The sequence below is a fragment of the Vulpes vulpes genome, chromosome 3 (genome assembly GCF_048418805.1).
Source record: "Vulpes vulpes isolate BD-2025 chromosome 3, VulVul3, whole genome shotgun sequence".
Classification (NCBI taxonomy): domain Eukaryota; kingdom Metazoa; phylum Chordata; class Mammalia; order Carnivora; family Canidae; genus Vulpes; species Vulpes vulpes.
Window position 1 is genome coordinate 52543195 of NC_132782.1, and position 1153433 is coordinate 53696627.

At 42.0% G+C, this 1153433-nt stretch overlaps 4 protein-coding genes and 8 long non-coding RNA genes across 66 annotated transcripts; 7 read left to right on the forward strand and 5 right to left on the reverse strand.

The window, feature by feature from the left end:
* Positions 1–54509: 54509 nt before the first annotated feature.
* On the reverse strand, positions 54510–712434 carry LPP (LIM domain containing preferred translocation partner in lipoma). 46 transcript variants are annotated; one of them, XM_072752447.1, is made up of 14 exons: positions 711704–711824; positions 661861–661984; positions 645417–645539; positions 542260–542323; positions 518535–518608; positions 490277–490478; positions 419722–419834; positions 385007–385132; positions 297166–297855; positions 211140–211266; positions 164087–164256; positions 66807–66985; positions 61024–61144; positions 54510–58084 (listed from the first exon to the last, which is right to left on the reverse strand). In XM_072752447.1, the coding sequence occupies exons 6-14, from the start codon at positions 490467–490469 to the stop codon at positions 57956–57958; spliced, it is 1848 nt and encodes a 615-aa protein (XP_072608548.1). In that variant the 5' UTR covers positions 490470–490478; positions 518535–518608; positions 542260–542323; positions 645417–645539; positions 661861–661984; positions 711704–711824; the 3' UTR covers positions 54510–57955. The 46 variants fall into 46 exon arrangements, with proteins under 46 accessions (XP_072608548.1, XP_072608533.1, XP_072608536.1 ...); XM_072752432.1 differs by lacking the exon at positions 518535–518608 and adding an exon at positions 618803–618977; XM_072752435.1 differs by lacking the exons at positions 518535–518608; positions 711704–711824 and adding exons at positions 618803–618977; positions 711533–711650.
* LOC112926306 (uncharacterized) lies at positions 711754–814188 on the forward strand. Its single transcript, XR_012000415.1, has 3 exons — positions 711754–711958; positions 808892–809130; positions 809678–814188. It is a non-coding gene; the product is annotated as an uncharacterized lncRNA (long non-coding RNA).
* On the reverse strand, positions 793309–804330 carry LOC140598216 (uncharacterized). The gene is made up of 2 exons (XR_012000414.1): positions 804199–804330; positions 793309–796421 (listed from the first exon to the last, which is right to left on the reverse strand). It is a non-coding gene; the product is annotated as an uncharacterized lncRNA (long non-coding RNA).
* A 30934-nt stretch (positions 814189–845122) lies between the features above and the next one.
* LOC112926305 (uncharacterized) lies at positions 845123–860347 on the forward strand. Of its 2 annotated transcripts, none has more exons than XR_012000416.1 (6): positions 845123–845821; positions 846533–846620; positions 847435–847544; positions 851248–852333; positions 856785–856930; positions 857040–860347. It is a non-coding gene; the product is annotated as an uncharacterized lncRNA (long non-coding RNA). The 2 variants fall into 2 exon arrangements; XR_012000417.1 differs by having other exon boundaries at positions 851248–851755.
* A 14798-nt stretch (positions 860348–875145) lies between these two features.
* Positions 875146–884325, forward strand: LOC140598218 (uncharacterized). Its single transcript, XR_012000423.1, has 2 exons — positions 875146–883365; positions 884051–884325. It is a non-coding gene; the product is annotated as an uncharacterized lncRNA (long non-coding RNA).
* Positions 884326–892957: 8632 nt separating this feature from the next.
* LOC140598217 (uncharacterized) lies at positions 892958–929030 on the forward strand. 5 transcript variants are annotated; one of them, XR_012000420.1, is made up of 9 exons: positions 892958–893088; positions 894131–894450; positions 895229–895522; positions 915304–915394; positions 915966–922394; positions 922918–923085; positions 926006–926142; positions 926872–926931; positions 928799–929030. It is a non-coding gene; the product is annotated as an uncharacterized lncRNA (long non-coding RNA). The 5 variants fall into 5 exon arrangements; XR_012000421.1 differs by lacking the exon at positions 892958–893088 and having other exon boundaries at positions 894074–894450; XR_012000419.1 differs by lacking the exons at positions 892958–893088; positions 894131–894450; positions 895229–895522 and adding an exon at positions 914564–915089 and having other exon boundaries at positions 915966–921124; positions 921698–922394.
* A 100862-nt stretch (positions 929031–1029892) lies between these two features.
* On the reverse strand, positions 1029893–1031874 carry LOC112926198 (uncharacterized). The gene is made up of 4 exons (XR_012000248.1): positions 1031740–1031874; positions 1031405–1031475; positions 1030626–1030745; positions 1029893–1030465 (listed from the first exon to the last, which is right to left on the reverse strand). It is a non-coding gene; the product is annotated as an uncharacterized lncRNA (long non-coding RNA).
* Positions 1031875–1056847: 24973 nt separating this feature from the next.
* Positions 1056848–1066054, reverse strand: LOC140598219 (uncharacterized). Its single transcript, XR_012000424.1, has 2 exons — positions 1065711–1066054; positions 1056848–1059680 (listed from the first exon to the last, which is right to left on the reverse strand). It is a non-coding gene; the product is annotated as an uncharacterized lncRNA (long non-coding RNA).
* Positions 1062985–1089721, forward strand: BCL6 (BCL6 transcription repressor). 5 transcript variants are annotated; one of them, XM_072752469.1, is made up of 10 exons: positions 1062985–1063064; positions 1077077–1077115; positions 1077949–1078120; positions 1079644–1079865; positions 1081908–1082879; positions 1083417–1083601; positions 1085054–1085221; positions 1086305–1086435; positions 1086556–1086693; positions 1088506–1089721. In XM_072752469.1, exons 3-10 carry the CDS (start codon positions 1077960–1077962, stop codon positions 1088647–1088649), a joined length of 2121 nt encoding a protein of 706 aa, XP_072608570.1. In that variant the 5' UTR covers positions 1062985–1063064; positions 1077077–1077115; positions 1077949–1077959; the 3' UTR covers positions 1088650–1089721. The 5 variants fall into 5 exon arrangements, with proteins under 5 accessions (XP_072608570.1, XP_072608571.1, XP_025863138.1 ...); XM_072752470.1 differs by lacking the exon at positions 1062985–1063064 and adding an exon at positions 1066123–1066214; XM_026007353.2 differs by lacking the exon at positions 1062985–1063064 and adding an exon at positions 1066277–1066406.
* LOC140598220 (uncharacterized) lies at positions 1069053–1073354 on the reverse strand. The gene is made up of 2 exons (XR_012000425.1): positions 1073216–1073354; positions 1069053–1072505 (listed from the first exon to the last, which is right to left on the reverse strand). It is a non-coding gene; the product is annotated as an uncharacterized lncRNA (long non-coding RNA).
* Positions 1089722–1110576: 20855 nt separating the features above from the next.
* RTP2 (receptor transporter protein 2) lies at positions 1110577–1119523 on the forward strand. Its single transcript, XM_026007172.2, has 2 exons — positions 1110577–1110831; positions 1113923–1119523. Exons 1-2 carry the CDS (start codon positions 1110668–1110670, stop codon positions 1114437–1114439), a joined length of 681 nt encoding a protein of 226 aa, XP_025862957.2. The 5' UTR covers positions 1110577–1110667; the 3' UTR covers positions 1114440–1119523.
* A 17773-nt stretch (positions 1119524–1137296) lies between these two features.
* On the forward strand, positions 1137297–1138773 carry SST (somatostatin). The gene is made up of 2 exons (XM_026007171.2): positions 1137297–1137554; positions 1138406–1138773. The coding sequence occupies exons 1-2, from the start codon at positions 1137417–1137419 to the stop codon at positions 1138616–1138618; spliced, it is 351 nt and encodes a 116-aa protein (XP_025862956.1). The 5' UTR covers positions 1137297–1137416; the 3' UTR covers positions 1138619–1138773.
* Positions 1138774–1153433: the final 14660 nt, after the last annotated feature.

Consider the following 1153433-nt stretch of genomic DNA (forward strand, 5'->3'; position numbering starts at 1 on the left):
GTCCATATATGTGTGTTAGAAGATTTCGGGGTTCTTCGCATCATACTCCCTGGCCAACCATCTCAGAAATGCCCAACTCTTGACTCCTAACCTGGCAGGACAGCAAGTCCCATCTTAAGATAAGAATTAGGATCGTATACTCTCATACAGAAAGAAAACCTAAAAGACTTCTGAATAGGGTGTCCCCCGGGTGGCTCAGCGGTTTAGTGCCGCCTTCAGCCCAGGGCGTGATCCAGGAGTCCTGGGATGGAGTAGGCGTAGGGCTCCCAGCATGGAGCCTGCTTCTCCCTCTGCCTGTGTCTCTGCCTCTCTCTCCCTCTCTGTATCTCTCATGAGTAAGTAAATAAAATCTTAAAAAAAAAAAAAAAAGACTTCTGAATAATCAAAGCCCATTTACAAATTTCACAAACTAAAACTCATGGATAGAAACACATCAAGGATAAAGAATAGAACAATACCATCAACCACTGGATCTAACTGACATTTTACAATGTTCTGCCCAACAAGAACAGAATTCACATTCTTTTCAAGGGCACATGGAACATTCCTCAAGATAGACCATATCCTCGGTCATAAACCTTATGGATGTCTCCCATGAAGGAGAGACCTTCAAACCCTCACTCAGGAAAAAAGACTCATTTTACATAAAATTGATAGAGCGTCTGGAGTCTCTGACCATAGCATGACAGAAGAGAAAGCAGAATTGCTTCACGATGGGTAACGCTCTTCAGTAATAACTGGCTGCCAAACCATTTGGGAGGAGACAAAACAGCTATAAAATATGGACCCAAGGACCCAAAGCAAGCAATCTGGAGCCATCTAGTTCAGGTGCGAAGGGTAACAAGCCCAGAAATGCCCAGAAACAAAGCACTCTGCACTAGTATACTTAATGGTTTAGTAGAAAGAGCATGGGAGTCAGCTGATGAGGGTTTGGGCATGGCTCTGCCACTAACCCACAAGAGGCTGTGGGCCTGTCTTTTTCACTTCTTCTTTCTGGGAACTAACTTCCTCTTGGGCAAAATGGAGTCACTAGAACCTACGACTAGATCTCCCAAGATGCTTTCCACTTCTACCTCTCTGTGGCTATTTTTGTGTTCATTCTAATTCCCCTGGGTCTTCAAGGAAAGGATGAATAATTCTTGATAATTTTTGTGTTTGAAGTCAGAGGACAGTGCGAGACCTCAGAGGGCATATTTGCTTACATGAACTAGACTGTTCCACCCCTGCTCCCCCCCATCAATCCTGGATCTGCTCAGAAGTATCCCGAAGGGTTCCACAAGGACATATTTACAAACAGCTTCCAAAAAGCGGTAAAATGGCAAAACAAGCCTTGCAAGAGAAATTCTGTATACCAGACAATTTAATTCTGAACAATGGACCACATGAGGGTGTATAAATAACTAATTACGCTGGACAACATGAACAGCTTTTTTGGATGATTGCAAAATTGGGGAGGAAGGAAATGTGATGGGTATTTATATATTTGGGCTTCAGTCAAAGATTTCATATTCACTCTTAAGCAATTTGACTTACAAAATTAGCTCAGACTAGAACACGGTCAAACGACTCAAAATTGGCAGAGTCTGCTCTCAAAGGAGGATGGTTTGTGCCCAAGCATCCAGGGGACTGGAATGGAGGATTGGGTGTGTCCTCTAGGCTCTGCAGGATGTTCGGTTAGAGGAGCCTTGGTCTCCACTTCTCTCCTAGAATAGTAGAGACTGTTCAGGGGGCATTTGCAGAGTGTTTCAATTGGAAACCAAGCTCATCTTATTATCACACAAGCACATATTCCTGGGCACTTGATTCCACATTTTCCCCAAGCCCCTACTGTGTGACTGGTACAATGTCAAATCTTAGAGAGGCAGAGACTGGATCCCTGTAGGAAGCATGGGATATCTTGCTCATCACTGTCTATCTGTACTGACCTCTGCCTCTGACACCCACACACTAGATGTGCCTACAGAGTAGGTGCACAGAGATACTGGTTGGATGAATGAATTGTTGAATTCAGTGAGTAACACATAGTCCTTACCCAACAGAATCCTTAGTCTAGTGGAAGACACAAAATTGCGTAGTTCTCTCTAATACAGAGCAGGTGTCAATACATGCAGTCACCAAGGTGCCAAGGGCTCTGTGAGCACAGAAGAGACAGAGCAGTCAATTCTGGCCTTAGGGGTTGGCAAAGCTCTTTCCTTCCTGCTGCAGGGCCCCTCACATCCATTTTTCCATTGCTACCTATTTATCTTTGTACCAGCACTTCCAGAGAAGCCTTCTCTGACTCCAGAGATGTGGAGTAACACTCCCTCTCTTTTGCATCATTCTGCCTTAGGGCACCATGTTCTTTCTCTTCAAAACACATAGAGAAACTCATTATTTATATTTATGTGTGTGTTTATTTGTGTAAAGTCTACTCTTGCAAGACTAAAAGCAACAGTGTGTGTGTTGTTCATGTGTATCTCCTATGACCAACACCTACAACGGTGCCTAATGCCCAGGGGTGCAGAGGGCATTTTTAAAGTTGTTTAGAGGGTATACACATACAAAGGAAGTAGAATTTGACCAGGACCTTGAAAAGGGTTCTGACAAAGAGAAACACAGGAGAGAATTCTGGAAGCATGGAACAGCATAACCAGGTAGAAGAAAAGTACAGACAGGAGACACTGACGTGGTCACAAGGAGCAGAGCAGTATTCGTGACAAACGACAAGCTAAGGAATAGCAGTGAGAACCATCAGTGGTTTTTGAGGAAGAGAAATAACATGACTAGAGCTAGAACTTACAAAAGTGGCTCAAGAAGCTCTAGGAAGGACTGCCCGGTAGAAAGAGAAACTGGAGAGAAAGAGCTAATTAGGAGGCTGCTAAAGTGATCATGAAAAAAAATGAAGGCAGTCTGACCAGGGCAGCCCTAGTAGGAAAGAAAAGATCAAAGATGGCAGTAGGATGAATGAATGGAGTTACATGTGTGGAGAAAGAGAAGGAGAATTCAACAATAACCCTCAAGTTCCCACCTGGGAGAGTAGGGGGGCGGGGGCAGCTGTGAGCAGAGATTGCACACACAGCAGAGCAGGGAGTGGTGTGGGAATGAACAAAGCAAAAGAACTTCATGTGTCTGAGGGGTTGACAAGCCATCAATGGCAAATACCAGGCAGAAAGAAGATGGGGGCTAAGATGTGGATTAGGGGACACCTGCCCCGAGTGTGGACTGGAGTTGGTGAGCCTCCCTTGAGAACTCCCTGGGACACACCCATTTTTCCTGCACAAAGTCTCAGCCTGAGCTTCAGACAGTGACCTCAGAAGAGGGGTTCCAGCATCCTCCAGGAAGCCTAGCACCCTGTTTCTGCCCTCTTTGCTGGATCTTGGACAGCGGAGGCAAACCCTGCTAGCCATTCAACTGTTGGCACACGTGTAACCATTGCTCTTGGATCCTGAAAGATAGCCTTTCAACTTCAAAGATCTTGACACTTTCTCCTTCCACTGTGCTCTTCCAACCAGTGTCTGTAGTCTGAGCTTACCCCACCTTAACTCTTTCCCATCTTCCCGCTCCAAGCAGTCACAGCTGAATTGCTCCTGGCCTCATTGCACCCTGTGTCTTTATCAAGCATATGATGGACTTGAGGAAAAAACAAAAACACACACGAGGCTAGAAAAAATTATCCCGACGGTAGAAACCTTTGTTTGACTGACAGTAAGATTACACCCCTAAGTGTTTCCAAACTGAAATAATGAGGAAAATCAGCCAAGTGCCAGACTCATGTGAAGGAATTTCTCAAGGTGAAGAGTACCACATGGGTAGTTGGTCATGACAGTTGACAGAGAGAACATGGTTTCTCACCAGTCATCCAGAGCCAAGCCTGGAGAGGGGTGAGGCCAGACTGATGCAGACGGGCTTAGCTCTCAAGGAGTTTTTCCTTGAAGGAGAAAGACAAAGGCAGGATGAGAGCTCTACCAGCTGCTTCCTTCAGGAGGCCTGCTGCGGCAGAAGCACCCCTCGCAGATCCGCCAAGACTGAAGCTTTTAAAATTACTACTGACAAGGACACAGGGTCAGAAGTTTCTAGAATTACCTTCCACTTGAGTCAAAAAAGCACAGGGGAGAAGGGGATTCCATTATCACGGGCGAGTGATTTTGAACCCTGGCCCACACTCTCACCCCCCCAGAGATACCTTTGGAGGTAAAAGGGGAGCCTGCCTAGTGGCTGAGCATCGACACAAGGCATCTGTTCTTTCTAACACCCCAAAGTGTGTAGCTTGAGCCTTTCTGCAGGAGCAAGAATATTCATGCAAGGCGAACAGCCCTGGGTCAGGACCACAGCACCTTCCTCCACCTCTCTAAACAAAGCCTGTCATTTTGTCTCAGTTTCAAAATTATATATCTTGTCTTCAGTATAGATAGTTTTTTCCTTACCTCGAGAGGCAGCAAACTTGGGTGAGAAAAGGTTGGGGTTCAAAAGTCACCCTTCTGACCTCTTGGTTTCCTTGGGCCTCAGTTTCATCAAGCGTTCAAACGAGGGGATGATCCTTGCTTGAGCATCCTCAGGTTGTTGTGTGCATATAGGAAAAGGCCTTGTACTCTCAAGCTCTCCACACATCAGAGATTATAATCATGCACTGACTAAACCCACCAGGTAGATTTTCTTCTACCTCAGTTTCTGCTCCATTTTCCTTGAGTGTCATGAAGTGTGTCAAGAGGCTGTCACCTGCCTTCTTGGGCTGGCTGCTCTCTGCCTGTGTCAACACCAGAACTATGGAGCATGAGGCTGGTCAGCACCTCCAGTCTGTGAGAGCAATTTGCACCACGTATGTTAGAACACGTAAGACAGGGAAGGAAAGCCGACTTCTTCCCGCCATTGGTACTCCTTAACAAAGAACAGCCAAGCTCGTCTGAGAAAACTGGATCAACCAACCTTGCCTAGAAGGTTCTCAAAATTAGAGAGTTCATTCTGATGGATGGGAACCTGGGGTCAGATCATCCTGGGTTCTAGTCTCAGTGGGCCACTCCCTGGCTCCCAGCAAGGCCACCTAACTTCTCATCCATACAACGTGGCTAGTAACACCAACCTACAAAAGGAGCTTTCGATATTAAATTCAATGAAGTAATAAATGTGAAAGTGTCTGTCACATAGTAAGTCCCTCAGTATGATTTCCTTCCTTCCTCGCAGGAACAGAGAGAAGTAATAGTAATGATAATAATAATAGTAATAGCAGCTATTGTTTATAGAGCATTTACGAAGATATAGAAGGATCTGTTCTTGGAGCTTTAATTACATTGGCTCATTTAGCCCTTATAACAACTGTTTTCATCTTCATGTCATAGGAGCTAAAGCTCAGTACGATTAAGTACCCACCCAATGTCCCGGAGCTCGCAGGAGCAGAATCAGGATATGACGCAGGCAGGTTGCCATTCGACACATTGCACTTACCCACCACGCTACAGTGCTTCCCTTGATTGTGGATATTATTAACCCACAAAGGTCCCTTCAACTTTGTTCTGGGATTTGATACATGGGCTTTTATCCTCTTATTAATATGGAATCACTTTCTAGAAAAGAGAGATTCTAATGAGGTTTTTTTTTGATATCACAAATGTGCTTTCCTGTCATTTGTAATGACTCAGCTTCTGACAAGCTTGTTAATTGAATGTTATTTTTTTCCTCCACCTAAACTACCCTTGCAAAGTTCACATACAGTTATTTATGGTTTAAGAGCATCATATATGTAAACTGAAGTATGTTTATTAAGGTTAGAATTAACAGCGATTGATTTGATTTCACTGATTGGGTAATTGGGGAAATGAACAGGTAATTGGGAATTTACAGAAGAAGGTCAGGAGCAGTTCCTGGGAGGGGCCAGTCAGACAGATCTATTCCAGGAGCCTTTGCTCAGCTTTGCCTGCCCCACTGTGGGGCAGGGGAAGAAAGCATAGTGTGCACACTTGCCTATGGCTGGTTCATTACTCGCACAAAAGCCACTGGTCTGGTCTGATCTACTCTGACACTTCCCGAGGCACTGCTGTCTGCAGAATGAAACCAAACCTCGGCTAAGCATCAAGGGTCCTCCACCCTGGACTGGCTCCAACCACTTCTTCCATCACACCTCAGACTCTGCTTTTCCCCAATCACTCCCTCCCCTGGGCCTTTGTGCAGGCTAGTCCCTTCCCCTTTCATTCTGCCAGTGTTCTAGCAAGTTTTCAAGGCTGTTTAAACTGTACCTTCTCCACATGTATGTCCCAGATACCCCCAATCCAGAAATAGTATTTTTTTTTTGCTTGAGTTTCCCACTGCATGAAATTATATTGCTATTTTAGAATTGAGCGCTGATCATCTTGTGCATGTGTGTCTTCTCCTTTCACCAAGGTGAGCCCCTACTTGGCAGGGTGAAGGTGACATTCATCTGGGAACACTCCCACAGTCCATCAACAATTCCTAGTGAGAGGAAGCTTTCAATAAATTTCAGCTTACTTGAATTGAGCTTCTAACATAGCACAGTGGAATCATTTCATGACTGTGCTTTGAGTTGAGAGTCCACCCGAAAAGCTAATCAAGCCAATGAACTTTTCCTACAGTGACTGTAACACAGCACAAGCCATCAATCTCTGAGAGCCAGAGGGAAAAGTCAGCTCTAAGCATCTGGAGATGTACTTAACTAAAGGCATCATTCTACCAGAAAGTGTGATTGTGATTTCTCTCACTATCTAGCATATGAATAAGCATCATTATAGTGATAAATTAGTGGCAGGAGCCATTGATTTTTAGAAAGGAGAATTAATAATGCATCATGGAATTGTAGTTATGGACTCTCAGGCATCCTTTACATAATCCGTGATCATAAAAATTCACTTGATAGCACTTTACAGTTGGTACATCAACATGACTTCACTCTCATACTGACACAGAAAACTGGACTCATCACCAATTTACAGAAAAGAAAACTGAGGACCAGACAGGCAAAGAGACACAAAATTATTCACTACTAGAGTTGGGTCCAGACTGAGGACCCCTGACTATATCCTGGGTTCTCTCCTCCCAGGCATTGTGCTGTCCGCTGAATGGCTGTGCCATATGTTGGAACCTTATGCAAATGGTGATGGTATTTGGAGGTGGGTCTTTGGGAGGTGATTAGGTCATGAGAGTGAAGCCCTCATGAATAGGATTAGTGCCTTTATGGAAAAAACAAAAACAAAAACAAAAAAACACAAAAAAGATCCCTCACGTCTTCTGCCCTATGGGGACATAGTTCTCTGCGAACCAGAAAGTAAGCCCTCATCAGACAAAGGGAATGCCAATGCCTTGATCTAGGACTTCCCAGTCTCCAGAGCTATGAGAAATAGATATATGTTATCCAAACCACTTAGCCAATGGCTGTTTGATACAGCAGACTGAACCAACTAAGACACACGGCCAGGGTTCAGGAGCCTCCTCAGGATAAAGTTTTCAGATAAGCAGCTTCCTCATCAGGCCTCTGGGGTCCTTGTACAGAAGGCTTGTCTGCATCACCACCCCAGCCACAGTTGGTGAAGTACAAGCTGGTGTCTCAGCTGTAGAATTATTCACTCCAGAGTGTGTCAGTATCCAGAACACTCCAGAATGTTTCAGTGTTCTCTAGTGACATTTCAAAGACTTACCTTCAATTTCTTTTTTTTTTTAATCCAATTCCCTGGTCTTCAAGAAATATCTATGCCCCAATCCTAAACCACTCCTTCACCCTATCACCTTTGCCCTACACAATAAATTGCCTGATTCTTTCAAAGATCATCTTTCAAAATGAATTTGGTGACATCACTATACTCAGTGGAGGAGTTATTCCAAGGGAGCTAAGTCTTCATCTATTTTAGTAAAATATTAATTCACAATATAAGCTCCCTGGTTGCCCAGAACAGAGCTTGGCAAACAGAAGGTGTTCAATATATATTGACTGTTGAATAAAGTAAACAAAATAAGAAATAATAATATTAATAAGTGTATTACTTAGAGTAATCACAATAAAAACTAGAGCAAGGATGGTTAGAAGTCATTGCCTCCGAGTGAAATGACTCACGGTGGGACGAGCATGAATCAGGAGACTGCTGCCTTCCTTATGTGCCTTCTGGAGTATTTGATTTCAGGGAGGAGTCTTCCTAACTAGACTGAAGCCTTTTCTCAATGTTCCTACCTGCAAAAACTGCACCCTCCCTGTTGAAAATGGAAAACCACCCACAGCACAAAGGCCCTGTGTCTGCACCTGTTTTAACCATGTGGCTGTATTACTTTAACAAAAATCCGAACGTTAAATATATTTTACAAATCAGTTTACATTCTTTGAGACTTGTGGTTTCTGAGTCGCGCAAACAAAGGACCAACACCTCTATCAAGAGCCCTTTCTTCCATTCTCCTTCCTGGAGCTTAAAATAATGAGGCCAAATGGAATAAATAAACACGTGGCAACAGGGGAGCACACAGCCCTTTTACACATTCAACAGTGTCTTCCAGAACGATTTGCTAAATCGTTCCCCACCAGTTCGGTCACAAACCTGTATCTAGAGTACACCAGAGCCCCCAAACTACCCCCATCTTGTGCAGAGAGTGGAGGGACAGTCCTTCCAGGTCGATCTAACAGGAATTGCCCAGGACATGCCCACGGGACTTCCAATTAGCCCGGCACTGAGGGTGAGTGTGGATGGCTACTGTACTGGAAATGACACAACTTAAGCAGAAGTTCAAAATAAATGTTCATGGCTGAAATTAGAGCAGAGAGACAAAGATCAGTGGGTGGAAGGAAGGAGATGTGTGCTCTGTGCCTGCCTGTGCTGCCCAGTGGCTGAATGAGTCACTTGTCTGGACCAGATGCTGCTCCTCAATCAGAGGAGGACAAAATCCTGCCCTGCCAGCCTCACCAGGTGGTTGTGACCATCGGAGGAGATACTGGGTGTTAAAAAGTTTGGGGAGCTATAAGGTGTATATTTTGAAAGATTTTTGTTGTCACACATTGGTCTGGAAAGAGAAGGAGAAATGTTTTTTGCCCTGGCTTGGGACTTTGAGTCGCAAAGCAGCTAACTCAGCACCTAGGGGAGGAATTTTGGCCTCCAGCCTCCTGTCCCCGTTGTTAAAATCCAGCACAATGCTGTAGAATAGAATGCATCATGTAGATGTTATCTTTAAAAGCAGACCCAGAGGGGCCCATGTGCTGCCCTCCAGGCCCTCCCTGCAGAACCCTTGGAGGACAGTCATGCTGACTCTCTGCAACCTATGCTTTCTCCCCAGGTTGAACCTTTCAGAGGCAAATTCAGAAAATAGGCACTGAGGGCCTACTCTTTCTGGGAAATCTTACTGCATTTACCAGAATCCCAACAGCCCTGTGAGGCAGGCACTACTATCTCCCTATTTTTAAGGTGAAGGTGGAGGTTGAGAAGGTTGAAGGGAGTTATGCAAGCCTGCACACAATTCAAGGCCCAGATCTCTGTCTGAGCTCCTGACCGTCACGGTGACTGGATGTGGGGCCAGGAAACCAACTTGAACGGTGCCAGCATATGAACTCCCAGTGAGGTGGAACCAGAGGTACACACCATAATCTATCCCCACTCCTGATAAACATTCACTCTCCAAGAAGGTTCTAGTGGCTTCCAAGGAAGGGCTTCTCTGACGCAGCAATAGTAGTACGGCCAGCCTTAAGGAAGATGTTGAGAGGTTTCACCTTCTCATGTCTGTTTCTGGCTTTCCACTCTGGGGGGCCCTCACATGAGACTGTTACACTCGTGACAAATCTCCAGGGGTCTCTCTACGGGAGCAGACCCTCTCCAGCTGGCATGCCCACCTCAATCTCATCCAGGCAGGGTGAACATGGCCTGTAGAGTTTCCCAGCTGGCCATGGCCTCGCCTGAGAGAATCTGAGTGCACTGTAGGCACCTGGGGATATCTACAATAGGTTTCAGAAGGGGTCTCTTGGCCTTGACGAGACTGAGTTGAGTAAGCTGTCAACCTGGAGGTTGGGCAAGTATTCTCTTCTCTCAGGATTTGGGGAGGCCCTGCAATCTTTGTCTCAGAGTTTGTTCTTTCTACCTTGATGATAGAGATTCCAGTTCAAGATTAGAGGATACTTGGCTCAAGAGTACCCTTAAGCCAGGAATTTCACTGAATCCATGGATCTGGAGGAAGCTGAGATCCCAGATGGAAAACGTTCCCCTGCTGGTCAAGGGCATGGGTATTTCCACAGGCCTAAGAGGCAGCTCTGCCTCTGCTCTCCCCAGGAACCTCCACTTCTTACAGTTATGCTTTTGGGCAGTCCCTGGGCCCTCTAGCTCCCACTGTGGGCCACAGGGAGGTATGTGGCCCTCAGGGCACTTCACAGTTCACAGGCTTCTTCTGCTTCTCTGACCACAGCCTGAGGCTTCCTGATCTGGGTTTGGGGGAGTCAAGAACCTTAGGCCCATGGGCAGTCCTGGTTCTGGTGCAGACTTGCAGTAAAGCACTCAGGCCCAGGCTCATGGCTGCTATGGAGGATGACAACAGAAGTTACCAGGTGGGCTCTTCTGTCCTTAGCCTTGGAGCCTGCAGAGAGGAAGTAGGTTGGCTGCCCTGGCCCCTGGCAGTGGGCTGCTAGGGATTGGATTGTGACACCTCCATTTTGAAAGGGAAGGCAGAGGTCCTGGCTGGGCCTCTCTATGCAGGCTTCAAAGGGTTATCTGGAGGAGGCACCTGGCTGGTTCAGTCAGTAAAGCATGTGACTCTTGATCTCAGGGTCATGAGGTCGAGCCCCATGTTGGGCATGGAGATTGTTTAAAAGGAGGGAAGGAAGGAAGGAAGGAGGGAAGGAAGGAAGGAAGGAAGGAAGGAAGGAAGGAAGGAAGGAAGGAAGGAAAGAAGGAAAGAAGGAAAGAAGGGAGGGAGGGATACCTGAGGCTGGGGACTGGCAGGATCTTTCCCTCATCAGAGTAGAGGCTACAGGCAGAAAAGAGGGCAGTCACAGAATTTCAGGCCTCAGAATCCAAAGTGTCTTGGAGGGTACCGGACACTAAACTGAATCAGACATTATTCAGAGAGAATGTGTGTCTATTCTGGCACTGAGAGAGAAGAACAGGATTTGGTGGTGCCTGGAGCATGGTCAGGCTTGGTTAGAGAACAGCAGGAGACACTTCCTTCCCTGCAGTCTCTGGAAATAAGCTCACACTCTCTCCTCCTGAGCTTTCTGAGATCAGTCAGGAGAGGCCACTGATGGATGGGCAGAGTCCTGTCAAATTCCTCAGGCACAAACCCAGGAGTTCACAGTAGAAGGACTAGGTGGTAAGCGTATGATTTAAAGGTGTCCTGACCAGACTAGGGGAGCCTGGAAGTTTCAAGTACAGTCAACACCTTCCACTTCCACTTCCCCAGCCCCAGAGGCAAAAGAAAGTCCAGGCTTGGGGGCATAAGCAACTTGTCAGGAGAGAGAAGGCAAAGAGTGAAGCCTGCCAGGCCACATAAACTCAGGAAGGTTCTGGGAGGGTCGTGGGGGGCAAGCAGAGCATGACAGCATGGTTGGGGCTGAGCAGTGAACAGAGACTCAGGTAGTGATGGGGGTTGGGGGACCTAGAAGCAGATACACATTCCCACACCTGGGCTAGGCTCAGGGGCAGGCTGGGTCCTGTTAGGGTGGGGAACATAAGAAAGACAAGGGTATTAGTAAGAAGATAGGATCCCATTCCAAGAGTTTATAAAGGCAGGGCCTGGGGGAGAGGAGGAGTGGGATTGGACTCAGGTTCTAAGTTTAGGCAGAGGATCATAGCACCAGGGCCAAGACTGACATGGTACTTCTTTCCCAGCACCACTGGCCCAAGGCCTCTTACACTGTGACTGACTTTTTTTTTTGTTTTTGTTTCGTTTTAAATAAAAACAAGATTCACACACTGCAGAACCTAGGGCCAGGCTGAGCCTCTATAAGGCCTACATGAAATCTGGTATAAGTTACTAGAAGAAAGCTAGCGAGCCAGGGGAGGCCTACAGAGCCCAATTCCATCCTAAATCCCTGTTTGACTTTTGACAAATCCCCTCACCTCCTTGGGCCGTAGTGACCCCCCACAACCCCATCCCATATGAAATGAGGCTGGAGGACCACAGCAGAGGTCTGTGAAGCCCAGTGACCCAAGGAGGGGCCCAGGGTGTCAGAGAAGAGCGAGGCTCCGAAAGGGAGACCAGAAGCCCCAACCCAGAATTGCTGAGAACACTTCCATTTTTAAGTTGAACATGTTGAGTTTCATTTGGATTTTAGGTAGCAATCCCAAGAAAGGGAATATAAAGGGAAAGGGGAGGATACAGAACAGAAAAGAAAAGAAAAAAGACAAGATGAGAGCGCTGAGCTAGATGGTCTCCTACCATCTCAGTCCTGTTGGGCTCTGACTCACCACGATGCTCTCCTGCCCACATTTTCAGGAACCACTTCTGTTCCTTTCTGTCATCCTCTCAGGGAAGAATCCATACATAAGCCCAGAAAAAGCCAGTGGTTAGATCTCATTTTCCAGCTCTGAAGAGTGGCTGGCTCGCAGAAGAGGAAACTGGGGGGTGATGTGGGCTGGAAGGGAGGAGGTCTGAGGCCCTGAGCTGTAAATCAGGCTCAGAGGTTTGGATACCCCACTGCGTGACCTTCAGATGCTCCTCTGGGCTCCAGAAACCCGCACACTAACACACAGGCTGAGGGAAGCATGCCAAGCTCCCAGGCTGCCCCTGGAAGCTGGGCCCACTCGGAGGAGTTATTTTGAATTTTCAGGAAAAACTGCTCAAAGCCAAACCTTCCCTCCCAAGAACAACACAGGCAGGGATTTTTTGACGTGCTTGGGTGATGAAGGCTTTGGCCGGCTCTAGGCCGATGCCAGGCCGGTGAGACACACAGATAACGTCCACGCCCGAATCAGTACGTATGGATCACAATTGTGATTTCATTTGGTTCAAAAATACCTCCAAGTGTTGCCAAGTCTCTAGGCTTCCTGACATATTTTAAATGGTTTTGCTCTACCATTTCTCAACCTGACTGTGCTATGGCACAGTTGTCTCTCAATATTCAGCCCACAAGGTTAAGGCATTCCATACGAGCTTGAAGATACGCAAATCCAGACGATTTCCTGTCTGTGCACACTTACCACCAGGTGAGAGCACTCTGCTGCTCTCTCACACGAGAGGATTAGTTGAAACCATGTGTGAGTGTAGGATAGTGAAATGAGCACTGGATTGGGAGTCAAGAGATGCATTTCCTAGAGCCAGCAACTGACCTTCCCTCCATGTGAGCCCTGGTAGGTCACTTCCTCTTTCCAGGCCTGTTTCCTCACCGTGAAGGCAGGGGTGGGGAGAGTTCTTTCCTCACACAACTGGCATTTACCAAGAACCTACTCTCTAATGAATTGGTTCTCCTTAACCAAGGTCACAGCTCAAGGAATGGCACAAAAGCCACATCAGACACATTAACTCTGGAGATCACTAGAGTATCTGATGCCGAAGTCAATTTTGCCTCAGTACAAGAAATGTGTTGGGCACATATCATCCCTCTGAATGCTCGTAGTGTAATAAAGGAGAGTGACATGGAAGGACAATCACCTGGCAGCTTGGCAATGATTTACTTGCAGTTACCTGGCTATCATGGGGATTCAGAGAGGGTAGCTCTTCAATGTGTCCCAGAAAAGGTGACAGCTAAGTTGAATTCTAAAGGTGGTGCACAAGACAGAGAAGCGAAGGGAAGCAGAAGGAGGAATATGGACAGGAGTTTCAAGAATTTCAAAGAAATTCCTCTATGATGAGACACTGCGGTGAGAAGGGAAGAGGAAGTAAGAGACTAGGTAGGTCAGATCTCCAGGAGCCTGCGTGCATCAGGCTGCGGGGTTTAGTTTTGTTTGGGTTCTTTGCCCTGAAGGCAATAGCGAACCCCCAAAGTGCAGGGTGATAACGGAATCACATTTGTATTTTAGAAATCTCCCTCTGGCTGTCTTATGGGGGGTGGTTTGGAGTGGGAAAGGGAAGGCAGGGAGATGGCTCCAGAAGCAAGAGCAAGAGGTCATGTCATGGTGGGAGAAACTGCATCAGGCATATGGGAATGAAGAAAGGGAAGTGAAACCAAAGTACATAGTAAGGGCCATGAGTAGATGAACATTTTCCATTTCTAACTTTCTAGGACTCCACAGCTAAAGAAATCTCCCTGCACACATTTCACCTCCCATTTTTACCACCCCTCCCCCCAGCGCCCCCACACTGCAAAGTCTGGCTGGCCCCTCCCACCCTGAGGCTTGGATAATAGGTGTGGCAGCCCGCCCAGAAGTTCCCGCCATCTTCTCCACCAGCATGTTCTGTTGCCTGAGCAGTTGGCCGCCACCATGAGTGTTAATTGGAGAGACATCTGAAGTGACCAGACTGGTTACGCCGCCGCCATGATAGACACACTCCATCTGCTCTAACAAGGCGCCTCTCAGTACACACACGAGGCCAGCCCGATTCCCTGTGCCCAGGACTTGTTAGAAGTGAGACTCAGAGAAGTTAGATTCATAGGCTTTTAAACTGAAAACTGTCTCAGAGAACATTGAGTGCGTGCCCTTTATTTTGATAAGGAAGAGAAGTCCTCCTCTTGCCCAGGGTCCTACTAGGAACTCCTGGCCAGGTCTCCTGACCCATGCACTGGCCCATGCACCCATGCACCTTTGTGGGATGGATAAGGTGTGAAGCTGGGGACTGAGCTTCTAAAATCACAAGATGACCAGTAGAGTTCCCTCAGCAGATTTGCTCGGATTATTATTGACTAACTGGATAGTGACGTGACTTCAGGGTGGAATTTTCATCGAGTACACCAATTTCTTAAAGATATTTAAGTCATTCTATCATCCAGCTGGAAGGGACTTTAGAAATAGCCTCCTAGTCCAATGGTTTTCTGACCAGTATTTGTTTGCTTTGTTTTAGGAGCAGATCCTTTTTCACGTGATGAAATGGAATCTCGGAAAAGGAAGCACTTGGACAAGAGGCCAGAATAAGTGACAAGGTGTGATTAGCACCAAGCTGTTGGAACCCCAAGCACGTATTCCACATCCGTGGTCTTATTTGGTCTTCACAAGGAGCCTCACTGCTGCCCACTCCCTGCTCTGCGCTGGGTAGGGATGTAGAAGGGGAGGGCTCCATGATGAGTAAGTGCGTCTATCTTATTTTCAGCCCTAAAATCTTACAGAAAGGTTCTTAATATTACCTGATTGTTCCATGGCATTTCCTAATTATTTAGTCACATTTACACATATAATCCTGTGGTAACTGTGAAGAATGCTTGTATATGCTTTTTTATAGAAGACACAGAGATAAAGGAGTTGCCACACAGTCCAATCAGCGGGAGTGCCAAGACCCAGCTTGGTCTCAGTGTTTGGACCCCCAGCCAGGGACCCCTGTAACCAAGAGTTATCCCTTAACCTGAGAGCACCCACACTCTCATCAGTCGCCGTTTGCGGACTCCGTTCCAGTGGTGAGTAACAGAGAACCGCTGTTGCTAAGCTGCAAGATTACAAATAGCATTGCAACTTCCTTGATTGTCGTTCATCAACAAGGGAGAATGGAAGTCATTAAAGAGGCCAATCGGGGACTTGTAATAAACTAGGAGCAAAGGTATCTTGAGGAACCAGCAGCAACTGGAGGTGTCAGTGAAGGGAAGAGGAACATAACTTCATGAAGCCCCAGCTTGGCCCCCTCTGCTCCCTGAGGTGTTGAGAAAGTAAATAGGTCTGATCCAGCCCTGCAATAAATGACAAAGGCCAAACTAAAGCTATGTGGCAGGTGCTAATGTCAGCAAGGCTTGCAGTACGGTTAAGACTGAATGCCAGGGGACCAAGGACATACTCTTGGAAGAATCTGGTCATCTGTGAGCCTGAGGCAGATGCTCCATCTGGGTGCATGGCCAGGGGAGGTTCAGGCCTGGGTCATCTCCTCCCCAATGAACACTTTCATAATAGGCAGAAATCTGGCTTAGAGTGATCCTGAGAGGGAGAAAGCAGTGGGAAATGCAGCTCTAAGCAAGGCCATAGCTCTGTATGAGGGGCTTCGAATGCATTCTCATTTAGCCAATTTTCGATCATATGGTGATTGAGTCACTTGGCCATGACAGCTGCCTGATTCTTAGAAGCAGCTAACAACTCTCCCACGATAATAATAGTGATAAAAATAATACAAATAGCAGCAATCATTATAAGCATAAATATTATAACAACTACTATTAAGGACAGCTAACAGACATAAACAGTTTGGAGTCTTCTGGAATTCTTTACTGTTATTACTGCATTTGCTTTTCACAAAACCCATAGGAGAGAGGCAGGGAAGGAATGACAATCATACCCATTTTACAGAAGACGAACCTAGGGTCCAGAGATTAGGAGTGGGTTGTCCAAGTCATAGAATAATTTAGTTGTAGAGTGACCAGGATTCAGAGGTGGGAGAGTAGAGGAGGGAAGCTGAATAATTTGGGCCTAAGTCCCAACAAAGAGGGATACTGATTTCCCTTTGAAAGGTATGCATCTCCTTGTTCCTTCTGGGGCCAACTAACATTGGAAGGTCACACTGATGAATAGGAAGTCAAGAATCTCAGAGATCCAGCCATTCCTGGGGAATGTGACCTATGAGGAGCACTTTAAAAAGGGAGATGCAGGTCTCTGGGCCTTGAGCACAGACCAAATGACATTCACCGTTGCCTTGTCCTCAACTTCATGACAGAAGCCACAGGACAGGGATCCCTGGGTGGCGCAGCGGTTTAGCGCCTGTCTTTGGCCCAGGGCACGATCCTGGAGACCCGGGATCGAATCCCACATCGGGCTCCCGGTGCATGGAGCCTGCTTCTCCCTCTGCCTGTGTCTCTGCCTCTCTCTCTCTCTCTGTGTGACTATCATAAATAAATAAAATTAAAAAAAAATTAAAAAAAAAAAAAGAAGCCACAGGACAGGTAGAGGAGAAGAATAAAGAAGCCACTGAATAGACACACGTCCAGCATTGCTCTTAAAGGTCACACATCCTTGCCTTGTCTGTCCCCTCTCCCCCACCGCCACCCCATCTCCCACTCTGATGGGAGCTCCCATATGGCCTGGGCTTGGTTTTTGCCTTCTGTGCATCCTTGGTGCCTATTACATTGCTGGGCACATAGCTATTGTTCAATCCATGTTGAATTCATGCATGCATAAAGGAATGAATAGATGAATATATCAGGAGACACCTAGCATTGAGACTGGGGTTACATTGAGCACAACTCTTGACTGAAACCACCTGCTCCTTTGTACCAAGAACGTGGTCTTTATGTGTCTTCTCCTGTTAATATGTACCACTAATATTTACTTCTTTGGAAAGTGCAGTGAAAACAACAGTGTGGAGTCTGAATGACAAAGGGTGAAACAGCAGCACAAGCCCCAAGGCATCACAGAGATGGGCTGCTTAATAAAAGCCACACAGCTGCCTTCCTCCTCCCATTAGGCCTTGGCAGGGTTACTAACCCGATAAAGGATCCTAACCACCTGAAATGATGGCCATGTATCAGTTCCAGCCCACCTGGACTCATGTGTACAACAGTTTCAATCTACCTCTGAGACTTCACCCAAAAGACCATTGACTTAAATTAAAATACCCAAAAGAGGGCATTTAATTGAAAGGCAAAGCAGAGGTCTCCATGGGCAAAGCCCTGTGTGAAGCTCCCAGGGTAGGAATAAGACAAGTAATCTGATTGGTTTTTGCTTTCAAGAATTTATGGTATTATGAAGGACAAGATAATACCAGGCAAAAAATAAATAAATGCTAAGTAGAGCATATTAATTTCCTATTGCAGCTCTAACAAATCACCACAAATTTAGTGGCTTAAAATTACACAAACTTCCTATCACACAATTCTGGAGGTCTGATGGGTCCACAGGGCTGCATTCATTCTGGAGGCTCTAGGGGAGAATCTCTTTCCTTACTTTTTCCAGCTCCTAGAGGCTGCTGCATTCTTTGGCAGCTGGCCCCTCTCATCCATCTTTGAAGCCAGCAGCATAGCGTCTTTCATCCTCTCCCACCTCCTGCCTCCCTTTTATAAGGACCTTTGTGATTACATTGGGCCCATTTGGATAATCCAGCATAATGTTCCCCCTCCAAGATTCTTTTTTTTTTTTTTTTTAGACTTATTTATTTGAGAGAGAGTGCAAGCAAGCAGGGGAGGGGCAGAGGAGAGAGAAAATCCTCAAGCTGACTCTCTGCTGAGTGGGGAGCCCAATGCAGGGCTTGATCTCAGGATCCCAAGATCATGACCTGAGCTGAATCAAGAGTCGGATGCTCAGCTGAACCATCCATGTGCCACCCCCGACCCAATTTCAAGATTCTTAATTGCATCTGCAGAGTTCCTTTTGCCATGTTAAGTAAAATAGTTACAGGTTCTAGGAATTAGGACATGGGCTTCACTGGGGGCCACCTATGAAGGAGCAGTTAGAAGCTTTGGGAGTATAAAGAAAGACATGATGAATTCCAATAAGAGGCTCGACTGGGCATCACAAAGGAGATAACATCTGGACTGGTCCTGAAGGATAGATAGGATTTTTTAGGGAAAAAAAAAAAAGAGGAAATGGTGGAAAAGAACCTGGTGAAAATGGAATGTAGGACTATACGGGAAGGAAGCATGGTAAAGAATATCATCTAGGCCAGACTATGAAAACTTTTAGGTTCTTTATGCAGAGGGAGGCCTGGAACAGTTTTTAGAAATGCCCTGTCTTCCCAAAAGATCATTCTAGTAACAGCATGGACAATGTACAAGAGAGCTAGGATATGCAAGAGAGGGCAAGGTGACCAGTATGAAGTTGCCGTAATAGTCAGGCCTGTAGATAATGAGCTAAGCCATTGGTAATGGCTCTGGTAAAGAGAGGAAGATTTAGACACACTAGAGAAGTCAATTTGTCAGGATTTGATGACTCTATGGAGGACATGAGAAACCTGAAAGAGATGGAGCTATAAGTGCATTAATTTGAATTGATACCCTTGTGTCAAATTGATAACCGTTGGCTCATTAGATGAATGATTAGTGAAAGAAGTACACGGGCAAAGGAACAAACTTGATGAAGGAAGGCGGTGCATTCAGCACAAGCTGTTGAGTCCAAGGTGTTGAGGGGTTTCCAGGTAGAGATGACAGCAGGTAGGCAGAGTTTCAGAATGGAATCTTAACTGAGAGATCAGGGCTCCCCCAAATCTGACTGCCATCCATTTGTCTGCTATAAGGGTCACAGCTGACATAAGTGGGTTTTTTTTTTAAGATTTTATTTATTTATTCATGAGAGACACAGAGAGAGAGACAGAAACATAGGCAGAAGGAGAAGCAGGCTCCCTGTGGGGAGCCTGATGTAGGATTTGATCCCAGGACCCGGGGATCACCACCTGAGCCAAAGGCAGATGTGCAACCACTGAGCCACCCAGGTGCTCAACATAAGTTTTTAAAATGAGTTCTGAGACACCTGGGTAACTCAGTCACTTGAGCCCCTGACTCTTGATATCCGTGCTCAGGTCACAATCTTAGGATGGTGAGATTGAGTCCTGCATTGGGCTCTGTGTGGAGTATGGAGCCTGCTTGATATTCTCTCTCTCTCCCTCTCCCCTTGCCCCTCCCTCTACCCCATGTACTTTCTATGAAAGAAAAAGAAAGAAAGCTTCTGAGACTTGTCATAGGATGGCAGAAATTCCAGTTCTTTTTTTTTTTTTTTTCTTAAAGATTTGATTTATTTATTCATGAGAGACACAGGCAGAGGGAGAAGCAGGCTCCATGCGGGGAGCCTGATGCAGGACTTGATTCCAGGTCTCCAGGATCATACCCTGGGCCGAAGGCGGCGCTAAACCACTGAGCCACCCGGGCTGCCCAGAAATTCCAGTTCTTAGGATTGAAGGAAGCATAACAAGACGACCCACCACTACCCCCAGACAGATGATTCTCAGACATAACACTTCCACATGTCACAATGAGGGAGCAGTTGTGGATGCTGTCTTCAAAGGAATGAGAACTGTGCCCCTGTATACCTGTGACTGAAGCCGGCCTGCGTGGACTCAGGCCTGTGAGCAGAGGCAGAGAAGAGCAGGTAAGAAACAGCTCGGCTTGTTGGCTTACTTCTCTCCAAACACACATGTTCCCCCCAAAACCCTCCTACTTTCCTGTCTCTGTGACTTATTACCCTTCCTTCCACTTAGATTGCTCTTTTTCCTTCCCATCAAGGCTCAGCTCAAACACCCCCTCCTCTGGGAGGCCTTCCATGGTTCACCCTCAAGGAAATAATACCCCTTACCATTGGTTGCATTTCTTTTATGATTCTCTGCCTGAAGTATCTGTTACTTTGTATTATAATCCCATGTGTATTTAAGGTTCTCTTCTCCAAACCCAGAATTTCTTGAGAGTGCAGATACTGCTTAATCTATTTCTGTGAGCATGCTAGAGTCTGACATAATGTTTTGCACACAACCAGTGCTCTATAAAGGCAGGATAAATCGATAAAAATGGTTGTTTGTGCACTTATGTTGTCCCCTCCTCTCTCTCCTACCTTTTAATAAGTAGACATTTTGTGACCTTCTTGTGGGCAGGAATTTCTTCTTATTAAACTCCAAGTACCACCCACGGATACCTTTCAAGTGAGCAAGCATAGATGATCATTGTTGACTTCAGTGGTGTTGATGACTCATGATTTGCAGCAAAGAGATCTAAAATAATGAGGCCTGAGGTATGAGCACGTTGAACCAATAGACCATGAGAGCTTACAGACAGACAGCTCAGCCTCGGCCCCAGGGAGAAGTAAGGCATCTTAGACTCGGAAGAGAAGAAAATGTGAGCCAGAAACAGGTGGATCTTGGCAATCTAGGCAGATGTGTGGACTCAGGATTAGGGAGGAAAACCAGCATGGGTCAGGGAGGGTGGAGAGGAAGTCCTGAGTCCTGAATGCTAGGCCTGGGTCAGCCTCTGATGAGACGTATGACCTTGAGCAAATTTTTCCATGACTACCTTCTCTCATCATTCAAGTTTCTACTTAAGTATCACATTCTCTTAAAGGACGGTCTTCCCTGACCATTCGAGCTATAAAACATGCCCATCACCTGATTTTAGATTTGTTATAGCAAAAGGAGAATACATAAAATTCTGTATGCGTTTGCTTAGTACTTATTGTTTCCCCTACTAGAACACGAACAGACTGAGGGCCTGAACTCTGCCTGTCTGATTCATCAGTGTTTTGCTTTTTCCATGTTCTAGGTACTCAATATTTATTGAGTGGTTTGACTACCTCGAAACTAGAGGAAGGTTAGGGAGTAAGAAGATTTCTAACAGACTTGATTAGATGATTTCTAATAAAAATCATGATTTTTATTATGATTTCCAAGAAATTCCTATCTCTTCTAACTATACAGTTACACATTCCATTCCATATACCTCTGATGATCTTGGAGATTCTGAAATGAAATATAAATTGAAGTCCCCAACATTATTATAGTGCCTTGCTTTTTGATGTAGTTGCTAACCTAATCTTTTCTCAAACCTGTGGAAAATTAATGTTGATAACATTCCTTTTTGTTGTTGTTGTTGAAGACTGTAAAGTGTATTTTCTTTCTGGATCCCATAACCACCTGTGGGGTTTTGCTATCTTATTTCACAGGTAAGAGAACACAAAGCTTGGAAGGGTAAGGTGATTTGCCCAGGGTCACACAGCATGACTGTGGCAGAGGATCCCAGTCTCTTGATCCCAAGAGTTCTGCTTTCCCATTAGACTTCATTACATCTTAGCCACTGGAAAGGTAAAGCTCTGTACTGTATTAAAAAAAAAAAGTGTAAGACAAATTCTCCAGTCTTCAGTCTGAGCCTTCTATGCTAACATTTAATTCTTCCCTCTTCCAATGCAAGATTAATCCAACTATGCCAAAACATAGGTCCAGGGATGCTGGTCACAGAGATAGAGAATGTTATGGTAGAAGATAGAGAAGGACTACTGAGATATTAGCCACTTTTCTTTTTTTGCAAGGAAGTGGAGACATGGAAACCCAGAGGAGGAGGTGGCTTCCCCAGTTCTCCCGAATCTAAACCTTTAAATCATTGTGTTTTAACTACTCCATGTATCATGAAGACACAGGGGCAATCAAAGCTGGATTTTCTGCCTTGGAAAGGGTTGACACCAGTCTGCATTTTCCCTGACCTGGTAGGGAAAATTGGAATTGGTAAACAACGTAGAATAAAAGCCCCTTCTCTTGGGGAATGGAGAAGAATACTATCCTAGGTCTCTCAGAGCACATCCCGCAGCAAAGATGCCATGGGGAGGTGGTTGAGGGGAGACTGAAGCCAGAGTCCTTAGAGTGAGCGTGACAGCCCGGTAGTCTCTTCCCTCTAGCCATAGGGTGCCTCTACCTGAGCAAGGAGGCTGAAAACAGGCTAGGCCCCTCAAAGAGGAGTGCCTGGGAGAGTGATGTTCCCAGGAACACCTACCCCACAAGTCCCAGATCTAGACAGCCTCCAGAGGATAAAGGGTGTAGAACTGGATTTTCTCTAAACTCACTGGAAAACATCAGTTCGAGTCCACCATTTTCTCCTCTGCAGAGCATGACGGGACAGACAAAGGGATCAAAAGTGACTTCATCTGTGACAGACACTAGCACATTGGAACACTGTTGTTTTACTTCTAAAGAAGCAGACCGTTTGATCAACGCACAAGGCAAGGAGAGGTGTTTTCGGATTAAGGGCATCAGACCGTGTTTTCTCCATTGGCGCTTAGAGCTCTCTATAGACAATCAGCATTTTGGAGTTTACTCAAAGTGTGCGTGTTCATCACCTCACTTCACCCTGCTAACAGCTCCGTGAGGGGGGCAAACCAGGTTCTCGTTCATTCGGTCACCAGGTTGTCAGGGCATCACTCTGTGCCAGGAGCTGTGAGGGTGCTGCTGGCAACGCATGTGCAAAATGTGACAGAAGGAGAAATTGAGGCTCAGGGAGCCAGTGTGGTTTTGCCAAGCAGTACAGAGCTGTTCTGTGGGGCAACTGGAACTCACACCCGGCTCTGCTCAGTGGGTGGGCCTTTCCTGTGTGCACGTACCCTGCTGCCCATTTCTGCACACAGAAATTCAGACGACGATCAGCGTCTCCTGTCGCTCCCTTCCTCTTCCTTTCTTCTCCTGATTTACATATTGCTAAATGATGAAATTATACAGTACATAATTCCACAGCAACTCTGCTGCTTAAAAAAAAATCGGGAATGGAGTAATTAGGCAGAAAGGATTCTCAATTAGGCAGTGGATTCTGTTTCTAAAGCAGTAAATGGGGAAGAGATATTTTTTAACTGTCTCTTGAATATATTGCCATGGAATGATTGCTGCCTTGTAGAGCAGCAGTGCGTCTCGGAAATGGAACCCTGTGGGCTGGCCTCAGAGCTGTGTTTTGTGTCTGAATTTCCTGCCTAGTTCTAGAACTTCGGGTTCTGGATGTAACCTCACACTTAGGGTCTCTGGCATGAAGATAGGCATTCAAGACTGACACTTAATGCTACATGTCTTCTCTTGTTTCTTTGTGTTTAGGTGGGTAATGGGAAAAGGAGCATCCAGAGGTCTTGCCAGGATCCTTTGTACTGGGAAGCAACAGAAAATGATGGAAGGTACCGTCATTTGGGTTTCCCAGGGCTGGTCTTGGATTCCTGACGTGTCACCTTGGGTGGCCTTGAAGAATTCCACCTCTCTGAGCTTCAGTGGGCTAATGAACATTGGCAATCCCAACCCCATACAATGATAGTGAGGATGGTAGGAGGTAATAGTAGAATCTAGCATATGGTAGGAGTAAGTGGAAGGCTCTTTCCCTAACTTAAGAGGGAATGTTCACCATGTCCAAATTGAGGAAGGGTTGCCATTGGGTAAAGGGGATAGATTTGTTGAAATAACCTCTCTGTGGGATCAGAGGATGTAACTAGAATCAGTCAGTAGAAATTCAAGTCGCTTATAGCTCAGCATAAAAATAGTGACTTTTTGTAAAGTTGTTCAATAGTAGAGTTCATCAGAGGTGAGTTTCCCATCACTGGAGATAATCAAGTAATGGCTCAACAATTATTCAGAAAAGATGCTTAAAGTGGATTCCTGCTGCCAGTAAAAGTTGAACAGTTTGACATCTTAGGTCTTTTCGAAAAGTGAAATTCCATGATTCTGACCATGGTCTCTTTCCTTTTATAGCATGAAGAAAGGACCAAAGACACCTAGTTCCTGTGCAAGGACTTGTCTCTGCTTCAAGGAAAATGAGCTTAGATGTGCTAACCTTGAAGATCCTGGCCTTTCTCCTTCAGCTATGCACGGTGTCTCATTGTGCCCATAGGCCATGATTTCCAGGAGACTGTTAAAAAGAATCATAGACCAAGTTTAGACTAGAGGCAAGAGAGTGGGCCTCCTGGCTTCCTGCGTCTTCTTATGCAAAATAAAGTCTTAAAGGACCCCAAAACTATTCATGGTGGGCTTTGCTGGTACTTTGTTTACTTGATTGTTCCTTGGAAGATAAGTCATTTCTTGAATGTGGGGCCACTAACTCATTATACCAAATTCTATATGTTCTATATCTTTGCCACAGTAGCCAGTGAAATCTGCCAAATGTTTATAATGGGTAAGCCTCAGAAAGCTAAATGGATTTGATGCCAGACTTTGAGGGAAAGACAAAGCTTAACCAACCATCTGAGGTCAACACATCTCAATATTTGCTGCGAAAGCAGAGCTTATCCTCTGAGTTTTCTTGGCAAGACTCAGTGCATTCTAAGCACACGATGGAAAAACCACTGACAAGAATAATCCTTCACATGGTACTTAGACAGCCACTACTTCAAACTCTATTAATTAAAAATGTATCAACACCCCCATTTTATAGTTGGTTACATGCCTTTGCAAAAGAGATTATAAAATCCACATGTAAGAAACAAGAGTATCAAAGATCAGCTGTGGTTCACAAAAAAAGATCTAGTCCCAAAGGCTTAGAGAAATTAGCAATACAATTTATTATTATTTTTTCTTTTTTTGTAGAAAGACTCAGATGTGGAGCTACTCTGGTAGATGTAAGAAGAAGGTCAGAAATGTGTTGAGAAAGCCAAGACAACCCAGTTAGGAAGTGACTCATTTGGGATCACACAATGGCAGGATCCAAACTGAGACCTTTTCCTACTTATCTGGGAAAGCATGAAAGAACCGATAAACATGGAAACTAAGGGGAAAGCCCAATCCTCAGATTCCCCAGAGGTGCTGGGCCCTCCAACTCTGAGAATGCCTCATACACTTCAAAACTGGGGCCCAGCTTTAGGACATGTGCTGTAGGAGAAAGTGCAAGTAGTGGATCCTCAGGTGTCAGATTTTAAATGTTGACCTGCTCAGCCTGACAAGAAGCACCAGATAATCAAGGAGGAGCACCTCTATTGGAATGGAAGCTGCACACCCTTATAATACCAAACAGTGAACAAATGTTCTTGAAGCATCTCCTCCAACAGAAATAATTTGCATTTATTGATAGCTTTCAAAGGATGCTCACATTCACTATTTAGTTCAGTTTTTACAACAATCCTGCAAAGTAGTGGGGCCTGGGGTCATTATCTCCTCTTGCTAGGGAAGAAGCTGAAGCTTGGAGAGGCTAAGTGATGGAGCTGTGGCCAGAGTTAGTACATGGTGGTTCTTGAGTGATACTCGGCCCCTACTCCTCATATAGTCCTATACCATGGCCTTCCATTTTTTGGGTGATATGTGGGAAATAGAAGGGAAGATATTAGAAAATTTTCTAAACATGTGTAGAGAGTATCTCTGATGTATTGGGAATGTTTATACCCCTCTTCACTCCACCAAACGAGAGGCAGATGTTGGGTAAAAGGAGATCATTACCCCTAAATGGTGACAATCACATGGCTGTCATGAAAATCATCCTTTCTTGCCCATTACCCTAAGTATTATCAAAGGAAAAATGGTGGAAGGATGTCAGGCTGAGGCATAAGAGAGTTGTGATACTGTGAGGCTCATCAATTTTTAAAGTTTATGAGCCTCAGGCACATTCTTCCAAAAGGAAATACAAGACAGTATGTCTGATCTTCCTCGTAGATCATCCAGAGGAGCCATTCCTATTCTAGTGGGAGGATATACGAAAAGCATTCCAGAAACAATTAGGAGTGTATAAATGTGAATTTCTACATATGTGTGTATGTGAATATATATAAAGATATATATAAAAAATGTGTATATCAATATTTTATATGAAGAGAAGGTACATAGTTCCTAAATGAAGATAATGTCTCATAGTTTGAGACAACATAATCAGTTTACAGTATTTTTGTGTATTAGAAATTTTGGTGCACTTGGATGGTTCAGTGGTTGAGCCTTTGGCTTAGGGTATGATCCCAGGATCCAAGAATAGAGTCCCACTTCAGACTCCCTACAGAGAGCCTGCTTCTCCCTCTGCCCATGTCTCTGCCTCTCTCTCTGTGTCTCTCATGAATAAATAAGTAAAATCTTTTTTTAAAAAAAGAAATTTTTATGGTGTTACATAACATTTAGTGACTATTCTATGCTAGGTTTTTATGTATTAATAATGATAATAATAATAATAATGACAAATCCCATGTTTTCCATATACCACACTAGTCTCGCAGAGTATGGGGACATGATCTTAGTCCCCAAGCAGTCCTGTCCTGGTCCTTATCCACACTTGTACATCTACAATCCCTATAAAGTTCTCTCAAACTAGTTCTGAGCAACCTGAGGGAGTGACTCGCGTGTGTTCCCATACACAGCATCTTCTGGCATGTTTCATTTTGCTCCCTCCAGTTATTTCTGTTGACTCTGGCAACAGACTATGGAAACACCCTCCATGCTGCTGCCCCAAATTTAAATGCAGGTAGCTGTCATAGGTGCGCCCTCAGAGCATTAGAGCCATACCTTGTGCTGCCTTTCTGTTTTCTAGAATGATGTTTCATGGGCCCCAAAGTGAAGCTGGCTGGGGCTCCTAATCCTTACAGATGTCAATGAAACCACAGAAACAGCAGGCAGACCAGGAGAAAAATGGGTACAATATCTTGAGAATGGCCCCTCTCCTTCCCCAAGGCCCATTTTCTGTAGACCCTGGTTGGAGGCCTCCATACTCTCTTGTCCCTTAGGAACCTTCCCTCCTAGCAGGTTTCTTGGTCACTACCGTGAATAGTCCACCTGCTGACCTACCTTATAGAGCTTCCAGTCCTCTGCAGACAGATCTCCACCCCAGGATGAACTCAGCCTAGCTGTACACCAACACTACAGACGTCCACATTACATACATATATACGCTCCACGGGTAATAAATGACTAACTTGCGTCATGCAAGTAACTGGAAAATACAATTACCTATGGGATAGATTTTCAGGCTGTCAAGTCAGAGTTGCATCTTCCCTGATCTTAAAAAGTGCAAGAAGCATAGGCTGTTCCAGGAACACGGAACAGGCACCAGGCTGCTCTGTAGTCTTGCAGGCATGAACGCCACAGATGTGAAATCCATTTCCAAATGCTCAGGCCAAAGGCTAAGGGGGCAGCCCGAGCCCCAGCTGTACTCAGACCAGCCCCCGCCCGGGGGGTGAGTTCTCTGCTCTCCTCCTGCCCTTGTTTACGGGAGCACACAGAGGCCCCAGCCGTCAGCCCTGCACGCCTGCAAGTGTCTGCAGCATCCTGCTTGGAGGTTTTGCCCTTAGAAGATAATGCAGAAAGTCCTGAAATGAAGAGAACCAAAGAACAATAGATCACTTCCTCTGTCCACTTCACAGAGGAAGACAATATTTCAAGGCAGCGGATGTTTTACATCTACACAGTTTTCCACTTAGCCTCTGACCTCTTCTAGTGCCACAGTAAATCTGATGACCGCCCCGCTGTCAGCCTTCCAGACAGCATTTCTCTCCAGTGTCCGTTTAGGACGAGAAGAAGTGCACCCCGGGAGAGGGAGAGACTGTCTCAGGCAAGGTCCTTTTCTTTCTCTGTCTGTGTGAACAAAGCGAAGTTGCAGCCTGACATCACCGAGAAGGTGACAGTGCCTGGGGGCGGGGGCGGGGGGGGGCGGGCGCAGGTGCGCATGCACACGTGTGGATGTCTTTCCGATGATCCCTTGGTCCTGGCACCTCGGTTGCACTTGACCTCGTTGCTATGGAGTCAGTTCCGAGGTTGCAGCTCTGAAAACGATCGCTTTGCCACACTGTATGATTTTAAAGGTGGATTTCACTCTTATCACTAGCCACCAGCCGACCAGGTGACTTTGCACAGTCCAGGTAACTCCTTGAGTCTTGCTTTTCGGCACAGTTGAGAAAAATGTATTTATTCCACAAGCATACGTGGAGCACCCACTCAGTACCAGGCTCTGGGCTAGCTGCCACATGTGTAGGGGGCGAGGTGGGGGTAAGGAGATAAGCAAAACACAGCCCTTTCTACCAGGTTCTTACTAGATGGCTAAATTCCCCAAACTCTCCTCTCCCGGCTTGTGGGATGCCACCTTCTGGGTCTAGGATCAGGGCTCGCCCAGCCCTGCCCACACACCTGCCCCTGAAACCCTCTGTCTCCTTATGCCATTCCCAAGATTCTTGCCATCCTGAGCTTGAGCGTACATGTGCTGTTTAGAATCCATTTTTCTTTTTACATTTTGGGAAAGCCATTTCTCTCACCTTCGTAGCATTATCACATTCATAATTTTATCTTTGTTTAATCCTTTAACTAATGGTCGTCTCATCCACTTCACTGGAACTTGCATCTAGGCAAGTCTGCAGAGCCCAGCCCTTACCTGACACAGAGCAGCATTGAACAGCTGTTACATGAATGAATAATGAACCTTTGGTTTCTACTCTGCTCTCTGGTATATTCTTCTTGGGCCTTATATAGCCCAACTGCCTCATTTTATAGATAAGAAAAACTGAATTGCAGAGGCAAAAAATTTGCTCAGCATCACACTCTGCCTGAAAAGCTGAGGCCCAATGAAACACCAGGTTTCCACTCCAGGGAAGGAATCCAGGGCCCTTTCCATGCTCTTCTTTTTTTTCCCCTAGTGGAGGGTAAGAGAAATGCCTCAGGCATCACCAGACTGTGAGGACTCAAGAAAAAGGTTTCCAGAAATTGGCTTCCCTTAAGATAGCTCCCATCTATAGTTGGGAGTCCCCAAGGAAGACAGCCACATGAACCCACAAAGCACAGTGTCAGCAACAGCCACAACTCATCCACTCTAATCTTTTGCCTCTACTCCCACTTGTCCATAACCGGATTTCTGCAGGATCAATTGTGGAGACCCACTGCTTCCATCCACCATCGGGAGAATATCAAGCTTGGTGTCAGGGCTTCTGTCACAGTTCCCAGTCTGCGGAATGCAAGACTATCTCTGGTTTCTTGAAGAAGGAAGGAAAGCATCTCGTCCCTCCCCCATGCCTTATGTACTGTGGTCTGTGCTCAGTCTCGCAGAAGCATCTGCAAATCCTCCAGATCAAGCAGCCTCCAACCCTCCTCTCCACAGGAGCCACAAATCCACCCCGGGGACTGGTTGGAACAGCAGGTACCATTGGTACTCTGAATCATCTTCCCCAGCACAAGCCCCTAGCCAAGTCTGGGTGGGGACACCAGTGCGGACCGGCCCTGGGAGAGTGGGACGCAGGGTCATGCTACTTTAGCCTGGGCTTGGCAGTCAGATCTGTAACTTTTCATTAATAACCTGGGCTGAAGCAACACAGCAACTTAGGTGTTCAGACAGCAAACCTGATGACCATGCTTCTCTGTAACAGAGGTATTTTGCTAAGTTCAAAGCTTCCCAGGTGAGACTGCCTATTTTCTCTCTGGGGCTTCCCTTTTATGGTTTGCATCTCTTACTGGATGCAACTCACTGTGCTTCTCATGGAAGGCCCCCATAATACATATGTTTTGATTTTATAGCACACCCTAGAGGCTAACTCATCTGTTTTGATGACATGGATTTTGCCAAAATGATCACTTGGCTAAAGCTCTTATGCCAGTCCAAAGGATGGTGAAATGGAACAAAATCCTGCATGGCCTTCACATCAGGATCCTAGTGGGGAAACAGGTTTCCCTACTCTCTCCTCTACCCTTTCATTTATTCACTTGTTAGGATTTAGTCTAGGATCTGGAGCCACCAACATAGATAAGACTCAAGCCTTGGCTTCAGGGTACATACGTCGTCCAACTGTAATGGACCCATGCAAACAGAAACAGTCAAGCATTACACACGCTCTAAAAATGCTAGCCACTGGAGCTTCTAGGGAAGAGATGCTCAGGATCCAGATATCAGAGGAGCACAAGTCAACTCCAGAAAGATCTGAAATGCATAGGGGAAATGCCAGAACAGGAAATTGAATATAATATTGGACAAACAAGGGCCAGGAAACAGAGTGGGGAAGCAGATGGCTAAACAGGACCAGACATCAGGCAAGATCACCAAACGGTATGTATTTGGGTGAAAACAGAACCAAGCCAGGAAGAAAGAGAACATACATAAGTATCAGAGCCACTACAACATAGGTAGATTCTCAGGACAGTGGGACTGACACAGCCAGCAAAGCAGAAAGGGCAGCTCAGACCCTCTGCTGGGCCTGATGAACCTTGTGTTTCCCTTTGCTGAGTGAAATTTGATGTGGGATCGACTTTACAACACCTTGGTTGTTTTGGGGGGCAGGGGGTAACTGTAAGTAACTCTATCAAGGTCATATGGAAGAAGATTTAGGGCTATACTTAGGGTCCTGGACTCCCTCCATAAATTCTCTCTGTTGTCTGAGGACTCCCAACTCAGAAGACAAGGCACAGAGAGCTCCACTCAGAACTGCGGATGTGGTGGGGAAGTGGAAAGCAAGCCGACATTTGGTGTGTTGTAGCATTCCCAGCTCTGGTTTAACACAAGCGATGTGTTTCGCTCACAAACTGGCACTGAGAGCTCATTTACATTTAAATAAGAGGCTTGTTAATGCCAGCAGGAGGACGCTGTCAATGCCAAGCCTGGCTCAGGATTCCTGCCAAGGAGTTTCTAAGAGCATCGCTCTAGGAAACTCCCCCAGAAGAGAAGCAAGCATGCCTTCTCATTAAGACAACTCCACCACAGTGACATTTGCCTCAGAGTGGCAAGCCTTTGGCTGGGCTGGAAGCAGGTTGTCGAGTCTTAGAAAGTTATCTGTTGCCAAGAAAGTCGTTTAGTTCAATTTGGCTCTATACACATTCAGAGACCACTGGCACATGTAAGGTGGGCTGGTCAGGAGGGCAGCAGGCTCATTCCTGAACCCTAGCCCCTCCAGTCATGTTGGGAGGGTGGGCTGTTAACTAAGAAGCGCATACAGAAGCTCTTCTTGCAACATGAAGAAAGAGAGGGCCTACCCTATTGTTGGACAACTCTTAATACTGGAAGATTCTTTCTGGCATTAACAGGAAATATGTCTGTTGCAAAAATAGTGCACTCAAAATGCCTACAGATGCCAAGCAGGGAACATAGAGGAGTGAGGCAGGCTGTTTATGAAACCCTCAGAAATGTTTGCAGTTTTGATAACTGAGAGTGTACCTGTCTAGTCTAAAGGGGATTATGCTACTTAGCAAAAACTGATCTTGGGTTTTATAGACATGGATCTTGTCCTATAGAGCTTAAAGACTGATGAGGAAGTCAGATAATTAGACAAGAGTTAAAGCACAGTTAATAGGTTTTATCAGGGAGAAGTAAAAGGTACTGAGAAGCACATGGGAGTGGTAGGGGTACAAGCTTAGAACCCAGAATTCAAAGGTCATCAAGGGATTGATATTTAAGTCCCATCTGAAGGATAAGCAGAAGTTACCCAGGGGAAGATGATGGGTAGGGAGAAAGGGAAGAACAGGTACAAAGACCCTGAGGCAAGACAGCAAAGTACATTTGAGAACTTTAATTTTCCCTGGTGGGAATTCAGAGTTCGAGGTAGGGGTAGGATAGCGAGGTAAGTAGGGATTAGAATTCCAAGGGCTTCCAAGCCACTGAAAGAGTTTGGACTTTAACTTAAGATCAATGAGTTAAGGGGCGGCTTAGTGGTGGCTCAGTGGTTGAGTCAGCCTTTGGCTCAGGACAAGATCCCAGGCGCCCTGGGATTGAGTCTGCATTGGGCTCCCTGCAGGGGAGCTTGCTTCTCCCTCTGCCTTTGTCTCTTCCTCTCTCTGTGAGTCTCATGAATAAATTAATTTTTTTAAAAAAGTGATCAGTGATTTAAGTGGAGAAGTAACAGGGTCAGGGATGATGCAGGCTGGGTCTTCTACAGATTGAATACTCCCAGCAGTAGATAAAGACCAGCTCAGGAGTTGGAGTTAGAGAGCTGTGGGCTCTGGTTCCAACTCCACTGCTCTGTGAACATGGGCAAGCCTTATGCAGCTCTCCTGTGAAATGGGAAGAACATATACCAATGTTGGTGAAACAATGGGGAGAAGACCCATTGTTGTCATACCCCGTTGGTGCTACAGTAAAATAGCAATCATGAAAACCTTATCAGGGCTGTTTGATGATATGTATCAGAAGTCTTAAAAATGTGCATTCTCTTGGACTGAGCAATTCCATTTCCAATATTAGCCTAAAGAAAAAATTATTTTTTGGCAAATATTTAACAACAGTAGTATTCAATGCAGTGTTGTTTATAAGAGCCCTCCCCCCCCCCCAAAAAAAGTCTGTGCTGACTGGTTATTTCTTAAATTCTTTATCCTGTTGAGATGATTTTGGCCTTTAATATTTTAAAACATGATTGGCTCAGACACTCGTCCCATGTGCAGGGAAAACCCTGTGACCCCTACCCCAGTGTCTCTGGTGATTCTTATTCTCCTAGTTGCCTCTGCCTCCAAGATCTGTTTAATTCTCCATCGTCTCTGGGTATTTTGCATGGGCCCCTGCTGTCTTTTTACTGCAATGTACCACTTTGCATAATATCATGCACCCCAAATGCCCTTTACTCCTCTGGGTACATTGGTCATAGGCAAGAAATGTGGTCAAATATTACTCAGAGCTTGAAAGGGAGGGGTTTGATGCCCAGTAGACAACCACCTTTCTCAGCACCTCCCTCCCCCATTCTAAGCCTCTTTCTATCTATTCTTTTTGTTTTCCAGGATCCCCCATTCTTGGCCTCCTTGTCTACCCACTCCTAAGTTATTTCCTTTCCCTTATATTTTTCAAATTCATCTGGCTCTCTACTCCTCAACTTGTATGCCATCCTACCTGGAGACTCAGGAGTGGATTCTATGCAGGGTCTTATTCATTAACAGCCTGGAAGTATCTTTTTGTTTTGGGGGCAGGGTACAGATAGAGAGGGAGAGAGAGAATCTTAAGCAGGCTCCATGCCCAGCAGAGCCTGACACGGGGCTCCATCCCATGACCCTCATGACCCTGAGATCATGATCTGAGCCAAAATCAAGAGTAAGATGCTTAACCGACTGAGACACCTAAGTGCCCCAGCATGGAAGAGTCTTAAGAGTTCCGTCCTTTTCATTTTTCCCCAGTGGTTTCTATAAGTGGAAGGATAGAGCATAAGGATTTATTTCCCTATTCATATGCATTATGCCAACCTCTTTCCATTTTAGAAGGCAAAAGAGACACAATAATTTTGTCTTTTGTTTTGTTTTGTTTTAATACTCATACTATACTCTTACTATCCTTGGAAATAATCTAATTGTCCCTAAGTGGGGATGAAATAAAGCAATGCACAACCACGCAATGGAGCAGAATGAAAGGTTAAGATGACGTTGTACAACAGATATCAACATGGGGAATTGGTCAGGAATTATGGGTAAATGATGAAAATACAAAACAATATATATGCTCTAACTCCACTAAAATATGAATTTATTAGTAAGTATGCAAGAAAAAAGACTGAAAAATGGTGTTACTGGTTATCTTCAGAGCACTGATCCTCAATGGGAGTGATTTAACCACTAGGGGGCATATGGCAATGTCTCCTGACATTTTTGGTTCCAACTCTGGGGATGGAGGGACAGTGTGGTGATGGCATCTAGGGGGTAGAAGCCAGGGATGCTTTTAAACATCCTACAATACACAGGACAGCTCTCACAACAAAGAATTATTTAACTAAAAATGTCAGTAGTGCTGAGTTTGAAAAACCCTTCTCTATAGGAGGAGCTTACAGAATACTAGAACTTTATTTTTTGCTTGTTTGTATTTTCTATTTTTTTCTACAGTGAGCCTATAGTTCACATGTAGTTGTTTTTTGTTTGTTTGGTTGGTTGGGTTTTTTTTAAAGCACATTAAGCGAACACTTCTGAAAAAAGATCTGGATCAAATAATTGCCTTTGTTTTTGCTATGAGAGAAGTCATGGGCAAGTACTTGGCACAGTGCCGTAGGTTTCCTGACCATCATAGCACCTTTCTCCAAATCCACACCTTTATTAAATCAGGACCAAGGGTGGGAAGCCCTGATATCCTAGACATAGCAGATGACTGTCTCCCCGACTGTGCTTCTAGGCATTCTCCCTCTGATGGCCCATGCTTTTGGGCAGTGTCATCTCACAGCCAACCCAGCGAACTTGCAGTTCACTGAAACTTCTTTAACTTTGTCACATGTGGTACCCTGAGGCATGTCACCAGAACCGCAGGTGGAGCAGGGATTTGACCACAGGAAACAGAGTGAAGGCCTGTGCACATCCACGTTCCAGGCTACTAATCCTCCACTCATGGAGCCATGTCTTGGGGATGCAGTTAGTTGCCTTGGAGAACTTTTGCAAAGGAATGGTTCTTGTGGTAATCAAAGTGTGTTCACTTGGAAGTTTAATCACTTGAAGAAGTGGTTTATTGCCCCCACAGACTCCTCTGCTGTGAACATTAGAACTAATTAGTAGTTGAAATAGTGATGATTTAGCAGAGCCTCTGCATTTGATCGTTGTGGTTTCGGGGCCACCAATCGCAGTTGAAAAGAAAAAAGCAATCATCTCTGCCATATAATGAATCTTTCTTTCTAATTCCCAGGGAACTAAAAGGCCCTGTGGGGACTGGCTTTTCATCTGACCCTAAAATTGGTAGAAACTCAGAGGTTATAGAAATGACTCACAACCTGGGAAAAGTGACCAAAATTGTTGGCAATGGATTTCAGAGAGGGGAGATTTTCCTCATTGCCCATGGCTAGCAGGCTTTCTCTGGATTGTAATATGGGTCGGTCAATCCTTTCTGCCACTGGACTGGCTGGGAGAGAGAAGCTGAAGCCTCTAGCTGTTCAGAACAAAGGCTGAAACTAACGAGATCTGCATCAAGAGGAACCAGGTGAGAATCTTGGGCTGACTTCCAAGATTTTGGAAGGAAAGAAGGAGTGGAGGAAATACTGGGACTCCATTTGGTCTGAAAGACTTATGTTTTTTTTTTTTTTTTTGAAAGACTTATGTTAAATAATATGTGCTGTTATCTGCCACTGATGAGGGAGGAGGGAACTCTCTGACCTTTCAAAGGTACATTTAGTGGGTGTCCTTCTTCTCTCTTTCCTCTTTTTGAAGATATTCCCAAAGTTTTGGTCCTGTTCATTTCTCCATTTTCTCCCTGAGAGAAGTCATTACCAATCCTGTCTCTAGTGATCTAGTCCACATGGAACAAGGCTCTGAATCTCTTTACTGTCTGCAAACACAACTTGTTTCCCAGAAGGCAGAACTATGAGGAATAGTCTACAGGGAGGCAGAAGCAACTGTTGGCAGCCCAAAGGTGTGAGGACTTGTTTTGGAAGGGACGGAGCTCCCGAAGAAAAAGAGTGTTTACATCATGCTTGAACAGCTTGGTGAGGATGTCATGGCGACACTGTGGATCTCAGGAAGGGCAGAGAGAGTGTTGGCTCCTCACTAGATGACCTGGACAAGGTCTTTTCTCACTTGGATTTGGATATTCTTTCTTGCTTTTGTGAATAACACAGAACAGCAAAAACAAAAAAAATAAAATAAAATAAAATTCAAGAACAACAACAACGACAAAACATTGCTAAACTTAAGGGAACTCTTGAGAGGATTTTTTTTTTCCTCTTCCATTTTTTTCCCCCTCTCTCAAGTGGTTATGATGTGCAGGAAGTCATTCTGTCCAGACAGCAATGTATAACAACGGCCTGGAACTTTTCCATTCTACTGAGTCAAAAAAAAAAAAAAAAAAAAAAGTGCCAGAGGAAGTAATATTAGTCAGTACTTAGTCACACTTGAAAACAATGGGATAGTTTAGGTTGGCTTGACATCACACATTTGCATCTGGTTATGGCCCAAGAAGAAGCCCTTTCAGTTGGCAAATTTTGTCCAGTGTTTGAAGGCATTTGAGTCCTCTCTCGCCCCTGTATTACACAGTAAAGCCTACAAAATGGTTCCTCACAGCCCTTGAGGGGAAGAAGTTTCACATACAAATTTAGAAGGATTTGAGAAGGGAGAAAATGGAGTGGAAAATCTCAGTGGCAAGAAAGAACAAGTCTATACGGGTTGATCTTCCTCTCCTCCTGGAAAAGTGTAATTGCCTTCCTCTTACTCAGCAACCAGACTTCTCACTCTCCATTTTTCCCTTGGGGACAACTCTACAAAGAGAGTACACCTTAACCCTTACAATCCTGCATGCCAGCCCTCATTCATTCATTCATTCATTCATGTCCACTTAAAATACATTTATTCAAGGCCTGTTGCATACTTGGCTCAGTGTATATATGGAGAAGCAAAACACAACTTCCAACCTTCAGGATTTTAGTATGGATGGAAGTTTGACTAGAAGAAAAATTCATTTTAGTTTGACGTAAGAAGTGTCCTAGCATATATCTGCTCAAAGTTGTATGTGCTTACATATGAAGAGTGACAGCCACCACCCTGGAAGTCAAGGAAAGAGTATTTCCTGGGGAAGGTCACATGGCAGCTGGGTCTTGGAGTATGAATAATGTCCAAGGTAAACAGAACTAGACTTTTGTTCAAGTGGGGAAAACATTTTTTTCTTCTGTAACTACTGACAGTAGGGGAAAGGACAAAGCTCCACTTCCACTTGTGCAGGGGGAATTGGGCATTTTAAAGGGAGCATAACGTAGTAAGGAAGGGAGTAGACTGAATCAGGGAAGTGAAAGATGACAAAAAGCCAGTAAAGAGAGTCGGTCAGTATGACAGTGACTAGGCCAGCTGTGTCTGCTAGCTGGCAATCACGAAGTCAGGATTCTATCCTCCCACAGAGACTGGCAGACAAAAGCCTTTCTGATGATTACATTTCAGAGCAATGGCTTTCAGTTCCTTGAGATATTCCTAGGCTGTAGATGCACACACACACACACACACACACACACACACACACACGTCTCAAAGGAACAGAGGAGGTACTTGCAATTGTAAGCTTTTTAAAGTCAGTGTTCTAAGAAAGAGGGGTCAGAGGCCTATTGCCAGGGTTGGTCAGATCTCAGCGTAGGCCTTTGGATGGAGTCCTTTCATATTTCTCAGTGGGCGCCAGACAGGAAGAGGAAGGGCAGTCTAAACACAAAGAAGGGACTACAAAGGCATGGAGAAGTGAGAAGGTTTGGTTGGTTTGGAAAAGTTGCCTGGTTTAATGGCAGGTATGTTGAGGGAGCAGTGGGAACTGTACATCTGGAAGGGTAACCTAGAGTCTTCAGGCTCATGCCAAGGAGTTAGTGTTGTGTCCTGGGCAATGAAGAAATCATCAAGAATAGCATCAGGGGAGCAGTGTGGTCTCATTTGTGGCTTGGAACTAGGCTGGCCACAGTGGAGGATGGTTTAGACGTGGGCTGAGGTGGTTGCTTCAAAGACTGAGACAGGGACTAGTGTGGACTCTGAAATGATTTCCTACAGGAATGAATGCCTGGATTATGGCAGGGTGGACAAAGTGAGGGAGATGGCTTTAAGGAGATGGGATCAGAATGGGGATCCATTAGGTGAGTAAATGAGAGGGAGGTTTTGGGGACCAAATTGGGTATGGATTCTGCATGACTCAGTGGACCTGGCAGACTTTGTTGGTATGATGGTAGTGTGCTTGTTTCTTCCTTCTTCCTACTTACCCAACTCATGCCCTTAATAAGAGAGTTGGGAGGGAGGTTCTCCCACCTGAATTCAGGAAAGTTGTTTGGGGTACTTCATGCTTCATGCCGAATTCTCTACCATTGTTAGTTTTACTTCATCATAGGAAAGTAATGAGTGTTTTACCTATTTCCTAAGCATAACAGCCAAGGCAGAAAGAGGCAAAATGCTTGGCTTTGGGCATGAATCTAGGGTGAAGCTGAAAGACCACCAATTTAATTCCACTGGATGATAATTCAATTAGGATCCGAGATGTGCCAGGCTGTGCAAGATATTTTGGGAGCACTTATATTAGTAAGACTTTTCCCTTCTCAGAAAAAAAAATCCACATAATTGTTTGGATATGCAGATAATGTACAAAACTGAGGGGAGATGGTATGCCAGTTTGCACCATAAAGGGAACTTGGGAGAGGGATTAGTTAGTTTCGATAAAAAAGTAGTGGAGACTTTACGGAAGTCTTTGTAGGAGATGTCAGGGGCAGGGAATTATGATAAGAGAAGTATCCTGTAATCCCATGGCCCACACTGAGAGCTTTGCTCTAGTTTCCATTTTCCATTCGTCCTCATCTACATTTAACTAAGGAAGTGGATTCTAGGATCTTGTATAAAAAGCACTGAGAGGAAACTTCCCTTAGCCCATTTCTGAAGGCAGCCTTAATCTCAGATATGTGCTGGTCACTACGGATTTATTAAGCACTTGACTCTGTGCTGGAGTAGAAAGTGGAGTTACCAGAGAAAACTTCTTCCCTCCTTTTTTCTTTTTACTATTATGTTATGAACTATGAGGCGCAGAAGGAGTTCATAGTATGATGTATCACAATGAGTGCCTATGAACCCACAACTCGACTAAAGGAATCTGCTCTTAATAACACCCCTGAAGTTCCCCTATGTCTTTCACCAATCGCATCTTCCTCCTTTTATCTTGTTCCTCTATGTATAGACCCTCAGACAGTATTATTAGTTTTGCTTATTTTTTAATTTTCGATAAATTATAAGAATATATTTGTCCCTTAAAAGTTTTTTCCCTCTAATATTATGTTTCTGAAGACTGACCATATCAAGTTACTCAGCCTATAGTACATTCATTGATGTTCAATTATATATTATTCTATTATAGGGATATACTATTATTTACTGATTAATCAGCCTAGGATGGACATTTGTATTATCTTCAGCTTTTTGCCATTAATAAACCATACAGCACTTTTTATATCTTTGTACTTGCCTCTGGGGTACGTGGTCATGAGTGGAACTGTTGGTTATAGGATTTGCACGTCTTCATCTTTATTAGATAATGCTAAATTGATTTCCAAAGTGATTTTTAACAATTTTCACTCCCACCAATATTGCATGTAAATAACCATTATTCCACATTATATCTCCAATACTTGACATTATCAGACTTTCAGATTATTGCTGATTTGGTTGATATACAATGGTAACTCACATTGGTTTTAATTTGCATTTCCCTAATGACTGACTTAAATGTTCTTTCATAGGTCAATTAGCCATGTGTGTTTCCCCTTCCATGAAATAATATCTGTTCTTGTGCCCATTTTTCTATTGAATTTCTTTTTCTTAGGAATTCTTTGTAGTTTCTGGATAGTAACCCTTTGTTTGTTTCATGTCTGGAAAATAGCTTTTCCCAGCTTGAATCTATTTATAAATCTTTTGATTAAATACATTTCTTAATTTTAGTGAGGTCTAAATGATCCGTCCTTTTATTTATAGTTTTAATGTTTTTTACTTTGTTCAAGAAATCCTTTGCAACCTAAAAGCCATAAAGATTTTTTTAGTAGATCTTAAAGTTTTGTCTACATGAGGTAGGGATGAGATGTTATTTTTTTTCCACATGAAAAACCAATTATCTCAGCATCTACTCCTTCCACAGTGATCTGCAGTATCATCTATGTCATATATTAAGTAACAATAAATTAATGGTTTTGTTTTAGGATTCTTAACGGTGGTCCATTTGTATATTTGTCTTTTTTTTTGTATATTTGTCTTTTTTAATACAAATAATATACTCCTTAATGACCACAGCTTTATGTAAGGTTTTATCTGGTAAAGAAAATTATCCTTATTTTTCAAAAATGTCTCAAGTATTTTAGCATTTGTTTTTCTGAGTAAATTTTATAATCAGCTTGTCAAAGTCAGTAGAAAAATTTGGTGGGATTTAGATTAGAATTCCATTAAGTCTGTGGATCAATTTAAGGAGAGTTTATATGTTTATGATATTTCCCTATTTTGGATATGGTCTAACTTTCCATTTCTTTAGATCTCATTAAATGTTTTTCAGTAAAATTTTATGATTTTCTTCATTAAGGTATTCTACATTTAAAAAAAGATATTCTTAGGTACTTTACATTTTTTGTGACTATTTTATATGATTTATTCAAAATACATCATCTAACTTTTTGTGGCTGTTGCACAGAAATAAAACGCATTTTTTGGGTATATTAACATTATAGCTAGCAAAATTTGTTAAGCTTTTGAATGCTAATTATATGCCTGTTTTGGGTTTCCCATTTCCTATACTTATATCATCTATGATTGATCATGGTTTTGCTTCTTACATTCCATTTTTTATAAATTTCATCCATGTTTCTAATATAACTGTACTGACTAAAGTCCTCAGTACAAAACTGAATGGAAGTGGTGATAGTAGATATCTTTCTCTTGTTTATGATTTAGTATTACTTCTAATGTTTCACTATTTGGGGTAATTTTTTCATAGACTTTACTCAGTGAAGGAAGTTTCTATTCCTAGTTTGCTAAAGTTTTTTTTTTTTATTATGCTTTTATTACATCCTATTTCTGCATCCATTGAGATAGGATCACAAGACTTTTCTATTTTGTTCTGTGAAAGTGGCAAATAATATTACAATTATAAATTATATTCTAAAGTTCAACTGTCCTCATAATTCCTAGGATATATCTAACTTATTGGACGTTAAGCTATATGGTTGCCATTTTGTTTGCTCATCACCCTGTTGCATCACTGATATTCCTTCTTGGTTTATTTTCTTTTAGAATTTCTTTTATTGGGATCTACGGGCATTGAGCCTTCTCTGTTTTTATTTCTAATGTCTTTATTTTTTCGTAGAAATGTAAATTATAGAACATTCTTCTCACTTTCTTCCACATCATTAAAATCATCAGTATGATAGCACTGGACTCAAGATCCAGCCTTGACATTAAATTATTTTGTGATCTTGAATAAATCCCTTCATGTCTCTGGGACTTGGTATTCCCTCACAAGATCAGAGTAAAAGCGCTCTAAGGGGCCTTCGTGCTCTCACAGTCTGTGAATAGGACAAATGAATGTATGTGTTGCTAGTGTTAGAATACAGAGAGCAGAAGGGGGCCACAGAACAGAAAATGAGGGGAACCCTGGGTGGCGCAGTGGTTTAGCGCCTGCCTTTGGCCCAGGGCGCGATCCTGGAGACCCGGAATCGAATCCCACGTCAGGCTCCCGGTGCATGGAGCCTGCTTCTCCCTCTGCCTGTGTCTCTGCCTCTCTCTCTCTCTTTCTCTATCATAAATAAATAAAAATTAAAAAAAAAAGAACAGAAAATGAGGAATAGGAGAAAAGGAAAGAGAAGACAAGATCATATGTTATATGCCCTTCATTATTATTTACAATTTTCTTTGGAAGAAATTATAAATACTCTGAATCCAAGTGATTTGGTTATTATTCACTTATTCAAAAAACTATCTTATGTCCGGCATCTTTAAAAATGGTGGCTTCTTGGGGTGCCTGGGTTGCTCAGTTAGTAGAGCATCTGACTCTTGGTTTTGGCTCAGGCCATGATTTCAGGGTTGTGAGGCCAAGCCCTGAGTTAGGCTCTGCACTCAGTGGGGAGTCTCCTTGAGATTCTCTCTGTCTCTCTGCCCTTCCCCTCCTGCAACCCTCCCCCAACTCTCTCTCTCTGATAAATACTTTTTTTTTTTTTTTTTAATAGTGGCCTTTTGTGTGCAGGCTTCTTGCATCTGTGTTCTCAGATTCCCCCAGCATTAGTAGGCTGACACGTGATGCTGGAGAGAAGAAACCTAAGGCCTAAGTGGGAAGGAGAGATACTCTTTTCTGAATTTTATGGAAGACTTTCACGTACTCTCTCTCTCTCCTAGTCACACTTAAGGTTTAGTGGATAAAGCAGTGGGCTGGGTTCTCTTATAGACCTGTTGCTTAATAAAAGAAAAAAAAGTTTTTAGTCAATGGTCATGTTGGGTTATTAACTTTATGTCTTTCATTCTCATCTTTAAAATGAAGGTAAAAATAATTCCGGATCACAGAGCTGTTAAAAATGATACAATGAACAGCGAAAGTTTTGAAAATGCTAAATTACTCTCTCAAGTGCCTTCCTTAGTCTTTCTTTCCTTTCCCCATATGTATGCATATCTATCACCTCTAGTAGACTATAGAAGTCTTGAAAGCAGGAATTGTCTGATATATACCCATATCCTTCAAGATGCCTAGTACAAAGCAGATTCTTGGTGTTTGAGAAGAAAACACAGTACATATGAGAAGAAGTGAGGAAAAGTCAGCCAGGGTTGGTGCTAAGTGGAGACCTCCCACCCCCATATGTAGGGACCCATTTGCTTGTATCCAGCTTTAAAGGCAAAAAAACCCTTTACTTGTAAGGTTAAGACAAGGAGTGGTCAAGTAATTTTAGAACATGTCCAACCTTAAGATCTTCTGTGCTGTTAGTGGAGGAGAGTGGGTGCCTTCATACTCTTGTTGGCATCATTTTTGCTCTGAGAGGCATTCCCTTCTCAGAAGACCATCTGGAAAGCAAATGATATAAAAAATGAATCACAGTAAAAGGGGTCAGAAGAAAGGAAACCAGGATTATCCAACTCAAAAAGAATTCCACACAAAGACAAGTATATGTAATAAGAAGTTTATTGGATTTCTAAATATAATAAAGGAGAAGCAGTTCTTTTACAGAAAAAAAGAATATCATTTTCATATTCATTCTTAAAGAGCATTAGAAAAACATAATTGAGAAAAACAGAAGGTAAATAGAAATGTTTTCATATAATTGGATAATACGTAAATACAAAGAAAATACCCAAATCACTTGCTTATAACAGGTTTTATGCTCTTATTTTCATAAGGAATCATGTGGGTTATTTTGGATGTCAGTGATGGTTCATGATGTAGTGGAGAAATGTGATTTGTTAAGAATAAAATAAGAAAGAGAAACCTATATTTTAGGAATATCATGGCTCTGTCAGTAGCACACATGTGAAAAAAGGCATATTCCCTCTAGGTTTTCATGTGGCTTTCCCTAAGTCAAGGAATGTTCTACTGATTAGCAGCTGATCGTGGTGGGGCTATGCTGTACCTCATGAAGTTCTTGTTCCTAGTAGAGAGAAAATCTGGCCTCTCTCTGTCTCCCCCTTCTCTGTTCTTTGTCCACTTGTAAGTACCACTTAACATTTACACAAAACTATCTCTCATAGTCATGGTCATCAGGCTGAAACCTGGACAGAGAGCTCTATTGTCTCTTCCCTTGCATCTATCTTGTTCCCAAGGAGAAAAACCCTGTATCCTAATACTTCTGATACCACAGAGATTCTTCAACCCTTATCTAGCACTAACATCTGATTCTCTAAAAAATAGAAAATGACTAGTGTTGAAATTGGATAAGGTAAAAACAGAAAACGAACGTCAACAGGAAGAGTAGACATTTTTAGTGAAGAGTATCACTCTTTCTCCAAGGAGCCAACTGGTCTCATAAAATGACAGCTAAAGCAGGGTGGTCCACACTCAAGATTATGCAACAGTAATCTGTTCCAGCCTCATCCCTGGTGTATGTAGGGGGGCTCCTTATATGGAAGGCAGAATGGTGGCTGACTGCAGTGCCATGGAAACCGTCTCCTATAGCTCGTCCCTCCTTACTTCCTTTTGGTGAAAGTGGGTGGGGCAGGAGATAACTTTGTGACCAAGACGACGTCAAGAGCTTCCTTGGAGAGAGGCTAACTGGAGGCATCTCTCTTTCCCAAAGGAGAGGCGTATTCAAATGAACATGGAGCCAAATGACTTAGAAGGAAAGAGAGCGACTTGGCAAGTGTAATTTGCCAGCTGGTTGAGTCAGACGACACATTGAGAAAGATCTTTTTTGGAAGCACGTCCTCCCTTCAACCCTTTTCCTAAAATCATGCACGGTCTACCTCGTCCTATTTCCCTGGACCCTCTCCTACTGCCACACCTGGATAAGAGTCCTACGGTCTAGGCTGTGCTGCTGCTCCATCAGCAGGATCTGTGCTTGCAGTGCCCATGGCAGAACTATGGAAACAAAAGCCACTCGATAACATATGCTACTATTTTTAGGAGTCAAAGTAAAGATGCTCTAAGGATCTGGCAAGGACATTTGGCCCCCTGAGCCTCCAATCCTCACAGCCAAGACTTTTCTTCCCTTTTCACTGATGTTAGCCTGTGAGATAAAAGGAGGAAAAAAATGTGCTGACATTCTAAACCCACCAATGCTTAGTTTATAAAACACACATATGACGCATATCCTAATACAGATCCTGGGCTCTATTAATTCTCTTAAACAATGTCGTTTTTTTTTTTTTTTCTGACTAAATATTCCAATTCCATGCAGCATATACTCCCTGGTAGCAGAGTACAGGAAGCCTCAGCAGTATGCCACCATCCAGTCGGATATAAATATAAAGTGGCTGTATCAGCAAGGAATGCTCAGGGAATGTGTTTGCAGCCTGTTCCACGGTGCCACTCGAGAGGGGATATTGGAAATGAGTGACTTTCTTCCATTTGGCAAGCGTTCCTTATCTTAGCACCTACTCTTCGAGATGGTATGTTTTTGAAGGCTGCACAGTATGACTCTGGGTACCGTGTGTACATACATATGTAGGAATAACGTTTATGTTTCTCAGAATAGGCACTTTTTGAAGGCAGTAAGTCTAAAAGTAAAGTTAATAGAGCCTATATTTAGTGCTCATCTTCTCACTTTGCTGATGTGTATGCTGAACAGAAGATCACAGATTTGAGTCAGTCTCGCAAAGAGGCCGGAGTCGGCAAATGGCTATATTCAGAGCTGGGGAAGTCTTGCCAACTCAACTGTAGCTGTTAAAAAGGCAGACTTGGAGAAGGTGGCATCGTATTTCTCAAAGGTGACGGCACAGAAGGAGAAAAGCCGGTGACAAAGCCATGAAATAAAAGCTCGTGTGTGCAGCTCCGAGAAATTACTATCCTCGGGCTCTGCATCTCCATGTCACGTCTCCTTCATGGCACAGATTTGCCACTCAGAAAGTTCTTTCCCTTCCTTTTTTTTTTTTTTTTTTGGGTGCGTCTCACAATTGCACATATTCCCAGTAGAGAGAGAGAGAGAGCCCCAAATCTGCTAAACTAATGATAAACGTGGAGTTTAAAAGACAAAACAAAAACAAAGTAGTTCCCTGCACAGATAACCTGGCAAAAATTAACACGGCGTCCAGCTGTGAAAATTCTGCATCTAAGTTTAAATTTTCACTTAAGGCACATTCAATCACAGGATAATTTTAGTCATGCCAAAGGATCAGACAATCAAGTGGCATCTTTAGTTCTGTTTGCTATTTCATGTTTCCTGAAAAAGAACAAGGGGAGAATTCAGACTTGGGGGGGCGGGGAGATTCTAACTTTGTTTAATAAGGAAATAATTCTTGGATAATTTGCTTATCAGCTTTCCCAAGAGAATAGATGGGGAGTAAAAGGGAGAAAGTCACTGAAACGTGATTTTGCAACTACTTTGCTACACGTACTGGTGACAGGATTTAACTTCCAGGGTTCTAAGTCTCTTTCCTCAAAGGATGCATCTCAATTCTGACATTTCAGCGCAGTGAGAAGGCTGGTAGGGTGCATACCAGCTTCAACCTAATGAGAGAGGTCTAAGGCACTTTGGCTCTTTCTGGCAATTTCTCCCTGATACACTGATGTGCTTGGCATTCATCTAAAAAATCGGCAGAAGGGTTAGTAAAATGCAAACACTGCCTAAATATCAACTTGCCTTTTACTATTTGAAATTAAAATCAGGCCATTTCTATTGTTGGCATTTAACTGCTAAGAATCCCGTTTCCTCTGAAGTCTGTGTTTGAAGGAATGAAACACGTTGGCAGATACATCATAACCCGGCTATGCTCTTCTCCTACTTCTGGCTTATGGTTCCTAAGTGATCATCAGCTGTCACCCACAGAGAAAAAGAGATGAGAAGGTATTGGATTTTTTTCCCCTTTGGATTTAAGTCTCCCAAGAACGAAAAGAAAGGAGACATGTATCCAAGAAAAACTAGCTCTCCCCTTTTTGCATGTTCTAAAGCAGTTCAGAAATGGCATTAAATAATTTTGTGAGGAAAGAAATCCAGACTTAATATTTACTCCCTTGTGATAGAGTAAATGAAGTTAGGAGAGCAAGTGTGATACTCTCCTCTTGGCAGGGAGCAAGCAGGCATCTTCCAAGGTGATAACACGATGCATCAATAACAACGGCCCAGGAAGAGTCTTTACCCTTTTCCCCACAGATAGAGATGTAAAGAGAGAATCAAGCAGGAGTGATAAATACTTTCGTTTCCACCCCCACCTCAAATTGCTTTGGCATATTTTAAGAGATAAATGGATCCATACAAAATTTAAAGAGCTTTTTCTTTTCCTTTTTGGCAGCCACAAAAATGGGTCAGGTCTAGGAATTATTAATTTCCCGGCCTGAAAAACCCAAGTGTTTTAAAATAAGATTTCTTTTTTTGAAGGATCAGCTTTCTTGGAAGATGCTTGTATGTGCATATGTGTGAGAGGGTGTGCACGCACGTGCACGGGTGTGTGTTTTAAAGACAACGCAATTGTGTTTTCCCTACATATGGAGGACTGTATCATGCAGAATGGAGGAAGGAAAAGTTTTATTCATAATTTTCTTTACATTATGTAAAGGGAGATCAGGGTTTGTGACTCCCTTTTTTTTTTTAAAGGGCTGCTTCTTCATCTTCACTGCCTCCCTGCCCTTTTGTTCCTGCTGAGGAGATGTCACAGGTTCCACTCATGGATGTCCCTACCTAGGTGTACTCACCTAGATAATTCTCGAGAGTTCTCAAAATTCTTCTCTCTCTACTCATCCGCTCTTGGGTGGAGATACTCCATCTATCCTACAAGAATTGCTCTCCACTGCGTCAGCCAGAGCATTGATCAAGCCTCACCAGAAGACAAGGCTCCTTTTTCCAAGCTCTGACTGTTGCCATTTCTGCCAAGGGTACTACCCTGCTGGCCCCGCTGGCACGTCCTTTGTATTCCAGGTGTGAAGTGTGGAAAGGAGTGAGAGGCCATTTGTGACTTAATTTGGCCCTCATTAATCCCAGGGAATAAGCAGAGGGACAGTGAGAGTGGCTTGATGGATGGTAGCTTCTAGGGAGGGAAAAGCCTAGAAAGCTTATTAGATGAGATCATTTTAAAGGTTTCCTGCAGGAGATTTAACTCAGATGAAGAGAGAACATCTTTCAATCAGTTCACCGACTTTAACTTGAAGCCAAACAACTATAATGAGAAATGGGAGGAAATAAAAACCTAAGAGCACCCATCAAAAGGCACATCTTCCTGAGAGATGCAGCTCAAGGGAAGGAATGGTGGGTTGTTGGTCTGCCATGTAGGGTAGCTTCTAGAATATACACAGTGGCTTACAAGCGAGCATCCTGGGGACAACACAGTACCAAACTCCCTGGAGTAAGCACACACAGATCACAAAACCACGATGGCCTGGGAAGCCCCGTCTGCCAAAGGGCAAACACCAAATAGGGAGGCTGCATTCGGTCCTGCTGCCTTTGCTCCCAGACATTTCAAGGTCATAGGTTGGTAAGGTGGTTGGGAAATGCCTGGTGCAGTGACATACTCTGTGGGGCCTCAATAAATGTGAACTGAGAAGGAGAATAATAGGCATTGCTTACCTCCAGCACTTTCCATCTCTGTGGGGCATAAATCGTAACCCCCGGGAGAGAGACTGTCTTAAGGACCGAGTCGCCTCTGCCCTCTGCCGCATTCGAAATGATACAATCTTGGTTGATATGCTGAACCTCACAGTTCCAGAGTTTTCCCCTTAATGTAAAGTAAACCAACCGTCTCCGGGGAAATTTGCTGCAGTGTGCTTCGGTGGCACAGCTGTTTGTTCTTGGCGGTGGCCTTCCCCCACTGACATCATCACAGTGCTGATGTCGGATCAGATGATAGAATGCCTAGTAGTTTCCCACAGGATGACACAGACCCTGCACGCAGGATGGCAAGGCAGCACCGGGCACACGTGGCTTTGCCACCTGAGGTCTCTAATGGTCCATGAGAACTGCCCTGGCTGCCTTTGAGCAGGGCACACGAGTGTGTGTGAAGCATATACTGTGCTCTGAGGTAGTCTGTGCCCTGAGAGTGGCCACTGGAGAGAGCACTGGACTTGCACGACCTGGCTGTGTCCCCAGATCTGCCACTTACCAGCTGTATCGCTTTTGGCAAGTCACTTAACGATTCCGAGCCTCGGCTCTCTCTTCTAGGATAGGGCTATTAATAACCTTCCTCCCAGGGCTGTTTCATGTGTGAAAGCAGTTTGTAAGCTCTCTTAGGAATTATTATTTTAGAGCTCAGAAAGCCACCCCCAGGTCCTGCCCGGGAGACTGATGACAGATTCTGCCGACAGGGCTCTCTAATTCAAAGCTGGGGAGGGGCACTACTGGCGGTGCATGGGAACCCAGGGTGCTGATAAGAGAATCTGTACACTTCTGCCTAAGACCAGAACATAATGTCACCCCTTCCTCCAGGGACGAATTTCCTTTGGCAAACAACAACTGGACAGAAGTAAAGACTTTTGACAGAACTACTCTCTTTTGCTTTTGACTTCTTCCTTTTTAGAAGTGGAGATCAGGGGCGGGCACGTTTCAACATTTCAAGGTCATTAGCAGCAGGCCAGGTAACTGGAGTGGACTGCTCATGAGTTGGTCACTGGGGGAGTCCAAAAAGCTACTTACCAACTGTCGGAACACTTTGTCTTTTGAGTTAGAAAATAACAACAACAACAACAACAAAATACTCATAAACTCTAAAACCTGACCCTCAGAAAATCCTTCAGACCATTTTTAAGGATTTTTTAAAAGGTTTTGTCATCTTTAGCTAATAATGAAGGTTTCCCTTTTAAAGTAATATGTTCCCAAGATGAAAACAAGTATACGTGGAAGGAAAATGAAGGGAGGAAGAACATTTTACTGTGTACTAAAGATTAGTTTTGTGTGGCACCTGGGAGAAGAAGTCATGAGCTTGTTGATGCAGGTGATGCTTCAGCAGAGTCTGGATTGTCACTTAGCAGTGAATTGGCAAGGGAATTTTAACACCAAGTGGAATAGATGATGGCTGGGTCCTTTCCAACCGTTGACCTAAAGCCATAGGAAAATAAGGATGACTTGCTTCTTCTCTTGCAGGGTTCAAAAGACACATGTGTTTGCTCCGAGAGTAATCTGTTATAAAGCTTCCTGTTCATAATGTATGTGCTGGTTTATATTTTGGCAGTCGTCCTATCTTCCAATTATAAAGAGGCAAGATAGAAAATAGCAATTGAATTAGATTTCCTCTATGTCTTTTACCTTCCCATTGACCCTGAATATCTGGAAAGTTTTCCTCCTGTTAAGGAAATTCCATAATCCATAATACTTAAAGTAGAGGGTCTTTTCTAAGGATAGCTTGTGCTTTTCTGTTGTTTCTAGTGCCTTAAATAGTCTTCCTTCAGCGTTTCCACATTAACTCAATAAGTCAGTTCAATATTTCTTACCAAGTTTCCCTCCTCAACGAAGCCCTACTGATGCCACTAGAAAGGAGTACCCTTCTTAATGCTATCGTCCTGAAACATATTGAACCTGTTTGATCTTATTGCAACTGGACCGAATCAAAGTTACTTAGGGGCTGATTCTATTATAGTAATTATTAAATTAATATGAGAAAGGGATGTTGGACTGCCATGTAGGGTAGCTTCTAGGAAATACACAGAGGCTTACGTGTTAGAAAGGTTAAAAAGACAAAATAAAGAGAAATACGGACTCCTAAGAATAGTTCCTAATTGATCATGTAGGGAAGCTGTTTGCCTGGTCTAAAGTGCAACATCTCTAGGTACAAACATGGGAGAACAAAAGAATGGAAGTGAATCTCAAAACCAATTAGCAAGTACGTATTTATGTTAAACCTAGAAAGTAGCCAGAACTCTTTTTCCGCATTCAGTAATGGGAACATGGGCAAAAAAAATGTGTTATTTCTGAGAAGACAGAGACAAAAGGAAGAGTAGGTTTAAAGAGACTTTATAAACATTAACCAAGAAGTGGGAATCTCACGGATGGCATACAAGTTAGCTTGCTTCTTGTTTTCAGAATGACTTTAATTTTGGCTACATCAAAAATAGGACACAAAGTAAAAGGTCTGTTTTGTACACATGGAAGATCTAGCCTCATCTGCCTTCCACTCTCCTGAGTCTGAGTCCTTGGTGGAAATTTCCACATTGGCTATCAGTTTCTTTTGGGTGACTTCAAGTCCATTTACTTTTCAACTCCAGAACAAAGTTTTTCCACCTAGCCTGACCCAAGGTGATTACTAAGCCTCATCAAGTAGAGTGAAATAGAATTAGAAACTATTTATACAACTGTTCAAAGGAGAAGCAGTAGGGTGATTGGACTTGACATCATGTCAATAAATGGGAAAGAGTTGAAAGAGTTAGTGATATCTGATCTTGAAGTAAAGATTTAGACATTAGAATCGTTTTTGCAAAGCCCTGCAGAAAAAAATTATACGCAGCAGGAGAAAGAACTTTTGTAGAAAAGAGTTGCCATAATAGTAGAATGGACTGCTGGGAACAGTACTACATACTGGCCAGGTCTAGGAAATGAGATGGTGACTTGGCAGCAAAATAACAGAAGAGATTCAGATTCTTAAAAGGCCCATGATTCTATATTTGTCTGGCAACACCACCAAAGGATGTCTGGGGTCAGCTATAACCCTCAATGCTAGTGTAGAACACAAGACGATATAGCGACATCGGTCTTATTCTTGGTAAATCATTCTACTTCTGGTGTTTAGAAGTGAACTAGAAGCTACGGTCAGTGACAGGTTGACTGAATCCATTATATGGGTTGTTTAATAAGGCTGCCATTTGGGTCAGTTAAATGTCTGTCAGAGTTAAATGAATAAGGTTTTCTCTTGCCCCTAAGTTAATGAGTAGCTTGGAAAACTTTAAAAAGGTGTATTGTAAGGAAAGATTAATGCCAGTATCTTAAATTATTACAAAAGAATTAGCTATAGGTTTTCTCCTCTCTCTAGTATGTATAACTTTTCATTTGCAGAATATTAATTTTTGTTTATAACAAAGGCTTGGAAATAGAGATATGTATTAGTGTGGTTAGACTGTGGATAAATTAAGTAACAATCAGAAATAAAGACCAAAGATTTTAGTAATTTTTTATGTGATTTTAAGGGGAAATGTTCATGAATTTAACAAAAATGCATCTTCCATACCACTTTCCACAAAATAAGCCACACATGCCTGTTGGATAACTAAATAGTGTCTATAACTTTTTGTACAAGGGGCAGAAAAGTAAAATAGAGAAAGGAATAAGTGTCCTTTTAAAGGAAGATAGGCCATTTTATATTTCTTTCTTTTAAAGTTAGTAAGATAAAGTTAATTTTCTGTGTTTGCAACTAAAAAAGAGAAAACTAGTCTAAATAAGTTATAATTTGGATGTTTAGGGATGGCATTACAGATTAGTGGATGATTGGGTTTCAACAAGAGAACCACAGATCTAAAAGCTTCTACTTACTGTCATCATCAGGCAAGTACTGGAAAGGGATAAAACCTTTCATGAGTGAAAGCAGAAACCTCTAACCTTCAGAGATGCTTAGGGTGCAGTGCGGTGTGCCCAAGAATATGTATCACCATCTTTCAGGCTGAGCATGAGCTATGCCCCTCTCTTGGAGGGGATGAAAGGACATGCATTATAAAGTTCTGGAGTAGCTCTGATCCATGTTGTGGGGCCTAGCAGCTGCTGTCATTTCACTTTCTTCTGACAAGGGAAAAAAATATTGTTATCTATAGTGATTTTTCAATACATAGTAAACTTGGAAGTATAAATATTTTACTTGTTCAAACAACTACAATTGCTGATCCCTAAAACCCCTCTGATGTTTTCAGAGTTATACTTTACAAAAACTCTCCGGCCATCATTTTAATTAGACTGTCCCTTTTCTTAAATCCCTCCTTTGTCTTCTGAATCCCACTCTACGTGGAGACAGGTTAAAAACAAACAAACAAACGAACAAACGAAAACCAAAACCGCACAAAACTCTGTTTCTGTATCAAAACAACATAGCCACCGAGACTTGGCAAATTCACTTACGTATTGAATTAACTATATATTAAATATGTTTTGCTTTCCTCACACATGACCCTATGAAAAAGGAAAGTCAATGTAAATCCTGTGAAAACTTAAAGAAAGTAGAAGTGAGAGCAGAGACGCAAAGTAGAAATATATCCCTAGAATTATAAGCTTTTTCCAAACAAATTAAAAAGAAATGGACACAGAGGGCATATTTTTATCAGTACTAGCCAGAGTTCAAAAGAATCTCAAAGCTGAATTTTAACAAGATGCTTTACTGAGAGATCCAGACTTGTTCTTCTCAGGTTGCTTTTTTTGCTTTTTATAAACATACTATAGGCCTGTGAGCTGTGATCTAGGAAAAACTCTGGCACTGACCTACCCTCGTTAAATACTGTGATCCGACTATTAGGATTTAATATTATGCTCATAGGCAAAATGCTGATATGTGTAAAAATTCCAGAAGGATGATAGTTTTTCCTTGCCAGCAGGAAAATTACCAAGTTTCATTAGGAATAAAATAACATGCCACACCACTTAAAAATATGATTGTTTTGTCGGTCAAAATGCTTCGGACTTTAAAAAAAAAAATTCTTAACCTAATCTTAGAAAGATCACTTTGCATATAGCTGAGAAAAGTAGGGCAGTCATAAGTGAATTTGCCAAGAACTCTATGATCTGAGTCCCTGATGAAAACTCATTAAAATAAAACTGAAAGACTCTATTATCTCATCTCGCTTTATGAATAAATACAATCTGGAAAATATGCCCTTTTTAAAAGGAAGGGTTTATGGATGCCATATATATTTGACGGTAGTCGTCTTCTTCCCTTAATGTGATCATAATTCCGTAAAGATCAGAATGCACTGATATAATTTACTTGTGAAAAATCCAAGCCACAATATCATTAATAGGTAGTATGAAAAGAAGGACAGAATGTAAGAAAGGAGGGCAGGAATGAAAAGGGAAGGAAGGAGAAAAAGAGGCAAAGAGGAAAAGAGGAAGAATTCTCACCAAATCACGGAGCTTTAATCAGATAATTTTTTTAAAGTTTGAATAAGCTACCCCAAACAACAGCCTCTTGAGAAGAGTTTCCTTCTAGCTATCTGTCACATAAATAACAACCTGAAATGTCCACAGTTGTACGTACCATAATAATGACTCAGAACTCAATCCTGCTCCCAACTGGTTCTGTCCACTATTAAATTAAGACCACAGACAAGCCAAAAAGCTATGACAATTACTAAAAGTAAATATGTGCTGAATGGTGGTAAAGGCTCATACTGAAGTCTGCCTTCATTATCTGACTAAGATTAGAGTAAGACCAAAAATAATCACTAAACATCTGAAACATCACCTTCTGGCATAAAAGTGTTCTCTTAATTCAGGAATCCATAAGGTACTTCTCCGAGAGACAAGGAGAAAAGAAACACTATTAAAATACATTAAGATAAAAGAGTTTACATTTATCTGGATTTTGTTTTCCTTTTTGATGAGTGGATCTTGGAAATTTGGGAGATGATTGCTAATGTTATGGACTCTCCACTGGAGTATTCGTAGTAGTGTAGAGATTCTTTAGACATAAGGCACACATACATGTTGCTCTCTGATTGTCTCCCATGAAAGTGCACTGAGAGAGCGATCTCAAGAAAGGGACTTCAGGCACATTTTGCAGAGGTACATCTTTTTCAGCCTACTGGTTTCCTACAGATGGCTAAAGCAGGGTATGGAACATGCTGTCATATTTCATTCATAACACACATGTACTGCAGCTCTAGGCAACAGATGGACAATCACTTGTTTAAACTACAAATGTGAAATACTAAGGTAGAATGGCAATATTTCTAGAAATGTCTATGAGAAAAAGAAGCCTTTCCAAGCCAAGAGGAGTGGTGAGAGGCTGGGAGGTCACACCAGTGTTTCCCTGATCTCCCTAGCAGCTGCCATAATTTCCCCGACACCCTTCAAAACTTGATGATGGAGGGATCAGGGGGCAGCCAGCACAGATTTGACAAGAGAAGCCCAAACCATATCAAATAGAAATAACACTGTTATTCATGGCTGGTTCACATTAATAGGGTTTTTACTAACTAGGAAAACTGTTGTTAAGTTGTGTTTTTTAGAGTCCTGTCTATATTCAATGAACCCTCTTCTAGAGCCCCATTGTAAAAGTGCTCTCTTTCTTCCTCTGAACCCAAATAAAAACACTTGTTTAAATGTAGTTAGAGTTTTATATACTTTAAACATCACCATAAACATCTTTGCAGAATCTTGTGTGGCGAGAAAACAGCGTTAGTGTTAACTCTGCTGCATTAGTCAGCATACAGCCAATGACATAATTTTGATTTGAGAAGTTGCCCCTACAAAAACAATTTATCAACGACAGGAAAAAGAACCCACATCTTTGAGCTGCAGAGATGTCCAGCATCTCAAAGCCTTGATGTCCTATGTTGGGACACATGACTTAGTTTTGAGTTTAATGCTATTTGAGTTAAATGCAATTTTGCTTGCAAATAAGACTCCACATTGAGTCAGTGTGAGCTAGGGATCCTGATAGTGAAGAAATTTGATTTTGAAACCGTGTGCAGAGCCCATGACATAGTGGGTTTTTTTTCCTTTTCTGTGTCTCTCGTTACACAGAATTACCAAATATTTGTGTTCTTGACAATTTTTTAAAGCCTGTATATTTTAACAAACTTTCTTTTATAAACTCTGATTTTTCTATTATTTATGAATTTAAATAATAATCCAGACAATATACTCAAAGACAAAAGAATTATAATTGTTAAGGTCATATCATCTTTCTGTCTCTGTTATAGGCAAAATTTCACATAACTAAAAGAGTAAAGAGTGATTTGGCATTGTTTCAACCAAATGATTAATAGAAAAGATAAGAAAGCAATATAAATCATATACTTAAGAAATCCTGGACTAAAATATGTAGGATCCTTTCCTTATTATACCTTGTGAAAGAAAAGAAATCTAAATCTAGATATTTCTGCATATGTGTGTGTGCACATTCATTATTATAAAAGTATAATAAGTCTATATTAAAAAGAGATTTATTTTAAAACTCTTTGGTAAAGATACTCTGAGGTTATGTGATAAAAATGTACTATAAAGATTGAAAGCAAGCAATATTCTGGCAATGCCACAGTGATGGGTATGTGACAGCATTTTCTTATAACTTTCTCTTTAAAATGTTTTGGCTTGTAAACATTTAGTTACACGAGGACTTAAATGTAACAAACAAGTAGAATGTCATTGCATTTTTATAGTATAAATATTTCATACATTTTCCTCTTTTAGCAAAATTCATAATACTATGACTGCTCTTCAAGAGATAAAATCCATCTCTCAATAAATTGGGCTTTGGGCCTAAACATGATTTCCCCCGAAGTATTTCATAGAAAACAAACTGCTGAAGCCATTCAAGCAAATTACATTCTCTCTCCAATTGTCTGAAAGTCAGTGCTCTTTGAGGTAATCAGCATGTCTGATCTTGGATTTGGAGGACAGAAATTCAGAAATATAGTTTCACTATTGTATCCAAAAATTCACATGCTGCCCAAAATGAATCCCATTGTATTTCACATTAAGAAAAATATAAGACCAATGATAAGAGTAGCAAAGTAAGGGGGAAAAAACAAAGTTTTCCAAGAAAACTTTGCAAAGCTGTAACTTTGGCAGTCACTTTGGGTGACCAAGGCAAAAGAGCCACAAATTAACTTAGATGAACTTGTGATCATAGGCTTAAGAATTTCTTAAAAAAAAAAAAAAAAAAAAAGAAAAGAGAAGAAAAGAAAACAGAACCATTTTTACAATCATTTCTGCTAAAGTAAAATAAATGTAATTGGCGTTCCTGAGGCACGGGGTATAAATCAAAACATGCACAAATAACTTTTCATTTCTGTTCTGAGCTTTAAAATAAAAAATTAAAGTAAATGTCAGAAGAGAAAATCGACTTTATCACTTTATAATCATGAAAAAGGTATTTGTGGACTCAGGGAAGGGCGCCTAAGGGAATGTAACTCTACTTGTTATATTTGATTTCTTAAACTGGGTGTTATGTATACAGGGATTCATTATATTATTATTTATATTTTGTGTCTATTTAAAATACTTCATAATTTAAAAGTATATACTTGTGGAAGATTTGAAGAAACGTTTAAGAAATCTCAATCCAAAATATTTGATTAGTTTACAAAATGGCAACCTGCCGTTACAAAAATGGGTGTCTCTCTTTAAAAGAAACAAGTCAGAACCCACTAGAATGGTTCTGTAGTTGGCAAGCAAGCGTTTCAATGCCCAGTAAGAGTTTGAATAAAGATTCCAGGCAGAGACTCTGCATATTTTTAGCTCAGAAAAAAAGCAAATTTTTTTTCAGTGATTGTCTTTGAAAGTGTGGTGTAAATGTCACATCCATGATAGGACAACATCTCCCCACGATATGCAATTTGAGTTGCGGCAGGATTACGGTAGTAATGAAATGGTTTCACATTTTTTTCAAGCTTTCCTGTCTTTTTAAAGTAAACTAAACAAAACTACACAATTTTATTTTGTGTGCTCTGATTTGCAGTTGTCAGGCAAAAAGGACCTGGGCCTGGGGGACAAAAAAAAAAAAAAAAGAATAAGAACAGTTCTTTACAACCATCTTCCTCCAGAGAAAACTCAACTTTGGTAGTTGTGTTTGGATATTATTAAAAAAAAAACAAAACATGGCAGTATTTCGGAGATGAAAAGTGGGACAGTATTGGAAATGTTACGTTCCAGAGAAAACAAAGTTTGTCTGTATTATTACATCTAGGTGGCATGGAAAAGGAAATTCTGAAGATGGTGTTGTGGGATAATAATAGGATTTTCAAAATACCCCCAAATGCTTTTTTTTTTTTTTCCAGCGTGTCCCACTGGTAATTCCTTTAGGAAAAAAAAAGTGAATTTTGGCTCTCTCTCACCAATATCTGTTTACAAATGAGCCCTGACCACTGGTCACTAGAGATTTTGAATTTCCAATCAAATTAGGTTGCAAATTAAATTGGGGCTTGTTTTAACCTATGTAATTTACAGCTTAAATTCTTTGTAGCCTAACACACGTGGCGCACCTTCCCCCCACCAACCCCCCAAGGGGCATGGCTGGTTTAGAGCAACAAGATGCGCTTTTCAATACACAGAGAAAGAATGGCTATCCTTTCTGATCCCAGGCCATGGGGAGCTGATAGGATGGGACCTTCAAGCCTCAAAGCACCTGTGAGTCGCCCGACTCACCCAGGAAAAACTGTGCGACAGCAAATACCACGCTAAAAAAAGCCATTCAACCAGATGAAAAGTGAGACAAACACAGGGATTAAAAGTTAAAGGAATGCAGAAGTGAATGGGATGGAGTATAATCCGTGCAAAAATGTGGAAGTCCTGGGGAACAAAGGCCCATCGAGGTCCTGCATGATTAAATGTGAAATGTGTATTTCGTGAGAACTTACAAGAAAAAAAAAATCTCATCATCTATGTGCTTCTAAAGAAAGGTTAACATTAGAGGAAGAACAGAGACTATCCCACGGCTTGATTGCCTTTCCTGTATTTTCCCATTTCTTTTCTTATCTTTTTCTTGTGTTTCCTTCTTCTCAGAGCCACCAACTAACCAGCTAAGCAGGCGACTGTATTTAAAGGTCGGTGCTGGCTTTGGCGGTGAGCACCCTGATGCGGGCAGAGTTGCAGGTCTTGCAGAGGATGTGTCCGTCCAGAGGGTAGCAGCCTTGGTTATCTCCTTCGGACAGGAGACCGCCACAATCCTGGAAAGACAGATGCAAGGGTTGTGAGTGCACCTGGAAGCAACGTGCGTGAGGACTGCGCTCCTTCGCTTGCCATTTGAGGCCTCCACAGCATGGCCACTAACTCTCCTTTCCCCGTACCATCAGCCCCCTCTGGTCCTTCCCCAGGATACAACACCCAATAAGAGATTTGGGGACATAAATACACACGGGGTAAAATGACACCCCCCTCAGGTTGCTTCATAGGAAATGCGAGTCCAAAAAAGAGAAGAACCTGAGGATCTGGGAGCCCCAGGTACTGGTTTTGTTTTCAGCTAAGCATTGAAAACAGCAAGAGCAAGAGAAAATAAGACAAGAAGAGATCCCTAACGGCTAAGTCCTCTTTGCCCTTTATCATGAGTCCAAGGATCTCTCAAAAGGAATGCACAGGTGCAGCGACAGAATTCCGGGGCTGTTTCTGGGCAGTGGCAAAGCTGTAGAAGGCCTCCTTCCAAGCAGAAGGGCCGAAGGGCCCACATTACGCTCTGCATCCTGGTTCAAGCTGTAGTGGGAAAATAAAACCCTAATGTGTGCTGGGAGTATTGCTTTGCTGCACTTTCTGAAGGAGACAGTGTGGTGTAGAGGAATGTGGTGGAAGGGGAGACAGCCCACCCCTACACCCATGGGGCATCCCTTAGCTCTCCCCCAGTGTCACTGAAAATAATTCCTCATGTCCTACCTCACCGAGGGTTGGGAGGATCAAAGAGGAAAATGGATGTGAATATACTTCGAAACAAATTCGAGGAGCTACAGAGCTGTAAAGGATCAAAGGACCATATGACTGTCCTTCGCACCTCTGCAGCTCCATTTTGGAAAGTGTCAAGTAACAGCCAGCCAAATTTTGGTCCTTAGCTTGGAGAAAATGGAAGTTTCTTTGCAAAGAAAAACACAGTACTTCATCTGGAAGTGCGTGCCCTTGCTAACTTTAGGAGAACTCTTCTAAAAGGCCACCACCACTGCATGCCCTGCTTCTACAGTCTATAAAGAGAACAAGGAGGTCACTGGGGCTCATATCTGCATTTGACTAACAATGACATGGAAGCTCAGAAAGGGTATCGCCTACAATACCCCAGCAGCGCCAGTGGCTGCAGGAGCCAGGCTTCCCAGAAGTTGGCTTTGCACAAATGAGCCAGCAGGTATTCTGCAGCTCTAGAGGCATTCGGGACACTGAGCAATGGAATTAGATGAACTCTTCATCGCAATAAAGAAAGAAGGAAACTTCCTAAATGATATGGGTGTAATTATTTAATGAGCTGACATCTATGATCACCTGGGAGCCATGAAGAGCCTAGAGTCAACCACAGTCTTGGAACCATCCACTCCTTGCATCTTAGAGCCAAAAGGGGCCACCTGGGGTGTCCAGGACACCCTCCCTGTTTGTATAGGTGGGGAAGTGAGAAGCAGAGAGGGAAGTGATTTCTCCAGTGTCCTGCAGCATCTGAGGCAGGACTAGAATGATGGTCTGTCCTCTTCTAACCCAGAGTTCCTCCCATTCTAGAGCATTGTTTAAAAAAAAAAAAAAAAAACTCATGGGACTTTAAAGCAAACTTACTTTTTACTTGCTCTCATTTAATCTGGAAGGAGAAAAAGGCACCCTTTGTGCAACTCTGGGCGCCAAATCCCAAGCCATGAAAAGTCAAAGCCTATTGGTATGCATAGCAAGTGTGTGAGCAATGTCGGAAGCTTCTCTTGCTTAAGCCTCAGTTTCTCCATCTGTAAAATGACCTTGAAAGCATCTATCTGCTCTCTCACACTTATGATTCAGGCCAGTTCTAAGGCTGGAGGTGGTTGTTCCTCTGTCGTCATAAAATCTGGTGTAAAAGCTGTTAGTTTATTATCTTTTCTCATGTTAAGTACACAGAGAGAGACATAGCTTGGGCTCTAGGGCCAAAGAGCCCTGCGTAAATCAGGTAGTCAGTTTCCACTAACGCAGTGAGTGCCATGAGCACAGTTCAAGAGAGCCAATGGCAGCTCCACCAGCCTGGGTGTTTTGGGAAGATCACCCAGTGGGACTAGATGAGCTACTGTCATGAGGGTGGGACGGTAAGGCAATTACTACTACCCTTTGCAGAGAGAAGAGGGAGCTGATAACCACTGCCCTCAGGAGAGCTAGTAGAAAACAAGGAAACTGCTTCCAAAGGGGGGCTCTGGGTAACTAGAACCAGGATAAGAAGATGTTTTAAACTCACTTTCTGAATGTGATGCCCTTTTGATACGCAGATTATAGGGGATTATATAGCCACTGCTCTTGGCTATGGAAAGGACTATTATCTCTTCGGCAAGAAGCCTTCCTGTCACCTGCAGCCTGAATCACCAGTCTCTTGTGTGTATTCCCATAGCACTCACACATATCTCCCCCGGAGCCCTTAGTGGTCGCCTGACCACCCGTCTTCTGAGCTAAGTCAGTGCTTGTAACTCAACCAGTCTCCATGACTTGGAGCGCCAAGTTCCCACCCCTTTGAGAGGAGTGAATTCTTATCCTTCTCAATGGGGTGAAAATGGCATCTCTTTCCCATAGACTAGCAGAGCCATGGTTAAAGATTCAGTGTAATGGTAATCATAATGGTAACAAGAATATCATTTGTCACTAATTTAGCATTTTGTGATTTACAATGTCCTTTAGCACACAGTTTTGCATTTTAGTTTCTCAGCCATATTTGGGGAGGTTAATAAGAATTTGAGTCCTTTTCACAGGTGGGGAATTTGAGAGTGGGTGGTGAAGTGACTTAGCCAGTATCACTAGCATTAAATGAAGGCCTAAGATCTAAAACCCAAGTCCTGTGAGCACAGGCACCCAAGTCCTGTGAGCAAAGGCCTTCCAGATTGAATAACTGCTGTTTTTGTGAAAACCCAGCTCTGTTGAGCCTCTCCAATGCCTGCTGTGAACTGACAGGGTGTGGGAGCATTTACCACAGACCGACCTCACACCGGTAGCAGTGAACATGGAAATCACGATCCAGAGCCACAATCCGGACAGTCTCCTCCTGGCCTGGGGCTGGCATGATAGGCTCCTTGCACACAGAACATCGGGGAGCAAATTTCCTGAAAATGGAGAATACGGTACTGGTTAGACATTGAGTATTTAAACTGACAAATGGGTGCGACCCAGAAGTGAGAAGAAGAGGAGCCAGCCGAGGGTCAAGACAACTGCTCTGTCATCTTGTGTGACCCTGAGCAAGTTCCTTTCCTTCTCTGGGTCTGCTTCCTCTGGTGTAAAATAAGGGATATAGACTGGGTGACTGTTGAGGTCCTTCTAGACCATAAATACTGTGATATCTGGGGAGGTGGGGAGTTAGCGTGTGTACCCCTTATGCATGAAGAACATCTAGGTGCTATTGGCCACCTGGTAAGTGCCATGGAAGTCTCTTGTGGATAGATTCTAAACACAAAACCTGGGCTCGGGCAGGGTCCTGGGGCCCTTACTTGTTTCTTTTGCTTGATTTTGTCTTGTTTGGTTTCTGCTCTTAGACTCTGCTTTTTTGGCTCCTAGAGTGCTTCCAGGCCCTACACAAATATTCTGAGGTTGGTGACTGTGTCATTCCCACTTATTAGAGCCTCTTTCTCTGAAACTGAGCTCTAGGAATTAACATGAGAAATCTCAACCCCTTATCTTTTTAAAACAGCAGAGGTCAGAGAGTTTAAATATGCCAAACTTTACACCAAACTTGCTATGACCATGTCTGGACTTCCTACGTTTTGGTTGTGTGAAACTCTGGTTTGAAAAGAAAAAAGTTCAAAAGCTGCCAAGTTCTTTATTTTTTAGAGGGTTTTAGCACCTTTAAAAGGTATGAGCATTTACACGTGTAGATATACATATATGTGTGCTTTTGAGGCTGTTGGTGAGGAATTTTAATATTTCCTCATCTCTTAGTATTCTTTAATATGACCAACGGCCCTAAAATTTGTTTCTCATAACAGATTAAGAGGCCGCAAATACAGGCTGTGCATTCATCTGCATCTCCTGGAAATTAGGGGTGGCATTTGGGAAGGTGTGAAATGAGACATGATTTGAAATGGCCAGGGATAAAAACTGAAAGGATGGGGGGAAAAAAAAGGAGAAACAGACTCTGGAAGTCAGTTTTTTTCATGGTAATGGTTTTGAGATTAATGACGTTAAAATTTATCTATTTGTAGTGAGACTTAAAAAGAAATAATGATAGTAATCTAATACTTTGCAGAGCACTTTATGGTTGTCAAAGCATTTTTACATACATTATACTCTATATGTACATATTAATTTTCTTGGCAGCACCCAAAAGGCATCTGTGTGGCTGCAATCTAAATAAATATGAATTAAGCAGCAGATCAATTGATTGCTATGAAAGAAAAATTAAAAGGATCATGGTACAACTGCAGCAGTAATCAGAGTTGTTATAATTGGCATTTTATGCGAGAAGTTTACACTCAGTGGTAAAAAAAAAAACTGCTTTGGACTACCTGATTATTTTTGAATCTGGGTCATCAGTAGTGAAATAAGCAGGCTTCTGGAATCCAGTGCAGAATTTCCTTTCCCCAAGCCTATCGGGACTGTAAACTCAAAAGTATGTCTTGCCTATCATTGAACTGTGAGCCTGCCCCTCTTTCCTCAAGTAGAATTACTTATTTCTTTAGGATAAAATACCTCTCACTGAATTTGCCTATTTTAGTAGTAATTATTCGCACACCTTTGGGGACCACTAAACTGTGAGCTTCCAGCTGGCAGGTTTTGCTCAACCTCTGAATCTCCAGAAACCAACTCCTGTGACCAGGGCAGACAGCAGAATTTCAGGCTATCTCTAATGAAATGAACTGTCCGCCATTTTGCTCTATAAAAAGATGTGAGTTGGACCTTCCTTTATGTTCAATCTCAAGGTCTTTCCTCTTTGGAGAGGCATAACTTGTATTCTTGCTGAGTAATGATTGCTTCCTACCCATTGGCCTCATTTCCATGATGGGGAAAAAACAATGTGAAGAGACAGGAAGTGGTTTCCACAGTCCCCACAGTGTTCCTTGGCCGGCATTTTGAAGACTGTTCTAAATCCCAGGTGGTCTGTTTCAAGGCTCAGCTCACTAAGCAGACAATAATAATAATAATATAATAATAAAAATAGATCTGATAAAAAACCCCTTTTGATGGTTCAAATGGCTACCATATATTGTGTGCTTATTATATGCCAAGGCTTGTTAAGCACTCTGTGCACTTGACCTCATTTTTTTACTGACAGCAACATTATGAAGAAATAGTTTTTATCATTTCTGCTTCACAGCCATGGGAGCCAAGGCTCCGAGAGGGCCGGTCTTAATCATCTTTGTCCTGGCACATTTCTGGCAATCAACAAATGGGTGCTGATTAAACAAATAAGTGGACGAGTGTAATGTCTCTGATAAGAAAGCACAGATAGTGAAATAAAGGCTCAAATGCAATGAAAGGGTCAGCTAAATAAGCCAGCTTTTCTGAGCTCACTGTCCTGGCAGTGGGAATATAGAAATAAACTAGGACTCCAGCAATCAGACTGGTGAGGAAGTTCTATATATTTCTGCAACTGTTCTATTAGTTGAGATATACACATCCTGTCATATTGCAGAAACGACCTAAGGTGGTAAGGGTAAAAGTGTTTGTGTGTGTGTGTGTGTTCTTTATGATTAATCAGGCTATGCTTAAGTACTAGGCATACCTGATTTACAAAACTCTGCAGAATATAGAGAAAGATATAAATTCAAACAGGGGGATAGGGAGGGGCTGTGGTCAGGGAAGCATTCTCCAAGGAGGTGGTAAATGAGTTGGCATTTGAAAGATGGCCATTTAGGTGAAATTCGAAAGCGTGTGTCTGTGTGTGTGTGTGTGCGTGTGTGTTGATGAGAGATACAGTTTGCCAGGGAACTAGTTTGAGCAGTCATCTGAAATAACATATGGGAAAAGAGTTGCTACCTAATAGGATGGAGGACTTGGGCCAACCTTGTCTGAAGGTGGTTATACAGGGGGTGGCCCATTTACAAGGCCTTTTTTTTTTTTTACAAGGCCTTAAAAATAGTATTTGGGAAGCTTATTACTCAAAGTGCAGTCCAAGACCACCAGAGAACTTGTCAGAAATGCAGAACTGTAGGTCCTACACCCCAGACCTACTGAATTAGAATTTGCAGTTTAACAAGATCCCTAGGTGACTTGTAAGCACATTAACATTTGGGAAGCGCTGGTTTAGAAGACAGGATGCTAAGCAGGCGAGATGAATCCCTTCTCATGGGCCTTCTGTATCTCACAGCAACTTCCACTCCCAGGCTGCTCCAGTTACAGCCAAGCAAATCTTCCTGGAATGGAGAGAAGCCCTTCCTCACTTCGTGGCCTTCTTTATTTCCTGAGTTGTTCCTGCTGTCAGGAATCTCCGTTTCTCACTTAAAATACTCTTCAAATTCTGCTTCCAGAAGCCTATCCAGATCTCAGGGCCAAGTAATCTCTTTTGACTCTGACAGCTCGAGCCTTTGCCTGTGCCTGTCTCATCGTGTCTGGCCCCTTCTGCCTGGTATCACACATGCTCTGCGCTTGTCCCCCCCTCCTCCTGGCAAGCTCCTTGCTGACAGGGGCTTTTCTCTGTGTGTCTGTGCATTTTCTACCCATGCAATTTCTCTCCTTGTATCTCTCTCCTTTAGCACTGGGCACACAGAGGGCTCTTGGTAGATGTGGTTGAATTGGAATGGAAAGATATTTCCTAAAAGCTCAGAGGGAGACCAAGAACAAGCGCCCCCCCAACAGTCCGCAAAAGGAGGCCGTATCCCCCTATGCACCCTCTCCTTAGCCTTGCAATGCCCACTCTGGGTGGGGCTTTTAGCTGCTTTGTGTTCTGGTACGTTCGAGGCTCAGACACAGAGTTCTGTAGAATTTCTCTCTTATTTTCCTTTGGGAAATGGTGAAAAGATAAAAAAGCTTCCCCTCTTACATACCTGCCAATCAAGCAGACATTATTTTTAAAAAATAATTTGTGTTTTAACATGCCATTGATTGGTGGTGGGGGTGGGTGGAGCTGGGGGTTGGAGACAGTTTTTCCCCTTTAGGGGCTAATAAGCCTGCTTGTCTGGAGTGTTGAGACCCCCACACTTACGTCACCAGTCCCAAGTCTCTAATTATGCTCCTCACTCTTAGAAATGAAAGATAAATGGCATAGATATAAACTTCCATTTGTCAGAATTGATTTCCTGTTTTAATTGGTTGGGGGGGGGGGTGTCATGGATCAGTCTTTTCCAGCAACAGAAACACGTGTGCTCTGATTACATCTACCAGTCTTTCTTGGATTAGGGTACGTCTAAGAAAGGAGAGAAACAACCACAGAAACACACTCCCCATCGGTATCTTTTCACTTCCCTTAAATAGATGCAGGTTTTTTTTTTCATGTGTAATTACAAGCTAAAAATATCAACAACGTGAAGTACAATTTATGCTGTGACTGCCCTTTCAAAGTGAGCCCTTACTTGTCTAATTCAGGTTGAGAATTCCTGCCTCTGGGGTTTTTTTAATTCATTCAGCCTCACGTCTTTCAGTGAGATTTTCACTTTCTTTGCTACTTGGAAAGTGGTCAGGAAATTCACTTTTAAAATAGAGGAGTCAGGTCCCCAGACTGCTTGTGGTAAGTTCCTCCTGATTGTTGACAATCAACAGAGCGGTGAAAATTAACCCGCAAGACTGGAGGCCATAGAACGGAGACCCAAACCGATGAGCCTCATGAGCTTTATTCCTGTGAGAGCTTTGGACTGTCCTCAAAGACTCAGACTGCCCAGCAAGCAAGCCAGGAAGCCTCCATGTCTACCACTTACTGATCACCTCTAGGGTTTTCATATGGTTCCTAAATATATGTAACAAATGTCATCAACCCATCAGCCAACTAACAAAAGGGCCAAATCAAAAGAAGCAAAACACGAAACTATGTGATTTTCATGAAAATCCCACAGCTGTAATAGAGGAAAGAGGACCCGATGAATGAGAAAACTGAATAAGGCACATTTTTCCAGGCCCATGAGTAAGTGGTCTTGACCTGGAGACTCTACTTTCCAATCTTCCTCAAAAGACTTGCACTACACTGCATTCGTTAATTTTATTAGCAAGTGTCCTGAGCACAAGAAGGCCTGGGTAGGCAAACAGGTCATGAGAGGATGTGAATATGTTGCTAATGACATGAAACTGCCCCCAAAATGTGAGAGGCTTGTACTTGGAAGAGGAAGTGAATTGTTCTGTGCCCATGTCCATCTCCCTGTGACCTCCTTGCTATAGACTGGCAAAGATGTAGAGGTCAGCTCTATGGCTGTGACACCTCGGGAGCTTTAAAACAGGCTCTGTTCTAATGACCAGACTGAAAAGCTCAGAGGCACTGAGCAGTTTGTCCACTGTAACACATCTTGTTCATGTTGAGGCCAGGGAGGGCTAACCCAGGATCCTTCCTCTTTCCAATGCACATACTCTGCAGCTGAGTCAACTTTCTCAGAACCAGAGCCACATGAAGATGTGACGGATCATCTCCAGGGGAGCCTTCAAGCAGAAGCCAGGCTGGAGGACTGGTTGGATTAAGTGATACCCATTCCCACATTAGAGGAGGGGGATAAGCAAGCTCTTTATAAGGTCTCACCAAATCCTGAGATCCTACGGCTCTGAGAAAGAAAAATGTGTGGCCCAGATATCAGGTAGTAAGAACAGACTCCCAAGGGGACTGGCAGACCGGAAGGGACAGAATAGACTGCCTACTTGTGGAAGTCCTCAATGCAGTGAATGAGGCCACCAGCATCCACGGTGAACGGGATCCCATCAAGGCTGCGGTGGCACATCACACAGGTAAAGCAGTGAGGATGATAGGCCTTCCCGGTGGCTCGCAGAATCCGCTCCATGATGGGCTTAGAGCACACACTGCACTGCTCCAGGGTGTTCTGAGGAGGGAAAGAAAAATGCCAGCGTCAAGTTGGATCTTGCAGAAGCTCCATGTATTTAGTCCCTTACAGCATGACAAGCACCATTACAGACACATTGGCTTATGTGCCTATCACAGTGCTTGGAAGAAGGCAGAGTACATAAGGCAGAGAACATATTAAGGAAACATATAAAATGGATCAAGTGTCTTCTCTAAATTCACCCAGGTGGTAGGTGGCAAATCTAGAACACATGTCTTCTGACTTCTATCTCTCTTCTACCACTGTTAGAAGGCTCAATGGCAAACATTTTTGTTAAGGCAAATATAGTAGCTATTTCTGGTTTTGTTGCAGCGATTTGGTTCTGCTGTCATAGTGTGAAGGCAGTTGTAAACAGCACACATGTAAACAGGCTGTGTTCCAATAAAACTTTGTTGACAAAAGCAGGCTGGATTGAGCTTACAGCCGTAGTTTTTTGAACTCTGAACTACATTAACCCAGGTTCTCCCCTGGAAGAACACTTCACTCTTCTAAAACTTGACTAGACATCAAAAACCTGATGAGGTCACCAAGGACCTTAAGATTTTAGAGTGGTCTGCCTGACAATGGAGACTCGCAGAGGGTGCCAGGTGTAGAAGCCAATCAGAGCTCAACATAATCAAGGAGGCTTTTGATGATTTAAAGCCTTGAATTGAATACCAACCCCAAGTGTGGTACGATGAGCTCTTGATGGAAATGGTGAACCCAGAGGGGTTGCCGTTTTGGGAAGTGAATTAAGAAAGTCAATTTCTCTGGCTTTAAAAATACGCTGAAATTAAAAACAATAACAACAATAAACCAAAGCCCTCCCCAAAAGGGAAACTATATATTGAGTCAGGACTCAGGAAGACTGTTAAAATTAGCCATTAATTTCCATCCTGCCCCAGAATCCCATGCTGTCTTCCCAAACAACCATGTTTCACATGTAATATGCTATATTCCAAATGAGATATCTAGACCGATTCAGTTTGCAATCTTGAATAAACCCAGGATGGGGATTTGATTAGAAAGATACAGGAATGGAATTGCCCTCTTACCATGAAAACTTTTAAATTGCCATGATGCGAGTAATGCCTATTGGTAGATAACTAGTGTGCTGATGTCTCAACCATAGCGAGAGTCTCTGATTGGCTTCCTTGTTTGCATCTCTCCTCCTGTAACACTTCCCTATTCCCAAAGTGACTTCTGGTTTCCTTTCCAAAGCACAGATGGGACCAAGTAACTTTGCTGTTAGCAAAAACTTCTACGGCTCTACAATGTGAAAAGAGCTAGTTCCTTGCCTGACATTTCAACCTCCCTTTCTAGGGTCAGATTTCCCTAATGTCTCAGACTGCTCACTCTTATTCAAACCTTTAAGAAACTTCCGCACTTCTGTGCACTGGCTAATACCTAGTGTGAACCACAATTTGTCATTTTGACCTTTCAAGGTACAGGCCAAAAGGCAACTCTCCAGTGAAGCCTTCCTCAAGGCTTTCAGTTGGAATCATTGCTTCTTTCTCCACCCTTACCAAGCACCCCATTAACATTGCTTATAGCACTTACAGTGTTCATTCTATTAACATTTTTTACACATTTGTCTATTTCTTCTACTAGACTAATTTCTTTAAGGGAAGGGGCCATGTCTTCCTTTTTTAATTTTTAAATTTTAATTCCAGTGCAGTTAACATACAGTGTTACAGTAGTTTCAGGTGCACAATACAGTGATTCAATGATTCTATGCATCACACAGTGCTCATCCTGAAAAATGTGCTAACCTATTTCACCCATCCCCCCACCTTGTTCTCTTTAATTAAGAGTCTGTTTCTTCATTTCTTGCTAACTCTTTTTTCCCCTTTGTTGGTTTGTTTTGTTTCTTAAATCCTACATCAGTGAAATCATATGGTATTTGGCTTTCTTTGCCTTATTTTGTTTGGCATTTTAATCTCTAGCTTCATCCATGTTGTTACAAATGGCAAGATTTCATTATTTTGGCTGAGTAATATTCCATTATCTATCTATCTATCTATCTATCTATCTATCTATCTATCTATCTATCATCTATCTATCTCACACTGTCTTTATCCATTCATCTATTGATAGATGTTTGGGGGTGCTTCCATAATTTGGCTGTTGTAAATAATGCAGCAATGAACCTAGGGGACCATGTATCCTTTCAAATTAGTGTTTTTGTATTTTTGGGGTAAAAACTCAGTAGTGTGATACTGAATCTTAGGATAGTGTTATTTTTAACTTTTTGAGGAACCTCCCTACTGTTTTCCATAGTGGCTGCACCATTTGCATCCCTACCAATAAGGCACAAGAGTTCCTTTTTCTCCACCTCTTTACCTTTCTTGTGTTTTGATTTTAGCCATTCTAACAGTAGTTTGGATTTACATTTCCCTGACAATAAGTGATATTGACCATCTTTTATGTCAGCCATCTGGATGTTTCTTTAGATCAATATCTGTTCATGCCTTCTGCCCATTTTTAAATTGGATTATGACGTGTGTGTGTGTGTATTGAGTTGTATACATTCTTTATATATTCTAGATACTAACCCATTATTGGATATGTCATTTGCAAATATCTTCTCATATTTATTAGGTTGTCTTTTAGTTTTGTCAATTGTTTCCTTCACTGTGCAATAGCTTTTTATTTTAATGTAGTAGTCAATGGTTTATTTTTGCTTTTATTTTCCTTGCCTCAGGAGATATATCTAAAAAAGCATTGCTATGGCCAATGTCAGAGAAATTACTGTCTGTGCTCTCTTCTAGGATTTTTATGGTTTCAGATCTCACATTTAGTTTAATCCATTTTGAGCTTATTTTTGTGTGTGGTGTAAGAAAGTCATCCAGTTTCATTCTTTTGCACGTAGCTGTTCAGTTTTCTCAATACCATTTATTTGAAGAGACTTTTTCCCATTGCATATTCTTGCCTTTTTATCAAAAATTAATTGACCATGTAATTGTGGCTTTGTTTTTGGACTTTCTATCCTGTTTCATTGATCTATGTGTCTATTTATGTGCTAGTACCATACTGCTTGGATTACTACAGCTTTGCAGTATAACCTGAAATCTGGAACTCTGATACCTTCAACTTTGTTTTTCTTTTTCAAGATTGCTTTGGCTATTAGGCTCTTTTGTGTTTCCATATAAATTTTACGATTTTTGTTCTAGTTCTGTGAAAAATGCTGTTGATATTTTGATAGGGATTGCATTAAATCTGTAGACTGCTTTGGATAATATGGACATTTTAATAATATTTGTTCTTTCAATCCATGAGCATGGAATATCTTTCCACTTGTGTTATCTTAAGTGTCTTTCGTCAATGTTATATTCTTTTCAGAGTACAGGTTTTTCACCTCCTTGATTAAGTTTATTACTAGGTATTTTATTATCTTTGGTGCAATTGTAAATGGGATTATTTTCTTAATTTCTCTTTCTGTTGCTTCATTATTAGTATATAGAAATGCAATGGATTTCTGCATATTGATTTTGTCACCTGTTGCCTTAAGGAATTTGTTTATAAGTTCCAGTAGTTTTTGGTGGAGTCTTTAGGGTTTTCTATATGTAGTATTATCATGTCATCTGCAAGTAATCAAAGTTTTACTTCTTCCTTACCAATTTGGATGCCTTTTCTTTTTCTTTTCTGAGTGTTATGGTTATGACTTCTAGTACTATGTTGAATAAAAGTGGTGAGACTGGACAATCTTGTCTCATTCCTGATCTAAGGGGAAAAATTCTCAGTTTTTTTTTTACCACTGACTATGATGCTAGCTGTGGATTTTTCATATGTGGCCTTTATAATGTTGATGTATGTTCCCTCTAAGCCTATTTTGTTGGTTTTTACCATAAATGTTGTACTTTGTCAAATGCTTTTTCTGCACCTATCAAAATGATTGTATGGTTTTAAACCTTTCTCTCATTGATGTGATGTATCATGTTGATTGATTTGTGAATACTGGACCACTCTTGAGACCTAGGAATAAATTCCATTGATCTTGGTGAATGATTTTTTTTCATGTGTTGTTGGATTTGGTTTGCTAATATTTTGTTGAGGATTTTTACATCTGTGTTCATCTGTGATACTGGCCTGTAGTTTCCTTTTTTGTGTGTGGTGTCTTAAAATGGTTTTGGTATCAATGTAATACAGGCCTTGGGGACCATGTCTTAAGAATGTATTTTGCTGTCTCATACCTAGAATAAAACTAAGTCTAGGATGAATGTGTGCAAAAAGAATGAATGAAGGAGTACTGTTTACATCATACCCGGGAATTGCTGGACTGGTCTGACTCTTCTGACTCTGGAATCCATACCAAAATGAATTGGTAAATTCATCACCATCCTCTCCTCAAAGCTGTGGTTGCTGGAGGTTCTGAAATTGCTTAGTATGCCTCTGGTCACAGTCTAAACTCATGGAAACTATTAACCTATTTTCCCCCCATTTTGAAGTGGTGAAATTAAAATAGCAGAAGAACATAAGATGAAAGTTTGGAGAAAATGATGCTCTGGACAATGAGGGCCCTGCTTTTTTTCTATCCTGGTGATCTGAGCTGATGTGGCTGCAAACTGTCTTCCCAGGGCTTGTGTTTTGCTCTTCTGTGGGTTTTAACTTTTTTTTTTTTTTTAAAGGCAGCCCTGTAATGGAGTTGAACAAACCAGAAAATGCTTGACCAGAGAATGTTTTTGTTTGCATTGAGGCTTGGCTACAAGATTTAGTCCATTTACTCAAAACCAGCAGCAGCATATAAGGTTGAGTCAGTTTCTAAGGAAAGACTTTATGGTCTGTGGAAGCACTGTTTAAAGGACAGGTAATCTGAACATTTATGCTACAAAGGAAAAAACAGTGTAAAATATGCCTAAAGTGAGACTACTATAAAATGCCCACAAATCAGAAAATAAAGTGTCTATGAATACAGCTGACTGGAAGCTTGGGCTACCAAATGATGGAGGACATATGAAACTTCTTTGGTCAGCTCCCTTTACTGTACTCTACTCCTTTCTTTTTTTTTTTTTTTTTTTTTTTTAAAGATTTTATTTATTCATGAGGGAAACAGAGAGAGAGAGGCAGAGACACAGGCAGAGGGAGAAGCAGGCTCCATGCAGGGAGCCTGATGTGGGACTCGATCCTGGTATCCAGGATCACGCCCTGGGCTGAAGGCGGCACTAAACTGCTGAGCCACCCGGGCTGCCCCCCTTCTCCTTTCTAACTCTAACTGGTTCACTAGGAGCCAGAGAAACATCTTCTCTTTGAAGAAGGGTAAAGACTCTTATGAAGCTTACCATATTAAGTGTAGTTACCATTCGTGACCATACAAAATTGTTACGGTATTATCGACTCTTTTCCCTGTACTGCACTCTTCATCTCTGTGACTTATTAATTTCATTAGTGGAAGTTTGAATCATTATCCTGTGCACATGAAACTAATATACCAGTGTATATCAGCTATACTTAATAATAATAATAATAATAATAATAATAATAATAATTACCTAAAGGATACAAACGTAGTGATTTGAAGGGGCACACACACCCCAATGATTTATAGCAGCAATGTCCACAATAGCCAAAATATAGAAAGAGCCCAGATGTACATTGACAGATGAATGGATAAGGAAGATGTGGTATACACACACACACACACACACACACACGCAATGGAATATTACTCAGCCATCAGAAAGAATGAAATCTTGCCATTTGCAGTGACATGGATGGAACTAGAGGGTATTATGCTAAGCAAAATAAGTTAGTCAGAGAAAGACAAATACTACATGATTTCACTCAGAGGTGTATTTTAAGAAATAAAACATCAAAATGACGAAAGGGAAGAAAAAATAAGATGAAAACAGAGAGGGAGGCAAACCATAAGAGATTCTTAACTCTAGGAAACAAACTAAGGGTTTCTGGAGAGGATGGGGTGGGATGCGGTAGCTCGCTTTTGGACATTAAGAAGGGCACGTGATATGATGAGCACTGGGTGTTACATGCAACTGATGAATCTCTACATTCTACCCCTGAAACTAATAATACACTATATATTAACTAAATTGAATTTATAATTTATTTATTTATTTTTACAGAATAAAGAGAGAGAAAGAGGGGTAGAGAGAGCAAGTGAGGGGAGCGGCAGAGAGAGAATCTCAAGCAGACTCTCTGCTGAGAATGTAGTTGGATGCGGGGCTTGATCCCATGACCCACGATATCATGACCTGAGCCAAAACCAAGAGTTGAACGCTTAACTGATTAAGCCAACCAGGTACCCTTAAATTGAATTTAATTAAAAAAAAAGATGCATTCTAAAAAACAAATAATTAAGTAAATAAAATAGTAAAGGGCTTTTACAACATTAGAGAGGAGGGAATAAGGAGTTCCTCTAATTTAGGCCTTTGATTTCACAGGTGAAAAACAGACCCAGAGCACTAATACAGTTGGACGTGAGTCACGGGGTTCATTAGGGACAGAGGAGGAACTAATACCCCAGGTTCCTGTAATTCCCTAATTCATATACAGACCTGATTAATTAATTGTGTTGGCATAGGGAGCAGAAGTTGCTAGATAAAGAATAGGGATTGTTCCTCTGCCTTTGTTAACACCCACTATATGGGTACTTGGGTAAATAATTTCTCTCTGTGGACCTGTTTTCTCAATTGTAAAACAATGATTAATTTTAACTCTGCAATTATATTGCTCTGTGATGGGTCAGAATGAACAACACTGGGAAGAGGGCAATGTTTCCATTACTAGAAATATACTAAAAATAACTGGGTAACCTCTCATCTAACGTTTGAAAAGTTCATGTGTTAGGAACCTGGACTGTATAATCTTTACTATGTCTTCACCACTTGAAATTCCAGAAATTACTAGTGGTAGATTTTCTAGCATGATGAAGGAAGATCTTTATGTCTTCTTATATAAGGTTATTTTAAAGCCAGACCAAAAGATGACTCTTTGCATAAACCTAAGGCTCTTCTAAAGTCAGTTAAAATGAAATGGCTAATAAATAAAATAGTTTTTAAGAAAATAGAAAAAGAAGTAAGTCTTCAAGCAAATAAGTGAAAGAAGGTCATCTCTAAGTTTGTCTACTCAAAAGCATCTTGTGTGTGTAGTAGGGGTGTTGTGGCTGATTGGGCAGAAGGTAAGAGTTGGTGGTGGTTAAGAAGGAAGAGCACACTCCAGCATAAGAACCATCCAGATCAGTAGAGTGTTTCATGACCTGGCTCTGGATCCATCTCAGCTGCTCTTTTCCATGGACCCCACCTTCCAGCTGCTACTCTGAACTCTCTCTGCCACCTCTTTAATAAGCTATGTTCTTTTACAAGCCCAGAATAGCTCACATCTTTCTTTGCCTAGAGAATACCTATTCAATCTTCAAAGTTAAGCTCAAATGTCACCTCTTCTGCAAAACACTTCTAATTCTCCCTCTGTTGTACCCTAAGTAAAATAAGTCACTTTTCTTCCACTCCCATAGGATTATACGATGCTTCTCTGATGACACTGCTATACCATACTCGATTTTATGGTTTACATCAAGCTCTGCTACCAAAAACAGTGAGCACCCCACTCTTGCTACAGGAAGCCATAGTCATAGGTCAGGCTTCCTAGGAAACAGATTCTGAAACAGAGATTTGCACGTGGGAAGTTATTGAGATCAGTACCTGTGAGAGAGTATAGGAAGCCCCTGGGCAGAGGGAGAACCTGGACTAGGATGCAGTCACAGCAAAGGCGACTCGTAGTTCCCTGGAGACCTCTGGAGCTGGGGTGGTCTGCACAGTTGTCTTTCCTGGACAATAGGGGGTAGGACTTTCATCTACCCCTGCATCTACCAGCCAATGGATATAGGAGGCTTTTAAGGAGGAGAGTGATCCTGGGTGAAGAGGTTACCTTCAACTGAGAGTAATTAGCAGAGAATGAACTCTGCTATGAATGGTAAACAGGGAAATGAAAGCCTAGGTCCTGAAGGAGGATCTGGACCACAGCATCCACACCATAACCATCCTTGCCCAGGATCTGCACGGTTCCAGACACACACTTCGGCAACTGATGACCAACTATGAAGTACCTTACAGCTGAAGCTGAACGAAGAGTCTAGATTTCTTTTCTTTTTCAAACACTCTAGGCATTGTTTGAGGATTTTTTTTAGAATCTTTAAAAATTGTCTTAGGCAGTTACTCCAATGAAGGTATGGTTAAAGGGAGAAGATGTGAGAGTAGCAGAGAAAACAAGAAAGCTACTAAAAGGCACAGCTTATAAATGTTTCCAAAGTGATGGCAATACAATTGTGATTAAAAGCACAGAGTTAAGTGAAAATAAAAATAAAACCACAATCAATTCTTGTACATGAAACTCCCAAATGTAACTGTTTTTAAATTAGAGATACAATCTGGTTGTATCTTTTCTATCCTTGGGTACTGTATAAATAACTTGTCTAATTCACAGGCAGAGAGCTAGAAGAATCATCTGAATATAAATGAAGCATATAGGTAACATAAGCATTAACTACTAGTAAGATTATAGGGAAATATTCCCAAAATTTACATATTGCATAGGTGTGTATGCGTGTTCAATGATGAGTATTTTAAATCAAGGCACGTAAGTATTTGAAGATTCGGAAGACTACAAAGTGCTGCCATTTAGAAATGTTAAAATTTTCATTTCATAAAATTAAAATGTGATCTTACATTCAATCTTTATTGTTTTTTTAGGTACAAAAGCAGTTTTGAAACAGCAAAGACTCTTGGAAAAAAACGAGGGTGACATCTCATTTCTAGATATACTTTTGGTCTTGTTGGGATAAGAATAACAAAGAAAAAGAAGAGTTTGAAGTTACTGGGCCTTTAAGATCTTTAGAGATGATTCCTCTTGTCCAGGAGTTTCAACTCCCCTCTCTTGCCTGCTTCTCCCATAATCCTTCACTCAGGGAAACAGTTACCAGGAAAGCACATCTAAAACAGTCCCAATCACTTCTGGATGAAGAGCATGAAAGGATGGTGCTGGGGGTGAGGGTGCCCATATTATACAGTTTAAAAAACCATGATTCTAGTCCAACTACCAGATTCTAGAAACTAAGGCACAGAGAGGGGAAACACCTAGTAGTGGATCTGGAGTTAGAATATTGGTCTCCTAATTCTCCCCGCTGTGGCTAATCCCCTGCCGCATCACACTATGCCTATTTTGTATCTCAGCAGACACACTCCGTATCACAAATATAAGGCGTTCAGGCTGGCTACCCACAAGTTACACGCATATAAATAGAGAGAGGATATGTGTCGAGATCTTAACACAAGTTTGTCTACAGTCAACTTCATGGGTTCCTACAGGGTAAGGGACAAAACTCATTGTTGCATCCCCAGCATCTGCCACTGTAACCTTGCATAAAATCGGTGCTCCCCAAATACTGGTTAGATGATGAATTAATAAACTCTGGATATGGACTTTACATAACATGAAATTATTCTATTTAACCATGGAAAAACACTTCTGTAGTCCAGAGCTTCTTGATAGGCAGGGTGAGACACAGTGTGCCTCACTGGGTCCCAGGTGTACCATTTAGGGGGTCAGAGGGGGCCAGGGGTTCCCATAGTTCCTGAGTGGTTACCCTGGGTCAGAAGAAGCCCCATCCACTGATTCCAGTATGCTGAATAAGTGCCATCCTTTCCCACGTGGACCATGATGTAAAGGAGGTTGTGAAGCACATATGAAGTGTTGGTGTTCACAAGGAAATAGTGGTGTGGTAAAGAGGAGCCGAGGGCTATGACTCACCACACCTCCACGGAAAAGCCAGTGACATTATACAAAACTCAAAAATTATATTCCCTACCTTAATTTTGTACTTTAAACTTTTTCTTGATTTTGATAATCAAGAAGACTTCCCAAATGATGACAGTACTGTTGGGTTTCCCTGTAGATGAAGACATCATTTTGCCTTGGTAGTTCTCTTAATATACTATGGTACAACATCTCCCTATAGTTCTGCCTCCCAGTGAGGCACGTTTCTTTTTCTTTTTTTAAAGATTTTATTTATTTTTTCATGAGAGACACAGAAAGAGAGAGAGGCAGAGACATAGGCAGAGGGAGAAGTGGCTCCATGCAGGGAGCCCGACGTGGGACTCCATCCCGGGACTCCAGGATCATGCCCTGAGCCCAAGGTAGACGTTCAACCACTGAGCCACCCAGGTGTCCTGGCTCAGGTTTCTAATTAAGAGGTTTTTGACTTTCCAAGTGTTCTTCACCTATATGCAGTTTTTTTTTTTAAGATTTATTTATTGATTTACTTGAGATTGAGAGATTTGCATGCATGCACATGAATGGGAGAGGCAGAGGGAGAGGGGGAGAGAATCTCAGGTAGACTCCCTGCAGCATGTAGAGCCTGATATGGGGCTTGATCTCATGATCCTGAGATGGTGATCAGAGTTGAGACCAAGAGTTGGACACTTAACCAACTGAGCCACCCAAGAGTCCCCACCCATATATCTATATTTTAATCTAAACTTTTATTTTCTTATTTTTTAAAATTTTTTATTTATTTATGTTAGTCACACACACACACAGAGAGAGAGAGAGAGAGAGAGAGAGGCAGAGACATAGGCAGAGGGAGAAGCAGGCTCCATGCACCAGGAGCCCGATGTGGGATTCGATCCCAGGTCTCCAGGATCACGCCCTGGGCCAAAGGCAGGCGCCAAACCGCTGTGCCACCCAGGGATCCCCTATTTTCGTATTTTTAAATCACTATGTATATCTCTGTTTGTATCTGTATCTAATATGTGCTTCGAAACAGATAAAAAATAATAATGGTAAGCCCAGTGTCATCTCATGCCCATGACTGTGATTTTTTAATCAGAATAAAGATTCCTATTCTATAGATGAGAGTTCTTATTTTTACAGATTGGAAAATTCTCGAGTTACTTTATTAGATGGCATCAAACTCTTAGAATGTGTTGTATTTGATGTCATTACCCACACACAAAAATGACAACTATGAAACATGTAACTGGAAATTTAGTAAAAGAACTCAACGTTCGTATTTTTTGTTCACTTCCGCTATTTTTTTTGAGCACAACTCTTTGCACCCAATGCCTGTATTACCTTAGCTTTCATATAAATCCCCTTTAAAGAAACTTTTTGCATGATTTTGTGATGAGCAGAGCAGCCGGCCTTCCCATTTAATTTAGCATTACAGAAAGTCTAGAGAGGGGAACAAAATGTTCAACATCCTGGCAGGTACAGAGGCAGAGAGAACAAAGATACTATCCCTGCCCTCAGAGGTTCCCAATGTAGTAGGAGGAGCAGACACTTCTATAAATAACTAACTATAGGCAAGGGGCAGAACACATTGCTATTATGGAGGAATGAGTAATGTGGGATGGAAACACAGAGAAGAGAGAGTAATTACTGAATGGTGAGGGAACAGGCAACATGGCGGTGGTGTGTGATGCTGGGAAGCCAACTGGGTGGGATTTGAGTTGGCTGTTGGGGGTGGGGGAAGGATATTATGGCACTCTCTGGAATTGATGTTGTGTTATAAGGAGAGTTTTCATTATCTAAGTCGCAGTTATACCTACAATGAAACAAAACTCCTTTCACAGAAAGAGTCTGTTACAAAATCAGTGTAGTAAGCAGCACTGGTGAAGGGGAACTCAACCTTGCCAGAGATGAACATCTGTGGATCAACCTAACATAAAGGATGTGTAGGACTATTAATGTAGAATTTAGAAAAAAAATTCTTACAAAATTTTACGTGTATATTTGGATTAAATAAACTGGATTTAAAATTAAGAAGTATGTCCTAAAGCCACAGGAAAAAAGGCTGATGGAAAGGACAGAAAGTACAGAACAATTAAGTTACTTTATTCAATTTTGCCATGAGCCACAAGTCACATTCTTCACCAAGTAAATAAAGCCCTGTTGCTTATTCTGAAGCACTCAATTTGGGATTATTATCTGAGCTTTGGGAAATTAAAAAAGAATCCCATTACAGGACATTTAGTTTATCTATACTTTAAAGCCTGGAATGGTGGTATTTGACCTTAAAATTGTGTAACCCTTGTAGTACGCTAGCTTTCCTTAAACACTTCTCTTGTATGTCTCAGAAGCCTTGAGGCATAGGATGAAGGCGGAGGGGGCTGAGCCCTGTTGAGTGTGCCAGACCTTCATGCCAGGAGCAAAATTAAAAGATCACACGGCACTCCGCGGAGACTATTGTGAGAGGGGGAAAAAAGAACAGAATTCCTTTCCTTCCCAGCCAAGTCAGATCACAGATTTGCCTTTACAACACCTTCAAGGTACAGTCTGTTGGGACTTGTCAACTCAGGAACTGGAGGAGAGCGTTTGTCATATGCAGTGAGAGAAGTGGTGATAGATTCAAGAGACCTGGGCTGGGAAGTCCAGGCAGTGTTCCTGACCTTGTTGGCCTTCAGCTTGCTCATCTACTAAATAAGATAGAGAATGTCTATATTGTAGTACTGTGAGCACTGAGATCCACAGATGAAAGCAAGTGCCCAGTGCCTGCTGTATACTAATTTGTTTTGTGTCATTCTCCTTACAAATTCGAAGGGTCTAGGACATATATTTAATTCACTTGTCATTCCTTGATCACTTAGTTGAATTACTATATATAAGCACTACATGTCTATTTTTTCTAATTTGTCCTTCACCATCAATTTTAATGTATTTTCATATCTCTACTTTCTTTTAAAAAATGCAGTATTTAAAGAATCCTGTGTATGATACTCTGGGACCACTGGATAATATCATAATATAAAATGAGCTTCTGGATTCCTAAGAGATATTCCTTCTGCTTCCCAAGAATTTTGTGGAAGAGCTGTTCTTACTTTTCTATGTAAACATTATTGTACCTCAAACCCATACATTTCTTAGTCCTTCTTAAAAGTAATTTATATTATTTTATGCTCCCCAAACAAAAACTGACAGCTTGCCTTGCTTGAGTTTTTAAAGTTTATGAAGTGCACATGAACAAGACCTCATTTAATCTCTAGAACAATGTTTTACAGTAGGTAGAACAGTAGAATTCTTGTCCTGGTTACATGCTGCAGGACTATAAATGTGTTCAGATTTGAACCTATGTCTTCTTTTTTTTTTTAATTTTTAATTTTTTATTTATTTATGATAGTCATAGAGAGAGAGAGAGAGGCAGAGACACAGGCGGAGGGAGAAGCAGGCTCCATGTACCGGGAGCCTGATGTGGGATTCGATCCCGGGTCTCCAGGATCGCGCCCTGGGCCAAAGGCAGGCGCCAAACTGCTGCGCCACCCAGGGATCCCCCGAACCTATGTCTTCTAAGTTCAAAGACAAAGTTGTTCATTCTTCTACTTCACGCTGTCCTCCTGGGTATCTCTATCTAGTTCACGTAATGCCAATCACACTGAATGTAGTTATGAATTTTTAGTAAACTGCTGTGCCATAGCTTACAACTACATAGTTTGCTTGAGCTTGAAAAAAAATATGAAAATCATCTTGTTCCACTCTCTCCCCTTAAATAGGAGGATATTGCATTCAAGGAAGTCAATGCCTAGTGTCGCAAACTAGGGAAAGAGCTGAGTTCAGGGCCCTAATGCCCCAGTTTCTATATAGCGCTTTTTTCCAGATGCCATGCTGGGTCATTTTGGAGTACCAAAACTTCACTTTGGTGTTCTCACCCTTGTCAGCAGTAGACATATGACAACTAATATTGGTTAGTTATTGACATAATTATATGACCAATGAAAAACCATTAGTTGAGTATTTGACATAACTTGAGTTTTTGCCACTGTCAAAACAAGGCCATCTCCCACTGGTAAGTATGGGGGCCCTCTGGCCAGTGACTCAGCTAATCCTATCCTCAGCCTCCTGGCATGTCTTAGGTTCACTTTTCATAATTCCTACTACTTGCAACTTGTAAATGGAGGTTACTAACAGAACTCAGATAAGGTTCCACTGAGGTAGTCGCTTTCTAGAGTAACTGGAACTTCAGAGCTTCTTGAATAAAATTCCATTATCTGAGTATCAAAGTTTTCATCTTAGAATGGGACACTAATTATTGTCCTGTCTACCTTATAGAATTTTGATAATTAAATGAGATAAGAAATGTAAAATGCACTCTTAACAAAGTAAAGATTAACTAGAGAACAAATTGGTTGTGACCAGAAGAGAGGTGTGTGTGGGGGAATGGGTGATGTAGGTGATAGGGATTAAAGGGTACACCTACCATGATGAGCACCGAGTAACGTATAGAATTGTCAAATCACTATACTGTAACTGAAACTGATATAACACTGGATGTTAAGTATACTGGAATTAAAATACAAAAAAAAAAAATTAAAAAGAATGTAAAGAGATGTAAAGTTGCTAGGTTTTTTTTTTCTTGAGGGAAAACCTTTCATTTTTTATTTTTCTTTTTTTTTTTAAAGATTTTATTTATTCATGAGACACAGTGAAAGAGAGAGAGAGAGAGAGAGAGAGGCAGAGACACAGGCAGAGGCAGAAGCAGGCTCCATGCAGTGAGCCTAATGCCAGACTCCATCCCGGACTCCAGGATCACGCCCTGGGCCAAAGGCAGGCACTAAACTGCTCAGCCACCCAGGCGTCCCTGTAAAGTTATTTTTATAAAATTCTTTTCCCTGGGCAAAATTACTGTTCCATAGGAGGAATGACCCAAATTCTTGGCTCTTCAGTCTCTAATCAACTGAGCCTACTTTCTACCACTCTTATTACGGAAAGAAGATAATATGAGATATACACAGAGACATCCATAATCCCATGCATATTGTGTTTCGGAAAGTACAGTATGCTTTTTTTCCTTTCAGTTTTCTTTTGGTGTCAACAGACATTTTGCGTTGTTACATTTTTCTTTCATTTACATAAATGGAACACCTAATAAATGATAGAACAGGTACATATTATGCATTTAGAGTGTGTGTGCACATGCACAAGTCTCAAGGAAGGTGTAATTTGTCACAGACTCTTCAACTAAGTCCCTGATGCCCGTGCCTGTGAGGTGCCATCTTGACTACCCTTAATTTACAGGGACAGGAGGCCTCAATTGGGAAAATGATTTATCTCTGGATCACAACACTAAGTCCAGCACTGTTTGAAACTAGGACTGCTGAAATAGATGTTTATGGAACTCCTGCATGGGATTGTGACATGGAAATGACCCTAAGGCAAGAGCTGTGCCTGGTCTTGGAAGGCCAGACACTGGCAGTGAGGTCTGTGGAAAGCATTTGCTTCTTCTGGCCTAAATTCCTATACCTATAAAATAAGAGACTTTATGAAATAAAACTCTTGGTCTCTTGAAGCTCTGTGATTGAATATTTGAGGACTGAACAGAAGTTTCCACAAGGCAGTGCTCTTTGTCCTGTTCACTGCTTCAACCCCAGTTCACTGAAAAATGGCTGGCATACAGAAGAAACTCAATAAATATTTAATTAAGAAAATGAATGAATGATTGGGAGTGAACACTCCATAGAGTCATCCAATAGCACATTACTAGCATGGACACACCTGAAATTCCCTAACAATCTTCAGATGGCCTTCCCTCACCACTCTATCAAGTAGCCCCCTTTTCCTTTGCCAGACTCGATCTCATTGCCTTGTTACTTTCTTTATAGACTCATCACTGTCTGATATCACCTCATGCATGTAGTTGCTGACATGCTTATTGTTTATTTCCCCACCAGGCTGAGACACCACAGCATTCACAGTCTCGGAGTAATGCTTAACACATACCAAGCACTTAATAAGTGTTTGTTGAATGAGAAAAGTAAACGACATTAATCTAACATCTAAGGTCTCTTCCAACTCTTGGGTTCTTTGATTCTAGCTCAACAAAAGTCTATTTCTCAAAAAAATTCATGCTACAAATTTCGCTAAGAAAACACACGATCTGAAGTTAATCACACAGCATAGATAGAGCGATGCTCTTTTACTTAATGGCATTTGTCAACTGTGGGTAACTGACCCATCCAGGGGCAAAACCTAAAACTAGGGGTTTAAGCAATGATGTTTTCAGCTACATGTATACATAGTAATGACTGCCTGCCTGCACATTTCAAATCTGAATTAAATCCATTGTGAATCATCCATTAAAGTCAGGATCTGCAAGCAGAAACTAGAAATGTTCCCAATACCATTCTGCTCACGTGTCAGCTCCCTTCAGAGTTGCCTGAAACTCAGCTCTGCCAAGTTGTTTATTTTCTACCTGGCTTTATGAATTGCAATTACTTCCTAAATTATAACAAGCCACAAGTGGTCTGAGCCAAACAACTAGGGTCATAGAAGGTCTATCCTTGTACTCCTGGGGATGACAGAAAAGCTTCTTTGAACCAAACTTGATCCTCTTTCAAAAGAAAGGGAAAACTTTAAGCCTCTAACTCCTGGGAGTGGCAAAGAGAACAGCCAGAGGGCCATGAGCTAACTTCGATTCTCTAGAGATCAGCTGAACAAATTTGGCAATGATTTGGCTTCTGTGGAAAACAAGCCCTTCTAATTACAGTTCTGCCGACGGGAAGACAAAAGACAGCACCATGGCTGAGAAAGGCCATTAATGACATGCCAACATCATGGCTGCGGCTGTGGAGTTTCCTTCTGAGCAGAGTGCTGTTGACGTGAACTCCAAACACCCGGCTCTGGAACCCATTCACGGGAACGCAGCCTCTTGAAGAGCACAAAGGGAAGTCGACAATGTGATTTACTTCCTTTAAACTGTGTCTTGGCTGTAATATTTTCTGACACCAGAAATAAAATAATTCCATGTTTTGGTTCCTCTCTGCGTCCCCAAGGAGCCCAAAGTGGTTTACATGAAGGAGGTATGAAAGGCACAGACAGGAGGATAGGGTTTTCCATTCTGTAACTGCTGAAAGACAAAGGGGACAGAAAATACAGATGTTTTCTCTTTACTGCTGCAAAAGGGCGGGGGGCTAACTCTTCCAGTGTCTCTGGAATGCAAATTTTCTTTCACAGTTTAGCAGTCTTTTTTGGATTTCAGCACAGTGAACTAACACTTTCCTGGATTCCAAGACCTCCAGAGAACCAGATGGAGGGGAGGAATTGGGAAAAAAAGAACCCACGCTACTTGAAAAAGGTATGAATTTCTCACTCTGCATTCAGCCAAAAGCTCTGAAAATTAGAAGAGCGAAATCACTTTTGATTTGTTCAAATGCATGCCACCCTAGAGTTGTTTGTGGTGGGTAAAAAAAAGAAAATCTAAAGTGATTTGATGGTTTAGAGTCTGCGTTCAGTTTAAGCTAGGAAGCAAACTTTAACAGAGATGGTATGTTTACTATCAAAGGCAGGAAATAATGTAGATGGGAGAGACTGTACTAGATGATCATGCTCTATGCGGTGCTCTAAAGCCAGGGACCCTTCCCCAGTGCTGGACTCTTTAACTCAACATTCAAGGCCCTTCAGGATATTGTCCCACCTGTCCTTTCCAGGCACCTATCCCACCATTCCCCCAAGGCAGTCTTCATTCCTGTCAACCCATGCTTATTAACACTTCATGCTTCTTGTCCTTGTATGGCTATGCATGCACTGATGCCTTTGCCTTGAACATTTTTCTTTACAAGTTACATGGCTCAACTTTCAGGCCCAGAACATGTGAATGTTGCCTCCTTTATTAATCATTTCCCTCCACTTTTGTTACTGCACAGCACTGCTCATACCGTCATTCTAGCAGGGACCCCATATAGGGGTATCTATGCTGTAGGAAACGCTACCACGAAGTCCACTTTCCAAAGATGACAACACCAACACATATCCCATCCTGCACGTTCCTTTTCCAGTATAACCCAGACAGTCCCACTACGCATAGGTGGGGTCGGGGAGGACATGTGAACTAGTTTTTTTTTTTTTTTTTAAGATTTTATTTATTTATTCATGAGAGACATGGAGAGAGAGGCAGAGACAGGCAAAGAGAGAAGCAAACTCCCTGCAGGGGGCCTGATGCGGGACTCGATCCCAGGACCCCAGGATCATGCCCTGAGATAAAGGCAGACCACCCAGGCACCCTGGATATGTGTAGTTTTTTTTTTTTTTTGATATGTGTAGTTTTTATTGGGATAAATACTTGAATAAATCTCTTCAACAGATTTTTATGGAACATGATTTCTGTCATCTTCTCCTCCTAATCATCATTCTCTGCACAAGTTCTAGGATGTCAGGCTCCCTTCAATGTGTGGGCCCTGGAAACGAACACATTACACTAGGAACTACTGCATTCCCTGTTTGGCACACTCATTTTTATACAGGTACAGTGGATGACAACATTTACTTTTCTGTGGTCTTATATATTATTAATGATCTTGGGGTCAGGCTATCTCCCCTGCAAGTCTTTAGTTTTTTACCTGAACATCTGTTAAGTTAAATGACCCTTATATATACTTGTATCATTAAGTTTTAAGCTAAGAACAAAATTGGCGTTTGCCCCACTTAGACCCTATGTTGTTGGATTTGGGTCATGGTGCCAGATAATTGATGGTTTTCATAATGTTAATGATCATATTTTATATATTCCAATTCCTTCTGTCCTTTACCTCAAAGCAACAAGTTCAGGTCAGATAAACTTCAAGAGCTATAGTTTTGCTACTGCTAAAACATGTTTGACATCAGATTGAACATCACCTTTCCTACATCCCATCAGGCACCAAGTCCTATTGTTTTGCCACTAAATATTTAAATTCCACCCATTATTTGCTATCACTGCCATATCCTTCCATCCCACCTAAATGGATGACAATAGCCTCCTAACTGGCCTCTCAGTCTCCCGTTTCCCCAGCCCCAGTCTTTCACATTGATCTGCCCCACAACACACCAGCCCATCAGACTCCCTTCTGATTCCCAGGTCACCTCCAGACCTATTTAATTGTTACCTCTGGAACCGGAGTTCAGGCATCTTAATTTCTAAAACGCTCTATGATTGTGCTAGATCTTCCTGATCTTTCAGGATTGGCTGGAATTTGAGTTTTTATAAAGCAAGAAAGAACAAACAGTGCATCTGAACAAATTTACTATGGGTACCTGGAGAAGAGTCGAGGATTTAGATTCCTTGCAATTATTTTCTGGGGAGTGAGGTTGTCTTGGGGTTGGAGGAACTCCGAGGGAGGAAGGAGAAAAGAGACAGAGCTGACACTTGCCAACAACAGACACCTGTTCTGTACGAGGCACAGGGCTGGGCTCTTTCATGAATACTATTCCATTTAATTTTTTTTTTTAAAGATTTTATTTATTTATTCATGAGAGACACAAAGAGAGGCAGAGACATAGGCAGAGGGAGAAGCAGGTTCCCTGCGAGGAGGGACTCAATCCTGGGACCCTGGGATCATGACCTGAGCCAAAGGTAGATGCTCAACCACAGAGCCACTCAGATGTCCTTCCCATTTAATTCTTAAAACAATGTCAGGATAATGATAATATCACTATTTGAGAGAGAAACTGAAGTTTAGAGTTTTTCTTCATTTGTACCCAAAGTCATAAATTGGCACACACAATAAATGTGCATCTGCTTGACTCCTATCTATGAGGCCTCAGGATTAATAAATACAAACATTTCTTAAGCAAAGGAGAGACACTCTATGGATGGATATACAGTGGATGTACAGTGATGAATTTGTACATGTTCAAAGTGATCTTACAGGCTTTAATTAAAGATCACATCTCCATGAGGAAAATCTATGGTATAGTAGAAAGAGCATTTGACCAGAAGTCTGGAAATAGAACACTAGTCCTGGAAATGTCATTAATTTGCTGTGATACCCCTTGATAGTTGTTTCCCTACAGCTGTTCTTCTCTTCTTTCTTTATAACCTTCAAATTTTAGCTAGGTACACAGCCGTCCAGAATACATAATACATTTTTCAGCCTTCAATGCAGCTAAGTTTGGCCATGAGCCTGAATTCTGGCCAAAGAGTTAAAAGGGGAATGGATGCATCCTTAGAAGTAAGGGGTCTGCCCTCAGTTCACTGAAATACGGGAGCAGCCATCCTGACCCTTCATTAGAAGCTGTGCTGAGCTCATGGCAGAGGAACACAGCAGCTGACAGGGTCCCTGCCTACCACTGTCCTGGGTCCCTTACCTTCCCCGGTGATAAAGAAACAAACATTACCTGTTTTGTCACTATTACTGTTTTGTGTCACTCTAGCTGGTCCTAACCCTAACTAAGACACTTGCTTTTGCTCAAGTCCAGCTATTTATTTTTCTGTGTCTCCATTTTCTTATTTACGTAACAAAGAAGTTGGGGTAAATAATACCAAACGTCTATTTCAGGCCTCATATTCTCTGTGACTAAATGGCAAGCCATAAAGAAAAGATTTGGAACTGAAATCAGGGTCTCGAAAGGAGATCTGCACTCCCTTGTTCACTGTAGTACTACTCACAACAGGCAACATCTGGAAATGACCCAAGTGTTCACTAACAAATGGATGGACAAAGAAAATGTACATACATACAGTGGAATATTAAGTAGCCTTTTAAAAAAAAGGAAATTCTGTGATTCACAACAACATAGATAAACCCGGAAGATGTTATGCTAAGTAAAATAAGTCAGTCACAGAAGGGCGAATACTGCATGATTTTGCTTACGTGACATGTGACATATCTAAAATAGTCAAATTTGTAGATGGACATAGTACAATTGTGATTGCCAGGAGATGGGGGAGTGGGGAATGAGGAGTTGTGGTTCAATGTGCATCAAGGTTCAGTTATGCTACATGAGTAAGTTCTAGAGTTCCGCTATAGTTAACAATTTGTGCACTTTGAAGTTTGTTAAGAGGGCAGATCTCATGTTAAGTGTTCTTACTACAAAAAACAAAGACAAAACAAACCAAAGAGAAGCAAGGAAGCTCTGGGAAGTATGGGATGTATCTATTATGACTGTGGTGATGGCATCACAGGTGTTTGCGTATGTCCAAACTCACCCAATTGTATATATTAAATATGTGCCACTGCATATCACTTATACCTCAATAAAGCTATTAAAGCAAACAAATAATCCAGTCCTAATATTAAAACAAACAAACCAAAACTTCCTTCCTCTAGCAGTTTGGCATGCTGATATACTAGTGATTGGTCCTTCAAAATCTTTGATTGCTACACCAATATCAGTAGAAGCTACTGGATGAGGGGGTCTATCCTGTGCACATTGCCGGTTTAGACAGCTATCAAGCCATTGCCTATTATTGGCTATTCCAGTGATATTCCAGGCAGCTCAGCCCCACCTGGAAACTCATGGGACCAGGTTTAGGGCTTTGATGGTCTGCATAAGCCTCAACCCAGAGCCTGTTCTGCTCGAATCACTGTATGGTGGGGACATACACAGTAGTTAGACAAGATTATAAATCCTCAGTGATTAATAGTAATCACAACCATGGAATCTCATGGAATGAAGAATGGCATCTTATGATGCCATCTGAAATCGGCATCTTAACATCACTCATTTGTTTCACATCCACTAAACTAAGGACTGTTTCTGCTGTCACCAGTGTGAAATATCACTCACGGTTATAGGACCAGCCTAGGGATTCCATACATCTCTTTTCCTTACTGGTTTTCCTGGTTTCAAGAATGGGTATTTGCCTGACAACTTGTTAGAGTTCATGATAGTGTGTATGAGACAGAGAATGGAAAAAAAAAAAGAAAGGATACAGCTGCTTGGGTCCTAATGTTAAGCTTTCATCCTGCAGCACAACTAGGCTATTGACTTTTAGGTATATTTTCAACAGTCTTATTGATATTTTCCAAAGCCTTGAACTACAAAGGACATTAAATACAACGCTATCTTTCCAAAGACCTCTCTTCATTCTTTTTGAGATTTTATGGGAATGCTACTCACTTATCCAAAGTAAAAACCCCATTCTTCTTTGACTTCTCTGTCTCTCTTGTTCTTTACACATCTAAACAATGCTCGCACCGTGGTTCAGATTCTTGGCATGCCTGGATGGATAATGGCAACATCGTTCATCAAGGATCTTTCGGACACCAGATTTGCTTTACTCCAAAAGTCTCATACTCAAACACAAGACCTAGAACAACCACGTCAATGAATGATGTGCTTTGTGTAATAAACAGTACCTAATAAACAGTGGCGGGGGGCACTTTGGCAAATTGCAGGATGTACGTGCCAACTGAAGGTCCTTTTAAGTTCCAGTTGGTTGTTCCCAGGGAGAAATTGTGAAGTCTACTTTTGATCAAAAGCTGTAAATCTAGATGTTTATGTGCATTCTCACAAATCATCGAAATTTGCAACTAGTTTAAAATTTTTAAAAAATCTTTTGAATATCAGACAAAATACATCTGAGAGTATCTGGTCTCAAAGCAACCAGTGTGTGACCTCTGCCCTATGCTACTGGGTCATCCGTGCTACCCTGTCAGAGCATAATTCTTAAATGAAGATAGCATCAGGTCTCTCTACTTTGCCTAAAAATCATGAAAAGATCCACCGTAACTATAAGAGAAATGCTCCTTGGCAGCCTAGCGAGAACTGGCACAATATTGACTGCTGGACATTCAGACATTCCTCTTATGTGCCAGACATTCCAGCCAAATCAGAGTGCTTGCATTTCCCTGAACATGTCCTACACTTTCCCCCTTGGGACCGCTCTTCACAGTGCTCTTCCCATTTCATCTCTGACCAGAAACTCTAGGTTCTGGCCATACGTGCACATTGGTTGCTATCTCTGTCTTCATCCATAGTAGTTTTACAGGTATATTCTGTGGGATTTGTTACACTGTGTTCTAGTTTTGTATACACATTTGTCTCCCCCATGCTATTTTGAGCTCTCTGAGAAAGGACCAAGACTTACCCATCTCTTGCATCTCCTAGCACACTGTCTGGTACAAATCAGTAGGCGTGCAATAAATCTTCCTTGGCTAATGGATGACTGAACAGAAGCACAAATTCTGAAAAGCCTTTAAGTGGATTCTGTTAAGGTAAACAGTGTGAATCCTCATCTAGCTTAGGTGAGACCAGACTTCAAAGAAGAAAGCGGGTTTAGAACACAAAGGGAATGGTCTAGAAGTCTAGGCAACAATTATAGCCATTCTCCTTATCTGAGGTAAGCAACAATAACAAACACCTTGTAGTCATGGAGCATCTTTCTCGGATGAGCTCTCAGCGCAGTGCGGATATTATCTCCTTCACCTTGTGCATGAGTCAACTTGCTCCAAGGTCACAGCCAGGCTTTGGCAGAAACAACAGACGTAAGAACTCCCAATTCCCACGTTAGTGCTGAGTTCCAGAGCATAAGTTCTCGGTTAACAGTGCTGTCCTTGCCACAGACACATAGCATATACACCAGAGGAAACATATGAAAGAAGGTGGCCATGAAACCTGTTTAGCTATGCTTCTCACTCTCTCACGTTCGATCAAGGAGAACAAAGTAGAGCCACTCCAAACCGTTACCGGAAGAGGGGACCAGTGCACAATTCTAGCAGGTAACATGTCTCCTGCAGGTGAAAATACACTATATAGTGTGGATTTTTAGTGGATCACTAGTCCTCTTTTCACGTTCAGCAAATTTTTAATTTCTCTTGAGGTTTTTGCCATCCTCTCCCACGCTTTCTAGAGATAGAGGGATGATTTCCAGATTCCAGGGCTGTCCAAGTCTCAGCTGCAGAATCAGGAGACATATCTTCCTGTACAGAGGTCTTATGTCTGCCATGAAGCACAAAGTGGTCACGTAACGAACATTCTGATTATGTCCCTCCTGGTCCTTCACTTCACCAGGTCATTGAAATATGTTTTCCTGGATCTAATCACAATTTGGAGAGATATAAGCAATAGTGAGAGGACTCAGATCCTGTGAATGTGAAAATAAAGTTTATGCTTCATTCTGGAAGTTTCAAAGTAGAGTTTCTAATTTCAGGCTTTAATATCAATGTTATAATGAGAAGTAGCAAGAGTAACAACTCCAAAGTAATTGCATTACTACCTTTATTGGGTTCCTACCTCATGTGCCATGAATTTTACATGGATTATCTGAGATCCTCAAAACAACCTTGAAAAATAGACATCACCATTCCCAATTTATAAGTAAGAATGCAAAAGCTCAAAGAGGTTAAGTGGTTTTCCAAAGCTGTTCACCTGGAACATCGGTGGACCAAGAGGAAAAAATTAGCCTTTCTGATTCTGTAAGTCCACATGCTCTTTCCCACCCACTGGGCTGCAAAGAATATATCCAAGGAGATGGATGATAAAAAAAATGATAGATATTTCCTAAATCCATTTTTGCTTAGAAACAGAATTTTGAATTTTCCTCTATATATAGATAAATATACTAGCCTCTAAACTCTCTTGGTATCCAAAATAATTATATTATTGACCTGAGAGAAGCTTGAAAAATATCCTCCTTCACTGTTCAACTACTTTCAGTTTATTTCATGCCAGGGAGAGATACTACTTCTTTAACTGAAGCAAAGTTTGCCTTTCAAATAAGAAATTCATAGACAGCATTTCCCAGAGGGAGAGGGATTGTATTTCAGAGGCCCTTTTCTATAAATTGTGAAGACAAGGAGAGAAGGTATTTATAAGTTGAGTTCTACTGTAACATAGACATTGTCAAATGAATATTAGCCCAGGAGCAGCTGAAATATAGGTAGGCCAGCACTTTGACTATCTGGTGCTCCAAATCAGATCACACAACCAGGACTACAGATCAGGACAGAACTTGAGTCAGCCATTTAGAAGCTACCACCAGAGGGGTGAGGAAGACAGAAAGAGCAAAACCATAATGTGGTATGATAAGAAGGATGATAAAGTAGTATAATAACCCTGATTACTTTGCAAAGTAATAGCAGGGTAAGAGTCTGACAAATGGGTAAAAATTTAAGACCCAACACTTTGAGGGAAATCTTTCTTGCAGCATCTTCTTTAGACAATGTATCTTCTCTGTGCTCCACGTCTAGAAAAGGGAAGTATGGGGCACGGGAGAGGAGGGGCCAGAGATATTTTCTCAAATGATCTGATGCTTTGGATACCTCACCACAGAGATGCAAAAGAGTGAAATCCAGGGTTGACTGAAGGAGATAAGGTGTCCAGAGCCTAGAGGAGGGATTTGCAAAGGATCACAGGAGCTCCAAGATGGGAAAGCCGAAGGTTTATACAATCCAAATAGACTATTTTAGGGATGGAGGGATTGAGGTCGGGCAATGAAGTGACCACTCATACTGCTAAGTGGGGGGCAGGGCAGCTGTTTGAACTTGGGTCTCTTGGCTCTCAGGCTGGTGTGTTCCCACATCATAAGACACCAGTGGAAACAACAGAGGAATACGAAGCAAAGGTATCTGTTTTATAGTACTGGTGTGTGTCAGGGCTCCTCATGGCAAATACCTGAGGCCTGGGATATAGAACAGAAGATGGGTCTGACCCAAGGATTCACTACTTATATCCCCAAGTTTTTCACGTTTATAAACACAGGTCCAAATCCAAAAAGAGGATAATGAGTAAACTATTTGGAGCTAATTCAGCCAGGGGGATTCTGATAAGTAAAAAAAAAGGAACAGATCGCTGACCTAATGACACCGACGAGCAGATGGATCTCAAAAACTGGCCTGTGGAATGAAATAAGTCACGTAAAACATAAACACAGTGTGGTTCCAAGTATCGGAATTAAAAAAACAGACTGAAAGAACTTATAGTGAGAGGGGTCAAAAAGTAGTTGCTCTTGAGGGTGGCAGATGGGAATTGGTGGGAAAGCGCCATGGGGGAAACTTCTGGGATGTCTTACAATTATCCAATCTCATCAATAGCGTACAGGCCTTCACCAGAGATACTCATGATCTGAGTATTTTAGTGAATGTAAATCACGCCTCAGTTAAAAACGAGAGAAAGGCAAGAAAACAAGGAGAACTATATTAAGTGATATTATAAATAAATACATCATGTTATATATACCAATATATAGTAATAAAATAGAAATAAATATAAAGTACATAAATAGGTAAAAATAGGGAAAACCTTAATTTTATGGCCTATTTCACAAAGATGAATGCCCTAACTAGGCAAGGGCCTGACTTTCTAAATGCAAACAAATGGAAATTGTGTCTTTTCTTTTTTTAAGAATGAATATCATTAGAAAGGGATGCTCTATTTCTTTGCTGCCTTAAATAGCTCCTATTTATAACTTAACCTTTTTTTTTTTCATAATGGAATCTGCGGCTCTTTCAATCAACTCTTTACAGAGAAAAGTTAAAGAACAATTTCAGAGGAGGAAGAGATATTTGAAATCACCTGGCTCAAACACAATGGTAGTTGAGAAAACTGATTCAGAGAGGGCAGGGTGACTTTCCCAGGAAAAAGGGGACTAGAAATTAGTTTTTTAAGTTCTCAGGATGAGCTCTTTTTACCATAACACGCTGTCCCAGGGCCTGAAGAGATGTCTTTAACCTCACCTGCCTTCCACATCGAACTTTTATAAAACACTATACAAAGAATAAATATTAGAAGCAGAAAGGAACAAATTTTGGATATTGTTTTCCTAACATGCCTTCCATATGAAAGACAAATAGAACCCATGAAGACTGTGACTTAGGAGCATATTTTATCATGAGGTTGGTCTCAATGAAGAACCCAGAGCACAACAGCCCCAGACCCTCCTAATTCTGCTGATGGCCCAGGGAGAGTCTGTTGACCCCAGAGCCCACAGCAACCTTGCTTGGGGCCTGAGAAGAAGACAAGCCAGTCCCCAAAGAGCATCATTTCCCAAGTGGTCTGGATGTCTGCCACTTCGGATTGCTTCATCTTTAGTACAAACCAAGCCCGAGCTTGCTCTGGAGGCCCAAGGGAGCCAGAAACAAGGCTGGAGGTGGAAAAGAATGTCACTGGATTTTAGAATGTGCTAGTGTGCTAGTACTGGCTCATGCCATTTCGTATCATGTGCAAATCACATCACTGTAGTCTCCTCATCTGTAAAATGTGGATAATAATGCTCCTTTCTGGGGTTGAGAGAACAAAATGAGATAAGATGGTGGAAGTCAAAGTCCAACCCTCTTCAAATGGAGGGATTCATTGTCATTAAGAGGTGACATAAGGTCTTTCCTCACTCATGGGATTAGCAATATGGCTTCCTTCTCCATATTCAATATCTGGCCCTCACGGTCTGAGAGGAAAATGTGGTTGTGTAGGGGTGAATTACAGCCTCCAGTGACCCCAACTATCCCCTGAACTCACAGACACTGGTTCCCAAAAAGCCACGGAGTGCCACAAAGATCTGAACATATCACGTCCTGTGCCTACCAATAGCTAGAAAAAGGAAGAAGGGAATCTTGAATTTCATAGAATACGAGGCAATAGAAAAAAATGATGCCTAGGAATTATCACCTCTGTCAAATGATAAATCTTTGTCTCTCGGCATTCTGGGAACTAGGACTGGATAATGCCAATTACCTTAAACTAACTGGATTGGAGCATTTTTTTCATAACTTATAGGTAAAGCAGCAATTTATAAATTACTGTTTGTGAATGGTAAAACTGAAGTTCAGAAAAGTACTTATCCTCAATGGGAATGTGACATTTTAGTGGTGACGCTGGGTTTTATATTCAGGCCCATCTGATTTGCTCCTTTGGCTTCTTCCGGCCTCTCTTTTGCTGTTCACTCAAATAACCCCTTTAGCAGATGTGCTAGCCCGGTCTTGGCAATGAATCCCACATTGATTGCTAGTCCTAGAAGTGATGTGCAAAATGTTTGCTGGAGCCTTGAGGGCTCTAACGATAGAATAAACATCAGTTATCCTTGTTGACCTCGCAAGGGAGCTGTGGGCTTTGAAATCTAACCTAGAGTAACAACTGATGCTTACAGAGAGCTTTTAGATATTTAGATAAGACTCTTTTATAGCACCAAGAGAGCCATTTCCCTATTTGTACACCAGACTGTCCGCCAGTTTCAGAGTTTAAAGTAGCTTTGTGTAGCCCAAGTGCCTTTTCCTGCTTGTACATGTAGTTGGGGTTGTCTCTTTCCCGGAGAATTTCAGGTAAAGATGGAAATCCTCTCATGAATCCTATCCAGTTGTGAGAAGGCAGAAACATGGGGGGATACTCCTGCAAATTGTGGCCTCTTTCCCTCAGTTATAACTTCCAAAGTCTTATAAAGATATTGCATTTCAGATTTTCAAATGGGAATGAAAACCTCTCCTTTGAAACAGAACTGCTTCCAATCCAAGGTTGTATATTTCCAGGTAGCAAAGTTCTTTCTGGAGAATTCTGAGAGAAAGAGGAGACCATAAGGGGTAAGGGGAGGGAGAAGCCAAGCCTTCCTAGGTGACTATGTCTAGTGTTTAGGAAAAGCCATAGGAAAGAACACGAGTTTATGAGTTTCAAAATTGTGTTTGAATGTCTCCCATTATTGAGAAGCAAATTTATGTCATGCGGTCCTTTATCCTCCTAGGATCTGTCTTTTGCCATCTGTAAAATGTAGATTATAATAAATCCAACAGTAACAGAATACTAAAGAGAACACTGCTTTTCATGCTAGAACAACATTAAATAATATTAGCAATAATAGAATGACAAAATAATAAAGTTCTTTGCAAGCCATAAAATGCTAAATAAATATTTGCCATCATTGAAATTGTTATTCACCACACTGCCTAGCCAAAAAGACATGGAATAGGAACCGCTGGAGGTAGTGTGTGTGTGTGTGTGTGTGTGTGTGTGTGCGCGTGCCTGTTTTTTTAAAATAATATGCCTTTGCATAGATTAATCTCTGTTCCAAAGCTGTTCCATGTTTCCCCACACTAGATAGACAGACAGATAAGGGTTCTTGACTCTCCTAAAATCATAAAGCTAAGAGGATGCCACACTAGGATTCAGAACAGATTTTATAAAACCTCTCCTCATTTCATTACCATGCTGCTTCCCTTTCTTGACTCTTGAGGAATGACCCCTTTATATTTCCTAACTTATCCTTGTTATGTTTTCTTATTTTTCTCTCAGGTAATGATCATATTTAGAAAGACCTTAAAGATGGAAAAGATTCTGAAAAGGAGTGATGTAAGCACAGAAGAAGCAAATGATGGCTTGAATATGTGGTCACTGGCCATCAAACTTTATATCAAATCAAATCTTGCAATTTCAAGATTTATCACAATATGAACAAGGTCAGCAGAACAGACTGTATTTCCCAGTTGGTTGTGAGGGGGGCTACTGTTATTCTTTTCCCTGTCCAAAAGCAACCCTGTTTAGCTATAAGCACAAAGGACAGAGAGGTCTTGTCTGTCAGTAGGAACAGTGACACTGGAAATTAAGCAAGTCATCCTGATTACTTCCAAGTGCTAGTCTGTGAATCAGTCTAGGAACAGTTACAAAATAGAGTAAACAAAATATTGAACAAAATATTGATCAAAATATTGTGAAAATACACATACTAGCTTGATTAAGGATAGTGCAAACTCCTAATTCGTTCAGTAACTCTCAAGTAAGCAGCTATGTCTGCTTCTTCATCTGTAAATGATAAGCATTTCGATAGGATCTCTGAAAGCCAGGGTAACTCTGGGAGTTGAGGATTTTAGGCCACGTGAACACAAAGTTAGGCAACTACGTTGGCCAGGAAACTCAGGAATTGAATCTACTGGATGCAATGCTATGCATTTAGTTAATGCTAAACATTAACTCTATAGCTGAAAATATTCTGATTTCTATTCATTGACGCTTTTAATGAAAGTAACAGAAGCTGTGTATTGAGTATTAAAAAGCAATGTGAAATATGTGCCCATGAAATGTCTTATAAAGATCTAGATAGTGCATCTGATAGAATTAAGCAGCTCATGGAATCAAACTGGAAGATTCATCCATGCATTCATTCATGCATTGAGCCCCTATTATGTACAAAACATAATTATGAGCCCTGCAGGGATAGACGGAAGAATCAGATCATGGATGTCGCCTTGTCAAGTTGCTCACATGGAAACAATATGAAGGAACTTCATACGGGATTGGAAAACTGACATAACTGAAGAGTCATGGAGCACCGAATGCTTATTGTATAAGGCGAAGGCAAATGTGACAGCCCTAAGACCGGCATCAATTATTTCTATAGAAGATGAACACACAAGAATGTTTCATGTTTGCCCTCCTCCAAGCCTGTACACTAAAGAAAATAATCTTTTATTTTAGGCTTAAAGGGACAACATCAAAGAGTTTAGGGCTCACATGTGGGGAAGCCAAAGCTCACACAAAGAGAAATCAAAACAGTAGTTTGGCAGTAGAAGCTTTTGATACATTTTCTTTATCCTCCCCACTTCTTTCAAGAAAATTAAAATAAACATTTCCTGGAGTTTAGAACATCCTAACATGACCCTACAGTTCTGGACAGAAAGTAATATATAAATTTATCTGAACTAAGAGACAAAATTGCCCAAAAGCATTTGTTCTAAATCCTGGCTGACAGGTGTTCACACAATAAGTAACAAAGCCCTTGCTTCCAGGGCAATGCAGAGATGGGAGCGCATTGGTAGCTCAGTTGGTTAGTCGTCCAACTCTTGATTTCGGCTCAAGTCATGGTCTCAGGGTTGTGAGATTGAGTCCCACGTGGGGCTCTGCGCTGGGTGTAGAGGCTGCTTATGATTTTCTCTCTCCCTTTTCCTCCATGCCTCCCTACCTCCCTGCTTGCATGTACGCATGCACTCTCTCTCTTTCAAAAACAAAAACAAAAACAACACAGAAAGAAAGAAGAAGGAAAAGAGAAAAAATGCAGGGATGCTCATAGGGAAAAGATGCACATGTGAGACAATTATAATGGTTTCTCTGGAAAAAAACATTGTCCTTGCCTCTGAAAACTGGGGATAAGCCTTACCATTGATTCAAGAACTGTTACCATATTATGGACACCTGTGCCATTACATAGTAACGCACATAGCCACCTGCCCACACATACCACCACTGATATCACAGTGATCAGAGACCCTTCCCCACAGCAGCAGATCTTCTTTCTGGAAGCCACTACTGATTGCTGGTTAGGGCTACTTCTGCTTGTCTCAGAGCTTATTCTCCAGTAGTGTCAGGACTCTGTGAATAATCACTATATCTAAAACTAGGTTAAATGTGCTTCCTCATGGGCCAAAGGATGCAACTAATTGGTATATGTGCCTATCATACAATGAGAAAAGACAGTAAGGAAAACACAAGGAAACAGGTAGAAGTTAGTTCAGCCATAAACTCTTTCCAGGAGTTCCAGTAAGGCAATGGCCCCTCTCAGGGTTGAGGTGCTACATCCATGAGACGGGAAGTCTAAAATGAGTGTATCCGTCAAGTTCTGTGAATTGTAATACTCATTCATCTCTGAACTACTGGGACACAATCCATCTATAATTTGGGAGCTGCCCACGTGGATTTTCACAGATCATTCAAATCCTCTCACTCAGTGTCTCAGATACTATGGCAAGATCTAGGACTGCATTATCTGGTTCCTGAGAAAAATGTAACCTATGAACATTCTTCGCTTTATGAAATAGATAGTTATGGAACATCAGGATTCTGCAAGACCTTGTGCTAGGCAGAGGGGTCATAATGAACAAGACAAACAGGTTCTCTGCATTGCAAGAGCTCACCACCTAATGCGGGAAACTGAGGAATTAAACAGATACAAGGAATATCAGAAATAGTGCAAGGGACCATATGGGAAAGAGGGGAAACTAAGTGAGGAAAAAATCAGGAAAACAAACAATGAAGGACTCTTAACTCTGGGAAACAAACTGAGGGCTGCTGGGTGGGGAGGGAGTGGGGGTATGGGGTAACTGGGTGATGGGCATTAAGAAGGGCATGTGACGTGGGTGATGGGCATTAAGAAGGGCATGTGACGTGATGAGCATCTGGTGTTATACTACATGCGGGCAAAATGAAATAAAAAATTGGTGTTCAATTGGTAAAAATTGTTTCAATGGTGGACTTTTATGGCTGGCTGGTGAAAAGTTCTCTAGGATCAAGGACGAGAAAGCAGGCAATTTGCCTCAGAAGTCTGGTAGGGTGACATCTGAGCCGCTGAGATAACCAGCCAAAGGGGTTCCAAGGAATCAGGCTCAAATATTTCATGCTAGTATTCAAATTAGCACTGGATCTCAGGCTTAGATTAGAAAACAGAAACAAAACCCGAAACAGAACAAACAAATAAAATCTCCAAACAAAGGAAGCGACCAAAAACCAAACACTGAAGTCACAGATAAGAACTGGGTTTGATGAAGGATGGAGACACAAAACAGCAGCACTGGTACCACATTTCTGTGGGTTTCTGACACTTGATGGCACCAAATGTGTCATCATGCCAACAGGACAATAGGACATGTACAGGACAGGTAAAATTTCAGACTACTTCTGTAGAAACAAATCTAACTGTGGACATTTTTAAAGGCATCTTTTTAAAAGGAGGAGTTTCTGTGAAGATTTTTGGTTTTAATAATGAGATCTTGGTCTCACTTTTCCTAAAGTGGGTTAATCTACAGTGAATGAACGATACTCTCAGTGGTAACGTGCACAGTGCAATATAAATGTAGATATGAACCATTTTTCATGAAAAATACAAATATAAACATTCTGTTCCAAACGAGGAGAATCACAACACGTAGATTGTCCATACAGAAAGAGTTAACAGGGCTTGCTGGGACATCCAGAGATAGATCGATTAAATACCTCCATAATTTCTCAGGCTCTTGGGGATTAATTTACTTCTTCATGGTCCACAGTTGTAGGAAGGATGGTGAAGAAAAGAAACGAATTTTGGGCTGACAGTGTAAAGGGCCTGGATTTGTAAGTGAAGACATTTTGCTTAGTGAAATCTTTCATCAGATAAACTGCCAAGGCTCCAACAGCCCTACAAGAACAGGGAAACATGTTCAAACCAGTTTTGCCTGCAGACAGTGGGACGCTAATTGCTTTACCCAGATTCTCTTGAACCTTCTTGCATGCAGAAGCATAAAAATAGCCAAGCTGGATACACTGCCTCTAGGATCCAACCCCCTCCACCTGTGGAAAGGAATTCAAGTTTCAACGCTGTCTCCCTGCCACAGGTTTTCTTTGGAGCCTAATTACCAACCAAGTTTGATGACAGCGTAACTGGCTCCAGGGGCTTCTTGTTCCTTCCAAACAAAACAAAAAACAAATTCCTGAAGCAAGACCTGAAATGTACCACTGGGAACCCAGAGTTGGTGATGCAATTCCAAACTGGGGCTGGTCTCCTTATCTTCACATCAGCAACTTCCCTGGAGAGCCTGTCTCCATAAGTGTGGACCAGCTTCAACAAATATTTACTGACAAATGACTATGATTTTAGTGGTAATCACCATTTGCAATCATTTGTTGATTTACAGCCAATAACACTTTCACCAACCCTATCTCACTTGATGGCCATAACCCTGTGAGGAGAAGTATGCAAGGCAGGCCTCATTAACTTATTTAACGGGGTGAAAGTTAACATCACTGCCGAGCGATAAAATTTGGGAGCAGGAGATCCTGTGTTGTAGACTTGTCACAGCATTCCCTTCTAGCCCTTTCTTTGGTGAAGCAGGCAGACATGGGCTGTTAACCACTTGGGATAGTCCAGGACTGAGAGAACAGGGAACCCCCCACCCTCACAATGCCCCAGCCTACCCAGGATCCATGGCCTGTTGCAAGCTGCCTCTGTACACTGTATTTCCCTTAGAAGAGTGGGACTGGACAGCATGCTAACAGCTGTTTAACACTGAAATGGGCTGCCCTGCGAAATGGTAGCTCCCCAACACTGAAGATGTTAAAGCAGAACCTTCATAAATGCTGATTTAGAAAACTGTAGGTGACTCCTTTATTGGGTGAGGATTTTCTAAATAGCATCTGTTTATAAAAGAGTGTTGTATTAGCCTTCAATTGCTGCCTAACAAGCTAAGTAGTTTATTTTTTTTTAAATTTTTTTTATTTATTTATGATAGTCACAGAGAGAGAGAGAGAGAGGCAGAGACACAGGCGGAGGGAGAAGCAGGCTCCATGCACCGGGAGCCTGATGTGGGATTCGATCCCGGGTCTCCAGGATCGCGCCCTGGGCCAAAGGCAGGCGCCAAACCGCTGTGCCACCCAGGGATCCCCAAGCTAAGTAGTTTAAAACAATGTACATATTTTTATCTTATAGTTTCTGGAGGTTCATGCATGGCTTTGTTGGGTCCTCTGCTCAGAGCCTCAGGGTGTAATCAGGGTGTTGCTGAGATGTATGCTCATCTGAAGGCTTGACTGGGGGAGAATCTGGTCTCAAACAGTATTCAGGTTGTAGACAGAATTCATTTCCTATGGCTGTAAGGCTCTGGCTATTTGTTGGCTGTTAGCTGAAGGCCACTCCCTTAGCTCCTAGAGTTAGCCCACAGTTCCTAGAGGCCTTAGAGTTCATGGGCTTCTCCAACACGGTTACTTACTTCCTCGAGCCTATTAGAAGCGTCTCTTGCACCAATCTGCTGAGATGGACTCTGATACAATATACTGTAATCGTGGGAGTTTGATCTCAATGCCTTTGCCATCCTCTACTGATTAGAAGCAAGTTGCAGGCCCTGCCTGCACACAGAAAGAGGGGATTACAGAAATAGGTAAACAGCAGGAACTGTCACATTACAGCCTGTCCCCCAGAAGTAACTCTGTATTAACTCTAAGATCCTTTGCAACTTGTCTTCCAGTGTCTCGGAATAAATATATTCCATCCACTGAAGCCTCATCAAAATCTAAGAGACACATACTTAACATCATCTTTATGAGACTTTCCTTTATTGTTCTGAGGGGAGGAGGCAGTAGTGCATATCCAGAGAGTATGATGCTCAGCCCAGATAGTCTGCAAAAGTCGTCTTTATGAAGCATAGTAAGGTATAGGTAGCTTGATACATTATTATAATAGAAAGAAGTGCTGCTTCATCATAGAGCTAGACTGAGACTCAAAAGAGTTTATCATCCATGGACTTATTAATGTGTGACTTTGGGCAGGCCATGTCCGAATGTTCAGATTCTAAAATTAAGTGGAGGAGAACCCTCTATGTGCTGAGAGAGCTGAGTCTCCACTCTGGGGTTTTCTTTTATTTTCTTTTTTTTTTATAAATTTATTTTTTATTGGTTTTCAATTTGCTAACATATAGAATAACACCCAGTGCTCATGCCATCAAGTGCCCTCCTCAGTGCCAGTCACCCAGTCTCCCCCACCCCCCACTCACCTCCCCTTCCACCACCCCTAGTTCGTTTCCCAGAGTTAGGAGTCTCTCATGTTCTGTCTCCCTTCCTGATATTTCCCACTCATTTTTTCTCCTTTCCACTCTGGGGTTTTCTATGCAGTGTATGCCTAATACCAAGAAGCAGGAGGCTGGAGAGGCAGGTCCACAGGGTTCTCTGGTCACCTTTCAGGCCCCCTGTGCAGAAAGCTTATCACTGTCAGGTGGTACTGAGAGGGAATGTATCCAGCTAAAGGCCAAAAATGGCATTTTAAATCCAGGCAGGTGGGACTGGGTTGAGATCTGAACGCTCAATCCTAAAAGGATCAGGAATCTCTAGCAGCTGTTGGGACAGCTATTACCAAGGAACCCCCCTCTCTCCAATGCTATGTCTCAGCCCCTTTAGATCTAATCCCTAATTTGGCTCCCCAGAAAGATGTCTACGTGGCCCTATCCATAGTATTCCATGAGCTTTTAGCCTTTGCACTATGGCTGGTTTCAAAGCTATAGGGATGCGGCCATGTCTGTGAGGATGTACTACTCATCTCCCTCCTCTCCATCCCCGCCAACTCTGATGATCTGGACCCAAATTCACTAAAACATGGAGCTCTTGTCTGGCTCTATCTTCTAGTAGTCCCTAGTACATTTTGGGGGAGCATAGCAAGACGACGATAGAGAAATCTCAGCACTTAAGGGGCAGATGACTTTTGTCATCCAGGCCACAAATCCTTGCTGCAAATATTATTCAGTCTACTTATATGTCCCTCTGTTGGGTGCCTATTATAAAACATAAAAGAGGTTTGAAGTTTCACAAAAATCTCTATACAACCTCAGAATTTCCAAGTCCCAAAGGGTAGCTGATTTGCGACGTGGCAATCAGTTCAACCACCATCCAGGATAACCATAGAATGTGAATAGGTTCCTGGACTCTGCAATGAACTTGGCCTGTAATGCTGAGCCTCTTACTATGACAAGAGATCACCACATCACTTTGCATCACTGAATTTTACAGGTCAATATAAACACCTTTGCAGTTTAGTGCAATGGAAAAAAACTTATCTCCTTCACTGTTTATCGAGCGTGTGTTCCTTGGGAGGGGGCTATTTTTAAATAATATTTGTGCTCTGGGGGTTGTGCATACTCTATTTTTTAACCCATATGTTTAAAAAGGCTTTCATGAATCCTATATTCTTTATCAGCAGTGCCAATGCTTAGTTATGCCTGAAAATTCTAAAGAGCTTTTCTTTTTCTGGGTGTGTGGAATCACAAAGTGTCCACTTCTTTCCTTCGTATACATCAGTCATTATATTTTTACAGAGCTTATTCATACTTCTGACATTTATATATGAAAATTTATACTTTCTGAAATTTCTTAACATGTCTTTTAATCTTCAAAATATGCCTGTGAGTCAGGATGGGCAAGAGTTACTTTTATTTTACAAAAGTGAAAACCAAGGCACTTCCCAGGGTCGTATGAGTAGACAAAAATGCTGGGGTGGGAATTCAATTCATCCAAGTGTCAAGCATAAACTTTTCCAAACAGGGATTCCTGGAGATAATGGAAATTCAGGTGTTGGCTCTGCCACTTTTAGCCATGTGAACTTGGGACTTTTCACTCCTCCTCTCTGAGCTTTGTTTCCTTATTAGAAACATGCCGCTGATAATACCTGAAGTTTGTGCCTCACACGGTTATTGTAAGAAGCACGTGAGAAAATGAATGAAATCTCTTCTACTAGAGAGTAGAAAACAGTTGTAGAAGTGCATTATCACTAAGGATTCAGGGCATACACACAGGTTTTGAGAGGGGAGCCACACAAAGGAGCCCACAGGACAGAAATAGTTTAAGATTCTGTAGAGGTAGAACAAAGCTACAGGAACTGGCTGGATCCACAGGAAATAATCTCTGGAAAGCTTCTGAAGGAGCAGAGGGGTGGGAGGGTCAGGGAGCCAGGGGAAGGAGTTGGGCATTCTGCAAGAGGTGGGAAGAATTGGTGGTTAGAGGCAAGCAGAGGAGATGGACGGAATGCAGCTCTCATGTGGGTAGGACCCGAGAACCCGAGAAGGATGAGGACCAGAGGAGGTGCCTTGGAAAGGGGTATTGGATTTGTTTCTAATTTAGCAAGCAAACGTAGAATTCTCTATGTGCTGAGGAACTATGGAGAATACAGAGGTCATCAAGATGTGGTCCTTGCCTTCAAAAGTGCACAGATAGCAGAAAAAGAGACACAGATGAAAATACAGGTTTTTGAGAAAAATGGAATATTATGGGTGCAAAGTTAATATATACTATGCCTATAACATATATGTATATACACACCCTATATGTGATATATGAAATGTATACACTATTATATACAGCATCATATTGCATCATATTGCAAATAATACAAACTAACAATCATTTAGTGTTTCTAGGGAGCCAGGTCCTGGGTTGAATACTTTATACATATCATTTCATTTAATCCCCTAAACCATTCAGGAAGATACCAGTTTCCCTTGTGATTCCAGACATACAGATGAGGACTCTGAAGCACAGTGAGGTCTATTAGCCTGCCCAGGTCACATGACCGCGAAGGATGGAGCTAGGGTTTTTATTCTAGCCCAGGCTGTCCAATTCTAGACTGAGACCTGGAGCCCCTTCTCCTCCTACACTCCCTTTTGCAACCTAGCTTATTTCTTTCCCAGCACATGCTACCTCTACTATTCTATATAACTTACCAATTATTTTGTTTATTGTCTCCCCACTCAACTGTAAACTTCACAAAGGCAGAACTGTTTGTCTGTTTTGCTCACTGCTTTGTTTACTGTTGGATCTTCAACAAGATGGTTGAGGCATAGTATGTGCTCAATAATATTTGTTGAGCAGATGTGGAAAGAGATCACATTGTCCTATTGCTGTTTCACAGCTAGGGGGAAATATGGCCAGATGCAAGCATTTGGAGGGGGAGTGAGATGCACCATGGAAAGGTAGAGAGAGGGGAAGGTAGGAGAATGGAAAATGTTATGTAGATAAAGACTGAGAAGCAGGTGGTCGGGAGGCAGATGGGAGGAACAGGGGTTGTTTGCAGGTCAGTGAGGAGGATGATGAGAGAGATTTACAGTCCACATTCCAGCAGGCACTCAGCTCAGAACACACTCAAAGTTCTGAATTCACTCACGTAATGCTCTGTTACATAGCTGGGGAAAGGAATCTTTTCCCCGCCCTACCATTTGGCTCCTACCCTCACCCCTTCTGAGGGCTGAAGTGCAGGACTTCCAGTGTTTTCCTCTCTCCTCCCCTCCCCGTTGAGGGAATGTCAGCCAGCTCCAACTCCCACTTCCTTTTGTGCTGCCTATGACCCGGCAGCCCAAAATTCAGTAATTAAGTCTTTTAGAAGTACGGAATTGAGTAAGACTTGTCTTATCTCCTTACCCGGGTTTCTGATTCAGCTGTGCAGAACCACCATATGATGAAAGTAGTCATGTTTCCATCATAAGTTGCTGCTATTTTGTTTGTGCTATTTATACCAGCAAGGAAATAAATGTATGGGCTGATGTGCTGTGGTGTAAAAAATTATCTTCTCACATTCATGTGTCTGGGCAATAGAATGTTTATGTCACCATTATTCTAGCCTTGTTTCCAAAGAACATGCTGGGTTGGATGCCAGATCTGAGTTACAATCCTTGCTCTATTATTTCTTTACTATGTGATCTGGATCAATCACATATAACTTTTAGTTTCTTCACTTGAAAATGAAGGTGGTATGGGACGGGATGTAGTGGCCAGATTATTTGGGAGTTCTTGCCAACTCTAATATTCCATCCCATTAATATTAAAATATTTCATGTCTCCTATATAATCAATCTCTTTTCAATAGTTCCAGTCATTGGAACTACTTGCATCAGCATTCTACACATGATTTCTGCCATTTATTCATTCATCTACTCAACAAGTACTCTTTGAACAGCTACAGTATGTGTGGAACTAAGCCTGTCCTAAGCCTAACCAGGAAGGGGGCAGGAGGAGATAAGACAGGACCATGCCATCATCAAGGAATTTCATATCTATTAGTAGAGATATGGCCTATTCAACTAATAACAAATATCACAAGATAGAATGTGATTGAAGTATGAGGATGTCATAAGAGAGAGGTAGAGAGAAAATAGTGGGGATTCAGAGAAGAGAGCTGTCAACTTTCAGCCAGCATAAATACTTTTTCAAAGGAAGAGGTATTTGGGGTGGGTCTTAAAGGAGAGGATACATGCTGCTGCTGCTGGTGATGGTGGTGATGGGGGCTGTGGTGGTGGTGATGGTGATAGTGGCAGTGGCAGGGGTGGTGGTGGTGGTGGTGGTGGTGGTGGTGGTGGGGTAATGTAGATGGTGATGGTAGGAGAGTGGTGATAGAGGCAGTGGTAATAATGGAGGTGGTGGTGGTGAAGGGGGCAAAGGTGGTGGAGATGATGGAGGTAGTGATGGAATTCTAGGCAGAGGCAATACAAGCAGAAACCGAGTGATTGGAAAATCTATTGCTAATGTGAGTGGAGTAAGAAGGAGTTTGAGGATATCAAGTTAGAAGTCAGATCATGGAGAGCCTAGAACGCCAGTCTAAGATATCTAGGTCTTATGTGATAGAAGTTATTTGACATTGCTCATTAAGCTGTTTGTATGTAGTCTTCTACCTACAGAAGAACATAGGCAAATAGAATATAAAATGTCTATCCCAAGACACACTACCCATGTAGGGCTAATAAGGCCAGAACTTTCCAGATAAGACCTTGAACTAATTACTGCTGAAAGTTAGTAGGATAAGGATCTACACTGAAGGAGGCAGGATGGCTCCAATAAATCAATCTACAGAAAACAGCGAGTATTTTGTTAGTCCTCTTACCCAGACCAAACATAAATTGGATGCATTCTAAAATGGCAAAAAACTTTAGTGTACAAGAAAGCATGAGCTGCTCTCTCTCTCAAGAGGTAGCCTGTCCACTAGAGAGTCTGGAAGTGTTTGTAAGTGTACTGATCTCTCCAGTCAGTCCTGGGCAGCTGCTTCTGCACCAAAATAAGTACAGGCTATACAGTACGAGCTGTACTCCGCAGAGAGTGGCACATAAAGACCCAGGGGAGGGGAGGGTAAGGGGGAAATCTGAGGGGGTGGAGAGAAGAAAGAAAGGCTAGGTATGATTATGTCACCAGGTATCCTTGGTAACCAGAAAACATCTCGTACATTCTGCTTGAGAGTTCAGCAGCACATGGAGGAAAAACGTGCCCTACTTCTGTCAACATCAACAGCATGGGAACAGGCCATCTTTGTGCCTCAGTCAAGGTGGGATCAGAGATCCAGGGCCCTTAAATCTTAAGTATATGGCAAAAAAGCAAGCAAGCAAGCAAGCAAGCAAGCAAGCAAGCAAGCTGGGATGTATGTATGTGTATGAGGGGGTTGCCAGTGGTGGTACTAGAGTGTGGTGGTGAAGAGAGCTCTCACAGTGCAGAAGTTCAGAGGGGGGTATTGTGAAGGTCCCAGAGCACTGGGGTTAACTAGTTCTGAAGGCAGCATCCAATCAACTGGAGGATTGGGTGGATATCCTGCAAGGGAAGGGCTCAATGCAAGTGGCTCACACTCTCCAAAGTCAGGATATGAGGGCACCTTGCTATCACGCTCCATCCTGCAGATCACAGGGCTCTGGGAAAGAAAGAAGAATGGATTTGGTATGTCCACTAGTAAGCATATTAGTGTCCTAGTAATTATGGCTAATTTCTACCTATTACTTAAATAGCATGTATAATGCACCAGGAGCTATACTGAGACATGTGTACACACACATACATGTATGTATTTATATATGTATTGTATGTATATATGTAAATGAGTATATATGCATGAATATGTGTTTATATATATAGACACACTCTTTTTTATTCCACATACCAATCCTGTTATAGGAACCCTTATTACCCTCATTTTAGGTAAGAAAACTAAAACACAAAGAAGATAAATAACTTTGTCCTGACCACCTAACTAGTTTGTGGAGGAACTGGGATTTGAACAGTCAGCTTCAGAGTCCTTGATGGGGAAAAAAGTAGGTGAAACTACCATGCCTGAAGAAAAAAGCATACTCTCACAGACACAGACACACCACTCAGAGAAAGTCAGGCATCGCTGTATCTATCTAGAAGTGAACCTCGGATGATTATGGCAGCAGAGACGGTCATCACACTATGCCTTTATTGTAGTGTTGCAAAAAAAAAAATCACTGATGATAATAATCAGTATTAACTTTGGTATATGGTTTTATCGCTTGTAAAGAACTTTCAAAATCAGACATTTATATAGAATGTGGTGGGGCAGCAAATTATAAGCAGAGGGGGCAAATGCCTTCTGTTTATTAGGCAGCTGCTTCTGGTCACTGAAGATGAATTTCTGCCAATCCATAACACCAGCCTGATTCTCAGATGTCCCCTCACTCCCCATTCCCGGCACGATTATCCCACTTCACTTCAGGCTTTAGAGCTCAGCAAGCCATCATCGCCTTGCCCTTTGATGGCTAAATTTATGAAGGGGACCGTAAGGCTTCATTTTGGAACTCGGATGAAGTCAGAGAAATGTGCCAAAGACGACACTGGACATATGGTACTTAAAAATGATTCTGACAGAATTCAGAATAAGCAGGCCCACTGATTCTGCATCTGTGATGATGCAGCTGACATGCCATCGAGACAAAGTAAGCACTCTCTCCTGCATGCCCTGTTTGCAGTCCTACAGTTGCTCCTCAAGGGAAGGAACAGAGGTCTCTAAGGATTGTATTGTCCCCAGCAGTTCACAGAACAATTCAGAGATACCATCTAACCTCAAGCAGCAATTCCCAGTGTTAGGGAAGGGAGTGCCATTCTAGAACAGTGCCACTCCATAGGGGTTTGTGATGATGGAATAGTTCTGTGTTGTCCAATATGGTAGACACTAGCTATATGTGAACAGTATGCATTTAAAAGGTGCTTAAAATCAAAATTCGTATGAACTTAAATGTGAATAAGCCACATGCAGCTAGTGGCTGCCATACTGGAGAGTGACATTCTGGATCATGTAGACCATGGATCATGGTCCTACTCGTCCTACTGCCAGTCATCTCCAACCCCCCACAAAAATAAAAAAAAAATAAACCTCATAACCCAGATGAGTGAATGCAATATTCAGAGGACAACTCTGGGGCTATACAGGGTAACTACTTGCTCAAAATCAAACAGCCATTCCAGAGTAGAGCCAGGATTACAACACAAACCTCCTGACTGCTCTAGTTCTTCTTCCACTTAAATACATATTTCTGAGATTAAAGTATGACACAAATAAATAGATTATTGTGAGATGAGTCATGACCATTAACGTTCTATTTTCTCCTTAATTTCAATGACTTTGGTAGCGGACTATACATAAGATCTACTGATTATAAAAATTAACAATAGTCACAACAACAAAAATTCAGCAACAGGGACTGGGTTGACACGTATAGGGTGGGATGTAAAAGCTTATCACTAACAACAGAATTTGGCAAGTTGAAGACATAATGTGGGAATCCTATATTAAAAATTATAATAGCACAATCTTCACGGACAACCAAAAACATGGTAAAAAACCCATTAAAATCTTTAACAACTGACCACGATAATTTTACATCTTACCTCTTGTTATTCTCTGACTTCATTTAACTTCATTTTTTCCCTGTTTCTATACTAAAGCAGTTATACAGATTTTCAGAAAATCCAGAAGAATTTTGGAGTCATGGGAATGCAAATAAGCCTCGGCAAAACAAAACATTTTAATTTGTTTTACTTGTTCTTTTTTTATTAACATTTACAACATAGAAATTGTGTTTGTTTTTTCCTCCCCCCTCCCAAATCTGTACCCAATAAAAAATGTTTCCAAACTGGGATGCCAAGTTTCCATTCAAATCCCATTTTATTTTATATCCCTGGGTGAACCTTCCTTAAAACAAAGATTTACACTGAAGCCTGGATGGACTTACTGTTGAACAGTGAGATGAACCACCCTACAGCCATCAGAGCCCACTAAGCCTCCACAGCTCTAGGAAGGGGTCCTTCAACAGCAAAGGGCCAGCTTGAACAGGGCTGGGGATGCTCTCTCTCCGGCACTACAGAAAGCTGCTTCTAATCTGAAGACATTTCTTCTCACTGTTCTCTTTGAGAAAGGCTGAGAAATTTCACACCTCTTTGCCACATTATCTTGATTATTATGCTGGCTTGCTCCTCGAGGGCTTAAAATTGGCTGGAATTTTAAATAGGGCACTCAGAAGGAAGTAATTGAATCATGAAATATCCAAGGAAGACCTTTACAGAAAAAGACATGCCACCTAACCTATGCCTGAGCCTTTGTGCAGGACTGTGTCTCTCTCAAAAGAGCTGCTCTAGGATACAGTTTGTAGCTTTCTGTAGAAAACAAACACACACAACACAAAAAATACTGCCCCCCACCCCACCAACACACAAAACTGTGAAAGGAGATTTACTTTGAAGTTGACAAAAAAAAAAATTTCTTGTACACATCGACAAAAGAATTTCTTGTACATGTGGTCCCCAATTTTAGACACAATGCATTCCTGGAAATTTTATCACAAAGCAGATCACCAGGAGAGAAAGCTCCGATTGTGTCTGCCTCTTTCACTCAATAAGCATCTACTGAATGTCCACTATGTCCCAGGCACAGTGATAAGCTCGGCCCATGTTCCCCTGGCCTAACACTGATCCTTGTTATCAGAAAGGGTAAGGCAGTAAGAACAGAAATAAGTGTTTACGAGGCTGTGGCAAATGAGCAGAGCAGGGGCGTGGCAAAGAGTGGGGACTCTGGGACATTCTTTGGACAACTGAGTTTTAAACATAATCATATATTAACTCAGGTCATGACACAGATGTTTTATTTCTGCCTACTTGCAAGCAGGCCATCAACATCTGGTGAACATACACCATGTCATCTTAGATGACCCAAATCCCAGTGGGATTTCAGTGTTCCTATCCATCTGCTGCTCCCTCTATCACATCTGACCCATTTGTCCCAGATTTTGGCCCAGATCTTCCTGAAACCTCAAGTCTCCAAATTCAGGCTCACTTTCCCCAGCCAAAGTAGTGACCTTTACTTCTTATGCCTGAGAAGACAGTGTTTGCCTGCTACATTGCCCAATATTTCAACATTCAAAGAGTCCTTGTCATCATTTCATGACCTGTCTCTTCCTTCCAGGGGAGGAGGTATACTCCATCATTCCCAAGATAACTTTGTCAGTTAGTAGGGACTTTTGCAATGCTAGGGTTCAATGCTTCTTCTAAAACCTGGAGCAGATCTGTATGGAGTTCTGCGTCTTGAGGAAGAGCAGAAAATAGCCACACCTCCAAATACTGGGAAGAAATGAAGCTCTAGGTAGCTCAAAGGGGGCTACTACTCTCCTTTCATGGGCAAAACTCAGCCAACACAGAAAGGGATCACTTGATTTATTCTCAAGGTAAAAATTGGATGAATGCCCCCACCCTCGCAAATTGTTTAACAATGTTTCCTGCAATCTTAATTTGTAAGGATAAAGAAATAAATAAACCATGGTATATTCATGTAATATAAGTGTTACACAAGTATTAAGAACCAGGTTATTAGAAAATAGTTTCTGGAGTATATGGGAAAGTATTCCTGGAAATAAAACAGATTAGGAATATACATGCATGTACATTTTAATCAATTACATGTAAATATATGAATAGATCTCAAATATATAAGCAGAGATATATAAAATTCACTATATTTAGTATACATCTATAGTATACGTATACGTGTGTATACACATATAAGTACTGTATCTTTATACACAAACATATATACACACATACAAATGTATACATATGACTGGAATTTTGTTTAAAAGAAGAAGAAAAATGGTAGGTTAACAAAATGCTTACTTACAGTGATTAAATAGTGAATTATGGGATTTTAGGTGAATCTAAATATTCTTACCCTTTTAAAGATGTTTGTGTAAAAATGGTGAACATCATCACAAAAGAATATTTAAACCAATAATTCTCAACACTGTAATCACTTAAACAGCTTTAAAAAATACTGATGCCTGGGACCCATCCCCAGATACTCTGTTAAAGTGGTCTGGGATGCTGCTTTGGTATCACTTTTAAAAGCATCTAGGTAATTCTAATGTTTAGCTATAAATGGGAACCACTGTTTTTAAGATATGTTTCCTTTCAACCATATGTCTTATTTATTGGAAATACACATGTTCAAAAAAGAGTCTGACCTGCATTGCAATTTAAAGTTACATTCATTAGGATTATTGTGACTACAATATGGAAAAAAAAAATCCCCCAAGACAAAACAAAAAAACACCAGACACTACAGAAAGGAATGGAGGAGAAAATAGTACCAGAAACCTAACAAAAAAGGTTATAAAAGCATAACATTAAATTTAGGCTTGAGCTCCCTGGCAGTCAGGAAAAAGAGGAAACTTAATATGAAATAAAAATGATAATTTCTAGAACTAAATTCTACAAGGAAATTATTTTGTATGTTCATTGACAGGGTGGAAACCATCATTAACAAGTTTCACAAAAAACACAGATACCTTTTCTTATAGAAGCTTCTTATACTACCTTCTTGTAAAAGTCAAAGGTAGAAATAAAAGCAAAACATAGTGTTAGATTCTACTTTTATGAAAACATTTCAGTGGTGAACTAAGCTGAATAGTCTGGGCTTACTATAGGTGACAATGTATGTCTTTATAATAAAAAGGATTATTCAAGAACACTGAAAACACAAATGTGTGTCCTTTCTGTTGAACTTCCGTGTACCTGCAGCAAAGGTTAATTTCCCAGTTCGGCATTTTCCAACATGTAAATTAACCAGATTTAGATAATTTAAGTTGGGGATATACTAGGGCATAGGGGTGCAGCTGGAAGAAGCAAACACAAAGAATGTAATAATTCACATCAGCAAATATGAAAGTAGGTTTTTTGAAAAAGCATTTGATGTAAACTTTTGAGAACTGCTTTCTGCCTTTTATACCAATTAACACACACAGAGGCAGACAGATGTAAACAAAAAGACACACACAAACTTCTTGGGTTTTTCTGTGCTCATTTCCAAAGTGTACTTACAAACACTGACTTGCAAGAACTTAAAATTATCAACTTGAGTGTCCTCTGGTCTTTACACAATTGCGCGCCTGAGGGTGCATGCACGCACACACGTACACGTATACACACAAGTTTACAGGACAGCAAAACACAACAGGGAGTAAAGAAATTCTAAGGGGGAAAACTTTTGACCTTTAACACAGAAGCAATGATTTCTTGCTAACAGCACTTAATATGATGGCCTTAAAAATGTGCTTACCACACTTCCTTGGGGGAATCTGCTAAAAACAAAACTGATCCTATTACACAACAGTGAAAATAACTCGAGTCCTATGGAGTATGCTTGAGTAGTTGAAGAAGTCACAGACACTATGCAACCTTTCCAAACCTCAGGTCAGCTTCAAGTTAGGCACAAAGTTTCCTTTTCATATAGGGCCACCCTACTTCAATGCTCCAGATCTTCCCCTTGACCATCAGTGAGGAGTGTATCATTCCCGACCGTCTGTGAATCAGCAGCCCCAAATGATCTTTCTATGCCTGTTTTCTCCTTCTGCCCTTTTGCTTTGCTGCTCCAGTGGCCAAATTAGCCCCATGCATTGGCTGAACTTCTGCACTTCCCTCAGCTCAGCTTCTCCAATCTCTTCCTACTTTTCAACTCAACATGACCTGCTGAAGATCCTACTTGGTCTTTAAGATCCAGTTCCCACCTCCTCTACAAAGTATTCCCTGACCACTTCATTAGAATACATTCCTTTCTCACCTAATTTTGTATTTCTCTCAGGACACCCTAAAAATTCAACTTTTACCATCTTGCAAACTGTTAAAGGTTTTTCCTTCCCTTTACAAACTCCCAGAGGACAGAGCCTGGCTGTGGGGGTGTTTGTAGCCCCTACAGAGACTCACAGAATGGGTATGCATATTTTTCAAAATATATTTGGATTTTTAAGACCAGACCAAAGAGTCATATAGGAATAACAGACATGGCACAAATTTAATAAATTATCTACATACATAAATAACATAAGTGATGCAACTCTTTAGAGAGGAGGGAAAACATATCCTTAAATTATCATCCACTAAATTCTCACGATAATTATTAGACAATTATTTTCATGACAAATTATCTTCTCTCCATACAACCCGAGCTGAGCCGCAAACAGACTGCTGACCATAAAAGGCTGGGAAGGAAGCTGGCATGTACTACAGGTTTACAAGGAATCAGGTGCTTCACATATATAATCCAATAGTAACACTGCAAGGGAAACATCCTTTTTTTTTATTTGAAGAATTTGAGTCTCAGAAAGATTAAAAATATGCCCAAGGCCACACTGCTAGAAAACTGGATAAACTTTGGGATGCAGAACTATAAAATCTGTACCCTTTCCACGCTACCAAGCTGCTGCTCCCAGATACATAATTGAAAATGTAGCTGAGGAGCAAAGAGAGAGTGATTTTCATGCTACCTTATACATATATTTTTTGGAGTTTTAGAGTAACACCTGTCCAACTGACACGGAACCACAAAACCCTGGCAACTGCTTAGAGACTGACGGGAAGAAATCACTCAAGAGAAAAAACCAGCAATAGAAGATATTATAGCACTCACAAGAGCTTGAGAATTATTAACAAGAGGAAACATACTTCTGTTAAGCATTAAACAGTTCTGTTAAATTACACATACTGTGTGCTATTGTTCACAAGAAAACTATCAGTAGGGGCACCTGGATGGCTCAGTGGTTGAGCATCTGCCTTTGGCTCAGGGCGTGATCCTGGGGTCCTGGGATTGAATCCTGCATTGGGTTCCCGGCAGGAGCCTGCTTCTCCAAACTCTGCCTATGTCTCTGTCTTTGTGCTCTCTCTCTGTCTCTCATTCATAAATTAAATAAATAAATAAATAAATCTTAAAAAAAATTCCCTCTTTAAATCCTTAGTAAAAAAAAAAATCAGTAGATGTACTAGAAAGATCAAAAGATCATTGGTAGTATGTCATAAAATCTGGATTTTAGTACACAAAACCACAAACTTGCTGGGGTATCTCGAGCAAGTCTTTCCTTTTGCTGGGGTGTTGTTTTGCCCACTTGTTCAATGAAGGGGTTGAATGCATGATTTCCCATGCATCCTTTATTTAGTTCTCGTGTTCTAGAAGCCTGAGGCTACTAACCGATACACCTACCAGATCTCACTAATAAGGATGAGAGACTCTGCTCATACTTGCACTCTGACCATGTACATCCCATTATGATCCACATTCTTTCCTAAAAGTATTATTTCTAGCGCACTGAAGGTACGAAGAATCAGAGGGAGGAACAAAAATGTAAACTCCTAAAATAGGCGTTTGAAAGTGATTCCCTCGCTGCATTTGTTTGAAGTGAGCCCAGACATCCCACTGCACTCTAGCATCTGTTTCTTCACTTCAGGTTAGGATTCGGAATTTCAGTTGTGAGACAAACACAAGATCTGGTTTTCCATTTTTGTTGTCTCTACAAGGTGAAGTTACAACCATTTCGAATTCAGGCAAAACTCCTCTCCACCCCACAGCCCACAAGAATTCTAACAGGGCTGGGTTTTCTGGTGGGGTGGGGAGTGGCAGGAGCAGGAAAAATACTTGTAAAATGAAAGAAGGTGTGATATGCTGCAGAAAAAGACGGCCTGCCAGAAGCAGCAAGGATGGGAAAACCTGGCATCCTAGCAGAAACAGCTGCAGAAGAGGCATCCAGTTTGTTATATTCATTCGTGCATCTCTATACTCCAGAGCCAAGTATGTTAGCAGTCCTTTTGAAATCTGAAGATGGATTTTCCATTCATGCAGAGCTGTCCATTGGTGCAAACTCGCTCTTGTTCAAAATGGTCCTCTGGTAGGTCATTGCCCATCATGCACCAGTTGCACAGACTTCTGATAAAGCTTCAGTGTAAACAAGGTAAGGGTTGTGGGGGTGGATGTGTAGCACTGAACCAGCATCTATGCCAAACTGGTAGCCAGGGGCCATGACATGGGGCGTTCCTGCAAACTACAATGAATGAAGCGATGACGGAATAGACCCATGTCCCCTAAAGACTTTGTGTTGTTTTCCGTCTTAGTTCATTTTCAAACTTACTTGAAAACATTCGTGTCTTTTCAAGGAGTCAAATTTCCCCTTTTCTATTATTTACAAATGCCGGATTTCACACAATAATCAAAAACAAACAAATAAACAAAAACCCCATAGGCACACCATGGTACTGCTTGCTTAATTTTGACAGAGAAGAAAGATCAAAAGTAGCTTTTCCTCTACCAGTTAAAGAGTTGTGTCAATGATTTGTAAGTAATTCAGATTACTGTAACATCTTTTGTACTCATACCTGGTGTTTAGTATTATACTAAGTGCCAAAGAATATACAAGATTTTTGCAGTATTTAGGAACACAAGGTTAGTTACTTCATATAACCTGGTCTTGGCTTTCCAAGTATATCCATGTTTTGTTCACTCTCCAGGAAGCAAATTAAAACAAAACAACAGCGGCACACTAATTTGGAAATAAAGCCAAATGGCATAGGATTTTGGAAAAGGGAGAGAATAAGAGAGAAGATCTCAAAAAGGCTTCATTAATATTTAAAAAAAATTTTAAAACATTTTATTTATTTATTCATGATAGACACAGAGAGATAAAGAGAGGCAGAGACACAGGCAGAGGGAGAAGCAGGCTCCATGCCAGGAGCCTGATGCGGGACTCGATCCCGGGACTCCAGGATCACGCCCTGGGCCAAAGGCAGGAGCTAAACCCCTGAGCCACCCAGGGATCCCAATATGTTTTTTTTTTAAAGACTCTATTTATTTGTTCATGAGAGACACCGAGAGAGGCAGAGACACAGGCAGAGGGAGAAGCAGGCTCCATGCCAGCAGACCGATGCGGGACTCGATCCCGGGACTCCAGGATCACGCTCTGGGCCAAAGGCAGGAGCTAAACCGCTGAGCCACCCAGGGATCCCAATATGTTTTTTTTTTTTAAAGACTCTATTTACTTGTTCATGAGATACACGGAGAGAGGTAGAGACATAGGCAGAGAGAGAAGCAGGCTCCCTGTGAGGAGCCCGATGCGAGACTTGATCCTGGGAAGCCAGGATCACGACTTGAGCCAAAGGCAGATGCTCAACCAGTGAGCCACCCAGGCGTCCCAAACTGATTTTAATAGATATGAAGGGAGGTATAAATTCTGGGTGATTTAGAAAGTGAAGTGGGAGAGCAAGTCAAAAAAACTTCCTAGTGGATGAGGAGGAGACATCAAAGGTCCGTTTTAGATAAAGGGAGAACAAGAAATGACTAGGTGATACAAAAGTGCCTCTAGAGCATTTTATAGTTTATCAATTATAGTTTCTGATTTTATATCAATTATCTCATTTGAAAACAAGGCCAAAAGTGGGCAGAAACTTTACTCAGTAAAAAAAGAAAAAGAAAAAAGAAAAAATCATTTTGAGTAGCATATATATATATTTTTTTTTCTCTTGTGAAATTTACTTTTGGATTCTCCTTGAACAGAATGAAAATAACACAAATGATCTGTTGATGCAAAGGCACTTACTCAGGCAGTGTGCTTCCCTGTGGCCTGTAGGCACCTGCCTGCAGCCCACCATTGGCTCGAGGCAGAGAGCAGCTAGCCTGCCCTGAACAGTTGCCAAGGGAACAGTCAGCGTTTTATGACACTATGGTAGGATTAGGGGAAATAGACTGACCCTGTAACAATGCCAGGAGAAGACCAGCTGCTTGGGAAATCACAATGATTAGCCAAAGTCTTCTTTCAAAATACACAACAACAGAAAATCCAAACGAACACACGTGATCATGAAAACAATTGCTTTTCTCAACAAATCCATTGTGGAGTCCTGGCCTAAACAGAAGTCAATTATTGCTTTTTCCTTCTTCTTCTTTTTTTTTTTTTATTTTTTTTAAAGCAGCTAGAATGCCTTGTTATTTTGTCTCATTCAGAGATATATTCTTAAATGCAGACTTAGATTATTATAACCAACATCAGCCAAAAAGGAAATGAGTCTATGCTGAAGTGCTTTAATAGCAAACCTATACCTGGCTCTATAGTGCTTGAACATCTTGGCTCCCCTCACAAAGTACCCTTGGGAAGGGATGCAAAGTCTAATTATGCCTGTATCACATCACTCACTGTGTTTATCGAAATGCCAGAAAAGTTATCCAGGTGGCCTAGGAACTGGCTTGAATGCAAGGGATACAGTTGAGTTTGGAACTAAATCCAAATGGCATAATAAAGCTTTGTTATCCATATGGTAGATATCAGAGTAAAGTGTTCGTGGCACTAAATTCTAGTCCATTGAACAAGTATTTATTTAGTGCCTGGATCTTTGTGGATGTTTAATACATGTTGGCTGAGGATAATAATAACCAGTGTTGATTAAGCTCTTATTGTGTTCGAGGCACTGGTTTGGCTACTTGGTGTGAGTCTTCTCATTGAGTTATCACATTTACCCAAAGGGAGGAGGGTGTGTTATCATCATCATCCCCATTATACAGATATGAGCACTAAGTCTTGGAAGGAGTACAGGAATCTGGCCAAACCTCTGCAGCTCATGGACAGGCAAGTCTGTTTCCTGGGCCCTGCCTCTAACCACTCTGCTGTATTGCCTCTCAAGGCTGAGGAACTGAAGTAATGCAGGCCTTCCCACAGTGAGCACAGCAGGTGACAGATGAATCATACATTATTTCTATCTTCCAAGAGACTTACAAGATGGTATGCATTTAAGTGCACACGTGTGTGCGCGCGCACGTGTGTGTGTGCACAAGACAGTAGGGAAGGCATGGGGAACACACTACAACTAAACTAAAACGGAGACACTTGTGTCAGGGAAAAAATGGATATGGTCGCTGCAGGAGCATAAAGGAAACTTAACCTGGCTTTATAGAAATTTACAGCTCTTTTCAGAGCTCAGCAGAAGACGCCAGCCAATTCCAAATGCCAAGTCTGCTCACACCATCTCTGGATTTCTTTATTCCCTGGACTCAGCTACACTGATCCAAATAGGAAAGAAGACCACTAGGCAACCAATCAGCTGAAAAAGCCCAATGACTTCCACATTGATCCCACAAGAGTCCCTTAGTCTGTGAGAAAATCAGAACACCTCCCGCTCACAGAGCCTTGAATCTCCCAGGCTTGCAGATCAAGTGCCTTGCAATAAACTCATCTTTTGGCTTTGCTTCATTCAGCAAATGTAGCCATTTGCCTACAGCACCCGTGTACAAACAACCCTCAGCTCAGCTGGAATGAATGTGATACTACAAGAGAGGAAAGAAGAATTTGGGGAATAACAAAGAGGACTCCTAATCCCACTTGACCTGGAGGAATCCATTTAATTTATTTGAAAGGGAATTTAGGGGATCGAAGTGAGGGGGCAGCTGAGTGGATTTTCAATTACTAAAAGTGAATAGAAAAGCTTAGTCCTCTAACCCCGAGCCATATCCACGAGAGTGGACTGTAATATGACAAGGGTATAAGCAAGAAGGGGGAGGGAAGATATTAAAAAAACTCCTGGGGTACTAATTAGCCTCACCTCTACTTCTAAACTGATTCAGTGCCGTATGAATGATACTGAGAACATGAAGGTAGGAAACTGCTCCCAAGCCAACTCCTTACTGTGTCTTGTTTTCTCCATTATAATCTCAGTGTACATTTTTGGGTAACCTTTTCATCTACTCAGAGTTCTGGGCCAGATGACTTCCCAAAAGTCCTGTTGGCATCTTCTAAGGTGATATTGGGATGCACTTCCCGTGACAGATACTTATTTAATGCAGTCATGACCAAATTCCTATGGGGGAAGGAGTTCCTCTGAAATAAGCTGGATTTTGCTCAAGTGGGGGCCTGAATTCTGCAACAGCATTAACCCTGTGGAGCCTGGCAGTTCCAAGGGGCAGAGCGTAGCCTTTGTGGGGTGTCTGGTGTCATCTAGCTGGGATGTTAACAATGCAACTAGAAAAGGGCCTACAACTCTGCCTGACACACAGCAGGCATGCAGAGATCTATTAAAAGAATGAACAATAAATACAGACTAAGGATTCCTATTCTGGAGACACTACTTAGAATTCAATTTTGTTGCTATCTACTAGGCTTTTAACTTAGCAGCAATCCTACTTTTCTCTTTCGGTATCAGGTAAACTGCCATAAAAATGGTAATAATTTAAAAGATCACTGATATGATTAAATAAGATCCAGCATGTCAAATGTTCAGCACAAAAATGAGCACAAAATGAAGCGTGCATGAAGCGATGTTCCTGAAGAACCCAGAGGGACATGGGTGATTGAATACACAGGTATTGATGTTATTGCAATTAAATAGCCAAGGTATTTGTTATCTCACTGGAGACTAATAGATTCATATGAAACTGTATGACACTATACACAGCATATAATTTCTACTATTCCAAGACCATTTTAAAATCTGATTCGTGAATTCTGTATATATCTGTGTGGCCCAAGTGTGTAAACTCTAAATGCTATATTTGGGGCTGGGATTGGCTCTAGAAATTGAGGGGAAAAAATAGAAAACTTCACACCGAGTCAGAGGCTATGTTTTGTTCAAAATCACCCATCAATCCCCCTATTTAATTGGGTTCATCCTCCCCATTGCCTTCCCCTGCCCTCACCAATTGAGACATTAAGAACATAAAGGACACTAAGAGAAGTGCATGTTTTTCTCTTGAGTCAAATCTGTACCTGGAACATTGGATGTTTGGAGCTAAAATTTATTAGATATAATATACAAAAATAATAACATATAATTAGTTTTGGGGGGTGGGGAGTGGAGGGAATCTTAAAAATTATCCATGAAGAAGGAGAAAAAAATGTCAGTCTGGGGCTAGCCCTATAAATTATTTAATAATCACATCTACACAGAATACACTAATCTACCCCATCCGAGAACATTTTGGAAACTATTTATTTGGTTTTTAAAATATAATCTCAAAAATTCCTCAATATGCACAAGAGAAAGGAAAAAAATAAACACAGATGCGAAAGAAACAAACTGAATTGTGCTTTTTTGAGTCGTCCTAGTCATCTCTGCAAATTCCTTCAAAGGATGCATTTAGATCTTGTCATGTTCTGATTATATTCACTATTAAAACACTGGGTAAAACCCACCACTGCTACCATTGTGGAGATGGAAGTTTATGCTCATTATAAGAAATAAGCTTGCAGAAGTCTCTGGTTACACAAAGAATGCCGTTTACCCACTGGCATTGCAGGCACCGATAAAAGGAACTGAGAAGTATTATAATGAAGAATTTTGTAGCTGAAAACACACAGAAGAAAAAGAGAGTAATAAGCAGGATCCTCCAGATTCTACTTTTATTCCCTGTTGCCTAGATCGTTATCTGTATAAACTACACTTGATTTAGGAAAAACAACAAAACATATTTACAAAATATTTATAAACTTGCTCACTCTTGCCCTTGAATGGGCCAAGAGGAATGTAAGGGAGTAGGAATTCTTTCCTGTTTTTTGCCAAGATCCATGAAGAGCACTACGGTAGGCTTTGTGGACAATATAAGATAATCAAGACAACGTTCCACTACTAGAGTTTTGAGGATCGTTGGGGGACTTTGACAAGTTCCTATCTCAGTAGACTGCAACCTTGGACAAGTTCCTTCTCTCTGGGCCTCAAGGGTCCTACACATTCCTTGAGGAAGGATCTAAGATTATTTTTACCAAGGCAAAAGACCCAGATAGCTTCAACAATTCCTATAAAACAAGGCTATAGGTTTCTTTCCTGACATAATGACTCCTAGCTCTATGAAATTTCCGAAGAAGATGGCTCTAAGGTAAAATCGATATAGGATGATGATGATGATGACAATGACGATGGCAGCAAACATTTCTTGACCACTTAAGATGTGCCTGATGGTGCATTATTTAATTTATGTCGATATTATGATGATTTCTATTCTAGAGAAAGGAAGATTAAGTTTTATCCAGCTAGGATGTGCAGAATTAGAAGTCAAGCCCAAATGCCCAGAGTCCAGTTCTAGGCTGATATCTACAGTACTATACTTAAAGATCCAAATCAAATAGCCTCTTTAGTATGCTTTTCCTGATTTTGCCAGTTATGATTACTCTCCCTTCATTTTTTTCATACAGTACTTGATCACATCCTACCTTTGAAACTCCTTAATGGCAGTGACTTCTCCCTTACCTTTCATTTCTGATGTGCCTAAGTATGGAACAGGTTCTCAGTTAATATTTGAGTATGTGAATATACACATATCTAGCATGTTGGAATTTAAAAGATGTCCTGTAGCCACTTAAGATGTGTGTACTTTTCTACCCACTGTGCCTGGGGTGGAGAAAACAAACCAGCTGGGGGAAGCTGAGACCTAGAGACCCAGTAGCTCCCTAAAACTGAGGCTAAAACAAAACAGAGGTCATCTTCCTGTTTTTTCCAACATCCAGTCAAAAGTAACAGCAGTGGTGCATGGGTGGCTTAGTCTGTTAAGCGTCCTACTCCTGATTTTTTATTTTAGCTCAGATTGTGATCTTGGGGTTGTGAGTCCGTCCTGGGGCATGGGGTCTGCTTAAAGATTCTCTCTCCTTCCCCCAACCCCCACCCCGCTCTTGTGCCCCAGTCCCCCCAAAAAGAAACTACACAAGTGAAAGAATAATGTGATAATGGAAGGACATCTTAAAGTGATGAAAAAGCTGTCAACACAATTTATTCCCCAGCAAGACTACCATTCAAAATGAAGGTGAATTAACTCTTTCAGGAGGCACCTGGGTGGCTCAGCGGTTGAGCACCTGCCTTCGGCCCAGGGCGTGATCCTGGAGTCCCAGGATCAAGTCCCACATGGGGATCCCTGCATGGAGCCTGCTTCTCCCTCTGCTTGTGTCTCTGCCTCTTTCTCTGTGTCTCTCATGAATGAATAAAATCTAAAAAAATAATAATAATAATAAACAAATAATAACTGTTTCAGGAAAACAAAAATTAAGAGGGAATTCATTTCCAGCAGACCTATATAGCAAAAAATATTAGAGGAAGTTCTCCAGGCAGAAGTAATAGGATACCAGTAATAGGACAACTGGATTCATATATAAAAGAACAAAGAGTACTACAAAAGCCTAAATAATTTTTTTCTCATAATTTTAACTGCTCTCCAAACTGTCTAAAGCAAAATTAGCAACAGTGTGCTGTGTGTTTGTAGCATATATAAAAGTCAAAAGAATGGCAAAAGCATAAGAGATAGCAAGGAGACTGGGAGTATACTACTGTAATGTCCCAATACTGTACATATAGTGACATGATATTATTTGAAGGTAGACCCTGATTAACTAGTGATGTATATTACAAATCAAAAAGCAACACTAATACTAAATTCAAGAGCATAAATAATCAACAAATAGGAGAAATAAAGTGATTGTGAAAAATGCACAATGCAAAGAAAGACAGAAAAAAGAAACAGAACAGATAGAAAAATTCTAAAAACCTAGCAAGACTGGTGAATTTTAATTCAGGCACACCAATCATCACATTAAACATAAATAGTTTAAATGTGCAAATTAACATATAGAAATAGCCAGTTTGGATTAAAAAAAAATAAGACTCAACTTTATTTGCTGTCTAAAAGTAACCCACTTCAAATATAAAGACATTGACAGGAAACAAACAAAATAAATGGTCAGAAAAAGAAATGTGACTAATTAATCAAAGAAAGATATATTCATATCATAGAATTAAAGAAGCACATCATATAATGATACAAGGATCAATTCTGGGGTCAAGAAAAATCTAATAATCCTAGTGTGTAGGCATTTAGTGAGCTTCATGATACATTAAAATACACAAACAAAATTCATACAACTAAAAAGAGAAATAGACAAACCTACAATTATAGTCATGGTTTCAGTACCCCTGTCTCAATGACTGAATAAGCAGATAGAAAATCAGTAAGAATAGAAAAAAAATCGGGACCCCCGGGTGGTTCAGTGGTTGAGTGTCTGCCTTTGACTCAGGGCGGGATCCTGGAATCTGGGATTGAGTCCCATGTCAGACTCCCTGCGAGGAGCCTGCTTCTCCCTCTGCCTATGTCTCTGCGTCTTTCTCCCTGTGTTTCTCATGAAAAATTAAAAAAACAAAAACAAAAACAAAAAACAAACAAACAAACAAAACCCAATACTATCAGTCAACTTAACTTAATTGACAATTATATACTCCATCCAACAACAGGAGAATACAAACACTTTTGAAACATTTGGAACATTCACAAGACAGACCTCATGTTCTGGGACATAAAACAAACCTTAATGAATGTAAAAGAACTGAAGTAATACAAAGTATGTTCATGTACTATAAGGAAATAAGCTAAAAGCTATTAACAGAAAGGTAAAAGAAAGGTAGAAAAAAGAATCCAAATACTTGGAAACTGCTTCTATTTAACCCATGAGTGAAAAAGAAATCATCAAGGAAATTAAAAAATAACTTGAATGAAAATCAAAGCTCAACATACCGAAATTTGTTAGGCTGCAGCGCCAGCAGTGCTTATTAAGTGTTTATATTAGAAAAGACAAAAGACCTCAAATCGATGACTGAAACTTTAACTTTAAGAAAATAGAGAAGAGCAAATTAAACCCAAGGCAAGAAAGAGGAGTGAAATAATAGAGCAGAAATCAATGACGTTGAGAACAGAAAACCGATAGAGACAATATTGACGGAGCCAAAAGTTGATTCTTTTAAGGAAAAAAAATATCCAGACTGATCAAGGGAAAAAATTAGGAAGACATAAATTATAAATATCATGAACAAAAGAGGGTAAAACACCATAGTACCTACAGACATAAAAGTGATAATAAAAGGAATCACCATTGTGTCTATAAATGCAGCCAGTTAGATTAAATAGACCAATTTCCTGAAAAATACAAATGGTTAAAATTCACTTAAAAATAAATTAAAATTGCAGATAAAAAGCAAACAATGAGAATTCCAGGTTCAGGTGACTTCACCAATAAAGTCTACCAAATATTTAGGGAATAAAACCGGTTCTCAAAAATTATTGCAGAATATCAAAGAGGAGAAAACACTTCCCAACACGTTTTATGAAATATACCTGCATTTGGTAGCATTACCCTGCTACTAAATCTGGACAAAGACATTACAAAAAAGAAAATGATATACCAATATCTGCTTGTGTCTCTGCCTCTTTCTCTGTGTCTCTCATGAATGAATAAAATCTAAAAAAAAAAATAATAATAAATAAATAATAACTGTTTCAGGAAAACAAAAATTAAGAGGGAATTCATTTCCAGCAGACCTATATAGCAAAAAATATTAGAGGAAGTTCTCCAGGCAGAAGTAATAGGATACCAGTAATAGGACAACTGGATTCATATATAAAAGAACAAAGAGTACTACAAAAGCCTAAATAATTTTTTAGGTGAACATAGGTGCAAAAATCCTCAACACATTACTAGCAAATTAAATCCAGCAATACATAAAATGATTTGTACATGACCAAGTGGGGTTTGTCTTGGTAAGGTAGCTGATACAACATTAAAAATTAATCAGTGCCATCCATCATATTAAAAGGCTATTGAAGAAAAATATCATTGTCATTTGAACTGATGCAGAAAATCATTTGACAAACTTTAACACCCTTTTATGATTAAAACTCTCAGATAAGTAGGAATAGAAGAAAACTTCCTCAACTTGATAAAGAACATCTACAATAACCCTCCATCTCATATAATCTTAATGACAAAAGATTCAATGCTTTTTCTTAACACTGAAAACAAGAAAGGTAAGAATGTCCACTCTTGTGATTTCTATTGAACATCTCACTGGAGGTCCTAGACAGTGAAATACGACAAGAAACAGAAAAGACATAGATTCAACAGAAAGAAATGAAACTGTCTCCATTCATAGAAAATAGACATTTTTTTTCATTAAATGACCTCTACATTAAAAAGAAGAAGCAACTACAATTAATAAACTAGATTAATAAGGTCACAGGATGCATAGTCAACATAAAAAATCAGTCTTACCACTATATAGAAATCAAGAACAATTGGAAATTGAAATTTCTAAGATAAAGTATTTAAAAAAGCACCAAACCCGAGATACTTCATTATAAATCTTATAAAATATGCACAAGACTTCCATGCTGAAATTATAAGACATGATCACAGAAATTACAAATCTAAATAAATGGGAAGATATAATGTATTGCAAGATTCAATATTGTTAAGATGTCATTTCTCCTCATCCAAATCCACAGATTCAACACAATTCCAATCAAAATCCCAGTAGGATTTTTTATTAAAGAAAAACAATTTTGGAAAAACAGGACAAATCACATTGCTTGATTTTGATATTTACTGCTATAAATAGCTGTAGCTGTCCAGACGGTATACAAACTGGAGAATGAACAAACTTGTAGATTGATGCAACACAACAGAAAGTTTCTGGTTTATATGGCCCATGTTTACATGGTTCACAATCCACATATGATTAATTAAATTTCAAAAATGATGCTGGAATATTAGCAAACCTTGATCCAGAACTCACAGTGTATGCAAAAGTTAACTCAAAATGATGGTAGATGTAAATGTAAAACCCAAAGCTATAAAATTTCTAAAAGGAAATGAACAATAGCTATACCTAAAATCTTAGAACTATACCATCATAGCATAGAATGAAAGAAAACTGGATAAAAGCAAAAATAACAAAAATAGTTAATACTAACATGTAGCATTATTAGTGAGGATAGCGGGGATTTACTCCTTGTTTGGGAAGGAGGAAAGGTACAGTATTAGTTGGCAGAGGGGAGCTTCTCAGGCACTGTGAACTGCTAATGTTCTGATCATAAAAGCATGTTCACTTTTTGGTAATTCAGCCAACTATATATATATGGTTCATAAATTTATCTGTATGTATGTTATACAACAATAATATGAGTATTATTTTTTTTAAAAGACACTCATTGGGTTCCTCTATGAATGCCATTTGATACTTATTTCTCTCCATTGTGATTCAATTCTTTAGATATAAATTAAGAAGTTTTAATTAGACCACCTTGGCTCTTTGCTGAGAAAAAAAGTGGTACTCAATGCACGTTTCTTAGGTTGAACTGAGTTGGTTGGATATTTTATACTGGGAATTCATGGAATACATAATTTGCATGTCTATCACTGATTCTGTAATTTGGGATGAAGTGTTGAACTTCACATAATAATATGCTTCTCAAATGGATCCTTAAAAGGGCCTATCAGGTTCTAAAAGATTCGTGCTCTCTTCAAGTTACCTCTCTGGTACCTTGTACTACTTTCCAGTTTGCTCACTTCTCCATAGTTACTTGGACCCTCTGATGTTCTTCCCACTGAAGGAACATTCCTGACTTGAGGTCTTTAGCAGAGAGCACTTTCAACTCAAAGCCCAAAGATTATCTCAAAGATATATACCCTGACTACCCAATTGAAAACGGTAAACTCCAATTGTACTGTACTCTTTTTTTTTTAAAGTATTTATTTATTTGAGAGAGAGAGAGAGAGAGAAAAAGAGAGAGAATGTGAGCAGGGTGAGGACAGAGGGAGAGAGATAGAAAGAATCCCAAGCAGATTCCTCACTCAGTGTGGAGCCCAACATGGGGCTCTATCTCATGACCCCCAAGATCATGACCTGAGCTGAAATCAAGAGTTGAATGCTTACTTAGCTGATTGAGACACCCAGGCACCCCATGTTTTGTACTCTGGCATATATCACCTTCAAATAAGCTACATAATTTATTTTTGTGTTAGGTTTATTATTTATTATATATGTCTTCCCCTGCTAGAATACAAACGCCAGGAAGACAGAACTTTCTGCTGTTTTGTTCTCTGATGCAGCCAAAGATCCTAGAATATCTGCAGAAAGAACTGAATGGGTAATTATAAAATAACTCTAGATAACTACAATTTTTAAAAGGGATAAAGAAGATTTTTGAGTATGCAAGAGTAAATTATCTTGTAATATAAATACCCACCACTTTCCCATTTAAAAAAATCTGTTTTGAATAAGTCTTTGAATAAATCTGTTATAACAAGCCTTATTTAACAATTAAATTGGTAGAAAAGAGGCCTGTAGATGATGTCAGAAATTAGGCCCTTCTTAAATGAACAAATACAGAAAGAAGAATTCCATAGAATGCCCTGAGGCTACTACCTTGACCATTTAGAGGTATTTCTCTGCTCTTATTTCAGAGAGTAGGAAAGAATAAAGCTACATGCAGTTACATTTTATTTATTTATTTATTTATTCTTTCCTTTCAAATCGAAAAAATTAATCCAGGAAAAATCAAGCCCATTTCAGAAGATACAAGAGCTAAAATATCAACACTGGTCTACTCGATTTGGGAATATGCTAAAAACAAAACATAGTGAATTACTGTAGTTGCTGTTCAAACTGGCAATTCTATATTTTAACACCATAATAAAGGGCCATAGATACTTGAATTATTCTTCACATTTTTCTAAGTTACTATGCTATTCATAAAAGGTAAGAACATTCATTATCCTTCTAGCTCTACCTTAGTCAGAATGTCAATGCATACATTAGTCCTCTCATTGAAAGAGAGAGAAAATAACTGAGATCCAGAAATGCCAGGAAAATTTTCCCAAGATTAATCAGCAAAGAAGAGCAAAGTGGGGAAAAGTACACTGCACAAGGAGCCAAGACACCAAGGGTGAGCGCCAAAACCTGCAGATTTGACAGGTTGGCCTCCATCAGCCATTCATATTTTTCTTATTGCAGTAGATTATTGCTGGGCCTTGAGTTAGGAGAGTCCTCAGATGAACAAATCAGCAATGGACTAAATACACTAAATAGTAATAAGAATCAAAATAATAATAACAAGCCCTGTGCATAGTCTATAGTCATATGCATACTTTGAGTTTCAAACATATGTTGAAGCTATTATCAAGAATAAAATACATATCCATATTCAGGCAAGCATTTTATGTATATCAACATATACTCACAGTAGTTAACATGATTGTGGCACTAAACCTCTGAGCTATCTAGGCTTGCCCGGCTCTTTTGATTTCAAAGTGCTAAGTTGTAGAGCCTGATACAGGCTACTTTATGACAAATCTGGTGCTCTTCCTCCCATAGAGCTGCTTTTTAATATCCTTTTAGTCTCAAGAGCCTTTGTTTAACTTCAAAGCCCAACATGAAATGCAGGTAAAAGTTGGGGTACTCTGGTCAATGTTTCTATGTGGCTGGGATAAGGAAGTGGGTAGGAGGCTGGAGATCCTGCCAGCCAGGCCACTTCTCACTCAGGGCCTTGTCAAGGAATCTACAGGACTCTGTGAAGGAGTTTCAAAATAACCACTAACAAAAGGGTAAAACTCATATATAACTTCAATAAGAAAAACATGAATACTCCAACCCCTTGAACACAGGATGGGAATAGGCAAGCATATGAGATGATCCTATACCCACCCCAAATTACAAAAATGCAAACAAACAAACAAAAAAACAAAATCCACCTCAATGGTACCTCATTCTTGACAATCTTTTTGGCAGAAATTTAAAAGTTAACCATGTACGAGGTTAGTAAGAGTATGTGCAATCAGGTATTCTTATATACTCCTGAGATTAGTTAACTGGGACCTCCTGTTTGGAGGGCTATTTCAGTGGGAATCAACATAGAAATGCACATATACTTTTGACTTAGCAAGCTTATTCTAGAAATTTTATCCTATAGCAAGCTTCAAAATTCCATAAAGATCACTGCATAAAGATATTTGTTTTCTTTAAAAAAATCATTTATTTTTTTGAGAGACAGTCACAGGGGCAGAAGGAGAGGGAGAGAGAAAATCTCAAGCAGGTTCCATATCCAGCGCAGAGCCTGACATGGGGCTTGACTTCATGACCCTGAAATCATGACCCAAACTGAAGCTAAGAATTGAATATTTAACTGACTGAGCCACCCAGGCACCCCAAAGATATTTGCTTGTACTGTCAAAAGATGGGAACAATGTAAATACCTAACCTGTAGAGAAATGACTATGATCCATGTATACTGTGGCACCATTAAAAAGACAAAGGGTAGAGCTTCCTGTACTACCATTTTCAGAAAGATATCAAACACACATGGTGAGGGAGAAAACAAAAGTAAGGTATAAATGCACACACACACACATACACACACATGTTTATAATGTATAAAGTTCTGAATTCTGGAGGTAGATACTGAGAACTGTTAACAGTGGCTTCTAGAGAGAGCTGTTGGGAAGAATTTCACTTTTTATTTTAGATATTTCTTTCTTTTTTAAAGATTTTATCTATTTATCTATTTGAGAGAGAAAGAGAGAGAACATAAATAGGGGGAGGGACAGAGGGAGAAGGAGATTCCCCACTGAACAGGGAGCCCATGCGGGGCTCGATCCCAGGACCCTGAGATCATGACCTGAGCTGAAGGTAGACACTCAACCGACTGAGTCACCCAAGCACCCCTATTTTAATATTTCTGCATAATTTGACTTTTTACTAGAAGATGGGCTATTTTTATAATCAAAACAGCCAGAACTCTGTACTCTTAGCATGCTGCCTCTCTCCATATAAACCTCTTGAGTGAGGAAATGTAAGCCTGAGTTTACACATGAAGTGCAAGAGGCTATTCTGAACCCCATTCACATTCCCTTTTTTCTGGTAAAGCCTGTAAAATGAAGGTGGCAGGCATGCTTTATGGGGAGCTCCATACCTATACAATCCAAAAACAGAAAACACCAACTACATCTAACGACGGGGAGAGAAAGGATCTTGACAACAATAAAAAAAGGACTTAGCAGAATTAATAAAGAATGTCCTTGAGACAGCAAATCGCTGCTAAAATAATTACTAGGGTGAAGAGGACACAGAAAGGCAAAGTGGTGCCTGGAACTTCAGTCACCCCTGTGCCACGTGGCCACAGCCCTTGGGGGGGAAAACACCTTCTGAGGAAAACTGGATCAGCATACAGGCCCTCACAGAGAGGTTTAAATTTTAAGTGGTTTTTGTATCTGTTATGAAGATAAAGGTTAAACAGGTATTAAGAGAGCAGTAATTCTCTCTGATTAAATTTTTATCCAAAGATAGAGTAAAATGTTCAAAATGAGGTAATGGCTGTATTAACAGTTATGGGCGATGCTGCGGGGCTGACAATCTAACTGGCAGAGCAGGATCTTTTATTTATTTCTTTAAGGTAAAGGTGATGTTGTAAAATTGGAAACTTCTCGCTGTGCCAGACTGAAGGAAAACCTGTTAAAAGGCAGTTGACTAATTCCGGATTATTTTTATTATTGAGAAGACTTGGCTTACACCGAAGGGGAAAGAAGCAAAACAACTGAACACATCTAGCTGCACTGGCAATTAAATAATTATCCCTCACAAATAGTTAATCACCCTTTTAAGTGAAGAGGGTGGAACCCAAATTGCAGCTGGATTTTAAGATACTGAGCAAGAAGGCTCACCAGCAAGTGACAGAGTTCATAAAATCTCAACAGGCAGAGACTTCACAGAGAATGGGATCTCCCTTCTACGCCTTGCTCCTATTTCTTGTCAGCATCTTCCCACCTTGGGCTTCCCATGTTATTACGAGGGCTTGTGGCTATATGAGAGTCCCATGAAAGTGTCCCCTGACATCAGGGATTACTATTTCTGTCACCTCGCTGCGTAGTATTCCAAAGCAACTGTATCTCATCTGTTGGGGACACCAAAAAGAATTGGAGCACATCCAGGGCAGAGAGCTAAAAATCTGACCTGTGAGGAAATATGGAATGGGCTTAGATTGTTTACCTTGCAGAGAAGGCTGCTTAGGGGAGAACAAAGATTTATCTTTGAATGTGTGGGAGAGTGAACAGACTTTATTATGTTCCTGGAGGGGTAGATTTACGAGTTGCATTGTCTATTTAGGTGATAATTCAAGATGGAGAAAGTATGAAGAAAGCTGCCAAGAGCACAGGTCCTGGAGTGTGACTGCCTGAGTTCTACTGCTAGCTCCTTCAACATCTGTGTCAACTTTGGACAGATTACTAACCTTCTCTAAGTCTCATTTTTATCTTCCATAAAATAGAATGAATCAGAGTATGCACCCCATGACAATGAAATGTACCATGTCCCCATGCACTGAATACTAAAATTATCATTATTGCTTATAAGATAGACCGTATTTCACACAAACATTAAATACCAACCAGACATATAAATGTATGCAGGATATAAAAAGTACTCTTTCTGAATATCGATCATAAGTTAGGCCCCACACTGGGAGTTCTCTTTTAAGTCTTCTTATTTGTTCCTTACTGATGAGATATCCCCACTCTCCCAGTGCAGCATTTGGGAGGTTTGGATAGGTTAAGAAACTTGTCCAAAGTCATAAAGAGATGTTTTAATCACAGAACTCAATTTGAACTTAATTTTTACTGACCTCAAAACACTTTTTCCCACTAGAAGGAGCTCTAAGAAACACAAATACAAAGATACAGGCCCTTCCTTCAAAGGCTGCTCTTATAGAGAATATGACACGCACAAATAAATGCATAAGAATATAAATAGGGATAATCTATATCATAAAGTGAGCAGAAGAGGGAGTGACTGATTTCAAAAAGTGAGGCAAAGAGAAGCTTCAGGGATGAGATGGCACTAGAGTTGGCCATGTAAGATCTTGATACAAAGATGTGGAGAGAGGCTTTGCAATGCAGGGCACAGAACGAGCAAAGGCAGAGGGTCACAAAAAGGTGGGGATTTTTGAGGAATACAAAGCAGGTCGGGATGGCTGGAGTCTAGGATGTGTGAAATGAGAGGAGATCTGATAATTCCAGTCACATGCAAGGCTTTGATCTCTCCAGCTCTTCTATATCTAGAAGTCTAGAAGGTTCCCTGATTTTAATCTAAGGCAACAGTTAATCTGTAGGAATGAACATTCATTAGGCAGCATGGACAGGATGGACCAGAATGACTGCAAAATGCCTTACCACAATTTTATTCATCACGAACCTCAACTCTCTTGCATGGGAAGTATTACTGCATATGCATCCTAATACAGGATGCATCAGCCCAAGTATTAACCGAGGGAAAGCGCTCAATAGCTTGACTGTGATTGTCTAGTGAATCCAGAACAAAGGCATGCCCTATCAGAAACTGCCTTCTCTTGCTTTCTTAAGTCACCAGAGCCCACACTCACCAATCGAGATCCCAGTGTTGTGTTTCCAAGAAATATAGCTGAAGACAATTCCCTCAAGTAGCTTTTCTATTCAGGGGGAGGACGATACAGTCAACAAATTCGTTGTCGGGGCAGATTTTGTAGAGATGGGAGTCACGAGTTCCAATATTAAAGTTAGTTGAAATTTTAGAAGGAAAACAAAGGTCATCTCAGTGGGGGAAAAATGGGATGAATAAGTGACCTGGTTCAATCAGAAATGATATTTCTAAGATTATGGAGAAGGGAGAATGATGCTTGGATCTTTGTGTAAAAGTATAAAGTATGCTGACTAGGAATCAGAAGGCTGTCATCTTGACCCATTTCTGAAAAATGACTTCTGGCAAGTTGCTGATATGATGGAATTGGCTAGCAGTGGAAAGGCCCGGAAATAGGTGTCTTTCTACTAACTCATACACTAGAAAATGCAGATAATGGCTCACAATTCGAACAGGAAAAACCTTTCACTCTTCAGGTTGTCTTCTTAACCAGACCGTGTGCCCTTGGAACTTGTCTCACTTTTAGCTCTAGGAAACAATGAGGAGGGCTGGAGAGATGGAGAATACATGGTGTGTGGCTGCAAACCACAACACTTAGGGAAGAGGTTCCGCTGTTTACTTACTCATGATGTTGCCTCCCTATCTCCCCTATTGCCAAGGCCTTTCAGGAAAAACCTGTGATGGATGAGTGGTGTATGAAGTAATGAAATGGCTGGGCTTTCCTTTACTTTTGGGAGAAAGGCCAAAATCCTTAGCGTGGCCTAAGTCCTTCATGGTCTATCTCTAAAAACGTGTCTTGAATCATGCTTCTCCCTCAACCTCTGAGCTCTAACCACACTGGCCTTCTTTCAGTTCCTTAAATACGCATGCTCCACAGTCTGAGATGTCTGAACTACTCATTCCTCAGAGCTCAGGGAAATTGTACTTCCCCAGGAATGCTTTCTTGGCCCTTCCATCTACGGCTCGTTCCTTTGTTTTAATTCTCTTAGAACAATACTCTCTTCTTTTAAAATACTCTGTCCATCTTCCTTAAAAGAACATATACTTCCCAGGAACAGGCTGCTTGACTGTTTTGGGTCACCACTGAGTATCCAGTGACCAACGTGTGGTAGGCTCTCAACAATATTTGTTGAATATCTTAATACATATTCTTTTCCTCGAAACAAATCTGGTACATCTTCCAATTGTGGACATGGAGGACTTAGAGGTTAAATCATCTAGCTGGAGCAAACTGAACCTGGTAGTCTTTATTTTAAATCAGACCAAGATAGAAAACACCTAACAGGATAAAAATATATAGGAAAAGTGTCTTTTACATAATTTGTTATGCTAAATAACTTAAAAATTTGACTTGGGAAATTCCAGGAAAGTAAACTGAATCAAATTCAGCTGAGATGATGATGATGGTGATGATGATGATGATGATGATGACGACAACGATGCAAGTCTGGCAGACCCTTGTTAGATGTACACCAAACCACTTCCTCTTCTTTGGGGGCACACAGTGTAGCTACGTTTCCAGACATTTTTTGCAACTATAGCCAAGTGACTGAATTCTGGCCAGTGAAAAGTGAGTAGAGGGATCATTATGCCACATTTCACAGTCTGGCCTTTAACCATCCCCCGTCCCCCTACCAGCTGCTTGTCTCCCTGCACCCCGCCCCACCTCCTGATTTCCTCCAAGCTTTCTCTGCCCTCATTTGTCAGATGCAGAGAATCTAGCACAGGACCTCCAGGCTCCAGGGAATGATGAAGCCAGGGGATGGAAAAAGCTAGAGCCTGATTCCTCAAGTAGAAAGCACCTGCCAAATATCCAAGGGGATTTTATCAGAGAGAAATAAATTACTGTATCAAATCATTGAGATTTAGGGGTGTGTTTGCTACAGCACAGAGCACTCTCTGTCCAAATTATACATGAAGTCAGACATTAAGAAAATTATATTTGTTTTCTAAGTTATCTTTCTTGATAATACTTGAGGTGAATGCATTAAATGGTAGGTTTGATGCATCAAATCTCCTAATATGGCTTTTCTATCCAGTTCTGCTGCTCCATTTCTTCAGCAGTTGTAGATTCCCAAGAGTGGGTAGGATCTTAGAGCCATTTTGTCTAGCTCTGAGCCAATGCAGAAGGCAAGCCTTGTCAATGCAGACTGTAAACAGCTTCAGCCCAAGACTTTCATAAGAGAGAGCACATGAGGACTCCTTGAGCTAGCTATTCTCAGCCTGTATTAATTGTCATGAAATTCTTCTTTGTGTCCAAACCTCCTCCATGGCTTTTTCTAATGAATGATTCTCTTAACACTTAAAAAAATGAGTTTAAAAAAGATCACTTTCTTCCATCTCTCCCTCCTTAGCTTCTAATATGAATCCAGCTAAATATGTTGGGAGCAAGATTGAGTGGTGAGGACCACCAGAGTCACTTAAGCTATAGCTGCAGAATATGCCCCAAATTAAAACAAAACCCCCAAATTAAATTCATTTATATGGGGGTGGGACCTGGAGACTGGGGAGTTCCAGTTCCCCACAAATGAGCCTTCAGACAGACTTTTATGTGATATTTCATTATTAGTGATTTGAAGTAATATATTGCCAATGTCTGGGTCTTACTTTTAAAGACTCGAATTTTTATTGTTCTGGGGTGGGGACTTGGGCATCATAATTAAAAAAAAAATTCTCCTGGTGATTCTAATTCAAATATTCAGCCAGAGTTGAAAAAGAGTAAAATATACCCCCACTTATCAGCTATTAATATAAATTATCCACACAGTAATACCACAGGGAGTAAATATACCGTTGCTTACAAAGATACCTATCCAAAACAGCCTCTGAAATGACACTGAATTCGTTGCCTGGGGAAAGGAAAAGCTTCTTTTCTTGTCATGATAGTCACTCATTATTTGAGTACCATAAGTTGGAAGCTAATGAAGAGTCTTGGTGAGATAGGCCTGGCTGGATGTCACCTAAGGCAAGAACTTATGTCCTGAAAACCACTTCCAAAAGAAATTACACCAACAAGTCACAGTGTTTATTATGCAGGAGAAGCCCAAAGCCCCTTACAGACCTGGGAATGTGAGCTTCATTAGGGCAAGGACCAGAGTATCTTGTTTGTGGCTCTGTCCCAACACCTTTAATACTGGCCCAGCACCCAAGGGTGCAAGTTCTCCTTAAAGGTTCTGAGCCCAGCTAGATAGAGGACTAGAAAAACCCACTCACCCAAATGGGAAAGGGGTTGGCTCCCAACAGGCTCTGGATACCCCTCTGCTAATCAATAAAGCTTATCTGCTCCTGTAAGAGCAAGCCTCCCTTAAAGGGTAGGTGGGTGGTTACTCTGACTTCAGAATGTCAGTGAAGTGATGGGTTAGAGCTCTCATCTGGGTTTCAATTTCCCTATTGGTACAATGGAAAAGTAAGACTTGACTCCATTATCTTTATAATTGCTGCCTTCTAGGATTCTAAATAAAAAGAAACTTCTCTGTGCCTCTGACTGCTGTTTGCCAGCCCCTCCGAAGCTACCAGCCACCACAGCTGGGTTCCCTGTGATGTGGACCAGTGCCCACCAGAGGGACTAGAGGTACACTCACTCACAGTCCTGACTTCTTCCCCTTCCACAGAAGCTTCAGGATGCTCTTGCTTCTACTTTTTGTAAAAATCTTCCCTCAGGTCAAAATATGGGGAACTTTTAAATTAAATGTAGCATCATCTTTATCTTACATTATCCATTCAGCTGATACTTGAGTGCCAGTGCCTCATGTGTCCCAAAGGTCTTATTAGCAGGGTGGGGTGGCTGAGCTGAGGGACTAACCTTAATTTTACTTTATTCCTGATCTCAACACACATTACAAGTGAGTGGAGAAAAGAAGGGACACCTTCATCTCATCCATTCTTGCTCGCATTTTCTATTTCTTCTCTGCTCAGGGTCGCCCTGGTAGGTTTGTTTACTCTAGATGAAATCTGTGGACTTTCAGATGGCTTCCACTGCTCCGCACTGTGCCAGAGAAGCTGGTCCTAACAGAGGAACAGTGGCACTTTGGCAGAAGAAGGAAGGAGCAATTCTGCAACTCTGCTGGTGCAAATCTAGATTCTTGTATCAAGATGTTTAATGAGAAGTTTACTGACACCCTAAACAGAAAGGCGGGATTCAGGGCCTCACTCCTCAGCAGTGGCAGAACTGGAAATGTCCAGCACAGTCTGAGGTTGGAGGCAATGAGTGAGCTTGCATCTGGCGGGAGGACAAAGAGTCATTACAGTGTTACTTCTGAAAGCCGTATGCGGACTGGACATGCCCCATCTATCTGGCTGAAGCTGAAACCAGGACAGACAGAAAACAATTCTGAAGTGAGAGCAATGCCAGGTATCATATCCTTACCCTGTTAAACAAAATCTTGAAGGACATTAAATTCTCAAATTCTCTCCTGTCTTAAAAATTCCAGTGGGCCATACATGATTAGGCTCCCACAGTGCTTGGGCTGAGGGAATAGAACAGGGGAAGGCAGAGGGAAGAGAGCCTGGTCCAGGAGAAAAGCAGGGCACTTGGGCCTGGAAGCTGTAGGATCTGTCTTGTCTAGAGCTCATTCTTTTGATGCCTACTAATGCGGCATGGACTGGGTTATGGCAGGGGAGAGAAAGCATCCTCAATTAAACCTGAGGACAAACACGACCCCTGTTTTCAAAGAGTAGGATGCAGACAAATCCCAAATCCATGCTAAAAAGTAGTGAAAGCTATGAAGGGAGACTCACAGAGCCCCATGAGCTGGCCAGAAAGCAGGACAGTTTTCCCAAGGCCAGGAACTCAGAGGAAGTGAAAAGTCAGCAGAAACCTGAAGGGTGAGAATGTGTTGGCCAAGCTAAAGCCCAGGAAAGAGTGTTCTAGATAAAGATTGGACATAAGCAGTAATGGATAGGCCAAACATAGTGCAACTGGAAGATGGAAAGTAGTGCCATGGGATCAGAGCACAGAGTGGAGAGGTGAGGCTGCAGAGATACAAAAGGTCTGTCTTATCTCAGAGACCTGGTCTCGGAAGCTCATTCATGCCGCATAGGCATCCCCGGCTCCCGGCCAGTGACAAAAGGTCACATAAGCAAAGGCACATTAAAATAGGTTAAGAAGCTTTGCTTTTATCCACAGAATCACTAGTGACAGGGAGCACTGTGAAGAGGAACCCCTTGAAATGTTTTAAATAGAAGAGCAACATGATGAGGTTTGAATTTCAGAAAGATCATTCATCCCTCTTTAAGGAAGATATGTTGGGGTGGGAGTCAAGTACAGGAATCCAGATGCCAAAGGAGCTGGAAAGAAAAAGTGTATGGGCACCCCTTCTCTCTTGTTCTGCAGAATGAGGCTACTATCGTTAAGAGGTAATGGGTGGCCTCGTGGGGCCCTTCCACGCTGAGGCCTACATTCCACGACTGCTGACACATCACGAGGTGTAAGAAATGCCAAAGATGAGTCATCTGCTTGCTATTATGTTTTGAGGCTGATGGTGGGAATTCCGATTTACAGAGTGGGATTATTAATATTTTTTTTACTTTAAAAGTCATATAAACCTAAGGCTTCTGAAGTGTTTTTTGTTTTTTTTTTTTTTCCTTGAAAGTTTTTCTATTTGGGTCAGTGAAGTTGGGCAAACCAATAAGCTACACCGTAGTTCAGGGAATAATAAAAGCATTTCAACTGCATGTAACTTTTCTAGTTTTTCAATGTATGTATGTATGTACACTCATTCAAAATTTTAACTGCCAGAAAAAAATGAAAATAAAATTTTAATTATCAGAGCAGCCTATAAAGTGAAAAAGTAAACCTCCTCCCCAGAGGTATGCATACCAAACTTGACTGTTCCTATAATTTTTCTATGCCTGTATACGTGTGTGCATGTATATGCGCACACACACATGCACACACATTCATCACATATAAACGTTTTTTTCATTAAACACAAATGAGATTTTATGTACTGCTCTGTATCTTATCTTTTCTTCAACCAGTTTTTCTTGGGTATCTTTTGTAGTACCTATAAATTTATCTTGTTTTTTTAATAGCTGCCAAGTTATTATATGAATTAGCCATATTTAATTTATTTTGTTATCTTATTTACCAGTCTGTTTATACTACTACAAATAATTACACTACATGTATTCTTGAAGAGGTATTGCTGGGGGCCCTTGTGCAAATATGTCAAATGGCATATTGCCGTTTGAATTTTAGTGTCAAAATATATATACAATTAACATTTTGAGAGAGAATACTAAATTTTGTTTCCAAGAGGTTGTATGAACTTGTAATCCAATCCAAAGTATAGGAGGGTACGCGTTTCCCCGCATCTTAGCCAAAACCAAGTATCAAACTTGTAAATTGTGGTCAGTCTGATAATGGAAAATGGGATTTTAAACTGCATTTCTTTAAATAAATAAAATAAAGGGAACCTCCTGTCAGATTTTTATCAGCTATTATTACTGTCTGTTCTCTGAATCTCCTGTTGATGTCTTCACTCTTGTTGTCTAATGGATGGTACTTTTTAGATCAATGTTTATGAAATCTTTATGCAGACTCAAAATGATTGGCTCCACTGGCTATTATTTTTGTTCCCGTGAATAAGTCACTGAGCCTCAGTTTCCAAATGCGTAAGGATGAAACGAGACGATGGATGTGGAACCACATTGTGAACCATAAAGCCCTGCAGGCACAGAATTCTTCTATTTTATAAAGATGTCTTCACTGGCATGTTTCAAATCATCATACATACATAAGCTGTCCATACAGTGGGTCACAATGAGATAAATGCTTACTGCCCTAAAACACAAAGAGCGTCTTTAAAAAGGACCCTGGGTGGGTCTTTGTGAACCAAATGGACAGGCACAGTCAGGTGCTCCAGGGCAGGCCCTGGTCAGTGGCAGAGCCAGGTGGGCCTGGTTTCCTGGCTGCCAGCTGAATGCACATTGCACTAAGCCAGGCATGGCACAGTAACTGGGATCTATTACCCGGGTTCAGAGGGACCACACACTGGCAGGCTCCACATGCTCCTCCTGCGATGAGATGGTGCCAGCAGAGCAGCAGCCACAGAAACTGAGGAGGGGCCCCATGGGCCAGTGACGCAACACTTACAGTCAGCACTGGTTAGACTCTGAGTCACTCCGGTCCATACAATGTAGAAAGAACTTGAAAAGCAATCGAAAAGAGTGCTGGCAAGGTTCAGAGGAAGTGACTAAAAGGTCTGGCAATCAGGGCTGTGTGGCAGGGTCGCAGAAACTGGAAGCCCTTATTATCCAGTGCAGGGTATTTACCCCACAGCCACCCCTGCAGTGCTGACACATTCAGCTGGCTAGTCCACCATCTCATCCTGTTTCATTCATTTTTATTTACTTATTTTTTTTTAAGATTTTATTTATTTATTCATGAGAAACACAGAGAGAGGCAGAGACATAGGCAGAGGGAGAAGTAGGCTCCCTGCAGGGAGCCCGATGTGGGACTCGATCCCAGGACCCCAGGATCACACCCTGAGCCAAAGGCAGACGCCCAACCACTGAGCCACCCAGGTGCCCCTCATCCTTGTTCCATTCAGAATAACCATCTGTCAAGAAACACAGACAGGGGGCTTACCATAGGACGTACTGGGGAAGAAGATAGCGCCCCATACGGCTAGTAAGGGACATGAGAAATAAAGAAGCAACTTAAATGCCATCTCCTAACTGGCAGGAAAGAGGTAAAGCAGATGATGTTCTCATACCACACGGGGAAGGCCTGAAGGCGGAGGATTCTTGGCTGGGTGATGGAGATGGAGGGAGAAAGCTGCCGCACATTCCAAGAAGGGAAAGTAATTGCCCAGTCCCAGGGGCAACAAGCAACCTTTCTGTTTTGGAAATGTGTGTGTCTGTCTGCACGCGTGGGCACACACCTGTGCATGTGTGAGGCCATAGGCTTTTTATATGCCGATCCAAGGAGGGGGGACTTTATCCTGAAGGCAATAAAAAGTCACTGAAGAATTTCGAAGGCATTTGCTATAAAAACGAAGGTAGACATAAAGAAAGCCAAAGTATTCCATCAGAATTTGGCGAGTGCGTGTTTAGTAAGAGGAAAGAGTGAAAGGGCTGGAATGCACGATAGACCACTCCTGTGCCTTCAGTGAGGGCAAGCGGGTGGTGCCAACCAGTGACCAGGGACACAGGCAGGAGCAGGAACAGAAGAGAAAATCGTGGTTCTGTTTTGAAAGTGTTGAAATTTGCGGGCCTATAGACCTAGGTATGAAGACTGTCTGGTCAGTTGACAGATCCATAGCCTGGAGCTCCGAGAGATCCCGGCTGCAGATTTTGGCCGGAGAGCTTTCAGCACATAGATGATCTTTGTAGTCATGGGGGCAGATGAAACTACCAGAAGAGTGTGCAGTGAGACCAGAAGAGGGATTAGGGCAGGAGTAAACAAACAAAACCCCCTAAAACTAACTTTTTATCCCAACCCATTAAAAACACACACACACACACACACACACACACACACACACACACTCTCTCTCTCTCTCTCTATCTCTCTCTCTCTCTCTCTCTCTCTCTCAATTTAAGGAGTCAAGAGAAGAAAGAAACTCTGCTACAAAAGAGTAGGATGTTACGAGTCGAGAGGTAGGACAAATATCCAGGAGCGGGCAGTGTCAGACACCAAAGGAAGAAAGTGTTTCAAAGAGCCAGCATCAACAGGTTTCCACGCTTCAGAGGGCTCAAGACAGATAAGGACTGACAAGCCCTCAGTGTATTGGAGGCCGCTGGGGTTGTTGAGGAGTGCCGCATAAATACAGAGGTGGGGACAGAAGTCAGGTGGCAGGCTCTGGGTTGTGAGCAGGAAGGGAGATGGGCAGAGAGAACAAAGCTTAGATGTGTGTGCATGCACGCCCACGTGCTCACACATGCACCTGCACTCGTATCTGGTCCTAGGCAATGTTATCAATGTGTGGATTCATGTGTCCACCACCCTGAATACGATCCAGGACAATTCCCTCCTGTTGCCTTTTATAACCACATGTACACCCACCCCTCCTTAAGCTGAGTCCTCCTCCAACCCTAACCCCTGATTATTACTCACCTGTTCTGCTTTTTTCTACAATGTCATTTCAAGAATGTTATACAAATGGAACCACACAGTATGTAACTTATTGGGACTGACCTTCCACTGGGCATAATTCTCTTGAGAGCAGGGTTAAGAATACTGGCCACGAGTAGGCTCACAATTTTACTACTCTCGATGTGCCTGTGTGCTTTTCTCCCACAACATTTAAGTTCTTTGGTGAACAAAGACAAGTCATTGGGTTCATCCAGACTGCAGTGTTGCCAGGAGAGTGTGACAGGAGAGAAAAACAAAGGATTGAGGCAACATATCACAATATAAATTTTTATGGTGTATTTATAGAATCTATTTGCCAGAGAAGATCTGGCATGACCAGGGTCTTCACGGTGAATATCAGGAATGATAACTAGCATGTATTGAACATCTATTAGGAGGCAGGCACTGCTGTTTGGCACTTACCCCACACGAATTCATTTCATCTTTCTGGTGGTCCCACATGATAAGTACTATCAACCTCCTTTTATAGATGAGAAGCAGAAAACTGAAGAAACTCTGTGACCACTGTTACCAAGTAGGAAGTAGTTCTAGGTTTAAATCCCTGTCTCCTTGATTCAAAGGCTGAGTTCAGTGTGCTGCCTTACAGTCTGCAAGTATGTGGAAACTGAGCCAAGTAGCAAGGACAGTTTTGAATGTCATGAGACACGGAGTTTGGATTTTTGCATCACGATGTTTCCTGACACGAGCTTGCCATGGCAGATGAAACCAAATACCTTTTAATTGCAAAAGGCATGGACTAATATTACCATATTATTTTGTCCAGGGTACACGAATAACTAATCTACCATGTGGGCCATGGGCAGAAGTGTGTCAGGAGTGTACAAACTGGCTTTTCTTTTCCTGCTTTCAACTATAATGGTGGAAAGCCTAGTGTAGGTCATGTCTTCCACTTCCCCAACCTTGACAAGAGTCCTGTCTACTGCATCACTGATAAGTGGTCATCTTGTCTCTGCCCCTTTCCTTCCAGTGGCGAGATGCTTCTGTTTCAGTGTGTCTAATCTCTATGGATATCTCTCAAGTGTCCACCTTGCCTTTAGCGTAGTACATATTGTTGAAGGCTGAATATGTCCCATGAATGGCACTAGCCACTGCCCCCAGATTTGTATTGAGATTCACAAAACCCTTATAAATATTGTTATAGCTATTTTACATAAGGAAGAAACCGAAAATCCTGTGTACCTCTCCCATGAGTTTTGCCCAATGAATACACACAGGACCATTTCAAACTGCCCTTTCCCCCAAAAGCTCGCCAGTGTTGTCAGTCTGGGTCCAGAAGGGCCTTTCAGCATCCAGACTCATGGTTTAAAGTACAATTTGCAGATGGTATTGCTCAATCACTTTTGAAAGTGTAACCCATTGCCTAAGAGCTGAAAGTGTCTCTTCCTTTACTGGAATTGGCTGTCCAGTGTTGGGATTACTGGAAAGGGATGTGAGGATTGGGACATTTAATGAAATGTGCACACTTTCAGGAGTCTTTTCAAAAGGACAGTGGGCCCTATTTGATAAAGCAAGGGATCCAGAGACAGAATGATGTAGGTGAGAAGGCACAGGGGCAACCCGAAGTGGGCTGGGTGTGGAGTGAGGGTGGTGAGGTCCAGGAGGCAGTGAGGAGGAGGTTCGCTCAGAAGGGAGAAACCGGTAGAAGCACTGGATCTTTACCAATATTGCCGAATAAGCATCAGCTTGCGCTTCTGTAGGACTGCATCCAATTGGCTGGAGAAACTGCTGGGAGACAAGGAGCCCCGATCCCGAAGGCTTTCCCTGACTCTAGAGCTGACTCCTTCAGGAACATCACCCTCCTCATTAAAGACTCCTGTCTCCCACGTGTGCTTAGGGATCTGGATACAAAATGGGTCTCCCTCTGGAACATTCTGGAGGGTTCCATTCGCTGCCTTAGTTCTGGCCCTCCCAGACTACTTACTCTTACATGCTATTTCAGATTCATTTTGGACAGAGAGGCTGCAATGCTCCCAAGAAATGCTCTTCTCACACCTCCTAGAAACCCCAAGGATTGCTTTCAAATTTACCAAGTCCTTGAATTTGAGCACCTCTGACGAGGTATTAAACACAGAAGCTCTCCCTCCCAAAGAACCATTTACAAATACATCCTAACCAGGGGGAAACCCAGGAGGTGACACAATCCGACCTAGTGATGGTCTAGCCTAAATGACAGTTTGGGGTCACAATCAATGCCTTGCATTCAAATCCTCTGACCAGCTCTGTGTGCTTGGGCAACCCCTTAGGTCAACCCCTTAGGACCTGGACATCCTCACACTAAAAACAAAAGCAGAAATAAACACACAAAGTAAACCTGTACACTGAGCTTAAATTTAGATTGGAAATGTTTTACAAACTGGCAAGCAGTATATAGTTACTACTATTGGCTCTTAATCCAGCAATCAAGGGACATCAGATATACCAAGACAGTGTTGAGTGCTAAAGGTGCAAAGAAATTACCAAATTATCCCTGGATGGAGATGAAATATGTACTTTTTTTAAACAAAGATTTATTTATTTATTTGAAAGAGAGAGAGCAGTGGCGTGGGGAGGAGCAGAGGGAGAGCGAGAGAGATTCTTAAGTGAACACCACACTGAGCACGCAGCCCAACATGGAGCTTGATCTCATGACCCTGAGATCATGACCTGAGCCGAAACCAAGTATCTTACGCTCAACTGACTGCGCCACCCACGCATCTCTGAAACACATACTTTAATGTAAATTAGAGAATGATAAATGTCATAAATCTCATTCCACTTCTGCTTAAAATAGATTGAATAAAACAAGATCTAATACACAACCTTACTTGACTCCACTAGAATCTGGAAATGGGTTATAAACTTTTCCTTCGACTTTAATACATGTAGAATAACTGAATCTTCTTGCCATTTTGTTGTTGCTCTTTGCCTGTGAAATTTGGTTTTACATGTCCCATTTGGTCAGTTTCCGTAGTTAAGGCAATGGAAATTCTAAACACTGAAGAATGATATTGTCATGCTGGAAAATCCAAAAGAAAGTGATGAGAATGCTGAAAGGCTTTGATATCACAACAGACAACACATGGATGAAGGAACTAGAATTTAGACAGAACAAGAGAAGATTCAGATGGACTTGAGAACTTTCTTTAAATACCTAGAAGGCTTGTAAGGGGAAAATGTATTAGTTGTCTTTTCTGCGGACATATGATGTTGTAAGGAAATAGACTTGGGATCAAAATAAGAAGTAACTTTATGACCTTTAGAGAGTTCAACAAAGGAAGAGCTAGTAAATTTCCCATACTTGGAACTTTGCTCATTTAAAAGAATATAATGGTAAATCCATTGCAAAATAACCTTGCAAAATTCACTGCAAAAAGACTGCTTTTGAAAAGTGGGCAAGCACTCCTCTGTTTACTTCATTTATAAATTGTTCACTTGGTTACCTGGCACTAAATGAAAGTAGACCTCCATATTTCAAGACCCACCCAGAGAAAGAGAACCAAATGGCACATTTACTGAGTTTGAAGGGGCCTTTTATGTACTACGAGTCAGTGAGCCTCTGCCATCATCTGATCTCTGTGCTTGAGCCACTCTGATCCACGTCCCTTCCGGATTTTCTGTCAATTGTACTAGATGAAATAACTCATTGTCATTAAGTCTGCTTTACAATCCAGTTTTAGTCATCAAGGGAATGTGTCTGTGATATGCACTTTCTCCAGCATCCTGATCTCTTGAGCACATTATCATCAGGTACTTTTTTAGAAGGGGAGGTGGCAAATTACTTCAAACTGCATGAATTTCTATAAGTGCAATAACATTCCTCAGTTTTTAAAGGGCATCTTTTTTTTTAAGTTGTCATTTGAATTCGAACTCTTTGGAAAACATGCATAATAATCTTAATGATCCCATTGAGCAGTTTAAATTCAAATTGTGGAGCATTTGAAATACCATGCTGGCAGCACTTTCCATAAATTACTCTCAAATTCAATACATCCACACACTTCCACACACACACATCCACACATACACATGCGCGTGTGTGCACATATACCAGACTCAAAAATCTTTAAATTACAGTTTCACTTTTCTTGTTCCATTTAAATTGTGATTTGGTTGATAAATTAGAGCTGTAGTGTCTGATTATAAATTTCAATATCATTTTTTAAGACAATAATTCTTAAAAGAATTATTTAAGAAAAAAATGTAGCAGGCATATATTTTTATTTCCCCTGAGGGTAAATGCAGATTGTTGTGTTACAGGGTTCCTGGCTTTGGTGTGAGCGTGTACTTGTGTTTGTATGCACACAGGGCTGTGTGCCTTGGTGTTTGGCAAAACAAGATTAATTTATTCCTTTACCTGGCAATGCACCCTGTATGCCAGATTTTTAGGAAACGCTGGGAAACCGAACCAAAAAAAGGTCACTTCTGCTAGAGAGACTGCTCACCTAGGATCTTTATAATGAGCTCCTATCTGGAGCAGAATTGGACTAATTACAGCTGGGGAATTTAATGATTAAAGGAAGTTCTTTTAGATAGATGAGAGAAAAGACCTAATTTTCACTTCATTTCTAGTAGCTCTGAAAATTAATATTTGCTTACAAAGTTTGGCAATAAGATTTCAAAAGCCAGAAAATGTATATAAATGTGCTGGGAAATATTGTTTTTAATATATGGCCAATGTAAATCAGTCCAGATGCAAGCACTGTGCAGGATTCCAAGCTGGTGCAATTCACAGATTTAATCACAACTTTGCTCTGAGGAAAAATTTCCCTGTAACTTTGAAAATACGGGGTTCTTTGCCACTAATATCCATCCTCTTCCTGTGAAAAACAGTTGAAATGCTTGCTGCCACTTAAAACATCAATGAAACAGTAATGATTAGATACTTGGGAATAATTAGATTTTTTAAAGACTGATTAAAAGTCCTTTTTGATGTGTTAGCCCCTAATGAAAGTTACAGTTCACTGATTTAAGAGAATAGTTGATATGAGTACAACCCTCTAGACTGCAAATGTTGGGCGTGAACTGGTTAAAACAGAGTATCATGACTACAGTGAGTGGTATTTGGAAGCTATCTCATAAAGTTGCTTAGTTTCCTTAAAAACGATTTTTAAAAGGCAAACTCAAATTGTAAATTAAAATCTATTATACCCAATGGGCAGCAGAAAACCTCTCCAGTGTCGTGGAAGTCAGAGGAAAAAATCATCAGTACCATCATCCACAAATGTGAACTGAATGCCAGCACAGTGTGAGGCCTGGGCAAGGAGCCTTCATGGAGGCTGAGGGGAGACAGGGATGTAACCTGCTCAAATAGTGACAAGATTAGTCCCTCAATCTTTTGTGTCACACCAACTCCCAAACACTGTTGCTATGCTCATTACGCACTTAGCATTCTTTGTGTTGGTCTGTTTGGATGGCTATCTCTCTTTCAGATAGTGAGCTCCCCAAGGACTGGGATCCTGTCTTTCTCAAGTTCATATCCTCAATTCCCTACACTATTGGAAATATGGAAGGTACTCAGTAAATATTCACTGGATGAATAAGTGACTTAAAACTATTTAGGCAGGCAACTGAGAGGCAGAGTAAGAAAACTCGACTCAGGCAGAAAATGGAGGTCAGAGCCCTGTTTCAGGTTCTTTGCCATACGGGCTACCTTCTCTGGACCTTGGTTTTCTCATGTTTAATCTAGGACTAACACCTGCCTCATGGGACTGTTGTGGACATCAAATAAAAAACAAGTATAAAAGTACTTTGGGCACATGCATGTAAGTGTAAGGTATTATTAGGCTAAGCAATTGGTACAGGTGGTAAATGCTATAAGATATATAATTAACACAGCTGAAAAACAAGTAGATCATTAAATGAAGTTGCCTAATTCCATACAACGGTGACTCAGAGAATTGAGAATCAAGTTATTCTTCCTTGAAAAAGCCTAATAATCATCTTCTACCATGTAAAGGTAACATAAATATTGAATAACAAACTGGCTGCCATCTGATTTAGGAAATTTGCGTGGTTCTCTTTTACCTGGAAAAATCGTACTCCTACGGGGCTTCGGTTTAGTAATCTGCAGAAAGAGGGGCTTGGGTTAGAGATTCTTCAAGGTTCCTTCCAGCTTCAATGGCTAAATCCTTTGTCACTCAATTCTACCAGCAAAATGGATTTAAACTGTCTAGAAGTACATACATGCTTCTCTGCTAGTTTTTTTTTTTTTTTCTTTAGAAAAGGAAGGGTAGTATCACCAAGACCATTCCCTTGGCTCTTGTTTCTTATGGTCTCAAGACAAAGGAATTTGGCCTTTGTGATGAATCCCTTTAAGATGTCATCAGAGGAAGGTGATGAGTCTAGGATGGTCTGCCGTGTATACAGAAAAACCTATGCACCTGGAGATACTTTTTACCTCCTTCACTCCCAAATTTTCCACGGAAGAGCACACAGGCAACGAATGCTCAATAAATCCCTACTTACCATCAAGGCTGAGTTCTTTTCCTTTGATTCCAGAAATTGTAAAGTTCAACAAGGAAAATAAATATTCAGAAATTGGAATTGTGAATTGTGCTTGTTCCTCCTCTTCCCCCTATCAAATCCTACTCCACTTTCCAGGCCTGGCTCAAATGCTGCACCATCTGGGGGATCTTTTCTGATGCTGGTCCCCTGCACCCCCACCCTCTTCTCTGAGCTCCCACCACTGCCTGAATCTCTCTCCCAGATAGATTCGGCCCTGTGTTATGGTCGTGTGCGTGTCTGGTAGTTCTCATTCAGCTAAGGGCTCGGTGAAACCATAGCTGAGTCTCATGCTGCTTGTAGCCCCCACAGCACTGAACTCAGCCCTCAGGTGTTCATTCATCGGCTCTTAGAATCGGCAAAGAGTTTACTCTTTAGTTAAAAATATTCAAGTAACATGTGTTCAAATGCTTGCTTTAACGAAGGCAGTGGAGACCATGACCCCTCCATTTTCTGGATTCTCCTCTATAAGAAGTCAGAAACACCCTTGAGAATGGGACAGCACAATTTCATAAAAAACAACCTTCTTCATTTTATTTTACTTTGAACTTAATTAATGGTAATGCTTAACCTTCCACCTCTTAATTACATTGGCAAGTTGGTGAGGTTTATTGATCCATGCATGAGGAGTTAATTCCAAAAAAGACTTTGACAAGGAGCACTTTATGGGAGAACACATCGTTATTCCAACAGCTTTGCTGGAATGACCTGCAGACACTGCCTGGCCAGACTCAGGCCAGTCGGGCTTCCTGCCACTTGTGCCAATTTCCTAATGATCTAATAGGAATGCACAACAACCCTGTAAAGAACCAAGTCTTTCTCTCCTTCTGGTCTTAAAAATGAAGTAAGATCTAGTGGGTAGAAGTGTATCCTTAAGGGAAAATGCAGCATGGCTCTGCAATGTTTTGGACACTAATAGGGCTCTGCTGAGAGTGTAGCAAAAAAAAAAAAAAAAAAATTAAAGGCAACAGGATGCTTCATAAACACCTGTTAACTACCTAAGTACACAGCTTTTATACCCAGAAACACAGGATATTCTAATTGTTACCCCATTACCCAGGGCAGATAATGCACTCACAGACATATGGCCAAAAGATGTAATCCATTGCTATGGACTCAATTGTGTCTCCCCCCAAATTCATATGTTCAAACTCTAATCCCAATGTGATGGTATTTGGAGATGAGGTGTTTGGGAGGTATTTAGGTTTACATGAGGTTATGAGAGTGGGCTCTCACGATGGGATTAGTGCTTTCATAAGAAGAGACACCACAGAGCTGTTCTCTTTCCCCTCTCTGTTTCCTGGGGACATGGTAAGAAGCCAGAAAGGAGGGATCTCATCAGAATCTGACCGTACACACATCCTGATTTTGGACTTGCAGTCTTTAAAATTATGAAAATGAATTTCTTTTGGGGAAGTCATTAAGCTACTCAGTCTACTGTATTTTCTTATAGTATCCCAAGCAGACTAGTACCTTCATTAAAAAAAAAAAAAAAAAAGGGAAGAAAGAGAAAACAATGAAAACCCCAAACTTACGCACAAACCCAAAACTAACTGGCCTTCAGGGAGAGAGGTATTGCTCTGGGCACTATTTTGGGTGATGCAGGGTAAGGTCTGGGGTTGAGCAGGGGAAAGAGGCACCAAAAACAACGGAAAAAAATGATGAGCGAGAATCCACGAGGGTAAGAATGCCAGCTGATATAAGGTGGGCACAGAAAGGTGGGCTGTTGGAATAACGATGTGTTCTCCCATAAAGTGCTCCTTGTCTTAAAACAAAGGTGAAGGAGTAAAACCAAGGTAGAGAGAAAAGTTCTGAGGACAAGTGGAGTGCTTGTCTTCAGCTTAGAAGAACATAGGGAAAGATTCTCAAAACAGTGGTAACCAAACTGGGGTCTGAGGTTTATTAAAAAAAGACTTGCTGATTTAAAAAAAAATCCTATCTGATGACAGGCCATCTGTTAGGTTGAATTTACTTCAAGAGAAAGGTAGAGGCTAAGATTTAGAGTGCAGGAAGTAGCTCAAAGTTCTGCTCTAATCCTAGGCTAATTCCTCATTTTCCAAAGCCCTTGGTTTATTAAGCCTTCATTTTGTTAATTTGTAGAAAGGAAGGAATAGTAACAATTCCCGTTTGTCTTGTCAAGAGTGGAAAAAGACTGACTATGTGGCATTAGGAGAAAATCAGATTAACCATGTGACACCATGGTATATGCCTCTTCCTCCATGAAGACTTTCTTATCAATGCCTGTTTCCCCCCAAATGTCCCTAGTCTCCTCCCCCAGTCCTCTCCTGGGAGACCCTGACACATTTCTTACAATCTATTTTGTGGAAACCTATTTGTGTATTTGTTATGCTTTATAATAGAATTTAGAGTCTGCCTAAACTAAAAATACAAATTTTGACTTTTTAAAGGGATACGTTTTAGAAGGTTCAGTTTTATTCTAACTAATGTGTCCCAGTGACTTTCTTAATGTAAGCTGCCTCAAATACCTTTCAGCATTAATAAAGAGTCAGCCCATAAGGTGAAAAATAGCTTTTGTGGAGACATTTTTACTCTCCTTTCAAAAACAATATTTTGATATAATTTATAAACTCATTACATATGTGTGTTCATGGCTTTCAGGGCTTAAAGAGGTTTTTTTTTTTTTTTTTTGGCTTAAAGAGTTCTAAGCACCTCCATCCACCTGTGATACCCTCGAGCATGTCTTTCCCCCTTCTTGGCATCCTGCTTTCCCATATTATAAATGTAAAAGACTATTTTATTAAACAATCTTGAAGTTAAGAAAAGTAAACTTTTTTACTTAAAAAAATTTTTTTAAAAGTAAACATTTTTGAAGACTTACAGCATACCAGACCCTTGTCATCATGAAGTGTTCAAAAAGAGCACTCCCCATGTTATGACGATGCCAACCTTGCTGGCATCACTTGATTGCGGGGACGTGAGCAAAAGAGAGATCCTGGAAGCAGATTCTTTTCTTTTCTCTTCTTCTCTTCTCTTCTCTTCTCTTCTCTTCTCTTCTCTTCTCTTCTCTTCTCTTCTCTTCTCCTCTCCTCTCCTCTCCTCTCCTCTCCTCTCCTCTCCTCTCCTCTCCTCTCCTCTTCTCTTCTTTTCTTTTCTTTTAAGTAAGCCTGGTTGGAAGCTGGCTTCCCTGGCTAGAGGGAATTACCATGGCCCATTCAAAGTCATCGGAACATCAGAGAACCCCCATTCAAACTCTGGCAGTTTTCATCCCGGAGTCAGGTCTGTGTGTTTGACCTTGAGAGCGCCAGCTCTTATGATAATTCTACGACTGGAAGCTAGACAGCTGGCTCCACTCTCACATCTTTCTCTTCAATCTTTTACATTTACATTTCAGCAGTGACTGCTCACAGGCTCCCAGAGCCAAGTTCTCCTCTCTGCTTCTTATATGCACAGGGAGTCTCAAACCCAAGGTGTACCAAAGGGCAAAGAGTCAAAGACCTTCTCATGAGACACTAGAATCTAGAGTGAAACCAGGTCCCTTCTGCCCCCACCCCCCATAAATATCGAAGCAGGGATGGCTCACCTATCGTGACAAGAATCATGGAAAAGATAAAGAGGAACAAAATGAGATACCCTGATTCCAACATGGTGCACTCTCTACTGGGTTCAAACAGCAAGAGAATGTATCAAAGACAACTGACTTTAATCCCAGTTGTAGAGAGTGAAGTCATAGGAGAAAGGAAGAAACAAAAGCACGGCATCGGAAAAGGCCACATCTATTTGGGATAGCTCCAGGAAAGCTTTTTAAGGTTGGTTGATACAGATTTTCAAACCATGAAGATGGGAAAAAGCACGAGGCAGACAGCAGCCTGGAGCACAGACAGAAGCGTAAAACATCAACATCCAGGAGAAGACAGTCCCATTTGGGCAAGTGTGGTAAAAAGAATGTGAAGGAAAGAGATGGGAGATAGTGAAGTATTTTGGGACTACTTCTTAGATGAGCTGGGCTAGAAATACAGACACATGGATCTCAAACTGAGCATGCACAAAAACCTCCCTCAAGAGTCTTGTAGAAGATGCACATGTCTCGGCTCCCTGCGCAGAGATTCTGGGGAGTGGTCCAGAACTCTACTTTTTTCATGAGGACTTGAGGGTGATTCCAAAGCAGGTGACCTCTCATACATTTTGGGAAAACCAAGCTTTGAGAGTCTCATGACTCGTCACTGCCCCTCAGATGCTACGAGCTCTCGAACCAGCAACATGCAACATTCTGGAGACTGCAATGCTGACTCATAACTGCCCTGTGGGGATTCAAGGGAAGCAAAGTTCTCCATTGCTGATTCTGTTGCATGTAGCATGTAGGGATTGGCCCTCTGCAGTTATTTACTGTTCAAAGTCCCCACACTTTGATTTTTTGTTCAGCCCTGTCAGCCTCTCTGAACCCTCATTTAGCAACTGAGGTAAGAAATATTACTTCCATTCTATTCATGGGGGAAGTTTAAGGTAAAATAAATGAGGTGACTATAGAATGGTAGCTGGTCAAGCTGGGTGTGAACCAGTCGGACTCTACATTCCATGATTTTTCTTGATAATCATTTGTTGCCTCACACTGGGCCTGCTAAGTGAAAGATTGAATGTCTTACCTAGGACTCTTGACTCTTATTTTCAGGTTTATTTTTAACATTGATTTTAAAGCATAAACACTCTTCTCTTCTCTTCTCTCTCTCTCTCTCTCTCTCTCTCTCTCTCCCCCCTCTGTCCCAGTCCTTTTCTTCTAATTGGAAACATAAGGTTATAGATACTTTTTCTCTTTTGAGGGGACAGAGCAGTTCAGGAGACCCTGCTAATACAAGATTATGTGCTGTATCTGGGTAATTATCATTCCTTTATCCTTTCAGAGACAAACGATAAATAGGAAAGAAAATGAGGAACAGACTCCTTTCCCTGTTTTCTTTCCATCCTTTTATCTCTAAAGTAGGAAGTTTACTGAACCACTGCCAACAATTCACTCAGCCTAATGAAGTGTACAAGTAATAGGATTAAATAATCTTAAACCATTATTACAGTGGCCTGATGCTGACATTCATCCAAACTCTGGCAAATACCGAGTGGTGAGTTCATGCTTGATTTAAAAATAAACAAACTAGGGCAGTGGGAAGGTTCTAGCATAAAGTTTCAGAGGCATTTAACCTGGAAATCTGAGACTCTCCATCTTGGTTGGAGCTGAAGCAAACCCTGTCCTATTTCTACATTCTCCAACCAAAATTTATGGAATCCAACATTTTCTAGGGATGTTTCTCTGGAGTCTATAGCCACATATGATTAAACCTCTTCATGTCAGTCCCAAAGAAAGCAGATCTTTGAAGGCATCATCAAGGTTCATAGTTTCTATTCCTGTCTCTGCCATTAATAAACCATATAACCTCAGGCAAATCAGTCAGCTTTCTTGGGCTTTAGGTGTTCTCAGCTGTAAACTGACATTATTGAATTTCTAAGGTTCCTTCCTTCTGGCCTTTGAAATACATTCTAATACTATAACAACAAAAATAAATATACTTTGGGATCGGAACTGGAAAAAAAAAAGGTTACACTCAGCTAGCCTCTTCCTTTTTCTGGGCAGTCTGCCTGCAGGTCATGCCTGCCTACCCTCACCAAGGGTCGGCCTGGAGCCTATAGGGATGTGGTGAGCAGCAGCCTTGGTCAGCAGAGGACTGGGGGCTAGTTGGGAAAAAGGGCTAAATAAAAACCTTTACAAAGGGCAATGCAGTAACTATCTCCCCTCCCCTACAGCCTTGCTCTTGTATAATTACAGGGTAATGATATGAATGCCTGTTGAAGAGAGGTGCTTTCCAAAGTATATTCAATCCCCAAATCATTTTGCTCACGGGTTAATTATCCCTGTAAAATTTTATAGCATTCTTCACTTAGATCATTTATGCTTTTAAAGATTTACCTCAGTATTTTATACTTTTTGTTGCTTCTGTATAGGGCTTTTGTTCCTGTTGTATTTTCTAAACCTAAATTTATAATTGTAATTTTGTCAACCGACTAAACTTTTATTATTCTAAGACTTTAGATTTTCTCAGATTTTCTAGAATAGTCACATCATCTATAAATATTGATACATCCTAGTTTTAGGACTTTGAGTGAGAGTCTCAGAAAAATAGGTATGATAAACGCTATTCATCTAAAATTGAGAAACACTATACATACAAATGACACCATATTTTTAGAGATATGTAGGCAAAATATAAAAAAGTGCATGGATATGATAAAAACAGATTTAACATAATGACTACTTCTGTACAAGAGTTCTGGGAATGTGATTAGGAACAAGAACCTAAGGGTTTCAATGGAATTTCTGTTTTGTTAAACTGGATAAAGGGTACATGAGATTTCATCATATTATGCTTTCTATCTTTGTGTGTTAGAAATATAACATAATAAATTGAAATACACATGTAAGACAAAGAAAAAGTTACAGACACTAAAGTTTATATAAGACTTTTTGTTTCCCAATTCCCATAATGAAGGCTAGAATGTTAAAAACAATATTAATATAATAGCAGTGATCCTATGCACATCCAGCAAAATATAGGAAGAAGGCTGGCCATTAGTTTATTTTATTCTATTAAACATATATCTTCTTTCCTCTTCTGTTTTACTTAGAGCTTGTTTTGTGTTCTTGCAACTGCTTTTGTTTTAAACAAGGATGTGCGATAAATGTCATTAAATGCCTTCTTGGCATTTATGGAGATGACTAATTTATTAACATTTGATATCTATGTAATGGATTATGTTAAAGTGTTCCTAACATTGTCCTAACATTGAATTACCTGGGATGTTTCATTACATGGCACTCAATTTGCTAATACTTCGTTTAGGATTTCTGCATGCGTGAAAGTCCGATGAGCAGACTTTTCTTTTGGGGGCAACCGTGTTTAGGTATTCTTGATCAGGATCAGGTTAGCTTTCTAAAATGATCTGAGAAGCTTATCTTGTCTTGCTGAGCTCTGAAAGTTGAACTAGCACAGGAATCATTTGTTCTTTAAAGACCTGAGAAGTCCTTTTGGTGAAATTTCCAGGTGCTTTCTCAGGTAGTAGGTTTGCATTCTACCCCTGTTCATGGAATTATTCAGGTGTTCTTCCTCTGCATGTTAAGTGTGCACAGGTCATAGTCTCTTCTATAAAATTTTAAGTGCAATATTAATTTTTAAATTTTCAAAGAATCATCTCCTGGACCTGAAAATTTTAATATTCCTCAGTTTATCAATAACTGCCTTTAATGATTTCCTTATTCCTGCAGGTTGACTTGGTTGTCCTTTTCTAGGCCTTTACATGAAAATATATGCATCCTTTCCTGCTGCAGTTAATGATCCTAGCTGTACTGGAATTCAACTCTGGCTGAGTCTCATTCTGGTTGTCATGCAGCATTACCATCAGCACTACTTTCTAAGAAGTCTTTAACCCACGAGTATGCTTATTTCTTTATCCTTTGATAGGTTTCTTGTCTTATTGTAATGCTACGTGCAACTCTGCGAGCCAAAGTAGAAAAATGCCTATATTTTCCTCTTAGACTATGAGACAATGTTTTTTAAGTCTTCCACAGAGATTTGAAAAGAAGATACAATCTCTTTGCTTATATGGATCAAATCAATCACATTAATCATATTACTCAACTTCCATAATTGGTTTGTCAAAGACTGCACAGAATGTGTTAAAGATTTATAAAGCATATGGTTTAAACATTTTCGTCTTATATTTCATCAATATTTTTGTATTATATGTTTCAATGTAATGATATTTAACAAAGAAAGGCTCAGGGCTGTTTTTCTAGAACTGTGACATTTATCAATAAAGTAATGTATTTTGGCCTATGTAATAGTTTTGTTCTGAGTTGTACTTTGCCATTAATATTGTAGTTAATAGGTGATTAATATTATTTTCTTTTAGCCTGAATTTGCTATTTATCTTTTCCTCTCTCTTTAACTATTAGTTGCATTGGTTCATTGCTTATCACCATTTTATTAGTCCTGGATTTCCCACATACTTTATTTTGATTATCTGTCTGCTGGAATATTTCTTTGAGTCTTTTTTGGGGGGGGGGAAGGTATGTAGGTGATATATATTCTTTTTTTTTAAATTTTTATTTATTATTTATGATAGTCACACACACACACAGAGAGAGAGAGAGAGAGAGAGAGAGAGAGAGAGAGGCAGAGACATAGGCAGAGGGAGAAGCAGGCTCCATGCACCGGGAGCCCGACGTGGGATTCGATCCCGGGTCTCCAGGATCGCGCCCTGGGCCAAAGGCAGGCGCTAAACCGCTGCGCCACCCAGGGATCCCCTATATATTCTTTTTGAATGCCCATAGAAGGTATTTTTTTTCTTTTCTTTTTTTGGGTGTGTGTGTGGGCGTGTGTGTGATTTATCTTTTTATTTAAATTCAGTTTGCCAACATATAGCTTTACACCCACTGCTCATCACATCATGTGAATGCCCTTTGGAGAAGGCAAAGTTTAATGTACTGTCATGTAACTAAAGCAAGTTACTAATTAGTATGGATAGTATGATCCCATTTGTGTGTATGTGTACACACATGTGTAAACCACATGTATATAGATGTATGATTATATCTATACACAGATATATTGAAAAAGGAATGTGTGGTAAAATATAAACTGTTATATCAATTAGATGGGGGAACTATGCATATTTTAATACATTTTCTAATTTTTCTTTAATGAGCATATAATACTTAAAAACATGGTTGTATTTAAGAATGACTACCATAAGAAAGGATATTTTGAGCTTGATATTGTTCTAATATGTCCAGAAATAAGGCAAAAATTTTTATAAAATTCAGGGTGTAGGTTAACTGTATTTTTTAAACTTGACATCATGAAAAAATGGTAATAGAGAAAAAATTAATTATGAGAAAAGAAACCTATTCATAACAGATGAGATTTCCAGTGACTGGTTGGGTGCATGAAAAGAGCTGGACTTGAGAATCAAGGGCCAAGGTCAACTCTCAGATCTGATGCTCATGCTTTATGGAACAGAACATGTTGACTTTTTCTAAAACTCAGCTTCTTATTACTGGAAAGGAAGGCAATAATGATCATACTATTTTCTAGGATCATTAGAGGTGACATAAAATAAAAGAAGAGTCCTCTATAAAATTTAGAGCACTAAACAAATGTTATTATTATTATTTTTAACCATAAAAAGAAGTGTTTTCCTTGAAACTTGAGGTATTTCAGGGAGAGTCACATGTAAATATTCAAGAAAAGAAAGGCTTGACTTTTTCTGCCAACAGAAGTTGAGCATTTCAAGTTCTGGAATGCTGGAAGGCACGACTTATGTGGTCATCAATTCAAATGTTGGAAATGGAAGGCTCTAATCGCAGAGGGCTATCAGTGTCTTCATATTTTTAGGAATTGAATATTAGTTTCCAGGTGGTAATATGGATCTAGTAATCAAATACAAGTTAGAAGATCTGTCTCTAGCCTTAGTTTGTCTTTCCTTTTGAAAATACAAAGCCACTATTAGGTGGGACCAATAATTCCCCATCCCCCACCTCCACATCCATCTATTTCACAAGGTTCTGGTAGAAATGGTAACATGCAATGAGAGGTGCCCAGGAGCACTGTAAAATGTAAGGAGGGGGTGCAGATAGAACGATCAGTAGTAGTTAGCATGGTGAAATCGCTTTAGAGGATACTTGACAGATGTCCCTCTTTCTTGAAGCATTTTCTCCTTTCTGAGAGAGTGCTTGAGGGATAATGACGTAACATCAAGGAGGAAGTGTGTGTGCAGGTCCACTTGATGTGAGGGGAGAAAGACACTCCTTAGAGGTGAGGGAGCAGGTGTGGGCATTTGAGAAAAGAGAAGGGAAGTTCACATGGATTTTTCAACTTTTGTCCAAACTGAGCTCCTTTCCCAACGCCCACATAAAGCACTGGCCATAACTGCTTTTAAAACACCATTAGGAGGAATTGAGCGTATTAAAGGACAACTTTCCTGCAGAGGTAGGAGACTGTGGCCATTTAGTGACATAAGGGAGCAAAAGGCTGCTAGCATGTTGGCCACTAATGTGTAAGCTCAGGAACCTCACAGTGTTTAGTCTCCTGCAGAGTTGGCCTCCTGTTTCCTGAGGTCTTTTAATCACTTGGATTTTAACTCTAATAAAAAATGTACCAACTTCCACTGTTGGGAGAGTTAGAAGTTGGATTTGATCCACTCTGAGTAAGAGACCTGGTTTAGGGGAAGATGTTTGGCTGCCATTTCATAAACAGACTTTGACTGAGAATCTCGGATGTGCTATGTCTCAGGCCCAGACTCCTTGGCAATGCTAAGGACATAGCAGTTCTTCTGTTAATCTATACTTGTGGCATGTCTCATTCAGGACAGAAGAACAATGAATGGGAGGTACAGCTACTGCCTCTCATACTCAAACCAACATAAAAATCTTAAGCAAGGCATGAACCTCTTCTTCTCACGTATGTCCTCATATTCCTTCTATGACGTCCATTTATTTCAGTATTTCCATAGCAACTGTAGCTATGAAATTACCCCAAACATAGAGGATTTCTAAATTGTATCAGAGTATGCTAAGGGAAAAAGCAATGATAACAATGTTATTAATGGATTAAGCCCTTATATTAGTAAAGGATTTTGTAATGTAAAAAACATCACAATTGTTCATTCCTAGTCTTAGAAGACAAAGAAGAAGCTAATATCTTCCTTTCATAAGAAAAGCCTCATTTTATAAATGAGGATACTGGTTCTCAGAAATTAAATGACTTATCCAAGGTCACACCAAGGTAAGGTCTAGAAGCAATATATTCTGTTTATATCACCTTACTTCTTAAGGAAGCTTAGTGCTCATCATTTTAATCTGTTGATTTGTTTACACAAATCCATAAGAATAATCAAAACTAAGCTTTTAAGAGATCACTAAAGTACAAAAGCATCTCATTGACTTTGCTAACAACTATACATAAACTTAAAATAACTATTACAGGGGGCTCTGGGTGACTCAGTCAGCTGGGTGTCTGTCAATTTCAGCTTGGGTCACAGTCTTGGGGTTACGGGATGGGGCCCCGCATCAGGCTCCATGCTCAATAAAGAGTCTGCTTGTACCTCTCCCTCTGCTCCTCCCTCTACTCAAGTGTGCTCTCTCTCTCTTTCTCAAATAAATAAACAAAATCTTTTAAAAAATAAAATAACTAGGCGCCTGGGTGGCTCAGTTGGTTGAGCATCTGCCTTCAGCTCGGTCATGATCCTGGGGTTCTAGGATAGAGTCCTGTGTTGGGCTCCCTGCTCAATAGGGAGCCTGCTTCTCCCTCTCCTACTGCCCTTCCCCTCCCTTGTGCTCTCTCTCAAATAAATGAATAAAATCTTAAAAAAATAACTATTATGTAAGACTTATTAAATTTGTTCAAAGTAAATATAAATAAATCTCAATACTGGATAAGTTATAGTTTAATATATGGCTTCACATTGCTGATGGTTCTGTGAATTTGAAAAATCTTTCTTAACAAATCTAGCAAAAGTTCTCCAAATTGCTACAAAGTAAACTTGGTAATATAAATCAAAGAATTTTGTAGGGAAAAAACTCAAAATAATATAAAACTTTTACTCAGCTACTTATTGGCATGTTATTCACAATACTGAAAGAATAAAAAATGCCCAATATCCTTCTAGTGGCAAACAGCTTTAAAATGTAGTATACAAATGTAATGTAAAACTAAACAGATAAAAAGATAAAAAATAGAGGTTATTAACAATGGAAAGCTATATACATATTTTATTAAGTCAACCAATAGAAAACACAAAAGAAAGCACGTATAAAATGATTAAAGAAAATTAAAGTGCCCAGAGAACCAAACTGGTTTAATTATAGTTATGTATGTGTAAGGATTAAGGATTCAAGAGACAACAGGAAAATCAGAATAATCAGTGAAGCAAAGATAAAGACATAACTGATATATTTTCCCTCTAAATTATATAAAAGGTCAATTCAAATATGATCTAAGTTGGTCAATAATCAATTTAGGCAAGAACAAATTAAAGTTATATAAGAAGTCTTCTTTCTAAACTCAAAGCATCATACATGGATGGTCTTTACACAGAAATAATGAACTAAACCATGATCATTAATATTCTGATTCTATTGAAAAAAAAAAAACCATACTGACTGAGGCCCAGGGCCTGGGTTTTTTCCATTTTTTTTTATACAGGATGTCTCTTGGACCTCAGTTTCCACCAACAAAACAAGAGACAGTTTGAATGGATGGCATCACAGGTGCTTCTGTTGGAGAGTTTTGATTCCAAGACACATGCTCCTCCTTACTACACACTCTGTCTTCAAAACCAATTTGTTTCCTTTTAGTCCCCCAGCTTCCCTAAATCTCATCAAAAGAAAACTTTTACACTTCTGGTGCGGCAGCTTATTGTACTAATGAAAAGTCCCAAAGAAATTAAAACACTAACACATCTATCCTAGAGCTTGAGGGCTGTGTTGAACTCTGAAATCAATACTGAACAAGGGTCTCTGAATCCAGCTTAACTGAATTCTGATAAGAATTAAATTACATTTTTAGAGTCACCATGGATAGATCTCATAAAGAAAAATCTTGATTAAAGGTTCTTTGGAGGGAGAGAAGTCAAAAAGGATGGTAAGAATTTCCATTGTTTGACTTCACCCAGCTCTTCCAAGGATGTGATTAAATATTTCCCAGATACTCTCCCCTTGTCATAAGCACAGTCTGACAGTAGGCAACCAAAGCAGAGAGAATTACCAACTGAAGAATCACTGAGCTCCTATGCCTGGCATGGAGCTTGGAACCTGAGCCGACACACAGTAGAAACCCATAATTTAGCCTGATTACACCTTTTTTTTCAGTCTCATTACACCCTCAAAAGGGCAAGAAAAGCATTTAAAAATGGGACAGGGGTATGCCTGAGAGGTTAAAACAATTTGCTAGAGCCCAAGGAGTCTCACGACACATGTAATGTCCTCATATTCAGAAATACTAAATATGTCAGAAATATTACCAAAATTTATCTCAGAATAACATGCATTCCATTACCATTCCTTGGGCAGGCCAAGTGTGCTTTACAGGATTGCTTCATTTCATCTTCAGAAGCCACTGGGGAGAATCCTGCAATCACCCCCATTATATATATGGGGAGGGCAGGGGCTTGGAAAGATCGAGTAACTTTCTCAAGGAGACAAAGCATTAAGTGATGAAATGAAATTCAAGCCATGTTCTTCACACCATGTTACACTGTTTCCCAATATTGTTCCAATGCTTCCTAGCCCTGAGGGACATGAGAAAAAATGAAGGAGGCTACTGCCAGAGCACCATTAAAGTGGCAAGAATCAACAATACAGTCCCCAAAAGGATGAAAAACAGACATAGAGCTACAAAGAACAAAACACAAAACAAAACAAAACAAAAAAAACCACAGCGGTGTGTGGTCACTTCATATAAGGACGAATGGCCACAGCTGCTTCCAGAGGCTCTGCGGACCTCATCGCATCGTCAGAGAGCTCACTGCGGTAAATAATTTCATGCAGTGGCCCTAAGTCATTGTGAACGAGTCCATACAGTCTGTTTACAAAGGTAGGGGATTTTGTAATCTTCCCCTTTTCAGGAAAGATTTCAAAAGGTGAGATTTGAAATATTCTTATTTCCTGAAGAGGGAAGCTTTCATTCAGTAGACTTTCTCTCATATGTAACAGCTCCTTTCCAGATCAATAGGACATTATGGTGTTTGTGTTTATGTTCTAAACAAACTAAAAATGTGTGGTGTCAGCAGAGACTATAGGACCAGGGGTGTGAACAACTGAATATAGCCCTGGCTGTGACACCAAGGACTGAACGGAAGAGGTCATCTTCCTCCTCTCTGTGTTTCTGTGTTCTCACTTCTAAAAAGAGGAATCTGTTCCCAGCTCCCGCATTGTGAGGCGCTATGACGATGCCATATGTGTTTAAGTTAAGTCGCCTTTGGGGAGAGAAACAAAATCAAATGGAACCTAAGAGATGCAAAACAATATTGAGCCCTGCAAGATCTTCATCTTCAAGAACTTTCAGATCTGCGCCACAGACTCCAGGGCTGCAATGAGTAGAGCCTTCAGGTCATGGAAAGATACCAATGAGGCCAGAAGCTTCTGCAGTGAACTTGAACCTCCGTGTTCTGCAGAGCTATGTAAAACTCCTGGGACCTTGCACCCAAGGCTTCTTTTATGTTAAAATGCCTGGGCACTGAGGCCAAACCATGTCTCTTTTGCGGGTTTGCAAAAATGCACCAATCTTTCCACTGCACCGATTTTTCCACTCATAAGTGTTAAACAGATTAAAATCATGCAGAAAGAGAGCAAAGATATGTATTTTAAATTTTAAAAAAGTTTATGTTCCTTCATCAAATTGCTCTACCACAAAATAGCTTAATGTGTAGATTTAAGTAGCCCGGTAAGAAATGAAGATAGTGTGAGTATTTATTAGCCACCCAGCTATGTTATTAAAATATAGTTGCTGTGTTCTTTAAAAAAAAACAGAATTATTAGCTCAGTCAGCATTACTATTCATTTTCCTGTATAATAAAGGATCTATCTGTTTGCATCATTGAAAACCTGCTGGGTATGGTAGGTAAGAAATCTTTTGGGAAGATAAGAGGTGACTCAAAGGGCTCAGAAATTTGAAAGAGCATTAAGGAGTCTAGAGGCCCTGAAATGTTTCTTTATGAATCCTGGCAAATTCAAATGCACAGTGAGACCTAATAATAAGAGGTATGGCTCTGCTACTTGGGAAGCCTTCTGCTGTGCAGGGGTGGGGTGTGAGCTTGTACATACATGCTGGAAAGGCACAAGGGGGGTGATCTTCCCAGCAGACCACTAATTGATGACAAGCAGATCTTCCTAACATAACATGCCTTTCTGACCTCATATGAACAGGGGACAATTGGAAAAAATTAAGATATGCCAACCTACACACACACACACACACACACACACACGCACACACTTTGAAATCGGGGGAGAAATAAAGATCTGCTGGCTATATTCTATCTGGCGTGATTGGCATTCTGCCAAAGAAGACATCTCTGCAAAGCAGCAGAGCAGAATGTGAACTTACGATGTAGCAGGGCTCGCAATAAGCTTTCTTCTCCACCGCATAGAAGGGCTGTCCCCGGAGCTTGTTGTTGCAGATGATGCAGGTGAAACAATCCACATGGAAGACCTGATCCATGGCAGTGCATCCTGTCCCTTCCCCAACCACATTTTCTCCACAGCGAGCACAGCGGCCTAAAAGAAAAAAGAGATGGACTCCTAAGAACACACCGAGGAACACCTTCAGTCCTCCCAGGACTAAAGCCAACACAGATGAGACAGCCGATTCATCATGTCCGCAGCAAGAGGACTTTAACACCACCACCGTCACGGCCACCAGGAGCCGGATCGCCAGTACAGGCACCACTGGCCCGAGTAAGGCCTCCACGATGGGGAGTTTACATGCGGCCTTTGTGGAGAGGACCCTCACAGCTCAAGGACCTACAGAAAGTGACAGAGTAGAACTCAGGTCCTCCAATGTCGAGGCCAGTGCTGTGCCTCTAATCTCACACCAAGGGTTGAGGAATGTGACTCAGCACGGTAGCAGTGGAAGGCACGGTCTAGGCAACGTCTTTCTGCTTGGAGAGTCTACTTGTCTAGTTAGACTGTGAGGGCACTGGGTAAAAAAAATCAAACTTCAACTCCTTTCAGGAAAGCCCAGGTTATAAAATCTCTACATCCAGCCCTCAGTGACAGACAGATCAAAAGGGAGTCCCTTTTATTTCCTGACAGTTCTGACTGCTAGAAAGTTCTTTCTCATACTGAACCAGACTGCTTCCTCAAGCTAACTGCTACCCAGTACTTCCAGTTCTGTCTTCTAGGGCCTCATGAAATAAGTTTCATCTTTTATACCTGACACCCTTTAAGTTATTACAGTTCAGTTAGTATTGCCTCCAAGTTTGATCATACTTTGAACATCCCTAAAACCTGCCAACAGTTCCACATACTATAGGGCTTTGAGTCCTGATGGTCCTGGTTGTCACTGTCCAGCCCAGTGTTCTGTGGGCTTTCAGCATTCTTAAAATGATTTACTGGGCATCTGGACCACATATGGACATCAGATTGAGGTTTTCAAAAATTCATTGTTTTAAATAGGAACAATAAAGCATAACTCAAGACAAATATTTATGTCAGTGTGAGGCACTATGCTGGCCACAGTCTGTATCTCTATCTGGTTCCGTCATGGGAATCTTGAGTCAGGGATCAGATCCACATCCAGTTTTCCTTCTTCTTCTTTATTTCTAGAAGTAAAAAGTCTTAACAAATAATCACAGGTTACTGGGAATGTCAGCAAGAATCTGGGGGCTGTAATACATAAGCTGTAGCAAACCTAGTGCTTCCTGTGTGCCAGGCATTTTTAAGGGGCTTCATAAACATGTTAACTCATTTCCTGTTTATGACCATCCATGTCATAGGTCTGTTATTATCCATATTTCACAGATGAGGAAACTGAGTCACTAAAGTGGTTAATGAAATTCAAATCCAACTAATCTAGCTTCAGTGTCCATGGTTTCAACCACTATGCTGTCTGGCTTCTGCTTAGTGTCGTGCATCAGGATTGAACACAGAGCTGACATTATGGGGAGATTTCTCACTGAAGACTGCTTTCAGCACTCCATCACATTGGATTGACAATCATTTCACACCTAAAAACGGGAGGGCTAAATGTTTCAACTTGGGAGAAAAGAGGCAAATATATTTCTAATCCTCTCTGGTTGCATTGGCACTGGAAAATATTTCTATATGTTCTGTTGCAGGCCTTGAATGTATTTTTAAAATATAACCCAAACTACAGATCATTTTCCCCCTAAGGAACAAGAAGTATCAAGTACTGGAAAAAGAGTTAAACTCTTGGAAACTGAGCTGCCTCCACTGTAGTTGATATTATAAAGTCCTGGTGTCATATTCTTCACACTTGATTAAAACTTTTGTAATAAACTTTGTGGCTTGTTTTACAAACTTCTACCCAAGAGTTAAATTTGCAACTGTTTTTATCATGAGATGTGTATAACCTTAGAAAGTTGCCTTTAAAATTTTGGGTTTTAATTGCCTTTAGTAACAAAACTAGGTCATTGTGTATGGTATTTGTTTTCTGATTATTCAGGAAAAAAACAACCAAACAACCCAACAGCTTAATTGGTTTACTAAAAAGTTCATTGTGCTATATTTGAACTTGATGCTAAACTTCTCAAAGCTTTATTTTATCTGTCATTTTATCACAAAAACACACTGGGATCATAGGCAAGTGGATCACCAATTCATAAAGTCTTATTTTTTAAAGAGCCATCATCATTCTTAGTATTCAAACCTTTCTTTTTCAACTGCTTGTGCAAATCACCAAAATTTACATTTTTAAGATTAATCCAAAGTGGTATTTATGGTATTATCTTTATTACTATTTTTCCTGCCTTTATTGAATCATATTGAAATCACTGTTCTATTTTGGTGAACTAAAGAAATAATGCAATACAACAGTGATAATGAAAAATAAAGGTTTAGTAGCAGCAGAATAAATATACTAATGACATGAAAATATTTTGAGCTACATGGCACTGTTGGTGAACACTGGTCAAATAATACCAATCAATAGTGGTCTGTGATATATGTGCAATCTTTAAGAATGTGATGATTATTAAGAAGAGCATAATGGATTCCTGAGACACCTGGGTGGCTCAGTTGGTTAAGCATCTGACTCTTGGTTTCAGGTCAGGTCATGGTCTCATGAGTCATGAGATTGAGCCCTGTGTTGGGCTCTGTGCTGAGTGGGGAGTCTGCTTAAAGAGTCTCTCCTCTGACCTCCCCCCACCCTGCCCCTGGTCTCTCTCTAAAATAAATAAATAAACCTTTTTTTTTTTAAAAAAAGCACACTGGATTCCTGTGAAAACTGTAATTTTACATTTCGAATCTGTTAAATCCAGGTCAATGGAATTATTTTTAATTATTACTTTTTCTCTTTCTAGACCTTAAACTGGGCTCCTTGATGGTCCACCAGACTACTAGCAATGGATGAACCACAACTTGGGGAAAAAAAAATTCTGACTAAATGTTATAGTTTGCTGGTCATGGTGGTCTGTAAGATACCTGGAGGTAGCTATTTTGATTCAGACCATTGCTGGACCAAAGTATAATTTCTGGAACCCAAAAGTTTGAGTCTACATGGTTTTCGGAGAGTTTGCTAGCTAACCCTGAGGCTCTGGAGGAGAATCTCAATCACTGATCAGAGAGAAAGAAAAGGGCAGACCCCTAAAGGTCAGGTTGAAAGACAAGTTTTGAAATTTTCATTCTGTTCAAGAAACGTTCCCCAGGTATCTACTCTTTGCCAGTACTATACTCTGCTTCTGTGTGAGGATATACAGGAATGGATGAGACAATGTCAGCGCCTTTAACAAGATGATATCCATTCCTCAATCACATGAAAAAACGTGCCAAGTGCCATAGGAGAAAGTGCTATGGGGCTGTGGAAGGAAAATCACATGAGAGGGGTCCAGAAAGGTTTTGTGGAGAAAGAGGCACTTGAGCCCAACTCAAGGATGGAATTGTGACAGGTGGAGATGGGAGAGAGAAAAACATTCTAGTTTTTTCCAAAGAGAATGAGTGGCTCAGCTTGACTAGATCCCAAACCTCTGCAGTAACTTGGTGCTGGCACAACAAGAATTTGTCTTCTCCACTATGAAAGCAGATGGGCTGTATTCATAAGGAACAATCTTCTCCTTTATATTTTGGAGAACATTCTTCCAGAGTAGGTCAGGCTAATATGCTGGACCCAGACATGACCAGCTCTGCTGCCTCCCGTATTTTTCCTATTCTTGGGAGAAATCGGGGACACAGGCTCGAGGGCAGTCAGTCTGGCACCTTTAAAATCACAAGCACAGAAAAAAAGCTAAGAACAAAAAATAAAAATAGCCCTACACATCAGCAGGACAGAAAAGGTGCCCGAATGTTCCCTTTTCACATGAACAAAATTTACAAACTATGCCTTTTAGGGAAGCATTCACAATGGAAAGAAAGTTACTCAAGCATAGTACATCCTTGCCCCTTGAGGGGCATACACTACATATCATTAAAAGCAGACTACAATCTTAATGCCCATCTTTCAGACAAGTATCTTAGTACTTTTAAATGTGAAAAACCAAGGGAATGGTACTAGACTTGAAGGCATCAGAGCATGAAGGAAAAAGAGTTGATCAGGGGCTGGTAGGAAGCTCACATTCAGACTCAGGGCTGGTATGAGGAGCTTGCTGGCAAAGCTTAGCACAGCAATTTAAAAAATCCAATGACAGAGGATCAGTCTGAAGAGAATTTTGATAGTGAATTAAGATGCCTGAATAAAAAAAAAAGAACTTGTTTCCAAAGCTTGCCTATATATTATCACTTTCTATGTATATTGCTTCATATTTACTGTGGAACCAGGCACGGGTTCTTCTCATCCCTTCCTGATGTATCCTGTCACAACTATAGCAACGTTTGGAGTGAAGCCTCTTTGAAAGGCTTCTTTCCACCACACTCCTACTACCCAAATCAGGATCCATTATCTTCCATGGGCCATTCCAATGGTTTCTTGACTGCTCCAGTATCTGATCTATTTACTCTTATAAATGGGAAACTTTAAGGAAGTCTTAGTACTGAGCTAAGTCTGAAAGGTTATCCAGAATTTGAACAAGTCATTTTTAGAAATGGCATGGGTGGAGGATGACATTATTAGGCAAATAACAGGTTGAGCAAGGGAGGTAGAGTAGTAGGATCTGGTTTTCATATTTATTGCTTCCAGTTTTGTCTTTTGGTAATGTGGACATATTTAATGTGAAAATAATATTTTTATTGAAAACTGTTTTTGTGTGTGTGTGTGTGTGTGTGTGTGTGTGTGTGTGAGAGAGAGATCCTTGCACTATTAGTGTAATAGGTCACAGGCCCTCTTTGGCAAACACTGCTTGTTTTTGAAGTAGGATAAAAAATGTCCATAGCCATTTGAAAGCTGGTGATACTCCCAAACTTGTGCATTATTTAACATCAAAAGTAAAATAGAAACTGTATGCATACACAGGCATCAAGCCAGGTCACATTTGTCTTCATGTCATCCCTGCTATCTGACTTTAATAACTGAAATTTTAGGCACAAGCAAAAGTAATATTCTATTTTTAAATATCACAATGAATTGAAACCTTATATGCCAATTGTATGATATATCAGCTTTCTTATTATGCACCTTCTGCAAAATATTCTGAACAGAGTCCCGTTTGGAAAGTTGAATCAAGTTATATCAGGGTAATGAAGTCATGGTAAAGTATTCCTAGAAACAAAGATTGCTCCAATTTATCCTACATATGGCCACTGGGATTATCTTCCTAGAGCAGAGCTTCCATTAAGCTGATTCAGAAATTATCTTCCACTGAAATTACAGAAAGATAATAGAAGAAGTTTGCATTCTTTTTGTGACAGGTGCATATGACATTCACTGAAGGTTTTAGAATGATGGCATTTTCTAATCACCAAACCTTCTGCTTTGTAGAAACCTGGAGCATTAATGCATGTAATAATAGACATCCTGTTTTTCAAACTACTTAAGTCCTAGGACAGTGATTTTTTAACCTTGTCAATATATTGGGTAATCTGGGGGTACTTACAAAAACAAAAATAAAAACATTGATTTCTGGGTTCCAGCTCCAGAAGATTCTGATTTTATTGGTCTGAGGAGGGATGTCCTAGGATTGGAATTTTAAAAGGTCTCCTGGTGATTCTTCATGTTCAGCCAAGTTGAGCCACTCTTCCTAGGGATACCTATTTCTGTACTGCTCATCACGATAACAGCTGACGAGCATTGCCCAAATAGGTTTGTTTTATCTGCATTCAAAACAGTTCAGGGACAGACCATTAAGAGCAAGTTGGCTGAAAATAGTTCTGCTTTTCACCAATGACTTTTCACCCTAATGCTGTCTCTTTTAAATCTTAGTTTGAAGAGTTTTCAATGGCTTTCTACTCATTGATAACATACAAGAACAGAATTGGCTAAATTGTCTCATATTCTGCTAGCACTGAAAAAAGTTCGCTTATTTTAATTAGAAGCACTCTTACAGAAGTCTTTTGTGTTGTAAATGAACATATCATATGGCACTGCTGAATGGTGTTAGACAATACAGAATCTAACAAGAATGCCAACTGATGGACATTTAAGATGTATAGTATGTAGCACATCACACATCAAATTCAGTTTTTTCCTACTTCCTTGAACTCTGCCTTTAAATAACATATTGAGTCTCCCACGGTTAGTGCTATTTAGCCGTATGAATAATGGAATCCTTATCATATCTTAAAAGCTGGACTTTAGGACAAACCTAGTTTTGTCACCCTGCTGTGTATATACAATGGTATTATACTAGTTCATCATGTTGTCGCTGAGATGATCCTTGCTGAGATGCTTGCACATTCAATGGGGACTTGGGTGGGAGGGAGGAGGCAGCAGATGGCAGTTTCTCTCTCTCTCTTCCCTACACACACGTGCTTGTGCTCTCTCTCACACACATGTGTGCACAGACACAGCAGGCAAAAGAGCAGTGGCTACTATTGCGCTATGATCACTGGTAGACATAAGCAGCCTTGGGAGAAATTAAAAGCAAAAAGTCAAAGAAATTAAAATAAGAATTTAAGTTAGAGGAACAGAATGAAACAAAGCAAAAACCACCCCAAATTGTCAGAGAGAACAGTATAGGAGTGGGTGGATAAAGGCCAGGGCCACAAACCTGATAAGATGGAGTAAAGGCTGAATCCTTCTGATTAAAGGAAGTCATTATGAAGTCTAGCCATGAGGTGATTCATTTATAGATACATATTTGCTTAGGCTGGACCTTCAGGGAAGGGGGTGGATTGGGAGGGGGAGTCCCACCTGGGGTTGCAAAAGCAAGCATGTTCCACTGACTTAATTATATTGCATGTGAAAAAGCACTAACAAAAATACAGAAGAAAATTACTGTGTTTTTTTCTCTATGTCAAGCACTGCCCTAAGCACTCCACATACATTCTTTCATAGTGCTCTAATGCTTACCTATTTTTATTTGATAGTTAAGATGTCTGAGGTTAAGTCACTTGGCCAAAGTCTCAGAGACAGAAGGAGGTGAGGCTGAGATCGGAACCAGCTCAGACTTCAAAAGCCCATCTTCTTGATCAGCATGTGTTTTTCTATGAGTACAGTTTATTATTCAATCATAACTCTGACATCTTTGGTGTTGGTTAGGAGTGTGGGCCATTCCCACACCCAGGGAAAGAAGAGCCAATATAGCATCACTTCTCTGACCTCCAAATCTTGGGAGCTCTCAGTAAACATCAGAATCTTCGACAGGTAGGGAGATTAGTATATAGGTGGTGGTGGGTGGGGGGGTCCTTCAGAGAAGATTTTAAAGAATTGAAACTCAAACTCTGGCTTCCTATTTCAAAAGCTTTTTAAAAAAATACTGATATTCATGCTTTACCTCTAGAGGCTCTGATTTATTTGGTCTGGGGTGGGGCCCTGACATAACAATGCTAATGTGCAGTGGGTTTGAGAAGCCTTGCTCTAAAAGGAACGACATGTTTATGTGGTCCACAATATAGTTTGTTCTAGAGAATTCTTACAAAACAAGGATGGTTAGGACTAAGAGCCCTAGCCCTACAGAGCTATATCCTAGTAAGTTGCACTTAGCTGTGTTCAGAAAGGCAGTGAATTGGATACCAAGCACCTTAGTCCCAACCTTCACTCAACTAAGTAACATACACATGCACAGTGTGTAGGTCAGGGCAACTATTTTCTGGCAACTTCCATCCTCAGGTAACACGGCTCCAGTAAAAGCAAAAATCAGATAATGACAAAAGCAAAACAAAAAACAACACTGCTTTGCAGTTTTGAATGTAATACATGGCACCCGTTGACAAAGTTATATATAAAGGTGTAAAGGAAATCAAAGAGAACTGCGAGTCTTGCCTTTGTTACGAGCCACGGGAGCCTGGACAGATATCCTAAATTTTCAGAGCTTGAGGCACGTGTTTTCAAAACAAGCAATAAGTAGACCCCCATCAAGGATCAGGTGGTCTCAGCCAAGTCATCTGTCCAGTCATTCCGTAAGCCCCTCGACAAACCCACTTAGGAAGTGTGCATTCTGTGCTAAGTACTGCGTGCAGCAGTAACCTTTTCTCAGCCTCTGTACCAAGGGGACAGTGATGACTGCCTTCACTGTCTGGCCACAAAGTTCCACAAAAGCCACAAAGGGGCTCGAACAGGTCCTGATTCTTTCTCCAGCTGTAGGAGGTATAGCTCAACTTCAAATGGAGAGCTCATTGAAAGCACAAGCAGGGAGATGTGTGTTCTGGACCCATCTGTAAAGAGGACAGTCAATATGAGGATAATAGAGACACAGCTGCATCTGTGAGGCAGTTCTGTAAGATTTATATTCACCGAAACGTTACTTAGACAATTTAGCGCTACAAATTCAACCCCAATCCTGCAGGAACTTGGGGACCCCAGAGTGAAGATAAAAGTCAACATTTATTCAGCGCTTAGTATTTGCCAAGCATTGTTGTAAGTATTTAAATATATCATCTTGGGTAATTCTTCCACCGACCTGCTGGTGTAGGTCCAATCATCATCTCCATCACAGCTACAGAAATGGCAGCCTAGAGACAGTAAGTCCCTTGCCTGCGGCCACAGAGTGAAATACTGAGCTGAAAAAGGGGCAAGAGGGGCCCAAGCATTGTGGTTTTGGAGCCCGCTCCACCTGTCGTCTAACCTGGCCTATTGCTTCAGAACTCTAAAATTCCTAAAAACATCCAGCCTGGCGGGAAGCTTGCACAAACCTCACAGCATGGGTCCTGGGATCGAGTCCCACATCGGGCTCTCTGCATGGAGCCTGCTTCTCCCTCTGCCTATGTCTCTGCCTCTCTGTCTGGGTCTCTCATGAATGAATGAATGAATGAATAAATAAATAAACCTCACAACATCCCTAACAGGAATATCAGCATCTATTCTGACTAAAGCCAAATTGTCTCTTCAACTTAATGGACATTTTCATACCCCCTCCCCTGAATTCTTAAATTATTTTCCTATATTTAAAATTCACTTCATGATTGATCTGTTAACAGGAAAAAAATCAATATTTACCAGTACAGTTACAACTGCTGTTGCATCGGTTATTTTTGATTCATGATCTGCTCTATGGTATCTCTCGCGGGAATTTATATTTCCCTAAAGCTCCATCCCAAGCTGAAAATACTTTGATTTGCCCAATGACTCTTAGTGTCTGTGATGGGAAATCTCCAAATGTATTCTAGTTATTTAAGAGCAAACTTAACCCTGAGGTAACTCGAGAGGGTGTTTCTTAAGCTATAGCATTTCAGTGCCCAACAATAGCCATGAGCATCTTCTCAGGATGTTACTAAGTCCTCCTTATATTTATACGGTACTTTACGATATCAAATGTGCTTTCTTACTTGATGATACCATAGAGAGTGAGAAGAAAGTTATAACTAACATTACTTTTAAATTTCTGATATATCAAGATCGTATCCTGCAGGTTTGCATAAAACTCCATCACTTTCATATTGTTGGAACCTAACCTCACAATAACTAAAAGCTAGATAAGGCAATTAGCTTTCATTCGTAAATGAAAGAAGAATCTTGTGCATGACCTGAGAGGTAGATAGCAAGGCTGGATATCAGGTGGGGTTCATCTGGCTCCAAGTCTAGAGGTCTTTGAATTGGACCACATTATGTGCACTCATGGTGCTGAACTCCGAGGTGGGGGGACATTCTCACCTGATGCTACACCCCAGCGTTGGTTTTTCTGCTGAGTGCTGAAATGTCCCTAATATACTGCTAAGAGGATTTAAGAGTCTAAGGATGAAAGAACATGTGGAAAAGCTAGAAAACATCTGGTTCAAGCTCATTTACAGATGCAAAAAACAAAGCCTTGGGAGAGGCTGTGCCTTGACAGAAGAGATGAGACCTGGATCCAGGCCTGCAGGCTCTCAGCATAGTGCTCTTCTAGCTCCCAGGTGAGCCACCGCAAATATTAGCTTCTTCCCACTAGTAGGCGCTGTTGCCTGAGCATAAGGAATGTCTCCCACCACATATGGTGAAATTTCATTGCAAACATGAGTGCCCTGTGGGCCACGGTAGTCCACGAGGATGGCTCCTGCAGGATTCCAGAACAAGGTTAACTACGTTACTGATTCAAACAGTGGAACCAATCCATTTCTGAAACACCCTGGCATGTTCTGGAGTTTTCCACCTGGGTGTTCTGAAAAATCAAAGGGATTGCCAGCAGCAATATGTGAGCTAGTGGGTTTTGCAGAGATACCCTGAGGCCAAAAAAGGGCAGGCTCTGCTCCCTGTGTGTGACTATACCTGGTCTGATTGGATTCGTTTCTGTACATTGGAGTTACATAACATACACTTGACAAAAGTCTTCTGTTTTTTTCTGTAACTTTATTTATTTTTTTTTAATTTTTTTTTTTATTTATTTTTGATAGTCACAGAGAGAGAGAGAGAGAGGCAGAGACACAGGCGGAAGGAGAAGCAGGCTCCATGCACCGGGAGCCCGACGTGGGATTCGATCCCGGGTCTCCAGGATCGCGCCCTGGGCCAAAGGCAGGCGCCAAACCGCTGCGCCACCCAGGGATCCCTGTAATTTACTTTTTTTAAAGGATAAAAAACACTCGAGGGGGATAAGTAGTAGATCTGTGGTTAGAACTGGGTTCTGATCCTGGCTCAGGATATATATATATATAGCCTATGACTTTGGGCAAGTCACCTCCTGCACCTGAGCCAGTCCTACGTAACTCAACCATGATCCCAGCCCTTGGTGACTTGAAGTGATCCCAGAAGGGATTTACATATTAAATCATAAACAATAAGAAAATGTATGGAACTCCTCCAAGATATATCACCATAAAATAAATTTCTGTTATGAACGTTGATATAAATCACATGCACAATAGAGCACAGTGTACTTCCATATCTGGGCTTTCATCCAGAGTTCATATTCTAAGGAATTCCTGTGCAAATCCACAAGATGGAATGCAGTCCTGGATGTAAGTGGATGGATTTTGAGGCTCTAATAAGCTCCTTGGAAATGCCGGCAGTGCTGTTCATCTTCTCAGTAGAGTGGGCAGATGGATGCCATGAATACTTGACACATGATGCCACATCAGGGCCCAGAGGGAGACCCTGCCACCACATCTCAGACCTGCGGCCACCTCCATGTCCGCCCTCGCGCGTCTGTAAAATTCCCGTTGCTAAACTGCAGTCTGCATCGATTCCGTCTCTGGCACTTGCATAGCAACACTGAGCTCTGCAAGTGTTAGCGTGACGTCTTGGGAACAGTTATTAATACATGTATGTATGCACACAGTATGTGGAAATATGCAAGGCTGAGAGCAATTAGTGTATGACTTTTAGGTAATACTTCCCACCGGGACTATGCTCCTGAAAAAAAAAAAAATTCCCTCTCTCTCAAGAAGCTTCAACAGTCGTCTGCTATCACTTACCAGAATGTTTGGGATAAAAATGGTGTCAATTTTAAGGAAACACTTCTCAATTTTCTTTGTTAACATCTGAATAAAACATGAGAAGGTTCCCACTTTTCCCCTCTCCCCTTTCATTCAGAGAATAAGTTCCTTCACAATCTTGCCTTGTGTGAGAGAGGAAAAAAATAGCCACCCTTCTTTGCCACCTCCAGATGAGCAGATTCACTGGGTTTAGAAGTAGACAAGTTTACAGTTCGTTCTAATAAACTCTGCTGGCTATCATCATTTCTGAGGTGTGCCACAAGGCTTTATAATGAGAACACGGCTAGAAACTGCATTGCTTCCTTGCAGGAGCTTATAGCCCTGTGGGATCAGGAGAGAACAGCAGGAGAAAGTCTCAGAAAGTTCTACAGGAAGAATTTGGTTGGGAATATAGGAACAGTTTTGGGACCAGAGAAGAGTTTGGAAAAACTGGAACATTTCCTGCCATATACCTAGAAGGGCAGATCGTCCCTATCTCCTCTGAGAAGATGTATACACGGAATCAAGTGTTTCTCCAAGGACCTTCCCAAACTTCAAGTTTTCATTCTCAGATAAATTAGAGTATGCCTGCCTGAGGGTAAGGAGAACCTCCTCCATGGTGATCTCCAGATAGCCCTTAAGACTCCAAAATGGTTGAAACACTATAAAAGCTATTAAATATAAGAAACAAGAAATGGAGCAATGGGCATGTTCTATTTATGTCAGCAGAGTATTTCTGGGCGAATCCTCTTGCACTAACGTAGTTTCCACTTTTAGATTATCATATTCGGTAAGCACATTTAATTTTTATAGGATGACTAATGCCCAAGTGCCTAATAACTAGAGAGATAACACAAGGGTTCTTCCTTCTAACGCTTATGGGGAGAGCTCCCAGAAACCATATAAATCCACAGAAACTGCCTAAAAACAGATAAGCTCAGTAATGGGTTCTTGCATCAGCTCCTGCTAAGTGCTTTTATTTGTAGTTCTGTCTTGGGCAAGAGATACCACACAGGGGGAGTGCAAAGTTGAAGGTCTTTAGCAAAAATTTGGACTGTAAACACAGCTTGGCATTATCAGCATTCTGTTAAGTTCAAAGAAGAGATAGTTACAACAAATACAGCTTGCTTTATTTCTGAAACAAAACTGTGCACATATTTGTGGCCATACTACTAATTAACCTGTAGATTGTTCCTTTCATCTATTCAGTGTGTTTTTCTCCCCCCTGTTACAACATGTTGGGGTTATTTTTCCCATCTGGAATATACTCAGACTGTTCTCTTGTAGGCACTAGGGAGGAGGATGGTGTGCACGATGAAGGACAAGAGAGACGGACTCGTATGGGAAGATTAAAGGAGCCATATATGCACACACAGCGAGGCTGGAGGATGACTAAGGAGTGCCATGATGACGGTCTATAAATATTTGAAAGGTGTAAGCACTGAGGAATAATTTAGCTTGCTGCAGGTGGTACAAATGGGAGCGGTGGTGTATCTTAAAGAAAAGGAAAGATTGCTATGAAATAAAAAAAAATTCAAACACAGAAGATATTATCCATGGGACACAGCATACTTGGAACAGAAGGGTGGATGGAAAAGTGATGATATTCATAGAGATGTGTGTGTAGGGATTGACTTTACCATGTGTAGCTGGGTGACCTTAGGGAGGTCAATTACCCACCCTGGGCATCAGATTCCTCTTCTGTAAGTTAGAGTGAGAACCAGAATCAGAGCTTTTAAGAATGTGCTCGAAAGACCACTAAGGGTCCTGAGGACTCAGCTACATTGAATCTGGAAAATAGGAAGAAGGGCTGAGGGGAGTGGTGACTATCTAGAGCCCCTTATCCCTATCATCCCTATACCATCCATTTCCTCAGAATATTTTTTCTGCAATTTACTGACAAGAATGTTTGCCTAAGAAATTTGTCTCCTTAATGAAGTTTTATTATTTAAAAAAAAATTTTAAGACATAGAGAATACATGCTCATGCATGAGTTTGGGGGAAGGAGGGACAGAGGCAGAGAGAGAGAGAATCTCAAGTTGACTCCCCCGCCAAGCGTGGAGCCCAGTGGAGGCTCGATCTCACAACCCTGAGATCATGACCTCATCCAAAACCAAGAATCAGATGCTTAATGGACTGGGCCACCGAGGAAGCCCCCTTAACGAAGTTTTAAGAGGTATTTTTAGAGATTGGTTTTAGACCCACTCCTGTTCATAAGATTTCTGCCAAGGCAGCAGAGGCATTGAGGTTATTCTTTCAGAAAACGTTTAACTGAGTAACTACTGTGGGCTGACATGGCAGATACAGCAGGAAGACAGTTATGCCCCTGAGGAACTCACTTTCCAAATGCACTTTTAAAGTAGGATAGCCAAAATTAATGTTAGCAAAGGAATAACTCATGTCATTCCCTGTAAGACTGCAAATAATCAATTCAATTTAATATTTAGTAAGCACCTAACTGCCGATTGTAAAGACTCCTGATACCTCATGTAGAAGATCAACGTTCAAATTACAGTGGTACTGAGGATTTACTAGGTGTCAGATAATCTGTATCAAAAAGAAGCAATCCTCAATTTCCACCCCAGTGGCCCCCCAGGTGTGTGTCTTTCTGCACAACCAACCAAAACCTCTAGGAGCACAGCCTGACACCTGCTCCAACCTGTTACCAGAGTCAGCTGTCTGTGATCCCAAATCTAGTCATACCATTTGAATTTGTTATTGTGATTATCCTATTCAATTAACTATTAAGTAGATAAACAAAAAAGAGTGAAAGTGTTTTAATTTTTTTAAAATAAAATCTAAGTAGAATGCTTTGGGGAAAGTTCCATAAAGACAATGTACTTAGGAAGAAGATAAATTATTCAATTAGGTATCGATAAGTAACCAATTATCAGAAAAAAATTTAAAAAGCTTAAACATCACAAAGCATTCTCACTCACGTTGTTTCACAAGTGTCTAAGTTCTTCCTCTCTTTTAAAAGAGCCCAAGCTGGAAATGGTTAGTGGACTCATTATGACATTATGTACTAGGACTCATGCAAGGTGAAAGGCCAACAGCCTTTACACAAATATGCTTGGCCACGTTTTTTTAAATGGTGAAATATGCTTTTTGTTGTTTATTTATTAAAATAAACTTTATTGAGGTAGACTTTTCATGCAGTAAATAAGCCCGTTTAAGTTGTGAATTTTAATAAATTTTAATAAATTCATAGGCCCTTGTAACTACCACCATGATCAAATTCTAGAACATTCCCATTATGGCAAAAAGCTCCCTTGTGCCCCACTAGAGTAAATTCTTTCCTCTAGCCTCAGAAAACCACTGATTATTTCCTGTCACTATAGATTAAATTTGCCTTTTCTAGGGTTTCATAAAAATGGAATTATATAATATATATTAATTTTGGGGGGGTAGGGAGAGGGGTTTGGCTCTTTTCACTCAGAAAAATGTTTGTGAGATTTTTCCATGTTGCTGTACTTATTAGTAGTTCATTTCCTTATTACCAATGGGTAACGTTTGGCTGTAAAACTGTCACACAATTTGTTCTTTCACCTATTGATAAATAATTGATTAATTTCCAGTTTTTGGCCATTGCAAATAAAGCTGCTATAAAGTTTTTTATGCAAGTCTTTCTATAGAAAGAAAAAAGTTTTCTTTTTCCTTGGGTCAATATGTGGGTTGACAAAGTTTGAGTCATATGGCAAATATGCATTTAAGTTTTTGAGACACTACCAAACTGTGGTTGCGCCATTTTACATCCTCATCAGCAATCTAGGAGAATTAGTTGCTCTACCATCTAGTTCACACTTGATAATGTCATTCTTCTGTCTTTAATCAACGTATAGAGATACCTCATAGGGTTTAAGTCTACGTTTCTCTGATGACTAAAGATTTAGAACATTTTTTTATTTGTATATTGGTTCCCTCTATATTTTATTTAGAAAAGTGTCCAAATGTTTTGCCTCATTTTAATTGTTTGTCTTCTTTTTGTAGGAGTTCTTTGCATATTCTGAACACAAGTCCTTTATCAGATACATATATTTTGTGCTTATTTTCTCACAGTATGTGTCTTGTAATTTCACTTTTTTTTTTTTTTTTTATTTTTTTTTTTTTATTTTTTTTTTTTTATTTTTTTTTTTTTTTTTGTAATTTCACTTTTTAAATGACATCTTTTGAGAAGCAGAAGTTAATTTTTTTCTTCTTTCCTGGCTTAACTTTTTTTGTATCTTCTTTAGGAAATATTTGCCTACCCTACCATCATGAGGATCTTCTATGTTTTCTTGTAAAAGTTTCATATTTTAGTTTTTACATTTAGGTCTATGGTTGAAAATATGTGCAAGACTTTTACAGTGAGAACCAAAAAACATTGCTGGAGAGAAATTACAGAAGATCTAAGTAACAGGACTGATATTCCATGCTCATGCACTGAAAGATAACATTGTTAAGGTCTCATTTCTTCCCTATTTGATTTATTAAGTGCAAATCCTACAAATTTTATTGGCATTCACTGACAAACTCATTTAAAATTTGTATGGAAATACAAAGAATGCAGGATAGTTTAAACACTTTTAGAAAAAGGAGGACAAAGTTGGATGACTTACATTACCTGGTATCAAGGTTTGCTCTAAAGCTACAGTAATTAAAACAGTGGGGTACTGGCACAAAGATAGGAAATACATAGCATTTTAATATCAAATTATCTATGAAGATATTAAAAGCTAATATTTTGATTTTTTTTCTGATGGTGCATACCTGTAAAACACACTAATAGCTTTTTATTTCTTCTCTCTTTCAGAATGGTGTTCGTATATACCTTGTAAAGTAAATTAATGTTTTGCCTCAAATGTGTTTATTTGCCAAAACCAATAATTGTGCATGGTCATAGAAACTAAGAAGTGGCAGAGGATCAGCAGAGAGATTTTTCATTTTGTCAAGAGATCAGAATTAGTATCTAATTTTTTGATGTTAAACAAAGAAAAACACTTTTTTTTCCTGGTGGGGGAAAGATGATAATCATTTTGCAACTTACAAAAATCAAATTTAAAAGTGTTTCATTATGATGAAGTCATCTCCTATGGATCACCACAGAAAGATATGAATTTTACAACCTGCTAAGCACATCAAATAAGTTTAACTGTATGATCACAGTCTGAAGACAAAAGACTTGTAAATGGTTCTTACCCTATGAATTTCAGGCTTATTTTTCATTTCTTACCATTTATCGTGCTTGAAATATTTAAAGTTATGAGGTCTTAAAGCATAAAGCACTCCTTATAAAGAAATGTTCTTCAGTAATAAGTGAGTGTAATTTTTCTAACTCTGTGGAATAAAATATTCATAATGGATTAATGTAAAAGGATAGAGACACAATTAATGTAATTTCTCTTTATGAAGACTGGTGTCAGGTACTGGGCTTGGTATGCTCTAATAGAAACTATGAATGTAGCAAAATATAAAACATAGTTCTTTTTTCTTGCAGATCTAAAATGCAATAGTGTATTCTGAAGTCCAGAGACAAACCCATTTACTCACTGTTATTATCATGAGCAAATTAAGTTCAGAGCCCATTAGGGAACACAGTCCCTACTGCAAAAGCAACATTTAGTAAACTACAGCAACAGAGTAATTGGCTTGATGGTGCCTGTGTTAATGTCCACATTAGCTCTCATAATGACAACCTGGAGGAAATTACCTTATAGAGTCTGTTAGTACATATGGGGAATATTTGGGCTTTGGGTTGATATGGATATCACCACTGCTTATTTCTGTGGACATTCAGCCTGAGAAGCAAAAGACAATTTTTTTTATACCTCTTTTGTATCAACAAACTCAAGGCAATGACAGCGACTGAATGTAGTCATTGATCATTTACTTTCCAGAAATGTTAGATACAGAAGACCCAAGAAGTGATTGCTTTCAGAGATTGTTATAAAATGGCCCTGCTGTCAGTCAAACAATGTTATTATCAAAAAAGCATTTAAGAGGTAGCTCTGAATACAGGTGTTTAGCATGAGATAAAGGTAGGATGACCACAACTCCAAGGCCTACTGCAAATTCTGGTCTTTATGAGGCTCATAGACAAGACTGTTACATCCATATAGAATTGGTTTATCAAAGATACTGTGACCCTGAGGTAACTAACTGCCATCTGTAGTTACAGGCCCATTCTCCCAGATGGGATCCAACTGTGATGAACTTCTAGATTTATCTTATCACCTTTTCCCCAGCTTTCCCAGATTTGACCTCTTAAGAAAATATGCCTTGACACACCATCTGCAATTTGAAGCCCTTCTTTGCAGATGTAAGTGTGATCCCTATACATCTCTTAAGAACCTGCACAAATCCTTCAGCCTTACAGGGAATGAGTGAGTTTCCCTCATGACTTCTGCTTCTCAAGTGCTCCACATTTTCCAACCTCTACATCTTTATTTAAGTTATTCTTAACTTCCTGATGGCCTGCATCCCATTTTCACCAGTCATAACCATACATTATTATCTAACACTTGTGTCAAATACTGTTTTCTCCTAGAAGCCAGGTGAGAAACCAGTCCTTTCCTTTTTACTATTTTCCCTCTTTCTAATGAATACTGCAATGTTTCCCCTTCTGTCAGTTGCAAGTTTAAAACTTTGGCCCATTTTTCTGTTTGGTTGTCCATGAAAACTTTCTCTGTATCTTCACAGTATACATAACATCTCCCTTCTTCAAATTATTGTAGAGATTTTAACTCTTTTCAGACAATCTATTCATTTATTTTGTGCTACAGGCATTTGCCTACCTGTCTCATCTCCCCTACAGGATATTGAGAAACTTTTTCAGTAAAAACTTTGCACATTTGTTGATATATTCCATGTGGATTTCAACCAAAGCCTGATATGAGAAAGATTTCAAATAAGTATATGCAATGGCACATAACTATTTTTGAGAATTTTTTTAAAACTCAGGACAGCAAGTCTTTGCAAGAAAAGTGTTTGATACTTACGCCAGCTAACATTCTCCTAGTAAGAGCCGAAAGGTGTACCACTAATTAGTTTTATTATGGAATATGTCTTGCCCATGTCAAATGAAGGAATGAAATTAATGTAATTTTCACAACAAAAGACAAATATACATAGCACCAGGGATCCAATTAAATGTTCATAATTAAGAGTTAGGGGACACCAGAAGCATGATGTAACAACTGAGAAGCTATTTATATTTGTTATTAAAAAGCAGCCCACATTCTATCAAGTGACTGTTTAGAAATGGGGATCTCGTGTACTTATGTAAGTACCATCATAGAAAAGCTCTGAATTCACTACTAGGGTGGAATAAAATTGTCCAGATAGTCTAAGTTATATTACTATATTGAAAAAAAGAACAATTAGGAGTGAGTTTTCTGAAATCGTTCTCTGTCTTTAAAACCTGGCTCTGTCAACTTACCTGCTGTGTGTTGTTGGGCCAGTCACCTACCTATCTGGGAATAAGTTTCCTCATCTATAAAACATGGATGCAATGGTACCTATTTAATTAGAGCCGCTGTGGGAATTACATTAAGCCAATGCATGAGAAGAGTGTTGGATACCACCTGGGAACATAAATAAATACCACCTTTTTTGTTGCTGTTATTGCCAAAGAGTCTATAGATTCCTTAAGTGTTGATCCTTAAAATTTGGAAACAACGCTGCTGAGGACTTGTTTGCTATAAAATCTTATTTTCTTATAATAACAGATGAGGGGCAGCCCAGGTGGCTCAGCGGTTTAGTGCTGCCTTCAGCCCAGGGCCTGATCCTGGAGACCCAGGATCGATTCCCACGTCAGGCTCCCTGCATGGAGCCTGCTTCTCCCTCTGCCTTGCCTCTGCCTTTCTCTCTCTGTGTCTCTCATGAATAAATAAATAAAGTCTTAAAAAAAATAACAGATCAGGATGCTGGACTAACAACACAACTGCATTCCAAGACTCTACTGAAATAAAACCATACAGGTACCAAAACTAATAATGGCAAAAAGTAGAGAAGATGGGAAGGAGAGAGAATGTAAGTGGAAGAGGGAGATTATAACAGATAAGATATTCTGATTTATGTCTGGAATTAAAAGTCAAAAACAAAAACAAATGAGAACAAGTTGGTTAAGTGGAACAGGCCACATCTTGGAATAAGGGTTGGACCAAGGATTTCCTAGAGACTCTGACTACAATATCAGTCTGAATCACAGGGTTGGAAAAGGTGCATGACGACTTCCTCAGTCCCATACCTAGAGGGCACTACCACATTTCCTGAGGCTATAAAAACAGTTCAAAGGTTCATGAGGAGTATATTCAACAACAACAACAACAACAAAACCATAGCTAAAGTCAGTCAAAAATCACTCTGGTGTTGCAGTGGTATTTGGGCCTAGAACCCCCTAAGACTCAAAACATTGCTTCCCCCATCTCATTGCTGATGGCAAGTGGGAAGGAGGCAGAGGGCATCAGTAATTCCTTTATTCTCTTCCAAAAGAGTGAAAGGGGTGATCAATGGGGAAGAGTTCTGAAATGCATCCATGGAAAATCAATCTGTGTTTGCCTGTTTACCAGGACTGGCAGACCCATGGGTACGCTAGGAATGGCTCTTTGGTAAAATATTGGATTGTAGAATATTTGGGCCAGAAGAGATGATTTCAACCAATCTCTCCAGATTCTAGAATCTTGGGCCCCTGACGCTCAATCTAGGCATCTCATCACTGCCCGGCTCAAAACTTCCTTTACTTGTTCTTCCATTCATTCTCATTTTGCTAGTTTTCTTCTTCTTTTTTTTTTTTCAAAAGTAATTTTATGATTATAAAAATAACACACGTTCATTATAGATAATTTGAAAACTAAGGAAAATGATGTAGAAAATTATAATCATATAATCTAATTACTGAGAAAGAGTCTTTACATTTTAAAATATGTGCTCTCTTAAGACAAATACCATATGATTTCACTCATATGTGAAATTTAAGAAACAAAACAGATGAACATAGGGGAAGAGAAGGAAAAATAAAATAAGATGAAAACAGAGGGAGGCAAACCATAAGTGACTCTTAATCATAGGAAACAAACTGAGGGTTGCCAGAGGGGAGGAGGGTGAGGGGATGAGGTAACTGGGTGATGAGCATTAAGGAGGGCAGGTAATGTGATAAGCACTGGGTGTTATATGCAACTGATGAATCACTAAATTCTACCCCTGAAACTAATAAATCACTATATGTTAACTGAATCTAAATCAAAATTTTAAAAACAATGTGTTCTCTTAAAGACTTTCTATACATATCTTAAATGCAGGTTTGAGCATATCAAATACACAAGTTTAATCTATTTTTCCCCCAAAGAAGAGCATTTTAAAAATATATTAAATTCCTCAAATATAGTATTTTAATAATATCCTATCATTTGGGGTCTATAATTTTTTATAAAACAAGTCCCTGTTTTTGGTCATTTAGACTTTCTATTTGTCATTAAAAATTGTTCCTTAGTGAACATTTTAGCAGATAGATGTTTGTTCAAATTTCTATTCTCTTAGGATATAGATAGGTGCACCTCTTTATATGTATATCTGTCCATCTATCTTTCTGGGTTGAGAGATATGAAACATTTAAAGCTCTTAAGGAATATTGCCAAATAACTTTCCAGAACAGTTGGGCAAATTTATGCTCTCACCAGCTGCAAATGAGAGTAGTTTCTCTTCCTAAATCTTTGCTAATTTCATAGATGAAAAACTACTTTGGTTATTTTAATTTCCATTTTATACCAGTGACAATGACATTTCTTTAAGTTAATTATCTACTGTGTTTACTCCTTAAGAATTATATCCATTTTTTGTCTTTCCCTACTGAGATTTCTGCAACTGCATGAACATTTTCATATCATTTATTTATCATATTTATTGCAAATATAATTCCCATTTATTTGCTTCTTATTTTTTTAAAGATTTTATTTATTTATTCATGAGAGAGAAGCAGAGACACAGGCAGAGGGAGAAGCAGGCTCCAGGCAGGGAGCCAGATGGACATGGGACTCCATCCCTGGTCTCCAGGATCAGCCCCTAGGCTGAAGACAGCGCTAAATCGCTGAGTCACGGGGGCTGCCCTGCTTCTTAATTTTATCTGACTTTATATACTTTTAAATTCTGTTGTCAAATCTATTGATAATTTATTTTATAATGTTCCTATTGTTTTTACATATAAGGCATAAAGAAAATCGCTTCACAATATTAAAACAGTATTTACATTTCACCTTAGTTTTTAAATTAAAAAAAATTTTTTTTGAAGTTAAGCTGTATGCCCAGCATGGGGCTTAAACTCACAACCCCAAGAACAAGAGTTGCATGGTCTATTGATTGGGCCAGACAGCCACCCCTCACCGTAGGTTTTTGTTTTTTGTTTTTTTTTTTTAGTTTGTGACATGTCCGTTATTAAACATGAAATTTTTAATCCTTCTGGATTGGGTAGATAGTGAAAATTAAGGGGCTTTTCCCCCCCTCTGAAAGTGCAATTCCTTTGATAATTCATTACCCTTATTTTTAAAATAGTTTAAATTTTCAGGGTGCCTGGCTTACTTTCAGTGGTACTTGTGGCTCTTGATCTCGGGGTTGTTAGTGTAAGCCCTGTGTTGGCTGTAGAGATTACCTAAACATTAAAAAAAAAAAAAAACAAAACAAAACTTAAAAAATAAATACAATAGCTTAAACTTTCAGGAAAGGTTTGTGGCTGGCCCTGTCTACCTATCCTAATTAGTACATTCTTCCCCCTGTTTTTTCAAACAACCTTTCCCATGCAGGGCTATCCTAAATTGTAATTCCTCTAACTCTCCTGGGATAATTAAATGAAATCAGTTGGCCTATCCCACGTCTACCTTTGGTATCTGGCCAATTTGTCACCTGTGCAGAAAACTGTCCAACTGTTGGTTTGTAATTCTAATCCTTATGTCTGCCATATCATTCTGAAAATATTTTGGGGAATTTCTTTCTCTCTGACTTTAAAGTAGATTAGTATATTACACATGGTGGAAATGATCACAATGAAGGTAATCTAGTTTGGTTAATTTATTTAAGCATTTTGTCTTTTGCACCTATAATAAATTTATTGTTGAGATGCTTAGGATAGCTCTACTGAGGGATTAATCAGGACATTTAATTGCCTGAAACAAACACGGAATCACCTCTGAGGAACAAGGTTAGAAAAGTCAAGCAGTAGGCCACAGCATGATGATAGGGCTTAACCAAAAGAATCAGATTCAACGATGTATCTAAATTTCTAGGCATAGATCAGTTGAGCTATCTGTTAAGATATAACTGTTTATGATCAAACATTTGAAGAACTCCAATCTGAACTACATGTGCATATACCAGGGTGGAATAACTTACAAGGGTGGAATAACTCACTGCCAGATTCACATGTAGAAGATGACATTTTTGAATTCAGGGCACAGGGTGACACTGAATAGCTCCAATTTCAAGAAGGGCTGAAAACCTTCAGGCTCTTGACCATATGCTCCCCAAACCTATCAGTGTTCCTCCTGGACTCTTTTCAAACTCAGCAAATGCATCCTTTGCATTGAAGTCACTGGGATGGATAACAATCTTCACAGGTCATCTAATCCATGCACCTGCCTTTAGGCAGGGCTGCTCTTAAAACCACCCCAGACAGATGGTTCTTTGCTGCTCTCAAAATTCCCCAGGGAAGGAGGTTCCACAGGCTGCCACAATAATCCATTCCCATGTCTCCCAGTCACCCCTAGGACACTGAATCCTAAGCATTTAGTTAATAGCAGGTGGCAATGAGACAACTCTTTGTCTCTCCCTGAGGAATTGGAAATTGGCCAAATTAGCCATGGGGCAATTGCCAAAGTGTACAGGAACCCCAATGCTACTCTGAGCTTTGCAAATATCAAGTTAAGTGGGGGTATTTAGTGTTCCCAGCTGACAAAATACCAAATTCAGCAATGAGCAGGGTGAGTTGTATAATGCTCAGTCAGGAATTTATATGTCAGTAATAAATTTCAAGGCTTAATTTCTTTCAATTATAAAACTGGAAAAATAGCAAAAAGGATAAAATAACTTGGAAATAAATTTCTAAATAAGTCATAGGTGGAAGAACAGCTGAATTATAAAATATTTACAGTAAATTAAAAAATGTATCAAAATCCATGGGATACAGATGAAGCCAGAAGGATGCTTTCATTATTAAACAAAAATATAGAGAATGAATGAACATTCAGATTAAGATGCTATACAAATGAATGAATAAATAAGCTAAAACAAAGTAGGAAGTAAAAATTAATAAAGCTAAACACTAGAAATAATGAGTTAGAAAACAAGCAAACTCCACATGCACAAAACACAGACACACCAGGAAACTCTTAAAAAGACTTAGCTAAAGTGAAAACCAGAAAATTAGACAAAATAAAAAGACATATAAACATAGACAGATATTCTAAAAATTATGAGTAATATACCTACATCATGCTAACACTACCAAAGATCTTGATGGAATGAATATTTTTCTCACAAAATACAAACTACCAAGTGGATTCAACTGAAGTAAAACAAAAACAAACATGAACTTCAGCAGTCCAATAAATAACCACTGAGGAAACTCAAAAAAGTTTGTTAAAGATTTACAAATGAAAAAGATAGATGGCTTTAAATTCCAGTTTATCCTAATGTTTAAAGAAGACATAATTTCGAAGTAATTCAAACTATTCTAGACCTTATAAACAGAGAGTTTTCAAGCTGATTTTTAGAAGGTCATCTTGTGCTTCACACCAAAATATCATATGAATAGAAAAGGATAGACCAATTCAAATTTATGGACATAGTTACAAGAGTTTTAAATGAATAACATTAACAACTTGAAGTTACCAGATTATTAAGTAGCATATATTATAAAATAAGGATTACAATGTAAGGATGTATCTACATTAGGAATTCTATCATAATTCATTTAAATGACAAAAAAAGAAAGAAAGAAAGAAAGAAAGAAAGAAAGAAAGAAAGAAAGAAAAGGAAAAAGGAGAACAAATGTAAGTAAGATTGAATAAATCTAAGAATATAATAAACTTTAATGGCCGTTTCCAATTTATGAAATCTATGTAAGGGAGAAATAGAATGAAATTTCCTATAAGAAAAGAAGCATTTGACTAAAACTAACATTTTTACATAAAAAGATGAAATGCTAAAGGCATTGCTATTAAAATAAGTAACAAGAAGCAATGTCCATTATTATCATTATCATTAAAATTGTTTCAATCTTTTGTAATTAAACTGTAAGATAAGAGGATGATATAAGCAATGTAAACATTGAGAATGAAAAGATAAAATTGGTAAATAACACTGTATGCTTGAAAATAATCCAAGTGACTGCCACAAAAGTGTTTGTTATAGAACAAATAACATAAATAAGGTGTTTAGATAAGTAAGCATAAGTCAAGTGCTTCCTTTTATAGAAGCAATAGCCACTTAGAAATGGAAACAGAGGGGATCCCTGGGTGGTTCAGTGGTTTAATGCCTGCCTTCAGCTCAGGGTGGGATCCTGGAGTCCCAGGATCGAGTCCCAGGATCGAGTCCCAGGATCGAGTCCCAGGATCGAGTCCCATGTCGGGCACCCTGCATGGAGCCTGCTTCTCCCTCTGCCTGTGTCTGTGTCTCTCATGAATAAATAAATAAATCTTAAAAAAAAAAAAAACACAAACAGAATGGTTGCGTAACAGCAACAAAAATTGATTAATCTTCAAATAATATTATTGAGAGAAAGCATATGACTTAGATGAAAATCTATAAAAATGTATTGAAGGGCACAAATTGCAAATAAAGGGAGAGAATACCACAGGGAAGCCTAATTTTTAAAAACTGACTTTAGTACAGATTTGTGGGGACATGTCCTGTGAGTACAGACTTACAGGGCAACATGCAAACAGTAAATTATTTTCAGAAGAATTACATAATTGGTTTTTCTACAGATGTTTTTGTAATTGAAGCCTATTAGCATGCACACACACAAACACACTTTTTGGTGAAGGAAAACAAAATTTCTGAGATAGTTGAGAATTCTTTACAGTAGACATAACCAACCACATCACAGAAAATAGGAAGACTCCCTTTACTTATATAAACTATCTCTAAGGTAAAATAATAGAGGAGCAGGAAGAGGAATTTTTACAATTCCAGTAGTTTAAAGAACATTTTCACTAATATTATTTTAGCTAGGTCTGTATCACAGCACTGTAGGAGATATATTTTCACCTTAATTTTCTAAAGAAGAAATTTGAACCAAATACTTAAGAATGTTTATCTTTTCTCATTTCAGTAGGATATTCTTTTATGATCAATACTGGTGAATCTAATTATCATAATCAATTATCATTAGTACGGCAATTTAGAGTGTGGAGTAGTTCCTGGAAGAGGGAATTTTGGAATGTAAATGCATATGTATCTTTAGGGCTATTAAAACACATTCTCTTATTTCTCCTCCTATCCAGATCTTGGAATAACTTCATTTGAATCTGAGTTCTATCTCACCTGATTCTCATCCTTAGAAGTAAATTTTTCTGCTTGGCAGCCATGTTTTTTTGTTATTTTGCTTTTTTTTTCTAATTCAGAAAGAATGAGATGCTTTGACGAACGTATCCTTTTCCATGGTATCAGCCCCAAATTCCTTAATTTCCTTTAGTCTTTCATGGAGCTACTGCTACTACTCCTCAATTATTGAGTTCCTATCTTAACTATTTCAGAAAATAAAACTGTCTCATAAGACTACCTAAGATTGGTGTGGAAACCTTGTATAGAAAACCTCTTCTCATCTTCTCTTTACCTACATACTCTTGGATAGAAAAACTCTTCTCCTCTTTTCTTTACCTACATACTCTTTAACACAGTTATTTTCCCACATCTTTCTTTCCTTACTCCTCTGCTTCCTTTCTTCCAGTACTTCTCTGTAAATGAAATGAAGGACAGAAAGGGAGATGAGGGGAGGAGGAAGGAAAGAATGAAGGAGAGGAAGAGCCTAGATACATTAAGAGAAGGGTTGGACCAAAATGGAATTTGTTGGGAGAAACTACAGTTGGGCCTTTAAATGCTTATAAACTTAAATGTTCCAATCAAAGGACTAGGGAATCAGCAAATATATTGTATTCTAAAATCTTCATATGGTTATAAAGCATAAATTTATAAGCAAATATCAAATTTTCCTTTACTTCAAGATTAGAATATATAGGAAGAGTTGAGCCCCTTAAGAAGGAGGCTTTTGGGGGGCACCTCCATGCATAGCCCCTAAAACAGGTCTGGCATTGTTATCCTTAGAAAACCATTGGAAATTCACCAGAAGGGCATCGTGGTGGGTGGATAATGATTTCCCAAAGACAACCATATACTAATCCCTAGAAACCATGAATATGTTACCATGTATGACAAAAAGGATTTTGCAGATGTGTTTAAGTTACAGATCTTAAGTTAGGAACAGTGAGATTATACAGGCGAGTTCAATCGAATCACTTAGGTCATTAAAATCTGGGAACTTATTCCAGCTGTGGTCAGAGAGAGACCTGACTATGGAAAAATGGTCTGTGATGCGATGTTGCAGGCTTTAGAAATGGAAAGGGGGGACCATAAGCTAAGAAATGCGGACAGTTTCTAGAAGCTGGAAAAGCAAAGGAAATGGATTCTCTCCTGGAAGCTCCAGAGAGGAGGGCATCTCTGCTACTACTTTGATTTTAGCCCATTGAGTCCCATGTTGGACTTCTGACCTACAGAACTGTAAGATAATAAATCTGTGTTGGAAGTTTTTGGTAATTGTTATAGTAGCGATAGAAAACTAATACAGGCATCACAAACTAATATTGACTAATGTTATCTAATCCTTTAGAGACAATAGATTACCCTCTCCTATGATGTTAAACCAATGTGAGCGTGAAAATAAAGGTGGGGGGGAGGCTTAATGTATTCTCATGCTTGGCACACTCCTGCCCTATCAGCTATCCCTTTTGAAAGATGACTTGAGCTAAGGTTACCCATATTAGATCCAATCATACTTCCTTATGGACATGAAATGTCCCAAATAGTCCTTTCTTTTTGTCTCTACATTTTTGAGTGAGTACACCAAGATACCTGTTACTTTGGGATTATTCACTCAATTCATGACTACCCAACAGTGTGCAAATATGTGATACAAAAAGGAAAAGAGATTTCCAGAGATAATGGAAACACAGGATTTAGCTTGGGCACTGTCACTTGGTAGCTATGGCTTAGACTGCTGTTTCTCTCTGGATATCATTTTCTTCATCAAAGAATGACAGAATTAGGAGATGACTTCAAGGTATTTATCACCCTAAGCACAGGTGAATTATTAAGTAGGCAAGGAGAGCTTGAAATGTTTTCTGCTTAAGGGTGGGACCAGCACAAGGAACACATATGCACACACATACATATATACACACAGGATGATTTCTGAGGATCTGCCTAATATTTTTTTTGAAAATACAAAATAACCTTTAAATCTGTTCACAGTATGCACTTTGAAAATCTGATGATTCCCCCTAGAGCTGAATTTGGTGGATTATTCAGATAGTAATATTCAGCAGGATTATTGCTGATGTGGGAGAGTCAACATACATGCAAAACTTACTAAAAACATAGTTGACTTGACTTGCATTTCTGCATACCTAGGCACTTCCTGTTTTGAACTATGAGAAAAAAAGATAGCAGTGCTTTTTTTCCCTCACCCCACAAATGCCTTAAATCCGTTCTCATGAAATGTCCAGCCCCTGTTACCTCTGTGAACTGGTTTTCTAACATTATGCAGACCATTAATACTGTTACATGGCAATACAAGTAGCTATCCCCTCATTTGAAAACAAAAATCACTAATCTGATGTTACCTTCTATTTAACAGTAGTCAGTGATTTCCCATTTTGCACAGAGAAAGATCCAAAAGATCCTTTTTTATGGCATATCACATCAGCTCTTTCATCACTTGACCCTGAGCCTGAGGACATCTTCAATGTCCTCCCACTTTTACTTCGACTTTGCTTTAGTCCCAGACAACTTCCGCTATCAAGTCTGCAATGTCTTACTGTTTCCCAGGACCTCATCCTTTCCTCCTTCTATTCTTTGGCACATGCAGTTTCTTCTCTGTGTAACATCCTTTCCTTCTTTCTCTACTTGGAACAATTCTGTTCCCCCTTGAAGACTTGGCTCAGATGTCACCTGGAGGCACTCTCTCCAGGGCCACCAGACATTCTACCTCCTGGCTATTCTGTACAGAGCTCCTTTTCAACATCTATCACATGGTAAAAGAATCAGTATATATTTTTGATCTTTTAGTCTATAGTAGTCTGTGTATTTCTTGGGAACAGAGACTTCTTAATTATAACATCTTTTTTTTTTTTTTTTTTTTTTTTTTTTTTTTTGTCCCCAAGAAAGGATTTATAGCAACTCTTGATTCATTCCACCTAGGTCACTGACAGACATATTAGGCTTTCAACAAGTATTTATTTAACAAACAAAGCAAATAACTTTATAATCTACCAAGTCATTACTAGACACACTGACTCACTAGAGAAAAGAGATCACAGAAAATCTTAGGAGATAATTCTCCTGCTGAGTTTCACCATGTCTGCTATTTGTTTAGTTATCAAAGGAACAGAAATTGAAAACAGACACAAAAAAGCTATGCAACCCACAACCTACTATTACGAAAGTGTGCATTCCATATTGATGAGCTGTTACTTAACTAGAACCAAGTGACTAGGTGTAGAATAGCATAATCAACTTATTTATCCGTTCTTGATCAACTGATTTGTTATGGGATTCCCAGACAAATTTTCACACTCTTCTTTTGGCCATCTATTCCTCTAGAACCATCAAGGAGAACACAGCACATTCCACAAAGGCAGTTTTGAGGACCAACCAAGAAAACTGTCCAATGCTGAATGTCAGAAGGACCCAGGTTCTATATGTAGATAATGTAATGAATTAGCTGTGATCTTGATGATGTTACTGTCACTCTCTGGCTCTCAATTTTCTTTTTTCTTTTTTTTTTTAAGGTTTATTTATTCATGAGAAAGAGAGAGAGAGAGAGAGGCAGAGACACAGGCAGAGGGAGAAGCAGGCTCCATGCAGGGAGCCCGATGTGGGACTTGATCCCGGGACTCCAGGATCACGTCTTGGGTCGAGGGCAGGTGCTAAACCTCTGAGCCACCCAGGAATCCCCATGTTTCTCAATTTTCATTATATGAAAACTGACCACTAATTCTCAAAATTTTGTTTCCCCCTTTCCACCACACCTGGGGAATATGGAACACTCCATCAGCTGAATTTTCTCAGACTGATAGCATTTCCTCAGTAGAGGTGGGCCTACCCAGGGTTATATGAGAACCACAGTGTATATACAAGGTAGGTGGGTTGGTACAGTGATAAAGTTCCCTCAGGTGATTCTAAGTCTTTGAGTTGAGAACCAGGAAACTGCCTCCAGGTCTTCTCAGCAAAAAGTCATCTATGATTTGATAATTCTGTGAACGAACAGTAGGAATGGCATAGAAAGGATGGTAGTGTAAAGCTCATATTAATTGCAGAATATAAGTAGCTAAGTGAAAAAAGTTTACCATTGAAGGCAGATATGCTGAGCAAACAGAAACAGAGATTGGCTGATGAAAATCTAGGTTGTGCCTTTTACTATCTTATCTGGGTGACCTTAGACAAGGTACCGAACTGCCTTCAGTCTAAATGTTCTCATATGTAAAATCCTGATACAAATGCTTCCCTGCAGTGAGGATTACATATGATCAGCTATGTAAAGCATTCAGTGTGGTGCTTGGAACATAGTCAGTACTCAGTAAAGGGGTACTGTCAACCATGATATGGCCAATCTGTGCTAGATATACATAAGTGAGTAAGACATGTCCCTGTCTTTAAAGGCTAGAGCTCTACTTCTGGTTTAGAATCTCGTATAACTCAGCTCTAAGATGGAATGTCTAGAACTTCAATGAATGAAACAAGTATCAGATATTTTAATATGTTTTGTACTTACTCAATGACCCCCAAAAACTAGTTAATATTTTAACATCTTAATTAGAAATTCCAGAAGGTCTTTTTACATGTGTAGCCTTCATCAGAGATTGGTTTCAAGTTTGTGCTCAAACACACAAAGCCCAAACAATCTACATCTTGCTGTTCAAATGCCTTCAGTATTACAGTAATGTAGGGAACATTTTCAGAACACTAACAGTATGACAGGCACTGTGGAAAGTAATGTACATGTATTACCATTAACTTATTTAAACCTCAAAAACACTACCATAAATACTATTGTAATCACCCGTATTTTGCAAATGAAGAAGTTGGTGCAAAGAGAGGTGAAGCTTGCTCAAGGTCACTGTGGTAAAGTAGAAGTTCAAACCCAGGAAGCCAGATCCCAGACTCAAGTTTAGGTTTCTCTGCTATGGTGGGTAATGGTAGGATCCCTAGATGAGCTAGCAGGGAACCTCACTTCTAGACCTGCCTGGGAGTCCTTCAATAAGCTGCTTCCTAACTGGAGCCAAGGTTTCTCTGTCTAAAATAAGGGATTTAGGTTAAATCTGAGGTTCCCCTACATCAAGAATATCAGAATTATTAAGCTGGCTCAAATACGGATTCTCTTTCTCTCTCCTGTCTGTGACTTTGTAATTCATACTATCCAGTGATCTCAATGACAAGGATGAGCATCTGAAAGAACCTCCATCTTTCTCCCCCCTTAAAATATTTTTTTTGGATATTTATTTTTTTTAAACTGCTGTTTTCTTTTGTTTTTCCGGCATGTGATATGTTGGCAACATAAAGCATTGTGTATACATCTATGTGTTTGTAAATGTTTATGTTACTATTTGCTGTTTAGGAGAAATAATAATTTATAAAACAAACACAAATGGAAAGCAAACAAAATTAGGCAGTCCAGATTTCACCAACAATAGGAACTTCATGATTATATTTGTCACATTATTTACTGTGTTATTTCCATCTGCACCACCATTGTAGCACTTACTATCCCCCTTCTCCTGCTTAATTTTCTCTGTAGGATATACCACCAGCTGATATGCCATAGATTTGACTTATTTATGTGTTATCTCTCCTTGCTGGAATGAAAGCTCCACAACACAGGCTCTTTTGTTTAATTTAATCACTCATGTTGTGCCAATGCCTTCAGCAGTGTGAGCACACAAGAGGTGCTCAATGAGCATTGATAAATGGAACTCAATTGTTTTCCAATAAGTATGACCTCTAAGAATTAACAGCACGTCACTACTGAACTTATATTTTCTCACTTCACTTTATAATGATGTCATCACCAAACCAAGACAGAAGTCCAAGGATGAGCCTCAATTTATCTCTCTCTCTCTCTCTCTCTCTCCTGAATTGTCACCACATGAACGTCTTGATTTAGGCTCCTATAGTTCCCCATAGACTAATGTAAATGATATCCAGGCTGACTTCCAGTCACTGAACCCTCTTCTGTTCAACACCCATCCCCCTGGAGGTACCAGAGTGATCTTTAATCAATGTCTATCAAGTCATGTCATCCTCTTGTTCAGATCCTTCATAGATTCTCAGGGCCTTCACGACAGACTCTACACTCTCTAGTAGGAAAGAAAAAGCCATTTTGATGTGACCACTGGTCATTCTTTGGTCTCATTTTACCTCCAATTTCCTATTCTCTTGTCATTTTTTACTTTGTGCAATTTTCCAATCTTTCTGTACCCATTGAATTGTTTGTCTGAAATGTCCTTAGTTTGCCTGGAATGTCCATAGTTTGCCTGGAAAATTCCATTCACATTCAGTCTGTTAGAATGTAACATCACCTGTTGCAAAACCATTCCCTCTTTTCCAATCACAGTAAGCCATTCTAACCTTTTTCCTTTTGTAGCAATTTTCACCTAACTCCTGTAACACACTTATCATACTGTCACTGAGTTGTTTTGTAAATACATATGTCTCCATTTTGTAGACTAATGTTGATTGGAAATGCCTAGCACAGTTCCTGGCACATAGCAGGCCTTCAATAACTATGAAGGAATGAAGGAACAAATATAATACATTTCCTATCTGGAAATCCTCATCCTCATTTAAAGCATGTTCATAAATGAACTCAAATCCCAGACCCTCAGCAACAACAAAAAGTTTAGAATTTTCCTAGTCTTACCTAAACAAATCTCGTGGCCTGTCTAGGGAATCTTTTGACTTCGAAAGTAACTGCAATGCTGAAAGCATTGCTTCCATAGAAATCTTCTTACGTGATCTCCGAATGAAAATCCACCTTGAGCTTAATGTGTCCATGAGAATGTTGCTAGTACAAATTTTGGATGGCAGCTGGATGCACACATCTGAGCTGTATTTCCTTGATCTGCCAGAGAAGAACTAGAAGCAACAGTATCTCCACTCCACCTGTGACCAGAGATGTAGAGCATGGGAGATTCCAGGATAGCAGGATGTGGGGTAGATTGTTCCCAAGGTTGCTTTAGAAGCACAGAAAGTTTTCTTTAGAATCAGGGTGTCACAACAGCTGCCTGAAGACACCACACATCCGAAATTAGGAGTGGGAACTAAGTTGAAGAAATCAGTTAATCAGCGTCTGGCTTCCTGAACCACCTTAATGAAATAAAATGCCAAAATTCACAGATACATTGACACTCCTGCTGATGGCCTAAAATAGCATCAACTTCCGACTGAGCGAGCCAATTGCTAGCTATTGCATTGAACTCTTCTGACTGATGATATATCAATAGGGTGACCTTATTTTCAAGATGAGTTCCCTTCTCCTTGCTCTCTCTCATTTCCACTTTGGCAGTGAGACTGGACTTGGCTTTTCTCTAACACTCACTGGACTAGAAGATGCCAGGATGGTGGATTGATAAAAATATTAAGTAACTTTTATCCACGTGTGAATGAAGGCAGCCCTGGATTGGGATGAAGTATTGGGAGAAGGGAGTTTGTGGATGTAGATATTGCTAAAATCCCAAGAACCAGATTTCCAGTTTGAGAGAGAAAAGAGGAAGAGAGATGTAGATTTAAGTGTCGCTATCATAAACAGCATAATATTCAGCACTTGTCTTAAATCATCTGGACTATGTAGCACAGCTGGGCACTATTACTCTATGGGAGAACCAAGACAGTGTCCCTGAAGACATCTGGTGTAGCACAAACTGAGTGGTAGTGCACCTGGATTTCTACCCCCTGTCTGATTAGTGGTAAGACTTTTCAATCAGAGGAAATTATATCACACCGAAAAATCCCCTGAGCGATGCAGAAGGACAAATAAAATGGAATTTGTCAGAAAATCCACATGATGAGCACAGACTCTGAGGGCTCCAACTTCTACCAGACCTTCTGCAAACTGTAGTCACAGGTACAGTTTATCTGGGGGTCCAGAACTGGGCTCTAGGCTCAAACTGCAACTCCAATAGTTACTACACTCTGGGGCAATTATTTAACTTGTCTCTGCTTCAACTTCCTCATCTGTGAAAGAACAGTATCCCCATCATAGGGTTAGAGTCCACAAACACTGACTATAGTCAACAAATGCATGCAAAAATTGTAATATGTAGCAAGTGGTCAAAATCTGGTAATCTTGCTTTCAGCAGAAGCATTAGTGGGAATATCAGGGATCAAGCCAGACTAGAGAATCTCTATTGCAAGTAAAAGTCTTGATGGAGTGGCATTGAGAGATTTAAGGATTCATTTAGCTCTACCTCTTCATTTTGCATCTCAGGGTGAGGCAAGATAAGATATGTTCTCTCCTCTCAGTGGTCTTAAAGTAGGAGACACAGACATATAAACATATGCATTATATATATGTGTATTACATATATATATATACACACATGAGAAATAAAGGCCACAAAAGTTCTCAATAAAATATAATATTAATAAAAATTAGAAAGAAATTAATTCTGACTTAGGAATTGAAGACCATGTCCTAGGATAGTCTATAGTGCCTCTCTGTACCAAACCCTTTAAAAAATTTTAAAAAGCTACATTTGCAAGCCAAGTAAATTATATATTTGGATCCTAGACTCCAGCAGGACAAAATCTTCATTTTTCTTTAATCATTCACATCAACAATTCAAGTAAGTTAAATTCAGGGAAGCAGCAATTCCACTGTGGCCAAGTTTCTGTTGCCTTGCTGTCTCCCTGTTCCCTACTGCCTGACAAAAGGACACTAGGATAGAATGTTGTTCAAGCTTGTCTAGTTTTTGATTGGCCTCTAACTGTTCAATAGAGATCACTGCATTTCTGAATGGTTTGGGCAAAATTTGCTGATAGGTCCCAAACTCTCTTGATTATGATATTTTAACCAAGTCAGAGAAAGAAAGGCAAATTCAAGCAGACTATAGACAAAGAAAAATTAACTTGGTTTTCTACTACCTGAAATTCTCAGCCTGGTAGTAATGCACTCTTTGTTCTGCTAAAAACACTCTATTGATTATGCTGACACTGACAGTAAAGCTGTGTGGTGGTTAGTTTTCTTTAATTTTTTTTCTTCACATCTCAGATGAGAAAGTGGGTTATGATTCATCCTGCACAATCTGAGTCAAAATTCATTTTTGTCTCTTTTCAATTAGTTCTTCTGCATTCCACATTAAAAAGCAAGAGTAGTTTGCTCAGCAAATGAGGACACTGTGGTATGTCTTTGTGTGTTGGTTTCTCACACACAACTGAAAAACATTTTCTGTATCCTCTAATGATATTCCATTAACAAGAGAATACCATAAGAACACACAATGTGCTAATTCAAAGAGAGACAAACACTAACATTAAAAATTCAGAGAGGTTGATTATTATATACACTACTTGTAAATGGCATAAATCAAGCCAGATGCTGCACTGGGAAGCAATAGTAACAGCTCTTAAATTTTTGATCTGTTCTGATTTAGGATGCATTTCACATCTATTGATTTTACTTGATCCTTACAATCTGCTTATAAAATAGGAATAATGATCTTCTTTAATCGGTGAAATAAGTGAAACTCTAAAAGGTTAAGAGGTTAAATAAAATTGCTGAAAATATACAGAGTTTAAAAGAGAAAACCTAAATAAAGAATTTGATTCCATCCCTTAACCTGTCCTTGGATAAGCTGGTTTCTTTGGCAAAATGGTAACTCTAACCTCAAAAGTGCCAAAATAAGGTTTTTAAATAATGTTTACCAAAATGTTCTAGAGCACATTGCAAATGTCAAATGTCCACAATGTCATACAGAGATGACACAGAACTTATACTTGGACTTCCTGACTCGAAGTCCAGTGCTTGTTTCCCGATGCCATGTAACAAAAGATGAATTCTTCATTTTTATGACAGTGCTATATTATCTACACTGAAGATCACTGTTACATTAATGGTTACTAATATTAATTTCACTTATGTATGCCAAGCACCATTAGTGAACAACATTACTGACCCAGGAAAATCCTTAAACAGTGATGCTCTGAGAGTATCCACCACAGGAAAAAGAATTCCTTATATCCTATAATACTATTTTATTTTTATTAACTGACAGTTAAAGCTACTTTAAATTCAGTGAACCTTCTCATAAGCCTTAAGAAATGAGGAACAGTACGGAGCAGAGTATAAAATGGTCTGGGGAATATAATTCTTGAGCTTATTTTCCAATTCTCCAGCTTATTTTCCAATTCTTCTGTGGAAGTCTGAAGCAAGAGCTGTTTTCCTATCCACCTATGTCTTAATGGTATGTGGAGGACAACAGATGAAAAGTATTTGAGGCCAAATAAATTAAGGGGCTAAAAGATCCCTATAAATCGTTTAGTTTAATCTCCTAACACAAAAGATGAGCCCCCTGGAAAAAGGGCTGATGGAGAGGTCACAACAACTCTTCAGGATAGTGTCAGGCCCAGACTCTGGCCTCTGAATGCTTGATTTCTGGCTCTTTACACCACTTCTCTGCCTCTCATGCTAACATAATTACTCTGGGTGGAAAAAAAATGTTTATTTTGTAAAAGTCAAGTCAATGGGTGACCTTGAGGCAATTATGTCATCATGGTGTTCCATCATGGTCTTCTTGTTAAATTATATCCACATTTCTCCATACTTTGAATGCTACAGGATTCATGGATGAACATTTTAAAATTTAAATATGGAATTTAATTTAATGTTTTTTAGGGGGAAATAGGAGCACCTATTTCCACCCATAATATCAAAATATGGATATTATTGATATAGATGAAGATAAAGTAGGCTAAAAAGTTCATTGATTTAAATAAAAATACTAGGCAAATCGTAGCCCAGATAGTTCATGAATATGGTAAAAATTATTAAGGTGTCTCCAATTACCACAGAATGGGAAGTTCTGAAGCTAGATAATTTCTAAGCACCTCTCTAACTATGCCATGATCCTAAAGCTAAGTAGGAGAGAAAGAGAGGTGTAGGTTAATTAATTGTTTTCTAGTACTTCTGGCCTATTGCATCCTTTTAGCCTCCTTGAACAAGTCACTTCTGCACAGCATTTTTGTTTTCTCATTGAAGTGAACACATGATCTCACTTATGGGTAGAAGTGGAGTTGAGTCCAGGATTTGGAGAGATTCAAGGTTTGATGGTCAGAGAACCAACCGAGGTCTGAACTCGGAGCTGTGTAGTGCTGTAACAAATTTGGGAGGATTCAATACAACATGACTGACATTGGAGTCAGTTAGGAAGAGAACTGGACCTGTGTCTGGGTCTTCCCAGTTTATTGGTCTTGGTTATTTTCTGCTTGTTTTTCTTTAAAAGGATTCAACTGTCTTTGTTGAGAATCCCGATCACAGACAGTATGTTACCAATCAGTCTACTCCCTAGCAATAGGTGTCTCTTCATGTGAATTTCTGTGACATTTAATCAGGCCAAGTCAGCTGGTAATAGTGGGAAAAGTCCCTGAACCTGGATGAAAAACAATGTATTTTCCATTGCCAGTCATAAAATCAGTTCACCATCAAAGCCATTGATGTTACAGGACTTAACCATGCTTTATCTTCTTCGCCATTACATTCCATTCTCCTATTTCCCGTTGTGTACACTACAATGATTGTATAGTGTATAGTGTATAGTAGGAACTCAATAAATATTTGTAGATGAGTGAACGTATTCAATTAAAAGTACAATAGGTATCTACCAAATAGAACTCCACAGATGTTCAAACAATGGCTTTGCTGACAGTCAATTAATTAGCCCTTCTGACAAATCTAATGTCACTTCAAAGTCTGGAAGGAGATGATTATCTGTGCGTTTTAGAGAAAGTTGTGGGGAGAGAGCAGGTGAGGGGGAAGAAGGATGTTTGGAGGGTAGAGGGAGTAGAGTTCACAGTTATCTATATTTGTGTGTTTAAAATCAGAAAAATGCATAATTAGCACTTGCTGGTTCAGATCTCAACTCTAGCCACATAGTTCAGCACACAACCATAACAACTTATGAATTGGAATCTTTTTTTTCGGGGGGGGGGGCCATACAACGTGTGCTCTGCCAGCTCATTTTCTCCCAGAATGCCAGGATGGCTGTCAGTTATTAGGTTAAAAAAAAAAAAAAAAAAAGAAAGAAAGAAAGAAAAAGAAAAAAAAGTTTCATTATGAAGTAGGAATCTCTTTTCTACATTATATTCTCTGATGAAGGGAATGATGATTTCAATGTAATTGAATAAGTGGGTGTCTGCTATTGATATAAAACTATATGAAACAGCCATTCTGGGTGGTGGTTCACAGCCTGGAAGGGGTTTAGTTTAAGCGAATGACCTTTCACAGCTTGTTGCTATGGAAAACACACATAAACATGGGGTAAGGATGTTTCTTTCAATGTGATGCCCTGCTCATCTGACCTGATTAGATCAGAATAGCAGAAAATTGAGGAGTTAAGAGATTGGCCTGGGAACCAAAGACTATAAACTCCACAGTAGGAAATGAGAGAAATGGGGAAAGTGTAATCTAACAGCTTAGAACATCTCAACTATGTAACCCATCAACTGACCAATTTCAACCCTTAATTTTCATAGAAAATTCATGCAAAAGAGACCAAGTTCAAGGGTATCAACTTAATTTTCACTGAAGTTCAATGAATATAGCAATTGTATCTTACTCTACACATTCTCTAGAACCTTTAAGTGATTAAAAAGGGGGAAAGTGAATTATAATCCATGGCTCTATCACTAATTTGCGACTTAGAAAACTCATTTGTTTCATCATCTCTAAAATGGAGGGGATTTTCCTTAGATAGTCTCTGATTCTCCCCAGCTCTAACCTTATGATTCCATAATGTGCTAAATAAATATATGTTAAATGAATGAAGTATTTTCCCTCTGTAATTTGCTGTATGCCATGTCCTGCCACAGGGGATATGCAATGTCTACTCACAATTTTCATTTATATGCCCATTAATTAATTAAACAAATATTGAACATATTGAAGCCAGTCCTTGTTCTAGAAGTGAAAATGGGAACACAAAAGTGAACTAAACAAAACTGTTGCCTTCAATCAGACTTTCATTCTAGTGTGGAAAACAGACATGAAATATTACAAACACACAATTTGATGAAAATGGAAAAAAAAGATATTGAGAATCTCTTCAGTAATTTTTTATCTAAAAATCAAGGAGCTCAGGACAGTATACACACAAAGGTCCTCGCTAGTTACTGATTTTATTTTATCATTTTTTTTTAAATTTTTATTTATTTATGATAGTCACAGAGAGAGAGAGAGGCAGAGACACAGGCAGAGGGAGAAGCAGGCTCCATGCACCGGGAGCCCGATGTGGGATTCGATCCTGGGTCTCCAGGATCGCGCCCTGGGCTAAAGGCAGGCGCCAAACCGCTGCACCACCCAGGGATCCCTTATTTTATCATTTTTAGGGGCAATGCATTCTTTACTCAAGTTGAATAAGGTGTGGATAATAATAAGGGATGGGTTCACAAAAATGTCAGGCTAACCCACTTCCTCACCTTTGTGAATAGCCCTGCCATCCCTCTTCTCACCAGCAGAGACTAATTTTTATTCTTTATTCAGAAAGGAACTTCTGACCCTTGAATTTTAAAAACTTCCAACTGTATGACCTTGAATGAGTCATTTGGACTTCAGTTTTCTGGAAAACGGAACATTGTTCTGGATAGTTTCTAAGATTAAATTCTTCTTTATGACACTATAAGTCTAGGTTCTCGAATCAATACTTAAAAACACACTATATAGCCAAATTAATTAAAAATTAACGTGTGCTAAGATGGAACACATAAATGCTTAGGATTATTTATTTAGTGCTGTAAACATATATTGCCCCAAGCAAACATCTTACCAGAAATCATTACCACAAAAGGAAATATATCTAATATGTCTCATTAACTAGAAAACATTCTATTCCCACGACCCACAGATATCTTAAACAAAGAGCTGGAGAGAAACAAAACCAAGAAATCCATTTTTTCCCAAATCAATATAACCTTTTCTCTAAGCCATTCATTTTCTAATTTTTCTTCCATTGTGGTTTTGGGGGTTTTTAATTAATTAGGTAATTTTTTTTTCCCAAAAATAAGATTCCTAAGGCCTCAGGTTCCTTCCATCTGTACCAAAGGCAACTGCCCACCTGGAGTCATTTCCCAGTTTGTAATTGACAGGAACACTTTGGAAATTGTTTTCTTGACAGAAAATAATAACAACAAAGAAAAACAAATTATTTAGTACCTCTCAGTTGAGACCTCCCTAAGCACTTTTCAAAGCAGACACATTGTTCCTTGTACAGATGAAAAAGCTAAAGCATAGGGCATGTTCACTGATCTACCTCCCAGTTCATGACTCTCTAGCAACATGGTGGGAAGAGTGTGATGGGGAAGAAAGAGAATAGGATCTGGAGTAAAGGCCTGGGTGTGTCACTGCAGTGCTGCTGTTAGGGGAGCTATGCTTCTGGGATCTTTGACATGTTAGGGGTGGGTGGTGGCCCTGGAGAGTGGGGAGTCCCTTAATTACTCAGATCCTGTATGTCTTCATATGTCAAATGGGGAAAAAATAGTCTGTTTTGCAGGGCTGCTGTCTAGTTCAAATGACATAACAAGAATGAAAGTGCTTTACAAATCATCATATTGATGTCAGTTATAATCACGTTATAGTAATGACAATCTGGGGGTCAAAAAGAAACTGGATGCAAGAGGCTGATTCCCAGGCCAGTTTAGATGCCCATGTCACTGAACATCAGAGTAGGACAGTACTTTCCAAATCCAATCTCATTGTCCATGAGACTCTTGAATACATATCACCACCCTTCCCCACTTTGTCCAGTGGTGGTTATTGGATGTTGGGCCAGACTCTTCCAAGAACTTCTGTCTGCTCAAAATGTTAATTCATTATACTGAATGGGAATCACCCACTTCTCCTCACTTGCCTTGCTTTGTTGCTAGCTTTGGAAATATGGATATCAAGTTTAATTCTTTTCCACATGGCTGTCTTCCAGAGGCACCTGGGCTCCAGGTTTCTTTCCTCCATACCTTCAGCCATACCTCAAATAGTGGTTTGCAGCTTCCTAAGCGTCACAGTCCAAGTCCTCCACACATGCTCACTTATCAACTGGTCTTACTTGCATCAAAGACAAACAGACTACTGATCCTCATTGACTGGGGCACTCTGTTTCAACTCCTGAACATTCACTGGATATCCATGTTGCTCTCAACTGAGAAGCTACATTGCACTAAGTATGGTGAGTTAGCTTAACTAATACAGTAATTATAGCACATGTCTACTCAGGCCTTTCTTCTCTTGAGGCTTACCACATGCCAGGTCCCTACTGCCTCTTATCTTCCACTTCTGTTCTACCATCCTAGTTCCCCCAGAACAAACTTCCGGCTTTATGCAAAATTTCCCAATATACCTCAATAACAATACTTGGAGAGTATTTGAACAAAATTCGGAGACCAATGCCAAGTTCTGTGACAAGAGTTTACCTAGTGCTGCTCTGAAGGCACTGAGATTCTTCAAATAGCTCCCTAAACAATTTTGAGACTCACACACTTCATTTTTTTTTAAAAGAAGGAATAAGACAACACTATGTAAGCAATGCCAAGATAATTACAGCTTTGTGCTTAAAAATAAGCTGGTAGATATTTTCATTCTATCCTCAGATACATTACAGTTCTCATTTCCAGAGATACTATATTCTAATAGTATTGTCTTGGGTCTTAGGGTCTGTACAGCCAGAATGCCATTATTTTGGGGAGAACTGTGTCATGGATACAGGGATAGACCAATGTGGAACCTCTTGTACACAAACCTACTTTTTCTTTCAAAATGAATGGAAGCATGAAACTTGGAGGCTCTGGGTGTGTCAACCAACATGGAAAAACTCTTGGATAAATTCAAAATATGTGGCAAAATTACCTAGAGACAAACTCCACTTTCCATTACATTTCCCCCTTATAACCGTCTGAAAAATATAAACTCCAACGATGGCAACTAGCTTGCAAGCTCCTGAATATTCTGGCAATGGTACCTTTCTTCCCATTCATCTTACTAGCTAATTTAAAAATTCTCCCTCTCATTTTAAGTTCTGGAGTTTACCCTAACATAATAATTCACAGCTCATCACCTCTTGTTCTTCCTATACATCTATCCCTGACACTGAGAATCTCCTTTAGTATAAACATACTTTTCTAGTTGCCCAGGGAAACAGGTTGCTCTAAAATGCAAGCCTTGCTGCAAATGATTTGGGCCAAAGACCACTGCCTGGTTATTGAAGCAGATGAGAATTTTCTACATCTCATTTCCTTATGTTTCCTTTCTTTTCCTTATAGGGTAGTGTTTTGAGGCCCACTCAACGACTCCACTGCTCATGGAAAAAAATACTTGGGGAATCTCCTATAGCTCAATCACATAAGCCTAAGTAGATGGAAAGTGTTCACAGCATGAGAGACTTTTGTTTCTCCTTTAATTAAGATATGGACTTACCCATCTGCCGTGTTATGGGTTCATTCCTTGTGGCCTATACTGTCATACAACAATTCATGATTTTGAGGAAGATGGAAGAGAGAGAGCATTGAAACACTAAAACTAACACCTTTTTGGATAAAACCATAAAAAATATATATATATACCCGGCTGAGATTCAGTTGAAGGTTCCTGCTTGCAATATTTATCAAGGATTGGCTTAAGAAAACAAGATGTGCCGTAGTTATCAGCAATTTGCCTCTCCTTGAGGTCAACAGAAGGACAAGTCAGCTAACAGAGTTGATAGGAAGGCACTGGGTGTCCTGTGTTTAAGTATGTATCTGAACCATGGCCAAAAGGCCATGCTTAGTGTCACAGCAGTTAATTCAGGCATTATACAGAGTTAAGATATATTGCCAGTGACACTGAAGTTCCAGCTACACAACTTATGGCCCTGGGCACAGATGGTCTCTTACTTGAAGATCATGACATTGGGAGGTAAAGGATGACATGAGGCGGAACAGCCAACTAGTGACTAGCTCTAGGAACAATGTATGCCTTTCTATAATGGTAATGGATCAGTATGGACTTGAGATGAGAAGAAGGAGTCCAAATCCTGAATCCTATTAGCTATGTAACCTTGAATAACTCATTCAGCTTCTCTGACTGTTTCCTGACCTAAAAAATGAAGATATCATCACCAGACCTGTCAGTCAGACTATGACTCTGAAAAGAGCTTTAGATAAATATCAGTTCCCATCATCGCCACCCTAATGACTATCATCTCATCAGCAGAAGAAAAGGTATGCATCCAGTAGAAAACAAGAAAACATACACAAGAGGGGGAAATATCAAAGATCCACTGTAATCATTAAAATATTCAAGTTTAGGGCAGCCCCGGTGGCCCAGGGGTTTGGTGCCACCTTCGGCCCGGGGTGTGATCCTGGAGACCCGGGATTGTGTCCCACGTTGGGCTCCCTGCATGGATCCTGCTTCTCTCCCTCTCCCTCTGCCTGTGTCTCTGCCTCTCTCTCTCTCTCTCTGTCATGAATAAATAAATAAAATCGTTAAAGAAATAAAATAAAATATTCGAGTTTAGAAGGCACAGGAATGTAACTCTCTCTATTTCTCCCACCCAAGAAAGGAGTCTTAAAATAATTCACTTCAATACATTTTGGGGGAAGAAGGGTGTCCTAGTAATGGTATCTCTAGCTGTTTTAATCTAAAGTGATACTGCCTTCCTCACAATATCTTTATCTATCTATATCATCTTAGCTATATATGTAGATCTATTGATTGATGTATCATCTGTCTAGACTATTTCAAAGTAAGTTGCAGACACCATGACACGTCACCCTAAATACTTCAATACGTTGTTCCTATAAACAAGGATACTGCTTCGTGTAACCGCAATGCCACTGCCACATTCATATTCAAACTTTTCTAAATTTGCCCCAAATATTTAAGAGTTGTTGTTTTTTTTAAATCCAGAATCTAATCAGGTCTCCTGCCTTCTTCCTCAACTTTATTTCTCATTATTTGTTCCTTTCTACATTGGTGATTCACTCTAATGACTTTATTCTGTATCATGTTAAAATTTCCCTCCTCAGAAATGACATTGCTTCTGTACTATTATCTCTCTTCCAAATCTCTTATTAGCATACTTTTAAAGATGTAACTCAAAGGCTAACCATTCCATAAACATGTTTCCATTCCTGCCTGGGGATGTCTAGTCTCATTTTTCCGAATTCTCAAAGAACTTTGGCTGCACTTCGATTAAGTCACTTGTCACTTTCAGTCTTGTGTTAGGATTAAACATCATCACTCTGTCTACATTCTCTATTAGACTATAGGCACCTTTAAAGGTAAGATCCATGTCTGCCTATCTCTATGCCTCACGCTACTTAATAGAATAGCTTGTATATTATAAGCTCTTGGTGAATATTTTCCACCTAAAGTAAATTTTCCTTAAATAATTCTGGCCTCAACTCAAATTTTGTTCATTCTATCTACTCAGAAGAGAATAACCTTCTATTTTCTGTGTATCCAAAGCCGATCTCCTCCATAATTATCCAGCCTAAACTTTTGGAGGTGATGGATATGTTTATTACCTGGATTGTGGTGACAGCAATACAAATGTATACACATGTCTAAACCCACTATGTTAGGGACACTGTTTATATGCAGCCGTTTTTTGTACATCTCAATAAAGCCAGGGAAAAGGTTTTTAGAAGAAAAAAAACAGTATAGAGTGGAGTGTGGATTCTAATCAAGTTCTGCAATTCATTAGCTGTTGATATTGAGCAGATTACTTAACATTTCAGTGCTTCAATTTCCTAATATGGAAATAATAATAGCATTTACAGGGTTATATATTTTCTATAAGGATGAAATGAGTTAATTCCTATAAAGTACATAAAATAGTGATGCCATATCATAAGCACTCAATAAAAGTTAATCATTATTTCACATTCTCTCTCATGGTTCATAATCCTTATTTGGCAATGATTATTTACCAATTGGTGACATGTGTTCTATTTTTGCAAGGAACTTAAATTTAAATCAGGTAATATTAATGGATTTTTAATGGGCATATCTTATTTTCTTAAATAAAGCATGGGATAACTTTGATTATTGAGGATATTCTATATGCCAAGAACTTGTCTAAGTGCTTTCTATAAATATTTCACTCAATACTAAAATAACAGTATGAGCTAGCGATTATTTCCATACTACAGATAAAGTGAAACAAAAACAAAGATTGAGAGAGCATAAGTAAGTTGTTCAAGTTGTCTAAGCTAGTAAGTATCATAGCTAGGATAGTTCTTGAAGGCAAAGATGAAATTTAATTTATGTTTGTTTCCCAGAAGGCTTAATACATATTCATTAACACAATTACTATCTATGTTCAATTTTCTTTATTGCCGTGTATTTAGTTGCTACGATATTTGAGGCATATATACTTGTTATGTTGGTTTGCTTTTTATTTTTAAAATATACATATACAGTATACAGATAATATACATATACAGTAACGTTAGTTTTTGCTCTTAACACGCTCTTCTAAAAAGTTTACCTAAGATTCCAATATAAAGCTTTTTACCACATCAGTAACAAGAGCATGATACACTTTTAGTATACTTTAATATAACTAGAGACTTCTTAAAAATATTCTCCATGCATTTGTCCTATCAATTTATGTTTAGCTTTTAGCTTTGTTGTATTTCTTTGGATTAATGCTGTTTCTATGGGAACTTACTTGTGTCGAAAGAAATTCTAGGAAACATTTGCTCCACACTTTTGACTTACCAAGGTGGGAAATGGGGCTCAGGCAGATGGGGAATATTTCAATACCGCCTAGCTAGTCAAGGATACAGAAAGGACCAGAACCAAAATTCTTTATTCCCACTGCTGACCTGTATCTATATACAAATCAATACCATGTTTTTCATGCCCTATCCCATTCCATCTATGGCATAGCTTTGGACCAGTGCCTCAGTTCACCTGCTATATTACCCATTCCCAATAGGGAGCAAGGGGAAAACATGAAGATAGTAAATGTCTAAAGAAGTAAAAGCCCTGTGTGATGTATTTGCCTCTATGCCTTTGCTCCTGCTGTCCCCCAAATGTAGTCTCTTTTCTCTACATGTCCTTAAAGTGATGTTACTCAAACTGTGGTCCATGGATGGGTGTCTAAAAAATATTTATCACCTCACAATGAGACAGGACAAAAACATAGCGTGAGTATTTAGGAAATGATATAACACTTTGATAGAGTAATTTATTCCTGTTAAATCTCATAATGGTAAAACTTGGCCTTCCATTTTGTATTCTTTTGATTTCAATGTTTTAAGTAAGTAATTTCAATTGTGCTCTAGACAAATATCAATCTCCAACAGATTGAGGATGAAATAGTTGTCATCACAGAAAATCTGGGAGGCACTGCCTTGAAACATCCACGTTCAGGTACCACCAGTTCCTTTGTAAGGGATTCCCGATGCTTCTGATGAATAGAGCTTGAACATTTTATAGTATCTCACACATCCCTCTCTTATGCCTCTTACGGCTTTCTACCAAGATTAGTAATTATTTATGTATTTTCCTTATGTCTCCTGAATAATTATAACTTCCCTGAGGACAGGTTATGCATCCATAACAACTCATAATTGGCCTAAAGTTCATAAACTCCCATTACACTAATGGACTGGATGGTATAACCATTCATAATTATTTACAGATTTGGAGAGGGGAGAAGGTTAAAAAAATACAATAGGAACATCTTTTCCTAAATTCCTGTAGGTAAAAAATTGAGAGTGCAGAAATTAGATACTATCCAATTCCATATTCTGTATATAAATATTTAGACCAGTAAGGAACCTGAACTTATACAGAAGCCCTATTTCTGCTTATGGAGAAGCTTATATGATGACAAAATTCATTTTAAAATTGAATTTGTATCTCAAGAAACTGTACAGTACCCTTGCTAAAAGTGCAACAGAGATCACACTTATGGCAAGCTCACAGAGCAATTTCCAGAATACTCAGTTGTGTGCAGATACATATCAATTCCAATGTGTCTAGACTCAAACCCTTGCCAGCAGAGCTGATAAGCTCCTAATTAATAACTAAGAAAAACAGAAGGCATTTACTTCGGAAGTCATCTCTAGTCCCCACTCACCAAAGTATTCATCAGCAGGTGGATTTTCCATATCATACAGCATCTTCTTGGTCAGGTGTTCAAGCTCATCTTCAGGGCGGAATGATGGGGGAACAGCTGGAGGCCCCATGGACCCTGTTTGTCCACCCTGAAAGGCAAAGAATACATAGTTCTTTAAATGCAATCTAGACACTCAAGACAGTCAAATAGTGTTTTCATTAGAGAGGAAAAAGTATTGGACATGACTACTAAGAAATCCGGGTTTCATTATGATCAGTTTAATCAGTTCCTCAGTGTCTGACCTGGGACATACCATTTTACAGGATCCACTTGTCTTATCAAGATGAGTCCTCTACTGGGCTTTAGAAATCCATGTTTACAACAGTAGGAATTCATGTCATTCAAAAATTGCTAAGCAGTTACTATGTACCACTTGTATATTTATAAAAACAAGATGAATAAATGAGTCCCCACCCCCCCAACTTTAAGGAGTTTATGGACAAATGAGAGATTCAGGCTCATTAATAATCAAGGATAAAGCAACTACAGAAAGTACATAACCATGGCACATAAGGGACCTCTCCTGTAGCCTGAAAGGAAGAATTCAAGAGGAGAGACAGACTAGGACTTACTCAGCAAAAGGGCAGGAAACTTATGATAGAAGTTTTTTACATTCAGGAAAGAAAAAGGCCAAATGGCATAAGGAGCTCCTGGCAGTGGAATATTTCTGCACCACGTATAAAGCTTGAGATGTGAGACAAGATGGATCTTATGGAATACAGGGGTGCAGAAAGTGAATGACCCTGTGTTCCAGGGTAGCTTCTTCCCCTAGTACTACAAATAGCCACATACCAAATGGGGAAGGTACATCAATAGTACTGCTACTAGGCTGGTGTTTAAATAGGTGGGTGAGCCAGAATTATAGCAATCTCAGAGAACCAAAGTATCAGCGAAAGATTACTTGAGATGTTCAACCAAGAATCTGAAGTATGTAGAGAAAGAAGGAAGGCCAGATGTAAAATAGCTTTGCACTATGGAAATAAAAGGGACTCTATTATTTTATTTTCCTTTGCCTATATTGTAACTTTGGCCATTTCCAATATCATATCCCCACATTTAATCAGAGGGTTTGTAAGAGAAAAATGTTCAAAAAGTTAAGAAAGGACATCCACAATGGCTGACATGGAGAGCTGAGATTGTGAGAATGTTTATGTACTCTTAAGCTGTCAATCAAGAGTTTTTCCTTTCATGAACAGTTTACAAGAATCAATTCAACAAAACCTGAAGCTGCATATTCATTCACCTGCTATCCTCACTCCAGAAAATGAGTTCTTGGATGTGAAAATCGTGTAAAGTATAAATCCCTGTACAAATGTTTCATTCTTACTACCCACATTTATTTCAATCACTGCAAGATGCCTATTAATTATCTGTGTGATGTCTGAGGCATAAAATGCTATCTAAACATATGTGAAGCTGTTAACCGGCACCTACTCGAACTTTTCTCCGTATTTATTTTCCTTTCTTTTTTTTTTTAAGGTTTTAAAAAATGGATAGAAAGTTGGGAGTACAGACAAAAGAAGGCCAGAATGACAAGAATTTTTTATGTTGGTTCATAATCATACCCTGGGATTCTATTTCATTGTTGAACAACTTGGACTGGACAATGGACACAGTGAATAAACTATGGCATGTAGCTGGTGACAAAGACAAAAAATAGAGAGCGGCATGCCACAATCTCTTATTCATAGTGAGATAAAGAAATCTGATGCCCAAAAAGATCAGGGCAGGGCTAGTCATGATAAGCCCAGCAAAAGAGCCCACCCTAGCTTCATTTATTCAATAAACATTAAGTGTTAAATCTTAAGGCCTCCTCTAAAGTGCAAATAACATTTGAATACTGGACGAGTGATTTGCTAGTAATATTAAACTTTCAATGGCACACATGTTATCTACTTCTAGGAAATTTTTGCAGAAATAATCATAAAATTTTATAACCAAGGCTAGTCACAGAAACTATATTTGGAAAAAGGAGGAACCAAAAGTAACAGTTTGTTACTTATTGTTCCATGGGTAAAAGGTCACTTAACTGGACAATGCTAGATACATACAATAGAATATGAACACGTTTAAAGAGTATATTATAAGTCTATCTGCTCAAGTATGAGAAAATGACATAGCCATGTTATTGAAGGAACAGATCTAGAGACAGAATAGGAATCTTAACTGATGGCCCCATTCTATCTACAGTTCTATATACAAGTAGGAAAAAAAAGTCTGAGAGGACACAGACTCGTGTTAAAGGGGATCATCTCTGGGTTTGGAATCCTAGAAGCCTTTTAATTTCTAAGTTTGTGTTTCTTTTACAGTGTGTAATTTGACTTCTGCAATCTATGAAACACAACTTTTCAAATGCAGTGAATTCAAGTGATAAAGATTTGCTGGATACTAGCAAAGCCATGGAACAGGGTAACCCAAGTCAAGTGGGAGCTTTGAAAGGAGCAAAAGGCTGAAGGTGGGTCACAATTTAATGTGAGTGGGGAACAATGTAAGTGGTTCTGCGTTTAGGACTAAAGAAGCAAGAGAAAGGAAGGGCCAGCTAACAATTGCCATGCCATACTGGGTGCTTAGTGCTTCTCTATGGGCCAGGGCCTCTAAGCCTTGTATGAGACCACAGGCAACTCAATTCCCTTTTGGCAGAGATTGGCACCCATAAAAATGCACATTGAATTTACTTACAATTTTGGGAAGCTCATAGGCTACAAGGAATGTATCTAAAGACCCTCAGCAGGTAGGAACGTACAGGCAACAGAAACCTATGTGGGGATTTTTAGCTGGGAGGTGAGCTAATCCAATTAGAAAGTTCTCTCTGGAGCTGAGAGAGGACAGGAGAGCCATGAAACTGGAATGAGGTGGGAAGCTTATCCTAAAATATCTGTGGCCAGAGACTGAAGGGACATACTGTGTGCCAGTGGCATTATGGTTGGAGACAGAGATTTAAATCTGGAAATGGTTTCGTGTCCTTAAGCGAGCGTGTGAAATCTTTATGATTTCAGATTTCTTTCTGTAAAATGGGCTTGTCAATGCTACCTCACAGTCGCTGTGAGGATTAAAACCAGAGAGCTTGGGCGGGGTGGGGGTGGGGGGCGCCTGAGTGGCTCAGTGGGTTAAGTGTCTGACTCTTGATTTTGACTCAGATCAGGATCTCAGGGTTGTGAGATCAAGCCCTGCATTGGGCTCCACCCTCTGGAGAGTCTGCTTGAGATTCTCTCTCTCTGCCCCTTCTCCCATGCTCTTGCTCTGAAATATCTAAATAAATCTTAAAAAAAAAAAATCAGACAGCTTGCATCCCATGCTGTAGACAGCTTAACTACTTTCAAAGGGTAATAAAAGGACTCTCTTTGGATCTGCAACCCACCTCCGAGGGAGGGATAATCCCCATTCACGTGACAGAATTAAAGACAAGGATGGAAAAATGACCTACATCTTGTTTTCTAGACTTGCAATAAGGAGAGAACTTGAGCTCAAAATAGGCTGTCATCTGACTCCAATTGCCATGCATTTTTTTCCAACCAAACATTGCTTCCCATGGAGGAAGTGGAGAAATATATGAAATATTACCTGTAGTATTAATGGCATTAGTTGTTTTAATTTAAATCAACAACTATTAAGGAAAATCTGATAATTCCCACTCCCAGTCTTAGGGTAGACTCTCGGGGAATGGACAGGACTTATCATTGTCTGGGCCTAGTATATCTGCTCTCCTTTTAATGTCAACAAAGGCAGCAAGAAGGCCACGTCTGTTCTCTGCCAACAATTCAGATTCTACCCTTAGCGCTTATGTTACAAGTAGAGGTCCTACTTTCAAAGCACTTACATTGTTAGGACTTCAAAGATTTTAAGGAAAATATATCATTCCTTTTTTTCTCTCAAAACTTCCAATTTGCTCATGATACGGTTTCTGAAAGAACTCATTTGGAAAGGTGCTTTCCTCTTCTTTTACATTCTAATCCCATATAAATGCTAAATGTGGATTCCTGGTTTCTCTCTCTTTCTCTTTTAAGATTTTATTTATTTATTCATGAGAGACAAAGAGAGAGAGGCAGGGACAAAGGCAGAGGGAGAAGCAGGCTCCTTGAAGGGAGCTCCACATGGGACTTCATCCCAGGATCCCAAGATTATGATTGAGCCTAATGCAGATGCTCAACCACTGAGCCACCCAAGGTGCTAGGATTCTCGGTTTTCCTTATAAAGAAAGACCCCAAGAGAACATCTCTTCCAGGGTTTGTGAACACAACGCCCACCACCCTGACCCTGACCCCAAACAGTGCACAAAACTTAACATCCATGGAATACATATTGGTAAAGACACAGGCTCTTTAAAGTCGGCATGTCTCCCACACGAAGGAAGATCGGTCCAGGACTTTCTTTGTGGTTCAAGTCCTGTAACTATGTTAGGGCTTTTCTCACTGGGCTGAAGAGACCCCCTCTTCATTTCTCTTTCTCAGTGTTCAGGGCTCCACATGACCTAAGAAAAAGCAGCACCTGTCCAATTTATCTTTTAAATAAGCAGCTTCTAGCATTGCGTCTAGGTAGGTAATAGAACATGACTGAACATTTGTGGGGTGGGGGCCTGGAAGGGATGGGTTCCCTTATTTTGTTTTTTATTTCTTCAAATGCAGAGATGTGCACAGTATCCACAGCATAGCCATGGTGGCATAATAATAATTCCTTGAATTTTTGTGATGCTTTTCCAGGGGCCTGTGTTCACAACACACAGGTAATCTCAAATGTTTATGCAACAGCCATGTGTAACAAGTAGTCCTCCTTAATAGTGAACAAGTTGAGGCCTGGAGACGGAAAGTGAGCAACCTGGTGTGGAGGACCAACCCTGAAAATCGGTGAAGCCCTGACTGCCACCGGGCTGTACTGGATCGGGCATGGCTCAGCTATACAGCAGTGGCTCCCCTCAGTGCCGGGGTCATCTACAAGTCCTTCCACTCTATCCCTCTGTAGGAACTTGGGTTTTTTTGTTTTTGTTTTTGTTTTTGTTTTTTTCCAGAGTAGAGGTTTACTGCTAAATAGTGAAATGAAAGTCCTGCCAAGCAAATATAAACAAAGCATCTAGCCTCTTCTAAGAAAAAGACCGTCCAAAAGTATCAATATTAATCACTAATATGTATGTTCTTTGAAATGCCTGAAATCCTTAGAAGAGGCAGAAAAACATTGTATATCCTACAGATGGGTTACTGAGAACTGAATTTCAGAAGACTGCTTCAAAATTCTCTTAAACATACCTTTCCTAAGAAATTGCCAAGTTCTGAGCACTATCATTATAAACTCAAATTATTCATTATTCCCACCTCTGACAACTCGGAAGTCAGAGATGTGAAAATAGAAAAGCACAATCAAGTGTAAATACTAAAAAACAGAGATGAATTCAGTGATCTGAGGTGAGAGAAGGCTACCAGTAAGGATATTACCTCTTAGTTTGATCTTGAAGGATAAATTGGATTTCAACAAATGAAAGAGAGAGGAGAGAGAGAGAGAGAGAGAGAGAGAGAGAGAGAGAGAGAGAGAGAGAGAGAGAGAAAATACAAGACATTCCCAGAATAGAATGTATAAAAGAATATGCATATTAGGAAAAAAAATGTTAAGAAATAGAGGAGGAACAGAACCAGATGAGGCTAGAGAAATGGCCTGTAGTCAATGGCAAGACTATTATAGGCAATACAGAATCATCCAGAGAGTTAAAACTGGGTGTTCAACATCTTTAAACACCACGTCCAAGGGTGCCTTAAAAAATGCAAGCAGACAGCATGGTATTTCTGAGGAATTTAATGGCTAAAATGCTTAAGGACTCTGATACTGACTAAGTGAGGCAGAGACTGCTCACTGCTCACCAAAATTGACTTCCTCTTTCTGAGCACACAGCTGGGCTCCATCTTCCACTCTTCCCTGCAGTTAGATGTGACCATTGGAAGCCCAAGAAAGGAGGAGCACACTCTGTGGAGAGCTGTCCACTGACTAGGCTGGCCTATCTCAGATTGCTATAGAAGGGAGACTGGGAAGAAACATGCTCAAAGGCTAACGGTTGAAAGTGATGGGGGAGTAGTTTATATTCTTTCTATTTTCCCATATTTCCCTCTTTTTATATAGTACATTCATTTTTTTCCTCTTGACACCAAAGTGTCAGAAAATGGAAAATGTCCAAGCATCTGCCACTGGTTCCTCTCTGTCATGGTTCTCTTCTTGCTAGTGGCCCAGCTGATATTATTCCAGAGAAGGCTTATTGTGACTACTGTAGCCAAATTGGGATCTAGGTCCCTGATAAAAATTACAGATGAGACTGTGCAAAATTCAGGGCTGTTTCTGCAAACAGAGTATGGACAGAGTCCTTAGTGAGCAAGGTAACTGCCAGATTAAGAATAGCACAAATAAGGACTTTTATCATCATATTTATATAACACTTGACAGTATTTGGAGGGTTTTATATATTCTTACATAGGAACCCAGAAGCACAGAGGGGCCCGTTTATCTCTCTATTCTGTGTTCTGCCTTTAACTGGTCCAGTAATTTTGATCAAATCATTTCTATTCCCTGAGCCTTCAGTAGCATTCTGTGCAAAATGATGTTTACAAAGATTCCTTTGATTTTACCCTATCTTATTTTTGTGCCCATAATATGCAGGGCACATATCATTACAGATATTTATAGGGAAATCACAGATAATTCATATTTTCGGGTACTTTGTAGTCTATAAAAACAGACACACACTGAGTAAGTGGAAACATCATCATTAAAGAGATTTCCATTTACAGGAGGATTTGAACTACTTGTCAGCATCCCCTGAAACAATCTAGAACTTCATTCAGCATTCTGAATCTGAGTAAGCAGCTGGCAGGTCACAGGGTTTCTGCAGCCTACTGAACTTTCACTACATGTGGGGCATGAAAATCAAGAACAAACAAAGGTTAAACACGCTATCTGACCACCACCCCTCCTTGGGTGGAGAAGGAATTTTCCTATCCCTCCTAAATACAAAAGGAAGCACAGCAAATAGCCTGCATGGGGGTGCAAACAGTGAAGATCCCAAGGAGAACACATACCACCTTGAATCTCTGTTACCACCAATTTAAGCACTTAAATATATGTGTTAAAGGAACCATTTTACAAGATGGCCATCCACATGTCAGCCTCTTAAATTGCTCTGATAGTGACCTCAGTGTGGGTCACTTTTCTCCTGTGAGTCCTTACCCACCATTCCCTTCCTAGTTACAAAGAGCTAGAGAACTTGAACTTAGTACAGATCTGAACTTTACCAGAAAAGCACCGCCCAGGCAGATAAACACCGGGAAAAGACAGCCAAGACATTCAGAGAGATTACATGATAATGAATACTCTATCACTCGGGACCAGAGCTGTTCACTTTTCTTGTCCATTTGTAATGATGTACAAGAGGTTCCTTCTCTCAGAGGGAAAATAACTTCAATTATGTGTTCTTGAAAAAAGAAACATTGAAATTATCTTCTTTCAAAAGGTAGAATTAGCCCCATTTTGGAGCTGAAAGCCTGCCAGAAAAAAAAATATATATTTCTGATATTTTCCTTCTCCCCCCCACCTTCTATTTAACTATGTCAAGTTTGCAGTTTGCAATTTCCTGAGGCTGCTTCTACTTTCTGACTCTCACTGAATTATCATACTCCACTCTCAACGTCTCACTTTTAATGGAAGAAGAACCCTTTCAAGGCCAAGGGCAGAAGACTTACTGTATACCCACTCTGTTTCAGGTTAAAAGCAGTGGGCCACAGGAAAGGAAAGGGCAGGGTGAACTGCCTCTTAACAACTAGAAACCCATAAATGAACACCCCTCACAGCTGCAGAGGAGCAGAAAAGCGTGCTCTTAGTTCTTCTATTCTTAAGTTCCATTTTCTTGGAGAATGAATGGTAAGGCCACAAAGAAGATGACCCAGCAATGCTGACTTGAAAAGTTGATTCTAGTTTTGAAACCCATTCCAGTTAGTTTTCAACTTTCAAAAGCTTGATTTTCTTACAGCCTCTTTTTCACAGGCTCTTTTTTGTGCCATGCATCTATGCCTCTAAATCACCTCTCTTCAGTCGAGTTAGGAGTCACAGCCAAGGATGGAGGATTCCGAGTTCTACCATGGTAGATGTTACTGCAGCCGAGGGGGAAGTACCGGCGGGCATCCACTAAGGGGCTTTGTGCTATTTGCACACAGGGTGCGATGGGGATATAGGCTGAACCAAGAGCAAGTGACCCCTCTCCATGCTCACCACTCTGAGTCAGGTAATCTCCAGAGTGCCTGGGCTTGGAGCATGCATGTTCCTGGGCCTAATATCTAGGGCACCACTTCAGTTCCCCGGTATTTGTTTCTCTATTATTGATTTTCTCATCCATCAGCTGGAAGTTATAATATCTAATTCATAGGAAGAACTTTTGTAAAATATTAAAGATCACATAAATGGCAGTTCTAATTACCAGGAGGGACAGCTGACAAACCACTAAAAAAAGATGATTTTCTTCTTGGAAGTGGAACGTCTGCAGGGTAATATTCTCTCTCAAACTCCTCTCCATATTTGCTGACAAAGTGCTTCAGCATAGTGTATCTGAATTGCACACTAATTGTGTGAGCAGGAGATGGAATCACTCGGAGTTCCTTTAACTATAAACATTGAAATACACAATATTAGTGAAGGTATACTTTGCTGGCTCTCTGAACGGTCAACTGTCCCACATCCTAGCCTTTGACACCAAACGATAAATTGTACAGCAGGGCTCTCATGTTTGGTTCTTTGGAACAAGGTAGCTGCCCTCTTTCCTGCCTTGATGAATTTTAGGCAGAAAAAGCACAACTACAGACGCTGTCCCTCTGGTAGGTAAGAAGTAGGAAAGACGAGAGGCAGGAAACCCAGAGCATCAGTGTCAGGAAGAAGTGAGACCAAAGTTCTCTTGCCAACCTAACCCACATTTCCCATGTTAGTGCTCCTGGGCGGCCCTCCTTAAGGGAGAAAGTGAGTTGCCTCTGCACGGTGATAAGATCTCTCTCATTTTACTCCCCTCTTAAAATACACTGTTTGTACCCAAGGCTAAAAGAAGCTATTTCCACTATATGACAGCTAAAACCCACATGTATTTTTCCCCTATTAATCAGGCCTCCAGTATGTTATATCTAAGGGATTAGCTGCAATAAAGGCAGGATAATTACAAGACATTATTTCCATTGGCAGGTTTCACCTCGATGAGACATGAGACATAAAAGTTTGATGAATGGAATGAGCTGTCTTTCCAGGTTGTTTTCAAACTAAACCAGGTCTTGGTCTTTGCTATACCCCCCTGGCAGTGCCTACAGTGACTTCTGAGAAGATCATTCATCTTCATTTGGTTGCCTGGGACAATAGAAAGAGCTAGTTGCTCCAACTTTGGGAAGAAAGGTCTTAACCACAACATACTCATTTCTGTGCACTGTCCCATGGAAGAGTCATCCTCAACCAGAAGCTACATTTTAATAAACTTCTATCAGACGTCACAGTGTGCCTTTTACCAGGGCTCCAGCCCTGACTGTGGTTCTAATCCACCATGTTCAAGATGGGGAATTTTGCAATTCCTTCTTATTATTTGGACTGTCTCATAATTCTTGCCATTGTCATGTTATTTAGACTGTCTCATAATTGTTGCCATTCACAAGATATTAAAAGAGTGCATCTATTAATTCCAAATGTCTAAAAACATATATGTAAGAGGGGCAGGGCCAGTGTACGTATCTATGCAGGTAGGTATTAAAAAAAAAAAAAAAAGCAGTTACTAGAGGGAAATACACCAAAATGTTAATAGCTCAGGCTAAGATAGTAGGATAATGAGTACTTTAAATTGTTTCCTAATAATTTTAAAATTATCTACATGGAATATGGTTAAAAATGGATGAGACTTAGAAAATAATAAGCAGACTTTATAAAACATGGAATTTCTGTCTTTTCTCTCCTCTTTTCACATATGAAGTCAAAAGGGAATGAAGAACCTCAGGTGGGGACAATTTGTTGAAAAAAATAAAGGCACCTAGATTTTCAGTCCCGATATGCACAGAAACACTTTCCTACTGTACAAGCTGTTTTTATCTAGTGGGCTTGACAGATGCCTGAACGTGACACAAGACACTGAAATAACATGCAAATCAGTTTTTCGGTTTTAATATGCAAATATGACGCTTGGCACATCACTTTCCATGGCTGAGGTAAATTGCTGTTTTTGAGTTTTTCGTGGGAAATGCACGCCAGCCAACAAATGGTTAACTCCCCATCTATCACCTAAGGCAAGGTGGTTTTCATTTGAGTCAGAAAGAGTCTTGCTCAGCGATCCAAGGCACTTTGGATGCAAAGAAAGGCCATGTGTTTTGTTCAGTAACAATGCCACTGGCAGCAAACGAGCATACCCTTTGACAGACGCACTGATCATAGTGGATTTCTGGGCCTTGGCAGGAAGGCAGGCAAAGTGTCTCCACAAGAATAACAGAGAAAAGGTTTTCTGCTTGACCTGTGAAAATCAAATCAAAGTAGTTCAACACTGTGGGAAGATGAGCTTCTGGCTGGAGACAAAGAAGAGGGAGTCAAAAGTCCTTGCTTCCAGGGTATGCGAGAGGTGAGGAACACTGTAGCCTCTGGTGAAATCTACATTAAATTATCCACAAATACTAGTAATTAGGTATTAAGGCAATCATCAAGATAATTGAGAGATACCCGGTTCAAGGAATTCATAATCTCCATGAAGGAGAAATAAAAGAATAAAGCAAAGAATCGAACTGTTGATGGTAGTGAGCATGGCTTAGACACTTGAGAATATAGGCTCTAGGGGCTACTTACTTGCTTGGGTTCAAGTCCCACATCCTCTACTTACCAACAGAGTGACCCAGGGCAGGATGTTTCATGGGACTATTAGTTGCCTAAATCATAAAATGGCATCAACTGAGTTTACCTCATGAGTTCAATAAGGAGGTCCATGTGAATCATTTAGCTGCTTGCACTAGTTAAGAAATTATTACTATCCTTAAAAATATGGTATAAGTATCATGTGAACAGATCAGTGGATAAGATGGATTCAGAGGAAAGAAAGGGCACAAAGGACTGGAGCATACCAAAAACATATCAAGAAGATCAGGGGGCTTGATTTTAGGACTTGAGGGAAAGAGAGAAAATGCTTTGTAGTTTTATGCTCCTTTACAGCCAACGGAGAACCCCAGCATAACACTCACACACAAACTAGATTTTAGTTAATACTTTCCAAAGCATGAGAGCATGTTTTCTGTACAAAGAAACAAACCAAGTTAGTGGCTTAAGTGACTATGTTAAGTGACTTAGCCAAAATCACACCCATAATGAGTGGCAGAGCCAGGAGTTAAACATGAGTCTTCGGATCCAAGCTCAGTGTTTTTCCACTAATTTACAGCTGCCTCTATATATTCATTTAGAAATATGAAACTTACATGATCTATCATAAAGGTTAATCAAGACAGTCAACCTCACTGATTAAAGCATGATGCTAATTATATCAGAGGTTGGAGACCAATGTGGCCCCTTCTACTTTCAGAAACATTGATTGTGGTGTAATGGAGAAAGTGTGGGCTTCAGAAACAGACAAAGCTGGTGCAAATACCAAGCTATACCGCTTCTTTTGTATAACATTTTTTAAAAAAAAAAAACATCTCTTAGCATTAGCTTCTGCATCTGTAAATGGGGTTGGGGGCAGGCAAGAGAGGGGGAATGCCCCATGTCAGGGCCATTGTGAGTAATACCTAAAATGATACACGGTATGTGCTAATATTTAACAGCCGCTTATGACTTGTATTAAATGCTCACAAGCAGTCTGTCACATCTGAGCTACGGATGTCTTTCAAATGTGGCAGGAAGGTGGATCAGGGAATATGAATGAGTCAGTGTCATTCATCAGTACTGTGGTAGAGGGGAAACGAGCACACTCTGCTATAAATGTAAAGACCAGCAGCTTTAACATGGCTAACTGCTCATCAGCCATGATTCAAATAATAGTAATCCCCTTGAAGGAATATACCCTTCCATAAACTCTGACAGAAATGCATAAGTGATTAATTTATGACGTTTACCGATTTATAGCTGACGAGACTGAAAATTAGTAAGGACCACTGAGTGTTCAGCGGGGGCCAAGTGGTGCTCAAAATATTTTACATCAACTCATTTACTCATCACACCCACCCATTAGATGATTACTATTCTGATTTTACAAATGAGAAAACTGAGGCACTGGGATCCCCCTGATGAGAAATGGGAATTTGGAATTTGAATCTAGTCATCAACTCCAGAAAGTGCACGTTTAACCAACCACACAATCTCTCCCAGCTGCTCAACCCATCTGCATTTTATTAGTGGGATTTTATGACTTTTTAGGGGAATTTTTTTAAAAGATGTATTTATGTGTGTGTGTGTGTGTGTGTGTGTGTGTGTGTGAGAGAGAGAGAGAGAGAGAGAGAGAGAGAGAGAATGGCATCGAGAGGAAGGGCAGGGGGAGAAGGAGAGGGAATCTCAAGTAGATTCCCTGCTGAGCATGAGCATGGAGGCCCCGATGTTGAGACCCGATGTAGGGCTAGATCTCACCACCCTGACACCACCACCTGAACCAAAACCAAGAGTTGGACAATTAACTGACTGAGCCTCCCAGGAGCCCAGATGTTTTAGGGGAATTTAATCATTTATTACAAAGTCTTGAACTATCAAAGGAACCTTCCTAAAGCACGAATACTACATTTTATGATGCAATATTTCCTCCTCATAGAAAGAGGGCAACTGAGAAAATAGTAAGCACCCAGGATAATCCTGCTGCAGATGGACCGAGTATAGGACTTTGAGAGGCATGGTCATTTCTGAGATCTTCACTCACAATTCAGCAAGGGAAGGAGAACTGCTCTTCAAAGGACTACTTACTTACTTCAAAAAAAAAAAAAAAAAAGACTACTTACTTCATCAGTCTCTGATACAAGGTGGTGTGTTAATGCCAGATCTTAAAATAGTAAAAGGAAATGCTAAGTAGCATTGTAGTTAAAGGTGGGTTAAAGGAAACTCATGTAGAAGATAGGAATCCACTTTCATACTTTCATGTGAAAAACTGAGAGATGATGCCATTTTCGAGCAACCAAAGTAATATTCTCTTCTGCTGGATGATGGCCTAACCATGAAGAAAACTTCTATGAAAGTATTCCATTTGACAAGCACCAAAGCCTTTCCAAAATGTGTCAAGCAGTCTACCTGGGAGGAAACTCCAGATCCCCTGCAGACTCTGCGAATTTTAGAAACAGAAGCCACACTGGAGGTCACTGAGTGGTAGAGGAGTCCCTTCATTTATGACGTTAAAACTGAGCGTCAGGGAGGAAACTGAGTCATCCAAGGTCACCTAGGAAATGAGTGGTAGAGTCAGGAAGGAAGCTCAAATCGGGGAAGCAAGTCTAATTCAAACCGAGTGAGTTCACTCTATCATGAAAGATGCACTGAGAACAGCGATGCATTCTTGATGCCCTATAAAGTACGCTCATTCTTGGCAAAAATTTTGGGAGCTCTAATCTACATTTATGCAGCATTCTGAGATCCCAAGATGGAAGTTGCTATAAAGTGAAAATCATTGCTGTTATTCTCAGCGAGCCTACACAGGCTGACAACAGCTGGCACAAACAGATGTGGTCCACAGAGGATTTGGTCAGGCTCCGCTGGTACCATCCCCGTGCAGGCGCCTTCTCCTCGACTTAGCAAAGGGTGTTTCTCCTCAGTTTATACAGACCCCCTGAGCTTCCCGTTGCTACAGGTGAGCTCAGAGTCTTACTCAGGCTGGCTTTAATCCCTCCTCTCTCCTCTGTCTTAGCTACTGTTTCCTAATGGCATGCCTTTCAGAGATACTTGTCACATGGGGAGAATTTTCTTCACCTGGGGTCTTACACAATGCCTGAGGATGACGACAATAACGTCTGTGGAGTCACTACTCTGTACACACGTTCTCTCCTTTAACCTCTGAAGTAATCCAGTGACATGAGTACTTCTGCTACCTCCCTTTACCGAGGAGGAAACACAGAGAGAAGCTAAATAATGGGCCCCAAGGCACAGAGCCGGTATGAGAAAGAGCTAGGATCTGGACCCAAGCACTCTGATCCTAGAAACCTTCTCCCAGGTTCCAGCGACTAGAGATGAAGACACAGAAAAACGAGGCCCAAATTGTCACTCCAATCAGAATGCACTGGTTTAATATAAGTGCCGCAAACATACAAAGGATGGTTATTATAATACCAACATAAATATCCTCATAAACTCTGCCCATCTCTATCATTCTAACTCTCCAGGGTAATAGGTGGGAAGCAAGTTATTACTGACTCGACTCCTACTCTAGTTAAGGAATATAAAACAGTCACTGACCCAGGTCTTTCAGCAATGCCTGCCTCAACCCTCAGGACAAGGCTTATGCACTCAGGCTTCAGTGCTTCTTGAATATAGAGTCTTCTGGCAAACAAGTAACTAGATGTTACAGTAGCATGGAACATGTCCTTTCACTTATGAGATGCAACTTAGAAAGCTTCTAATAAACACAAAAACCCAACACAACTGAGATGTTTGTAAATAATACATTTGTCCCAAATACATTTGCTGTGTGCCTAGTATGTTATTAGCACCACGGAAATAACTGAAATATGGGTCCCGCCCTCTAGGAGTATAATAGGAAATACAAGCCTCTTGGAAATATCCAAAAATAAAATATTCAAAGTACAGTGGTTTAATCACTGGTGCCAGAACACAGAGGAGATGGCTTAAGCTGGGGAGATGAAGGGGACCCTCATAGGAGAGGGTGATGCCTGAGACAAAGATGGAATTCACACATTCAGAGATGTAACAAGAATGACATCCCAGGTGAAGACCCTAGAGAGCGCACACAAGTGAGTCAGGTTGAAAAGTTACCACCTTTCATTCCAGGTAAAAGCACATGTAACTGAGCTCTGGCTCTTATGTCTCTCTGTGTTCTTCTTCCCCATGATTTCATGGTCTGTGCTGTGCATGAAGATGTCAGGAATATTTTAGTGAAAGTGAGGGAGCTGTCTGCTGTTACAGTCATCCCATATATGAGGCCACCGGGGAAACATGTCTGCAGATCAGCCCCGGGACCCTGGACAGCAAGTCAGCTGGTCTAGACTCGGGCAAACACTACACACTGAGTACACTGAAATACATGACTTTTATTTTTAAAAATTTTTTTTGCTGCTGCTGCTGATCTAAAAAAAAAAAAAAAAATGGTTGCTTTGGGGCACCTGACTGGCTCAGTCGGTGGAGCATGCGACTCTTGATCTTGGGGTTGTCAGTTCAAGCCCCACATTTGGCATTGAGCTTACTTAAAAAAAAAAAAAACAGTTGCTTTACTGAGAGGCTGAAGAAAGTGAGCCACAAAGTATGATGATTTCTAGTGCTAACAACTCAAAGCCTGGAGGAGGGCCAGGGTGAAGAGACATGGCTGCCCTGGGATTCTGCTGCAAGGGCCAACTGCCATATAAGGGATCAGGGGCGCCCTGGAAGCTGGTTTTGTTTGCTTGTTTGTTTTTGCAGGTTCCATTGTGTTATGTGCTGTTTTTACATAAAAGTGTGCCTGCAAGTTTCCAGGAGTCCTTTCTATTTGCTTCTTACGTGTCTATGTTCCAGGGGAGATGAGGCACCTGTCACACGAAGCCAGCATTATTATAAAAGTCACACTGAAAGAGCTCGGTGTGCTTTCCTGCCTCTGTAACTGAATCCACAATATCAGTAACTAAGAGTCAAGAATTCCTTTTTCTGGCTAAGAACATAAGTAGAAGGTAAGGACAGAACAGCCTGGCTGTTATGAGTTCTAGGTCCCTCTACGCTGAGAGCGGCCGGGGCTCTCTGGTCATTTCCCTTCTCTGAGCCTGGTTTCCTCCAATGGCTATGGTCTTCAGTCTCCTAATGCACATAGTTCTTGTGATAAGCAAAGAGAGAAGGGGAAGTAAAAAATTACCCAAGTAATTTGTGAGCAGCAACATGTATAATGTGGACACAAAAACCATCATTATCATCATCATCATCATCATCACAGCTAAAATTTATTGAGCCAGGCCTTATTTTAAATGCTTCAAATGCACCTCATCGCCTCAACCACCTGTTTAGGTAGTTACTCTTATGGCTCCCACTCACCAGGGAAGAAATGGAAGCCAGAGTTGTATGCAGAGTGCTCAGAGCACTAAAGCCAGGACTCAGGACTCTCGTCCATGGCGCACCACATGTGGCATTGCGTGTTGCACCTTGTTTTCTCTTCTCTACCTTCTAAATTTCTGGCTGTGTTGTTCTTTTGCTCTCATAACTAGAATGTAAGATTGGTCCATCCAAACTGTATTTCCTGGGCAGGCACAGGGTGGCCGATACTGCAGTCGTCATATTTTGATTACACAGGTAAGGCTAAAATGGGAAATGCAAGGGACCCGGTAACACAGTATCTTAAACTGACATTAAATGTAGCTGATACTGTCTCCCCCCTACAGAAGACATGGATGTAAGTATCTCAAGGGGTAAAAGAAAGGGTCTTAGATGAAGATTAAAAAAAAAAAAACAGTGACAAGAGGTAGCAATAATCAGCAACTACAAATGTTCAGGTGTTGTATAAAACGGCTGTTCTACAAGTTACACGTAAGATAATTAAATCTCCTTCTACAATTGAGGAAACAAAGGCCCAAGAAAGTTAAACAGGTTGCCTACAGACTTGTAGGGAGTACAGGAAGAGGGCAAGACTCGAATCCAGGCTTGTCTGGCTCCAGTATTCGTGTTCTTAACTACCAAACTACCTCCTGAAGAGGGTGGATGATATAGAAGGAGAAAAAGTGCCTTGGCCATTCTCTTCTTCTACCTGGTTCTGACTACAGGGATTTTGGTATTTATAGAACCCATCTATATTTCACACTGCTCTTTATCATCCTTTAAAATGTGTTATTGCTCATGCTCGACGGGAACAAAGAAATTAGGCCAAGCTCTCACTTCCAACTTGCAGATTAAAGGGAGACTTGGAACAATTGGGGGGGGGGGGCATTAGAAAAATTGGAGGTATAGTTGGGAACTAAATACAAACCTCTCTCCAAACAAGTGGAGCAATCCCTTTGAGGCAACACACTTCACTCCAAAGGGTACATCCTACTAGCCTTACTATGGCAGATGTGGAAGCTTGTAGGTTTAGGTTTACCAAGATCTAACCTCCAAAGGTCAGATCTGAGACTGGGGTGCCATGTGCTATAACAAACATTGGATCAAGAAACCAGAGAACAGGATTTAAGCCTGAAATCTGCCACATACTAGTCATATGACCTAGCATATGTCACAGAACCTCTAGCTTCACTTGCCTATTCTGGACCAAGTAGGATCCATGTATACCTCCCAAGGTAGGTTTGAAGATGCCTACCCTTGGAAGCACTATATAAATCTTTAAGAGTTTGTCAAATGTAAATATTTACAATACCTTGAGTAGCAGACATGGCCTATGATGGGATAGCTTTACCTTACGATCAGTGGAAGAGACACAGTGATCTCACAGGTCAGAAAAGCAAATTCATCTTAGGAATCCCATTCTGAATTTCCTAATAATCTCACTCACTGAGCCAAATAAATGAGCTCAGATCTCCTGACATGTTGTCATGTGCTAACCAGACAAAAAGTACTAATATCCTTCTAAAGTTGCTTTGATATAAAAGCAAACCTCTTACAGCACAAGAAACTATATGATTTAGGTAAGTCACTTTACTTCCCTGAATCTCAATCTCCCCAGGGATTGAATGACTACAATGCAGGGCACTAATTCCTACATTGGGACCTCAGAGAGACTTTATTCAGAATGAGTGAGATCATGAATTGTGGAAATGCTCTGGAAATAATAAAATGTCAAACAAAGGCCGGAGACAGCCAACACCTCCTCTTTAAACCACTGTGAGAAGGACTTTGTCACCTGCAAATACAATTGATTGCATGAGCACAGGCAAATCAACTTCCCCTGCCAAGAAGATTTGTTGCCCTTGGTGAAATAATAGCATTTTGGCCAGAGAGGGAATTTCGTCATTTTCTTTTGACTTTGGTTCTGACTTTTGCAACATGCATGCCTGGGATGGAGGAACTGAGCTTCCAGAACCTAACACTGGCCCTGACTGTAGTTCACATCCTGGAGTAAGCAACTCACTTTGCTGAGAAGGGGCCTACTAGCTACAGACTCCAGGCTGCAATCCTGCCAAACCTGAGGCTTTCCAACCAGCCAGGCAGCAGAGGTGTATTGAATGGCTGCCATGTGCCAGGCACTGTGATGTAAAGAGAACTGGACTTATAGAGTTCCTGAAGCATACAGTGCATCCTATCTTTCTCTCATTTACTCTCTCCACATCTCAGTGAGCTAGGCACTATTAGTCCCTATTTATAGGTCAGTTAACTGAGGTGAACAGAATAAAAAGAATAGAGCTGGAATTAATATAATATTAATATAATCCAGGTTGAACTCTGAGACTTACACTTTTTTTCAGGTGAACAAAAGTGCCTGCCCTCCAGGAGCTCACAATCTAGTGGGAAAGTCAGAAAGGCAACTCAATAGACTGTGAGCTCCTTGAGGGCAAGGACCGTTTTTAATTCTTGTATCTTCAGAGCCAAGCATGGTGTTTGCCATGCAGAAGGTACTCAAATAGTGTTTATTGAACGGATAAACCATAATCAGATGTTTTCCGTCTCAAAATACAAGTCTAATTATGTTACTCTTCAGTGCTCACAAACTTCTGCTAACTGCTCTTTGCTAATCCAAGAATTATTTTAAAAAGTTCTTTACAGGGGTGCCTGAGTGGCTCGGTTGGTTAAGCGTCTGCCTTCGGCTCAGGTCATGATCCTGGGGTCCTAGGATCAAGCCCCGTAGTGGGCTCCTTGCTCAACAGGGAATCTGCTTGTCACTCTCCCTCTGCTTCTGCTGCTCTCTCTGCTTGTGCTCTCACTCTCCATCAAATAAACAAATAAAATCTTCTTTTTAAAAAAAGTGCTCTGCATTCCTGCCTTCATAGCATAATGCTCACGATTCATTCCCCCCCACATCCTCTGTGTACCAACCACCTCCATATCTTCCAACTACCTTAGCCTATAGGTGGCATTCAAAAAAATGTTCCTGAGTGAACATACAAATATGAGAGGGGTTAGATCCGCACTATATGTGAGCCATGAATATAATAATGCCTGTGAACACCAAGGTTAGATTCATCCATTAGGAAGCTTTGCAGAAGACAGGACAATTGATTTGGGCCATCTAACTCTACAATCCCAAAGGCTAGATGACATTGCATCAAGAAAATGCAATCTTTTTTTTTTTTTTTTTTTTACTATTAATTAGACAAATTACATCAGAAGAAAACATTTTTCTTTAAATCAGAATATGTGCTGTGCCAAATTCCATCTTCTAAAGGATATGGGTGCAGGCCAAAAGCCCATCATATACATTATTGTTTTTCTTCTCCTAAGTACTTAGGGAAAATTAAGTCTCATTTGGCATGCAGCGGCTCTCGGCAAGGTCGTGGTGCCTCTGCAGTAGTGCCTGGGGCAGTTAAGGTAAGAACTATGTTTTCAAAATAAAGAAATTTGCACCATCTTTGCAAACAAGATCTTGGTCAGCCAGCGTGTCATGGGAACAGTTGGGGCTTTGGTGGAGAAACCAGAGCCAATCGGAAAGTTGGAGATACTCCCAAGTTAGCCCTCCCACCCTTGAACTCAGGGCTGAACAGACCAGGATGTGTCATGCAAGGGGAGGGGGACAGCTCTGCCACTACCATGCCGTGAGATGATAGGCATCACTCGGTTTGCTCATCTGTAACATGAGACAGCTGGGACTGAACTAGATGATCTCTCATAATTTGGAAATTACAAATGCGAAAGCACGGGGAAAAGAGATAAGATATAACCAAGCACAGAAATCTAAAGACTCATAAGGAAACCACCAAATTCCTTTATTATTATGACAGGAAACAAAGCTAAGATCTCCATCCTTTCTGAGAGCCTGACGCTGAGGCTCTCACATCAGTACATACCCTCACCTCAGCCCACATAGACCAGGTGCTTTTGTTGTTCCTCAGGCTACACACTTCAGGCCGCTGCCTACCATCTATTTGAAGATTAGAAGCAGCTTTCACATCCTTGATGTTGAGGCCCACTCCTCCTCTTGTTTTGTACTGCCTGCAAATGCCACACCGAGACGAGATAGGGCAGAAACAAAGCCTCAGCTAGCCGTACACTTGCTGGGGCTGTTTTATATCAATTCTTCTCATGGTCGCTCTAGAGCACTTCCATTTCCTCCCTGGGCCTGCCCATCCTGTCAGTCGTAGGTTCTTCATCCTGGCTGCCCATCAGGATCGCGTGGGGAGCTGAAAAAGTCATGCTCATCCTTCTGCTTCCCACCCATGAACAATGAACTCAGTATCTGTGGGGCTGAAGCTCCAGAGTTGGCATGGTTAGAAGGCTCCCCCAGATAATTCTGATAAGCACAGGGAGCAAGAACAAGACACTAGCTTAAACACTGGTGGTCCTACACCAAATTAACTTCTTTATAACTGTCTGGCATTGCCATGGGGAATCGTGCAACCACCCTGTATCCGTGGTTCCCATCAGATTTCTCCCCAGCGATGGAATTGCAGAAGAGGTGGTGGGGACAAGCTGGAGCCACTCAGCTTAGGACAAAAGAACTTAGAACTTTCCATTTATTATTATTGCCTTTGGTCCAGGTCCATGGCTCCATCAGATAACATCATCCAGAGAAAGAACCAGGTACTTTGGTCGGCATGATCCATCCTCAGAGCTTCATGTTGTTATGAGGAGTAATAATGGCTACACTTGTTGGACACTTGTGTGCAGATGCATATTTTACATAGATAATTGAATGCAATAATCCCCAAGTCCCTGTGAAGCAGGTACACAAATATACCCATTTTACAGATGAAGCAGTTGAGACCCAGTGGGGTGAATAATGCACGTTACAGTCCGGTCCAGGGCTGCCTGATTCCAAAGCCTGGAATCATACACACTAGGCTGTGGTTATACCCTTATTGCATTGTTGTCTTCACAAAGGTGGAGGGAGAATGAGGCTCTCAGGATGTGAACATTTGACTCCAAGAGGGAAAAGTCCTCCTCTGGACCTATTTATGTTCCCCAAAATACCCCCAGACACTGGCCTAAATAAAAGCCAGACTGGGTAGGGAAAAGGAGATTGGTGGTTGGTGGAAACAAGAAACGCTCAAAATCTTTAGAAGAAAATCAGTTGGTAAATTTATAAAATTTTTAAGCATAGGTGATAGGACGAGCAGCTAAACTCAACACAGGCTCTGGAATCTAATGTCTTTCCAAAAGACTCAGGGGACATCTAACAAAGTGAGCTGTGCAGCCTCCAGTCAGCGCGTTCTTCTTGCTGGTTCATCAGATGCCCTGTACGCGGGAGGCAGTGAGCTGCAGCTATGGCGGGGGGGGGTGGGGCTGGAACCGATGCCAAGGAGGGCAAAGATGCTTCCCTTAGCACTTGCCCTGCCAAAGGGTGCTCCTACAGGGGGCTCTTTATTCCTGGCTCTCTTCTCCTCAGAGGAGACTTGTCCCTGCCTAGCTAGGAATACGCCAGAAATTCTCTTTAACAAGAAGAGAGGAGATTGATCAAGGGAGCAAGAAGAAAGTATACAACTCAAAGTTCCTTGGCTCTGAAGGGCCCCAAACTTGTATTCAAGTGGGTGCGTTGAATTTGGGAAGCTTCCTTCACCAACACAAAAATGGATACTTCTTAGGGAAATGGTCCAGCTTGCTTAATTGGGTTCATGCATTGAGGGTGCTCTCTCGGGCCAGCAGGTTTTTGCAGCTGGCTTCTTGACCTCAGGTGGGGTGCTGCTGTGGACACAAGGCATGGTCTTCTTGCCACACTGGTCTCAGACTTGTAATTTCCTGGTGGCCCCACTTGGACAAATTAGATGAAATGGATGGGCTCTCTTCCTCTGACTTTCAATGTCCCTTATACTCCAGCACTGAGCTTTGTCTTCCATCTTACCTTCCCCTTAGCTATACTCCCTATTCCAGAACACACTACTTACTGTTCTCTTAACACAGCCACAGAGCCCATTTTCCACTGCCAGGTCACCAAGGTCACCACTACTATGTCCACTGCTATGAATGCCAAGAGCCATGTGTTCCCAAACACCTCTTTATAGATGCTACCAGTCTTCACATCCTAATTCAGATGCCTCATTCCTTGATCCACACTAAAGGCCAGAGTAACCCCTTCCTCCTATGACCCCTCCGAGCACAGCATCGTGGTGAAGAGCATGCACACCAGAGCTCGCATTCCAAAGGGCTGTTCTGAAGATGATACGGCTTAATGAAGTATACGGAACAGTGCTTGACATGTAATAAGTATAATATAAGTACTTGGTAAATAAATAAGTGCCTCCTCTGAGGCACCAATTACTGTCTAGCCAGTAGGGTGGTTATATGCTTTTAGCACATTATAGGGATTCTCAAATGTCTGTTTCATTAATGGTGCCTGTGCTTTCCAAAGCATGGTCTTAGCACCCGACCCCTGAAGGCAAACAGGAAGTGGTCACTGAATTGAACTATGTTAAGCTATTGGGCATCAATACTGCATTCCAATGATTCTGCAAGCTGGATACCAAAGCAAGTGGTTTTGACTAAGTGAGTACCTTTGCTATCCTATAGCATGTTCCCAAGAACACATAGAGAGAACTGGTAAAAAGGGACATTCTGTTTTCCTTTCAGTGTTGTATAATTTTGGTCTCATATTAACATGCCTCAGGGAATAAAATATGTATTTACATAAAAATTTCTGGTAATAGCATCTTGAAAAGTAATTAAATGAAACAACAGATTCTATCTGTTGGGGGCTCCATTTCCAGCACGAGGTGTGTGACAATGTCCTGAAGTGAGACCTGCATGGACATTGCACCCCTTCATCCCAAGACAGGCTCCACCCATGAGCCACCATGAAGGACCTGGCTCACTTGGGATGTCTGGACTACAGAAATATCTTAGGAATATGCAAGAACCAAATGGGTAGTAGATTCACTAGCATAACTCTATGGGCGAAGGGAGTATAGGTGTTTCATAGTGTAAGAAAGCACACTTCTCTCCCTCTTTCACTGCCACCTTCCTCTCCCCAGAAAAGGTTAAGGCAGAATTTAGCTACTAAGAACCCATAAAATGGATGCCTGGGTGGCTCAGTGGCTGAGTGTCTGCCTTTGGCTCAGGGCATGATCCCAGAGTCCTGGGATCGAGTCCTGCATCAGGCTCTTTGCATGGAGCCTGCTTCTCTCTCTCTCTCTATGGCTCTACCTCTCTCTGTGTCTCTTATGAATAAATAAAATCTTAAAAAAAAAACCCAGAAAAGTCTTCAGAAATCATCTAAATTAATGGTTCTCAACCTGCTGCTCCTGGAGCCTTGTGTGTCCATGATTCCTGTAGAATGGAGACTAGAGAGGCCTAGAGACCTAAAAGTTCACAGCGTGTATTAGTGATTAAGCTGTTGATTATTAGATTATCAACTCGGCGCAGTGACCCTGGTCTTGTCACTCTACACAGTTCTGGCCGGTCAATGCATGTGCACCATGGAGCATAAAAATGGACAGGGAGGCAATGCCCGGGTGGCTCAATGGTTTGGCACCTGCCTTTGGCTCAGGGCATGATCCTGGAGTCCCGGGATCAAGTCCCACATCGGGCTCCCTGCATGGAGCCTGCTTCTCCTCTGTTTGTGTCTTTGCCTCTCTCTCTCTGTCTCTCATGAAAAAATGAATAAATAATTAAACAAACAAACAAACAAACAAACAAATAATTAAAAAAAAAACAGACAGGGATGCACATGTGCTTTGTAAATGCAGTTTGCTGTGAAGGACCTTCAGTACAGGGGACCCAAATCTCAAAAATAAAACAAAGTCCTCTTCTTGACGGGAAGACCTGGCCTGAGGTTAAAATGATACAGTCACTCAGGTTCCCTGACGTCAAGTGTAATGTTACTTTAACTATGTCATAGCTGATACCTCTATAGCTGGAATGTCTTCGCAGGGATGTTATTATGCCTCTGTTTATATTTTGTGTATGACCTTTGTGTCTATAGGATAGGATTTCCTGTCCTTCCTACAATTCACTTACCTTGCCTTTCTTATTATCACAGGCTGTAAACATTTAGACAACCAGACACACACACACACACTGCCCTCTCCTCCCCTTGCACAAGAGGGATTTCCCAACTGACCATTCATTTTCATAAAGTTATTTTTAACCAAGGTAGAGGGAGTTCCCCTTCTTTGGGACCTAGTGCCTTTCTGTCAGATTAGGAAATAATCTGGGTGCACAGGCAAAAACCCAGGCAGGCGAACCAGATGGACAGAAAACAGGAGCTCTTACAAACTGTCTCCCTAGGAAACCAGGCAAAAAGCAGGATTTTGCGCAAATATAGAACGGGCAGTCAAAATGTGGAAATAGAAACTTCGAGTTGCAGACCAGTGGGAAATCCCAGCAGCCCATCCCTGCAGACCACATCCAGGAGGTGAAAGCAAAGCTGAGGCATGTCTCATTGGGCAAAGCCAGCAAGCTCAGAGGACATGCACTTCCACAATGACAGTTCTGGGAAGAGAGCACACGTGGTTCTCCACGGACCCTCCTGAGTCATTTATGAGAAAGGAAAAGGGAAAGAAATGAGTCCTACTGCCGCCGAGAAGCCCAAGTCCCTGGACGGCAGCCTGAATCATGGTCACATGGAGCAGCAGACTTGAGAATCCTAGAGAATCCTAGACTTGACAGTCCACCTGTCTGAGTGAATAGGAGAAGAGGCTTTGTGGGGTTCTGGGGCTACTCACTGCCACTGCCACGAAGTCTGTGACAACATATGACTTCAGATCCCCCTTTGTATCATTTGCACTGACTCATCCCCCCCTCCAAAACTTTAGATAAAAATGAAGGCCTGTTTCCTCTTCTACTTTCCAGTAGGATCCCCTATCACTGTATTCCTTATGCCCCTTTGTAGTACGCCTCCGCACGTGGCCACCAAGGAAGCCAGGGGTGTCACCAGCTCCTTCCTGGCACCAGGACCCAAAGGAGGCCCTTTCCCGGCTGATGTGTCCATGCCAGATCTGTAGTGATACGGGGAAACCCTGTGGGCTGCCTGGCTTCGGTTCCACTTGAATTTCACGGAGATTACTGACATCCTTGGACTCTGAGTACAACTTAGTAATTTGCATGGGTGTTTACGCTGCTTGCCCACGTGAGCTACAATTAAGGCGAACATAAAGGTTTACAACAACCACCCAGCCTGGTCCTACTCCTGAAATGCCCGCTGTTCCGCCTCCCTCAAGCCCTTTGCATCTGCCAAAGTAACCATGACAGATCCCGCGGCAGGTCGCCTGGCCTTGGCCTGCCCAAGCAGCAGCCCCGACAGGAACTGGGGTGGTCAGGGCAGGAAGAGCCTCCGAGAGGAATTAAAAACAGACTGGAAAAGTTTGAGTGGAGAGCTGCACAGCGTGCATGTGTGTGCATTGACACATCCGCTAATAAAGGCAAGGGGATGGGAAAGAAAGGCTTCTCCTCCTAAAAATCACACAATCTGTGTTACCGTTGGATTGAGAAGTCAGTAATTTCTTGTGTATGCATCATGCATTTAAATTTGGAGACCAATTTTCCTTGTGTGACATTTCTTGCTTTGCTATTAATATAGCAAATTCCCAGAAGAGAGAATGAAAGGAATATAGAAATAGAAAATCGGAGTTCAAGTCTTGGTTTGGCCAGTAACTAGCTACGCGACCTCGAGCAGGTGGTGAGGCCTCAGTTTGGCTCTCTGCAAAACAGGAGGCTAGGATGCGGATGTTGTATTCACCTCACGAGGTTACGGTCAAGATCAAATGAGGTCATACCTTCATTCATTCATCTGACAAACATGTATTGAGCTTTCCTTCAATCAGGCACTGTTCAAGGAGCCGGGGATACAGACATGCATACAACAATGTCGTGGCTCTCACAGAGCTTATACTTGTGTGCATGTGCAACGTGTGAGTGCGCGTGTGAAAAGGCAAGAGAGAGAACGAGAAAAGAGAGAAGCAATCCACATACACTCAAAAGATACATGTGCACATACAGGCTATCTACCCACGCACACAATAGCAGAATGATGCCTAAGAGATAGACACAAAAAAAACACAAACAAAAAAAAAAACACCCCAAAAACTAAGTAGTAAAATGTCATACAAGTAAAAGGTATTATTTACCATTATTACATTAGGGCCCTAGAGAGAAGCTTCCTGCAGTTGTAATAATTCATTCCTTCCCTGCCTTCATCCCTCCATCCCTCCCTCTCTTCCTCCCTTCCTTTATCCCATTGAACACTGGTTAAGGGCATGCGTAGACTATTGCATCAGGGTACAGATCCATATGGGAAGCATATTAACTACAAGCAGATCCTGCCCACAGGAAGCTTACAGATGGCATAAAGACGAGGCACTACAGAAACTGCTGTTGTCCTAGGTACACAGCGATAAAAGCCTTCTCAGACAGGTGTAGGTCTAATGCCATGGAACTTCCTCCATGTGGGAGAGAAGCAGCTCAGGGAATAAATGCCTCCTGGAGGTGAGCAAGGTATGGTGCCTGGGGCAGGGAGGGCTGTCCCAGGCAGGGGGAGAGGAGTAACAGGAAGGTACCCTAACATGGCCATGCACACGAGGAAAGCACACCTGCTCCCTCCACGGTGGACGACTGGCCCACTCATGTCCTCAGCTCCATTTTCTCCACACCAGAAAGTCCTCACTTCTTCCAAAAAACTCACTTCTGCCTCCACATTCTGGTATTCACCAGAGTGAAAGGAAATCTGTGTTTCATAATGTGCTTTTCCCTACTTCCGGATTTTTGAGTAACTATAACACAGGCTCCTTTTCGGTAACAATGGCACGATGATCCTTTCAAAGACAATTTCTGAGTTAAATGATAAGTCATCTTCCCGCATTGGGTCTGCAGCTCTACCTTCTTCCTAAAGACAGGCTTTCCAGAAAGCTGAGGCCTTTCCCACAAATGTAAGCAAATGACTCTTTCCTTTCTTTTTTGCTGTTTGAGTCTGAATGCTTCACTGTCATTTTCTGTTGCTGATCTGGGGTAAGGTCGTGTTAGCAAAAAAAAAAAAAAAGTTCTTCCGTCACTGTAGGCATCTGTAATATGAAGTTCGAGAAGTAAGTTATGCTTTTTGGCTTTATTTCAAATACCCTTCTTATTATGAAGGGTGTGAACTGGAAATAAAGATGTCTTCTTTCCTTTGAAAGATTGTGAGCATTCTTGCTTGATAGTCCAAATAAATGGATGAAAGCTGCCAACAGTATGTGGCTTCAAATCAGCGTGTTCTTAAAGCCACAGAGAACTGAGACCATCTGAAATGATCCAATCTTGAAACTCCTCTAATTGTTACGGGTTATGAACAGAATCCAAGGAGAGGGTAAGAAGGCATATAGTCATGGCCCACATTTCTGATTTCCCTGAGAGTCGGGAGACAAAACAAGGATGATGAAGGGGAAGGAGAAGGAGGAACAGCCTCTGCTCTGTGTGGATCAAAGAGTGATCTTAAAAAGCATCAGAACAAAACCATTCCTCCCTCTGATGGGTGCTCCTTTGGGGGCAATGAGCATTCAGTGCTTATTGACTCATATACGTCAACCACTCTAACGACTGCTTGGCTGCTTCTTCCCCACACCGGAGATTAGAACCAATAAACATCAGAAGGTAGTGGGGAAGCCTGTGAGAGGTAGCACAGTGACAGTAGAGATGGCAGCTGACAGCCTGAGCAGCCAGGAGAGGAAAGTCACTGAATTTTAGCAGAGCACAGTAATAGATGGTCATGTGGATGACCCCGAGTCATCAAGAGGATTCAAATGCTTAGAATGGCCTCTCTGGAATGGGAGAAATGTGAAATGCATTTTAATAAGGGTTCCACCAAAGTCAATACAATTGTTTATTATTACTATTACTGATTTTGCCTGATGGAGGAAAACACTTAAGCTTTGGCGAAAAGTCAGGTAAAAGGGTACAATGACCACACAGAGCATCCATTTAACACTTTCACAAGTACATGCAAATTCACCAGTTCCCAATGGAAGCCAAACATTTTTAACACTAATTAAACACACCACACACACTCAGAGGCTATGCAATGTCTTGACAGACTAAAGCAAGATAATGACGAAGACTTAAATGCTCATTTGCTTGGCTACTGTGGACATAGTCAAGGCAAAAGAACACCGTGATTTTAAAAACAGGTGAAAGGATAAAATCCTAGAGAAGGGGGCTCTTTTTTAGGTTCCTGAGAGTACCACCACCAACAACAAATCGAGTGAGATTTTCCCACAGATTTTTTTGATGTATAACTGCACTTGTGCCATTATCTGCTTTTAACCAACTGGTGAGGTGGACCTTCCAGCAAACTCCATCCCCTTGAGGAGGCTGCAAGGCCATGTGGCTACAGGCCAGCCACATGTTTCTGGGTGACTGGAGTCCAGGTTCATTGATATGGAACCCCATATGCTTCTTAGTCTGCCTAGCTCCACCTCCCTTAGCTGGGGGTTTCTCTACCTGACATGCCCAAAAGTCCGTGTTGTTACCCCTATTCTGGAAGGCTGTTAAATACCAGCCACTTTCCATGTTTCCTCAACTAACCTGTGAAACAGAGATTATTAACACCCACTCTTCACTTGAAGAAAAGTTCTTAAAAAGGTCAATATACTGAACGACACCAGCAGATTTATAATCTAATTGCACTCACTTGAGCCTGGCCTTCTTTTTGTTCATTTTTTCTTTCTTCCCATAAAACTCAGAAGTTAACCTATTTAATTATCTTTTTCCTTATAAGGAAAAGTTCTAGGCTTTATCCATCTGTATATCCCTCATCATATCTAACAGTGTACAGGGAACAGAGGCAGTACGTGGAAAATGTCTGCTAAATACAGGTATGTGTATAATGGGATGAGGATAAAGTTTAGAACCAGAAAGACTAGGATTTTTATGTCTTTCCTGCTGTACTTGAACTATGTGTCCTTGGACAAGTCTTTATAACCTTCAGGGGTTCTCTGCTCACTGGTTAGGCAGCACTATATGACATACTCTAAGCCCCGAAAATAATCAATACTTCCCTGGTTAGGTTACAGTCCAATTGATTTCCCCCATTCTTTGGGGAGACCCACTCAGAAATGTTTTAGGAATGGTTTAACAAAATGCTTAACCCATAAAAATAAATCTGAGCTATATATAGCTACATCAAATGCAACATCCCTCAAGAAGAGACTGGCTCGTTATAATAGCATTTAAAGCATCCTCATTTGCTCATTCATTCACTTGTTCATTTGGAATTGAGGAGAAAATGCTGTAAAACAGCACCACGATGGAAACTGAGGCTCCAAAGAGGGGGGGCTTGCTTTGATGATGTTGCAGCAAAAGCTAGAATGAAGCAATATAAGTTAAGAACTTCATAAAGCCCTCATTCTCTTCTAGTTGGTTGAGTGACTAATGAAATGCCAGAGAGCTTGGTGGAGGGTTTGGCAATCTCCCCTAGAAGTCAGAAGTAGCATGACCACACTGGGGCCATGTTTGGGGTGCTTTAGGTGTACCACTTGTTTCAGGGTATTAAGGATCTTCTATGTTTTCCATGCTGTCACACCCCTGTCTTCCAGTAAATTACACTGGGCGTCCCTCAGGCCCAGGAAATGGTGGAAGAGGCAGTACTCATACAGACACCTCTGTCATTTGGCCAGTTAGGTTACCTGCTCTGCTTCTTTCATATTCTGCAGGCTAAAGAGTAATCTTGTGAAATAATTGCTTCATTTGAAGACTCCTTTTAGTAATTTTTAACTTAATTCCACTAGTTTTCAGATGACAGAGAAGCTCGAAGAACCATCTCCTCACCCTATTTCCCAGCAGAAGTTCTGATAAGTCACCTATGACACAGCCACAGGAAGATTTAAAAATAGCTTTCAGGGACACCTGGGTGGCTCAGCGGTTGAGCCTCTCCCTTCAGCTCAGGGCATGATCCCGGGGGTCCTGGGATTGAGTCCTGCATAGCGTTCCCAGTGGGGAGTCTGCTTCTCTCCCTGCCTATGTCTCTGCTTCTCTCTCTGCGTCTCTCATGAATAAATTAATAAAATCTGAAGAAAAAAAAAACCTTTCAGAGAAACTCATCTTTATATAATTCAACTGGATTCAAAAAGTATTTATGAATAATTTTCAACTTTAACCAATTCCCTTGTAGAGTTGAAGGGCATCTCCCTTAAAGAGATACTACAGGCTGAGAGGTACATTTATGACCCACACAAAGTCATGGATAAATCAGCTCTTAAAAAAATACCCTTCACAGTTTTGAGGATGGGGTAACAAGCCACTTTCCCTTAGTAACTGTTTTGTAGAGAATCAAAGATGAAACTGATGGATTCTAAAATAACGATTGTATTAGCTACCTATTGCTGGATAACAATAAAAACTTAGTAGGGTAAAACAACATACATTTATGATCTCAGTCTCTGTGGGCCATGAGTGCAGTCAAGGCTTAGCTGGGTCCCCTGCCTCAGAGTCGCATAGGCTGTAAGCAAGATGTCAGGCAGGGTTGTGGTCTCACATTAGGTTCTACTGGGGAATGGTCTATTTTTAAGTTTACATGGTTGTTGGCAAAATTTAGTTCCTGCAGGCTGCTGGACTGAAGGCTTCAGTTTCCTTCTAGCCACAGGTTACCTGAAGCTCCACCTGGAACTCCTTTCCTGGTGGCCCTCTCCATGTAGCAGCTTACAACACGGCAGCTTGCTTCTTTAAAGCCACCAAGGGAGAGGTATTCTTGTACGATGGATGAAACAACACTATAATCTTATCCAACATTATCTCATACAAGTAATCATGTATATCCCATCACCTTTGCTTTAGTCTGTTGGTTAGAAGCAAATCATAGGTCTGGCCCACATTCAAGAGGAGTGCCATATCCAAGAGTGTGGATACCAGGAGATGTGGAAAATTGAGAGCTACCTTCAAGTCTCTCTCCCTTCATGACATCTTCTGCCATCTGTGTAAGCCTCTGTGAGGTCACTCTGGTCTTAATTTTTTTTATTTATTTATTTATGATAGTCATACAGAGAGAGAGAGAGAGAGGCAGAGACACAGGCAGAAGCAGAAGCAGGCTCGATGCACCGAGAGCCCGACGTGGGATTCGATCCCGAGTCTCCAGGATCGCGCCCTGGGCCAAAGGTAGGCGCCAAACCGCTGCACCACCCAGGAACCCCCACTCTGGTCTTAAAGATAAGAGAGGAGTTTTCCTTTGCTGACTGAGAAGGAACTTCTGGTGTTGATATACGCCATCATGATTACTTTGAAACAGAAGGCATATTTTCTTTGTCAAGCACAAAGGAATATGATAAAGAACGGAGAAAACACTTTTGTTGTGGTTGTTTTAAATCCTTTACAGTATAAGCCCTAGAAAGAGTTAGAAAAGTCGGGGGGCAGGGTGGGGTTTGAGATGTGTTATTCCTGTCTTGAAGTCCAGCCCTATACTCAACTTTGGTGCCCATGGCCTATCCTATGTCTACCTTTAATCACCTAAGAAGTGGGGATACACAGAGTAGACAAATAAAAACACTTAATGGGAGTTGGTGCAACCTGTTCTCGGGATAAAGTGTAGCTGATTCAATAATTTAGTGTGTTCTTCCAAAAAATATAAGATGGGGTTTTATCTAGAGCATTTCATGAATAGACAGATATTTAAGGATGGCATTCCACCAGAATATGGTAGTGACTGCTACTTATTTTTTCACCAACATGTTCCTTTTTAATTCCCCTTAAAAATATTATTTTTTTGTCTAGTCTCTGTTAAGATAAATTCTGAATTAGAGATGAGTAATCTTTTACTCCTGGTACTCTTTCTGTTTAATAAAAAAAGGCGGGGGGGGGGGGGGGAGAATTTTGAAGGGGTTGTTAATCATTAAAACTTAAAACTGGCTTCCAATGAAGGAGGAGGACCGTAACAGCACAGACACTAAAATACAAGAGGGAAAACTCAGGATTAAGAATTCTGAATGTATGATTCCAGAGTGTTTTCTATAACAAGGTTAGCCTTCAGCATTTTTGAAGAGAAAGAGTACACCTCCTTTGATGCATATTAAAGTAGTTAATGTACGTCCATGTAATTCAATGAGCGATAATCAAAGCACACTAAAAACTTTAAAAATCATTTAATTTGCTGGAGTTGAAATAAAACTTTATGATCATACAGCCTAATTCCTAAGATTCCACAAGGACACTAGGGGCCTGAGAGTTCTGTGATTTGCCTAAGGCTATATGATAATTCGATGGTGGAGCCAGAACCAGAATTATGGTATACTGATTTCTAAGCTTACGTATCTTACCACTACTTTTGATGTGTTTTCTCCTTGTATACAAACATGCACATATGATCCAGGCAATACAGACTTGAAGCTATGTCTCCAATTTGCTTGAGTTATTCAGTCTCTCTTTTCTGACTCTGTTCCTTCCATTCTCCTTCCCCCCTTCCTCCTTATGTTTTTGCTTGACTTTTTGAACAGGGAAGGAAGCCAGATGGAAGAAGTAGAGACTAGGCTACCTGTTCAGATCTTATCCTCCCTTAGGCCTGGTTACAATGTACCCGCCTTCCACACACACACACGTGTGGCACCTTCTCAGTATACTCCAGCCAACACTGACTTGACACATTGCCTCATCTCTATAAATGAATCTAAGTTATTTCACTGTTTCAACTCTTCCATCATTTTATCTGCCATCTGGAAGGACTACCCCCTGCTTTTATGTTATACAAATAACTAAGCTTAATGCTAGGCATGGAGAGATTGCTTAAAAATACTCTGGATTACTCCAATGGCTTCACACTTGTCATAATGCTAAACAGCCCAGGATCAGAATGGCACCAAGATGTTGTATTGTCATTACCTTCTATAGCATAACACTATTATTTCATTTACTCACCTCTAATTGCTTAAGGACTCATGCATGGTCTGGGATTATAAATTTTGAAGTAATAAACATGTCATAACTTCTGAAGGTTTTCCATGAGGTGGAAAGAGCATGGACTTTGAAGTTAGATATAACAGAATTCAAAGCTCAGCTTTGCCACTCATCCTCAGGCAAGGTGTTTAATATATCTGGGTTTGAGATCCACATTGCAAAGTACAGTGGTAATCCATCCTTAGCAGGGTCCCCATAAGGATTAAATGAGAAATTGTGTAAGAAGAAGCCTAGCCCGATGCCTGTGGCCCCCTCACCACTCACCGTATATTAGCTTTTCTTCCTCCCCTTCATAAAAGTAAGGGATTAAGTTCATTCAGGACTTGGACACAACTGTGTCAACAAAACCAACTGAGGTCTATAAATAAAAAGTTTCCGAATTTAAATTATATTGTGGTAGGCTAAAAGATTATGCATTCCTGTGTATTAAAGGCAGGATGGAGAAGAGGGAGGAAAGCCAAGCCATTTCTACTGTGAATGAAAAGTGAGAAGAGAGAAGGGAAAGAAAGCAAGCACAAAATAGTAAAAATTTACCCTAATTTTTCACAGAAAAAAAGTTGGGAAACAATGAGCTGAACAGTGGTAGAAAGAAAGATTTATTAGGAGCTTCAAAGTTGGGAACTCCTCGGAGCCAAAATTAGGCGTTAAAAAGTTCCCAGCTACATTTTTGTAAGCTCTGGTACCCGTAGTGTCCCCAGATGTACTATATAAATGTTGAACCACATATGAGCGGTTCAGAATGAGCCAATTCAATAAAAAGTGCTTTCAGGAGAATTCAGTAAACCCAGAGTTCAATAATATATTCCAGAGGGCTGCTGTTGTATTTGCTAGGACATGCCCATGGCTATAATGGGTAGGGAATGTTCTTCTCCACACTACGTGGGAATGAGATGCAAATGACCCAAGGGTGTATTTCTTGAATTATCTCCTGAGGAGACTGAACCTGACTCAATCTTCTTTGAAGGTAAGACAAGGAAAAAAAAAATAATTACCAAAAAAAAAAAAAAAAAAAGGCTTTAATTTTTCTCAAGAGATTGGGTGTTGGTCTTGGCCATATTCCAATCTGTCTCTTTTCATTCACTCCACCAATAAACAGCCTCCCCACCCCGCTTGACTCCTCCAGTTTCAGTGGAGCATACTAAGTTTTCTTTTCCAGTCCTCAATATGGAGAAGCAACAAACCAGTCGATTTTTTTTTTTTTTAATGTCAGCAGGGGCAGGAGAGTGCACAGAATCAGAACCACAGCTTCACGGAGAATTAGAATCATGGGGATCAGTGGGTTAAATTAACCCTTAACTGTAAGTAAATTCTGCTAAATGGCTTCCCCTCATGATGTTTTAAAAGCCTCAGGGAGATGGAAAACATAAGTCTAATCATCATTGATATGGTCGAAGCTAATTCAAAATGAAAAAGTATCATAGAAAACGTGCTATGTCCATTAATTATGGAGGCTGCATGTTACCCAATCATTTATAAATCATTAATAATTTATACAAATGTTGACATGAGTGAACACGTCTCCATCTTCCCTTGACACTATTCCATAGTGGTTTCTTGTTTGTTCATTTTCATGTGTAGGGCCCTCAATCGTTCAAGAGGTGATATAAACTGATCAACTCACAGAGGCTCTCAGAGTAAAAATAATAAAAGAGGGCATTATCATAAATTTGGCAAACTCAAAATGAACTTCTAGCTAGAAATGAGCTTTCTCTCACTGAACCGCCACAGGTTGCTTTACTTGTACCTCCCTCAGCATACTTATTACTCACAGGAATGTTATTTATATGTTATTTCATTTTCTCTATGTGAACAGACACACCATGTTGCATCTTGGATGGGGCTTAAGACAGCTTGAGGATTCTCAGTAAAGGAGTGCTGAATGGAAGCAGAACAAACAAACAAAAAAACCAAAATAAAAAGTGAACTTAGCTCTACCCTTGGATATAGAAATTAAAACGTCAAGGGAAGAAGTTTGAGCTACTGAGGTATATGGTGATTCATATATTGCATCCACTTTATTCCTCCAGTTCCTCTCTTTCCAGGGTCCAGATGATTAGAAAAGAGAACACGCTACTCACTTAGGCAGCTCAGAGAGCAAGCCAAGATGTTTTCAAAGCAGAGAAGACAATGAATCAACTTTTCTGTGGAAAGAACAGGTGATTCAAGAGTGGTGAAGGCACAAAGCCATCAGAGGTATGGAGGGAGAGGAGATGGAAACACGTGTTCTGTGTCTGCCTGAAGCTCAGGACCAGTGGGCAACAGCAAACAGAAACAAAATGGCACCAGTAAAATCACTCTCCACCCCCTGTCGGTACACACTCCAAATGGGAGGAGGAGGCAAAAGGCAAATAGCAGTTTTCCTGGGATCTTTAGACTATCTCCACACAGTAGCAACAAATACAGCAACAAAACAACAATCCATCAAAAAAAAGTCATATATAGGAAAACAAAATAAGAGCCTGGAAGACTAAGCGCCAAACTCAGCAGGTGAGCCCTGGGGAGTGGAGGGAATATGAGTGCCCTTCTACTTTTCCTTTCATGTATTTCTGCAATGGGTGATTAAAAAAACAAAAACAAAACAACAACAAAAACGTTGTTTAAACAAAAGAAATAGTCTCATTTAAAAGTTACAGACAAAAAGCTCACTATAAACAGCATTTGGAAAACAGACTCTCTTTTATTAGAACCATGAAAGATTATAATAAACCTGAGTTCTGCCTTCCAGGAATGCAAATAGCTTCCTCATTTCTGCTCCTCCCAGTTCTTACTTAAATTCTTGTACAGTCAGTTCAGACTCATTCAGTCCCTTGATACCTAAAGTGCGAGCAGGGAAGCATTCAAAATGCAAAAATGAAGATTAATGGAGGATTCTCAAGCACTTCTATTTAAACACTGTTTTGCACAGAATGTGTTCTTTCTCTTCTGTGGCAATGTTGCTAGGGCCACTGAAGAATACTTATTTTTTTTCATAATTAGATATCCCACAAATGCAGTAAATGATGCAAAAACAGCACAATGTTCAGAGCTGTCACTTACGGTGAAATAATTAGTCAATGTTACATTCAAATGCTACCTCCAGTATTAGGGCCATTCTGGGCATGAAGGGCGCTGTACTTCCACTGCATGTGGGGACCTATGGCAGTAATTTGTCTAAATTTGCTTTAAGGAGAGAATGGGCCAACCCCACCATGCCAGTTACATTCAAACGCAAATAAGGAACAGGAGAGACTTAGTAGAAGTTCTTTTTTTTTTTTAATTTTATTTTAAAGTAACTGCCTCTTGATCACTTTGGACGAAATCATTATCTTTATTTAAATCCACATCCACACACACACAAACACATACAGGCACACATGCATGTGCATATACGTGCTTAATAAAAGTGTTAATTAGGCTATCTCCACCTCAGAAGGAAAATCATGTTTGGCACGGGCAGATTACCAAGCGTCTCTTTTGAAAACTAGATGACACATGGGTATTGAAATTAATTCCTTCTTTCACGGGATATTTATTGCACCTCTACATGCAAAAGACATGCTATATATCATGTGCAGAATCAAAAGACACAAGTGAAACACAGTCCATGCGGGAGTATGTGGTACAGAGACGAGACTACTATGTGAGCTTTAATATAGGGTGTCTGGGTGCCAAAGCTATATTTTATCCCAGAGGTTTTCCAAAACTCAATATTGACAATAGTAGATGGAGAATGGTTAGTCATCTTAAGCATCTTTAGAAAAATACAACAGAAGCTCAGAATAAGATGCCAGCCTACTGCACATGGAAAGGGGTGACATCTTCGATATCTCTGTTATCTCCCACTCCACACCCTGTCCACTTGGCAAATTCTGTCAACCTCTGAAATATATCCAGTATATGAGTACGTCAGCTACCACCTTGGTCCATGACACCATCAGCTCTCCCCTAGTCTGCTATAACAGCCTCTCAACTGCTCTCCTGCTTCTGGCCTTACCCCTACAGTCTATGGTCCAGAGGGCTCCCAGTCATCCCTTTAAAAAACTCAGTCAGCTGATGTCTTTTCAATTCACTCAGCATAAAATCCACGTTCTTAGCCTGCCTTATAAAACCGTGCGGCATCTGGTTCTTGGCTACCTCTCCAAGCTCATCTCCTGCCACTCCTCTCCACTTGGCCTCTCTAGCCCCTGCATATTTCAAACATGCCTATGCCTCAGATTCTTGCTTTTCTGTTCCTTGGCCTGGAAAGCTCTTCCCCAGATCCTTCATACAATGTATACTTCATTTCAGGCTCAGTTCAGATGACATCTAATCAAAACAGCACTTCCACAATCTATCCCACTGCATCTGTACTCCATCTTCTTATTCTTTATTTTTCTTCCTCGTATTTATTAGCATTGAACCCACTGCTTACTGTTGTTATTATTACTAATTGTCCTTCTCTACTCTCTGGAATTTAAGCTTCACGAGAACAGGGTTTATTTTGTTCACTGCCAGGGTGAACACTGTGGCAACTAGGAGGACCACATGGTAGATGTCAATAAATTCTGGAGTAGGTCCTTGAGGGATAGAAGAAGGTAGACATGGAAAGTAGGGATGGCAGCAGCATTCGAGGCATTCAACCAATGAACTAAATCAAATTCCACTGCTGTGAGGACATTCATTCATTCAAACCATATTGAGTGTCAACTATGTGTGAGGCACTGTGGTATTCTGCATTAAGAGTCCAAATAGGAAATTAAGGGTATGCCTATGATTAGATAAAAAAATTACACAAACTCTAAGAAGCTGGAAGATCAAAGAAGAGAGAAGGAGAAGGCTAAGAACACTTGATTTATTATTAGCAATGACATCAATCCAAAATCCTTACTATTCTACTTATGATGCATGGAGCCTCAATGACCCTCTTGACCAATTTTCATTTCAGGTGGCATGAAATTTACAGTTTTGGAACACATCGCTTCATTTCCCATTGCCTAATAGGGCAGTTCTAATGAAGACGCTACAAGATTCAACACTGATCAGGGCTCCCTGACCTATTTTGCACCATTGTTACTGAAGTTTGAAGAGTGGATAGACGCCAGATTCTTAGAATTCATGAATATGCGGGTGAAGGGGGCAATGGGACAAACTATTAATATTAACAAAAGATTGTATCCTTTTATTATGTGAAGATATTGCTTCATATTGCTGATGTGAGGGGGAAGTGGTAGAGGCATTAATCAGTTGCATTTGTGCTTTCTGTAGAGAAAATGGCTGGTGTTTTTTAATTTTTTTTCAATTTCAATAAAGTAAATATTGAAATGTGATAAACTGAAGAAAGGCTGACAGCTCTGCCAACACATCTAGATGTCAACTTTTATAGTTTTTAACTTGATTGCAAAGGGAGTCATGTGAAATTCTTAGGGGTAAGGAATATTAGGTGAAAATAATTTATTCCTCATATTATTATTAACTGAAAGAGGCAGTGCTATGTCCTAGAGGGACAGTCACTGTGAATACAAACTATTTCTCTTTTTAAGTTTTCAATACCGTGTCAGTATAATAACTATAATCCAAGGCAGGATTTCATAAATGACATAAAAAAGGCAGAGCCATTTTAAGCTGGGAGGTACTTGATCTGAGACTTAAAAATTGGAAGGATTTTAAAAGGTGGAGAGAGCAATCCAGGAGGAGCTAAACTGCATGAACAAATATGTGGAGAAAAGGCGACCTATGTGGAATATGGGAGGGGGGTGAAATTCATCCATTAGATTAGAAACACATAACTGACATTGAGCAACAGTGGGAGCCAAGGCCACGAAGACAATTATGGAAGGCTTAGGATGGCAGTGGGGACAGCATTAATAATGGTACCCGGCAAAAGAGATAGCCGGTTGCCATGAAATATGAGAGTTCAGAATCTCTTGATTTCCCTCCTGCCTCCTGTACCCAACCCTACCCACTTTGGAGGCAAAGGAGGCTGCATCCAAAAATAAGTATAATCTTCAAATATGTTTGTGGTCAAAACCTTAGCACCAACCACATGGGTTAAATCCAATAGCAAAATTATAAAGGGGGAGAGGAAGTAATGTGTGTGCCAACATGGAGGTGAGTTTAGTTCAACAGGCGATCTCTGTCTCAAAAATGCCCTCATCTGGAATTGGTTCAAACCCCAATGGCTGGCCTGAAGTAGCCTTGGGTAACTGTGGACACAAATACAAAACTAAAAGAGTGGAAAGACTTTGCCTTGAATGATGACAAACCTAGGTTGCCATCCTGGGTTTTGTATTAAATCATGTTAAACTTCTACATGACCTTTGGCAAATCTCTTCCTCGCACAGACTCTCGTTTCTCTCATCTGTATACAAGGAGCTTTGACTAGAGGATTTAGGATATGTCTTTTAACATCAATAATCTAACTTCATATGCTGCATGCTGTGAGCAGGTAAGATTCTACTATCACCTGAGGGCAGACTTGGAATTTGAAATGGCCTCCTCCGTATCATAATCTCATTGGTACTGTCCATTATCAAAAGGCTCCCTACTTCTCAGTTTCCCTAAAATTACACGTTCACATGCTCCTTCTCTAGTAGCCTCTACACCATTTTTATATTCTGCTGGACTCATGTTCCTATTTGGTACTCCTAACTCAGGGTCTTGCAAAGAACGATCTTGAAGAAATATTTGTAAAGTGAAGAAATGAGTGAAATGTGAGAATGTTTGAGCAAAGTAGCAGGTGATACTTATCAAAAAGAATTTCGAGAAAAATCTTGGAGAAAATGTTAATAATAAATATCAAGGAAGATCACACATTGCTGCTCCTGTTATTTTTTACTTTTGGATATTTCTTGGGAGTTGGCACAAAAAGCGGAAGCAACTGTCTCCTGGAAAAACAGCAAGTCACTCGGCAATTTGCACTTCTGGGCCAGACTGTGATCCCAGCTAAAGGCATCGTCCAAAAACTTATGCCTCTGAGAGGGAAGTAGGAGCCCCAGGGATCTAACTTCCAGTCTTGCCTCTCATGCTCATATACCCATTTAAGGAGGAGATTTCTTGGCTATTCCAGTGCCGCTGGTAATTCTGGAATGAAGAGTCATTCCGCACTGACAATTATTTGTTGGGAAGTGATAACACGTACTGCACTTCCTCAGTCATCCGGTAAATCTTTAATACCTGAGAAGTTACACAGTTCACAGAGCAACCACGCCATGGAGGGCGGCTGAGAACTTAGACATGGTGTTTGCTATAAACACCTCCCCACACCCACTCTGCACATCACATGGCGGGTGTGAACTAAATGACTTCCCATTGTACATTGTTCATGTCACAGGCATAAAATTATAAGAGTTTCCATCTTCAGAGTCAAAAAAAAGAGGAAATAGCAAAAAAAAAAAAACCACCCTAATTTAACACATCATCTTTAAGAATAAATGAGGTTACAAATCTACATTTGGAAGAACAGAATCTAGTCCATATGTACCAGATACCATTTTTTTTCAAACTCAAACTCCGGATTCCAAAATGTATACTCTCTCTCTATACTGAGGTAACAGCTTGTCAGAGGAATGTGGCAAGCAGCAGCAGGACTAGCACAGCAGATGGGTAGTATTTTTATACTGGCTTTTAAGTGATAATGTGAGTTTACATAGGGTCATCCTAAATATTGTTTTAAGTGCATAGAATGACTCGAGTCACTGTCTAACCTTGAGTAGGCTGTTTTGCTTTCCATTCTTGTCTAAATTTGCCACCATCAAGGCTTTACCGAGAGAAGTCTATCTTTTCTTTGAAATAAGAGCTGCACACATTCTTCAGAAATTCTCTTTTCAGATTCCTGTATGTGTTTTAAATTGATATTAAGAACATAGAGAAGAGAACAGCCATGAAAACTTTCCTAGTTAACACAGTGGACAAACTCATTCTCTGTCAACAGGTCACAAATGATCTGTGTCCCGAGAGAACACACATGTAGCACTGGGTGGCTGGTTGGGAGCTTTAAGACTTAATTTCAACTCCCCTACTAATTGGCTCCATAGCATCTCTGAGCCTCAGTTGCCAAATCTGGAAAATGTGCTTATCAATAACTGCTGCACAGAGTTGTCAGGGTGGCAGGTGTCCAAAGCAGATGAAGGACCTATCACAATACTTAAAGTTCATACCTCAGCCTAATTCACTTTATGATTAAATGAAGGGAAAGGTTTTGCTCACCTTCAATTTCAATTTCAAGAGATTTTTCTACATTTAAAACAATCTTCTGTGATTAGAACAAAATGTTCATTTTGTTCATTCACTAATAATGGACATGAGTCTTCAGAAATTCTCAAGAAAAACTTGTGATGATCACGTTTATCAATAGTTTTAATATGCGGGCACACCTGAGGGATATAACATGCAATCACTGTAAATAGTGGTCCCCCTTTGAAGACTTCTTAAGTAGAGTGGGTGGGTTGAAAGAGAGTAGAGTGAAGATTTTAGAATTTTGGCAAGGTACTAGGTACTATTTCCTTTGAAAAGCTGGGGCCATAACATAATACCATCCGAATATAAGTGCCCAGGAGGCACACATATTTGACCATGATGTTCAATACTGTATCTCCAATGCCTAACAGAATGACTGGCACATAGTAGGCACTCAGAGATAGTTATTCAATGACTACTGAATATGTGATAGGCTCACCACTCAAACACATTCCTCTCTCCTGCTGAAAAACCACTATTCTAGAGATCCGGGAGGTATACTCTCTTTACCAAATAAGAGAATGCTGTGTTCAGAATTAAGCCCCTTACCTAAGTTTGCATATCCAGAGAGTGCCTGAGGTTGATCCCATCCTGACTTATAGTTCCCTATTCTTTCTACTAAAGCCATACAGCTTTGAGGAATCTTACTAGTTGAAAGGTATATATAGGTTAACTCATGTGACTATAGACAAGGCTGTGAACCTTTCAAGTTCCATACCTATAAGGATGGGTTGATAATATGATACTTCAGAGAGTCACTGGATCAAAAAGAAGTGAGTAAATGGTGAAATAAAAAATGTGTTCTCAAGTCTCCTGGATACAAACAGAAATAGATGATTTTGCCCTTGTAAGGTACAAAACACTACAGAAATATTTACTAACACTACAGAAATGTTACTAGCGTTATGATGCTTAATTTATAAGCTTCTTAAGTCAGGACACTTATCTTATTCACCCACTTATGAATGAATTGGCCAGCATTCGATAGTGTCTGGCAATGTTGACATTCTGAGATGAAACAACTGGATAGATAAATAAGAATGATGAAATCTTAGAAGTATAAATGTAAATGACTGCATTTCTGCTAAAACATTAATTGTGGAATTATAGGATGGGTCAGGGCCCGCCAAATAAGGCAGAGGCTAAGAAAAAATTATGCACTAAATGCAAAATTTGTAGTTCCCCACCTCTTCAACAAAACTGATCCATGTTACAAAGGAAAAGACAAGTTGGCCTCAAGACATGTATTTTTAAAATTGTATTTAGAAACAAAATAATACGTTGGCTATGGTTGGAGAGGAAATTACAATTTTCTAATAAAACAGTAACGACTCAAACATGATTTGTAGGAAATATGATGAAAATAAAGTGATTTACCAGAACCCTTCTTTCCTTTGCCCTAAAATCCTACCCTTCAGATTATCTGTAACTTTTACATTTTCTAGAGATTAACAATTTTCAGCAAAGACAAGCAGCACACCCCTTCACAACAATCTTCAGCATATGCAATTTCACTAAATGGTAGTTATGTAGGGCAAACAGGGCACAGAGCAGAAAAATCTGAACTTGAGGCATTAGAGGAGAGAAACAGTACACAATCCTCAGGCAACCCTGAATCACAGTCTTAGTGGACCACAGATCTAGACAGTGGTTCTCAAAAGATGGGGGAATGAGAGGATGTCCTCCAGGGGGCTTAATGCACTAGGGGTGTTTTCGGTTCTAACAATGTGTGTGCGGGGAGGTGCTACTGGCATTTAGTTGAGTAGAGACCAGGCATACTCATGTCCTGCCATGCACTGGACACGGCCAAAAAAATGGGGGACTCTCTTGCCCTAATCGTGAATAGCACAAGTTGAAAAACAGCACTGTAGTCTATATCTTAATTTACTCTCCACTCTTTTCCATAATCTTGATCCCCAGTAATATTCCTACAGTTATTGTGATGTTTAACTTATGTGTTAACTTGACTGGGCTAAGGGATGCCAGATAGCTGGGAAAACACTACTTCTGGGTGTATCTGTGAAGGTGTCTCCAGAAGAGAGTAGCATTTGAATCAGCAGACTGAGTAAGAAAGATCTACTTTCCCCAATGAGGGTGGGCATCATCCAATCCCCTGAATGGAACAGAAATGCGGAGGAAGGGTGAATTTGCTTTCCATGGAAGCTGGAGCCTCTATCTTACGCCCTCTGGCATCACCGCTTCTGGTTCTCATGCTTTCAGACCTAGACAGGCACCACCTGTCCTTCCTACCAACCCCACGACCCCCTCTACCCTGAATCTCAGACCTTTGGACTCTGACTTAGTTACACCTACCAGCTAGCCCTCCTGGGTCTCCAGCTTACAGATGGCAAACTGTGGGAATTCTCAGTCTCCGTAATTGCTTGAGACAATTTCTATGATAAATCTGGATACATATACATACATACATATACACACACATACATGTATACGTATATATCTACACACACATATACAAATGCATATCCTACTGATCTGTTTCTCTAAACCCTGACTAATACACTTTTCACACACAAATTCAATCTTTGATCAATAAGATCACTAACACAAAACAGAAGATACTGACAGTCTTAAAATTATTTAAACATTTTGGTTGTTTTGCAGAACTAGAAGACTGAACCAATGGGTCAATGGGCTCTCTCTCTCTCTCTCTCTCACACACACACACATATGCACACATCCAAACACACACACATTCTCTCTCCTCTATTTCTCTCTCTTTCTCAAATGGCAAGTCGAAGTAGAACTTTAGAAACTTTCTTGAGCAGGCCACTGAGTATATGAAAGTGTTAGAATACACAGAACCTGAGCTTCAGTTGTTTTAACAAATGCAGAAGTCTCTTGATAGTCAAAGAAATAGGTCAACTTGAAACACCTTGTGTGATGATGTTGTTTGTTCATTCATTCTAATAAGGCTATGGGACACCATCCAGTTTTTATGCACTTAGCAGCATACAAAAATGAGTCAGTAAAAAATTCATTTTCACAGAGCTTTATATCTATGAAGGGTGCTAAGACACACAAATAATTTTAATATAAAGTAGAAGATTGAAACTTCCATTAAAGGTGTATGATTAAGGGCACAGGAATTCAGAGAAGGTACATTCACTTTTAGCTCTGGGATCTGAAAAGGCTCTCAGGCATGCTGGCACCCGAAAACAAAATGTTCCTGCTCTGCCCTCCCTGCCACTCTGTCTCAGCATGGCATGTGGCGATACGTGGTTTGTAATGGGTTTAGTGTGCATAGCAGGTAACACTTAATGGTATAAATTCTACAGCCAATTCCACTACAATACCTTACAAAATTATTTGTCCCAATTATAGTTTTGGAAACATCATACAGAAGATACAAATGACAATATTTTGCTTTTTTTCCCACTCACGATAGCTTTCCTTTTAAAAAAAATATTTTACTTATTTAATAGGAAGAGTGAAAGGGAGAAGCAGACTCCCCATCATGATAGCTTTTCTTATTGCATCAGAAAACAGTGCCATAGCATTGTGTTCTGAATATATGTGTAATATTTGCCTTGTGCACACACTCCAAGTGTAAGAGCATCCTACTTGCTTCTGTTTTAAGCAGTGACATGCTTGATACTTAATAAGACAGAAGAGGGTAGGAAAAATAGCAAAAACTTGCTTGAGAGGGTTTGTCTTGAATTTATTGGGTGCAAAGAGTTTTAGAAGGTTAAAAAAAAAAGACTCTCCCATGGAAACATTTCATTTACCTAACAGCTTGAGATCTTCACTGTGGATTATCTTTTATGGAAGGCTCCTCTACTCCTTTCTGAGTTTGTGTAGTGCAATTAAAGGAAATGTAAAGCTTAAAAGCCAGAGACACTGAGGCCCTTTAATCATCCCGATCTGAAAATGCCTGCACAATATACAAGAAGAGGATGTCCACACAAATGCAGATTATTGCACAGCCTCATGTTCCAATAGAGATGCCTCCCAGTGATCTGCACCCCCCCCCCCCACCTCCCACAGTCTGCCTGGGTATTTTTTTCTCCCCCTTGCTTCTCCCTTCTCTTTGCTTCTTCAAGGGACTTGTACTGTCTTTTGCTCTGTTTGATGATACCTTGTCAATTAGATGCATTCTGTTCAGTTCAGAAGTTCATTAAATTCAGATAACACATGATTCTTGCAAGCAGACTGATGTTTATTAATGTAACATGTGAAATGGGTAATTCAGCAGGGAATATGAGCCTTTCTTTGCATCACTTAGCCATCTAGAATAATAGTGTGTTTCGAATTCATCAGGGGCTTTATAATATTATTTACATATTTAAAGAATTCTTGAAAGCCACATGCCTTTGAGAAATTCAGGAATGTATGCACTGTGCAGACATAAATCAGATATAGGCGATATGCTGATTCACACATCCCTAAATAGCTTTGATTTTTGTGTCTGCATCGTGGGGGAGGGATATAGGAAGGGGGGATGGGAGAGGCAATGAGAAGCTCTTTATGTAATTAAACATTGGGTTTTTAATAAGACGTTTGAGATTATTAACAGCTACAGTAATATTAACCTTTAAATAGTGAGTGCAATTTTCAAAGTTTTTCTTCTCTATGTGTTATCTCATTAAGCTGGATTTTTCTATTATGCTTTTCAGAACAATAAAAACAAACATGAATGAAACAAATATTAATTGATCCATCAGTCCTCCATCGCTTACATAACCTTGCCAGCAGGAAGGATTTCCAAGTACATGCAATGAAAGAACTAAAACTCGGAGAATGCATAGTACCCACCACCCATCTGGCTCCCTCAAATTCTTCTAAGCTTTTGTGCCAATCGAGCCCATTGAGATAGAGATGGTGAGAAAAAGCCCAGTGACGCCATATCATCTCAGAATAAATAAGGCTAGCCAGTTTAACTCAACTAACATTGCTTAAATGTCTATTCCCTGCTGGGCACTCTTAGATTCTATGAGATAAATCCCTTCCTCTCAGGGAGCTCACATTTTAGGAAGAAATAAACAAGCACCATGCCTGCATAACTGAGAAAAATTATTTAAATACTGTTATTGTTTCACATAAGTAGAGGATTGAGCCAATGATTCTTCCTTTTTCCTTTCTCTCCCCGCTCTTTCTAGCTTCACTAATAGCAGGTGTTGAAATGTCAGCATGTGTGTACAAGTGCACTGCAATAATAGTCAAAAATTTTATTTAAGAGTTAAAAAAAAAAGATCAAGTACTCACTAAGCATCAGAATATTCTTGTGTCCTCCCCAAGGCTGCTTTCTATTACAAAAAGAAAGACAAAGGAATATAGTTCCTATGAAAAACCAGCTGCTCTCAAATTAATCTCTTAAACCTATTGCAAGACGTGCCATAGACAGAGAGTAGCAAATTGTAGCAGATATGGCTGGTCGAGAATTTTTCTTTGTCAGGAGGATGAGAAGACAAGCCACAGATGGGGAGAACATATTTGCAAAAGACATATCTGATAAAAGACCACTATCCAAAATATACAAAAACCTCATAGAACACAACAATAAGACAATGGATGACCTGACAACCGAAAAAGACCTAAACAGATACATCACAAAAGGAGGTATACAGAGAGCAAATAAGCATATGGAAAGATGTTAAACATCCAATGTTATTAGAGAATTGCAATAAAACAACAATGAGATATACCACACACCTACTAGATTGGTCAAAATCCAAAACATTAAGAACATCAAATACTGTCCAGAATATAGAGCAACAGGAACTCTCATTTATTGCTCTGAAAATGCAAAATGGTACAGCCACACTGAAAGAGTTTGACAATTTCCTACAAAACAGACTCTTACCATAAAATCTAAGAATCACACTCCTTGGTATTTATCCACAGGAGTTAAAACTCCTGTCCACACACAAAAACCTGCACATAGGTGTTTACATCAGCTTTATTCATAAGTGCCAAAACCTGGACACAAACAAGATGATTCTTGAATAGGTGATTGGATGAACAAGCTGTGGTACATTCAGACAGTAGGATATTTTTTTCGTACTAAAAAGAAACGAGCTATGAAGCCATGAAAAGACACGTGGGAAACTTAAACACATATTATGAAGTGAAAGAAGCTCATCTGAAATGGCTACATAATGTACACTTCCAATTATAGGACATCCTGGGAAAGGCAAAACCATAGAGATAGCAAAAACATGAGTGGTTGCCAGAGGCTGGGGGAAGAAGGGATGAACAGGTGAAGTCCAGAGGGTTTTTAGCAAACTATTCTGTATGATACTATAATGGTGGATAAATGCCATTATACATCTCTTCCAAATGCACAGAATGCACAACTCCAGGAGTGAGCCTTAATGTAAACTATGGACCTAGGGGATTATGATGAGTCAGTGCAGGTTCTTCAGTTATAACAAATGCACTAGTCTGGTGTTGAGATGTGACAGTAGGGTAGGGTGTATGTGTTTGTGTGTGTGTGTGTGTGTGTGTGTGTGTGTGTGTGTGTAGGCAGGAGACTGAAAAACTTTCTGCTCAATTTTGCTATAAGCCTTAAACTACTCTGAAAATTAAAGTCTATTCAAAACACACACACATACACACACACCGCATCTTTGGAAACCTACTTCATGCTGGGAAGGACAAAAAGTCTTATGATGCTTAATATTAGAGCTTATAACAAGTGAAGGAAAGAGGGTTTTAAGACAGAAAGGATGGATCTGACTCCTGGTTCTTAGTTCTTATTGGTAATAGCTGTTTAACAACCCTCTAACAATCAATCTCCACATCTGTAAAATGGGACCAAATACCCACCCACAAAGGAGTTTTGTGAGCATGAGAATGAGCTGATGGACACAGAGATAATCCACACACTTTAAAGCATGTACATGTTATTGAATGGCTCTGAATTGAGGTGCACTGAAGCAGCTTTCTTAAAGAACTGGCTCCAAAGACCTTAAGTTTACTGTTTGCATGTACAAAAAGAGGACAAATAATCATGCTGCTGCATTCGTTATTTGCATTAAAATTGGGCTGGGGAGTAACAACCTTGTCCTTGGTGGTCTTCCAGGGATCTTTCTCATCTCCTGAGGGTAGAGGCAAAAGGAAGGAGGTTGAGAATGTAAAACACAATGCACAAATATGGGAGTTGTGTCACACGCCCTTCCACTTCTATTTATTTTCACAGCCCTATGCCTTAAAAGACTCAAACAATGTAGTCCAGAATCAACTCATTTCTGTTATAGGTAAAGTGAAAACCACTTGACTGGGAGATGAAGAATGAGGAGAAAGAGATTAAGAACAGTAAGAGGGGGATGCCTGTTGGCTCAGTCCTTTAAGTGGCTGACTTGTTATCAGCTCGGGGTGTGATCTCAGGAGCCTGAGATCAAGCCCTGAGTGGGCTCTGTGCTCAGCGGGAATCGGCCTCAGTTTCTCTCTCTCTCCTTCTCCTTTTGCCCCTCCCCTTGCTCTCTCCCCTTCTCTAAAATAAATAAAATCTAAAAAAAAAAAAAAAAGAATAAAGATTAAAGACAAAGATTAAATGGATTGCAAAACATTTTTCAGCTCTCAAATTGTATATTGTATGTATTGTGTCTATGGTGAGGCATGCATGTGTAGGATCCAATCTGCCAGTGGAACCAATAATATAAAGTTAAAACTGAATAAACTAATCGAATATGTCCCTGTGCAACAGGCTCCATGCAAGAAGCCTGACAGCAAGAACCCCTGTGGAGGGTGAGGTGGAGTAAGGCTCTGGAGCAATCTTGGGGGAGAAGTAAGGAACAAGTCAAAGACTGTACTTCTGGGTTCCAACAGGGCCTACCCCATACTACCAACTGACCCGCGTCTGCCAGATTTGCTTAGTATAAACTGAACTCTGGAAAACAACTGAGGAGACATTTGCTGAGATGAATAAATGAATGGCAAAGAATATATTAAGGGTCATCCTAGTTTTCCTTGTTAGCATAGCAACTTGTGAGCTACACAGATAACCAAATATGCTAGCTGGCTTGATTGTTAAACAAAAATGTTTCCCCGGGAGGACTGGTAATCCTACTTTAAAGATGCAAACACTGAAGCATTGAAAGAAGATGCAGCCTGTGAAGGCGGCCTTGCTACAAAGCAGTTGAGTCCAGGTCTGCAGACTTCAATAACTGTACCCACTGTGACATGTTCCAACCACTTCTGGACAATAATCATTAAGCCTCTGGGAGGCAGACAAATACATCATATATAACCAATCTAGTGCTGAAGAAAAAATCATGCCTGATACCTAACAGATTATTTTATACCATAAAGAACCCATCAAAACACACTATTATTTATCAATACTTATTAAGCATGTAGACCGTATTTGTTAGCAGAGCTGAGATGTAGGATAGGCGGCCGGCTCTGTGATCACCAAGAGCTCCTTGTATTTCTTTGAAAGGATGTTAAAAATTTCCGAGGTGTTCTTTCATTATTTCACTACAACCACTCTTGCAATTTTCAAGTATAAGTGTTGTATGGAAACGGGGCCCTAGAGGATCATTCAGTCACTCTTTTGGCTCAGGCAAACACAATTACCCTAAAGCACCGGGTCAGTGGGCCAATAATGAGGCCTGGCAAGACAGGATCTGACTGTCATCGTTTCCTGACTGCAGAGGGAGAAGGGGAAATGCCTCCAAAAAAAGGAGGCTCTAAAAAGTCACACACACACACACACACACACACACACACACACGCACACACACACTGATGGCCTATCCATATATATATATTTTGTATTGTTAATCCACAGATCCTGTCTTTTATTCATGAATCCACAGCCAGAAAACATGATCTTTTTGTTTTTTCCCCAAACATGCCAGGGAGAAGCCGCTAAGAGTGTTTTCTCCCAAGTAGGATGGGGAGTTGGGTGGGGAGGGTAGAGAGGGTGGGCAGAAAAGGGATGATGGTGTTTGTTTACACTTGTTGGTCCTGTTAGATTTGTTAAGCTCTGATTATGTATTACTTTAATAAAAAACCCCACAAACTTGAAAAATATGAAACATTTATCCATATGTTTAAATGATCAGAAAAATTGTTCATTCATCATCTTTGCCACTTTGTGTTGGTTAATAAATACATCTGAAGAAGGCAAGGGGATCAAAATTTAGTAAAGATATTAAGATTGGACTCATGGAAGCTGTACCATTATATATTTTTATATGTCACTGATCAGTTTACAGAACACACTCTCATAAGGCTATAGGAGAGGTTCACTTTAAAAATGTATTGTATTATGCAGCAGAAGAAATTATTATTTCTATCTAGAGGAATCTATAAAGCTATCACAGAAGGTGGTGTCTGAGCATATCCAATTGAGATTTAAAAAAAAATCTTCAATTTGAAGATTTGATTAAAAGCAGAGGAATGGACAAAATGCATTAGTATGCATACCAGCTCTTTGTTTGGACTATGTAAACTGTGAGGAATATGAAGGAATATTGGGAAAAAAATTGGCGAGGTTAAAAAAAAAAACGACGGATATCAGGATCTGGAGTACATAATTGATTCCATAGACATGGGAAGCTGTTCAAAGCTAAATTAATGAGTAGCAAAGTGACTAAAGCAAAATGAAAAAGCATATAAAAAATAAGATAACTAGTAGTAAAGCTAAATTTATACCAGCCTGTGATCAATGATTTAAAATACTGAAGAAGGCCAAGTGTAGTAAATAATATCAGGGCAAAAATTTTTGAAGTTAAGGCTATAATGATAGCCACATCAAATTCTTTGACTTTTTGTACTGTTTCTTACTGAGATCAAAGTCAAACAACTATTGTAAATGTCTCATTCTCTCTGTATTGGGGTATACATTCCTTGGCAGGTCTGGGAAGCTAATACATCACTCCAGCATTAGGGAGAATGCGCACATGGAAGGGGAACATAAGTGGATTCACATGATATCCTGGGACAACCTAAATACCCCCAGCAGTTAGGCAATAAATAAAATACCCCCAAACTTGCAAAATATCCCATGGAAATGGGCCAGCATGGACTCTGTCTGGAAAGCCCTGTGGGAAAGTAGAGATGTAGTATTATCTTCAAAGGGGGTAACAGAATCTCTTTTTCAAGAGCTACTGAATGGGTGGTTAGCGAGAAGCAGGATCGTGTAGGAGAAAGAACAAGTGATGTGATATTAGAAAACCTGGGCTTGAATTCTCACTTTGTATTTTACTGGCCCTGTGAACTTGACGGAGTCTCTTCTCTAATCCCCACATCCTTCGAGTATTTCATAGGGCTGCTGTGAACCCTCGGGGGCCTTTTTCCAGTGAATGTCTGATGCCAGTGTTAGTTATCATTCACTATTACCGCCTCAAGTGGAGAGCTTTCAAGGCACCCTCAACCCAAATGGAGAAATGAGCTTGATTTGCTCAATCTCATAACTCTAGCCAGTGGGAAAGTCATGTTACAAGTGAGTACTCCAAAACCCCTCCAGCTTCAACTACTAGAATAGTTCACCTGTCAGTATAGGACATGGTCTGATGTCATTTGCTATAATTTGACAAAAACAGAAGCTCAGCAGCGAGGCCTTGGCAGGTGAGCAAAAAGGTTGTCGCTGTTTTTTTCCAACACTTTGTTTTTAAATGTAATTGTTTGTTTGCTTTTTTTTTTTTTTTCCGAGTCTACACAATCTGTTCTTTGATTTGGGATCTCAAACAGTTTGCTATTGCTTCACGGCTTTGAAGATCAGCTTCAAGAAATGAAACCAAGGAGCTGTCACAGGCTGTGAGCATTAAAGCAGCCAATATTTGCAGGCTTTGCAAGTGGAAGGAGAACTCAGGTTTGTCTTCAGGACCCTCACTTGGAGGCCTGGCAGCGCCTTGGGTGCTCCTTGGCATGGGCGCTCTTCTTAAAATCAGAACGTTGTCGAAATGTGAGATTTTTCACTGCTTGCTATTTGCGAAAGGAAACACCAATATCGCAGGCTGATGTTTTCCAAAGTCACAGCTAAAAACTGCTTATAGGAGGTTTTGCTTGAAAAGTTCAGAGCAACGTCAGGATTATCTAATTTAAATAAGCTTGTTGATGGGCCAATTCTGTCTAATATCTAGTGGATCTTTCTCTATACTTTGAGAACACCTCATTTTAACTGCTAAAGTTTAGAAGCTTCGTGTTGGAAGCAACCACTGTGATGATCCATTCAGCGCTCAAGGTGGGCTTCACTTGAGGACTGAGACCCACCGTAACCTTCCAGCCTCTCCAGGACAGCAACCACCTTAAAAAGCAATGGAGCTGCTCAGCGATTAGAAACGACAAATACCCACCATTTGCTTCAACGTGGATGGAACTGGAGGGGATTATGCTGAGTGAAATAAGTCAATCGGAGAAGGACAAGCAGTGTATGTTCTCATTCATTTGGGGAATATAAATAATAGTGAAAGGGAATATAAAGGAAGGGAGAAGAAATGTTGGGAAATATCAGGAAGGGAGACAGAACATAAAGACTCCTAACTCGGGGAAACGAACTAGGGGTGGTGGAAGGGGGGAGGAGGGCGGGTGTTGGAGGGGAATGGGTGACGGGCACTGAGGTGGACACTTGACGGGATGAGCACTGGGTGTTTTTCTGTATGTTGGTAAATTGAACACCAATAAAAATTAATTAAAAAAAAAAAAAAGCAATGGAGTCTTCATTCAGACAGCTCTATTTTGGCTTTCCTGTCAGCGAGCTAATCTATGCACCCATGCAACTTCCACACATGACTATTATATTGTGATGTGTAGTAAGCAATCTTCTTAATTTTGTCTGACAATCTTGTCTCACTCATTTTCTAAAACCCACCTTGAAAGTTATTTCTCCCCTGAAGTCCAGCAGAACCGCTCTACCCTTTCCTCTCTCTCTTTTAAAGTTTTTAAGTTCCAGTTACTGAACATACCATGTGATAGCAGTTTCAGTTGTACAGTTTTGTGATTCAGTCTTTTCTGATGTCTCTTCCTTCATCGTGTTCTCCTTACTGTGCTGACTGATAACCAGGTTCTTGGTTCTTTCTAGAGACCGCGAGGCACTGGACTTTCTCTTCTGGGCACCTTCCTACCTTGTAGTTAAAGGAGGAATAGTGATCTATTTTAGACCCATACAGATATTTGGTGACTGGATCATCCAGATGTATCCATTTGGGCTAAAGGAATAGCAGTGCATGATACTCTTCACTGCAAAACAAAACATAAGCCTAAAACCAGTTCATTGTATATCTTCTGTTCCTAGTGGGCCTCTCAATGATATACATGCTTTACCTGATTAATAACTTCTGCCATTTTATTTTATAAATATACATTTTTTCCATATAAATTATCTATCTTGGCCCACCCCAGCCCAGGGTAATTTTCTCCTTCTACAGGATGCTGGTCCAACCCCATGAAACTCAGGGGTTGAGACTATTCTATTGGTCTGTCCTCTGAGTATGATCAGGATTATTTCCTCTCTGCTGGTGTAACCAAGTTGAAGCTATCTTCCTAATTGTTGGCAAAAGGTACAGCAGGTTAGACTGGTCTGGAATTTATTTGTGTTGAGGTCCTTGTACTCACAGATGCAGAATCTCCTATCCTCAACCACACATCCAGGCAAGGACTGGCTAAGCTATTGGAGACCACGCAGAAACTCAGCAGGACTGAGAAATATTGATGGACGTCATCATTTTGCTGAGTGCGGGGCTTAAACATGCAGTTATTTGCAGAAAATTGTGGAAAATTGTTTCATTTCGCATTGTCATCAATTTGTGGAAACATGGAGAGTCTGTGTATGTGCATGTGTGCATGTACACACGCCATTCACAGAGAAAGAGTTTGTCTGCATTGTAAGGGTTTTATTGACATTGGCCCAAAACTATGTGGGGATCTTGAAGTAAAATAAGATTTGCCACTTTTCAGGCACAAATGAGCACAAACAGATTTAATTTCGAGTCCCCTACTTCCCTAGGTTTTCATATTATTTTCTCTATCAGAAATATCACTCTCCTAATGCTCGCTACACCGAGTTCACGAACTGCCCAAGCTAGTAGGCAAGACCCACTCTCTCTGAACTCCTCTTTCCCCCTCAACTCCTCTCAATTCCCAGTGGATATCGCTCCTCGTCCTGGAACTTAATATATTCTGCTTTCTATACCCATTTACATATTGGTGCAAATCAACCTGGATCTTTCTTTGCATAAACCACAGTACTTCTCCTAGTTCCAGGCATATGGTGGGATCCTCAGAAAATCTTTCATGACTTCAATTTGTAAAATCTGAAATAGGGGTCATCGACATTTTATAAAGCAAGCAAAAACCTTCAGTGACACTGAGTTCCCAGATAACAGGGGACACTCTACTGCCAAACAATGGCCATGGTGGCAAAATCCTGAAGTGAGCCTAGTTTACAAGCCCAAGGACAAATATGATAGGCCAACCAACTAGATTTGTCAGTTTTACATCCAAGACTCATAAACAGTAACCAGCTAACTACTGTTATTTATTTTTAAAAAATTAAAGATTTTTATGTATATATTTGAGAGACAGACATAGGGAGACAAAGAGCAAGAGCAGGGGAGGAAAGGAAAAGCAGGCTCCCCACTGAGCAGGGATCTAGCTGTGGGGCTTGATTCCAGGACCCCAGGATTGGGATCAGGATCTGAGCTGAAAGCAGATGCTTAGCCGACTGAGCCACCCAGGTGCCCAACTACTGCAATTTCTTAACTAATAAAAGATAAAACAGATAAGGTCAAAATGCAGAGAAGCAAAACCAACAAGTAACTAAATTTATTTCATAAACCAAATGATTCAGGACTGTATACATGACCCTGATTGGCTTATGTCTGGTGCATTAGAAATGCTTATTAATGGGGATGCCTGGCTCAGCGGTTAAACATCTGTCTTCAGTTTAGGGCGTGATCCTGGAGTCCCAGGATCAAGTCCCACATTGGGGTCCCTGCAGGCAGCCTGCTTCTCCCTCTGCCTATGTCTCTGCCTCCCTCTCTCTCTGTGTCTTTCATGAATAAATAAAATCTTCAAAAAAAGAAATGCTTATTAATGTAAATTCAAAAGTACCATACAGTTTGTATCAATATTTTTGCAGACTTTTTTTTTCTTTTTCTTTCTTTCTTTTTTTCTTTGTTTTTTTCTTTTTGCAAACTTTCAATTGTCTTTAACCACCAAGCTCCATCTTCAAGCTGGACCTTCTCTTACAGATGTGTGACTTCAGTCCAAGGGTTTCTTTGTAACTTAATAATTAATTTTCTCATAAAAACAGTGCTATAATCAGATGTGAGTTTCCAAGACTAATCCAGAATTCCATTAAAGCTATGATTATGTTAACCATATTTACTGAACCCCAAATAAAGAAGTGGCATGCAAAGTTCAAGTACAGGAAAAAATGTAATGAGAATAATAACAATAATAATCACTGACACTTCACACAGCCAGGAAGTGTTCAAAGAACTTAATATGTGATCATTTAATCCTTACAAGTCCTAGGCTAGAGAGGTTAGAGGTGCTCAAGACCCAGGGCTAGTAAATGAACCAGCAAGACTGGAATCCTGCCAACTGATTCCAGAGCCCATCTTTTACCCTCTATGCTTTCTCACTCCTGGCTAAGAAAAAAAAAATGCACTGAAAGCTCTAACTTATCTCTTTTTGAGACCACTCTCATTGGGGTAAGAATTGGTAGTAGAATCTGTTCCTTCTCTTGCTGCACAGAGGTAGTGGGAAAAGAGACATTCCCCCCAAAACAATGTCAGTGGTTTCCATGGCCTAAGAAAGAGAAAAAAGGAGGAAATAAAGGTTTTTTGAGGGGTGAAGATCTTGAACATTTGGAGCTAGGGATCTGGAATGATGACTAAACATATCAATGTAGAACAGGCATCTGGAACAGTACCTGGTAAAAGGAGTGAGCCTAAGGATGGAGGACCACAGAACTAGTATGGTGAATAATGGGATTTGCTGAATGGTGAACTTGAGGAGCCTTCCGTCTTCTCTCACACACCAGGGGTATTGACATTGGAATAGATTCTCGCCCACCCCTCTGTCCACAATTCCATTACTGAAGGAGGGAAATGTGTGATGAGGGAGCACAATGTTGTAGAAGGTCTATGATCTGGCACCCATGACAAGGAAGGGAAAGGAAAACAAACCAGAGAAATGTCTCTTAAGAATAAGAGAAAGTTCTCTATCTAATCAGGGCACCCATGCATGTATAGCAGAAGGCATATGGAGTCCAGGTCACTATTACTTCAACTTGCAGCACACAAATAATGTCAGGTGCAAAAAACACCTCTTGGCAAGTCTGAAATAGCAGGTTACTCTAGTGCAGGCAAAATCAAAGGCCCTTTTTTCTCCTGTGTTTTAGACCAATTACAAGTTCCAGGGAGTATTTGTAGACTTAGGCCAGGGAAGTTTGACTCAGGGAGACAGTCCTGTGGCTTTAGAGTCAGAAGAAGTAGGGTCAGGTCAGTTTTACTGTTTACAAGCAATGCAACCTTGAGCAAGTAACTTAAGTGTCCTGATCAAGCCTTAGCTCCTAATACAATGTAGAAAATTATTGTAACAGACATCCATTGTAAAGACCAAAGAGATTATGAATGAGACAGTATTTTATAGGCCAGAGTGCAGTTACTAGCATATCAAATTATTTCAAGGTAGAGATGGAAGCCTCTAAAAATATACCATTTGTTTCTAGCCTTGTTCATCTCTCAAGGCTCATCCTTTCAGACACAGGTCAAATTTCAACAACCCCATGATATCTTTCCCAGAATTCTAAGAAGGCAGGCTGCCCCTGCTCTGCCTCTTTATTCTAATTCCTGTATAGCATCTATCACTGGAAGAAGCATTTGTTGATTTGCATGTCTGTCTCTGCTAACAGACTAGGAGCTCAGATTGTGTTGTATTTGTCTGAATATCCAGCATCTGGGAGAAATTCCTGAAACAAGTTGGTTGAAGAAGGGGCAAGGGATAGAGTCTATGGATTTCTTACCCATCATTTCTTAGCCCAGGTTTTTAATCTTTTTTTCAATTCTCCTGAATTTTATTGACTGAACCATGTGTTTATTTATAAATAAAAAAAAATATGATTAGGGCACTAGAGTATTTCTCCTTTGTCTGCTCTCTTTCGGAGATTCACAAGTTTTCCTAGATTGGCAAACTTCTGTAGAGAGTGAGATAGATAGTAAATACTGTAGGATTTGTGGAACATTTAGTCTCTGCTGGAATCACTCAGCTCTGCTGTGTAGAGAGAAATCAGCTACCAAAACCACAAAAGCACATTGGCCATGACTGAGTTCCAGTAAACTTTATTTATAAATACAGGTAGTGGATTGGATTTGGCCCATGGGCCCTTGTTTCCTGACCTCTGTTCTAGATACATAACTCAAATTCCCCTTTCTCCTATTTCCAATAGTTCCGAGTCACTTAGAGAATGTTAAACTCTATGCATCAAGCGCCTTATTGGTTCAATGGCCAATCCTAAGCTACAACCAAGTGCTTAACTCTTGTGAAAATGCTTATGCACCTGGATCCTTAGTTTCTCACCTTCTGAGAGTACTTGGCATACGTCCACTGAAACCCAACCACACAGGCAGAAAGTAAAAGGAAAGACAAACAGTAGAGCCAATATGTATATCCCTTGGCTATCAAGGATGGGCCAAAGCAGAGGTCCAATCACAATGAGAAGCATCCAAGTTAGAAGTAGTGTCTCCAGATATCAGAAGATCATAGAGCCCCACTTTATGATAGTATCTGACATGGAGTGAATGCACAGTGAACACAGTGAACTCATAGAAGAGATGAGAAAACAGGACTTCAGCTCACCAGCCACCATTATCAGCAGGGACTGCCCATAATCATTGTATGATTATAATGATGTCATTTTCAAGAAGCTCTCCATGTCTTTTTTTTTAAATTTTTTTATGGATCAATAACATTTTCTCAGCTGTCTTTGTTTCCATTACTAAATTACATGTTACTGCCTAACTGAATTATGTATCTCCTCTAGGATATAGCAAATGTCTGTCATACCAAGTTTATGGACTTCTATAGAATGGATGGCTGGATGGCTGAATGCAAAGTATCAGTCAGACTGCATTATCCGCTGAAAAATATTTGATAATCTGAAACATACCACTAGGTGGAAACTCATATCAAAAAAAGATACAGACAAAGGACATGGTGGAACCCAAATTAATAATGATGACCTGCGGCTGAAGCAAAATTCCCTCAGGAAGAATTCATCAAAGCCTCCTATCTGCTTCCTTGGTATCCTATTTATCATACCTAGTTTATAAATTTGGGAATAGCTATGTACATTTCTGTCTCTTCCTCAACTATGAGTCCCTTGAGGACAAGAATCACAATTGACTCAGGTCTCTATCTCTGAGACCCTACTGCACTTCTTCTATGGCTCAACGCAAGGCTTGATACAGTGAAAAACCTCCGTAACTATTTGAGGACTAAAAGATTTTGGATGCCTGATAGAGGAATGTAGGGATTTTGCTATCAGCTTAGTACTAGAAAGATACTCTTTATCTAGCTCACAGGTTCATCTGTGGTTATCACTCCCCACAGGGCACTGGGTTTCAGTGCAGGAGTTCTAGGTTCTCATATGGCCAAGACCAGTCTCTTGGGGTAGCTGAGATGTAAGCTGGTTTGGGTTGCAACCACTGAAATTAGAGAAGCATTAAATCAAAGTGCCTCAACTGTCATCCAAAACCTAGAAGCCATTCTGGCAAATTGTACTACTCCCTTCCTCCAAGAAGGGGCTTGAGCAGTTACAATGCAACAATAGACTGGGTTAAGCATCATCTTTTACCTGTAAATGGTACTGTCAGAGCCTGATGTGCTAGAAGCTAAAAGCTATTTTAACTTTAGGGTTTTGAGAATATAAAACTAATTAGCGTCTTCAATAACATTTTTTTTGCATAAGAAATTTCCATTGTTGAATTTACTTAAAATATGAAATATTCTTGGTACAAATAGAACATTCTTGCTATTAAGCTGAAAATGACAATGACGATAGTACTTTGACAAGATAACACAGTGATAAAAACATTTTGTAGCAAACACTTCATATGCCAGAATCAGAGTCAAGCAAACACTCTTTTCCTATCCTGAAGCATTATAGAAAAGAGGGAAGACCTTTTCAAAGAGAAAGAAAAGAAAATGTTTTTTGACATGTACATCTTAGCTTGGTTACAAGAGCCAAGAAATCAACACGACTTAGCAACATGCTGGCCCAAACTGGCCAACAATAAAATAGGGGAAAAAATGAACCTCTAGTGCTAGATCCACCTCCAACGGAAATTTTCTCGGTGCTTGGTCATCAGTAAACTTTGGAGAAAACTCCCAGCCTTAGGAACACTGGAAACAAATATCCCACTGAGGCTACCATTTACTTAAAATAACAGTACCATTTGGAAGATGGCTCAAGACCTCTGGAGGCCGGAGAGGGCAACAGAAGGATAAAGTAGAAGAGGTAGCAAGACAAAGACAAAGCTTTTACTGCCTTTTACAAGGTGATGCCTTGATGAGAACTGAATCAGAGCTACAAACAAATATCTCACATTCTTCACCAATCTTACTTGGTGGATATTCATTATCTGAAGCGAAAGACTCCATAAGCCATCAATAAGTACTAACTAGGAGGAAAATTCCCATCCTGACTTGGCATTGTGTAAACCACCTGTGAGCTCAATGGATTTCCAGGGGCCTGGGTTCATCATCTATAGGGTGGAAATAAGGCACGATCCCTTGGAAGCCTGTATTGTTGGTGGAAGTAACTCATCTTTTGCAAAGCCTGCAAAGCCCATAGAATCACACCAATATCTAATTTTCTCCAAGTAATTCTTAAAGTTTAATTTGAAGTCAACGGCAACATGTGCTCAGATCAGCTACCATTACAATGCAAAGTATCAGTTTATTAATGAACATGAGGGAAGTCCAATAAAAAAAAAAGTCCTATTGGGCAGCCCAGGTGGCTCAGCGGTTTAGCATGGCCTTCGGCCCAGGGCCTGATCCTGGAGACCTGGGATCGAGTCCCATGTGGGCTCCCTGCATGGAGCCTGCTTCTCCCTCTGCCTGTGTCTCTGCCCCACCCCCTGGGTCTCTCATGAATAAATAAATAAAATCTTTAAAAAAATGTCCTATTTATATCATGCTCTATTGTCTACAATGCACTTTTTATGGAGTCTAACATCCAAACCTCACAAAAGCAGAATGAAATAGACCAGACAAATATAATTCCCCCAGATTTCCAAATCAAAACACTGAGGCCAAGTAAGACCAACTGGCTTTGAACTCAAGCCCTATCTTCTGACCACAGGCCCAGTGTGCTGACCACTAAACCATGCAGCTTGCTTCACCTGGAGCTGCCTCATCTCTAATTATGAAAGAGTAACACTTTTTGAAAAGGGAAAAATATGGTACTGAGGCCAAGGTAGAGCACAGAAGACCAGGCCAGGACACCAGTGAGACATGAGGCAAATGACCGGCAATGACTCTCTACTTGAAAGAATGTGCTTGAGGTAAGCTCGGTGGTCTCTATTAAATCCTTGTGGACAGAGTAGAGGTGATGGTTGTCTGGGGCCCCCAGAATGATGAAGACTCAGGTGAACACATGTTCTGTCTCACATCTATACCCCTTTGTTGTCTTTTAAAGATATCTGGGGGTACATGGGGGATGGCAGAGAGAGGTTTCTCTTAACCTTGGAAGAGCTTCAGTACCAGCTGTGTCGTATAAACACAGTAAATTAAACAAAAAGTAAAGGAGGGCAAAGAGAAAAGGAGCAAGTGAATCAAGTCTTCTATTTGTTTATAGTCCCTCCTGGCAAATATTTTGTTACTAATGAAAGATCCATTCATGAAGCCCTATCTCCCAATTAGGCAGGCACCCTCAACCAGGCTCTGTAGTAGAAGCCCCTAGGCCAGATTGGTCCAGGTCCCCAGAAATAGGAAGCCCTGTATGAGGACCACTGCTAGCATCCCATGGTAGACAGTGTCCTGCATTGGATAAACCCAGAGCTGTCATGGTTGGGACCTGGGGGTACACTGTATTCCTCTCCAAGTAAAGCTGCATAGGGAAATCCAGAGTAGAAATGAATAGTACAGAACATTAGCCCCAATAGCATGAGGAGGAACAAATGAATGAAAGGAAGTATGTATTAGTTGAGCATCCATTGCAGGCCAAATATGAGGCCAGGCACTGCTAGCTATCTCTATCTTGCTTAATGAATGCCAATACTGTGCTTGGGCATGTGTTATTCACAGTGAGCCTCAGGGATGGGAAGTGACCTAGCTAGACAGAAATGCCCAGGAAGTGGCAATGAGATCTGTACCAAGGTCACAATGATTTCAAAGACTGTGCTTGCTTTTATAGTTCCCTGATGATTCCCTGGGCTTATGTATCTAGTCCTCAGCAGAATGGGAAGCAAATGGCACTTGTGTTTTGTTCCCAGCTCAGAAGCTTTTTTGGCCTTCTCTTGCCAAATGGGGGCATCAGATGAGATGAATTCTAAGCAATGTTTCAGATCTTGTAATGCTCCAGTTCTGTGGAACTCAAGGGGCTTTCTGCACCTAACTGCAGCAAGATACCAGTGGTTTTGAGGTCATGTACCACAACATATCAGGTTACCATAGGCAACCCTACTAGATATGGTCACCTTGATGAACAACCTTATTTCTACGGCCTCAGTTGCCTCATAAATACAACTGAGGCAATAATAAACCTGGCTTAACAAACTCACAGATTTGCAGGACCTAATGAGTTTATAGTCCTTTGTATACAAAGAATGATTTTGTAGGTATTACCAGCACTCCTGCTTCCCCAAGGGACAGCATCTGGAGCTCCGGATCAATAATTCACTGCCAATATGCAGAATGTTGGGTATAGCTCTATCTAAGGTGTTCTGTTCCATGTGACCAATTAAGGTTCTAATGGCCATCCTTGGCTAGTCCCCTGGGTAAATCCCAAAGGAATATGAAGGGCAGAGTGATACTAGGCTACTAGGGTGAATGACTGAAGCTCTAATAGTATACTTCCCTAGCAAAATGCCTTATCATGTCAACAATGCCATTCCTTTTTAATAAACAACCCTCTGATAGAGGAAAAAAATGTTTTTCTCCACTTTACAAATGAGAAAACACATACAATGTCAAAATTGGAAGAAATATTAGAAATGACTTAGTTCTACTTCTTTGCTTAAATTTAATAAAACTGAAACCCAACTTTTGGGAGCTTTGGGCAAATCTATAAGATATAAAGATAAGTTCAGTGCTCCTTGACCTAATAATTAGAAACGCTTTTGCTCCTGCAAATTTTGTTCAGAACCATGCTCATTTTTTTTTTAATTTTTTTTTTTTTTTTTTTTTTTTATTTATGATAGTCACAGAGAGATAGAGAGAGGCAGAGACACAGGCAGAGGGAGAAGCAGGCTCCATGCACCGGGAGCCCGACGTGGGATTCGATCCCGGGTCTCCAGGATCGCGCCCTGGGCCAAAGGCAGGCGCCAAACCGCTGCGCCACCCAGGGATCCCTCATTTTTTAAATCGAAATTATTTTTTTTAATTTGGGGGAGAGTTCCTTTCTCCTTCCCCCTTTTTGTTGTTGTTGTTCAAGAAATGGCATTTGACACTCAGTGCAAGTGAACTATATAATCCGTTCAGGGTAAAGTAAGCATACAACAAATTTCTCTTAAATGTACTATCCTTTTACAAATATTTTTCTATGAGCAAGAAAAGAAGGGCTCAGCAGGTTTCTCTTAAGCTACCCTTGGTTGCAAAGCACCACATGTTAGAGGAGATGGGATGTTAGAGAGAGGGACCCAGGTTCCTACACAGCAGCTCTTATTGGGCACCTATCACCTACAAAGAAAGTTAACAGCTCACTCCATTGGTGAGTCCACACCTCCAGGATGACATCTGTAAGCTACATATTTCTTACCAGGTATGAGGGCAATAGCTTGAATACAGATAGTCCTAAAAACCATATTAATAAAAAATTGTTTAAGGCCTGATAATGGCCATTCAGATGAAGGGAGTGTTGAAGGCATTTGTGAGTACTGCCTTCAATATAACAAAAGAAAGCCACATAGACAGGTAAGCCCTTCCTCCTTTCCTTTCTTCCCTCTCTTCCTTCCTTCCTCCCTCCCTTCCTCCAATATCAGAAAAAGACCCAGGGCTTAAAAGTATAGCCAGAGTTTAAAAATAATGGGAAACCATTTTCAGCATAATAAAAGCAGAAAAGATCTCTTCAAAGATGGGATGAATTGCTTTGGAAGGTAATAAGCATCTCAATCACCAGGAATCATTAAGCTTATAATAATTAAAATGACCATTTACTGAGTACAAAGTATCAAACTGGGATGTTTACATGTATTTTCTCATTTATTCTTTAACATGATCTGATAGGTAGACGCTATTATACCACTCGGCAAACAAGAAAGTTGAGGCTTAGAGAGATTGAGTAACTCAACACATAACACAGACATGAAGACATTTTGAGCCCAGTTCTGTCTGATTTTAAAATCTATGCTACTCCTTCTCTTCCTGTTCCCTTCCTTCTCTGGACTCCACCCCCCAGGGCAAAACCACCTAGGAATGGATCTTTTCAACAAATATAAGGTTCAGAAGACCTAGTGGTCCTTTTGCTGAGTTAATGAATCTGTTATAGTCCATTTTATGCCATCCATCATCTACAATCCTAGTATTTGCTCCCAGTTATTGATTCTTTAAGTTAAATACACCATATTAGGCCATATAACAAGACTCAAAGATGAAGCCAATGCGTCCTGAATCCCAAACCATTCAAAGTTAATCTCTGAAAGAGAGATCTTACCAAACATGAGGACATTTATTCCACTTCGCAGTCCGGCACTGTGTGTGGCTGCAGGAAAAGTTGTTGACTACTGAATGTTAACCAAATATCCTATTTTTAGAAGAATATTTAGCTCCATCTTTATAGCATCTGGACTTGTAACTACCCATTTCTCTAACATTAAGCTGAGCCGCACCAGAAAATTACTACGGTGATAGTATTTCCAGGGCACATTGAGTCATTGTCCAACGTCTAAAATGGGAAATAAATAATTTATGAGGATTTGTTGGCACAACGAGAAGGAAGACATTCTACTGTTCGTGTTCTGTTGTAAGCCTCTGGGTTTAATGTGAGGGGGTGTTCTTTTTACCCCAAAAGTGGGAAGTTAGCTTCTTTTTTTTCTTTTTAATACTTCAGGCTTATGAATAAAAAAAATAAGAATGGGCAGAGGCCAGTATCACCAATAATTATCAAGCTTAACTGCTATAAAAACAAGGATGCGGTTTGCTTCTGATGGAAATAGGCCTTCTTAGGAGAATGAATGATGAGGGCCACCCTACCCAGCAGCCAGCCAGAGGAGAGGCCAAGGATCAAAGGCCTCCAGATTCAAATCCCAGGCTACACAGAAAGAAGGAGGTTTCTATTAGATCAGGCCAAATGTCACAGGTATTGTGGGAGGTTGCCCAGTCTCCATGAGAATTGACACAAGCATTGTTTCTGTACTTTGTCCATCTGAAACCTCCCTTCGCTGTCAGCTTTACCTCAAATAAAAAATATATATATATATATTAAAAAAAGGAGAAAAAAGAAAACAAACAACCCCAAATGATTATAGAGGCAATGGTAATGTACCTGTCTTCACTGTGGCCAACATTATTTTGATCAAACCCAGGGCTCTTTTAAGATCGTTCTCCAACAAATATTTCTCTATAATTTTGATCTTTTTCATAGGTGAAGAGAAAGGAAAAGGATAAAAGGAACAAACAAAACTCAAAATACTATTTACTCTCCCAGCAGAGCAGCATGGTGTAAACAAAAATAATAGTTAGCTCCTGGGTTCTGAACCCTCACAGTGTTGCTGTAGAAAATGGTTTTAATGGAGAGCCAGAGTCTTGCAAAACACGTAACGAAGCCATAATAAAATGGGATACTTATCCTGCTGCTCCGATTAGACCACTTCCATTCAATAGTTGTAACTAATGACTTGTTTTTCCTTTGGTATTAGGAGCCCTATTACTGTGCTGAACATAACATACCTCATTTTGTTTCCCTAGTCATGCTTGTCTCTTTCACTGATGACTGCAATTTGATATTTATGAAATCACATAAAAATAATGTATAATCCTCCCTATTACCCCTTTCCAAATTGTATAAAATTATTCAGAGGACAATAGATTAATGTACACTCCAATGCATGTGTCCTTTTCTCTAACCACTTCTAACTGACAGCCTCTCTCTCTTTCGCTCCCTCTCTCTCTCTCTCTCTCTCTCTCTCTGGCTAGAGAACACACTGTACTTTGGAGATAATTGACTGTGGAATATGATGATGTTTATTCAAAAACAGGTCACACAGACTGCAATTTGAGAGTCTTCCTTTATCCTCCTTACTTATTCTTATCCAAGGGAAATGCATAATACTGTTTCCTGCAAATCAGAAGTGCGGAGTCTTAATTACTTCTTTAGATTTAACCTACTGAGAAAAATCCACTGCAAATGTACCCTCCTCCCTTGAGATTGGTGACATTTAGGAAACTAACTTCAGATTACTCATTTAGAACAAACTGGGATGAGACAGAGTATGCACTCCTATCATTTTAACAGCATGTTCTACTGTTTCTAAAAGAGCACCTTATGGCATTAGACTGTTTTGGGAGGAATAACCCAAATGGACAGTAACTCTTGGATGGAAAGGTTTCATTGAAAAAAGCAATCTCTGGCTATCAACGATCTCTGGCATGGTATGGCCGTGAAGACTGGTCTCTGATCTGAGGTTAGCACTTTTTTCCTCCTGTCATCAGTTATTGCCATTCTGACTGATTTCAGGTAAAAAATGCGATTGTCTTGAAGAGTTACATGGGAAGGCAATGAGAATCCTGCTATCAGAAGTGGGTCTGCACACATTATTTCTGCTGCAAAAGAGCTAACCACATGGAATGGGTTCGATTTTTACCCTTTAAGGTGACTTTCATGACATGTCATTAGAGATCTAGTTCTCCATTTATAATACAATTCAACTTTCATTTGAAAGATCTAGGCCAGACACTGGGTGGAGCAGGTGACATATTGTTTCAAATAAATAAATAAATAAAAGCATCCGTCACTTTCGAGCTGCCTCTCAACATAGTCTAATATAGTCTGTGTTTAGGAAATGGGGGCAGATCACAATAACAATTACCTCATTTCATTGCAGTCATTTAATAAATCTTTACCACGTGCCGGCTAGGTTCTCGGAAAAAAGACAGGTGCTAGAAAGAGAAAGGGGGTGAGATACAAACCTGGAGTTTGCCTAAAAGCAGCAAAAGATTATTGACTATCTTGTCATCTGAATCATCTCTATCCATACCTCCATGGCATTCTATGAATTTATGAGTTAATACTAAGCAGGTATATTTCATAAGCTCTTTAGGCCTTCACAATAAAGAAAGTAGTCCAATCTCCTTGTTTTATATAACTGAGGAAAAAGGAGAGAGTCAACTCGTCTTATCAATTTATGAATTATTAACTGGGATTAGAACTCAGGATGCTAGATTCTGATCTATCGAAAATGGTGTATGGAAGCTGATTAGTGAGGTAATCCCCACTCCCTGTACATGTGGAATGGAACATCCTAGGAAGGCAGGCAGGGCCATCTGTACTTTCGGTGTATGCAAATATCCAGCTCTCAAAGGGCTCAGAACATCCTGTCTGAGCACGTCAAAACAGTCTGACAAAGCCTATTCTCACAATATTTGGGGGGCTGGGGTGGGGCTAGAACCAAACATACTAGCAACCTGTTGAGGACAAACTGGCTTCTATGGCTTATGCTCCACAATTCAAATGAAAGAGCTTTAGAAACACATCTAAACTCTGTGTATGTCTAATTACACCTGCAAGCTTTCCAAAGTGCCCATACTGCTGCTTGAGAAGCATTATCACTGAAGGGAACTTTTCTGGCAACCTCGAATGTGAGATCAGAGGCTTCCAAAAGCTTAGAGAAGTCAGGAAATTGTCCTTTCTCCTTCCAGATTCTATGGAATTACTATTAGACACAAAACGCATATTTCAAACACAGGGTTTCAAAACAGAGTCCCATGTTCTAACCAGGAACAAGAATTACTTCAGTTCAACTCTAATTCTCTGTGTTCTGGGTTAGGGACATGGAGGGATGAAGGAGAACCAGAACTGAATGAATGGTGCGCTTGGAGATCTTCCCATCTCAGTTCTACTTTCTATGCCAGTGCCTTGGCTTGAGCTTCCTCACCTATTTCTTATCCCACTGAAATCTCTTTGAGCAGGGATGGCTTCTTCTCCATCTTGGTATATGCAACACCTAGCACAGAGCCTGGCACATATAGTAAATGCCCAATAAATGTCTGTGGAACCAATGAGAAGACTGAGGGCTCAAACTAGATGTTATATAAACACTCTCCATGTTAAAGCTTAGTGCCACCAAGAAAACATTAGGGCAGTCCCTTGAATGTCTGAGAAAAGGAATGAAAAAGAAGAAAGCTTTGATTCCAGAATCTGAGGCACTAAGTGGTTCCTGGTACTTTCTTTTTATTAAGATTTATGTAACTACATTTTATGTGAAACATTTTCATTCAGCCTTTTGTACAGATCCCCTTAAAATGTATCTTATGCTGAACTGCTAGGCTGACTGCAGTGGGTAGAGCAGTCTTGGTTGAAGAAAGCTATGCAGTTTATCTGATAGTTCTGTGGCAGACAGATTTAGCCGTGTCTGGAACAAAGGAAAAAATGAGATTGGAAAGTTAAAAGCCTTCAAATTAATTCTCACAACCAAAAGCAAAAGAGTAAAAAGGCAGAGTACTATATTACATTATATAACACACGGACAAGGCATCAGTTAAAGATGGATCTGTGATACTTTGGAGAATTACTGAACGATATAGAGATATATTTTTCAATTATATCCCTGCCATTTTACTTGTAAATATTGTGACTGTATCGCCTGCTATTTGTCAGAAGAATGATTGATTCTTTTTATTGGCATGTTCCCCTCACCCACCCAATTTTATTTTAATATTTCATGCTATTAAAATAACTTATCTGGAATAAAATTACCACAGGGAGTAAGATTATGTGAGATCTAAATGTGTTTGAGACAAGTGTGCTCATTCACTATTAGTGAAAGAGTAGTCTTTAGACAGTTCTTCCTGTTATAATTTCTAATAATTCAGTATATAGACAGTCATTCCCACCAGAGAGGAATATTAACAGGACTCACAGGGCTGCTATCTGCCACCATTAAACCCTAAAATACCAGTTATGTCAGCAACTGATTCATTACTTTTACTCCTCAAATTATAGTTAACAGTCATGGAAGCCACAACAATACAACATTTACTGAATACTTACTTTGTGCAAAGAATTGTCTTTCAGCAATGGAAGGGGAGGCAACCCTGCTGAGTTCTGTTTACATTGGTTGGTGCCGGTGTACCACCAGTCATCAAGATAGTGTATTTTATTATTACATAGTTCCTTACCCTCAAGCAGCTCATAACCTAGTATATCAGTGACAAAGTACCCGTGTCACAAAGATTGAAACAACTAACAGAACTACATGATTTGGCAAAATCATGGAAAGATTGAACATTCAAATACCCTCCTACTGGTTCTGTCACCAGGTCACAGTGGGTGATGCGAGGCCAATGGCCTGCTTCAGATTACATAGGAATGAGATACTTTGCTAGATTCCTCTCTCCTGGGCCAAGTATAGTTCAGAAAGAAGGTCATACCTAAGATGTCTTTTATGGGAAAGAGAAGTCAATCTGGCATTAAAACAAACAAACAAAAAGATCAAATGAGGAATGGGGAAAAAAAGACAACAAAGCAAATACTTAAGTTTGGCAGAGGTGAGGACTAGCGAGAGAGAATAGGAACAAGTCAACGTTGTGTGAAAAGCGGAGCATGAACATTGATATCAAATATCATTGAAGAATAAATTCCATTTAAAATGGGTGCTGGTTTTATTTTATTTATTTAGTTATTTATTTTTTTTAAGATTTATTTATTTTATTCAGAGAGAGAGAGAGAGACTGAGAGGCAGAGACACAGGCAGAGGGAGAAGCAGGCTCCATACAGGGAGCCTGACATGGGACTCGATCCTGGGTCTCCAGGATCACACCCCAGGCTGCAGGTGGCACCAAACTGCTGTGCCACCGGGGCTTGGGCGCTGGTTTTAAAACATGGTTTTAGTAAAGAGGGTGTATGAAGTATATTTCTGGGGAGGTAGGTAAAAACTTGTAGCTTAATTACTTCAGATGTTGCCACAGAAATTACCTACAGGTTTCCAGAGCAGAGATGTGATCAGATGTTCTGAACCTTGAGCCTTGAAAGAGCCACCAAATCCTGGAGGATACTATCCAGTAGGTTCTATCTTTAACAGCTTTGGTTACCCATCATTTTATACCTGTGCTGTAGACTTCATCACATGTGTCTTCTCTTTCCCAACATCATGTCTGGGATATGGTATGCACTAAAGAAATGCTTGAGGAAGAGGAGGAAGGAAGGAAGGAAGAACTCTGTCCAAGCAAGTACCCAATGAAGAAGAAATACTTTTAAATATGTGTTGAATGGCACAGAAGGAAGCTTTAGGGCCTCTCACTTGCTTTGGCCCCTTCAAATGGCCTTGGAAGGGGAGGTGGTGCTAAGCAATGCCTTCACCACCATGTCTTTCCACTTTGTTCTCTGTCACACTCATGTGGGCAGTGTTGAAATGATCTTGGAAATTTGTGGTTTGGTTAAGGGAAGTTCTGTGGAGGATACACTCAGTATGGTGTGATACATCTACATAGTCGCAGTCACTATGGTATTCACCTAGGCCATTGCCGGTTACCACTGGAGTGATGACTTCCTGGAAAACTTTAAATGCCCCTGGCCCACTGGCTCTCCTAGTTCTGGGACTCAGAGATATGGAGCCAGAAATCCTGTGATATCAATGTTTCCTACAGCATCCAGTGTGTGGGTGGATTATGCCGGTAGAGGAGAGAAGCAGAGTGTGAAAATGTGTGGAGCTAGAAGCTGTTGGCCGAACATTCTACCAATCATCAGATGTGTAAAAGTATACATGCAGGGAGGGCTACTCAGTACTCAATGATGCAAAAGGGGTTGCTTTCTCTTACCAGGAATGTGCTCAGCAATGGACCAGAAGCAATTATAAATGCACCACTGCCTTGACTTGACCTCCTGGATATGAATTTCACAACATAGCATTTGTCGGTGTACGAGCTTTCAGCAACAGCACAGGCGTTTTTCCAACCGCTGACAAAGGAGAGACACCGGACAGCAGTTTCCCCAAATATGACAATCACCTTAAGTTTTACAACATTACTGATGAAAAGTTGTACAGATGAAAGGAAGCTTTCCAAACTTTTAAGAATAAAGACATAATAGTAATAATAACTTTCTACCAACAATGTTAGAAGAATGACTGAAATTATCTTTCTTTTCTCCCTAAAGAAAACATTACAAAATTAGGTTGCATGGGGAAACAACCAGAGAGCATGCAGCCACAAAATATAAGACAAGTCATTGGGCTTTTAATGAATTATTAATTAAAATATATTTTTTCTTAATTTTGTGGCTTTTTATCATATTTTATGGCTTTTTATCAATTTAAAATACTCACAATTGCTTTTCTCTTTTATAAGAAGCATTCGTTTCTTACATAATTGTTATGGGGAGAATTCTGTCCTCCACAAAGTCATATGTTGAGGTGCTAACATTCTGAGTACCTCAGAATGTGACTGTATTGGGGGATAGGGCCTTTGAAGAGGTGGTTAAATTAAAAAGGGATTAGTAGGCTGGGTGTGATCTAGTAGGATTGATGTCCATATGAGAACAGGAGATCAGGACACAGAACAACATAGAGGAAACATCATGTGAAAACATGAGATCATCTACCAGCCGAGTAGAGAGGCCTCAGAAGCCTAACCTGCCAATACCCTGATCTCAAAACTCTACCCTTAAGCAATGTGAGAAAATAAATTCCTGTTGCTTCAGCCACCCAGCCTGTGGCACTTCATTAGGACAGTCCTGACAAACTAGTACAACAATTTTTTAGGCCATAATTTTATATTTTTTAAAGAGGTCCCCCTAAAGTTATAGGCTCCAAAGCATTATATCCCACAAAATTTGTGGGATACACACACACAAATGCACACAAACTAATCTCATTATTCACTCCTGGGTGTATTAACTGAGGTAGCTACAGTCAATGCCATTTTGTCAAACATCTTTGCATTTTATACGTACTTCTTTATAAACACTTTCCATGTTGAAGACTCAATTATATTGTAGTACCTATCACATGCTTAATAGAATTGAATCATTTAATCAAAATGTTTATTTGGCTTCTGAGGGTTGTGTAACCTTATCATGTATAGAGTCACTATGAGCAGACTCTTCTCAGAATACTAAATAATGCCTAGATCTCACTAGATATCAGCCCAAACCTTTTATTCAGGGTCTTGTTTAACAAATTTCCTATTTTTCAATCTAAATGTTAAGCAACAGAAAGGGGCATTCTGCAAACAGAAAAGTTGGGAACTGTAATTTCTTTTAGTTCCACATGTTTCATGCTATGGCTTTTATAGACAAGGAACGAGGATTCTATGATTTATATAGTGTGCAAAATTGGGGAAGTGACTTTCTTTTCTGCAATTTTGTTATCATCTGTAAAAGAGGGTTATTATTCATTCTCTGTCCATCTCAAGTTCTTTTTTGAGGAGCAAATGAAACAACAGATATGGAATATGTTGGATTAAGATGTTCCCTGTTGTTTTATTAAAGGTAATCATAAAGTACCAATCAATGTAGATACAGAATTATCCTTGATCACCCAGATTTAAAGTCCTACCTCTGCTGTTGAAGCCTTGGATATTCTCTGGATCTTGGTTTCTTGTGAATGTGCACAGTGGCTTCTTAGAAAAGCAAAGGCAACTCGTTTATTTGATCTCCAACCATCTAAAAATCTATGAACTCCCCAGTCACTGAGCAAACATGTCAGGGTAATTATGTTCCAGAAGTCTATTCATTAAATTTCATTTAATTTCTAGAACTTCTTTTTGACTTTGCCATTAGTTTATTCAAAATGGAAAAGTAGGCTTCTGTTTCTTAATAGGAGAAGTGAACATTAAGTAAGGATATAAGCATTGAACAGAAGGCTATACAATGCAAACCAATGACTCTTTCACCTCAAAACCTTTTGCTAAAGAAATGGGTTTTTCTAAATATGATCCATGAACTTAAAAAAAAAAAAAACAACAAAGCAGCAGCACACTCCCTATTAATAGCCTGGTACTAGAACTCATAGAACCACCACAGAAGGCTGAACAGTCCCAGGCTTCTCACATGATCAAGTTCACACTTCCATGGTTCTCCAAATAAGGCTTTCCAAACAAACCTGGCCTAGGCTTGCTCATTTGGCATTTCTACTGTAGGAACACAACTCAGTGTTCTACCCAAGGGTTTCAAGAATGGCAATTTTTTGATATTTATTTATTTATTTATTTATTTATTTATTTATTTGATCAACCTTTTCTCAGAACAGGCATATTTTGAGTTAATGGCAAATGCTGTTAGCATATGGAACATTTGTTTGACTGACTCAACTTCAGATACAAACGGGCTGGATTTTACAGCTTATTTTAAGAGTTTCTTTCCCCTTACCTTTTCCTGATCAGCCAATCAATGATGTTGTAAATTATTCATGGAAATATATAAAACAATGTTACTCCTGGCGTTTGGCAAAGAGTGGACACGTTTGGATCACATTTCATCACTGTTGAGAAATTGGCCCTTGCTGGTTTTGCTACAAGTCTTCTCACTGTGCTGTGGCAGTGCATTGACTCTAAGGAGGTCTTCAGCTTGTCTTGCATCTCTCAGAACTCAGTAGTACTACCTTCCTCTCTGAGGTTAAAGGCATTCACTTAACTCCATTCCATAGTCACCCATCATACATCTCACTCTGCCACTTGCTTCAAAAATGCCTGGCAGGGCAGACTAGCAGACAAAAAATGAAGAGATGAGCTTAAGTTCTCTGTTAGAAAAAAAATAATTAGGAAGCTTTCCTGGAAGATAATCTCACAATACTTTCATTTTAGAAGAGGAATCCTCAGCAGCTTGGTAAATGGAACCTGCTCAAGATTGGAAGAGAACTAGATTTAAGATTTAAAGCTGGATAGTTACACATTAGTGTGAATATCTGTAAATATTTTTTTACAAAGAGTCAGTGTGGTATAATGGCTAAGAGCTTGGGCCACGTGGTCTTGGGCAAGTAACCTAATCCCTCTCTATCTTACTTCCCCACTCAGTAAAAACAAAAAACAAAAAACAAACAAACAAAAAAACCAGGATATTAATAGTATTTTCTTCATATATGTTTTGAGAAGTTTAAGTGAACCAATGCACATGAAGGCATTGTATAAAAAAATAATGGTTTAACTTGGGTGATTCCTAACATTCACACTTAAAAGCAGGTTTAAAAAAAAAAAAAGCAGGTTTTAAAAGTTCAAAATGTGTGGACATTCTAATATATATAGCATTTTAAACATAAGGGTTCCCAAGGGATTTAAAATTACTTCCTAAGGGGACATGAGCTCCAAGTCACTAAAATTCACCATTATAGAATATATTAACATTGAATTAGGTGTGTTATTTACCTACTAACTTTGGTTAGTAACAAAAAGTTATGTTAGGGTCTTCATTATGCATGCTTGTCTTTATGCTATCACATGCAAAGATATAAGTGGTGAGTCAGCTTTGAAATTGATCTTATTTTTAGAGGCAGATGGCTATAAATGTGGAGAATCAGAAAGGCAGTCAATTAATATTGAAATTAATCTAAGTTAAGGAAGATCTTTTGATTCTCCAGCCTTTAGAGGATCCTGACAATTATACATACTAATCTTGTCTACTTTCTCCACTCCTCATCACCATTGATTCAAGACTAACAGAGGTCATACCCTATATGAAGCTTTGTAAAATTGATCTACTCTTTCTACCTCTACTAGAACTTTCTCAGGGCCTTTCTTTTAGCATTTTTACAGTATTTGCTTCATGAGAGCTCTGGGTCCATATGTATCTATCTGATCATGGAGGGAAATGTTCTATTCTCTAAAAAAGTAGGGATATTAGCTCTATTTTTTTAGCTCTATTTTTAAAAATAATACTTCACACTAAAGAATAAGAAGTTAAGAATGATCAGAGGCCAGTCATCAGTAATACATATGTGATCTTCCCTATCAGATTTTAAGCTCTTTGAGAATGAGCTAAGTTTCAATTGGTTTCTGCATGTCCTTTGGCATCTAGAAAAGTGGCATCTGGATGGTATGTGTTATTTATTGAAAACAGAATTTTAAGAAAATAATTTTATGCAGCTATATATTAGCATTAGTAATTATAACTAAGACCCATATATCTCATCAACATTTTTTCCCAAAAAAATTACTACACAACTCATATATGCTTGGTGGTACTAGTGGAATAAACAATGTCGATAAACTACTTATGTGTCTGTCTAAATAGAGTTACTTTGTAATAAACACATGAGCTGCTCAGAAAACCCTTAACATGTCCCAATATTGGTGCTGGGAAAGCAGACTTCTGTTGACATATACTTTGGGCCATTTACACAAAGACCCATTATGGAGAACGTAAAGTACTGCAGAGGTTATTTTAAGGCAAAGGGATAACTTGAAAAGGGTAGAGTGAGCTGATAAGACATGTGCTTCTTTTGAATTGGTTAAAGTTCCATGGTGGTGGAGGAGGGAAGGGGAGGAGAGATGGAATAAGAAGACCAGATGGCTCCCTTGCTGCTTAGAAGATGGTCCTGTGAACCTACTGATCCTGCCTCTGAAACAGAAGTAGGTAAAACTTCCATCCCTCACCCATGTTTACACCATCTCTGACTTAAGAGAATTCAGTTTTTAATTGCTCAAGTGCCATTAAAAAATGTAGTCATGTCAGACTATGCTCTTTTTGGGCTAAGTAATTAAAATTTGAAATTTTTAAAAACGTGTGACTATTTAGGGCATCCCCAAAACTTACACATCTGAAGTCATTATTGCTTCCATTACTGCTTGCATTACATTCCATTGCTTGCATAAAACTCCCTGACACTTGAGAAAGGGAGTGGCATGTATTTTGTATTCACTTCTCATTCAATAACCATACCCCTCCACTGTCCCTAGAGCTGGAGGCTGGGAGTCGGCTTCAGTATTCAACTACAGAATTTGTAGATATAAACTCCATACCAAGAAAGTCACCTATACTTTCATGTTTCTTAATATAAAAGCCCTTCTATTTGCAAATGAGAAAGTTCATAAGCCTATCTTTTCAATAATTTTAAGGGAAACTACAGAAGCACCAGAGCCTAACAAATCCTTCTATATCTACTCTGGTCTTACACAGTGGCTGGGATTATCTTAAAACAAAACCAAACCCTAACACTCCCTTGCTAAAAATGCTCCGGTGGATTTTTATTTCACTTCAAATAAAGACAAACTCCTTACTGTGGTCCATAAGATTTAGACCCTGCTTACCTCTTCTACCTCATTGAACTCCATTCTCTTCCACCGACTATGCTCCAGCCACCCTGGCTTTCTTTCTGTTCTTGTAAATTTCAAGTCGGAGGACTCATCCTTGCTGTCCTCTGCTTGGAATGTTCTTCATCCAGATCTTAGAAGACCCTTAGGCTCCTCTACACTATTCAGGTTTCAGCTCAAAGGTCACCTCTTTAAGTCTTTCCTGAGTTGGCTACCTAAATCACTCTATTCCCCAATATTAAAATCCTTCTTTTTATTTTATACTGAGCCAGTATCATGCCTAAATTATCTTATTCCTTATAATTTGAGAAAGACTTATTAGAATATAAGCCTTAAGAGGAAAGCAACCTTATTCTGTTTCTGCCTCTAACCCCAGCACCAAAAAATGGACAATGAAGAGTTTTTAATAAGAGAACAAATGATCAAATAAAGCCACTGTTTTCAGTGGCTGTAAATTCTCCTGCTTTAACACTTAACTGTTTATATTCATGAAAGTTTATAAAAGAAAGTTTCTGGATTGAGAGAACTACTTAATCTCTTCAAGACTCAGTTTTAATCAGCAAAATATAACACTTTTCAAAAGTGTTAGCGTTACTGAGAAGATTGTGTGTTTTAATTCATGGACAGTGCTTAGCATGGTACCTGACATCAATGCTCAATCAATATTAGCAGCTATTAATCCACAAACTGTGAAAATATTTAATAGTCCCATCTGTCACTTAAGACTTTTAGTCCCCCTCCTGTAGCCTAAGCCTTTCCAAATATTATAATAACCTCTATACAGGTATGATATTTTATAGTCGAAAAGTACCTCTACATCTGTCATCACACACAACTTTCCTTCTTGGTTTGAAACTCAAATTCAGATTTGATTTCAAGTTCCAAAGTCTCTCTACCTTGTAGACCATATCAAAATAGTGCGGGGCAGCCCGAGTGGCTCAGCAGTTTAGTGCCACCTTCAGCCCTGGGTGTGATTCTGGAGACCTGGGATGGAGTCCCAAGTCAGGCTCCCTGCATGGAGCCTGCTTCTTGCTCTGACTGTTGTCTCTGCCCCTCTCTCTCTCTCTCTGTGTGTCTCTCATGAATAAATAAATAAAATCTTAAAAAAAAAAAAAACAGACAATGCCTGATGTGGAAAGGAGGGCCGGGAAGCTTGGGTATAATGGGGAATGTACAATGTGGGGAAATCTACATAAAGTGGGAGTCATATACTGGATGACCTCAGAGCTCTGTGCCCTTTCCCACATAACAATAATCTGAATAAAAGGTTATCAGAGAGAATGATTCTGTGCTCAGCACTTACTCATTCACTTATTAATGCATCTTTTCCAAGGACTTACTGCTTGTCAGCCAATGGTCACTAAACAGCAGCTAACATCAAGGACAAACATCTTTGCTATTATGATACATTCTCGGGGGGACAGAAATGAAGAACAAATGATCCACAAATTGATGCTGGATGGTGATAAATATTGCAGAGAGGAAGTAAAGGTAGATAAGGGCATTTTAGGGCAGGGGGGGTATTTTTTGTAGCGTAGTCAGGGAAGACATCTCCAGCAAAGTAGCATTTCAATAAAGTCCTGTAGGAGGTAAGAGAATAAAACATGTGGATATCTGGAGAAAAGCATTCCAGACAGGTCAGCAAAACAAGGGCCCTGAAACATGTGAGTGCTTGCATGGAGCGTGGCTAGAACAGGATGACGGAGGGAAAGATATATAAAGTCAGGGAGTTAATGGGGAGAAACAAAGTGGGGTCTTGTAAACACTGTGCCTGCTTTTCTTAAGGGGACGTAGTTGAGATGGGAAGCTGCTGGAGAGTTTTGAGCAGGAAAGTGAAACAATATAGCCTTCAAGGATCACTCTATGTGGAGAATAGGGCAAAGTGGGACCAGGGTGGAAAAGATAAAGCAGTAGGTGGCCATGCAATGACTTGGGCAAGGTGGGGCAGGGCTTCAGCCGAACCACAGTTCGGGCTGAAAAGGTGGTAAGGGATAACATTTTGGATCCACTAACAAGAGCAGTTCAAGTAGACCACAGCAAGAGAAAAAACTATAATGATGTAGGCTGGGACATTAACTTCAGTGACAAAAACAGAGTGCATCTAAATGAAGATTAATCTACTGGCAACACAGCTAGGATCTAAAGACTAGATGAGATTGGGAACACAGAATTAAAAGAAAACAAAACAAAACAGAACACCAAAAAGAACACACCCATTTAAAAAAACCACATTAACAATTCTCACTAATGGGAATTGTATGCAAATTCACGTCAATTCAGTAACTCATGTCCTTTCACTTACTGATGGATTGATGGATTCATGCGTTCATGAGTTCCTGTTACAGGTGCTGTACCATGTTAGGTATATAAGAAACAAAACTAAAGTAGACACAGGTCACACCCTTGAAGAACAGAAATGTCTACTTGAAGAGACTGACATATAATGTGATGAAAATCCAATATGATGAAAATCCAATGGGAGATGTGGAAAAATTAGAATGCTCATGCACTGCTGGTGGGAATGTAAAATGGTATAACCCCATTGGAAAGCAGTCCAGCAGCTTTACAGAAGGTTATCTTGAACTTAGATTAGGGCACAGTTTCAACTGCTTAAATCTTCAAATAATATTGACTGAATCTTGGGGTTCAAATAATGTTAAATACATGTTATGTCTCAGAAATACAACTCTAAAGTTGTATTCTCTCAACTTCTGGGTCCAAGGGATGTTTGATATTTGAATATCTACTATGAAAATGGAAGAAAGTGCTATGGAATAGAAAAATTCTGGGCTAACAGCAGTCAGAAAACCCACCTTCTCACCTTATCTCTGGTATTTGTTATTAGTAGGATACCAGGCAAGTTGCCTCTGGACATGATACAGAGTTTTCCACATATATGAAAATGCTGAATTTTATAAGTGGTTATAAAAATGTTACATGTTATTATTACATATTTCAAAATGATATTTTAAATAAGTAACCCGAAAATACAGAAAATACAAATTTATTTTCTGAAGAATATTCACTGAACTCTAAGGATAAAATAGAGCAAACACCATATTATTTGCCAAGACTATACCTAAAAGTTGAGTTTTCCAAATTCCAGAAAATCAAAGAGCTAAACTAACTAGTAAATCTTTATTACTGAGACATTGGCACTTTTAGAAAAGTCAACTATTTGACTTTCACTATGGGACTATTTCCTAATACCCTGTGCATAAAATCTTTAAAAGTTGTTATACTCACCATTAATCATTACACATCAACAATGGGCACACTTCTTTGTTTTCTGGGGAAAAGAACAACTATAATCTCTCCTCTGAGACAGGACAGTATGAATGCTTGCAGCTGGCCAAGAAAAAAAAATTGAGATTTCTAGAGGGACATTATCATTTAGTTGAGTAGTTCTTATATTATAGAACTGAAATAGAACAAAGATAAAACACTGGTAAACTGAAGGGAGTTCTCTTAGTTGTACAAATGCAAAAAAATACATATTGTTAGAATCACTTGTTTAAAGTGATTTATTTAATTTTCTAAAAAGATTAAGGATCAGGGGTATTTCTAAACATCTAAATCCCTGAAAAAATAGAATTAGTAAAATGAATAATGTTCACAGACATTTCTCAGTGTATGAAGACATCTATTTTGATGATAAATTTTAAATTCAGGAGAAGAAGAAATTATGCACTGAGTCAAAATCATATAGACCCTAAGAACAAGTCTTTCCGCAGGAGGAACAACTGTGCATGAGACAGAACAAAGAACACTGAAATGGAAGCCATTTTCTGTGATTAAAAGAACTTTAAAAACTGATAGAGAGGTCTAAAGGTAGGTGTAAGTTCCTTTTGGAAATAATTATCACATCTTTTAAAGATCCTTTATACTTCTGATCATACTTGTCTTGAGCCAATGCAGAGGAATTGTGGTATAAAAAGGCATTAGTTTTTTTTAATTATTTTTTTTAATTTATTTAAGTTCAATTTGCCAATATAAAGTATAACACCCAGTGCTCATCACATCACTGAAATGTACCACATACTAGTTATATAACTAACTCTTCAAATCCTTGTAACACTTCTAGCTTCTGTGTTCTTATCTGTAAATTTTAGGAGTTATGATATAATAATTCTGAAGTTGACTTCTGACAGTTTCGGTATGCTAGTAAAGAGAAGCGGAGGGTGAAGGTTTATTATTTTTTCGAATTTACATTCTTCAGGTTTGTGAGAAACTGTTTTTTCTTCAACCAAAAAGCACATCTTCCAAATACAGGAAGTTGATAGACTGTTATCCATTACAGAAATAAACAATTAAATCAACAATTTATTCGCTGATGAAATGGTTAGGTAAAAAAGCCAAAGGAGTCTTAAACAGGCTCATAAAACTGTTAGATTTAACAAAGTCATATGATACAAGGTCAATACAAAAAAAAAAAAATCTACATATGAACAGGCAACAACTACAAATTGAAATTTTTAAAAATTCAAAATGTGAGATGCTTAGGAATAACTTAAAATGTGTGTAAAACTATAATATGCTGTTGAGAGAAATTAATAAAAATAAAAGTCAAATGAGAGACATACCATGTTCATGTGTTGGAAGACAACATTGTTACAATATAAACTCTTTTCAAATTGATCCATAGATTCAACAAAGTCTGAAACAAAATCACAGCAGGCTACTTGGGGAAACTGAGAAGCTGATGCTAAAATTTATAAGGAAATGGAAAGGACTTAGAAAAATGATAACACTTTCAAACGAACAAAGATGGAAAATTTGCACAGCCTGATTTCAAAATGTACTATAAAAATCAATAATAAAGGTAGTGTGGAACTGACTTAAAGATATGTAAATTAGTGTAATGGAAGAGAGAGTCCACATAGACCCCCACATATGTGGCCAATTGATTTTTGTCAAATGTGTGTAGGGTATTCAATGGAAGGGAAGTCTTTTCAACAAATTGTGCTGGAAAACACTGCATATGCCATTGGGGGAAAATGAATTTTAACCTTATCTAACATTACACAAAAAAAAAATTAACAAGGAGTGAATTATATCCCTAAACTTACCTATATGTACATTTTTTCAAAAAAGAATACAGCCTTTGTTACCATGAAGAGGCAAAAATATAAGGAAAAGAAATACAAACTATAAAAGGATAAAAGTGATAAACTGAACTGGATCAAAATTAAAAACTCCTGCTCTTCAGAAAAAGACATCAAGGAAATGAAAAGCCAAGTCACAGACCTGGAAGAAATATTGCTAATGCATATACCTAAGGATTCATATCCAGAATATACAAGGTACACTTATAACTCCCAATAAAAAGAAGAAGCAATTCAATCAAAAAATGGGCCAAGAATTTGATGACACTTCATAAAAGAACATAAATGATGGCCAATAAGTACATAAATAATAAACATCCCACATCATTAGTCAAAAGGGAAATGTAAATAAAAACCACAATTAGATAAATTATTATAAAATGTAAATAGCTAAAATTAAGAAGACTGACAAGTGTTGCCAGGACTGAGGACCAACTGGACCTCTCATACTTTGCTGATGAGAATGTAAAATGGTGCATTTAGGAAAATAATTTTGCAGTTTCTTATGAAGTTAAATAGTTAACCATATGACTCAGAAATCCCTCTGCTAGGTATTTTATAAGAGGAATAAATACTATGTCCATACAAAAACCAGTACATGGATATTCAAAGTAGCCTTATTCATAATTCAAAATGAAATTAAAAATGTGTCCAAAGAAGTTAATGGATAAACAAAATGTAGCATACCCATACAATGGAACACTGCTTAGCAATCAAAATGAGTGACTACTGATATGCATAATGACATAAATGGATCGCAAAAATATATATATATATAGTGAGTAAAAGGCGCTCGGACACAGGAGTGCATACTATATGATTCCATTTATATGGAATTCTGAACAGAGGAAAGTAACCTATACTGGAAAGCAGAATGGTTACCTGAGGCTGAGGGTAAAGGGGAGTGAATGTCACAGGCGATGATGAAGCTCTGTGGGGTGGTTGAAATGTTCTCAAGACTGTGGTGGTGGTTACACAGGTGCATACCTATGTCAAAGGCTCACTGTTACATGCTTTTAAAATAGACACACTTCATTGTACTTAAATTAAACCTCAAAGGGTTGATTAAAGAATATGAATCAACAAATTCCATGGACATTTGGCAAGTGGGGAAAACAGGAAGACCGTGTACATAATAGCATACATATACTCACGCATATTCCAGAAGGAATGTAAAATGTTAGCACAATGGTGAGTGTGAGAAATTAGGTAACTACTTTGGATCCTGAGTTGCTGATGATACTATTTGAATGTTTGAAATACTACTATATCAATGTTCTCAAATATTTTCTGAATCTTAACAAATTAAGACTGACCCCAAAAGTCCACTGCCTTCAGTCTCTTCTCTGTACTATTAAGTATCCCCTAGATTCAGAAGCTAAATGAAAAGCAGTGATTTGTTCTAACTCTGGATATGAAAAACTTCATGTTGGGATTTATTGAAAAGTGTTTTTTTGATCTCCACACTCTCACCAGCATGAAGGGTTTTCCAAGAAGATGTTAACAGTAAATGATTTTAGAATTTAACCAACCCCCAGACCAGGTGGGTCCCCTCAGTTTTCCGGGGATGCACAGCATCAGTGCCTTTCACACACTGTGGGGCCATTTGTCTTTAATGAACTGAGACTGGCACAGATTAGGCTGATGGCAAAGAAAGGAGTATAAGGCTGCCCTGCCCTTGGGTCATTATGTACCCAAGAGTGATAACTAGCCTCTAGGTCTTGGCTCCAGCGCTTTCACACTGATTCGCCTTATCTGAATATTAGAGAACACACACATCCCGCCTCACTGGTGTGTGGAGATAATGCAAGGACAAGAGTTCTGTGAACTGCACAGCAGCTAGGAGCTTTCATAAAGGAGCCAAAAGAAAAGATTCCACTGTGTCTTTAAGAGGATTTCCAGTGGGAAAAGGAATATTTCTCTTATAAAGACTTGCTTATAACAATATTTTTCAAGGAACTCAGCTCAGATGGTCCAGGAAACACATTATGGTCGACTGCAGCATGCAAATTCACTGCTCAGCACATTATGGGAACATAAATATAATCATGATCCCCCGCACTTTGCAGGTTCTCAGGCTGTCTCCTTCCTTTCTGCATTTTTTCCTGTCTTTCCTCTCCTTTTCTTTCCCCTTCTACTTTCTCCTCTTCTTTCCTATTGGAAGGAAATTACAGCAGCTCATCTCAGATATAGGGAAGATTTATGTCTTTCACTTTAACAAAAACAACTTTTTCCTTAATGTATCCAATGTCAAAATTCCTTCAAACTTCTCGATGTAACAAAAGAGAACTATCTTAAGGTATGAAGGTACGTTTTCCACTAATGACTAAACCCCTCCCCTCAAAAACAAAAAAAAAAAGTGGAAATAAATGGGAGGCGGTAAGAAAGTCGAATAGTCCTCACTTGGCAATTATTCAGCGCTTGGAAATTTCCAAGCCCTCTGCAATCATTAATTAATTAGGGAAGATGACGTTCCACTTTACGAAGGCTGGGAGCGTGACATAAAGAGGTCTAGAGTCTTTCCCCAAGCTGAAAGAGGAATGTCAAGGGAGGAATTGGGACTAGAATTAGGAGCTCATTTCTCAAGCCAGTAGTCACATCACTAAGCCACTCAGAGTCAATACTGGGACAATGAGCTCCTCTGTACACAGGTGCAGTTGAATACAGCAGTGTCCTGCTCAAAGACCAGCTATGGAAGAGCCCCCACACCCACCCCCTGTGCCCCCACAACACACACAGGAAATATCTGTAGTTTTGTCGGCCTCTTTCCCCTTTCCCAAAACAGAGAAATGGCTAAACACCAACCCCTAACCACTCTCCTTTATAATCCCAGCAAAAATAGACGATTTAAGTTTCACTTTTAAAATACACAAGATGATGTCCAAATGCATGACACTCTCGAAAATAAATTTTCAAATGACAGGAAATCTACCGATAGCCAGAATGTGTAATAATGTAGTAGATCATCTTGAAGTAGATCATCTTACTCCAGTAAGAAGGAAAATGATGTTTTGTGCTTTCTGGTGCCTGGCTGATCAAAGCTGATTCCAACACCCTGACTAGGCTGCTGATGGCCGACCAAATGCTAGTCATGTGGCTGGACCCGACAACATAGATCCAAGTCTTGCAGTGGGTGCTGATTTTTTCTTTCCCCCTACAGTGCTGGATTGGTTCAAAATGTTGAAGAATGACTATCTTCAGTGCTCTGTGACATGATGGGTAGACAGGACTGGCTCCGTACCTGTCACCAGATGATTCTCTCTACCTAGACATACTTTTACTTTGTCTTGCGTCTGTTTTCCCAGGTGGGGTGATGGGATCCTGAAACAACTCAAGGCTCATTTCTTTCCCTTGGGAACATCAGTCAAGCTGCTCTAGACAAGGCAACACTGCATGCCTAGATGAGCTTAAATGGCGATGGCAATTTTCCCAACCTAGGCTTTTCATCTTCCATAGGAGAATTTGTTTCACTTATATCCAAGTGAGGTAAAGTTGAATAACCCCATTTTTTTCTGACCTGGTTGTTTTCTGGTCCAAGAGGGACTACTGCACACGTGCTGTAATGATAATAAAGGCCAGGCCTTTGGCTTGGCTATTTTCAATAAACTTTATTTAAAAACAAGGCAAAACAAAAAACCCCGAATAAAACTTTGCATGGAGAGATTTTGAAAAGAAAGGCCTTCCAAGAGTAATGTTCCAAAAACACGTAGCATTCAGACTTGGAGAATAACTTTGGCTAGTCAGCTTTCATGTAATGAGCCTTCATAAGGTGAACGGGTGGGTGCCTCTAGCTACTCACAGGCCCTACCAGGAACCTAAAATTCCTTTGGAACATACTTAATAGAGCAGACACTTTCAAGTGAGAATCATGATTTAGTAAATACCTTATCTAGAGAGCAAGGACCTGACAAATTTTTGGTATAATTTTAAAAATGTGAATAAGTATGCCTGGGAATTGACAATCTCAAATGGGTAAAAGAATTGCTCGCTCACACACACACACACACACACACACACACACTTCCATAATCCATCTCAATAATTACCATTTAACTTCCAGATAATCAAGGGCTCTCCAGTTTCTGAATTTTCATAGCTCTAAAAGGGTGGGCTCAGTTCCAACCCAATAACTGGAAACTAGCTTGGTTTCTCCCTCACATTCCTTCCAAGTAGATCACCTTGGTTCCTCTTGATAGGGTGGGAAGAAACATTATGTTGGTTCTAGTGTTCATGGAAAATCCAAGTTGTAGCTGAGTAGCTATGCGCAGTATTTTAACTATTTGCAGGAAGTAACTGAACATGTTGACTTAAAATGTATGCTTGCAATAAAATCCAACTACTGTCATAAACAATTTTTAAAAATTTCTTAATATCTTAAAGGCTGGAGAGGAAGATAATTCCTGAAGGATCAGTAATGGCGATGAACAAGAGGTAATAAACAAGTGCCAAACTACTACAGCTCCTTCCCAAAGGAAACTAGACAAGGTGTCTGCATTATTTTGAATCCCCTGCATCTTACCTACCTCCTGCACTCTTGGATACTTGTTCTATCCCAGCAGCCCTAGGTTTGTCCTGCCATAGGCAGAACCCAAAGCACCAACTTGCTTGGGTTCTAACTGGCTTTACATGAGCCTGACCTGATAGCACTTCACCTAATGTTGCCTTATATACCTCTTGCAAATCTGGGAACCTCTCGCCCTTATTAAGATATGAGGTCCTGCAGATCTATTCAGATCCCAAGTAAATGTAACGTCTTAAGTGTGAGGAAGTTTCTTACCCACAGAGGGAAGTTTTGACGAACAGGAGACAAGAGCTAGAAGCTAAATTATTTTCCCTTCCTCTTCCTGAACAGACTGTCCTGATTTGTTCATATATAGTCTTTTGGAAGATGATCCTCAAAACTGAACAACTGGTTATATTTGATACTAAACAGTAGCCTTACTGGTAACATAGCCCACATAGCATCTCCCCACTTTCCTGTTTTACTCATACTTCCCTGGGACTGAACATCCTAATGGCATAAAAGTAGCGTGTACACTTTTGCCCTAGGCTCTGCTTTCTGGGGAAAGCAGGCCAAGATACATACTCCTTCAGCCTCATTGCTACATTAATGAGCTCCCTACCTTTTGCTGCAGTGGTGATGCACAGGGTGCTGAAACTGGATCTGTGATATAGGTCTTCTTGGGACCAGCAACTGGATACATCCCAGCCGGGTTCTGGTTTCCTGTTCCAAAAGGAGGATACCCTTGTTCTCGCTTCCAGGTATTTGGGTGACCTTGTTGACCATAAGGCGGATCAGAGTCATTTTTGCCCCCATAGCCAGGCCCTGCTGGGCAAGAGGCTTCATAGTAACGACCTTGGTTGGGGGCATACCCATACCCAGGCTCAGGCTGAAGTCCTGGCGGTGGCATATAGGCATAATCCATGCCCCCCCGTGTGGAAGGAGGTGGGCACTGCCCAGAGATAGAAACTGGCTGAGTGTTATAGCCCTGGGGTCCTGGGCCTGTGCCATAAAATTGTCCTGATGAAGGAGCAGCCATGTAAAGAGAGCTGGGCTGAGCTGACTTCACTTGTACATTAAAGGTAGGCCTTGAAGGGGTGGACGCCGTTGTATAGGAGGCAGGGACCGGTGGAGGCTGGGGCTTTAGTGTTCCAATCGGTGCCACGGGGATGGGTCCAGCCTGGGGTGCAGGCTGGGGTTTCAAGGTAGACTTTTTGGTTGCTGTTAGAGGGGGTTGGTTTGGTATAACCATTCTTTTGTGTCCTGTGACAGGGGTGGAGACTGGAGGAGAGGCTGTTGAACTAGTAGAGCCCTGAAGTGGGAAAAAGGAAAAAAAGAAAAAAGGAGATTACTGTCAATGAAACATAAAAACACATATTAGTGACGGCTATTATTATCTCATATTAACTTTGCAAAATACAAATAAGGCATGGTTCCTGCCTTCTGAGAATTCACAAACTAACACAAAAATCATAGGCACTTTTGTGTACTAAGATGAACAATCAAAAAAAAAAAACTTAAGGAAATGACTATATATCATTACACCAGAATGAAAAGAAAAATGCTTCAGAGGAAAGCCAACCAAAAAGAGCAAAAGACTTATATACACTAAAAAGTAAAAATGCTGCTGAAATCAATTAAAGACATCAATAAATACAAAGACATCCTGTGCTCATGAATTGGAAGACTTAATATTGTGGAGATATTAATACTATCCAGAGTAATGTACAGATTCAACACAATCCCTATCAAAATTCCAAAGGCATTTTTTTTTATATAAAAAGAGAAGTATATCAGCCTAAAATTCACATGGAATCTCAAGAGACTCTGAATAGCCAAAACAACCTTGAAAAAGAACAAAACTGTAGATCTCCACTGTGTAATTTCAAAATTTATTACAAAACCACCATAATCCAAACAGTATGATAGTGGCATAAAGACAAACACATAGACCAACAGACTAGGACAGAGAGTCCAGAAGCAAACTCTTGTATGCATGCACAATTAATTTCTGATGGGTTTCAAGATTCATTTGTTTGGGAAAGCATAATCTTTTCAACAAATGGTGCAGAAAACTGGATATGCACATGTAAAAGAGTGAAGTTGGACTCTTACTTTACACCATAAGCAAAAAGTAACCCAAAATTTTAGCCCCAAATATACGAACTAAAACTACACACCAGGTTCCCTGCATGGAGCTTGCTTCTCCCTCTGCCTGTCTCTGCCTCTCTCTCTCTGTCTCTCATGAATAAATAAATAAAATCTTTTAAAAAAGAATAAGAAAGCAGAGGGGAAACAACAAAACAAAACTTCATGACATTGGCTTTGGCGTCTTTTTTGATATAACACTGAAAGCACTAGCAATAACAACAAAAATAAACTGAACAATGTGATCTCAATCAAATTACCAAAGACTTAGTCATCATTCAACTAAAAGGAGGTACCAGAGAAAGAGAAGGACCAGGCCAAGGAAAACAGAAAAAGAAAAGCAAAGAGAAACAACTACCCTGAGGACAACCAAGAAGATGCTAAATTTTAGATCAAAGATTCCTGTCAAAGAGTGATTTTCCAAAGATAATTCAAATGCCGAATGCTCCTCCTTTTCTAGCTTTTCCATTTCTGTTGCATTCATTCATTCAATCCAGAACACTTACTGAATACCCTAAGAATGTTTAAGGACACAAAGATGAAAAGATCTCACTGCCAAACTATGAGAGGCCTTGGTTAGGCTGGAGATAAATAAAGGCTCGGAGAAGGCTTGAAGATTTAAACTTCTGTTCTCCAGTATCAGGCTACTGGGGAATCTGCAAATATGCCAATGACAGAATGTTTTTATTTTACTCTGAGTTATTATTAGATTTGTTGCTATAACAAATGAATGACCACACCCTGATTTTGTTATTAATTTCCATGCAAATTAATGTATGGATCGATGGAGAGAATGCAGGGCCTTATATTATTCTAGTGTCATTCATCCACGCCAAACCACTAGAGATAAGGGGAAAGATGCCGCTAACTGCCTCTTCATGCCCACATATCCTCTTCATTACTCAAAGAATTGTAATTCTATCTAGGGTGACAGTGTGTCCAAACTTAAAATATGTCTCTTAACTACGTTGTAGGTAGGAGTTGCCATGGGACACAGTTCTGACCAATGAGATATATACTAAGCATCTCTGGGAAAACTAAAACTCATCCTTACCTACTTTGCCAATTTCCTCTTTCTTGCCTGATATGTGGATGTGGGGTCCTAGACTGTGCAGCTATCTTCCCCCTTTGTAATATGCAAGTCTACTGGCACACATATATAGGTTTCTGAAGATAGCCTTCTGGTGATCTACGCTGATCTGAAGATTAAAATTTGGTTACTTGGTTAACATATAGTAATTCTCAACTGGAGAGGAAACCACCTACTGACCAGGGAAGATTGGGAATGAGTGGGGATAACTTGATTGTCACAGTGATTAGGATATACTATTATTATTATTATTACATGGGCAGACAGTAAAACACAGCATTGTCGAACCCAGATGGCAACAGTGCTCCTGATAAAAGATGACAGATTCTTTGGCCACTTTTCTTCTGCCAACCTACCTGTGAAGTTCCCAGATGTGAGCCAAGGACTTCACTGATCCCCTCTAGCATCTTTCCTCTACAACATTCTCCACTTCTTGGTTCAAATAACTGCTCTCCCCTTGGTCCCTTTGAGTCTGGAGGACACAACAACTTTGACTTTGCCTGCTCCAGATTATTGCTCTGTCCTTTCAGGCTTCACCCTATCCCAGTGGGCCTGTGTACACAGTGCATTTATAAATCAATGTGCTACCATTTTTCTTGGGATCCTGACCATTACAGCTCTCTTTTCCACATTTTGTCTCAAATTTTGTCTACTTTCCTAGGGAATTTGTAATTCTAGATTTAGTTCTCTAAGTTACAGGAGGCTGTTGAATACAGTTATCTTTTATTCCCCTCCCTCCTTTTCTGATACTAGCCTTTCAGGGGACAAACTTGCCATTTACTTTTGTAATTTAAGCAACTTGAGTAATCTTGTCTTGGCAGAGTCGCTCTTCCCTTCTGCAAGAAGATGGCTCCCATAGTACCCAAGAGAAAGAGATTCAGTTTCCTTTTTAGCAGCTTATTAAAATATATATCCTGAAGAAATTCCTACATAAATACACAATCAAGATCCTAACATTCTGTAGTAGAAAGCACAGTAGAGTCAGTTTGAACCTTAAAAAAAGGCAAAGTCAGGTGTTTTGTTTTTTTTTTCCCCTAGTCAACCATGTCAGTCTTAAAAAAATGTCAGCATAGATGGAATTGAATATAAGAAGGAATAAAGCTTTTCTTTTCTTTGATGACTCAAGATCAGCAGAAACCCAGAGTTCCTATTTTGAACACTTTACAAACCCAACTATAAATGGAGACAGTGACTGAGCAACTGGCTAATGACAAGCATACACTCTGCTGCAGCTGTAAGGAAGCCTGCCCCCAGAGCAGATCCTTCAAAAGTCACAGATTTGAAAATGAAAGCCAATCACATTGATAAAATAAGCAAAAAAGACTTAATGTAGACCTATCTCTTTAGAAGCAACTTTTTCCAACAAATTTCTCTTTCTCCGTGAATACACACACACACACACACACACACACACACACACAATTTAAACTTCCCTAACATCTTTGATGGCATGCATCAGGGCACAGACTCAGTAGCCGTGGCTTTCTTCTAGGAAATATGTTGCCAGTAGAGCTCTCTTTGGGGCATAAGAAGGTTTCTCAAAACTTTATTATGAATTCCGCTGTGTATGTGCCGGCATGTTTCTGAGTACTTCCTATATCATAACTCTGTTAGTGAAAATAGCACATTTATCTATATATTTTTTTCCTTTGCAATTTCACATTCTTTACCTCATTGGAGGTGGAAGGGGTAAAGAACAGGAATCATTTTAAAGCACATTTATTTATGTTCTTTATAGTTAAAGAAAGCTATGGCAACATTTTCCTGGCCCACATATTCAATTAAATACATAGTGAATCTTTTCTACTCACTGAATTAGTTGGCACTTCCGAGTATTTATTTTTGGCGTATCATTTCTTTTTTGTTTTGCAGAAATTCTTAAAGTTTTATCATGATTTAACATTTTTATTTTGAAAATCAAGCACATTTTATAATTATTATATATATATATACACATATATATATATATATAAAGATATATTTTTTCCCCCTGAGACTTGAATCTCTGTAATAGTCTTCTCGTGTGGTTATTTTTCCATTAATTATTCTCTCAAGATCTTTGACAAGAAAAGCTTTGTGAGGTTAATGGGAGAATGGTAACATCCTAGGATGAACAGTGAATGCATGTCTCCCTGTCCTTCATGAGTTTCTAGTCTGGTAGAGGGGCGAATACAGAATCAGCTGCTGTTGAATGGATGTTCTCATTACCAGGAAGAATTGGCTGTGGCTATAAGACAACAACAGACAAGGGATGTTGAGAACGTCTCTCGTGCTCACCCTGTGGCGCAGGTCCTTGACTTGCTTTATGGCCAAGTCAGAATAATGTCTTATTCCTCAGTCTCTCTTGGCCCTGCCCACTCACTCCCTGAACACATCTGTACACACACACACACACACACACACACACACACACACTCCCCTTCCCTAATCTACTACTTTGTCTTCTCTGGAACCCCTGCTTACTTCTTACAGCCTGTACTTTACTCCAGTCTTGTTTTGTTTTCCCTACTATTCATCCTCATCACCATGTCCCTGAGCTATTTATTGCCATCAACTCACTCCACTTCTTTCTCACTTTCCTTCCTCAATAATGCCAGTCTTCTAACATGACCATATGAGCCTGATCCCAATTTGCAAATGACTCTGCCTTGTGTTGAACTCTTTTTATTACTCTACACTGTGTTTTTTTTTTTAAATATATTTTACAAAGACTTTCCAGTCTAGTCCCTGCCTCCCTGTCCAGCCACCTCCTTCTTTCCACCATCACTCACATCACACTCCAGCAATTTTAGACTGATGCAGAGACTGGAATAGATCACACAGTTATGTCTGTACTCATATCTGTCAGCCAGGCCCTCCTTCTATAGTCTCTGATCTGTTCTATCCAACTCTCTACCACGTTGCTCCCCTGCTGCTCAAACATAGCCATCTGGGCAGTTGCTTACTTATTCTGCAAGTCTCAGATCAAATGGTGCATCTTCTGTAATGTCATTCCTGACTCCCCTGTAAGTATTTTGAGGTTTTTTTTCTATGGTCCTTCAGTTATGTACCCCATGAACTTTGTACATAACCTCATTAAAATGGTTATGTTATGGTGTTTTAATACTTGACTTGCATGTTTTAGAAGTTGGAAAGAAGTCAAGCTGTAAGATCTAGAAAGTCAAATTATCATGATCTCAAACAGACAGAGATTTGTCTTTTATAATAGATAATCCAGGAATAGGCAGCCAAGAACTAATATGTCTGCTCAACAGTGACAGCAGGGATTCAGGCTCTTTCTAGGTTTCTGCTAGAAGTACTTTACTAATCTTTCTTTCAAATTGCTACTGAGGACAGTCTTGAACATACTGCCCAATAGCCCCAGAATCATGATCTTTTTTATCTGATATGGGACCTCTTCTCTTCTCGCTTTCTCTGTCTCTTTATTAACTCTCTCCAGGACCATAGACATAATTTAAAATGCCTTCTATGTTCTGAATATTCTTGAGTGCCTATCTCCAGAATTCAGCAATACTCTGAATACTAGGCCCAAATATTCAGCTGTTTATTTCACGGTCTGCTTGGATGTCTCAAATGCTCTTCAGGCTCAACACAGTAAAAACTGTTTCATCATCTTCCTTGAATCTGCGCTTATGCTTCTCGTCGTCTGGTTTTCTCATCCACACAGGTGTTGCTCAAATGAGAACACTAGGAGTCATTCTTGAGCCTCTCCCTCACATCCTCTTCAAGTACTAAATCCTGTGGATTCTATTTCCCAAATAGGGAGTTCTGTAACTCTCAAATATTTCCACATTTCTTCATTTCCTTTGCTGTGACTCTATTGCAAGATGCCACCACCCGTCACCAGGAATTGTCCAACAGCATCCAGACTGGTCTCCAAGAATATACTCTTGCTCCCCACTTCAGTGAATCCTTCATTCTGTAGACAGAGTGCTTTCTCTCAAATGCAGATTTAATCACACTGTTTTCCTGCTTAAAAGTTTTCAGTGGCTTAAGGGAATGGTTTGGACTCTAGCTCTTCTCCTTCTCCTCAAGAGCTACACATTATATCACTCTCTGACACTGGCTCTCTCTCATTTCAGGGATTATACCCATTTGGCTCCGCACCTCTCTTTGAATTCTAATGAGCTAATTCCTAAGAACCCCTTTAATCTCAACCTGAGTATCTGGCTCCTCGGCAACCTTTGCTGAATTCTCTGGCAGAGTAAGCACTATTTACTCCTCCCCTTCTACACATGTCACACTTGTACCTGTCTGTTTTCACAAGGTTAGAGATGGTCCCTCTTATTCACTCCTGCTTCCCCAGTGGCTTTTTCATACCGTAGCCACTAGTAGGCATTAGACAAACATTTGAATGAATGAATGAACGAATGACCAATAGACTCCATGAAACATTCATTTCTCTTGTCAGATTATAACCAAACATGCAAAATAAGAACTAGCTCATTTTTCTTATTACTTGACAATCAAGAAACTCTGTCATGCATTTAATGTATGCTTAATTACAGTAATCTCATTAGTCTCTCCCTTCCTCTAAATAGTTCAATGACTTTACTTTTTGAATTTATTACTACTACTCTCTTTCAAAGAAACATTGAGATGCTTATTTTCATTTTGATGGTTATATTATGTATGCAAATTCTACTTGATGCTGGCTCAAATCTCTTACAGAAATAGTCAGGGGCAAAATTTTAAATAAACTTTGAAAGAAAGGAGACTAATGCATTTAAAAATAATCTTTAACAACATGTACTGTGACAAAATGCATGTGGACTACCAAGTAATCACAATACCCTGATCTCTAGAAATTTAATTAATCAAAGTTATTTATTCAATTAAAAAATTGAATTATGCTGTTTGTCAATTGCTGAGCTGGTTGCTAAAGGCACAAAAAGACAAAGGCAGAGTTACTGCACTCAGATAATTATTAATTACATTTTTTGGACAAATCTGGGTGTGATAAGTAAAAGTGTTTCTACTAAGAAAGAAAGCTTTCTCAGGTAACAGAAGGGGAATATATTCAAAAGTTAAAGTCCTATATGAAAGCAACTATATTAAAGTCAGAGCCCCCTCATATATTTTGATTCCAGCTATTACAGTGATGTGGAAAATGCCTAAGACAGTAAATGAAAATGTAAATGTTAAATGACAAACTCAGAATGTGAAACCAATCATATATGCAATATGATTGAAGCTACATGAAATGTTATTTCCATACAGACAAAGAACAAATAAATTCTGGAAAGGGGAATGGTTGATTTGCTGGAATGGATTCTGGGCATTTCAACTTCAATTTTATTTTCAATACACTTATTTCCAGTTATGTGAACAATCTAGTGATTCTAAGAGTAAATTCTGAATATTTACAATAAGTTTTAGTGGCCAATAAGAGCCTGCTCTCATCACTAAAAATTCATACCAGGTAGGTACTGAATTGGTAATAGCTAGATAAAGAAATAGCTAGACTTGGTTGCTAAGTTTATAGAATTAGAAAAACATGCAAACAGAGCTGACCTATGTCAGTTATACTGTCATGCATTCCTCATATTTGCTACTTGTTTTTGCTTAATAAAAAAAATTACTTCATTGCTTTCTTCAGGTCCTTAATTGAGGAATAACTTAATTTTGAGTTCTTGAGTCCCTTTAGCAATTATCTTCCAAAATTTAGGGTTGATTGATTGATTGAATTTTAAGTAAGCTCCACGTCCAGCCTGGGGCTTGAACTCACAACCCTGAGATAAAGAGTTCACATGATCTACCGATTGAGCCAGTCACGACTCAGAGCCCAGAATTCAGAATTAGTGCCCCCAGCAAATAGATTTCTTACTCATTCGGGCTACTCACATTGTTCACTTGATAGATGACCCTATGAGCTAGAAAGCAATCTAACAGACTAAGAGTATAATACATGAACATACTACTGTACATTTCGACAAGCATTTTTCAAATCTGGCATCACAAAAGGATCTTTGGCGGCTTTTTAATAAAAATTATCTTTTGTCCACCCACTTAGAGAATGAAATCTGGAAATTAAAAAGGAAAGGAGCAAATAATTCTTCTTTGAACCCAGAATTCACAACTGCATCCTTAGGTAGTGTTATTAAAGCAGAATAAAGAGGTATACCTGGAGATGGGAGGTAGGAGTAATAGAAGGGGTTACCTTAATTATCTTCAAAGGAAAATGTTTATATGAGTTAGACTTAGGGACCAATGCAGTATTTGTTTAGTTCTATAAACTCCTTATGGGCAATCTATCTATGGGTTAATTTGTTGATATGTGTACCAGAAGTCCTGATAAAGTCCATACTTTTTGTTTCTTGAAATGTTCATATAAAAATGAAAGATTATAATCTTATAAACAATTTAAATAATGAATATGGGAGTTGTTAAAATAAATGATGGTGCATTCATATAATGGAATACTAGTCAGCAATTAAAAATCATATTGTTGGGATCCCTGGGTGGCGCAGCAGTTTGGCACCTGCCTTTGGCCCAGGGCGCGATCCTGGAGACCCAGGATCGAATCCCACATCGGGCTCCCGGTGCATGGAGCCTGCTTCTCCCTCTGCCTGTGTTGTGTCTCTGGCTCTGGCTCTGCCTGTGTCTCTGGCTCTGTCTCTCCTTCTATCTCTCAAGAATAAATAAATAAAATCTTTAAAAAAGAAAAAAATAATAATAAAAAAAAAAGAAAAAAAAATCATATTGTTAAATATTGCAAAACCGATCAACAACCGACCAATCTGCTTCTGGATATATACTCAAAATGAATTGAAAGCAGAGACACTGCACACTCAAATTCATAGCAGAATTATTAATAATGGCTAAAATGCAGCAGCATTCCAAGTGTTCACTGACAGGTGAATACATAAACAAAAGGTGCTCTATGTATACAATATTGCATTACTCAGAAAGAAATTCTGACAACTGAATGAACCTTAAAACAGCATGCTAGGGGTCCTGGGATCGAGTCCTGCATCATTCCCCCTCCCCAAGGAGCCTGCTTCTCCCTCTGCCTATGTCTCTGCCTCTCTCTGTGTCTTTCATGAATAAATAAATAAAATCTTAAAAAAAACTATTGTGCTAAAAATGCACTAGGCCACTTATAAAAGAATGCATACTGCATGATTCCAATTACATAGGGTGCATAAAGTAAGCAAATTGACCAAGACAGAAAGTAAAATGTGGTCACGAGGGAGGCCGAGGAGGGAGGAATGGCGAGTAATTACTTAATGGGTATGGAGTTTTAGTTTGGCAGGATAAAAAAGAATTCTGGAGATGGATGGTGGTGATGGTTGCACAACAACATTAATACACTTACTGTATTCTTCAAAAATGGGTAAGATGGTGGATTTTGTTGGATACTTTAACACAGTAAATGGGCAAAAAGAACAAAACAAAGAGAATCAATTTAAAAAAATCAATAATTTTATACATTTTAAAGTCAGTTTAGGAAACATTTTATAACCGTTAATCAGTATTTGCATTTATCTCTAGTTCTCATACATGGATACATACACATATGGCTAGAAAGATATATCCTCAAAATGATCCAGTGGGCATTTTAAGGGAGTGGTTTTAGGCGCTCTGTAGGCTTTTCCTATTTTCCAAAGTTTCTAACACAACCACAATTTACTTTTTTTAAATCAGAGTGTGTGTGCACATGTGTGTGTATATATACATTTATATTTTTTGAATAATATATATGAAAAATATCAATTACTTAAAAAATTGACACACACCGAAAAATAATAGCATAGTCTCCCAACTTGTGTATGTGTGTGTCCATAGAGAAAAATAGGAACATAGTCAGACACTGAAAATGATTTAAAAATATTTTTAAAAGGTGCAAAACTGCATCAGCAGGTGTAATTTACAGAAATTTAGGTTTTCATCTTCATAGTTTTTTTCCATATTTTCCATACGAAAGAAAAAAGTCACCTCAGAAATGGTAGCTGAAAACTGGTGAATGGTTAAAATGATCTCAATAATTACTTTTGAAATTAAAATCACAGGATTTTAATTGGTATCACAGAGTTCAAAACATTACTGCCAATACAGGGACACTACTAGTACACAAATTTTCAGCTGTTGCACACCAAGCCACACACACACACACATGCACACCCTCCCCCAGGAGTTCTTGTCAGAGAGATGCAGACATAAATCTCTTACTTCCGTGCGCTGTATCAACACCTGTTCACTTCACAGCACAGCATTCTGCAACATGAGCTACAGCTAGTGAGAGGGCTCCTCTGAACAGCGTCAGAGGTAGATACAGCAGAATCAGTAGGGTCTGGTGTGGCAATCGAGAGCAGTTTTTGTCTTAGAAGCTTTTCCATTTAATTATTTCTCTCAACAATTTAGAATATGTATAAGAAGACTCTGGGGCAGCCCGGGTGGCTCAGTGGTTTAGCGCTACCTTCGGCCCAGGATGTGATCCTGGAGACCCGGGATCGAGTCCCACGTCAGGCTCCCTGCATGGAACCTGCTTCTCCCTCTGCCTGTGTCTCTGCCTCTCTCTCTCTCTCTCTCTCTCTCTGTGTCTCTCATGAATAAATAAATAAAATCTTAAAAGAAGAAGAAGAAGAAGAAGAAGAAGAAGAAGAAGAAGAAGAAGACGACGACGACGACTCTGAAGGCACGTGGCTCCCGGACTACTGAAGACACCAAAGCCAGTATGTCTAGCTTGTTTGCCCAGAAATAAAATCATTTGGGAACATCAAGATGTAACCTTGGAAGCTCTCATTTCTTTTCTTTTTCTTTTTTTTTTTTTTAAGATTTTATTTCTTTATTCATGAGTGACACAGAGAAAGAGGCAGAGGCATAGGCAGAGGGAGAAGCAGACTCCCCACTGAGCAGGGAGCCTGATATGGGACTCAATCTCAGAACCCCAGGATTACAACCTGAGCCAAAGGCAGATGCTCGACCACTGAGCCAACCAGGCACCCCATGAAGCCCTCATTTCTTACTTCCTAAATATCAGACAGGGAAGCAACTATCTGGGTGAGGTCCTGCACTCATGTATTGATAAAACTATCATGTCATCATGTCAAAATCAAGAAAGCCAGTATTTCAAAGTGAATTTTCTCCCCAAATAACTGTGAAATGAGATGGTAGGTCATCACTTTTGAACTTGAGAGGTCTCCGAGGCTGCTCTTTATACAAATCCCCATACAGTACACTACATTGAGTCCCTGGCATGCATGTGGCTGGCCCTGGATAAAATGCCATTATGATGAGGGTTAATTTGATGTCAGTGTGTTCAGTAGTCTAGGAACGTAGTGACAGAAGAACCTATTTCCATAGCAAACTACCTCATACATGGAATCATCCCTTCTATGTGTTCTTGTCTAATCATGCCGGGGTTTGGTGAAAAGTACCAAGCACAGAACCAATTAGCCAAAGAACAATAAAATGTAGTCTCAGTGAGAATATAATAGTATAGGTATATTTTTACATGGCTGGTAGCGCTGGAAATTGGAATAATTCTTTTGGTAGGTAAACTGGCAGTAAAGAGCCATTAAAACGCCCATAACTTATGTTAATTGCATATTTACAAACTATTAGAGGACGCTTTAAGAAATCATGGCACACTGATCTGATGGAATGTTCCCAGCTGGTAAGCAAGGGAACATGTATTCAAAATAAGTCTATAAAGAAAAGCAAAATAATAGTGCATATATACAGGGACAGAACCATTGTGAATCAGTAACATGTTAAGCTTAATGGGTATCTTAAAGATACATAGTCATGTGATTCGATGTTTTAATACAGCCATACAATGTTTTTTCCCCTCGGTATTGCAAAGGTTGTTGGTTCTATTGCCTAATTACGTGCAGCCTTCCGGTTCTCAAGTCCAACTTATTATGATACCCTAGTTCAGTCCACGATCACTGGTCCCCTAATCCACTGCAATACATATAACAAATACATGTAGACATATGCTTTTATATGTATATTTAAAAAAAAAACCTGAACTCTAATACAGCCTCTACACTGTAACCAGAATATTTCTAAAACCCAAGGCAGATCATCTCCTTCCCTTACTAAAATCTCCTGAAGATTGTCATTGCTCTTAGAAAAAAATCCAAATTCCTTCTTGACAGAGCCAGGGCTCAGCTTTCTAGTCTCCTCTCTTCCCTCCCCAGGGCTGGATGCTCCAGCCATCCTGTGGGTACCTGACTTGAACACTTTCCAGCCTGCTCCCACTTCTCCACTCTTCACAAATATTCATCCTTTAGGTTTCAAATGAATGATGCCTCTTCTGGGAAGCCTAGGTCTAGGTGAAGTGCCCATCACCGGTTTCCCTTCAATTGATTGAACTTCCTATATGATAACCCTCGTCCATTGTTTTGCAATTCTTTAACCTTCTTCCCACCTCCCCTCCCAGCTTCCTATGGGTGAGGACTTGTCCTTCTCATTCAACATGATGTTTTTAGCATCTCACAAACCCGTACTCCATAGCACTGGTTCAATGAGGAAGTGTGATTTCCATAACTGACAATTGCTGTAAGCAAGGGAGATGTTTAATTACAAAACAAAACAAAACAATAATGGCAGTCGTTGGTTCAATTATAACTGTCCCATACTCTTTTTGGTCTCCTCCCAGTTTTGTAAAGCTGAAGCCTTAGTTAGATGAATAACTAAGTAACAAGTATTTAAGTATGATAGTGGATTCTATAATTCAATCTAATTAAAATGATATTCTGGGTTACTCTAGGTGTTTTAGGTTTCTTAGCTGTAGGTAACAGGAAATGCGGGGAGCGTGGTTCAGTAGTTTTTGGTTATAATCAACTACTATAACAGAGCCAACCATTCCAGTCTCTTAGTGTTACTCAGAAGCCATTAAGTACAAAGAGATGAATAAAAGAGTGGGATCCCTTCTCTCAGGAAACCCCCAAGTCGTACAGGGGTTTCTCATTGCTCAAATTTGCATGTCGGTGGTAAAATTTAAAATGTAACCACCTTTGAGGCACAGTCTGAAGAGAGTTGTCTGGGGCAGATGGAAGCACAAAGAAATTTTTGAGAAAGAGGAAATAAAGTTGGCTTATTTATGTATTATTATACAATATCCTTTACAGAACTGTGGCATATTAGAGCTTGAAGGAATTCAAATGTCATGAACTTCTACTTTCTCCTCAAGGAAACAGGGCTCAGGAAGGATTCACCCCAAGTGACAGGCCTTGACAGGGTCAGAATTAGAACTCAGTTTTCCAGACTCTAAGACCAGCGTTCCTGCCCTTACACCAGAGTGACCAGACTTAGCAACAAGCCTACAAAAAAGGCAACAAATCCAGTTTTGTTTTTTGACAAAAGTGAACCTCAGTGGATAGATACCAGGCAGCACTGCGTGGAATCACCAAGAAGGCTTGATGGGGACAAGTTGGGTTGCTGTGTTTTCATACAGGAGTTTCCAAAATAGTAGTGGAATTCAGTAAGGGAAGCCACCAGTGTGAGCAAGTGGCTATATTTGCTACAGTGGAAACAAACAGACCTTCGTTCACATATTTCCAAAGGAATTTGGGTGACCGAAAGCAAAGCAAAAAAGGAATAGGTTCTGTGTCACAGTCCTTAGGGATTCTATAAGCAAGATTTGCTAAGACCTCCCGGATACTTCAAATAAAAGATGGAAAGGACATCACATTCCCAGCACATTAAGCTCATAGCAAAGTCACTAGATGGTTGCTCTGGTGGCTTTTTTTTTTTTTCTTTTCTTGTAGAAAACATGCTCATTTTTAAATGATCAGTGTATCTCTGTGATTTCAATGTACATCATTTATACTACATATTGTATGGGAAAATAAAGTTTCCTTTCGAACATATTTGTTCTCAGAAATGGAGACTGTTTGTCCACTTATTGTAGATGGACAAAGGGGGTGAATCACAGAAGGGTATAATTTCTAAGGAGAGAGCACTTCGCCACAGAGTAGGAGGTAGGGAAGAAAATGTTTTCATAAAAAGCGACTATTAGGGACAAATAAGAGCTCTATTCACCAAACCTGTACATATCCCTTTATCCTTGTAAAACAAGCTATGAAAGCCCATAATGACTAACTGCAGCAAAATTACTCACATTCTAACTTTGCATAATCGCTAAAATGGTTCTGGTTTTTTAACCCTCCCCCTTCGACAATTCTGCACTCTTAAAAAAATTTTTTTTTCAACCACAGCACAAATGGTTATAGCAAACGAGTGTACCAGGCACATCTGCTGTTCCAGAAAGAATTCACTCTCCTGTGCCAAATCCACGTCTATCGGAAGAAATAAAAATAAATTGCGAGCAGGTTCAGCAAATGCCCAGATAAATCCTGCAATGACCACATGGAGTAGATGCATTTCTGGTAGCTGGTGTTGCCTGAAAAGGGTGAGGCAATGGAGCAATCTGGAAACAACGATTGCTCTCCCACCAGTCTTCATTCCTCACTCCCGGAGGGCACAGTGGAGGTAGCTCCTTTCCCATTCTCTCCAGGAGACTATTTAGAGAATAGTTTATAACCTCAGAGGTGAAGGGAAATGGGCAAAGTGCTTGCAATAGATGGATAGTCATCTTAGTAATGACAAGAGCAATGACAGTCCTAGTTTGAATGATCCCCCAAACCACTCCTTGCTATGTTGTCCATTTATACTGAGGAAAGCTTTGCTGATAGTGTCTATGTGATATTTTAGACTGTGCAGTGCAGAAAACATGCCAGAATTTGGAGTAATAATTTGTTTTCTCTTTTCTTGACAGCCACTGCCAGCTAGAAATCTGAGGATGGCTTGGGGGAGAGATCACCATGATTTTGGCCATGATACATGGTGACTGAGCTCTGTGGACGAGCAAGGGGAGGGTGGCTAAACCAAGAGCAAGGTATTAGCACCACTACTGAAATCCTTTATCAGCTGAGGGGTGCAAATGGCTGATAGAGCTCAATCATTCTGGACTCCTCCTTCCAGAGGCACCTCCTTCTGATGATAAAATGAAGAGTAGTTTTGACCTTTTGTTTTGTTTTGTTTTGTTAATTACAAAATACCAAGCAATAACAAATTCAAAGATAAATAAATATTCTTTGGGACCCAATGTTTAAAAAAGATTTTATTTATTTATTCATGAGAGACACAGAGAGACAGAGAGGCAGAGACACAGGCAGAGGGAGAAGCAGCCTCCACGCAGGGAGCCCGACATGGGACTCAATCCCAGGTCTCCAGGACCACGCCCTGGGCTGAAGGCAGCGCTAAAATGCTGAGCCACCTGGGCTGACCAAGGACCCAATTTTTAATTGAGATAAAGTCTGAAAGTCCTGAGTCAAAACAAATTCACTTATGTTGTTTTCAGTGTCTTCTTTACAAGCAAGGGATTGCTTGGGAAACTGTAAACATCTCTGGTAGCTTAAAACAGCTAAGAAACACCTTCAATCACAGATAAATTCTGATACCTGAGGTCCTTTGGAATGGCATAAAAACTGAGACCATTCTCATTCTGATACTATTTTCAAGATTCATATTAATAAATCTCAAGATCTATATATGTTGCAGAATGCTAACCCCTTTGTTTTCAACTGTTACATGAAAATAAGAGGATGTAGGTACACCAGGGTTGCTTAGTGGTTGAGCATCTGCCTTTGGCTCAGGGCATGATCTTGGGGTCCCACATCGGTCTCCCCACAGGGAGCCTGCTTCTCCCTCTGCTTGTGTCTCTGCCTCTCTCTCTGTTTCTCTCATAAATAAATAAATAGGATCTTTAAAAAAAAAACATTAAAAAAAGAAAATAAGAGCATGATTAGAGTCCAATATCTGAATGAGAAAAAAATCTGAATGATTATTATAGTATTAGAAATATAGGTATTTTGCTTTTTCTTCCTTCCTTTTCTTTTAATGCAAGCATTGTATTTGTATTTAAAATAAAAGCTTTATGTACAGAGAAAAACAATCTATCTCCAAACATCTTTTCCTTTCAAAGAACACATTGCATCTTCCCAAACCACCCTAAAGCAAAGAAATATGATATTAGTTGCCTTAAATACATGACTTTAGAATTTCTTTTTTAAAAATGGTGTCATTCATACAGTCATTGACCATTAACTGACCACCTTCTAAATACCAGCAGTTTTGCCAACTGCTGGGTAACAAGTTATGGTTCCTAGCCTCAATGAATTCAACTGTAGTTGGGTGAAACAGGCAGAAAACCAGTGGAAACTTCTCAGATTCCCAGAAGTCTGACAAACTCTACTTGGAATACAGGGCTCTATAGCAACCCATTCATTTTTTAAAACAGAACTGAGTTCCAGCCAGCCAAAGAACACTGGCTTAAGAGGCTGAGAAGGAGGGTCCTTCTCCTACTCTGACTACAGGATGACATTAGGTGAGCTCCTGTCTTCTCTGTTGCTTAGCTCCTTCCCTTTCAAGGTACTGGCTAAAAATGTCTTTCACACTTTACATGGGCAGCTGAATTCGAGCTTCTTCCCCTGGTCTGCTCTTCCTGATATCCCATGTATCTCCAATAAATGTCATCACCTAGGTAATTCTCACGCACTCTCAAGTTAGAGAACTGTACTTAAATACTATGTAACTCCAGAAGTTACCATATTCTAATATTCATTATTCATCCTTTCATTTAGTTATGGTAGCCCAAGGATTAAGCTACAGAAGGCTATCAAAGCTTCATTGAGGAATGACTGCATTGATGAATGAATATATTCAAGTGTAAAAATCCCCTGTTTTCTTAATTTTCTGTATTTAGTCTGTGTGTGTGTGAGCCCTTGCGATTCTGGGATGACTGGCATTATAGAAATACAAAGAAGATGATAGGTAGTGTGAACAACATCATTATTTGGTAGGAAAAGAGGAAATCACTTTAAAAAATGATAAAAAAAAAATCACAAATGATCCTAGGCATCAGAGGTGCAATTTATGGACTAGCCATTTTATTTCTATATTTCTTCACTCAATACCCCAGCAGTTAAAAAGCAAAAAACAGGGACACCTGGGTGGCTCAGTCAGTTTAGTATCTGCCTTTGGCTCAAGTCATGATCCTGGGGTCCTAGGATCGAGCCCTATGTTGGCTCCTTGCTCAGCAGGGAATCTGCTTTTTCGTCCCCCTCTGCTCCCTGTCTCATGTTCTCTCTCTCTCTCTCAAATAAGTACAATTTTAAAAAACAACAAAACAAAACAAAAAGGCAGCAAAACATAAAATTTCCCAAGGATACCATTTGTAGATGGTACACAACAGAAATACTTAAGAAGATATTTTACTGTTAGAAAAAAGATAGTTCAGGGCACCTGGGTAGCTCAGTGATTGGGCATCTGCCTTTGGCTCAGGTGGCTCAAGTCCCACATTGGGCTCCCCATGGGGAGCCTGCTTCCCCTTCTTCCTATGTCTCTGCCTCTTTGTGTCTCTCATGCATAAATAAATAAAATCTAAAAACAAAGAAAAGATAGTTCAACTTTTTGTTTGTTCTGTTGTCACTCCATGGTTTTTTAGTGATGGTTCAACAACGTATTTGCTGTTTCTCAGAGCTGTGAAGGATAATGCTGGGTGAATCCTCACGTTAAGATACAGTTTCTACATTAAAATAGTAATACTCATTTCAGAAAATATGGGAGATAACAACAAGATTATTAAAGAAAATAGCAACATCCATAATTCAAAACCTCAGTGTTAATAACTGTTATATTTGGTAAATGTTTCTATGCACTTACATGTACATTTGTATGTGAGTGTGTATGTGTGTATATGCATAGTCCATAGGAGTACTGGTGTTTAAAGGTGAACCTCATTGGTTAGCAATTTAATATCTTATTTTTTTTCATTTAACATATCACATATGGATTATGGATTGAAAAATTCTTCAAAAAAGCTGTTTACAGTGTGGTCACCAAGTAGTCAATCAGCCTGCACAGATGGGAATAAAGGCAAGGGACCTCCTCACCATGCATGTTTCACTGCAAAGCCAAGACTAAGATGAGAAACAATAAAGATTCTCCCACTGTCCTGAATTGTGCTATAGTCTCTTCACAAGGTAGTTTATTTCTGATAACAACGATTTGAAGAGGTGCAACGGTACAGCAAAATACCAGGCATGCACTTCTAACAAAATGTCAGCTCCCCACCTACTCACTTCTCATGACTATCAGATGATCTTTCCATCAGCCAAACTATACACATGCATTTCAGACCCATGCCAAATACCTCAATGATAAACCCTGTGATATTGAATTTCAAAAGTCTTGTTGTCTCAAGACATTTGATATTTGAGATGGGGCATCTAAGAGCATTTGTTTAATATTATTGTTACTGCCATTATTACCATTATAATTACTGCATTCCTTCTATCTCTGTAACATGTGATTGTTAGGAAGCCAAATACAGAATGACAGGACCAGGGCTGTGTTGAAGAAATACTAATCTGGAAGCCATATGGTTATGAAGGGCATAAAGGCTGCCAGACAAGAAGCTACTGCAACAATCCAGGAAAGAAAAGATGGGGCCCTCACAGGGGCCAGAGTTTGAAGGAAAAGTCTCCTAGAGCATTAACTAAAGAGTTTATACTTGTAAAGATTGTCTCTGGATACATTTTCCTAGCAACTTTTACCCTGTACAATGATATTTCCAAATACGAATAGATTTGAAGTAAATGAGACCCTCTGGTGCAGCTAATTTAGTGGAAACCAAGCAAATACGCTCGAAACACTAAGTGTTAAGACAAATATAAAACTGGGGCACCAGAACAAAGAGAAATAGAATCACGGCATAGAGCTGTCATGACTGAAGGCCTCAATTTGGGCACTCAGATTTTAGTGACACTATCAACACTTCGTAGTTTATGGCTCCTTTAAGGAAGAGAGTGATTTGTTGCTTTTAGGAAATGTGAGCAGCACAGCACCTTGCATATGTCTTACAGAGGGGGCAGTTTTGTGGGGAAGCACCATGTATGGGTACAAATGACCTAAATGATGTTACTTCTGGCCAAAATTCAAAGATTTTATTTTATTTATTCATGAGAGACACACAGAAAGAGAGGCAGAGACACAGGCAGAGGGAGAAGCAGGCTCCCTATGGGGAGCCCGACACAGGACTTGATCCCAGGACCCGGGGATCACAACCTGAGCCAAAGGCAGACACTCCTTAATGAGCCCTCAGGGGAAAGGGAGAAAGGAGCATTAGCACACTGACCAAATTGTACCATATTTTACATATTTCCTAGGCTTTGTCTAACTAGTGTAACTAAAATTGGGATTCAGAATTAGAAAGGAACTATCAATTTAGCTTTGTCAAACAAAGCACTAAACTAAATGTTTCAGTGCTGAATCTCACAAATTGAGGGCCTCAAAGGTCATGGGCCATCCAAAAGAACTCAGTCAAGGGTGTCTAGGAACACTGGCTCTGACCTCACTACAGGTAGCCGCGGTCAAAGCTGCTGCAAGCCTCACCACTCCCTAGTATCCTCCAATCGGACGCTAGCATCAACTAACCATTTGTCTCCTTGCTTCACTGTGGTTTGTCCTTGGATCAAGGGTAAAGAGAAATACTTCTTTGGTAATAACTTGTCTATTTAAAAAATGAATGATTTGCTTTAGGAAATATGGAACACAGTGTAGATGATAAGTGTCATCTATATAAGTAAGAAGCATCTATATAGACAGAACATAACCTCAAATACTGTTATGAAACAAACCATTAAGTTTGGTCAGCTTTGGTCGACTTATCCGGATCTGTGATATTGTAATTACTGCCCCAGAAAAAATGAACTACGGTTCCACATTGAAGAACCAAAGAGGGTACGTAAGTCTATGTAAAAAGAGTGCTGTGTGGGGCAGCAGAAACAGAAGCAGGCACACCCACAGCACTGCAACAGCAAACAAAACAGTAGTAACAGAGCAAAGATAAACTCCAGCATAAATGCTGCGAACAACAATAGCAAACCCTCTCGTGTTCAAATGGAGCTATACAAACCAAACAATCCGTGTCTTTGATTCATAAAATTTTTAATAAAGTCTGTAGTCTTCAAAGAGTCCACAAATAAAATAGCTGATAGAATTAGTGAAGTTATTGTGTTTAATGATCCTAAGCTTCAATGTATAAAGATAAAACTATTTTGAGCCTCCTAAGTTTTCAACAGTAAAGTAATAATACAACATGACTTTGGTCCTGGAGTACAGGGCACTAAAACTTCATTTCAGAATACAATTATTCTAAAGATGTAACAACATTAGAGTTTTCAAATTGTAATCGTTGTTCTCTAACCCACATGAACATGACAAGGAAACAACATACAGGCACTGAGAGTTTCGTGCACAGTTTCCATAAATATATTGTAAGGTGCTTCAACAATATGTAAATACTCTATCGATCCATGGATAAAAAAGTACCTTTCAAACAATAGAAGTAACAGATCTGCTTTCACTTTCCTTTAAATAAGGAATTAGTCATTCTTTTGCAAAAGTATTGGGCGCTGAGGGAAGGAAACACAAGAGGAACTTACATATTGCTTAAACGAACTAAATGTATTTTTGTTCCTCCTAATTTTCTGACCTTTGCCAATGCCCGGAAGTGATAGGATTAATGCAAAAGTAAGCACATCGTATATATTGAAAACTGTCTGAAATAAGACTCGTGTAAAGAAAAGCATCCCCCAATAATAAAATAAGCACAGCAGATGACAAGGTACGGGGGCTCTTTGGAAAAGGGAGAGATTTACGATAGAGCTCCCGGGATTCAAGGAGTTCACAGTGCAAAAGAGACAGGGTAACACTGGTGGATGCGTAGCGCCTGCCGTTGGGAACGCTGAGCAGCACAAGAGAAGTGACTCAGGTTTCAGATGGGACTATTCCCAAACTGGCAGGCAGAGAGGAGGCTCTCCCAGCGATGCCTTCTTGGGGGGATAGAATTAGAACACAGAGACGGCTTCCTGTGGTGGGCTTGCGTGCGCCTGTGTTGCAGGAGGGCGGACTGTTTCGAGCAGATGACGTGAGCAGAGAGGCACAGGCAAAAGGAGAGGGCACTCTGGGAGAACAAGCAAGTTGGGCAGGAATTTAGCAAGAGCTGATCGTACTACGCTTCGCTCCTTATCTTAGTGTTTGACATATAACTGAGGAAGGGCCTATCACCCTTCCCGCGTTACATTATTAGGAAACTGAGGTCTAGGGTGAGATGAAGGAACTTGTCCAAGGTTCTAGCACAGTCTCACGTTAGTATCCGAATCTGGATCTCGTAATCCCAAAGCTGCCCTGTTGGCCTCTTCTGTACTAAAAGCAAGCACCTACATCGAGGCTGTACAATTAGGTCAGGAGAGACTGTGAAGGCTAACACCTGCCTTTAATTTTAGTTGACAACTAATCTGATAGAATTAAGGGACGAATATTAAGGCAAAAGAAGGGCAGGGGAGGAACACTGAGTGCTGAGGGAAAAAAAAAAAAGAACACGTTGCAAGAACAATTACTCTCTGAAGAAAGGGACTCTTGTTTCATTAAGAGTAAGGACATACACAGCTCTGATGCAAATCACATCTGTTTAGCTGAGGGTGACATTTTCAAACAGTCTTGAAAAAGGCAGCTTACGAAATGTTATTAAAGCCTTATTGTCATAGCAATATACACAATATTCTGTATCCACATATGATCTCAGTTTAAAAGATAATATTATTCTCAAATATCAAAGTTTTTTCCCCATGTGTGGCGCCATATAAAATTCTTTCCTCACAGGACAAGCAGGGGAATTTAATTATCATGTTAACACATTGCGAAAATTAAAACCACATCAACAATGGCCACAGAACCAGAAGCATGACTTCCCATTCATTAGAAACCATCACGGTTCAATGTACTAAATACTTGAAATTAACATTTTGGGGTACTTTTTTGGTACTGCCTGGGTTTTTAAAAGGAGAGGAGGGAGAGGGCATAAAGGAAATAAATGAATTATCCCCTAAGCCTCTTAATTAGTGAGCCCACTGAAAATGAAAACATATCTATTTTATTTTAAAGGAAACAAAATAATACTAGATCCTAAAAGATTCCTCACTAATTTAGACTCTTGAGTGCATTGCATCAGATAATTCTGGCCATTAATCTCTTAATCTAAATTCAAAATTCAACAGACACAAAGCACATAACCACTTTAGGAAAGGCTGTTTCAAAACACACTGCCTTTTTATTAGCTTATTACACAAAAATTATGGTAATTTCTTAATAAAGTTATGGAAACAGGCCACATTATTAATTGTATTGCAAATATAATATTTAATTAAAGATACATTATGTTGATAGAATTTAGCATCTGGCACTCAGGCTTTGCAGACCATGTAGAGCAACAGCATGAAAATAATCACTCTAAATGCCCTCTTGTGTTCCAGCCCTCATCAGAGTCAACTTTGGAACACCATTTAAGGTCCATTATATCTTGCGGAAATATCTAGGATGAGGGGACAAACTCATCGCAAACTGTCACGTATTACATCAGCCAGCATTCTGTGGTCCATTTCTCTTAAGATACACAGGGCTTTTCTATAAGCAGGTGTTAGTGAGAGGGCTGCTGCTTTGTGGGGCCTAAAGCACAACCAACTGTTACTAATTTTTTAAAACAGACACTAATAATTTTTATTAGTTCAACACCAAGTTTTCTTATATATACTCCCAAAGTTTTCTAGATTCCTTTCTAATGTCAATTAAACGAAGTCAATGGTGGACTAATGAGACCTATTTAGTAATGATTCATAATTTACTGCACTTGTACTGTTCCCTGCGGGGCTTTTCTTCCTCCACTAAACCACAATCATATCTCATTACCGTGGCTTCATGACTACATTCTGGTCTAAATTTTGTCCCTGGCATTTAGTTAAGAAAAAGATTTTTCTATAATACCTATAGAACCTTATCCTTTTAAAAATGTCAAATCAAAGCACCCTTAACTTAAAAATACTGCCGTCAAATTACGACAGCTAATCTCAACAACATTAAGAACAAAAATATTTTAAAAAAAAACCAGCAACAAAAGAAGTTTTTTTTCCCCCCTTCTGGTTTAAAAGTTATTTCATGTTGCTATGAAGATAGAGACAAATCTGCAAACAGCCACTTCTGTAGGTACCGATGACCCTGCTCTACTTAAAAGCACAGTGCAAAGGATCTCCAAACCTCATCCTGCCCCAAGGAGACCCCCGCCCCCAAACTGCAATCTTTTATTACAAGATGTAGCCAGGAACTGCATGTGACAGCACCGGGAGGATGGACTAAGAAACACTAGGACAATGTTAATAATGTTGCTCTCTCCATATAAAATAAACGTGTGTGTATTTGAATAGAAATAATCTTGGCAATTCAGATATAAAACAAGTACACTTACAGTTTTTTAAATGTTTTTCTCTCTGAAATACTCATGTAAATACATAGTAATAGTTACTAGGTTTTCAGTTATAAACGGTTTTGACATCCTCCACTTGAGAATTTTAAAACCTGGATCTATAGCCCCAGGGCCAAAGCAATGTGTCTATGCATCAACCTTAGGACTAAAAGAGGAATGCCAAGTCCCTCATGCTGGTCAGGCCAGCGAGGGAGCAAAGGGGGCATTTCTTGTCTCTTCCTTCCTCACTGACAACAGAGTTCCCAGAGTTCTGAGAGCAGTCTCTCACAAATACACTCAGTTACCAAGAAAAAGGCTCAAAATCAGAAGTCAGTCTTCAAAAATAAGGAGAAGAAAAATAAAAAAAGAAAAAAGAAAAAGGTAACATAACCTGATATACCCTGATCAAAATGTTAGGCATACGAAGAGAAAAATGTAAATGGAAGAGGGTGGCAGGCCAGTGCAATTTACAACTCCTATGAACTTGTTATGAAAACCAAGTATTAAAATGCCAAAGGCAACAAGTTCAATAAACTTCTAACATATTATTCTACCTTTCTGAAGACTCTGATTCTCTAAATGAGTCACCAGTTCTCTGTGGAATCATAAAAAAAAAAAAAAGTTATGTCAAATGATTTATTTATTTGTTCCTTTAGGTTCTCTGAAATGTCAGGTCCCTAGAGAAAAGATCGAATGACAGGTATGTTTGCTAGAACTCAGTGGAAATGCTTTACATTTCAGTCATTTTTAAAATAAGAAATAAGAAAAAATATAATTTCTAGCCTCTTATGGCAATGATGCTTTGTTTCAATAATGCCAAATAACTTGTGTTCAAGTTTTCATGCTGTTGTAGAAATATTGCATGGATGGAGTTTTTCAGGGAGGCAGGAGTTTATATCTCAGAAGTAAGTTAGACTGTCTTCACCAGTTTTAACATTAAAAAAGAAGTGGGTTGAAGAGATCTGGGGTTGAGAAGTAGGATGATGTGGGAAGTATTAAAAATTAGGCCCACATGCAAAAACATGAAAGAAAAAAAAACAAGCAATGGGACAGGATATAGAATAATCAGATATAAAACATGAGACATGAATCATCCCAATAAATAGACATATTTTAAATAGAAAATATCCTGTGATTATTTTATGTCATGACAAAATTTGCACGTATACACAAAAAGACCAAAAGTAAAAAAAAAAGGAAAAAAATCTAAACCTATTTTTTTTCTAGTCTAAAACTGGAAAAAGGAGCTTACTTTTTAAAGAAAAAAAAAAAAATCCCTCATTTAATTCTTGCTCTTATCAGAGAACCTTCTTTGTCAGTTTTAACAGCAGATTAATCACTTTCGCAACCTACGGAAAAAGTTTTCTGGAAAGCATAACAGCCTGCGAGTGTAAATGACAGTATTACTTTTCCTGCAGCTCAGCCGCCTACAAATTCTCTCTCATCCATGACTCAGCATGAGGTAAAGGGAGCTAATGAAAAGGACCACATTTCCTTTTAAAATTTATGAACTTTCTTTCAGCAAAGAGAACTGTTAAAAAAAAAATCCCCCAAAAGCTTGATAGAAAAGAAATGCAGCTCTCCATGAATGCTCCTCAGTTATATACCTAGAAACTTCCTTCCAAGTAATGCTAAAAATAAGTGTGTTATCTGCCTCCCATACCCAAGGCTTAACATGATAATCGATTAAGGATTTAGTGTGTAGATACTTCCATATTACATTTATCGCATTATTGGGGGGGGGGTCAAAAAGTTGCTATGCTGAAACCAAAATTTCAAGAGGAAAAGACAGAAAACATAGAACTTTGTGGTCAAGAGAAGGGACTTGTCCTGGGGCTTTCCCTCCTTGTAAAATACCACTTGATTTGATTGTGTAAACAGCTCTCTAGAAGTGCTCAGGTTCTCAGGGAACCATTACAGAGGTGGAAAAATTATATTTTATGATATGTTTTCTTCTACAGAAACAAGAAAAAAAAAAGATGTGGTCGCTTTGTTGGAAATGTTTGTGAACTAGTGAGTCCGTTCTCATAATCATTCATCAAATATTTACCGAGTGTCTGATCTCTACTAGACCATACATCAAGCACTGGGCAGCAGGGACAGGAAGTTTAGAAAGTTAGGGTCATGGTCTATGTCTTTGTGGAACCCATGATGGGTAGAGAGATGGGTGATCATGTGGGAGGAGGCAGTGAGGGAATGAAGATATCCAGAATCGGGTGAAAACTGTGGGGATTAAAAGTTCAGGGATCCCTGGGTGGCGCAGCGGTTTAGTGCCTGCCTTTGGCCCAGGGCGCGATCCTGGAGACCCGGGATCGAATCCCACGTCAGGCTCCCGGTGCATGGAGCCTGCTTCTCCCTCTGCCTATGTCTCTGCCTCTCTCTCTCTCTCTCTCTCTCTCTCTGTGACTATCCTAAATTAAAAAAAAAAAAAAAAAAGTTCAAGGAGAAAAATACAGGCGCATATAGCAAGGGTATTTAAACTAAGTAGGAGCAGAGGAGGTTGATGAATATATCTCAAGGCAAATGACATCCATGTTGAGACATGGCAATAGAGGGCCGGGGCAATAGAGTGTTCCAAGCAGAGACAATAGCATGTGACTGTTCAGTGGCAACTCAATGACCTTGGGGATCTGAGAGAAGTCCAGTGTGGCCAGAGCACTGGAGGGGAACTTGTAGGAGAAGAAATCAGAAGAGGCACAAAACATCTAAAAAGGAAAGTGCTATTAATATTTCTATTTTACATACGGGAATGAATCAAAAATGGTTACTTGTCCAAGTTCACGCAGCATGGAAGTGAGATATCGACATATTTCTGTTTGATTTCAGAGTCTATTTTCTTCATCATTCTCTTATACTATGGGGCTAAGGAGATAAGGTGCTAGACAGGGGAGCAGTATAATGAGATGCGCATCTTAGACGCAGCTGAGTGGATAAACGTGGGCACAAGGGGAGTGGCGACAAGGAAATCAGTTAGAAGGGTATTACCAATGCGATAGCCATGCAGTACATGTGAGATGATGGTGATTTGTAATCCTTTACAGTCAGTGCAGATGGAAAGAAGTAAAAGTCTGTGAAGTATCATGAAGGTAAAACTGACAGTAAGGGAAAGAGGGGAGTGTAGAAAGAACACTCAGACTTCTGGCTTGGGAAGCTAGTTAGATGGTGACCCCATTCCATTTAACAACACAGGAGTAGAAGGAATTCTAGGGAGAAGTTGTAAATATATTTTGACATGTTGAGGTTAAGCTTTCTGTGATATATTCAAATGCACCTGGCCAATAGGCAGTTAGAAAGACCTGGATCTGGGCAGCCCGGGTGGCTCAGCGGTTTAGCACCACCGTCAGCCCAGGGCCTGATCCTGGGGACCCGGGATCGAGTCCCACATCAGGCTCCCTGCATGGAGCCTGCTTCTCCCTCTGCCTGTGTCTCTGCCTCTCTCTCTCTCTCTCTCTCTCACTCTGTGTGTGTCTCTCATGAATAAATAGAATCTTAAAAAAAAAAAAAAAAAAGAAAAAGAAAGACCTGGATCTTAAATACAAGAAGGTTGCTGAAATGGATTTATAGAATGACATTATAATACAGCCAGAGAAGTGAGAGTCAACAAATCAAATATGGGAAGTAGAATAAGAACAGACTCAAGGAAAGATGCTCCCACCCCCTCACCACCAAGGAAAACCAACATCCAAAGGGAGGTGGCAGAGAGGAGCTATGAAGATCGGGAAACAAGGAATTATTCAGAAAAGTAGAAAAACCTAGAAAACTTAGCGAGATGGCCCGAAAGTACCTGCTGCAACAGGGCAGGTAGACTAAGTGAAACTCTAGAAGGTCAGCAGTGAGGAGATAGGGCTCAAGGGTTGAACCACAGAATCTACATTAGATAGAGAAAGAAAGAAAGATTGGTGGTCCAATGCAAGTAAAGGTCACCGAAGGCCAAGACCCTGAGGAAGACCAGAGTTAGGAGCTGAGAGATGGGGGAATGTGGGCTTATGCTCAGAGGGAGTTTTTGGTTTCTGTTGTTCCAATTTTATCATTAACGAACCAAGAAATGACAAGACCTGGAGTGTAATCTGGGGAATGGTGGCTGCAGCTGAGTGGAGATTAAGAGTCACGGGAGATAAATGGTCAAGGGGCTCAGAAGCTGGGGTACTAAGCCCTCAGATCTTCCAAAAAGACAGAAATCTGGGACACAGGTGAGAGAGTGAGTCATATGCCAAGTGGTCAATGAGTGACAGCTAGGGCCAGGAGACTAGGGGATGACAGCAATGTGGAAGAAACTGTGTTTTAGATGCTTTCCACACTGAAGAAGCACATATTAGTAAACTGCAACTCAAGAATGCAAGAGAAACTGCCACCAGTTCTGCTGTTCGTTAACTTAGAATGAACACGAGGAACTATTTGACAGACAACAGCTCTACTCCCAGAGCAGGTGGGCAAAAGCTTTTCAGGTCTCCACATGCTGAAGACAGAACACTAGTCTGTCCACATTTACTGTCGTCTGTGTCTGCCATCACTTCCAGCCACCATTCCCAAAGATGACCCTGGCATTCTCACAACTCCTCCTGCACCTTTTCCGCTCTTCCTGCTTTTTAGCATCAAGTGCCCATGGCTTCTCTACTTTACACTGTTCTTCTGTAGGAAATAGCTAGCCTTCTGTGATGGTCAGTTTTGCTAGGCCCTCCAGCTCCCGGATATTCAATCAAGCACTAAGCTATCTACGGCTATGAAGGTACTTTGCGGATGTGATGAAAGCCCATAACCAGTTGACTTTCAGGAAGGGAGATGATCATAAATAATCTGGGCCAGCCTGACTGAAAGTTGGAATGGAAGGCCTTGAGATCAGAGCTGAGGCTCCTTTAAAGGAGAATAAATTCCACCTGCGGACAGTAGTATCAGATCTGTAGCAAAATTCCAGCCTGTGGATGTTGGATTACTTAGCCAGTCCACACAATCGCATTAACTAAATCTCTTTATCTCCTACTGGTTCTGGTAAAACATTAACTAAAATACCCTCTCTAGGCATAATCAGTCACACCCTGGCTGATCACCAACTTTAGGCGGAAAACAAACCATTCACAAGGGCTGCCAATGTAACTACATGACTGTATATAGGCCATATATATGCATCTTGCTGCATTATGGTTTCCACCCTAAACAAAACTGTGAGCTTGCTTCTGAAGAAACACACCTTCCTACAAAAAGCCAGTAACACTAGTAGTATATCTTCCTAAGGGCCTTTCAATAAGTCAGGGACTTCCTGGACCCCTTGGAAGGTTCCAGCTGTCACATAAGGAGGGGGAAGCAATTACATAGTAGAGAGAGCTACCCCAAGTGTCATAATACTCTACATAGGAAATAATTAAAATCAGGAAGAGGGTCACAAAAGGTGTAATAATAACCATGGAGAAAAAAACACGAAGAGGCTAAAGTCGTAGATATTACTGACACATCAATCCTTTATAGTTTATATCTGCCTGCCATTATAAGTAAATAGTGAGTGCACTGGACCATATTTCTAAAAACCGGGAAAGAAAGGATCCATTGAAAAAACAACTTCGGTAGTATTATTCTCATAGGAAATGGGACAGAATGGTGTTACCTTTCGGTAAGATATCTCTCGGTACTGTGTCACTTGTACAGCATATAGTATTACAGTTTGTATAAGCCATCGTTTGAACCTGAGCTCTTAATCCAAGTCTTTAAAAGTATAATTAGAACTGTTAAATGAAGCTCGACATTAACCGGAAGTACCATATATATATTTTTTTCTTTTTATTTATTTTATTTTTTTAAAGATTTTTTTTAAAGATTTTTTTTTTTTTTATTCATGAGAGACACACACACAAAGAGAGGCAGAGACATAGGAAAAGGAAGAAGCAGGCTCCATGCAGGGAGCCCAATGTGGGACTCGATCTGGGGTCTTTAGGATCACACCCTGGGCTGATGGCAGCGCTAAACCACTGAGCCACCCAGGCTGCCCTTTTTTTTCTTTTTAAATTGTGATTGTTTTTGTTGTTTTTTAGTTTAGCTTAGTTTTGTTCACACAGACACATAATGAACATGCATGACCTTTCTGTGCTGGGATAGTTGAAGCTCAGCATGTCAATGATGAAAGATCTTAGCCGGGATCCCTACTTTACACATGGTAACTGAAGTTCCAAGGAAGGTAGATAAACTTTCCAGTATCAGGAGATTAGGTGGAACCAGGTCTAGAAAGCAGGTTTCCCAGATTTCTGCCAGCGTTCTTTCTACTACACACGGCTGGGTAAGAAAGCTTTAAAACACATTCGCATGCACACCTCCATATCCCTCGCTTTCCCTACCCTTAGCAAAATCCCACGGGATGCTTTTGGCAGGACTCAGAGATTGCTTTGGCAACTCTAACAGCATTCCTGGAATCCATTTGTAAATGCTGGTCAGCAGAGCCCGCTCATTCCCTTTTTGGTATTACTCACTCAGTAAAGGTTAAGTGTATGTGAATTATCACAAGTTTATTTTTGTTCTCCTACCACCCCCTTTTTTTGGTAAGTGATCATTGACTACCAGGCACAGGAAATACATTTCACTGAATGATTTTTCTAAAATCAAAACTCCATCTGGGCTGGAACTAAGACAAATTTAGGGATGTTCATTTATAACATTAATACCAGCTACACTAAGCCACTCAAAGATGATCAGGGTGTTGAAGGGGTCTCCACATTTCCTGAAAGTACTTCCCAGGCTGATTCTTGGCTACCCTGCCATCTAACATGCTGTGTGTAGGAACAGCATAAGCAGCTGGTGATCGCATTGTGACTCAGTGCACCACAGGGAGAGAGGGCCAGAGGAGGAACTAACTCAGAATTGTAGACCACACGTCTCAACTAGCAAGTACTAAATGTGGTCTCCTTCCTTGGACAGATCAAACTGAAAAAGGGAGGGAGGGATGCCAAAGTCAATCTCCTTAAAGTGAGAACTGCCCCCCCCCTAAAAAATTCACAGAAACACACAAACACTGGCTATCTTCACTCTGGTTTAAATTAATATCATAATAGCTACAATTAGCAGCATAACACAGACTGATGAAGAAAATATCACAGAAAGAAAAAGTCTAGGGAGAGGGAATGAAATTCAAACCCCTAGCGGACATCTGGAGAGACAAAATAAAGTACATAAAATTTAGATACTAAGAACCCAACTTCTGGTTGCTACAAAAAAACTAATGAATCCAGATCTTGCAAATACCTTGCAAAGAAATCATAATGGTCACTGGGAATCATAAAGGTCACTTAACTTGGAAGTAAGTTACTATAAATAGTGGACTTGTATTTAAGTGTTCTTTTTCTCTCTCTCATCAGGGTGGCTGGCAAAGAAGAGCAGCTCTACTCAGTAAATATTTAAAATAGTGCTAAAAATCATAGTTATACTTTTGTTTTGAGATAGGTTCAAGTACCACAATGATACATGGATGCAGGAAAGAGTCATCTCTTCTTGAAAGACTCATTCTGTATGTCTAACACACTATATTTAAGACAAAAATTGTTTCAGTTTCTATTCTGAAAGACACTGGGCAATGACAAGAGAAAGGAGGAGGAAAGAAGGGAGAGAGAGAAAGGTAAGCAGAGAGATGAAAGAAAGGAAAGGAAAGAAAGGAAGGGAAAGGTAAAAAAAAGAAAAATAAAGACAAGAAAAGGAGAGAGGGAGGAAGGGAGGAAAGAGGGAGAGAAAAGCTAATAATAGTTTTTAAATTTGTCCTTATAGGGATGCCTGGGTGGCTCAGTGGTTGGGTGCCTGCCTTTGGCTCAGGTCATGATCCCGGGATCCGGGATTGAGTCCCACATCGGGCTCCCTGTGAGGAACCTGTTTCTTCCTCTGCCTATGTCTCTGCCTCTCTCTCAGTTTGAGTCTCTCATGAATAAATAAATAAATATTTTTTTAAAAAAAAAAATAAATAAATTTGTCCTTATAGATGTGTATTGCTAAAAGGTGCTTCATACTGCCAAAATATCATATACGTGTACACAAACCTACATACATATATTTACACAAATTTATAAAAAGTACAGATATTAAAAATGGCTATAAAAATATTTATATACATTGGGTATACATAGAAAACAAAAGAGAAGTAGGCTCATTATAGAAAGTTTAATATAGAGAGAAGTAGAAGTAGTATCTCCCATAACCCCAGAAATAACAGAGTATATATATCCCTTTAAGTGTTTTAAAATATGCATACGTACTTATATGGGTATGAAAATATGAGTCACAATTCAGAAAATATAGAGATTTGTATCTAATTAAGAAAAATATATAATAGATGTGGATGGTGTTACTTCCCATTTCACATAGAGAAAACGAACGCAAAAAAGAATTTTTTTTTGCAATTGTCAAAGTAATAAAAACAGAAGTAGGATTTTTAAACCTAAGACCCTGCAGTTATACATAGGAATATCTCAGAGAATTCCAGATTCATTTACACAACCAGAAAGTATTGGGGTAGAGAAAGGAGGAGAATCGAGAGACAACTAGATGAGTGCGAGAATAACATTCGTCACTTACACTGAGGTTACCATTTTGCAAAAAATGCTTCTGGCTTATTTCTTCGTAACTCAACATTTTCATCCAATGTTGTTGTTCCATTTTTCTCATGGGACAAGAGGCTCAAAGATATCAACTACATTGGTTAAGGTCACCAAGCCAGTAAGTGATGGAGCTAGAAAGAACTTCAATGAATGTCTTCAAACAGATTATTCTACAGGTGGCAAAGCTAACACAGAATACATAATGTTCTGTGCAGACATGTAATTCTCTTCATCATTTTAAATTTCTGATTCTGAAAATCTGCTCACTGGTGACAGAGGAAGTGATGGAAATATCACCTCTTCAGGGGTATATAGTAGATGCAGCCCTTCTCCCCTCCAACTCCTATCATTCTAGACAGGATATGTATACAAAATTTTTTTTCCAGACAAAAACAGTCAGGATGTTGGAACTTCAAGAGTTCAGATTCGGTGGTTTTAGTCTGCTCTGTTATCTGAAATAAAGAAGACTGACCTTGAGGCACTAAGGCATAACGGACACTGGACTGCAAGCTAGGAACCCATACTCAGAAGTCAACCTCACTGAACAGCCCTGCAGATGAGTAAGCCATGTCTCCTAGCTATGCTTTTACTCCTCTGCAAAACAGAGCTAATAATAGAACGGATGGACCAATGGCAAGTAATGGGTGAGACACCTGGCCTGGTGCTCGGTATGTGCAAGGGGCTAAGACCACATTGTGCCAGCCTGCCAGTTACCATCTCAGAGAGTGGGCCAACAGCCAAGTAGTAGCAATAATGTCATTCCTCTAAGTCCATATCACTGGACTGAGCAGTGCCCATATTCACTCAAGTCTACTTAAATCCTACATATTTAAAGGAAACTTATTAATCGTTTTGAACCAAAACAAATTCTTGGCCCATCAGAAATCTGTAAAGGGCCATAAACTATCAAAGAGCTTCGACTTTTCCTGAACGAATTCTGGGTATATATAAACTCATGGCCTGAAGTCAAATTAGAACCATTCTAACAGCAACCAACCGGGAGCCTCAGCTGTTCAGATCAGGGCCTTAAATCAACAGCCTGTTGTCGGGGTGCGGGTGGGAGTGGCTATTCAGAAGGTTGGAAGAATTCAGTCAAGCTTCCTTCTATGCACTTCCATGCATCTCCAGTCACTGCTGGAAGCCAGTGGTCCAGAAAGATAATCCGAGGTTACCCTCCAAATCCAATCAATACCCCAAAGAATAATTTTGTTTTGTTTGGTTTGGTGGAGTCGAAGGGAATGACCCCAAGCAGCCCTCAGAAGCAAGAACAACTGACGAGAACCCATTTCTCAGCATCCTTCAATCAAGAAGTCCACGTCATCAGCAACGCTAATTTAATAAAACCGGAGCGGTGGTGCTATAATTGGATTGCCATTACAGCTAGTGGGTTTCCAGGGTAACTGTGTTCTTGCCACAGATAAAATCCACCTAGCAGCACAAAGATTAAGGGTTTGGGAAAAGTCAGCATCAAACAAGAGGTCAGGAATTCTAGTTGAAGAGAACTACACCAAAAGCAAATTAGTTAAAGTGGGCAAAATTCAAAACCCCAGCCCTGCCACGTCTTAGCTGTATGATTTCAGAAGAAAAAAAAATAATATTTAACTTCTCCAGGCCTTGCTCCCTCTTCTGTAAAACGAGCATAATAATGGTATCTGGCTCAAAGGTTTGTTACAAGGCTAAAACAGGTAGTTTAAACAGTAATTGGTACATTTTAACCCCTACTGTCAAAAAAAAGTGGGGAGGGAACAGGACAGATGCCCCTAAATCTAGATATTCTGGAGGCCTAGAAAACTAGAGAAATAAGGAGTTTGTTGTTTTCACAAATTTGGAGGGAAAGCACCCTGGAAGCTTCTGAAGAGGGCCCGAAATGGCTTATAAAATCACAATGTCTTGTGCTTGTGGTCATGTTATTACCGTCCCCAGGCCCTGACTTCTGGGAATGTGCTGTCTTGTCAGAGGCAATTCGGCAAGTCTTAATTGAGGAGGGACACAACTTTTCAGGCCACAAATTAAGGATCGGGAAATCATCCTTGCTTAGGTTAGGGTGTAACAGCTAACTGGAATGTTTCAGAGCCATAAATACAGCAGGCCCATTTAGCAGTTTCCCCTCGGGGCAAAGACTCAGCCACTGCTAAAGTAACAGTTATGAAGAAAAGGGGGAATTTTTCCATTTGAGTGAAAAACAAGACCAGAAAGAAAAATGAGCACTTTAAAAGATTCTTTGAACGTGTGAATTTCGGGGATGGGTGGGGGCGGGGGTGGGTGGGTGGGCACCTTCCGTTGGCTCTCTTTCTATTAGACCAGGGATTTGAATGCAGGTGAACAGCAAGAATGATCTTCAGCTGAAAAAGCCACCCTGCTGGGTCATCTGTCCCCCATGCCACCCCTCGCCCCCCACATGGACACATTCCGCTGGCAAAGAACCACCACCCATCATCCGCACCTGTGCCCGCACATCATCCGCACCTGTGCCCGCACTCGCAAAAGGACTTCCAGGCAGCAAACGTCAAAGCAGCCAGAAAGACGAAGTTTGAGAGCAAGAACATGCGCACACACAAAAAAGTTTCTGTTGTCCTAAGATTAAATGCTGAGGCAGGAAGAGATACTATTCTTGAATCAAGTGAGAAAAGATGGTAAAGCGCGATATTAAAATGCAGCACACTGGAATAAGTTTGCCTCTATAAAAACTGTTATGTTCTGTATGTGATTTAAATTAATGCCTATATTTGTTGGAGATAAAATTAAAATGAAGATAAACGGTGCCAACATATAGCGTGTTCGCTGGAGCAATAAATAAGGCAGTGAAAGGTACTTTACATTTCAGTCACATGTATCCGAACGGGGAGCTCAAAGCATTTGAGGAACATTTGTTAATTAAATGCTATAATAGGTTTGCGAGGCACTCAGACGGTGAGTATACACGTCTTTCAGAGAGAAGACAGGGAGGTTCAGTGACCCGGGCCTTCTGGATGTTGCTACAGGCCGGGGTGCTGAAGGCAGCATGCTTTCCAGCTCAGCAGCTTCTCTGCCAGGTGGTAGGGCCCAGAACCCAGAGCCATCCAGTCCCCTGAGAGACCTCGCGTGCCCAGTTTTCCTATTAGCTACCCCAGTGGCATGCAAGATTACAGTTTTAGCTAGGGAGAAAGGCAATCATTTTACAATAATACGTTAACAACAAATCTCTCCTTCCCCCCCCCACCCTTACCTTGCAAGAGCGGCACATGAGTGATGAAATACCGTCACATCATTTATCCTCTGCCCGAAAACTTGTCTACGGTATTGATGAGTGATGTCCTCTCTTCACACTGATTCCTTCAACCCTGTCCTCCACACGCCCTGCCTGAGCCACCAGCACAGTGCTCCTGGCTGGTCACCGGCTTTCCGTTTCCTGAATCCTGTTCTGCGTTCCACAAGCCCACAGAGCTCAGTCTGCCTTCAAAGCTCTGCTTGATAGGGGGCCAGATTAATTTACAAAGCTAAATCAAGCAAGGCTGGGTGTGCACTGATAATTGTGTATGGATAACTAATAAACTGGGTTCACTATAACCTTGGACTTTCACATATGTTTGAATCTCCCTAATAGAAAGTTCAAATAAGTCAAAGGGGGAGCATTCACAGAAACCCGGGCAGCCTGTCAATAGAGACAACACCCCTCTCTTGAGCTACTAGGAAAGTGCTGGCCAAAGGAGGGTCTCTGGCTTTTGAAGATGAGGCTGTAAAAGAAACATGGGAATTTTTTATTTTATTTTATTTTATTTTATTTTATTTTATTTTATTTTATTTTATTTTATTATTTTATTTTTGGCAGGTCATTTTAAGCTGATTCAGGTGAAATTGTAGGGAGCCTTAGGGGTCACCTAGTCCACTCCCCTGTTTTTCAGAACAGAAGAATTTTCCACTATATTTGTATGTTCCTTTTTAACTTCCCAGTTTTTTTTAAAAAATGCATTCAAGTCCATTATAGTTTGATGCAAGTATCAATGTAATAGATGAGCAATCCCTGTCCTGCTTCCTCCACACATACTGGTTAGCCTACCTTTTTGTGCGTTGGCTTTTCACTTGTACAATGGAGATCACGTGCATGCCTTCCTGCATGAGGGCTTAACAGACCCTGCACATGGAAAGTACTTACCATGGTGCCCGGTATAGATAGGACATACTCACTGACTGCCAACTACCATTACTTCAAGTGTAAGAGCCATCAGTGCTGCTCTCTGCATAGTTACCACTCTCCTAGCAAGGGGGACTCCTATGAATAGTTGTGGGTAACAAGTTGTGAATGGAAGCCCACTTGTGCTACTTACTACAGGCCAGAGCATGTACTTGCAAGGTCAAGATCCTCAGAGCTCTTTTACTCTGAGGTGGGGATCAGCAGTGTCTGTTCCTTAGCTTGCAAAGAAGCCCTTCTGGCTCACAGTGAACAAGTAGCATAAGCAAGAAATGAGCCTTTGTTATAAGGCTTGCGATCTGGAGAGTATTTGCTGCAAGAGCATTACTTAGGCTACCCTAACTGATAAGTCTTACTTTGGTTTGCAAAGTGCTTTCACTTCTATTATTCAAATTTAATTCTCATAATCAAAAGAAAAGTGCAAGGTATATGCGCTTGGCAGATGTGAATTTCAGCCCAGCTTAGTGCAATATTCACCTGAACGTATTCAGACAGTTGTGCTGATACAGGTACAAGTCCAGTGCTCTGGACTTCTGGTCAGTCCAAGGTATTCTTTCAACACACTCTACTCCAATTCAAAGGCATTAGGACTCCTAACTTGGACAGTGTAGCTACTACATTAATTTTAACACAAACCTAATTAGAATTGCTAACATTTACTGAGTACTTCCTATAATATCTCATCAAAAAGGATGCCACTAGCTATAAAATATACCATCAGTTACTGCACTACCAGAAACAAAGAAACGCTACTACAAAAATGATGACATGGTATTTTTATTATTACTTAGCATTTTTATTATATCCTTATTTAAAGAAATGTCTTAAAAAGTTATTTAGACATAGTATTTCTTTTATCATCTGTCACCCACTTCTTATTTAAAAAGGAAAGTATAACTGAAACAAATGGAAGCATTCCTAAAGCTTCTTCTTATTCAAATTCAACCCTTTAAACCACTTTTCAAATGAAAATCATGGGACTTCCATGTTTTTTTTTTTTTTTTTTTCACATAAAAACACACATTGTCTTCTCTGGGCCTACAAGGGCAATGACCAAAGTCACTGGTCTCCAGGATTCTCTTCCAAGTAAGTTTCGATGTTCATGTGGGACAATGACACTCATGCCTTGATTGCCACCTCAATAACAGAAATTCATCACTAATTTCTGACTACAGGACTTCAGTTGATGAGCTAGAAGTATGCTACAGACAACGTGCTTTACTATGTATATGTATTGCTGATTTTTTTCCTCATAACAACTGCATGAGGCAGGCTCTGTATTATTATAACCATTTTGAAACCAGGAACTGAGTCTGGCTGGAGAGATCAATCTGCATACTGAAGGACACACTAGTGAGTGGAGGCTCTAAGGTTTTCTGTCTGAGGTAGTTGACATCTTTAGAGCAACTGCTCTCAGCAAATATGAGGTCAGGCATCTCATAATAGTAATTAGATGAGCTTTTTCTTTCCCCAACAGTGGGGGCACCAAAACTACCAAAACTCTCTAAAGAAAGTGTACAAAGATTTAAGTCTCTTAAAGTTTACATATTGGGCTTCTTATTTGTTTAAAGCAAACCAAAGCGAAATTGACCTTTGTATAACTGCCAACTCCTTTTGATATAAATAGATAATTTAGCAGATGTCTGGGCCTCCTTTTGCTTATCTTGAAATAATTATTGGAAAGATCTGTAGATACGCCTATCTTCTGAAAATATTGGGATATGTGTGCAGTGAACACAGATATGTAACATCCATATGTATATGAACATGGGATAGACCTTCAAACACATTTTTAACACATTTAGTCTTAGTTATGTCTATGTTTCTACATGGACGTTATCTTTGGAAAGGCAAAGAAATTACTGCTATTAAATATGAAGACCAAATGTGTGCTTGATCCTCATAGAGCATGAAATTAGACTCAATCTATGCCCAGAGGGGAAAATCTTACTGAACAAGTTTAACAGTTGATTTTTTTTTCTTTTTTAGCAGTTCTTTATCTCTTCTCCTATTTTAAGGACAGTTAGCACAAATGAACAATTACTTAGGAGGTACAATACTGAGCTTTGAGTGTAGCTCTTTATACACTTATCAAATGAGTATTATAATTTGCTATAATTCTCCCTCCTGATTATATACAGTAGCTATTTCATTCTCTAAATAATATCTTATACATTTTTTTAGAAGTTGGTTAAATTGCTGTGGAGAATATTAGGCTCAGTTTCTTTGAAGGGTAATACAGTGGGAGTGACTGTATAATTATCTCTACCGGGCTCTCACCCACTATACAATGTCGTCTACTACAACTATTGCTCTCCTGTTGAGAACTCCAGTTAATCCTACTAACACACAGGAAAATGAGGCAGGCAGATTTTATTTTTAACTTGGGTCTGGGAGAATAAGAGAAAGAAAAACTAAGATTGATCAAATCTGGTGCATTTGCAATTTTTATTTTAAGCTGTTGTAGATATATGTGCTACCAAATAGGTACAGTAATTCAGGCATTATGGTTACTTGTGTACTAGTGTCCTAACTGGTAAGGTCTGCCTGAGACCAATTGTCCTCCAAGCTACTCTAAGCTGGGCTCTTTTATGCCTGACAATTACCACTCTATTCTGGATGGGAAGTTTTATTATATTTTAAATTGATGTGGATTTTACTCTCAAAATGCTAAGCATTCCAAGTGCTTCATATATACTAGATTTTTACAAACAACTCAATGACTTGCAGCAGAAAGAAGTTTAACACAAGTCCTTCAATAAATGCATCAGGATTTCTAGAAGAATTCCATTTCCCAATGTCATTCAATAATTTGTCTTTTTATATGTCTGTCTCTCCAAAAGAATTCAAGGGTGGGGTCTGGGACAGTCTTACTCATGGGTACATGACCAGTGATTTGTACAGGCCCTGGCATTTGTACCCTTCTCTGCCCCAGATTATGAATAGAGAACACTAACTGCATGCAAGTATCAGAAATTAGAAGTTCAAACTGTTTTATATTCCTAAATTAGCGAATTAGGCTCTCAGATTGCTACTATTCAAAACAAACTGTCACTAAACCGAAGTTACATTCATTTAAAGACATTTCCACTAAAGTCAATTAGAGGTTACCGTAGGGCTGGAGGGGAGAAGAGAGATTGACTACAAATAGGTATGAAATTTCTTTTTTGGAGCAAAAGAAATGTTCTAAACTTAGATCAAGGTAATGGAAATAACATCATTGAATCAGTGAGTTGCAACAAAACAAAACAAGGCCTTTTACCCAAAATCTCTCTTCATAAACACAGTTACTGTTAGTATTTTTCATTGTGCATTCAGTCATCAATTCAAATATTTAGATTTGGAGGTAGACCATACTGGCTAAAATGCCAGCTCTGCATCTTGCTAATTCAGCAAGCTATATCTCTCTGAGCCATAGTCTCATCTGTAAAATGGAGGGAAATGTCAGGTAGCCTCACTGGGTTGTAGTAAGAATTAAGTATTGACAGTAAATTCTCAATGCCTGATGGTTATCATCCCATGCATTTTATTTAATTATACTTTCTTAATATTGAAAATGATCAGCCATTGTTGCAAAGGGTAACTGATCAGTAGAGTTCTTGTAAAACACTAGCTAGATAAGCTAGTATAAGCTTATCTTAGGATAAGCTATTGTATCCTAAACAATACAGTGACTTACTTCTGAGTTCCATTCACAATCCAGAGTTGCTCCAATTGAAGTATATCCAGAATAAGTTATCTTTCTAAAGCATACTTTTTAAAATAATATTTATTTATTTATTTATTTTAGAGAGAGAGTATGTACGTAGGAGGAGGGGCAGAGGGCGAGACTCCCCACTGAGCATGGAGTCAGATAGGGCTTGATCCTAGGACCCTGGAATCATGAAATCAAGAGTCCAATACTTAACCAACTGAGCCACTCAGGTGCCCCTAAAGCAAATTTCTAATGTATTTTCTAAAACCTCCAGTCTTCTCCCAGAATGCTGCTCCTAAGAACCTCATCGGCCAACAGGTTAAGAGCCCAACGTACAAATTCACTGCATTCCACAGAATCCGTTGATAAGCTGCCCTTCCAAACCTCATCAATGTATTATTTTGACTATATTCTTTCTCTGCTCCACATACCTCATTCTCCAGCTACTTCAAATTCCTTGTCAAGCTGAAAACACCATTCTTTTACACACACTTATTTTTGCAATTGCAGTTCCTTTTGCCTGGACTATGTGTAGTTTATCTCAAAACACTCTTAGATATCCTTTGTGACCTAATTCAAATGTCACATTCTTTAGTTGACATCATCCTTCTCTATGACCTCATAGTAGGATAAACACATCTCTGTAAAAGCACACATTGACAGACTCTCTGCCCTTCTGGTCCCACAAAAATTGTCCTTCCAAACTGCCCCCGTCCCATGCTCTAACCTTACTGAGCTATGGTGGCTTACTTATGTTTCACCTCTGTGCCTTGGCACATTTTTTTTTAAAGATTTTACTTATTTATCCATGAAAGACACACACACACACACACACACACACACACACACACAGAGGCAGAGACAGAATTTAGAGTTAGGAGTATGGACTGTGCACACACCAAATACTAGAAATAAAAGTTATAAATATATTTGGAAATAAATCACACACACACATACACATACACACACGATCATATTAAACAGGTGTTGCTAAACATGAAAAAAGTAATAAACTCTTGGCTTGATATGAGTCATTATTTGATGGGCGATTTCAAGACAGAATTGATATTTCTAAATGGCTGATACCACAAGAGGCAACACCAAAGAACCACAGAAAAGCAGAGGGAAAAGCTGGCTGCATGCAGGGAGCCTGGTGTGGGACTTGATCCCAGGACCGCAAGATCACGCCTTGAGCTGAAGGCAGATGCCCAACAGCTGAGCCACCCAGGTGACCCCTTGGTATATTTTCTTTCCTCTTCCAGAATCACCCCTACCCCTCCACCTTACTTTTCCTGTGTCATCAACCTAGCAAACTCCCATGGGTTTCCCAGACTTTTGTTTAGAGATGACCACGTCTCAAAAATGTCTCTAAGTCTACCAAGACTAGGTTTTCATGATCTACCTCATGTGTTCCCAGAGTACCCTTTGCTGATCCTGAATATATGTCTCTAACACCATATGGAAAATAGACTATTGAGGGACATTCTGTGAGAGGTTAGGTTTTATACATCTATTGTGTCTATAACTCCAGCACTTAGAAAATCCCTGGTGCGTGGCAGATGATCAATACATATTTGTTGAGTGAATGTACTGATTACCTCCTTTAGAAATAATTTCAATCTGGAAATTATAAGGTAAGTGAATTATATCTCAAAAAAAGTCTGTTATACAAAAAGACTGAGTTACCAATCTGTGCTTTTCACTGAAGCTTCACTTCCCAGTTGCTGGACAAAGGTCTTACTGCTTGCATCCTTAATATGTATCCTGGTGCACATAAAATGTCCAATTATATTTGCCCAAATTTCATAAAAGTAAACTGTTATGCCTGATTCTGAGCCATTGAACACTTTCCACAAATGACCAATTTATATGATGCTCCTCAGTAGGTAAATTGATAGTGATATCATAAATCATAGAGCTGGAAAATTCATTTATTTCAACACTCACATTTTATAAGTAAAAAAATTCGGTTCAGTAAAAGAAGCAAATTATGCAAGATCATGGAGATAGGATCCCAAAAGAATATCTCCTACCAAATCAATATCATTAAGGGTATCTGACTTAGATTTATATCATAGCTGAAGCCAGATTTAGAGTTAGGAGTATGGGCTGTGCACACACCAAATACTAGAAATAAAAGTTAGAAATATATTTGGAAATAAATCTCTCTCTCTCTCTCACACACACACACACACACACATACACACACGATCATATTAAACAGGTGTTGCTAATCATGAAAAGAGGAATAAATAAACTCTTGGCTTGATATGAGTCACTATTTGATGGGCTATTTCAAGACAGAATTGATATTTCTAAATGGCTGATACCACAAGAGGCAACACCAAAGAACCACAGAAGTGGAAAATAATCACTAATGATTTCTTTTATGGAACAATTCCATAGACTATGAAGAATTACCACTTAAGGATTCATAGTATTGGAAATTTCCACTTGGAAGATTTTAAGCTTTTAAAAACCCTCCAAAATTGACTCCTAGGAGTAAGTATGTGACTCAACTAGATATCACTAGTACTGTATGATATTGGAAAATTTACTAGGGAAAATAATTTTATATCTCTGTTTTTCAGCATACTCATCTAGAAAAGAAAAGAAAACAGTCCATGTGCTCACATGTCTCTTCATAATGCAAGGACTTCCCTGAAGTACCACCTGCAAACAGAAGCTTATATAGTATGGTTAACGAATAACCAAATTCATTGCTCCTCAGAGATAAAACTCAGCATATGCAATCTGAAGCCTAAAATCCCAACTATATATTTCTTTTTTAAAAAATATTTTATTTATTTATTCATGAGAGACACAGACTGAGAGAGAGGCAGAGACACAGGCAAAGGGAGAAGCAGGCTCCATGCAGGAAGCCCGATATGGGACTTGATCCCGGGACTCCAGGATCACACCCTGGACCGAAGGCAGGCACTAAACCGCTGAGCCACCTAGGGATCCCCCCAACTATCTATTTCTTATCAATAGGACCAAAGGCATCTATTCTCATGGCCCATCCTGGCTCACTCTATTTCCTTAAAGGATCCATGCTCCCTCCAGCCCATGAATTGTTCTGCAAATGCGCCTTATCAATTTGATGCTGAGGTGTCATTTCAGAAGTCAGTTCCTCTGAGAAGAATTACCTGACCCTCTCAGTAAGCATCACTCCAAATACCCACCCCATTTGTACCTTTTATCCTGTTTGACTATCCAAATTTGTTTACCGGCTTCTTGCTTATGTCTTTACATTCTCCTAGCTTCTCTTCAAGCATCTACCATCAGCCAGAGAAAGCAGCTCATCTGCCTTAGTTAATCCTTTAATCAATCCCAGTACCCAAAGTTCATACAACATAGTAGGACTTAGTTGTCATGAACGAAGAATACATAAAACAACTGGAATTTATAACCTCGATCTGTTACTCACCAGTTGTGAAGTCACTAGTAAGTCTTCCAGACCCTATTTACTTGAGTATAGACCAGGTAATCATAAATATATCTGTCTTACTGCAGAAATCCCTAATATTAGGAACAAATATCTTATAAACCACAGGTATGGTATTCATATACTGATAACAGTATCACTCTGTAAGACCTATTGTATGCCAGGCTCTGTTCTAATAAGCCCACTTTACACAGGCATGATGATGCTTTTGACGGTAAAATGCGCTATTATGTTTTTGTCATGAAGACAGAAATAATTGGCGCCACTGAATCTCTAACACGATGATTTCTCATCATACCAATCATAGGATGTGTTTCAATCTCAAAGATATTAATGGAAAAAAAGGTACTTCCTAGAATAGAATACAGTTTTCTACATTTAATACTCATCTAACAATCCTAGGAGATCAGTCCTATTTCCATCTTTATTTTATAGATGTAGAAACTGAGGCACAGAGGGGTTAAGTCACTTATTCAAGGTTACAAGATTTTTAATGATAACAAAGAAAGATGAACAAGGAGGGATTCATAAAGCTCTAGAGCTTCAACTCTCCCAGAATTATCAAGATTTAGGTTCACTTCTCTAAATGATACAACTGAACCAGGAAATTCTCCTCCCTGAAGTGACTGGTGCTCTGACTTCTAATAATCCTTATGGCAAAGTATTATGAAAATAAAAGTAGAAAGAGAACAGTTTTAGACATTTCCTTAATTTGCATCCTCTTTGCAATTATATAACTTGGTTTTTACCAGACCAATTTGCACTCATTTAGATTTTGCTTTTAAGTTTTCTTAATCCTTTCGTTTATCTGTTTTCTGTATTCATAAAGACACTGAAAGCTATTCTGGAAATGATCATCTATTTGTGTTTAGATCTACTTTCTGCGCATCTCCACTCACCACTCTCCTTGCTCTGAGCTTACTAGGCATTAAATAAATGTTGCTGACTAATTAAAAGCAAAAAAGAGATCTGATTTGGTATCATATCTCATGGCATGATATTAAAAAAAAACCCAAACCCACAACTCAAGCATATGTTATCGTTAGCTTCCCGAATATGATTAGTGGCAATCTTGGTGTAACTTACATAATGAGAGACCATGGCTTTTCGAGCCAAGCAGAAAAATCCAGGGATGCAGTATGTATTGTGATAGGAGGAAAGCTGAAACACTGAAACTTTTAGAGATGTGACTGTAATATGACCAAAACTTGATTATTAAATAGTTAATAAAGCTGAGATGAAATATGACACAGATTAAAAAGAGTACATACAGTCACCATCAATGCTCATTTTAAAACAATATTATTTTACATATAAAACACTTCAAACACAGAAAAATTGCTTGAGGTGTCCTGATCCTCCATATGAAAGTCAAGACATGTGATATTCCAAACGATCCATGGAATTCTAACATATTTATTATTTGGAAAAGAAATCAAGACATAAATCCCTTAACATCATGTAAGAAAAGATCAAAAAGAAACACAATTCTATAATTGTCTAATTGTTCATCAGAGATCTTGGCTAGATGAAAAGCTACTGAGAATATAAAAAAACCTTATTAATCCATTTGCAATCATATGAAAATTTCTATTAACTACACTATAAAAGCTTCCTTTCTCACATACAGGTTAAGAACTCTTCCAGAATTGCTTTGTCTCTAAATCCTGCATGTCAGTATATAATCCTCCACCCACACCACCTCTCAGTAGCAGGTAGAAATGACTTGTATATTCTGGCCAACAGCTTTGTCCGTATCTGCAAAAATCTGGAAGTTTGTGAGTAAAGGAAACTCCATACATTTTCCAATAATGTTAATAAAAATAACCTTGAGGCATAGTAAAAGTCCTGAGTCATCAAATATTGAATGCTTTCAATTATATTAATATTAAATGTGTTCTACTCTATTTGGTTCTTCAAATTCTTTCTCCAAAATGCAAGAGACACAATATGTACTTGACAACATGTTTATAAACAAATAAAAGTATTGTTCAGGGTCTTAAGAAAACTATTAGAAATACTAGCTTTGAATAGACAGAAATAGAACAAAACCCTTTAAAGGTTCTAATAATACCCACAATTGCTTTCTAATGGGCTCACTGTTACATTAATTCTATTTATCAGAAGTTTGTAAAGTATGATGAATGTGTGTATATTGCTAATTCATCTCTTTTAAAGGATGTTGGCATTTTGAAGTAATGCTTACTTGGACAGGAGCATACTCGCCCTATACGCTCAGGTGTGTTTGTGTATAGAGGGGCATCTGTGAGGAATTTGACATTTGATGTGATGGTATAAGCAATGTAGAAGTGTCAAGGGAGCCAGTTTCTCCTGCAAGGATTTCACTATATGAGCTTTGACTAAATCTCTTTGGCTGCTAGTTTTATAATCTGTAAAAAAGGTAAGTACAAAAAGTTGTTCTTACATACCTTAAAGAGTCATTAAGATGTGCGCATTACTTGAAATATAAATCTTTACTAATGACAGTAATTTCCTCCATTAATTGTCTCTTATGGGAAATTTTCCATGTTACATGCTAACTAAATTTCACCACAACTACACATCAGAAAGCATTCCTCTTACTGTCTGGAGCAGCCAAAGTGATGATTTTACAAAATCACTTTAGATTCTGTCACAGTAAGCACATCTCAGTGCAGATAAGGGAACAGGATTGTGACGTGATACTGATACACTGGAGGCAACCCCACGTGAGCTTTTGTGGAAATCTAAACATTAGGAGTAATTATACAGGCCATGCTGTCTTTCAGGTAACATAAACCTGGTGACAGTGCCACCCAACATTGGAGTAGATCTGTTATACTTTTGAAACTACAGTCAGTGAAAACGAAGTATTGATGAAACATAGATCTAGAGCCAAGGAAAAGTCAATAGGAAAATGAAAGGAACAAGTCTCTACATTACAGAATTTTTTAACTTGGGAACATGGGGGAGAAATCCCATCTCAGATATTCAGTTCACCCTGACTTCATAACCCCTCCTTCCTTCCAACTACACTGACCGTGCATGTCAACTCAGCAATCCCCAGCACCTGGCTACATTCCAGAACTCACCTCCACATATCACCACCCGAGCTTAGGATATGTCCTTTTAGTCATCTACCTTTAGCCATCGGGAGTCTCTTTGCCTTTATAAGACATTGACTCATTCCACCTTAACCTGGTCCCCGAAGTCCTATTTGGTTGTACCAGGCTGGAGGCGAGGCTCATATATCACTACCTTGAGTGCTGCTGTCACTAAATGCAGCGGAGATGTTCACTCTTTGCTCTAGAGTTTTCCATGGGGAGGGGACTTCTGTGGAGAAACATTCATAACATGTCTGTGCCACACACATTCTTCTGATGAAAAACTCATTGAGGAGTCAGTCCAGTGACCTAAGTGATTGCTAACTTTGAGGACAAGAACAGGGCAGGTATTGTTTGGCATGCTGCAGGCAAGACCATGCTTTTCTCTGCTTTTTCAGACTCCCAAACTCTTTGGAGGTGGGGCAATCCCACCTCAAGAGGAGCCTGCAGGGGACCAGTGTTGACCACTCTCAGGAGGGCAAATCTGTCCAGTCAGAGGGAAAACAGCAGTAATTTCTCTTGACCTAAAGCTAATGAAGTCAGCCAAGGCAGTTTTATTGGTCCCAAGACTGACAGTTTGGTCTCCATCTGTCTGCCTCCTCTCTTTCTCAATAGCTTCTGAACAAGGATAGAAAGGAGTGGCACTGTTTAGTATGTCCCTTGAAAGCACAGTAATTAATGCTCACTCAGCCTTCTAGCTGACCTTTATCTTGAAGTCATTCTTGATGTTGTTGGTTTCTTTCTTTCTGGTGGCTCTGGGGTTCTATGTATTCTTGAAAAAGCCAGGAAATGGTGCAAACTTGACGATCAAGTTTCAGGGGGGATTCAGTGTGGCACCACCACCTTTACACAGCCCATTTATTGCATATCTCAAAAGGTCCATCTACATTTTCTTGTCTTCACACACGCTCAGGCCCACTTCTGTGCACCTCACTTCCCTTTCTTCTGTTCAGAAGAGCAAAGTTATGTAGCATACATTTTCCCCTCTAGTGACCCTCTGTACAATAACCTGTTTCTGTTAAGGGACTCCTCTCTGTACAGGAACAGAAGAAGAGATGTCCTGTCTGTGTTCCCATTCATGTCCTTGCTCCCACCTCTCCTGCCCCTTCCAGAACTGCATTCCCTTGTTCTCTTCCTCCTCCACACTCACTAGCATCTTACACAGCTCCCAGTCCATGAGACCCTCCCCTTCAGCACCTGAACCCAAATCTCACTTTGATTTGGGAGTAGTGGGAGGTCAGCTTTAATTCTCTTCTCTGAAGCTAGTTTTCCCCCCTTTTTTTTTTTAAATCACAAACTTCCCAAAAAGATAGAAAAACATAAAGCCTAGAGAGAAGAGCTAATCTCAAAGAATGTTGCACCATGGTTAGAACCATGTCAGAAACAGAATCTACAACTCTTGAGCTTCTGGAACCCATGGACTTGAATCCTACATCCTGAAAACCTTCCATATGGCCAACTTAAAAACCCACTGTGATAGAAGAGGAACACAGAAAGGTTGAGTCTCTACCACATCCGCAGCTCTGTTTAAGGTTAAGAGCTTCAAAAAGTTGTTTGTTAGTTTTTAAGAAATACATTTCCCACAGCTTTGTAATAGGTAATTCAGAATTCTGGCCACAACTAATTAGATGAGAGACTGAACCCAAACCGGCAACAGAAGATGTGTTGGAGGAAGAATTTCTTCCCAATTTGTACTGGAGAAGAACCAGCTCTAATAATGGGCCTCATTGTTTCACACATTTGAGGGCACGGCATAGCTTGCTGGTAGCAGAAGTAGAATGGAGAGCAAACAAGAGATACACAGAGCTGCTTAGCTCTGAGGCAGGAGAGGACATTACAGAGTGAAGATCATGGTGTCCTGTCCAAAAGAAGGCTACAGAGCATCGCTGACAGGAGCAGCAATGGAAACAGAAAGAAACACTGAGAGAAGCTAGGCCATAGGAGTGGAGACCCACTGGATAAGGAAACACTGGGGGTTTACTCTTGAGGGATGACAAAAACAGCTAGTGGTGTGTCCTTGGTGATATTCTGGGTTTCCGTGCGGCTTGGTGGTCTGGCTGCTGACATGGTAAAGTCAACCAAGGTAACACTGAACGCAACTTGGCTTCCAGCAACCTGAAAGAACCTAACTACAACAGACCCGAGGAACTATTTCTTTATTTTAAAAGAAGTTAGACAAACATGATTCTGACCATATTGGCATATCATGGTTTAAAATATAATGAAGCCTTTGAACACAATGAAAAGGAAAAAGGAAGGAAGGGGACAGAGACAGTTTACTTTGCATGTCTGCTTGCAATCTTGTAACACCATACAAACTGTTCAGATTAGCTCTTTTCTCTTCCATGGCACATTTTCAGGTTTTAGCTCCTTTTAATTACCTCCAGTCCAAAGCAGCTAGGAAAGGTGGCAAGAGGTAGGAAGCTTGGGAGTAGAATGAACTCTCTGGACCTTTAGATCATATAAACAGTACCAAAGGTTGAATCATATATTTTTCAATCCTGATTATGCAAAACTCTTGTTTCTTAACAAAGAATAAGCTAAAGGTCTTTTTAGTGCATTGTACCCTTCTCATTTTTGATTAAAGTCGACATTTTTATTGTACTAAATACCTTATTCTAGCTGAGTGAAGAATGTGGCTGTTTTAAGTAAACAAAACTGTCAGAAGAATATCTTACTCTTCCTCCATAGCGAGCACCTGTATCCAAACCACAGAGCCATGGAAAATAACCTCCCCCCAATATTTACTCTCCTGGCCACAAGTAACTGTTTAGAGAAGTATCTGGATTGGTCTGAACAGCACATCCCCAAGTACCGAAGTAGAAGCTCAGCTCGATAACGGTAGCTAATATGAAGACTCTAACATTTGGGGCTGATGGTTGAAACTTACTTTTAATAAATCTCAAAATAACAAGAAGATACAGGGCACCTGGGAAGCTCAGTGAATTAAGCATCTGCCTTTGGCTCAGGTCATGCTCTTAGGGTCCTGGGATCAAGCTCCTCCTTGGGCTCCCCGCTCAGCCAGGGAGTCTGCTTCTCCCTATTCCTCCAGTTCAAGCTCACGTGCTTGCAAGCTCTCTCTGTCTCACTCATATAAGTAAATAAATCTTTTAAAAGTCAAAAAAAGAAAAAAAAAACCTAACCAAACAAGTAGTTCCAGTTCTGGATGCCTAATTCTAGATTCACACAAAGATATACATGTAAGAAAGCTCATCTTAACATTTATAATAAAGAAATGCCAACCCTTAATGCCCAACAGTAGAAGAAACAAGTGATGGTATACTCATGCTATGCGGTAGAGGACAGGTATTAAAAATGATATGGCAAATCTGTTTATGGCACGAAAAGATCTGGAAGCAAAGGGCAAATTGGAGATAATATAACATTTGTGTTTAAAATAAATATTACCTATATAGTCATGCTCATAGGCATGTGTCTTTATGTACTGTTAAAAGACTGTAAAGATGCATGACAAACCAACAATACTGATTATGGAAAAGAATGGAGTTGGAGAAGAGTAGAGCAGAAGTTAACAGAGTGGGAAGTGAAGGAATGCTTTTAAATTCTATTCTACATACTTATGATTGCTGGAATATGTTGTGATGATAATTTATTCACATATTCCATACCTATAGTGTTTCCATAAAGTTAAGAAACACGACTGACCCTATGTCCTCCAATGTACTGCACACACATGTGACTGGTGGGCCATCACTGATCAATGGAGGGAATCACTGGATTCAAAATCAAAAGGACCAAGAATGAGACCCAGTTAGGATTTGGGGCAACTCACTCAAAATCACGTGTAATACCAGGATGATAGTGTCTGGCCAGGCAAACTCACAGACTCAATGTGAAGGTAGAGTAAGAAGAACACATATCCACTCTACAAGCTATGAAGCACTCTATTAATCTCAACTACAACCAGTATTATTATCTATATTATTTGACCTTTTAAATTTCCCTGGAGAGAAATAGATAAGTTTGGAATAATAGATAATTTGTTTTAACTCCTCTATTTGAACCACGTCATTTTATCCTGTCTCTTTCCACTAAGGTCTGGAATTAAAACAAACATCAAATGAGGCCGTAGGATTTTATTTTATCTGTCACATACTGCTGTCATTAAACACACTTGAGATGAGTGGGTTTAGTTCAAATAAAACTGCTTCTTTCCCAAACTCAACAAACATGAAGCGAGGAGAAAAGGAAGCTTGCACTTGAATCGTGTTCAGAAGCACTGCACGTTACATTTCAAGGAGATCCATCTGGCAGGCTGACACAGTAATAAGTTCTTTTAATTGTCAGGTCACTTAGATTATAGATCCAGGCTGTCAATTTTTCCACTGCAGTTTTTTTGTTACTGGTAGTTCCTTTAAACAAAATTCCTCTATTTACTGTACATGAGAAAAATTACCTTCTTTCCCCCTAGGAATGTAACTAGGCAGCCATTCAATGCAACAAGCTTTCACTAGTGAGCACCAACTATAGTGGAACGAGGCTTGCTGTTGGAAATTCAAGAAAGAATACATAAAAATCCCTGTCTTGCAAGAAGTCACAGCCAAGAGGGGTGATAAACTCTTAAAATCCAAAATGATACTGATAATGGGATCAAAATTTCTAGTCCACCTGATGCACCCCATCTCTTTGAAGGAATTCCTTCTCAAACGTACAAATCTACTTAATCCTGGCAGTTAATCTGCTTGCCAAAGTAAGAAGAGCGATAGTCAGGAGACCCTGGAAAGGGGTAATGTATGTGTGTGTCCGTTCATGTGCAGTACATACTATGGAGGTCCTCTAAACTCAGCCCAAAATGTCCTTCCACACAATCTCCTATCCACCTGCTCAGTGCCATGCACTGTAGATATTCAGTGATGCTCCATTCTCAGCAGAATGTGTACTTTCAAACTGCCATATCATTACTCATACAGTTTCCTTTTCTGGATGCCTTCCTCCTCCAAACTTCTACCATGCTTTCATTATATTGCACATAGTTGGTACTCAATAATTAGGAAGGAGATCAACAGGCTGGAGAATCTACCAAACACTGCAGTTGAACCTTAGACATGATCTAGTTTGTTCCTTCATAAAAGATAAGCTAGATGTTCAGAGAAGTGAAGTGATATCCCAAAGTCAAATAACTAGTGGAAGAAGTGGGTTGGGAATCCACTCTTCTGATTTGTCCAGTGGTCTATCTATAAGATGCTGTTCCCATACACCTTGAGGAGTGACAGGGACATGTACTGACAAGCTCAATGGATCAATGCATACAGATGGCATTCCATTAAAAAGAAGGGGAAAAAAATCAAGAGTGCTCATTAAAACAAGTACACTTTCTTTTACAGTGACTGCTTGCCCGTCACGATGAAAAAATGTGCACTACTAAGCTCTGAAGAAGCCAATGGCAATGGTGAATTTCTACACTGAGTAAAATATTCTTGGTGCTTAAGAAGGAATTTAAGGTTAGGGATATATATTAGAAAGGGAGGCAAATGCAGATCCTATAGGCTTAAGAAAATGCTTCCAAGTCTCATTTCATTCTCCTGCAAGAAAAGACAGATTTTCTTAGGGACTAAGGAGCACACAGACATCCTAACTCAGGCTGGAAGTCCCATTTACATTCAGAACAGAGGTCAGGGTATTAGATGGGGAAAAGGCTGCTGCATGAAATTTAGGCTACGTGAAACTTACTATAGGACTCCAGAGTACAGTATTTCTTTTCTTTTCTTTTTTTAAAGATTTATTTATTTATTTTTGAGAGAGAGCGAGAGAGAGAGAGAGAGAGAGAGAGAGAGAGAGAGAGAGTGGACAGGGAGGGGCAGAGAGAGAATCTCAAGCAGATTCCCTGCTGTGCAAGGAGCCCAATGCAGGCATCGAACTCACAACCCTGAGATCATGACCTGAGCCAAAATCAAGAGTTGGATGCTTAACCAATGCATGACCCAGGTGTTCCCAGAGCACATCATTTCATATTTCAGCCTATTTCCTCATCTCTCACAATGTACAGAAGAATCCCCATCTTCAGGACTTATTGTGAGATTTCAGCACTAATGAATAAATGAAGAAATTCTATAAATATTAAGGTATTAATTGAAAGCACTAAATTGTCATCACCAAGAAGGAACATCAGCTTTCCAAGGGCCTCTAGATCTGCCAGGCTCAGAAATGCTTACTATTTCAGGGTAACAGTGGGAATATATAAATTTTGAATCATAGAAAAGGAAGAAAACAGAAATGGATACCCTCAATACTTGAGCATCTAATAAACTAAGGGTTAAGTGAATGAATGTGAACACTCCATGCAGCTCTAGAGAGACTTAAGGGATAGGACTCATTTCAATATAGAGAAGGAAATGAATTGGCATTGATCAATAAGTAGGTAATTTTAAGAGTTAAGACTGGAATCCAGGTCTTTGGGATCCCACACTCCATTCGTATGAGACTATGAAACAAGAGAAGCCTAAGAAACACACAGGGAAATGGAGTGCAGAGATTACTGGGGAGTGATTTGAGGCCTCATTAAACTAGAAGGAATCCTCCAGGCTGACTGTAGGCTATTTTCCTCTCCTTCTCAGAACAGTGGAAGACCCTCAGGGGTGGTAGCATAACACAGAGAAAAACCAGGGGAAAGACATGCCAGGCAACCCAAAAGAGGAGAAGTAAAGCTGTATCTACTAGGAGTCAGTCCCCGAGTTGAAGACCATCTATGCATTCTCTCTCGTAATTCTAGCCATGTCATAATGTAAACAAAATTATTCCTCTCTTACTACCGATGGGAAAATGAGGATCTACAGAAGTTAAGCATCCCTCCAGCATTCACAAGCTGCTGAGTGGTAGATGGAGAATCCAGGTCCCAGACAGCAGAGTGCAAGCATGAGCTCATTCTGCTTGGCTGCATAAATGCCCGCAGCAGCCCCAGCCAGGTAGATGGTAAGGGTCTCAGATACTGGACACGGGAGGTCAGTAGAGCTGCTGTGTGCACAACTGGCATTCAGAGGAGAAAGTGGTTTGAGGAACAGTGTTACATTCACATTTTCTGAAGTGAGTTTATGTGAGGTAAGTGTTTTTATTTTTTCTGATGCAAAATTGGGGGATTCTGGGTACCTTTCTCAAAATACAAATATTTCTCTTTGTGGTACTGGCATGGCAAAAGAATAATAAAATATGCATAAGTATAAATATAACTGGTGTGGGTGAAGAGTCAGAATGGCTCAAACAAAGAAGCTAATAAGCAGCTTTGTTTTCTAGTTCCGAGTGAAATAGTTGATTCTGTGAATACTGAAAGACAAGAATGAAAACAACGCATTCTCATTGGTTTTCCCTACTAGACACAGCTCTACATACTTCAGCTCCAGCCTTCATATAACTGAAGCTCTTATTACCATCATCCTTAACTCATAAAAATCAAATTGTATTACTCCGTTATCATAATGTTCTAAGTCTTTTCTCGCTTGGTGCATATTTCACATATCATTTTACACTCTAATGAGATCCTGAATAGGTTACATTACATATACATCTGATAGAATATTTAGGACTCAATTTTCACCATCATTGAACAGCTTTATGCAATTCATATATTCAAAAGTGTGTGAATAATCAGGTACTTGTGATCATGATGGTGGGCCAATTAAGAGCTGAAGGTTGGGCCATATGTCATCGGAAGGAATTACTTCTCAATCCCAGCCTAGAATTCCAGGCTGGAAGAAGCACTGACAATTATACCACTTCAGCTTCCGCATGTGACATCTGGGGAGACTAAGGCCCAGGCAGAAACAGGGACATGTTGAAGGACACAATGCCAGATAGAGGCAGAGCGTATACTAGAATCCAGATATTTTGCTTCTGAATCTCTGTAATACCTTCTTTGTCTTCTATTTGAGACAAAGTCAAGATCTTTGTTTTATCAATAACTCCTCTTTCCCCCCTGAATTCAGAATAAAACAAAGGCACTGCTACTCGGAGAAAAGCAGTTATATACATGTCTCTCAGTAGACAGAAAGTTAATCAAATGTAATCAGTGTGACCCATTGTACTTTAGATCATTATATTCATTTTTGACATTTAGAGAACCTATGGTTTTATTTTGCTTTTATTTAGAACAGCAAGTGGGAGGTAAAAATGTCAAAATAACTATGGCCTAGCAGTTCTGGTAACTCTATTCACTGCCTTGTTTTAAGGATTGAGGGTCTTATTTTTTCTCCCAATTGTCTTCATTTGTTCAGCAAGGATTGAGGGTCTTATTTTTTCCCCCAATTGTCTTCATTTGTTCAGCAAACATTCACTGAGGGCCTAACCCATACTAAGTCAGAATGTGTTAGATACCATGGAAAACCAGAAACGGAAGCACACATAAACACTCTCCCCACAATTTATAAGTATCTCTTATCAGAGGAAGAAGGTACACAGCTGACCTTCATGGTACCAGAGTGCAGAACATGACAAGTGCCAGAAGAAATGCATACATCAAGTCAGATGGGGAGGGAGACAAGTCCCAAGGATGAGAATGGCAGGTAGATAGTGATGAGGCATTATGGGTAGCTACAGACTAAGAGCTAGAAATTAGAGAGACCACTGGAGATGTGTGCAGTAGAAGGGATTATGAACTCAGTAAACTGTAGCACCATCAGGTGTAAAAATTAGGTATGAAGATACAGATTTTCATCCTGATACTCCTAGTATCTAATAGTTTTTCCCAAATTACAGAGTCCATTTAAGACAAAGGCTTGTGTTTCTAAGGAAGAACAAAAGAACTAAGAAGGAGGCAAGGAACTTACTGGCTAGGACTGGAGAACATATTTGGTCTGTCTGTCTATGTAGAAGTAAACAAGCACGTGTACACACACACTTGGCTTGCTTTCTTCTCAAGAATACTGATGGGGGTGGGTGCCTAGGTGGCTCAGTGGTTAAGCATCTGGCTCTTGATTTTGGCTCAGGTCATGATCTCAGGGTCCTGATATTCAAGACCTGTGATGGGCTCCTCGCTCAGTGGGAGTCTGCTTGAGATTCTTTCTCTCCCTCTCCTTCTGCACCTTCCTCCACACTCTCTCTCTCTCAAATAAATCTTTTTAAAAAATTGATGGGGATGGAGGGATGCACTTGTTATGATGAGCATTGAGTGTTGTATGGAAGTGTTGATTCCCTAATTATATACCTGAGACTAGTATTACACTGTATATTAACTAACTGGGATTTGCATAAAAACTTGAAAAAATATATCGATAGGGCACCTGGGTGACTCAGTCACTTAAGCATTCACCTCTTAGTTTTGGCTCCGGTTGTAATTTCAGGATCATGAGATTGAACCCCCCATCAAGTTTCTCTTTCCCTCTCCTTCTACCCCTCCCACCACCTAGCATGCTCTCTCTGTCTCTAATAAACAGATATATCTTTTTTTTTTTAAAAGAATATTGATAATATCCATTCTTTACTGGACTGTGAGATCTTGCACAAGTCCATTCGCTTTTCTGCACCTGTTTGACAATTTCTGACTAAAGTACTAAAACTGGGCTATTCTCATGACCCCTGTTTTTATGCTAATTGCATGATTACAAGCAGGGAAGAGGATACCAGAACACCATGAGCACAATTCTACACACTTGAACAAATCATGGCATTAGCAACAATAAGTTGAGACTTCCTCAATCTCTGGCCTCCTTCAGGTTCTTCTTGACTTATCCTTACTCAGGTGGTCATGTTAGCCAAGCTCCTGTGATAGGGGCACAGGCTACACAGTGCTCTAAGGAAGGGTTGGTTAATGGGAAGTATGGTCACAGTCTTTTCAGTAGAAACTTCCTACTCCTGACATTGCAAACTGAGAAGCTGAACATATTACCTCTGCCACGTAGACTAGAGCTATGTGAAAAAGCCAAAAAACACATGTTAACATTTTCTGAACTGGGAAAGGAAGGTACTGGGACTGGAGCAGATATTTGTTCATGGTATCTCACTATGTCAAGAGACAGAGCTCTTAAAATACACCACCCATTGCTCTAGTTGTTGCTTACCATACTCTGCCTCATCCAGAGTTGATTTAGATTTAAAACCCTGCTTCAAGAATCCAACAAACACATATTCAGATTTGTAAAGAGTGAGTTATCTTTACTCCTATATTTCAAAGAACAGAACGGAAACAGCTATCAGCCACCCCCTCCCTTTTCACCCCCCCCCCCCAATTCACAAACATACTTCTAAAATAAAGATATCACTATTTGAATCTCTGGAGCTATGAATAGGGAAAATTCAAAATAAAGGCCTTATTTTAAGTTTTAGGTACTAGACAGAGAAAGAATGTGTGGTTGCCATGTAAGTGTCCATCACATAATAAAACTGCCAACCCCAAAAGTCAATTGTCCTGAATAGTACACCTCAAGGAGCCTTATAGGGGTGAGAAAAGCACAAGGCTTATTTGGGAAATAATCTATAGAGGAAGGGAAAGATAGATCAAAAAGATACTGAAAAATTATTTTAAGAAATCAAAATTCATTTGTAAGAAATTCCAGCAATTAAGATGCTATTCCAGTATTACTGCATTGAGTATTGGAACTTCTGTGCAGTTGACACTCTGATCAGTCACCAGGACCTTCAGACACTATTTTAAGTCTGAAGTGCCAAATCTGCCAAGCTCTGCATTAAGTTTTGAGGTATGGGCAGCATATGGCTTCTCAGGGAGCTCACAATTTAGAGGAGAGAACTAGTAGATTACAATGTGGTCAATTCATGTAATGATGAGAAAATGCCCCAAAGTAAAACAAACAGAGGACATAAAATAGGCTAATATCCAATTCAGATGCAACTCTAGAGAGATATGTGATTTTGAGGATAAAAAAGAAAATATAAGGCAGGTTCATTTACATTAATTTTACTGATTGTTTTATTCTTAATCATTAGAGGTACAATTTATTGGTCATTTGCAATGTTGCAGATACCACGCTAAGCATTTATCTCATCCAGTCCTCCCAACACCACGAGGTAGAGGTCATTTCCTTTCTTAAAAAAAGAAGCATAGGGGTGCCTGGGTGGCTCAGTCACTGGAACATCTGACTTTTGATTTGGGCTCAGGTCATGATCTCAGAGTTCTGAGACTGAGCCCCAAATCAGGCTCCCCACTTAGTAGAGAGTCTAAGATTCTTTCCCTCTGCCCCTCCCTCTGCTCACACATGTTCTCTCTCTCAAGATAAATAAATCTTAAAAAAAAAAAAAAAGCCATAGAGGAAGGCCAAATAAGCTGTGTAAGCTTAAAGGATTAGAAATATGGAACTGGCATTGTGACTCCAGAGCCCTGGCAGCTAAACATTATTTAGCGTGGGTTCCCCGTGGACAAAGGAAAAGCAAAGCAAGTGTGAGCCAAAAGCTCAGAAGAGTGCTGAGACCTGTTTATGTTAAGACAACCTTTACCAAAGATCTAAATCCAGTGGTCCACGCTTCAATCCTCCTGGCATCTGATCCTACTGCGCAGAGAACTTGATCACTCATTCAGTCTTGAAGCACATTTTTTTACTCTGTTTCTGGAGAGGACTCTTCCTTGATTCTCCCTCTACGTTTATGTCCTTGCTCATGACTTATTTTAATGGTTTCTCTGTGACTCCCTGAGACATCAAAATACTGGCTCGGGGTTTAATCCAACACCTTAGGTGATGTCACGCAGTATAAAAGTTTTAAATTCATATCTATGGACTCTTAAATCTACAACAAGTCAAGACTTTGCCCTTGAGCCCCAGACTCAAATACACAACCATCTACTCAACCATTATTTACAAGTCTATCAGCTCAAATGTAACATATCCAAAACCAAATTTCTGATTTGGAATGGAAAAACTCAAAACCAAAACCAATTCTCTTGCTGTCCTCCTAGCATCTCACTTAACTGCATGTCCATTCTGTTCATAGCTCAGGCTAAAAACCTAGCAGTCATTGACTCTTCTTGTGCTCTTGTATTTTATATGACATCTGGCCACAAAACTTGTTGACGCTACCATCAAAATACATCCAGACCCCCACTACTGCTTAGCAACTGCCCCATACCAACCAACCAAATATCATTTCTAGTTTGCATAGTCACTGGAGCCTACATTCTACTCTCACAAAGCTGCCAGAGTGTTTATAAGTTGGACCACATGACTCCAAATGCTCCCATCTCACTGGGAGGAAGAGTCAAGTGCTTACAGTAGCCTATAAGCTCCTATGTGATGAGCAAGGGTCTGATATATCCCTGACCCCATCTTTGCTTACTCTCTTGAAGACCACTCAGCTCCAGCTACCCTTGGCCACTTTTTCTGAAACAGGCCAGCTGCCTGCCATGCTCCTCTCTCCCAGGGCTTCCACACTGGTGCTCTCCATTGCTTGGATCATACGTCCCTCTGTCCCAGATACCTGTGTGGCTCACTCTTTTGCCTACTTGAGATTTCTGCTTAAATATCACCCCCTAATCAGGCCTTCTCTGACTCCCTTATATAAAATGGCAAGGATTACCGCACTCTTACTGAAGTACTCCTCCAGCCTGGTTATCTTATCTTTCCTCTACAACACTTAGCTCCATCAGACTTAACATTACTTCTTTATCTGCTTATTATTTCTCTCCCCAGAGTGATATGAGTTGTTTAAGGAAATACATTTTCTTTTATTCAAACCTACACCTTCACCTTCTAAAGAGCTTGCCATTCATGGGTGTTCATAAAATATTTGTCATAATACAATAATCCTCCCTTTATTCACAGGGGATACATTCCAAGGCCCCCAGTGGATGCCTGAAACTGAGGATAATACTGAGCAGTATATACACCATGTCTTCTTTTTGCTATTTATACAAACCTATGATAAAGTTTAATTTATAAATTATGCACAGTAAGAGATAGGCAATGATAGCAAATAATAAAGTAGAACAACTGTAACATTAGACTATAATAAAAGTTATGTGAATGCAGTCTCTCTCTTTCTCTCCCAAAATACCATATTGGACTGTACTCACCCTTCTTCTTGTGATGATGTGAGAGGATAAAATGCCTATGTGATGATATGAAATGAGGTGAGTGACATAGGCATTGTGATGTAACATTGGGACACTACTGACCTAACAGTAGGCCAGAAGGAGGATCATCTACTTCTGGACCAATGTTGGCCACAGGTAACTGAAATTGCGGGAAGCACAACCATGGATAAGGGGGGCACTGCTGTACTCTGGTCACTCCTACTGGAGTTCTAGAAGTAAGATTCAACTTGAAGAATCCATAAGAATAGCGTGAAATGTAATGCAGCAGTGTAAGCACTTCTAAAAGTGGCTTGTTGATTTAGAATCAAAGTAAAATATTATACATCACCATAGATTTGGACTGTGAGTCACAGACTGTCAAACGTGGGAGGCAGCTGTGCCGGACTAGGACGTAACCGGGAATCAGGTGATGCTAACTCTAGTCCTGGCAGTGCTCCTGACCTACTGCATGACCTCGGACAAGAGGCCTCAACCCTACGGGGTGTTCCTCATCATCCAAATACAGAATGATTCACCTCCACTCTCTAACGTTCACTGGTATAAAGTCAACTACCACTCATTCACAAGATACTCCTTCTGAGTTTACACAGAGGAGATTAATTCACTGCTGTCAACTCTACTTACAAGTTAGGAAAGAAGTCACATTTGAAATCGTGTGCCTCTTCTGTAAAATTATGCCACATCATTAACATCTAAAGTGGGAGATAGGTTTTTCCTTACTGCGTACCACAGCGGGTGTTAGACAGGATCAGCTACAACACAGAAGTAACAACAATTAAGGATGCTAAACTCTTCCAGAACCACATGTGCATACACACATACACACAAGACTCTTGCACGTGCACACACATGAAATTCCTACACAAACATGCGAACACACACGAACTTCACACTGAGAAAATAATTTGCACTTTTCCTTCAAATGGACTCATTTCCCATCTTGATAGGCAGTCTCATACATGCACGAAATGTGTTTCCTCCTAAGTAGTAGAGATGACCTTTAAAAATACACCCGCTCTTTATTCACCAGCCTGCAATCCCATGAAGATCAAAGCCAGTGTGCTATTCTGCATTAACATTTCTGTGATCAGATATAATGCGAGCACCTTGATGCTGTGTCAAGATATCTTCTCATAAGTGACTCATTTGGTAGAAGCTCGGGCACTGAACACTGCTCTGACAATCATCTCCTTTGAGGCTGACTCCACATTGGTGGTATTACAAGCCAATGTCCTGTTTAGCTGCTTCCCTCTGCAACACAACAATGTAATTGGAACTGACTGAACAATAAATCTCAATTTCCCTGTTCTATCAGGAGAATCTTTCAATTTACTAGGCTTCCTCTATTCACCAGCTCCTCCTGTGCATTACGAATCATTCTTGAACAAGCACAAGCACACACATCAACTGCCCACTCGTACGTTCACGGTACAGAGAGTCAGTGCCAATTCTTTCATTAGACATCCTAGATCTGCTCCTTGGGGACCCCAGAGAAAACTGGGTGTTACACCAGGGTTGAGTATATGAAGAGGCTATCCCTCTCCTCACTCAGGCTCTGTCAAGCTCCAGAAAGCACAGATGCAATGTGCCGCTCTTCCAAGGAACAGGCATCTTTTTTTTTCCTCCTAAATACCTCTTGTTGCAATCGAATTCAAGATTCCAAAACCTGAAACACCCTTGACCAATGAAAACCTTCCTGAACTTTTTACCCAACAAATCATAGGCTATGAATGGCATTCCCTTAGGCTCCAGAAAAACCAAGTAGGGAGATAATGTAGAAAAGAACATGGCAAAAAGGGAGAGGATATTAATGATATGCAGATGGTACTGAATTGTGTCCCAGTATATTGAGTCAAAAGATAGATTTAATTTTCCCATAGAAAGGAATGGAAAGGGTTCTGGGGTACCACAGAGCTGCTCACTTAAGTAGTTCATTACAGATGAAATATCCCTGTGCTGAAAAGACCTGAACAGTTCCCTATTGCCATTGGAATAACTTCAGAACTCTTTACATCAAGCACAAAAAAAAACACACTTCATGATCTGGCTATTTCATCTCTTCTCATTGACACCCTCAGTATCTGTGCACTAACAACATGTAATTACTTACATTCCTGTAAACAGGCTGTGGAAGGCAGGACAACAATCCACCCACAGATGTCCACAGTCTAACTCCCAGAACCTGTAAATATGGCACTTCACTTTGGCAAAGGGGACTTCACAGATGTGATTAAGGTAAAGATTCTTGAAATGCAGAGGTTATTCCGGATTATCTAGGTGGGCTTAGTCTGATCACATGACTTCTTGAAAGCAGAGAACCTTTTCCAGCTGTGGTCAGAGGGATGCAATTGTCCTGGCTTTGGAAGGGTTGGGAATTTCTTTTGGAGAAGAACAGGCCAGAAGCCAGGGAATGTGGACCTCTAGAAGCTTGAAAAGCCAGGGAAATGGTCCCCTAGCACATCCAGATAAGAATACAGTTCTGCTAACCCCTTTAGGTGAAGAGACATGTATGTACTGGACTTCTAAACTACAGAACTTTAAGATAATAAAGAAATGTGTTGTTGTGAGTCACCAAATTTGTGGTATTGTTACAGGAATAATAGAAAACTAATACATCAGCCAAGCTCACTCCCACTCTCTGGCCTTTGCTCATGAGTTTCATGAGCTGATGATGGTCCTTAAGGCTTTCTCTACTTACTTCTCATGGAGTTTTCCAGATCATACTGAAATCAGCAACACAAGACTATTTTCCCAGCTCTAGTTCATACTGTGTTTCTCAGAACATGAGCTTACCCACTAATGGGTCCCTAGCATCTAGCAAATACTACTGTCCATCTACAACAGAAACCACTGCAGTTATAGGTACTGAATAAGTAATCTCCATGGGAGGCTAAAATGTAATAATTCAAAGATTTATGAAACATCAGAGATCAGAGTCACAACTTGGAGGTTAAAAAGTAAAAACCCTCATTTGACAGATGGAGAAACTGAAGCAGCAAGTAGGGGAAGGCTTCACAGACACCATACACTTCTCCTTCAGATAACAAGTTAATATTCAAACTATTTACACAAGCTCCTCCACCTGATGTATAAGGACCTCCAAGATGGTATCACATCTTTCTAATCTGAGCTTTTGCCACTCCTCCCTGTGCCTACTCTACTCCCCAGACAAAGCTAAATTGCACAGGCTTCCCTGAAATTGCTTACATCTCTGCTCCTGGAGCATCATTCCCACTGACATTATTAAATGCCCATAGTTGATCAGTAAATAAAGGCCAGGTGCAGGTGGGACATTTTTAGGAGAGAATAATCTCTTTAGCAGAAAGTAACTTCAACAGCCATCACCATCCTTCCAACCACCAACACACACAAGGTATATATTTTCCATTCTCCTCTTGTGGATACTTTTCTAGATTCTCTCTTAGTGCATATATTATAATTTCTTTACTAAAGGTAAGCTCCTAAAGGGAAGGTTTATTTTTTACAGCCTGGTAACTAACATAGAATCTGTTCCATATATATCTATTAGTTTGATGAGGAGCCAAAATACTTTAAAATATTTGGAAATACTTAGGTGCTTTATAAGCAACTAGGTTTATTATTAAATTTAATAATGGAATATGAACTCTCTATAAGAGTTCATAGTTTGGACACTACCTCTCTATGTAGAAATTTATGCGATTCTTACTGAAAAATCCTATGACCCAGTTTCTTTCTCCAGATACAGCAAGCTCCCTGAGGCTCATAAGGAGACATTTTGCCAAAAGATACATGGATACCAGCTAATGTTTGGAAATGTAACAAAGCATTTTCACTGATATCTCATCTAATACACAACATCATGAAATTAGGCAGCACAGCTACCACTGCCTCTATTCTAGAAGTAAGGGATATTAGTTCATCACAATTTTTCTTACCATGATCTATGTGTCCTGCCACTCCTAACCAACAGCCTTTCCAGTCAACTTGCCAGTAATCTGAAGCCTGTAAGTGCAATGGACCAGCTAACTTGTGTTTTTCAAAGATTTCAACTGCCAAAAATAAATGAGTGCTTAGGATAGGGCTGGCACAAAGATTTGTTTTGTTTGCTTTATTTTTTCAAAAACTGTCACTTTGCTGGCTGCTGCTTTATTTCTTATTCTGCTCTATGTTGAACTACACTTTTAAAATTTTGGACAAATCACTATAACACAGGAGTCTTGTTCAATTTGAGAAGTTATGGAGACAGTCAAATGTAAGAGGGAGGGTTCTCCCAAGATCTCAATAAAATAAGATTGCCTTTGAAGTATCTCAGTCACATTCACTTCTCTTACCGTCAAAGCACCTTCTCAAAATACTCCATAATCTGAGGCCTACACAAAGTTCAGGAAACCCTCATGACCAGTGTACAAACTGATGGTGTAAATAGTGACAGAGATCACAAACACTACTTTCAAAAAAGTAGACATTAACATTTAGCATGAAGATTTGAACGCTCACCAATCGTGAACCTCCACATGTCCATCAACTTCCAAAGCAGGAATGACAAACTAGGAAAAAAAAGAACTTGACTGGTAATAATAAGTCCTATTTTCTAAAGTCCCTATCTTCTAAATATTACCTCTCAAAGGTAACTCAGCTGTGCATCTCCGTGTTCTTGCTTCTAGCATGGATGATACATGCGTGGTAGTGCTGTGGGAATGACACCGCCAGGAAGGCCTAAGATACTGGCCCTTGCAGCAAGTGGAAGTGCACACATGAACAAAGAGCTACTTCTTGGCTCTGAATGTCCTTGCAATGAGGTAATACTGAAGCCAGTCCAGGTGTTTGCTAGAATAAACAAGAGGCCAGAGATGCCATCTGAGATGGCTTCCCTCCCTGAGCCAATGATTAAGTGAATGTGACAAGAGGAGAGGATGGTCTAAGAGGTAAAGAACAAGAGTAGCCATATCTCAAATGCAGACAATTTTGCGTATTTTCTAAGAGGTTTATTTGGCATCATCTCAACAGAACTTAATCATACTTCTATGAGGTTATAAATTGCACTGTTTCCCCCATTTATGGACCTGCCCCAAGTTGCCAGGAAGTGACAGAAAAAGTGAGAAGGACCTACATGCTCTGATTTCTAATCTGGATTATTTCCATCTTAATAGGTCCCCTCCTTGTCTAGAGAAGTCACATGATAGAAATTGCATTGTACAAAGAACTGATCTAATTTTGAAGATATTTTCTTTTACAGAGCCAAATCTTTTGTGGGTACTATTTCAGAATACTACTGTAGAGTAGATAGGAGTGTGGGCATTGGAACCAGATAGACCCAGCTGTATTCACCACTTAGTTATGAGACATAAAATTTTGGGAAACTTACCAAGTCCCCCTCAGCCTCAGTTTCCTCATCTGTTCAACAGGGATAGGGCTAATACTATCTCCTAAGTGTAAACATTACTTAAGATAACACATGCAAAACATTTAGCACAGATCCTGATAATTAGAACTTAGATCATACTAACTAGGACTATTACACTCTTAGACACTACACATCACACCTCTAAGTAGTGTTCAGAATGCTTGGGCAGCTGTGTGTGCATACATTATATGTGTACATGTGCACATGTGTGTCTGTGTAAGTATGTGGGGGCTATATATGTGTGTATGTGCATGGCATAGGTGTGTATATGTGTAACTGTGTATATATACACATCTGCATAAGTGCAACGTCTATATCAGCCATGCCACTGTATAAGCCAGCGTGTGTACCCTTGTGTGCATACAAGGGGTTGAAGAAAACCAGAAAAGGAAGAGAAGGCAAAAACAGAGACAACAGGGTCAGGGAGACGGCGAGAAGCTAGATTACAAATAAAAATAAAGGTCTTGACAGACAATATCTCTAAAAACACATATCCTGACCAGCAGAAGGGCAATTAGATATCTCATACCACAATAATGACACATCTTCAGATTCAATTTCTAAATCTATTCTCCTATTGTAAGACCTTTCTTCCCCGAAATTGCAAAACAGGGAACAAGAATAGATGTGTGAGCCCATACAGGTTTCTTACCCACATTGAGAAAGGGTGTGAGGTAGTCATAAGAGTGTAAGCTGAATTTTTATTAAAAAAAAAAAAAAAAAAAAAAACTATTCCCCTGTGTCTCTTATGAAAAAATAAATAAAATCTTTTAAAAATGGGAGGGGCATCTGAGTGGCTCAGTGGTTGAGTGTCTACCTTCAGCTCAGGTCATGATCCTGGGGTCCTGGGATCAAGTCCTGCATCAGGCTCCCAGCAGGGCGGCTGCTTCTCCCTCTGCCTCCCTCTCTCTCTACATCTCTCATGAATAAATAAATAAAATCTTTAAAAAAACAAAAACAAAACCTATTCCTCATGAAGAAATGGGTGGTAGTGGAGATCCCTATGCTACTGAGCCTCAGGTAAGCTGGATTTATATTTATTGGGTTTATCAGGCTTTTCTACATCGCAGGTGCTGCACTCTAGAGATAATGAGATAAAGCACAATGCTACAGCTTTCAGTGGTAGAGACAGAGCATTACTATAAAGCAGAATGTTCTGGCAATCAGGCTTGGAGCTACCAAAAACACATAAACTATATAAAATTATTATTTTCTTTTAATCACTGTTAACAGGTTTCTGAGCCATTGGGCAAGCCAACTCCTCTAATTCCTTTAGATAGTATCCATGGCATGAAAAAAAAAAAAGAAAAAGAAAAAGGTTTGAATAGGTAGAAGCAACACAGTGAGGCTCCATCAATTTATATCTTTCTTGGATTTAAACTAATGATATGGAGCTTTAATATATATGGTAGATAATATATTCTGATGCTGTAATCATTCCTTAATATGTTCCACCCCCCAATATAATCACAAATGAGTACAACAAAAGAAAACAATGAAACATAGACTTCTCTTAAACTGTCCATTGATATCTGGCTGGCATAGGAAACTTCTGAATTGGAACATCTCATTATTATTTTCCTACATTTAAGACCTCTAAACACATCAAGCATGTATATTCCAGGAATGATGGTGGCCCCTACTGTTAAGCAAAAATATCATGCCCATGGGTTACTTTTCCTGATATTCCTGGGCGGGGGGATAGGGCTTTGTTTCTTCTCAACTAGGTCTAATCCCTAGAGTCAAGCAAATTAGTGATGATTTAGGTGAACCCAGGATGGAGGCCAAACTAGTGCTGGGGCATCTTAGGACCACTTAACTCCCATACCCCCTGCCTCCCAATGGAGGGCATTTTATGAGAAGGATGCATATAGCAACATGAGTGGGGAATTCGGTCCCCTGGCCAGGCCTCAATACCCTCCTCTGTAAGACCGTGAGACTTGATACAGAAGACCTCCGAGGACCCATCCCCTGTTGGAGAGTAGGACAAGGGCAAGTTGACATATGTTGCATTTTACAAAAAACTCTGCCAGTCAATAGCATCTATGCCTTTCCTGGTTTCTACTTTGCCCCTCTTCCTACTTTTTAGATCTGAATCAAAACTATCCTGATTCTTCTAGTACAAGACACAGTTGCTGACAACTTTTATACACATAGTCCTCCTCCTATCTGTCCTTTCTCTCCCTCCTCTTCACCACAAAGATTTCCTCACTTATTATCCCCATATTTAAGGCAGAAAAATAAGGCAGGAAATCTAATAAAATGTTTAAGCACAATGAACCAAATCATGGATAAAAAGTAAGTATCTGAACTCCTTTATTGTGATAACTCATCCAACTCAACAGGTCATAGTCCCTCTGTCCATGACATATAAAACTTCTAAAACACCTATAGACCAGGTCATGAAAGAATGTGTGAAACAGTAGGACTGATCCTCCTTTTGGGGTCTGAGGTGAAACAAACTATGTGTCTTCTTCAGGGAATCAAGACTTCATGGGATATTTCTTATTAGAACCTGAGGGGACCTGGGGTCCAAACCCTTAGTATTATGAATTGAAATGCTGGCGCGAAAGAAGGAAGTAGGTCGCCTGCTAAAAAGCACTTAAAGTTAGGAGCAGAATTAAGATGAGAATTCACATGTTCTGTCCACTGTACCATGCTGCCTTCATCCTCTTCTGATTCTTTCATTTTCTCCTTTATTCTCTTATGAGCTTGGCTTTGAGCCACAGAAACTTGTGGTTGGATGAGTGGGAGAATGGTAAGGCTGACCGCACATAGACAGTGACATCCTTATAATATCAACCCCAGCCTAGGCAATAAAATAGTCATTAGGTCTTTCCTGAAAGCTCCAAGGTACAACATGAAGAGTTTTCACAGAATAGGACTGGTTTTCACAGTAGAGATAAGAGATGCCTCAGAGTGGCCTCCAGAGTGAGCAGAGTGGTACCCAGCAATGCTCCAGAGTCCAAGTGTGTATTTCAGTAAAGAGCTGTTCCACATTAGCTATTCCACGTATCAAGTTTCCAGTTCAGATTTCATTTGAACACAGTTCTCAGCTACAGAGAACCACTGATGTACTAGAAAAATGCTGGGAATTGGAGATAGGAAAAACAAATTTAATCACTGGATTCTCTAGGATGTTTGTTTGTTTATGTTTTTTGGTAAAATTCACTCACCACATTTCGGGGCCTCGGTCCTATAATATAACAAATGTGTAACAACTAATTCACGTGTGCTAAGTAAAACGAGAGACAGTGTGAGTGTTTTGTCTGTAGTGAAGCATTTCTGAATCATGAATGTCACCACATGACAACACTACCTAGGCCTGGCAGCTTATAAAGAAGTGATAGGAGAGGAAAGAAGGCTGACCACAAAGTCCTTACTGACTTATGGCTGGTTTGACTTTACCCTGATGGGACACAAGACTTTGCAGACCCCATCCTGACAGTTTTCAGATGAGATGCAAATACCATTGAGATATTTGCATTGAGGACAGATAGGTAGAGGAATGACAGAGAAATGCAATATTGTGTCTGTTTGTTGTTTGTTGACTGAGATTCTCGGTACTGAGACATCAATGCATAAATAAGGCAGACAGGAAGACAGAAGTGGGAAATTTATTGCAAAAACGTATCTACCTGCCTTCTTTTCCAGGTTTATCTCATGACACTTGCCCTATATACCCTCATCTCCAAACACACTGAACTATTTCTAATTCCTTAATATATCAACTTAAATGCCACTTCTAAAAAGCCTCCTTTGACCTCTCCAGAAGAGGACTGGAACACCTTCGTCAATGAATTCATAGAGGCTTGTTCATTCATTCATCATTGTATTTATTATATGTCCTGTTGTCTGTTTGCTCTTCTGTTTGCTACATTAGAAGTCCCTTGTGAAGTGGACAAGGATAAAACTGTTCTCCCTTGATTTAATTTTATTTTTTAAAATATTTTATTTATTTATTCATGAGAGACAGAGAGAGAGGCAGCAACATAGGCAAAGGGAGAAACAGGCTCCCTGTGGGCAACCTGATGGAGGACTTGATCCCAGCATGCTGGGATCACAAGGAGCCAAAGGCAGATGCTCAACCACTGAGCCACCCAGGCGTACTCCCCCTTGATTTTATCTATTATTTTTTTAAAGATTTTACTTATTTATTCATGAGAGACACAGAGGGAGAAGCAGGCTCCATGCAGGGAGCCCCATGTGGGGCTCGATCCCAGGACTCCAGGATCATGCCCTGGGCTAAAGGCAGGCTCTAAACCTCTGAGCCACCCAGGGATCCCCTCTCTTGATTTTAATCTGCAGTGCCCTACATTCAAAAGGAGCTTAACAATTGCTGGTTGAATGAAAGCATATGATTCAATAAATAAGTAAATTTTTAAAAGGATACATATTAGCACAAAACCTAATTGTGTTTTTCTCAATTTGTGGGTTGGACTCTGATTTAAAAATAAAAAATCCCTATATAGAAACCAGTAGGATGGGCAGCTCCGGTGGTGCAGCAGTTTAGCACTGCCTGAAGCCCAGGGTGTGATCCTGAAGTCCCAGGATCGATTCCCACGTTGGGCTCCCTGCATGGAGCCTGCTTCTCTCTCTGCCTATGTCTCTGCCTCTCTCTCTGTGTGTCTCAATAAATAAATAAAATCTTTAAAAAAAAAGAAAAAGAAAAGAAACCAGTAGGATTTAATTATTAGGTAGATCATCCAGTAAGATGCCGAGCTAAACTCCTGTGAAGGCAGTGAAGGATAGATGCTTCTCAACTCCTCCTTTAGTTTTCAAATACTGGCCCCTGGTCCCATTTTCTTTTTTGATCTACTGCTTCTTACTCAGCTGTTTTCTCTGGATTTCCTTAGACTCTGATAAGTCTTTTTAAATCAAAGTCAATATCATGGCCCCTGTAAACTCTATGGAATCAGTGGCATGTTAAGTCGTGTCCTTTCTTGGGGCTTCCTGGCACTAGCCCCTGGAGTGCTTAAGGACAGGCTCAGACCCATCCTTTCCACAGGTATTACTACTACTACTGTGTATGATTCCTCCCTAATTGGTCTGCTGCTTTCTCTACTCACTCTTGCTGAAATAAACAGATGAGTATGCAGAAGGTGTGGGTAAGAGAAATGGTATGTACATGATTTGAGATACAGACACAGATTAAAAAAAAAAAAACAGAAGCAATGTGGCAGATGGGTTAAATATAGGGGCTCCTTTAAATCAACTGGATTTAAATCTTAAGTCTTCCACTTAAGAGCTAGTTTGACCTTAGGCAACTTCCTTAACATCTATATTTGTGCTTTTATATATATGCTTTGGTTTTCTCATCTGTAAAAATGGGAATAATGACTAACTCACAATTCACTTAGGTAAAGACTATGAGAATTACACAGAACTTATATCTGGCCCTTAATAATTACTTAATAATAGGAACTAGTATAATGTAAACCATTCTCATATGCTATGATCAACTGTGGCATAACAGAGTACAATGCAATACAGTGGCAGATTATATCTGCCAAAGACGGCCACCACAGTGTCTCTTGCTCACATTTTCTTCTAGAACCTTGCCATGACCTCATCAAAAGATGGGGGTCTGTGTTCCCTGTCTTTGAACTTAGGCAAGCCTTTGTGAATACCTCAATCAACATTGTACTGTGCAAATGGCACTCAATGTGATTACTAAAGCTAGTTTATAAAAATGCATGTGTTAAGGAGGGCACATAATGTGATGAGCACTGGGTGTTACACATACCTGATGAATTACTGAAAACTACATCTGAAACTAATGATGTATTATAGGTTTCCATGCATTTCTACCATCTTTTGGGGGGTCATTTGCTCTTGTAACTTGGCTATCATGTTTATAAGGAAGCCCCACTGACCTGTGGAGAGACACACATGAAGAGAAATCATGGTTCCACATGTACAGCTCCAGACAACCTCCCAGTAACAGCCTGCTGGCCATTACTCATCTAATCTGAAAGTGAATTATCCACCCTCCAAGTCAAGCCACCTGAGCTCCAAGTCAAGCCATCCTCATAGAACACTACTAAAGTTGAAGATTCTTGAGTATATTAACAGTACTGTTTTGGGGGTAGTTCATCGCGTACCAATAGATGACTTACACAGATTTGGAAATAGATAAAATAATCTGCATTTTATAAAGATATGCATCTTTTGTGGCAAAAGGAAGTGCTTGCTTTGCCTCAAACTATACATCATTAATTTCAACAAAAACACGCTTTCTTCTGAAGGCTGATAAAGTTTATAAGAATTTTCACAAACAAGAGCTAATGTGTTCATGAGACATAAATAAATATATATGACAAATGACAGCTTCATGTTAGACTGAGTAACCATATCCTAAGGAATTAACTTGATCAATGTCACATAGCTACTGAGAAGCAAATAAAAAGTTACAAAGATAAATCTTTCTACTCCCAGTCCAAAGTATTTCCATTTTAACAACCTGATAATCTGAAGAAAGGAATTTGAGGACTTTGGTCCAATTCTTGGCTCAGATACAATCTGGGCTTCATCAAGGCCCCCTATTTAAGCTTTGGATTCCTAGAGAAAATGAAGTGAGTTAGATCAAAAAATTTCCAATCCAGCTCTAATGCTGTCAGAGTGTGGAATTCCTCCTACATCTGTTAGAGCCTTTCATAGCCTCTTATTTCTCCTAGATTGTATTCTTCTCTGAATACCTCACCTGCTCTTTCCGCTCCTTCACTTCACACACCCACCAGGTTCCATAAGTAGTACCCTGCTCTGCGGTAGGTAGACTTTCAAAGTAGCCACCAATGATTTCCACTTCCTAATACTCACAGCCCTGTACGATCCCCTCAGCTTAAGTGTGGTCTGATCCTAATCACTCCTAACAAAAACAATACAGCAAATGTGATGGGATGGCACATCCACCATTAGGTTACCAATGATTCTGACTTACATCTCATGAGCTGACTCTACCCCTTGCCTTCGCAGCTTCCATGCTTCAATGTAATGTGCTGTCATACTAAAGAGGTCCATATGGTGAGGAGCTGACGGTAGTCTCCAGCCAACAGCCAGCTAAAGACTGAAGCCCTCAGTCCAACAACCCAGGTGAAACTGAACCCTGGCGACAACTCCCTGAGCTCAGAAACAGATCATTCCCCAGTCAAGCCCTCCAATGAGACCATAGAGTCTGGGACAATACCCTGATTGCAGACTTGAGAGAGAACTGATACTCCAGGAAAGCTTTGCCCAGATTTCTGGTCTACAGAAAAATACATGAAAATGGATTTTTTAAGCTGTTAGGTTTTTAAACAATTCATTGCACAGCAACAGAGAACTAATGCTTTTTACTACGTGTTCATAAGAGAGATCCTCTGAATATTACAGAAGGGAAAAGCTCACTAAAAACATGAAAACCTTTGCTACCACCACTCTGCCCCTAACAAACCCATCCCAGGGCACCAAAAAAAAAGGACATAGTCCTCTTCTATTTCCAACTGTATCAACAGAAATACAGCCCTAAGAAACACTACCTAGAGACCAGCCATATCCTGAAGGAAAGGTATGGGGACCTTTAGTGTATCAAAACAAAAGCAAATGTCAGTTAGGCCTCAGCCATTAAAGGGAAAAGGGAAAATATCTTACTAGAATAGACCCAAGTCAACATACATATTCTATCAGAGTTTCTCAGGAAAATGAGGGACATCATTTAAAAACTGCCTTAACTCCAACATCATAGACACTGAGAGTGGAAAGACTGAGTAAGAACTAGCCTCATTTACAAATGGGGACCTGAGGCACAGAGAGAGGAACTGACTTATTTTACACAACGTGTTAATTGCAGAACTGGGAGGAGAATCCATTTTTCTTGGCGCAACTCTGTTTTCTTTCCAATGCAAATGCCAAAAAAAGATTAATTTCAAGCAAAATAGCAACTCTCTTATTTTATTCTTAATGAATGTGACTTGTAGTGTATCTTACCAGGATACCAGGATACTAGGAGAAAAATTCACATTCATAATGTGAATATGCATGTGACTGCATCTCACATGCATGTATGTATTTGGATACATAAATAGTTAAATGACAAGTTCTATCTGCTTATTTTAAAGGCAGATTAGGAGAGAAATCAACATAGGAAGGAAATGAAAGGATGCAAAAGGTGACAAGCTCATACTATACTACTTCCTCCAGAAAAGTTAGAAAAGTCAGTATTTACCCTAGATGAGTGGGGGAAGGATGTGCCTATCATTAAATACATAATGTTTAACATGATATTGCATCTGATAGCCAGGATGAGGTTGAAAAATATTTGCATAGCACTTCATAATTTACAAAGCACTTTAATGCACAATGTGCCATTCACCACTCACAAAACCCTTTGGTAAGCATATTCATATCATAGATGAGGAACATGAAGTTCAGAGATTAAAACAACTGAATTCATGCTTCCCAGCATAGCAGAGCTGGAACTGGAATTCCAGTTTTCTAAATCTTGTGCTGAGTCCACAAGAACTACAGATGCAAATCATTCTCAATGAATGACAACAAAAATCTGCCAGGGTCTGTCAATTTACTATGGAACCAGAGGAAGACAACTCCCTAAGCTAGGGTTTCCTCCTCCAGAAAATGAAGACATTAGACTAGTGTCTGTTGTTGACAAGAGCAGAGCCTTTAGGGCAGACAGCTGTGGAGATGAAAGAAAGGAGGAAGAAGGTGCTGCTTACAAAACATTTGGTTGACAAGCAGTTTTGCAGGTTCTCAGAGCATGGTCCTAACATCAGCACCATTTGGACACTTGTTGGAAATACAAACTCTTGATCCCCACTGGAGAAATTCAGGGGGTGGAGTCCAGCAATCTGCTTTACAAACCCTCTAGGGCATTCTGAAGAACAGTAACTTGCCCATGGTTTTACACACTTTAGTCTCTGTGCAATTGAGAGATATAATGAGAATAAATTACACCAAGAGTCCAATGATAGGCTTATTAAATTGTGACAAGTTCATAAGTCATGATTTTTGTTTTTAAAGTGAACCTTGCTCAATTACAAGAGGGATTATGGTGTAATGTGCAGAAACAGATGTTGATGATTCATGCATATGTCAGAGGAAAGGACAACACTGGTTACTGCTCTAGCTTTGGCTTTTGAGTTTGTGCATTAGAAGCCATGGAAAGAAATGCAAGGACTGGACAAAGGCTCAGGGACAGCGATATGCTGCCTTTCAAATTCTCTTAAACTCTAGGAGGTAGGTTCCAAATCACCTTGGACACCACAAATTTGGGTTCAAATTATCCTACAAAAAAAAAAAAAAAAACAAGAACTTGGTGTTTCAATTTGCAGAAACTTCCCTAGGGTTGCACATAATGACTTCCATCAACTTCAAACCAATCTTAAAGAAAAATCTTCTATAGTGAAATAATAAAAGGGCAGAAAGGAAACTCAATATAGTTTTCCTGTTATACAGTGCAAAAGCCATACCAAATCAAAGCAAGAATCACCATAAGAAATCATCTCATTCCTTGGGTCCAAATTACGATATTGAAACAGACTCAGAGAGAGGCAGTAACTATCCACTAGACATCCTGGCCAATTACAGAAACTCTGGGCTTTTGAAGACATTTTAAATGATTGTTTCCAGAGGTCTAACTCAGTTGTTTCACTTTTTTGTTTTTAAGAGATGACATACTCTTTGCAAGGTTGAGGAAGGATCCTCCTTCTGCTTGATCCTCACAGAATCTCACCTATAACCCATCTCAGTGTCAACCAGAGTTCTATTGATATTCACAAAGACCATATTCCAAGGTCACTGGAGATTCTTGTCAGTAACAATTCTAATAAATCACACATCTGTATTAGGTATCATGGCAAACAGCACAAAGCCATCATCGAGACTGAGTAGTTTGTCTTAGAAACAGAAATAGTCAATTTAAGGACCTGGAATAGAATCAAGGTCTTTTGTATTTCCTTCCAAATTTTATATTAGGGAACAGAAAACTCCAAGCCGTGTAACCAAGAATGAGAGTACCATGAAATACTAGCATCATTCAAATCAATTTTTCCCATCTGTTGCCTGAATTCCTTTCCCAGAATTCTTGCCAAAATTCATTTGATAATGATGATGGTGGTGAGAAAGACAGTGATCACAGTGTTACGTGCAAGATAGTGTATTCACACGTTAGACACACACCCATTACTTCATGTGGTCCTCATGTCAACTCTGATTTATGCTATTAACTCAGATTCATAACTGATGTTTAGAGAGCTTAAAAAAATGCACTTGGATCATTTCCAATGCCCCCGATGAAGGCAAACTTGCCATCTTCTAAGGTAGCCTACTTTGAACTTCATCTGCCCTTACTATTAGAAAGATACTGTCCTTATATTGCATTGCTGATTGCTTTTCTCGGCTTCTAAATACTGATTCTTTTTCTGCTCTCTCGAGCTGCACAGAAGTCTCATCCTATTTGTGAGATTCCTATCTGAGTAGGAAGAGGAGGCACAAACAGCTTCCATGACAATCCAGGCAAAGTTCTACTACCTCTTCTTGAAACAATAACTTATAAGTGCTTCTTCCTTAGGATGAACACTCTGCTATAATTGTCAGTCTGTGTTCTCCCAATAGATGGTGAGCTTTTTTAAGGCAGGAGCCATGGACAATTTTATATGTGTATTCCACACATACTGTTTAACACAGAGCTTTAAAAAAATTTAATTGAGATATAATTCACATACCATAAAATCTACTTTAAAAATGTAAAATCAGTGGTTCTTAACATATTCAAGGATTGTGTAATCAATATCGTTGCCTAATTCCAGAATATTTTAGTCATTCTCAAAATAACTCCAGTACATATCAGTAGTCACTTCCTACTCTTCCCTCCACCCAGCCACTGGTAACCAATCTTTGTGTCTATAGATTTGCCTCTTCATATAAAAGGAATCATACAATACAAAGTCTTCTGTGTCTCGCTTCTTTCATATAGCGCAATGATTTCAAGGTCCACCCATGTTATAACACGTACCAGTATTCCATTCCATTTTACAGCTAAGTAATAATTTCAATGATAAGCTACCTTTTGCGTATCCATTCTGATGAATGGATATTTGATGGATATTTAAGTTGTTTCCAATTTGCGGCTACTATGAATAATGCAATGCACATCTATGTACAGGTTTGTGTGGATATGTGTTTAAACTACCTTGGATATAAAAGAAATCGAATGTCTTGGTCTTATGATAACTCTATGTCTAATCTTTTGAGGCATTTTTCCAAAGTAGCTGCACTGTTGTACAATCAACCAGCAGTGAATGGTAGTTCCAATTTCACTACATCCTTGCCAACAAGTGTCACTGTCTGTCTTTTTTACTACAACCATCTTAGTGTGTATGAAGTGGTATCTCATTGTAGGTTCATTTGATCATTTCCCAGATGAATAATGATGTCAAGTATCTTTTTGCATGCATGCTAGCCCCATCTTTACTTTTAGAGAAATTACGTAGATCCTCTGTCCATTTTTAATTGGATTATCTGTCTTTTTCTTGAGTTGTAAGAATATTAATACAGGCCATATCAGAAATACGATTTCCAAATGTACTCTCCCACTTTATAGGTTGTTTTTTCAGCTTCTTGATGGTGTCACCTGAGGCATACAAGTGTTTACTTTTCTTTAAGATTTATGTGTTTATTTTAGAGAAGAGAGTGAGAGAGCAGGAGCATGCACATGCACATAAGTAGGAGGGGCAGAGCAAGAGGAAGAGAGAATCTCAAGCAGACTCCATGCTGAGAGCAGAGCCAGACAGATCCCAGGACCCTGAGATCTTGACCTTAGCTAATACCAACAGTCAGATGCTTAAGAGACTGCACCACCCAAGCGCCATCAACTGTTTACTTCTGAAGAAGTCCAAGGTATCTGTTTTTTCTTTGTTTGGTGCTTTTGGTGTTACTAATTCAAGGTCATGAAGATCACTACTATATTTTCTCTAGGAATTTTATAATTTTAGCTCTTATATTTATGTCTTTGATCCAATGTAAGTTAATTTTTGTATATGATCTGAGGTAGAGGTCCAATTTCATTCTTTTGTGGGTGAATATCAGATATTTTAGCATCATCTGTTGAAAATCTATTCTTTCCCCATTGAATGTCTTGGCATCCCTCTTGAAAAACAGTCGGTCATAAATGTAAAGGTTTATTTCTAGACTCACGATTCCATCCCATTGATCTATATGTATACTTAGGCCAGTGCCACACTACTTGACCCCTATAGTTTTGTAATAGGTTTTGAAATTGGGAAGTGTGAGTCTTTTGCTTTTTTTTTTTTTTTTTAAAGACGGTTTTGGCTATTCATGATCCCTTCAATTTTCATATGAATTTTAAAATTTGCTTGTCAACACTGACAAAGAATAAAACTGGAATTCTGATATGGACTGCTTTGAATCTGTACAAGAATTTGGGGAGCACACCATCTTGACAATATTAAGTCTTCCAAGCAATGAACACAGGATGACTCTCCATTCACTTAAGCCTTCTTCAGTATCTTTCAATACTACAACACAAATTTTATGTTCAATTTTAGCAGACCAGGAAGAAAAAATGAATAAATTAGCGAACAAACCAATCAATAAATAGAGAGAACATCAAAGCAGCTCTTGGGAAAATCATATACGATGTCCACCACGTTCTTGGATCCCATTTCCTTGCTCATAAAGCCACCCTTCCTGAGTTCCAGTTGGCAATGCATGTTTTAGTCTTTTTCTTACATCTTCAGCAGTAAGTCCTATCGTTTCTTTCTTGTTTTCTCATCCGATATGATGGATAGTGGTAGAGGAGTGATGGTCTGAATGACACAGCTCCATTCACACCCTTTCTTCAGAAGGTACTTCAGGAAACTTCTAACACAGCTGCAAGCAGACCACCCTAATTCTCTCTCTTTTTTCCCCCTTGGCTGTTTGTGAGGTCTGATCTCAAGTGACTGTAAAAATAGCCTTTGCCATAAACAAAGTTAAACATCATAACTTTTAGTGATGCTAGGTTGGCTGATGAGAAAAGGAGCCTAAAATTAATATTACATAGAATATTATGTCATCCAGGATGCTGTTTATAAAAACTGTTTCCTGACTTTGACTGCTTGGGTAAGGATCAATTTAACATAAGTTGGCCATTTGGGAAATAAAACATCACTCTGTGTAGGTTGGGTGGCAGAGAGAGCCAAGAAGATTCCTTATTGCTAAGGAGCTTATTAGCACATCTTGCAGCATCTAGGAAGCAGCATTTTCCACTATTTTCATATAAGTAGTAAAATATCAAGAAGAAATTAGGAAGAGGCTAAGACACTTCACAAATGATTCAGGTAATGGCTTAATGCATATGACTACTAGTACTTCCAGCTTCCTGAAGCACCATATTTCTTAAAAGAGATAAATAAATATGCTATCTCCTTAGCCCACTTTAAATCTTATATTTTATTTATATCAGCGAATATGTTACTTTAATGGAGCCATTGTTTACCATCAATATAAACAATGAATCCATTTAGAATTAAATGATCTCTTTTTAAAAAGTCTGAAGTTTACATAGTTCTAAGAATGTTTATGGGGACACATGTGTACACAGATACAGAACTTATTTTCATTTTAAAAGCATGAATTAGATTTAGGAAATTACTTAGTTTTGAAATGGCTTCTAACTGGCATTTATTTATGACATTTCAAATATTGGTCAGAAGGTATCAGAAACAATGTGGCAAAGGAAGGAGAAGATGAATCATAGAAACCCAGGCAAAATTCTACATTTTTTTTTTCCTGAAGAGAGGAAATATCTATCAGTTCATCAGTTAGGTAACTTTTGTCTCCTATCACTGAATTCAAAAAATTTATCACCTTGATCTTTGTATTATGAAATACTGAGTAATATAATGGTCTTCTCATTTCAGCAATTCTAAAGAGGACACAGAAAATAACTTGATGTTTATTTTTTATACCATCTCAATAATAAGAGAATGGTATTCTATTGAATTATAACCTAAGATAATATCATCTTCTCAACCAAGTACACTGCTTCTGCGTGTTAAAAGACAATCCAGGGGATAAAGCTGGAAATTGTAGCTGAATCAACAGCCATCATTAAGCTGTCCTTAATGAAACTCATTTGCCTCGGTTGTGCTTATTTTGTATTGATGCAAATACATATTCAGTATGGACAAATCAGAAAGTGGCTCTATCTTTGGTTTGCAGGAGCCCGATGTCAAATCCAGGTTGGATTCTCTGGCAAACCTCTAGAGTGTGGATACTTACATCATTTCTGAACTTGATGACAATATTTACCCATTTAGTCAGTAAATACGAATTTTTCTGTCTCTTGTGTGCCAGGAAACAAAAGATAATCTTGTCTCAAGGACTTCATAGTCTGGTATTTCTCACAATTGTTTCTTTGCTAGTCAAGCTTAAGGCATTACACATTTTTGTCTCAGTAAGGTATACCCTGGGAGTGCAGCTGTAAGATGTCTTACTTTACATTTAAGTAATGTGTGATTCAGTACAGCAAAACACAATCCAATTCCCTTCTACGGCCTTTAACTTTGTTTGATATGACAGCATAGTTGAGGGGTACGTTTGGGTGAGGGCCCAGGGACCAAAGTAGAGACAAATTCCAAAATTCATAAGTGGCCCTCTCTGCATTTACGAACAAAATCTAGACCTGCTAATTGTATAGAAGTATGTGCCCAATTGGTAACTTGCAGTTCAATAAAACTCCAGGTTAGAGTTTTATAAGGAAATATGTATGCTCAACCTATGAAACACAACAAATTATGGTTTTATGTTTGTAATTAATGGATTCCCTGAAAGGCAATGCATGACTTCCCTGGTAGTTTTTTCACAGTGTGAAAAGAACCTTAACAATTATACTCTAATGTGAGATTTTGCACGGAGGACAGACCAGTTACTCACCCTGACAAATGGTGATATGTAGGATCGGTTATTAACCACCTCTAACCTTCCGTCTAGAGAGACCATTATTTTCATTATATTTTAGTTCGGCTCTGAAGCATATAAAGGAAATGGGTATCAAAATGGACAAAATGACCATATCTTATCTGAGATATGCCTTTTTCTCTTAAAACTCAATATTCTTATGTATTTACCATAGTAAAGTCTAACCATTTTAAGTAAAAAACATAGCTGGACTTGTATTTCATTATTTTCTTTTTAAATTGAAAAAAATGGGGGGGGGACAACCATGGGGTTTCAGACCAAGGCTACTCGCAAAATACATATTTAAACAGTGGGAGAGGAGGACAAAAAACAGGAAACCTAATCCTGACCAGAAAGCTCTTTAAATTTGCTTCCACGTGGACACAGAGTTCATCATTTCCACTAAGATGTTATTGGAAAATGGAGAAAATTAGCAGTCAGCTTTGTGTTTCTTTTTAAACCAAGGTCTGGATTGAGTGATTCAGTGTAATGTAAGCCAATCACCTCTGAGCCAAGGACTCATCTAGGTCTGGTAAATAAATTGTTTAAAGGGCTACCCTAGGACCATGGCCAAGGCACCACAGATGACCCCCCACCCACCTTGAGCTCTAGCAGGACCTGGCTTCTCCATGGTGCTCACAGGTAGTGGCCTGTTCAGCTCCCTCTCCCATCACTGCTAAGAGCTAACCTAGACCATACAGTAGGAGCACATTCTTACACTGGGGCAGGTAGGTGAAATGGACATTTTTGTGCAAAACTTTTGTAGAGGTGGAATCAAGGTATATTTTTGGCCTAACTTTCCACTCTGAGAATGTTACATTTTCATGGCACTCAAAACAAAGATTAAAAGTTAACTTTATTATTATTTGTCACATATGACACAAACAGAAGCATCACCTTCCAAAAAAAAAAAAAAAAGAGAGGAGGTATAAATGTTATTGAGATGCAATTATATACAATCTAAAAATTAATTGCCCGTCATCAAACTCATGGCATGCAGGTCTGAGTCAGCTAACTACTCTTCCACCCCCATATCGTTGTTCTTTAACTGTTGAAGTTTTCCAGCAGGTACAGACTAATCCAAAATAAACCAGATCTTCTAAATGTAGACAGTGAAAATAATAAGATCTATTTTTCTTCTCAAATGGGATTTTCACACATTTTATTTTATTGTATACTCCAGCTCATCTCTTATATGTATGAGGTTTCTAAAGTGTTTCAAGTTTTACCATAGCTCTCAAAGAAAGCTATTAGTAAACAGACAATACAGATATATAGACAACTCTGATTTTTCTTTTCCCTAGAAAATCAGAGCATTGTCCTAAATTTTTCCCAGGATAATAGAGGAAAAGGAAGTTAACACTGTCCACACCTATTCCTTTCTCAAACAGCATAAGACCCAGCTCCTATCTCAATTCTCAAGAAGCCAAACGAAGAAGCAGCAAGGCCCCAGTGTGCAGGGATAGCCTGCACCCCACCAAAGTGTCAGTGTGAAAAAGCTTTCATCCCCCAGTGGCCTACATGTTTGGGTTGCATGGAATAATATGAAATATTAAAAATTTAATTACTAATTAATTTCGCCAGCAGCTGCTCATGGCTTTTGCAAGCTAGAACAGGGTGCACAAGAAAACAGAAGATCCATGGCACCACAAGGCTCCACCCTGATTACACTGTCTCCAAGCCCTTGGGCCACATGAATTCCTAATAAAAAGCCTTCCATATAACACGCACACACCTGAAATACTTTCTCAGTTTGCCTCACAGACTATTGCTCTGTGAAAAGATCTTAGTGTAGGAGCCCAGGGACTGCAATTAAAGATGTGCTCATGTGACCAAACAGCATTTATGTTCTCAGTTTCCAAATAGACTAAGAAGTTACAGTAATTTTTAAATGTCTTAAATTAGGAAGAAAAATATGTTATTTAGAGGCTAAACAGCATTCAGGAAGGATGAGCTCAAAATCTTCAAAGATGCAAAGCTTTAAAGCAAGCTCTAGACACAAGCTAAAAATCAAAATGGAAAGAATCGAGTGAACGGGTACTTTGAGCCAACATCTTGTTTCTTGTAGCTCTAGAACAATATTGCATCTCTGCAAAAGGGAAGTAATTGTAGCTACCATGCTCATTTTAGAAATAAAGGAAAGGGGGATCCCTGGGTGGCGCAGCGGTTTGGCGCCTGCCTTTGGCCCAGGGCGCGATCCTGGAGACCAGGATCGAATCCCACGTCAGGCTCCCGGTGCATGGAGCCTGCTTCTCCCTCTGCCTATGTCTCTGCCTCTCTCTCTCTCTTTCTCTCTCTCTCTCTCTGTATGACTACATAAATAGATAATAAAAAAAAAATTAAAAAAAAAAAGAAATAAAGGAAAGGAAGCTCAGCCAGGTGATGTGATACTTCACACAAATGAAGCTCTTCCTAGAGATGTATCCACATGGAATTGAGAAGACAGTAGTCTTCTGGCAAATTTGGAGCCTAAACTATCAAACTATGTCCAACCCTATCCTATATGCCCAAAATCTCTAATAGATTTTCATACTAGCATAAATGAGGACAGTGAAACCCCATTTGATCAATTTAAAAGCAACTTGACTCAAAAGTTACTAAAGCCCCAGTTACCATGAACTATTAATATAAAATATCTTGAAAATTCTTCCAGGAGATCCTAGGGACCAGCTCCAACACTACCAAATTCCTTGTGGGAAAAAGATAGCTTTTTTTTTTTAAGATTTTTATTTATTTATTCATGACAGACACACACACACACACACACACAGAGGCAGAGACATGGGCAGAGGGAGGAGCAGGCTCCATGCAGGCAACCTGACGTGGGACTCGATCCTAGGTCTCCAGGATCACACCCCAGACCAAAGGCGATGCTAAACCGCTGGGCCACTGGGGCTGCCCGGAAAAAGATAGCTTTATACTAGGAATGAGAAAACCAGCACTCTAGCTCTGACTCTGCCAAGAAAAGCGAAGAAGAAAGTTCATGATTTATCCTTTGTCATCTAAGAAATTGACAGAATTGCAATTGATCCCCTGCATAGCTGCACTTCTTCCAAGAAATGAAATGGGTGAGGTCTATGGGTGAAGTCTAGATATATACTAATTCACAGATGCTATATATGGTCATAAATTTTCTGTTTACCTTTGAAGTATGCTTTTTATCTACTCCTTTGTTATGTTTCCAAGACATATCTTTAGGGAAAGTATCACAAAAGAGAGACACTGTGGAATAAACTAATTGAGATGCTAAAAAGAACCAAATTGTCCCTTGGTTGTTGTTATCATCCACAGAGAACCATTATACCATGGTTCAGGAAAAATAGAATCATTCATCTTGCTTCTAACGGAGCCCCATTGAACAATATTCTTTCCCTCTCTGGGGAAAAACTTTCCTTCTATAAAGTAAGTGTTTGGCTACCTGACCTCAAAAGCTCACTTAAGCTCAGAATCTCTGTGATGCATACTGGGTCTGTGATTCACCCCATAACCACCTCTGACCTTCTTACATCTGTTCTTCTAAAACCATTTCCTAATACACACATTTTAAAATGACTAGAAATTTTAGTTTCAAACACTAAGGTGGATTAATTGCATTAACTCTGTGCAGTGTCACAAATGTGTATTTTTATATTATAAAACTTATTTAAAACATTATCCCCAATCCCACTATAGTCAGATAGTCAGATGCAGTATTTGACAACCCCCCCCACCCCAGCCACTACCCCCTAGCCACTACCCCGGGCCACTACCACCACTGCGCATTCCTCCTTTTACTATGAGTCCTTGGGCATCAAAAGGGCTACCTAGGAATTAAGTATGTATGATTTCTTCATCTGCCATTCTCCTTTGTATTTCACATATCCTATATGTCACAAAGGACGTAATGCATTCTTCAAACAAGGCATTCACTTTCAGCATCCCTTGACATCCCTCATTCTTGTTTTCCTGGTACTCTGAATCCCACAGCCTTCCCATGACATATGCAGCCAAGTAAACTCCAATGCTACTTGGTCTATAAAGTCCGCCCCACTAGGGAAGTGTCCCTAGAAGGTATAAAGTATAATGCTGAAATTCCTATTTTTGATTTTTCAACAATTTCAACACCTGATGAGTCACATGATAATGTCAAGTAGCACACAGAAGTGCTTCAGTGTCCATTTGCATTGCTTAAGTGCTTGTCTCTTCTCTAAGACTAAGAATTACTCTAGAGCAAGGAGATGTTGATACTGATCTTGATGTTTCCAATACCTAATCCACAGTGTGACCTCAATAAATGTTAGGTGAGTGAATGGATATGTGGAATTAAGCCAAATTTCTCAAATTAAAAACTAGATAAATAGCACACAGATTTAAAGTTAGGAAATCTGAGAGCATGAAATATTTCTTTGGGAAAAGGAGGCAAATGCCCCATAAAATATATTTTCAAGGGCTCATTTTTTAAAAAGTTATTTGAATAGAGCGCCTTTGGACCTCTCATTCTGCAAATATTCCACACAAATCATCATTTTCCCTTAGATCCATGAGTCAAAGCAGCCTTACAAAGGTGATTCAGAATTGGGCTTGGGTAAGCATACAACACATGCTTAAATAATGAGAAATCATAGACCTGCTCGCTTACTTTAAGTATTCAGGTGACTCAACAGATTTTGCAATTTGCTTTGGATCAAAAATGGAAACATCAAAGTTGGGCATTAACAGTCTGCATTTCTAGGACTTTCCAAGTACCTTTTAATTACAACACAACACAGTCTCCTGCAGACATCATCTTCTCTTGGCACATTTTTTTTTTAATATTTTAAGTGTGTGATTATTGTTCTCACAGCATATAATTATGTTAACCAATAAATACTAACACATCTAATTCAGTTCCACCAGAGTGAAGGTAATTCAGAGGAATGAGATATACCTCCCAATTAACTCTTGCTTTCCGAAATCAGAATAATAAAAAATAGTTAGGAAGGATTACTCTTTAACTTCTGAATGGAATAGGCATATTGAAAGTAGATTTTCTCCTAATCCTCAACTTCTTTTTAACGGTTACTGTTATTAAAGCTTTTTTAACCTTCTAAAAGTTTTATTTTTCATGAAAAGGCCATATTTAAAGGATACTGTTACTCATATGACTGATTTCATTGTTTTGCCATTGGTTAAAAAAAAGACATAAAAAAAATAATAACAACAACAAAAATCCTGGCATCCTCAATGTTGTTTTAGAACTTAAAACCAAACATAAAAATGTCAAGGTCCACCTGGGCCCACACTGTAGTCCTATGTCCTGAGACCCATCACTTACCTGCCATATCTTAAGTTTTCCTCATCCACAAACTACGCATACCCTCCTCTGTATCTTACTCAAGTGAGAACACATGTGGAACTACTCTACAATCAGTAAAGTGTTGTCCAGACATCAGTGATTATGAGTTTGTGTGCACAGTAAGATGGCTCAAACAAAAATGGAGCTGCTGAATAACCCATTAAAATACAGTGATTTATGGGAGGCATGCACAGACACAGCCTTAAAGAATGAAAGCTATATTAAGCAAAAACCTCTAAGCAGAACCATTATACATTGAAAGTATTAAGAATTTAAGGGATTTAAAAACAAAGATTAAAGAAAAGTCCTATTACAAAAAGGGGGTGGGTTCAGTGTGGTGGGGTATAGAAGTATTTGAGCATAGGACAGGTGAGTCCAGCTGTAAAGTTAGTGGTCTCGCCATGAGACACTGGGCTTGAGGTATTAGTTAGGTACAAATGGAAAAATGTTTAAAATCAAATAATGGCCAGGAGCCATGTAGTAAGCAAGGCTTGTTGAAGAATCATTCTCAGACTTGGGTGCATCTTCCTGTATCTTTCCAGACTTGGTCTTGTTTCTATGTTCCTGTTTTTGTTTTCTTCTTGAATGAATTTTAATTTTCCCTTTCTTGAGAACCTTCAACTATTGTCTTTATAAAAGGCAGGCAGAGTGTTAATCTGGCATTCACACATGTCCACAGGTTCTCAGTAGGCAATCTTGTGGTCCTAGAGCCCACTTCGAGCCTTCAATGACCTTGTCCATGGCCACCCAGCTGCTTGCAGCTCCCTGAATGTACCCTGGACCTTCCTGGCTTACAGTTCAGATGGTTTTCCCTTCTGGTCCCCAACACTGCAATGCCACCCACCCCTCCAGCTGAACATGCACGGTCTTTGATAAACCTTCTCAGGGTCTGCCACTTTCACGGGCTCCTACCAGATCTGCCATAGGTTAACTTCTAAAATCATGGGCTCTTGGAAGATGGTGGTGTGGTTCTCTTTTTCTCCCTTTCAACTGCTCACTTACGTTCTCCCAACAGTTCCCCCAAAAGATCATAGCGTCTGCTGCCTATCTGCTGCTCAGCACATGTTTACAGAACTTAAGTGCATTTTCACTTTTGTTACTGGCAGGCCTGCTAAAGCCAAGACAGCTGAGGAACAACCAAGCTCTAGTGTTTTGCCTTGTGCCCCTACATGGCTGATGGCCCCATTATCTGTCTAGAAAAGGTAATGGGAATATGTCTAACAAGGAAAGCACTGCCACTGTATGTGGGAAAATGAGTGACAACGGAGAGGCAGGACTGGTTTTTAGTTCGTGAAGGAGACCACCGTGAATAGAGGAGCTGCTGCTCAAGAACCAGAGCAAGCCTCAGCACACTGGATGCACTGTCACATAGTCAAGCAAACAGCACAGGAGTCAAACAACTGTGACGGCAGTGCCAATCCCATGTCTGCACCTAGATTTCTGCTGGCTGTCTTCTGAAGACTCAGAAGCCCTGAAAGAGATTTGCCATTACCTTCTTGAGACCCAAGAGAGGCACAATAATGGACAGCAGTGAAAGATCAGCTTCTGCAATATAGACAATAAAGTAAGCGGCAGAGAAATAGCCAAGCCCCAAAGTAAGCAGAAGAATGCACAGAAGAGCTAATAGCAGGTCTCCATTTGCAGATACTAATTGCTATCACTAACTCTGGCAAGGTGGAGGAGAAATCTATATTTCCAAAGTGTTGATGCCAGTATAAGCTTTTCACAACCTTTGGAAAGAAAAATAAAAGAAGTGGTCATGCTCCTCAATGTAGAAACCATACCCTGAGGCATCTGAGACAGGAAAAGAGCTCCAAAGAAAATGGACATGAACATGTCCCTCAGAGCATTATTCACACAAACAACCAAAAAATGGAAGCTACCTCAAAACCCGACCTAAAGGATTTCTTTACACAAGACTCCTCACCTTAACTTGAACATAGCCATGCTCAATTGTATTTGTGAAGACTATACCAGCAAATGACAAAATAACCCTCACAGGGAAAGCCAGGAAAAGTACAGGGCAATAAAATAAGAAAAGGTTTAATTTTCACAACATTTTTATATAACATTCTTGGGTTCTTTGAAAAAAAAAAAACACTAGTAAATTCAATTGAACGAGTTTCTGGCAACTAACATACATTGATATTAAAAAAAAAAAAGAAGAAGAAGAAGAAGAAGAGAAGAAGAACGTATAACATTGAGTCTGAGAAGATCAAAAAGAACAGAAGGGTAACCAGACTTAGCCTGTTGTCTCAGGTCACCGTGGAGGCCCTGTGCCTAGCAGTGTGGGGACATTTACAGGAGGCTCTTACCTGTGGGGGCCGAGGCTTGTAGGGGGAGCTGCACTCAAGGTCTGCTAAGATGCTGGTCAGTGAGTCTATCTCAGCATCCAGGCTAGAACGTCTCTCTTCGAGGGTCTTGCCTCCAGGGTTTCCCTGCTAGAAGCAATGGAGACATGTTATTCCAAAAAGAAAAAAAAAAAAATCTCCAGTTTCTAGTGATACCAGTCTGCGTGCAAATCTCTCAAGTGACAGTGTGGCTTTGTCCAAGCTTTTCTGCACTTCATTTATTTTAGCTTTTACAAAATCTGGAGTAGAATAATCCTGTTTTGACAAATAAGAAAACTGAAAGATATGAAGTAATTTGCCTAAAATCACACACATTAGAGGCTGTTTTTTTTTTTTTTATGAGTATACAAAGTTAAAGGAAATAAATGTTTCCACCCCTGTGCTTAAGGAGCAGATCCAACTGGGGAGATATTACAAGGGCTTTGCGTGCAGAAACCATCACACAGAATGACAGCATTTGAGTTGGAGCTGGAAGGGGCATGGGCAGGAGATTGATGGTTTAGGAAGAGGAAGCAGCAGGTTAAGTGTGGGTATTAGATGTGTCTGTGAGAGAGACGCACTGCATCCCAAGCAATACACCTTCAAAGTGCACTAGAATGCATCTGCTCAGAGTTCTGGCCAAGGAGCTGCAGAGAAAGCCTGTGGCTGTGGTCACTGATTATGAAGCTAGAGATCTCCAGATTTCACATGCATATGCCAATACCCCATGTTATCACAAGCACCAACTTCCACCTACACTCGGAAGCAGAGAGGGTGAGTAAAGGGCAAGACACTGTCACAAGGGCATTCCCAGGATTCGTGAGCAGGCTTGGGGAAAACAAGCAAACAGTTTGCCTAGAGCTTAAGGCAAGAACACAAAAAGTGAGATGGTCCTAAGATTTGGAAGCAGGGTGAGTTAAAATAATCTTTTAAGGTGACAAAGTAATACTGATCGTGGACTGTATTGAGAGTGTCTCGTATGATTCCAACAAGAAATCAAAGTGTATCTATCTATAGTGAGACCCAATCAAAATGAAATGGGAAACTATCATAATCTAATCAACTCTGTTGAACCAAGGCCATTAAATATCAGGATAGTGTGTGAAGGTGTTTAGAAAAAGCATTAGCCAAGAAACCAGAATATCCTCAGCAACAACAAAAAAGGGTCCCTTGACAAGCTAGCATAAAATCTTATAATTCTCGAAGTAAATGTATCTTGTTAGTGAGTATGATGCATCGGAAGGATAGCATAACAGTGTTGCCTATTAATACCACTAGTTCTTTTTCCTCTAGTAGCTTGCTCACCAACCCACCATTCCTGAGTCCCGGAACTTAAATTTAAGTCTCTGCAGAAAACAGATCTAATAGGATCCAGTGTGTCTCTCAGTCTCTTGTGAATTTAGTCTATGTTGAGTTCATCTGTCTGGACCCGACCTGTCCCAGGCACAATGATAACATCAGCATCTATGAAGTCATGGCCCAGCCCCATAGAGCCAGACCCAGACCATTGTCTGCCCCAGAGGCAGTGGCATGCTTACTTGTGAGCCCTGTTTGAATATGAGTATCATTGATCCCATCCTATCTAAAGCAGCCTCCTTGTCATTTTCTGATTCTGAATGTATTTCCATGACCCTTGTATGGCACTCTGACCCTTCACACCGTTTTGTGTATTTTCTCATCTCTATCATTGTCTAACCTTACCTTTTATATGCATTTGGCTGTCTATTGTCTGTCTACCCAGGAAAACAAGCGCTTCACGAGGACAGGAATTTGTCTATTTTGCTCCTTGCTATTTACCCAAAATCTTGCTCGGTCCTTGATCAATGGAAGTGTTCAATAAATTCTTTAAGTAAATGAATGAGTAAGACAGACTCGCCCATAGGTCCAGCCAGCAACCTTTTTCATATCCGCATCTTTCGGGTGAACACATCTAGAGATACAACAGGAGCACTGGATGTTCCAGTATATAGAAGATAGAATAGGTTCTAGAAAGGGACTCACAGTCCCAGGGTGCATGTCTGTGCACACCTGCATGTATCTATAAAGTCCATGTTGTGTGGCCCAGATTTGTAGGTTGCCTTTGAGAAAACTGAGAGATTCTCCTCTGCTCTCTTGCCATAGCCAAAAACAGAAAGCAATATAATAGCCGGTAGGCTGTATTTTCTCAGAGTCTGAATTTCCAATGTGGTTGAGTTCTACATAGCCTGTAGTCTCTATCCTAGGAAGATATGTTTTCAGAGTGCTAATCCCTCTACCAGAGGTGATCTCATCTTTATTCCCTGGAGCAGTAATAACTATAAAATATGGTGGCATTATAAAGAATAAAATCCTTTTAACATTTAACATTCATGTGAACATTCTGGGGGATGGATCCCGGTACAACATGGAAAGATGGACATTGGAAGGCATCTGAGAACCACATGAATATAATTATCCTACATGTATTTCCATATTGTTGCAGACAGCATAATATATTGGTAAGAGTGGGGGATTGGTTAAATTCCTCTCTGGGGGGCAGCCCCGGTGGCACAGTGGTTTAGCGCCGCCTACAGCCAGGGGTGTGATCCTGGGGACCCTGGATGGAGTCCCACGTCAGGCTCCCAGCATGGAGCCCACTTCTCCCTCTGCCTGTGTCTCTGCCTCTCTCTCTCTCTCTCTCTCTCTCTCTCTGGGTGTGTGTGTCTCAATTAATAAATAAAAAATCTTTTAAAAAAAATTCCTCTCTGGGCCATAGTGTCCTCCCCCTCACCTGCCCTAAGCCAGAGGGATGTTATGAGATTCAGATAAGGAAATGGATGGGAAAATACTGTGTAAATTGTAAAGTGCCATAATTATGATCATTTTCTTAAATAGCATTAATTATAGTAACCAGTAACTATAAATTGATATGAATAATATAGCTATTGTTAATTATTCTTCTTCTTAAAGGGAGCATCATTCATTAAGTGTCCCCTTGGGGTATCAGTAAAGAGACAGAATTTAATCAGGTCTTCAACATCTATACTGGAGTAGAAAGTACATCAACTGCCCATGCTCTAGGTACTGGGATATCTAACCACAGAGACTCAAAAGTCACAGAATTATCCTGAACTATACAATAAAACAAGTAATTACAGTGCTTAACCAGCCTACACGTAAGGCTTCGGTTGGTATCCGGCCTCCTCCTCTCTTCCCTCCAAGTCGGGACTACTCCCCATCTTTAGTTTCTCATGTTAGGTTGACACAATGCAACAAGTTCCAGCCCAATGCTGGAGGATTATGCACCAGGACCCCCAGCACCTTGCTGCCCTGACTGACCTCTGCTCTCTGCTGCCATATTTCAACCCCCATTACAGATGAGAACAGGTCTCTTCCTCACTGCTGCATCTCTATTTTATGCCTCAGTTCAGATCATGGAAATCCTGACACATCTAACCCCAGGGCTCCTCTTGGTCCTCTCCTGTAGGGAGAACCTAGAGATGCAGGCACCATCTGGCTACGCTCAACGCTTTATACTCGACTTATAACCAACTCACAGAATGGTACTCACTGAGCAACATATCTTCCTAACTTCCTATCACTGCAGCCTTACCATCACCTATGCAGGGAACAGTAACACTGAGTGAGATTCCCCTGGCACTTTGCTTAAAATGCTTTTTCTAGATTCCACACGACCTCCTGTAAAGCGGTCACTGTAATACTAACAATTCTCATGCTTTTCCATCACAACTAGAGAGATTCACGTGTCTTCGCCCAGGTTCTGCCAAAAAATGAGGCCTGAGACAAAATCTGGGGTGAGGGTCAATTATTTGGGGAATGACTCAGAAAACAGGACTGGGGGATGGAAGATTTAAGCAGAGGAGGAGGGAAGGCCAAATCAAAGATGTGTTCCTGAGCTGGCCAGTGTGGTGCATGACTAGGGCTCCCCGCTCCTGGGGTGGGAGTGGGGTGGGGGTTCTGAGGAGCCCCGTGAAGCATGCCTTGGGTCTCCCCACCTAAGGCCTGTGGGTTATAAACGCACCGTACTCATCTTAAGACATAGGATGGTGGCAGAAAATCTTCAGGACAGAAAGTGAGAAACAAGTACTGCAGTGGAGGCAAGGTGCTGCTAGGTCACGCCCAAGCAGAGGTGGTCAATTGGGCGGTAGCTGGTGTGTGCCAGTGGGAAGAGAGGCTGGATACCAATGGTGTCAGTGACTGTGTCCTTTCACTAAGAGCTATAAAACCCCCATGAGTAAGCCATCTATAAGATACTATTTTCTATGTTTATTTCCATTCATTCAATAAAAATGTATGTGACAAAAGCTCACCAAACCACAATTGATGCTTATTATAACTTGGAAAATCATACTTCTTAGCGCCACTAGCAGAATTATAGGGTGATGGCTTCCCCACTGCAAATATGTAAGAACAGATTTTAAAGCAGACTCCAGGAGTACCTGGGTGGCTAAGTGGCAAAGCATCTGCCTTTGGCTCAAGTCATGATCCCGGGGTCCTGGGATCAAGGCTCCTGGGGAACCTCTGTCTCTCTTTCCAATGAATAAAAACAAACAAACAAAACAACAACAACAAAACCCCACACATATAAAGCAGAGCCCAGAGCCAAAGCGTATAGCATGTAAGGAAGGCTATTTCCAAGAGTCCAACTTTAAATGGGTTTTGGTCCACAAACCACTTATCCACTAACTAACTATAGGTGATAGACAAGAAGTCATAAACAGTATTGAGTTAGGAAAGGGTATTCACTTGTATTTATTCATTCTCTATATCCAAATGTTTTTTTTTTTTTTAAAAAATTAAACTCACAGGAAAGTTGAATAGGTAGTAAAATTAACTCCACCCACACATCTTTCCCCTAGATTGATCAGTAGCCAGTACTTTGCCATACTTACTTGCTCTCACACACTCTCTCGTAACAAATAGATTTATTTATTCCATTTGTTCTCATAGTTAAACCATTTGAAAGAAGTTGCAGAAACTTCCCTTCTATATACTTCAGCTCACATCTCCTAAGAACCTATACCATGATCACTCCAGGAACTGTAACACTGGTGTGGAACTTTTTTTTCTTTTTTTTTTTTTTTTTTAAAGCAGGCATCACACTGAGCCCAACAAAGGGCTTGAACCTAGCAACTCTGAGGTCAAGACCTGAGCTAAGATCAAGAGTCAGATGCTCAACCAACTGAGCCACTCAGGTGCCCCAGGGTGTGGAACTTGCTATTGTGCACGCATGCGCATATTCACCAGCAATCACAGGAATGTCCTTTTATTTATTGTTGTTATTTTCTATCTGGAATCCAATCAAAGATCACACATTGAGAAGACAGATCTTTTAGGCTCTCCCCACCCTGCCCGCCACCTATTTTTGTCTTTCATGAAACTGACTTGAAGAATTCAGGCCAGGTGTCTTATAAAAAGTTCAACAATCTTGCTTTGTCTGATGATTAGACTTGGATAAAAACAAGTTGGGCAAGAATATTATGTGCACGATGCTGTGTCCTTCCCACTGCATCACATCAAAAAGCTCAGGAAGGCAGTTTGGCTCGGTTTATTGGTATCAAATTTGATGACTTGATTAAAGTGGTGTCCACCAGATTTCTTCATTGTAAAGGTTGCTCTCTTCCCTTTTAAATCAATAAATTATCTGTGAGGTGACACTTTAAAACTCTGGTGTTATTCTGCTCATCAAGAACCTTTCCCCCAAAGGCCTTAGCATCCAGAGATGGTCCTCGCCTGAATTGATGATTGCATTGGTGGCTGCAAAATGAGGACAGTGTTCATTATTAATGAATGGAAATAAGTGCATTCTGCTTAGCATTATAACAAGTTACTTGTTAAGTATAAGTATTCATTTCCGTTTTGAGGTAGGGGAGCAGAACAAACTGCAATGTCTTCTGCTATGAAAAAACATCAGGAACCGCCTGATCAAATCAACATTATTAAAAAGAGGGTTCATATTCAGGCTGTTAAGAGAAACTTAACAAAAGGATCAAAAGGGGAATGGTCTAGTTAATTAAGAACCATTGTCTGCCCTAGGAAGTTTACTTCCTAGAATTAGAGCCAATGCCCAGTTTCACACTCAAACTATGCACGGGTCTGACCTCATCCTCAGCAATGTCCAGAATCTCTAAGGCAGCCAAGCAATCACAATTACACAACACCAGACGGGGGATTTGGAGAGTCAAGATTTTTATGTGACTGCTCAAAAGCACACCTGAAAACGAAATCAAATCATCAGAGAGAAAAGCTGATGTTAGATGTACTAAATCTATGATATTTGAACCATATTTCCCAAAGCTCAGGGAACTTGAGCAGGCCCTGTGTGTAACACCAAGGCTCTGTGTGTAATCTCAACAGGACCCAAGCTTGGGCTGCCTTCTGTGATTCACTAGAAAAAAACAAAAACAAAAACAAAACAAAAAAAACATTTCCCAGATAGCTTAGAAATATAAAACGATCTCATCTCAGGGAGCCCTAGAAGGCTAGGAACACAAAACAGTGCATTCTTTCACACGCAATTTTTATTTACCTTTCAATGGAATTAAATATAAATAATAAAGCATGGATTTCACTTCATTTTTATTTTCCTTTATGGTCAGCAAAGTTCATTATTTCCTTATTTCCAGCATTAATGAAAAAATGAACATAGCTGGTGATAACAAAAGGAATACAAAAAAGCTGTACTGTCTATAAAGAACAAAACTAAGTATCATGAACATCTTTCTATCTTTAATGAATCCAAGATTATAATCCATGAATTTCTTCATGATCATTTTTATTAAATTTCCCCTACCACAAAAAGTAATGGCAGAGCCTCTGGAGTCAGCCTTGTGGGGGTTAGACACCTGCACCTGCCAGTTTGGTGACATTAAGCAATCTACCTAAGCTCTTTGGTCCTCAGTTCCTCACGCTGCTGTTAGGATTAAACGAGTTCATATTTGCCAAGTACTGCTCACAGCTTAAGTATTCAATAAACATTAGCTACTCAACTATTACCTTGACCACAGTCTCAAAATAAATGTTTTGGCTGACACCGTTACAGTGAGGATGTAAGTTTTAGAAGTATTTTGATTCAAAGTAAACTCAGTTGCTGGAGCTTCAGTTAGATGACGCTATTGGGCTTCTTAACACCTATTGGTGCTAGGAATTAACCATGAAGAACCCAATTCTAGATTAGGAGTTCTCAAACTTTAGTCTGTTAAAGAACTACTTGAAGAGCTTGTTAAAACACAGATTCCTGGACCCAACCCCCAGAGTTTCGGTTTCTGTGTATCTTTGGTGAGGCCCAAGAATTTACATTTCTAGCAAGTTCTGAAGGGATGCCAACAGTGCAGGTCTGAGGAGAACACATTGAGAACCACTGCTCTAAGTAGATTTCTAACCCAATGAACACTTACTTAAAAGGATAAGTGTGAGTGTGTGTCTGTCTATTTGTCTATGTGTGCCTTGAAAATACCAATAGACAATGCAAATAATGGTTAAGAAAGACCTGGATAAAAGTAAAATGGAAACAGTAACATTGCTTCTTAATATCACCTTCTAAGCTATAATAATAAAACAATTCCCCTTATCACACTGATTCTGATAATGTTGAGTCGACAGGATACAGTAGTGAAAATTACAGAAAATATGACCTATTTTATCTAATAGACATGTCACTTTATTGAAGAGACTCAAACTGCTGGAAGAGGGGAAAAAATGCTTTAATTCATGTCTGTGTACTTTCCTTCCCACTCATTTAGTTGAAGGGCTTACCTTTCTGAAACCCATCTACCTTATCAAATGTACTCTCCTCCTTGAAGACATTACTGATAACCTAATGGCTTGATAACTGGCTGGTATGATAGCAATATTCATAGGGTACCTCTCACTGTTGGTCTGTGCAAATGTCTCTCCTCCCATGCTGCTCAATGAAACGGTTTGTGCTAAGTAGTATGCAGGCTTGATCCCCAACCTCAAGAAGTTGATAGTCTACTGGATAAAGTTACCTTCATATCTGCCTAGTAATATCAAATACACTGTGTTCCATGAGACAGCTTGTAAAACCATATGGAAGAGACAGAGATTTAAAAACAAAAACAATCCCCTTCCCTAAGAAGCTTATTATACAATGGCTGACAGCAACACAATTCAACTTTTCTAATATGCAAAATCAAATGTCTAAAACTCCAGTCTAAAAGATTATCATCTAAAAAGATTCAACTACCCCACAGGTGAAGGACAGTGGTGGAAAGCACCACCAAAAGCCATCTTTGGAGCAAATTCTGTTGCATTCAAAACAGAGACAACATTTTTATGATTCAAAACAGAATAACAGCTTGGCAACAGGGAACATGACATTGAATACACAGAAAGTAGGGTAACAATAGGAGACAATGAGAGTTTTCCATGGTTCTAGTATACTTGAAGTAAAAATATCAAGATAAAACTCAAATCATATCTCAGTACTTTTCCTTCACCTTCCGTATCATCTCATACTTTTCAACACCCAAGGTTGATCATGATTGGCCAACCCACATGTCTTCAAAGGAAACAGTCCTGCCACTATTCCTTGTTGCCAAAAGATCCATACTTTGGACCATGTAATTCCACTTCAAAACACAGTGACCCAGAGAAGCAAGGCTGGTCACCAGACCAAAGGTACACAAATAGGCTGGTGAACCTAACCTTTGGCCAATGACAAAAAGATGGGTGAGGCTAACCAACCTCCTTCCCTTATAAATTTGAGAAGACACATGCAATGAAACCACCATGAGGATGAACTGTGATCATGAGAAGCCAAGAAGATGATGATCGTGGCTAATTACTAATAGTCAAAACACACGAGGAATTAAGAAGTCAATTACTAGGGGCAGGTAGAGAATAACCATGCCAATAATGGAGAGGTGGAGAATTGAAGAGGGAGGAGTGGGAGGAGAGGGGAGGATTGAAAAGCAAAGAGAGATGGCTCTGGCCCTGGGCGTTCTGGTGCCACATCCCATCCACATGGATTCTTGAGATAAACTCCTTTACGTGGAGATACTCAGTGGGGTCTCCATTCCCTGGTCAGCCTGACTAAGGCAAGCCAGCACAAGATCTGTTTACTAAAAGGACAATAGCAGGAAGACAGGTCTACAAGTGACACCATAAACACTGACTTTTGCTTTCTGAAACTCATTTTTTTTCCTCTATAAAATGAGGGGCATAAGTCTTTCAGGTTCTTTTTATTTATTTATTTATTTATTTATTTATTTATTTTTTAGGTTCACTCATTGGATCTCTAATGGCGTTTCACAATTTGTCTATCATGATCGTTGTTGCTCACTTGCAACCAGATCTAAACCTACCCAAGACAGGCCTATTTGGAGTTTAAGCCAACTTGGTTGTAAGAGCAGGGGTGTGCAAAGTGGTCTGTGTCAAGTACACACAAGCAGCCTCATTTCTCTCACTGTTCTATGCAGATAAGAAAGCAAAAGCAACAAAATCCCAAAAAATTTACTCTCTCCACTGTATTCACCTACTCATTGAGTTACTTCTACTGAATTCTAATCTTATAAAGTAAAAATAATATCGAAATACTGATAATCCTCTTAAAGTAGCTCTTTACAATTAAAATACAGATCAATTTGCATGAGAATAGCTATATAACATGGAAAAATATCTGTCAATAAAATGCAAATCATAATAAACACAATAAGATTATCTGACAGTAAAATAAAACATTTGCCGCACCTTCTTAAAGCAGAAGAATCCTCTGCTAAAAATGAGATTATACACAGAGCCCCACGACTTCAACAGATAAAAACAGAGCTGCTCTGGTTCAAGTACAGCAGGGGAAGCCTGGGGTTTCACCCAGTGGGGCCTCCCTTTGTCTCCAGTAGTGTCCCCTCAAGCACTGCTACAAAGGAGAGTTCAGAAATCACTGTTGCAGACTTTCCAGACAAGCTCTACATGAAGAAACCGGATCCTTGGGAGACAGTCTGCCAGTCAGTCCACATACACAGTTTAGCAAACACTATATGCCAAACTGCCTTTTCTGTACTCCGTGTGTGTGTGTGTGTGTGTGTGTGTGTGTGTGTGTGTGTGTAAAAGAGACACAGGCCGACCTCAGAGATACGGGGGGGTTTAAAGGTTCCAGACCACCACAATAAAGCAAATATCAAATAAAGCAAGTCAAGTGAGTTTTTTGGTTTCGAGTGCATTTAACAGTCATGTTTACAATGTACTCTCATCTATTAAGTGTGCAATAGCATTATGTTAAAAAAAAAAAAGGTATATAATTGAACTAAAAAATACTTTGTTGTTAAAAAATGCTAGCCATCATCTAAGCTTCCAGCAAGTCAGTATCTTTTTGCTAGTGGAGGTTCCTGCTCTATGCTAATGGCTGCTGACTGCTCAGAGTGGAAATGTCCTGAAGGTTGGGTGGCCAAGGTGGTTCCTTAAAATCAGGTAACGGTGAAGTTCATTGCACTGACAGAATCTTCTCTTTGTGAATAATTTCTCTGTAGCATGGAATAGCATTTTACACACAGAATTTCTTTCAGAATTGGAGTCAATTTTCTCAAACCCTGCTGCTGCTTGATCAACTAAGTATATGTAATATTCTAAATCCTTTGCTGTCATTTCAACAATCCTCACAGCATCTTCACCAGGAGTAGATTCCATGTCAAGAAGCCACTTTCTTGCTCATCCACGAGAAGCAACTCCTTATCCATTGAAGTTTATCATGAGATCACAGCAATTCAGTCTCATCTTCAGGTTCCACTTGGAATTCTAGTTCTCTGTTTGTTTCCTCCACACCTGCAAGTACTTTCTCCACTGAAGACCCGAACCCCTCCAAGTCTATCCATGAGGGCTAGAACCAACTTCTTCCAAATTCCTATTAATGCTGATAGTTTGAGCTCTTCCTATGAATCACCAATGTACTTAAAGGCATCTAGAATGGTGAATCCCTTCCAGAAGGTTTTCAATTAACTTTGCCCAGAGGAATTACTGTCTATGGTAAGTCTATGGTAGCTATAGCCCTAGGAAATGTATTCACTTAAATAAGGCTGGAAAGTTGTAATTAATCCTTGATCCATGGGCTATAGTACAGTTTTTGTGTTAACAGGCATGAAAGCATTAAACTCATTGCCCATCTCCATCAGAGCTCCTGGGTGACCAGGTGCATTGCAGTGAACAGTCACATTTTCAAAGGAATCCACTCCCCAAACCCCAGGCAGTAGGTGTCAATGGTAGGCTTAAGATATTTGGTAAACCATGTCATAAATGGATGTACTGTCATCCCAGCTTTGTTGTTCCACTTATAGAGCAGAGAGTAGATTTTGCATAATTTTTAAGGGTCCTACCATTTTCAAAATGGTAAGTGAGCACTGGCTTCAATTTAAAGTCACCAGCTGCATTAGCTCCTAACAAGAGAGTCAGCCTTCAAAGCTTTGAAGCCAGCAATTGACTTCTAACTATGAAAGCTGTAGATGGCATCTTCTCCCTGAAGAAGGCTGTATTGTCTACATTGAATATCTGTTTAGGGTAGCCACCTTCATGAATCATCTGAGCTGGATTTCCTGGATAACTTGATGCGGCTTCTATATCAGCATTTCCTACTTTACCTTTACATTATGGAAATGACTCCTTTCCTCAAATCTCATGAACCAACCACTGCTACCTTCAAACTTTTCCTGTGCAGCTTCCTTATCTCTCTTAGTCCTCAAAGAACTGACTGAAGTAAAGGCCTTGCTCTGGATGAGGCTTTGGCTTAAGGGAATGCTGTGGCTTGTGTGATCTTCTACCCAGACCATCGTATTTCTCTCCACATCAGCAGCAATAAGCCCATTTTGCTTTCTTATCATTCATGCATTTACTGGAGTAGCACTTCTAATTTTATTCGAGAATTTTATTGTGTTTCACTTTATTGCATTCACAACCTGGCTAACTGTACAAGAGGCCTAGCTTTCAGCCTATCTTGGCTTTCAACACGCCTTCCACATTAAGTTTAATCCTTGGTAGTTTTTTATTTAAAAGAAGAGATGTGCAACATTTCCTTTCACCTGAACAGTCAGAGGTCATTGTAGGATTATTAACTGGACCCATGTCAATATTACTGTGTCTCAGGGACTAGAGAGGGAGAGAGATGGGGCAACATCAGTTGATGGAGCATTCAGAACACACACGTTTATGGATTAAGTTTGTCATCTTATATGAGCAGGGTTCACAGTACCCTAAACAACAGGAACATCAAAGATCAGTGATCATGGATCACCATTAACAAATATAATAATCATGAAAAATCTGAAATATTGCAGAATTACCAAAATGTGACAGAGACACAAAGTGACCAAATGCTGTTGGGAAAATGGGACCAATTAATTTGTTCAATGCAGGGTTACTATAGCCTGTATTTTTTTTTTAAGAGTGCAATATCTATAAAGGACCAGGTATGCTTGCACATCCGATTGAAATATGTATATGGGTATCCATAAAGTCACCTGGGATCATAGAAACTTTGCATAATACAATTAATACAAAAATAATACAAGTTTTAAAAGGCAGAGAAAAAAGAAACTGTTTGATTCTTCCATTAAGGAAACATTCATTTGAGGGGTGGCAGGGGGAGAAGAAAAAATTGTTTGAACCTATGAATTAAAAATACTGTTGGTCCTCACTATAGAAAATATGCAGGGGGGCAGCCTGGGTGGCTCAGTGATTTAGCACCACCTTCGGCCCAGGGTGTGATCCTGGAGTCCCGGGATCGAGTCCCATGTCGGGCTCTCTGCATGGAGCCTGCTTCTCCCTCTGCCTGTGTCTCTGCCTCTCTCTCTCTCTCTGTGTCTCTCATGAATAAATGGATAAAATCTTTATTTAAAAAAAAAAGGAAAAGGAAAAGGAAAAGAAAAAAAATGCAGTAGTCGGAACTTCTGGGTGGCTCAGTGGTTGAGTACCTGCCTTTGGCCCAGGATGTGATCAGGCTCCCTGCATGGAGCCTGCTTCTCTCTCTGCCATGTCTCTGTCTCTCTCGCTATCCTTCTCATGAATAAATAAATTTTAAAAAATCTTTAAACAAAAAAAGAAAAGAAACTATGTAGTAGAAAACAGGCCATGCCAGATATTTTTGCTATTGATTTTGCTTTAAAACCTTATGGAAGATAGTTTTCTTCTTTTGCACTTTGATTCTACGGGGTCAATGAGGTAAGGTATAATAAATATCAGAAGCTACTTTCTCACATTCCTCCATCACATGATAGAATTAACCAAAAGTAAATGTGTTAATACTTAGAAATTTGATGTTAACATCATATATCAGCTCATCGTCCTCCAACCTTTATTCTCGAATCTTTTCATGACTCTTCAGCATGTTACCAAAATTGAAAACCAAGGAAAGTATTCAGTTCCCATGTGAAGGCTGCCATGTCAGATAGCCAGAGCTATAACACAATGGGCGTGCCATCCAAGTGGAGAAGGAGTGAGACACTCTCTTACATAACTGTGGTTCTGATTCTATGTGCTAAGCACCATCAATCAGGACTTGTGCATAAAGGAGGCATGGCAAAGAGAGGCTAGATTATAGATGACTAGCATGAAAAGGGTAACTCAGATGTATGAAATATTAGAACTGGAAGGGAGGTTAATGGAGCTATCCCAACATTTTTGTTTAAAGATAATAAAAGTACCCCCAAAGAAGTGATTTAGGTGTGAGATAATAATTTAGTGAAAGGGCTGAAACAGGACTAGAATCTGAACATCCTATACCAGGAGACATCTCCAAAGCAGTAACTCATACATTATTTCAACTGTTGTTCTTAAAGCCTATGATTTAAGCAGAAAACTGCTCTTGTCCCATCCTGCAGATGAGGAAACTTCACAGAAGACAGGAGCAGAGGACTCCCCAAGGATTTCCAGTTGACTGTTGAGACAAGATCAACAAAAGGAAGGCAGAAGAGTCATTCCCAAGCCAGTTGAGAATAAAATACTCACATGAGTGCAAGCAAGAGCTGGAGAAATTCCTAGAAGAGAGATGCCGGAATGGGTGGAGACACTTAACTAGCACCTGTAACAATGTCATGTACCAAAAAGGACACAAAGGACCAGAGAGCTTAAGTGATTTGCTAATGGTCAAACAGCCAAGTGATAAGGATGGGACAGGATAACCTGAATCATCAATGCTCCCCGGTCCCAGTCCTCCCACTAAAAACTCAACACTATCAAGTGAAAGGAGACAGTATTAATTTTTTTCTCTTATGAAACTTACAATTTCTGCTGATGTCAGAAGATGACTGAATATTCAGACCCAGAAAAGGGAGCCTTCCTACCCACCCAGAACAACCACAGAATTCTCTTTTTTGAACAGGGAGGCAGATATGCGGGCAAGGAGAGTAGAGAAATAGCGAACTAGGCATTTTGTCCTGGTTCTGCCAGAATTTTGTTGGGTGACACTGGGCCAATCACCTTCTTCCAACTTTACGTTTGCTCACCAGCAAGGTGATGGATTTAAACTTGATGTGAATGGTTTCTTTTGATTCAAAAGTTCTATTATTCCAACACAGTTATGTAAGCGCAACCCACTTACAGTTACAAGGAATTTAAAGTTATTCATTGTTGTTGATATATTTTTTCTCTCTTACAGCCACTTACTGGAACCAAATTACTCTGTTTCCATTTAGTTTAAGTGTACTTTGATAGTTGAAAATACAGAAGATATAGAGCAGCTACTAAGAAGATACAATGTGAAATACCCATTTCAAAAGTAGGGTCATGGATAGCAACTTTATAAAGAAGCTGCCTTCAGTTACATTGTCTGGAAAGCCAGCAGTTGATCACAGGAAATGGAAAAAGACAGGGAGGAAAAAGACAATGTCCTAGCAAATAGTCAGGAGAGGACAAGACAAAACACACATTATCTCTTACCTCAGAGGCTAAAAATGGACAAAATACAGGGAGGGAGGATTACCTAAAATGTCAGGAATCACATTTTCTAGTAATAAAAGACACACCCTCTCCCTAATCATTGTTCCAATGCTGTTCATCATTTTATCTTGGTCAGACGTGCTGCTCAAAGATGGTTCTGGAAAATCGCCTACGAGCTAGTAACATCACCAGTGCGAGCAGCCATTCCATTCACTCTGGCCACAGCCTGGAACATCATTACCACTGGGAACATGAGGAAAGGAAATCATAGCTCCTTCTGCACTACCACTATCAACAGAGAAGTGCCTGACTTTTAGAAGAGCACTTGCATGAATATTTCTCATTGCATTGTTCAGGCAGTTTCCTGTCCATGAGGGTTGGGGGTAGGGGGAGTCCTAGAGATTGGTAGATACAATTTCTGTTTTAGAAAAGAGGGTACCAGGCAGCCCGGGTGGCTCAGTGGTTTAGCACCTGCCTTTGGCCCAGGGCGTGTTCCTGGAGACCTGGGATCGAGTCCCATGTCAGGCTCCCTACGTGGAGCCTTCTTCTCCCTCTGCCTGTGTCTCTGCCTTTCTCTCTCTCTTTCTCTGTGTGTGTGTCTCATCAATAAATAAAAACAATAAATAAACAAACAAATAAATAAAATGTTACAAAAGAGGGTACCACAGGTCAGAAGAGTTTTCCAAGTCACTCAGCAGAAAATGGGAAAAATTAGAATTTGGGACCCAAAAATTTCACTCCAAAATGCAAGCTCTGGCACTTTCCATAACACCAAGCCAGCGATGCAAAAGAGACAGGTCTTCCCTTCAAGCATCAAATTGTGATTATCCTATCAGGTTACTATATATTAGGTCATGGCTATACTACAGTTAAGAAATCAAACTCCAATCATCTTTTTCATCTTCCACTTCCCCATATAGTACAGTTTTCATTCATTTTTCCAAAAATATTGATATTGCCCCATTGATATGAAGGACAAAGATTTAAACAAAAAAGGAAATGAATGGTTCTCTGCCCTCCAAGTGCTTACAGTTGCATTAGAAAGGTTTGCTTATCCACAAATAATTGAATCATGGAGCTGAATACAGGCAGGTAAGTATTAAAGTATATGAAACCCAAGATGCTAGAACACAAAAACAGAGAAATCAGAAAAGGCTGCATGGACTCAGAGAGAACTGAGAAGATCTGGAATGGAGAAAGGATATTTCAAGATATTTACCACAAGAGCATAAAGACATCAGAGGAGCACTGAGCCTGTACTAGCACTTGGCAAATACAAATGTTCTTTTAGGTAAAAATAAAGGAAGATCAGGCTCAAACGATCGGCTGTGGTCAGAAAGTGCAGGTGTGCAAGCTCTGCAAGGCGGGCGCTTGGCCCACATCCAGAGCATAGACCTACAAAGGGTAAGCACATCCCTGTGATGAAGGAGAAGGCGGGCAGGGGTGGTTGTATCTAGGGACGCAGTGTTGATGTGGGAACAAACACATGGTATGAATCACATATATTTTAGGCGGTGCACAGACAACTTACATTAACGATGCTCCTAGCAGGAATTCCTATTTTTATAAAAAAAAAAAAAAAAGTTTGCCATTGATAAAAAGTAAGTATGGGACTATATCAGGAAGCTGTTGATTTCACCTTAATTGGGAATGAGTGTGAATCCACAAGCTGGCACGCAGTTATGTGTCCACCCTCGGAAATACAAGTTAACAGCGATCTATGCAAAGGAGGACTTCCCTAAACAGAAAGCAGGAGGGGCATGCAGTAAGGGACCATGCTGTCCCAAGCCTCACCATTCTCATCTCTACTTGAAAACTGAGTGATGGGCACTGAGGGGGGCACTTGAGGGGATGAGCACAGGGTGTTATGCTATATGCTGGCAAATCGAACTCCAATAAAAAATATATATACAAAAATAATAATAAAAGACTTTTTTGACTTTGGAATTCTGCTCATGCCTTGCCTCAGGCTTTCCCAAGAAATGTTTCCTTTTTCACAGAAGAATCAAGCAATAACCAAACCGATAGCATTTACTTAGCAATAGTGCCGTACCCATGCTACATTAAAGAACCAGGACAGGGGTGCCTGGGTGACTCAGCAGTTGAGCATCTGCCTTCAGTTCCGGGCATGATCCCGGGGTCCTGGGATGGAGTCCCACACAGGGCTCCCCACAGGAAGCCTGCTTCTCCCTCTGCCTATGTCTCTGCCTCTCTCTGTGTCTCTCATGAATAAATAAATAAAGTCTTAAAAAAAAAATAACCAGGACAAGTAACCAAGGAATAAGGAAAATCAGAATTGGCCATTCCTACCTTTCCTCCCTGACCCCCACTATTCTGGTGTGAACTTTTTTCTTTATGACATATTCCACTTTAACCAATTCTAGGGGTTCTGTTCCCATCTGGAGTTCAAAGTAGAACCTGGGCAGACCCCGGATCCTTACCTGGATTTAAATCAAAAGGACTGAAAGTGGTGAGATGTCTTTGACCAAGTCACGTCCCTTCTCAAGTTTTATGCCCTCTTACAAAAATAGGGCAATTAAATAATACAAACCCCATAGGGAACATTCTGAAAACCCAGTAGGATGAAGTCTGGGAATGGCATGTCCAGCAGAATGGCAAATGCACTGTAGGTTTTCTATAGACACCAGCTGGCTGTGTGTCCTGTAAGTGAGAAGCTTACAGAATTATATTAGGTGAGTTCTAGGAGAGCCTACAAATAATAAAAGAAATGCTGTGGTCTCAGAGTGTGGCTAGATTTTGGTGGCTGAAGATGGCTAGGATTAGGATTGTGAAGGGAAGCTGAGCCTCTTCTAAGGACAAGGACATTTCAGACACTCATTCAAAGGAAAAATTCTTAGTCCCTTCTCCACATTTACCAAATCAGAACCTTGGGGAGCAGGGCCTAGCAGTGTGCATTTGACAAGCGTTTCATTCCCTCGCCCCCCCCCCCCCCGCCCCACCGATTCTTTTTCACATTAAATTTGAAATCTGCTGGCCTTGAATTTGGTTGCCTGGTGCTAATGCAGTGCTAACAATAACTGGAACAATTTAATTAAAATCCCACAACTCTGAACGCATTGAAGGAGAATTCTTTACTAATGTATTCTAACCCAGTTCCCGGGGACAGGGAAAATGCTTGTCTCCCATCCGACAGCACTCTGTTCTCACCCACAGTGCCAACGGAGCAAACACAATCTCCTTCACTTCTCTTCATTTGTAGAAATGGCAACAGCACTTACCACCTCGAAGGGGTGCTATGAGTTCCCATTTATTGGTGTTTATAGAGTGTTCTGATAAATCAACAATAAGTTGGCATTATTCATAGCACCCTGTTGGAGCTTAATACATATTCAATTAAAAAACAATGACAACAATACAGCAATATCCACAATTAGCATTAATTACAGCACTGTATTCTTCTCACCCTGCTGCCACAATTTGATCTAGGCAAAGCTGTTTATGTCTAGAGATCGCATAGACCCTCTCATTAATGAGGGCAATTTTTGCTCAGTGGCATCTGCATTTCCTCTAGTAAAGTTCACATCACACTTGTCTCAAACAATTTTTCAGGGGATCCTCCCTATCTGGCAAACTCTAGGACCAGAGGCAAATCTTTGTCCCCTGAAGAAAGGCAGGATGCTATAAGCATCTGGGAATGCTCTATTTCCCATACCTTCTCTCTCCAAATGGCTCTAAACTCCAGGTCTCCTTTGCCAGGGTGGTGACCACTGCCCCAGTGATTCAGGCCCTCATCTGCTTCATTAGCCTCCTGCAGTTGACTACCATTCCCACTTCCCCCAAGTAGAGTCCTGCTATATTGTAGAAATCCGTCTGATTAGGGATCATCAGGGAATGTCGCTCTCCTTCTAAAGGTTATCGTTCCTTGATGATAACTACCCTCGGGATTGGGAAAATCCCCAAAGCTGCCATCTAAACTACTGAAGAGGGATGCCTGGTGGCTCAGTGGTTGAGCATCTGCCTTTGGTTCAGGCCATGATCCTGGGGTCCTGGGATTGAGTCCTACATCAGGCTCTCTCTGCAGGGAGTCTGCTTCTTTCTCTTCCTGTGTCTCTGCCTCTCTCTGTGCGTCTCTCATGAATAAATAAATAAAATCTAAAAATAAACAAACTACTGAAGAGAAGTAATCCATCTACTTGAACTAGGGGAGTGGCAGCAAGCCCCTCAGGGAATTTGTACCAAAGAAAGAGCAGAGAGAGAGAGACAGTGAGAAACACTCAGGCAGAAGGAATAGCTATGTCTATGTAGTTCAGGGTTCAACTTTCTCCAGAGGACATTTGGAAGCCGCACCAGCCACTGATCAAGAAGGCCTGTCACCATCCCCTCCCCCTCCTTCTCTGCTGGACTCTCCACAACACATCTTGCTGACCTAGGTTTTGCTGACTCCAGTCTCCTACTCTGCATGAGCCTTTGACATGCATAGTTGAGGTTGAGGAATCTGTGCCTAGTGGGTTTGAGGTTTCATCAAGAGAAAAAGAAGGAACTTCTGTGATTTCACTGAGTAACTATTTTCACTACAAAAAATTCCCATATTTATTTTTCCCCTTTTTGAAATGGCACTGAGGAAATGCATGCCAGACTGCCATGAACAGGGGCTGTACTTTCCAAACAGTAGCAAGGACTAAAAATAGAAAAGCTTGATTTGCTCAAGATGTATATAACTTCCTCTCCCACTTCCTTTCCCCACCACCCTGAGCCAGTACACAGAAGTGGTACATGTCAAACAGTTTTGTTTGTTTACAACAGCATCAAAAGCATCAAAAGAGTGATAGGCCTATATATAGTGTATATTCCATAGATGTTTCCAGAAAATGCCAATTGCCAAGACAAAGAAATGAATGAATGAATCATTCAATCCACACATATCAACCAGATATTTCTCAATGAGATAAACACCATGGGTGATACAGGAATATGAACTGTGACCCAGCTTTCAGGCCATTTCTAAAAGGGGAATGAACAAGAGTATAATAGAATGTGTTTAGGACTTTGAGTCTAGAACACTGCATCTGGGGTTGGGGCCAGATCTCATACTAACTGTGTCACTTGGGTGGTTCACTTAAAAAAAAAAAATCTAGTACTCCCCTCATTTCCTCAACACAAGAAAGATGGGCTGGATTAGGACCCTTTCAAATCTGAGTCTCTAGGATTTGTGATGTTAAATAATTTCTACAAGTCTCTTCCATGTTATATTTTGATTCTGGCTTGGTAAAACACAGTTTGGAGGTAACATTAATGTATATGGCATTACATCAGTCCACAAAGAGACATATATTAAATGTCAGAAAAATGAAATACCATTGACTGATTCATTGTAGCCATGATTATGAACTAGATACTACTAGATACTCTAGACTCCTTATCTTAATTAATCCTCAAAATAGCTTTGTAAAAGTGTGTTATTATTCCCATTTTGCATGCGAAGATGGATAATGCAACTGGTAAGCAACAGAGCAGAGCTTCCTGGCACTAAACCCTGGGGTCATGTCACAGGACCACATTATTCAGTCAACAGAGTCAGAGAAAACAGAAGGAAGGGACTGGGGTGAGCTGGTGGTTATCAGAAGTTACGAGGAAGAAACTCAGATTTGAATGTGGCTGTTCAAAATGGGAAAGATTTCTGATCAGTTGAGAGATGATGGTATTTCAGGCAGCAAGAAAGATACAAAGAAAGTTAACTCAGCATGGGAAGCTGACAATGAGGACATCAGTCTCACAAGAGCAAAGACTTGGAAAGAGCACAGTGAGGAGATGAGTTGTGCTGTAAAGGGTGAGGAAGAACATGGAATATTCTGCAAATCAACTAAGAAAAGAAATTTAATGTGGTAGACAATAACAAACCAAAGGAAGAAAATAACATTTTTTGAAGACTAATTGGCTAGGGATATGCAACTGGAATGAAAAATGACAATAACCTAAAAAGTAAAAATTAAGAAAAAAAAAAGAATCAAAAAATGAGCCTAGTGTGTTTTGGAGAGGGAAGATGTTAGGACAATGAATAGGAAAATGAAGACATGAGAGTAAAACTGAGAGTCCTTTTTGAACCAAAATATGAGATGTTGGTAACAAGTATATTAAAAAAAATTTAGACATACTAGCAATGACTGAAGTTTAGAATTTGGAGGAATAGAAAATATGATGGTACTTCTAACAGAGTGGAAGCCTTGGGGTAAGGCAACGAGTAGCTCTGGGACATGCCAAATGTGAAGAGACAGAAGGTTTTCCTGTGGAAAAACTCACTGATTAATGGTATAATAGCTGTCTAAGGAAAAAAGTCATAACTGGTACAAGTCATTAAATAGACAGAGATCAAAGGTGACTCTATTAGAGTTATGACTTCTACTGAGAGAAGACAGAAGGTCAAAATAGAGAACCTTGAGTGGGCATCAAAACTTAGGGGGAGGTGAAAAAAGAAGAGGGATCTGGTACAGAGAAGAGAAAAGGAATCGTTGCAGATACAGCAGGGGAACTCAGGGACTTCTGTTTAGTGAAAACTGGGGGAGGAAGTGAGGAGGTTCATGTCAAGTGTTACTTGCCTGAAAAAGGTGGAAGACATCAGAAAAAGAGTGATCATTGGGGGATCAGAGGAGGTGGCAAATGTGTACGAAGGGCCACTTCAGTAGAGTTGAAATAACTTTAGTTGATGCTAAGACTGTGGCTTATGTGCCAGTTGACAGAGAGAAACATGGCAGGCAAGGAGGGAAGGCTACGAGAGACTCTCATTTAATGAATCTGTAACTATGAAAATACCTCTCTGTAGTTGCCATGGCCCAAAACTGGTTTTTATCCCCACTGGGTCAGGAACAAATTGCTAAAGTGACACTGTACAATTTTCAACAAGCGAAAAGGAAATGAAAACAATCCTCCAGGCACATTTCGACTTACAAAATGGCTTGATGTAAAATGATAAGAAAAATGATGAACTCTCCTGAATGTGCATCGTGAAATACTCTTCTGGCAGCCATGTTTTGTATTTACTTGTTTGACAGTCTCTTCCTGAAAGACCTAAGCCTGAGTCAGCCAGGTACCCTAGGAAGCTCTGGGTCTCCCAAAATCAGAACCCCGACTCTTCAGTGCACCTGTAGCCAGTGACAGCTGCTTAGAAAATGGTTGGCCATGTTCCTCTAAATACTCGCCATAACATCAACTCCAACACTGAAAGGTCATGCAGTAATTCATTGCTCTAAATGTGACGGTGATATAATTTCTAACAGAAAGAACTGGCTCAAGGATATTGAAACAATATTAGCCCCACCCCACAAAAGGACTTTTAAGATAAATACCTACTTTTTTAAACAGTGCTATTAAATGGGTTATTTCTATGTGATCATTTAAAAAATAAAACAAAACAAACACAGATGATAGGAAGCATCATACTAGTTTATGGCAAAAGCATGGCATCATACTAGTTTATGAGATGTGGTTCTGAGGGATGGTCTGCTCCAAATTACATACCATCTTGATATATCATACACAATTCAAACCAGAAGGTGGTTGTAGGGCAGACACAGACTGTTTAAAGCACTGGAAGAAATAATACAAATTATGGGGAAAGAAAGGAATCTGAGCACCTTCTATGCCTCTCTCTCTCCCTCTCTCTCTCTCTCTCCTCTTTTATTTTATGGAGAGGAGGGTCTCATTAACCGAATCCTTAACTTATAAAAATCAACACCTAGATCACATTTCTTACCGTGTGAATCTTCCTGTCTTGTGTAATTTCTATTTCCCCTTTTAAAAAATGGCCATAGAAACAACTGATCCACCAGCAACCAATTTTACTTGTTTTCCACCATAATAAAAATTGTTATCCTTACTGAAGTTTATTGGTAAAACAATATAACAGCCAACAAAAAATTATGGAAAGAATTCCATTTTAAAGGTTTATAAATATCTTTCTCACATGTTAAAGATTTATTTATTTAAGAGGGGGGTGGAGGGAGAGGGAGAGAGATTCTCCAGCAGACTCCCCACTGAGTCCAAGGCAGAGCTGGATCTCACCACCCTGAGATCACTACCTGAGCTGAAATCAACTGTCTGGCGCTTAACTGACTGAGCCCCCCTACATGCTCTTCTTTCCCATATTTTAATACCAAAGTACATTCATACAATCCATTAAGATACAGACAATGGGGGGGGGGGGGGTCTGAAGACAATATTTCCATAGAGAATTCTACAACAGAACTCCTAAGACGAAGAGCTTCCGTGAGTATGTAGAGAGAAAATTGACAATTGGGATTTTGTGCCTTTCATCAGAAAATATATAAAGAAAAAGTAACAATAAAGCAGTGATGGCTAGAGAGAGAGAGAAATGGACTGATAGGACTCAGGGTCTGATCCCTGCCTGGGACACTTAATATCATGGAAACCTGGAATATTACTTAGCTTCTCTGAGCCTGAACTCCTTCACTTGCACAAAATGGAGATTATCTCTACTCTTCCCTTTTTGTAAGTTATTTAAAGGCTCAAGTGAGATCAAGTGGTATGAAAATCTTTTATTTCAAAACAAAACAAAACAAAACAAAAAACACTCTAAGTCAAGTTTGGAATTTATGGAATTTGCAGACCTGGGACAGATCACACTCACAAAACTTAACGACACAATAACGATAAGAATAGCATGACCCCTCAAAACTGGTATAAGTATTGCATGCAATAATATATTGTAAATTATCTAGCAGGGGTGCATAAGTACTTCACTTCTCAATGGATCAAGTAAAATCAGTTATGCACAGAAAATCTTCCCAAAACATTGAGAGTTTCAAAAATAAAATCTGAGTTAATGCCCTAGGTTTTTGGTCTTGGCATCTTCCACTCCCTCTTTTACCCCTTCTTTCAGATCAAGTTGTTTTGTGCCCATGCTGAGTGGATTATGTAAATTACAAAGGAACTAAAGGATTTGTGAGCCCAACAGAGCCTCCTACCAAATCCACGGATAAGAAGAACATGGTATGATCTGTGAGGGGATTGTCAGAGAATATGCCAAAGGCTAGGATGGAAGATGTGCTTATTTCCACTAAAGAACTGCACAGAAAGCTATCTCAGTGGCCCCTGGCCACCAGCCATGAACACATATTGTTGATGACTTTGGCTGCTTTTTGAGAATTCAAAATGATCTGTCTTCTCTCATTTGTAAGGGAATTGGTAGTAAGCCAAAAGGCTTAAAAGTCCCCAAAATATATTTTGTTTTTGTTTTTGTCCATTTAAAAATAAATCACTGCTACCATGACACTTGTGAGATCTAAAAGAGTTGCCTCAACAACTTGGACCTTAATTTTTTATTAATCGGTTGAGATATATTTGTTTCTTTTTTTATATGTGAAAATCAGATAATATATTTTGTCAGTTATAAATCACTGTGAAGTTATAAAGAGGTGATATTTTATTACCAAAGCAGTAAATTTTAGAACTATAAGAGATCTAAAAAGTTTAGTTAATCCAAACATTCATTTTATAGAAGGAGTTTGTGGAAGTATTTCTTTAGCAAAAGACCCCAAATCCCCAAATAGAGAGGAGCAAGGAGTGGAGATACCGGTGAACCTTGGGGAAGCAAACCAAAGACAGTGACAACTGTTCTAGAACTCAGCACAGAGGCCAGCTGGCCCAGAATTGCCCAATAGTGATGACATCAACAGTAAACATTTACTAAGCACTGGGATATGTCAGGCACTTACAATATTCTCTATGCACATCATCTCTTTGAAACCTCACAGCAATCCAAAGAAGTGGGTTCAATAACTATACCCAGTTTACAGATGAGCAAACTGAAGTGTGGAAAGGTTAAGAGGGTGAGCCGTACGCATACAGCTAGTGAGTGAGGGGCCAGGTGTCTGGACCCTGTGCTTACAGTCTTCGCCATCATACTGTATTAGCCCTAAAGCTTGACTTGGTTTAGATGATGATGCAACAAGAGGGCTCTTCTGTGGTGAAGCCCTCGAGGGCAGGAGAGTGAGCTTGAGATAAAAAACAAAAGGTAGCAACACCTGACTTTAATAGCTGACTCTGAGCTGTCACAACAAGAAGGGTGAGGGGGTGGGGGAGCCTCTTGGGAAAGGATGTTTGGAGTATAGAATGTCATAACAGCAGTAAAATCACTTAGTGAGTTCATCCTTTCTAATAAAAAGTTCTTTGCCACATTCCCTGATGCTCCTGGTGACACAGTCATTGAGAAACTTGGATGAGGAAATGGGAAGGGAACCTATAAGCCAGGAGAACTTAACCAGAGCCCACCCCATAGCCTGCTGTTGCCTTACTTGGCATATATATGGCAAGCACAAATGGGGCTTTGCTACCCGCCTGTGGATCCTCATAGCTAATAAGCAGCCTTAAGGGCTGTAGTAGAGCTTGCTGGTCTGCTCTTGGTCTGTGTATCTCAGGGAAACCCTTTCACTGGCCTGTCTCCCCCAATTACATACAGAAGGTGAAGACCAGATGCAGATACCCACTCTGTGGTCACCATGCTGTTTAAAGGGCTATATATTCCTGATGGAGATAAAAGATAAAGTTTGGAGTACAAGAGCTCTACCAGAACAGTAGATCCACAGCCACTCCCACCACATTCCCTCCCCTAAATTCAGGTGGAAGTAGCATTTGTGAGTCAGGAGCAGACTATAACAACAACAACAACAACAACGTAAAAATAAAGAAAAGAAGCAAGGAATAAAGTTTCTTCCATATGACAGAAGTCCTGAAAAAGAATACGAATAGGAAGAATGGAGAAGGAATCCAAAATCATAAAACAGGGGCTCTGTAAGAAAGAAAATGGCAAAAGAAAAGTTAACATGCTTTTTCCCAAATAACACAAGAAAATCCCTCTTGGCTAAATAAAAACTTGACTCATCTGATCAAACAGACACACTGAATGCTGATTGGAAGGAAACACTGGGGTGAGGAGAGGGACCCTTATCAAGGCACAGGGCAGTGAAACCAGGACTCCCACAAATAAGGCCAGCAGATCCAACAAAAAAAGTTCAAAAACTGGAAAAAGAATCAGACTGGAATCAGATTTCTCACTTGCAACAGTGAATGATATTAAAGTGATAGTACAGAAACCTGCATTGAATGCTGACAAGGGAAACTTGACTCTTGAATTCTACCTGTAGCCAACTTTCACTTAAATATAAAGGCAAAAATAAATAATTTTCAGATATATAAAAACTTAGGACCTAAGTCATCCATGCAAGCTTCCTCCCTGCCAAAAAAAAGAAAAAAAAAAATCACTTGATAAAGTACTAACGGCAGAGGAAAAAAAAGAACATAAAACAATCAGGATGATAAATTCAAGAGAAACAGCAAACAAGACACACTGCAATAAACAAGTAAAAGTTGGAGGTTATCAATACTGTGGTGATACAATTTAATGTGAGAAATTATTCTTTAAAAAGAGGTTAAGTTATAAAGTTTAAAATATTACAGCACATTCTCCAAATTGTCTTACTAACCTAACCCTTTGGGTGCCTCAGGAAGGAGACCTCACATGGTAGAGGTACAAGTGCAGATATCATAATTTTTCCTTGATAGAGAAACATGATTGAAAATGGTTGATCTACACTGTTTGACTGGTTTACATTAGGAGACACAGCATATTAAAAAAATATACTAAGCATACTACAGCTTTGAAGAAATCACTAAGATTCTCGCTGGGAGAGGCAAAATGGGATGGACACTTCCACTGACTCAGAACAGACCAACTACTGGGATCCCTGGGTGGCGCAGCGGTTTGGCGCCTGCCTTTGGCCCAGGGCGTGATCCTGGAGACCCAGGATCGAATCCCACGTCGGGCTCCCGGTGCATGGAGCCTGCTTCTCCCTCTGCCTGTGTCTCTGCCTCTCTCTCTCTCTATGACTATCATAAATAAATAAAAATTAAAAAAAAAAAAAAAAAAAGAACAGACCAACTACAATTTCTTCACCTGTCTGCGGGCAAAGAACATTTTCTGAAATAGGCAAATATGGTCAATTACTCCCTATAAAGAAGCTCAAAGGGATCCCTGGGTGGCGCAGCGGTTTAGCGCCTGCCTTTGGCCCAGGGTGCGATCCTGGAGACCTGGGATCGAATCCCATATCGGGCTCCCAGTGCATGGAGCCTGCTTCTCCCTCTGCCTGTGTCTCTGCCTCTCTCTCTCTCTCTCTGACTATCATACATAAATAAATAAAAATTAAAAAAAAAAAAAAGAAGCTCAAAAGCTAGAGCAAACCTGACCTCCTTGGTTATCCTAACATCCAACAGCATTACTGGCCACAACCAATTTCCACACAGGACTCTTCTTATCCAGCAATTCCACAATCCTTCCCTATAGAAAGCACGCAAACGCCCTAGGTTACTTGAAGATGGTAGCAGCAGTGGTGATCGGGTTAATATGTATGAATGAGCATGTCTGTGTACATACACTCCATTATGGATCCCCAGGAAAATATTTACCTCTTTAAAAAGGTCCTTAAGAAATAAGCCACCTGGGTGGCTCAGTGGTTGAGCATATGCCTTTGGCTCAGGTCATGATCCTGGGTCCTGGATGGAGACCCCACAGGGAGCCTCCTTCTCCCTCTGCCTGTGTCTCTGCCTCTCTCTCTGTGTCTCTCATAAATAAATAAAATCAAAAGAAGAAAGAAAGAAAGAAAGAAAGAAAGAAAGAAAGAAAGAAAGAAAGAAAGAAAGAAAGAAAGAAAGAGAAAAAGAATGAAAGAGAAAGAAGAAAGAAAAGAAAGAAAGAAGAAAGAAAGAAAGAAAGAAAGAAAGAAAGAAAGAAAGAAAGAAAGAAAGAAAGAAAAGGAAGAAAGAAAAAGAAGAAAGAAAAGAAAGAAAGAAAGAAAGAAAGAAAGAAAGAAAGAAGAAAGAAAGAAAGAAAGAAAGAAAGAAAGAAAGAAAGAAAGAAAGAAAGAAAGAAAGGAAGAAAGAAAGAAAACTATGACATTCCATGAAAAAGGTTCAAATTGCTAAATGAAATATTGGAATACCCCCTACAGGCTCTAGACCTACTACTTTCAAAGAAGCATTTATGAGTGTAGATACCAAAAATATCTCTCTTGGCTCATCCAAATACCCAATGAGATGATGATTCAGAAAGAAAAGCAAATAGGAAACCTTTGAAATTCACTTGTAAAAAGTCACACTGACCAAAACCAAAGACCCACCAGCTCTGCTAACGACACACTGACCTACCAGTGCAGACCAGAACAGGAGGGGACAGTCATGAAGCTACTGCTGTCACCAGGGTCGCAAACCACCCTGAACACCAACTAGGGTTTGCTAACCCAAGGCCCAGGAACAAGGTAAAGGGCCAGAAAGAAGCAGTCCTTTAATCTGTTCTCCTGGATCCAGATATTCCTGTATTCTCACTGGGCATAAAAGACAAGCACTTCCAAGTGGATTCAAGCTTCTGACTATTTTGGTTTTGTTCTGACAGGACCGCATGTTACCTCTACTCTTAGCCTTTCCAGCCTGGATCTCCTCTTCTACTCAGAATCCTCCTTCTGAGCACCCTATTAACAGGCAGTTGGAAGGACTGACTTCTAGAATAGGGTAGGCCAAAGCCATATAAAGCAAGTCCTGCTGCCTATATCTGTGGGTGCATGAAAGAACCTAGCCATGGCTGTGGATCTGAGTCTTCTGTGCCTACAAGTAAAAAATCTGTCATTCCACCCCCATGACCCTGATAGTACTAGAGCAAGAGTCCCAAGACACAGAATCCAGTGCCAACTCTGTTAACACTACAGTAGACTTTAAAATTATTATTGATGTAAGTGGATAGCTGACAATAATACGCCATCCACCATATGCATAAATGAGCTCTGAAAATGTTTTTGTACAAGAAATGAACTGGCCGACAGACTGTTAAAGACCATAAATGATTTCAGAGGTATCCTTTCTTCCTTCTTTTTTCAATTAACTCTGGGAACTTCCCCAAAATCAGTGCACAGCTCACGGGACTCTGTTCTTACTTGGTCCTCAGAAAAGTCACCTCTTTCAGCAGCTCTTAATGTTCAACGTCTTGAGGCAGACTTCACTTAACCCTTCCCTGGCCTAACCATTCCTTTGCACATAAACCATGCTCTACGGGGGGAGGAAGAAAATCACTGGGAAGAAATCATAAAGAGACAAATTTCAGTTCCGTAAGATAAAGATTTTAACATAGGGAGTAACAGGCAACAGCCATCACGGTCTGTTTATGAAGGTGATGGGACCTGAGTGATGGCAGTCACATCTTGCCAGAATAAAGGGGGAGATGAAAACTCAAAGAACACAAATCCCTGGAGACTGGGTCAGAGAGAGAGAGAGAGAGAGAGAGAGAGGAGACATTAACAGGAGGTCACGAAGAAAAGTCAAACATAGATGTCACAAAAAGTGGACATTAAATATCAGGCACCTGACCTCGAAGCCATCAGAAATCAGGAGACAAGTCTGGGAGGAGCTCAAGGAAGTGTACCAGGCAACTCAGAGCTGTCTGCATGGGGTTTCCCACCAACGCAACAGGTTATGCCTGCTGGTGTGTTAAAAGCACCACATGGCATCCAACAACAGATCTGGGGATGTCACCCTTATATTTAAAATATTAACAAACACTTGCAGTAAACTGTTGATGATTTCAGAATAAAGGGTGAAGTCTACAGTTTGGAATACAGGCCTATCACACTACTTTATGCTTTCCTTCAGTACTTTTATTTGTGTTACTTTATTGCTGAAAGATCTATTCCCTACCATGGGAAAATTAAGTCCCACCCAGCCATCAAAGTTCAGTTGGATTGAAACTGTTCCTAAGAATCCTCCTAGATCTCCAGCCAGTTAATTTGTATCCCCCACCCTCTACCACACCTGAGGACCTAGACTGTACTTCTGATCAGACCATGGTGACTAAGAAGTAATTTACGACGGGACACTTTAGTCTAAGAGCTGCGTATGTGTAAATCTCCCAAATGGGTTTCAGAGGTACTGCATGTGATCCATCATCTTCTTATCTTTCAACATCATCTCACCTACAATAGCCACCCATAAATATTTTGTTTAAAAAAAAAAAAAGAGGTCCAAACAAAAGAAACGGACTTGAACTATGATCTCTAATTCCCTTGTAAACCTGAAATTCTATGAGGCATTCTCCCCTGTGAAACTACTCTAAGCAATGCTACAGACCTGCCCATTAGTGGGCTGAAATTAGAAGAAATTACCAACTGTGGCATCAGATGAGAATAATGCTATACAGTCCCAAGGTCGAAACTCAGGGCACCAACCCATGATGCCATGTTCTAAGGCCACAATCCCTAGTTTTAGGGATGCCTGAGTGACTCAGCAGTTGAGCATCTGCATTTGGCCCAGGGCATGGTCCTTCAGTCCCGGGATCAAGTCCCACATAGGGCTCCCTGCATGGAAACTGTTTCTCCCTCTGCCTGTGTCTCTGCTTCTCTCTCTGTCTCTCATGAATAAATAAATAAAATATCTCTAAAAAAATCCCTAGTTTTATGTGCCTGACTTACAGAAGGTATTCAATTCATAATGAATAAATGGAGACTAAATGAATGACCCACTAAATGGGTCACTCCAATCCTCACAGGTATTGAGACCAAATTGATCCTGACAGAAAAGGAAAGATAAAGCCCTCATTTGTTTTCCAAGATTCATTCTTTTTCTAAAACAAAACAAAACCAAAACAATAATTCTCAAAACAGGAATTTTTGACACTAAATATTTGCCTTTGGGGGAAAAAAGTGCACAGCAGGTGTCAAAAATTCAGAATGCCAAAAAAAATTCAGGGCACCAAGCAAAAGTCCAGCAGCACCTGATCCTTCCAAATAAAAGTATGTAATCCCCCCATCTGAACCTTATAGCCTTACAGGACTAAAGCAAAATCTTGCGCAATGTCATCCATTACAACAGGAGGACAAATCCAGAAGTTAGATTTCTCAAGATCACATATAGATTAGAGGATCCATACCTTCTAGAGTCTCAATTTCCCCAATTTGCAAACACAGGAAATTAATTCATTTAGCAAGTCCTTGAAGCGGCTTAACTATTGGCTGGCGTTAGGGTTGGACTGCATGATCTCTAAGGTCCCTTTGGCCCTGAAAACCTTAATAGTTCTTATAGTCAGACTTCGTAGACATTCTTTTGACTCAGACCTGAAAATTTGGCTGGAAACATAAACAGGCTTCTACATAAAAACACACACTTACCAGCTAGAATTTGGACTTGGGAACATGAGGTTTCACCACAGGTAACAGGAATAAGTGCAAAATCTTCTCTGGTAATTATATTAGTTTCGGCTCTATTATAGTTCCTATTCCAAGGTGCTTCAAATTTGACCAGAGCAGGGCCAAGTCACTATCATGCTCACACAAGGGAAGGGTGTGCCGGTTTTCTTTTGAACTTGCCAACGATCTTCCATATATTCAAGAATAGCATGCCTCTCCTATCAGACCTGTCCTTTCCCATTTGGCAATGGGAATTGGCAATTGCCATTGCCATCGGTGTTTTCTTTTTCCTTCCTTCTATTTTGCAAAAATCATAAGCCAACATGGCAACCAGTTTTTTATTTCCTTCCTTTTAAAAAACAAGGTCATGGAGGCACCTGGGTGGGTCCATAGGTTAAGCGTCTGCCTTCAGCTCAAGTAATGACACCAGGGTCCTGGGATAGAGCCCCACATCAGTGCTCCCTGCTCAGTAGGGAGTCTGCTTCTCTCTCTCCTCTGCCTCCTCCCCTCTGTTCATGCTCTCTCTCACTCTCTCAGTAAAATAAATAAAATCATATAAATAAATAAATAAACAAACAAACAAATAACAAAGTCATGATTTTCCCATAGTTATCAGGACAAGGTCCATAGAGAAGAAAAGCATTTGTAATTTTAATGAAAGCTCATGCTTGAATTTTTCTTAATTAAACCTTTTAGGGAAACCGTATTACTATTGCTGTTGTTATTTTTATATACAAATAGTTATAACATCAAAATATCTGGGGTAGTCTGGGTGGCTTAGTGGTTTAGCACCACCTTCAGCCCAGGGTGTGATCCTGGAGAACTGGGATCGAGTCCCACGTCGGACTCCCTTCATGGAGCCTGCTTCTCCCTCTGTCTGTGTCTCTGCCTCTCTCTCTCTCTCTCTCTGTGTGTGTGTGTGACTATCATAAATAAATAAAAAAAAATTCAATTATGAGAAAAGCTGGATTTAGTGTGATCCGTTCAAAACCATGTAACTAGAGGGGAGCCTCTGTAACTAGGTGGTGCAGTCAGTTAAGCATACCAACATTTGGTTTCAGCTCAGATTGTGATCTCAGGGTCCTGGGATCAAGCCTTTTGTGAGGCTCTGAGCTCAGCATAGTATCTGGTTGAGATTCTCTCTCTCTCTCTCCCTCTCCTTCTGCCCCTGCTCCCTGCATGCTCACTCTTTCTTTCTAAAATAAAAGGGTAAATCTTTAAAACACACACACACACACATAACTAGAGTAAGTTGTTCAACTAGCAGTCAAACACAAGTCTTCTGTCTCAAGGTCAAACAAGCTTTTTAGAACTGAAGATTTAAAATGCAAGAAAATAGTTTCCATTATATTCTAAGAGAGCAAATAGACTGAGTGAAGTTTTTAATTATGTAAATTCAATAATATGCAAAGAACAGCCTGGGACCAAAAGAGCAAAGGTATATAAAAGACAAATTTAAGAGGTGTTTTTTTTTTTCCATTGTTAATAAAAAATGACTAAAAATAAGTAAAATTGGTCATGTTATTTCTATTTGCCAGAGGACCTATCTGTTGCATGAAATATAGACTTTGCACGACTCCTATCCATTAGTGGAATCTGAGCTTTGATTTTACTAGCTTCCTACATTTTATCAGCAAGGTTTTATAGGAAATTCAAGATTTTTGTAGGAAATCCATGACATATATATCTAAGACATAATTTTTTTTAATAGATTTAAAAGATCTAGGCGCCAAACTGAATTGGCAGTCGCTGGTTATAACTGGAACTTAATAATTTTATCAATAGTACAAAAAGCTGGGCAGTCCAGGTGGCTCAGCGGTTTAGCACTGCCTTTGGCCCAGGGTGTGATCCTAGAGACCCAGGATCGAGTCCCACATCAGGCTCCCTGCATGGAGCCTGCTTCTCTCTCCTCCTGTGTCTCTATGCCTTTCTCTCTTTCTCTCTCTCTCTCTCTTTCTCTCTCTGTGTCTCTCATGAATAAATAAATAAAATATTTTTAAAAATAGAAATAGATCTACCACATGATCCAGCAATTCCACTACTAGGTATTTGCCCAAAGAACATGAAAACACTAATTAAAAAAAAAAGTACAAAAAGCTTTTTCTTTTTTTTAACCTTTTTTTTTAAAGATTTTATTTATTTATTCATGAGAGACACAGAGAGAGGCAGAGACATAGGCAGAGTGAGAAGCAGGCTCCTCACAGGGAGCCCAATGTGGGACTCGATCCCCAAACTGGGATCACATCCTGAGCCAAAGGCAGAGATTCAACCGCTGAGCCACCCAGGTGTCCCAGAAAAAGCTTCTTCCATTAGATTCTCCTATATGAAAATATACTCCTACAAACTCACATGGTTTACTCCCGTCCCCTGCTCAAATCATTGTTTAGGTGTCCCCCTCTCAGCAAAGGCTCTGGACCACCTTTCCTCCAACCCAGAGCCCTGATCTCATCCCAATGCACTTTGTATCAATGTACGCATTTTGTTTCTATCAACCAGTTTCACTAACCTGTGGGTTTCAGCAGGGCAGGACCTTGTCTTTTTGCTATAGAATTCCTAGTGCTATAAAGGTATACACAGAGGCACACGGAATATTTGCTGAATTAATGAATCATTTCTTCCTTTGTCTCTCCCAACCTAAAATTTAGGAGAAGGAAAGCCAGTCAGTGGACTAAACCATTTAGGCAGTCCCCATGGCTTTTCCTCTCTAAAACTTACTATGGGAAATTGTAAATATATATCAAGGTAAACCAAATAACAGAATCAACCTCCATGCACTCAAGAATTACCAACTCATAACTAATCTTTCTTTCACCTATTTTCTCACACATTAGTCCTTTACTCTTATTTTGAGGCAAATGCCAGACACCATTAATTCCCTTCCCAAATATATTGACATTTCTCTAAAAGATAAGGACTGGTTTCTTTTCTATATATCTATAGTAACATCATCACCCATAAAACACAACAATAATTCTATGAGTTTGTTATTTAGGTTTCTTTCCTGATATGAATAGTATTTAGTTGCCCAAATGCTGGCATCTGGTCACCAGTGGCTCTACATGATCAAAGGCTAAGTACTTCCACTGTTGCTTCTGATTCCAACCCTGAGTTACTTACAATCAACACTTTCTGGAGCACAAGACTTGTATATAATCAATACATACTGTAATATGCATCCTTGACCTCACTCAGAAAAGAATACCCCAAGAATGTTTGCTGGTGCTTAGGCTAGAAAGATGTGGCTGACCGATTAGGACCCATGGTGACCAATCAGAACCTTAAAATACCACTCTTACTCATGTAGAAGGTACTGTTTGTGGATAGAGAAACAAAGCAATAAAAAAAGCACGCTTGGGTCCCCAGGACAAACAAGAAAATGTGGAATTCAGAACTGACACTCCTAAAAAAATGGCTTGCAGTTTCAAAACAAAATTAGTAGGTAAAAGGATTTCCGGAGCTTCAGAATGCAAGCCAGCAGAACTCTGAGAAGCTTCAGCTGGGGATGTTGCATTAAAGTACCTTAGCTCTCTGTGAGTTGTAAAGCTTTCTTTAGGCTCCGGATAAATGTTTATCCACCACAGAAGCGATCACTGAATTCATGAGCTTCCTAGCATGGCCTATTAATATGACTTCAACCACAGATCTTACCTGCGCCCTGAAAGTACCTTCATCAAGAGGTGGTGGAGGAGGGAAGTTTCCAGGGCTGGATGGAAGAGCACCAGGATCATCTAGAGGTGGAGGGGGGGGTGGCAGAAAATCACCTACAGAAAGGAAATACACACATGAAGTTACTAGACATGCAACCATATAGCTCTCTTGCTCTCTCTCTCTAAGATTTTATTTATTTATTCATGAGAGACACAGGCAGAGGGAGAGCCAACTCCCCACTGAGCAGGGAGACTGATGTGGGACTTGATCCCACGACCCTGGGATCACGGCCTGAGCCAAAGGCAGATGCTCAACCCCCGAGCCACCCAAGTGTCCCTGTATAGCTCTCTTAAAACACATACACTTGCTGCTGTTTTACTGCTTTCTCATTGGCCTTGACATATAATTTTTTGTCTTGTGGAGCAATTACTCCCTATTCTAGCTCTCTTCAGTTTAATTAGTAGTCTTAATTTTGAGAAGAATGAGGACCAGAGTTGCTTCTCAGAAGTGACATAAAAGCTGGTTTAAAGGAGTCAGGTATATTCAGCCAAAATAGGGAAGGTGCTTGGGGGCAGGGAGTAGATTGCTGAGGTGTGTAAAACTTGGTACTTATCTTCAGTAATGTTTTAATCAAGTAGAGGAGGAAAAAATATGTACATAAATAAAGACCATACAAGATAAAATATAGTAAGATGGAGAAACAAGCTCTTCTGGGAGCTAAGATAAAGGAAAGCTCATGTCTAGGTGGAGGAACCAAGGAAGGCTTCACCACAGCATGAAAATGGTCCCTGAACATTCTGATATGGACAGCAAGCCTACTTGGCAGAAAGACCAGCAACAGAGGCATAGGTTAAAATAATTCAGGGCTGGAGAATAAGGAGCAAGTTATTAAGATAGCATAAATATAGGAATGTAAAATCATACTATTAGGTAATAAAAACACGTGCAGTGACAACAAAAAACTTTTAAGTATGTTGCACGTCTGGTCAGTAGTTTAAATTTTATCATGTACACAGTGGGGATCCACGAAGCATTTCTGAGAAAAAAAAAAGAAACTTGGTTGCAATATGATTTACTAAAGACTAATCTAGAAGTACATGGAGGAGAGATTAGGAGAAATTAGAATAAGAAACATCTGATTTTGAAATCTATATACAATCCAGGCAGGAAGTTATGAGGAGTTAGCATATCAAGAAAACTCAAGATCACTGACCAAACAGAACAGCATACTAATGTTATGCTGTTGTAAGAGAGAGCATCTAATCTCTAAGATTTGAGGTGCAGATATAGAACTAAGAGCTCTATGGCTTTACGGCATGGAATTTAAAAAAAAAATACTTTGCAAAAAATCCTATTAGGAAAAGGAAATTTCCTTTGTTTAAAAAAAATTCTCTATTTGTCTCTTCCTTTCTAAAAATAATATTTTAACAATAATAAATAATATTTGTAGATAAGTAGCTTTTCTTTGCATTTCAGATGCTCAAAACTTAATGGGAAGGCATCAGGTTCTATCACTCAGTGAGCTGCTTTGGGATAATACCAAAATATGATGATGTAGGCCTTCAATAAAAAAGAATCTAAACGGCATAGTGGAAGGATGGTGGCTTGGATTCATTGTTCTGATACACCTTGGAGATGGTTCACTTGGGCCCTATTTGCCCTATAAATAATAGTCTTAGAGTTGGAAGAGTAGCTGTTCAACCTAGCTCCCCACTATATTTAGACTACCAACCAGTCAGCACTGTATTTAGAGTATTGTGTTTTATGGACCGGTACTATACACCAATCACTGCTAAGATTTTTAAAGGTTACCTCTTAGTCCTCCAACCCTCTGTGCTGATTGTTCTCAAATGTTAGAGGACACTAGGATCTCAGAAAGATCTAGTTAAACACAGATGGCTGTGTCCCACCCCCAGAGCTCCTGATTCTGTAGGTCCAGGGTGGGGTTTTAGAATGTGCATTTCTAATAAACACCCAGGTGATGCTGATGCTATTGGTCCTGGAACCACACTTGAGAACCACTGCATTAAGTAAAGTATTACCTTAGTCCTATTTTTAGACCCCATAGGATTAGAAAGGTTAAATGACTTACATCACATAGAAACATTTCTGTTTCTCTTACCTTTTTGGGTGTGCATATCTGGAGACATGTTTTATCCATATCCTTATTAGGGTCATAAATCTCATAAACCTTCAATAACTCTACTCTGGTTCTAAACACTAGCTACTTACTAGAATCAGCAAGAAAGTGTATCTAAAAATGCCGATGCCCAAATTCCATCTCACATCAATTTAATCAGGATCTTGGGAATGGGGGAAAGAAAGTAGGGAGGAGGGGTCAGGTGTCAGTACTCCTTTAAAACCCAAATGAGTCTAATGGGCAGTCAGAATCAAGAAACTAACTTAGCCTTCCTTTGATCAAATACCGCACTAAAAAGTATTTAACACGTGTTAAATAAAAAAGAATTGTCACCAAGTTCTTTTCTGCCTTGAAACGTCAAAACATATGAAAAGAACCCTCAAAATGAGATCTTAAGTCATCAGCATAGGAGGTCTAGGCTGATGGAGGCTGGTGCTACCAAATTCTAGTGCACAGCCTAATTTTCTGGTTCGAATGTTCTCTCTGGACCTATGTCTTCTTCATACCTAATTTAAAAGAGATTTCTGAGCTCCTTCTTATACTTTACCACGTTTTATTGTCACAGAGACTGCTGAAGCATTGAACAGGCTCCCTGCAGAGAACCTGATGCAGGACTCAATCCCAGGACCCTGGGATCACTACCTGAGCCAAAAGCAGATGCTCAACTACTGAGCCACCCAAGGCTCCCTCCTTCCTATATTTCTAACACAAAAATTGAATATAAAGTGAGGCACAGACTGATGACAGTCTTGGAAGGGTGAAACTACACAAAAGACTGACATATTGTATTTTTAAAAGAAATAACTTAAAAACAACAAACATCTAGACTGTCTATTCCAGGTGAATATTAGATTAAGATTTTTTAAAAGCCCTAGTAATAAGCTCATAATTATCACATAATTTTCAGTTTTTCAAGCTTGACCATCATAGGCCTCTTCCTTCATTCTTCGGAGTGCATCTCACATTTTAAAATGGTGTGGAGGAGCAGGTAAACGTCTAAAAAACAGACACACACATGATGAGGATAGAAAATGGGTCCAACAAAAGGCGGGGGGAGAAAATGGGTCCTTTGGAGGGAAACATAACTAGTTGAGATAGCTAGAATGAAAAGCTCTTAATTACCTTAAATCAGACTAAGAACTGTTTCGAGAACTCTGATTTATGGTTCACCATTTTAACAAGCCATTAAGCAAAGGAAAATGCTTCTTAGTTGCAGGAAAAATAAGTCCACTTGAGAGAGAAGGCAAATTTCCATGTTTAAGGAAGAGGGCAAAATAGAAAGAACAAAGTGCATGTGGTGTGTGTGTCTGTGTCTCTGAACTTGCTGGGGGAGTGGGATCCTTTCCATTCTCAAAGTTTTTTTTCAAACAATGAGAAAGCACCGGGCTTAGAAACTCAGGTACCTGGGTGGTTCAGTGAGTTAAAGGTCTGCCTTTGGTTCAGGTCATGATCGCGGGGTCCTGGGATCCAATCCAGCACCATGGTTGGTGGGGGGGAGGGGGGCTCCTTGCTTGGCAGGGAGCTTCTCCCTCTCCCTCTGGCTCACCCCCCACTCATCTTTCTCTCTCTCTCTCTCTCTTTCTAATAAATAAAATCCTAAAAGAGAGAGAGAGAGAGAGAGAGAGAGAGAGAGAGAGAGAAGCAGCTCAGGTGGTGATTCGGCTAGAGAAAAACATCCGAACAGAATCAGCTGCAGTACCTTGCAACTAGCAATGCTAAGCTGTAAACCTTCACATTAGTGCATGGCCTGTCCTCCTCCCCACTTGCCAGGGAAATCCAAATGGAACTTACAGACCCTGTGAGTTAACGGGGCATTGAATAAATCAAGCAGGCAAGCCAAAAACAAACACACCATCAGGAAACTGCAACAATCCAGGGATACATAAAATCTAAGATAGAAACATTTAGTTTTAGAAGAAGGAGGGTAGTTCCAGCCACATGCCTACAAACTTGGTTTCCTCCTTACCCTTTTCCTCACCATCCAAAGCCTACCCACATACAAAATACATTTAGCCCTTGCCTGCCAGGTAAAACTCCGTATCATCGCAAAGAATTCTGCAAATATTCAAAAGATTTTTGCTTTGTGCCAGATGTAGCACCACGAGGCAGCTAAAGAGTGAGTGGTGTAAAAGTACATATTCCTGACTCTTAAATACTCTTTATGCCAACTCACTGCCATAAAATAGCCTGTAATGCATGGCATTAACTTGAAAAGCAAGTGAAGCAAATCTGCCAAAAGCCCAGGTATGCATACTTTCTGCAGCTACCCTGCAGAAAGGGTAGACTGCCTAGACTTCCTAGACTACCTTGCTAGTCTAGGAGTTCAAAGATGGTAGCACCGAGAAGTAGATATGGCTACATGCTGGGAGCTGAGTTTTCACCCTCTACAGTTGCCCTAGGAACATGGTTTGGGCATGTATGAAAGGCATCTACCTACCTGCATGAAGAGCTCACTTATCTCTTTATAAAATAAAAGCCCCCATCAGCGGGGAAAAATAACAAGAATTTATTAGCAAAGGAGGTGATAAATGAGTAGTTAATATGTGATTGTAGTGAAAAAGCACAAGGGAATAATTAACTCAGATCATCAGTGAAGTCTGAATTAATTTTCTGCACTTAAAAAAAAAAAAAGCACCGTTCTTTTCCTTCTTCAAGCATATCCATGTACAGCTGCACACATACACAGGGATTCACACAGCAGCCCCTTTTGTGCCTCGTACACAGTTCAGATCTATCACAGCATCTATAATACCTGGTTGCATTTAGCTGTTTATGGCCATTCTCTCCTCCTGCAAACTGAAGCTCCTAAGAAGTAAAGCCCACTTACAGTTTCTTTCTATCTCCACATCTTGGCATGAAGTTTCGGCCATGGTTACACTCTCAGTAAACGTAGGCTGAATAACTAACATACAGAAAGTCATTTAATTACTTAATTGATGTGTTGTTGTTGTTGTTGTTGTTTTTAAATGGTCTGATGCAGGGATGCCTGGGTGGCTCAGTGGTTAAGCTCGTCTGCCGCCTTCGGCTCAGGGTGTGACCCCGGAGTCCCAGGATCGAATCCCACATCGGACTCCCTGCATGGAGCCTGCTTCTCCCTCTGCCTATGTCTCTGCCTCTCTCTCTCTCTCTGTCTCTCATGAATAAATGGATGAATTAATTAATTAATTTTAAAAATCTAAAAAAAAAAAAAAAAAAAAAAAGGTCTGATGCCTCACATGTTGTTCAAATATCAATGTTCAAAAGACCCAGAGTCTGATAAAATGCAGACTCTGAGAATGTGTGGGATGAGGCCTGAGATTCTGCAGTTTTTAAAGATTTTATTCATTTCTTTGCGAGAGAGAGAAAGAGAACACGAGCGTACAAGCACATAAGTAAGGGAAGGGGCAGAGGGAGAAGCAGACTCCCCGCTGAGCAGGGAGCCTGATGTGGGGCTCAATCCCAGGACCCCAGGAGCAAGACCTAGCCCAAAGCAGATGTTTACCCAACTGAGCCACACAGATTCTGCTTTTCTAAATGCTTGCCAGGTGATGAGGCTGCAGATCCATGCACAGTACATGGAGACACATGGCTGTTTTTAGGGCTCTTCCAATTGGCAGCTGTTGATTCTCCAACTTTCTTATGGTGCATACATTTTAGTGGTATAAGGAAATAAACATTAAGGTAAATATAAATAAAACCACTTAGGGGCTTTTCAGATTAATTATTTAAATTATGAGTGCATAAGAGATTGGGCTGGAACACACAGACACACACATACACACACACACACGGAAAAATGTAATTACAGTGACCAAATCATAAGCTTCCAGTAAAAACAGATTCATTTCTGTTTATAGTAACTAATAGAGAACAGAAATAGGTTCAAAAGAAAATAATACAAAACCCCAGCCCTAAAACTTGAAACACAAACCCCAGCTCTACCCTTCATTTCAATACTACCATCTCAAGTTCAGCCTCCCTCACCAATGAAATGTGGATGACCATATCGACTTCCCTGTGTCACTCTGCAGATCAAAGCAGTTAAAAAGTGATCCTGAATCTTTTTTGACCACAATCCAGAGTAAAGAAACAACCTTTTTATATCATGACACAATATCACTACTTGGGACATATCCAAATATGTATGTAACCGAAACAAGGGTCTCAGGAAACCATACTTACTGCATGTAATGCATAGGGCAATTTCTATGAGATCTATTTGTCTAAAAAGTGTTGGTTATGGAATAACCACAACTAAAGTGATTGTGACCTATAAATGGCCTCAACTCCCAGCCAAAACATGACTAAGCTAATTTACATGTGACTTGTATAATATCTACATAACCGGTGATGACTCTTGCTGCTTTCCACGTCTGCACAAGAGGGCAACTCAGTCTAAAGCTGCCTACTCAAGAGACAGAGTCTGAGAAGGCAATGCTCTCTGAATAGGTTGGGAAGATGTAATGGACGACAAAGCAAAGGTAACAGGGGGTCAGTTTCCCTAGGTAACTTGAGTAGCATCACTCTTGTAGTGTTCTCTTCAGAGATGAGAGACAATTTATTACAAAACAAAGCAATTAAAGGCCCTTTACAATTTCATCCTCAACTCCATCTTCACTTTATATTAAATACATTTGCCACCAAGGAAACTACACCAGAAAGCACATTGACTGGAATATTTAATAAACGAAGCATTCACAGGGTGCCTGGCTGGCTCAGTCTACAGAGCATGCAACTCCTGATCTCGAGGTCTTGAGTTTGAGCTCCACAATGGGTGTGTTTACTTCAAAAAAAAGAAGAAACATTCATGGTAGAGGATAGCATGACAGCATGTATAATGGTAACATTTGCATGAAAACATATACACATTAAAATCCATTGTCATGGATTATCTTTTAAACAGATTCCAAAGAAATTGTCAACAGCGAGTTGCCTCTATGAAGAAGTTGAATTTTGTCACTAGGGAACAAGAGTGGAAAAGAAACTTACTTCTCATTATATAAAATTTAAACCTATTACTTTACCCATTTATATTTTTTAATTCCAGAATATTAACATATAGTGTTATTAGTTTCAGTTATACAATATAGTGCATCAACACCACCTGCCCTCTGGTAACCATCAGTTTTTCTCTATAGTTAAGAGTTGGCTTCTTGGTCTGTCTCTTTTTTCCTTTGTTCATTTATTTTATTTCTAAAATTGCTTCATATGAGTGAAAATTTATGCTATTTTTAATTTTTTTATTTAAAGTCGATTTAATTAACATATAGTGCATTATTATTTTCAGAGATAGAATTTAGAGATTCATCAGTTGCATATAACACCCAGGGCTCATTACCTCAAGTGCCCTCCTTAATGCCCATGACCCATTTGCAGCAACCCTCAGTTTGTTTCACAGAGTTAAGAGTCTCTTATGGTGTGTCTCCCTCCCTGATTTCATCTTACTTTAAGAAACAAACCAGATGAACATAGGGGAAGGGAGGGAAAAATATATGCTATTTTAAAAATAACACATATACACAAAACCAAAGAGAAATTTTCAGTACCTAGCAATGTGTCATCTGCAAATATTGAGCTGAATAAGGTTTTAAAAACTGCCAGGAAATACTGGAACATGGCAGAGGTCAAGAAACCCTTGAGGATAAGTCCCATTGAATGCATCACCTCTCAGCCTTCTCAATCTATTTATTACCCATTGGTCACAACTAAAAATATGAAAGAATTGCCCTGACTTAGTCAACCAGTAGTCTGTAGTAGAGAGGATAAAATGCCTGCTTATCCTAGAGCCAAAGCCTATGTACCATCTCAGGGTGACCTCAGATCTCTGTCCTAGAGAGACATTGAGCCTCCTGGAGCTATTAATAAAGTGGCTCGTGTACTCCCATTTTGCTCTGTTCCTTGAGTGTGCAAGCCCCTTTGAGAACTCTCTGGGAGAAGTGATAATTATCAGGGCAAGGCAGGGCATTCCCAGTTCCCTGTCCTCACCAACCAAATAGCAACCCCAGCAGCCCGCCTTAAATGATGCATCTTCATCTGTAAATGAGAAGATACGTGACCTTAAACAAGTGATTTTAATTCCTTAGATCTCACACTAGACATTTTTGGAGTTCAGGCTTTTATTATACATAATTACACATTAGAAAATTAACCTTTCTATTTTCTTTCCATTTTTATTTTCTGCTACTTAACTAAAAAACAGATTGTTGATTCTGATAGTACTTAATCTTCTAAGCAATATCATTTAAATGAGAGGATTAAGATTAAAAACAGTGATGAAACACAATACTGACAATGAAATAGGAAAATCTGCACTTTATGCTATTCATATAAAAATAGAGCAGCGTTAAGGATAAAACTTTTTTCAAGAAAATTTGACAACAGGTATCAAGAGCCCTAAAATATTTATATACTTTGATGCAGCAACACCACTTTTAAGAAATTATTCTACAAAAGAAGTAACTGAAGAGTATATAGAAAAGCATGTTAAAGATTCTTCAATACAATTAAATATAATGGAGATAATCAGAATGTTCATCAATAAAGTACTGTTAAAAAAAAATCAACTGTGGTCAATCCCACACTGGAAAATTGTATAGCCACCAAAATAATGATTTTAATCTAAATCTGACATCTATTTATTCACTGATTGAGTGCCTTTTATGTACCAGGCATTATTCTAGACATGAGGGGGGAATCAAACAGCAAGAACAAAGAAACAATAAAATAAAAAGTGCTGCACTCATGGAATTTATATTCTATCAGAAGGATAAGAGTACTTAAAAATAATTTAAATAAAACATAATATCAAATGGCGATTGGCACTATGGAAATACGGAGCAAGAAAGTCAAGTGAGTGTGCTAGGGTGGGGGTGGAATGCCACAATTTTTAAGAAGGTTGGGAAATGCCTCCCCACTGTGGTATTTGAACAAAGACTTAAATCTAGCGAGGGAGTGAGTCATGGAGTATCTAGGAGAAGAACATGAAGAACTTTCTGACATATTATGTGAGGAAAATAGTATTTATCACGTGGTCCTATTTTTGTAGAAACCTGTATGCTAACAATGGCTGTCTAGAGCTTAAGGGATGAGTTGTGGTTTTCTTCTTTTTAATCCTTCTCCTTTTGGTTCAACTGTTATACAAGAAATGTGAATTACAGACATGCATTTTTTAAAAGTCGAAGGAAGACACTGTGAAATGAATCGCAGAATCTACTCAAACCCAGTGTTTAATTTTAATGTGCCACTATATTTACCCAAGCCCAAATGTAATGTCTCCGTCATCTTTCTAAATAACTTAGCTTGAAATGTTCATTGTGATTCTCAAATTAAAAGCAAGAAGAATTATTTATACTAAAGTGGATATAGTCTCCCTGATTTTCAAATCAAAGGTTTCACTCTTCAATTCACTAATACAGAATCCCTGGGTCTTCACGGAATTCAGCAATCCTCGTGCTTCACCACAATTAAATTGTCTGTACGAAGGTGAAGCACCTGAGTGCATCACATTGAAACATACTGCATGCCTCTATTATTCTGTGGTTTCCATTTGTTGGAAACAAATTTAATTTCTTAGACAAAAGCACTGAATGATTTTCAAGGAATATGAACTAAGGAGGACAGTCTGGTTCTATAAATGGACTAGAACCAGAACTAACATTCTGAATCCACCAATTGTCATCTGTCCTACAAAACATGTTAATTGCTACCCAAACAACAAACCACACCATATATTTGACTTCCAAAGATGGGCACTCAAAATGAATAGGGGAATGGCTTAATAAATAACTTGAAGCATCAGTCTTCTACCACCTATTGAACTATCTTCAGCCCCAATACCAAAAAGTGAAATTCTCTCAGTTCAAAATTGAAATAAAAATTAAATTTCAGGGCAACCTGGGTGGCTCAGCGGTTTAGCACCGCCTTCGGCCCAGGGCCTGATCCTGAAGACCCAGGATTGAGTCCCACGTCAGGCTCCCTGCATGAAGCCTGCTTCTCCCTCTGCCTGTGTCTCTGCCTTCCCCCCCCCCCTCTCTTTCTGTGTGTGTGTGTGTCTCATGAATAAATAAATAAAATATTTTTAAAAAATTAAATTTCATGTTGTGGACAGAGAATGAGGCAACGGTCCAGGGAAACAACAACAACAACAAAATCTTCATTTACTACTGAAAAAGAAAGCTGGAAAACAAATATCGGTATGCTGAGAGAGGATTCCAAAAATACCCCTTTCTTTTGGAGATTGGCTACAACAGGGTGATATCCTTTGAGGCCAGAAGCCTACCTTTCCCCCAAAGATGGTGATGGAGCTTGAGGGAGTGAGTTTTCACAATAAAAACACTTGAAATATCTCAGCTAACTTATTCCATCGCTGCTGTATATGGATAGAGTAAACCATGCCCACTTTGAAGACAACAGAGCTCTCTTTCCTGCCTTAGCTCTATTAGAACACATATTCTGCTCTTTGTTAGTTTAATGACATATTTATTGGTTTCTCCTACCAGACTCAAAATTCCTTGAAGACAGACTCTGTTTCACTGATCTCTATATAGAGCATATATAACATATAGGAGATAGCAAATGGTAGTAATATGGTTTTTGTAAATTATCATTATTACAAATCTATATTATATTAACCTGAATTGAACTCTGAAAAAATGAGCACATGTATTTTTACCAAGGAAACTTTGCCCCTTTTCAATGATTGACATAAAGGTCCATACAGTACAGTACTGATGGGCCATAGGTCCCACAAGGTGCTAACAACATCAGTCTTAAAATAGCCACCGAGTTTTCTATTGGTGGTAGTAGTGATGCTTTTACACATTACCCTACTCAGAGGAGATCCTCAAGATACAGTCAAGGAAGTCCACATTCCTAAGTCATCTCCTGCATATGGGGGCATCCTAGCCTCCAGAAACCCTGCATCACATGTATTGTCTCGGTCTTTCTTCTGCAATAAAAGATTTGTAGATAAGTCTCATATCTACAGTATCTATATCCAACAAGGTATCTCAAAACTTCTTGAAAAACCCTCCAGGAATTTTGAACTCAGAACTCTTCCCATAAGTGAGAAATGGAAATGGAGGAACAGGGAAATGAAGGAAGATGGGGGAGAGTGTCACATGGATAGAATCTCAAAATGTCAGTCCTCGTGCTGAAACTAATCTTTTAACTGAGGGAGTACATCAGAATCTCATGGGGGCACTTCCTTCTTCTACTACATGCACCCAGGCCCCACTCTAGAATTCTTAAATCAGAATCTTTGGGGTTGGGATGGAGATACAAGCATCTTGATAAGCTTCCCTATATTCTGATGTGTAGCCCTGCCTAACAGTTATTGACTGCATGAAAAACCAAGACTAAGGAACTGGCCTAGGTTCAAGAAGACTAAGGAGACAAGATAACAAAATGTAGCTTGTGATTCTGGATAGGATTCTAGACCAGAAAAAAAGGTGATTAAGTAGGGCAATTAATGAAATCTGAATAAAGTCTACACACTAGTTACTAGCATTGTGTCATTGTATTAATTGCCTGGTTTTCGTACCTTTACTATGATTGTGTAAGACGTCAACAACTGGGAAACCGGAAAGACTAAGCGAAAACCCTTCATACTATTTTTCAGTGTTTGTTTACAGTCTAATATTATTTTGGAATGAGAAGTCAAATTTATTTTTAAACCTTAGGGGGGAAAAAGTAACTTCCCTTGTCTGATAACTTTATCTTATAGATGGAGGACCAGTGTAGTGAAGAGAAACTCCCAAGTGGTATAGAACCACACCAAAAAAATCCACTGTGACCCCAAATATCCTAACTTCCAATAAGGACACATTTGCCACAGTAAATGATAGTGTGAGACTCTGAGACCTGTTGGGAATAAGAAGGAAATTTGTTCTGTTCCTATAACTTCAGAAGACTATGGTGAAGAGAAGGGACTCTTACTATTTAGGAGACCTGGAATAGATGGATCAGGAACATGTAAAACGTCTTCAACTAAATCCAGCCTGACTGCAACCTGAATAAGCCAGTAATCTTAGCTTGATGATCAGCAGCAGTGAAATCCCATAAAGCTTCCTGCTTCCCACTCTGGACCCATTCCCCTGCTTCAGGAGACTCCCTGAGGATGAGAATGGCTACATGGCACCAGGGACTTTCTATGATTTCTCTAGTCTTCATCTTTTCTTGCACAAAGGACTTCAAATTCTTCTCACTGAGAAATTCTTGTTACTATTTATACAAAATGATGCCAACCATTACTCACTCTCCTTCAACCCTGCCATTTCATCTAGACTGAGGCTTAGCAAATGCATAAATGCTTTAAAAATAATCAAATAGAGACACTCATTTCATTTCAAGGTGGTTGTTTTTTGGCACGATTTTTTTTTTCCAAAGGAGTACTAGAGCTGACAGGTACTTGCTCTAAAAATTTACTTCACCATCTGCTAACTGAAATATTGCTTTCACGGATTTATATTGTATTAAAAGGTCACTGGCTGTTTAAGACTTAAACAGTTTTAATCATTCTAAAAGTCTCTTAACAGTAAGAAAAGGAAGCTCAGAACAAACAGCAGCAGGGACTCTAATTAAAAGGGCCAATTCATCTAATTTTATTTGGGGTTAATTATTCAGGATTCACTCTTTGATGTGTAAGGAATAGCAATTAGTAATTTTAGTGATTTGAGAATCATTGGAGGTGTAATCAGTAAAAATGAGTGAGTGTTTACAACACAAGATGGTGAATTACTCTCTCAGCTGGAGAACAGGAACATTAGGCTCCAAGAGATCAAGGCTAAGGATTTCAGACCCTAGTAATAACAGTCACTTCAAAATAAAACACATGTCAACAGCATCTAGCATTCTGTTTGTTCTTAGCTAAGGCAAGGCACAGAAGCTTCACAAATTACCTTTAACCACATCTCCATCTTTGCCGCTGTCCCCAACCACTTCCTTCTATTTGGCTCTTGCCACCATGGTAACCATAAATGCATTACATTGAAAAAGCAATTCTAAATGAATATACCAGTTATAAGCAACATAAGACCCAGAATAATCATGGCACCCACTTATTCCATGTCTGCATCTCTGATCTCTACTGGGATCTCTAGCTCAGTGCTCAAAACTGAAGGCAGATATCCTAACTCACACATCTGCTTACCTTCCCTTGTGTCTTCTATGTTTCTATTTCCTTTATTATGATTTTCCTAATCATACAGGGTGGGAGAAAGCTCCTTTTCTCTATTTTTTGTCCCACCACCCTCACTGAATACAGCAAGCTTTATTGAATTATATCAAATTGTCCATTTACTACTCTCCACCTCTCCTGCCACCAAAATAATCAATGCCTCATTACCTCTTAGCGAGGCTTAATAAACAACCTAAATGGTTTCCATTATTCCTTACTTAGTTCGTTCCGACTAATCTTAGATACTGTGGCCAGATTGAAAACATCCATTGGTCCCCCTTAAAAGCCAAAACAAATTTTGAAAAAGGACAAAGTTGGAGGGTTCTCCCTTTCTGATTTCAAAACTCACCACAAAGCTACAGTAATCAACAACGTGGTGCTGGCACAAAACAGACATACGGACCAATGGAAATGGCACAGAGAGCCTAGAAATAAGCCCTTCCGTATATGGCCAATTGAGTCTATGGCAACTACTGGAGTCTTGGAGAATTATGGTTTGGGGGTATTATGTGTTTCCTGAGACTTGACAGGACCTCCTCCTGGCCCGGCAGTGTCCTTAAACAGGCTGGGCCTCCTGGGAGGCAATGGAGAGAAACTTGACAAGCTCGGTTCACTTTATCTTCTCCTAGAATGCTCTGGTGAGTACGCATTCCTTGAGATTATTGCTGCACACAGCAGCTCTGGCAGGTTTGTACTTTAGAATGCTAAAGCTCCTAAACCACATTCCCAGTAATCTGCCTGACAGCTTCTCCTGGCTTCCCTGACTACAAGAATTTGCTCATGCCTTGTCTCCTTCAGGACTTCCCTCTCTAATATGTCTTCATGGCAGAACACAAGTTATTCTTGGAGGCCCAGGCCACCTGCCAACCCCACATAGCCTTCTTTGGCTGACCCCCGACAAGGGCACCTTCCCACCTCTCACCCTCTGCAGCACCTCTAAAGCACTTCCACGGTGTGTCTTGTTAAGAATATAGGAGCCATTCACCTTACTTTACTGTGCGCTCCTTGAGAGGACACGCACGTATGATTCAGCACTCTAACCCAATAGCACCTCTTTCCAATGCTTCATAGAGTTGAGATTGAAAAGAGTTAAGAAAATATTTGCCAAGTGGGTATATGCCTGAATTCTTGACAACTACAAGTTGAATCCTACCCAAATAAATTATCCTTTAGATGAACCTGAAAAACTGAGTGGCTATCATTCTCAAAATATGTGTGTGGCGTGGTATGATGTGGGGTGTGTGTGCATGTGTGTGTGTGTGTGTGAGAGAGAGAGAGAGAGAGGAAAAGAGAGAGGGAGAGGAAGAAAAAGAGAGGGAGGGAGAAAGAAGGTGAGGGAGAGAGGCTTAAAGACAGAGAGGCATGAGAGAGATTGAAAGATTGAGAAAGAAATTCAACTGAACATCCCCATGGGGATGATTTCTATAAACAGAACATGCTATTGAACAGTGACTCGGTTAGCTGACTTAGAAATATAAAAGAAATAGCACTGCGGTATTAAAATACATCACTTACAGACACACCTAAACTATTTACTAGCCGTATGAATTTGGCCAAATCATGAAACTTCCAAGTCTCAATTTTTTTTGTCAGATGAGAGTAACAGCACTTGTCTTGTATACTGCCCAGGGTTGTGCAGACCAGATAGATAAAAGTTAAAAATAATTTTAAAATCATAATGTCCTACGCAAATATAAATTACTTTTACTTTGAGGTGACTCTTGATGCAACTTGACCATAAAACCTTTCTTCACATTTAGAAACTCAAATAAAAACTGGAATTATTAACTGGGTAAACACTATAATTTTAATATGGTTCTTCACATACAATGGTTCCAAAGAGTTAGGGATAAAAGCAGAGGGAGAGAAAGAAGGAGAGAGAAAGAGAGAGAGAGAGAGAGAGAGAGAGAGGAGCATGAGTAACTAAAACAATAGCAAAATGACATCCTAGCAGTCAAAATAAACAAATATTGTGCTCTCCCTGGAATGTTTAGAAATCTTGGAAAGGAACTATGTAAGGAGCCCTAAGGTGGCACTATCTTGGCACATCAAGTACTTCCGCGACTGATTAACCCAACATTTCCTTGGGTCTGGAAGTATTACTAGGTCAGTCTTTTTAATGGACAAACTGTTCCTGAATAATTTTTAAGACACAAACAGCTATTGTGACGAATCAATCCAAGGGTCAGTTTTGTCCTCAAAACCCAGTGAAAGAGCCAAGTCAAAAACAACCAAAACAGGCACAACCAGGCAGTCAGGCCAACAAGAACATCTCCAAATCCCAGCACCCTTTGCTTGGTTCTGGATGGGCTCTTCCTTGCCCACTGTGATTGGCAAACCCACTCCCCACCCCAACTACCATGGGCATGTCCCACAGGAGTAGCAAACATCAAAAGGCCTGCAAAGTCTATTGGATGGTTATCATCTGTGAACTTATGTTCTTTGAATGAGAACTGAAAATTTAAAAAGTAATCTCTGAAAAAAAATCAAGTTTTGTCTCTAGGGAGGCACTCCAAGAAAAACCCCATTCCTTGTACTTCATTCATTCTGCTTTCTTCACTGCCTCCCATTAGGAAGCCATGTGATGGAAGACAGTCCCAAATGCAAAGCTTGGTGACGTGTTCTGGGCAGAAATTCAGGCACCTTGTTATTTTAGCAGACCCGGTCTGGCTGCCCAAAGACATAATTTAGCTGAGTGAGAAACTTGTCCCCTCCCCTCCTGCTTCATCTGGCCAGTTGCCTCGGAAGGTCTTTCATTCCAGAGGGCAATGGATGTATTGCTCCCTTTCATTTCTCCAACCGTAGTTCCAGCTCTCAGAGTTTCAAGTTCAGTGAGCTCAGCCTTGGCATTCAAGGATCTCCTTATGTCTCATCTTAAGAGCATTTGTCCCAGGTCTGTTTGCCAAGGACATGGTGGCAGTTCCCTTCCTGGCACTGGAGTCTGCAATATTATGCTGCTTCTTATAAACAGACCCATCCCATCACTTGAGTTACCTCTCCAAGTCCTACTGGCATTTTCATGGCTTAACTGGCATCAATGGTACAACTTTATAAACCCACAAAATCATCAGGTTAGAAGGGAATGAGAATGGGGAGGGAGGAGGGTCTGCTAGTCCGCAGGGTAGCAAACAATAGCCAAATGGTCAAATCCAGCCCACTTCTTATTTTTGTAAATAAAGTTTTATTGAAACATAGCTATAGTCATTATTTATCATCCATGGCTGTTTTTGTATTCTGCTAGCAGACCTGAGTGGTTGAGACAAAGACATTTTAGCAAGCAAAACCTAAAATGTTTTCTATCCAGACTTACCAAAAAGTTTGCCAACCCCAATCTAGTCCCGAAACTCATTTTACAGATGAGAAGATAGAGAGACTCAGTAAGGTTAAACAATGTTCTCAGGGAGTAAGTAAAATTTGCAAAAGCACAGTAATGAAGGCAGTGCCAGGCAGATGGTTTATACACACTCAGGAAATACTAGTTCTCTCTAGTGTTTGACAGGAAATTTTATGTTTCTTAAATGTGGAACTGTGTTAGGATGGTTGTTTTTTTTTTTTTAGAAAAATATCATTGCCCATGAGAAATTTATTTGTCTAGAGGGGAGAACGGACATATAAACAGAGAATTTCAACATAATATTGTATGTGTCGGTTTTCTATTGTTTCTGCAACAGATGACCACGTACAATTGTTTAAGTAACATGCATTTATTACTTTACAGTTCTAAAAATCAGAAGGCTGTCATGGGTAACACTAGGTTAAAATCAGTGTGACACCAGGGTTGCATTCCTTCTCGGAGTCTCTACATAGAATCCATATCCTTGTCTTTCTAGCTTCTACAATTGCCCTTGTTCCATGGCTTGTGACCTTCTCCCTCCATCTTCAAAGCCAGCAAAGCCTACTGAGTTCTTTCTCATATCACTCCAAAACCTCGTTTCCACAGTCTAAGGCCCACTCAGATCCTTGGATAATTTCCCTATCTTAAAGTAAATTGATTAGCAGCCTTAATTCCATCTGCAACCTGAATTCCTCTCTGCAATATAACCCTACACATTCACAAGTCCCAGAGATTAGGAAGTGAACGTCTTTGGGGTCCATTAGTGTGCTAACCCCAAGGTGCCGTAAAGAAAGGAAGCATGCACACAGTGCTACAAACCTCAAAAGATAATCCATCAGCACAAGAGCCACTGTGTAGACATGAGCAAAAGCTCTTTCATGGCACAAGTTTTCTAGAATTTTCTATAATTTTCTGAAAATTTCATCATATTTTAGTGTACTTATATATATATATTCATTTAATATATATATATATATATATATATATATATATATATACACACACACATATACACTAAAAATAGTTCCACTGGATTCCAAACACATTGTTCTTTATTTTTGCAACTAGCATCTTGATGCCACATTTACAAAAAGAGAAACAAAACAAAACCCTATTAGATCTTAGGCTAGAAATTTTGAGAAGCAAGTTTGAACGAGAACTCAACAAAACTACCCACATACGCTCCCTGTGGGATTGCTCTCCTAAGCCCCACTTTGTGGATAAGGAGACTCAGAAAGACCAGAAACCTTCTCACACAGACCACAGCTAAGGCCCAGAGAAAGTTCCTTCATCTCTCTGCATCTCATAAACAGAATGAGAGACACCATGTCATGTTTCTGTGATGATTTATATGTCAATGCCCTTAAAGCGGGTGGGGAATGGATACATCTATTACTCTGAGAAAAATGAGTGTTATGATTTAGCAAAGAAGCAGAGCTAGATACAGCATATACCTGAGATGATAGAAATGTTTCATTTCAAGTATGTTTACCACTTCAGACAAAAATATAACTAAGGCTAAAAGACATAAAAATAGAGCCTCTACTGTTTTTATGATATAGAAAGGAAAATTATATTTGTTTAGAAAAAAAATAGGAAGAGTCCCAAAGAAATATTAATGAACATCTATCAACAGAGTGTGACTGCAATTACAGAACCTGAGGCATACCAGAGAAACCACCTCATTTGAGAAGAAAGAAATCATCTAGTTTGAGAATGTGTGAGTGCCAAATAGCTGGAAATGTTCAAGTAGAGGCAAGAAGACTACTTGACATGAATATTATAAAGGAGATTTGGCCTTTATAAATCCAAGTAACTTGGTAAATGGAATTGTTTTCAAAGATTTTATTTATTTATTCATGAGAGACACACAGAGAGAGGCCGAGACATAGGCAGACAGAAAGGAGACTCCCTGCAGGGAGCCCCATACGGAACTCTATCCCAGAACCCCAAAATCGTGCCCTGAGCAAAAGGCAGATGCTCAACCACTGAGGCACCTAGGAGTCCCTGGTAAATGGCCTTTAAGGGCCCTTACAGCACTGATAGCTTCTGATTCCATGACTCAAAATCTAAGAGCCAATTAATGACAATGAGAGACTCAGGCTTTTCTTAATGCTTATGGTCAGAAAATGCCCCCCAGTGCCATGACTGGACAGTCACCTTAACTGCAAGTAGGTGCTTACCAAGAAAAGGACATAAAAATAATTCTCCAGGCAAGATCAGACAAAAAGCAACTTGTAATGTGGATAATAATACCCATGTCTGACCCTGACTACCATGTGTCACTGCCCCATTGAAAATGAAGCTATTTATGTTCCAAGTTTCCTGACAAGCTATGTTCTACTCACTATCAGGCCACAATTCTCCAAAAGACAGATGGGTACTGACCTAGTGGTGTGAAGGAGGACACCTAGGCTGTCAACCCTTTGCCCATCCTACCCATCCCCCAAAGGAACCCATAAACTTTCTTCATGAAAACAGCCTATTCCCTTTAACTTAACAGGTACATAAAGGTCTGGAAGAAAGACTTCAGAACACGTGAGAACTTTCTGACCCAACCCCTGTGAACCGAGATGGAGGTGAGGCAACCATATTTCTTAAATTCAGGTGTACACATTTCTACCCTTCACAATTAAAAAAAAAAAAAAAAGTAAAATACCAAATTACCAAGACGGAAAATCCCCACTGTAAACAACTAGAGCTACCCAGAAGAGAAAAACAAGACAGCCAGTCACAGGAGCTGAATGCCCTCCTGTTAAGAGAAAATATATACACATTCCCACGCTGAACCCTCTCCTTGTGAATAGAGCTCAAGGTGCAGGAAATAGTTTGATAGAGACATTATATTACTTAGACAAAACCAAACTAGATTATCTGTTTGTTTATTAGATTATGGCTTTAGGCACATTGTTCTTTGCTAAGAGCTCTTGACAAGAGCCGATGCACACATTCTTTGGAATGAAGTCTTTTGTGAGAGTATTTTATGGTACTTAGGCTCTTGAAAAGACTTGTGAATGCTGTCACACCAGAGGATTAAACCCAATCTTTGGGGCCACCACATTAGGAGGGTCCAGTTCACTTCGCACAACCTTAACTAGGACATGTGAGCTATCTCGGCCATGACACCAAATGGTTCTAACTCACTCACTGTGGAATTTCTCATGTTAACCCCCACCCACTCATCTTAGTCACAAACCACACACAGGATAAGTACCAACGGATGAAAATGAAAGCAGAGTCCTCCAGAAATGGAATTCAGCAAGGTTTCATTTCTATCTATCATTACATGGGGGAGATATGCTCTTGGTTTTATTTTTATTTAAATTTCATTCAGGGACATTCTTAAGACAATAAATAAATTCCCGGAACATATCACACCACACGTTCTGATTCCATACTTTTTTAACTGAATAAAAGATCACGGTATCCACTTGGGGTCTAGTCTGTTTTCCTCTAAGCCTTCGTAGTTTTCGTAGTAAGGCTTTTTCTGCATAGAATCTGGATCTGCAATTAAACCAGTGTGTAGAGTTCGAAGAGTCCCATTCTAAGCTTCCTTAACATTTAAAGGACTCCCAGTGGCAGGTAGTTCGTCCCAAACCAACAGACATAAAACATAAGAAGACTAACATTTCTAAAAACAGGAGGACTTCTGATAATTCATTCAAACACCCTCAGCCTTTATTTCTCTCATATTTAAGGGCCTGGGCTGTGGAGTGTCTAATAATCCCTTCATTTATAAAATAGGTATAATAAGTATACGATCCATTCTTATGGTCAATACTTTGTCATCTTACTGCTCTATTGATTAATGTTTTTGACACTGTGGTATCTCAATGTCTTATCAATCACAAATAATATTTTAGGGCAGGGTTTTTTGCACTAAAACATACAGAAACCAACAAAGCACACCTTGACCCTTACTCTTTTTCCCCAAACCTTCCATTTGGTAAACTATGTAGTCCAATGCTATACGGTAGAACTTTCTGCTATTTTGAAAATGTTCTATATTGTCCCATGTGTGGCTACTGAGCACTTGGAATGTGGCCACTGATGAGGGACTACTTCTGTTTAAGTTTAATTCATTTAGATTCAAATTCAAATTCCTACCTACTTAATCACACTTTGCAGATTTAGTCATATGACACTTAACATGGTTTGCTCCATTCCCCATCTCCCCCCCCCCAAAACAAAAACTGCTACAAAAGCAAGAAATCAAACTTTTCTGTCTGATTCAAGGTGACATAAAATTTATTAATTAATTAAACTTTATGAAAGATTTTACATTAAGAGCCAGAAACTGGAACCGCATATTTATTTAACTCTTATTAAAATTCTTTGGGAAGAAGAACCATGCCTTTCTCTCAAAACTGCAAATTCAATACTATGTCAAGCACAATCACAAGGGGAGACTGTGCATGGGAACAGTTTTCTCAGCATGCACTGGTATAATGCAAAGGAGAAAGCATCCCAGAGAAAAGCCCCAGGGGCCAGTGCTGGCTCTGCCATGGGCCTGCAGTAATCCTGGGACAGATTTGTCCACAAGCCAGTTCTCATGCTTCAGGGATGTAAAAGTTTCTCAGGAAAGCCTAGCACGGATCAGGCAATGAACATAAGCTGGTGAAAGCCTATTTTTCATCTCACCAAAAGGTAGAACACCAAAAATACCATGCAGCCAGAGAAGTTTCCACTCATGTCCTATCCTAGCCATGACTAGCAGCAGGCTGCCCATATCCTTGGAAACAGAGGAAAGCAGAACTGAATTCATGCAGGTCCTCTGTCTTTTTAAAGTTACTACCCAGGTGGCTAAGAAAATCTCAAATGAAATTGGCAGAGGGGATGTGTTTATAAAAGAATGGTCAGGGACGCCTGGGTGGCTCAGAGGTTGAGCATCTGCCTTCGGTGCAGGGCATGATCCTGGAGACTTGGGATTGAGTCCCATATCAGGCTCCCTGCGTGGAGCCTGCTTCTCCTCTGCCTGTGTCTCTGCCCCCTCTCTCTTTCTCTCTGTGTCTCAAATAAATAAATAAATAAATAAATAAGTAAGTAAGTAAGTAAGCAAATAAATAAATAAATAAATAAATAAATAAATAAATAAATAAAATCTTAAAAAAAAGAATGGACAGATATTAATGGGACAAAACAGGTATGTACACATAGATAGTAGAAGAGAAAGCAAAATTACTGAGGAATGGGGGCAGGCCGGGTGGCTCAGCAGTTTAGCGCTGCCTTCAGCCCAGGGCACAATCCTAGAGACCGGATCGAGTCCCACATCGGGCTCCCTGCATGGAGCCTGCTTCTCCCTCTGCCTGTGTCTCTGCCACTGTCTCTCTCTCTTTTTCTCTGTCTCTCAATAATAAATAAATAAATAAATCTTAAAAACAAACAAAAAAATTACTGAGGAATGTAAGATTAATCAATAAACGTAACTTGAAAAACATACAATCCATTTAAAAAATTAATTTAGATCCTTGCCTTAAACCAAAAGTAGTTCCAATCTGATTAAAAGTGGAATATTTTTCTTATAAAAAGAATTGAAGCCAGTCTGTGCCTGGTTCCAAATTACAACAAAACCCAAAATAGGGGGATCCCTGGGTGGCTCAGTGGTTTAGCGCCTGCCTTGGGCCTAGGGCGTGATCCTGGAGTCCCAGGATCAAGTCCCACATTGGGCTCTCTGCAGGGAGCCTGCTTCTCCCTCTGCCTATGTCTCTGCCTCTCTCTCTCTCTCTCTCTCTCTCTCTCTCTCTGTGCGTCTCTCATGAATAAATAAATAAAATCTTAAAAACAGAAACACTTACATATAAAGCTCACAGTAATCGGCTAAACGTGAGAACACAACAATATATAAATGATTCCTTTAAATCAATCTGATCAAAATGATGTACATGTGAGAAGCAGCAGAGTATCTTGCTGAAGAGTATACAATGTAGAGTAAAGCACAAACATGCCACAAATTAGCTTCATTACATTGTACACACCACTCAGCCTCTCTGTTTCTTAGTTTCTCTGGCTGAAAAATGAGAATATTAACACTGACTATAATGACAACAGTTTAATCATAACTATAATATATCTATGTTAAAAGTTAACTTAAAGAGAGAACGTGTAGACAGAATCTAACACAGTGACAGACTGTATGTACCAAATGTATAACTGATTGTGCTCACTTTGGCAGCACATATACCAAATGTATAACTGGTTTACAAGTATGTGAAAAAAAACTTGCCATATCAATAATTCAAAAAAAAAAAAAGAAAGAAAGAAAGAAAGAAGCATGTCCTCATAAAACCAGGGTATTTTAAAAGAATTTTATCAGCATAAGGTTAAATAAGCACAATCACGCAGTTAGTGGTAGTATAATTTGGTAACTTTAGGATAAAGTTTTGCTACAAATGAATCTAGAGCATTAAAAATGTATCATTATCACTTGCTCTAATAAGTCCACACGTGATAATCAACCTGATACTGGGTAGAACAATAAAGACAGAGAAGGGGTGGAGGGGATGGGGAAGCTACATATTCAAAGACTTTAATAAAGCAGAAAATTGTTAAAGAAAAAAAAAAGCCTTAAAAAACTGAAAACAACCTCAGTTCCCCATGTTAAAATACTAGTTGCATGGACATGAAAATCTACATAACTGAGGCATCCTCTTGATCTCAAAACAAAGGATCCCAAATTAACAATCAATATATGTTACTAAGAGGGAAATAAGTATACTTTTAATCAGATTCCAACCATAATAATCAGATAGATATTGAAGTTCAGAACTCAGTTTGGTATGGAATATGAGGAAACCCTGTCTTCCCCTTGAGGCCACAGGAGATTGATTAGAAAGGCATCAATGAAATGAAGTCCCAGAATTTTCTTTTCCGTGGTTTTTATTTTAAAAACTAAAATCATACTCAAGAGAACTATTTTGGAAAATACAGCTAATAAAGCAGGTTTCCTAGGAAAGTCAATACTGAACAGGTAACACTTGGAGCAATGTGGAATGAGGAACCAGCGCAGACCGTCATCTCCCTTCCTCCTGTTAATGAATCATTCTGAGACTCACTAGTGTGGAGGGTTTTGTGAACACATGCTGTGAAACCAAGCAATCAGTTGCACTTGTTAGCAAGTCCTGGACAACTTGGTATTATTCCCTTTTGTATCTGTTCTCCCTCCTTCCGGGGCTCACTCCTTTTTCCCTGCTTCCCTGGGCCTGGTCCCTCCAATCAAGCAACATATGCTCTTGCCCCAGGCTCTGTTTCCTAAGTAATCTAGTATAAGAGGAACACTTATGTTGTACTCTGCTTGGTACACAAAGACCCACTTCCTGGGCTGAGGGAGCCAGAGGATTCATTGCAGTAAACGATTAGCATGTGCTAAACCTGGCTTCTTTCAGTATCTTTACAATTTATAATACTTTTAAAATTAAGACCATGGGACACCTGGGTGGCTCAGCTGTTAAGCATCTGCCTTTGGCTCAGGCCATGATCACGGGGTCTGAGATTGAGTCCTGCATCCAACTCCTTGCGGAGAGCCGGCTTCTGCCTATGTCTCTGGCTCTTTCTCTCTCTCTATCTCTCATGAATAAATAAACAAAATTCTAAATAAATAAATAAATAAATAGATAGATAGATAGATAGATAGATAGATAGATAGATAAAATTACGACAAGAACCTTGCTATAAATAGATACTCTAGATAATTTTAAAATACTAGTTGCTTGGGCTTCCATGCAAAAGGATGGCTAATGGTTGGGAAGCCTGGTGGCCCAGTAGGTAGAGCATCCAACACTTGATCTTGGGGTCATGAGTTCGAGCACCATGCTGGGTGTGGAGATTACTTTTAAAAAAAAAGTAAGAAAAAAAAGGATGGTTAATGTTCATCTAGTTTATCTAAATCAATAATTACAACAAAATTAGACAAACCTGGTATCTCTCCCAACCAAATACACCACTGAACATTTTAAATCCTTATCAAATACCACTCCCTTATGATGTCCCCAAAGCTAAGACTACATCCAGAATATGGAGAAACAGATAAAACAAAAGACTGCATTTTCTAATCTCCTCTATAAAAGAGTAGCCACTCCTATACTCGTGTAAAAGCCACAAGATCAATAAATGTCTTTCAAAAAAGGCCTGCAAACATGTTCTTCATCTTTTAGAAATCTTGCAGACACGCCTACTAAAGATTAAAATTTATAATAGCAATTAAATGATATGATATCTGAGCTTTGCTTCAAAATAGTCTTGGATGAAGAGAAGAAATAGGTATATAGATGGAACAAAAATGGCCTTAATGCAAATTATTGCCAAAGCCAGATAAATATATTTATGGAGGTTTATAATAGAATTCTTGTTACTTTTGTATACGTTTGACCTTCTCCATAGTAAAACGCTTAAAAATGTGAAGTATATATTTTTAAAAGTTATGACAGCAACCCCCACCATCCTAAGGCAAAGAAAGGTAATGCGTCTTCACCTCCTTTCTTAGGGAAATGCACTGCCCTCATCTTGTTTTATAAAATAAAAAAGTAGGCAACTCTTCAGGATCAAGAAAAAGCCCATCTTCAGGCTAATCTCACCCAGTATATTTAATGTTTCATGTGGGTTGGAAGTGCCTTAAATCCCTGCTGAATCTTTTATACATATATACAACTTACCCCATATCCGAATTCTCCTTCAATTATCTCTTCAGAAGCTTAAAAAGGCGCCTAGTGGATGCAAAACTAATAGTACCACTTGGTTCATATTTACTGGAAACTGTTTGCACTGGAAATCCAACTTGTGAACGCCCGAGGTAACTGTGCAAGTACAATATTTGCATTTGCCTAAGGAAATGAACTAAAAATACAATATCTACAGCTCTGTATAGCAGCTCGTAGTTTAATACCAATGTGCTGCACGTTACTATCAATAACACCATTATTATTTGTATAGCACTAAACCAGTGACCTCTAAAGATAAAGGGAACACTCCCAGATTTTAATTCTCGAATCATCCCCCCTTGACGAATGCAAGTGTTGAGAGCACTGGCACTTCGACAGCATGATTCCAAACATGGGCACAGTTCATGTGCTTAGACCCATCATAGCAAAGAGCTAACATTTCACTCACAGTGCGGAAATTCTATCTAGGCAAATCTGGCATGTTAATGGGTTTTACTCTCTTTAAAAAATAAGATGTAATTGGAATTAAGATTGGCACCCTAATGTCTTGGTACCCCAGTCCATTTTGTTTCTGTGTCCTACGAACTTTTGAAAATTCCATGATTTAACTGCACAACAAGATGGTAAGTTTAGAAGGGGAGACTGCAGATAGAGTAAGAAAAGATCTCAATGTCACAGACCTCTTACCCTACTGAAGTAGCTCCTCCCCTAGATTCCCAGAGCAGTACTGTTCCCAGACTCAACTAAGACTTCAGCACCTACTGAAGAACCCTGCTCCTTTTCTTTTATTAACAAGGACTAAATTCTGGAGAAGAGTCCAGTACTCCAAGTTGACCACCCATGTGTATTATGAATGTCCATAGAGAAACCTTAATGCTTCCTTTAAATGGTTCTCAAATGATTCTCTTCCAGATGTGAAATTCTATAACTCTTTAGTTAACTTCCGGTTTGGGTACCAAACTCTAAAGAGTTAATGCAAATACCAGACCTATCTAATTTTCTGCAAAGAGTAACTTCAGCTAGGTACCTCTTGCCCTTTCCTCCAAAGATTCAGGAACCAAATGAGTGCCACGTCCTCTACATAAAAGTAATTCTAGACTGTTATCCTGCCACTTCATGCACTTTTCTTCCTTGGACTTAGCTCCTTTTCTCATAAACCAGCAAGCATTTCCTAACACCCCAGCTCCATTTGCTTACTTGATTTCTTTGCTCAGTGTGCTCACATTCTTCTCAAACTCAGAAGCCAAGGTTGGCTCTGCCATTAGAGGCCAAAAGAAATGCAATACTTCTTAGAAATATCGTGGAATGATTCTGTGCCTCCAAATAGATCAACACACACTAATCCTCATCCTGACTCCCATGTATTGAACCCTGCTAAGAATTAACCAACCAAAGTCCAGCACAAAGGGCATCTCCTCTATTAAGACTGATTTCTTCATTCAAATTATCTGGTTCTCATTGCATTCCCATAGTAGATAATCTGTGTCTCCCTTAAAGCATTACCACTTTCTACTTTGTAAGTGTACCCACACCTACTTACCCGTGAGCTCTCTGTTGATGGAAATTGTGATAATTTTCTATAGCAAGTTTTCAGCTATTATTTTTACCATGATACAGAATAAGAAATATATTTTACACTGAGATCCAACACATACATAAATACATGTGCACGTGTGCACATGTGCACACACACACACACACACACGGAAAACAGAAACAAGGTCTCCCAAACAATACTTACTCTAACTACATATGAAATATTTATTGTTGTTGGTCATATCACAACCTCGTAATGTGATTTGGGACCTACCATTGGTTGTGACCCACTTGGTAACACTCTCTGTAGCACACAGCACAGGACTTCTTATAGTGCCAATAAATGCTGAATGAATGAATGAATGAATGGATGAGCCAGCCAACAAAAATGGGTTTACTTTTTTACAGCTATATTTGGCAACTGTAGTTCTCTCTGCCTCCTAAATTAAAAGATCCCTGTAAAATTCTGGACAAAAGTAATATCCTCTTTACAGGTTGAGTACTGAACGCTGGTTCTACCGAATCCAGTGTAAGTCACATTTTTTTTTTTTTTTTTTTTTGTTCTCACAAATTTACCAACATTGGCCTTCTCCTTCTCCAGTCAGTATATAATGACAGAGTTTACTTTCAGCCTCAGTCTAGAATCAAATATACATTATCTACTGTTTTCATTCATGGCCTATGTCTTACATAGAGCAAGTGAGTGATTAAATTCCACTGACTTAAATCTCATAAATGATATCAATTATGTCACCAATCAAGAAAACCAACGATTTGAGCATTCTTCCTCTGACTGTTTCATTCATTCCAAACATTAACTGAGACTTCTTAACAAAAATGTGCAAAACCTGGTCTCCCACTTCAGGAAAATCACATTTTCCTGAGTGTATGTAGATTCCATTTCACATGAGGCATTGAAGAATCTTCCTCAAAATAGAAAGCCAAGAATATCAGGTCAATACCTCCTTTTTCTTTCTATGTCAGTGCTTATCATGGTAGCACTTTGCTAGTCCTCAAATGTTATTATTAATAATATTCTGAGATTTCATCAGGTGCTCAACTAAGAATGTAGTTATATAAACTGCCCTCAAACCATACAACTTGATGAAGTAGCACCTATGTTATCCATTAAACTGTCTTCCACTCTAATTGTCTGTCCTGAGAACCATGATTCTCTTCTTGCTGAGCTCTTGTAAAGCTGAATGTAGAAACAGGGCATTAACAATTTGTGTCATCTCACTGGTATAAAGGATACTTCTCCAAATGCTCAGTACTAAGGGAAGTTGTTTTTCCATCAATATATTTTGAATACCTTCTAGAACATGAGTACTTAGCTCCTCCTTGTATATAATGCCTAAAACTGGAGTTGTTTTCAAACAACACAAATATTTTATAGCTGAATTATTTCCAGGTAGCAAAGATTTAGCAATTAGTTTATCTCCAATTACATGTTTCAAGTGACCACAACAGGGGAATCTTTTAAAATAATAAGGTCTTGAGAGACCTTATCAAAGAGACACATTGGCTTTCCATTGAGAAAAGTTCCTGAGAAATATTATAGCCCACAATTGTCAAATAATATCAACTGAAAATTTCAGTGGCTTTAGGCTTCTATTTTGAGCTCCTCCTTATCCACAGCATCACAGGGCAGTTAAGAGCATGGGCTGTGGAGCCAGACTGACTGGGTTGGTATGCTGGCTGCCACTTGCTGGCTCAACAACCCTGGACAAGTTACTCAACCTTTCTGTGCCTCACTTCCTCAGATGGATACCGAGGATCATAAGATTACTTGCTTTAAGGAGTTTTATGATGATTAAATAAACATAAAATATGTTCAACAGTATCTGAAATATACTAAGCACTCAGTAAAAGGTAGACATTATTCCAGTACCCTGCCCTCGATTGTACTATATAAGGTAGAATTATATGAATTTTATGAAATGGGAAGAATGTGGCATGATGGTATGGCATTTTTAGTTAGAACATAAGCTAGAACCCCTACAGTTCTATCTGCGATATTTGTAAGTTGGAGTTACAGAGACTGATTATCATCTGTAGAATGCTAAGACACAGAAGTACCCCTATGTAACAAACCCAGAGGGAATCAAAATAATTTTCAGCTAAAGTGGAGGAGGCTTCACAGAGAAGGTACTAATTTGATGAAGATCGTAGAACAGACATGTGGAAGTAGAAACATTGAAAAGTGCATTCTAAATAGAACCATTTGAATGAAGACACAGGTAGGAAAGCATGGCATGTTTTCTGAGAACAGCACACGGTCCAATCTGGCCAGTGCAAAGGGTGTAAAGGGAAGTCACTGGTGCTGAAGTTAAACAAGCAAATTCAAGTGGCAAGGGATCACAGATTCCTGGCTGGACTGGAACTTATTCCCATAGGGACTGTGGGTCCAGTAAAGGCTTCAAGAAGCCATTAATGGGACCAGTTCAATATTGTAGAAGAAACAGAGTGCAAGGTGCAGAGTGAATGGAAGCCCAGAACCTGGAGACAAGGAGTTTCAGAGTACATTAAGGGTCTAAACGAATCATCTGCCAAAGAATGGAGTGGCATGATGCCATGAAAGGGTGGAAAAGATGGGGACACAGAACAGGTGGATCTCAATACCTGAGAAGAAGGAAGAGGCAAGGAGAAATAACACGCTTCTGCGTGTTGGGTCAGGAATAGATGCCTCAGGAGAAGCAGCTTTAAAAGAGATAAAACCAGAGAATCCAAAAGGAACGGCCCATCTAAGGAGGAATCTTAAATAACTAACTACAATCTACGTCCTGTAGGCCACTATATACAAATGAGAACCATACCCATCTATGGCTACGGGAGCTGACTTAACATCTGAGATGAATTAAAAGGTGAGATTATGTCTAGCTAAAGACCTATAATCAAGATGGAGTCAGGCATGAGGGAGTACTTGAAGAAAAGAGATATAGGAAATAGTGAAATATGACAAATATGTGACAAAATAAGGGGCTCTTTACAGGATTCAAACCAACATCATCAAATATATAAGACAATGCAAAAATCAGGCTGTGGTCTCTAGCCCAAAATTTGCATCATTTGCATCATGGATCAGTATTATGTCCGTCTCATCCCTTAGAAAATGAAACAAGGGCCAATAGAAAATCTCCCTCTGAAAGCAGCCATTCTCCCCTCACAGATTTTGAGGGTAGGGGCCAAAGTAGAAGGTACAGAAGGTTAAGTTATAAGGTTGGAAAATCAGAAGTGGGTGAAAATTGTCCAAGGTCTTTTTCTTCTTTGCTGTTTTTCCTTTTCATCACATGTCAACAAAAAAAACGAAAGAAAAGAAAAAAAAAAAAAGAGGAGATTTCATCATCAGCGGACTCAGACAAAAGAAAAATAAACAGCTTTTAAGCACTTTGCCTGACAACACCGAGTGAGCAGACAATAGCCTGACTTTGTCATGTAGCAAGTGTAGTCCTTCCGGGAAAATGAAGAAACAAGACCTGTAGGGATCAGGCTACTAAACAGCAAGCTCAGATCCCAAAGGCTAACTATTTTTACAGCAATTCCGCACAAACAGACCATGTGCCCTTGAAGACCACATAATACACTGCTGGGTTAATGGCAAAAGAACAAAATAAGGGGTGATGTTTGCTGTTTAGTTATGTCAAGAATACAACTCTTCTGGATGTAAGACTTAAAATCTTCCTCCTAGTTCTGTAGGCCTCTGTTGAAGATGGCCCAAGACAAACTGTACCATCTTCTGGTATAATTAAATACAAGTTAAGAGAGATCTGAAATCAGACTATTGAAAACAAAACCGAAGAAAACAAACAAACAAAACAATGGAACAAGAGCTGCTTGAATTAGAGAAAATCCAAGGCAGATGAGTGCATGATAGAGCCCTGTGTGCCACCCGCCCCCCTCTTCCTAGCTTCGTCGCACTTATCCCCTGTGCTGTTCTGGACCATAGCCAGTACTCAATAAAAATGTGTTAAATAAATGAATAAAAGCCCTCAAAACAATCCCAGCCTTTCCATTCCTTGAGGACATCAGATTTCCTCTTTCCTCTGGGTTCCTGCAGATTATTCTATCTCAATATTCTTCCCCACTACTTTACCATATCCTATAACTTCCCTGACCTGCAGCATCCCTATATGATTGTATCAAATAAGCATAAATAGATCAATCATGTCTATTATATACCACCACTACTTCTACTTCTCATGAATTGTGCTTGCTAATAATTATTAGCACTTGCTATTCAATTATTAGCACTTGCTATTCAATTTTTACATGTTTCCATGAGGGGCAGATGCAGAAACTGGGAGCTACCACCCTATTACCCATCACATTAACAAAAATTATACCATGTGTTGGGAACTGCATGGAGAAAACAAGAATTCTAATGTTTTCCTGGGGTAAATGGACCCTGGTGCAGCCATTATGGAAAAAAAATTTGGCAAAATCTAGTGAAATTGAGTATGAAAATGTACTATGACCAAGAACCCTATACCTCACTACAAACTCTGTGTGATCTTGTTCCAATCCTTAAGAACACTTGAACAAAGATGTTCATCATAACCAGATTCATGGGAGGGGGAGCTGGAGGTAGCTTTAAGGTGTATTACCAGGGAAATAAATCCATGAAATGCAATGGATACACACTTTGGAATACTCTGCAGTGTCAGAAACAGTAAACTACTAGATCTCTAAAAGACTATGCTGATCTTATTGACAAGTGCACATTAATATGACTGTTAAAAACCCATTAGCAATAGTAAAGCACATTCTGTGGGCAGAGTGCGCATCAGAGATACTACAGGAGTCCTGACCATTATATGCTCAGTGAGCATTATTTATGTATATGATTCCACATATCTCACACATGCTTGACTGGTTTTGAAGTGTATACAATTTTTTTACCTGTGAATAAAAATTTAAAAAAATAATAATAATAACAATATCTTAGTCATTCAAAGTAAACAATCTAACCCATACAAAGAATGTCTGATACAACCCAAATCCTCAACAAGTGTTATCTACGTATTATAGTTCATAATACAATTATTGCTTAATTTGAGGACCAAATAAAGACTATGCTGGACAACAGCAAATATATATATATATATGAAATAGGACCTGGTCCATAGCACATGTGCTTATGTCTACAGACACAAGAGCAAAGTAAACAAGAGTGAGATGGGCAAAGTCAGAATGCTTGGGTTTGAATCCTGGCTCAGCTACGAGCTCACCAGCTATGGAATCTTGGGAAAGTTACTTTCTCTGAGTTTCCTTTTCTGATCTATAAACCAGGTAAGATAATTTTCCCTCCTTCAGAGTCTGCTGTGACAACCACTAGAGTTAATACATTTAAAGGACCTGGAGGAAAGCTTAGTATTTGGGAAGCAGACAAAAAGTGTTGGGCATTATTATTATGTGTATTTATATAAATTAAAATAGTATATATTTCTGAAGATCCCAAACACATTCGAGCAGGTATCTATGAGGTGGAAGGGAAATTGGAATGAGGATGAAGGATGAAGCAAAGGAAAAAAAAAATGAAAGAAACATAAAAACAAAAACAAGAGAGAAGCTCTGCAAGAACCAACAATGAAACTTGACCAGCGTTGGAGTCATACCATTCATGCGGTCTAATGCATGTGATGTTCATAAGGAAGAAAGGGCAAAGATGTTCAAAGGAAATTCAATATAGTGAGAGTCTCGAAACTCATGGTTCTAAGAAGCCTGAAGCTATTCTGGTTCCCACTTTCATGGCTTTCAACTTCTCTTGGGTATACTAACATACAGCAAACCACCTTCACTTGGCTAGTGCGAGTTAGTCTGTGTTTCCTGTTTTCCTACACTATTTAACTAAGGAAGGTCCTCAGAAGGGAGAGAAGATCAGACTTTCTCTGTGTTAACTCAGAAAGCAAAAGATTTAAGAAGGAGAAGCACTTGGGAAGCTCAGCTGGTTAAGTGTCCTGATTTCAGCTCACGTCTTGATCTCAGGATCCAGAGTTCAAGACCTTATTGGACTTTATTCTGAGTGTGGAGCCTATTGGAAAAAAACTTTAAGACAGAATCCAATATAAGAAATATGTTTCAAAATCTTGATTTTTGAACCATTCAACAAAGAGGCTCCAAGGAATAAGAGTCGCTGGACTTTGGATGTGCAAGCAGTCTATGTAACCATTTATCCAGGATGCAAGTTCTGGGTGGGAGGCTGAACTAGTTAACTGCCAAGGTTTCTCAGGAATGCATGATTCTAGGATTCACTACAATCTTTATGAACATAAAAAGCATCAGGCACACTAAGAAATAGTGCAAGATGCACTTGTGATACAAATGTGGAGAGGAGAGAACTAGCACTCGCCTTATAATCTCGATTGTTTCCTTCCTTTGGTACCACACACCACGCAAGTTTCACAAGCTGGGACTTAAGCTAGAGTCTTCCACTTCAGTCCTACTGAATATCCTAGGCAAAGTTGACAGAAATCACCCTTCTGATTTGGCTACATACTAGTACTATCTCATTTGTGGCAGCAAATGTTAGACAGATTCACCTCACTCCAAAATCAACACTATCTATCATGTGTCAGCTTTGACATATGTCATCTCCAGGAAACTTCCTAAAACCAGGGAGATGGGAGCACTTCGTCCATTATAAAAACAGGCAAAACCAAAGCTCAGAGTGGACCAGAGTTTTTCCAAGTTTCCAGACCTCATAAGGACAGAATCATAATTTGAACCCAAGACATTTGCCAATAAGTAAGATACTTTTTACAACATACCACAGATACCTGTTATGAATACAATCACATTTTGAAGTTCCAAGCCCTAAAGTTAAATCCTTTGACCCTCTCCTTGGGAACCCGAATACATCCAGTCATCCAGATCCCCCTTCTTTCTTGAGTCAACAGCCTACAAGCTCAACCTATTATAGGTTCAATGGCGTGAGCACTGAACAATCTCCAGTTACTCTCCTCTGTGGTTCGGGCTCTGGAATTATCCCTGCAACCCAGGACCACAGCAGATGCTCTGAAATACCAAATGAGAATAAATGGTAGTAAATGTAGTAGAAGCAGTGCTAATTCTAAATCAAGAGATACATGTTCCCCATTCGACAGCCACACCATTGTGAAAGTCTGGGCAAGTCACTTTTTTCTTCGGACCTTATCTTCTCCCGATAAAATTAGGTGGTGAAAAAAAAAAAAAATCAGGTGGTGAGATGAACTCAGTGGTTCTCATACCTGGTTTCATAGAATTATATAGAAAACTTCTATAAAGCACTGATTGCAGACCCCCTGCAGGACAATTAAGTTAGAGTCTTTGAAGCAAGGTATCTTGCATCTGTGTTTTATAAAACCTCTCCCCCTGATTTTAAGGTATGAGCAGAGTCAATGGCCCAGGTGATCCTTGAGGTCTTTGTCAAGACTGGCTAAGATTCTCCACCCCAAAGAATCAAAGAGTTAGACCACTCAGGCCATAACCCCCACTTCAGGCTTTCTGAAGCTTCCACATTTCCAGAATGTTCTGTAATGCCAGCAGCTGAAGGAGAGACACCATCTCTTGTGATAGTCATGTGGTCACCAGCATCAGCAGTTTAGAAAACAACTATGAAAACAGCAATTCTGGAGTAAATATGCCATTTCTGGAAAGCTTAGAAACAAGAATTAGGGCTAACCAAGATTTGGTGGGAAAGGTAAAAAGAGCAATAAAAACTGCACAGTCCTACTCTGGACAACTCTCCCTGGTTGCCATTTTGGAAATGTAAGTGTTAACAAGCAAAGAGTCTTTGGAAAAGGGAGAAGGTGAGCCAGGACTTAGAGGCTGGCAAGGAGCTCAATGTACGGAAGAGAAGCGGACACAGCTCAGAGTACGCACAGCATTTTAATCAGCCAGCAAGTGCAAAATTAAGAAAACTTGGGGAAATTCAGTTTGACAAGAAGAATGGGTTTTGATTATTAAAGAATAAATGAAAATAACAAATAATAATAAAAACAAAAGAAAAAGCCCACAAAAGCTTCCAGATGACACTGTCAAAGCTATCACTTCAGGAGTCGAAGAAAGTTAAATGTCATCTACAGAAACTAACAAATTACAAAGAAGCTTTCACAGAGGAAGAGTTGAAATGGTCTAAGGTCCATTTCATGCAGAGTTGACCCTGATAGCCCACTGGCACAGAGCCTAGAGAGTGGCCAAAAGAGACAGATTAAAAAAAAAAAAAAACTAAACTAAACTAAACTAAAAGCTAAAGGCCACCTGCTACTTTCACTGGTTCATAAAGGCCATGTGAGATTTGAGTGGCAAAAGGAAGCCAAACCTGCAGGCTCACTTCAAACGATGAGACAATCCCAGCATGCTTACTAAAGAGAGCTGTTCCCAGTCATTTCAGTGGTACCCCTGCAGCCTTTTTAAGGTAAGCATTGTGGACAGAACTCTCCTGAGATTATTAAGCACAAAACACACGTGCAAGGTCACTACCTTCAAGCCAAGAATGAAAAAGTTATCTTCACCAAAAAATAAAAGAATTGGGTGCAAAAATAACACACAACCCCTACTCCCCACCAGGTGGGACATGGAAGGAGCAGATGAATTCATGATAAGAAGAGAGGCCTTTAAGGATGGTGGAATTAATGGCAAATCATCACACCTTCTCTACATCTCAATCCTCTTAGCCCACTGTGTGTGTGTGTGTGTGTGTGTGTGTGTGTGTGTGTGTGTGTGTGTCTTTGTGTACATGTTTGATTTTCACCACTCTGAGCCCTTACATATTTCTTTAGGGCTTATCCTCCTGCCTTTTACAAAATAAAACCCAGGAAGGCAAGGACTTTGGTCACTGCTTACTTTCAGATCAAAAACAGTGTCTGGCATCTGCTAGGTTCTCAAATACTCCTTGGCTAAATGAATGAATGAACAAATGAATGGATGGGTGTCGGTCTTCTTTTCTATAATGAATTGATGCTAGCATCCTTTCTTCCACAAAATCCTGAGAACAATTTAGTTCAGGTATAACAGATATGATTTCCTAGTTATATTTCCTAGTATGTAATCAAAGAAGCAGACACAACCTTTTGGTTTCGAGTTTAGAATTTAGATGCATTGCTAAAATGATAAGACAATTTTGTCCATAATTGTTTTTTAATTTCTCAAAATCTACCTCTGTATACTCTTTTCAAAATGTTCATGCATGGACACAAAAACCAAGCACACATAGATACACATAGATTATCTGTATCATTAGAAGAAAATACAGCTCAACCATACCAATGTGGCGCAGGTCGAAAATATGTCACCCTTGTAGTTTTTTTTTTTTTTAATATTTATTTATTTATTTATGATAGACAGAGAGAGAGAGAGAGGCAGAGACACAGGAGGAGGGAGAAGCAGGCTCCATGCCGGGAGCCCGACGCGGGACTCGATCCCGGGACTCCAGGATTGTGCCCTGGGCCAAAGGCAGGCACTAAACCGCCGAGCCACCCAGGGATCCCCACCCTTGTAGTTTTTAAAAGTATTGAAATCGTTTGGTTGTTCTCATCAGAAGAAGTGAAAAGTGTCTGAGTTCCCAAAGACAAAATTTCCAGGTTGGAACATTTTAATGAAGGGAGAAAAAAACACAGATTCAGAAGAGGTTTGAGGCAGATTTAAAGGCATATTTGAAAATTATGCACTGTATTTGCAGAGTAAAGAATCTCTACTTAAAGTACATTCTTTATACACATGCTGACAAAATTAAGGGCACACCATCCTTTGCTGAATGAGAGCTTATCAGAAGTGCTGGTGTGAGCCATTTCCTTTTGTTCTCTGGAGAAAAGCTAAGGCATGAAAAATACGTTGATAATGAATCATCCTAAGCTTGCAAATTTAAAATATAAGTCAGTGAGATTGATAAATTAAGGTTCTGATGGCAACACGATTCTTTCCTGTCGTGCACGTGGTAGAGCTATAACAGGAACACCTGTTCCCATCGTAAGGCTTGGGGAGGACTGATACAATGCTGAGATTCGGCATTGCTAATTAGGAATGTCAGCAAAAGAAGTTCTGAAGCTCTCCGTGCTGCTGAATCAAAACAGCAAAGAAAGGTACGTAAGATTCATGCCACCAATTTCTCCTTAGCCAGGGGGTGAAATAATAACAGCCCTTCATATTTGTTCAGCACGTACAATTTACAATTCACTTTTGCACACAATTACCATTTAAAGTAGAAGGAAACACAGGCCAATCCTGTTTATCCCCATTTGATAAGTAGGGTAAGTGACCTATCCCATGTCACAGAGCCTGTAAGTGATGATGCCAGGCCCCAAGAGCAGGCCAGTACTTTATCACTATCCGATGCTGCATTAAACAGCAGCTCACATAGGCAAGACCTTGCTTCTGCTCTTTTACTTTGCTTACGTTATTTTCAGTAACAAACAGGGAGTGCCACTGATGTTGTTCAAATAACGGCAAATCAATGCACCATTAAATGGAGCCCAGGGATGGAAATGGCTTCTTGCACTTTTAACAAGTATTCCGTTTTCATTTGCGTGAAGGTGGGTTGGTCAGAAGAGCATGGAAAATGAAGTTTAAGTAGTGAAAATCCAGTTTTGAGAGGACAGATCACAAACATGCCTTGGTGACTGCTCCATGGGCCTCTACCCGTAGCTGCCTTTGAAACAGAAGTGAAACCTGTATTCCTTAGAGTGTTTTTGGTCATCTCCAAAATAGCTTTAGAAGAGACTCATAAACCAGTTCGGTGTGTTCCTGAAGGCAGGAGGCCCCCGGGAACCGATGAGAGCTCCGCACAGCCAGGTGGCATTCTCAGGACAGAGCACCTTAGTCTGGTGCAGGACAGCAGGGATCACTAGGCATCTTGGCACAGCAGTCTCCATAAAAAAGGGCTGATATGAAAACTGCATGCACAGAGCTTGGTTTGAAAGGTTAGAAATTCCCCACAGTGAAAGTATGAACTGAAGCCATGGCCACATCACAATCTGAGCAAAAATAGCAAAAGAAACCTACTTCGGGAAGCACCTCACTCTGCCTCATGCTACAGATTACAGAAAGTGAGTTGTTCCCCAGATCACCCATCTGTCACATTAATGTATGGTCAATGACAGTTTGGGCAATGAACTATTCACCATCTAAATCTCAGATTTTGGCAAGAAAGATGGGGGGAGGGGGTGGAGAAGAGGAAAGGAGCATGGAGGCATGGAGAGCTGAAAGAAGGGTTAAAGAAACACAAGAATTGGTGGGAAAGGAGACAGAGTAATGAGCCCATTTCACTTTGCATAGTCATGCTGAGGCCTGACATCAGTGCTCATGGCTCCCACAGTCTCTCCATTAGACCCAGTGACTCATCCCCATGACCCATTCACTAAATACACTGTTCTTTCCTAACACTGTTTCCATTCACGGAAAGTCTCCTTTCTAAGCTCCAGATGAAATGTATCTCCAGGAAGCCTTGCCTAATGTCCCTGATCAGAAGTAATATCTTATCTCTTTCCACCGTTCCCAACAGGCCTTGCCTAGAGCTTTGTTACAATTCATTTCACATATTTTAAATGCCTCCCATTAAATCATTAGTTTCTGAGAACAAAAAACATATCTTGTTTGTCTCTATGAACTCCTAGGCCTCTCTATCAGTGGCTGAACAGAGATTTTTTAGAAGTATTCCCTTAAGTTCAACTCAAAGAACTTAGAAAGCTCCTTCTAGCACTGACAGTCAGGACTGCAAGGCTGGACATCTCACTTACTCATTTATTCGTTCACTTATCAAACAGTAGCTCACGAATCACCTATTGTCCACCATCCACTGTGCTCAGACCCCTACTATGCCATGGTGCCCCTCTGAAGTTTATAGTCGAGTCTGGGACGAAGGCAGTGATCACATCATTGCACACATTCGCCACTACAAAGTGCACTAAGTGCCACAATGGATAGGTTCAGGAGGATTGGGGAGCATCTGGTCAACTCTTGATACTGCACTTGCCAGGGGCCAGTTATGGAACACGGACAAAAGCAATCACGATACCAAGAAGATACAGGAAGGGCCCCAAGTGATGACAAATGAGCTTTGCTATAGTTTTATTGGTATTAAAAACTTAAACAGGGGGCACCTGGGTGGCTCAGTGGTTGAGCGTCTGCCTTTGGGTCAGGTCATGATCCCGGGGTCTTGGGATCAAGTCCCGTATCAGACTCCCTGTAGGGAGCCTGCTTCTCCCTCTGCCTATGTCTCTGCCTCTCTCTGTGTCTCTCATGAATAAATAAATAAAATCTTAAAAAAAAAACTTAAACAATATTACAAAAGAAGTGAATGTTCAATTTGAACCTATATCCATGCTTCTATATTACCTTCTGAGATACAGAAACATAGATCACAGGTACAGGTACAGATCATGGTAAAAAATGGCTGACGAACAATTGTGAAAACCTGGGTTCCATCTTGCTCTAGAACATGCTAATCATTAATTCTGAACTTTTCCATTAATAAAATGGAGACCATAATCTCTGCTGACAGGATGGATTTATGAAGACTCAATGACAACAGACTATAAACACATTTGAAAAAGAGATATTGTTTATACATAAAAATGTGTCGACATCAAAATCTGATATATATATATAAACATATATTCACATATACCTGAAAATATATATAAACATGCACATATAGTAGGATTTCCCATTATGCTACAATTTTTTTCATCACAGCAATTTCAGTCATTCTGCTGCCCTTCTTTATGCAAGATTTTCTCTGCCAGCAGAAGACAGGAGAGGTAGGTCAGAGGATGTCAAAGTCTTGCTGCCTGATTCCTCTGCTCACAGCTAGAATAAACAAAGGACCAAGGACCAAGGACTTGAGGCAAACCCCAAAGATCAAGCTGCACTACTCAATGAGGACACTGATTAACCTAACCTCAGGTCAAATCAGCGTCAGCAGTATCTGGAAAAATTCTGAGATTTTAATGACACCATGCACTGACACTGAGGGAGTATGGTAGCATAATTTTTACTTGTGGGTTTGTCAGCAATCATACAAGAATGCAAGATGTATACAACTGAAACAGCATATTTACATCTAGTTTCCTATATAAAGAAGGCTGATGTGAAATCCTAGACTGCATGTCTCTTCTCTATCAATCATAAAGAACGACAAGAAAATCCTAGAAGGAAATGCTACCGCTTCATAAGCAGCAGTGAAATCATTTATTAATGATACCATTTAGGAAGTGCTTACCGAGTGCCAGGCACTATTAAAAGAACTTTCAATTTAATTCCTAACCTTCACAACAACCTAGGAAGGCAGAATTATTATTCTCTCTCTCTCTCTCTTTTTTTTTTTTTTTTTTTTTTTACAAAAGAGTACATTGAGATTCAGAGAAGTTCATCAACTTGCCTACGATCACACAGCTGGCATTTACTGCACACACGGAACAGACACCACTCATTTGGCACTATGCTAGGAGGCAAGAAGAGGTGATGAGGAAGGGAGAGGTCAAAGGGGAGATCACCCTGACCCAGAAATGAGTTCTATACTGATTCTACTCAAAAAATCTGCAGAGAAACTAAAACATGAACATAAATTACCAATTTTCCAAGGTAGAAAAATTTAAGTACCACAGGAACTGCAGAGTTCTGGGGCACCTGGGTGGCTCAGCCCATTAAGTGTCTGCCTTTGGCTCAGGTCATAATCCCTGGGTTCTGGGATCGAGTCCCGCATTGCGCTCCCTGCTCAGTGAAGAGTTTGCTCCTCCCTCTCCCACTCTCCTTGGTTGTGCTCTCTCTCTCTCTCTCTCTCTCTCTCTCTCTCTCTCTCTCTCTCTCTCCCCTCTCTCTCTGTCAGATAAATAAAATCTTTTTTAAAAACAAGGAAATGCATAGTTAAGTTCCATCTCAGTGTTTATCAGGGTGGGGGGAAAAATGAGAACTCCAGGCATAAAAAGCTACATAATTACTATGAATTGCCTTTTTCTTCACAACTTTACATATGTCAGTTGGACTTGATACCTTTAGAACAAGCCTATGCGCTATATGTTCTCTGAGTTCGTTTTTCCAGTGGGTAATTCAATAATACAGTTTACGGTAACTAGACTGGAAACTTCCGAAGGGCAGGTACTCTATACAATATCCTCAGTGCATAGGATGGTGCCTAGTACACAGTGCTCAAGAGATAAGTCATTAGGTACTGAATGAACTAATGTATTCATTAATTAGTTAATAAAAACTGAGTAAATGAATGAATACAGAAACATAAAGCCAGGTGTACACTGCTAAGAAGCACAGACTACACTGGAGTTCATGAACTCAGTTCCGACTGCTAAGTCCCTGTCACCAGGTGTCACTTTGCAAAGATGAGTGCCAAGGGACTTTTGCTAGACAGCAGGTGGGAGTTTTCTTAACTGAGAGACCACACTGGTGACCTAAATGGTCAATGATTTCAAGAATACCAAGAAACAAAACATCAACTTTTGTTTTATCCCCCATCATAGCAGGAAGAACAGAATGAACCACAAAAGCTGTATTATCTAGAACTTTCTTGAGAGCTATAAAGCAACTCATTTGCAGAAGTCGTTGATTTTGTACATGGGGACTGTTTGGTAAAATTGAGGAAGCAAACGATGGTTGACTTCCTGGAGTGACTCACGGCTGTAACCCCCTTTGACAGTATTAATAGAACAGGGGGAAAATTTCCAGGAAACATCAATTACCACAACTACCAAAATAGAAAAGGCGGCTGGTGACTTAATCACTAAACTTTAGGGGAGACTACTCTCTTTATCAGAAAAAGACAACAATAAATCAAACTAATACATTTGGAAACTAGAGAATAGCATCCTTTCACACTCTGCAGTTAGCTTATTTTAACTAAGATTTTGCTTCAGTGAAATGGCCATACCTCCTCTGACGTGGTTATAGCTGAACCAAGGTTCTAAGGTCAAGATTAGACCTCCAAGAGATAGGTATACGTATTAAGTGATCCATTCATCCATTCCTTCCTTCTTCCCTCCAACCGTGAATTAATAGGTGTTTACTGAGCACCTACTGCTATGTTCCAGATTCATACTCCCTCGGAAACAATGAAACAAAAGAAGGAACTACAATAAATATATTTATAATAACATGCATTAAAATAGAACATTTACATATTTACATGTAAAATGCTTGGAATAATATCTGGAACATAGGTAACAATGCAGAAAAGTTTCTTCTCATTATTATCATTACCCTAGTCGGTCCTAGATTGGGGTTTTGTATTGGTCTTCCGGAGAATAGAATCAGTCCCCTGCAGTTGCACAGCTATGACTCTGGTCATGCAGGCCAATCGACCTCTGTCTGCTTGCTCACTTATCACCATCCTGCCATGCTCAACTGTCCTGACTGCAAAGAAACTACATGATCCAGCCCCAAAGGAGACCACATTGGGCAGTGTTGTTGGACCATCTCTCTCTCATCCCAGTCGATATATCTCCAGGGCCTATTTAAATGAAATGGGTATGGCTCAACAAACAGCCCACCCCTCTCATCCTCACCCACCTCACATACATGAAAATCTTCTAGCAAGGTCCAGATATCCTTCCTGGACCCTAGGTACTTCACCACAACTGCAGTACTTACTGCAGGATGGGATTTAAGGAAAAGGATATTTTGGCAAGTGCCAAATATCAGCCAGTAATAAACATGCTCCCAATTTCTTCAATATGCTACCTCCCCAAAAAGCAGTACCCATGGAACCCCTCACTATGTCCTACAGGAGAAAAACACTGGAAGCAACACATATGACAGGCAGTATGGCAAAAATTAAATAAATTCCAGTATAGCTTCTCTAAGGACTATAAGTCACCACTTAATACGATGAGGGAAATTCTTACCCTATAACATTAAATAGAAAAATTAAAAATTATATCTCTCCTCAATTACATACTATAAAAACTAGGGATGCAGATTGACAAAGAACAAATCAGTTCATAGAAAATGGAGGGGTGCCTGGATGCTCAGTTGGTTAAGTGGCTGCTTTCGGCTCAGGTCATGATCCCAGGGTTCTGGGATCAAGCCCCACATCAGGCTCCCTACTCAGCAGGGAACCTGCATCTTCCTCTCCCTCTGCCACTCTCCTGCTGTGTTCTCTCTCTCTCTCTCTCTCTCTCTCTCTCTCTCTCTCTCTCTCTCTCCTTTCTCTCTCCTTCTTTCTCTCAAATAATTAAATCTTAAAAATAAAGAAAAAAGTTGATATGATGGGCAAGAGGATTATATTTTCAAAATGAATTTTCTTGTTCTTATAAAATAGCTTGTGCACATTTTGAAATGTATGGAAAGTCTTCAAATTTACCTACGTTCACAAAAAAAAAAAAATATCCAAGGAGGATTTTTTCTGATTGAAATATATTCGAAAACTTCAAGTGTATAACAAATTATCCTAATAGCAGGAACTTTTCCTTCTGAAGGATACACAAGTACTCCCCAAATTATATCCAGGCATTACTTAGCATGTCAGTCAAACGCAGGCACTTTGGAACGGAAGCTCTCATATCCTCCCAGATCCATTTAGCCTGAAGCCTACAAAAGAAGTCATGTGCCTCAGTCTCATTCATCAGCAGCATCAAGTGCTATTTAGGAAAGTTGCTAACTTCAAAGAGCATCATCTTAATTTCTAATTATGACCATGTGAGCAGCTATATAAGTGGCTGACTTCCAAGGAGTTTACATCCTGACCCCACACTGTGGTTGGTTCCAGGCTCCAGGCTGAAAGTCCGGCAGAGTCTCCCTTCCCTCCCTCTGATCACCCCTTCTTCACCTGGCAGACCTAGAACTCCCTGTTGGCCTGTGAATCTCCTCTCATATCCCCATCATGGTCACATGCCTCCACTGCAGCTGGCCACCCCCACACGCTCCACCCACCACCATTCTCCCTACCCCTCACCTCTTAGTCAACTGTACTTTTCAGCCTTCAGGCCCCACTTTCCTTGGTCTATCCAGGCCTAAAAATATATGACTTTCTTCAAAATCCCTACTGACCGTAAAGTCTTGATTATTTTCCAATTAGTTCATTATTTGTTAAATCTCACCCCAAAGCACTTCTGAGTCTTTTATATATAAATCCCAGATCTTAAGTCTTTGTTATTCTTTTTTCCCAAGGCAATTAATAGTACTGGACAAATATCGGGCCCCAAGTACATACAGGCTTAAAAGAACATTAAGTACATAGTTACGATACCAACCATAAACAGGAGTTATTTATGAAAAGCACAAACACTTCTCAGGTAACAACGGCTCTGTACATTGCTACGATCACAAGTGGGAATCTGGCAGCGTTAAATCTGTGAGATGTGATGCTAACTAACCACCTCCAAGACAGGGAATCGAAAATCTGCTTCTGTGTACTGACCTCTGAAACACTAGTACCTCCATTTTGCTCAGCCTCCAGTTTTTTCATCTAAAATGAGAAGCATTCAAACAGACCATCTGAGCTGAACACCCAGCAGGGACCTTCCATGACCTAACTACTCTCCCTTGGGGTAAGGAGTTAGGATCCCTTCACTCTGCTCTTGGCACCATGATTTCATAAGTGAGCGACACCAGGTGACCTCAACTTTAGATACTTCAGCTTAGTCACCTACGAAGTGAGAGTAGGTACTCCTGCCACTTATGTACCAAAAAAGAGTTCTAGAGATCAAATAAAATAATGGCTGTGAAGGTGTGCTACAAATGTAAAATGTCATGGAGATTTAGGGAAATATATTTACTCCAATCATTGTTAAATCAGATTGGGAACAGAGGAAGTGCTGGGAGTACAGGCTAGAGGAATCCTGCCCTAGAAGAAGCCTGTGGAGAGGAAGCAGATCAATAAATGAACTTCAAGACCGCCACACACCTTTCTGTCTCCTCTGCCAGTAGGAAAACTTTATAGAGAACCAGGTGACTGAACAATGTATCTCTGTACGTGAGTGCCTGGAGCCTCCTCAAGGAAAGGCACCAAAGCAAAATTACAAAGTCCTCAGGTCCATGGGGCACCTGGGTGGCTCAGGGGTTGAGCGTCTGCCTTTGGCTCAGGGCGTGATCCCAGGGTCTTGGGATCGAGACCTGCATAAGGGCCCCCAAAGGGAGCCTGCTTCTCCCTCTGCCTATGTGTCTGCCTCTTTCTCTGCATCTCTCATGAATAAATAAATAAAATCTTTTTTAAAAAGTTCTCAAGTCCATTATGATTGTTGCATTTATTTCCCTTAACGGACTTAATAACCAAGCCAGTCTAGTTCAGAAAGTGACATCAGTGAGAACATTACACCCAGTATCCCCAATAATGGAGAGTATTTCTATGGTTTATAAACTATTAAAGATCAAACAAAACTATATGAAGATCTGTCTAAAGGGGAAAAATATATATGTATATTTATATTCAAGCATTATTTGTTCTAAAAAGATCGCAGGTATTAATTTGTATTTCCTTACTTTTGACACCCCGGAGGGAGAAAAACATTGTAATAACACCTGTATTTGTATGAGCACATGTCTCACAGTAGCAGGAAATGCAGTAAAGATATTATTTAATCAAACTTTACCTTATCACTGAGCAGTGAGCAATGGGTCATTATCAAGGTGTCATGTTAGTTGGAAAGAAACAAAAAAATCCCATAAAATATGAAAATTTGGGGGTGAAAAAAATCAAGTCTGGTGAGTTCAGGAAGGTCAAAAAACAACTCAGAGGAGGCAATTAAGACTGTCCTCTCTCGTGACTTACAAAGTGTGGTGTGTCTACAATGGTCTACCATCATCAACCTCTCCATGAATGGATGGCTAAAGTTCACATCTTGTTTATCTCTAATTCAGCACGGCTCTTGGCATAGATGTTTGTTGAATGAATAAATGATTGGTGCCCAGATTAAGTTCTTCTTCCTCAAAGTCCAGCCCAGAAGTTTCCTATACTAGTTTAGCCTTCACTCGTCATCTTTCCAGTCAGATTAAGCAATCCATTCCTCTGAGTTTTCTTTTTTTTTTTCCTCTGAGTTTCCTGATTTTAATTTTACCCTAACTGTAGTGTTTAACAAATTGTATCTCTCCTTGAACTTAGTTGTGTACCTGTCTTCGCTCCCATACTACTGAGATACCTGAAATGAGGAAATAGGATTTAATCTTCAGTGGATCTTTCTTCCTAACACAACACAGAACCTTAAAGGATGTAGGGAAATCTATCCATGGTCCTTCTCGAGGACTGAATCTTGGAGACAGAGAGATTCTATTGGATGATTTATGGGACCCTTTCCAGCTATAAATTCCAAATATTACACTAAGAAGGAATTTATGGCATTATCTAATTCAATCCCAGCAAACGAGGGGCTCCAGGAGAGAAAAGGATGTGTCGAAGTGGAACCAAGTTGCCTGAGTCCAGTCCAGTGCTTCTTGGTCATGATATAGTACCTTTCTAAATTGCTGACAATCCAACAATTGCCTCAGGTTTATTTCCCTAAACTTCAAGCCAGGATCTCAGGATACATCTACTTGACAGACGACAAGGAAATATTAGCTTAAATAACCATTACTCTGAACATCACAATGCTGGCCAAGGGCTCTTCACCATCACTGAACTTGCTGTTTGGCATCATTCTGATAAAATTAAAATGGAAGGCAAATGCTGATCCTAGCCTAGTGCTTTTCAAACTGTAAAAAGCAACTCATTAATAGGTCAAAAAATCAATTTGCTGCCCCTCCAAAAGTATTTTTTAAAACTGAAGTAGAATAGGAAACATCAGTGCGCATCATGTCAAGTAAGAGCCTACACTGTTAAGTGAAATTTTCTTTCATATATATATATATATATATAGTGTGCAGGTACACATGCATGTGTGGAATCTCAATGTAAAATGTATTTCTTACCGCCACTTGTCTCAAAAAAAATTTCAAAGCTACTCCCCTGGACCAAAGTCTGTAGTGATAAACATGAGTAGCTACAGAACCGAGTGCCACATAGGTAACAAGAAGGGTGGGCAAAAGCAGGTCTTATCCATCACCTCTAGATTTTGCATTCCTGTTTCTTGGGAGAGCAATCCAGATCTCAAATGAAAATACTGGGTACCATGAAGAGCCACCACATTCCTCCCTGACATATACTCATGCTTGAGACTATCAGTCCTATGTTAGGGAACGAGGCTTCCTTGGTCCCCGCCAACCCTTTGCCCCTTTCCCCCACTTTCTGAGATAAGTTTTAAAAAAATTACCAAAAGAGAGAGGAAGGAAGGCAAAGAAAAGTTTCAGTTTTAGAGGAGTCTTCTTTGTTTGTTCACTTATTTCTTTTTCTTTCTTTCTTTCCTTTGTTATAAGAGAGACCCCAAGCCAGCCTATAGGAGATACCACATAGGAGTCATGTCCCTGGGCACTTTCAACAGACTTTCAGAACATTTTTGCTTTCTACTTCCCTGGCTGGATGGCCGGCTTTGAGTAATTTTCTCTTTCTCCTGGGGTTGGTTGCTAAGAGACACTCTATTACTTCTCTTTCTCTTATGACCCGATTACTGTGATCAGCAAAGACAGCGTGCAGACAACACCCTGACATGGCTCATACAAGATCGCTGGGCCTGGTTACAAAACGACGGGCTCTATTAACCCTCTCACAGCCATCAGACTAAGATGTCCAAAGTTCTGTTTTAGAAGGGTCTAAGAATTTTCTGGATCTTCCTTTAAAACGTTGGTCATGACAGATGAACTGCATCTACTATTACAGAAGCCAATATTCACACAGAAATACATTTCAACAAAGCTTCATGCCATCTCTGTTATATATAAATCTGATATATATATATATATATATATATATATATATATATATATATATACATATCTCACAGGTAAATAAAAAGAATAAACAAAACAAAACAAAACAAAAAAAAACCCAAAAAGTCCTGAGTTGGATCTCAGCTTGGACAAGCTTGGATAATCTCAGCTTGGATAAGGAATGACAATGCTGCTAGAAAACCCTGATCAGCTTCTTAGGCAGGGTCTTCCAGTCTCCCCTTCTTTCTCAGGCATACACACCCAAAGTAAAGTTCACATCTGTTTACCTCTAATTCAGTACGGCTCTTGGCATAGATGTTTGTTGAATGAATAAATGATTAGTGCCCAGATTAAGTTCTTCTTCCCATTCCTTGAGGCTCCTATCCACTCCTCCCCACCCACACATTTCAGCAAAAGGAAAAAGAAATGGTTATATGTTCCTTTTTAAAGGTTTTCATGCCCTCCAAATGGACAAGGAATCTTTTTTTTAAAGTAAATTTAAGAATGTAACAAAAGATTCTGGATCTTTATCCATCCCTAGTTTGTATTTCCCTTACACTACCCGGAAGAATTAGGTAGCCAGCCAGACACTCATTTATGTATTTTACTTTCCTCCCTACCACAAGGTTAACTTGCAAAAATTTTAATACTTTTCTTACCAAGGCCAAGTTTGCATATCATCTATAGCATATCTCTAAAGATATCATGCTCCCCAAATTCCCAAATCCCCCATGAGTGAAACCTAAAATTTTACCATTAGAATGTCATGCTTTCGCCTTAAGGTTCTGATTTCTATTAAAAATGGAAGTCCTTTTACCAAAATTCCAGTTTTAAATACTATAAAAAATATAGATTTCTCTTTCTGACTGATGGAATAGATACACAGATGGATAGATAGATAGATAGATAGATAGATAGATAGACAGACAAATAAGATAGATAAAAAATGTATATATATTTAGGCAGAGATATATACATATGTTTCTCAGTGGGTATACATTTAACAAATATTTCCTGTATGGAGTTTGAGAGTCAACATACGAAATACAATAGAGGGGACGCCTGGGTGGCTCAGCAGTTGAACATCTGCCTTTGGCTCAGGGTGTGATCCTGGAATCCTGGGATCGAGTCCCACACTGGGCTCCCTGCATGGAGCTTGCTTCTCCCTCTGCCTGTGTCTCTGTCTCTGTCTCTGTTTCTGTCTCTCTCTCTGTTTCTCTCATGAATAAATAAAATCTTTTTAAAAAATGCAATAGAAACACAGAAAGATTATGAAATTTGGAGTTAGAGAGAGCTGAATTAAAATCAAAGATTTGTTAATGATTAGCCACAGGCCATCAGGCCACTTAACTATAATTTCCCTGAGCCTCAATTTCATTATGTGAATATTGGAAATATTAGTACCAAATTTTAAATGATGCTATAAAGATGATACATCAGATACCTAGCATATGGTAGGAACAAATAAAATGTTAGTTACCATATTAACTGTACGTACTTAAGAACATCAATTTTTACTTTACTCTGGTGTACAGAAAAGAACATTCAAGGGTATTAGCCTCCAATGAGAGAACCAAGAGGGTACGGAAGCAGCAGAGGAACACGCTGAAGGAATACAGAATGGAGAGCCGATGGCCCATTCCACAGCCTAACTGAATTTATAATATTCCATGGGAACAATTTTAGTCATGCCCTTCAGGAGTAACCAATTTTACGCAATTTCTGCAGCTGAATCATACTTTCATATAATTTTAGGACAGGAAGGAAGTGAAGAGATAATATTGTTCAATCTTATTGTTTTACAATTGAGGAACCCAACCCAGGGTGGTTCAGTGATAGACATAGGCCACAATAGGCAACAGAAAGTATCCTTTCCCATGGACACACTTCCATCTGGTCAGCTCTTTTATCAAGAAGGCTTTGCCTTCTTGACTGGCTGCCACTTCCTTTCAGTGTGGTCAAGGTAAAATTACCTTTATTTCAGGAGGCCCTTTGGTTCTCCCATTTCAATGGAGTCTCGGCACACAGTTTTAAGACTGCATTCAGAACAAAGTCAAACTTTGCAATAGATCCTAGCTACTAACTAGGAATCATGGTTCTTTATACCAAGTCTGGGGAAAAAATAACAGTTGCTATGACAGTTGGGTTTATTTCTGAAAACAGGATGTTTGAAGGGCACTTCAAGCATAGTGCCCAGCTTCTAACTATGAGGTTTTCGCCCTGAAATTCCCTCTATGGCTCTAGCTTCGCCCTTCCTCTACTTCCAGCAAAATGCCCAGTTAATGCACTGGTCTATTAGCAACAAGTGTCCTGGCAGCTGTTCCAGAGAAGAAAAATTCTTTGGCAGACCCTAAAATGGGCACAGGTCCTAAGACATCTCCTTTCTCAACCTTGGATCAACACCTTTTTTCCAGGATAAGAGGTAATTACCAATGACAATTTCAAGCTAGAACAGACACTATTTTCATAATTTTTATCTGTACTACATCAAGTAGAGAGCAAACTACAAGAGATAAGCTGCTTAGGAATGGTATAGATCCGTGACTAGCAAAACACCTTGCCTCCAGAAACACAACCTTTAAAAGGAAATATGGCTGAAGCAATAAAACAATAAAAATTTGGAAACAAAATCACTTGAAATCAAAAAAGAAAAAACTGAGAGGGGGAAAAAAAACCCCTTAATTATGCCTGACATGGTTCAATTAATTGAAAGAAAAATACCACAATAAATAAAATCTATATCCAAAAAATATCTAAACCGGGATGGAGGGAGGACTCAAAGTCACCAGTGCTGGTATAAAAACGATTTTATTTTTACTGAACATGGCCTCATCTAGTGGGCTTTGAATTATGCCTATGCCTTCTCAGGTTGGCACAGAAAGATATTTAGAAGTTTTCAGGAGACGATCTTGCCAGTGCTTCCTCTCCAGATGTCTATGAGTGTTGAATCACCTGCCTCTATTACTCTAGTGTTCTTTACATCCTGAACAAACACATGGAATCACAAATCACAAAGGTGAGTATAACTGTAAAATGATTTGTTGAATCACTGTACAGGTAAGGTGTGAAGAGTTTTTGTTCACTTTTCCAATGAATCTATGCTTGAGACACACTACAACCACGGAGTGGTAGCGTGTAACTGCAACACCCAAATAAACCATTGACCCAAGCAGGAGAAAAGCAGCAGATTATCCTTCTTTCTTAAAAAAAAAAGAAAGTGAGCATAAAATTTAAGGAGCTGTAAAACAGTTTAAACCTGCAAGCAAAATACACCAGGGAGAGCTGTTGCAAAGACCCATCATATAAGTCATTCTGATAATTTTCTTAATAACCAGAGCTTTGCTTTTACTATTTGTCATTCTGCACTCTAGCTTTTCCAGTTTGTTTCCTCAAAATTTAGAATTGCTCGGGTTCCAAGAACACCAACTTATTTATTAATCTGTAAATGTTATTTGTTCTAATCAGGCCACTTAATCTAATAATAGGAAAGATCTAAATTCATTTTTGACCTTACTACCGTCCAACACCCTATACTCTTTTCCATGTACAGTAAAGGGAAAATCATATTTAAAAAAAAATATATATATACATGATTTTTTAAAAGTCACTGTGAAAATACCACATTATTACTACATATGTATCATATATGTGTATATAGATTAGTAAATATACATACACATATAGTATTTTCTTTAAGTTGAACAGTGTTATAAGTGAGCCTGACAAATTGTGCTAACAATTGTAATGGCAATTTTTGGTATTCGCATCTTGGCTTAGGAAAAAGAATCCTCTTGGAGAATTTTGCCATTCTTCAACTGATGCAACAGCATTACATTCAGTTTTGGGTCCTGACAGATGAGGCTTTCCAGGATAGGGTGGATAAAAATAATTAAAGGAGGTAGAAAGTACACACTTCCAGTTACAAGATACGTAAGTCCCGGGGGATATAACATACAGCATGGTGACCATAGTTAATAATAACATATTGGATACTTGACATTTACTAAGAGATTAGATCTTAAAAGTTTTCCTCACAAGGAAAAAAAAAATAGTGTAGCTACCTGTGGTGATGGATATTACCTCAACTCACTGTGGTGACCATTTGGCAATATAAACATATATCAAACCGTTATGTTGTACACCTAAAACTAATACGATGCTAGATGCCAATTAAATCTCAAATTAAAAAAAAATGTTTTTAAAATTTTAGAAACACTACAGTGGAACTGTCGAGCTTGAAGGAGGGGAGAAGAAGGAGATGAGGGAAAGATCCCTATCTTAAAGACATGAAGGGTTCATACAGAAAAGGGACTGCAAGCTTCAAAGGCAAAATTAGGACCAAAAGCAGATTTGAGGAGTAGCAGCCTCCACCTAAATATGGGGAAATACCTTTCTAATCTAAAGGTAATGCAGGTGACACTATAAATAAAATCTGTCCCTGCCTCCACCATATATTCAAGCCAAAACAAACCTGCCTATGAGGACATCTCTGTACCAGGGGATGGCTATGAAGTCCATGTCCCTCCAGGGAGCTTCAGAGTCGTTATTTTAGTTTTGCTATTGTTGTTTGGATAGAGAACCTTCAAATCTCTTACTAAACTTGTGAGTAGGTATTTTAAGCTTTATTCCCTCTGCAAAAGGGAACTTCACCCATTATATTTTCTACAGTATTATTACATTTAAACCTATCAGTTTGGAGGGTGCCTGGGTAGCTCAGTCGGTTAAGGGTCAGACTCTTGACTTCAGCTCAAGTCATGATCTCAGGGTCCTGGAGGGACCTTCTCAGGAGCGGGGCAGGGAGGGTCTGTGCTCAGCGGGGTGTCTACTTGAGGATTTGCTCTCTCCTTCTCACCATGCCCCTCCTCCCACTCACATTTTCTCTTTCCCTGAAACAAATAAATGTTTAAAACTACCAGTTTCTGTATATTTAATCTGAACTGAGTCACCTTTAATAAACTTCGTAACTATTATTTATTCAATAATTATGCATGGAATGCTTCCTCTGTGCCTGGACCATGTTAGGCATTGTGAATTTAACGGTGACCAGCACAGCGTTCTTCCTCACAAAGCCAAACTGTCTAGTTGACAAGGTAACTCTGACATTACCTCACCAGAGTAAGTACCTGTTTTGTTGATATTTTTGCCCTTCCCTGTTCCTTTCCCAGAGATTTATAACTCAAAGGGAGTTATAAAGGGTAGGTAAAGGGAGAGGTCCCATATAATGAGGACTGGGTCACAATTGGAGAAATGTGACCACATTGCCATAGTTGCTTTTCTGTTGTTGTTGTTGTTGTTGTTGTTGTTGTTGTTTTGCTTGGAGGACAGGTGCTTATAGCTTTAAGTACTAACTAAACTCTGGCTAGAGATTATAAATGTGACTAAGAGATATGCCCACATTTTCTGAAGGCAGATTTCAAATCAAAGGTAAAGGTAAACTTTCAAAACACATCAGAGCTGTCCAAAGACGATGGTATATCAGATGATTAGTATCAGGTAAGAGACTGGGCCATCTCAGTACTTTCCGAAACTTGAGAAGGGTTCCACAAAAAGGGTGCCAGTCCCAGACCAATGATATTAGAATATCTGAGAATGAGACCCAAGCCTTGGTATTTTTTGGAGGTCCCAGATGACTAGTAAGTGTAGTGAGGGTAGAGAATCATTGAGAGACATCTAAAGCCCTTTGTCCCCTGCAACATGGCACTGGCTGTATTCTCAGAAGTGTGCAGACTTGACACCCTAAAGTAAAAGGGAAGGGACCCTGGCATACCCTTTCCACATGAGCAAAGTCCTCAAGGAGAAAAGCAAATGAGCTAGAATACTAGCTTGTAATAAGCAAGTTCCAAGCTCTACGATGAGTTCTATGAGGGAGAGAGGCTAGAGCTACCAAGAACACATCGGATGGAGACGGAGCAAAGGGGACATGCACTTGGAATTCCAGAAATCACTATGGCTCTGCATGGAATAACCATATGGATTAAGATACCCATTTTGGGTTGTTAGGACTACTTGTTCATTTTCATTCATTCATTCATTCATTCATTCATTCATTCCCCAGAACATTCCTGGTTATATTCTTACCTCTTCTAACACTGCATTCAGGTTAATGAGATGTTTGCTAAATTCACTGGGATTTTGGGAAGACTGGTAGGAGACAGTACTTAGCAAACTTCTTGTATCAAGGGAAAAGCTGTGGCTTTCAGTACTGAACATAGTTCTACCCAAGGCATAAAAGCAAAAGACAGGCATATGAAATAAGCTCGGGGGCCCCCACAAAACTTCTATGATTTCTAAGTACCATAATATGCTAACACTAGAAAACAGCCTATTTTTAGTACTTGAGGTTGTTTTTGAACATCACCATACTTGAACCTTGCTGGGTTTTTTTGTTTTTTTTTTTTTTGTTTTTTGTTTTTTTTCCTACTAGAGCTTTTCCGTTCCTTCAAAATTACTGAGGATCACTGACCAAGATTGCCCATGGCTAGAGAGAAGAGTGGTAATAAGGTTGGCAGAACCCAGGAAAGGAAAAGTCCACCTCTACCCTTCAGTGGCCTAGCGGAAGAGAAAGGTAAATGGGGAATAGAAAGGTAAATGTATTGGTCAAGGCCAGAGTGAAAGCTGGCATTAACCCCAAGAGAAAAATGCAGAAGTTCTGATTCTCAGCCATATTGCAAACCACCAGCCATTCTCACTTCCCCTGCCAGCAGAGCTGACTTTTGCCAGCGAGGGAAGAACTAGTTTCACAAACAATTATCTCAATAAGAAATAAGGGTGGGGTACAAAGGGACCATAACCATGGTAAATTGCTTTTTGACTATAAGATCACTGTCAGGCTTTAAAAAGAAATTGATTTGTTCCTTGAACATTTTACTAGACCAGTTTATAATAACAAAATCAAGCTGGTAATTATTGGTTGGACTGATGTAGCTGAACCTTCTGTTCCAGAGCACAAAAAGCTTCAGAGAACAGAGAGAGGCAAAGTTGACCTGAACAGTTAACTTTCAAAATATAAAAGCTGCCATAAGAGCCACCACAAATGAGCCAGGGCAGAAAAGCAAGAGGGGATTTTCTACAGCCATTAATTGCCATATTACCATTATTATCATTATATAATACGGTACCATATGCAGAGCATTAAATAATAGTGTACTTTCCAAAGAGACTCTGGCCAACTGGGTTAGGCAATGGCCTCCTTGAATCAAAACCTATTGCTCCTTGAGGCTCGCATAGCTGTCTTGATTAGACACAGCGGCAGGCTCCAGTTGAAGGGACGATTCTTCTTTTCTGAAGGGAGGTAGAATAGAGTAATTGCCAGATGTTTGCAATTTTAGCTATAAAAAGATGGCTGCTTTCCATTCCTGAGTATGTTGAATCTTTTTTTTTTTTCCTTTCTACCCAAGCTATTGTGGTTCACTAAAATAGGCCACTGCACTGATGAATCATCATTCAAAACTGCAATAATGGAAGCAGAACAAATATGACATTTTAAAATCACATATAAGAGGAATAAGTAAAAATGTATGGGTAATAGTTCTATGCTAAGCAACAGAAAACATGCTGCAGTATAAAGAACCTGATTTTGGTTCAGAAGAGTTATTCTTGCATCTCTTCTTGACTACCATCTACCTGTAAGACCAGGTACAACCAATCTTAACATGGAGACTTGATGTCGACAACTACTAAATGGGGTCACTCTCCCTGCCTGGAGGGGAAAGAACTCATGCCTTATCCATCTCCACACTGTGCTTTGCATATGTACTGCCCAAAGGAGATGTGCAAACATATATGGTAGGAAGGTATATCAAAACCATACATCATGATATAATTGCACGCATGGTATATAATGTATCGTATAAGCATTATATTTTCTGATATTATTATCAGAAACACCACCACCACCACCATCATGAAATACTTCATTCTCTCTTCAAACCGTCTCCCTTAACTTCTGGTAAGAGAAAAATGGAAATCTGACTTTTATTTAATTAAGCAGCATCAATATAACTAACTGGGTTAAGACACTGGTGACCTCTTAGGCAAGGGATGTTAACTTTCTTAATGAGTGAGTTAAGCATCTCTTTGAGGATCTGATGACATATAGACCCTTTCCCTGAAAAAGACGTACACATGGACCAAATGTAAATACAACTCCAGGAGACTGGCAAAATCACAAATATGAATGCCAGAGATGAATGGGAACCAAGATAAAATTTCTAATTAATGATTGTTTCCTCTAAAAATATAATTAATAACAGCTCTAAAAAATTAAATAAAATAAAAAAATTCTCTCTGCCTCATTTGATGTTTTGGAAAACAAACAATTTTAAAAATTAATAAAAATCACTAGTTTAAATAGTTTGATTTATATGATGTTTATTGACATTAGCATCCATAATGATAGTACAATAATAAAAATGCTCCTTCTTAAATAGACTACAAATATGAATTTTTTTTTTTACAACATACTTCAAGTAAAGTCTCTGAGAAATATGTTCTACAAATTCAAAATAGGACATATCAACACATCAGCAGTGAAGCAGGGAAAAAATAAGATAATCATAAAACATGAACATGGAACAAAAAAGGATAAAACTAAGGTTATTATCTTATTTCTTAATTAACTTATTTATTTGAAAGAGAGTGAAAGAGAACATCAGCAAGGAGAAGGAGAGGGAGAGAGAATCCCAAGCAGACTCCTCATTGAACTCAAAGCCCAAAGCAGGGTTCGATCTCACAACTCTGAGATCATGACCTAAGCCAATCAAGAGTCTAAAGCCTAACTGACTACACCACCCCGGCACTCCCAAAAACTAAGATTATTTTCAAAAACAGCCAGCAAGAGTTACATTTGGACAATAATGATTTTTTAAAAATCTATGGATGAAAAACTATGGATTATGACTCCCAGATCTAATATTCGTGCTTTAATTTTAATTTTTTTTAATTTTTATTTATGATAGTCACACAGAGAGAGAGAGGCAGAGACACAGGCAGAGGGAGAAGCAGGCTCCAAGCACCGGAAGCCCGACGTTAGACTCGATCCCGGATCTCCAGGATCGCACCGTGGGCCAAAGGCAGGTGCTAAACCGCTGTGCCACTCAGGGATCCCCGTGCTTTAATTTTAATAACAGCAGCAGTAACAATAGCGGCTTCTACTGAGACAGCTATTATTTTGTATGATACTCTACCAACACATTCACTGGATTTTGAAAATGACTCTGAGATATATATTTTTAAGATATATATATATCCATATATGTTCATATATATATATATATATATTAAGAAATATATACACACACACATACACATACACACACATATAAACAAATTGGGACATCTTAAGCTAGTTAGCCAAAGTTCCTAGAGAATTAGGGGTAAAATCAAACTTAAACCCAGATCTATCTGATGCTGGAATCTCCGTGCTTAAGCACTGCCTGCCCTGAGTCTTCCCTCTTGAAGCCTTCCAATTTTGTCCTGGCCCCAAGTACATTCTTCTTTCTGAGACCTCCAGGAAAATAATTATAGAACCACTTCACAGAATTTACAGCTAATATTGTTAGGTAACTCATCTTTTTCATGTCAAGTTTCTAATAAAAATATAACCTGCTGAAGGACTAGGATGTGTTTGTACTCTTCTCCTATCACTTAGAGAGCCCTATTCAATAAAAACGGCATGAGGTGTATCAGAATCATCCCTGCTGAAGGAATTGGAATAAATGCAGAGGGTGAGGTTCGACAAAGTAAAATCCATCTAGCAGAGACCATGTGAAATGGGCATGTAGGACACCTCAAGGTCAAATGGTGTTATTTCCAGATACACATCATGTATTGGCCATCATTCCTAGTAAATAAGTTTTACAAAGGAAGCACCTAATAAAATCCAAATAGCTATAACATATATGAACATACATCAATAACAAAAACAGCAAATTTAAATGTCATTTTAATTTTTTTTTTTTTAAACTGGTCTTAGCTCTGAAAGTTCTTTTTTTTTTTTTTAATTTTTATTTATTTATGATAGTCACAGAGAGAGAGAGAGAGAGAGAGAGGCAGAGACACAGGCAGAGGGAGAAGCAGGCTCCATGCACCAGGAGCCCGACGTGGGATTTGATCCCGGGTCTCCAGGATCATGCCCTGGGCCAAAGGCAGGCGCCAAACCGCTGCGCCACCCAGGGATCCCTCATTTTAATTTTAATGCCAATAAAACTACCAATGATACCTAGTAAGTTTAAGCAAGATGATATAATTCACCTGAATTAATGGACATTTCAAATGGTTATTCAAGAACTTTCTGAAAAAATTTCTTGGTAATGACTTCTTAAGATTACTTGGCTGTTTTATACCTCTGTATACACCCATGCACAGGTAGTTTTTGCATGTTATTTGGATGAATTCAATTTTCAAACAGCAATGAATGTTAGTAATTGGAGAAAATAACAGTGATCAGTTTTTGCTCTTTTAATACAAAATACTAATAGCATTAACACAAGACGCAGAGCAGTCCTAAGGGAAAAAACTCTATACATGGAATTAGGAGACAGGGATTTAAATGCCAGCTTTGCCCTATGCTGGATGTTTCACTTTGTATTATATTCTCTGCAAATTAAGGCTGATGATACCTACCATTTACAACATAGCTAAAAAAAATTAGGTTAACAGTAAAGCAGAGTGGCTTTCAGATGAAATAGGCTAATAAAACTACTAAAAGTTTTTCCCATCCTTTTGACAATGTTCTGCCAGAGAAATTGTTTTAGTGATGGTAATAATCAGTGATTACTACACAGTGGTTATTAATATTAGTAATATTTTACTTAAGGCAAAGTACAAAAATTTGGTAACATGTGGCTTCTTCATTTATGAGCCTCACTGGGGGGTCCTCTGGATCTTAGATTTTTCATTTGTCTTTAGGAACTGTAATAATGTAGGAACCATAATAATGTTACAACATATTGTGGTGATTGAACTAGATATTATGTGGGAAAGGATTCTGAAATGAATTAACACACACACACACACACACACACACACACACATCTTTAAAGTGGCACTTTGTAATGAATATTTCATAATAAAGCCCTTCTTTCATTGCTTCCTATTTTCTCAGGATCACTCAAAGTAGAGATAAGTAAGAAAGCAACACATAACAAAACAACAAAAAGATTTCAAGTTTCCTCACTTCACACGTGTTTGACTAGGTAAGTAAGGCTGGTTTGATCCAATCTGCAGAGTGCTTCTTTTCCCCTTCTTTTTTGTCTTAGCATCTATCTACAAAGAAATATTTCACTCTCAAGCATGACAGACACTTGGGGAGAAATGGTATGATCTTTCTGTCCAGGACCAGCAGGAAGATGCTTCTTGCCATGGTGTGATAAGGTCAGCATGCTCCTGTTTCTTGGTGCTTCCTCCTTGTAGCTATCCAACATTCTGGAGCTGTTCCTAGAACTGTATTTTAGAGCATACTAGATTTTCAGTCTACTCATAATGAAGTTCCTGTACTCCTATTGCAAAGGGACTTGCAGAAGCCCAGATTCACTGCCTAAAAACATCAGCAAAAGGCTGCCAAAATCACGAGGCTGAGAATGGGAATCGTTCTCGACTCTTGCACATGCTATTCCCTTTGCTTGGGGTGTCATCCTGTTATCCACCCTTTACTGCTTGGCACATAACTAACCCATTCTCTAAGACTCTGTTCAGATGTTCCCTCCTCTGTGAAGCTTTTCCCAATTTCTCCTATAGCACATCCTTCATATTCCTTTACAGCATATAGTTTACAGACCTTTACAGAGATATGGTGCCTATTATATGTCTATCCCTGTAGCAAGCCATCTATTCTGTTTGAGATCAGCAATATACAAAGTAAAGAACGGATAGTATTGGAAAATACTGGTGGTCAAAGTGCTAGAAAGCTTGAGGTATCACATCTCAGGTGCCTGTACTCTTCTCTCCCTAGAGCTATGCACAGACTTCCAGTCTCTAGATACAGTAATTTTAAGAAAAGATGATAAAAATATAATACCATGATATTTTTTTCTCTTTTGCAGCTCCTAGGGTCAATCAGTGTTCCAGGGTATGATTTCTTTATATGGTATATTTGCCTAAAGGCTCAAGTGTCGGATTTATTTTTATAATATCCATAATGAATCCATTTATAGATGATTTACATAGGCCTGTCATGACCCAAAATCAGCTGAGATTTCAGGCATCACTACCTGAAGTAACACAATAGGAAGTGCTCTATAACAGAGAAGCCTGGGCATTGCTGAGACATTCTAGAAGAATCTTTTCTTTTAAATCTTTTTACTTCCATCTTAGGATTCCAATTAAAATTCCTTGAGACATATGCAGAAAACTCTGTTATGATGAAAGCACAGAGGGAAAAGCACAGCAAGGTGAAGAATGATTTGAGTCCCTGAACCTCTACATTGTTCACATGATAAAGGATACTTAAGACTTCAAAAGCCACTGTCATTAACTAAGAAGAGTGTGTACCCACAGGACCTGCAGAAGATTCAAAAGGCATTAAAACACCATTCCCTGGAGTTATTGAAATAAATGAATGGTTCCCAAACTTTCGTTGAGTCACAATCAGAATCATCTGGGGAGCTTTGTTTTGTTTCTGTGCAGATGCCTTGAGATGCTAAATCTGTAGTGGTGACATGAGACCCAGAGTTGATGTGTTTTTTCTTTTTAAAAAATGTTCCCCAGGGTATGTGGGTGGCTCAGTCAGTTAAGTGTCCAACTCCTGGTTTCAGCTCAGGTCATAATCTCAAGGTCATGTATTGAGCCCTGCATCAGGCTCCTCACTCAGTGGGGAGTCGGCTTGAGATTCTCTCTCTGTCCTTCTCCTTCTGCCCCTCCCCTCCACTCATGCTTTCTTTACCTCTTTCTCTCAAATAAGTATATCTAAAAAAATGTTCTCCAAATCTTTCTAATGACTGGTCTGCTTTGAAAACTAATGTTTAAACCATACATTATAACAGTAATCATCAAAGTATGGTGCAGACAATTCAGTGTCCATGTAAGATGGCACTTAAGAGAAGAAATCATGTAGAAATCTGTATGTATGTATTTTTCTTATTAATCATGTAGAAATCTGTATGTATGTATTTTTCTTATTATTAAACTTTTTACTTTGAAATATGGATTCATAGAAAGTTATGAACTGAAGTTCTTAGACTCCCAGGTACCACTCCTCCAGCATCTTCCAATGGTAGCATCCAATACAGGCAGAACACAAAATGGAAACCAGGAAATGGACATTGTTGTATTACTATTAGCTAGCTCTTACTCCATTTTCACCATTTTTTCGACCTACATTCATCTGTGTGTGTATACAGTTCTATGCAATTTGATCCCATGTATAGTCACCCAACTACCACCACAACCAAGATACAGAACTGCTCCACCAACACGAAAAGACTCCCTGTTGCTTTTTCTTGGTATGAACACCCACTCCCTGCCCCGCTCCATCCCTCATTCCTGTTCCCTAGCAACCACTAATCTGTTCTCCATCTCTAGAGTTTGTCATCTCAAGAATGTCTTATAAATGGAATCATACGGTATATACAACCTTTTGAGATTGACTGCTTTTTTCATCAAGCATAATGCCCTTGAGGTCAATCTGGGTTGTCGCATATATCAATAGTTCATTCCTTTTTATTGATGAACAGCATCACTGCATTGTTTGGAGGTACCAGAGTTTGTTGAAACATTTATCCACTGAAGGACATTTGGATTGTTTTTAGTATCTTGTCATTACGAAAAAAGTTGCTGTGAACATTCACGTACAGGTTTCTGTGTGAACATAACTTTTCATGTCTCTGAACTGAATCTCCAGGAGTGCAACTGCTGAATCATATGGTTGGTACATGTGGGGAAAAAAGCTGCCAAAGAGTTTTATAGAGTGGTTATACCATTTGACATACTCTTACCAGCAGTGATCCAGTTTCTCCACATCTTTACCAGCCTTTTTTTTTTTTTTTAAATCTTAGCTTTTTAATAGATGTGTAGTTATGTTTTATTGCATTTCTATATTTACTTTTATCTTCAAAAAAGAAATTACGCTATGTTTAAATTTAAAATATGGAGTGACAATAATACTGTAAATTTATAGAATTTAAACATAAAGAATATTAAAGAGCAAAGAGCACCTCACCAAAAAACCTAGCATTATTCACCATTCTGGAAGTCCACTACCTTCTTAAGGAATTTACTTCCACACTTGATGATGCTGACAGGTTACAAAATAAAAGAAATTTTGTTGACAATAAACAAACTTCTCTTTGTTCTAAAACATCTGATCCACTCTGTCCACATAAATTAATTCTATCCCTGGAGCTTCTAAACAAGTCACTCAAAACACATCAGCAACACAGAACTGTGGTAACCATGGAAGGAATCCCGAGGATCAACCTCACTGTTCTGTAATACTGAATAAGCCACCTGACCTTGGATCCTTTAAAACTGGGGTAATAACCCTTGCCTTCAATTCAACAATTTTATTTGTTATTTATAGCACTCCTAGGGCAAAGGCTTGACACCTCCCAGAAATGTATTAGTGAAAATACTATTTTTTCAATATTACTTATTATGAATAAAAACAATTAGTTATCTTTATTATAGCAAGAAGCACATTCCATGAAGGCAAGAATTAATCCCTGTTTTGTTCATTGCCATTCATTCAGCCCCTAGAAGAGAGCTTGGCACAAAATCTGTTTTAAGTAAATGATTGTTGAATAAGCGCACCAGAGCAATTCCTTAGAGTTGTAATGTATTTTCTAGCTTATAAAACATTTTCAGGGGTGCCTGGGTGGATCAGTGGTTGAGCATCTGCCTTCAGCTCAGGTCCTGATCCCGGGGTCCTAGGACAGAGTCCTGCATCAAGCTCCCCATGGGGAGCCTGCTTCTCCGTCTGCCTATGTCTCTGCCTCTCTCTCTCTCTCTCTCTCTCTCTCTCTGTCTCTCATGAATAAATAAATCAAATCTTTTAAAAAATCTTCATAATCATCATTATATTCGATGCTCAAACAACCTTGTAAGGTAATTAATATCTCCAGCTAATTTTATAAGTTAAAGAAATGTGGAATAGAAAACTGTCATTATCAAGTTCAGGTGGTGAACCCTGAGCTTGACTGTAAATACCCTGACCCCCAAGTCAGCATGAACCTTGGCTTTTTGGAGTGTCAATAAGGCCTGTGAATATTTGGTAAAATCTAATGTCACCCAAGAAATTACAAATTCTTTTCTCTTCAGGAATATGTGATGAGAAGATCAAATTAATACAATTATTATTTGACCCTTTAATGAATGAACAGCTTGTCCCCCCTTCCCCCTCTGCCAAGGGTCTGAGAATTAAAACTCATGTACAGCATTCTGCAGTGATAGATGAGGCTCAACATGCTTACCCTGTACCAGAAAAGGGGCATGCCAGTCAAACCCAAGCCTCATTAGAGTCCCTGATGTTTCAGTGACTTTGTGACTGTCCTTATGACAGACCATGCATAATTATAACAAATGTCTAAGAATCTGCAATTGCTCTTGTGTGATTGCTGGCAACTTAATGAGACTGTCAGGGCCACAGAAAGAAGATGTTCCCCATTTGTACCTGCAAAGTCGCAGGCCAGATTCACCTGTTTCACAGCAGGGCACAGAAACTACAGGACTCCAGAGACAAGCTAGCACACCGTGAGTTTAAATACTTAGTTATGGGATACCTGGGTGGCTCAGCGGTTGAGCACCTGTCTTCAGCTCAGGGCGTGATCCTGGACACCCAGGATCGAGTCCTACATCAGGCTCCCTGCATGGAGCCTGCTTCTCCCTCTGCCTGTGTCTCTGCCTCTCTCTCTCTCTCTCTCTCTCTCTCTCATGAATAAATAAATAAAATCTTTAAATAAACAAACAAACAAATAAATACTTAGCTATGACTGTTCAGAGTTCACAACCGGTACTCCTCCATTTTCTGCCACTTACTATTCTGTTTTCACACACACACACACACACAAAGTTTACTAACCATAGGAACAGAAGCTGCACCAAATTTGCCTGTAGGTTAAACACAAAAATGGTAGGGAAAACCCATGCTATGTTATTTAACTATATTGCCATTGGTGGCCATCTGTTTCCCTCACATTTTAGCTTTTGTTGAGAAAATAAGTATGTCCAACCAAACCAGTTTACCTCACTTCACATCACTACTGGCTACTTATCTACAAATTATCAATGACCCACGACTCATCGATTCCTAGGAGCCAAGCCTGTCTTGCCTCTTCCAATCCGAGACAATAGAGATGCAGTGGGATGAGCACATGTGGGAAACCCAGACGTGGACCCCAGCTCAGCCCCCAACCCTTGGATACACTTGAGAAGCCATTCCCTTCCCTCTTAGACAGAGTTTTCACATCTGACAAATGGAAGAACTGGAATACATGATCGTCAAACTCTTCTAGTTCTGCCACTCCAAGACTTTGCAATTAATGCATGAAGAATGGCTCTGTCATGAAGGCAGAAATGAAGGAAGACTGGCTGCCTTCTCCTCCATGGGGGATTCTGTTACATGTGACGGCATTTTGTTCTAGCTCCTCCGTCTACTGGAGATTAGCAAACTGCCTGTAACTATTTGCCTCCGTGAAACGGATGAATAACCTCAGAGGAGCAGAAAGCATGGAGAGATCTAATCACGAACTTCCAGGTTTAGAACCCTCACTGAATAGAATTCACTTCACTTATTCTGATTGTATTTTTCACGTCTAGGTGAGCCAATGTAGGCAAAGCTCGAAAGCAGAAGTCTTACATGTATTTACCTACAAGTGTAGAAGGCAATACATGTAGAAATTGTTTATGAGAAGAGCAAACATTTTGAAATTAATTCCAAGAAGAATCATGTAATAATAAAGTAATGGAGTTAGAGCTGAGGAAGCTGTCTATCCCAACTTCCAATAAATAGAACCCTTTAACATCAGTAAGAGCCCCAGACATGAAAAGCAGAAGTTGGCTCTATTATTTTACTGACTGCGAGGCAACTAAATAAGTTCTTTCGGGGATCCCTGGGTGGCGCAGCGGTTTGGCGCTTGCCTTTGGCCCAGGGCGCGATCCTGGAGACCCGGGATCGAATCCCACATCAGGCTCCCGGTGCATGGAGCCTGCTTCTCCCTCTGCCTATGTCTCTGCCTCTCTCTCTCTCTCTCTGTGACTATCATAAATAAATAAAAATTAAAAAAAAAATAAGTTCTTTCACTTCTAGTAGTTTACTGCTTGGCAAAATGTCAATCACATCTGTTACAACTTACTCAGAGAGCCATGGCAAGAATCACCTTTGAAGAATGAAATGACAGTGAGTATGGAAGTATAGGATAAACTATAAAGGGCTGTCCAAATACAAAGGGATTCTACTGAAACAGTCCTCTTGAATTTGTACCCTAGGCAGTAGATTTTTCTAAAAATCTTATATAAAAAATGTTTTTCAGGACGCCTGAGTGGCTCAGTGGTTGAGCCTCTGCCTTCGGCTCAGGTATGATCCTGGAGTCCTGGGATCCAGTCCCACATCAGGTTCCCTGCAGGGAGCCTGCTTCTCTCTCTGCCTGTGTCTGCCTCTCTCTCTATGTCTCTTGTGAATAAATAAATAAAATCTTTAAAAAATATATTTTTCAAAGGAACTTTAGAAATTGGAGAAAATAAACTTCAGGCTACAGGACAACCCAAAACTTACAAATTTGGAAATATTACAAGTGATTCTATATGAGAATCTACTGTAATTATCACATTTCATTCGACCAGAGTATTGAAAGAGAAAAAGACTGTGTGTACGTGTGTGTGTGTGTGTGTGTGTGTGTGTGTGTGTGTGTGTGTATGTATTTCCAATTCCCAAAGTTGCAATGACAGGAAATTTTCAGAACCATCTCAAGAAAATAATGTATTAGCAAAGTAGGAAGGCTCACTGGTATCTACCAAGAATAGAAAAAGAAAGATCTATATACCCTGTCCTGCCATCAAAGTCTAAGGCTTTATGTTTTTGGTTTGGTTTTGTTCTTGCAAATTTGGAGAAGACAGAAGACCCAGATTATAGGATACAGAACATTACTGGCTAGTACTTGAAAGACCAGGAAAAAAAATGCATTATCTTCTTGTCCTCATCAGTCTAAAATAGAAGATAATGAGACAAAATCATACATACATAGCAACCATCCCACAAAAAAAAAAAAAAAAAAGATACAGGCATTTAACAGTAAAAACTTTGTAAGAAGGCAAAACAATAAAAAAGATATATGGGCTCATAATCATATAGTACTAAACATGAGAAGGCATTTGGAAATGCAGGGTCACTCAGAGAGGACGGAGGAGATACAAATTCTTAAAGAATATCTGTGGAAAGTCTGAGAAAAATGGTAGCAAAACACAAGTATTTGAAGGCCTAAAGAGCAAGTAACTGGGAAAAAGAGCCCCCACTTCTCAGTGTGCCAAAGCCCTTTAGAGAAAGGTTATTAGCAGAATACATTGTAAAAGGAAATTATGACAGTGGGACTCCCAGCAATCTCAGTTGGGAAAGCCTGACTCTGGATTTCGGGGTTGTGAGTTTAAGCCCCAAGCTGGGTGTAGAGATTACTTAAATAAGTAAACAAATTTTTAAAAAGAGAGAAAAATCATGACATATGGGATCCCATAAATATAAGTTGATGTGCAAACATGTGGGTACTTAGCCACTCTTAGAATTTAAAAATGAGGAGCACCTGAGTGGTCAGTGGTTGAGTGTCTGCCTTCAGCTCAGGTCGTGGTCCCAGGGTCCTGGGATCGAGTTCCGCAGCAGGCTCCCTGCTGCCTCTCTCTCTGTGTCTCTCATGAATAAACAAATAAAATTTTTAAAAAAAAAGAATTTAAAAATGAGAAATCAAACCCCCAGACATTGCAGACATTATTAATGCCAAGGTAAGAAACAGAATTGAAAGCTTCCCGACAGGGCAGCCCAGGTGGCTCAGCAGTTTAGAGCCGCTTTCAGCCCAGGGCGTGATCCTGGAGACCCGGGATCAAGTCCCACGTTGGGCTCCCCGCATGGAGCCTGCTTCTCCCTCTGCCTGTGTATCTGCCTCTGTGTGTGTGTGTGTGTGTGTGTGTGTGTGTGTGTGTCTCATGAATAAATAAATCTTTAAAGAAAGAAAGCTTCCAGGCAGCAGTGGTTTAACAACTCCTGGACTAAAAAGCTTAAGGAGTGGGTACAGGAGAGTAAAAACAATCCAAACAGGTAGGTGGAGCTATAGAACCCTAACACCTGATAGGTAGCTGTGCAGCGGGGATCTGTGCCTGAAGAAGCAGGTTTACTTTGCTATGGGGCTTAAGCATTACCCCGAACATTACAGAGTACCTAGGATGTAACAGGTATCCTGCTGGGTATCAGCAGGAGCAAAGGCATGAGCCAGGCATCCCTGCCTCCAAGAGCTCCTGGTCCACTGAAGGAGACAGGCTCTTTTACAAGGAAGGCACATCGTGCTAAGAACTCTATGAGGTAGATAAAGAGGTTATGGCATAGTGAGAAAGAGTCCTCACTAGAATACGGTCCAAGGTCCTGTATGACTCTGGACTCAGACAGAGAGGACCCAAGCTCAGCCCTGAGCAGACCACATACCTCTGAGCAAATAACTTCTACCCTCTGCCCTGTGCTCCTCACATTTACACCAGAGAGAGGTAGACTGTATCTTTTTCTGCTAATTCTAACTCTTATGTCTTTGCAGTTAAGCTTCATAGACGTCAGGCTCTGAACCAAGTTATGAAGGAAAAGACTCCAGGGGCAGAAATGGAGGAGAGCATTACTAATGGCAAAGAACAGGTGAGCTGAGGCATACGACCCTGGCATCTTCAGTACATAAAAACTGTGTTACCTACTGTCTGGGGACTTCGCTAATGGCACAGGACATTCGAAATGGATACCCTCCCCCCCCCCCCCAAAAAAAAGAAGAAGAAAGAAAAGGAAAATGTTTATAAACTTAAAAAAAATGTATAAAGATTTAAACAAAAACGAACACAAATGATGAAAGTGTTTAGCATAGCAGAGAATGCACTAACATTTAAATTATTTTTCTTTTTTTCTTTTTTTCTAACATTTAAATTAAATAGAAAGTAAAGCAAACCTCACACTTCCAACAAATATCATGTCATAATACTGAGCAGATGAAGAGATGCAGCTTCATTTAAAAACAAAGTCTGAATATCCATGAACCTTTCCCCATATTTATCTTTAAAATGTATATATGCAAGGGAAATTTCTTCTTTCACGTATTCAAAAAAGGTTATATTAAAAAAAAGAGAGAGAGAGGGAGATTGGCAGAATTGCAAGAAAGAATCAAGACTTCAGAAATTAAATGAGACTGAGTTGCTTCAAAGGCGGATGCCACATTCCAAACTGTTTATCACAAGAGAAGAATCACTGAGCAGAGCACTCACCCATCCAGCCATCCGCCATCCATCCAAATATATACATACATGAGAACATACAGACATACATTTGACCATACACAATCCTTCCTACCAAAAACACAGTAGCATAATAGGAGCCAAGAGGAACATAAGGACGAGTGAGAAACCATGTCTTGTTGCTTAAATGGGGAAACAAAGCTTACATTCTTACAAGGAAGTATCCCCATCACATGGGGCGTGCATGCCACATATGCCAAGAAGAGAAGAACAAGCAGTACAGCACCTGGGTAAGGACAACAGCCTTGCTTCAGAAACTGAAGAGCCACAAAACCATAGAGAATGTCACCTCTCCTCCCTAAACTCCCATTTCCCATTTTCCACGGGAAGAACATAGACTTACCTCATAGGATTCTATGAGGCGGACATAAAATGATAGTGAAGCAGCACAGCATCTCACGTAGACTACAACGTGTTGAACTATGACAGAGCAAGAGCAGGAAAAAAAAAAGCAGAAACGTGAGAGTCACAGAATCAGATGTACCTGGAACCCCAGGCAAGGGAATGATTACTTTGGATGTAGGCCATCTCTGGCCATTTTGGAGAGGGCAACCCAAGTAGGATGTTGACAGGTGACAAAATGGGTGGGTGTGGAATGCTGAGAAAGAGCAAATGGCTGTGGGCTACAGAGTTCTGCACAGGCTGTCAGGGTCCCCAGAGAACGAGACAGGCAGTGAGCAAACTTCACAGAATCCAGTAAGGAGAACAGGGCATCTCAAGAGCAGAGAGCCAGTCACCCAAGGGGCCAACCCACTGCAGGTCACAGCATTCAGGATGAAGGATGAAGGAGTCTGAAAGGAGACCACGACATGCTCCTCTGTCTCCCATATGTCATGGATTAGCCTACTTGATATAGGACCTGCCTCCACGCCACCCCTCAGGTGGGGGGCGGTCATCACAACGACTAAGCCTTCCCCATACATTTGCCTCCTGCTCCAAGAGGAAACCTATCTTCTTCCTTTCATGTTAGAAGGAAGTTGACTTCAGCTCTCCCCAAAGATGAGGAGACAAAATAACCATCCCCCAGTAAGCAAAGCAGGGAAAATATTGAGAAAACAAATAAGAAAGCCAACCTATGGTCTCTCCTGTCCTGGTAAGGGGAGATTCTCTTCCAAATCCCAACATGAGTCCTGCAATCACTAAAGCGCCACCGCTGAAGAACAAAGAAAACCAGTACTGCTAAGTCTTGGACTGACTGTAGAGAGAATTTCCTTCAAGGTCTGTAAAACTCAGACACTGCCATGGAGATTAGTAGAGCACCAAGAGTGCCACTTCCTGTTTTTCCACAGTAGCTCTCTGATGGTCTTGCTGTTGCCTTCTCTGGAAAAAAGGATTCCCAAAGATCCATGGCCCCAGCTCCGGAGTGCACGCTGATGCCTGACTTCCCTACCACCTGCCTATGCATCCAGCCCCCTCACACAAACCAGATACCTGCGTGAGGCGTTGACTCCAGAAGTCCTTCAATGCTAATGAGAATACCAAGAGAGGAGTGAAGTGTTTCTTAGGGGCAGGGAGAGGACTAGGAGGAAAAGAGACAGGCTGAACTATACCACAGAGTGTGAAAGAGTCTCACAACCACTGCGGAAAAAAACACACTCATGCCACCCAAGAAGTAATAAGATACATCATGCCTGCCAGGGTAACGTAAGGTCTTTTTTTTTGGGGGGGGGGGTGTTGGGGGAAGGGTGAGGGAGAAAACAGAGAAAGGGGTGCTCAATCTCCTTTCACTGTCTCTTCACTCTCAGCTCCCAGAAGTTTACCGTTACTCCTCTGTTGTCAGTTATGTCATCGTTTCGCAGATTTGGATGAGCTGCTGACACTGATTGGTAAAAATATGGAAACTCTTCAACCAAACAGTACAGCACTCCTCATGCTGCCTGTGAGGCTCAGTGTATGAACATACAGGTACATGGACACCTGAGATGCGGAGCTCACATGGCTCATCCAACTCCGCTTTATGCAAATTGAATGTTCTGCTGTTACAACCCCTAGAATTAGGCTTCGTTCACATTTGCCTGACACTTTCAACAAATGCGGATCTCACACAGGTCTCCAGACAACTTTATGCTACAGCAGCCTAGGTGAGTCCTAACAATTTTAGTCTTCACAATTCCAGGTGCCTCAGGGGGTTCACTTCAAATGAGTTTCCCATCAGAGCACTTCTTGGCAGCACGTGGGGACACATGTCTAACATCAAGAGGGAGGGGCAACTGGGTGGCACACAGTCGCCACAAGACAATGAGATGGGGTGGGAGATAACAGAGTAGAAGGGAACTGAGATGAACGAAGAGACCAGGGTTCTAGTTTCAGCTACAGCCCTAAGTCACTGAATAACCACAGCTGTAGAACCCCTAAGAGGTCTCACTTTCTTTATCCCTAAAAGAAATGTTGGCTTTGGTGGTTTCTAGATGTTTCTTTTGACTCTGACAGTCCATTAACTATGATAAGCACACTGAATTCTTGAGCTACCTTTTCCCGACAAAACATCATGAAAATAAATCGCTTTTATTATATTGAACTCTCCCACTTCGGATACCCGACTCTAAAATCCTCCCACTTACCTTCACCACCAGGCTGCTTGTATGGGTTGTACTTGGGCTTTGGAGCAACTACTGGTGCAAACTTCTTGGGTGGTTGTTGTGTGGACACCGAAATGCTGGGGGTCCCAAAGGCATGGGTGGTCTCCATCCGAGCAGGCACATGGCCAAGGGGTTCACCGGTGCTTTTGGGTGGCAGCCAAGATGGGTGAGACATCGTTGTAATCTGGAACCAGAAAGAAATAAACAGTCGGTTTACAAAAGCATGAAAATGGAGGCGGCCGGCCTCAGTTCCACATTCTTTCATCTTAATCCATACTTAGTGAAACCTTGACAAAGCTCTCTGAGAAGGCGACAAAGAGAGAAAAAGTGAAAGAGAGGAGGAATAGAAGGAGGAAGATGAAGAAAAACTGACTTTCACTGGAAGAGAAAATAGCACAGTCCCCTCCACCAATCTTGAGCACCTCTTCTGACAATTACCTATTCAGTGTCTACCACTCTTCGGGAAATAGATATGATAAGAAATGGTCCCTAACCTGAAGAAGTTTCTTTTTTAAAAAAAGATTTTATTTATTTATTCATGAGAGATACAGAGAGGCAGAGACATAGATGCAGAAGCAGGCTCCATTCAGGGAGCCCAATGAGGGACTCAATCCCAGGACCTCAGGATCATGACCTGAGCCGAAGGCAGATGCTCAACCACTGAGCCACCCAGGCACCCCCAGAAGAAGTTCCTATGGGAGGAAACTCTGATCCCAGGAAGGCTGGAAAAAATCTTCAATTTTATTAATAACCTATTAAAAGGGATACCACACATCAAGTAAATCATGATTAAGTTACCTAAGTGAGGTGATACTGCCTAAGAGGGATCAAAATAAATAAAAGTGTTTCTGGGATGCAGAAAAAAGGTAAGATTACTTCCGTCTGGGCACAGAATGCAGATCTCATTAATGAGATGTCCCTGAGATGGGGCCCTGAGTGCTGAGCGGAGGTCAGCCTGAACCAGGTCAACAACATGGCACCATGGGCAGCAAAGAACACAGCACTTAACGTTTGGTGCGACTGGGGAGGGAAGAAGGAGAAGTAGCTAGCAAACAAGTAAAACATGGGATGGAACCAAAGTACACACAGCTTTGCACTCTAGCCTGGGGAACCTGAACGTCATCAGTCAGCATCAAGGAAGCACCAGAAGTTTATTCTTGAAACAATGGCCTAACCAGCGCCCATCAGGATGCTTTCAGATGATCCCTCTGTAGGGGCAGTTATGCTCCCCACCCAGGGGCACTTGCAAATGGGGGGGGGGGGGACCCTGTTTGCACAAAGCCTAGGACCACACTGGCACTTACTAGCTAAGGGCTAGCAATATTCAACACCTATGATGAACAGGTCAGCCCCCCAGGACTAGAGAACATCTGTGAAAAACTAAAATCGGGCAAAGCAGCCCAGCCAAAGTGCAGTTCTGATCATATTACAATACACTGTATGAGGAAAGAAACATGCTGTCTTGCATGTCAGGGTAAGCCAGTCACCCCTCCAGGCAGCCTGCAGGCTGGGGCTGAGCCTCCCAGAAGGCTTGCTGAGGAGGAGGGCTCTCTAAGCCTGATTGCAACAGCTCTCCAGCACAGGGAGGCCCGGAAGGCACCCTGCACCGGCTCCCAGCCCCAAATCCACCCAGTAATTTATTAATTGAACTGAATTAATTGAGAGGGCTACATGATTACCTCCAGATGTCTGTAAAGACAAAGAACACTGGAAATGCAGGGAAAAATAAAGGCCAGGGAGAGACGGGTGACAAAGAGGGATGGGGCAGGGCGTTGGCTAAGGTAGCATCAGGGGGGAGGGCCCTGACCTTGAACAGCCAGACCCCTCCCCCATAGCACTGCCTCGGGTACCCCAACTCCCTTGAAATTACGACAAAACCTTGTTCTCCCTAACTCCCGAGTTTTAAGACAACCGATGAGCTAACACTACTAAAGGGTTTTATATCCTATATAGTGGTATGCAAAGGAAGAGAAAGAAAACTGTTGGAGTTGGAGTGTAATTTTCCAGTGAAAGGGGATGACTCGGATCAAAGAGGAAGGCTCTAACCTAGGGATCTGGAGGCTTCTGTTACTGAAGCCAGTGGGGACAGGGACTTTCACTCTGGTTGCAGGGCCCTGCCTTTCTTCTTCCTCCCTTGTACCGTGTGCACAGGCAAGGTACAGACACTTGTTAAGCTGTGGGTTCCTTGAAAGGGCAAGGACCGTATTTTACATATTCCTAAAATCACCATGAAGGCCCAGCACAAAACCAACATAGAAAACAACCATGAATCTGGTTTACTCATTGTTCTCAACCCCAGCTGCACATGTATAATCATTTAAGAAGATTAAAAAAAAAAAAAAAGCACATCTCTTAAGGATTGAGAAACACTAGGTTTTGTGTATGTATTTTTTTTTTTAATTGAGTCTTAGTCTTCTACTGAAAGGGGATGAAAGTGTCTGTTCTGCTTTCAACATGACTAAAGTGAGCATAGGTCAGCACCAAGTAGGATAAAATAAAGATTTGAAAACTTTCATGTGCCATGCACATTTGCAGTATAAATTTTATTTGTACATTTTAAAAATGGGTTAATATCATCCTTGCAACTTTTCTATAAATCTGAAGTTATTCCAAAATAGAAACTTTAAAAAAATGGGTTAATATAGGATGCAGTGATTTCTAAAGCAAAGAGGCACATTTCCAGATCAATTCTACATTGCCAATTGACTGTAGAATCCTGGCTTTTTCAGATATGCCACAGATATAAAAGAACAGGCAACTTCTGGGAAAGTATAAAAAAAATGAAAACTTAAGCATCGATATGCAAATAATGGACTCATCTTTACAGTTATCCCCAATACCTCATATTACCCTGATAATGCCCTCCCCATGGAGATACCCTCAGTTCCACCTCTTGAGAGTACCAGGGTCTGGCCATCTATCTGTCTGCAGATGACCTCAATGGCATCTCCTGTACCATTCCTCTATGTGTCCACAGTGGTCCAGTGACACAATTCACAACATTTGTAATGAATGTTCCTGACCCCACAGCCTTACTCCTGCTGCACCCACCATCTACACTGCCATTTCCATCCCTTCACTTTCTACCAAGCCCTATTGTTTTTATCTTGACCCAGCTCAAATGTCTCTGACGCTGTGAACACGTCCCTAACTCACCACCCACCCCCCCAAAAATGAGTAGCTTAATTCCAGGTTCTTTAGTACTTGTATCACACTTAAGCAATCCACATGGATGACCCAATAACGTGGCAGCTTCCGAGTAGTCTCATTAAATGAGCACAATGCCTGGCTAGGAAGCCTCTAGAAAGCTATATTACAGATAAAGGAGCAGATGGATGAATGTTGATCTTTTCAGCTACTCATCCCTCTTTAGAATGTCTATATCTCCCTTCTTAAGCCTCCACTGAAACAGTCATCTCTATTTCTCTCCGTTACCTTAGCAATGTAATGAATCATGTTGATAGAAATCCAGATATTGAACCATCTCTGCATTTCTAGAAAAAATCCTACTAAGTCACAGTTACAGTATTTTGATATGTGATGAATCAAACATGGTATTTTATAGAGAATTTTTGTACACATAATCATGAGTAAGATCATTCTATAGTGTTGTTTCTCTAATTGTTTTCCTTATCATTATTAGGTTTCATATGAGGGTTCTACATCCATTTCTACTGTTTGGATTTGTTCAATAATGATGAGATTAAAATTATCTGATCTGTAAAAGTTTATCAGAACTTAGTGTAAAGTTTGGATGTGATACTTTCTTTAATAACAGATCTTAATCATATTTCCAGGAACTTCTATGATAGCTGCAGCTGCCTTACGCTTCTTGTGAGGTTAGTTTCAATATTCTGACAGAAATTTATCCAATTCTTCTAGGTTTGCTGTCCCTCCATTTCCATCTAGCTACCTCTCAATTAAAAATGATATCTCATCTACTGTGCAGCATTTAGATCCTGAGCATCACTTCCCACTAATCTTTAAAGACATAACTCATGTTTTCTATCATCCAGTTCAAGTGGATACTGTACTCAGAGTAACAGAATACATTACCCTGTCTCTCTGCTTGCCTAGATCCCAAACTAAACTCTTAGATCCTTAAGAGCATAAAGAATTATCACTCTCAAGTCCCAGGGCCTAATACATGATAGACACTCAATAAAAATGTCTGTTAATTTAATGAATGAATAACTTTATTTGCCTGGCATCTGAGCTCCAGATGAATCAGATTCTCATCCTGTACTGAGATGAATCAGATTCTCATCCTGTACTCAAGAAGCTTAAAGCCTACCTGCAGAAGAGATATTTATATATGTGAAAAGAGAAAGAAAGCAATACACAGCATACAAAAAGAACTGGGGTGTGTGACAGGAGCTAACATAGGGAGGGGTTGCCCCTGCCAAGGACTTTGAAAGCTGGCTGGTTCAGAAAGATAAATGGAGCAACAAAGATAATGCCTGGAAATAATGTAAGCTCAAGGAAGAAGCAAGGTCTTTCCATAGGACAGGGAACAGACCAGTTGTACTAAAATGAGGGACTTATGGAGAGTATTTGGGGAAAAGGTTTGGAAGATAAATTGAGCTTGCTTTTTAAAGGCTTTCTGCAGAGAAATAAGAAGCTAGAACTTTAATCTTTGAACAGTCATCCAACAAGAGAAAAAACTCTATATATGAAACATGAACCGGTTCAGGATGGATCTAAGGAAGATGATAAACACAACTGCACAGACATAGAGTCTCCAGGTCCCCAGTTCTAGTCTCAAGTTGGCCATTGTGACCTTTAACAACAGAGGATACTCATTTGCAAAATGAATGTCTGTAAAGTCCCAATCAGCTCTAATACTCTACAGTGCTTTCCTTCTCTGAAACCTGAATTACAGCCCTTTATGTTGATACATGGGTTTGAAGAAAGCTCACAAGGTTAGTGAACAGATGAACTAGCACATGTCAGTTGGGGTTTCTCAGCTTCTTCAAGAACGACCAACATAAACACAAAGATAAGCAGTGGTGAGAGCTGGTTTTGCTGGACCAAAACTCACCCTGCTCTTACTTCCTCTGGTTCTAGGTCAGTTTCACTATAAGCTGACAATCATTGCGAAAGCAAGAAGTGAAAGGGAAGATCTCCACAGGGGCTGCAAAAATACGCAAACACCATCACAAGAGAGGCAAACAAGAGAAATGGGCCTGGTCTGAGTGAAATGCCTACTGCTGGAGGGAGGCTGAGAGCTGGGCCCCCTGAGCACTGGACTTTCAGGAACTGTTGTCACATGCAAAGCGATGAAGAAGAACCTAAAGAGCTTCACTTATTATCCTCTCTCCACTCCACGCTCTTGGTCTTCTCCTTCTAGCTGTTCAATGGGTACAAAAATGCCATGGCCTGACAATAAATAGCAAGAGTTCATTGAGGACTTACTATACGCCAAGCAATTTTCTAACAGTCTTGACTATTATACAAGGTAGGGTCATCATTCTGCACATTCAGCAGATCAGGAAAGGTAAGACTAGAAGAGTTAAATAATTTGCTCAAAGATATACACACTGACAAGGAGCAGAGCTGAAGCCTGGACACAGATCTTCAACCTCAAATCCATGGTCTTCATCATGGTACCACTTTCCTGTTTGGAGAGAAATACATACACACACACACACACACACACACACACACACACCACAATCCAAAGTAGATTTTGCTCTTATCTCCATTCCTAGCTCCTGGATCTCAGCCATAATATCTTCTCTACTCTGTTCCACCAAATAACCATCATGAGCCACAGGATCCCATACTGATGAAGCCAAGAATCTGACCAAACTAAGCAAAGCACAACAGAGCACAAACAGCCACAAAAGGCCATATGATGACCAAGACCTTTCCTCTGCAGGTGAGAAAACAGGGCTACATGTAAAGTGAGATTTAATATTTTTTTAAAAGCCACTAAGCTTCTCTAAAGATACTGTGTGAATGACAAGTCATTGTCAGCCACAAAAATAGAACTAACTAGTGTTTGCTCAAGTTTTTCTTCTTTCCTAAAGTCAATATCGTACACTTCTTTAAACATTTACATAGATCATCAAAATTTAAAACCAACCAACCAATCATTCCATGGCATCATCTAACACCAAGTACTATAAGCTTAAAGTATAATTTTCAAGACTACCTATACACTAGACTTATCTGAGGAATCTTTTTGTGTGTGTTCTGATTGAAGGGTTGAAAATAATTGTCTTAGAGCATCTATATTAATCTTTAAATCATGTTGCATCAGTCCCTAAATCTCTTTTGCCAGTTAACCCAGAGCCTGGCTCTTGGTCAATGTTTGCTAATTAATGAATGATACTGAAGGAAGAGACAAGTTTTAACATACTATTTTAGTGGTAGAAAATTTGAGAGACTGAGGTGCTAACTGACTTAAAGATCAGAAGTAGCTGATGGGATACTAAAGTTCAGAATTCATGTCCCTTAGCAATATTTTCTTTCTTTAAACAAGCAATAGGGATGCCTGGGTGGCTCAGTTGGTTGTGTCTGCTTTCAGCTCAAAACTGAGCTGAGCTTTCACAGTCCTGGGATCAAGCCCCGTGTCGGGCTCCCTGCTCAGCCAGCAGTCTGCTTTCTCCCTCTTCCTCTGCCCAATCCCCTGCTCATGCTTTCTCTCTCTCTAATATTTTTTTTAATCTTTAGAAAGATAAACTAATAAAACAAGCAACAAAGATTTAAAGAATACTTTTTTCTAAACTTTGGAGGTGTTTCACTATCTTTCCCCTTTATCTAAAAGTCAGTACCTATCTACAATTTCAAAACTGCTTTCTTAATGATCTGTTGAAATGGTACCATGTGCCTCCCTCTCTGGGCTACAGCTACTCATCCTTTCTATCTCTCAGTATTGAGCTGGAGGATGCCTTGTCTTCTGAATTAGATCCAGCTTTCAGGTGGAGCTCTGTCATGAGGTTGCAGCGTAGCCTTCCCTCTGTCTGGGATGGCACTGTCCCCCTCTGAAAACAAAGGGGGATTAGACGGATTCGATGAGTAACAACAACCCTACTCACAAACTCTTCTGACCCATGGAAGACCCTGACTGTAGAACAGGCCTCAAACAAGCAAAATCATGGCAACGCCAGATCATGTACAGTTCTCCTCTGAGCTCATCAGTAATAAAGCACAGCCCTCCTTTTTCATTCTTCTTCTTTTTTTGGTCACCTGCTTCCCTGTCTCCTTACTTCCATTCCTCCTCTCACCATTGTGGGAGGGAATCTTAGATTGATCTCAGAGATTACCAAGGTATCAATCAAGATTTATTATGCACAAGTAAATAAGTACTTCAGGCAAACCTTCTCCAAGTGATGTAGGTAAGTCCCCACCAGTGTAATTATGAAGCAGATACACTGTGGCATGTGATGGAAGCGTGGGAAGACAACATTAAAGAATAAGGCAGGCTGGAAATGACACAAATTGTTAGCTGAACAGCAAATGTAATCACTCTTCCTCTGAAGCATCAGGTCAGATGAGAGCCGGAAGGGCAAAGCAGGATCTGCCATGGGCTGAAAATGTCAATGTATTCACTCAACTTCTCTCTACAGGCAACTTTGGCCCAGCACTGGCTAAGCGCCCCATTCTCCGCATGGACAGCTGGCATTACTTGGAAGGGGTGACTACAGAACAACTCTGCAGAAATGCCAAACCTTTATATAGGCTATCGGAGACACAATTGGAAATACTGGAAAAAGCTCTGGACTTAAATGCAGAGGACTCGGGTGTAATTTCTAGCTTACCCACTAATTGACTTGATGATGACTTTAGTCTGTTGACTTCCTTGAACCTCAGTGTCTCTCCCTATCTGTAAAGAAAAAATTAGATGCCTTCTTCCACTCATTCCACCTTTCATGTTCCATGACTCTTCCAACAAGTCTTCAAGTTGAGCTGAGGCTGCTTACAAACCTGTCTCAACTCCTCTAAATCCTACTGACCAGGGAGTGTAAAGTGAAAGGAGGCAGGACAAGAAACCACACATATAATGCCAACCTGCCTTGCACAGAGTTAGTATGAATATCCATTAATGCTAAAGGTGTGATCTCTTTTTTTAATTTTTTCAAAGATTTTATTTTAAGGAATCTCTACACCCAACATTGGGGTCAAACTCACAACCCCACGATCAAGAGTCACATATGCTATCGACTGATCCAACCAGGTGCTTTGGCAAATCCTTTTTAAAACTGAGATATAATTGGGGCACCTGGGTGGCTCAGTTGGTTAGGATCTGCCTTTAGCTCAGGTCATGATCTCAGGGTTCTGGGATCAAGCCCCGATTGGGTTCCCTAATCAGTGCAGAGTCTGCTTCTCCCTCTCCCTCTGCTTATGCTCTCTCTCTTTCTGCCTAATAAATCAATACAATTATTTTTCTTTAAAAAAGTGAGATATAACTAACATGTACTATTGTATCAGTTTTAGGTGTAAACATAATGTTTCAATATATGTGTACATTGTGAAGTGATTATCACAATAAGTTAATATCCATCAGCACACATAGTTATACTATTTTCTCTCTCTCTCTCTCTTTCTCTCTCTCTCTTTTTTAATGATTGCTTATGATTTTTTTAACCTAGCTAGCTTTTATTGTTTTTATCTTTTTATTCTTTAAATTCAATTAATCAACATGTAATGTATTATTAGTTTCAGAGGTAGAGGTCAGTGATTCATCTGTAAAGGCGCAATCCTTATTGCTGGCAACACTGTTAGCGACAAGAAACCCCCCATCGCATCCTGGACCCCAGGTAAACTAAAGAGCAGCAGTGAGGGAAGCATCAGCCCAAACAAGTAAACATTCGCTTCTGATTTAAAAAAAAAGTGAGGCAGAACAGAGATATGTGTCCACACTGACTGAGCTTTCATCTCAGATTCAGAACATCACACAATATGGGAACAGTCGACCATGACAGGGAAACAATAGCACTGGAAGACCAGGACACCCAAAAGAAGGTAAAAAGGAGAATGGAACCAAACCAATTGCTAACTATCATTACCTGCCACAACTTCCATCAGTCACAGGAAAATAGACATGGGTGATAACAAGCCAGTATCAAGAGGTCCAATGGCCAAGAGGTCATAGAGTCTAGCTGTGAGAAATCATACGGACTGATTTGTTCCTTCTAATCAGAAAATTCAAAACCCAAGATTTAGAGAGGCTGGAGCAACTCTTCCAAGGTAACACAGCAGCTAAAACATATCAGAGGATTCATTCAAACCCAGTTGTTCTGCTTCCACAAAGCATTTGCAGTAGAAAAGTTTCACCAGGCAAGCCTGTAAGTCTATTGATTTTTGGATGATAACTAGAAGAGTGGGTAAAAGGTATGAAAGCAAACAGAGGAGTAAAGAATCCCTCTTCCAAGAGTAAGTGGAAAATCAGCACCAAAGTCATGTCACCCTAAGCTCACCCTCAGGTCACATTCCATACCAATGGTTCTACTGGGCTAGGTGACCAAGAAAATATTTACCCTCTCTGGACCTCAGTTTCTCCAGCTCCACAATAGTAAGCCATCAGAAGGTGATCTCCAAAATCCCCTCTCACAACATCATTTTATGCTCTATAATGCTACAGCATGCCTATGAGGTGTACCAGGCTCACAAAAAAAAAATGTGTTCCTAAGGAGGTTTCTCCTAAGTCTCTGATGCTAACAGACTATTTTAATGTCCAAGGCTAAAAGAAAGGGGCAAACAATAATTTGAGACTTTGAGCTCAGAGAATCAACTAAAAGAGGAAATCTGAATTTCCTACAAAGATGAGATTCTGAGTGCCTGCTTCATAAAGGTTCTAAAATCCTGTTTATGTCTTGCCCCTCTACTAGGATAAAAGAATAAGTATAGAAAAGTCACATATATAATCTCTAATCAGGCCTAGCAATCTCTCTGGTGGTACCTGAAATCTTCTCATTCCAAACCCACCACCAAGTGAGTAGGTCCACAAGTTAAACTGCTGTTCACTTGTCTGTGTTCCCCTGACAACTTGTTCCAACTTGTAATCAAATATGTAAATGCTATGTTTTAGTTATGTGTTTACAAGTTCGTCATGCCCATTAGACAGGTCATAGGATTTTATTAGCACTTTGAAGGATGTCTTAATTGATTTCAATTTTTTTATTTTTTTGCACTTTACTAAACACTCACTTTAATATCCTAGTGAAAACAAACATAATAACAGAAAACAAATCTATTTTAGATATAACTTGGAAAAGGTGAAATATTTAATTTTTGTCTTCACTAAACACGAGTTCACCATTGACAAATCTCTGGCCATATTTCCATCTGACAATAGTACATGTGACTCTGTGAAGCAAAGTTTATTCAGGCCATACAACCCCCTAAGAGGAATCATAGCAACAAGACACAGAGCTAACTGTTATGCTTCAGCCTCCTGAACATGAAATTGCTCAAAAACCTGTCACCTGTCAAGTATGCTCTTTGTATCCTAGGGTCACAGCAACTGTTCAAAAATTAGCTTAGAGCCTTTGCACAGTTTACACACTAACAAACTAACAGTTTTAATTACTGTTACTGAGTTTTGGTAACATTACTATAAAGTTTCCAATGTAATCTTCCTTTCTCTATTACTTTTCATCTGAAATTCCTTTCACATCCCAAATCTTCTTCACTCTCAGGTTGAAATATTAGGATATTGCAAAATTAAATAAAAATACCTAGACATTGGACAAATAAAGAGGCAGAGTGGAGACATACAGAATTTCAACCTTCAAGCACCACGAGATAGTTTTAGAACACAAAGAAAGAGATTCAACTTCAACTTCATGCATCATCATACGCTCTGAAATAATAATCTTTGTTCAACACCAGTCCAAGAGCCTGGAGAAATTTCTCAGTATTTAAAATGGTATGAAAAACAGACAGGCTTCTCATTAGAATGTGTTATAAATTCAAATTATGTAAGAGAGGCTAGTTTTGCAATTTCACATTTAATAGCGAAACAATTGAAACCATTTTCAACTGGTGACCTTTTTCTTAAGTCAGGTTGGAAGCTGTTCCACTTTTATTTCAAGATTTTGAAACAGAGACAAAAATCTGTGGAGGCAGTGACCAATGGCAGCTGAGTAAAAACGAGCCAGGCTGTTTCGGATCAGTTTCAGAATGACATCAGTGAATGTTATTCCCTTTTAAATCTCCCTCGATGAGAGTATTGATGTTGTGTCTTCTGCATTTTTATCAATTATTGGCCATCATGCAAAAAAGACAATGCAACGAATGAAGAAAATACTCAGTTGGCTAATATTCCAGGAAATCTCTGTCTCTCTCACACACACACGCACACGCACCACTGTATACATCTGTAAGGTAGTACACAACAACATTCACCAATACAAAAGTTTAATATCCAAGAAGCATGTAACTGTTTAGGAAGATATTTCTTCTGAAGTTGAAACTTAACCACCATCTGTGAATTTGCTTGTACATATCTAATAACTAGGAATTCATCACCTCACAAGGCAGCCCCTTCCGTAGCAGAAAAGCTATAACCGCCAAAAAAAATTACATGCTCCCATAAAAACCACCTATCAGTCCTAACTCTCTGCTCTGGAACCACAAGCCCTCTGAAACACAGCAGCCCTCCAGATATTTAAAATAATTTCTTAGCTTATTTTTTTATTATTTTTTTTTACTTTTTTATATTTTCTAGATTAATTTGTTTTCCTCAGTTTGTTTCTGTGTTCCAAGTTTAAAAGTCCAACCACTGCACCCCCCTTTTATTTTTTACAGCCAGCCTTACAACTTTAGAATAACATAAAATTTTAAATCTCAAACCAGTAGTTTGCAAACTTTCTTTGGCAAAGTAAATAAATGAATGCTTCCTCATGCCAAATTTTTAAGAAACTCCCAAGAACAAAATAAACAAATTGATAGAACAGTTCCTAGCACCTTATTTAAATATTCATCCTTTGGCAAACTCCATTTTGTTGTGTGGGGGGTAGCGAGGAGGAGTCCAAAGCACACTACTTCCCTAGCCTTCCTAGGAGGGTCATGCTGTGACCCAGGCTGAAAACCTGCTGCTCTAATATTATAATAGTGACTGCAAGTAAATAAAGAACAAAGATGGCATCTTCTTTTTTTTTTTTTCCTAGTGCCTACTACAGAGCCCTTCCCATCATTAGTGCTCAGAAAGTGATTATTACATAAAAAAGAAGGTAAACTTAAAGGTTTGGGAATATAAAGAGTTAAGATCGGTTTTTGAACCACATTACTTCATATTTCAATATGCCGTCCTCCACAGTTCATTATAATTAGGGTGAACATAACACCCAATGTACGCTTGTTGTTTTGATGTAATTATTAACAATGTCCCTTTTCACTCTCAAAGGTGTCCCAGTTTAGATGATAACTTATATACAGTCATTTACTTATAACACTGTGATACTGAGGTTTTGGTTGCAGAGTTCAAGAGAATTCTCAATGTGAAAGGACCTTCTCCAAAGGCTCCATATAGCCAAAGACCTCCCGTGCCTCCCTGTTGCTAACTGGACAAAGCAATTATTGGTGCTAAGTAAAGGAGGCTTTCAGGCTTTCCTGCTCCAGAAGCATGTACTTCCCCATGAGAAGGAAAGAATGTACCAGAAGGATTCTGCAGGAGTAGAAGAATGCAAGCTACAGCAGAAATCTAGCAGGAACTAGTATCAACAATCCTACTCACTTAGCCTTTCTTCTGAAAGAAAGAATATTGCTTTTTTAAAGAAAACCAGATTATTTACTTCAGTTTACATCAATTACATCTTTACCACCTACCCCCACCAATATTACCAGTGATTTTATCATGTCTACTAAGTTTCAAGTAGAAGAACAATAGGTTGGCCTGATTCTTCATTTGAAACAGGAAAAATAAGGGAGCGGACAAGAAATTGAAATAAAGTGTGTCCCAATTTATTCACTAGGGTACAGGAGTAAAGGTGAAGGCAATTGCTTATAATTCTCTTACATTTCTAAATAGGGGTTACACAAGAGTTAAGGAAGATGAAGTGAAAAGAATTCAATGCAGGCCCACAGGCTATAAGTCTATTTAATTTATTTTAAAGAAACTATTTTATATTGATTTCCATTGCAAATTCTAAATGTATATTCTACAGGGGCGGGGAAAGGGAGGAAGCATACAAGATGGAAAGTTGACAACCCTTGCCAAAGATGGAACTCCCCCCAGACATGGTGAGCACTGTTATATCATAATATTGCATGTCTCCTTGTAGTACTTTCCAAGATGTTTAAAACCAAAACAGTTTAGAATACTCTCCCAGCTCAGGATCTTCCCTCCTTATGGCATTTTCTCTGATAAATAGGAATTTCCCTTAGGGATTCCCTAAAGTAAAGTGGTTGCATTACCTTCTGTTATATAATTAATTGCACTGACAGAGGTCTCATAGAACATGATTATTAATCCATCCTTAGTGTCATACCTACAGCTCACAGAGGCTTATGGAAGACATGCCCAAGATGTGAAACCAGTGACCTTTACTGTGTTGGATGCAGTGGATTAGCACTCAAACTCGCCATATTGCAGAGGCTGTCTTGCAGGTAGGGCTTGATCGCAGATAAGATTCTGCCAAAATAGATGTACCGGCTTGAGATTTGGAAGGCAAAAGTAAGACAAAGGCCATGCTCCCGCAGCTTTGGCTCATTTTCCTCAGGAAGCCTGGCCATGGAATTGGGATTTTTCTGCATCCACATTCCCATATTCCTCTGTAGCTCTGCAGTTGTCAGGAAGCAGCTACAGCAGAGGGGTGGCTAGACTCCACGTCTCAGAGTCTGGCTGCTACTTTCCTGACCGTGGCTTCGTAATCACAAGTACAGTGCCGCATTCCTCAACCCAACAGTTGGGTTGATGAACAGCTTCATGATTCGCTGCTGTCCTGATTGTGGAAAACATAGTCATCTTGTGTAGTTCTGGGATTCATTACTGGAAGCTCAGGCTTGAGCCTGCTGGATACAATGCATCCAATTATTTAGAAGCACCTGCCACCATGTATTAAATCCTTCCTGCCTAAAATACCTAGAGCGGTTTGCTTCCTGTAGTAAATCACAACCACCTCCGCCCCACCCTCACCCCCGCCTTGCACATTATCCTTAAAATTGTTTGCCAATAACAGTAATGACATAATATCAACAAGGGACAGGTTCCAATCATTCATGGTGCAAACAAATCCTGAGTGCCTATGCAAGAGCTCGGATCATCGCTAGAGAGCAGAACCGTGCACTGAGCGGAACCATGCACAGAGCTGACCCAGCACCAGCCCTGAGAGCCCCGAATCTGGTGGGAAGAGGCATGCCACAGTGGAGGCAGCACTCAGTGCTGATTTGAAGCAAACCCATAGGAAGCCTCATCTAACCAGCATCCTCGCCTCGGCTCTGTCATTAACTGGCCATGTTTTATAATTAAGGGGGCTAATTGGATGAAAGTCCCCTTCAACACTTACATTCCACATCTCTACGGGTCTTTGTAGAATTTACTTGGGAATTTACTTGGATATAAGTCCTAACAAAACTTCCTAAATTTCCAATTCCCTAAATCTGAAGGTCAAAACACAAAGGTCACATAATACACAAAACTCGTAGAGTTAAAATAGGAACAGGAATCAGTGACCCTAAATGTTATGCACAGTGGCAGCCTAGAGCTGGAAAGCTGCAGGAAGAAAAAATCCAAAATTGTGATTGCAATGGTGTTACCAGAGAACAAGCACAGCTTCTTCACAGCATCTCTATCTCCTTTGGAAATGCCTGGCTCTCTGTCTGTAGAAAAGGGGAATATTTATTTACATTTCTTTTCTTTTCTGAAAGTACTCAGGCCCATAACAGAGTGAAAGAAATAACAGGCAAATGCTTAGATCTCTCAAGAAAAGTCATTAATTTCTTCACATCCCAGACAAGAAAAATCTCTGAAGCTCATAAAAGAGAAGCAGTTTGCGGACAGAAAGAAAAATGTCAGGAGAAACATAGTCATACATCGAAGGGCAGCTGTGGTATCAGTTCCCATGGTGGCCTCAGGCCAGCACCTCCTGGACCACACTGGGCCTTAATTTCCTCACCGGCAAAATGGAGACAACCCTCCCAGCTCTGATGACTTGGCAGGTACTTAAGGACTTCAGGTGAAATTCTGAACACGAGAGCATTCCGTAAACAGCAGATGATGTATGTGAAGAAAGATTATTAATAAAGGGATTTCAAACAAAAGCTATGAATGGCACTCTTCAAGCCCAAAGCAGCAAAAGGAAATATAAATATAGCCATAGTTTTTACGATTTTATAATCTGAAGGAAGAAATGGTGATCAGAATTGTGACAAACAATCATGTCCAAAAGAGAAGAGAAACCAGCTCAGCTCTGTCATAATTGTCTCAGTTCCTGTAGCACATACAACAATGGAAAGATTGCAGGGAGGGGCAGGGACAGCCTTTGTGCCGGCGGCACACCAAGGCCATGGACACGCTGGACCCAGAAAGCGACATTTCCACCTCAGTAATTACAATAATCTCACAGTGTATGTCCTCTAAGAATGTTTGTGTGGCTGCGTGCAAGTGATTTCATCATTTTCTCAGCTGTATCTCTTGGAAAATGGAAATATCGCTCCTAACTCAGGAGTGAAACATAATACTGATAGTTCTATGAAACCGCACAGTGAGAGGGAGCGAGACTCAAGCTCTAGGTTTGCTCACCTAGATGCACAGAAATGCAAAGGCAGACCTTGCCCATGGCTGGATGTTGGGACCCCAGGGGCACAGGCAGGCTCAGGTAATATTTGGGCAACAATTATCTTTGAAGGACGTGGAGAGAGCCTAAGCAGTCAGTCAACATAACAAAATCTGAACTCAGGACCGAGGGACAATTGGAAAGCAGTCTACTGGAAAGCAGCCAGTTTGGGACACAGGTTTAAGGTCTGAGCTGAAAATCAGGCCCCAGACCTGTAAACGCAAAGTCACAAGAGTTACATTCCACACAGCAAAATGGCACCCTATTGATCTGCCATGGGCTGGAGTCATGAAATAGATCTCCAGGGCCTTGGGACATCAAGTGACAAGGAGCTAAAAACATAAGCAAGGTAAATTAACCCTAAGGTAAATTCACCAAAAAGGAGACCTCAATGGGAAACAAATATAGCAAAAATAAATAAATCAAAATAAAATAGACCTACTACGTACACAACTTTGATAGGAGGGAAATGCAAATTAAGACAACAATGAGATAGTACTTTTCACACACAGTGTGGTGAAAAATTAAAGGATCTACTTGCTTTGGGAACAGCTATAAGGGGAAACTGGCACTCAAAATACTATGTTTCTTCTTATAAATGCATATCGTGGGGGCACCTGGGTGGCTCAGTCAGTTAAGTGTTCTATTCTTGATTTCCACTCGGGTCATGATCTCAGGGTCGAGAGATCGAGCCCTGCATCTGGCTCCCCATGAAGCAGGGAGTCTGCTGGGGATTTTCTTGCCCTTTCCCTCTACCCCTTCCCCCCACTCACTTGCTCTAAAACTACATAAATAAATCTTTAAAAATAAATAAATAAATACATGTTGTGCATTTATTTGACATGTATTTGATGTCCATGGTTGCTTTGGTGATACAATGGCAGAGTTGAGTGGTTGTGACAGAGACCATCTGGCCCTCAAAGCCTAAAATAGCTACTCTCTGACCCTCTGCAGAAAAATTTTGCAAACCCCAGTTCTAAACCAAAAAAAGTACTGCTTCCAATTACTACAGATACAATAAATCTGTTCTCTCCTTTTTTTAAGCCTTTTCTAGTTGTTGTTGTTGTTGTTGTTTAACGTGACCTCTAATTCATGTAAGAGTCTACTTGGATACATACATATTCATGATATAACTCATTTTCATTAATGCCTACCAATTACCCCAAGGCCATTAGAATAATCCTCCCTTTTCTGAATGTTTCGAGATGTTGCTTTGTCACTTTACTGCATATTCAGTTCCACGTGCAGATGCTCTGTCTCTGCTGGTCCTGTTACTGCAATAGTCTCCTATTCCAGCACCAACACCATCATTTCAATTAGGGTTGCTTTATAATGTGCTTTAGCATCTGGCCAGGCTGGCCCTCATTCCTCTTTACTCCTGTTTGTCAAATTTCTCTTAGCTATTTTGCCTTTTTTCTGTTTTATCAAAACAGTTTTCGAATTTATTTTTGTGAAGACAAGAGAACAATAAACTTGAAAGTTGTGCTGAGATTACGGGAAATGTAGAAGAAAATAAGTATGCAACAACCTCTGTATTTCCATTTAAGAATAAAGTGTGTCTTCCCATTTATTCAAGGGGTCCTTCATGTGACTCAAGAACTTCTAGAACCTCTTCTTCATACAATACTCTGGTTTCTCTTCAGATTGTATAAATCTTTCGCCTAATTATATTAAGTTTTCTTCCTTTTAGGGTGAATAGGTTCCCAAAGATCACAAAGTATTCATTTTAAAATGCCATATATAAAACATAACTGCAAATGAAACATGAAGAGACATGTTTAACCTTACAATAACCAAAGAAATGCTAATACCAAAGAAAGGATGTATCTGATGTTGGTACAACTGGCAAGATACTGACTCACTCACACATTCCAGCTGCAGTTATGGAAAAATCACTTTTAGAATAGCAGTCATCAGGGGATTTGAATAATCGTAGAAAGCTAACCTCTGACCCGATATCTTAAACCTCCGACATCATGTTGAAAATTTTTGAGGGACTAAGCTATATTTATGCACAAAAATAATAGCAATACATAAAATAATGGATAATCATAGCAATACATAAAAATAATGGAATAATCAAGTAAGATATGGTATAACCACTCAATGAAATATTAAACAGATTTTAAAATTGTAATCATTCAAGAATATGCAGCGATACAGAAAATACTTAATGTATGATGCCAAGTGATACATAGCACTATGGTAATTTATGTTAATAGCTAAAGATTGCAAGGGAATACACAAGAATGATAGATTATACCTGTATCTAGGTGGTAGAATCATGGGTGACAGTTCTTTCTACTACATGTTCTAAGCCCTACATAATATTACATTATTTATACAATTAAAAAATTAAAAAGAGGGGACCAATTATCAGGTTTCTTCCAAATCAACAGTTTACAACTTTTTGTTATTAAAGGGGAAAAATGAGGCTCAGGCAAGCACATCAGCTTTCCAGAGGCACACAGATCAACTCATAGGCAGAAGTGGACCTAGAACCCAGGCCTCAAGACTTCAGAGGTGGGATTCTTTCTATGCAGCATTCTGTGGGGTCATTTTCTAGGGGCAAAACCAACTCTGGGGTCATTTTAATATTTTTACATATTATAAGTCAGTAAATGAAAAGAGCAATGTTCAATTGCCTCTCTAAGAGAGCAACAGCCTTAAGAATCTTACAAAATGTTTTGATTGGCTGGAGTTTGAATTAAGCTTCTTTTCTAAATATGGCTGTTCCACAGGAGAGAAGTCTAGTTAACTCTTAACCAACTAAGGAGTCAGGGCCACTGGTGCCCCAAGCAGTGGAAAATCCACGTATTTTGTATGTTACATGTATTATATACTACATCCTTACAAAAAAAGGAGGCTGGAGAAAAGGAAACTTATTAAGAAAATAATAAGGAAGAGAAAACACATTTATTTACCATACTGTGCTGTATTTTTTTTTAAAATACACTACAAGTGGACCCACACAGTTCAAACCTGTGGTGTTCCAGGGCCAACCGTATGTCTTTTCTACAAAAGCTTGCTCTCTACAAAGCTTGCTTTTGTAGAAGTAGTACTGTCCTCATAAAGTTACAAAGCAATCTCAGTGCTAAAGTAAGCAGTAACTTAAAAAAAAGGTAAGCTTCAGCTTCGGACATTCACTTTAGGACCTATGAGGTCTCGATGTGCAATATTATCATTCCAGGAGAGAAAATCCCTTCAAAATTCTAAAGCTAATGAGAAGTACTTCCTTGACTTTCCTCACTGCAGTTTGACAACACATTTGGCAGAGAGGTGTTTATATACCTGGATACACAATAGATAACCATAATTAGTTTCTAATACTGTACAATGTCTAAAGGTAACATTTGGAACCCACACATATTCGAACATTCGGTGAATTCTGAGGGGTTCTAATTAGGTCCCAGTGGAGGTAATATTTAGAAAGGAATAGGGTAAAAGAAATCATCAAATAAAAGACACTAAGAATAAATGGTTAATAAGGCAAAGAGACTCTGTGTGTGCGCGTACGTGCGTATGCGCACACACACACACACACACACACACTATGATTTAAGCATTATCTATTGAAGGTACATTTTCCAAGGGTCTGAGCAATGATCTCCAGCAACTGGCAAGATAGTTTCTTATTTCCTGATATGCCACAGACCTTTCTCCCTAATTCCTACGGTTTTCTAAACATTGAGATACATATCAATCATCCCTCCAATTGCTTTTTTTTTGGTCACTTTCTGAAAAAGTGTGTAAATCTTTCATTCTACCTTGATACTATTCAAATCTTGATAAAATAAAAATTGAAGGGTCAGGGGTTGGAGTGAGGCAGATATTAGGTGACATTTTATATAGTATAGAAGCAGATATATACATATGTATATATGAAATATATTCATAATTAATTAAAATATAATTTTATGTTATATATAAAGAACCTCAGCAGAGAGAAAGAATTTAGGTGTTAAATTTACAATGAAAGATGAGTATAACTGCAACTTCTGGAGAGTGCTGACTCAACTTTAATCTTTTCCCCTCACATACCCCTAATACATACTTTTGTGCCTTTAATGCTAGATGTATCCTAACCCACTAGTGTTATAATTTTCCTATTACATCTGCCAATAAGGTCCTTGAATCTTAGGCAGAACCAATATTCAGGTTTTCAAGTCACAAAGCATCTTACACAGTGCCTGATAAAGAAAATAACTTCTGTTAGGTAGAGTGTATATCTATTTGTGGCAAACCATGCTAAGGAGGTGAGGAGAAAGTAGAGAAAACTGAGGATAAAATTTACCAAAAATATCAATTCAAATGTATTACATGTGTCCATACTATCCATGGTCTACACAAACAAACAAACACACATACTAAATTTTCCAGAAATACGTGACAAAATATTTTTTGGGTCTGGTGTCATCCCTGATGAGGACTAAGAACAAACATACCACAACAGGCTGAAAAAGAAAGTACAGTAGAATGGGATTGGATTCAAAAACAGAACCCTCATAAAACTGAGTATCTGATAGTAGTCAATAATTTCACAGTAAAAACTTTAAAAAAGTAAAAATAAAAATAAATAGAATAGCAAGAAGCTAAACACCAGTAAGCCTCCGTGGGAAGCACAGAATTTGCATCATTGATAAACCAGCACCATACCGACTGGAACCAAATATGGAACGCTCTCTGGGCCTTAAGTTTTCCATCAGGCAATTAAGCCCTATGTTCCTACAGGGTTTTAAGTGTCAACAGACACATTAATGGGACCTGTGCTGGGACAGAGTAAGAATACCAGGTAAGAACATGACCATATATGGTGGGAAGAGAGCACAGGTGCAGATGGTAAGACACAGGAGAGGGGACCAGTATAGTCAAAGAATAAACTTTGTAAGCAGAAGTTAACATCCCATTACCGTCTGGGAAAAACCCTTCCAAAACAAAAAAAATTCTACAACAACCTAAAAAAATACCTAAGACCCTAGTTATTACCATACAATGAACATCTAACATGCATATTGTTTTAGGTACTGAGGAGGCTGTAAAAGAAAAAGTGTACATAAATCCCAAAGATCAGAGAGTTTACCCGGAGAGTGAAAATAAACATCATAATTACTATATGTAAATGGGGAAAAAGATTATTTATTTTTCTTTTTCTTTCTTAACACAGAGCTTGAACTCACGACTATGAGATCAAGACCTGAACTGAGATCAAGAGTTGGACACTTAACCAACTGAGTCACCCAGGCACCCCAAAAGATTTCTTTAAAGACTCCTTTTAAAGAGCTTTTGTATTCATTATGGTAATTAAAAAATGAACACCAACTCTGTGACAACGACAAGACAGATATTAGTAACTCATTTTTTAGAGCTGGAATTTGATGTTGAGAAAATCAATCGATCGATCAATCACACAAACAGCAAATGACAAAGCCTGAATTCAGAAAACCAGACTACAGAGTTTGAAATAAATACGAGTTCCACTGCATCATGCCACCTACCTTCTAGCTCCACTAAATATACAGGGGCCTGGGTGGACATGAGATTAAATGACAAAGGCATTTCCAGGAGACCAGAGACTGGGGACACCACCTGAGTTAGTAACGATTAGGAAGGGCTACCCAGGCCAATGAGGCAAGTGCCATGCTCTGGAAGGAAGGGATGCAGAAGGTTTGCTCCTCTCCAGATTCCTTGAGCAAGCTCATCCACTGCTCTGCTTTAGTCATATCCTGACTGCTCCCAACTCTAGTCCTGACCTTTCTTCTAAACTTCAGGCTGGAACGTTCAGCAATTCTTTTTTTTTTTTTTTTTAAGATTTTGTTTATTTATGCATGGGAGACACAGAGAGAGAGGCAGAGACATAGGCAGAGGGAGAAGCAGGTTCCCTTGAGGAGCCCAATGTGGGACTCGATCCCAGGAATCCAAGATCACGCCCCGAGCTGAAGGCAGACAGACGCTCAACCACTGAGCCACCCAGGCACCCCTATTCAGCGATTCATTTGAAGAAGTTTCAAGTCTGAAAAGCTTTTTAAAACCTCTCATTCTACCCTATACCCACGTAAATGTGGAGCTCCATTCAGTACTGCCTATTTGAATGAATGGCACCATCTAGGCCCCAAAATCAGAAATCAGGGAGCCTACCCTGTACTAGGTTAAAGCCCTGGTTTCTGGTACTTTGCCTTCCCTCAACAGCTCATGTAGGACAGCTCCCTGGAGGATACTCCAAAAGCTACAGAAGAGTCAGATAGTCCCTAGGTTCCCATTCATAAAACTATCTTAGAAACAGTAAAACACCCAACTACTAATAATTCCATCCTCTGGATGAGGTGAGTATTCATTCAATAGTGCTTTGTTGGAGAAAGAAAGGAAACAGAGAGAAGAAAGGGGAGAGAGGAAGGGGGAGGAAGAAAAGGAGACAAGAAGGGACTCAGTGACAGAACCAAAAGTCAAAATGGAGCATTTTTCATTTAATTTAAAAATATGTGTTGAAGTGTCATGATTTGACTTTGGGTTTATATCACTGTCACATGTTCATGGCTATGTGTTTTTAATCACAGCACCATCAGGGACATGTTTCTGTGTCTCACTTACTTACTTACTTACTTATTTAATGAGGGCCAACCAACTCCAGAGTCTAAAATAGGTAGAAGAGAGTAATGCAAAGGATATGTGGGTTAAGAATGCATGAGAGCAAGGACCACAGCCTCTGACGTCAGAACACACAGTCTGAACCTGGGTTTTGTCACCTACTAGCTCTGTGACCTTGGGCAAATTAACTGAACTCTGTACTTAGTTTCCTAATCCATGAAGATGAGTTGTAAAGATTTGATGAAATAAAGTAAGGAGCTCAAAATGATTAGCATAAAAGAGAATTTCCTCTTTAGAGGGACAGAAACCTTCTGACAGTCTGATGGAGATGGGGGTGCGGAGAATATACACCCGTCCAAATATGCAGAATTATGCAAACAATTCCAGGAGGCTCATGGACCGCTAACCCTTCATTTCATAGTCCTTAAACCAGATAATCTCTAAAATCTCTCCTCTTGCAAAAGCCTGTGACATGAGCAGCACAGAAACAAGCACTGAGGATTTCTGTAGGCGTCAAGAGAAGCAAGCGTAAGCCAGCTACACGAGGATACCTTTGACTTCCATGTGATTAGCAAAAGTCTGTCAAATGAATAGAAGGAATATATCCAAGGACAAGAATCAAAAGGAAATCAAAACAAAGTGTGACACTGCTATGGACTGAAATGTGCCCCCGACAAATTTGTATGTTGAAGCCTTAACCCCCAAAGCAATATGTGGAGGTGGGGCATTTGAGAGATAATTAGGTGTTGATGAGGGTGGGGTCCGAATGATGAAACTCGTGCCCTCATAGAAAAGATCCCAGAGAGCTTGCTCTGTCTCCCCGCTCTGCCCTGTGAGGACACAGTGAGAAGGTGGCCGTCTATAAGCCCAGAAGAGAGCTCTCACCAGAACCTAGACATACTGACCCCTGATCTCAGACATCTAGCCTCTTTAGAACCACAAAAAAATAAATAAGCAAATAAATAAAATTCTGTTGTTTAGGCCATTCAGGTTATGACCTTTTGTTATGGCAGCCCACATCGACTAATACAGACTCTTTATCCAAAACAGCATGCCTACAGAGACAACCAAATGCGTAAGGGAGGGCCTATTTCCTCATGATGTGATCAAATATACAGAGTTTGCTTTACCATGAAAAATGCTGCCTCATCCCAAATGCTGAAAGAATAGCATTTTTAACTATATAACCTATACTGGTTTATTTTTCCATACAATTCTAATAATCTAAAAAAATAATTATAACAGAGTCATCTGCGCTTTTTCTACTCACTCTAGCTAACAAATACAGAGTAAGAGCAATGGAATATGAAGAAAAATATTCAGGAATTAGGTATAGTTAATTTCATACCTGGCTCACCACAGCCAACCTAGGCGACCTCAGGTTTTAACCATCAATTTTTCTTCATATTACATCCATTACGTCATGTTACTCCCCTTTGAAAAACAACTGCATCTTGAAAAAAAGTTCAAACCTATTCCTACTCTTCATAATCTGATTTCAAATTATATTTCCAATTACATTTCCCATAATGTCCCCCCATAGGCCCTACTCTGCAGATTCTACTCAATATTCTACTTTCAACCTCTCAAACATAGCCCATACTTTCTTAAAAAGGTCCTTCTCTTAGCTCACACTTTAATACCTTATTTTGGGGTGAACCTCTTCCACTCTACTGCAGTCAAAAACCTACTTGCCATGCCACTACATGGATGAAACTGGATAATACTATGCTAAGTGAAAGAAATCAGTTATAGAAGATCATCTGATTCCATTTATAGGAAATGTCCAGAATAGACAACTCTACAGAGCAGAAAACAGATGAGTGGCTGCTCAGGATTAGATGAAGGAAGTTTGGGGAAATAAGAAATGGCTGCCAACGGGCGTGGATTTCTTTTTGAAGTGAGGAAAATGTTCCAAAACTGATTTTGGTGATGGCTCTACAACTCCATGAATATAATAAAAACTGCTGAATTGTACACTTTAAAAGAGTTAATTGTATGACATACGAATTAGATCTCAATAAAGCTCTTATTAAGAGAGAAAAAACGAGAACAAAAAAAAAAGAGAGAGAGAGAAAAGAAAAAAGGAAGGAAAGAAATAAAAATGTACCCAACCGTGTAGGCTCTTCAAATGTTATATAAATTTATTCTCCCCATTCTGTCAGAGTTAAAAATCCTTCAACTGAGCTCCCTTAGAATATTATTTGTACCTCTGGTTAACATCTCTCATTCTAGCTGGCAATATAATTATGTTTAGTTCTTCCCATGTCTGCCTCCCCAGTAAACTATGAGTGCTTTCAGAGAAAAACAAACCTGTGCAAGACATTTCCATAGCCAGGCCTCTGCTAACCATTAGTTTCTTTTGTGCACATTAAAAAAACACACCTTGTCTTGGGTTGGCAAATAGAGGGAGGGTAGGACTTGAGTTCCACTTGCTCTCCTGACATGGAGCACAACATAATCTGAATGGCAGTAGGTGGCAGCTTTGCCTTTACCCTTCCTCTCACCTCCAACAGTCCAGTAAAATACTTAACAGAGGCACTCTCAATAAATAAATTAATACCTTCAGAATGAAAATGATACGTCTGAAAATATGTCTAACAACAAGACACTCCCAGGTTCCGGCAGAAAGCCCAAGGCGTTCATATTTGGGTTTCTCTTTACCAGTTATTTATTTTTGTGTTTCTCAACAATGACATAAAAAATGTTTTTCTTACTAATTGGATTCAAAGACCTTGGGCGTACATATGAAATACAGTGAATTATTTTAACACATTTAAGTAGGAAGGAAAAACAGAATTTTTTTCCTTAAGTCAATTTACAATTACTAAAATAGGTCATAATTTTAAAAAGCCTGCCATGTATAGAGGGGACAGCAAAAAATATATATACCAAGAAGAATTTTAGCATCAACCCAGGTTTTAAAATTTTCCTCCTCTCAACTTCCACACTTGAGCTGACTCTTGACCATCTTGTACCTAATGAGAGGTGTCTATGACCAAGCCCATTCTCCACTGCCCATCTTTTACCTGGCTAACTCCATTTCTTTGGGAGAAACACACCTTGCCCACAAACTAGGCCAGAAAACAAAAAGTGTGTAATATTCCCATGACAGCCAGTATGTATCTTGTTTTGTGGCATGTATCACAACCACAATTACATAATTATCTGTGAAATTATGAATGTGGTCATTGTCATTCTTGCAATGAGAGGGCTTGTATCTGCCTGGTATCCACAGTTCTGGTCATGGTGGGCACTCAAGAATTAGTCGTTGATTGAATTAATGATCTCTCCTTGCTCAAAGTATTAGATTCTTGAAAACAGGGATTGTTTCTAATTTATTTTGGTATCACCCACTGTGCCTGGGTCAGTGTCTAATAGGTAGATAGTATCACATAATTCACATGCAGGTGGATGAATAACAAACTGCAGAGCGCGTCACATTATTCTTGGTATATTAACGGTAAAATCCACTTGAGTGGATTAGGAGCTAAAGGCAACCGTCCAAGAAAGCTGGACCCAATAAGAGATCTTGGAACAGCACCACACAAAGAAGGAAGGCAGACACAGGGATGGAAGACGTCCACAGTCTAAGATTGATGTCAATTTCCTTGGGGTTCTAAGAGTCCATTTTCTCCCAACTTCAATGGGTGGGACTCCTTTCCCAGATGCAACGAGGCTACAAATCTTGTGCTGTATCAAATCAAACCAGGCCTTTAGAAAAATAAAATCGCTCCAAGCAAAACCAAAGCGGGAGCAGCCAAAAGACTGGCAGAGTTAAGCAACCAGGAGAGGGTCAGAGTGCCCATGCCCTGCAGAAAACAAACAGGCTGCAGCTTGAAACACTTCTCCCCTGTGGAGACTTGTCCAGCGCGGGGCCCCAGCAGCCTCCTCAAGCAGCTTCGGATGTGAAAAGGTCATTCTGCCAAACACACTTTCAATAGATGCCAGCGGCAGACCTCCCTGAGGGGTTGGAAGGGTCTAGAGGGTGGAGAGAAAAGCTGTGCTGGTCAAGGGGGATGCTACGGTGTGCCAAGCCCCGCGTCAGATGCTGCAAGACGTGGGCCCGGCCTGAAAACCTCGCAGCCAAGATTTTGGGGACCTAATCCGGCAGGGAAATGACAGCAAGCACCACACACACACCTAAAGGGAGAAAGGAAAACCGAGAAGCTGATTAGATGAGGAGTCCAACAGCATGGCACAGTCGGGATCGCTGATCTACATCGCCGCCACACCTCGGGGGCACCTGGCCTGCAGGATGGGCATCCCGCCTCCCACACGCAGGGCTGTGCGGCCTGGGCAAAGCTCCTGAACTCTCAGTGCGTATGTGATTCTTCACGGGTAAAGTGAAGATTATGGTAGCCTTCGGTCAAATGTGAGTTCTGATTAGTAATCGGTGACTAAGCCTGGGAGAAACAGAACACGGCCTAACAGGACCACAAAGGCCAGAACACGAAGTGCCCGACTTTGAACCAGAGTCCAAGTGCTTCTTTTACAAAAAGTACAACTCAGGCCCCGGGGAGGGAAGGGACACGCCCACACCCCCTGGGAAAGTCACCTTACTGATCCCGGGGACCACCAGGCCCCCTGACCCATGGTGCTGGGCGCTGTTCACCAGCACACAGAGCTGCTGGCCACGTTGTTTGCTAATAGAGGGAAGATGCTTAAAATGGTACCTGGCTCAAAGGCAGCAGCGTGCATGTGTTTGTTATCACTGCTGAGGATAATGATGCCGGAATAAATAACATATTCATAGGGTGTTTTGTGGTTTACAAAGCCTATTTGTATCCATTATCTCATTTAATCCTCTCAACAACTCCAGGAATCATGATCCCCCAAGCCCTGCAGAGATGGGGTCAGATGAGGCTCAGAGAGGTCTCTTAGTTTCCCCAGGAATCCCAGAGACTGGGGGCAGAGAAGCGCAGCCCAAAACCCATGTTCCCCATCACCCAATCCAGTGCTCTTCCCTGTCCATGTTCCCACAGCACAGGTAACAGCTAGTACCAGACTAGAGATTTCTAATGGGAACAATCCCACGATCTCTACTCTAACAAATCCTCTTACCTAAAGGAAGAAATTCAATGGCATGAGAATTTCCTTTTGCTTTTGCTGCAGCTGGCTTAAACCTAGCAGGAGGAATGTCTTCTTTGGAGCCAAGCTTTCTCTCCTGTCTGTGGAATGAGATGGCCTTCCTGCTGAGCCATGAGTGCTGGGCAAGGAGGAGGCTGAAATTGGGAGGGAGCGGGGGCGAAGGAGAGAAATAACCACATGGTGGCTGATAACTAAGCCATAGTCCCAGGGCAGCTGGTGATGAGCCAGTTAACTACCACCTCGCAGGGGTGAATCCCTCAGCTGGAAATAAGACCAAGAGAGGACAAACTGGGCATGAGCCTCTCTTTCACACATATCTCCTCCACTGAAGTGAATACATTTTTCAAGCGAAAAGTAACAAAGGACAGGCTGGACCTGGATGACAGCCAAAGGACTAGGAAGGGTCTTCTTACCTTAAAAGTAAAGGAGCTTCTACTTACAGGCTTTTATCTTTCATCCATGTATGTACGTATCTATGCATGGATGCATCTACCTATCTATATCTAATCAAAAGAAGCAAATAACTCCTCTCTTTAAAAAAAATTATTTATTTGAGAGAGAGAGAGAGTGCTTGAGTGGGGGAAGCAGGGGAAGAGGGAGAAACAGAGTATCAAGCAGACTCCCCGCTGAGCACGCAGCCCATCCCACAACCCTGAGATTATGACCTGAGTCGAAACCAAGAATTAGATGCTGAACCAACTATGCCACCCAGGTGCCCCAATAACTCCTTTCTTTTTAAGAGTATACTATTAAAAAAAAAAGTTATGAAACAGGTAAATGAGAGACCTTGATTTTAGTTCTGGTTTTGTCACTGACTAGGACAGTGAATTAAGAAAGGTTACCAAAGCCTTCTGGGGACTTTTATTTCCTCATCTGTCAAGTGCAGGCTTGGGCAGATCAACAAGGACTCTTCAAGCTTAAAAAAAAAAGAAGAAGAAGAATAAAGCAAGCAAGCAAGCAACAAGCAAGCAAGCTAATATCCAAAGTAAACAGAAGAAAATGCCATAATAGTCAAAACCAACTTTTCAGAAAAGTTTTTTAAAAAGCGTTGTTTCCTCCATAAACCTTGGTTTTGAATGCAAGGAACATGTCACAGTTTAAAATCACCCATATTCGTGCCTTTGATGGTGAAAAAAGCCTACCACCAAAAGCCAACAAAGTTTTGCTTAAAAACAAGCTATTTTCAGGAACAACTCCCCAAGTTAAAGCCCTAATTCACAAAATTGGGTTTGGCTGGTATAACACTGTCTTCTTTCTGCAATTATTAGGCTCTAAAAGGTTTTTTTTTTTTTTTTTTTTTTTCCTTCTCTCCTAACAACATTTCATTTGCAAAGTGTTTGATCCTGAAATAAACCTGTAATTCCTCCTATGGTGAAGGGAGGGCAGACGAAGATCTGTACTGTACTCCAAATGACTTTATATCTCACAGGAGATCATTACAAGATGACAGTGTAAACCTTAAGAATTTTAACAATAAAGTCATGCTATCCAAAGAATGTTCCACAAAACTCGAGTCTGGAAAACTGTCTACAAAATGATTCCATTATGAAATAAATTTGACAAAACCTGAATTTAAGGAATGTTGTGGCTAATGCTTTTATCCACAGGACTTCTCCGAGTCATTCCTGCTGAAGATGCATGGTGAATCCCTAAGACGAGTGGCTATAAAAATAGCCGATTCCCAAACGGATCTGGCCATTTGTGGAGCTAGTATTCCATGGAACACATTTCAGGAAGTGCTGCCATGCAAATGACAATGGGTTATGACAAGGACAAAGCTTTATTCCTGGCAACATCTCTATCCCTGAAGGATAAGGTCTACAACTCAACTAGAAGCTTGTCTGTTTAACTCTACCTTTACTTACCCCAGATTTTATAACAGATGCAACAATAACTAACCAAAGCCTTTGACAGTCAAAGTAGTTTCCAGTTCTTGAGATTTTCTTGTCATATAGAAGGATCCTCATCCCAAGAGGCCTGGGTCTTCCCTATGCTACAGATATACTCTGATATCAGGCAATGCTAAGGGAACTCCTTTTTCCTTCTTCTCTTTCTCTCTTTCTTTCTAATTACTTATAGGCTTTACTCAGAATCTATTTTCTTTAAGGATGCATTTTCTCATCATCTTTCTGAGACAATGAGAAACTGTCAGGCAGAGAGCTCACAAGGTAATTGAGATCTGATACTCCCCCATCTAAGCAAAAGACTGCCGTGCACAACAGTATTTGTGTCAGGGCCTTGGTTTTCTCACACTCAGAATGAAGTAAGTGGATTTCATGGCCTTACATTTCATGATTCTTTGACTTTTGGGGCTGGTTCATCATTACCTCTGCAGGCAATGACATGGATGTTTTGAGCAAGGGCAGGGAGAAGTGCTTCCCGTGCTGGAATGGCACCCTCACAAAAAGCACTGCTTCGATAACTTTAATACTTGTAAGGGCATGTTCCAGGGTGCTGCTAAAACTCCAGGCTCAGTATTTTTCAACCACACCAAGTAATGTTTGGCCAGCCACAGGCACATTATGGTGCCTCACTGGGTCACTTGCTAAAAGTGACAGTAAATTTAAAACCACCTTGACATGGCAGAGAGCTGACGCAGAGCAGCCAGTGTGGAATCATACTCCTCAACCACCACAGGGCTGCTGGTAGCATTTCCACTTACAATGACCTTCTTCTACAGGAAAGGTATTTAAACACCCAGATCTATTGCCCAAGCAAGTAATGTATTCCAGGAAACACTCTCTTGCATGACCCCACCCAGATTTATTTTTAAAGGCAGAAGACAAGAGTCATCTTAATACTGGCTCCTAAGAAAAATAGAGATGGGGGGGGAGGATACTTTGATATTTAAAGGGGGGGAAAAAGCAAAAGTGCTTATATCACCCCTAAAAGTGATCTGAGAGAAAAAGATAAAGAGCACTCAACAGTTTTCATTATAATCCCTCTACAAGCATCCAAGATCTCCTGTCTTCATACTTCCTAGTCTTTTTCTCTTCCATTCCCACCTAAAAGCAAATCCCCTTTCAGAGACACTTAGAAAATAAGGGGGCAGGGGGATTGGTGGCTCCTCTGTCAACTTTTTATACAGAACTCAGAACCTCACTCACAAACTCACTGGCTTTCCAGGGGAGGTTCCATCCCATGATAGCAGCTCTCCAAAGGGCCTGGATGGTGCCCAGAGGGCAGCACATGGGAAATTCAAAGAAAATCAGGTGTAGTTCACACCCTCCACTTAGCCTGGGAAGGCTTTTCCCCTTTGCTACCAGGTCAAATTCCACCCAATGTTCAGGCCTCACATGTTTCTTCCTCCAGGCAGACTTCCTTCATTTTCACCACATTTGTCTCCAATCCCACCAAAACTAACATATCTCTCCTTTAGTGGACACAAATCCCTATATCAGAGGATATTACCTAAATATCATAGCTCTTATCTAGCCAACTCTCTCTCCAATAAGAGTCACCTGCATTAATTTGACCAACCCACTCTCCTCCCCCAAAAAATCTCTTAAGGGCAGAGACAGGGTAAAGCTAAATTCATTGAATATAAAGATAAAACCTGTCTAAAGAGTTAAGACAAGTATATAAATAATTATCATATGGGAAAGACTCTATTCGAGAGAAGACAGGAACAGATGAAAGACTCCAGGCTGAAAGCTCAGCAAGGCTGTGTCGCATGTGTGTTAAGGCCCTCCACACGCACAATGCCGGGTCACTTAAGAAACACAACAGTGACTGAGCATAAACTAAGTCACGCAGGACCTTAAACATTTCCCAGGTACTAACTCCTAGAATTCTCAGAGTAACCTTGGAGGTGGTAGAGTTTTCACCTCTTTTAAATAAGGGGATGAGGCAAATGATTTGCAGAGAGAGCATGCAACTCAACAGAACAAACAGCAGAACTGGCTTCAAACCTTAGCAAAGAGACTCCAGCCAATGCACCGGACCATCCTGCTCCAGTGTTGCTGCGGCAGGCTTGCCAACATCCCACACGAAGGAAGTGGCATGTGGTACTTTCTATATAACCCAAAGGAAAGATTTCTGGAAAAAGGCCTAAGAAATGACATCCTATCAGTAAAGGGAAAAGTACGGGTAAACATCACATTCTAGATGTCTGAACCTGCATTCACAGAGAGAGGACACTCCTGGATTTTGAGAGCAGAAGACTCAAGCCACTGATGGGGATGCAGCCTTTTCTAATTGACCAGACTTCCTCAATCTGGGACTTACTCAATCTTCGCAATGAGCAGTGAGGCTGAATCTCTCGTCACGCTGGTACTTTGTGAGTGATAGAAACGTGGCTGTTACCTTGACTGTAAACATTAGAAATGCCTTGTGATGATCTGACCAGCCTTTTTCCTTCCAGAAAAGGTTAAAGGCCTTTTAGCAAAGAACTAGATGTGAAAAATCGAACTTAAATGGGGAGAGAGAGCATCTTGTGGCCAATCTTAATGATACTTAATTCTCAGATGAGGAATTTTGTAGTAAACAACCTCTTGATTCTGTGCAAAACATTTTTAATTTCATGCCCTGCTAATCACACAGCTGTTAAATTTCCCTTCCCATCAGTTGTAAAAAAATAAATAGATAATAATTGTAATAATAATTTAAGAAACAGTTGGGCCTCAAACAAAATTTGAACCCTAATGAATTTTCCCATCTGGAATTAATAATGTAGTGGATGGTGAAATTGCCTGGATTCAGTTGATGTAAAGTTATATTACATTATTAAAAGTATCAAAATGTAAGGCTCTAAACATCAACGGTTGCTAACATGTCAGCCACAGAATGTAAAGTCTACCTTGAGTTTTCAGACAAGCCAGGCACCTGATGTTTCATTCCAACAGATTTTAACAACCTGTTTCCTTTCGCTGTGACCTTATCTCCTCTAGGCTGCAAAGGCACTATACGCATGTAAGTACTGACTTGATGATCCAAAGCCCAGAGAAGAGAAAGTAGTCTCTTCATATCGCAAACACATCAATCTAATCAATACAAGGAAATTAAAAAGCTGCCTTAAATGTTGCATGTGAAAATAAGAGCTGAGGAGTAAAAGATAGAAGGGCGTTTTAAAGTATTTGGGGATAAGAGAATGAGGTAGTTCAAAGGAGTATGGTAGTGAGGGTAAACCAACCGTGCAGGAAAGACAGGATAATAACCAGAAAGAAAAAAAAAAAAAAAAAACTCAAGCAATGGAACATCATGTGAAGAAGGAAGGGACGCATGTACTAATAGAAATAAAATAAGCATAGTCAGTTGGACCAGAATATCAGCAGGAGATCTTCTCATGTTTCTGTGCATTGACACTTTTCCCATAGCTTTGGCCAAAGGACACGGTAGGAAATGCCTAGAGCACTAACGTACGGTCTCTTCATCTGGCTTATTCCAACCTATAAGTCTGTTTGCTGCAATCCTTCCAGTTCTTAAAGGTGTGCTCAAATGTCACCTCCTTTGAAAGCTTTTCCCCCATTCCACACCCACTGAAACCTTCCTCCAGGCTCCCTCAGCATGATGCCTGTATCTCTCCGTTGTCAACTCTGTCGTTGTGCTTAGTGAAATAACTAATTATTTATGTGTTTGGGTCTCCCACTGGATTGTAAACTCCAGGAAAGAAGAAATCACATTTACCTATATTTCTATTCCTCAGTGCCAAGTTTAGGCTTTGCATAGTAGGCACTTAGGGGATGGGTATACTTTCTTTAAAAAAAAAAATGAGAAGAGAATACTTTCTTGTTACAGAAAACTGAAATTTAAGGATTTAACAATTTACCCACTAGCGATCACCCTACAAACCCCTATAAATGACAACCACTATCAATATTTCATTACTACTCTCAAGTTTCCCTGAAAAGCTCAGAACATGAACACGATTTTCATAATTGTTATCCTAGTCTGCCTAAAGACAGAACAGTAAAAACATACATTGCGCTTTTCTGTCCTGAGCACAGGCTCTCAACTGTTGGTGCAAGAATCATTTCCAGGAACCTACAGTGCTTTCTTGAAATCCCAGAATCCCTCCAGTCAACATTTCATTAAAACAATCGCGTTTCCTTCATACTTCATCATTGATGATACAGTGAATGAGTCAACTCTACAAAATACAAACAATAATTGACTATGAACATAACTGTATTGCATAGAACTTGAGATATCACTATCTCATTTGCTCTTCTTTGCAAGCTTCTGCAACACAAGAAATAGAATAATTGTCTTAGAGATGAGGAAACTCAACTCCACAAGATATGATTTATCTCCAAAACACAAAGCTCATGGAGGCAATGACAAGATGTGAACTCAGGATTCAAGATACTGAATCTCCATCCAAAGTTGTGTTCATTTATACAGTGTTGTTTCTCTTATCTGAAAGTGTGTACTTAGATACCAGAAGTCAGTAATGGAGCCCCTGAGAGACTTACATAAATGAAAAAGTTACCTAACTCAGATAAAGTTTGAGATGGGTTCCATGAAAATATAAAAGAAGAAGAAAGAGAAAGAGAGAAAAAAAGAAACTACTTTGGGTTAAGACAGTCAGTTAAATTTCCTGGAAAACAGGGGTCTTGAACTGTACTTAAAAGGCATACTAATGAAAGTAAGCCCACAAACTGACAGTTTCATAATCATCCAGAAGCTCATCAGAAATACAAATTCTCCCACACTATGCTCTCAGACCTACTGGACCATAATCTCTGAGAGTGAGTATAATCTACCTCTCTAATGTATATCACTTTACAGCAACTGAGTCCTCCCAGGTGTTACCAGTGTATGCTAAATTTGAAAAGTACTGCTTGAAAGTTAAGACAAGGACCTGGATAAGTAAAAAGGTAATGGGTCGGTTCTAGGGGTGGGGGAATGACATTAAAAATAAGGAGGCCTAGAATCTAGAAAACTCAAAATATGTCAGCAAAGCAGATTGAGAACAACGGCTAGAGAAGTAGCATCCCCTGAGGGACTGGGTCTGAACACATTCCTTTGTAGAGAATGCCCAATGCAGCCACCCAGGGCCTTGTGAGCACGTGGACTCCACAGCCACTCAGCCCAAGCTCTGAGTCTGGAGAGAAAGCACGCACACATAAAGAACAAGATCACCATGCAATTCAAGACAAGAGGCCACACATGGCTGAGAGACTGTTAGGAGGAGAAACTCTTGTACAACCCGGAGGAACTCAAGTTCACCAGGCACATGAGAATGGAAAGGAACATGGCAAAGGTCCGGGAGATTAAAAAAAAAAAAAGAAAATTCATAATCCTGAGCCAGTCAGATGGTTGAGGGGATTAGGTGAGGCAGTTTTACAAGGCAGCTCCTCCCGTAGGGTCTGGCACAGGGCAGATGCTCAACGCCGCCTTCCTCTCCCTGTCAGGCCAATGGAGGGCGAAAGAAAGACCCTAGCATGGAGCCCTCTCTGGGGATATGTGGTGAGCTACTGCCATTGATGCTGTTTTCTCAAAAAAGGTTCACAAGGCAGTCTGCTAGGGGAGTTCCTGTGGTTGGTGTAAGCAACACACGGGGGCACATTCCATTTCAAGACCCAAGGCTCCTTCACTTCCGGCTTCTCACTCTTACTTTTTCAGAGAGGCCACAGGTTCTCAAGTTTATCTTGAGCGCAGCTCTCCTTCTCAATGACACGTAATTTCTACAGGCAAAAGTGCTCTAACTTCTTCTTTCAGATGGGACTTCCGGCTGCCCTGAGAATGGACTTAGCTCTAGTACTTAGATGATCTGTCAGAAAAGGGACACGAATCCACACATCCATCCAGCTGGTTGGCTGGGGGGTCTCCCCACCACACCCAGTGTACGTCTCCTAGGGGCGGTAACTAGGGTTGCTCAAAGGCAAAAACCAAGTTCCAGAGTCAAATGAAAGCAAGACAACAGTTGTCCCACAGGGCTTCCTAAAAGAGCCTCAGGTACATTGTCAGTACCTAAGAGGGCGCCAGAGTATGTGGCATATCCCAGGCTTGTGTGACCACTCTCCTCAGAGTGGTATCAACTTGGACTAGTATTTATGGACCATGCAGAAGAAATGATGACTCAAGGCATGATAATAGAGGAGGCAGGCATTAGCTACCTGCCTATAGCCACCTCCCGGAAAGAATGTGCGGCTGCTCAAGGTTTTTTGTTATACTTTTATCATCTTCCCATTCACCACCCTGCTCACGGTTTTCTCGGCTCCCTTCACAACCCCTTTCCTTTCCCCCTGCCTCCACACACAGGATCTGCTAACCTAATCAACACTTGATGAACACTTGATGCTCCACCAGCCTGCACACACTGGTACCTCAATTTTATCATTCATCCCATTTGCTTCGAAGGCATCTCCCTTTACCAAAAGCCCATCCATTCAAGGTTCACCTAAATGTCACTGGTGCCATGAAGACTTCCTTGAATCTCCTGCCCTGCATCCCAGTTGGAAGCAGTGGTTTTTTTTTTTTTCCTTCTCTGAATTTTCTCTTCAAGGTTCTACTTTCTACTTTAATTTATAACTATCTGTGTGCTGTCTCCCCTTCACCCTGTGGTTAACCCCTCCCCTAACACTTCACTCCTGTCATCTCGTTTCAGCCTCACAGCATGCTGGAAGACAGAACAGGCAGGTATAATCATCCTCGCCACACAGAGACAATAGAGCTTAGTGGTTAAGAGAGCAGTTTCTAGAGCCAGACGATCTGAGTTCAAGTCCTGACTTTCCTTTTTATGAACGTGGGACCTGGAGCAAGCTGTGTAAAGTCTCCGGTTCTCATTTTTTCCTCTGTGAAAACGTAGGAATAACCCTCCTCAGAGAGTGGCTATGAGGACTGAGTGAGGTGATGATGCTGAGTGCTCACAATAATACCTAACTCAACAAGCATTAATTAAGTAAAAGTTCCAGGGAGTGTAGAAGTGGCTGGGTCAGAATTTTCCAGATTTCAGTCATGCTTCTTCCCTCAATAATGGTATCTTTCAGTATTGCTCATCTGTTCAGTAAATATTTATTCAGCTCATAAATGAGCCAGGCATGACTCTGGACAAATGAGAAACAAAGACAGACAAGGGTCTGAACTCAAGGTCCTTACACTCTAGCAAGAGAAAAAGGAGGCAGAAAGGAGTCGATGCAAAAATAAGATAACTAAACAAACAAGATAGATGAGTGCTTTTGCTTTGGGTTCATCCCATGTCACCTCCCTCCATCCCAACAATCCCTTGCAGTATTCCATGTTGATTAAAAGTATACACAGAATGCTTCCCGCATGATTTGAAACTATATTTCTAGAACTCAACATTTGCTTAGAACATTTTGCCTGATTTCACCAGTTTCTTCAGGGAATGAGCCAGGAATCACTCCGGGGTTTTTCCTAATGATCCTACGCATGCATTTTGGGTCATCCCTTCCCTCATCCAAATAAACCCAGGTGCATCCCCGGTGGCTGATATGTGACTCAATAAAAGAACATTCTGTCTTGGCACTCGGCTGCTGCTTCTGGACTCACACCGCTTTTATGAGATTTATTACCAGAGAGGCATTTCACTAGAAGAAAGTGTCAGGCACAGAACTGGAGACTGGACCATTCTCTCCCTTCAGGACTTCAGCTATTAAAAGAGTTAAATCAAACTAATCCCATAATTTGAGTCCTGAGGAACTTTGAAAATGATGCTTCTGCATCTAGCAAAACAGACATTGATCGTCTCTGCCATCGTTAGGACATGTTTTTTTATCTGTGAGAAATATTTTCTCCAATTTGATTTTATTATGCTCATACTTAAAGGCTTTTCTATAGTGTTACTAAGTCACGTGCCTCAATCACTTGTCATTCTTGCAGTTTCTGCCTTGGTTTGCTAATCCACAACTCTGTATTCTCCTACCACACCATTCTCGAGGGTACACACAGGAACTTGCCCTGCACAGTGGATCGAGGTCGTGGCAATTACATATGAATGGGGTGGAGGAAGGGGCAAGTAATGGATAAATTAAAAATCCAAGTTTTGGGTAAACACCCCCCTCCAAACTAGCTGAAAGTCTCTAACCTAAAGAGTAACCTTCATATCCTTGACCAGAAGCACACAAAATACCTGCCAAACTTCTATCCCATCCTCTGCCTAGACTTGTGGCAAGTCATGGTCTTTGCTGACCCGAAAAGCTGCTGAATTGGAAAGTAAGTTTATTAAGACTAGAAATATGTAAGGATTAAAGTCAAACACAGATGTGATCTCAGTTGGTGGCCCCTCCTTCGAATCTCAGTATGGAGAGCCCTTGGCCATTGAAAGGACTTCCATGCAGGCCTCCTGAATGCACAAGGCTGAACCCAAGGTCAGGTCTGTGCCAGATCTGTTGGTGTGCTTGCCCACCAAAAACTCACAGGAAATGAGCCACAGGGCCAAAGAATCCCTGACTCTAGGTCCATCTAGTAGAGCAGTGCCAACAGGTAGCCAAAGTGGTTATTTAAGCAGTGGAGCATTCTACTTAAATGAAATAGCACATAAAACTAAATTAAAACAAATTCAAGAGCGCAGCTACTCAGGTAGAAAGGCCCAGGGTACTCACTATTCACCCTATAACCCAGTATCCGAGGCCACTGGACTCTGAGGCTGGTTCCTTGAAGCATAGATTAAAAGTTCACTGTTTTAATCTAATTTCAAACTTAAAAATTCTTCAGGGAAAACTGAGGCCCAGAGATTAAGAGCAGCCCACGGACACAGTTACCAAGTAGCACAGCCATAAATTCTCCCGAGAGAAATCATACCGCATTTTCCAAAATGTAAAACATTTATGGTCTATGATTTCTACCCTTTTAATAGGATGAAGAAGTTGGTATAATCACTGTGCCAAACAAAATTTAAAAATGCATCCAAGGTTAAAGAGTGGTCAATAGCAAATAAGGACACCTTAAATTATACCCTGGGGCTCCCAAATTGTGGAAACACAAAACATTCATTCTCCGTGTTAAAGTTTCAAGTACTGATTCTGCAGTGAAAACAACAAAATTACAGTAGGGGAATTTTGTTTTATTTTTTTAGCCACTATACATAAATGTGTCAGGCACGAAATCAAACCACTCAAAAATCATGTGAAATCCATTCAGTTTTAAGTACAGAAAAACACAGCATTTGTGAGGTGTGGGAGACACGTAACCTAAATGTGCTCCTTGGGTTAGTAACTTGAACTAGGAATTCACTAAAAAAAGTGTGAGGAGCCTACAAGAGAGAACACTGAGCAAAAACATTGTGAGACACATTTGATATAATAGTCACATGATTAACAAACTGTCACATCAAACTTTCCTGCAATGTGGGAACACTTTGACACTTCATATTTTTAAAAACTGACATTTTGATTCATTACTGTAAATAGCACGTTGGGTTAAATATTGTGACAAGGAACAGATCATATATATATGTACATATATATGCACTCTATATATTACATGTGTATATTTTTCCTAGCTCTGTAACATTTTGAAATATATGAAACCTTTTCCTACAGTAACAGTTTGGGCCAGTGTGTAAACAGGCTACTGCACTCCTAAACCACCCCTTTCTCTTGTTAAGTAGGCAGATGGACAATGTTTCTTCATTTCCCCAGAAAGTGAATGAAGCAGAGGGATTTCAAGAGCAATAGGATGACTTCTAAAGAGATTCCAAATAAGCCTGTCAACATCAAGCAAAGGACGTGATAAAAGATGTTTTAATTTACTGCACCTGAAGTCGCAAAATCATCGTCACCAACGCACAGAAAACATTTCTCCTGTCTTCAGGGTGCTTCCATCTACTTAGAGAAACGCGCGCACACAGGCAATTCTAAAGCAAGGTAAACTGCTTCAAACATACAAGAAAGGCACAAAGTGCTGCTTTTCTTTTTCCTTTTCTTTTTATTTAGGGTGCATTATTTATAGTAAATAACATGTTCTCTTAGCCATTGCTAGAGTAAACTGATTCAGCTCAATTAAAGTATAGGCACCCATGGGGGGGGCTCAAAAATTTAGAATGACTGCAAGAATGCTCATATACCCAAGACAAACTTTCTTCTCGAAGAAAATATAGTTCGATTTCCATTTAATACCAAACAATACAACTCTCTAACTTTTCAATTTTACCTACAACTCTAGAACAAAAGGTAAAATAGTCATCTCCCTGAACATTCAAGTTTAAATTTCAATTTTTCCCTTGATAATTCCAAAGTTAGTACGTACTTTCAAAGTATACACAGCTTTATTAAAGACCCAGAAGCTAATCTCACTCACACATACACTCTCTACAGAGATAGACTTATATTTGTCTTATGTATTCAACTTTGTCTCTGGACATTATACCATTATTATTCAACTCACCCTTCTCCTTACACACCTGGAGAGTTAGATACAAAAAGGAAACACGAGATATATAGAAATAGATGTAGATATTGATATATAGATATATTATGAGATTATACTCACTACAAATAAGATTTGCCTCTGTTCTGAAATTTAAATTAGGCAATGGTATCCTTCCTGAGCACATAGATAAAAAAGAAGACTGTTCATATTGATAGTTTTTGAAAAGGGATGTAGAATGTTATCAAACTCATCCAAATCCTACAGAAGTTTGGATAGCATGATGGATATCATCTATTGAATATGGCAAATGTTGAGAGGAACCTATAAAACAATATCAACCAAAATCTAGGCTTCTGCTGCAGCGTTCAAAGATTCATATATCCTGGGGCAGCCCAGGTGGCTCAGTGGTTTAGGGCCGCCTGCAGCCCAGGGAGTGATCCTGGAGTCCCAGGATCGAGTCCCACATCGGGCTCCCTGCATGGAGCCTGCTTCTCCCTCTGCCTGTGTCTCTGCCTCTCTCTCTCTCTCTCCTTCTCTGTGTCTCTCATGAATAAATAAATAAAATCTTTTTTAAAATTTCCATTAAAAAAAAAGATTCTTATATCCTTTTGTAACCAAAAATAGTGGTCTAGTTTTGTTCTTAGCTAAATTAGTCAATTCATTTAGGACAGAGGGTCTTCTATCCCCCTATGCTAGATGTATCCAAATTTATTAAAACTTTAAAAATTCTTATACTCTATTCTGAAATTTATCTCAAATTAAACAAATTAAAGCATATGTAAATGCACTATTTGTCCAAAACATGATGAGAAATCACTGTTTGAACCTGAGGCCTCAATTATTTTTCCAAACTCTTAAGGATGTGGGTTACAACCTTAAAAGGCTAGATAGAGACTCCTCGAGAGAAGGCTGAACCACTCTCTATAGAACAACACTCTCTCTATAAGTAGTGGTGAAGAATAGAAGTAACATTACATTATTTGAAAACAGAAGACCTAAATGCAAATCAAATCTCCACCATTTATTACTTGAAGTGAACTTGGGCAGGTGCCTGACTCATTTCTTCTCTGTAGAATAAGGATAATACTGAGTTTTATGGAAATTAAGAACATATGAGAAATCACACAGAATCCAAATTGGTGACAATGCTGTTCCCCAAAATCATCATTTGCCAACTTTCATTGTCAACTAAAAAAATATCTTAAGAGGTCATCTGAACTCAACCTAGTTTATCTCAACAAAGATTCATGGTATGCTCATCATAAGTGATTTAGGTCTATGCCAGATGCCATGTTTGAAAGGCAGCAGGGAGGGAGGAAAGGAGGGAGAGGAAAGAAAAAAGAAAAGAAGAAAAATCCCTTCTACCCCTAGGGTCCTGCAATCTTGTGAAGGAGACAGTGCCTCATATCTGAACTATCTACAGAATGCTTAACACCATATAATAAAGTACCTGCCAAGAAAGGATGGTGCTGACAGTGGCTTCGGTGAGCCTACAAGACATTAGGAAAGGGTTCAGGGCAATTAAGAACAAGACATCTGGGATCCCTGGGTGGCGCAGCAGTTTGGTGCCTGCCTTTGGCCCAGGGCGCGATCCTGGAGACCTGGGATCGAATCCCACGTCGGGCTCCCGGTGCATGGAGCCTGCTTCTCCCTCTGCCTGTGTCTCTGCCTCTCTGCCTCTCTCTCTCTCTCTCTCTCTCTCTCTCTCTCTCTGTGACTATCATAAATAAATTTAAAAAAAAAATTAAAAAAAAAAAGAACAAGACATCTTTCCCTTGCCCCTTTAAGTGTTTACTTCTTTCTCAATGACATCATCTGTGGCATCAGATAGGAAGAGTTTCTGCTGATGGTCACAGCTGAGTGGCACCTCAGACATTCACTCTGGGCAGCTATCAGCCCCACACTATCCTATCCGTAACTCCCCATCACTTCCTCATTCCTCTCTCTGCACGGAGTTCCTCCCCCGTTCACTTCCCCTCCCCATTCCTAGGGACCAAGACGTCCCCAGGCCTGGCTCATCTCCACCCACAGCCTCCTGGGCTGAAAAGGGCCCTCAAGCAGGGGAAGCATGACATAGTAGTAACAGGATGGAAATCAGGAGACCCAAGTTCCTGTCCCAGCCTCGTCTCTACGTCACTCTGGGACCTTGAGCAAGTCACTGCCACTCAATGGGCCTCAGTATTCTCACCCAGCAAATAAGTAAAGGATATTTAAAAGCCCGTCCTACTCCCAAATGTTCAACGTCTGTGTCCTGACCTACAGCTTCCAACAGTTTCCAAGTGACAACTGGGGCTCACCAGTCACACGGCTTCTGAAGAGGCACTGACATGACCACATCGACGGTTTCTATTGTGGGGAAGGTCAGGGGCTCCTTCAGAAAATAGCTGATCTAAACAGAGCCCAAGGACTGTCATGGCAACACTGCTCACAAGCTGCCAGAGGTAGGGAGGAAAAGCAGCCAATATGCGTGTGCAGCTGCCACATTTCAGAGCAGCGCTCAAACCTCGTTAATATCATCTTGCTTAATACCAAGTCCCATAGATCATAAGCTATTTTTACTATGTATTTAACAGATTTGTGTCTCGTCTTCCCTGCCAGCATTTTCACAGTCCGGCACAGAGGACTCTGCATCAGAGAGCCCTCGGAACCTCAGGCCACCCAGGGTTAGCTCAGGAGAAGGAGAGACAGGGAAAAGAAAACAGATCGGGGGCAGAAATACACAGTCTGTGGGTGGGAGGCTTGAGGAGAGGAGGGAGGAAGATGTAATAAGAGCAGGTACAAGCCAATACTACCAACACTCATGTGTGAGGCACTCGGGTCTGGTTCTCCCGAGACTCATCTGTACACTTGGGAGGACACAGGTCCACCCACCCCAGTCTTGGTCACAATGCTGGCTTGCTTCCACTTATCTTCACAGTCAGCGAACCTTAAAACAAGTTGAGTGTGCAACTTTGCAGAGCTCTATGCCCACATTCCGGGAGGTAAGGGCCCATCTACTACAGTACGCTCATCAGAGCCCTAAGGAAGGGCTTTTGCTAAACATCCTGATTACAACCTGGCCCCCTCATGCAGAGTGCAAATTCTAGCTTATGACCACCGACCAAGCTAACCTCTGCCAACGCATCTGTCACGGGGCCCGTCGCATAATAGATACCCAATAAATGTCTGCTCGTTTCTCTTGGTTTCATACAGCGGCAGTGTCCTGTGTGCCACCTTTATTCCTAAGGGTCATCAGGGAAACGAGGAACCCAGTCAAGGCCTGGGTGGTAAGCAGGAATTCTGTCCCTCTATCACTTAGCCAGATAAGGATGCCATTCTCAGACCTGCAGCTAACTGAGGGGGTGAAGTGTGGCCAGTCATTTCTTCCCAGGGCTACAGACAGTTGTTAAGTCCCTCTCCATTTCTGCAATTCTAGATGCCTCTATATATGTCTCATATCCATCTTAAACCCAAGCAACATGGAGTGGGAAAAACTGTTGAAGAATATAGTTATGTGCTTCTTCATTGAACATTATGTCTAGGGCACTGCTGGGAGCTACATGAAATTCAGAGAAGCAGAGAGTCGTCTTTAGATTCAGAACCATTATAATCTGTGTGCAGGAGGGGCGGAGGTGTGTGTGAGGAAACATGAAAACATAGCCATCAAAAGAAAGTTTCATTATAAAACAAAGTCAAAGGCTAAGACTGTATTTCAGAGCCAAGAGGTACAGAGAGAAGGCTTTCCTAGGAAGAGGGCTTTGAGCTGTTCCTCCAGGCAGGACAGCAAGGCCCATATGACATGGAAAGAGGTGGCATTTTAGAGGAGTTGTGCAGAAGGGTCATCAGTACCTTAGATGGTTAAATGTCTTAGTTGTTTGATGTCTCAGATCACTTTAACATTCTGTGTTCTATGCAACAAAGGCCAGGATAATAGTGATCACCCCACCCACCCCTCATCAGGATGCTACACGGGGTAGTAGTTAAGGAACAGGACATGTGGGCCCTGGGCCCTGTCCATGGCCATAGTCAGCTGGCAGAGTCAAGCTAAATGGCTTATCTGGCTGTGGGATCGGAGATCTTAAAGGATTCCAGTTGGAGTTGAAGCTTGACAACCCTCTTGTCCAAAGCTCATGTTTTGCAGATGAGTAGACTGAGTCCCACCAGAGAAGAAGTGACTTCTCCCAAATGGATATTTCTGGTAGCCACTTCCTGTTCTCTGGACATGGCTGGTAATCACCTGCTTCTGGTCTTGCTGGTGGCCGATTCTGGCCTGCCAGAAATTTCCCTTCCACTTCCTGTGACATCCCATCAAAGTCCATGTAACCATCTTCCAAAGACAACTCCGATCCAGTTTCTATAAGAAACTCCCAGGTAGAAAGAGCTCCTCAAATTCTCTGACTCACAGAGTGTGAGTACTGAGCTCACACATCACACTGAGTCTCGGCTGGCCCTGACTCAAACTCACCTCCACATCCCTGCCACCTCCCTTTGTCCATTTCTTAGCAACCCACCCTGCTCGGTAGGTGCCAAGTAAATGTTTATTAGGTCAGGCTGGTCTACAGCATCACTTTTCTGACACTTGGCCAAGTACCTTCTCAAACATACCACGCTGCCTCTGATCACTCCAAGCCTAGAAGTGTGCAATCCCCAGAGCAGAGGAAACAGTTTCAACCACCTCCAAATCCATCAAACTATTTCCCAGATTGACTACCTATGGGGCAAGAGGGAAGAGACAGAAAAGAAAGGAGAGGAGAGGCAGAGGGCAAGGACCATACACTGGATAAACAGCCGTGCCTGTGAGTGGAGGGGCACGCGCAATATCATCCCAGCGTCATAAGGAAGAAACCGATGGCTGGCCCACAGTATCACACGGGTTCCCCAGGGGAGCATGCACATCCAGCGTAACAGGGTACGGTTTCTACTGCTGTAGAAAACCATCGGATGAACAGTCTCAACACGCAGCCATCGGCGGGGGAGACCCTGCGAGTCTCCAGCATCTGGGAGGGAGGCGTGTGGCAGCCACCGATGGCAGAGGCTGTGTACGAGGGACACTCAACAAGCAAGGTCAGAGTGAAATCATGGCAGGAGAACTGTGAGACAGAGCTGTGTAACTCCAGAGGCAACCCAACACACACATCAGATGGGAATTTTTAAAAATCTCTTTAAACACACGAGGACTCAGATGCCAGCACACACAGTGATGGCCCTAGCCAGACAGCAAAGGCATATTGGCACCACTGTAATTTGTCCATTCACCAATATGCTTCCCGAAAAACACCCATATGCTTTCTTTTAGCTTCCATATGCTTTTTTAGCAAGGAAACTAAAATATTTCATTAGTTTTGAGTAATTAATAATTACTTATTTCACAATAGTCATCCTCATTAAAATACGAAAATAACTGATTAAGCTGCAGGATCCTGGCTTTCAACTCAAGCTTTTTGCCTTTTTTTTCTTTTTTTTAAATTCTTCCCCTCTAGGAATTGAGTAACTGAGTAAAACAGCCAGTGTGGAAACATCCACACAATGGGGGAATGGGGAGTTCTCATACGCACAGCCCAGCGTGCCTCTCGACTGAGACATCATGGTTTAATGAAAAGAACATGGACTTTGTGAGCAGAAAGGCTTTGGGATCCAATCCCAGTTTGACCCCTGTGAGTCGTAGTTCTGAGGAAATGAAAGGCGTTGAAAAGATAAAGGCTGCTGGATTCCTTCAAGCCAGCCTTCCATGATTCCCAGGGAGCGACTTCACAGGCTTCCCTCTGGCCATGGTAAGGCATGGGTAAGGCATGCCCCCAAAAGGCTGGCAGGATGCCAGCCACTGGCACCAGGCCATGGCCAATGGCCTTGACATTGATCTCAGGCATAAAACAATGCTTCTGAAAGTCTAATGAGCATATGAACTACCTGGGGATCTTGTTAAAATGCAGATTCCAATTCGGGAGGTCTGGAGGGTGGCCTGAAGTCTGCATTTCTAACAAGATCCCAGGTGATGTCGATGCTCCTGGTCTTCAGACCAAACTTTGACAAGCAAGGGCCTAAGAAGAACTAAGATGAAATCAGGAAGTAATATCTGTCAAAGCAGGACAACCAGCCTGTGTGTTCAGGCTATGACGGGGATTACCAATCACATTAACCATAATGCCTCTGTATACTGAACTCATCCTCACAACAGTCCTGATTTCCATTTGACAGGCAACAAAACTGAGACCCAAAGAAATCAGGTAATGTATCGAAGGTCATGCAACTACTTATGCTGCATTCCCAATCCAGGTGTATCGACCTATGAAGCTCATGGGCTATGTGAGTGTGAGCCAGCGGAAGACAGAAAATCGAGGTCAACACTATCATAGAGGCTGGTATGAAGTCGGATTTTTATTCTGCCTCTGTTTCCCCACGGGTGAGGTGAAGGCCGTGCACCTGACAATCTTTGAGGCCTCTTTCACCTCTGGCACCAGTTTTCACTCTCATGGCTCGCACGTACATTCACAGTGGGTCACCGAGCGTTAAGCATTAGCTTCACACATGTGGCAGACATTACATCTTGGCACGATCCAAATACTAGCTGCTCACATCTGCATTTGTGCTGATCCATGCATGGTCAGGAGTCTCTGTTAAAAACTCCCACGCTCAGTATAACAAGGGAGAAAACAACAAACGGATTCCCCAAAGCATTGACATTCCAATCCAGTTGATAACTCACAGTTATCAGGGTACTATGACTCTAATCGGTTTTTGTCTCCTCCTCATCTCACTTACAAAAATGAAGAAATTGAGACCACTAACCTGATAGAGGTTTGAAGAAAAAGAAAAAAAATAAGTTTACTTATAATGCATTTTATACAATTGTCTAATATTTCTTAGTTTGCCTTAGGGTACCAGATAAGTATTTAATTAATAAATCATCGCCTAAATGATTCAGGATATGTGATCTTTTCCCTCTCTGAACTCTTCTGGGTCCCACTGACCATTTTCTACCAGGGATTTCTATGATTTACAGAATTTTCATTGTCCCTCTTCATATTCAGTATGATCTCTGGAGGGAATCACATATTTGGGACCAGATCTGGATTTGAATCCAGACTTTGCTGTTTATTAGCAGTATGACTGGGCAAATTACTCAACCACTCTGAGCTCAGCTTCTGTACATGAAAAATGGAAAAAAAAATAATCCTCTGTTTTGTAAGATTAAATGAAATAATATATTAAAATGGCTATCATTTACTGATTCTGGTTTAAAAGTAATTTGAGTGAGTGAATGAAGCGAGCAGAATAGCAGTTTCAACTCAACAGTCTGAGATATTTAACTGTCCAGGGTCATGCTTATAAATGAGCCTGACACTCAGAGTAGAACCATAGGTGAACTGTGGAAAAATCCAACAGCAACAGGAAATGTATGTCAGCCAAATGTCACCTCAGGCCTTCCATATTAAAGAACATCTTCTGCTTAACCTAGAATCTACATTGGCCTTCAGAAGGTCTACAAACCACCTAAAATTATAGACAACGTTTTATGCAGATGTGCATTTTTAACTATTTCATAGATTCACCTAAATTTTTAAACATTCCATAATCCTCTTCCCTACACTGTCCACCATAAACACACATAGGTACCACACACAAATTAAAAACTACTGTCTTAGACAAGTCCCTTGACAAAAAGAGACCTGTCAACAGAAGGGGAAAAAAAGGGTGTGTTTAATTTTTAAAAGGCTGAAGGATGCAAATACACTGTTTAACGCCCCTATGGGTAGTAGAAGCTTTGATGATGCACGCTCCAAACCACAGAAAGGCGGTTCTGGATTCAGGACCTGGCTCAGATGCACACTTGCTATGGGACCCTGGACTGATCAGAGACTCATGAAAATCAGAACTGAGAGAACCTCTGACATCATCTATTCCACCCCCCTTCTCTTCCCATTGCATAGATGGAGAAACTGAGGTTCGGGGCGAGGTCATTGCTTCAACAGAGTCGAAGCATAGTAATTAGAGCCAGAATTTGAACTTCAGACTGGGTAAAATGATTTCCACACTCTGTATTTCAGTATCAGAAGGTCCAAAATATGTGCTTAGATCCAGTGGCCTCTAAATTATCTTCTAAATGATGGATAATTACGACTCTCTCCTCTGGACCTGGAAATCTCATGAAAACATGAGTTTGGTTTTGGCAAAGATCATTCCAGCTGCTTCTCAGTCCCAGCCCAGTCCCATAAGAACAAGGCAGAGAGACAGTCTGAAAGAATGAGAGATGTTGCTATTAATCTCCTGTAGCACTGCACCTGGGAATTACAGGCCTTGAACTAGATTTCACTGTGTTGGCTATTACTCTCCTGTCCTCTTGCTTATTAATCCTTCATCTGTCTTCTCTTTATTAATGTTCCCCACTATGCACAGTAAACAGCCAGCTAGGCGCTCATCCTCAGCTTCCTATAATTCACTGGATCAAAAAAGGGCAGGAGGCGGGTGGAGGAAACAGAGGTGATGTCAGGGTCAAGTCATCCCTTACAGGAAGGACTGCAGGGGAATCCATAGTCTCCTAATAAAAAACAGACAGCAGAAGCCAGCCAGTAAGAATATTCTACTGCCCCACGGAATTAACAAAGATGGCTGGAATCCATTTTTGCTTTAAAAGCATCTCATATTCTTGCTTTGACACTGAGACAGGTTTTACCTGAAAAACAATGGCTCTTTAAATACTGGGAAGAGAAAGGACAGTTTATAGAAAGAGATATCTCTCCTAAAACAGAGATACGACTATGGAGTCAGAAGAAAAGTTCTAGGCCAGGATCTGCCACTAGCACCTTGATTCCAAATCTCAGTCTCTGAAATGAGGTAACCTGGCTAGGTTGGTTCTTAAAGTCTCCTCTGGTTTTGACATTCTGACCTCTCCTTACAGGTCAATGACTCAACCTACAGAAGTCAAACAGAAAAAGAACCCATAAACGCTAACCAGCGGGTAAGCCTCTAAAAATGAGACTCAGATGATGGAGCAGAGAAACATGGAGGAAGATGGGCATTTTTTCTTCCTTTCTAACCAGAAACTGAATGTTGCTGGAGGTTAGGGATGATCAGTGCATAAACATCCTACCCTAGTGTAGATATAATTCAAATCATTAACTGCTCTTCTGTATGTAAACACACACACACACACACACACACAAAACTAATAGAGAAATACCTACTTCCAAGCACCGGTTCTGTGGTAGAGTCATAAGACTTTCCTATGACTTCAGAAAAGTAACAGCAGGAGGAAGAAAAGACTGGCTAAGAAATGCAAACACAGACAATAGGACATTTGACTAGAAGTAATGCCATGATCAATTGGTCCAACTCCATCTGTTGTTAGATACTGAACTGGACCCTGGAGAGGGAAAGTGACTTGCCAAGGTGACACAGCCAGAGCTGGGATTATAATTAGATTCTCACGGCGTCTGGTTCACACAACACAACATAAAACACATGGCTTCGCTCCCCAAAACAATGCTATTCTATCTAGGTAACTGAGAAGCACTTTCATGTATAACTACTGCCTCAACCTCCACCTAAAAAAAGCAGTAACTGATTAATTTGACTTAAGGTAGACTAGGGCTGTTTCCATCAAATTATAATAAACAATCCACTCTAGCAATAGAGACAAGTCCATGATAATTAATTCAGTATTATTCATCCCTGCTAATGAATCACCCTGTGGAAAACAAGGATAATCAACCGTCTACAGGAGGCCAGAAGCCTATTCTTGTTCAAGTACAGATCTTGCCTATTCCAGAACATTGGGTATCAGCTCTAAATAGTAAACAGGGTATACTGTTTCAGATTCCATGAAGTGCAGCTTTAAATAGATTTGGTTTGGAAATGGAACAGGGGAACACACCACAGTCAGTGGATCAACGTTGAAAGCAGAGAAAAACATGATTACACTCATTAAGTGGGTACCTGTTGACACATCTACTGTCAAGTCTAATTATTTATTTAAACTGTTATTCTTTCTTCATTACTGCCACTGATACCAATTATTACCACAAGATGATTTTAAATTTCTACAACATGCCCCCAGAATATTTACTTCTCTACCTCCTAAAGGTTATTTGAGAAGTTTTTATCCTTCCCTGCCCACCAATCCCCACCTCCAAAATATTGAGGAAGGATGGATGGATGGATGGATGGATGGATGGATAGCTGGATGGATGGACAGCTGGATGGATGAACAGATATAGATGAAACCCCTCTGTCTCAGGAGCAATCATTTCTTAACCTCCCAAGGCTTGCTTAAACTCCAATTTGCAGTTTCAAGATGGGTTTTGGTGCAGAAGCGGGGCATGGTTACATAGTTTCAAAGCTTACTCTATTAATATTTAACAACTGGCATTTGGAGAAAAGTTAATATACCTGCAGCTTCTCTGAAGGAACCACTTAGCTCTCTGCCTAACAGGGCTATCAAAAACTATATTACATGTCTACAGGACATTCTTTTCTGATAGATTTATCCATGAAAATACATGAAATAAATTAGAAAGGAGTTTTTGCTGGAGTATTTTACAGACTAGAGAGGGACCCAAAAATGGGCAGGAATCATTCCTGTATTTTTGGTCACTACCATTTTTTATAACCTTCTCTGTTGTAGGACAGAGAGTAAAATCTAAACAATAAGTGGCTGCTCTGTCTTATTTAATTATAGAGGCGTTTCACAGTCCATACATGACCCCCCTTGTTTGCACATGGCATATTCTTTTTTTTTCCCCCAAAGAGTTTATTTATTCACTCATGAGAGACACACACAGAGAGAGAGAGAGAGGCAGAGACACAGGCAGAGGGAGGAGCAGGCTCCATGCAGGGAGCCTGACATGGGACTCGATCCCGGGTCTCCAGGATCTCACCCCGGGCCAAAGGCAGCGCTAAACCACAGAGCCATCCAGGCTGCCCTACATGGCATGTTCTTACGGTGAATATTAGCTTTGAAAACCACGTTAATTTAAAAAATCATATCAATATAACACCACAATGTCTACTCAATTCTCAACTGTTAACTCTGACAAACATGACAACAAACTTCAATATTTTCAAAGGTCTGTGTAACCGAAGTCACACTGGCAGTTCAAGATCATGTAAATAACATGAAATATTTGCTGAAATATTCGGTAAAACAAATGTCTACAGTATTTTAAATGCTGACATCAAATCTTCCACAAAGTTGCTATACTTTGGGGCCTGTAGTTAGGAACACCATATTGACCTCTTCACTTCTTTTTCATCCAAATCTTCTCAAAGACCACATAGAACACTGCAGACCTAACTGGGAAGTGCAAATATTGGCTAGTTAGCCACAAAAGAAAACTCCTATCTTGCAAGTTTTGCTACTATCATGCTTCCTTTACATATTTTCTTCTTGCCTCTATTTTATTGACAAAATCACGATGAGAATGTTCATTCACCAAAGGCCTACATCCACTGATGTAGGCCTTCGCACTGGCCCCCTAGAAGAGCAGCACTGTAGATACCATGTGTCCTAAGTTCAAAAACCTCTAGCTCATTCTCTGTATTCTTAGCATTTTGTTGTTGTCATTATAGCCTTGAATTATGTCTTTTTCAGATCTTTTCTGGGCAGCTAAAAGACAGTGATGGAGCTGACAAGAGGAGTTTGGTCCCTTTCAGAGCCAGGAAGCACTGGCAGCCCAGTGTATTGAAAATTTCACTCAAACAAGAGCCAGGACACTGGAGAGAAGCCCTCCTGCCACAGGCTAGCTAGGGATACAAAGAGGCAGTAGATAGGAACATAGTACATTATGGGGGCACCTGAGTCGCACAGTTGGTTAAGCATCTGACCCTAGGTTTCAGCTCAGATGGTGATTTCCCAGCTGTGGGATGGAGCCCCATGTCAGGCTCCATGCTCAGCGGGGAGTCTGCTTTGGATTCTCTCTCTCTCTCTCTCTCTCTCTCTGCCCCTGCCCCCACTGCACACTCTCTCTCTCTCTCTCTCCCTCTCTCCCTCTCTTTCTCTCTCTAAAGTAGATAAATAAAATTTTTAAAAAAGAACATTGCACATTATGGACACTTAAATACTTGGTAAATATGAATTTCCTGTGTTGCCTGGATTTTTGTGCTTTTGGAATTAAACCATGAGGCTACAAATTGAAAGGGGAAATTAAATCAAGAAGAGATAAAAAGCTGGTAGTTCATTGCTTTGGCCATTTTTCAGGTTTTGCTGCTCATTAAATGCTTCTGTATTTCTTTGTTGGGAGTAAAATCAACCTTCAATATTATTGCTAGGACACTTAAGAGCATTTCATAAATAAAAAGGTGCCGATCCTCTCTTACCTCAGATAGCTAGCTCCTGGAATGGTCAGTGGATGTAAGATTCAGCAAACTACAATGCCAGCGTCTGTAAATGAAATAGGTACACGTTACTCTTAGGTACTAATCTGTATCTTGTCATAAACTCTTATATATATAGCATATATAGCAGTTTCTTGTTCTGCAAAACATTTTCACATTCATTATCTTGCTTCAATCCATAACAACCCAGCAAAGAAACAGGAAGAGATTGGTCTACTCACTTCACAGGTGAGGAAACAAAAATTCGTGGAGGTACAAGACAGAAGGAGATAGGAACTAGCATATTTCTCATGATTAACTTCACAAATATATTGTATATGACTATTATTGTTGTCATTTTATAGATACAGAAACTAAAGTTCAGAAAGGTGCGTAACTTGCCCAAGACTACACAGTATAATACGTAGTAGGGTACAAGTTTGGACTCTCCAGACTCCGCCTGTTGTTTCAGTGATTTTTCCTTTATAGCTTAGTCTGTCCTGGGCTATTAGGTTAGGAAAATAGAAACAACTCATTGACTTAATTCAGTAGACTGGGTGGAGGAGGGAAGAGTAAAATAAGACCAACTATTTGATTGACATGAGACAGCAGCAAAAACACAAGGGATTTAGAACCTTGTGAGATTTGGAGATTTGGTCTTCCTCTTAACAATGTCCTTAGGCAAATTACTTAAACTCTCTGAGTGTCAATTTCCTTATATGTAAATAAGGATTTTAATATCTACTTCACAGCCAAACTCAGTCACACTTTTTTTTTTTGGAAGATTTTCCTCCATTATTTCATATCTATAGATATGGACAGTGGTGGTATACAAAGCATTAATATTTCTTCCAATGAGCCCATGTTTATCTGATCAAAGAATGACATTAGAAGCACACAGTGCTAGAGAATATCTCTGGGTTGGGAATTTCTTTGATTCATATGCCTAGTTTTAAAACACTGCAATAATTATCAATGTGTATCTCCCATGGCCTCACCTAACAACATTCTTGAAACAAAGAATGTTTCAAAAGGCAACACCTCAAAATTTAAAAATCAAATTTCCTCTCAACTCCCAAAAGCAAGAGATGCTGCTTTAGGTGAAGGAACTGCAGATACATCACAAATCATTTTAAAGTCTGTGCCTTTGTGCCTAAAGTTTGTCCCTCAGATGAAGCTTCCAACTGAAGAACATATAGGACTCAAATAAGGTTAAAAATAGAACATGGTTGATAATGCAGCCTGCAAGAAAGTCTTGCATAGGCCACCAAAATCAAAACATTAATCATCTTTATTGCCAATTTTACCAATAAGGAAACCAAACTTCAAAGATTATATGGTTAATATGGATCAGATAAAAATGGAACCTTGAATCTGGACACCAAAATCAGTAAGCACCCTTCTATTACGTGATGCAGTCTCCCATTTGGGAGCACATACCATACAAAAGTGTCAAGGCACCAAAGCCATTTAGTATCGAGCCCTGTTTCTTTAGTGAGTGAAAGGAAAGAAAGAGAGAGAGAGAGAAGACTTCATATCTGTGGTCTAACCAGAAGTGACACATTATGAAGCTAGGGCAAAAGGAGTGTTTGATGCAGGGTTACTATGCAGACTTTCTCAGCTCTCCCCAGTATAGTTTCAGAGATGCAACATCTTTGGCAAACTCTCAAAACACAAGCCACAGAAACAACAGAAGCCAGCGCCCCTGAATTCTCTCTCATCAAGAAGTCTCATGTTAAGCAGTACAAAAGCTGAAGCCTCCTAGCTAAGAAGTTCATCATCCCCCTCACATGATTGGAGTGTCAAGCATCCCCCAAAACTCATGGGTATTACCTAATGTAATGGAGTTCTCCACTAGACTCATAAAGGTATCTTGGATAACTCACAAACCCCACTGTAGCATCTGGTTAATAAAGCAAGTCAGTCATCCTTAGCCGCCTCTGTATTTGTAAGTGCTGACCAAGATCCTGGCAGTCTGCATCCTTGGTCAAACCACCCATCCTCTCTCTCAAAAAAAAAAAAAATTCTCATCTTCAGAAGCAATTTCAACCCAAAATAAAGAAACCTGTATACTCAACATTTAATTTGCAAAACTTCAACCTATTAATTAAAGTATATGCAAAAGCAAGATTCACCAAGTCAACTTGGAACCAGTATAGAATAATTGATAATTTACACTGTATTTTGGGAAAAACAGCAGTGAATACATGAAGGCAATGAAAAAGAGAGAGAAGAAAGAAATATGATGGGGAACAAGGAAAAAGGCAGAAAGGAATGTAAGAATATGAGAAATGAAGAGAGCAGAGAAAACAGGTATTTCACAAACCATGGTATCTTCTGAACTGACCCCTGCATCCCAGGACAATTTTTTAGCAATACAATTCTACAATGATGATCCTAACATTACGAACACAAATTCCAACCAACCAACACCAGAATCACTGTGGTCAATGTAAAGATATTTCTTAATACTTGATATTTTACAAGTGCTACAGTACCAATGAGCAACATAACAGAGCCTTGTAGAAACTTGCACTGAGCCAACAAGTGGGTAACTTGTTAGCATTCTGGTCTCAGATGTCCTTCCTGAATACAGGGGTGTTATCCTGAAAAGAAGAGCTTAATAGGGATCGAGTGCCTAGGTATTGCTCTTGTACTTTAATTCCCAAGTCTTCTGAATTGGAAGTTGTATGAAATATGCATTTTTTTTCTAGGTTTCTCTTTTCATAAGTCCTGACGGCAGTTACCCCTAAATCACTTGTGAAAGGGCCAAAAATTACTTTGTCATGGATTTTGTGCATTTGTCTGAGTTTTTTAAGATTTTATTTATTTATTCATGAGGGACACAGAAAGAGAAGCAGAGGGAGAAGCAGGCTCCCTGCGGGGAGCCTGATGCGGGACTCGATCCCAGGACCCCGGGATCACACCATGAGCCAAAGGCTCAACCACTAAGCCACCCAGGTGTCTCTGTCTGAGTTTTAAGGTAGTGGTAGAGGTAAGATTGATTTAAATTATTTACTCATTTAAATTAAATCATATACTAGATTTGCTTAAATTAAACAATGGCATAATCTTTAATACAATTATCAGGAAGTCTGTCTCCAAAAACTATGGAAATGTCAGACCAGGCCAAAGGCAATAGGTAACTAACACAGAAAGGCCTCTACTCTCATCACCAGATCCCGTACAAAGAGCATTTTTAAATGCACTCTCTCACCCACCACCCTAAGATACTTATCAAAAATACAACATATTCCATGGCTTATGAATGATTTGGTTGTCTCATTAAAGTAATGTTTGCCAGTATTTAATTGCTTCCCTCCCTGATTTTAATTTCCTCACCTGTCAGCATCTATCAGAGGCACTGAGATCTTCTGACATCCCGGCTGATTGTGTTGAAATTAATCAGATTTTTAAAAAGTAAATTGCTTTGGCCTAAAGGTAATGCTCAGCTTCTTAATGTGATATTTATAAGGGTTCTATCAGTGGAACTTATAATCTGGAAATTAAATGAGAGGCTTGAGGAATCCTAAGCAAAAATATAAGTAGCTTACAAATATCCAACACTGGACTTTAAAAGGTCAGTATTAAAAAAGGAAAAAAAAAAAAAAACTTCACTCAACAAGTGCTTACTGAACATTCAGCACTTGCCTGCAGTCACTTGGAGCTAAACAGAGGAGAGTACAACATGAAGCTACCTTAGAAAGCATGCAGAAACAAATAAAACTTAAGTTGAACTTATTTCGACTGAAGCAGCTGATAATCTGGTCACTCAAAAGGTGCATTTTAGATTTATAATTGTGACTGGTTATATACGTTCTGCACTCACACAAATTAATGATTTAACTCCTCATCTCAATCCAGTGAGGCAAAGTCGGTGTTATTGTTAGTAACAGCAGCAATATTCCTATCTGACAAGTAACAAAGCTGAGACACAAAGTGGTGAAAGGATGCCTTCCTAGTGGCCTCATAACGGACAGACCTGGTCTTGGGATCTAAGTAAAATCAGAAAATGCAGCGTGATCACCTTGGAATGAAGAGAGAAAAAATTCTTTGCAAACCCTCCCTACATAATTATTCACTGCTAACTCTTAGGCTCTTATCTATCGGTAACAGTGCTGAAGACACTCAGGAAACCCACAAGCACTAAGCTATTCTATAAGAAGTAAATGAAATGATGGATTGAGAAACACTCTGTAATGTGTCATACTATCATGAGATTATTTTTACGTATTTATGTTATTATTGCTACTTTGGAATGCAGAAATATGCATTTGTGCAGTAATTAGGTCCCAGAAGCAAACCTATAATATCATCACATCTATCTTTCAGTTATTCTGCTGGTTCTAAAGCCCCTAAAATAAACAGAAGAATGAAAAGTGTTGTGTGAATATGATTGAAAGGAATAGGAGAGTCAAGGATAATACACAGAACTTAGTGGTTCGTTTTCACAGAATTGGCTTAATAACCAAACACAACCCAAACCCTAGCAGGGGTCTTATCTTTCCAGTAGACTTTAAGCCCCTCACTCAATCTTTAAGTATCCCACCTGCTGTGAAGCTTTTCCCAATCTAGAAAGGTTTGGTGAAGTAGCCTTTCTCACAATGCCTGGATGGATCCATTCCCAGATCATTGAAATTACCACACTGTCTTATCACTTTTATTTCATTATGTGCTTTGAGGAGAGAAACCCTGTCTAACTCAGTTTTTTTGAACCCCAAACCCAGAATCTGATTCTTTAGGACTCAAGAAAATGTTCAGTGAATGAATGCATGAACAAATTAAAATAGTGTTTTATGTAATTCCTAGAGCACCTCACTCAACACATGTCATATTAGAAGTGCTGAGTAGGGGATCCCTGGGTGGCTCAGCGGTTTAGCGCCTGCCTTCAGCCCAGGGGTGTGATCCTGGAGACCCGGGACTGAGTCCCACGTCGGGCTCCCTGCATGAAGCCTGCTTCTCCCTTTGCCTGTGTCTCTGCCTCTCTTTCTCTCTCTCTGTCTTTCATGAATAAATAAATAAAAATCTTTAAAAAAAAAGTGCTGAGTAAATGCTGGTTGAACTGACGTTAATTAAATATTTAATTTAAAAAATATATTATTCAACTAAAAACTCTAAAAGCTATTGAGTGAGGAGTTCAATGAGGAGTTAAGTAATCTGCAATGGCCCAGTCATCATTAACCCATTAAAAGGGGGGGACAAATGTTTTCCACAGGAAGAATAATAGAAGCTGATGAATACATGAGCAGAGATGTAGGCAGGAGTTGAAAAAATTCATGTAGATAAAAATAGTATTTGCCAAAAAACCCTGTTAGGTTATAGACAAACTTACAAAGTAAAAGGGAAATGAATCTAGAAGCAATAGGATTTTATATTTTTTTTTAGGATTGGTATGAATAAAATCTAAAAAGAAAGAACTAGAGGAAGAAAGGGAGAAAGGGAGAAATTCTTCAAATAATTCTAAAGTCAGTCATATTTTTTAAAAGGAAAAAGAAATCATGAAGCAATCAAAAAAACTAAAAGACAACCTACTGAATGGGAGAAAATATTTGCAAATGACATATCTGATAAAGGGTTAGTGACCAAAATATATAAAGAACTGATACAACTCAACACCCAATCAACTCAAACAAGCCAATTAAAAAATGGGCAGAAGACATGAACAGACATTTCACCAACGAAGACATCCAGATGGCCAACAGACACATGAAAAGATGCTCAGTATCACTCATCATCAGGGAAATTCAAGTCAAAACTACGAGATATCATCTCATCTGTCAGAATGGCTAAAACCAAAAACACAAGAAACAACAAGTGCTGGAAAAGTTGTAGAGAAATAGGAACTCTCCTGCATTGTTGGTGGGAATGCAAACTGGTACAGCCACTGTGGAAAACGGAATGGAGGTTCCTCAAAAAAATTAAAAATACAACTACCATATGATCCAGTAATGCCACTGGGTATTTATCCAACAAATGCAAAAATACTAATTTGAAAAGATATATGCACCTCTGTGTTCACTGCAGCATTATTTACAATAGCCGTATCATGGGAGCAGCCTAAGTGTCTACCGATAGACGAACGGATAAAGAAAAGGTGGTGTACATATACACATATATGTATACACACACACACACACACACACACACATATATATGGAGATCTGAGCTGTTATTTATCTCTCAATATCGGGCAGCTAAATCTCTGAAACACAGAGCTGCAGTGGCCCATCTTTTAATGCTGACTCCTTCCCACATGTTTGTGTAATATCCTGACTGACAGTGGGAAGGAGTCAGCATATACATACATATATATATATGTGGAAATACATATATATATTCCATTCCACATATATATACATACATTTGTATATATTCCATGTATATATGCATGGAATATTACTCAGCCATACAAAAGAATGAAATCTTGCCATTTGCAACAGCATGGACATAGCTAGAGAGTATTATGCTAAAGTGAAAGGAATCAGTTAGAGAAAGACAAATACCATATGATTTCAGTCATAAGTGAAACTTAAGAAATAAAACAAAAGAACAAAGAAAAAAGACAAACCAAGAAACAGACTCAACTATAGAGAACAAACTGATGGTTACCAGAAGGGAGGTTGGTGGAGGGATAGCTGAAACAGGTGATGGGGATTAAGAGTACACTTATCACGAGGAGCACTGAGTGATGTGTGGAATTACTGAATCACTATACTGTACACCTGAAACTAATGTAACACTGTATGTTATGTGTATGCTAACTATACTAGAATTAAAATTTTCAAAAGAGAATCATTGGAAAGATTAAACACAAAAAGAGTTAATCAAGCAAAAAGTAACATTTATTAAACGCACCATGTTTCTGTAACTGAGCTAAGCATTTTGCATACTTCAATCCTTAAAAATGTTCTTGGAAGTCATTATTACACACATTTTGTATCTGAATAAACCAAGGCTCAGAACAATTAAGTAATCTGATTGAGTTCCCCCCACCTAGTAAGTTATGATACTAGAATTTATATCCTAGCTATTTTTCTTTAATTCTGAAGTACAGTTGATACACAATGTTACATTAGTTCCAAGTATGCAAGTATTCAATGGATATGCATGGTGAGTCAACAACTCTGTAAGTCATGCTATGCTCAGCACAAGCGTAGCTACTACCTGTCACCATACAATGACATCACAGTATCACTGTGACATCACAATATCACTGACTATATTCCCTATGCATGTTCCAGCTTTTAGATACTGGAAAAAGCGTGAGTTTGTGGGTCTAACAGAGAAGCAGGCTTGAAAGAGAACTTTAGAGGTGGAGAGCATGGTGGAAATCTAGAAGTGATGGGGACCAGGGGAGAGAATATAAGCATCCAAACTTGTTTAAGTGCTAAGAGAGAGGCAGCAAGTAAAAGACATGGAAAAATTAAAGCCATCCTTGTGAATCTGAGAACTGGTCATGTATAAGACACGTTACACTTCTGCAAAATATACAATGCTAAAACTGTTAGGGTGGAAACCGTGCAAACTCCAGTTTCAGAACAATGCAAAGGAGAGCATGAAACATGAAGCTGTCCAGCAGTAGAACAAACTGCCTCACAAAGAATTGGAAGTGCTCAAGTGGAGGCTCAATGGCCATCTGTCGGGGAAGGCATGTGTAACATCCTGGCAGTGGGAGGGAGTCAGCATTAAAAGATGGGCCATGGCAGCTCTGTGTTTCAGATATTTAGCTGCCCAATATTGAGAGATAAACAACAGCTCAGATCTCCAGATACAAATTTGAAGAATGGCCTTTGAAGAAGAGACCCCTGGGTAAAAATAGAATCCATTCGGCACATCGATGGGGCGGCTGGGATGCGCCACACACAAGTGCCTGGGCTCAAGAAGTTCACAGGAGAACACATTTTAAAGAGTTAAAACAGAACTAATGGTAGGCAATAAGTGAGCCTAATAAATGGCTAGACAAGAGCCATAACCAGAATATCAGAAAGAAAGAGAAAAACTGAAATGGAAGCAAGGGCAGAAACCATTAGAAAAGGAAGTCATCAAAGGCCTAAGTTTAGGGAAAAGCTGATTCACAGGGGTAACCAAAGGTCAAATCATAGTTCACTTTTGGGAAACCCAGACAGACATGGAGGAAGAAGAATGTTAGAAAACAAAGTTTAAAAAAAAAAAAGGCAAAAAAGCTCCCAGGTGGGAGAGAGCAGTGCAATGCTGAATGAGAAGTAGGAACAAAGGAGATCTCACAAAAGAACACTCAACGTACTGGAAATTGAGAGAAGGATCCATTTGAAAGTGCACAAACCCACGTTTCACAGTCTGCCAGATTCACTCATTTTCATATAATGTAACCTATCTCAACCTGATGATCCCCCCCCAAAAAATTCACTGTCAACAGGAGAGGGGTCCTGAAGAGAAAATGTGCTACCAGGGTCCAGTGCTATAGCCCCTCCCAGCATCCGCCCGGCCCATGTCAGTCTAACCAGTTCTTACTGAAGGAAACAGATCACATAAAATATTGACATCGGCAAAAGCAGAGGTAAAGGGTAATTTTGGTTGCATGACCTCCCTCCTACATGAAAGATAAAAGAAAAAGATAACAGAATTATAATAGAGAAGTGGGAGGTGGAGGTCTTCTAGTGAGATGACTTTCCTGTGACAGAAAAGGGAATGGGTGGATGCAGGAACTTGTCCTGTGACTATGAGTGAGTCCAGGTGAAGAAGGAAGTGGCAATGTCAGCCCAAACTCCCTGAGTCTCCCCCCACCAGCCCCGCAAAGCTGGAATTCTAAACCAGAAAATGAACAAGCACTGAACCGCTCCTTCAACTTCTCTCAGGTCTTGGCAAAGACAGAACCTGTTCTGTTTAAAGAGCAGCAGCGGTCACTACTGAAAAGTGGGAAAGAGGACAGTGGTGTGGTGGTGAGCACAGAGCGGGGAAAACACGCAAAGGGCTTAACATGAAAAAAAAAAAAAAACCCAATGGAAATCTTTCCAAATAAATTCAATAACTATATATATTGGGCACCACATATTCACAAAATTCAGAAACAGCTACCTTGAGATTCCTAAAACTGGCACAGGAAGTTAAAAGAAGAAAAGAGGAATTCACTAATATCTGGGTTCTTGTCCAAGCACTGCTACTAACCAGTGCTGTGGTCCTGGCTAGGTCCCTTTCAGCTCTGCTGACCTGAAAAATGAAAGGACAGGATTAGATCATTGGCTCTCAATGTCCATGATGAGTGTTTTTCACAGTGTTGACATCTGCACCAATGGTGCAAAAGCAATCAAGAGTGGGTAAAAATGGCCAGAGTCTTAACACAAATCAAGCAGTAGCACCACAATGATTCTCAAGGGTAGCTTTAATTCCTCCGTCTCCTTCACTTCTTGCTACCTCTCTCTTAGCACTTCATTAAGTTTGGATGCTTATATTCTCCCCCATGCCCCACTCCACATCACTTTCTAGATTTCCACCATTCCTTCCTCTAAAGTTCTCTCTCAAACCCACTTCTCTTTGTTAAATACTAGAAACAGTATGAGTATCTAAAAGCTGGGACACTCATAGGGAATATAGTCAGCGACGTTGTAACGTCATTGTACGGTGACAGGTGGTAGCTACACTTGTGAGCATGGCATGACTTACAGAGTTGTTGAATTTACCATGTGTATCCTTGGAACACTTGTGTACTTCCAACTAATGTAAAACTGTGTTACATCAACTGTACTTCAATAATTAAAGAAAAATGGCCAGTGTGTGTACTTTTCACCACCAGGTACCCACAGTAAAGGGAAGACAGGACAGGTTCACTTACAACAGGATACAACAGGATACAGGAGAACAGGATAGGTTCTCCTCCATGCACTAAAACTTATTTTATTAAACTCAATCCTTGAACACGTCTTTTTAAATACTCTATGTGACAAAATAGAAAGTAGGCATAAAGACCTTCTGTTGAATCCCAAACTACAATGATCATCTCAAAGAAATGCACTGTGTGACTGAATCAAGAGCTAAACAGCAGGTTGCGCAAAACATCATTTTTATTTGAAAGAATGACTGACGTACCACGGTCATTCAGACTTGCTCTTGCCAGATACTGTCTCAAAAATAAACCAAGAGAATCCATCATTTCAAGGAAAACAACTAACGGTATTTGTTGCAAATGATAAAAATCAGTTTTAGAGTGAAAATTAGAATTTCAAAAACACTGCATCTACTACTATTATATACTTGACATATTCCTTTTTTTTAAAGATTTTATTTATTTATTCATGAGAGACAGAGAGAGAGAGAGAGAGAGAGAGAGAGGCAGAGACACAGGCAGAGGGAGAAGCAGGCTCCACGCAGGGAGCCCGACATGGGACTCGATCCTGGGTCTCCAGGATCAGGCCCTGGGCTGAAGGCAGCACTAAACCACTGAGCCACCCGGGCTGCCCAACATGACATATTCCTAATAATTGAAATACTTTTTTGATGAAAGCAGTGGTGATATTAATGAATGTGATTTACTATTGTTGTTACACAATGAAACTTGTCAACATTTGGAAGATACGTATAACTCAGTAACGCAGCATTTCCAAATGACCAATTTGTGGTGTTATACAGAGGTGGAGATCGATTCAAAGTGAATATTAGATCAGTGAATTTTAATATAACAGAGTATAAAGAAGTTTATTGATATGAGCTGCAACTGCACATTAGGAAACTACCACTTGTCAAGTTTTGGTGTAGGTTCAAAGAAGAAAATCCATAATTACATCTTTTCTACTTCATTTTTCCAACCCTTGTTGTAAATTCTAGATTTTCTTTATAAACTTTAATCAAAGCATATGTCGTGGAGATCCCTGGGTGGCTCAGTGGTTTGGCGCCTGCCTTCGGCTCAGGGCGTGATCCTGGAGTCTCGGGATCGAGTCCCACATCGGGCTCCCTGCATGGAGCCTGCTTCTCCCTCTACCTGTGTATCTCTGCCTCTCTCTCTCTCTCCTTGTGTCTCTCATGAATAAATAAATAAAATCTTAAAAAAAAATATGCCATGACACATTGTTATTCCCCTATTTTTTCTTTTGGGAAATGTGCTTATTTTTATACAAACATTTTTCTTTAAAATCTTTTATTTCCATTGTAACTTCTAAGATGAGTATCATTAGCTATCACCCACATAAACAAAAATTCATTGAAGAACGTAAAGAGGTCCTGATACCAAACCATAGCACTTAGGCAGGACTTATGTACGTTCCCTTTCTGCCCAGTACCAAACCCCTTTGGTTCTAAACCATTAGGGGAGACACAGGGCAGCTCAGCAATGCCTTCAGACCCTGCTACCTGTTTACTGTTATGTAGTGGCCACATCAGTGAACGTTTGGAAACACTGAAATATCTATATGACTTCACCACGGGGTAGGCCAGCAGGCACTGGTTAGTAGGGCACTGAGATCAGAATCCAGACTCCACTGTTATTTGAGGTATACTCTTGGTCAATAGACAAAATCTCTCTATACCTGTTTCCTTAATGTGAAATAAGAATGGCAATAGAGGTGCGTCGTAAGATTTACTGTGTAGTTCCACTGAAATGATCCTTAAAAATCCCTACTACAGGGGCGCCTGGGTGGCTCATTTGGTTAACCATCTGCCTTCAGCTCGGTCATGATCTCGGGGTCCTAGAATCAATCCCTGCATTGGGCTCTCCTCTCAATGGGGAATCTGCTTCTCCCCCTGTCTCCCTTTGTCTACCTGCCAACTCCCCTGCTCGTGTGCGTGTGTGTGTGCTCAAATACATACATACATACAAAGCTTACTACATGCAAGCATATAATAAAAACTCAGGAAATCTTACCCACCTATTATAACTAGGATATCCCATCATTGTTTGCAATGTACATGAAAGAAATAAAAACAATTTAACCATATAACATCAAGGGTTCAAAATCTATCCCAGTTGCTGACACATTCAGCTCCATGAAAACTCAGAGGCAAAAGTATCCAGGACTTGTTATTTCTCATCCCCAAAGCAAAAACAATCTGTCTTTGGCCAGGAATGGAAGCAGGGCTGTAATAATGACCAGGCACTGGATAAGTTCCTCAACTTCCTCTGGTGGAAAGAACAAGGAAGGAGTGCATCGTCAACACCATTCTCCTAGCACTGCAGAGGCAGGTCAAAGGACAGACAGGGACTGAGAATCCAAACCTAGTTCCCAACCAGACAAGAGAGGGGACTTTGACTTTTCCTTTTGTTTCGGCAAAAAGTCATGTTCATTTAATCTCTTTGCCCCATGAAGAACCCAGCAGGAACAAGGCTGGGGAAAAATAAGGATGCTTGTCAATCCGAGGTCAAACCAAAGAAAAAGAGATGCCCTCATACCGCTAAGAATAGATTGTATGTAGGAGAGAGGAGGTGCCTAATAAATTTCTTTCAATTAAAAATACAATCCGGAAGAACAGACACATGCACGCTTACCTATAATTTCTTTATAAAGATATAAAGGTATTAATCATTGAACTAGTTATATTGGTGAGGCCCAATTTAATTTTTAAAGGAAAAAACATGATGCCGCCTTTATTTTACTTCATTTCATCAACTCTACGTACAACCACTCAAGTGTCAGTATCTTACTAGCCCAGTAAGACTTTAACTGCTGATTTAATAGGATGATGTAAGTTATGCTTCCAGAATAATGTATAGAAACGATTATGCCCCCTTAACAGCACTTGGATCTTCAATCAGGAAATTCAATTTTAGCTGCAAAACTATGTTTTGGCAAAAGTGCAATTGAACTCAGTGTACTTGTCACATTTCTAAATATACTCCGGTCACCATGACAACAAGGGAGACTGATGGATCGCTTAAAAGAGTACGGTATATTTAATTGTCAGCATTTTAAACTGACTCAGAAAAATGCTGTGTGATAGGTCTACTCACCATGGTTACTGCCGGCTGAGTCCATAATAATAAAGGCTCACATACGCACATCGAAAGCGTGCGCGCAAAGAACGTAAAAGTCATAAGGCCCTGTATTTCCAGCCACACTATGCACTAAACCGAAAGTATTAGCAAGGGTTTGTTCTCGTTAAGGTGCCACTCGAGAACCCCTCTCCCAGACTGTCAGGATCTGCTTCTGTACCTAAGGTTGCAACAGCAAACCCCAACTCAGATTCCAACGCCTGCTCCCTGTCTTAGACTAAAGATAAAGATGAACTCAAGGCTATTTCCTCCCAGAATAGGAGCTGAGGGACTCTTTCTCTTTCCTTCCATGTAGACGTATTCCCCAGCAATAATCTTCTGGGATCCATACATCTCCTAAACAACCATTTTCCTGAGCACTACTCCTATGCCTAATGGTGGGCAATCTTCTACAGACTGGGAACAGACTGACAACAAATAGATACTGTCACCGCATTTTGGGAGTTGATACCCTCAGACCAGGGTAGACAAAGACACAAAGAATCCATTAAAGAGAATGAAATAATCCAAATAAACTGATCCATTAGAGTGCACCTTACACAGTGCCTCGCCCATAGTGAGCACTCAGCAAATCATGACCATCATTATTTTAACTAAGATATCCCTCACCAAAAGAGTCTGCAATATACAAGAAGAAAGCAAAGACACGGTAAGCATGCTTCCAGAGAACAGCGCTACATGGAACATAAAACAAGATAAAGGGAGAAAGTGATGGAGAGGGGAGAGGTTTGCTACATTAGCTGTAGGTTAAGGAAGATCTCGCCGAGGAGATGTCATTTGTACTGAGCCTGGAATGAAGAGTCCAAGCCAGTCATAGACAGAATCAGAAGAAGGTCATGTGGGAACAAAACTGGCTTATACATGGGACCAAAGGAAGGTTCATGTGTCCTTACCTTACTGAATAAAGTGATCATGGAGTAGGAGACAAGAGAAGCCCACCTCACAGTGCCTTGCAGGCCACAAGAAGGTCTTCTGAATGTTTCTAGATACCAAGAAGCCACTATATGGCAGGGGGTGAGATGTGATCCAATTAACAATTTAAGAAGATCTCATCATGTGGTGTGGAGAAGGGCAACACAGGGAAATCATAAAAGTATAGAGACCATTTCAGAGACTCTATTGTCATAGTCAAGGTCATGGATGGTAACTTGGATTGAATCACTATTCTCCTATTCCAGTGCCTTTCCATGGCCCCATGCTTCCCCTCTCGACCACCTGTTGCAAAAGAGGCACTAAGAGGAACTAGAGACAGGAAATAGTCCAAAGGCAGAACACGCACACACTGTTAAGAAGCTACTCTTGAGCGAATGAGTTGGATGGAGGCCCCACAGCAGGGTGATGAACATGCCCTGTGATTCAGCAGGTCTGTGAGGGCCTCGAGATGCTGTATTTGCAGCAAGCTGTGAGGCATGCTGGTGGTGCCACAGGCCCAGGAACCACACTTTAGAAGCAGGCTCTCAGAGAGCCTGGAGGCAGGAACACCAGTACAGCAGGAGGCAATGAGTGCTCGGCTTAGAGTAATAGCAGGTAGAAGAGAGAAGAAGGGAAAAATCCAAGGGAGGTGGCAAAAAAAAGAGATACAGTCCAAGACTTGACGACAAATAACCCATGAGTGAAAATAAAAAAGAAGATGGTGGAATTGATTTTAAGCTTTCTTTAATTGCATTATTCACTGTGCAGTTCCCATTTATCTAGTGCAAACCACTTTCACAGTGAAAACTTCCTGTGGCCACAATTATCCCGATGAGATAGGGCCAAGGAAATGATTGTGGTGACAGATAATAATAAGAATAATATCAACAATACCAATCATTTATTGAGAGTTTCTTCTGTGCCAGGTCCCTTACAGAGTGCAAGGTCTCCGGTGCTGACAACAACCCTATTCCTATCCCACAGAGGGCAAAAGTGAAACTCAGAAACCCCATGTAGCTTACTCAAAGTCCCTCCTGCTTCAGCCAGATTCAAACACAGGAACATACTGTGAAATCCCTTACGCTCACCTCCACTGTGCCTAAAAAGTTGAATCGATGGCAGAAGCAGATGCCCAGTTGGGGCATCCTCAAAGGCAGGGTTTCCTTAGGCTCTGACTAAGCTTCCAGACTGCAAGTGGCAACACTTGATTCATGGACTCTGGGAGCTTAAGAGTGAAGTACGCAAGGTCAAGTGCCCGGTCCGTAGCAGAACGTGACTCATTTCCTAGCTTCACAACACAAGCGTAGCTTGAGTGTTTTCATGCTCCTGCTCAGACTCTGTCCTGTACCCACACTCCAGGGCTCTTCCATGGCCCCGTTCTTACCTTCTCAGCTTTATTCTGTTTTTGCTCTACAACTTTGCAGAGAGTGTAACTGGCTCTCTACACGGTGATGGTTTGGAGTGAGAAAGAGGCCCTTGTTTGTGAAGATGCATGGTGAACGGTAGTGGATATTGACAAGACATCAGTAGATAAGAAAGATGAGCTGAGACATTTCCCCAGCCCAGGAAGTGGGTAAGAAATGAGCCACAAGATCTTCCTTCTAATCACCCACACTGTGCTTTCCCAGGATGATTCACAGGTATGGCTCCACAGACCTGACAAAGGGGACCATCGTCAGGAAGATGAAAGGATGTTTTTATGCCTGCTCTCGCTTTTTTTATTTGTTCCTTCTTGAGTAATAACTATTAATTGTGCTATGCGGGCAGTGCAGAGATGAGTCTACCGGGAAGCCAGCACAAATCCATCAAGTGCTTTTAGTCCCAGCTTTTTAGAAGCAATTGCTTACCACATTTTCCCTGCTCTTTTTCTCAAAGCTAGAATTAAAGTGGAACTTACCCCCCGATTACCCAGCACCGTCCTCTCCACCTCCAAAATGAAGACAGATGACGGCTATTGGTTTTTCACCAACAAAATCACAGGACTTGTGTGAAAAAAAAACAATCCATTTAGTGTTTATAAAGCCCAAGAATCGGTCCCCAAAATAGGTGCTCCCTTTACATTAACGTATGATGATCCCATGAAGCAGAGATTGCCCATTTGGACAGATGAAGAAATTAATGCTCAGAGACGGTATGTTATTTGTCCAGAATCCAACAACCAGAAAATAGGAGAATCGGAAAGTAAACACAGGCCTTCTGACTCCAAGGCCAATCCTTTCTCCACTCATTACTGTTGCCCTGTACACTTCCAAGAGAACCCGTGATCTTCCATCCTGTTCTGCAGAAGAATCAAAGCTTCAACTATTTCTTAGAAATAAGAAATATAAAAAAAAACAAAGTTTTTATTTTTTTAATTAAAAAAAAGAAATAAGAAATATAAGAAATAGTTGTATAACCAACTATTTGGTTTGTATAACCAAAAGGGCTCTTTCAAGAGGTCGCTTCCAGGAGTAGTGAACAACACAGCCATCGTAGACTCTACAAGGCTTGCCCCTGACCAAGGTGACATGTTCTTAACTACAGCTGGACTCACGGATCAGTAGAATCTGCACCATGCCTAACATGGAGTCATGGAAGCTCTTGAATTTCCCAGCACAGGTCTCTGACCAAACAACATCTAAGAAAAACTGTCTCCTCACCCAGCCCCAGGGCTTGCACCAAAGATGAAAGAATCAGGGGAGTACATATAATGGAACACTGAAGGCCTGTGAGTCCTGAGTTCATACAGGCTTTGGCTTGTTATGAAGTAAAATAAAAATTGAAAAACAAACACATGAAAAGTTAATGTAGTCCAAGCTTAAACTCATCTCTCATTATTATTCCCACATCCTCCATTGTACCAGTAGATATTAGAAAGAATCAAACATGAGGGAAAGTAAGAATAATCCAGTCTTCAGGGCCTTAAATATACTGTCTGAACAAGGTGAAGATTAATATGTGTACGCAGCATCCTTTTTTGTCTCCCCTTCCCCAGAGGGGTGATGAGGTTAAGCATTTTGAAAAGATTCTTTATCACAAGCAGAGCTGACAGGGACACCTGATGAGAATGGTAATCAAATCAAGAAGTAAATAAACACTTGGATCAATGTTCTTTAATTTGGGTGGTTGACTTAAGAAGAAGGGTTGCCTTATAAAGGTAGATATTTGTCTCATCCAGCCATAAATACAGGGTAGCTTCATAAGGTTTTCTCTTTTTTAAATGTTATTTTGTTTCTCAACAAATGCCAGCTAACCACCTATGTGCTAGCTAACGTGTGGTTTTGGGGAAAAGGATGGTAGAAAGAGAGAAGGGCACAATCCCTATTTTCAAAGAGCTCAAAGTCTGGTACCTAAGGCCAAGCACAAAATGTTGTGATTTTTTTTTAAGTCAGCAAGTTATGTTCTCAATTATGAAAATACCAAATGTCAGATTCTTCTCCAGTCCAAGCAATAATGTAAAATGAGCCAATTCTTCTGAATCAGATTTTTTTAATGAAAATTATGACTGTTGAAGCTTTTCCTTTTAATGCCAACATTATTAGAACTCAGGGAAGAACACAAGGTCAATTTACTGTGTTCCATATTCTTCCCAGGCTCAAACCACCATCCAACAGAAATATAATGTGAGCCACATACACAATTTTAAATGTTCTAGTAGTTACATTTTAAAATAATAGAAAATAAAATCAAATGAATAGAGAAAGATTTATCTTACAAATATACAAGATATTACCCTTTTAACACTGACACCAGCCACACTTCCAGTGCTCAATGGTCAGATGTGGCTACCGGCTATCACACATTTGGTGGAGACAGAGAGACAGGTTTTACAATAGACATCAAGATACATAGGTTCCCACAGGCAGACCCAACCCAGTCAATATTGCCAATTATTTCTCTAAGTCTTAAATCTCACAATCAAGAGCTTGCAGGATACTGCTAGCAAATGGCCCTACCCTGTATGTAAAGATGAAGAGAACCAAACAAGACCAAGGATTACTACCAACAAAATAGCAACTTAGCCACTCTACCCACTGGGAAGCTGGTTTTGGTCCATGGTTCTGTTCCCTCACCAAATGATAAAGAGCTCTCCCTCCATCACTCTCCATACTTCTTCCTTCATGACAGGAGGAGGGGTGACTCTATCTGATCCGTAAATGGCTGGCATCCATGACACCATAGTAATGAAGGGAAGGATCATCTCCAGAAGTCATGAGGAGGGACAGGTGAGGCCCACCTCTCACTTCCACTTGCTTTCCTTAGTGTTCTCCTTTCTGTTGGAGACTTGATTTCTATGCAGTTAGAACTGCACCTGATTCCTGTGCAGTTCACTAAGAATCCACAAAACCGGCATTATAGCTCAGGTCTCCCCTCGGGCAGGCCCCAGGGTTAAAACAGGACAGACTGGCCAACCTGATCAGGGGCCTCAGGTCCACACCACATTTCCTCACTGAGCTGTGGGAGCTGCCTGCTTTGAGAGTGCAAGCCCTCCACCACAATGAAGCTAGTAGGCTGAAGACCAGTGAGCAGTTGTCACCACTAATTTGCCAAAGTGCCAGAGTGTTAATATTCTTAGACCAAGGTTGTTAGTTAAAACTTAACAAAACAAAACTGATCACCAGCAAGGCTAACATCTCTGTAACAGGATCACCTCAGGTTAAGATCATGTACTTCCCAACACGAATCCATAGGAAAGGCACTTGGCCTGTATGGTGGGCTTCCCCAGAATCGACAACCCCACTCTGATCATGATAGAACATGAGACAAACCCAAACGGAGGGACATTCTACAAAATACCTGCCCAGGACACTCAGAAAGGATCAAGGTCATGAGAAACAAGGAAAGGTCGAGCAACAGTTACAGACAGAGGAGACTAAAAGGACACAATGAATAAATGCTGAATAAATCCTGAACTGGACCATGGAAGAGATAAAAAGGCATTCATGGAGAAACAGGTGCATCTAATGCATTTGCAGTATAATTTACTGTGTTGTACCAGCCATAATCTCTTAGCTTTGACAGATATATTTGGTTATACAAGATATTACTATTAGGGGAAGCTAGGTGAAGGCATACAGGGACTCTGTTACCAGTTACTATTGCTAGTTACTATTTTTGTAACTCACCAACAGCAACATGGTAAACATTACCCGGGATGAATACCCTCAGGCTGCTTCCAGCCAAATTGAAACTCTTGTCAGGAAAAAGAGCTGACAACACTGAACAACAAGAAAAGACATTACACAAAATGATTTCTCGCCTTGTATTGTCCTTATAATAAATTAAAAAGTATCTCAAATGCATTTGATTAGTTAAAAGGTTCACTGGAAGCTAGGAATTAACTGAATTAAAGATATTTTTAAATTATAAAGAAAGGAACAGAATGAGAAAGACTGGCTTTGCCAAAAAGTAAATTATAATTGAAAATTTCCCATTTTTGCTATTTTTTTTAAATTTTGTTTTATTTTTGGACCAGCAAAAGATAGAGAATCATCTTCCCAAATCATGGTTGAAGGTTTCAGATAGTAATATTGTCCCTATTTAACTGACGTTAAGGGAAAAAAGTTCAGCCAACAACATTCACAGGGTTTTCAGAGATTCAATGTATCTAGACCTTTTCATTCCCACCCCAAGTGTTAGTGAAACTATATAACCTAGCCTGGGAAAAATTATTTTCAAAAAATCAGGATACATTTTTTTTTCTCCTCAAATCTCTCTTTCAAAAGTCAGTTCATTTTCAATTCAGGTTACTTGATTCAGCAAAACCAATCAAAGATCAAATAATAAGAAAAATTAAAGTCTACCATCCTGCACAGATGGTAGACTGTCTATCTACCCACGTGAGTGGGTAGGTGGATGGATGGTTGGGTAGATAGATTATAGATAGATGATGAAAGAAAGAAAAGAAAAAAGAAAGAAAGGAAAGGAAAGAAGAAAGAAGAAAAAAGAAAGAAGAAAGAAAGAAAGAAAGAAAGAAAGAAAGAAAGAAGAAAGAAAGAAAGAAAGAAAGAAAGAAAGAAAGAAAGAAAGAAAAAAAGAAAGGCAGAAAGACAAACCAGAATAAAAGCTACAGTTATTCAGCGCAATTTATAAGTTCCAGTCCTCTGCTAAAGGAAATGGACTTTTAAAAACATTTTACTCCTTCCTGAACCCTCAACACTCTTAACAATAATATCAAAATATTTGCCAAGTATTTTTTTCTCATCCTACTTTTAGAAAAATGTTTGCCCTCCAACAAAGGTAGTGAGCATTACAGAAATCAAGCTAGGGAGATCAACATTTTTTGGATGAGCAAACAGTAAATCAAAAAAGAGAAACAGAATGACCCACTTGCCTCTTTCCCATCAGAACCCTTCTTAAACATTCCTTCAGATATTCAGACTTTAAATTAAAAGGCAAAACCAAAAACAATTTTTTTTAAATAGGCAAGTACTGTGAATAAAGTACCACACTAAATAACAGAATACAAAGACAAAGAATACAAGGCACTTCCTGGCCCTTTGTTCTGATAGAAGCTTTGGAACTGCTTCCATCCGACTCTGAGGGCATCTGGCAGGCCTTCTTGGACATGGCTCTTCTCTGAGGGCACGGGTTTCCCTGCAGCTCTCTATCTGCACCCTCCTGACCCCCTACACTCCAGATACACAGGGTTCAAAGCCAGTGCCAGCATTTTTTTGATGCCTCTTGTCACCTCTAGATTATAGCTCCACTGTCACACAACCAGACTCTAGCCTCCTCCTCTTCCACCTCTAATTTTTGCTTTTACTTCTCCACTGAGACTCCCAATTCCTTGGATCTACCTTTTTCCCCTGTGTGCCAACCCCTCGTGGCAGCCTTTTTCCCTGGCTCAAGGTGGAACCCATATATGGTAACATTTCAGGCTTTATTTTAGTCCTTCATCTGAACTACCTTCCCAGCTCTCACACTCAATTGTGCATTCAATAAAACCCTAAGAAGCTAAGATACCAATAGTGCAAAAGATCTTCAGTGATGACCCTCTCAATTTATAGGGTAGAGAAATTAAGCATTTCCTTACTCATTACCTCATTTGATTCCCGTGACTCTGTAAGTTAGACACAACATAATTGGATGCCCATTGAAGAGAAGAGGAAACGAAGATGCAAACGAAGAAGGGAAGTAATATCTACCAAGATCTGGGGCACTGCTACCAAGGTCTGGAGCACTGCTGCAATCTGAACCCAAATCTCCTCACATGTAGCCCAGGGTGCTTTCCATCATCACCCCATGGATCTGAGGCTCTGGGATCCCATGAGCAAAAAATGACACATCAGTAATGGTGAGGACAAATCATTACCCTACACCAGAATTAAACTAGTATTTTTACTTGACTTAGAAAGGGGGAAATTTAAAAAAAATAAAAAACAACTAAAAAAAGTTCTCCAACTGATTCTGGTAGAGACGATTAGCAGAAATATCTTGCAAAGAACGTAGGTGTCCTGGAAGACTCATCGCCGTCATCATTATAATTTCTAATCATGCTGTGTGGGCAGGTGTCCGTGTAGCAGAAACACCACTGGCACCCAGATTAGCAGTTTCATCGGGAGACTAGAAACTAAGTCTGCAATTCTTAGACCTCAAAGTCTGAATCACAGCTTTCCCCTCAGGGATCAGCAAATATGCAGTCTGTGCCTTAGCAAGGGCTGTTGGGCCTGCCACGAGAGGTAATCAAACACCAGGGCCATCCAAAAACAGACAGTGGAGCAAGGTACAGGAAGCTTCCTGTGAGCCTGGAAATACCACTAGATTCAGAAACAGAAGGCCAGAGTTGTATTCCCACATGATGGCTCTAATTCACTGAGTAACTTTGAATGAATCATTTGCCTTCTTTGCATTTTTGTTTTCGTTCTCATCTGAAAATTGAGAGTTTTTCAACTATTGGTTTTCAAATGAGACATGGGATAAGATCAGGAGGGAAGGCAGCCAGCAGCAGTCTTGGGCTTCCCCTGGCGCAGCACCCTCCCCGCCAACTGCAGCACATCTGTTTTAATCATTTTACCTCTAGGGTTGGGCCTCTCTGTAAGATTTAGCTTCAACAAAGGGGCCAAACCCACAAAAATCATGGGCATGCTATCTGCTAACCCGTCAGCTCTTAACATTCTTATTCTACTCACATATGTTTCTTCCTCAGCTAATCTTTGCAGAGATCTTTTTACCTAGTTTTACTTGATTGGGGGGAAATTGTATCGGTAGACTTTACAAATAAATACATGAATAACATACTCTGAAAATGTAATGTGAAGCATGTCAATATTTTCTTATGCCTCCACATGAGCAGATGCCTAGAGAGAATGGCCAAAGACAGCAGAGAAGAACTAGGGCTGTCACACAAATCCCATAATTATTTCACAGGGGTTTATTTATTCATACAAAAATTTTGCTTAAGCACCTGCTATGTGATAGGCATTATGGTAGTCTCGAAGTGAACAGACAAGGTTCTTGTCCGGTGAGGCTTATTCTAATTGGATCTCGCATTTTTTAAATTTACATTAACAAAAAAGCAGAAACAAAAATAGATGAATTAAGAGTCAAGCTCAAACAATTAGAAAAACAACAAAATGAGCCCGGGCAAAGCAAAAGAAACATATTATTGACAATTTTTAGGAGCAAATTAAGAACAGTAGAGCCGATAAATAAGTGCAAGAGCTGTTTTCTGAAAAAATAACAACTAAACTCTGTGAAACTAATCAAAAGAGGAGATAGAGAACTAAAACACAAAACCACAAAACTTTCAGTAATAACGTAGAAATAACCATAAACACAAAGGAAATGAAAAAATTGGAAGAAATTATTTAGCTCCATGCAAATCAATTTGAAATAGGTGACTTTCCTAAAATACAATTAACAAAATAACCACAGAAGAGATATAAAAGCAAATTAGTCCAATTAGGATGGGAGAAATATAAAAATTTGTCAAAGTGGAAACAACTCCACCCCTCCAAAAAAGGCACCAAGTCAAGGCAGTTTCACAGGGGAATTCTATCACATATTTAAGGAACAGATCATCTAAGTGGTATTCACACTATCTCAAAAAAAAGCAAAGAAAAAAAAAAGGTCTCCAAATTATTTTATGATGATTTAAGCGTAACTTTTATAGTGGAATTGGGCAATGCAAATAGACACATATACCCACCTGCACAATTTTCAAATAATCTCAATTAGGAAAATTAATGCAAAAATTGTTAATAAATTATTAACCTCTAAATTCCAACAAGACTAAAAATATAATGCATAAACTATGACTAAGTGGATATTATTCCAGGAACACTAGCATGATTTCATGTTTGAAAAATGTATTTATATATTTCACAAAATTACAGAACAAAAGATAAAAATCTAAGATATTTTCTCAACAAACAGAAAAGGAGACAACACATGATGATTTCCCTAGTTTCCAAAAAGGTATCAAACATTTAACAGCGAGTCTCTATTTTAAAAATAAAAAACACTCTCAAAAGAGAGATGGACACTTTTTTAACACAGTATATTTCTCAAGCCAAAGCCAAAATTACAATTAATAGGGAACATTTTAAGTATAAGCATTCCCATTATAGTCAGGAAAAAGAGAAGGACATTCAATCTAATGCTACTTAATATTTATTTTTGTAGAGGTAGCAGATAACATGATTAGAAAAATCTGTAAGAGTTATAAAAACTAGAAAGAAAAATGTAAATTATAGTTATTGCCAGATTATATGATTGTTGAACTAGTAACTCGAAGAAATTCACCTAAAACTCATTCAAATAATGAGATAATTCAGTAAAAGGGGCTGATAGAAAATCAATATACTGATATCAAGAGGCTACCTACACACCTGTACAAACAGATGATATAACAATTCCATTAGCTAGAGAAAGCAAAAAATACCTAGGAAAATAAACTTAAAAAGAATTATGCACTGTCTACGTGAGGAAAACTTTAAATGCTCCTGGTAACATAAAACAAGACACCAACAACTGGAAAGGTATTGTGTTCTAGGAAAAAGAAATAACACGTTTGCAGTGCATAATGTAAGTGAATAAGTTTAGAGCAATTCCTATGAAAATACCAACAGGACATTATTTTCAGAACTGAACAAATTCATTCTAAAGTTCGTGGGGAAACAAAGCACCTTAAAAGACAGTAAAGTTTAGAAAAAGAGGAACTAATGAGATTGGAGTAGCCCCATCAGATAACAAAACACATTATACAGGTGCAGTAATTGAAAGTATGAAAATGGCGCATGGGGCCACCTGGGTGGCTCAGCTGGTTGGGTGTCTGCCTTCAGCTCGGGTCATGATCCCAGGGTCCTGGGATCAAGTCCCACATACAGCTCCTTGCTCAGAGGGGAGCCTGTTTTTCCTTCTCCCTCTGCCTGCTGCTCCCTATTTGTGCTCACTCACTCTCTCTCTCTCTCTCTAATAAATAAATTTTTAAAATCTTAAAAAATAAAATAAAATGGTGCATGAAGTGACACATGAATGGAACAGAAGTTCCCCAAAATGATATGAATTCCTAAGTATTAAGCATTCTTAAATTAAGAATCAAGAAATGGAATATATATTAAAGGTGGCTTTTCAAATCAGTGTGGAAAAGATGGACTACTCAATAAATAGTATTTGGACAGGTGGAACCAGAAAATATCAAAGTGGGGGGCACCTGGGTGGCTCAGTTGGTTAAGCATCCAACTCTTGATTTCAGCTTGGGTCATGATCTCAGGATCGTGAGATTGAGCCCCTGAGTCAGGCTCCACATTGAGCATGGAACCTGCTTGGGATTCCCTCCCTCTCCCTCTCCCTACTTGTTCTCTCTCTCTCTCTGTCTCACTCAAATAAATAAATAAAATAAAATAAAATAAATTTTAAAAACATATATCAAAGTAGATCCATACCTCACATCTTTTACCAAAATATTATTTCAGTGAATCAATGATGAGAGACAGAGATAGAAATAGAGAGAGAGAGAAAGGGAAAAAGGAAAAACAACCAAATGAAAAACAAATAAATTGGAAGATTTTTTTTTTAAATAACCAAAGTGGAGAAGGCATTTCAAAGTGTTGCACAAAACCCAAAAACCAAAGATTGAAGAGACTACATAATTTTTTTAAATTTATATGCACATTAAAAAGACATGCAAAATGGTGGGTTGTTGCAACATCTATCACACGCTAAGAATAATTTGTATAGCTGTAAAAAATAAGAAAAAAGTTCAACAGTACAATAGAAAAGGAGGCAAGGGAGAATTCACAAAAGCAGAAAAAAAATGCTTATATCCTATTTAAAAAGATGTTAAAAGTCATTAACAGCAACAGAAATGCTAATTAAAACTGTAAGATACCAGACATAAGACACTGATACAGAAATGATCATACAGCTTTATGATTATATAAAAAAGCAAGATGCAGCATGTTCCTCTTTGCCTAAATATCTATAAGCATGGAAACATAACAGACTATAAACTACAAATATATGTTTGTTTATACCCAGTTTATTTCCAGAAAGAGATACAAGAACTGATAACAGTGTGAGCCTCTGGGTAGGAGAAGTAAATAGAATGAGACCCTGATAGAAGAAAAATTTATTTTTCATTATATACCTGTTTCGTGCCTTTATAAATTCACACTATATTTTTGTGTTCCTTAATCAGTTATTTTTTAGTTTTTCTTAAAGAAAGACTGGACAACAAAGCACCAATGAGAACGTCCCATGCAAGGAAAGGGAGCCAGCTAGATAGATGGTCTACGTCTTTCCAGCTCTGCCATTTACTGTGGCCTATCAGAATGAGGCTGACAAAGGGGCTGGGGTTTGAAGCCTGATGCAGCTACTTAAGAGCCTTGACTTCGGGGAAGTTCTTCATTCCTACAGTGTCTCAGTTTCCACAGCTTAAAACAGAAAGCTAAAATTTACACCTCAACAAGTTGCTGCCAAAATTTGGTATGATAACAAATATAGAGCACTAATCCAAGGTGTGGCAAGGAATACATGTTCAAAATAATAATAATAATAACTCTTGTGCTGTTTGGTTCATCCGCATACATTAAACCCAATATCCACCCCACCCTCTGGTCTCAACTTCCCGTCTCATTGCCAGAACACTTCAAGTTCCCACGAAGAAAGAGCTGAGATTAATAATGACCAATTCTAAACATCAGTCAGGAGAATAACAAGAAAACACATATTTCAACTCCCACATTTCGCTGAGGAATGAGCAGAGGATAGCTTAAATAACCAAAGTGGAGAAGGCATTTCTGTAGTTAGGGAACCGGTGAAAGAGGTGAAAACTCAAGTCTATTGACCTCCATTATATAGGTTTGGCACCACAAAATTATACACGTTGGTTGGCAAGGAATGGGTCTCTCCCTCAACGTCAAGGGCCTCTCATTTTTCCAGGTTACCTTGTTTCCCCTCCAAGAGCTCCATTTTCACTCTGAAGTGCCCAAAGCACATCCCTCCATCAGGCCACTCCGGCCTCACTCCCTGGTGAGCACCGACAGTCCTGGTACCCACAAGGCCTCCTCTTCAGATTCACATACACATTAGAGGACAAAATCACTGGGCTGTGTCACAAAAAGGCCAACTTTGTCAGTCTTCCAAAAGGGGAGACGGGAGAGGAGAAAAAAAAAAAAAAACTTTTAACGAAGACTGGATCCTGATAGAACTAAATGTGGCTGCTCTTTCTAGAACCTGATGACTTCACAATGGATGAAGACCATGCATCCTGAGAGCACTGGGTTTTCTTCGTGGTGATGGTGGCAGTGAGGTTTTTGTGTGTTTATTTGGTTTTATTTTTCTTTCTTGCTGTGTTTGGTCTTTGAGAAAGATTCTATTATGGTGGCTATCAATTCTCCCTTAAGGAAATAAGGACAATGGTATTAATAATGAAACAAAAGTACTTTTTACTCTCTGTGGTCTGCAAGTAGTTTCACATTTCACTCCGATAGAACTCCACGTTTTACTAATGTGAAAGTGTGTGGTTTTGGCAATAGCAAAGTTCTTCTAATATTCAACTTTCTGTTGTTTCTTACTTGCAATTTACAGTAAACGAATCCCGACTTTTTCCCCTTTGTCAAAACCAGCCCATTTTTAAGACAACCAGTCCCCCTGAAGCACGGTACTTTTCATGAATATCGCACAGGCAGGAGCCCATGTAGACACAGTTTTCTGCATTTAACTATCTCAAGCATGAAACCAAAATGCCCCAAGTTTGTCCTTGGACTCCACAGGACATGACTGTCCCAGAGAAGCACTGAAGAAAGCCCAGTCCTGCCTTTGCTTTTCTCCTCTTTCCCCTAGAGTCCTCTCAACCTTCATTTTGGGCTAAATTTGAACAGAGCAATCAGGACTGGTCAGTCACCCTGGCAGTTTCCTTAATCCTCAGCCTTACTTTGGTTACTTACTTTGGAACTTCTTGAGCAGTTCTTTCACAGGTTCTTAACCATCCTCTCAAGCCTGGTAGACAGGGAATGCCAAGGTTCTTCTCCTCCACTACGTCTAGAAGACACCTGGGCTCAAAGAAGGCAAGTGAATTGCCCAGGAGCCTCCTGCAGTAAGTGGCAGGATCCATATTTTATTGCTCTAGAGCAAGGGCCCGTTCTACTATTTGTGCTGCCCTGAGGAGAATCGCTTAGAGTTCCCCTCAGCCCTCTGTACATCATTGACTTGTAGATGCTTCTTCATGACACACTATGACTCCACCAGGAAGGCTGCCCATCAGCCTGGACTTGGTGGCACAGCTGTTGGTTTTGATGGCTCAGGGCTTGGGCCATACTGGTGCTTAGGCATATTCACTATTACTAGGGTCCATCAATTGTCAGATGCGTCCCAGGCAACCTATTACTAGTCATTGTTAAAGTCCTAACATTCCAAATGAATTGTTTTTTATTTAGAAACCAGCACTCTCCCAAAGTTATCGCTATGATACTGTCATTCACACCTTCATTTACCTCCTTAAGTGGAAGATGAAGAGGCAGAGATATGGATGGGTCTATGGTTAATCCACTTAGCTTCTTCCCGCCTTCCCTCCGTCACAGCCCATGGTGTGCTGTTACATGAACGTAACCCACTGTCAGAGACTTTGACAAGTAAAGGCTGAGGACTACTGCCATAGATAAGGAGAGCAGAGTGCCCTACAGAAGTTGGCTTTCCTAGAAAGAGAAGATAATATCTAAATTCCCTAATGACTGGGTAAACCTCCACCATCAGTCCTGAATTTGTTCCATGGCCTGACGTTTGGATAACAAAACTCAGAATGCTCTGCTTGCAATCCCTAGCTGCCTCACTAGGAAATTTCGCCCAGAGTAACATGAGTGCGTTAGCTATTACTCAATGTACACACACCCACACCCTCACCCACCCACCCCCTCACACACACACACAGCTCAGAGCACAGAGCAGAGCCAGTCTAGCACTGCAGATGGCTAAAAATGTTCCACACTGCATTCAGGACAGGTCAGGACAATTTAGCCTATCAGCATCTAAGAGATAAACATGGTCTTAAAAATTTTAATGAAGTTGGCTGGACCATCACTGTTATCAACTTATCTCATAGGACTAAGTAGGTATTGTTTCTCCCTCACTATACTGTAAGCCTTCTGCAGTGAAGGACCAATTCTTCAGTCAAATAAATATTTAATGAGCACCCACTATGTGTCGGGCACTAATCTAGGTGGTAGAGATACAGCAAAGAATGAGAAAAGACTAAATGCACTCCTGGAGCCTACAAAGGTAGAAAATTCACAAACAAGTCAACAAACACATAATTTCTTGAGAGCAATAAATGCTTAAAAGAAAAATAAAACAGGGTATAGGAGATCGGGAGTGTTTAATGTGGGGAGAGGTGTTGTTATCTGTGCGACTTCTACTTCTAACCATTGATTTGGAGCTTTTAAAAGAATACCCATGCCTGATCTCACCCCCAGACATTCTGATTTACTTAGTTTTGGGATGGGCTTGAGCAACAGTGTTTTTAAGGGTATTTCAGTGATTCTAATTAGGGTGGAGAACCACTGGTATGCTTGGTTTTGAAGGTAAACAGGCCTGAGCTTGAAACCCACCTGTTATGTACCATCTGTGTGATCTCAGGAAAGATACTTAATCTCTTTGAGCTTTGGTGTCCTCATCTGTGCAAATAGGATCATAATAGTAAGTAATACACACCTTTTTGGGTTATTTTAAGAATTAAATGATATATGTTATATCTAAGGCAGAGTGCCTAGCACATGGAGAGGCCTCAGTAAGTGTTGGCCATGATGTACTGTTATCTTTATTGATTAAAAATATGCACAGGAGATGCACAGTAGAGGGCTGTACATCCAATTTGGTCCTTTAATAAGTGTTTGCCATGTACAGTGTGGATTTTGAAGGTGCCTTGTTGTTGCTTTTAAGAGCCAAAGCTGATGCTACTGAGTGAGATCACAAATTGCATTTCTCTCCTACCATGAGGAAATTATCTCTCATAGTGTTTTCTAAAAATTTGAGTGAATTGTCAACATTTAAAGACCTAAAGACCTCACATAAAAATCTGGCAATGTGGGGTGCCTGGGTGGCTCAGTGGGTTTAAGCATCTGCCCTCAGCTCAGGTCATGATTCTGAGGTCTTGGGATCAAGCCCCACGTTGGGCTCCCTGTTCAGTGGGGAGTCTGCTTCCCCCTCTCCCTCTGCCCGCAGCCCCTCATGCACTCTCTCGCGCATGCAAATAAATAAATAAAATATTTTTAAAAACAATCTGGCTATGCATTCCCATAGGCAAGAATTGATGAGCACCAAGCAGCTGCCACATTTTCCAGAGAGAATCCTCTCGAGCTATCCATGTGCCCCACCACACCCCGTAGCTCTCTTCCCAAAATGCACACACTGACTGTGGCCAAGGACCAGTCATACATTTCAGTGGCACGTCAGCACTGTTAGCTTCTCTACAGTAAAGAGGTGGACAAAATGTTACCTGTACCCAAAACTCCCAAGTAGGAAAAGGAAAGCTAGCTAAGAGGGCTTCGTGTTTCAAGAAGACAATGAAAGTATTTATTTGTGGAAGTCTAGGCTAGTTCTATATGTTAACTATGCAAATGCAGTGTGTCTGTGTCAAAAGCATAAACTTTGCATGCCACCTGTTCACTCTTTTACATAACTTACCTGGCCCTAGGAGCTTGGCAAACATGAGTTCTGTGACCTCACAATTTTGAGAGGTACTTCCCATTATCACCACTTTCAAAAATGAGGAAACTGAACCTGAGAAAGGATAAATAATGGTCCGGGGGCATATAAATAATACATGGCAGAGTTAGCTATGGAACCAGAACTTTCTGACATCCAAGCTGAAACTTCTTCCACCTAGGGAACTATTTAATGTAATTTAACTATTGAGGAGAACAACAACTAGATGGGACAATTCTTGGAGAGAAGACTATCACTGTAGATCAGTACATCTCTCTCTCTCTCTCTGGCCAATGTACTTGCGGTTCATGCGACTAATGGTGAAGACCATCCCAATACATTTCTAGCAACTGGGTCTTTCAGACACTGAGAAATCTGCAAATTACTCAATGAAACCTATTCCTCTCTTTCTTGTCTCCCATGTAAAGATTGCTCCTCTTTTAAATCTACAAACAGATCACAAAAAGAAAACCATATGTATGTACATGTGTGTATGTGTTGTGTTAACAAAGATCAAAACCAGTGACTGAAATGGAAGGATGAAGACACATTCCGGTTCATTTCAAACACTATCTTTTTGTTAAAGCCTCCCTTGATTCACCTTGTCAGAATTAACCTGCCACCAGAATCTAAAACAGGTTACATGTATGTACCTTAGATCTGTATTTCGGATCCTATTCACGTGTTATATGTCAACACCTCCACCAAATTAGAATTCTCTGGAAAAGAGAATTATCTTTTATTCACTCTCATGTACTCACCACAATCCAGCCCCATCACCAATGTTAAACACAAAACATGGCCCATAGTCAGATGCAAAAATAAGTGAGTAAGTGAAGGTAAGATTGACTACTTCCTAACCATATTTAAGTATATGTCTTTTTAATATTAGTACCCTATGAAGTGAGGTTTTTGTAGGGATGCAGGAATTAATTTTTTTAAACTTCAATTCAAGATGCACACCATCTACTGGAGGAGAAAAATGTACATACATAACCATAATGCAGAAAAAAGTAAAATTAAATCTTCTAAGAGATACAAACAAAAAAAGTTCTGGCAGATGAGAGAAATGTACAAGATATGAAATTTCTCAGAATTTTGCTATAATCTGTATTTTCAGTGGTCAATTAAAATATATCTACCCAAATAAATATGCAATTTCTTTCTCTGATAATTTACTGACATTTCTTTTTTTGAAGTTGCTGACATTTAAGTATCAAAAGAGCTGTTACGAAAGGTCTCAGCCATAATGGGGAATTCAACTTTTTTTCTTCTAAAGGAAGCTTAAAGGAAAGTAGCTTTGTATTTCAGCAATTCTAGAAGAGCTTGACTTCTCTGACAATATAAGTGCAAAGAAACTTGAGTCAAAACACACAAGAAAGAAAAAGATGCTCGAGATATTTCAAGTCTACAATTATTTGCTGAACACATGCTAAGTGCCAGGAAATATGTTAAGCTCTCCAAGGAAACAGAGCTCAGTCTTTATTTGGGGTAACAGTGGGGTACTGGTCCAGGAGAAAACATTAGGATAGAACTTTATGATAAGCAGCATAGAAGAGGTGTAGGCAAAAGGCTATGAGATTCAAGGGGGAGAGAAATTATGTAAATTAGGAATTCTATTGATAAATGTGGCATAGCACTATGAAAAGAAAACTAAATTGAGTAACTTGGCATTTGCATTATAATCCCGGTTTTGCCAATAATTTGGTGACAGAACTTGAGCAAGTCAGTGCCTACACTTCAGACTTCAGTTTCCCCCAACATTAAAAAGGAGAGAGACGGCCCTCTCAGTGGTCACATTCTATAAACCTGGGTATTAAATTAAATAAGCTTCTGAACTAGAATTATGGCAAGAGAAAGCAAGTGCTCTACTGTGTTGTTTGAATCCATTTGCCCCCTTAGATGTAAGTCAACTGAGAGTTTCAAGAGCAATAAAGTCTAGTAGCTACCCAGAATTTGGTATCTTCTTTATATTTTAGATGAATGACTAAATTATACATTGTTTCATCATAAAGGCTAACGTATAGGATCAATAGGGAAAATATGAAGGCATGTAGATAAGTCAGGTAGGTTTCCACCAGGGCTCCCCCTCCATTCCATGGCATAGAAGATACAGGATAATTCTAGGTCCAACTGCCCTAAGTCAGTACTGATTCAGTTGGTAGGGAAAGTAAGAACTTTGTTGCCCATCAGAAATGACCCCCGTATATCTTTCCAAATCACCTCCCACTATTACTTCCTTTCAAATCTTTATTTTATAAACAAGTATTGGTCAGACTTGCTTTATCAAATCAGAAGCTCTAAGGAGGGGACTAGAAATCTGTATTATTAATAGCAAGTGATTACAATCATCAGGCAAGTTAGGGAAATCCTGTTACAGAACATGCAAACTATCATTCCTCACCACAAACGCCCTGCTTCTTTGTCCCTTTTGTGTGCTTCTTCTGCCTACCTTGTGCTTCTCCCGTCTCCAGCGGGTGATACACACTTCCCTATCCTTCATGTCCCAGTTAAAATAGCACCCGATTCTACTACCCTGAACAATCTCACATATATATATATATATATATATATATATATATATATATATATACACATATATATATGTATATATATATATTAGATGGGGTGTGATTCTCTTTCTCTTTCTTTCTTTCTTTCTTTCTTTCTTTCTTTCTTTCTTTCTTTCTTTCTTTCACTTAAATATTTGTAAAGCATCTACCATATGCCAGGCACTACTCTAGGCACTGGTGACATAGCAACCGAACAAGATAAAGTTCCCAATTTTCATGGACATTCTAGCACAGGCAAAGGCAAACCGTGGCCTGCACACCAAATCTGCCTCACTGAATGTTTTTGTCAAATTTTATTGAAACATAGCCACACTCGATTATTTACATATGGCCAATAACAGAGTTAATTATTTTACTCTTTATACTGTAATATTTATATTTACTTTTTATTGTCAGATAGCAGAATGAGTAGCTACAACAGAGACCATATGGACCTAAATATTTAGGCTAAAATATTTACCATCTGTCCCTTTTCAGAAAAGTTTGCTGACCCCTGTTCTAGTATATCCTTCCCACATAGCACCATGCCTGGTTGACAGTAGGCAATTAATAGATATTTAGAGAATAAAACAAAGGTGGAAAGTGAGAATATGATCATATAAAGCAGGTCCTATGGCAGAACCTTTTTCATGCAGCCTCCATCTTTTGTCTTCATTATACAACACAAATTTCAATCCAGGATGGAACAATATTAGCAATGCTACAGTTCAGCATGATTAAAAAGGGAGGGGGCAAGCTTTCAAGGCTATGGAAAAGTTAAGAACGACATAAATTTGCTATGTCTTCAAAAGTCGTTCCTATTTCAGGCTCATTTGTGACTATAACAGCTGGCCTGGCAAAAATACATTACAATAGCTGTCCTGCTGGCTTTCTAGAGCTTAGAAAAGTTTGGGGAGAGTTGTTTCTGTATTTCATTGGTTTGTTGGCCTCCCTAAGAAGCATCTTATAGAAGAGATCTTTGCACCTTTTGGATCAAGCTAATAAAAAAAAAAAAAAAAAAAAACCTCTAGTTAAGTTGAACACAGAAATACACAGCTGCAGATGAGGAAAACCTCATTCTGTCAAACACCGAAGTCAAGTTTAGAGATTCAATCTTATATCCAATCCTCAGAAATGTCTTCTTCAGCATGTCTCTATGCAAACCCTCTCACCTTTCACAAAACGAACTAAGATGATCTGAGAGCTGTGCTATTTGCAGGCTGCTTTTCAGAGGCGAAGTTACTACAAAACTGGAAGGGGAGAGCTGATACACAGCTAAGGTTTTACAAGCACAGTGTGGTGTGGTTTACTGCAAAAGAGTAACAGCTTTAGATTCATACAAGTCTTGATTTCACTGAAGCTTCACTACTTGTTACCCCTGTAAATTTGGGCAAATCATTCAGCCTCCACAAGTCTCTGTCTTACATTATGGGAATAACACAAGTGACATCACAGGGCTGATGTGAGATCTGTTCGTGAATTTTATTAAGCAGCTATGATATGCCAGGTGAAGCTTAATCTTCCCGGTGGGGAGAGAGAAGGAACAAGAAAAGTCTGTCCCCTCAGAGCGTTTACATTCTGGTGGGGGTGGAAAATGTGAGGTATCCAAATAAATGGAGATAGCCAGTTAAAATGTCATAAAGTAAAGCAGGTGGGCAAGGACAGGGCATGAGCTTGGGTGACAGGGAGGGCCTCTCTCTGAGGTCACGGGGGAATTAGGAGAGACGTGAGCCTGGGACCTCGCAGGAGGGGGCGGGAAGCCACGCAGGGCAGAAGTAAGATAGGTAAGTCCTAAAGATAGGTTAGTGCAAAGCAGCTTTCTCAGAATCAGAAGAAAATAGGTTTTCTGTAAGAGTTGGTTCCTCCCCTCCCATTTTATCCAGTAAAAAGTGCAACACTGGTCCCCACACCTCAAAAATACCTTTGCATAATAAACTCCCCAAAAGCATTACAATATTTATTTTTTTTTTTTTTTACTCAATAAGTCTGGAAAGATGGCATCTCTACATCTTTGACTCTTTCTTAGTTCAAACGCAAGAAAATTCTTTTCCCTTCTGAATTTACTACTCGGAAGTGATATAATAGCTCTTGTTTATTCTATCTCCTGGTGACTGATTTCTAGCAAAATAATAGTTGAAACAACATTCCCCAAAATACATTATATTAACAGCATCCTGATAAGCATCACAGAACGGGTTATCAGGTCAGTTCTGAACATTCCTCAAGATTTCCAAGTGAAATAAAAATGGTCAAGTTCCAGTCATTTTCACTTTCTGGTTCTGGTGCCCTTGGCCCCTGTGTTCCCTTTGTAAAATGCAACAAAGAAACTCATATGCTCCCATCAAAACAGTCTCCATTCATTTCACAGATAGATGTGGATGGGCGAGTAGATGGATGCAGGCAACAGATGAAGGTGGAGAGAGATAAATGAGAGGGGAAGGTGAGAATGGCCAGAGGATGGATGATTACATGGATGACTGGATGGACAGGTGGGAGGGGGGACGGGTGAGCACATGGACAAATGGAGGGATGGAACTCAGGCAAACGTCCATGGCAAGATGCTAAGCAGACATACCAAAACACACACAAAAAAAGAGGCAAAGACATAATTCCAGGACAAAAAAATCAATCTCAAGACTGAAATAGAAGCACAATTCCCTCTCCTAGCCTGGTGCTCCTTAAATCTCCATTTAAAAATATCCAAAGGCCTCTCTTCATCATTATATCATCACATCCAAAAAATGTGGTAACTGTAGTATCATATATGTGTCCAGCAACAGAAAGTGGATCCTTTGGGGAAAACAAATTTACCACATCCTCCTAATAACAGAATATAAAAAAAGTATTCCAGAAGGCATAAAACAACTTATCTAACACAGTGCAATCGTGAGATTAACCATACTATTTTTCAATGTTTCTCTAATTAAGGTTATGTTAATTAAGAGAACTTGGCCTAATAGATTTTGTTGCAGTCAGAATTTTCTTTAAACTAACAATTCTACAGGTCTAACTTTACTTTGCCTGAGATCTTAACTAAAAGTACTGCTCAACTGCAGCCCAATGCATGTTAATTTAGGATGAAATAAAATATGCCAAATTCCTCAACTGCAAAAATAGTGTCAACTGCCTCTCTGCCTTGTTTTACAGCAGGTTCCCTTCTTGGTAAATAGGAAGCACTGTTTACTGTGCTATGGAAAAATGGAAACAATGATCAAATATATCACAATACATGCAAACACATTACTCATATGAGACAAACACTATGTAATGATTAAAATGTATACTTCTGAAGGATGTTCAATGACACTGGAAAATGCTTACAATATAATATATTATATATATTTATATAATGTTATATAAAGAAAACGGGTAAAAATATGTATAACATGACCCCCCCGTATAGATAGAATATGTATAGATAACAATATGTATACATATATGTAATGTATATACATATATATGTATAAATATGTATAAATATAACCACTGTTATCTATATATCTATATAGATAACTACGGTTCTATATTTTACACATATCTGGTTATATGTAAAATATAGAACAGTAATTATCTTGGATGGTGAGTATGGGTGTTTAATTTTCTTCTCCATACTTTTTGGCATCTTCATTTTCTAAAATGAGTATACTTATCACTGGAAAAGGTTATCTTGTCTTAGGAAAAAGACCAGCACCTGTGCTAAGAAGACAAATAAGAGTAGCTTGTTTGTTTTTTCCATTTAGAGAGTATTTTCCTATGCATGAACTCATCTGATCCATTCAACAACTCAGAGAGATGGGTTTGAGGATCGCCATCAACAAGCAGGCAATCAAGCTCATATAGCAAAATGGGACAGCACACATGAGTCAAAGTTGCCTGATGCTCTACAGCCTTCTTTAAAATGACCATTCACCTAAGGAAATAACTTGGTCTCTGAGTTGTTTGTTTTTCTTTTCCTGACAGGGGTTCTAAAACTCTTGTGCCCCAAAACTATCCCAAAGTACCAACATCACATCCTATCCAATAAACAAATAAACAAAACAAAAAAAACAAAAAAACACAAAGAGAAAACCTACACACAAGCACACCTGGGCCCCTGAGTATCTTGCCCCACAATGGGAGGCAAGACCCTGTTCCAGAACAACAAAATGTCTCACTGTTGCTGTTCTCATAAATGTAGAAAGCCAATTATCCTAATGGGACCAGTCCAATCTATTCAGGAGATGTCCAGGCACAATTTTTAAAAAGACAAAGTCTGACCTAGATAAGGAAATCCGAGACAAAGATTCGAAAGCTGCTTTAGGCGACAGAGTGCTGAGGGAGGGTTACTGTCAGCAGGGGAAGAAACACCACAGCTCAAATCTAGCTGGTCTTGAGATGACTCACCAGTACTGCTGTGACACCTTCCTGCTCCATTCATCAGACAGGTTTTTCCATCAGAATACTGACGGTGTGCTCCCCAGTGAGGTGGTAAGATCAATTCTGCAGTTTTAAAATGGGGAAGATATGACTGCAAAGTTGTAACGCTGATTCCACTTAGTACACTCAAAAAAGCCCGAGGAGAGGGTGACCTTCGTTGAAGGGACTCTGGCCCCCACTTGACCTCCCCCTGTGAGCAAACTCACCAGAATTCATCTGTTCTGGATTTCTGACTAAAGAGTTAATGGAACCTGACAAGGGGATCCCTGGGTGGCGCAGTGGTTTGGCGCCTGCCTTTGGCCCAGGGCGCGATCCTGGAGACCCGGGATCGAACCCCATATCAGGCTCCCGGTGCATGGAGCCTGCTTCTCCCTCCGCCTGTGTCTCTGCCTCTCTCTCTCTCTCTGTGACTATCATAAATAAATAAAAAATTAAAAAAAAAAAAATTTAATGGAACCTGACAAAATCTGGCGTGTTACTAAAGGTATAAGACAGATTAATTATGTAGGGAATATGTAGAGGGAAAGGCTGGACCCACTTAGGCTCTGGGGCAAGAAAAGAAGTTGAGTCTTTGTGGAAAGGTTGCAACCTACAAAATAAACTGACTGGCCTTACCTTTGATGGGGCTGAGTGAAGAACTCCTACCCTCAGTCCCCCTTCTGTGGAAACTTCTAGAGCAGAACCCATAGACACATACATGTAGGAACAAGTGTTGCTGGACATAATAAATACTCATTATGGGAATGAGCCCGGAGAATAAAAGAAGCAGATGGTCAGGACATTGAGCCTTTGTTCCCTTGCAGCATCATCCAGCTCCCTCTCCAGCTGAGGCCACAGCCTTTTAGGAACCCTCTCACTCTCTTCCATGCCCTGAGTGTGGCCTTCTCATCCTGGAACCAATGGATGAAGTGTCTTTTAAAAATCTTTAGCTCTAAGCGCTGCATGCCATAAGTAAGCTGATAACAGGAGATTTTAGTAAGGAGAGGTGCCCATCAGAATTACCCAGAAAGGTTCTAAAAAATGCAAATGCCCAGGCCCACAGCCAAAGATTTAGGGATGCAGGCTGAAAATCTGAATTCTGGTAGAATTTCCCTAACTGATGCCGATCCACAAACTCAGCTAAGAAACTACTGCTCGTTACTGGGCAATTGCCACGTTGGGCACTCAAGAGCACCAAAGGTACCTGGGCAAGAGTCCCCAGGAGGATCAAGTGGCCAGTAGGTAACCTGTGTTCACAGTGGACAAAAGCAAAGGGAGACCCAGGGAGTGACTGGAGGGACAGTGAGGCTTCCCAAGGTGCCAGAACGTGGCCTCCAAGAGAAGAGCAGCATAATCTGTCAAACATCTCCCAGAAAGAGGATCTACTTAGAAGCCCAGGGATAAGGTAAACAGGGAAGCTGGGACAGGATTTAGGTTTTGCGGGGATAGGTTTGCAGAAAGACATTCACCCTTGGAAGGCTAGTTAACTGACCTACACAATATATGCAGTTTGTGATCTTGAAAAAATATAACAAGAGGTAAAAGTAGTAAGCATATCCATGGCATATTGCTTTAATATTGTTGAAACAACAGGCTCTGGATAAATCCTAAATTGGAAGGAATCTGTCACAGGCCCCCAAATCAAAGACGGATAATCCATCATGGCTACTACATAACTATGACAAATCTCTTCAGCTAAACAAGGTAGACAGCTTAACTAGGTACATCTTCCTGATTCCTTTTGATGTTGAAACCTAGTGCAATTCAGTTGTCTTATGAATCTCTATAAGCAAATCCTATTGTTTCACTTCAATATGAAATCCCCAATATAAAACAAAGGAATAGGATAGCTGATGAAACTTGGTCCAAGTGTCCTTAGATAACAATCTTTATATCCACCTACTGTTTCTTAATTTGTGAAATGAAATAAACTCTTCTCAGCAGTATATAAAAAAAAAAATGCCCTAGAGAGTTCTGAAATAATGAAATACCTAGCTCTAACTGCTAAATTACTGACTTATGTGTTTAAAACCTAATATATATCCCTTTGTTTTCTAGAAGCAACATAGAGTTCCTAACTTACATCATGAACCTCTTCAATTCCTGACCTGCAAGAATCCCTTCTGCTTTATCCAAAATTCCAGACATGGAATTTATCTATTTGATACGGCTGTCCCATCTCTATCATCCTCATGGAATTTATGTCTTCACTTTATGGATTTCTTTATCCTGTGACCTTCTCCACAAAGAAGTCTGGGAGGGAAGCGAAGAGTCCAATATCCCCATGGGGCTGCTATTTCTGAAATGGGGGCTGAATTTTGCACCACAGACCTTGATGACATTACACAAGGCCTGCTTTCTCCAGTCTGAGTTAGCTAAGAGTGGTCTTCTCCTAACTCTGGGAAACGAACTAGGGGTGGTGGAAGGAGAGGTGGGTGGGGGGTGGGGGTGACTGGGTGACAGGCACTGAGGTGGGTACTTGACAGGATGAGCACTGGGTGTTATTCTATATGTTGACAAATTGAACACCAATAAAAAATAAATTTATAAAAATAAAAAAAAGACTGCCAACTAATTACAAAGGCTGAAGTATACATTTGCAATGTAGAGATCTGACAGCCACCATCTGAAATTAATGAAGCTTAATATCATCAATGGTGGGTAAACTGACCTATGTATCTCCTGATATGTCATGAATTTACAACCCATTTTTAGTCAATAAAGAATTATTAACAAATCAGTCTTAAAAAAAAAAAAAAAAGAGTGGTCTTCAATTGATGTCTCCCAAGGGGATTAAGCGGCCTGAATTGTAGCCTGAATGACAGCATTCTCTGCTTGGAAAGCTGCCCCTCCTTCCCAAACTATGGCCCTGTCTTACCCTTCCAACTTCCCATTTTTCCCCTGAAGGAACCATGTTGGGATGTGGGTGAGGGCTGAGGGTGAGGAGCCTGGTGTAGCAGAACACCTTTCTATCTCCCCTTTGGCCTTGTCAAGCAGACCGTCACCTCCACCAGCCTTGTCTTCAGTGGAGGAATGAGTGAGTTACCCAACTGTTGAGTATAGAGAAGGAACGGAACATGTGCCACTCAGCCCCTTGCCCCCAGGCTTGGGATTTACCTGATGGCTGGAAGCAGACACCCCCTGCTGCTCAAGGTTAGGGATTTTATAGGCATAGAAGTAGGGCATAGAAGTCCCCAGTAGGGGGATCCCTGTGTGGCGCAGCGGTTTAGCGCCTGCCTTTGGCCCAGGGCACGATCCTGGCGACTCGGGATCGAATCCCACGTCGGGCTCCTGGTGCATGGAGCCTGCTTCTCCCTCTGCCTGTGTCTCTGCCTCTCTCTCTCTCTCTCTCTGACTATCATAAGTGAATAAAAATTAAAAAAAAAAAAAAAAGAAGTCCCCAGTAGGGACTGGGGAGCTGTCACATACAGGGGTTATCTGAAAGGAAGAGGGTAACTCTGAATTAGGGATGCCGCAGACATAAAGCCCCTTCTACAACCTAGTCGTTATCTCCAGCTGATTGACTGAGGCACTACCTTCAACTAGGTTCTAGATGGGTAAAAAAGAACATGAGGCAAGATAGCAAAGGAAGCCAAGACTGAGACTCGGGGGCCAAGGCAGAGGCTAAGTTCAGTTTTCATTAGCCTCCTCAGGCCTGGACATATCACCTACTCTAACCACACAGATGGCACCCTCATGGCATGGGCACACAGGGCCTCATACTCTTCATTCATCCTCAGGTACCTTCCCAAGCCCTCACCTCGCCCTGCCCTAATCCCCCACCTTCTCAGATGTAGCCAACCTCAGGGATTATTTTCTGTGCGTTATCCCTTCCGAGCTTTTAGTCTTTGATGCTCGGCCTAAGTTCCCTCGTTGTCAAGAGCTGAGCCCCCTTCATCTCCATGGCCTCATCCTTTGGTAAAGGTTAACTAATGTTTATTGAAGACTTATTACTCAGGCATGAAACTAAGGGCATTAAATATTATCTCATTTAATGAATAGATACAGGAAGTGGATATGGTTATTCTCTAGAAGGAACAGGATCTATATGCTCAGAAAGGCTCACTCTTCTGAGCGCATCTTGCCATCTCTGGTCTAACTATGGGGATGCTTGTGGAGGTGAGGCAAAAGAGCAGGGACAGGAAGTGAGGACCAGGGGGCTAAGTTCAGTTCACAACTAAGGGTTCTGTATTCACTGCCTTGGTGTTCAGCTATAGAGCCCCTGGGTTCAAGGAGAAAAAGAATTCTCACTTTGAAAAACAAGAAGGGGAGAAAACAAAAGTCCATATGTCATTGCTCCATGAAAGGCCTCATTGCTCAAAGTGAGCAAGTCCCCCCTCACCCCAATCCTTGCTCTCTGAAAACAGAGGCCCGGATGACTGTGGTTGTGTCACTAGATTTATAACAAGCCCAAGGACTGCTAGAATTGGAAGGCCCAGACCAGACCCGCTCAAATATAGCTGAAAGCTTTCTAGTAACTCCAACCGTGCATGGGGGATGAGCTGCTCAGAGAAGTGAGTCACTTACTGGAATCTGTGCTGCCTGCATTACTCAGCTGATATTAATACACCCACTTGTTCATTAAAGTTTAATTGGAGTTCATGTGAATTGGTTTCACCGGATACTTAATCAAAGCGAAGTGTTTGTGTATGAACTGTTCCCATACAAAGCTAGAAAGCACCACTTTCCTCCAGCGCCTGCGTACATCCACTGGTTGCTCTTACAACTCTGTTAACACAGTCCGAGAGGGGGGAACAATGATCATGCAGGAGGAGCAAGGAAGAGCTGTCCAGACAAACAGAAAACTAGAGTAAATGAAAAATGCTCCAAGAGGCACAGCCTCAGTTGCCTAACTCATCAGCTACTGCCTGGCATCGGCCAGGACCTCAAAATTCTCCTCCCAAATAGATCTCGTTCCCGCCCAGGGTTCATTATCAAAGCTACAGGGCTCCTTCTTTCCCCGGGCACCTGTCTTCCAGGCATACATCTTTATTTTTAAGATGGGTGGATAAGGAAATTAACCATCATTCAACATAATCACACATTTCTCTTGTACTGACAAGCAAACCATGAACACAATCCCAAACGCCTATTTATACAATCAGGGCTGTCAGTACCCTGTTATTTCTTATCGGATATCTCACTAATCAACATTTCTGGAAGTATAAAATTTTAAAGCTCCTGAAAACATTGTGCATGGATTTGGAGGGAGAGTGATAGATTTCCAGTTTGGTAGTTCTGGGTGTTGACCAAATTTTCGGTAGGCATGGTCTCCATTGTTAAGGAAGCATGACTTCTGGGCCCCTAGCAAATCAAGATGAGTGAAAAACTTGGTACTCACTATTTGATTCACTGAAACAAACTTCCGAGGTTGTAGACTGAAAAGCAATCTACTTTCTTTTTAACTGCTTTATTGAGATACAATTTCCAAGCCAAACAATTCACCCATTGAAAGTCTGTCATTCAGTTTTGAGTATACATAGTCACAGAGCTGTACAATGATTGCTGCGATGTAACGTAAAAATATTATATTGCCCCAAAAAGAAACTCATACCCATTGGAAGTCTCTCCCTGTGCCCCACCCCACCCCTGCTGACAAATACTCATCTACTTTGTGTCCCCCTAAACCCTATGGATTTGCCTATTACGGACATTTCATACAACTGGGATCATATATTACGTGGTCTTTGGTAACTGGCTTCTTTTACTTGCCATAATGCTTTCAAGATTCATTCATCTGATAGTTTATATGAGGACTTTATTCCTTTTTATTGCTGAATAATATTCTGTTTTACAGACATACCACATTTTGCTTATCCATTCAGCAATCTACCTTCTAAAAATAAAACAGACCCCCATCTACACCAGAACAGCGTATTACTTAGCACTCAGTTTGACAGATCATCTCCTTATTCCCTCAATGATCCATTCATGATTATCCCTTCACACATGTAAAGAAAATGACCCTGTGGGAGGAACTTCTTAAATGTGGGAGGAGGTTGGCAGAGACTTGCAGCATAAGCCATTCTGAATGGAAAACTCATCAGGACGACCCATCTGTGCATTGTTTCACAGTTTAGGAAGCATCCTCACTGACATGATGCAGCTAGATTGTGGCTCCCTACAGAAGTAGCTGTGCTATCTCTATCTCTGTCTTCCCCAAGATGCCAAGTAGAGCTTGGAATACACTATAAGGAGCAACACTCACAACTGTCTCTCTCTCAAGAAAAACTACTTTTTTCAGCTTCTTACGATATGACCCCACTACTTCGTAATAAGCACCTACTGTGTGCCAGGCACATTCATGGTGATTAAGAAGATGTGACACCTGCTTTCCAGGAGTTCAGAATCTAGCAGAAAAGACCAAATCAACACAAGATGGAAAAATTAATGTCAGATTAAACAGCATTAATGGTGTGAGACAAACTCGGAGAAGGCAACCTTCAGCCTATTATATCTCACTCGTCATGCTAGTGATTTCATTTTTTAACCCGGTGCAAGCTAATTATTATATAACAAGCAAAGATGGTAGATTTTCATGAATATCGAGAATTCATAGCTATGTGTTTCCTGAAAAGGTACAAGTGGGGGTATAAGAGCCAACTTCAGCACCCACATCAGTACTATTACCAGTTAATGTAGACTTAGGAAACCATCAGAGATGGGAAGTAAAGAGAGTCATCTGTCCAAACCGAAACTTTCTGCCTCCTTCTAAAGCGGCGAAGACACTGTCAGGAAGCTGGCAACTCAGAAGTTGCCGTCTAAGAAACCATGTAGTGTGAAGGAAAGTAATAGGTTTCCAAAATACATGTAATCTAACCCATACTCCAATACATGAGGCTAATAATACAGCACTGGGCTTATTTGATGCCATGTGTCTAAGGGACTCAAAGACATTTGCCAAAGATTTGATTCAGTCGTTCCCTCCTCCCAAATAAGCGAAGCATTGACTCTCAGTCTTTATGAAACTCAACTGCATCTTCCAGTACTCTGTTCTGTATTCAAAGAACATCCTCGAGCTTCCAGATAAAGGCACCTCACAATCAAAACTAAAAGTCCATCTCATGCTTCTGATTTTTGGAGTGTAGACATGTTTACCCCCTTTGGATCCAACTCATGGAACAGACAAGGTTTTCATGCAAACCAAAAACAACGAACTACTTAATGTAGAGCTTCTTGCACTTAAAACTTCTACCAGCATGAAACCCTCCAGAATATACTCAAGTTTGCACATCAGTATAAGTATTCCTCTTTAAATTCCCACAGCGAGTTCTCACATCCTGTTTCCTAATTAACTCACGCAAAAGAAGACTTTTACCCTCACCTCTACTGTTCATTAAAGCAAGTTTCAGGAAAGACTTTGACATTTGATTTCTGAAAAGCACATGCTGGTTTACAAGAAATCCTAGAGATTCTTTGCTATTTATACTTGGGGAGAAACAAGTCATGTCAAATCATAGTTAACTTTTTAACTAAAAGAAAAAAAAAAAAAAAAGAAAGGCTAATTTTTTTAGATTTATTACATGTCTATCTAACCTGGGTAGTGCTTGCTAAGAATGACCTCATGACACTCAAATCAGGGTTGGTGAAGTGGAAAGCACCCGAGAGTTAGAGATTCAGGGTTTGTATCCACCACTGCTTAGAGAAAACTCACTTCATCTCTCTGAACCTCAGTTACATCATCTCTAAAAGGAAAACAATAAGCTGTGCTACTGCCTACTTCACAGGGATGCTATAAGATGCACATAAGAAAATGTGTTTTTAATGGCTTTGAGAACTATCAAGCTCCACACACAATGTAAGGTATTATCTTAACGTCCTTTCCTATAAAGACATTTTTAAATGACATAAACATTTTTGTCTTTCTGTTTCTATTTTGAATAAGCCAAAGAAACACCCCCAAAATTAACCCTACCAGTTCCTGGAAGCTTCTCACACACACACACACACCACACACGTTTTGTTAAGAAAACTGCTTCTTAGGACAAGCCCAAGAAAGTACAAGATCCTGAAGAATCTTCTGCCTTAGAGATATCCTCAGCAGCGTGACTTTAAGATTAAGTGTCTTTTAGTTTATTCTGATTTTCTGAAGGTGGGCGCAATATATTAAGTGTATCACCTTTCAGGGGCAGCTGGGTGGCTCAGTCAGTTAAGCGTCTGCCTTCATCTCAGGTCATGATCTCAGGGTCCTGGGATCACGCCCTGCATCCGGCTCCCTGTTCAGCAGGGAGTCTGCTTCTCCTTCCACCGCCCACCCTCCCGCCCAGCCATACTCTGTCTCTCTCTCTCAAATAAATAAAAATCTTAAAAAAAAAAAAAAAAAGGTATTTCACCTTTCAAAAAGTGGAATAAAAACTCCCAATCACCTCCTTCTGGTGCAGGAGAAATGGTCTCAGGAAGCACAGCCCCAATATATCAATGCTTTCTACAGAGAAGGAAAATAAGGGACAGCTCTAAAGACACAAGCCAGGCACATGCAGACCAGGGGAGGCCAGAATCAGCCTGCATGACAGGAGAAAAAGAGCCCCTTACCAGCCATCTTTTACCAGCAAAGTGACCCTCAGTAGCCACACAGCAACTCTCCAGGAAGCAGCTTCTCAAGGCCGTGGATGCATTCCAGCCCCACGCATACTCTACCATCTGAAGTTTACCCTCCCAACTACCATCTGCAGATAAGCAAAGGTCAGGGGTGGAGAAACCAAGAACTTTTCCAAGGTCACTAGTGGCCACGCATGTGTAACCTCTAAGTCCGAGGCTAAACTGGCTCCCTGTCCTTGAGAAAATAGGCTGGGGTCCTAAAAGAGTCCTAGAGTGCTCACTCTGCACCTGTCTCCTTCACCATTGCAGTGTGATGAGATTGTCAGAGCTAACACTCCCATATAATTATATATATTTAATACTAGAGGTTAAGACTTCTATAGGGCTTCCTATGCCATGCACTGTTGTACATGCTTTACATTCACTCTTATTTTTTTTTTCACTTACTTAACCCTTACAAGGACCCTGTGAGGGAAGACTGTATTACAGATGAGAAAATTGGAGCACAAGGAGAAGAAGCTGTTTGCCCAAGGTCATACAATTTGATGTGATGGGATGACAGACTTAAGCCCCGGCGATCTGGTCTGCACAGCCTTTACTATCCAGCACATCACCCTGCCCGTTCACGGCCACTCCCGCTGCTGGCTGAACACCCACCATGAGCCAGGCGCCTTCAGACTCTCACATACGTTTTCTAATTAAGACTCACAGTGACATTGGGGGAGAGATTTTATCATCTCTAACTCAAAGGAAGACACTGGGATTCCAAGAAGTCATTTAACGACATTTTTACAAACACAAGGAAGCCTACAAGGATTTGAACCCCTGCCCAGTTTCAAGTTTAGTGCTCTTTACGAACATCTAGGTTCTGCATCAGCCCTGACATCAAGAAACCACACAGCCTTTTAATCATTCTTAGCACGATTTACCTGCCTGTCCATTCATTTCTTGCCAAGTGGTACAGTAGAAAGAACATGTATTTAGGAGACAGAAGCAGAGAGGTTCCACCACTTGCTAGCTGTGTGACTTAGACAAATTACCTAGCCTCTCTGAGTCTCCTCATCTAACCAATGAAAACAATGCTAATAGCACCCACCATCATCTCATAAAACTGTTATTAAAATTAAATGAGATGATGCACTTAAAACACTACAATGATGGGTACATAATAAGTGCTCAACAAAAACTAATCCAATGAATAATTGAATGAAACATTAAGATTAAATGTACAATCTAAGGAAACTTCCTACTACAGTTCCTGTCACATAATAGCTGCTCAAAAACAAAAATGCAATTCATTTATTGTTAATATCCTACGAGCCTAAAGATGTCCTGAGTGTCACAGCCCTGTGTGAGCTAATCTGGAAACCCCACGGAGCCACATAGCACCTTGCACAGTAGGGATGTTCAGAGTAACTGATTACATGCTCTTTGTCTGAACTTAGTGAGGAAAGAAAATTTAAGATGCTAAGATAGCTTCTCTGAAAGTTTGGGGGCTTCATTTATCCGTTTCCACCCCAAATTTTATCTTCAGTTTGAAAATTATTAACCATAATTGAAGCCTAAGACACACGAAGAAGCCTCAATTTAATATTATTTATTTCTGATACATTCCATAAGGAATAAAGAAAAATGATTTCCTGATCTCCACACTTTTAAGTCTTATCTCTGTCTTCTCTTCAAAGACTGCCACATTACTTATAGAATCATTTATTTTGTACCAGGTCCTTCACAGATGGCAATCACAAGTGCTTTCCTGAGTCAGTCACTAGTGAGAGAAAGAAAGAATGGGAGAGAGAGGGACTGTAAATGCAAGAAATGGAAGACATGTGTTATCAAGAGAAAATTCATCGGCAGAATTGCTTTGACCAGGACATCAAAGGAAAACTAGCTGCAAGCGTACATCATTAAATCTGGGGGGAAATTCGCCAGTGTGTGTGTATAGATGTGTGCGTGAACAGGTGTGTATATGTACAGGGGTGTGTGTGTGTATAATGTGTGTGTGAACAGGTGTGTATATGTACAGGGGTGTGTGTGTGCAGGTGCACAGATATATAGATGTGTGCCGGTGTGCAGGTGTGTGTATGTATGTACAGGTGTGTCTATGTGTGCAGGTATGTGCACGTAAAGATGTGTGTGCAGGTGTGTGCACGTATAGATGTGTGTGCAGGTGTGTGCATGTATACATGTGTACAGATGTGTGTATTTATATGTTGTGCACATGTGCAAGTGTGTGCATATATAGATGTGTGTGCAGGTATACGCATTACAGATGTGCACATGTGTGCAGCTGTGTGCGCTTATAGATATGTATGCAAGTATGTGCATATATAGGTGTGTGTGCAGGTGTGTGTATGTATAGATGTATGCAGGTGTGTGTACATATAGGTGTGTCTATGTGTGCAGGTGTGTACATGTATAGATGTGTCCAAATTTGTGTATGTATATGTTGTACACGTGCAGGTGTGTGCTCATATAGATATGTGTGCAAGTATGTGCATATATAGATGTGTGTGCAGGTGTGTGCATATATAGATGTGTCCGAATGTGTGTATGTATATGTTGTACACATGTGCAGGTGTGTGCACATATAGATGCGTGGGCAGGTATGTGCATATATAGGTGTGTGTGCACATATAGATGTGTTTATGTACACACACACATGCATACATGGAAATAAGCTGGGATGAAACCACCACCCACAGGGCAGGTAAAGAGCACCCGCACCAGGATGTTTGGGCAACAGTGTGAGGGGTCGCAATGCTGAGCTGGGCCTGGGGGCGGAAAGACAGGGTGTCACAGCTCGGCTCTGCCATCCAACTGCCTCATCTGGAACACAGCATCTCGGCTCTTCTATTCTCAGAAGGAAGCCCTCCCAGGACTGGGGTGAGATGTGAACAACAAAAAAGCCGTGAGAGCGTTTCTGAGACCCACGCGTACACTAACGGGCATGACTACTAGTTTATGCCAAGGAGAGTGACTTTTTGAGCCAATGAACCTCACAAGTGGAGTCTATTCCTATCACAGGCTGCTTTCAGCAAAGGAAGAAGGGATGCGGACAATGTTCCAAAGAGGCGATGCTTTTTAATTCTGTATTATTTCCAAAACAGAAAAGCAAAATCTTTCCCCCTTCCTTTTGTTTTTCCAAATAAAAATAAATTATAACCCTAACTTGATAATAAATGCAGGCTGGAGCTGTCCTTAAGTAAAAGCTTTTGATAACAAATTGCCTGCACTAACTGCTATTTTATTGCTGAATTTTTTATTGTTGCTTAAGCACAGCAATTATGCTAATAAGCCTGGGAGGATGGTACATCGAGTATTGAATCTGACAGATAAAATACTCAATAAAATGCTAATCTCACCTGAAAATTGGAATCAGACAGCCTTATTAGTATTTATGGATATGGCATCTTAAACATGTTTTTTTTAAAGATGAATATATATGAAATCAATGTTGTCTCCTAATACGGCCTGCCATTTCTAGGCCTTTATGTGCTTTAAATTCAAAGTGACGATTACTCATTGCCTCAGCTTTGCTTCTTGACAGAGAAACCAGAACGTATTGGTCATCTCAGCCACAGCAAGAACCAGGCAATAAAATATTTTTCTTCCTTCAGCCACTTCCCTCCCTCCCTGCCCACCCCACTTAATCCCCCCAACAAAGGGAAGGTAAAAACTGTGTCGGAGAGAGAAGAGAAGGCAGATTTGACAGCAACAAGAACCATTTGTCAAACCATCTGGCTCCTCTCCACACCTGACAGGAGGGAAGAGTGATGCCGCAGAAAGACAGGGAATCAAAGATCCAGAGAACCAGCTTCTCCTCTTGATGTTTACCATTTCCTCAATGAGCAGCCTTACCAGGCCTCAGTTTCTTAAGTAGGGACCTTCTGGAGGCCAACGGTCAAGTCTCCATGCTGTTTATTTTTACACATAAACAAAGGGGAGACCAAAGCCCCAGTGTCTAGGAAGAACTGAGTATCATAAGGCAAGGTAGATAGAAGGCAGGTGGGAACCTGGGATCCTTGGCCTTGTGCCTTAATTCACATTGTCCCCTCTTCCCATGGCCCCAATATATATTTGAAATGGTCCGGGTTAAAATCCAGGGACCTTGGGTGTCAAATTTAAAAAGACTAGAGTGTTTGCCAACTGTCCTCGGGAATTTAATCGGTTTTCTTTTTTTTACTCTGGGTGGGAGCAGAAAAGAGAAGCCAGCCGCCTGTCTTAAGTGGCAGACACGAGTCATATCTAAACACTGCAATATTATTTACCAAAAAACAAAAACAAAACAAAACAAAACAAAAGGAGTCTTCCATCCCTTGATTTCCATATGAACCCTCTGAATCAATGAGAGAAAATCCTATTCTCCAGAAACTGCTAGGGGCAAGGCAACGGAGGATCAGAGAGGACTTTCTCATCCATGCAGAGTACATGGGCTCTGGGGTCTGGACAAGCAGTTCTGCCTTCTGACGAATTCCAGCACACCACAGGTCCTCTGGGTCATGGGCCTGTTGACTCACCCCAAACCCAAATACTCCAGTAACTAGTCACCGCTGGACAAGCAGGGAGGTGACAGGGAACCTCAACACGCTCAGCAGTAACCACACCAGAAGATTCCTCCCACCCCATACAGCTTCAAAGAGCTGAAGCCCTTCCAGAAGCTTCTGTCTCCCTCTGGGTGGGTCTGAGGAATGGAAAAGTCAGGCTCAGACCACATATTGGAAAGCGGCATGCTGTAAAACACTGCCCAAAGTCCCAGGCCTTGAAAAGTCACTTCCCACTATCTAAGACCCCATTTCTGCCTCAGTACCAGTTTATCTTCTCAAGACCAAAGAGGTCCCTTGGCCATGGCCACAGAAAAAGGGAGAAGAGAGAGAAAATGGGCTCCCCAAATACAAAGAGTTCAATGGAACTTTCAGAGGGTCTTCATATCCCTTTCTTCAGTGAACCCTCATAATGCAGGTGAAGCTGAGCCATTTCCTCCTTTTGCAGATAAACAAATAAGGGTCTACATGTTCAGAAACTCTCCCCAAGATATCACAAGAGCTAGGAGACCCTCCAGCCCATAGTTGGGGCGAGGGGGACTGCTGGTAATGCGGCTAGCCCAGGCAGGAGGGAACCAAGCAGTCAGCAGATTCTGTGGTCCTTAACCAAAATGTTCCTGGCTCCCCCTCCCCCACCCCCACTAAAAAGAAAAGGCTGGCATCCCCCACCATCAGAGACACGCAGCATCATGCTGACTGATTTCCCTCCTCCTGCTACTGTGTCACAGGCACAGAAGTGGGGCCCAAGGCCACATATTCCTTTATCTTTATTGTACCATTACCAACACCACAAATCGCAAAGCACCATCACAAGTTTGTCAAGAAGAAACCATCATCCCCTGATTTCCAGGAGGAAAAAGCCAAGGCGCTAAGAAGTATTTCCACTTGCCCAGTTCTCACAGGTCTCTAAAAGCAGGGCCGGCACTCAGACCCAGGCCCCTCGCCCCAAAGGCCCTCTTCTTTCCACTTGCTTCTGATGTCCCTGAACCATGAACCGTTGGGGCCACCACTTCTCTAGTAAACACCCGGAGCAGAAAGTCCTCTCTGAACGGAGATATCTCCCAACAGAGTAACGATTCGAGTCATGCTTCGAGGAATAACTTCTGGGAAAGCAGAGGAGGTGATGCTATCAAACAGTGAAACTTAAAACTCCCACTCACGACCTGCCTGGGGGGTGGGGGGAAAGCAGGAAATGGGGCCAAGGTTCTTTCCCTACCCATTTCAAGGCTCCCCCTGCCCATTTCAGTCACTCTGTCATCACTAAAGTCAGCACTTTTAGCAAATGAATGATGTTTCCTAGCTGTATGGCCTTGGGTAAGTCCCTGGCCTCTTTGGTCCAGTTACTGGTACACATTCACACACACACGCACACACGCGTGAGACCCTCCCTCGGTTCACCTAGAGCCATGGGGACAGCAGAAAGGCCCCATCTTTCTCACCCGGCAAAGCACTGCGGCTCTACCCTAGTGGTTCATGAAGTGTCCCCAGCCTCTGCACCCAGTGCTCTAAGCAGAAGCCTCCCCCTCCCCCTCGGGCCTCTGAGTGCCCACCCCCCTTCTACTCACCCTCCTGCCAGTCCAACTTGTCCACCCTCACCTGCCACTGTCCTGGGGTAGGCCTGGCCTCCTCCACACTGGACAGGCAGCCACTCCTCTCTCCGTCACCCATCTCAACCTTCCCATCTCCTCCCATCCCAAATCTACCTTTCTCGGGGTGAAATGCTGCCAGCGCTTCAACAGCTCTTCATAGGAAAGCTCTCAAAACACCCTTCACCGCAGAGGCTGCGCTTCTCCATACATGCTATGGTTTACATCCTTTTAAAATCAGCGTCTCCATGACGGGGTCTGTCCTACAGGTCTGGTTTCTAGACAGAAATGGACGTGTCCACCACTGAGCACATGACCCTTCCAGAGAAGTTGGGGCAGCGATGATCATCAATCCCAGGGCCAGATGCTGAGAAACACCGCTGTGGTAGACCTCGTACAAATGTTCTCTAATCTTTGTAACTTGGCAAACACAGTATATTCAACCCCCAATAAAACCCATTTACACTGGGACTCAAGCAGCTTTGGTAACTCAGTGCCACTGCAGTTCTATAGATATCCTCATTCCACCGGCCGCTGGAGCCCAGGCTCATAACCAAGTCTCTACCACTTCACAGAGACACTCTACTGTGGAAATGTGTCAGGTGTGCTGTCAGATGCTTCCCCTCAATAATCTCAGTGCATTTATATAACAACCTTCCTGAATAATTATTAGTGTCCCATTTTACAGATGTGGAAACACACACAGCACGTCTCTGGCAGATCGGGACCAGAGCCAGGTGGCCTAGGTGCACTCTTTTTCCCTTTCCTCTGTGCCACACACTTTCTTTCCACCTAAATTCCAATCCACGGTGTGGGAAATGGAGAGTTTTCCTGTGCATGAGCCACTAGAAGCAACATCAGCAGAACATTCAGCATCCAAACTGCGGGTCAGGGGAAGATGCTTTACAAGCAGCAGTCGAGTTAAGATCCCACAGTGATGGTGGGAAGTGGATTTGTCAAGCACACCATGTGAGCACAGTCTGTCCCTGGACTGTTCCCGGAGGTCAGAGTCACAAAACAAGGCTGGAATTTCACTCGGTTTCACAAATGCAGCACCTGGGCAGGTCCACCTTGGACCAGGGGCAGCTGTAAAGTCTTCTTTAAAGAAAGTTCATCATCACAGTCAGAAATCTAGAGGTCCTCATGTAAACCACTCCCTCCTCTTCAAAAGGTAGCTTTTCTGATAGAGGAAAGGTTGATATTCTAGAACTTGAGGGCTAGAAGAGATTCTGACTAAATCTCTCTGGGAATGTCACCAGTATCTTACCCAGGCACTGCCTTTCCCTCTGCCTCTAGAGACGCAGGAGCCTGGGAGAACGCTGAGAGATGCTACTGAAAGTGAAATGTTCCTATACCAGTTCCCAGGGGCCTCTTCTAGTTCCTGGGGTCAACTGTAGTTAACTTTCCAACCCCTCGGACCTCCTTAGTTCTCCAACTTTAGATATATTTACAGAGCGCCTACAATTGTCAGCCACTGAGCTGGGCCCCAAAGGCTGAGATGCTTGCCCTTTGGAGGTCAAAACTTAGAAGCAGATGCCACTCATTAAGTCACAAAGTGGTCTGTGAAAATGTTTCTGGAAGTACAAACCATGAGACAGGGACTATGGGGGTGGGGGGGAGACTGATTCCATGTGAGAAAGCTGATGTTTCTGAGAAGGTGGAATTTGAGCTAGGTCTGGAGGGAGGTGCCTAGCAGAGCCCACCATGCAAGATGGCCCTCCCCGAGGAGTGGAGGGCCTGAGCCCGAGGTGGATAGGGAGGAGTCAGAAAGCACACAGAAAGGTAGCCTAAAGCCAGGTTGGGTGGGGTCCCATGCAGGGATGTCATTTCTGTAAAGGACACGGAGAGGCCAGAAGAGCACATGGCAAGTCTCATGACAAAGCCTCTGAGCTCACTGTACTCAGGCGTACCCCACAAAATTAAGCCTACCTCCTCCATAAGCCCAAGGAACGTGCATATATATGCAAGCCAACCTCCTCGTATCACCCTGCATACAGGACAGGAAACTAGGCAAGACATGTATGGCTCCTGCCCCAACATGGCCTCTTGAGGCCAGACAATGGTATCACAACCTCCAGTGCAAAAGACAAGGAAATAAGCCCAAGATAGCATATTGGTGGAGGCCTGACAATTCAGAGCTGGCACTCGGTCGCTGAGCCTGATTCTCCAAAGGCCTGCTGCGTCATGTAAATGACTTGTCACTGAGATCCAATTCGAGCTAAAGACAAGAAAGAAAGGAAGATAGGACAGGGAGGTAGATAGCGGGGGCGGGGGGGTGGGGAACAGATGAGAAGGGAAAAGAAGGAAAGGAAAAGGAAAAGGAAAAGGAAAAGGAAAAGGAAAAGGAAAAGGAAAAGGAGAGGGGAGGGGTGGGGAGGGGAGAGGAGAGGAGAGGAGAGGAGAGGAGAGGAGAGGAAAGAGGAAAGAGGAAAGAGGAAAGAGGAAAGAGGAAAGAGGAAAGAGGAAAGAGGAAAGGAAAGGAAAGGAAAGGAAAGGAAAGGAAAGGAGAAGGAAAGAAAGATACAAGGACAGAATGTACAAAGAATGAAAGTAAAGTCTCCCAAGGGGCACAGTGAGAAGAGAAAACAGGATAGGTCCCACTCTGCCTATGAATATAAGGATGAGTAAATATAAGTCAAACATGGTATTGCAGCCCCAAGTGACTGTTTTCCTTTTGAAAGTCTGGGTATTTTAAGAAAGAACAAGGAATATAAACTTTGTAAAAAATAATTTTGAGTGTTTTTTTACCCCCCAAAACAAATTTATATTTACAGAAATAGAAATCTATGGCGGGGGAGGGGGGGGCGAACTAGACACAGTAATTTTAGTGATAGTTACTTCTTGGGAGAAGAAAGGATGGGGAAGCGGGATGGGGGTTGGTAAGTCACAAAAACTGGTCACAAACTCTCCCCATCTCTGCACCCTCACTCTTACCATATAATTTTGAAGGTTGTCCCAACAAAAAAATGGACTCTTTCCCTACCCATGTTACTGATACATGTGCATTCATTCATAGATGCAGAAATTCATCCACAGCCTATTTCATAATCCAGGCTTATATGTCTCCATCTTACCCATACTAAATTCAAATGGATTCCCACTCTGAGTAATGATATGCCATTTATTGAATTCTTAATATAGTCAAGGTGTTGTAAGCGCTTCCCATGCATTATAATGCTCCTTTGGCCTTCACAGCATACTTCCTTAGTCCTATCCTCAGCGCCATTTATTGAAGAGGAGGTTAAGTCACAGAAATTAAGCAATCTGCCTAAAGCCAATTGGCTACTAAAGCAGAGGAGCCTGGATTTAAACCCAGACCAATCTGACTCCAAAGCCTGCTCTGTCCACACTGCGTCTAGGGTATCACTCTAATCCACCAGCAGGTCAACCCAAACACAAAGGGAAATTGCTAAGTGACCCTGTTCTGGCTCCTCACGAACACAGCTTCCTTTCAAAGACTCACAAATCACCTGTCTAATAAGCAAGTCTAAAATGATACCAGGAATCACAAGAGAGTCAGCAGATTCTAGACTCCGGATACCTGGTATCGTTTTAGACTTTCTCATCTCTCACTTCTGGCATTTCTGCTGATTTCCAGGTTTCCTCAAAATTCCTGGCAGCAGTTACACGGTCACCATCAGAAGTCCTTCTCTGTAGATCCCGAGATGTGGTGTGCGTGGCCTACAATCTGTGCCATCAGTGAGCCGAGCACACTGATCACACACGACAACAGTCCCTTCAGAATGATGCCGATTTCACCTTCCCTCGTTTAAAGATCACCCCCCTTCCCTTGATGGAGATGACTATCAGGCACGCAGCCTGTAGTCTTCCCTGTCATCTGGGCCGTGCCATGACTCCCCAGGTTACAGAATGCTGGACATCCCACAAAAAAAGGCTCACCCTTCTGGAGCCCATTCTAATCCCATCCCTACCCAAGAGGTAACTGGAAAGGATAGGCCCCGATTGGCTGCCAATTACATCACTGCTCCACAGGCCTGATTAAACTCTTAATTAACTGAATGCCACTTTACTTCTACCCCTGACTCCACAGACAAATAAATAAGCACAAAGAGAACAGCATAGGATGAAGGCAGCAATAAACTATAGCTTCTGGCTCAGGTATGAAAGAGAAACCATTTGCCGGAGTTACCTGTCATTAAGAACGATTTGGTCACCAGGTGGGGACACACAGTTCTCTATATTAAATTAGAAGAATGATTCAAAGGGGACCAGTTTCAGCTGACAAGAGCAAAAAGAAAATCAATTTCAGGTTGCCAGGACAACTAGACTTTTCCTGCAAGAATAAATTTGATACAGCCCTAAAATCTGACAACTAAATGTTTCCTAGCATTACATCACATCCCTAAAACGTGTGTTGAACCAGTGAGATAATCAAGCTTGCTAATTACTTTCTACAACACCCATAAGATACAGGATTGATGGTCTTGGCTCCAGTCTGACTCTCCTCCAGCAGCCCCACTCACTCTCTTGGTTTTAGAGTGAATGAGGATTGCGTGCTTCTTAAAACGAGTCTGCGGGCATAGCACTGCCAGTTAGTCCTTGCACCCTGGAAAGAGGAAGGTGAGCAACTTTTTAATATATATCCCCAGTGTTCCCTGTCACACAGCCCATTGGCCACCCCTTCCAAAGAAGGAGTCCTAAGTCATAGAATCAGTATCTAACACAATGCTGGACCTAAAAGGAAGGAGGTCTGCAGGGGAGGGGGGGGCAGGAAATAACCCTCATTTTACTAGAGTGTGAATCCAAAATAAAAAGAGGCAAAGTGAAGGCTCAAGGTCAACGCAGCTGGCCAACAGCAGTTAGGACTGGAATCCAGCTCTTGTCATAATGGCTTCTGTGCAATTTCCTTAAATAGCGGCCATCATTCTGCTTCTGCCTTGGAGACTCTGGGAGCTGAAGTTAAGTCCACTTGATCTCCTATTAATCCTCATGAGGCAGTGACCCCAAATGGCCTTATCCCAGGAGTTCAGAGTCCTGACCCCAGATCCAATAATATCTGATGAGATGAGCCTTCTCTCTGCATTTATGTTCTCAGAAGGCTGGATATCAACTTACCTCTAGGGGCTATTAAAAACAAGAACAGCTAATAAATCACTGGAAAGCACTTTGCAAATGTAAAGTAATACAAAAATGCTAAGCACCAATAATATGAGTGGCCCAGGCTAGGTAGTTCCCTGAAGAGCATGATGAGTTCAAGCGGCCAGGCTGTGCCCACCATCATCCACCAGCAGATGTGAAAGCCGTGCCTCTCTCTCACCCTCACCCTCCTATCCCTCAAATTCTCAAGCACACCTCGAGACACCTTGTTGTAACACACCGTGTGAGGATGGATTTGCAGATACGTACTCTCTATCAGGTCGTACAGTCGTCACTAAGTGTGGAGGAACTGTGAGAAGAAGCCTGGATCCAGCAGGCAGGAAAGCAAATGTCAAGCTGTCCCTAGCTGGTAATAAACCAAGTAAACCATGAAAAACAATGAACCCGCTGGAAAGTGCTTGTCAGCGAAGTCGGCCTTGAGAGCCGATTTAGAATCTGGTGAGAGGTCAGGAGAACACAGCACACAGTCAAGGGCTCGGGCTGCAGGTGCCAATGGGAGAAAGCGGGGAGGACAGAGCCCTCCTCCCAGCCACCTGCGTGGTCCTTGGGTCTCCCATGTGAACCACACAAGAAAAGGGCAGGAGAGGAAACAGGGTGAGCAGAGTGATCGCGAAATCAAAAGCTGGTAGCAGAGAGACTTGGCTTCTAACCCCAACCCTGCCATTACGCATTATGTGACCTTGGACAAGTTTCTCAAATCTCACTAAGCCTCAGTCTCCTCCTCCATCCAGCATGGAGGACACTAGAATCGACCACAGTCTGGTGTTGGGAATTAAGCGAAATAAGGTATGGAAAGTAATGTACCCAGAGCCTGCCATGTAGTACGTGTACGACAACCATGGGTTATTGTGCTAAGCATGCATGATCTAGGGCTAGAATGCAGAAACAAATGGCAAGATGTAAAGGCATAAAGTCAGAGGTTGAGATCACTGGGACAAAAAAGGAAAGATCTATCCCATAGGTTCTACTTTACAACTACTAAGAAGTTATCACTGGCCCCAATCCCAAATAACCCAGTTTGGGATGACATTAGCCCAGGGATGGTGAGGCACGTGCAAACCTCAGAATTGACAGAATTGAGTGGAAATCCAAGGGCAATGGAAATCTAACCACTTGGTCAGCACAGAGGTCAGCTCTCTGCATTTGAGCTAAATGCTAAAATTCTAGGACTCTGGGTATTCAGTGTGGCTGCAAGATCCTCAGCGCAAAACAAGGAACGAGTTTTCACAGGAGGAAAATGCTCCCTCCAGCCCCAGTTCATTTAACATACTTTAACACACATGGACATAGTACCTCCTCCTACAGAGGTAAGCAACGCACAAAAACCAAGAAACTAAAGAACAAGCCCCATTAGGTCAAGCCCAGATAAAGAGGCTTAGGACTTCAGAGAAAGGAAAGAAACTAAAATTTACTTAACTCCTCTTTGGCAAAGATGCGTTATAAAAACCAAGAGAGAGGGCAGCCCGGGTGGCTCAGTGGTTTAGCACCGCCTTCAGCCCGGGGCCTGATCCAGGAGACCTGGGATCGAGTCCCACGTCGGGCTCCCTGCATGGAGCCTGTTTCTCCCTCTGCCTGTGTCTCTGCCTCTCTCTCTCTCTCTCTCTCTCTCTCTCTCTCTCATGAATAAATAAATAAAATCTTTTTTAAAAAAATCAAGAGAGAGAGAGAATCAAAAAGACTTCTTTGAACCGACAGCATGCCAGGGCAAACAGGCCCTAGGGCCACATCCATTTCTCCAGCAGGACCCTGACAATGCAACGCTGCTGGGTGGGCACCCAGAAATCCCAGGGTCATCGTCCACTCTCACCCTCCAGGTCCTGGTTCCCAACACGGTATGCACCCACCATACCATGTTGGGAGGTGACGCTGGGGAACGAATACAAAGCTGGGATGAAGGCAGCATTACACTTCATCTGCTTCATCCCGCATGCAAAGCACAAGCAGACATAAAGAAGAGACAAAGAGAGGATTGAGAAGAAAATACAGATGTCACAGTAAGGCAGGGTGAGAGAGCAAAAGGTGTTGAGACTCAGGTTATGAAGAGGAAGAAAACTGTAAGACAAGGGAAAGAGGAGGAGGAAGGAAACTGCTGTTTTTGGCTTGCTGCATTTATTTCTTTAAGCATACTTCAAGCCATTTTGTAAAAACCTTACTCCTCTGAAGTCCTTCGAATGTTAGTTTAAGAGAACTTTGTTTTGGTCACTGACCAGAACCAAGAGGCATTCCTGGAATATAGTAGGTGCTCAATAAATATTTACTGATTGAATGAATAATGCCCAGCTAGAGTGGGTCACTGTTACTGAGAAGAAAGAGGCTTTTACAGTCACCAGGAAAAAAGAGCAAGACTCTGTTAACAGCTCAGTCCACTTACTTAAATAAGGAGGAATAACACAGGTGCAAACAGAGTCCACAGCTCCTGGTGTAGTCACCACATATTCCCCATATATACATTAGACTGACCCACACTCAAGGTCAAAGGAAAGGGAGGCTGTCCCGGATACAATCCCAAGAGAAAAAGGAGGGTCTCTCTGTAAAAACAGAGAGGGCATCTGGGAAATGCATTCTACCCAGGCAAATGATGTTTATTTTGAAGCCAACGGGCCAAAGCCAGGAAAGGCCCCGGCCATCCCACTGACTCCTTTTGAGAAAGGTGCCAATTTCAACCTCTTGAGAACAGAGGTGACTACAGACTCCTTAAAGAGAAGTAGCAGTTGAGGGGAGGGCAGGATCCAGAAAGGACTGGATTCAAGTCATGACTGGAAGGCCAGTCTACCAATGTTCACGGTGTCCCTTCAGTCCCTCTCCTAAAGATCCTGGAAGGAGTCATCTGTAGATAGTTCAGAAAGTAAACTTTGCCCATAATGAGGAATGCAGTGACTGGGAGATAAAAGTGCTAATCACAAAAGGAGGAAGGGTCAATATCCAGTGCTTCACCAGTCCACTGTAAGGTCTATTGGACATTTCCATAGGCTGCAAGGTCAGCATTTCTGTCTATGGCTGTGCCTAATCTTGAGAGACCATTATTATTTATTACACATGAAGCACTTTCCATCTGCAGAGTGCTTTGGAATTGCTTTTTATTAGTTACTCAGCATTCTTAAATCTAAACACAGCTAAAGCCCTAGTGGACAGGCACAAAACCCATGATTTACTCGTCCATCACACTCAACGGGTCTGCACACCTCCTCCCAAAGACTAGACAAGTTGAAAAAGAGGCAAAGAAAGCACTAAGAATGAGACTTCCCATCCAATCGAACACTCGTTTATGGAGGCCACCTGGCACTTGGCTGGGTATTTGGGGCTCCCCAGGAAGACATACAGAAATAAATGCGACACAGCTCTTGACCTCAAGGAATTTACAAAGCAGGGCTATCTGAGAGGACCTTTACGGTGCCTTCCCACTTGAAGATTTCGTGGTTCTAGGAAAGTATAAATAGGTTTCAAACATCCTGTGCGTGAACATGTTCCTACACGACTCAAAATTTGAACAATTATATAGGTTTAACTCTAGTCCCAAAAATGGAATTGAAAAGAAAGAATACAGCATGGACTGATTGCCCCAATTTTCAATTTCCAGAAGGAAAATAGGCAGCCCCAAATCACATAAGAGGAAATATTAGGACAAATGAGTTCATAATCTCTCTTGAGAGAGAGCACGTAGCCAACCCAAGAAACTTACTCTAAGAAGAAAACATAAATTTGAGAGAAGTTTTCATAAAGCCACTTACTACATGCATAGATGCATAAATTACCATCGATAGAACTTACAAATAGTTTGCATATATATGTTAAAGATTATAGCCTTTAGAGCAACTACCCTCTGCAATAAAATATCGCATAAAATCATCAAGTACATTTGGACTTATCACCCAGCAAGACCATCAGAGGAGGGACTGCAGAGTGAGACGATGGGGGTATCCTACATAAATTTTAAATTCCTTTCCAACCTGTGGTTTATGATTCAGTTCTAGAGATCAGCACCTAGCACAAAGCATGGCACGTATTAAATGTTCAATAATTATTAGTTCTCTGTTGTCTAAAATAAATGAAGAACACAGGCAAGAATGAGCAGTCAGAAACCAGAAGTCTTCAATTCTGTTAGCCATCATGGTGCCCTACTTGACAATTAAGCTGTGAAAGTGAGCTGACTGACACATCACCCCACTAATCACCAAGACTGACTCACCAAATACTATGGCTTACACAATTCACTACTAATTAAATACCAGTCTCTGCCATCCTCCCTGATGGAGGAGGTGAGGACACGTGTGTGTGTGTGTTCTATCCTATTTTACTTGCCAGGCTGAAGCTTAAAAAAAAAAAAAAAAAAACAGCAACAGGCATAAGAGCATGAGACACATCCTCCCTGTGCCATCTCTTTGCCACACGATGCTGGGCAGCCCCTTCTTTTTTTATTCAAGCATCACTTGGCTCCTAAGTAGAATGAGGGCAACATTCCTAAGCCTGCCACCATCACAGACCCGTTGTAAGGCTGTGATGAGTTAAGGGGCATGGAAGGAGTTAGTCCACGGTAGAGCCCTAGGTGAACCTACATCACATATCGCAGTCCACAACGGGTTAGTCACAGTCAATAAATTATTACTTTTTATGACTGGTCTTCCCTGTGGTTTTCGCATGATAGCACTAAGCATTTATAACTATTAAAATGTATGCTTTTTAGCAAAGCAGAGGACATACTCTGTTTGGTTCCCCAAGATCTCCTCTAACTTATGGGTAGATCTATCAAAGAAACCCGGAATCCTGCTGCATTCTTCTCAACTCCACTTACAACCCTGTGGCACCACCTCATCACTGCATGCAGTTTAGCTCATTCACACACCCACCTCCATGGCACCAAAGGGCCCACAGGCGGCTCAGTCAAGATAAATGCCACCCACGGAAGGGAAGGCTGCTGCAAACCCCAATCCCAAAATCTAAGTCCACCAGGTGGAAGAAGATGGTGAAGGGAGCTGAATGTTATACTAAAATATATATATCGGCTGGGATATACAGTGAGCAAGGGTCTGCAGAGGGGGCATCCAGTTTGTGCTCTCTTTCAAGTTAAGGAGGATATGGCACAGTCAGAACTTCGTGCAAGCTGATGAGCTCAGCATCGCTCGGGACACTCCGTAAGAGAAATCTGAGACATGAAGGGCCAATCTGGAAATATGTTACATTCATGCTTTAAGAGACCTTCAAGATCCATAAGCACTTCACTTTTCAGGTGGAGAAATGAAGGCCCAGGGACTTGAAGCATCTTGACCAACTCCCAGAGCAAGTTCCCGGCCCAGCTGCCATCAGAACACAGACCTCTTAGCTTTCACCGTCTCTGGAGCGAGCATTCCCACATCATCAGCTCCCATCCCACTCGCTCTCCTACTCCCAGGACTCGGAAGCCGAGCAGTGGCCAGCTCCAGCCAGGAGGCCACTGCAGCCAGGTGGGGAGGGCAGGGCCTGGCTCTTTGGCCCCAGCAGGGAGGAAGGCCCCTCCACCAGGGCCTCCTCAGAGCAATGCCTTTCCACAACCACGCAGTGTGCTGGAGAGGCACGGGCTGCCTCAAGACCTCTAAGCCCAAGGGCTGCAAGCTTCGGTCAAGGAGCAAAGAAGCCTCCCCTTATCTCAGCAGAGAAAATAATGCCTTGCTTTCAGAAAGGAAACAGGGATGATCCACTTAGGCTGGAACGCCTTCCATGAGGAATGGAAAAAGACCAACTTTTGCAACATAACCGTTGTAGTGTGTTGACAACACACCACTGAACCCAGAAAGGCAAAGGGCATCAGAAATCACGCCTTCTCTCCTAAAGGAAATATGACTGGAGTCCACTCTAGGGCCAGAACTTGGCATTTCTGTCTCTTCCTAACCTTCTTAGCATCCGTGACAGGCAAGTGACTCATCCAATTACTGGCTGGAAAGCCAACACCTCAGTTTCACATCCCTCGTTCCCTTTCCAAAGGTGTGAGGGAGCTGTGGGGGCTGCCTCCTCCGGGTCCTGCTTCTCCCATGGGGGAGCCAGAACTTGTAAGAGAAGGAGACTACTAACAAGGCCGCTCGGAGGCCGTGCTAAGTGCACACCTGTTCCCACAACTCGGTGATGCCATAGCCCAATTCTCCTCTGACAGCAAGAGGGACACGGGTGGGGGGCTGGGGGGACAACCGGGAAGGCACAGTCAACGCATTCATCTCCGCCCTCAGCACGAAGGTATCTGCCAAGCAAAGTCTAATAATGCGTCCAAGGCATATTTAAGGAAATCACAAAGAAAAATTCAAGACCAGGGTTTTGTTTTGTCTTCTTAAGTTCAAACCACAGAAAGTATTTGGAAGAATCAGAAACTACTTTCCGCAGGGAATTCCACAGAAACTGGAAAATCTTGGGCAAAATTAGAACCAAAGAAAACAGAAATAGCAGAGATCTTGGCGATCACCAGATCCAGCCCTGCCACTTTGACTGAAAAAAAAAAAAAACGGCCGGAGAGAGAGCTTCACAGCTGGATGGCGGTCGGATGGGCTGAGAACCCACATCTGCTGACTCCAAGAATAATTTCTTAGTCCTCATTCCAAGCTAGCATTGACTTGAACACTGACTCCAAATTAAACCTACATGTGACTGAAAGAAAAGGGAAAATAAACTGTTCTCGGTGGCAGATGCTTGGAACATTGGCTTCTTTCTCCAAACTTCACAGTTCATGTTCTGCATAAGATGGAAACCAGTGGGGTCCTATTTTGTCAGTTGCGAATGCACATTTCTTAGGAATGCATTGCATGTCTGGTATTCTCTCCCAACTCCCTCTCCCTGTGCCTCTTTTTGCCATATATGGCACTGAGCTCTGATGCCTGGGTCACAGAACTCAGGCCTCGGGTATGAACACAATCCGGTTTCTGAGCTGTTTGTCTTTACTGGAAATCTGAAGAATCCATCTAGGAAACATTTACTAAAATGCAAAAGGCAGGAAGAATTGATTCACACCCTGAACTTGGCACAGAGAAAAAGAGGTTTCTTTTGCTCACCCAAAGGTTTGCTAACCGGATCCTGGGGACAAAGTATCAAGTTTAACAAGGGTAGGAGGGTTTCTGTCTCAAGAATTGTGCATGTGTGTGTGTGCGTGCATGCACGCACATGTTCACACAGGTGTTGGGGGGAGAACTGCTCTCACACACGTGAGAGACAAAATGACACTGATAAAGCAAGACACAACCAGCTGGCCCATCAGAACATGTCCTCGGCATTTATCTTTCCTGATATGACTTAGTTACCTCTTCATGTGGTGTCTGACTTTCAAACGCTTGCAAACTATGTTTCAGAAGCAGAAAATCTCTTTGAAAACAGTGTTAATCCACAATTGCCATTCCAATTTAAAACAAAAAAAAATGTTTTAAGTATCTATAATACCAAACGATACTTTTGAAAGGAATTATACAAAGAGAATTCAACACACACATCCTCTAGACATGGAAAACGTAAAAGAAGAGCAATGCCAGGGCAGAAAAGGAGAGCTACATTGAGATGGGGTGAAACTGAGGCTGCCCAAGAATAGAAATGACTTGCCCAATGGCATAGGGTCAGTATGACGAAGCCCGTCTTGATGTGGAGCACAGAAAATCTAAAAAGAAAGCATAAGGGACTGTAGAAGGGCCTTATGACCTCCAAGAGCAAAGAGAGAAAGCCCCCTGTTAACCCTCAGCAGTGCACAACCCTCACTGCAGCACATGGCCACCCACATACTAGCTTTGTGATTTTCAGGAGTGCACTTTCCATCTCCTCGGGGAGGACTAAGAGTGGACAGGGACCACATCCTATATGGCAGGCAGACAGTCCTGCTCAGAATCCAACGTCCATCAGTTCCCTGAAGCAGAACCTGAGCAAGTTATTTATCCTTTCAATATCCCTAGAGATTCATCTGCAAACTGGACATAACCATTTCTACCTTATGGGGTACTTAAAAAGGTTAAACGGGCTTTTTACAAATCATGTACCTAGCAGTGTTTGACATATAAGCACTTAATAAACTGTACCTCTTAATAGCATGTCCCTTCATGATTCCTACTACAAGACGCATGAGTGGTTTGGTGAGATGGTAAAAGTCAAAGAGCCTCTGGTTCAAATCCCCACACTTTATCTCCTCCTAACCGTGAACTGTGAACCTAACCGTGGAGTCTCCTTTGCGCTGGTGTGGTTGAGATCTTATCTGAGAGAGGTTCTTTAGAAATTGTCTTGCAATGTGAAAATGGAAAGTACAATTATAAAGGTCAGAACCTTCTTTGGGGAATAACAGTGTCGTGTGAATGTGGGTGCCACATAAATACCAGTGGAGGAACAAGAGGCAGCCCATGCTCTACTGTCCTCACAAAAAGCAAATTCAGGGGCGCCTGGATGGCTCAGTCAGTGAAGCATCCGATGATTGGTTTGGGCTCAGGTCGTGATCTCAGGGTCATGAGATCAAGCCCCCAAATTGGGCTCAGTACTCGGTGCAGAGTCTAAATGGAATTCTCTTTCTTCCTCTTCCTCTGTCCCTTTTACTCATGCTCTCTCTCTCTCTCTCTCTCTCTCAAACAAATAGATAAATCTTTTTGAAGAAGGGAAATTTAGAGTTTAAAAAAAAGTTTCCTTATAAATAGCTTGACTGCCATGCTACTCCTTTCATAAATGTTCCTGAGACAAACGCTAGGCCCAGAACCCCACCATGGTAGCAAGGATTGCTGCAAACTACCACTCAGCACAGAGTAATGAGTAATAATGAAATGCTAGCCAGGGGGTGCCCTGACTCACAAGCCAGGCATGACCCTGGTGAGGAGGCCTGGGGAAGAGTCACCTGAAGTGACCAAGCTAAAAGGCCTTCACCACGTAGAATGTCATAGCCGATGTGAGGAAACAGCAAGGGTCTGCTTTCCCTCTGGGTCCCTCTTCCTTGTTCACACAGGTGCCACTTTCTCAACTCTGACAGATGTCCATGGAGGTAGAAAGCATAAAGAAGACAGTACTGTGGTCCTAGGCGCTGCCAGTGGTCTTGAAGCACCTCCAGGACCATGGTTTTCACAGTAGGTTCCTCAGAGGCACAGAGTTCTGGAAACACAAGCTGGCCCAGGGTGGAAGCCTATTGACTCCTCCAACCACAGCACCACCGTATAACTACACTTTGGTTATCTCACCTACTGGGATTTCACATCACATGTCGTGAGGGGTCTGACAAAGGACTGTACAGAGGAGAAAGGTCTGAAGACACTGAGGCCCAAAGAGCCTGCTGTCGAAAGTGGTACAGCCAGTAAATGCTTGGACCACACAGAGCTTTCCTGGAAGAAGGCCTGGGAATGAGAGGCTGCTGGGAAACCAGCAGAGAAGGTAAGAAAGCTCCAGAGGGCACGCACTGCAACTAGAGAGATCAACCCAGGCGCCCAGAAGGCTGGAAATCTCTAGAAGGGTTGGAGAAGCCAGAAGTGAAGGATCATGGGAGCTAGACAGAACAGGTATCCCGGGTCTGGAACTTCTTTACCTTCTGTCCTCCGTGCTCATCTCTGAGACTCACACCAGGGGAACCGTCCCAGGAGAAAGGCCTCCCCGCTTGGGGCTGGGACCCGGGAGGAGGGGGGCGGACTGGACAAAGGGCAGCACCCGCTCTTACTCTGACCATGCATATGCTGCGCTGGCACCTCGGGGGGGACTCGGGTGGGGGAGAAAGCCCTCGGAGACGACGACGGACGTGAGCTCTCCATTCCTCCATCTTTGCACAGGCCAAATAGGGATAAGGGATCCACATCAACCCAAGAGTTGTCTGGCAAAAGCACAGGGAGGGCCCTCCAATCTGCTTAGTAACAGCAATAGAAAGTGCTAAATAAGTGAGTCAAGAAATATTTCTGGAAGAGCTATTCAACTGGAATGCTTGGAGAGCCACCCGCATTGCAATAACTCGATCTGTCCTCATCGTTTAGAACACGCACGAGCCCGGCTTGAAAAAGGGGACTTCGCAGCTCCAGAGGCAGCCAAATAAATAAATACACACGTAGAAATCGCTCGGTGGCTTTACCGAAGTTAGCAGGGAGAAAGTTATGTTCGCAATAAGGATGTGATTTCATTCTTCTCTCTCTGTCTCATTTCACATCTTTTCCCCAACCACTTTTGGTAGTGAGCAGTTTGTCATGCATCCAAGGGAAGCGACACAGCCTCCTGCGTGGCCGATCCATCTAAAAAACATATCATCTGTCTGTACGGCAGAAAGCCCAGTTGGAATAAGCAAGTTCTGTGCGTTCAACTAGAAAACACTTCTTGTTCTCGCTGTCAAAATAATTCTGTATTAAACTTCTGGGATATGTGACTAATGTGCCTGGAACCTTTTGGAGCGACTGGTTTATTTATTTTAGGGAGGGGAGCGCGGCTGCTGGCGGCGGGGGTGGTGACAGAGAAAGAGGAGGAGGAAGAGAAGAGGAGGGGAGGAATGGGAAACAGGGAAGAGGCAGAGGGGCCGGCCCGGCTCTGGCGGCCCCTGGAGTCTGCACCGCTCGCTTCAGCCCCAGAAGCCCGAGGAGGAGGAGCTGGGCCAGGCCAGGAGGGAGAAGACAGATAAAGACTGGCAGTGCACCCGTCCCAGAGTCAAGGCTGCCCAACAGTTCCTCAAAAGACTCGGGAAACGAAAAAGTAAAAGCAAAACAAAACACACACACTTCATCAGAGTAATCCTATCACAGCTCCTTCCAAAACCCATAAAAGCTCCCTACTGCTTATGGGAAAAAGCCCCAAACACAGCAGTGGGACACGGAAAACTTCTATGATTTGATCGAGAAGCCTCACCTCCCTGCACCTTCCAGATGCAGCCTGCCACCCACCCTCCCACCACCCCCAGGCCAGTTCCTCCACATAGTCTCATGCCTCTGCTAGTCCCTCTGTCTGTCTGGAAGACGCGACTCTTCTCCCTTGTTCATCACAGCCTAGCTATCTTTCAAGGCCTAGAATGTCGTCGCCCACAGCAAAGCCTTCCCGAGTGGCAGCCAATGGACACCTTACCCTCCGCACGCTCCTAACTCCGGCGTCGATCACTTGACAGCCTGCCCCCAGGTACTCCCTGCTTGTTGGGACACCTGTCTGCCGGCTCCCTGGCCCATCTTCCCTCCCAAGCACCCACAGTGTGCATGCATATGCAGGTACCAGGTACCGAGTGCTCTGCAATCAGTGTTCCCCTGCACCTTTCTCGGGATGCCCCAGAGTAGTCTGAGGGCTGCATTCACCAAGCACTAAGTGCATGTATGCCCATCATTGATCCTTTGTGCCTTCCACAGCAAAGCGCCTTTAGCTTTGAAAAAGGTTGAAAGACAAAAAAAAAAAAAAGAAAAGAAAAGAAAAAAAATCAGCTCAGAGATCTTCAGAAAAAAAAAGGTGGGGAATTTGCTCGTGCTGAACCTCTACAATCAGCACCTGGGAGCTGCTCTTCTCCAGCCTCAAACAGGTCATGTTGCTAAAGTCTCCTCTCCTGCTCTGAGCCAGAAGTGGGTGGAAGGATGGGACACTAAGTGAGGAGGGGGTGACAGGAGGGGACACTTCCAGGGGAAACAGACAAGGTGATGAGGTCAATAGATCTAAAACCCATCAAATAGGTTGAAATCACTTGCCTACTTTCTGTTTTGTTTTGATTCCACCACCCCCCCCCCCCATTTTCTTACTTGTAACTAGTTATATATTAAGAAGGGAAAGAAGGGAGGAGGTGTTTAGAGATGGAGAACAGGACGGGGCTGCAAGCAGGACGAGGATGAAAGAAATACTGAGCTGGCTGCGTGCTGCTGGTCAGCTCTGGCAGTCCCACCTCCTGAACTTTCTCTCCACAGTTACTTGGCAGAGACAGCTTCAGAAAACAGTTTGCACTTTCCTTCTCCAAACCCGCCCTCCCTCCCCCACCTCATTTAAAAAATGAGTTCCAACCTCCTAAAGAGGAAAAGGAAAAATGAGACCCAATTCACTTCACATTTTCTACCACTTAAGGAAAACCATTTCTTGGAGTGAATGCTTTATGATTCAGAGAATAACCTTACTCTCTCATCCTGCTTCTCTCTACTTCTGCAACCCCCTCACATCCTTTCTTCAACTTGGAAGTAATCCTCTGCCCTCAGAGAAGAGCCCTCCTTCCATTCAAAATCTTCATCTCCCTCCCTCTCTCTCTCACTCTCTCTAAATCTCCCACTCTTTCGCTCTCTTTCTCGCTCTCTCTCACACACACACAAGTTTTGTTTCTATTGTTTACCTTCATAAGAAAACAATAAATACCCATAAAGGTAATTCATTTATTCACTCATTTATTCATCTTTAAATAAAGCTTAATAAGCACCTACTCTGAAAGAGCTAATATTCTAACAGGGCCCATCAGAAACTGTACAGAGATGCCAACGGTGATGTCACAGGAGAAGCATACGGGATAGACCACCTGAGCCCGAGGAACTGCGGAAGCCTTCCCACGTAGGACACCCGCAACACGGTAGACTCCCTATGACAATCTGTTAAAAGAATTAATGAGTATGTTGAATGAGTGGAGAAATAAAGAAATGGATAAAGATGTATCTGAGTTTAGCCTCAAAAGGATGAGGAAGATTTGGACGGGCACAAATCAGAGAGCCAACAGTTCACAGGTGAGGATCACAGCTGCACAGAGGCAGGGAAAAGAGAGGCCCAACTCAGGAATGCCCAGAAGCCTAGTGCAGAAGGGAAACGCTATCGTTGGAGGCCATGGAGAGGTATTCACTTGACACACTCACACCCTGTAGTACTTGCTACATGATGGATCATGTAGTCCCCGGTTTGCTTTTAGAAATACTAACTCATTTAATCCCCATAACAACCCTACTTCCATTTCACATAGGAGGAACCAAAGCCCAGGGAGGGTCAATAACCTCCCCAGATAAGAGGGTTGGCGGGTGGTGGAGGAGCCTGGCTGCAAAGTCTGGCTCTCCACTGCTGCATTATTCCATCCCGATATGATATCAGTATCCTCTGGACAGGCCCCCAAGGGCCAGACCAAGGAGTCCATGCTTCATTCTACAGGCAAAAGGAGTCAATTCAAGGTTTGGGGAGCTAGAATAGGAGGGTCACATTTAGGGAGAATATTTTGCATTTGTGAACTAAGATTTATCAGAGCTCATGGATGGATTAGGGAATAAGAGATGAATCAAGTTCAACATCAGTCCCTACCCACCCCACCGTGGCCAGCCACACGCTCCTAAATCAATGTTTCACTGTCATGTACGCCGTCCAACAGGATATACAGTAATTTTTCTCTGTGTATGCTCACACCCTGCAATTTGATTTTTTATATATATATTTGTATATATATTAGAATAGTCTGTTCAGATCTGGTTTCCGGGCCAAAGATTCCACAGAGCCTGCCATGAGGGACAGCATGGCCGCAGTCGGTGGTGAATGGCCTCCCAGCCCAGCCTCATGCTCCGAAAGGCAGCATTGTACATGTACTGAATAGCCACAAAAATAGCTCGGCTAAAGGACACAGGGAAAAAAAAACTGCACTCTTTAGAACTGACGTGTTTTTCCTTTTCTCTCTCTACCACTGCTTCTATGACCTAGTAAGGAGGTATCACGGTGGAAGAAGCACTGGGCCAGAGTTCAGGCAGCCAGGATTTGGGTGTTGATTGCCACTTTCTTTTAAACGCCACCTCTGACAAGCTCTGGGCCTCAGTTTTGCTATCTGTAAAATAAGAGGCTGGTTCTCAACTATAGTGGTTGTTGCCCTGTATTTGAGAGAGAGAGAGAGAGTGAGAGTGTGTGTGTGTGTGGTGGTATGTGTGGGGTGTCAAGACAGATACGAGTGCATTTTGGTTGACATAGGATTTTTTTAACCTTATATCTTTCCAAAATGTTCTATAAAGTAGAGCCAAAAACTAGGGTATGGAGGGTGAGTTGGCTGGCTATGTGGGGTTACAAAGCAAAACAGATTTCCACAAATAAAATGTCATACTTGGGGGCGCCTGGGTGGCTCCGTCAGTTAAGCATCTGCCTTCGGCTCAGGTCATGATCCTGGGGTCCTAGGTTCAAGCTCCGCATGGGGTTCCCTGCTCAGCAAGGGAGGGGTCTGCTTTTCTGTCTCCTCGTCCCTCCCCCCTGTTCGTTCTCTCTCTCTCTCTCTCTCTCTCTCTCTCTCTCTCTCAAATCAATAAATAAAATATTTAAAAATAAATACATAAATAACATGTCGTTGTGGTTCCCTTGGTAAAGGGTGACCTAGATCATTTTCCTTTGTTTTAGACTTTCCCTATACATACTAAATTAAGTCACCTGAGGTGTTTTCCAAAACTTTAACAATGATTATCATTGATGAATGGATTTGAGGAAACTTCTCCTGCGTTTGTTCTACTCTTCTGCACGGTTTAAATTCTCTTCGGCCAAACATTTTTTAAGAAATGATAAAACTACAGCATTTGAAAATAAAAGACAAGAGAAAGCCTAAAAATGAAGAAAAAACAAAAGTCAAAACTCACCCCCGCAGCCTCCCTACACTTACCCGAATACATTTTCTAAACCCTAATCTTCCTGCGCTGGCAGCCACAGCCAGTGGACGCAGCACACTGTGGGGGTAGGGGCCCCCCTCGTTCCTTCAACTCAGTGCTTTCCCTTTTTTCCCCAATTAATTGAAATCCATTACTATGTGGTGACAAGTACGGTGAGGACAGTGGCTTCCCTCACACAGCTGTTGTTGAGGCCCAGCGGCTAAAAAAAGACTGCAAGCACTTTGTCAATATAGGGTGTTTAATCACTGAGCAGACATGAAGTCCTCCTGGGGGACTGTAGCGATGGGCACCGCATTTCTATGGCTTAGCTTCAGTGATGATGATGACGACGACGATGGCAACAACAACAACAACAACAATCATAATCATAAGCAGCTCACCCACTGGACACCCTGGCCTTGCCGCCAATCACTAAAAATACAAAGAAGCAGACTCCTTTCTCCAAGCACAAGACACTCCACATTATCACATCCTGTTAAAACGGGGCAGGTTTTATTCATAATAGCTGCGGGTCTTACAGGTGATTTTTATTTTCTTCTTCAGCTCTCATTCCCCATTTTCTCAATCTTCTACATGAGAATGCATTGCTTTTATACTTCCAAAAAAAAAAAAACACACACAGAAGATCATTTTTAAAGACTTGTAAACAACCACCACCATAAATAAGCCAGGCTCTCCTTTCACAGAGTTTAAACATGAGCCTTCCTCACCAGTGAGCCTGCAGGGGATATTCTGTAACTAGGTCACCGGATTTCACTCCATCCCGGTGTACCTCTCCAAATGTTCACCAAAGCCACCAATATCTCATGAGGTTAATTTTGGACAACTGCTGAGTTGAACTAAAAGGAACACATTTAGTCAAAAAGCATTTAGGGAATGCCTCTAATATTCTTGGCACAGCAGGAGTCACCAACATGAAGAGGCCGCCCCACCCTCCAGAAACCTACAGAAGGTAGGAATTAATACACACGCATAAATAGGAATAGCTCAAGGTACAATGTGATAAGTTCTAAAAGTGTTCCAGCTCAAAGCAGTGTGGGGGTTCTAGGAAAGGAAAGGTTATTTCTAGCTGCTGGGATGAGGGATGGCTTCGGGACAGAGTTAATGTCTCAGCAGGACGAGAAACACCAACAAAGGCAAGGAGGGGAGCAGATCCGAATCCAGAGTACAGTTCAGCTGGCCGGAGCCCAGGGGCACTGAAGAGTGGCCTTCACTCTGGAGAGGAAGACTGTGTCAGACGGTCCTGAGGATACGGGACACCAAGCTAGGGAGTTGGGGTGTACTGGCTTGGCGGGGGGGGGGGGGGGGGGGGGGGTGCACTGTCTCCACGTGCATCCAGGTGCCATAGCAACCGTTTCACCCGAAGCCATCCTTTTACATGTAGGAGTAAATTAAATGAGTGAAGAAAAAGTAGAGACGACAGACAAATACCTAAGTTAGTATAAACAAGCCACAATATGTTCCCAAGTAAAATCGATGGGAGTCACCGTGAATACCTCCCAAACTAGAGAACACATGCCCTCGGTGATGAAAATCTGGTGAGTGTGGGGAGAATGAATGAGGAGGGAAATAGCAGAAGTCATGGCTCGGCCTTTCGGTGGTTCCCAGTGAGCCAGGCCAAAGCGGCTCAATCCCCTGCTCTGGAGCCACTCATTCAAACTTCTGTGTCCATTCCTGTGACCCTGTGACACCCTCTCCACAGCCTGAGCCACCGCAAAGAAGCACCAATGCTTTTGGTGAGGAAATTCTCCTTCTCGATGGGATGATAACATCATAAGAATGAAGGTTTGCTAGGGTCAGGAAAAAAAAAAAAAAGTATACTGTATCCGAAAGAGAAGGAAAAAGGAAAAGAAAAGAAAGTAAAAAAAGAAAGAAAAGAAAAGAAAAGAAAAGAAAAGAAGAAAAGAGAAAAAGAAAAGAAAGAAAAGAGAAGAAGAAAGAAGGAAGGAAGGAAGCAGGCGAGCAAAAGAGCAGAGACGGCTTTTCTGCCCCTAAAACATCGGTTCTTCCCCCTTGCTGAACAGTATCATCCCTCGGGGTACTCGTTTTTTTAAAATTTCAGATACTCAGGGCTCCACTCTGGCCTATTCCAACCAGAATGCATAGAGGGGAGTCCCAGGCACAGTCACTATTACACAGCTCCCCAGCTGACTTTAACACGCAGCTGGGGTTGAGAGTCGCTGCTGGCAGTCTGGGCAAAAATGCTCAGAAGAAACTGAAAGGTCAAATAAATGAGAAGAACTGACAGCCTGTTGGGCTCAAGTTCAAAGGAACCCCTAATCACATACTGGTTGCTTTTCAAGGCCTCTCTCCCCCTGGTTGGGGGCATCCAGGGTGAGCTCTTTATAGGAGAGTATCAGGTTCCCCTGAGCCTGACAGCAGAGGCCAGGGGAGGGTCACCAGCATCATGTAATCAGTGAAGGTGGGTGCTCACAACGGAACACAAGTGAAGGCTATCGGGAGAGTGAGAGCCAGCACCAGCCCAAGCGAAGCTCTGTGCAGTACTGTCATGGGATGGGGACAAGGAGGAGCATGTAGATCTCGAACTCCAGCCGTCAATATCATGGCAGCATAGGGTGTAAGGAGGAACTTTGCAATTAGACACACGCTGGCTCTGTCACTTTCTATGTGATTGTAAACAAATGCTTTAATCAATCTGAGCCTAAATTTCCTTACTTGCAAAGGAGGAATTAGAATATATGCCTTGCATATTGTTTTTCTTTTAGGATTTGGAATAACAGTGTACACAGTCCGGCCCACGCTAGGTGCTCAGGCAATACATGTCAATGATACATTATCATTATAATTATTAAGCAAATAAAACCAACCCGAAATTGTCTCCAAGATGGCATGCCATCACCAAACCAGGAATTGAAGACAAAAACCAGAAATACATGTGGTAGGCAACCAAACCTGCATCTCCCAGACCAGGAGGAAGTATTATTTCTACTCCCAACATCAACTCAACCCCAGCGTGCTTAACCGTAGATGTCAAGTCATTGCTTTTCAGTCAGGCCTCTCAGCAATTACAAACTGGCTCAGACTTCAAAAGTCATTAGGTCTCACCTTTCCTCTATCCAAACCTTTGCCACGCGAGAGAATGGCAAAGTTGAAAGGTCTTTGGAGGTGACCATCTGCCCACCATGCAAGGCTTGCCAGAGCCACATGGCACCAGAGGAGCATGTCCATCTTCAAGAGGGTGGTCCATTTCAATTACACTTAGAAGTCAATAGCATAAAACCATAAACACAACACTAATTAACGAGTTTACCAACACTTCTTATTAGACACGTGGTAGAGAAATTACGTGCTTACTCTGTAGGTGCCAGGGTCAGCACTAGAGTCAGGGCTAAAATCCAGAGCTGTGGAATTCCATGCACCAGGATGGCAAAGGGGTCAGATGCTCAGACTCCACCACGACCAGGTACCCTAGACACTAATGTCCTTCCCTTCTCTAAGCTGTGGGTTCCCATTCTTTAATGAGAGGATACTCCTTGATTTCCTTAAGGATTATTAGAGAACGAGTGGGTAGTGACCATGGAAACCATTTGTTCCAGTCTGACCTTGAGACACCTACATCTTGCCTTCCCGTACAAAAGCTTAAAAATCCACTGATAGAAAATTTGTAGCCATTTCCTGCTTGGGTCAAATGCCACTAGCTGAGCGTCAGAGTCGATATTAAGCCAAATCTGGGGCTGAAATCTATCAGCAGCAGAATCTGAATTTCATTGATACAAGAATAAATATGAAATTTCTCAGTGTTGAAGATAACCGGTAATTGATGTTGCTGTACAGGATTTTGAAGGTTTTCCTGATCATGAGATGTTGAGGACACAAATTTGGCATCCTACTTGCAATGTGTCTTCAAAAACGTGAAAAATTCCTAAACAGGCCCTTTCTGGAAAGATCTGTGGACTTAAGTAGAATTAAACAACTAAAACTAAGAAAAAGTTCTTAATGGACATTCTTTTTAATGTTATAAAATGCAACTACCCGTGACGTGCTCATTTGGACATGCAGTGTGTGTGGATGGGAGCAGGGAGTCAGGAAGGCTTCCAGAGAGTAGAACACATAACCCCAAATGCAAGTTGCAAGCCCTGAATCTATGAACACCATCAGAGGAAGAGGTGCTCTGGAACGGCATGCCAGGTGGCAGCATGTACAGGAAAAGCCACAAATTTCACGGCCTTTCACATCCTGTTTTGAGTCTCAGTCCTGTGACTACTACCTCTGTGACCTGGGAGAGTAACATAAAGTCTCTGAACCTCAGTTTCCTCATCTGTAACATGGGGCGGTATCTGTATTTTGAGCGCACGTTAGAAAGATCGTCCATGGTGCCCAGTAGAAGCGCCTCGCATGGACCCTGGCTGTGGATATGACATTCCAGATTTCCTCTGCTCCTCTGCAGTTAGGAACCCACACACTTGGTGGATGGGCTCAGCCTGCTTAAGCGGCACGCTGCCCTATGAGATGCTTTATAACCCTGTTGCTGAAGCAATCAGGAGGCTTTCCATGTCTCCAACAAGGCAAGGGGTACTTTCCCAAGAAAACGTGATAGGAATAATATTTAAGTGAGCCACCCAAACATTTTCTAACTTCCCTCGCATGAGGCAGGAGTGAGTCAGAATGTGAAGGTTTATCTGTGTTTATCCAGCACGGAGGACAGAGATGCTGTGCTATGACCGGTGAGTGTGGCTGAGAAAGACAAGGCCTCCAGGGGACTGAATAGTCAGGTATCCATTTCTGCTGGAAGTCCTATGGGGAGGTGACACCACAGGAAGGCGACAAACCTTCAGTAACAGATGCCCTGGGGATTTTTGATCATTCAGCTACACAAGCCTCATCTCTTACCTGAGGAGAGGCGATGAAGGAATTCTACCCAATGCATCTGGTGGGCCTGAGTCTGTTGATACCCCAAAGAGGAAGATGCATGTGGAGCAGGGAATATTCTTCTCTATATCCTTCAAACCCTTTGCTCTGACTCTTCCTTCTCTGAGCAATGCCTCTGCCAACCAATCCCATTTCCACAGCATCTGAGGCAGAGCACAGATACTGGCAAGCCAATTAATGCAAAGCTCTTGCTCCCAGGCATGTATGAAAATGGCACTGGGTTGATCCTGGGCTGCCTTCTGCATCTGACTAATGCAAACCAATTTCCTCCCCATCCCACCATGGAAGCCCTGATTTGCTATTTTCAAAAGGTGGGGAGGTGAGGAGTTCCAGGCTTAAAATGATGAGGACCAGATACAAACTGCACTGACCACATGATCAAGTAAAGCCCTGTCTCATAACTGCCAGAGTCTTCCAAATCACCAGGGGCAACACTTACTGAGCCAGTAGTCTTACTGAATTCTTCCTACCCTTATAAGGGCGGCTTCATCTGCTTTGGCTGTCACCTTCTTTTGTAGTTGTGGAATATATCATTTGCAGAGTTGAATTTCTTAAGAGCAGGTGGGCAGATCCAATTCCAGTTTAATGTCTAGTCACTTAAATTCATCAGGCATCTATTGAGCAAAAAACATGTACACAGATGGCCCTGAGCAAGACCCTGGAAGTACAAAGGTGAAATAAGATACAATCACTGACTCGTGTCATATAATCATTGGCCTTGTAGGCATGAAATAAAGGTTAACCATTCAGTGTTGCAATACATAAGTATTATAAATATTAATTGTGATGTTAAAAGTACAGGACATAATTAACAATGGAGAACTGGTTTAAAAAGCAAGCCCAGGGAGGCCTGGGTGGCTCAGATGTTTAAGCGTCTGCCTTCAGCTCAGGGCATGATCCTAGGGTCCCGGGATCAAGTCCCAAATTGGGCTCCTTGCTCAGTGGAGAGTCTGTTCCTGCCTCTGCCTCTGCCTCTGCCTCTGCCTCTGCCCCTGCCCCTCCCCCTGCTTGTACCTCCACACACTTTCTCTCTCTAATAAACAAAATCTTTAAAAAAATTTTTTAAATTAATAAACTGAAAAGCAAGCCCCCAAATAGCAGGCTGTGATGTATACACACACACACATGCAAATGGGAATGCTATTCACTATAATGTACTTCAGGGAAATAGGATTCCAGGCAATCTAAGATTTTGTTCCTTACACAATCTTTATTTTCCCAATTTTCTACAATGAAAATTAATTACTTATAAATTCAAAAAGCACCAATAAAATGTTGAAAATAAAGCACACTAAGGGCCTCATTCTTCTGACTTCCCAAAGAGCTCCTGTACTAAACCTAGAGATTTGACACCCTAATCCCTCGCTCCAAAAATCCATGTGTGTGTCTGTGTTAATGTACGTGTGTGCCTGTGTTACACATTTGTATGGTTGATACTGACTAACCTAAAATACAAGTCCTTTGTGGGATCCTGGTTGGGTGGAAGAAGACTAGACAAACTCTGAGAGACAGGTAGTCATCTTTTGGAGTAACTGAAATTGGGAGTACATCAGAGTAGCTGCTGATCAGAAAAGCTATTCAAGCACAGAAGACACATGGGGCAGAGAAAACCAATAGCCATTTGGTCTGGCTCTTGCACTGGAAAAGCAGAAGGGTATCTCTCCCAACCACAGGCACTGGCTTGTGAACGAGCTGCCTGTCCAAGGGGCAATTCCATGTGTCTATTCCCGGAGACAAGCAGCCATCACTAAATCATTTATTTAATAATGATCCAGAACTAAGCTTTATACCTCTAGAAAGGCCAGAAAACATTACACAAATAATTCTTTGCAAATATGTCCATTTGATTTGTTTAGAAGCTGCTGTTAAAAACATACATTTGGAAGGGGAAACCAAACTAGAAACACTGCAACAAGCTAAGTGAGAAATGACGACATCAAGTTCAGAAATACTTAATGAGCACTTACTATATGCCAGGCATTGATTGTAGTAGGTATTTATACTACAGTAAGGCATAAAAGGGCAACAGCCCCTACCTTTACACAGCTTACCTTTGGAAGAATGTAGGAGGAAATCATAAAAACAAAAAGTAGATGTGGAATCCTGGTACTACAGGACACAATACTGCAGCCCTAATAAACTTGACTGTGTAGGTCAAACTAACAAAGCTGTTAATGGGTAGAGGCGTGGGCAGATTTTGGTTCCTGATCAAATATATTTGACGAATTCATACATGAGCTCCAAGAAGCTCTACAGCAAAGAAATATGTCTAAATTTGATCAAGTTTACATTTCCTAATTGTGTTTGACCACAGAACCCTCCTTCTTGTGGAATACCTACCAACAGACCATAGAAAACAAACATTTACCAAAACAAAGTTTGCAAAATGCACAATAGTGGTTGTGCCAAAGATATAAAATTATCATCAGATGGGTTCTTTTAAAAAAAGACAGGAATGTTCATTAGGCTCTCTGTAAAAATTGACATACTTTTAAGTATTGACTCTTAAAAGTAGGAAAATCTATTTGGAATTCTTCATTTCCCAAAATCTAGGAGACAGAGACTTTGGTATATGTCCCAAATTACCAGAGAATGCCTCCTAAACCCCAAAACTTCCAGAGTCCACTGCCCACCCAATGTGACTATGGGACACCCACAGAGGCACCAGCAAAAAAGGCAGGTGGCAGAAGAGGGCATAGTGAGTAATCAGCATGTGACCAGGTGCTAGAGACAGCAGACAGAGAGTCACAGGTGCTCCCAGAAAAGTATACAGCCAAGTTCTCACAGTCTATTTCAGGGAAGGGGAGTGGTTATAGATACTGCTGACAGGAAGGAAAACGCAGACAATCCCTAAAACTTTGTTTTGTTTTAAATAGTTTTCCTATAGGGTGCCTGGGTGGCTCAGTCAGTTAATAGTCTGCCTTTAGCTCAGGTCATAGTCCCGGGGTCCTGGAATTGAATCCCACATTGGGCTCCCTGTTCAGCGAGGAATCTGCTTCTCCCTCTGTCCTTTCCCCTGTTTGTTCGTTCTCTCTCTCTCTCTCTCTAATAAATATAAATCTTTAAATAAATAAACATTTTCCTGTTAAATATATTTATACATTTATCGATGAGAGAAATGGATTGGGAGAGGTTGACTTGTAAAACAGAAACCGAGTCCTGAGTTGAAAGTCAACAAATTTAGGTTTAACACGGTCATTAGCTAGCCAATACCCCATTCTCCTTGGATCACCCTGTTCCACTGTTCACCACTGCTTAGTCCCCTTCACATCTAGTCGTGCGTGATGTGTGTTACAGAGTAACCACCAATCTCAAATCACAGAGACAAAGAATTTTCCAACTGGTGTTGGGACACTTAGATAGCCATTTGGATAAGGACAGAATTAGATCCATTCATCACATCATACACAAGAATAACCTGCAAATGAATCAGACATCTAAATGTGAAAAATGAAATTATACAGGCACTGGAAAATAACACAAGTGAACATAACTGTTGAGAAATGCTTTCTAACCACGATCAAAAAACCGAGCAATGGAAGAGAAAGCTGATAAATTCATCTATATAAATATAAAAATTTTCACATGACAAGAAAAGCACTGTAAGAAAGGTCAAAAGGCAAATAATACACTGGGAGAAAATATTTACAATATATTTCACAGATGAAGGGCTAATTCATAAAGCATATTTTACAGAAAAAAGGCCAAAATCCAACTGAAAAAAAATGGGCAAAATATATGAACAGACAATTCACAAAAAATGAGATTTATAAAATTAACAAATGTGGTCTTTAAACAAGTGAAAAAAAAGTTCAACTTCATTTAAAATAGGATATATGCAAATTAAAACTACACTGAAATATCATTTCTCACCCGTCATACTGGTAAAAATTCCAAAGGCTGACAACATGCTGTGGTCGAGGATTCTGGTGAGACACTCCCACAGAGAAGAATTCGGCCCTACCTAACTAATACAACATTCTTCCTTGACCCAGCATTCCCACTTCCAAGAATATAGCCTGAAGATAAATCTCCACTGATATGAAAGTGAATATGAATAATATTATCCATCGCAGGAAACCATTCCACTGTCCAACCACAAATCAGCTGTATGAGAGAGCAGAGAGAAGGAAGGAAGGATGGAAAAAACAGCAGAAAGATAGAAGGAAGAGAATTAAGAAGGGGAGAGATGAGGAAAAGAGGGAGGGGGGAAACAGAAAGAACAAAAGAATTTTTAAAAAGCAAAGTGCAAAAAAAAAAAAAAAAAAGCAAAGTGCAAAAAGGCTTATTTTTATAGCACATTACCTTTTATGTAAGAAAAAAAAGCAGTATGAAAACACACATAAATCAGGTTTAAAAGAAATACAGGAAAGATAACCAAGAAAACAAAGAGACTGCTTCCCTACAAGAGGCAGAGGGAATATTGGGGTGGAAGGAATGTTGGAAGGAGTAGCACTTCTCTGGGTATACGTTTTCATTTACTTTGGACATTTGGAAACATGTTAATGTTTTACACATGCAAAAAACAAAATTAAATCAACAAGGCAAGGGTGGGAAGGAGGAAAGCTAAAGCCAAAAGCAAACTAAAAGAATTAAACCCAAATATATTTTAAATGAACAACCTAATGACAACAGGGGACTAGGGGGGAAGTCTATAAAGAAAAAAAATTCCTTGAGGCACCTGGGAGGGTTCAGTAGGTTAAGCATCTGACTCTTCCTTCTGGCTCAGGTCATTATCTCAACCCTATCTGGACTCCCTGCCGGGCGTAGAACCTGCTCAAGATTCTCTCTCTCCCTCTGCCTCTCTCCTCCTTCTTTCTCAAAAGAGAAAGGAAGGAAGGGAGAGGGAGGGAGGGAGAGAGGAGAGAAAGAGAAGAGAAAGAGAAAGAGAAGAGAAGAAAAAAGAAAAGAAAAAGAAAAAAGAAAAGAAAGAAGAAAAAGAAAAGAAAGAAAGAAAGAAAGAAAGAAAGAAAGAAAGAAAGAAAGAAAGAAAGAAAGAAAGAAAAAGAAAAAGAAAAAAAGAAAAGAAGGAAGGAAAAAAATTCCTAAACATAGTATTTGACAATAAACTTTCAGTCTTAGGCAGGGTTAAAGTTGGGAAAGGGCATCCCAAGGAAATCCTGAACTGTTTTCAGCAGGTTTGTTTGGTACAGTGGTATGAGCTTAAAAAAACATTATTATTAATAATTGTGTTATTATATTCACATCCCCATAGCTACAGGTATGTGTGTACATACAGGTGATATAAACATAGAGAAATGCATGTATATACTTTCATGTGTATGATTTCCTGGCTCTGGCCATCAAAGGACCTGTGACCAAAGGCACACAGTGGCCACGAGCACACCTGACACACAAGTATCGGTCCCTAATCCCATTCTCTGCTGCAGAGAACCAGGATGTACTGAAGAAATGGTTGATTTCAGAGCTTGAGTAGAGATGACCCAAGATGAAACTAGAAAATCTTTTTATTCTAGCAGGTAAATAAGTGCTAACACAACAACAAAGACAGGAACATGCCACAAGGAGGTAGGAGCCAGATTAAAGGGGCTCTCATGGGACAAATCTGGGGCAATCTAAGCATCAAAATAACTACGTAGTGCTAATAAATTATACAAGATTGAAAGGGAAGTCCATCCCTATATTAGAAACAGAGAGACGGGAGGGACTCTGGCTTAGAGCAGAATGCAGAATGCTGGAATGCTCCCTTTGGCAACACATACGCTAGAACGCTCACAATGGTGGGGAAGGCAGGGCTGAAGACAAGATAGCACAATTCTGCAACCATCCAGAAAAGACTAGTTTAGGCAAAAATTTAGGGTAAACGCTTGACGAAGAGCAAGAATAGAGTATCTCATGGGTTGCTTAGTAATGGCAAGGGAAAAACAGTAACTATAAAGCGGAGAAACTGAACAACACCTTGACCAGGCAATCATAATCATCATGAGCCTCCCAATGTAATTAATCCCTGAGGAGGATTCATCTATGCAACGTTCTAGCAGGGAGCACACAACTGAACCTAAACATGAAGAAACAACAGACTAATGCGAACAAGGAGTACAACAGTATTGAAAAGAAGAAGCACTTATGCTTCAAAACTGCCAATGCCATAAAAGACAAAGAGAGGCTGTGGAAATGTTCCAGAATAAAAGAGATAAGAGTCACGACAACTAAGTGTATTATCTGATCCCGGGCTAGGCTCTGTAGTAGAAGGGGGAAATGCTGTCAACTGGACAAAGTGACATAACAGAAGTAGAGACAGTGCATTAAAATACCAAATCAGAGTCAGTGTACTGAACAGGAGAACTACAGTGCAAATATGAAGAGACAACCCCTATTATTAGGAAATACACACTTTACTTAGTGGTAGACAACCATGATGGATCACGACGCATGGAGCTTACTCTCAATTACTGTAGAAAATAATCATACACACAATACATAGTAAAGAGAGAGAAAGAAGAGGGAGAATTTAAATGATATAAAATATTAACAATAGATGAATCAGATGAAAGCATATGAGTATTATTGGGAGTATTCTTTTTTTTTTAACATTATCTTTTATTGTTTTTTATGATAGTCATACAGAGAGAGAGAGAGGCAGAGACACAGGCAGAGGGAGAAGCAGGCTCCATGCACCGGGAGCCTGACGTGGGATTCGATCCCGGGTCTCAGGACCGTGCCCTGGGCCAAAGGCAGGCGCCCAACCGCTGCGCCACCCAGGGATCCCGGGAGTATTCCTATTCTTGCCACTTTTTCACATCTGAAATAATCTACAATAAAAAATTAAAGAAAAAATAACCACTGAGAAAGAGACCATATATGAAAAAATTAGCTCTATTTTTCAGCAGGATTTGAAAATAAGAAAGAAATTAAACCCAAAGTACTTCATTCCACATAATAGTTACATACACATGTAGTTCATAGCGACACAAAGGAATTTGTGTATTTTAATTTCTTAACATGGGAAAGGATTTTAGAATTCCTTTTTCTGAAACTCCTGGGGATGAACTACACCTAACACATCTAAGGCCACAGTGGATATGTAAGCAGGGCTACAATTACAAGATTTGTAGGTCAACACAAGCCTCTGAAATTCTAGTTCACCACATTTGCAATCCGAGTACTATTTCCCTTCTAGAAAGAGCAAGTTTAGAGTTAGAAGATGAGCTGTATCTAACAAGCTAATAGCGAGCATCAATTTTTAAAAATCTATCAGCAGTGGCCTTTAAGGTTAAGTATCACCCAATGGATGAGTGGGGCGGGGCAGGGAGCACCCTTTCGGTCAAAATATGGATCAGGTCACATGTGCTGCCTTCCACTACACACCTGAACTTCCCAGCAGAAGGAAAAATTAGTGAATCGGCCCTTGAAGTTTCCTTCCTAGATAAGTTTAGAGAGGAAAAATAAAAAGATATGAAGGTTAGACATTATGAGGTCAAGAACCATCAACCAAATGGAACTTGATGTTTAAACAGAAAGAGGTAAAATATATGGGAAGGCAGCAAAACTCTCAACCCTCTGATTCCAAAACAGGCTCTGCTGACTGAATATGCGTGTGTGTGTGTGTATATATATATATATATATATACTGCAGCTGAATACTAGGTATTGTTCCCTTCCAACAAGCATTAAAATATAAAGGTCAGTTAGCTTAAATGGTATTTTATTGCACATACTTTAAAAAGACCTTGGACAATTAAAGCAATGAAATATATTCCTTCCTATCATTTTTAAATGTTCTTAGAAGCATAAAAAGAAAGCACGTCCCCCTGTAAAAAATCTTAACTCCTTCTCTTCCTTTACACAACATTTATCTCAGGGCCTCCCAGAACATATGAGCCTTTTTACTAGAGTCTCCGGGGCTTCTGGCCTCCGGCAGTCTTCACTGGGATGGCCCAGCAGTGCTGCCCGAGGAGCAAAGACACAGGTCAAAGATCAAGACCAGATCAGTGGTTCTCCCAGAAACTTTTCTTTTTTAAAAAAATATTTTATTTATTCATGAAAGACACAGAGAGAGAGAGAGAGGCAGAGACACAGGCAGAAGGAGAAGAAGGCTCCCTGTGGGGAGCCCGATGTGGGACTCAATCCCAGGACCCCGGGATCATGACCTGAGCTGAAGGCAGAGGCTCAACCACTGAGCCACTCAGGTGTCCCGCCCAGGAACTTATTTAAAATAAGACTAAAGCTCCAGGCTCCTCCTACAGATGCTGGGACAGCAAGTGAAACTCTGAGAGGAGTTTTTTCTTGTTGTTTTATGTTTGTTTGTTTGTTTGTTTTCCTTTTTTGGTGCCTCTGAAGATGTTGACGGGTACCCTTGCTTACAAACCACTGACCTAGAAGATTCTAAACTTCTCTGCAGCGCAAAAGCTCTAGGAAAAGTTTCAACTATCTGTGGCTTTACAGTGTCCTCAGACTGACCCTGAGGGCATCATTTTATTCCTCACCCTGGTTCAGTGTCCACAAAGATAAAAGGACACAAACAACAAGCCAATTTTGCTAGTCTGTTGCAAAAAGTTAATAAATTTTAAAGTACTCCACATATGTGAATATCCGTTTTTATCAACTTCTTACATAATACATGAAACTCTTCCTTAAGTTTTCAAAGGGACTACACTCCTAACAAAGGGACTGCACTCTGTCAACCTTAACCCTTTTTTCCCCATCGAAGTACTTGGCAACTAGTATCTTGGGTGTGGGTGGTATTTGCTCAGAGAATCATAGACCCCAGGGTAGGAGAAGTTCTCCAGAGGTCATCTGGAGAGCACTCTGATTCCCGGCAGAAAAGAGATCACTACCCCATTTCACAGAGGGTCAGGTGAAGCACACTGGGGACTCCACACTCCACGCTGACACACCTCTCTGATTTCTGAAGGTCAGAAACCTTCCTGTTGGGCCTTTACAGATGAATATAGTGCTTATTCTGGTTCATGTGGGTGACCTGAGGCAACCAGAGTCTCCTCTCTAGGCCTTGGGTCACTAGTCTCTAGCAAAGCAATCTCTCATCTGAGACGGTAGAAGGAAAGAAAAGCCTTCAATGTCAATAAATCAACTCACTAAATGGATTGGTGACTTTGAACAAGATATTTAACGCAAGAAAGAAAGAACCCCCATAATTAAATATCAAAATCTGAGCCTGGGATACAAGCAGGGCGGGGAGACAGAGGATGTTAATCCCAAGTGAGTGCACTGAATTGCAGGGTATCTGCTTCCCAGGGGCTTCTGAATATTACTGAGGCTGATGGTTACAGGGGCTCAGGGTTCACCTTCCCACTTAAAGGGCATAAAAATAAATAGATGCCTAGAACTATTTGTCTGTTCCCAAAGCTCTCCAGTACCATGGATTTAATGCCAACAGGGGTTAAAAAAAAAAAAAAAAAAAGTTGTGGAAATTGCCTTTTTCAATAATCCCCTTTTATTTTTTTTTTAAAGGTTGTGTGGTTTGAAATTTTATTTATTTATAATAGTCACAGAGAGAGAAAGAGAGAGAGGCAGAGACACAAGCAGGCTCCATGCACTGGGAGCCCAATGTGGGATTCGATCCCGGGTCTCCAGGATCGCGCCCTGGGCCAAAGGCAGGCGCCAAACCGCTGCGCCACCCAGGGATCCCAATAATCCCCTTTTAAGAGATAAAGAAATAATGAGGAATAAAGAATCTTACTCAAGATAACAAAACAATTAAGAAGCAGATAGAATACCCAAGGATATTCTAACTTATTTCTCCATCTGAAAATCCTCACATTACATCATGCCATTGTATGGTATCGGTCAGGAAATAAAACGGAAAACTGACTCTGTAGTTCAACAATTACCATCAAGAAACAGAAATCTTGGGGCACCTGGATGGCTCAGTCAGGTAAGCAACTGACTCTCGATTTCAGCTCAGGTCAGGATCTCAGGGTCTTGGGATGGAGCCGAGCATTGAGCTCCACACTCAGCTGGGAGTTTGCTTGAGATTCTCTCTCTCCCTCCCTCCCCTTGCACCTTCTCTCTCTCTCTCTCTCTCTCTCTCTCTAATAAATAAATAAATCTTAAAAAAAAAAAAAGATTTATCTATTTATTCATGAAAGACACAGAGTGAGAGAGAGAGGCAGAGACATAGGCAGAGGGAGAAGCAGGCTCCCTACAGGGAGCCCGATGTGGGACTCGATCCCGGATCCCGGGTCATGACCCGAACCCAAGATAGGCGCCCAACCGCTGACCCACCGAGGCGTCCCAATAAATCTCTTTTAAAAAAAGAAACAGAAGTCTTCTTTTCCTCACAAATTAAGATTTTACAGGAAAACGGCAGAAGTAAGGGTAACACAATATATTTGCCATTATTTTGTTTTTATTAGAGCAGAACACACCCAAAAGCAAAGCTATTTTGATCTACAAAAACAGCGAAGAAGGAAACACGGTTTGTTATTTGATTATTAAGTTTACTCTGCAGCCTTCGTTGTATGGGTGGCATTATCATACAAGCTGGCTCCTAGGAGGAGGTGAAAGGCGGGAGATGAGCAAAGTCAGTAGGATGAAATTCAAGTCTGCAAACATTTACCGAGCATCTCCTCTGCGGACAGCCCTGTGCCAGCACCCGTGGAGAACACAATTAGGAGGAAACAGCCCTGCCCACAAACTGTTGAAAATCAAATGAGGTGGAATTATGCACACAATTTACCCTAACTCAAGCCTTGAAGGATGAATGCAAAGAAGAAGAAGACTGACAGCCGACCAAGGACGAGACCCATCGTCACTGGCACAGCGGGCCCAGGCAACCCAGTACAACAGGGAGGAAATGAGAAGAAGCGGTCACCCACCCCCGCCCCATGGTGCCCCATCAGAGACCTGCAAACGCTCCACGACCTCCGTCAGCCCGTGACCAAGCCAAACGACATATTTCTAAATGTGCCTTCCCTGCTCTAGACCCATCGCCACCTCTCTTCATGCAACTGGACCAACAGCAGTCGATGACATGCTGCGTCCGAAGCCCTGGGCTGGGCATCCAGAGAAAGAAAAGAACCTCATTAGCCCCAGCCTGTGCCCCCCAGAAACCAACAACCGGGTGAGTAAACCAGGGATCACCATCCACCACTCATTCATTTAGCTGACATTTATTGAAAAACTACTATCTGCCACGTGCCAAGGGACATGCAGAGGCTTCCGAAATGTGCAGGACATGGCTGATTTCACAGACCCGGGCGGAAGACGAACACGTCATACGGAACAAGCACCACACAGTGATGCCCAAGGAGAGGTGTGTGCACCTGCAGCTGTAAGAGAGGAAGATACTCAGAGAAGAGGGCTCGGTTATCACAAGGGCATGGAAAGGGGCTCCTCTACAACTAGGAAGTAACACTTCTGACTCAGACACAAGGTAGAAGGAAATAGGTGTCTGATAGAAACACACGCGGCACACCGTGAAAGGGCCCCTGGGACTCTTCTGAGCCAAGCCTGAGCTTGAGAGCGGAGCAGAATGCAGAACATCATCTCATCCCACCGATAACTCACAGGCCAACCAGCGAATCAGACCTGGAGAAGCTCAGGGAGGTCACACATGGGTGGTAGCAGAAGTGGGACATCCAGAAGCGGCACCCAGAACTCCACACTACTAGGTGGTGCTTCTCCCCATGCCCACCCTGGTCCCCTGGGTCTGTGAATGAGCTGGCTATGCCCAACCATGCCACCTTGCCATCCAAGGTAGCGGACTGAGGAACCACCTCTGGCAGGAGGCTCAGATGGTGGATACAGGGCCCCTACCTTAGCAAAGTGGACTATTTATTCTTGTTGTCTTGAGAAGGCTTTTTGTTTTTTGTTTTTTAAACACTCTCATACGAAAAGCCATCCCCAGCCTTCCTATAGCTCTCTAGGAGAGGATGCAGACCTGAATCCAGATCAGTGTCAGAATGAACATGCTAAGGACCTCTTTCTTCCACTATGGGGAAACTGAGGCCCACTCACAGCATGGGTCAGAGAGCACCTGGAAGAAAGGTCTCACCGCACATTTTACTAAATGCCCCCAGCTGGGTGGCCCATGAGCTCATGCTCAAAGTCCACATTTTCCATCAGCTCGCGAGTGACAGGCCATCGGAGGGCAAGCATGCTGCCAAAAGGATACATTCATTAACCTTATATCGTACAGACTGATAGAAAAAGAAAGAAAAGAAAGAAAAGAAAAAGAAAGAAAGAAAGAAGAAAGAAAGAAAGAAAGAAAGAAAGAAAGAAAGAAAGAAAGAAAGAAAGAAAGAAAGAAAGAAAGAAAGTCATTTCAAGGTCATCTCTCACACTTCTCAAAGGCCCTTCCCAGCCCCTGCCCTCTGTGATGCCCCCAGAGTCCTTTGAGGTTTGCTTTCTCATTCAACTACACCAGCTCCCATCATTCGATCAGTATCCAACAGCAAAGGTAGGAGAGGACTGCCAATTTCTTGTGAATCCTGAAGGTTTCCTTTATGAGTCATGGAAAACTGAAATAACTCGGCGGGGGGTCGGGGGGGGGGGACGACTTGAGAAAGAAACACAGTTTTAAATCAGTTCCCACTCATTTGTTCCTCTGTGTGGTGGAACTCCTGAACACGGGGAAAAACTAAGTTTCTAGAGCTGACGCAAAAACGGGAGTTTTTGTTAGGTTATGTCAATTGTCACCGTGGCATTTCTTATTAGGATTTTTCTTACTGTCATTTTTTGTTGTTGTTAAATTAATTATAGTTTGAACAGTGTAGGAGCTATTTTGAATCCATGGGACTTTCCTCACCAGATTGTTTTGGCATTTTAAAGTCACTCACATTCAGGGCCTAAACAATATGGCAAGTATCTCCTTTTTTTTCCTCTCCTTTATACTCAAATTCCAAACAAAAGAACCATCTGTTCTCTCTCTAAAAACATCAGCCCTTGTTTTCATTTTGCTGTTAATAATAACGCCTCGAACCTATATCATGTCTTTCTGTAACTTGCTTATTAAAGCACTTTGTCAATACTGCCTCCCTCATCTTCAGCACCACCCCCTATAAACTGGGGAGAAAGGGGAAATGTGGGCCAATTCTCCGTTAAATAAGCGATCTTCGGATATTCGATGAATCCTGCACAGATGATGCCCCATTAGCCTCAGAAGGGACCTTGGGGCCATCATCTAATTCAGCTCTGGCCCTTTGCTATGTAAAAGGGAGACCCAAAAGGAGAAGTCACTTCACGTTCTATTTGTGTACTGACCTCTCTACCCTTGACCGAAAGCAGCGAAGGTAAGAACCGTGTCTTACACATTTTCGTATCCCTGGTACCTGAAGTGTAAAAATTGCTCATTTAAATATTTGTTGAGTAAATGAAAATGTCTGTGACTAGTTCCACAGGTGGTGTGGCAGGGCCGGGGTCAGAGTTCAGCAATCCCCAGCCTCTTCTTAGGTGTGCTATTCTCAATAATACCATGTAGATGGGAGCGCAAGAAAGAATCGAATAAAGACACTGTCAACTCAGGGTTGGGGGGAGGGCCGAACGGGAAACGGGCCTGTGTCTGTCCATATGCTGAACGAATCCAGTAGGAATCATCGGGTTTGGCAGACAGCCACCCTACAACTTAACCCATATTAAGTCTGACTCCCTGCACTCTGTACATCTCCGCGTACTTGGGCACTTGGTAGAGCCGGTCCGTAAACCTTACCCAACTGGAAGAAACGCTGGGTCTTGATGCCAAAGCACAGCATGTCTCCACACCCCCACGGGCCCGAGGAGAGCATCCTCCACCCTGCGATGTGCCCTCATCACCCCCTGTAACTCGAGAGTGGCCCAGAGTCTCGGGATCATGAAATCCACCAGCCCAGAGTTTTCCAACGAGCAGAGAGGTCACTGAAATGAAAACCTTTTTTCCATGTGCCCCGCTGGAAATCAGCGACTCCTTTGGCATGTTTTTCTTATTTTCAGAATGCCCTATTCCCCACTGCTACTCCTTGAAGCTGGAGTAGAAATAAATTATTTCTGGAAAGGCAACTTAAATGCCGGATTCGGTCTTCAGAATTGCTGCTCTAGTAGTAGTTCTAACAAAGTCAATAACTCCCTAAAGATTCTTCAAAAATAGCTGGGCCGTGTGGACAAGAAAGCTGGAGGTCCGAGGAGAAAAGGATAAAACATTTTCTTAAGTAAAAGAAAAAAGAACTCAGGGCCAAAGAGAATTCAAGTATATTACAGTGTGGCCTGGCAAAAACGGAATTAGCTTCAGATAGAACGAGAAACAAATTAGTTACAAAATACAAAAAAAATCAACATACATAAACCTTCAAATAATTCGGATGATTTTTTTTTTCAAAGGGGAGGTGGGGAGGGGTTGGTAGGGGAGAAGAGAAAAAAACACGAGATGTAGCGAGACACAGACCGACACGCTGTGTCTGACACAGACCCAGAGGCTATGACCGGTGTCTGGGACTGTCCAGGACAGTGGGGAGCAAACCTGTCCTACAGGTACATCGGAGCAAACAGCAATGGGGACACCCTGCACAGACAGCAGGCACAGCGGGTTGAACTCATGCCATGTCAATAGTCCTTTCCTGGGCAGCCCGGGGGGCTCAGCAGTTGAGCGCCGCCTTCAGCCCAGGGTGTGATCCTAAAGACCCGGGATCGAGTCCCGCATCGGGCTCCCTGCATGGAGCCTGCTTCTCCCTCTGCCTGTGTCTCTGCCTCTCTGTCTCTCCATTTCTCATGAATAAATAAATAAGATCTTTAAAAAAAAATGTCCTTTCCTCACTCGCTACCTTCTGCCCCTAGAAGCCTTCCATGTGAAGCCTGTCCCCAGGGCCATTTATCATTCTTGCAGCCACTACACACAACGGGAAGCCTCTCTCAGTGGGTCCCTGACAAAAGTTTGCCCTTTTCATACATAGAGATCGTCCTCCTCTCAGGCTGCCAACACAAATACCACCTTGGTCTCTGCATACATACCCTCCCTATAAATCCAGCATCCTAATGTTTGACATTTAAAAGTGAAAGGGATGGGACGCCTGGGTGGTGCAGTCAGTGAAGCAATGGACTCTAGATGTTGGCTCAGGTCATGATCTCAGGGTCATGAGATCGAGCCCCACGTCTAGGTCTACACTCAGGGGAGTCTGCTTGAGATTCTCTCTCCCTCTCCCTCGGTCCCTCCCACTTGTATGCTCGTTCTCTCTCTCTCTCTCTCTCTCTCTCAAATAAATAAATCTCTTTTATAAATCAGAAATAAATACATAAATAAAGGTGAAAAGGTCATTCATTTAAGAATATATAAAAGATCCATAAAATGTTACTTAACTGGTCTTGATCACCAATCTTAATTTTTTCAGAGGATCATTTGTAAGTTTGCCATTGGGGAGGTCAATGAATTAAGCATCTATGTGATGCCTCATTAGGTATCTGTGAGGTCTGCAAGAAGAGAGAAAGCCCACATTTGGAGCCCTTGCAGCCCCTGACATTCTCCTCCTGCCCAAACTGTATCTAAAGAAAGAACCCCATGCAGCACCCGGGTGGCTCAGTGGGTTGAGCATCTGCCTTCAGCTCAGGGCGTGATCCTGGGGTCCTGGAATCAAGTTCCTTATCGGGTTCCCCGCAGGGAGCCTGCTTCTCCCTCTGCCTATGTCTCTGCCTCTCTCTGTGTATCTCTCATAAATAAATACATAAAATCTTTAAAAAAAAAAAAACATGCAGACACTCCATCTCATTGGAGCAGGCTCACTGGCTAATAGTAAATATGATTTGATAGTGATGACTGGTACTTCCCCAAATAAAAGTTTCTATCAAAGGATGTTGCTGCTTTGATATTTTAAGTACTCAATTAAAGTTGAATGATTTGGGGCAAGGCTCTCAACCACTCTGGATATCAGTTTCCTCCTCTACAAAATAAAGCAGTCAAATTCAGTAAGTTTTATCCTTCCCTCTAGCTCAGAAATTCTGTGCCTAATTAAGAAGTTCCTACTGTCAATGGTCTGCCCTCTCCCTCCAAGTCTTCCCATCTGCACCCCAGGCTCTCATGTGCACACACGCACACACACACACTGACTCTTACACAGTCCATAGCCTTATCAGGCAAGCTACAAGCCGTTCACATCCACATTCTCCACTGCTGCTTCTCTGCTTAAGGCTTGATACCAAAAGGATTTTTTAAGTTAGGCTATGAGAGAGAAACAAGACCCGTAGACATCATTTGCACGCAGACCTCACCTTGAGATGACTTCTCCTATGGGTTTTCCAGCAATGTCTTCATCCCCCCAGGCCCGAGGGGCAGCCATCTGCCAGAGTTCCAGCTGCCCAAGTCCAATCTCTACCTCTCCCTCTCTGAGACCTTGAGTAAGTCATTTTACCTCCCCAGGCCTGAGTTTCCCTGAGTTTACCAAAGTATCTAAGAATTCGGACATCCTACTCTAGAGCTCTGAAATGTCATTGCAAATCAAACCAAACACCCACCAAAGACCTCTACCTGGTATGGCTGTCGACCTACGGGCTCTCAGATAGATGGAAGTGACTTTTTGCATGATCTTGCACAACAAATAATAATAGCACATCGATAGGGGCAAATACTCCTACTTTGTGCTTGTTTATTTGTTTATTTTCAGGCTAAAGAAGTTGCAGGCACCACCTGCCAGTAGCCTTTGGAGATTCCACGATGCCCTTTTTTAAACAATGGTCCAGAAGTTCAGAAACTTTTATAAAAAGGTCAAACTGGAAACCACACAGTAAAAATATGAAGCCTAAAATATTGAGAAAATGATTTAGGAAAAAGAATGCCACTTCCCTCTTTAAAACCGTTTTTTGTTTAACAATAATGACAGTAATAATGACAGAATATAAAATAATAATATCAACGCGCACAGAAAACACTGATTTGCCTAGGATCCCTTTCATCCGTGTAATCAGCACACACAGCAAGACCGTAATACTCATGTTTCTATTTGTTGCCCTCAACTGACATGGTTGATCGTTTGTTTTGTTTTAAATAAAATGAGGAAGCAACAAATATATTAAATCCATCTGCAAAAAACCCATATTTGCATGCGGAAAACAAATAAGTGGGTGCCTGAATGGGTGATTAGGCGTGCAATTGCCCATCTGCCCCAGCCTCCCTGCAGGTGTGCCTGTCACAGGAGCAGAGAATCAAAGAGGAGAGTCCTCTGTCAGGGCAACCAGGACCCTTTGCATCTGGACTTGTTCTGAGCTGTGCACTGCTAAGGTCCCAGCGCCCACCTACTGCCCTTGCATCTTAAAGCTAAAAAGCAGAAATACCTTTTGTCATCCTTTTGTTAGACTTCTGCGGATTCTCTAAATCACAAAGGCATTTTTTTTCTGAGAATCAACAGGTGCTTATTAACAAGTATTTGTTGTTGCAATGATTTTTATGAGCATGGGTGAGCTCCTCTCCTATATTGTTCCAACCGGGCACTCCACTCCAGCCACACCGGCCTCCTCGTTTTTCTAGAGTGTACCAAGCAGGCCTCGGCCTCAGGGCCTTTGCGATTGCTTTCTCTCCACCTGAAACATTCTTCCTCCTCTTAGCTCTGGCTTACTGCTTCACTTCATTCAGGTCTGGGCTCACGTGGACCCTCATCAGGAACAATCTCAGGCCAATGAATTTAAATCTGTGTCCTCCCCACCCCTGTGCCCTTAACCTGTCTTATTTTTCTTCTGAATATAGATTACAATTGAAATATTATATGTTTTTGCATTAATCTATATATGGTCTATCTCCATCAAATAGAAGGTTTGTCTGATTTTGTTCACAGAACCTGGAATAGTGTCTATGACACAGCAGGTGCTCAATAAATACTTGCTAAATTAATGAGCCATCATTTTATTTGCAAACCACTGCCCTAGGCACCTTAGGTCCTCTTACGGAATAAGACAAGATTCATGCTCTTAAGAAGCTTCTATAATCTAGTAAAGAAGGAAGACTGAATGAAACTCTACTTAGGTAGCAGAGCTAAGTGACACGAATGTTCCACTGGATGTATAAACAAAGTACACTGACAGTACAGAAAAAGCAAACCACTGACAGTGGGGGAGAGAAGGCTGAGGGAGGCCAACAGAACAGAATCTCTGGAAATACCTTGAAAAAGTACAGAAATCATCCTCAAAAATACACTCGGTACAAAAAAAGTACTATGACATCCTCAGTCAGCCTGCTTTCCTTCATCAATAATGCTAAGTGAAACAAAAGATTGCCCAAGATAAGTCAGCATTTATGTGTGCCAAGACCATGGAGAAAGGAAGAATCACTTTCCTCCATAAAGTCTTCATTTTAAAATGGAATTATTTAGAGGCACATAAAACGTGCCTCCAGAAAAATCCAGACTCTCTGGACAGGGAGAGCCTTAATGGACACTCAGTCCAATCTCTTATTCCCTTTACAAAGGACCCATCAGTCTCAGCCTCCACCAAAATACCTGTAGCATAACCTGAGGTCAAACACCTCAAAATGGTACATTTCACATTCCATTGGTCTCCCCATAATATTAAGTCCTCCTTCATATGTCTTTCTGTTGCTTCCACCCTCTGCTTCCAGAGCTCCGTCTGAGGTCACAAAGACTGAGTTTGCATCCCCTTCCATGGCAGAGTCCCACTCTACTCTGTCTTCCTCCATCCCCTTTCTCTCCTCTCCACACTAACCACTTCCAGTTCCTTCTTTCGTCTCTCAAAAGGCTCTGGTTTCCAGTGCCATCAGTGATCCAAAACTTCCCTCTCTCTCTCTCACTGTTCTAGGGACCCTTTGTCATTTGGAACTGACCAAGAGTCTAGGCAATGTAGCATTCTGCTGAGAGATAAGCATTTTCTCTGGGATCAAGGAGAGAGGCGCTGAGGAACCAAAAGATTCCATGGCTAACTCTGTGAACACTGACCCAAGAAGACCCCAGAAAAGTCACCTTACTTTCTTACTTTGACCTTAAAATGCCACATTTGACATAAATAAAATTGTATGACATGACAACTCTTTGGAAGCAAAGAAGACAAAGAGGTGAAAGGTATCCCCTGGCCCTACCCTACCCCAAGGACATACAGATTTGAGGGAGTCTTGTGCCTTCAATAAACCAGGGCCCCTCTAGTCTTATTCATCCCAGCTTCTCAACTCCCACAGCCAGCCTACATGGATAAATGTGAGATTAGAATATATGTTTTTAACCATCTCGAAACCTGAAATTGGATTCTAGCCACTACTAGCTGTGTGACCTTGGGCAAGACACCCCTTCAAGTCACCAAATCAAAGCATCCCAGAAGGTTAAAGAGAAAAAAATCTCCATAAATCATCTAGTCCAAAAGTAACCAAGAGACCTCTTGTATGCCTCCACCCTCCTTTCACCAACCACAGCCACGGCAGATACTGCTACACAATCGTGGACTATTTCCCCTCCATCAGGATACAGTTTCGGAATCCTTTTCAACACATCATCTCAAGGAGCCACTACCAGTACCCCCAAGGGACTGTATGAAATGAAATACAAACCACTCATTCTTCAGAGGGGGAAACTGGCAATCAGAGGTGGGCCATGAGTGTGTCAAGGGCAGAACCAGAACTACAGAAGCCCCTTCCCCATTCCCCTAAATCATTTCTGTGTCTTCTAACTCTGATATGCTGTGAATATGCCTTAACATGGGGATGGGGAGCTTGCCACTGCATGGAGTTCTATCAGAAAGACAGAAGTTTCTAAGTAGGGGACAGAAGCTTCAGAGAAGGCTTAGAGAAAGAGGTGCATCTGAACCAGTCTGCAAAAGACTGCTACCTGTAGGAACCAGTACAGTGCATGTGACTTCAGCAGAAGAAAATTCAGGATCATGGAGGCATTAACAGTAGTAGGAACAGCACAAGCAAAGGAAGGGTGAGGCTACAGGCCATTGGGCAGAGCAGCAGCCATGGTGACCATGGAGAGAAGAGCAAAGGAGATGATAAGACAAGATGAGAAGAGCAAACCACAATCTGTGCAGTGTTTCCAATGCTCCTGGATTGTTGGTTCTTTTTTTTTTTTAATTGACTTCAAGGCCTTAAGACTTATAAATGGGAAAAGAAGATAAGGAAGGAGTGGGAGGAAAGGCAAGAATCTCTCTCCATTCTCAATGGGGGAAAAAAAAGCCTTGCTATAAAATGTATTACAGGAACACTTTCATTATGTAAAAGCCTATTTTGTTTTCATGTCATTCTTAGATTACATCATAGAGTGGCTGCAGCCGTCTCGTACCATATTATAAATAAATCACTAGCTTAATCATAGAATGAGCCAGGGCCCTAGATTTAAAAGGGAAATATTAGATCATTTTTAATAACTGATATAACTCAAGTCAGTTGCCATTGAAGCAGGGTGAGGTGATGTCATCCTAAAGAAGTCTGAAGAGGAACCAAAGACGGTCAGTGCTGGGCAGCCCCGGAGAAGCTTCCACTTACAAAGAGGTGGCTGATGGCAGCTGAGTGGAGCTCATCCTCTGGACCAGACCATTGTTGTCATTAAAAGCAACATTTACTTTTCAAGTACTGGTGCCCAAAAGTCCTTGCTCGTGAGACACATTTTGTGAATATTTTGTTCTCAGAGCTACTATAGTCCCAAATACCAGAAAATATGAGCACGTTACGATGTCTGTATTTATGTCTTGGGAGTCATTGAGCAAAAGTATAAATGTGAAGGCTTTTGCGTATTCTGGGACAACACAAGCAAATGCTGCAGGTCTGGTCCAAGCCAACGGGACAGGGCAAAGGGGGGGACAAAGCACAGAACCAAGAGTGATTTCCAGCACTTACAGCCTCTCATGGAGAGCATGGACTAATGTTTAGCGGGAACCAGCTATGCACTACATATTATACTCGGCAGGTACTCTGTACATTATGCTGCTTTATGAACACAAAAGTATCTGAGGCAGCTGCTATTTGCACCAGGTTTTCAAAGATGGAAACCAGTTTAAAAAATGATTAGGTGGCTTCAGTAAGATGAGGCAGCTAATACATGAGAATCTTCCTCTTCCAAATTCTGCTGTACCTTGTCAACCGTCACCCCATCAAAACTATTTCCTGTTATGGACTTTCAGTAAAAATTAAGTAATAGACCAGCAACAGTGTCAAAGCATTAAGAGTGTAAAAAAAAAAAATTGAGAATCAAAAAGGGTCATGGAGCTGGGGAGCAGTATTAACACTCTGGCCAGTGACAGTCTTCCTGACCCAAGCAGGCTTTCCTTCTTTCGGCTACAGGGCTACTAATGAGCTTGACCATAATTTTAAGTCTTCCATTCCCATTAATTTTTTAGGAATGTGAAGGATGACTCTAAGGGAACCTGCCATCTTCTATAAAATGGACTGCTGCACTTGGTTTTATACAAGACAGTTCAGTTGAAGGGAGCGGGGGGGCAGATGCTCTAGGAAAGAACTTTCTGCCAGACAGAAGGTACTGGCTGAGGTTTTGTGTCTGATCCTGTCAGCCCCACAGCAATGTTTTGTATCAGCTCACTGTTCTTAATACAAATGTTATTCAAACTGCAGAGACACACTGAGCCAAGTAACACTGATTTATGCAACTTTGGGGGACACGGCATGACCCAACAGGAGATGGAGGCCCTGAAATTTAACTAAAGGAACAAGCTGAGGCTCAAGACTCCAAATTTCAACCTAATCTGTTTTTTGGGACAGAACACAGGTGGCAAAAAGCAGAGGAAATATGCCAAGTACTGGTATGGACTGATTCTAAAGCAGAGGCGGTGCACAGAAAGTGGAAGAAAAGCTCCGGACCAGAGTCAAAGGAGCCTCAGTCAAAGGAGGGGAGTCAAAGACCTCCCCTCTCTAGGTCTTGGCATCTCACCTGTACAGCAAAAGCTCAATCAAAAACATTCAAGCACCTCTACCAAAGTAGCTCTAACTGCTAGGGAGGGTAAAAATGTGGAGGTATGAGGGTACAGCATTCTTTGAAAACTTGTGTGCTTCCACTGAAAAGCCATGCATGCCGTGTTTGCATCCTGCACAGTCATAGATCACCACTTTTATTCAGATTTTAAATGGAGTTCTCTCCCCAAAAGTCCTCAAGTAAGGCTGGCCCACAGAGGTGTGCTCAGTTTCTTCAGTGGTTCCATGTAACTCCTGCTCCCATCGTTTAATTTAGGGCATCTGTGTAGACAGCCCCTAAGACAGCCCCCTAGAATTCCATCTCCTGGTATTCATGCCCTTGTACGATCCCTCCCCTTGAGTGTGGGCTGGATTTAGTGACTTGCTTTGAGCAAACAGAATCAGGGAGAAGGAAGAGGTGCCACTTCCAGGATGAAGTTACAGAAAGGCTATGCGCTTGCATCTGAGGAATTCACTCTTGCTCACTTGCTTGGAGGGAAGGCTGCTGCCATGTTGTGATCTGCCCTATGGCAAGGCCTTGTGGCAAAAAAACTGAAGGCCGCCCCTTCAGCCCATTGCCAAGGAACTGAGGCCTCAGGTCAACAACCTATGAGGACCTAAACTGTGCCAGTGATTGTGAGTGAGCCTAGGGCTGGGTCCTCCCCAGCTGAGCCTTCAGATGAGACTACAGGCCAGCAGACACCTAGACTGCAACCTCAGGAGAGGCTATGAGTCTCCCATCTAAGCTGCTCCCAAGGCCTAAATCACAGATAGTGTGAGATTATAAATGGTCCTTGTGTAAGCACTAAATTTAGGGTTAGGCAGCAGTAGATAATAAAGATAGCAGCCCAGTAGGAGAGGCCCAGTCCTGGTCCCTACCAACTCCACCATTTTTCAGGAGGCCCCGGAAAGAGACTATAAGAGATTAGCTATCAGGAATTCTTGAGAGAAACCCCTGCCCACCCTCCCTCACTGCTCTCAATGCAGAGATGCTTTCCCACTTGGTGACACATACCCAGGCATCCTCTGGCCACACAGAGAGGACCACAGAAATAATGTCAGTGCAGCTCGAAGTCAACATGACACTTCTGGCTGCAGCATGTTGACAGGAAATAAAATGGAGATGGAACCACACCTGGAAGGTGAAAGACTCCTTACCTGCCCAACCATATTGTGCGATCAGCTACATATGTTCAGAACCTGCCCAGCCTCAGTGGGCCAAGTGATGTCCACAGGAGTACCCTGCCAGCACTCTGAGCTTGTGCTATTAAGGCTCCGTGGCTCATTCACTGGTTTTGAGATCAGATCCCCTCCTCCTGGAAACTTTTCTCAACACTCTCAATTCTTCCCACCCTCCCAACCTTTCAAATAAGCCCCATGAGACCCAAGGCTAAGTTACCTCCATTTTCCCAAGCATCTCTATGGGCCCTGAAACAGATTTGGTGATTAATAAATGTGTGTTGTAAACAACACCCTTCTTTCTAATGTGCTTTTCTTATGTGTATATCTCTCTCTCCAAGTAGTGTATAGGCTTCTCCAGGTTAGGAACTGTGCCTAATTCACTGTAGTGTCCTAAAGATCCTGAGGTTTACTGACTTCCAGACAAACAGTAGATCAGGGCAGAGCATGAGCACAGAGTCTATGAACCAGGGGTAGATATTTGGCAGCGATCTATCAAGGATTCATGGGGCCCCCCATCCATTAGGCATCAGAGCCCTTCTACCACACAGGAATCCAAGTAGGAGAACCTGAGAATTCCTCTGACCTCCCAGGGCTCTACACAACACAGAACAGAAGTATCTCCACTGTACTGAGGTCAGGAAGTAGAAGAATATGGAATGAGGAGGAAGGAAATGAGAGAGAAGAGAGCACTCTACCTCTGATGTTCATGGATAGCAAACATCTCCTACAAGACATCCCTGGGTTATAGAACAGCCATAGGACCCTAGGTGGCTGGATGGGTTCCTGCTCAGACCCAGCAAGTCCTTTTGTATTTCTGAAGCAATAACATAAAAAGCAATGAAAGCTGGCTCAGCAGATGGTCACTCATGCCCAGAAACCACCTGACCGAGTAATTGTAGGGAGCCAAGACATTCACCTCCGGCGGAAGTGACCGTTGCTTTGCTTCCGGCACAGACTAATACCTGATCCTTCTAAGTACCAAAGAGGAAATATTAAAAATGAAAGCCCTTGGCTGCCGTCAACAATTGTACACTAGTATCAACAGAGGAAAATAATTTCCTTCCTGACTCCCACTGGGTCGGTGACGCCTAGAGCAGAAAGTTCGTGATTATCTAATCAAACAAAGCTAGAGTCAAACAGCTAGACTGTAATTTCTAAGGGATTTCTCAAGCATGGAGACTTCTTCAGTCTCCCAATTCTCCCACCTTCCACCTCCTGCTACCCTAGAGCAAAATCAAATATGCAAGGTAATAATAGTATACAATTTCATTTCAATTCCAACCATTACCATTAAGCAAGGTTCCAGATCTAGCTCCTTTCCAAGACTGAGGACAAATCAGTGCCCATCCGATGGCAACATTGGGGTTGCAAGGTTGGAAGGAAGAACATACACTGAGCATATACCATGTAGCAGGCACCGTGCTGGGGACTACACATTACATGGTCTCATTTTTCATTATATTCAAGATGAGCCATTAAACTAAAGAAGAACACAACTGTAATAATCTATCATGTACGTACCACACTGTATAGTCTGCAAAACAAGTCGGCATCTATCAACCCATGTGCTCTAAGCAAACATGAGAAGCACGTAGAGCAATGGTTATCTTTCCTAATTCCCAGATCAGGGAAATGAAGGCAGGGGGACGTTGTTTTTCTGGGGGCGGGGGGCACATCTGACAACTGGCAGACCTCTGACACCCCACCCTGCTGTACTCACTGCCTTTCTATGCATTCACAAACTTCTTGAGCCATTCTGCCCCAAAAGACTCATTCTGTCAGTCATTTGCTTCATTCTCCTGGAGCCATGCAGCCAGCCTCATCTCTGCTAGATTTCCTAAAACTCCCCAACAGAGAATGGCCAGGGTCTGATGGAATGCTCTTAGAGAAAGGGACACTCACTACCTTTAGATTCATTCTTTCTATCCATGAAAATGCACTGTGCCCCTGTCATGTGCTAGAGATCCCAATGCCCTTGTGAACAGAGATGCTGTCCCTCTTCTGACCAGGTTTTATGTTCACAAAAGCCATCATCACGTGTGCCCTGCATCCTGCCCTCTCCAGTGGAGTCTCATTCCTATAACAGTTCCTGGTGAGAAATCACTTCTAGTCCTGAGAGCTTTCTTGTGTAGACAGTCCATCTGGCTAATGTCCCCTTCAGAGGACAAAGCAATAAAGTCCAACACTCTAGAGGAGGTCTGTTAGGAAGGGAGAAAGAAAGCTCACAATCACCCAAATAGCATTAGATGGTGGTTCTCACCACCTTGTAGCGGAACCCAGATATTTTTTGAGGGACCGCTCTTCTATGCCATGTAGCTGCCATGAAATTTCCGTGTGACTGTCATCAGACTCAATTCCAGAGGAGAGCCCAATGCACAGGCCATTTAGCACAGTCCCATCCTCTTGGCCTCAATGACTGTGCAGGAATGCACAGTAAGTAACCCAGGGCCATGGGGACCTGGTACAAAAGGCTCTTCCTCTTCCAGGCAAGAGGAGGCCTAGAGCCCAGGATGCAGCAGGAAGCCATCTCCTGACCACAGAATGAAACATCCAAGGTTGAAGCCAACACACAGAAGGCAGAGCAAGGAGTAGTAAGAGAGAAACAGAGCTGAGTCCTGGCCCCGAAGCCCACCTCACCACTGGATGTGCAGGTTTCCAGCACGATCCCTCGTCCACCGTGTTCTAGAGGCCATACTCTATTTCACGCAGTCCAAGGCTGCACTGGCATTTTAGGAGACATGAGCCACTATTGGTTCACAATTAGCTTACGGACAACAAAAACTCCTGAGTGTCTTCCAGCTTCCTCCTGCTTATGTGCTCTCTCCCATTCTGTCATCACACACTGAGTTGGTTGGTTGGTTTTTAATCCAAGTAAAAGTCTTCATATTAATCAGAATTTCATTTTAAACACTGAAAAAAAACTCAGGAAGTATAGCAGGAAACAAAGATTCACATTTGATTCTTAAAGTGTATGCTCAGGGCAAAACATTCAAGACCATGCGTGAAATTTATAAGCTAAGTAAGGTATTTAAGGATGGAAGCAGTAGTTGCCAGTCTTTTATCTTATGCAGATCTACTGGCACACAGGAGGTCATTGTCGTTTTAAGAGACATTGATTAAGAAAAGGTGACAAAATGTAACCATAAACTCTGTCACACTTTTAAATAAGGTTAGGTTTTATCAATCACTACAGCATCTGCTCTGTTTTGAAAAACTATACCATAAACATGGCAAGGCATATTATTTACCCAGTATACAGCCAGTGCTTAGGGCACACAGGGACGGGTCCTCGGAATGGAGATCACAGATCGCAAATTCTAAATGGAAGCTTTTCCCAGAATTCTCTCATTGTTCTCCTCAGATCTCTGTCCAGCCAAGGGCGGCCCACACCGCTATTCTTTTCACCACTCCTATTTTCTAGAACATGATGTTCTCTTCTACCTGTGGAACTCAGAAGTATTTCAAAACCGAAGGGAAAGTTTCCCTTTGCTCGCGACCCCCCTTTTTAAGTGTGGAACGGGATCCCAGTGGAACTCCAGCAGACCCTTAAGACAACAGGTCTCACCCTTTGCCTGAGCAAATCTAGCCTCCCCTACTACCTCAAAGGACTTTTGTGAAAATAAAATGAGATCTCAGAAGAAGTATCTCATGTGGAGGTAAACAAGAATCACTCGACAATACAACTTTTCTTTCCTCACAAACGCCCATAACACTGTTCATTGACATCTTGATTTTGGTTCTTCAATTTCAAGAACTCTTCCCTCCATGCCAAAGGAGAAAGAAGGAAGCAAAACAATTATTGGCAATCCAAACTCATCACTACCCCCAATTTTCTTCCAATTTCTCTTCATGTTCCTTCCAAGAGCGGAGTCCTGCCTCTGCTTTGCCACACATTTTATGAGCATTGTTCTATTCTGTCCATTGTCAATAAAATCAACTCAAGATAAAAAGAAAGAAGATTGTGTTTCCTCTCTAATTCTTACTCCATCCCGGCATCCAGTGCCCATGTGTTCAATGGAAACCATGGATTTTTTAAACTCATTAAACATGGTCATTGTTTATAGAAGAAAAGTCTTCCGTTCTTCATAGGACTCACCAATTGAGGAAAAATACCTTCCCTCTGATGAGTGCCCAGGAAAACAATAAGAAAAGGCCTCAAACGAGAACCAGGTGACTGGATTTTGTCTTCAGTTGTATTTCTGCGCTTCAATGTCTCCACCTGTGGAAAATGGGAGAGGGGGGGTTGCTTACAAATTCTAGGCTCTTGGGTACCTGAGTGTCTCAGTTGGTGAAGCGGCCAACTTTTGATTTCAACTTTTGATCTCAGCGTTCTTGGATCTCTCTCTCTCTCTCTCTGCCGGTCTCCCAACCCTCTCTCTAAAAATAAATAAATCTTTAAACACACACACACACACAAAACAAATCTCTAGGAACTTGCCAGCTTTAGAACTTTCCAGCTTTATGAACTAACTAGGCCATATGAGGAATGATGCCAGGCTTGAAGCCCACAAATTTGATGGCTTCCCTCTCTACCTGCTAAGCCCCCAGTCAGCTCCTGGCACTTCTCTTGCACCAATGTGTCACACAATCATTGAAAGGAGTTTGCAGGCAACCCAGCTTTTCTGAAAAAACAACTTCATCATCATCGCAGTGGGGAAAGAGATCAATAGTTAGATATTCATACTTTAGCCAAGAAAACATTAATAGCAAAATCTCAACGCAGTCTCAGCTGCAGACAAAGATTGGGTGGCTCAGTGGTTGAGTGTCAGCTTTTGGCTCAGGCGGCTGTGATCCCGGGTTCCTGGGATCAAGTCCCGCATCGGGCTCCCCACAGGGAGCCTGCTTCTCCCCCTGCCTATGTCTCTGCCTTTGTCTCTCGGATGACTAAATAAATAAATCTTAAAAAAAAAAAAAAAGAAATCTGTTTCCAAAACTCTTTTTTTTTTAAAGATTTTACTGACACTCAACCACTGAGCCATCCAATCATCCCTGGGGACAAATTTCTAACTGTGGGACTGAGTGACCCCTCTGAACCTTAGTTTTCCTGTCTAAAAAAATGACAGCCAGTGAGCAACAGAGAGCTGGACAATCTTGACACTTCCAGGTAAGCCCTCATTACAAGTTTTATTTCATTAAGACTTATTACTATTTTGCTAAGAATTATGCAGTACATATTCCAAAAGACAAGTGTTCCAAGGCAGTAGGCTGTTAAAAATGTCTGCTTTGTATATGCAGGAGGAATCCACATTCCAGAAAAACCACTACTCACATTTTCATTGTTGTCATTTTAAACATTATTTAACCAACCATGAAATTGATTTGTGTATATCATCTCATTCAGTCCTCAAATACTGCAATCAGCTCAAAGTTGGGGGAAACCTTAAAAATGGCCCACCTTACCTGTTCCAACTGACAGAGGGAAAAGCTGACGCCAGAGTAAGGAGGTGGCCACTCCAGAAGCCACAGGTAGTGGCAGACAGCCCAGGGCTTGCTCCATGGACCCAGTTAGAGTCATATTGACAGAGGAGGACACCAAAACTCACTGGGCAGAGGGACTTGCCCTTGGTCACACAATCAGCTTTAGAGCAAAACCACAACTTCCACATCCAAGTCTCCGACCACCTACTGGAAGCTGTCGGTATGGCCCAACAGGAAAAAGAAAGGAAGTCAGGAAAATGGTACATAATCAAGATGAGCCCAGCAAAGCAATGAGTTTCCTGGGACCCGATGGTCTTCAAGGACTTTAGAATTCTCAATGCCATTCCGCTGAAATGACTAAGGGATCATTTCCAACTTGCTGAGGAACGGATTTTGCAGAGGCAAACACCAGACCTGCAGACAGTACGATCTCATAGAAAACAAAAGATAGACACCACCCCCCCCTGCAAGCCCCTGGAAACCTAAGTCTCTCCTTGCGGAGGGAGATAGAAATCAGAGCAGTTTCTACAACAGCAGTAGAGGGCACTGGACTTGCCAGATCTCTAAACTGGAAGGTGAGGCTCTCCACCTTGGCCTTAGGGCAATGTCTCACACACCTGGCGGCTTCCCTCCACACACAAATGACAGTGGTCTCCTCTTCCATAGTCGACTTCTCTTTTAATCATTTTTTTTTTCTTCTCTTCCATAAAGAGAACAAGGAGCTTTGCTAAAGAACCACTGTGAAATGATTGAAGTTCCCATGCAAACAAACCATTAGCAGAGTTCAAATGCAATTTAAATTACCAGTTGTTAAAGTGCTCCTCAATTTCGTGGTAAGTTTCCAAGGAGAATTACATGCTATATACTATTTAATTGGTTGTTTTCTATTTTTTAACATCCATTTATCCCCCCCACCCTGATATTTCAGAAGTGTCTATAAAAGCTTCCCTTTAAAAAAGTATACATTGTTGAATAGATTAAATCTAAAGATTGAAAAGTATCCGCGAAACAGCTGCAGGGTTATGCAGCTCAGCAGAAATTGATGGTTTTGACACCACAAAACATGCAGAATTTTAAAATCTCAGGAGTCACCTTGGAATGCCCTCAGCTCCTTCCAGGTGAAGACACTGAGGTCCCAAAACGAAAAGGAGGACTTGGCTCCAAGTTCTCTGCCTGGTCAGTGACAGGCCCAAGATGACAGCCATGACTCCTAACCCCCGCCCTGTGTTTGCAGGAGATGATGGGAAATACTCAATGAATTTTATTTTCCACCCGTAATTTTTTTAGGGGAAATATGAAGCCGCCTTCAGATATACTCCTGACCTCAAAACCAGAGAGGGCCACGGCGAAGCTCTCTCCTAAGAACAAGAAAAGGCTGATGAGTGATCAGTCAAAGGTGCTCAAAATGAGCAGATCCTTGGCAGGGACAGGAAAGACACTCTTCCAGATTAATGAAACAAGTTCTGGGATATCCACACTGCCAGTTCCCACTGCTCTATCTGGTCCGGAACCAGGGACTGCTCCTGCACAGAGAGGCTAAAGGATTCACAAAACAAAAGCAGGCCTCGTCGCGTCTGGAAAGGGAAAGGATTTCTAGAGGCTACCATGAGTACAGGATGAAGCTGAATGCTTTGATACAGGATTTGTGTAAATTATTTAACGTCCCTGAGCTCAAGGTCCCTGTCTGCCAAACAGCACTAATACCACCTACCCATCGGGGTCTAAGTAATCCTGCCCCGGGGATTCCAATTCCAGCACGCACTGCACAGAGCCCACACGCAGCATGCATTAATGCTCGGCCCCTTGGCTTCCAAGGTTTTCATAATTTCTCAAAGCTTATGATTCTGTGGCTCTAATTGATGCAGACTATAACTGACTCTTGTAAAAGCTATGTATGTTCCCTAAGTGCGCTGCGTGGAAATCCATTTGTCATTCAAAAAATAAAATAAAACACGTGTGTGAAACCTTACATGTTCAAGCATTTCGCTTCAAAAGCAAACTTTTTTGGAACTTCTATTTTAAAATGGCCTTCAGTGAGACTTAAAATACAGAGAACACACTGAGAGTTGTCAGACAGGAGGGAGTGGGGTGATGGGCAACAATAGATGAAAGGGAAGAGAAGTATAAGCTTCCAGTAACGGAATGAGTAAGTCACAGAAGAAAAGGCACAGCATAGGGAATATAGTTAATGATATTGAAAGAGCGAGGTTTGGTGACAGATGGTAGTTGCACTTACGGTGAGCAAAGCATAACACATAAAGATGTTGAATCACTATATTATATACCTGAAACTAATGTAACATCGTGTGTCAACTGCACTCAAATTAAAGAAAAAAAAAATCTAATGAAAAAAAAAATGGCCTTCAAATCCAATTTATGAATCAAACAGGAATGAAAATCCCAATTTAATGTCCAAAGCTCATTTAAACTTTCCATCAACCCTATAATAAGAACAATTTCCCAATTGTCCACTGAAGAAACGGAAGGTCAGAGAGTTCAGGCCACTGCCTGGGATTTGGGGGATGACACACAATAAAGCCAAAACCTGAACCCAAGTCCTCAACACCAAGCTCTACAACCCAGGTTTTATTACATTGCAGTTACAACTATACTCTGGACAGCTGTTCTGCTAAGGGCAGAAAATATGAAAAAACTCTTCCACTATTTTTACATTTTAAGGAGCTCTGGGGTAAAAAACAAAGCCTGAACTTTCAAACTAAAAAATGTTCACATTAGAAACAGAATCCTCCCTGACTTCCACCTTGCTCGATGTTCTTAAGTGAAATAAAAAACTCCAAGCCCTGGCACCAAGCAGACATCTGTTGGGTATGTGGGAAGCAGGCCTGAGAAAGGGTAACAGGGAGCTGATATCAGGCCAATTCAACAGAATTCCAGTGGCTGGGCTCATGATCAAACAAACCGCGGGTAACCCTAGAATGAGCTTCTCAACACCCCCTCTGGCGCAACTGTTAGCTGACACGATGTCATGTGCCCTGCATTCGCAGGTGCTCAAAACAGACATTTGCTAGCACCTCCTGTCCTTAATAAGGCACAGTGTATGGACCTGGCAGGTGGAGGTGCTGAGTCAGACTTGACTCTCAAAGAGCTCACAGGCTCACCGGGGACACGCTCAAATACATAAGACAGGATGAAGAGTGTGCAAAGCACAAGTATGTTCAATGTGGTTCTGAGAGTCTGAAAGAGCTCTCTCTGCAGATGACTTCTCAACTGAGCCTGAACACCCAAGAGGATTTCCATGAATGAGGAGAAGGAAAATAGGCCCAGGGAACACGATGTGCTCTAAAGGCCATAAGGAGGAGTTCAGGGTATTCTTAGGGAAAGTGACTAATCTGGTGAGGCCAGAGGCAGAGCACAGAGGGATGTGGTGGGAGACAAGGCTGGAAAGGAATGCTGCGGCCAAGACATGAAGGACCTTGTGTGCCAGGCTAAAACACTTGGATCTTGAGACTCATGGCTACTACATTTTGGGAAATTATTTAAGAGAAAGTTAAATGGCAGAGCCACACCTTCAAGAACTGAATCCCCTCCCATGGTCAGTTTCTAAGCACAGGCGGGGGATAGGGGTGTCTAAAGGACAGCTTCCTCCTCTGAAGGGACCCCTTCTCCGTGGCCCACAGAGAAGTCAGAGGAGGAGGTAGCTCTCAGTGGTGCCCCAAACCCACACTTCCATGGTATTCTGAAGTTCCCACCCATGAAAGACCCAGAGAAGAAACCAAGACTACTATTCCAAGCAGGATTTCCACTGTCTTCAGCGAAATGCCAGCACTACCCAACTTGATGAATCAGAACACAGGCTGCACATAGGCTCCTGCCTCTTTCCTGTTACCAAGCAAGAGCCAGAGGCCTATCCAGCACACACTGTGTGTGCCGAAGCTCTCTATCACAGTGCTCCTGGGCAGGCCTGGCACCATGTGACTGGAGCTTCCAACTAGTAATGAGCTCGCACTGATGACACCAGTCAGGCCATATGGAATCTGTCCCTTAAAGAAGTCATTGTGGCAGGTCCCATTTGTTAAAGGCACAGGCAAGACATTTTTCCCTTCCTGCCCTTAAAGGAGCTCCCACTCTAGAAGGAGAGACAAGACATAAAGTAGGAAATGGTGTGTAACCAGAGAAGAAGCAAAGATAACAGTACAAATCCTCACAAAAGTGCTGTGACTTGGTGTGATTATTTATACCCATTTGATGGATGAGGAGCCTCAGGCTCAAGCAGATTCACTGACCTGATGGATCACACATCTAGCAGTGTCATGGCCAATGAAGCTCTCATGCTCATCAACACCACAGAGTTATACTCTCTTGCCCCACAGCCCACTGTGGTGTGAGTTAGCAGAAGAGAGAATAGAGAGATCCTTTCTGGTGTGAGGCAGTGTGGATGGTGGAGAGTGGATGGTGATCAGAGGTCACCTCAGTGAGAAGGTGGCATCTGTGCAGAAGTGCAGAGGGGGACCAGAAGTTCTCTGGATGAAGATGGGAGAGGTCATCTTAGGCTAAGGGAAGAGCATGAGCTAAAGCATGAAGGTGAGAAAAAGCAGGCTATGTCTGGAAAATGGCAGGGAACGTGGCTGTCTTAGGGATGAGTGAGCCAAAGCCTCAAGGAAATTCACAACGGGCAGGCATTATGTCTGGCTATGATGAGCTGGATACTGCGGGCGGGAGTTTTTACTCCTCAATGGCAAAAAATCAATAAATTTACATTCAGGTACATACGGCTGAATATACTAGGAAAATAATAAATGTTTCAAACAGAACTGTGGCAAGGTTTCAGCCTACTTGGGATTCTGTGCTTTAGTGCTAAGGCCACACACACTAGCCTTCCGGGATCTGGGCCAGGGTCAGGAATAATGGACCTTTAGGGTCTTCCGATCGATGCACAGAGGAACACTGGACTTTGGAAGGTTACAACTTCTGTACCTCTTTTGTAGATTCTGACCTTCTTGCAAAGAGTCCCTACAGGTCATTAAATGAATTCCAGGCCCTGGCTGGAGCACAAGTACCCTGCCTGGTGAACAGAACATGGAGAACAGGACAGGGGTCCTATGAGAAAATCTAAACTTGATTCTTGGATTCTCCACAAATGAACTATGGAACCCTGAGCAAGTCACTTCCTTTTAATGAAATTAAATGTCTTCAATTGTAAAATGGGAACAATCATACTTATATAGCTAGGTTCTGGTGAGAATTAACAATTAATTTCTGAGATTAAATATAAGGTTATGTGTTTCTACATGCAGCCTGACATGTTGAGAATAGGTACTCCCCCTGAAAGCCACCATGATGATAGGGGTGGTATAAAAACGGCGCAATCCTCCTGGTGAAGTATCTAAATCTGGAGTTGTCAACAATTTTCCCCCTGTTGAAAATTGATCTGTATTCCCCAGGCAAGTCATTACATCTTTTTGTGCCAAATTGTTTTCATCTTTTAAATGACCCAGTAATCCCACTTTGGGCAATATACATAAGGGAATAATCCAAAAGGAAAAAAGAAGGCAATTTGTTCGGAGATGTTATTCATGGTGCTATTTCTAGCTCTTTACATATCCCTCTATTATAGCACTTATCTCACTGTGCTGTAATTATGCACTCCCCTTCCATACGCCTCCAAATTATCTTTGAATCAATCCCCAGCACCTAGCACAATGCCTGGCATACAGTAAGAACTCAATAAATGTTTGTTGACTAAATGAATGGGTAATATGAAAGAAATTTTAAAAGAAATTCAAATGAGCAAAAACAAAACTGTTTTTAAGAGATAATGTTCAAGAGTTTTTAAAAAAAAATTGGTAATAGAGTCTGCAAAACATTTGAAGAGAAGTGTGTGAAGAAGCCTCAGGAGTGAATTTTAGGTTTAGATTATGATCTCTGAGCATCCCCAGGCTCAGGGCCAGTAGAGTGTAAGACTGGCATGAGAGGGCGCCTGGGTGGCTCAGTGGTTGAGCATATGCTTTCAGCTCAGGTCATAATCCCGGTGTCCTGAGATCAAGTCCCATATCGGGCTCCCCACAGGGAGCCTGCTTCTCCCTCTGTCTATGTCTCTGCCTCTCTCTCTTTGTGTCTCGAATGAATGAATGAATGAATGTATGAATGAATGAGAAAGACTGACATGAGATATCCAGAGGCACGAGGTTCCATGCAAAGTCACTTCGGCCTGGTGGTGAGGAAGCACAAGGCTCAGTCAGGAATCTTAGATTCCAGCCTGACTCAGACACAGCCTCACATTGACCAAATCATCTGACTTCTTTTTTTTATTTATTTATTATTTGTTTTGAGAGAGAGAGAACATACATGTGGCAGGTGGGGAGACAGTGGGGTAGGGAGAGAAAATGTGAAGCAGTAGCACTGAGCGTAGAGCCTGACATGAACCTTAGGATCAAGACCTAAGCCAAAATCAAGAGTTGGATGCCCAGGCACCCCTGGTGGTTAAGCGGTTTAGCGCCGCCTTCAGCCCAGGGCCTGATCTTGGAGACCAGGGATTGAGTCCCACATCGGGCTCCCTGCATGGGGCCTGCTTCTCCCTCTGCCTGTGTCTCTGCCTCTCTCTTTCTGTGTCTCTCATTAATAAATAAATAAAATCCTTAAAAAAAAAAGTCGGATGCCCAACCTACTGAGCCATCCAGGCACCCCCAAAGTATCTAACTTCTATGACACCAGTTTCTCCATGCCACTGAAAAATGGAGGGTTTACAGGAAAGTCCAGCACATTAGAAAGAATTATAGAGGGGAAGGCAAGGGCCAGGAGGCGTGAAATCAAACATAAATGAAAGAGGAGGTCTAGGAGGTACCCCTGGACCAGCGTTCTCAAGTCCCAGCTCTTCTGGGCTCCCACTGAACCTTCCAGAGCCATCTTACAGGGTGGTTGAAGGCTCCTCACCAGAGAATCTGCAGGAGGAAGGAATCCCTACAACATATCAAGGAGAAACAATATGTTAAATGTGGCCCACAAAATCAACATCACTCTGAATGTTCTGTATGCTTGGTGGGAAAGAATGTTTTATACAAATACCCAGGGAGAGCAGAGGAAGCGGCACGTTCTTCAGGGCTTATTTTGGGGCGTTCCAGCAGCTCTCAGCCAGGAAGTCAGAGGCAGGAAGCCACTGCCCTCTGTTCCCTGGCCAGAAGTTCGTTAGAAACTGAAGTGGGGAGCACACAGGCTCCTTAGTCTGAATCAGCTGCAAGTCCATGCACCTCCACTACATATTGTCACCTCCATCAGGGTCTCCCAGATACCTGCCCATTGACCTTGATGCTTCTCTGAAGGAAACTATACTTGACTTCCTGTAAACAATCTCTCCAAAACCAAGTCGCTTCTCTCTGGCCCCACTTCTACTGCCCTAATCAAAGCTACCACCACCTCCCACCTGATTCTAGCAAGGGTCTCCTAACTTCCTTGCTTCTACCCTTGCCTCCCCAACTTGCAATCCAGGCAGAATGATGCTTGTCAAACACTCAGACGCTTCCCATCACCCCTACACTCGGGTCAAGCCCCTCCTCCAGCTTACTTACACCCAGCAGCCCTTGCCCTGCCCTCCTACCATGCTTTTCTTCCCTCTGCAGCCCACGACCTCTGAGCACTCTGACCTCCATCTGTTCCTCAAGCACAAACTCATTCTCACTCCACAGCCTTGGCATTGACAGTGGCCCCTGCACCTCTACATGGTTCTCCCCTCTGATTTTTGCATGGCTGGCTCCTCGTCATTCAGATCTCAGCTTAAATATCACCTCCCAGATCCCTTCCCGCATTCACTCACCGTCTGAGTGCCCCGTGTGAATCTTCCTAAGTGTTACTTATCATTCCCTATTTACGTGTTCATTTATTACCTGCCTCCTCCACACACCTCTACTAGAATGTAAGCTTCAAGGAATCATTGTTCTATCTGTCTTTTTCTTCACTCCAAACCCGGTGCTGGATCAGTGCCCAGAACAGTATGAAGCACCTAAGTGGGAATCCAATAAACATTTAATAAAATTAGATGAATACATGTCACCAGTGAAAGAAACTGTACAGATCGCTAAAGGGCAAGTTGCCCGGCACTATGGACAACGTCTAGGCTTTGGAGTCAGATATGGATCCCTGATGCTCACAACTCAGGAGCTGTAGGACTTTAAGCAAGTTTTCCCATTTCTCTAGACCTTACTTTCTCAGGTAAAATGGGGATAACAGCACCTGCAGGGTGCCAGGAGAATAGAAGGATCAATCACGTAGAAAGCCTCATGTGGGCTCAGCACAGATGGAATGTGTGCCATTGTGGACAACCAGCCCATCTTCCAGGTGGGAAAAATGAGGCCCAGAAGGGGCCCATCATCGCCCAAGTGAAACACTGAGTTAGCAACATAGCCAGGTCAGAAAATCACATCTGCAGTGTCTATCCACTGCTCTGCAGACCAGCTCTTCCATAGACCCAATATTATGTCACCAATTTATATGTTCCGTCTTATTCCATAAGGGAGCTGAAGTACCTAACAAAGACGCATATAGTTTGCGGATTTTTTACAAGTAAGAAACTGGGGAGGGAGATGGAAAAATAAGGTGAAAGGAAGAGACAAAGATTATAAACGAGAAGAGCCACACATCTCCTACCATTTTCCAGAGGTGGGCTTCACATATGGCTCCAGAGACGGACAGAACATGGAGAGAAATCTGTACATGTGGCCCTTTGGAACACCTGGTTACTGACATGTCAGAGCCAGGTGTGAGGAGTTAACACCATCCAGTTAAGAATCACCCTAGTCTGTCCCACTCTTCAAACTAAAACCAAATATCGGCTTCCTCCTGACCCCATGTGCTCTGACATCACACTACCTGGGTTCAACTCCTAGCTCCACTGCTAGCTGCGGGATTCTGGGTGACTTAACCCCTCAAAGTCTCAGGCTCTTCCTCTCTAAAATGGAGAGGATCAACAATAGTTCCTAAGTGGGTCAACAAACTATGGTGTGTACATATATGATTCTGACACATGCCACAGCATGTTACGTGTGTCTTACCAAATGTAAAATAAAGTAAAAAAAAAAAAATTAGCACCTACTCACAGGTAGCAGTAATGGTGACTCAGTGATTTAGATCAAGTAGTAACTCTGATTTAGATCAAGCCCACTGCCTGGCACCCAGAAAGCAATCAATTCATGTCAGTTCTCCTTCTTAACAGTACCAGCATGCACACCAGCACCAGCAGCCCTAACCTCGTAGGGAGCCCCTGCATGTCCCCACCACAGCTAGGAAACATCCCAAGCCTTCCTACTTCAAGCAGCCTCCTCCCAACCAGTGAGCGGGGCTTCCAAGAAGCCCAATCATAGTCACAGAGCAGGCGACATGCTGTGTGCAGGTTCCAGGGGTCCTGAGCTTCCCCGGTGCTTCAGAGCAGCCTAAGGAGCTGGCTGCACTCCCTTCAACACTAGACAGACATAGGTCTCAGAGCACTTTCTTGCACTGTTATGATCTGTCACCCAATGCCACTGACATGAAAGTGCTTCCCCAAGACACATCTCCACCATCTTCCCTCAGTTGGAGAACAGGAACCCCAGGTTTACCAGAAACCAAACTGACTACAGAGAATGCTCATGGCCACGTGATATCGGGTGGACTATAAGAGAGGGTGGTGCCCTCTTAGTCTCTCTGAAAAGTTGCCATGGTATCGAAGAAGGCAAAGAAGTGTGTGTATGTGTTTAGCAGTGTGTGTGTGTGTGTGTCTACAAGTATGTATCTGCATGTGTCTGTGTGTGTGTCTGTGTCTACGAGTGTCTATGTCTGTACGTGTCTGTGTGTCTGTATGTGCCTGTCTGTGTCTATCTATGAGTGTGTATCTGTGTGTATCTATGTGTGTCTGTGTGTCTGTGTATGAAATCCCTTCAGAGTCCGGCTCACCTTTCAATGGGAATGACACCCCCAAATTCTGGCAGCCTCAAGAAGAGGGATAGAAGCTAAGATGGAAAGCCCAACTCAGTTTCTTTCAAGGCCCGTGCATAATTTCCACCGCCTGAGAGAAATTGAAATAAGGGCCTCCACTATTAAGTTCTGCATCTTGGACAAGCTCTCATCCCCTTCCAGGGAAGAAAACAATACAGGCAGCAAAGCCGATCAGAAGGCAGCAACTCACATTCAAACAACATTCGCATGACAGGGAGCAGAACAAAAGTAAGTAGAAACCGAAAAAGGGAAAAAAAAGAAAAATTTTACAAGTAACAAATTCAGGCATCTGAGCCCATGAACATGATAGAAAGAGGTCTGAACTAGGAGAACTAGGTGCTAGCTCTCCGTCTCACCAGTCAGATCAGTAAGTGTGGGCCACTCTGGCATCCCGGTCCCAATTTCCTCATCTGCAAAATGGGCACATTTTCTCCACCTCTGCCTACGGGGACAGCTGAAGTGTAGGAGGAGGAGGAAGGATCCGAGAGCCACAAGACCAGGATTCTAATCCCAACTAATCAGCCCTGTACCCACAGGACGAGTTAGCCCTGCTACCTGGGCCTCCACTGCTCACCATCGTGCTGCACACCGAGGCAGACCAACCCAGCCACCTCTGAGGCTCCGTCCAGCTCTAACAGTCCATCAGCCCACACAACGTCCTGCACACTGGGTGTCTATTCCAGGCTGAGGAGACTGTGCAAATGCTGCATATGTAACAATATTTTTATGCTCTTAAGGCCAACCGTAACTCTGCTTTTCAAGCTAAAACTGTCCCTCCCCAAGCGTCCACAAACATCCTTCTGGCTTCTGGCTCTAGCCCTAGCAATCAGACAGGCAACAACACTCCCAAATTACCTTTCTACCCAACTCTGGCCAGGCCTCAGGTGGGAGGAAATATCTGTCTCATTTTTTTCTTAACGTACAAATAGAATTTCCCCTCAGGCAGAGTCCGTCTCTAAATCCCACTGTGAGAAGCACTCCCCTGGGAAAGCAGCTGTCCACACCCCGAATTAAAGTGGCCAGCGCTCCCAGCAACATGACCCATCGCCATGCAAGCCTTCAGGGCTGCGAGCCCCAGGTCGGAGCAGAAATGCCATTCTCTCTATCAGTAATGATGTACTCACGCGAGTCAGGCCCCACAGGCAGCTGGCCCTCCGCTGGCCCTCACTCCCTCTCACACACCCTGAGTCCCACTGCAAGGAGGTGGTCCCAAGGCTGAACAGCACTGAGACACTCTCTCTTCAGCTTCCAGAACAAGGGGCAAAGGAATGGAGGGGACGGGGGTGGGGGGTGGGGGGACGGGGGCCACTTTGTTTCTGGAAACAAGAATTCAAATCCTGCTTTGCCTAAACCCTGAGTCACCTCCTTCCCTTCCAATAGATCAGTGTGGTGGGTAAACATTTCCATATATGGAGAAGCAGGCTAGAGGATGTCAGAAAAATCACCCTTCTCTCCTCTGGCACTTGAGGAACATGCCCCCACTTATGACAATTCCTTACTCCGAGTAAATGATTAACCCCGAAAGAAGTAGAGTCTCAACGGCTCCATAGGCTGTCCTGTCACAGGAAAAAGGCTCCCCAGCCCAAACAAGGAAGGGACTGGTTTGAAAGGCTTTAAGTGCACCTGAGGAATGGGACCATCTAGAATGCAATGACATTTATGGAGTCAATCTATTAATTCAGAGGAAGGGAGTGGCATCTGGGGGGGGGGGGGGGGGTGTACCTGAAGAGGCCACCTAGGATCCAGTCCACGGTTCTTCTGATGGCAGACGAGCCCCAAAACAATCCCCACCCTTGACACCCTGACTCCCTTGGGCCAAGAATCCTCCTGGGAACTTCATTTTCCACGAGTTATTCACAGGACAGACACCAGGAGGGAAACCCCAGAATAAAACCAGACTTTCAGGAGAACATTGCTGGGGTGGGAGGAGGAGGGTTGAATGCCCAATTTAATTTGTAAGATTACTTCTAATCAGAAGGTCCCGAGAAGTGTTTGGTAACTCAACTGGACCAGTAAAGTCAGTCAGGAATGAATCTGGTCTACAATGACTTCTAGCGAAAGAGAAAGGAGGGAGATGGGGTGCTGGGGAGGAGGGGTCTGCTCAGAGAAGGCAATCCGTGTCTCGGCTTCCCAGTGGTTCTACTTCTTACAGTGATCTTGTTCTACTGTTGGCTGTAAAGGCTTTTTCTAGGTCACGTGAGCCATTTTTCAGAATCCCTGGCCTGCACGAGGCTGCTCGTTTTCATGCCCAGGGAATCTTCAAGCAGTAAACAGCACTGCTCAGGGAGCCAGGGCACCCAAGCCCTAAGCCCAGGTGAGCCACTCCCTTAGATTTTGGAGAAATCAGCTCTCCTCTTGTAGCTTATAGTCTGTCATCTACAAACTGGGTAGACAGCCTGAAACTGTCCAACTATGTGCTCTAAAGCAGCTTCTGCTTGGTCCGCCCAAACAGGCATGACACATTTATCCTGATTACTTGCTTTATATTTTTGCAAGCATGCCATAAATACCTGCAAAACAGAAAACATGTCTCGTTTATTGCATGTTTACGAAACGAACACGAATGTAAGTGGCCATTAAATGAAGCAGGGAAACAGGGTCAAAGAACCTTCCACAACATGCCAGAATCAGAACTCAGTACAGAATTCCTGCCACTGCAATACTCCCAAGAGGTTCCAGAGGCAGGTCTGAAGAGGGTAAAGGGCTGGTCCTCTGTTATAACTGACTAGACACGGAGACATGTGACTTGGTGGTTCTGCAGAAAGACTGCCATCCCGTCAGGAGCTCAGAGTCCTTTCCAATACTCCAACAGGAACATATCAGCAGAGGAAAAAGACATTCCATGGAAAATAGCTGCCCACAGAATGGCCTGGAAACTCTGAAAACCAAAGAGTAAGCAGACTATAGGGATAGGTATGAAAACCAAGAAAGAAGAGGTTCTATTTGCCCTCCACTTTGCAAAATAGCATTTGGAGACCAGTTTCCATATCCACAAAGGGGCCTTGCATTCCCTAATGTATGTGTGCCTCTCGTCCTCTTGACCACTGAAAGCCATTGGCTCTGGGATCTTGAAAGGACAGAAGACCATAAATGCCACCAAACCCAATGCCTCCTTGGTTATAAGCCCTTCCATGGTGTCCCTGAAGTCTCCAGGGAGGTGATGATCGTTATCTCCTACTCTGCCAATTGCATCTTTCCAAAGGAAAGTCCTTCCTTATATGGAAACAAAATCTGGCTCCTGGCTTTCAACCTCCTGTCCCTCACTCTGCCTCTTCCAACCATATGAACAACCTATATGTGTTTCACTGGCTTGGAATTTCTGTACGTGAGTATAGAGTATGGATTTCTGTAGGTGAGTATGTACGAAGCTGCCAAGATGTCAACCCTCGGGCATGCTGGCCGTTTCCTGACCCTATCGCACCGCTAACTCCCAAAGCATTTTGTTGCCAACTTGAAATCCATCGTTTGGGGTTTTTCCAGGAAGTGTTACTACTAAGCAACCCATTCTGCACATGGACCGCTGGCCCTGTGGACTCCTAAGAAGTTCCCTATTAAATCCCAGCCACTGAGGCTTAAGGAGAAAGACCTTTGAGACCCATTCTTTGGCCCCCTTTACCCCTCCCCATACCACATTCCCACCCTTTGTGCATGAAGCTCAGGGACACAGATCCCATTCCCAGCTCCCCAGTCCTGCTTCCCTGTCCTGCCAGACCTAAAACTGTCTCCAACATACAAGGTTGTTCCAAGGAACATTAAGAGAGAGTTCTGCAGGAAAAAAGGGCTTTGCCAGCTCAAGAGCTCTCAGAATACTAACTCTGGGAAAAGAACCGGGGGTGGTGGAAGGGGAGGTAGGTGGGGGGTGGGGGTGACTGGGTGACGGGCACTGAGGTGGGCACTTGACGGGATGAGCACTGGGTGTTATTCTATATGTTGGCAAATTGAACACCAATAAAAAATAAATTTATAAAAAGAAAAAAAAAAGAAAAAGAAAAAAATTTTTTAAAAAAGAGCTCTCAGAATAACAAAGTAGCCTGCAGGCAGGATGGCAGGGCCAGCTTGCTGGCCACAGGGCTGGGAGCTCATGATCCTTGACACTCGGGCACCATTCTGGACACCATTGTCTTTACAAAATGGCAGGGGAGAGAAGGATGTTCTGATGGCACGATTTGGATCCAAGGTACATGCAGCAGTGATGCCTCATGTTAGCAGCACGCTTTACCTGGTAACGAATGCTTTCCCAGACAGTCTCCTTTAATCCCTACTGGCACCTCCACTGGGAGTATGATACCCAATTTCATGACAGGAAAGAGAAGGCTCAGAGAGCTTAAGTATATTCCCAAGGTCACCCCACCAGTAAGTAATAAAAGAAACACTGGTTTAGAAGTTAGACTACTTGGGATTCCAGTTCCAACTCGGCTGCATACTAACCGTGTGACCTCTGGCCAACTGTTTAACTTTTCTAAACCTCAGTTTCTACACCTGAAAATTAGAGATTTAAATAGCCTTTCTGTCTCCTCTCAGAGCAGTTATGAGGATCAAATGAGATAATGAGAGTTAAAACCCTCTGGAAAACGGGAAGGCGGTCCAAAAGTGTAAGGGATTATTGTGTGATTACTGGTAAATGACTGTGCATTCCATTACAAATACAAAAAAGCAGTGAGGTCATTCTCAAGACAAAGAAACATTAAGGCTCTGGGAATGAAAGGGAAATGATTTGATGTTCTACAGGGTTCTGTCTCGATGCCTCTCACTGGCAGCTGAAGCCCAGCATCCACTGTCAGATTTTCAGCCGCCAAGTCACATGTGTCTACAGGACTGACTGCTCAAGACAAGGCTCCCTTTTCAGCGACAGGAGAATGCCAGCCCAAAGAGAGGTAATAGAGAGGGACGTAGGAAAGACCCCCCGAGATTCTCAGTTCCGGAAACGTGCCCTGTGATATACTCCTTGGAGAAGTTGTTAGAAACACAGGCTCCAGTCTTTCTGCAATAAGCCCATGGGGAAATAACATACAGTAATGAGCTATTTACCAGAGAGCACTAAGGAAGCTCCCAAGCATGAACCAACCAAGGGCACGGGATATTTCAAGTTGCAGATACCAAAAAGATAGAAATCAGCAACCTATTAAATGTCCCAGCACAGCTCTCTGAGGCTCAACCTGGAATTCATGCATCCCAGGCCCCAGAGAGGTCCATTTGCATACCAGAGGTCCAGCTGCAGATCACCTGGGAGCGGAGGGTACCCAAGAAGCTCTGAGAGTGCAGTCACTGGTCTGGCTTCCTTCAGGCCTCTCCCAACACGCTAGTCATCAGGATTCTCTTCAATTTCTGCAAAGATCCAAGTTATCAATGTCATTTGTGGAGGGGCCAGACCTTCCCCAGAAATCCATTCCCAAGGCTGATGAGCACGCAGCTCTGCGATGATTGTTTTCAGGTTTGCATTTTATCATCTGCTTCCTTGTGTTTCACATTGGCGAAAGGCACTAAATTAATTTATCACAGAAATGTGTGAGTACCTATCAAGAGTGTGGGCCCGCATTCCCAGGGATGGCGCAGCAAGGGGCTCTGAGATACAGACACGACTGCAACATGGGACAAGAGATGGCCAACTCCGGAAGTTCAGACTGCAGCAGGGTACCCTCAGTGGGAGGCACTGACCTCCAGGCTAGGTATTATAAGAGGGTGGAACAGGGACAGTGACAAAGAACAATTCCAGGCAAAAGGAAGGGTCTGAGCCCAGCCAATGAAGAGCTATGTCGAGTGACCAGCTATGTGTGTAGGCCACCAGTGGGAGAGCTGGGCAGATGAGCGGAGGCAAAAACAGGAGACTCAGCCAGGGAAACTGACGCCAAATAACTACTGTAGCCTAAGGTGATGAGATCGCTTCTGTTCCTGAAAACAGAGAGCTTTTGTGAGAAGCAAAGCACTGATCAGGTTTTCAAAAATGGTCTCTTTGACTCCTCACTGGCAAATAATCATAACAGCAACAACTATAATTCAATGAGTGAATAAACACTGTGCTGAGCACTGTACTGAGCAGGATGCAACCATCATTCCATTTAATCCCATCCATCCACCGCCCTGTGACCGAGGCCATCTCATCCATTATACAGATGACGAAGTAAAGGCTTGAAGAAAAAGCAAACTGTGCAAGTTCCAGAGACAGTAAGTGGGAAAGGCCAGGATTAACTAACTCCCAGTGCAAACTCAATCCCCTGCAATTCTACAACGCACTCTCCAACTTCTAACTTTCTTTATTAGACTCTCCCTATCCCATTTCTAGGAGATGAAGTCATCCTCACATAGCTATCACAGATAACAATCATATGTATCACAAGCATAACCCTACAAAAACAGTTGACCGTATTCCTTATTTGCTTCTCTCTCCCCAGAAGACCCATGGAGTCAGGAACCTTGCCTGCGTTCTTCTCAGCACTGTGCATACAATGAACACTCCAATAGTCACAGGTAGTCAGTGAGGCCATGTCTTTGAAGACTGGGCCAGGGAAGTGACAACGCTGTCATTTCCATTCTATTCTTCACAGAAATGGAACTAATCTCAGTGAGGTTCCCCAGGTCTGAAGAGGAGACACAGCCAAGGTGAAGGACACAGGTCAAGGAGCGTGTGCCTGGGGCAGCCTGAGGCTTCTGCAGCTACTCTGAGGCTGCATGACCCTGAACCTGCAGCCAGGTGCCTGGAGGCCTCCGGACAAAGTAAACACAATGCACAGTTCCTTGAAAAAGGGGGAAAAAAACGCAGGATCCCTTACAAGTGTCAAGGGTGCTAAGCCACTCTGTCTCTCAGCTTTGGTGAACAGACACACTGGGCTAGCACAGTGGTTTTTCAAACTTTTTTTTTCTTTTTTTTTCCCCTGGCAGCAGAGACTTTCCTTTAAACAAGATGCTTTGCAAATGCTTTCTTGTAAAAGTAGGTCGCAACAGAGCTGCTCAGGCTGGGCTCTGGGGCACCCCTTCGCCCCACTTTTCTTCCCACTTGCCATCTCCCCCACCCAGCACCCCAACCCTAACCCCACTCCTGGAGTCCTACAATACTGTGTTACTCAGGAAAGCACAGCAGCCTTCACTGTACCTTCCGGCTTGGATGGTAGCAACCTCCACGGTGAGCTGTACCTCCTTAATTAAGGAGCTCTGTGCTTTTACCAGGGAGACAGCTAATACGTGGGGTAGCAGGGGAAAAAAAAAAAAAGGTTCTCAAGCAAAAAACCTTGGATTCTCTCAGTTCTGGAAATGTGCCCTGTGGTGTTCTCCTTGGAGAAGTTGTTAGAAACACAGGCTCCAGCCTTTCTGCAACAAGCCCACGGGGAAATAAACGTGTTTTCAACTAGGAAGTTATTCATATCTCAGTAAGCCTCAGTTTTCTCATCTGTAAAATGGGAAATAATACTACCTACCAAATAAGTCTTTCATTAGAACTATAATGTGCATAAGCTGCTTAGTAAAATGTTAGAATAAATACTGTGTTATTGAACGCCTCATCTATAACTTTATCTAAGTTCATAGACGTAAAAGAGGTAGCACCGTGTCCAGAGAAAAAATATGCTCAGGAAGACTGGGGCTCAATGCTTTCAAGGACACTTTCATCCTAAATAAACAATATGACATCAATAAAGAGCTAGACGGAGGAAAACGTTAATGTCCCAAATTCTCCACAGCTCATCTTTGAAAAAGCTTACACTGTGTCTCAGGAACCTTGGAAATCCAAGGCCATTTTAGACTTCCAAGAAAGTCAATGAAGAGAGTCAAGGGTGGAGAGAGTGAGCTTGAGAAAACCATCGGCCCAGGTCACTGGCACAGGAGGAAGTGTTAGATTGGGCGTCCCAGCTTCTGGCATCTGTAACAACCAGCCCAGTGGCTTCAAAAACCCCATCTGTCTCTAGGTCCCAATTTCCTTATCTATAAAACAGGGTCATGAACAATCCTGCCTGGTACCTCCCCTTAATTTGTATAGAACCAAAGAGTTAACGCGTATGAAAGTCTTGAAAATTTCTCAGCTGTATACCTATATTATCATTTTTATTATAACTTCAAGTAAAAAAGTTGAACCACTACAAAAACTAAATGTAGTCATCTTAAGGCACCTACTCCAACAGCATTACTCCCTGTATGTTGCCTGAGTTTTGCCCCAGGCTCCCTGCACATCCAGAAGGTGCTGCCAGCTTATCCCCACATCATCCCAGTTTTCACAGTTGACCCCAACCAGTAATCTGAACTGCACAAAAAATAATGTCCAACAGCCCCCGGACCAGCATTCAGGATCTCCAGGATGAGCCCCCAACCCATCTTTCTAGCCACATCCCCCATTATATTGCTACATGAATCCCTGACTCCAGGCAAGAATGTACCCCCAATTCCTCCCAACCCCAAGATCTGGCCAAGTCTCCCCTCTACTGCTACGCCTCCAAATCCGATTGCAAAATCTCTTTGCTGTGCAATGGGAAAGTGGATCCACTGGACTGGAGTATTCTGTGATTGAGGTGTGGCCAGCAGAGTCTTCACGCCCCATCCTTTCTCTGCCGACGGTCCCATCCATTTCTAGTCCAGAAACATCCATATCATAAGAAGAAGAAATACTTCTGTATTTCTTTGCAGTCCACCAATCTTTCCACAATGCCCCATCTTTTTAAATGCTTAATGGCAGACATGACCATGACACCTGTTTAACAAATGAGGAAGCTGAAGGTCCCTGATATAGTTAAGTAGCTGAGCCTGTAGCAAAGTTCGGAGCCTGTGTCACTACACACTCTCCCCCAGCAGCGGAGTGCAATCAAAACTCTGCCATAAAGGTGCTGGGCTGGCCTGCGGTGAGCTCGCTATGTGACCCAGGCAAACCACCCTCCCTCCCTGGACCACCGCATCCCATACATCCACACCCTGTTTCTCTCCTCCTGAAGGGTTTCAGAATGAAACACTGGAGGGGTGCTAACAAGGTAGCATCTCACACGCATGTTCGGTCAGTTCCGTCCCGAGTCCCAAAGCCCATCCTGAAAGGAGGAAGGAGGACTGACCCAAAGATCAAAGGACCCCCAGAACTCTACGGGGTGGCGCAGGGACCACCACATGACAGCATCACCACTCAGACCAGCAAGAGCTCCCTTAGAGCAGCTGTAGCCATGGTCACAAGCACAGGAAGCTTGTCTGCAAACTGCTGGTGGGACTGGTGATTTTTAATAAGCTGGCAAGGCAAGAGCATTAATGCGGGCTCACAGTCCACACTTCACGCGCCTCATGGCCTATGGGCTCCACAAGGGAGGGCAGTGAGAGAGTCCCTATCTCCTTCAAGATGCTTAAGACATCAGCTTCTCTCTGCAGTGTAGGCAATGAATGCACAACTGCCTGAGCTCCACCCTCTCATTTGATGTAGAGACAAGGTGCGGATAGCAGGCCGCCAGTGTACTCTCCTAAAGTCCAAAGGCTGCCTGCCAGGCTCTCCCAGGATCACAGGATCCTTTATCTGGCAAAAATTCAGATGCCAACTAGTCCAACTCCTCTAAACGACTTGCCTGGGGCTTTCATTCCTTCAAAAAGGTGTCACTGGTGTCTACTGGAGACACAGTGCTAAGATAAGGCTAGGTTTCTGCTCCACAGACTTTGCACTAATATTTTAAGTGGCTTCCCAATGACAAGAGAGTAAGTCCAAGTGCTTTACCTAATACCTCAAGTTTCTTAATTGGCACTCAACCTTCTATTCTCACCATAAGCTAACTCTCTCCACTGCCACTCAGCACACATCCTTTGCTTAACTCAAACTGAACTCTTAGCTCACACTGTTCCCTTTGCTTGACTTACTATTATTCCGAGCCCAAGATCATATATAGATATCCTACATATCCTTCAAGGCGTGGTCATTCCCAACAGGAATGAGATTGCTCGTTGAAGAAAGGCAGTTATTTCCACAATGCTGCATGCATTACAGGACATCTAGCATCTCTGGCCCCACCGACTGAATGACAATAGTGCTCTGGCCTCCAGCATTGAGACAACAAAGAGCACTCCATCACATCTGCACAGGTCCCTGAGAGAGATGTTACTGCCCCCCAACCGAGAACCACCCAACCACAGTCACCCTACCTGAAACCTGCCTTGCTTCTCAATCCAGGTGGAATCCCTTCTCTTTGAGTTTGCTCAGCCTGCTGTCCAGACGTCAATCATAACCTTCTTGTAGTCTTATTACGTCCCTAGCTCAGTCATTCTCTTTCCAGTCAGGGCTCCATCCATGACTCTTATGCCCACAGCACCAAATCTAGCATAGTGTCAGGCTCATAGTAAGTATCTAATGAACATTTGTGAACAATGTAAACAAGACAACTGTCCAGGGCATGACTCACAAGAGGAGATTAAATTGAACAGGAAAATTTGTAATCAGATTTGTAATCAACCACTTTTATCAAAACTAAGGAGAACCCATTATGATGAACAGAGAGCAATGTATAGAACTGTTGAATCACTGTAGTAAAACTAATAGAACACTGTATGTTAACTATGCTGAAATTAAAAAAAAAAAAAAAACACTAAGAAGAACACAATCCAGAAACTGAAACTAGGCAAATGGCCTGCATTTGGGGGATAATAAGTATATTTATGTTATATATTTTATATAAATAAACAAACATTAAGCAGACCATTAGACCAAATTATACTGTGGTATTACCTGATGGTACATATTAAGTGTCTGGGGATAATAATGCATGGGCACGTCTAAAGGAGTGTGCAGGTGGCGAGTATATTCTCTCAATGGGCTCATCAGAACTCCTTCCCACCTCTAAAGCACTTCCTTCCTGCTCTGCAGAAGCCAACTGCTAAAAACTACATTTCCCACAAGGCCTAGAAGCTAGTGAATTAGCACCCAGCAATAAGATGGACATGAGTGAGACCTTCAAGGTGGAAGAGAAGCTAAAGCTTCCTGCCACTATTTCTACAGGCAGGTACCATCATCATGGAGGGCTGAGTCAAAATGCCACTCCATGTGGCAACCCAGTGTCCTACCATCCACTATGAAAATGCTGAGAACAGTCCAAGGGCCCCAGCAGTGTTTTCCTAATCCCCTCTTCCTCACACCCAGACTGTGGCTATGGAATCAATCCTGAAACTCAATAGCTGCTGATGTAGCCTCCTGCTCCCACTGTTCCCACTGTTCCAGCCTCTCTAACAATTTTGTGAGCATCTCTTTCCCCAAATTACTCCCTTTCCACTTAAATTATGTGGAACATCTTTCCTGTACTTTCAGCCTGAAAATACAGAAGGCTGGGGGGGGGGGGGGATACAGTAGATCTATCAACTGATGATCCATTCCTCTCCTTCTTGATCTGCTCAAGTAAGACTTATGTCTATCTGTACCTAAGACCTTCTCCCTTGCTGGTCTGGAGGGGAGAAAAAGAGCTCACTTCACCACAATGAGCCTAACAGACCTAAGCAACATAAATTGTAGGGCATGAGCTAATCAGAACTACACAAACTAGCTTATGGTCAACTTAAACTCTAATTCCTATAAAACAAAGTGCGTTTATAGCATAATCGTGGACTCTTTCCCGAGAATTCTTGGCTTGACCTCTGTGTTTTCCAGAATGGCCGCTGAATACTTCAGTACCTCAAAGGCATGCCGGCTGCAAAACTAACCCATCTGCTCTGTGCAGCCCCACAGAGTCGGCCTCCAGAAAGGTCTGTTCCTGTCCTTGCTTTCTCATTTGTAAAATAGAGATAGCAACAGTACCTCCCTCATAGGTCTGCTTGGAGGATTGGATGAATCAGTACAAACAGAGCAGCTGCAACAGTGGCTGGCAAGTGGTGACGCTGGCTAAGTGTCACCTGGTGTGTAAACCTAAGAGCAATCTCAGGATGCAGGTGTAAGTCCTACTCTACGAACAAAGAAACTGAGACTCAGACAGATGATATAACTGGTCCAAGGACAGTAAGCAAGGAGCAGGGGCAGGATCCAAACCCAGCTCCATGGCCTCCCACCAAATCTGAAGTTCCTTGCACCTGAGCACCCTGCTTGCCGATATGCACGCCAAATGGAAAAATGTATTCATCTGGAGGAGGAAAATCGGCCCATACATAACAGGGCTGCACCCTGGGAGCTCTCCGGGCATCCAATGTCATAAGCCCTGCCCTTCAGCACAGTCAGCTCTTGTGGGTAAAATTAGCTCAGCTCTCCCCCAGTGCTGCCTAGAGCCCCGAGGCAAAAACTCACCCTGGGCACAGCACAACCTCGCCTGACCCTCCCAGGAAGGGTCCCTCACGCACCTCATTAGGGCCTGAGATGACTCATTTTGCTCTTTCCTGTCTCTGGCTGCTGAGGTCACCTCTCTGCTATCCAGAAAGACAGCTCCAAAGGAGAAGTAAAGATGAAAATGCAAACCATTATCCTGGATTCCTTTCCCCCAGGGCAGTTTACGAGTGAGGATGGGACGCCTGTCTGCCATGCCAGCTGTGGACCAGGGGAAGGAGGCTCTGCTGAGTTATATAACCAAGCTGAGAACCAAAGACACACACTGGCCCACATGGACTCCTAAGACTGGCCTCCTTATTGTACTCTAGTGAGGACAGGGGAGGGGCCTATTCTATATTCTTGTCCCCTATAGAACACAGCACGGAGAGGATGACTACCAGGGTTTCTTCTGCATCCTCCCAACCCACTGCACCAGACTTGAAGGCAGAGCTCAAATGCCACCTCTCCTGGGGCCTTCCCCGCTCCCATCCTACCTCACTAGAATTCCCACTGCAACTTCTATAAGCATTTACCTCTACCCTTTGCTCTTGGGCATTGATTCATTCAACAAATGTCTCTTGTGTACTATTTTGGACTTGAGGATACAGAATTAAAAGAAATGAGCTTTGTTCTCAAGGAAACGCTACCAACTTCAATAAATAGCTAAAAATGGGGGAATTGGAGTTACCAGGGGTCAGAGGTTTATTCCAAGCAGAGATATCAGAGCACAATCTTAAAAAGCATATGGGAGCTACCATGAAAACCTGGGGGAAAGGAGCGATGTCTTACCAGGGAACAGTGTGTGTTATGTCATGGAGGCTACAGAGAATCTCCTGGATATTCCTGGAATGCAGGATCTGTCTCAGAGGTTAGTGAGATGATGATGGAAAGAAATAGGGGTCAAATAACCAAGAGTCTTCTGCTTTAGGCAAACGTTTGTGGATTTTATCCTGAATGAAGAAATTATCCAAGGATTTTAAAAAGAGACAGGGCATGAATGGATTTGCATGTTTGGAAAGTCACTCTAGACATCAGAGAATGGGATGGACGAAGGGCAGAATAATTAAGCCACGGCAGGTGAGAGATGCTAAGGGTGGGAACTGAGGCAGGACAGTGCAGATGGAGGGGGGCAGGTAGGAGTCTACCACGGTTGATTTGGATAAGATCTGAGGATGATGACAAGATAGAAAGGTGAGGGGAAGGGGGCAGGTATCCAGAACATGTCCCAGTTTCTGGGCTTGGGTGACTCCATAGACAGGGGGTGATATTATTTGTTAAGGCAACAATGCTAAGACAGCTTGAGTCTCAGGTAACTTTAATATTTCCAACTGGAGCCCAAAAGACACTTACCCACATGGCTCTGAGGCTCAACAGTTCTAAACTGAATGTAACCACCTGGGAGTCACGAGCACAAAGACAATGAAGGTGGCCAAAGACAAAGCTCTGTGATACCAACGTTTATGAGACGTGAGGGGAACAAGAGCCTGGGAAGCACCCGTGAGGAGGAGCCAGAAAGGCAAAGGAAGAATGGAGGAAGCAAGAGTGGTCAACAGTGACAAGACCGTGGGGGCCGGATCAGAACAGTGCTAAAAAAGAAATGAAGGTGGCCCTCAGAGACTTGGGTAAGAACGGCTTCCGTCAGACTGACATGGGCTCAGAAGCCCAAAGAAGGCGAGACCAGGCAAAGAAGGAAAGAGGGGGAACGGCATGTTGTCAGAGAAGGACATGTGGGTGTGTATCTCACTTCCCCCACTAGACAACGAGCTTCCAAGCAGTGCTGCCCAACAGAAATAGAATGCGAGCCATAAATGTATTTGTCACTTGCTAGCCTAAGCCACATTTTTAAAAAGCAAGAAAAAGGCCGGAGAAATTAATTTTAATAATACAATTCATTTAACCCCATACAAGCAAAATATTACCGCTTCGTAAGTAATGAACATAAAATTTATTAGTAAGGTATTTTATTAATTCTATAAAGCCTTTGAAATCTGATAAATACTTCACACTTACAGCATATCTCAATTCAAATGGGCCACACTTTAAATCCTCAACAGCCACATGTCATTCTGATTTAATTTTGATGAATCGGGGCTCAGCATGGAAGCTGGCACATTATACTTTTGTAAAAAAAAATATATATATATGATGAAATGAATAGATAGGTGATGGACAGAAGGATGAATGCATGGATGGATAGAAGAATAGATGGGTGGATAAATGGATGGACTGTCATCCATTGAGAAAAATCTGTGAACTTTCCATGGCTTCTCACCCTCTATCAATAGTACTTTAAATTCCCAGTCTTGAGTCATATTATGACTAGAGCATTGGCATAGCTTAATATTAATATAAACAGCATAATTTCCAATCCTTGTAAACTTCTTCTCTTCCTTCAAAAATCATAAATGTTGTCAGTCTGATTTTCTTAGAGCAAAACAACTCTGTGAAACACTAATGACTAATGAGTCACAAATATCTCAAGCACTGACCTCTCTGAACCTCCATTTCCCCCACCCAAAAACTATAACCTCAACTCTGCATACCTCATAGTCTCACTGTAAAACTCAAACTAGTGAAGACACTAAAATATACGGAAGAAAGGTATCACCCAGAAATCTCCTTATATTATAAATATATGCCATATGAGCTTGTAACATTATAAACTACCATATCTATGCGCACATATTCATAAACAAGCAAAACTCTGCAGGGCTACATAAACATAGTATTTTAACTTCCAACATCACTATTCTTCTCTTCTCCCTTCAAAAACCACAGAAGGTATGGTCACTTTGATTTTCCTAGAGAAAAACAACTAGGCTTTCCCAGAGTCATCACACTCTGAGGTTCGCAGAACTGGGTAGAGCCTGCCTATAAAGTGGAGACCAACAAATGCTGGTCAGGGTCTGACCATGCCTGGGAGATGGTGTCGTTGAAGGCTTCATCACCTCTCTACAGACAGTACATGGAAAATGCCCTGTACGTCACTTAGAGTTTCATAGTGAAATATTTTCCCTACCCTACCCAATTCCAAGAGCTATGTGTACGTGGTACTAATTATTTGGTTTCATCCTGCTTTGAGTAGAAAACACAGAAATATTGGGGGAATCAGAAAAGGCATAAAGTTAAAATAAGGACTTCTTAGGTGCATAGCTGCCAAGTGGAAAAAAAAAAATGAAGATGATCAATCTGTTTTTTTCTGCTGGTCAGGGTCACTATCAACAAACCTGATGTAAAAACTTCCCTCAAAACTGTGTGGCTAACTGACCAGGAGTAAAGAATAGTCACAGACTCCTGAGATGAGGGTGCTCACCTGGCTGTCCAGCACCCTAATTTAGCAGGAAAGAAATAAGACCAATAAGAAGGTCTGAAGGCCCTGAGATTGGGTAGGAGACCATGGGAACACAATATGTGAGTAGCAAAGCAAAGCCTCTAACCCTATTGGCCAGAACCCACACCTTTTGCTATTTCTCTTTATGTGACCCCAGTTTTTAAAGCCAAATTAAAAATACCCACTGACCCATCCAGCTAGATAAAACTACTGATAGACAGGTTGCCAAGAACACCACCAAGGAAAAAGTTCAAAAACAGATAAACTCTGTGGCAAATGTCATTTAATCCAAACTCAGTTCTACTAGCAAAAGATAAATTATTGTTCCATTTCGTATTTCTCAGCCACGCATTCTCCATGGCCATGGCCAGTAAAATCCTTGCGGCAAAGCAGCCATCACAATCAGTTTCCAGCAGACCATGCACAGAACCCTTCTGTGTCACCCTTCTGTGCCTGACCACACACAGACCTGTGCCCTCACCTGCGCTAAAGTTACAGGAGAGGCCAAATCCCAACCAGGAACTACGCTGCTGAGGTATTCTGAGAAAGATCTAGATCACAAGACCAGAAATATGCAGCAGAAGGTAGACTGAAGCAGCCATCTCCCCACCAATGGTCTTGCCAAGGGGACGGAAAGGCAGCTGAGCCGAGGCTCCCTCTTCCCTGAGCATTGCCACTGCTTGGAGGAAGGACTCTAATCCTCATTTTGCAATCGACGGCAGAGGCTCCAGTTTTTGTTACAAGTTACACTTCCATGCAAGAAACACACCGGTTCCTCAGAGATGTCACTACAAAGTCACAGGCCGCAGAGGCTACACGGTGTGGGAGTGGGGTGTTCAGGCCTTGCTGTCAGACCTGAGTTCAAAGGCACGCATGCCACTGTGTGACACTGCGCAAGGCACACGCTCAGTTCTGATTTAAGCTGTAAGATGAGGGAATGACAAAAACCTTACCTCTGCTGGCAGATCAGAGACCATGCTAGCAAACTGCCTCACACCTGGCACATGGCGACTATCTATGACTTACAATAAAAATAACGATAAAATGCACCTGCTCCTTCCAGGTCCAGATCTTTCCCCTTCCCTGGTGAGAGGGGTAACATGGACATCCTGCTGTCCCTCCTTCCTCCCCCGCTCTGTCAGCGGTACCATGGTGCTCACTCACAGGTCCCTGAGCACAAAATCCCTTCTGCTCCAATCCCTCAACCAGTCAAGGTCCATGCTGTTTCACACAACAGTGCTCTTGCCCATCTTCTCCCTTTAGCCTCAAAAATTCTTTACCAGACTCCTATTCATCTCACAAAACCCAACTACAAAAAAAAAAAAAAAAAAAAACTCCACATCATTGACCCCATGAAGCCTTTCCCGTCATTCTCTCCATCGTACTTTGTGTGCACATCAGTACACTGATGGCATGAAGGGTACTGGACACCAATGCAAGGCTGGTATTTCCCAGTTCACAGAGATCCAGTCACACATGTTGCTAAAATATTTGAGTGTTTCTTTGCCTGCTGTTAAGAAGCTTCTGTTTCAAGGCCCCCAGATGAGACCCCAATTTTCCCAAACCATCCCTGAAGATCCCAGGACCTCTCCCCTATCTGGGAACAAAAAGATTCCCCTGGCAGAGCTGGTGTCCCTTCAGTACCGGGTATTATACACATTTAAATATCATCCCCATCAACATGGATAACTCACCTACTAAACTAAATGCTGATCTGCACACTCTGTGGAACAGGACAGATTAATTACTAGGTAGGATGCTCCTTCAGGGCCAGAAGCACATGACCCCTGAGCAACCAGAGGACTCAACAGAGGGCAATCAGTTAACTGATTCACGACATCTGCTATGCCACTCGCTCCTCAGCCATGTCCTGGCACATAGTAGGCCTTCAATAAGTTCCTACTGTCCACGTGCCCCACTGCCCTACTGTGTGCAAAGCTGGACCCAATCGACTTCCATCGCCTGCAAATATCCCATCCACCTCCCTGGCCCCAGCCACAGTCCCCCCATCTCTCTTCCTCTCTCCAATGGCACATCCCCCAGGCCAGCTCTCTGCTGCACGGTTCCAGTGGTCCCAAACCTCACCCAAACTTGTCTTAGATTGGCCTGGGGTCCTCATTCTAGAACTACAGAAGTGACCAAAAAAAACATGTTCCCTCAAGATACCCATAAGAGTTCTCCTTTTGAAAGTTAACCAAAACTAGTGGAAACATTCCTTGTATTTTCTTATAACCAACTGAGGTTTTAAAAATTGTTGCGTATCACATTGGTTCACTTTCTCTTCCCTCATCATCCAGTGTGGTAGGAAGGACAGAGTCTTCTGTCCTCAATATTAACAATGAGGAGGTGACTTCTCCAAGAAACACAGCTGGTTCAGAGCATAGCTGGGGCTAAAGTCAAACCTCAAGCATCTCAGCCCAGAGCTGTCCAGTTTCCTGGGCCAGCCCAGCTCAGTAAAACATGATCTTATTGTGCTGGGATGCATTGGACTAGGATGTAGCTATGTCACCCGCTGTCCCCTAATGCTGCTTCCTGCATAGCACCTTCCACTCTCTGACAGCACAGATTTGTTTGTTTGTTGTCTGTCTCACTTCCCAGACTGCAAGCAGGATGAGGCCTTGGACTGTGCCTGTCCCCTTCATCGGGCCACACATGGACCAAGAAAAGAAAAGGGAATTTGGACGGAGCCAGACTCAACAGTGACTCCCTGAACTATCAGTCATCAGCGACCTAACCATGGACAAATAACTCAATCTTGGGACACCTGGGTGGCTCAGTGGTTGAGTGTCTGCTTTTGTCTCGGGTCGTGATCCAGGGGTCCTGGGATTGAGTCCCACCACATCAGGTTACCGCCAGGAGCCTGCATCCCCCTCTGTCTGTGTCTCTGCTTCTCTGTGTTCTCTCATGAATAAATAAATCTTTTAAAATAAATAATGACTTAATTTCGCCAAGCCTCAGTCTCTTCATCCTTAACATCAAAATAATGACACCTACTTCCCATGTATTTGGGAGTAGTTTTAAAAAAATATGTATTTGCCAGAGTTCCATACATGATGAGCAATCAATATACGCCTGCTTCTCTCTTTCTGTGCCAGTTACCAGCTGTGCTTCCCCGCCCCCCCACCTTCACACAGCTCCTTCTCCTGTCAATCACTGCAGCACTAGGACCACAATTGGCTCTTCTCCCCTCAACGTGTCAGCCCCTCCCCCAGACCCTTTTTTTCCCCAGACCCCTTTTAAGGCAGGTGTCTGAGGGAGACCTAGCCAGAACCTGTAGCCGGAGCCAACCACATTTTCATGTCTGCCAAGCTCTGACCTACTTCCCAGCCAGACCAAAGCAGGTGATACTCGTCATGATTCAGCACAGACTTGCTTATTTTTCTCAACTCATCTTGGACATAGGACCTAACCCAGAATCGTGGACTCGTGGAGCTCAGAGCTGCAGGGTCCACCAAGCCAAGCCCACCAAGTCCAACTCTACTGTTTAATAGATGTAGAATCTGTATTCTAGGGAAAGGAAGCATCTTAACCAAGAACAAACCCCCAAATTCCCCTATGATTAGAAACAACAGCATGGCTCCAATTAAACCATAACAGAGGGCACTGGCTGGCCTACTACTTTCTCTCATCCCAGGAATGATTCCTTATGTCTCAGAGTTTAAATTCTTCCTCATTCCATTCCAGGCAAATGTATTCTCTCCATTATTAAATATTCTGCATCTTTCTACACGATGGAGAATCTAATTTCCAGCCCCATGAAGTTCAGTCTAGACACCTAGAAATTAAAGATTGCAAATGTTTTAAATTGTATGAGATGGTATAAGAAAATCCAAGAGACCAGAAGTGAGAAACTATGGAGACAAAACTTGGTTCTGGCACTAACTACTTATATGACCTTAAGTGAGGCCATCTCCCCTCTGGATTCCCCTTTTCTTGTATTAAATTGGGACTGTTGAACCAGATCCTATCCAGGCTATGATATTCTGGATCTATGTGTCTCAGCATCACCTTCAGTACAGTATCATCACCCATTATCCAAAACAATTAGACTCTGACTCATTAAGCTCAGAATTGAAAGCAACTGGGAATGTATCCTTTCACACGTGATCAGTGTTCATCAATGAATTGCAAAGCTTTTCAAAGGCAAGGGTTCCACTTTTATGTAATTATGTCACAAAGACTTTGTAAATACCAAAAAGCAAATGTTGCCAGACTGATGAAATTGTATGGTAACAAAAAGCCGTGGGGTGACAATAAAACAATAAGGCAGTCTCTTCAACAGATCACAATTTAGGCTTCTTATGACTGGAGTTTTTCACAGTGGTCCCTTTATTCTAATAATCATGCCATTGCTCAAATCCCTTCTTTAGAAACTATGTATAGAAGCAGCTGTAGGTCTTGTAGAATATTCTCAATGGGAGTACCTCTTTGGTTTTTGAGAATGATTCTGATTTTTCCAACAGTCACTGAAAGACTGTTCCAGTGAATAAGGGAAGTAGGTGATCCAGCTGGAGGTGATGATGCTGAATAATACTTGGCCAAAAAAGAAAAAAAATACACAAAGCTTGTGGGTGATAGCAACATCATGGGTATAAGTCACACAGCCACAGCTGAGCCCAGATGCCTCATTTAAAGAGGGCAATACTCCGTGGATTTCTATGCAGTAACAGGTTTGCAGTAAGACACACTAGATCTTCCTAAGCTGCCAAGAAAACTCAACATGTTGATTCAGAGGTAGTACTTCTCTCTCCTTCCTACTGCACCTTTCCCCCAAAAAATGTTCCTTAATAAGAAATGTCAAGTGATCCTCACTAGAATCCAACGTGAGCATAATCACAGGACTATGTCTGTAAAGATGATGTCACAGATTTCCCAGTTTTCGTTCCCTACTAAGCACTCATAAAAGAAACTAATGCATTAAAATATTCATAACAGCGTTACTTATAAGGCAGAGATTGGTAATAATACATATGCAAAAATATGTAAATGGCTCAATTTGAAAATATACATCTAATCGATGGCCTAGGAGTAGCCATTACAAACACAAGAATTATAAAATAATTTGGAAATGTTAATGAATATTCAATGGAGAAAAAAAAGAGCAAACAAACTGCCTAGTAAGAATATGTATAAGAAAATACTGGTGGATAATATTTTAATAATATATCTGCTTTGGAAAAATAATGATGATGACTAACAGCTAATAGCATGACTCAGGATTCCTCCATGAGAGCCTGGAAATACTTGAAACTACGAGAAAGGCTGGAGATTTAAATAGAAGGAGGCAATCAGAAACTCCAGAACAAAACAAAGGACAGCATGAGAAATCATGACCAAATTTAGAGAAACCAGCCCAATATAAAAGAAAAATAAATCAATTTCAAAAGGAAACACAGAAGAGACTCCAAACAAGCAAGAGAGCAATTAGAAAGACTGAAGATATATGGGTTATGGCAGAAAATACTTAATTTTCTTCTTCCAACCAAAAAAAAAAAAAAAACTTAGACTCCAAGAATATTAAAGAATAAGAGCCAGAAGAAGAAAAGGCAAGAAGTTCACCGTGCAAATAAAACAAAAACCTGGGACAATTTTAAACAACTGGAGGAGAAATAGGAGAATGTGCTAGATTGTGATGCTAAGGGAAAGTTCAGTCCCCCGTGAGTGGCTTGAAGGTGGTGACCTCAGAACCCTAGAAAAGGAAATGAAACCACAGCACATGACTTAGCTCTGTATTGAGCAATATTTACCTAGAAATCATAAAGTAAATGTTGTTGATTGTTTTCAGCTTTTGAAATCAACCCACAGACACAGCACGAAAGACTCAGTATAGTTACAAAACTATGCACATGTGCATTTTACATTACCAATTATAAATGAGAGAAAGGGAAATGTCACATAAAACATAAGTGACAAATTATGAACAGAAGTGAGACAGAAAAGGTGGAGAGAAGCTCCAGCATCTTCATCTTACAAAATGGCGGGTGAAGAGACACTGTCCAAAGTTGATATAGCAAGAAATGGTGATCTATGCACATTATATAAATTCATAAAGGAAAAGGGATTATAAGGGAAAGAAGGGGAACTAAGTGGGAAAAATTAGAAGAGACAAACCATGAGAGACTTCTAACCCTGGGAAACAAACAAAGGGTTACGTAAGGGGAGGACAGGGAGAGAGGATAGGGTGAGTGGGTGATGGGCACTAAGGAGGGCACTTGATGGAATGAGCACTGGGTGTTATACAATATTTTGACAAATTGAACTTAAATTTTAAAAAAGACTGAAAAAAGAAAACTCATAAAGGACATGGAGAGAGAGTAAATCAGTGATGCAACTGTCAACAATTGGGAAGGAGGGATGCAAAGTACCACTGGGGTGTAAACAAGCTCATCCCTGCCTATCATAAAAGTCAGGAGGCATATATAAAACTAATAACTCAAACACTAAAGATATAAGCACACTGTTTACAAAGATGACAACCACCACCGGAAGAATTTAAAACAAGAAAAAAAAATGTTACACGTGAAGGATGAGATCAGGGTGGAGAGAAATAGGATAATTCTTGTTCTTTTACAAATGCTTTTGTATTATTTCACTCTATTTTTACTATGAATATTTACTTAAAATCTTTTAAAATTAAAAAAAAAATTTAAAAAAAAAAAAAAAAATTTAAAGGGTACCTGAATGGCTCAGTTGATGAAGCATCCAATTCTTAATTTCGGCTCAGGTCATGATCTCAGGATCGTGAGATTAAGCCCTGCCACAGGGTCCATGCTGGCCGTGGAACCTGCTTAATATTCTCTCTCTCTCCCTCTCCCTCTGCCTACCTCCCCTCCCCCTCATCTCGTGCATAATCTGTCTCAAAAAAAAGGAGGGGGGGTAAACATTATAACCATCCAAAAAATGAAATCTTGCCATTAGCAAAGACGTGGATAGAACAAGAGGGTATTATGCTGAGCAAAATAAGTCAATCAGAGAAAGACAATTACCATATGATCTCACTCCTATGTGGAATATAAGAAACGAAACATGATCATAGGGAAAGAGAGGGAAAAATAAGACAAAATCAGAGAGGGAGACAGACCATGAGAGACTCTTAACTCTAGGAAACAAACTGAGGGTAGCTGGAGGGGAGGGGGTGGGGGAGGGGGTCACTGGGGGAATGGGCATTAAGGCGGGCACATGATGTGATGAGCACTGGGTGTTGTATGCAACTGATGAATCACAAAACTCTACCTCTGAAACTAAAAATACATTGTATGTTAATTAATTGAATTTAAATCTTAAAAAAAAATTTTACCAAAGAAAAAATTTCAAAGGAAAACAGAAGAGCTGCAATAGCATGACCCTCAGGTCACCAACACCAAATGTGAGGCAGCTTTCTTGGGGAAACCATTATCCAATGCCACTCTTGTGGACATCACTACGTGTACCGTGAGGCCTCCTTTTAAAGCCACTCTGCCCCTCTTCCCATTCTCCTCAAGATCTTTAACTCTCCCTTAACATCCTCCTAGAAAATTCTCAACAGTTCGTACCCCTCAACTCTTTTTGCCGGCTTGGAAATAAAAAGCATCCCCTAATGAAAACTTGAAAATATAAAGAATCCCTGAGGAAATCCCAAAGTCAACAGACAGCTGAGGCGGCGCAGTCCTGTGGCCTAGAAGCGCACCGGGGCCTGGAGGTTGGAGCTATAATTAGCTGCTTCTGGGCAGACAACAAGGACTCCTGTTCCCTGGAAAGGAGGTAATTAAAGGAGGCAGATTTAGGCCTGAGGTGGTAAGTCTCAAGGAACTGTGGCTCCGGGCAATCCCAACCCGCACCCTGGATGAGGAAATAGGAACCCGCAGGCCTAACGCTCCATTCCTAAACCAATTTTTTTTTTAAGATTTTATTTATTCATGAGAGACACAGAGAGAGAGGCAGAGACATAAGCAGAGGGAGAAGCGGGCTCCCTGCGGGGGGGCCCCTGATGTGGGACTTGATCCCAAGATCCCAGGAACACGACCTGAGCCGAAGGCAGATGCTCGACCACTGAGCCACCCAGGTGTTCCCTAAACCATTTATTTTCTCCTCCTCTTGGATTATAACAGCAGAGGAGTGTCCCCCACTCGCCCAATCACTTCTTTTTCTCAGCCACCCAAGTGCCATTTCCCGGGCACCCAGCACTGTGTGCCAGACACTGTGTAGGAGGGCAGGGACGAGTCACACCGAAACGCCGACCTCAGGGAGGTGACAGGTGAGATGTGCACACAGCACTGGACAAGAAACAAGCCACATCGCCAGAGAAGGATGGAAGCAGGCCACTGTCTGCTGGGATGCCCGGGGAGGGCACCCTAGAAATCACATGGAAGCTTGATTTGAGCAAATGGAAATAAGCACAGAAGGAAAGGTAGCTTTCTAGAAAGTAGAGATTCCACGAGCACAGGCATGAAGTCAGCAATCTGAGGGGCTTGTGCAAGGGCAGGAGAGCTAGCCACAGATGGATTAGGGCAGGTAGAGAAGAGTCTTCATGCCTCATTCACGGGGACCCTCCTACATGCCAGCATAGACGCTTGACAGACATTGTCTCCAATCCCTGCAACCCCCACTGGGAAAGAATGTTTTCTCCATACTACACAGATGGAAGAATCTGGAAAGAGGGGAAACAACTTGCCCAAGGTCACAGAGTTGTAAGGTAATGGAGCACAGATTCACAACCGGGTCTCCTGGGCTTTAAAACCCAAGCCTTTTCTCCGTGTGCCACCAAAAGGAGTAGACAAAGAAGGTGTCTCTGCCAGCAGGGCTAAGTCCAGTGACTGTCTGCAAACATTTCTCAGAGCTCAGAGCAACGCTCATGGACTTCTGAAGTTTCATGCCACACCTGGGCCTATGCTTTAGGAACTCCTCCCCGCAGCGTTTAGAGCCTTTGCAAACCTGGGCTCTGGTGCCACATCTGGCTCCCAGGGGTTCGCACACACCACAGGCTCCCGGCCTTGGTAGATAAGTAGGAAAAGATCCCGCGGCACGACCTACCAAAACATACAGGTCTGAGCTCCACTGCCACGACCCAGGTTCATGGAGGGTCAGGAGGGTCAGGAGTCCAGGCTCACGCCCTGTGTCTCACGAGGCAGCATCTGTCCACCTGAGGCCCTGCCAACACCACCCGGCTTCTGGGGTGAGAAGCAGCTCCGCCAGTCGTGTCTGGCGTCTCCAGACACGGCCGGGGGTGGTCTGCCTTCTGTGGATCTCTGTCCATCGGCTTATTTTTCCTGCGTATCCATCAAAACCTTTCCCCCACAAACTTGACAGGAGTGAGGCCAAGTTCCTCTGCTGGGGAGGGAAAAGAGGTAGGGAAGCGGGGAGGCTTCAAACAAGACTGAATTGTGACCTTGTCAGGAAACAAAGATGTGAGATCCGACCCAGCTCCTGGATGAGCCGGTTTCCCCATTCCAAGAGGCAACTCCATGATTTAGGGCCATCACTTTGGTATCCTGTACTGGAACAAACCCCAGAGCGTGGGGTTCAACTACAAAAAACACAGCCTGATGATTGTCCTCCCCACGTCACGTCCCCGGATTGGCTGCTCTCAAGACACACTTTGTGCACACAAGCACGCTCCCAGCCCTTTCTTCAGACCTCATGAAATCTGCACCAAGGCCGGCTCTGAGAGGAGCTACCTCTATACAGCCGTCGGGGCACGCCTTGGCCCATGTGTAGAAGGGTACTCCACATTAGCAAGGGTAGCGCTTGGCTATCAGCTACCCAGAGACTCTCAAGAGATTTTTCCATGAATTCTTCAAAAGTTTCAGGCTCTAAATTTAAAGGGACTTTCCAGGCATTCTCTCTCTCATTCTTAATGGTCTTACCCTACAGAAGAGGGAAAGAATAAGTCACATACAGGATGAGCATGTGAAGGCAGAGGGACGTCCTTCACTCATGCATCTGGCAAAAATGTACCGAGCCACTGGCTGGCATAGGCACTACGCCGTGCGAAGTTCCTGGATACGGGGCTGGAAGCTCCTGGAACCTAAGAGGATGGCACGGACAAGCAAATTATTAAAGTGTTGGCCATGGCTTAAACCCGGCCATCCACCCCTAGTCTCCAGCCTCCACACCAGCAGCGATGCACATTCCCCATAAGCCAGCATTCCCGGGCTGCTCAAACGGAACACCAGAACGTACTATCAGTTCCCTCAGCACATCTCCCAGCTAGAAGTGGGGGAAGATAAAGTATCCAGCAGGTTAATAATACACAGTGGAGTCTATTTCATGCTGAAGGAGGGGAAAAGAAGATAGAGATCAAATGGAACTTTTTCTAAGAGCTTTTTCTAACTCTTCATCAGCGTCCAATCACTAGAAGGAAACCAAAGACCTGGGGATCCCCTAGCTCTTTCTGGCTCCACACACCAAGCTATTGAATCCAGACGTGTCAGCTTTGTTAAGATCAAGGAGAGCACAGGGGTACACGACCCTTCCACACCTCAAGGGCACTGAATGAGCAAGTCTGGTCCAGACCTTCACCTACACGGCTCCCTCTTCCCAGTAAGCCCCCACCTGACCTCTTCTTCCAACTCACTGCTGCTCACCCTTAGTTGGAGGCTGGCACCAGCCCCCTCCACCCACAGTGGCCACACAGCAAATGCTTACTGAATTAAGGAAGGCACCTCTGCTTTCTCTCCACCCCCCTGCAAAGAAATTGGTTTAGCAGATCCTATAAACTATAGGAAGAAGCCCAAAGGACTCACTCTGCAACTTCTTTATCATCTGAGGCCCTCGACCCTAGGGCCCAACCTTGCTCATAGGACCCACCGTTTCTTCTAAGCTGCTTAGGCATACTCTTGTCCTCTGCCCCCAACGAGGTCTGGACTTAGTCTACAAGGGAGTATGTCCCCCCACCCTGTACTAGACAAGGAGCTCCCTGTGGACAGGCCCTCATGCCCAGGACACCCCAAAAGTGGAAGGTATGGCCCGCTGCAGACCCTCAGTAAGCACCCCAGCTCTTGTGGCTAGAAGCAGGCCACACAAAATCAAGACTTCAGCGCCCACCCAGTACCCACTGTATACATTCCCATCTAATGTACTTTGTATTGCTTATGACTGGCTCCTCCAATTAGATTCACAACATTTTGGCCCATTGACTCCCCACCTGACAATCTCCTACCCGAGAGGCACACAATCAGTCCTTAAACACTTCCACTGGCCAAAAGGTCTGAATACTTGATGCAGTCTACCCCATTTTCTGATACCTCTTTCTTTGTGTTCTGAAGTATTGAGTTCATCTACCTCCGTGGGCTTTTTGGTGAAATCCCTGGGAGTGGCAGGTGAGAAGGAATCAACAGAGAACCAACTAGGGAAGCAGTGTCACAAGACAAATAAGACCATGGACTTTGAAATCAAGCAGAACTAGGTTCACATACCAGCTGGCTCATTGGAGAAGGGCGTCCAACGTCTTCTGGCTGTTAAAGAACCAGGAGAAACATAATGCGAGCAGAGTACCTGGCATAGGGAGCACTTGATAAGTGGCAGTCCTCTCGGACACTAGGCTATTCTTGCTTCCCATTCCAGCCAACACAGAATCAGGGTGCTGATCACACCCCTGGCCTCTGTGCAATGTCTGCACACCCTTCCATAGCATGTCTTTGCAAAGCCCCGGCGAACATCCCATTCTATTTCCCTCTGGCTGGCATGACTGGAAGCAGGGGCTAACGAGGCTTCCCATTAAGATACCCTGGCTCGGAGGGCCCAGTGAAAAGTCAGAGAGAACATAGATTATTTTGCCCCTGTCTTTCAGGGCATTGCCCCCCCTCTGCAAAGCTGAAGGAGGCCTAAAGATGTCACAGCAACTGCCTTGATCAAGCTGTTAGAGCTGTTGACCTTGCTTGAGCCCCTTCTTCTGAGCATCAGAAACAGGTACCAGGAAGGAGGGAGGGGGAAAACAGCACATGATTGGTGACTTTGTGTGTGTTTCCTATGCCCCACCTGCCAAGGCATTCACCACACTGTGGCACGTCGGCTTCAGCACCCTGAGGACAAGGGTGCTCCCTCGTCAAGGGGTTTTACTTCCTGTCCACCACTGCAGGCCAGCAAGCAGCACCTGGTCCTGGGAAGACACAGGATCCTGGCCTGGTTTTGTACTACAATCCAGAAGACCCTGGGAGGTTCAGTGGGCACTCGAGGCTCACTTTGCTCATCCATACAACACGATACTGGCCTAGACTGTTGGTTCTTAATTTTTTCTAAGTACTCATGACAAAGCCTGCATCTCAGAGGCTCTGATTCAGGACTGGAGCAGGAGCTGGGCATTTCTTAAATGTTAAAAAAAACATTTCTTAAATTCCCTGGCTGATTCTGAAGGTTAAGAATCAGCAGCCTAGAGGCACCTGGGTGACTCAGTCGGTTAAGCATCTGACCCTTGATTTTGGCTCAGCTCATGATCTCAGGATTGTGAGACCCACGCCCAGTGGGGAGTCTGCTTGAGATTCTCTCTCTCTCTCTCTCTCTCTCTCTGCCCTTCCCCTTTGTGTTTTCTCTCTCTAAAATAATAATAATAATAATAAAAGAATCAGCGGCTTTCAAGATTCCCCACGTCTCCTTCAAGCTGAGAATATCGAGCCTCACCCTTAGGAGAACATGGGTAAAGAACCTGGCATGGGGCCTGACACACAACAACTAATTAAATGTCTGCTTCTCCTACCATCACATCCATCTCTAGCCAAAAGCCATGGTAGCCACACAGGTTCCATGAAGCGAGATGGCAGCCAAGGCCACATCCTAAACTGTTCCAGCCCACCAGGCCAGTTCCTGACTTAGTGAATACCTGAAGTCCATTCCTAGGAGGTTCCTAACCATGAAAACAATGGGGAGGGGATGCCTATAAATAAATATACACCCAAAAGAGCAGAAGTGAATTCTCGAGTTCTGTTTCTCAAAATTTGATGTGCATATACATCACTTGAGGAACTTATGATGCAGATTCTGAGGTGGGGCTGCGATTCTTCATTTTTAACAATTCCCAGGTAATGCTGATGCTAGCAGCACAAGACACAAATCTTGAGAAGCAACGTCCTGACCACAGGCACTTTGAAGGGGTACACTTGCACAAGATATACTGAGCAAGTACCTAAGTACCACTCAGGCACTGTAGGGGATAGAAAGAAAGAGATAAATAAAACGTGAAAAACAGACATCTCAGCAAATATTCACAATATAACATGTTTTAAATTCTATATCAGAGGCATGGGCATTCCAGCAAGAAACCATGAATACCATGTGGGCAGTACAAAACAGAAAACCATGAGGAACAGTAAGAAGGCAGTTAGTTACCGTATGGAGGAAAACAAATCCAAAATAGTATGTACAGCCTGGTCCCACTTTGGAGGCTAAAACCAGGTTGGCAAATTATTTGCATGACCTACTAGCCAGGAACGTTTTTTTTTTTTTTAGAAGTTTTATTTAAAAAGAAAGAGAAGAATATGTGACAGAGACCATATGAGGCCCACAAGCCTAAAATATTTACTATCGGGACGTTTACAGAATTGTGTGCCGATCCCAAGCTAGAAAGAGAGATGCGCACATGCAATTATACAGCAAATTTCATATTGGTTTTTACAAGTAGCTACAGGTGGTTTTTATTTTCGTCCTTGTGCTTTCCCATATGTTCCTAATTTTCTTCAGTGACCATGAGTTATTCTGAAATTAAGGATAAAAAAAGTTTGTGCCTTTGGAGCAAGCAATTTCATGTCCTACTAATCTACGTGATAGAAGCACAGATTTCGTAATAGATTTCGTAAAAAAAAAAAAAAAAAAAAAAAGGACAGTGCTATTTACAATCATAGTGCTAATTACGATAAAGAAAAATTAGAAATTCAAATGTCAGCTACTCAACAAAAAAAATTAAAAATTATGACATATTCTGAAGATGGAATAATATGCAGTCAGCAAAAAGTACATGCATGAATAATGCCTAATGCCATGAGAAGGTGTTCATGCTCTGCCGTTTGGTGAAATGGCTATATATAAAACTATATACATAGTAAGACTATCAAGTCAGCAAAATGCAAATGTACAAAAACATACCGAAAGGAACTCCTCAAGATCATTAAAAACAGAGCTTGTATCTAAATAGTAGATTTATGAGTCGTTCTCATTTCCTTTATTTGGTTCTGCATCGAAATATTTTACTATGAGCATATACTACTCTTAGAACAATATCACACACAATAAGACTTAGGTTTGTTTTTGCTTTCACTTCTTCCTGGGGGATTGAGAGGAGGTTCAAGAGAAGGAGAGACATCTGTGCTGTATTTTGAAGGATGAGCAGGTGTTCATCAGACAGAAACAAAGGGCCCTCGGGACCAACGGGAAAGCACATGCTAAGACACACAGGCGTGCAAGACAGTGTGCCCAGAAACACACTCAAGATAGCAGAAGCATAGAATAGGACCGGCAAGGGGCTGCCAGGAGACCATCCTGGAACCAGCGCAGGGTGGGATCATGGCAGGGTGGAGGTGGGCAGCAGGGGAAAGGATTTCCCCAGAGGCCATGGGGGCTGGTGAGTGAGAAGGCGGGAGGCCAGGTGGGACGCTGGGGGGGAGGGGGGGGCCACTGCTTTTCCTAAAGCATAGTCAGGGATCAAAGAGGCCCATGAGAACCAGAACAGGAGGAAAACCGAGAGCTAAATGCCTTTCACTAGGTTCCACTCACAAAGCAGGTCTCCTAAAAATTCTCCAAACACAGGGTGCATATATTTCTGCCCAGAAATAAAATTAATTGGGAATTCAAACCAAAACTTTCTCACTGTCCCAGGCACTGCTAGGGGACCATGTCGAACTGCTCCTTAAAGCAGACCCAGCCAGCCCTCTGTGTTGCTTCTGATGGGCAAGGCACCGGTGTGAGGCAGAGGAGCTGGCCGGAAGGGGCTGTTGCCCGTCTATGGAACCCAGGCAGGATGAGGCTGGGCACAGAGGACGAAGGGAAAGACAGCCTCCTGCTTAGGGGGTGTGGGGGGGGTCAGATAAGAGAGGGCCATGCCAGCCACTGCTCCAGCCAGCAGTCATGATCTCGGAGAGGAGAGGTTGCAGAGTGGCTCTGCGAAGTCCCCTGCACGGCTGCATTCCTGGCACGATGAGAAGTGGGGTTCCAGTAAACCAGAAGGAATGCTGCTGGCAGGAGACACTCAGACCTGCTCAAGAGGGCTTTAAATGGAAACAACGAGAGCAAGAGAGGAAAGGACAAGTGCACAGCATGTACTGGGGAGACAAGTGTGCCCTAGATATGGGCACCCCAGAAGGGCAGGGGTCCGGAATCCCAGGGGAAACCAAGGGAGACACACCAGTCTGGACAATCCTCCCAGCCCCAGTGGCACCAGGGCACCAGGCTGAGAAGGGCAATGAGCCAGAGGGCTAAGGCGGGAGCCTGGGAGGGGCTTCAGTACCGTCCAAGGTACGTGTGTGAGCCAAACCGAAGCCTCACTCAGAAGACAGCACAAAATCAAAAGCCACGGGGGGCGGGAGGGGTCTGCACGCTTCTGCGATGATAGAGAATGGGGAGGACCGTGGCTACACAGAGCTCACATCAGTGCATTCAAAATGTCTCTTTTTCTTCTCGATGGCCAGACACATCTGCATGTCCTCAGAGCCTGATGGGCTCTCTCCACCCTGCCGCTGGGTCACTTCCTCTGCGTATGGTACACACACACCCGCCACGTCACCCGCGCCCCAATTTTGTTTGCATGTCTGTTTCCTGCGTAGACCACAGCCTCCTGGATAGCTGAACCAATGAGCTACTGAGCCAGTCCCTGGAATGGCAGACAGTAACCATGGAGGCACAAAAAAGCCCTTCACTAATGCACAAGGTGGCTGCCAAAAGCCAAGCATCTGCAGGAAGCTCCCTGTGACTGCCCAACAGTGTGACCCCCAGGTAAAAGAACCACAGAGGTAAATGATGACTCGCAGTTTAACTGCAGCCAAGGAAGAGCGGTTTGAGGCAGTGGGCAGAAGACAAATATTGGAAGAGTGATCGTGGATTGTCTGGAGTTACGACGTGAAGAAAAGGAGATGCTGGGACAAGTAAACAGGGGCCACCCACCCCAAAGTGCTTAGAGTAGTCCCCCAGGGCAACAGAGACCAGCAAAGGTGTGTGGAGAAGGGAGACAGGTTGTGGGCTTCGCTGGGGTACAGCAGGAGGAGGGGAGCCAGGACAGCCAGAGAAAGGAGGAGAGGTGGGCAGGGAGGGGCTTGCAGAGCCCAGGCATCTCCTGGGGACGGGGGAGTGCCCCCCAGCTGTGGACAGACCTCCCACCAGGCCTCCCTGGCTCTCCCCTTCGGTGACATGAGCTGAATCCCCAGGTCTCTCTAAGCATAGCGGGGCTTCCACCCAAGGCCCTGACATACTTCTGTCCAAGTAACAGCACGAGAACCTGGCTCCTCTTCCACTGGTGAACTGAGGGTACCACAGGGTCCCCCCATCCTAGTCCCCAGGCCCAGCCATGGCGAAAGCTCCACTGTGAAAGGAGAAGAGTATGCACTGAATGAGCCCAGCTGAGCAATAGTTCCATGGGCTCTTAAACCCCACACCCTCCCAGCATCCCTGACCCTCTACGGCAGCAGCTGTCACATTCCCCCCTAGGATGACCTCCCAGCGTCCTCCTGCAGCTGTATCTCTGCACCTCCTGCTCTTTGGGCTTCCCTGCAACAGGGACAACACGCACTGGTCTGGTGCCCCTTAAGCAAGAAGTGCCTTCCCACAGACAAGTACAGTTGACCCTTGAACAATGCGAGGCTTAGGGGCACCAACTCTGCACAGTCAAAAATCTGTGCATAACTTTTGACTTCCCCAAAACAACCAAAAGCCTTACCGATAACATAAAGAGTCGATTAACACGTATTTGTTAAGCTACATACATCACACACTGTGTTCTTACAACAAAGCTGCAGAAAAGATGTTATTAAAAAAAAATCAGAAGGAAAACACATTTACAATGCTGTACTGTATTTATCAAAAAATAAAATCCTCAAAAAAGTGGACCTGTATACTTTAAACCTGTATTATCCAGGGTCAACTGTACTTCAGTCCTTAAACTAGGCAGAAGAGATAACATCAGTACGATCCCCATTTTACAGGTGAGAAAACTGAGACTTGCGGAGATCTTATCTTTACCTTCCCCAGGACCACCCCAACTGGTAGCCAGGCCTCTCCCAGACCGAACCCATCGTGAAAGATGGAGCAACATATTCAGCACCTTTCTAATCTAATCTCTTCGCTGCTCACTAAGCCCAGCAACCAAGGTGTCACGGTCAATCCTGAGTCTTATCACTCAGCTGGCCCATACCGTGAGTGTGCCTCGAGGCCCCAGTCCAAAGCAAATGCCATCACCCTGGCCAGATTACCCAGTCACGCTCCAACACTGGTACCCACCTCACTTCAACTACCCCTCGCTCGCAGTCCTGGAGGCTCTCTCTCCACTGACCCTGGCACGGGAGTGATGACATCTCTCCTGGACTGTGGGCAAGCTCCTCTCAAGGCAGGCCGGCCTCGTCAACCATCACCGGACCACCCCCAGGCCTGCTGCTCCTTCCAACACCAAGCCTCAGGCGACCCAGCACCTTCCACCGGCCCCCTGCTCAGTCAGGTTCATTCCCCATCAACCCAAAACCCATACCCCGTAGACAGATCTCCACCTCTTCCCAATTGCCCTACTTCCCCTTGCTCCTTACGCTGCCCTATTACATAAACAAAGTCTACTTGCTTCAAATCTCATCCAGAGAGGTCCAGTGACGTGCCCAAGACTACACAGCAAATAAGTAACAAAGCCAGGACTTGAAGCCCAGTGCTCCAAACCTGAAGCCATGTCGCTAGCTTCCCTCTACAATAATCAGGAAGCCCCCTACTTACTAGGAGAGCCTGGGCCCACAGTTAACCTCTTTAGTACTAAGGATCGCAACAGATGCTAACACCCCCAGAGTGTACACTGAGGGCTGCTCAGCATTTCCCTGCAGCCCTGGGAGGTGGCACTGTCCTCGTGCTCAGATGAGAAAACGATTACATCATGTAGTCAAGGTTTGAGTAGCTGACGTGTGCACCTTCCGACCACCACAGGGCTACATCGCTTCTAGTTCAAACGCAATTCCTAAAAAAAAAAAAAAAAAAAAAATGCAATTCCTAGGGCACAGCAGTGGTCAGATGTGGTTCAACTGCATAAGAAAAGATAGCCAGAGAGAGCTGAGGGGAGGCCCTGAAAACTAAGTCTATGACCAGATCAGGCATAGCTGGTGAAACCGGGCTGTCACTCTGCAGTAGAACTAAAAATACCACAGTTCCCGGACTGTCTCTGATGACAGGATAGAACATTCTGCAAGTCAGGACTCCTGGTTTGGACTCTAGCTTTGCAGGACAAGCTGTGTGATTCTGGGCAAGTCTTTTCCACTCATCGCCGGGTCTCACTTCCCCATCTCTAAGAAACAAAGAAACCAGAGGTCTGGCCTAGGTCAGTGGTTCCATCAGCCTCGGCACAACCTGTGAGGTTATCAGAGTCAGAGGGCGTGGGGTCAGGCGGTACACCCTCCAGGGTGACTCCGGCCTTCTTTAGGTTTGAAGCACCGCGCTATACGGTGTCTCTGATCCTCCAGCACGGCTGCTCTGAGGACCTTTAGCTTCCCCAGCAGAACGTCATCCACTCCTCCCGATTTTGCCACTCTGATTTCGACCTGGCATGAACGTACGTCACCTGGCTCTCTCATCTGGCCGTGACTGATGCTTCCTCCTGTGATTAATACATAAGGCCCCAAGAAACAGACAGTTTACTCCCCTGCACTTCTTTTTCCCATTTACCACCTCAGCGGTATTCATTCTGTCACTATATTAAAAAATAAAACTAAAAACATTAGCAAGGAAGCCCAACCAGGAGCACTGTGGCATCCTGGCACCATCTTTCAAAACACTGGAACGGGCATTTATCCCTAAGGCAAGTCACTAAGGAACTGCCACATACCCTGAGAGACAGTGCCTTTCTAAACCCAGTGAGCTCTCTTTAGCACAAAGCCAGCTGAAGGAATGAGAGAGCATTTGCTTTGAACACCGATGACATGTGCAGACGAAACAAACCATTTCTTCCTTAGCCCTTATGTGTCAAAAGAAAAAGAAAAATTACAGACAAACCTTACAGGCATAAAAACACATCCCAAAGAATACTACTTTCTCTATGCAGAATACCAACAAATGGACTGAACATCCATGGCTACAACCCTGAAAGTGCTTGAAAGTCTCCTATGGGATGGATGGATGGATGGATGGATGGATGAGGGATGGGTGGTAGGTGGGTATGTGGATGGATGGCAGGTGCGTGGGTGGGTGGATGGATGGGTGGATGAGGGATAGGTTGGGGGTGGATGGGTAGGTAGATATGTGGATGGGGGGGTGCGTGGGCAGGGGGTTGGATAGAAGGATGGATGAATAGAAGAGCACCTTCTCAGTGCTCTTACTGTGGGGGGGGGGGGGGGGAGTTGTAGAGATGAGCAAGTTAAAGCCCTATTCTAAAGGAACTAAATTTGAGCATACAATGGGCAGTGTCAAACCTGTCCGTCCATCTTTCTGCGCATCTGTGTACCCGTACATCCATTCATCAAGTATTTGCCATATGTCTGCCAGATTCCAGGCAGAAAGGAATGTTGGGAGGAAGTGATTATTTCCTGCTTAGGGGCAAAAGGTAGAAAGCAAGGCCTGCCTCATGGAGGAGGTGCTGGACCTTGAATGTCAGTTCAAGCGGGTGATGATGGCAGGAACAGCCAAACTGAGAAAATGGTGTGAGAGAAGCAAGAGTGAGCAAAAGCAATGGGGATGAGGTTCCAAAAGTCAGTTGGTCCCATTCTACAAGATCCTACATGGATATACATGGAGACAAAGATGAGCAGCTGCCAGATGTTGGGGTTGGAGGTAGGAAACAAGAGGCAGATGACAGAGGATTTTTAGGGCAGCAACATAGTCTGTATGACACAGTGGTGGATATGTGTCATCGTACATTTGTCCAAAACCCAGAGAATGTACTAAACCAAGACGGACTTTGGGTGATAATGATGTGTCAGCACAGGTTCCTTGGGGATCCCTGGGTGACTCAGGAGTTTAGCGCCTGCCTTCGGCCCAGGGAGTGATCCTGGAGTCCCGGGATCAAGTCCCGGGATGGAGTCCCTCAATCCAGTCCTGCATCGGGCTCCCTGCATGGAGCCTGCTTCTCCCTCTACCTGTGTCTCTGCCTCTCTCTCTCTCTGTGTCTCTCATGAATAAATAAAATCTTTAAAAAAACAAAAACACAGGTTCCTCGACTGTACACACTTACCACTCTGGTGGGGGACGTGGATAGACTAGGTGTGTGGATGGGGAAGGAGGGATATGAGAAATCTCTATACCTCCCTCTCAATTTTGCTGTGAACCTAAAACCATTCTTAAAAAATAACACCTTTAAAATAAAATAAAATAAAATAAAAAGTCTTAGGGATAGACAGAGGGTTTACTTCCCCAGGATGCTCACTCACACTGTCGCCACTGCCCCAGCTTCTTCATCCAGCCGCCCCACCGAAGACGGCCTCCCTCCACCTCTCCCGGCACCGACCAGCACACTGTGCACCTGCTCTCCTCATCCGGCTTCCCGGCCCCCGTGCCTTCTCGGCTGCCTCAGCCATGTCTCCCTCCTGGGTATCAGTGCCTGCTGCAGCCTTAACTACACTTACTATGCCATGTCTTTACACGACTGTTTTCTGTAATTTATAAAACACATACTGCCCACGAGTTTGTATTTTTAATTCCTGTAAGAAGTTTTGGGATCCAATTTGTGTGAAAGTCAGACTGCAACATAATGTAGTATTGTATGATAAAAGCCTCCAAGAATAAAAACAGACAGTATATCCTGCTTATCAGAAACTCAAACACTGCTTCCACTCCTGAGCATCACAGATTTCCTTATGAATGACTGTCCTCTGTGCCGTCGTGATTTGTCCCAGTCTTCTTGAAATACATCCTCAGGATAAAGTTTCCTAATTTTGGGGGCTTCTTTTTTCAAACATTTATTGAGAACCTACTGTGTTTCAGGCTACCACCCCTGAAGGTAGCACCTTGGCTCACTTAATTTTCACAAAGGTAAAACTGTGCTCCTCTGGGGGCATTAAGTCCTGTGACGTATCACTGACCACTGAACCCACTTTACAGAGAAGGAGTCCCTGGCTGTTACTCACTCATCCATTCCACAACAGGGTCAGTCAGGATCAGGGCATTGCCAGGATCCTTTCCTGACCCTCCTAGGTCCCCAGCTTCGCCCAGCATTGTCAACTCTCCATTTTAGGTCCTCAGTCTCCTCCCTCCAAAACAAGGAGGCCATACCGTGGTGATAGTCAAGTCTCGCATTGCCAGGGCTCCTCCAAATCACAGAAGCGGAAGAGGGCAACAAAGGTAGGTCCCACTCTGTCCCACTTCATCCCCAGCAGCTCTAGTTTCTCTGCTTAACATTATGGGTTCTAACAGGCTTCTCCATAAAGAATCCCTCTCTCGCTATTAATTTTTTTTAAGATTTTATTTGTTTATTCATGAGAGAGGCAGAGACAGAGGCAGAGGGAGAAGCAGGCTCCCTGTAGGGAGCCTGATGTGGGACTCGATCCCAGGACCCTGGGATCATGACCTGAGCCGGCAGGCAGACGCTCAACCACTGAGCCACCCAAGAGTCCCCTCCCTTGGTGTCAAAAAAGATGTAAGCTTGAAAGCCATTCTAGGTGAGGGAGATGTGACAACGAAATGCAATGTGCTACCCTGGACTATATCCTGGAGAAAAGGATGTTAATGGGAAAACTTGTGAAATCCAGAGTCTGGAATTTAGCTAATAGCAAAGTACCTATATCAGTTTCTTAGTTTTAACAAATGGCCCATGAGAATGCAAGACACCAAAAATCAGGGAAATTGGAGGAGGGGTAGACACAAATTCTCTGTACGATCTTTACAACTTTTCTGTAAACTTAGAGCTATCCCAGAGTTAAAAGTTTGTTTAAAAAGATGATCCAGGAGGGTGCCCTGCTGGCTAGCTCATTCAGAAGAGCGAGCCACTCTAGATCTCAAGGTCATGAGTTTGAGCCCCACGTTGGATGGAGAGATTATTTAAAAACAAGATCTTTAAAAAAATGACCCCCAAAATCCCCTCATCTCTAATATATCTTCACCAAATCACTATTTTCTGACTATTAGGATAATACACAAAAACAGTAGCTAATATTGAATGGGTGACTTAGCACGTGTCAGGCTCTGTTCTGAGGGTTCGATGAGTATTAACTCATGTAATCCTCACAACAAGGAGATCGACAATTTTGTTATTCCCATTTTACGGACGAGGCAACAGAGGCCTGAACAGGTCGGGTACGAACGGAAGTAACAAGTAGGGTATTAGTGGTAGAGCCTGCTCTAGTGGTACGAGCAGGGTACAGTCCAGCTCTGGAGCCCACGCTCGAAAGCACTATGCACATCAAAGCTTTCCACACGTTTCTGGATTTTTCAAGTAGGCATATGTAACTGGGGAAATCCAAAGGACCAATCACCAAGACTGAAAGGTGAGTTTCGTGTTTAATACAAAGAGGAAGCAAAAGAACCCTCAGGGTAAATTCCTACCTTTTGAAAATGTTTCCTGGAGTAGAACCAAACCTCACTGCCATTACCAATGGCCTCTCCACATGGGGAAGACTTCTCGGGGCTTCTGCTATGTCCTGTGCTCCCTGCCATATCGTTCAAGGTGATCTGCACCACCGGCCCACTGGTCTGCCACTTGCCAGGCGGCCTGCTGACATTTTCAACGCCAAAGTGTCTGTCCAGGTGGATGGTGGAATGAAACACGCAAGCTGCTTCTTCTCTTCCCTTCTTTTTAAAGATTTTATTTATTTATTTGAAAGAGAAAATGGGTGGTGGGAAGGGCAGAGGGAGAGGGAGAAGCAGACTCCCCACTTAGCAGGCAGCCCGACACACAGGGCTCCATCCCAGGACCCTGAGATCATGACCTGAGCCAAGGTCAGACACTTAACTGACTTCAGGTGCCCCTGAAGCTGCCTTTTCATGGTGGGCAAAACAAGCCTATGCTTTCCAGGTAACTAGCTTTCCTAGATCCCTGAGAATCCATGCCAAAAACGCAGGAGTGCATTGCCCATTTCAGAAAGCGAAAGAAAAGAAGAAAAGAAAAAAGAAAGAAAAGAAAAGAAAGAAAAGAAAAGAAAAGAAAAGAAAAGAAAAGAAAAGAAAAAGAAAGAAAGAATGAAAAGATAGAAAGAGAAAAGAAAGAAAGAAAGAAAGAAAGAAAGAAAGAAAGAAAGAAAGAAAAGAAAGAAAGAGAGAAAGAAAGAAAGAGAAGAAAGAAAGAAAGAAAGAAAGAAAGAAAGAAAGAAAGAAAGAAAGAAAGAAAGAAAGAAAGAAAGAAAGAAAGAAAGAAAGAAAAGAAAGAAAGAAAACCTCCTCTCTGATTTGTAATGTACTTCACTGGCTTTGATGTCCAGCAAGTGTCAAAGAAAAGTCAGACAGCTTCTCACCTCCTTGGGCTCCTTGAGGGCAAGATTTGGTCTCATTCATTATACAATATGTAGTCAAGAAAGATATGATTCTGAAGAATAGAGAATCTCCTGGAAAGATCTGCAGCTGGCCAAGACCACCCCCCCCCCCCCAATATACCCCACCATTGTCACCATTTGTCCTTAGAAAGTTCTAGACTGGGAGCACCTGGGTGGCTCAGTGGTTGAGCATCTGCCTTCAGCTCAGGGTGTGATCCCAGGGTCCTGGGATCAAGTTCGGCATTGGGCTCCCCCCACAGGGAGTCTACTTCTCCCTCAGCCTATGTCTCCGTCTGTCTCTCATGAATAAATCAATGAAAATATTATTAAAAAATTAAAATTACAATTAAAAAAAGAAAGAAAGAAAGTTCTAGAGTGTAAACCTCTGTGGGCAGAGCCAGAAGGGGAAAAATGAATACCTGAAGAGATGGGGATAGAGGGAGCTATCCAGCTGGGGAATGGGAGGAAAATACAGCAGAGGGAGTGTAGGCAAAGAAGAGAGAAGCCTGAAGGGCAGAGGAGAAAGATAAAGAATAAAAAAGCAACAGGCAATATAAAGAAAATGAGTCCAGAAGAAGGCAGGGTATTGAAGAACCAATGTTCACTGAATGTCTACCACCTATGGCCATGGAACTACGTTCACCGAGCATTTCCTTGTGTTGCCAGGCACAAAGATATACATCTGATCAAATAATCCAGGTTGACTTCAACTTGGGTTGACTCAACCATTGTTAACACTCAACAATTTTTTAGTTGAAAGGGCTCTAAGTCTAATGTCTCATTGATAGATAAACTGAGGCTCAGCCTGGGGAACCTTGTACTCAAAATGGAATCAGAAATACAGGGGAACCTGGGAGGCTCAGGCAGTTAAGCATCTGACTCTTGATTTGAGCTCAGGTCATCATCTCAGGGTCTTGAGACCAAGCACCGTGTTGGGCTCCATGCTCCATGTGGAGTCTTCTTGAGTTTCTACCCCTCTCCCTCCCCTTCTACCCTCCCTTTGCTTGCTTACACTCTCTCTCTCTCTCTCTCTCCAAAATAAAGAAAATCGAAAGAAAGAAAGAAAGAAAGAAAGAAAGAAAGAAAGAAAGAAAGAAAGAAAGAAAGAAAGACAACACTGATCTTCCCCATTCCTTGCCTGTGCTCCTTTCCATACAGAAATGGGTAATAAGATACGGACGTAAGGAGCACAGCCTGAGGTCAGATCTCCATGATACCATGGATCAGATTTGAAGATTGCCCTCCACTTTACCTAGCATGTTTCCATCTGCTGGTTGCTACTGCAGATGAGAAAACTGGTAGCATCATTTTAAATGAAACAGATGTCTTTTCAGGAAGAATATAAAAAGGTAGCTCACCTTAGATGAAAATGATGAAACAAAAGAGTAAGAAGGAAAAATGAAGATGGTTGACTCATCAGAATAAGAGGACGGGAAGAAGGAGAAAGGATATGTGATAGGGTACATGGGAATGAGACCTGCTGGGATGAAGCTATCCATGACGAGCCCTGACTCACTCCTGGAAGACCAGGACTCACAGACAAGAGGCTCTGGCCCAGACAAGGGTCACGCCTTACAGAAACGATGGCTTGTGCGGATGGGCAGTCACTCAATTGGAACACGGTCTAAAGCAGAGTTCTGCACCAAAAACTCTGCTGCCTCTCACCTCTCCAGGTTTAGGCTATGGCGAATAGCAGTCCTAATTGTGTCCATGGCTTAAGGGCATCTCAACCAAGCCAGTCACATCCGAATTTCAGAGTTGTCCCATTCCTGGTGACTCTTGCCAATCCTCCAGGCCCCTCTGCTTACACAACTGTCCCTCCTTCACAAGCCCAGCCCTCCTGCTCTGATTTCACACCCTCAGCCGTAGCCATACGTCTCGATGTCTGACATCAACCACTGTGGCAGCATACCTCCCATACACAGAACTTCCAACCCTTCCAACCACTCCTGGGCTCAGACGCTTTAGACAGGATCCATGGCTCACAGTAGCTTTTCCCAAAGCACACTGAAACACTATGCTTTGTCCTAGAGGGATTTAAAAAAATAAATAAATAAAAGAGGAGGGCGACAATATAGGGACGCTCTGATCAAATAACTTTGAGAAACAAATGTCATGGTATGGGGCCCAGAGAGTCCCATGGTAAAGGTACCCATTTAATTTTGTTTAATTTGGACTTTACCAAACTTAGTTGGCTCTAGGACCTTTTTCTCATAGAACAGTCTGAAGACTTGAGGAAATAGTACGTCACAGAATCACATCATTCTAAGACTCTTCAGCATCTTGTCCAATATTTATGCTACCACACCTCTCCTACTAGACTGTGTGTCTTCTCTGAAAGCAAGGACCGTCTCCAAATCATCATGGCATCCCGACACACAGCAAAGAGCTTTACAAACTAGAGGTCAACAAATATGTGTGAAATGAATGCACTAAACCTAATCATCTCATTTTTAAGATGAGAAAATAACGCCAAATATGTCAATGTAACTTCCTCTAGATCTTCCTAAGTATCTACAAGAATGTCTTTCACGAAGAAGGTGTTCAGTAATCCTTAAAGAATGGAATCAAACAGTACGGATGGAACAGAAACTCTTCACCTCTGCCCTAAGCCCGAAGTCCTCATAACACAATGAACTCCTACTTCCTTCCCTTCTCCTTTGCCCACATTGGTACCAACCAGAAGAAAACGAAGCTGACAAATCAGAAGAGGAAAGCCATGGGAAAACCCAAGGCCCTTTGGGGTGGGAGGTGGGGAGATGGTGTTTGCAGAGTGATGGGGATAAACAAGACCTGTCTGTATCTAATTTAGACTTAATAAGATAGTTTGCTGAATGTTAATTAAATACTCAGTGGTTGTTACCAACTGTGGTGATTAACTTAATTTTGAATTAAATAAGCAATAAATGCTTAACTGAAGTTCTATTAAATTTTACCCAGCAAGTAAGGAATATGAGGCTCTTAATTGACTTTAAACAAGATAGTTATGGCAAGTTAGTTGAATTTTTATTACCTGAAGAGAACTGCCTTATTAAATCTAAATTGACTATTTTATTTGATAGAGAAATATGTCATCTGTTATTTCCATTTACCAAAAACACGTCCAAAAGGTTCACACTTGGCCCAAACTGCATGGATTGGGTTTTTTTTGTTTTGTTTTGTTTTGTTTTCTAGTCCTGCCTTAAAGATGTGTTTATTTATTTGGGGAGGGGGGGGACAGGGAGAGTGGCAGAGAGGAAGAGAGATTCTCCAGCAGATCCCGCTAAGCACAGAACCTCACAAAGGACTCGATCTCATGACCTGAGCCAAAATTAAGAGTCGGACACCTAACCAACCGAGCCAGCCAGGCACCTTTAATAGGTTATTCATTTAAGAATGAACATATATGTAAGAGGCAAAAAAAAAGTCTAGGAAGGAGTTTATATATATATATATAAGACTGAAGAACCAAGTGATCGCATTTCCTACACAAAAAAAATCAGGTCTCTGCTTTCTCAATGTAGATAAAGTTTGGGGATGTCATTTAGGTGTCACAATTCTGAAATCTCTAGGATGTTTCTATGGCTTAAAAGGCTACTGATGTAGAACACATGAAATCACAGTGAAAAGAAATGGTTGGCTTTGCTACTGAGCACTATACAGCACTGGTTAATAAACTTCTCTCTTCCAGAGGCTTCAGATACCACACATGTTAAATGAGGAGTTTGGATATCAGATCACATACTTGATTCACTATGTTTTAGTATGTGTAGTCCCTGGAACAGTGTCTGGCGTGTAGTAGGTGCTCAAAACACACTGACTGACGGAATAAATGAATATATAAATAAAGAACAGACAATGCAAAACACTAAACATTCTTAGCTCCTTCACACCAAGCTTCCCTAGCCCACTTAAATACTGCTATTTGACAATTCACATAAGAGGAAAATACGTCCTCTAAACCACTACATCAGAAATTCTTTCAGTAATTAAAAGAATGCAAATTAAAAGAATAATGAAATGCCACTTCTTACATATTAACTTAGCAAAGACAAATGCAAGTTATAAAATTAAATACTGGTGAAGATATAGAGAAACAAGTAGACTCACACATTGCTAATGACTCTGCCGGAGGCTACATGGCAACTGGTATGAAAAGTATTAGAGATATTCAGTATTTTGTGCTGATAATTGCCCTTTCAAAGAGCCTAAAACTTGTTTAGCAAGCCAATAAACATTTGGTAAAGGTCTACCTGCTATGGGGCACGCTCTACAAGGAAATACAGGGAAAAGACCTTGGTTGTCTTATCATCTGGTGGGTTGACAGAGAGAAAGGGGACAGATATAACACATCCCAGCAGCACCACATGGCAGGTATTGGTGCTTTACTACACTGACCACAGAATTCCTCCACAACCACATTACGTGGAACGCACTATTACCCCCTTTCACACAGCTAAGGAACCAATGCAAGGTTATCATGGCTAACAAGTGGCAGAGCCATGATGTGAACCCAAACCTGCCTCTCCAACCGCCCATGCATTTTCTACTGCATCCCAGAGCATGTGAAAGAAAAATATTCACATAAACGCATACTGCAAGGGACAAGATGGCAATCACTGTCACAGGTAAGTGGAAGTGCCAAAAACATATAGTTGTCTTTAGGACACAATGTAGAAGGAAATGAGAGCTATTTGTCCACTGATGTTTACACTGCAATTTTTTAACATACTGAATTGCATTTAATTTGTTTAAGCTGAAAACTATCCCACTGTCCACACAGGTAATATTTACAGCACGATCTATCAATTTCAACAAATCTTTAGTTATGCAGACTATAAAGCCCAGGCCAAAAAAAAAAAAAAAAAGACTTTTTTGTAATAATATTAAGTGGAAATGCTGTACACATACAAAAAAGTGGACACATGGTTTGTGGGGGTTAAGATTAGGACTGCGGTCTTATAAGAGGTAAGAGAGAAGTTTTCAGGTGAAAGAGTTTCGGTAGGAGGTATTTTGGTGTGTTTTTTTTAATGTAGTTGAGTAAAGGTATTCTTAATGAGTTCTTTTTGTCTTTTGATAACGCACTGATTAATGTTTACATGAGTTCAATTTGCTTTTTTCATTACTAAACATATTCTTAAAACTCAAGTTCTCATTTATTACTTAGTTTATATAATCCATTCATTCATACATTCACTCAACAAACACTTATTAAATTCTTGCAAGATCCTTATCAGTAAAACTTGGACAGTAAATAACACAGCACTGTTGTGAGGATCTACCTGTAATTCATAGGAAAACATAAGATTCACAGTAAGGCCCTATAAAAATGGCAACTGGTATAAAGTCATAACTGTATTCCCTTTTGATCAGGATCATGCAGGCCAGTCCAGGCCCTAAAGATCTCCCTGGTGAATGAATATTAACCTATCAGCACCAAAATGGTCATTCCCTGGATACTCTGCATGAACTACAGCCCACCATTCTTAGTGCCTAATCATCGATCTTCAACTTTTTCTGCGCATTATCCAATTTAGCTTAAGAGGATCCTAAGAAGCCAAATGGACAGAGGACCCCCGGGTAAGATGGTTACAAGCAGCTACTCCCAGGAAGGAGGAGAGGAAGGGAGGAAAGAGGGGAGGGGCGGAGAGAGGGAGGAAGGAAGGAAGGGATGGATAAGAAAAAGAAGTCAGGATTGGCAGACCTCCAAAACATTCTGTGACAAGTCTTCAATCAATACCTGAGTTGTCACTGACATTCCAATCAGCTACTGCTTGAATATCTCCAGTGATTAGGGATTCGATAACTCTAGAAAGAACCAATCCCATCCAGAATTAAGAGATTTCATGGAATTCTTAAAAGATAAGAAGGAACGGAGATCTTCCCCCTGACAAACAGCTATCTCCACAACCAGGCACTCTGTCACCCTTCTACAGACAATGAGCACAGGGTGGGATCACCTGGAGGTCATGCTGGCACCAGGGCTATGGACTTTGCATGCTTTACCTGCTCAAGGTCTGGGTTCCTCCTGTTTAAATGAAAAGACTGAGGGGCCTCTACTTAACCTGCAAAACATCCACGCACGTCCAAGGCCTCGACCCCAATTCAGCTTCCCTCTGGACTACTACAGGACACGATGCCATGACTAATACCCTCCCTCCCCATCCAGCACACTGTAGCCAATGATCCTCCTAAAACACAGGGCCCCCTACTAGATACTCCTCTCATAGTGCAGCCTCAGCCCCTTAGCAATCAAGACCATTCTCAATCTCAGCCCCACCCCACCTTTTCACCCTCATTTCTCTGGCCTCTGTACTAGATGGTCCATCCCCAACAACTCCAATTTTCCAAGACACTGTGCACTTTCTCACCTCTGTGTCTCTGCCATGTTATTTCCCTTACCTAACTGCCCTCTGCTCTTCTTGCCCATCAAATTCCCACTCATCTTTCGAAATCCAATTAAATGACAGTCTCTTCATCTGTCAAGTTTCCCCCAGGTCCCTAGAGTCAGTCACCATCCAATGAGAACCACCAAATACTTTTTGCATGCGTTTTCCATCCCCAAAACCCAGACCAGAATTTCACTCATTCATTCACAAGTACATCCGGCACAGTATCCAATGAATGAGTACTGAGTGCACCAGATCTATGGACAAATGTATCTTTTAGGGTCCTGCCTCACCGTCAATACTGGAACCCTAATATTCCCCCAAGTAAAGCTGCAAGGCTGTGGTCAAGAAGAGAGGTTTCCAGCTGGGAAATGGCCAGACATCTGGAAAGCTGACCTACCTTTCACCTCATTCTAAGAAAAGGTGCTGCTTACCCTCCAGATCCCTTCAGTTTGCCTTTCCCACGAGTCAGGGCACACACACCCCGCCCTGTTAGTGGCAACTCCCTGCTGCACTTCTTGCAAATGATTCGTTTTCATACCAAACAAGACAAAAGCTCCAGGTGCCAACGAAGTTTTTTGTTTTTCTTCCTGGGAACTTAAGAACCATCTTCAGTGGAAATTCATTAGGAAGGATAAGTGCAGGTTCCACTCGTGACTTCTTGGCACAGAATTTAGTACCGCACTGGGCTTCCACAGTTGTGTCAGAGATCATTATCAAGGTGGGCCAATGAATGGAAAAATTAATGATTCAAAAACCCAGCTCGAGGATAGACATGGACAGAGAGTCAATTTTGTTTCTTTAGCTTTAATAGCCAGAGCAATTTTAGCTGCCCCACTGCATGCCTCCTGTCTTCCAACATCTAACCTAAGACCCAGTCCTTCCAACAAGCTCCCACACACATTCAGTACACTTGCACACCCCATCCGTCATCTACTGTACCACCCTTGTGGCAAAACCTTCTTACATTCTGATAGGCATCAACATGTTCCTATCGACCCTGATAGAGCCCACATGCCTGCAGTCTTGACATCTTCTAAAATCCTCAAACCTTACCTTACAAAAGTAGTTCACTGAACCAACATTTCTTGAGCGTGTAGCATCTCTTCTAACAAAAACAGTGGCTATTTGTTGAGTCACTATGATGGGCCTAGCCTCATGCCCATTTCTTGCCCTACTCCCTCGACTCTCACCTACAAGTAGGGCAACCATACAATCTACCCTCCAAATCAGAACACTTTGGGGAGTGAGGGGGTCACTAGCAGTCCCCCGCTAGGACACAGACACAAACCGGGGCTGGGCTGGGCGGGCCAGAGAGTTCAGTCCCTCCACCTGTTAGCCAAATACAGTTGCTACAGCCACTTTAACAGACAAGAAACCGAGGCTAACATTAAGGACAGGAATCCCTTAACATCCACAAAGTGGTGTCCTAACGGTGCCAAAAAACTCACATTACATCCGCCCACAGCCACCTTCTCCTAAGGAGGTGGGTACCTCTATCTCCCAAAGCTCTTCGACATGGCAGTTATCTGCTGGTTAATGGCCTGAGTGATTAAGGAATGCTAACAATGGCTATGGCAGGGAAAGTGCCCATTCTAGGGGTGGAATAAGGCCAAAACACACTTCCTGAAGGTCAGTGAAAGAACCCCACCCTGTCCTGATCCTCTTGCTGACCTGCACCATGAACAGTTCCCACGCAAGCTTCTAAGGGAGGACGAGCACCACTCTTCCATACCAGCTTTCCATTTTAGCCACAGTGGGCTCTGAAGTGAGGCCATGACACATGCAATTCCTGCAAAGGAAGCAAACCTTGCAGGGGCCCAGAAGTGCAAACAGCACACAAACCCCATGAGAATGTGGGATGGTTGCAACAGAAGAAGGGAAGTCACACAGCCTGGAAGAGCCATGGCTGCCTGCAGCGCTCAGCCCACTTTGCAGGGTGCACTACTCTCAATAGTGATGCCCTCACCAATAAGAAGTCTAAAAATGACTAAGTCAAGTAAATCACGCCTGGGACCATCCCAGGAAGCACTACAGCCACCATTTGAACTTGGAGCAGCTGCCTGGGTCTAAATCCCACCATCTTCACCGTTAGGGTGAGGTATCATTGCCGTGTGCCAGACCCCGTGCTGAGCACCAGAAACCGCCACATGTGCACACTGCATTATGGTTTATAAAGCACTGTTACAGAAATTCCTCTGGTTCTCACAAGTGCATTGAGATAGAAGATCTCTATTTGAAGGTAACCGAAGCTCAGAGATGTTCCAGAATGTGCTTAAGGTCACAGCACTGTGATCTAGTGGGTGGTGCAAACAGAGGTCTTTACTTTTCAAACACCAAAAATGTTTGGTGATGATAACGCCAAATGATAGCTTGGCAAAGCCCAGATCTTCAGGGTTTGGGGTCTCCAACCTGGTTCTCAGCTGCCTTCCAAAATCAGAGACACAGACAGCGAATACTAATTAGCACACAGTGAAATAATACTAACAGCTTCATGCCTGTGTATAGGGTCTGCTAAGGACTTCCCAGTCAATTTCTCATGCTTATCTGCAAAAAGGTAAGGAACAGGACTAGAGCTTTGGAGAAGGGAGTCTGATTCTCATTCTGCCAGTTAAAGCAGAGCACCCCGAGAGAAGGTTCTTCATCCCTGAATTCTTGCCCACACTCTCCAAGACAAGACTGACCCTGCTGACCCATCTCTTGGATTGCAATTGGGAGCTAAGTAATAAAAATGATTGTAAAATGCATCTGCCACATAAAAAGTGTTATGAAGGCAATGCAATGCTAATGGGTTCTGTGGGATAGGTTGTGACGGGGTAGGTTTAACAGGGAAGGGAAAAACGAGAGCATCTACCCTGTAATGCATCTAATACTGGTAGCCTCAAAACCTTTATGCAAGCAAAAAATAGGTAAAAAATGAAAGGGAACTAGGAGGGGTGTGGCTGGGGGCTGTCACACACATGGAGTCAGAACCCTGGTTCCCCAAAGAAAAGAAAAGAAAAGAAAAGAAAAGAAAAGAAAAGAAAAGAAGGGCATACACAGCAGTAAAAGAAATCAATCCTCAACCACACACCCACTCAAAGTGAACCACCTTGATCACCTTGTTTCAAAGTGCAAAGCACAAGGTTCAAGCCCAGTTACAATGATCTCCAAGTTATGCCCCCTCCCAAATTCTCCAAAGCAAAGCCCTGGGGGTGGGGGTGGAGTTAGGGCAGAGACCAATGTGTCAGGCCAGGCTCAGCAGACACAGAATCAAAAACACCTTTGAAATAAAATAAAATTAAAAAAAAAAAAAAAAAAAAAAGCACCGTTGAAAGAGATCTGGCCTGGGAGTACGGGCTGTGGCCCAACTCCAGCTCAGCTGACAAGGATGTGACACAGCAGTATGCCCGTTTCCCAGGGCCTCAGTTTCCTCACCTGTACAATGAGGGATCCGGTTGCTCTAGCCACGAAGGCCCAGCCCACGCTTCTAAGGCAGGAACTGGCTGCTGGCTCCCAGCTGCTGCTTCTACTGCCTATAAGCTTTTGTCACATAGAAGTTTTTTCCAGCCAAGGCTGATAAGCTGGCAAATATTTAGAAGGACAAGAGTAGGAACTAAACTGCTTGATAGGATTCTAACAGCAAACAGCTCCTGAAATCCCTTGCTCCCTCTCTTCTTTGCCGGGCTGGTACAGACCCACTATCACCCACCCTGGAACTTATCAGCAGCCTCCTAAAGGGCTCCCTGCCTCTGGGTTTGACCTGCTACCGCTCTGCCACTAGAGCTCTCTGAAACACAGATCCACCAAAGCTCTTCTTGGCTCAAAGAGTAATAAAAGCCCTCCTGCCCCCCTTCAACTGCCATCATCCCTTCACACCTAACCTTCCCAAGCCAGCCCCACCTTCCACCATGAGCTCCAAACACACACTTCTATTCACCAAACACGTTAAGGCCTCGGGACTATACCTAGATCTCCCTCTATCTGGAAAACTCTTCCACCCCTGTTCACCATATGAACTCTTACTCACTTGTCAAAACCCAACCCAATGTCTCCTTCTCCATGAGCATTCTCCTGCTCTTTCAGGTGGTGGGTCATTCCTTTCTCAGTTCTCCTTCATTCATCGTTCTGGTAGGGCCTTACCATGCTCTACTTTAGTCTCTCTCCTATACTGGAATAAAGAGCCGTAGAGACAGAGCCTGGGTTGTCTTCGGCAGCCAGAATCCAGTATTTGTGCCTGGCACACGTGAATCCCCCAAGCTTCACTGAATACAAGATACTGAGGTGTATGTGAGCACACATATATGTGAGGACAAGGGGGCAAGGAGCCCGGGAATGGCTTCATGGCACAAAGTGGGTTTGGGCCTTGAATTTAAAGGGTCACAGGTTTACAACAGGCAGAGACTCCGGGCAGCCTGCAACCAGGCAAACAGAACAGCACAGGCAGGGATGGAGGAAACAAAGGAAGGTTCAAGGTCAATACAACCACCTGGCTATGGAAGGAAAACTGAAAGGGCAGCTGTAAATGCACTCACCCTTAGAATGGCGCATTGAGAGACTCCCCTCTACACTCCCAGGCTCTAGTCTTCACCCTGACAGCAGGACTGCCCAATGCCACTGTGGCAGCTACGGCCTAAGTGGTCTTGCACCCAGTCCTTTGACTCCACAGGCCCAAGCTTCTGGGTGAGCCAAAGTCTCTCTCTCCCATCACTACTATCTTGTAGTTGCAGTGAACTACATCGATCTCTTTCTTCATCTAACCAATAATTCCAAAGCACCTACCATGTGACAGGCACTCTTCTGGGCCTGGGTATATGACCATTAACAAAGCAGGCATTCTTGAAATCCTCGGGGAGCTTATTTTAAAGTGGAACAAACATATAAAGTCAATTGGTGACTGGTGCCTACACTGTGTCTGTAAATGCTGTTCATTCATTTAACAGCCAGTACTGAACGTCTTCAGAGCACCAGAGACCAGAGGGGTTCAAAGATGAGATAGCCAAGGTCCTGTTTACTTTACCGAGTGCCATTTCTAGCATCTGTCTCCTCACCTGAAAATGCCTTTATCTCTGAGTCACAGAAATGCAAACGACCCATCTGAGGCAGGTAGATAACAGGAAGAACTGGAATCGATGCCTCAGAGTCCTGAGCCAGAAGGCCATCTTGCAGGAAGGAGTGTGTGTGACCCAAGGAAGGGTAGGAAGGATCCAACAGGGGCTATTCAGCTCAAGTGCAGAGGACATCCAGCACTGTGGACATCCAGAGGAGCCACAGGTCAAGGGCAATGTCAGGGATCAAGACCCTCCCTCACTTCCCTACTTTGTAATTTTATTGCCCCAACTGCCTCTCTATAGGGATACATCAAATCCTTATACGACAGAGGGCCAAAGAGGGAAGGATGTAGGGAGAGGTGCAGATGGTGTGCTAGAGAGGCTCTGTTCTGTGCGGCTGGGTTTGGGGAGAGAAGACACCGAAAGGGTAGAGGGGATGGTAGTGTCTTAAGAGAGAAGAGCTGGGCAGCAAGCACCATGGGGAAATGAGAAGCCTGTTCATGCACTTAAACCCCTGACTGTGCACTTAAACTCCACTTAAACCACAGGGCCCAGTGCACGTGCACTCAATTGTATTCCAAGGAAGAACCCTGGAAAACACCACTGATTTGCACTTGCCATTCTATGGACACAGAGAATGGTGAAGAAGCTATAGCTCAGGTAAAGGCTTGCAACTTAGCCTTGCCACTAGCAGCTGTGTGACCTCTAACTTAACCAAAAGCTCATTTTCTCATCTGCAAAAGAAGACCGATAATCATAAAGTCTCCTTTAATCAATCAGTATGAGAATTACACACGCACATGGGAAGCACTCAGGATATCATCAAAATAATTATTACGTTATTATTACTATTATTATTAAGAAAGAATGACTTAAAAAAAAAAAAGATTAACGCTTTCCAGCTTCAATTCTGTGGCTTACCTGCTGCCAAGCATGAATCCCATTAAGCCTCCTGCCACCCGCCCACCCTATTCACAGAACGTGAGGAGAGGTGAAGTCCTCCTCACTAAGGCAGCCTTCTGTCTCAGTTCTGTGACCCGCAAAGGAACGCACACCCCAGCCACTCGCACCACGCATCCAGGAAGTGTGGACCAGACTCCCATAACACGCTTCCATTCCCTTCTCCCTTGCCTCACCTCTCCCTCACACACAACTTCCAGCCCACAGACTTCCACCCAGAGAGCAGCTTCAGCACAGCCTTACCTCCTCCTTCCTCACCTGGGATTCCTCCAGCAAGGCACAACCTTCCAACACCACATTCCAGACGTCCCCACCGGCGCACACCCACCTACCCACCCACCAATGCACACACTCAGCTAGGACTCCTCATTACTGACAGGGTCAAAGTCTCAGGTTCGCTCAAACAGTCACTAAATGTGCTTCCTGCATTACCACCCAAATCCCTAATCCCAGGGATGCTTCCAGAACCCCCACCCCGGCTTGTTCTCAAGTCAATCTCTAGAGAAGCATGTAATGACCCTGTAGCCTACAAGATAAATTTAAATCTACTTAGCAAATTAAATTTAAATTTAAACTTCCATTTCCCACAGCCCTCTTCGTGCTGCTCATTCAAAACAAGGCCTCGTGCATGAGCCTTCCCTATGACCGCATATGCCCAACACATCTGCGTCCTACCTGGGCTTCTTCCACGCGGGTGAGTCCTACTTAGCCCTAAAGATTGTCTCCAGACACCACTCCCTCTGTGGTTGTTTCCCTGAAGTCGACCCTCCTCAGTGCCGAGCAGCTAAAACAAACCCTTATGACAGCACGTGCAAACGCGTGCGTGCACACACATACACACACTGGTGCTCCTCACGGGCAGGCCAGCCAGTTCCAGAACTTGTGAACCTCATGCACTCACTGCTCTTCTCCTTTCTGTGTAAAAATTAGCTGTGTGCTCCATCCCCTGCTTTTACCATGTCACCAGGCATCTTCCGTCTTGACCAAAAACCCATCCTCAGCCCAGCATCTTAAGCCATAGTTCTGAAATCAAATCCAATCGGACTCTTCCCTGTTCCCAACTAATTGGGGCCAGGTTCGCAGTAAAATAAAGTCACATATTAACACCAAGAGTCAAAGTTCTGGGCTGTAATTTTGAGCACAACTCTAATTAGCCGTGTGACCTTGGGCAAAGGTTCGCATGCAGATGAGTGTCACCAGACACAATTCTCAGGGGATTTTTTTGATATCGAAACGGAATATCTGATGGGAAACTGTTTAATAACGTGCAGAGCCTTGCACATTCATAAAGGGTATAATGAACAAATTTTATCAAATCTAACCATCAACTGTTAAGATGTACCATTATCAACTTAGAATGAAAAACTGCTCAGCTATGACACATCTGTGATTATAAAAGAACCCAATTTCAGTCATATTAAAATGTGAAGTGTGTTTTAGAATTGATGAAATAAAATTTATTTGTCTCAGTAAAATACAGAAACCTGCTACAAATTTCTCATATTTGCCAATGGCCCATAATAAGTACTCAGTAATATATGCCAAGAAAATGAATGAACACCCACTGAGAATTCTCTTAGGCCAAATTATTGCCTCTCGCTGGAACTGGGCAGCAGGAAGCTTCCCAATGCCAGTTCCTCCCCCTCTCAATCATGTCCCAGCGTGATCAAAACCCTCAAAAGAGGACTTCAAGTCACATCCAAACTCCCTTCATAATGAAGCCTCCTCGCCACCAACCACTGCCTGGGACTGTCCACCTTCCCAGAACAGTGACTTCCCCCCCAGAATATGTCACCACCAAGAGGGTCCTACTCAGTCCCAGCCACGGTAACCAGCTCTGCAACTCAGTTTCTCCTCCCTCCGATCATCCCCAAAGCCAACTCTAGGCCCACCCACGTTAGAAGGAGCAGGAGCCTTGGTGAATGCCTGACCCAAAGGGGTGCCCTCAACCATTTAGGACAGCTAACCCCAACTACTCATCTCCCATCTAGAACCTACATTCAGGACGATAAAAGCCTGGGTGTTTTGGATGGGGGACTGCCTTGGAAAGATTAAAGGCAAGAAACGCGCTCTTCCTTTTAACTGACCCCTTTTAACCTGGAAGGAAGGCAGGCTGGTTGTGGGGTGGAGAGAACCCTATTTTGAGTTATGCCCCTCCCCCTACCATCCACCTCCAGAACTAGCACCCACCTCCTCTGGGCCATTATGTTTGTTTTCCTACCTGTAAAAGTGAGGTAGGGTGAGGAATTGGGGGGAGGACAGTTAGGCGCCTTCCCTCCTTGTACTTAGAGACCTTCTTAAAAGGCACAAGTGCTGGGAAAGCTAAGCCATCATTAAGTCACTGACACCGTGGTGAGAATGAGTTTCATTAGCAGGCAAGCAACTTTGAAAAGGACTGGAAACAAAGTTAAGGGAGTCCCCTTAGGAAAGTAAGTAGCTCAGCGATGACCCTAAATGTTTGCATTTTGTAGTTGGGGGCAGGAAGGCAGGGGATCCCCGGGGAAGGGAAAGGGAAGCCAGAGGCCTCGAGTTCCCGAGCAGTCCAGGTCCCAAAGGCGTCGCCGTGTCCGGTGCTCAGGCACCATTCCGCCCCTCACCTCGTCTCCGCGCCCCTCCGCCCAACCGGTCCCATTCACAGTTTCATCTCCACTCTCCGTTTTAGGTCGTATTCTCTAGCCCCCCGCCCCCTCCCCCCGCCAAAGGGCCTTCCGGAGACCCCTCCCCTATCCTCCCAAGCCCTGATCCGGCGCGGCCCCCCCAACGGGGCCGAAGCTGAGGACCGCGCCCACGCCTCTCCCCGGGCCCCCGCGCCTCCGGTCTGGGGTCGCCGCGGGCGCCTGGGGTGACTGCGCGCCCCCTGAGGGCAGGGCCTGCGCCCCAGCAGCCTCCCCGGCCGCGCACGCCCGGGACCCGGGGGGGGGGGGGGGGGGGCTGGGAGTCCGACAACCGGGGGCTGGGGGCCGTCCGTGCCCATCAGGCTCGGCCGCTGGGGAGCCCCTGCGGGGAGGCCCTCCTCCTCTCTGGGCCTCGACTGAGCCGCCTGTGAAATGGGGGCACTCGAGGGACCGCGCTCCTAGGCCCGTTCCACGGTGACAACTGAGATTCCGCGAAAGCTCGGGGCTGGGTGTGGCCCCGCCCCCTGGGCGCCCGGAAAGGCCCGGGCAGGGGGCGCTCGGCGGAGGGCGCCAACCCCGCCCAGCCCCGGGCCGCCGCTCCCGGGAGCTCGGGGGCCCACTCCCCCATGCGTGCGCCCCGGGACTGCGCGGCGGCCGGCGCTTCCGCCCCGCGGGCCCTGCGGCCCCGGCGCCCCGCGCCCCGCGCCCCGCGCTCCCGCGGCCCCGGAGGCGCTCGCGCCCGCGCAGGGCCGGGGGTTCCCGAGGCGCCCGGAGCGCAGGGGCGGGGGGGGAAGGAGGATTTGCAACAATACCTCGGGGAGGAGGCGGCCGGGACGGCGGCGGCGGCGGCGGCGGCGGCTGGAGGCGGAGGCACGGGCGGAGGAGGAGGCGCCGGGCACTCCCCCTCCCATTGTCCGCGCCCGCCGGCCCGCCCGCCCGGCCCGCGCCCGCGCCCCGCGCCCCGCCGCGCAGCCCGCCCTTACCTTGCGGCGCCCGGCTCGCCCCTTCCCGCCGCGCTACTTCTCCCGGGAGAGCTCGCGGGGCCCGGGAGCGGACCCACAGACAAAAAGTGAAACTTCGGCAGGGCTGGAGCGGCTGCTGGTTGGTGCCTCTCCCCCTCCTCCCTCCCCGCCGTCCCCACCCCCTCCCCCGGGCTCCCGTGCGGTGCCCTGAGAGCTGGAGGCTGACGTCAGGGGCCTGAATTCCTGACTTTGCCTGCACGCATTTGCCCATGTAAGGTATGGGAGCGCGAGTGGCCGCGGGGGGGCCGGGCGGCGGGCGGTGGGCGCGGGGGCAGCCGCCTCCGGGGGGGGGGGGGGGCGCGGGCCGCTGCGAGCGGGGGAGGGGAACGGGCGTGCGGAGGCTCTGCCTGCACCGAGCAAGAGGGAGCGGCCGGCGGAGGAGCAAGGGCCGAGCGAGGGGCTGCAGGAGAGGAGGGGGCCCGGCGGCCGTGGGAGCGCGGCGGGGGGCGCGCAGCCGGAGCCGGCACGTCCCGCCGCGGAACCGCCTCCCGCGATCCAGCCCCGAGCCTCGCCCTGGAGGCCTGGAGACTCGGAACCTACCGGATGGCGGAGCCCGCCGAGCTCGACCCCCCAGCCCGCCCACCTGGCACGGGACGGAACCGAAGCCCGGGAAGACCAATGACTCGCCCAGGGTCACACACCGCGCAGACCGCGGCGCGGGCCCCGGATGCTCAGCCCGCGGCCTCGATCCCGCCGCTGCGGCCGGGCCTAGCCCCACTGAGCTGTCGGGGGCGGGGGGCAAACAGGCCACCTGTCCTTAGGCCCGTGCGGACCACCCAGTGAAGAGCTTTCCAGCTTCCCTTGGCCCCCCAGCCAGTTCCTGGAAGGGTCTGACTGAGCCCTGAGTGGCGGTGACCTTCAGTTGCTTCGGGGCATCTCTCTCCGTCCTGTGCTCACAGGAACCCCAGCAGTTTAACATTTACTTCCCAGCCTTGTCCGGAAGCCCAGAAAGCTTGCTGTGCACTGATAGCTTAAAAAAAAAAAAAAAAAAAAAAATCTGTAAACTGGGTGAACTGGTTTGAATAGAGGCAAGCCTGTTCTTGGAAGGTTTGAGTCCGATTTTTTTTTTCCCCCTCTGACATTTGTAAATATGAGCAACCATGAAAACCACCATTTACTTTGTCAAAAGGTTGTAATGTTCAGCAGCTAGTGCCTGGAAGGCACTCCAAGGCTGTAGACTTTGTTTCTTTCTATTTCTGGCCTCCTGGTACCTAAAATAATAATCCCTCACCTCAGCACATCATAAAAGTGCTTTTTCACGGGTTTATTAGGTTTTTGTGTTAGGTGAGATAAATTGTAGTCCTTTTTATCATCTCAGGATGAAAAACAGGTAAAGTGATTTGCACGAAGTAAAGGGCTAGGTAGCTCAGGAACTCACCTCCCCCCACCCAGCCAAGTCACATGACTAGTGGGGGAGGTGTTTTCCACCCAAGGAGGAGGCCCTGACTCCCAGCAGGCCCGAAATCCCATCCCTGGACCTGGATGGAGTACCTGTTCATGAAACTTCCAGAACTTGCTTCCTCTTGCATTTGAAGGGATATTTTTCAACCCCGAATTTAAGAAGTGAACGTAGAGACACAGGTTATTGCACTTACCATTTCTTGAGCACCTTCTTTGTGCAAAGCCGTTGAATTCAGACATCCCTCAGTTCACGTTACTTAATCTCTCTCTCTCTTCCTCTTAATTTCCCATCTACACCTGCAGAAATCGAAAAAAGCAGAGATAAGGAAAGGGTATCTATGCCATGCAGTAATGAGTTTTTTTTTTTCTTTGCTACTCATATAGTTTGAAATAGGAAATATGAGCTCTTAAAAGAGTTTTTCCTAGGGTTTTCAAGAGATCAGATCCTATTACAACACAATTCACTTAGTCTGTCTTCCACATTTCCGCAAACCCATATTCTAAATGCTGTTGTTTAATACGAAAAAACACTGGTATCACTCAAAGTAAGGATGGGTTCACTCAGTCCCCGTCCAATATAACGGGACTTGACCAGCATTTCTTTTTTTCTTTTCCCTAGTAACCCACTTATAAAGAATAATAAGGTTCTAATGAGGATTAATAAGATTTAATAAGGTATAATTAGAGTCATTCATTTTCTCCATCATACACATTATAAGAGTGTTGTGTTGGATCCAGAAATGCTACTAATTATGTTGAAATAGATGTATGGGTGCGTTGGGGAAGATCCCTATGTTTCTTCTTCTGAAATACTGAGGAAATTGCTCAGGTGGGCATGGTGTTAGCACACGCATTATATAAAGTTAATCAGGAAAGATCATTTCGACTCACCAGGCATTCACCAGGAGTATAAGAGGCAAAATCATAAATTGGATGCTTGGCCAAGGGCTTGTGGTGTAGTCATCAGTGCAAACCCAATCAAAAGCCTTATTTGCATTTGCTGATCTGGTTTGTTTTATATTCTCACTTTTCTCAATGTGCCCATTAAAACCTGCTGTGTTCCGGGGGCTTAAGAAAGAAGGAAACCTATTGTAAATTTGCAGACTCAATGCAGAGAAATACAGGATTACCAATTCAGAGACTAGCCCGGATTTCAGGTGGGGCAGAGGTCTTGTGACCCAAAGATCACACACCGGGTGGCTCGAAAGCTGTGAAAGCATTCTCCTTGTTGCAGTCAGTGATGGCACACCAAACTGAGGAAGGGCAGGCTGTGATCCCACCTTTTCCTTCCATCCGCTACAGCCCCTTACCCAGAGGCCTCTGTGTAGCTCCTGGCACTCCATTCTCTGAGCTTAGGATAAGCAAGGGGAATTCTGAAGATCTTGCATATGCATTGTACTTAACCTCACAAGAACCTTTTTAAGGTCGGCATTATTATTTGTCTCTATTTTGCTCTTTTGCGCACGGGGAAAGTAAAGCCCAGGGAGGTTAAGCAGCTTGCTCTTAACACAGAGCTAGTACAAGGGTAAGCTGAGACTCCCCCCTGAGCCCAGGCAGCCTGGCACCAGCTCACCTGCTGCCAGGTGACCATCTGGTCTTAGTTGGAGCACTCCAGTGTGCAGAACTCATAACCTCCCACAGCTGACCCAGAGGAATAGCTATGAAGAGGCTACTGGAGAAATACTAAGGACAAGGGAAGGTGGAAGCTAAACACCAACCTGATGTTGCTTCTAACCAGTTTAAACGCATCAGGCCAAAGTCCTTGGTGTGGTTAGCACAGCCTTTAAGCCTCAGCTCTGCCCGACCTGCCCATGCCACCATCCTACCACCAACTGAGGTCGTGTGGTTTTCCAAACACTTCTTACCTGTCCATGCCCATCCATGTTTTCATGGCTTCTTCTTTCTCAAGGCATGCCCTTCCTTCTCCATCCACCTGGCACTGCGTACCTAACCTCTCTGGATTCCCCCCAGATATCACCTCTTTACCTCTTTTCTTCCCCCTACCACAACCTCCAATGGATGCATCACCCCCAAAGAATGTTCCTGTCACTCTGCTTACCCTCAGTCCATATGGCTCTGGATTATGTCATGAGTCCTTCTCTGCTGCTGACTGAGGCTAATCTGTCTCTGAGTCCTTAACACAGTGCCTGCCTTGATCACTGTACACATCCAACTGGCTTTCGCACCTCCCCCTCCTCCTCTTCCTCATCCTTCCTGGTCAAACGCAGAAGAATACGATGGAGGAGGTATAGGACCTCTGTGTTTAAATAAAGTCAGACGTCTAACTCAAGAGATGAGCCGTGATGTCAGCGGACCAGAGGAACTGAGAAAGTAACCGGAGCCTGACCATTTGGCAATAGAACCAGGATTGGCCGGAGAGGAAACTCCTTTCCTTGCCCTAAAACTGCTGTGCAACCTCCTGGCAAATCACTTTCTCTCTGGTCTCAATGTCTTTCTCCATACAATAGGTTCTAGATTTGATATGCTTCGTACACTGTCCCAGCTCTTCAGTTCAATGCTACTCTCAACCTCTTGACCAAATTCATCTCAAATGGTAGCAGGCCCCATTATACTCTGAAACTTATAAAGGTTCCATGATATCAACTGCATCTTCAACCCGAATGCTCTAGTTGTCCCTTCCTGGTCCTGTGATCAAGTCCTAATGGGCTTTTCCACAGACCACATCTCCAGCCCTCCACCATCACCACCACATACGCACACACACATGCACAGAGAGCTTCCTGCACTTCTTGCTTCCAGCTGTTTCTCATTTAGTTTCCTCCTCCGGAAATACTTTTCCTGGGCACATTTCCACAGATGCAGATGTTACCTGTCTTGCCAGTTCCTTCTCAAGCAGTCTTCTCCCTGTTGCTCATTCCCTGCAAACCTTCTCCCTTGGTATGAAAAATCATTGCTCTGTCTTCTAGAAAATGTACATATTTGATTGTCCCATTGAATTGCAAAATTTTTTAGGTGTGTTTGATCTCTTCCTCTCAAACATAAAACCCTTTGCAGTAGGCTTCCTGTGTTGTTCATCTCTCTTCCCCAGCAGCCGAGGCAGTAGTTAGGACTTGTGACCAAACGCTCTCCAGTGAGCAAATTAGTGAATCCTTCCTCTTGGCTAGAAAAGCAACGTAATTGAGGCCTTCTCTCTGGAAGATGACTCATGTTGTCTTAGACCATGACTCTGGACAGGGGCTGGGAGGGATGAGGGAGAAGGAAATGGTTAATTCTCATGTATTACAACGTGCCCTGGCATGCACAGATCTAGGCCTTCCCATATTTAGCATATAGAAATTATGTAAGGATAGGGTTTTACTATAGCAGTAGATACAGAATTAAAGCAATGGTTATTTTACCACTTCATATCACATAAATTCTTGAACACCCAAGTTTACCTTTTCCAGGAAAAACTAGGCACAAGTGATGGTTTTAATATTTGATGTACTTGCTCTATAATTGAACTTAATTCTCTTCCTAGGATAATACGTTGTATCAATGCACAATGCAAACATGACCTCTGGCCAGGTCAGATTAGCATCAGCCTTTTTATTTTTAGCATCAGCCTTTTGTAAAGAGATGAAAACCTGATGTGGTAAACAGTGGTGGTAGGCTTTTCATAAATGCAGCATTAAAGCTAATGAAGCCATTTACAAAAGGTTTATTTACTCTCTGTTCTTCACACTTCATTGTACAACAGGGAAAAAATGATCTCAAATATATCATCAGATTTCCTAAATGGGTATCTCTCCCTATTTTGAATATCAGGTCTTTTCTTGGGGGAGAATAGTGTCACAGAGTCTACTGGCTTAGAGGAATCCAGCAAATACAGACGCACAGTGACTTGTATCTGCCCCTGGGTTTCTGCACAATTTTACCCGGTTTTCAAACCTAGCCTTCAGCCAGTGGCTGTAGGATAGATAATCAACGTTTACATTTTGCCAGATCCAGGAGCACGTTATCTGAATGTATTTGGCCTATCCCAACTCAGCCCCTTGCACAAATCTGCTGGCTTTTAACCTCAGGTAAGCCCAGAATATACAAGAGTTGGGACCATGCCTGGAAGCCAGTGAGGTCAGAGGTCAGTCAATTCAGTCTGACTGGGAGCCAGTCCGTGATGGCTGAAATGCTGACGGATGGCGCTTTAGTGCTCCGTGGGTCCATTATCAATGAGAAGTTTTAGAGACTCCAAAAGACAAAGGGAGATGGTTTACAAACCTTTTTATTCTAACAAGTGTGTACTCTGCACCTACTAATTGTATTAAGTCTAGGAATTCAGTGTTGAGAAAAACGGACACAGCACCTATCCTACGTGCCAACACAGAAATATGTCATACCAATTCCAAGGGAAAGGGCCAGTGAGGTAGCTTGGTTGAGACTTCTCAGTGGATGGTTGGGACCTGATATTTCAGCTGACAGCCTCCCAATGGAACAAGAAACAATGGGCCTGGAGATACACCCCAGGGCTTGTTGGGGGGAACACAAACATGGAGCACACATTTTTGTCTTCACAGCAACAGCAAGGAGGTAATGGGTATTGTCCAAAGGTTCAATCTCTGCAGTCATGGTCTGAATGGACTCACTGGTGCCTAGAATGCTGTGTGGGGTTATGTGACTGCTGAGGAAGGTGTGCTAGTTCTTTATCATCTGGGCACCTGAGGATAGGCCTTAGGGTGTGCTTTGCCTCATTCATAGTTATAATACACAGCCTCACTCACTTCTGGAAAATCACAGCAGGTATCAGGGCTAGAGAGAGCATCTCTGACCAACAATATGGATTTGATTAGTTTTATATTTTCAGGGGCACCTGGGTGGCTCCGTGGTTGAGCGTCTGCCTTTGGCTCGGGTTGTGATCCTGGGGTCATGGGATCAAGTACCACATCAGGGAGCCCGCTTCTCCATCTGGCTATGTCTCTGCCTCTCCCTCTGTGTCTCTCATGAGTAAATAAAATCTTTTTTTAAAAAATTGTATTTTCAAGCACAGTTTTTGGTGAATGAAGAGGTCCACTGTATATATTTTGACAGCTTGGTTAAGGTATAATTTATATATCAGAAAATTGACTAATTTTAAGCATGCACATGATTTTTAATGAATTTATAGAATTACATAACCATTGCTGCATTCTAACATTTGAACAGTGCCATCATCTCAAAAAGAAACCTTGTACCCAATTACAGTCATTCCCTGTTCCAATCTGTAGCCCCAGGCAGCCACTAATCTACTTTCTGTCTCTCTAGGTTTTCATATTCTAGACATTTCATATAAATGGAATCATGCAATGGGTCAACTTTCACATATGGCTTTTTTCACCTAACATAGTGTTTTGAAGATTCATCTGTGTTGGAACATGCATTAATACATTGTTCTTTTTTATGGCCAAATAATATTCCACTATATGGATATACCATTTCTGTTTTTCCATTCACCAGTTCCTGAATGTTTGGATTTTATCCATTTTGAGAACATTATGAATGATGTTGCTGTTAACATTTCATATATGATTCTTTGCGTGGACATATATTTTCATTTCTCTTGGGTACATGATATTTTAAAGTGGAAAAGAAAGTACAGATGTATAAAAAAAAGGATCTGAAAAATGATGAACCAAGGTTTTAAAAGTAGTTATTTTTAAACGGTAGTATGATTTCTTCTTTTGACTTATCTAAAGTTTCTTACAAAAAAACATTTGGAATGTTTCTATGTGTCTGTAATAACACAAAGACAACAAAATGTTTTTTAAAATATTTTATTTTATTTTATTTTTTTTTTTTTGAGAGAAAAAGAGAATGCACACAAGTAGGGGAAAGGGGCAGGGAAAAGCATACTCCCCACTGAGCAGGGAGCCTGATGCAGGATTTGGTCCCAGGACCCTGAGATCATGATCTTAGCCAAAGGTGGACACTTAAACAACTGTGCCATCCAAATGCCCCTAAATTTTTTTTTTTAATTTTTATTTATTATTTATGATAGTCACAGAGAGAGAGAGAGAGAGAGAGGCAGAGACACAGGCAGAGGGAGAAGCAGGCTCCATGCACTGGGAGCCCGACGTGGGATTCGATCCTGGGTCTCAGGATCGCGCCCTGGGCCAAAGGCAGGCACCAAACGACTGTGCCACCCAGGGATCCCTAAAATGTTTTTTTTTTATAAGACAAAAAACAACACATTTTGGAAAGTTGCGATCCCTCTTTTGACAATTGAATCTTCTCAGGAACCCATGCCAGATGGTTTGTGTTGGGATATTATTTTGAAATATTTAATAAGATTCTTACCCATATTTCTAACCTTTGGCCCTTCACTCACCCAATTAGATTAAGACATTCTTTGTTAGTGCTATCCCAGGGGAAGGGTGGGATAGACTTGAAATTGAATGACACTAGGTTTCTCCTACTTTGCACATAAATTTAATTTTAATTGGAGGTTCTCAGTTATAAACAATCCTCACAGTTTAATGTCTTGCTTTTGAGTTGTGGATTAAAGTTGTATCCTGTATAAGTTATTCAGCCTTTATTTGAGAGCCTTTGAGCTCAGTAAGGGTTCAAATTGCACATGCCCCAGTCTGCTCTTCTCCACACCTCCTGTTTCCATCCGTGATACAGCAGCCTCCCCAGTCACAATGCAGGGTTGTTCTTGACTTCTGTCTCTCCCCAACTCCTCTCTCCTATTAGCTATGAAGTCTGGTCAATACTTCCCTAAAAAGTTCTCTTCCATTATCCCCTTCTTTGAAATTAGGTTCTCATTAAAGTGCTGCCCTATCACTTACTTATAAGTTTAACATTCACAAATTCAACATGAAAAGCAGAGAGAGGAGAGAGATAAGGAGTCAAATGCCAGCCAGTGATGTTCTTCGCCAGGGCTTTTGTGAGCAGGGGATGTGAGATGCAAACCTGCCCACATTGGGTTTCCCAATCTCTGCCTGCTTTCTGCAGAGTGGTCTCTCACCTTCCTAGTTCTGTTGTTTAAAAATACCTATTTTGGAAATACAAATCAAAACCACATTGAGATACCACGTCACACGAGTGAGAATGGGGAAAATTAACAAGGCAGGAAACCACAAATGTTGGAGAGGTTGTGGAGAATGGGGAACCCTCTTACACTGTTGGTGGGAATGTGAACTGGTGCAGCCACTCTGGAAAACTGTGTGGAGGTTCCTCAAAGACTTAAAAATAGACCTGCCCTACGACCCAGCAATTGCACTGTTGGGGATTTACCCCAAAGATACAGATGCAATGAAACGCCGGGACACCTGCACCCCGATGTTTCTAGCAGCAATGTCCACAATAGCCAAACTGTGGAAGGAGCCTCGGTGTCCATCAAAAGATGAATGGATAAAGAAGCTGTGGTCTATGTATACAGTGGAATATTCCTCAGCCATTAGAGACGACAAACACCCACCATTTGCTTCGACGTGGATGGAACTGGAGGGTATTATGCTGAGTGAAGTAAGTCAATCGGAGAAGGACAAACATTATATGGTCTCATTCTTTTGGGGAATATAAAAAATAATGAAAGGGAATAAAGGGGAAAGGAGAAAAATGAGTGGGAAATATCAGAAAGGGAGACAGAACAAGAGAGATTCCTAACTCTGGGAAACAAACTAGGGGTGGTTGAAAGGGAGGTGGGCGGGGGGTGAGGGTGACTGGGTAACTGGCACTGAGTGGGGCACTTGATGGAATGAGCACTGGGTATTCTATAGTCTAAATAATAAAATTATTTATTAAAAAAATTTTAAAGGCAGTTAACTATAAAAAAATAAATAAAAATAAAAATACCCATTTTGTATTCAACATGGCCCCCAGTTAAAAGCCAGGTGCTTCTCCTGGTGCTCAAAAGAGAAACAGCAATTAGTCCCAAAGCTGGAGGAAAAATAGGCTGTGTTGGGCTCCAACATGGAACCTTCTTAAGTATTTTCAAGGATAATTTCAAGCAAAAATTTCCAATTTCCACTGTGTGTTTTTGTTTCACTCATTAACACTAACATTAGATGGGGCTGCACTGTATGGTCACCAGAAAAATTCAAATCATTTTGAATACACAATATTAGGATGATTCTACAAAACCAACCTTGTGGTGTACCTAGAGGCTCAAATACCAGCAGGGCACTGAAAAGCTCTGGCTAAAGATCTAGCTACATTTCATCAGACTACGTTATTATTTGCTTTCTCTTTTCCTACAACACATGGCCTAATAAACAGCCAGGCAAAGAATCAGAACCCTGCAGGATACTCTGAACAGAAATACAAACAGCACAAATGCTTTTAGTGGCATTCACAAATGTCGAGTAGGTCCCTTATGCTACAGATGAAGCACTCAACCACATCACTGAGCACAGTGGAAGATGTTCAGACTACCCGTCAAAAGGCTTGGGTTCTAGTTCCAACTCTGCTAATAAAGATATGACCCTGAGAACTTGTTTTTTCCCCAGGCCCTTTGTCTGACATTCATTCAGTCAGTCATCTACTGGAAAGGGATCTACTGTCCATCTTCCTCTGTGTCTGTATGACATGGGTCTAATAAAATTACGAATATAAAAGCAACCCGTAACACTATTGATACTGGAGTTCATAATCCCCAGCATTGCTTTCCCATCTCCACACAATCTTTTTAACACTACTGTCAAAGTCAGCCATCAGTGTTTACTCATGGTGGATCTACTAAACCACAAACTGACCCAAATGTAGTATATATTGAGCCTTGATTTCCCCCAAATAGAGTATGGATGAAAAGACTCTTCAGCATCAAATCTGAAATATAGGATCACTGACCTTATATCTAAATGCTCTAAATGCTTTTCTTTACGGAAAGAAAGAAGTGGTTTACTGCATTGGGATGACAGATGGATCTCCAGTTAAATTCTTTTAAGCACTATGGCTTTGACATTGTATTCCCACCTCTGATTACAAGTAAAGGATTATGCTTGATCACTGTGGCAGAGGTAAGAAGAAGAAACAGATTTGATTTTGTTGCCTTCTATTTTATAATGACTAATTATTACAGTTCAAAAATGATCTAAATTGCAATGTCTCCCATTGCATGTGCCCCACTTAATCAAAAGGCAAGTAGCATTCACTGGGGTAAAGAATAAAGAGAGTCAAAAGTCCTGGGCACTTTATCTGTCCCTGTTGCTAATTTACTGCTTGCTGTTTGATTAGGAGATAATAATCTTTCATAGGAGTTTGTCCTAGAATGTAGGTATAATGCCAGAAGCTCTCCCTGACCCAACACTTTCTATCCTAAATCAAACTCTACAAAACACTCTTGATGATTTGGCAAAGGGATGTGCTAGTTAAATAGGGTGATTATCCCACTTGCTCTGGACAATCCCAACTTATGCCTATTGTCTCAGAATAGTTATTAATAGCACTATTTTTCACTCTCAGAATGGTCCCATTTGGACTATTTATTTTTTTATTTATGTATGTATTTATTATTGCTTACCCTATACCACAAGATTTCTCTAAGCAAATATTTCTTAAGTATCTATTAATGTGAAAGTTCCTGAACATGGCATTTACTCGCACCAGTCATCTATTTTACTCTAAAAGAACAGAGTCTAATATGCTATAAATACTTTACACAAAGAAGAAAGTCATTGTATTTAAAAGTGCTGTGCATGTTCCAGGTTACTTCTAAATATTACATTTTTTCACAAATATTTTCAAGTACCTATTACAAGGCAGGCACTTGACTCAATATTGGGAAAACAACAGGGAATAAGACATAGCCAAGAGGTTTGCTAGAGGCTAGTCAGGGTTATAAATACACACATACACACACACACACAATTACTATAGAAAGTGATTTGTGTTAAGAATGAGTCAGCCCATAGGAGGAACACATAGGTCTTTGGGAGAGGAGGGCAGAGAAGATCTGTTGAAGGAAACAATAGATAAGATGGAACCCAAGAGAGGAGTAGGTATTAGGTGAAGAAATGTAGGGCAAAGAGGAATGCTCTAGGCAAAGCATATAGCACAAGGAAAAACTGAGAATTGTAGGATTGGGGAATTAAAAACTTCATTATGGCTTGAGCATAGAATGTGGGGAGTAGGGATCCCTGGGTGGCGCAGCGGTTTGGCGCCTGCCTTTGGCCCAGGGCGCGATCCTGGAGACCCGGGATCGAATCCCACGTCGGGCTCCGGGTGCATGGAGCCTGCTTCTCCCTCTGCCTGTGTCTCTGCCTCTCTCTCTCTATCTCTCTGTGACTATCATAAATAAATAAAAATTAAAAAAAAAAAAAAAGAATGTGGGGAGTATAAGAAAAGATGGGTTTTGGGGGAGGAGGCAATGGAGCTAGCAAAATTCGGACCAAAGTATGGAAGGAGCATAATTCAGAGAAAAGAACAGGATAAAGCACCAGGGTGTGGCAGGGCAGCAAGCAATCTACCCTGGACATTGGTTTTCTCCAAAGTTCATGGAGAATTCTTGAGCAAGTGTGGGCTGCCCATTGTGGTGCTCAGAATGGTTGTTCTAAGCAGTGGGACTGGGAGTGTGTGAGTTTGGTTCCTGTCTCTGGTCCCTCTTAAATCTGTGTCCTCACCTTTGGATCAACCTGCATGCATGCACAAGTATGGAGCCTTTAGAGATCACAGAATCCTATCTGATTTAATAGATGAGAAAACTGAGCCTCTGGGCAAAGCATGTACCCAACAGAGTACTGGGTAACTATCCCTTTGCCCATTAGACCTCTATTTTTACTTTTTCAGAGATAGAAATCCCAGCCCCAACCGACAGACCTGCGCAGAATGAAAACCTAACGACACCAGGAATTGGGCCAAAAGGGAGTATGACATCTAGCTCTTTCTGGAAATGAGTTTGACCAGGATCTGGATGGATAGAGTAGAATCAATAATCTACCATGTAAGATCATAAGATAGTCACTCATTTGAGGAACAGTAAGCAAAAAATAAGACCACTATGAGGTCTCTATAAAAGATATTTATTGTATTACACAGGGATCTTAGTTATAAGAAGTGAATTGGATCCTGAGAATATAAACAGAAAATAAATTTATCAAATGGATGTTGAGGAACTTTCAGGGCCCGTTTTCAGACTATAGAACAGATTCAGAGACTATGCAACCAGGAATGAAGCCATTTAATGGTCCTGTGGTAACATTCCTAATACCACAGCTGATGATGGACATTATTGCTTATACCACTGACATCCCCAACACTTGGTGCTGTCTTTAGAACTGCCATCATGCTGCCTCTGGAAATTGGAATTAGCTAGTTCTGCTCTGCCTTTTTGAACCACTTATATTAGTCAATGCAAATACATCTAACAGGCGGATCCTACTCTGTGTCCTCTAATTCTAACTGAGACTAAGACATTGAGTTTCTGGGATTTTCAGTTTCTATACAGAAGACAAGCTTTGCTTCATAAAATGGGAGATTCTCCAAGCATAGGAAGGGAGAAGGAGGAGATTCAGATGCTGAGATAAAAAACAATGACAAATGTTCGTTACAGTACAGAACAAGGGAAAAGAGAACATTAGCCTGGGAATACAAAGAGAGAACAATGTTCTGGAAATGATTTGCTGGAAGAAGCAGAAGAAAATGATAAAGAAGTTTTGGCAGTCTCTAAAACCTTAAAGGGCAATGCCTTTTTGAAAGAACAGAGGTAATAAAGAAAGAGTCTAACTTGAAAAGACAAAAGAACAACAGAAATGGAAATAGATAAAATGGGAAAATATTTTAGGAAACTTAAAAAGTATAACAGCAAAATTAACATCCTCACTGAGGGCAGAACCAGAGCAGAAATGGCCTGGAAAAAGTCTGATCTATTATACAGAGGTTACACCTGAATCTTTTTTAGATTATAGAAAAAAGCCTAAAGAGATCAAAATAAAAAGAGAAAATGATCTGTGGAAGACAAGAGTCAGAGATCCAACCTGAGAATTATTGAAGGTCCTTGGGGGAAAAGCAGGTCTTAGGTCAGAAACAATATTGATCAGAAACAGTGATTAAGAGCATACCTAGAGGAGTCTTTCCTGAACTGCAGGGAGTTTACCTGAGTACGGCAACAAAAAGTTCCACTGCATTCAAGGCAAAGTCAAAGACAAGAGATTCACACTGAGACACATCAGGGTGAAATGTCTGAAGCATACAAGTAAAGCACAACGAATCCCTTAAACATCGAGGTGGCAAAAATAGTTTACCTAGGAAGAAATCAAGATCACACATTGACCTTAGGGCATCTGCGTGGCTCAGTCAGGTAAGCATCCCACTCTTGATTCCAGCTCAGGTCATGATCTAAGGGTTGTGGGCTCAAACCTCACGTCAGACTCCGGAGCCTGCTTAAGATTCTCTTTCTCCCTCTCCCTCTGCTCCCCACCCCTCCCAATCGGTGCATGCTCTGTCTGTCTGTCTCTCTCTCAAAAAAAAAAAAAAAAAAATGACCTCTGCTGTCTGGGCCACAATAAAAATCTCAAAAGTAAATAAAACAATATTTATATGGATTTGTGGGAGAAAGGTTTTGACCAAGTAAATTTGTTTTACTTGCATGAAAGCAACAAAGAGACATCTTAAGTATGGAAAAGAAAATACTCTTAAGACCGTGCTGCTCAAAGTGTGGTCTGTGGACTGGTAGCATCGACATTACCTGGGAGCTCATTAGAAACCTAGAATCCCCAGCCCACCACAGACCTACTGAATCATAATCTGTATTTTAACCAGATCCCCAGGTAATTCCTAGGCACATTACCATGTGAGAAACACTCTACAGACGAAAAACAGAACCAAAGAGAGGAATTCAAGAATGGATGGTTTAAATCGTTGGCAAACTGCTCTTTGAGACATCAACAGAACCCCCACCTTGCTGGGAGGTCCCTGAGGAGAGGGGCAGTATCACCCGAACCTGAACAAGCAGGATGACGTCTCTGCAACAAGAGGGAGGACTGGTGCCCCCTCACAGCAGCACTGGGAACCAAGTGGTCCTTTTATCCTTTTCACATGGCTTCTTATCTCTCGTGAGGCTAATGCTATATATAACTGAACATTAAGAAATGTCTCTTGAAAATAAATAAATAAATAAATAATAAGAAATGTCTCTTGAAGGATGGATCGCTCACATAAGGTTTAACATAATTTAAAAACCCAATAAAGTATGATTAGAACAAAGCTTAAAAAAAATGCTTGTGGGAAAAAAATGGAAGGAAATAGAGCAAATTATGAAATAATAAAAATTCTTATTTCTCTTAAAATGTCTATACTTTCAAGTTTTCTTGAATGAGCTAATTATTATAGATGATAAAAATAAACAAAAATATTTTCTAGCATTATGGGAATACCAAAGCAAGAGAGCAAATTGTATCTTTTCTCTAAGCCTTCCTTTCCAGCATAATCTCTCACCGTTCCCGTCCTGCACTTCATGTTCTGACAAACCTACTTCATACTTTTCCACCTCAGTGTCTTTGCTTACTGGGAAATCCACTTCTCCCAGCCTAACAAAAATGTCTATGGGCACAAATCCTTTAGTCCTTCAACGCCTTTCCATGAAGACCTCATTGATAGTTAGAACCAGTGACATTCTAACTCTTCTTCAACTCCCTGTATGTCTCTTCAGGTCTTTAACACTTTATATCTCATATTGTCATATTATGAGTGTTGTTACTACTAATAGTGTGATAATGGTCATGGTAGTAGTGATATTCTAATACCTTTGCTGTACTGTGAATTCCTCAAGCCCTTTTGGACTTTTGAAAACACCTTGAGTATAGTGTTAAAAACAAAGACAATAGGCCCCAATGGAGTCACTCACACTAAGCCCCATGTCACCAAACCAAGACTTAATACTTAATTACAGTTTTTAGTCTTTCAGAAATGGAATCCTAAACTAGCCAGTCAGGAGTCACCTGGTCAGCACCAGTGAGGTAATCTGCCTGATGGACCCCTCTCATCCCCTAAAAGAGAGTGACCTTGCTACAATCAATCCACTTACTGCCGGTAAAACTTCTTGTGCCTGCTCCCTTCTGCCTATAAAAGTTTTTCATTTTGTACAGCTCCTCAGAACTCCTTTTTATCTGCCATATGGGATGCTGCTTGATTCATGAATCATTGAATAAAGTCAATAAGATCCTTAAGATTTACTCAGTTGAACTTGTTTTTAGCAGTTCTGGAAGCAGTGGCAGGATCTGAAGGAAACTCCTGACAGCTCTGGGCATGATAAGTAACACAGGCTGATACCCATGAATATTTTGAGTTCTCCATCTTTCTAGCCATTTCTGAGGGCCATAGGTAAGTTTCTCTCAGTTCTGAGCTCCATTCTCTGTGTTGGGGTCCTGATCTAATCAGCTCTCTAGTCCAGAGTGGGGCAGTTTGAGCTAGCAGATGGCTCCTCCCAGAACCCAAGCCCCAGCCCTTGGTTCAGTCTGCAGCTTCCCATGATTGGCATCCCCTTCCGCAGTCCCCATCTGTGGGGGTCTGCTGGTTCAGTCCTTTTCCCCAGTCTCCAGTTCCACATTGCGGATTGCTGGTGGTGTATGCGAAGCCTTCTTGAGGCCTGGTTGCTCTTGGTTTCTATCAGTGAGCACATGAGATAAAGGCTGCTGCTAATGGGAATCTCAGAAGCCAAAGCCACAAAATTAGTGGGTGTGGGTCAAGCACTTAAATGCTTGTAGGGCATTCACCACCTAACTCTAAGACTCCTCTGTTAGGATAAGGTGGTCACAGAATGGGTTAGATTGACACTACGTCACTTGCCAACCTCAAGAAAACTTCCATGCAACAAGGTACACTGTAAACACCACATGATTCCAAACCCAGCAGCATATCCCTGCTAGGTATAAATTTGGCTTCCAGAGACTCAAGGGAACCTTAAGTTCTAAAGAGTTGGGTGCACCACCTTCCAACTCACCGGCTTATTTTATGTCTAAGATATAAATATCTTATACCTATAGATATCTACAAAAATGGAAAACTCTTACTGAAAGTAACCCAAAATTACAATGGCCATTATGGAGAATGTTCCAATTAGAAAAGCTCATCCATTTAAAACATGCACTTGAAAGCAGAGGTTCCCAAATAAAACAGAATGGGATACATATTTTAATTGGTGTGCAGAAGCTCCCAAAGCTTCAAGATTCCAAAATAACTTCATTGAAAGATTCACTGCAAAAGGCTAATGAAAAACTAAAGACACAAGAGGTACCTAAAACAAACAACAAAAAAAAAACAGTAACACTGACATCACCTCTGCTCCCCTCTAACCTCCATTACCTGAGTACTCACATTCCACTGGTGCTCTATCTAAATTGCCCTTCCACTCAGAAGAGACTACTGAACAGTTTCATCTTAAAATAAGAGCATTGCAGCTGCAGGTATCTTTCACTTCGAGGTCCAGTTAAAAATAGAGCTATCCTACAACTCAGCAATTGCGCTACTGGGTATTTACCCCAAAGATACAAATGTAGTGATCCAAAGAGGCACCTGCACACCAATGTTCATAGCAGCAATGTCCACAATAACCACCAAACTGTGGAAGGAGCCTGGATGTCTATTGACAGATGAATAGATAAAGAAGATGTGATATACCAGAATACAATTCAGCCATCAAAAAGGATGGAATTGGGCAGCCCAGGTGGCTCAGCGGTTTAGTGCCACCTTCGGCACAGGGTATGATCCTGAAAACTCAAGATCAAGTCCCATGTCGGGCTCCCTGCATGGAGCCTGCTTCTCCCTCTGCCTGTGTCTCTGCCTCTCTCTCTCACTCTCTCTCTGGCTCTCATGAATAAATAAATAAAATCATTTTTAAAAAAAAAGAAAAGGAAGGAATCTTACCATTTACTCTATGTGGATGGAACTGGAGGGTATTATGCTGAGCAAAATAAATCAAGCAGAGAAAGGTAATTATATGGTTTCACTCATACGTGGAATATAAAAAAAATAGTGCAGAGGATCATAGGGGAAGGGAGGGAAAACTGAATGTGAAGAAATCAGAGAAGAAGACAAACCATGAGAGACTTAACTACAGGAAACAAACTGAGGGTTGCTGGAGGTGAGGTGAGTAGGGGGATAGGGTGACTGGGTGACAGGAATTAAAGAGAGAATGTGATGTGATGAGCACTGGGTATTATATGCAACTGATGAATTATTAAGCTGCACATCTGAAACTACTGATGTACTATATGTTGGCTAAATGAATTTAAATTAAAGAAAAAAAAAAAGATGCTTTCTACACAGAAAAAAAAAAAAAGAATTTAGAGTCCTTATCAGGGCCTATGGCATTCTGGGCTCCATAATGATGTCACCCAACCTGCTCTAGCCACCCTATTTGTAAATGGATTATCTCCTGAGATTAGTGGATTGATGAAAGGCAGAAAACATGATGGGAAGCCACCGGTCTGACTGAACTTGTGACCGTAGCTGATCACTCTGAAAGGACCTTGAAACAAGACCCACACGAAAGTCCGACAAACTATTAACCTTACAGTTTCAACGGCTCTAAGGCTGTTGAAAATCTAAAATAACACCTGGGCCTTGCCCCTTGTTAGACATCAAAATGGTGGCCCAGAGGGTGAGTGCCTCTTTTGTAACCAACAGGACACCAGAAAAATAAAGATTGTCCTCCAAGGTCTCCTGCAAATCTTTCAACATCAACTCAAATGTTGGTAGATATAGGGCTACATATCCTTGAAGGAGGGCCCCCATCAGTGCCCCCCCCCCCCCCCCCCGAGCTGATAGCACTCTCAGAGATGCTCCAGCAAACTGCTACCAGTAACTTCTTAAAATAACTCCAAGGGGAAACTAAAGTTAAACATAATGGAAACCCTTGCCAAACTCTGGTAGATACTGGAGCTTCACCTACTTTAAACTCCATCTCATATATCCTTGGAGTAAAGAAAGTTCTAGAGTGGGAGTCTCTAATAAAATTCAGGGAGCGTTTTTATCTCAACCAGTATAAATGACTCTGGGTCGTTTCACTGAAAAACATTCCTTTTTGCTGTGTGATTCAGCTCCAGTTGATCTGTTAGGCAGAGCTCTCCTTCACTAAAACAAGCACTGCAAGAACCACCTGCCTTCGGGCTACCTAACTCTTCAAAGCCTTTCACCTTTCGTGTGCTTGAACGAGATAACCAAGCCCTGGGCTGCTCCTCAGTGAATTTAACCCCAGGACTCACCTCCTCCTGCCACAGGTTCCTGCCCCTGCCTGAGGAGGGTCAACCCCATGACCCTGAAGTCGTAATATCCCATTTCATGACGCTGTGTCCTGATTGACGAGGCGCCCCATTGACTAATTCTGAACTAACTCCGCATGTTGATGGGTCAGACTGTAAAAATGAAAAAGGGAACTTCCAAGCTGGCAAGGCTGCCGTGACCCGATATGAACTCCTTGAGAGGGCAAGCCTCCCCGCAGCTCTGTCAGCCCCACAAGCAGAGCTCCATGCCCTGACCACAGCATGCCACTATCACAGGGACAAATCGTTAATATTTATCCGACAACCAGTCTGCGTTTGGGCCCATCCAGAATTTAGGGGTGTTATGGAAACAAAGGGGTTTTCCTACGTCCACTGTCACCCCATTCAAAGATGAACAATTAGTAAACGACCTCCTTGTGGCTATTCTCCTACCTTTTGAAACTGCTGTCATCAAAAATGATGCTCACACTATAAAGAGTGAACCTGAGCATACGGAAATGCCTGGTTGACCCTCGTGCAAAGGCAGCAGCAACAGAATCTGTAAAGTCTGTGGGACACATGGGTGAAGTCCATTCTACTTCTACAAAATATAGACCTTCATTGCCAGATTTTTGCCTCCGTGATGTGCTTGCCACACGGCAACAGTCTGCCCCTGCATCACAGAGATTGCTGTGGGCAAACAATGATTGTAAATTCAAGGAACACTTGGAAAACCTGAGACAGTCACTTGGTGGTTCTCCCCAGCTTCCTGGCAAACTCTGTCTTTCAGTTTTTTACATTCTTTCACCCACCATTGGTGCAGTGACGGTGACTCAGATGATGAACAAACATTGATGAGGAGACTTCTATAAAATTGTAAAAAGTTTACCACCAACGTCTCACCGATTAGGGCGGTAATCCCAGGAAAACTCTATATGTTTCCAGAGGCCTCAGACCTCTGCTCTTTGAGCCTTTGCCACTGGACTACACACAGTTGCCACCTAATGTGCTTTATCAACATGTCCTTGTTGTCTGTGTGTTCTCTGGACGTGTCAAAGCCTTCCCTTGCTTGCTTCCCTTGCTGCAGCCCTCACAGAGGCAGAGAAACTGAGAAAAATGTGTTTCTCACTTGGGGTATATCTTCCACAATCTTCGGGGACTAAGGCACCCACTTCCCTGGGCAAATCATACAAGCCCTGATGAAAACCTTGCAAACATTTTGGAGCTATCATGCTCAATCATCAGGCAAAGTTGAGAAAACTAAAATGAGATCCTCAAACTCAAAACTCTGAACTTGCTGAAATGACTGGACTCCCCTGGCCTACGGTGCTCCATCTGGTCCTTCTGACTATTTGCAGTACTCGCATTTAGAAACATGAACTCACTCCCTGTGAAACAGTCACTGCTCTGCCAATGTCCACTAGCATACAACCTTCCACTGATCTCTTCCAGCTGCTGTAAGTCTTTAATATTTTATGCTAAAGCCTGTCCTCAACAGGTAAAGAAGATTTCCCAGATTCCAATGCAAAGGATCCTCTTGGTTTTGGTCTGGAACTTGGTGAGTAGGCCTTCTGGAAATGTCGCCAGAGGAAGACAGCCCTTGAAGGTACCTTACTTACCAAGAGCTCCTGACAAATGACCCTGTTGAGAAACTAGAAGGCATTAGACCTTGTTTCATAGCTGAAGAAGGCTTCTCCTGACATCTAGTCCTGTGCAAACACTGAAGAACTCCACATCAACTAGCCTAGGAAAATAAATAGCTGATGTTAAGGAAGACTGTGTCTACCCAAGATGCCAGATCAAGACTTTATACTTAAAATGCAAAACTCTTTCTTTCCTTTAGTCTGGTATTGACTTGGAAAGATAACACCATCATATGTATCTACCAGGGCATTGCTAAGGGGGATGACCTTTTGGACTGCTGAATTTATTGTCAAAAAGTCTGAAGTGTCCATGGTGCTAGAGACTTCCTCATCCTTTCTGTGACCATTTTTTTTTTCTATTCCTGATGTTACAATAAACTATAATTGGCCATTTTCAGAAATTACTTAGAGAGCCCAATTTTTACAGCCAGAACATCCAGTGTCTTGTTTTTACCTTTTTCTGATTATAACTTTACTTGCCCAAATAGACACACATACCTATGCAAATTATAGTACATTTGCACCCCCACATTCCTGTGATTATCTAAATCAGATATGCCTCCAATCAATTGTGAAAAGATCTTACCAGCAGCATCCATCTTTGGAAGGAAAGTATAACAACTTTTTATTTCAAGCAAGGAGGTTCACTTCCCAAAGGCACTAAAAACCTAAACATCTCTGGTTTGAGCAGGCAAACGCAACAATTTCCATGAATAAATCCATTTACAGTGCCACCTTAGCAAGAGTAGTTTGTGCTCTGAGAGGATTTACCTTTGTGTTGGTTATCATTCTTCTTGGGCCTACGAATGCCTAGATGACTGGCACATAACTGGAAAATGCCTCCTAGGTTATCTAGCAGTGTCCCTATCTGTCCTCAATCAAACTGAGATAACTTAGTGATCAAGTCCCCTTAATTTACATCAGCAAGTTAGGAGACTGCCAGGAGGCATTCATGATTCAGGATTTGCTTCCTTTGGCAGATCCATACTTCCTTGGTAAGGAGTGAGTATAAAAGAGGCTATGATTAGGAGTCTTTTCTTAACTTGAAGAAGATATCACAGAATCTACTGCTAAAGCAACAGTTGCCCAACAAAGATCCCTAGACTCTCTGGCCAAAGTTGTTCTTGATGATAGGATAGCCCTTAATTATCTCTTAGCTGAGTAAGGAAGCATTTGTGCTATGGCCAACACCACTTGTGCTCTTGAATTGACACTTCTGGAAAAGATGAAACCCAGCTACATATCACTGAGCAATCCACTTGGCTTAAGAAAGTGACTCTTTCAACAGGGTCTTTCTTCAACTTTTTTGATTTGGATTGCTTTGGGTCTTGAGGCTATGGCTCTGACGTGCTCTCCAGACATTGGGAATTATCCTACTTATAAAAACCATAATAGTCTCACTGGTGTGCTGTATTCTCTCAAAAGCTATAAATGCATGTTTGCAGCTGTTAACCACCAAGCAAATGATCTCCCTAAGACTAGAATGTCGGAGAATGAATGAAGAAAATAATTGACTTAAAGTATGTGAGCCCAAAGTCATGACCTGTGGAACACCACAGGGAGGATCAGCAAAAACTGTGAGAATTTCAGAGTAACTGAAGTAGCTGCTAGTAACGCTAATGCCTTAAATTTTGATCACATCTCTCAATGAGGTTGAGAGTCTGATCAAAAGGGGAGGATTGTAAAAACAGAGAACAGGCCCCAAATGGAGGCATTTATACTAAGCCCCACCTCACACAACCAAGACTTAATACTTAACTCAATTATAGTTTTGGGTCTCCCAAAAATGGAATTTTAAACCAGTCAATCAGGAATCACCTGGTCAGCACTATTGAGGTAATCTGCCTGGAAGATACTCTCACACCCTAAAAGAAAGTGACCTTGCTACGACCAATCCACTTTCTGCATATAAAACTTCCTTGTGCCCACTCCCTTGTGCCTATAAAAGTCTTTCATTTTGTACATCTCCTTGGAGCTCCCTTCTATCTGCTAGATACAATGCTGCTTGATTCACAAATCATTGAATAAAGGCAATAAAATCTTTAAAATTTACTCCATGGAATTTTGTGTTTTTTTAAAAAACAATAGTAAGCATCAAAGTTAATTAAGAGAATGTTTCAAAAATTTGTCCTAGGAATTGAAAGGCTCAGAAGATTGGGGAAACATCATATCATTTCTTCTTTTATCTTTTGTCAGCTGTGTAGCATAGCTTTGAATTTAGTTTAATATAGCAACCCAGTGCCTTAAGTATCAATAGCTTTTTTGGCTTGACGAATAGAAATCCCAAGAAAATACTTAAGTGTTTCTTTTTAAAAAACACCAAAAGAACATGTTGTATCTCTCTTTATTTAGAACAACTTTCTATCCTACCTTGGGCAACTTGTTTCCTCAGCTCCAGAGAAACTGTTTGCTCTAAAATTAGACAAAATGAGTTTGGATTAAGAGCTCTCTAAGGCCCCTTCCAAATCTAGCCTTCCATAATCTTAAAATGATGATAAAGCCAAATTTGGCTGGTAGGGACTTTGGTTGCTGTGGTCCAAATATTATAATGTCAAAATATAATAATTTTCAATAATGCCTAATTATTTACAGAGTGCTCAGTCTGATTCTTTCTGGTTTCTCACATCATCCAGCCTCTGTTATAGTATTATTTTTTTCTTTCTGGAACAACCTAAAGCCAAAGACTTCCTCTCTGATCTGTTTGCCTTCTCAAGAGATGTGCCTTCTGCAGCCACAGCTGTCCTCATTAACCTTTCTTCCAGCCACCAGTGCATGGGTCCCCATGACTCAGCCTCTGAAGGAAGCCATCATCATGACCAAAAGATCAACAATTACATTTTCTCATACACTAGTTCTAAGGTAGGCAAGTACTACTTTAGTCGCAAAGTATATTTTCAGCTCTGATGAAATGGCCAACTTTCAATAAATATGGTGGAAATTTTATTGCTAATATACTAAATACATAGTTCCACCTTGTAAACTGTGGGTGATATGAAACACAAAATCTACCATAACCCAGACCTTAACATTTATTTCCAATTTTTCTGTTAATGGATGACTTCCACACACATGAGTGCCATATTATCTCCTAGAATTCACATCAATGATTGTTGAGTTGACTTTCAAGTGTGTTGTAGTTAAGAAGTATCAAGAGAGGCCTTTCCTGACACTTTGGCATAGCCAAACCAGAGCAGAGTCCAGAAGTGAGTACTGCTGCATAAAGATGAAGACATTCCATTTTACTCATTCAACCATAGGTGATCACTCAGTATATTCACACATCAACTAAACTTCTCAAGTTCACATCACATTTTTCTTCCTCTATAACGTCTTTCTATATCTTTAGCTCCCCAGCCAGAAATATTTCCCCCTTCTGAATACCTATAGTATCTTTCCTATTCCTCATCTATTATATTTTTGTTATTGTTATTTTTAAAAAATCAATGACACTTTTTTTACTGTTCACATTTTATTTCCTTTGCCACTCTATGCATACCCACCCTATACCCATGGAATCAGAATCTAAGGGGAGTCTGTAATTATAAAAACCTCACAGTTCATATATAGAGCCAGGGACATTTGTGTTAAGGGCAGGAACTATAGCATAAGTCACATATTTCTTGTGCTAGTAGAACACAGTGGTTAAGATTCCCAGGCACTGGAGTGCCATCCTGAGCTCACATCCCAGCTCTGCCATGTACAAGTTAGGTCTTTGGCAAGTCACTTAAACTACTATCATGAACTTAATGTGTAAATGGGGAATAAATACTACCTCCTTCATAGGCTTATTGTGAGCTTGAACTAGTCAACATGTATAAGAACTAAGAGTGCCTGGTACTTAGTATGTGTTTCACCTTTTGTTGTTCCCTGCGACAGTCTGCACCCAGGATTTGTTTTCTAATTGAATATATAAAATAATATACACATAATCCTACAGTTATGAAGCATACTACACGGATGTACTTGTATTACATATTTCTCAGGGCATTTAAGGGAACTAATTGATTTAGGTTAAAAAATCAGAGACTTCTGTGATCTTTACAAAACATCCATACTACTCTGCACATTATTTCATTTTTCATGTTTTTGTAGCAACTGACTACTTTCTTCTTTCTGCGGCAAACTTCGTAGACCACATAACCATCAGCAAGCAGTAAATACAGGACATTTCTGAAGCCTTCCCTGGCCCAGCCATGCCACGGCATGGGTTGAGAGTGCCCCAGCAGAGGTACTTCCACTGGTCATTTCCCAGTAACATGTGACAAATTGGAATCCTAACAAGCCTGAGATGAGTGAGACATGAGTGCACAGGCCAGACATGAGGAAACCGTGGGCAGATTAGGGTTTATAATCTAAATTATAGCTTTATAATTTAATCAATTAATCTTAATTTGTAGCACAGACAAATTAAGGACTCAGATTATTTTTAATCTCTCTACAACTTGTATATATTTTGGTTGCCAAACTAAATTTCTTATATACTATACCTTATTTAAGTATCAGGGAGTAAGAAAATCAAATGTGGTATCTTTAAGCAAAAACTAGCATTAGTTACTAGCAGTAACATGTTTGCAAAATTGTCACAATAATCTTACCAGTTTTGTATGCATAAATCTTTGTAATGTGACTTTGCTATTCCTCCCATAAAGAGGTGGAGTTTCACTAACCACCCTTCCAATCTAGGCTGGCCTTATGACTTTGACCAAGAAAAGAGTATAGCAGAAATAATATTTTGCAACTTCTAGCCTAGGCCCCCAAGAAGCCTTGCAACGTCTGATCCTAACTTCTCTTGCTATGTCTACAATTCAGTTGGCTATGGAAAAGACTGAGTTAGTTTGACAGATTTTGGAGACATACAGCTTTGCTGAAAGGAGCACCATTCAGCTCCAAGCCAATTGCCAATTGATTGTAGCTACATGAGTGTACCTGGCAAGTTCATTGGGATGACTGCTCAGCTGATCCCAGAGAAATTACTGACCAAGAGAATTGTGAGCTAATATCTATTTTAGGTCAATAAGTTTTCGATTGGTTTGTTACACAGCAAAGGCTAGCCAATACACATAGTGCATTACATTGAAAGAAAAATCTGCTCTTGTGCAGTAAAGGTATTTAGATGGTTAACAAGCTTTCCAGGCCTTTTAAAAGGGATCTGAAGTGAAAGTGGCCATTATAAGAGTGTGGGCACAAGTGCATGTTGGAAAAAAAAAATGTAATAGGACAGAATTTTCATTGAAGAGGCACTGGCTTTTTGTGGAGATTATGTAACTACTATATAGGATTTACTATATAGGATATATAAATATAGGATTTATAAAGAATTTCTCAACATGATTCATACTCATCTTTATAGTTAGAGTTCAATTTATAGTTTACCAAATACTTTTAGCTACAATATTTCTTATGGTTTGGAATAAAAAAAACTGTTAAAGCTGAGCAGAGCCACAAATGCAAATTTCTCATCGGGGCAGCCCCAGTGGCGCAGCGGTTTAGCACCGCCTGCAGCCCAGGGTGTGATCCTGGAGACCTGGGATCGAGTCCCACGTCGGGCTCCCTGCATGGAGCCTGCTTCTCTCTCTGCCGGTGTCTCTGCCTCTCTTTCGCTCTCTCTGAATAAATAAATAAATCTTAAAACAAACAAACAAACAAACAAATTTCTCATCATAGTTAGAAATGATCAGGGGCTGTGGCCCCAACCTTCCATTTTATCAATTTTTAAGTATTAAAGAACCAATTAAGACTCCATCTGAGGGAAATCTACAAGCATGTGCCATGACACTCACATAACTCACACAGTTCATTCACAGACAGAAACTAAAGTGAGTTAATGATCCCCACCCCCAAAACACACATGTAAACTCAGACTTCCAGACTTCTTTACCACAGACTCTACAGCTCCACTGTAATCTCCATTTTCCCACAGATGAGGAACTTAGACTCTCATGCCTGTTTGAGATTGCCTGGGCAAGGCTCTAACACAAGTTTAAGGATCCTAAACCCAGATATTTTACCCTGGCCGGTGATGCCTGGGAATTGATAACTCTGCTGAGTCAAAGCCCAGCCATCGGAAAATTATATGCTACATATACACGATTGCCCACTTGTCATGGTCACCATAACCCAAGATTAATGTTTAATTTTCAGAGAATGAAACGGCCTGTGTTTCAACATTCTTGTAGAAATCCTTGCACCCTAATGTTAAAAAAGCAATGGCATTCTTCCTTAAGCAAAGCACAGAAAAGAAACAAATTTGTCCTTGTCGACTCCTGAGGTACAGAAACAGGATCAAGAGTCAGAAGTAGTAAGAGATAGATTGTAGTGTACCTTTTCTTTAAAAATGCCTTTTTAAAAACCTAACTGCTGTCATAAAATCAACAACCTGTCCCTGAAGGTGTCCAGGATGGTGCAGATGAGATTTCAGGACTCATTAGCAGGCTGGATGATCTGACATCTGAGATTTCTGTAAGGAAATTTATAAAAGCTCAAGTCCTTGGTCTCAAGTGAGGATCACTGCTTTTATTGACTCTCTGAAAAACCTCATCCCCAGAGAAGAGGCCTATTGCATCTGTTTCCCCAAACAAGGAGAAAGCCTTTATTCGGGAGTCTTAGAACACCAAGAACATTTGCTCTGATTAGTTAGCCTGACGAAATTCATCAGCCCTTCCTCTGGCCACACTGCTTTACCAACAGTCTTTATGGTGGGGTCTTCAAGGGTCTTGAATACCCTTGGCCAAAAGTCTTCTATTCTGGGGAGACAGGCTTAACAGAAGCAAACATTTCCTCATGGTTTTGCCTATTTTCATTCCCTCATATATGCCAAGGCGGGGAGGAGTGAGGTGTCAGAGGGCAGGAAGAGAAGGAACTTTATACTGATCTTGAAGGTGTGCCAGGCAGTGGGCCTGGGGCTTTGCAAAAGCTACCTTCTTTAATCTTCCAGACAACCATAGAGACAGCCAGTTTAATTTCCCGATTTTGCAGAAACCTGAAGCTCTGAGAGCTTAACTGTCGGAAGTCACGTTGCTCAAAGGGGTAAGTTGGCCCCAAGCCCCTGCCTTTCACTCCAGCAACTTGACTGGAAAGACTTTGGGGAAAGTAGCTCAGTTTCTTTACTGGAGTTCAAAAGAATGATGGATTCGTATTCTCTAGCCACGTAATCTGTGTCGTACATGCACAGCCTCACCACCTTAGGAAGTCCCTGAGGAGGGGGAAACAGTGTTCTCATTTAGTGGAAAGCCCACTGGGCTGACCAAATGCCCTTCGCTCTGAGCTCGTCTGTCCACTTGTAAATAAAGGGATTTGGACTACGTGCTTTCTTAGGTCTTATTTCTAGCTTTAAAAAATTTCCACGGAATCCGTCAAAGCAAATATTACCTGACTAATGTGTGTTAAGGAATTTCTTTCAATAGCAGAGAATCCCTACTTCTGTGAGTTTTATTTTTAAACTCTTTTTTTTTTCTTCCCCATGTGCATACTCGGTATGAGTAGAAGGTGTTAGAGCAGGGACCTTTATTTATGCCCAGAGTGTTTTTGGCATAAGCAGGAACTGAAGTGAGAGCTTCCCCCACACACATGAGCGTCACAGACACCTCTCCCAGGGGGTGCAAGCAGAGCCCCTCTCAGCCTTTGCTGAGAAGACAGCGGCCAGCCAGGTGGGGCTGGAGGTGACAGAGAATGTGATGGGAGACAGCCAGGAAGAGCACAACCATCTTCACATGAATCCCAGCTCAGAGTGTGATGGAGAGCAAGACATGGTTCTTCCAGGCCTCTAGTTTCTCAGCTCTGAAAGGATGCATGTGAGAGGGCAGGTGGCTAAGGAACCTAATAAAATGGCCTGTGCTTGATCATAGACTTTCATCCATTGGTTATAGACTTTAGTTCTTTAGGGTTAGATCTGAAAATGTGCCTTTTAGACCCTCTCCCAGCCTCTGAGATCACCTTGGGCTAGTCTAGCCCACCTTGTAGACTATATACCTATGAATTAGTTACCTTGTGTGTTATCTGATTAAAAATTCCAACCCCAGGAAAAGAGTAAGATTTTGCTCTTTATAAAGAAAAAAAAAGGCATTACTGAGAACCAACTGGAAAGTAGCACCTCCAACTAGACAAAATGGCTCACAAACACAACAAAAATGGGGCTCACTATCAAGCGATCAACAGATTTAACCCAATCGAGGAAACCCAAGAAAGATGCTAAATTCAGCCTTTCCCACTGATGCTCAGCCCACATCCCTCACCTTCCAGATTGAGAGTCTTTGGTGAATCACAGTCAGCTGACAGGCAGAGCTGGACAAGGACTATAGGTCTCTAGTATGAGGAAGGCATTTGCATTAAACCTGTTGGTTAGATTCTAGTCCATTCTCCTGCTGTATTCAAGAATCCTTTCCAGAGCATCTCTGACAAATGGTTGTATTCTCTTCAACTTTTCTTACAACTGGAAATGCACTGATTTAATGCAGCAGCTGGCCGCATTCTTTTATAGCAATTGATTATAAAGTTATACCATCGTACAGTCTCTCCATAACTGAATAAAAGATAGCTTTCTATCATTCACTTAGGTTAAACTTTTTTTAAAAAAGATTTTATTTATTCATTCATGAGAGAGACACAGAGAGAGAGAGAGAGAGAGAGAGGGAAAGAGAGAGGCAGAGACACAAGCAGAGGGAGAAGCAGGCTCCATGCAGGGAGCCTGATGTGGGACTCGATCCCTGGGGATCTCCAGGATCAGGCCCTGGGCTGAAGGCGGCGCTAAACCGCTGAGCCACCCAGGGATCCCCTAGGTTAAACTTTCTAATGAAGGAACCATTTCCTTTAAAGCTTACCAGGATTGTTGACTGTAAACAACGGAAACAGACTCTGGTTATTTCATGTGAAAGTGTCACTGTGTCAAAGTGATACGAAGAATGACAAAATAAGTGGGAGATTGAAAGAGTGAGTTTAGGCAATGAACATGACCTGTAGCCAAGATCATACGTCAGGAATAGTCTGGTCCATGTGTCGATGCTCTAAAGGGCCTGACCTGAAAATATTTCCTCCTCTTGGACCTAAGTCACTAAAGAGTCAAAGTCCTGGGAGCAAGTATGTGAGTGACAAAACTCAAGTCATGTGCTTTAGGCTTAGCTCTTCTTCTAATGGGAGGACCATAAGCCTTTGTCACTGAACTCTCTGAGTACATAGACATGGCTTACTTTTCTGTTCCCCGATTGTGCCTTGTCCCCACTGCCTGTCTCCAGTAGAGACACCCAGTTTTCTTCCAGAAGACTATTTTAGAAAGGCGAAAAAAAATTAATTCTGCCATCAAATCCAGCTATACCTTCCAGCTTGTTAATGCCACATATAACTTTACACTTCTATTACCTGCAGTAAAACACACCAGTATCACTTAATGAACTTTTTAATTGACTCTTTAAAATAGTAGTGCAATCAAGCTCCTCATTTGATTCATGCACAAAAATCTGCAGCCAGGCTGAAAGGAAAAATGTGAATCACAGTTTAAATAGATGCTTTTCAACTGCTCTGTAAGACAAACAGATGTATTAATTAGCACATACTTTAGGGCATGTTTTATACTTAAATGGAGGAAGGAGAACAGAGTATCGTTTCACCGGAGGCAATAAGAAAAATTTGAGCTCTGACCCCAGAAACAAAATGGCAACTTGTTTTCAGTAATGCCTATTTCTGAGAACAATGAATCAGGGGCTTAGAGTGGCACTCCAAGGGCTTGAACAGCCAGAGGAATGATCTCTGGATTTATGTAACAAGGAGGCTCTTGTCTAAGAGGTATATAAGAAGTAGACCACAGCCTTAGTAATGTGGGGAAAAGCCTTTTAACATAGATACAGATGAAGAAATCCAGTAGTCAAGAGCTAAGACATTTTAAAAGGCCTTTAGTAACACAATTGAGCTCTTATACCCCCGGAACGTAAGTATAAGAAGATTTAGACTGAGGCTAGAGTGACATTCTGAGTGTGCGCAGTATTTGTTAAGTGTTATTGAGATAATAAAAGCGACAGGGTCCCTACCTTGCAGGAGATTTGATGGGATCCTTGGACACAGAGGTGAATTTAATGTAGCATGTTTTCATATTATGGCAGATTCGTGTGTGCTTTTTTGACTGAAAGAGGAGAACGCTTTTCCTTAGAATGATGATCACGTTAACCTTTCTTCCCTTGAATTTTTTTGTCGCCATCCCCACCCACCTTGGGCCATTATTTGTGGGTGGGTCTTCTCTTCCTGGACTTCAAGCATGAGCAAAAGGACTATGTCTCCTCCCTTTCTTTCCTCTACTCTGTCCTCAGTTCTTGCCTCGCCCATAGAGGATTCTCAGTCAGTATGTGTGTGCTGAGTGAGTGACTCCTGAATAGAATAAGGAAAACATAGGTTTTCTTGTGTTCCAGAAAGAATCCTCCCAGATCACTTCAGATAAGGTGGTGTGGTGTGAACTTGGCAAGGGAATTCATCTCTTTGGGGCTTTCTTATAAAACGAAAGGATAAAGTGCTGGCCAGATTGAGGATGTAAACAAGTTTCAATTACATGTCTGCTCACATTGGTAGTAGCTGAATTAAGTTCCAGTTTGAGAAGGATTTGGAGGCCATACCTGGGCTTCACTGGGTAAAGGAGAGTGATTGATTAGCCATGTTTGTCATGGGCATTGGAGTAGCAAGTAGCTTTGTGTGTCATCCCTCAGCCAGAAGATATATGTATCTGGACCTTTACCTATTACTCAAACTGAGGGTAACAGTGAGAAAATAAGGTAGAGATGTACCAAGGAAATAGGCAGCTTCTCTGGGCTCTTAGATCAGATGCTCCTTTTGGCCAGATTGTAGACTCCAGAATGGGCAGGCAGGATGTTGCCTAATGGAAAAGAAACAGAATGTTTTGAGGCTTCTGTGTTTCTGATAACCCATATGCTCTGCTCACCTATAGGCTGCTGTAGCTACATGATTTATACAGTGAGGAAGTACATGATTTATAAAAGAACAGCAATGAGGATCCTTGGGTGGCTCAGCAGGTTAGCGCCTGCCTTTGGCCTGGGGCGTGATCCTGGAGACCCGGGATCGAGTTCCACATCAGGCTCCCTGGATGGAGCCTGCTTCTCCTTTTGCCTATATCTCTGCCTCTCTCTCTGTGTGTGTGTCTCTCATGAATAAATAAATAAAATCCTTAAAAAAAAAAAAAAAGAACAGCATTAACAAAAAGCAAAAATTACGGGAAAGTCACTGCCCACCGTTCCATGTAGATATCTCCTTACCCTTCAGGCAGTTCCCCTCCAAAAATCATATTTCTCAAGTATGCAAGTGAAACTAAGCAGGGCAGGTTGTGGTATAACCCTGGATTTCCAAGTGCAGCCTGATGTGCTGACTAATAACCACCTAAGATATGTGTTTTAGATATAGCTTCCAGGGTCCTACCATAGAACAAATGAATCAAAACCTTGAAAATAGAGCTCAGGAGAAATATTCATGCTTAAAAAATTTCCATGATGATTTTAATATGAAGCCAGAATTGGAAAGCACTATTATTGATGGCTGAATCATAGGCCAAAAGTGTCTGAAAAGAATGAACCAACAAGATAAAATGTCAGAGACAAATGTAAATTCCGCAAGTTTACAATAACAGGAGCTGGAAAAACCTAGCCTGACAATGGCATGTGTAATAAATCTGTAGTATTTAGTTGTCTATAAGCTCGGGTTGAACTACCTCTGAGACACAGCCTCCTGAAATAGCCATGATGGCATCAGACTGAATGCATATGAATGCAATATCCAGATCAGGGCAGGAGATCCCTTTTTCCTGTTCTGTACTCTCAGAACACAACTGGATTATGCTCTTGATTTACTAGGAGCAACTGCTATTTTTAGGAGTAATATCTAGTAGCAGTAATAATTTTTTATGTAACATTTTATCATTTATAAGCTTTCGGTGTGCAATATTTTATTTGCCCTAAATAAAAACTTCACTCCCCTGCATTGATGGAATATGGCCCAATTGGTGGATGCGCAACTCCAAGCTAGGTCTTTTATCTCTCAAGTCTAGGTCATGCTTGAAAACGTGGAGAATCTTTGGACTAGGACAGGAGGATAGCTGAAAACCATGTCATTTGGAAGAAATAAGGCCCCAATCCCGGTGACGACTTCATGAGGCTTCAGCTGTTATCTCCAAACATTTGGTGACTTTTCCATGGGAAAAGAGAGGACAGACTTGTCATGGGAGGTTTCAGAGGGGAGATCTGATCAATGTTATAGGGAGACACACCTTGCCCCACACCTTGACCTAAGATATTTCTTGTAGTCAAAGCCCCCTAAGATGCAACAGGCTGACTTCAGGCAGAGGCTGGAAAACTCTTTACCAGGAATACATAGGCAAAAAGGTTTGGTCGTTAGTGATCTCAGAGGTCCTAGAAGGGCCCCTGACTTGTGAAACTCAAGCCTACCAATCTTCTGGTGAGCAGGTTGCTGGAACAGCAGATCTAGAGGCCAGGGTTTTGGGCTCCAAGGGTGCCTGCAGATCTGGAAAGCTTCCACTCTGTGCTCACATGGCCAAGAGACTCATTCTTTTGCCTTGTGACCTATGCTGGAGTGAACCTCCTGCCTTAGGCTGAGCTAGAACATTGGGAGTGGCCTGATAGCCCTTATGCTTTTGGCAATTACAGCCTCCCTGCTTTTATACTTGTTTAGTGAGCCCTGATTTAGCCATAGAATCACAGATTCCTAGAGCTAGAGGGCACTTAGAAGTCATTTGGTCCAACCTGGCCACATCACAGGTGAGGGAACAGTGGAAAAATGGGACTACAATCACAAACAGCACTGAGTGGTAGGGTTGGGAGAGGTTCTCAGGGACCATCTGGTCATGCTCCTTTATTTTCTCAAGACCTGAGGGGGGCAGTGATTTCCTGCAATGACACAGTGGCCGCAGTGGTGGCTGAGATGGCAGCTCAGTCCCTTCTCTCTCCACATGGTGTTCTCATTGGCTTCACATTTCACCTCCTGTTTCTCACTGAGGATACACTCTTTCCCTCTATCCCTCTAGGACAGTACCCTGTGCTGTGGGATAGAGCTGAGCTGACAACGGGCCAGCCCTGTCAGGCACAGTGCCACCTTCACTCCAGGCTGGGCCAGCACTGCCATGAAGCCATGCAGAGTTCCCCAAGCACACAGCAAAATGCAGGTGTTTTGTAAGCTGCAACTAACATCAGTGAGGTTTTCAGAAAAACAGACTAAGCCTTCCTTTGGGTGATTCTCTATATTAATCCTTCCTTGGATTCATTTTGTGTGGATATTTGAGTGGTGGTGACTAAAGTTAATATTATGGGTAGAACATAGAATTTATTCTTGTAATAGTTGAGAATTTTTTAATGGGATGAGGTGAGAAACAGCATTTGGTGATTTTCTTCTCCCTCCCTCCTTCTCTGCCTCCCTCTTTCCCTCCCTCCCTTCTTTCCTCTAGAATTTTCCAATATAGGGCAGCAAGTATTCATCAATTACACAATGAGTGTCCTCACTCTAAAAGCTGGTATACATCCTCTAATTTAATATGCTCTATTACGCCTTTGGCTTCTTTGCCATCTAAGAACACAACTCTAGAGAACTAGGCCATCAGACACTTTTCTTTGTGAAAGTCTATACCCAAAGCCAGTTCAAAATCCCTCTTAAGTTAAACTAACACATTCATTTGTTCTGAACTTATTATCTCCTAGCATTTGCAGTAACAAATACCAAGAGGTTACCAAATGCCTGTCCTATTTCAAAATTCGTCTTCGCAATTGCTCACTGCTCTTTAAGAAATTGTCCTTTCTCTGTTGGAATTTTCCATAGAGTACTCTATGCTAAAGGTGAATTTTTCTAATGAGGAAATGGGAATATACCATTTACAGATTGTTTTGTATTAATCATGAGTGTGCTTGCCATTTTTAGCAGGAACAAAAGTTCCCAAACCAGAAGACCCACCTCTGCCACTTCTAATCACCCTAGAATGTGACTCTCTAGGGTCAGAACCAGTTTCCCCAAATGTCCTCAAGAAAGAAAAATCTGGCAACCAGTGATGTCACCTCCTAATAGAATGGAATGAATGTGAAATAGTGGGGGCCTCTTGAGCCTGGAAGACCTGGGCTCATTTTTTGTTTCTACTCCTTACAACCTAGACTGGCAGGCCTACCATTTACAACTTGTGTGACCTTGAGCAAGTGACTTAACCTCTCTCTACCTCACATAGGGATAAGACTGCTGCATCCCTCATTAGTTTGTTGCGAGAAATACATGAGTTGCTGGATTTAAAGCACAGTGACAGGGCTTTTCTGGTAACAGAGGAGCCAGAATAAGGCCTGGAGACTAGAGACTAGAGTGAAGTGCGTGCATCTGTGTCAGGGCAGTGGGAGGAGAGGCCGCCTGATGTGGGCAGGGATTCGGTAAAGGGTAGTGGGGCAACAGGAGGTCTGGGCTGGCCAGGCTTGCTCCCTGGAGGGCCTTGCAAACAGCTAACTGAGGATGCATCACAAAGCTGAGATTCCCTCTTCTCAGTTGGAAGAGTCAGAATTCACAGCTGGGAGTAGGGAGTGGGGCCATACATGATTTTAGAAATTAAGCCATATAACAAATGACCAGAATTGGAAAGATCATTGGCCTGGAAGATGGGAGATCTCAATCCTGTCTCAGCACTCTAGGAACTTGCTCCTTGACTGTGGCCAGGTAACTTCCTCTTTCTGAGGCTCAGTTTCCCTGTTGCTCCTCTGGCTCTGATAGTCAGTGATTTCTGATTCGCAAGCATTCGCCTTAGTGTTTAAAAAGGAGAGAAAAGAGTATGCTAAATTAGAATTTAAAAACAAAAGGAAGAAAGAAAGGAAACCTTTAAGATTCAGTAGAACCAGTGAACTGCACACCATTTCTAGCAATCCCTGGCAAATGTTTCATAACAGTAGCAGCTTGCTCACCCCTTATGGAATATTTGTAGAAAAGGCAGTACAGATTGTAAGCAGGAAGACACCCGAGATGTTGAATATCTTTGAATGTCTGATAAGAAAAGGGAAAAGGGGAAATGGCATTGGATGTTAATTCTATTCATTCAATAAACATATGTCAAGTACGTGCTGTGAGCCCATGCACCGGCTCACATGAATCCCACTTGATTTGGGTCTTCAAGAAGGCATGGTCTAGTATAGGAGACAGACATGTAACAGAAAATCCAGTTCTGCAGTCTGAGTGAAGTCAGAGCTGGGGAAAAGAGGGATTCATCCCAATGGGAGTTTAGGAAAGGCTTCATACAGGGAGATGCTGAACCAGCCCTTAAATAATTAGTAAGATCTTACAGACTGAGAATACAGAAAAGGGGGCATTCCAGGCTGAGACACTTACATGAATAGAGGATTGCAAGTGGGAAAGTCTGGGTATTTTAGGGCACAGAGGTAGGCTGCTTTTCAGAAACACAGAAGGATGGGAGGTCTTAGAGAAGTGACTAGAAAAATAGAATATTTGTTTTTTTTTTAGATGCTTTCATTGTAATTGACTTCCTTTATTGTTTTTACTAGAGAATTTTACCCAATATTCATTTTAGGAGCAAAGAACCTAAATAAGATGCTTGGGAAGAGGATGTCAATATTTAATAACCCAGCCAAGGTGTGATCTGCAAATCTGCAGTACAGAGGTATATGGAAATGACTGATATTCTTAAGAAATGGATCTTGGTTTTCATTCTTTGGCTTATTATTAATAGTAGGGAATCTCTGGTACTCAGAGTGACAGATGGGGGACTCAGTGATTGTGGTTAGGGGATTTGGAGAATTTGCAACTCCAGGTCTCTGTAGATGAATGACCTGGAATGAGTTATGAGTGATTTTCAAAAATAAAGACTCTGTGCCTACATTTTCAAAGCTGATCTGGCCCGGTCACAAATGAACTCTGTGACTTTAGGCTCAATCAACTGACCTTTTGTTCCCTTAGCTTCTTCCTCAGAAAACTGTGGCAATGCTAGAGTGCCTTGAGTCACTGTGGGAGGCCCAGAGTGGGGGTGTAAGGAGCCCTGGAGCAGGTGTCAGGAGATGGGACTTTTATGGGGAGGCATGTCAGGTCACTAGGGTGACCTCAAGCTCCCATAGCCCTGAGTATAAGCCTGCTCTCCTTATTCTAAGAGCAGTAATAACACTAGCCATGGCATGGGAATTAAATAAGATCATGAATAAGTAACAGAAACTATAACAAGACTACAAAAATGTGATTAGATATAATTACTTTAAAAGTAGCTAATTTATATATATGTGACTATTAAAAATTAGTTAATAAACATACGCTTGGAGTATATGCAATCAAAGCACACGTTTGCTAGCCAAATCATATATATTTAGTATAAAATCCATCTGTAGTGCAACAATCATACAAATTTAAGATAGAAGATTAGAAAGAATGCTAAGACTTTTCTTGAAGAATTCTTTGGCATAAAAAATGCAGGATGCAAAAGCACTTGCTTGGGTCTAGTTTAAGACCTGGGTTGGAAGATGCCTCAGAAATTGTCCTCTCTACACAGAGGCGGAGCATCATTGGCACAGGACAGTCCTCTGAGGAGATGTATCTCCTTTGGGGCAGTTCTCAGGTCTTAAAAGTTCCTTCTTGTGTTTGGTCCCTTGGCTTTTGGAATCTTAGAAATTAAGAAATGGATGTGCCCTTGAAGTTCATCTAAGCGCACCCTCACAGGGGAGCAGAGATACTTTCTATAACCCAGCTCCTTGGGCTGTGGGTTCCCTGGCTTTGACCAGCTTATTTTCCCTGATAGGATTCTCATCTCTTCAAGAGAAAGCCATGACACTATCGAGCAAGTCTAATTGTTAGAAAAGATGCATCTTGTTCTTGGCTGTGATCCTGGTTCTCTGAGACCACTATTGACTTGGTGGCTGAGCTGATATTGAGAATCTTAAGTTCACAGAGCAAGTCCTACTGTCTGTGATTGGATCGTCCTTCAGAGACATGGAAACCTAGAACTTTTTTTTTTCTAGTGAATTATTTCTACTTCTTTTAGGTATCATTTCACTCCTCTCCCCAAATCCTTCTTCACTTTGGGTCCGGGTACCTATCCTCTGACTCAACTGCCTCTCCTCTAATATCTTCCTCCTTGAATCCTCCCGTTGATGGAATCCTGGGCCCTTTCTTCAAGGCATTTTTCCCTAACCTCCCTTAGAAATGATCACTCCTTGGGGTCCCTGGGTGGCGCAACAGTTTGGCGCCTGCCTTTGGCCCAGGACGCGATCCTGGAGACCCAGGATCGAATCCCACATCGGGCTCCTGGTGCATGGAGCCTGCTTCTCCCTCTGCCTGTGTCTCTGCCTCTCTCTCTCTCTCTCTGTGACTATCATAAATAAATAAAAATTTAAAAAAAATTCTTTCAGAAATGATCACTCCTTGGTCCAGACTCTAATCACACTCTACCATCTGCATTTCTGCCTTACCTCTATATCAGTGACTATCTGGTAAAAGAAAAGGTAATACTTTCTTCTCATTGACCTACATTTGGGGGAGCGTTGAAGCTATCATTCATCTTCAACTTGAAAAGTGTGTAACATCCTCTTTGTATCAGCCTTGGCTAATTACACTACTTAATATTTATATCCATGGTGGTGATAATGGAAAAAGAGCATCATTCCTTGACTTATTACTATAAGAAAATTAGGTGGGATGGCTGACATTATATTAGATGTCATGTCACAAACACAAACCAAAAGACTCAGGTGTCAGCAGATGGCCAATGTTGCATCTGCAGGTTCACCTTCCTGTGTCACATTTTATTTCAACGCTAATATGTGAGTATTAATATCCTCAAGATAAGTCTGTTTTGAGGCTCAAATGAGGTCCTATGTGACAGTTCCTGGCTTATAGGAGCTGCTCCATATATGTTAGATGAAGCCACATAAAGTAGAATTACAATTCAGGATGACCCCTTAAATTAGAGAAGTTGACATGGGTGTGTAGGATTATACTTAATTGAGGGAAAATGAGTTCTCTGACAGAAGAAGAGTAAACAACTATTATACAAGAAGGGGAGATGATTGCTTATGCTCAAAATAAATATCAGCATACCATGCAAATATCAGGAGGTATTATGTGAAGAATGCAAAAATTAGAAATTAGCATGTTAAATATTATTCAGTGATACATTATCATCAAAATTTTTTAGGCCTTGTTTATAGTTCTTTGTCTCAACATTATGACCATGACCTTAAGCAACACCAGGCACATTGGAACCTCAACCTTCCTATATGCAAAATCTAGATGTTTGGAAGAAGTGATCTCTAAGACTTCATCTAGTTCTAAGATTCTCAGACTCAAGCATTTTTTTACTGAGTGTAAAAAGTCTCAGACTTTAAAAGAAAAACAATGCCAAACCCACTGCATTTATGTACAGTAAGCATTGGGAAATGCTACGGAAAGACTACCTCAATACCAGGCACCAGGCATCAGAAAGGATATTACTGTAAGGCTGGGGTTATGGGGGTGTGTGTGAATAGCTTTCTTTCCATTCCCATTGAAGACAGAGCCAAAGCAAACTCACTCAAATTGCATAAGGGAAGTCTTTCCAACTATCCGGGATGTGTAACCCAGAAACAGTTACCAAAGAGGGCTTGGGAAATCAGATCTTTAAGAATAGCAGAGCAAAGGGTTTCATCAAGTGGCTTCGTGAAGGTCTTCCCAGCCTCTAGGCTCTCCGGTACATCTCTATGCTAGGTTGACTGTTAGGCATCTCCTAGCTCTGTGTCCTAGCCTGGTTCTTTTCCCCTCACTTTTACTCAGCATTAGTAGGGAGTATGACTCAGAGCCAAATGGGTGAGTTAGATTCCTAGTGCTCAATGTTTTATTACTAGCAGTTAGATTACACTGTGTATGGTGCTAATGTGCTTTACAATGAGTTTTATTAGCTGCTCTTTACAATTGCCTTGAAGCACATTGGCTGTCTCCCATTTTTTAAAATGGAAATGCTGACAACCAGAAAGATGAGGGCAAAGTTGGAAATGACACTGGGACACATAACCTCCCAGGCCTGAGCCCTTAACTTGGTCTTCTTCTTCTTCTTTTTTTTTTTAATAAAAGATTTAATTTATGTATTCATGAGAGACACACAGAGAGAGACAGAACATAGGTAGAGAGAGAAGTAGACTCCCGGCAGGGAACTGAGACTCGATCCCAGGACCCTGGGACCACGCCCTGAGCTGGAGGCAGAAACTCAAGCCACCCAGGTGTCCCAACTTAGTCTTCTTATATCCATGTTACCTATTTAACAAATATGAGAAATTAAGCATAACAGTGTAAGGACCAGGAAAATGGATAGAGAATCTTACTATGTATGTTCAGAGATAGAAGGAGAATACAGAAAATCCAATCAAATGCTGTAAACATTTGGTGTTATTAGAATCACTGCGACAAGGTAAACATGGAGTTTGGCTTGTGCCAAAATTTGTGACCTGGGTACGTGGGGCCATGGAGCTGTGGGAGTATGCCCAATATGTCCTTCCTTGAAAAAACTGGATTGGCTCAAGGGAAGTGATATGATGCAGGAGTGGTATTCAGAGATGTGGGTTCGAGTCCTGACAGTGCCATGAACTTGCTGTGGGAACTTGGGCACATCCTTTCTTGGTTTTGGGACTCAATTTCCTTCACTGTGCTGAGGCAGGTCTGTAGATGCTGGGGGGCAGGAGCTGTGGTCAGTTGGTAGGGGTACAGCCTCTTTCTGTTCCTGTGGTAGTAAGTGACATCATCGCAGGCATGTGGGTGCTTTTGGGGCCGGATGTTATTGGGGGGTGGGTCTCATATTCTCTGGAGGATTACGGGTATCAGAACCATCCAGGGTTACCAGATCATAGGTAGCACCACCATGCACAACAATGCCATATACAGAGTGGATATTCAGTAATTGCCTATCACAGGAACGCGTTAGGCTCAGCTGTGGGAAAAAAAAAAACAACAACCTGAAAAACAGTGGTTTGGACAAGACAGAAGTTTGTTTCTCTACCCCTGTGATAGGCAGAATAATGGCCTCACAAAGATGCCCGTGTCCTAATCTCCAGAACCTGTGAATATGTTAGGTTATATGGCAAAGGGGAGTTTAAGGAGGCAGGTGGAATTAAGGTTGCTAATAAACTGATCTTAAAATATGGACATAAGCCTGGATTATCTACATAGACCCAATGTATTCTCAAGGGTCCCTAGAAGTGGAAGAGGGGATCATAAGAAGGAACCAGAGTGAGGGTATCATGAGGAGAATTGGCTTTAAATACAGAATAAGAAGGCCATAATCCAATGAATGTAGGTAGCTTCTAGAAGCTAGAAAGACAAGGAAACAGATTTTCCCCTATAGCCTGCAGAAAGGAACGTATCCTATGACACCTTGATCTTAGCCAGTGAGATCCCTATCAGACTTCTGAGGCATTGAACATAAGATTAAAAAAATTATGTTGTTCTAAGCCACTGAGATTATGGTAATTTGTCAGAGCAGCAGTAAGAACCTAATAAAATCACCTAACAGATATCTAAGGTAGGCAGCCTGAGATACAAGGAATTACAATCCCAGGGATCAGGGACCAAACTTCTCTTTTGTTGCTCTACTGTGTGACTTCCATTCTCAAGGCCAGGTTCAGGACAAGGATGGTTGCTGGAGCTCCAACCATTGCATCTGCAGTCTGAGTAGAAAAAAAAGGATTAAGAGAGTTCTCTAAGAAGAGTTTCTGGAAGTCACACATACTTTTGCTGACTTCTCACTAACTAGGACTGAGACATCTGGGCACACCAAGCTGCTGGAGAGGCTGGGAAATCCAGCTGACTCATTTGGTGCTCAGTGGAAAACCAGAGTAATTGCTGAAAAGGAGAGACTGGATCTTGAGAGGCTACCAGCAGACTCTGCCACCATCATGCTGGTCTTTCTCACCTTCTAAGATTTTTAAGATTCTGAGTTCTACTCTCAAAACATGATCTTGATGAACAGTGAAGGAACATGTAGATGCTCGGGGGACGTCCACCTGTCTTTCTGCTCTTCCTTTCTGGTCTAACATGCTCTCAGTATTCCTCTTCCCTTAGCTGCCTTTTAGAGCTTATCGCTCTTGCCCCAATTGCTACTGTCTTTGCGCAGGCAGAGGCTCATCGCCTTTTGTCGGGATTCTTCCAGAAGCCTTTGGCACTCTCTCGAGGTAGACGGAGTAGTGGTAATTACCCCATTTCCTCCAGATGAGGAAAGTGAAGCTTAGGGAGGTGAAGGGACTTGCCCAAGGTCACAGCTGGTGAATGGCAGGAAGCAGTGTCGAAAGGTGCTGGGCTGGGTGTTGGCTGCTTAATTGCACAGAGTCAGTTTTCATTGCTAGTCTGGCCTCTGGATGGGAATGAACTTACTGATCATATTCTGGGATATGTTTTCTAACTTATCAAAAATGGTGGCAACTTACCACCTCTAATACAGATGTTGAGCACAGAGGGTAGGAGTGAGATAAGAAGAGACAGAAAATAAGGGTAGCGGTTGGCCATCAGGTGGGTTTCTTCATTTTGAGTGTCTGTGTTGATAAGTCAGTATGCCCCAAATGGGATTTCTCCATAACTTTACTTCCTTACCCCCACCTCCATTACCAAAGTCTCTACTTCGATGTTTCCAGGGTAGAAACTGAGATTTTTTTTTATTCCTTTCTCTCTCTCCAACTCCCTCACCCTATGCCCATCATCTAATGATTGACAAACCCTAAAGATTATAAATCAGCAAGGCTTCTTTTTGCAATTTCCTTCTTGCCATTTCCACTGCCACTGCTCTTCTGTTTTATATTTTGGTAGCTTCCCAAAGGTCTAGCTTCCTCCTGTCTGTCCCTCCCTTCTTTCTTGCAATGCTGTCAAACGAACTTTCTAAAATGTGACTTAATCATTCCACCACTCAGAAGACTTCAGTGACTCTCCATTCTTCTAGAACATAGTCAACCCTGCTCTTTCCAGCATTCACACTACACCCTTCTCCTACCACTATTCAATATCAAATCTTATGCAATTTAGAAAACTGGCACAAATGGCATTTGATTTATGAAATCTTCTTTGATACCCTTCCCCATGTATTCTAGGTGGGAGCAATTCCCCTATATCCATATGATCCTTTGGGATTTTATTTTTCTCTTTTGGAATTATATTTACTTGCATAATTATTTGGCTAAGTTCTATTTTCTCCAAATTTTGTTTAAGTTCCATGAAGACACGGTCTATGTCCTTTTTGGTCACCATTTTATGACCAGGGCATAGTGCCTGGCATATTGTAGGCATTCCAGAAATATTTCTTGAGTGAATGAATATATCACTTGGTTAGTTCCTGTGGTTGCCTGGCCATATCTATATCACTTGCATGCTTATACAAATATCTATGTTTTCATAGATATAGAAATATGTATATTTATTATCTAGCTAGCTAGCTGGCTATCTGTCAAGAGGCACTGAAGCTCCTCATATCCACCCACCCACCCATCCACCAATCAGCCAACATAGAAATAAACAAAAATCATTCTGAATAAGAATATCAAGTGAAAAAGGGGTTTGACATATTTTGAAAATCTCTTTAAATGATTCCAAAAAGAATGCCTTATTACTTATCTCTTTTGCCACTGCCCCTTGGTGATGGCTGTAGCAATCACTTTCTACCTTACATTAAAGTTATTTGTGTGTGTGCCTTTTTCTGCTCACCCAAACTAAACTCTTAAAGTACTAGCTTGTGTCTAACCCACCTCTGTGTCTCTACCCTCCAGCACCTTGGACATCTCCCACATTCAGGAAGGGAACGGCACGAGAACTAGATGATCCAGAGGAATTCATGTTGTAAATTTAGGAAACATCGTATACCTTTTTTTTTTTTTTTTTGCCCAGAGCAAACGAATATTTAGAAAGCGCAACCTCTTGCCTTTGCCCAAGAGAGTCCTTTTGATAAAGAGAATGCTTGGTTATATAAAAAAAAGTTTCAATGCAAAGGCCAAACATTTCAAAAGACGAGCAGATGGGCCCTGCAGGTAGTGTTCACTGCCTAACCGGGATGCTTTCAACTGCTCGTGCTAAAATTGGTGCTAGGGGCTAATGTCTGCTTGTCTTCCCTCATTAGAAAGTCTTTCTCTTTCTAAGATATGTTCCAGGAAAAGAAGAGAAATGAAGGAGAGAGAGGAAAAAAAGGCAGCTGCTAGATTGCCACTGGAGGGAAACAAGGTCTAGAGATGAAGAATGAAGTTGAAGAGCGAACTGGTCTGTCTCACCTTTCATCTCTTTTTATTACTACTGCACACTCCCATGTCAAGCTTCATTTCCCATTAGCATCCTTCCAAAGAAAGGAGCCTGCCTTTCTCTTGCCTCCCCTAAGCTTCCAAAGGCATTTCTGATCTCTTTAGCTAGAACTAGCTGAGCAGGGCCATGACCTCTCTCTTGCCTGCCACTCTGAGGAGGAACAGAAAGCAGAGAAGGTGACGGGCAGGTGACCTGCCTTCCAGTGGGAGTAGGGAGTGCCTTGCCCAAATTAGCATCCTAGAGAGAGTTTGAGGCTCTCCTTTCCGATTCTGGCAGAAGAGTCGGGCTCACAGTGGCATTCTGAAGCGGATGTTGTGGGGGTGCAGGAAAGAGAGGTAGAAATAGTATCGTAGTTAATTTCCCACTCGGCACACAGAGAGAGGGCAGAAGGAGGGTGGCAAAAATATAACAAATGACAACAAATAGTGGATAATCCCCAATCGTACACCAGCATCTACTGAAGCCATGGCACAGAGCTGGCTTGGGATGGGAAAGAAACTGGCTTGGAAAGAAGCATTTGTTACAGATTTTCCACAAGGTGGACCAGTGGGAATCTACCCATTTGTTTGGCCAAAGTATACTTATATAATTGTAATATTCTTCTTTACACCGTGTATTGTTGAAACAACACTTAAGTGAGGGATGCTTCACTATTGATGTGTTCATCTTAAACCCATTTTCAGCAAAGAGTAACTGTGGGTTAAAAGGCAGTTTAAGGCACACCGAAGGATTTGTGATCCTCTACTCTAGGAACACTGGCCACACCATGAATTATTGGGCACCACAGATCTTTCTCTTTTGAGTCACTGGCAGATGGAGGAGAGGTCCTGTTTAAAACTGTGGCTTAGACTCTGGCCCGTGAAGACATGTAGACCATGTCAGATTAACAACAAATACCTCCTCCTTTCCATGGGGAGATGGCCAGGTGGCAAAAGCAGGAGTTTCCTTCTCAACACACTGGGGTTGCTCACCCTAGAGGAAGAACTCAAAAGCAGGCCCAAGAGGGGTATTTACACTGCACAGACACACTGCTGCTTCAGCAAAGGTTGTTAGAGAAGAGTTTAATGGGACGCGAGACTATCAGAGGAACATGAGGGAACACTCTACCCTGCCCACAAATGCATACCAAGCCTGAAATGACTTCTCATTTGTAGATGGCGGAAGAGAAAGAGCCACAATGTGGGCTCTTCTAAAAAAAATTCTATCCTTTAAAAGAAGGAGTATATTGCACTCAAGATGCAGAGAGAAGACACACATTTGGAAAGACTTACTGTGGAGCCCAGGTGTGCATCACTCCTGACATGCAGCCCCCTTACACAAGGCTGTGAAACCTGAAGCCAACCCCTACAGAGAGGCAAATGAAATCATTTAAGTTGGAATGCAGGCTGCTTTAGCTGGACAAAAGCCCTGTTCTCAGAGCTCTTGTGCCCTTCATCTTCAGTCTCTGCCATCCCTGAAGCATGGACCTTATACTCATGGTCCCAGATAGAGGCTAAAGTTCCAGCCATCATGTTATTGTTCCGGGAATCGGGATAACAGAAAATATAAAAGAGCACACTCATTGTCTTTTGAGCCAGGTTACCAGGAACTACCATACAACACTTCTACTTCTATTCCATCAGTCAGATTTTTATTACATGGATACCCTTAATTGCAAGAGATAGACACAGGTATTATATTAGTTGAAAGTACATATCCTTATCTTATTTAAACAAGCAGGATCACTCTGCTATGCAATTTGCGTTCTTGCTCCAACTGCCTTACACATGCACACACACTTAGTTGTTTCTAATAGTTGAATGAATGTATATTTATTGAATTAATCATTTGACATTTAAATGGTCTCCCCTTCCTCCTTGTTCTTCCCCTCACTCCAACCAACCCTGCAGTAAATATCCTTGACTATCCCCCTAGTGTATGTTGTGAACAGTACTTTTCCTGTGGTAATCTTTGTATTAGCCCACATTCCCCAGAAGTCAGAACAATTACATCATTTTACTTTATTAAGGAATCCCATATTAGCCTAATGGGAGCTAATATGGGAGCAAAGCAGAGAAGGAGGAGGGAGTCATTATAAAAATGGTTATTAAAAAAAATAAAAATAAATAAAAAAAATAAAAATGGTTATTGAGTTGGTCATTACTAAGTGATACTGGTTGCTCAATAAGTGAGTCTGTACCCCTAAGCAGCCTTGGAAACTGCATCTGAAGAGTATCCATTAATGAGGAGAGAAAAGAGGAGTTTATCCCGTAGCTTCACCATTGGGTGTTACCCCCATACTTCTAGGTCATGCATGCATATTAGGCAATAGCGACCTAGTCCTGCAGCAGTGTTAATAAGAAAGCCCCAGGGTGGGAGACGAGCAGTGTGAATGAACAGGAGACTGTCAGTGTGTACCTATAGAGATCACCAGAATCAAGAAACACGTCGGAGCCAAGAGGGTCCGCCCTAGTGCAAGGGGTGGACTGTATTAGACAACTGCTAAACATCCCCTGCAGATCTGTTCATTATCCTTAGGACAGTGGGTTCTCACATGGCAAGAGGGAGTAATTTGTGCAAGAACAAGATGCCCTCGGGCAGCCCCGGTGGCTCAGCGGTTTGGTGCTGCCTTGGGCCTGGGGTGTGATCCTGGAGCCCTGGGATCAAGTCCCACGTCAGGCTGCCTGCATGGAGCCTGCTTCTCCCTCTGCCTGTGTCTGCCTCTCTCTCCCCCCCCCCCCCCCGTCATGAATAAATAAATAAAATCTTAAAAAAAAAAAATAAGATGCCCTCACTTTTTTTCTATGAGGGGAGATAAAAGCTCAACCAGTCAGAGTCTTCTTCAAGATGGTCCAGCCAGAATTACATTCCTTATAGCTCTCTTTAACCACTCATTCTAGATTTCCCTTTGCTTGGCCAGCACTTCAGCTGGCCTGGCTTGCATGCCTGGTGGAGTGACCAGTTACATATCTTACTTTTACATCAAAATATACTCTCCTGCTGTCCCCCCAGCCACACTCATGTTACCAGTGCTTCCGTTCAGATCTACTTGAACTCTTGCCTCAATTATCACAAAAACCTTTTAAATGGATCTCCCTGGCCCACTATTCCATATGCACAGCTATTACCAGAGGAACATTTATAAAACTATAGCTTAGTTTATATGTTTCTATGAACAAAAGTAGCTTCCTATTGCGCAATGACATCTCAACTCTTTAGCTACAAATTTAAAGCCCTGGTTAATTAGGATCAGTTCCCCTGAGTTATCTCCTACTTCACCTACCTCCCTGCCATCTTATGTACTCCAGTCCCAGATAACCTTTCTAATTCTGTTCTTTCCTATTGTCATGACTTTCCTCATGCTATCCCCATTATCATGCCTTTCCTCATGCTATCCCCATTACATATGTGCATATCTGAATACTAGTTATCCTCCAAGGCCCAATGTAGTGAAGACACCTACTAAGCTAGGGGGTGAGAAATATAGTCAGTGAGAAATTGAAAAGAAGGGTTGGAGGCTATCACAAGGTAAACAAGGAGCTCAGTCAACAGTCAGTTTAGGGATCCCTTGCTGTATCTGGGTACACTCCTCTCTCTCTTTTTATTTTAATGATTTTACTTATTTATTCATGAGAGACACACAGAGAGCAGCAGAGACACAGGCAAAGGGAGAAGCAGGCTCCTTACGGAGAGCCCAATGTGAGACTCGATCCCAGGATGCCGGGATCATGCCCTGAGCCAAAGGCAGATGCTCAACCACTGAGCCACTCAGGCGTCCCTACCCTCCTCTCTCTAACACACTATCTATAGTGTTCTTAGGAATTTTTATTTTTAGCATACTTCTCTTGTTTTAATACATCAATCTTTGTTTAGGTCAAAGACTTCAGAACCTGAAACAGATTTAATGATGAAAATCAATATGTTAATATTTTAAACTAAACAGGATAAAAATAATTTCTGTGAATTCTTTGATTAATATGGGAAACCACCCTAATATACTCTAATGCTTCATTGGTTATGGCACTTAAACAACGTTGGTTCTATTTTTTTTTTTTTTAGATAGACCAATGCAAAAGAGGGATTTGAAGGGCTTTATATATATCTGTGTGCTGAGCAATAAGTCACTTACATTTTCTGAAATTTTTCTTGAGAAAGTGTTCAACACATACAGTAACAATTATTTATAGATTAAGTAGTATATTCCAGGCACTGTGCTAGTAGTGAGTGGGACATACACTTTGCCACTAAGGGGATTAAGCACTTGTCAATAAAACAGACATGTGAGTAGAAAATTAAATATAGGAGAAAGAAGATACTATGGGACTAACCTGGGGCTAGCAGTGGGGTGGGGATGTGTGATACCTGCCCAGGGGACCAAGAAAAGATGACTGGCAGGCTGACTCAGTCTAAGAAAAGGTCTCTGCGTCAAACATTCATTTCTCCGTTTCCCTAGTGATAATCCAATCATTCGCTTTTGTTCCTTCCTGTGACAGACACTCTTGGTTGGTACAACTTTCACTTCCAACCCTTTTTCCTAGTGGCCCTCCACATAAGGGTGGCCACTTGACTCATTGGTAGCCAATAAACTGCTGCCAGAGTCCTAGAAATGTTTTGATGTCTTGACAACAATGTCACCATTTTCCTTCTTTCTTTTCACTGGATTATATATATGATGGCTGTAGCTGTAGCAGTCAAAATGTAACCATGAGGAATAAGCCCAGAGATCGTCAGCTTAACTGAACTGCCTTTACACTGGCATCCTCAATCCTCTTCCTCTCTCAGTCGAATGTGAGAAAAAGAAACCTCCTTGTGTCTGAGTCACTGTCGTTGTGTTTTCTGTTACATGCAACTGAAAGCATTCTTAACAAAACTGGGGGTGTGCTTTGGGCCAGGCCTTTTGTTTGGTGAGCTCTTAATAGAACTGTCTGTGGCAAACAGCTTACAGAAAGAGAGCCCACCACAAAGGAACAGGTGATGACATCTCTTCAGCAGCTCCTCTCTGGTGAGTGAGGCACTGAGATTTACTACTGGGAGAGTGGGACCAGAGTTAGAGGTGTCTGGCCCCTTGTCTCAGCACCATCGTATATTTCTTTAATGAAGTGTGAGACCAGAACTCCATAAATTCACATAGTAGCAGAAGCGGGCAGCAGCTCGTCAGCAGAGCTATTCAGGGAGCTCAGCATCACCCTTTACGTATTAGAGAAGTTCACAGCTGGTTAAAAATAGGCTTGGAGAGAAGTCGCTTTTAGACCACAGCTCATTTTGGATTTCTCTGGAGCCCCATTCTGGGCCACAGTGTATTTCCTTTTTTCTTTTGCTCGAGTAGGAGCACCCAGGCGGTTCAGAGACAAGAGATGCATGGTTATCTCTAGGTCTGTTGTCACCGAAAGCGGAACTAAAGAGGAACAACAATAACCCCTTTGGGCACGTGGAGGACTCAGCTTTGTGATGATTCCAACACCGACTGAGCCTTGACTGTGAGCCAGGCTTGGGCTTTGCATTCTCAAAACAACCCTATGTGAACAATACTATTAATTGTCTCCTTTCTCCGATGAGGAACCTGAAATGCAGAGAAGATAAGCAATTTATTTAAGGTCGAACAGCTAGTAAGTAGCAGGACCAGGATTTGAACTAAGGTCTGTCAGATTCCATCGAGAGCCTGTGCCCTTAGCCTCCACTCATGCTGATTACGTGGGGCTTTCCACGTCACATGTGGAGTCTCTGAGCAGCCTTACAAATGAAGCAGGCAGGACAGGGAGATGACCTGAGTTTCCAGAGGAGAAAACTGAGGACCAGAGAGGTGAAATGATTTGCCAAGGTCAAACCAGCCCGTGCACAGTAAAGCGAGGACTTGAACCATACATCCCCCTGACTCGGAGTCCTGTGCTCTTCCAGGGCAAGCTGAGTGCTTAAGCCTTTCAGTCCCGAAAGAATATTCTGAATTTTAAGGGTTTGACTTCTGAGGTTCAACAGCAGGCCCCCTCTCAAGGAACCAAATATCCCAGGGCTAACCTGATTTATTCAGTCTCTTGTAGATAAATTCCTACCAGTGTATCAGTTAAATGATGTTTGGTACTGACATTTAAAATTCCAAATATAATATGATTTTCACCGTTAATTTAACAGTCCTTCGAATAATGGGAGGAGAGTGAGCTGCAAGGGATAGACGTCTCTAATAGGGGACTGCCAATTTAGCTGATAAAGCTAGAATAATATCTCTTTGAACATTTAAATTATCTAGTGACAAGGAAGCTGAGAATTAGCTTATAAGGGGGAGAGGGTAGGTATTGTACATGTGAATATTTTTTGGAACACCTGAGTTTTGAAAAATAAAAGTGGTCTGCCCACATTTTCAAGCACAGTGGTAATCAAAAGAGCTCTGTAGAGGTAATAATACCTTGTATTTAAATAGTGCTTGTCTCTGAGGAGCTCAAAGCACTCTATAATCATTTCCTTTTTATGATTCTCAACATTTCCTGGGTCAAAAAGTTACAAAGTTTGTATGTTAGCTGTCTGGCCTCAGTTTCCTCTCTGGAAATCTGAGGTGAAAAAGCAGGCTGCTCTCCAAGAACACCATCATGTCCAAACCCTTCCCACCTGCCCCACCTCCCTCCCCAGCCCCTGTCCTTATCATCCTACTTCCCTACTTGGACTATTTCTTTTATTCCTACATCTGACCGGTTCCTCTCATGACATAGAACCATACAACGTTTTAGTTAGAAGAATTTGATTCCAATAAGCTGGAGGCTGAGCAAATAGATCTGGTGGGGATGAGGATGAGGAAGGAGGAGGTTTCTGTCAGTCAGAGCAGCTCCATTTTTATCTGCTTTAATACATTAGAGATCTGTGTGACATTTTATCTTTATTATTTTATTTTTTAAAGATTTATTTATTTGAGAGAGAGAGAGAAAGAGAAAGAGAGAAAGCGTGTGCAGGAGCAGGGGGGAGGAGCAGAGGGAGAAGCAGACTCCCCGTGAGCAGGGAGCCCGACACGGGGTTCCATGTTGCGATCATGACCTGAGCCAACTGAGTCACCCGGGTGCCCCACATTTTATCTTTAAAGAGGATTTCACTGTTAAAAAATTGAAATCTGCCAATCCAGTCTAATGCCTTCATTTTGCTGATGAAAGCGCTGAGGCCCTAAGCAGGGAAGTCAGTTGTTCAAGGTTCCACTCCAACTCTTGGGGGCCTACTCACCCCTGAACCTTGGGCTCTGGGAGCCCATCAAGGGCTCTTGGTAGGTCACCGGGTTGTTTTCCCTCTGCTGTCACTTTCACGGACATAACCCCAGTAACAAATGTAGACTGCAGCGGCGGGCTCCCACCCTTGGGGGTTTGAGTGCACCTGATAGAACAAAATTGATTTCCTTTTTTAGAGCAAAGGGACCCGTTTTACCTGGGAACACCAGACTAGATCATGCAGGAATAAACAGGTAGAATTAGTATGTGCCATTTTCACCTAGTCCCAAAATGTTTCTCCACCTCAACTAGGTCATGAAGAAAAAAAGTGTAAGTACAAACATACACATATATTTATATAGTTACTGCCTTCCGGTGAGCTCAAAGCATACACACACACACACACACACACACACACACACTTTATTAGTTAGAGCAGTATTGGAAGTTTCTTACTGCAGTGAGAAAATCAACGCACAGAATAAATTAATATTGACTCGAATCATAACCCGAATTGGTGATGTTGGCATAGGATGTTTATACATTTGTTGTATCACAGTGTGCAATAGGAGCAAAACCTGGGAAGTTGGGGACCCAAGCTATAGACTTGGGTTGAACAGGAACCTTGGGCAAGTGCTTCACCCTCTGAGCTTCAGTGTCTCCATATGGTAATAGATAGGGGAGGGGTGTTGGCCACTTTCTCTCTGTACCAGAAGTTATGTGTGGACAGATTCAAAGGAGCAGGGCTGAGCCTGAGGCAGCCCATTTGGATGGGAGGTGGCTGTCCCTCACTTCCCCAGCCTTAGGTATTCCAGCCTCTGCAGAGTGAGCAGTGTACATCCTGTGAAATAGTTTTGTGGGGTCTTGGACCAGGCCACACACTGAGGGTGGAGGCTATCCTATAAAGGGACTCCAATTCCCAATTGCTGTTATGTCCTTCTGGGGTGAAAATGAGAATAGGGGTGTGTTTATGTGTATTGGGTATGTGGAGTGTTCTATGTGTTGTGTAGAGCAAGTAGTATATAGTGGGCCCAGACTGTAAGGCATGGAGATGCCTGATTGTTCTGTTGGTGTGAAGTTTGCTACCCTGGCTTTACGGAGACAGGCTAAAAGCAAGTTAGATGCCCCAGAAGTACTCTGGGTGTTAGTAATAGTTTAACCTATTCTTAGCTTTCTTCCTTTCATTATCCTTAGAATGTTAGTTACCTCATTGTTATCCCTGATATTGTTCCAAAAAAGATATAGCCAATAAACACATGAGAAGATGCTCAATCATAGTCACATGAGAAATTCAAATCAACACCACAATGTGATGCTGCCTCCCACTCACTAGAATGGCTTTTATAAAAGGAAAATAACAAGTGTTGAGGAAATGGAACCCTTGTATATTGCTGGTGAGAATGTAATATGGTGCAGCCCCTTGTTTGCCAAACAGTTTGGTGATCACTCAAAAGATTAAACGTAGAATTACCAAATGATCCAGGAATTTCACCTTTAGGTATATATTGCAAAAATTTGAAAGCAGGGACTCAAACAGATACTTGTGCAATGATCATAGCCACATTAGTCACAATAATTAAGAGGTGGAAACAACCAAGTATTCATCAGTCGATGAATGGATAAACAAACTGGCATATACCTATGATAGAATATTATGCAGCCATAAAAAGGAGAGAAGTGCTGTGGTTTAATAATGTGCATTAGATTAGGGTAGATAGGGATTAGGAATGATGAAAAGAGAGGGAACGAGGTCTGTCCCTAACATTTGTGAAGTCCAAGGCAAGTGTACAACATGAGGTCCCCGGTTTACGGCTTTGCCTTCTTTCCCCAGCCCTGTTTGCCAATGAATTGTAAGTGTCTGACACTCATGCATGTGAGCTCCAGCCTCATGACAAAGATCCATCCGTAACCCAATCCCCACCGCAGCCCATCGCTACATACTGTACTCAGCTGTCCCTTGGCCTAGAGGTACATATACTATCATCGGGTTTTGCCCTTCACAGTTCAGCCCTGGAGAAGCAAAAATCCTAGGTGCCGGTCACAGCCATGTGGACAAGGAATTCCGGAATCCTAGAAGCTGATCATGACTCTGGGTGGGCATGTCCCCTAGGCCTGGGGATGCCTCACCGAGTGGAGAGGAGAACACCTGGAGATGCGCCAGCCTAGGGTTTTGAAAATGCGAGGTCCTGCTACACCAACCAGGTCAAGGGCCTGGGTTGCTCTAGTAAGGCATTTTTTTTTCTTTTTTTTTGCTGGTCATTTGATCCTTATTATATTCTGAGAAAGTATTATTTGTCCCAGTTTACGGGAGAGACTCACAAAAGTGAGGTGGCTTGTCTAGTGCTACACAGTGAGTAGCAGTGATTTTAAAGTTTACGTTTTTTCAAGAGTTGTGTTTTTCCATGGGACAACTGGAGAAGGGACCAGAATATTCTAAGGATGCTTTCTAGACAGAGGTGGAGTTTTTTGCCACCAGAAGCCAGTCAGGCTGTGCAGCATGCTAGGTGGGCTTTCGTCCTTGTGTTTGCCCGGTAAGGAGGGAGTGTCTTTTGCAGGCTTCCTCCACGGCTCTGCTCCGGATGCATGTTGCACAGCGTTCCCAGCAGTTCAGGTTGAGAGTCTGACAGTGAGCTGTGGCCCAGCCACATCTGTCCAGGACCACACAGTCTTCTATCTAAACACTTCCACTCGGCACAGCTGTGCGAAAGGCACCCTTGAGTTCTCTGGTAAACAAGACAGGGTGGTTGCCTTGGTGTCTTTCCATCCCTCTCAGTCTCTTAGGAGATTATCCACATCATAGTCCAGAAGCAGAGAAGCCTCTGAGCAGCACAGTGAGATAAATTAAACCAGAACTTTCCTTTGCTACTTAAGAGAAAGGGTTTTATTCTCTTAGGTGCCTTGGTTTCCTTGTTTGGAAAGGAGACATGTAGGTACTAGCTTCACATGACAAAGGGCTTTTAAGTGTGCTCTTATTGTTGCTTTTTAAATAATCAGAGCCGTTCAAGTTTAGAAATGTAGAATGGGCTGTGTGGGAGGTAGTGGGTTCTCCCAAACTGTGGAGTTTTAAACAGATGATGGAAGACTTGGCTGTGGTGTGTGGAAGGTTTAAGAACTAGACAGTCTCTTAAGTCCCTTTTAGCCTCATGACTAAATTATAAATATTCTTCATTATAAAAGAAAAGAAATGGTGTTAACTACCACAAAGAGGCACAGATTGGGCCCTGTTAAAGATGTTGCATAGAGAAGTGGTTGCTTCTGGTTGGGAGGGACGTAGGAGGCTTCCTAGAAAGAATGTCTTTTGACTTTGGCCTAGAGAAATGGCTAGAACTTGATGAGAGGAACAGCAGGAGCAAAGGTGTGGAGTGCTGGGCAGTGATGTACGAGGACCATCTGTGCAGTGAAATGTGAGCAGTTGTTTCCTTGTGAAATGCGTAGGAAGCAGGAGATATTGCTGGTTTAGTAACCTGAGGTTAGATGAGAGGGTGGAAGATCTTAACGCCTAAGGCATTTTGACTTTATCCTGAAAAACATGGGAAGTTATCAGTTTGCTTGCTTGTTTTTTAAGCAAAAGAGTAACACAATAGTCATTAGTGTTGCTCACTCAATATTTCTGCATCCACATCTTCTGACCGTGTGATAGGACTGTATGTCCTGACCACCTGTGGATGGGGCCATGAGACCAATTCTGCTCAATGAGTTGTGAGCAGAAGTGACTTTTGTCACTTCTAGGCAAACGTTTAATTATCAGTGTGAGATCCTCTAGAACTCTCTCTTCTCTCTCTTCTCTCTTCTATAGCTTCAGCAATGCTTCAGACAGTGCCTGGTCCCTCAGTCTTGGTCTCAGAGTGTGGATGATAATGACATGGAACTGAACGCCTAGCTGCCAAGTGATGGACACGTAGAGAGAGTGGGAAATAAGTTTGAAGCCACTGTACGGTTGGGTTTGTGTGTTACTGCAGCACCACCTAACCTATCCTGACTGATGCAAGTAACAAGGTCAGGGTTGTACTTTAGGAGGATTAAGCTTGGTGTGATGTGCAAGAAAGGTGGTTTTGGTGAGACTAGAGGCAGGATGAAGAGTTAAGAGAGAGTGCACTGGGCCAAATGAGGGAGAACAAACATATGAGGGAGGGAGTGGCCGGGAAGACAGAGCGGTATAGTATAATGCAGATGCAATGACTTTCAAAGGCAACTTTGAAAATGAAAGAGTCACAGGGCCTGGCAAGTATTAGATTTCTTACTACTTCCAGTGTCCAACTTGGGTAGAACAAGCAGGATTGTCTAAGCCTGTCCCTGGGAGCACATTCTGGATTCCCTAGACAACTAATTGTTTTGGACCAAAGGCTTCCCTTTCTCCCAGCAGGAGGAGCTGCACCCACTGGAAGGTGAGACCTGCCAAGAGGTTTCCTCTTCGGGGTGGGAGGGTCTGTTTCTGAACCCGAGTTCCTATGATTCCCCAGGGCTTGCAGGTGCTAGATAGTTGGCTTTCATAGGTAATTCCTATAAACATAGAAACTCACTGGAATATAAAAGCCAGACAGCCTGGCACCCATGCAATCCACAGTTCCCCACCTGCTTAAGTATGCTCTCAAGCGTGACCTTTAAAAAGGAACAGGCAGCTATTGGCAGATCCAGCACGGTACCTTGGCTCCAGAATGCCTCTCCATGGACAAGTCAGAGATTGGTTCCCGTGCTTCCTATTGCTGAACTTCACTTTGGAGTTTTCCAGATAAACTCTGTTCAGAAACCCACACCATGTCCTGAGCCCTACTGCGTGACAGATGTGCCAACAAAGGACCCCTAGTGCACAACCATCACAGATGCAGATTTACCAGGCCGTTACTCGGACCAGGGAGGTGGGAAGGCAGGCATGCCGACGGCCTGACAGATGTACCCTGGCCCCTTAGAGAGGAAGGCTGAGAACACCCAGATCAGAGTGGAAGACAGTGGCTAATGTGACAATTTAAAGGTCTTCTAAGATGTATACTCTACACTGGTGAAAATTGTTTAAATTCGATAATTCACTGTCTTTAGGAAAAAGGGTCAAAAGTGTTCCAGATGATTAGCCTGCACATTTTCCTTTTGCATCTCCATCACAGAACTCCTTGAGGAATTCTCTGAGGATCACTACGCATGAGCAGCTTATCCCTGACTTGGTTCTTTGGGGCTCAGGCCATGCCTATCGGATAGTGCTTTAAATAGTAAGTAGAGCCCCAGCCCATCTCCCTAAAGTCTCTGGGCCTCATAACAGAACTGAAGCCTAGTATGTTTGTGTTAAAAATAGTAAAACACATTCTAGTAATTTAAAATACAGGGAGGTAGTTTTGTTTGAGTTTTTAGGTGGCACATTGGTACTGAGGAAAATGGAACATGAGAATGTTGATAGAGATTTTTGCAGAATTTCTCAAAGTGACTTCTGGGCATTTTCAAGGACTTTGAGGGGCTGATGAAACAGGTTCTTTGTAATGTTAATTTTGCTACAAAATGGAAGTCTTTCTTTGCCTTTAACTTGGGGTATCATTAGTTCTACTGTTAGGGCTGTCATTCTGAGAGTGGTTTAGGATTCATGCTAGAGCTGATGAAGGAGAAAGAAGGAAAAAGAGAGATTTTCCTGTGGCACATTGGGAAGAGCTGAAAAAGAGACAGGAGATGGTCAGGTAGGCTGTGTTTGTGCATGCAAAAGAGCCATGAGCACCATCGCAGTGGGAAATGGGGAAAGGAAGAATGGAAAGGTATGGTAAATATAAAATTCCTCTATGAGAGAAGAAACTTGATGGAGAAGACAGCCCATGGCTGCCATTTTGGTTCATACAAGAGGGTGGGATGAACCCGGAGCCTCATAAGTGGGAATGTGCCACAGGTGGCATGCCAGGTGGCATACCTGTGGCATGCTTGTGGTATTTGACAGACTGGAGTGTGTTTCCTGCTGATCACAGCAGCCAGTGGGGTGTAAGAGGCCAAAATTAAAGCATTTAAGTTCTTGCCCTGACTTTTACTTTCGTTCACTAACTGTATAATGAAAGCCTGCTATGTGTGCCAAGCCTGGCAGTAGGTGCTAGAGGATTAAGAGTGATGGGGATCCCTGGGTGGCTCAGCAGTTTGGCGCCTGCTTTCAGCCCAGGGTGTGATCCTGGAGTCCTGGGATTGAGTCCCACATCGGGCTCCCTGCATGGAGCCTGTTTCTCCCTCTGCCTGTGTCTCTGCCTCTCTCTCCCTCTGTGTATCTCATGAATAAATGCATTTTAAAAATCTTAAAAAAAAAAAAAAAAGAGTGATGTCCACATCTTATGGAGCAGGAGCTTGGGTCTGATGAGATAGCTGGCCCCACCTGCTGGGTTCCATGGTTGTGTCACTTCACCTCCTTGAAGAGTCTGGTTTATGCCCATGGGCAAGTGGACTTTCTAATTCTGAACCCAGGATTATATTGACTTATCTGTCTTCCCCCGAGCAATGTTGGACCAGTAGAGACCTCCCATGTGTCCAAGGCCTTGATTGCCATGCCTACATCAGGACAAGGACAATCAAGAACACATGTTCTTTGAGGAGAGGCTGTAAAGGGGAGGGAAGTAAGAAGGTGCATAGGCCCAGCACAGAATACTCTGGTTCTCTCTACCCAGGTAAGGGTGTGGAGAGGCCAGGTGTATCCTGCCTTTGTAGCTCCCCAGACTGAAGGAACCATCAGAATGGAGAGTAGGGAAAAGATTCCCCCCCCTCCCCCAAGAGACATATGGTAGGGAAATTTATTCTAGCCCATAACTGTCTTAGCAGTTCACACTGAGATAACAATCCTCTAAATTTGATAGGAAATGAGAGGGAAATGGGACCAAAACACATATCAATCTCAACACATTCTAGTGGGAAAGAAAGAATTTAATGCTAATCAAGGGTTTGCTCCTGTATTTACCTGCTTTCAGATTATTATAAAAAGTTATAAATGATATTCACTAATTTCATTTAAAATGCAATAGCTTACCTGTTTGCACGTCCAATTCTAATTTTTTTTTTTGCATGCTGAAGAACTGAACAACAAAGTTCCACTAATCTGAAATAGATTGGAGACTTGACATGATCAATAAAAGAAACTTGGCCACAAAGTGTCCTCAAGCTGTTGGAGCATAAACCTGAACCCATATTATGTGTCAGTTGCAATTTGCTTTTATTTATCCATCAGCGTGCCTCCAACTAAATATAAGTGTGTGTGAAGAGCAGTTGCAGATACAGACCGACATCGATGTCTCTAGAATTATTAGGACTCACTGACCTGTGAAATATCAGTGTTCAAAAGTTCTGATTTCTCCCGTGAGGTACTTTTCATATTTTATTTTGATAACGGAATGCAAATAAGTCCCAGCAAGCCCTTCCTCACCTGTGTTCTTTGCATGGTGGTGCAACTGCATCTGTTTATTACACTATTAACAAATATACAGCCCAGTTTAGAGCTATACAAATCAACTACAATACAGGAGTTACCAAAAAAAAATATTTGACAGTAAAAACAAGCCCATTTTTACTGGCAGCTCTGTTGATTTTTGGCTCTCTTTAATTATTATGATTTGTAGTCCTGTGTAGGTGTGGTCAATGCCAAGAACTCCAAACCAGGAATGGAGAGTTTAAGCCCAGGTTTTCGACCATTTTTTAACTCTTGGATCTGGAACAATCACTTCCCTGTCTCCTCTGGGGGGAAATTGGGATGAGCATCCTTTCGGCCTATCTCGTAGGTTTTCTGAGGGGCTGAGATAACAGGATAGATGTGAGAGCTCAATGGTGAGATTATCCAAACAGGAAAGGAGGAGTGTGACCCTGCTTAGAAGAGCCCGAGAACACAAGTACATCAATCTGGGTCTTAGGAGATGCACAGACACCAAAAGGTTTTAGGAGCAATTACTTTGCTATTGTTGGTTTCAATCATTTTTATTTATCGAATAGCCAGGACCATAGGCAATAGGAACGTCACCTCTCCCTATCAGGTGTCTCATACATCTTGCATTTATTTAATTCAACAAGACTGACTAAGTGCTTCCTGTGTACCTGGCACTGTTGCTGCGGCTATGGATCTGGGTAAGAAATATCCTTACAGCATACAAATGATTCTGATGAAGGGCAGAAGTGTGGACAGACTCTTGCAGGGCACAGGACTGTTTGTTGAAGAAGAGTTTAATTCCCCTGGGCGGGGATGGGCCTTAAAGGGCCCAACACAGGTTTCTGCTAGATACTTCCCGGATGAGCGGACAAAAGCATCACTTTCAGCAGCATGGGTAGCTGAACCTGGCCCTGGCTGGGAACTTGGTGTGGTCTTTTTTCCTTTTCTTCCTGTCTGAATGTCTGGGGTTTAGCAGAGGACCAGTACTTGGGGGGCACTCTGCAAACATCTTGGAGAAAATTTAAGTCATATTGTGTCTGGAGTATAGTTGGGTGGGTCAGATCCTGAAGAGAGGGAGTTCACCTTCTCCAAGACCTTGGCCAGGTCACTTTCCTTCTATTCTCATCAGGACATGGGAGAGGCACGTCTGATCTTCCTGACAGGCTCGTGAGCAGTTTGCTGCCAGGGAGGTCTCTGGAATTGCTTGCCAAGTAGCGTGAACAAAGCAACTTCTTGGAGGCATGCTGGGGACGATAATGACTATCATATGAGATTTAGGATGGTGAGAGCGTCACAGGGAACAGCCATCACTGTCCTGTACAGGAGGACTAACCCGAACACTAACACTGGAATAAAAGGAAAAGGTGATTAACAAAGGTAATTGTCTATTGTGTCGAGGAAAACTTCCTGGGGCACTTTCCTTTGCAAAGGTTAATTATCTTCGTAGAGAGCTAGAATATTAGGGTTATTAGAGGGCGAAAAACTGCTGATGTTTAATCTGTAATTATTGATGGCATGCTAATGAGTTGAGAAAAATAAAGCAGATTGGCCCAAAGGCTTAGGATGCAAAGCTTATTGTGGAATAACATGGAGTGGGTTGGCCAACCCTTGGGTTATCACCATGCAATTATCAAGTAGTCAGTGCTTCTTCCTGTTTTAACAGAGGCAGTGTCTGAAGAGTGGGCAGGGGCTTGAGGGTGCAACGATTGTACTTTTGGAGGAGTGTCTGAAAGGTGCAGACAGCACAGTCAAGAGTAGCCCATGCCTACATCCTCACCCACCTGCAAGACTAATTTTGTCTTTGTTTTGGCTGCTAGTGGAGTCTTTCAGCTGCAAGTGTCGCTTGCATAAAGCATGGTGTTTTATAAGTATGTAAAACACTTTTATATATTTGGATTCATTCTGTCCAGTTTGCCAGAGTCAGAGAAATGCTGTTTATCTCAGGTTACGGGAGTTGAATATGATGGAGAAATTAAGAGTAAGGCCTCTTGGTGACTCTGAGCCTGGGTCTCAGATTATTAGGAAAGGTGGGCTGTCATTCCCAAAACAGCCACCGTGACTTCTGGCCATCCCACTGCCCATGGAGGCCCACTGCTGCTCCTCCTGTCGTGGGCACCCCTGTACCTTAGCTTGTTCTTGTGGCCAGTACTTCTTCCTGCAGCGTCTGATGGCCTTCCTACTCTACCTTTCTCCTGTCCATGACTTCTCCTGTCTGGTGGCTTCAGCTCACTCCTGGGTCTCTGCAAGACTCCATCTCTGCACCACTAATTATTCCTACTTGTGTTCACACTCCCCCCAAGAGAGAAACTATACAACCCCAAGGATCTCTGTTGGCAGGATGGACCTTGTGCAAACCGTTCAGTCCCATGGTGCCCTGCACTCAGAAGGGGTCAACACTGGCTTGGATTTTCTCTTCTGAGAAGATTCTCAGCAGTGTTACATCTTCATAAAAGTATACATCATATTGTAATGTTTTGGTCTCCTTGCTTGTCTGTCTTGTCTAATACACTATTCATTCCTTGAGAGCAAGAAACAAATCTTTTTCACTTCTGTATCCCTGGCATCTAGCACAATATTTAGCATATAGTAGGTGCCCATTAAATATCTGTGAAATGAAAATAAGGACTCACAGTTGGTTGGTGGCACCTGGACTATAACCAAACTCTTGAGTGTCTCTATCTTGGGCTTGGTCAACTGCATCAAAATATCCAAATATTTTTAAATGACAGTTCTTATGGAGACATTCTTCCTTTTCATCTTTTTTGGAGTGGGTTCCTCAAGGAGCAAAATCGCACCTTCTGTTCCACCCTTCCTTGAAAATCAAATCATGTTCAGGTGAGCTTTGAATTTCCAGCTGGAGAGACACTGCCCAAAGGGTGACGAGGGCTTTAAAGGACCACAAGTGGATTAGAATGGACCTTGCTGAGATACAGGTTGCAAACATCAGAGGTGCTCAAAGAAGAAAGCACAAAGAAAATTCCAGTTCTGAGAAGCCAAAAGGGAAAGGAAGTTGTGGACTATAGAGAGTTGTCCATTCTTCTCTTTCTCTAGGTTTCTTGGTTCCTACCATGGTTCTATTATTTAATAATTGTGTGACTGAGAGCAGGCAATTTTTATTGATCAAATTGGTCAATAAAATAAGATAATGACCTTCCTACTGCCCACTGTATACTGTCTTAATAGAACCAAATTTGAAAGTGCTTATAAAAATGTTTTGTAAAAATTGTAAAACATGATGCCCATATAAAAGTCTGTTATTACCACATATGATTATCACATATTCGGCCCTCCATGAGGCCCCTTCCCTGAATTTTGAGCAGGCTTGGACATCCCAATTGAATGTTGACTCCTAGGGTAAAAATAGAGATTTTGGAAGTCATGAAAACCCAGAAGTCCCTTTATTCACATGAGAATATGGGTTGTAGACAGGCCTTATTGTTGTCTCTGGGAAAAATAAATGTCATCAATTTGATCCTTCACCTTGCAGAAGCTGTCTGCAGTTCTGACTTTTTCCCACCAACCACAATTCATTTTTTTAAAAAATTTATTTATTTATTCATGAGAGACACGCACAGAGAGGCATAGACATAGGCAGAGGGAGAAGCAGGCTCCCTGTGGGGAGCTTGATGCAGGACTCGATCCCAGGACCCTGGGATCATATCCTGGGCTAAAAGCAGATGCTTAACCACTGAGCCACCTAGGTGCCCCCTACCAACCACACTTCAAATAAAGTAAAAAAAATATTTACTTATTATCTTGTACTATGTACCAAGCATAAGGGATAATGTAAGATCCTTGTCTGAAGTCTTAAGAGAAAAACCAGATGCCAACATAAATAATTATAACCCAAGGTAGAGCATAAAAGAAGCAACAACAATGGTTTTTGACAGCTTTGAAGAGGAGAAATGACATCCCACTAGAAGGCTGAGAAATGATTCATGGAGTCTTGCGGTTCTTGGAGCCAGTCCCTTTGACAAGGGAAAAGTTCCTACGGAGCTCATGAAGCATTGTGGGGAATACTTCTTTAGGGTCTTCCTTCTCAGAGCCTGGGAACAACTTTGGCAGCCTGTCTCAGGCTCTCTCTCTCTCTGTGAGACCCAGAGCTCTGCACAGGTGAAGTCGGAAGCACTTGGCCTCCTAGAATCTTGGTTGAGTAGCCCCTGGCAAGCCCCTTAGACTCTCAGTTTTCTTGTCTGGAAAATGGACCTAGTAATACTCACTTCAAAGGAATGTTGTAACTTTTAATTGATATTTTCAAACTCTGCTGAGATCTACAGATGAAAGACCTTGGAGAAGAACACAACAATATTATTACACAGGAGTTAATCCCTTCATCTGCCTTTGGGAATTCTCTGTTTGTTCAATCTGTACCCTCTTTGGGGGACAGTTGACTGCATTCCCAGATGCAACACATTCTTACAGGAAGAAACAAGTGGTTCTTGATTTCCTGCCCATTCTTTGGGACTTTCTGACTTCACATCATTTGTAGAGTACTACTTTCTCTCTTCTTTATTTCCCACTCTTGAGGCAAAAGCCTTGATCCACACCTGGTCCATGGTCAGCATCATCTCATCCTGGAGCATGATGTGAGTGAGAAGCTGATCCATTCCTTTCAAAGACTCAGTGTTTTCTGCTTTCTGTCATGCCCAATCTTGGATATCAGTGACAGCTTCTTAGCCCCCTCAGAAAACATACCTTTCTTGTCTGGATTCTGACACTCTTCATCTCTTCATTCTGAGAATGAGATGAATGTTCTTGAACTGTGATTCCATGGTAGGAAGAGTATAGAACCCCATCAGCGACTGATAATTTCCTCTGATTTTATCATTGATTTGCTTCTGTTGGCCTTTCCTTTCTTCAGATTCCTCAACTATTAAATGAATGTAATAATCCTATTAATTTTCTCAATATGAGTCCTGAGGAGTTAATGTAATTGAAAGCACAGTCTAAACTCTAGCAATGTGTAGATAAAAAAGAAGTGAAGTAGAGAATTATCCAATCTGTAATGCAGCTATCAATGGACACAACCAACATTCATAAAAAACAGATTTGGATTGAGAGGTAAAGTCATTAAGATTAGCTCCACTACTTCTAACTTTGGTAAAAAAAAAAAAAAAAATCTCCTTTACAAACTCTCTGTTGATCAACTGACCTCTTAATACATCTTAGTAATGGGGAGCACACACTCTACTGATACAGTCTGTTTCATACTTGGAAACTTCTCACTGTTAAAAAGTACTTTCTCGGGCTGAGTTGACATCAGTGACAGTCATCAGTGAATTCATCCATGACAATGTCACTTCCAGAACTTTTCTTTAATTCTGGTTCCTGGCTCCACACACACACACACAAAATCCAACCCTCCTTCCCTATGATGGTCCTTCAGATCTATGAAATTAAGGATCATTTCTAGTGGGTTCTCTCATTACCAGCCTAAACTTCTCAGTTCCTTTAATTTCTCTCATGGCACTGTTAACAGACCTTTCACCATTCCAGAGGTAGAATCGGTGTTTTGACCAAGAAATAGGGGAAGTAGAGGCTTTAGGACTAGAGGTAGAGCAGAGTGAGAACGGTTAGATCTCTGTGTACTCAAGTTTACAAGGAACAGCATGAAAAGGACATTTTCATCACATAGACTAGAGCCAATTAGTTCAACATGTGACACAGTTGGTGTCTTTCACACAGCTGGAGCTGAATGAATACATACTGTGGATTAATAAGTGCAGCTAAAACTTTGCTGTCCATAATATATATTTCTTTCCTCCAGAATACTGTGATTTTGGAGTGCCCTTTAATATTTTTTCAGGTGCTATATCACTATGGAGAGACAGGTCAGGCTTTAGTTTCTTCTTCAACACTGAGATATATTGAATCACTCCAAAGTTCTGCCTTTGGGAACTCATACTTTCGGAGCATATGACAAAATGGGACGCGAGGCCAAACTGGAGAATGGTTCAGATAGTGTGCCATCCCACGATCTTTCCTAATGCTATTTGTAGCTCTTCCCCACACTCAGTCTCATAGTGACAAAACTTTTGGCCTAGAATAAAAATGAGGTGCCAAAGTATTAAAAAGGGGGTGGAGCCTGAGTCACAAATCCAAATGGAAGAGACATTGGATGCGAGCCAATCCAGTCCAGCACTTGATGGTTAGTATTTATAACACCAGATTCCAATTTGGTTAATGTTTACTGAGCAGCTACCATGTGCCAGGTACCATGCTAGATGCTTTTACACATAGTCTCTTACTTATTCCTCCCTTCTATATGATGAGAAAGGTATTATGGTCTCCTAGACAGCACTGACCTGTGGTTAGCATTCTCCTCCTCTTCCAAGGGAGCAGCTTTCATTAATTAATTAATTAATTAAGAAATTGAGAAATGTCTATGACTTCCTCAGCAACGGTTCCCAGATCCTGGATTCTATTAAGCCTGTGGAGTTACTGCAAAAGAATCTCTGAATCAGTGTGTGCTCAAGATTGTCTAGAGAAAAAAAGAAAAAAAGATTGTCTAGAGACTATAAAAGACAGGTATATTTTACTCATATGTACTCATATTTCTCAAGTGCATGTGATGCTTATTAATTTTAAGATTAACACACAGGTTTTAAAAGTGGTCTTACATTTACAGAAAAAATGAGTGGAAAGTACAGAGTTCCCATATACCCCCTGGCCCTTCCCCCTTCAAGTTTTCCCCTGTTGTTAATTTCTTGTTACAGTTGATGAGCCAATATTGATACACTATTATTAAATAAAGTCCATAGTTCTCGTTAGCGATGATGCTTTGTGTTATATATTCCACAGGTTTTGACAAATGTATATGTGTACATATAGCCACCATTACAGTATCATATAGAATAGTTTCATGACCCTAAGAATCCTTGGGGGTCCACCAATCCATCCCTCCTTTCTTCTCCATAAGCCACTAATATTTTTATTGTCTTTATGTTTTGCCTTTTGCAGAATGTCATACAGTTGGAATGTAATTAGCCCCTTCACATTGGCTTCTTTCACATGGCAATATACATTTAAGATTCCTCTGTATCTTTCCATGGCTTGAAAGTTCGTTTCTTTTTTTTTATTGGAGTTCGATTTGCCAACATATAGTATAATAGCCAGTGCTCAATCCCGTTAGTGTCCCCCTCAGTGCCCGTCACCCAGTCACCCTGTCCCCCGCACCCCATTCCCCCGCCCACCTCCCCTTCCACTACCCCTTGTTCATTTCCCAGAGTTAGGAGTCTCTCATGCTCTGTCACCCTCTCTGATTTTTTCCCACTCATTTTCTCTCCTTTCCCCTATAATCCCTTTCACTATTTTTTATATATGGACCTGGAGGGTATTATGCTGAGTGAAATACGTCACTTGGAGAAAGTTCATTTCTTTTTATCACTGAAAAATATTTCATTGTATGGATACACCATAAAGTTTGCTTATCCATTCCCTTATGGGAGGGCATCTCAGTTGCTTCCCAGTTTTAGCAAATATGAAAAACTTTCTATAAACATCCATGGGCAGACCCTTGTGTGGACATAAGTTTTCAGCTCATCTGAGAAAATGCCAAGGAATGCAATTGCTAGGTTCTCTGGTAAATCCATGTTCATTTATTTTTGTAAAAAACTGACAAACTCTTTTCCATAGGGGCTGTACCATTTTGCATTCTCACCAACAATGAATGAGAGTTCCTGCTGCCCTATATCCTCATTAGCATTTTGTGTTTTCAGTGTTCTGGATATTGGTCATCCTAACAGGTATATAGTGGTATCTCATTGTATTAATTTGAAATTCCCTATTATGTAAGTTGTTAAGCATTCTTTCATATACTTTTTTTCACTATATATCTATCTATATCTATATCATCTATATCTATATATCTTCTTTAGTGTGGTGTCTGTTCAGATGTTTTGCTCATTTTTAAATTGGGTTGTTTGTTTCCTAACTGCTGAGTTTTAAGAGTTCTTTATATACTTTGGATAACAGTCCTTTATCAGATACGTGTTTTGTAAAGGGTTTTTCTGTCTGTGGCTCATATTTTCATTCTTTTAAACAGTGTCTTTCACAGAGCAGGGGTTTTTAATTTTAATGAAGTCCAATTTTTCAATCTTTTCTTTCAGGTATTGTGCTTTTGCTGTTTCTAAATAGTCATTGCCAAGCTCCTAGTCACCAAGATTTCTTCCTATGTTATCTGCTAAGAGTTGTCTACTTTGGGTTTATATTTAGACCTATAACCCATTTTGAATTTATTTTTGTGAAACATATAAACTTGTGGCTAAATTTGCTTTTTATTTTCCTTTTGCATGTGGAAATCCAGTTGTTCCAGTACCACTTGCTGAAAAGACTCCTTTCTCCATTGAACTGTTTTTGTTCCTTTGTCAAAGATCAGCTGGCTATATTTGTGTGAGCCTATTTCTTTGCTCTCTCTTCTATACCATTGGTATATTTGTCTATTTTTTTGGTGCAGTGCCATACTGTCTTCATTATTGTAGCTTTATAGTAAGTATTACAGTTGGGTAATGTCAATCCTCCCATTAGGTTCTTTAATATTGTGTTGGTTATTTTGGGTCTTTAGACTTTCCAGAAACTTTAGAATTACTTAATTGATATACATAAAATAACTTTCTGGGATCACTAATCCCTTGACTGAGATTGCATTGACTTTATAGATCAAGTTGGGAAGATTTGATATATTGACAATATTGATTTTTCAATCCACTTACATGGGATAGTTCACCATTTATTTAAATCTTAAATTTCTCTCATCAGAGTTTTGTTGTTGTTCTTATATAGACCTAGTACATATTTTGTTAAATGTTTACCTAAATATTTCAGGTTTTTTGGTGCCAGTGTAAACGGGATTGGGTCATTAATTTTAGAGGTATAAACTAATATCAAGTAGAAGTGGTATTTTTCAGGTTAAAATGCGATCTGCATAATCCAAAAGGTGAAAGACCAGTGGCTTATGTGACTTTGGTTATGTGAAACTAACAGCAGGGTTCTGAGGCCCTGCTGCCAGAGGGTGTCTAATGGTGTTACTGTGGCAATGTCACGGTACACTAGAAGGAGAAATCTCATTTACAGCTGAGACTCTAAGAGTGAAATAATTTTTTCCATCCCAAAGAGCTTAAAACTCTTCTACCTTGCCTCAAATCCCATAAAAATAAGTGGGCAACAATCAGCCTTTGCAGAGAGGGTGTAGGTGAGAGGAATGGAGAGCTATGGCATCATGCAACCATTTTCTCCACTAGCAGAGTAAATAATATCATAGATAAAGATAAAAATTCTTATATAGGTTACAAGACTAGAGTGGTCTGACTTCTATCAACCTCTTAAACCATATGCTCCCTACTCTGCTTGATGAGTCTGAGCTCATTCATCCTTCTCTTTGCCACACTTCTTCCACAGGGCCTTTACATATGCTGTTTTCTCCCCTCTTTAGCCAAATCATGTATCACTTCTTTGATTCTCCCAGGCCAGGCCACTGAAAGTGCTGTATATTTCTGAGCACTTGCCACATTGTGAGTTTACATTTATTTATGTTATTAGCTGATTACAAGACCATCAGTTCCACGAGGAAAGGCATTGTGCCTCTGTTGCTTGCCATTATGGTTCTAGTGCTATAATTGTTGAGTGAATGGATGATTGACTGGATATCCTATAGAATCATGAACTGCATATCTATTTTCATTTTAAAGTATAAGGACCACTCAATGAATCATTTTTATTGTCCTAAAGGACTCCTCTAAGTTTTATGGCACAAATAAATCCCTGGTTTGGGTGGTTCCCCATACCAGGGTATGGGTGGTTCCCCACCCAAACACTATAATCAATATTCTAGTTCCTAGACTAGTGGAAATGGATTCAATAGTTTCCTTTATAGAGTGTTGGCTTGGTGAGGCTTATAGTGGTTTGGGTAAACATTAATTTGATTTTTTAAAGTTTCTTTAGCAAGCATTTATTAAATGTCCACTGTCTGCTGCACACTATGTTAAATGAGAACCATGTATGAAACCTCTCAACCATAGTCTCCTTCTTGAAAGACTGGTGTTACAGTGCGGGCAACATGCACATCAATTCCTTGCCAAGCTGAATGTCAAGGTGAAGTCATAGTAGGTGCTATAACCATTGGCTCTGTGGCCCAGGCTGCATGTTTTTTGGGCTGTAGTCTCTGAAACTTTGGGAACTGAATGCCTTAGGCGGGTCCTGCACGTTTTGTTCCCTCAGTCTCCTACCACTCCCTACTCTCTCATACCTGGCTTGGAATTTCTTCTGTTTCCACTGTCTGCTTGTCCTAAGTACATCCAATTCGTGGCCCTTGGCTGGATCCAACCTTCCCCTGGGGCCAGTGGCTGGCTAGAGAGAAGAGCTGCTTTTCTCATTCCTATTTTGTACAAGGAACTGTGGGAGCCACCAACAGGATCACACAGGCCCTGATGAAGAACTCACAGCCTGGTCAAAGAAGTGACATGCACACAAATGACCAGAACACTCTGTCTCAGAGTGTTTACAAAGGCAGCTGTAGGAAGGGCAGGGACTGGAACACATGCTCTGGCTTGTGTGTTTGTAGGTCCTGTTTATGGTGGAGGGGTGGGAGAAGGTGAGGTAAAAGCAGCCATACAGACCCTTATCTTGTCCTCGGTGAAATTAACTGTGGCTCTTTAGCTGTGGGATCCTAGGCAAGTCACCTCGACTTCATCTCTTTGAGCTTCAGATTCTACAGCTATAAACTACCAGTGATACCAGGGTGCAGTAAGGTTGTTGTGAGGTTTAAAAAAAGGATGACTATGCAAATGCTTAGCATAATACTTCATATAGTAAGGACAATCAACTATTGTTGACTATGAATCCTGCTTTATAGGAACCTTTATAGAGATCATTGCAGATTAAATGTTGGCAACTCTGGGGCCCACCTTTCATAGGAAGCCTCAGTAGGGGATTGGGCAATCCTCTCCCTTGTCCAGCCATTGGCGGTACAGAACATCCTGTGCCAGCAGGAGGCCTGGCCATGTGACCTCTTCTCCTTGGCTGTTCCCACTGGCAAGCCATGAATAGCGAGAAACACCCTCCATAGTGCTAAGAGCTTTTCCGAAGGCGCCCAGAGGGAAGAATATTCTCTGATTTTGCAAAGCCTGAGCCTCTTCTGTAGCCAATTCTGGTGGAGATACAGAGAACCTAATTGTTTTATGTTCTTCAGATCCCCTTCATTGGTGGCCACTTAAGCCCTCCTTTTAACACAATGAATGAAATGCTTCAAAGAGTCAGCATTTGACAATCTCAGCTTCCGATGGTCACAGGAGCATCAAGAGTTGCAGATTTATAGATTCAGAGAGTTTCAGAGCAGAAAGGTGTCCTGAGTTTATCTGTCTACCTCTCTCAATTCACAGCTGTGGAAATTGAAGCCCAAAGAGACAAAAGCCAGTGACAGACCTAGATCTCCCACTTTCCAGATCTGGGCTTCTGCAAAGACATCATCCTGCCTTCCATGTATGGAAAGAAGCATTGAGCATGAATGTGTGTGTCTGGTTCCACCAGTGCCGGTTATTACAAATGACAGAACATCAGGTTCGGGGGCGGGGGGGGGGGGGGAAAGTACATGCCTGACAGAGGCACTTATTAGCTTATACAGCTGAGCTATCCATCCATGGCAAGGAGTCATAGGATCTGGTTTCACTCTTTCCATCACTAAGGTCCTCTTCCTTGATATCACCTCCATTCCAAGACGTTCTTCCCACAAGAATGTTGCCAGAAATTTCCAGGGCTAAATCCTTTCATGATCATTCACCATGGGAAAACATCAAAGTTCTCTGTCTCAGCTTCTCTGCAAAACTCCCAAGGATCACTCTGATTGGATGTCTTGTAGCACATGTTCTGATGTTGGCCAATCCCTGGGGCTGGAGATCTTGAAGTTCTAACTGATGTAGGCCTGAGCCTCTTGGTCCACTCCTCGGCTGGGGACGGGCTGCTCAGACCCTGGGGACAGACAGTGGGGGTGCTACTAGGGAAAGGAAATGGGGCTCAATGGCTAAAAAATAAAAAAAAATGTCCTCTGTGCCTCCACAGTGCTTCTAGGTATGATTATGAATTTGAGTGTGTCTTAGGTTTATCAAATCTTCCATCTCTCTGAATTGGGGAGCACTTTGCTATCTAGCTAGCTATGTGGTTGCAGTAGTAGACATGAACTTAGAAGAGGGTGGAACAGGGCAGCCCGGGTGGCTCAGTGATTTAGCGCTGCCTTCAGACCAGGGCATGACCTTGGAGACCTGGGATCGAGTCCCACATTGGGATCCCTGCATGGAGCCTGCTTCTCCCTCTGCCTGTGCCTCTCTCTCTCTCTCTCTCTCTTCACTCTCTGTGTCTCTCATGAATAAATAAATAAAATCTAAAAAAAGAAAGAAAGAAAGAAAGAAAGAAAGAAAGAAAGAAGAAAGAAGGAAAGAAAGAAGAAAGAAAGAAAGAAGAAAGAAAGAAAGAAAGAAAGAAAGAAAGAAAGAAAGAAAGAAAGAAAGAGAAGAAGAGGGTGGAACATTTGCTCAGGTGAAGCCAAGGGCTGGGGTTTAGGTAACATGATACCCTCCTGTTCATTAGCCACCCCAGGTTTTGTTCTGCATGTGCTTCTGTTAAATAAAACATGAGGCAAACAAACAAAAGTCAAAACCAACCAACCAACCAACAAACTAAAATTCAACAGACCTGTCTTTCGGATTGCTAAGAAAGTCTGACTAAACATATTTCAACATAAGACAGGGCTATTGCAGCTATAAGAGGAAATTTCTTGATGCTTGGGAATATGCAACCCACCTCACTAAGCATCAGTTTATTCACCTGATAAAAATCAGGAAAATCTAAAACTAGCACAGAGCTAACCACTTAAAAGGACTTTCATGACAATGGATGAAGGCAAAGTACGGCCTATCCCCATTCTACAAATAGGAAAGTGAAGCCCAGAGAAGTTGAACAACCTGACAGAGGCCCCCTGGCTTGTCAGTGGCAGGCCTACAAAGCCAATCCAGGTCCCTTGACCCCAGAGACTGTTATCTTTCAATATGTCATGTTTTCTCTGAAGAAGATGAACCCATTTTAAAGTGTTAACACTTTATTATTTCCCATTTTAAAGGAAAAGATATTTGAGATGCAAATTAGTATCAACAATGTAATTCTATCAGATTGGCAAAAAAAAAAAAAAAAAAAAAAGAAAAAGAAAAAGAAAAAGAAAAAGAAAGAGTGACGATATCAGGTTTTAGCAAGGGTATAAAAAAAATGAGTCCTTTTGTATACCTTTGGCCAATCTGCAAATCAGTACAAATTTGATAATTATCTTTTGTAATTCAATATAAAGTATGTGTGTGGGGGTGATTCTAAAGTGGCACATACAAATATGTCCATTGTGCCATTATTTGTAATAGAGAAAAAGATAGTCTACTTACAGTCCATTCATAGAGGAATGGCTTAACTGTAGTGTATTGATATCCTGAAATATCAGTGAAGACAGTACATCTATGGCAGCGAACATAGCTAGATTTTCACCATGTGTTAAGTTTTAAAAGTTGTAGCACAATATATATAACATTAGACCATTTATGTGAGAAACAAAGTGCAAAATGAATCGAGGTAGTTCTCTATGCACATATAATTAGTGCACATTTATGGATGCCTGGGTGAAAGGCTGAAATGGTAAGTGCTGACAGTGGAAGTGCTGTGTGAGGACGAGGAGCAGAAGAGTTTGGAGTTAGCAGAGAGGAGGGTTTGGGATCAGGAGGGACCATGAAAGGGATGATGCTTGCTTTTAGATATTTGAATTTTTTTGCAGTAAAAATATAGTCACGTTCTATTTGTGTAATTCAAAATATTAACATATAAAATACCATGAGATTCTTACTAAAACGTGTCAACTCATTTGAATTAAGAAATGTTTTATTGGTAGCTGAGTTTAAAGAGAAAAAATGTGGACTCCTTTTATGGTTTTCTGAACACAGCAAATACTTCTCCAAAGCTCCTCAGTACCAGGTAGCCTTCAACCCTTTGTTAAAGACCTTTCAACCCCGGATGTTCACCTGCACAGAGGCAGGCCACTGGGGGCTGCAGTCTAGTTACTTCCCTAGTTCTTTTCCAAGTGACCCATCCGGGACTCAGGTTGGGGCCACATGGCTGGGATTCCAGCTCTCAAACCCTCAGGAGAGAGAATCCCAATGCTTCTTTCTCTGCTTTCTCAGAAGGATGAAATCAGCCAGTCATCAGGGCGTTATTAGGTTGCTGTCAGACATAATAGGAGTGCTGGAGGGTGATGTCATTGCTCTTGCCTCCATTTTTCTGAAGCTCAAAGTTGAAATGGTTTGCCCAAGTCCATGTGGCTGCAGGACAGCTTTGGCACTGTCTTTGTCACAGTACTGGTGGCTCTTTGCGATACTGCTCATATCACATCATCCATAAATCATGAATGTGACTGTGTTCCCTGCTAGGTGGAGAGTTCTGTAGAGTCTAAGACCAGATCCCGGTCTACTGCTTTTCCCAGCTCTTTCCTCATGTCCAGCTGACCTCCAGGGAATGTGAATTATGTAGGAAACTTTCTGGACTCAGCTTCTTCTCTGAACAAGGGTGTGCGCTGAATTGCTAATATTCTTTTCTCAGTCGGAAAGGTCTGTGATTTCAAGATTTAAGTCTTCACTTCAGTGACTCTCCTCATCTGTAACCAGATGGTCAACTCCTTCCACACCCTGCAGAGCTTGGGAATTTCAGCTAGATGAGAAGCCAAAGGACCAGGCAGTCCTTTCTTGTGTGAGGAGAGAGGAGATTTCTGCAGGAATCTTAACTGTGATGGCCTCAGTTGATGCTGGCTAGGAAGTAATAACACCTTGTGTTTATGTAGCCTCTTGCCACTGAGGAGCTCAAAGGGCTTCCCAGACAGTATCTCACTGTTTCTCATTATTATTCCCTGGCACGCTGGCACCAATGGGTTAAGTGGTTTTCCCACAGCTACCCAGTGACAGAGTTAGGACCAGGACCCAGGTTACCAGACTCCTGGTCTTCCAGCCTGCTCCTTGCATCATGTAGCTTTAGGATGGAAGATCTGCTTTATGGAGAAGAGATGATTTACCACCACTGTTGTAAACTTTGGGATACTTGCTGAGGAGCCCTGGGAGAAACGACTCCTCTCTCTTGCTCCGGGCTCATGAAGTTGATGATGTATGAACTGATTACAGAGAGAAATTTGAGCAAGGGTTGACTCATCCCCTGGAGGAATCTGGCAATGAGTCAGGAACATTTATCGATGCCAGAGTGGAATATGAGGGGACATTGGAAACTTGGTACAGTGGCCTTCAGGTTTAGTGGGTATTGTGCTCTGGTAATGAACATTAGAAACCTTAGTGGACTATCCCATTCACTCCTTGATTATTTCCCAAATGATAAAATTAACATTATGGAAGCTGGGAGAAAAGACTGGCCTTATAGTAAGGAGATCTGTGTTTCATTCAAGTATTATGTATTTTGGTGCCATGGGCTACTGGAATAATTACTTAGTCTCTCTGTTCTTCAATTTTCCCATTAATTAAAATGGGTAATACCACTCTCATTAGTTTATTATAAAGAACAAATAAGAGAGAATATAAGCCAGCCATGGTTTTCCAAACATTTGGGATATTTGATAATGCCAGGGAATACTCAAAGCCATAGTTATATCAACTTTGGCACAGATGTGGGGGAAATTCATTTTATATTTAAAAAAAAAAAGCACAAATCTATTTCCAAGTAGCAAGCTAAAAGTGAAGACATTTTAAAGATAAATTTCACCTTGGCCCAGAGGTAGAGGGGGACATGACTGACCCTCTATCTCCAAATCCTACAGGGTAGAATTTCATTTTTCTCTTCACTGGGTGAAGAAGTTTGAGAAGTGTTGGTCTGACTAGTCCACTGTTTTGATTTTTCTGAGTTATGTTCCTATGCCTATTTTGGTCAGTTAAGTGGCATCAACTCAGGTTCCTGTAGCAATGATTCCTCATTTTTTAAAAATATCATGGCTCCAGATTTTATCAAGTGTCAATATAATAAATGGTTGCAGGGAGCCTGATTCTGTGTTGCCTGCAAAATCACTGTTGAAGATCCGGTCTCTGAATAAGCATACAGGTGATAAACCTCTTCCTCAAATTTCCTGCCTAGGAAAAGATTATCTCCTCTGAAAATTAGGTATTTGTACTTTTGATCACATAATAAAAACCAGATAGCACATCACTTTCTATTTTTGCCTTGGCAGTCAGGAGGCTCAATGAGCAGGCTGGAAGGAGTCCTGGTCCTAACTCTGCCACTGGGTAGTTGTGGGAAAACCACTTAACCCATTGGTGCTGGGCGTTCCTGGCATGATTAATTCCACTCATTCATACAGTGGTAAGTCTGTATATTTAACCATTTGGTGTTTTACTCTAAGCCTTCTTCAGTTTTTTGTTTTTGTTTTTTAGATACAGGGTATCAATGACAAGGAAGCCAATTTTGAGATGGTTTAATTCCAAAGCAAATGGAAAAGATACTAAGACTCACATTTAAAATATAAAATCAAGTTCCTACAGAGGTGATGCCCAAGGCAAGTTTGGGAAGAAGCCTGGTTTACCCATCAGCCTGTGAAGTGTCCCATTAGATAGCTCCTGCTTAGAAAAAGTGGCCACAGAGCACCCACTCTTCCTCCCACCCTCTTCCCCACATGGGTCCTTCTCAGCCTGTTGTGCTACAGCAGCCAGCCCCAACTCCAACATTTGCAGGCCAGGTAGAGTGCAAATGGAGGCTTCTGGTCCTACCCCCACCCTCCCACTCTCTTCCATTCTCGGCAATGCTACACACTGGCATTGGTAGGATATTGGCACACCAATGACAAGTGTTTTGTAAACTTTTCTACTCAAGTATTTCTGAAGGCAGAGAAGAGTAAGATGTGAAGGCTGAGCATCAAGCACCCCCCCATCCTTGGAACACACCCTAGTCTTATGGGTGTGCATCTGGGACTGTGATAGGTGTTGGGGATGAAGAACCAAAAGAGAGAACAGGAGGGCCTGAAAACAGATATTGGATCATTTGCGTGGGAAATTTCAGGGTCCCAGGTACCCAGAGTTTGCTCTGGAAGGGAGATGTGGGCTCCAGCTACACATGTTCATGGGCCCTGTGGACTTTCCCACCCATGGCAAAGACCCAAGCTGGGCCCCTGATGCATGGATTGTACCAATTGCCTGGTTCTACTGTTACCTGGCAACCCTCATGCTTAGAAAGACTGAGCTTGTCATCAAACTAACATGTTCTATGTCCCCTTCAGTCATGGGATACTGAAGTATTGAAGCTGAGAGGGGATTATGGAGACCAACTGTCTTTTTTTTTTTTTTTTTTAAGTTGACTACCTGAGATCAAGACCTGAGCTGGGTCAAGATTACTTAAGCAACTGAGCCACCCAGGCACCCCCAGAGGCCAACTGTCTAAGTCCTCACCTTACAGATGGGACTATTGAGGACCAGAGAGGCAATTAACTAGTTTGAGTTCCTTAAGTTGTCTTCTAAATATTTGTACTCAGTCCTCCAAGGATGGCAGTAGAGCAAGGACAGAGACATAACATTACAGCATAGCCAGAGCCATTGGGATTAAACATTCCCGGAGGTTAGTGGATGAAGAATATGAGAGAAATGAAAGATGGGGGGATCCCTGGGTGGCTCAGTGGTTTAACGCCTGCCTTTGGCCCAGGGCACGATCCTGGAGTCTCGGGATCAAGTCCCACATCGGGCTCCCGGCATGGAGCCTGCTTCTCCCTCTGCCTGTGTCTCTGCCTCTCTCTCTCTCTGTGTCTATCATGAATAAATAAATAAATAAATAAATCTTAAAAAAAAAAAAAAAAGAAATGAAAGATGGGAGGAGGAAAAATTCATATCCAACTTCCGCCATCAGAAAAAGTATTTTTTCCCCTTGGATATACTGTATTCACTCAAATGTGCTATTGCACAGCAGAGATAAAAATTAATAGCTTTGTTTCCTGTGATCTCTTTATCAGTCAAAGTACAGGACTATGGCTCTCAGTTATTTTAATGGAAAAAACTGAGGTTGTATTATCAGGTGATAAGGCTGTGTCAGGCGTTATTTTATTTTCTTATCTCCCTTGTTCAAGGTGAAGTGTTCCAGCCTTGATGGATGAGCAGGGCTACCGTGACTGTGATGTTCCTTGTGCCTTGATCTTACTCCACCTTTTAAGATAACTGTGGCAGGTGAGAGAGGACTCGGGGGCCAGATGAATCTTAGCATGGCACCCAGGGAAGGCTATAATGGCTGGGGGTCCTTGTCCCACCTTGGATGGGTGGCTTGAAGGCTTTGCAGACTCAGTCACATGGCACAGGTCCCCTGCACTGCAGAATCTTTCACAACTCCTCTAGGAGAATTTATTCAGCAAGCACTGACTGGTGATATCAGATGCTCCCAGTGTAATGTCTGATAGGGACCAAAAGCTGAGTCATGCTGGTCCCTGACACCCTAGGGGAGCTCATGCCGAGAGAGGGTTGCAGGTTTGATGCATCTACCTCTCCCCACTCCGGCTTCCGTCATGGTGTGTCTGCATGTCTGTTTCTTCCCCTACTAGAATGTGTGTTTCCCTGGGGCAGAGCCCAGATCCTAGATGTGGTTTCAGGTCCAGGTTCAGTGCCTGGCTAAAGCAAATCAGCATAATTTGTGCACTAAATTAATGTATGAGCAAATTCATTCATTTGTTCATTCATTCATCACCCAATGTCTGTTGCTAATTTCCATTATATAACACTACCTCCTCTAGACAGGCCTGTTACTAAGATCAGAGATTTAAAAAAGGAGTAGCTTTGCTCTGAGTATGAGGCGTGGCCCATGAAGCAGGACAAGGGACGCTCCCGTCTCAGCTCCTTTGTTACTCCTGCAAAGGCTCCAGGTTTCTTATCCTTTGTCAGCCCTAGTGGTGACTCAGACCTGACCATGGACCGGAAAGAAAGGAGATGTTGTAAAATGAGTGCCCACTGCTAGTGAGTCAGGCTGGGTTGTGACCACCCAGGTTCTGCTACTTCTTAGGTGACAGGGGACAGGTTGCTTCCGCTCTGAGTCTGTTACTTTATCTGAGAAGTGGAGATAATATAACTCTGTCTTGCCTCCTTCACAAGATTTTTAAAAGAGTCATATGAAAATGGATATGAATGATAAAATGCACCATGGAAAGCAAAGACTATTAGAAAATAAAGCAGTTCCCTTTTCACCCTACCCTAGGGCCCTTCATGTGCTTTGGTTAAAAGCCTTCCCATAGGCGTATACCCTGCCTTCCTTTTTGTATTTAGAATAATTATTTCTTTGATGTATTATGTTTCAGAGACTCTGGAGGAGTGTCTTGGCAAGCAATGGGACCTGATCCCCAAGCTACCGTTGTAGGATGGCATCCACATTTCACTAGGAGCCCCTGTGGAGCTCAGGGAGGAGTGCATCCCCAGCTGGGACTTTTTAATGGGGGATGTTATAGTTATTGGCTAAAAAGCCTAAGAAACACCATCATTGGCTATAAGAGCCAGTGAAAGTTCCCTCGGCCTCCATGACTCAGTCCCAGGAGAGGCTCATTCCACGGTAAAATGAAGGGATATGCTGAAGCAAGGCAAGGCACAGGAAGCCATCTGCGATAAAAGGCAGCTTCTATCAAAATTCAGTTCCAGACTCCTCCTCTCACTCCTGCAGGGATGGAATCAAAATTATGATGATATCTGCTTTTAGCTGGTCAAAGTCCTGGAGCCCTGGGCCTGGGAATGACTCTGCAGGAGAGTTCTCGGACAAGTTCTTAACCGATTCCATTTTTCTGTCTCTTATCTGTCAAATGAGCAGGGTGATTAATTCTTAAGGTCCCTGCTAGCTTTGACATTTTGTCATTCTATGATATCCAACTGTTTGACAATTCCTGGATGCTCTGAAGTGAATTTACAGACACGCAGCCCTTGTCTTATGATTCCCCCAATGTACCTCTGGGTGGCGTGAGCCACAATCTCCACCCGAGGCCCCTACATATCCATTAGTGGGGCCTGGAGGACCAATAGGAGCAGCGCAGTCCTCCAGGCGTGAGACTGCAGTAGTACTCGCCCCTGTTGGGTTCAAGTTGAATGGTGGACCCAGAGGCAGAACGTGAGTTCTGGTCTAGATCAGCTGTGACTTGCTCAGTCCCTTCAAAAGCTTAGCTCCAGGGCAGCCCAGGTGGTTCAGCGGCTTAGTGCCGCCTTCGGCCCAGGGCTTGATCATGGGGACCTGGGATCTAGTCCCACGTCAGGCTCCCTGCATGGAGCCTGCTTCTCCCTCTGCCTGTGTCTCTGCCCAACCCCGCCCCCCTGTGTCTCTCAATAAATTTAAAAAAATTAAAAAAAAAAAAACTCAGCTCCAGTAAATTCTCTTTTATGAAGTTCTCCCAGATTCCTGTCTAGAAGACTCTGTCCCTCCCCGGTCCTCCTCTTAGTTTTCATACCAGCTTTTGAGGATGGTGGAGGCTGGCTGTCCTCTGGCTGCCACAGATCCTGAGAGAGTTTTGTACATGGTAGGTGCTAATAAACATGAATCAGTGACCTGAGGAATTTGAGGTTGAGCCAATTTGAATTAGATCTGGATTTAGATTGTACAGCTCTAACAGACACATGTCTGTGATCTCCTTGGTAGTTGGTTAATGATTCCCAACCAGGGATTTCTGGAGCCCAGAGATCTATTTAGGTAGTAAGGGGGTGAGAAGGAAGTAGAGTCATTTGGTGGCAAGTGACAAAAAGCCCAACTCAGACTAAAGCAAAAATAAAGGGGGGGGTGGTAATTACTGGGGAAAGAGCTTGATTCTGGTTTGACAACCAAGGGACTTGAGCATTTGTCACTTCTGCTCCTCATCTCTCATCTTTGCTTCCCTCTTTTTTGGAGCTATGCTCAGGCACTCTCCATGTGGCAGCCATATGACTGGTGGCAACCCAAGGGTACATGAAGACCCATTTATTCTCTAACTTTTTCAAGAGTACTGGGCTTATCTCTCAAAGGTCAGTGTCAGTTAACAATTTAGGTGGCTGAAAGGGAGGTGGTCTCTGGTTGACTTTGGTCTAAGCCTACCCCTGGAGCTGGCAAAGGTCTAGGAACTGGGATGGTGAATGGTGTTGCTGAAGGAAATGGAGTGGTGCTGTGACCGAAAGAAGGAAAATTGATGTCCATGGCAAAACCAACAAAGTGTGTCTTTAAAACATTTTCAGTTTTGGGCAGCCCGGGTGGCTCAGCGGTTTGGTGCCACCTTCAGCCCAGGGCATGATCCTGGAGACTCAGGATCGAGTCTCTCATTGGGCTTCTTGCATGGAGCCTGCTTCTTTGTCTGCCTGCGTTTCTGCCTCTCTCTCTCTCTCTCTCTCTGTGTGTGTCTCTCATGAATAAATAAATAGGTAAAATCTTAAAAAAAAAAAACAAAAAATTTTCAGTTTCAAAAAGTCAAACAGAAAGCGTCCATTTACTAATTAATGTTAAAGCCAAAGAAGCTGATGAACATGTCCAGTTTTGTTTGTTTTGTTTTGTTTTGTTTTGTTTTGTTTTTTCCTTTTGATATTATATCAGCTCAGTTTGGGAACACTGGATATCTCTTGTTGACTAGAAGCTCCTTGACTCATAAACAATGGAAATGAAGGTGAATTTCTGGTATACCCCCATTTAACCCCAGGGTTAATTATTAACAATGCTGATTCATTTTAACCCTAATTTCTAGATTTTTTTCCCCTTAAAACATGTCATATTATATGTAGATAGATAAATAGATAGACCATATCATAAATAATTCTACCTGAGATTGGAGGGCTAGTGTATACTCTTAGCAGATAAGAGCTAAATAAACTTGACTTGACTGTGCTCTTTTTGAGCTCTATGCTCCGGTCAAGAGCTTTACCACCTACACCTGAAAGTGTATGGGAGTAAAGTGTTGAGAGAAGATGAACAAACAAAGCTGAGTAACTTACTGGAACTTAAAATGCAAGACTCAAGAGATCTTCAAAAGAAGGGTCCAATGGGGCACGTGGATGGCTCAGTGGGTTAAAAGAAGGATCCAGAGTTAAGATGTAGAAGTAATTAGGTGATTGTGGAAGTCTTTTGACCTTAGGGAGGGTCTGGTGAGTATACCTGAGCCCAGTGGGGAAGAACTTACAATTATAGGTAGGAGAAGCTATGGCCAGGGAGTGTCATAGCTTCAGGGTATTAGAAAGAACTAGAAGATCCATTGCCTAGGAGAGCCAGAGGCTGGGAACAACCTCTTTCTGGGGCCAAACTATGACAGTTGTGTCCTCAGTCTTGAAGGTTTACAAATGTTAAAGAAATTCTGTACTGGCTTTAGGGAGTCATTAGAATACCTTAAAGAAAAAACCAAATCTCCTCTGCCTAGCATCCCTTGTCTTTAAAGAAATCACTCTCTTTTCGATTTTTGTTTTTTCTGTGTCATTCAGTTTGGTTAATCTGGAGCATCATCCTTCGTAGTGGGTTTGAGGGGGTGGGTGCGATGGGCTCTAGATCCAAGGCAAGAAAGGGGGTATAGAGAGCTAGGCACTTCCTAGACATTCCTGCCTGAGGATAGATGGTGTGGTGGGGAGGTACCATCTGAGGGTCTGCAGTCATGAAGGGAGTGAGTCACAGAGAGCGCACTGTGGATGGCATGGTGGGGAGGAAGTAGCAGGGAGCCCCTGAACCCCTTCACGGTTCACACTATGCTCAGTGTGAATGAACACCTGTACTGAGTTAAATGCTGTGTAAGCATGGAGCCCGTTTGGACTACTGGGGTAACCCAAAACAAGGCAGGAGCCCAGCTGGTTCCCGAGTCATAAGATCTCCATTGTCTAAACCAGGAAGAGATCTTGGGCATGATGCTTGTTCAGCGTCCTCATTCCACACAAGGGGAATTACGGCTCAGAGAACAGAGGAAGATTTTCTTGCAGCTGGCAGGGTGTTGGTATGTTTGCTCCACCTCTAGTATCAGGATCAGCTAGGAGTGCTGGTTAAAATTTTGATTCTTGGGAGCAATCCCAGACTTACGAGATTAGATGCTCTGGAAGTAGGCCCAGGAGTCCACATTTCAGAAAGCACCCCAGGCAATTCCTAGACACCTCAAGTGTGAGAAACACCGGTCTGAGGTTCTGATGCTGATTCACATTTGAGTTTGTGGATGGGCTCCTGATTCCAGGCTCAGGGCTCTCTCTATGACACCAGGGGCCCATGGGTGCTGGGGATGTGGTGAAAGATGGATCCAGGAGGGTGAGTTTTGGGGGACTGTGAAGAGTGAGCTTGTGTTTATTTTTCCTTTTTTTTTTTTTTTTTTTTTTTTTTGAGCTTGTGTTTTCAATTCTTCCTGCAGTGTGAGAGAGCCAGGAGGCATCTTTTCAGACTAAATATAAGGGCTGAATAAGCGATTCCTGTCTGCCTGTCAGGTACCAAGATGCTTAAGTGTATGTGTCCTGAAACTCCAACTGCTCATCTGACAGATGAAAAAACTCACACAAGCTCCGTTCTCTCTTCTTCAGATTATAGATACTCCGCAGTTTCTGCGAGTTCATGTGTAACAGTTCAACAGGTTGGCGTGTGTCCTTCCATGGCTTTCACATCTCCAACAAATGTGATGAAACTGCAAGAGATGGTCTCTAAATCACCACTACAGAGATTAAAATGAAAAGAATTGGTTCTTTTTGTTGTTTTTTAAAATGACATAGTTCTTTGCTGAGAGTTAAACTAACATTTATCTCCTGTTATAAATTTGTGTGTATTGTTTTATATTTCATCATATGAAGACTTCTTTTAATGTTTTTGGTCAGATTCCTTTGGGATGTCTCAGGACCCCAATATGACTAGAGGTCACTAGGTACCATTTTATTTTTCAATTACAAATAGTCAACAGATAGTTCATCAAGTTACTAGTAATGGTTAAACCAAAGACTGCAATAGGCTTTCTCTTTAAAAGCGCAGCTTGAATTGAGGTGCTGGGGTGGCTCAGTCAGTTAGACATCTGACTCTTGGTTTCTGCTCAGGTCATGATCTCAGGGCCATGAGTTTGAGCCCTGTGTGGGGTTCTGCATTGGGCACAGAGCCTGCTTGGAATTCTCTCTCTCCCTCTGCCCCTCCCCAACCCCTTCCACCACTCATGTGTTTTGGCTCTTTCAATCTCTAAAAAACAACAACAACAACAACAACAACAACAACACCGGCTTGTCTGTATACATTTCTATAAGACATTTGACAGGAATTCAGGACAGGAATCTGATGCTGGCTCTACTCTAAATATGCTGTGTGAACTTGGACAAGGCACCCCTTTCTCTGGGCCTCAGTTTACCTCCATGGACTAAAAGGGTCAGACAGGTGATTTCTAAAGACCTTTCCAGCCTTGAAAGTATCAGGGTAAAGTACCAGGAGGTTATGAGATATCCCACAGTGTGGGAGGGAGCAAATATGTCATGATTTCGTTCCAGTTTAATCTGTTTCACATTTAGTATAATCCAAACTGTGATAGGTCCTCTGTGGAACACAGATGACTCACTTCCTGTCCTAAGTGGGTCTTCTCTGAGGTGTGGAACAGATCCTTCCTTCAGATATCAAGCCAGCTAGGGGGGTCGAGTCTTCAGGCCTCTGGGCAAATTCTGCGTGTTCTTATCTGTGTCAAATTAAACCAAATAAACACACACACACACACACACACACATACTTAAGGACATGACAGTTTAGAAACTAGATGTTCCTGAAAAGTGTGTCCATCAAGTTTTTATAAATATGGTCACATTTGAAATAGAGTACTTGACGACAATCAAACTAAAGATTAAGGTGAAATTTTTGTAAAGTGACAGATTTTCTTTCTTTTTTTTTGTATAATTATGAAGGCTGGAAAAGCCCCGTGTATCTACCATTTCTTCCAGGGAGTCACCTCTGACTACTGCTGATTGCTGGTGCCTTTATTTATCTGCCTCCTCACTAACTTCTGCTCTACTTCAAGAGCTGGCCCACATCAGAAGGTACAAAATTACAATCATAAGTCCACTGATTCCCAAAATGTTAGAGCCAAAAGGGAATTTTGAAATGTCAATCTTCTCACCTCCCCTCTTTGATTCATTTATTTGCTTATTAATCTATCCACTTAACAAATATTTATTTAATGCCTACTATGTGTCAAGCACTATGCTAGGCAGAAGACATAAAGTAAAAACAAGGCATTAGGGACCTAGTATGGATATTTAATGACTACTTGTTTTTTAATTAATGAACACTTAGCCTTTCTATGTGCATAATGGCGCAAGGCTTTGATACTTAGGTGTTTGACAATATTCAGGTGCAAACTGGGGAAATAGCCCGGTATTTGGGGTTAAGACTTGTAAGGCTGGCAAAGGTTTGAAGCATCACTCTCTTTTGTCCAATGGGGATTTAACAAAAACTTTCAAGTTTCTGGTTTGGGAGTTTAGGTAGGTTTGTCTTTGGATATGTAAATAGTGGATTGCTAAATTTGGTCAGATTTCTCCTGACTGGCTGTTCCTAAATTCTTAAGATACGTCCTGGTAAATTACACTTTGTGAATTGTCATATGTGTAATCACTGCATTTTGGATGTACCTAATTTGATAATTTTTAAAAAATATTTCCATTTAAGGTATCTGTTTGCAGGTCAGAAAATGGGAAAATGTAATTGTGTAATGCTCTGAAATGTAAAAAAAAAAAAAAAAAAGAAGCTGTAAATAAAATCGACTAAATCCAAAAAAGAAAAACAAACAAAAAACCCCCAAGGCATTAGAGGTTCCTATTCTCATAGAAGTTACATTTGTGTGTGTCAAGAAGGGGCAGGCATGAACAAGTAGACAAAGTATGTGCTAAATAAGAGATCAATGGAATGGGGAATTGCTGGTCAGGGAGGGAGCTACTTTAGATAGGGTAGGATAGGAGGAGAAGATTTCTGTAAGGAGGTGACATGCAAACAGCTCTCTGAAGAATGAGAAGGAGCTAACCATAGGGAGTGCCCAGGGGATTTAGAAGAAAAATTTACTGGCATGGGTGGGTGGTGAGAGAGAGTGGAGAACTTAGAAACCTGGGGCAGAAGTAAAAAAAAGGGGGGGCGGATGCTGGACAGGAGTTATTGCAGGGGGATGCAGGGCAGTAAATGGTTTATAACAAATTTTGGAGGTGGATATATAAGACTGGGTTGAACAAGGGGGTTGAGAAATAAGAAGGAATCAAGGGTGACTCCTTATCTTTTAGCGTGAGAACTGGGTGGAAGTAGTTATTGAAATAAGGATATTGGGGAAATGCAGTACAGCTTGGAGAAGAAATCTAAAAAACCTATTTTGGATTTAGTGAGTTTGATATTCTTATTGGATGTTCAAGCAGAAATGTTGGAGAAGGCACTGATTCTTTTCGAAAAACAAGTTTTTTTAAGGTGTTAGCTTTGTCTCTTGAACTAGACCAAAATTCTCCTCAAGGCAGGCATGGCTCATGTTTCGTTATTTCTTCTGATTCTTCCATAGAGTTCAGAGAGGAAAGTAACAACATTTTCATGTTCCCACATTCTGGAATTAGATAGACCTAGTGTGCTGAGTTTGCTTATACTGGGTCAGAAGAGCCAGTTGGCCAATTCCTAAAATTGCAGAAACGTTGCTAGCCAACTGGGAGACCATTCTTGCATTTGGCCATGGTTGGCATACCTCCACGTGGAATGTGGCAAACTCTGCACATCAGGACACTTTTCTTCAGAGAGCCAGGTCACTAGTACATCACAGTAAGATCCAGAGTCACAAATTCAAATGCCCTTTGGGGGAAAAGAAGATAACATATGTAAGTGATTTGTCTCGGTCTGGAAATGAAACATTTCTCCCAGTGAAATATCAAAGCATGCTGGCCCCTGGCTAGGCTAAGATTAATACCTAATTAAAGGCCAGAAACTTACATTTATAAACCTAAAGTGTATTTTTCAGGTTATTACAAAAAAATATTCGGTTCCTCTCTCAGACTCCCCCAAAAACATTTGGGGGAAAAAAATTCACATGACAGGAAAGCTGCCATGATGGACATTTTCCCTGAATTCATACAGTCTAGTTAAAGATAAAGTCAAAGGTTGACCTCTAATTGGGGAAAAATGCATCCCCTCTGAAAAAGTAAAGCTCTAAGATGTCAGTTGCCATTGTACAGATGCCAGGCCAGCATTGCTCGATCTTATGCTTTTTCAAGAGGAGCCTGACTTTTAATGAGAAACTTCCCAGCTGTTAAAAGTTGACTTAATTATTAAAAAAACAACAACATTGTGGGCCAAACAAAACACTTGCAAGGCTTCATTGGGCCCAAGGGCCACCAGTGTGCAACTCTATTTGAAGCTCTTATACATGGTCATCTCTCCGAGGGCAGGGAGAGAGCCCCTCAGAATATGCCAGAGGTCAACTTTCCTATCAACCCTGGCATGTGGGAGCCACATCGAATTTATTTAAGAAACATTGTTCAAGTGACATGTGTTGTACTCCAGCATGGTAGAGCAAGTACACATCATTTGTATTTGTTCTTCTCACTTGGTTGTGGACCCCTCTAGGCATGCAACATGACCCCATCTTGTACCCTCCACGCATGTAGTACTCAGGACTGCAAATAAGAGCTTGCTATGGAAGGAGCCGAGATAGAAATATCATGACCAATTTCTTGAGGAAACTGGTACCTAAAAACAAGAAGTCCCTTGCCTTTGCCTAAGGCTGGAAAGAACCTATGGTTCTCAGGAAATATTTGCTGAATTAATGAGCACATGAAGCAACGATAGAAGAATCAATGAATACGTGAACAAGTGAACATAATCTGAAATGACCAACTGGTTTATGGAATACAATTTAAAGCATGAGTGGTGCCTGGGTGGCTCAATGGGTTAAGTGTCTGACTCTTGATTTCGGCTCAGGTCATGATCTCAGGGTTATGATATCAAGCCGCATGATGAGTTCACATGCTGGGTGGGGAGTCTGCATAAGATTCTCTATCTCTCCCTCTGCTCCCCCATCCCAAAAAAGAACAAAGTAAGAATCATGTAAGTTGGGGCTTCTTTCAGTAACTACTGTGTTGCCTTAGGCATGTCCTTTTTACTCTCTGGTCCTTGACTTTCTTATCTAGATCTCTTGTTTTAGTATTGTTTCAAAAATCATAAGCTAATAGTAACAGTCACAGTTCTTGAGCTCTGTATGGCAGCCATTGGGCTGAATGTTTTACCTAAATTTGGCCAGTGCTTACACTAGATCTATGAAGTGAACACTATTTTTACCATCTTCATTTCAGAGATGAAGAAATAGATGCACAATGCTGTAAGTAACCTGTCCACGTTCATACAATTTGTAAGTAACCAGTGGAGGAGGTTTGAAGCTAGGCATTTCATTCTGGAAATGTAATAGCAATAAAAGTACTATGAAAAAATTAAAGGATACACAAATGTAGGGTCAGAGCATTTTGGGGAGGCTCAAGGCTTCAGCATTCCTAAGACTCTTGAAAAGAATGATGCTTGGGGATCCCTGGGTGGCGCAGCGGTTTGGCGCCTGCCTTTGGCCCAGGGCGCGATCCTGGAGACCCGGGATCGAATCCCACGTCGGGCTCCCGGTGCATGGAGCCTGCTTCTCCCTCCACCTGTGTCTCTGCTTCTCTCTCTCTCTCTGTGACTATCATAAATAAATAAAAAAAAAAAAAAAAAGAAAAGAATGATGCTTGAGTTCGTGTTCTTTTCTGCATTTCATACTGTAGAACTGACATTTGGGTCAACGTGAAGATTGGACTCAGTGACCTCTGAGGGATGTTTTAGACTGATTCAGAGATCTAGTCCTGTTACTTCTTGAGTAACCATGAGCAGATTCTCTCAGTTTTTCTAAACAATGGACTTGAATGCATTAGTAGTTCTTCTAGCTCTGAGAGTAAAAGGTTCTATGCAGAATTTAATACAAAGCTAATACGAGTCAGGATTCCTTTTGGTTGCAAATTACAGAACCCTAAGTTAAACCAGTCTAAACCAAAGAAGGGATTTAGTAGCTTTGTAATCAAAAAGCCTATGAGTGGCCCTGCATTAGGCCTAGCGGTATCCAGGGGTTCAGAGGGTATCATCAAGTTTCCATCTCTCCAGCTCCCTCCATATATGGGCAGATAGTCACCTGTAAGACTTACATCCTATCAACTATGTAAACCCAACAGGGAAAAGTAATCATCCTTCCTGAAAGTGGAAACGTCATTATGAGGAATTGGAATGGCTTCGGTCTCATATTTACCTTTATTGTAGTCTTCATCTTTCCATGGGGACCAGCCCCAGGATAAATGCTTGCCTCTTTGGCTATGTGGGAAGAGTGTCTTGTACATAACACATGGGATGGGTTTTGCACTGAATAAGAACTTTCTGTCTGAGAAGAGAGCAGGTGCTAGGCAAGTAGAAACAGAGAATTTGACTCCAAGCAGCTTCACCTCCCACTTAAAAGGAAGACTGACAGAATGGGCATCCTGGCTCTGGACCTTCAGCTCAGAATCACAAGCTGTGTTGTCGCTTGTCAGTATCATAAACAAGCCTTGTCTTCCGGAAAGTTTCCTCCATCTTCAGGGACACTTGGACTCAAACAGTGACATCAATGAATGTCATGGAGTCATTATTTTGCCTTGTAGTTACAGTTCCTTAGAGAAATATATGCAGCAATGATCTCAACACAGGTAATAAATTAGGAAAGAAATGATCGGGCTTGAGCAAAGTTTGCCAGAGCTGTATTAATTTATGAGGACCCAGCCAATTAGGCAACTTGGCTAATACATCTGATTTAACTCAGCACCCCTGGTTGGTACTGGAGAGGGTTACTAGTCCCTTTGCCACCTTTAGCTGGCGCCAGTAGTTACTTGTGCTAATCAGCACTGAAGCAAAGGGCAGAGGGCAAAGGGGCAGGAAATACCCACCAGCAAGAAGTGATGACAAAACCTCTCCTGGGCAGTGACTCCTCTGAGGCTCATGGACAGAAAAGAATTCGATCAGCCCTCCTTTCCAAAACATGTACATTTACAATTTGGATCCTTGTAGCTTGTTAGAGCTGGAAGGATGTTTAGACATTACCTAATCCAACTCTTTTATTTCTCAGCTGAAGAGCTGAGGCCCAGAGAGGGGAAATAACTTGGTCAAGGTAGTCCTGCAAAGTCATAGCGGAGCCAGAATTCAAATCCAAGCCTCCTATTCATTTTCCAGGCCCTTTTCCCCACAGGGCAAGTTCCCTTTGGTTTTGCCCTCAGGACTCCGGTAAATGTTTTGAATTGTGCAAGCTTTGCCCGTGAAGAAGCTTCCTTTAATTTGATCTTCACTGGAAATGCAGGGAAGGGAAATAAGCGGCTGATGCAATGCCCAAGACTTATATACTCTTAAGTCTCACTTCTCCAAGATAGAGGAAGCAAAGGCTAGCCTCCGATTTTCCACATGAGAAAACCTAAAGGTAACTCATGAGTTGTGGAAGGTGGTGAAGGGACTTAAGTTATATTTACTTCCCTAAGCATATTTGTGTTTAGTTAGTATGGAAAGAATGCTAAAAGAGGAGCGTAGGGATCTCAATTCCATTTGGATGTAGGTCTTGATGGGTAATCGCAGCAACTCCCTCTCTCTGGACTTTGGATTTCTCATTTGTAAATTTGGCTGATTCTTGGGCAGCCCGGGTGGCTCAGTGGTTTAGCACCGCCTTTGGCCCAGGGCCTGATCCTGGAGACCTGGGATCGAGTCCCATGACGGGCTCCCTGCATGGAGCCTGCTTCTCCCTCTGCCTATGTCTCTGCGCCCCGCCCCCCTCTCTCTGTGTCTCTCATTAATAAATAAATTTTAAAAAAATTACCTGATTCTTAAATCTCAAGCTCTAGAATGTTGGGGCAGGGGGCAGTCTGAAATTTTTATTGCACTTTCAGTATCACTGTTATAGATAGAGAAGGAACTTTTTGAATGGAAGGTGGCCAACCTAACGCCAGTCAGTATTTGCAAATTAAGTGCCCTTTTTCCTAACCTGGCCCCAGTGGAACAAGCACAGGGCCGAGAGTCCAGGACAAGGCTCTGCTTCCCTCTGTGCTACGACCTTGAACAAATCCTTGATTTTCTTCAGGGCTCTTTAAAAATGGGATTGACATCTTTGTATGCTTGCCTCATAAGGCTGTTGCATGGAGAATAAAGGATATAGAAATGCTTTATGACATGCAGGCTCTTTTATATATGTGACTTCCTACTGAGTTTGCCCTTGGTGACCGAGAACAGTGTAAAAACAACCAGTAGAACTAGTCAGAAGTTCAATGTGGCCAAGACAACACCAAGGGAACTGAAATTTCTTCTTCTTGAGGGCATTTTGTTTTCCTGGTAATAGTGCAAGTTGAAACAAGCCTTAATAAAATATCCGTACATCCAGTTTGCCTGGAGTAGTCCTATTTGCTGTGGTCATCCTGGTATAATTATTAATAATACATTTTCTTCACTTTCAAAAGTCTCTCTTTTCTGGCAATAAATTACATTGTTACCCCTAAATTTAATACCATTCTATCCTACCTCTTCATTTTAAGTACAGAGAAATGGAGACTCAGAGAAGAGAAATGACTTCTCCAATTCACCCAGAGTTTGTCCAGAGCCTAGACTTGGCAAAACCTTTCTCTTTGTACCTGGGAAGAAAGGGGAGGGGAATACACAGGGTGAGAGAATGGCTCCCTTTGTCTGCTTTCCAGCTTCTCGAAGCAACTTCTTAGCAAGAGCAGCCCCACCCCTCTCTTGATTTCCTGGAAAGTGATCAGCAATAGTGTAGCTGCCAGTGGCCATGAGGGAGCTGGAGGATGGAGCAAACATTACCGGATCCTGGAAAAGGAAGTTATTTTCTCTTCTCTACCCATAAGAACAACCTCAAGGGGAGAACCACTGCCTATTAATAACTGGCCTTTATTTAGGTACATAGTTTCTTTGTTATCATTCATAAAGCACTTTCATATTCATAATTGTAATTGATCTAATTTTCATTGCCTTTGGAAATGATCTTGGAGACACCATTACTCCCATTTTGGGGGGACAAAAGTAAGACCCTACAGAGACAGCCGGCTTGCTCTCGGTTTTACAGTCAGTACAGTTGGGAGCAGAGCTTGGTTTCCCATCCCCTGGCCCCAGTATTCCTTGTATACTTTGCTTCTGGGCAGTGTCTACCCCTGGGCATCTTCTAAGAGAAGCCTCATTATAGTGAGGGTTTTTTTTTTTTTTTTTTTTAGTATTCAAGAAACTCAGTCTTCTTGGATGAGCCCAGGGCAGACCACCTTATTTCCTGAATTTGGCTCTGTATCAAACAGTGTTAGAAGGCAGTCCGTGATCAACCGTGGGCTTCCTTCTACAAGCACCATTTCTGAGAAAATGAGTTGTGGATGGAGAACAGGGTATTTCATCCTGGGATAAGATTTTTCTCTTTAAAATTGTTGCTAGGATCATGGGGAATAGAGTCTCACTATAGTACTTCACAGCGCTGTGCTTGCAAATCACTGACCCGAAAATTTGCCGAATCTCCATTTCAGAAAGATTTGTTCTGGTTCAGACTGAAATTCTTTATTTGGAACGCGACACATCCCAGACTTATAAGAACTCAGCTTGACAAGATTTGTAGCTTCCTTCATCATCAGTCTGCCCAAAGTAGGCACGTATGAGGGGGGCGAGGGCTTTGGTGGGCCAGAGTTAGGGACCCCAAGTGTGGTCTGGATTAGGTGTGTGACTCATGTGATGTCAGGAAAGCCACTTTTCTTTTAGGGAAGTCTGTTTCTTCAGCTGTTGAATGTTGAGATTGGATTAATCAGGGTACTTCTAACTTCTAAGGCTACTGGATTCCTTTTTCTGAGAATGCCGTGGGCACCTAGCATGTATAAATGGTGAAAGAAGTGGGGTCCAGGGCTCGGATCCCCTTCACTTAATCCATTTGTGTGGCCAGGTGACATCCGTGTAGATGTTAGTGTAGAAACCATTGGATAATTTCCCAAGGCCCTTCTAGGCCTGACACTGGCATGGAGAGGCAGTCACGTCTTCGTGACAGATGTTAAGACCCAGAGGAGTTACGGTGAGCACGGAATTCAGGATGTGGAACGGGGTAGACAGGGAAAGGGGTTATGCTGGGATAATAAAGAGGAGGATTTGGGGTAGAAGGTAGCGTGATACAGGCACACCACACCTCCACACCTTATTGATTACGAAGTCTCTGCACATCGGTTGTCTCTTTTGAGCTTGCCCAACACGGTACATGCAGGCGTCCACACAATGACCTTGCACGCAGCCTGGTGTGGGAGAGAGCTCAGGAATATAAAGAGGAAGTAGAGACCATTTGAGCCTCAAGGAGCTTATCATCAGATAAAGGGAAAGGCGAGTAAACAAATCATTGTAATTGCCAAACGGAAAGCCTTTAAGAGTGGTGCACAGGACCTGGGAAGAGAAAGAAAGGACTCCTCTTTTCTGGGAAGGATGGAACAGGGTCATTCCCTCTGCACCGAGCCAACACGGTGCAGGGGGCCAGGGGGCGAGGGGAGGAGTCTGGGGGACCTGGCTCCGGGGGAGCTGCCAAGGTAGCCTGACTCAAAAGGGCTTTGAATGCAATGCAAAGAATTCAGACCCTGTGGCGGCTGGCATGGGTGCTTCCCAGGCCGAGGGGACGGGCCTGCAGGAGTCAGGACCTGGGCTGTGGCCCCGCCGGCGAGGGGCCTGCAGGGCCTCTGAGCCTGGGGCCCGGGGCTCCTTCTGCTACCCTGTGCTGCCTCCAGCCGGCCTGAGCTGAGGCAGGCCTGCGTGGGAGAGGCCTCGGGCTGTTTATCCTGTTCGGTGGGGCCGGCCCTGGCAGGGAGTGGAAGTGGGTGGGGTGGGGGCCGCCGAGCAGAGGAGGGGCCTGACAACAAGGGCTACATTCAGGGCCTTGAGTGGAGCCGGGCAAGGAGAATGGAAAGCTACAGTCTGTCGGAGCGTCCAGCCTTGGCAAGGCGCGCGGGGCCTTATAAGGAAATGTTGTTCTCCCTGCGCCAGTGGGGCTGGGACGGAGCCCTGTGCCCACAGGACAGAGCTGCCCTTGTGGTGCTGGGCCCGGGTGCCACCCGCCCCTGCGCGGCGGGGAGGGCTCGAGGGGCCGCTCCTGCGGGCTCAGCGGTCCCCCGGCCCCCAGGGCCTGCGGGCCCCCCTGCCCCACCACACCCTCCCGCTCCCCACTGCCCTGGGCTGATTGGAGGAAAGGAAAAAAACAAAACAAAACAAAGACTTGGCAAGGCCCCAGGCCTCATTGCTGTTTGATGCCGGATTACCCAGAAAGCAGGCTCAAGCCAAATTCCGTCTCTGTTCCCTGAAGGATGCTTGAGTAAAGAGATCGCTCTTTGCCCTCTTTCCCTTCCCTGCACCCTCGTCCCTCTCCTCCTCCTTGTGACCACAGGACGCCCAGCCCTGGGCCCTGTCCGGGGCAGAAAGGCAGGATCTGAGACCGGGGCAAAGAGGAAGCCTCGTGGGGGGCCTTTTCTACCTCCCTCCTGGAGGGCAAGAGCTGCTAGGGCACCCCCAGGGGACAGGCGACTCTCTTTGGACTCCTTACCTGTGTCCGGCAGGCCAGAGGGCCTGAGAGTCGCAGCAGAGCCAGAGGAAAAACACAGGCAGCCCAGAAAGCAACAACAGAAGAGACTGTCAGCATTAGTCAGCTCCTGGACGGAGCGCCTTCCCACAGCATGCCATGAGGGCTGACTTAAAGCACTGGTCCCTAAGGGATGTCCCTGAACCCGAGATTATGGTAGGAGCAGAAAAGATGCTTAGTGTGGCCTTTTGCTTTGCCTATTCATAGACTCCTAGATACACGAAACCCTGGAGTTACAAGGAAACAGGTCAGCCAGGCCAGCTCTGCATCTGGAAGAAATGTGGCCAACCTTCAGCCTGGCGGTGCTCTCCTAGTGACCATGAACTTGCTCCCTCAAGTAAGTCTCCAGCATCTACAGGTGACCCCTTGCGTGTCAGCCACAAGCACCCCCGCCCCCACCACCGAGGGTGCTGTCCAGGGCAAAGCTCTATGAAGCACACGATGAACAAATCTGGAGAAAGTAATAAGTCACGGCAAAAACACAGAAAAGATGCTCTTAGGGTGGAGGCAAGAGAGACAGTCCTCTTGACGAGGTGTACACAGAGAACAGTGGACCAGAAAATGTCTTATCAAAGAGATGGCACTTGGGGCGAAGCAAAGCTGAGTTGATAGAGTGACATTTGGAAAATGGGGGAGTGGCTGGCAAGAGCCAGCCCAGGATGATGAGAAAGCTGGGGCCTTGCTGGGTGCCTGTGGAGAGATGGGCACGGCTAGGGGTGTAGAGCTGGGACAGGAGGGAGCTAAGGTTGGAAGATGGCTTAGCACCAGCGTCTAGAGGCTCTGGATGCCAGAGGGAAGAGGAGATTCAAGTGCAAGAGAGCCAGCAGCCACCGAAGGTCCAAGCCTCAGAGAGCTGTGACCCCTGCTGTGATTCACTCAGCGAGACCTCACAGTGGGCGTAGGAGGGACCTGATGGCAGGTGCAGGAGGGACTGGAGGCAGAGGCATCCTTTTCTACTTCCTAGAAAGTGCTCCTTCCCTAAGCAGAGCTGTGGCGGGGTGGGGGGGTGGGGAGGTGGTTCACATTCCCCTTCCCAGGGTCGTCTGGAGGCCCAGCTTTCCACATGGCCACCTAGATCCCAGGATTTCAAGTGCTGTTGGGGCCAGTCATAGTGGGCACTGACTGCTCTCTTGACCCTGCAGTAGGTGGAGTTCATTTTGAATTTGTGAATTGAGCGTGATGAGCTCAATTTGATGAGCGTGAATTGATTGCTTCCTGTTTAAATGCTCATATGTGAGCAATTTATGGTGAGAGATTTTCTGGACTCTAAAAAGTGAGTTTCAAATATTGGATTTAGATGATGCGGAGGGTCCCGTGACATGAAGCAGGACTCTCCCTATACCTTTTAATTTTTACCACCACTTCAATCATCGCTGAGGTTCAGTCTTCAATTCAGAGAAATGCCATATGAGCAAATCTCCTCTGCAGCCTTTCCATAAGGACTTTTCTCTTCCAGTGCGCATAGCTGATTCAGAAAGAGGCAGGCCTGTTCAATCAAAATTCTCGAAGGCTACTTGCTATCCCCGGCTGGCTGGCTTGGGACGCTGAAGCTGATTCTAGATGTCAGACCTCACCTGATCCTGGTGTCCATGGAGTGATCTCTGATGTCGTGGAGCCCAGCCCTTCATGACGATGTGCCGAAGCTGCCTGAGTACACTCTCTGGAATGAGATTTAAGTACCATCCCCTGCATGATCTTATAGAAAACAAATCATACAGAGCCTGAATTCTGAGTTCAGGTGCCAGATGAGGAAGTCTCTAAGGGGCATCTGGCACATAGGTTGCTAGGGCTAAAGAAAGAATCTCTGTGAGGTTAGCCTCCTCTTCTTTGGGCCATACTTTTCCAATTCCTCATGGTCTGAGCTGAATTGAAATGCCCATCACTTGTTCTCGACCTGTACTTACTGATCACAGGGCAATCTTAGTCTGTGCTTGCTCACCCTGGGACTGACAGCTCCACTGACGCCGCAGCTGCCCACTGATCACGCTGGAGCACTGCTCGGCTCACTGATCATGCTGGAGTATCGCCTTGCTCACTGATCACACAGGGAGTCTGTCTTGTTCACTTATCATGCAGGGACACGGACTTGTTCACTGATGGTGCTGGAGCTGCCTCTTTCCAGCGAGGAGTCATCAGTTGTGGCAGCTCTGGTCTCTGCACGCTGGTTGCTGGGAAGGGCTTTAAAACCTCCTTGGTGGGAAGAGTCTATTCCTGATCAGAGTCCAAACTGAAAAATGGATCCTGCATTTGCAAGCCCAGTGACAATATCAATTAAACATCGCCCAAGCAACGGCACCCTGGAACATTATTGTTTGGGCACTTCTTGCCCAATACCATGTGGGTTTCACTTGCAGAAGGATCTACATGGTAAGTGAGGTAGGAACAAGTCAGCACAAACAGAACCATAAATATCTTGATGGAGACAGATGTATGAAATCTAGCTGGGCGGGGAAAGCAGATGTAGATAAACAGCTGGATAAGAATACAGGTGTGAAGCTACTGAAACACTAAGAAGATAATGGAAAAGATAATATTAAAGAAAAAGTTACCTGTGGTCCTTTCATCTTTTGTGGCAATTTTTATTTTCCATAGCCCCTCAATCTTCTTGTCCACATTCCATGCACATTTCTATGTAGCTGCAATCATATTGCACATACTATCCACAATCTGTGTTTTTGTTTAATATTGTAATCACTTGCCATATTGCTCCAATTTCTATTTTATGGCCACAGAAATGCCATCGTGGTGATTCACAATACATTTCTTGCTTCTACCTATTGTTGCAATTTTTATGTCTCCAGCTGCTTAGTGTTATGGATGATTTTGCAAAGAACATTTTAGGATATTTAGCTTTGTGCTTTTGTTGATTTCTTTAGAATCAAATTCAAGAAGGGAGATGACTTGGCCAAAGGGTATGGACCCCCTCATGAGGAGCAGCGTTGCCTCTGGTACAAAGCCAACTGTGTCAGACAGGGCTCTACGTCTCCTACTGATCTGACTGGCTTGGTGCTCTCAGCCAGTAAATAGCATGTCACCTGGCAACTGAGCAGAAGAGCAGAGGTTTATGAGGCCCAGAGAGAGAGAGAGAGAGAGAGAGAGAGAGAGACCTATTACTGTAGAAGTTCTCTACTTTTGACAGCAGAATATACATGGGTGCCATTCCAGGGGCCTGCCTTATTTGCAAAGGTTGTTCATTTGTGGCTGTCATATAAGGGCCTCTAAGCCAACAATTGTTTGGGGGCAAAAGCAAACCAGTACTGAACTCCCAGTTCTTATCCTGTGGCTGCAGTGGTGAGGGCCGCAGGAGGTACTAGGGTGCAAGTCACTGTATTCTTGGTGCAAGGACTCCAGGGCCCTCATCGAGGGCACTGCCCATGGGCACAGCCTTCATGTCAGGGATAGATTTTGTGCAACCCAGTTGTTAGCCAAGGCCCTTGGAGATCTGATTAAACTTGACCCAAACACCAGTGCCAAGCCTCGGAAGAGCTTTGATTTCTGGAGCCCCATTTCCACTGGTGCCCACAGGTGTGTTCTCCACCCCACGCCCTCTCATCAGAGTGTGATGTTCAGCTCTGTCCTGAGCAATTCAAGGAGCAAAGCCCAGTTCCTTCCTTGGTCTTCACAAAAAAACCCTTGCACCCAGAACATTGTGAGTTTGGTAACTTTCCTTAAGACGAAGGGTCTCGATGAGTCTCATCATTGACTGGGTAGCCTTTGGCTTCCTTGACACCCACTCCCACCCCTCTTTCTTAGCCTCATTGCCCTGAGCAAGAAGCAACTGATTTCCCCCAGTCCCCCTAAGAAAAGTAACCCCATATTCAAGCCCCTTCTGTGCCCGTGCAGATATCTTCTTCAAGTAAATACATACCCACCCCTAAAGGAGTGCTGGCGGGTAAGCCTCCATCCACTATGAATAACCATGCCCTTATAGGAAGATGAAAGCAGCTAGTGGGGAGGTGGTTTTTGTTTGTTTTTGTTTTTGTTTTTGTTTTTGTTTTTGTTTTAGTGAGATAAAAATTCACACAGTGACCAGTTGTTTACAGAGCACTTGCAGATATCTCACTTAGGCCTCCTGGTGACCCTGACAAAGGAGCAGTAGGACAGGCATTGTTATCCTGCCTTACAGGGAGGGAAACTGGCTGGGGGCGGGGAAGAGCCTGTGTTAGGACACTCGGTTGATTATCTGATGAGCTAGAGCCAGAACCTAGATTTCTCCTGGGTTCCATGTGTGTCCTTTCCCACATCACACTGCCAGGCCATCTGTGTGGGCACCTCACGCAGTTTTACCCATGGCAGGCATCCGTTGACATTATGATGCCCTTGCTCTGTGCCTGCCTTCCAAGAGTGCAGCGTACCCCTTAGTATGTGACTAAATTGGTGGACTTGTTAGGACCCCAGTGCCCAGACCTCCTGTGATAGAACAAATGTGTGAATCAGAACAAATGTGGGGGCACCTGGGTGGCTCAGTCAGTTAAGCATCTGCCTTTGGCTCAGGTCATGATCCTGGGGTTCTGGGATCGAGCCCCGCATGGGGCTCCCTGCTCAGTGGGGAGTTTGCTTCTACCTCTCCCTCTGCCTGCTACTCCCCTGCTCGTGCTCTCTCTCTCTTTCTCAAATAAATAGGTAAAATCTTTTTTTTTTTGCTTGTTTTTTAAAGAACAAATGTGGTACATACCGGCGCTAGAATATTACTCAGCCACAAAAAAAGGAATAAAGTGCTGGCTCATGGATCTCAAGCACGTTAAACTAAGTCAAAGAAGCCAGACACCACAGGTCACATGCTCTACGATTCCATCTATATGAAATGTCCAGAAAAGGCAAATCCGTGGAGACAGAGTGCAGACTGGCAATTGCCAGTCTGGGAGGACAAAGAAATGGGGAACAGCTGATCAATAGGTAAGGGGTTTTTTGGGGGGGAAGGGTGAACTATCTCAGAACTGGATAGAGGTGATTGCGTGTTGTGAATCTACTAAATGCCACTAAAGGGTAGACTTTAAAATGGTCCTTTTTATGTTATGTGACTTCCACTTCCATTAAAAAATAAAGTAAAACAAAACGGAAAACCAAATCAACAAACACAGCCAGGTATGAATTTACCCTTCCTGCGAGATATACTTCCTCGCCTGGTTCCAGGTCACGGTGTTCCTTCACCAGATGGGGAACAAAAATGTGCAGACTCAGCTCTCAATCCTGTCACTTATTAGCTGTGTGGCCTTGAGGAGTCGATGCCTCTCTCTGGATGTTAGCTCCCCAATCTGCAAGAGGAGATTGACCCAGATTTTATCCAAAGTCCCTTCCAGCAAGGCCTTCTGAGATCTTGAGGACAGAGAGTGGGATGAAATTCAGTGAGGGTGAGGGTGAGGAGGCACTCCCTGAGCTTCTTTGGAACCCTTCTCTTCTCAGCTAGCGGACTGCGGTGACTTTTAATTTCCTCTGTCCCCAGGCAGCAGAGAAGCAGCGACAGAGATAACAGCTTCGGCTTCTGACCAGGCTGGCACTGCTGGGGCTCCCACCATGCTTCATTGAGCGATGTGAGCCCCTTGGTAATCCTGTTAAGCCACCGGGGCAATGAGTCATTTCAATACCACCCAAACACCTTCCTGTCGTGTCCCGGCAAGGAGAGGAGCTCCAGCCGGCACATTAAGACTTGACCTGCAACATTCTAAGCATAAATTGGAGCCTTTTAATTGGGCGGTGACTTGGAAACCCATCATGCCTAAATCAGTGCTCCGAGAGCTCAAGCTGCACTCTTTTGTTCGCTTATTACCTCTTTTCTGAGCCCCTGGGATATCCGAGGCATTGTGCTAAGCTTTCAGGAATGCATATATATATCATAGCCACTGTCTTCAAGGAATTCAGCATCTCCTGGGACAGAGAGACTGGTAAACAGAAGGGAAATGTGACATTATGAGAGCAGCAAAATAAGAATGTGACACAGGACAGTAGGCAGTCCAGAGGAGAGAAGTGTTACCTCTGGGGGGTAGAGAAGGAAGGGCTGGGGTGGAGAATCAAGGAAATCTAAGGATGCAGGATTTTGAAGGATGATGGAGGTTTCCATGTTCCAGTGATGCTCCACGGGAGTGTGTTGTTCAAAGTGGTCTGCCTGGGTGAGGACGGGTGTTCTATCCCTGTAGTTGTTTGCTAGTTGCAAGGTGACAATAAAAAGAAGGCTGAGTTTCACTTAGTTTGTTACTGATTTTAAATTCCTACCAAAAATTTACCCCCTTGAACCCTCTTGCACTGTTGGTGGGAATGTGAAGTGGTGCAGCCACTCTGGAAAACTGTGTGGAGGTTCCTCGAAGAGTTAAAAATAGATCTGCTGTAGGACCCAGCAATTGCACTGCTGGGGATTTACCCCAAAGATACAGATGCGGTGAAATGCCAGTACACCTGCACCCCGATGTTTCTAGCAGCAATGTCCACAAGAGCCAAACTGTGGAAGGAGCCTCGGTGTCCATCGACAGATGAATGGATAAAGAAGATGTGGTTTATGTATATAATGGAATATTACTCAGCCATTAGAACAACGAATACCCACCTTTTGCTTCGACATGGAGGGAACTGGAGGGTATTATGCTGAGTGAGTAAATCAATCAGAGAAGGACAAACATTATATGGTCTCATTCATTTGGGGAACATAAAAAATAGTGAAAGGGAATAAAGGGAAAGGAGAAAAAAATGAGTGAAAATATCAGTGAGCGTGACAGCACATGAGAGACTCCTAACTCTGGGAAATGAACAAGGGGTAGTAGAAGGGGAAATGGGCGGGGGGTTGGGGTGACTGGGTGATGGGCACTGAGGGGAGCACTTGGCGGGATGAGCACTCGGTGTTATGCTATATGTTGGCAAATTGAACTCCAATAATTTTTTTTTTTTTAATTTACCCCCTTATTGCCTAGACTGGGCTAGATTCCTCCTCTCCCTGGCATACAAAATGAGGAAGGGCATTCAAAGCAGTGGGAACAGCATATGCAAAATCTTGCAAGTGTGAAACTTCAGAAAGTATTAATAGAATGGCAAGCAATCGGTCTGAAGAGGCATGGGATAGTTGGAGGAGAGCTGAAGGAGAAGTGAAAATGAAGCCTCATTCCTTGGGCCCAAGATAATCGCGTTAAGTCTGGGTTTGCTTCTAGAATGCAATGGGGAGTCATAGAGGGTGGTAAGCAGGAGCGTGATGTCATCAACTCTGTTGTTGAGGTAGCATTGACAGCTGAGGACGGGCGGAATGGGAAGGAGCAAGGAGGAAGGAGGGTGGTCAGGAAGCCCTTGCTGTCACCTGGGAGGAGAGAGAGGATGAGGATTCTATCAAAGCTGGGCCACGAGGGTGAGAAGCAGAGGATGAGCTCAAGAGATACAGAGAAGTGAATCTCCAAAGGTTTTGAGTCTGATCAGAAACATGGGTGGAAGAAGGAGGGTCTCACTGGTGACTTGAGCTTCTCATTCCCAGGAATGATGTCAGAGCTGGAGGGACATTCAAGACCACACACTCAACTGTCTTTGTGGCCCAGAGAAGGGCAAGGCATTTGCTCCCCAAGCTGCTGAGTTGGGGGCAGAGTTGGTGCGGGGTCCGAGTTTCCTAAGGCCTGAGCCCATCAGGGCTCTCTTTGCGACCATGGCTGCCCAACTCCTGCCTTGACCGTGCCCGGCACCCCACCTCTGCTGGCCTGGACAGCGGAGGCCTGAGTCCCTGCCCTCACACCATCCTCAAAGCAGAGGGACCACCAGGGATACCATCCTTTCTTTGAGTCTTTGCCTTCTCATTCCCAAATGGAAGGCCTGCTGAGGTGGGCGCCTCTATTTTCTTCTCTTGCTTTCTGCTTTTTGACTTTTTATTTTGCTACATTCCCTTGTCAGTTCCTGTTGGCCCACCTCACTGATCTGCCTGCCTGGACCTGAGGGCATTTGTGCCTGAGAGTCTCTGGCTGAGATCTCCTCTGAGGCCTCTCCATCTTGATTCCAGCAGTTGAGGCTTGTCTGGGGACAGTGTGGTCTTTCCGAGCTGTACTCCTGGGCCTGAGCCACCACCCTCCTTGGGCTCAAAGCCTGCCTCTTTCTCATCCCTTACTCTCCCTGGATTCACTGCCCCTGGTGTGGAGTCACCAAACGTGGGTGTTGTGCATCTGTCAGTGGGTCTGTTGGGCCTGAGCTTGGCTCTGGTCATATTTTTTCAGAAGAAAACAGCTGTGGAGCCTGCGATCTGGGAAGACAGGCTCCTCGGTGTGGACGAGCCCGCCTTGCCTGTTCTTCTGGGATCTCACAGTATTGTGGGTCAGTCACCTTAGGGGCAGAGCTCCAGGAGGGGGGACAGTTCAGGTGGGCTTCCCCATCAAACCCTCTCCCTCGGTCTTCCTCTCCTCCCTTCCCAAGTGGGAGGAGATGGGGAGACTCAGAATTGCAGGAGAAGAGTTGGGAGATTCTCAGAGCCCTGGGCCACCCTTCTGGCCAATGCTAAATCTCCACCCACGCCCACCCCCGGTGGCTTTCCTGTCCTTCAGTCTCTTAGACCTCATTTGAACACTCCATATGCTTCTTGTGTGACTGTGCGGGGCATCTTGTCCTGTGCTAGTGCCAAACTGTCTTCTGCATAATGATGGAAGCTGCTTTCTTGTAACTCCTGGTGACTGGCCTGCTCAGAATGTGGTACATAACCCTCCCCTGCAGACGGCCTTCTGAGTGGATGAAGAAGACATCATCTACTCTATCCCATCCCACTCCTTTTTTCCTGCAGATCATCCCATCTCTTATGTCCTATTGTCATATTCTTTGGATGTGGTGCCTTCAAAAGACAGAGATTCCAGATAAAGGGTTAACTAACTTGGGTGACCAACAAGCCAACCAGAAATGCCAGTAGCCTAACACCAAGGAAGTTTCTTTCTCCCTTACATGACCATTCCTGGCCAACAGGTGCTCTTCTTCCACATGGTGATTCGGGATCCCAGGTCCCCGCTCACCTGGATCTGCATGCTCTCTTGGGGAGCAGGTGGGGTCCATTCTCTCCTGGTGGCCTGCCCAGTGCAGGAGGCTGGGAAAGGCAGAGAGGTCTGCCTGGAAGAGACCATCCGCATCCCGCCGGTGAGAACCAGGCCTGTTGCATCGTCTCACACTAACGTGAATGGGACAGTCCAGTCCCTGGCTGCTCTGCTACCCCTTGGGAACAGCTGTATACAGTGAGGGGACATCTGGAGGGAAGCAGGTCATCCCTGCCGACCAGCACAACTTCTCTCGAGTCCCCCTAGAGTCTGAGCCATCAGGTGTCAGAGGCTGTGAATGGGGTCCCCTCCTGTTTCTAAGTGGCAAGCAGTGTTTTCTTAAACTTGAATGCTGCACGTACCACTTCTGAGAATGCGGCTGTATCCGTACCCCCCTGTATTATGATGGACTTAATACTCTCTTTAAATCAAATCACTTTTTAATGTAGCTTCATGTGAATAGTGTCTGGGAGATTGTGGTTTTGATGTGCTAATTATATCTGTCCAATGTACTCATATACTCTAAAAATAAATTCATAATGATTCCAATAAAAATATGTGCATGTACACCAGCCCCAAATGTTTGTACGTGCTGGTGGTATGAGTCGCACTTTGCGGAAAGTACTGGGTCTGTGTAACTGCCCTCTACGATGTGGCCCATGTCTTTCTCTCTGCCTCATGGTCTCCCCCTTCCCTGTGGCTCACAAGCCTCCAGGTTCATGGGCATTTTTGTTCCTCAAACCTGCCAAACCAATTCCTGCTACAGAGCCTTTGTACTGGCTGCTGTCTCTGCCAGGAATGCTTCCCCCACTTGTCTGACTCTTTCCGGACATTAACGTTTATTTGGCAGATCTAGTGGTCTTATGCCCCACCCCACCGCACGCTGCCCAGCCCACTCCTCTCTGTCCCTGGAAAGCAATTTCCAAGATACAACATGGTCTGTTTGTTTGCTTGCTGATTTATTGTTTCTCTGTGCCCAGTAAAACGTAAACTCTGTAGAAGCAGAGATTTTATCTGCACTGTGTAGTCCACTTTCCCAGCACTTAGCACAGGGCCTGGCCCATAATACATGCTCCATAAATATGTGTTAGATGAATAAAAACTGCTGAAAACAGATACATAGGTCACTAGTCAAATGAAGATTAAAATACAGTTTTGTCAGTTGTTTGGTAATTTCTAATACGCAACTTGTCAACTGCTTAGCAGCTTGGAAGTGAGGCTACTGTGGGGGCGCCCAACTCCATCCCTGCAATTCACAGGCCCACCCAGCCACAGAAGCTGGCCAAGGGAGAGGGGCCAGACACACCTCTAGAAGAAACTTGCAGCAAGGAGGCAAGCGGTGAGGAGACAACAGGCCAAGGACCAGCCATTCCTTCCTTAGGCCACAAGCAGCCATGCTGGCCCAGAGAGTCTGCCCACATGGAACACGGCCTCTACCAGATTGGCTCCTGGGGACTTCCTCCATGGGGACAGTAGGAGTTAGAGGTGAGGATGGAGTAAAAGTAAGGGATGTTGAAACACCTGAAAGTGTCCGATCCACACCTTGAAATGAGAACTGGGAAGTGGGGGTGAAAGCCCCCTCATTCGTGAGGATGGTGGACATGGTTTTCCTTACAAAAGGAATCAGTCCACAAAAGAAATCCAAGGTTATAAGCCAATGTTCCCCGTCCCCTGCCCCCACCCCTGCTCCCTCCAGAGGTACATCTGTCATGGATGCTGGGATGCACCTCCCCAACCCCCTTCAGAACAGAGGCCAGGACTGCTGGCATCAGAGCTGAGTCCTTTCCAGCCAGGACTGCTGGCATCAGAGCTGAGTCTCTTCAGCTCTGAGACAGGAATTGTCCTGTCTCACCTGGGGCAACATGTCCATCCTTCAGATGGTTCATATCCAATGTCTAGATGATACGGGGTGCAAAGTCCTGCCCTTTGCCTCAGTCAAGGGCTGTGCTGGCTCCGGACCAACCTTGCCTACCATTTAATTTTCTTCTGCTATCCAACCCGCTCCTTTCCCATTCCCAGTAAACTCCCTGCTCACAAAGTCCCCTCTCAGAGTCTGTTTCCCAGGGAACCCTAGGATGACATGTGTAAAACCCTAGTTGGCCCTGTCCTCCACAATCAGTCGCCATATTGCCTAGGTGAGAACTAGTTTCCCACCAAAGACTTGTATTAGATTTGCTTCCTGTAGGGGATCCCTGGGTGGCTCAGTGGTTTAGCGCCTGCCTTTGGCCCAAGGTGCGATCCTGGAGTCCCAGGATTGAGTCCCATGTCGGGCTCCCAGCATGGAACCTGCTTTTCCTTCTGCCTGTGTCTCTGTGTCTCTCTCTCTCTATGTCTATCATGAATAAATAAATAAAATATTTTAAAAAAGAAATATTTAGATTTGCTTCCTGTACTTGAAGTTGAGACAAATCATAGCCAAATAGGTGACATGGTGGTGCACCTGAGACAATGGTGGATCATTCCTTGAAATCCACTCAAGGCAATAAAGGTCACAAAGGAAGGCAATGAAAATAGGTAAAGTAGTAGTCATGTAGCAGGTGACATTTTCCAAATCCATTTCACATGCAGCACTTGACCCTGTTTCTGTGCTGCTCCATTTGCTTGGCCCTACGTGTCTCCCTGGGCTCTCAATGTCACAGCAGGGCCTCCACATTTCCTATCCCTGCCAGCTTCCTCAGATACTTCCGGGGGCCCTCACACCAGAGCTGGGCTCTGGCTTGGCCTCCATCGTACTCAATGCGTGGGAACCCCGCTGTCGCTCTCCAGGGACCAGGACCACATAGGCTTGTCTCCTCTCAAGGTTTCTTGGCTTAAAAGATGAGTCTGATCCCAGAACCCCAGTGGCTGCCCAGAAGGTCAGGGTGATATCACCTGGGAGTTCAGGCAAGTTCATTCTCCATGGGTGAAGTTTGATCGTTGAGAGGCTGGAAGTGGAAGGGAAGTGACTATTATCCCCTTGCTCTTTCTCTGTCCTCTTCCTGCCCCAGTGGTAGTCACATAGCAAGGTTCCATCACGCCTACCCAGAGACATATCATAAAACAAATCACTGACTGTATCTTGTGGTGATGCTGTGGCTAGTATGGTGCTCACCTTCTTGGCCTTTGTTTCCCTCTTTGTCTTCTCCCCTCATCTTGCTATTACACCTCCTCCCATCCGCAAGAAAGCATGCATCAGCATGTGTGCTTAATATAAGCTTTGCTTCATGTGGTTTTTCCTAGACAACCCAGGTGAAGAAACAGACGTGAACTTCATTGATTTTCACAAAAAGTCATTCTTTGGGGGTAGGAATTACAACTGCCACTTTCAGGTGGTGAACTAGAGGTGAACTGCCCAAGACCAAAGCGACCCAGTAAGTGGCAGCTCAGGACTCAGTCAACCTGTTCTGACTTCAAATTGGGTGTTTCTCTTACCTTGATTGTGAATTTTCAAGAGTTCTAGATAAGAACCGATTAACATATTCTTTTCCAGTAACGGTGGGATCTTGCGGGTGGGCGTAGGGGTGGGGGCAGCATTCACCAGAAAGGAGATTGCAAAACCTCTTGAAATGAGATGATACACCTACGGACTCTTACCAACTTTTACTCTCTGCAGGTTCATGATCACAGGTGGAGGCACTGTTAGGGCTGCCGAGAGAACACAGCTGCCAGGTGTATTCATTTCCTGGGACTACCTTGACAAATTGCCACAAACCGGGTGGCTTAAAACAACAGAAATGTAATCTTTCACAGTTTAAGAGGCCAGAAGTCTTAAATCAAAGTGTCAGCAAGGCCGTGCTTCTCTGGAGGTTCTAGGGGGGAGGATCTGTTCCTTGCTTCTTCCAGCTTCTGGCAATTGTCCGCAATCCTTGATTTGTTGGCTGCATCTCTCTGATTAGTATTCACATGGCCTTTCTCCTGTGTGTCTGTCTGCCTTATCTGCCTTCGCCTGTCTCTTAAGAGGCCACTTGTGAAGGCCTTCAGGGCTCTCTTGGATAATCCAGAGAGATCTCCTAGTCTCAATATACTTAATTAAATTACTTCTGCAAAGACTCTTTTTCCAAAAAAGTAACATTTATAAATTCCAGGCATTAGGACTTGATATATTTGGGTGGCAGTTATTTGGCCTGCTACACCATATAATAGGCCACTTTGCCCGGAGACATCGGTGCGTCCATCAACATTTGTAAAAACACTGTCTAGTGTTCCTTCATATGACACTAGGTACCTTATGGGCTGGTGTGGAGGAGGCTTCTGGGTCGCAGGGGTGGCTGAAGACAAGCTTTCTGCTCATCAAGCAGTGAGCTAGGGGGGCATGGACTGAATTTACCCTCTGGGCCATCCCAGCCATGGGTGGGGGAGAAGTCTGTCTCTTAGATGGCGGCTGGGTGGTGACCCCACCATTCCCCTGCTGCTGGGATCACGGAGGACGCTGGCTGCAGTGCTTGTGTTTGAATTTTCAGTTACTGTCAATCACCCTGATCTAATATTTATATTTTGCAGAACAATCTCATGGCAAGTTTTGGAGGAAAGAATCCTCCTCGTCACAAATATTCACAGTACTTGGCTTTGCTGCCCTTTGGCAAGAGATGTTGAAAACGGGGTCATGTGTAGGCCTGAGGTGCTGGACAGAGAGGCCTGTTTGAGTGGTTTCCTGGCACCACCATCTTCCTCGGGCTCTCATGGAGCTCACAGAGGTGCTGGAAAGAAAAGGAGAACAACTGGACCTGACCTGGAGGCCAGATGCCCTTGGAAGAAAGGTGTAGCCAATACCAATCTCCTTCCTTTGTTAATTCTTCCTCTGCGTTGTCCTCAAGGGCCTCAACTACATTTGTGAATTATCATCTTTTCTTCAAGTTCCCTTCAGAATTCCCATCTTCTTGCTTGCAGGAGTCAGGATCACTTCTTGTTTCCAGAAAATGGAGCACTTGGATTCCCACCTTCAACCCCCACCCCAGTAACCCGACTTCACACCTATCCCCCCTCTTTCTCTGTCTTAGAGCCACTCAAAGTCAGGTCTTCCATTGACACAGATTTTTAATCTTTACTATGTGCTCTGGGTCTTCTTCTCAAAATTCGTTCTCCCTCTTTTCAGTAACAGTGTCATTGAGATACATCGCACGTACCATAAACTCTCCCGTTTGAAGTATAAAATCCAGTTTTTTAAATTTGTCAACCAAGTTTTGAATTAATCAGCACTGCTAATCCTATAATATCTTTTTTTTTTTTGAAAGAGAGAGTGAGGGTGGAGAGAGAGAGAATCTCAAGTTGACTACCCGCTGAACATAGTTGGGGGCTCCATCCCCTGGCCCTTAGATCATGACCTGAGCCAGAATCAACTGACTGAGCCATCCAGGCACCTCTAATCCTATAATATCATTGTCATCACAAGAAGAAACTCGACACTCATTAGTAGTCAACTGTCATTTGCATTCTCCACCCTTACCCTCCCCCCCCACCTCTGGGTGACCACCTACCTCTTCTCCATGTCTATAGTGTTTGCTATTCTAGACATTTCATATAAAAGGATTCCCACAATCAGTGATCTTTTCTAAGTGGCTTCTTTCAGTCAGCATGACATTTTCAAGGTTTAGTCAATGTTGTATGTAGCATGTATCAGATTTCATTCCTTTTTATGGATGAATAATAGTCTAATATATATTGTTTATCCATGTGTCAGTTCATGGAATTTGGGTTGTTTCCACTTTGCCATGAACATTCATGCCCAAGTTTTTTTGTGGACATACGTTTTGAGTTCTCTTGGGGATATACCTAGGAGTGAAGTTGTGGGGTCATAGGGTAACCCTATATTTAACATTCTGTGCAATTGCTACACTGCTTCCCAAAGCAACTACACTATTTTACCTTCCTATAAATGATACATGAGGGTTTAAATTTTTCCACATGCTCACCAACATTTGTGATTATCTGTCTTTTTAAATTTTCCCATCCTAGTAGGTGAGTAATGGTATCTCACTATATTGATTATTTGTAGATACCTAATGACTAATGATACCAAACATCTTTTTATTAGCTTATTGGTTATTTGTATATCCTCTATGAAGAAATGTCTATTCAGATATTTTGCTCAATTTAAAGTCAGTCTTTATCTTTTTATTATTGAGTTGTAGGTCTGGATAAACTGTATTCTATTCTATTCTATTCTATTCTATTCTATTCTATTCTATTCTATTCTATTATATATTCTGGATATTAGTCCTTTTTCAGATATATGATTTGCAAATATTTTCTCCCATTCTGTGGATAGCCTTTTTACTTCTTGTCTTTTCACTTTTACTTTCTTTTGCTTCTAAAAGTACAGAAGTTTTAAAATCTGATTAAGTCTGATCTATTTTTGTTGTTGTTGCTTGTGCTTTCAGTGTCCTGAGGAACCATTACTTAATCCAATGTCACAAAAATTTACTTTTATATTTCTTCTAAGAATTTTAGAGTTTTTCTCTTATCTTTAGGTCTAGGATGCATTTTGGTTGAATTTTCATATATGGCGTAAGTTAGGAGTCCAAAATTATTCTCTTGTGTGGATATCCAGTTGTCTCAGCCTTATTTGTTGAAAAGGCTATTCTTTCCTCATTTGAATTGTCCTGATGCTCTTGTTAAAAATCAACTGATCAGAAATATAAAGCACTATCTCTAGATTCTCAAATTTGTTCCACTGATCTGTATGTCTTGCTTATGACAATACATACTATCTTGATTACTGTAGCGTTGTAGTGGGATTTTGAAATCAGGACATGTGAATTTTCCCACTTTGTTCTTTTTCAACATTGTTTTGGTTATTCTGGATTCCTTGCATTTCCATAGGAATATTAGAATCAACTACCAATTTGTGCAAAAAAGTGATCTGGGATTTTGATAGAAGTTTCATTGAGTCTGTAGCTTAGTTTGGGAGCTATTTCCCTCTTAATATTTGATCTATGAATTTAATAACTGAAATGTCTTTTCATTTATTTAGATTCTCTTTAATTTCTTTTAATAATATTTAACAAGTCTTGTACTTCTTTTGTTAAATTCTTTCCTAAGTATTTTATTCTTTTAATATTATTAAAAATGGAATTGTTTTCTTAATTTTATTTTTAGATTTTCATTGCTAGTCTATAAAAATAGAACTGATTTTTGTATATTGACCTAGTATCCTGCAACTTTGCTGAACTTGTTATTAGTTCTAATGGTATTTTGGTGGATTACTTAGGTTTTTCATTATGCAAGATCATGTCATCTGTGACTAGAGATAACTTTATCTCTTCCTTTTCAGTCTGGCTGTATTTTTTTTTCTTTTTTGCCTAGTTTTTCCACTAAAATCTCTACTGCTACAATGATTAGAAGTGATAAGTGGATGTTATTGTCTTACTTTCAACTTAGGAAGGAAGCTTTTGGCCGTTGACCATTAAGTATGATGTTATTATCTATGGGTGTTCATAGATGCTCTTTATCAGGTTGGAGAAATTATCTTCTATTCCTAATATGTTAAATGTCTTTATCATGAAGTGGTGCTAGATTTTGCCAAGTGATTTTTTTTGTGCATATTATCCTTTTTTTCTTATATGTTATTTATTTTAGAAAGGGAGAAAGCATGGAGGGGGGCAGGAGGAGAGGGAGAGAGAGAATCCGAAGCAGGTTCCACGCCCAGTGCACTTAACCAACTGAGACATCCAGGCTCCCCCCTTTATGTTATTAATAAGGTGCATTGATATTCATATGCTGAAATGACCTTCCATACCTGGGATAAATCCCATTTGGTCATGGTGTATGATTCTTTTTATGTTTTAGAGTCCTTCATTCTTTTGTATCTTCCACATTTTTTCTCTATTGATTTATTTTCTTTAGCTAATAAATGTGCTCAATTTTTTTCAATAATAACAGAGAACCAAATAAACTTGCTTCGTGGGTCCTATGCTCCCAAGCCACTGTCCCATTTCTTTACTCCATTTTTATTCAAGTTCTGGAAACAGTTTTCCTCCTGTTAGCTTAATACTGATTCATAAATTTTTTAAAAAGATTTTATTTATTTATTCATGAGAGACACACACACACACAGAGAGGCAGAGACATAGACGAAGAAGCAGGCTCCCCTCAGAGAGCCTGATGTGGGACTCGATCCCTAAACTCCAGGATCATGCCCTGAGCAGAAAGCAGAGCTTAACCACTGAGCCATCCAGGCATCCCACTGATTGATAATTTAACCATAATGAAAACTTGTTTCATTAAGATCATTAAGGCCTTTCCAACTACCAAAGTTCAAGAACACTTTTCAGTTCTTACTTTATTAGATTTATGTATCATTCTACAGTTCGTTTCCTATTTCCTTCCTTTTTGAAACTTTCAAATCCCTGGTTTTCTTTCTATCTTTTTTTTATTACAATTTCCTGCTTTCCTTTGCGGGCATTACCCCACCCCACCCCCAACATCTATAAAATACTGGTATTCCTTAAGGTTCTGTCTTTGGCATACGTCTCCTCTTATACCTTGTCTGGGAAATCTCACAGATGCTCATCATTTTTATTATCATCTGCATACTGATGAATAATGAATTGTTACCTTTTCTCAGATCCAGCCAGGTATGTCTGAACAGCTGGACATCACCATTTGAAAGTGCCACAAGCTTGTTAAATCCAAGAAGTCAAAATAAAACTCTGAAGCCTTCTTATCCTGCTCAACTTGTTCTTCAAGCTTGAAGTAAATTTCTGGGATTTAGGAAAATTTGAGCAGCTTTCTAGGTGAGGTGAAAATTGCCTCAGTTTACCAAAGCATATTGGCAATCCTGCCTTTTCATTGCTGTGATATGCTATGTACTAGGAAAAGATAATTCAACTTTTACCCCATCCTTTAAGAACTTTTAGTCTTGGGATCCCTGGGTGGCGCAGCGGTTTGGCGCTTGTCTTTGGCCCAGGGCGCGATCCTGGAGACCCGGGATCGAATCCCACATCGGGCTCCCGGTGCAGGGAGCCTGCTTCTCCCTCTGCCTGTGTCTCTGCCTCTCTCTCTCTCTCTCTCTGTGACTATCATAAATAAAAAAAAAAAAAAAAAAAAAAAGAACTTTTAGTCTTAACTAAAAGACAGGAACAGACACATATTACTGTAATCCAAGGCAGGTTGAGAAAAGCATGATGGTGGAAAAAAAATAATGATAGGAACTCGACGGAGAATGAACTTGATTCTGCCTGGGAAGATGGAATATTTGAAGGGAGAGATCTCCCAGAGATGATGACTTTTGAACTAGGACAGGAAGGTGAGTGGGACTTAGATAAGGCAGGGTGACAACTGGCTGAGCTGTCATGGGGGTAAAGCCATGTTTAGGGAGGAGCATATGGTTTGGTGTATCTGGCAGGAGATTGGAGGGAAGTAGCAGGTGTTCAGGTTGAGGCCAGAATTTGAAGTGCCTTAAATGCTACTATGGAGAATTCATAGAAGAACTCTGTTATATATTAAAAATAAAGAGACAATGAAGTAGCATCTGACATAAAGTTTGGCAACAATTCTGCAGGGGCTCTTCTTCCTACACTCCTCTGGCATTGTCCCTTGCCAAAACTGAAATGTGTGTCACTGTGTCCTGAAGGCAAGGGGAAAAAATATACATTAAGCAAACAGGAAAAAGAGGCACAAACAAAAACCCACCAACAGCCATACATGGCAGGTGTACAGACTCTTCCCCACTCAACAGCCCTCCCCCACCCTGCCATCCTGCAGCGTTGCTGAGGTCAGGGTAGGAGTTAGGCGAAGTGGAGCATCCTCAGGGTACAGAACGTAAACTTCGTAACCTGCCCCATGGCTTCCTTTCCAACTCCTTAATAGGGAGAAATTTCTCCCTCCTCTCCTTTCATAAGGTGTTCTGGTTATCTGTGAAGTTCTCATGGCATTTGTTCCTAGGCTACCTGTGAAATCCAAGGGCAGGACTTTGTTATCCATTGCTGTACTCCTCATGGTGGTCAGTGCAGAACCCTGCTCATCTAGGTGCTTTAGGGCAGTGATCTGCAAAATGTGAGCAGCCTGGGGAGATGTAAAGAACATTTTGGAGAGTGAGAAGAAAATATTAGAGCCTCATTTATGCTTATCTTTAAATCAACGTAAGAAATAAAGCTTTATTATTCTTGAATGTATAGACTGACAGGAGTCTATACATATAAATATAAATAAATATATCGGGATGAATGTTTAAAATTTTTTGTTGTAAGAGTTGATTAAAAAATATCGCAGTTTATGCTGTATGTGCTAAATTAATGATTGTTGCGTGAAGTAACTCCATAATATTTGGTGATAAGTAAGAAAATTCATTACCAAAGAAAAAGCTAGATCACTAATTTATCCATTTATTCATGCCAACAAACAAATACAAATATTAAATAGTGCCTTGTATGTGCCAGGCAATGTGCTAGGCTCCGTGGGTTGTTTTGTTCAAAGATGAATATAATGTAAGTAGGGGGACTTTTTTTCAAAGATTTTATATGTTTATTCATGAGAGACACACAGAGAGAGGCAGAGACACAGGCAGAGGGAGAAGCAGGTTCCATGCAAGGAGCCCAAAGGGAGACTCCATCCCAGGTCCCCAGGATCATGCCCCGGGCTGAAGGTGGTGCTAAACTACTGAGCCACCCAGGCTGCCCAAGTAGGGGGACTCTGAAGAAATTTTACCTCGACATAATATAATAGCAGCATGTGAGCAAGGTTATAGGGGGAGTATATGGGGTAATGAGCACCCTCATTGTCTCCTGGGAGCTAGAGCATTTGGGTATCACTTTTCTGAAGGAGATTTTGACAAACACGTCAAAGACCTTTAAAAAGTTCACATCTTGACCCAACAAATTCACTTCTAAAAATTTATCTAAAGTATAATTAAGGATTTGTACAAATATTTAATTGCAATAATGATTATCACAGTATGATTTCTAATATTGCAGACTCAACAATGCCCAAATTTTCAGCAACATGGGATTGCTTACATAATATGTATTATTTCCATTCAATGAAATACAAGCCAACCATTAAAAACTGATATGCAGATACACACTTAATTACATTGCAACTTATTTACAATGTTTTAAAATTAACATTTTATACAGTGTTATCTAATACAGAATTATTCTATTAATGTACACGCATATAGGAAAATATTTGCCAAGTGTGCTAAGACCTTTTTTCAGTATTAGTTTTTAAGGCCACATATTGTAAAGTATAGTTCTATGATTTCTAACCATGTCTAATGTAACACTACAGGAATCCGGACAGACAGTTCTGTAGCTTCAAAACAAACAAGCAAACAAACAAACAAACAAACACTCTTGTGCTGTTCTTTGGGGCTACACTCAGATCTGTGGCAACCACTAATGTGTTCTCTGTTCCTAGTTTGGCCTTTTCCAGAATGTCATATAAATGGAATCATATAGGATGTGACTTTTAAAAATGGATTTCTTTCATTTAGCACGATGCCTTTAAGGTGTGGTGCTAATAGTTTCTTTCTTTTATTGTTGAGTAGTATTCCATTGTATGGCTGTGCCACAGTGGTTTATTCATGCTTATGATGAAGAATATTGGGCTATTTTCACTTTGGGTGCACTATAAAGAGAGCTGCCATAAGCATTTGTGTACAGATTTTTCAGTAAACATATGTTTTGTTAGGTCATATGGTAAGTGTATGTTTTTCTTTATGAGAACCTACCAAACTGTTTTACAGTGTTTTACCTTTATATTTCCCTACTCCAAAGTATGAGTGGTAACGAGTATGAGTTATTGTCAGATTGTTTTCTATTTTGTTTTTATCTATTTTAGCCATTCTAATAGATATGTAGTGGCATCTTAATCCTGATTTTCACTATCATTTCCTAATGGCTAATGATGTTGAACATTTCCTTATGTGCTTATTTGCATCTGTATATCCTCCATGATGAGGTGTCTATACAAATCTTTCATCCACTTTGAAAAATTGGATGGTGTATTTTCTTATGGTTTATTATTAAGAACTCTTTATACATTCTACACACAAATCCTTTGTCAGATATATTATTTAAATTATATCCTCCCAGTCTTTACCTTGTCTTTCTCTTAATAATATGTTTCATTAAAAAAAGTTTTTATTTTTAGGAAGTCTAATCAATGTACCATTTTTTTCTTTTATGTATTTTGCTTTTAGTGTCATAATTAAGAAATCTTTGCCTACTCCTTGTTCATGAAGATTCTATCTTATTTCACTTATAAAAGCATTACAATTTTACATTTTATATTTACATCTGAAATCCATTTTCAGCTATTTTTTTCCTGTAAGATGTGAGGTTTAGGTTGAGTAGTTCATATTTTCGCATATAGATGTTCAATGATTCCAACATGAGTTTTTGAAAGTAAATTAAATTGCCCTTGTGTCTCTATAAAAAATCAATTAGCCATATTTGTGTGAGTCTATTAATGGCCTCCCTATTCTATTCCGATGATCTCTGTGTCTATCCTTTTGCCAATGCCACACTGTCTGATTATTTTATAGTAGGTCTTGAAATCAAGTAAAGTGAATCCTTTTATTTTATTCTTTTTCAAATTAGTTTTGGTTATTCTAGTTCCTTTGTCTTTCCATATAAACTTTATAATAAGCTTCTTTGTATCTACAAAAAAACTTGCTTGGATTTGGATTGGAATTTTATTAACTTTGTATTTCAGTTCATAAAGAATTAACATCTTAACTATGTTGAGTCTTCCAATCCATGAATATGGTATATTTCCTCATTGGTATTAAGTTTCAACCAAGTTTGGGGGTTAGATTATGTTTGTTTTCTTTTTGCTTATTTGCTTACTTTAATAATGTCTCACTCTTAAAATTTGTTGTTATTTTTAATCTAAAAATTGAAAGGCCTTTCCATAGACAATGGACAGGGCAGATCAGGAAAAGAATGGACTAGAGATCAGAGATGATGATCGTAGTAAGCTGGAGGCAGACCCAGCCGTCAGTGGGTGATGAATTTCAGTAGATAGACATAGGCATCTAGGGAGTATGGTGAAAGGTGACTGTAGTTCAAAATCAGGAAGGACCAAGGAATGGTGGAGGTTCCAGCAGAAAATCTACCAGTGATGAGACAATGTTTCATGTAGATTCAGGCAGGGTCTGAGCAACATAAGAGGTCAGGAAGTATGGTCCTGGCTACTGGGATACTGGAGGGGAACATTCAGCCTCTAGTTGGAGTGGAGACAGTTGGTAAGGATATGGGATAGATAGTAAGTCCCCCAGATACTAAAACTGGAGTGCACATGCATGACTATGGGAGAGAAACAAGGTGGTGATCCAAATATGGATTCCTATCACTGTGGGAGGATTGGCCAGGTATACTAAGTTCTGAGTCTTTTGAGAATCTGGAATAAGGCCCCTGAAATTCTGTTTGACTAAGTCCAAAATTGGTCCTAGGAATGGTACAGTGTTGATTCCAAAGGTGAAATTTGAGTGGCCTCAGTTGTGAAAAGAGGAGGAATGTTGGGGTAGGAAGCCAGGTGGAGCATTGCTCATTTGTTCACTTATTCACCCAACATTTACTACATGAAAGGCATTCTTACATTATTGCTACAATCCGTGGTAATGCTGTCTACTCGTGGAATGAGTAGATAGTATGCCTACACACGCTTGAACACACCCACTCATTCATACACGCATGTGCTCATGTACACATGCATGGGTGATTGCACAGGAGGAATGGCAAGCACTGGCCAAATGCCAGCTGGGAAACCCACAGTACTGAGCCTCAGGCACTGGGAGCCCCATGGATCAGTTCACAAGGTAGCCGCTAACATCAAAGAGTGTCGGGATTGTTCCAGAACTGGGACAAAGGGTAGCTGTGACCCTGAGGTCTTGTGACACCAGAGAATAAGTTGATGCATTTCCTTGGGACTGAAAAAAATTCTAGATGGTATTTGAACAGCTGAAGCTAAGGACATGATGAATTGGCCAAAGAGGGAAAGGGACCTACGAAAAACATTTAAATAGTTCTTGATTTAGGTAACAGTGTAAGTGGGGTTATGTTTTTTTCCAGCAGGGAAGGGGATTAACAGCTTCTTTTTAGCATCTAAAAACATAAAGACAGCCAATCTCTCGAACTTGAACTTGCTTATTATAAGCCCTTATCATAAACCATCGTTCTCTCTGTATTGATTTCTAGCCAACGATTAACCAGATGTGACCTTAGAGCCTTGATAATAGCTGGGGAACTCACTCAACAGAGGGAAGCCTGCTAATTTATGAACAAAGCATGTATTGACAGACCCCCTCAGCCTTCGGTGAGTACTTTTCCATCCAGGTGGTATAAGAAGTCACAAACACAGAGCTCTGATGAGTCCTTGAATGTGAGCTTGTGCTGACTATCTGGAAGGATGAGGTGGTCTAAACCTGACTGGAAATTATTGGACACAAAAATCATGAAACCAGCCACCTGCTGTGGAACGTTGAAATTCAGTGTCCCTGTCTCTACTTGATAAGATTACTACTAATGATACCATTCACTTGTGTATACATTACACTTTATAAAAATTTTTAATATCCATTATCATGGCAATACTTTTTCTGTATGATTCTAATTATATAAAGTTCAAAAATAAACCCAAGCAAACTATAGTGTGTAGTGATGCATACTTATGTGGTAAAACCATACAGCAAATCAAGGAAATGATCACAATAAAATTAGGGGGGCAGTGACTCTAGAGAGAGAAAAAAAGCAGGTGTGATAGGGAAAGGGCATATGCAGTCCTTTGGGGTGTTGGTCATTTCTTTCCATAAGTGGAACTTCCTCAGGGATTCACTTTGCAATGTTTTGTTAAACTGTACACTTATGACCCATGCACTTTGTGCACTAATGTGTGCTTTATTTTACTCACATCAAACAAATAAAAAGTCAAGAAAGAAAAGAAGTCAGGTCCTTCCTTTGTGTCATTTGAACCATAATTGGTTGTTAGTTATTGGGAGTATAGGCTAGAGTTGGCTAAAGCTATGCAATGTATAAGGTGGGACTGCCTTGGGAGTATTGTGCATAAATTGACCATATTCCTTTAAAAAACCTCACTATAGTGAGAGTAAGAAACTCGTATTAAAAACATCTTAACAGTATATTTTGATTCCGTTTTCATTTTAATAGTTCTCCTACAACACAATTTTTAAGGCCCGTGCAATGTAACATTGTGTAAGTGAAAGTATCACGTTTCTTAAATATTTATATATTTAAATGTTTATAAATGAATAAATTTAAATATTTATATGTATAGTTCCTGTCTGAGAGTCCCATGGAAGGACAAAGAGGCTTGCTCAGAGTCACCAGATAATGTCAGAGTTAGAGTGTGATCTCAGGGATTCTACATCTGATACTCCACATCTAATGCTCTTGGGTGATGACAATGTTCCATTTCTAGCTTAAAAATTCCCCACATCTGTTTATTTCAGATCTGAGTTGGATATCTTGGCTAATTGTGGAATTGCCGATTGGTTTTCAAACTTGCTTTAAAAGTTGAAGATTGTTTGGCTCTGTATTAGTTAGAAATGTCAAAGAAAGTTTCACTTGACATTGTGAGTTAAGCCTGTAGGAAAAATGTGCCTGATTTCCTAGTAACAACAGCATCTTGAAAAATTAGACTCTCTTTTACATATAAGATTCAATATCATTGTAATATTTTTGTACATCAAACATATTATGAGTTCGCTATAAAACATTTAGAAAAATTCAGGACGGATAAAGAGGAAATAATAACCATCCATAATCCCAACTTGGAGACATAAACGTTGTTACACTTTCATATGTTTTTTTGGTATGTTTGTTTAAAAAGTGTTTGCAAAACTGATATCCTAAAAATATGGTTTTGAAACTTGTATTAAAAACATCTTAACAGTATATTGTGATTCTGTTTTCATTTTAATAATTCTTCTACAACACAATTTTTAAGGCCTGTGCAATGTAACATTGTGTAAGTGAATGTATCATGTTTCTTAAAAAGCCAATTTCCTTTTATTGGCTATTCGGGTTTTTCAATTACTGCTATTGTAAATAATGTTGCAATAAGCATCTTTGTAAATAAATCTTTGCACACACCCAGTATTATTTCCTTAGAATAAATTCCTAGAAGTGAAATCACTGGGTCTAGGTCAAAGGGTATGCACACTTTAAAGGCTTTTGTTATGTTTGCCAAATTGTGTTTCAGAAAGACAGTCTAAATTTATGCTCCCACAAGGAGTGTATAAAAGTGTTTTCCGCAGCCATGCCAATGCTAGATATTCTAATTTAAAATGTAAAAAAGAGAGAGAGAGATTTTTTTTCCTAGTAAGGTTCTAGTTTTTTAGTGTTTTTTAGCCCTCATGCTGCTTTGATTCTTTTAGATCTTCAAGTAAAATTGTGCATTACGTCTTCTGTAAGAGTCCCGATGATCAAACAGGACTAAGCAACACCATGCATATGTATGCGTTTAAAACTTTCCACTTAAACCATGAAGGGAATCCATTATTAAGAAAAAGGAGAATAGATTTTTGTCTATGTTAACACTACAGCTCTCAACTGAGTCGCTTATTTACCTAACTAATGCCCCATTAGGCGTTCCAAGTACATTCACATATTGTTAAAATACCTAACGATCATTCATAGAAATGAGAAGTCAAACAAGCCCAGTGTATCAATTTGCCAAATCCAACAAGCTCCTTGGCAGTGTGCTTACAAGACCCTATGGGGGACAGCAGGCATGAATAGGTTAGACAGCCCATTAGCTTATGAAAAGAGCTGTCGATGCAATCATAATCTATTTGCCTGCATTTCACTGACATTTTTTCTGAGCTTATGGTGATAGAAAGCTATTTCCCACATTCCTACTCAGGCACTCAGCAGAACAACGGACAGGTTAAATCCCAATAAAACAAATATTGCTGTGATGCAAATCTTTCTATAACTGAAAGAATGTTAGGCCCCAGGTGGAATTCCATTTATTTCAAATATTTTTTTGATGTCATAAAATCCTAACACAACAAAATAATTGGGACAATGCTTGGGCCTACATTCTATTGGGATTTGACTTATTAGTGATAGTTTGATTAACATGGCTTCTGGAAAGAAATCTCCTTTGATTAAAACAGCAGCCTGGGGGAAGAGCAGCTAGGGAGAAGTATGGACTTGTTCTTAGTTATTGCAGAACTCTAGAGGGTTTCAGAACTGAGGTCAGTGGGTAGAAGTAACAGAGAGTCTGATTATAGATAATCTTAGGGAATAAATTTCTAACGATCAGAGTTGTGCCAAGAATGGCTGCCTTGTGAGTTGGGAAATGCTTTTCTACCCATAATGGTCCAAGCTCCCACTGGAGGAGTAGTCAGGAATGCCAAGGAGGTGTTTCCTTTACTGTGGGGCCCAGGGTCTGTGTTGTCAGAGGAAATCGCAATGGACATATTTGGGGTGGGTTGTCTACCAATGGCTGTTTATTAGTAACAAGAAACATGAGAAAATCCAAGCTAATATTTTTCAAATAGCTTATTCTTCATTTTGTTTGTGAATAGTATGCTAGTCAAATACAGATTGCAGAGATGAAGACCATCATGATCTGAGTTAGGTCATAGTGCCATGTTAGATTATTCACCCAAATCTCAAAGGTATCAGAGTCTTTTTTCTTTCTCGCAAAAAGCTTCATTGAAGGCCAGATGGTTCTCCCAGGCAGCTCCCTTTTTTTTTTTTTATAAATTTACTTTTTATTGGTGTTCAATTTGCCAACATATAGCATAACACCCAGTGCTCATCCCATCAAGTGCCCCACTCAGTACCCATCACCCAGTCACCCCCACCCCCCGCCCACCTCTCTTTCTACCACCCCTAGTTCGTTTCCCAAAGTTAGGAGTCTCTCATGTTCTGTCTCCCTTTCTGATATTTCCCACTCATTTTTTCTCCTTTCCCCTTTATTCCCTTTCACTATTTTTTATATTCCCCAAATGAATGAGACCATATAATGTTTGTCCTTCTCTGATTGACTTACTTCACTCAGCATAATACCCCCAGTTTCATCCATGCCGAAGCAAATGGTGGGTATTTGTCGTTTCTAATGGCTGAGGAATATTCCATTGTATACATAGACCACAGCTTCTTTATCCGTTGATCTTTTGATGGACACTGAGGCTCCTTCCACAGTTTGGCTATTGTGGACATTAAGGCAGCTCCCTTCCAAAGAGCGGCTTAGAAATCTGGTCTACTTTAACTTTGTGCCTCCCTTCTTTTAAGAGGTGATGTCCAGGGCCTCTGTGATGAGGGACGACAAAGCCTGGAAGGTTCGCATAAACGCCTCTGTGCTTCCACTTATGCTGCTTCCATTTACTACTGTCCACTGGTCAGAATTACATAGTCACCCAGCCTCCTGTGACTGGGTGACTCCTGTGACTAATGTCCTCCTGTGTCTCTAGGAAGAGATAAGGGAAATAGTCCTTATGAACCCATAGCATTATTTTTTTTCACCAAGGTGCCATAGATTTTCTTTAGTTTTTAATTTTATTATTTATGTATTTATGTATTTATTTATTATTTTTAAAGCTATTATTTATTTATTCATGACACACACACACACACACACACACACACACACACACACAGAGGCAGAGATACAGGCAGAGGGAGAAGCAGGCTCCATGCAGGGAGCCCGATGTGGGACTCAATCCCAGGACTCCAGGATCAAGCCCTGGGCCGAAGACAGGTGCTGAATCACTGAGCCACCCAAGGGTCCCCCAATTTTCTTTAGTTTTCTATTTTACTTTGAAGGACACATATTTTTTCTTTACCCTATCATAGAACAAACTGAAGCATGACTTATACTTTACTGCAGAGACAACTGATTTTATGTAGCTTTATGTAGAAGTTTGGGTGTGTGTATTCTCCATGAACATCTGTACCCTCTCCTGATGCTGTATTTATTTGGAGTAAAGTTATCAAAGATGGTTTCTGAGTCTCTTGTATAATTCTAATATTTTTCTGACTTTCACCTCTGGGTCCTTCTGTCCTGGGTCTCCTGAACAGTCGCTGTTGAGGAAGAGGAGTGTGCTAGTTTGCTAGGGTCATTGTAACAAGGCACCACAGACGGGAGGGCTTATACAACAGAAGCTTATTGTCTCACTGCTCTGAAGGCTAGAAGTCTGAGATCAGAGTGTTCCTTCTGAGGCTGTCAGGGAGAATCTGTTCCGTGGCTCTCTCCTAGCCTCTGGCGATTTACTGGCAGTCTTTGGCATTCCTTGGCTTGAAAAAGCATCATCCTGATCTCTGCCCTCATGTTGACCTGGCATTCTGCTTGTATGTGTGTCTCTATCCGCGTCCAAATTTCTCCTTTTGATGAGGACACCAATCATATTGGTTAGGGACCACCTTCATGACTCAGCTTCATTTTGATGACCTCTGTAAAGACTCTATCTCCAAAGAAGGTCACATTTTGAGGCAAGAGACCTGAGTTTCGGCCCACTTTCCTTTTTTGAGCCTCTGTGCTTTGATCTTTTAGTAGAGGGGGTTGGGCTGGTGAACTTTGAAGTTCTAGCCTGTTCTGAGACTCTGCTATACACTTGGTGACACGGTAAGGTGTAAGGGCATCATGTTAGAAGAACCCATGACCAGAAGGGTCTGTGTGGCTTTCTGGGTCCCTAACCTCCTAATACGACACGGCTTAGGTGCAAGGAAAAGAGGCCATACACCATAGTTTATGTGTTGAGGGTCTTATTTTGGCAGGTGGGTTTGAATGCAGGCTCTCTTTTCTTTCACACACATATACATATATGCACAGCTTTTTTTGTTGGATAGGGGCGAGAGATATTTTTAATAGCAGAGTTTTTTTACCCCCTCTTTTTTTTTTCCTGGAAAAAGATGAAATCATCCATTTATTCTGGACCAATTACAAGCACTAGAAAGCACAGGAGGAACAGAAAGCCTGATCACAAATAAATACACACTGGGGGAGGGGGTATAGAGGAAACTGTTATTGATTGGCCTTGTAAAATCTGCTGCTGAATCGATAGCAATTTCTGGAAATGCCAGACATTTATTTTGTGTGGCTTGAACAGCGGAGATAATAATAAACGTACTTATGAAGTGAGTCTCTTGACACTATTTCCTTGAGCCCCTTATAATAACACACATACATAATGGGTACGATAGCTATACAAGCCATAGTGAACAGACTTCAGATTTACAGCCCTGTTGCCCACTGCCAGCCTCCCCTCCATGCCCCACATAGCATTCAAATAAGTCTCTTAAAAAAGCACAGAAAATAGAGCTGCATGAAGAGATGGGAGAGGTGTCCTTAGTTGTGGAAAAGCAGGCCTAGGCTTGTTCTGAGGCTCAAGGAAGAAAGCCAGGTGCTGAAACTGCTGGACCCTGCCTGACCATTAGGAATTTCTGGACCTGCCCTCTCACCTGTGCTATATACACAGCCCCCTCTCTGAGCTCTCTTTCTTTCTTCTTTCTTTCTTTCTTTCTTTCTTTCTTTCTTTCTTTCTTTCTTTCTTTCTTTCTTTTTCTTCCTTTCTTTCTTTCTTTTCTTTCTTTCTTTCTTTCTTTCTTTCTTTCTTTCTTTCTTTCTTTCTTTCTTCTTTCTTCTTTTTTACTGGAGTTCAATTTGCCAACATATAGCATAACAGCCAGTGCTCATCCCATCAAGTGTCCCCCTCAGTACCCGTCACCCAGTCACCCCCACCCCCCGCCCACCTCCCCTTCCACTACCCCTTGTTCGTTTCCCAGAGTTAGGAGTCTCTCATGTTCTGTCTCCCTCTCTGATATTTCCCACTTATTTTCTCTCCTTTCCCCTTTATTCCCTTTCACTATTTTTTATATTCCCCAAATGAATGAGACCATATAATGTTTGTCCTGGAGGGTAGTATGCTGAGTGAAATAAGTCATTGTTTCTTTCTAATAATGGGCAGCTTACCTTATGTGGCTGCTCCCTCATCCCCAACTGTCATCTGTGGACAGTCCCTACTCGTTGTGCAAGGACATTTGATGACCTTATCAGGGTCATTCTGTCTGAGAGAAGGCTCAGGGGTCTTAAGTTATAGCAATTGGGAAGTTACTAAGTGTCCTTCAGCATAGTCAAAATAGCTACCATTTATCCAATGCCAATTATGTGCTATGTATTTCACACTCATTGCTTCATTTATTTCTCACTGCAAACTTTGGAGTTATTATCATTTTTTAAACAATTTTTTGATAAGAAACTGAGGCTCATCAAAGTTAAATAAGTTACCCCACTCATGAAGCTATTATAAAACAGCTAGATTTGAGCTCAGATCTAATGCTAGACTCTATATTCTTTCCGTTCTGCTTTTGCCTGCTTACTGTCAGCTGGCAGAGGGAATTTTAACATCCAGAGGGCCTTGAATGCCTGATGAAGGCACGTCACATTATTTATGTACATTAGGGATTGTGTGAAGGTTTCTTGGAAAATATAACTGGTACAATCAAAGCTAAGTTTTAGGGAGGTCGCTTTGCTGCTCTATTTAGGACAGACAGATGCAGGGAAACAGACTAAGGGATCCTATGAGAGGATACAACAGCAGATGTGATAGGAGGCTCAAACTAGGAGAGGGACAATGGGATCACCAAGAGTTGGATCTCGACAGGAAGAAGAGTGGAGGATGTTTCCCCTTCTCTCTAGTTTGTCTCATCCCTGCCTCTGCCTCCCTTCCCAGCCACTTCACCTGCTCCTATTTTGGGATGGTGGGAGGATTCCCTGGAGAATATTCATTCCCAGCCTAGGCCTCTTGATGCAAAGTCATTCTCAATAATACTGTTGGATACAGATACCTGCTGAGCTGGGAATAGATGGAGATCACTTTTCCATCTCACTTCCTTAATACATGTCCATTTTGTGTGGTGCTGCTAGGGAGAATTTGAACTACTAATTTGGATGGCAGGAGAAGGTGTTCTTTTTGTAAATTGGTAGATTTCTGGATCCCTGGCTATGTCCCTTCTCTTCATAATGAACCTGTAGTTTTGTGAGACAGTCTTCAGGACTCTGAAAAACACAGTGTGTCTTTCCCTTGAGATCTAAATTGGTGTTGAGAGTGACTCTTTCCCTCTAAATACTCAAGAGACTCCCTTTAAGTACTCAAGAGACTAGCTCTCTCAAACGTTAGGTCAACGTTTCAGAAAAAGCAGCTGGGAAGGGCACCTGACTGGCTCAGTCAGTAGAGCATGTGACCCTTGATCTAGGGGTTGTTAGTTCAAGTCCCAGACTGGGTGTAGATATTACCTTAAAAAATAAATGTAAATGTATAAATAAATAAGTGTATGTCTCAGAAAAATAGCTAAGAAATAGCTCTCTAAAAACCTGAAAGTAAGAGACTTCTTAGGTGGACTCTCATGTGAGGACCCACAGGAGTTAATTTCTTAGATGGTCTTTATGCATGTATTTTGTGCCATTCCCCATGCCAGGGCCTGTGGAGGAAACCAAGAAGAATTGTACATGGTTCCATCCCTTAAAGACTTTATAGCTTACTGGAGGTAATGCTCACAAATAACATCTATACAAGGCAGTCCCTGGTTCACACCACAAAACTGCCACAGATAATAGAGGCCAGGAAAGTTCAAAGGGAAATAGAAAAGATATACTTCAGTTTTTAGTGGCTCTTGAATGAGAAGGAATTAAAAATAAAACCTTAGGGTATTCCGGGTATAGAGAATGAAAATAGCAAGATGCGGCAGTGAAAAAGCACGGAGTGTGTGAGGAATCACAGAAGAATCCAATTCACTGAGATCCCAATTCATAAAGATCTACTTGGCCTCAGTGAAAGGGAGGGGTAGAAGATTGAAAAGGTGGATTAGAGAAAACTTTAAACACCAGGCATATACAACAAGTCTACACACAAAAATTTGACTTTGTGAAATGGACCAATCCTCCAACAACTACCACAACTTAAACAGTAGATACAGATAACTTGAATAACCCTATAATTACTAAAGAAATTGCATTCATAATTTTTAAAACTCTCAAAAAGGAGTATCTAGTGTTAGACGGTTTCACTGAAGAGTTCTTCCAAACTTTAAAGTAGAGTTAACACTAATCCTACACATCTCCTAGAAAATAGAAGAGAAAAGAATAATCCCAGCTCATTTTATGAAGGTAGAATTACCTGATACTAAAACCACACAAACAGTGCAAATCACAAGAACTACAGACTAATGGCTCTCACGAATATAGAGGGAAAATATTTATTAAAAAACATGAAATATTAAGTAGAATTCAACAATTATGAAAAAATTACATGCCTTGACCAAGTAAGGTTTATTCCAGAGATGCCAGACTGGTTCCAATACCACAGAGTTGTTTGATGTTAATCTACCATATTCACTGTCTAAAGAAGAAAGAACAAATGATCTTCTCAGTCAATGTAGAAAGAGCATATGACAAAATTCAACACTCATTTATGATAAAAACTTTCAGAAATCTATGATTAGAGGAAAATATCACCTTGATAAAGAGGATTTACAAAATCCTACAACTACTGTTATACTTAATGGTGAAAGGCTGAAGCCTTTGTCCCTTAGATCAAGAATGAGGCAAGAATATTCACTCTCATCTCTTTTATTTGTATTGTTGGAAGTTCTAGCAAACGCAATACATCGGGAAAAGGAAATGAAAGGAAAAAAGTTGAGAAAGAAAAAATGTATTTATAGATGACATGATTAGCTACATAGAAAATTACAAGGATTTGAAAACAAAACAAACTACCCCTCTTAGATTAATAAGTGAGTTCATTAAGGTTGCAAGATATAAAACAAACATACAAAAATCAATTGTATTTTTCTATACTAGCAATGAACACATGGACATTGAAATTTGAAATCTAATATCACTTACCATCATTCAAAAAATGAAATATTTAGATGTACATATAACAAAACATGTACAGGACTTATACTCTGAAAAGTATAAGATGCTGAAGAAAGAATCAAAGAATATCTACATAAATGAAGAGACATACTACTTCTGTTCATTAATTAGAAGCCTCAAAGTAGTTGCATTAGTTTTCTATTTCTTCTATAAAAAATTACCCCAAACTTAGTGGCTTAAAACAACCCAAATTTATTTTCTTATGGTTTTGGTTTTCAGAAGTCTAAGATTGGGTCTTACGAGGCTAACATCAAAGTATTGTCAGGGATGGTTCCTTCCAGAAAACCTGGGGGGAGAATTCACTTCCTTGCCTTGTCAGCTTCGAAAAGACACCAGCATTCCTTGGTTTATGGCCCCTTCCTCTATCTTCAAAGCCAGCAGCATATACCTTCCAATTCCTTTCTGTTCTCTGCTTGCATCATCACATGTCTCTTCCCCTGACTCTGATCCTTCTACCTCCTTTGTATGGGGACCTTGTGATTACATGGAGCCCATCTGGATAATTCACAAGAACCTCCCCACCTCCAGGTCTTTAATCACATTTGCAAAGCCTTTTTTTTCCATATAAAATAACATATTTATAGTTTCCAGGGATTGAGATGTAGGAATCTTTGAGGGGCTATTAGTCTGTCTACCATACTAGTAAGGCTGTCAATTTCCTCCAAACTGATGTACAGATTTATCACAATCCTTCTCAAAATTATAGTAAGATTTTTGGTATGTATTCATAAAATTATTCTAAAATGTATATGGGAAGGTAAAGAAACTTGAATAACTAAAACAATTTTGAAAAAAGAAGTATCAAGTGAGAAGAATCTCACCACCCCATTTCAAGACATGATACAGCTATAGTAAGCAAGACTGTGTGGTATTTGCAGAGAGATGGACACACAGATCAATAGAACAGAAGAGAGAGCCCAGAAATAGACTCACACAAATATGACCATCTGTTTCTTGACAAAAGTACAAAAGCAATTCAATGGGGAAAAAGATAGACTTTTTCAAAAAATGGTACTTGAGCGATTGGACATCCAAAGGCAAAAACAGAAAAACAAGTAAAAAAACAAACAAAAGAACAAACCTCAACTTAAGTCTCACACCTTATAAGGAAGGAAATTAACACAAAATAGACCATGGATTTAAATGTAGAACATGAAACTATAAAAACCTTTAGGAAAAAAATAGGAAATCTCCTAGATCTAGGACTAGTATTTAGAACTATATCTAGAACTAAGCAGAGTTCTTAGACTTGACACCAAAAGCAATAATCTATAAAAGAAAAAAAATTGATAAGACGTCATCACATTTTTAAAAAATTGCTCCATAAAAGAGTTCTACAGAAAGATTAAAAGGCAAACTACTCACTGGAAAGAAAATATTTGTCAGATAATGAAAAATACCTGTCAAAAAAATTAAGATCTAGATCTAGATAGATATTCTCTCTCTCTCTCTCTCTGTCTCTCTCTCTCTCTATATATATATATATATGTATATATGCTCAAAGGTTAAAAAACATCTAATTTGAAATCAGCAAGATACATGAGGTGACCGTCTACCAAAGTGTAGGTACAAATGGCATGTAAATGCATAGAAAGATATTCAGTAGCATTAGTGCTTAGGGAATTGAAAATTAAAAACATATAAGATATCACTACACCTATTAGAATGGCTAGGATAACGAAAGATAATAGCAACAACAAGATCTAGCAAGTATGCAGAGAAACTGGTTCACTGGTACATTATTGCTGGTGGGAATGTAAAGTGATATATAGTCTCTCTGGAAAACAATTTGGCAGTATCTTAAAAAAAAAAAAAAAAAGTTAACAAGTAACACCATACTTGCAGCAACTGCACTCCTGAGCATTTATTCCAGAGAAATGAAGATTCATGTTCACACAAAATCCTGTACACAGGTATTTACAGCAGGCTTGCTCATGATAGCTCCAAGCTTGAAACAACTCAAATGTCTTTTGGTGGGTGAATAAGCTGTGATGCACGGAATCGTTACTCAGTAATAAAAGGGAACTAACTTGATACCTACACAACCTGAGTGAATCTCCTCAAAGGATTATCCTGATAGGAAAAAACCAATCTTAACAGGTTACATGTGGTAGGATTCCATTTATTCTACATTCTTGAATTGATAAGATTTTAGAAATGGCTAACCAGAGATTAATTAAGGAGGCGATGGGAGAGGGAGTCAAGTGGGTTTGGCCATAAAGCAAAACATCAGAGAACCTTGGGGTAATGGAAAAATTCTCTGTCTTGATTGTAGGAATACCAATATATTAGTTACGATATTGTACTATGGGTTTGCAAGATGTTAACACTGGGCAAAGGATACCCAGGCTCTCTGTATTATTTCTTTTTTTTTTTCCTCTCTGTATTATTTCTTACAGCTCCTAGTACCTCTAAAAAGTTTGATTTAAAGTAAAAGCTCAGAAGAGACTCAAACTAGGATGCCGATGGTATTGGAAGGAGGTAGGTGATGCAGAAAGGCATGAACGAGGGAAAAAATTCAGAGAGTTCTTTTAGCTATCTTCCTCCCCACCCTGATCATGATATGCCTTGGTTGACCGAGGTTGTTCGCATGTCTCTGAGTGATAGCATCACTCTTGTTTGTTCACTTACTTGATAAGAATGGTGAGGGACTTCACCTAGTGTCCATGTTTGACTTGGAGAATAGTCCTATTCTGATCTGCCTCAGTGGCTTCTGAAGGGAAGTCAAGGACACATTTAAAAGAGGCTTTGTGCGACTGAACTATCATTGGTCCGAGTGATAAAGTTTGGGGAAGTTACACCAAGAAATTTTCTAAAACTCTCCAAAGCAGTGGGAAGGTGGTAGTGGAGCATTTATGGGCATGAGCTGCTTATGAGCTTGCCCACTAAGCCCATAGGACTAATAAAGAGAAAGAACAAAAAGCAAGAGAACATTGGCTTGTAGAGTGTGGGCAAGGCCATTCTCTTCCCTCCTTCACACCCCTGTCTACTGCCATGTGTATACTCCATTTTCAAGGATGAGCCAGGGTCAAAAGCAAGTGTGTGACGGACTCTTGAGTTAGAAAGGGAGTTTTGTAGAGCTGGGCTTGATAGCTTGGATGGTCTGTCCCTGCTGCTTGGGAGGGAGCTCTGCTTAGAAGGCCACTCTGTCTGGGGAGCAGAGGCGTAGAAGAATTTGGTTCTGCTTTCAGCCTGTAGCCTGAGCAAGAGGAGGCCTGTTGAGTGCTAGCTGTCTGGCTCAATAGGAATCTAGCTGAGGTCTGAGGCCCAGGCCCAAGCTTTTGGTAATTTTGCTCCTCTGCCTGACTTTGCCACTGCCTGGCTCCCTCGGGAAGTGGCCATGACAGTTGGCTTCAGAGTCTGGATCTTGGATCTAGATTTCAGATGAGAGAGAAAGAAAGAGAGAGAGAGGAAATAAGTAAAACACAAACACACAGTATATGGTCACTTCTTCCCTTACTCTTTCTTTCTATGTGTCTCTTGCTTTTTCTTTCCTTGTCTTAACCCTCTATAAGGCTTCTGTTGCTGTTGGTTTGTTTTATTTCACATTTTCATCCTTGGCTTGTTGTATTTTAATTGTTTGTTCATTTGGTTGGTTGGTCAGTTTGGTTTGCATTTTGAGTAAATGACAGCAATTTCTCTACGTCATTCCAAGTGTGAATAATGGCCTGCATGACTCTCTCCAGCCTCCAGCCCCTACTTCTTGCCCTTCCCCACTCTCTCTCAGGTCCAGCCACACCTGGTTCCTCACTACTCCCTGCACGTGGCAAGGAGTCAGCACCTCAGGGCCTTGGCATTTACTTTTTTTTTCTTTTTCTTTTTCTTTTTTTTTTTTTTTTTTGCAGGCTTCCCCGCCCCATAGATCCATCCACATGGCTGGCCTGCTCATCTCTTCAGGTTTAATGTAAACATCACATTTTCAGGGAGACTGTCACAGAACATCTTACAAAAAATTATGTTACTTCCAACACTTCTTACCCTCTTCTTGTTTTCCTTTAGTCTTCAAAGCATATATGATTCTCCAACATTCTGTATTTTACTTTTATCTCATTCCTTTTCTGAGTTCCACAACTGAATGTAAACTTTATGAAAGCAGGGCTTTTTGACCGTTTGGTTCAGTATAGAATGTGTCTAGAACAGAGCCTGGCAGAGAGCAGCCAGTAACAATAAATATTTGATAAATGAATGAATGGAATGAGGGGGTGAATGACATTCTTTCAGATGTTAGGTAGAACATATATATATATATATATGCTATATATGTTTAATACTTTAGTCTATCTTTATTTTTTTTAAAGATTTTATTTGTTTATTCATGAGAGACAGAGAGAGAGGCAGAGACACACACACAGAGGGAGAAGCGGGGTCCATGCAGGGAGCCCAATGTAGGATTCAATCCCAGGACCCAGGGATCACACCTTGAGCCCAAGGCAGACGCTCAACCATGGAGCCACCCAGGCATCCCTATTATTAATATTTTAGATAAGTGAATTATTAAGATTAAATTAGAATTAAGTATATTTTAAATAAATATGCTGTATTATTTATATTAAATATTATACCTTATTTAAAAAGATACTATAGTAATTGATACATTGAATTGAGAGCATACTTATCTTTTCAATAAATACGCTGTATGTGTGTATATCTATTTATCTATGTAATATATAGTATTATAAGCTTTATTTGTGTTATGTCTATGACTTTGAAAACAAGCCTGGACTGGAGTTTGAAGGGTTGGGGTCAGTTCTGGCTTCTTCAAAACAGATCTGATGGGAGGAGACATCTCATGTCCCCGCTGTGGTATCTGTACTTGGGAAATAGGTATAATATTCCCTGTGTCCCTCACAGGATTATTACGGGAATCAAATAAAATGTCGGACAGGGATGTGTAGGAACTAAAAGGCAAATCACACACACACACCCAGGCCTCTGCAGGGATGAAGCACTGCCTTAGCAATGTTTAGTCGTGAAAGCAAGGGGTTCAGAGAGTGCCCCTGCTTGTCCTAGTGGTGTCAGAAACACAAAATATGACCAGAGAGCTGGGTATCCTGTGGGCCTTAATCTTCACACGATACTGCGAGGCCGTCTGAGAGACTTATCTCATGAAACCCGAGTGTTATTTGGGAACTTATCAGGAGTGTTTCGTGAGGGGAAAGGAGAGCAGGGCCCAGCGTGTCATGGAATATTCCTTCCTTTCTTCCATTCCCCCCAAGCCCTGCGCTGTTGCATTTCTTGCTGTGTATTATTGACAGAGGAAATGCTGATTCATGGTCTGAGTTACAGGAAACCTTGTTTCCTGGTGAAGAAACGAGCCGGGTGGTTCTTGCCAGCATGCGCCTCTGCCAGTTTCTGCCACATGCCCTCTCCTGGGCCTGCACCCAGAGCCACTGAGGAGGGGTAGGGCCAGCTGGGCCTTAACCAGTGAGCTCACTTTCCCTCGGAACTGAATCCAGCACAGGCTCCTCACTGTGCCTCTCTAGGCCCTTCCGGCTCTGACCCCACGATACCTTTCCATCCCATCTCCCACCACTCCCTTCGTGCACCCTCGGCTGTGGCCACACATGACTACTCTCAGTTCTCTGTGAACACCTTGTATTTTCCAGTCGCTATGCCTTGGCTCAAGATGTGCCCTGCCTGGAATGGCCCCTGACCCAGTGTCGGTTCATTGAAATCCTACCCATGCTTCAACTCTGCGCAGTGGCTACCTGCTGTGTGAAGCCTGCTAGGTTGCCTTCTAACATTTCTGTTCTTTTATTGTAAGGGTATTTTCAAGTGTGTACAAAAAGTAGACAAAGCTGTATAGCCAACTTCTATGTTACCATTTCCCAGCCTCAACAATGAACTGATTTCTCTTAAATAGCACTCGATCCTTCCTTCTTTGAGCTCTGCTGGTAACTCTTATGTTTTGCACTCCACTCATATTTGCCGAGTGGTGTGGGAAGAAAGTGAGTCAGTGGATTTAGAATGCTGTTTACCCACCTCCCACAATGGGGAAACTGAGGCCCCAAGAAGTGAAGTGAGTTTCCCAATGTCATGAGACAGGTAGTGGCAAGCCAAGACCAGATTCTTCCGAATGGCCTCACAGTCTAATTGGGAGGCGTGGATAAGATACTCATAACAAGTATATGCTATTGGACCTCAAGTACTATAGGAGTTCAGGTTAAGTGATTAATAAGTAGGTGTTGAATGAATAAGTTAATCTTCTTTCCAATTGATTAATAAGATGACCCCTTAAGCTTGGCCCTGAGCAGCTCCCTGGTCCTCTCCATGTTATAATCTAATGTCAACATGATGAAGGCACTGGAGATAGCCATTTATGTGGAGCGGAAAAGCCAGCTCCTTTAGGCCAGTGAGAATTAGTGAAAATGATAAATTGTTTAAAATAAGTTCTGGGTTATTCCAACATGGAGTAAAGAGTAGATAGTTTGTATCTGAAGAACTAAATGCTTCTGAGTTTATTTAGACTGGAGAGTAGGAAAAGAAATTAAGAAAGTCTTACCTTCTGTGGCTTGGAGTATGTGTGTATTAGATCATCTGGGAGGAAGATATGGAAGAGAGTGTGGAACGATAAAGCAAGAAATAAAAAGACAGCAGGGAAAAATGGCAAATTTTCATCTTGATCCAGATCTGGCTCAAACCTTGATTTTGGAAGTACAATAAGAAGTCACCTGGATGTCCAGTCTGCAGCACCCTGATCTACTATGTCAAAACAAAAGGAGGGATCTGGTCATTAGCCAAGAAGCTGTTGCCAGTGGAGTGGAAAACAAAACATGTGTGGACTTTCCTCATTACATAGAGTTGAAACATAATTTGGGAATACTTTCCTTGAAAAAAAAAATCTCTTGAATCAGATTCTTTTGAAGGGTCACATATAATCAGTGCCTAATCACTGTATTTCTTTGTGTGGCAACTAGATGAGGGGAGATAGATGCAGGGGGCTGGACCAGGCATCCATCAGACACTCCACTGTTTCACTGATCCATTAAAATGGAGGCAGTCACACCAACACCTAGGTCGCAAGGAGGTTCCGCGGTTCACCAAAATAGTGGATAGAAAGTGACTTGTAAGCTAGGAAGTACCTCACTAAGATCATGATGGCTGCCATTCCTAGAAGCACACTAGTCATAAATAGATGAAACAGGAGGCCTTGCCCTGGAGGCAAGAGGAGAGAAAAAGAAAGAGACAAAGATGGGTTAGTAGAATGATGGGTTTATATTTCACATTTCAGTGTACACCAGAGACCTGGGTAAGAAGAATGTAGGAGAAAATTCTGGGACTTTTGTTCCTCCCTCACATTTGTCACTCTCTGTTGATATTCCTACGAAGATCATCATTAAAGACGTCAGTGTGAAAGCATGGTCTCTCAATCTATTTAAGAGGCAGCAAGTCAAGGGGTAGGTATATAGAGGAAGTGGGCTAGTCAGAACTGTTTTGTGTTTGGTAGGTCTGGAACTGTGAAGAGAGGAAAATGGGTAGAATTTATAAATCCTGTGAGGAGAAAAGAGGACGTAAGTTTTAATGGACAGATGGATGGGGTATATCCCCACGTGGGCTGTGGGAATCCATTCAAGTACAGGCAGGAACAAAATACTGCTAAAAGGAGACTTATGGTAGTCACCTAGATGGAGAGGGTTCTGCTACAGCAGATGATGATTTGTTTTCTGAAATCCATGAGAAAACATTTCCTTCTAAAAAAAAAAATTTCCCTCTTCTACCCCATCTTGCAGCATGTTCACCCGCATGTTTATTTTCTTAATAAGTCTTTCTTTCTTACATATATATATATATACACACACAATGGAATATTATTCAGCCATTAGAAATGACAAATACCCACCATTTGCTTCAAGGGCATATATAGGTAGGTGTGGCCTGGCACTAAGTAACCATTACAAACTCCAAAAGTGGTCCTAGGTGCAGCAAATCTGAACTTAACACTTGCTCAGGCCTGAGGAACAGACATTGGAACTGGATTTGAGCCCTCAAAATTCCCACACCTTACCAAACATGTGTGGTTTAGAGCCTTCAAAACAAGAAGGAAAGGCAGGGCTTCTTTTTTTAGCTGTAAAGGATTCAGCTTCGGCTGCACCGTCTTTGTGACAGGACAGCAGGGTTTCCAAGCCAGAAGCATTCAGGGAGTGGCGTGAAGGGCATGGTCATTTAGGGCCTGGAAGGTTTCCATCAGAGAGCTCAGGTGAAGGCCTCAGCCCCTGGAGCCTGCATCACCAGGAGGGAGCCCCGCAGGAAGAAAACGCTTTGGCCGTGCTGAGCAGAACTCATTAGTGGTGGGGTCAATCCTGAGGTTAATGTATATTTGTTAGACTTTTTTGTTTCCTGGTGTCATGTTTCCATGCCTAAGCCCAGAGTCGCTCTGTAGACTTTGGCATGGATTTAGCAGCATTCTCCCTGAAAGGTGAGGCCAGTCTGTGTATGCAAGAAAACCTCTGAGGTCTGCCCTTAAAAAGACTACAACGTGATTGTTCAGGTCAGACAATCAGGCTTCAAGAAGGTACTGAAAGGATGAAGGGTCCATGCTAGTGTGGGTGCAAATGCTTCACAAGAGACTCTTTAGGGGGAAAGGGCACCATTGGAGGGTTTGCTGATTTCTCTGATGTAAAAAGTCCCCCTACGGCCAAGTTCAAGTTACCAACATGACGGTCACGGAGTGTGGCATGTGGAAGAGCTGCCAAGGACCAGCACACCACCGGCCAGGAGTCAGAACAGACACAGCGGGGCTCACTCAGAGAAGCAGGAAGAATTGGAACTCAGAGACCAGACGAGGCTGTTAGGTAGGTGTGGGTGTGGGCAGCGCCAGCAGCATACCAAGACCTGCAGGAGGTGACAGGCCAGGTGGCAGTCAGTGTCGTGCCAGCTGTGATAGATGGTCATCTGAAGAAAAACAGCTACTGTTCCCTGGGCGAGACATTGTGATTAGCCCTGTGCATTGTCACAAGTTGTCTCACGGTCATCTCTGCTAGGGTATTTTTACTCCTATTTTGCAGATGAGGAGATTGAGGCTCAGAGAGATCAAATAGCTGCTTGGGTAAGAAGCGGTGGAGTTAGAATTCAAATCTGGAATCTGTTTCCACTATGCTGTCAAATCAGACAGGATGTGTGGCTGCTGGTGGCTGCTGGTAGTTCCTGGGGAGGCTTGACAGCTCTGTGGGAATGAGGACACTGGTGATTGTGGAATCAGGGATTCAACATCAGGGATGAATCGGGGGACCTAGGGTGTGAGGTCAGAGAGGACAGACCTCAGGAGGCTCACAGAAATGGCCTCCAGCCTGAAGCAGAGCTAAATACCAGTCAGTCTTGGTTGTGGCAGCTGGGTCCCCAAGAAAGGGCCCTACGTGGGACATAACTATGGACATCTGTGTTTTCTATCAATATGGTGTCTACAATGCTTCAAAACTATCATACAGACTATGGAAGCTAATTTGAAAATGCAAATATGCATTTAATTAATATATTACTTGTGACCTTATGTGACTCACTGGCAGAGTAGAGGCTGGTGTGAGCTGTGCGCTGTGGAAGGCATGAAGGCTGGGTGAGGGGAGCCCTGCAGCCACTGTGAGGATGGAGGCCCAGGTGAGTGAGCTGTTGGGGGAGGGCTACAACAAAATGTCCAGAAGCTGGTGAGATAAGGGATAAGATCCAGAGGGAGAGAGGGAAGAAATCGTGCTAGAGAAAACCAGAGGAAGATCACCTTCCCTTTGGAGGATCAAGAAGGTCCAGTTTTGGAAGGATCTAAAGGACCTCCAGGGATTTAATGTGAGGCTAAGCTTGAAAGGGAAACCTGACTGGTGGTAGGTCACTGGGGAATTAGACTTAACTTCACCACTCTTGCCTATCTGTAGATAGTTTATGCTTTGAAGCTCCTTTCCCAACTTGAAGAGTTTAATTGTACCTCCTAACCCTAGTGTTTTTGTGTTAAATGGCAGTGGCACAAAGTGGAAAATTAGGGTATTATATAAAGGAAAACCATGGGAGATTGAGGTGGGCTGCTGTCATTATGGATGTCCCATCTATGGGGGACGAGCCTCCCTCTTCACTCTTGGGTGCTAGTAGCCCAAGTCCGTGCCGTTGCATGGGTGATTTCATTTCACCCTGCTAATAAGTGGCAAAGGGAGTACCTGAACCTTGGACACCCTTCAGAGCCAGAACCTATATTATTAGGGCAAACCATATGAAGTGGTCTTTCCTTTACATCATTTAGATTGAATATTGGTAATTCTATCTCAAGCTATTTTGACCTCCGAGTGCTGAGAGCATCCTAAAAGTAAACAGATCGTACTGTTCCAGTGAACAGACCCAGTCATCAATCTCAGCTGCAATGTGATGTCCTGCTTCTTGTGTCACATGTGATGCAAACTGTAGGAAAGAATTTTTTTTTTTTTTTCAGAAACAAAGGTGATGAATGTGTGAGATGATCAAACCCACGGAAGTTACCAGAATGGATTCCCTTCAGATAATGGACATTGGTTAGAGACCCGGAAAGGGATCGCCCAGATGGTGAGTTACCTGAGAGTCAGCATGGTTTCTGGCACATAGTGTTGAATAAATGGTGAACAAAGAATTTATGCTTGTGGAAGATTTCGCACTGAGGTTACATAATAATACAGCTACCCCCCCCCCCCCCCCCCCCGCCGTGAGTCCATGCACCACTCACCAACTCAACCTCTTGGCACATGGTTGAAACTTTGGACCAGAGCAAATTTTGGCAGAGCAAATGGTGCTGAGGTGGAGGAGTCAGCATTTGCCTAAATTGTTCTTCCATTGGCTGAGCCAGGTGACTTCAGGAATATTGCTTACACTTCTGGGGCCTCCGTTAAGTGGGAAGGCTTATTCTTTCCAGCTTTCTCTCTAGATAGTTGGGAGGATCTTAACAGCTTAGAGAAAGTCAGTCTTTGTGAGCTTAGAAAGAAAAAGCAAAACAAAACGCTTGAGGTAGGAAACAAAACGTTTAACCTTGTAGGCAAAAGAGGGACAGCATGGCAGCTTGTTTGGAAGCCTGAGAAGGCTCCCCGTTAGTGAGATAGTAGATGGGTCAAAGGGGAGAGTGATAAAGCATTCCTGACACTTTGCCCAAACCTGGCCTAGTGCCTGAATTTCTACTGAAGCCACATCACCAGTGCCTGCGGACTCTGACTCAGGAACTTCACCTGCTGCAGAGGGCGATTAGCAGCAGTGCCCACCACCACAGCTGTGGGCTTCCTGCCCCTGCCTGCCCCGGGGCCCCTCTACTCATTCCTCCCGACCCCCCCTACCCTTTCTCCTTTTGGGAACAACTGTGCATAATCCCTGCTCCCCTTCCTGCCCCTTCCCCAACGCCCCCACCTGCCCTTTCTGATTCTGTGCCAGCAGCTGGTCGGTGAGCAGTGCCAAATCAAACAGATGTGTGTGGTATTGGCCGGCACGTGTGACCAGACTCTCTGCCCAGCCTTGTCCCTGAGCAGGGCTCTCTCTCTAGAGGGTCGAAGCCTGGGCACTCCCTGTCAGGGGGAAGGACAGGCCCGAGCAGAGAAGTGGCCAGACACCATGGCCTTCTGACTGCCTTTGTCTCCCTCCCCCTCCTCTTGGCGATTCTTTATTGATCTCTCTTGGTGCAGCACCTCTTCCCCTTCTTTGTTACTTGCCTTGTATTTTTGTTTCTTATTTAAAAAAAAAAAAATTCATTCTCATTAATCAAACTCACGAGACTTTCATGCATCGCATTTAGAAAAGAGGGCAAAACAGAATCTTTTAAAAACGGATTTTAAAGTTCAAGTTCTCCTAGGTTAGTAAAAGACATCACACCGGGCCAGAAACCAGCCAGAAAAAGAATAACAGCTGGTCGGCTTCACCGCAGCCCGCCCAAACCGGGGGCCTTCAAGATGTCACTTCCTTCCTTCCTTTCTTAGTCAGTGGCATGCAAAATTCATGGCAATTCTCAGAACTAGGTACCCTTGCAAGTGTCTTTGATTTTTCTGTACAGTTGGCTAATTCTACTCACTCCCACCTACCTGTCTAAGTGGGCATGACTTGAGAACAGCAGCAATTAAGCCAAGAGAGTCCTGTGACACATCAAAGCCCTCTGGAATAGTGAAATCTCATTGAAAATAAAATTAGCGGGCCTAGCATCATGATACAAAAATTGCTCCGTGTTTTAAAGTATACATGTTTTTCCTTATGAACCTTCGGAGGGAAACAGCCTGCATCCTGCATAGCTGCTAGCTGAGAAATGGTCCCAGCAGAAATGAGAAACTGCAGCAAAATAGTAATTCACACTCCAAATCATAGTCTTAAATGTTGATAATGATTAGTGGCGTACCTGAACGTCTCAAAATTCCACAGACATGCATGCCTTTCGCATTTGATGATTGAATAGAAAGTACAAGATTGGTGAAGTAGGCCTCGCGTAGGTTTCTGTATATGGCTTAAGAGAGCATCGGCATTGAAGAAATGATAAATTATAAGAACGAGTTTCCCATTTTGCCCTGACTCCCAGGAAGCTCAGAGCCGAAGCTGAATCTGATGCCTCACCCAACAATTATATTAGCCTTGCCATTTCTTTTCGCTCTAATCCAAGTTTCTAGCTCTAGTTTTGTTTACTGCTCAGTGCATATCTTCTTTTATGTCACAAATCGCCCCAAATTCTTTTTGGAAAAAAGGATGGCATACCAACTACAGGGAATCCCATAAAAGCGACTTCTAATAATGATGATGATAATGATTCATGACACTTCACTTTCTACCTTTAATTAGTTATTTATGTACTTGTTGTAAGGTTCTCATTAGACTGCAGATTCCCCGAGGGCCCGAGCTGGGCTTCAGGGCACAGCATCTCCCCTGAGGTGGGTGTTTAGCAAGATTCTGCTGGATAAATACAGCCTTCGGGTGACTTTCAGAGAAAATAGGATGAGGTTTTCTTCCCTTTCTTTTCCATTCCTTCCCTCTCCCTTTTCTCTTTCTTCAGAGGAGACTCTATTGATGTAACTTCTGCAGACAGGCAGCTCTGAGCTAATATATGGGGCTGCTGCTACGGTGCTGGGTGAGAAGTGATTTTCTTCTCTTTCCCCTTTGAAGACCATCGTAAATTTTTCCTTCCTCTGCATTGTTCTCTCCCTCTTCCTGAATAAGACTCAGTAATGTTCTCCTACATAAATAATAACCACTTACATTTACATAAGCATCGGTAACACTGGCACATCCCTTCCAGAAAGGATTTGAGATGGGCATCTGAGAGGATTTTAAATTTTATAGCGTACTTCGACTGCGGTGGTGGCTGTTAGCAGCTAATACTTATTGCGTGCTCACCCTGTGCCAGGCACTAGGCAAGGACTTTTTGGATACTATCTCATTTAGTCCTTGCAGTGGTCCCGGGGAGGAGCTACTGATGTACCCCACTTGCCATGAGAACAGACGGTGAGGCCCTGGACCTTGCCCAGGGTGGCACAGATAGCAGGGAGTGGGACTGGGGTTTGACCCCTCACTTCTGAGTACAAAACCCAGGCTCCTACCCTCTCTCCATGTACTCCCTTTGAGTCATTAGTCCAACCCACCGAAACAGGCAAAGTGGGAGCGATTAATCCTGTTCTATAGATGGCAGGAAAGAGGAAGAGCAGTGTTTGAGTGCCGATGACATCCAGGGCATTGTGCTTCACTCACAATGTTTCATTTGGTCCCTCCAGTCATCTCGCAAGGCAAGCAGCAACATCTGTGTCACAAACGAGGGGGACAGGAGCTATGAGCGCTTACTTAACTGGCACAGACACCTGGATGAGAGGGTAGGATTTGATTCTGGGTCTGTTTGGCTCTAAAGTCCATGTTTTCCCCCTGGACATGTGGAAAAACTGGCCCAAGTTCACATCATGGGGTTACGAAAACAACACCAAGTTTGGTATAAACTAGAATTTTTGAAGTGCCCTTTTTCAGGTTCTGGTGTCCTGCTGAGGTCAAAAAGTATAGCGTCTGTCTGGCTACTGAGTGTCTTTCCCCATGTGCCCTTGAGTGGGGGGAGCATCTTATTATGACTTGACAAGGCGGATGCAATTGAATTTCCATCTCATTCAGAGCAGAGAGAGAATAGCTTTGGGAACGAGGCTAGTTTGAAACAAGGGCTCCTGAAGCTAATTAAAAGCTAGGCTGGAGCTGTGCTTTTCATTCCTTAAGAATGTTCGACCTCATTAAATAGGAAAAAGCAAGTGGAATTTTCTGATTTTTTTTTTTTTTTCAGGTTCTGCAGTGGTTGGGGACTCGGAGCAAGTGAGACATACTTCTACGGCTTCTTGTTTGCACAGTATCTCCGACAACGTCACTGTCGTGAGGAAGACTTAACCCTTCTCGAGTGCTTCGCAGCTCAGGAGAGGGCAACTGGGCAAAGCAGACACAGAAGGACATCCTGGGTCCTGCTTCAGGCTCCCAGTCCCCTGCACTCCCTCCCCTCTCGATTGCAAGGGATGGAGAAAGCGTTTGCAGGCTCCAGCACAGTGGAGCAAATGGCTGGCCTTTGGAAAAACCTCCCTTTCAGACACTTGGAGCTAGCCTGCAGTCACGGCCACAAGGTTCCAGCCAGAGGAAATAGAAAACTTGGCAGGCTTTCCATGGGGCTTCTAGATGGAACAGAAGAGCCTAAAACACTGTTCTGTTGTTTGGACTGGGACTCCCTGTGGCCAAGAGTCTGTCAGGGGCCATGTGCTCAAGCCACCAAGCTACCTGGGACCACAGAGATCAGGCTGGGAGAGGTACATCCTGGAAATCCTTAGGTTTTGATTTAAAAACCTCCTCTTACAGGACACCTGCGGGGTGCCAGGCCCTGTGCTAGCAGCTTTGCATATATTATATCTAATCTTTCCAGCCACCTTGCATGGTAGGTGTTATTACCCTCGTTTTAGAAGTGAGGAAGCAGAGGTGCCAGCTATGATCTTCTGCGTGGCTCTTGGCCCTGCTAATAGAGCACAGTTGGAAGAGTCCTAGTTTCGTGAAGTATTTGAAATGGAAGGAACATTAGAGGTCATGTCTACCTTGTGAGGATAGTGATGAAAAGAGATCCAAAGCCAGAAATGTAAATTAATCTGCTCAAGGACACACAGCAGAGCTGACACCTTCACATCCATCTCTTCTTTCCCATGTAATAGCAGGAGAACAGAGAGATGTAGTTGCCATCTGGGATGAACGGAACAAGTGTCAAGGCCTGCTCTGTCTCTGTCTCTAAGCGATGATGACCACAGGCATGGCAGTTTTCAAAGGTCTTCTCACTTGATCTGGTCGACATGTCTTAAAAATGAGAGAAGGGGAAGCTTTGCCGTTCTGGGAGGATGAAGTAAGCTGCCGATGAAAGAAAGTGCACGTCCACGTCTGTAAAATGTTTTCAGCCTCACGATAAAAGTGCCGGAGGGGAGTCAACGATTTTAGAATTTTCTTTTTTCCATCATCTCGTAATCTTAGGTGTCACACACTGCTAAGTCTTTGCTTCCACAGGGTGGCAAATTTGCTTCTCTCTCTTTGGTTTGCTCCAAATTGCTTGGGGTTCCATCAGAAAGCTCTTCTAGGAATGTCCCTGCATTATCTCATGAAGTCTCTAGGGAGTGTATAGTCTACAGTCAGCGCCATAACATAAACACCAGTCTCCTTGAGCCACATGTGGGATGGCCCAGACTCTGGCATCTTGGAACTCAGAAATGGTGTATGTACTGGGGTCTGGCTGCAGCACCATGTACAGCATAGTTAAGAAGCACTAGGGCTGAGAGGGAACGGGGATGCTGTGATAGGGTCATTTGCAAGGGCACAGAATAAGTAGTTTAGATGATTGGTTCTATTTTTCACTTTGCATATCTTGTAAGAGTCAGTTTTATTTATCTGTTAAGTGACTATAATAACGGATAAACCTGCTTCCAAACGGAATGAGATACAAAATCTACAACGTTCAAGAGTCTGTCTGAGCCGGCCTTAGCCATGCTCCCTATGCTGCAGCCACTGGAGGGCTTGCTGATCTCTGAATGTGTCATGACACTGCCCATGGGAAATAAGAGTAATAACTTCTTCAGTTTGGTATCTATGATTTACCCTCTAGTCGAAAAGGATTTGACACTTTGGGAGTTAAACTTTCACGTACATTTTCCCATTTAACCCTCAAAAGGACCCTGTGAAAGAGATCTTTCTTCCCATTTTGCAGATGCCAAATCCAGGCACAGACAGGTGAAACACCCAGCTCAAGGTCACATATATGTTAGATGCAGGAACAACGGGTCTCCTGAGTTCCAACCCAGAATTCTTTCCTCTGTATTGCATGGGACAAGGGCTTAATTCTCCCAGATTTGGAGTATATGTTTGGCCACTAATGCTTTCCTTCAAGATGGGAAAAACACCTGGCTGTTGCTTTTCTACACCACAGTAATGACCACATACCTCATGTGCACACAGGCTTCCCTGCCTTGATTCATCCTGTCCCCTCTGCTGGGAATGCCCTCCTCTCCCCTTCTCCGAATGACCAACTCCTCCTAATTCCTTTTAAGGCCACATGCTATCTGATTAATTTCCTTTTCTATGTCCCACGGTGCTTTTCATGTCTTCACTACAGCAAGTCAGTGGGCAGTAAGCCATAGCCAGGTGTGTCTCATGGAGTCACAGGGGAGACAAAACCCAGTGACCAAGTAGAGGGAAAGCTTGTTCAGATGCAGGACCAAGTCTTCATTTTTATATTTTCATAGTGGATATTTGGCAGATAATTGACCAGAAGTTGCTCAGAGCCTGAAAATCAGCCTGCTTCTAGAAAGAAACAAAATGGCAGGCGAGAAGTAATGTAGTAAATATGGAAACCAGGATCTCAGCCCTCAGATTGCAAACTGAATTTCTTGAGGCTACAGATAACTTCCTGCAGTGCCTGCGCATTTCAGATGGTTAGGCACACTTTGGAGGGACTCTTGGAATTTTTTGGGAGATGGGTCTACCAGTAGTTCCTGTTTTGAGTGAGCCTTAGCTCCCTCAACCAAAGCCTTAGGAGCATAACTGTTGCCTTAGACTGAATTTTTCCTTCTAAGTGTCAAAAACAACAATAGATGGAGAAAATGAATTGAGTGTGTGTGTGTGTGTGTGTGTGTGTGTGTGTGTGTGTTGGGGGGTGGGGAGCAATCCAGGAGTCCCAGAATAACCTCCAGTTTGGTAATGATTTATCTTATTTCATTGTTAATTTTGCAATTAAGCAGGCGTACTTTATAAGCCCGAATGACCCATGGATTGTATCTTAATCAAATTAATGTGTCTAACATAAGACTGATTCAGTGTTCAACTGTGAGACTGACAAATGACGCAAAGCCCAAGTTTTCTCTTTCCTTTCTCTCTCCTCTCCCCGCAAAACCCTCCATCACGAAAGGTCAACTGACTGAAAAGCTGTTGTTTTGATGGCTGCCATGAGATCCTATTGGTTAAAAATGTGAGAAGGCTGGGTACCTCCCCCCACCCCACTTCAAACCAACTGTATGTGTGTGTGATAGTGTGTGTGTAAGTTTGGATGAAAAAAAATTGTGGTTAATTCTTCTTGTTGTGTACTTCCTGCCACTGACATTTGTTGCTGCTGCTGTGTAATGTAGTTGAGGCTGAGTAGGAGAATGAGATGCAAATGACCTATAGATGTATTCCTTAATTATGGCTACCCTCCTCAATCTCTATTCTTGGAAAATTTGAAAAGTAGAAAAAGGTGACCAGGGAAGCCAGCTAGTTGTTGCATTGCCCTGAAGCAACCCCTTTAGATCATTTTAGTTGATAAGTAATTTGAAAAAGTATGATTCTGTTTAATAAAATGATATCTATATTTTGAGACTATAAATAATAAATAATGGTTTCTTAAAGAAGACTTTGGGTAAAGGTCTAAGACTTATGTTTTCCTGGGCTTAATTTATCAGCACTTAGAGGGACTTCAGCAATAGTTTCTCATCCTCATCTGATCCATTTGCCAGGATTAGTGAGATATTTCTTAACGCTAATCAGGTCACATCTCTTCCCTGTTTAAAACCTTTCAATGGCTTCCAATTGCACCAAGTTCAAAGTGCTTGCCATGGTTTATGAGACCTATATAATATGCTCCCTTCTTGCCCTCTGACCTTCTCTCTCTCCCCTCCCCCTTACTACACTGGCCACTTGCTTTCTAGCCTCAGGAGCTTTGCAAAGGCTATTTCTGCATTTTGCCCCTCTGCTCCCATCCTGGCTCATAGAGTAATGGTCACCTGTACAGTCAGGCCTTTCCTGACCCACCGATGAAAACTATGCCATTCTTTCTATTATGTCTCTTCACACTTCCCTATGCTTTCCCTTTCGTGAATATATGATAATTTGTAATTTTATATTTATTTTTCTACTAAAGTGTTGTTTAATGACTGTTTACTCACTACTCTATAAGCTTTATGTCCGCTTGATTTGCCACTGTACGCAGTTCTGGGCATATAGTAGGAGCTTAATTAATATTTATTGAAAGAAAGAATGGGCAATGCATTGACTTTCATAATACTTGAGATTCCTTAGCCACAGAATGGGAATAGTCATCTTTATTCAATAGCTAGCTATGGAATTCAACTTGACATTTGTTTTACACAGAACTTTGAGATGTTAGGATATTGGTTGGCCATGGAAGGAATGTGAGACCAGGAGTTTTGTTTTTTGTTTTTCCCCTCCATTCAGAGTTCAGTGGCTTGCGTACTAGGGATTAGACACAGCCCCTGTTCTTCCTCCTATGCCAGGCCAGGGTAGCTGCATCTCTGCTGCATCTCCCTTCTTTTAGCCCCTCCAGTCATTGTCTCTGCTTTTAACCAGCCTGGGAAATCACAGGGAATACATATATCAACAATTCAAGGTTCACTCCTCACAAGTCTCCCTTTATTTAGGAATTTCTTGTTGCCTAAATAATCTTGGAGACTTTAAAAGAGATGTTGAAACAGTCTAGACCAGAGCCTAAAGTTTTTTCAGGTATGTTCCTACCAAACCTATGGCTCTGATTCCTTTTCAGTCCAAATATTTCTTCCAGAGTGGATACAGAAATCTGAAAGAAGGTGAGAACACAAGGAGTCATGTCTTCCAGAAAACCAGTGAATATCTCTGAACTTTGATTTATCTATGAAATGTGGCTAAAACCATCAATCTGAAGGTGCATTTAAGACTAAATTAAATCACATATGTAATAGTATTTTTACAGTATCTGATACTCAATGCTCAGTCAAAGTCCACTTATTATTTATCTACCACTTTCACTTCTCCCTACCCTTCTTTGGTCACTCCAGATTCTACTCTGAGATTCCTTTAGCCCAGGATGGGAAAAGAGTATCATGACAGTTGGCCCACCTGTTCATCAAGAAAGTGGGAAAGTGTGTTGTGTTTAGTAGATGAATCATTGAGGAGCATTGACCTCACATAGGATTTTCCATCTCAGCTCTGTGTATGTGCTGGATTTCAGCCTCTAGAATTCCAGTATGCGGAGGGGTTTTAATGGTAAGCAAATTCAATCTCCCCCACTCATTCATAACTAGCGGTCTAGTGAACAAAGCAGTCTTTGGTAGAACCACCCCACTTTCTGATTTTGCAAACATGCTTCATTTCCACTTCCTAAGGGAGAAAATCCTAGAAAGAATGTGAGATGACCAGAAGGGAACAAGCAGCAGCCTAACTATGGACAAATCCTACCATCAAACTAAAATCTTAAGCTTGCTATGTTGGCCTGAAGAACAAAATGGTTGGGTTGTCAATCATGGAGGCTTTTGATTGTTTGTTTTGTTTTGTTTTTGTCAGTTATCTTAAAGTAGTAAGGTCCCTACCCCCACAAGAAGCTAAGTGGATGAGGATGTGGAGAGATACTCATAGAAGACTGATGCTTTGCCTTGGACAGTATGATGCCTGCCTGGGAGAAGTGACCAGGCTGGCAACATCTGAAAAAGGTGAGAGAACCTCCTGGTTTCTAGTCTGTTCTTTTCAAATTTGTGTGCCTTCCAATAGAAATAGTTTTTGGCCCTGCTAATTTTGTTCTTTCCCATGTCTGCACTGTAGGGTTCTGCTAGATTCTCAGGCTGGGAGATAACTTACTACTCTGTGCCAGATTCCTCTTCTGAGATTTCTACTCCTTGAAAGGTGCCAGCCTAGAATCGAAGAGTTGACTAATTTGAGTTGGTGGATCTGAGTTCATGTGCCAGCTCTGCCATTTACAGAATTGTGACCACAGCCTGTGGCTTCACCTCCTATGCCAGTTTTCATATTGGTGAGTGGAGGAAGATGGTGTGTACCTCATGGAACTATTAGGAGAGAGCATGGAAGGCATTGAAGAGTGCCTGGCACTTGGTCAACAGTCAAGGCTAGTTGGCTCCATTCCTTGACCTGCCTCCCATATTCCTCTGTGTTCTTTGCTATGGAAGGAGCCTGACAAGCATCAGGGACTATGAGGAAGATGAAAGAGAAAACTTCAGGAGGAAATGGTCTTAGAGACTTCAAGAGGGAGGTTTATCAGGTTAATTTTGTCCATGAAAGAGTCTTATCTTTGGAACTTACAACAAAGTTTGGTTGTGCAGGACTAAGGCCTGGAAATGAAACTGAAGCTGTGGACAACCTTTCGAGTCTGGATTTATGGTGCTATTTTGAAATACACTTAAAATCCCAAAGGAATAATTCTATTACAGAATTATATATTTGCCTTTTGTAGAAAGTGGTCTTTTTAGCAATGCTGCAGGAAGCTGCATTGAAGTTTATCTGTTAATATTTGACAAAATAAGGGAGATACCCACTCCATTGTTGCTGACTTTTCAATGGGGAGGACAGAATATTGAATAAGTAATCACAATGAATTGAGCAAATGCTCTGAGAGGGGTATTACACAGTGTTGAGAATACTTAGTTGGGGTACTAACTTAGTTTGGTGGTTGGGTGGGAGGTGGCCAGATGTGGTCAGGGAAAGCTTTGTAGAAGAATGGCATTTAAATTGAGACCTCAAGTCTACATGTAGAGTCAGAGGGTGTTCCAAGTAGAAAAACCAGCATGTGCAAAGGCCCCAGGTGAGAGAGCATGAAGTAAGGTTGAGGACTTGAGGAAGCTTGGTTGGGGTGGGATAGAGGGCAGTAGGCGGAAATTAGAGAGGTAGGCAGGGCCAGCTCATGAACTTTCTGGGAAGCCAAGATGAAAGATTTAAACCCTATCCAAGAATCATAAAGTGTTTTGCTTGAAGAGTGATCATAATCAGCAAGGTTGGCTCCTGGGTGGGGCATGTTTTGACACATGTTAAGCAAGAGGTAAAGGTGGCCTGGACTTAGGCAGTGACAATGGAGCAGAGAGAAGAGGAAGGATCAGAGATGTTTTGGGGAAACATTGACAGGACTTGGCCATGGGTTGGATGTGGTGTGCTTGTGGAAAAAGGAGGTGTCAAGGAATCCAGGATTCAGGGCTAGGTAGGGTTCAGTGAACAAGAAGCAGGTGTTGACAGAGAAAGGATGAAGTTCAATGTGAGAGCTGGGTGGATGGTTTAGTTTATAGACAAGAGCTAAAAGATTTAGGGGTTATCGGGATGTAGATCACTGTTTCTCAAATTATATCCCAGGTACCACCTGCATCAGACCCACCTGCTGTATATAATAAACAAAGACTACAGGAGAAGGCTGGGATAGCAGCTAAAGAGTTGTTAAATATTTTGCACATGAAATGAGCACGGAGAACAGAAATTTGAACACCTTCCAAAATCAGTGGCACTTAAAGTAATGGTGCCTGCATATTCCTAGTGTGGAGTGATGGCAAAACTGCTGGAGCAGTGGGGAGGGTTTCTTTTATTTGCCCTTGTCTCTCCTCTGCTTCTTATCCATTCAGCACCCCTTTGCCCCCCACACAGACTCATTTTGTTTGTTTTGTTTTGGGGAGGGGGGAGGAACAGTACAAATGAGGCCCAGCCCCTTTCAATTTTTCTTTTCTTCTTTTTTTAGTCTAATTCAGGACAAAAAAAGCTTTCATCGAAAGAACAGATGTCATCTGCTTTGGTCTTTTGTGGTGGTTTTATTTTATTTTATTTAAAAAAAAAAAAATGCTCCTGCAGATGAGGCTCATTTAAACATAATGACGAGGCAACAAAAGCCCTCGCACAGAGGCGCTTCAGATTCGGTTTGACTCAAGGGAGGGAGAGCAGACAAGGAGATGTCCTGTCCACTTGGCTCCCCTCCTTAGGGCCCCAGCAGCTGCATTTCAGATGCAAATGGAAGCCGAGGGTGGGGGGCGGAGGAGGGGAGTGGAAATGCCCAGGAAGCTGATGTGCAGGTGTCGAGGATTCCAGACATCGCTACAACAACAGGCTCTGCAAACACAGAGCTCACAGAGAGTGGGCTTGAGGGCGCTCGCTGGGAGGGCTCAAGTGGACCTGCAGCTGCGCTGGACATTTCTTTTCTTAGCCATCAATGGGCTCTGTATTGAAAATATGAGAGCCAGCAAATGGTACGTTCAGAGAAAGGAAACGCTTTGGAAATGGAGCAAACATCAGGCTGAAAGGGCTTCCCCTTGGCCATGCTCATTATTTAAATCCACGTTCTTGCGTGAAATAGATATTTGATATATGACACTGGCATCCTGGAGCTGGAAGGAATCCGTGGAATTGTCACATTTATCCCTCTCCTTCTATAGATGAGAAGTATGTGCAGGCTCTGAGTGACTTGCCCCAGGTCACATAGCGCCTGAAAGAAAGGCAGCCCTCCTAGGGGTGGTGACATTTCTCGAGCCTTCTCTGTGCTAGACACAGTTCAATATTTTGTGTGCAGGATTTTATTTCATTTGCACAGCAGACCCATGAGAGAGTTTTCCTTATTTCCATTTGTAATGTGGAGAAATTGAGGCTTCAGTGAATTCAAAACTTTTCCTGAGTCAAAAAGCTGGTAAGTCCGGGCAGCCGGGGTGGCTCAGTGGTTTAGCGCCGTCTTCGGCCCAGGGCGTGATCCTGGAGACCTGGGATCGAGTCCCACATTGGGCTCCCTGCGTGGAGCCTGCTTCTCCCTCTGCCTGTGTCTCTGCCTCTCTCTGTGTCTCTCATGAATGAATAAACAAAATCTTAAAAAAAAAAAAAAAAGAAAAGAAAAAGCTGGTAAGTCATAGTCAGGATTTGAACCTATGTATGAATGTCTTATTCCAGAACTTATACTTTTTTTTTTTTTCATTATACTTCATTCCTAACTCCTGGGAAAGTCTTCTTTTCTCTCAAACATGCATGCATGCGCACACACACACCTCTCTGTTTATCTATTGTTTCTATTTCGATATGTGTAAAATTCATGAACATGTGTAAATATTAAAACCTCAAAATAAACATGTGACTTCAGCCATTTAAGTATTAAGCCAAAACACTATCAAATTCAGTGATAGAATAGTTATGGTTAATATTGGCAACAATCTCTTGCTCTGTGTCTGGCGTAGAATATACACTCAAGGAATATCTGGATTTGAATTGTGCCCTTATGTTTGGAAAGGGGCTTTTTCTTAGTAGCAGAACCTAGTGTCTACCACTATTGTGACTCCTGTGAACCTTACATGCTTGCATTGTGCCTGACTGTGCTCATGAGGCACCTTCACGTGCATTAGTTTATTGCATCTTGGTAATACCAATGTAAGGAAGGTAAGCAGGGCCACTAGTCCCACTTTATAGGTGAGAAAACTGAGGCTCAGGGGGATAAACTAATGTTCCCAGAGAAAGCTGGGAGGTGAATGCAGATGTGCTCATGCCAGCACACCAGCAGAAGCTGTATACTGAGGGGCAAGGTGCTGATGGAGGTTAGAGGAGGAGAGTCATCAGCACATAGGTAGGTGTACCTGTCTCCACTGGCTGAAAGACATTGTGGTCCAATGTATAAAACTCCAGATTTGCAGACAGACAACCCAACGCCCTGTGGGTACGTGAGTGTGTAGGCGGTGCTGGAGGTGTGGGGATCATTGGGGATGGTGACCTGGGGGAGGTGAGACTCTGTGGGTGGTTCCTTTGCACGGATGCGTCACCCTCTGTGCCCGCCCGAGGACTGTGACAATGCCTGCGTGAGTGCCCACAAACAAGCACACATGTGGGTGGACAGTAACCATGAGTGTGCTAGGGACATGGCCAGAGTCCTGGCCTGTGGCAGCATGGGTCCTGGGTTTCTGGGTCTCTATGTGGAGCCCTGTCTTTGAGCAGTTCTGTGACTTCAATCGGAGCTACTGAGACCAGCCATTTTGCTGTGTGGGTGAACCCACAGTCCCACTCCTTCCTTGGGAAAAATAACTCAGCAAAATCTACTACTACTGAGTGGGCCAAGGATATGAGCTGTATACTTGAAGGATGATGCAGTATGAAATCTGCGGCTAGTAGAATTGTAATGTATCTGGTTCAGAGACTTATTTTATGGATGGAAACACTGAAGATCAAGGGACAAAAGTACTTTTGTTACTAAATACCCATTTTTGATATTTCATTTATTTAAAAAAATATATTTGTTGAGTAGACATTCTGTGGAAGGACTCACCTTTGAGGATTTCCCAGTTTAGTGGAGAGAGACATGTAAAAACAAAAAGTCACAATGCCACTAGGTGCTTAATATGAGTGACTATGTTTTGACAGAGCTCACAGAAGGAGTTACCAACTCATTTCCGGGTGTCTAAGAGGGCCATACATCAGAGATGACATTTGAGCCAAATCTGGGAAGAAAATAATTTTCCAGAGACACAGAAGTGCTTACCTATGAGAAGGTAACAACATGTTCAAAGACCCAGAGGTGAGAAGAGCACAGTGTGATATGGGACTCAGTGGTGGCTGGAATTTAGGGTGTGTCTCTGTATACGTGAGTTTGTAGGGTGGGGTCAACAGGCAAAACCAGAAGGTGGGGAAGGGGGGTGCTGGATCAAGAAGAGCTTTGTATGCCAGACTCAGGAGTTTGGACTGTTTCCTATAGGATCTGGGAAAGCATTGAAGGATGTTAAGCAGGGCGATAAGATTCAAAGTAAGGCTTAAGCATATTGTTCTGCAGACTGGAAAATGGATTGGAGATAAGGAGATAGCTGGAAGATGCCAGAAAGAGTCATGATGGACGATGATGAGGGCCTGACCAGTTCCAGCTGAAGTGGGGACGGGCAGGAGGAAATGGATGTGAGAAATTCAGGACCTGGCAGGAACATGAGTACTGGAGCAATGGTGAGTATGGGTGGAGGAAGGGTGCAGGATGTCTTAGCACCAAGATTGGTGATTGGGTAGATGGTGGTACAGTCAACCAGGAGAGGAGCTGAGGGAGGCAGATGCAGAAGCCATTATGTATATAGTTTTAGACCTGATCTTGTTTAATGTTTGGGAATGTCGAAGTGGTGGTGCAGATGAAGGAAATGGTCTGGAGCCCGGGAGAGAGGCCAAGGTTGGAAGTCAGGTAGCTGTCAGAATTATAACCCATGCACATTGATTTTGGTGAGATGGAACCCTATCTGAAAACCAATTCATCAAGAATGATATTCAAATGTATCTTAGTACTCGAGCTGAAAAGCTCCAGAAGACAGAAAAATGCCCAGTATTTGTTCTAGAAGGTCCCTGTGAGCCAGCAGGAGTTTGCCAAGAAATGAAACAGAGGGTGCCCCGGAAAGGCACTCAGGCCCTTACTTGTCTGCTTCATGTCAGAGTCAGGAGCCCAGCAGGGCCAAACCTCTTTATCTTGGAGTCATCCTTCATCAGATGGAGTGTTCACTTATTTCCTCTCCAGCCCCCATGCCCTTCCTACCACCCCCACCTCCTCGCCTTAGTCACTGAAGCTGAGTCATCCACTGAGCCTATTCCTATCACCTTCCCTCCATCAGGGCAGAGAGGGTTGGGGCAGGAGCTTCTGGGCATAGGGGGCCAGATGGGGACAAGAGGAAGTGTCTCAGACTCTGGGTTCCAATCCCTTTACCACCATTTCTTCCCAGGAGACAGAGGAAGGAGTGAGGCTGGCCAGTCTCAGTGACTCCCAGGAAGGAAGGGGGGGAAAGGAACAACTTTAGGGTTCCAGGCAAATGCCAGATGTGTTAATATCCATTCTCCATCACAATGGGGGGGGGCAGATGAATATGAGGCTCTCCAGGTTAAGCATTTCTCCAAGGTCACATAGCAGGTATATCTGAATTATTTTACAGCTCATACTATTTCTTCTACATTGCTCTGCTCTCTGTGTTATCTTTGGGGGAGGATGGCATTGAAGCAAACTTGTTGGTGAGTGCCTACTATGTGCAAAACACTATGCCAGAAGTAGCCAATAGAGGCATTCTTCTCTCAAGAACATGACATCTCATGTTGGAAAACTTTGATCCTTTGATTCATTCCTTCAGTATTTTCTGAGTACCAGCTATGAGCAGAGCCTTGGGGACTATGGAGATAGGCAACTCAGAGCATCAGCCCTGGCATGCTCCAACACTGATCGCGGGATGCAGGGATTAAACAGTGAAAGGAGTATTTCATATTCTATGAAGAGTTCAAGGAAGATTTCTCAGAGTTACTTTCAGGCTGACATTGAAGGCTGAATCTGGGGAAGGGAAGTGAGGACTGTAAGAACTGTAAGCATACTGTGGGAGCAACTGCAGGAAACAGAAGGGATAAAGGGGAAGTCGCATGGGTTGGCAGATATTGGGTAGTTGAATTGCAAGAGATGTTGGGTAGTTGTTGTTGGGTTGCAGAGAGAAGCTTTTAAAACACTACTAGCAAGAGATGAATTACTGTAGCCTTGACTACGCGTATATTCTTCTGTTGACCCATCAGCCCTTGATTGCATTCACCCCTGTTATTGCTTCCTCAGTACTAGGTGCTGGGCATCTAGGGGATACAGGGATAAGATGGAGAGGAAAATGCAGGAGCGGTCCCTGACATGAAGGTTAGAGACTCAGATCAGACGGTCACAATTCTGTGGATCTCTGAAGACTGTTAGAAAGGAAAAGAAGATGGTATGAGAGAGCATGCAATAGGGAGACCTGTTTTGGGGAGTGGTAAGGAAGGGCCTCATTGAAGAAATATCACTTGAGCCGAATCTGAAGAAATGAATACAAGTAATTAGGCTGAGTGTGTGCATGGGAGAATGCGAGTGTGTGTGTGTGTGTGTGTTGAGGGCAGGGAATATTGTCCTGGAAGGATGGCATTAATAAAGAGAAGACAAGCATCCTAGCAAAATAACAAGCATTCTACCAATGTTTGTTATGTTTATAATAAGCATTCCAGCAAAAGAACAGTGCAGGGTGGTCTGGAAGCTGGTGGCACCGTGTTGGGGTTATCAAACCCATAGCCTTGTGCACATCCTGAGAAGCTGCAGCTGAGCATGGACTTGGATCTTTCAGCCACGTCCAATTGTGGATTTTCTCTGATTTTCTCTGTGTGACCTCTGTGTCTCGACATCTTCATCTATGAAGTGAAAGAGCGCACACCTACATACCTTTCAGAATGCTGATACTAACAAGAAATGGCAAAACCCAAGTCATCTACAGGCATCCTCTCAAGGACTAACAATTTGAAGAAGAGGTCAAAGATCAGCACAGAGCTTTGGGGTGTCCGTCAGACACACACGCAGACACGCACGCATGCAACACAGGACTTAGCACTGTCAGCCTTGAGTAGACAGCTGTGGCTTTCTATTCCCGTTTCTACCCATCTCTAAAGGAAGAGGAGGGCTTTCTGAATAGACAAATGCAGGGTACCGACACCGGCACTGTGCTTCTAGGGGTGCCCCTGAGAAGAGACAGCTCCCTTCCTTTTCTTTATTTCTTTTTTTTTTTAAGTTTTATTTTTAAATTTTATTTTATTTTTTCCTTTTCCTTATTTCTAGCACCCTCTCCCTACGTTACAAAGGGGCTTTGGTCTGGAGCCAAAGCACATCAGACACAAGCATTAATGTCTGAGTTGAGAGTAGAATTCAGATTTCTGCAACACTGAGCTGCTACTTTCCGAGAGCTGAAGCCTTGGCAGACTTTTCTGGTTTGTCGTACAAGAGGCTGAGAATGTTCAGATTCTTCAGAGGGGAATCAGAGGGAAATCAGAAAATATGTCTATGCTATTTAATAAGTTCTGATCTCTGAGAGCCTGAAAGATAGGGACAGTCTTCAGAATGTCAGGAGGCATTTTGGTCTCTAGTCTCCATTCTGGCACATAGTGGCTGTGTGACCGTGGGCACAGCCACTCCCCCCAGCTGAGGCCCGGTTTCCTCACCTCCAAAACAAGGTGGTTGATCCAAGATCTCTGGGTCCTCGCAGCCTGAAATGATGTATTTCTGGGACTTGAAGCCGTCACGGGAAGACCCTGGGTAGTACTTAACCTGGTTTTGGATCACCGTTTGCCTATATTTGTAGTCTGGAAGGACCCACTCTCTTTCTTGCCATTGTCCTGTTGCCCAATCCCAAGCTGCAAATAAGTTTTCTCCACGTCGCTTTCAGTACAAGCATTTTGTGGATGGCTTCTACATCTTTTCAAGATTTTCTGTTCGTGAGGGCCCAGTGAGTCTGAACTGATGCCAAATTAAGTTTGATTTATAATACAGGTAGTGCAGTGATCAATCAGGGTAGGCCAAATGGAGAGTGATGGATAGCGTGATCAGGAATAGCCAGGGTAGGGATGAACAGAGCGGTTTTCTCCAAACAAACTGTAATTAAAGCTTTCCCCTTCAGCCCCATGACCCAATGGTCTCCTTCCCTATTCCTAATTGAGCAGGATTTTTCCTGATAGTTAAGAGTTTGCTTGTTAAATGTGCTTGTTAAAGTCTTTTAAAAATACATTTACAGGGGATCCCTGGGTGGCGCAGCGGTTTGGCGCCTGCCTTTGGCCCAGGGCGCGATCCTGGAGACCCGGGATCGAGTCCCACGTCGGGCTCCCAGTGCATGGAGCCTGCTTCTCCCTCTGTCTATGTCTCTGCCACTCTCTCTCTCTCTATCTATCTGTGACTACCATAAATAAATAAAATTTAAAAAAAATACATTTACAATTGTGTGTGCAGGTGTGTGCATGAGTATCTTCTATGATTTGGTTCCTGTGTATGCCTTGATTTTGATACATCTTTGATTCCAGGGGTTTGTGAAGATTAGGAAAGGAGACTGACAAAAGCCTTAGGCTGTAAGAAAGCCTAGTATTGGGGAGCTTTCTTAATTCTCCTTTATGAAGGAGCTTGAGAAAGTAAGAAAGTAGAAAGCCTGAGTCAGGGCAACCTCCAACTCCTCTCGTTTTCTTTGGATGAGCATGACAGCCCTGGGAGGTGGGAGGGTGTGGACAAGGAAAAGGAGGCCCAGAAAGTCACCCAGCCAGCACGTTTCAGTGCTTGGATTCAATGGCTACCTTCAAAAAAGAGTACTATGTAATTGCCTAAGTCTCTCACGGTGCACATGTGAAGCGAGGTTTGTGGATGAGGAAACAGAGGCTCCAGAGCTAATCTCCAAGGTGTTCTTTGGTCTGTGATTTGGCTTTCCCAGGTAGACCTGGAACTTGGGTAGAGTCCCATCACGTGGTGGTGCTTCTTTTTGCCCTATTATGAGTGTTACCACTCTGGTGAGACAGTTTTAGTCACGGCTTGCACATCTGTCATTCTCTGTCCCTTTGAAAACTCATTTCATGGTCCAGTAGAGCCGAGTTTCATCCAATAGCACTCTGACTTGGTGGCTTCAAAGCGTGGTGCCAGTCCTCCAGCTGGGTTTGGGGCAGTAATTCTTAACAGTTTGGTAGTTAAATTAGAAGCAACAATAACACAATCATCAGGTTTGGTCTGACACCCTGACGATTCCCAGCCCTCACACTGTAAGTGGAATAGGTGAAAGGGGATTGATGGGTTTGTGATTCTTCTAGAGAATGCCTGCCTCGTCTTCTTCAGCTAGACAGAACAAGAAAATTCCCTTAGCATGGACCAAAATAGTATGTTATGGTTTGGAAAACTTGTACTTTGTAGACCACCTCTCAAGGCTCAATGCTAACGGGCTAGAAATAAACTGGAACAATTAATTCTAAAACTATCCCAAAGGCAAGCCTTTTTTCCAAAGGTCTCGGTTGGTTTAATGTCTGGAGTGTGTGCGGAGTTTTTCTCTCAAACATTAATGCAGTTATATATCTAACTCTGGTCTCCAGAGCTCCAGGGTCCCCAGAAACGGAGTGTCCTAACTTGTGTCTGTTCCCTTTCCAGGGTAGCGCTTGCATGAGTGCCCCACTGTGATGAGACAGTGGACTTTCAGAGATCAGTACCATGAGATGCTCCAACCATAGCAGCTTGGTTCCCGGTTCACCTCAGGACAATGCAAACTGAGCTATGCATTTACTGTAATTCTAATCAGATGACTCTATAATTGGAAGAACACCAGTGGCATTCTGTCTTTGGAGTCTTCTCCATTAAGCTACTGAACGAGGGCCAGGGGACCTTTGCTTGTCCCAAATGCGGTCCTGATAGAGACTTTGGGATCTGGGTACTATGTTCCATTGTGTAATAGGATCACGTTCTTCCTCCTCTTTTGGTAAGACTCTAAATCAGTCTGGAATTGGCACATCAGGTGTAGAGAAGGCATTTCCCTGCTACCTTGATAAATTCTGGCCAATTGTTCTTCTTACAGTAAAGAACAAGTGAAATAGTAAACCAAGTATGTGTGCATTGGGAGCAGGGGGGATGTGTGTGCTTGTGTACATGCTGGGTGACAGTGACTGAATATTTTAGGCAAACATTTCCAAGTCTAGATCATAATCATATGTGGTAATGGTTGTCTAAATAACAAGAATAATACTGGGAAATTCTTTTTTGGAAGATTTTATTTACTTATTTGACAGAGAATGAGCAATGGGATGGGACTGAGGGAGAGAGAGAGAGAGAGAAGCAGACTCCCCGCTGAGCAGGAAGCCCAATGCAGAGCTCAGTCCCAGGGCCCTGGGATCATGACCTAAGCCAAAGGTAGATGCTTAACTGACTAAGCCACTCAGGCACCCAATAATGTGAATTTCTTAATCGCTCTGGACACCTCAATTAGAGACAGAAAGAAACATTAAAGACAAATGTATTAAAGAATCAGTTTGTGGTAGAAACTTTGCAAAGTAACGTGTGGCTTTGGGAAATATAGAAATGAATCAGACCAGATCTAGACCTTGAGGGGCACATAATTTGGAGAGCGAATTTGTGCTCAAAGAAATTTTAATTCAAGATAGAAAGTGTGTGGCCTGAGATATTAGGGTTCAGAAAGAGAGAAGATCACTCCCTGGTGGAATGATCAGGCTTGGCTTTTTGGAGGAGGTGGATTTCGAGCCAGATTTCAAACGATGGGAAGGATTTGGTTCAGGAGAACACCAGAGGAAGAGATCATTACAGGAGCCAAGGTGAGAGGGGAAGTGGGAGGGTGTGTGTGTGTACCAGTGAATGTTGCTTTCAGGCAGCCAGGATGAGTAAGGACCTCACCCCTGGGGTCAGTGATGTGGGTCATATTCTCTACATCAGTGTTTCTCAACAATTAATGCAGACCTCAGGGGATCTTATTAAAATACAGTTTCTGATGAAGTAAGTCTGGGGTAGGGGCCTGAAGTTATGCATTTCTAGTAAACTCCCAAATAATGCTGACACTGCTGATCCCTGGACCACCCTGAGCAACAGGGAATCATTGAGGATTTTAAGCAGTAGGGAAGGAGTTCCTCCTACACCCAGCCTTGCACCTTGCACGTCCCTTTGACATTCTAAGGTCAAACACACACACACACACACACACACACACACACACACACACACGCACACCAGTGGTCCTGCAAGTGAGGCTCATGTGAGTAATTACTTTGCATCATCCTTTCCTCAGTTGTACTGACTCAAATAAAAATCCAGGTAGAGGGTGAAAGTGGACACGGGGCAGAAAGAAACTAAAGACCTGGCTTCTAGAAACCAGATAAAGCACAAACCGCAATGTAAATGCGTTTTGGTTTCACAAATGGTTTCTCCCCCTGAACTGTTTATTGAAGGGCAGAAGCAAGCCGAGGAGAGCCTTTATATTTGAAAGTGATTTAAATACTGGCCCTCTGGCTTGGTCATTAATAGGATGTTATAATATCACGATAATACTTTAATTGTACTACAAAGAGAGAATGAGAATCAGAGTCAAAAGATCTGACCTTAAGTCCTTCAACTTCTCTGGACCTCACATGAGCTTCCTTATCTAGAACACAGGAGAATAATCCTTTCTCTAGCTGACTTTCAGTTCTTCAAAAAAAATCAAATGAGCTAATGGGTGTGAAAGTGCTTTGCAGACTGAGAAGTACCTCACAGGTGAAGTGCCTCTCAGGTGTAATGGCCACCTCTTATTCCTATGGAGGGAGATAACAGTCTTTTCTCTGGTCTTCTGAATTGCTGGCAGAATGACTTAGCAACCATGGGGAGGAGCCCATGATGGCCTCAGAGGCAAGGTCCCAGGTAATGTGGCGTGAGAGATCCTCCTGTGGAGTTCACTTTGCCGTCAGAGCAGGATGCACCTGCTATAGGGTCAGATTTACCCTTGCATCTGGCTATATAGCTTCCTGTGATCTCTGGGGAAGTGTTATCAGCAACAATACTGGTGTGCAAAGCATCCTCCGGGAGGGACTTCTGGGGCCAGACCCGGGTGCCCACGAGCTATTTCCTGAGTTGTGTCCTATGTTCTCTGTAGCTCAATGAAGGTTTTTCTGGCTCAATCCCTAGAACGTGTAACACAAACAGGTAGGGATATTGGTTAGGTAAGGGTAGAATTAGGAGCATCAAGGCTCTAAGGGTTAACAGAAATTGGGTAAGACACCAAGAAGGAATCCTTTAGCAAGACAGGAGGAGGCCCAACAGGTGGTATTCAGGATATGTGGGGAGACAAGGAGATAACTCCTATGAGCCTGATCTGCAAAGTCAATAACTGGGAGCCTAGAGCTCACTCTTAGGTAAAGTTATACTGCATTTCATAAGTGATAGAACTGAGTTTTCTTAAAACAACAGACATTAGAAATAACTGGGGAGGTAAGGTTCATGCGTCATCTTGCACATGAGGAGCTTGCCCTGGTTACTCTGAGTTAATTAAAGACCCTGCGTGAATGCCAGCTCTGTTGGCTCTCCATTGCTGTCAGAAGAGGGTCATCCTTTCTGCCTTCCTGGCCTCAGTTTCCTCTTTTGTAAAATGAGGGGATTGAAAGAGCTGTTCTCTTCTACCTGTACTCTTCTAGCTCAAATATTCAATGAGTCCCAGGGACCCAGGTTTCCATCTCGGCCTACAGCCTCTTCCCAACCAGGCCCTGCTCCTAGGAATCATACCTTCACCTTCCTTTCCCTAGGGAATCTGCAATAATGCTTAATCCCTGCTCCCACACTCACTTTCACAAGAGGAAATCAATAGATTCTTCAAGCGGTTGGACCACAGGATGATGCCTGGGCCCATTTTGTCAACCAGGTGGCTCTAGTGAGGGAAGTTGTATGAGTCATTGTCGGCCAGAAATGTAAATCGGGCCTGAGGCTTCCCTTGCAGCAAAATTTAGGTCATTAATAATAGTGAACGTCTGCACAGCACGTTACAGTTACAACACACTTTACATACCTCATTTGCTTATCACAGCTATTCAAAGATGTAGGTGTTATTGTTATGCCCATTTTACAGATGAGGAAAATAGACCCTGGAAGTATGGTAACTTGCCCAGGGTAACAGGAAGTGTGTGAGTGGCAGACCTGGTACTTAGCTAAGACTTTGGACTCTACGACCCATACTCCATGCACTGCATCTCTTTGTATCAGGCTTCCTGTTGCCTATTCAATCTTCATGGAAATAAAGAAAAGCAAGGAAGGTCAACCTGTTCAGGGTCATCTACATGGAGGTCCTTTTCTGAATATGGGATAATTGCAGTATCAGGGTGGGTAGGTGAATCATGTCAAATGGTCTGGGAATATGGAGCTGACAGTCATACTATCTCTGTTCCCCCACCTTGCCTCTTTTGCCTTCTAGTCCTCACACCGAAGCCCAAGCCTCCTGATTCCCAAGTCAAAGCATCCTCCGACCTTGCTTTTGCAAAATATGAAACATAATTCAAACATGTAAAAAGAGATGAGGAGGACGATAACAAATACCTATTGCAAAATAACTCTTTCTGTCATTGGCCCCCAAATTTCTAGTTCTTCCACTTCTGGGCTCACTGTGTAATTATACTTCCTGGCCCTTTGGGAAGGGTAGGACCATATACCTAGTTGTGGCCAATTAGTTGTGAGAGGCAGTAACTTGTGCCACGTCTAGGCTGGGCCATGTAATTGCTCTTTGCTTCCCCCTGGTATAGCCAACAGCAAGGAGGTACAGGCCACTCTCAGTCTTGGTTCCAGAGTGACAACAATAAGCGTAGCCCCTCTGCCAATCCACCATGTATGAGCAAAAAAGAAATCTTTGTTGTTTAAAGTCACTGAGATTTAAGGGTTTTGTTGCTGTAGCAAAATCGTACCTATTCTGACCTGTACATTCATATTCCCATCACCCTGACTTCTAAGAATACTAACAGCTTTTTATTTTATTTGTTTGTTTTTTGGTTTTATTTAAACTCAAGTTAGCATGTACTGTATTGTTAATTTTGGGGTAGAATCTAGCATTTTGTCAGTTGCATATAACAGCCAGTGCTCATTACATCAGGTGACCTCCTTAATGCCCAGTTACCGCATGCCCCTCACTTCTCCTCCAGCCACCCTCATTTTGTTCTCTGTAGTTAAGAGTCCCTTATGGTTTGTTTTCCTCTCGGTTTATCCTATTTTATTTTTCCTTCCTTTCCTCCATATCCATCAGTTTTGTTTCTTAAATTCCACAATGAGTGAAATCATGTGGGTCTTTGTCTTTCTCTGACACTGTCTTATCTCACTTAGCATAATTCCCTCTAGTTCCATCCATCCACACCCTTGCAAATAGCAAGATTTCATTCTTTTTGATGGCTGAGTAATATTCCACTGTATATAGATACCACATCTTCTTTATCCATTCATCAGTTGACACTTGAGCTCTGTCCATAGTTTGGTTATTGTGGACATTGTTGCTGTAAACATTGGGGTGCAAATGCCCCTTCAAATAGCTTTTTTAAAGAAACAAACGTTATCAAAGATAACTGAGTCCTTTTGCAGCTCATTTTTCCCAGCACCTTTTCTTTTCTCCCAGAACAGCTACCACTCCAAAGATGGTATGCTATCTCTCCATCTTGTCCATGGTTGGTACTTAAGTATATGTCCAAGACAATAGAGAGTGCAGTTCCATGTCTGAAATTTGCATGAATGACAGAATACCAATTTATTCAACAAATTGCTTTTTTCATTCAATATTTTTGTTTTAGGTGTAATTGTATTGGTACATTTTCATTCACTTTAACTTCAATGTCATGTTCCTTTTTTATGTATGTGTTATAATTTATTAAGCATTTCTCTATTAACAAAGTTCTAAATTTCTTTTTCTCTCCTATAAACAGTGATGCAGTGAACATCCTTGTGTAAAGCTCTTTGTGTAACAATTTCTCTCAGTAGTATGCCTGAAAGTGGAATAGCTGTGAGATAAGGTATATGTAGCTTCAAACTTAGTAAGTAATTGCCAGATTTCTCTCCAGTTCTACCATCAGTGTGATTGTGCTTTGCTATTGTTTTATATCTTCACATAAACACTTCATATTGTCAGATCTTAAAAATTTTGGCCTAGCTGATAGGAGTGAAGTGGCAATATCTTAACTTTTAAATTTGTGTTTTGTTGATTGTTAGTGAAGTTGAACATCTTTCCATACGCTAAGGATCATTTTGTTTTCTGCAACGTGCATGTTCATATAGTCTGCCAACCTACTTCTGTTGTTTTTTTCATCTTCTAATGGATCCCCCTCTCTCTCCATATTCTGGGTATTAATCCTTTGTCAGTTACACAAGTTGTAAATGTTAATTTTGTTCATTGCCCAGTTCTCATTCTCTTGCAAAGCTACTGGCTGCCTGCTTTTGCACACAGTTGAGTTTTGAGATCACAGCAACTACATGGTGAAAACGGCTTGGGGGTGTATTTTGAGAAGCTTATGTGAATGAATGTTCCTTGACTCTAAGCTACCTGTAGTAGGCTAAGGAATGTGTCTGTGAAAGGCCTATTTTGCTTACTCAAGGATCTCATTTGCTAATATAATTGTGCGGTGGGAGCAGAAGAATCTGGTGTAAGTGGAAAAAAACCTTAGTCACTACGAGTTGTTTGAATGGCTCAAGACTAAATATCAGGGGTGACTGGTTGCCCACTGCCAGGATGAACCCTGGCATGATTTGCCTGGCTCTTTTGACATTTTGTAGACACAACATATGAAGAGGGGCACCTTAGAGAAGTTTCATGCTCAAGTGGCCTTTTCTCCCCCCCTACATGCCTCAGAGAGTCTTCACAAGGGCGTACTCATGGGAAGGCTGGACACATTCATCAGAAGGTAGGGGAAAGCAGTGTCTTAGAAATGCTTTTGGCTTTCCAATGGGGAGAGTCCCTTTAAAGCTTTGTTTATCTCTCAATGCCTCAGTTAACCCCAAGAGAAAAAACTTAGCTTAGGACAGGAAGCTCAGAGCACCCAAAAGGATGACTACATAGCTCAGGACTATTTATGTCTGCATCTTACATGTCCCTCCATGCTATCCCCAGGGGGCCAGGCTGTGCTGATGCTCTAAGGGGGCCTAAATATACCATCACTCCCTAGGAAACCAATGGGTATGGCAGAAACTGAGCTCTGGGATCAATTATGTTGGTAAAACTACAAATGCAAGGGTGAGCCAGAAGTGTTGTGGCTTAGGAACTACTTGGTGAAAAAAAAAAAGAACAACAACTTGATGTTCCCTAGTAGAATCCCACGGCCCCAGGGGAGGTGACCCTGGCTGTCCGGTCGACTAGCCAGAGAGCTGGGCCTGAGTGGCTAGACACACCTTCCGTTTCAGTTGACTCACTTGAGTGGCAAATTCTTCTCTCCCTCACAGTCCTCTCATCTTCAAAGGGAATTCATTAAGCCCCACAATGGCATCGGCACTTGGCCAGGTGTTGTACTGGCCCATTAGGTGGACACAGGCCACAAACTCAGGAGCGTGCCAAATGAGGTGCAGGGCAGCTGAGAGCTGTTGACATCCCCCAGGATTGCCCTGAAGCACTTTCTATAAACCCTCCAGCTGTTTCAAACTATTTGTGTGTGGCTCTCAGCGTATGCTGTGTTCTTCCTGAAGCCCCTTGCCTTAGCTCACTCTGTTCCCTTTGCCTGGAATACTCTTCCACTCAATACACTCAAATGCCAACTCCTGGGTGGGGGCCTCCTCTGATAACCCCAGGCAGAACCGAGTGCTCTGAATTCTGTGTCACCATAGCATTCTGATCATTGTTAATATCACACGTAGCTGCTCAATTTTTATATCCCCTAATGGACTCAATTTCTTGGAAGTAGATTCTCTGGCTTATTCATCCTTGTTTCCCAAGCAAGAATTTAGTAGGTTTTCATAAATGTGTGCTGGATTCAATGCAGCAAGGGACACATTTCATGCTTCCTATCTGATTCTAACCTTGAGTGTGACTGGAAGCAGGTCATGTCTCTCTGAGTTTTACTTTCCTTCTCTGTGAAATGGGTGGAGGAAGATAAATGAGAAAAATTGCCTCTAAGAGGTTTTCTGGCTCTCTTGTCTGTGATTTTTTAACTCTGGTCTCCTTGTAGAAAACTGATAGTTCCTTACAACTTTCAAACACCAGGATGATGTTTTCATTTTCGTATATTAGAGGGCCTAGTGTTTCCTTCCCACCTCTAGTCTGTCACATTTTTAAAATGTGTATTATTTAGCATCTTGCAAATTCTCTAACTAAAGTTTCAAGAAGTTTCTGGGATTAGTTGGTTGTAGAAAGTGTACAGCTTCTATCTCCTCCGTCAAATAAAATGGTTGAACTAATTAATTCTTTAAAAAAATTTTTTTTAAAGATTTTATTTATTTATTTGAGAGAGAGAGTACAAGCAGGAAGAGCAGTAGAGGGAGAGAGAGAAGTAGGCTCCCTGCTGAGCAGGGAACTGGACACAGGATTCGATTCCAGGACCCTGGGATCATGATCTGAGCTGAAGGCAGATGCTTGACTGACTGAGCCACCCAGGCACCCCTGCACTAACTGATTCTTTAAAAGGAATTTTTTATTGCATTTTCTAATGACGATTGTCAGCTTGGATGTGTGTGGAAAGGGTCACTGTGTCACTGCATGTGTTGCCCCAGAGTCTCTCTTCTCACTAATGTAGTCATGTTGCTCATGCTACGCTTAACAGCACCTGATACTACCCACTTCCTATGCTACCTCTCTGCCCCTTGAGTTGCAGGTTTAGAGCTTCCTGCGTGGAGAGGATTCAGCAGCTGTCATATTCCTATTTTATAAGATGCTATTAATGCACAGTTATGATCTTCACAACTAACCTATGAGCTGAGGAAGAACTGAGGTTATTATTGACCCATTTTGCAGATGAAACTAAGGCTCAAAGAGGTGAAGTGACTTGCCTTAAGGCCATCTGGCTAAGAAGATCTTCTGAGCCTGGCCCAGTGAGACTTATTTATTTCCCAGGGTTTTGATGGTTATTGACTCCTTGAAAATTGTTTAGATGGCTCCTGTATTGCCTGACCACTCTGAGGCCTGTTATCTGGTGAAACCAGAAGCAGGTGATTTTATCTGAAGGAAAGAAGGGGTCCTAACCCACTACTAATTTTGTGGGACTAAGTGGCTGCACTCATGAATGAAGAGGGAATTCAAATGAGCTAGAACTGTCCATTTGGTGGTTTCTATCATCAGCATCTCACTATGCCAGTAAATGAGTTGTTGAAGCCTGAAAGCTTCAGAGGACTGGTGGGGTGGGGAGGGATCATGTCAGCAGCTCAAGATCTTAGTGCCCTCCCCTGAGGGCTACAAATCCAGCTCAGAGAGAGTATGACTTACTAGCGTACCTCTCTGAGGCTCAGCTTCTGTATCTACAAAGCAGAGACAGTAAGCCCCTCCCAGCTTACTTCAGGGTGGTTTAAGGGTCAACTATTATGACGGAGGTGGCAGTGCTCTGGAAGCTGAAAGTGCTGGGGGGAAAATCAGGAATCATCATGTTTACTCCTGTTATTATCCTGCCTTCACTATGAATGGTCTCAGCAGAGGGAAGTAAGCCCAGCCCAGTGTTATTTTCCTAAAAGTGGCTCCAAGAAACATTATGCAAGAGGACACAAAGCTGTAACAGTGTGAATAACCACAGTTCCTGCCCTACCTGCCTGTCAGAACACCAGAGAGGATTAAGTTAGATAATGATGTAAGAGCATTTAAAAAATATAACCGTTGCTATTATTATGACATATTCTTTTTCCTCAAAGGCTAGAGGTAGCCCTTAATAACCTGAAAGGAATTTGTCCAAACCCTCTATGATGCTATTTGTGTTGTGGCCCTGCCTCATGCTGGGAGTGAAGAGTGCCACTTAGCTGAACGGTGAGAAAGGGCTGGGCTGGAACTCGTCTGCTCTGGTTTACTCCTCATACCTTTTGGGTGCTCTTTTTGAATCAATGGCTCTAGCTTTTTGTAATGATTTGTAAGTTTCTGGGCCCCTTGGCCCTAACTGGTCCCTGAGGACCAATTCCCTTTCTGAAGAGGACATTTTTTTTTTTTGGTTTCTTTCTTGTACCTGGGGAAAAATAGTTACTCTCATTGTAAAGAAAAACTCCTTTCCAGGAGCTTAAAACACAATTGAAGTGGAAAGGGCCCAACCTTGGTGAAAATATACTTTTTATTTCCCAAGAGAAGTAGAGACGACTTATAACATGGAAAATAGACTGAGAATGTTATATTGTAATTAAAAATTAAAGCCATAAAGATGGCGAGAAGGCAAATATGTTATAAGAGTTAGTATAGTTATTGCAATTGATCATTAAATATAACCCTGAGCTTCCTGGCAGGCAGGACAAGAAAGTAAACATGATGACTTACATAATTTTCCTTTTCTGATTCAAAGGGGTATCCTGATGGAATTTTTTCTTCTGGTACCAATTTTGAAAAGGAATTTAATATTGGGCAACCTTCAGGGTCATAAATATGTCTACAGCAAGAGTTTTACAGCTAATGCAGGAAAGTTCTTATAGTTCCATCTCATTTCCCTTTTTGAACCCCAGGCTCATTACAAATACTGATGAAATTTCTTCACCTAGATATTCCAGAGTCACCTGAACATCTTCCAAACCGAACTTGTTAATTTCTTTCCGAAATTAGTTCACCCCCCTGTGTTCATGATCTCTGGTAAAGCATCACATGTACAAGCTGCCTTTGCCAGGCAAATGTCCCCTTGTTTAGATGATTCCTCCCCCCAACCTCCAGCCCATGCCCCGTCACTCCTGTGGACTCTGTGTCCTTGATTTTGTTTAAATCCCTCCTCTTTTCTCCACTTCCAACATCACTACTTTGGGCCAAGGCACCCCATCTTTCATCTGGGCTGTTGCAATGGCTTCTTATCTTGCCTTCTTATTATTCCATCCTGTTCTCCACAATGCCTGTCTAGAGACTGATATATAAAAAATGCAAACCTAATCTTTCTCAAAACCTTGCCAAGGCTGCACCTTGTCTTCAAGGGGAAGTCTAAACGCCTGGCATGGCAGATGAGGCTTTCCACATGCTTACTTTCCAGCCCTCGCTGCTGCCACACCTCATACACAGTCTCTAACATAGGCCATTTGTTCCCTCAGGGCACCTCTCCTCTCCCCCAGCTCACATCTCTATGCTTTGCACAGGCTATTCCTTCTTCCTAGAAATCCTCCCCTTCTTTGAAAATCTGGTGTCCTCCATTCTGGGAAGCTTTTCTCATCCCTTTTTAATAATCCCCATGGTTAGATTCTGTCCCCGCTGAAGCCCTCAGCATCTGGGATATCTTACTTATACTTACCACGTGCTGCTGTAACTGCTTAGTTCCTGAGTCCTCCAACAATACCAAATCCTTAAAGACAGAAATGGAATCCCACTCATCTTAGGTTTCCAGCTCTGTACATGGGCCTGGCACAGTTGGAGTCTGATGAGTATTTGTTGACCAAATGGGTGGAGGGAGAAATAGAACCCTGAGGCAGAGTCTAGGATGTGTTTGTTGACTCTGGGATCAACAGAACTCCCTTTACGATATCTGGGGGAGTAGGTCTATGGACTGCGTTTCAGATAAATTTCTCTGAGATCATCTATCTCTCTGTGGTAATCTATTGTAGGCTCTGGAGGCAGACAATGAATGATTTTGCTGTTGCAAAGCCCTCAGTGGATGACCTACTGTGTGCCTGACCTGGTGACCTGCATACCTTGATCATCCTGTGTGTGTGTGTGTATGTGTGTGCGTGGGTAGGGACAGTAATATTAAGGGAAGGAAGAAGCCCAACCAAGAAATGGATTATAAGGGTGTCTCCTTGTACACCCAGGGTTTCCCTTAAGAGAAGTTGCTTTCTATCAAGCACCTGGCACGCCATCAGTGGAGAACCTGTTCTTTGCTTCTCTCCATCATGTTTCACATCATAGACAGTTTTGTCAAGTGCACCTGAATTAATGGGGGCACTGTTTAAAATGCAGATTCCCCAGTTTCCTCCTGCTCTCCCCTCAAAACACCCCTGCCTTGAAGATGTTCTCAAAGTTGCCTGGGAAAATCTTTCCAGCAAGCCCCTTTGCCTAGCTCCTTGGTGGTACTGTTATTGCTCAACATTGGCAGAACTTGGGCTCGATCTTGCTTTTTAACCTCCATGGGCCATTTGGTGGAGAGGTTGGTGGGTACAAGCAGTTAGTTTCCAATGCTCCTGGGCCTGGTGCAATAGAGCTGAGCAACCCCAGCAGGTCTGGGCAGTATTTTTGTACCACAAAGGCCTCACCTGAGTGTGGCTGTCCTTGGCAAAGACATAAGAGGCTGTTCAGATGGAAGATGCTAGCTCCTGTGCAAGACTTGGCCAGCACAGCATAGCTGATAATTAATAATAATAATAATGTCTAGGGCAGCCCAGTTGGCTCAGCGGTTTAGCGCCACCTTCAGCCCAGGGCGTGATCCTGGGGGTCCAGGATCGAGTCCTGCATCGGTCTCCCTGCGGTGAGCCTGCTTCTCTCTCTGCCTACATCTCTTCCTCTCTCTCTCTGTGTGTCTCTCATGAATTAATAAATAAAATCTAAAAAAAAAATAATGTCTAGCAAATCACTATTCAAAATAAATAAAAATCATTCACAGCCACATAGGATTTTGATGTTCTCAAAACTCTTGGATTTGCATTATTTCCTGTGATCTCACAATAGTCCTGTGAAACAGGGCTATTCTCATATTACAGAGGAAGAAACAGACTCAGAGGAGGCAGCAAGGTGATTTGTCCAAGTTCACGCAGATGGAATTGCTACCATTTGATGTCGGGTTTTCTCACTCTGTTTTATGCTACATTCCATTCCGCCTTGCTCGCTCGCTGATCTCTTATGTTATCGGATAGGAAAGTTGAGGAACATTACTAAGAATGATAGAACCATATTTGAGGGCTCACCAATGTCTGTAAAGAAATTTACAATTCATGATTTGCTATAAAAATGCCAAGTATGAGTTTAAATAAAAATAAGAATTCTCATTTTTGGAATTATTGGAGAAGCAGACACTGTGGCTCTCTTAAAACTTTAGTCCTGTGTGTCAACAAGGCTTCCCAAGTTCATCATACTGATCTAAGCTGTCAGCAAAGTTTCTGTGGTGTGCTGTAGCTGGCTTGCACCCATTAGGGAAAGCCAGTGGTAGGCATCTTTTCTTTACTTCATGGTTTAGTGATGTCACATTGCTAGCTTGAAATCAGCCATGGCGCAAGAATCTAGACCATGGAAGTCAGCAAATGTTACAATTCAGGGCTTTTCCATCCCAGAGAACCAGACATTAAACATTTACCAGCACATCACTGCTTACAACTAATAGTAACTTGACTCAAACTAGAAGTTCGGAAGTTCTCCTCTGTCATCTGTGTGGGACCATCTTCAAATGCTGATTTTTCTTCTAACCACAAGTCATACCCCATTCATGGGATCATGCCATTCCTTAAATAGGAGGCCCTTTCTGTCCAAGCTTGCAAAATCAGATGGATGGGTTTCTACTAATAGGTTCTCAGATTTGTATAGTTTGCAAAATGTTTTCACATCCCTAATCATTTCTGTGCTCTGCATGGTCTAGGGGACAGATGCCTTCTCATCTTGTTAGAGAGGAAGAGCCTGAAGATCTGATAAATGATGTGACTGGTCCCAGAATCACGGGCCTAGCAAGTGGTAGCCACGGGCTTGGACTAGGTCTTTTGCCTCCTTGTTTTGTTATCTTTCCCCTTGTACTAGGCCCTTCCTTTACTCGTGATACTTGTAATACTTGCAACTCAGGCTACTGGTCTGGGGCAAAGAGAAGGGACGCCTCCAGTAGCCTGGGGTACAACATTTGTTGCTGTACCTTAACAGAAAAGGACAGACATACCAGCTTGGGAGTGTCCTCAAACAATTGCTAGCCCTACTTTACTGATCCTGTGCAAGGAAAGGAGTCCACTTTCACTCCCCTTTTGTCCTTGGTTCTGTCTTTGATTCCTTTAAAAATTGTTATAGGGACTTTGTGTCTTTGGGTCCTGCTGTAAGTCCTGCCCTCAGCAGGAATTTGGAACCTCCTAAGTGACTGGCATTAATGCCCTGCTTCCCCTCTTGCACAACTCGCAGCTTCTCTACTGCCCGGTGATGGAATTATTGATTGGTAAGCATTTCACAACACATTTTCAAAACACGCTGAAGGTCAAGAATTAATGACTCATGGGCAGTCACATTTCTTTCTGCCTCAGCCCCTCTATATTATATCGGGGAAGTTGGTTAATGGAAGTCATTGAAGAAACTGAGGTCAAAGTTAACTGTTCCAACCCTGACCAGGAGGACTCTCAAGTGACTTGAAAACATAATTCTTGATCTTCTGTTTGGTGATTAGTCTGCTGAATCACTTTGTTCTTTAATACCAAAGAATCTAAGAAGGGAATGAAAGGATTTCAGGGCTGATTTTGCCACCAACTTGTCTTAGAGTATTAGAGTACTAGAGTACCAGAGAGGTACTCAGCTGAAGAAAAAGGCTTGGGTGATACATAGGGGGAACTTCGCTCTGATACCCGTGATTCTGTATCAGCCCTTTGGAGAACAAAGCCAAACCCCTGCTCCAGGCCTGTAGATAATTACTCACCTCTGTGCTTGAGGCCAGAAAGAGCTCTGTGTGCAACAGTGTGGAAGAATGCCTTAGCAGAGAGAATTCCAGATCAGAAGGCAGGGGTTCTGGGTTAACTCTCAACTTTGCCACCTAGGGTTTGAATACACCAACAAGCTGCTAGACCTGTTGGGGCCTCAGTTTCTTCACCTATAAAATGGCGACAGAGAAAAATGCTTTCTTTCAGAGGGCTGTTTCAAAAGTCAAGTGATATAATGCGTGTGAACTTTTTTGGTACAAACTATAATGCGTGGAAAGGCCTACAGTATACTTCTACATGGGCTAGTTGAAAGTCTTGGGGTAATGAATATCAAGGGGACATTTTTTTTCTTCTTGATGTGAAAAACTTGTCTTCACCTCCCCTCCCTCCCAGAAAATAATCTAATTTGCAGAATTAGTTTTCTGAATGCCTTTTCAGGAGCAATGGTGGGATCGGAAATTTCTTAATAGTTTCTCCTTCAAGTTGTTATACTTTAAATATACTGAAGGTCCTGTAATTCTAGTATAGTATAATCCCAGAAGTAAGAAGTGTGATGAAGAAGAAGTATTAGTGATGTCTGCATCTCCCGGATTCAGCAGCATAGCCCCCTCCCCACATATATTCCCACATGTTCATCCTCTCCAAGCTGTGTGGGCAGAGTTGTTCCCTTGCTCCTGAATAGAGAATGAGCCAGTAAAAAAGGAAGCAAATTCAGTTATGTAAAGCATATCCTGGATGAGGAAAGGCAAGTATGTGTTTCGACTTGATTGAAATAGCTTTTTTTCCCATCACTTTGTTCTCGTCAGTACATGTCAGAACTTACAGAGACCTTGGCAGTCCCTGCTCTCACCTCTTCATTGTACGGAACAGAAATCTAAGGCTTAGAGCCTAGAGGTGACTTCACCAGGGTCACAGAGCTAGCATGTAGCAGAATCAGGGTTCAATCACCTATCTTCTGACTTCTCCTGTCTCCTATCTCCATTGCACCACATGTGGAGAGAACACAGAGAATCTAAAAGAAGAAAGAAAAAAAATAGATCCTTATTGAATATCTTGGGTTACTGGTTTTCAAGGAGAGTTTTATGACTATAAAGGCAGCAGTGGTGCCTTAAGAGCAATGGTAGCTAGCTTGAATGAACTTATATAATAAACATTTATCATAGAACATGTGTCATCCAACACCTGCTAGATCTGAGCATTGGAGCCAAAGTTGCTTTTATTGTCAAAGAAAAGAAGGGGAAAAGGAACCTGGCTGAAGGAAGCTGGAAGACTTTTTACTAGAAAATTTAAAGGCAATTTCTAGAAGAAGGGGAACACATTTCCAAAGACTTCTAAAATTTATTAAAATGTGATTGGGTGAATTTAGTCTTTAGAGGAGTGAAGGGCACTAAGGATCATTTGGTGCCTGAGGCCTCTTCTGGACAGGTCTCTACTGTCTACCTTGGTCACAAGGCCCTAGGAGCCTCAAGGTGGGCAGGCCCAGAGGTTTCCCAGAGCAATGTCTGAGGTTGCTGGTTTCCATTTAGGCTCCCATGCAAACACATACCAAAACACTTGTGGTTCTCACTGCGATCTCTTCTCATTAGCAGAACACAACCAAAGTCAAAGAGACATGGGCCATTTGTCTCTCCAACTGAATTCATCCATGTAAAGTGGATTCTCTGGCCTATTTTGGAGGTCAGCCTACATCAACAGAGTGAGACATTTGCCCAATACATGGTCACTTCCCTTTGGCTACCCACAACTTCTGAACTGCAAGAGCTGTTCATTTATTTCCTCACCTAATAGTTATGATTAAGGGAGCACAGAACTAGAAATCTTCTGCTGGTATAACAAGCTCTCTGTACCTCAGTTTACTCACCCATATGAAACTATCCATTATCTGCCTGGTGGACCTCATTTTGTTGCTGTGAGTATCCAATCAATGACATGTGGAAATGCTGTTTCAATTCTAAAGCCGGCCAGGAGGGTGAAAGGTTGTCGCTACCACTCTGCGTCCAGCAGTGTACTAGGCACCAGGTGGGTTACAGAAGAAACGTAAGAGGTGGTCCCTACCCTCCAGAAACTTACAAGCCTGGGTTGGGAAACCAAGACACATCCAAACAAAGAGATGCAAGGTTGTGTTTACTACTTCAATGGTAGTTAATGACTCTGAGACCGCTAGAAGAGTACGGAAGGTGGAGATCATTAACAGGCTGCAGAAGCTGGGAATGCCTCTTGGAGGAGGTAAGGCTTGAGTTGGGTGATGAAGTAGATAGAGAAGATGGAGAAGATCTTTATGGGTGTGGCACCTCTGAGTCAACTAATGGAGGGTTTTCTTGGTAAATCAATTTACTTAGAGTTAGACCTCCCAGTCAAGCTGGAGTTATGGATTTAAGTATTTGAGGAGAGTTGTGGAAAAGGGAAAGTCAGAACAATTTGCAGGTCAACCATAGGTTATGATGACTGGGGAGGCCTCACATGTGAAGGAGGGATGTGTAAAGAGATAGAGGAGGGAAGGGGACTACAACAGGAGGATGATGTGCTTCTGCACCAGACCAATGGAAATAATAAGAGGAAAAAAATGTATGTAAGTGAAAGATAACCCTGTTTGTAGGGAGAGAAGTAATGTTATTAACCCTTTATCTTCTCTTTGCATCTAAACATTGAGATCCAGGCAAGGAGTGGCAAAAGATGGGAGTGTTTTTATATGTATATTGTAAGATTTTTGAAAACCCAGATTGATCTCACAGTGTCTACTTGTCTACCCATTGAAAAGGATTTGAAGTTGCTAGTTAATCCATAGAATGACAGGTTTTCAGAGTTGGAGAGGACCGTAAAGTTTAGCTGGTCACGTGGTGGTCAATGTCAGAATTTCTGCTCCAGTATCTCCAGCAAATGCTCATTCTTCTTCTCAAACCTTTCTATCCAGGGAGTTTATTTCTGCTTGAAGAAGACCTGCCCAGGACTGGATATGCCTACAACTTCACAATATTCTTATTTTGAACTTTTATGAATTTCCCTGACTGGTTGTCTTATTGGCCCCCAGGGAGATACAGAACATTTAAAAGTTCTTTCACGTCTTCTGGATTCAGCCATTTAATTGAAGAGATAGGCCTGATCGAAGATGTGTTCCCAAATACATCTCATCAACCTCATTTATAAATTACCTTTTACATTGGATTAATAAAATGCTGTAAAATCTCATCATTTCTGTTTTTATTTATCACTCGACTCAAAGACAATAGATTCTGGATCTTACAGGATAAATAAGTAAGTAGGTAAATAAATAAATACATAAAATAAACAAATAGGACTCAGTTGTGAGATCCTCCTTTCTTTACTTCAGGAAAGTAAATTGGGGGATTTTTTTGGGGGGGTGAGGGAGGGGACCTTGTACAAAAGTCAGGTCCCGTGAACTAGTAAAATAGGTGTTTTCATCTCCTTCCTTTTTGAACTGATGAACTGGATATCTTCCAAGAATTTGGTGTCGGGAATCAAATCCAATGAATGAGAAGTTTGACCAGATTCAGAAGAGCCTTGCCAAATTGCAAATAGAGTGGACAGAGTCAGGTCAGTTAGAGGAGGTGGCAAAAATGAAGAAAGAGTGTATACTTAAGGGAAAAAAGGGCTTAGTAGTAGTTGATATTAATAAGATGCAAAATAATAATAATAATAATAATAATAATAATAATAATAATAATAAATCAGGAAAACCCTGAAACTTGTAAACTGATATGGGGGGAAGGAGATCTGTATAAATACACCCTTATCTTAGGATGGTCTTCCTTGTTGTCTAAGCAAGTTAAGTGGCCATGATCCGTTTCAGCAGTGTTACAGAAAAACTTTAGCACTCACTTTAAAAGTTTAGAGTAGAAAAGACAATCCTTTACCAGAACATAGAAAATGCTCCATCATGTCAAAACACACAAGCAAACAAACAAGAAGCAGGTCAGTTTTCTCTTTTTGGCACTGTGCGGGACCATATGCTTCCAGAGATGAGGATTTAAAAATAGCCTGTCACACAGCTCACGTTGTAGCCCTGGGACATGCTGGGGGTGGGAAGGATTGCCTCACACTTAATAATAGTGACACTTCACATTTATACCAACCTCAGCTCAAAGTAACCCAGAGTACTTTCCAGTTATTTGTTTTCTTAAAAGAAAAAAAACACACTCAAATCTTCCTGATGTCCCTGTAAGCTGAGTAGGGCGGCAGTACAATTCTCCCCACTTCACAGAGAAGGTGATCGAGTTTCGAAAGGTTAAGTCACTAACTCGGGATCACAGACTGACTCAGGAATTAGTCCTGTGCGGTTCCAAACACACTGGGCTGTGGGCTGCAGCAACATCCTGAACTGTGAGAGCCACGAGTTCTTAGGATATTGCACAAAAAAGGAGAGTTGCTTCCCATTGCTTCTGTTTTGAAATGCACTTGCCTTTCAGTGTAAGCATTTCGTCAGTTTCCAGTTCTAAGGCAAATTGCTTACAAGCCACGATGACCTACCTTTACAGACCAATTTACAGAATCTTAATAACGATGTGATTTCTCTCCAGAATTCCTTGCATTCAAGATGGTCTTAAACTCACCATCCCATCAGATCTGTGAAACAGGTTGTGATTTAGGCACGGCCAGTGTTATGATGAATGGGATCCGAGGACTGGGGTGTGGGGAAATCTTTTCCCCTGGTAAGGGGAACAGACACAGACCAACACACAGGTCTTCTCTCTGCAGGTCTGGGCTGGTTTCCCTCCAGCCACACTGTCCCCTAGGTCTAAGCAATGTGGTGAGACTTGGCTGCACAATGTAGGTTAGCAGGGAACATGGCTTCCTCTGTGCTTGGGAGTGACTCTGCCAGCCAATTTGGCGCCCAACACTCAGCATCACCTGAAAGGGGGATTCTAGGTGTGGCAAAAGCAAATTAGTGACAAGCTCCCTTTTTGGAGGAAGGGTAACTCTTGTCATTCTGATCATTCAGAATGGAGATGACTTGGAGTTAGGTGGAGCCCAGTGAGGTGGTGTTACTGACCAGCTTTGGCCCCTATTCCAACTCTAACTCCTGTTGCTCTACCATAACTATTCTCTTGCCAATATGCTAGATCCCCTTGCTGCTTTTCCCTTCACTGGACAAAGCCCTAGTACTGGTGAAATGTAACCATCCTCCCCTCCTTTGCTTGTATCTAAGCAGCAAAATTGTTGCTAAGAAGGTATACCATGCTGGAAGCCACTTACTGTAAATTTATGACAGCAGCCCTCCAATGGGCCCTGTAACACTTCTGGCAAATTTGCTCTTTCAGTCTCTGAATCAACACTTTCACACCTTTATCTCCTCCCTAAATCTCCAATATGATTTATTCTTTCCATCCTCCAGGAGGATGACTTCCCTTGTTATTCCAGGACAGTTATTCCATCTTTCCATCACCAAACATCTTTACCTACCTGCATCTGTACCCCCCCACACTACCTCCCACAGGTAGTGGCGCTGTTTCTAAATAAAGGTGACTCTTCCATTGGTGTTCTGGATTCTACTTCCTTTAATTTACTTCTCTCCAGCAACATCATTTTCCTTTGTCCTGTGACATTAAAAATGCCTATATAATAACCATCAAAAAAAACCCCAACTCTCTCTTGATCCTACTTGTCTTGATCCTCCAGCTTTCAGTCCTTTCTTTGGTGCTTTTACAAAGATCTTCAAAAGTAAGATCTACTTTCCCTGTCTCCTCTTCCTCAGCTCCATCCTCTCAACACTGTTCCCATTTTTTTTTCAGATCCTGTCACTACATTAAGCAGCTCTTATCAAGATCACTAATGATCTACCTGTTTCCAAAGCTCACGTGAACTCAATTCCTTGGACTGTTCAGTAGAATTGAACATGGTTGATCCCTGGTACTTTTTTGAACATTTCCTTCTCTGGGCTTCTGTGACTCCAGTCTCACCTGGTTTGACCTTACCTTCCTGTCTCCTTGTCTGGCTCTTCTTCTTCTACATCAAATTTTGATTCTTGTTTCTGTTCTGTCTATACTCTTCCCCTCTTCCTAGATGAACTCATTGGGTCTCATGGCTTTAATACACCATCTATATGCAGATAACTCCAAACCTCTATCTCCATGAGACTTCTCCCTTGAGCTCCGGACTTGATAACTGTAATTGTATATCTAATAAGCATTTCACACAAACTACCACCCAAAACAAACGATTGATGTGCCCCTCCCCCACATCCAATTCCTCCTCTCCAAGTCTTCCCTTATTGGAGTAAGTTGTCCTGAACCATCCACATATTTGTTCAGAAAAAAATACCTGCGTCATTCTAATTTATTTTTATTTCCCTTAAACCCCATGTTTAATCCGTCAGCAAGTCCTATTGACTTTACATCTAAAATATATATCAATTTAGATTATTTTTCATCATCTTGACTGCTAGCCATGTTATTCCAAGCTATCATCACATTGCTCATGTCCAGATTTTTGCTTCCTATACTCCTCTTTCACACAGTAGCCAGAATAGTGTTTCTAAGACTGTAAGTTATAATGTCACCTCTCTGCTAAACTCTTTTACCACAAGTTATAACACTCTAACACTCTACAGGGCCTGGACCTTGATTACTTGTCCAGCATCATCTCCCTTCACTCTTGGCTTCATCCACAATGTTCACTGGCTTTTTTCCCTCCTGCAGATCTGCCAAAACTTTCCGACCTGAGGACCTTTGCACTTGCTTTTCCTTCTGTTTGGATGTTCTTCTTTCAGATCTCCAAAGACTACTTCATTTTGTCCTTCTGACCTCAGAGCAAATGTCATTCCTATAGACAAAATTCACCAGACCAACACTGCTAAGTTTTCTTCTCTAGAGTAAATGAGTATTCCACCTCTACCCCTGCCCTACACCCCCCCCCCCCAGGAGTGTTTTCCTTCGGTTAAATTCTAGTGAATTATATCCTCAACTTTAGTGGTGAATCAGTACGAAAATTGACATTGAAATTTGTGACTACATTGTCCCCTGGGGTTTCTGAAGACATTATGTGATCTGTCACTCAGTAATCTTTTCTATAAAGCTCTGTATGAGAAATTCTTCTAGATCTAAGAGCTAGAAGAGATCTGCTTCCCTTGAGAAACTGATAATGACACAATTGACTTCAATTTGGTTTCTCTCTCTCTCTCTCTCTCTCTCTCTTTCTTTTGGCTTAATAGCACAAAGCTCAAAGCCAAATGTTTAGCTTAATTATTGCAAATGTGTAGGAATATAGGACCTGGTTACTTGTCTACATAGTCTTGTCCAATAGAACTTTCTACAATCATGGAAATATTCTGTATCTGCAATGTCTAATAAGCAGCCACTAAACGCACGTGGTTACTGAGCACTTGAAATATGGCCAGTGAAGCCGAGGAACTAAATTTTTATTGTATTTAATTTGTATTAATTTAAATATAAACAGACACTCCTGCCTGATGGCTACTACATTGGACAGCACTGACCTGGATATCCTGGTCTAAGATACTAGAGTTTATTTTTATGCACACTTCATTATTCATTATTGTATTTCCAATAAATTGCCTCAATCCTTTGTCGCTGGTAGTAAAAGAAAGGAAGGAAACACATTTAAATGAATAATTGACTTAGCAAGGCAAGTCAGTTGTTTATAGGTTTAAGTGACATGATCAGTACATACAGACAATGAGTCTTAAATCCTATTTCCCATTTTGAGTTCTGTGGAAAGAGTACCTGCAGTAAGTCTGAGATCCAAGTTCTAGACTTTGTTTTGTTGCTGAACATGTTGTACAGCTCTGAGTGAACCGAGATTCAGTATGTTCACATGTTAAATGGGACTTCTGGATTGATGACCTGGTGTTTTTGGCACTTGGATGCCAGATGTGTAGCCATTCCCATTTCCATTACTACTGAAGTCAAGGAAGCCTTGCCCTTGGCTACTGACTCAGAACATGAGGCAAACCTTTAGAAGGTCATCTCCTTCATGCCAGCCCCTAAGGCAGGGTCACTGGTAAATGCATTTGAAGTAAATATGAATAGTCCGATCTTTAAAAATGTCATCAGGAAAGGAAAACCCACCCTAAATACTTTGGAAGTCAGGTGCTTTTTAACACAAAGTGATATATCATTCCCTTCATTATTTAAAGGCACAGGACCGAAATCAGACGACTTGGACTGTAGTCTCAGCTCAACTATTAACAAGTCGCACGATTTTGGCCAAGCCAGTTTCCTCTTCTTTCAAATGAGAAGATTGGATCAGGTGACCTTTAATTTCCTGTCTTCTGCTAGCCTTAATAATAATAGGTAATAATGTACTGAGGTGTGCTACCTTATGTAGTCCTATAGAGGTTAAGAATACTATTATTTCCATTTCCAAGGCAGAGAAACTGAGCTTTAGTGTTTCCCAAGGGAGCAGAGTTGGCAAATGTGGAATTCTCTACCTGAGTCCCATGATCTGCTTTCACAACTCACCTTCCTACCTGTTTTGTCTTCTCTAGAATTCTGTGTTGTTGTTGTTTTTTTTTTTTCTATAGGTCAGAACACTATTGTTTTTCTGTTTAAACAAAGAGTTGTCTTAATCCTCTGAACCAAAGCTTCCCAAATATTGTCTCCCCAGACTTTCCTTCTCCCCAAGAAAGGCCCAGTACAGCCAGGATTAATGGTTTTTTTTTGCCACCAGGCAAGAGCAGTCTTATTCATTTGCCTAGTATGCTGTACAAATAATAACCATTTTCTACGTTTGCTGTGATATGAAAAATGCTGGGAAGCATGTGGGCTTAGGCATATGTAATGACTCACTGGGCAGGGTTTAGCCTGGGCTTCTCACAAGTCATATCACATATATTTCACAAGACCCTATTGTGAGGGGATGCTGTCTCTACAAATCTCAATCATCACTCCCTGAGAGTGGGATATTTCAATCATTCTCCTATATCCATTATGTCCATCTTGGAACCTGGCCCTAAGCTGATCCTCAATAAATAACTTATTTTGTTAGTTGATAGAGCAGTATCCTTATGTTGGCTAAAATCCTATAAAGTTAGAGGCAGAGGAGCTTTAGAAATTTTAAGTCAAACCTGAAAAGGGTAGAGGATTTTCTCAAGGTCAGTTCCAAGTTGGAACTAAAACTCTGCTCTCCCTCATGCCCAGTCCAGGCACCCTCCTTATCAACTGGTATTCAGAGCTACATCCTTAGGAAATGAGGCAGGGACAACATAATTTGAAATTTCATCCCGCCTCTGCAGATGTTAGGAGCAAAGGAGTACCAGTAGTAGGGGAACCCATATCCTTTGGCTCCATCAAAGGCCAAAGACCCATGAGAACCATCCAGCCTAGCCTGAGCCACACACCGGGAGGCCACAATAGTGCGCAGGAAAGTGAGAGGAAGTGGAAACGTGCGAGTGGAGGGCTCAAAGCAACGGGCTCACCACCGGAAAAAAAAAATAAAAATAAACACGCTCAGAAATAGTGTAACTGATATGCAAAGAAGATCAAAACAAGGGTTTTAAAATATCTTGGCTGCTTTAGAGGAGCTGGGGGGTGATAAATGAAGCGAGGTTGCAAATGTGTGTTAGGGGAGGGGAAAAGTTATGTAGAAGGTTCACTGCAGCCTGCCGGGCCATGGGAGTCTGAAAGCCAAGGGTATTCAGATGAGAATATGGGACACATACATTCCCATGGGTAACTTGGAGGTGGGCATGGACTCAGGAGCAAGAGCCCCTCAGTTCCCAAACTTCTTCCTCCCTAACCTCATTGCTGTTCCTTGAAAATCTGCCCCATTTGGAGTCATGGCCATTTGTCCCAGGGCAGGGCATTGAGGTTCAGACAAGCTGGCAATGAAGGCACCCTGATGTCCACCCAACTTGGCGGAACTTCAAGGCTCAAGTAGCAGTTTGGAACAAATGTTCCAGGGTTAAGGACTGAGGGTGAGCAAACTCAAGAAAGACAAATTCCCTAATCTTACAAAGTACAGTTCCCTTTCCTTTCAGTCTGTTGGGAAGAACTACCAAAACGCACTCTGTTTTAAAGGAAAGGTTTTATTTTGAAACTGGTTCCTGAAATGGGAAACCAGAAGTTTGGTGATAGCCATGCTGCCTGTTTATATTCTCCCTCTGCCAATTTAACCAGCCCTAATAATAGCTCAAGGGTCATGGGACATTTCCAGCATCAGGCAGCCATCAGTCAACAGCATAGGTACAAAAGGGAGTGTTCATTCCTCTATGGACCCAAATGGTCTCGTGGATTTTAGCAGAGGAAAGACACTGGACAGGGTTAGAAAGAAGGGAGTGGCCTGGACTTTGCGAATTAACCATCCTTCTTATAGGTCTGATACACTTACAAAGCACATTTATATCTGTCACCTAGGGAGATGGACTGACCAGGGGCAATCACACACATTTTCCAGTTGAGGAAACTGACCCTCTGATGTGAGATGGTATAAGGACTCTACTCCCAGTGCTCTATGCTTATTTTAAGTCACTGAGGAACCAGAGATGGGATTCAGGCTCCTTGAACCTGAGCTATCCCTTTCTATGCCTTCCTCCTCCTCCCTTTCTCTTTCTTCCTTCTTTAATAAAGAAGTGCACCTTTAATACTTTAGTGATGGAATAGAAGGTTCTTTTTAAATGTTTGATCCAATTTTTTTTTCTATTGTGCTTCCTGTTTAGTCACAAGAAGGGAGACCCTACCCCAGACTGTTCTTGAACCTAATATTTAATAAATAACCATCAAAAGATGCGTGTGATGATCCTTTTCTAGCATTCAAAGCCCAGCCTGGAGCTGAGGTGGGAGACAGATGGTAGAGTCAAGCTTCAATTTTTATCTGATGCAGGTTTGCTCCCTAAGTCCAGAAAGCAGTGTGGTTGACTCAGGCTGTGGAATTTCACAAGGTAGGGTTCACTACGGGCTGAGGCTATCCAGGAGAGAGTTCCAGCAAGAAGTCCTACTGAAGCAGCATCTGGGAGGGTAAATCTGGGTTGAAGCATGGGGAGGTCTAGAGAAACAGCAGGATAAAGGCCCAAAGGTTTAAAGTACACAGGGCATTGTAGGAAATTCAGAAAGATCCACCAAGCTTAAGCCATAGAATAGTGTTGAGGAAACACTTCGGAGTCACAGCGTGGAGGGCTTTCAAAGACCAGCTGAATCATCGCAAGTTTATTCTGCAGGCAGTTAGGAGTCTCAGAACCTTTGTGAATGCGAGGGTAGTGTGAGAAAACTGGGATTCTAGAAAGCTCCTTTTGTTGGATATGCAAGATGGATAATAAGGAGCAGCTGGGAAAAGAAAGACCACATGGGCAGTGTACTTGGGGTCAGAGGCTGAGTGCACTGCTTTCTAACCACATAAACTTGGTCAGATCAGTTCCAGATATAAGCATAAATATATAGGATTGTCTACTTTACTCGAATGTGAGAACCTGCACTGCTTATCCTTCAGAGAGGTCCTGGACATGACTTGCAATGAGGCTAAAGTGATTCGTAAACTATGAAACTTTAGAACAAACATTGGAGATAAACGCACCAGGCTGGCTGGATGTAATGGAAACAAGAGTCAGTTGGTGGCCATTGGGATGAGTGGTTGGGGGTGGTAGTGAGTGAATGGTAAATCTCCATTTGGGGGCATCTTCCCTCTGGAGGAATATCTTGTTTCCTCCCCGGCACCTCCTGTGTCACCTGGCACAGACTGGGGACCAGAAGAAGATTAGGGTGTGTTAAGCTACTAGTTAGGAGTCAAAGACTAGAAATCTCTTAGGTCCCTAGTAACTTCCTCAAGGGAAAGAAAGAAATATAAAGCTAGCTTTTTAATCTTGAGCTTGAAACACAAACAGTTGAGTTACTGTTTTGCAGAGTTGCCGAGTAATTATGAAGGGCAAGGAAGAGTCCGTTTGCACAAGGTGATTGCTCAATGCGAAGGTCTTGCCAGTGGAGGTGTCCGGGAAGGTGCAAGCAGAAGTCAGCTCAGCTGTTCTCAGGAGCTGCTCATTGGAAGGTAAGCCATGGCCTCATGGAGAAGAAGAGTTAACACAAATGAGTGAAATGAAAACTGCAGAATTCAGACTAGGTTAGGAGGGATGAGAAAAAGCCATCTGGGCTTTCAGCCAGCCATAGGCTTCCAGTGGAACTATTTCACAACCCCTCCGTTCTTCGTGGGGTATGTCCTTAGAGTGAAGAGCCAGTAGGGGCAACTTGGGGGAGTGGCAAGTGGCTGGACTGGGCTCTGGAGCCCTGTGTTCGAGCCCTGGCTCCATCCCTACCCAGTGGTGTGACCCTCTCTTTCAGAGCTGGGGTCAGACCAGACTGCATGATCCCTGGGACTAGCTTTGGTTTCAGACTCCCGAGAAGTGGGGGATGGCCAGCCTGTCTCTTCAGATTGAAATTCAGAGAGGACAGCTAGTGTGAGTGAACTGACCTACAGCCCAGGGTGACCAAGTCCTGTGACCAGGCTTTAGCTCAGGCCATAATGGCAACATGGGGAATTTCAAACAAGGTCAGCTCGGGGCAGAGGCAACTGTGTGTGCCTGCCAACCAAGGCTTGAGGTTCAGATGAATCAGAGAGCTGGGAGCCCTCGAGGTCACCCTCATCAAGCTGTGGAGCTCCGCGTAACTCAGGAGAATTTCCCTGATGAGCTCCAGGTACAGGAGCAGTGTCTTCCTTTTGAGCCTGGGACAGCACAAGTCACTTCCTCCCTACTTCCATTTTCCTTCTGCGAGTCTCAGAACATAGGCACTTTTCCCCTCTACTTCTCCCACTTCCCAAGCAGATTCTCAGTGAGAAAAGCACTTGTTCTCTTGCACATACTTCCCCCTGACCTTTCTGGTGACCAACCACAGCCCTGGTCCAGGCTTTGAAGAGTAGGGTGTGGGGAATGAGGGCGAAGTTCACGAGCTAGTCCCAGTGGCTGCCCAGGCTGTGCCACGTGTCCCTGCAGACAGAGTCCCACAGTGAGTGACTCTGTCTCATTTCTAAAGAGCGACTCATTGCTTCTGAGCAGCTCAGGAACGCTAATGACTTTCTCCGGCCTTCCTTCCAGAGCCAGGGGAACATCCAAGTGAAAATCTTTACTGAGCACCTACTAAATACCAGGATCCATTTTCAGACAAGACAAAGGATCCAGAGGTCAGTCATAGCTCCTGCTTCCAAAAGGAGAGATAGGGAAAACCACTACAACACCATGCAGAATACGAAGATGGTCACACATTCAGAAAGACTTCAAATGAAGGAGAAGTGGCACTGAGTTGGGAGCTCACAGAAGGCTGTGATGACTTGAGACAGAGAACAATCGTGCCCATCATCTTTGTTACTATGGTCACTATTATAACCAACTTTAACTGAGCTCTTACCATGTTCAAGGTACTGTGTTAAACCCTTGTATAGTATCATAGTTCCTCTTCGTGAAAGCCTTTACCTCTTAGATAGCATCATTTTGTAGATAAAGAACATGAGGCTCAGAAAGGTTAAATAACTTTCCCAAGGCCACCCAGCTAATAGAAGATTAGAGCCCATGGTAGAAACCATACTCAAGTACGAGGGTGAGATATTCTCACTATAGGATAAACAATGACAGCTTGGAGTGGCAAAGCACTGCATAGTTTTGTTTGGACAGGGCAGCTACGTGGTTAAGATGATTGGGACTTAGGGCCAGTGAGGAGCTTGACCTTGTCCTGGAGGCTGCAGAGAGATGGAGAATCTGAGCAGGACAATGGCACAATGAGAAGCTGGCTTCAACTTAGCAGCAAGTGCAGGTGGGATGACAGCCAGTGGTTGGGCTGAGAGACTCGGCTATAGGATGGGGAGTTAGTTAGTTTACTATGTCAGGGTGGGGGGTGGTGAGGGGGAGAGGAGCAACTTGAGCCTGAACACCTGTCCTTAATTTCCCTGCTGTCACCATCAAGGCATAGTAAACAGAGAATAAGGTGTCTGAAGACAGCCTATGTTCCTCTGAGGTTCTGCAGGCATCTGGGATGCTTTCCTGTCGCTCAGGTCCATGACAGGCACCAGTGCAGTGACTGGCACTCTTTCCTCATCCACATTGAGCAGAGCATCCTCCAAATTCAGGCCTTTTGTACACATCCAACTCACACCCTTTCTCCATCACTCTCTTGTCTCCGCTCCCAACCCCTCAAAGCAGCAGAACAAATGAATCATAGAGTTCTTTTAATGGAATCCGGCTCTGAAGGAGAATGTCTGAGTGGAACCAAAGAGAGGATTCTGAGTCCCCATTCACCATCAAGAGATCAAACAGCAGGTGGATCACAGAGACACAAGGTGGAGGGCAGGCCGTGAAGAGCCCGGCAATGGCCAGCACAGTGATTTCTGACCTAAGCCCTGTGAGACTGCAAGTGGCACAGTCTCCATTCCCAGTTCCTGAGGAGTTTCCTGCAATGACTTTGGCTAAAGCCACAGGGATCCTTGCCTCAGCCAGGTGAGTTACACCTCTGCAACCATGTTCTCCTTGGTGCTTCCCAAGAGCTGTTTTGTCATCTCTTAGATGCTCTTAGCGGCACAGGATGGGATTTCCAGATCCACCTATCCCAGCACGGAATGCCATCACCACCGTAGAAAAATAAAGGGGCTCCTAGAGACTCTTTAATTCAATCTGACAGTGCCCAGAGTGGGAGTATAACTGACTGAGACTCACAGAAGGTCCTGTCTTCTTAGTGTATTAATTATAGAAACATATGTGCCAGGCACTATTCTAAGCACTTTGTAAGTTATTAATTTATTCAGTTCTCATAACAGTCCTGTAAGGTAAGTACCTTTGGTCCATTTTACTGATGAGAAAATGAGGCACAGTGATGTGAAGTAGGTTGGCCAAGGCCTCAGGTAGAGGCTAGAACCAGAACTGAGCCTCGGTAGTTTGGCTACCAGGTCCAAACTCTGCACCTCAACATCTGGTTACTTTTTAATCTAATTTCCAAGCTAAGACTCAGGCACGCCCACAAGAGAAAGGGAGATCAGAGCAAATCATTTCTAAAGTTGCACCAGGCTCTAACACTTTGTGATTCAGTGGAATCAGCAAGTGGTTAGGGCTTAGGCTGTGAGTTATCAGTGGGCTGTTGTGACACAAATCCCCTACGTCTGTTAATTTCACTGAGTTTGGGCATTGGCTTGCCACCACCCTGACCGTGAATTGGGTGGATCTACCGAACCACTGCGGGGCCCCAGATCTTCACACAGGGACTCGCAGATATTGCACCTGTTTGCCACCTCTACCCAGTGGGATTGTGAGAATAGTGCTCAATCGAAGCAAAGAAGTGAGATGGGGAAGTAACCATGAAGATTTGGACTACAAGGGTACAGTGATTCAGCGAGATGTGGCCGACAGGAAAGACTTGGCCCTAAGTGCTGGCCATGGAGTCAGAGGCTTCAGTTTCCTTAGCAAGGAGGGTGAGGCAGATGATTGGCTGTTGGCAATGGGGTTACTTGAGTGGAAGAAATATAATCTTTCTAGTGGCCCAAATAAGAAAGGCTCTGTATGGAAATACAAGCTCAAATTTCCTAGTTTGTTTAAACATTCAAATGGGATATAGCTAAATTCATGTGTGGATTCCGTGGTGGGAAGGTAGTAGATGTAGTGGAAAGAACACTGGCCTGGTACCGGGGCACCTGGGTTCCAACCCTGCATCTGCTCTTAACTAGGCGAGAGACATTCAGTGAGTCACGGACCCCCCCTTGGCCTCGAGTCACCTGTAATGGTGACTATTGAGTGCCTGCCATGCTGGGAACTGTTCTCAGAGCTTGAGTCCTATTACCCCGATTTTCCTTGAGGTTCCATGAGGGAGGCACTATGATTACTGCCATTACCCAGAGGAGGAAGAGGAGTCTCAGACAGACAGCCTAAGGAACTTACCCAAGGTCATACACTGGGCTGTGGAGCTGGGAACTGTTCACGGGGAGTTCAACCATCTCCCATGTTCTGAGACATAAACCTATACTACCCTTGTCCTTACAGAGAGAGGGTCGGTCTCTCTGGATATACTATTTTGAATATTTGTGCTAACTATGGTCCTTCTAGGAGCAGTGGAGGGCTTTGTTCAGCACAGAACTCTCGACTGAGCCAGTCTCTGCTCCCACATTTGTTTCAGCAGAGTCTGGATGGTCAGTTCCCCACAGACAGGGTTCCTCATTATAATCCTCGGTGATAAGCACTGTGCCTGACCCACAGTAGGTGCTCAATTAATACTTATTAAAAGGATGTATAGAAGAAGAGTTGAAAGTGGTGGAGCAGAGGAGCAGTTGAAGAGATGGGTAATATGAGAGAAGCAGAATTGAATCAGCTCCGTGGGGTGTGAGCTGGTCCAGACATTCTGAAAGCTAGAGGTCTTCACTAGGAGTTAAGATTTTGGTTTTTATTAATTTGTAAAAAGATAAATAAAATAAACTAATAATAATTTGTAAAATTTCTTTTAAAGATTTATTTATTTGAGAGAGAGAGTGAGAGTGCGAGAGAGCAAGCGGGAGCAGCAGAGAGAGAGGAACAGAGAAACTCTAAGTAGACTCCGCGCTGAGCGTGGAGCCTGATGCAGACCTTGGTCTCATGTCCCTGAGATCATGACCTGAGCTGAAACCAAGAGTCAGGTGCTTAACCCACTGCACCAGCCAGGCGCCAATGGCTTCTGGATTAAAAGCCACAATGTGGCACGTGATCACTCTGTAACAAACTCTCCACGGATGGAGGTGTCTACTGAAGCCTGCCCAACAGGGTCTGCCCGCTTTAGAAGGGTCTTGAGAGTGGGGCCCTCTTCTTCTTGCTGTCAGGGATGACTTGGGGAGGCCCTCAGCTGCTCAGGGCTGGGCTTTCCTCCTCTCCCTAACTTCCCCTCTACCCATTTGGGGTTGGGACTCTTATGTCCCTTCTCAGGTCCCCACCGGAGCTTTCCTTCCTTTGTAGGGAGCATATCAAGCTCTGGTCTTTTGTACCACCTGCTGCCCGTCACGCCTTACCTGTGCCCTCTGGATCCCATCCTCTGCTAAGTGTCATTTATCTTTACTCAGATGAACACCCCTGATGGTGTGCTTTTGGGTATTCATGTGCTTTACCCTGGGCAACTAATCACACTTTCTAGTGCCCTGGAAGACATGGTAAATGATGGGACTTTTCCAGACTGGGACAGGTTTATAAGGGAAAGATGGCTATTAACTGTAATGAACACCACCACTGGTACAATTGACAAGATATTTCCTCATCCTTTGTCTCACTGACTCTCATGTGTGAGGGGAAAGGACAGTGGGGGCGCACCACAAGGCCGCAAGAGGACACCTTGTGGTCCCATCTCTGCCAACAACTGTGCCACCTCTTTCTCACTTCTTCTTTTAATATGGCAGAAAGTTGACACAGTGATTCTGGGGCTTCTTTGGCTTTAACCTGTCCCAAGTCCAGGTATTAGGAGCTGAAGCATGGGTGGTCCAGGCCATTTGGACTCCACAGCATTCTTACATGATTGCATCACGTGGTGTTCTTAACCACATTCTCACATCCTTACCTTACATGGCTTCTCAGTGTGTGAGGTGCCAACCTGTCCTGGGACAGGCAGCACTTGCATCGCAGGCAAGGCACAGAGACTCAGAGACATTAAATGTACTGCTTGGGGTCACACAAAGCAAAATGGAGGAACTGGGAGTTAAACCCAGGTTTGATGGCCACCAACCCTTCCTGTGGGGCTGATGGGACCTCTTGGGAGCTATTAGTCTGCTGTGTGTGTGTGTGTGTGTGTGCTCCCTTGAGACTCAGGGCCAGATTGGCCCGAGGGAGTGACAGTTGGGCTCTGGGGTAACTCTACTCTGGGAGGACCTGGCTATTGTCACCTCCCAAAATCCAACCTCTCAGACTTTGCCCTTCTTCCACCCTCATTGAAACCAATTTCTTGCTTATAGTAGCTGCATGCCTGGTGTTCTCTATCTGACCTTCCAAATCCATCCTCCTCCTTCTCTATCTCCCGTCTTTGGGAGGCTGACCTTGTGGACATCAGTAGGTTCCCATGCTCTCTGGCTTCTGGTTGGACTCACTAATTAGGTGATCAGAGGGTAGGAAGAGAGAGAAGTGAGGATCTGTCTTTCCATATCCCCCTCTCTGCTGGCTATATGTTACCAGTGACTACATGTTACTCCCAAAGGCCATAGCTCCTATTGGTAGGCCTCTCCTGCAGCTTCCCAGCATGGCTGTTGGATTCTGGGAACTGCCTCTCCCTTTGTCCTTTCAGATGATGGACCAGTAGCAGCTGCCAGGTGTTGTTAGCCCCAGTGTGCATCACCATCTCTTGGTTTTCCCTAACCCTGCCCACACCTGTATAAATTATGCTTTAATTAATCTGTCTTTGGTCACCCTCTCTTGAGCGTGTCCTCTGCTTCATTCCAGGACTGTGACTGATACTACACGTCTCATTCTTCCTTGCTTCCAGTCTTCCATTTTTTAATAAAGCACTTCTGACTACAAGCTTTCAACATGAAAGTCTGCAGATGTTGCTCCTCACAATATTTAATCAGAAAACCAAACAAAGCTAGCAGGAGAAGCAAAAGTTTGGATTTGTATGGGGGTCCTGTAAAGGGCACTGAGTCTGGACCCAGAGACTGAAGACCCAATGTTGCTACTTACCAGCTTTGTCATCGTGCCAGGTCACTTGGCCCTTCCTTTACATACAATAAGAATCATGTTTGCCTTATCATTCCCATAAGCCTCTTGGGAAGATCAATGAGGCAATTGCCAGTGGAAGTGGCTTTCTGAGCATTAGGTGTTACTGTTGTTGTTTTTATCATATGCCAGCATATGGACAAAATCCTCAAAAGGCCATGTGCTTCATTTTCCAATGCACTCAGATTTCTCTGTCGCCTCTGTGCCTCCTGGATTAGAAGAGCTGGCATTTTTGGAATCCAAGATTGAGGTCCAGGGAGGATTGGCCAAGCATGGTCCCACATGAGCAGAGCTAAAAATACCTTTGACTTCAGTGGGAGCATCTCAGTCCCAAGGGGGCTGGGCCTAAGAGACAGGGACTGTGTGAGGAAAATGACTTCCATCATTCATCTGCTGGGGTTATGAGAGGGCAGGGAGAAAGTGGCTGTCACAGGCCATCCTTTTCAAGAGCCAGTGGGAACTCTGACTTGATCCCTCTGTGTATTAAGGTGGTTGGTGGGTTGGAGAGGATTTACCTTAACCCTTTGTACTTCTCTGTTAGAATGATATGGCTTAGAACTCTTCCTCATGGCCACACCTCTCAGGAATGCTCCCAGACTGCCTTGTAGAGATGGTAGGCACCCAGAGCCAGGGGAAGTAAGGAGGAGGTAATCCTAAAATCTTGATTTGGAGTTGATTGCAGAAGCTGAGTTCAATCCAGGAAGGAGAATCTAATCTAGAAGCTTTGGTTTAAGATTTCCAGGGGTAAGGTATGGGGAGACTCAATGTCTCAATGTCAGATCAGTGGTTTTGCAACCAATTCTTAGAGTTCTAGACCTTTGCTATTTCCAGTATGGTCCATGGATTACCAGCATCAACGTCAACAGGGTCCTACCCCAGACTTCTAAGTCAAATCTGCATTTTCACCAGATCCACCAAAGATTCACGTGGACATTAAAGTCTGAGAAGCACTATTTTACAGTCCCTCTGAAATGCCTGAGGAGGTCACCCATAAGTGTTCTCTGGCTATATATACGGGGTCCCAAAAAAGGTAACATGTGAAAAAGGGGTCCGCTGATGTTTGTGAAAGAAGAAAAAGGTCGAAATCAATGTGGTCTTTCCCTCCCTTTGGTAGAAAAGGAAATTGTGCTGAGATTAAGACTCTGTTCTCCACCTCTCCTTCCAAGGCCAGACCCTTGCCCGCCTGCCATTCCCCTGAGCTCTTTGGAGGTCTAGCACAAGCCTGCCACAGGAGACGCCCCATAAATCACTGGCCATGTCAGGAGACCAGTGGAACCTCACAATATTTCCCAAGTCGGCAGCTCCCAACTCTGGGGGTCTAGCCTTGACATGGCTGCCTTGAAGGCACTAAGGACAAAACAGTAGCTTGCCATGAGCTGAGAGTTTAGGGCTCAGCTTAGTTCTTTGAAAAGAGAAGACAGAAGGGTGCGGAGCTTCCTCCTCTGTAGGTAGAATTATGCAGGGAGCTTCGTGTTTGTTGTATGAGGAACAGCCTGGCAGGAGCTGAGAAGAGATAAGTCTACTTCCAGCTGGGATCTGGGCACAGCCTCAAGGTAGCAGGTTTTCAGGATTTCCAGCGGGAATGCTTGGCGGCCCACAGCAATATCTTTTGGGTTTCAGTTTGCTGCAATTATAAATATCTGTGATTTGCATTTCCTTTCCACCCTACCCTAGAGGATATCAATGCATTCTGCTATTACTTCCCCCCTGCCCCACCCTCACACAGGTCCCTTATAGGCAACATCCATGGCTTCCATTGTACAGAAGGAGAAACTGAGGTTCCCCACAAATGGGTTCCAACCACATCTGGGCTGATCTGGAACTGGTAAACTCTCAGAAGAAAGAAGTCCCTTAGAGTCCTATGAACATCAGTCCCAGACTTCCTGGCTTGAACTCTAGCCCCTCTTCATCCTGCATCCTACCCTCAGCCCAGACTGTCTATCCCTTTTGACCTTCCCTGAACCCATGGGTCCCCTAGTTATGTGACATGTGCCCTTCTCTACCCTCCTGTCTCTACACCACCAGATACACATCTGTGTCTTTCTCTGGCAACACAACTGTCTTTCTTTGATTAGAGCTGTCTGACTGTGTGTCTTCTCCCACCCTCACCTTTGCCAGCCTTCAAAATCTCAAAGGAAAGGGTGTGTGTCAGTTCCCCTGGTTCCAGCACAGTGCCATCGTCAGAAAATGCTCATGTGGTGATGAAGAGGAAGACAGAACATATGAGCTGGAGGATGAAGCAGAGAGACAGTGTGTATTTCATAGACTTTCCTGAGTGAAAGGAGCATTGCACAGTTCTAATACTTAGCAGGAGCCATGCAAAAAGGATATGGAGCAGAGGAGGCAGCTCCCTGATGAATAGTATCCCTGTGGTTGAAAAAGACTCTACACGAACCTGGCACTCGCTGATGACTAAAGACACTTGACTTATCTGAGTTTCAGGTTCTTTTTTATTTGACCTGAAAGTGAGGATATTGAGATTATTTCCCACCTAGGGTTGGGTTGTTATGAGGACCAAATAAGGTGTGGTGTATGTAAATATTTATTGGAGAATTGGCACCTCAAAGCCCCTGACACTTGTCAGCTGCTAGCAAGTAGGGGGAATCAACCTTTCTTCTCCTATGGAGACCACTGATGCCCGAGGAAAAGCAAGAAGGGCGACAGGCAATCCCACATTTGGAACTGAGTCTTTCTTTTGAGGACATGAATGCCCTGGACCTTAGGAAATGACTATCTAAGATTTTAAACATAATTTTTCATAGAAATGGGGTCTGATCCAATCCACACTGAATTCTTCCTTAGTTCCGATTATGGAACTTTTTACCAGTAATATAGAGGTTAGGCAAGCCCAGTCTCCAGGCCAGTGGTTTCCATTCTGGCTTCAGTTCGGAGAATAAGGGATGTGGAGTGGAAGAAGGTCTGGCTTGTGATCCTCAAGATCTGGGTTCATCCTCTGACTCACCTTGAGACCATAGACCATTCAGTCTTTCCCTTTGTGCTTTGGTTTCTTCATTTGCCCAAGGAGGAGACTGATCTAGATGCTTCATATGGCCAGTCATCTTAGATCTGATGTGGAAAACAGGACCCCACAGCCATCCTTTCTGGGCATCTGTATTTTTTTTTTCTCTCTATCTCTACCTGTCCTAATGAATGGGATTGGAGTTGAATGTGAATGAGAATAAACCCATGAAATCTTGTTTTACATATTCATAGTGGTTCCATACTCACCTTATTCTAGCTTCACCAACAGCTCAATGGGGGCAAATAAGGTGAATGTCATAATTCCTATTTTATAGACGACAAATCTGAGGCTCAGAAAGAGAAAGAGACTCAAGGTCACTTTGCTCATAGAGACAAAGCACTGCCTTTGCATTTCCAGTCCTGGTTTTCTCTGCCAGCAGCTCCCAGGACCAGAGGTAGAGACACACCTGGGTAGGTTCCCCGGGCCCAAATGAGTCTCTCTTGGTTCCACCCAATCTCGCTTCCTTGTCCAGGCTCTGACATCTTAGTCCTCACTCGGTCTTCTCCTAGGAGAGGGATGTAGAGAAGCTGAGTCCTCTAAGGGCTGCATTTTACCCCTCTGCACATCCTCCCCCATCCCGAGCTATAGCCCTTGTCGGGGTCTCAATGTCTGACTGAACATCCAGGGGAGGCCACGGGAGACTTAGCGCAATTATCCTCAGAGTACGCAGAGGACGAGACATGCACAGGAGCAACATAGGCCAAGTGTGACAGTGAGACTACTGGGCTGCACGGTTGACCTGCTCTGATGGGTTGAAGACAAGTAATTGGGCAGAAAGTCATGCACCTGGAAGATAAAAAGATAAGCTTCCAAAGAGGGGGTGGGGAAGGTCATATGACGTCTGCCATGAAAATGGGTGTATGAGTTATTGAGGAGAATTAGTCAAGGAGATTTGGAGGCATTTAAGCATCTCTGTTGAAATATTTCTCACTCCCATTCTTTCCCTCCACGTTCACTGCCACCACCCTCTCGCTTCTCACCCAGAAGGTTGCAAACGCCTCTCAACCCGTCGTCCTGCTCCAGTCTCTCCTGCTCCGTTCCACCCCCACAGGGATCTCACCTACCTGTTGAGCCATACGTCTCCACCTGAGCATGTGGCGCTGCAGATGAGTGAACTACTCACACTGCCTGCTCCTGTACTTTTCCATCTCCAGGCTCTGCTGGTGTGGTGGTGTGTTTTTTTTATCCCCCTTCTGCTTAACTACCCCTGGGAGTGCAAATCCCCCTTCATTCTTTCAGGACCACTTCAATGCTACTTCCCCCTAGGACGTCTTTCCTGGTCCTGCCCTTTCCCCTCTCCCACTGGAGTGACCCCTCACGTCTCAGCGTATATCATACCTGATGGGCTGGACTCCTCTGTTATTGCCGTCTACCTGGTATTCTACCATTCTAATGATCTCTTTGCGTGTCTTATCTTCCCCTAGACTGAGATCACCTTGCAGTCGGGGAAAGGGATCATTTTCAAGTTTGTATTCCTCAGTGTCTTGGCTGCTTTTTAGTTATTTGATGAATTAATAAAGACAGAAGCGAATGATTGCTTGCTGGGACAGGAGACAGAAGAGCTCCAGCTTCTAAGCTTCAAATAGGGTCCACCATTAAACCAAGCTAAACTGATGGTGTTGTGGTGAGGGAAATGCAAATAAATATACTCAAAGAAAGGTGAATCAGAAAGAAAAGAGCCTGGTACAGAAGCGCAACCCAGGGGACCAGGAAAATAGGAATGAGGGAAACAACAGTGTTTGTTTTATGCCTGGTAACAGGAGGAGTCAACAGAAGCTGGACGAAGCATCTTAGGGTGGGACCAGATGAATCATAAGGCTTCCAATTAACCCTTAAATGGCCTCATATGTCTTCCCCACAGTAGAAACATGGAAAGAAAAATGCTTAACACACTACTGACCATCAAGAGTTATTGAATTCATTCACATGTTAGTATTTACCTTGAGTCAGTCCAGTGAAGAATATTAACGTGGGCAAGATACAATTCTTGCTCCCTAAAAGTTCACAGTCTACTTGGTAAAAGATGGCATGGTAGCAAATAATCGTGACAGAGAACCTTGTCAAATGTGTGCATGTGTGTAAGAATGTGTATAACATGTGCCATGGCCCTCTAGAAGAGGCAACAGGTAATTTTAAGTTAGGGAAGGGAGAAGCAAAGACAGGGATGCAGAAGATGCTTTGGAGAACACATTCATGAAGCAGAGGCTTCCAGAATGAGCCAGGTTCTTATTGGTCTCCAGAAGTTGTATGTGACAAGGTGTTAAAGCCGGGAGGTTGTGCAAGGCAGGCAAACCTGACTGGGTCAGGGAACAGGGGACTACAATGCTGAGTTAAGGAGCAAGGCTGGCCTGTCTTTTCCAAGACCAATGGGTACTGAATGATCAGTGTTTAGGTCTTAGAATAACTAAAAAAAAGCCCCACAGTTTTGTGTGTGTGTGTGTGTGTGTGTGTGTGTGTGTGGTGAGCAGGAAGGCTAAAATAAAACTGTGAAAAGGAAAACCCTATTGGCAAATGAAAAGCACTTCCTTCTTATCCAAACTGAGTCTACCTGTTGTAGGTGGAAGGCAGGATTGAGTCCCTAAGGGAGGGAGGTCAGATTGGAAAGGGAGTCTCACTTCGGCCACTCTTGGCCTAAGGAAAGTGAAAGGCTGAAGAGAATGTGAAAAATGAGGACCTTTTTACTTTTGGCAGACTGTGTTTATTCATAGCCTCATCTGCATAGGTAAATGGGAGCGGTCAGCAGAACAGCTGCACCGGGGATGCTCTAGCAGCGGCAGTGGTGGGGAGTCCCCAAAGCCACTCTGGGCTACCAGTGTGCTGCTCGTGCCTAAGTACGGAAGAAAAGAGGGAATAACGTGATGAGAGATTGTCAGAGAGGAAAGGGACCTGGTGTCATGTTGGCTAACTCCTTTCTCTTAATGTGGGGGAACTAAAGTCAGGGGAGGAATAGGCTTATCCACGGTCCCACAGTCAGTGACTATTGGGACATTGGCCAGAACACATGTCTCCTGACTTGAGGGCCAGTGCTGCCTCCTATCCCCTTGCAAGATGGAGGTGGAAGAGAAGGACCCATGTGGGTGAAGAGAGCCTGAGTACCCCTGGGTACCCTATGGGACATGCTGGCCCTTGTTCCTGACCACCTCATCTTTCAGGTCAGCTTCTGTCTTTATTCTGCTCATTGTCCGAGCCAATATTCTGCTGGGGCCACAGGAACAACTCTGGGGGGACTATGTCCTCCATAAGAGAGACATTCACAGTTTCCATGAATTGGGCAACCTGGCTTTGTTTTTTTTTTTAAGTTTAGTGAGATCTTTTAAATCTCTCTAATGTTGCTTTTGAGGGCAGAAAACTTACAGTCAGTCATCTCTTACGTGTGAAGGATTTGAATGGCAAAAAGATGAGCATTAAGAAATGTATGCTTGTTCCACAAATTTAACTTTGTTTTCAAGAGATGTTTTTTAAGTTTTTTTTTTAAAAAAATTATTTATTTGAGGTGGGGGGAGAACACAGAGGGAAAGGGAGAAGCAGACTCCCCGCTGAGCTGAGAGCCCAATGCGGGTCTTGATCCCAGGACCTCAAGATCATGACCTTAGCCAAAGGCAAATGTTTAACCAACTAAGCCACCCAGGTGCCCTTGTATTTCAAAGAGATTAACCCCAGTTTTATTTTAGGTTTTTAAGGTGATTAAGCTGGGAGACAGCTATGCTCTACTAAGAGCGCTAACCTTGACATCAGAAAGCCTAGTTGCAATCTCCAGCTCTGCTGTTTCCAAACCCTTTTTAAAATTTTTATCATCAAGTCAATTTATCTCTTTGAGTCTCAATTTCTTTATCTTTAAGATGGGGATATTAAAATCTACTTTATTAATTTGCCTATTTAAATTCATTGAACAGGGGACGCTTGGGTGGCTCAGCGGTTGAGCGCCTGCCTTCGGCTCAGGGCGTGATCCTGGAGTGCCAGGATCGAGTCCCACATTAGGCTCCCTGCCTGGAGCTTGCTTCTCCCTCTGCCTGTGGCTCTTCCCCTCTCTCCGTGTCTCTCATGAATAAATAAATACAATCTTTAAAAAAATAAATTCATTGAACAGATATTTTTTGAGCTTCTATTACATGCCAGGTGATGCTCTAGAGAGTGAGATAAAACCATGCCCGAGACAGCTGAAGTCTCTGCTCCCTCAGAGTTTGTATTATATAAACTCTAATAAAGATTAAATGGGATAGCATGGTTCATAAGCTTAGCACAGTGCCTGGCAGGTAGTAGCTGCTTAATAAATTACAAAGTCAGAACTCTCACAACCTCAGGTGCGAGAGGAGCTGTTCTAGTTTAGTGGTGCCATTAGCCAGCTGGGAGACCTTGGAAATCTCTGGAAACCTAAGTGCTTTCCAGCACCGCTCCTTAGCTAGTGTGACCTTCTTGAGCACAAATGTCTGGGGATCTGCTATGTTTCAATGTTCTACCGTTTTTCATAGACAAGAAACCTCACTCATGTAATTTCCACACATATAGGGTCAAGATCCGGGTCACTGACCCCGCCAAAATGTCTATCAAATGGTCCTTGTCCCATGGATCAGGTTCAAGATCTGAAACTAAATTTCAAACTGTTCCTTCGTTGCTTGCTTTCTACTCATTAACTTGCCTCTGGCTATCAGTAAGCAGCTTAGCTGAAAATGAACAAAATTCTGATGAAATCTGCTCTGTCCTTAGATGAACCTACTTTCACAGAGAATGGGGGTGGGGGAGTTAGTGACTAATAATCATGGTCAACGAAATTTCTACCCAATTGTATTGGTTCATCTGAAGGGTAACTGGTAAAACTCCTTTCCAGGGACGGTATGTTGAAGGGAGTTGCAGAAGTGGATTTGGGTGTCAGAATCACCACTGGTTAATTAAGTTCAAGCCAGAGAATTGTAGACACAGAGGAGAATAAACAGCGTTTTGTTCAACCTCTTTAATCCTACAGTTAAGAGAACTGTGGTCCATTATCCACAACAGCCGAGACATGGAAGCACCCTAAGTGCCCATCAACAGATGAATAAAGACAATGTAGTATTTATATACAATGGAGTATTTTTCAGCCAGAAGAAAGAAAGAAATCTTGCCATTTGTGACAACATGCAACGACCTTGAGGGCATTATGCTAAGGAAAATAAGTCAGACACGGAAGGACAAATACTGTATGATCTCAGTTGTATGTGCAATCTTTTAAAAGTGCCAATTTATAAAAACAGAGACTGGAGTTTGGGGGATGAGAGAAAAGGGGAGGTGTTGGTCAGAGTATAAACTTCCAGTTCTAAAACAAGTAAGTTCTGAAGATCTACTGTACAGCATAGTGATTATAGTTAATACTGTATTATATACTTGAAAGCTGCTAAGAGACTAGATCTTAAATGTCCTCACCACAAAAAGGAATGATAATTATGTGACGTGACAACAGGTGTTAGCTTACGCTATGGTGGTAATCACTTTGTGATATATATGTGTACGGAATCAGCACCTCAAACTTACACAATACTATATGTCAATTATACCTCAATAAAGCTGGGGAAACAGGGTGCATGGGGGGGGTGGAAGAGGGTAAATTTGGTGTTGGACATACTGAGTATAAATTTTCCGTTTGGTATGAAAATAAAGATATCTAAGAGGCAATTAAAAATGACTGAAGGAAAGGGAAGGAGGGGGGTGTTAAGAGAGGGTGGGGGGAGAGAAGGGAGAGAGAGAAAATTGTCGTCTAGAAAAGTGTGGTCTCTGGCCTCTAATATCCACCTGCTAATTGGTAGCAGATACAGTAACACAGTCTTTATATAAAAAGTCGCAGAACCCAACTAGAACCTAGGTCTCCTGATTTCCAGCCAGTACTTGTTCCTTTAGCCTTCTCACAGCTGGACATGCCACAGTATATTCTTTTTTCAGAATTTTGAAAATCGCCCTAAAATAGTTGTTGGCTAAATGTGATCTCTCTGCTCATGACATTGACTTCAACCACTAATTGAGGTATTTAAATGTGGCTCTTCACTCCAGGAGTTCAGAGCAGGATGTAAATACCTGAAGGGGTGTAAAAAGGAAGACTCTTCAGATTTATTGTGTGAAATCTCAAAGGCAGAGATAGAGCCAATGCGGATATAATAAACAGAAGGAAGTATTATTTAAACCTAAGAAAAGAGGGATGCCTGGGTGGCTCAGAGGTTGAGCGTCTGCCTTTGGCTCAGGGCATGATCTCGGTCTCGGGATCCAGTCCCACATCGGGCTCCCTGCAAGGAGCCTGCCTCTCCCTCTATGTCTCTGCCTCTCTCTCTCTCTGTGTCTCTCATGAATAAATAAATGCAATCTTAAAAAAAAATAAAAATAAAAAAACTAAGAAAGACCATTTTGTTGTGCAAAGATGTCAATAGCTGGAATGATTTGTCCTGAGGGAGTGAGCTCTTGATCACTAGAAGTGAGCAAGTGGATATCCATGAGGTAGCAGTTTGGGTCAGGTGACTCTAAGATCTCACATGTCTTTAATAAACCCATGAGTAATTTATGAGTATTTATGGCAACCAAATAATTCTTTCTTAAACCCTTTTGTGCCTCTGCACCCCCAAACAGTGACTATCTCTTGGTTTAAAAGTTTGCTCTCTACTATGCAATGTAATATTTCCTTTTATTTTCTTTAAACTATGAGGTAAGGGAGGCTGGGAAAGTTCTGTTTTTCTGAGATTTGCTGGTTAAGCACATAGCTCCATTCTATCAAGTTATTGTCATATCTCTCCGGTCTTCTATTTTTTTTAATATTTTATTTTATTATTTATTCATGAGAGAGAGAGAGAGAGAGAGAGAGAAAGAGAGAGAGAGAGAGAGAGAGGCAGAAAGAGAAGCAGGCTGCATGCAGGGAGCCCAACGTGGGACTCGATCCCGGGGTCTCCAGGATCATGCCCTGGGCTGAAGGTGGTGCTAAACGGCTGAGACACTGGGGCTGCCCCAGTCTTCTCTTTTTTTGATTAAGAAAATCTAATCTTGTTGTCTATCCTTTTCCAACAAACTCTGTCATATTGATGATTTGAATAATTCTCTGTCTTTCCCCTGCTTCCCCCAATTCCACTGAGTTCTTCTTGAAGGTCCACGAATAGAACCACTACATTTCTCCTGAGCCCACACACTGCTTTCATTTGAACGGGGGATAATGCCTTTCCATCTGATTACCATACTCACTCTGGTGAGACCCAACATTCCCACCAGTACCTCAGCGGCAACAGCTCCCAGAGTTCAGTCAGAGCTGATATCAGTTTCTGCCCTACCACTTACTATGCGTGACCCTGGACAAGTCATTTCCTTTGCAAAAAAGAGGAAAATGATACTTTAAAAAATTGCTAAGAGACTCAAGAAAGTATGTTCAGTACCTGGTTATGTAAGTGAAAGGTAATAAACCTAAATGCATTTCCTGAATTGTGATACACCAGAGTCTATCATTCTATAGAGACGAGTATAGTTTATACTCAAGAGCAGTGCTTTGTATTTGCCCAAACTTAAGCTTTGTTGTGACTTTTTGGTATTCTCCTGAGTGCTCTGTGTCCTGAGATTTAAAATCAAGGGACTCCAGTTTGTATTCTTTCTCAGTGACTTATTAGCTTTATGATTTCGGGTCATTAACATCTCTAAGTCCATTTCCTCTACTGTAACACTGAGATAATAGAAATACTTGACCTGAAAACACAGGCTTTGAACTCAAATCCACTGAGGATTTGATCCTAGCTTCATCAGTTTCTAGCTCTCTGACTGTGGATGAGTGGCTTAATCTTGCTTGGTTTCCTAATATAGATATAGAAAATAAAACACCCACTTCAAAGAATCACTGCCATAATTCAACGAAACAACCATGCACAGCATCTAAGATAGCCCCTGGGGGTCACACACCACATTCTTAACAATTAATTGTGTTCCTCCCCAAATCACAGAGTTATCTAAATGTTTTGCAACTTCTGAAGGAGTGGGCAGATAGTAGAAGCTATTGTTTTTTTGTGCTGTTTCTTTACCTCGAAGCAATACCATGTAGTGGAAAGAGCATTAGATGTAAAGTCCAACTGGGATTGAAATGATGAAAGCTTTGATTAAACACTCCGCTCTCTGAGGCTTGGGTTCCTGGTCTCAAAGAGGAACAATGGAGTGTGCCTGGATGGCTCAGTTGGTTAAGGGTCTGCCTTTGGCTCAAGTCATGATCTCAGGGTCCTGGGATGAAGCCCCATGCTTCTCCCTCTTGTGCTCCCCCTGCTTGTGCTCTATATCTCTCTCAAATAAATAAATGAAATCCTTAAAAAAATCAAATAGGAGAAAACCATTTCCCCCCCACACCCTGATTGGAATGTCCCTGAATAGGTTCCTGTTGACCTTCTGAGAAATCAACCTGGATGCTATGCGACTCCCGCGGTTCTTTTGTCTTTAAGCGGGTTTTTTTTTCTTTACCTTTAAAAGATGCCTGTAATTGCTAATCGGGGCTCTCTTCCTCCTCGGAGGCGAGGCGGAGAGCCCGTTTGCGCAAATGTTCAATAAACCCTCTTGCTAATTAAAAAAAAAAAAATCAAATAGGGGCAATAGACCTTTCTCTGCATATCTCACAGGGGCACCTTGAGCATCTGGCAAAATACTAATGATGAAACCAGTAAGGTCTGAAAAGGAGGCACCATGATGACTAGAAATGTTCAGTGACATTTATAAAAGTGGACGTTTCCCTACTTAGTGTCCCTTTTTCCATGTCTTTGATTAAAACATGGATGAAGGAAAACCCAATCCGTGGTTTCTACATTCTGGAGACCCCTTAGTTAATAATACTCTCTATCTAAGGAGGATATATACAGTCTGAACAATAGCTCCACATTTCCACCCATGACTTACTTCAGAATTCTGGGGTTAAAAACCATCTGATTTGTTTAAGGCTGCCCATTCCATTTAGTTGGTAGGTGGTGGGGAGGAGCCACATAGCATGGAGGCTTGACTTGAGAGGCAAGAGATTTGAACTCTTGATCCAAATATGCTACTGATTTGTTGGATAAACTTGAGAAAGTCATTTTTCTCTATGGCTCAGAACTTGAAGGAGTTGGATGAAACGATATCTAATGTCCCTTCCAGCGCTGTCATTCTGTGATTCAAAACATGCCATCACGCATAGTTCTTTGTGGCAAAGTCCTCAAAGAGAAATGCCAGGGTCATGGAAACATCTGATAATGCAATTCCTTTTCCTCACCAGCATTCTGAGGCTCTCCTTCAAATAAATTCTGAACACCCCTAATTAAGCATAGAGGCTCCGTGGAAGTTGGCAACTAGAATGGCAACTGAGACCAGGCAAGAGGTCAAAGGGGGTATGGGAAAACCATTTGTATTGATTTTCTATTTGTCAAATAAATTGCAAAAATACCCATTAATGAAATTGAGTAAAAACGAAAAGGAGGAAGATATTGCCCTGCTTGTTTCACAGTGCTGGCCTGAGACTGTGAAGGCCTCATGTAGGAGAGGCTTCAACCATAGAGACTACTGAGTTCCATCCCGATGGTGTTCTCCTGCTGCATGACCTTGGGCAGGTCTAGCTCCCTCTTTAAGCCCTTATTTTCTCCATCTGCTAATGAGCATCTTGGACCAAGGCAGTGTTTCTCGAAGTGTAACGTTCATGTGAATCATCCAGAGATCTTGTGAGAATGCAGATTCTGATTCTGTGCATCTGGAAAGGGTCCTCAGATTTGAACAAGCTCCTAGGTGCCACTGCTACTGCTGGCCCTTCACCCATTGACAAGCAGAGAGCTGGATTATTTTTAAGGTCTCTCTCACTTTTTTTTTTTTTTACTGCGAACCCCCCCACCATGATGCAAATAGTCCCCGGTACTAGGGTTGGAAGCAGAATAGGAAAAGCTCTTTAGAAGGCATGCCCTCTAGATCAAAATACCTTTTTATTGTAGACAAGTAAGAATAGCATTTCTAAGCCTGGGCTTAAGCAAGAGGGAAGGTGGGCACTGGTACGGAGATAGGGTCTGAAGCCTGAGGCAGTGTGAATAGATACTAATGCTTGAAAGGCAAGGAGAGGAGCGATGCAGAAAGTTGACTTGAGGCAGGTAGAAAAGTCAGGGAACAACCGTCCGCAGAAACCATGGGTGATGGTGTTGGAAATAGTCACAGAAAAGCAACAAAGAGCTTAATGCTAATTCTGCAGAGATGCATGGTTGGCCCTGCATTTTACAGATACTATCTCTGTACCCTCACAGCATTCCTGCGAAGCTTCAGAGCAACATTAGGGCTCTCCCCATCATGAGAGGGAACTGGGAGGACGGAGGAGGGCATGAAGGCTGAGTGTCCTCAGAGACAGGAGCCCCTGGGGTCAGTAGACAGAGCCTCGGCAGTGACATCCCAGTGACTGGCCTGGGGCCTGGTGTGTCTCCACACACACTTGGGCTTACCCTGCTCAGGTTCTCCCCATGTCACCCCTTTGGAGCCACCCGTGGGCAGCGGTGTGGGGGAAGGAAAGTATTTCAGCACAACCTCGGTTTCACTTCCTGCCTTGAACACAGAGAGTCAAATATAAATATCAACCTCAGCAGCTGCTACTCTCACCCCTCTTCTCGCTATTACTCCCAAGGCCCAGCTCACAAGGCAGGGTGCCTGCAGCCTGTCACTTTCCCCTGGTCCCATCGCCCTTGCACCAGGCCGGCCAGGTGGGTGCCTGGGGCAGAAATGAATCACAACCACTCTCTGACTCTCCAGCCAGCCGTGCCGGGTGGCCCGCGCCTCACTGAGCGGGGGAGGCTGTCCTGACCAGTGGCCCACGTTAATCAAATTAAACCTCATTTACGGACCTGACAGGCCGTCAGCCCATCTGGAGAGGCCACAGAATGCACGGTCAGCACTCGTGCTCTTGGAGTCGGGGCGGGTTCATGTGTGTATATCTATCCCAGGAAATGAACTAAAATCACCAAAACTTTGAATGTGTCTTAAGTCAGGAAGGCCGTGTGGCGTGATAGAGTAGGCTGGAGTGGAAGACCAAAGATGGGCTCAAGTCTCTATCATGCCATGAACGGATAAAACCTTCTACTCATCTTCAACCATAAGAACTCCTCTTTGAACACTGGCTCGTTTTTGGTTTACTTATTTTATTTCTTCAGATGTTATTTTAAAAAACAAAACAAAATCCAAGGCATGTATGCGTAATCCTCCTGGCGCTCAATTTCTTCATCTTTAAAATAATGACACAAGCCTTGCTTCTCTTCTAGGGTTGTTATAAGGAATGTAGGAGATGTGTGATGTCTCCTTCTTTGCCTACTGAACACGCTGATTGACTTGTAACAGTGTGTGCCAGTGTGCATGAGAGTGTGTATGTGTGTGGATAAAAGAGATTAGCAAATTGAAAAGTAGTACTCTGAACTCTTTTAATTACTCTATGTCTTAACAATGGTACAGCCATGGCCATCTTAGACACAGAAAAGCTCAGGGGTTGGTAAAACGGTTTCACTGGACTCTTGAAACAGTCATTAGAAAGCAGTGTTTGGGGATCTCAACATCTATGTGTTAACAGATCAAATGTTGTCAAAATATTAGGCTCATTCTCCTTCTTGATCCACTTATGGCCCAACTAGATATTTGTGACTTATTATGAAATACCAAAGACAGATTACTAAGCAGTTAATTCAGTATGAATCCATTGAACAAATTATATATACACTTTGACAAAAAAAAGACTAAAAAAGGATGGATGTTCAATAAAATACTAACTACTGGTATAATCTCTGGATAGTAATTGGGTCATTTGAAGTTCTTTCTTCATGATCTCTTTTTAATCATCCAAACTGGATATGATAACATCAGAGACATGTGTCTCTTAAAGAACACAGATTTTTGGAGTTCTTCGTTTTCTCCTTTTCCTTAAACACACGTGTCAGGTGTCCAGTAGAAGGAAACACAGGCAACAGAGCTGAAACAGGTCATCATGGATCCATGCAGAATAAGGCTCTGGAGTTAATTATTTTCCTAAAATCTGATTCTCAAGAGTAAGTGATTGATTCCTATGTTTGTCAGTCTTTCATTTATTCACCCATCCTGCCATTATTCATTCACTTGGCCATCAAATAGTTATTGGACTGTTATGCAGTGTTGAGGGTGGGGAGTAGCATGGACTGGTTGTCAGCAGATTGAGGTTCAAGTTCTACTACCACGTCTCTGAGGCCATGAGTCCTTAGTCCCTTTGGGCCACCTGCGGCTCCCTACTCTGTAAAATGGGACTCATGATAAGCATGAAAGCTCTTTGAGAACTCCACAGTGCTGAGCAGGGAAGGAGTTTCTGTAAAGCGCCAAACACTATGCCAACAGCCAACAGTGCAAGACAGAAAGGTAAGTCATATGGAACCTGTGCTCTTGAGAAGTTTGCGCTAGTGCAGTCTGCTGGCTCAATGCCAAATCCAGCAATATAGGGCATGGGAAGAATGTCTTCACTGGACGCCAGGAAACTTGCATGCAAGTTTAGTCTGGGCTGCTGACGTGATGTGTGACTATGAGCTGCTCAATCTTCCCCTCTGACTCTTGATTTTTTATCTCTCCCATAAAGGAATTACTAAGCCCGATTATCTCCAAGGCACCTGCCAGCTTGGACATTCTATGAAACGAGCAAAATTAGGAAAAATGTGAAGCATGTTAAGGTATCCATCATAAGCTGATGTGCATCACATACTGGTTTCTGTTTGTACAGCAAAGACACGGGAACATTTTAGGCAGCACTGACCTAGCACAGGGCAGGTCCTAGGTCTGTAGCTATTGGTCCATAAAGTGAGTCTGGGTAGGGGAGGCAGAAGGAAGGAGCAGTGGGGAGCCCTTGGTGATAGCCTGGAGCCTAAGGTCTAGGGATAGCTCAGTCAGTGACTGGGTAGTGGCATTCATCTATCACCTATTCATTTGTTCATTTATTTGGGGGGCATTTATGTGATCTGACTGAGTTAGACATTTGAGATAAGATGTGTAGGACAGAGTTTACTAGACTATGTTTTTCCTGAGAGCCAGAGTCTTGCCCTATTTCTCCAGTGCCTGAACATGACCCTTTCTTGAGGAGCGAGTACACTAGTGGGTCTTTAGAAAAATAATTTCCTTTCCTGGAACTCAGTGTTCTCACTTATAAAATGGTTTGAGGGGCCGGGGATGGGACTTAATGATGTCCAAGATCCCTTCTCACTTGATTGTTTTGTTCTGCTGTTACATTTATTTGGTGTCCTGTAGTGAAGAAGGTTTGCACACAAAGATGGAGCAAAAAGTCACAGAACAATCTGCAGCAGAGGTAAACTGCAAGCACCAAGCCTCCTACAGGAGTGCGTGAGGCCAGTAAATCGCACTGATCCAGGCTGGGAGCAAGATGCTGTGTCTGAACACCCTCGGGCCAGAGAAGCAGAAGCTCTGAGTTCCTGTCACTACCCCCCCACCCCGCCCCCTGCTTTTACCTGTCACCCCAACTCTCCGGGGATAGCAGCATCTACCTCACATATTACTGTGATGATTAAATGTGAAAACACATATGAAAGGTCTTTGTAAACTATGAAGTGCTTTATACATGGAAAATAGAATTAATATTCATGAAGGAGGAAGAAATAAAAGGGCACCTCAAAGAATGAATAGGCACTACCTAGGTGAATAGCTGTGTGTCAGACGCTGAAGTGCGCACTTCATAAAAATCAGTCATGTAACCCTCCTGACATGAGTGAGGTAGGGGCTATTATTTTTTCCCTCTCTACAGATGAAAAAACTGTGTCCCAGGGAGTTTAAGGAGCTCGCTTGGGGTCACCCCACCAGTAAGTGGCAAAGCTAGGGCTCACACCCGGAGTGGCTGGCTGCAGAATCTGTGCTTTTAACCAATGTGTCCTTCGGCCACCCCGCATGGAAAAATGTTTTCTAATCCAAGTTAATTCCAGCCAATAAACTTGCCCTGAGAGCCAGAATGGGCACTGGGCAATGATGATGAAGACACAGAAGCATAAGCCAATAAGGAAAGACTCCAAGGAATAAGGAAATAGATACCACAAATATGACTGGCATTGGAATAATGTAAAGAAAAATGTGGAGATGGAAAAGAGGAGGAGTGTTCCAGAGGCTCTGCATGTAACAGACTAAGGAACTAAGTAGTGGATAAAGAGAAGTTCAAGGTAAGGTTAAGAAGGAGAGGTTTCGGAGCCTGGTGGTGAAGGATCTTGAATGCCAGGGTGAAATGAGTGGAGTTTAGCCTGGAGTCGATAGGGAAGTATGAAGGGTTTTGGAGCAGGTGAGTGGTGCATCAAAAGTGGAATTTTAAGAGAGTTAAGCTAATAAAACAGAATAAAGCCATTTTTTCTTGGACCGGGCACGGTTACCATAGTCTGTGGACTGGTAAAGATAAAGTTAGATCAAAGTTAATTTTTCAAGTTGGACCTCTTTGGGAAAAGGGGATGAAATTTCAGGAATTTAGGACATCATTGATACTCAAAATGGTGAATAATGGAGAGCTGGTCCCAGTCAGGACTGATGTGTTCCCATCCCATGACTGACTGTCTTCACTTCCTTGTTGGAGTGGAGTCCTCTGATGGACCCCTCCAGTGATGGGGAATCTTTACTCCATGAAGCAGGCTGTTATCTTTGGACAGCTCCAACTGCAAGAATGAATTTCTTTGTTTTGTTTTATTTTATTTTTCTCTTTTCCTTTCCTTTCCTTTCCTTTTCTGATTATTTAACCACAAGTGCTCACACTGTTTTATTCAAATTTAAGCATTTCTTTGTCTCATATCACCATGTTGGTAACCCCCACAGCCTCAAACCTGTCCTAGTTGTCAACAAGGGAACTTTGTGGGGGGTCTGAAGGAGTGGGATCCAGGAATGAGTGGGGAAACCTCATAGATCATCCCTACCACCACCAGTGCCACTGGGTACCAGGCAGTGAGATTCTCAAGTGGGTTAGACAAGTCTCCTGCTTCTGAGGGGCTCACTTGCTGGAGAGCAGATAAAAGGAGTGAGCAAAAAAATGTGTAAAGAATCTGCAGTGTATACATAGGAGACCCTTCCCCAGTCTAAGCTCCAGGGGATCAGGACCGCATCTGGTTTTTTCACACACTGTACCCTTAGTGTGTAGAATGAGGCCTGGCATGCTCTCAACAAATATTTATGGAATGAATAAATGAATGAGTGAATGAATAAGTATCTGATAACATCTGATCTAAAACCGTAACAGGTTCTTCTGACCATCAACTTACTACTTCACTCACTATAACCCGGTGATCCCTATTTTGTAAGGTCCCCTGTGAGGCTTGTCTTAGCGGATAGATATTAACCCATTGGGAATAGGCACAAAGGCATCTACTGCTTTATGTGACGACATTGCCCATCCCGGCACTGACCCCTTGACCACATGTTGAATCAACAGGAGACCGACTTGTTGAGTGAACTTGAGCAAGTCACTTAACCTCTCTGAACGTCAGGTTCTTATCCCTTAAAGCAAGGGAGTATCATGTCTGGTTCACATAATGGTTACGTATTCAAGCTGCAAAAGAGCTTGATCTCAGGGAGAGAGCATCCAAATTAAATCGACAGGCCTCTTTCCTGAGGCGGCTTGCTCTTTTCAGAACATTCAAACTGGAAGGTCAGCCCTAGGGGAACAGCTGACATTAGAGGGGCATTTGAACCTGTGAACTTTTGCCTTAAAAGTAAGAGTTCAACAGTCCCCACGTTCTCTCTGGTGCTGCAATGCTGGCCGAAGGTGGCTGCCACACTCTGCGGACGACCGGAAACCCCAAATTGGGTTTGCATCTATCTAGCCGAGGTGCCTTCCTCAGCTCCACCTCCAGATGTTCCATGGGGGTTTGAGGTGTGGTGGAGGAGTTAACAGAGCCTGCTGTCTCTCTGACACAGGCGAGTGTGTGCACCCGCATGCACGAGAGAGCCGGGGGCGGGAGTGTCCCAGCCTGTTTCTGTAAAAGTGTGCCGCAGACAGCTACAGGTCTCGCCAGGCAGAAGGAAAGTGCTTCTGTAATCACAAGAAAGAGGCTTCCCCGTCCTCTCTCTGAGACTGTTTGCAGACCATTTCTTTTTCAGCAAACTGCCAAGCTTTTCCCCCACATCAATAATATTTCAATGACTTTTACAAACTCGCTTGCCTGCTTTTTAATAAGCAGGGCTTTGCATTGGTGGTACATGTGCAAGGTCTGACCTTTTCATAGGAAAAAACATTCATAACCGAAGCCTATATATAGAAGCTTAAGACTGGAGCAGATAAAGATGTAGGTCATATGACTTTTTTGTGTGCGAAGCATAATGCAAGAGGGATGCAGTAGACAATTCAAAACTCATGAAATACTGCCACTGGCTTGAGCCCTCCTAATATTTATCAAAGGCTTTAAATAATGACTTTGTTTTCAACTGGGAATTATAATGCCACCTTCTATCCCTGCGCACAGGAATTTTTTCCACAGGGGAAATTGACTTAGTTTAAAAATATATTGCACTATCTAGTTAACTCCTAACTATTCCTGCTGAAGGAGAGAGCGGAGGCCATAAAAATGCATTCAGTGAACAAACACTTAAAATAATGTGATAGATAATCAAAAGATCTGATGTGTGTCACTCACCAGAGGAAGACATTTCGCCAGGCCCACCATTACCCGAGTGAACATAAACTAAATTCCTCAGCATCCAAGGCTAACATGACCTGGAAGGTGCCTGCCTTTCCAAAAATCCCCTCAACACCATTTTTATACTTTTTGTTCCAACATATCTTACAGGTGTATGCCTCCATGTTCCTTTATTTATGCCTTTGCTCCCTTTACTCTCTCTTCTTGGGACACCCTTTCCCAGACCTGTCTGCATGGCCAAGTCTATTCTGAAATCTATGGCTCACACGTAAAGGCCATGAATCCCCCTTCTCTTCCTTTCCTGCCTTTCCCAAGCTCTTTGCTTTTTCACGAGCTGATCATAACTTGCTCTGGACTATGCCTACTTGGTGTTCCTGTCTTTTTTTAATAGGTTTTAAACATTTATTTATTTATTTATTTATTTATTTATTTATTTATTGGAGAGAGAGAGCCAGCATGCAGCAGATGGAAAGGGAAAACAGGATTCCCTGCTGAGCAGGGAGCCTGATGTGGGGCTCGATCCCAGGACTTCAGGATCAGGACGTGAGCAGAAGGCAGATGCTTAACTGACTGAGCCACCCAGGCTGTTCATGTCTTATATCCTATTCTACTAGACCATGAACTCATAGAGGGTGGGGCAAGAATAACGTTTGAGGCACTCTTTACCAGCCTTAGGTGTAATACCTATTACTGGAGACGACATACAATAGAAAGCACCTGTAAAATACATTCCTGCAAAATGCTTATTAAGTGAGAGAATCTGGCTTTGGGAAGCACTAATAGTGGTTTGGTGAGCATTTATTGTGTATAGCCACTCTGCTAAGCATTATCTCATTTAAGCATCAGTAGTGAACCCATGATGTTACTGTTACTATGTCATCTTACAGAATTGAAAAAAAAAAAAAAAAAAAAAAAGCTCAAAGAAATTCAAAACCTCAGCCAACATTACATAGCTGGCAGAAAAATAGGCCAGAGTTCAAACTCAGATCTGTAGGGGTCAGAGTTCTGCTGGGAGCTGACTTTTTCCAGCTTTTAAGAGCTGATTGCTAAATTAACAGGAACTTTTGTGGGGCACCTGGGTGGCTCAGTTGATTAAGTGTCTGACTTCAACTCAGGTTAAGATCTCAGGTTCCTGGGATCTAGCCTTGCATCAGGCTCCATGCTCAATGAGGAGTCTGCTTGAGATTTATTCTCTCTCCCTCTCCCTTTGCCCCTCCCCTCCGTGCGTGCACTTGCCCTCTCTCTCAAATAAATACATAAAATCTTAAAAAAAAAAAACAAATTAATTATAGGAATTTTGTGAACTGGTTGAAAGGACGGCTGTTACTAAATATTAAATCATGTAAACATACAAATGAATTTTAGTAAAAGCAATGGTAATAAATACTCAAAATTCACCACTTCCTACTTATTTTATGACATTCTATTGTATATGCTCTTGAGGTCATCAGTATTTCTTGTATCTGTATGTTAGAAATATCCCATCGTGCTGTGCTTCTGTGCATCTCTTTCGAACTCTGCATTTGGCCAGGTGGCACGACTAGTGTGAATGTGGCCACTATGGGAATATTTATACAGAGAATATTGGAAAGCACAACAAACGCGGGCTTCCCCTCACCATAGCCCTCCCCCTGTAGAGCCACTCGTTAAGCATTTACCAGCACACCGCTGGCCTGGCCCCAAAGTCGGACAATGCTGCAGTAAGTAATAGGCTTAGGGCCCAACACACACATGGACTTTGCTGTTTCCAGATTTAGCTTTCCAGTAGGGCCCTGCTTTGGGCCATTGCAGGTAAGCTGCTTCCTGATGACAGGAAATTGACTTTCATTAAACTCTTTTGGGCTTTGGGGTTGGAGTGAAAATAAGTTCTTTTATGCCTATACCCGTATATCCTAAACCTTACCACAGGTTTAATTATTATCTTCATCACATCCTCTACACGGGAATATATGATGCAGCTCTTGCAGAGTAAAATGAGAATTCCAAAATATGGCTATAATTTGATTTCCCTCAATTTACATAAAGGCAATAATCTATTGTTTTGTGTTCATATCCTTGGAGCCTGGATTTCATGTGCCCGGTTTCTGCAGTATGTACCTTACATGTGGTATGATGAAATGAAATATGAACTTTTAATCAGAGGTTATGTGTTTTAGTACTAGCTCTTTAACTCAGGGGCAAGTTAGTTAACATCACTGGGCCTCAGTTCCCTCATCTGGCCAAAGGGGAGTTTGGCTTAGATGTCCTTCAAAGACCCTTATAGCACTACTCCTGAACGGAAGTTGCTTCTCTTCTCTAGGGCTCAGTTTGTGCATCTGTAAACAATGAGGGGTTGAACCTGGGAATTCCTAATGTCCTTTGCAGTGCTGGAAGAGGCTGGATCCATGTGAAAATCTGTGTGTCATTCCTATCAGATACCATCATGCTTTACCACCTGCAAGATGCCAGGTAGCCTGCTGAGCACCCAGAACGCTGGTGGCAAGAGGACTTGGAGATGGAACAGGAGCTCCAACTGCCGTGAGGAGGCCAGGCTCTGTTGGCCCTCAAAACAAAGGGAAAGGCGTGGGTGCAGGGAGTGCCTCTGCTGTTTTCTTTTAGATGATTTGGAGGACTAAAGAAGTGAGGGTGAAATATCTGTACAGAGGTTTTGATTTGACACTCCAGCTGGGTCTGCAGTGAGAAGGGAGGGGCAGGGGGAGGATGGAGGCCTCCGAGATAAGACAGGTGATGATTTCTATTGGCCTGGGGAGATGTGAAGGGATGGTAGGAAGGAGGAAAGGAAGGAAGGAAGGAGGCAGGGAAGAAAGGAAGGAAGGAAATGTGTAATTCTCAGGGTGAGCAGAGCACAGACACTCAGAATATTTCCTTCCTTACCCTTATCTGTTGACCCTGAAATCTAAATCTGTAGTATCTTTGTATCTTTGTGGAAAATCAAAAAGTGTTCTTAACTCCTCATCAACATCTTCATCTTTGTCCTCACCCACACAGCTCCATATGCTTTCCAGGTTGCAAGCACTTTGACATCCATAATCTCATTTAATTCACAAGACAGCTCGGTGAGGTAGGTATTATTACTTGAACTTTTCAAAAGAACTGGAGATGCAGAAAGGGAATTGATACTGCTCAAGATCGCCTAGGTGTAGAGCCTAGACTAAGCCCATTCTTTTGATTCTTAGATTGGCTTGCCTTCCTAGCCTCTAAATGTCCTTTACTGGAAGCTGAAATGACAAGTTTCTCAGCTGCCGTTCACCCAGGACAGAACCACACTAGAGAAAGAAGACATATATATATATACCTATAAATTAGACTCACATTGAATCCTAGAAATGGAGGGGACCCCACAAATCTCATGGCCCACCTCTTAAATTTTCAGATGGGGAAAATGCAGCTCACAGAGACACATGGCATGTCCAGGTTCATGTAAAGGGTCAGGATCAAAGCTGGGACTTCACCTCTTGTCAATGCCACCTGCTCTGGCATTGTCTATTTTTATTGGCTTTTTAGCCACCAGCAACATTAAGAGGTCATAACTACTTCAAAATTCTTGACTATCATTGTGAGGACAATGAAACATTTTCTTCCAGCATAGACACGGACTAAAGAACCCTGGATGGAGGGAGGCCAACATGCTCCGATCTCAGCTGTCATTTTGCATTTCATCCACTCTGTGCCAGAATTGGATTTATTGCTGGTGAGAACAGTGACTCATGCACTTTTGATGCCAACCAACTAATTTTTCATGCCATGGCTTGGTAGGTATGAACGTTTAGTATGTGATCAAAAATAGAGACCCCCCCCCCCATCATCCAATCCCTTAAAATTGGTTTTGCCTGAGCCTATGGACTTTCTCAAACCCAGATCAAACTTTTACCCCAAATGTAACTGGTAGACTTTATTTTAAGAATTGCTTACTTGTAATCTAGTCATAAAGGCAGGCAAAATAGAATAGGGACAGTTGCTTCATTTAGGAATTACCTATCCTGAGTCTATCCCCTCTGCTTTTACTAAATTGATCTGTCAACTTTGATAACTCTTTCTTTTTTTTTCTCTTTGAGCCACATTATTCCCATCTGCCAAATGAGAGGGTTACAGTAGGTAACTTTTGGGTGATTATTTTCACAAACTTCTTATAAGATCGTACCTTTACCAGAGCCATCCTGCTACATCTCAGTTTTTCTATATGGTCTTGCTTTGCTTTGGAAGTAAGTTTTGGCCTATGTTCTCAGAGGGTTCTGCTCTGTTTCTGAAAGAATGAGGGACTCCTTGAAAACTAAGATGAGCCATATCCATTTAACATGTTTGAAGTTAACTTCAGGATCAGCAATGAGAATACAACAAAACTCAAAACTTGACTTAAGCTTTCTCTCTCATTATAATATTTTTTTTTTTTGAAATCCACTTGCCAGGCCAGATGGACAGATCACATGCCATAACCATCCAAGAGGTGAGGATGAATTCAGAAAAAAAAGAACTCGAGAGGGCTAGAAACCAATAGAATGTTTTATTTTAAAGTCACAGGTAGTTGTCTCAAGATTCAGCTGGCTTTGATCCTAGTGACCTGGCTGTAATGATTTTTCTAACATGGCTATGAGAACTCAGATCTAAAACTTGGGCCTCTTCCTTCACTTACTCAACTGATATTTCCTAAGTGTCTCTGCAGTGCAAGGTACTTTGTTATGGCTGTGGGAAAACAGGGATGATTTTACTATCACTCTGATCATAAGGAGCCTGGAGTCTTACAGAGATGATCTGGCGTGCGCACAGATTACTATAGTTTACGGTAGTGGCTTCAATGCCATGAGAAAGCTCTGGTTGCTGAAAGGAGAGTAAGGGTCCATCTTACTGAAAGTACTTCCCAGAGGAAGGGACACCTTCAGTCTTCATGGTGGTCAGCGGGACTTTATTTCAATGTTAAAGAGCCAAAGACTGGGGAGCTCACTGCTCTGTGATCCTGGTGTTTTTTGTTTTTTTTTTTTCTTCATCTGTAGAATGGGATAATAATTGTATCAATTTCATAGACTTGTTGTGGGTACTACATGAGTTTGTTCATATGTGTTAAAGCCCTCAGAAAGGTTCCTGGGACATTGTTAGCACTCGAAAACACGAGTCATTATTTTTGTTCTTAACATTGGAGTAAAATGACCCAAAAATTTCTTGCAGTCTTTAATGAGAGATCAGTGGAGGGAAGACCCAAGCTCACAGAACACTTTTGTTGCTATAGTAAAGGCTACTTGGGTGTTCACAGGCGTCCAAGCAGCCCGGTTTTCCAACTGTGCCCTTGCTTCCTCTCCCCGTCCTCCACTGCTCTTCGTTCTTTGGCTCTCAATCTCAGACACACACACACACACACACACACACACACACACACACACACCTGTTTTTTAGAAGCTGGACTGTTTATCAAAAGCCCCGGGTGTAGGAGTGTTTCAAATGATTTTTGGAAACTGAAATGATTTTAGAGATTATAGGCATCAAGACTGTGGGTGGGAAATAAAAACAATAGGCAAGTTCATATCATTTAAGAGAGGTGGGTTTTCTTTTCTTTTCTTTTCTTTTTTTTTTTTTCCAAAAGCATCATCATTTATGTGGTTTGAGAATAATCTTTCCTCTGGAAAGTAGACATTGCAACATACGGCACAGAGATGTGGCTGATTAATTGTATGAAAGGCTCAGTCTCTTTTGAGCGAGGCTTCATTCTCTTTCAGGCATAGCAGCCTACAAGAATAAATTTGCTTTGACTCATATATTTTACATAAACCAAAGAGGTTATCCCTAAGACGAACTGTCTGGCTCACTGCTCCCCACCCCCACCGCGTCCCACATACCATCACAGGAAGGCATTAGCAGTTTCAAAACTTGAACTTTCTCTCAGAAATTTTCTTACTTCAGTCAAGCAGGATTTCTACATTAAAACATAATCATTACTGTGCCTGTTGTAATTAATGATTGTGGGCATGTTATCCTTTTAGCTTTAAAAACAATGAGACACTATTTCTCACTTACCGTGAGTGTGGCAAATCGTGGGCAAAGGTTTGCCTTCGTGGATCCAGCTGTGGTTTTAGTCTCTCTTTGTTCACACTGTCAACAAGGATAAGCACAGGCAAGAGGCCGAACAGGACTAGGGTTCTTGGAGCTCACCTAGTTCACCCTGCCCACACGTCCATATTACAACTGGAGAAGCTGAGGGTCAGAGAGAAAGTGACTTGTGTAAGGTCATACAGGGGTTAGAACCCAGGACTTCTGAATTGCAGCAGTCCAGGATTCTAGCAATAGAACAAAAGATTAAAAGGCTAGCGCTTAACCACAGCCTCAGAAACACCAGCAACTCTCACGAAGTGTAATGACATGATGCAATAGTATCTGACCTGAAATGATTGTTATGGGGATAAATAAGATAATGAATGTGAAATATTCACATAAAATCTTAAAGCACTAACTAGATGGTTGATAAAGACTACAGAACATCTAGCCCAGTCAAAAGAAAACAAAGAATTATTTTCTTCTTGCAAATAAAACAGAAGTCCCAAGGCCATTTTAATTGTCTGTGTGCCTTTATGTCTTCTTTCAGCCTGAAGTTTTGTTTTTATTTTTTCATTTTTTTGCATAGCTCAGTACTAGGAAGCTTCATGTCATTGTAGAACTGAAGATAATTTGTCTCAGTCTATCCTACAGCTAACAATTCTCAAACGAGCACAAGTGTGGCTGAGATCAAAAGCAGAAGCACTAAACTAAACTTGAAGGTGGCATTTGCTGACCTAAACCTGGGGCAGGAAGTCTAAACTCTGAGCACAAGATCCCCAGTCAAATAGGTAAATAATTTCTTTGGCACCACAAAGGCTTTCCCTCTAGAGCACGGGGGACTAGGAGAGGTGGTTGAAGGTTAATCCACAAGATAAATTGGGCTCAAGAATGGAAGTACACGCTGCTCTTGGAACTTTTTAGATCTGGATTTAAGACAAGTAGAGTCACCTGTAAGGTTGGCAAGACATATTTCATGCTTGTAGAAGCAGGATAAGACATGTTTGGAGTCAACCACAGGAAGAAGTTCCCACGAGACAGAGTGTGGCTCCGAACTTTCGAGCAATCTGAACTATTCAAGCTTGGAGTCAGGTTGCCTCTGAGAAAGAAAGCTCCTCACTCCAGCCCCCGTTCAACAGAGGCTATTGAGGGGGATGCTGAAGGAGAAGAGTCAAGCTGAGAGGGGCTGCAGACCAGATAGGACCTCTTGTGGTCAGCCACACCTGAAAAGTCTCTCCAAGAGTCTAGAATTCCTTTTCCCATGGAGCAAAGATTCTGGGGGAGTCGTAGGAGGCAGAAAGACGATGGGCAGGGCAGAATGGAAAATCCTTGAGCGGCCTCACCTTTCTTTCCCATCATAGGACAATAATGGGATCCTGCTCTCAGGGAAATGAAAGGGCAACAACTTTCCAAGGCAATAAAAGGAACTGCTGCTAGTTCTATATTCAGGCAACATGTGGAAGTCCTTGCTTTCAGATGAATTAGGGGTTTTTGCTTTTGTTTTTGTTTCTGTTTTTCAGTACAAAGGCTTCTATGGCTAAAGTGATGTGATCCAGACTGTGCAGCTGGGTTGTCCAATGGTAGGTAGTACTGGGCTTGGAGGCCTACCTTCCGCAGCTTAACAAGTGCAGTACTGGTGTGGACCACAGTGGAGGGTGGTGATGTTGAGGTGGCTGTAAAACTTTTCATAATATTTGTGCTGGTGCTTTGAGAGACCAATGGGCCCTTGGAGAGTGTCCCACTCTTAAAACACTCCATGGAATACTAATTGCATAAGATCCATGTTCTATGGCCAACTTAGAGGACTGTTGCATATCCATAGCCCCCTTCCCCCTGAAGATTTGCATGCAAAAGCTCCGAGGATGGCTGGAGCAAAGCAACTGTTTCATTTTGAATAATCTTGCTTTTTTTTCTAACTTTTTTGGCCATGGCAACCATTTTAATCTAATGCTACTATCATCCTGGGGACCAATGCTCTGTAACAAGTACTCTGGATAACATCTTTGGGTCATCCCATGGATTTGGCAGTCACTGATGCAGGGACCAACAGACTGTTAGAACTGAAAGAAACTCAGCATTTAATGTCATCCCTCTATTTTTTAAATAACGAAAGCCGAGGCCCAGGGAGTTCTATAAAAGTAATGACCAACAGCCATTGACCCTGACCTACAAAAGACCTGAAGTTTAAAAATGTCAAAGAATGACTGTGTAGCATGAAGTCATGGATTTTGATGTAATATTATATTATACATAAGGGTAGATGTGACTTACAGGAATACTGGACTTGGACCTAACTTCGTATTTGGGATTTCTGTCCTCCCCATTGTCACTGTTTGGGTCCCTTATTCCACTTTTATTAACACTGGGCACTCTGCTCTCTAAACTGGGGAGGATAATGCTTGTCTGGCTGATTTCACAAGTTCTGGTGAGAATCAAGAGAGAGAAAGGATGTGAAAGTGGCTTATAAATTGTCAGGCACTATATAAATGGTGGAGGCCCTTCCTTCTCCTAAAGTGTTGATGCTTTGGCTGGTCATCAGGAGGATGAATGGATTTTTCCTTTGCTCACCTGTTTCATGAAGATGGCCTGCATCACTATCTCCATAGGTCTCATCTTTTATCTACTTTCACGGGTTAATGTGGTGACTCATGTGTGGAAGCTCTTGGCAAAGTCACTTGTCCCCTAGAATGGGACGTGGAATCAATGACTTTACACTCATACGCAGCCAAGTTGACTGGCCAGGGAAAGCAGAAAGTTATGAGTAAGGCCAAACTCTTAGCAGAGTTTTAGATATTTGGCTGCTAATTCTCACAAACACCTGTGAGGAAAACAAAGGCCTCCAAATCCTGTGTTGTCAGGACTAAAAAAAAAAAAAAAAAAAGAAGAAGAAAATAAAGAGGCTAATAAGATCATCACCAAAAGAAGAGAGAGCAGAAGAGACAGAATGACTTGGTTGATGAAGTCTTGGCATCTTATATTTGGAATGTTATTGATGATCTGAGTGTAGTATATGAGGGCTTAAGTGAAATGAATTGGTGGTTTCAGTTCCGGATATGGTATGCAAAGAAAAAACAATCACTCTGAAATTTAGAGCTTCCTCGTCTGTGCTTCAGGAAGCCGCACACCTGAAGCTGAGCGTGGAAACTGACTCATTTCTAGCCCTTTGAGATTAGCCTCTCTAGCCCCCAGACTGTGGGTAGAATTTAAGGCCTAATGGGGAACCAGAATTGAGTCTGGCCAAACCTGGAGAAGGAAATCAGAGGGAAGGGTGTTGGATGCACAGCTCTTTTAGAAGGCTTGGCCTTCCGGTAGTTTCTACAGGCAACAGACCTTCTGGATAAACTATCCCTGAAGCTTTTTGGTACAGTTGCAGTGTTGAGGGTAGGTGGGCGGTCTGAAATGGGAGAAAAGCAAAACACAAATGCAGCGCTTTCCTTATTTTCACAGTCACATTAAAGCAGGTTGGCTGACTGACCCACTTGGGGGAACAACATGACCGTGAGGCTGCGTGTAAAGGGTATCGTGTGCTTTCACTCCAGCAAGCTCTAAGAAGCAATGAGCTGTTCTTCCTGACCGTCCCAACAATCTGTGGATTTGGTATTCTTTCTGTGTGCCCGTCAAGTACGGGGAGATGCCAAGAAGAGGCAATTTAAATAAATTATTTAAAAAGAAAGGTATATTAGAGTTCATACTTTCCCTATTGTCTCTTTAGACCTCAAATACAGCTGCAGGTGATGTGGTGGTCAAACTGAGGCAAGGAACTTGGGATGATGAAAAGGGGCTCAAATCTTGTAGAAATGACCATTTCAAGCTTGATCCTTTACCTTAAATCAGCAGTTTCCAGACTTTCTGCAGCTCATCACAGCAAGAGAAATAACCGCTAAGATGACTTTTTGCTCCAATCAGATCGACACATTTAAAAAAAATGCAGTTTGTTTGAGGACAATGAGAAGAACACTGGCTCACGTGAGAAGTCAAGAAACAAGAGGATGCTGGGGGTGCAGCAGCAGAAGACCTGGCTTAGGGTCAAAAGATCTGCGTTTATGAATTCTGGACCTCTGGTGGGCCACTGAAGCTCTCTAAACCTCAGTTTTCTCACTTGTAAAACGTGAACACTAATCACAAAATGAGAGCACATGTTTGAAGGCACTCACCTTAGAGATGGTGAGGGCTAGACAAAGGCTCATAGCTATGACCACATTAAGCTCTATTTTTGTTAGAAGTGAAATTTCAGACTTCATCATAGGATCACCAATAATCTTCCAAAATTTCCCATCTGCAAGGCACTTAATGAAACATGCAGTCCACATGATCGATTTATTCTCTTGCCACTTCCAAAAGTATTTAAAGTAACTTATTAGATATAGAGATGATAGTTTCAGCAAAGCATGGACAAAGGGTAAAGACATGATCAAGAGAGGAGAGGACAGTGAAGGGGAAGAAAACTCAAAAGCAGAATAATTTTAATGAGGCGTATAGCATGACTTTGAGCTTCCCAGCAGCTTAGATAAAAAGGGAAATGCACTGTATTACACAGTGCTAGTAAAAGGGAGTAGTAAAGGGAGAAAGAGCCATGGAATGGGGGAGCAGGGGAAGAACCCAAACTTCCTGGCCCTGAGCTCTTACATGTATCATGGGCATCTTTATTCAAGAGATATCAAAAAATAAAATGTGCAGGAGCTCCAAAAGGAAACGCAGCAAAGATACTGTTCCAGTCTAACCACTAGGCGATATTTTCCTCTGAATCAGTGCTTGCCTCCCAGAACAAACAAACAGCAAGATGATTAATAGAAGGAGCAGGTTGCCTTTAAAAAAAATAGGGCAGTGAAAATGAGAATATTTGCCCCTGGCTGGGGCGTGTCACTGGCCCAGGTACTCAGAGAGGCAGTCACCATTCATTAGGGGAGTCAAGTAGGCAAGGCAATCTGCAAGGTGCCTTGCACAAGGTCACTTGGTGTCTCTGAGACTGACTCTGCATTCTGAGTTCCTTAATATGATTTTTTAGGTCACAGTGTTCTAGGCAAAGCTCCCTGTTGATGTACATCTCTCATGCAAGATTTAGATCACCTCCTTTCGGGCAGAGCTCCATGGAAACACCGCCCATGATTTCTGAAATGGAGTCTGATTGGGTACCGGTAATGCCCAGCTGGAGTGGACAGTGTTCTCTGCAGTTGACACATTGCTGGACAGTTGGCAAGCCTGAGACTACCAGAATCTAGTCCTTGGAGGCTATTATTATTTTAATGCCATAGTAAATTCCTGTTTACCTAAGATGGCTAGGGACTGGGGTATTCTGGGCAATGGAAAATTCTGGTTCATCTGGTTACCATTTATATCATTTACTGGTACATAGTTCCCAAATAAGTAAATTACAACACACTTTGCTGAACACTAACATCATATGTTGGTATGGTTTAAGCTTTTTTTTCTTTTTTGATAATTCGTAAGATACTTTAGGATCTATTAGCATCCAATACCATCATTAAGATTGTAACCTCCTTTTCTGGGATCCTGGGTGGAAATGCATAAGGTGTGGAAAATTGGGCTGCATCCATCGTCACTCCCAACCAGGCCACTGGAGTGACTGTGGTTTAGTTGAATCACTCCATCTTTGATATATGTTTGTTGGCAAGTGAAATAATTAACAAACGTATTAGCATTGTACCTGGCGTATGGTAAGTTATTGTTTTGGCATTTTTCCCCCTCAAGGACATCAGGGGAAAAAAAGAATTCTGATTCATTTAATTGGTCAGTTTAGCATCTGAACAAATTCAATTCATGGTTCAATTCTTTCCAGGCCACAGAAATAACAAGCCTAGTTCCCTTGATTCTTATAAAAGAAAACGAAGGGCCAGAGGGGGAGTGTGAGTCTGCCACAGTCTCGTGGATGCTAAGGGTTAGAGTTGATGGGAGAGCACTCATCTACTGGGGCTCAGGCTGGAGCGATTTTTAACAGTTTGACTCCTGCATTACGCACTTTCCGCACAGCGGGGAATAGAGATGGAGAAGAAACATGCCCTTTGCGCAGAGACTCTGGGAACTCACAATTATCAATACTGCTTGAAGGTCATCAAAGACCGTTTGAAAGTCCCCTTCTGTATGAAAGCCCAGGCTCAGGCTCTGAGACAGTTCACAGGACGAATGGAATCCCCAGGATCCAGTCAAAATAAAAACTTTTCAAAAACAGCAAAGAGCCCCTACAACTCCCCACATCTGCAAGAGTCAATTCATAAAAAGGCACCAGACGGGTTTCAATCCCTAGCATCTTCCTTTGCGTTGCCTGTGCTCTAAGCTGGATTCACTCCCCTCTCTGCTCTCGGTGCTTGCACAGGTACGTTTGTACTCACTCAACTTCCAAATTAATTTACGGTAAACTCCTCCCAGTGTAGGAAGGGGAAGAAGGAAATCAACGATTTTAATGCCGATTGCATTTTTGAAGGGCAGGACTCGGTCTCTTTCCAATGAGCTGCTCTGTTGGTTTAGAAGTGTTTTCTTTTCTGCAGTTTCAAATTCTGACTTGTCTCTTTTCCTTTCATCATGCTGAGTGCCCTCATCCTACCTTGGATCGCGGGCCTGGAAATCCACTGTTTGCACAGAACAAAAGACAGAGGGCCGTGGTTTCTGTTGCCTCCCGGAGTGAAGGGGAAATCTCACGTGAGACTGGGCCTGGGCTGGCTCCGAGGACCCCAACCCCTGCTATTACTGTTGCCAGAAAGGTGCCTTTGATACGCGGACGTCTAGATGACATCCCGTTGGCTCCAGAGGCTTCTCTGAGTGATCTCTCTCTGTGCCTGGGTGCTCGTGTGTGTACAGGCTAGCCTGATATTTCCTATGAAAGCTCTGTGCTGATTACAAATAGATAATTGATTACAATAGCTCCCATCAAGGGATCATGTGAGGTCATGTGTCAACTTGCCGTGAGGCTGGAGTGACGTCACTACCAATCCACTTCTGCCAGAGGTCATGTAAGTAAGAAAGGGAAGCAGTCAGAGCAAAGCTCTTCATCTGTCTACCTCGTCGCCTGTCAGGATTCTCCAGTGACACCCCTTAGCCCAGAGGATGCATTCTAAGCCTTGGAGATGCACTCAAAGGTAGGAACAGGGCGTGGCAAAGAGAGGCACTGGGGTAACATGTTTGAATAAATAATGAGGCAGGTCTTCAAGACCTGGCTGGCTGTTTCTGTCCCACCCCCTCCCCAGCATGGTGAAAAATCCCCCTTCTTTTTTCTTCTACACCTTCCGCAGTAGCCAAACACACTGCCCACCTTCCTCCACGGTCCTGCCCTCGGACTGCCCCATACCTGTGTCCAAGCACTTTTCCTGACCGATGCAGTGAAGGCCATGTCTGCTGTTGAATACCCTTCCTCCTTTGTGAGATATTGCCTCCCTCCTTCATCAAACCTGTGTCCACAAGGGCTTTCTTTGCTCTCTGCTCTGCAAAGAACTTACCCGTGCCACCTTGACTGGATTATTGATCTCCCTCACTGGAGCATAGACTCCATGCGTACAGGACCCGTTTCATCCCTCTTTACATTCCTTGTGGCACCTCACATAAGGCCGGACATGTGGCTGGCATCAAGACGGGTCCTGTGGCTTGAACTGAATCTCCAGTCGCTCTTTCTAGCCTGACAGAGAGAGAACAGTGCATACTCCTTCTTTTCTCCTCCATCGAAAGCTGAGTTTGGGATTATTTCGGTCCTCACCTCTGACCTAAATCTACACAAGTCTATCCTGAAAACCACACCCACAGATTATGCAGTAAGCAGAGGTAGCCACTGGAGCTATGTAACATAGCGGCACAGACTGGCCTGTCCAGGCCCTTGCATGGCACTGGAAATTTACAGGAATGTATAGCTATGCTGTTGCCGAGCCGGCTCGAAACTTGTTTTGCTTGAGGCTTCTTCCCTCAGCAGGTATGTTGGGGTAATGGTGAGTGTTGCCAACTGGGACAGGAGGACACCCAGCTCGTGCCCAGTTTTTATTTATCCCAGTGCAGCAGGGCTCCACAGGCTTTTTGATCCTTAATCATGAACCTGGGAGCCCTTCGAGTTTTCTCAAGCAGCCACGCCAAGAGGGCTCTCTGATTCCATTGGCAATAACCAGTCATGATTTATGGACTCTCGGAACCTGGAACATCAGAGCTGGAGGTAACCTTAAAAATCATCATCTTCATTTCGCAGATGATGAACCAGAACAGAGTTGCCTTGCTTTTAAAATGAGGGGAATAGAGTCTATTCATTCATCCTTCCATCCAATGATCTATCAACCAACTCATCTGCTAGATATCCACTTACACTTAGGTGCCCAGCCTGTGCTTGGCTCTGGATATAAAAATATAACTAAGACATGGTCCTTACTCACCATACATACATACACGAATAATTATGATTCAGTGTGAGGTGTTAAAATGCAAGTGTGAACAGAGCATGCTATGAGCACATGCAAGGCTGTGGCTGACCTCTGCCAGGAAGAGTGTGGGGAGACTTTTAAGAAGAGGAGACATTCAAACAAACATTAAAGGAAGGGGAAGAGTTCTACAAACAAAGAGGGAGAAGAGGGGTCAAAGAGAGAGAGCAGCCTGTGTAAATGCCCAGTCTCAGGAGAGTGGGCAACATGCCAAGAGGCCAGTGAGCATCCGGCAGGACTCGGGAGGAGGCTGCATGGGGTGGGGTGCAGGACATGTGCAATGACTGGCTAAACATGACTTCAGAAGCCTGTCGTAGAGACCTCAAAAGCTGTGCGGAGCACTGGAGCTTTATCTCGGGGATGACAAGGAGCTTTTGAAAGTTTTCAGATGGAGCAATGTCAGATCAAATTTACATCTTTTTCAGACCTCTTTGGCCACAGTAAGAAGAGATGGAGACGATCACTGAGGGTCTGTTGCAATTGTCCCAGAAGAACAGGACAGCCAGTGAATGTTCAAATCTATAAATCAGATCATGTCAACCCCTTGCTTAGGACTCTTCCCCCGCCCGGTTACTCTTCATCACAAATTCCTGTTGTTATTTTTTAAATAGTACTCATTAAGGTATTAAATCATTTATTTGTTTGCATGTGAATTGACTGTCTCCAACTCTAAAATGAGAGCACTATCAAAAGTCTTTCTCTGAGTCTTTTTCTCAGCCACTTTTTTCTCTGAGTTATAGTATCTCCAGGTTCAGAACAGGTCCTGGGACATAACAGGTGCCTACAAAGTTTACAGAATGATTGATGAGACCTTGACCCTTGGAAGTGGTAATGAGGATGGAGAGGAGATGGCCTTTAAAGGCAGAAAAACATCCTCCCTTCCCAGAGCCATTATGTACTTAACGAATAGATGGTAGCTGGTCTTCAGTAGACAGAGGAAGTGCTCAACTGACTGAATTTACTACCCACATCTGAGAACTTTTATGACAGGTGACCCTATTTTTTTCCTCTTGCCCTTGTCACTCCATGTGTTTCCACAAATTATCAGTCTCTGAAATATAACTTCCAGGGATCCTCTACTTTGCACGTCCATGGTCTAGTTCCAGCTCTGCCCCTAAAGTTGTGGGACAGACAGGCTCCTTTCTCAGGGCTTCAATTTCCCTAGTTGTAAAATGAGAGTGTTAGCCAAGGACCCATGAGATGCTTTCTAACTAACATGCTGTGAGTCTCAGATTTCTCGAGCTAGAGCAAGAAGTCCTCTCTGTTTTCATTTTTTTAAGTATACAGTGATTATATACAAAGTCTCATAAAACACAATAGTTTTTATATTTCTCTGTTGTCCCTTTCAATTTCTACTCATAAGCATTTTTACAGAGTTATAATCAGAGCACATGTACAATTTTGCGTTCCACTCTTATCTTTGAACGTTATTTGTTATATGCCTTTCATGTTGCCACAAAGTCTTCCCATTTATCATTTTAATGGCTACATAATTTTTCATGGAGTTAACATACCATAAATTATTTAACCATTCCTAAATTGTTGGGATTTTGGATTCTTTCCAGCTTTGATATTTTAAAGGGCTTTGAGCACACAAGTTTTTTTTTTTTTTTTTTCTTTTTTCAGAGTTATTTTCCTCAGGGTAAATCCCTCAGAGTGGGATTATTAGATGAGTTTATGGTTCTTGAGAAGAATTGCCAAATGGCTCTCCGAAAGGATTGTTTCAATTTGTATTCAATTTGTGTTTCTCGCACTGAGTGTGCCAGTTTCACAGAAACCTTGCCAGCATGTTTTTAAAAATCAATTTCCTTTATTTTTTCAAGTTGAAGTTGTATGAAATGGGGCTTCTTGATTGTTGCTGTATCAGAATTATCATTAGTCAGGCTAACAGTGTAATACAGCTCTTGGCGAATAGAAGCACTCAAAAACCAGTATTGTTATTATTAGAAAACGAGGGATCTTAGGAGGGCCAAGCGCACTTTTCTTGCCCTTGAACTCAATTTTTTTCTACCATGGTCTCCAGTTCAGTTTACAACAGAGACATACCCCTTGCCTTCAATGTTCCTCTAATGAAAGTGTCACCGAATATTCTCTATTTCAAGTTGCTCATGGTTTCCTAGACTTAAAAGTCACGGACCAAGCTCCCTCCCTTATGGATTCTCTCCTTCCTTAAATTTTTTATCAAGAGATGGTCCTCACTAGACATGGGATGCTGACTACCTTTCCTAAAGCTGCTGCTGCTTATGTTCATCTGAAGTCATTCTCCACTCAGGTAGCTCGTCTTATTCTTTGTCTACTCCAAGGTAGCCTGTTGACTATTTGAAGATGACAATGAATTCTCCAGTGTGTATTTTCTTCTCCAAGTTCGATATTATGTTTTTTAAGCTATCCCTTATCTTATTCAAAATTTCACAGTCCTCATTGCTTTCCTCCGAGTTCTAGTTTGTAAAGTTTTCCCTTTAAATGTTGGATTGATTCACTTATTAAAACATACTGAGTATCTTCCAGAAGATGAGTAAGGCCAAGTTCCTGCTCTCACTATGCCCAGAATCCAGTGGGTCAGAGAGGAGCACAGGCCTCTCAGGTCCACATCTTAGAGAGCTCTCAGGCAGCATGCTGGTGGGTAGGTCAGGTGATGACACCTTCAGGAAAATCTGATGACCTTTGGTACAAACAACCCTATGCACACTTCATTGGTGAAATGATGACTGTCCTACCAAGCAGAAACTACCATATAATATTTGGTAGAAATGTCAAAGCATCCCTGAGCCTGAATTTCTGAGATTTAGATCATGAGAAGTGTTCTAAGGACTGAGCAGAGCAGACCCAGGACCACACCTATGATGGTGGCTTAAACACTCAGGCAAATGTGCTATTGAGACTGCTAGCTATTCAAGGAGCTGATAGAAGTCTTAGGAAAGTCAATTTCTTAAGTAGGAGGAAAGGGAGCCTACCATTAACCAGCAAGAAACTGAATGGAGAAAAGTCTGGTCCTGGTCTGTCATTGTTGGGTGACCTGGATTATGTCACTTAATTTCTCTGAAACTCAGTTTCTTCATGTGTAGAAATGGGTAGGGTTAGACTATTTATCTGATTTGTAATGTCCTTTCCAACTCTGATGACTTATGATGCACAGAACAGCAGATCTTGATTTGTCTCTCTCAATGACTTTTCCCATCATCCCTCACCCATCCCAGAAAAGCACAGAAAAGGTGACCTCATCGGTCACTGGGCAGATGTCAGAGAATCCATTGGGATTCCATGACCTCTGTAGCTACTAGTGATCATGTCCAGTTGCAGCTAAAAAATCTGTTGCTGGCAGGGCTTGTACCCAGTTTACCAAGCCTGCTGCCATAGCTGCTGCCTCTCACTTCCTCTCATTAAGGCAAACTACCATCTTATTTTGTTTTGTTTTCCCCGCATGTTTTGAGTTTGCTGCTTCCCAGCTCTTGTTATTAGAACAGACGTAATTAATAACTCCTGGCACACAGAGCAGCCAGATTGGACAATCTGCCTTTTGCTTTCTCGAACTGTCTTCTGAGCAATCTGCAACCCTGAATTTATAGCTTGGGCCCCATACAATGGATTGTTTTGTAATCCCCAGAAAGAATCAGGAATTTACCACATTGCCAGCTTGAAAAAATAACATTCTCTTTGTAGTTCATGGTAGAAGTTTCATCCAGACTCTCCAGTTTACAACTTGAAAGCAATATGTGGTCTCATCCTGACTTAAACCCCTCTTGAGAAGACAAGTTTATGAACTTCTTTGGTACCATACTAGAACTTTCCATTCTGGAGCATGGAGAGTTGGCTCTTCAGGTATTACCAACTCAACTTCTGCGGCAGCCGAGGCCCATTTCTTTAGCGGAGATTAAAAACAAAGACACATCAATCTCCTACTTTTCTTGTGATTGGAGAAAATTGTTAAGGACCTTAACAACGTCCTCTAGTTTTACCCTAAGCAGTCACAACACCTTGGCCTTTTTCACCTCAGGAAACATCCCAAAACATCAGAGATTTCTAATCCTGTCATTTGATCTGTCCATGTTTGTTTAAATTGATAGAACCTAAATTGGACAAATGTGACTATTTAATAGTATTCACTGAGCTACTACTCCTTTTTTTTTTGGTCCTATGGGAGCCATAAGTTTGAATAAAATAAGATTTCTGCTCTCAAGTATCTTACATTTTATAATCATAATAATTATCATTCAGGGCTGAGTTCTACCCAGGTATACCAGTAGTATAAATTTGTCTGTACATTGACTTTCTTGGGGAGCTTAAGAAGCTGTATTCTATCCCCTCAGAGATGAGAGTCTGATTTAATTCTTTTGGGATAAGTCTTGGGCTTCAGAAGTCTTAAAAAGATTCCCAGGTGATTTTAAAGGACAAACCACATTAGAATGTCCCAAAGGACTGGGAGGCACATACACATAAATAAACAAATAAAAACATTTTAATAGAGAAGTTGAGAACTCTTTCATGGAAAAATTTAGAATAAAATTCTATCGGATGTTCAGTTTAACCATGAAGATTAAATCACAGGCTTTGGGGTTATATGAATTGGAATTTAAACCTCAGTTCAATATTCTAGTGGCTGTATGTTCTTGGGTAAGTTATCTACCGGTTCTGAGGAATAGCCTGAGCTATAGCACACAGAATCTGGTGGAATGTAGGGAGCATGAAAGAAGTAGTGCCAGGAAAGGGGGGCAGTGGGTGAGAAGCATAGTTTTTCCTGTAGAGAAAAGTTAGGAATTTACAAGAGGGCAGTCTCAGAAAGGACAGAAAGGAGGTGGTAGTTAAAGTGGATGTTATAGAGTATAGACTTTTCCTAATGTCCAAAATATTTCTCCTCTCCATCTAGCTCTCCTTACCCAGGTCAACTGAGTTGACATTAGGTTCTAGAATACAGATCAAGGGGCTACAGCTAAAGAGCCAGACCAGAGTCATCCTCTGAGCAACTGATTTTCATGAGCAAAGTGTATAGTAGCCACTTCGTCAGCTGCTTCCTATGCTGTTATCAGTTCTTTAGACATTCCCAATGAGAACAAAGGAAATTATCAGAAAAATTCATACCAAATACTTAAGGAAAAGTTGACAGAATTGGGAACTGAGAATGGAGAAGGCAGAGAATAAAATACCTGGACTCTGAATAAACCCAGATCTGGCCAGGTTAGCACTAACTGTTTTTTATAGTTCCACTATAAGGTTTACTGAAGTAACAAGTAGTTATCACAGAGAACGGCAGTTCTCTCACGACAGAACTGAAAGGAAATAAGCCTGAACTTCCAAATGAAGAACGAGTGTTGTCAGAATATACCAAAGAATCTCAACGAGAACATCACATGAATTGCAAATGTGCAGATGAGGAAGCTGTAGACATTTTGAGAAGAGAGTCAAGTCATAAAATGTAGGGGTTAGTAAGGGCTTTGGAGCTCACCCTTCTGTGGGTGCAGACAAGGAGATGGGCACCCAGATCAGTAATGTGGTTTGTATCTAATCACATAGTAAAATAACTGCTGAGGAGAGAAGGGAAATTAGGTCTTTTGTCTCTTAGTGCTGCTCATTTGCTATAAGGAAAAGAAAAAAGTCTTTCTTTGTTTTTTTGTTTTTCAATGAGGAGGGACCAGACTTTTCTTGAGTGACAGGTTATGTCGCAATTGCTGAACCTTGTCGCACACCTATGTCATGGCTTCAGGATTCTGTGTGCATATTGCAAATCAACCTGATTTCTTGAGTACAACTTACTCTATCACCATACTTTGCTTTGCCTCATTTTCATTGTCTTTTTTTTTTTCTTGCATTAATTTCACTTTGTTCTACTAGAAGCATCCATACAAATTGTCTTGATTCCTTTGTGGAAGAGGTAGGGTAAAAAGGTAAGTAGCTTCACTCCACTTGTACCATGCTCAAAGCATAGAAGAGAACCAATATTTACTGATATCCACTACAGGCTTCTACATTTCTTTCGATTCTCTCAATATCACCATAAGGTATGCACTATTTTTATCTTTATTTTACCTGGGGAATCTGAGTCTCTTAGAATCGAAGAAATTGTCTGAATCTCACAACTGGCAAGTGGGAAGGATGAGGTTAAATCCAGGTCTGACTGACCCCCAATGCTCATGTTCCTTCCCCTACATTGGGTGGCTCTCTGGAGATATTTATTGCCCTGGAGCGGGAAAGCTGCCCGTGGTCTGCTGAATGGCCTGAGTGTGCTGTTTTCCCACAATGCTTTGCTACTTTATTCTTTAGAAGTGCCTAATTATTTCACTCAGCAAGACCTCAAATCTTACTCCAAACAACTGGCTTCCAAAGAATTGGCTATTTTCCCTGCTTTTAATGTTGGGGAAAGAAACCCAACCAGCTATTTTTCTTTTTTACTCCATGACATTACAAGAACAAAAATAATCATATTAAGATGTCAAAAATAAATTTTAAATGTGCAAATGTGGGAGAAAGACACCTCCTGTCTGGGAGAATCCAAAAAAACTTGAAATAGACTCATGTGTGTTCTTTGTGTGAAATGCAGTGGCCACAATTCAAATTAAGATGTTAACAGGACATTAATAAGAATGAACTGGGGATAAACACAGGGTTGCGAAAGAAGTTCATGAAGTCATTTAAGTGAGAAGCACACTGTGTGATTGGAAATCTGCACTTACCCTGTCCCTATTATCAGTGTTGGTTGGCCTCACGGAGACTGGCCCTCTTCTTGTCACTGCTTCTTCTGAGTAGACTGGAGTAAGTTCTCTGAGCCCAAATCTGAGCCAGATTCTCCAGGAGAGCAAAGGAAGTAGTTTGTGCCTTTAAGGGTCTCCAGTATGGTTTATGACTTTGACTTTGGGTGCAGTGAAAAAGCTCATACCCAAGAGATGATTAGAGTCCTTCTTTCTAGGCAAGGTAGTTTCAGGGCTGAATGCAGATCATTGTATATCTGAACTACTACAAAGCCTTGCAGTGATGGTGCTTGAAGGAACCTCACACATGCCCATTTAAATCTTCATCTCATACAAGATTTCCAAGGAGACCTGAGAAGAGGCAAGGGCTGACCTAGGGCAGTTTAGCTAGTTCACAGTAATAATCATTGCCATTCAGGCAATTTGTTAAGTACCAGACGCTGTACCAAACACTCCACATTCAACTTCTTATATAATTCTTGGCAATGTTTTGAGGTAGTGGTGATCCTCATTTGGAGGTGAAAATACTAAGACACAGAGTTGGAAGTTGCTTGCCTGAGATCACATAGCTAGTGATTTGTAGAGGTGAGACTTGAATGCCAGTACCTTTGACTTCAAAGTCCATCTTCATTTTGATTGGGACTGGCATCCAGAACTAAGTTCACTTCAGTGTAATGCTTTCTTTAGCGTAGAGAACCTTTGAGTATATTCAATGATTTATTTGATATATAATTGTCTAGGGGCCCACTATGAGCAGATCTTGAGCTAGATCTTAATGGTATAAAAAAATTAGTAAGTGCAGGTTCCTAACCTCTTGTATCTTAAATTGTAATGGAGTGATTGACACCTGAAAAGAAAAAATTACAGTAGAGTGTGGTCAGTGGTATTACAGAGATATAAACAAGTGCAGTGGGAGATCAGGACAGAGCAAAAAGTTCTGTCTGGAAGAAGTAAGTGGTGACCTCACAGATCCAAATGTGCTAAAATGTGTGCTGGGTCATGAAATATGACTATTTGAATATTATATACTATACGAATATTTCCAATCAGAGAAAGGAAAAAGTATAATCCAGAAAAGGAGAATGGCATGAGCAAAAACCCCAAATTGTGAAAGATGTCAGTATGTTGGAGTAGCAAGTTCAAGGTGACCATGTAGGATGAGGAAGCAGGAGATGAAGATTGGGATCAGACAGTGAAGGTTATCACATGCCCCCATTGAGGATTTTGTCTCAATTCTACAGGTGGTAGATCATCAGGAGGGATTTCTAAGCGAGAGCATATCTTGGCTAGATTTGTTTTTGAAAAAGGAAACCCAAGGAGACATGGAGAACAGAGAGCGGATGTCGCTATGGTCCTGCTGGAAGCTAAGGAGAGCTGGATCTTTGTGGATGGAGAGGCTGGGAGAGGAGTATGAGTTTCTGAGGAGAAGCTCCTAGGATAACTGCATGTGGAGGGTGAGGCAAGGAAGTGTGTGAGGATGCCCTGGTGATTTTCAGCTTTAAGATAAATAGACTCATGTGTGTTCTTTGTGTTCTCCAGGCAGAGAGGATGCAAATGCTATCAATGGAGCTGAACACAAAAAACATGGACCAGGCTTAGCCATTCTAGAGTGAGAGGTGGGAGAGGTGAATTCCTTTTGGATATGCTAGTTTAAACGTTGGCAAAAACATCCCATTGGAGATGTAAGGTGTATTTGGGAAGACAAATGTAGTGACAAGAAGTAGGGGCTAGAGATAGAGATTCGGGAGACTTTAGAATATCAATGGTACCTAAAACTCTAGAACCAAGTGAGTCCCCAGGGAACTCTGTGGGGGCGGTAGGATAGATGAAGACCCAAGATAGCCCATGGGTACTCTACAGGCCCTTCTCAGACCCTGAGCCCCATAGGCAGCCAGAGTTCCCTTCAGGCAGGTTCTTACTGGTCACTCTGGCTTCCTTGAATGGGATGTGGACAAATCGGTCATTCATGCTTGCTTCAAAGTCTCTATTAATTTACAACTTTTTCAAATAATTTTCTAAAATTATTAATCCAATAACTGTTGGTTGAAAGTATAGGGCAAGGAAGGGGGGTTGGATGGAGTGATGAGTCAGAATCTCTGTCTTCAAGGAGTTTCTGTCTAATATTAAGGGAATCTAAACAGAAAATTAAACAGTAAGTGTGAAAGTGTTTAGCAGGGTGTGAAATTTAATAGGTGAGAGATTTTCATTTAAAAAATGATATACATAAGTATCTGAGAAAAGGGATAGTGATGGTTCTCAGGAAGAGGAGATTTCTAGATTTTGCTGGAGGCATGAGGGAAGGCTTCTTGGAAGAGGTGGTATCTAGGCAGGAAGTATAAGTAGCATTAGGGCAGGCAGAGGTGTTTGTTGGTGACAGGGACACATTTCAGGTGGGGAGAACTTGTCTGAGAAGCAACTGTGTTTACAGGTGGAACCAGATGTTAAGAGACCCTGACAGCTTAGTGCCTCTTGCCCAGTAGCAATGGAGTGCAAGAACTGAGATTCCCTTTAAACGCCCGACTGCCGACTGCCGGGGCTAGGCAACCATAAGCAGGACTAGCTCCTAAGGAGGGTCAGATGGCTCTGCATGTCCTTCCCTGCCCCCATCCTGACTCATTGTGGGACCAAGCTGTTTTAGTGCTTCATTTCCCTTGGTCAAACCAGGATGATTTGAATGCACCTGCCTCTCTTCCGCTCCCCCCCACCACCGCCACAGCTTGGTGAGGGTGGCCGTTGTGAGGAGCAGGGAGTGCTTCCTAATTGTGGTCCTGCGGCCCAGGCCCCACGTGAAGGCTCTTGGCGGTCTCACTCAAATGAGGTGGGGGCCCGGCTGACTGCTCAGCCACCCTTGGAGGATGCCTTGGTTATTCCTTCTCAATAGGCCTCTGGTCCGGTTTTGAAGCTGTAAATTTTAGAAGCTGGTTGCTGTTCTTCAAAAAAGGTGAAGGGAGGACAGAATGAGGAGAAATGGAACTCCACCTGCCAGAGATGGGCAGATCTAGGCAGCAGCTCTGCTCTCATTCTCCTCTCCCTACCAATGACCTCCCAACCCCTCCTTCCCATCAAATTAGACATATTTGAAATGCAGAGCAAATGGCCTCATCAAAACAAAGGAAGAAAGACAGGAGAAAAAAAGCAAAAATCAGTAAAAGCTATCAAATATTACCATGCACCTGGAAGGGTTAGGTCCTTTCTCACAAAGTGGATTTTTCTGGGAACTCCTGCTCTGTAGAACAATGTTTATCCATCAAGGTGTGAGAATTTGGCTTATCCATTTGGGACTCTGCTCCCACTAGCTACACCTGCACAGTGGCTAAGAAACCACAGAACCCTGAGATGTGTTATTATGACACTATCCCCAGGGACTATGAGACAGTTGGGGTCAGTGTTTTAAACACAGCAATTAATGGTGTTGAGCTGTTTGAATTCCCTTGGTCTCCAGGGCAGATGATGATGATGATGATGATGATGATAGTGACGATAATAATGCCACCAATAACTTTCTGTAGTAGTGAGTCATACTGCTACAAAGCACTTTCACATTTATTGACTCATTTTCTCTCAAGAACACACTGGAGATCCCAGTCACCTTTATAGTATCCCCAAAAGATAAACTACCACCTCTAGTAAAGTGGACTTAAGCATAGACTCATTATTTAGAGCTGCACATGATGAAACTTTTGAGATTTGCATTATGGTCTTGCCCTTTCCAGCTGAGTGACCTTGGACAAATCACTTCACCCCTTCTAACCTTAGCTTCTTCATATGTAAAATATGTTAATAATAACTGTCTCAGAGGGTTATTGTAGGGATTTAAATGACTTCATGTAAATAAAAAAGGACATTATAAACTCTAAAGCATTATGCAAATATTAATTACCATCTATACAACGGTGAACTATTTGCAAAAATGAATGTAAATATAGTTTTGAGATGGCGGGTATGATGTGCCTGAAAGAGCACTTTAATTGGAATAGAAGATATGTGTTCTATTTTGGCCCCTACACATCAGGTGGCAGCAAGGAGTGTGGCTTTCAGACAGGCAAACACGGCCATGCAAGTGATGCATTTACCAGTAAAAGAAACGGCTGCCACCATCCACCTGTCACCTTGTCACCTGCAGTGGGCTGAAGAATGGCTCTGGAGATGCCCATATCCTACTCCCAGGAACCTGTGAAATTGTTGCCTTACGTGGTCAAGAGACTGTAGATATGATTAGGGCTCTTGAGATGGGAATATTATCTGCTTGCGACCAATGTGATCACAAAGGTCTTTGTAAGAGGGATGTGGGAGAAGCAGAGCCAGAGAGATGGCTATGTGACAGTGGAAGCAGAGATTGGAGCGATGCTCTTTGAAGAAGGGGAAGGGGCCACAAGTGAACACAAGTGGCCTCTAGAAGCTGAAAGAGGCAAGGAAAAAAATTCTCCTTTAGAGCCCCCGTAAGAACCACCCTCCACCCCCAAGAGCTTGATTTTAAAGCCCAGAATAATGAACTTTGGACTTCTGGTTTCTAGAACTGTCAGAGAATAACTTTATGTTACATTCAGTCATCCAGTTTGTGATAATTTATTACAGCAGCAACAGGAAACCCACACACCTCCTCTACCTGGAGCTCCCCAGTCCTGTGTACTCCCCACTCCCAGTCTATTTTCTTCCTCCTAATTTACATGTAACTTCTCTGTAGGCTAGTGGTCTGTGCCCAAGTCTTCTTCCACCTGCTCCCCTCCTTTTGAAGGCCAGCACGGTGCTCATGCATTACTGGGATTTATAACTGATGACCTCATTGGCTCCATGCCTTGAGTTGACCAGAGGTCTTCCTGAGGCACTCCAGCTCAGGATATACAGCTTGACTTTAGATGAATCACTTAAACCCCAGACTTTCTATTCTCTCATCTGTCATTAGGGATAAAATTTCTTTCCATGCATACCTCACAGAGTGGTTGGGACACTCAAGAAAAATAACAGCAATGAAGGCTCTTGGCCACCTGTAGAATGCTCTACAAGTGTGAACTCCTATTACCATCACCAGTATTATTTCAGAAACATAGAATTTTCCAGTTTAATCCCTTCTTCATTCAACAGGTATATGTGGCAAGTGACAGACACTAACTCTAGACAAGGAGAAAAAAGTTTTGTATGGAGACTATCCAACTGGGCGTTGGATTTTTGGATATTTGGACTATCTATGAACTTGCAGTTTCAATATGGACCTAAAAATATTTTTGAAAATAGATGTTGTGAGGACGTTAATAGTTGTTCAGTAATATTGCCCATTTGGAGATAGTGAAGTGGGAAAAATTTCACTTGCTTTTCTCTTTGTGGAACTAAAAATAGAAATGACACTTTACTAATCAGTAACAGGGTCATCTGAACACAGGAGCTCTTAAAACATCTTTCAGCCACAAGATTGCCGAGAGCAGAGGAGCTCTGCATTACTGCAAACCCATGCTTGCAGCATCTTACCACTGAAAAATGGAAACCCCCACTAGTTACAGGCTCTTTCTCATACATTAAAACCACAATTTACCTAAAACTTGCCCTCGACCCTCAGCATGGTTTATGCACCATGACCTCACTAACCTTCTCTGACTTGATTAAGATCAGAAAAAAATCAAGCAACCGTCTGGTAAATTTGGTCAAAAGAGCAGAGAATATTAGAATGCAGGGGCTAAGGAGCTGGAGGAAGGGAAATAACATTTATCATCCACTTAGTCTAAGATGCAAGACTACACTTTCCCATACATACTATCCAATTTAATTTTCAGTACTTTTTATATAGCTGCTTTCCCCATTTTACAGATATGGAAGCTGGGGCTCATCTGTGTTCTCATCAGAGTAGAACGTGGTAGTTGGCTTTCCAGACCATTTCTCATTCATCCCACTACAAAGGAAGGAAAATGAGAGGAATTGATTGCTCTGAAATCATACATTTGCTTAGTGCACCTACAACTTCTGCAATTTAGGTTCAGTACATAACTGGTCTGGACTCTCCCCTTTGAAGTTACTCCAGAACTCTCCAAGCCCCAGAGAACTGAATAGCACTCCAGGGCCTTCTTCCTTGGACACTTGATGTGGTACTTCTCAGGTGTATACCTGAGGTTCTGAGTATATTGAGACCTGTGACTTGCCCATGGGAAGCTGGAATCCTTTCCTTGACTCTTTGCCAGGTTCTGCTTTATGATGATCAGCACCCACTGGGAGTGGTGAACAGAGCTTTTGCAAAGTTGTTCCCTGTGCCCAATGCAAGGAGTTAAACAAGTGTTGGCTTTGAAGCCACACTCCTGGAGGCTAAGACCCATTGGAGATTAAGACTACAGACTTTGCTTGATCTTACTATACAATTGTGGGCAAACCAGGAGTGGGACTAGAGAACCTTCCAGGGCTGGATTTCTCACTTCCAGGAGATCCGTTTAGTGGAGTTGAACTAAATCCCAGATATATGAAGGTAATGAAGGAAGGAAGCTCTGAACGCATTTGGGCTTTGACTGTCTGAAATCTAAACTCTTGTTCACTGGTGGAGATTTCAAAACAATCCAACTCTCCTTCCCAAGAGGATCTATCTCATGTTCCTTTGAGAGTGATGATTTAAGGAGACACCTTGAAGCTATGAAAGACTCAGTCTATACCAAACTGAGAGAGCTAAAGATGAAGAGAAGATGGTTAGGGGCATCAGGCAAAAATGGGGCAGAGTCTTAGGGAAACAAAATAGGATATGACTGGAGAAGAAACCAATACAGCTAGAAACCCTGATATTACATAAGACCAGGGCCAGGTTTTGAAACACAGATCTGGACTCTGCTTCCAACTGGACCAGCTGCTCCTGAGACCCATGTAAGTCATTCAGCCTCTCTGAATATCATTTTCTTTAACTGAACCGGAGGGATAATGACATCTTCCCAGTGACCTCACAAAGTGTAAAGATTAGAGTGAGGCAGTATATGTGGACATTCTCAGGAAAATGTAGAGTGTTGTAGAATGTAATAAAAATAATTATCTGTGAAGCCCTCAGATTATCCTCATGGGCAACAATTCTTATTCCCCTTTTCCCATTGAGGGAATCCAGGTGTGAGATGTCATGAGATGTCCTAAGAGCATTCGTGTGGCAGATGATGGAGCCAAAATGCATTACTATTAACAAAGAGCAGATGAAAGGAGCATGACTGAGTGTTTTTCCTGATAATAACAATGCCCTGGCAGGTGTCTATGCTGCTGTAATCAGATTGGGCAGCAGGATGGAGAAAAGGGTGTGTTCCAGGTACTTGGATTGCAAAAAACCACCCCAAAACATAGTGGTTTAAACTGTAGTTTAAGAGTTTAAGAGGGCTGGGCCAAGTCTCTCTGGCTCAGTGGCTTAGTTGCCATGGTTGCAGACAGTGGCTGAAGCTGGAAGAGTTGGGAGGGGGGTACTGGAGCAGTTGGGAACAGGCCAGGGATTTCTCAGGGCTCCTTCCTATCATCCCTCTGTGTGGCTCACATTGGACTTCCTCACAGCATGGCAGCCTCAGGGCAGCTGGACTGCTTACACTGCAGCTCAGGACTCCATGCGAGCAAAGAGAAATCGGCTTCATCACTTGTTATGATGTGGCTTCAAAAATCATTCAGCATGACTTACACTGTATTGAAATGATTATAAGCAAGTCACAACCCCACCCAGATTCAAAAGGAGACTCAGACCCGACAATGTGATAGGAGGAATGACAAGTTTCTGGAAGAGTAGGTGGTATGGGAGAGATTGTTGCAGCCATCTTCAGAATATGCAGTCTGCCAAAGAAGGGAAGATTGCAACACTGTCGGAAGGAAGATCTCAAACCCTGGGACGGGAGGGGCATTATTCCTGCAGCAAGGCTGTTCATTAGAAAGCACAGTCTCTGGTTGACACTCAAGTTCCTCATAAAAACAGCCTGAAAAAATACTAGCAAAGTCCTAGGACCTAACGAAGGATGGGGGCATGCTGAGGAAGACCTGAAATTACAGCTGGGTAGGTTGATCAGTTTGCCAAAAAGCTAACAGAGAAGATGTTTATGGAAGTGAACAGAATGCATTCTTTACAAATTGCCAGATTATATCTTATAGACTCATCTTCTTGTTTGAAAACTTTTACAAGCTCAGGTTTTCTATATGGCTCAGTTATCTTGGAAGATCTCTCCTCCCACCCCCCCCACCTGGCTTAGCCAAATGTTGGTAGATTCTGGATAAAAACCAAAGACCCTTTCCATTTCAATTATCCCTCCATCAAGCTATTTATAAAAAAGAAATGTTAATTTATCTATCAGGTTGCTCTTTATTTTAGTTATTTTTAACTGATATTTACCTTGTATAAAGTACTGGGATATCTCCTGGGGCTAAAAATCATGAGGAGACATCCGGCCCTCAACGCTGAAGAGCCGCTAATTCAGCAGAGTGGGGGTGAATGAGAGGAGGGGGAGCCAAGAGTGGCCTGGGAATGGGCCCAGGGTTGAAGGTCCTGTGTGAGAGATTATGTTTATATGACCTTGTTTAAACTCTGTTCCAAGTATATACTTACTGATGAAAATCTTTCTTGGGTCTTCTGAGGAATTAAAGAAACGATGTGTGTGAAGTACTTAGCATGTGGTGGGTATTCAGAAGAGGACGCACTATTGTTATCAGGCTGTGTTTTATTATAATTTAATACCAACATTAAAGTATGAATAATGATTTCCTGTTTACGAATCACTTTGATATTTTTCAACTCATTTAATTATCCTAACAGTCCTGTAATTTTGGCAACGTGGCTATGCCCCTTCAATTTTACAGATTAAGACATTGGTGTTCAAGGAGCTCCAGTGACTCAGCCGGGGTATCTTCACTCATAAGTGGCAGAGCTGCGATTTGGAACCTGATTAGCCCCCCAAAGATTCCCCTTTCCAACCTACTATGTGGTTTCCTAAATTGTCATGTGAGCTTGTGCAAGCATTCCATGTCCTGTCCCCTGGCCTGGCCTTCAATTTCTGCATCTGCAAAGTGAGAAGAATTAAATCATGCTAAGGTCCCATCCAGGTCCCAATGTCTCTGATCAAAAGCGTATGTTCAGGGATGGTCCCTGCTTGCTGCCGAGCTCTCTCATTGGAGCCCAGGCTTGGAGGGGCTGGAGTCTGGAGCTGCGCCCAAATCACAGGCCTGGCTTGGCGTCCATCACTGCATCTGACTGCCAAAAGGACAGAATTCTCTAGAGGCCCCAAGTCCAATCTGGCCAACTTCTGATGGCCTTAAGTTATCCTCTGACCTCAAACTTCTGGTTATCTGAAGCTTATTTTTTAAAAAAGACTTAGGAAGAGGCATGATATCTCTCTGGAGACCTGCTTCCTTTCTTAGTTTCATTGTGTCCCTCCAACAACAAGAACTGGAGTCAGGGAGACGGGCAATCTGTATGTAATTTTTGCTTCTGCTACTGCCTCTCCTGTGACCTTGAGTAAGTCACATCAAAAGCAGGATTATCAATTAGAGTTCTCCTGGCTTGAGGATTTGCTAAGACTTGTGGCTTCCTCTTGAGGAAGAAGTGGGAGACCTAGGTTACATGTGTCTTTAAGATAAGAAAGCTATCAGATTTTCTAATTATCATGTCTGATATTCAGAGCTGGCCCACTTCAATTGCCCTTTTTAAAAAGCTTTTCTAATGTATTGCAAAGGAGATAGGTGAGGAAAATGGTTTCTGTTTCTGGCCCCAAGAGCAGTTGTAAGTCTCAAAGGTAATGTAAGTCTTAAAGCATGATTCTTTTTCCTTCTGCCTACTTCCTTCCCCATTTCTAGATGGGATTGGAAGTGACTCAGAGTCACTCAGAAATAAGTCTCTGAGCCATGCTAGATGAGGTCTTTCTACATCCTGGCCCCAGTGTTGCTTCTCCTGGGTCAAGTGTCTTCCTGTGATTCTCACTTATCATCTGGCTTCACTCTGCAAAGACTCAAGCAGGAGCTCCACCTGCTCCAGAAGGGCTTTCACACTCAAGGCCCATGGTGCCAGAGCTCTGCATAAGCAGAGGCTGAAGGGCACCTCTTCAGGAGCTACTCTGCCCCCAGTTAAGGAGCTTAGTTTTGGTTTCCTTTTACTGAAAGGGAGAAAAGAACTGATTTGATTCTTGCTCTACTTCCAGGACAGAGAAGGCTCAGATCCCTTTCCTGAAGCCCTTTGCATGTGGCCAGAGGTCTCAAGGGGATAAAGAAGAGGGCAATTGCAACAGCCCTAGGACAGCAATTGCACAATTTCCCTCAAGGCCACAGGGCAGCTTGGAAAGGGTGATTCTTGATAGCTAAATGGGGCAATAGATAAAATGCTGGCCTGGGCTGTGGTCACCACTGTGCCACCAATAATACACTGTGTGACCTTAGGCAAGTTACTGATCCTCCATAAGCCTCCTTTTCCTCACCAGTCAGACTAGGAAATGGGATGTTCTGTAGACTAGAAAAGTATCAGATTTGTAAAGGACATTTGGTATCGTCTAACCTAACCTGTTTGTTTTGTATACTTAGAAACTGAGGACTGGAGAGGGGCAGTAAATAACAGGGTCATTTCTAGAAGACAAGACCCCTACTTCATGTTGCAGTGCTGTTTCCTTTGGTCGATGATCTCCAAGGCTCTTTCAGTTCCAAGAGTCTGGCACTCTAAAGACATAGTTCTCTCCAAGCTCTGGCTTCTGTCTTTGGGCTTAGTCTTATGTTGGTCCCCATGTGATTCTTTGGGGACTCTTAATGACAAGTCATGCCCAGCTCACTTCAAGGTCTTTAGTCTCATGCAAGGCTGGGCAAATGATCTGTTCAGCATAGCTTCTGGCAGGCCTGTTGTAATGCTTATAACGGACTAGGCTCTTTTGGGGTAGAATTTTCAGACAGACTTTGAACAAGAGCAGGGTCAGCATGTTAACTTGGTCTTATATATAGACAGGAATATTGCTGTGGCCACCCCGAGACCATATTCTAGGTCCAGTTTGGTCCCCAAATCACTTTGTGACCTTGGACAAGCCTCATCATTTTTCCTAACCTCAATCACTCCTTATTTATTTGTTTGTTTGTTTGTTTATTTATTTATTTTAAAGATTTTATTTATTTATTTATGAGAGACACAGAAAGAGAGGCAAAGACACAGGCTGAGGGAGAAGCAGGCTCCACGCAGGGAGCCTGAAGTGGGACTCGATCCCGGGTCTCCAGGATCACGCCCTGGGCTGAAGGCGGTGTTAAACCGCTGAGCCACCCGGGCTACCCAATTACCCCATATTTAAAACAAGTTGATTAAACTAAATAATCCCTAAAGGATCTTCAAGCTCCAACATTTTATAGCAGAATATTGACCAATTTTTCTATTCTTTACAGGACTTTGCTTAAAGACTAGGGGGATGATCTTTGACACAAGAAGCCTGGGAATGCTTGCAGGTCTTAGGCTCATAAAACAAATATTAGAAAAGAAACATAAGAATTTTATGGTGTCCTGTACTTTGAGCTCATATTTCCTAGGATCTATTTCAGATATTCATAGCATAATCACACTTTAATTTTCATATGCAGAAAGAAGAAGGAAGAGATAAGAGTAACACTTACTATGGAAACTAACCATGCTATATCACAATGTTATTGCATTTGATTAAATCTGGTGGGAGACATGATTGGATCGGCAACTTCAAAGATACAAATCCTGCCTTCAGAGTTCATATCTACCAGTTCAGATATGAATATAAATAAATAACTCAAACATGAATTATCACATTTTAAAGCCAATACAAAGAACCCTAGAGAAGAGAAAGATCACTTACTCTTTGGGAGTATTGGGAAAGTCTTCATGGGAAGGTTTGAATTTGCACTTGGTTTGGGGAAACACATGGTCAAGAGAGACAAGAGGAAGTCTGTTGGAGTAAATTCTGTGAGTATAGATAGAGGCAGGGAAACCACATAAAGTTTGGTGACTGGTGAATGGGTAGTTTTTTGGGCTAGAGCACAAGGCTGTAAAGTAAAGCAGTGGGAAAGAAGACCAATTATATTTATGTACCATATCTCCCTGGCTAGTATGTAAGTTCATTTAGGGCAAAAATCTTTGTTCATCATCGTATCCTTTTCAAAGGTAACTCATAATCGTCTCTCAAAATTCATTTAATGAATAAATAAATCTTATTATGTGGTGCTCCCCCCGCCCCAAATCATCAGTGCACTGGGTGACATAACTATATCTTAGGATCTCAGAGGCCAGATTGAATGTGATACTTATCCTATTGATTTATATGAATGCGAAGTGCCATCGCTCAACCCTGTAAATGTAAAGAGATGACAACTCTCAACTTGTGACAGTTTGTTACAACTCAAGAGTGTTTTCTAAGATCTCCTTTATTCTATTATCCCTAAAATTGGCCCCATAGGCCATTGCAAGGAAGTATGGTTGATGGGCTTATTTCTGCATCAGAGTTGCTGAATTCAACATCCTGTACATGTCCTATACATGTCACATTTTAACTGTTAGAAGCCGATAAATGTGACACAACCTCCTTGCCCGCTTTATTAGATGGATGGTTGAAATTAATGATCTCTAACAGGGAGCAAATGTGGGACTTCAGGCCATGGTCCTTTGATCTCAGAATTTCAGATACTGACTGCCACTGAAAGATTATTAGAGTGTTTCCTATCTTGAACTTTTACTGGACAGATATAATATAAATGTAAGAATTCCTTTGATTTGTACACAACATTACAGTTTCCAAAATACTTTCACATCCATCATTCTATTTGATGCCCACAACAAACTTTGGAGTTACTCAGAGAGATATTCCTAAAAACAGAAAAACAAGAATGCTGATCTAATGCTGCTAGACTAGGCATAAGACACAAGACTGGTGGTAGCCACTATTTTCTGAGCACATGCTTTATGCCAGATATTTTATGTAAATTATTTTTGTCAGTCCTCAGAAAAATCTTTGGTTTAGTTTCTATTGCTACTTTAAAGACTACCCCCAAAACGTAGTGGCATAAAACAACCATTTTATTATAAGCATAGATTCTATGGGTCAGGAATTCAGAAAGGTCACTAAAGGAACAGCTTGCTTCTGTCCCATGATGTCTAGGACCTCGGCTGGAAGGTGCAAAGGCTTGCGGGCTCACCAGCTCTGAGCTGGAATCGCGTGGAGGCATCATACATCATATGCCTGGCAGTTCCAACTGCCTATTGGGATGGGAGCACCTATATGCGGCCTCTTTCTGTGGCCTGTGCTTCCTCATAGCATGGTGGTCTCAGAGTAAATGAATGTTTTATATGGAGGTTGAGTGATCCAAAATCAACTGTTCCAGAAAACAGAACATAAGGTAGAATATGGGTCACCTTTTGTGACCTTACTCCGAGTTTACATGGTGCTCCTTTACTCTGTTGGTTATAAGCAAGTCACTGGCCCACCCATATTCTAGGGGAAGGAATGCAGATCCAACTTTTTATGAGAAGAGAGCTCAGATGGGATGGCAGATGTCTGGAAAATATACCTGTCACACTCCAGAAGAATTTAAGAATGAAGAAATCAAAGTTCAGGATGATTAGGGACTTGTTCAAAGTCACAAAGCTTCTACAGCAGAGGAGCATCTCACCCAGGGACTAGGACTTCAACATGAGGGAGTACGGTAAACATTGCTCATAGTCAAAATTACCTTGGAAATCCTTAATTTGTCAGTAAAGAATAAAATATGAAGTTTTACATAAGCAACAAATTCTAGTGTATCATCTCATGCTCATTAAGGTTTAAAGTCCCATAGATTTGATGTACTTTAAAGGATAGATCCAGAATGACTCGAGTTAGTCTCACTCCAAAGCCCAAGCTCTTTCCATGCTGTAGTCTAGATACCATCTCTGGGAGACGGGGAAAGAGATCAGAGTTTCAGGCCCTTCTGCCAGAGGTGGACCTCATCAGAATGAGGCCTCAGTTGCAACCTGGATGTGATTTGCAGGCTCTGTCACTGGCTTGACTCTGAATGTCTATACTTTGTCCCTGGTAAAGCTATAGCTATCCCTCAGCATCTGGATACTCACACTCTTCCTACCCACTGCCCCTTCTCTCTAGATCTTCACAGAATAGGAAGAAGGGACTCCGATCTGAAAAGGAATGGAATGTCAACAGATGAGGGTAGGGGCATTTCAGGTAGACTGAACAGCATGAGCAAAGGCAGGATGGTGTGAAATTGCAGGAAATATTCAGGGATTGGTGAGTAATGCTGAGCTATTTTCCTGGGGGGGAAATCACTGAGGTCCTACAAGACCCAGCCAAAGACTTGATTCCAGAGATAGTGATGTAGGAAAAAAGAAGCCTGGTCAGCTTTGCAATTTATCAGTGAGTCTCTGAGTCTCCGGGAGGCAGTATGCAGAACAGTGAGAGAGGGCGGGGCTTAGGCGGGAAGAAGGTCAAGATACCACCACTATGGAGAAGCAAATGCCTGCCTCTGGCTAATGTCAGGGCATCTGAGTGTGGAAATGTAGGGTCTTTGCCCATGATCTTTAAAGCAGTCTTGGTACTTATATTTAAGGAACTAGGCAGGCCTCCAGGGCTAATGGAACAAATGGCCACTAAAATGCATGACTCAGACAGTTCTCTACTCAAAGAAATCACCTCCAGGGCCTCAATGCCTGAAGTTTCCCATTTGAAACATTTTTTTTCTATCTCAGAGACTTAGAACTGGATTAATCATAATCCCTGTTTCATGTATGACACTATTGTATTTATTTGCGTAGTCAATCTGATGTAACAAGCATTCGTAAATGGCCCTTCGATGTGGCAACAAGGACTTTGACAGTCACTTGACCACATCTGCCTCTGCCTCTGTGGTCTGCCCTGCTCCACCCCTGAGACCCCCCCACCGAAAGTCACCGTCATCATGAATCTTGTGTTCATCATTTCTTTCCTTTCTTTTTAAGATTGTTTTATCTCATCTGGATGTGTTCCATTAGAGGTACATTTTATTAATGTTGTTCTTAATATTATAAATGGGACAACATGCACAAATAGTTTTGATATTTCTCCTTTTTAATTAATATCATATTGGAAAGACTTGTCCATATGGCTGCTTCTTGATGGAGTCTATTTAATTTGAATACACAATAACCTATTCATCAGCTCCTGTGTTGATGGGGATTTGGTTTGTTTCCTAGTATGAACCGCAGTGCTCTGAGCATCCGTAGCTCTATGTTCTACATACACCATGCCAAGCCCTCTCCTAAGCACAGCTCTAGGAGAATTGCTGAGTTTTGGGTCCGTAAAGTTCAATTTTATGAGATAAGATCAAACTGTGTCTAAGTGGTTTTACAAACTTCCAGTTCCAGCCATGACTACCTTTCTCATCAAAAACAACTATGAAAGTTGGTCCAAAAAAATCACATTATTTGAAAACAATGCTAATTTTATTTCCTCTTTTTCAGTTCTTACCCCTCCAATTTCCTTTCTTATTGAGCTAACGATATTTAGCTGATCTGGTAAATTACGTTTATGGATTTTTTAATTGAAAAGCTATCCTCATGTACCTGGGAAAAGCTCAGTGTGGTGTATGATAATTTTAATGAACTATTTCATTTGATTTACTAAAAATTTATTTGGAATTTGTACAGCCATAACAATAAGTGGCAGAGCTATGTTATTGTTCTTTCCTTCAGACCTCAGACCTTGGCTGCTTTGGGCATAAAGGCTGTGGTCTTCATATCATCTGATACTATTACATTGACATCAACTTCATTTTGTTCTACTTGCCTGATTAATCATTTTCATCTTTTGTTTTCATTTTGTGCATCAATGTTGCCTTAGAATATGTCTACCAAATGCTTGGATTTGGGTTTTCATTTGGCAAGTTGGTTTATTTCAATTTGTTCCTTTTTCTATACTCTTTACTCCTTTGTTTATTGTTTTAAAGTTGTCTGTGTTCTCTCTCCTACAAGACAAGAACATTAATATTCTCTGATGTCCCTTGGCCTCCCCCTACTTCACCATCCTGAGTTCATCTCAACCTCAAATTCTGATTATTTTTTATGGATATGCTTTTGCTTTCTCTTTTCTTTGGTTCTAGCTATTTTTTAAGACAATCACAAACTTTACAAAGATATTTTACTTTATCTTTACAAAGATATTTTACTTTACAAAGATATTTTGTCACCTTTACTTCGCATATTTCTTCCATCATCCCTTAGATTTTTTTCTACCTATATAAGAACATCATTAAAAAATGTTTTACATGTGGGTTTTTGGGTGGAAAATGTTCTGAGACTGGATGTCTGAGATTATTTTTCATGTCCTCACATTGGAATAAAGATTTAACTGGATACGAAATTCTGTACTTTCCAAATTTTGAAAAGACTTCATTGCTTTCTTGTATCCTTGCATCCTACTGAAAAATCTGATATCAGTATTATTCTATTGTAAGTGATCTTCTTTCTCTCTTTCTTTCTGGAAGTTTTTACAACTTTACCTTATCTCTGATATTCTTAATCTCAACATAATTTATGTCAAGGAGTACGATTTTTCCTTATATCTCCTCTTATGCTGTCTGTGCTTCCTTTCAATCTGAGTCTTTTATCTTTCATTAATTCTGGGGGAATTATCTCCATTATTCCTTCAATTACTTCCTCTCTCCCTTTGTATCTATTTTTTTTTCTTTCTGGGACTACTTTTGCCTTTTTTAGCTTAACTTTTATATTTTCTATTTTTAAAATAATTTTCTGCTGGGAGAATTCCTCATCAGATCTCCCAGTTCACGAATTCATTCTTCAGGCAAATCCATTCTGCTAATTACCATCTATTGTATTCATTATCTCAACTATTATATTTTCATACTTAACATTTCTACTCAATTCTTTTTTGTGGTTTCTTATTTTCATTACATAGTGCTAATATCATCCTTTATTTTTTAAATATAAAAAATTAAACAAATTCTTAAAAATACACACCAATTCCTGATTTGTCAGTTCTAATACCTCTGCTTCCTTTGGAATCTGTAACTTAGTTTGTGGTTTTTCTTTGGAAATATGAGCACTTCTCTTTTCACTCATGAACTTCTATTCCTCTGGGGTTATGAACTACTCTATCCAGCAGTGCTGATGGTGGAAGGGCAGAAGGCCAGACTCCCATCTGCATTGACATTTGTGTGTTCAAAGAGAGGGATGAACCTAGAATTGCAGGGTCCAGGCACCAGAAAATCAGAGCTAATCACTCCTCACCCCACCAAATATGCTCTTCAGTTTAGGAAGAGTTAGTATCTAGTAGAGGAGATTATAATCCATTGGCCCTGGGTGGTTGGAAGGAAAGAGAAGTCACCACCTGAGACCAGTCAATCTGCATGTGTTGTCCTCACCGCTCGGGCATAGGACTTCTGCACAGCCCTGTTCCCACACCTGAGGAGCACTTACTCAAGAGGCCTAAGCTCCATCCCCGTCTCTCCCAAGGCAATGGGAGTGGGTATGGGTGAGGGGAGATGAAGACCCTAAGAAGCAACAGTTCCCCTCTTGTTTTATCCTGCTGCAGCAACCCGGATAACCTCTGCCCTGGGTTGGGATCATTCCAGACACACATACGTGCCAGATAAAATCTGCTTCTGTCTCTCCAGGGGGGTTCTCACAGCTTTTTCTGCAACTTAATGCTTTTCCTATATAGTTCCCCAGAGTTGATCTTGGGGGAAGGAGTCAGTAGTTCAGGCTAGTCCAGCATCTTCTTAGAAACTCTTCAACTTTCCTTCTCACAGATGACACACTGTCCTTCCCATTCTGCCTTCTTTCACACCTAGATCTCTAGGGATGGCAACATGCCAAGGATGGTGTGGGTGAAGCACCAGGTCAGCTCTTCCCCTGGAGCAGAAAAGGGGCAGCACACAAGTGGCGTGGAAGGAGCACCCAGCCCACATCACGGCTGGGTTTGTGTTCTCATTCCATCCTTGACTTGCTGTGTGAACCTAGAGGAGTCATTTCACTTTTCTGAGCTTCATGTCCTCTTCTGAAAAGTGAAGTTAACAAGAACACTGACCTCACTGGGCTGATGCAAGACTCAAGTGAAAAAGTGGATGTGAAAGGGTTTTGTAAACTGTAACGTGAGGTGATTTTATTGATCATCTGAAGGCAGGAATTACCTGACGGCAGGAAAAGGAATCTTAGGCTGGGTGAAAGTTCATTTTGCCGACCTCAACATTTTACTGAGTGTTGGCCCTGCTAAAAAAGCCTGATACAACTGGACATTCTCTTATTATAGAAAATGACAAATCTGTGTTTGATGCCAGGATTGTCACATTCCTCCAGGAGTGCAGACTTTTATGGGCCCCTGGAAGCTCTGCCCGGACTATTTCTGAGGACAGGGACATTGTGCCTTATTGGCAAGGCTTGTTAAACCAAGGCCACTTGTGGTCATTGAAGAATCTAGATCTGCCTTTGCAGTGACGGGGAAGAGTTATCAGATCCTGTCCTCTGATGTTTGTGGATTTGGCTACCCTGCTTCTGCTAAGCTTGGTGCCTTTTGCTTCCTTGTTTGGTGAGGGACATTTCCTAATGTAGTGAGTGGGACTGAGGAGTAGGAGAAGAGAATAGATCAGGTCCAAATCAAAGACAAGTAGCAGAGGTAGAAATGAGTAAGAATAATGTGTTCTCTCTGGGCATTTGTACAAGGACAAGGCTAATGAGACTTTGTTTTCAATTACTTAAAATGTAGTCTGTCATTGGAAAGATGATGTAATGACTTTAAAACAGAAAACAAGCCAAAATCTTACACCACATTCAACTACTTGTATTTTTGCACATTCTTGCCTATTTCTGTTGTCATCATCATGCATGCATAATGCACATTTCATTTTATGGCCTGATTTTTTTCCACTTAACATTAGATAATAAGCATTTTCCTTTTAAAGTCTGCATTTTAATGAATAGACAATCTAATTTTGGATACAGTATGATAATTAATAAAATTATCCTCCTACTTTTTGATATTTGCACTGTCTTCAAATTTTTTGTTGTTTGTTTGCTTTTTTTTTGCTATTATAGTGAATGCTGTCATGTGCATCTTTGTGCACTTTGCATATTTTATTTGTTGTTGTTATTGTTGTTGTTGTTGAATGGTTACCTTGCATGAATTCTAAAATTCCTACGAGTGGCATGACTGGGGAATATAACCAGGCATCTTTATGACTGTTGGCTGCTATTTAAAAATAAAAGTTTTATTTTAAAGTGCCACTAGCCAATTTAACCGCAACTCTTCCAAGTTTTGACTGTTTGAAGTTTTTTTTCTACTTTAATATAAAAAAATAGTGCTTCAAATTTGTTTTCATTTGTACTTCTTTGCTTAATAGCAAAGTTTAATGCTTTCCATGTGTTTTTGTTTTTGTCTAGATCATGTTATTAAAAATAAGTTGCCATAAACTTCCAGAATTTTTTTTGAAAGCCCCCTCCATATGCTCCCCATAATATTTCCTAAGAAACTCAAATTTCCAAATTAATCGGATATAAGTGCTCACAGCCAAAGCAGAGAGAAGTGTCAAGTTAATTTGTCTTCTGTTCAGCTGGTTGAATGCCTTTCATGTGTAATTCAAGTCCTGTCAAGAATGTTTTAAGGGGTATTGAAAATAAAACATAGATACCACCTCCCAAAAGTTTACATTCCAGAAGAGTTATCATCATACGACTGATTGAAAAATTGCTAAACGTTGTAAGATAAGGATAGAACAAGAGCTGTGGGGATTCAGAGAATAGAGAGATTATTTCTAACTCGTGCTTTGGAATGTGAGGAGTCAGAGAAGGTTTCTGGGAGGAAATTGCATCCAAGCTGCATGAAGAGGATCTGAGGTAGGAGCCTATTTCAGGGCAGTGAGGGAAGTGTGTCGGGGAGAACATTTGGCCCATATTATGTGATGGAGCTCCTGAGGTTTTAAAGTCTTCTTACATATAGCTACTCTTCTCCAGATGGCAAATGGAGTCAGGCATGGATGACCAACAGTATTAAAATTATACTATATATTTTGAAAGGCCTAAAATTTCCAGTGAAGCTCAGTGTTTCTCAACTCCTCCCATGAGACGGCACACAAAGAAGTTGATGGTATTTCTTTGTTATAATGGGGCAAACAGACAAGGCTGCTTGCTACCAGAGGAGTCTGGTTCAGAACCCCAGCTACGCCAGGTCAGAAGACTGAAAAGATCAATTTCTGGACACTCTTGGAGCCCATTGGGCAAACACCCTGTGAGAAGTTTTACGGATAGGGAAAGATGATTTATAACAACAGTTAACAGATTTATTCTGCATGATAATCAATGAATTGGGCATTAAGATTGGAATATAAAAAATAATCGCAAGAATTATTATGGTTTTGATTGGCTCTACCTTGACCAGGCTGTCAACCATGGGATAGAGAAATTTCCAGTATTCAGAAAATAACATAATAGAACCCTGGAATTGTAATCATAGCAGTCCAAGCTTGGACAATATGAAGAAACAGGAAAATCACCTGTGGAATATATTACAGGACTGGCTGATGAGAATAATATTTTGCATGTATCTAGTAGTTTCATTTCAAGGAGTTTAAAACATGAGATCAAATCATGGTCACATGCCAAACAGGTAAAAATATATCAAATAGATTTTTGAAGATCTTCATTTAACAAATGGAGCAAGTTATTTTGGCTATTTGTTTATTTAAACTTTTCTTGTTCTAGAAATTATTTCAACTAGACAGGCTACATTAGTCACTCAAGGATTCAATAGTTTAAAGGTCAGGAGGTTAGAAAACAATTTAATGAAGGTCTTTGCATAAGAGGAAAAAAACAGATTTGCATGGATATAAAAAAAATTACACAACTGGGTGCAGTGCTCTTGTGGAAAAATTCCTGAAAATCTTTGGTGCACCACCATACTTATTATTACATTAAAAATTCTAGCAGCTGTGCTTTTCTTCTAAATTAAGAAAATAAAGCAATATCATGAGCTAATGCCACATCAAAGTGGCATGTTTCAACACTTCAACATCATGTGTTGCCAGAATCGAGTGTTCCAGGAGCCCTGGCTCACCCCGCTCTTCCTGGAGGCAGATGCTGGAGTGGTCACTCCAGGCCTGGGAAGTCAGCATTTCTTGGTTCTCCTTCCAGATTGTGGTGAGGCCCTGGACATGCTTTATCCCACCTCAGTTTCTCTGGTGAGGCCCTGGGCCATGTAAAGGGATTGTGGTGAAATGGAAATATTTGAAGGGTTGCCACTTGAGAGAGGGATTTCTGTCTATTTTGCATCATCCCAGAGGATAGAATTAGGACCAAGAAGGTGGTAATTGCTATCACAAGGTGGATTTAGACTCTACATAAAGATGAGAAATAGGGAAAATTAAGTCTCCTTAACAGGACCTCTTACTAGGACTAACCCCTCATCTGTACTATTTCATTTCATTCCTTTAACAACCTGTGAGGTAAGGACTATTGATTTTTACATACTAGGATATTGAGAGAAGGTAGGTAATGTGACTAGGTCACACCACTACCAAGGGCACCAGGACTAAGACCAGGGTCAACTTAAACCTAATCAATTGTATGAAATTAGCTCATGGAATTAACCATTGAGTTACACTATCCTAAAGAAAATGGAGTGGTGGGGATCCCTGGGTGGCTCAGCGGTTTAGCACCTGCCTTCGGCCTAGGGCGTGATCCTGGAGTCCTGGGATCAAGTCCTGGGTTGGGCTCCCTGCATGGAGCCTGCTTCTCCCTCTGCCTGTGTCTCTGCCTCTCTCTCTGTCTCTTATGAATAAATAAATAAAAAATATTTTAAAAAACAAAAGAAAATGGAGTAGAAAAAGACCAAACAAACCCTTAAGTTAGACATTATTTAACAAGCAACAAGCTACTATGGGATTTGTGAATGGTCAAAATAAGCCTAACGTGTAAAGGCAAAGATTTAGCATGGGAGGCGGGAGGTGGGAACACCTGCCAAGGCGTTCTGTAACTATGATCCATATGGAAGGATAATCCTCTAGGAGAACACCCAAATATTTTGTAGGAGACAGCTCCCAAGGAATCAGCTGGTGAACTGACCACCGACAGCACTGAAGCTTATTTTAAATAAGGAAGCTGTCAGCTTTTCTTTGAAAAATTTTCTGATAAATAAAAATGTCCCAGATGCAACTAGTTGTCATAGGAGACAGTGAGATCCTTGCTTCTGGGGATGCTCAGCAGAGCTTGGATGTGTGGATGTCAAGATAAAAGAAGATTAAGATGGAAAGACCTGAAGGTCTCCTCCAGCCCATTATTGGAGAGTCCATTATTTCCTCTGTACAAGGTGTCTGAGCTAAGATATTAACAAACAAAAGGGACAGGGACTAGGTTGGAGGAATTAGAGATCAAGGTCTACAACATACTCAGGTTTCTACATAGTTCTCTACACATGGGGTTAGGACCATGGTGAGGTCTGCTCCAAAGAATCTCCATGTAAACATGAGCAATGTCAGTCATGTGACCCATGTTTTGAAGAAAGAATCCCAGGTAGTAGGAAGGCGGATCTCTCTGCTCCTCCCTGTTAAGAGATAGAAGATCTAAAAAAAGAAAGAGAGAGAGAGAGAGAGAGAGAGAGAAGATCTCCCTTCCATGACGTTGGGGAAGATTGGGCAGTTATGACTTAAAACCAAAGAAGTCCAGGGAAAGGAAGTAATTTTCCCAGGATCTGCTGACAAAACAAAGGTTTTGCACCTGGGTCTCCTGACTCCCAAACTTAGGGAGGTTCTTTCCACTGAGCAGCCCTGCTTGCCAATCTCATTTTTGGCAAGGATGTCATCTTGCCCCAGGCTGTGGGCCCTGTGAGGTCAGGGCTTGAATCTCATACCTCGCCCTCATTTTTTAACCCTTGCACGTCCAGCGGTAGGTCCTCCATCCATCCTTCGGCCCTCAACCTCCTTTCGTCATCGTGATGCTTTGCACTATTCCCATTTACAAACTTAAGGTGCTCAGCTGGCCTAAACATAGCAGTTAGAAATGGATGGTGTCTCGGAGATCATCTAATATAACCCCGACGATTTACAGATGAGTGTACCAGGAAGCTTCAGAGAAGAGTTGACGTCTTGGTCGCTGAGCGACATTTGTGCCAAGTGCCTATTATGTGCCATGCCCTTCGTGGTGGCAGGCAGGTGCCGGGGCTTCCACAGCCGATGGAGGTTTGGACTCTGCTCCCCAGGAGGCCACAAAGCAAGGGCTGGGAAGGACCTGGTGGCTGAGCTTGAGAAGCAGGAACCAGGATTGATTCCTGGGTTCCAGTATTTTCCAATACTGATTCACAGGCAGACAATGAATCTTTTCTGGGCTTTAGTTTCTCCAGTGATATCCCGAAGGGGTGAATGTTTCCCACTTTTCTCCTCTCGGGGCTGATGTGGTGATAGCAGGATCACACTTGGAAAACTTTGAAGAGGGCACCCCAGAGAAGCTGGCACTTCCAGGTTTGGCATGACCCTGCAGAATGTTCTGCCCATAAATTTACCTTGTGGATTCAGAGGAGAGGGCCTGGGGAGAAACTGGGGGTGGTGGCGGCGGGGGTGGGGGGGCGCATCAATATTACTTGATGTTGTAGTAATCAAAACAGATTTGGCTTGGCTTATGCCTTATCAAAGGGACACTCCCTGAGTGAGTCACTTCCTCTGGGGAAACTCCCTCACCCGCCCCCCGCCCCCAGGACTTGCTCCTGAAGGAGAAGGACCTCAGCTAGGCTGCTCTGGGCACAGTGGCCAGCTCACTCCAGGCACTTAACCATGCTATTTATGTTGTGTGTTGCCCTCCCACAAGGAGCATCTTAGGGTAAGGACAGACCGTGCGCTGCTGGCTTTGTTTTCTCGGGTTATAAAAGTGTGCACTCATCCCTCTTTTGCAAAGGATTGTCAGCCTGTTGCTGGGGGGCGGGGGGCTGCAGCTTCTTTGCAGCAGCATGGATGGGGGGGCGGTGCTTGGGTGCTTCAATGGTTGAGCATCTGCCTTTGGCCCCGGGGTCCTGGGATCGAGTACCACATCGGGCTCCCTGCCGGGAACCTGCTTCTCCCTCTGCCTATGTCTCTGCCTCTCTCTGTGTGTCTCTTATGAATAAACAAATAAAATCTTTTAAAAACCACACAACACAAACAAACAAAAAACTAGCATGGATGGTCTCCAGCACTGTGGTCAGTAGGAAATATTTAACTGGGAGTCAGGATGCCTTTGTCTGAGGACTGGGTCTGTGCTGGGAGAATCAGGTGAGCCAGATACATCTGTAGTTGAGGGCATACGTGCATGTCCATGATTTTATACAGGCTTTACAACAGCCTTCTGAGTGTGCATTATTTCACTCTTTCATCTCATTTTATAGAGATGGAAAGTGAATCCTGGGAGATTTAAGGGACTTCAGGGTCCTGGGGATGAGGTGTGTGTGTAGTGCTGAACCTTGATATAAGTCTTGCTAGCATCAGAGCTTCTTCTCACAAATGTTCGCTTTATGACCCAGACCCCAGGTTTCCTCCCTGCAAACAAGGATATTGGACAATCTTTACAATCCTGTCCAATTCTGAGATTTGGTGGTTCTGTGGATGGGGTCGTGTGCATTTTCTCTCTAATACTGCATCCTAGGCATCTGGGTTTAGGACTACATTGCCCTGTTGTGTGAGAGAGAGAGAGAGAGAGCAAGGGGAGAGACAATAGGATCACTGTCACCTTCAGAGGATGGGGTCATAGAGTGAGAAGGGGATTAGCTTGGAGCCAGGCCAAAAAGCAGGATGGAATCTTGTGTCTTCCATTTATTAGTCCTGAGACTTTGATCAAATTCCTATACATCTTCGAGCCTCTGTTTCCTCTCCTGAGATGTCAAATGGGGAGAGCGATACTGAATTTGCGGGTGGACGGTTATGAAGTTTACATGAAATTGTTTTAAAAAGGCTAATACACTTACTACCTATAGGCAGGTGATGGTAGTTATTAAAAGTTACTTTTCCTTACTTTTGTCTGCTGGATATGAACATCCAGCCTGTTGTCCAACAGAAAGCTTTTCTTATTTTCAGGTGGTCAGAACAGTACTGGCCATATCTACCAGACAGGGGCTAATGACCACAGGCACACCTGTCCATTGCACTGTGCCCTGGGGCAAAGAACAAATATGTATGATTTTCTTGAGGTTAAGGGTAGATGTACACAGCCAGAAGTGCCCCTGCATGTGAAAAAATAATTTTAGGGACCCTTGTTTACCTTAGATCATATAAATTATGCACATTTCCCCATATTTACTTTGATATTAAAACAGTGCCTAAAACAGTAACTGGCATACAGCCAAGGCTCAATAAATATTTATCGAGCACATAAATTGATTTCTGAATGACAAACAATGTTTTAAAATGTTTGCCATCAGGTAAAATTGATGTTCCAGGAAGATGTGTCATACTTAACTGGCCTCCAGTACCTTGCTATGTAACCCTGCACCCTAGTCCGAGGAAGAGAAACCCCACAGGGATTCACCCCTTCATTCTAGAGTTGGGAGATTCAGATCCACATATGTAAAGTAATAAAACCCAGATCTCCTGATTCCCATCCCAGGCTGAGACCATGGAAACGCACTGCTTTGTCCTCAAGTTTTTGGATCTTCCAGTCTTTTAGCTTCTCTACATCATGTGCTTCTTTGGTTCCTCCATACCCAATACTTTGCTGGGACTGAACTTGGCTGGGGCCGTGTTTCATAATTCTGACAAATGCTCTAACGATGTTTGTCTTCAGAAGCTTCAATATGAGCTGCTTGAATAGTACTACTTGTCAAGTTTTCTGTTTTCTTTCTTCCATTTTTGTCTCAAGAATATTTCAGTAAGAAGCATTCTGGGGCTTGTGAGGAAAAAGTCCAAATCTGGCCTTATTCCTAAGGAGAGGAAACTGAGGTCTCGGGTAAAGAAAACTCAACCAGAGGTCGCCCCTAGAATGGGAATGTGGGTTCTCTAATTTTGTTCCTTTCGGAGACCTGTAGCACAACAGTTTGCCTGCTTGCGCACCAGCTCCCTGAAGCTCTACCTGAAAAATCGTCCAGAGACACCCAGCTTTGCAAACTTTGCTGTCCCCTTTCCTGGAATGTTCTCTTCCCACCCTACCGAACACTTCCTCTTTCTTCCCTTTTCTGCCACCCCCATCTCTTCTTCTGCTCCCCCCCCATCCAGAACCCTTCCTCTGCCCAACATTTCCCAGACTGTCAAAACTCGTTTCCTGTCAGTTGCATCTCCCAAACTGTAGATACACCCCATTGCGGTGTCCCTGACAAAGCAGTGTGTTATGGTGATGCAACAGCCCAAGGTGTCAAAATAATTAGGTAATTAAAGCCGGGGAAGGTCAGGGTTTCTTCTGTCTGGAAAGACAAACACTCACACAATGAGAAAAGCTAAACAAGGAAGCCAATTTCACATTCCCTTGTCTCTCCTTCGCCCCCTCAGCTCTGATCCCAAAGTCCCATAGCTACAATGGATCTTCTCAGGGCAGTGGACGAAGAACCCACCTGACTTAGAAGGCGTGGCAAGGTTGAACACCAAGGAATAGAACATTTTCAAGGTTTCAACACACCCCTTGTTTTTGTCTTCCCTGTTTGTTTTCACACCAGCCCCACCCTAAGCTCCTGCTGGTGCAATGGCCCCAGATAGTGGCTCAATGCCATGGATGGGACATTGCTCAAAGGGGGCTGTGGGTGCTGAGGGCAAAATCTCCTCCCAGGAAACCAAGCCCTCAAGGTCATCTTCCCTTGGCTCTTATTTATTCATTCATTCAACACTCAATACTCACTAAGAGGCTGCTATATCTTAGGGTTGGTGCTTAGAGCATGGGATGGGGGTGGAGAGAATGAAGACATCAATATGACACAGCCTCTGTCACCCAGAAGCTCACTGTCTTGTGGATATATGGACAAAATCTGCTGTGATGATGGATGGGGCTCTGACTTAGCTCAGAATGAAGTTCTAGAGGCCTCAAAGGAGGGTGTGACCCAACTCCTGTGGGCATCTGGGAACAAGTGACCAAGGAGTGATGTTTGAAGTATAACCCGACAGATGTGTAAGGTATCTCCTGACGGGTGAGAAGAATCAGGGCATTCTAGGCAGAGGAGCAGTTCATTCAAAAGCAGGAGGGGCAAAAGAACCGAGTGCGTGGAGACTGAAGTTGGCTCTGTGCTGGAGGCCAGTGGGGGTGGAAGGGAGATTGTGGAATAAGTTGGTTGGGGCAAGACTGAAAATGTTCTTAACAAGATGCCATGGAATGTGGCCTGTGCAGAAGGCACCGTGGTGCCCATCGCAAGTTCTGGGCAGAGTAGAGATGTGAGTAGACCCATGTATTGGTGGCAACAACTCTCGCCCAAGCACCTTCCTGCCAGGGATCCACACTTAGGCTTCAACTCAGTGGCCTTCAGGTCTATCCTCAGCCTAAAAGGAAGGTAGTTTCAGCACCAAGCTCTTGGCTTCCCTTCAGAGGATTGACTCCAGGGAACCAAGGCTCTCCCCCACCCCACCACAGCTCAGCCAGCTGTCCACATTAGGAGAGACTGTGGAGGGATTAGGCAAAGAGCATTGACTTCAAATAGTCCTGGTTTTGAACCCTGGCTCTACCTCTTATCAGCTCTGTTGTCTTGAGCAAGTGACTTCCCTCTTCTATGGCCTCAGTTTGCCCTTTGTAAAATGGGCTTGAAGGATAATAATGCCTTTCTCCCTGGGCTTCCTTGCAGAGTACCTGAGTTGTAGTACCTGGAAGAGCTTAATCAATTGTGTATGTTGTAGGCCTGTCCAGCTGGCTTTCCCTAGCCCTGTCACTTAACACACCCATGTGGCTGGCTCTTGACTAACATGGCCTTGAGGCCCAGGCCAGAGGGCCGGTGGCTTTACCTTTGAGGATGGTCACCGATGCATACCATAAACATGAAAACAAAGAAATCTGAAAAAGAAAGCATGGACACTTTTGTTATTCAAGATCCAGTTTTCAGAGCTGGCACAGCAAGACGATAACCAAATATATCCATTCTTGTGAGGAGCACCATTTAGGCCCCCTGATCTTCAGATCTTCTGCCCCAGGTCCTTGAAACAAAAGGCAACTGTATCTGGATGTTATATAATTTGGGGGTCATTCCACTATAGACTTTGCATATGGATACAGCTTTGGAGAACAGGGAGGATTTGAATCATTACAGCACTTAGGTAAGAGAAATTAAACAATTCACATGCTGAATCCCTTCCTCTCACACAGAGTAAGTGTAATAGATTCTTGATAAGAATGTAGTGCTTAGTGTCCATTTACTTGCTTCTCTTTATGCTCTAGTTCGTGACTCTGGAGATAATCTTCAATTAACGTGGATTTCCAGCTGTTTTATATGGCAGCTGAGGAATATTTTGCAAAATTAAAAACAACTCATATTACTCTTAAATTTGTGTATACATAGGTTGAGACATAATCTATATGAAAAGTGCGATACAGATACATAACATTTTCAACAAAGTAGGCCTTAAAAGCTGTCATAAATAGTTTAACTTTTCAAACAAATAAGTAAGATTTAATTAATTTTTAAAAAGTAAATTAAAAAATTAGCTTTATGGAAATAATTTTTATTTAAAATGTTGATATGTTAATTATAACTTATTTGTAGTTTCCTTTTATACATTAATTAGTACTCTGATATTTAAAGTATTTTAGAAGAAATATTTTTGAAAATGAAAAGTATTTTTAATTTTAATTTTTTTTACATTTACTTTTGTTTACATTTTTAATGAAATATATTCAATTTTATACACTTTGAATGCAAATGAATAACTTGTTTTATCATCTTTAGATCAGTACTGTCCAGTAAAATCTCTTGCTATGATGAAAATGTTCAGTGCATGCTGCCAAAACGATAGTCCTAGATATATGTGGCTACTGAGCATGTGAAATGTGGCTAGTACAACTGAGGGATTTTAACATTAATTTTATTTTTATTGCATTCTAATCTATTTAAATTTAAATATCTACATGTGACTAGTGACAATTACATTGGACAGCACGGTTTTAAATCATTGAAAATGAAAATAATAAATCTAGGTGATAATAGAAAAGGCAATGGGAAGATCTAAGAAAATAAGAAAGATTGAAGATATGAGAAATAAAGAGGTGACCTGCTTAAATCTTTAAGATAGAAATAATGAAAGTGAACAAACTGACTTGCAACAAAAATACTTATGCATGATTATGTGAACTGCAGGGAAAAGCCACAAAACAATTGGTAAGATACAAAAAAGACAAAACAAATGCTTGAATGCTAATATGAAGTTTTGAGAAAATTATTACTTAGCCAATACTTAGCCAAATGTAATGATGCTTTTCATGGCACAAATAGAGCAATCTTTTCAGGGAAATTTCAGGATCTAGAAGAAATTATTTGGAATGAGGTATTGGAATGTGCCAAACATGGACACGGATAAAAAGTAACAGAATGAATTTTTATTATTTGGGATGGCAATTTCACAATGAGACTATTAACTAAATGGGTAATAAAGTACAAAAAAATGTAAAGTTTTTAAATGTAAATATTGTCCAGTACAACTTGATTGCTCCAAGTATATTGCACAATGGCTATTTATGTCATTGAACTATACTGGATAGGAAAACAAGAATGTCAAGATCATTTTAACTGGTTTTACATCTCTTATGAAAAGAACAGGTTTTGACTTAAGTAAAAAACTAAGAAAGCAATTTTCAGCTTTTGTCATTTATTTAAAAGATTGACATTTTAGACATAGATAAATAAAATTAATTTTGGAAAAAATAAAACTAATTTTGAATTTACCTTATCTCCTGTTATTGGGTGTGAATTATTGCTTGCTGTTAATACTGTTGGCAAACTATTATAACAAAACAGATCAAAGTTTGACTTGTTCACTTTTAAAGGTATATTTATTTATTTGAAGAAAACAGTTTTTCTAAATTGAAAGCCACTGTGTCAATATGCAATATAAATTATATTCCAATAAAATATAGCAAAATCAGAAGAAAATTAGGAGAGAGAGGATTCATATATAAATAACGCTAAAACTAATTATGGAATCCATTTTCTGGCTGTAATAGTTCAAGGTATGGTATCTATTAAAGAAAAATTGCAATAAATCGAGCAATATACTGCTGTATTCATTTTTTTTTTTGCTATAATATTCTAGCTTTAAAAAAAATACTGGAGGAAAACTTAAGAAATACTGCCCGCACTAGAACTTTGAATGCCTGTGAAAATTGTGACATAGGGAATAGAGATATGTAATCACTTTCTGTGATATTGATACTGCATAATATATGATCCATAAAAATGCTAAAAAGTCATATGTAAAACTTACTGGTTCATTTTTAATTGAAGTATTGTTTTAATAACTTTATTAACAATTCCAGTTGCTACTGTCGGAGGGAAGCAGGCAAATGAGCTAATCTAGTGGGAAGACCTAGGATTTTTTTCCAAGAGCTAGAAAAATAGGATTCCTGAAAGACCCACATCGAAGTGTTTTAGGATGGTAGGAGTGTTTATCATTTTATCATGACGTATTGTCGACTTTGATATTTACTCAGAACCCAGACCACTAATCTTCTGTGAACTCAAAGATGTCTGGGTCTTCCAACTGCTAAGATGCTCTGCAGGGCTAACTCCCAGAACTGATCGACAGGGAGACCTACATGGCAAAGACAGGTGGTGACTGGGTGTCTGGCAAACATTTGAAAACAAGACCAGAACTTTTTCCCACTTGGATTCCTTAAACACTGTGTCCCTGATTTTTAAGCTCTCATTCATTTTGAAGGGCATTAAATGTGCACATCATAATCTTTCTCCTTCTCATATACACGCGTCGTTGTGCGTGAGACATGTGATACATGAGAGGGCTCACGAGGTCTGTCTTTCAAGGGAAAACTAAATCTATATCCATATCTGTATCCATCTCCATCTCCATCTCCATATTCATATCTATAACTACTTGTCCCAAGTCTTTCAGATTTTCAAGTATGCAATTTCAAACTTGTTACCAGTAAAAGAAATCTAAACTGGACCCGTGTTTGAAGACAAGAGTACAAAAAGGATCATGTCTAATGTTTAGCTTCTCTGACATGACTGCTGGGTGCAACACACCTTTTGTTAAGGTATTTTTCTTTTAAGCATCTGATTAACATAAATTTTTTTTATATTATACAAAAACATAATACCATGATTATGGAAATAAAAAGCCACCCACAAACTTACTATCTTTAAAATCATCTATTTTCATTCTTTTCTTTCTTTTCCAAAAAAGCATATTTTTTCACAGAGTTGGACATGCAACACAAATATGATTTTGCGTTCTAGTCTTTTCCTTAAGCATCATACAATGGACAATTCCAGTGTGGTCTTTCAAATGACCTATTTGAATGGCCTAAAATATTACTTTAGTGAATATAATGTCACTTATATCAGCATTCCAACAGTATTATGGGAAATTTACATTATTTTCAATTCACTTCTATTAGCAATAATACTGCTTTGGCCACTTTTCTGCCATCCTTTTTCCTAGTCTTGGGTTTTTTTCTTAAAATAAATCTCCAACAGTGGAATTGTTGGGTCAACTTGATGAAATTGTTGGTTGTTACCCTCCTTTAATTTATTTTTAAACACAGTCTTCCTCCACATTTAAGCAAACTAACTTACTAGTTTACCAACTCACTAATTAACTAGCACAGCATCCCAGTTCCCTCGTTTGTTTCTGTTCACATCCAACTGGTGCACTGGGTCCCTTGTATATGCTCCTTCCTGACAATGAATGTCTGGTTCACACATCTCCTTTACACAAATAAGTTGCAGTGATAACTTTTTGCCCTGAAGCTTGATCACTTTAGCGATCTATTGTCTGGCTTCAAGGAATTCCGCATCTGCAAAAGTGTCCATGAGACATAGTTTCAGTAATTGCGAAAGAAGCATACTGATAAGCCAGGTAAAGACTGGGCTCCTGGCCATCTGCTTTTTCTATCCCTTACCAATTAGGTCTCTGCCAAGGCATCCTGGGCTCAGCCACCAACCTGTCCCACCAACTCTTGCCAAAGTGCAGGCAACCATATGAATGTGGGCAAGGGCACTTACCATACACCCACTCCACCTTGAACCAGCCTAGATCCCATAAGGGACCTATTGGACACTCAGATGTAATCTTTACCCTCAAGAACTCTGGAGGCTGAAGAGATAAGATACATATGCTCTAAGAATACAGCTGAGAGTCTCTGATTCCATAGAGGTTCAGAAGCAATGGATCACATCATGGGCCCTAAGCTGGGGCTAGAAGGACAGACAGGAATAGAAGAGGGAGGAAAAGGTAAGGAGGACATTTGGTTTGGAGGCATTTATTTTGCATCATCCAATCAATAAGCAACTACCACACTCCAGACTCCAAGCTAGGTTCTGGGCACATACAGAAGAGTTAGGTTGCATCCCAGTTCTTTAGGAGATCACAGTCCTGTGGGAGACACACTCATAAGAAGATCATCACCATATGGTGTAATGCACACTGTCATAGAGGAATTGACAAAGCGACGTGAATGCAATGGTCAGATCTGCCTGTGAGAGTAAAATGTCCAATAGAACAAGAAAGCTCCCTCCAGACCGAAGGGATCTGGCCTATTTTAGGAAGATTATGTGAGCAGAATGGGGAGGTAGCAGTGGTAAGGTAGAAAGACGACTCTGCCTTCACCTAAAGACCTGGGTTTTTACCTGACTCTACTACTTCAAAGTTGTATGATTATGATCAGGTTCCTCAAAGTCTCTGGGGCTCAGTTTTGTCACATGTAAAACAAGGATCCTAATACTTCTGCAGGAACTGTTGGGAGATTGAAAGAGAAAGAAGGTGATAAAGGGCCAAGTGAAAGAATTTATTCTTATCATCACCCTCATTGATGTCATCACATACGAAAGCACTTCGGGAATTCTCTGGACCAGTATAAAGAAGCAAAGTTATTGGTGTGATAACCAAATTATTCCCACAATTACCTGTCCTTGTTACTGGGCTCCTACATCTGGGAAACAAAAGCGTGTGCCTACAACTGAGCGGACTTTCCTCCTGCCACCCACCCCATTGTTTTTCATCCCATAGATCCCACCCGGTACTTAAGGCTTTGGAATGTTCACTTTGCATTTGTAAGGCCTCCTGAGCAGGATTACTAGCCTTTCTTTTCTCTAAGGAAATTAAATCACATAGTGTCCACTAAACCTAAGAATATTTAAAGTGCACAGAGGGTTGGCCACACACCCGTGGTTCACCTATTCACCCAGGCATTACTGCTCAGGCCATTTATTTCATAATTTTTCACAAGAAACTGTGGCAATAGCCAGAGATGACGGAAGTGACAGATGACTCAGAGGCAACCATCCCAACACCCCCTCCCCAACTGGCATCTCTGAGCTTGCTGGCTTCCATAGAGATTTATACTTTTGTTTGGATATTGCTTTAAGGAGATTAAAGGATCTGTATTCCTGGAAGCCTCCTTCACTTTTTTTTTTCCCTGGGGCCCTTCAGACCATGCTCCAATTCATTCCTTTGTAATGAGAACTCACATTCTTTGGGAATTTATTCTATGCCAGGGATTGTATTGTCTTTTACATTCGTTATCTTATTTACTCCTCAACACTACTGCCCAGGTATGATGGTTATCCCCACTTCACAGATGAGGAAACTGGCATAATGAAGGTAAGGTGAGCTAAGGTGCATCCAGGAATGACTAGCAGAGCTGGACATAGGTTGCCTGACTCCAGAGCTCATGCCTCTGATGATTCTAGAATTCTGCTTCCTTCAGGTAGGAAAGCCTGGAACCTCCATGACAAGCTCAGTCACCTCAGTTGTGAGTCAAAGCTGAGGACTGGCTTAGGATTGGCTTCTTAGAAAGTAGAAACTGGAGAGGACTGGAAATGAGCTGATGGATGATCTAGGCAGTCTTCTTCCTGTGCAGGCAGCCAGAGAAAAGCCTGGCTCTGAGAACATATCCTATCATAGCTCCTGCTGGTGGTTTGAGGTGGTCCATAGTTTACCTTAGCAGGAAAGAGAGAACATTTTTAAAAGCAGAAGAACCAAGTTGTTTAATGGCTCTCTTCGGACTCCTCCTCCCTATATTCCTTGCGCAACACTTTTTTTTCCTTGAGAAAATGTGGTGAAGTTTATCACCCCAAACACAGCTTGGATCATGCTTCCCGCTACTCAAGGCCCTCCAATAATGGTTTCCCATGGCCACAATCAGCAAGCCTCCAATTTTTTTTAAGCGCCACTGGTAAAAAAGATTTGCCTGTGTGACCAAATGGATTTATAATACGTGTGTGTGCATGTGTGCAAAACCATACCAATATATTATTCATATTATAAAAATAAAGTAAAGCCAATTATAAAAGAAGATATAAAATAGAGAATACAATGTATGCTAATCTTCATAATATCATACTATCTTTCCTACCATCATAAGACACAATCAACACTCCAGACAGAGTTCATCATTAATAACAGTGAATTAGTAACAGTGAATGTGAACCCATATTTCAAGCACTCTTCCTAAGAATTTCTTTCTTTCTTTCTTTCTTTCTTTCTTTCTTTCTTTCTTTCTTTCTTTCTTTCTTTCTTTCTTTTTGGCCTATTGCTTGCTACATCTGATTAGGTCATCATTGGCTTTAACCCCTGAAATGTGGCCAGTGGAAAACCAAGAATAGGAGAAAAGTCATCTCTGCCATTTTCTTGTTGTTTGCTTGTTTTTTTGCAGGAATTTTTTTAAAAGCAGTTGTCCATTTTGTCAGGGTTTATTTAGTTAAATCTAGGTAAAGAATCCAAAAATTTAAGAAACCAACTAAATGAAAACGTCAGTACGAATACCTCCTGGGCTCTCTGGGACTTAGAACCGCCACCCATCCCTCAGAATAAGCCTAGTTGGAGATGTGACATAAAGTCATCTGACCCCCAACAAACATCCTGTAAATAATTCATATAGGAAATAATAGGACTTTTAAACTTCTCTTATGTAAATAAACGTATATATAAATGAAGATTTCAGTATGATTTACACACTCTCCTGGAAGCACGCACACCTCATTAGAAACTCCTTACCTACTAAGATCAGATTCTTTAGCCTTCCAGGATTGGTGATCTCCTCCAACCATCACCAATCCCACCCATTCTGATGATTGGCCCCTCATTGTGTGGTACATAGGGCTGCTCATCTTTCTCTGAAAACTTTCTTCCCCTTTTGCTCTGACTGTTCTCTCTGTCTGGAACATCTTGCTTTCCATTACTCTTTCAAAATTTTAACTCCTCTATAGAGTCTCACCTCAGCCTCCACCTCCTGTGTGAAATAACAATATCAACTAACATTTCTCGGCCTCTTACTACATATTATCTCATTTAACCTTCACAACAATTCTAGGAGATGGATACTATTATGAGAAAGCTCAGAGACAGAACTGCTCAAAGCCACACAGTTAGGAAATGAGGGAGACAGGAACCTCCAGAGCCCCACACTCTTTCATTGTATGTGTGCTTCAATTTCATTTTACTTGTTCTGACAGGTAAAGCTAACATGAAACCATCCTCCTCTCCCTACTCATGGGGAGATGGATTTAGCTGCTTCCTCTTCAAGTTTCCACAGCAGCTTGTTTGAAGATAACATGTAGGACTTACTTCATCCTGCCATATATTGCTGTTATGTGTGCATACTTCTTATATCCCCAGATATACTGTGAGCTCTTTGGCCAAGGGACCACACTGGATCCTTCACAGCACATAGCAGAGACATAGTAAACATGGTCACTGGGTGGATGAATTAATGGATGAATAAATGTGTAGGTGGAAAGCAAACAAACAAAGGTCCTAGACCGGGTATGATTCCTTTATGATTGACATTCTCCTAGTGACCTGATGGACAAACTATAAAGATACATGAGACTGGATCTATAATATATGACAAAGATTTCAAAATAGAAGACAAGATTTCCATTTCCCAACATTTGTAGAACCACTTAAGAGTTATGTTATATTCTTTAATATATGCTGACTGAATGGTAAAGATTCAAGCTTGTGTTTATATAATCCAACTTTCCAGAAGACCGAACGCAGTAAAAAGCTGTCACCTTACAAAGAAGCACTTGATATCTTGGATGACTGGCAAGGGACTTTTAGGCAGGCTATTCTAAAGGTGACGATAGTTAATGAAGTATACAGAAGAAATTTCCACTCATTTAATCCTGAAAATAATGTGTGCATGCACACATACAAACACACACACACACACACACACACACACACACATCCTCCCCCACAGTTGAGGAATTTTTCTTTCTCCATTTTACTGACTCAAAAACTGAGACTCATAAGGGTGAAATGATTGCCTAATAATCACCTAACCAAGCAGTGACACAGCCCCTACCCAAACCCAGGCGTTTAGACTCCAATCCCTTCATCTTTCCCCACTCTGCTCCTGAGATAGAAAACGAAGCCTAGAATGTCAAACATTTGAGCTATCAGAAACTCTTTGCCATTGACGTAGAATAAATCTCCTTTTCAGTTTTTTTTTTTTTTTTTTGAAATGCTGTCCTGTGTAAGCCTGCAGTCTTGAAGATTGTGCATGGTAGGGAGGGACTAGTGGCTTCTAATCCCTAGATGACTAAACAGAAGTCCAGTCCATCTGTGATCAATATCCCTTCCAAGGGCCACAGGTGTGCACCACAGAGCAAGCACCTTTCTTTTCCAACTCAGTGCAGCAACCATCATAGAAATATTTCATCCTCCACTCAGTCAATTAATCCATTCCTCCTTTTTAAATTTTCTTATTAATGTTTGACTGTGTCCTTATGCGGAGGGGCAAGAAATAGCACTCTGACTGATAAGCTACATAGTAAAATGGCCTGGCTGCCATGCACCCAGTGGAGTCATAGATGTGAGACTGTATAGGAGGGGCCTTGTTCCTAGTCCTCAAAGGCTGGAAGAGACAAAGGCAGAGCCCAACGCCTCAATGTCACCTTTTCCACCTCCCCCAAACATGGTGCCCACACAGCAACAAGGGGCTCTTGAAGGAAAGACCACTGAAGCCATCCTCAAGGACATCATGTGCCTGAAAAGAGTGGAAGTGGAGGTAGAAACTAGATTTCATTTGGGGTATTCCTGGAGGACAGACTGGAGGCAAGGAATGAAATTAAAAGCAACCATCTTTCTGAAACTCCTCTTCCTAACAGAGATAGACAACAGAGAAATGGAATAGTGAGCTTGCTGTCATAGGAAGTATTCAAGCAAAGGTTGGATCATCCTCCCATGAGAGTAGTGTAAAGAGCATATATTTAGAGAGTGGTTGGTTTGGCTAGGTCACTGCTAAAACCCCCTTCCAGCAATGGCATTTTGTGTTCCTCCAAATATTCCACACTTGAATGCCTTGGGAGATGGGTTCAGACAAAGCTCATCTGTTCCATAATACTTGGCCACAGTACAACGCCTGCTGCCTGGTCACAAAGCATTTCATAGACAGCTGCTACCACCCCTATTTCAGAAATGTGGTGAAAAGGGAATTCAGAGACAGGTGAGGGGCCTGCCATCACGTGAGCAGGTGGGAAGAGGCCCCCAGCTACAGAACTGCCCATTTCCTGAGCCTACACACTTCTCATCTTAACTCAGTGATTTATGACCACGTGCAATAATCCCCGCCCCCCAGAACACCTTTGTTTAACCCTCCTAGGTTATAAAGTCATACAATCTCAATGTTTAAATAGTCTTTGAACTTAATGGAGTTTATAGGAAAGTAATGTTTCCCACTGACTCTAATTGAGACTAGAAAATGGAACGAGCCCCGTGGAATCCTAAGGAATTATGTCTGGACTAAGGGGTGAAAAGGGCAAAAGTCACAGGCAAGTTTCCTGCCAACTTGTCCCAAGGAAGCATGGGGCCAGTCTTCATGGAGAGAAAAGGCTGAGTTGGGGGAGGGGGAAATGTAATATGGTTTGTGAAGATCGCAAGCATTTGAAGCAACAGGAAACCATAATGGCACAACTAAGGAGTAATCTTTCTCTTGAAAGGTCTTCGTATTTCACAAACAGGGAAGCAGCAGGCCTTAGGAGAAAACCAGGAACTGGGAATCAGTAAATCTGTGCCACCACTGACTTGCTCTGGGATCTTGGGAGAACATGCAACCTCTCCAAGTCTTGCGTTTCCTCGCGAGGATGACGATTTCCACCCAGGAGGACCACATGAGATCACAGATATGAAGCATGCTGTAGCTGGTGACGTTGCACAAACGGTAGCTGCTAACATGATCGCGCCTGCTTTATGTGTTTTCTCAGATGTGAGTTGATATTACAATTATTCTCTATTTCCAGAAGTGGAAACCAAAGTACGGTGATTTGAAGGGACGTGGGTCCCATTCTGTAGTGCTGGGACCAAAAGAAGAGGTCTCTCTACATTGGGAGGACTTCAGTGGCTGCCCATGGCATGGCCCTTTCTTTCCTTCTGAGAACACCACCATTACATAACTGTCTGGGTCAGTGCCTCAGACCAGAGATCTCCTCTGCCCACCTGCACCAGGCACACATATTCTGGGACGGAATCAGGAAGATGGCCTCTTTCACATCAACTGGGGAGCCCCAACACCTACCTTTCTCCTCTCCACCTCCACTGCACACCCCCATTCCCCATCCCCTGCTGCTGGCATTCTCTCTGCTATTGAGCAAAGCAGGCATTCTCTGATGCCACCTTACATCAGGGAAGTATTTTCTGGCCTCTGTCTGGATCTCTGCCCTTAGAGAATATCCCAGCCATCATCTACCCTTTATAACAGTCCTCGAAGCATTCTCCCTTCTGCTTCTCTACCAGTGTGGCCTCTTTTGTGAAGTACTCTGATCATGGGCTTCCCCCACGCCCACCCCCCACCATCATCTTTACCTCAGAAAATGAAATAAAGAATTCAAGTGACTCATCTATCCTCATAGCCAGAGGGGAGAGGTAGAAAGTACAGAAACCACTGTAGAATGAGGAGTATTTCTGCAGGCCTGTTGACTGCTTCACGTGATCTGCTGAGCTTCATGAAAGGGAAGATATAAAAATCTGAGCAGTACCATATTGTCTCCCAAAGTAGCCAGCGAGGAAGTGAAGTATGACTTCCATCCCCCTCAGGGTGGCTCCCGCCTCACATGCTCAAATGGGGCTCAGCAGTCACAGGACAGACGCCTACCTGGTCAGCACCACTGAGCTTCAGCCACTCTCCTGACCAGGGGCTCCCTCATGCCTCAGTGCCACCCTCCCCAAGGCCTGGGACCCACTCCACATCAGTCCTCTGGATATGCAGCAGTGCCTACTGGGGGCCCTGAGCAGGGAGCCTGCAGGGGGTGCCCTCTCGGGAGGTGCAGCTCATCGGCACCACTGCACTTGACAAACTCCAAACCCTGTGCTCTTCAGCTGGCTGGAGGCCTGCTAGATGGGTACAGTGTGCATAACGGGGAGAGTCGGAGCGGGGAGAGAGTCAGAGAGTCAACCAGAGGGAGGCTCTGCTCTAGGCTGCTTTACATATCGGGCATCTGCCTGAGATTTCATTATGAAAACACGAAGTAAACAAATCAAACAGAAACAGGGTCCACTGCAATTACAGACAATTTCAAATAGAAACTAGCGAAGAGCCTCGAAAGCCGCCACTGGTCCAGCCTGGTGTTTCTCAAACTTGCGTGGCCCTCAGATCTTCTGGAGGGCTGGATAAAACACAAATGGCTGGATGGCCCTGCAGGGCTGCCGACTCAGAATTTTGGGGTGAGGTTGATGATCTGTATTTCTAACAAGCTCCTGGGGGACCCCGATTTTGCTGTTTTGCAGCATAAGCTTTAAGAACCATGATCTGGCCCAAATTTCCCCTTCAGAGAGCTGGGAAAAGTGATTCCTCCAAGTTGCCTTAGCAAGTTAGAGATGTGTCAGAGTACAGCCCCAATATCTGACAGCCCCCCGCACTGTTTCTTCCAGGGCTTGTCCATCACACCCTGCACCTGTTCTGGCACAAGAGGGCCCTGGGCAGAGAAGGCCACTTGGATCTGGGCTCTCGAGCAGCTTTACCTCTGGGACAGTGATGAAAGGGGAGCATTCCTACTCAGAGCCCATGCTCAGCCAGCCTGAGTCCCCAGTTTGGGAAGTTGCATATACCCCCAGTATATCAGGGTGTTGGCTTCCCCAGACTTCACTTGTTCATGACTTTAGTCATCATTGAGCCTTCATGATCACATCCCTTCATTCTGTCACCCAACAGAGCCTTCTTGAGAGCTTCTGGGTGCTGGGCACCGTCTTCCAGAGACTTCTGAGGAGCAGGTTCTTCCCTGCCCCCAAGGACTTTACAGGGAGGAAATCAAGCCTAATCAAGCTGTTACCTTTTGAAGGGCAAGAAGGGAGTGGCTCAGGTGAGTGAGAGGAATGAGGAGAGTTTCATCAGGCAGGCAGGCAGATGTTAGCAGACAAGGGACATGCAATAGAGAAGACATGTTCAGTGCAAGGATAAAATAATAAGAAACCTTTATTGAATATTTACTCTATATCCATTGCTTTCCATACTTCTTTTATCCTCACAAACATCCCTCAAGAGGTGCCGTTATAACATCTTCATTTACAGATTAGAAAATTGCAGCTCAGAGAGGTCATACAACTTACCCAAGTCCACACAGCTACTCAAACTTAGGTTCTCTGACCCCAGAGCCCAATTCTTAACTACTATACCATCTTATCTCTCTCAGCAAGGGATGGGCAGTTTGTCTGGAGGGCCATAGGTTTACCGAAGCCCTGGATAGATGAGTGTGTATGTGTATGTAGGGGGATAGTTGGAAAGAGAGTCTGGGACTTTGTTTGCTGAGGGGCCTGACTTCCAGGAGGAGTCATTTGAACCTAACTCAAGAAGCTGCCAAAGTCACTGAAGGGTTTTGAGCAGGAGAGAGACGCATGACACAACAGTGTTTTAGGGAAACCCTTCAGATAGCAGTATGCAGGTTGGGTTGGAGAGGGGAGGTACTCATCACCAGGAGATTACACTGGAGGCCCCTGCAGAATTTCAGAATTGAGAACATGAAAGCCTGGCGTTGGGGGGGGGGGGGGGGGCGGCAGGCACAGAAAGAGACTCAGCGGCAGATGCTCTTCTCGCCACTATCATCGCAAATATGTTTTGATCTCTGGTGCTACATGCTTTACCCATATTAACTCATTTAATCCTAATAATAGCTTTTATATGAGATCCCTTTCCTTATGATATTTCTTGTCCCTCCTTTGTCTCTATGGATGCATCCTCATGCTTGGCAGGGTTCCTATTTGGGGATCAAGGCCTGAAACGTCTTCCTTGAATATATAGGAATCATGGGTTGAGACAATTCAGGATCAAGCAATCATGATCAGTCTCAGAACTATCTGTTCTCTCGATTTTACAGCCGAGGAAGCTGAGGCCTGGAGAGGACCATGACCTTGTCCTTGTCCCTTCTAGGAAGTGACAGAGGCTGGACCAGAAGCAGAAAGTCTTCTCCAGACTTCTACTATGCTCCAGTCCTCCTGCTTCCTGGGGCCAGACCAGAGGCCTTGCAGCTGCGATGGGTGCCAGATGGTATCTCAGTCACCAGGCTGGAGGGCGCCTGAGGACCCTGCGGTCAGTGCCAGGCTGGCAGCCCATCCCCTACATGGATGCCACGGGCACAGGGCAGAGGGACTGAGTGAAGGCAGCACGTGCGGTGGAGGGAAAAGAATGCGGTGACTCAGGCCCACATTGTGGCATTGTTCTCAGCTGTCTGAGGGGCACCCCAGCCTGGAGGAGGCAGCTGCTAACTTCACTTTGTCAGAGAGTCACTCTTGCCCCAGGGTGCCGACATGGTAAGGGCATGGTAAGGGCAGAGGAGGGCGAGATGGGCCTCACCCAGTCGGCCCTGGGCAAAAGTGAGGGTGCCTGCTGCGAGATGAGAAAGCAGCTCTCCTCCTAGCTCTGCTCTTGCCCTGGCCACTGCTGTGACTTTAAGCATGATCTCACCTGAACCTGATGAGCCGCACCCTTCTCATCCGTTTATAGGTGCCATAGCTTGGAGATAGGCAGCAGTCAGTAGGCTAATGCATTAAAAAAAAAAAAAAAAAAAAAAGCCCTTGGCAAACCTAGAGAATTCTACACATGTGTTTTAATCTGTTCAGGCCGCTATGACAAAACATCACAGACTGGGGAGCCTATCAGGAAGAAAATCTTATTTCTCACAGTTCTGGCAGCTGGGAAGTCCAAGATCGAGACACCAGCGTGGTCGTGGTCCGGTGAGAGCCCACCTTCTGGTTCACAGCTGACCCCTTCTCGCTGTGTCCTCACGTGGCGGAAGGCTGAGAGATAGATCTCTCTGGAGCCTCCTTTGTAAGAGCACTAGGCCCATTCAGGGGAGCTTCTCCCTCATGACCTAAGCACTTCCTAAAGGCTCTGCCTCCCTATAGCATCACCTCGGGAGCTATGATTTCAACATAGGAATTTTGGTACTCTTACCATGATTAGTGCTAATATTCATATCATTAAACATCTTGAAGGAAACATGATGGTAAAATGTTAACTTGTCTCCATGAAGGGTATGTTTGACTCCTTCGTGCTGTTTTTGTGACCCTTCTGTAAATTTGAAATTGCTTCAAAATAAAATGTTTTTAAAAAAAGTTGTACCCTCTTTAATTCAGCCAGCTTGGCCACGAGGCAGACATACTTCGTTGAATAAGACAGGAAGGTCTATGCCCCTGCAAAGCTTATGTCCTGGCAGGCAGAAACGAATATTAAACAATGCAAGAAATATGAAGAGCGCCTTTTGTATTAGGTGTTAAGTCTAATAGGGGATGAAGTAGAGCAGCAGAAGGGGAGCAGAAGTCCCAGGTTTGGGGCGGTAGGGGAGGGACTTGCAGGTTGACCTATCAAAGGTCAAGGAAGTTCTTATCAAGAAGATGAAATCTGGGGGCCCCTGGGTGGCTCAGTGGTTGAGCATCTGCCTTTGGCGCAGGGCGTGATCCTGGGGTCCTGGGATCGAGTCCCACATCGGGCTCTGCAGAGAGCCTGCTTCTTTCTCTGCCTGGGTCTCTGCCTCTCTCTGTGTGTCTCATGAATAAGTAAATAAATACTCTTTAAAAAGAGAGAGAGAGAGACAGAAGGTGAAATCTGAGTAGACTTGAAGGAGAGGAGGGGATTTAGAAGCAGCTAGGTGGGAATAGCATGCCCGGAGAGAGAAGCGAATTACTCTAGGAACAGCCAGGAGGCCAGCCATGGTGATCCGCGGGCGCTGGGGAGGGTTACAGGAGCTAAGGTCAGAGGGACCCTGCAGAGCCTTGTAAGCTATTTTGAGGATCGGAGTTTCTCTCTGAGAGAAATGGACACCAAGGCAGGGATTTCAGCAGAGGAGTGAAATGATTCGATGTACATTTCGAAAGGGTCATTCTCACTTCTGAGTTTCAAATATACTGAGTTTCTCAGTTTCAAATATACTGAGAGGCTCAAGGGAAGAAGCAAGAAGGCCAGGTAGAAAGTGATTGCAACCATCCAGGGAGGGGTAGCTACAGGCAGTGAGAAGTGATTAGACCGGGATATGCATTTCAAAGGTGGAGCCAGCACAATTTCCTTAAGCCAAATGCAATCTCTAGGGCCCCTTCCAGCCCTAAAATCCTTTGACTGCACTACAATCCCTCATCACCTCCACAAACTTTCCCACTAAGCATGGGGAGAGAGACAACTGTGCTACTTTTAAAAATAAATCCAAATTCTCTCAATGGTTCTGTTTCTTGACATGAATATGAAGCCCCTTGACTTCCATTCTATGGCCCAAGGTTTATGGGGTGATGTTGACTCAACCCTGTTCCATGCCCAAGTGTAAATACAAAATGAGAGAAATAAGAAAGAAAAGGCTCTTTCCCTCCATCAGAAGAACTGCCAAGCCCAGAGGCTACCCAAGAAGGACAATAGTGAGGCTAGAAGTGATGATGAAAGGGAATTCTGAGCAAGAAGGTAGACTCCCTGTGAAATGCCTGGTCCCCTGAGAAAAAGCTCCGTTCTTGCTACTGTTTCTGACTGAAGGAAATGGCTATGATCTGTTCCCTGGACCATCCTAATAATCAGCTACCTGGTTCCCCTGACGCAGAAATCCCTCCTCAACCTTCTCTTCGCTTACCACCAGAAATGCAGTCCCCAAGCACAGTGAGGTTGGCATCGTCTTGCTCCTGACCTGTTCTTGCACACCAGTATCTACCCCAGGCCATGGCCTTAAGGACTTTCCTCCTAAGAAAACCACCCCTGCTCTCCCAGATGCCCCAGTCATTGGTGGAGGACATCCAGTTGGGCAGGAGACTGAATTCAGTTTTGAGGTATTGCATTCTCTTGACCTCAATTCCACCTGGGCGATGCAGCCTTCTTCACTTCCTGCCCTAATTGCTGTGCAGTGTTACTGTGGGCTGTTAAACAGCTGCCACCCTCCACCCCAGACCTGGATGCCATCCAAGGGCAGGTAAAAATATTCCTCCCTTTATATAAATTGTCAGAGTCTGGAAGAAACATGCTCAAGAAATAGGCAGTATCACTGTGGCCCATCTAGTGATTTTGGCCTGTCCCAAACTCTAGGAGGGAAATAAGTGGCTCTCCAAAGGTCATGGGGAGAGAAAGTACCTTGTTCTTTGGGATTGGTCACCCTGTTGACTGTTCTTCCCTCAACTGTCTCTTTCTTTACTTCTTTTCCAAGTCTGGAGCTGAGGGGTTTGGTCTAGAAATCATGAAAGAGCACAAAACATTTTAACAGGAAAGAACTCAAAAGTCATCTTTTTTTTTTTTTTCCTAAGCTGTAAAACCTCCTCCCTTTTATCCCCCAAACACACTGGACCTAGATCTCCAATATATACAGTATATAAAGGCAGAGTGCCGGGATCCCTGAGTGGCGCAGCGGTTTAGCGCCTGCCTTTGGCCCAGGGCGCGATCCTGGAGACCCCGGGATCGAATCCCACGTCGGGCTCCAGGAGCATGGAGCCTGCTTCTCCCTCTGCCTGTGTCTCTGCCTCTCTCTCTCTCTCTCTGTGTGACTATCATAAATAAATAAAAATTAAAAAAAAAAAAAAGGCAGAGTGCCTTTGATTGAAGTGGGGTATGAGGGCCCAGTTTACTTGCCTCCTCCCACCCCAGTGACCAAGCTACCAAACCCAGAAGCCCCTAATTTGTTCATTTTCATTTTAGAAATGATAGCAGTTGAGGCCTAGAGATTTATCCCAAATCATTTAGTGAATCAAAAGAAGAGGACAGATTAGGACCTTGGTTCCTGATGTTCAACTCAGGTGGTTTAAGGGCTCAGACATTATTAGGTCATCGGGTGCACAGGACCCTGGGTTTGACTGGAGAGAGCCAGGAGAGCTGTGGCAGTAGCACGCTGGAGTCACCCTATCATCTCCCAGAGTCAAAGGCACACACCTCTCAGTTCTGCTTGCTTTCTTTCTTTCTTTTTTTTTTTTTTTTTTTTTTTTTTAAGATTTTATTTACTTATTAATCAGAGAGAGAGAGAGAGAGAGAGAGAGGCAGAGACACAGGTAGAGGGAGAAGCAGGCTCCATGCAGGGAGCCCAATGTGGGACTTGATCCTGGGACTCCAGGATCACACCCTGAGCTGAAGGCAGACACTCAACCGCTAAGCCACCCAGGCATCCCTCAGCTCCACTTTCAGTGGGTTCAAGTAGAAGGCTTGAAATTGGCCGTGGTGGGAAATTGGCAGATCCTACAAGTTAGGACTTTCCTTTTCCCCCAGGAGAATTGATCAAATGCCACAGGCTTGGGCATATGCAGTCTGGTTTACCAGGTCCTAAAGTAGACTTCTTGTGGGATGTGACCCTGGCTTCTTAGTTTTGAACATCAGAGAACTGTCCTGAAGGGTGAGCAAGCAAGGAGGACTTTGGGATGGTCTTATCCAGGGGAGATAAACTGAAGTGCCTAAAGAACCAGTTGATAAAGTAAATGGGTCAAGTAGCTGGGTAGAAGAACATGGAGAATGATGAGAATTGTGGCAAAAACAAAACAAAACAAAACAAAAAAACAAAGCATTTCCATCAGCAGCAACAAAAGTACGTGAGTTTGTCAGGACTGCCAAACTCACAGAGGATTCTAAACAAGGTGGCTCAGGCAACTGGGCCTGGCAGAGCTGCTTCTTTTGAGGGCTGAGAGGGAGGGCCCTGTTCCAGGCCTTTCCCCTTGGCTTGTAGGTGGTTGTCTTCGAGGTCGCATGGAATCTCCCCGTATGCATGTCTGTTTAATATGGACACCAGTCACGTTGCATTAGAACCCACCCTAGGGATTTCATTTTAACTTGATTCTCTTTGTAAAGGCCCCATCTCTGAATAAGGTCACACTGTGAGATACAAAGGATTAGGACCTCACCATATGAATTTTTGGGAGGACACAACTCAATCCCTAACATCAAAGCAGGACAAAAAACAAACCTGGGAATCACCTCTGGCCTGATGCTAGTCCATTTGCTAAATTTTGCAGGTGTGCAAACTGAAACTCCAGGAGGGAAATAAGTGGCTCTCCAAAGGTCATGGGGAGAGAAAGGCAGAGGCAGGCCTTCCGATTCCAGCCAGGGGCTTTTCTCTTCCACTTATCTGCCTCCTCTGATTTGAGGTTACTTCATTCACATGTATCCCCTTTCAGTACCCTTGGAGAGCTGGTAGGCAGGCTGAGGGTCAGGCCCTATCTTGTGCTTATCTCCAAACTCCCCACAGCTTACAGCATGGTGAAACGCATGGTACACCCTCAGAAAATTCATGTTGAATATCATGGACATCAACTCTCTGTCCTTAGCAGAGGTTGGGGGTGCTCCTGGGCTCCAGGCTAATTTCCAGCCTCTGCACCATGGAATGGACATACGTGCTTTGAGACTCTGGTTTTTCCGTAGAGCTTTCTTGCTGTATACCCACAAAGTGAGGTTAGAGAGAATGAGCATGGGACTTCAGGATTCCACCACTTTTGTTGAAAGTAAGAACAAGTCAGACAACGTGGTTCAAATCCTAGACCCACTGCATCAAACATTTACTCTATGGTGTGACCACTTACCCTCTCTGAGCCTTATTTTTCGTATCTGAATATTGGGAGCTAATAATATTTAGCTCACTCAATAACTCATTCATTTGTTCTTTCAACCAGGCAATCTGTATGGTTAGAACCTCCTCGTGCCCTGGGTTCATTGCAGTGAAAAAGCCATGGCCCCTATCCTCTTGAAACTTGCCCTTGAATGAGGAAAGTAGACTGCTGCGGTGTTACAGTCTGTGATCATGCATGCCAAAGCAAAGTTCTGGAGACTGAGTAGACGTGCAATGGGAAAACTGAGACAGACTCAGATCGAGCTGAATCTTGAAGGGGGAGATGTGTCTAGGTGAAGAGTGGAGTGAGAGAGCCAAGTGCCACTGAGGGAGCAGTAGGGATCCAGAAAAACATGCTGGCCATAGAGAGTCCTATGTTTAAAGACCTAGACGGGAGAGAGCCTGGGGGGAGAATTAAAGAGGTAATGAGATAATGTATGTAGAAAGTGCATCGTGTAGTGCCTGGCACTTAGTGGGTAGTCAGTAAACGTCACTTGCTTCCTTTATCTTCTTACAACATACCTATATATTTTATTTTCTCAAATATGAGGCCAAGAGATGTAAGCATAAGGTTGAAAAATATGCCTTAGTAATATGACTTGAAAGCTACTAGAATCCATGTTCTCATTTATGGTATTCTAAACAAGGCATACTTATTTGCAAATTGTATGCATGCAAATTGGCAAAGCATGCATGATATTTTTCAGATGCACGGGAGAAAATTATTGTCAATATATTTGCACGTATTTTTTTTTCGTTTGAAACAATCACTCTTCTTTGTCCACAAGATGAATTTACTATCTGCTGACTTGAGTGAACACAAATGTTATTGTTTGTCCTGTACCTTCTTATTATCTTCACACACCTTTCACTCTTTGATCGTTCCAGGCTTTTCACATCAGAATTCTCGGCCCAACCTGTGACTGGGCTGTGGAAGCAGCCAGAAAGCAGCAGACTGCAGGAAACTCACTCCGGTACTCTGTTAATAAAAATAAGAATGAGAGCAACAATCTTAAAGATAGAGAACAACCTGAGGGTTGATGGAGGAAGGTGGGTGAATGTTGGGTATTAAGGAGGGCACTTGTGATGAGCACTGGGTGTTATATGTAAGTGATGAATCACTAAATCCTACACCTAAAACCAATTTTACCATATGTGTTAGCTAACTAGAATTTAAATAAAAACCTGAAATTAAGAAAAAAAAAGAATGAGAGCAACAACCTCTAATGCCTATGTGGTTTTATTTTTCTTGGAAATATTTTTTGTAATGTATGTGTCTGTAGAAAATAAATCCCCTCTCTTTTTTCTTTTTTTAAACTAATTAGTAAATTTAATCAGTTAATGGAATTTTTAGAGAAAACAGTCTCTCAAATCTTATCAATAATTTTGTAACAAAAATCAAAATATATCTGTTCACAAAGAAAATCCCCTCTCTTTTCAAAGCAATGTTGGGTTATATTGCACAAAATAATATTACCATCTTGACTGATTCATTGGCTGGTAAAAGGATACCAGTGTGAATAGAGGCAAGAGAGGGTAGAAAAACTAAGAAAGAATTTGGTAGGCATTTAGTATTTTTCCAAGATATGCACATCAGCACTGAGTGTATTCCTTCCTTCCTTTTCTTTTTTTTAATAAAACATCTAATTGGCAATTTCTATTTGTTCAATATTTTGCTGATTATAATGTGAATTACCATTTTTTCCCTCCACACTACACTTAGGGAAGATAGTTCTTATTTTTATCATCATTTTCACTTTGCTGTGACATAAACTTGTCCAAAGTTGTATAGGTTGTGTGTGACCTCTATTTATCAGCCCAGGTTTCTTCTCCCATTATATCCACCCAGACAATCCCTAAGATCTCTTCCAGCTCTGACATTTGGTAGAATAAAAGCTTTATGAGGGTGAGACCTTGCCTGTGTGGTTCAACATTCTATCTCCATCATTTTGCCCAGTGCCTGGAAAGTCCAAGGAATTCAATAAACAATTTTTTTTTAATTTTTCATTTATTTATGATAGTCACAGAGAGAGAGAGGCAGAGGGAGAAGCAGGCTCCATGCACCAGGAGCCCGACGTGGGACTCGATCCGGGGTCTCCAGGATCGCGCCCTGGGCCAAAGGCAGGCGCCAAACTGCTGCGCCACCCAGGGATCCCAATAAACAATTTTTTAATTAAATTGAAGAACATGCCCTATACCCCTTTTCTGGCCTCAAGAGTTAATGCTAAAGTGGTTGCTTGATGAGTGATACTAAGCAGCTGGCGCCCCAGAAGGTGACAAACTAAATCCTGTATGAGACCCAAGGATATATACAGAATTACATACAGCTGTGCCACAACAGCAAACACAGCACCCACAAGAGAAAAGAGATTAATATCCCATATAAACATCACCACTACTGGTGATGTGGGGGTTGGGATGAGGAGACTGGCAGGACATCCCCTGGCTTCCATTCTTGAGTCTTCCTTTCCCTAATGACATCATTATAGGATACTGGAGCTCTGAGGGTTTCCAATAATTTGGCCTGAAAAATTCACTGGGTTTTTCCAGCCTGGTAGTACTTCCTCCTTAAAGCTTCAGCTTCTCCAATTGGTAAGCATTTAATTTCAGTTATAAAATTAGTTGCTTATTGGTATGACGTATTAAACTGATAATCTACCAATGAACAACCCATTACAATTTACACAGCATTTTCACCAGACAACCATTTTATAGAGAAGGAAGGAAGATTCCAGTAGAGATAACTGTTTTGTCCAGATCACACAACCAATAATTTATAACACCAGATTCAGGCCTTCTGACTCAATATTCTCAAATCATTCCATTAAGACACTCCCGCTGTGACACCAGTACTGTCAACCAAACAATCCATGAAAATCATGGGCTATAGGGAATCATGGAAACCTACTTGCTCTTACTCAGTATCTTTCCTGTATTCATGATGGATTCTATAAACATAACCCACTCTATCCCAGTCCTTCCTCAGTTTCTCCTTGTTAGGTCTGCAGTGTCCAGTGTTAATTGTAGCAATATCTGTGAATTCCTAGGGTGGAGTCACAGGACCTCTTTCTGAGCACCTTCCCTTACTGCCAACTTTATGAGAATGTTCTCCAGACATGTACCCTCTTGTGGTCCTCAGCCCTATTCATGGCATGCTTACCTTCCTAGATGCCTAACTTAGAAACCCAGAAGTCATCCTAAGCCCATCTCCCTCACTTTCCTTTCTCTACCATCCAGTCCCTAAGACTGGTTGATTCTTTCTTTGAAATCTTTCTTCATTCTGTCTACCTACTGACCCTAAAGCCACTTTTAAGTCCCAGTCACATCCCATGGGGTTTCTGCGATAGTCTCCCAACTGTTCCCGCCCACCAGCATCTCTATAAAATGAAGAGGGTGATGTCCAACTCTGCTCTATACATCATGAAAGGAAAAGGCCAGGGCCAATGTCAAATGCTCTACAACACTTTCCAAAATCAGACAGTGGACAATGCCAATGTGTGGTTGTCCTCACTTGCCAACCTCATCTTCACCTTGTTCTGTTCACGTTTTTCTTTAAAGAAACCACACTGCTGAATAACAGTTAGACATTCTAAAGTAGAACTCTATGCTTGGTCAACAGAAAGTGGCATCCTGGCCTACGTCAGAGGAAAGATCACAGGCGACAGCAGAGGAGCCGTATATGACTTCAAAATACATTACATCTGCCTGCCGGGCAGGGATTAGGCTCCCCCAGGGCAGGTCTCTACAAATGTACCCCTAACATTTGCCTGAAACCTTCTAGGGAGCTTGTAGTCTGCTCTGAATTTCTGTTTTTACTGCTCTGTCCACAATCTCCTGGTCTCTGGGGAACTATTCCACACCAAGGACCAGGTAAGGAGGAAGGAACACCAGACATGAAATCAGAAGGCCCCTAGTGACCATGGCTAACCCCCATCACCTCTTAGAGCCTATTTCCAAACCTGGTAAATAAGGATAGGGAGCCTCACCAAACTGACCTCCTGGGTTACAGAGAGAATTGAGAATCATGCAACATATTGAGGTCAATGTTTGAGAGGCCTGGAGGAGACATTGGTTTTGGAGTCAGAAGAAATGGGATTTAAGTCCAAGCTTTGCCACTTACTCTCTGATCTGGGCCAGCCAATAAGAGCCTATTGGAACCTCAGTATCTTTGTCTGTTGAGTATAACTAATAACATATCCTTCATGCAGAGCTTATGCAAGTGAGAAAATGCCTCACACATGGAGTGATAATATTATTATACTGTATTTGGAGTACTTTCTAGAGTGTTATATTGTCCCAGGGTTCTTTGCATAGTCTAGCTCAGCATCTTGCTCTTCGAGAGTCTGCTGTCTGGGACTCCCTCACCTGCTGGGGAAAGTATGCCCCTGGGGTGTGTGTGTGGGGCAAGGCTGGAAACTCCCAGTGGAAGAGATCACGGCTTGTCTGGAGATGGCCTTTTGCTGTGGGTGGTCTGGTCAAAACAATAGTTAAGTATGAATCAGGCTCCAGGAATGGTGCAAGGACCACAAGACGAGGCAGATCTTTCCAGGGTGGGAGCACTTACAGATGCCCAGGAGCATCTTGGTTGGGATTGCCTGGTTTTACGTGTGTTCATGTGTCTGTTTCAGTGATGTGTGTATGTGCATGTGTGTGTGCTTGAGATGAGCAGACAGCAGCAGCCTATCTTTGACCTGTTCAGATTCTTCAGTCAAGTCAACCATGCCTTTAGTGGAAGTAAGGAAGAGTCAAGTAGGAAGAGTGCTGTGCTGGCATCGCAAAGCCTAGGCTTCATCTTGGCCTTGCTCTGTCTGCTGGGCCAGGCCTCAGTCACGTCACTCCCTCTCTGAGCCTCAGCTTCCCTTCCTAGAGAGCTCTAGCCACCCCACAGAAGCATGTGCAGGTTGTGGCTGGTGTTAAAGATAGCAAGCCCTCGGTGAAAGCAGGAGAGTCCCTGTCTTGCTACAGAGATGCTATAAGAAAAAGGATCTCTTTCTGGTGTCACACTGCTGGCAGCACCTGCCACGAAAGACATATTTCCACAACCTCTGGGAACTGCTCTGCTGTGTTGTATTGGGACTCACTGAATATAAAAGGCAGTGTGACCAGGACTCTTAATGTTTTTGGATCAAAAGTAAATAGGTAGGACATTGCAGCCTAAAGACAATTTTTTTTAAGATTTTATTTATTTATTCACAAGAGACAGAGAGAGAGAGAGAGAGAGAGGCAGAGACACAGGCAGAGGGAGAAGCAGGCTGCATGCAGGGAGCGCGACGTGGGACTCGATCTTGGGTCTCCAGGATCAGGCCCTGGGCTGAAGGCGGCACTAAACCTCTGAGCCACCCAGGCTGCCCCAGCCTAAAGACAATTTAAAGAAAACTGTCATTTAAAATTGTTAAAACTATTTAAAAAAATAAAGGAATTCTAAGGAGATAAGCGTAAGCTAGTAATGAGAATAAACCAGAAGAAAGGCTGCTAGACCTGGGCTCAGAATGCCTGTGTTTTTCCCCCTCTTCCACTTCTACTTTGGCCTGTAAGCTCCCTGAGGACCCGATCATATTTTGCTTATAACTGCATCTCACTGTACCTGGCACAGACTAGGAAGCTGTTTAATTTTTTAAATATTTTATTTATTTATTCATGAGAGACACACAGAGAGGGGCAGAGACATAGGCAGGGGGAAAAGCAGGCTCCCCTCAGGCAGCCTGATGTGGGACTTGATCCCAGGACCCCAGGATCACGCCCTGAGCGAAAGGCAGACACTCAACCACTGAGCCACCCAGGTGCCCCTAGGAAGCTGTTTAAAAGTATGTACTTGTTAGCAGATTGGAACAATAATACTCTCACAATACATCATTGTGTGTTAGAAAAGCAAGCAGTATGAACAGTGTGTAGGAAAAAAGCAGGAAAGGTATTAACGTTGTTACATTAATAGCCTTATCTTTGCATGATGTGATTATATGTTAACTTAATTTTCTTCCTTTTTTTTATTCTGTAACTTTTTACATAAAACATATATTAGTTATATAATTTTAAAGTTTCAAAATGTACCTATCAATACATAACTATATTTTCAATACCTCCTTATGTTTTTTAAAAAAATTTCCTCTTGGATGATCTCAGTAAACTGTAAAAGAGATGGGGGGAATAAAATGTTAATTCGTATAAAAATAAAAATTTTGCAAAAATTGGCATCTAGAAGCAATAATGGAGGCTGGTTTTATTCCCAGTGATGCATAGAGCACAGTTCAATGTGAGATACTAACTCACAGCAGGAACTAGCAAAGTCTTCATACTCTCTACCTGTTAATTCAGACTGGGTTGAAAACAACTCAGATCCTCAAAATAGAGTCCTGGCTCACCAAACCTCAGGATATATACACTATGGATCGTTACAGTGCTTCAAAGATCTCTTATACTTCTAAAATGTCAAGTATGCACATTATAATATTCTAAAGTAATATTTACATGAAAGGCTGCTAAGTTGCCTATATATATTTTGTTATAACTCAGTGAAAACTCATTTTTTAAAGAAAGACCAAGTTCAAACCATGTAAACATAGAAGTAGGTCAGTTCCTTATTTTGTAGTATTGTTTAGTTTTACGATTTTTGTAAGAGAAGAAAACAAGTGGAAAACAGTGAATGGTGGCCCACCAGTGATTAAAATAATTTCTAAATTTCCTTGGAATTCCAGAAAATGATAAGCAAAACGTAATAGAGAAACAAATGCTCATGTACTATGCTGTTGTTAGGAATGTAAATAAACCCAAGTTTCCTAAAACATGACTAGGAAATACATATGTCAGATTTTAAAAGTGTCATTTTCTTAGTTCTACCAATTCTATTTTAAGAATTTCATCCAGAAATAACCAGATACCCAGAGACATTTATCTCACTATCACTTGTGATGTGGAAAAAAAAATAAAGGACTTACAAAAATGTCCAACAGTAAGGAATGAGTAGAAGGGATGGATGTACCAGTAGAATGTAATAGTCAGGCAGCCATTCAAAACATCCCACAGACGGGCATCTGGGTGGCGCAGTCACTTAAATGATCGACTCTCGGTTTGGCTCAGATCTGATCTCAGGGTCCTGAGATGGAGCCCAGCTCAGGCCAATGCTGAGTGAGGAGTCTGCTTGAGCCTCTCTCTCCCTTTCCCTGCTCTCTCTCAAATAAATAAAGTCCTAAGAAAAAAAAATCCCATTGTTATTGTATTTAGTATTGGGAGGAAACAAGCTTCATTAGAATACACAATTATTAGATTACCAAATAGAACATGCCATATAATTACAGTTATCTAAAAAAGTTCCTGAAGAATGTAAACCAAAACCTTGACAAAGGTTGTTTCTAGGTCATGGAATTATGGGTAGTTTTAATTCCTTTCCATTTCTTTTAATGTCTAAATTTTCTATTATAAACATATATTACTTTTAAGTTAATGACTATTCCAAATATCATAGCTGGCAAAATCGTGAGGCAGACTCTTCATTTTTGGTTCAGTTGAAGATAGAAATTGCATCGCCATATGCAAGTTGTTTTGACCCCATCTGCAAACATACTCGCTTCTCTCCTCCGCTCCCCACCCCACCCTGATATATAGAAAAATTTCTCAGTGCAATCTTCTTTTCTGGCACTAAATGCTTGTGCACACATCTGCGCTCACATGCACGTGCATGTACACACATGGCCATGCACCCCCGTGCTGGGCTGGTTGCACCTGGCAGGATGAGCCATGCCCAGGCCCCAGGAGGCCTCCTCCAGCCCCAGCAAGCTGCACTCTCTTCAGGCCCTTAGGCAGGGTATGCCCCTTCTTTGGGACTCAGTTTCATCCAATAAAGGAATGAATTGGACTAGAATGCTCTAACGGCCCTCTGAGTTAGTGGTATTTTATTCTAAAGAACAACATTCCTGGATGGGGGGAGGAATTGTAAGGAAAACGAAAATAAATCTTAGAGATTCAGTCCCCAACCGTTGGACCTCTTTTCCTGTTTGGATGTGACATGAAAAAGATGCTCTTGTGAGGTCCCAATTCAGGGACTTGGGGCTGGGGCAGGGACTGTTTTGGAAAGCTAGCTCTCAGAAGGAATGGGAAGTCTGAAAAGGACTTATGAGCATGGGCTATAAAATGGCAGAGGATTATAATGGACCTGCCGTGGGCTGGGTGACAGGATCTTACTTCCAGCAGGGCCTTGGGTCCACGCTCTGAATCCATGAGGCCTGGTGCCATGGGGCTTAGTGAAACCTGTGCCAGGACGATGAGTGCTGTGCTGGGGCTGGTGCCCTGGGTCTCAGCTGACTCCCCTGCTTCCACACAGGACTGACTTTGCTCTGGGCCTCATCTCAAGTGGCTAGTAGGAGGTGAGAATGGGAGGATCTCTCTTTTCAGAGCCTCAGGTCCCTTACCTATGAAATGAAAGCTTTGGACTAGATCAATTCAGAGGTCCTTTCCAAGTCTAATCCTGCTGGAATAAAAGCTCTTACACCGTTGGTGGGAATGCAAGCTGGTAAAAACAGTATGGAGGTTCCTCAAGAAGTTAAAAATAGAGCTACCTTACGACCCAGCAATTGCACTACTAGGTATTTACTCCAAAGATACAAATGTAATGACCTGAGGCAGAATTAATGTTTATAGCAGCAATATACAATAGTCAAAATATGGAAAGAGCCCAGATGTTCATCAACAGATGAATGGATAAAGAAGATGTGATATATATATACATGCACACACAATGGAATATTGCTCAGTCATCAAAAAGGATGAAATCTTACCTTTTACACTGATGTGGATGGAACTGGAGGGTATTATGCTGAACAAAGTAAGTCAATCAGAGAAAGACAATTATCATATGGTTTCACCCATATGTGGAATATACGAGGAAGGGGGAAGGGAGGAAAAATCGAATGGGAAGAAATCACAGGGGAAGACAAACCATAAGAGACTCTCACCTACAGAAAACAAACTGAGGGTTGCTGGAGGGATCTGGTGACTGGGTGACAGACATTAAGGTGGGCACGTGATTTGACGAGCACAGGGTGTTATATGCAGCTGATGAATTACTGAACTCTACATCTGAAACTAATGTTCTATATGTTGGCTAATTGAATTTTTTTTAAAGAAAGAAAGATGCTTTCTACAAAAAGAAAAAGAGAAGAAAAAGACGTGAATTTGAGAATTACAAACTCTCTTGTGGTTTGGCTAATTCAGAATATGTACAGAATATTGACATTGGACATTAATGATGCATTGACTCATGAGGGTTTGCTCTTCTTTTGTGAATGGTGGAACACTTCAAGTTGCATGAGCTTCTAGACCCTTACATGCCTTCCTTCTGTGTCCTGGAAGAGCAGTATGGGCATTTGATGCAATTATTGTTGCAACTGATTTCTGTCTCTTACCATTTTCTTCACATATTTCAATTTATTTTGCCTTCCTTTCTTTCCTACTTTCTTTACCTCTTCTTCTTCTTTTTTACACTTTTGGTGTGTCACACATAAGATAGAGGCCATAATTTTCCCTGTATCTCTTCCAGATACGGGATGAAGCAACACTCAACTTCGTATTGAACAATGGACTCTTCTGCTCAAGACACTCTGGTTTGAAATCCAAAACTTGAATATTTATTCCAGTTTGATATCTAGATGCTGACAATCACACTGAAAATTAAATATGAGTCCCAGCTCATGTTTACTACCCAAAAAAGGACAGTTTTGAGGTCATATTTTATCGTTATATATAAAAAGTGAAGTGTTAAACACTAATTGTGTGCCTGGCACCTGTGTGGGAATTCTTCCCTCCAGCCAGGCTCAGCCACTCAGGGAAACTCATAGGGCAGAGAGGGCTCCACCCTGGGTGAGGCATCGGCCTGGACTGGGGAGAAAAGCAGGCTCATCTGGTGGTGTACTGCATTGCCAGTATTTATTGCTTTCAGGGAGCACGCTGATGGCTTTTGGGTGATACCTCCTTGGTGTGTAATTAGGTCTCTTGTCCACTAACAAGATCTTGACTATGAACCATTCAGAATCTTTCCTTCCAGTCTGGGAAGGATGGCATTCAAGGTACAGGATGGCATTCAAGGATCCTAGATTCCAAGGTTCCACTTTCATCAACCTTCCAGTGACTTTGTAGAAAAGTCATTTTCTCTTCAGATGAAGTAGGTGGGTCATTCATTCATTTGTTCATTCTGGTGCCAAGGTTTGGTATAGGATGGGAATTGCTTGTTGAAGAGCTTGCCAAAGGGAGGGTAGGAGAGCTAGCTCTGGACCAGGCTGCCTGGTTTTGAGTCCTGGGTCTTCCTCTCCCAAGTTGTGGAGGCATGGGTAAATCACTTCACTTTTCTGTCCCCTGGTTGTCTTGTCTACAAAATGGAAATAATGGTAACAATACTAACGTCATCAAGTTGTTGTAAGGATTAAATGGGAACTCAAAATAGTGGCTGGCACAAAGTAAGCACGCAATACATGTCAGCTCTCTCCGTTAATGAGAGAGAGAGAGTTGTCAATCATTAAAGCACAAACAAGTACGTTGTGTGCTTTAATAGAAGGGTACACCTGGGAAATGATTGATTCTGGGGTATTCACAGAGAACTCCTCATCAGTTAGGGCTCCGTGAGAGGAGCAAAACCACTGTGTGTGATATAGAACCAGATATTTATTTTCGGGGCTCAAGGCTCTCAATTGTAGGGACCAGCTCTGCTCATCAGTCAGCGCAAGGCTGTTGCTTCACTGTTGATGCTGGGCTTGGAGTCAGCAGGGAGGGCAGTAGGGACGGAAAAATGGACATAAAGTGGGGAAACAGATGACAGACTGCAACCAGCAAGGGCAAACCAGAGCCCGCTTCTGCCTCTCACTGTCTCCAGATGATGATGCTAATGAGCTGCAAGACATGCAGTCCTTCCCACATTGTCCACAGGTTGGTCCAGGGTTCAGAGGAGCTGCCAGAAGAGGTCCGGTGTGACCTACAGGAGCTGAGGGCTCAGCTGCTGCCCCATCACAACAGGTGAGCCAGCAGATCAGGGACAACACGTGTGATGATGCCCATTGTGCCCCGCACTGAGCCACTAAATATTAGAACATAGTAGCTAGGCTTCTCTAATCCAAATGCTGTACAAAATGTCATTTGTGGCCAATGAGGCTATGGAACTATGCGGGGAAAGGGAGTCTGGGGAACACAGTCCCAGCTTACCTAAATTGACCTAGCACAAATCCACTGCAGCTCCACAGAGAAAGTGATGGAATTGGGTCTGAAAGCATTAGTATTTGCAACGAGGAGAAAGGAGAAGGATGTTCCAGAACGGGGGAATAGTGTGTAGATTGTGAATAGGTCTGGTGTATTTAGGATGCTTATAGTGACTACAGCATAAAGTGTTCATCTTATGAGGCCATGGAATCAGCCCAATATAACCATAAGTCATGGTAGCTTGAGGAAGTACAGATCTCTCTATCCATTGGGCCATAATTTTTCTTGAAGCAAAGACTGAACTTTTTGCTTCCAGGTTAATGTCTTGGCCAGCATCAAGGCACTTAGACAGCAGCAGTGAAAGGAGTATTGAATCTGGAGCCAGGAGACTGCCTGTTGATGCCTATGCCTCTGTGTCCCACTCTCAGTGGGGGGGGCTTAGACAACAATTTCACCCTCTGGAAGCTCTGCTTTAAAAGGAGGGATGTAAAAATAAAATAAAATAAAAAAATAAAAGGAGGGATGTGTACTGAAGTTATAGCCAAATCTCTAAAGTCATATCAGATCTTGATATTTTCTAGCAACTTCCAGGAGACAAAAGGGCCACAGGAATTTTCATTCTAGTGAAAGTCAAAACAGAAAATGCAGGACCCTTTTGCCACATCGTCTGACTTGGATCGCTCCATCTGGGAAGCAGGTACAGGACAGTGTGGCCTCCCATGGTTGTTCCTGGGGCGTAGGCCTGGGATGATCAAGTGTCCCAGGCCAAGTGAAGGCTCAGTTGTGTTTGTCTTGGTAGCATTAGCCTTGCATTGTGTCAGGAGCATCTGAAGCTACAGGTAAATATTGGATGAATGAACCTGTGAGAGTGGTCCTGGTTGCTCCATAGTTTTGGCATTGGTGTGCGGGCCGCTTTCGGGAGATATCAAGTAGACTCCTTCATAGGGGAGACTCTGAATCCAGAACAGGTTCCTCAAACCCACTCGAATCTTGTCCCATATCCCTGGGAGGATTACAGGGTTGAATTAATGAGGGAGAATGTCAAGAACTGCCTGTTTGAGGTAACATGAATTCTTTTTTTGAGGTAACATGAATTCTAAACAAAGAAATAGCCACCCAATCTTTAATTCTCTGAATATATTAATAAATATTCCTGACTGGACCTTTCCTAGACATAGTTATCTCCTCTCTCCAAAATTATTGGAGAAAGTCAAACTAATGCCTTATGGGTTTTGTTTTGTTTTGTTTTGTTTTGTTTTGTTTTGCCTGTTTTCAGAGATGTTCAGACATTGGAGCCCAGGGAAGCCATGGGCTTGGTCTTTTTGAAACACAATAAAATCTTGAGATATTTAATTTCCCCTCTATTATGGACAAGTAATTTTGCTAGCAAACAACACGGCTGTGTTTTATGTCCACAACTTGGGAATTTGGAAAATGAGGGCTTTGGAATCTCCAAATATGGGCTTTACTTCTTAACAAGTATGTGTATACCAGGCACATTGTTTCATATCTGGGCCTCAGTGCCTTCTTCTGTAAAAGGGGCATGATAATATTGATTGTTTACACCTCTTTTTTTTTTAATTGTTTACAACTCTTAAGCAAGACGGCATTCATAAACTATGGTAAGTGTTCAATATTGTTTATTTTCCTTACTAGGCCTCAAAACATGAAAATGACAAAGACCTCTTTCTAAGTTTTCCTATTGCTGTTTGTCTGTCCTTAGTCTATTGTGTTATATATTTGCTCTTGAAAGCAGAGAAGTGATAACAGGAATGAAGAGATTGAGAAAAAAAAAGTCATGGGGAAAAAAAGGAAACTGAACTTATTATTTTTTTCCATACAAATTCCATACAAAAAGACATTGTAATTCTGTTTTGGAGGCAGAACCCATTCTAATGGGTTGAGAAGCCCAGTGATATGCCATCATAACGGTCAATTTCCCACTTTGCACAGTCATGTTTTAGGCATGAAGTAGCTCTGAGCCTTGTCTGCTAGACCTACAGACCATCAGCACTAGATGTTCTTAGAGGTTGTCCAGCAAAGCCCTTCCATGAATGGGGAAACGGAGGGGAAGAAAGAGAAATGAGTTGCCCATGATCTCTCACATGGATGGAGATAGTGTGAGGACTGGAATTTATGTCTTTTGATTCCTCATCCTGTAACAGCATGCTGTCTCAGAGCCTTTGCTGACTCATCACATAATCTTGGAAAACTCCCTTCTTTTTCTGCGTACTGGTCTTTCCATGAAACATAGATGGCAAGGCTGAGTCCTGATCCCTACTTCATGGAGGTGCCTGTGGATTAGTCAGACCCAGGCTGCAATAAGCATTCAGCTCCCGAGAGTTGGGTGCAAACCATCAATTATTCATAAAGGATACTTGAGTGTTACAAAGGAAGCTGCTTTGTGCTAGTCAGATGGAGGGACCCTCCTTCCGTGTGGTTGAGAGAATCCATGGTCATAGTCCGTTAAGGTGTGGCGTGATCCCAGATGATTCAGTTGCCCTCCCTCAGCTCCAGCATACTCATCTGTAAACCAAGGAATATGACCCTGAGCATCACTAAGCTTCCTTCTTGCCCTAACGGTGTGACCTTCCAGGAGTTATTTCAATGTAGGACTAACTACACTTCCCAATGACAGGGACCCACGCCAACTTAGGATCACTAGCTAGAGAGTCAGAAAAAAAACCAAGGAGAATGAAGCTAAAGTAGAAAGGAATATAAACTCTTTTAAGCATTGCTTATCTGGTCTATAATCATAACCATGTAAGGATATGCTCAGTTCTCTTCACCTGGAAAAAGATTTCCAACCAGTGTCTCAGAAGTATTCCTGTCTCCCTTCTTTCTCAGGGTAATCATCTTTCCACAGACTCAATATACGGACATATATTGACTATTGACAAGCAGTGATGACAAGCCAGGGTAAGTGGATCCAGGCCAGGATTAGGACCAGGTTTTTGTCTTTATCTAATCTTACTTTCTGCCAGGATAAAAAGGCAGCATGGGGGAGAGACATGAGCTCTGGCCGGGAGTCACTGGCTGGCTCCCCAAGCTTTGGCCCTGTATGTTCCACTTTGAGCCTTGGTGTTCTCTGTAAGGGAAAGGGGTTAGGCTAGATGCTCATTAAAGTTCATTTAAGGGCTACCATTCTGTTATTTGGCTTATTTGAGTTCTCAGAGCAGGGTCCTTGAAGCAAGTATCCTTTACCAAGCTTTGTCTCACGGCCCAGAGACCCCCATGTCTTTTCCCTCCAGGGCTCCAGCACAGGGATTGTGCTTAGTCCATTTGCAACTTAAATCTGTTTCCTTGCAATGAGTATTTGTGTTCCAATAATTTTTTTTTTAAACTTAGACTAAGTGAAGCCAAAAGCATTCCTCAAGTGGCTGCCATTAAAAATGCATTAATGATAGGGGGTTAGGAGTAGAGGGGAGTTGGAAGAAGAAGACCGGGCTTCCCCTTGAAACCCTGCTAGGTACAAGCAGCCATAACTCTGACGCCCTGGAACTGCTGAGTTGGCAATGCCTTTAATGACATCACCTCTCTATAACCTCAGTTTAATATGTTCCCGCAACGAATCCTTCATCTGTGAAGACAGGCACAAGTTGATATATTCATATGGACTTCTTTTAAAAAATAAGCCCAATGAGTTCATTCTGCTTATAGAAGGCTGAGGAATTAATCTGTGGAGGAAAGAGTTAACATTTCCCTGGCTTGAGCTTTGCAACAGGCAAGCCCCTGCTGAACGTTTGAGAAGCGAACATGCAAACAAAGATGGGCAAAGTTCTTCAGGCTCAGAAGCTTGTTTTGGAAAAGAACTGCAAAAGTTCAGACGGTTTTGCTGAATTTTATCTGATTATTCAAGCTGAGGATGGGAGAACACAGAGGCATCCATGCAGCCAACAGAACATGAGGTGTGTTCTTGCTTCATCGTTGCCACCTTTACGTTTTAGCTTATGTGCGTTTTGAGGAGAAACCTAGTCCACATGTTTTATATCTTTTGCGCATGAACTCATGGAGGTGCTGGTTGGTAAGAGGGTGGTCCAGATGGCCAGGTGGCTGCTAAATAGTAGGAGAATCCTCCAAGCGGAAATGCATCCGAGAGTGGAGATCAGTCGGTTCCCCAAGTACAGGCGGAGAACGAGGCAGGAAAATAGGGGCACGAGAAGGACAAAAAAACAAGCGACAGGACAGGATATAGTCTGTGACCCCAATAGAGACTGGAGGGCAGTACAGAAAACCCAGAATTTGAAAGTAGGAGACTGGGGTTTGAATGTCTTCAGCAACTGTAGCCTTAGTTTTCTCACCTGTAAAGTGGACATTTTGATCAATAATTCCTGTTCCCTGAGGTTGTGTTTATAAAAGTCGATGGTTCTGTGCTTGGCACAAAATAGGCACTGAATAAATATTTATTGCCCCTTAATGTTTAAGTTCAATGCAAATCCTGGCTCCTTTATGTGTTCCCCAAACTGATTCACCCTGTCTCCCACCCACAAACCCTAATTGTCACCATGAGAGCAGCAAGGAGTACGCTCTCTTTGGAAAACAATATAAATTGGCTCACATATTTTTTTTTTTTCACACCAAACAGCATGGTTTCAAAATGCTAAAAAAAAAAAAAAAAAAAAAAAAAAAAACCCAGAGCCAAAGTAAATTCTCTCTCTGCACCCCCCCCCCCCATCACATTCACATGAACTTTTAAACCTTGGAAATCAGACAAGAGAGAGAGAGAGAGAGAGAGAGAAAGAAAAAAAAGCTCAGCCTTCCATTGCCTCACACTGTATATATATCGAGTTCACTTCACAAACACAAAGTGCACGGTCAGAAGTGCCTTGGGCAAAGTTTGTACTCTGCTTGAATTCTAACTTTTGTTTACCAAGGTAATAAACCGGTCCTCTGCTGCTCCAGGTGTAAAGCTATTATGAAAAGGCATATTTGTATTTTACCCCACCTCCGATGTACGGTATGTGGGACATCCTGCACCGTAAGAGCGGCCTGGGTTTGCTGACAGAGAGAGGCGCCCAAGCCCGGGAGGGGTGTCGGCAGCCTGGGCAAGGCCGGGCCCCAGCAGGACCAGGCCACGCAGCCTCCTCTCTGCTCGTCCACCTGCCCCTTCCTACACCCGCGCTGGCCCCCTTCGTGTTGGCGAGAGCCTGGCCTGGGGGCCACCCTCCAGGGCCTCTGTCGTCTCTAGTTAGACAAGATTTGTCTCTGCGGCATCTCATCCTAAGCTTTCCAACCAAGCCATTCTGGACACATTTTGTTCGGCCAGAAAGAGAGCGGACAAATGCAGCAGCTGCAGAGACTCCGGAATCCAATCCTGTAACCGAAAAATCTCCCTGGTGTTTCTCTCCCCCCGCCCTCCTTCACCCTGGCTGTCACACCCTGATGGGTTATCTTGTGGCCTGGGATGGCTGGGAGGAAACTTTCACCCACATTTTTGACTGAGCTAAATGGTCTGGAACCCACTGTAAATCGTCTCTTGAAATCTTGGCACAGGAAAGAGGAAAGAATATATGGAAGGGGGCCGGCTCAGAAGGCCAGAGCTGTTAGCCTGGGCAAGTGGGAGAGCTGCAGAGGGCTTGCTGTGATGTTGTGGCCTCCAGGCACGTCTGGCCGACCACCCAGAAACTAGTGCTAAGGCACAACACAGCAGCAGCAGCGTCCCAGCTAAACCCCCAGCTGCAGGAGACAAGCAATCCTCTTGGTCTTTGGTCCTTGGCCAGAAAGGAAGGGGGGGGGGGCTCCCTTTTATCTTCTGGGAAGTCGTTCCAATGTCTTTGGAATTCTCAATTCCTGTGTTTTCTGAGCCCCTACTAAGTGCAGAAGATTGAGCCAGGGGCTAGCACATTGTCCGGCATTCCATAAATATTTTGGAATAATGAATTAATTCCAGCTTCCTCGCTTGAAAAAGTAAGATCTTGAGCAAGATAATTAACCCCTGTAAGCTCAGATTCATCTTCTGGAAAGTGGGAATCATAATAGTAATTTTTTATTGTTGTTTAGAGTTGGTATAAGGAACAAGCAGAGAGCCCCTGGTCAACTCAAAAGAGCTGGGCAGGGCAGCTGCAGTGGCCCAGTGGTTTGGCGCCGCCTTTGGCCAGGGCTGTGATCCTGGAGACCCGGGATCGAGTCCCATGTCTGGCTCCCTGCATGGAGCCTGCTTCTCCCTCTGCCTGTGTCTCTGCCTCTCTCTCTCTCTCTCTCTCTCTCTCTCTGTGTGTGTGTCTCATGAATAGATAAATAAAATCTTAAAAAAAAAAAAAAGAGCTGCACAAACGGTAGCTACAGCGATGTTGAACTACTTCTGTAAGTCACACTTCTAGCTCTTGCTGTGCCAGTCATGTTTCCCGCACGTTGCCTGGAGACTCAGAGCCACACATACCCCTTGAGCATCTACTAAGGTTTAAGCCCAAGGAAAGTCATCGAAAGTACAGAGATGAACGTAAGTCTTCACTTCCCTTTCCTGAGGGAGCTTGGTGGGGAAGAGGTGAGGGTAAGAAAAAGACACTGCATCCCTGAACATATAATTATTGAGTATCTAAAGTTCAGTCACTTAATAACTATTGAGGGCTAATTATGGAACAGGCATTGAGAATTCTTTGTCACTGGGAACTGTTTGAGTTCGGATCGGCTAATGTAATGACTCAACACCAAACATATTACTTTCTTGTTCTCCAGCAGTGGCTATAACAAACAAGTGCAAGGTGAGACTCTCTGGTGCGTGGAGAATAGAGCAAAGGCCGATGTGGTGGGGGCACTGTGAATGAGGGAGAACTTTAGAGAATGAGGACAGAGAAGCTCCAGATGGACCAAATTACACAGGTACTCAGAAGCCAGGTAAAAAATTTAGATTTTGAACAATAAATTATGTTTCAAGATTCATGGTGATCAATGTGGAAAGGAGGTGTCTAGGGCTTATTCATCCTCCAATCCATTAATCCACTGACTGCTCACCCCCAGCTCTGCTCCATGCTGCAGGAGGGCTGACCCCTGTGTGTCCCAAGCTCCCATGTCAGCTAGCTTCTGTCTGGAAACAGCCAATGGGAGGCCATAGCAGGAGAGTGGAGGGCAGGAGAAAGGGTGTAAGGGGAGCCTCAGGAGCACATACGTCAGGTCTCTTCCCCATCCATGGCCCCCAGCTGCTGGATAGGCCCACTGTGGTCCAGCTTCCACTGGGTGCTCTCGACCTCTGCACTCTGGTAATATGGCCTCCTCTCTATGTCCCTCCAGCCCAGCCTAGTAGCAACCCCTGCTATTGCTAATAGATGGATTGACTTTTCAGCTTCTTCTATCACCTCTATAGCCAGTGACCTGCATTAGATTCCGTGTGTCTAAACTCTTAGAGTGGCTTGTTTCCCCAGTTGGACCCTGATGACTGGTACACCGTACAAACCACATGCTGCGGGAATGTACCCTTGACATCTGGTCCCAGGCCTGGCACATGGCAGGTCCACAGCGACTGTCTGGGTTTCCTATCGCTGTGTAACAACACAGATATTACAGTTCTAGAGGTCAGAAGTCTGACTAGGCCCCACTGAGCTCATATCAAGGAAGCTCTATGGAAGAAGCCATTTTCTTACCTTTTTCAGATTTTCCAGCCTGTATTCCTTGGTTTGTGGCTCCATAGTATATCTTCATAGCCAGCGATGGTAGGTCCAGTCTTTCTCTTGATGTCACCACTCTGGTCCTGACTCTCCTGCTTCCCTGTGTGGGGACCTTCGTGATTCCACTGCGGCCACATGGATAATCCTGGATAGTCTCTATTTTTGAAGGTCTGCTGATCAGCAAGCTTCATCCCGTCTGCAACTTTAGTCCCCCCTTGCTGGGTAATAGAACATAGTCATAGGCTCGGGGATTAGGATGTGGGTATGTTGGGGGAGCCATTACTCTGCCTCCCGCAGGGACATTGCAAAGGCGGAGTGTGGGGAGGAAGGTTAGGGAGGCTCGCTAAAGGGGATAGTGGCCTGGCACCTTATACTGCGCACAGTGAGGGCTCTATGCCCATGAACTGAATTAAACACAGAGACTGCAGTGCCCCGGAGGGAACATTTGTGGCCTCTGGTTCGGAGGCCTTTCCCGAGATGCTTGAAGCACAGCTCCCTGTTGGAAACCCCTCAGTGCGCTCTTGCCTGCCATGCTTGGGATGCGACGCTGGGACACAGCTCTTGTTCGTCTCTCACCCAGGATGGCACGTAGGTTTCTTGTTTTCCCAGAGAAAGGTTCATTTCGGAGAGGGGAGTGGGTGAAGGCAAACTGTTGGCTGCAGCACGTGAGTCCCATCAGTTCCAATTCGGGGACAACTGGAGTTGATGCAGGCGTTCCATCCAAATGTAATCAAACGCCTCCTGTTGCCAGACGACGTGTTATTCAGTGGGGGGTTGGCGGGGGGTGTTGTGAATCCGAGATGCCTTCTGTAACTTCCTCAGATGGGTACTGGGAGGAGAGGAAGGAGAGCAGATAGAAATTCACTTCACTGGTAAATAAACTTCCAAACTGTAGTCTGATTCCTGAAAAACTCTGGAAACTGCCTACGGGGAAGACGATCCACAATGAGATGGTGGGCGGTGCTTGCTCAGAGTAGGAGGATTTGTGACAATGTGAGCCCACGGGGCAGCACACGGCACCAGATCTCAAGGAAAATCCTGGGAACCGCTCCTCCACTTCCTTGTGTGTGGAGCGGGGAGGTGAGTTTGAAGAGGACAAAGTTTGGGTAAGTATAGAAGGGCTTTCTCTATTTTCAGCTAGTTTTTGTGGGAAATGACTTTCTTTAAACGGCTTCATTGGAACTAGAATTCCCCCACCCACTCTTCCCGCATCTCGCAGCCTAGTACCCTAGGGCAGGACAAAGTGAGGAAGTCCTTGCCAGGTCTGGTCTGGGGAGGAGGAGAGGCCTGCCTTTAGGGACATGGCCTGGCGTTCATGGCTTTCTTAGCTACTGCAACTCAGACACATGCAGACTCCAATGTCAAGTTTTATGTTTTTTAAACCAGTAGGGGCTACTGGGAACATCTCAGGGAATCTTTGGGACAGACGCCTATGAAAGGGTTGTGTCTTGGTTGAGTACCTCCAACCACCTCTGTCAACTAAGAATGCTCTTTTTAAGGAGATGCACTATCTAATTCTGGTTATGCAATGGAGGTAGTAAAATTTTATCTTTGGTTTTAAAGATTTTATTGATTTACTCATGAGAGACACACAGAGAGGCAGAGACACAGGCAGAGGGAGAAGCAGGCTCCCTGTGAGGAACCTGATGCAAGACTCCATCCCAGGACCCTGGGATCATGGCCTGAGCCAAAGGCAGATGCTCAACCACTAAGTCACCCAGGCATTCCAAAATTTTATCTTTTATCAGCACAGAGACGCAGCATTACAGACACACTTTGTACTTATAGACAATGTTTGGTTCCTGAGAAGCTTAAATGATCAATTAGGGCTGCCAACTCATTCAAAAACTGTCCAGAGCTAGGCATAGGACTCCTCTGGAAGGATGTTTGAAGGACCTGGGAGAAAGCTGAGTGGTGGAAGGCAGGAGTGGGAGAGAGACTTTTCACTCCCTGCTCTTTGGTACCTTCTGAGCTTTGTCCTCTCTGCATGTGTTATTTATTCACAAATAAGTAAAGCATATTGTGAGATACATGGGGTCAGACTGATCCCAACTATGTAAAATCAGCCAGGTAGGACAAGGGAACTGTTATGAAATGTAACTGGTCAGGATGAGATGGCTTTTTAAATCTGTACCTTTGGACTTTTTCTCTATCTTCCTCAATGAACAGTAACAGTAGAGTTTTCAATGATTTAAAAAGTTACACTTTGGGGGCACCTGGGTGGCTTCTTTGGTTAAGTAGTTGCCTTCAGCTCAGGCCATGATCCCGGAGTTCTGGGATCCAGCCTGGCATGGGGCTCCCTGCTCCGCGGGGAACCTGCTTTTCCCTCTACCCCTCGGCCCTGCTGGTGATCTCTCTCATGCTCTCTCTCTTTCTCTCTCTCTCTCAAATAAATACATCTTTTTTTTTTTTAAGTTACATTTATTAACCAGCAGGGAAAACAGTATTTCCACATGCCACAGCTACATTAATCTATAGATCAGGCTGGAGCTGATAAGATAGGCCTCGCCCATATGCCTTTTCCATTCTCTGTTTCTTTCCAGTTTGCCAGCCGCGAGTGGGCCACGTTTCTAGGTCTGATTCGTGGATCCCTTGTTGGTCACTCAAGTCATAGTGAAACAGGGTGCACACATTACCCTTTGTGCCGGCTGGGTTTCGATTCAGGTAACCCCCCGTCACCGTGCTCCGCTGCGGCACGCAGCACCAGCTCTACTGTCAGCTGGCTCCAGGCTCAGCACCCTAAGCGCCCTGGCATGCTGGCAGCCCGGGGCCGTGTGCTGGGGCAGGTGCCGAGGTGGCCCTGCGCTGTTCCGCCCACTGAGCTACGTCTGGGAAGGGGGAGCATATGTGGAGGTAGCATTGATTGGAATCAGAGTGTGGTGAGGGCTTTTAAAGGTCTCACCATGCGTTAGACTGTGGGCCAGGAGTAGCCGCCGATGCTTGCTGTAGGGAGGAAACCTGCCTTGGTCGCCTGTGACTCTCGCTGGTCTTTACCACAGTCTACAGTGGGGCATGGTCATGTCCTTGCTTGGCCCTTTTTCTTGCCTAGTGCGGCCCACTGAGTGCCACAGAGATGCGAACGGAGTGCTAGGGAGCTTGGAGGAAGCAGAGATGAATTCTGATCTGGAGGCCGAATTAGTAGAGGAGCTAGCATTTGAGCTGACTCCAGGGACCGATGGCATTTAGGTGGCAGAGTCAGAAGGAAGAATGACTTAACAGAAAGAGTGGGGCAAAGGGGTGTGGGGGTGCTGTGTGGGGATGCTCTTATCTGAACTTTAGATTCCACATCTGAATGTGAGGGCAATTACATCACTGACCTCAGAGGGCGGTCATGTGGCACGTCGAATGTACAGCTAGCATTTGCACTGTACCCGCTGGGGGCCCACAGTCATGCAGCTCGCAAGGAGCAGAGCCGGGACACACACTTGAGCTCAAAGGTGAATGCCCCAAGCCACTACTCTGTACTACCCTCATGGGACGAAGAAGTGGTCCATAAACCAAACCATTTACAAATGTGAGTTATATTATTTCTTCTAACTTGTGCCTGTTCCTTGGACCCTGGAGGTTTCCGATCTGAAATTCTGGATTGTTTCTGAGCTAATTAAGCATCCTGACAGTCATCAGCCCCTTGACCTGGTACTTCATCTGCTTGTGAGGATGTTACTCTAGGTGTGAGCCTTCCCACAACTGGAGAGTACCGATCAAACCCTGGACCTGGAGTGATCTGACGTCGGGAGGGCTGTCCACTCTAGGCCTGATGGTGACCAGAGCTCCTTGACTCCCACTTTGAGGAACCAGCCACCATTCAGAAGCCCCTTATAGTTCTGAAGTGCTCAGTTACTGCAGACGTGAGTCACCTGGGCATCTTCCACGTCAACAGCCTGCTTGAAGAAAGAGCTAGCATAGGCTCAGTTACTTCCAGCTATGTGAACATGCAGATGGCACGTTCTCACCTCGGCCTAATGAGAGCATAATGCCTTTTTGGAAGAGGTCTTTCATTTTCACTGGAAAAATGCTAACTCATGGCCCAGTAGATATCAAGCCTTAAAGCTGGTTTTGGACTCAAAGATTCCTTGAGAAGGTTCTCCATTACGTGTCTTCATTACTGCTGTGGTGGTACCTACAATGTCACCACAACTGCTCTTGATGGAAAAATGATCCAGGAATAAAGTTCTTTTTCTGTGCTTTCTCAGGAAAACAGTCTTTAGAGTGACATACGTATTTGTCTTATGTTTTTTAGCCCATGGTGCTTTCACATACATTACTTTCAGCCCTTCTAACAACCTTTTAGTGGTGTGGGGGGTGGGGGGGGGAGGATGACAGGAGGATTCATCAAGGAGAGGTACCACTTCCTTGGAATCCATTAAGACTCTGAGGCTCAGAGAGGTTGAGCAATATAAAGAAGGTCACACAGCCGGTGAGTGATAATGCAGGCACACAGATGCCAGGTTCCTGCTTCCAGAGCGCATGCACTTCTAGCTTTCCTGAATTCCTGGGGACGCCCTGTCCCCAGGCCCTTAGATGTGGAGGGAGCCTCTGTGCCTGGTTTCCACACCCTCCCCAGTCCATTGTCAGCTACATTACTCTAAGGAATCTGTCAGTTTGGATTGGAAATGCAACTCAGGGGGGATGGTTCCCAACAGAGGATGATTTTGCCTCCAGGGAACAATTGACAATGTCTGTAGACATTTTGAGTTTCCGCAGCTAGGGACAGGGAAGTGGCTGCTATGGCATCCGGTGGGAAGAGATCAGAGATGATGCAGAGCATTCCCCACTGCACAGGAGAGACTTACAGCAAAGAAGTATTTAGCCCAAAATGTTAACTGTGCCAAGGTTGGGAAACCTTACAGGTGAGAGTAAAGGGGAAAACCCACAGATCCCCAGTTTCCCATGCACATAGAGAGCTTTCCAGAAATGTCTCCTTTTAAAAAACAACTCTAGATGCTTTGCATGCATTTCTCCCTCCTACCATAATGAAGATCTGCCAAATATGTCAGAACTGAAAGAAGAAACTGAGGCCCAGAAGAGGGCGAGGACCGCTCAGGATCACCCAGCTAACATGTGGTGGAGAAGGAACTGGCTCGGTGAGCCCCAAGTTGAACACATTTTCTACTTGATCATGCTAAACTCCCCGCTCACTCGCTCTGCTTTAAGCCATTTTCTGACTCACTGATTCAACAAATGTTGTGATCTGAATATGCTCACTGACACAGACCTGCCTACAGCTTATTCTAATATAAAACAGTACAGTGGCTGAGAAGCTCATGGATGCTGCCTCAGTCCCTTCTGTGCCTTCAGATCCAGGGCCCCTGCACAGCTGCTGGGCGGAGGGGCTTTTCCTCTCTCGTTAGGAGACAGAAGGTCAAAGCTGGAAATGAAACTGACATGCCACCCAAGCAATCAGGTTTCCCTGCAGGAGGCACATTACTGAAAATACCTAAGTTTCTTGGAACTGAACTTTTTTTTTTTTCATATTTGATTTTTTCATAGCTCGTTCTGTTGGTTTTATGTTTGTTTTTTACTCAGTCAGTGAAACTGGGTTGGTCAGTGAAATTTCTAGCACCTGGAGGTTTCACTTTCAGGGTCTGAAAGTTTGGGTTTGGGCTTTTAAAGCCTTCACAGAGGCAATGAGGGGGTGCAGCCTTCTAGCCAAGAGTGAGTTTTAAATTACATGAACACAGAAAATGCTTGGATAGTATTTGTCGAGTAGGTTCGTTTATACAAAATATTGATTCAGCGTGTGCTCTGCACTCTGACATGTGCAATAGAAGTATAGCCCCAAGCAAGACCAGAACATCCTCCTGCAACTGCTTACAGTCTGGTTGTGGATGTAAGTCAGTAAATAGCTCCCATCTTTTCCCCTCAAACGCTCTTTATTCACTTTATCAGGGACTTAGCTCAAATTTTATTCTCAAATTTTAATACTCTTACCTTTTTGTCTTTGTCAAATTTCTATTTAGTTTTCAAGGGCAACATCAGATGCCAACTCATTCAAGAAATAAATAATAATAAAAACTCTTAGAAGATGAACATAGGGAAAGGGAAGGAAAAAATAAGATGAGGGGCGGCCCAGGTGGCTCAGCGGTTTAGCGCTGCCTTCAGCCCAGGGCCTGATCCTGGAGACCTGGGATCCAGTATCACGTCAGGCTCCCTGCATGGAGCCTGCTTCTCCCTCTGCCTGTGTCTCTGCCTCTCTCTCTCTCTCTCTCTTTCTCTCTGTGTCTCTCATGAATAAATAAATAAAATCTTAAAAAAAAAAAAGAACAAAGAAAAATAAAAATGAAAACAGAGAGGGAGACAAACCATGAGAGACTCCTAATTCTAAGAAACAAACTGAGGGTTACTAGAGGGGAGGTGGCTAGGGGGATGGGGGAACTGGGGTACGGGCATTAAGGAAGGCACGTGATGTGATGAGCACTGGGTGTTATATGCAACTGATGAATCACTGAATTCTACCCCTGAAACTAATAATACACCATATGTTAATTAAATTGAATTTAAATTCTAAAAAAAAATTCTCCCTAGAGAATCAGAATATACTTGTTAAATGTATCTTCAACCCCTCCTTGAAATGACTACAAAACCGTCAGCATTTATTGTGCCCACTTGTAGAGAAGCAGTGTAGGCTGCTTGTGTTCAAATCTAAATTGTATCATGTACCTACTGGTACCTTGGGCAAGTTACTTAGCCTCTCTCTGAGCCCAATTTTCTAATCTGCTGTGAGGATGAAATGTCATCAAGCCTGTACGATACCTGGCATATGGCAACTGATCAGTACAGGGTGAGCCTGTATCAGGTTCTAGGATCTGTGCTACAAAGGATCCCAACATTCAAAGTAACATGAACATTTGTTCCCAGGAGTTTATAACATAGGAAGTACACAGAAAGGTTCACAGAAATCTTTGCAGAAGATAGACCACCCTTGGTCTATCTTGGTGTTCAATGTTAGAACATTTACAGTAAGAAATACTTGAAAGCAGGTAAAAATTCCGAGTGAGTAGATCTGATTCTATGCAGGTTCTTGGAAAAGTAGAATTTAAACTAGACCTTAAAGAGAGGATAAGGCCCTCCAGGCAAATCTTTGCAGGTGGGGGAACCAGGGGGAGAAATGTATTGGGTATTCTCAGAAGAGGGAACAGCTTATCCAAAAGCAGTGGATATGAAAGCACCGGGTGTGGTCAAGCTGCCATGTACCCAAGGGAGGAAATTCTAGAGGTTATGTCAGGGTGGAAGGAAGAGGGTTTGGGATTGGGATAGGACTGAATATAGGCTGATTAGCAGAGGTAATTGGAAAGATAGATCCAAACATTTAAGGGCTTTCAATATCCAATATAAAGGTGTAGACTTACCCCTGAGTGCAAAAGGGAGCCACCCAAGATTTGTGACTTAGAAGGAGCCCTCCAGTTGATTAGATCCCTGCCATCAAGGAGCTCATAGTCTGGTTAGGGAGAGACAGTGGAGAATGAATGGTAAAAGGATGCTATGAGTGAGGGGGCTAGAAGCATGAAGAAAAGTACTGTGAGATGCATAGAAGAGGGAACAACTGAGGAGGAAGCTCTTACCAGGAGAAAGGAAGAAATCTAGCCCTCTGAGCTCCTCCATCATGGCAGCCCAGCATAGTATTGTCCTTACACTTTGATTTTATCTGCCTTCTTCTCTGGATTGTGAGCTTCCCTAAAGGCCCAGGTACAGTGTCTACATTCAACAAACCTTCAAAAGATGTTGGTTACAATGAAAGACTGGAGATAATTCTAGGCATGACATGTAGGGTAGATTATTGAAGAAAGATTATTGAGGCTGGGTGATCACTTAGGAAATTTTGTAGCAGCTCAAGTGAGAGCTGAGGAAGTTGGAAGAGGAGCAGTGAGTGGGCATGGAAAGAATAGGATGGACCAGAGATACACAGAGAAAGAATAAACACTATAGACCGGTCAGAGGTGAAGTGGGTGAGACAGTAAGAGGGTCAGAATTTACACAAGATGTTGAATCTGGGTGCTTGGAAGGGGGATGATCTACCAACCCAAAGCAGAAGGCTTGAATTGCACGGACATATCACAAGTAGGAATTCAATAAATATTTGTGGAAAGGATGGGTGGATTGACGAATGGATGGTTGGATGGATGGATGGATGGATGGATGGATGGATGGATGGATGGATGAATGGATGGATGAATGGATGGCTGAGTGTAGAGATGGGTCTTAACACTAATTAGGAAATTATGAACTCATTTATTACAAGGGCTCAAGGAGAACTTCCATAGCATCAAACCTCTCATTCTATATATGAGTGAAATGAGGTAAGATGGGGGAAGTAACTGCTTTTGATCACATAGCTACTAGGTGATAAATTTAGGGCATGAAATTAAATCTCTGGACGCCTAGGCTAGTGTTCTTTCCAGTATGTTATATGGTTATTTTCTTCAATTCTTAAAAAGAATTTCAGAGGAAATGGTATGCATGAATATCATATACCACTTGTAATTTTTTTTTTAACTAAAAGCTACATTGGAATTTCATTTCCGTTTCGCTGATTAAAATAGGAATTCTGAAAGTCATGCATATTGATTGAAGAGTCCTCAGCTTTGGGGCCAGATTCTCCCAGTAGCTGTTCCCTTCTACAATCCCATTTCCCCAGACATTCCTCTCTGGCCCACAGGAGTGCACAATTTGCAGCTGAAGAAATGCAGGGCATGCCCGGGTGAATGTGTGTGCAGCAGAGAGGCCAGCAGCACTGGCCTGAGAGTACAGCCAAAACTTTGCAAAGGTGAAATGGCCATTTAGGTAAATAGCCACATGGTGACTGAACCCATCAACATGAAGCACACACGACTGTAAAGCAAAGGGACTGGTTTCCTTAAATCACACCAAAAAATCAGTTCCGTTCCTTTTCCCCACTTCGTATGTATCGTGTGTGTCCTGTGCGCTTCCTGAGCACACTGGTTGTCAGGGTGGAAAAGATGATAAAAGAAGTTTGAGATATGATTCCTCCTCTAAAGAGGCTGCATCTTAATTGAGGAGAGGAGACTCACATAATTTACGGTGTAATGACTATCTCTTTCTCCTTGTACCTTTCAGCATTTAAAAATTCATAGAGTGAGAGAGTCTCAAACTCAGAAGCTTATCACTTTAAATTCCCTTTGGGGATTTGAGGGAGACTCCAGCATCCCAGCCCATAGGTCATCACTATCTGATGTCAGAGAACATACCTCTTGTCCCCCAGGGACAGTATGATGGTCGATGATGAATCAACTGATTACATTTAATGTGAAGGGGTAAGTACGGGGCTAGGAGCACAGAAGGAGAACCCCCGATTCACCCAATCTGGGCGGAGCCACCTGGAGCCTCCCCACCTCTGTTCTCTCTCCTCTCCAGCTCATCTTTCACGCTGAACCAGTTGTTAGAGCTTCTGGTAGGTCTCTATTGTGGCAGTGTGCTTTATTTTTAATTTTTTAAAGATTCTATTTACTCATCCATGAGAGACATACAGAGAGAGGCAGAGATACAGGCAGAGAGACAAGCAGGCTCCTTGCAGGGAACCCAATGTGGGACTTGATCCCAGGACCCTGGGATCATGACCTGAGCCCAAGGCAGATCCTCAACTACTGATCCCCCAGGCATCCCTTGGCAGTGTATTTTAATAAGAGAAACAACCAATATTTAATGAGCTCTTACACTGTGCCCAGCACTTTCCTTAGTATTTTACATGCGTTATCTTGTATAGTGACCACAGATCTGAAATCTTGGTACCAGTGTCGCCAATACCTATGTGGGTATCATTAGACAACTGCCAATTTTCTCTATGGCATCTCTTCATCCATCAAGTGATGAGGCAGTTCCAGGGCAGGAGGGTGAGTGTGGAAGAGGCACTCCTTTCAACTGTTTGTTGGAGTATCAAATAGTACAATCTTTTTGAAAGGAATGGTGTGATTTCTAATAAGATGTAAAATATGCATATTCTTTGATTTAGCAACTAACCTCTAGGAATCCATCTGATAGAGATAGTAGTAAGAGTACGTCAGGATTCACGTGCAAGGATGTTTGCAGAGGCATTCCTTGTAAAAGTAAACAGGGTGAATCATCACAAATGTCTATTTACAAAAAAGCAGTTGAAAACTTATGGTATATCTAGTCGATGGACTAGACCACATATGAGGCATGAAGTTGGAAATTTTTTCACAATGTAGTTTAAAATAAAAAACAGATCAATATATAAGGCATAATTCCTCTTCTATAAACGTGTGTGTGTATATATACACACGTATAAACACACGTGCTTATATATGTAGAAGGAGATATATTTGATTTAATTAGGAAAATATACTGACTGGTAAATGTTAATAGACTAAACAAAGAAACTTTTACTTCATTATGGAATTTTAAAAAACTACATAAGGGAATAGGGGAAATTTTAACCTTTTAATGTCTCTTGAAGCTTTCAAACACAAACGAACACCTGCCTTTTGAGGAAAGAGGATAGGAGGGTCTACCTACTGGTCCCTGGAGGAAGCCCAGCAGAGATAGTTGACTAGGCTGGGGGCAGTCTGGAGGGGTGGCTGAGAATTTGAGATGGGAGGGAAGGCCCCTAATAGAGAAAAACCACTAAAAAGACAGATACCTTGATGGCTCAGTGGTTGAGCATCTGCCTTGGGCTCAGGTCATGATCCCGGGGTCCTGGGATTGAGTATCACATCGGGCTCCCTGCAAGGAGCCTGTTTGTTCCTCTGCCTATGTCTCTGCCTCTCTCTGTGTCTCTCATGAATAAATAAATAAAATTTTAAAGAGAGAGAGAGAGAGAAACTGGCCACCACACGAGGCAAAACAGTCTTTTAAGAGAAGAGGAACAACATATGTCATTCAAAATAATTTGAGTTGCTATCATGCCTCTTCCTCTGTGTCCAAACTCAGGCACTGTTCAACCAAGCTTACTTCACATACATACTCACACATACAAAATTAAAAATAAGAATACAATGACAAAAATGATTTGTATCATCTCCAGGCGCCCTTCTGGCTGAAATGTTGGGTGTCTCTGTGCCTTTATGTCTGTCTGCCCTTATCTGGACCCACCACCATCCCAGCCTTATCTCCTGCTGGCCTGTGTGTCTGCTTCCATGTATCTTCCAGATGAGCCTTCTGCACTTATATGCCTTTCTACTTTTACCTGCGCTTCTCATGCCATAGGATCCCTCTGCTTTCTCTGCTGGCCCAGTGGATCCTACTCAACCTCTAAGGCTGTGTTCACACGTGCCCTTCAGTCATGCTCCCCACCCTCTACCCCCAAGATCTGTGAGAACATTCTGCTCCAGATGCCTCCTGTTTCACCCACAAATATGCCCAGGATCATGCCATCAATTGGATGTACCAGGCTCTGCTGGCCCCCAAATGGTCCACAAAGTCTGTTTGGATTCCCGAAGACCAGTTTCCCTAAAGCCCTAAAGGGGCGTGGTCTCACTAGGAGCAGGATTGGGCCTGAAGATTGGTGGTGGCCATGCCAGCGGAGGTGACGTCAGCATAGGAAAAGGGTTTTTCTCAGAGTAAAAAGCTGATTCTTCCCTGAAGCTGATGGTCCTTTAATGGCTTAGTGATCATGTGAGAGTCCTTGGCCTAGCCTGGCCAGGTACTGAAGAACTGGCAGTGCCAGGCCTGGCATAGGAGAGCCCCACCCAGGTTAATTGATCTGTTCTATCCTCCGACAGGCCTTGGGCAGGAGTCAGCACATTTTCCTCTGTGTACAGATTTTCCCTGTGCCAGGCTCAAAAAGGAAGTCTACTGAGCTGAGAGGGTCAGACTGGTGTTAAGTTATCCATGTCTTGTGCATGTATCCACACTCCTTCATTACTTCCTCACTTTTCTTTCCTGTCCCCTAATTTTTATTTCATTTTCAGTCTAGTTCTGATGTTCTCTCTAGATGTCTGTGCCTTTCTTTTTCTCGTTTTTTCCTTCCTTCCTTCCTTTCTTCCCTCTTTCCCTTCCTTCCATGTTGATTTGTTCTCCTTCTTATCTCTCATTCCCCCACCCTTAGTCCAGATTCTTTCTCTCTCTCTTGTCCACAAGGACTTCCTCTTCCTCTCCCTTCCCACTCCCATGTCAACTCTTCTTTCACCAACATTTTAGAAGGCTCCCCTTTGCTCCCCTGCCTGCACTATTGGACAGAAGTCAGATAACTTTTTGTATTATCTCACCCTCCTTCTCCTTCTCCAACCTCTGAGCAAAGAGGCCATACAGTCTCTCACTTTACTCAAAATTGTGTTAGGTACAATGCCTGTGCTGGATCCATGCCAGGATCCCCTGCTGGTGGCCAGGTTGACCAATGCTGATGCACAGAAAACAGACTCAGGCCCCTGGCCAAAGCCAATGCGGGTTGGCTCTGGTATGCCCTCATGCTGAGATTGGCAACCCAAAGTTTAGGAATTGGCTTCTTGCTCTTTTTCTCCATCTCATAAGCTGGGACAGGATCCCTCTGTGTACTCTGATCACACTTGAGTGGTCATGGATGAGCACCAAATTTACAGCCATAGAGACATAGAGAGGACGTCTGGTGCTTCTAAGATAGATCTTCCGATTCTCTGATGTTTCCTGATTCCTCCTCATAAAGGATAAAATGGAGGCTACTACTAAGCTTATCGTCACTCCGAGGGGGCTTCCAGGGCACAACCTGGATATAGATGAAGTGCCTCTTTCTTCCATTAATTTATTCAATAAACAACTGAGCAGAATTTCTGGGCTTGGAAATAGGGATACAAAGATGTTCCCAGTTCTCAAATGGCTACAGCATAACAGAGGAGATGGACCTGTACACAGGGAACTAGAAAAACTTGAGGAAATTGCTTAAGGAAGTATGGATGAGGTGTTGGAATAAAGACTGATTAACAGATGGGAAGATATTTGAGCTCTTAAATTTTGAGAAAAAAAAATATGTGCAAGGTGGCCAGGGGAACTGGTATTAATCTAAGGGGAAAGAGAAAACCTGAGGAAAAGGAAGTATGAAAAAATGAGTGAAGCCCCAACAAAAATTAATGGTCAAAGAGTTAATCCACTCCCTGCCTCCCAGCCACTACAAAACTCTACTGATATTTTTATTTGAAGTGGACATATGTTTATCAGCTCCTCAACCGCAATTCCAGATCAGACATCCTAAAACTAGAGGAAGAAAGATATGGTGGAAAGAGGATTTAGAACCAAGAAGTTGAAATACATTTGTCTTTACCATACCACTCTGAGCAAATGCTTTCTCTTTTAGCCTTTAATTATTCCAAGGTCCCACCAACTTTAAATGTGATGGTTATTTTTCAGATTGATAGCAATGGGGTGGGTTCCACTATGCCCCTGCCAAGCTTCTGTGTTATCCATGTCAGGCTTGTGTTCCTAAAGCCACAGTCTTTTGGGAAAGAAAGAATGGGGGCAATTTTCACACATTTTATATATCCAGAAGAGAAAAATACTTGGGTCCTACTCCCCACCCCCCAATCTTCCATTCACCACATCTTTCTAAGCAAGTGGGTGGAAAGAGGCAGATGAAAGACTTGAATTATGTCTTTAAAAGGGAGAAAACAGCCACAACAAAACTATATGGAATAGAGAAAGAATTTAACCCAGTTCAGCCCCTAATTTTAAGGATGGGGAAAATTTGGCCGAGAAGCGCAATTGGCTCTGCCAGGCTCCCATAGCAAGTTAGTGACATAGCTCACCCTAGAGTCCTGTTAAGCCAGCTGTCAGTGAGATTTACTTCATCAAATATCCCCATATCTCTGCCTCAGTGCCTCAGCTGCTCCATGGCCAGTTTGCCTCCCCATAGTCACATCCATGGTCCATCAGTAAGGCTTCATCCCTGACTGAGGCATGCCATGTTATGGACAGCATAGAGAGCATGTCAAGGGCCACTCCAGAATATGCACTGGTCAGTCCATGGGAACTACTCTCCTTCTTCAGGATGGGGAATTGAGGCATATGTTTCATTAGCAAAGGTCAACTCTGCTTTGTGCAAGTAGGCTTCTGGGGGCAGATCTGCTGACAATCTTAAGACACAGCAAATCCTCTTCTCATTCATCCAGAGGATGGAGTGAGGGACAATGAAGTGGTAGGACAAGAAGTCTTCAAGGGCAAAGTAACAAAAGGAAAAATGAACTATTGGGACATCATCAAGATTAAAAGCTTCTGCACAGCAAAGGAGACAGTCAACAAAACTTAAAGGCAACCCTACGGAATGGAAGAAGATATTTGCAAATGACGTATCTGACAAAGGGGTAGTATTCGTGATCTGTAAAGGACTTAATCAAACTCAACATCCAAAAAACAAATAATCCAATCAAGAAATGGGCAGAAGACATGAACAGACATTTCTTCAAAGAAAACATATAAATGGCCAACAAGCACATGAAAAAATGCTCCACATCACTTGGCATCAGGGAAATACAAATCAAAGTCTTACTGAAATACCACCTTAAACCAGTCAGAATGGCTAAAATTAATAAGATAAGAAATAAGAAATGTTGGGAGGATCTGGAGAAAGGGAACCCTCTTACATGTTGGTGGGACTATAAGCTGGTGCAACCACTCTGGAAAACAGTATGGAGATTCCTCAAGAAGCTAAAAATAGAGCTACCCTACTACCCAGCAATTGCTCTACTAGGTATTACTCCCAAAATACAAATGTCATGATCCAAAGGGACAACTGCACCCTAATGTCCACAATAGCCAAACTGTGAAAGGAGCCAAGATGTCCATTGACAGATGAATGGTAAATAAGATACAATATATCATATACAATGGAATACTACTCAGCCATCAGAAAGGATGAATACTTACCATTTGCATCGACATGGATGGAATTGGAAGGTATATTATGCTGAGTGAAATTAAATCAATCAGAGAAAGACAATTATCGTATGGTTTCACTCATATGTGGAATATAAGAAACCGTGTAGAGGATCATAGAGTAAGGGAGGAAAAACTGAATGGGAAGTCATCAGAGAAGGAGAAAAACCATGAGAGACTCTTAACTCTAGGAAACAACTGAGGGTTGCTGGAGTGGAGGTGGGTGAGGGGATGGGGGTAACTAGGTGATGGGCATTAAGAAGGGCACATGATATGATGAGCACTGAGTTCTATATGCAACTGATGGATTATTGAACACTATATAAGAAACTAAGTGTGTACCATACGTTGGCTGATTGAATTTATATTAAAAAAAAAAAAAGAAGTAGGACAGAGGAGATAAAACCCTACCTGTTTGTTTGCCAGCAGACACACACGTCTCAGTTTTCGTGAGGAAAACATGCATAGAATCACGGTTCTCTCTCCTAATTCCCGGGAAAGAACACTGAACCTTTAGCCACTGAAATAACATGACTGAGATCAGGAAGGGCGAGTGGAAGTCATCATTGTGGACATTTATATAAATAATAATTTTCCAGTGGGAACTGTGAACTCTCTTTTTCTATTTTTAAATGCTAATTGCTTCTGATTTTGTTTATGTAGGCGGAGCTAATAAGAACGTTTACTTCTTAACCATTGAACTTAATGTATCTGTTTTTGGACACTTGTGATTTATTTTTGCACCCATGCTCCAAATTGGTGCTAATTACTTTAAAGGATCAGGGTTTCTATTCCAAGAGGGATGACGACAGAATGTCAATTTGCAGTCTCTGAGCATAATGTCCCAATTATCAATGCATTCCAGACCAGAATGGACTTGGCACCTTCTTGAAGGGGTTTGGCTGCACTTTTATCAGCCAGTCCCTGGACATAGCTTCATTAAAACTTGCTTTCTAGTAACTTGTGGGTATGCCTATAACTTTCCTGTGTCTTGAAGGCCCTTTAGTGCTGTTCACAGTATCCAAATACCTACCTTTCCACGTCCAGGTTAGACACTTTTCCCTCAGAGCCTTCTTTGATCTCTCTGGCTGATAGAAATTTTACTCCTTATGAAAGTCCCAGAGCACTTTGCTGGTCCCTTCCTCAGGAAACTTAGCACTTGCCATATTGAATCAGAATTATTTATTCAGCTACTTATTTCCTATTTCTTCTCTATACTATAAGCCCCTTAGTGACAGTACCTTATCTGAGTTATCTTTGTCCCCAACTGCATGCTGAAGCTTCTCCTACTGCTCTATGCATGATAGATGCTCTGTGCATCAATTTAATTGGATTTTTTTCTAACATTCAACTTGCTCCAGAAAAGTTTCAACATAGGATTAGATAAATAGTTGTGGAGCAGAGGAAAGAATACATCTACACACACACAAATAAAATGACTAAAGTCTATAATGAATTTGATGAAGTGTATTTGGATAACCCAACATTTAACTCATATTTAGAAAAGAAAAAAAGATCCACTGTGCTGTGAATAGTGATTGTGTGTGACACAGGACTCAAATTTTGACCACTGCCACCAAAGGAATCAAAATGTCTGGCACGGTATTTGCTCAACACGAGTGTTTAGCTGAGCACAACAGATGAAAGCTATCCCGCTGAGGGTCCACTGACTATACAGAGTGAATGTGGAGCATATTGTGACCGAGGAGATATGGTCACAGGAGAAAGAGTGAACAGGTCTGTCCTAATTTGCTTATTTACCATTCACTTATTCGTCCAACACACTTTTATAGGAAAGCCTCTATGTCTAGCACCACGCTTGCCACGCAGATACAAAAATGAGTAAGAACATCGTAGTTTAGCTCTTTGGGCCAGCCATATGTATTATCTATGGCTGCTTTCCCTCGACAGCTGCAGCATTGAGTAGTTCTGACAGAGACTATATATCCTGCAAAGCCAACCATACTTATTACGTCATCTGTCCCTCTACAGAAAGTGTGTTGATCTAATTTATACCCTAGTTTAAAAGTTATTAAAATGCACTGGAGAGAGTGCCATGTGGGGTGAGGACAGGTTTCTGTGGGAGACCTACGCAATCTTGGAAAACCAAGGAAAGCCTCTTGGGCTAGGACCCTAAGGACAGAACCCACATGTCCCTTGCTTACTGTTCTATTAAAAGTGCCTGAATGGTGTCCAGTGCACAGTAGGTTGCTCAGTAAGTATTTAATGAATGCATGAAAGAATAAAGTCACTTCTAAGGTGTGGAAGAGTGACTGGAGTAACCCAGGATATGTGTGGAGAGATGGATAGAGAAGGGGGCAGCGCATGCTATGGCCCTGAGGCAAGAGAGAGCCAAGTGTCATGGAGAGCAGATGCAGTGCGGCTGGCAGGAGCATAGAGTGTAGGAGTGGGGTGTGGGAATAAGGAGGTAAGGCTGGAAGATAAGAAGGAACCAGACCAGGCAGGACTTTTTAAGCCTCTTTTTGGAGTTAGGACTTTATCCTGAAGTTCATAGAGAGCCACTGATAAGTTTAAAGTAGGACAGGTACAAGTTCCAAGAGTTGTTTCAGAAAGACCACTTTGGAGGGCAGGTCCAGGGCATAGCTGGTTAAGTAAGATTTGTGGCAGAAACCCAGGGGCCTTCACTAAGATCATGACACTGGGTGATAGCTATCAGTGGAGTCATGCTGACATGACTTGGTGGTTGAATGTGAGGGGATGAGGAATCAGAGAGAGGGAGGAGTTAAAGATGATGACAAGATTTCTATCTCGAGAATCTGGGTAGAAGGCAGGGTCCTTCACCGAGATGGGGAACACAGGAAGAATAAAAGATTAAAGGGGAGGGAAAATATTGACTCGATTTGGGGCATGCTGCATTTGAGGAGCATACAAGGTATCCACAAGGAAGTTAAATATGTGGGTTTGGAGCTCGGGTGGGTAATCCAGTCTGATGATGATCTAAAATTGGGAGTCATTAGAATCTAGACAGTAATTAAAGCCATTAGAGCAGATAAAATTGGCCTGGGAGAGTATGTAGAGTGAGAAAGGAAGGGTCAAAGAAAAAAACTTGGAAAACCTGAGGCTTTCCAACATGAATAAAGGAACAGAACCCAAGCCGTTCTTCCCAAGGATTAAGACAGCATTTAGGATGATAGGAAGAAAATCAGTACAGTTTGGTGTCGTAGAACCAAGACACATGATGTAGTGAGGATAAGAGTTTCAAATGATTAAGAAAGGTCTACTGCAATAAATATGGCAATTTATTTTATTTTATTTTATTTTATTTTATTTTATTTTATTTTATTTTATTTTATTTTATTTTATTTTATTTATTCATGAGAGACACAGAGAGAGAGGCAGAGACACAGGCAGGAGAGGAGCAGGCTCCATGTAAGGAGCCTGACGTGGGACTCGATCCCAGGTCTCCAGGATCAGGCCCTGGGATGAAGGCAGGTGCTAAACTGCTGAGCCACCTGGGCTGCCCAAGATGGCAGTTTAGACAGAGGCAGGACAGCTTTGCTATTGCCTATCGTGACATGATGGCAGCTTGGGTAGGAGAGGGGGGAGCCGAAGCAAGGTGCAGTGAGCGAGCCATGAATGGGAGATGAGGAAGCCCAGCCAGCGCACAGTGTAGGAAGGAATTGGGGTGCGTAGGACAGCTGCTGAGAGGGGTGGAGGGAGGTTTCTTTTCTTTCTCTGTCTTATTTGGAGTCAGGAGATCTTCGATCATGCTTACACATTAACTGGGAGCAAACAATAGTCTCATTTTAATCAATCACTGGGAAAACTTGGCTTCTGCAGAGGACTTCACATGTTTTGTCCTGTTAGAGAAAGAAAATTCAGTAACCCAGGGTGTTCTCTTTTTATACTTCGTTTCCAGGAAGCTTGGAATCAAATTCAGTTCCCCTCAATGTCTGGTAGTATTTGGTACCACTTCCTTCACTTGCTTTCTGTTCTGTTTTATATCTAAATACCTTGTTTTTAAAGAATAATGATCATGAGCAGCTTACAAGTTGACAAGCACAGCATGTGTCCCCCATTCCCCTCACGTTTTCCCATGTGCCCCCGTGGTCAGGTCCTCTGCTTTATGTGGCAGACACAATGCTATGGGAGTAACAGGGTTGCTGCTTCTGCAGTCCAGTTGAGACAGACATGAACCAAACGATTGTGCTCCTAATTGCAACTGTGATCAGTGGACCAAAGGAAAGTACTGGAAGCCCTAAGAACTTGAGGGATCAGGAGAAATGTCCTTGAGACTGAAGGATGAACTTGGAAATGGGCAGGATAACCTCCATTCTAAATGAAATCTCTTTGGAGACCTTGTTAAGCAATCATTCGGCTCCTGCCTAGACACTTGCAGTGGTGGGAACCAGCGCTGCATTTTGGGCAGTGCCAACAGTCAGGGCAGAATTTGACTCATGTAACCTCCACCCAGATGTCTATACTTGAGTCCACACAAATAACCTGAACTTCTGTCTTGCACGGTGCTTCACGACCGGAGATGGCAGTGATAAGCCCCACCTACGCACACCTATAGGCAGCTCTGTTCTCTCATAGTTAAAAACAGGTTTTCCAATTTTCATTTTCCTTGTTTCCAGATGATGTCATGTTTATAGTGACTTCTAATGGTTTCCAAATATCCCTTTGTAGCTTCCATCAAAATACAATTCCTCGTTCCTGTATATAGAATTGTTAGCTAGAAACGTGGCTGTCCTGGGGGGGGGGGGGGGTAGACTATATTTTCCAGCTTCTCTTGCAGCTAGGTGCAGTGGATTATTGGTAAATTTTTATCACCTCTTCTAGAAGGAAAAAAACAAAAGCCCTGATTATTATCTGTAGTGTTCATTCTCTCATATCCAATTTTAAGCAACTAACCATGACTCACTGAACATGGACTCGGAAGGAAAAGTACACAATGGCCACTCACATGCCATATGAGTGGACTCTAGCACACCCCCAGCTAAGTGGGACCACACGATGAAGTTCTCAGTGGGATATGAGTGGAAGCACTGTATTATTAACTGTCCAGTTGTGCCTTAAATGGAAGTGGGGGACCTCTACTTCCCCTTCTTCTTTTTCCAGTGGCCTGGAATCCAAGCACGGTAGATAATCTACCAATCTACCATGTTGCCATAGATAAAGGCAACGTTCTCGAGATAACAGAGCAACAAGATAGGAGGAGCCTGGCTTCCAAATATTTTAGTGCTACCTGGCTAGACCTAGTTTCCTTGTGGGTGATTTTTTATATAAACAAGTAAGACGTTTCTAGCTTGTTTCAGCCATTATCATTTTAGGTCTCTGCTAGCAACAGCTGAACCTGTATCTGACATGACAGAGTCATCCATCACAGAATGGCAACCAGACCACTGCTCCAGCATCATTGAAAAACCCTGCTACTAACAAGACATGGTATGAGCAGGTGAATTAGACATTCCCCCTGGTCTGGGGAGGCCAGCTCAGGACAAAAAGGTGGCATGGACTCAAGTTGCTGTGAAGTAAGGTGCAGGTCATGAGGGCTCAAAGTCAGTATGGATAGGCAACCACACGGAATTACTCTTATTCTGAATGAGGCAACATTCGAACCCAGCCATCAAAGATCATCAGAATTTTGACAAGTAGAAAGGAGCAGCAAAGCATTCCAGGCAGAGGGATTGTACTTCTCATTCAGATTTTAGATTCCAATCATTCTGAAAATGTGATCCCTCAAAAAATCTCTAGACTGTTATTTTTTCCCTTGTAATAGAACAAATTAATATTGTAAAACTATGACAAAAATGTTTAAAATATTGAAGAGAATCAATTGTTTTCTGAGTTTCTGATCCCCCCCCATTTACAAAGAAGCCCTTGATTTGTTCATTTCAAAGCGTTTTGGTGGATTAATTAAAGCATTCCTCTAAGTGCTTTCCTAGGCAGCACTTTCTGGGCTTATTTTTGAATTACTAAAGGTGCCTAAAGACACTAAAACTTCATTCCTTAAAAAAAAATCTATAATGCAACCTTTTCACTAATGCAAAGGCCTCTTTTCCAGTTAGTTTTTCTTTTTTTTTTTTTTAAGATTTTTATTTATTTATTCATGAGAGATACAGAGAGAGAGAGAGAGAGGCAGAGACACAAGCAGAGGGAGAAGCAGGCTCCATGCAAAGAGTCCGATGTGGGACTCGAACCAGAGAATCCGGGATCACGCCCTGAGCCAAAGGCAGGTGTTCAACCGCTGAGCCACTCAGGCATCCCTCCAGTTAGTTTTTCTTAAGGGAAGAAATGGCATGTTTCTTTTTTGTTGCTTCATAGTGCCCGCCACAGCAGTGAGCACAAGAGAAGGTCTCAAGAAATATTTACCAGTGTGAACAGGAGTCATAGAATTTAAAACTATGAAGGGGGATGCTGGGATTTTGGGTGAGGATGGGACTTCATAAAGGGTCGGGAGATGGGAAGAACAAGTCTGGCAGGTGCATGGTCATGTTAGGAATGAGCCTCTGAGATCCCCCAGCAGATCCTTCCAGCAAAGCTCCTGTCTCCTTTTCTCTTCATTGCATGGGTCAGAAAGGAGAGGCCCTGGGGGGGAAATGGCATTAATGGAAGTGTCAAAGCTACTGCGTCTTAGAGCCAGCCAGCTTTCCAGTGCTTTTCCAAGTTAACTGATCCTTGTTCTCAATTTGGTTTTCAAAGTTGTGGTACCCAAAAAACATGATAAGAAAGAATCCTATGGAGTTAATGACATGCACATTCACATTGTGTTTTTTTCCTCAGAAAAATAATGCATAGATGAATATATAGTAGTGGGAGAGCAAAGTCACATCGTGAAATCCCAAGGCTTGAAGATATAAATCCTTTTCATAAGAATAAAGTTTGGGGGTTCCCCCAACTCATCTGAACATCCAGGTGCTATCTTCCTAGCTTCTTCCTCTCTGTAGAGTGAGAGGAAACAAGCCAGGCAGGCAGATTCCCCAAGGAAAATCAGACAGAGCAGAAAAACTTGAATTGCCATGGGGCTACGTGAGGCTAAGCCTGTGAGTCAAAGAAAGAGGAGCTCAAGGAACCAAGATGGTGCAGTCAGGACAGCACAGATGGGAGCTAGTTCTTGTTAGATGCTAAAGAAATGGACAAACTTGGGGTTCTTAATTGGAGCAGCCATAAATAATCTACTTGAACCCCTCTACATATCACCAACAAGGTATATTTATAAGGAAAACTTTTTATGCAGGAGGCAGCATGTGAGACATGTTTGGATCAGGTTCTGGCCCAAATTTTAGTAACTTTTTTGTAACTTGGACATTTTATCCTCTTTCTGAGTCTCAGTTTCTTTATCAACAAATGGGATCTCTCTTCCACAGCCAGTGACTGGTACCTCTTTCCTATGTTTAAGATAACAATACTTAAATTCCCAAGAGAAACTTAACTTTTCTGATCACAGTTACTCTGCATTATCATTAACTTCTGTAGAGTCCTGAGAGTTATTTTCTTTTGCTTCTTTATTACTTAACAATTGGCTAAATTATTCAGTTCATAACCCATTTAATGATTCAAGTCCTACAAGAACCAAGAAAAATGATATACAGTGTTACTTTAGTTTTTGCAGTTGGAAGGAAAAATTGTCCATATACTTAGCAAAGATAATATTTATTTGCATTACTCTAGAGAGGTAGAAGGGTCACAGAATTTTAAATTGAGTTTACATTTTCCTGAACTCTCATTCATCGTTCAGGTCTTTAAAGATAAATTATCCCTAAATTTGGCCCAGAGATTTCTCTCTATATTGGGCCAATGTCATATACGATTATAGTTCAAGCCACAATCATTTCAAGCTTAAACTCATGGAATAGCCTATTTATCCATCTCCCTTCTCCTCATGTCCACCTCCCTTTACCGCCCACCCCACCAAGTCTATTCTGACCACAGTAGCTAGGTGAGCCATTTAAAACCTAAGTCAGGTCACGTGACACCTCTGCTCAAAAAGCTTCAGTGACTTCCTGTCTCACTCAGAGTCAGAGCCATAATCACATTCAGGCCCTGGCATGCCATTAGGCTCCCCTGTTGCCTCTCAGACTTCATCTCTGAACGCTTTCTCCTCATGGACTCTGCTCTAGTTGTACTGGCCTCCCTGCTATTCTCAGGCACACTCCCATGACAAGATCTTTCCAAAAGATGTCCCCTTCATCACTTCCCCTCCAGATGGCAATAAGGTATGTTCCTTCCTAAAGACCTTGGTTCAAATCTCTCCTCTACTAAACAGTAATGCTCTGCACTCATGGCTTGTTATTTCTCTTCACCCGATGTATTCTTCTACATAGCACTCAGCACCTGTTATATTTCCTATTCATGTCTTTCCTGTCCGTTTCATCCCACTAGAATATATAGCTCTCTGGGCTCAGAGATTTTATCTATTGGATTCATCCATTTTGTATCTCTAGTGCTTAGAAGTATGTGTGGCATATAGTAGGCATTCAATAAATATTCATTTTAAAATATTCAGAGTGATCTATTTTTCTTCATGTTTTGACTATTTTATTGAACAAGGTACTCTCCCTCTGACACAATCATTTGAATTAAGAAAAATTTATTTTTGGAGCACCTGGGTGGCTCAGTCGGTTAAATGTCTGCCTTTGGCTCAGGTCATGATTTCAGAGTCCTGGGTTTGAGCCCCACATTGGGCTCCACACTCAGCAGGGAGCCTGCTTCTCCCTCTCCCTCTGCCCTTCTCCCCCCGCCCCATGCTCCCTCTCTCTCACGCTGTCTCTTTCTCAAATAAATAAATAAAATCTCTAAAAATTTTTATTTTTTCTCAGATATAGAAACAATGACCACAAAAAAGATCACTCTGAGATCATTACCAAGAATGGCAAAATTCAGGGCAGCGTGGAAGGGCCGAGAGAGCAGTCAACTAGATGAAGTTCAGGAGACTTGAAGGGCCAGAAGTCCTATCCTGTCACCCGTCACAGAGCTGTTTCTATCATGTTTAGAGACATACAAATAACTGATTTATATCTGTCCTCCTGGGAAACGTGAGCAATTTTACAGGCAGAGGTGCTGTGTCATCCATGAAAGTTACTATACTGATGTGAAGATCTTTTTTTAGATAGGAAGGCTGTCTTATTGAGTCTCTGCATGTTCACATTATCAGCTGGCTTGGGCTCATTTGGCTGAGATGTCATGAGGTGTCAGAAGAAAAAGCACACCAAGAACAGGGCCCAGAGCCTCAGTGGGAGATTTCAAATCTGAGCTCAACCACTCCACACTGAGTGAGTCCAGGCAAGCCACTTAACTTCCTCCAGGCCGTAGTTGTTCTCTTCAGCAAAATATGAGTCACAAGCAATCCCTGCTTTGCCACCTCATGGCATGATATAACCAGCGTGAGAACTTCTCTAGGTATATAGGACTCCATGCGAACTGCTCCATAAATGACTAAATGCCATTACTTGAGTCCTTAGGCTGATTCCTGAAAAGACGAATAGGCATGTCTAAGTAAATAGTCCCATCTTTTCCTGCCCATCACCAAGAGAGGGGAACCAGGGAAGGTGAGTCTTATGGCATCAGATTTTAGGTTCTGTACTTGGGGATTTGTTCATTTATTCACAACACATCTACTGAGCACCTACGATGTGGGAGGTGTTGAACCGCAGACTTTGTAGGGAGAATAGACTTCAATGTAATCCAGTCTTGTCCTTAAGGTGCTCACACAGAATAGTGAGGAAGACCACACACACATACCCCGAAACCTGTCATATGACATAGAAAGAGATTTGTCAAAAGAAAGACCCCTGGAATGAAATCAATTCACACAGCCTTGGCAGTCACTTTAGTTCTCCGGGCTTTAGTTTCATCTTCAGCAAAAGTATAATAATCACAGGGCGATTATGAAGATCAAGATGGGATATTATTTTGTTTAGGTGCTTTGTTAACTGTGAATTGCCATACATGAGTCAGTTCTTCTGTCTCTCCTCTTCTTTTTCCTCCTCCTCGTTCTTTTCCTTCCCTCTATCCCTCTGCTTCTCTCTCCTTGCTCCTTCTTTTCTCTGTTCTCTCTTTGCTTTGGTAGGAGCCCCACTGTGCATCACTGAGACATTCTCACAATTAGCTGAATCTGGTTTGATCGTTAAAGTGACAGCCCAGTTGGAAATCTTTGATCCAACATGTTTCCTTATTGTATTACCTGATAGCTAAGAGTTGCTAATGGATCTAACCCTAGCCTGACTTAGATGACATTTTTTCCCCAGTCTGTTGCTACACATAGGATATAGAATTGAATGAAGGTGAATAATGATCTTTATTTCCTAAAGGTTTGAATATAAGTGGAGGTGGGGGAAGTGTTTAGACACAAAATGTAAAGTGCTCAATATTTCAAATTGATTAGCATTTAGGAACAAAACAGACATACCCACAACTTCTCGGTTCAACCCTTTCATGTTCTCTTCTTCCAACAAAGCCTTGATTCCTAGAAACTGTGTCCTAGAAAGGAGAGCAATCTGATGAAGGTCATGCAATTAAATTAGCAACAAAAAGTCTAGAACTCAAATCTCCTGATTCTCATTCCATTCTTGTCCCCTACCCCTTGGGCTAGCCTCCAGGTCCAATGGGATGAGTAGCCACAGGCTCTTACTCTTTCCATAAGCTCCCTCCTCTTCCTCTTACCTCCCCCAGGAGGTTTAGACATTCCTCCCACTTTCCCTACCCTTAATCCTCCCCCACCCCAACCTTCTTTTTGAGTCACACCTTCTGATAGCTGAGACTCTGAAGTTGAGCTTGTGTATAGCCAGGTGTCACGCGACCTGTGCTCCACATTTCTGTCACCGCAGTAAGCACTGTTTCACATAATCTTCACAAAAATTGGCAAGGTGTCATTCTGACCTTACAGACTAACCAACTGAAGCTCAGAGAACTGTTTTACTTGCCCCAGGTTACACAGTTAGAAAGTAGTAAGGCCAGGATTTGCATCAGATCTAGTGCCAGAACTGATTATTGCCTTATTGCCCCCTCGGCACAGCTCTGACCTTGCAAAAGGGAACCCAGTGGTTTAAGTAAATACCAAGGGGTAATTGACTCCTAGCTCTTCTGCTGTGGGGGGGAGATGGCACAATGATCCTGGACTCCTGAACATTTCTGAATCCCTTAACTACATACTAAGCAATAAGAACTACAGTGAGTCACTTCACTCCCCCTCAGACAGGATAAGTAATAATGCCTCCATAACAAGAGTTGTGAAAATTAAGGATTAGAATGGATAATGTTTGAGAAAGCATCAGGTAGTCTGTAAAGAACCATATAACTATTTGATTTTAATAAACGGCTTGTGATTTTCTTAATCCAAAGGTTAATGATGATATTGTTTACACTATTTTATTGTAAGCCTCCTCAAATACTTTGATTAAGTGGGTAGTCTAAGATAATAAGGGCATGAATAATTAAAATATTTTATTGGATTTTTTGTCTCACTTTTTCCATTAAAGAAGTTGGCTTATAGCTTATAATGCATACATATCATGCATGCATTTCCCTAGACCAAAAAAAAAAAAAAAGATAACTGTTGTCATCTTAATAAACATTTACTGCGCACATACTCTGTGCCCTAAAACTGGTCCAAATACTCTATTTCTCATTATCTAATTTAATTATAAAGAGGTAGGTACCATTACTATCTTCATTTTATAGATGGGAAAACTGAAACTCAAAGCACCTAAGTGACTTGACTAAGGTCACACAACTGTTAAGTGAAAATGACACAAGTTTTTAGAACTACACACAATATATTTGACATTACTTTATACCACCTCTGTCAAAATAAAACTTGTCAAAAACTTGAGTCGCTGGCCGTCAAAGTGTCTAGCAAAGTAGAACATAGGCAAAATGTTAAAACTAGTAATGTGTGTGTGTATGTGTGTGTGTGTGTGTGTTTATAAAAGAGACAGAAGGGATGGAAAACAGGTAAAAAAGCATAATGAAAACTTAAGCTAAAGAAAACCACTGTAATTGACCACAGAGTATAGGCCTGTACCTTATCACATAGAGAGACATTGCATGCTACTGGTTCATTGGCCAACAAATGATTGAGCACTTACTATGTACAAGGACAAGTGTTCAAGTCTATAGAATAAGAACACAAAATTAAAAAAAAAAAAAAGAACACAAAATCACAGAACCTCCTTCTTGGACCTCATAAACGTCTAGATAAGTTGTCAGGTAAATGCACTTGAATTATTTTGTGTGTAAGTGTGCATTTACCACTTAAGTAAATTGCCTCTGGGGTGTGCTCAAAATTGGTTCTTATCTGAACTGCTCTTTTATACAACTGTTTAAGGAAAGGAATAAGGAAGAATGTGCAACATTGGGAAACAAAAGAATAGGATTTGGAGAATAACATGAGTTACTTAAATTGGTCAAGACATTGGGACATAGATACTTTTATTTTCAGTAGAACTTGGCAAAAAAAAAAAAAAAAAAGGAAAGGAAAAAGGAAAAATCCAATGTCCTGAAAGCTAAATAAAGCAAACTGGGCCTCTGATTCCCCAAGGTTCAGATTAAGAGCCCAACTCTTCCGTGGAGGACAGGAGGAATGAGAGACTGGGTTTCCATTATAAATAACCCCAGAGTTCAGTCAATAGCAATTTCTTTTGAAGCCTTTTAAGAAACCTGGGATGGGGCCAGCAGAGAGGTACCCACTGGGCCAAGCCAGGAGAGAAAGGAAATATCTATAGCTGATATCACTTTGTATAGCACTTACTGCTGCATCACAGCAGAAGAAAGCACCAGTAGTGGCAGAAGTGTCCCTTGGCTGGAGGGCCCTTGTCATCAAAATTTCTCTCCTCCACCATGCAGGCAACATGGCCTCAGCTCTCCTCTCGTAGTATCTTTGCATTCCTCCACCTCAGAAAACAGAAAGTCTTGGAGTTAGAAGCCTTGACATTGACATCCCAGTCCATCCAGGCAGCTCTTGGCACAAGCAGGTTATCCTACCTGTTCATGTGAGATTCCTCATCTCCCCCTGTGACCCCACTTCACAGGCTACAGAGTCACTCAGGGGACATGACAAGTGCTAAAGCACATTAGGATGTGATCAAATTTGTAACATAAAGGAATAAGTTAAAATGTAAAAGTTTTAAATACAGCTGTCCATACTCGCCCATAGTTGAAAACAAAAATGAAACTAGTGAATTAAGCATACAAATTCACAGATACACACCCAGTCTACAAAGCATGGAACTCAAAACCCTTGACTGGTTTTCAAAGTCCTTCCCAACGCTTCTCTCTAGAATTGTCTCTCTGTGTACTCTTTATGTCTCTTCTAGTCCTATCAAATTAATCACCCAGTCACTCAAGAGTCCAGATTATGGGCTTATTCTTTAATATCTCCATTTATTTGTTACATTATTTCTACCTCTTAGAGTGCCTTTCTCCTTCATAGCTATACATCCAAACCTGCTGAAATGCAACCTCCTCCAGGAAAGAAGTTATCTCCAATTTTCTTTGTTGTAAGTCATGTCTACTTAATCTGAGCATCCCTAGTTATTTTTATTTGTGCCTCATATAATAATGTATATGCTTGTGATTTTTCAGTTTTCTTGGGAAGGATTATGTCTAATTCTTCATTTCATCTACCAAGGAAATGATAATAGCCAGTGGCTAAGATGTATTGAGCACTCCTTTAATCCTCACAGTTAACTGAGGATGTAGATACTTCCATTTTCCTCATTTTGTAAATGAGAAAACAGGGAACAGAGAGGTCAAGAAAGCTTCCCAAGCACTCAGCTCTTAACTGGTCAAGTTGAAAAATGGGGATTTCAGGTGTAAATCCATTTTTCATATATATGCCTTCCATTATTGCATGTTATTAGCATAGGAAGTACCTAATAAATACTTATTAATGGAGTAAATGAACAAAGAAAGAAAGAGAGAAGGAAAGGAAGGAAGGAAGGAAGGAAGGAAGGAAGGAAGGAAGGAAGGAGAAGAAGAAGAAAGAAGAAAGAAGAAGAAGAAGAAGAAGAAGAAGAAGAAAAAGAAAGAAAGAAAGAAAGAAAGAAAGAAAGAAAGAAAGAAAGAAATTAAAGCATAAGCATTCTCTTCCAAGCATAGGACTTTACCTTCTCTTTCCAGTGGTGCCACTCAGTGAGCATTTGTTGAATTAATGACTGAGTAATTGGCCCTAGAACAGATGTCTGGGGACTGCTGAGTCTAGAAAGCTCTCAAAGGGGAGTCATTCACTCATTCTTTCAGCACGTACTCATCATTCATTCATTCTTTCAAGGTTTATTAAAAGGCTACTATGTGCTAGGTAGATGGTGTAGGAATAAAAAATAAATCAGCCATGAGTCCTGGTCTTTGAGTGCTTACATTTTGATACCATGAGAATCTGCTAGTGTTTTTCAAGTCTAAGAACAGACATTGGCAGAGTAAAGAGGACTGAAGCTCAGGGGATGACCAACATAAACTTCAGAGGCGACTGCTAAGGACAAGTCTGGTGCCAACCACGAAGAAGCCTTCCCTTAAAGAGGAAATTCTGCTGAAGATCATGAAGAATAACTGGATGACTCACCTATCAAAATAGGAAGCTCTGTCTGGTAAAGAAGATGGTGGCATTGAGGTGGGAGAAACCACAAAGATCCTGCTCAAACAATCACCACAGTAGGCTTCACCCTTGCTACTTGGGCTTTACCATGTGTAGAGTGGAGCACCTACTTGTTCAGTAGCCAGGGCTGGATTGAGGTGGTGCGGCACTGTGGTAGGGGATCCCAGGCTCTGGGAGGCACTGCCTCACCCTGAACAAAGGCTCCCTCAAATAGAAGCTCTGCAAACTTAGGCATGTATAAAAATGGAGATAATAGTGATCCCACTTTCATGAAGCTGTAAAATGCATAGAGCAATGCCTGGCTCATAGAGAGTACTCACAAAACATTTGCTACTTTTACTGTGCTTCTATCACTGACTCTAATTGTTTGTATATATGAACTGAAAAATCCCCAGTGAATTTTAGAAAGAAGAGAAGATGCTCACATTTCACTTGGGTATGAAGTAAGAGTATAAATCATACATCTTACATCTTATGAAAGCTTTATTCATCAGATGACAGTTCTTCCATCAGTCCAGGGGCTGGCTTCTCTGAACTGCCATATTAGGGTCCCCCACAGCAGAACTCCAAATGGATCATGATGCTTCACATCTGTGTACTTTAACACAAGACTTTAAGAAGAGCACAGAGTGATTCTGCTAAAACCAAGTGGTTACATTTTCTTTTACTTTACCAGACCAGGGCTCCTATCAGAATCTGATTCCCATCTTTGGTATATAAATGTTACTCTAACCTAGAAAGTAGATCTTTCTTTATAAAGGCAAATATTGACTTAATCCACGTATTTCTTCCTATTTAAAAAAATAAAAAATATTTTAAAAATATATGCATTAAAATTATTTATTTAAGCAAAGAATTTATAACCAAGTGCTGGATTTTGCTTTACTACAAAAAAGTTCTGATTTTAAATTTTGCAGTTAGTTTTTTTTTTTTTCAGTGATTAGTCCCATCATACACGCACACAAAAAACAATCTCTCATTTTACATAGGCTTTGATCAATAAAACAATGGTTCTCCTACTGGCAACTCTTAAATAGTCAAGATTAATTTCAAAGACATAAATTCGAAAGTAGCAAAACAACACTTAACTTCTTGGAAGTGCTGTCAAAGAAAAGACAAGATTTTCATACTATATATTTTTTTACGTTGATAATAAAGTAGATTTCCTTTTTTTGTTAATTCAATATTCCTGTTGCAAAGAATAAGAATCATACACTAGACAACTCAGAGGCTATCACTTAAAAGATTTTCAGTCTCCTAATAGAAACATGTCTTAGTATAACAGTTTTAAAAATTATGACTAATGAATAAATATGTTCAAAATGTTATTTTTAATTAATTAATTTATTTATTTATGCTTACATATCAATCATTGTAACTTACCAGGAAATGCCAGGGTATTCCTTTGCCAGGTTTTCTAAGAGATGCATTTGATAGGAAGAATATACCAGGAAATGGGGGAGATACTTCCCAAACTGACTGATGAGATATGTAAGTTGAACAGTCAAGAAATTCCACACCAATATCTCAAGTTCATTCCACACCAGTGGCTGCCATCTGAGATATTTGAGGCTTGTCAGTGGATGGGGCACAGTAGTGGGTTTGAGATAAGCTATAGGAAGGTGGCAACTGTCGTGAACATGGCACTAGCTTTGGAACCAGGAAGACTGGGCCCCAAATCTTGACTCTGCCACACTTGGTCCTGTGCCTTCTGAGCCTCAGTTTATTCACCTGAGAAACCATTATATCAACATCAACCTCACAGAGTCGTTGGAAGCATTAGAATATTAGTAGATGCTCAGTAATGGGCAGTTCTTATGAGGGGGGATAATTCTGGTATATTTACATACAGATGTAATTAGGTGGTGTTTGCAGTGTATTTATGTCTAGTGTATGGATATTTTAAAAGGCATGTTAGCAATCCTTACTCCACGAGGTTACCACATGGATTGCAGAAAGGCTGGCACATTCTCCTGTTCCATAGAACTTCCTGTGATTCCAAAGCACACTGGAGACACCATCACTCCCTGAGCATACTCAACATAGTATCATCAAAAATGAAGAGTTGAGCAGTCAATTAGAAGTAGAGAGACCTGTGATTTAGTCCTGGCTCCATCTCAAAAGAGCTCTTGACCTTGGGTCAATTGCCTCCTCTCTCTGGGCCTCAGTTTCCTAGTTTGAAGATGAAGAAATCACTTCTAGTTCTAAAACTGTCTTAGGCACTGGAATCTCTGATTTTCTGACTGAGGCAGAGGTTCAAGAAGAAAACCTGTAGGAATGACTAAGGTAGTGGGAGAGATTGACTATTCATCTCATGTCTGAAAAAGTGATATTGACCGATTTTTACATGTTCCTTAAAAGCTAAAATTAAAGTAGATCAGAACAAGTTCCTTTCTTTGTGACTAAGGATGACAGGGAAATGTTACAAAGGTTTCTCTAAACCTAGCAATAGATGCATGCGACATGCAGCATACAATTTTGTCTGTGCACAGTCCTAACCAAGCCTTCAATAGGTGTTGGGATTTGGGGTGCAGTCACCACTGGGGTCACCAGTCACACACAGCCCCAAATATCTTTGATAAGTGTTATTTTGCTGTGGTGAATCTTTTCCTACAATTGAACCAATAAACAAATCCAAGTTTAAATGGTCCAGTTTCTAAGTCTAACCAACCATGGAATGAGCCACATTGGGAGGCCGAGAGCTCCAGGCTAGGAGTCCAATGGACACTTTGTTAGGTGTGTTATTATGTCAAGGACTCAGTTATGGAGTGATCTATAAAGACCTTCTGAGCTCCAAAATTTTATGGTTTTTCCGGTTCTATCAACTCTTACCAGGCCAATTCTGGGAATGCATGTGATGGGTTTTACCTTCATGTTTATATTAAAAAAAAGAGAGAGAGAGGGAAAGGAGTTGTTCAAACCTATTGAGGAAGAGAAGGCTGTACATGAGTCAGTTGAGTGTTTTAGTGCTAAAGACACCAATATTCCAGGATTCTGAGCCATCGGGTTCTGGGTAATGAATTTTTATTAAATTTGGATGGCAGCACTGTGCAAAAAAGTTCAGCGGAGGTGACAGACATGCCCAAACCTGGACCTGGCAAACAGGAGGAGGCAGGATCACCTTGCCCGCAGTTGTTACAGTACCTGACAACTACCTGCCTGCTGGCTTCTCCCTGGATCCGCTGAGAATTTCCAGACCCGCCTTGGTTTGTACCCAGCTCAGCGCCCATGGCTCAAGGATTATTCTATAATTTAATCTCATCCTTCTCCTTTTGGCAAGCTGCCTGCTCCAACTCAGAAGTTAAAAGGTTGCACTTCCTTAAAATGCAGTATTTCCCAACCGAACCTGCATCAATCAACCGATTAGTATAATTACACATGCACTGCTTAAGGCTAAACACTGGCTAATGATCGCTGGCTTTGTCTTATACCAGGCTGGTCTTTCTTGATCCAGCTGAGAACTGACCGCTTGAAAGGAGGTGCATGGGAAGATCGGAAAAGCAACTGAGAGAACACCGTGTCAAACTGTCATAGTCCTACGAGGGTCAGCCTTTGCAGCCACTGTCCAGATCTGGTAAGTTGGTGGAGTCTCGGGTTGAACTGTGGGCTGTGAATAGTGACTCAAGTTTTTTAAAAATGGCATAGTAAAGGAGCTACCGAAGAGGTTTCCTGCCCTAACTCTCTTTTTAGGCTCTTTAGAAGGTCCTGTTACCCACCTACCCACCCCCCAATCTTACTGGTTCCCTCTGCTTGCTGTAGGTTTGTGTTGATTTGCTGGCCGGGGTAAGGAGTAGTGCGGTCCAACATTGGTAGGCATAGGAGCTTGGTCTGTGTGGATCTGAAGGGTTCAGAATCTTTTCGAGACTCACCCTAGCTCCAGGCAGAAGAACCCAAGGCCAGGGAGATAGACCCATCCCTAGAAGGATTGTACCTGAAAGGCCAGGTCCATGCTTGCTGTTGCAGGGCAGGGTGTTAAGGCCTGGCTCACTCCAGCATTCTCTCTAAAGAACCACAAATGGGTGGTAACACCCTTAGTTGGAAAGTAGGGCTCGTGTTTCTGCTCCTGTCTGCTCCTGTCTGGGATTGCTGAGACCTTCTTTGTTTGAAGAAAACTATTTGGCTCTAAACTAAAATTTAAGTCTCAGTAACCATGCTCCTTCCATAGAGTCCAGTCCTCTCTCTCTCTCTCTCTCTCTCTTTCTCTCTGCCCTCTTTCTTCTCCCTTCACCTCTGCCTTCCTTTTTGGTTGTTTAGATTATGGTACATTTCAAGCAAAGGACTTATATATTTAATCAACATTTTGCTGGAGAAGCCTACACAGAAGGGTTTTGAATCTGTTAGTGAAAGAAGGGAAGTGATACCAGCCCTTGGTGAGTGGTGACATCACTGAAGACTGTGTTCTGTTCCTTATAGTGCGGCTGGGATTTTTCACTCCAAGAAGAGGATTAAATAATAGAGCTTTCCAGGAAAAGAGTGATATTTATTTATTTATTTATTTATTTATTTATTTATTTATTTCTCTTTTCCAACTTCTTTATCCAATCCATTCAGAAATATAAGCATTTGATACCTGGAGACTGATTTCATTTTGTGGAGAAGACTATCGAAAACTAACATTAAAACTACAATCAATGAGAATAATAACATCCAAACATTTTTATATCCACTGTGTTGATTCTATGAATGAACAGCAGGGTTTGAAAGGACAAGTATGGACAATATCCTAGTTTTTCATGGAGAAAATCAGGACCGGAAAGAGAAATGCCTTGCCCAGGTTCATATACATGATAGATAGAAACCCCCAAACAGAACCATTTTTTCTGACTTGAGGCTCAGCATGTTTTTTCATACACCTTGCTGCCTCTTCTCACACAATAATCTTTTAAGATTAAGCCTTTAGGCTTGAGAGTTGGGTCTATGGAGTTACCAAAAGAACTAAGAAAGTGAAGCTTTGAAAAGATTATATTCTCATCCTTATTTCTCTGCATAGTGTCTGAGTATCAAGGCAAAGGATTATTTGTTAAGACTGCTTTGAAAATTCACTGGCCCATGATTACTTGACTAATGCCAGTAATAAAACCCTGTATATCAAAACCATACTCTTTTTGGCTCATTACTTGCTTTAGCTGAGTGGCCAGCTATGGGTGAGTTTACTGGTAGGAAGGTTTTCTGGAAGCAATGATTGGTTATAAAGTTTCCGTTGAGATCCAGGTAGCAACTTTAGTCAAGTACATATCTGTTACTAGTGAGAGGGTAAGTGATAGAACAGACATCAGCCAGGTGGCTCCGCCCCAAATATTTGTCTGGCAGAGTCTAAACTGATCACCACTTGGATCACCTCTGGAATACTGGGAGAAGAAATAATGATTGTTGATCAGAGCTGGGTCTTAGGAAGTCGAGGATCTTGAATAAAACTAACCAATTTAGTATTTTCCAGTTCCTACCAAATAAGAATGAGATTTAAAGGCCCTTTCTCCCCTCTCTCCTCCTCTCTCACTCATTATCAGCATCATAAAATCAATCCCGGGTGAGATCTCAGAGAGATCAAGGTATGGTGGAAGGCATACTCAGCTGGGAATGCAAAGTCTCTGCTTCTCTCCAGGCTCTGTGTGGTCTCAGAAGTATGAACGATTTGACTTTATGGGTTTTAGTATCTCCATTTATCCAATGGAGAGTTGAACTGCATAGTCTTTGATACTTCCAGGTCTGGCATTCTTTGATTTTTCCCTAGAATCTCAGATTCTGGTCTAAACCTGCTTGACCAAGAATGCCAAAAGATGCCCAAGCTTCTTGTCTTTGATTTGCCTCTCTCTTACCAAGATTTCCAGGATGAAATGAGCAGGGGAGTGGCCTCTCTTCCCCCATTGTAGTTAGAGGTCTCACTGTGATCACTCAGCATCCCTGCTTAATCCCACCCCACCCCACCCCACCCCACCCCAGGCCTTCCCTCTGCCAGTGACCTTAAGCTATGGCAAATGAAACACCCAGACACAACAGGAAACCCCTGATAGGGAGGGCTTTTATTTTAGAGAGGAGAAAAGGGAGATGGGGAGTGTAAGACCCAGTCAGTCCCAGATGGGCCTGGACTCCAGCCCAGATGCCCCAACATCCCAGTTGAGTGCCTGTTCCACCATAGTGCTGCCATGCTGGATATACGTATGTATGTGTGTGTGTGTGTGTGTGTGTGTGTGTGTGTGTACACACATACATTTTTTTTAAGCTCTCATCTGGATAATATCTTCTGTTCAGGACTCTCAGAGTCCAGAGGAGTAAGTTTACTAACTTAAACCCAGTCTCTGTAGATTATCTACTCTCAGTTCCTATTCTATGTCCATTCTCTTTCTTCCACCCCCGTCTCTTTCTCATAATTAGCTTTATAATTGTAAAGGGTTTTTTTAGAGAAAAAAGCTGTTAGGTATAGTAAGAAATAAATTAGCATATTAACAAATAATTTCTGATTTGAATATCAGTGTAATGTACAAGATTAGAAAGCAAATAAATGAAAGTAAAAATAAAGCTTCTTGTGATCCCATCACTTAGAAATATCCACTGGGAACATTTTGGTGAGTTTCCTTCCAGTCATTTTTTTAAATATATATATATATATACACATATGCATATATATTTGCCTTCAATATTTTGTCATTGGTATTTTAAATGGGTTTTAGGACTTGTCATTACTACATACCTTTGGTCTTTTATCAGTTGTGTAAGATCTAATTCGTGTAATTCCATATCATTGTGGTGGCTCTCCTTCCTTAATTGAACGCTGATCGATACAGAATATATTGCTAAAACTCCTAAAACCCGTCAGATGTGGATTTTGGAACTTACTTCCCTACCTGGACATACTCCAACAAAGAACTTTGAGGCATTGGGCAGTATGTTTCCAAACAGCTCCAGGGTTTTTTTTTTTTAAGTCACCCATTGTCTATTACATTTAACATTTATTGAACATCTGCTATACATGTCCGACATTGTGGTAAGTGATTTACATGTATTACATTACTTAATCCTATCTCCCTGGGGGTAAGTATATCCTGGTTTCCATTTTATAGATGAGGAAACTGGGGCTTAAGGAAGCTACAAAACCCAAAATTGCAGAGCTAACAAGTGGTAGAGTTGTGCTTCAAACTTAGGCAGTTTGGTTCTAGAGTCCATGCTCTGGGCTCAAAGTTAAGTTACTCACTAACATACCAAGCTGGAGATGCCTCACCTGTTGGTAGGAGGGCAGGGTCTTGGGGGGCAGTCATTTGGACTGTGGGTATACATGACCTTGTGAAATGAGCCCTGCTGATGAAGGCAGAAGATTTCCTGGAGTGAGTGCAAGACTAGGAGTCAAACAGACATGGGCTCTAAGCCTACTCTTCCAACATATCAGCCATGTGACCCTGGATATGTCACGGCCCTGTCTGAGCATCAGTATTCTCTATAAAAGGGAGATAAGAGTATCAGTCTTAAAGGTTGTGGTGAGAATGAAGAATGACAACATGTAAAACCACCTGGCATGTTTCCAGGCATATGGCAAATGCTAATAGAATTTACTTGAATCTGAATCTGAGCAGAAGGTTTCAAGTTGAGACCTGATTTTTAAGTCTTGGATCAAATACCCTTGGTGTGTGTTTTTGAGCAATGATCCTGGGGCCTTTCTAGGTCCAAGTTCCTCATCTTTCTAAGAGGTGGTTGGACTAGAGATCTCCACGACCCTATCTAGAAGCTGGGCCTCTAGAAGTTGGTTTTTAGCAAAAGGAGTGTGGCAGATGGTATCTTCCCTTCTCCTATCAGTCTGAAACAAGGCCAAGGTTCCTTGAGTCCAATATGTTTCTCCTTGGCCCCTCTGCCCTGTGGTTGTTCTTGACTAGAGCCATGCACTTGGAGCTTTCTGAAATGTCTGAGGTCTGATGAAAATCACAAATATTTCTTAGAAAGAAGGGGTGAGGTTGTGACTGTGACTTTTGGACTCTAGAACCAAAGAAAGGGGAGGTTGTGACATTAGCCCTTTTAGGGATGGAGGGTCACAGCTTTATAGTTATTTCAACAATGAAGGAAAATAGCTCCTTGACTTGCTCCTAAGAATGCTGTTGGGAAATCACAAAGCCAGATGATTCATTGGGTCTCTTGTACTAGATCATTTTATGATTCAGTTGGAAGACAACCCCTTGAATTTTAACTGAAGGGCTCCAAGAAGCTAAGCCCTGTGAGGAGTGGAGAACTGACAGGGGTCTCACTCTAAAGATATCTCTTATATGCTTCCATCAAGGAAACATCAACCAAGACCTGAAGAGCATAGACATGTCTTGTTAGGATCCCACAGAAAGGATAATTAAGGTTTTTTTCCTATTTCCCTGACCATGTCTTATTCACCTTGGCCAGCACCTCCTCCTCTCCCAAACCACTGAGGAGTGTCTCAAGGCTCAGCTATCGGACTTCTTGTTCTGTGTTCACTTCCCTGGGGATTTTATTCAGTTTCACAGTTTTAATAAAATCTCAACACTGACAACTCCTGGATTTCTATCTCTAGCTTAGATTTCTCTCTGGGACACCAGACTCAGAAATCTAGCTCCCACTCAGGCACCACTTTCTGACTGTCTATTTGGCTGCTCTAACTGAGCCATCCAAATTAGAGTTCCTGATGTGCCCCAAACTCCTTCAAATCTGCTCCACCTGCAGTCTTTCTTTTTTGGGTAAATAACAATTCCATCTGTTATAGTTGCTCAGACCAAAGAAAATGAAGCCGGGCTTGATTCCTGTTTCTCCACAACCCACATCCAGACTACCAGCAACATTATTGGCGCTGCCTTAAAAATTATATACAGAATACTCCTCACCATTTCCTAGTCCAAGCCACCATCATCTCCCTCCAGGATTATTATAACAAATCCTTAAATAGTCGCTATGCTCCTACCTTGCCTATCTGAGCAGGGTGGCTAGAGGGATTCTGTGAAAATAAACTTTGGATCTTGTCCAGGCTGTCAATGGTTTTCCATCTCATCCAGAGGAATAGAAAATGCTTCCAGCGCCCAATGGAGTTTATATAACGTACTCTCCTTTCCTCGCTCTCTTACTGCTCTGCCCTCCTTCACTCTGCTCTAGTGCCATTTGCAGGAGTGCCAGCCTCCAGGTGTACAGCCCCCTTGCTAGTCCTCAAACAATGGGCATGCTCTAGCTCGAGGCCTTGGTGCTTACAGTACCCTCGTCTGCTACCAAGAGGTAGCAGATATCCAAATGGTTCCCTTCTTCATTTCTTCTCAGTCTTCTGTGCCACCTGCCTAATGGTGCCTTCCCTAACACCCTATCTCATACTGCATCCTGCCCCAACACATGTCCTGCTGCTCTTCCTTGCTTTTTTCCTTTTTAGCATTTATTATCATCAGAACAATTATATATTTGCTCTCGAGTGTATTGTCCGTTTCTCCCTGCTAAAAGGAAACTCCAAAGGGTGGGAGCACAGCACAGTGCCTGGCATTCAGTAAATAATAGTTAAAGAAATGGGTGGGGTGGTTGGCCAAAGGCTTTATGGAGGAACCTGAGTTTGAGTGACCCTCTGAATCACAGGAAGATCGGAGGACCAGAGACTGACAACAAGGTGCTCAGGAGAAAGAGACATTTGGTCAGAGGCCAAGTGGTGTCCTGCAGGATGAATAGGGCCAGACTAACTGCCTTATTCTTTATCAGCCTTTATCTATCTGGTTTTATTTCTTCCAGAGCACCTAGTGTCTGTCTTTAAGTATGTAGAAAAATCCCATGGCTGCCTGGTATAATAGAAAGTTCATGGATGGAATTCAGAGTCGTAGACCTAAATCTAGAAGTGTGACCTTAGACTAGCCACTTGACCTTTCTCAATCTCTGTTTGCTCATCTGTCAAAGAAGGAAAACAACACTGGCTTGTGTTCTTGTGGCGGGGAGGGGGTCTGTTGTAAAGATCAAATGAGATAACGGATGGAAAATGATTCACACTTTGAAAGCTGGACCATGTAGTAGGGATTAGTGAAATACATGAGCATGTCACTGAAATAGTCACTCAGACTCACATATAGATATCTACCTCAGTGACAAGGAAAGAAGTAAAGGGAGTTCCAAATTGGTGACTAATTCAAGAAATACTTCGTTTGGGTTTTTGAATATGGGAGAGACATGGGAGGAGGGATTGGAAGATGTACCTTCCTGAGGACATGGCTTGTGTCCAAATAAGATGCTATTTGTTCCCTGTGCACCAGGCCCTGGAGATTATATCTCTTTTCATCCTTACATACATGTGTGAGTTGGGTATTACTGCCACCTTCTTTAGAGATAATAAAGCTTAGGTTCAGAGAAGTTAAGTAACTTGCCCAGGGTCACACAGGTATTTGATATCAGAGTCCAGAGAAATCAGCTTTGTTTTAAGAGATTCTGTGTTCTTTTGATAAACTGCCTTTGCAGGGACTTTGATGCTATGAACTCAACAGCTGACAGTGTTGCCTCAGTGGCCTCAATTTGGGCAAGTAAATAACACACAAGTTTAAAACATCAGGGGCCCCCACAGAAAGCAGACTCTAAGCTATTAAACATAATTCAAAAAGTGAAAAGGAAAGTCCATGTGCCAAGTGCGAGTCTAAACTCTTCTCTAGGCCACTGTCTTGTGCTGTGAATGGTTTCTCATGGCAGTGCATGGCAACCATTTAGAAGAAACCAAGATTTGGAGGTAAGCTTTCAGTAAAAGCATAAGAATGATACAGGGGAAACAATGCCCACTGGTCTTCCTAAGCATCAGAAATTTTTTTTCCTACAAAAAGCAGCAGCATAAGAAATGACATGACTAACATCCCAGTCCAGATTTTATTTATTTGTTTGCTTGTTTATTGGAGTATAGTTAACACACCTTGTGACATTCCAAACATACAACATTTCTGGTGTAAGACACAGTGATTGGACAAGTCTAGTTATTATTATGCTCACCAAGAGTGTAGCTACCGCTTGCTACCATACAAGACTATCACAGTACCTTTGACTGAATTCCTTATGCTGTACTCTTTCATCCCTGTGATTTATTCATTTTATAGTGGAAGCTTGTACCTCCCATTCCCCTGCACCCACTTTGTCCATCTCCCCTTCCCCCTCCCTTCCAGCAACCATCAGTTTGTTCTCCATATTAATAGGTCTATTTCTGCTTTTTGTTTGTTTGCTTATTCATTTGTTTTGATTTTAGATTTCACATATAAGTGAAATCATATGGTATTTAATTTTCTCTGCCTGACTTATTTCACTTAACATAATACCCTCTAGGTCCTTTCATGTTGTCACAATAGCAAGATCTCATTCATTTTCATGGCTGAGTAATATTCATATATATACATATATATGAAAAAATATATATATCTTCTTTATCCATTCATCTCTCAGTGAATACTTGAGTTCTTTCCATATCTTGACTATTGTACATAAAGCTGCAATAAATATAAAAGGGCTTATATCTTTTTGAATTAGTGTTTTTATTTTCTTTGGGCAAATACCCAGTAGTGGAATTACTGTATCATTTGGTAGTTCTATTTTTTTTTAATTTTTGTAAGTTCAATATAATTAACATACAGTGTTATATTAGTTTCAAGTGTGCAATAGAATGATTCAACAGTTCTCTACATTACTCAGTAATCATCACAATAAGTGTACTCTTAATTCCCTTCCCCTGTTTCCCCCATCCTCCCACCTAACTCCCCTCTGGTAACCAACAGTTTTTTCTCTGTATTTAAGTGTCTGTTTTTCTGTTTATCTCTTTGTTGTTTATTTGTTTTGCTCCTTAAACTCCACATATGCATGAGATCATATGGTATTTGTCTTTCTCTGATTGACTTATTTCTCTTAGCATCATATCCTCTGGATCCATCCATGTTGTTGCAAATGGCAAGATTTCATTCTTTTTATGGCTGAGTAATCTATCTATCTGTATAGATTACTAATTTGTGGGGGGGGGGATCTCCATACCATTTTCCACAGTGGCTGCACCAGTTTGCATTCTCACCAACAGGGCAATAAGTTTCCTTTATCTCCACATCCTTGCCAATACCTGTTATATTTTTATCTTTTTGAATCTAGCCATTCTGACAGGTGTGATTTCACTGTAGTTTTAATTTGCATTTCCCTGATGATGTAGAGCATCTTTTCATGTGTCTGTGGCCATCTGTATGTCTTCTTTGGAAAGATGTCTATTCAGATCCTCTGCCCATTATTTAATTGGATTGTTTGGTTTTTTGGTGTTGAGTTGTGTAAGTTCTTTACATATTTTGAATATTAATCCTGTATCAGATATATCATTTGCAAACATCTTCTCCCCTTCAGTAGGTTGGCTTTTTATTTTGTTGATGGTTTCCTTCACTATTCTAAGGCTTTTTATTTTACTGTAGCCCCTGCAGTTTATTTTGCTTTTGTTCTCCCTGCCTGAGGAGACATCCAGAAAAATGAAGCTAAGGCTGATGTCAAAGAAATTGCTGCCAGTGTTTTTTTTTTTTTTCTAGGAGTTTTAGGGTTTCCTTTTCACACTTAAGTCTTCAATCCATTTTGAGTTTATTTTTGGTTAGGGTGTGAGAAAGTGGTCTGGTTTCATTCTTTTGCATGGAGCTGTCCAGTTTTCCAAGCACCATTTGTTAAAGAGACTCTTCCCCACTGTGTATTCTTGCCTCCTTTATTGTAGATTAACTGACTGTATAAGCATGGGTTTATTTCTCCCAGTCTAGATTTTAACTGGTGACACTTGTGCAGCAACACATCTGTCATCTGCCACATAATGGGACTTAACCAATGTTCAGTGAATATACACAGGTATCTCTGTATGTATGCATAATACACATGGTAACAGGTATGGTTTCGGTAACTATGTATGTAAATTTGTTTGGATCAGTGGTGGCTATACAGATGGATGGATACTGGTTCCACAAGTTGGAGAAATGCCAAAAAAAAATAATAAAAATAAAACAGAAAAGCCTATAACATGCTGACAGAATATTTGCTTTAAACATTTATGTACCTGGGACGCCTGGGTGGCTCAGTGGTTGAGCATCTGCCTTTGGCTCAGGGCATGATCCTGGATTCCCAGTATCGAGTCCCATATCGGGCTTCTTGCATGGAGCCTGCTTCTCCTTCCCTCTGCCTCTCTTTCTGTGTCTCTCATGAACAAATAAATAAAATCTTTAAAAAAAATAAACATTTATGTAAGAAAATTTATTGATCACCTACTGGATGCTAGTGGGAGCAAATGAGAGGCATATCTCTCCACTGGCCTCAGACAGTCGTAAGAAAAGTAAACAGATGATTTTAAATACGTGATTTTTGTAAGAACTACTTGGATTTGGAGGCAAAGGAGAGCCATTTCCCCCTTGGTGTAACACACCAATATATTGTTAGGGGTGAAAGAGGCCTAGGTCATCCTGCGCACTTAGCCATTTTAGATTGCAAGACAGCTTCCTAAAGGAGGTTACACAGTGATTCTTAAACATATTTTTTTAAAAAATAAAAATATAAACAAACCCTTTCTCTAGCCACACTGTTCTCGGTAGGTGCTACACAGAAAAATGGGTCTTTGCAAGGAAGCAGAGAGCTTGATGGGATGGTGTAAGGCCAACAGCATGGGCTTTAGATTTGACTTAATCAGGATTTGAATCCCTCTCATCTACGAATTAACTCTTTGATCTCAGAAGGCTATTTCCATTTGGAACCTAGGGCTCTTGTCTTAGGAGATGAAGACACCTGTCTGTGTCTCCCATCAGTATGAAATAAGGTTACCTTGTAGGGGGCTCAGCAGAGTAGCTGGTTCACAGAAGATCTCAGTATCTCCTTTCTCCCCACACTGGCAAACACTCCATCAGCCTCGAACTCCCTCAACACCCTTGAGCAAGGCACTTACTGCCTTCTTCCTTTCCCTCATCTACCATATTTGGTGTTGGGCCACATGATCTCTAAGGTTTTGTTCAATGATACTGTCTAGTTCTCTTTTTTACCATAGGGCTGGGCTAGCTGGACAGTACATCAAACAGCCTACTTTCTACACATTTTATATTAATGAGCCATTGACTATGCTTCATGGCATTTAATCCTCAAAAGGATACCTTGTGGTAGCTTTTTACAAATGAGCAAATCAGGGCAAGAGGCATCGAGAGAAATCATACTAGGCCTCCGGTTTGGCATCCAGCTTGCAGCAAGACTCTTTTGAAAGGGTTGACAACAGTGTTAAAAAACAAAGCCCTTTATTATAACCCCATCCTTGAAAATCAAGTGGAAACTTCCCAATTTTCACTCCATCCATTCTTCCTTTTGCACCGAAAGCTTTAGTCATCTTATCTCTCCTTTTCACTGTCCCTTTTAAATTGTCCCTGTTGCCATTCTAGGCTAAGATCGTGACCCTCCAAGAGCCTTAAACAAATCCAAAAGGCAACAGGACTGAACACAGAGTCTTCCATATCTGGTTCTCGGACTGAACATGCACAAACAAAGCGGATGCCCTAGAATTCAGTCTTTGTGCCTGAGGCTGTGGCAAAGGCTGTGATTTTTAACCATCACTTGCTTGATTGTCTTTCTCTGGCATTTGACATACTTGTCACTAGATCCCTGGTAAAGCTGATCTCCTTCTCTAGCCACTGATTTATCCTCCCCCCAGAGGGGCTAGAATTATGCCCTACACAGCAAGTGTGCACTGAGCTGGTGATGCAGCCAGTGCAGTCCCGATTACATCGAGCCTTGCAGCAATTGCACCAAATTGTTAGCCAGTCTGGAGTGTCTGGTCAGCCTTATTCCCCACCTTTCCCTCATAGATTCACAAAGTCCAGTTTCAACCAATTCCTAATAATGCAATTAAATTTTTGGAAACCATGCAGAGTTTCATATTTAAATGTTGACTTTCAGCACACAGGAGAGGTTGGCCAAAAACAGGAGTGACTGAAGATTTTGGCAAAGAGATTAATTGGGATTTTCCATTCTCAGTTAAGCTGCATGTGTTAATGCACAGGTAATACTCTGTCCTCAGGGGTTCCCAGGGACCAAAGACTAGGCAAAGCATGAAACTGAAAACCAACATGCCTCATAGGAAATCACTAGTGTTCTCAAAAAAAAAAAAAAAAAAAAAAGTCAAGTAGAGGCAGACTTGAACTATTTCCTCTTTTGAAATGTAACAACACCTTCCTCTCAGGGCTGTTGTGGGGCCAAAATTAGAACATATATGAACACACTAACACAGGACCTCGCTCAGAGTAGGAGCAATGAATGTACTTACTTGCTAATACTTCAATCTGGGAAAAGACACTTGTCTGTAGTTAAATGACCAGGTTTTGAACCTCAAGCTATAGCTACCAGCCCAGCTGGTGCCTTCTCATTCTGGGTCCCAATTTACTCATCTTTCTAATTAGAATAATAATCATGGCTTCACAGGGTCATGAGGAGAAGCACATTAAGGAATGGCTGAAAAAGTTCCTTGCAAACTAGACAGCTTTCTAGATAAAATAAAGTACTGTTAAGTGTACACCTAATCTCTGTGCCATTCTTTCAACTCTTCTCTGTCTGGAATACGCTTCTTCCCCACACACCCTCTAATACTAATTTGCTCCTCTCTTCCTTATTGAAAAAGACGATGCAGTCATCCCAAATGGATGCTCTAAGGCTTAGATTTCCTCAATATAAAATTGCACAGGTAGGTCCATTTGGGATAGCTGCACCTTCTTTTTCAATAAGTAGGGAACCAGGAGAAAAGGTTCTATGTTGACTAAAGGAAGAGAGGAGTAAATTAGTAATGAGAGTGAGGTGGATTATATGCAGCAGGTGAGACTATAACACCATGAGAGACATCTAGAGAGCTCTATAGATTTCTTAGTCTCCACCATTTTGATGTCAAATGCTGACAAAACATTGTAAAAGAAACAAATGAAAGTGCTGGTCCAGAAAGAAGACCTAATCCCTCACCAACTCTGCTTCCACCAATAGATTCACTACACTGGCTCCTGGTTTGCTCTCAGTTGAGAAATTAGTTTGGACTAGAGTATCTCTCAGGATAATTTCACAATTACTGTGTTTTTTTTTTCAATTCTATTTTTTGAATGCCTGGCCTGATATGAAAACCAATTCTTTCCCCTAGCTTCAAATACTTTGTCTATTTTGATGATTCCCAAATTTATATCTCCAAGCCAGACCTATCTTTTGGGTTCAGGTCTTGCATATCCAACTCCCTACTTTGACATCAGAGACATCTCAGACATACCATGTTCAAAACCAAGTTCTTGATTCCTGGAAACTGCTCCCCACAAACTTCTACTTTGCAGTGTTTCTAACTCAGTAAGTGGAAACACCTCCACTCAATTGCCTAAATCAGAAGCTTGAGATTCATTCTTAATACTCCTCTCTCCTTTACCCCCTACTCCTGATCAATCCAATCTTTCTTTCGATCTTGTCAATTCTACCTTGAAAGGATGCCTCAAATCTTTGCACACCACCCTACCTACACTGCCATATCCTTTCTTCTCTTATCAGCCTCTTAAAGAATCTACTCTTGCCCCTTTCTAATTCACCTTCCATATGATAGCTGGGGTGCTTTTCTTAAAATATATCAGATTATGTCATCACTCTGCCTAAAAATCTGAATGATTTCTTAACATATTTAGAATAAACTCTAAATTCCTGTCCATGGTCCACAAAGGCCTCCATGGTCTAGCTCCTGATTCTCCCTCCAAATTCATCTTATTCTTTTTTTTAGAGATTTTATTTATTTATTTGACAGAGAGAGAGAGAGAGAGAGAGAGAGAGCAAGCAAGCACAAACAGGGAGAGTGGCAGAGGGAGAGGGAGAGGCAGACTCCTCGCTGAGCAGGAAGCCCAATACCCTGGGATCATGACTTGAGCTGAAGGCAGAAGCTTAACCAACTGAGCCATCCAGGTGCCCCCCTCCAAATTCATCTTCTACCAGTCTCTCTGCTTGTGCCATGCTGGCCTCTTTCAGGTCTCTGATCACACCATGGGTTCACAGAGTTGTTTGACCTCTGTTCCCTCTGCCCAATACACTTTACCCCTCCCTCTTGGCCTGTCTAGCCCATCCTCCTTTTTTGTATTTCAGCTTAAAGCTTACTTTAATAGAGAGGCTTATACACTAAGTAAATGATGTCCTTCCCCCACCTTACAGTACCTTACTTATTTTCTGCATCTCAGTTCTCATAATTTATAATAAATGTTCCTGTGTGGATTTATTTGTGTAGCACTTGTCTCCTCAACTGGACTATGGGCTCCTCCAAAGACAAGTCTGAAATTGTTCTGTGTATATGCAAAGTCTACCCCAGTGCTTACCACACAGTAGGTGCTGAATTTATAATTTTTGTGGTTGCATATTGATCAGACCTGAAAATATCAACGATGCTTATCCCATTCCAAAAAAAATCTAACCAAATAAGTGATAAAATAATGAAAAACAGTCAACTATGTCCTATTTGTCCAAACTTTTTAGTTCCTAACCCCTAGAATCTTCCAGCACTCCTCCATTGTCTTACTAAAACTTCCTAGTTTTTAGAGTTGAGAAGGGAAGTATCTTGCTGTTTATCCCTTTGCTTTATCTCCCTCCCGCCACCCCAGACACATTTAGCTTTGCGCAGGAATGTGGCTTCCACAGGTATGGTTGGGTGAGAGGTGTTAAGAACAGGAGGGGTGGAAAGGGAAAAAAAAGGAACCATATGGGGGAGGTGGCTGCCCTTGCACAGCTTGGACATCGTCCCAGCTCACCCACGTTGGAGTTTTTTTTTAATGCCATATACATCCAGTATTCTCTTCTTCCCACCTCTAGGAATCCAAAAATAAATGAGCTGTTGATCAAGGGCTTGGTGCTGGCAAAACTGGCAAGTATGGGCAGACAGACTCCCAATTCTGAAAGTTTTCTCTTGCCACTACCACCTGCTGCCCCCAGCCCCTATTGAGGTTGTTGAGCACCTATTTCTACTAAGTCCACTGGGAATTTTGTACCATATAGGTCCCTATTGTTATAGATTGCAGGAAGCAGGATCTGGGCTTTTGAGTAGTTTTTGACTCAAAGGTATGCTGCTTCATCTGGTGAATTCCTGCTTCATTCTGTTATTAGAGCAAAGGCCTTACTTCTCTCCAGCACCCGTGCTCATATTTTCTCTCCTCCTTCCTATCAAGAACAACTTGCTCTGTATCCCTTTCTATTCACCTCAACACCCATAGATCCACTCTGCATTTGTTGCAGGGACAGGAGGGATAGATGTAAGGATTCTTTTAGGAATCCAGGGCTGGTGTTGGGCCAGGGCTCTTCCTGTCGCTCACATCGGGCCTTAGGTAGAAAGTTACCCAACCTTCTTGTTGTAGTAACCCGTCCATAGACTCAATTGCTCGAAAAATTTATAGAAATCCACCTTGTTGATCCTAGAAAACAGCCCTGATAAATTTGGACTTTGTTTATACCTTTTGCTAAGACTGAAGTTAAAACAAATGATTTTTTTCCATTTGGGTGCAGGGGAGGGGCAGGGAGGGGCTAAGGTAGAAGGAGGAGGAAGAAAGAGGAAGAAGGTACCAAAAAGGAGGATCTAATACTGGATTTCAGTTCCCACTACTGGGAAAAGGTTCATTTCCAATTCTGCATTTCAAGAACAAAAAGACTTTCTGATTATCTTTTTTATTCTCTTTGGATCAGTATGAATCCTTAGCAGTTAATTTATGTCTTCCTGTACTTAAAAGGTTAAAATATTTTGGGAAGTGAAATTAATATATTTAAGGATGGTTACCAAGTCAAGACAGGACACTTTAAATCACTGTTCCCCAGATATAATCTGAGTCACAGCATCTGTTAGGGAATAACCTGAAGGCTTTGCTTAACTCTGATAGTTCACTCATCAGTCTGTGTCTGTTCATTCAACATTCAACAGCTACTTTGAACTGTGCCTTATAATATCCAAAGTACTTCCCCTCTCTGCCATTGTCCTTGATTCTCATGAGAACCCTGTGAGGTAGTCCTTTAACAGAAATTAACATTTTAGAGAACAAGAAACCGAGACCCACAGAAGTTACTCAGTTATGGAACTTTAACTGGAACCCAAATCATCAGATTTCACATTAAATTCTCTTTCAGTTCTACCTAACTTTAATTTTACCAATATTCCCTACATGAGCAATGTGTTGGACACAAGTCTCACAAAACAAAAATGAACTACTCTTAGCCTTGAGGAGCATCTAGCCTACTGAAGAAAGATGGAGATCAAGGCAGGGGTGTGGGGTGGAGGTAGGTGCTTGGGTCCTTGGAGTCTGCTGTAGAAAACTGTCGTAGGAGACAAGACTAGAAAAGGTTTGAGGGACTTAAGCACTTGATTTCTTGATTTGCCATCACCATCAAGTCTTCTTAATACACCTTCCCAAAGTATGGCTTTTATTAATGTCAGAATTAATCTTTTTTGTCTCACTTTCTTTTGAACATTTTGCTGGCATTGTGGTGCCAGCATCTCCAAAGAGTAAGGTTGTTCTTGGCAACCTAATGTTTACACAGTGAAAGCTACTGGACTAATTGTAAGATTGCCATAATCTTGTCTGGTGGTGTCATGGTATTACTGCATGGTATCCAGTCCATCCTTGCCTGGCCACAGAGAGGAAATGGTTACAACTGCTGGCAGATAGTCCTAATCCTAGGTGTGCTGGGTCTTGATGACTACAGTGCTATGGAAAACTGTTCTGGATGTGGGACTGGCACCTGGAGATGTCATCTGCCTGTTTATCACCCAAAGGTCTGGGGTGCCCAGAGTGTTGAGGTGAACTTGGGCTTATAGTTAAGTAGGCATCAATGCCTATTAAGTGTGCAATCCCTACTAGAAATGATGTTGAGTTCCAACATTCAGGCTGCAGATGTTACTTAAGACTGTGTGTTCTAGAAGAGCATGATGCTGGGTGATCTGATTGTTCATGGTGGAGCCTGTCTGGTACAAGAAGATACAAAAATCAGGTTCAGGCCAAGCTCTCGCCTGCAGACTGAGTTAAGTTGCTGTTTAGAGCAGTGAAGGTAGCTGAGGCTGTGTGTGTGCCCAGGCTCATGTGGATCTTCCTGCATTGGCTATTGGGTATTACTCGATGGCACATTGAAATGGCTGGGTTATAACTTGTTCTAATCAATAGTGGGTGAAAAATTCAGAGACTGAACCTGTCCCAGGGGGATGTCAATACCTCACACTGATGTCAGAGTGGGGAGGTTAGGACATGGCATTTGAGAAGAAGCCACAGAGTTTTGTTTGGCTCAGAATCAGGAAACCTGGGGCTCAGTCCTGGCTCCCAGACTATCTTTTGCATGACCTAAAGCAAGTTATAGCACTTTTCTGAGTCTCTGTTTCCTCAGTAGATTGTGTGCCCTTCTGGGGTCAGGGTCCCACACTGTATTTATATCTGTTTCCCCATCATCTAGCACAGTGTCTCCTTCACAAAGGACTGTCAGTGAACGTTCATGTTGTTTGAATGAACAAATGAGTGTGTGAAAAGGGTGAGCTGAGTGTGAGGAATGGCATTAGTGATTTCAGGGAAGAGGGGCTTATCAGAAGTATGGACCTTACCCTCACCCTCTAGATTCTGATGCCTACCCCCAGGCCCTTTTCCAAAAACCAGTGATTCAAATAATAGTATACTCCCCCAAAGTCCCTGATAGCCTGTGATTCCCTGAGGGGAAAAAATGAATAGTTCATTTAAAAAGTTTTTTTGCCTTATCATTCGCTAGCCAAACATGTTATCAGAATAAAAAATAAATGTCCGATAGCCCCCAAAGTATCCCAAAGGCAGTCTATCTACCAGAAAAGTTCTTGGGTGGCCTCACAGAGACAGCAAAGTAACAAGAAACCCTTTGACATTTGCAAATGCTGTGAAACACCAACAAACAAGATAAGCACACTAAGACCCAGGGGGGCGGGAGATAGATCAAAGATTTACAGATCTACCTAATCTCATTTGGGTCAATGTGTTCAACAAGGGTGATGTTTGTTGTTGTGGAGACAAGTGTCTCCCAGAGTAAAAGGTCTTCTCTAGAGTGAGTGGGCTGCTCTCACTTTTGCTATAGGTCCTAAAGATGTGGGCAGCATTAACTTGAGACCAAACATTCAGAACTGTGAACTAGTCAACTAACTGTATTTTAAAAGACTTCATTTAGGACTTTTCAGTGTCTTAGGTGTGTGCTTGTGAGATTAGGTAGGTAGGTAGGTAGATAGGTATCAAACTAATATATAAGCATTATATAATTTGGAATATAAAGGGGGGAAAAGGGAGGAAAAAAGTATCCATAATCCTATTACCTTAAGACAGCCAAAAAAGTTTTCATTTATTATGTACTCTTGTTTATATCCAGTCTATTTTCTATGAAGAATATTTTTAAACATGGTTATGTATAAGCCACACACACACACACACACACACACACATCCTACTTCTTTTCACTTTATCTGTTACCATAAGTATTTTCTAATTCCAATTTTTAAAAATTAGCCAGATTATACTTCATCATTCTCCATCCAGCCCCGTTTCCCTCAAATCAGTTGGGACATGGAGGTTGTGCGATTTTTTTTGTTGTTAGATATAACACTTAGATACCTATATTCATTCAGAGATTTTCCTCCTGTATATTTGAATGTATGCACCTCAAAGATGGGTTCCTAGAAGTAGAATTACTGACTCAAAGGGCTGACTGTTTGTGATTTTTGAGATATGTGACCAAATGGATCACTGAAAGAGTCATGCTAACAAAAATGTAACAAGACAGGATTCAATCTCACTGCATTTCACTAAGAATTATTTCAATGTCGGCCTCCATGGTGAACATAAGTATTGGTCCAAAGATTTTATAACCACTTGGCAGAGAGGTTGATCGATGTGGGAAAAGACAGAGAAAAAAAAGGAAGAGACACTTAAAACTCAAGTACAGCATAGAAACTAGACACCATTGGTAACTGACAACCGGTTAGAAATCAATGAGGCATTCCTGAAGTAATGTACGTCAATGTAGTAGCAGCCTTCAGCTTACTAAAGTGGGTACAACAGCTAAATAAGTGATTCAGTGATTCAAGTGATTCATCCTGGACTAGTTGGCAGCAATCAACTCTACCACTAATTTTTGGGGTGGTCTTTGTAAACCATTTCCCTCTCTGGACTTAACTGTAGAACTAATAGATTGAAGGCTGAGGAGAGTTTATAGTGTCAGATCCAGATGATGGAAGGCAAATTCACAGAGGCGTGGGGTCCAGTCAGCTGCTTTTATCTAGACACACAGAGTTAGAACTCTGATGATATCCATAGTTCTATCAGAGCTGTATAATGAAATAGCAGACATTCAGGGAAGCTCTTAGGGCTCCCCCAACCTCAGTTATGAATCCTCAAATTCTGTATGTCCCATACGGACTGATGGCAAAGATTTTTCAGGGCCTTGTATCCATAAAGAATCTCCGCTGAACAATGTTGAATAAGTGGACCAATGAGGTGGCTTGAGTCATCTACCACTATAATGCCATTTGGCCTTTGATGACTCTCTAGTGGTCTCCAGACAGTTCTCTAGCCAGATGATGACTTACAGAAATTAGCTAAATTGCTTCCAATTTAGTAGACTAAAAGAATAAAGGTAGGTTCCCTCATTTTCCAGACTCTGTTTTGGGGGCAGGACCTCTCAGATATCAAGAGAAGCCTGGGTCACTTTTTGGAGGCTTCTCGTATGGAGGAAGGAAATGGAGAAGAGAGAAAGAGATTATATGTGTGTGTGTATGTGTGTATTTGTAGATCTTTAACATTAAAAAATGAGAAGATAGTACAGAGAACAATCCTGTATACAGTTTCCCCCATTAGTAGCATTTCACCTTAGTATGGGACATTTGTAAAGACTGATGAAACAACATTGACACAACATTATTAACTAAAGTCCATCATGTATTCATATTCGTTTAGATTTACTTACTTTTTTTTTGGCTAAACACTACTTTACATTAAGTTATCAAGTCTTCTTGAGTTACTCTTGGCTGTGGCAGCTCATCAGACTTTCCTTGTTTTTGATAACCTTGACGGTTTTGAGTAGTTCTGGTCAAGCATTTTGTAGGATGCCCCTCTACTAGGGTGTGTCTAATGTTTTTCTCAGAAACAGACTGAGGTATGGGAGGAAGACTACAGAGGTAAAGAATGATTTCACCACCTTATATCAAAGGTACATACAATCAACATGGTTTATCATCATTTGTTTGTTTGTTTCTTTGTTTTTGGTTTATCATTGTTGATGTTGACCTTGATATTATGGCTGATGTAGTGTTAGTCTGGTTTCTCCATGTAAAATTACCTCCCCACTCCCCTTCCCATACCACACTCTTTAGAAAGAAGTCACTTTGCCCAGCTCACACTTAAGGAGAAGAGAATTATACTCTCCCTCCTTCAGGGGAGAGTAGCTACATAGATTATTTGGAATTCTTCTGCATGAGAAATTTCTCTTCTCTTCCATTTATTAATTTTTTCCCATAATTTATTTTCATCTGTGTAAACTTGTTGCGGTTTATTTTATACTTTTGGTTATAATCGAATATTAGTCTATATTGTTGCTCAAATTTGTAGCTTTGACCATTGGGAGCTCTTCAGGTAGCCCTAGTATCTCTGAAATATCCCCCCCGGTCAATGTAGGGATCTTTTGTGTATTTGTTTGGTTTCTTTTCTTCTTCTTCTCCTCCTCCTCCTTCTTCTTTTTAGCAAATCCTTCTTTTACGGTATAATCTGGGCACTAGGTGTGTTCATTGCTACTATGGTATCGTTGCTTCTAGGCCAAATATATTTAAAACTTTACATTTTAAATAGCAACATACACACAATTACAATAAAATTGCATGATTCATAAGATAATTCTAGATTCAGTAACTATGAAATCATAGCACTGTGGGAGAGTGTGAGGGCTTCTACATTAGGTCCTACGGTGGGTACTGCACACAAAGCTTGTGTGTGAAGGTCTTGTTTCCATCCTGTCCGTGTACCATTAAGACTGAAGCAGAACCTCAGTGGAGAGCAAATCAAAAGTCCAAATTTGAAGTCTTCTCTGAATATAAGGCCACAGCAAATGGCTCTTTTGCAGGGCTGCCCATCCTATCTCCTCTTTCCATGATAAGCTATGGAAAAAACAAACAAACAGTGGATTTAGAACCAGGGCATCAGAATTCTAGATCTGACTCTGTTAGGGATTCAGAGGATGTGCCAAATGCCTTCTGTCTGGGCCTCAGTTTTCAATGCTATAACATCCGTAGCGTTGGATTGGATTGTTGCTAAGGACCCCTCGGTTCTAGCACATTATAGTGCAGTAGTTTTACACTGAGAGTGTAATTGACTCCACGTCTGCTGGTACGTGGGCAGCAATATCCCAGAGGGTCTAAGCCAAAGGAGAAATGGTGGTGGTAGGGAGGTCTCTGCTAATAAATAGGAGCTGTTTTATTACTTCCTGAGGATGCTGAGGTCTGTTAAAGACCTTATTTCATCTAGATAATCAGGTCTGAGAAACTTTAGACCTTTTGCTTTAAAAGAATGAAGATCAAAAAAGTATAGGAAATACTGATTGAAAGTATCTCTTTTATTGCCTTTAAGTTTGTTCTGGAAGATCAAGGCTTTTCTTCTTCTTTTTTTTTTTTTTAAGGGCAAACTCCTCATCTGTTATTTCCTCTAACTTCAAATAATTACCTTTAAGGCAGTGATGGCTGAACTACCTCTGAGTTTCTTACTAGGAATCTCTCTCTAGGTTTTTTTTTTTTTTTTTCTTTCCTTCCTTCTTGTGTGTGTGTGTGTGTGTGTGTGTGTGTGTGAATCTTATGACATATTTTTCACATCCACATGGGGCCCAGTGGCTTAAAGACTGCCCAGTTTACAAGTGTCATCTCCTTCCTATCATTGACTGGGACAGTTTCCAAAAACAAACAGAAGGAAGAAAAAAAAAAAAAAAGAAGAAGAACGATAGTGCTGAAAAGACACTTGGGAACTGTCACAACTGATTATGAATGCTAGAGATCCAAGGTACAAGGTCTTAGAACCTGTCTCCTCCAACTCAATGTTAAAAATCTTCAATTGGTTTTTGGACCTACTCAGCATAACCCCAGACTTTGGTCTACAATTGGTTAAAAATTGATAGAGGTGAGGATTCTGGGACTGCTGTCTTTATTTAGTTTAAATTTTAACCCCTTCCCCCATCCCAGGTACACATACAGATCCAGCTCCTGTCCATCCCTCCCATCTTAAAGTTATGTAAAATATGTATTTGGATATAAAAGTATAGAATTTAGGACAGATAAACATCATGTAAATCATCGGGGTTATTTCTTCACACGGCGGAGGAAACTGAGTCCTGACAAGTGGTTTTGCTCCAGGTTCCAAAAGGGAGTTCCAGGCAGAACTGTAATTAGAAGCCAAGGGTTTTTTGGCAACAAATCCAGGTTTGGTTTTTTTTTTTTTTTTTTTTCTTCCTACCTCACACCATGCCCCTGCAGAGTTACGTGTTTGTGTGTGTGTGTGTTTGTGTGTGCGTGTGTACATGTTACATAGACACTGATATGTAGCAAACATGCGCCAAGCATCTGTAGTCTGACCTCAGGGAACAGTGTAATGACTCGAATTTCAGGCAGCTGAAAGGTTTCTGCGGGTGGAGGTTGAAATAAACAAGAAAAGCCACTGTGGAGATGTGAATGGAAAAGTACCAGGCCCCAAGCACTCCCTCCCTCCGCACATTCTTCCGCTCTCCGGCTCTGCCTGCCATCCAGCCGGCTTCACATAGGCTTCTGCATGGTCAGGTGTACAGAGGGCGGTGTGGAGAAGAAGAGAAAAAAAAAAAAAATGCAGGCACAACACGCAAATCAAGTTTTTCCACTTCTAGCCTTAGGTAGTAAAGACAGCTAAGTACCGGCAGGCAGGCAGCCGCAGGGAGGGTGGGCCAGCTACCCAGAGTTTACAAACACTCCAGTGCTTTCCTCTCTTCATCCCTTCCTGGTCCAGCTGCTACTTTCCTTCATGCTAGAGTTTCATAGGAAGTGAAAACCCTGCTGTTCAAAACAGTGATCCAATGCAATAAACAAATGATTAGGTGCCCCCCTCATCACTTCTCTATTTTAAGCTCCTGATATTTATTTCCATTTAAAAAAAAAAAGTGAGAAAAGTGTGGAAAATCAGTGTTTGGGGCAGGGAGGGGGTACTCTGAGCTAGGCTGAAAAGGTTTCTAAAGAAAAAAAAAAGTCTCAGAATAAAACAGGCTGAAAGCAGGCAGCATATGGATCAAAATTAAACGTTGACACTTCTTTTTCAGAAGGTAGTAGCTGGAAATCATCTTCTGGTTTTTCTTTTACGGTCTCAAAACTTTCTGCTCGATTTCTCTAAAATATACCAAGAAAACTCTTTTCTTTCTCCAAGGATGATACAGGGAGCTTGTTTACAAAAACTCTAAGTGAAGGATTTGAGAGAAAAGGAATAAGTAAAATTGTAGACAGCAGGTAGACAGCATCTCCCACACCCATCACAAGCTGTGTCGAGGACCGCAGCACAGGTGACAAACCTAAGCAAACCGAAATGTCCATCAAAACTCAGTAGTAACATTATGACTTGGGAGTTCGTTCTGAGAACGAATTTACAGTTTCCGAGGAACCCAAAGCAGCCTTGCTTTCCTCAATTCTGCCGGGAAACAGGACACCCTCCTCCAAAGCCAGGTAGTCAGATGGCCTTCATTCTCTCAAATGACGCTGGACCATCAAATGCAGATCCATTTTGTTGCGTCCAGGGTCACACAGGCCTCTGGTGAGGGCCAGCCTGTCCTCTTGATGAGGGAAGCGTGGGGGTGTTGAGTGATTGATCTGCAAGGTTCCTTCCCAGTCTAAAATCCATAATCCTGAGAAGTGATGACTTAAAAGATCTACCAACTTTCAGGGGTTCCTGGCAGGTAAAACTGACTTCCCGTTTGGAGCCCCCTTAAAAAGAGGGCAAGACGGTATTTATTCCAAGGATAGCTTCCTTTTCAGCTATGACTGAATTTTGGGGAACTGGATGCAAAATCCGTTCCTTTCCTTAAATAGATGTAATATTAGGACCAGGCTATTTTATTCGTAACAAAGCTTATATTTACCCCACAGCTGCGATCAGGAACCTATTACTATGCCCAGTCCACTGGGCAAAGGGGCTGGCCTGGTCTTCCACTCTGAGTATTAATAGCCAGGGACAATTAAATCATAGGACTGGTTGACACACAGTCCCTCCAAGTCTACAGGAATCGCTCATAAGACCCCAGACATGGAATCTCTCTTTAGAGCTTCTTAAGCATGATTTAAAAGAATTTGAATATATTCAAGTCAATCCTTCCTTTAATCCTATAACATAGCACTGCTGGAGTGAGGGAGCCCACACAGTGATGCCAACTGGCTACTGATGGGGAGAGATCAAGAATGAGAGAAAGAAGGACAATCTGGAAGAAATGCAACTGGCATAAAATTTGACAGTTACGCTCCTAGGATTTGAAAAGAGATTGAGAGGTGGGTGCACAATTTTCCTCACTGTTCATTCAGTAGAGAGAAGGGGATCTACCTAAAGTAAGTCTCTATCTTCACAATATTTTCAATATTGTTTTTCTTTTAACGGTGTCCTTCTGATTAATTTCTTTCAATGTAAACACTGATTTGGCAAAACAAAAACAAAAACAAAACCAACGGGTCGGTCGTAGAAATGTGGGACTCTGGCACTCGGGCCCAGAAATAATGTGCTGAGAAGGTCTGAGGTCCCCGGTGGTGGGGTTAATTACCTATAAAGCAGGCCTGGTGGGTTTTCCCTCCAAGGGCTCCCTGCAAAGAATTTAAAAGGGCTGAGGTACAAGAAGGGCGAATTCCTTCCCATCCCCCCTTCTGGCTGGTTCTACTGCCAGTGGGAGCAGATTTCCCTCTGCTCTGCAGCGCCCCCATGGGGCTAATATTGGAGTGGCAAAGAGAACGCAGGAGGGACAAACTGCTCAAGGTTGGGGTAGGGGCTGACGGAAGGGGACCAAAGAGGCAGGATGCCAACTCTGATTAGAAAAGTGACCAAAGACCATAAAAGTAATTTCCATTGTACGATCATTAACAGGGCAGAGCCATACATTTCACGTTCCAAACCATATAGAGATACACCTGAGAAGCCTTCCAGTCCTTACTGCTCTCAAAGGCAGAAAAAACATCGCACCTATAAATGCACAGAGAAAATCGCTTCAGCAAAATCGGGGTATCATTTTGAATCCAGTGGAGTTCATTTAAAACTCTAAAAAGGAAGGGGAAGGAGACAATAAAAAAGCAGATAGTCCGCCTTCTGGCAGAATGAATCTGCACTTGACAATATCATGTGTCTTTGGGGGTAAAATGTTCATTTCAACAACAGTGACAGGATTAGGCCTATGTATATTTTTCAAAAAATCCTTTACAAGACAGGCTTTTCTGCAGAGGCTGCAGTAATCCATCTGTCAATAAGTATTAAAATATTCAGATTTCATAGGAACAGACACTTACGCATATTTCCTAAGCTCCCAGACCTGGTGGAAAATAATCAACCCCTTTGGACCTCTCCCCGTTCTAAAATTCCCAACACAGACTTTTAAAGGGGGGGCAGGGAGGGAGTGCACTGACAACAACACTTTCAGCCACAGATCTGAACTTCTTCCGGACTTTTCCCGGGGAAAGAGATCCCAAATATCCCAGGATACGGCCCGCAGCAATCTCTTCACAGCTCTGCTCACTTCCCATTAATAAACCCAAATTCGAGATTGGGAAAGGTAGATTGTTCTGGGACGTTATCTTTTTTTTTTTTTTTTGGAAATTAACATATGCAGAAATTTTGTGGAACCTTTAAGAACTCATCTGTAATTTAATGAGTCGCCTCAAGGACTCTCCTAGCCAAGGCTCAGAACAGCCTGACCTTTGAGAGCTGCTTCTGGGTCCAAACATTTTGGGTTAATTCTTGAGGAATCTGAAATATTATTTTCCCCTCACACCCTTCTTTTAAGAGAGACACATAAAAGAAACAAGAGTCTCCCTCATTCGGGGATGAGTAGGAGGGGAAAAAACCCCAACCAACATTTAAATAGGGAAACTGGCAGTTCTGAATAAACAAACCGAGGCCCACAGTGAAATGATTCTGCACTGCATTTGCCTTTAAAAAGAAAGGGAAAAAAGAAAAGAAAGAAAGATCTCCCCCCCCCCCCTTCTCCTCCTCCTCCTCCTCCCAAGTGAGCTCCGAGGCTCAGAAGCCTGTGCTGCGTGCGGAGCGCGGTAGTTGTAGCACAGGCTGTTCTAAATACACGCAGTATCTGTGATACTGGCACGCAGGCCTTTAGAATTCCCTCCGGCTCATCTCTTAAACACAGACAGAAGAGATTTTTTACCACGACCTTGAAGCCAGCGGGGGGGGGGGGGGGGGGAGCGCGGAGGATCAAGCCCTTTCAGAAAAAAAGCAAAACACAAACATGCATCTGGCTCAGATAATTTTGTAGCACACACGCGTCCACACACCCAGAGACACACACGTTTCTTTTCAACAAGAAATTTCCTAACAGTCAACAATAACAGAAAGAGTAAAACCCACCACTTGCTGTCCTGGAAAGAAACAAACCAAACCAAAACAGATCCTTTGAACACGTCCCTCAAGTGCAGGAGAGCCTCCTCTCCGTTCAAAGTCCAAGGGGAAGAAGAAAATCGCACACTGCCCCCCCCCCCACCTCCACCCCCCAAAAAGTGGGGGATGGGATTGTTCCACGCGATCAAAAATCGAAGCTGTTTTCAATCGTATCAATATGAAAACAACACCTCTTCTCTCAAAACGCTGGAGACATTAGAGAGGGATAGAACAACAACAAAAAACAAAACAAAACAAAACAAAACAAAACAAAAAACCCAAAACAAGAAAAACCACACACACAACAAAACCCAACCGATGCGGGATCCTACTATTTACGTAACACCACAAACTTGCAAAAGGCAAAAATCAGAAGCAAAAAAAAAAAAAAAAAAAAAAAAAAAGAGAGAGAGAGAGAGAAATCCGAAAATCATCAAAATACAACCAGAAAAAAAAAAAAAAATCCCAAGCCACCACATCAACAAGGAAACAAAACAAAACAAAACCCCAAACCGTCCCAAATAAAATAAAGCAAATGAACGCACCGAAAACTGCTTGGCAAATATTTTTCTCGTGGTGCCTAATATTCTAGCTGGAAAGAGCTGTGGGGTTTATTGTTTTTTTTTTTTTTCTTTTTTTTTTTTTTCTCCCCCCTCTTACTCGCCTCTAAAGCTACTATATATAACAGACTTTTTCCAACGGGCCGAACCTCTTCGCTCCCTTTTGTGTGTTTAGCTCGAGGAGCGGAGTTTATGGGTGAGAGAGGAGGAAGGCGCCCCAGACCCCGGGAAAGCAGAGCGCACTCCCCCTCTTATGTCACCGAATAGCAAATTAGTTCTCAGAATTCCAGAGGCCGAGCTTTGCTACAGCGAAGACGCCGACGTCACAGAGGGGGCGCCCACGTGACGCTGGCGGAGCGGGCCGTACCACCGCGCGCGGCCCGGGGAGGGGGGGCGGCCGCCTGCGCCCTCGGGCCGCCGGCCGGAACCTCCAGATCCGAGGCGCCCCGCCGCCCGGGACCGCGACGTCGCCCGGGAACTGCGAAAACGGTGCGGCTTGGAGGGCTTTCCGCGGGCCGGGGGGGCCGCAAGTCCCGGGGAGCTGACACCGAGTCCTCCCCTGCCGCGCAGCAGTGGTAAAGTCCGCAGCTCAAATTCCGAGAATTGAGCTCTGTTGATTCTTAGAACTGGGGTTCTTAGAAGTGGTGATGCAAGAAGTTTCTAGGAAAGGCCGGACACCAGGTGATTATTGCTGTTGCTGCTGCCGCTGCTGCCGCTGCCGCCGCCGTCGCTGGTGCCGCTGGTGCCGCTGCCGCCGCCGCTGCTCATGATCATTATTTTACCTTTTAATTCTTTTTTTTTTTTTTCCGCTCTTGCCAAATGCTTTGGCTCCAAGTTTCCTATGTGTATCTATTGATATAAATGTATATATTTATTTATTCTCGCTGTCAGGTGTTAAAATAAATGCCGAAGATTAGTCCCACGTCTCTCCCACTCTAGGATCTAGATTTTTATATATTTATTATTATTTTTATTATTCTTGTTGTCTTTGAAGTGAATCGGCCGGTTTGGGGAGGCTTTTTGCCACCCTCCCTGGTGTTGTTTTGGTTTTGGAAGAGGAGGTGGAGGAGAGGAAGGAGGGGAGTTAGGGGGCGGCCGGAGCCGAGGGGACGAGACAGAGCTCGGGGGTGCTGCGGGCCGGGCTGGGGCTGTCTGGCCCCAGACGGCGGAGAGGACGCGCGCTCGCGCTCGCGCTCTGGCTGCTGCTGCTTGCGTACGGCTTGTGATCTCGCTGGATTCGGGCGGCTGTGCTTTTTTTTTTTTTTTTTTCCTCCCCTCTCCCCTCTTTTCTCGCTTGCAAACTGCCTTCCTCGCTCCCTCGCTCCTGCCTCCCCGAGCCGCCCGCCCTCCCTCCCTCCTCTCCCCCTCGCCTCTCCTTCCTTCTCCTCTCGCGTCCTCCTGGCTGACTCCGGGAGGCCGGGGAGGGAGGCTGCCCCGCTCGCTCGCTCGCTCGCTCGCCCCGCTGGCTCCCTTCCACCGGCCTCGCTCCTCTCGATTCCCTGCCTCCGAGCCGAGATTTGGGAGGAAAAATGCAAGCGAACTCCTCGGGTTTTGTTTTCCTCCACAACCCCCCCCCCTCCCTTCTCCTCCCCAGAAGCCCAGTTGAAGTATCGTTTCTACTATTTCCTTTTAGAGCCGCGATCTTCCTAACGAGATCCGAGTGTTTTGGTGTCCCCTTACCCTGCGTTTTGGGGGAGGTTTAGCTTGCCTGGGGGGGGGGGCGGGGATGTTGAATACTTTGAAAAATTATTCTTTCTTGGTTGCAGTCGAGGGAGTCGGGAGCCCCGCGCGCTGCGTCTCCCCATCCTGGGGAGAGAGACTGGTGGCGGGACAGGGATTTGGGGGTGGGGGGGGGGGCAAAGGGGTGCGCGTTTGCACCTGCGGTGCGGTTGAGCGTGCGGGGACTCCCGAGCCTCCGCAGGACGGCCCAGCCGAGCGGGAAGGTGGCGGGATTTGTGGCGGTCGCGGTGTTTGTGCTTTGGGCGCTGCGTGACTCGGTGTTAGCTCCCAATGGCTGTTCCCCCGCCTCTCCTAAATTTTGTTTTATTTCTTCCCATGGTGCGAGCTTTGTAAAAAGGACGACCGCAAGCCGGAGGGAGAGTAGCCGACGTCAGGCTTCAGCTTCCCGAGGTCCTTGCACCGGGCGAGGGGAGAGACAAACAGCCCCAGCCCGCGTTCCTACGTGCAAGACCCGGAGGAGAGGAGGGCGCTCTGCGGCCCCGGTGGGGGGCCGGCGCGGGCGGAGGGGCGAGGGCGCGAGAGGGAGATCTTTGTGAGTGATTTTGCAAAAACGGATTGCGAGGTTGGTTGGATTTGCAACCTGTGGCTCTCCTCGAGGGAGTAAGGAAGGGGGAAGGCGGCGGCGGCGGCGGCCCGGGGCGGGAGCGGGTGGGGAGTTGGAGCCTCGGAAATGGGGCGCGCTCTGGGGCAGCGGGTGCCAGGGGCCACCCCGCTGCGGGATGTAGTGACCGTGGCCGGCGTCTTGGGAACTGCGGGTTGCGTTGCCTTTATGATGCCGTGTTATTGGAACTCTGGCGGAAAAAAAAAAAATGGAGCTAGTGTTACAATGAGTTGTAAAGCTCCCCCATGGAAAACAAAAACACAACTCAATCGATGAAAAAAAAAGAATTGAAAAAGACCCCTTTGATGGGGCACCCCTTTTTTGCAATGGGTAAGAGTCGGTGGTGGGGGTCCAGCAGATGAACAGGGAGAAAGACCCCAAATAGGGTAACTGGAAGTCAGGCTCTGGCACTGGGTCCCTGACCCCCGCAGGGAGCTGGTCATCTCTCCCCCACCTCACCAGCACCACCAGCCACAGGAAACTGATTTTTTTTTTTCTTCCATTCAGTATATAGTTTCCAAGAGGAAAATCTTGTAACTCTTTACTTTTTTTTTTTTTTTTTTGAGTAAAGTGAGTATCAATAGATGCTTTTTTTTTTCCCCTATCAAAAAAAAAAAAAAAAAAAAAAACTGGGGCAGGAGAGAGGGAACCAGGGAAAGGGCTGTTTAGAAATACAGTTTGTGGCTCTGAGCGATGCCACCGGCTTCCTCTACAGAGACAGCCAGTTTCCCTTTTTCTTTGCAAGGTGTGTGTGGTTTTAATAAATAACTTTAAAAAAAATAAGAAGGGGGCCGACAAGATCTGTCAGGAGACAGGTATCTATTTTGCTCACTATTTACTACCAAGAGCCTTTGGCACTGGAACAGAACCTCGTAAATCTGCAGCCCAAGTTGAAGTTCATCTGGCCCTAGTCCACACGCTATTCCTGGAGGTAGCAAACATGAGCTCAAAGGAATGAGGTGAAATCACATTCTTGCTTTAGAATATATACTTTTTTTTTTTTTTTTTTTTGGTTAAGGAGAAAAGAATATTGTCTCTGGGGGAGGAGGAAATGGAAAGAGAGCACCAGGAGATGGGGCATTCCCTCGCTAAAATGATTGCAGTTGGGTTGTCAGGCTGAAATAGAAACCTGTAGATGGGAAATATTCCCCCCCCCCCCCCCCCCACTTATAAATAGAAGTTTCCAAATATCCTAGTTGGAAGACTTTCCAATACTGCAGGCCCAAGCATTGGCTGATTTTAAGGGTCTGTTGATAGTGACAGCAAGGGCCCAAGCTGTTGGTAAACCGGGCAGCTAGAAGGAGAGGGAAGCCAGAAGAGGGGAATTCTCCCATTGGCCTTTTCTTCTGTGCTCCATTAAGAAGGGTTTTGCCCCATGCTTTCTTGAAAAGACTTTTCAATTTATTCTGAGTGTGCTGGACAGGGATGGGGCTCGGAACTCTTAAGCTGTCGTTTGCTGAGCCTTGAAGAGTTCCAGTTATTGGTTGAGTAAATGGTAGCCAGGACTAGATGTCAAAATCCTTCCTTCCCTCCCTCCCCTGCCGGGTAGCCACACTCATAACCCACTTTATTGTGAAAAACTTGAGGAGACGCAGAGGCGGCGGTGCGGCAGCGCCACCCCTTGGTGGGTGAAACTCTCCTTTTGCAAAAGTCAAATATTTGAAAAACATTGTGAAATGACCTGATGAGGATTTTTTCTTTCTTTTTTTTTTTTTTTTTTTTTTACTTTAGAAAGAGGAGATAAAACTAACTTCTAAAAAAGGCCTCTGTAGGTGATTTCTCAAGTGGGGAGGGAAAGGGTTGCTTTCCTGCTAGGATAGTGTCATAAGAGACAAGTCCGAGCGTGTGTGTGTGCGCGCGCGCGCGTCCGCGCGTGGGGAGGGTTGCCTAGTTGGCCTTAAGTAGGTGACTTCTCCAGCCGGAGATGGCCACCTTCCCCCTTGGACGTGACTTCTCGGAGCACCCGAATTCTGTTGCCAGTCTGACACTGAGATGAGGAAGGAATGTGTTGGTGTAAACCAGTGATCGCCGGTCCTGGAGTTTTGCTGGCGGTGATGGTGGTGTGGATGGGGGCTGGGTTGGGGGCGGGGGGGACGGAGGTTTGCGGATGGCGCGGGGCAACCGTAGGCTGGTGCGTAGCTGGGTCTGGAGCCTTCCGGGAGCCGGAGCGGTGTGCGCGTGCCGGTTGCCTGCACTGCGCAACAAGTGGGGATGCCGCCGCAGCGATCTGAGCGAGGCTGCTGCGTTGTGGCGAAGGCGGCCCCTTTCTCTTCGCCCCACTGGAAGCCCGCAGTGGCTCTTCCCAGCACCCCCCCCCCCCCGCAGCCTTCCAGTCTGTAACCCGCAGCCCCACCGAAAGACCGCGCTCGCCCCCCCCCCCTCCCGTCCACCCCCCACCCCTCCGCCTCGGCGAGCGCTGGAAGCCTGGGTGGGACCCTGCCTTGGCCTCCAGGCCCTCTCTCCGTGGGCATCAGGAGTTTATTTCCGACTTTCTTTGCTGGTCGACCAGCGCTTGGCAAGAAGCTCTGCTAATACCTTCGAGTGCCATCCTGGGTTTTGAAGACGAGCGCACCCTTTCCTTTCCCTTCTGATACCCTCAGCCTTTCGGGCTGGGAGGAGGAAAAAAAAAAAAAATCAACGTATAATACAGGAACGCAGCTCCAGAGACCGCGCTGTGGTTGCTAGAGGAGTGAGCATCGGGAAGAACGGAATTGCATCCAGTAAATTAAATGTTTTGCAGCGTTGCCTATAGAGGCAACCTCCTCCCGCTAACAGATCAAAAAAAAAAAAAAAAAAACAAAAAAACAAAAAAAACGGAGGGCAGTCGGTAGTGGAAGGCTGTGGCTGCGCGGTGCTTTTCTAACGGACTGAGTCTGCCACCTAGTGGTAAATCGTAGCCGAGTCCCCCCCCCCCCCCTTGCCTGGGGTGGTGGACCGACCCTGTCACCTTCCAGGTCTCCAAGTATCCCGAACGCACGGGTGCTAGGGCTGACAAGAGAGGGCAGCATCCAATGAGGATGACACGTGGCTTCCAAAACTTTGGTAAGATGGATGAAAATTTAGGAAGCCTCCAGGTGCTCGCCCTGTCCACCGAGGCTCAGAGAGGGCCATCCGCCTCCTTAAGAGAACCTTTAATGAGATAACCCGTTTGAACACACCCAGTCTGCCGTTTGGGCGTCTCCCTGGGTGAAGTGGGTAGTGGAGAGACACATGGGGGGCGGGGAACTATAGGATATAAACTGGTTACAGTTGAGGAAACAGGCGGCCTCATGAGAGGGGAGGGCCTGTTGCCGGTGCCTTAGTACCTTAACCTGGACCAGATTTTTGCCTTTCTGAGTTCCAGGTCAGTGACTTAGAGTCAAAGGCTAGTGTATCTCCAGTCCGTTGAAGTATCTAGGAGAAGGGAGCAGCAGTAGGAGAGGGCCAGGATTTTAATGTCTCAGGTCAGCGTAGCTGGAAACAGTTCCCCAGATGCCCTGGAGAACTTTTAGAAAGTATGTGTAAGATTTTCAGTGACAGGCATGGATGGACAGCCTGAGTGCTGAGCGGTGGGGTCCCAGGCCTTTGAGGGGTGTGTGTGGGGGGTGTTAGTAGGTACCTAAGTCCCCGTCCCTAGACTTGCAGAGATGTACCTCGCTTCACAGGAGGAGGCTCACATTTGGCCTTCTGAAATCACCTTCTTTCCCTTCCTTCCAGATTGCTTAGTGGCTTGGCCGGACCCCAGGGCTGTGTGCATGTGCGTGTGTGTGTGTGTGTGTGTATGGGGGGGGGGGTGTCATATGGACAGGCAGAGTGTAATCCTCGTAGAATTTGGGCCACAGCAGCTTCTTATTAAGCAAAGTTTTATCCTCTCTGAGCTCAAAACTTAGGGTGGCAAAGGCACACAGGGGTGCCGGCGACCCCTAGCGACGGCCCCGGCGCGCGCGCCCGCGGGAGATGCTGCGGTCCCCAGCGTCCCGGCCCGAGGGAATCCAGTTCAGCCTCTCCCACTGCGGGAGCGGTCGGAGGCCGCGTCGGAGAAACGCGCCTCTGTTCGGGTTGGAAACGAATCTGGGGATGTGTTTGAAGAGCGGTCAAGTTTGACTCATCGCTTTCCAAGGACAGTTAGTGCCTTCCATCTTCATTAACGTGAATAAAGACCTTGGCTGACTTTCGTCCAGATCGGATTTTTAAAGGCATTGTTTGCTTGGGGACATCGTGCCGCTCCCCTCCCCTGGCAGCCTTTTTGCAAAGGCGGAGCCCAGCCCGGCCCGGATGGCCGAGATAGCTTTGCTCGGGGACGTGGTTTGCGGGCATTGTCTGCCGGCTTTTTCTGGAAGGCTGTCGCGAGCCGGGGGCATGGGGAGCGTCCCTTCTGCAGCTCCTCTTCAGATCACGATGATAAAACACATCCCTCTATTTTATTGCATTTCCTAGAAGCTTGCAGGCTTGAAAGAGCGCTGTTGGCAGGAAACGTGATAGAAATAAAGTCAGGACATAATGTCCCCGAACACCTCGGTCACCCAGAGCGACTGCCGAGGCTACCGCGTTATCAAGTTGGCTTTCATGTGTTGCCGTCTCCCCTGCCCTCCCGCCCCTCGGTCAAGAGAGCGAAGAGCGTTTCACCCTTAAACCGAAAAGAGCCGCGCGGTTTAACCCCACCCCGCAGCGCCGGACCCCCGCGGCTGGCCAGGATGGAGCAGCTCGTTAGCTGAGCTGCTGCGCAGAAGGGGAGCGCTCCGGCGGGGGCCCTGATGCTGGCCGGTTTCACCGCGGCAGCTCCAGCCCCATAAAATTCCTCGTTCCTGCCCCTCAGCAGTGCTTTGCACTTCCAGGTCCTCCTCTGCATTTCTCGGCGAGTTATCGGAGTTATTAGATTACCAATATAATCCAACGGCCGGCCGGGATGGAGAAGGGGCGGGGGAAGGTGGGGGGGCGGGGGGGGGGGTGCAAAAGGCGTCCTCCAGATCTGGAGACTGTGTCTAAAGTAGGTCAATGGGAAGGAGAGGCGGGGCTACACGGGCCTGTCGGTTTCAAGCCTTGATGGAGGGCTCTCTCTAGTGTTGAGCCGCGGTAAGACATGATTAGGTCTGAGCTCCCGGAACCACGGGAGCCCTCATTTCCAATAAGTGCATGTACTTCATTTTAACTTCCCTTCCTAGATACTCACCCCGCTCCGCATTAAATCTCAGCCTTCGCTTTCACCTTTATTACACCGGGCGAAGGGATGAGGAAGTCTCAGAGTGCGACTTGGCGAGGCCGCCGAGGCCCAGTCTTCCCCGACCGGCCTGACCCGCCTCCGCGGCTGCAGGGATGCGCGGCGCGCTCGGACGCCCCCGCCAGTTCGAGGACTGGACTGCGGCCTAAGGCGCTGCGTCCTCCCAGCCCCTCGCCCCGGGAGGTTCCTCTCGGAGCCCACGGCCGGCACCCGCAAGGACAGGGTGTCCGGGGGTTAGAGCCCCAAGGCAGGCCCCGAGAACGCGAGGCATCCTTGGAGAGCCCCCGCGCGCCCTGGGCTCAGCGCCCCGGCCCGCGCGCGGGATCCTAACAGCGTCTCTACCGTTTCGGAGAAATCGGATTCCGAAATCCCGAAACCTGGTCGGGTTCGGCCGCGCAGCTCCTTTTCTAAAGACCTGGGGGCGGAAACCGAGCCTAGCAGGGTTCCCCTACTTGCCAGCGTAGGCGGAAGGGGCTTTCGGTTTGGTTTTCCTGCAAGTCGGCTGGGGCGCGCGGGACGGAGACCCTCAGCGCGGGGACTCGCTGCTTTTTGACCTTGACGCCTGGCTTCACCGCCCTCTTAAAGGGGGCGGAGGCAAGCAGAAGGCAAAAATAAATACATGACTCACGAGGCGAGCAAAGGCCAGAATTGGGCAATTTTTGAAGTCATGAAATGAGCCTCAGGTTGGACCCGGATTCCTGGGTTCTAGATTGGCTCGGCTGCTAACTTGCGCGAGTTTCCCCATTTATAAGACTGTTGCGGGGTGGGGGGGGGGCGGTAGGGTCGGGCCGGGTGGATGCAGAGAGCTGGACCCGCGCGGGCGAGGGATTTAGGGGAAAGTGCGGCTCCCCGGGCGCCCCTCCTTCCCGGGTGAATCCCCGGCGGCCCTCGCGGCGCAGGCGGCGATCCTGGCGGCCGTCGGGGCCGGCAGCTTCCTGGAAAGTTACTTCTCGTTGGAGCCGGCGATAGGCAGAGAGTGTTCTGTGAAATCCGCTGAGCTGAGATCGCCTGCGTTCCGGGAATGAGAGGGCTGTGCCATTCCCCTCACTAGCCCCTGCCTTGACAGCGTAACAGGAAAAAAAAAAAAAAAAAAAAAAAAAGGCACACACAATGTTAGCTACCGAAGTGCACGAAACGTTGTCTTTGAATGTCACCAAATTAAGGGCTGCCACGGTCTCTCCACGGGGCCTCGGCGGGGGCTGCGCCCGGGGGTGGGCGGTCCCTGGCGGGCAGGTACGGTAAGGTCGGGGCGCGCGAGCCGCGGGCAGGCTGGGGCCGTGCAGGTGTGCGGGAGGGATGGATGGGGCCTTCGGACCGGCTGGCTCTCGCTCGTCCCCCCTCACTTCCTCTCTTGTCTCCACCTTCTCCTGCTGCTGTCTTCTCTTCCCTCTCTGCCTTTTTTTAAGAGGGAACGGTCCCTCTTTTTTTTTTTTTCCTTCTTTTTTTCTTCTTCTCCAACTCCTTTGGAAGACCTGCCTTCTCCTCGAGGTGCCTAATTGAAAATCCAGAGCTCCCGGGAAGGCAGCGGGGAGAAAGTGTGTGGGCGGAAAGACGACGTTTAGGTGTCGCTTGGTGGTTCCTGCGGCTGGGGGCGGGATTGGGGTCGGGCCATCCGGGTCTGGGCCCTTGCACTTGTCAATTCTCTTTTGACAGCTCCGTTATCTTGGCAGTTGTTTTTGTGTTAGGACTGTTGTGTGCGGCGTCGGTGGAATGGCTCGAGCTAGGTAAAGGAGTTTGTCCAGGACTTTGCTGGAGACTAGCTTTTAGACTTGGGCAAGGCTTATCCAGTGGAGTCCCAGTGGCCTTCCCAGTAAATCAGGGCAGCTATAAGGATCCCATACAATAACGGATGGGAAAGGGCTGAGTGGTCTGTGAGAAACAAGGCAGCTGTTAGGTGCTTCCACACTTGCAGCATCTAGGGGGAGGCATGGCTTCCCACATCTACCATAACACACCCTCCCTAGCTGTGGGGTTTCCTAAGATAGAGCTAGCTGAAGGAGGAGTGGACTTAATAGGGATGTGGGCCTCGGTGTATGTGCCTTTGCTTTTGACCAAGCCGGACAGACGCTCAGAATGAAAATCGCCCAGCCCCAGGGCCTGGCTGACAAGTAGACCCCTGGGAATAGGGAATGTTTTGTTTGTTTCAATCTGCAATAAATGGCAGAGGATTGCCATGAAATGGCAAATCTGGGCTTCCTGTGGTTCCGAAAGTCTGTGACTGGGAATTCACAAGCAAGCTGGTGGTTGAAGCTGGCTAAAGGACAGCTTTAGGTATTCCAGAAGTATTCCGGGATATCTTTCATGGGGGAAGAGGAGACAGTTTATAAATGAAACTTTCATGTGTCTTCAGCATTCTTTTTCAACAGAGATAATCATTGAACTTTGGTTAGGACCCATCTGGTGTGTCTTTCTTTGCCCATCTTGAGTTAGGATGGGAGAGGAGGAAGTAGGTTCTTTCAGTCTCTTTCTGTCCTCTCCCTTCCCCCCATTCCCTTCCCTCATCCTCACTCACTCACATGCACACACTAACCTTGAAGCCGATGGGATTGAGTGACTGGCACTTGGGACCACAGAGAAATGTCAGAGTGTTTGGTTACAGACTCAAGGAAACCTCTCATTTTAGAGTGCTCATTTGGTAAGATTCAGCAGCCTGGAATGGGGGCAAAGTGTTTGTGTGGGGGAAGAAACTTAAAAATGAGATTCACCCACATTAGGGTGCTGTCTTGCATGTTCTACAGCACGTAGGCTGATTTGGAAAAGGCACAGGAATTTGAGCCAGAAGACCTAGGGCCGGGCCACTAACCATCTACGTGGCCCAACATGACCTCCCTGGCCTCGGGCCCCTTTACCCGGAAAATAGCTCTAAAGGGCTACGCTTTAAAAAAAAAAAAAAAAAAGGAAAGGGTTGGTGGTGGAAGAGGATTCAGATATTGTTTTGTTTTGCAGCCCACATGTGATCATAAATGAGAGTCTTACACCTGTGCTTTAAAATTATTTTGTTTTAGAGAAACCAATTTGGAGCGGGTACATATTTCAGGAGTGCTCCCTGGCCAGTTCGTAGCTAAAGCGCGCAGTTAAATATTTCACCAGCAGGGGGAGCACAAGCTTGGAAGTTTGTGGCACTGTATCTGGTCTTAGACCCAGGAGGGAAAGAGGAAACTTTGAAAAAAGACAAAAATACCCAAGGAAAGCAAAGACTCGCCATCTCTGGGTTTGTTCTGCAGATCCTGTATTTAGTCTTAAATATTCAGACAGTCAGGAATTACTGCCTGGCTTTTTGTCCTAAGCAAGCCACTTGAACCCGTGAGCCTCAGTTTCGTCACCAGAGAAATAGGGATTAGGATATTGACCCAGTAGACCTCGAGAAATCATTCTAAGCCTTAAAAGATAATATTTTAGTAGATTTTGGAGATTGCTCAGAGTTTTAGGCCCCCGAAGGATCATTCTCATTAATATTGAAAGAATCACTTTTCTTATATTTTTCTTTCCCACAAACACAAGTGGCCTTCGGATGATATGCTTTTTTTCTACTTTGAGAAAGGGACTATATGTATATATGTACCTGTAATTAATGTATGCAGTTGTGTCCCCAGTACTCAGGGCAAAAACATGATTATTGCATAGCTCGGGTGCCTGTTGTTTCCGTAAGAGCAGAGCTGGAAAAATGTTTGCTAGCTTGTGGCAAAACCGCTCCAGCTGGCAGACTGCAGCTATCAAAGTAAAACTAAATACGTGTGTCCTAAAATAAGACTATAGTGGACAATCTAACATTCATGGAATCAATTTCTGTTTGCTTTTTTCTCTTCCTTGCAGATTTTAAGCAAAATTTTGGACTGTGAATCAAGGCATTGGGTAAGTGAATCTAATTATATGCTTTAAAATTTTGTGGACAAACTGTTTCTTTTGAATTTGCCGATGCATGTGTTGCTGTGAACTTGGCCGCTTTTCATTAGCCGAGATAAAGGATAGCCGATTCCCTCTCCCTCACCCCTTTGCCCCTGTGTTAGACTATCTTAACTCTTGTGTGATCTTTCATTCCTTCACTCGTTTCTCAGTTCGGATCCGAGGTAGCCACCTACTGTGCACCAGCAGTGTGCTAGGTGCCCGAAGTACATTCAGACCATTCTAAAACCTAAAAGAGGAAAGAACAGATGGTGGCTGGGATAATGAAATGAGATCCTGCCGAGAATAGCTGCGATTTTTGAGAACCTACTATGGACCAGGCACAGATCTCTAAATTTTACAACCACATAGGTATTACTCCTCCCATTTGGAGGAACCGAAGCCCAGAAAGAGTAAACAATCTGCCCCGAGTCACACAGCTAGCAAAAGATAAAATAAAGCTGGCGTGCTAACCTTCCAAACGTGGTTTCTCTCCCTGTAACACACTCACTGCCTCTCGACGCTTGGCAGAGTATTCGATATGTGGGAAAAGGCACGCTGCAGCTATTCATTCACTTCTGCTTTCCCCGAAAGGGCTTTCTATTCCAACTTGTTAGAGAAAGATGATTTTCCCCGTCTTACAGATGTGAACAGTAATGCCCAGAGATGGGCCAAAGACCAAACACAAGGGACCTCGGTTCGCATGCCATAGGTTAGCAGGCTGCGCCACCTGGTTTCACACCCCGGGTAAGCAGGAACCGGGTTCTGGATGACTTACAAGACTCTGACCCTTTTCTTTCCAGGTGGAGACAAAATGGCCTCCCCGGCTGACAGCTGTATCCAGTTCACCCGCCATGCCAGTGACGTGCTTCTCAACCTTAATCGCCTCCGCAGCCGTGACATCTTGACTGATGTTGTCATCGTGGTGAGCCGTGAGCAGTTCAGAGCCCATAAGACAGTCCTCATGGCCTGCAGGTGAGGGGTCTGGAGGGGAAAGGTGGTTGTGTAAAGGGGAGCGCTGCTGTGGGCAGGCCGGAAGGCAGGCCGCCTGGGCCTTTTGCTCTGTTGGGAATTACGTCTCGCTTGTCTCCAGACGGCCAGCACATGGCCGGCAGGGTAGGTTCCCAGGAAGCGAATGGATGGGCACACTTTTGGAGAAAGAGTTTCTGTTCTGTGGGAAGGGAGGGAGGAGAAATCATATACTGTCTCGAGAAAGGATGTGTTTGGGACGAGCAGAATAACTTTGGTTAACCAGTGAAAAAAGGAGAAGGGAAAGAGGGTTTTACAAAATTGTAAGCCAGTGAATGTGAAACCTTTTGTCCTTTTAGCCTGTAACTGCATGTATTTTATCCTGTGACTGTCTTTCCAGGGGTGTCTCAGGCTATGTGTGTGTGTAAGTAAGGGAGAGGGAGCCAGCTGATTCTTCATATTTGTCAAGTATTTCGAGTTCTCGGAGCTGGTTCATATTACATCATCTCCCTGGATCTGGGCAGAGGCCTTCCGTGTTATGCAGGCATAATTACTTCCATTTTATAGACAATAAAATGAAGGCCCACATCCGTGAACTGATATAAGGCAGGGGAGCTCTATTGCCAGCGGAGAGCTTACTTGACATCTACGGCGAGCACCTGTGTTTTAAGAGTGGCGCGAACAGAGGTTTACAGAGATATGAAAGGAGTAGAAAATGCTAACCGGGTGCTTCCTCTGTGGCAGGCATGCACAACCCTCTCAGGGAGACACTATTGCTCAGGAAACCAGGGTGCAGAGAAGTTAAGTATCTTGCCCCAAGTTGCACAGCTACTTTGCTGGTTAGAGCTGGCTCACAGCTGGCGACCTGTTCAGAAAGAGCAGAATCGAGATGCCAGCCCCAAATCCTGACTTGTAATTGAGTACTTGTTCCTCGACCAGACAACACGGTCCCTGGAGGCAAGGCTTGAGGTTTGACTTGTGTCTCCCAGGAATAATGACCTTAGGAGAGTCTTCAGACTTTTAGAAAATCAGTAGGCTGTAGACATAGGCACTATTTTACTTATTTATCATCAATACCCAACTTGTTTCCAAAAACAGACAATGGCATTTTAAAAATAAGGATCATGTGTTGGACTAGGAAGAGAAATGCTTATCTCAAAGTTATAGACTAAAAATGGTTCCCGCAAATGAGTGCTAAATTTCACTCTGGTAATCCAGGCAGTTAAAACTATAAGGAAAATAGCTTCTGTGACTTTGAGAAAATCATTTAACTTCTGATCTGTGTCCCCCCATTTGTAAAGGGGAGAGTGATAATGTCTACCTTGCAAGGTTGTGAGGAACACGGGATAATGTATGTAAAGTGCTTAATGACTCTCCGGCATTTAGGAAGCTCTCCATAAATGGCAGTTATTATTAATGGCCATGGAAATTCTGGACCGAGGCCCAGGGGAGAGGAGCTGAGCCTTGACACTGACTGTAATTGATCACAAATCCTGTCTGTTACAGTGAGACGTGTGTTTGTTTTACAGTGGCCTGTTCTACAGCATCTTCACAGACCAGTTGAAATGTAACCTTAGTGTGATCAACCTGGATCCTGAGATCAACCCTGAGGGGTTCTGCATCCTCCTGGACTTCATGTACACGTCTCGGCTCAATCTCCGGGAGGGCAACATCATGGCCGTGATGGCTACGGCGATGTACCTGCAGATGGAGCATGTGGTGGACACCTGCCGGAAGTTTATCAAGGCCAGGTGAGCTGCCACGGAGGTAGAAGCCCCTGGAAGTGGAAGGGATCCCAAATCCTTGATAACTAGCATGCATATCCACTGTCGTGCACCACCACCTACATTTCCACTGTTTTTTTTTTTCATTTTTTTTTAAATTTTTATTTTATTTATTTATGATAGGCACACAGTGAGAGAGAGAGAGAGAGAGGCAGAGACATAGGCAGAGGGAGAAGCAGGCTCCATGCACCGGGAGCCCGACGTGGGATTCGATCCCGGGTCTCCAGGATCGCACCCTGGGCCAAAGGCAGGCGCTAAACCGCTGCGCCACCCAGGGATCCCCTTTCCACTGGTTTTTGCACGCTTCTGCCTCAGTTCTTGCACACCAGACAGACGCTGCTATCCAGATATGCCCCGTGCATTCCGCTCTTGCTTTCTTCCGTTCGTCTGATAATGCCCTTTCCTCCCACCCATCCTGCCAGGCCAAGCTTGGAAGCCGACTCCTCTGTGGATGTTTTGACGATTGCCACTCTTCCTCCCTTGGCTCTTGTTCTGTATTCCTAAGACTTTTGCCAGTCCTTCAGACCTTCCTTCTCTCTTAGGCATTTGCATGTGTGTTTTAGTTCCCCTTTAGACTTTTGTATAATGATTTACATACGCGCCTTAGTTCCCTTCCCAGGCCTTGGGCTGCTTTACTCAGCATCCATGACATTCCAGGACATTTGTTGAATCAAGTTGAGTTCACCGGGTCTAATCTCTTCCTCGAGGGCCGGTCAGACTTGACCATCGTTGAAAGGGGAAGAACCTGAGAGAGCTCATCGAGTGAAGGGCTGTGCTAAGTGGAGCAGAAACTCGGGGCTTGACTTTTTTAGAACCATTTGATTTAGCTCCCATAGGGTGATTGCCTCCCTTACCAAACAGAAGGGTTTGCAGCCTGTGTTTGAACCCCTCCAAGCCAGGAACCCAGTGTTCCCAGAGCCACACTGTCTACCTTGGACAGTTAGAAAGCTCCTCTTTATGGCAAGTTGAAATCTGGCTCCCTTAACCTTTCCCTGATTGGTTCTAGCTCTCTTAACTGTGATCATGTTGAGCTGGCCTATTTTTCGCCCACATAATGTCCCTTCAAATATGTGCAGCTAGAGCTCGTTGTCTCCTGTGGGTGATAACAGTAGCAAGATCACCATCGCTGTCATTTACGAGTACTTTCTCTGGGTCAGGCCTTGTGCTTGGAGCGGTTAAGTAACTTGCTCCAGGTCACATAGCTGCTATGTGGCACAGCTGGGATTGGAAACCAGGTCTGGCTGCTTCAGAGCCTGGTCTTCCTGGACTGACAGACCTTGACTGTCCTCCAAAGGAAACTCCCCCATGACTCCAGTCAGCTTACGGGGCGAGTCCTTTCTTCAAGAGGCTACCAGCTTGCCTCTGACCCTCTGAGTCTGCGTTGTATAAATTCTTCCTTCTCGGAGTCTCAATTTCTATGTGTGTCAAACAGATACAGTAATACCTTTCTTCCTTTGCAGGATTTTGCATGGATGAAATAGGGGCTCTGAAAGCTTTGCATTCTGTGATATCTGAAGAATTACAGATCCACGCACATATATACATATGTGGCTTAAACATGTGATGTCATATACGAGCAGGCACAGATTGTGTGGCTGACTTGGCGGCCCTTCTCTGAGTCTAGTCTTCCACACTGTGATCTAGGTTGCTCTGATTCTAGCATAAAAGCCTTATAAACTGGGCAGCCTGGGTGGCTCAGTGGTTGAGCACCTGCCTTCAGCCCAGGGCATGATCCCGGGGATCCAGGATCGAGTCCCATGTCAGCTCCCTGCATGGAGCCTGCTTCTCCCTCTGCCTGTGTCTCTGCCTCTCTCTGTCTCTCATGAATAAATAAAATAAAACAAAATAAGCCTTATAAACTGTAAGTATTTCCCTACCTCAGAGCCACAACCCTCACGTGTAGCTGAGCAAGCGCAGATGTGGCTATGTACACCAGTGTCACTTGGAAAGTCCTCTTTGTTCAACAGTTCTGATTTGGAGGCCTGTGTCTCCTCTGTTTTATCCTGCAGTGAAGCAGAGATGGTTCCTGCCATCAAGCCTCCCCGTGAAGAGTTTCTGAATAGCCGGATGCTGATGCCCCAAGACATCATGGCCTATCGGGGTCGCGAGGTGGTGGAGAATAACCTGCCGCTGAGGAACGCCCCTGGGTGCGAGGGCAGAGCCTTTGCCCCCAGCCTGTACAGCGGCCTGTCCACCCCGCCGGCCTCTTATCCCGTGTACGGCCACCTCCCAGTCAGCAGCTTCCTCTTCTCCGATGAGGAGCTGCGGGATGCCCGGATGCCTGTGGCCAACCCCTTCCCTAAGGAGCGGGCCCTCCCCTGCGATAGTGCCAGGCCCATCCCTGGTGACTACAGCCGGCCGGCCATGGAGATATCCCCCAGTGTGTGCCACAGCAGCATCTACTCACCCAAGGAGGCAGCCCCAGAGGAGACACACAGTGACATGCACTACGGTGTGGCCGAGGGCCCCAAGCCTGCCGTCCCCTCCGCCCGGAATGCCCCATACTTCCCCTGTGACAAGGCCAGCAAGGAGGAAGAGAGGCCCTCCTCGGAGGATGAGATCGCCCTGCATTTCGAGCCCCCCAGTGCACCCCTGAACCGCAAGGGTCTGGTTAGTCCACAGAGCCCCCAGAAGTCTGACTGCCAGCCCAACTCGCCCACGGAATCCTGCAGCAGCAAGAATGCCTGCATCCTCCAGACCTCTGGGTCACCTCCAGCTAAGAGCCCCACCGACCCCAAAGCCTGCAACTGGAAGAAATATAAGTTCATTGTGCTGAACAGCCTCAACCAGAATGCCAAACCGGAGGGGCCCGAGCAGGCCGAGCTGGGCCGCCTTTCCCCTCGAGCCTACACCGCCCCACCGGCCTGCCAGCCACCCATGGAGCCCGAGAACCTCGACCTCCAGTCCCCAACCAAGCTCAGCGCCAGTGGGGAGGACTCCACCATCCCACAGGCCAGCCGGCTCAATAACATCGTCAACAGGTGCTTTCAGAGGCAGTCAGGGCCTGGGGTTCTGGGGTTCCCACGGGGTCACTGCTTCTGATGGATGTGTTCTTTTCTTGCCTGAATATTGGGTATATTAGAGGTGTGGAGTAAGTACCCATTGACTCGATTAGCCTCAGTAAGGAAGCATATTAGGCTTCTGTGTATTTTGTCATAGCAAAAAAAAACCTCTCATCTATGGTAAAAGACCATCCCGGGAATCCCAAGGGCAGCTCCTTTGGTCTTGGTGTGGTGCAGTGATCTCGTACTTGCTTTGGCCTGAGCGGGCCAAGAGACTGTAGTACCGAGGGGAAGAAATTGGCCTGGGCTGGGGTTTTGGTCCAGTTTGACTCCTTCAGTGATCTCAGGGCATATGCTATTTGGAGGTGGGCTGAAGGAGAACTCTGTGGCCCCAGATGCAAAGTGAGGCAGTCCAGCTGCAGCCTCTGGGCTCACCAGAGCATAGGACAACATCCAGGCCGCGTAGAGTGCTTTACCCTCTCCAGCTGCTGAAGCTCTCTTTCCTCCTGCCCACAGGTCCCTGACAGGCTCCCCCCGCAGCAGCAGCGAGAGCCACTCACCGCTCTACTTACACCCCCCCAAATGCACATCCTGCGGCTCGCAGTCCCCACAGCACGCGGAGATGTGCCTCCACACCGCTGGGCCCACATTCCCCGAGGAGATGGGGGAGACCCAGTCTGAGTACTCGGATTCCAGCTGTGGTGAGTCCCTCTGTCTCCTTCCTTTCCCTTGCCAGGGAGAAGGAAGGCCCCTCCTTCTGCTCCTTTGGGTTTGCATTCCTGTTTCACTTATGCTATTGTCACTGACTGGGAGAAGTCCCTGATTGGAAGGTCATTGGCACTTAAAATCACCAGCCCGTCACTCCACCCTTGGCCTCTTGAACCAGGCTGACCTGAGCAAGGGATGAGATATTGGAGTTAATCTGGGGTAATAGAGAATGACCAAACAGCCTTTACAGTGGCATTCCAGGAAAGATAGCCTGTGGGACCGGCTCTAACTCCCAGAGCTTCCTCGGTCCCTCCGGACCCAACTGCCAGTACTGACCCGTGTAGGTTCAGTACAGCCTAAGGACTTTCTAACATGCAGTAGGTACTCAGTTAATGTTAGCTGAATTTGATAAGTTGAACTGAATGATTAAATTGAAGTTTTGGATGCTCTGTGATTGGCATCCCCAGTTTTGTTTTTTGTTTTTTTGTTTTTTGTTTTTTGTTTTGTTTTTGTTTTGTTTGGTTTTGGTTTTGGTTTTTTTTGATAGAAAGGTCTATCTTTTCCCTGAATCTCTGGCTGCAGTAGGATAGCCCAGTCATTCCTAATCAGGGGTGAGCCACCATGACATGTCTTTTTCCAAATGTTATAACAAAAGGGAAAAATCAGTTGCTTATCCTGTGAGATTTGGCACACAGTTGTGGACATATAGTTCGGAGAGCAGGGACTGTCCCCATCTGTCCCCCTGGCCATTTGCCTTGTCTCTGCCTCCAGTCCCTTCTTGTTGGGCTGCCGTTTCTACTTCTATCCTTGTTGGCTCTCCCAATCTCATAGAAGATCTCGTACTTGCTTTGGCCTGTTTGGGGCAGGGGACCATGAAACCCAGAGAGATATGGGGTGACCCTGTTCACCATCACTTCCTCCTTTAATGACCTCCTAGTATCATTGAATTTTATATCTTACATTCCTACAATACCTTGTGATACACAGTATGCTCCTGTGAGGTAGGCAGCACTGGGGTTGACTCTCCTGATCTTGGAGATGGAGACACAGATAGGCTCAGAGAGGTGAAGGGTCTTGCTTGAGGGCTTCTGTGAATGAATGTAAATAAAACAATGAACTGATAAGAAAAGTCAGTTCTCAGAGGTCTCTAAGAGAAGGAAGAGCCCTGTTGAGCGTTCCTGAAGCTGGTGCAGGCCATACGGGTACCTGTTGGTTTGGGTTTCCCTTCTGTACCTTAGTATTCAACTCTGTCTCCTTCCTCCTCCATGACCCAGACTCTAAATGCTCAGAAACCTTTGCCCCAGGCTCTTAGGAATGTCGGTTGGGGTGGAGATTGGGGCGTTCAATCTTGCACTGAGGGCAGCGGCAGAGGGGAGTGGCCTTGGAGCCCTACCTCCCTTCCCTGTTCTGACTGTGGTATCCCCCACTCCCCCCACCCCCAACAGAGAACGGAGCCTTCTTTTGCAATGAGTGTGACTGCCGCTTCTCCGAGGAGGCCTCACTCAAGAGACACACGCTGCAGACCCACAGTGACAAACCCTACAAGTGTGACCGCTGCCAGGCCTCCTTCCGCTACAAGGGCAACCTCGCCAGCCACAAGACCGTCCATACGGGTATGGCCCTGCCCCCCCCCCCCCCCAGCTGGCCAGGGTTACTGGGGGTGGGATGGAGGGGAGGACCCTAGAGAAAGCAGTGTGGGGCCCTGGTCCCCATTGGGCTGAGGCAGCGAGCAGGCCCTGCTTTGAACCGGATGTGGGCCTAACCCTGTCCTGTCTTTGCTTAGCGACTTATCCACTCCCTGTGTGCTTGGTCTTTTCTCTGAGACGCTCTGTCCTGCTTCTCTACTGGGGTCAGGAGTGTTCAGCCCAACACATGAGTGAAAGAAACTAAGGCTGAGAGAGGCAAGGTAGATCTTTTTTATAAAGCCAGAAAAGAAAAAAAAAAAGAAAAAAGAAAAGCCTCTTGATTTCCTCTAAGGGCTTGCACCTTATCAACTCACATTCCTTTCCTAGGTAGCTTCTAATAACCTGATTGTTGTCCAAAGTTGACTCTCTCTTGGTATTTTAAGTGTCCATTATCCCAGAAACTTTCCACGAAGGAAGGCTCAGCCCTTCTATTGGCTTCCGCAGCCCGAGCATCTCCTCTGACTCAGCCCTCAGCCCTCTTGCAAATGGAATCCAGCTGTAGTTGCCACAAGCGGAAAAGTATGTTTTTTCTAAGAGAGAAACTAGAGCAGCCTGATCGTATCTTCCTGGTGAAGGGCTTGATTACTGAAGCAGTCTTATCCACGGGAAGAGCTGGAACAGCCTTACTATGTCATCTAAATTCACCCCTCAACTTCCAGAGAGAGAAGGCGAGATCCAGAGAGGGGGGTGACTTGTCCAGGTCTGCAGTTAGGAGGTCCTAATGTCATAGCTGGTTCCAAGGCCTCTGGGAACCTCCCTCCCTCCCCGCTCCGACCCCACCGTTCCCCTCTTCTCTAGCCTGCTTCTTGACCCTGACTGCCCGCAACCTGTGCTGGTGTGTGTGTTGATGGGGGATGGTGGCCGGCCCTGGGATCCTCTCCCGGACGCCTTCCAGCGGAGAGAAAGCTGAGGTGGTCCAGGAAAGACAGTCTGCTTTGAGATCCCCGGGCCTGGAACTGTGCAGACCTCTATCAAATATGGCTTTCTTTGTTCCCTTTCTTTCGGTAATAGGTGAGAAACCCTATCGCTGTAATATCTGTGGAGCCCAGTTCAACCGGCCAGCCAACCTGAAAACTCATACTCGAATTCACTCTGGAGAGAAGCCCTACAAATGCGAAACCTGTGGTGCCCGATTTGTGCAAGTGAGCAGGGCTCTGGGGAAAAGACCCATCAGCCTCCGTAGGCTGACAGGGGCTCCTGGGGTGAGGTGGGGGGCACAGGTCACCCCAACAGAACCTCTCATGCTTTGCTCTTCCACTCAGGTGGCCCACCTCCGTGCCCACGTGCTCATCCACACTGGAGAGAAGCCCTATCCCTGTGAAATCTGTGGCACCCGTTTCCGGCACCTTCAGACTCTGAAGAGCCACCTGCGAATCCACACAGGAGAGAAACCTTACCATGTATGTGAGCCTCTTGTGGCCATTGGCTGGCCTGGGAGGGGTTGGTGGCAGGGAAGTGGCAGGTAGCAGAACTCCTTGCTCCAGTCTCAAGCACACAGTGGGATGACCACCGAACTAATGGCCCTTAGACCGGGTTTAGGCTTGGCTGCGAGACACACCCTGCTTGACATTAGCTGTGTCTCAGTTTGTCCATCTGTAAAGTAGGGGTATTGGGCTAGGTGGTCTGGACCATAAACATATCAATTTTGGAGTCATTCATTTATTCCATGCTAACTGGCTTCTTACAATATGCCTCTGTGCTGGGCCAGAATGTCTACTGAAGAGGACCAAAGGTGTTTGAGAAGGGGCAGCCATTGGAGTGGGAGAAAAATCAGAAAAATGTGGTGATTTAAGAAAAAAAAAAAGACAATTTGAAAAAAAAAAGACTATTTGAAGAAGAAGCAGGTGGCCAGCTACACAACACGATACCATGAATAGGCTGTTGGAATCATTGTGTTCTGGAGAAGGGTTTCAGCCACCTATGGCTTGTGGGCTAATATTTGAACATTTCATGAGCTAAGAATGGTTTTAATATTTTTTAATGGCTAAAAAAATTGAGAAATAATATTTTGTGACATGTGCAAATTACATAAAATTTAATTTTCAATGTCCATAGACAAAGTTTTTTTGGGATACAGCCATGCTCATTTGTTTACATATTGTCTGTGGATACTTTCCTACTACAGGGACACAATCGTCATTGTGATATATTCACTCTCTGGCTCTTTCCCAGTAAAAAACCTTTTTCCCATCTCTGCTACAGAGGGGAAAGATACTGGCCGGGCAGGTGGGATATCTGGTTCTTATTCTCATTCCAACATCAACCCTTTCTAGGGCCACAGGCGAGCCCTGACCCTCTCTCAGTGGACCACAATTTTCTTTTTTTCTAAAAGGATAAGAATGCTGTAGATGAGTAATTTTCAAACTGTGCCCTTTCAATCATTGAGGTTCTGCAACCCCGCAGCCTCTTTAACCTTTTGAGTTTCTATTGAATTTGAAAAAAGGGACCCATGGCAGTGTGGGAACCACCACTGTGTTTGATGACACTGACTTTGGTGAGTTTGTGGCATCACCATGGGTAGTGATGACCATAAGAACGAACCAATGACTGGTTAACCCGTATCACAAATATGAACCTGCAAAATGTAGTTATTTTCATCCACCTGTTTATCAGTCCCTGAGTGAATATCCTCTTACTTGCTTTTTGTTCTTGGGCAAATTAGTTCTCCTCTCTGATACCCTTATTTCCTCATGTGTAAAATGAGCCTGATAATAGTACCTACCCCGTGGAGTTGTTGCGTCCAGTTAACGAATTCACTCAAGTGTCAGAATAGTCCTTGGCACACAGAAAGAATACAATTAATATTTGCTAGAAGTTTAGATGCACCACTGTCAAGTTAAGAGTGACCTTCAGAGCGTATTGACTCAGTCCTTTACAGAAGGGAAAGCCAAGGCCCACGGAGAGAAATGATATGCTTGGGTGGAGAAATGCAAGAGCAACACTTTACTGCTTTAGAAAACGGGAGAGGAACATTTGCCCCACGCTTACTTACCGCTTAGCTGGAGCCAGAACTCTTTTTTTTTTTTTTTTTTTTTTTTTTTTATAAATTTATGTTTTATTGGTGTTCAATTTGCCAACATATAGAATAACACCCAGTGCTCCAGTCTTAACCTGGTCTTCGGGAGGGAAGAGCTGCCTTCTCTGGGTCTTTGAGCAGTGACAGTTTCCTGGCGTTGATGACAGCTAACAGTTTGCCTCTGGTTTTCCTTCAGTGCGAGAAGTGCAACCTGCATTTCCGTCACAAAAGCCAGCTGCGTCTTCACTTGCGCCAGAAGCACGGCGCCATCACCAACACCAAGGTACAATACCGTGTGTCCGCCACTGACCTGCCCCCGGAGCTCCCCAAAGCCTGCTGAAGCATGGAGTGTTGATGCTTTCCATTCGAGTCCCTTCTCAGAATCTACCCAAAGGATACTGTAACACTTTACAATGTTCATCCCATGATGTAGTGCCTCTTTCATCCACTAGTGCAAATCATAGCGGGGGTGGGGGTGGGGGGCGGGGCGTGGGGACTGGGGGCCAGAGCAGCTCCCTGTCCCCCACTGCCATAAAACATTAAGAAAATAATATTGCTTCTTCTCCTATGTGTAAGGCAAACCATGTCAGCAAAAAGCAAAATCATTTTATATATCAAAGTGGGGGAGTATGCAAAAGTTCTGACTTGACTTGGTCTGCAAAATGAGGAATGTATATGTTTGGTGGGGACAGATGTTTCTTTTGTATGTAAATGTGCATTCTTTTAAAAGAAGAGACTTCCGGTATGTTATCAAAGAGAGGGCTTTAATTTTTTTAACCAAAGGTGAAGGAATATATGGCAGAGTTGTAAATATATAAATATATATATATATAAAATAAATATATATAAACCTAAAAAAGATATATTAAAAATATAAAACTGCGTTAAAGGCTCGATTTTGTATCTGCAGGCAGACACGGATCTGAGAATCTTTATTGAGAAAGAGCACTTAAGAGAATATTTTAAGTATTGCATCTGTATAAGTAAGAAAATATTTTGTCTAAAATGCCTCAGTGTATTTGTATTTTTTTGCAAGTGAAGGTTTACAATTTACAAAGTGTGTATTAAAAAAAAAAAAACACAAAAAGAACAAAAAAAGCTGCCGAAGGAAAATGTGTAGTTTTGTTCTAGTTTTCGGTTTGTATATACCTGTACAACGTGTCCTACGGTGCCTTTTTTCATGGAAGTTTTCAGTGATGGACGAGCGCGCCATCCCTTCTGAAGTGTAGGCAGACACAGGGACTTGAAGTTGTCGCTAACTAAGCTCTCTTTGGGAATGTTTGTCTCATCACATTCTGCGTCATGCTTGTGTTAGAACTACTCCGGAGACAGGGTTTGGCTGTGTCTAAACTGCATTACCGCGTTGTAAAATATAGCTGTACAAATACAAGAATAAAATGTTGAAAAGTCAAGTCAACTCGTTCCACGGGTCTTTCCTTGTGTTGGGATCAGGACTTGAACGGGTCTGGTTTCCTCTGCTCATGGAGAGGAGTGGCTGCTGGCTGCTGGCCGCTGGGGTCTCGGGCAGGCCAAGGCTGGGACTGCCTCCAGGGAGCTGGGCAGGGTCCTGCGGGGTGCCCCCAGACCAGGAGGGGCTGCAGCCTCCAGACCCTGGTGTGTGAAGAGCTCCAGTGCGGAGATGTGGGATGGACCACCTCTAACCTCTCTCTGGCTGGTTCCCACGTCTTTCTGTTTTTGCTCAGCGTTCTAGGCTGAGCCTTCGTGACTTCAGTTCTCGCCCTTCAGGCACAAAGGTATAGGTGTCCTTTCCTTCTCTGGGTCTTAGAGAACTTGCCCATTCTGTGAAGGCTTATCTTGCCTCTTGGCTTCATAAACAATTTCCCTCTGCTGGGGTTCAAGGGACAGTATGAAGGCAGGTCTGGCCTCATTACACATTTTTCAGCCTTGGTGTCTTTGGAGTCTTTCTGTACCTGCTGCGTGATTGACGGTTATCTATAGCCTCCAAAGCTTTACAAATGGTGACCAGTCACACAAACCTTCATCCTTGGAGAAATGTTCTTTGTCCAAAGAACCCTGGTGGAAGACAGCCATTTCTGCTTGTGTGACCTGGGGCAAACATTTCCCCTTTGAGTCTCTTTCCCAACCTGTCCATGAGAGGATTAGATTAACTAGATCATTTATGAGTCCATGATTCAGACGTAAGTTTACCCTAGCTTGCTCTGGCACCCAGTTTTGTTTCACCTCAAAAAACCCCAAGGATTAAGTTTGACTGATGAGACCTAAGAACAGTGAGGACACGTGCAGTCCTGGCCCCTGGCCAGAGGAGAAAGTCCACATTTGCACTCTTCTGGTTCCTGGGTGGCCGAGGAGTGGGGTTGGGGGGTGTAGCCCCTCCCTGGGCCCTCGGGCCAGTGGTTGGACAGAGGTGGCCTTGGCAGGGCCTTTGCAGCAGGCTCCGGGCACGTGCTGAGAGGCTGGTGGGGGCTGAGCACCCAAAGCCCCAGAGAGAGCCTCACAAAGTCACACCACCCTCTGCCAGCCACATGGCCTTTTGGTTCAGGTTTCCTTTGAAAATGACTTTAGAGGACTTGCCAGCTCGAGGCCTTAGCTCACCCTGCTCTTTGAAAAGGGAGAAGATGATCCCTCTGCTCCCATAGAAACTTGGCAAAAGAACTTACAAAACAGACAGCTTCAGAAATGACAATTCACAGGCCCGAGGGAGGCTGGCCCGCGGCCCCTCTGCTCCCAGAGAGCGTCCGGGTTCCTTTATGTGTCATTCCTGTTTAATAGAGACGAGGAGCCCAGGGCAGACAGTGTGGGTGGCGTTCAAGTTCAAACAAAATGGAAGATCAAAGAGTAACTGGAGCCAATTGACAATCAATAGTAAGTAAAAAAGCAAACATCTCTAACCAGATACACTAGGGCAAGGGAAGACAGAATTTTTATTACAAAAGTAAGCGTGACACGAATGCCACGTTTTATAAACACGCTAACATATAGAATGGGGGGCTCATGATGTTCTTCTCTATTATTATTGGAATTTAGGAGGAAAAGTTTCTGCAGACCAGGTTGGTGGTTGGAGGCTGAATTCGGAGAGACAGGGAACTTAGAATCAAGCAGAACTACTAAAGGAGCTGGGAGGGATGAGATGCTAAGGATCATGCAGTTCAAATCTGTCATTGACCCACAAAGGGACGGAGGCGGAAGAGCTGAGGAAAGTTGCCTCCTGTCCCTTCTCTTTGTGTGGACAATTTTCAAAGTATCTTTGTATCAATGATCTTCAATTCTCACAACCACCCCTCAGAGCAAAGGTGACAGGGGAATGGAAAACCACACGCCCACCTCAGAAACTCCCAGACAGTGCCCCCCCGCCCCCGAGCTACACCTAGAGGTCTGTAGTAACACCTCAAGCTGTACCTGCCCACAGAGTTTTCCCAAAGACATTCCTTTGTCCTCAGTCCCTGCAGAAAAGCCAGCACTTGGGCAGCCACAACCCTCATCATGCAACCCTACCTCCCTGACCACTGATTTGTCTAAGGGTGGACACTGGATCCTCACCACCCTGAGGACTGACAGCCCTATTCCAGCACTTGAAGTGTGATGTAAATAGGAAGCGCTAATCGGTTGGGCCACCGCTAAGACTGTGTGTTCTGGGAATTTGCAGAGAAATGTGGAGATAGGTAGCCAGTCCAGTGTTTCTCAGACTTCAGCATTTTTGACTCAGACTTCATCATCTCTATGATTTTGCTATAGCATCACACCCTGATTATTTATGTATTATTTTCCTTTAAAGCAATACACTTCTTAGATATGCATTTTTCCCAAATACAAACTAAAATAAATGAGGTGCTAAGCGCATTTAAACTAAAAATATTCACTCATGTGTCTTCACTTCTACTGCCTCGTGTTCTACTAGAAGCGTGCTTCAGAGAATGCTAAGAGCATGGGAACGGGGAAGAGAAGCAGAGAAATGCTGATAGAAGTGGATCCCTGGAGAGTAGTGGGGTTGTCTTAATGGCAGAGCACTGGAGTGAGGTCCCCAGAGAAAGCTTGGAAGTAGAATGACCTCCTAGTACCTGGTTCTGTGAAGCTTGTCATTGAGTGGGAGTTTCTGATCTTAGATTTCTAAAAGATTCCATCCCTCTTTATAACCATTTTTCAATCAGGTCCCTGCCTCTACTGCTATACCACCCACCGTTACTTGGACTGGTCTGCGTGGGTCCTTGTTTCCTGGAAACAAAAGAGCACAATTTACTCAGGTGCTCAGGCCTTCTGGTGTATCTGCCATTAGGAAGATCCTTAAAGACTCTTAGATTGGGTCCAGACTTCTTCCTAGTGGAGTCTGAGGCATGTTGTGATCCCTCAGAGGTAAAACAAGTGAGCTACTCAAAATACTATAATGACTTGGAAAGACAATTTTATTCCTCCAGGCCCCCCAAGCAGCCACAGGCAACTTCTAACAGGTACCGGGAGCCCAGCCCTGCCATGAGCATGGGATCCAGCACATATAGTATTGCGTCACTGAAGGAGAAGGAAGCAATCACTAAGGGAGAGGCCTTATAGACAGGTGGGTGGTGAAGAGAGAAGTCCTAGAGTCTAGGAAGAGGACCTAGTGGGGCTGGGAGCCCCTGCAGTACTATATTGGCCCTTGAGCCCTTGGGGTCTAGTCCTCTCATTAAATGGGTCTGACACATTTAATTCTAAATGGCTGGCAGGTTGGCATATCTCAAGGTGAGTTTCCTGGGTCTCCCTATCTTTTGCATCCCAAGCAAGCAGGTTGGTTAAATAATGAGAATGCTAAGAGTCAGAATCACAGAATATTGTGACTAGATGGGGCCTTAGAGATTAAGTTCCTATCTGACAGGTGAAGGAGCAGAGGGGAGAAGGGACATCCCTAAAGTCACACTAGGAATTTTTTTAAAAGATTTTATTTATGAGAGAGAGAGAGAGAGAGAACACAGCAGCAGAGCAGCCGAGTGAGAAGCAGGCTCCCCAGTGAGTGGGGAGCCCTACTTGGGGCTCAATCCCAGGACCCCAGGATCACTAAAATGAAGGCAGATGCTTAACCGACTAAGCCACCCGGGTGCCCCACACCAAGAATTTTTATCAGTGAGGGCTCCTGAACCCCATTTTGGTTTATAACATCATCTCAGCCTTTAAGGAGTGTGTGAATAAGTGGGGAAAACAAAACATGGACAAATATGGAGGTAACATAACAAGGAAACATAAAGAGATGCAGCATTATGGGTAATGAGTGACGGTCCTGAGGACGCAGGGGCTTGAGCAGGGTTGTCAGAATGTCAAGTTTCTCCTTCAGGGCAGTAAGAGGCAGACACCTGATGAGCTGGAGGCCAAGCAGCACCATTCTCAGGGCTTTCCCACATCTCCCTTCTTCCTGTGGGACTGCAGTGCCTCCTGTCTAGAAAGAGCTATCCTCCTTGAAGTCACCAATCGGAGCCACCTCTGGAGGTGGCTTAGTTTCTTACAGCTGCTGTCACACAAACTGAGTGGCCCAGACGACAGAAGGGTATTGTCTCACAGATATGGAGGATGGAGGTCTCAGATCAAGGTGTTGTCAGGGATGGTGTCTTCTGAGGGCTTATTCCAGTCTTTTCCCCTAGAGCCTGGCAGTTTGCTGGCAATCCTTGGCACGCCGGGAGAAGCATCACCTTGGTCTCTGTCTTCACCTTCACATGGCATTCTCCCTGTGTCCCACGGTCCAGCTTTTATGTGGACATCAATCAGATTGGTGTAGGGCCCACCCTAAGGACTTCATCTGAACTATTACCCCATTTCCAAATCAGGTCACATTCTGAGGTTCTGGGGGTTAGAATCGCAACATGTGAATTTTGAAGGGACACAGTTCAACCCATGACAGGGATTGTTGGTAGGAGAGGGGATGGTGAGATGCTCTTGGAAGTGACACCACCCTCATCTTCCCTTTGCACTTTCTCCCTGCTCCCAAAGGCATCAGGAATTGAGATTTGGAGGAGATTCTGGATGCCAGGCACCGGGCTTTGCACTCATGGTTTCAGTCACCTACATTACAGCCCACTGAGAGGGGCTCGAGGGATGTCTTAGGTGAGGAGGATGAGATGCAGAGAGACTGGGTCACTTGGCTGAGGCTGAGCAATGCTTCTTCTCTTTCCCCTCCACTCAACCATGTCCTGCATATCATTGGTGGGGCTCACCTCAGAAGAGCTCTAGGGGACAAAGTAATTGTGCTCAGTAACCACACCTTGGTTAAGCAGAAAGGAGAAAAATCTAGATCCACATAGATACCTTTGGAATAGGAATTACTGAGAATGTGTATACCAGACTGCTACAGGTTTGAAAAGGCTCCTTAACAGGGACTGGAGACTAATAGTCTAACGCAGCAGCTCTTGCCATAGGGAGCATTTAAGTGTACTGCCAACTGCTCCCCGAGTGACACTCATGCACAGCCAGGGGTGAGAATCTCTGATCTAATCCAATCCTTGTATCGTATATGAAAGAAATCCAAGTGACATTAAGCAAAGACATTATGTGAGGAGTAGGATCCAGCTCCCCAAATGCCTAAGCAAGTGTTCTTAGTGCACTAAAATCAATGCCTTAGGTTGCCATGATTTTCTATTTCCAGAAACTTTAATGAAGCCCATATATGATTGCCTTCCTCAAATATCTTCATAGTTCTAATCATTTCCTTGATATGACCCTAGGGGAGCAAAACTTTGACACATGGGTAGGAATTATAAAAAGGCAAAACTCAACTGGGTAAAAGAAAGGATTTCTGAACATATGTGTAGGGATGGAATGGGCTTGGGGTGGGCTCCTGAGCTCACTGCTAAGATGAGTAAGCAGAAGATGCAGGACAAGGGGACAGTGATGTTGACCTAGGGAAAGGGTTGGGCCCTAAGGTCCCCTTTCAAGCTCGAGGTTCTTTCAGGCCCCGTTCCATTGAGAAACTGGTTTTGATCATGGGAAGACATCAGCAATATGGGTCTGCTGTGATTCTCAGGAAAGAAAGGCATGATCACACAGGTCTGGGGCCATTTTGTGTAGGGTTGGACAGCTCCCGTACCTCTGAACCGACCTGCATTCCAAGGGTGGCTTGTGTCTATGTCTTTTTTTTTCCCAGCACACCCTGGATTGGGGTTTCACACACTTCATCTCCTGATGGTGGAACCACGCATCACCTGCCACTACTTCTACCTGGTTCCTCTTTTTCAGTCACATGGAGAAATGTATCACTTCCCAGACACACTGGGCTTCAGTTTTTGTTTTTTGTTTGTTTGTTTGTTCACATTAATAAAGATTATTAATTATAGTATAAAGATTATAATTCCATTTTATGCAATTTGTAAGTTTATATTGTTATTCATGTATCATAATTACCTCTATTATATTTTATACATAATAAAGTGAAGGAAAAATATTGATTTTTTTCAGGGTTCAGGATTCATTTATTTATTTTTAAATTACTTTTATTGAAGTTCAATTTACCAACATATAGCATAACACCCAGTGCTCATCCCGCCAAGTGCCCCCCTCAGTGCCCATCACCCAGTCACCCCAACCCCCCCCCCCACCTACTTCCCCTTCCACTACCCCTTGTCCATTTCCCAGAGTTAGGGGTCTCTCATGTGCTGTCACCCTCACTGATATTTTCACTCATTTTCTCTCCTTTCCCTTTATTCCCTTTCACTAATTTTTATATTCCCCAAATGAATGAGACCATATAATGTTTGTCCTTCTCCGATTGACTTATTTCACTCAGCATAATACCCTCCAGCTCCATCCACGTCGAAGCAAATGGTGGGTATTCATCGTTTCCGATGGCTGAGGAATATTCCACTGTATACATAGACCACAGCTTCTTTATCCATTCATCTGTCGGTGGACACCGAGGCTCCTTCCACAGTTTGGCTATTGTGGACATATCCGGCTTCAGTTTTTGCATACCCCACGCCCTCTATTTAGCATGTCTTTTTACCTCCTTCTACTCTCCCCCAGCACTCCACCCTGGGGACTCCTTCAGGACCAGCCATCCACGAATTTCCTCAGCCTAAACAACCGTGTGCATCTGTACATGTTTGTTGAATGATGGAGCCAGAGAGGTGTGGTGAAGGTTCCAGTTGGTTTTAGAGCTCCTCCGGGGCCTACATTTTTGAGGCAGTCTAGCAAACAGCCGCAAGGTGGCAGGGTACACCAAGCGCTGAACGCTCAGATGCCACTTTCCGGTGGAAAAGGCAGTAGGAAGCTGTAAATGGGATTAGGGCTATTCTAGTTGGCTTTCTGTGCCTTTGTGCTGCTCCCTTCCTATAACCCTCTTCTTCATCTCAGCGAAGCCATCCCATGGAATGGGCTGGTGGTCTATAGGATGTGATTTGAGGTCCTCTGGCCCCCAGATCTCTCTCTCTGAGACCTGCTTGGGTGTGTGAATTTCCACTCTGAAAGCCATTTCTCTGTTTCAGGTTTGCAGCTCTCCTGGGGAGAAAGGAGGTCAGAGGTCCTATCTCAATTCTCAGGCAAAAGCAGGACCTAATAGAGCTCTGGAAGGAGGCTGGGTCTCCTGAGATGATGCTAACAATAAATAGAGCCGAATGCACAGATCACCACCGACCTCCCTTGCCAAGAGCTCTCTTAATCCTCACCACAACCTTGCCAGTGAAGGAAGAAAAGATCCCATTTGGCAGATGAAGGAACTGGGATTCGGAGCAGCCAGCCTGAGAACACACGGCTAATAAGAGGCGAGGCCAGGGATGGGACATTTACCTTCTGACTTGCAGGCAGGGCCTCAGCTAGCACAGCCGATACCTGTGTGTTGGCTGTTGAATTAACAAAAAGTGGCCCCTTTCTTCATGCACCCAGCACACAGCTTTTCCAACTGAACAGCATAATCTAAGGAGAAAGTCTAGAATTTCAGAACTGGAGGGATGCCTGGGTGGCTCAGTTAAGTGTCTGCCTTTAGCTTGGGTCATGATCTTGGGGTCTTGGGATCAAGCCCCACATCTAGCTTTGCACTCAACAGGGAGACTGCTTCTCCCTCTCCCTCTACCCCTTCCTCTGCCAGGAAGCAAGTTCTCTCTCTCAAATAAATAAATAAATAAGTAAATCTTTAAAAAAATAAAAAGAATTTCAGAACTGGAGTTCTCATTGGGTCAAACCCCCAAATTCTGAATATTGGAGAGGAAGCCACCAGGGCATGTCACGCAGCTCAACATCTGCAACGGAGTGCTGCCTGGAGCTCTGGATGGTGGTACCAGGTGTGGACTGGCTGCGCTCTGAGCATCTTGCCGCCCCTGTTTAATGCTGAGGGCCTGGTGTTGCCCCTTCGACTCTTCTCTCCCAATCATATTCAGTGACCCTAGGTATATGAGGGTGGAGGGGGGGCATCATCTAAACCCTGCTGGCTTGGGCCTCATGCAGTGAGTCCCTGGTCAAGCAGCTCTGGCCTTGATTCAAGATCATTTAGTTTGGTCAGGAAGCTTCTTCTCCCGGTCCTTGGTTTCTGACTACACATGAAAAAACCGCACAGGATAATCTCCAGAATCTTCTAGAAGGGGCCTTTTCCATCCTAAGTAACTGGGAGACAGAGATTGCTCTTGCTGGTGGTGTCCCAGGCATAGAAATCACTCACGGGGATCACGGAGTTCTAATTGCAGGAGGCCAGCCCTTTCTCATCTACTATTTCCAGTGTTTTCTGCATCCACCAGACCAACAGTCAGGGACCCAGGATTTGGGGCTTCCCTATACATACCTCTCAACATTTTCACAGGTTGGAAGGGGCTTACGGTGTGGCACCAGTTATTACAAACTCCAACCGACTTAGCAGTTCACAAGGGGCTCCGAGTTCCTATATATTTAACAATTTGTAACGTTGCTCAGGCAAATTTTTTTTAAAGATTTTATTCATTGATTCATGAGACAGAGAGAGAGAGAAAGAGGAAGAGACCCAGGCAGAGGGAGAGAGGGAGAAGTAGGCTCCCTGTGAGGATCCCTATGCGGGACTAGATCCCAGGACCCTGGGATCACGACCTGAGCCAAAGGCAGATGCTTAACCACTGAGCCACCCAGGAGCCCCAGCAAAATTAAAAAAAAAAAAATCACTATTTTATTTCAAAAGTAATGCATGTGAAGTGCATAAAAACTTGAAAAATTGCTATGACAAAAATAATAAAACTAAATAGCATTTCTTGAACATTCACAGTATTACAGGATTTTAAAAAATATTTTTATTTTTAAATAATTATAGATTCACAGGAAGTTATAAAAATAGCGCAGAGAAGTCCTGTGTATCCTTCTGCCATCCTGGTTCCCCAGTGGTAACCTCTTAGGTAACAATAGCGCAGTATCAAAGCCAGGACTTGACACAGTTGACAAAATCTACAAATCTTATTCACATTTTACCAGTTTTACATGTGCGCAGGCATATAGGTGTGTGTGTGTGTGTATGTGTGTGTAGTTCTATGTGATTCTACTCATGTGTAGATTCATGGATTTGTGCTACCCCTTGAGTCATCTTCTTCCTCTCCCTTCATCCCCACCCCTTGGCAACCACTGTTCTTCATCTGTATAATTTTGTCTTTTACGAACGTTATAAGCCAGTCGTAGAAAGACAAACACCATATGATCTCACTCATATGTGGAATTTAAGAAACAAAACAGATGAACATAGGGGAAGGGAAGGAAAAAAAATAAAATTTGAGAGGGAGGCAAACCAAAAGAGACACTAAACTCTGGGAAACAAACTGAGGGTGACTGGAAGGGAGGGGGTGGGGAGATGGGGTAACTGAGTGATGGGCATTAAGGAGACCACATGATGGGATGAGCACTGGGTGTCAAATAAGACTGATGAATCACTAAATGCTACTTCTGAAACTGATAAAAAAAAGGTAGATAGATAGATAGATAGATAGATAGATAGATAGATAGATAGATCAATCAAGACTGGAGAATATGCCTTGGCCAAAACAAAACAAAACAATGAATGTTATATACATGGAGGGATGCCTGGGTGGCTCAGTTGGTTAAGCACCTGAGTCTTGGTTTCAGCTCTGGTTGTGATTGATCTCAGAGTCCTGAGATGGAGCCCCATGTAGGACTCCCTGCTAAGTGAGGAGTCTGCTTCCTCTCTCTCTCTCTCTCTCTCTCTCTCTCTCTCACACTCTGCCCCTCCCCTGGCTCATGCACTCTTTCTCTCTCTAAAGTAAATAAATAAATATTTAAAAAGATTGTTATATACATGGAATGTAATAATAGCAATAGGGCAGCCCGGGTGGCTCAGCGGTTTAGCACAGCCTTCAGCCCAAGGCCTGATCCTGGAGACCCAGGATCGAGTCCCATGTCAGGCTCCCTGCATGGAGCCTGCTTCTCCCTCTGCCTGTATCTCTGCCTCTCTCTCTCTGTCTCTTTCTCTCTGTGTCTCTCATGTATAAATAAATAAGATCTTAAAAAATAATATCAATATAATATAGTGGCATAATAATGTAAGTAACATATTGAACATTCACTGTGTGCTGGGAATTGTTTCTAGCTCTATACAGCTGTGAGCTCATTGATCCCCTCAAAGATTCATTGCAATGATTTCTATTAATACCCCTACTTTCATATGTGGAGATGAGATATTCACCTAATTTTATTCAGACAGTAACTGGCAGAGCTGAGGTTAAAATCCATATCTTGCTCTAGAATTTAAACCTTTTCTTATAACATTATGCTACCTTTCTAAACAGATTCAATGCAAATTTTTAAAAACTAAACATAGAAAAGTATAATTCCACAGAGGCCTCAGAAAATGTCAAATGATTGCTACCATACAGAGGCACATTGTCTCAAGACAATGCAATTAAGGGAAAAATCAATAATAAAAAGGGAGTAGGAAAAATTTCATTTGTCTATAAATTTTTTAAAAATCTACCTCTAAACAATTTGTGGGTCAGAGAAGAAGATTGGAGTTTATCCTCACAAGGGAGCGAGGGTTCATGGGCAGGAAGCCATGAGGCAAAGGTGCAATTGTTTCTAGACTGTAAACAAAGGTGACACTGTGCCACCCCGGACTGAGTTTAGGAGGGCAGACAGTGTGCTTTGGTCATCCCAATAGTCTCACTTGACACTCTGCATTCATGAAGGCAATAACTGTTTAGTAATGGATGCCATTTAAAAAAAAAAAAAAAGACCTCTTAGTGGATACTGCCTCGATTTTCCTGGATCCCAAGTCAAAAACTCATAAGTATTTGCAAAGGCTTTCTGGTTTTCACTGGAGTCACATTTAGAGAGCATCGTGGGTTCCCAAAACATGGCCTCACATCACAAATTAACTGCTTTTTCAACTTTTAACAGTTTCCTCCTTCTTTTGATGAAGGATCACTTTCATACAGAGACAGTATTGTGGTGGCATCACAAGGCATTGCCTTGCAGTCCCGTAGGTGAGCTCCAATAGGAAGCAGCTGCTGAGATGTGCTGCTGGCCTCATCTGGGAGCCCTGTGCTGATGCAGACTCACAACAAGGCTCTGTGTCTCATAAATCATCAGGTACTGCCATGAAAAGATATCGATGCTGCATAGCATTGCAAATTATAGACACCAAAACATTATGATCCTTTTTAAATCAAATTTATTCTATAATCAAGTAAATTCTAAATTTTTAACCCATAATAACTTGACACAAAAACTGAAGGGCAGGGTGAGGTGGGGCAAAGAGGAGGTGGAACTTTCGTTTCTTTGTTACTGTATTTTTGTAACGCTTGAAATTTTACAATGAGTTTATTGCTTTTAAAACTGTATCTGGGGAAAAACTTAGTGGATAGATGTAGTCAGTGAGCCACATTGTTTGGGTTCAAATCCTGGAACCATCACCTAGTAACTATAAATTACTTAGCCTTTCTGTGTTCAGTGTCCTCCCCCGTAAGATGGGAATAGTAATTACAGTGTCGACCCCATTGGCTCTTGTGCCAAAATGCATGAATACACATAAAGTACTCAGAAATACTCGTGATGCAAAGTCAGCATTCTATCACTATTTGCATTTACTACAATAAAGTTTTATTAGGATTTTCTTCCCAGTGAATTTTTAAGATGAGGAAATAATGCTCTGTTTCCTTGCCCAGTTCCTGGGGCCTCCAGAAGTGGGTTGCAGTTTCTGCTGTTTCTTGCATCATATAGTCTCTTGGAAGGATGACCTGAACTCCCAGGTGGAAACTGCTGCTACCGTGAGCTTACAGCTGTACTCTGACCAGTTTCCAGCAGTAGGTCCCCTTGGACCCTGAAACCATCTGGACTGAATCTTAGAGTTTCTTCCCCCTCTTGGATTTTGCTTAATTGCCTTTGTAAGGAGTGATACAGAGTAAGTAACCATTATGCCTCTTGCAACTGTGGTTTTTACGTTATCATAGAATATACTCTCCCATATATATTTTTTAAGATATTTGTTTGTTTATTTATTTATTTATTTATTTATTTATTTATTTATTTGACACACAGAGAGAGGCAGAGACATAGGCAGAGGGAGAAGGAGGCCCCTTGCAGGGAGCCGGATGCAGGACTCAATCCTAGAACCCCAGGATCACGACTTGAGTGGAAGGCAGATGCTCAACCACTGAGCCACTCAGGTGCCCCTCCTGTATATTATTTATTGAGTTCTTTTTAAATTTGTTCTTTCCCTGATCTACCAGCATGAATCCACCCTAAGATTTTCCTGTCCCTTTTGTATCATGTTTTTAAAAACTAGGTGGGAGATTTAAGGCAATTGGATGGCTATCTCCCAAGGATGTCTGTATCCATTTGACAAATGCAGACTTAGAAGCGAGAGTGCACTCATTTCTTGTTCATATGAACTTCATCAGGGAAAATGGTCCATAGAAGTTTTATTGACAAAATGAACTCATTAAATACATTTAATATTCAAATTCTGAGTATTAATTGCTTTCCAATATAAGTCTACAAACTACTTATTTCTTTATTTTCTCAATACTTAATCCAGTAGGTCTCAATTGGCTGTGCACCACAGAACTCTCTATGGAGTCATTTGGTATGCTAGAGTGAAGGCACTTTGCACCTTCCTGCAGAGGGGTCTGGATTTGCAAGAAACTGAGTAGATCAGAACTCAGAGCTAGAGTGTTACCGGAATAGCATTGGGAACACCAGCCAATTTGTGAGGAAAAGGGAGACAGAGTGAGGTCTCAAAATGGCTCATTACCGATATGCAAATCTGATTACAACCTTCAGTCTTAAAACAAATCTGAGATTCCACATCTCTTTTAAGACAAAATCTTAACTCCTCACATGGTGTTTAAGGATCTTTCACAGACACTAACTGGAAGATACCTGCATCCCTGTGTTTAGAGCAGCACTATTTACAATAGCTAAGACATGGAAAAAGCCTGTGTCCATCAATGGATGAGTGGATGAAGAAGTGTCATGGCATGTAAATATGTTATTCAGTCATTAAAAAATGAGGAAATCCTGCCATTTGCAACAACATCATGGAACATGAGGGCTCATGCTAAGTGAGATAAGTCAAATATCGTATGATTTCACTTACATGTGGATCCCTTAAAAAGAAAATTTTAAAAATACCCAACAGATACAGAAGAACAAACTCATAGAAAAAGGGATCAAATTTGTGGTTACTAGAGGTGGTGGGGGGCGCGGGGGAGGAAATAGGAGAAAAATGGTCAAAAGATACAAACTTCCAATCAGAAGAGTAATAAATACAAGGGATGGAACCGACAGCAGGTGACTACAGCTAACCCTGCAATATAAGGTATGGGAAAGTTGTGAAGAGAGTAAATCCTAGGAGTTCTCATTACAAGGAAAAGAAATTTTCTTTCCTTTTTTTGTCTTCTCTTTTTATTGTATCTGTATGAGATGATGGATGCTGACTAAACTGACAGTGGTCATCGTTTCACATTATTTGTAAGCCAGACTGTCATGCTGTACACCTAAATTTATACAGTGACGTAGATCAACTATACCTGGAAAAAATTGTTTTAATTACAATTTTTTAAAAGTCCTTCATAATCCTGGTCCGATGAACCTCTCAGGCCTCAACCTTTCTCACTTCTCTCTGTGATGTAGATGTACTAACTTATACAGAGTTTCTAGAATGAGTCTAGATGATTTTATCCTTCAATTCTTTGCTGATAGTTCCCTGGCTTAGAATGCATTTATTCCCCTTCTTTGTTTAGTTGCAATAGCTGATTCTTCAAGGCTTTATTCATGCAGCACTCCTTCTGGAAGCCTCTTTTAAACATGTGTGGTACACATATTTATCCAAATACATTCTGTGCTCAGAGGAAACACTTGGTAAGGCTGCAAAGGAGGAACGATAATGTAAAACCTTTCATAGTAAGACAAGATTAGAAAGGATTTTGTAAAGTTGAGGCCGAACTGGACATATCTGAAAAGGGGTGCTTCGAGAACATGTCTTGCATTTTCTTTGGCCTATAACATTGTTGGTGGCTTGCCCCAAGTTTGAAACCAAGAGACCTGGGTGCCACATCTGCCAAGATTCTCAATAGCAGTGCTAGAAGGTCTTTGTCCATCGTAGACAGTGAACCAGGTGGGGTTTATGCAGCAAGGATTCCCATAGCTAAACCTTGAATGTCTCAGTCTACTGAGTCATTACAGACAAGTGGGAAGGGCTCTTGGACATCACTATGGGGAGACACTGCATTTTCTGAGCATCTTTCCTTACCCCCCACTAAATGAATGCTGTGACCAACTAAAAATCAATAACTGGAAGCAATTGCCATATAAGAAGTACAAGTTAAAATTCTGAAATTTTACAGAACTTCAGTATTCTGTATAGTATGATCAATCAAACAAACTACATGTGAATATCAACTTGACATATCAGCTTGGATTTCTCAGATTTTAACATCTTCCAAACCATGCTCTTGATCTTCCTACAAACTTGCTCCTCCTTCCTCCCTCCGTAATGGCCCCTCAGGTCTCATGTCAAACACTTAGGGGTTGTCCCTGACTCTTTCCTCTCTCTCACATACTCCACATTCAGTCTTTTAGTACCATCCCATTAAAATGTGTGTAGAATCTGGCCATCATTAGTGTCCGACCACACCACTCTGTCACTCTGGCTGTGACTGTCTTCTCTTATACTGAAAAATCTTCCTAATTTCTTCCCCTGTGTCCTTGCTTGTCTCCTACAATCTACTCCTAAATTGGCTCATGGGTGATTCTATAAAAATTTTAAGTTACATCACCTTGCTCTGCTGCTCCAAACCTTCTTACCAACTCTCATGAAGGGCCTAGAAGGCCAGATGTGGTCTGGCTTTTGCCTTGTGTGCAGTGGTCCGTCTCTCCTACTCCTACACTGGCTTGTGAGCAAACCAGTGTGCCACACTGGCCTTCTCACTGTTCCCTGGACACACAGGTGCTCTCCCACTGAGGGGCTGTACTGTGCTGAAACGTGGCCCCTGAAGGTAGTCGCACCCTATCCCTGGAACCTGTGGATGTTAGTTACATAGCAAAAAGGTCTTTGCAAATGTGATTAAGTTAAGAGCCTTGAGACTGGCAGATTTTCCTGGATAACCTGGGTGGGCCCAAAATGCAATCACATAATGTAGGAGGGAGGCAGAGAGAAATTCTACAACACACAGGGAAGACAATGTGAAGACAGACCAGAGAGAGATTCCAGGATGCTGGCCTGGAACATTGGAGTGATGAGACTACAAGCCAAGGAGCCATTTTTCTCTAGGACTTCTGGAGGGAGTGTAGCCCTGTACCTTGGCTATAGCCCAGTGATACTGATTTTATACTTTTGGCCTCCAGAGCTGTGAGGCAATAAATTTTTGTTATTTTAAGCCATGAAGACTGTGGTAATTTGTTCCAGGGGCCTCAAGAAACAAGCACATGAACTTTGCACTTGCTGTTGGCCCTGCCTGGAATGCCTTTGCTCCTATTGTCAGGATTCCCCTTCTCATCTCTTTCATGCTTTTCTCAAACGTGGCTTCCATTTGACATTTTTTCTTCTCACACTGTCTAAACTGTAATCCTCCTCCATCCACACATTCTGGATTTCCCTCTTCTGTTGATTTCTAAACAAAACAAAACAAACCTCTGTCCTATAAGCATCCACCATAGTATTATTTTATTGTTTATCTCTCTCAGTAGAATGTAGCACCATGAAGGAAGGGATTTCTACCTTTTTTGCACCATGTTATCCCCACACCTAGAAAAGGATGGAAGCATAGCATGTACTCAATAAATAGTTATAAATAAAACTAAAGCATACAATATATCAGACAAGTGATTAAATCACCAAGGCATAAATAATTTATTATTTTTCACTTGAAATAAAGTGATTTGAGTGTACATAATCAGTGGGACATACAAAAAATTAATGATCTAATCTAATTATTAATTATCTAATGCTTTTACAGTCAGTGCTAATAGTAGGATCTAGTGCTAATGAACTTTTGGTTGAGAGACAAAACAATTATTTATATTACGTTAAGTAATTTACAGCATCATTTTATAAGAAAATGCTGAAATTACAGTTGGGATAAAAATACTTTTGCAATACTGTTAAAACTCCATTGGAAACCAGTTTGAACTTATGACTTATTGAATTATATCTTTTCAAGCTCATCTCCTTAAGTGGTTTATGAATAAATAGCATCACCCAGCACATGACTGCATGACTGGTCTGCAGCCCTAGCATACAGATTATGGTCTCTGATATTTCTTAAAATGGTGCCTGATGTGTCTGATATGTCTGAATGAAGTAAGAAGTCTATTTAATAATTAGATATCCTCCTTGAGGGTAAGTTTGGGTAGATGTAACGTTTTCCCTTTTTCTTGATAACGGGCATTATGTTGAGATTAGAGTGCTAGAAAACATAATATTCTAGGCTAGATATATGACTGTAAACCTAATTCCAAGAAGCTAGGAGTGTTGGAATTTCCCTTACGTCCCAGCATTTGAGGGGTATCTTATGGGCAGAGCATGTATTAATGTGTCCCTCGCTGCACTAGTGTTCATCCTAGCACATCATGGATATTAAATAAATCTTTGTTGCTATGAACTGCATGAAATTCACAACACCAATCCATATGCTATGGGGTCTGTGGAGACTTATTATATGGTTCTTGTGTTTTTAGAGTTCACAGTCAGCCTTCATTGTAAAAGATATACACAGTAAATCTCGCCTCTATTCATTCATTAAACAAGGCTTTACTGAGCACCTACTATGAATTTGAGGTTTCGGTATTCACCAGAGAAAACATAAAAGATGAGTAAGACGGTCTTGTGGAGGGAATGTAATGATTTTTGTGGTGGGTGTTATAAAAGAAATGCATTCAAAATCCTGGGACACTTACTGAGAGCTTACTATTGCTAGATACTGTCTCTCCTAATTTCTTTCTTTGACCTTCCTTTGCTCATCTACCTAATACCTTTCTCAGGGTAGGGACATGATGGTTTCCCTAGGCCTTTTCCAGTTTTATGATCTATGACCATCTAAATGAAAATGTTCAGATGCCATCAAGTCATTGCTAGATGCCGATACCTTGGGACAATCTGATCAAAGGGGAGATGCAGGGGTGGTATCTATTTTCTTTTAAATTGTATAATAGATCATATATACAGAAGAGCACAAAAAACAGATACATACAATTGAAAGAATAATTATGCACTGAAAACTTGCATAACACACACTCCTGTCAGAGAAATCTTTGCCAGCCCCCTGGAAATCCTTCCATCCACAATATATAATAATTCCCTATTACAATCACCTCTCCCCTTCTGCACAGAGCTAACTACTATCTTGACATAGTGACAATCATGTTCTTGGTTTTTAAAAAATATATATCATATATATAACAGCCCTGCACCCTAGAACCTATTCAGCTCCGTTGTTTCAGGTGGGTGCTGTGATGGATTTTATTGTTGTTCATAATATTCAGGGCCACTCCCTAAACCTCCCAACACCACTCCACCTTTGGCAAGATATATTTCCCTGTACCATTGCAGGCTTGGCTGTGTCACTTGCTTTGGCCAATGGAATGTGAGGCAAAGTGATGGATGTCATTCTAGGTTGGAAGCTTTAAGAACTAACATAAGCTTCTCCACTTCCTTTATCACTCTGTCATGATGCCTGGGAAAGTCCCAGAGAGGAGCTATGGTTATTTATGTGTGTATGTATTGAGCCTCAGCTCATCAGAGACTAGCAGGTGCTCTGAGTATAGCTAAGGAACTCTGATGGAGGCCTTCAACATCTTGGACAGAACTCAGCATAGCCTTTATCTGCTGAAAGTATCTCCAGACTCTCTAAATTTGTCTCTTTTCAGCAGAGAATTCTGTGTTCTTTCTTCCTGAGCCACTGACTCACTTAATCAACCCCTATCTTCTTCTTTTTTTTTTTCCTAGCAGGGAGCACTCTTTTTACTTATACTTACCTTACATAGTGTGACAATTCTTCACAAAATTTTTGTCTAGGATAAGATCCTGAAAAAAGTGACAGTAGATACGGCTACTTGTAATACAGACTTTGGAGTGTCTGAAGCATGGTCTATAGAACTTGGACCTTTGAATTCCAATAGGAAAAGGATCTAGCCTGACAGCAGTTGTCCTGTTTGCTACCAACTGATAAAGAGAAACATGAAATATTTCCTGAAAGTAGTTTCACTATATTCACAGAGAGCTGTTCTGATTGTGTGAATGTTCCGAGATTCAGAGTCAATACCCGCTCAGAGTAGAGTTTGGGCCATGCTGCCCTCCACGTGCTACATCCTGAGGATGGAGAGACCTTCCTAACCACCGTTGATAAAGATCCTCTGGGAATCTTCGATTTGTCTTGTAGCACCTTCCATGGATCTTTGAATTGATAGGGGAAGACCAGACATAGCTTGAATTTTCTCTGGATTTGTGTCTTAGTTAAGAAATATTTCAAACCACTAAGTCAGTTTTATTTAACTGTTTTTTTCTTCTTTGGCCCTTAAATACCTCTGGAACAACATATTCCCATCAGTAATAATGGATGACAATGACAGGGGTTCTTTCTGGCCCTGGAGTGGGTAGAGGGGGTATATCCCCCTGCAAGACTGTGTACTGAAATTTGTGGGGTAAGGGCTACATGCAATTTCCAAAAGCCTTCAAGTGATACCTACTTACCTTCCCAGCTCTTTATTACCTTCATATTCTATACTTCACATTGTCATCTCCTGTATTATTCAAATAAGTAACATTTCAGTAATGAACACGTTACAAAAGTATTTATTAATATTTATTAACCCATATTCCAAATTGGAGAAGAGACTCGTTCTTTTATCCCTCTCCCCTTTGCCGACTTTATAGAATACAGGTGCATAGTAATTTACTTTATAAAAGAATAAAATTTCCTTTATTAAAAAAATTATCTAGATTAAAGACAGCAGCGATGTATAATGAAACTGTCAGTATGTGATATGGCCACAGCTGCACACATTTTTACATTAGTGAGCTCTTAATTTGTGGCTTCTGGAGCAAGCCAGTGCCATTGCAGAAAATTGAGGTAGTAATTTTGTTCATTGGTTGTATTGTAAGCACATGTTTTTTCTTGAGAAAACAAGGCTATTGCACAGAAAGATGAATTACATTGGTCTCTGCTTAGAGGGCTCCCACTCTAAATTAAACCTGATGTTAGGCCTAAGGGGATTGCATCATTTGGGTAGAAACAAACAGATAAACCCTGACAATTTGCACCCTCTATCTTTTTGGTTTTCCTCTCTCTGTCATTTGTTTTGGGAACAATGATACAATATTTCTCTGATTCATTCCTGGCACGTGGCTCCAGCCTGGGCCATTATCTCCTCAATTCATTCAATTCCTGGGAACCCATGTGTCCCCCATCTCTCCTAGGCTGGTAGCTGACACCAGGGAGATGTGAGCAGCCCAGTCCTGAGGCCTTGGCTGAGTAATTTCTCATTTCTGAGCTTCAGGTGTCTTAATTCAATGTTAAGAGATAAAGAAGTCAAAGAAGAAATCATGTTTCTAAGACGAGTTACTTCTGGGACTCTAGAACAAGGGCTCTAGGAAGTAGTTTTGTCCTTTCTGAAGTCTTTGGCACAAAGCTAGTGGAGAGCATGTCCCCATTCTAAGAGATGAGGCAGAGGTATCATCCTCAACCTTATCCCATGCAAAAACCACTTGGAGACAAGTGCCAAGACTAGACCTCAACACTGAAAAGTCTCTTCCAGTTCCCAGCAACCTTTTCCATGCTGCATGCTGTTCCTTCTGTGTGCCTCCACCTTTCCAGGGATCTGGTTTCTGGGTAATGGCATCATAAGCCTATCATGACTAGAAGAGGCCCTAGATATTATCCAGCCAGCCTCCCCTGTGCAGGCGGGAAGATAGAAGTCCACTGAGGGAAACCACTGGGTTCTGAGGCTGAACAGATATGCTGCAGAACCAGGACAAATTGCCAAACCACCGGGTCCTTTCCTTGCCAATATTGTCTCCCTCCCACATCTATACCTTCATCAGAATCATGCAAATTTGGAGTCTCTAAAGTATTGGGCATCAGGGAGCCATGGGTACCCCATTCCTTGGCCTCTCTCAGCAGTAGCTGAGACAGTGCAGCACAGAACAAACTTGTTCCTCCTGCAGCTTCTTTGGTGTGGCCTGGGACCAGGAACCAAATGCCATCTCTAACAGTTCTATGACTCTAGGAATCTGAAACATCATCATCGTGCAGGGTATTAGATTGCATTTTATCTCACGACTGGCTTGAGATCTTTCTGAGCAAAGGGCATCTCACTTCTATCTCAATTTCTACTTGCTAGGAGCTCAGTAGTACTGCGATAAATGAAAAAATGAGCTTGGTTTCGGAAGGGCTGGATCTGAGTCTTGGATGAGGCTCTAATTCCCACCTTGGCCAGCACACAAGTCAAACAGTTGGTGCTTGGCACATAGTGAATGATGGTCCCCACACATCAGGGGGTGCGTGAGCTGCAGGCTCTGCATTTCCTCAGACCTTGTTTCTCCTTGGCTCCCTAGGGTGTCATAGTAACCATAGCACACAAAGTGCAAAATGCCTAGAAGAGCAGTAGGGTGAAGCAGTAGTTGAAGCAGGAGGGTGGAGACCCCTGAAGGGCTGGGTGGGTGTGATCTGGGCCTGAGCCTCCCTGCCTGCTCTTTCCACTCAGTGTCACTACCCAGCCCTGCCTCCCAAGCCTAGCTCTGGGCCCTAGAACTCTCTCTTGGGACTTCCCTCCTCCCCAGGCCTGGCTCTTGGCTTTCTGCCCAGCTGCCATGGTAACAGGTTCCAGGGTGACAAAGGATATTACTGGGTCCTATTTCTTCCTGGTCCTGTTGATGAGGATTTTCAGATCACAGAGACTGAGCTGCTCTGCATCCTGGGCTCTTTCTGTGTACTCATTCAGGGTGAATTCAAACTTCCATCCCTGACAGCAAGACCATGTGTACCAGCCTGACCACTTGTGAGTGGAAGAAAGTTTTCTATGAGAAGATGGAGGTGGCAAAGCCAGCTGACAGCTGGGAACTCATCATAGACCCCAACCTCAAGCCCAACGAGCTGGCCCCTGGCTGGAAGCAGTATCTGGAGCAACATGCCTCAGGCAGGTAAGCAGCCCAGGGGGGAGAGGACTACAGGCAGCCTTGGGGACATCTCCCAAGGGGAGTCAAAGATATACCGAGATCCTGGTCCTGGGGTCGCTCAAGTTAGGGGGCAGAGAAGGAACTTCCAAGTGGGTCAAAGAGATATGGGTTCTAATCCCAGCTGTACCACCGACTCCCTGGGTGATCTTCACAAGTTGTGCTCTGTCTTTGGGTCTTGGTTTTCTACAATAAACAAAGAGCTATAATGTCCCTACAATCTCTGACACTTCAGATGTTTTCACATTTTCATAACCCTCGTAAGGGACTGAGGGGAGGAGGCCATGAGGTCCACTGAGAAAAATTTTAGCTTAGGGTTAGAGCCTGTGCTCTGGTCCTAGGTCTGTTTAGTCAACTCAGTCCCATTTGATCTGAATACAAAAACATTTATTGTCCATCTGCTATGTTCTGGAAACTGCCTTGGCAGCTAACTAATTCTATGAACTTGTGCAAGTCCTTTCCCTTCCTGGGCCTCAGTTTTCACATCTTGCAAAACCAGGAAGCTGGCCTTAGATGATCAGTTAAGACCCTTCCGGCTCTATTGTCTACGGTCTGTGACAAAAAGACTTAGCTTTGGGCATGATTTCCCCTTAGGTTCTTAAAGCCCAACATCTTGTACTTTATAGGAACCTCATGACTTCCATGGTGCAAAGTGTCCTTGAGTGTAAGGGGTCATATCTATATGAAGCCACATGCCTCTCCTTCTAGATTGTGATTTGGGGTCAGGACCACTGAATTCCCTGCCCAGCTGCCTCAAACTCATCTTCAGGGCCTGTGCAGGCCTCTTCCTAAGTCTACTGAGTCCCTAGGTCCCCAGGGAGGCCAACAGGTGGCTGTGCTCTAGGGGTGTGGACACGCAGGCCTTGGACACACAGACTGGGTGATTCATGCATATTTGTATGGTGGAGCCAGCTGCTGAGGGTGGCAATAGGAGGCAGGCTGGGGGTGGGGAGCTTATGTTTGTACTCTTGTTCTAGGACGTGTGAATATTAGAGTGAACTTGTATTTGGGACAAAAGACAGAGAGGTAGACCCTGGTTGGTTTATTTCAATTCGGATCAATTCAACAGACATTATTGTGCATCTGTTAGGTGCTGGGTCCTGGCTCTGTCTCTGGCTAGCTTTGTATACATGGATGACTCTCTTTCTCTCTGCTTCTGTTTCATCTCAATAAAATGAAAGGTTAGTTAGAAGATCCTTAAGGTCCCCTTGCACTAGGTCTGCTCTTCTGAAATTTAAGATCTGAAGTCTAGCTTGAGGGTGAGGAAAGAACTCTGGATTGGCTTTATTAAAAAGCTGTAGAAGGAGGGGACAGAAAACACGAAGCTTCTGAGCTGGCTGTTGAGAGGAGTTCAAAGCACTAGGAACTGGGCCCAGGGGTTTAGGGGCTGAGCTCCACAGGCTTGTGGCTGCTCCTTGCCTCAGGTCTCAGCTGGTCCTACTCCTGGCTGGTGACCTGTGACCCCCAGCTGGCTTCAGGCAGGCCTTCAGAATGGCTGCTCTTGTGTTTTTCCTGTGCACAGGCTCACTGTCCCTGTAAGTCATAGGATGCATCAATCCTAGTGCCCTACAACTCTAGTCTTACATGAGTGGGGACCCCCTTCTGACTTAGGACCAATCAGGCTGCTCTCCTGGCCAACCCTGACTTGCACTGTGCTGGCTACTGTTCTGTGCTAATGTTGCCTGTGGGATCCAGGCCTCAGGGGCAGGTTTGGCTTCCTCTCTACCCCACAGCCTGGACTGTGTGTGCTTGGCATAAAGTAGGTGCTAGGTGGTGTCTGTTGGACTGAATCGAGTTCCTCATCAGAGATTGTTTAGGCCATGCTACCGGGGACCCAGAGAGAGTCAGCAGTGAGGGCAGACTGGGCCCAGTAGACCCTCGATTGTAAAGCTGTTATAACAGGGTCCTGGAAGAGGTTCCTCTCAGGATGGAAGGAACTGTCCTGAAGGTAATGAGTGCTCCATCACTGAAGGTGTGCAAGCACTGGGTGGGGGCTGAGGGAGTGACCTGGGCTACTTGAGTCTCAGACCACTTCTTTCCACTATCCTTAAGGCTGGGACTCTAGCAGGCTGACTAGTCTAAAGTGCGGCCTGTGTGTATGTAAGTGTGCATGTATGCATGGGGGAGGATGCAGACTAGGAGCCACTTTTCCAGTCTCTATTGCAGGGTTAGACTGGGGTCTAGGGATGACTTATCAAGGAGTAACAGAGTATTCTTTGTGAAGGTATAAGGACCAAACTCCCCAGTCCTCTCCCTGTTGGCCCATCACCCAACCACCAGTCCATCCGATGGAGTCTTTTTTTTTTTAATTTAGATTTTATTTATTTATTCATTAGAGACACAGAGAGAGGCAGAGACATGGGGGGGTGGGGTGGGCAGAGAAGCAAGCTCCCTGCAAGGAGCCTGATGTGAGACTTGATCCCAAGACTCCGGGATCATGACCTGAGCCAAAGGCAGATGCTCAACCACTGAGCCACCCAGGTGCCCTCATCTGATGGATTCTTGACAGTTATTCGATGAATAATTCTTGTTCCCCCACCCAGTGCTTGCATACCTTCTGGTCTGTGCCCAGTAGTTAGAGGCATCTCCTTTTCTCCCCAGGGCAGGCAGGGATGCATCAGTGAGACCTGTAGAGGCAGGGGAGGTGTGAGTGAAAAGAGCCTTATGGGACCTCATCACTCTGCATCCACAGATGAAAAATAAGGCCCAGATTGGGGGAGTGAGCCCTGGGAAGCATACAGGTGCATGTTCTGAGTGCACTAGGCTTAGGGGGAGCTGCGGCCCCAGGAAAGTGTGCAGGAGGCAGCCTGGAGAGAGTGCTAGAAGCCAGATGGTTCCAGTGCCAACCTCCTGAGGACACTGCTCCAGGCCCAGGGGAGCGCACGGGAAGGAGGCAGAGCCTGCGGAGCGCTAAGGAACCCAGGGGACAGCGACCGGGCAGCCTTGACCTCCAGGCACAGGTACACAGGGCCCTTCCTTCCCGGGCTCCTCCTCCAGGGCAGGCTGGCCATCCCCTGCTGGGACGGAGGCCGAGCATCTCCATCCTCCCCTCCCGCAGGTTCCACTGCTCCTGGTGCTGGCACACCTGGCAGTCGGCCCACGTGGTCATCCTCTTCCACATGTACCTGGACCGCGCGCAGCGGGCGGGCTCGGTGCGCATGCGCGTGTTCAAGCAGCTGTGCCACGAGTGCGGCACGGCGCGGCTGGACGAGTCGAGCATGCTGGAGGAGAACATCGAGGGCCTGGTGGACAACCTCATCACCAGCCTGCGCGAGCAGTGCTACGAGGAGGACGGCGGCCAGTACCGCATCCACGTGGCCGGCCGCCCGGACGCGGGCCCGCACCGCCCCGAGTTCTGCGAGGCCTGCCAGGAGGGCATCGCGCACTGGAAGCCCAGCGAGAAGCTGCTGGAAGACGAGGCCTCCGCCTACGCCATCTCAGGGGCCTCCAGGCCAAGCGCCCAGGACGCTGCGGGCTACAGCTTCCTCTCCCTTCGCTGGTGCCTGGTCGGGGCCTCCGTCTGCCTCCTCCTGGTCTACCTGCAGCTCTCCTTCCGCGGCTCTGCGCTCCTGTAGGGGGCGCTCCCGGGCTGCGGGGGGGGGGGGTGGTCTGGGGCGATCCCTCTGCAGATCCACCTGTGCTGTGCTCTGCATGGCTCTGTCTGGGCCTCCGTTATCCCTCTGCAGAATGGGGGCTTCGCTCTGGGGGATACTTAATGGTCCTTCCATTAAAATTTACAGGGAGGATCTAAGGAGGACGTAGGCTTGGTGGTAGCAGGAAAACTGGGGCGGGGGGGTAGCTTCTCCTCCCCTTTCTCCACCTCCATCGCGACCCTTCCTTTGGCTTCATGTCCATCTCCCACCCCACATTAGGACCCTGGTAGGTCCTGTCGAGCCCTGGCCTCAGCTCAAGGTGGTCTTCAGGTGCCTCTGACCTGCCGTGGTTCCCCTGGGAGCGGGCGGTGGTCCCACCCTATCCATCAGTACTCACTGCCTCTTGGTTTTCAGTTCCTCTCCTGGAGAGTGTGCTCCCCCCATTCTGAAAGTTTCAGGTTTTTACTTCGGTGCTAGAGCTGCACTGTCGAATTTGGTAGTCACTAGCTCTATGTGGCTATTGAAATTTAATTTAATTAAAATAAAATCGAAAATTCGGTCCCTCGGTTGTGCAAGCCACATAGCGAGGGCTCAGTAGCCACGCGTGGCTAGTGGATACCATGTTGTGCTGCATAGATATAGAACATCATCGTGGAAATTTCCACTGGACAGCGCTAGTCTAGGGCTTGAAATTCGCACTTCAATGGATGCGGACTCATAAAAATAAGAGGGGGACACAGGTTTAAAGCATGAAGCTTTCTGGGGGCAGAGGCAGGTAGGGATGTGGTGTGTTAGAGATACACAAATGAATCTGTAACCTGTTTCTGGCAGTCAGTTGATTGGAATTTATTTCCTAGGAAGGAGAACCTGTTAAAATTCACTGCAAGATGATGGCACTTTCTCTCAATCTCTGTTGCTTTCTCTCTCTCTCTCTCTCTCTCTGTGTGTGTGTGTGTGTGTGTGTGTGTGTGTATGGGGCTTGGAGAATACATTCCTGTGTTTTAAAGAAATGTGTGAGCTATGACCACACATGATGCAGGGAGATGTTCCTCAGCCATTCTGAATGGAAATACCTTTGCAGCTGATTCTATGGCCTTTCTTGTTCCTGGGGATGGTGAGGGAAGGGGCCTATTAGACAGATCTATGGATGTGGATCTTTCATGTGACAGTGGGGCTATGTGTCTCCATTGAGGGGAGGTGATGACCAAGGGGAAGCATAAGTAGTAGAGGCAGACAGTACCTGTCTTCCAGCATCTTCTTCTCCCAGTCCATGGGACTGGCCCATTATGGGAAATGCATTTGCTGTGCCCATTCCCTTAGGCATAGCTATGACTTGAGTAGTTTGACTCATGGTTTGGTGTGAGATGACCTTGTGTTTATTATTGTCTGGAATAGGAAACAGAAACCCTCCTACTCACACTCCTAATTGTTCCCTGACATTCACAACTTTCCATAGCCCACCTTTAGAGCATCTATCCCAAGTGGTCCCTGAGAACTGAAGATGCGGTTCGAGGCTGGTGCGTCCAGCTAGCTATGTTTCCAGAAGTGAGCTGATTTGGACACAGTGTCCCACCTTCCACTGCATGTGCAGGCTTTTCCAGCTTTAGCGGGGGCAGGAGGGGGTGGAGAGGGAGGGTCTTGGTGGCTTGTCTGGATTCCCCTCTGCACTTGTAGGAGCAGAAAGCCAGGCAATCTGGAACAATCTACCTCTCTTTGGTTGGGTGTACTAGAGGTATAGGCAGAACAATAGACAGGAGCATTTGTGGACTGGGGGGCTTGTGAGGTTGTGTTCACCTCTGTTAGCTACAGAAAATGTTCAACTGGGCCTGTGCAGCGTGTGCCCCATTGGGTGCTGTAGACAAGTGGTGGCTTTTGGGAAGTTGAACTTCAGGAGCCTGTGACTCATATGGTCTCCAGAGTTCTGTTTGCCCCCTGCTTTGGTCTACCTTGGGACTCTCAAGGGAACATAAAGGGACAGGATTGGGATCAAGTGGCACCAGAAGTATCTGTTATTAAACTTGTGGTTTGTGGGGAGAGGGGAAGACTATTGAGATTGTGTCGGGGGAAGGTCAGGCCTTAAGTAGGTTAGGAAAGCTGGAACCTCTGATGTGCGGCCTGGAGTTGAGGAAGGAAAAGCCACTGAAAATGGAAAATGGAAGTGAGGAAAAGACACTGAAAATGTGAAGGCCTGGAGTGTATGAGATGAGATCTGGGAAAAATCCAGAAGGTCAACATATGGTCCATCAGCTCAGTCTGAATATCTAAAAATATCTGTGTCTTTCATATTTAACTAAAATGACCCTTCTCTTACTCCACATCCTACCATATATTTTTAAAAAATTCCTTCAAAGCCAAGTTTCTCAAATGAATATATTTTTCTCTACTCTAATTTGCTCCTTAATTCATAGCAGTCTTATTTCCAAGTCCCTAAAACTGTCACCTCATGTTCTATTTCCAAACAGTTGGCTACTACTTTTCTGCCTGTATGTCACCTGTTCTGGCTACTGCATCCTGTAACTCCTCCTGGAAGATTCCATGGCAGCACTTGTGCCTCATCGTCCCCCTTTTGTTTCCTTCCTTTCTGTTGTGATGTTCCCCCTCTCGCCAATCCTTTACAGGCTGGGGTTCTCCTCGAGGATCCCTGTTGTTCACCTTTGATAATGAGTACTTGCTCACATAGTAGGTTCTCGTGCCTGGGAACTCCCAGTCTTTGCAGCTCTAGGAGCACTGCCACCAAGCTCCAGGCCTACAGACCAATCGACCTGATCACTGGGAGTTCCCCCAGCATGACCAAGGCTGACCTCATCACTTTGCCATCCAAACTCGCTTCTCTCTCTTCTCAGAAATCTGGGAATTACCTCCTGACCCTCTCTGACTGCTCTACCTCCTCCCCTGCACAAATGGATCAATGTGTCCTATTGATTGTTCTTCCCAAGTACCTCTGGTCTCTTTTCCTTCCTTCCCACTTCTTGCTGCCCAAACTCATCATTTGGTGTTTCTTGACTCTCAGCCTCCTTCATAATCATAACTTAGCCTTTAGCCTTCCCTCATATTCTATCACTCTCTAGGGGTGATTTCCTATTAATCATATATGGTCAGCTCACTGTCTTGCTTAAACTCTTCCAGAGATCTTTTCTGCTAACAGGCAAAACTTAGTCTCATTAGCCAGGCACACCTCACTTTCCAGATAATAATAATATACAACATTTATTGAGAAGGAGCTCAATAAACAGTTGTTATTATAATAATTTACTGAGTGTGAGATGCTATGCTAAATGCTTTGTGTGCATTGTCTCATTTAATTCTGAAAACAACCCTCTGAGGCAGGCACTAGTATCATCTTTAATATGGTTGAGGCTCAGAGAGGCTAAGACATTGGTTCATGTCACCCTCGTTAGTAGGTCCCAGTGCTGAGGTTGAAATCCAGGGTCTTGGATTCCAGAACTTCAGTTTTCCATCACTGTTATCTTGCCACTCTGACCAAGCCAATGTTCCTCAAACTGAGATGTTCACTCTCTGTGAATCCTGTCCCCATCTGGCTTTCAGGAACCTTTTCTTCCATGTCAGCTGGAGACTTAGCTCCTGTGTGAAGCCTTTATTCACAGCCCCAGGCAGCTTAGCGCCTCATCCCCCTGGGACTGCCTCTGCTACTGCACTTGTCATGTTGTGTTGTCACTGCCGTTTGCATGTGTGTCTGCTCACCACCGTCAGTTGTTTTTCACCTGTCTCCCCAGTACCTGGCACAAAGTAACTACTTAATCAGAAAGTTGATGGATTAAATTCTTGTCTTGGATGCAATATAATCTCCCACACCTTCCCTTCCACCAGGAACCATCCTGTGTATGTTTCATGGACTTTGGCACCCCCAAGCTGAGAGGGAAGGACATGCTGACTTTTGCCAGCTAATATGTATAATTTCCCCTTACTAACAACTCCTAAAATAGGCACTGTAATTATCCACAGTTACAGGAGGGAAACTGAGTCTTAATGAGATGTTTAGTTTTGTAAGGCTTGAGAGCTGGTTAGTGGAAATCCTGTATAGAAGCCCAGATGGCTAAGAAATGAAGAATTAAATAAGCTTATATGGCTTAATACATGACAGGTATTGAGGCCCCAGCGCCTTGCCAAAAGGGCACAACCATCACAAACATCTGGATGAGAGCTGGACTTCAGACCCGTAGCTGAAGACAGAGAGGGAAGCTGGATTTCTAGAAACCTGGAAACAGAGAAGTCTGAAAAATGTATAAAACTTGTCTACTGGAATAAACAATAAGAAGTTTAGGAGAACTCTTGTAGACATTCAACGTAGGATGAGCCCCATGCTCATGTACTTTTGTTGCTGTTTTGTGGAATGAGTATTTGTACCCCAGCCCTCACCAGACCTATGCCATCTGGCAAGGGATGCCTCTTATGATTATTAGTTTTTGGTTTCTGTATATATCCTACAACTACATCTTTATTATAGGACTTGTAAGAAGGTAGTGCTCTATAACCCCCATGTGCATCTTTGTACTGATTTTACGCCATTGAGTAAGCGCAGATAGCTTGCCTTGGTTGCTGGTTGGCGACTGCAGACTCCCTGATGAAGACAACAGTAAGGCATGCAAAGGAACACTATGCCAAGACTGAAGTTCTGGTTACCCATCCAAGGATACAGTGGAATAAATCAGTATAAACCCATTACCACCTCTGGAAAAATATGGTATGTGGTACATTTTATGGTTATATAGCTGTGTTCTTTCCATTTTCATCCATAAACCAACACACATCAACTCTGTTTATTGCCTTGCCTATCCTAAGTTTTGGGATCACAAAAGTAACCAGACACAATCCCTGACTTGGAGGGCTCATGTTGTGCGCTAGTCAATGCTGTGCTAGGAGAGGAGACAACTTGGTCATATCTCAGGGGTGAAGGGCTAGGAATGATCTCTTAGAAGAGGAGTCATGCAGTGGGTATATCTTGAAAGGTGTATGGAAGTGGTCGGGAAGTCAATCAAGGCTAGGGCTGGCAGGGAGCTAAATTCAATCCCAGCTGGAATGAAAAAGGAAGAACCAAAGGGAAAAAAGCTCCTTTCATATCCAGGAAGCAGTGAGCAATCAAGTACCAAGAAGTCAGGGGGATGGATCACAGGAGGAATCTGGAAGCATTAGCTAGAAAAGACAGAAAAACAAGGTAGGCTGGGGTTGGGTGAGGATGGTTTTCTGGGCTCAAGTAAGGAGTGAGGAAGGAGCATTTTGATTTATGATAGACATTTTATTGTCAGTTTTAGAAGCTGTCTTTAAAAGAAAATGAAAATGTGATACTGAACAGCAATTCTACCCTAGTGCCTCCTAGAAGCATTTGAATGGCTGCACCACCTGTGAATGAGAGGAAGCGATCGGTCTCCCCTCACTGTCATCTCTATCCATCCTTCTCACTCTCCCCAACAGCTGAGAATAGTCTCAGCTTCCACTTTAGTTATAGACATGAGTGATCTCTTTAAATGCTCTGTGGGCGATGGGAATCTGGGCTGCAAATCACAAAACTATTAACTTTAGTCAAGTAACACAGAAAGCTTTGTTTATCCAATACTGAAATAAGGTCAATTAACTATTGTAATAATCAGTGAAAGTAGGCAATTTGTTTCCTGTCCCAATTGTTCACATATGTTGAATTCAACTGAGGACTGTTATGGTATAAATGATTTTCCTTTTTTGCTTTTCTGTTCCTTTTTATTTCTATAATTAAATTATTTTCTTAAAGATTTAAATATACAGGGATCTCTGGCTCAGCTGTTTAGTGCCTGCCTTCGGCCCAGGGCGTGATCCTGGAGTCCCGGGATCAAGTCCCACATCAGGCTCCCTACATGGAGCCTGCTTCTCCCTCTGCCCGTGTCTCTGCCTCTCTCTCTGTGTGTGTCTCTGTGTCTCTCATGAATAATGAAAATAAAATCTTAAAAAAAAAATTTAAATATACAGGTATGCCTGGGTGCCTCAGCAGCTGAGTGTCCGCCTTCGGCTCAGGACTTAAACCATGGATCTGGGATCAATTCCCATATCATGCTCCTTGCGGTAGGCCTGCTTCTCCCCCTGCCTGTGTCTCTGCCTCTCTCTCTCACTCCCTCTCTCTGTCTCTTTCATGAATAAATAGATAAAAATCTTTTAAAAATATTTAAATATATGTGTTTGTATCCATTATAGATGGTAGAAGCATTAAACAAGAACAAATGTTTCTGATAGAATAAAATACGTAAAACTTTTGATAATGTGTGTGTGTTCACATATCAAAGTGCTTATATGAAAGATGAGAAAAAGAAAAGCAGTCACTGACATTTGGATGCTGGCCTTGCCCTCACAGTTAGGTTGTGGCACTCACTTTTGAACATAAACTATTCATACAACACCAGTCTCAGACCAGAACACTCTGGGGGTGATGCTGGATCAAGAGAAGCATAAGACCACTCCATAACCATATCTGAATACAAATAGAAGCATGCACATTGTCCAAATCACAAAAAAAAAAAAAAAAGACCAAACAACCCACTATCATGGCCGATATGAGTGGCTGGTATGTCTTTACCTGTCATACCTTCTGGCCTTCTAGATAAGAATAATTAAGGTACCCCATCATAAGATTATCCCCACTTTCTGATAATATCCATTCCAGAGCATATCCTACTTAGATGAACCTTCCCCCACTTGGCATGTGCTCCAATGGTATAGTGTGTCTTTTTCATCTGGGATGCTTCAAGTTTCCTAAGTGCATCCTTGCTCTTTGCAATAGGTCAAAAAACCCAACTTTGTTCAGTGACACATATGTTCCTGGTGACCTTTGACTAAAAGAAATTGATAAGGAGCTTATATATCACTTCTTCCAGTGTCCATGAGGCATTCAGATGTCTCCATGAACTCAAAACAAAATATGCAGAAGATTTTTTCTAAGATATTTAACTGAGGAAACCAGCTAACTAAGATAAATTCAAGAAGTTAGAAATTTTAAAAGGGTGTTTCTAAATCTTAGGATAAAAATGAAATGTATATATTTGCATTTATTAGAAATTAAGGAGTGCAATTCCATGTAAAAATTATTTCTGTTTTCATGCTTTCTAATCTCTTAATAACTTATTTTACAGTATTGTTAGACTTGTAAAAATTGTTTTTCCCATAAAAAGTTAAAACAGGGTCACCTGGGTGGCTCAGTCAGTTAAGTGTCCAACCCTTCGGTTCAGGTCATGATCTCAAGGTCATGAGATCGAACCCCACATTGGGCTGAGTGTGGAGCCAGCTTAAGATTCTCTCTCTCCCCCTCCTTCTGTTCCTGACCCTGCTCGTGTGCTCTCTCTCTTGCTCAAAAAAAAAAATGTTAAGCAACAAATGCCTATTCTAGTACTGATTATCATCATATTTTTAGAAAATGCATTTTTACCTCTATTCTTATACATATTTCAAGAACATTACATAAGCTATTAATTCTTTTGGTAGAATGGAGAGAAATTTCACATACCCTCTTCCCTGCCAACTTGAATTTCCAGTTTTGTTAGAATGATCTAGTATTTTATAACTAAATTAAGAAAATGCTTTATGGCTTACATGGTTTCTTCCAAGAATTATATGAGACACATGCATTACATTTCATAATATTAATTTAAGAATTGATTTTTAAATTTTACAATTTTAAAAAATTTTATTTCTCCTCACCATCTTTATACCAGCCCACTCCACTTTTGAGGTCTTTATTTTGATTTATTTTCTTCCTTTCATTTGAAGTACTTCTGTGAGTATTATTTTCAGAGAGGGTCTGTGTGGTGGGTTTGGCTGTCTGGCATTTCTGTTGCTTTTTCCCCTAGAATAGCTTGGTTAAGTATTATATTATGTGATCATAATACTTTATTTTTTTCTTTCAAAACTTGGTGGCATTATTTCAATGTCTTCTGGAATTTATTGAGACAGAGAAAAACTTTGTTATCAATCTAATGTTTCTTTTCTTTTACATTGCCCAATCTAATATATATATATATATATATATATATATATATATATATATATAGCAATAGCCACACAAATCTTGTAGAAAATACAGTCTAGAGAATTTCTAAAGCTTTGCTTGTTTTGTTTTATTTCTTGTAGTAATGTTGTCCACAGAGGAGAGAGAGGCATTTATTCTGATTCTTTGGATTGTCTTCGTGTGTTTGAACTACAATTTCTCATACGCTTAATGACTTGTCTCTGCTGATGTTTGCAGCAGGGAGATGGGGGATTGGTCTGTTAGAGGCCATGCCATGTCACTTCAAATTATCTGGGTGTCTGACAAAGGGAGAAGAAAAATGCATTATTTCATGGAAGTTTTGTTTACTAGAAGAGAGGTCTTATTGCCAAGGGGGTGGTAGGGAGGGAGCTTCCCTAACATGCACCTGCCCTAAATGGCCAGAGGAGCATGGCAAAACAGTCCTTTTCTGTATTTTGTTGTAGATCCAGTCATAAGATCATTGCTTCTCTCACTGACTGCCATGAATACCTTGTTAGGAGTTGACTTTATTGGGCTGCATCCCCTTGCTTTACATTTCTGCAAATTTAACCCAAAATTAGTACAGTAACTAGATGCTCCCTGTCTAGGGCCCTGGTGTAGTTCCAGAGGTTGGGTGGAGATTCACCCCCATTGACGATCCTTCCACTTGCCTTGCCACTCCAAGCAGGCCGGGGAAGATGAGTTAGTGCTCTTCTGCTAGGGGAGGGTGTCTTTGACTCTCAGTCCTGAGATGAAGTTTTTGTTTGCATATGGAGATCCACAGATTGGCCTTAATCTACATTGTACATGTATCTCTCAGCATTTTAGGAATGTAACATTTCTAGTTCCCAGTGAATACAAATCTCTTTCTATTTTGCATTTGATTATGCCAATAGGAAATTTGGGAAATTGAGAAGGTTTGGAAAGTAGGTGCATTGGTTGATGTGCACCACCCTGAAACTGAAGGTATTATTTCTAATTTGGATTTTAAAAATCTGCTGTAAACTAACTTGAATCTTCACTCGATCAAGATAGTTGTAAATAAGTACCCTACATATGTTTAGATACATAATGGGTGATATTTAAGTAACTTTAAAAAAATTAGTGCATTGTATTTATGCATCTCTAGTCCTTCAAAGAGCTCCTTTCTTAGCTGTGGCAGACCACTAGTTCTCTCCTGAAGTCCTTTGTCCCCTCTTCCACAGTAATAGGATCTTAGCTGGGCACATAGCCTTGCAGAATAAAGACTGCTTATCCCAGACCCCTTTGCAGGTAAGTATGCCTTTGTGACATAAGTTACACAGAAGTTACAGGTGAAGAGCTTTGGGGAAACTTCCCCTAAAAGTGTTCACTTTATGGATGGCTCTTTAACAGAAACGTAGTGGCATAAAACAACAGTAATCATTTTGTTACTCTTTCATGGCTGCTGAGGGCAGAAAGAACTCAGCTGAGGACTTTGGATTGGGTGTCTCTCATGCAATTGTTAAAGCTGAAGAATGTAGGACTGGCTGGGTAACTTTTTTTTTCATGTAGTCCTGGGTCTTCTCCATGTGGGCTCTTTGGCTTCCTCACAGCAGGATGACAGCCAGATTGCCTGGTGGCTGAAGGTGTCAAGAATGCGTATCCCAGTGAGGAAAGCAAAAGTTAAAATTTCTTTTATGAATTAGCTTGACAATCACATAGTTGTCAGTGTACCATATTCTAATCAGAACTATCACAAAATCTACCCAGTTTCAAAAGGAGAGAGGGCACAGAGGTCATCTTTCTAATATGAGTATGTCAAAGGCACACCAAAAGAAGAGCATATGGAGTGGGAGCTGTTGTTAGAGCCATCTTTGAGAAATTCAGTCTTTTCGTCTCCCCATCTTTATCTTTTTTTTTTTTAATCCTGCTGCCTCAACACAGGTGCTGTCACCTTTGGTCATGAGGCCAAAATCACACATGGCAGAGGAACAGAGAGGTTACTAATATCACCAAGTACCTTAGCAGCCATGGATCATCAACCTGGAATATTATGCAAGAGAGAAATGAACATCTTAGCTCTTACAGTCCCCCACTGCTATTTTGAGTTTTGGGTCACTTGAAATTGAACCTGGCCACCATGAACCCATCAGGGTTTCCTCTCTGTTCACCAGTCTGTGCATTGGAGCCTCAGTTACATATCACTACGCTCTGTTCCCCAAATATGCTGAGCGTTTCTACTGTTCTCATTTCCAGAACACAGATCTCCAAGTCTATAATTCTCTCATCTTCATTCTTCACCAACATCTGCCTTAGTCCCTTCCCTTAAGTCCAATGAAAAAATCCCATCTTTTAGGAAGCTGTCTCAGATGCCTAGAGAGAGGAGTAAGGACCTCATCCAGCATATTCCCACAACCTGTTTGGTGAACCTGTGCTTCACAAATCCACACTGTCTTGGATGACCGTTTATTAGCATATCTTGAAATCTCCTGCTGCCTTGTAAATTTCTTGAGCATGAGCTTTATTGTCTCTTGCTTGGAAGTTTTCTAAGGCACCTACCTCAGTATCCCTTGTGCTCAATAAGCTTCAATAATTTTGTTCTATGAATCCTTATTCATTCTCTCCAAGAGGATAGGAGAGAATTTTGCATTATTTTTTTAAAAGAGATCTCTGCCCCTGGATTCATTATTTCCCAGAAAGCACAAAATTGGAAATGTTCTCTAAGGATTGAATAGAGTTTGATAGAAGTAAATGTGCATACATAGAACAGGATGAACCATTTGAAAGTGACTAAAGTGTATGGCTGTTTGAGGGACTGGTGGACAAAAGTATTTTCTGGAGGGTGAGGTATCAATGGGAACCAAACCTGAAGAAGTTGAAACCATATTCCTGAGAGCCTCAAAAACCTGAGTAAGGAGTATGGACTTTTTTTTTTTAAAAGACAACAATTTGCATTTGGAAGTTTGAAGGAACACAGTGATACCATCAGATTAGTATTTAGAAGTTGAATCGGGCCAAGTGTGTAGAATATATTTGAAGGAACTGGGTTAGGGATTGGGGAAGAGAGTCAACAATGGGAGTCCAGTTAGGAAGTTTTTAAAATAGCTCACAAGAGACAAAATGTGGTCCTGGATTAGTGTGGTGACCCTATATGACAACAATGGAAAGAAACAGAAAAGAAACACATTATCTAAAGAATTCACAAGATGTGGTTACTTAAATGTGCCATCAAAGAGGAGAGGGAGAGAAATATGGTAAGAGAAGAGGTAAATTGAGGCATCAGTGGGGTAAATATGATAGTTGCAGACATTAGGGTAAACATTCACTCAATATTTGACCTGCATTTTGTGGACATTTCATATGTTCCAGGCAATCTTCAGGTAGACCAAGATGGGAGGGGATAGTCTCTGCTGTTGAAGAAGAAAATCCTTTTGCAAGGAGCCAGATGTGCAAACAAACTATTATTAGACAATAAGGTAATTGCTATACCCAAATAAAAAAAAACAGCACACAGATAGTCCTCTCATTTTATATTATTTAGATGTATGAGTTGTGAAAGGACAAAGGCATACGTGGTTTGCATCAGTCCTCTGGAGTTGCCAAGAGTAAATCTGTGCAGAAATGCCCAACCTCTTTTAAAGAAAGAAATGGGACTTTGGAAGTATCTGGAAGACATAGTTTTAGGGAGGCATGGAATCTGAGAACTGAAGGGGACTAGAAGGTTATTGCTGGTTGCAAGAATCTTTTCTCACTAAAGCTCATCTCAATTCTCTCTGGACCTAAGAACAGAGCTTTCCTGCTGCACCAGTCCTCTTGGTAGGAACCCAAAGTTGACTCTGTTCCCCTTTGACTTCTGCTGTCACATGTTGCTTAGCCAAAGTCTTTATTTTTTCCCAAGGCATGGCATTGGTTCAAAAGTTCACCAGGAAGCTTTTATGACTAGAAAGTGGAGAGCTGGGATAAGAGGGAGACAGCAAAAGAAGCATATGGTGGTACAAACAGGTTGAAAGCTGAGTGGATTTCCCATAATGCCATTGGAAGGAGGAAACCTTAAAACTCTCCATATTTGTGTTGTTAGCATTCAGATAAGTATCCACCTGCTACCAATTCACTGTGTGGTTTGGGCAAATCATTGCACTTCTCTGGGCTTTTATCAGCACACCACCCACCACTCCTACTGCCACACTAGCCCTGGTTTCCAGTTTCACCAACTGATATATATATATATATAGAGAGAGAGAGAGAGAGAGAGACATTGAGAGGCTTTTCACAACTCATACATTTTTTCCCTGGGGGAAAGAATTCACTATGTATGTGAGTAGGATTTAGTTGATCAAGATATATCTGTCTGCAGGGGATGGGGTGGGGTCTTGCAATAGCAGCCAAATTTCAAGGTGAGATTCTAGAGCCTCTTAGTAGAACCCATTCTTTGGAAGAAAACATCTGGAAGGATGACCTTGACTCTGTGACAGGGCCCGAGGTTTGGAGGGGGGGGGAGCAAACTAGGTATAGAAGGTAACTGACTTGAATCCTGCTCTCTCTGGTCCCCTCAGAGCTGAGGAAAAGGAGGAGCTTGTTTAGTCCATTAGTGTCAGTGGCTGCTCATCAAATGACCACAAACTGGAGGCTTCAAATAACAGAAATGGGGCACCTGGGTGGCTCAGTGGTTGAGCATCTGCCTTTGGCTCAGGTTGTGATCCCGGGGTCCTGGGATCAAGTCCCACATCAGGCTCCCTGCAGCCTCTTTCTCCCTCTGCCTGTGTCTCTGCTTTTCTCTCTGTGCGTCTCTCATGAATAAATAAAATCTTTAAAACAACAACAATGACGATGACAAAAACATGTAACAGAAATGTATTCTCTTGCAGTTCTAGAGGGGCAGAGGTCAGGAAGCAAAGTGTCAGGCCACGATTCCTCCAAAGACTCTAGGGTCCTGTTCTTTCTCACCTTTTCCAGCTTGTGGTAGTTGCAGGGGCTTCTGGGCTTGGGGCTCCAACCCTCCAATCTCTGCTTCTGTTTCACATAGCCTTTCTCTCTGTGACTTCTCTTCAGGATCTCATTGTCTTTGGGCCTTCCAGATAATCCAGGATGATCTCATATCAACATTCTTAATTGCATCTGCAAAGATCCTTTCTTCAGATAAGATCACATTCATGGGCTCGAGGGGTTAGGATGTGGACATATCCCTGTAGGGGCCACCATTAAGTCCAATATAGTCAGTAAACACTGCTGTTTCTACATTGTTTAACGGCATCGATTGTTGGCTATTAAAAGAGCAGTGAGACCCTCCAAAAGGATAGAAGGCAGAAAGGAGAAGGGAGTCGAGAGGGGAGAGGGGAGCACCAGCTCCCCAGTGCAGCAGGGCCTGTTATCTGGTGCTACACGAGGTTATGCAGCAAGTGACAAGAGCAGGAACCAGGAATTTCCAAGGGTCCAGGCAGAGTGCAGTGCACATGGGCCATGGTCCAAGGTAGTGCATTAACCACAGTTTATGACGCAGAGTGAGCCATACAGTTAATTTAATGGGTCGTGACCAGAATGAAAGACAAAAAGAAATAGAGAAGAATAGAAAATACCAGAGTTTATTACAAGTATTAAAGGTAAGTATCGTTTTGAGAAACATGTGCAGAGGTGTATGTGTGCACTGGGCTATGGTGTAAAATGTTTTTCATATGTTGGTTGCAGTCAAAAGTTTGAAAGTCACTGGCGTAAGAGCGCTGGGCATGGCAGTTTGGGGCATCATAGAGAGAGCAGTGGTCCGGAGAAGTGTCCTTGGTTCTGGGCATAACATTAGGAATGATGAGTGGTGGCCTGAACGGCTACCAAAGGGAGCTCGTGACCTATATGAGACATCCTTGGGGGGCCTCCGTCCCCTGGAGGGACCTTGCAAAGGCACTGACAAGGGGTTGCAAAGAGAGTTTAGGTAGATCAGTGATTCGGATACCAGTGGGACATTGATGGTGAGTACAGTTCATGAGGTCAGAGGTCATTTGGGTCACATACAGGAGGATGGTTTATATTAGATCTGCAGTTTGCAAACTTTGTTTTCCCTTCTGTTGCTAAGAAATTTTGCTGCAGAATCTGTGCGGTGGCACAGAGTCCCCGCAACACGCCCTTCCTGCGTTCTGGCAGCCCCTGAGGTCGGCGTCCCGCGAGCCCTAGGCCTGGTTTGGGAAGCCTGTAACGACTAGCCCTGGCTTAGAAGGTGTCTGTGGTCCCTGCTAGTGCAAATTCTTTGATTCCACGGCTCAGACAAAATTCTGTATCATTTATCAGATTGTGACTTCTCTTCGAAGCCAAGTTTGAATTTTGGTCATCTCTGAATCCCCAGCACAGCACTTGGCACAAAGTGCTCAATAATCGAGTGTTTGAAGAAAGTGGGTCTTTTTCGCTACTTCTTTGCATCTCTGGGACCAAGTGGGTGCTTTTAAAAAGTTGGTGGAGTAAACGAATAAAATCCTGCCCTAAAATCGAAGCCGAAGCGGTCATGTACCAATGTAACCAGCAGAGGACAGAAGAGTTCAGTTTAACAACATCTTCCTTCCAGCCAGGCTCAGCCAAGGCAGGGAGAGCAGGTCTGTTTTACGGGATTAAGAAATGCACAGCCAGAAAAGGATGGAGACACCAAAAGATGGAAACACATTAATCCCCAAAGCTTTATCTATAGGACAAAGCTCTTATCAGGAAATGGGGTTTTGCTTCAGGCCGACCGCAAGGTACAGGGACAGAACAGGGCCGGAGCTGCCAATCTTTCTAACATGACTTCAGCTACTTAGGTGGAAGAGATTCAGGAACTTCACAGCACCCTTGTATCACAGAAAGAACGTGGAGCTAGGAGATCAGAGGCTGTGACTCTGATACCACTGGAGAGAGGCCTCTCTCTTCTCTGGACTTCAGTTTTTCCGCATGAAAATGGACCAGATGATTTTGAAGGCCCTGGTCTGCAGATGAGTCCAACTGTAGCACCCAGTCTGCCTCTGTTCTCGGCTCTTGGGATGATGTCAGGAAAGTCAATGAAGCCAATGCAGTGTGCTTTGCCCCCCTGCCCCACCCAAGGCAAGCGATGCCCACTGTGCTCAGGTGCTGCCCAGTCAAAGGGGGGACAGGAGTTGAAAATAACGGTTCTGGTTGACGGCATAAAGAAGTTGGGAGCCAGAGAATAAGTGAGAGGATGAGAGAGAAGGTGGACAGGGGCAAGAGCAAAGAGGGGGGAAGAGGAAGAAAACGGAGGAAGAAGAGAAAGGGGCAAGAGACAGAGCAGAGTGAAAGGAGAGAGGGACAGTGTGGGCAACGGTTTGTGACTCCAGTGTTTTCTAGAATTAAGCTCTTCAAAGACACAGCTTGTGCATCAGAGTCTTCGCAGATGGGACCCCCGCATCCATGTTTTTAAGATGTGTCCTAGGCAATGGTGGTGTGAAGCCAGGCTTAAGAATCCCCAGTCTAGACTAACACTCGTAATTTTGAGTGTAAGGAAATTGGAGCAGTTGTGGGGCTACTTTCCCTGCCCAGGACACCTCTGTGTCTACGTAGCCCCTACTGCGCCGGTCCAAAGTGCAGGTTTAGGATCAGCCTGAAGAGGAGCTTCACCATCTGTTCTGTGCTACCCCAGGGGACAGGGCTCTCAGCTTCTCACCTCCCTTCTCAAACCAGCTCCTCCGCTGCTGGTTGCACTGGGAAGGCTCACAGAAGACCCCAGATTTAGGGGGTGAATAGGTAAAGAGAACTTAGAGATGTTTTCTGGGTGGCACAGTGGGGCACAACTGAGTTCAGTTTCACTTCACTGGGGAGCCCTGAGCCGGTCATAGATCAACAGGTGAGATGCATCTGGAAAGACTGATAAACCCATGAAGAGAAAGGGAAATTGAAAGGAGAATTAGGGGCAAAGTGTCCTTACCTACCTCTAGTGGGAGAGGAAATGTTGGAGTGGCAGAAAGAGCCCCGCTACACACTGCATAACCTGGGCCCTCTCTATTCCCTTGTCTGGTTAACACTAATACACTCAATCAAATGTGAAACAAGACACAGACATGAGCTGGCATTGGTATTCACTTCTCTGGTGTACCATGGACATACGCCTACTTCAGTGGTTATGGATGTGTCCTCCTTAGGCCTTTCAAGAGATGGAGAAACTCTTACATTTCCAGTGACTATATGAGCATTTTCAAATTATGGCTTCACTTTACTCTTAGCATCTATGAACAATTATACTGAGCAGTATTTAAAGGTTTTTCTTTCTGAATCTTGGAAATAACTAAGGGATCGATGGATCTGTGTTCTTGAGAGTATCAGCAGCCTAGGGTTGGGGTATACAAAAGAAAAGAGACTATTTTCTAATGGTCCTCAGTTATGTCAGGTTTATGATGTTTATCCTACCTACAGAATCCATAGAGACCTCACAAATAAGGAGAGAGAGAAGTCTATCTTTAACTCAACCATTATTTTTTATGGACTGCTCTGTACTTCACATTTTTGTGGCCTCTGAGGAGGATACAAACACAGCTGAGGCAAGATTTCTGCTCTTCTTATGGACTCCCAAGGAATGGAAATATAAAGTGATCTGTGAGAGTCTCTACTAGGGGCACAAAAGACATAGTTTGGGGCACAGGAGAAGGCCATATTGATTCTAAAAGACTCTCTTTTAAAAAAAAATATTTATTTATTTATTTATTTATTTATTTATTTATTTATTTGAGAGATGGTGACAGAGATAGGGACCAAAAACAGGAGCAGGGAGGAGAGGGAGAAGCAGGCTTCCTACTGAGCAGATAGCCCAATGCAGGGCTCGATCCCAGGACCCAGGGATCATGACTTGAACCAAAGGCAAATGCTTAACCAACTAAGCCACCCAGGCGCCCCTAAAAGATCCTTATAAACATCTTAGAATAAAGGTATGATGTTAGCATAGATGGGTTTCAGGTGGAGGGAAGTTCACACACATAAAAATGGGTGCCAGAGACTTCAGGGTGTGTACAGGGATGAGCAGGCGGCTAGGGGTAGGAGGAGGGCTGGGATACAGAGAGTGACACAGAGTGAGACTGACCAGGAAAGTCAGGAGCTGAGAAAACATGACTGTCAGGCTGATGTGCTTGCATTTAAACTGCTTGGCACTGGGGAGTCATTGAAAACTTTTGAGCTGGAAAGTGACAGGATAGAGACTAGATAAAAGAATTCTGCAACAGACCAGTCTAAGATGTCGCCACCTGCTCCTTCTCATGGAAAAAGTAAACCTTACAGGCTTCATTCATTAACCTCCTCACCCTTCATTATCTAATGCAGTCACATTAGGTAGGTCAGGCCTTGTAGATGTTGACGAAAGCCCATGTGGTAGGAAAGTCTGACTCCTCTACCATCAGCAACTGCAGAGGTGCAAGCTGGGACTCTTCCAGCTGAAATCCAGCCCAACAGAAGCCCTTAGAGATTACAAGTTTTCATTCTCATGCTCCATAGTGGTAGGGTTGCTATAGAAGGAAAGGTCCCTCTGGAATTCTCCTGTACTCCACCATTTGGCAAGAAGTCTATATGTTCACCATAGCCTACTGCCATCTCCAACACCACAAGCCACCAAATCTTCCCTCTGTTGGGTGGGTCACTTACTCCAAATCGATCTCTTCTCAAGTCAAATCTTTAGCCAGCTATAAATCTAAAAGACATTCGATAAGTGAATTCACACGAAAGTGTTAATAGCTACACTATTACCACTTAGTAGTAAATGTCTGTGTCTCCAAGGAAAAGTATACGAAAGAAAAGACACTATTTTATAATGAATGAATCCCAGCATCCATGTGCTGCATTTCTGTGGAAGAGATCTTCCTGGGCCTTCAAATCCCACATCCCCAGTGTGAGACAGGCCTGCCTCCCTTGTTGGGCCAGAGCATCAGCAGGGACACTCAGCTCCCAAAGCCTGGCTCATTATCACCCCTCGACTTATGACCGGCTGTGTCCATCTGGGTAAGAACAACAAAAACAGGCCTTTATTTTTTATCATGTTTTATGGGTTACCAAATGCTTTCCCTTACCTTGTCTGATCTGGTTCTTGAATCCTATTTTAGCGAAGGTGAGGATTATCAGGTCCATTTGAAGCAGGAGAAAACTGAGAACTTTGGTCTAGTGCCTCAGACATCCAAGCCAGGGCTCTTTTCACTGTTCTGTGTTCCTTCTCCCACTGCCTAAAATTCTCACCCTCTTCTTCCCTTTTATTTTTTAATTTTAAGATTTATTTATTTATTTGAGAGAGAGAAAAGGAACATGCATGCACATGTGTGTGCACACACACGAGTGGGAGGGGCAGAGACAGAGTCTCAAGCTGACTCTGCACTGAGCACAGGGCTGATGCAGGGTTCGATCTCACCACTCTGAGACCATGACCTAAGCTGAAACCAAGAATCGGGCACTTAACCAATTGAGCCATCCAGGTGCCCCTCTCACCCTCTTCTGACTGGGAAATAAAACGGCTTTCCATTTGCAAAATGTCCAGAAATCTTGGTCAGAAATCCACTTCCCGTACTCTCAGGAATTTGTGGAATTTGAAGGCATTTTAGAGAATGTCTGGATCAGATTTTTGGGGTTACTGATGATTCTTCTCATTCCCTTAACTTAATATCCAAAACCATCAGCATGTCCTTCAAAGCTAACCAGTCCCCATTTCCTTCATGGCCACCCCTCTAGCCCCAAACACCATCTTCTCTTGCCTGGGGAATAAGGTCCCCAGTAACAAGCACAAAGCACCTTCTCTTCCATGGAGACAGGCCCTGGGTGTTGGCTGTAGGAGGTCTGGGTTGGGGAGGTATGAAATGCCTTTATGCTAAGCCCACCAGTTGGGCTATTGCTGTTTAAGGGAGGATGTGTTCTTTCATTCTGGCTCCTCTTTTCTCTTAAATGTTCTTAAACTCTTAAGTTATCTCTCTGCTTCTATGCCTGCCCTCCTACGATTAGTTCTCCACTTAGCAGAAGGCATTACTTTTAAAATATCAAATCAGGTCAATCCCTTACTCGAATCCACTTCCCCAGGGGTTTCCTTAACACAGCCTTCAAGGCTCTATGTGATCTGGCTCCTGCCTGACTTGCTGGCCTTATCTCTTAGCCCTCTCTGATTCACCTACTCTATTCTAGCCCCCTTGCCTTATTGCTGATATTTGAATGTACCAAGCATGCTTCCACCCAGGGACTTGGCACTGACTGTCCTTCCACCTGACCAGAAATTGTCTTTTTGCTGATATCTGCATGGCTAGCTCCTTCGCTTCGCTCAGGTATCTGCTTAAATAGTTCCTCCTCAGAAGGACATTCCCTAGCCACCACACTCTGTATCTTGCTTTAATCCTTATCAATTTGAACACATACTAATTAATTATTTAATGTGGTTATGTTTTGTCTCCTTTAGTAGGACTTTGTCTATTTAGTTTGCTGCTAAATTTGACCTGTCAAGTAGTGCAGATTCTTAGTATTTACTTGTAGAAAAAATTTGAGTGAATCAATTTTACAGATGGAGAAACTGAGGTCTAGAGTGGGGAGGGCAGGTTAGTAGCAGCATCAAGACTCAAGAGAATGTTTTCTTTCTGACAGGCCCGTGAAATGTTCACTGCACCACCTCTTCCTTTGTATTACAAAAAAAGCCAGATTCTTTTTCCATATTAAGTCTTCATTTTGAGAAAAAAAAAAGAGCATTTTTATCTTATAATACAGTCTAGTTTGCCCCCCCCCCCCCCCGCCCTTTTTCAGACTTAAAATCAGGGCTGGAAGGAACCACAAAAATTATGGATCAAGTCTTTTATCTTGCAGATGAAGAAAGTAATGACCAGACAGGAAGCTGAATCATGGCCAAACCAGAACTAGAACCCAGGCCTCTCAACTCCCAGTACAGACACTTTCTACTTTCCTGCATTGCTTTATGTTGAACATCTATTTCTGCTCAAAATTTTGCTGTTTCTCATTAAAATGGGTTTCAATGCCTCATATTGGCAGGTAGTCACCCCCAAATGTACAATTTGCAGAGTGGTGGGTGATTGAATCCATGTGTCTGATCACATGAATGAGGCCTGAATGCCTTCCACAGACACATGTATCTTGGCTGCAGGCTGCTCACCCAGGTATCTCTGGCATCACAAGAATAATGGGGAGGGGGAAAGGTTCTAACAAGGAGTAACCCATGACCTTACCCCTGCCTGGCTTGTGCCTTTGTGCAAGGCACTTACGCTCTCAAGACCTCAATTTTCCTCTTTGGGAGACTGGGCTAGCCAGTGCAGATTAGGAAGTACTTTGTGAGCCACGAAGGTCTGCATAAGGATGGAGGGGGGTGATTCTTGGTGACGGAGGTCTGAAATAGCTCCCCAGTACAACCACAAACCTCTTCCCCTCCCAGCCTCTGTAACTTGGAAGAGAAGCCATAGGGGTTGGCTGCAGAGGGCTTAGGTTGGGGAAATTTGAAGTACGTTTGGGCTTAATCAACCTTTATGCAAAGTTTCGCCATGGGGCGGGGGGAGTGGTTTAAGGAAGGTTTCCGGTCCCCTTTTGTCCTGGCTTGTCACTTCCAGAGGTCTTTAGATGCCTAACAATGAAAGGATTATAAAACAAAAACAAATAAAAACAACTCCCAGAAGTCAACTCCTCCACAGCCCCAGCACTTCAACTGGAGTGTGAAGGAAACAACCCAGGCCTCAAGATTCCCAAGTAAGTATTTAAATAGCTAGAGATCTTGAGTATTCCCCCCCCCCCCCCCCCAGAAGCAACTTAAGGAGGAAGCTGAGGGAGGGAGAGGCTAGAGTCCGAGGCTAGGATAGCCTAGCTGATGCTAGGCTGGGTGGGAGGGGAAGTGCAGAGGAGAGAAAGAGCTAGACCAAAACAGATTGAAGTCAGAAAATGATGGGAGAGAGGGTGTGTAGAGAGAAGACAAAAAGATAGAATAAGAAAGATCCTGAGAGAGAAATTCAGAGAAAAGTTAGGAAAAAAGAGAGAGATGAATGAGGAGGAAGGATAGAGGAAGAGGATAAGGACAGAGGAGGAGAGGAGCAGGAGTCTGGGGAGGGAAGGTTGAAGAGATCCCAGAGCACAGAGCAAGGGAGTGGGGCTGCTATTTGTTTCTGGGATGGCTGCTGTTATAGGAAAACTCTCCTCTACTAAGTGGGGCTGTCAAGGACCAAGTCTTGGCTGGAGGAGATGTGAGATTATTTAGGGGTGCCTGTGGACAGCTGGGCTGATATAACTAGATTTTGAGTCCCCTGTCAGGGGCTGAGGAGATTCCAGGACATATAGAGAAAAAAACATACAGTGCCTAGATTGAGGTCCTCTGCTCCAGATCCATTGCTCTCTTGGACTATTCCAACATGTGAGTGATTTTTAATGCCCCAGTAGTGGTTAGCCTTGCCTGACCCTGCCAAGCCCTGGAAACTTTAACACTTCTTGCTGTGCATTCTCTCATAACTTCGGCGTACAGTCACAAAAGGGAATGGTGACAATTCCCCAAATCATTCAGGACACCTCCCATCCCCTCCTGTCTGTCAACATTGTGGTTTTGGTCTAAGTATTGAGAATATATTCAAGATGCATGGCTGGGGACAGGATTGGCCAAGTTCTCTGCTTCACTTGGTTTCTGGAGACACAGAATATATTTTTAGCTTTTTATGAGCTTGAAGAACATGAAATATCAGCCCTGGAAGAGTCTGCAGAGATCATCTAGTCCATGCCAGGGCATTAGCTGGTCCTTCCTTGGTAGCAAATTATTTTAGGAAGATAAAAAAAAAAAAAGCCAAAAAAGCTGTTGAAACTGATCTGGACACCAAACATCTAACCAGACTACAATCAGAATTGTAGGACAGCATTTCTTAACCTTCCTTTTTTATGTGTGTGGGGAGCAGGGAAGTGCTGGATCTAGTCAAGAATCTGTTGATTCTTTTCCCACATAGACACAGAATAGTGGTCACATATGTTCAGGGAGTTCTTGGACTTTGCATGTCCAGACTGGGGCTCCCTGACCTAAAACTGCTCCTACTGAACCCCTGGATCTGATAGATAACTTAAAGCTGAGTGAAAAGAACCCTGGTGTGTTGAAATGTGGAGGTCTTGCCCTTGCTTCAGCTGTGCAATACATGGGCCAGAGCACTTTACTACCCAATATTAGACTCAGCAACTCAAACTCTGACGTTTCCTAGATGGTTTCTGAGATCACTTTCCAGCTCCAAGTTTCTAGGCACCAAGATGAGGTCAGTCTCGCTTTTTAAATACTTGGTATATTTTGTCACAGTAGGAAGGCAAGTAGATCAGAAATCTTGCAGCTGCTAAGTACTTTCGCCTCTAGTATAGGGATAAGTGAAGTTCTTTTAGAATCCATCACATCTTAATCTATGAGACTTTTTTTTTTTTTACAGAGATAATGGAGAAAGAAATGATTCACTCCTAACATCCACATTCCATTCTCAAATCTGCTTTTAGAAGAATGATTCTGAATCCCCCCTTCTCACATACTAATACTTTTGCATTTGTCTGGCCCTCTTAAAATCCTTGAGTATGATGAGAGACAGAGTGGTCTGGGTACATTTACCAGTCTGCAGCGGTGCGTGATGGAGCCTTTGCCTCCTCCAAGGCTGAGTGTTTGTGTATGTGTGTAATTTAGTGTGTGCGTGTGCATGTGCATGAGTGAAATCATGGAATGTGTGTGCGCGCAGCAGTGACTAGAATATAAAAGATTGTATAGATAATGTGGCATGCGTAAAATCGTGTGGGCCTCTGCGGGTGCAGGATTATGATTTTTATTTTTTTTATTTTTTAAGTAAGCCACTTTGGATTGTGTAGCCTCCTCTTACTTCTGTGATTGATTTCACGAGGGTAATGGTGCGTAAAAGCGCTGCTGAGATCTGGGGGCGCCTCCTAGTCTGACGTCAGAGAGAGAGTTTAAAAAGCGGGGAGCCGGTGGAGAGCACACAAGCCGCTTTAGGAGGCGCGAGGTTCAGAGCTGTCGCTGCTGCCTGCGGAGCCTCCCCTAGAGGTCGACCAGCCGTCCTCCCGCTCGGCTTCCCCGCGCCGCCGAGATGCTGTCCTGCCGCCTCCAGTGCGCGCTGGCCGCGCTGTCCATCGTCCTGGCCCTGGGCGGTGTCACCTGCGCGCCCTCGGACCCCCGACTCCGCCAGTTTCTGCAGAAGTCCCTGGCTGCCGCCGCGGGGAAGCAGGTAAGGAGATTCCCTCGACGTCTTCTTTTCCCTCCCCCGAACCCCTCAATCTTCCCTTAGCCTTCACCCTACCCCCTTGGGTGGATCTAGGAGGTGCTCCTGAAGAGTTTCGGTGCTTCTCTGGGTCCCTCATCTCCCAAAGCTCTCAGGAAAACTTTCAAAGTCCAGAATCTCCTCTTACCTCCTTTTTTTTCTTTTCTGATCAGCGCAGTCGGTCACAGTGCAGGTAAGTTCTTTGGCATTCAGGAAAACTCCGAGCCCCGGTAGCTTGAGCACGTAGGGGTGAGGCATCCATCCCCCTAGTGCTGAACGCGGCGGTGCTGGCCCAGGTGCTGAAAGCGCGGACCTCTCAAGGCGACCCTTCCTGAGCAGTACCTCCCTCCCACGCTGCTAAAGGGCACTCTACAGACAGAACACAGTATATTTAAGATTGCGAAAGGTCTTGTTCCCCACAGTTAACTTAGCAAAAACGGTAAGACCAATTCCAGTCTGTGGCTCATGAGCTGGAGATTGAAATCGAATCAAACTGTTGACACTTTCGTCTTTGCAAAACTGTATTAATAGTCCACTATTTCTGCGTGTATGTGTGTGTGTGTGTAAGTCTATAGAGGCGGAAAACTTGCAGGAACATTTGAGTTTTTCAAGCCTCTCGGTGTAACTTGGTGATTATAGCAACTACCCTTATTTTTATATCTGTAGTTGATTTTAGGCGTGACAAGAGTGCATAGCTATGAAAATTAGGCTTTGAATGTAGCTGAATCTGCTTTCCAAATTAGGCTTTTCCATTTCTTTTTCTCCATCATCATCAGCAACCTTATCCCTTCTCTCTCTTTCTTTTCTACCCTCTTCAGGAACTGGCCAAGTACTTCTTGGCAGAGCTGCTGTCTGAACCCAACCAGACAGAGAATGATGCCCTGGAACCTGAAGATTTGTCCCAGGCTGCTGAGCAGGATGAAATGAGGCTGGAACTGCAGAGATCTGCTAACTCAAACCCCGCCATGGCACCCCGAGAACGTAAAGCTGGCTGCAAGAATTTCTTCTGGAAGACTTTCACATCCTGTTAGCTTTATTAATTATTGTTGTCCATATAAGACCTCTGATTCCTTTCCTCCAAACCTCATCCCACTTCCCTAATCCCCCAATCCTCAGCAAGACCCTTGCATTAGAAATTGAAGACTGTAAATACAAAATAAAATTATGGTGAAATTATGAAAAACAAGGCTTTGATTTTTCATTGTGTATCTTTCTGTTTAATAATATGGAATTAGGGGGATCCCTGAGTGGCTCAGTGGTTTGGTGTCTGCCTTGGCCCAGGGCATGATCCTGGAGTCCCAGGATCAAGTCCCACATCGGGCTCCCTATGTGGGGCCTGCTTCTCCCTCTGCCTGTGTCTCTGGCTCTCTCTCTCTCTGTGTGTCTCTCTCTCTGCCTCTCATGAATAAATAAGTAAAATCTTTAATAATAAAAATAATAATAATAATAATAATAATAATAATATGGGATTAACTTTAGTTGTGATTTCAGTCAAGTTATTTGAGATATGCACTCCAAATCTCACAGATATACTATATAAAATTCCCTGTGGTAAAAAAGGTTCTGTCCTAAATGCAAACTCTGATAGTTTGAGTCATTTCAAATTGAAATAATTTCAAATAACTCTATGACTTCTAACTTTAACTCAGTGGTAATTATTAGGAAAGGCTGCCACAAATGTCAATTACATATTAAATACACTTAAAATTGGATATTGAAATGAGTATTTATGGGTAAGCAGTCTGAAATGTCCAACTATCCACCAGGCTCTTATGTAAAATATATGAAAAATGAAAGGGAAAAATCACTTAGAAGCTGAAGCAAAGAAGCTGGCTTAAAAAGCTAAAATAGAGTTCTGAGACTTTAAAATCGATTACTTGTTTGTGGACATCTATTTGCATAAACACCATTGGCTTTATATCTTCTTTGACAATCCTCTCTGTAACTGAACAAAGCTAAAAGGCTGCCCACGTTTTAAAAGGGAGCTCTTAAATTTTTTTTCTCAGGGGAAAATAATACTTTTGTTGTAAGTTTCCAGGTAAGAGAAGTATGGGTTGCAAAAAATATGTGTATTGATTCATTCAGTGAATGCTATACTGTTGAAAATATTGGAGCACAATGTCATAATTGCAGGATGACTTAAGAAGAGATTCAAGCCTTCTTTTGATTTGATCAGAGAAAGCATCAAATAAAAATGCAGACTATAATAAAACACTCAATACATGCTAGCTATTATTATAAGCATTATAATAACATACTGAATGGTACCACTCAAGGCAGAGATTAAAACATTGCTAATTTAACTCACAGAGACCCTAAATAGGTTTCCCATCAGGGATGTCTGTATTAACTATGAACTGTATTTCTGAATAGCTGCTAGAACAATAAACCCAATATAAATACATAAACTCAGCATATAGATCCCCATAGTGTGAGCTTACTGATGGCAGCACACAAACATCTAAGAAGGACTTCATATTTTATAGAAAATATTTGTGTTAGATAACATACATTTTAATATGAATGTGGCTTAGTAGAATTAATTCCTGAACAGCTGATCAAAAGAGAAAATCCCAGCCGCTTTGCTAATCTCTGTGAAAACAGAAGACCCTTTGAGGTTTTGGTGCATCTTTTATTTACAAGACATTTAGGAGGGAATTAATGCGTGTCCACTTAGGGGATCTCTCTGTGTTAAATGCCTTATGTACATCTGGTTACCAATCAACTCGGTGAAGTAATAGAATCACATTATTATGATTAAAGCACAGAAGAGAACACAACTTAATTGTTTTCTGTGCAGTGTATAGATTGTATGAGTGCCTGGGGATCTTAACTTTTTAGTATCATCTTTAGTTGTCAATTCCCAATAGCAGTATGAAAATAATTGGCAAGAATTATGTAGTGATGAACCCACCTATACATTTATTCTTTATTTAAAGCCTAAATTGAATGAAGCATTTCAAGGTTAATTATCTTTCAGCCTCACTTTTCCCACCTTCATAAGTAGAGGGTTGTACTGAGAAGGAGAGTCATATCCCTTCCGGATGTGACTGACATTCTGTGCTAATGCTGACAAAGGTGCCAGAGGGGTATTGAGTTTTCACATTTTAATTAATATATGGAACATAGCTCTTTTTTTAATATATGGAAGTTTTTATTTTTTTACTTCCTATTTAGTTCATTTGCAGTCTCCCTAAGTTTGATTCACTGAAAGAGCCTAGCATTCCAGCCTGTTTATCATTTTGCCACAATGAGCCATTTAGATTATATTTTCCTTCTTCCTTGCCACAACCACAGAATTCGGCAATCCTCAACAAACTGCTACTTCTTTTTATGGGAGGGCTTGAACGAGGTATTCCTCTTTTCTGGACCTTAGTTTCCCCATCTAAAAATAGGCATACTAAGGAATCAATCTCAGAGTTCAATAGACCACGTGTTGTAAGCTCGTAGTACCCGGTAAGTAGCTGGTAAGCATTGAACGTTAATGGTACTAATTTTCTTTTCACATGTGCTGTGCTTCCTAGTGCCTCTTTCTTTGCTTTTTCTGTATCTTTTCATTTCCACAGGTTCAAATAAAACCCAACCTTTGAGACTTATTTTATGTTCTTGCTTCATAAAATTCTTTCTTTATGCCTTCAATTGGGATTGCTCCTTTCTCTGAGTACTTAACCTGCCTCTCCTCCATGGTGCTTATTTATCACTTCTTACCACTTATTATAACTGTATGAATGTATGTAAGACAATAAGTATTTGTGTGTAAATTTCCAGTGAGTAGATGTATGTCTGATTCCTAGGTATAGTTCACTTAGTATCTCATGTAGTGTTTTGTGCATAGTAGGTTCTCAGTGTTCATTAAACAATAAATGGTCCATAAGTAGTCTTAAGTGACACAAATCTCTATTTACTAGGTGACAACATTCTTTCTTAATGCTTTAGTTGGCAGGGGAAAATGACATTAGTGGTTATTCTATATGATGCTGGTGTGACACCAGAAAGATACAGCATATGGTTTTGATTTTAAGAACCATGACAGCATGTGATTATCAGACTCAGTCATTTTAGAAGCTTCAATCAGTTTAGTCTTCTTTAACCATCTTACAAAGTTCCCCAGTAGGGCTGCTTTACCATCAACCAACCATGGGGCTTATATTTACCTAGAAAAAGATTCACTAACACTTTTTTCACATTTGTTTATTTCAAGATCATGTGCCTTCATTTTTGAGCCCAATGTAGGACCAATTTTCTTGGCTTTGGCTCAAACTATTCATAATATACAAACAATTCTGTTTTATGATGACATAAAATATACCTTTAATTCCAAATATCAGACATGAAAGAGGGCTCAAAGATCATCCAGTCCTCACTATTCGTTTTACTGAAAGCTGACTTATGGAGAGGTGAAGCTTTGTGTCCAAGATACCTTGTGAGTACCAAAGCTGCAGAGATGGGGCAGAGATGGGGCAAAGCCTAAATTCCCCCTCTCTTACCTCTTCTTCTACTATGCTGCCCCTAAGTAATCTGCACTTCTATATAATTGATGTGTTTCTGATATGAATCCTAGTTTTGTCCCTGAAATTTCTTCACCTTCCACTACACAACAGGTCTGAATCTGAGAGATAGATTGATATAAATTGGCTTCCTATAATTATAGAAAGACAATTATAGGAAGAAACAGTTAAAGGCATTGATTAAGAGGAAAGGAAACTCAAAGAAGATAGTCTTTCACTTAATTGGATCCAAGAAGCAAACATAGATTCTGTTTTGGAATGGAGATGCCGAGGTTGTCCCAGCGAATGGAGGGACTCTTCCACCAAGGGGATGGAATTCTTCCTTGAGAGACAGTCTTCAGAGAAGTCAGGAGCCACACCTGCAAGACTAGGCAGGAAATACCTCACGGACCACCCCCAAATTCTTTAGGAGTGAAAATGAGTGCTTTCATCCCAGAAGTGCAGCTTTTCCGTGACCTAGAATAAGCCTCAGTGTCAAGGACTTTCTGGAGACTAGGAGAGAATTTGTATAAGGCCCCTGGTTTCAGGGAACTGAGTCTAGTAGGTAAGACATATTTATTAAAAATGACCAAATGCTATAATGGAGGTTTGCATAGAGTACTAGGGAAAAGGGAGGTGTCAGCAACTACCTCTCTTTTCTATCTCTAAGTTATTCTTCTTATTCATTTTTAAATTATGGTTGGAAAGTCGAAATGCTTTTATTCTGGATGGAATAAATAAACGATAGGTTTAATGATATAAGGCACACTTTTCTAACATGATCTCAGTTAGCTTTGAAAGTGTTAATACTTTTTTATGTATAAAAAGGCAGAGAATCAGAGTTTAAGCAAATTGCCCAAAGATGTCACCAGCAGGTGTGTGGTGGAGTTGGAACCAGGTTGGCTGATTTCCAATCCAGAGCTCTCTCCACTGTATCTTAGGGGAAAGAAACGAATTACAGGGAAATTGTGACTTGCTGGGCAAATTAAGAACAGATCAGCTCCAGACCATCTTAATTTAGCTCTTCTGTATATAACACACATGGGTATTACTTCTCAGTTATTGTCAGAGGAGAAATGGATTTAGGCTCTGGGGTTGAGGTTTGGTTTTGTGACCTGATTAGGGGTACTATTTCCAAGGAACTGTTTGTAATCTTTATTTTCACACATTTGATATCATCATAGTTTTGCTAAGTGATAAATGAACAAACAAGAAATTCATAACCTCAGCTCTGAGCACTTCTTTCCTACTCATTTCCACATATACAGAGTTCAGTACAACCCAGGCTTGGGCATTTTTCACCTGAAGCAATTAAAAATTGATGAGTCTCAGTTTTTATTCTACAGGCCATGGAATCTGCCTCACTTATGACAGGGAAGTGGCCATATCTAACCCCCCCGTCCCCGTTCATCTATGTATATCCTGTGAAAAGTGGTCTTAAGGGTGGGATTTGCAGACCTGAGAAATTTCATTGAAATATACAAATGAGGTCAACTTCTGCTAAGTAGGCTTTTATGCCATTGAAGCTGATACAGCTCTCAAGGTCTCAGATAAATATTCTAGGTCATGTAAGTATTCTCCTTCTTATGTTTCACATGTCTCTGGAATAGAGTCCATTAAGATGGTGAAATTGTTATCCAGATATGAAATAGTTTTATTAAAACAAGCAACATTTCCAGGAAATTCAGGCTTTTAAAGTAGAGTTCAAATAGTTAAGAAAGTTAATGCATTCTCAGTTAATTGCTGGTTAATTATATATTTCTTGTATAAAAAATATTAAAAGTACACTTTCAGTTCCAATGCTACATTAAGGTCAGATGGCACAATTTAGGAAGGAATGCATTAAACTACCCCGGAATTGCTATCTCTGGCAAAAATTCATTGACTACAAAATACACATAAAGAAAAGTCGAGATTTACAAGTTTAACTAGAATATAGGTTTCTTCCTTGTTTTCCATCAACATTTTCCCACTGACTCCCCAAAACAAGGACAGAAGGCAATGATTTTATCAGACTTCTCCCCAACATCTTCTTCATCATCATTTTTGTTTGTTATTACACATGGAATAGCATGATGTATTCATAATACCACTCAAGGTCTGTAACCTTCACAGTGTCTTCTGTAGCTTCCTGGCTCTCATGCATTTCCTCTCACATGATTTTTTCAAAATACATATTTATGGATCACCTGTTTGTCATTGCAGGAGGCAGATTTCTGATCTTGTTGCTGCTACCCTTCCTCTCCTTCTCATCCCAGTCCTTCCCTGATACCTGTTACCTCCCTGACAGTAGCATCCTGAATTGTTCTGGTGAACTGTCCCCTGTGCATTCTCAGCCATATTGTTGGACAAGATCAATTCCACTTCCAGTTCAGATTGATACCAGAGTGGATTAAGTCATTTGGTATATACTATCCCTTGGTCTAGGCACTGGTTCATGGCTGGGCACATGGCCAATCACATTAAATCTTAAGACACTTTTGGGCACTACCAGGACATCTCTTTCCTGCTGATTGTGGGTAAAGAAGGGTAAAAGCTTCCGTCAATCATATTGAGGCTGGCAGTGCAGTCTGAAGGTCTGAGCTGCAGAAGGCACAGTGGAGTGATGTAAGGACACTGGGTCATTGGTGGCTTTGTCAAAGTACAGCAGTAAGCTTATCCCAAACAGTAACAAAAACAACATCTTTACTTTTCATACATATGATCTAATAAATTCTCTTAATTTTTAAAAAAGAGTTTGGTATTCCTTTAACCAAAAGCTTTCTTATACATACATTAGTGTTATCTTATATTGTTAGCAGTATATGTGTGTGTGCACACATGCTCACTTGTATGATTCCGTGGTTATGTCTTTGTTTATAAACCTGTAGATATTTAGGCATTCATGTCCTGAGAGAAAAAAGGTTAAACTCTACTAGACTGTGTCTTCTTGAAACCCCCATAAGTCATAGGCCTATACAAGCTTCTTTATAAATACTATTGATAATAAAGATGAGAGTTGCCTACATTTGTTTAATACTTTCCAATTTATTCAAGTGTTCCACAAATGTTATCTCACTAAATATTCACACATTTTACAATTCATAAACTAGGCATTAGGGCAAAATTTATACCTCTGCTTTTTTACAAATATAAAACCTAATCAAGGTATTTGAGTAACTTGCCCAGAGCCACAGTTGACTTACATGAAAGAGCTTAAAATTAAGCCTAGCTTCTCTGAAGAATCAAGTAAAGCTGACCATCCATTTCAGTTTTAGGGACACTCTGATCAATTAAACAATGCTAAAGATCTCTGTAGAACAAAACTTCTCAATTTCTGCTTTCACTCTGCTGCTTGTTATGGTAAGCACATCCACCTTATCTCCAGTGATTAAGCCTCACCACTTGGCCCGTGACATCCCAGGATCTCACCCTATCCACTGGATTCAGAGGGTCCTTTTTTATGGCAAGAGTTCTCAGTGTCATTCCTGGCCTACTGAGAAGAGCCTTCATGAACTTCACAGAGCTCTTTGTGAGGCTTCTCATTCACAGTCTTTCTGGAGAGAGACTCTGGATCTTCTCATGGACCATAAGTAGGAAGTGAATGAGTGGATATTATGTGACAAAATCACTACAGTTTTCCAATCTAGTGTCTTTTTTTGTTGTTGTTGTTCACTCCTTTGACTTTGGGCTTCCTCAAGTCCTCTGACTTGAGAAATACGTCTTGCTAAGAATGAGAACCCTGTTGACCATACCTTGAGGCCTTCCCTGAGGATGGTCTACCATCCTAGGTAACATTTATTCGCTTTTCTAAAATTGCCAAGTTATTATCACTAATGTATTATTTATTTTGCATGCTGTTGATTGGCTATCACATTGCAGAATGTGTGTGTACGTGTGCATACGTGTGTGTGTATAGTTTTTTAAATGATGAATTCTTACAATTTACAAATATTTATTGATAGTCTGTTTCCTAGGTGGAAGCTAAAAAGATTAAGCTAAACTCTCCATCCTTAAGCAGTTTAAAGTCTGAATGAATATTTACTAGTAACTGTGATAAGATGTTGGTTCTCAAAGTGTGGCCTGGACCAATAATATTAGAATTACTTGTCAGATATTAGGCTACTTGTCAGGAATGCAAACTCTTGAGCTCAGTCCCAGATATACTGAGTCAGAAATTTTGGGGGTGAGTGCAAAAAATTGTGTTTTAACAAGTCCTCCAGGCAATTCTGATGCACACTAAATTTTGAGAATCAGTAAGGAAAAAAGAGGCTTGGATGTATTCGGCTGGTCACCATGATGAAGATGATATTTAGTTTTTTAATTTTGCTCCAAAGTTTTTACCAAATAAATTCACAAATAAAATTGAAGTTCTTTTTTATTTCTTTCCCAGTTACACTCTCTTTCCTCTCTCTCCTTTTAGAGGTAAACGCTTTCATCAATTCAGTGTTTACTCTTCTTGCTCATGGTTTTACATTTTTACTACATATGTAGACAATCATAAATAAAATGTTGTATTGCTTTGTGCTTTAAAAATATTTTTGAAAAAAAAATAAAAAAATAAAAATATTTTTGAATAACAGCTTACATATTTTTGAAATCTTACCATTTATATTTTTCAGTCATTTTAATCTCTGCATAGTATTTCATTGGACAAATATATCAGAATTTTTTTTTTAATTTTTTTTTTAAATTTTTTATTTATTTATGATAGTCACAGAGAGAGAGAGAGAGGCAGAGACACAGGTGGAGGGAGAAGCAGGCTCCATTCACCGGGAGCCTGATGTGGGATTCGATCCCGGGTCTCCAGGATCGCGCCCTGGGCCAAAGGCAGGCGCCAAACCGCTGCGCCACCCAGGGATCCCAAATATATCAGAATTATTTATGTATTTCCCTATTAAGAAACACTAAGGTTTTTTTTTTTTTTTTCAAATTTGTGCAGGGGAGGGAAGCTGTTGATGTCTTTAGATCTTTCTCAGCTCTGTGAGACTGGATGATCTCTCTTTACTAAGGAAAAATGTTAAAAGCAAAATAATTCTGCTGGTCTCCTAAGCCCTATTCATTTAGCTTTAAGAATTCCATGTTTCCAGGCAACTTTATATTATAATTTGCTACATTTAAAAATTTATATATATAATGAAGTCCATCTACTTCTGTTCTTATTCATCCCATCAAGATTTGGCCTCACTGAAATTGCTTCTTTCGAAATTGTCTATAAAGAGAACACTTTGCATCTCAGCAGGTGTTTTAAACTCCCTTGATTCCTATTAGTGTAAGTCCCCATTAGGTAGACCTAGGGAGACAGACAACGGAACAAATCAGACACTAGTTTTCAAAAGCTGAAATACACTGTGTAATATTCTACCTGGAAGGAGCTGAATCAAGAGACTGGCCTAGGGGATTAAATAGCACAGGCTTTAACTGTCTGGGTGTATCCAGTCACAAAGAAAATCAGTTGCTCACTGAGTCTAGGCCATGGCCATTACAGCTCAAGGCTGTTTCACCTGCTATCCCTCTTTTAGAGTCTTGTAAACTTACGTCTGGTGTATTTCAAGACTGTAACAATCCTGACAGCCTCCCAGTGGTTCACCAATGCCCTTCTGATGCTGGCCTGAGAGCTTCCCCAGAGCTACGTATGCTTGGGACCTAAGTGAGAGAATCCTAGGATTCTCTAGGTATGAGTTTATCCACCATTCAGAACTTGAACCTGACCTAGAGGCTGTGTGCTAGCCCATCATTCAATATTTGAACTTGCTTTACTATATCCCTATTCACAAATCATCCATACTCTGTTTAAGTTCCTCTAGTGACAAAGGACTTATTGCCTCCCAAGGAACTTTGGGTCTAGACAGAGCAAGTGTAATCACTGCCTCAAAGAAAGCCCCTAAAATTTTTCCTGGGAAACACATGCTTTGGTCCCCTCACTATCCCCATATACTCTCTTGTCCCTCCGAGCCACCTCATTCTTCCTTCTACCTTTTTTTTTTCTTTTTGCATGCGACATGTACTCAAATTCTTTTACCCATCTCTGCATTTTTGCACAAACTTGAGTGTGGTCTATTTTATTTTCCCTGAGAGTAAGAAATTATTCTAATGGTCTAGGAAAGAATGATTTTAACTACAAGGACAAATATATCAATTTCTTTTTTAAATAAATGACAAAAGTGAGGTTTAGGGAGGAAAAGTATCATATCCAATGTTACATTAAGGATTAAAGCTTAGTTCTCCTGATTTTTTTTTTCTTTACCAGTGTTCACTGGTCCATCTTTCCAAAAATACTTGTAGGTATCAGCCAGATATAAGTTAACTATAGAATTAATTACAGGAGTTGAGCTTTTCATAGATGATGGAGAGCAGAGGCATAGGAATGTTATTCTAAGTTGAGGGGTTAGACAGCAAAAACACAGAGGCTGGAAAATGCAGAATGTGTTTCAAGAATGATGAATCAGTTCTAAGATGTGTTAGTCTGATCTAGAACTTTCCTTGAACTTCAAAGAACAGTTCAAGCTGAGGCTTTTTCATATTTTTTGGGGGCGGTTGAAGCCAGAAGACAAGTCTTTCTCTGAGATGTTTGGAAGATACTTGAGTTCTGTTTTGAGAGGATACATGAGAAATTTTCAATTTCTTTCAGAAACTGAGAAACATTTTTAGGGCTGAAAACAAAAGCTTTTTTGCCATACTCTGCAACTCTAAAATGAAAATAAAATGTTGAAATAGGTTGTCAATATGTTTTTTGACAATTCAAACTTAAGGTTACTTCAAATAAAAGACAGAGAGCTCTTTGGAAGGCTGATCTATTAGCATGTTGCCTTTTATTTCTCTAAGTTGGTAGCTATTTCAGCCCCTTTCCTTCCTCTTGTGTTTGTCTTAATTTTTATGGAAAATTGATCACTTGATAATATCCATGATAATATAAAATTCAGTACAAAGCATTAATCAGAATTTTTGGACTGAGGGGATGACCTATGGGATTATCGAGTGGTTATATTAGAAGGAAGATCTTTGTTTTATACATGAAGAAAATAGCTGTCTTTTGAAATTTCCTAATAGTTCCATAGACCTTAAGAATTTACAGAGCACCTTTCATAAGTATCAATTCACTGATTAAAGATAAATGTTTTTCTTCCATGCGTGAGGCTCTCCCCTAATATCAGTGATATACATATGAATATGACATACTTCCTGCCATTAAGAGCTCGTGATCTTATGGTCAAAACTGTCTTAAAAACATAGCTATGACTAAATGTGATAGCAAATACAGGAACAGTTCAAAGGCTGGAATACATAAATTTGTCTATAGGAGGGGGAGTATTGAAGACTTTGCAAAGGATCTAGGTCCTGAGGATGAGTAAAAATTTGTAAGATAAAGAGTTGGAGGATGATTCAGTCAGATGACAAGCAGATGTTCAACACATTATGAGTGACTTAGACTCATTTGGTTGCAAGTAAAAGAAACTCATTTCATCTTGCTTAAATAAGAATGGAAATGTCTGATCAGAAACCCATGGGCATCCTGTGATACCAAGGCAGGTGACTGCTAAGCACATGATGGGGTTGAACAAGAGCAGATGAACCTACTGAACTGTAGGTCTCTGACTTATAGCCCTTAATCTAAATTCCAAAATCTCAGTGGAGAATAAAAACCTGGCCAAGCTTGGGGTCAGAATCAATGCAAGCCCTACCAACGTGACCAGAGTGGGAAGATCAAGTGGTCACAAACATGGTTTCCAAGTCCCTCCACTATGGATAAAAATGTCAAAGAAAAGGGCTTAAAGACTGCAAAGAGAATCCAAAAGGGGTCTGCTATAAGCAGATTTGAGACCTTTAATGAGAATCTGGGTAATACCAAAGAGTAGAATAGTGTGGAGTGGGGTGTGTGTGTGTGTGTGTGTGTGTGTGTGTGTGTATGTGGAGAAGGGGAGATAAAGGAGCTTGGAGAGTTGGCATGAAAACGTTGTAAGAGTTTCACCCTTTTGGGTTTTTGTTTTTGTTTTGTTTTTGTTTTTGTTTTTGTTTTGTTTTGTTTTTTTAGATGATGAGGGACTTTTAAGCATTCTGAGAGTATGATCAGAATTTTATTTGGGGTAGTTATGTGCAGTGGTGATGTAAAAGATGAATTGATAACGGATAAGGGATAAACTGAAAGAAGAGAAGACAAGTTAGAGGTTGTGGAAATAGTCTAGGTAACAATCAGAGCCTTGGCTAGACAATGAAGGTGGATAAAATAGTATGAAATGGAAAGACATTCAGGAGAAAGAAATAAGAGAATATTGTGGCCTACACAGTATGGCTGGGGATTTAGGAGGAAGCTCACATGATTACTACTTTTTTGATGGAAGCAATAGAGTAACAGAAGGTGCCATTCACCAAAACAAACAACAGAGGAAGAGAAGCTTATGGGAAGCATGGTAGGTTATGACGGGCACGTTGAATTAAGGAAGGGGCTGAGGATCACCTAAGGGGAAACTGCAAATAAGAAGACAGACATTCGGCTCAGGAGTGAGCTCTGAGTTGGAGATAAGATTTGACAATCATGACTCATGGATGATAATTGACACCAAGGAGTAAAACTTTCCTGGAAAAATGTGCAGGGTCAGCAGAGAAGTAGGGCCAGCCTAGCCAGCCTTCTGAGGGGAGCCCATAGTAGGAGGTGATCAAAGAAAAAGACCTTGGAGAGGAGGTTGAAAGGAATGGCCACAGAGGTGAGGAAACCAGAAAAGATGGGCATCTTGGAAACAAGAATAAAGAATTTCAAGAGAGGGAATTTATCACCATCTTACACTATAGGCCAGGTAGGTTTGTTTTTGTTTGTTTAGTATAGTTGTTGACACACAATGTTATATTAGTTTCAGGTATACAACTTAGTTATTTGACAAGTTTATACATCATACTATGTTCACCACAAGTGTAGCTACCAGCTGTCCCATTACATAGCTATGACAAATCATTGACTATACTTTATGTTAGGCCAGGTAGATTTTATTTCCATTTTACAAAGAGAAAACTGAAATTTGGAGACTGAAATGACTCATCCAAATTTATACACCTGATCAGTGTTAAAGGTCAGGCCAGAACAGATTTTTTTCACTTTCAAGCTTGCTGTTTTTCTACTCCAGAACACCACAGAGAAACTCCCTGGCAGAGATTTTCCAGAGCAGTCACTAAATTCTCCTAGAAGGAGAGGTAGGAGCCCAGGGGATGACCTAAGCTGCAGAATAGGAGCCTGCAGCTGTTGCCCTGCCCCTGCCAGTCAGCGGTGGGCTGGGAGCCCTGGGTGGCTGGGTGACAGTAGCGCTGGCTCTTCCAGCAGGCACCCCCTAGAGGCCAGCTCAGATTTTAAGTGTGCCTGTGACTTTAGCCAGCCTGAGGCTAACAGTTCCCTCCCCTTAAAATTGCAAAGAGGCTGAAATGTTGAGTCTTCCACTTCTAACTTTATGATTCTTTTTTGTAACGCAGCATATTGTGTTCTTCCTCACTACGGGGAAAGATACATCTTCATAAACTTTCAATTCTGTTCCTAAGCATGAGGATGAGAGGTGATGAGAGGCACTGAGGAAATAACGGGGACCTTATCTTTAGAGACGCATGTAATGCAGAGTTTTACCAGCTTCTATAAAATCATGGGTGGATACGACCGGGAGACAGATGAGTTAGGTGAGGAGGCAGGGACTGGTGGAGCATGAACATGGAAAATAAATCAACTAGAGTGATAACAATAAAGAAAGGAAAGAAAGAAAAAAAAAGACAAAAGAAAAGGAAGCCTCACTAATTAAAAATAGCTGAAGCCCTGGAGACACGTTTAAAAGCAATCACGTCGGAATGTTCAAATTGAGAACAACAAAGAAATGGCTATGCAGACTCACTCCGTGCTCTGAGTGCCGTTTATAAAAAAATAAATAAACTGATATTAGGAAAAAAAGCCTTTCCTTTTGCAAATTCTCCCCTTGTTGCAGAAAAAGAAAAACAGAAAACTTTCACATCATTTTCCTCTAGTCTTTGGGTGTTAGAATAAAAGGAGAATGAAATTAAATTCACTTTAGATGCTTTCCTTCTGGGCTGTAAAGCTGCTGGCATCATTTATCCCGGCCCCAGCACTTACATAATCTGGGTGCCTCGGGAGCCCTTGGAAGTCATTAAATAAAAAGAAGCCATCAAATAATAGGAAAGGAAGGCAATTAAAATGCTGGACCCAATAAGCCAGTCAGAAGTCTTGATTTAAATACAACCCCAGGACCCAGAATATTAGACGTTCAAGAGTGAGAGGATTCAACTGGGAAGGATAAAGGGAGTTTAAAAAAAAAAAATGCCTTTAGGAGTGAGGAGGAGACCACAACTCCCTGGGGGCAAGGTCATCTCTCTTTGTAGAGAGGAGGAACACCATCACCAACCACACTCTGGTAGTTCTCAGACTCCCTGAGCACTGGAGGGGACACGACATTAGGCAGGGTGAATGCAGAGGGTACAGATCTCAAATGTAGAGAGCCCACAGAAATGAGATCTGCTATGCAAGAAGAAGACATCTTAGCCCCGAGGCTGACTTAAGGGTGTGTGTCTCTTGCTTATCCTGTGTGTCTCGTCTGATTCTGGGAGTGGGCTCTGGAGGTCTTGTGGCTAAGACCTCCAGAGCCCACTGGAAATGGCACTGGCTCAGACAAGTGGTTCCATATGTACCGTAGGCTCCATCCATCATCTCAGACTCAGGCCCTTTCCAGTGCAGACAGGGTCTGAAGTTACCCAGGGAAACATGGGACCCTCCAAACATGCTCCAGAAGGTCATCTTTATGGCTCCAGCACTAAGACCATGTCCATCTGCTTCAGGTTCCTGGAACCTCTCATCACCCCCACATCTATCCTTCATTGTTCCTGAGACATGGCTCAAAACCAGGCACAGAAGCAGAAGGTGTAGCATGTTATAGTACCATGCTTGGTATTTTCTACTCTTTCCAGGGTAGGGTCAGAAGCAGGAAGGTCCAGAGATTGTCACTAGGTTTAGAAGGAGGCTTTACAGTCAGGTCTAGGCTTTCCAGGAAAAGCACAAACTCTCAAATATGGGAGTGAGAGGTCCCACTGCACAGACCTTCAGGATACCACCTGCTCATTGTTGTGGTCTGAGGAATGTGTCTGTTTGCCAACTGGCTGTGCTGGGTCTTCATAAGTCTTACCCACTGCTGGAGTAACCTTTGGAGATGCTCTGGGAAAGAGGCCCTGCTGGCTTTCTGACTCAGGGTCACATTGGTGAGCCCGTAGATTAATTTTACTGTGGAAGGTGTCAGATTCATCACCCTTTCCTACTTCTTAGGATGTCTTCCAAAGAAATGCAGGTCCTAATCCTTGGAATCCGTGAATGTTTTCTTGTATAGCAAAAGGGACTCTGCAGCTT

Bases quoted from the DNA above. Each gene is read 5' to 3' on its own strand.
- LPP (XM_072752428.1), bottom strand. From the start codon at position 490,469: ATGTCTCACCCATCTTGGCTGCCACCCAAAAGCACCGGTGAACCCCTT. The intron at 211,267-297,165 runs GTAGGGAGCTCA...TTTGCCTTTCAG, and splicing joins CATCACCACTGCAGCAAAAG to GGTGGACAAACAGGGTCCAT. The intron at 61,145-66,806 runs GTAGGCAGTCTA...CTCCATTTTCAG, and splicing joins TGCATTGAGGACTTCCACAA to GAAATTTGCTCCCCGATGTT.
- BCL6 (XM_072752469.1), top strand. From the start codon at position 1,077,960: ATGGCCTCCCCGGCTGACAGCTGTATCCAGTTCACCCGCCATGCCAGT. The intron at 1,082,880-1,083,416 runs GTGCTTTCAGAG...TCCTGCCCACAG, and splicing joins CTCAATAACATCGTCAACAG to GTCCCTGACAGGCTCCCCCC. The intron at 1,086,436-1,086,555 runs GTGAGCAGGGCT...TCTTCCACTCAG, and splicing joins GTGGTGCCCGATTTGTGCAA to GTGGCCCACCTCCGTGCCCA.
- RTP2 (XM_026007172.2), top strand. From the start codon at position 1,110,668: ATGTGTACCAGCCTGACCACTTGTGAGTGGAAGAAAGTTTTCTATGAG. The intron at 1,110,832-1,113,922 runs GTAAGCAGCCCA...CCCCTCCCGCAG, and splicing joins GAGCAACATGCCTCAGGCAG to GTTCCACTGCTCCTGGTGCT.
- SST (XM_026007171.2), top strand. From the start codon at position 1,137,417: ATGCTGTCCTGCCGCCTCCAGTGCGCGCTGGCCGCGCTGTCCATCGTC. The intron at 1,137,555-1,138,405 runs GTAAGGAGATTC...TACCCTCTTCAG, and splicing joins CTGCCGCCGCGGGGAAGCAG to GAACTGGCCAAGTACTTCTT.